Here is a 1153433-nt window from a genome sequence, read left to right as displayed (position 1 = left end):
GGCACAGGTAAGATCAGGGTGTCATCAGGCTGAAATCTGGGGCTGTGGTTCTCATCTAAAGATCCTCTTCCATGTTCACTGGTTGTTGGCATAATTGAATTCCTAGTGTTGTAGGGCTGAGGTCCCAGTGTTTTTTCTGTCTGTTGGCCAGGGGTCAGCTACATCTTCAAACTCAGGAGGAGCACATTACTCCGATGCTTCACCTTGTAAAGGCTGGCCTGGTTAAAGCAGGCCCTTCCAGGAATCTGTTTTGATTAGCTCAAAGTCAACTGGCTAGTAATCTACTCATGGGAATAACATCTTATCATATTTCAAAGTTCCACCCATACGCAAGGGGTGGGAGCCATCTTAGAATTTCCTAATTGGACCAACAAGTCAGCCTTGTAATTCCCATCTAAAATCATAATTGTGAATGTATTTAAGTTGAAACTTGCTAGTATCTTCAATTTTAGGAGAATTTAAGAATGAGCCCTTTTCACAGTTACTATACCATGTCTGAGTTCTTTATACGGTTGAGCTTTTCTGAGTTGAAGGGATGCCATTTCTGACTTCTTCCATCTGCTCAGAGAAATCTGTAATTCACTGAGGTTGTAGCTAACTTCTTCAACCTTGATTAGATTCTTAATTTTTAAAGCTTTTTTTATCCTAATATCTGCTATCTATTTCCTGACCCTAGTCCAGGAGAATGGGGCCTGGTGGGGCGTGCTCAAGGAAGGCTTTCTTTCTTTTTTTAACTTTTATTTATTTTAAGTGAGTTTTTCCAGGACCCATCAGCTCCAAGTCAAGTAGTTGTTTCAATCCAGTTGTGGAGGGCGCAGCTCACAGTGACCCATGCAGGGATTGAGCCGGCAACTTTGCCATCATTCACACCACGTTCTAACCAACAGAGCTAACCGGCAGCCCCAAGGAAGGCTTTCTTAAGGAAATGATGTTTCATCTGAGACTGGATAGATGAGCGAATGTGGGCCAGGCAGGAGAAGTGGGGAAGAGCATTTTGCTGACTGACTCACTCATTCTGAGTTCCAGCTCTGGGGCAGCAGCTGGAAAGGCGCCAGGGACACACAGGGAGGAAGCAAATCATCTGGCTGCAGAGCGAGAGCCAGAGGGGCAGCCTCCCCACAGCAGAAGCGCGGGCAGAAACCATGGATTCCCCGCTGAGCCCTTCCCTCACCCCCTGTCCAGACTCAAGCAGGTGCAACATCTGAGCTTCCACCAACCTTGATCCTTATGATTTTAGAAAGCGAGTAAGGCAGGTGTTATCCATTTTTCAGATGAGGATACCGATACTCAGAGAAGTGAAGTAACTATTAAATGGTGGAGAGAGGATCTGAGCCCAAGTCTTGAGACTGCTGGCTGTCTTTCCTGCTTAGTTGCCAAACTCTTACAGATCATTTTTATGGCTTATCATCAAAAAGCTTGTCTTTTTACAAAAAGCATCTATTGCATGAAATAGTATGCAAAACAATTACTCTATTGTAGCACATTACTGATTAAGATGTTTTCTGTGACAAATGAGGGAAAGTAAAAGAGGAAGCCATTCAAATGTCAGAGATCTGGACCTAGAAGAACTGGGAAAGAAAACAGAGGTTTCCCCCGACCCCCAAAAAACTCATGAATTTTATTTTTTCTTGACCTAAGATCTGCCAGTCAGATCTCCCAAAACTTTCTCTCAACTCCTTGGCTTCCAATGGGCCATTTTTGTGATGTTGGAGAGACAAACAGTCAGCTGCCAAAAAACCTGGGAAAGAGTTTTCAGCCACAGGTGCTGAGAGAAATGCAGTGGAGCAACTGACCTGAAACTCAGTCAAAGAGACATGGAAAGTAGGAAAACCACATCTCAAAAACCATCTTGGAGTCTGGGGGCTGAACCTCTCAAAACTGAATAGATGACAGTACAGAATGGGGGTGGGGCAAGGCAGAGGAAGTCCACTTTGGATCCTATGGAAGAAGTCTAGCTACCCTGAAGCAGCCATGTGCGTGGAGTGGGAGATATGCAGGGGGGGAAAGAGCCCCAGCCCTTTGAATCTTCCCAGGTTTTGAGATGCCCCCAGCTTTAGCTACCATCTGATTGCCAAAGATATTCAGTCAAGAACTGCCAAGCAGAGCCCCACTAACTCCCAGATTCATGAGCAAAATAATTGTTACTGTTTTGTCAAAAGTTCAGAAATAACAGAAGTAAAACCAACAGATCACCAAAGTAGTGATTAGTAAAAGGTTATTGGGTTCACACCAAACGACAGTTTGCAAAGTAAGAACGTTTCAAACCCAAACATGGAATATTGTTATAAATCTCACAGCTTGTAGAGTGAGAAAGCAGTGACTGTTTGTTCTTCACAGGGATTGGTTATTATATTAGAATTTTCTTAAATGACAGGGAAATTGGTCAGCAGTTACCTCATATCAACCTTGGGAAAGAGTTCAAGTTTTGCTTCTGATTTCCAGAGACATAAGCAAGAAATGAACCAGGTCAAGTTAGACTTGCAAAATCAGCTAAATTAAGCTTTGCTGGTATGACTAAAGTAATTTTGTCTGCTCAGGGAATTTTCAAGGCTGGTCTCTGTTTGTTTTTTATTTTAACAGTTTTAAGCCAAAAATTATGTGGTTGGGAGGGTGGTTGTTAAACAGCAATAGATAATTGGACGACTGTTAACCTCCCCCATATCCCCAACACACACACACACACACACACACTTGATAATTAAGAAGCATTTATTGATTGATTTCAATGAGAGAGCCATTGTTCTATGCTCTGTAGCTATAAAGCTGGGGCAGATGTGGGGGTGAGAATCTCTACATGATTTCTCTCTAAGATGCTTACAGACTAGAAAGAAAAAAGATCAAAACAAACAAACTAAACAAAACCCCATGGGTGCAAGGTTGTCAGCGCAGCAATCAAAGCCTGCTAAGGTTATTATAGACACACAGGGATGGGGCACCCAACCCAGTATGAAGAATGGCTGGAGGAGGTTTCAGCTGAGCTGAGCCTCAAAGAAGAAAAGGATAGAGGCCAGGAAAAGAGGAAGGGAATGGGAGTGCTCAGACAGCATGAGAAGGATAGCAAGGAGAGACATACACGCAGTGTGGACAGGGACAGCACTGCAAGGTGGCTGGAAACAACACTGGTGAGGTAGACATGAATGTGTAAGCTGGTAGGAGATACAGACTGAATCTCCCAATGTCATTTCAGCAAGGGACCAGCATTGTCAGATCTCAGTTTGAAGCAGACCTCTTTGGCATCTGGCTACAGAATGGCTGAGGCAAAAGAGGTTGGAGCAAGACGCACAGGTTCAGAAAGCATCAATGAGGGCTGGGGCCAGTGTGCGTGGGAGCTGGCTTTTATCATCTCACAGAAGACAATTAAGTTTTCAGGAATTTGGGGGAGAGACTGTGAAACCTTTGATAGCTTGAAATCATCCATGGTAGGAATATTTGCTCTACAGAAATTAATAATTGCTGTAAAGCAAGGCTTCCCTCCAGAGCAGATGGCTAACCATTTACCAGCACATCACTGATGGAAGTAAAGATGCTAATAGATTCCAGAAACGCTTAAGAAGTAACAAGGGGTAAGCCTTGATGATTAATTCACTATGGGGGAAGACCAGAGGTGCCTCCAAATTTCTAATGTATACAAATGTGTGAATGTCAATGATGTGAGTTGCGATGGAGAATAGCGAGGAGAAGACAGTTTGGCCAAGATAATGAATTTGGGGGTTGTAACATGTTGATTTTGAGATGCCAGCAAGCAATGATTGCAGATGTCTGAAGCTTGGAGGAGGGTATGTGAAGGCCATGACGGTGAGTGAGATTGTCCAGGGTGGGGAAGGAGAGCGTAGAAGCATTATGCATTAAAGGGTGCAGAGGGGGAGTATCAGGAACACAAAGATTTCAGCTATGAGGGAGCTCTCAGACAGGGCATTCGAAGCAGGGGGAAAGCACAGAGCATATGATCACAGGTGTCAAATGCAGCTGAGAGGGTCAATAAAATAAGTCAACGGTAAGTATCTGTAAGTTATGCATCCCATTTCACCACCTTGAGGTATAAAAAGTGGCATTTCTTTAGTATTCAAACACCCAATCCTCTAATTATCCACCACCCTCCTAACATTCTTAGGGTTTCTATCTCAGATAGAGTCAGACATGCTTACACGGTGTAGATATCTGTCCCAGAAAATGAACATATTACATTCTATTACGGTGTTTCCCCGAAAATAAGACCTACCCGGACAATCAGCTCTAATGCGTCTTTTGGAGCAAAAATTAATATAAGACCCGGTCTTATTTTACTATAAGACCGGGTCTTATCTAACATAATATAAGACTGGATCTTATATTAATTTTTACTCCAAAAGACGCGTTATCGCTGATTGACCGGCTAGGTCTTATTTTCTGGGAAACACGGTAGTTCTGTTTCTCTGAAGAACCCTGATTAATACAAACAAAAAGCCTAAACTGAAATTAATTTAATTTGGTGACTACTAAAATAGGACACCAAATACAATGAACCAAAAGGAATTCATATTTTTTTCGGAGCTAGAGGAAAGCTAAGAGTTCACCTGTCCTGGCCTCTTTACCTCCCTGATAGAGAAGTAAGTCCCAGGGTCCTCTGCCCCTTCCTGAGTCTCAGGTTGGGCCCAGGTAGCCTGACACTCAGGCCTGTGTCCCCTACAGGGACTTCTGAGAAGAGAGATGTCTCATTGTGGAAAAAAATAAATGAGATGGAAAACAGACAAATCACATGTGTGTCAACACTGACAGGTGAATTATTTAATCAGAAGCAAGAACCTATGCAAAAAATGAAGTACTGAGACTATTTCTCACTCCTCAAGCATACATAGAAGATAATGACAATACTTTTCAGACCATGACAAAGAATTGTGATATCATGATTATTTTTCCAAATCACTGGCTCTGGCTAATTAAGACTTCAACAGAAAATTTTGCTCCAAGAACTCTTAACAGTTTTAAGCAAAACAGGGAAACAAAGATTTAATCTTTATTCCATGCTCTGCCTTGATTTGATAGCAAAGATGGCAGGCACTAAGACAGCTTCTCTGTATACGCAATGGGAAAGGAGTAGGAAGCCATTAATAAGTAGTAGTATTGCTATGGTATTCTTATTTAATATTCACAGATGACCAACAATTCCCTAAAGGATAAACATCCAACTCCTACCCAGTGAGTTTATTGTTTCATGATTTAGGGACATAGGATGAAGGAGAGAAACAAGGACCACATACACACACACACACACACACACACACTCACTCTGGCTTTTCATACAGCAGCGCCATTTTCCCTGGGATTCAAGATACTTGGCTGAGTCTGTTGCAAATCGGCGGCAGTTGAGAGTCTCCTCCCAGAGCCTCTTTCTGATGGAAGCCTCGACTACACTCCTCACTCCTCATACCGTACAGGCAGATGCTGCATCTCAGTAAGAGGAAAGCGCCCTGTTAGAGATTATACACGTCGTTGTCTGAGTCCCTCTTTCCAATTCATTCAGGTGCATATCTAGAAGTGGGATTGCTGGGTCATATGGTAATTCTGTTGAACTTTTTGAGGAACTATCCTCAGAATATTTGGAGTCAATGGTGAACTGAATCTAAAGCTCAAAGGAAGCCCAGACCAGCTCAGCTACTGAGTAGGTGTTGGCCCAACAGGAGAAGGGACATGTCCTTTCTGGGACAATATGATTATTTACTTCAGGCTCTAATGTTCTTTTTGGTGTTTTTGCAACTCGACTGAAGTATAATTTACATGCCACAAAATGCATCCATTATAACTGTAAACTCAGTGATTTTAATTACACTAATAGTTGTGCAATCATTACAATCCAGTTTTAGAATATTTTCATCACCCCCAAAATTCCCTCGAGCTTGTTTGCAGGCAAAGCTACTCCCAGCACCAGGCAAGCCCAGGTCTGCTTTCTGTCTCTCTGTTTCCCTTTTCCAGACATTTCATATATATATAATCATGGTCTAGGTAGATCTTTTGGATCTGGTGTCCCAAGTATGAATATTAGTTTACTAGCTCAGATGTACATAAAAATATTACATATCTTTACTCTCCACTCAGCCCGTGCCAGTAGGAATGTAGGGAGATCCACTGTCAGGCATCACTGCGGCCTGGAGTGGAGGCTCTCCTTCTCTAGGGTCGTGCAAAAATCTAGAAGGGCCTTCGGTACCATTAGAATCAGGACCACTTATTCTTCAGCCCATTAACCTTGCTGCTGATACCCTCGTTATCCAACACATGGGTTCTTCTAAGGAGAAGGCCGGTTGCTCTATTATTTCCAGTGACAAGTGTGGACTCCAGAATCTGCCAAAACTGTAAGACCAGGTTCCCTAGGTCTAATAGATGTATCACACAGCGGTGTGACACCAAGAGCTTGCCTGGTGCTGCAGGGGCGCAGGAGACCACCAATCCCCACCCCTTCCACTCTAGAGCAGGCATTCTTCTCTCCAACTGCTGTAAAAGCCCCCTACCCCGTCCAGCCTATGTCCCCTGTCCCCACCAGGACACCTGGGATATACACAGTGTTTAGTGAGAATGAGCTCGCTCAAAAGACTAAAAGGATCCTGCAAATGCCCTTGAAGCAGGAGACACAGGGATCAGCTGCCTACTTCAAACAGAAGGAGCTAGGGGGTGGGGAGGAGCACAGAGGTCATTTACAGAAACAGAGGGATATCTCGCTAAATAGCCTACCACAAAATCACATCAGCGAACAGCCAAAAGCAAGTTACAGTTTCGGTTTTCAGTTTTCTTAGGGGCACTTAGAGTCCGTCTACTCCTGGAAGTGTGAAAGAGGAAGGAGGTACCGCCTGGGCTATTCAGGCTGAGAAGCAAAGCTGGCTCTAGCACTAGCAATTTAACAATACAATTAACACGATGCACCAGGCATTGTTCTGAGCATTTTACCAGCATTCTTCCTTTAACCCTCACCAGGACATCAGACAGTAGGTGCTGTAGATTTCAAGCCTTTGCAGCAAGCTCTGATTCAGAATTCAGAACTGTTTGGATGTTAGCAAGGTAATACATGCTTGTAATTTATATAACATAACTCCCGGAGAGGATCTGAAGCAGTTCTCATACAAACTAGTTAATGTGCCTTCAGGGAAACAATCACAAGTGGTCTAAAGACTGTAAAAGGCTTTATTTACATCATTTAGGTCAGGTTTTGTCTTTAAGTGAATTAAGAAAGGGTTTGGTTCTCGGAACTTTTTGTTATTGGGGATCTGTAGTACAGCCCCCATTTTACAGAGAGCGAATGAGGCACTGCACGAGCGGGTAATTTGTCCAAGGTCACATAGCTGCTTAGTAAGAAGTGGTGGACGAGCTCAGTGCCTCAGAGCCCCTTCCTGCTGGGAGCAAGTGGGTGGAGAGAAAACCCCCCCAACCACTTTCTGTACCAGAAGCTCATCCCCAACCTTCCCACTCTGTAGCGTGGTCAGCACTGCGTATGACCTTCCTCCACTCCCACCCCCATATCCCCTCCCCAGCTTCTCTGATACTCAGTTCATCTTACCTAACTACGGTTTAAAATAGAAGGAAGCCCAGTGGAGTGTGACTCACCCCAGCCACCCCCACCAGGCCCAGGAGGGGCGCTCTGGAATTGAGTCTGGGGGCAGTTACTAACTCGCTAGCTGCCCCTGCTCTGCTCCGGGGGGGTTAACCTCAGGGTGGTGTGAGGGCCAGGCAGGAGGAGCCAGCCCGGAGCAGGCGGTCTAGATAGCGAAGCAGAATCCTGTGGAATCTTTCCGGGATGCCAGGAACGGGAGCATACGCCTCTTGCCACTTGTATTAGGATTACCCCGCACCCGCGTGCAGGCGGCTCGTTTCCATCTCACCAGTGAGCAGCGTGTCCACACGCTGCTTATTCCCACTGATTTCAGCAGCGTCAGCTCCTTAATTCCAAAATCAAGGTTTCCAGGTATGACGTCCTTCTTGGTCTTCAGCACAAACCTGCTCCCAGACTCCCTTCCAGACCACCTGCAACCCCGCCCTAATTGCTGTTGTCCAGTCTTGCTCGAGGGTCCCGGTGCCTGCCGGGTGCTGGGACGCACCACCTTGGCCTAGACCTTGACCCTGAGATCAGATGACTTCTGCGTCAGGTGTGCTCATTCCTGCTCACGTGCTTAGACTGCAAACTAGCGCGGTTCTCCCTCCTTCCTCGTCTTGTTTCCTTCCTTTTAATTCTGACAAATCCGGAAGCATCTTCCCTCCTCTGGTCCAGTATAGCAATACTCCTGCTTCCCAGGTACAATCCAGGTCAATGCAGTAATCCCCCTGCCTGGGGCAGCTGAAACATCCAGGAACAAAACCAGGTGTTTTGTTCCCTGGTAAGAAAAACCGGAAAAGCATCCTGCAGGCTTTTGGTTTATAATTAAAGGTCTATTTTAAGCGTAAAATCAGGTGGAAAACCATGGTGCTGTTACCTATATCCAAATGTAAGAGATCGACGCCTAGTTCCAAGGATGCTTGGGACCATCCTCCTCTTTCCACGGGGTGCAGCGACCCCCTGTGGATATGGCTTTATCTAGGGATCCTCGCGGGGAAGACCGACTCCGCACACATGGTTTAATTAATAATTTATTTTGATTATCGCCGTTCGTCACGGTTATCACAGTGACACCTTGGCGCAACCCTCATTATCCCGGTCGGTGCCTTGAGCCAGCGTGAGTCGGCACAGGGAAGAGGAGCGGCAGGATACTTGCAGCAGGGCCCTCGGAGGCGGGGCCCTCGGAGGGGCGGGGCCTGTACAGGGGCGGGGCCCTCGAGGGCGGGGCCCTAGGAGGAATGGGCCCTCGGAGGCGGGGCCCTCGGAGGGGCGGGGCCTGTACAGGGGCGGGGCCCTCGAGGGCGGGGCCCTAGGAGGAATGGGCCCTCGGGGGGCGGGGCCTGTACAGGGGCTGGGCCCTCGAGGGCGGGGCCCTAGGAGGAATGGGCCCTCGGAGGGGCGGGGGCCCTCGGAGGGCGGGGCCTTCCAGGGGCGAGGCCTGTCCAGGGGCGGGGCCCTAGGAGGAATGGGCCCTCGGAGGGGCGGGGCCTGTCCAGGGGCGGGGCCCTCGAGGGCGGGGCCCAGGAAATTCCCGGCGGAGGCGGGGAGGCCCGCACCGCAGTCCGCCGAGCGTCGCTGGGCGGTGTCGCAAGGCCGCAAGTCAGCCCGAGGCTCCCCGAGTCCCCGCCCGCGCCTTCCCGCGGGTCCTCTGTCGGCGTCAGCATCCGGGTAACGAGCCTCCCCCAGCGGGCACGATGCCGAGGAAGCAGTGACCCGGGGAGAGGTGGGAGCGCGGGCGCGGGGTGATCCGGGGCCGGCGACGGGTAGGGGTCGGGCGAGGCGGTGGCCCCTTCTCTATCTACCCTGGAAGCTGTTCCCGCATTCCCCTTCCCTGCCCTCCTGAGCCAGTAGGGGAGTGGTGGCGAGGGGTGGGGGGTCCCCGCCTGTGGGAGGGTTTCCAGCTCCCTGCGGATCCTGACCTGGGTGGCAAGGGGCCCCGAGGGCCCGTCCCTAAGCGCCCTTCCCCCCTTCACCGGCCTGGCCGGCGGCAGGTGACTTCCTCTGAAGGTCGCGAAGGTGGGGTGAGGTGATGCCCTCCCGCGCGTTGGGAATCACTGTGCAGCTAGTGCCTCATTATAAGGGAAGTGCTTAAGGGTACAGCTTTGGAAGACGTAAAAAACTGCAAACTACTCTCGCTTTAGGAATCGGCCCAGGAACACTAAAGAACAAGTGACTTCTCTCAGGTGGTGGGATACTGAACAGCCACCTGGAAGGAATCTTCATAAACCGTTGTGTCTAGAACGTGTGTGTATGTGTGTGGATACGTGTACATACATACTTATATACATGTATTTAGACAGACAGAGAGAATGTGAATATCTGATGAGGCTGAGGAATGCTTTTACTGTTGGAGATGTGTCAGCTGGAGGCAATAAACATCGAGGAGAGAAAATGAAACCAGGTTCTTCTGCCTCCTCCTCCAGGAAAACTGTTGTACAGAAATGTGTGCCACAGAGATATTTAAGGAAAACCAAAGCTGTAGGGCCGTAAGGTGGTGGTAGGACATGGAAAGCCTGAGATTTGGTTCACCAAGTGGCACCGTGAACGGGAAACCCCCCTTGCTCTTTGTCTGGGGGCCAGGCTAGCCCTCAGGCCCTGCCCAGTCTGTACTCGGCTGGGCGACCCTGAGAGGAGGCCAGGGCCAGGGACCGCCCTGGATGGACTACCCTGGAGAGAGAAGACAATGATTAGAGTCATTGGGATGAACGATCCATTTTTCTACTGGGACAGTTTCAGTAGTTCTTTAGATATTGTGAACAGCATTATAAAAGTAGTACTGTTTTTTTGTAATTGACCTCACATTGCATCTTATGCTTGGAATCCAAATAAACCCTCCAAAAACCAAAACAAACTTATTCTTGAAAGGAATTGGTCACTGTGTTTAGTACCTTACAGTGGAAGCCCCCTCTTTAAGTAGATCTCTGAGCCCTGCTTCTTGTGAATTTTATAGATACTTGAACCGTGTGGTATGTTCTTTGGAATCTATGGAACAGTAAATACAAAGGAAAAGGAAAAAAGTAAACTTTGGTTTTTTGAAAATAACATGTATTTCATGCAGAAAAAATATGTTAAAAGTTTTCATTGTTTTCACTTTGATGTGCATGAAGATTGAATAACAGAATATGTGTTATGAAATGATGTCCAGATACCTTTGCATTAAGTTGGTGCAAAAGAAATTGTGGTTTAAAAGGTTAAAAATAAATGCAAAAACCTTAATTACTTCTGCACCAACCTAATAGTAATATAAAAAAACAGTACTAATTTCAAGGTAAGTTTTAAATGTTGAATTTAAGAATCTGGAAGTGAATGCCGTAGAACTGTAGAAAAACTCATAACAGAAGCATGTGGGTTTGTCACCTACACAGCAGGAAGTGTTTTACTAGTGTTAGACTTTAAAATACCTTGTTAAACTATATTTTCATTTCATTTCAACATACATTTACTGAGGGCCTGCTGTGTGCCAGTATCTAGGAAAAATGAATTAGAGACTCTGGCCTAAGTTTGACAGGAAGATGGACGAGCATGGGGTGAACACTTTGCAGAAAAGGGCCAGGGAGGTGGAACACAGGTGGAACGCACTATTGGGTACGCAGAGGAAAGAGCGGGACATCTATTTGAGCTGGACATTGAACTGTCCAGTGGCTGTTTGTCAGGACAAAAGGGGGCCATTCGTTTCAAGCACAGGGCAGAACACAGATACAAGGGCATAGAAACAAGAGTGCAGGAACTGTGACCTCGGTAATGTCCTCTGGGTGTGAGTGGCATGGCAACAGGAGATGATATTGGGAAGTGACAGCCAGATCCTGAAAGGCCCTATTTGTCTCACTCAGGAAAGAGCTGGACCTCTGTCTTGTATGGGAAGGGTTTTAAGCAGGTGGATGAGCTCATGTTGGAAAAGAAACCATGGAGGTAGTGGGGCTGAGAGGGAAAGATCTGAGTGTCAGACTGTGTAGGAGGCTATGAAATTTAATTCAGGAAGTATTTGTTGGACCCCCAAATATGTCAGGTATTGTCCTAGGTGCTGTGGACCAAATAGGCAAAAATCCTGTACTCTGTGGAGTGCAACGTTAATATCTACAGTTTAGACAAGACAAGAAAGGCCTGACCTAAGCTGACGAGGATGGAGAGGGGGCTGAAGTGACAGCCTTTGGTGACCCATTTGTGACCCATTAGACTTGAAGGAAGAGAAAATGGGAAGACTCAAACACAACTCCCAGGTTTCTGCCTGGGGCGATGAGGTGAAATCTATTTCTTTTTCCGTATATTAGCAAATTACAAAATCAGAATACCATTTCTGGCATAAAAGATGAGAGTTGTTTTTATCCCCCTAGAAGGATACGTACTTTGAGTTCTTTTCCCAGGATGGTGATGGGTTTAGTTGGTGCAGTCTTGAAATCTCACTCAGCTTCCTTGTGAACCCAAACCAGACTTTGCCAATAGCCAGCTATTGTCTCCGATCACCAAATAGATTTTCACTGTTTAAAATTTCTTCATCCACATGGGCATTGAACCTATGAATACTTAATCAGCAAATTTGGAGAATCAACCACACCAGGGTAGGGTTAGACTTATTCTGTATTACTGTGTTTCCCCGAAAATAAGACCTAGCCGGATAAAGCGTCTTGTGGAGCAAAAATTAATGTAAGACCCCGTATTCTATTATATTATGTTAGATAAGACCCGGTCTTATAGTAAAATAAGATCGGGTCTTATATTAATTTTTGCTCCAAAAGATGCATTAGAGCTGATTGTCCGGCCAGGTCTTATTTTCGAGGAAACATGGTATCTCCACTGGTCCAATGTCTAGTGGGGGGAAGTCAGTATAAGGGAGATTATGTTCAATACAAAATGACTTTCTGGCAATCAGAACCATCCTGTAACATAATGGGCAGTTGCCTGCTGAGGTCATTGCTCATACTTTCTGTCATTGAAGTCATTTACTCCTGGTCTATATGACCATCTGCCACAAAAGCCAGACAAGACATTTTTGTTGTTGTTGCTCAAGACCAAGGTTAAATTTCTAATCTGCCATCTTGGACCACCAGAGCCAGAATAGGGAGTTGGACTGAATCATTTTAAAGCCGGATGAGATTTAAGCTCATGAGATTTAAGCTCATGCTTACAAAGTCAAGTCATTGCTAGAACGACTTTATCTCTGGAATTAAGAATGATAAAAATATATAATCAGGATTTCAAATAGTGGATCTGGGAATAAAATCCTGGAGATTTTGCTTTTGATCTTTTTTTTTGCTCTGTCATTTATTTTTTATTTATTTTTATTAGTTTCAGGTGCACAAGACAAAGTAATACTCACACGTTTATCATCTATATCCCACACTGTGGACACCCCTCCCCCCATCCACTACCCTCTGACATCGCACCAAGCCATCACATTTCCACTATCTCCACTCCCAATGCTGTACTCCGCCTCTTGTAAGTATATACATACATATATATATAAAATTATACTTGGCATTCATTATTGTTCACTTTCAGATGTGCAGTGCAGTGATCAGGCATCTACGTCTTCCCTGAGGTGGTCTCCCAAATGGGACACGTGTCCATCGGATACCCTACGAAATCTTTACAATGTTATTGATTACCTTCCCCAAATTAATTTTCAAAACCCTGTGGCCGTCTTGTGGTTACCGACTGTTTTCTAATTCCCTCACCTTCCCCCTTATCCCCACCCCCCTGCCCATCTAACAACCCTGTTTTTCCTCTTTGTCTCCAAAACTGTTTCTGATTAGTTCATTCACTTATTCTTTTCTTTAGATTCCACATTTAAGTGAAATCATATGGTATTTGTCTTTCTCTGTCTGACTTATTTCACTTAACATAATGTTCTCTAGGTCCATCCATGTTGTTGCAAATGGTAAGATTTCTTTCTTCTTTATGGCTGCGTAATATTCCATTGTATAAATGTACCACAGTTTCTTAATCCAGTCATCTACTGATGGGCATTTTGGTTGTTTCCATCTCTTGGCTATTGTGTATAGTGCTGCAATAAACATAGGAGTGCATAAAGATTTTTGAATTGGAGTTTTGGATTTCTCCGGATAGATATCTAGGAGTGGAATTACTGGATCATAGGGTAGTTCTATTTTCAGATTTTTGAGATACCTCCATACTGTTTTCCATAGTGGCTGCACAAATCTGCAATACCACCAACATTGCACAAGGGTTCCCTTTTCTCCACATCTGCGCCAACACTTGTTGTTTGTTGACTTATTGATGATAGCCATTTTGACTGGGGTGAGGTGGCATCTCATTGTGGTTTTTATTTGCATTTCTCTGATGGTTAGTGAGGTTGAGCATTTCCTCATATGTCTGTTTGCCATCTATATGTCCTTTTTAGAAAAATGTCTCTTCATGTTCTCTGCCCATTTTTTAATTGGGTTGTTTTTTGGAGTTGAGTTGAGTGAGTTTTTTATAGATTTGTGATATTAACCACTTATCAGATATATCATTGGCAAATATCTTTTCCCATTCAGTAGGATCCCTTTTTGTTTTATTGATGATTTCCTTTGCTGTGAAAAACCTTTTCAGTTTGATGTAATCCCACATGTTTATTTTTTTCTCTTACTTCCCTCGCGCGAGGGGATATATCAGTAAAAATCTTACTCCGGGTAATGTCTGTGAAGTTTCTTCCTATATTTTCTTCTAGGTATTTTATGGTTTCAGGTCTTACATTTAAGTCTTTAAGCCATTTTGAATTTATTTTTGTATATGGTGTAAGGAGGTGGTCCAGCTTCGTTTTTTTGCACATGTCTGTCCAGGTTTCTTAGCACCATTTATTGAAAAGACTGTCTTTACCCCACCGTACATTCTTACTTCCATTGTCGTAGATCAAATGGCCACATAGGAATGGATTTATTTCTGGACTCTCTATTCTGTTCCATTGATCTGTGTGTCTGTTTTTATGCCAGTACCATGCTATTTTCATTACTGTAGCCTTGTAGTATAATTTGAAGTCATGTATTGTTATATCTCCCACTTTGTTCTCATTTCTCATGATTGCTGAGGCTATCCGCGGTCTTTTATGGTCCCATATAAATTTTAGGATTATACGTTCTATTTCTGTGAAAAACGTCATTGGTAGTTTGATAGGAATTTAGTTGAATATGTATATTGTCTTAGGCAGTATGGACATTTTAACTATATTAATTCTTCCTATCCATGAACATGATGTATGTTTCCATCTATATCTTCTTTCATTTCTTTCTTCAGTATCTTATAATTTTCTGAGTACAGATCTTTTACTTCTTTGGTTAAATTTATTCCCAGGTATTTTATAGTCTTTGGAGCAATCGTAAATGGGATTGTTTTTTTAATTTCTCCTTCTGATGTTTTATTATTGGTATATACAAATGCAACTGATTTCAGAATATTAATTTTGTATCCTGCTACTTCACTAACTTCGTCTATCAGCTCTAATAGTTTCTTGGTGGAGTCTTTAGGGTTCTCTATGTATAGTATCATATCATCTGCATATAATGATAATTTTACTTCCTTCAACCAATTTGGATGCCTTTTATTTCTTTTTCTTGTCTGATTGCTGTGGCTAGAACTTCCAGCACTATGTTGAATAGAAGTGGAGATAGTGGGCAACCTTGCCTTGCTCCAGATCTTAGGGAGAATGGTTTTAGCTTTTCCCCATTTAGTATGATGTTAGCTGTGGGTTTATCATATATGGCCTTTATTATGTTGAGATATGATCCCTCTATTCCTACTTTCTTAAGGGTTTTTATCATAAATGGCTGCTGGAATTTATCAAATGCTTTTTCTGCATCTATTGATATGATCATGTGATTTTTATTTTTCATTTTGTTAATGTGGTGTATTACATTAATTGATTTGCGGATGTTGAACCATCCTTGCATACCAGGGATGAATCCCACTTGATCATGGTGTATGATCTTTTTAACGTATTGCTGAATTCTGCTTGCTGATATTTTGTTGAGGATTTTTGCATCTATGTTCATTAGCGATATCGGCCTGTAGTTTTCTTTTTTTGTGGTGTCTTTGTCTGATTTGGGGATCAGGGTGATAGTGGCTTCGTAAAAAGTGTTTGGGAGTCTTCCCTCCTTCTGGATTTTTTGGAAGAGCTTGAGGAGAATAGGTGATAATTCTTTTTTGAACGTTTTGTAAAATTCACCTGGAAAGCCATCTGGTCCAGGGCCTTTGGTTGTTGGGAGATTGTTGATTACTGATTCAATTTCCCTGGTTGTAATCAGTCTATTCAGATTTCCTGTTTTTCTTGAGTTAGCCTTGGAAGGTTGTACGCCTCTAGAAAATTGTCCAGTTCTTCCAGATTGTCAAATTTGTTGGCATATAGTTGCTCATAGTAATTTCTTAAAAATTTTTTTGTATTTCTGCGGTGTCGGTTGTCACTTCTCATCTTTCATTTCTGATTTTATTAATTTGGGTCTTCTCTGTCTTTTTTTTAATGATTCTGGCTAAAGGTTTGTCAATTTTGTTTATCTTGTCTAAGAAGCAACTCTTGGATTCATTGATCTTTTGTATTGTTTTTCTGGTTTCTATTTCATTTATTTCTGCTCTGATCTTTATTATCTCCTTCCTTGTGCTCCCTTTGGGCTTATTTTGCTGTTCTTTTTCCAGATCCTTTAAGTGTGAAGATAAACTGTTGATTAGTGATGTTTCTTGTTTCTTTAGGTAGGCCTGCAATGCTATGAATTTCCCTCTCAGGACTGCTTTCGCAGCATCCCATAGATTTTGGGTTGTCGTGTTTTCATTTTCGTTTGTCTCAAGATATCTTTTGATTTCTTCCTTGATCTCCTGCTTGACCCATTCATTATTTAGTAATAAGTTATTCAGCCTCCATGAATTGGTGTGTCTTCCAGTTTTTTTCCTGTAGTTCATTTCTAATTTCATAGCACTGTGGTCCGAGAAGACAATTGGTATGATTTTAATTTTCTTAAATTTATCAAGACTTGTTTTGTGGCCTAACATATGGTCTGTCTTGGAAAATATTCCATGTGCGCTTGAGAAAAACGTGTATTTTGCAGCATTGGGTTGAAATGCTCTGAAAATGTCGATTAAATCCAAGTGGTCCAATGTATCATTTAAGGCTGTTGTTTCCATATTGATTTTCTGTCTGGAAGACTTGTCCCTTGTTGTCGGAGGTGTGTTGAAGTCCCCTACTATAATAGTATTACTGTTAATCTCTGTCTTTATGTCAGTCAGTATCTGTTTTATATATTTAGATGCTCCTATGTTGGGTGCATAGATGTTTACTAGGGTTATGTCCTTTTGTCGGATCGATCCCTTTATTATTATATAGTGCCCATCTTTATCTTTTAATATGTTCTTCATTTTAAAGTCTATTTTGTCAGATATAAATATTGCAACTCCAGCTTTTTTCTCGCTTCCATTTGCATGAAATATCTTACTCCAACCCTTCACTTTCAGCCTGTGTGTGTCTTTTGATCTGAGGTGAGTCTCTTGTATACAGCATATATAAGGGTCTTGCTTTCTTATCCACTCATCCACCCTATGTCTCTTGATTGGAGCATTTAATCTGTTTGCATTTAAAGTGATTATTGATAGGTACATAGTTATTGCCATTTTTAAATTTCTGGTTAGATTGTTTTCATCTTTCTTCTATTTACAGAAGTCCTTTTAGTATTTCTTGCAATGCTGTCTTGGTGGTAATAAATTCCTTTAGCTTATTCTTTTCTGGGAAGCTCTTTATCTCTCCATCAACTTTAAATGATAGCCTTGCTGGATAAAGCAATCTAGGTTGTAGGCCTTTGTGATCCATCACTATGAGTATCTCCTGCCACTCCCTCCTGGCCTTCAATGTTTCTGTAGAAAAGTCATTTGATAGTATTATGGGAGTTCCCTTATATGTAACCTTCTGTCTTTCTCTTGCTGCTTTTAGGATTCTCTCTTTGTCTTTAAGCTTTGCCATTTTAACTATATAATGTGTCTTGGTGTGGACCTGTTTGGGTTTATCCTGGTTGGAACTCTCTGCATTTACTGGGCTTGTATGTTGGTTTCCTTCATCAGGTTAGGGAAGTTTTCGGACATTATTATTTCAAATATGTTCTCAATCCCTCGCTTCCTCTCTTCACCTTCTGGTATTCCTGTGATGCACATGTTGTTGTGCTTGATGTTATCCCAGAGGTCTCTTAAGCCATCTTCATTGTTTTTTATTCTTTTTCCTTTCTATTGTTCTATTTGGGTGATCTCTGCTAACTTGTCTTCTAAGTCGCTGATTCGATCCTCTGCTTCATCTAACCTGCTGGAAATTCCTTCAAGTGAGTTCTTAATTTCGGTAATTGTGTTCTTTAGTTCTAACTGGTTGTTTGTTATGATTTCTACATCCTTCTTTATGTCGTCTCTAAGCTTCTTAAACATTCTTATCACCAGTGTTCTGAACTCTGTTTCTGATAGGTTGGTTACCTCTGTTTCATTTGGTTCCACTTCTGGAGATTTCTTCTGTTCTTTTATTTGGGACTTGTTTCTTTGTTTCCCCATTCTGGCCAACTCTCTGTGTTTGCTTTGATGTATTAGATAGATCTCCTAGAGTTCTAAGTTCTTGTTAGGTTATCTTATGTAGTATGTGTCCTTTATATTTGACTTGCACTACTTCATTCTTCTCTTCTGTGTGTGCTCCAAAGGTGACTCTTGTGTTGTGTGTATTGTCCTGTTAAAGAAGATCTTTAAATGCTTTTCGCTTGTGAGTAGGTGGGGTTAACTCTTGGGGTGACTAGTTGTGAGACTTGGCTCTGCCCACCGCAGGGTGCTCTGCTGCGTGAGGGTTGGCTACTTAAATGTGGTTTGGCCTCTATGGGCTCTTGTGCCTGTAGAGAATTCCCTCTGGGTGTGTGACTTGTAGGTCAAACCTGGTAGTACTCTGGTTTGATCTGGAGTTGGCCTCTGGATATGTTGAATCTTGTGCCTCTTAAGCTGGGCCCTCCTGACTTTTGTGTTCTCTGTTCCGCCCTTGGATCCCCGGCGTCTCTGCAGCTGCGGGTGCCGGGCGCGTTTCCACCACCCAGATGGGGCTGCGTCTCCACTCCGCTCCCTCCCCTCTTCCCCTGCTCGCCCAATTTCACGTTTTCTTATATGGGCACTGGGAGAGCACTGACAGTCGTGATGATACAGTGAGACATCAGAGAGTGTACTTCTCTCCTCGTCTTCCCTGACTGCAGTGTTTCATGAAAAGGCTTATCATCTTCTTCATGAAGTGTGTAAAAGACAATGTTTGCCTGTAGCATGTAGCCAGTCATGAGAAGAGAGTTCTGTTTGCCTAGGTGATAGGCCCTACAGAAGTGGAGTTGGGATACACTTGTCTCTTATTTACGTCGGCTTTGCCCCCCTCTACAGGTTAAGTGGTATGCTTAAAACAGTCTCAGAAACATGCAATAACTAGGTGAGATTTCTTAGTCTTTTTAGTGTGCTTTGCAAAATGATCAAATATTGAAGCCTAAATATTCAGTCATCCCCTTATCGTCCTATAGGTCTGGTTTTGGAGTCATCCTTGATACCTGGTTGTGCCTGGTCTTAAGTGACCTTGGAAGAGCTATAAAACCTCAGTGAACTCAGCTCTGTCACCTGTAAAATAAATATAATTGAGTTTCAGTGAGGATTACAAACTGATGTGTCTGATGCAGTGATTTGGGACATAGTGAGCATCCGAAATATGTTAGTTCTCCCTTTCTTCTTAGGAGCATATGGGAAATATGCTCACAGCCAAGAGTGGGTATCAAACAGTGGGTATCAAAAATACAAGAAATAAAATATAGAGATTATTAACAGCTTTATTGAGATATACTTAACGTACCATACAATTCACCCACAATATGGAGACTTGAATGGAATGATTTGCATGGGAAAATCAGCTTAATGATACTTTGCCCAAATCTACAAATATATATATGGAAATCCTCCTGAATGACTCTTGCTAAGATTCCTGATCATCATGATGCCGGGCCCTTTTTTCCCTCCTTTTTTCCATAGGATCTGTTGCCATGTCCCACCAACCACATAACTGCCTAACTGAAAAGGGGGACAGCCCCAATGAAACCACAGGAAATGGACCCCCCAATCTGGCTCACCCAAACCTGGACACATTCACCCCAGAGGAGCTGCTGCGGCAAATGAAGGAGCTCCTGATGGAGAACCATCAGCTGAAAGGTAAGCAGCACCTGGCCCCCGTGTTTCTCCAGTCACCCTGACCTTCCTGAACATAATACCCTTTGTAATAAGGCTTGTCGTGAACTCCTGCTCTCTGGTTCCTGAGGGGCAGAAAGAGCACAGAATTAAGCTTTCAGTAAGGCTAACGCTGCTTTCATTGTTTACTTTTGGGTGAAGGTGAGAATAAAAAGTATTTTATGTGTCTCAGGGAAATGGTATAATGACATTTAGTTAATTTGAAAGGAAACAGAACGAACGAAGGCTGCTATTATTATAGTGTTAGTCCTAAATATCATTACCTTGTTAAGAGGAAGCATTCTACTATCTCACGCCATGGCTTTTGGCAGGACCTGTGTTTGAATCTGATTAGTCTTTGTAGTTATACACAGGTACTTGTGCTATATGGAGGTACCCGAACCAATTTTATTTTCTTGAGTCTTATGAGGACTAGAAATACCATTAGACCCACTAGTCCTGTCTGAAAACAAAAGCCCCTCATCTTGCTACAGTCTTCTTCTGGCTGACCTTTAGGCCGAGGCCCAACATGGCATCATTAGACCCAGAGCCTCCTGGTGAAGGGGTCTGACTGGCAGTGTGATTCATGCAATCAGGTTCAGGCCCCTGGTGTGTGACACCCTCACTCTGAACCCCATACAGAAGCCATGAAGCTAAATAACCAAGCTATGAAAGGACGATTTGAGGAGCTTTCAGCCTGGACAGAGAAACAGAAAGAAGAACGCCTTTTTTTTGAGATCCAGAGCAAAGAAGCCAAAGAACGCCTAATGGCTTTGAGTCATGAAAATGAAAAATTGAAGGAAGAACTTGGAAAACTAAAAGGGAAAACAGAAAGGTCATTCCAGGTGAGCAGACTGATTAGCTGTGATTTTCTTTTACTAATATCTGTAGTATCTTATTTGTAGAACCTTATTTGTCTTGACTTCTAGATGAAAACCTTTCATGGTTCAGGTTAGACAGATGTTTTGCATTACCTTGAAAGAAGTGTTCTTGCTGAGAGGATTGGTTGCAGTTTTTAAGGGTCATGAATAATCACTGTTGGGAGAAAGAAATTTGTAAAGTTTTGACCATATTGATTATAGTCAACAGAACGTTGCAGTTATAAACTGATGTTTTGTATTCATTATAGACAGTGCAGAAGGACCTCTACCTAGAACCATCCAAGTGTTAGTTTTTAGTGTGTGTCTGTGATATAAAATTACATTTTAAGAAATCTATTACTCAGAACTGCTACTTATTGACCTTGTCCTTCCTTTCTGTCTAAGATAGATTCATCACTTTTCATTGTACTTTTACTTCTGAAAGATGGTTTAACAAATGTCATATTGTGATAGAAGATTATATAGGGTTGCTGTGTTTTCATTGACCCAGAGAACCTGGGAAATATGCTCACAGCCAAGAGTGGGTATCAAAGATGTTAGTGCCTGGTTGCTTACGCTCACTGGGTATTATTTGTTTACATGGACGCAGCTGCTGTTCATTTTCTTCCAAACCTGGAACTTAACTCTTTGGAGGACGGAGCACTGGGTTGATTCAGGGAGGACGTAACTCCAGATATCAGTGATCTTTCTGGAGACTTTATCTTGAACTTTGATGATCTCTAATTTCTTGAATGGGTAAAGAATGCAAACAGAGAAATAAAATGGAAAGAAAGTAATGAAAAGGGGATGATATAGAATAATCTGAAGAATGAAAAGTTTAGAAAAGTATCAGTTTGTATCAGTGATCCACTCATCAACTCGTGCTCATGAGACAATGAAACCATTGAGCTTTAGTACATTTATATTAGTGTTGGAAATGTTTCACTGTGGATAAGGCTTACTACATCTGATGCTTCAACGTGTCTTTCAGTTGAAAGAGCATTAGGTTACCTTTGGGGGGAAATCGCTCATTGTCTGAATGTTTTTGAGGTATAATACTCTGAAGAAATGATTACACCTGGGATATATGAGTAATTTTCTGTTCTCTGGAAGAAGATATCTTATATGGTTTTCTTCCCTTGGCTTTTGGGATGTGAACTGACAGTTGGCTTCAGCTGGCTGGAACCTAGCACATTGAAGCCAAACTTCCAGAAGCAGTTTGAGATTGTCTGCCTGTAGGTTTTCTTACAGATCCCAGCATTGGAAGAAGTTGAGATCAGAAGTTGAAACTCTGGACAGCTTGTTTCAGTGTAGGCGATCTGTCGAAGTGAGCTACAAAACAGGACCCAGAAACGAGTCCTTAGGACAAAGGACTTGGGTGTTTGGGACAATGAGATACTTGGGGCTCTTTAATACCCTTGGTCATCAGCCTTCTCCCCCCAAAACTGTCGCTGCCCATGCAACCAGGAGGGCTCTGCCTGAGGGGGAAGGGTGAGGAGATTGAGAAAAGAGACAGAGACAGGAAAGCTGGGATCAGGAGGTCCACCGTCCACGGATGGCGGAGCAGTGGCTCAGTCTTTATTTCACACACAGTTTTTATACAGTCTTAGAATAGTTATCTATACAAACAAGTAGTAGGAGAACAAGCAGGCTTCCCATGGGGATGACCTTGCAGCTGCAAGGCCTTTGTCAGCTCACAGCCCGCTCCCCACACAAAACTGTGCCTCCCAGGCTGAGCCCTTGCCTCCCTTGAGGTGGTTTTTAGGTTTAGGCGGTCATCTTCCTCACTGAGGAAAGCTCGCAAGGCCTGGGACTTGTCTCACTCATGCTGGCCCATCTTTGCCGCTGTTTCCACAGGGGGGAACCCCCCCTCAGCATCAGGGCTTCTCAAGCGTTTTGTCCTACACAGGGAAGAGAGTTGGAAATTTCCTCTAGAGATCTGCCTTCCAGTCCTCAGGGTGAGGCTGAGGCATTAATGGTTCTGTTTGATTTCACTGAATTATACTTCATATCATGTCTCTACGGAGTACTTTTTAAATTTTAATTGCAGACTGCTAGGCAAAGGTCATTAGATAGGCTTTTCTTCTTGGATTATAGAATGGGATATCAACTGGGCTCGTTGCTAGGACAGTAGGATAGAGACATTATATAAATACAGAGAAATAGAGAGAAGTTGTTGTGTTTCACAAAGTCAATGGTAAGTGACTAAAAGTGAGGACAGTGTGACAAATGGTGGAATTGGGGCTGAGATCCTAGAAAATAAACCGTGGGAGTTCAAGTCCAGGAAGTCAGTGAAAAGACTCGGGGCTAGAGAGACATGTAAAGTGTTAGAGTACAAGGTGTTTATGGCCAAACAAATAGATTCATATTTTCTCAAAGGCATTTAAGAGATGCTCACAACTGTGAAAAAGAAAATGAACCTGACAGTCGGAGATTCTAGTGTCACGGCCTTATATCCCTGGTCCTCAGACACTTCTTTAAAACTTCATTCCAGGAACATTCTTTTATAAGGAGACAGAAAAGTCAAATAAAGCTCTAAGCCTATTATTTTTTTTTAAAAATGAAACTCTATATCCTACTTTTCTGCCAAGGTAGTTTTAAAAAACCCATTCCATAAAATGTTCTCTGACAGATCAGGTGGGTAAATGTGAAGATTCCGAATGATCCTATGTAGTCCTGCCGTCATCTGTTTGCTTCCTGGTTCCAAGCTCAGTGGTACCTTTCCTTGTGTGTTTTCATTCCTTTACACGTACGTTTCTTTGGTGTGAGTCATTACTAAGAGAGATGGCACAGGCTTTTAACCTTTCCTTGCAGACCTGACTCTTCCGTTTCACAAGGAGTTGCTTTGCTCAAAGGCCTGTGCTAGTTTCCCAGCAAGGAAATGCTCCAAATGAAGGAAGAGCATGATCTCGATGGTAGGAGGGGCACCTCCATGCTGCAAGTTAATACCCGTCCATCAGTTTTTAATATTTCATGGACGAGCTGGTTTATGTTCCAGGCACATGCCCTTCTGATACTTTTTGGTTCCACTGCGAACCTTTGGGCCTGGATACCATTCCTTAGGAAAGCTGGCACAGAGACGGGTATGTGTGTGGTGCATGCCAGTTTTCTGATGTGGTGCCTCCTCTGACAATCTCAAGTGTACATATTTCTGGTGGTGCCATGCCCTCAAGAGTAGTGGAGGTTTCCTGAGGAGGAAATCAGAGAGGCCGAGAAGGTCATAGCTGGAAGAGACCAGAGACCCTGTGGTACCATGTCTTTCTTTCTAACTCAAGTAAACTGAGGCCAAGACATTAAGTGAATCTGCTCAAGGCAGCACATACACTGATGTAGCTGAGTGTGGAGTCGAGTCTGTTCTCCCTGCTCCCAAGTAAAACATGGCATCTAAACAGGGCCTTTCTTCCGACTTTGTCGTATGCAGTGATTGCATCCGGTTGAACACAACACGTACTTAATGTATTGGTGAAATACTAATGTTTATAGAGGCTGAAATTTAATTTCTTTTGAGCTTTCATACCAGCCTCTGAACTTTCAGTTTGCTTATTTCTCACCAGACTTAAGTTTAGCATCTTAAAGCACCAACCCAGAGTATTATATTATCCAGACTATATACCTGGGAGAATTGTGGCCCTTTCATTGTGCTTTGCTGTTACTGTGCCAAGTGATGTCCTTGATGCTTTGGCTTCTAAGTGGACATGACAGGTATGGGGAATGAGGGGGTGGGTATGCATTTGTGGGGGAAAATAAAAGGCAAGAGGTTGAATTGTGGCAGCATTTTGTCCTTATTTTCTGCTATTCTGGACTAAAACTTGCAAGTCTACCATTGCCAAGTTCTGGTTGGTTATTTTCAAAATATCAGATTATTCCAGCATGCTGAGGAAGCCTTTCTTTCATGAGGTTATTTTAATTTGCTATTATTTGAATACAGTAAAATGATATGAAAATGTTCGTTTTAAATGTTATGTCAAAACAAATTGCCAAGGACAAGCTAGAATATTCTATTGTAAAGCATAGGGGACTAAGATGTTGAGAAACTGCCTTCCCAGTGGGTGTGGAGCACTGGAGCTTGACGGCCAGCTTCTTAGTTTGATTAGTTAATTTGCTTTGTTCCTCATCATTTCCAGGACCCCACTGCGGACCCCAAAGCAGTAGCAGAACAGGAAATGGAACAGCTAAAGACCCAGGTGGCGCGCCTTCAAGCTGAAAAGGCAGATCTGCTGGGCATTGTGTCTGAATTACAACTCAAGCTGAACTCAAGCGGCCACTCTGAAGACTCCTTTGTTGAAATTAGGATGGCTGTAAGTGTTTTGGCTTTGGTTTTGTTTTAAGCAAATTACAGAACCTCACCTGGACAGTTAATACAAATACCACCACTTCTTTTCAACACATGGAGCCAAGTAGTGGGAAAATTTCAGTGTAGCAAAGATAAATTGGCTCTTATTTCTTAAGTATAACATAATGCTTGTAAGGGTTATCATTGCTGAAATGGAAACATATCGACTACCTTTTATGACCAAAGAGATTGTCCCTCTTTTTTCCAGTATGTCCTGACAAATCAGACCTTTATGTGACTGACCTAAAAATAAAAGCATAAATTTTTTCAGACCAGGTTTCAAAACTGTGTTCAGCATTTCACTTAGGTGAGCAGAATCGTGATTAGATGCAGTAAATTAAGAGCTTTAAAACACTTTTCAGAGGCGGCTGGATGGCTCAGTTGGTTAGAGCACAAGCTCTGAACAACAGGGTTGGCGGTTCGATTCCCACATGGGCCAGTGAGCTGCGCCCTCCACAACTAGATTGAAGGACGACTTGGAGCTGATGGGCCCTGGAGAAACACACTGTTCCCCAATATTCTCCAACAAAAGAAATTTAAAAAAACACTTTATAATAATAGAACCATGCTTTCAAAGACAGTCTTATAAAGTACCCTGGTTTGTTAAAAATCAGAAGTGGAGACAAGAAGGAGCAGAGCTGCTCTGGTTGTAGGTGGAGGAACTTTCTCTAACAGCAGCTGCTCAGGGACCTCTGAGAACAGAGTCTGAAGCTCGCATTCATGTGCCACCCATATTGAAGTGAGCTGAGCCAGATGGCAGATTCCGCCCCATTTCTAAGCACATATGAGGCGTCCATCACAGCTGTGTCTGCGTGTCCTACTAAAGAGGCGGATAAACCACAGAGGGGCCTCTTTTTTGTTGCTACTAAAAAAGATTGAAAAGTGAGGGAGAAAAACACATGAGGGTGAAATCCTGTCGTGCACACTGTCATTTTAGCTTTGTCAAAGTGCACGTCTCTGAAAGAAAAGTACACTTAGTCCATAAGAGGGAGTGGGGAGCAACTTGCAAAAAGCTAAATTATTTGGTGTATCTGAAATCTTATTCATTTGCTGCACTGAAGATTGATAGAGTTGGAAAATAGCTCTTAGTAACCTTGCCATCCATGCCCCCTAATAAATTTTAGGTGCCTTAATAGTGGTCAAAATTAAGAGAATTAAAATACTATTTGAAAAGCATCCTTTGCCAGAATACCCTTTCTGTAAATGACTGAAGATTATTAAGCACAAGGTTGATCAGAGTGTTAACCTTCTGCAAATAACTGATAAAATTCAGGAAGCCCAAAGAGCATATCAGAAGTTTCCAAATGAGGCATCTTCCTTCAGAGTGCATGGTTAGAATAATATGTTCCCTCACTGATGAGTGACAGTTATTTTTAGTATAAACCTGTTTTTCTTCCCTTGCTTCTGTGAACTGGAACACATTGCCCAAGATTTAGGGAGAGTGTCACAATCAAAATTACTGAGAACAATCTTTCTTCATTTTGGAATATTTTCCCACTAGGTCATTAGAATAGAAATATCTTTCAAATCATTTAAGTGGTCTTAATGTTCTTTTTTCCTAACTGGCCCAAGATACACAGAATTTCTAATGGGAGCCGACTTTGTGTTTTGTGAGCCTTGCTCACAGAAAACTGCCTCTTTTTCAACTTTGCTTCAGCAAGTTCTAGCATTTTGCATTTTAAAGGACTGTACTGGAATGGTATGTGGAGTTGTAACTCTGTGTGACCTTAACCTAGGAAAGAAGGGAACTGCCAAGGAGAGAGAGAGGAGATAAGCTTTCATATTATAGGGTCAGGAGCCCAGCCTTCGTCGAGGTATTTATAATCCTGAGAGGGCACGTGGAGTGAGGGAAGGGTACATTTCCATTCCACTTGATCAAATTTAAGCATCTCACATCTAAATGTTTGGTAGGTTCCTTGGCTTGCGTGTCACCAAAATTCTTGATCTTTTGCTTTTGCTCTTTTGATAATTTGTCTTGCAGACATGTTAAATCCCTTTCATTTCTGCTTGTACAGGAAGGAGAAGCACATGTGGCAGTGAAAGAAATGAAGACAAGTCCTGGGCCCACAAGAACTGATTCCATTGACACGTATGTGAAGAAAGACTAGGGCTGTTGGACAGGCAGACTGGGCAGTCATGTCACTTCCAGCTCCCCACTGCGAGGTCACACATTCTTATATTACATTATACCAGGACCTTGCAACAGTGTTCGGTTTGAATGCTATTTGATGTTGCAGTCAAAACTGGCAGAGAATAAAAGCAATGTTTGGTGCCTTTTTAGGGTCACCCTCACCACTCCAAGTGTTCCATCTCCCATCAGATCAGAAGGGAAAACAAACTTGTTCTCCATCAAAATACCCATGTTTCCTTATTTGCACACCAGTGCACTTTGACCTGGACCAGGCTGCCCAGCTTGATAAGTGGGATGTTTCCATTTTCTCTGCCGTGTTCATTCCTGAGCACACACCAAGGTGACTAATCCTACTGGGTAATCTTCTCTAACAATGAGTGCCACTGCTCTGAGGCACTGGGTGTTGGTTGGAAGTGCCCAGATATCTTATCTCGAGTCTCAAGTTGACCTGTCCCAAGAAGATATTAGGAAGCAGACCTCTTAAATGGTGGGGGGACTTTGAGGAACTGGGCCCCTGAGACTCTTGCAGGTAGTACTCCCCCAGAATGGGCTGTCCGCTCATCCTCTGTAAATGGGTTACTAATGTATTAGACCTGTTAAAAGAGACAGTTATCTGACAGTTTCTCTAAGGATCTCCTCCTTCACAGGCTTTTAATATTTTTCTGTAACTTGATGAGTGTATTTATAAAACATGAAAGTGGGTGGGTTTTTTTTCCTGTTATGCTCCCAAGCCTTTGTACAAGTGAGAAAATAAGCATTAGATAACCTTCTTTTTTCAAGCAGGGCAATTAGCATAAATGAAAGTTAATTCTCTTTTTCGTTAGAAATTCCTCAGCTTTCCCCCATATTGTGCTTTTACTAGCAAAAGACTTTATTGGAAGTCGTAGGAAGGAAGAAAGCCTTGTTTGAAATTTCCAAGTCACTTCCTCATTTATATCCACATGCACAGACCACTTCCTCTTTCAAGCCACGCAGCTGTGTTTTATTATTATTTTGTTGCGGCATCTTTATCCTGTTTGAAGGTGTATTAAGGGGACAGAGATTGATTTCTAGGTTTGGAGTTTGACCTTTGGAGTCGGGAACCAGGATTTTATCCTGGCTGTTTATTAGCCGTGTGAACTTGACTAGATTACTGACAGAACAGCTGCCATTAGCAACAATATAGTCATCGGGTGTTTAATTGTGGTGGTGGTGGTTTGTCATTGAACTGCCTGTTGATTTAATCAGATTTTGAAATCGAGAAAAATATTTGATATGCCAACGGTACCCATGTTTCTCTGCTCTAATTATTTGATTTTCTTCTCTTGACTTGAGAATGTGATGGCTTCTGTCAAGTTGGCGAAAGGCCAGTGATGTGTGTGTCACCACAGGCAGCACCTGTGCTTGTGTACTTTGTGTTCTCTGAGATTAGTTCTCTAGGAGAGCTGGGCATCAGAAACTAGGACTAGCTCTGCTCTGCTGTTTCTGTGGGTCCTGTTGTCTGGTGTGGTGGGCACAGTGACATTTGGAGGAAGTGAGCCAGTGCAGTGTAAGGCGAGGCTATCCATCAGTCCCCACCCCTTCCCTGGAAAGCACGGAGGCCTGGGGCACTGGGGGTCATAGGGCCAGCTGTGCTTGTTCAGTAAATGACTATTAACTGAAGAGTGTTCTGGAAAGCCGTTCCTTTAAGGTGGTTCCAGTTACACTCTTAGAGTTGAACATTTTTGTTTTCTGATGAAAACCTTTGTACCATCTTGATATAGGAGCAGATCTGCAGAAAGTGCCAGGGATTACTTGGAATCTGAGGAATTAACTGTGAGCCAGCTCCTGCTTTGTCTAAGGGAAGGAAACCAGAAGGTGGAGAGACTTGAGAAAGCACTTAAGGAAGCCAAAGAAAGGTATGAAATAGGTAACTTAAAATATGCATACATTGCTTTTTTAACAGCTTTACTGAGATATAATTAAGATACCATACAATTCATCCATTTAAAGTATACATTTCAATGATTTCTAGAATATTCACAGTTATGTAGCCATTATGACATTATAATTTTACAATGTTTTCCCCCAAATAAGAAACCCAGTACCCATTAGCAGTCATTCCCCATTCCTCTCAGTAATCTATTTTCTGTCTCTATAGATTTACCTATTATGGACATTTCATATAAATGGAATCATATAATATGTGGTCTTTTGTGACTGGCTTATGTTATTTAGCATAATATTTTCAAAGTTCATCCATGCTATAGCACATACCAGTTCTTCGTTCCTTTTAGTTGCCAAGTAATATTCCATTGTATGACAACAACATTTTCTTTATTCATTGGTTGGTGATTGTTTGGGTTCTTTCCACTTTTTGCCTATTATAAATAATGTTTGCTCTGAACATTCATACAGTTTTTTGTGTGAACATTTTTTTTTTATTATTCTCTTTGTTGTATCACTAGGAGTAGAATTGCTGGGTCATATGGTAACTCTGTGTTTAATATTTTGAGGAACTACCAAACTTTTCTATAGTGGCTGTACCATTTTACATTCCCACAATGTATGAGAGTTCCCCTTTCTCCACATACTCACCAACACTTGTTAATTACTGTCTTTTTTATTATAGCCATCCTCATGAATGTGAAATGGTATCTCATTGTGATTTTAATTTTATTTCCCAAATGACTAATAGTATTGAGTATCTTTTCATGTTGACCATCTGTATATCTTTGAAGAAATATCTATTCAAATCCGTAGCCTATTTAAAAAAATTGTATTGTCTTTTTATTATAAGAGTTCATTATATATTCTGGATGCAAGTCCTTTATGAGATTTTTGATTTGCAAATATTTTCTCCCATTCTGTGGATTACCTTTTCACTTACTTGATGGTATCATTTATAACACAATTTTTTTTTTTTTGGACATAGTCCAATTTATCTATTTTTTCTTTTGTCTCTTGTGCTTTTGGTTTTGTATCCAAGAAACCATTGACTAACTCAAGGTCACAAAGATTCACTCCTATGTTTTCTCCTAAGGGTTTTATATTTTTAACATTTATATTTAAGTCTATGATCCAGTTTTGAGTTCATTTTTTATGGTGTGATTTAGGGGTCAACTTCATTCTTTTGTGTGTGGATATCCACTTGTCCTAACACCATTTGTTGAAAAGATTATTCTTTCCCTCACTGAATTGTCTTGGTACCCTTGTTGTAAATCCGTTGACCATAACGGTACAGTTAATTTCTAAACCTTCAATTTTATTCTGTTGATCCAAATGTCTATTCTTATGCCAGTGCTGCACTGTCCTGATTATAATAGTTTTGTAGTAAATTTTGAAATTGGGAAATGTGAGTCATCCAAATTTTTCTTCTTTTAAAAGATAGTTTTGGCTCTCCTGGGTTCCCTGTATTTCTACATAAACTTAGGGTAAGTTTGTTAATTTCTAAGAAAAATAAAAAAGCCAGCTAGGGTTTTGTTAGGAAATCAAGTTTTGGGGGAGCATTGCCATCTTGACAATATTAAGTCCTCTGATTCATGAACATGGTGGGGTGTCTTTCCATTTATTTAGGTCATCTTTAATTTCTTTCAGTGGTGTTTTATAGTTTTCAGCATACAGGTCTTACTTATACTTCTTTTTCAAAATCTATTCCTGTATATTCTAGTCTTTTTGTTGCTATTATACATGAAATTGTTTTCTTAATTTCATTTTTGGATTATTCATTGCTAGTGTGTAGAAATACAACTGATTTTTGTATATTGATCTTATAGCCTATAACCTTGCTGAACTCATTCATTAGCATTAATAATTTTTTTAGTGGATTCCTTTAGTGTTTTCTATATACATGATCATGTCATTTACAAATAGAGATAATTTTGCTTCTTCCTTACCAACCACGATATTTCTTTTTCTTGACTGATTGCGCTGGCTAGAATTTCCAATACAATGTTAAATAAAAGTGGAGAAAGCTGACATCCTCGTCTTGTTTCTAATCTTAGGGAGATAACTTTTATTCTTTCACCGTCAAATGCGGTAACTGTTAGCTGTCAGTTTTTCATAGATGCTTTTATCAAGTTTGAAAACTCACTTCTATTTCTAGTTTGTTGCAGTTTTGATCATGAAAGGGTTTGTGATTTTGTTAAATGCTTTTTAGTTTCTGTGGAGATGATTGTATGGGATCTTTTAAACCTTCATTAATATGATGTATTACATTGATTTTCAGATGTTAAATGAACCTTTGATTAGTGGATAAATCCCACTTGATTATGGTTTATAATTTTTTTTTTCTTGTTGCTGATTTGGATTGCTAGTATTTTGTTAAGGATTTTTGACTCTATATTCATAAGTAATATTGGTCTGTAGTTTTCTGTTGTTGTGATGTCTTTGTCTGGATTTAATATAAGGGAAACACTGGCTTTATAGACTGTGGTATACACACATGCGCACACACCTGCACACACACACTTTGGGGTAAAATGTATCTTATAAAGTTGTGAAGCCAATGAATTTCTATGTAGGAATTCACTTTTTAGAAATGCAAAGTGCTAGACCATTTAAGACATGAGGGAGGTTATGCAATAGTTTTAGGGTTCCACAAGACTAACAAAATAAGAAACAAAAAACTCATAGACACAGACAATAGTTTAGTGCTTACCAGAGGGTAAGGGGGGAAGGGGTTGGTAGATAAGGGTAAGGGGGATTAAGTATATGGTGATGGAAGGAGAACTGACTTTGGGTGGTGAACACACAGCATGATATATAGATGATGTAATACAGAATTGTACACTTGAAACCTGTGTAACTTTACTAACAATTGTCACGCCAATGAACTTTAATTTAAAAAAAATAGTTTTAGGGTTCCAGTAATGCGACATTTAATCATAAATATACTATGATATAGTTAATTCTCTCAGACATTATACATGGCTCATTAATCTTAAAATTATAGCATTATAAGAAACACTTTCTATCTGAAGCAGTTAAAATTTTTAACTATAGGAAAATCTGTTCTTAAAATAGGAAACAAGTTATTTATTCAGAATGAGGTTAACCTGGAAGACACATTGGCACTTGTCCAACGACTTATTTGGTTGTTAGCTCTTTTCAAAGGTGAAAAGGTCATGGTTGCTATAAATCCTAGGTATTTTTCCCATGTCCTACTGCTTAGAAAAGTTTGGAGGTGGACGTCTAGAAGACTAGTACCATGTATTCTAATAGAGTAAAATATTTGTCCTGCTTTTTTGACAAATCCCAAAAACATAATAATAATGCACAAATACATAAACAAAAGCATTCTTTTTACACCTTATTACGGCTGACTTTTAAAAAGTTGTTATGCTGAAGGAGACTTTTAATAGTCATGAGTAATTGTTTCTATTTCGTATTTCATAGGCACGTTTTGTAGGTGTTTCTATTTCGTAGGCACGTTAACTTTCCTGAGTTCTGTATACCATTCTAAGTGTCAAGGTCAGCCAGTAATTCATCCTTACTTAGACAACATGATTAGCTTTAATAATTAAAGTGTAGGGGGCTGCCGAATGGCTCGATTGGTTAGAGTGTGAGCTCTGAACAACAGGGTTGCTAGTTTGATTCCCACATGGGCCAGTGAGCTGCGTCCTCCACAACTAGATTGAAGACAACGAGCTGCTGCTGAGCTGCAGGAGGGGCAGCCGGATGGCTCAGTTGGTTAGAGAGTGAGCTCTCAACAGGTTGTCTGTTCAATTCCCGCATGGGATTGTGGGTGGCACCCTCTGCAACTAAGATTGAAAAGGGCGACTGGACTTGGAGCTGAGCTGTGCCTTCCACAACTAGATTGAAGGACAACTTGGAGCCAATGGGCCCTGGAGAAACATAGTGTTCCCCAATTAAAAAACAACAACAAAAACACATTAAAATGAAAAACAAAAAAAAGTATCCCTGTTTAAAATAATAATAATAATAATAATAATAACAATAATAATAATAAAAGTATAAACTTAGGAACTTGCTAATTATACACCCTGATCTTTTGTATAATACATATAATTCCTGCTTTCAGAATAAGGAAAGCTTTCTGTCTGGTAGCTAAGAGGCATAGCTCTTCAGATGGCAGCTAGGAAGTCAGGCCTGCTTTGAGATGGGTGTTTCACTCTCTCACCTTGAGTACCCTGTCAAGGGCCCCTTTCTCAGTTGCATTAAAATTTAGCTTTGGGAGCCAGCCTTCTCAGTATTTAACAACCAGCAAGTCAGTGATTAGTTCCCAAGACTAATGTTTTGTATGTAGGTACCAGGTTGATGAGCTCCTCCTAACTAAGGTAGGGCTGAAACCTAGAAATAAAATCACTGATACCTGAACATCCTGGCTTGATTTATACACTATATAAAATATGATGAAAACACATCCCAAGACTCCGAATGTGTTTTTGTCAAATAAATAAGTTAATCTTCATTTTCATTAATCAGAAGAAATAGGGGTTTAGACAGTATGAAGTTTATTCTAAAAAATTTTAGGTGATTTGTGGGGAGAGGGAACAGTAGATTTGTCTTTCTTTCATTGTTTGTCAAGTTTAATATGTCACGTAATTTCTGTTTTCTAAACAAACTTAAACTGACAGCCAGTAATGAGAGGGGAAGTGTGTAAGAAATGTGACCCAAGAAAATTGAGAAGTAGCAAGGAAATTCAACCCAAATTGGAAAATTTGCCCTAGAAAATGAAAATAAGCAGTAATTCAAATGTAGGTCAAAACACTGGATGTGTGAGTGGTATGACAAAGGCTCTCCGTCAACCCTGCACCAAATGGCTCCTAACCCACTTACTTGCTGAGCCAGGAACTGAGCCTGTGCACCAGTTAGGTTTGGCAATTTGCAAGATACCAATATTGTTTGTTTTACTTTTTATCACCACTAAGTTCTTTTTTAAAAATCAGTTTTGCGTTCACACAGTTTAAGAATCGGTTGTTCCACAAGTTTTGTATAGAAAAACCTAGCAGCTCCTTGGCCACGCCCCACCTGTTTTCCCTGCTTCCCCAGATAACCACTTTCAACATATTTAGCTGGTTCTTTCCATATTTACCTCCACATATCAGGCTTAAATTGCTACTTAAAATTTCCCCCCTATTTTAAACACAGCTTATTGATCTCCCACTATGAAGGATGAATATTTAACTGTCTTTCATCCCCATCATCGTCATCACACACACATGCTTCTGGACCCTCTTCCTCTCCTTGCCCAACTCTGAAATTGATTACAGTGCATTAGAATTTAGTCAGATCACGAACCAGTGTTTACATTATTGTGCATACACACATACACATACACACAAACACACACTTCTCAGTTAACCCGTGCTCTGTGCCTTGACCACTTTTCTTTTTTTATACTTTTTTTTACCTCTATGCATAATTACCTGTTTTAAATGTGCTTAATTTCCCCATTCTCTTCCCCAATGAACATATTAGTACTGTCTAGTAGTATTCTCTTCTTGAAGACTTTTCTGCTGGAGTCTTGCCTGGTTGCTTTCTAGATCCTGCTGTATTGCGGTCATCTTGGAATCTCCTTTTGACATCGTCCTGTGGAATTCCTTCAGCTCTCCTCTGCTGGATCACCTGTTCCCTTAATCCAGTGCCTTTCTTACTCTTAAAAAACTTTTTTTTTTCTTAAATAGAGCTCACCACATCTCCACTAATTTACCAAGAAAAAATATGTGAGGAGTATATTTCTTGAAATCTGCAGATCTGCAAATCTCTCTTTCCATTCCATACTTTATGGATAGTTTGGCTCGATATAAAATTGTATACTAGATATAATTTTCCCTCTGAATTTCGAACACATTACTTCATTTTATTGTAGCTCCTGATGTTACTGCTGAGAAATCTGTTAGTCAGATTCCTAATCTTCTGGGATGGAACTTCTCGTGTGCATTGGTGTGAGCCTGTTTTTCATCTATTTGTTCTGGACACTCTTGGACTCTCTTTCACTCTTCAAACTCGTGTCCCTCAATTCTTGAGAAATGATCTTGAATTAACTTAAGGATAATCTCTTACCCTCAGTTTTCTCTGTTCTCTCTAGCACTACTCTTATTTTGAATTGGACCTCCTAGACCAATCCTCTAATTTTCTTAACTTTTTGTGCTGCTTCTCTCTCTCTCTCTCTCTCTTTCTCTCTCTCCCTCTCTCCCCTCCTTTCTGATACATTTGATCAACTTTCATCTTCCTTTTTCTTGGGAGGTGTCCTTTGAATGTTCCTTTTTTATAGTGTTACTTTTTTTTATGGTTGTAGCGTTTCCTGTGTCCCTAAGGATGTTAATGATAGTTCCTTGGAAGTTCCTCCTGGCTATCCCACTCCCCTGGCATATTCTCATTTCAGTAAGTTGTTTTTTCCTTTTGGTTTACTTTTTTCTGTTTCATTTTAAGGTGTTCCTCAAAGGTTTGGTATTCTTGGCTGTCTGATCAGATTTAATAGGGGGCATTGGAAGCTGATTGAAGCACTGTGTGCGTGTGTAGGGAGATCTGGCTGCCAGGTTTCCTTGGTGAACCCCATGTCAGGAACTTGAAAGCTTTTTGCCTCCTCCTAGTCACATACTCCAGAGGAAACTTACAGTCTCTTGTCTGGAGGGAACTTTCCTAGATGCCAGGATTCTTGAGATGAGTAAGAGAAGACTGAGGGTCTCGGGATTCTGTGTGTAAGCTCCCGTGTTTTCTGTAGGGAACCCAAACCCTCAACTCTGATTTATGTCTCTGAGTCCAAAGACCTTTTATTTTACAATTTTCTAGTTCTTCCTAAATGTGCTCCGCCTTTATCCCCAAGTCCAGAGGTACCTGTTGTCACACTCCTGAGCCTTTTGGGTCCCATAGTGTGAATCGGGTTACATCTCGGCTCTCCCTACAGTTGGCTTCAGATTGAGCCTTCTGAGGCTGCCAAGTCAGTTTCCACTCATAATATGCTTCTCAGATCTTCTGGCTCTGATTCCCTCTCCCTTTCTCTTTGTTCTTGTAGGTGTTTGGCTTTTTAAAAGTCGTTTTAGTGGGGTTCAGGATAGGAGAAAAATTTCAGTCATATAAACTACCATCTTTAACCACAAGTCTCTGTTTCATTTGTATTGAGATGGCTTTCCTGTGATTATGATTCAGTGGAAGGATGTTGCTACATTTGTTTGTTTTTAGGGACTTGTAAGTTCAGATGGGTCCAAAAAGGAAAAGTCTTTTCTTCTCTGCTGAATCCTTATAAAGGACCCACACTCATGTAATAACACATATGCATGCACATGTGTACACACACAAAAACACAAAATTTAAAAATATTTCTGAGTGTTATACTTACATGAAAAGAGGCAGTGTTTTTCAGTGTTCAAGATGAGTTGTGCTTATGCATTCATCTCTTAAATCAGTTTTAGCCAATTTTAGGATGCAAGCTAAACCAAAGCTAATATAGTGAATGCAAAGAGATTTTGAAAACCACTGGTCCTTTATCCAGATTTTGAACAATGTTCTTTTTAGTGCTTCTGCAATTGTTATTCCTCTTGTACCAAAGAGAAAGTAACTTTTCTTTATTCTCTAATTTTTCAGAGTTTCAGAATTTGAAAAGAAAGCCAATGATTGTTCCGAGATTGAGACCCAGACGGAGGGGAACACAGAAAAAGAGAAAGAAGAGGAGAAAGGCACAGAAACTGTGGGTACTGAGATTCTAAGACTACTCTCTCCTTCTGCCAGATCACCCTTCCCCCACCACTGCCGTGATGGACATAAGAGTAGTGTAGAAGCTAGAGTTGTTTTGTGATGTGTTGTTGGCTTTAGAAATATAGAAATAATTTTAACATTGAATATTTTCTATTTCTCTCATATTTCCTTGTCCTGATCTGAATTTCATTTATTGTAAATTGTAGTGAGATGTGTTCTGCCATAGTGATTCTAGAAAATCACTCCTCTGTCTCTTTTGGATTGATTTCCTCTCCTAAATTCCTAAGTGAACAGGCCCCCTAAATGACAAAGGAATGTTGTCCACTTTATAGTGAGACCATTTGTGGATATGGCTCGGAAACTGAGGTAGACATGAAAGATCTGAGTTCTATCCCACTGCTGGTTTGAATAAGAGAGTTTGAATGAGAAAGGTTCATTTTACGTAGTCAGTGTTCTATGGCAATTCACTGACTGTCTTGGAGTCTGCAAACACAGTGTTAAACCTAGGGAAAGTGGATGAAGCCAGGGAGTTGTAAGAGCCACAGGTAGCCCATGTGGAAAACATTTACATAAAATACGCACTTTAGCTAATTCATTTATTCAACAAATATATATTGAATGCCTACTGTATGTCATGCTGTGGGCTAAGACCCCTACTTTCTAGAGAATGGAGAACATTTAGAAAACTGAGATGAAGAAACAACCTGTGAATAATAGTACCCAGTTGACTAAAACTTAATTCGATAACCAATAATAGAAAAGTACTGAAACTTTCAAGGCACCATAAAACTCATTGACAAAAATTCTAGAGCTGCCAGGAAAAAGGCAGTATAATGAAAACAGTTGAGTAAACTAGAAACATGAGTCAGCCAGAAATATGGGTCTGAGTTGCTAACTGGATAAGTTAGATTGTGCTTGGACACCGCTGTGATCTGTGATCCCCTGAATCGTGATCAGGATTAATTTTGATTATGATTCAAATCATCATCACAAGTGCATCCAAATTGATCAGTGAATGCTCTAAGAGGAAACAGAGTGTGTCCAAAACATTTCTTTTCATACAAGATATTAGGGCGTTCATGGTCAAAAGTTTAATCAGTTCACCAGTCAGTCTTAACTAATGGTAACACTGTTTCCTCAAAAAGAGGTTCATTTACTCTGATGCGAATCACATATGCGTGTTCGGGATTTCCTTAATGACAGGTTGGAAGTGAAGTGGAAGCCTTGAAACTGCAGGTGACAAACCTGTTTAAGGAGCTTCAAGAGGCTCATATGAAACTCAGTGAAGCTGAGCTAATGAAGAAGAGACTTCAAGAAAAGTAAGAATAAGAGATAAATTTTATCTTCCTTCAAAAAATGTGTATTTTTACAAAATCTATTACTATATAAAAACATAGTTTTGTTACTGTGTTACTGACTAAAAGTAGAGACCTAATTAAAGTATAAATTCAGAAAACACTAATGGTCAGGTTAACAAACAAGTTAATATATAAACATGAAATACTTGTAGTAATGTGGGGTAATGGAGCCTAGGGGACTCTTGGTTCTACTGTTTGGGGACATTTGTTAAGCATATTAGCCTATATGAGGACTTATGAAAAGCAGTGAGCCAGATTTCCTGCGACTTACATGAACTGACAACATTAATGTGAACAAACATAAAGCTGCAAAGAGCAAGAAGAACTTGAGTGAGATTTATCTAGAAAAAAATTTCATTTTCCATCAATTATAAATGCCAATATGTAAGTTGAGAATTTTGCATTTGCTGGTTTCTCTTGATGTAAGAAGGTGCCCAAAATTGAGGAAAGCTAAGTTGACGTTGTTCTTTGGATTAGTTGGCAAACATATCATATTTGCAGCACAACGTGCATGCATGTTTCCTTGGAGTTACACTTCCCAGGGCTGTGCGGTATTATGGTGATCTGGTACAGCATGGCAGCTAATGCTAAGCATTTTGGACAGACAGACCTAGGTTGAAATATGGATCTACAACTTAATTGTGATGTTACCTTGGGCAAGTTATTTATTTAACCTCTCTGAGCCTCAGTTTTATCATTTGTAAAATGTATGTCATAATTCCACATCATAATATATTAAGTGAGATAATGTTTAACGTGCTTGGCACTACTGCCTTGCCCATAACTACTGTTGGTTCATATCTGCTATTATTATATATTGAAATTCTTTTTCTGATCTTTACAAGGCCTTAGGGCGCTTCCTTTCCCCCTATTGAATCTTTGTCAGAAGTCATATTTTTTGTGCTTAACAGAACCCTTTTAAAAATATAAAAGATATCCATGGATCACTATATGAGAGGCACCTTTAGCCAATTACTACTTTGGTTTGTGTCTGAATAACAAAAATATATTTGCATGACTTCTTAAAACAATTACTCCAATTGTGTGGTAGCTTGTGTGATCTTAGATCTGTGCTTTTTTATGTTAGACATAAGGGTTCGGAAATACTTGCTTCTAGTAAAGAAGCAAGGAGGATAGAATATTTTATTTTGTACTGTTAAAACCTTGAAAAGTGCAATCCTAAAACCTTTTGTATTTGCTACATAATCTTGGGATTTGTTTAAACGCCACTGAGAAATAAAGGAGTGTTGTTTATCCTCGTGAAAATTTGGTCTTTCTTAGATGTCAGGCCCTTGAAAGGAAAAATTCTGCAACACCATCAGAGCAGAATGAAAAGCAAGAGCTTGTTTATAATAACAAAAAGTTAGAGCTGCAGGTGGAAAGCATGCTATCAGAAATCAAAATGGAGCAAGCAAAAACAGAAGATGAAAAGTAAGTATGCCGTGATTGAATGACTGCTCGCTAAAAGATAGAATAGCTCTTTTATACAGAATTGAAATTTGGATTTGAGACTAAATTTAAAAATTTTCCCTTTTATTTATTTAAAGGAGTACTAAGAGACTTTTCTGAGGAGATAAAATTGAAGTTTTATGATAACGAAATTATGAAAATTATTTGTAATCTTATCTTGATTTTTTTTTTTTGGAAAAAAGTATTTTCTTTGAGAGTAAGAAAATACTTGTAGGTGGTGGGATGGGAAAGGTGAAAGAGAAGATTTTGCTACTTGAGTGTTCAGAAGAAGGTTGGGAGGCAAGGCTTTAAGTTTCTATGTTATATTCCCAAGATTCCGTTTTTCAATTTCTTTTTAAATAGGTCCAAATTAGCCACTCTACAGTTGACACACAACAAGCTTCTTCAAGAATATAATAATGCATTGAAAATAGTTGAAGAACTAAAAAGGAAAGAGGTACTCATAGAAAAAAATTACTTTCATAGTCTAGTAAGGAACAGAAACTATTGAACATTTTGTATGTAAAGTAGTTGCATTAATCTTAAACTAATCTGGTTTCAAAATTGTTTTTCAATTTATAATTGATTTCTTGTGCCTAAGTGCTTATAACTTCTGATGTTCTACGTATGTACAGGCCTACCTTGGAGACATTCAGGGTTCAGTTCCCGACCACCGCAATAAAGCGAGTCACATGAATTTTTTGGTTTCCCAGTGCACATAAAAGTTACGCTCACACTATACTGTGATCTATTAAGTGTGCAGTAGCATTATGTCTAAAAAAAAGTACATACCTTAATTAAAAAATACTTTAACATACATAAAAATTCATTGAGCTATAAAAAATACCTGATTGTGAAAAAATGCTGACTATCATCTGAACCTTCAGAGAGTTGTAATCTTTTTGCTGGTGGAGGGTTGCCTTCAATTTGTAAAAAACACAGTGTCTGCAAAGCATAATAAAGCGAGTGCAATAAAACAAGGTATGCCTGTATAATGTGCTTTGTGTACAAAGGTGGTGCTAATCTCAGGACATTAACTTTTATTTAGCATTTCTCACGGTGGGTGGGTTTATACGAGATCTGAGAGCATGGACTTTACTGTGAGTAGTGCATAGTGAGACTGCTGGCTGGGGCTGAGAAGGGCTGTCTGCTGCATGGAACGATTCCAAGGCTAGCTTGCCTGCTGTCAGTAAACTTGAGACCCTGGACTTAGGCTACAACTTAAGTTAGTAATATGCCCAGCATGGTGTGATCATTTTAACACCATGGGTAGACATGGGAGGTGACAGATGTGTTAACCCAGTGGGATGAATTCTTTCACAATGTATATGTATATCAAATCATCACATTTGGACACTTTAATACCTTTTCATTTATTACAAATTTTATTGCAAGTTTTACTTCAATAAAGCTGCAATAAATAAAGACAGTGGAAGCTTTGAATTATATCCTTATAAAAATACTTTTTTTCCCATTTATCCTTTAATAGAACATTGTTCCTCTCTAGGACCTAGTACATTTTTAATTTAAACGTTTCTTCTTTCCCACTGACTTCACAAAGTAAGAGTAATGTGAGTGGGAAAATAGTAACCTTAGCAAGTTATAACCTCACAGATCAGAGTTTGTTATTATTTCCTTTATGTTAGTATTTTGTTTCTAATATTGTCTTAAATTAGGAAATCATCATTTGCAAGCCGTAAGTTACATGAATACAACTTTTTGAGTAAGTTATCCAAGTTATCATTACTAGTTAACAGAAAATTTAGAGCCAATCATTAAAAAAAATAAACCATCTAGTATCTTACTAAAATAGGTTGAATTATTTCAAAACCATTTCTGGAATAAACTTCTCTTTCAGTCAGAAAAAGTGGATAAGGTGGTGCTGCAGGAACTAAAAGAAAAACTGGAATTGGCCGAGAAGGCCCTGGCTTCCAAGCAACTTCAAATGGATGAGATGAAGCAGACTATCGCCATGCAGGAGGAAGACCTGGAAACCATGACAGTTCTTAGGGCGCAGGTAAGCTACATTCTGAAACATGAGCTGAGTGAGGCCAACCCTGCTTACAATCTCAAATGGGAAAGTGATGGTGTTTAAAATACGGGTTTTGATTTTACATTATTTCTACCAATATGTTTTTTAAAACTTTTTTATTGAAGCATATCATGTACATGTGGAGAGTGCACCCTACTTTTAAGTGTGTAGCTCAATGAAGTTATCCATTCTACAGTTGATAGGTAGTTATTTCCAACTTGGGGCATTTTGATTAATGTTGCTCTGGCATTCTTCTGCATGTCTCTTTGTTCACCTGTCCTTTCATTTCTGTTGGGTACATACCTAGGAGTGAAATTGTGGGTTCATAGAGTATGCGTGTACTGACGTTAACAGATAACGTCAGTTTTCCACAATGGTTGTACCAGTTTTCCCTGCCATCAACAGAGTTCCCATTGTCTACATCTGTACCCACACTTGTATTATCAATACTTTTATTTTTAAAAATTCTGGTGGGTATATAATGGTGTCTCATTTAATTTGCACTTCCCTAGTGGCTTATGAGATTGAGTACTTTTTCAAATGTTTACTGGCCTGTTAGGTATCCCTTTTTGTGAAGTGCCCAATCACGTCTTTGCCAATTTTTCTTCTCGTTTGCTGGCTTTTCTCTTGATTTTATAGGAGTTCTCTATATTCGTTGCACACGTCTTCACTTTGTGATTTCCCTTTTCACTCAGAAAGGTGTCTTTTGATGAATGAAAGTTCTTAATGTTATTGTAGTCCAATTTATCAGTGTTATCATTTATGATTAGTACTTTTGTATCCTGTTTAAAAAAACTTTCACTACCTCGAGGCCATGAAGATATTCCCCTATATTGTCTTCTGAAAATTTTATTGTTTTGCTTTTTACATTAAGATCTAGAAGCCACCTGGAATTAGCTTTTCTATATGGAGTGAAGTAAGGGTGAAGATTTATATTTTTTTTCCTTTATGAATATCCTGTTGACTTGGCACCATTTATTAAAAAGGGCATCTTTTCTTAAGTACCCCACTGCCTTTTTTGTCATACATTGTGTCCATGCACCCATGGGTCTATTTCTGGACTCTGTACTGTCCATTGGGCCTTCTGTATATCCTTGCTCTGGTACCATACTGTCTTGATACATTATAAAGCATCAAAAGTTTTGAATTTTGGTAGAATAAGTCTTCCTACCTCATTGACATTCTTCAACAGGACTTTAGATCTTCCTTCCCTTTTTCATATAAATTTTATAATCCACTTGGTATTTTCCATACACAGAAAAACCTACTGGGGTTTTGATTAGAAATAGATTAAATATATGTAAATGAATTTGGAAATAATTGATATCTTTACAACACTGGTTCTTTCAATCCATAAAATATGGCATATCTTCTTTAATTCTACTCAGTGATACTTTTAATCTTTTAGTAGAGATTTTGTTCTTTTACTATGATTATTCCTAGATAGTTTATATTTTGATGATACTATTATAAATAGCATTATTTTAAAACTTCATTTTCTAAGAGTTGCTGTTATATAGAAATACTTTATATGCAATAAACGTTCTCAATTCACGTTTTAATTCTAATAATATTTCTTAATTTTTTTTTAACTTTGTACATTAATTATATCATTTGAATAATGACAGGGTTTTGTTTTTGTTTTTTTTCCTTTCCAGTTCTTTCTACTTTCTATTTCTTTTTCTTGCCTTATTGCACTGGCTGGGACCCCAGTCCCATGTTATTAGCATATAACTATGGAAATGCCAGGCAGTCTTGCCTCTCCCAGTCTCAGAACCTATGCTTTCAACATTTCACTATTAAGTGTGTGATGTTTGCTATAGGCTTTTTGTAGACGTCACTTACCAGATTTATGAAATTTCCTTCTATCCTCGTTTGCCAAAAATTGTTATTTTGAGTGGATGTTAAATTTTGTTTAGGAAATGTTTTTGCTTCATATAATGATATAATTAGATCATTATATGCTTTTTTCCTTTAATTTACTAATATAAATCTCATTCATTTTTAAAATATTAAACTTTGCATTACTTATCTTGTCCTCTGTATATATTGCCAAATTTGGTTTGCTCATATTTTGCTTCGCATTTTTGTTTCTATATTTTTAAGATTGGCCTAGAATTTTCCTTTTGTTAATGTCCTTGTCAGGATTTGATATCAGGGTTAAGCTGGCCTCATAAAAACAAGTTAAGGTACATTTGTTTCTTCTTTTATTGTTCTGTGGGAGAATTGTATACAATTGGCTTATTGTGACTGTTTTAGCTCATTCTGATTACTGATCAGTGGAGCACTTCAAGGAGAGTTTATGAGTGAGAATACATCCTGCTTGAGATGTAAGATCACAAAAAAGGGGAGGGAAACCTTCTTTTTAAATAACTAAAGATCTCAGAAGTAGTTTTAGGTACTAGAATGTTTTTATTTCTGAATTATATAAATAATACTATTCGTCATACTATAACATTTTTAGACTATACAAAAATGTAGAAAGTGGAACTCTAACTCCTCCAAATTTCATATTGGTGAGTGTATAGTTAAGCTTCTTCTGTTTTTATTTTGTTTGTTTGCTTAATTAAAAATGGGATCACACGATACCTTTAATACTACAACATTTTTACTCATGATATGTCTTGGACGTATCTCCTTGTTATTACTCACAGCCATGTGTTATTTTGTTAATGGTTACACAGTGTTCTAAAGTGTGCATTACCATGATTTACCAGTCTCTACTGATAGACATCTAGGTTGTACCAATATTTTTGTTATCATCAACAATGATGAAATGAACATGTCTTTGTATGTATGTCTTTGTGCACTTGTGGACCCTGTAGTAAGACATAAAAGTAGAATGGTTCGGTCATTGGGTACGCCTGTTTTCAAGTCAAATAAGTATTATTACTAAGTTACCTTCCAAAAATGCACAACCAAAATTTTTCTCTTACCAAAAGTAGATGAGTGCTCCTATTTCCCCACATCTTCGCATCATTTTTCAAAATGTTTCCTAATCTGATAAACAGATTATTTTTAACAATGTCAATAGTTTATTATTCCCTACATTCATCTCATTTCCAGCTGCCCAGAGCAGCCAACCCAGGGAAATATGGAGGTGGTTGATTGGACTTAGGGCTTTAATTTTATTGCTACAGGAATAGAATCTCAACCTGCACTCTTCATAGCATTTCCTTTGTTTGGGGTACCTCATGATGCCATAGTTGTGTACTTCTGCCACATTCTGCATCTATAGTATGTCAGACAGTGTTCTCACTGCTGGGGGTATAGGAATGGGCAAAACAAAGACCCAGTTCTTACTGGCTCAAAGCTAATAAGGGATAGAAGTGAGACTCTGACTTGAATTTGGGTCTGACTCAAAAAACCCATGATCCATCAATGAAACCATAAAATATTGGACTACTTGCAAATGGCAAGAAGTCCCTTAAAACGATTTCTTTATTACATACATCTTTGTAACTACAATTGTGAATATTTAAAATTTTATCAATTTTATTTAGAGAAGTAATGGATTAAAATTTTTATCCAAGAACCACTACATTTGAAAAGAAAAACCTAATTTTAAATATAGAAAATTAAAAACTGGTATTGGAATAATGCTCAATTCACTATTAAGTAGTTCTTTTTTACAATTTTGTAACTGAAGAAATTGCTCTCATGGCATAATATTTATCAATTTCTAGGTAACAGATTATGCTCCAAACTTAGCAGCCAAAACAACAAGCATCTGTTATCTCACACACTTTCTATGGGTCAGGAGTGTAGGAGCAGCTTAGCAGGGTGATTCTGGCTCAGGGCCTCTCATGAGGCTGCATTCAAGACTAGAAGATCCATTTCCACGATGGTTCACATGGCTGTAGCGGGGAGGCCCACATATGAGTCTCTCCACATGGCTGCTTCAGCACCCTCATGATATGACAGCCACTAACTTCCCCAAGAGCAAGTGGTCCAGGAGAGAACAAGGCAGAAGCCAGAGCATCTTTTATGACCTACTCTCAGAAGCCGCACACCTAGTAGTTGCACAGGTTGGCCCTATTCATTTTGGGAGGGGACCACAGAGGTTAAGAATACCAAGAGGTGAGGATCACTGGAGCCATCTTGGAAGTTGGCAGCCCTGTGGGAAGAGACATGGAAGAGTCCGTGGTATGTGGGCTTCAAGTGAGTTCAAATGCCTATTTGACCATTTAACTAATTTCCCCAAGATTAAGTGCTATTAAACTTATAAATGTGAAATGAACATAGCAATTCTACATTCCCAGGATTTTTGATAAAGTGAAATAAGATAGTCAACATAGAACCTCGCACAGAATTCAATAAATAGCATCTACTTATTATTATTACTGTTTTAAATTTAGCTTAAGGCCAGCCTTCATAAATATACCTGACAGAAAAAATAAACCGTTTACTATCTTAAGCTAATCCAGAATATTTTTAAAAAGAGACCAGAGAATTTTACTGAATTGATAGAATGTACAGTACTTAAACCACCTATGTCAGCGTAATTGCCAGGTTCTAACCGTTTAAAGCACACACACACATGCACAACTTGTGTCTTCTACTCGAAGATAGTGGGAAAGTCATGGTCACTACACTGGTTTCTAGCAGGAACCTGCACCCGTCATTTACAAGGTGTATCTCAGGCTGCAGCCCTGCCTCTTCACCTCATCGCCAGGTGAGCTGTAGAGAATCCACGTCGCGTAGACAGTAACTTCTGTGTCTTTCTTCTTCAAACAGATGGAAGTTTACTGTTCGGACTTTCATGCTGAAAGAGCAGCAAGAGAAAAGATTCATGAAGAAAAGGAGCAACTGGCATTGCAGTTGGCAATTTTGCTGAAAGACAATAATGCTTTCGAAGATGAAGACAGGTAAGGTGAGGGGGAAGACTTACCACATTTCAGCGTGGGCTCTAGGAGACGTTGCCTAATCTGAGCTACACGTATAAGAGTCACTCTCCATCTACTTCGCTTGATTGTGTTCCTAACATTTAGTTTGAGTGACAAGGCTTGGCAGTGTCTTGTGGGAACATGATCAAGTCTTTGCTTTTAGATAAGCTATAAAAACATGACATTATGAATTTCGAAGTCATATCTTGCCATTGTCATGGATGAAATAGTCCTAACTCTTTAATTCTGCAATATGTCTTAAAAGAAAATCTGCTAAAATTACTTCTGTCTTTTAAATTTTCATTTTGAGAAAAATTTGAAATAGAAATAGAAATAGGAGAAGATTCTTGCAAACAGTGCCTCCAATAAGGGGCTAATATCCAAAATATACAAGGAGTTCATGAAGCTCAACAACAAAAAAACAACCCAATTGAAAAATGGGCAGAGGACCTGAAGAGACATTTCTCCAAAGAGGACATACAAATGGCAAATACACATATGAAAAAATGCTCAACATCACTAATCAGAGAAATGCAAATAAAAACCACAATGAGATATCACCTCACCCCAGTCAGAATGGCAACCATCAACAAGACAAATAGTAACAAGTGTTGGAGAGGCTGTGGAGAAAAAGGAACTCTCATACACTGTTGGTGGGAATGCAGACTGGTGCAGCCGCTATGGAAGGCAGTGTGGAGGTTCCTCAAAAAATTACGAATAGAATTACCATATGACCCAGCAATCCCTCTCCTGGGTATCTACCCAAAAAATTTGAAAACATTTATCCATAAAGACACGTGTACTCCAATATTCATTGCAGCTTTGTTTATGGTGGCCAAGACATGGAAACAACCAAAATGTCCTTGGTTAGATGAATGGATAAAGAAGTTGTGGTATATATACACAATGGAATACTATTCGGTGGTAAGAAAAGATGACATAGGCACATTTGTGACAACATGGACGGATCTTGAGAGTATAATGCTAAGCGAAATAAGTCAGACAGAAAAAGCAGAGAACCCTATGATTTCACTGATATGTGATATATAAACCAAAAACAACAAAAGAACAAGACAAACAAATGAGAAACAAAAACTCATAGACACAGACAATAGTTTAGTGGTTACCAGAGGGTGAGGAGGGTGGGGGGAGGGAGATGAGGGTTAAGGGGGATCAAATATATGGTGATGGAAGGAGAACTGACTCTGGGTGGTGAACACACAATGGGATTTATAGATGATGTAATACAGAATTGTACACCTGAAATCTATGTAATTTCACTAACAATTGTCACCCCAATAAATTAAAAAATTTAAAAAAGAAAAAAAAGAAAGAGAAATAGAAAAATATAAATGAAATACACACCAATGTATCCCATCCAGAACTGACAGTTATTTACTTAAAGTATATTTTTATTAAAAAAGGAGTTATAGATGAAGTTGAAGTCTTTTCGTTTCCCATCCCTCATATATTCCTCTCTTCCCTTTCCCATAATGCCTGGAATTTGTTGGGCAGCATCCCCATCTGTTGTATACTTTTACATATATACACATCTATGTAATATCTTAAATCAAGATCATACTGATTTCTGTGCACTTAAGTTACAAAATGATCACTGTAAGTATTGTTTTGCAACTAACTTTACATAATGTTGTGATTGTGAATTCTGTTATGTATACTCGTGCAGATTTAATTCATTCTGTTTAATTGCTCTGTAGTGTCTTGTTAGAAATATGCCACTTTGTCTAATCCATTCCCCTATCAATGGACAGTTTGGTTGTTTCCTAACAGATTTTTTAGATCTTAATTGTTATTTACTTTTACTATATTATGTCCTAGTGCCAATAATATTTATAATGCAAGTTAATCTAAAGTTCTGGTTTCTGTGCACCTCGGCCTTATAGTTCAGCTCTTTTTTTCCCTCATACTTCTGTTGAATGTCTGCTTAACATTGTCATATTTCAGAGTTTTAGACTATCATAGACTGTTGCTTTTAATCCCAGTAGGCAGTCTTTGATGGAAATGCAGAGCCGTCATGGGGCGAGAACCAGTGACCCCGACCAGCAGGCTTACCTTGTTCAAAGAGGTAAGTCATGTGTGATTCTAGGTTTTCGAAGTAGATGCTTGAAAAAAAATTCCACTACATCCTATATAAGGGATTCCAAATCAAGCTGCCAAAAATATAACACCCATCAGTCTTACTTCCACAGTACACTGATCTGCATACATTACCTAAAGAATCCAGACCAGACTCTTCACGCCGGCACTAAGGCCTGCCATAGCCAAACTTTTACGCCTTCTGTCACTCAATTTCCCCACAGAAATTAGTCACTGGAATGACTCCTTGTTCCTGGCACTTGCCTTATGCTTGTACACCTGTATGTACTTGCCTCTCACCTACGTGCCCTTCCCTCACTCACATCCTTGTTTTCCCCAATCTTTCCAATGAACTCTTACCCATCTGTAAAACCCATTTCAAATACCATATCTGTGAATCCAACAGAATGTGACCTCTCCCTCCTGAATTTCCAAAGCACTTTATTCCTGTTTTAGTACTACCTGCTATTTATATTATAATTACTTACATATTCTAAATGTGCATTTAAGTCTCTTTTAAATAAGCTCCCTCAGAGCTTGTATCTTCACCGACTACCTGGTGTTATGCACATAATAATGTTACCATTTACTGAGAGTTTACTAAGCGTGGCCTGCGTGCCCGCTGTGCTGATCACTTCATACACATTATTTCACGTGATCCTCACAAAAGTCCATCAGGTAAATGTTGTATTACCACCATCTTCCAGAAGACAAGGTTAAATAACTCAGGACCACAAAGCTAGTTACAGGCAGAACTGGACATGGAATCCAAGCCTATCTGACCCTTAAGTACTACACAGTATTTCATGGAATAGATTGTCACTTAATTATGTACTACATCCAGATTTTAATTTCCAGAGTGAAATTGATTATGACACTACTTAAAAGTATTGTGCTGTGTTTATTATATGGTTTTAATATGCTAGTAATAATGTTCTGTAAATTATAATAAATCACTGTCTTAATAGTACTGAAAGGGAAGTGTTATCCTTGATACTAGATATGAAAATAAAAAAACAAAACTCAAAAGATCAAAGACTGATGTGGCAAGAATAAAAGTTAACAGCAATGCCAGAAAAAAAATTCTGGGTTTCGGATGCCATCCTGAATGTCATGTAAAACTGGATCTTTAATTTTTTTATAATGCTGGACCAGTCTAAGTCCCTTCCACATACCAACTGACTATTGAAATGGAACTACATCACAATGTTATCAGTAGCAAGGAAATAATATTAATATGTATAGTTAACTGTTAAATCTTGGGGAAATTTCTCTAAGTATCCCTTTTACCTCCCATCTCCTCTAGTGCCCCCACCAAAGTTCTTTTACAGGGAAAAAATAGGCTAAAGTAAATATTAGAGATAGTAATTCAGGCTACAAGTAAACATAGTATTCATGGGACATACGCAGCGGTAGCAGCCTAGGAACTGATATAAATGTTAGCCTCAGGTATTTTTTAGCATCAACAGTAAAGCTACATTCTTCTCTGCATATACCCACTTGAGCACTGCCATGCATTTTCTGTAAACTGATTTTAAATTCCCTGGGAAGATCAATACACCTCATATCTAGAAGGATCTATACAATTGTCTTGGGTCAAAAAGGGCAATCTCTTGTACCTGGATTTGTTAGGGGAAGATTTTCCCTCATCATAACTATATAAGGCAATGTGTTTGTCTTTTCTGGGTAGACTCAGTAATGAATTTTTTTTTAAAGGAAGGGAATTGATATTTCAAAGACCAATTTGTTCTAACTAGCATTTTAATTTTAGTTTTTCTGCCAGATATGTTGAATGTAGAAATTTACACATTTTCATTCATTGCTACATAATTTGGTTCTTCTGGAGTATTTTTATCCTGTAACTATTAGATTACAGCTATGAAAATAAACACAACTGTTAAATGAAAAAAAAAAAATAACTATATAAGGCAAATGCCTATTTACATTAAAAGGAAAAAGGACTGGTCAAAGACTCTTTGACTTATATTTATAATCTAAAAATCATCACAAAGTGCAAATTTATTCATAATTATCCTGATAAGCTTTTTTGTCTTATAAAAAAACAATATTTCAGAGACTATCTTAAGATTTTTTTCTTTTATTTTTCTAACAAAGCTGCCTTAAGCCAGAGCCCCTCTCGATGTATTTCGTCATCGTTGTCATCAGTAGCCATCTAAGAGTCTACCCTGGTCTAAGACACTTGGCTCAGCACAGGGGACCAAATGGGCATTAGGCATGGTCAGATCTGTGAAGGCTTTGAAGCTAGGATTTAGACAAGTATGGTGTGAGAATAAAAGGGCAAAGGTGGAAATGAGTGTGGTGTGTTAACAATGAAAACTGACTAAGCTTATTTTATAGTGAAGAGCCAGGAGAGTAGAGGGAATCTGTTAGCCGACTGATACAGCAGCCCCAGTCAGAGTCTTGAAACCTAGACCAGGACAAAAAGAAAGGTACAAATGGATGCAATAGAGTTTAAAATGAAGAATCAACAGTGCCTGGTGGGTTGCTGGTTGTCATCTAGAGAAGGGTTTGGCAAATTGCAGGCCATAGGACAAATCTGGCTTGTTACCTGTTTTTATAAATAAAGTTTTATTGGAACATAGTTATGCCCTTTTGTTGACATAGTGTCATAGGGCTTCTTTCAGACTACAATGGCAGGGTTGAATAGTTGTGACAGAAATTATATGACCTGCAAAGACTGAAATATTTACTCTCTGGTCCTTTACAGAAAAAGTTTATTGACCCCTAATCTAGAACAACGAAACCATTAGAAAGCTCCCTTAATCAGAAATCATGCCTTGTGATCACTCTTTCTGTTCAAGGGTGCTTCCAAAATTTGCCAAACACAAACTATCTGTAATAGTCTCACATATTATTCAATTCATATAATATGTTCAAAATCAAATAACCATGTTAAAGGTTATCTCTACTGTCATCCTCCAAAAACAAGCACTTTGGGGGCTGAATGAGTCTGGAGACCTGGGAGGAGACTCTAAAAAACCACAGTGGCTGGCTTCCATCCAGACATGTCAGATCAGGGAGTTGCCCCAGGAGTCCAAAGTCATTTCCAGCATCTGTCACCATTTGCACATGTGAGACCCCCCTAGAGTCAAGGCTTAATTCGAGCTTTCATTTAGACTTGAACCTCGGTCCAACTCCAAAATCGGGGGAAATGCAGGATTCATCCTTCAATTCTTTTTCCTCACTTAGTTTGCCTGGACGACCCTTATACGTTCTTAAGTCTCCTCTCAAGTGGAATTGGTCTCGTTCAGGGGGGCTGTCTGCACAGAGCCGGGTGCCTTTCTCTGTCCTGTCACTCCACCACCTTGTGCGTGACACAGCCATGCACTTCCCTCATGCACTGCGCCGTCACTTTTCTTGTTTGACACCCCATTGTGTCTGTATTCTTCTTTTCCACTTCACAGGGTGCTCAGAATTACCTGCTGAATGAACGTAATCATTGTCCCTGAGCATCGTACCCTGAGCAGGTACATACTGTTCTAGGATCCCACCTCTCCATGCTACCTCTGCTCATGATTTTCCCGATATTCTCGCCTCCTCTTTAGCTTATACCCTCATCTACCTTTTACCTTCTCTCAAATATTCTGGTTTCTACTAGAACATGTTTTGCCCTGTCTCTAGAAGTGAAACCACATATTTTCACATCCTAGAACCTAAAAGAGAGCCTAAGTCCTAAAATAATAGGGAAATGGGTACTATTTTTGGAGACACCCGCTCTGTGTGTTAAAGTTAAAGACAGAAATAACCTGGATTCACTTCCCCCTAGGTATTGATTACAAAGTTTAACTGATGTTAAAATTAACCGTCTGTTATTCAAATTAATCAAACAAAACTGTTTACAACATGGAAGGAATGGAGTAACATTTCATTTAATGCTTGTTCCCAGGAGCTGAGGATAGGAACAGGCGGCAACAGCAACAACAGAACATGCCGATTCATTCTTGCCCCAAATGTGGAGAACTTCTGCCTGACATAGATACATTACAGATTCACGTCATGGACTGCATCATTTAAGTGCCGACATTTCACCTCCCCACTGTTGGTCAATGTCAGATTTTTTCCTCCAAGAGTTGTACTTTTGTGTTATTTGTTTTCACTTAAATATTTTTGCTCATTATGTTTGTTTTAGGAGACAGAAAATTGGTATGTTCCATGTAGGACATTTTTTGTGTATTTCTATAAACTCGCACAGTAGAATCCTTAACATGCCACTCTCCTGATAATAGAGTCTTTTTTTTTTAATGTTCAGTTTATGTGAACACTGACTGTTCATGTAGTTAATTAGTGTGTGACATCATGGGATGGAGTAAATGTAATTAAATGGAAGATGCCGCACTTATAAACCTTAAGAACCTTTTAAGGAGGCAGGAAAAATGAAGTGGTCACAGATTTCATAAAGAAAAATGTCTTCAAAATATTTCTGAAATACATTGTTATTTTTCTTCGTTCATTTAAGACAAATCTGTTTGGGGCTGTGTGCATATGTGTATGTTGTAGTTTTACTGCAGCCACAGTAATTGTACTAAAGTTAGGAATGAGGTGGCTCTTTTCATGTGAGCACTGTGAGCTTTTACTTGATTGTCAGGACAAAGGGAAAAAATATTGGCACACATGAAGTAGATAAATTAAGTGCATTGGATTTGACATAACCATTCAGAGGACAAAGAAGTTATCTTTGTTCTTTCATTGTGCTGTAGGTATGTGGGCTGGTACAATAGAGAGTTTATTCATTTCTAAAAAGTACAGCTATTTATTCATTTTCTTCCTGAATCAGACTCTATATTCATAATCACAAAAATAGTTATTGCAAAATAAAATTTTGCTTTTGAGTCTTTCATACTATTCATATGTGACTGGCTAATTTCATAGAATGTATTTTCTGGATTCAGCTTCATGTAAGCTTATTACTTAATTTAGATCTGCTTTGTTAATTCTAATGACTAAGAGCAAATTCTTTACTAGAGAACCGTAGGTGCTGTTTGAATTAGAAATTGTTCTTGCCAAGGAGGTGAAAAGATAGGCTATGCCATATTTTATAAACCTACAGTTTACTGAGATTAGCTAATAGTGGGTCGGCCATAACACTAAACAATGATCTTATGCATCTGGATCCTATAACGTGTAAGAGAAAATTAAAACATCTCTTCTATTTGGCTATGTCCTAAGAATCTCTCCTAGATGAACTTGATGTAATGCACACTCACACACACACACGTGGAATCAAACAGGAATCAAAATATGTCTTCATTAGCCCTAAATATATAATCGAAATATCTAAATATATAATATAATCTAAAATCCAAATATGTAATAATATATAATCAAAATACAAAATATATCTTCATTAGTCCTATAAAATGAAATAGGTATAAATCTAATACAATGTGTACAAGAGCTGATGAAAGAACTCAAAGAACTAAGGAAATGGGGAGATATTCCACATGCATGTATAGTGAGACTCAATATTGTCAAGATGTCAGTTCTTCCCAACCTGATCTATAGATTCAATGTAATCTCAATCAAAATCCCAACGAGTTATTTTGCAGATATCAACTGATTCTAAAATTTATAGAGAGAGAGGCCAAAGACCCCGAATGACCAACACAGTATCGCAGGAGAAGAACCAAATTGGAGGACACTGCACGACTTTAAGAATTACAATAAAGCTATAGTAATCAAGACTGTGGTGTTGGTGAAAGAATAGGCAGATATATCAATGGAACAGAAAAGAGAGCCCAGAAATAGACCCCGATAGTCAACTGGTCTTTGACAAAGGAGAAAAAGACAATTAAATGAAGAAAGATAGTATTCTTAACAAATGGTGTTGGAACAACTGGACATCCACGTGCAAAAAAAAAAATTGAATCTAGATAGAGACCTTACACCTTAAACAAAAGCTAACTCAAGCCACAGACTGGGAATAAATCTTTACAAAACAGATATCTGATGGACTAGTACCCAAAATATACAAAGAAATCTCAAAACTCAACAGTAAGAAAATAACACAATTTAAAAATGGGCAAAAGATAACTGAGACCTCACCAAAGAAAATATACAAATGGCAAATAAGCATAGGAAAAGATGGTCCACATTATATGTCATTAGGGAAATGTGAATTAAAATGAGATACCACCACATACATATTAAATGGCTAAACTCGAACACAATAACACCAAATGCTGACGAGGACATGGAACAGGGACTCTATAGTTTATTGCGGGTGGACATGCAAAATAGTACTTTGGAAGACAGTTTGACAGTTTCTTGCAAAACCAAGCATGCAATCCTTGACGTTTACCCAAATGAACTGAAAACTTATGTCCACACAAAACCTGCACATAAATGTTTTTAACAGCTTTATTCATAATTGCCAAAACTTGGAAGCAGCCAAGATGTCCTTCAGTAGGTAAATGGATAAACTGGTACATTCAGATAATGGAATATTATTTAGTACTGAAAAGGAATGGGCTATCAAACCGCAAAAATACATGGGTGAACCTTAAATACATATTGCTGAGTGAAAGAAGCTAAGCTGAAAAGGCTACATACTGTATGATTCCAACTATATGACATTCTGGAAAAGGCAAAACTATGGAGACAGTAAAAGTATTAGTGGATGCCAGGAGTTTGTGGGGAAGGAGAGAAGAATAGGTAAAAGCACAGAATTTTTAGGGCAGTGAAACTATTCTGCATGATACTGTTATTGTGGATACATTTGTCAAAACCCATTGAGTGTATAATATAAAGAGTGAACCCTAATGTAAACTATGGACTTCAGTTTATAATAATGTATCAATATTGGCCCATCAAGTGTAACAAATGTCCCATAGTAATGCAAGATGTTACAATAGGGGGAATTGTGTCTGGAAGGGGCTTTATGGGAACTCTGTTCTTTACACTGAATTTTTCTGTAATCCTATAATCTGCTCTAAAAGATAAAGTCTATTATTTTCTAAAAAAATAAGAAAAATAACAACTTTGAACTCTAATATTTAATATGAACGTACATAAAATTTATTGCGTATACCCTATTCTTGTGAAGATTGGCTAGCACTTCCAGTTGACCCCATAATGAAAGTGCTAACTTGGAATTGACTTTAGTGAAATATCAAATTTATTATGCCATCATTAACTTAATAGAGGAAAGCTGATATAGCAGCTAGTTAAGTGTATGAACCAATATTCAAATAATTTAGTGGAACAACAAAAGGTACCCAAATTGCTTTGCTATGAAAGGCAAATAAAAAGTAGAGGTAATTTAACGATCTTCTTTGGCTCCCTTTGACTTACATAGTTGATCATTTATTTATTGAAATAATATTATGTACTCTTGCTATGAAAATTTAGTCATTGCTGAGTAATTTAAGTTTTATCTTTTCTAGCTAAGTAATTGCAAAGACATGAACTATAATACAAAAAGTATTGATTCAGGAACCCTCAATTAGTAGACAGATTTATGTAGCAATTTTGTCCTTTAAATATATGGAGCCATGATTATGGGTAGTTATTTCACATATTTAATATATATATTGGTTATTACCCAGCAAAACCAAGAAGGAATGTGTTGAACATTCTAAGTGAGTTCATTGAAACCACCAAGGCTAGAGTTTTTTATTGGCTTCCCTTCAGAAAACACCAGTTGAGGTAACTAGATGGAGGAAAATAATTCTGCTGTTTCAACCTTTAGATTGGTTGAAAATAGACATTTATTTGGGCAGTAAAGACAATATTCTGTTATGAAAAATCAAGGAGCTTGGGTTTTCCTCATTCTCAGAAGGGCCACTGATCTCTAAGTAGAGGGTTGCCTCTGAGCAGGGATCACATTTTTCTTAGTACAGGGTCCTTGTCCAGTAGTTGAAAAAATTCAAGTTTGGGATAAGATTCTAGAGAGTTCCTGCACCATGGAACATGGAAGGTGTAAAGGCAGGTGTAAACAAACATATCTGTGGTGTGTGTTTAGTGGGGTGGATGGGGGGAGCTGTGGAAACCATCTATTTCTCCCAGTAGGTCTGGTTTTCTGATTTTGAATAACATTGCTTCCTGCTGGGGCTAAGGATGGAAGAATTGATTTAAGCATCTGGTGTATTAACCAGGTAAACATACTCAAATATTCTGCTTTTACAGACTTTAGAGAACTCAACTGCATTCACTAAACCTATACCTGAAGCCCCGATATGTCCCCATCTTCAACCACAATCCTAAAGGTACCTGCTGAAATTTCCACAGCATCCCCTCAGCCTGAACTCATCATCTCTCCTCTGTCGAAAACAAGCTCCTCCTTTAGACTTCTAGTCCATTTCTATAATTCTGCCAGTCTCCCAGGTATTGCCAATATGGCCATTGTCGTCTCCTTTTCCCACCAAAGGTAACTTTTCTTTGGGCAGTTTCCAAAGCAGATAGGTTTTCCTTCAGAATGTATTTCCTATTTGTCCCTTCCCTTCAACTTTTATAGTCTGGGACTGTCATAATTTTCTATTGAGATTCTCTGCCTCCAGTTTCTGGGATATTCAGTTGCTGTGCACCTATCTTTATTAACTTAATGTCCCTAAACAATGCCTTACTACTTATAAAGTAGTAAGAATATAAGTTGATACACATTTAATGCTTACGTGTGCTGAGCACACTATGCATATTTTCAAGTTTTTCTCATTAATCTTCACAATGCCCTATGAAATAACTATTACTGTCCATTTTTCAGGTGAGTAAGTTGAGGCACTGAGAGGTTAGGCAATTTACTCAAGGTTGCACAGTTATCGTGTTTCCCCCAAAATAAGACTGGGACGTATATTAAGGTTTGCTCCAAAAGACACATTAGGGCTTATTTTCAGGGAATGTCATCCCGAAAAATCATGTTAGGGCTTCTTTTCCAGTTAGGTCTTATTTTCGGGGAAACACGGTAGTATGTGGCAGTGAAAAATCTTGCAGTCTCAACTCCAGAGTCTAAGCACTTGACGACACCTTTCCTCTATACATCTGCCTTCCTCCCCCACCCGCTGTAACACGGTCTTTTCATGCTTACCGAAGTTGTTGCCCTCGAGTCCATCATCTTCCATACAATTCGTTTTACCTACTTTTTTTAATGTTTCTACCTTGTCTCCTGTTATCGCCTCTCCAGCAAGATTGGCGCTCATTAGTAGTTACCTTATGTTACTCATACGTCACATCTCCCAAATTAGACAGTAAATTCCTAGAATGCGGACCAAGTCTTTGTTCCTGCTATATCTGAGGTAATAGAAAACGAGGCTCAGGATTGGATGACATGGTCCCGGAGAATGTGAGGAATTGAGCTCCGACCTCATGTAAAAATACCATACAGTGCTCCAATGTTCGTTGCAGCTTTGTTTACGGTGGCCAAGACATGGAAACAACCAAAACGTCCTTTGATAGATGAATGGATAAAGAAGTTGTGGTATATATACACAGTGGAATACTATTCGGCGGTAAGAAAAGATGAAATAGGACCATTAGTGACAACGTGGATGGATCTTGAGAGTATAATGCTAAGCGAAATAAGTCAGACAGAAAAAGCAGAGAACCCTAGGATTTCACTGATATGTGGTATATAAACCAAAAACAACAAAAGAACAAGACAAACAAATGAGAAACAAAAACTCATAGATACAGACAATAATTTAGTGGTTACCAGAGGGTAAGGGGGGAGGGGGGAGGGAGATGAGGGTAAGGGGGATCAAATATGTGGTGATGGAAGGAGAACTGACTCTGGGGTGGTGATCACACAATGGGATTTACAGATGATGTAATACAGAATTGTACACCTGAAATCTATGTAGTTTTACTAACAATTGTCACCCCAATAAATAAATAAATTAATTAATTAATTAATCAAAAGAAAATAAGACAGCAATAAAAAAAAAAATACCATACAGGAATACTCACAGTTCCAGGCGCTGGAGGGCGCCAGAACATTTTTATCTCTACCTAAAGGAGCCTCAAGATTTGCCAACCGGAAGTTCCCTTGCCCCAACAAAGAGGGCGCCCGGTCACGTGAACCAATCAGATTGCTCTACGAAAGGCGTGTATCGCGCCCTCTCTCAAAGGTCGATTCCTCCTCGACCTCTGACGTAGCCAATCAGCGCGACGCCAAGCCGGCGTGCGTCAACGTCAGAGCCGGAGGTGGAGGCAACTTGGAATTTTGGCGCGTCTCGTAGTAGAAACCGGAGGGTGCTGAGCCGGGTAAGACGTGGCGTCTGGGTGTGTGTGTGGCCCTTGGGAGGCTCGGGAGAGCGGGCGCCCCCCGCACCTGCGGGAGAGGTTAGAGAGCGAGAGGCGCGGGAGCCGCGGGAGCTGCGGGCGCCCGGGTGGGCGACGCGGGAAGCCGGGGTGGCCTCGGGCGAGCGCCAGGCTGTCGCCACCGGGAGGTTCGAGGGCTAAGGAGTTGCGGCCACTGCTGAAATTCATCGTGAGGTGCCGTGTACCCTATTTAAGGGACCATGTTTTCTCTTGTTGAAAGTAGCCATTTTAAAACGATGGTCAAACGCATGCCTTTTGGACTTCTTTTAGTCATTCATTTTCTAAGTCACGATTTACTAATAATTATGGAATACCTGCGATGTACGGGACTCCAAACACACAGTACTTCTGCCCTCCCTGTGAAGCGTGCGTCTAAAGAGGGTAACAGAGCGGTGGCCGGTTGGCTCAGATGGTCGGAGAGTGGTGCTCATAACGCCCGGTTTCCGGTTCCATCCCCGAAGGGGCCACTGCGAGCTGCGCCTTCCTTAAATAAATACATACATACATATCTACAGAGAGGGAGAGAGAGATCGATAAAGAGGATAACAGATAACGAGCAAGTGTACGATGGTGGAATGAAAAGGGTAAGAGGGCCGGGTGTCCGCGGGACCTCGCCAGGTAGACAGAGTGGTCTGGAAAGGCTCAGACAAATGGACAGTTAAGCGGAGACTGAAGGGTGAGAAGGAGCTAGGCAAGAACTTTTCCAAGTGCCTGAGGCTGAGGGTACTTAGTGCGTCCAGGAAGTTGAATGCAGGCGGCTAATCTTGGTGAAATGTGTCTGGACGGTGGGTGGCGTTGGGTGGAGTGAATGCACCGAAAAAGATGGGGAAGTAGAAGTAGGCAAGAGAGAGGGTACCCATCATTGCCTCATAGGCTTTGACACGTTTGTTCTATGGGCGATGGAAAAATCATTAAAGAGTTTTTATGAAAGGAAAACTATGATCAGATTTATGTTTCTAAAAGATTACTAGGGAAAGAAAAGAGTGCTGTCGCCGTTGTGTGGGGAATAGATTACGCAGAGCCAAAGAGACCAATACGGGAAGCAAGTGCAGTCGTCCAATTAAAAGATTGACGGCAGCTTGGACGAGGCTTTTGGCGGTAAAGCTGGGGAGAAGTGGAGATTTGAACAATATTGTGGAGATGGAACCCACAGCACTTGTCTGTTGGCCCTAAATGTGAGGATGAGGAAGTGCATGTGTTTGTTTGGGCAGAAAGGGTGGTTGGTTATAGAAATGAACAAGTTTCCTCCTCCTTAACCCTCAAGGAGCTTACAGTCCAGCAGATTCCCCAATAGATAGATAACACAGTCATACTCTAAACCATTTGTCTCATCCATGTGGTCTAGCATCACACAAATTCTGTACCTCACCCAAGTTTCTATAACCATAGTTTGAAGACAAGAAAAAGAGGGCTGTTTCCATACCACCGTGTTGCCCTGAAAATAAGACCTGGCCGGACCATCAGCTCTAAATGCATCTTTTGGAGCAAAAATTAATATAAGACCCGGTCTTATTTTACTATACTATAAGACCGGGTCTTATATAATATAATATAATGTAATGTAATATAATACTGGGTCTTATATTAATTTTTGCTCCAAAAGATGCATTAGAGCTGATTGTCCAGCTAGGTCTTATTTTTGGGGAAACAGACTAGGAGGAAAATGGTGTTGGCGGTGGGGGTGAGAAATGGTCAGGTTCTGGATAAATCCTACAGTTAGAGCCCCTAGGATATGCAGGATTCTGGAATTTTTGAATGAGCAGTGTGAGAGCCAGAGAATCAAGAGTGACTTTTCTAATGATGATTTCACACAGCTGAGATTCTGCATTACTGCTGTCTCCTGGGCTCCTGATCCTGCTTCAAAGTTCTTTCTCACCACTGTTCCTAAACAGCATGGATGGTAAGTCTTGGCACTTTTTTCAATTTTTCTTTGTTTTTGGAAAACTACCCTTTTGTGCGTGGATTTGTTATTCTATTTGCAAAATGGTGAAATAGCTACTACCTCCTTCTCAAGTATTGTGTGAGTGGTTCAGTCAGTATATGCTAGTTGTTTTAAGCAGGAGGGATTTGAGACACCTGGCAGCAGTGATTATCTTTCATGGTCAGGATAGTTGGCATGTACTTACAATACAATGCGCCAAACACTGCTCTGCAATTCTTAATCATATTAACTGACTTAATCCTCGTGGCAACCGTGTTTTATAGACAGAAAGACTGATGTTCAGGAACTTGTCACAGGTGAAACTGTCAGAGGAGGGATTGGAACTGAGGCAAGTCTGACTTCAGAGTTCACATTTGATATTGAAATCTGCTAAAGTGGTTTTCATCTCGCTTTGACTTAAATTCTTATAGTCCTTTCTAGTTTCGTTCATTTTGCAGGGATGTGTGCAAAATAGTTACCCAGTAAAGAGATGTTGCTCTAATTAGCAGAGCTTAGCCAAGGAGCAGCACAAAACTGATTGTGATGGCTGTGAAAAGACAGTAACAAGTAAAATGGATTATTTTTCTTCTTGTGTAATTGAGTTCATGTCTGAAACTGTATTTTTTTAAATCCAAGTTTATTATACTTGCCCTTTAAAAAATAGTAGGACTAAATGTTGAAATTCATCACACTGATAATATGTGAAATTGATTACACTTTTGGTATAATAGTTTCCTGTTTCCTAAAAATCATCAAATTACCTACAGTGCACTTTATGTAATAAAGTACAACTTTTTGCTATGAGATGGTCATGAAAATAAGTGGTGAATGGGTATGTGTTCTCTAAGAAATTGTATCTAGTACAGTCCCATTTGGTTGGCATGGCTTCACAATTTGATCCTGTGTAGATGAAATCAAATTTCCTGGTGCTGGAGATACACCGTTGAACAATTTTCTGCTTACATTAGTGTAGGGAGAGCAAGTAATAACAAACAGATAAAGAGGAAAGTATCTGGTAATCGGTAAGATGGGAGACACTGGAATGAGTCTGTATGCTAAGAGAAATGCTCCAGAAAATAGAAAATTTGTAATTGGGGGAGAGAGAGCGAGCTGGTGGTTATAGGATGAAGTCCTTGAGAAGCTGAGAGGAATGTGATTTAGCTTCTAGTTAATAAATGGAGGAATTGGCCATAAATAGAACCAGATACTTCATCCATTGTAATAGGAGGGAGAGCAGAGAATGGATGTTCAGATTTGGTAGTGAACAGTGATGAAGTCCAGTTGCTTCCTTTTTCTTTTGGTAAAATGTGAGACAAGATAATCAGCTAAGAGTAAAGAGGGAGGAGAGACTGAAGTGGTTAGAGATAGGTAAGCAAATGTATTTGGGAAGTGTGGGAATTTTAAAGCACTACTGAATGCCTGTTCTGGAGCTGGTATGTATTTAAAGTTAAGCCAACCAGTATGTTGGTCTTTCTCCAGGAAAGATCACCAGTTTGGTTTCAGGCGTGGAGGTGGTGGCCTTGGAGGTGGGGTTAAGATTTTGTCAAGGTCAACATTTATAAAATTTTGGAAATTTCATGAGGACAGAAGTTTATAGAAAATAGAGTGAATTATGAATGATAAAATTGGCTATAAGATGAATATAGAAGAAATAATGCATTCATGGAGTGGGATAAGACCGAGTGCAGCCAGCACTTCCTTTGGTTATCACAGACCTTTAAAACTGAGTTAGACCTGAGGAATAATTTTTGTATCACTTTGTACCTATTTTTTATTCATTCTATATTTATTTAATAACACATGCCACTATAAAAAATGTTTTTGTCAAGGAACATGAGGATATGAGAGAGAAGCAGGGAGTGAACAGTTATTAGAAGACAATGATTATAATGCTGGAACGTGGATCCAGAGTGAGGACATGCGGGATGGAGGGTGAGGGGGTGGGGAAATGTTGTATGAGGCGCATGGATTGGACTTGTTCATAACGTGGTAACAAGCTGCGGGCGAAGACCAAAGGGAGGGGGATCAGAGTGGGATGCTCGACATCAAGAGCTCAGGTAAGATGTGCCTTTGCTGTCCTAACACGGAATGGCCTTGGGAGTAGGTGGCTAAGATGCGAGCGGAACAAGATCAGTGAAGGTGAGGCGGTCAAGAGACTGAGAGACCACGACCTGGAATGGTGACAGTGGTGGAGGGGAGGTGACAGTGATAGAGACGGAGGGGAGGTGACAGTGATGGAAGGGAGGTGACAGTGATAGAGATGGAGGGGAGGTGACAGTGGTAGTGGGAGGGGAGATGACAGTGATTGTAGGAGGGGTGGTGACAGTGGTAGAGGGATAGGAGGTGACAGTGGTAGTGGGAGGGGAGTAGGGCGGCATCCAGGGAAGACAACAGATGATAGCAGCCAGAAGGGCTTCTTGATGAAAACAATCTGATGTCCTGATGGGCTTGAAGAAAGGTTAATGGTTCCAAAGTGACAGGGAGAAGCAGGAAGACATCAGAGTCCTGGAGTTGGTTACCAAATATTTGTTGCATGCCTGGTGCATGCTGAGCACTCTTCTAGCATTTGCAATATGAGGTTGAACAAATTCCACTCAAGAGGTTCTCAGGGGCAGCCAGATTTCTGTTGTAAGAGCCCCTGAGGTAGGGAAACCTGCTGGTAGTAAATTCTGAGTTTCAGAGAGTTTGGGAGTAAGGAGGCAGGACGATGGGGTCAACATAACGTGGGGAAAATAGGATTTTTGGTGGTGACTGAAGTAAACTGGGGTGGTGGGCATCACAGATTAGCTCCGGTGCTCTCATGAGAAAAGGTGGGTTCAGGGCCAAGAGGATGAAGCTATGAGGCAATATTTTTCCCAGTGGTGTGGGCCAAGGCCTCTTGTTGGGGAGCTCTTGGCTCCCTTGCGGGGATGTGACCATCTCACCTGGAGCACAGGGAGCCAGATTGCCTCTTTTATCTTACTGCACCCTGCAGTCTTGGAGTCTTTGTGGACTAAGCATTCAAACTAATTGCCGTGAAACCTCTGAATGAAAGGTTCTGGGCCTTGAATTTGGCTATTTTTTTCTGTCTGGTAAGAGGGTGCAGAGCGGTGGAAAGGATAGGATATAGGTTTCCTGATCTGAAGATTTCCATTCTAACCCTGGCTCTTGCACTGACCTTTTTCACCAGTGATCCTGAACAGGCCCCTACCCTGTGTGGATTTCAGCCCGTCTTTCCAGTGAAGGAAGTGATCAAATATCCTTAACATTTTTGCTTTAATGCCTCTGATTTCATAAAGGAACAATGTCCAAGTAGGAAAAAAAATGAGCAAAGAAACTAAACAGACAAATCAAGACAAGAAATCCAGCTGGCTAATAATAAACATAAGCAACTTTTTACCTCACTAATAATCCTGGAAATGCAAATCAAAACAGTGAACTGCCTTTTTAAATCATCCATCAGACTAGCAAAAAATCAGGTGACCTATCAGACATTTGTGAGGTGGTAGGAAGAAATGGTACTTGTATACAATGCTAGTGAGAGTACAACCGCGTTGAGAACCATTTGGCAATATCTAGTAAAGGTGAAAAACGTGTACCTGACAATCCAGGTATTCCACTTCTGAAGTATATTCTCAAGAAACACTCACACATGTGCAAGAAGGTTTGTATTTGATCTCAGCATAGATTATAGTGTGAAAAAATTAGAAATAGCCCACACTGGAAAAATTAGAAATGGCCTTTATTGGAAAATGGATTAGTGAAACGTGATACAGTCTTACAGCAATTGAAAGAAATAAACTGAAGTATGTGTTTTGATTTGGCTCAATCTTACAATTTGGATCAATCAATGCCATGTTGAATGAAACAAGGGTACAGAATAATACGCACAGTGTGAAATAATTTATGTAAATACTTTTTAAACCACCCAATACTATGTATTGATTACGAATACTTATATATGTATATTAAAAGTATGAAAAGTAGACTAGAATGATACACCAAAATTATGATAGTGATTGCAGTGGGGCCTGGAGGCTGTGGGAAGGAGTCGAGATAAGATTTGGCGTAAGTTAAAAAACAAGGGGGTGGGGGTTAAAAAACTATTTCACATAAAGGCCCAAAGGAAACCTGAGAAAATGTTAGGGATGACTAATTCTGGGTGACAGGATATGAGGGCTTTTTATATAATTCTTTGTACCTTTCTATATATTTGTTTTAAATGTTCAATTAAAAAGCAGGGAATATATACTTCTAAGGCCTAAATATATGGTTAGTGTGTTTTTTGATTATTCCCTTGTGGGTTGAATTTCATGGAAGTTGGTATGCAGGAAGTTGTCTCTAGCTGAGGTAGCATGGGGCAAAAGATGTAGCCCGTGACTTGCCCAGTGTGGTCTCTAAGCAGTTATTGGCCCCTTCTTCCTTAGCCCAGGGCCCTCTAAGAAGCACTTGGGAAGAGGGAAGGTGGACACAAGATCAATAATTATACCGGCAAAGTGATGAGTCTGCAGTCATCTTAATTGCCTTATTAATGTTGACTATTGTAATTATGCTTGTCATTAACAGTTTTTCTCAGGTGGGCTTACTTTCTCTCCTTTTTCTTCTTTTTTTCCCCTAGTGGAGGAGGATGAATTGTCTCTGCTGACCGCACTGCTGGAGAATGAGTCAGCCTTGGATTGTAACCCAGAAGAGAGCCAGCCCTCAACCCAGGATGACGGTACACCTGACACATTTGATGAGCTCTTCGATGCGGACGGTGATGGTGAATCGTACACAGAGGAGGCTGATGATGGAGAAGTGGAAAAGACTAAAGACCAAAAGGAAAATCTGGCCACTCTCTTTGGAGATATGGGGGACTTAACAGATGAGGAAGAAATTCCTACACTGCAGTCAACTAAAAACAGAGCCCTCCCTGCTCCTGCTTCTGCTGCCAGTCAGGGGAAAACTAATCAAGAGTTGCAAGGTGCCCTCACTACTGGCTTTCTCTCATTTCTTTATGACAGACCAGATGAAAACCACCAGTCTGGCAGTTTTCGTCAAGATAGCTGCTGAGTCAAGGGTGGAGATAAATGACTTCGGGGAAAAAATTTTTTTTCTGGAGTTAGTAGATCATACATTTAAGGCAAGCATTCCAGCATACTGGTCCCTTATATCAGCCCACTACAGTTGACTCTTCACAGAATGACTCTGTATGTATGTTCATGCTTATACAGAAAACTAGTACTTTGGGATTTACATGCATGTGGAGCCAGAGATAAGACTATAAAGTTCCTTACTTTGAGTAGGAGACCATTCCTGAACAGTGCCCTTTTCTTATTCCTGGCATCTTCTCTGATATACTTTAAAATTATAATAAAATTCAGTAGTTGGCAGTTTCTTTTAATACAGGAGCAGGCATTTGTTGTATTCTGATATTCTACTTGTGAAATAAGTATAACAATTTCTTGATTCCTCAAAAGTTAACTGTGAATATGGATCTGTGATGTCTGTCATTAGTACAAATTCATAACTAGCTTTGGTATTAGAAGGTTGATTACTGGAAATATAAAGTTTAATTCTCTAAGGAGACCCTTTGAAGTGCAAAAGTTAATCGTCTCAAGGTTTTGTTGGGGGAGGTAAATGCCCAAAATAATTCCAGCACTTTCATCCTGTATAATATTTCCTCTGGTCTGGTTCTTAAAGCAATATATTCTTCTTCTTAGATGAATTAAAGAAATTACAGGAGCAAATGAAGTCCTTACAAGAACAGCTAGAAATGGCGACAATTAAACAGCGTGCAAGCCCAGCCCGTCCACATAAACCTGGTAATCAGACAGTAATTCTAGGAATAGAATGCATCTCTGTTATTAACAAATTATAACATTACTTCTGCATCCAGTTCCTAGTAAAATAGTTTTTGAGCCTCTTTCTAAATTTGCTTTACTAATTTCTTTTAATTTTTATCAAGTAGATAAGTCTCCACGTCCCCCTCTTAAGGAGAAAAACGCTCAGAGAATTTGGGAATCAACGTGCTTTTCTGCAGAGCTTGATGGCCCTGTTCTACCAAAAACCAAGCGAGTGGCTCGGACGCCAAAGGTTTCACCTGCAGGTGTAGTACTGGGGACTCCCGGTTTCTCACTGCCCTGGTTCTGTTTTAACATACATTTTGGCTGTGTGTGTGTGTGTGTGTATGTGTCGGTCTACTTTATCTGCCTGTTGGAAAAGTAAGTTTCTTGGGAATGGGAACTATATGCTGTATTTTGTGCTTTTTCTCTATGTCTCAAAGTGCTTAGAAAATCCTTAGGTCGAGAGTAGGTATTTACTAAATACTTAATGGGTTGAAATTTTTTTTTTTTTTTTAACTCTATAGCCCTGTAGTTGACTTGAACTGTAGTAAGTATAACCACTGGATTGAGTTCTCATGCTAGCAATCTAGAGATTTAATCTTTAGGCTTGTGACACTGAGGCACAGCTTCCCTTATGAAGTGGTCATCTTTTTTTTTTTGAAGCCAGGTTGAAACCAGAAGGTCAATTCCTTAGAAAAGGCTTCTTTGCCAGGAGTCTAGAATGGTACGCAAATAAAAGCTTCTTTCAGCACACACATATATACACACAAAATAAAATGAAAAATATTTATAAGCTCTCTGTATTGATTTTATTATACTGCTTCAGTTTGCCCAAAGTGATGATTGTTTGGAAGATGGAAGACAAAATGATCTGGAGATAATACAGAATAAGCAGCATTTTATTGACCAAATGTGCTCACAAAGGCCCTTTGGAATAGCATTGGCATTAAGGCACAGCAGTAGAGAATAGTTGCAGCCTCTGAGTGCTCATATTTATTTGACAACAAATTTGTATTTCATGCATCCCCGTGTGAACAGTGTCCATCCCCTTAGGACCTTTGTGTTACTAAGGTATTGCATTAAGCAATTTCCAAAGTTTGGTTTTGAGGGGTGAGGGCCTGGGCATGGTTTTGAGAAATCCTAAAGTTCTAGGATTGCCCTGGCCTATAGCCTGGGAAAGTGATCTCAAGTCTCTTCGAGGGTAAACAAAAATCTGGTTTCACAGAGGGTGATACTTTATTAAGGAAAATACCCAGGCCTTTTCACCTTTAGGAGCATTATCAGATGCTTCTAAAATATGAAAAGTAACCATGTCAGTAGAATTCCCCCCACCCCACAAGTAAAATGGAACGGAGTGACATAAAATGAAACAGAAACAAACGAAAGGGGAGCTAACTTTGGATTTTCTTCAGGTGGAAATTGATCTGTGCACCAGTCTCCATTAATTATTGATTCTGACAGAGAGAGCTCTCGTCCCTTTCTGCTCTGCACATGGTGAATACCCAGCAAATGTCGATGCACAGAAGAGCAGTGTTTTAGAGCGGCACTGTCTAATACAGCAGCCCATCGCCACATGTGGCTATGTAAATTTAAAGTAGGGTAAATTAAGTTAGACATTCATTTCCTTAGAAACTAGTCAATTTTAAGTGATCCATGGCCACCTGTGGCTAGTGGCCACTGTATTGGACAGTAGCAGTAAAAAACATTTCTGTCGTTGCAGCAAGTTCTTTTGGACTACACTGCAGGGATTTTGAGGGTAGTACGGAAATGCCTCTGGCTTCCTTTGTTCTCAACATTTGGTTATTGTATGTAGTGATGATAAAAGCAACAGTTCCACAAAAATTGTAGTTGTCACTGTCGTTTTCTTTGCACTTAATTTTCATGTTAATTTTCTAGCGCCCAAAAGCTCACCTTCAGGGATGACGAGTGCACCATCACAACCACTTCGAATGATTCCTGGGAACAAGCCTAACGGGGTGACTAGAGATCCGTGTCCAGGGGCCCCCAGGAGTTCTGGGGAAACAGCTCAGCCGGTCTCTGTGGAAGCCTTCTCTGGCCTAAGGCTCAGGTCAGTAACTGTGACAGCCCCTCATCTACCCACATGCCCGGCCAGACAGATAAATACGGGTCCCTCCTTCCCAACGGCTGAGCCTTTTTGGAATAGTGTGTTTGTATAGCAGAGCCACAGAACACCAGCACCTCTGGAACTGGACAAAACTTGACAGTAAGCACTGGGTATATTTGCATACGAAATGTTTAAGGAAGACTTTTTCTTGTTTATATAGAAAAATAGATATAAAGGGAAATGGACAGATAGTATATTTAATTAGAAACTGACAGAAACCGTGATAGAGACTATTTTTAAATACACAGAGGTATATACAGTTTAACCAGAATAACACTATCTTGTAATTGATGTTAAGAAAAACAGCTATGCTCTTTTTCTTCCTAATCACTATTAAGGCAAATTTATATTCTTTGCATGTTAAACGGACAGATTAAGATATTCAGTTAAAATAGGAATGAATCCCAGGACCACATCCGTGGGGAGACTGGCCTCTTCTCTGTGTTCTGTGCCACTGCAGCATTGTTCCTGCCTCATTACTTCTGGAGCCCAGGGCAGAGCAGTACCAAGTGTACCCCGTCTAAAACACCTAAACCTTGTCGCTCTAAACCCAAACTGCCAAGGGCGTGAACTGTGCGTGATTAAGAAGGGAGAAAACAAGTGGCTGCCATCCTACAGCACGGTACTCTACACACAGTAATGCAGTAGAAGTGTGTTGTGAAGATGCGCTAATCTCCAAAATAAAATACTCGGTGTCTTCATTACATTTGAGACAGTATCTGAGGGATGGAATACATGGTAAAATAAAAGCTCATTGAGGGGCTTCAGGGTTCTTTTTCTTCAAGGGAAACATGCCCTTCCTGCCTGACCCCCAGTTGAAACTCCCTGTGAGTAATGAGAGCTGTTCGCGGTGCAAGTGCAGCACACGTGTGAAGGGAATGGAGGTAGACAAATGCCAGAGCTTCTGAATGGCCTACAAATATAGGAGGCGGCAGAATTATCTGGGTCTCTATAATTGTTATACCTGAACCTCAGACCCTAAAATTACTCCAAAGGATAGTAACCTGATAGTAACCTGTTAATTCACAGCAATCAGGCAAAGAATAGAATTTCTCCAGAAAATTCTTCATTGTTCAGAGTTAGCTCTAGGGTTTTCTATTCCAGAAGACTTCTGAAAGAGTCAAAAGTCATTCTTATTTATGTTTTCTCTTGTCCTTGAATATATGCATATAATGAGATAAAACATGGAACAGATATTAATATTCAAGATAAAAACAATATGCAAATTCACCAGGTTTTGACCAGTCATTACGAACAAGGCTATTTAATTGAAGCTGATTCAACACCTTTATTATGTGAAAATCTGATTTTTAAAAATCTGATTGAAAATAGTAGAATCTGTGGAATTCTTGCAGCATTGATGAAATTTAAATCTTAATTACTTATTTCATGATTTTGTATTAAATTTATAAAAACTTAAAAGAATTTGTGATCTTATATTCTATACAAGCCCCAGTTCTACATCCAAGGTTATACAAACCTAGCTTTAAAAATAACCTTGTTTTTTTGTGCGGCCGACCTGGTGGCTCAGGCGGTTGGAGCTCCGTGCTCCTAACTCCGAAGGCTGCCGGTTTGATTCCCACAGGGGCCAGTGGGCTCTCAACCACAAGGTTGCCAGTTCAATTCCTCGAGTCCCTCAGGGGATGGTAGGCGGCTCCCCCTGCGGCACCTTGAGCTGAGCTGCTACTGAGCTCCCGGATGGCTCAGTTGGTTGGAGCGCATCCTCTCAACCACAAGGTTGCCAGTTCAACTTCCGTAAGGGATGGTGGGCTGTGCCCCCTGCAACTAATAACAGCGACTGGACCTGGAGCTGAGCTGCGCCCTCCACAACTAAGATTGAAAGGACAACAATTTTGAAAAAAAAAAAAAAAAAAGTCCTGGAAGTACACACTGTTCCCCAATAAAGTCCTGTTCACCTAAGGGAAAAAAATAAATAAATAAATAACCTTGTTTTTATTTATCAGATGTAAAAATATGAGCCTTGTCTTACTACATTACTAAACCACTGAGAACAGGTACATTAGAGATTTCTGCCCATAACACGTCTTCTAACCAATCAGCTACAATGCCAGATAATCTCTTATTAGAAGAATAATCTCCTAATTGCTTATTTCTTGACCCAGGTGGCCTCGAGTATCCTCCACAGAAATGAACAAGAAAATGGCTGGCCGAAAACTGATCAGACTATCTCAGCTCAAGGAAAAGATGGCGCATGAGAAGCTGGAAGAAATAGACTGGGTGACATTTGGGGTTATACTGAAGAAAGTCACTCCACAAAGCAGTAACAGTGTGAGTCATTTCATTGCTTTCTAAGCTGCTTCGTGAGAAACTGGCAGTGAGGACTCATGTTCTTGATTAGTTACCCAGAGTCCATCAGTATTTCATTGTGAAATAATTGCTTGTAAATTCTCAATTTGCCACACTGTCTTTGGGCTGCTGCTGTCCAACAGGAAATTGTGAAGATCTGGGTGTATATGTTTCTTGGGCTTTTCATTGTCCACGTGCATTTTACTTGTCATTGTTTTTCGGTGACACATGGTTGCCCCTGTGATACTGTAATCCCTCGTGTGGAGGACAGGAGCAAGTAATAGAAGAGACTGAGCTCAGTCGTTCAAGAGCCTTACTAGATCTGAGATGCCCATCGCAGAAGTTCTGAAATTGCTGACCTGTGCCAGCACAGTATGATGCATATAATTTGCTGGATATTGCAAAAGATTTGGCAAGTTTTAAAATTGCAGCCGACTGAAGCCTAACAGGAAAATTATTTTGTGTCTTGGCAACTCAGAAAACCTGGGTTCTGAATCTCATTCTCTTTTAACTAGCTATGTGGCCTTAGGGTAACCTTTAATCTTTCTTAAAGACCTCCATTTCCTTCTCTGTAAAAGTGAAGGAACTGGCTTTTGAGTACATGGAAACTCTCCCAGCTCTAAAATACTCTTGATTAGTCATGCTCAATACTGATTTGATTCTCTAATATCGATCTCAGCCAACCTTAGATTTATTTATGAGTTCTGACATCACGGATTGAGTTTTAGATTCTGTGTCCTGATCTAACCCTGTTCTGTCTAGGTAAATGTGAACAAGTCTGGTTTTTATTTAAGTTTTTAATTGTATCACAGCTGGCTATGATGACATTGAAATAACTGATAGGAAATTTTATCTGCACTCTCCCAAAAAAGGCATTGTACAAATCCATGGAAGAATAATTATACTTGAGTTCAGGCAATAGATCTCTATAACCTATAACCATATCCACTCTGGGATGCCTCTGTGAAATAGCTCGATTCAATATTATTTGAATTATTGTTTCAAAAATCTGTAAATGTGCTTATATAATTTTATAGTTAAACACAACCAGTTTTTTTAATGATGCTTTTGCTTCTGTGCTAAGCAAAGATTTAGAAGCATAGAGCTGAAACTTCTTTATTAATAATAATATAATTAGTGGTAATAGATTTACTAAGTTTATATTAGTAAATTATTAAATAGTAGTGCTACACCTTCCTCTTGTCCTTTTAATGTTTTGTGTGTGTGTATGAGAGAGAGAGAAAGAGAGAGAAAGAGAGAGAGAGAGAGAGAGAGAGAAGAAAGGCGGTGCTATCCCATTGACTATTTAGACCTGAGAATGAGAGACTCAAGTAACAACTTGGCTACTGGCTTGCGTTACCTCACCTTCATCTCTAAAATGAGAAGGATAATACTAAAGCCTAGAGAAAGGATTAATTTATAATAGACATTCTGATGGTTATATATTCAGGGTGGATTATACTTATATATTTTCCCACAGTAGAATGCTTGAACCATAAATAATGGAGACAGTACAATCCATTGTTCAAAAATTATTAAAATTAAGAATAAATACTTGTTCCAGGGAAAGACGTTCAGCATCTGGAGACTGAATGATCTTCGTGACCTGACGCGGACCGTGTCATTGTTCTTGTTTGGAGAGGTTCACAAGGAACTCTGGAAGACTGAGCAGGGTACCGTCATAGGGCTCCTCAATGCTAACCCCATGAAGCCCAGGGATGGTTCAGAGGAGGTAAGAATCTGGTTCTGTGATGTGGGGGCGGGAGGAGAGTCTTTGCAACTTAGTCAAGTTCTGTCAAAAACATTTGTATTGGTCTACCTCCGGGTAGTAAGTCATACTTTTATATTATTCTAGCTCCATTAATCTGTTTTTTCGTTTGCTTGTTCATCCCTCATCCACCAGTATTCCTAATTTCCACCTACTCAAAAGTGTTTTGTATCATCTTCTTTCATTATATCTTTTCAAATCAGTTCCACAAGATTCCTGGAGTTTTTTGAATTGTTACACTTAGGTGTTCTTAGGTCTCTTTCATTAATTTCCATGGCAGCATCAAGAAGGCAAGGTTTTATATTTGAGAGGACTTTGCTCCCTTAATACAACCACAGCTACGACTTAGAATCAAAGCGAATTTTTACCTTTCTCAAGCAGCACCACAATTTCCGCACTACCCACTGATTCTCTAGTAAATTGTAAATATAGATACAGTGTGAATGAGACAGGCCATTTCTCCATCTGACCCAGCAAGAAGCTTCACCTTGTAGACAGATTGTTATTATCAGGAGAAGTTAGAGACAAAGTTTTTTCATTCCTTGTTTTTGGAGAGAAAGGCAACAAGTCTTTACTTATTAGTTTCAATGTGTTTGGCTATAAGTAACAGAAAATCTACACTACAGTTCCTTTTAATAGTGAACAGTGGGGTTTGCTTTTAGTACATAATTTAAAAATCCGGACATAGGCAGTGTAAGTGATGTCAGGGCCAACCAAATCAGGGCCAGTGTCTGTACGTCTCTCAGCCTTTTCCTCTTGATCACAAGGTAGCTTTGAGCTCTTGTCATCGCATCTCCATTTAGGGCAGAAAGTGAGCCAGCCTCCTCTATCTGTTTTTATCAGGAAAGCAGAAGCTTTCCCAGCTACCTTCCCTACTGACTCCTTCTTCTGTCTCATTGGCTAGATTATAGTCACATGACCATTGCTACCTGGAAGGGATGCTGGGAAAACTGGGAACAAGATCCATTACCTTATGCTGAGCATTTGCCAGCTCAAATAAAATCAAGATTCTGATACCAAAGACATAGGAGAGGATGGCTGTTGGGTAGGGAACTAAATGTGTCTCATACACCTCTGATTTCTAAAACTGTTTTACAGGGCACTGGCTTTAAATTCCTTTAGACTGATAAAGGTTTCTTAACTCATATCCACCATTCTTCTATTCATTCTTGCTTATAAAAGGCCATACCTTTGTCTGCTTTTAATTCCACTTCTTTTCTACAGGTGTGCTTATCTATTGATCATCCTCAAAAGATCTTAATTATGGGTGAAGCTGTTGACCTGGGAACCTGTAAAGCAAAGAAGAAGAATGGAGAACCATGTACACAGACTGTTAATTTGGTTGGTTTCAGCCTTATTCAGATGGTTTCTGCTAAAGAAAGGATCTAATAGGGATAAATTATAGGTACTTTAGTGGTAATGACCTTTGGAACTGAGTTTCCTACATAACAGGAAGTGTCAACGTGAAAAAAATGGTTTCTGCTAAAGAAAGGATCTAATAGGAATAAATTATAGGTACTTTAGTGGTAATGACCTTTGGAACTGAGTTTCCTACATAACAGGAAGTGTCAACGTGAAAAAATTGAATGTGTGCTTAATAATTACCAGTTTAAAAAACTGAGGGCAGGGCAAAGATTTAACCTCTAAGGAAAGTCATCTTTTATTGTCTGCTGACTAGGAGGTACAAGAAACAGAATTTTTGTTTTCTCTTAATTCTTAACTCCTACCAACCATTCTTTTATCCATTTTTTGTAGTGTCAGAGATCAAGCACTATGATAAAATACACTGAAAATCTTATTTTAGTCTATACTTTCACTCCATTATACCTTTTCTTAGAGCTTTTTTTCAAAGCTTCATTGAGATATAATTCACATACCATACAATTCACTTTTCTAAAGTGTGTAATTTGTAATTTTTTAGTATATTCACAGAGTTTTTCAATCTTTACCACTATGTAATTTCAGAATATTTTCAGTACCCCCCTAAAAAAAACATAGCTTTTCCCCAGTCACCCTCCATTCCCCTCTCCCAGCCCCTCGTAAGTACTAATCTACCTTCTGTCTTATGGATTTGCTCCTCTGGACATTTCATATAATGGAATTGTACAATATGTGGCCTCTTGTGTCTGGTTTCTTTCTCTTAGCATAACATTTTCAAAATTCATTCATGATACAGCATTTATCAGCATTTCATTTCTTTTTATGTTTGAATAATATTCCATTGTATGTATAGTTCACATCTGTTCATCAGGAAGGAGACATGTGGGCTGTTTCCACCTTTTGGTTATTATGCATAATGGTGCTGTAAACATTCACGTACGCGTTTTTGTGTAAGTTTACATTTTTTCAGCTCCCTTGGGTGTATACCTGGAGTGGAATTTCTGGGTCATATGCTGACTGTTTAGGTTTTTTAGGAGCTGCCAGACTGGTTTCCAAAGTGGCTTTTGCATCCTCACCAGCAGCATGTGAGGGCTCCAGTTTCTCCATAGCCAGCTGACATTTGTTATTGTCTGTCACTGATTACAGCCATCCTAGTGGGTGTGAAGTGGTACATCTTAGAGCTCTTTGAAAGGGTTAAAAGACAGGTTTTGGTTTCATCTCATTCCTGCCTAACAGATGAGCTAGTGAGCAGGAAATAGAAAGGAGGGAGATAATTGGTAAAAGGGGTCTCAGAGTGAAGTACCTGACAGATCTCCATGTAAGACCTAGAACTTCATTGTCACATATCTAGGGGCTAGCCCAATAGAACAGTACCTTATTTCTTTTTGTTGCTTTCACTGAATGGGTAGCATTTTTCCAAGAGTCAACCAGAGAACTAGAAAAATCTCACTAGAAGCCGATTTTGCTTTATTTGTTAAATTAATTTTTGAGGTCAAATTCACATGATGTACAAGTAACCATTTTTAAATGTTCACTTCAGTGATATTTATTATATGCACTCTGTGTGCAACCACTGGCTCTCTAGTTTCAAAACCATTTCATCACCTCATAAAAACACACTGTACCCAGTAACTAACCTCACCTCATGCCCTTTACCTCCATCTCCTGGGTGACCTCTAACCTGGTTCCTGTCTCTGTAAACTTGCCTGCTGTGGATACATGATGTAAGAGGAATCATACAATACGGGGCCTTTTATATCTGACTTTTTTCACTTAGCATAATGTTTTCGAGGTTCATCCTAGAAGCTGCTTTTATTTCAGTTGTAGAAAGAGGGCAAAGGAAGTGAACTATATCAATTTTTCTTCCACCTGACTAGTGCTTTAATGGCAACTGAAGGGAAGAACCTCTTTCCCCTTCGTCACAGCATAGTTGCACTTTGGAAATAGCCTTGGACATTAATAGGAAGGGCTTTGCACACAGAATGGTGCCCCATAAAGCTGGGAGAAAGGGACCGTGTACATTTATATTGTTTTCTGGGCCCTTGCCCTTATTCTGAGCAGCCTCTCTTCCATTTTGCAGAACGACTGTGAGTACTGTCAGTATCACATCCAGACCCAGTACAAGAAGCTCAGTGCCAAGCGAGCAGACTTGCAGTCCACCTTCTCCGGAGGACGAATTCCAAAGAAGTTTGCCCGCAAAGGTGCCCACTTGAGAGAACGGCTCTGTCAGGATGGGTTTTACTATGGAGGGGTTTCTTCAGCATCGTGTGCAGCCTCACTGTAAGGCATTCCTCAGCTGCTTTTGGGACAAGGGTCTTGCTTGGCTTGTAAATAGTAAGCCCAGTGGTTGTACATTTCTGTAGTGGTCCTAGAAAACTCGTATAGGTTTGTCTTTCATAAGTCACTGCCTGGAACAAGGTAGATGAGGGCTTTTTTTTAAATTATTATTCCCAGGTATAGAGGAAAACACACAGAATGGGGAGAAATCGAATCATGTCAGGATGGTCTTTAACAGAGAGCCCACGCTTCTTGTTTGGGTCCTAATGTGAATAGTGTACCTTTGTCAGGGCTAATTGGCCATTAAAAGAGTCTTAATCATTGTACTGACATCCTTTAAGTCATTTCACTCACAACTGTTAGTGAAGTTGCAAAGCTCTTGGAACCCACATTTAATTCGGTGAACAAATATGCAGTGCGGCCTCACACGGGTATGGGAGCCTGGTGTTCCTAGCCTCTCTTCTGGGGATCTCAGTCTCTCCACGAAGACCCTGCAGTAGGTGGTTGATGGCCTTGTCCTGTGTTGTGGAAAGCACATCTGAGGACGTGACTGGTGGGGATCTGGCACGAGGGAGCTCCAGTTGGTCCAAGGACAAAACAGATTTTGTTCCCAGTTCAACAGAAATTAGGCAACGGGACTCTTACCTCCTGCCTCTTTTGTAATAGCAAGCACATAAATAATTACCAAAATGCAAAAAATACAATACATTATAAAAAAATATTATGTATGTATATGTTAGGTCCTTGGTATATGTGCTTCTTCTAGGTGGTTTTTGTTTTTCCATATGTATGCATTTTTAGTAATATGAAATGAAATCATGAAAGTACCTGTACTTTATGATCTTTTTTTCAACATAAAATAATGTTTTCCTTATCGAATGTTTACTTGTGGCATTATTTTTAGTGGCTACATAGTATTCTTTTACATGCCTCTGTGATAATTTAAACAGTTCCCCACAGATAAACCTTAATGGTGTTTCCAATTTTTAAACATTGCAAACAAAGCTTCCATTAATGTCCTGTTTTTGTATAGTCCTTAATTATTTGAAGATACATTCCTAGCCTACTTGGTTAAACTGTTGGCATTTTAAAAATTTTCTTTTGCCAAATTGTCCTTCCAGATGTCCTCAAGCAAATTTGTTGGTTGCTATTCTTTCATATTTGTGACACATGCTCATAACAGTTATGCTCTAGAGCCATGGTATTAAGAAGGTCTAGTTATGTGCCACTTTGAAAAACTTCTGACAGTTTGTAATAAATCAGTACCGTGTTCCCCCAAAAATAAGACCTAGCTGGATATTCAGCTCTAATGGGTCTTCTGGAGCAAAAATTAATATGAAACCCGGTTATTTTACTATAATATAAGACCCAGTCTCATATAATATAATGTAAGACCGTGTCTTACATTAATTTTTACTCCAAAAGATGCATTAGAGCTGATTGTCTGGCTAGGTCTTATTTTCGGGGAAACAAGGTACTTCCTTGGCTTCTTTACCTCATCAGAGCACTGAAGTTCAATGATTTTCCTTTGTGGCGGGGGGACTCTTGTCATTACAGTGCAGCAGCTGTAGCTCCTAAAAAGAAGATTCAAACCACTCTGACTAATTTGGTCGTGAAGGGCACAGACTTGATCATTCAGGAAACTCAACAAAAACTTGGTAACTTTGTTTCTCAAGATTACATTTCTATCTCCAGCTTAAATATGTATTCTTTAGGATTGAAAATGGTCACAGTTCATCCTCTAGGTTATAAATACCCACTCATCGCTATTTTAATGAGTGATGTGGCCTAAGCTGTAAGAGTCAAGCTTAACATCTTAAGGAAAAACAGCATATTAATCTTGGCTGTGTCTTAGCTAGTATACTTTTTAAAATTTCTTGTTGTATCTGGATCTAAGTCTGAATGTCCAGTATTAGAGTCAGTAGTATCACGTTTCTGTCAAACCTACCTGTTGTCTTTGGTTGAAACAGGTCTGGGTCAGAATGCTGCCTTCACCTTGTACTTGGGCTTCATTCTTGAGAGTGATCAGGGCCCAGCATGGACCCTTACCCATAGGACAGATGCCAGAAACAGCATATGAAATGACCTTGCGGATATTAGTAACCCAACCATTACTCAAAATAAGATATATTTATCATATCCATGCAGTCCTACTAGTCTGATGTTAGAGGTTAAGGATTCTTTTTTTGTCTTTGTCTTCCATCTCCATTTACAAATGACCGAGTTAATGAATGCGGAGGTTAAAAAGTGAGTAAGTCACGTGACATCAAGCGGTGTGAATTTTGGGTTCTCTTAAGCTGATGTTTCTATATTCCAGGAATACCCCAAAAGAACTTGTCTTGCTCTGAGGAATTCAGGGAATTGATGGACTTGCCTACCTTTGGAGCCAGAAATTTGAAACATTTAGCCAAAGCCAATTCACCAGGTAGAGTCAGCTGGTAACTGCTTAGCATCCATACCTCGGTTCCCGTGGCCTCTTCGAACCCTTTCAGTCTGTGGCTTTTGTTTTAGGGATCTTGGGGAGCCCGAAACCTGCTTTCCAGTCTATCTCGGCATCAGCCCTCTTGAAGCAACAGAAGCAGCAGATGTTGGAGATAAGGAAAAAGAAAACAGAAGAAATAGAGAAAAGGTAAAAGTAACATTTACTATCCCCTGATCTCAGGAATCCTCAGACTGTCGCCATACAGTTCAAAAATGCAACTTTAGATTTTGGATAATTGGCTATGTTTTTAACTTTGAAAGTGTTAAAATAATTTTAATATAACCTAAATAGCATTTAAAGTTACGTATTTCTGATTTATGCTAGTCAATCTGGAAACCAAGTGGTACAGGTTACAGTAATAAGTATCACTGCGGAAAAGTGAAAGGAATGACCATCTGACATGAGTTTTGTGAAAGGGGAAAGCATGTGGTGACCTGTTTGGCTCCTGTTTCTTTATTTTACCACTGTTAGGTTTTTAATTACAGGCTGAGCCAGTGAATAGATTTTGCAGTTGTTCAGGTAAATGGTAAAAAAGAGGCACTGAAAATGGAGAGTCATTGTCGAGGCAAAATCAAGTGGAAATGGATATGGAAGGTAAATGAATCAAAGGCTCTTCAGCTCAAGTTGTCTGAATAGTAATAAGAGCTGCTAATGGTAGACACTTAACATGTACCAAGCACTATGCTATGCACTCCATCAGTGCAGTGTCTTGTTCGGTCCATACAGTAATCCATGAGGTGCTGATGGGGATCTATGGAGGTATTTATCATGTGCCAACAGGTGGCAAAATTATATGTACATAGGACAAAAGTGCATGTGGAATTGTGGACCTTGTGGGAAATAAGAGGGCACCTGTCACTTTAAAGGCATTGTAATTTGTAATTTTTCAGAATTTTGCTGCCCAATATCTTTGGGCAGGATGTGGTAGGCAATTTGCAGACTCAGCCTGGAGCTGGCAAGAGTGGGTATATGTAGTGAAAAGAATAGTGGCCTGGGATTACCCGGTGCCTGAGCCTGTCACTATGAGCAGTGGGGTCTGGGGCCCCAATTTCTTCTTCTATAAGAAGGGGTTTGGACTAGGTGATTTCTGACATTTGTTGTTTTTAAGTAGCCCTTAAAATGGCCACTGTGGGAATTATAGAACCTTTCTGTTAAGGGCGTCCGAATGTATCACATGTGGTTATCTCTTCCCCAGTAGAGTAAATTAAAATGCAGAGCGATTCAATGAGTTCCTGACGGTCTAACCAGAGGGCTAGGAATACAGTCCACAGCTCACTTTTCAGGGCTGTTCTGTAGACAGCACCCATTGGAAAGCCAACTGATAAAAATAGTAATCACTTCTAAATTGGTAAAACAATTAGAGCTTTTCAATGAAAAATCAGTCACTGAAGAGTTAGTGAAACTAGCATTCTCCTTACTGCGTTCTAACCAGAATTATTAACCAAGGAGGGGAAATTATCTTACTGACACCTACTTCTCATCTGGTGGCTTGCCTACAGTCTCCCTCTTTATAGTTTGTGCTTACATAGTTTGTGACTGCATTTTTCTTTAAAGATTTCTTCAAAGTTCAAGTGAGGTTGTGAGCCCAGCTATGCCATCGTCTTCTCGACAGCTGCCGTCTCGTTCTCCACCGATGAGGGCTGGGATCCCCAGGCTGAAAGGAACTCCAGCCACACAGACGCCCAAGCTGGGGCGAGGCATCTCAGAAGGAGATGATGTTCTTGTTTTTGATGAGTCACCACCTCCAAAACCAAAACTAAGTGCTTTAGCAGAAGCCAAAAAGGTAACTGACATCTATTTCCGTCAACACTTGAATTGGCATTCCATAATACATAGCTGGAGTTTCAAATTTGATATAACTATGACCAGGAAACACAGAGACCTAATAGCTATTTATTGATTGATAGAGTCAAAGGAATTTTAAATTATAATGGTGTCAGCATAATGCCATTCATTTACCAAAAAAATTAGCTGTTAATTATTTCACAACTGGAGACGCTGGCATTCAGGAAAAAAATTTTGGAATTGTTGAGCTAGATTGTAAAATAGTGGTTTAAAGAATCTGTCTTTAAAACAAATCACACAGAAGCCCAGTCTATAGACATAAAAAGCTAAGTTGCTCTGACTGAAGTGGAGGTGAGGGTACTGAGAACCCCGCCTACTGAGCACTTCTCACCACTCTGCTTCCTGAGTCACCCTGAGCCCACGACTTAAGCCTTCTTCTCTTTGTTCTGGTAGCAGCTGTAACCACATGGAGGGCAAAGGCTAGCTGCAAGCCATAGCTGTACCTATGTGCATAATCATAGCAATTGCACACCTTCATTACTGTGGCTCTGCATCTGTGATAGATGCATACATGCTGTTTTCTACGTCCAGGTACATAGTTTGCACAGTATCTCATTTCATTCACAACCACAACCCTAAGAGATACAGAAGTGTTGTCACCCCCATTTTATAAATGAAGAAAATGAGGCTGAACGATTAAGTAACTAAGGTTGGAAACCAGTAAGTGGCAGAACTAGAATTCTAAAACAAATTTTTGAAATGTTTATGATGTCCCTCAATGGGACTAGAAGCCTACAGGCTAGCTGATGTTAAATACCGATATTTAAATAAGCTGAGGCTTTCTTTACTAACTGTAGACCTGTCTCCCGTGCATTTAAATTTCAATAATTGTAATAATGCTAAGTAAAATGAAGATATATTTTGCCAGTTTATATTTGAGAGCAGCTAGAATTCGTTGGTTAATAATGTGAAAGGGGTACAGAGTTACAGATGCCTATCTCATCTTTTAGATTTTTATCTCCCTCTTTTTTTTTTTCTAGTTAGCTGCGATAACTAAATTAAGAGCAAAAGGCCAGATTCTTACAAAAACAGACCCAAACAGCGTTAAAAAGAAGCAAAGAGACCCCCAAGATATCCTGGAACTGAAGGAACGTGTAGAAAAGAGCGCCACATTTTCTCCTCAAGGTACTGTAAATTTAAAGTTCACAACAGAAAAGAAAAACTTTATAGAGGAAATGTTTGAACCATAACCAGTGTCCCTGATACCAAGTCACGATTTTACTTCAGTTTAACGTCTAGGTAGAATACCTAAATAGAATTTCCACGACTAGAACTGATTGCTTTTCATACTCACATTAAATTAAAATTATGCACAATTTGAAAACTTGAGAAAAGGATTACTCGTTGAATCTTTGTAACTATGTATTAGCATAAAGGTTTACTTTGAAAAAAGTAGAATTCCTTTGTTCTGAATTGCCCTATTTTTATTTTTAAAATTCTGAAGTTGGCAGTGTCTTTTAACATCAATTTGTAAATAAGATTTTTGTTGTTATTTATTATTATAATCAGTTCCTGTTTTAAGGTGAAAAAGATTCTTATCCAGTGGTCAAATCTATCATTCCCCTATATTATAGTTTCTACTTCTCAACTCACTTTTTAAGAATCTTCCTCTCCTGGTATGGTGAATTAAGTTTGAAGGGCCTGGTGGACAGAGACAGAGAATGGGGTAAGCTGAGTTGAGACATGCTGATGTCCGAAATTCCTCTGGAACAGCTGATGGTTTTTCTTTCTGCTCTAGCTGAAGATGAATTGGAGCCTGCCAGGAAAAAAAGGAGAGAACAGCTTGCTTACCTGGAATCTGGGGAATTTCAGAAAATTCTAAAAGCAAAATCAAAGCACACAGGGATCCTAAAAGAGGTAAGAGCTCAAAAGACCAAAGATGGTAGAAATGCCCTTCAGACTCATAGTGCTTTGTCATGGGACTAAGAATCGGTTTCTTTTGTATGTCCATTTGTTTGAGTCCATCTTGAAGAACAAATATTTCCAATAGATTTTAATTTTACCTTTGTCCTTGCTTTGAAGAGTATCTTTAACATTATTTAAATAGACTTCAGTATTATAAAAAATGTTTACGTGTAGTTATGCCTGTGATCTTAACATTTAAATGGCTTACCTCTATCTACTATTTTCTGCCTTGCAATGTGAGAAGGGATTTTTCCATTCAAATATTTTTATATTGGCCTCTCAAATGCCCAGCAGTTACCAACTCAAGACTTGCAATGCCCCTTTTTAATAATAAGTATTTTGTATTGCTCCCTAATTATCTTGAAATAGAATTTGTGGATAATATAATCACCTAACTAGTTGAATTATATTGAAAATGTCAACATGATAGCCTAGTTGTAATATAAAGAAGAAAAAAGGAAAATATTTACATTAAAAATACGTATTTCTATATGTAAATACATGGGCACAATTAACCAAGAAGAAATAATGAAGTAGTCAGTGTTGGATTTATAAGGATTGTAAATAGTTGAGAGAGCTAGAAAGAAATAGTTGAGACAGCTATATAGATATGTTCTCTTGGTCGTTTAATTACTATGGGTGTATTTCTTTGAAAATATGGTTGTTGTCTTTTAAACAGTGAATAATCCTGGGAAAATTTTAAAAACAACAAAGTGCGGCTGTACTTCCATATACCCAGGAGTTGCCTAGCTGCACTCCTACAATATTCAGTGTATATTGAAACCACATACAAATATTGTAGAGTTGTGTGTATATAAAGCAGTTAGGTTTAGGGTTATATTCAGGTATTTCATCCACATGGTGTCTCATAAAACATTGAGAACAATCCTTTGTTGTATGGAGGAACTGTTCTGTGCATTGCAGATGGTGTGGTATCCCTGCCCCTGCCAGTACCCTGGGTAGCAGTCATTGGGATAACAAAAAATGTGCTCCCACAGATTTTCAAAATGGCCCCTTGGGGGCAGTATTGCCCCCATTTAGTGCCAATACGCTGATCTGCTCTTCCTTTGATTAACAAATGACTAATGCGATGGTCACCTATCAGTTACATATCATGCCTTTCTACTGGACTTGAAACTCAATAAGGAGAGATGCTCGGAAGACAATAGAGCACTTCTTGCCTCTTGTGACTGCGAAAGGCCCTGGACCCTGTGCCTTACATAGCTGTGCTGACACCAGACCTGTTGTTACCTCTTTCTTCCTTGAATACCTCTCCGCCCGCATATCTCCTCCCTGTTCTGAACAACCAGGGCTTGCTCCTGCCAAGTGCTTGGTCCGGAGAAACGTATAGAAAAGACTGGACTGTAATCCCTGGGGAGGCATTGAATGCCTTCCATGTCGAGCCTGTATTGGGACAGTAGGACTGATTCCCTTCCCGTGTGCAGTTGACCTAGTGGCACTGTTAGTGATGACAGCATTTTAAGTTTACATTTAATGGTTTAAAAATCACCAAATGCTTTGATACCCTTTTTTCTTTGCATGTTAAGAACGTGTGTTTACTTGTGATCTTTTGGTTTGCATGATCAAGTGCCCTCGTGAGAGGGAGCTTAGCTCTTCAGTTCTCTCTGATTATTACTGAACTGCTGCCTGAGTATATGCTGGATTTGGCATAAGGTCTCCTGGATGCCTTGTCATTCCAGGTCGAGGCTGAGCTGCAGGAACTCTACTTTGATCCACTAGTGAAAAAAGAACAAATGGAAGAAAAGATGAGAAGCATCAAAGAAGTGAAATGTCGAGTGGTGACATGCAGGACGGTGTGTGTGGGAGACGGTTCTGACCGCGGGCCCTGTCTTGTGCTGTTGTGACTTAAAAGGACATGGAGGGTCTGTGGCGTGTGCGGCCGTGTCTTGTGACCAGAGACCCGCTTAAGTCCTTCATTTATGATCTAACGTCTCTGCCCATTGGACCCAAGTTATTGTTAGGTCTTGCTCACGTTTCTAGCTGAGGGTGTCCTCAGCCCATACAGTTAGTTCACAGTCCCTGGGACTGAATAACTTTGGCTGAATAACTTGATCTGGCATCACGTGTTATGACAAACTACTTTTGTCCCTTTGTACTTGGGGCCTAATGTACTAAATTGAGTCTTAAGGCAGAATTTGAATTATTGTCTGTGTTTGCAGAATTTTTACCCTAAGTCTATTAGAAAATACAATATCCCCTGTTCCTCAACATCAATAAAAAAATGCCCCCCCTAAAAAAAATCTCTTGCTGAGCACTATTGCTTCCATTACCCATCTTCTACCTGCCCAGCTAATTGGCCTTATACATGTGTAAGAGGAGAAAGAGGCTTAGCTTACCAAGTACAATTTTCTCTATCTTTATGCCTTTAAAATCCTTAGATTCTGCTTTATATTTAGGGGGCAGCCTTGAACTAGCCACCACCAAAAAGTAGGGCTTCCTTGAGAGGATTCAGGTCTTGAAGGTTTTACCACAGATGACACAGCTTTTACTCTAACAAAGTGAGAAACGTGAGCACCTGGTTGGTGTATTAGTTTCCTGTTGCTGCTCTGACAAATGACCACTGACTTGGTAGCATAAAACAACACAAATTTTTTTAGGTTGGTGCAAAAGTAATTGCTGTTTTTGCAATTATTTTTAACCTTTTAAACCACAATTACTTTTGCACCAACCTCTTGTTATCTTATGGTTCTGTAGGTCAGAAGTCTGTGTGGGGCTCACAGGGCTAAAATCCGGGTGCCCTTAGGGCTGTGTTCCTTTCTGTAGGCTCTAGGGGAGAATCCGTTTCCTTGCCTTTCCCGGCGTCTAGATTCTGCCCAGATTCCTTGGTTTGTGGCCCTGCCTCCTCCTTCGAAGCCAGCAGTGGCAGGTTGAGCCCTCTCATGGTGTCACTCCAACCTCCTCCCCTGTATCCACTTCCACTTTTAAGGTGATGCCATTGGGCCCACCCAGATTATCCAAGATAATCTCCTGATCTTAAATGCAACTAACTAGCAACCATAATTCCCCTTTACTGTGTAACCTAACAGATTCATAGGTTCTAGGGAATCAGGTGTGTACATCCTTGGGGAAAGGGGACATTATTCTGCCTACCACACAGCTGGCGTACCACTCTGCTCTGTCCATGTTGAGGTTGCCAAAGTCAGAAGTTATTTATCTAGACTCAATGTAATTAGCAGAAATTAACATTGCACTGTCCTAGAAATCAACCTTTTTCGATCTTCACCCACCATTTCTTATTCTCTACAGCCCTTTTGAGAATCACAATTAAGTGAATTACTTAATACTTCTGTCTTGGTTTTCCTGATTGAAAAATAAGAGTGGTAATAAGCTTATACCCTTTTCAGAGGCCTTGTAAGCAAAAATAAATGAGCTGCTGATCAACCTTCCTATATGGCCCCATGTCTCAGTATCCTATAACCAAGGGAATGCAGCGACTATAGAACAGACCTGCGAGGCAATTTAGAGGTTTCTAGTACTTTCCTCTGCCATTGCTGTTGTCTTGATGTCACAGAAGGTTATGGTGTGCTTTGTGCCTGACCAGAAATTGGGGCAAACATGAGAAACAGTGGTATCAGTATGAGGGACCCAAGAAGAAACACAGGGGTCTCCGTAGCTAGTAGATAAGGTGGCAACTGTACTAGCAAGCACCAGGCTGGTGACGAGAGAACCAAAGGTTGCCCTCGTAGCAGCTAACCAGTTTCTCCTTCAGAGCTCCTGACCAGATGTGTGCCCTTCTGTTGGTTTTATGCAGTGTGCCTACACCCACTTCAAGCCTTTGGAGACCTGTGTCCATGAGCAACACAACTACCACTGGCATGATGGCATAAAGAGGTTTTTCAGGTGTCCCTGTGGAAACAGATGTATCTCCCTCGCGAGGCTTCCCCAAAAGCACTGCAGGTATGAGAACTGCCTGGGGTTCCTTGTCCTGTCTGGGCTTCTGGAACCCAATTCCAGTGTGCTGCTGTTGCATTGGAACATTGGGCAGTCTTACGTGACGGTCAAACCTTATTTCTGTGCCTTCTTGTAGCTCGAGGGAAGGACCCCTGCCCTCGTTACTGCTTTATCCCCATTCGTTGATATAGTGCCCGGCCCATAGTAGGTCCTCAGAAATGTTTGCTGAGTAAATAAAATATGGGTAATGTGGCTTCGGGAATGTGTGTATTTGCTGGGGTTGGGAAATGGGACTTTTTCCCTCCACTCTTCAGCAGTATTTTTTTTTTTTTTTTTTACTTTTGTGGGAAACTTCAGATGCAGAAGCAGAGCTGCTGTGTTGAGCATTACTCACACAGAGCACACTCTGTGGGCTTCAGGGTGGGTGATCACGTGCAGCTTGTAGAGTATTGTCACTGGTCCATTCAGTGCTCTCGTTTATGGACAGTCACATGCCACATAATGATGTTTCAGTCAGCCATGGACCGCGTACATGACGGTGGCCGCATAACATTGTAATGGAGTTGAAACATTCCTGTCACCTAGTGACAACGTAGCCATCATGACATGGTAGCTGTTGTAATGCCATAGCCATCATGTCATAGAGCAAGGCATTCCTCACGTGGTGACGCTGGTATAAAGAACCTGCTGTGTGGCCATTCATATTTCCCTGCTGCTCTAGAAGTCCCTACAAAAGTTAACGTGTAGTTACATGGATTTCTTAATGGCCCCAATGATTACTTTTTTGACCCAAGGATTAGTAATATTTAATTTCCAAACATATGGGATTGATTTTACCTTTTTTTTTTTTTGTCATTAATGTCTGATTTTATTTGTATAATATTGATCCTTTGGAATTTGAAGCAATTTCAGGATCACCTTTAGTCTTCCCAAGCATGTCTCACCAGGATAGTCTCAGTACCCTTTTGTTTGCTTGTTTGATTTTGGTTGCTGTTTGCTTCCTGAAACGTATTCACTCTCACTTCAAGTTTCTCCAGAGCTGAACTGTTGGAAAGGAGGCTCGGACTTCATGCTAGTTCATCACCTTGTCAGAAGCTGATTTGTGAATTGTTTACAGTCTAGATTATAATTGTTTTAAGTACCTATGTGTATACCGATACTTGACTTCTCTCCAAAATATTGTAATGACAGCTGATGTGAAACATTTGCATACTGCATTAAGGATAAGCAGTAAGTACAGCTCACAAATGGAAGAGCAACATGCCTTTTTGGCCTCCAGGTGGCACTGTTATTTTTGTTAAGAACAACTGCTTTCTCTGCTCTTTCTCTTGTCAATTCTTGATCTAGAGCAGAAGTGGGCAAGCTTTTTCTGTAAAAGACCAGATAGGAAAGATACTAGGCTTCGCTGGCCACATGGTCTGTTTTCGCAACTACTCCGCTTTGCTATCGTAGCTCAAGAGCAGCCACAAATGGACGTGGCTGTGTTCAAATAAAACTTTAGTTATGAAAACACGTGGCAGGCTGGATTTGACCCATGGGTTGCGGTTTTTTTGCTGACCCCGGACAAAAACAGTGATTTTTTTCATAGTATCGTCATTGATCTATTACCATAGTAGGCTACAAAAGTGCTCTCCGTAGATCTTGAACTGGGCTCTAGGTGGGGAAGGTGATGGAGAGGTTCAAGGCTAAGGCTATGGCATGCTGACTGTCAGGGCAGGAGGAGAGTCTAACTTTGTTCTGTATTGGTCTCAGCCTATCAATAGCCAGTGTTGTGTCTGAACCAGCCCTAGTGGTTCTTACTGTGATTGCAAGACGTCCTTCAGCAATAACCATCAGGGAACTCTGAAAAGATACAGGTTTATTATTTACAAAAGCTGGAAATTACACAGCACACCTGGGGCCACACAGGTCTCAGTGGGATTCTACTTTTATTGGGGTCAGGGTGGGGTCTAGGTTTTCCAGGTCTCACTCTCTATTGGTGAATTTAAAACATACGAGGAGGGATTTAAAGCGCAAGAAGAGAAAACAAGTAGCCCAAATGGTCAGTTGTTGAAGATAACAGAGGTCTCTAAAACCAAGGATCCTCAGTGGGGTGGCAGGTGGCCTACCTAACCCTGTGGCTGGCAATGTGTTTATTGAGTTAGCCATCTTCGAAGTGGATGCTTCTTCGAAATGGATGCCTCATCAATCAGAGCTTAAGTCATGCACTTGCATTACAAAAAAGAAAATGTCAGGGCTTACCCTACAAAACTAGACAGGGAAGAAGGATGAGGCAGGTAGGTCGTCCCCTAGGCCCCACACCCTCTCAGCGCCCAGGGGAAGACATACTTCCATGACTCTCCTGTATTCTGTGTTTCTTTCTTCTCCAGAATATACTTGGTAGAAATAAGCTTTCCCCATACTAGCCACATCTCTTCTCAGGGCTGGATTCACCCACTATGTTGAAAAAAGAGAACAAGAATCTCTGGGCCTTCTGGATACTAAGAGAGCAAACACATTTGGGTTATAAAAAAGGGGGAAGGATTATCCCTGCTAGAAGGAAGATTAATCCTTTTTTATCCCAATCTTTAGTTCCAGAAAAAGAGAAAAGGGGGTTAGCTCCTAAATCTTGAGTGTCATCCTAGTGGCTGTCAGGCAGCAACCTTGCGTTCATCACCTACCATGTGCCCTGTCATACTACCTTTAGAAATTCCATCTCTGATGTGTCTGACTTACATTACAGAGTTGAAAACCATTTCTCCAGTCACGCGTGTGTATTTTCAGTAGCATTTGAACATAACCTGTAATATATGTGTCACCTATATCAGCTTCTGCTTGAATGGGGGAGACTCTTCTGGTGTCTGTCTGTATGTGTGTGGGCCCGTACCTCATGCTGAGTAAATCCCATCTTTTCTGTTTCAGTAACTGTGGCCTCTTCAAATGGGAGAGGGATGGAATGCTAAAGGTATGGCATTTGCATGATGAGTAATTTTAGTAACCCATACAAATAATACTGACCCATTTCTTATTAAACTGTTTTCCATTTTCCAGGAAAAGACAGGTCCAAAGATAGGAGGAGAAACCCTGTTACCAAGAGGAGAAGAACATGCCAAATTTCTGAATAGCCTTAAATAGGCCTGCCTTCAAACAGGTACTCACAACCTCCACTGCTCCCTGTGATTCTGGGAAAGCAAGGCGTTGGCTCTGAGTTGCCCTGCTCCTGATTGACACAGTCAAAACAAATACTTGTTCAGCCTACAAGCATTGCCTGCTTACCTCCCTCCATTGTGTTGGTTTGACACCAAATTTAACATTGATCTTTAAGTGGAAAATCAAGATGTTATTGTCTTCTGTGTTCTTAGCATTGATGGCTGCATTCATACAATTTTTTTGCCCAAAAACTGGAAGGTAAATCAAGAGCTGGTTTCTGTATCTCTTGGATGATAGTATGTGCAGTGTTGCTTCTTTATCCCGATAAGGTCCTACCTTGTGTTTATATGGACACAGAGGCAAAAGAATTAATTTAGTTTACCCCAGGTAAACTAAACTTCTGGGCTTCAGTTGCCTAAAAATGAGGAAGGTTGGACTAAATGATCTTGAAATGTGTCTTTCAGCACTCAGATTCTATAAATATATATAACTTTTTTTCATCTAGATAATAATGGTCATTGCCTTTGATTTGGTCTTGATGTACTGATCCTACAAGCCAGGTTTCTTCTTTCTGTTCTGTTTTCTGGGTTTTGTTCTCTAAGATTTATCAAGTTATTGAATCACATGGCATTTCAATTCATATCTCTGTATGGTTGTCTGTCCCCTTACAATGTTGTGGAGTTCTATAATGGAAATAACCTAAAATCGTATCATTTTTAAATATGGCTTTTTTTTTTTAAATGGCCCAAAGAAACTTTGAAACTTCTATCCAAGATGAATGCAACATTTGAGAAGTCATGAAGCATGGCTGAAAAACAGAAACTTCCAGTTAAAGACAGAATCCACAGAGTTTGGAATTTACACAGAGACTTTATTACACACATCAAGAATTATAGGTCAATCCCTACGCAAATTATCAACAAAAAGTCCACTTCGAGATTTTTCTGCCTGGGCAACCTGACTTTCCATTTGACCCACGTGAATCCCGGTACCCCCTAAAGATTGGGTAAATTGGTAGGATTATTACACTAAGATTTAAGCTCTTGCTAGAAATGGATTAGATTTTCCCAAAATGGTGATATGATAGGAATATAACAAGTATAGGAGGTGGTCGTGAGAGATGGTTGATTTAGGTATATAAGAGCCGGGAACACAATTAATGTGTCTTAGATTTCACCAGACTCTGCTGTGTATGGGTAGAAGGTGCTGTGTCTGATCTTTGTGTTCTCTCTAATGTCATATCCTGATTATATTTTTAGGAGTATTATACCTTCCACGAGGTGTTGGGTTTTTAAATTTTATTTTTAGCTAACAAAGAATAAAGTGTTTCATTCTCAATACAAGCCAAAAGCACTAGACACTGTGATATTTTTAATGGGTCATTTAGAGTAGATTATCTGTTCCATAAACTTGAAACAGCTGTGTGTTTGAAGTGGGTCACAACTGAGCAGCTGCCTAGAACTTGACCTCCAGGTTGCTCTTTGAGTAATTCCCTTCACATGTGAGAATATGTTCTTATCTGAACCAAGCGCGTCGTCCGAGTCCATATTCACTTGTGTATTGTGTATAAGTAGTGTGATATTCTTGTAGAGGTTGATGGTGAGCTGAATCTGGATATCTTTCTTTTTTAAGTTTTATTTTACATTTTGAAATAATTTAAAAATATAATGGAATGAGACTCCTCAGTTACTCTCGATCTTGGGGAGTTTTCCTTTGAGGTGATTTGTGTGTGTGGAGGGTGCGGGGCTTTCTTAGAATATTCAGGTGAGAAAAGGGGCCAGAGAGGCGACTTATTACATTGAAAATACGGTTCATCAGTGAGATCAGTCTCTTAATCCTACCCTCTTTATTAGTGTGTAAATGCTTTCCTATAAAAACAAAATATGTGTTGTTGTTCTTTCCCTGTCATTGGCAATGTAGGGCTGATTGTGTTAATCACAGACCATCAAAACAGGGTAAGTACACAACAAAAACTGTCCTTTGTGAGCATGTTCTGTTCTGAGCATCACAAAAGATTTTTTTTTTTTTTGGCTGCCTTTTTCTGTTTAGAGGAAATACGTGGCTTTCTAAAGAAAAACCATCTTTCTCTTGAGTTTTGTTAAAATACATTTTTCCCTTCCACACCACAAAAGGAAAACTGAAGTGATTTAGGTAACAATAATCCAGAACAGCAAATAAGAAACTTCTGAATGATCGGTGTGGAATCTGCCCCAAAGGGAACTTAAAATATTAAAAGTTACAGCTTTTAAAAATATTCAAGTTTTAAAAACATTGCAAGGTAACTGATGTACAGCAAAGCTGACAGGAAGAGAGTGCATGGATTGGGTTTTTGTGTAGAAACAGGTGATGATAGAAGTAAAGCTTGGTGCAGATTAAATTTTTAAATTTAAACCATTAATTTTTAAAAATCAGGAGAGTTAAAAAAAAAAATCAGGAGAGTAAATCTGTTTACCTAAGTCACTGACAGCAGCCCATCAGAGCTTGTACTCTACAAGTAACACAGACATCTCTGAGCCTGTGGGAGATTTGGAAACAATACAGCTCTCAAGAAGGATGGATGGCTCAAAAAAGGAAATTCTGTATTTCCCAATATTGAGGAAAGAAATGGTAATATATCTAAAGAAAATAATAGAGAAGCACAAAAGATGGAAGAAATCAGTTGGCTTAAGTTGACGGTAGTTTGTGAAAAAGCTGTGGAATTTGAAAATTAAAAGGAACCAAGAGGATAGCCACACTGCTGTACTATCTAGATCAAAATGGGCAAGAGTCCTGCCGTGTCCTGACTAGCTCAGACCATATCTGCGATACTGACTTACTTTTTGGAGAAAAGCCAGACAACGGGAACAAATTTTTCATTGCACATGCACATGTTCATAAATGACCACAAAAGCTCCATAAATACTGATTTTGTAGTTATAAATACATTTTAGCAATTAGGTGAATCCACAAATAATTAGGAGCCACTTTGTAGTATTTCCCAAAATAGGACCAGGTCAGGAGTGTCCCATTTTGTAGATTAGACAATTGGTGAAGTGATTTGAAAATTGTGGGTTGAAACCAGGTTTGCAGTAATGTTTCCAAGTCTTCTCTGTTGATATTTTTTAAAAGCAACTTTATTAAGGTCTGAATTTCACATAGTAAGAGGCACAGTTCAGTAAATTTTGTCAAATGTAAACACCCATGTAATCACCGCCACAAGCAAGATAGAGGATGTTTCCATCACCCCAAAAGGTTGCCTTGTACCACACCCCTTGCTACCCACCATCATTGATCTGTTTTTGTCACTATAACTTTAGGAAAGATTTGCCTTTTCTAGTGTTTCAGAAAAATGGAATCACACAGAATACATTCTTATATCTGGCTTCTTTCACTCAGCATATGTTTGAAGTACATCCATGTTGCGTGTATCATCAGTTCATTCATTTTTATTGTTGAGTATTTCACTGTGGATATGCCCCACAATTGATTTATTCACATGATGATGGACACTTTGGTTGGATTGTTTTCAGTTTGGGATGTTATGAATAAAGCTGCTACTAATATTCAGATATGAGTCTTTCTGTGGATATGTGTTTTTTGTTTCTCAGGTAAATATCTAGGAGTGGGATTTTTGGGTCATACGATAAGTTTGTGTTTAGATTTGTAAGACACTGCCAAACTATTTTCCAAAGTGATTATCCCATTTTATATACCCACTAGTAATGTATTTGAGTTCTATTTGCTCCACATCCTCACCAGTATTTGATATTGTCAATCATTTTGATTTTAACCATTCTGATTTGTGTGTGGTGGTATAAAATTGTCGTTTAATTTGCATTCCCCTTTTCACTTTTTTTAGCATGTCTTTCAAAGAGCAGTTTTTCATTTTGTTGAAGTTCATTTTATCAAATTCTTATCTTTTGGTTCATGCAGTTTGTATGCTAGCTAAGAAATCTTTACCTGCCTTAAAGTCACAAAGATTTTCTTAAGGAATTTTGTATATAGTTTTAGCTTTCACTTTTTGGTCTGATCCATTTCAAGTGAATTTTTGTATAAGTTGTGAGGTATAAGAGTTGAGGTTCATTGTTTTCTAAATGGATATTCAGTTGTTAACAGCACCACTCCATGGAATGATTATAATTTCCCCATTGGATTATTTTGGCTTCTTTGTCAAAAATCAGTTGATCATGAACTTTGGGGTCTACTTCTAGACTCAGTACTGTTAAATTCATGTATATGTCACTCCTTGTGCCAGTACCATACTGTCTTAATACTGGAGCTATATAATATGTAAGATACTGTTAGTCCTCCAACTTTGTTCTTCTTTTCAAATTTTGTTTTGGCAGTTCTAGGTCCTTGCATTTCAGTGTAAATTTTAGAATCAGCTTGTCAATTTCTGTCCCCCAAACCCTGCCAGAATTTTGTGTTTAATCTGTGGCTCAATTTGAGGGGAATTGACATCTTAATATTAAGACTGTCTAGCCATGAATATAATATATATCTATCCACTTATTTGGGTCTTCTTTAATTTTTCTCAGCAATGTTTAGTAATTTCACTGTACATATTATATACATATTTTGTCATGTTTATTTCTAAATATTTCATAGTTTTGATATAAATGGTATATTTTTAATTTTAATTTCCAATTTAATTTCCAATGATTACAGATGTAAAATGCAGTTTTGTCTGTTGGCCTTGTATCCTGAGTTTATGCTAAAACGTACATACAGGTATTAGTCAAACACCATTTTTTTTTTAAATAAATTCCTTAGGATGTTTTCTGTTGTTCTTGTCCATATGACTTTTTTTCTTGTTCCTAGTCTGAATAGGAAAGCATTTTCTTTCACCGTTAAGTATCAAGGAAGTTTTTCGAGTAAGGTTGGACAAGATAATTATATTGTGGGTTTTATATGTCTTCTGCATCCCCTGGAATGATGTTATCAATTGGACACTAGGAGCTTTATCTTGAGAGGGAACAGGCAGCCAATTCAAATTTAAAATTTAAACTTGGTCTATACATTACCCATTCGAAAAATTTTTAATTAAAAATATCAAAATGTAGAAAGTGGACTTTTTACAAAGTGTCTACATTGTAAGAGCTCAGCGTACACCAGAGTTACGAGTTTTGAACTAGATCCTCCACATTTAACCAACTTGCCTTTAGAAAAATCCCTTAAGAACATTTAAATTATGAAAAACTTCCTAAGAATTAGAACGTAATTGGTTGGAAATGAATTAGAAATGAAATAACTCAGTCAAATGAAACATAAAAATATATAACAAGTTTAAAAATTTTTTTTAAATCATTCTCTGGCTCACAAAAATTACCACCTCCTCCCCAAAAAATCTAAGCAAAAGTACCTGGTAATCAGTTGCGGTGTCTCCCCTGAGAGCATGCACATGCATACAAAAGAAAATGATGACGTGCAAGACTACTGAACAGAAAATGAGTTTTCACCAATTCATCCTTTTACAGCTTTGTTTTCAAATGCTTTCCTGAAACCCCTAAAGGATTAGGAGACAGTCATGTAAGAACAGAGAAGAGTTAGCTTAAAGAATGTCCCAAAGACCACACTTTTGACAAGGCCAGTCTCTAAAAATACAGATTGCTCCATTACTAATTTCCTATTAAATGTGACTGCCCAGACTCCCGTTCCTGTTACCTTTGGCATGCTTCCCCCTGTCCAGAAATGACTGCGATTGGCTTTTAGTGAAGGAATTCTGGGTGGAATTTGAAAACCCTGAGGAATAATGGAGCCCTTGTTAAGGATGGGGTAGAACGAGGTAATAGAATTCTTATTTCTGCCAGAAATAAGGATGCCCATTTCTGCCAGAGTTGTTTATCTACAGCCAACATGCCAAGCGCGGTCATTGAAAAGGCAAGGGCAGGCTGTTTTGTTTTGTTTTGTTTTGTTTTGTTTTGTTTTGTTCTGTTTTGTTCTTTTAAGCTAGCCACTGACCCAGACCATTCTTGGTTTTTGACAGCAGTGTTCCTTTCTATGGACAGGGCCAGTCTTTTGAGATGGTGGCTTCTCTGTATGGCTGTGAGTCAGAGTCTTCAGCCACCATCCACCTGGTTGCTGGCCCTCTTGCCAGAAGATGTTTGGATGGGTTATCATCACTTATAACAGGCCAGATCACAGCTTCTGTTTCCTGGCTGAGGGGAAAGAGCAATGCTTTGTTTTTCTTGCCCAGCTGGGTGTGTAAACACACATCCCCTCATAAGTTGGGGTTACCAATCTAAAGGGTCAGGAACTGGACCTGACCCTCAGGCGCCTGGCTTGAGGCCCTGGCCAACCAAGAGGGCAGTTTCATGTGCGTAGACTGTACCTCACTTGTATCACTGGCCCAACAGCCCAGAGTCCTACCTCAGATCTGAGCTAGCCAATGGCTAAGCTTGTACTGCTGCCCCAGGTGGTTGGCTCCCCGTCTTGCTGCACTTGGCAACCGAGTTAAGATTAGACATGTGTCGTTCCTACATGCCTGTTAGCAAGAATTTCCAATCTAGGTGGGATTAGATGCTGTGCGTAGCCTCACCCCCACAAGCACACACCTTGAGCCTGAGGGTATATCTGGCCGGTTTGCTAAGGCTCCCTGTTCTGCCACTGTCGGGATTGTGGTAGGAGGCAGATGGGATCCGCACATGTGTCTCCTGCCTCGTAATTCCAGAAGGTACATCCTAGACCTTTGTTCCACTGAAGCCGACTGATTTCTCCCATCCAGATCAGAGCCTGGGCAGATAGAAGGCAAACAGCAGAGCTCCATGCCTTTCTGTTGAGATACATGTTTCCAAACTTTGAAATACTCCTTCCTCCCAAATAATTTCAGTCTCATCAGGTAAGAAGTAAAAATAGTCATAAAATGTTGAGGTATCTGCACAACTCTTATTTTATGCCAGTTAGTTCCACTGCTATAGCATTCTCATTTCAGGCTCCTACTAGTACTTTCCGTGAGGGCCGTGCAGAGCAGCAGGTTTCTAAAGAGCCTTCCTGTGGCAAACAGGCGCGAAGGCAGTGGGGTTATATGGATCAGGTGGTTGTGTACCAGTAACCTAGTGAGGTCCGGTTTAGAGAATGGTGAGATCTGTGGTCTAAGGAGACACCATGAATAGTGTACATTGCAAGGATTCTCTCTGACTTTTCTGCTGATGTTCAGTGATGATAAACACATAACCTCTTTGATTTATCCAATTTAATATGTGTGTAGTTATGACCCAGCATTTTATTTCCAGAAATCTTACTGAGAGAGGAATAGGGTAACTAAACTTTAGCATATTCACTAACATGCAAAGGGAGAAAAGACACACACACACACACCCCACTAGTACCATGTGATGTAAATAAACTAGGGCTTACCGAGGGAAACCGTAGGAGCACAGACAATGTTCTGAGCACCCATTACCTCACAGAGAAGCGTGCGTAAGCTGGGCAGATCCAATGTAAAAAGGGTTCTGGTAAAAGGACCCATTCCACAATGCTTTCCTTGCTTACTAGAAAGAAGCAAGGAAAGTGGTGTCGAAAATGGAGCTATTTGGTTGAGTTAAATACTCCTGTTAGACCTTGTTAGTAAGACGAAGCTTTCAGAGCTCCACTTCTGATATCAGCCAGTTCTGTTTCGCCAACTCAGATCTGCTAAGTAGCTCCTACCTGCACTACTGAGGGCAGGGCTCTCTGGACTTATGTAGTGACATGTGACGTGGCCATTGTAAAGGATGGAGTATGTGAGTATAAACAGAAAACTTGGAAGGGTACACACCAAAACCACCAGCAGGGCTCACCTCAGGGTAGCACTAAAGAAGCAAAGGCAAAGACTCCCCTTCTGGGTAACGGATTTCTGTATTGCTTGAATTTGCTACTCTGAACACATATTATAACCAAAATAAATTTACAGTAGAAATATCTTGTTTAAAAAAAAAGATTGGGTAACGATGAATGAAAGTATAAAGAATGTTTTAAGTGGTGAACTGCAGTGTTCAGTGGAATCTTTTGTGCACGTTTTTCCAAGCCTGAGGAAACTTTTCATTACTCTCCTGCTTTCCTTTGGGACCATTCTTATTTGATCCGGTTTGGACACCCACAGATATCTAAGATATGTGTTGGTCACATAACTTTAGAGCACATAACTTAGTGATCCCCAAAGGAGTATAATCAAAGTATTGTGGAGTCTCAGCTTCGAATCCTGTCACTTAAGGCACGTTGAACACAAGCGCGTCATGTCACTGGAAAACTGGGCACTGCTTTCCCTTGTTGTGACAGGACTTGTTCCCCAAGCCCGAGTCAACAGATTATGAATACAGGACTGCGGAGAGGAGAATGGCTCCTCTGTTCTATGTGCCGTGGTAACAGTTGATGGGGTTTGCCTACTGCCTTTCTTAACTTCCCCAAGGTCTGTTCAACGCCTGCCTGGTGTGAGAAAACGCAGTGCTGACTAGACTCTATATATATGAGGTTATTTGGAAAATGTATAATCACTTTATCACTAGCATTTTTTAGTGATTTTGTCATTTTTTAAACATTTTAAAATATACACATTCATTGCAAACTGTCCTGATATAATAAATAGCTTCACTTCTGGTGGGTTATTTTACAGTGGAGCAGCTTTTCCTCAAAGGAAAGTTGCCCTATACTGCTTTGGAAGCCCAGCCTCAAAAGCAGGCTGGACTGGCTAGCCAGGGACCCTTGTCATGGGGGAAGGGCCAGGCGTGGGGATCGGCAGACGGCCAACAGTGGATGCTGATTCTTCATCTAGAGTCCTCTCTATCCTGAGTACTGTGACCCCACAGGCACTTAAGCAGTGTCTGCTCAAGTTGTTCTTAGTCTTCTGTATTCTAAATGTGGAATTCCAGAAGGCAGTTGAGAGCAAGGATGGAAGCAGGAGAGATGCTGAGTCTGCGCAGGAAGGCAGAGTAGTAAGGGGTACTGCTATGGGTTAAGTTGTGCCCCCCCAAAAAAAAGATATGTTGAAGTCCTAAGCCCCAGTACCTGTGAATGTGACCTGATTTGGAAATAGGGTCTTTGCAGACATAATTGGGTTAAGGTGAGGTTAGTAGGCTACTTAATTCAGTATGACTGGTGCCCTTATAAGAAGAGACTGAAGAGACACAGAGGGAAGGTGATGTGAAGACCTGAGGAAAGCAGAGGCCATGTGACACTGGGGCAGAGATTGGAATGCTGCTGCCACCAGCCAAGGAATGAATGCCTGGGGCTTCTAGAAGCTGGGAGAGGGGAGGAAGGATCCTCCTCTAGAGCCTTTGGAGGGGTGTGGCTCTGCAAACACCATTATTTCAGGCTTCCAGCCTCCAGAACTGTGAGAGAAGACATTTTTATTGTTTTAAGCCACCCAGTTTGTGGTACTTTGTTATGGCAGCCCTAGCAGACTAATATAGGCGCTGTGAAGAGAAAGGAGGTGACACCAGAACTTAATTTCATCTGTTTTCTAGTTTGGGTTACAACTGGCTTTGCTGTAACCCTGGTTCCTGATCAGTGCACTTAAAAACCACAGTTGAACCGTAAGACTCTTCAGAGAAGCACCTGGGTTCAGTAACCACCTCAGAGAATGGTTTTACCAAAACAATTGTATTAGCATTGTTCTCGCATTCACGAGACTACTGAGACATACTGAGGAAATGGTGAGCAAGCAGTAGTCCTGAGTTCAAGCTTTCAAATGCACAAGTCAGTGAGAGTAACTTTTTCCCTCAGGGGAGACAAGTTGACCCCTGCTCAGTTTCAGATTTGAGAAGCTAATTCACAAGGTTGACTCAGCATTTTTATTTGTAAGCTATAAGCAAACATGTAATCTTTTTGCTGTGATTCTTTTCATGTTCTGTGGGATGGGAATCTTAACATTGCAAACAATGGCTAAGCAAGGGGAAACCACTGTAGGTTTGGTGTTAGGCAGCCCCGCAGGCATTTGCTTACCTCAGAATTCATCTGCAAAGAAGCTAAAGCCAGGGCATTTTAACCTGTCAGAACAAAAGGCCTGTGTGTTTCCCACAGCAGGCCCCAAGTTGAGACGCTTTGAAGGGGCCTGTGTTTGTGGCAGAGAGTTACTGGAACTCCTGGGGTGGGTACGCCGTGTGTTTCCAACTCCGTCTTCTGTGTTTGTCACGATGAGGTCAGATGTGGTGACGGTTATAGAGATATGGTGGGTACAGGCCGTCATAATGCCACTCGCGCCATTGCTCAATAGCCTCCCGGCTTCTCTCTTCCTGTTCTGGGGAGGAGAGATGAGGTCATGTTAGGATAGAGAGGACTCTGATCTCAGGAGAGCCACGAGCTCTTTTGGCAGCTGTCAGCTCAAAACAGCCTGCGCCATGTTGGCATGAACCAGCTGTACCTGTGTGCGTTGTCGACAGACATCAGGTGTCAGAGCTGGTAGGGCCTGAGAACCCCGAGTCCAAAGGCTGCACTTTAAGGATCAGGCCAAGACAGGTGACAATCACAGAGCTGGTTGCCAAGAGAGCCGAGACCAGGGTCCTGCATTCCCATTCAGTGCTACCCCTACACAACCAGCAAAGGGGGAAGGGCCTCATGCAGACATTGGCTCAAAGTTATTACTAGGAAACAAAATACAAAAGTAATAAAATAGGAATAATACACAGAGGCTACATGCCATACCGCTGAAAACATCATGGAAGGAAATAATTGTCAACTTTGAATGATGGGATTATGAGTAATTTTTTCCTCTTATCCTTTTCTGTGTTTTGTAAACTTTAAAAATAATGTTTTTAACACTAACTGGAAAAAGGAATGGTTGAAGCAACTCTGGAGAAATCTTGATAATTGCTGCTTCTGGGCATATGGAGGTTCATTATCCTGTATATTTTTACAGGTTCATTATCCTGTATATTCAAATCCTGTGTATTTGAATTTTTTCACAGCAAAAGGCTAAAAAGATCAGAAGGGAATTTTCAATAAGAAAGTCCTGATTTCACTGTCATTCATAAGACATGTGTCTGAAGAACACCTTTGTGCAATTGTAGAATTAGGGTCCTGATGCCACTTCAAGACTGCCTGGTGTTGCTAGGTACCATCCAAGCTCGAGCAGATACCACAAGGCCTTAAATGTTTAAAAAGCATCCGTGTGGCTCCTCAAAAAGCTAAGTAGAATTCCCATGTAAGCCAACAATTCCATTCTTAGGTATATACCTAAAAGAACTGAAGACAGGACCAAATGAATAAAAAAACAAACAAAATGTGAACTACATGTACATATATATGTATATGTGTGTGTATGTATGTATGTATTATTCAGCAATAAAAAGGGGTTACCTGATGTGTGCTACAATGTGAATGAACTTTGAAACATGCTAAGTGAAATACGCCAGACGCAAAAAGACAAATATTGCGTGATTCCCCGTCTATGACATACCCAGGACAGGCAAATTCATAGAAACAAAATACATTAGAGGTTACCAGGGGCTGGAGAATGGAGAGTTATTGCCTAATGGGTACAGAGTTTCTGTTTGAGGTGATGAAAGGGTTTGGGAAAATAGTGGTGATGGTTACACAACATTATGCCTGTACTAAATGCCACTGAATTGTATGCTTAAAATTAGCTAAGATGGCAAATTTTGTGTTATATATATTTTGCCATAATTTTTTTTAAAGTATCTGAAAAATGTTGGGAGGATGGAAATTCCTAACAGATTATAAATATCAAGGATCAAAAAGGCTGTGAACCCGTTTATTTAGTGCTGGTGAAATTCATCCTCTATGGCACTGGGCTAACAGAATGGCCTCGTGGCTTCAGAGTGTGGAGGAAAAGGGAGTACTGTGAGAGCCGGACACCCCCAGCAGGAAGGGCCTCTGGTTACCACCGGGTGTTTAGGCGCTGTGGCTGCTGGGAATGGCTCCTTCCTGTCTGAGCTGAGAGTCGGTGCTAACCTTGGTGCTGAAAATCCCTACAGGGACTTGGTACCCCAGGGACAGCCTGGAGCTCAGAGTGAGTCTTAGGCTGGAGCTTTGGGTGTTAGGTGTCGGCCATGCATATGTTTTTCACACCAGCTACTTTTTGCCCGTTTTGAGAGCACGATTGTGACACAGGAGTTGATGCTTCCCCCCAGGCCATGCCAGACTCTTCTTAGACCTTTTCACGAGATAAAAGGGAAGGCCTCCCAGGTGAAGACCGGAGGCCCTGACAGTGTGGCTTTGGTGTAGGGCACCACTTGTGACCAGCCAGCTTGTGTCACGCAGCCGGCCTCTGAAAGCTTGACCCAGGCTTTCAGCTTTGAAAGTGGAAGCCATATGCTACCACATAGGCCTTAGAAGTGGAAGCTCGACAGGTTGTTTATCCTGGAGCTTTCAGAGGCACAAGTCAAAGTTATTTTTGCTGGTGGTTTTGAGTAGAGTTGCAACCAGGAGCCATGGCAGAGCCCAGTGAGGCTCTAAGCCTTCCCAGCCCCCTACCCAGGCCAGAACCGGGGTCCTGGGTGGTTAGATACAGAGCCCTTTGAGGTGGGATTTTAAGGCCTTTAAGAACGTCCCTCTTGTCCAGAAATGTCTCTCCAGACCACCTGCCTAAAATCCCTCCATTGGAAATCCAAGTCCTGGTTACCCCTGGTAATCCCTCAGCATTTGCTTGTATGAAGCAATAATTTTGGGGAGAGGACAAACATCCAAGTGCTCTCAGTTATTCAGAGAGTAGGTGACATTGTGAGATGAAGACAGCTAACTGAAACCAGAGTCCTGACGGGGGAGGGGGGGCCTCAAAGAGGGGCTCTGAGCGCCGGCCCTGGGTGGAGGTAGGTTTCGGCAGCCTGGGCACCAAGCAGCAGCCAGTGTTGTGGGGCAGAGTCACCGGAAGAGGAGAACATCGAAATGTTTTTCCTTTGTCAACATGTACTCTCATGCCGTCTGGGCCTGCTGCACCTCTCTGCCTCCTTGAAACTGGGGAGGCCCTTGTGGGCCCCCTCTGCTTTACCGTCATTCCCTCCCTCGTTCCCTGCTCATGGGTCTGTTTCTGCACCGAAGAGCTCCAGGACCTCTATGCATTTGATCATCCATTTATAAGAACTTGAGCTTTGCTGGCTTAGTTCGGATCCCTTACTAGCTATGTCACCTTGGGTGTTCACGTATCCTTTCTAAGGCTGTTTTCAAAACTGCAATGGAAATTGTGAGACCTCAGAGGCTGGTCTTACGGATTAGGTGGTTCAGTCCAGAGCCTGCTGGAGCAAGTGCTCATCCATGCCAGCAGCTGCCGTCACTGTAGCCGCTGAAGGCCTGTGGCGGCCCTGCAGCACCTTCGTCTTCGTGGGCGAGGCCTGAGGTCCCCTGTCTGTCTCCTCTGGCTTTGGTAGAGGACTTGCCATCCCTGAGGTGCCTAGCCCTCGTCCTGATTCACCAGGAAACGAAAAATGGGGAATGTGAGCTCCCAGGTGGCTCAGTTGGTTGGAGCACGTCCTCTCAACCACAAGGTTGCCGGTTCGACTCCCGCAAGGGATGGTGGGCTGCACCCCCTGCAACTAACAACGACAACTGGCCATGGAGCTGAGCTGCGCCCTCCACAACTAACTGAAATGACAACTTGCAGCTAAACTAAGATTGAAAGGACAACAACTTGACTTGAAAAAATCCTGGAAGTACGCACTGTTCCTCAATAAAGTCCTATTCTCATTCCCCAATAAAATCTTTTAAAAAATGAATAAAATGGACAACAATATTAATATTAAAAAAAAAAAGAAAAATGGGGAATGTTTTCCACCCAGATGCTAGACATTTGGACTTGTAACATTTGAAAAGACACAAAATGAAACGCTGTTGTTAATACTATGAGTTTAAAAAAAAAAATGCCGAAGGAATTTTGAAGGCCACATTTTCATTTTTTAAATGCCTCTCCCCAAGCTGGTAAACAAATCTCCAGCAGAAGTATTTGCCTCTGACTTACAAGAGCCTGAGTTGTTTGAAGAGTGTTCCCAGGAAATTTTCGTTTGCCAGGACCCAAGCCCAACACCTGTCTGCAGTGCAATGGGCATGGCTTGCAGCCCTCGGGCACCTGGTGATTGTATCCTTTCACAAAGCGAGCCCCTAAGAGTGTGTAACCTCCCAAATACAGCAGGGCAAACAAGCCAGAAGGTGACAACTTCAGAGTTGAAATCACTGACTTTTCTAACAAAGGTCACTAAACAGGGGCCTTCTGTCCAGGGTCATGTATGTAAGGGGCTTGCTCAGGAGCATGTCAGTCTTGAAGTTTGAAGAAAGACCAGAAAAGATGAGAACACACACGCAAACACACCTGCTGCTCTGATCCATATTAAATGTACCTACAGATTTTTGCTGTGGGTGACGTGAGATTACTTAAGTCCAAAGTCAAATTCAATCCTGTGGGAGGCTGTGGTTCATATGGAGCTTCCCTTTATCCCACAGCCACAGCCACACCCACACCCAGCTGCCTCCACTGAGGCCTTGACGAAATCAGCGTTTCCTGAGGGAGGCAGGATCCCTGTCTGCCCAAGGGCTGAGCGCAGGGACGAGATACGCTGAATGCCTGGTGACACACTGAGGCAAAGGTGATGGCTTAGCTAGGAAGGTGCTAACAGCAGCTGGGTAAGGGCACAAGCAAAACACGTAGAAACTGCAAGTGCTCGCTGCTGTAGGTGAGTTGAAGCCTTCACATCAGCTGTAAATGTTGATATTGGAGGTGGGGAAGATACAAGGCAGGGCACTGGTGACCAGTGCTTCCTGAGTTCTCCTGCTTTGCTTCCACCAGTCAGATAAGATGCTGATTCTAGAGAACAGGTGAATGAAGGCCTTGGTTTGCCACGATGAGTAGTTTCTGGAGCCATTACCTTGATAGGAATCCAAGGCACTTGGAAGTCAGTTTGAAATCCTCCCAGCCCAACTCTACCAGAGCTAAGCCACTTGTGTAAGCGCTAAGAGAACACAGGCCACCACAGTGATTCCCAAGTAGGAGGAGAAAATACTGTGAGTCCCAAATTCCCCCATCCCCAGTCCCTGAGCCCATGGTAACTGACGGGGTGCTGTCCTCTTCTGTCCCTTTTCAAGTTCTATGGCCATTTTATGACTTTCTCCCTTCTTTTCAAGACTCCTGTAGACATGAACGTAAAGCTTCTCTTCCTCTAATTAAAATTTAGGGAGAAGAAACAGGCAAGTTGTGATTTTCCCACCAAGCCCCACTTCCCCAAAGATGCTGGCTGAAGAGTTCTTACCGTCATTTTGCTCTTCCACGTAGTTCTCATACTCGTTCCGTTGTTCCTCGTGATATTCTTTCCGCAGCTCATCAACCCACAGCTTCTGAATGTTCTCCGCTGGGGAAGGGGAAGAGACGAGAGTTGCCCCCAGGAATAGAGGAAGCTGCACACATTTAGGGGAACACTGATCATTTTTGCCTAAGAAACTTAATCTGATTGGGAAGGTTGTTTGTGAGAGGTAAGGATGCAGGCTTCATTGAAATAGTTTACTCCTGACATAGACTTTCAAACTTGAAGGACCCAGGTAGGAGATCTTCCCATCTTGCAAAGTAGAAGACTGAGACTCCAAAAGACGAAGTGATTTAGCATCACTCATAAAATTAACAGTGAAGCCTAGTATACTAGGCCACTTAGAAACTAGAAGTCTGATGATCAGAAATGAATTCTATGAGGAAGTAATTCAACTTAAAGTTCATTTTACGTTAATTAATACCTCCGGGTCCATGCCACACCTTTGAGCACCTATCACAGCCATAATGTATGCTAGGCACTGGGATCACAGCAGCAAGTAAAAGAGATGCTGTCCCTCTACTAAAAGGCATTATGGCTGCTATGACAGAAATCTATGCAGGGCACCGTGATGGCCTCTGGTAGGGGTCTAAGGTGATCCCTGATGTGCATGCCCTTGGGTAATTTCCTCCCCTTGTGTGGGGTTGGCCTAGTCACTTGTTGCTAATGAACAGAATATGGCAAATGTGATGGGATATGACTTCCCAGATAGGCTATAGATGCGATTGTGGCTTCTGTTTGGGGCTCTTCTCCCCTCACCCCTGCACATATCTATTTATCTATCTATCTCCCCCTGAGAGAAGCCACCTGCCATATTGTAAGCTGACTTATGGAGAGACCCACTCATGGCAAGGAACTGATATCCTTCACTAATAGTCAGCAGGACCTGAAGCTTACCAACAGCCATGTGAATGAGTCTGAAAACGAATCTTCTCGCAATCAGGCTATGCGATGCCTGTAGCCTCAGCTGTTAATAGAACCTGAGCTTTAGGCTACCAACTAAGCCCTATTGCTACCTTGCTGACCCCAGCAACTGTGAGACAATGACATTCATTGTTTCAAGCTGCTAAATTTGGGGATTATTTGTTACACAGCAGTAGATAACTAGTACAGGATATCAGGCAAACTTCCTGGTAGAAATACCAACCGCAGGTATCCCTTATTTTGTAAGGTAGTGCATTCTTGCAAAGTTGGCTGTAAACCTTCTTATGAGGAATCCTAGTTCAACATTATGAAATAGGAGGTGCACCCAGTGAAAACTGAAAACTGTCGCTGAGAACACATACACATGGTGACCATTCCTTGGCAGTTGAACAGTGAAGCCCACCAACAGTACCTTGAGCCCCAGAGGGAAGCCCCACGTAAACTGCCACATCGCACCTCACCAGCAGGTGCAGCTGCTCCTCACCTGCTCTAATGTAGCCCAGAAAAAAAATCTTTCTAGATTTTAGATTTTTAGATGTAAAATAAGGTAGTTACCAAATTCATCCACTTCTGCCCTTAAATCTTCACATTGATCCCTGTGGTGTGCGAGCTGTGATTGTCCAGTGGAAATTATTTAAAGCTCACTGAGTTTCAAGATACTTTGTTTAACTGGTCTTCCGCTGGGGAAATCCATGACAACCGGAAGGCCGTGTCTGTTGCAGGAGGAACTGGTCTCTCAGAGCACCTCATCCCTCCCATGATGTGAGGTGTGACTCCCCTCACCTCACAGTGGGGAGACTGAGGCGCTGCTGCCCCCACCAGCTTGCATGTGCCAGAGGAAGTGGGGGGTTGGTGATGGAAGCAGAGAAACCGAGGAAAGCCATTGGTTTCCTGCCCCACCCAACGTTGCAGAGGTGTTGGGAGAAACAAGTAGTATCACTTTGCGAAACAGTTCGTACTGTAAACCATCTCAAATTCTTGAAATCTTTCAAGAATAAGTAAATTAACTAAATGCTAGTTGTTCACATTGTGCTTTTATTAACACTGATGAAAAACCAAGGTGTCTGTGCAGTTTCCTTAGGTAAATCGCATGCTTTTTCCACACCTGTGCCTTTACCTACCGAGTTGCAGGAACCTTTAGTCTGGTGGAAGGGATTGGTACTCCAGTCCTTCCCCAAGCCTCGCCCCTTGCCCCACATCCACACCTTTCTGATGAGGGGACTCAGACTCAGAGAGGAGCAGTGACCTAATCAAAGTCATAGGGTCAGGGCAGAACTGGGACTGGAGCCAGAGCCCCAGGCACCCATATTCCACTACTGGATACAACACACCTTGCGTGGCAGTATCTCCCTTATGACCCACCATAAGCGTCCATCGTGCTCCCAGACACCAGAAAGCTGCTGGGGGGGGGGGGGGGAGCAGGTGCTTGAGCCACCACCAATTCCTAAAGAAGCATTTTCCATCTCTGTGTACTCCAGAAAAGCAACAGTCTGGCCAAACTGCCCTTTTGGAAGTGCCACAAATTGGACCTTTAACTCAGCAATAAGTAAGAACAATTTAATTCCAGGGATAAGATGCTGTTCTTAACACTATGCATCGGATCCATCCCTTCTCAGGAACATGCATTTCATCGGATTACTGCCTCCTTTCACCTAAAATGACCTGCATCTTTACCCAGAAGCTTGGAGATATCAGCTGCCTGTTTCCTGGTTCCAAATTCAAGTTTATCAAAGTGTCGTTTGCCTTTTATCCAACCCGAGACATAATTGGGCACTGTTCTCCTGCCCATCCACAGGAGTGACCAGATGACAGCAGATGAACTCAAGTGCATCCTAGATATTCGCCATGCTGTCCTGAACTGCCTGCGCCTCGCCCCCACCCCCACGACACACACTGAGCTTCTCTTTGAGGTGAGGGACCTTTGGCTTCGTCCTGGGTCTCATTGTTCTGCTCAGCGTCCAAGGATGGAAACTATTTGCCTCTCCTAAATTTACAACTGTTCCCCACTGGAAGTCTGCCAGAAGGTTGCTTCTGTGATTTCTATCAAGAACTGCGCAACCTCCTTCAGTCTTTTCAGTGTTTCTTGACATTTGCTAACTTTCAAATCCCACGTTGTGTGAGACCTGGAGATTTCCCCAGTGTTTTTAATATGTATCCAATTTTAAAAGGAGGAGGGGATTGTATCTCCCAGCATTTTTCTCCTCTCTTCTTCCCCATCATTTGTAAACAGTCTTGTTATTTTTACTGAGCAAGTTACCTTGCCGAGTGTGCTGAGCGACACAAAGAGTTTATTGAGACCCACGCACAAGTAATGAATCAAGCCGTAGACTCAAAGACAGTCAGTGCTCAGAGTCCTTGGAAGAATCTAGTTCAAGGGCAGAAAACTCAAATGCCTCCCAGGGGCGGCAGGTCATGGAAATGAGGGTCCCTGCTAGGCAGGGGACACCAGGGCCGACTTCAGGCCAAGAAGAAGATATGCTTCCGAATTTAAAAGCCTCCCGAATGCGTTGGAAATTAAAACTTTAAAAAACCACTGCTGGCTGAACACCACACTTTCAGGGGCTTGTAAATAAGGAAACTTGGGCCCAGGGAGAGGAAGTGGCCAAGGCCACTTAGCAGCAAAGCTGTCACCAAACCCACAATCCCAGCTCCAAGTCCCACATGCCCTCTCCCCACTTGCAGCGCTATTGCTCTTGCATCTGAGGGTTCACTCTGCAGCACCCCATAAAAGCACACACTAAGGTATGGTGCTCCTCTCGACTAGGTTGTAGATTTTCCCCTTTCTGGTTTTAACTTTCTGAAACCAGGACGTATCTCATCAGTGTTAAGTGCCTGTGGCACCGTCCCTTTTTGTTCCTGATTCTGACAGCGTAGTCAAAGATGTGACCTGTGATGGAGGAAATGTGGAGATTCGCAATCGCAGCTGCAGTCGCTGGGATCCCGAAGGACCCAGGGTGAGCCGTTGGGCCCTTGCAGTCCCTGCGGTACAGCAGCTGGGCAGAGAAGGAACCCGAGGGAGCAGCGGCGTCCTTACCGTTCACCTCCTCTTGGGATTTGGGGGACCGCTTGCTGCGCTTCTTGAGGAAATTCAAGGCATCTGATTCCTGCACGAAGATCTTCTGTTCCACGCCTACAACCCAAGAGAGGCCGGTGACAAGCAGCAGGGGCTCCGCAAGGCAAGCACAGGAGCCGGCCACCCAGCCTGCACCCGTGGCTGGTCCCTGCACTCACCTTCCTGGGTCTCTTGTCTGGCCGCCTGCCTGGTGCCCACAGATGCACTGGTCCCTTCCTGCAGCACTGTGGGAGGAGAGCACAGAGTGAGGACTGAAGCACCCCAAGGGGACCCGTACCCCTAGCCAGTCCAGGACAGTCCTTCTTAGGCTCTGTGACCTGGCAGACCCTGGTGTGAGCTGAATCCCACATACACCAGCCCAGAGTCGCTGTCCCCAGGAAAGCTGTTTTCTCTGTGGTGGTTAATGTTACACACACATGCCCGGTACACCTGTCTTAAAGATAAGCAGCCCCCTTCCTCCCTGGGCTACCTGCATGGCCTTACCTAACACCAGTCCATCCTGCAGCCTCCCCATACTCACGGCACAGGAGCACGGCCGCCGAGAGACAGGAGACAAGGAGCAGCTCTCTCCAGGCCATCTTTGGAAAGGCTGAGGCTCCGTCTGGGAGCCACAGGGCAGATAGAGGGTTTCCTGAGGCTGCTGGGTCCTCACTTCTGTGTCAGACAGGCCAGGAGAGGGAGGAGAGATTCAGGAGGCTGGGATGCCACTGGGGGGTTCGGGGGGGGGGGAGTGGGAGTGGTCCCAGCTATGACTTCCATTGGCTGCTCCTGCTGGAACACCAGAGATGTTTTTGGCGCCTCGCAAACCTCACAGAAGCAGAGCCTGTTGTGAGGGCCCAGGCTAGGACAGTTCTGAAGTGGCCTTTCTATGATCTGCACCCAAGGAGTTGCTATTGGAATGCCCAGTCTCAGGGTCAGGGTTCTAGAGACCAAGGGCATGTTTCAGAGAGATCCTGGTGTCTGCCGTGGGGACTCATCCTGGAGACTGAAGCCTGTGGGTGGAAGAGGGGCCCAAGGGGTCTTCGATGCAATTGTCAGGCCAGGATGAACCAGAGCAGCAGGAAGACCACCCCCTGCGGGTGACGCCCTCATGGACCGTGGGACATTCCTGGTAACCAGAGTGCCCCTCACCTTGACATCCACAGTTGATGCTCACTGTGAAGCAAAGCAGGGCCCCGTAGCCTGTGGTCTCACAGCCCTTTCAAGACATTGAAGAAGAGAGGCAGAGTCAGCCATCCTCTGCAGAGTGGGGGAGCACACAGTGTGTGCAAAGCCCCCTCAACTGGGCAACTTCTCCAGAAGGAGACAAAGGCACACCCCTTGTAGGGGAGGAAATGGGTTCCCAGAAATGGGAACACCAATCGAATTAGAGCTCTGTGGGGCCATCAGAGCACAGTTCTTTTGGAGATGTCATCTTGACATTGTCCTCTATTATACCAGCTAAAGAGTTGACTTTGGACATTATTTAAAATTTCCCTAATGGTGACCACACTCACCAAAGCTCCCCTTTCGTTAGACTAGCATGGTGACATCCCACGTATACCTCGCCATTGGCCAGGAAAAGAATGTTAAAGACAGCAAAACAACTGAGGCAGAGTAAACAAAATAAACGGGTTGCTTTCCTGTGGAGGAAAGTGCCACTGACACCTGTCCTGGCTGTGGGTGGCTCGGAGCAGACGCAGCCTCCCCACCCCCGGACACTGGCTGACCCCAATTAATGGAGGCGGACTCTGCATGATCAGCTCAGGAGGAGCAGCACACGTGAGGACACGTCAGCAGGCTTCATCTATCAGATTAACTAGATGTCCTCTGGGAGAGGGAAGGGCCACAGGACAGCGATTTTGATGGGACTCCTGGGTGAGAAAGTGGGTATGTGAAATACCTGTGCCATCCTTGGTACCCTCATTCCTCTAGCTGCCTTTTTCTGTTCCATTCATTTCAATCACAAATATTTACCAAACACCTATTTTAAGCTAGGCACCTGTGCTAGTCACTGACTAACCAGCTTTGGGTAAACTTTTCCAACATCTCCAAAGATGAGCCTTGAAGGAAAGGGTTTCCAAAGCCCAGTTAGAATGGAAGGCATTGTCCAAAAGCCCAGAGGAGTGAAGCCCTTTTGAGAAACTCTAGGTAGCTCAGTAATACCAGAGCATAGGAGACATAGAGGGGTGGAGGTAGAGAGGTCAAGGTCTCGGGAAGGAGTTTGGCCTCCATCTTGGTGGGACAGCCTTGTATGAAGGTTGTAAGCACAGACCCCTGGCCCGGCTCCCTGGGTTCAATCCCAGCTTTGGACTTAAGCAGCTTTATGGCCTTGGGCAAGTCATTTTACCTCTCTGTGCCTGATTTCTTTGTCTATCACACAGAATTCATGCATCCAAAGTCCTTAGAATGATGCCTGTCCGGCACGGCATGAAGCATTGTATGCGTGTACGTGTTTGCTGTCATGGCACAGTAATGAACCACTGAATGAGCAGGGAAGTGACATGAGGTTTCTTTTACAAACTGCACCCTCCCACCAATACGGAGGGTGAGAGGGATTAGACTCCAGTGGTGAGACTGAGAGAAGGCTGTTGGAAAAGTCCACGTGAGAAATGATGTCGGCAAAAGGCAGAAGGAGCTGGAATGGAGAGGACAGAGCATTTAAAAAGATTGAAGAAATAGAATCAATAGGACTTGATGAGACATTAACTAGGGGCAATAAGGGGTTGGATGGTGTGCATTTCAGATGGCTCCCACGTTTAGTTTGGATAACTGGGTGGATGGATGGTGAGATCGTTCAGTGAAGTGGAGAAAACGAGAGAAAGCTCAAAGGACATGTCATTGGACAAATCAAGTATATGAAACTGGTAGGATTCAAACCAGGTCTTCTGAGGTGAAATCCAGTGCTCTTTCCATTTTCTCACAACCATAGTTTGTGAATATGCTACACCATCACCACAAAAGAAACTCCATACCCATAAGCAGTCACTTCCCATTTCCCCCAACGCCCAAAGCCCTAGGCAACCTCTAATCTGCTTTCTAACTCTGGATTTGCCTATTCTAGACATTCCATCTAAACGAAAACACGATATGTGGCCCATTGTGACTGGCTTCTTTCATTTAAAACACTGTTCAAGGATCATCCATTTTGTAGCATGCATCGGTACTTCATTCCTTCTTATTGCTAAATAATATTCTCAGACCATATTTTATCAGTTCATGGACATTTGGCTTGTTTTTGCATTTTGGTTATTATGTATGATATGAACATTCTTGTGCAAGTTTTTATGTAGACATATTTTTATTTCTGTTGGGTAAATACCTAGGAGTGGAATTGTTGGGTCATATGGTATCTCCATGTTTAATTTTTTTGAGGAACTCTTCACATTATATTTAAAATGTCTTTTACTCATCTCGCTCCTTCAGTGCTGTGAGGTCTTGTTTAGGAGAAGTTTCCATCCTGTGCATACCTAAAATGGTATCTGACACAGGCTAGACGCTTCATCTATGTTTATTGACGTAATCAATGAAAATACTCTTGGTTGAGGGTGTTAAAAGGAAGCATTTATGAGTTCATTTCAGCAGACTATTCATAAGAAGGTACTCATACAGGGACCTGACGTGTCCACGTTTCTGTATCACTGGGTTCCGGGTTCTTCCCAAGCAGCAGGAATGTAGGGTTCACTTATGGACTGTCTTAGAGGGTGAGCAAGACAGCTTTTACATTCCTTTCAGCTTGACTAAATTTTAGACAGGTTTAGGCCCCTGACCTTTCTTTTCTTAGAGCATTTACTTTAGAAAACATAAATTCTTACTCTGCCCCTTTGCAATACCGGGGTGCCAAAAAAATGTATACACATTTTAAGCGATGTTAACACCTTGGTCAGCGTTGCTCAAGCAGTAGTTCGCCGTCATCAGAAGTGTCTGGACGGGATGGGAACCACTTTGAGCACCTCTTGTAACTGCAGAAGTCAAACATGACGTGTTCATGTTTTGTTATCAGTATATATTGAGTATTACAATTTTAATAGTTTTTTCCTTTCTTAAAATGTATACATTTTCTTGGCACACTCTGTATATGCAAATCTTCAAGCCTCTTGCTGGTTTTACAACCCAGGAAATGCCTTTCTGAATGAGCTGGGAACCATATTTTTGAAATGAAAACACTGAAGGAGATAACACCCCCATCTCCCCAGGCTCTATAGGAGGGTACGTGCCTGACTTTGGTAGGCACCTCGCTCCAATTGTGAAGAGCAATTAGAAAATACAGGTGGCCTACTATTCCCCCCACCCCAACTCTTAAAAACTCTCTAGCCCTTTGTTTCAGTGGAGTTGAGTTTAGTCTCTCTCCTCTATTGCAATCGTCTTGAATAAAGTTCTTCTTACCGATTTAACTTTGTCAGTGCAATTAATGGTGCAATTTTAACTTCGACAAGGCCATTAACTCAACATATCACCTGATCCACCAGAGACTGCACAACTCATGTGAGTGGAAGTGACCCTTGGTGACATCCATGCAGAGGAGATCACTAGATACCATAGCCCAAAGTAAGCATTGTCCCGAAATAAATATATAAAAGCCCATTGTCTGTACCTCATATTAAGAATATGTCATATTCTTTTATTTCACTTCATTTTCAATGGAATAATTTTGTTCCTGAGCCCCACTCCCCACCCCACCCATTTGATAGGGGATTCATGACTTCCATGAAGAATATAGACGAACGCCTTTCTTGCCACCACCTCAGGTTTCAGGAGCAGTGAGAAGGAAACACCTTACATGTGAATGTGAAGCCTTGTTTGTTGGGCAGGAAAGTGACAGTTTGCAAAAAAAGTTTCAATTCATTTGAAGTCCCTCTGGAGCTGAATATGTTGACACAGGTGGGTGTGGAAAATGAGGGTTTCGTGAGTCAGGACATTTCTAAAACCTTTCTGGTTTCTCATTTTTCTGTGAAAGACATTCATTTCTCTAAGACCTACCCATAGTGTCATGGAGATTCTTTATAGCTTCCCCCTCGTGTGCCATGCAAATATTATCAGTCCCTATGAAAATAATGACTAGAATTCTCCCAATGAAATTAAGTGTGACACGAGATGTCTCCATGCCAAGTGAATCAGCATTACTAGCCTCATGCCCTTTTCCCAGCGTGACCAATGACTTCCTTAAGTCTATAGAGAAAATGAAAACCCTTGCTCTCTCTCGCTTTTTCCCATATCTCATGCAAGGAAGTGAAGAAACATTTGTCCTCTGTCATCACCACTAGGATGTATGTTAGCTGAGAAAAGGTTTGAAAAAGGCCTGGGACATTCTGCAGCTGCATGGAATACTGCCATGAAATCACCCATATCTGGGCTGATATGCAGCAGGCAAACAATGTTATGACTATGCAAGTGACAAAATATGAAAATATTTCCTCACCAGTTGGTAAATAGTTGCTTTTCTGAGCCATCTTCACAATGCCCTCTATCGGCCCAGATGCTCCAAGCTTTCCCCTGGAACCCCCACTTTCCATAACCCATTATCTAAAGGGGTGAGGTTTGGCCCAGCAGGGACTCTCCAGGACCCCGCTCAGCTCCCATAGCTAGCTTCGATTCTGATTAGTCAGTGTCTGCCCTTTGCCAATCAAACATTTTTAATATCACTTTGAATTCAGGGGTTTGTTATTACTCACTCACTGGCCCCCTGCACTTGCCTTATGTTTTTTTGTTTTTTTACCTCTTTGCGTCCTCTGTTCTGTTTCTGATACTGAAATACTACTCCCAACCCCTATCAGAAATCCTATACTTATTACAAATATTCATGTACAGGGATATTTAAAGTATCTTTATCATAAAAGTGAAAAATTGGAACAATCTAAAACCGTAGGGCTCACTTATGGTATATGTGTGAGAGAATTGTTTGTATCTATCGGAAATGTTTTCAAAGACATGGGAACATGATGATACAATAGTCGCCGACAAGAAGCTGCAAGAGTGTAGGTAGCTGAATGTTCTACCAGAAAGGTGTCCCCACTTTAGAGTAGGGTTGAGTAAGAAGGGTAAGTTGGCCCATTTTTCTGGAAGAAGGGCACCTTCAATGTATATATCTTCATTGTTCTGAAAATGAATCACTTGGGCAAGTCTTATGTGAGGGGAGGAGAAGAAGAAGAGGGCTAGAGAGATGGTTCAGGTCACTGAGGGGGGGTCGAGCAGGTCCTGACCCAGTATTCCTTAGGCTTCTTATCATGGAACCAGAAAGAGCTGACTGCTAAGTCTGCTGAGATGTGTCCCAGACCTAGACTGAGAGTCTCTTGGGGCTCGTCCCTCCACAAGGAAATGAAGGGAAGGACCTTTGCTCTGCCACGCGTGGCAGCAACTAGAGCAGAGCACTCAGCCCCCACCATCTAGCCTCCACTTCTGGGGGCGCTGGGCCAGCAGGCAGCCTGCACCCCTCTCCCGGAGCCTGAGCTGAGCGACGCCTGCTCGCTCCCACCTTCCTCTGCAGCCTCTTGCCTTTTGACACAAGACACAGAACCACTGCCCATTTCCTGAGCTTTCACGGCTTTGGGGTTGGCACCATGGTGCCCAGGGTGTTGGAGCCACAGTTAAGCCCCCTCCTCAGAAGTTGACCTGGCCGAGATCTAAAGGGCATCCCAGTTCAGGTGGCTCGAAGCCCCTCTCCTGAGGATGACACTGAGGGTGAGAAGCCCACGCCCAAGGATTCATGGCTCCAGGAGGTGACGACAGCTTAGCACTTGCAGCCACTTTAGGAAGAGGACTTGAGCCAGCTGCTGACTTGGACACACGTCACTGAGGCCAGGTTCCAGCGCAGACCCCGGTCTCACCGGGCCACTGTCCCAAGGCCAACCTCCCGACACGCAACCGGGGCAGGTGGTAATGCGCTGAGGTACAGGGGAGAGACTGAACTCCTGGACTCTGCTACTGCCACCAGACGGGGGACTCAGGTGTTCCCACTCCCGGGGATGGGGGAGGTGCGTTAGCTTTGCTCTACAGCAGGGGTGTCCAAACTTTTTTCAACGTTTTGTACCAAGGGCCATATGCGGTAAAATACACAAACAGCCAGGCCACTCACTCGAGGTGAAGTATGTATTGCCTCACCTGGTTTATTTAAGTAAACTAAATATATTTTTGGAATTTGCTGCAGGCCAATAAAAAAATGGATTGCGGACCACAGTTGGCCCGCGGGCCGCAGTTTGGACACCCCTGGTCTAGAGGGTCTGGAGGAGTGGGTCTCAGACCTGACTACACACTCGAATCTCCCTGGTGTTTTAAAAATACCAATGGCTGAGCCTCAACCTCTACGATAGTGCGTGCGTGTGTGTGTGTGTGTGTGTGTGTGTGTGTGTGTGTGTGTACGTGAATGGAATTTGAACAATTCATGTCCTTCTATTAGCAAGTGCAGATTTAAAAGTCTGAATCATTTAATTTTTTCAGCATTACTGTATAATTGATAAATAGAAATTGTATATATCTAAGGTATACAACTTGATGTTTTGATGCATGTATACATTGTGAAATAATCACCACAGTCAAGCTAATCAACATATCCATCATCCCAACCTCTAAGATTCTGTTTGTCTGCGGTCTGGGTGTCAGTATTTTATGCCAACATTTGAGGTTATTATGACGACCAGCTAAGGCTGAGAACCACTGCTAAGAGTACACACACACATTCACAGACTCATCCAATTTTTTATGAAAAATACATATATACATTGAGAAAAAACGTTCAATAAGGAGTGAATCTTTATTTCCTTCAGGTTTTTTTTTTGGGGGGGGTTCTTTGTATTTTTTAAGTTTTGTACAGTGATCATGCAATTATTTTATAATCGAGAGGAAAAAACCCAAAAATACTATGAAAACCAAAAGCTACCAACGCTTCTAGATCCAGCTCATCTCTTGCTGAGCTATTCCGTAGCCACAATGATGCCCAGTGTCCGCTCTGAATCCCTCCTGGCCTGTGGTCAGCCCAGTGCATCCAGCACTTAGACACTAGCAGATGCTTACTCTTTGTTCTCTTTTGGTATCAGGCGGCTTTCCTGGCTGGAGAGTGTCTAGATCTTTGCAGGGACAGAGGTATTATTGATAACGTGGACCCGAACTGGCACCTGGAGAGTCAGCCATTTTTCTGAACAAAGGGGCTCTCTCTCTGAAGATGAAACACAGAGCTGCCTTCTGGTTTCAGGATGGGCTATCTAGGGGAACGGAAAGGAAAGGATGCACTGGCAAGGTCCACGGAAGAGCATATAAATGAGGTCTGTGGGATAAGAAGTGTGGGTCCAGCTGGCTGGGGTCCCTGCCTGTCCAAGAATCCGGTGAATGCATGGTGTGCATTCTGAGTTCGCCCGAGTTCTGGGCAGCCGGGCCAGACACACAGCTGTGTCTAGGCACTGCTTGAGGCAGGCCCAGGGAGGAGAGGAATCGAGTCACCTCAGGAAGCCTGGGCAGCGGCGGAGCCAAGCCAAAGGAAAAAGGAACACAGCCCCCATCTTGCCATCCTTGTGGGGATGCCTTTGAAAGTGAGCCTGTGTGGGGACTCTGGTAGGCTAAGTCCTGCACCACAGACTTGGGGAACCAACAGAACTAGAGAATGGCAGGTAGACCCCTGGCCCCCTTCCTCCTACTAGATGTCAGAAGGCCTCTTCCTTACTTGGAGGGAGAGAGCATCATCCTGCATCTAATTCCACTTGCACCCCAGCACTGTGAAATATTAGAGCCTAGGTTCCCCAAAGTTTGGACACACTAGTACTATAAGATGCTCTAAGATAAAGGGGTTCCAGGATCAAATAAATTTGGAAAATAACTACAGACTCTATCCCCCACCAGGTTCACAATGCACGGGAGCATTTTAAAGGTTCAGACAAGTCCTGCAGCTGGAAAATCTGTTTTTGTTTAGCATTCTCTGAACTTAATTGACTGTACCATTATGTATTCATGGAGCACCTATTAACAACCCATGGACTATTTTGGAAAGGTCTGAACTGGTCTTTTAATGGCAAAGAGAGTCTATATCTAGAATAGTACTTGTCAGTTATCCAATCCATTTTCAGGAACAAGCATAAATTTTTTTTTTAATTTTATTGGGGAATATTGGGGAACAGTGTGTTTCTCCAGGGCCCATCAGCTGCAAGTAGTTGTCCTTCAATTTAGTTGTGGAGGGCACAGCTCAGGTCCAAGTCCGGTAGCCATTTTCAATCTTTAGTTGCAGGGGGTGCAGCCCACCATCCCACGTGGGAATTGAACCGGCAACCTTGTTGAGAGCTCGCGCTCTAACCACCTGAGCCATCCGGCTGCTCCTCTGGCAGCTCGTTGTCTTCAATCTAGTTGTGGAGGGTGCAGCTCACTGACCCATGTGGGAATCAAACCGACAACCTTGCTGCTCAGAACTGGCGCTCTAACCAACCGAGCTATCTGGCTGCCCCAGAAACAAGCATAATTTAATGAGTATTACATAATTGGGCTGCTACCCTCAAATAATATACAGTTCACCTGGGGAGATAATACTCACTGGAAACCGTTTTTTTGTTGTTGTTTTTCTTTTAAGACAATGTAATAGGCTGTGGGTCCCTTCTTCTCTCTGGGGTCCTGGACAAAGTAAAAAATAAAACAGTGGAGAGTGAAGGCTAAATTGTCATCTTTATAACTCAAAATATAGAGTGTGAGGAACCAGTAGTGTGTAAGAGTTCCTGTTGCTCTACATCTTTGCCAACATCTGGTGGTTTTAGTGTTTTTAATTGATGTGGTTGAAAGGTATTAATAAAACCATGTTACATTAGGGTTTTAGTTTGCATTTCCCTTGTGACCATGGATAGTGAGAACTTTGTCATGGTCTTACTGGCCATCTGTGTATATTCCTTTGTAAAGTTTCCATTCAAGTCTTGCCCATTTTTTATTGCTTTGTCTTTTTATGGCTTTTCTAGGTCCTGGATATAATACATTGTCAGATACACACACATCACACACACACACACACACACTTTGTCCATAAATATTTTCTCTAAGTCTGTGGCTTGACTGCTTATTTTCAACACTGCGTCTTTTGATGAGCAGAATTTTTAATAAAATATGTTTTGTCTGTTTTTAAAAATGGTTTATGCTTTCTGTGTTCTAAGAACTCTACTCCAGGGTTTCACAGATCTTCTCTATTTTCTTATACAGTTTTTATGCTTAGGTCTATGATGCATCTTGAATTGATTTCTGTAGGGTATGAGATAGGAGTCAACATTCATTTTTTTCCCTTTGTATATCCAATTGTTCCAGCACCATTTGATAATAATTTTTTCCTTTCCCCTTAGGATTGCATTGATCCCTTTCAAAAATCAGTTGACCATATGTCTGTAGGATTATTCTGTTCCATTGATCTTTTTGTCTTCGCCTTATGTCAATACCACATGCCTTGATTTCTGTACCTTTTTATAGTGTCTTAAAATAATGTAGTATAAGACCTCCAGCTTTGTTCTTCCTCTACTATTCAAGGTTATTCTATATTTTCATATGTATTTTAGTAACAATTTGGGGAGAATATTAATCTTAACAATATAAAGTCTTCCAATCAATGAACATGAGATATCTCTCCATTTGTTTTTATCTTTAATTTCCCTCTGCAGTTTTTCATACTGTTTAGTACAGAGGCCTTAGTTTTTGTTAAATTTCTCCCTAAGTATTATATGGTGTCTTTAATGGAATCAAAAATTTGTATTCCCTTTTTGTTTCCTGCTAATATATAGAAATGCTGTTTATTTTCATAAATTTGCCTTTCATCTTGCAACTTTGCTAAATTCCCCTATTAACTATAGTAGTTTTTTGTATATTTAGGATTTTCTATGTACACAGTCACATCATTTATGAATAAAACAGTTATCCTTCTTTCCTTCTAATCTGTATGCTTTTTATTTATCTTCCCTTATTGCAATGGCTAGCGTCTATAGTGAAATGTTGAATGGAATTGGGAGAGTACCATCTTAAGGGAAAGTGTTCAGTCTTTCATCACTAAGTATGATACTAGTAGTTGGTTTTTTGCAATGTCCTTCACTAGTATGAGGTAGTTTCCTTCTATTCCTAGTATGCTGAGAGTCTTGTTATTGTTATTGAATTTTGTCAAATGCTTCTCCTGCATCTGTTGAGATAATTATATACTTTTACTCTGCTAATGTTACGAATTACATTGATTGACTTTCAAATGTTAAACCAACCTTGTATTCCTGGGGTAAACCCTATTTGGTTATACCGAATTATCCTTATTAATGTTGTTGAATTCTACTGCTCTCATTTTATTCAGGATTTTTATATCAATGTTCAAGGATATTAGTCTATCATTTTCTTGTAATATCTTTTAGTGATTTTGGTATCACTCTAATGCTGGCCTCCTAAAATGAGTTAGGGCATATTCTCTCCTCCTATTTTCTCAGAGTATGTGTAAGATTTACATTATTTGTTCTTTAAATATTTGATAAAATTCACCAGTGAAGCCATCTGAGCCTGGAGTTTTATGGGAAGTTTTCAATTACAATTTTAGTTCTTTAACAGATATAGGGCTATTCAGATATTTTATTTATGTGTATATCAGTTTTGGAAAATTGTGTCTTTTAAAGAATTTTCCCATTTCATCTAAGCTGTCAGATATATTGACAAAAAGCTGTACATAAATATGCTATTAACCTTTTTCATTTCTGTGACATGTATTGATGTCCCATCTTTCATTCCTAATATTGGAAATTCTTATTTTCTCTTTCTTTAAAATTAGGCTTGGTAGGTGTTTATTGACTTTATTAATCTTTTCACAGAACCAGCTTTTGTTTTCACTGATTTTTTTCCCTTGTTGCTTAACGACTTTTGTATTATATTTGACTTATACTCTTATCTTTATTATTTCTTTTCTTTTGATTTTTTGTTCATTTTGTCTTATTTTTTTCTAACTTCTTAAGAGGGAAGCTTAAATCACTGAAAATTACTTTTCTTCTTTCTTTTCTAATACACACATTTAAGTAATAGATTTCCCTCTTAGCACTGCTTTAATTTCATATTATAAATTTTGATATATTGTGTTTTTATTGCCCTTTATTTCCAATTTTTTTCTAATTTCTCCTGAGATTTCTTTCACCCATGCACTAGTTAAAAGTGTGTTATTTCATTTCCAAGCAGTTGGGGATTTTCCAGATACCTCCTTCTGAACAGTTTTCAGGTCAGAGAATATATTTAGTATGAGTTCAGTACTTTGAAATTTATTGAGACTTGTTTTATGACCAGCATATAGTGTATCTGGAGAAAAGTTGGGTTCACTTATAAAGAAAAAGTGATTTCTGCAGTTGTTGAGGGCAATGTCCTATAGATGTCAATTGGGCTCTAAGAGAATTTGAAAAACTATGGTTCTCACATATTTTAAGTTGATACGGACAGTTTTGTTACAAGTTTAAATAGTTACAAATGATTTTAGGCATGTTATAGGCATTAACATTTTTAAGTAAAGTTGCTGCATTGCTCTTTTAAATGTGTTTACTGCAATTGAAATATAGTATTGATTTATAGCCATCATCATTCATTTTTAATAAAAAATACATGAACAGGCTCTTCTTTAAGAGTTGGAAATTTGACATATTTTCCTCTTATTGAACTCTTATTTCCAGTCCTGGGATGAAATAACAAGTGACAAGGCTCTAGGGCCTTTCCATTCCACTTCTTCACAAAATATTTTCCCAATGCAATATATCTTTAAGCTTGTCTTTCATTTTTTACCCTGTCATACTTTTATGCCAGTATTTTTTTTCTAAAACCATAATCCTTAGTGTTACATTTTTTCCTCTGGATTGAATTGTCCTTACCATTAATATTAGTGTATCATAACAGGGCAAACCACATTATTATTATCTATTAAATAATAAACACCAAATGATTATTTATAGATGTTAATAGTCATTAAACAGTTCCTCATGAAATGAGGGTAGTTATTTGCCATTTAGTTTATATACCAGGGGTGCCCAAAAAAGGTATACACGTGACTTGTACTATCGATGTATATTATTACAATTTTGATACAGTTTTTCCTTTCTTAAAATGTGTATACATTGTTTTGGCACCCTCTGTGTATGTGAATGACTATTATTGCTAGATTGAGACAAGATTCAGCAACAGCAGTCTTCCTATTTTTTTTTTATTTTTATCAGTAGGAGAGCTGATGAAGCCTTTTGTCATAAATAGATGAAGCAAGGGGTTTTAGTATAGCAGTGTCACTCAATGCTTTGAAAGTTTCCTGAGTTATATAACAAAAATCACATAGTGATCCATCACCAAATATTATTTGGAAGGACCTATCAGCTGACAGGTTTAGTAGATCTTCTTTCCATCTTGATGAAAGCTAAGAATTAGAAAACACCAGAGTTGGAAAAGGATTTGTTACCTGTCACTAAAGTCATTTACTTTCCCAGTTTCTAGAAAATAGAGTAAGAATAATTTTAATTGAGATGTCTAAAATTATTTGTTACTGAACGTTTGCTAATAAAATATGTTAACAAAAATTTCATCATAAGCATGTGTTACATGCATATGTTTTGATCAAACAGTGGAGCTGCATATTTTGCTCCTTGCTTTAGAGAAAAGCCTGCCATCTAGACAGATTGCAAGACACGTTGCATTGTCCCATCTTATGGTCACACCAGCCCACACAGACTTTCTGTCATCAAAAGACTGACTTTATTTTTTAGATGAAATAAACCTGATAATACACTTCCTGAGACAACCATCTCTCTTCTGAATTGTGTTTCTAAGATAAGTAAGGCACAGAGCCTCACCATGGGTTCATCTCTATCAGGAAATCCAACGCTTTGCCTACAGCTTTTTTCTCTGACATTCCCTTTGCTTTATTCTCACCAGACTTTCCTCAGAAGCCAGTACCCCCACGAGGTTTTTACTCCCTGGAACAGTGAATCTCAATAAGTTTCAGAAAGGTTGCAGCTGGAGGTGCTGATCATTTGTTAAACAGTTGAAAGGGCAGAGGATAACCCACACCTCCATCCAGGCACGCTCTTGGGCAGAACAGTTTGGGGAAGAGAACGTGTGGGAGTTGAGGAGCTAGGTCTTGAGCCCCTTAAAACTCTCTGTGGCCCACACACCTAGAGAAACCTCAGGCACCCCCTGTCTGGGGTTTATGACCTCGAGCAGAAAGAGAAGAGAGAAGATGTGGGGCAGACACAAGTTTAGAGATCAGGGACATGAGGAAGAACCAGCAAAGGCTATTGAGAAGGACCTGTCAGTGGGTTGGAAGATTGAGAGGAGGGAGATGAGCTGATGGCAGAAGGAACCGCATCTACGTGTACACACGCATTCTCAGTGGGATCTCTAAGGGTTTGGAAAGCCCTTTCTTTGGAGAGTCCCAAAGTGGCTTTGCTGCAGTCTCTCAGGTGAATTTGGCAGAAGGAAAAGAGAGTGACCCTGAGAGACCAGGGGTCACCTGGATTCCTCCTTCTTCCTCATCATCGTGTCTAACTTCCATCACTTCCGTGTCTTAAGTACCATCCATTTTGTCCCCTTTTCCCTGAATGCATGTGCTCTAATAGAGGATGTCATTTCAAACGTTCCAATGCTGGTTTTCCTGTCTCTAGTCTCATTCTTCTCTGTTTCTTCTGTATCCTTTGAACTATTGTCAGATTCATCTTTCTACAGTGTAAATTTGATCATATCACACCACCACCTAAAACCCTCCAGGGAAGCACAGCGCAGTGACGGCAGCTACCACCCTATTTGCCAACAAAGGCAAGATTTTGTCCAGTTCTTTGTCAGCTGTGGGCTTCCAACACCCCTGGACTCCACGTCTAGCCCAAGGAGATGGGTCCTGATTAGTCAACCAATCAAGTAAATCCCCTTGCTAATTGATGACTTAGGAAAGGGCTCATGAGTTTGAGGGGTGAGAGGAAGCCTGGAGGAGTGGGGAAGAGTCTGGGAAAGGAGGTTTTTAAAAAACAAAACAAAACAAAAAAACGGTTTTTTCAAAAGAGACACAACGGGGGCCGGCCCGGTGGCTCAGGTGGTTAGAGCTCTGTGCTCCTAGTTCCGAAGGCTGCCGGTTCGATTCCCACATGGGCCAGTGGGCTCTCAACCAGAAGGTTGCCGGTTTCGACTCCCGCAAGGGATGGTGGGCTGCGTCCCCTGCAACTAGCAACTGCAACTGGACCTGGAGCTGAGGTGCGTCCTCCACAACTGAGACTGAAAGGACAACTTGAAGCTGAACGGCGCCCTCCACAACTAAGATTGAAAGGACAACAACTTGACTTGGAAAAAAGTCCTGGAAGTACACACTGTTCCCCAATAAAGTCCTGTTCCCCTTCCCCAATAAAATCTTTAAAAAAAAAAAAAAAGAGAGACACAAGGAAGGGATTGTGAGTCCTGTAAAGGAGCCATAAGAAAAGAGAGCATTGTTTTCTGTCCCTGGATGTCGCTGTGACGATGCAGGGCCTGAGGCCCCTGCAGCCGCTTTGTGACCCTGAGAAGACTGAGCAGCCTGATGAGGGCAGAGTAGGAAACAGGTGGAAATAACTCGGGTCTTTGATGACACAGCACATTGTGCCTTACTGTGGGCTTCCATTTAGGTGAGGTAATCCATGTTGTTCACAGCTGAAACCTCCAGAGTCAACTTGCCACCAAAAGCATTTGTTCAAAACTGAATTTGAATAAATTCCAAATTACTTTGCATAACATGAAAGTATTGTAATCATCGTCCCTGTTTTACCTCCGCCCCCCGCCTACTGTCGTCCCCTCTGTGCTCTGGCATGCCCTGCCCTTGCTGTGCCACGCAGGTTCTTCCTTCATATTCTCTCTCTCAGAGAATATGTCCTCCTTGCCCACCTGGCAGTCTTTCTAATTCTTCACGCTTATTCTCGAGCACTTCTTCTCATCAGCACCTCCGTTTCCTGACCTTTCCAGGGAAAGGTCTTCTTTGTGCCCTACTCTTCTTTGTGCCCTACTTCAATTTTAGGTGCAACTTCACCTGCATTTAGATTTTTCTATGATTTCCCTCCCTCCCCAACCCCCTTCTCCAGTAGACTCTGAACAACTTAAGAGCAAAGCCCACTTCTTATTCATTCTGTTGCTCCCACGAGTCACGACGGTCCCCAGCATATCATAGTCACTCAGTAAATACTGGTGGAAGGGGATTTCTGCGGAGAACTTGGATGACAGCTGAGAGACGCAGGAACCGTGGCCAGGCCAATCTCAGCGGCCTTGGAGTGCCGGGACCTGGTGTGACAGTGTGTGCACAGGTCATGCGTTGGCCGGAGTCTGGGTTTCTCTGTTGAGGGAATTCATGAAAGGGTGTCTGTGGGACCAGTACAGGTGTTAACAAGGGGTGAATGTGGGCTTGTGTGAGTGAAGTCTTCTTGCAGGGATGGTATGAAAGGGAGTTTATGAGCCTGTGAAATTCTGAGGGCTGAGTCAGAAGTGTGAAAGGAACATACGTAAAATTTTCAGATTACTCCAACTTTTGGTCAGCCTAAGATTTTTTTCCGAAAGCTTTTTGCCATCTGTGAAGTCCGAGTTTCTAACCCTTTGATTATTTTCATTCCCACTCACTCTACCCAGGTTTTCCACATCCCTTTAAAGTAACGTAAATTTAATGAGGCAAATGTCTCAATATTATTATATATGTAACCCTGGGGTTTTCTGTGTGTGTGTTTTTCAATTATGAGCAGAGCATGGGAACAATCTGAGGGCCTCCAGACTGGATGATGGGTGAAATGTGGGTGTTTGGCTTTTGTTGTTCTTGGTTGGTGTTTTGGAGGAAGCTGCCTGGTCCATCAGAACAACGAGGAACCAACATGAAATAGTGGGCCCATGAGTCCCCCTAACTGAAGCTGGTTTGGGGGCACCCTGTCCGGTTTCTTGCAAGGTTCTAGCAATGTCCTAGGCATAGTTGTTATTGAACTGCGAGTGGTTTTCTTTGCTTTTACTGGGAATGGGGACCTCATTTTTAAGATCTTTACCAAGTAAAGTCTGAACAGGCTCCTCAACAAACGATCAGAATGGAAAAGAAATATACCCAACACTCTTCTTTAATATATAAGACCCAGTGTCACCCCATGGAGCCCCATCTTATAAATGAAGATACTGAGGTCTAGAGATGTAAAGTGATTTGCACAGTGAGCAAATAATGGAGCTTGGATTTCACCTCCTGACTGTCTGAGGGGAATGCTTAAGCCCCTGAGGAGAACTGGGGACTATTTTGTTTTTGCTTTTGTTTCTTTGGCTCTTTCCTCAGACTGGAAAGTGCCCACAGACCAGACAAGGCAGGTTTAAGATCAGGAAGAGATTGTCCAAGGCATCTGGAAGGAGAAAGCTGTTTCCTCAGGGCTGAGTCAAGTCTCCTGTGACCCCCAGGCCGAGTCACAAAGCCCCTGGAGTCAGTGCTGAGCTGTGTCCAGGAGGAACTGACCTAACTCTGCTTGGGAGGGACTTGAGCAGCCGTGGAGTTAATGCAGGGGCCCAGCCACAGGCTGGCAGGACTCTGTCTGGGCGCCCTTTTCTAAGTCTTTCCAAGTGGGGACAAGCCTTTTCCATCAGAGTGCCGACGTTGGGTGTGTACGTCTTCATAGCATCTTAGGAAATTTGGATGCATTTTTTTCCCCATGGTTAAATTTTTTTTATTTTTTTTAAGTTTGGTAAAATACACATAACATAAAAGTTACCATTTTAGCCACTTTTTTAAAAGTTTGCAGTTCAGTGTCATTAAGTACCTTCACATTGTTGTGCAACCATCACCCCTCCTCCGTCTCCAGAACTCTGTTCATATTCCCAAACTGAAATTGTGCACCCATTAAATACCGACTCCCCATTCCCTCCTCCCTCCGGCCCCTGGACACTACCATTCTGCTTCTGTTTCTATGAATGTAACTAGTCTGGGTACCTCATATAGGTGGAACCGTACAATATTTGTCATTTTCTGACTGGAGTATTTTACTTAGAGTGTCCTCACAGCTCATCTATGCTATGGTCAGAATTTGGTCAGGTACAGTCAGAATTTTAAGGCTAAATTATATCCCATTGTGTGTTTAGATCGCATTTTGTTTATCCATTCATCCCTTGAACAACTGGGGTTGCTTTTACCTTTCGACTACTGTAAGTAGTGCTGCTATGAACGTAAGTGTCCAGATGTTTCTTTGAGACTCTGCTTTCAATTCTTTTAGATATCTGCCCAGAAGTGGAATTGCTGGATTGGAGCAGTGTTTTGTTTTGTTTTGTTTTGTTTTGTTTGGACAGTCAGTGTTATTTTATATTAATTTCAGGTGTACATCATACTGGTTAGACATTTATATAATTTACGAAGTGATCCCCCCAATTCATCTAGTACCCACCTAACGCCATAGATAGTTTTACCACATTATTGACTATATTCCCTCTGCTGTACTTTACACCCCCGGGACTATTTTGTAACTGCCCATTTGTACTGCCTAATCCCTTCCCCTTTATCACTCAGAGCCCCCAGCCCCCCTCCCGTCTGGCAACCATCAGTTTGTTTCTCTATGAGCCTGTTTCTGTTCTGTTTGTTTATTTATTTTGTTCTTTATATTCCCCATGTAAGTGAGATCATGTGGTATTTGTCTTTCTCTGACTGACTTCACTTAGCATAATGCCCTCTTGGTCCATCCGGGTTGTCTCAGGGATTACTATGCTTTAATAGAGATGTGTTGCCTAAGGTACGCCTGTCCTGGCCAGTTGCTTTATCTGATCACCCCTTTGTGCCCTGACCTTCATCCCCACACACTGACGCACACACTCATTGGGACTACTAGCGACTGCTAGCATTATTTAAGGGAGAAGCCGACAATGTTCAAAAGTAGTCAGATCCGGGCAGGAGACCTGATCTAAAATGAGCCAGTGAACCCCTTCCCTAGGAATCTGGAATTGAAAGTAAAAGACTTCTACAGTCTGACTGCTCTGTTGGAAAGGGGAAGTTATAAACTCAGAACTGCTGGCAGAAGCCAAATTCCACCGAATATTGGGAGTCAAGAGAAACTGATCTGTGGGGGGGCGGGGGGAGAGAATGAAGCAGCTGCACAGAGAGGAGCAGAATTAGGATCTGGGGAGGAGGAGTCCTGGATTCCCGGAAACCCTGTGGCGCTGCCAGGGGCCTGTGGTCCACCTGTCTTAGATGTCATGGGGTGGGCCAGGATCCTTATTGTAAAGGACCCATTGTGCTCAAGCTGGTTCCTGTAATTAAGATCCTAGCCAGTACACAGGTACACGTAACTCAAACAGACGTGCCCAAGTCAAACAAGACTTTGAATGACTTGTTTCTGTAATAGTATCTCTAGGCCCCCAAATAGTATCACTAGGGCCCCCAAAAACATCAAACCTCTTTGCTTAGCCTAATGAACTCCACTGTGTTTTTACTACCAGGAGAAATTTGCATGAATTTTTCAAAATTAATTTTTAAATATAGTAATATATGAATACATTCTCTTTATAGAAATTAAAGGATCATAGATGTTTTAAGGTACTGTTGGGGGACTTTTATTCTCCTTTCCTGGTTAGCAATCAGTAAATTGCTGCTACATGTGTCAGCTCAGAAGTTCCTTCGAGCTCAGGGCTCTCAGAGCCCAGGGCTGAGTTCCTTGCAGTTAGAAAGAGTGCCAGTCATCTTTATGTGCTTCGCACCCTGACAGGGAAAGTGCACAGAGGGTGTTGATAATTGACTGACTGGTGGATGGATGGATGGAATCAGGGGCTTGGACTACATGATCCGTAGACCCTCTTCAGCTCTTATGTTCTGTGTATTCTATGTTTCTGTAACCTGTGCGTTTGCTGACAATGGTTTATCAGCCGATTATTGGACACAGTTTCTGTACGTACAGCAGAATCCCTTCATAACACTAGCTTTCAGAAACACACCAGTGTCTCTCTTCGAGATTACTCTAGTAGAGCTAAATTTTGGAAAAATTTAAAGTTCTTAAACATTATACAAAAAATGTTAATTAGCTAAAAAATGTATAAACGATGTTATATGTGATCTTTTAATGAATTATTCCAGTGATAAAGTGGCAAGGAGCCTGACAGCTGGGTTCAAATCCTGGCTTTACCACTTGCTGGCTGTGTGACCTTAGACAAGTTACTGAACCTCTCTGTGCCTGAGTTGTCTCATTTATAAAATCAGGATAATGATTGTATGTACCTTGCAGAGTCATTATGAGATTAAAAGCATCAGTACTAGTTAAGTGCTTACAACAGTGCTTGGTACATAGTAAGGCATGATACAAGTGTTAGCAACCTGATCCTGCTTTGAGGCAACCCCAGCCCCACTGTGATGTGTGGTCTTGGGGGAGGTAGTGACATCCCGAGAACAGAAATAGAGGGGCCCATATCATACACCTTAAACGTATACAATTTCTGTTTGTCCATTATGCCTCAAGCTGGAAAAAATGATTCAGGGACTTTTTAATTAGCACTTACTGATAGAAATACGTGAATTTTTCAAATTGTACACACACACACACACACACACACACACACACACACACACTATAGTAGAGGTTGAGGCTCAGCCATTGGTATTTTTAAAGCACCAGGGAGATTCGAGTGTGTAGTCAGGTCTGAGACCCATTCCTCCAGACCCTCTAGACCAGGGGTGTCCAAACTGCGGCCCGCGGGCCAACTGTGGTCCGCAATCCATTTTTTTATTGGCCTGCAGCAAATTCCAAAAATATATTTAGTTTACTTAAATAAACCAGGTGAGGCAATATGTACTTCACCTCGAGTGAGTGGCCCGGCTGTTCGTGTATTTTACCGCATATGGCCCTTGGTAAAAAAACGTTGAAATAAGTTTGGACACCCCTGCTGTAGAGCAAAGCTAACGCACCTCCCCCCATCCCTGGGAGTGGGAACACCTGAGTCCCCCGTCTGGTGGCAGTAGCAGAGTCCAGGAGTTCAGTCTCTCCCCCTGTACCTCAGCGCATTACCACCTGCCCCAGTTGCGTGTCGGGAGGTTGGCCTTGGGACAGTGGCCCGGTGAGACCGGGGTCTGCGCTGGAACCTGGCCTCAGTGACGTGTGTCCAAGTCAGCAGCTGGCTCAAGTCCTCTTCCTAAAGTGGCTGCAAGTGCTAAGCTGCCGTCACCTCCTGGAGCCATGAATCCTTGGGCGTGGGCTTCTCACCCTCAGTGTCATCCTCAGGAGAGGGGCTTCGAGCCACCTGAACTGGGATGCCCTTTAGATCTCGGCCAGGTCAACTTCCGAGGAGGGGGGCTTAACTGTGGCTCCAACACCCTGGGCACCATGGTGCCAACCCCAAAGCCGTGAAAGCTCAGGAAATGGGCAGTGGTTCTATGTCTTGTGTCAAAAGGCAAGAGGCTGCAGAGGAAGGTGGGAGCGAGCAGGCGTCGCTCAGCTCAGGCTCCGGGAGAGGGGTGCAGGCTGCCTGCTGGCCCAGCGCCCCCAGAAGTGGAGGCTGGATGGTGGGGGCCGAGTGCTCTGCTCTAGTTGCTGCCACGCGTGGCAGAGCAAAGGTCCTTCCCTTCATTTCCTTGTGGAGGGACGAGCCCCAAGAGACTCTCAGTCTAGGTCTGGGACACATCTCAGCAGACTTAGCAGTCAGCTCTTTCTGGTTCCATAAGAAACCCAAGGATTATAGAACAATGCCATATACATGCTGTTCACACGGCATTCCTTACATACATTTTGTTTTCAGGTATTCCATAATCAAATTTTTTTAAACCTGGTCAGTAATTATCTTGCCCTCCCCTGTCTCCAGCTGGCACTGAACTTAAACTGGGTGTCCTTACAAGAGAAACCAACGAAAAGGCAGTGAAGGAAAGATTTAGGAAAACTTGTGCTTGGCAGAATGACGAGAAAGGGACTCTTTCTTACTAAAGCTCTAATTGGTATTTAAATAAAAAAAAAAGTCTGTGTCTCCTTGCTGCCCTCAGCTGGTATAGAAATAAACGATGCTCTATTATTAAAATAAATTCCCCCAGTTCTTGCTTATTCGAAATCCAAACCAAAGTCTCTAAAAATGTCCCTGTACCTTGAAAGAGGTTAGGTGTCATTCATAAAGGCTGAAGGTTTTCAGCTGCCCTGCCCAATACGAAATAGAAGATAAGTTACCTTGTCTTCATTCTTTAGAAACACTTGGACAGGCCAGTCTATTTTCATAAGGAGGATGGTTTGGGTTGGAGATGTCATGGAAGGAATCCTGTCTGAGAGCATTTGTATCTACCCTTATTTTTAGTCCACGGGCCCTTCTTACGCCCCTCAGTAAATGTTCCTGCATCATTCATTGTTCTAGATTTGAACAGAAGACTCTCATGACATGAAAGCAGTAGGCGGTGTGTTGTTTTCCAGGAGAAGGATGCAAAACTCAACACCCTGAGTTTCAAAGCATTTATTTCTGCTAGGGCAAAGAACTAAATGAATGAAAGAAACAGATTTAACAGGCTTCAATCATACAACAGTCCTCTTTATTTAGTTGTAACCCTAAGTCAATTTTCCTTAAAACAGTAATAGTTCACTCTTACTATTTTTACACTCATTAAAGCAACACGGCTGCATTGCAAAATTACCCACATGCAATTAAGTATCTGATAACACGCATTTTGATTTTTGTTAAGAATCAATGGAAAAGATTACATCATATCATTAGGAAAATATTTTCCTTAGCCATCGTGTTTCATTTTGGTTTTCTTTAGAAGAGTTTTAGCAAAGGGCTGTCTCACAGGTTGATTCTTTGTCCTTTCACAAGTCGTGCTCGAAATTGCCAAATATCCTGGAAATAATGCCAAACAGAATGAGTTTATAGAACACTTGAATTTGTCTCTTTACCGTAACAGAAAGTAAATTTCTAACATCTACAAATGGCTAAAAAAAAAAAAAAAAAAAAATCTAAGTCATACATTTAGAAAATAAACCATATTTTGAGACTGATTAATTTTCTCGCCAACATCTAATATGTTAAATAATCTAAGACACAGAGTCCCCAGACTGTCAGCCTGTTTTAGTTGGTACTCTTGTTGATTATACTGTATGTATTGTAACTGGCTGAGTTACAATTGCTTGGCCACATGCAATAGAAACAGCTCACTGTCCATCTTCCTGCCGTCCTTTAGGTCATTTCCTTGACCCATTGTGAGTGATCGCCTCCTGATTAGATCATAATCATGAAAATGGTATCATTGAGTTACTGGTTATTTTTTTCTTCTTTGCTGTTAATAAAATAATTTAGATTCTCTAATTTCCTATTTCTTGTTTATTTTTGAGCAACCAGCAAGGTATGCTAGGAAGAATGATTTTGGAATTGGACCTGACTCTGAAGTCTAGTTGTGTCATCTTAACCTAACTTAGGCCAACCTTGGACAATTCATTTTCTCATTAAGAGCATGGTGCTATAATCTCTGCTCCATTGGGTTTTGGTGAAGAAAATAAGAAAAGGGCTATGAAAGTTCTTTTGTACCTTATAAAGAACTGTAGAGCAGAACGTTGTATTGTTATTCTAAGTAAAGCTTATAAACTATAACTTAAGAGAGTAACTAAAATTAATACAGGGGGTAATTCATTTAGTACAACATTGACAAACCTCAAACGTATATACGAGTTTTGTTTCTGCCTTAAAATTCAGGGTATGGAGTGGAAGCCCCAATTAAACAACTGTGTTGCCTTTGTAAGGCTTTTTAAGTACTGGACAAAGGAAGGACTAGGCTTTCTAGGATCTGCAAATGTGAAATCTGAGCATTTTCAGATATGGGGTGCATTCATAGATTCCTAGATTCTAAATGGAGATACGGGGGAAGGGTGAAATAAGATTCTTGAGCTGGGAAGGTATTCAGAAATAACTCCCAAGGGACTGCCATTGGTGTGCAATGCTCTTTAAAGTACTGGAAGACCCAGCGTTCTCATTACACTCAGTCTATGTGGGGGTCGGGTCACCCCATAGGAAATGCATGCATTTATGATTACCTAATGCAAATTTTTTAAAAAAACCACAAAAACAGGATCAGCTTCCTGGTTCAGAGGCTAAAATGTACATAGTCTACAAAGAAAATACGTTTTTTGCCTTGACTGATAATTTTTCTGTTGATCCTCATCAGCATTGAATGTCCACTAGGTAAAAATAAATTTACAAGTGATGTATGAATTAGGAAAGCATATGAAATATTGTCTCACGCCCCTTATTGATAAGCATCCGTGATCTTTAATCTCTGCAACAAGCAAGCTGTACCTCTCATAGCCTGTGAGGCACTCCGGGTGCAGAGTGACAAACACACACAAAAACATACTTGAGAATTGCTTTCTAGGAGTCTTACTGGATTTCCAAATGATTCAGTACTCAATTATGTACAAATAAAGGAGGCCTGTGATTGATATTCTAAACCTTTAACTTTCCTTGTGTGTGTTCAGAAGGTACCCTTTTATCCTTCATTTCCTCTCCTCTGTTTTCTATTTTCTTTCCTTCCTGTCTGTCGTGGACCAGGGTATGCACACCCCAGGACAGCCCAAAGACATAAGGAGACAGCACAGGGGAACCAAGTATAAACTGAAACTCCACTGTCTTTCTTAGTGGGTCTCAGCCATGTGGAGCTCTCAACCCAAGCACTTTATGCTTTCAAATTACATCAAGTATGAGCAGCACTAAGCACCTGCAGAAGACAAAAACCGAAATCTTTACCTTCATGGAGACATCGCCTTTAATTCCATACAATCTGTCTGCTAACGACACAATTTCCTTCTCAATGTTTTCTTGACTGGTGCCCTTCACATCGATGTACTGGCAGTTGGCACCGGCAAAATGGCAGGAAATTGCCTGGGCAAAGTGAACCAATTAATATTAAGGAACAAATTCCATTAACACCAGCACCCAAGCAAGGAGTCTTCTTTGAGAAAGCCAGTTATTTCATTCAGCATTCGATTTCTAGATTGAAAGCTGCTCCATTGAGTCTTAAATCAGTCTCTTTGTGGCTCAGTCTCTCTTTTTATCCCCAGCTAAAGCCTACTTGAGAAATTACAAGATTTTTAACTAGCTGTGATATTTATTTGTAAGACGTATATATGGGGCAGGGAACATAATTACATAAATATGAGGTCTTTAACTTTTTAGCATTTCATTTTTCTAAAAAGTGGATATCCCCAAGTGCTGAAAAGAAAGTATTCCAGGGTTTTTCATCATCTTCTTAGTCACAGAAGTTAGTTACTGTCAAGTTTGTGATGGTTTGTTATTTCAATGGCCACAGATTATGGAGGGGGAAAAAAACCCACCTTGCAAAGGAAAGTAATACACACACCCCTCTCGACTCAAAAGGGCTTTTAAAGTCTGATAGCATTCACATACGATACCTATCTTATTTCCTTATGAAGGTGAGACAGAAGTAACTTGGCTTCCCTGTTCTTGAAAAAGTTACAAACACATCTGCTGCAAGGCCATAATTAAAACTCACCTTCTTTGTCACCAATTAGTTACCTTAAGGTGACCATACCTGTCAGAAGGACTTCCTGCTTTTCACAAAGCATCACATCTCTAGGCAGTGGAGTCACAAACTGCATTTCCCACGAGAGCCCCAGGGCCATGCGGAGCCACATTGGAGCTTGAGGCAAAAGGGAACCTGTGCTTTCCTTTATACATGTCTTTCTGTATTTTTAATGCTTAATGTTTTTCCAAACATCAAAGTAGTTGCACAGTTCTGAGGGTTGTGATAATAGAGAGTTTGATCTTGCCTGTATTTAAATTTTTGGCATTGTGCTCACCATGGATATTTTTTGCGTAATTTTAATTTTTAAAAATTCTAGTTTAAAAATATTAATTAACTTGATCGTTGACTTTTTTTAGTTGCCCCCACTAAATTTTGCCCCTGAGGAGAATGCCTTCTCAACACACCCCCATTCTGACCCTGGTGAGCCTGGTGGAAATATGAATGAAAGATGAAATCTGGCAACTAACCCTTGGCCTCAGGAAGACCAAACGGGTTAGTGTAACATGGACAGCTTCATTCAGCCTCACAGTAGGCCCCAAAATGGAGTATCAACAGTCATGTTATCATGGGGAAAATGTGAGTCCACAGCACTGTCAGATGTGCTGAATTTTAGAGAAATGAGAAACCTGGGAATTTATGAGAAATTTGTCAGTGTTTAATGTAAGCAATGACATCATTAAGTTTAAAATACTCCACGACTAACGTGAAAAACATGGCTGCCTGCTAACTCTGATTTCTGGGCAGCCAATTCAGACATAAATAACCTTTCTTTCAGATCAGTAATATTTTTCCCATTAGCAATGATATTTATAAACTTCCTCTTATGTGGTTACGATCAGCTATATACATTCCAGATTTTATTATTTTAGTATGCCAGTGATGGTTTTTGCCTTCAAAGCACAGGCTGTAGGCTACCAAGTAAGCCCGTGCTCTGAAGCAATTCCATGAGTGATCATCATTCACTATTAAGGGCTGGCATCCTGAGGTCACCTGGCTTCTTACTGATTGGAGCAAAAAAGCATAAGGTAGGCAAATACGCCTCCTGGTAAATACAGTGGACTAAATGCTAGTTTAGTTAAAAATCACAGATCTTTTAAATTTCAATATATCTTGACATTTTTGTTTCTAACCATTCGTCTTTGCAAAATGCAGTGCTGTTATGATGCATACCTTACGGAATCCTTGAGTTCTGTTCTGACCAGATCCATGGATGAGCAAAGGATGAAAGAAAACGGTGTCCCCCTTCTCCATCACGAGGTGCACTCGGGCGTTGTTTCTGTCATAGTCCTGGATTCCGTGGAACATGATGTTAACTCCTCCCTAGAACACATAAGAGAAGTCACGTCTGTAGTTGAGGACGCCAGTAATTACAAACTTTATCAATGGCTTATCACGAAAAGCAAAGGTTCGCTAAGTTCTTCCAAGGGAAAAAGATAAATAAATTAGATTCTTTAAAAAAAAAAGTAAATATACAAAAGCTCCTCAGATGTCTGGTTTTAGAAAGTCACATGTTGATATTAAAATCATGGGTTTTTTGGACCAAATTAAAAATTTGGAATTTCCACCTACCCTTTATTACTGACTTATAAATGAAGATCTAGGTCAGCTTTGCCTTTTTCGGTTAACGCAGGAGACCACCTTTCCAGCCTGAATCTGTAAACGTTCTTTCCCACTATGATATTGTCCTCACCTGGAACTTTGCACAAATCATTCTTCTATTACTCAGGAGTATTTCTGAGAAGCTATTCTCCCAAGCTAGGGGAGAGAAAATGATCAATTTTGTTGAGCTCAGAAACCACTCATGTCACATCCAGTGTAAAGAAAGAAGAAGAATACATTAAAACATTGTATTTGTTTATAACTATTTCCAAAGTTAGTTATTGCTTTAGGTAATGGTTATATCTGTATTACAAACTACAGTGAAAAGTGATTTAAAGTTTACAAGCCTTTATGGGGAAGGGACAGTTACTGTTTTAGGATGGAGACTGAGCGGCATCGCATTCCCCTTCCTAAAACTATCCCAAATTCCTTTTTGGAATGACTAATTCCCTATTGGACTGTGTTGGGACTATGATCCCGTGTGTTTCTCTCCTGACCAGGGTGGAAAGAGTATGTGACCCAAGCTAAGCCAATCTGACCTCTCACTGTGGCCACTTTAAATCTAAGAGGATGGAAGAGACCATACATAGGGTTCAACAGCCCACACCACGGACCCCACCCCCACTCTTCCCACTGAGCAATGACGCCCACTTTCCTGCCCAGAGCTAGCCAGCCCTCCATGGACTCAGCATGACCCCATGGCTCTCCAAAACACTCCCTTTTGCTTGCACCAAACCTTCCCTAAACCTCACCTTAACTGATGAATTTCACAATTTGAGATTTTATATCAGAATCCAGACTCAAATTCTTTTCACTTGGCACTAATCATCAGTGCATGGATTCTAAGCGAGACAGACATTCTTAAAGCCATCATTTTTACTTCCTGCAGAACCACATTCATTCTTCCTGCCTTAACAACAGGTGCTCTTCCCATTCTAACTGTTGTCACAGGGTTTCAAAACTTTATTGCCTTGTAACTAAAACACTAAGACTGATTATTCCCTTTGGATGTTACAGAATTGTCTTAGCTGTTTGTAATTTTTCAAATCCTTGAGATAACTCGGAACATCTTGTCAGATAGCAGGAAAACATGCTTAAAAATAGAACAACTTGCTTTTATCTTCCTTGACTTTTCCGAACAATTTTCAAGGAAACACTGGCCTCAAATACTGAGATGGATTCATCCAACTGAGGTCTGAGAAAAAACAAAACTGAAATTGAACAACTTGCTTTTTTTCTTCCTTGATTTTTTCTGAACAACTTCCGTGGAAACTTTCATCTCATATTGTGGGTTAATCCGACTGAGGCCTGAAAACACCAGTTGACAACTTCTCCATCACATCTTTTAAGATATTTTCCTTATTGTACATTTGACAAATTCCAAACTTTATCGTTAAGGAAAGCCACCATTGCTCCCTTAAGGAAAAGGTCGTGGCTGTTGGGAGGAGCCAACGGCAGGTGTTCTTCTGTTGTTACCTCACGGCCTCCGACACCAAGCGGTGTGATGATACCATGTTTATGTGGCAGGAGTTGTAATTTTACAGCTGGTTCATCATCTTTATGAATCTATCCCATATATCTTTACATCCCTGATCCTAATTTCCAGCATCTAGGACAGTATCTACTCCCAGGCCACCTGTTTCTTCTAAACAGCTTTCAGCATCATGGGCTTTCCCATCCCTCAGCTATAGAAAGCCTGAGTCTTTCAAGGGACTGCTTGTCCTCAATGCTGCATGCTGTTGCAGTCGCTGGCTCCTCTGTGGTGTGCTGCCTAAATAGCTGTTGTACCCACTGCTCGTGTTCCGTCCATTATCAGCACTGGTTTTCCTGAAGAGAGATGAGAAAGACAATGCAGAGCTGTATAGGCTCATACTCCGTCCTGAATGGTTCCAGCAGCTTCTGTGCGTGTAACTTTTTCTGGCTTGTGAATAGTGCTCATGTACTCTAACAACTTCACTCAGTCCAGGGTCTTCAGAATCCAGGGTTTAAATTCCGACTACTTCATCATCTCGTTGAAAGAATGATACCTTGCTTCCAACATCTAACACCATTCCAGTAATTTCTCTCCCAACAGGGAAGAAATTCTGCTCCCTCTTCATTTCTGCCAGAAGCTTTGTATTTATCTGGCTCAGAGCACAAGCTTTAACTTGAAGTTTCACAGAGTTATCCTCTGCAACAGGAAGATTTTCCCTTTCTTGAAATAGAAATGTGTAGCACTTCATGTGTAGCACTCTGTTGAAAATATAAGCCTGTCATAGTCACAATAAATCCTGTCTCCGAGTGGCCCTAACGGCCCCTCCTTCTTAAAGAACCAGTTTGATCTCATCGCTCATGGGCTCAAAAGCTTTTAATAGTCCTTCAGCATCACTAGCTGAATCGACAAACTGTGAAACAGCCACGCAGTGGAATCCTGCTCGGTCCTCCCCAGGGACTGTGCTGGTCTCTCCAGCTGGAAGGAGCCGCTCGCTCCCGCCCTCTTTACTCCCAGAGCCATCAGTCAGAGTGTAAGACTTGGCACATGCCTCTGGTCTCGCAGTGTTTATGTCTTACCTGTACAATTAGGCTTTATAACCTCGGGTCCTGTACAGCACCTACCAGAGTTCAAACCCTTGTTGAAAGTACACCAATGAGGATTTTATCTGACATCCTTGAATTTTCCTTAATCCTGATTTCCAAATGCTAGAACAGTGTTTTGCTATGAAAGGAAATGCCAACTCATTGGTGGAGCTCTTGATGTATACTGCTGTGAAATCAAAACAGTAAAAGATTCTGACCCAGACTCAGCGGCCAGGCAGGCCTACCTCCCACTGGGGATAGTCGTGTGGCTTCAGCGTGCCTTTGTGTGTGCCGGGGAGCACGACCAGGCAGCCGTTGTTGCGATCGATGTGCTCCATGGCCGTCCAAGCGCAAACGATGTTGTTGCTGGGCCTGAAGGGGAAGTAGTGCAGATCCTGATGCAGGGGGTGGCGGGACGTCTTCTTGCCTGAAAAGAAACCTGCTGTTAAAAGAAGCCCGAGCCTCAGAATTCTTCTCCTCTGCCCGCAAACCCAGAACAATGCCCTCCCTCCAAAAACCCAAACCAAACAAAGGAAACAGCACTCTAGAAAATCAGCCTCAAGACAGAAGCACCAAATGGGAACATCCAATGAACACAGTGGCCCCAGAGCCTGTCCTTTTCTCTGGGGTTCTGGTAGCCAGATACTTATACTGTTTTCTAGTACATGTGTCATCATCTCTGTTGTGCTTTATTCTTTTCTAACTCTGGTTAGGGCACAGAGCCTAGTATTCCAAAAAAAATTTGGTTAATTACATTGAAGAAAGTGGTCAAATCGGAGGTTCCCCTGATAACCTGCTAAGTGGCTAATACAAAATATTAACTAAGGTTTTATTCCTGGGGGGAAGTGAAAACTGCAGTCAGGTTAGGTATTGCGTTCGGTGATGTAAACTTAGCACGTGACTCCATTTGGGACCCGTTGTCTCTTTGTTTTTTTTTTTGTTGTTTTTTTTTTTACTGTTAAATGTCCTTTATTTGTTGGCATAGCTTTAAAAAGATTAGATATGTACATGTATATAGATATACAGATACATGTTTTTGATCATGAAGCTATGAATGAATAACAAGTTGTCATTGACTTCTGTTTCCATTGTTGAATAACTAGACCTTTGTGTTGCTGGAGCTTTCTTTGCTGAAATTTTATCTAATTATAGTATTCTTTTTTTTTTTTTTACATTTTTTTTTTATTTATTCCGTTGTCTCTTTTTAAACAATACACACATATCCATTTATGCAAGTTTAGCAGTTATACACATAGCTATAGTTATAACATCAACCTTAGGTATCTTAATTAAACTTTTTTTTCTTCTCGTTAACAAATAAGAGCTCTTTACCAGTATCTGGAGGTTTGTTTATCAGCATCGTGTGCATGGCCATAATATTGGGTCCAGTGAAGCACTGCACATATTTCAGAATCTAAGGGAAAAGGATAAAAAAGAAATTCATGGGAAATCAAATGCACCGGCAAGTGGCACAAAATACAACTGTCTATGAGAACCACGATGGCAATAGTTTAAAAAAACCAATTGGTATTTCATGACATGGCAAACAAAGCATGAAAAAGTCAGCACTTGGAAATCTATTACACCGAAAATTAAATGGGCTTTTTGGAGCCTGTTGGAAACCTAAGCACTTTCTCTACAAGACAGATAGAAGTTTCTGTGAGAGATCAGCTCGGAGGACAGGAACGCCCCTCTGTCATGGAAGCCTTGGATAGTTGCCCAGTGAGAAGCCAGCTTCCTCTTCCTTCATGAGACTTCAGAAGAAGAGACCATGAAAGGACCCAACCCATTTGGAGCTGTTATGCGTAGCCCAGAAGAAAGGAGAATGGCAACTAGGAGGACACTTTGCAACTAGTGCGGCCATTCACTCCACAGCTCTTTACTGAGGTCTGTGAACCAGGGAGACGGACGGGAATGGGAACACGACAGTGAACATGATAAGCAGATCCCTGCCACCACGGACTTTATAGTCCGGTGCAAAGAAGTATATTACCTAATGACATGGGCAATTATGGTTGAGACACACGCTAGGAAGAAGCTGCAAAGAGAGCATGTGACAGGAGGGCCGAGTTAGTCACGGGCTCTGGCAGCTGGGGTGCTGCCTCCAGCACCGAACCCTTCTGGGGAGGGGTGAAGAGCAGAAAAGACTTAACATTGAATGCCTACTACCTGCCAGGGACTTTATACATCAGCCCCACCATAGTTAAGCCTCACCGCAATCCCTGAAGATAAGTTGCCCAAGTGGGCAGAACCAGTTACATGAAACAGCTGATATTCACACTCCAAGTCTGTCTGACTCCAAAAACAGAAGCACATTTTACTGCTTTCTCACTCTTGGATCTCTTGTGTATAAGGAACATTGGCAATTTGCGTATGAAACACCTGAAACATTACAAAAATCCTCAGGCCTCATACTTATTTTTTATAAAGCCTGTCTTTTTTCTTTTTTCTTTTTTTTTTCGTTTTCACTTAGGCCAGTATTTTCTAAATCTCAGTCATTCAAGAGCCATCCTCCACATTTCTGCCACACATTGCAGAATTTCCCAATATAGTTAGCTAGTGATTTCCTTAAATTAACTCACTTTATTTTACTTAGTTTTATCCTGATTCTTGAAATCATGGGTTAAATGTGCTGGTTATTTTTTCCTATTACACATTAAAATAGATAACTATTAAAATAATGCATACCTCCTAAAAATCATTGCATGTACCACCGGATACATGGTTCATCCTTTACAGATGTAGAAAAATCTGAAAATCCTGATAATGCTTCATTTACCCCAGGTTGTCTCTAATCTCAAGCTTTTCATCCTGCATCCACAACTTCCATGTCCATAACAGGACTTGAGGTCGGGATGAATGGATGGTCCAGAGGGGCCATTTCCCATCCGGTCCCCAACACAAGGGGCTGGACAGCGTAGGTGGCTACTTGTACAGCCTTTCTTCATGAGTCACATTCTCTAACAGCACTTGGGGTTATAATTTCTAATAAGTACTATATGTGATATCTCCTTTAAATCCATTCTAAGTAAATGGTTCATGAACTGTGGTGCATATATGCAATGGAATACTGTGCCGTCGTTTTAAAAGTATGAAGTAGAGGCACAGATACTGGTGGAAACATGTTGAAGATCTGTAAGTGGGAAAAACAAGTGACAACCAGTATGTTCCCACGTTACACACAAGGTGGGGGCATACAAATACACTTGCATGTACATGAAATCATTGTAGATGAATACACAAAAGAGATGAGCAGTGAGTGGGGCTGGGGGTTGGAGACCTTACTTTTCATCTTATGCCCCTCTGGACTGCTTAGATATTTTCATAAATATGAATTACTCTTAAAGAATACAACCTAGATTTTCTTTTTAAGTTTTTTTTTTCTTTTTTGACTTTCATTTATTTTAAGTGTGTTTTTCCAGGATTCATCAGCTCCTAGTCAAGCAGTTGTTTCAATCTAGTTTTGGAGGGAGCAGCTCAGTGGCCCATGTGGGGATCGAGCCGGCAACCTTGTTGTTAAGAGCACCACGCTCTAACCAACTGAGCTAACCAGCTGCCCAAAACTAGTTTAAATGTAAGAACAAACTCACAGTTCTGCCTACCAGGTTCATAAAACAAAAGGGAAAACATAAATAGATTTGCGGTGAATAGCCTCAGCATTCTCACCCTTTGACACGCCTGTACCCAGTGTGAGAAAGCCTCTTTAACACAGGATTCCTGCTCTTCCCAACCAAAGATAATAAATTAGCAAAAGCTAGATTGTGGTTTCTCCATCTGACAGCTACTGACATTTGGAGCTGGATAGTTCTTTGTTTTGGGGGAAGGGGGCTATTCTGTACAGTACAGAATCCCTGGATCCCTGGGCCCCATTGCAGCATCCCCAGCCCTCCACCCATTAGCCAGTAGCACACCATTCCTCCTTGGTCCATGGGTGACAACCAAGCATGTCTCCAGACACTGCAAATGCCACCTCTCATTGAGAACCACTGCTCTAGGGCCACAGCAGAAAGACACCGGTAAAGTAAAAAGAGCATATTTCTGAGGCAAGCATGCAGACGGGCTATTAGCTTAAAGAGAAAGAAAATGCAGGAAGGCCTTGAACCTCAGGGAGAGTGCAGTATCTGAAGAGTTCTTCATCTTCTTGGAAATCCTGGACCTTGGTAATCACTTTTTCACTTGGATTATGTTCTGATTTTGCAATGGTCACATCTCTCATTAACTGTAATCCAGGTGGTTTCACCTCCTTTCTGCAGATCCTTTCAAACTCATTCCTAGGAAATTAAATTGGCAAATAATGTCATTACTACTGGCTCCAAGGTCTGGTTCTGGGAAAGATTCTGGGGTGCTCTCTGTGCTAAGTTGGCCTCCAGCCCTAGGTTGAATAGTTGTGGGGAAGGAGGAGAACATGGCCCACTCAGAAGTCCTTGCCTCTGAACTCTGAGGTTGCGTTCACTACCAGAATTTAAATATTCCTTAGCTCAGCAGACCACTAGGGAAATATATGTGATTTAGTTACATCTGAAGAATAAGAGCAAACACTTCCACAGCACTTACCATGTGCCAAACCCTGTTCAAAGTCTTCTCTCAATATTTTACCTTATTTAGCCCTAACAACAACTCTAGGACATAAGTACTAATATTATCCCCATTTAACAGATGTGGAAACAAAGGCCTGGAAAGGTTAAATAAATTTCCCCAGGACACACAGCGTTAAGTGGTGGGGCTAAGATTAAAGCCAGCAGGTCTGGCTCTAGAGCTCATGTTCCTAACCACTTCCTAAGGAACCAAATCACTGAACAATGTATGAATGTGCACAAGCTAATCTTGCTGTATTCCCATCACATACATGTAACATATTTCTGTAAAATAATGAATAGTGTTACTGTACCGAAAGCGTTCAATATTAGCATCAGACACCAAATTTCTAATGACAAGAAACCCATTTTCTTCATAAAATCTTCTCTGTTCTAGGCTTAGAACATTATTGTCCTGAGTATACCTAAAGGAGAAAAAAAAAAATCTCAAATAAGTCCAATTAAAAAATCACAACTTAACAATATGTATCAAGAACCCAAGAAATGTTCATACTCATTCACCTATCATTTTTCTTTCAAAGACTTTAAGGAACTCTGAAAATTTTTTTAAAGCTTTAAATCCAAAGCATTAATTAATGTGACCAAGAAATGGAAGGATGATTATGTCACCTCCACTCAGGCATTAAAATGAAGAGCATAATAGCATGGACAGTGTTTATTATAATAAAATATGTTTGTGATTTATAAAACTAAGACATTATTTATAAAAAACAATATGCAAAGAAAAGCAACAAAAAACATTTTAATAGTGATTTCATTTATGTAATGGAATTATGGATGATTTTTAAAAATTCCTTCTATTTCTCTGATTCTAAAATTTGTTCTGTAATGAATACGTATAGTTTTTCAGATGGGAAACAAATTCAATATATTTTATATTTTTAATTATCTAGTTCATACATTCTCCAAATAAATAAAAGTAACAAAATCAAAATAAGTGGATAGCATACACACAGACTCAAATCACCCAGTCCATTCCTCTAGTTTGAATTGTGGTTGGATGAGAATATTCCATGGAGATCAAATGTCTTCCCCTTCAAAGGTAATTTAAGATAAACAAAAGATGCTAGCTGATAAAGCAATACCTTGTTCCCCTGAAAATGAGACCTCAGCTGGACACTCAGCTCTAATGCGTCTTTTGGAGCAAAAATTAATAAAAGACCTAGTATAATATAGTATAGTATAGTATAATATAATACCGAGTCTTATATTAATTTTTACTCCAAAAGACTAATTAGAGCTGAGTGTCTGGCTAGGTCTTATTTTCGGGGAAACAAGGTATGACCATAGGACAGGCAAATTTAAATGAGATATAGCATGCCTGAATTTTTAAAAACCAGATTACACCCTTTCTGATATATTTTCTCCTTTCTGAATTTTATACATAGAAATAGAAAATTATAGTCAGGATCTTCAAAATATTTCCACAATTGTTCTAAATAGAACAAGTCCTGGAAATGGAGGCTTTGCATAATGAGCTCTTACCAGGCACCATGATAAATAGTGTTTCATACCCTAGTTACCAACTAGAAAAACCTTTATACACATTGTTTGGTTAAAAATTAAAATTAGATCTACTTACTGGAATTGTTGAGGATGGAAACTGGCAGGAGAAATAGCCCCTGAAGTTAAGTGAGCTACCTAGGATGTGAATTAAGGTAAATAAAGTAAAATTCAGGAGTCAACCTTTTCTAGAAACAACAGTTTGCCCTGGATTGGCTCTCACAAGGGAGGACAGGTGCTAAGTAGACATCAAGCAACCTGGTTACACACTTAACCTCTGACAGTTACGCACTGCTGTTTACATCACCCCATTTCATTTGCACAGATGTCTGAGGAGGTGGCTGGAAACCCAAGAGCTTTGTTATCCATCCTGCCGCTCAGAACTGTAAATCTAGGCTTGGAGAGCCCTGTAGGTCACCAAGCAGAAACTGGCTGACCTTTGTAGTTTCTGTCTGGTTTTCTACATGACTATTCCTTCCACTAAACTGCTGAGCACATACAAGTGGAAAGTTTCAATTCTGGAAGTAAGGAGAAATGGTTTGGCTGGCCATTTAAAGAAACATCTGTAAAATAAACAACTCTTAAAATCCACACAGTCGAGTATAATTTTAAGTATCTTAAAGAACTAGTAATTCTTTCTAGTTTTCTTTTTCCTCCAGTAACCACAGGTTGTTTACTTAGCATCTATTGTTTCTTTTTGTGCTTTTCATTTTTTTCATTGTATCTTTTAACTTTAAGAGTTACTTTCAGAATGTCACTTTTTGTAAACATGTTATTTTTAAGTGAGCTTTGGATAACTGGGAGCAATGTAATACTCAAACAGAAAGGCAGGCCAGGAGTCAGAATCACTGGCTACTGCCTGTTTTCCTTGTGGCAAAGAAGTTAATGACCTCTGTCAACTATTAGAAAGCTGTGGTTGCCAGGACATTTCAGACATCAGCATTCCAGTTCAAAGTTATTTTCGCCTCTCCCTTTATGTGTTCTTTTTTTTTTTTGCCATTGTTGTTTTTGCAGAATTTTTTTAACGATGTGGAAATGTTTACTACATCAATTTAATAAGCATTTACTATGTTTACTGTATAAAGTTAGTACCTATTTACTATACAAAGTTAGTAAACATGAAAAAATGGATGCAAATACATATACATACAGTCTGATCCTGGTGACATAATTATGTAAATGCATAGAAAAGAAACACACCAGAAAGTTTACAGTGATCTAAGAGTAGTGGAATTATGGGTTATACTTATCCTTTATGCTTATCTGCATTTAAAAACCACATTATGCTTTATACTTCAAAAATTATTCTTTATTCCAGAATCTACATCTCTTTAGAGCCCCGTTTAGGCTGAGAAGAAACGGCTACATTTCCAGGAGTCTATTGAAGCGTAAACCACCCATTCACTGAAAATCTAGGGAGACCTGTCCAACACCAGAGCCACTGGCCACATCTACTTAAAATAAACACTTCAGTCCCTCAGCTGCACTAGTCATATTTCAAGTGCTCGATAGCCACATGTGGCTGCTCTATTGGATGGTGTGTCTAGAAGAGGCCCACCATGGCAGAAGGCTGTATTGGGCAGTGCTGTGTAGTACACCATAGATCTTACTTGGGTGATCAGAAGAATTGAAATTTCTTTAAATCATTTATCTACATTTTTATGTTTTAATTAAGCATTTTCAAGAGGAGTGGTTATCTAAATAATCATATACATGGATACATAAAAACGGACCACAGTGACTTAATTTTAGTTGTTAGTTGCTCTGCTACTTAGAGCATTTGAGCACGTTTTAATTTTCCTCTTGTTAAAATGTGCAGTGTTTTCAGTGTAATATTTGACTAGAGTATGATTTCTGCCATGATGTTTTAATAGCCTAAGCATCTGCTGTAACAGTATTTTAGAAGATGTATGGAATTTAAGAAATAACTTGTATTACTACTAATTGTATAACCCGTATTCTCTGTGCAATGGAATACGACTATCACAAAGTGGTTTGGGAAAAAAATATAGGAAATACAGATGAAAACACTGAGCTCTGACCTCAACACTATTTATAAGAAGAACCGGCCAGATGGGAATATCAAATTTTAAACGTAGTAAGAGACTGTACCGGGAACCTTCTTTGTAGTTCCAATTATAGCTATTCCCCATAAATTAGTGGTTCTCTCAGTTGAGCATGTATCACAAACAAGCGGTCCCATCCCCTGGTATTTTGATTTCTTAGGTTGAGTTGAGATTGAAAATCTGCATTTCTGACAAGCTCCCACGTGATGATGAGTTGCTGGTCCCGAGACCACACTTTGACAACCTTAGTTAAATGAACCCGGTCCAGAGATTTAACCTCTCGTAGCCTCAGTTTCTGTTTTCTCGCATGTGAAATGAGATGACTTAATCACTTGGGTTCCCTTCATCAGCCCATGGACGGGATTTTAAACGGTAGTTCTGCTTGGAACATAGCTGCTTGGAACTGACCCGGGAGAGCAATGTGAAAGTAAAAGAAACAGCTAGCGTGACCATTTCATGAGGGACTTCAGGATCCTAACCAGAGCAGCACAGAGGCTAATCCGGTCGCTTTAGGAACAGTCCCAAGCAGTTTTGTAGGGAGCTCCCAAAAGTGCACCCTGGAAGAGAGCACTTCATGTGAGCGGCCAGAACAAACCTGTAAGCAGTGTGATGTGCCCTATGCTGTAGTGACCTCTGTCTGGACTCCACGCCAGCGGCGCACACATTCCCTCCCCGATTAACTCGTGATGCCGAATCAGGAGGCGGACCAAGGGCACCGACAGGGGGCGGTGTGAGCTCACGGGGGCCGCAGCCTCGGGCCCCTCGGGGAGAGCGGAGCTGAGGGCGCGGGCGCCCCGCAGAGGCCCGGCCGGGCGCCCCCTCAGGCCCCGCCGCCCGCTCCGCAGCCTGGGCTCCTCCGAACCGCTCTGCGCTCCTGCTCAACGGGCGACTGCGCTGCGACATTTCTGGGTGTCCGGCGGCCGCGGAAGTCACGCGCGGCCTAGTGCAGGAAATGACCAGGCCGCTGAGCGCAGGCGCCCTTGGTGACAAGCAGGGAAACCGAGGCCCACGAGGGCCCGACGCTCCTCCGCACCCCTCCGCCCCCGGCCTCGGCCAGGACCGCAACCATCACCGGGACCTGGGCGCCGAGCAAGGGGAAGAACCGGCGCGGCGACGGTGCGGTCGCCCTGGAGGCCACCCCGCTCCCCGCCCGAGCCCAGCGCAGCGCAAAGGATACGACGGTCGCGGCCGACGGGCGGAGGTGGCCCAGCACGACTCTCAGGCGGGAGGCGGCGCCGTCGGCGTCCATGGTGGCGGCGGGCGGCGGGAGACCGGGCGCCGGGACCGCCGCCACCACTTAAGTCGGGGGTGGCCCCGCCTCCCGGCGGCGGTAGGACGGCGGGGGGGGGCCGGGGCGGGGCGCGGAGACGCCCCTCGGCCTGCGGGGCGCGGCCCGCGCTGTTCTGACGTCGGCGTTTGGAGGGCTCGGTCACTGGGGTAAAGGTCGGCCCAGGGGCAACGGGCCCTACGTGGCTTCACACTCCTCACTGCGTGGCTTCGGGTGTTTCATTCCACGCCGTTCCTTCCACGCCGCTGCTGAAAGAACAGAAATTTAAATGTTCAGCCCTAGAAGTGACGTGCTGTTCAAAAGAGGCATTTAATTTCGTGGGAGTCCAGTCCAAAATATTAGAAACTGGGTACTCATTTTTTTTTCAGCGTATGAGATAAATGACTCCCTGAAATGTCTGATCCACCCAGCCTAGTATACTTTCACATTTCCTAAAGAACTAGACATCTTTTGTTTTCAATACAATTTGATGATTTTGCGGTTAACAGATACATACCAGTGAAACCACTACCATCAAGGTCATAAACATCCATGTGAGAGGAAGAAGTTTCCTCTCACACGCTTTATCATTATTTTTGTATGTGTTCATGGTAAAAATACATAAGATCGACTCTCTTAGCAAAATTTAAGTGTGCAATGCAACATTGTTAGCCGTAAGCCTTAGGCTGTATTGCACGTCTCCAGAACTATTTATATTGCGTAAGTGAAACTTTGTACTCTTGGACCCAAAGCATCCATTTCGTTCTCCCCACCCGCCCCTGGCAACCACCACTCTGCTCTCTACTTCAATGAGTTTGACTCTTCGATTCCACATGTAACTGGAATCATGTAGTCTGTCCTTCTGTGACTAGTTCATCTCAGCATAAAGACCTCAAGTTCACCGCAGCATAAAGACCTCAAGTTCACCGACGTTGTTGCAAGTGCAGGATTTCCTTCTTTATTGCAGTTGAATAATATTCCGTTGTATGTTTAGACCACATTTTGTTTATCCATTCATCTGGGGGTGGACATCTAGGTTGTTTCCAGATCTTGGGTATTGTAATAATTTTGAAATGGATGTGGGAGTGCAAATATGTCTTTGAGATTCTGATTTTAATTTCTTCGGATAAATGCCCAGAAGTGGGATTGCTGGATCATATGTAGTTCTGTTTTTTAAGTTTTTGAGGATCCTTTATACTGTTTTTCATTGTAGCTATATGAACTAAAAATTCTTTCTGTACTTTGTTTTCTATCTAGTCTCTACAGATGAGTGACACAGTATCTCATTCTTTTTCCTCTCATTTTTTTCTTTGTTTCTTTAACTTAAAGAGTTGCTTCCAGAATGTCCCTCTTCATAAACATGTTATCATTTCTTAAATGATGTCTTTATATTGATGTAGGATAATTTTTCCTGTGAGTCCCCAAATGATGTGGGGAATTTCTGTGAGTGAGGGCCAGGATCGTGTCTTGAATGGAAGCATGGACCAAGGAGAGGCAAAGAGTTATAAAAGAGGATAGTTTATTAAAAGCAAAGGGTCAGAGCTCCTGAGTGGGAGCAGGTACCGAATGGGGGTACCCAGTGACTGAGGCAAAAGTTCTTACTTTTATACCTTCCCTTGCCTGTTTGGGGAAGGGGGCTGGCGCCTTCTTATGGAATTCATCTATCAGATTTGTCCTATTTGCCCATCCTGAAGGCATTAATGAAATAACCCATTCCTATCTATCAGATCTGCTCTGTTTGTCCGGCCAAAAGGAATTTATGAAATACCTTATTGACCTCGGGGCTACTTCAGCACCTGGAATTTCAGGATATGGCTATCTTTTGTTTATTCCACCAGGAACCTCCCTGTCTACCTAACAACTTGCTAACTAACCTGTCTCAATACCATGTGGGGAAACTGCGGTAGTCAAGGAGAGAAGCAGGCTAGGACTCAGAATTATTGACTACTGCCTGTTTTCTCCCAGACAGAAAGGAGAAAGTCAGTGTCCCAGCAAGGCCTGCCTTTTGGCCTTGACCTCTGAGTTCTTCATTCTTTTTCCATGATTCCTCCTTATCCAGACTCCCAGATTCTTTTAGGTTAACAGAAATGTCCTGGCCTTTCCCCTTATTAGCTCTGAACTTGTTGACTGGACAGGAGAAGCATTTAGGTTTCTCGTAGTTTAAAATGAAGTACTTGGCCTTTTGCAGGTACAGGAAAGAGAATCTGCATCTTTCTGCTTCTGAGAAAAACCCTAAAGGGACTAGGAACAGAGAAATAGTTGTCTCCTTATTGCCCCCACCTGGTGAAAAGTGGGGACTGCTGGGAGGAGGGAAAAACACTAAAACTAAATTCATTTCACCAACCCAAAATTAAATAACCCAAATTATTTAAAGGTTAGGACTTTTACTCTCACAGACCCTGAGAGGTTTGGCCTTCCTGACCAGAGAGATGCAGCTAACTACACCTGTAACTTTAATGACCCCTTAAAATGCCTTGATTTTACAAGTATGGGAAAACCCTGCCCTCTCTACCTTATGACATTAACACAAAGGATGTGTTTACTTTTATGATGATGACAAGAGATAAAGGAAGTCCTTGAATACTTCCTATTGTTATCTGCCTTTTTTAAATTAGAGGGGTGCTGGGTTTAAGATTTTTTCATTTAAGATCTTATGGGGAATTAAAACAGTAATTTCTCCTTAGATAAAGAGCTAATTTGATGGATGTTATGAGTTTTTTAAAATAGCAATTTGGATCTTTAGTAATTGTGTTAAAATGTTTTTATGACTATTGAAACAGAACATTAATGGAATGTAAACATTATCACTAGAATGGTCATTTCTCTTTCAAAGTTTGGTATTGGTATTTATTCATTTTTTTTTAAATTAAAATTGGAATTTTGAAGATTATTATAAATTGACCCTCCCCCCAAGCAGTGTGCTTGGTTTTCACAAATACTGAAAGTAACCTTGAAGACAAATGTTGAAACACAACCATTTTCAAAGTCATCTAAGAAATAGTTTCCCCCAAATGTATAAGAAGTTAAACAAAATGATTTTTCAGTAATAGCCATATTTGAGCAACTAAGAAAAAAAAGAGTATGACCTAAGAAAACCTTGGATTAAACTGTCAAGTGTTGTGCACACATAAGAAAATATCATCATATGGATAAGAAATTATAATCAATTCCAGATTGAAAAATGCCACTCACCCACGCACACCCCCCAAAAGGCCATTCCCTTCTGAGAAGAATAGATGTGACTGTAGGCCAGGTAATTTGGTAGCAAGTGTTAAATTTCATTTAAGCCATTCATGCACCAAACAGAAGCAAACACACTTGCCATCTTCCTGCAATTCTGCTCATTCTTGGCGTTTTCTTTGACCATACCAGTAGGACTGTTCAGCCCCCCCTGAAAAGTCAGCCCTCCCCTTGTGCATTAACTCCCATCCCTTGTCTGGACTATTCTAGAACTTTGTTCCAGCAACTACCATATTTGTTGGTTATTCCACTGCCCCTTCAACATACACGCATGCTCTTAGTTCCCCTATCTTATAAAAGCCCTGTATTGATACCACTTCTCCTTCTGGTTACCACTCACACATTTCTCCATCCTTTTGCAGCAAAACTTGAAAAAAATGGTACAAATTCACTGCCTCCATTTTTTTCTCCTCTCATGTTCTTTAGGAACCAGTCTGTCTTTTACCCTCATCATTTGACTGAAACTGCTCTCTTCAAGTTCACTAGCTATTATTACCAGGTACAGCATCCAGTAATGGATGGATTCTCATTTGGAATTTACTGGAAGTGACTTCACTCCCTACTCCTTCTCATCCTCCTTTGCTGGTTCTTCCTCATCCCCCAGGCTCCTAATTCAGTCCTTTGATGTCTCTTTCTATAAATACTACTTTCCTCAGTAATTTTCTTCATCTCGTGACTTTAAAAGTTTCTTCTCGAAACTGATGATGCCACAATCTATATCGCTGGCCAGGACTCTCCATAAACTCTGAACTCTGTGTATCCAGCTGCCTACTTCACATCATCACTAGGTTTTCTAACAGACATCTCAAAACAGAATTTACCTCCCCACCCCTCTAAGAAAGATATGTCCACGTCCTAACCCCTGGAAAGGGTGAATGTGACTTTGGGAAAAGTATCTTGGCAGATATGATTAATTAAGGTAAGGATCTCAAGATGAGCTCGTCCTGGATTACCTGGGTGTAAGGCCTAACCCTAAAGAAAAGTCTCTCCAGGTGACTTTGACATATTGCTACCCCCACTTCCATCCTGCTGAGAACCACTGATCTCTGGTATTTTGAGGTGAAGATAGGATAGGATGAAGGAAACAGGCAAAAAATCACACACACACACACACACACACACACACACACACACACACACACTGCACTCATTGCCATTCTTTAGATCTGAATTAGAATTTCAGAATCTGTCCCATAAAGATCATGGCCTTCTCTTATGAAAATAATTTAAGAAAAACAGAATAGAGATATTCCTAAGGACACAAAGATAATTAAGCTGTAAGTTGTAGCTGTAAGACAAACTTTCTATGAATCATTTCCAGACAAAGAGATGCAAGCTTATTTTCTCCAAGCCCATATCTAATGTCAACCATAATTGAAACAAGTATGAAGAACTGAGACAATGTATGGTGCAAAGATATAAAATCTTTCAGCATGAACTAGAAACTAAAAGATAGATAGTTATGAATCTGGGAGAAGATGAAAGGATAAAATTATCACTTATGGAATCATTTGGATTGAAAAATGTTAAGAGGACTTGTGTAAATTACGTAGCATGACATGAAGATAAGTCAACCAAGAAACCTTCGGCACTTCTTGAGGACCTAATTTGTGCAGGGCTGTCTACAAAGTACAGGGAAATATAGGAACGGGTGCAGGCAACCACCCCTGGTAGCAGAGGGGTCACATCTAGGCAGAGAGAGGCAGTAAGTACCTGGCAAGGACTTACCAATCTGCAGGAGGAATGCTCCACAGGGCCTGTGTGTGGCTAGAGGAGGGGGACAGAGGTGGGACCAGGGACACTGCTGGGGGAACAGGAGTTTCTGTTCTAAAGCCAAATTGCCCAAGAGTGAAGGAAGAAAGGGGCCTATCCGTCTCCCAGGAGAATTTTGTGCTTCTATGGCCCTTCATGTGTATTTCATCTTGCCATTAATCATATTAATATTTAAATATATGAAATAAGTCTATATTTAAATAGTCTGTTTTGTCATCGAATATACTCCATCTGCATCAAAGAAAAATTGAAAACATCAAGAAAATTTTTAAAAACTGAAATTCACTTTGCTCTTGCTCTCCAGGAGAAAACCATTGTTAAATTTCCATGTATTTTTCTCCATTCGTGTATAGTTGGAATATGTACATATATATTTTTTTATAAAATTGGTATCTTTTTTTAACCTGATATTATAGCCTAAGCATTTTACAATCAATGTAGACGCTCCCAACACACGATTTCCTGGGAGGTAGAGTTACAGATTATTTTCTTTTCCTCCCAGCTTTATTGAGGTATAATTGACAAAATTGTATATATTTAAAGTGTACAAGGGGATGATTTGATATATTTATACACTGTGAAATAATGATCACAATCAAGTTAACTAATACATCATCATCTCATAGTGATGTATGTGTGCGAACGCTTAAGATCTACTCTCTTAGCAAATTTGAAACTTTAGTATTAACTGTAGTCGTCGTGCTGTACATTCGATCTTCAGAACTTCCTCATCTTATATGTGAAAGTTTGTGCCCTGTGAGCGACGTCTGCCATTTCCCCCACCCCCACCCCCTGACAACCAGCATTCTACTTTCTAGAATTACGGATACTTTTTAAAATTTTTATTGTGGTTTTCAACCATGTGACAGCAATCATGAGCATTGATAAGAAAATCCTGGACTTTATCCAATTTTTAAATCCTTGCCAGTTAAGTAGGTTTAAACAAACTTAAAACTATTGGTGTTTTAAATTGCCTGTCTAGTGAGGTTGAACAAGTCTTTGTATACCCACTGGTATGAGGATTTCTGGGAATTGCCTGTTGATTTTTGTATTAGGGTAGCTTAAGCTGTACTGTGGTAACAATGAAACCATGAAATCTTAATAGCGCCGCAAATAGAAGCTTACTGCTCAGTCGTGTCACCGTTAGCGGGAGTTGGGCAGCCCTCCATGCAGTGGTTCAGAGGTCCCCATATGTTTTGAGATGCTGCCACCCTAAACCTGCGGACGCTAGTGAAAGGGTCTGGAAGCTGGTGGGTCAGAGAGAAACGCTGTAAAGCAGAAGAGGGAAAGAGCCGTTGGTGTGTCATGGCCAGAATTTCCCTGCTGCATAACGATTCAAGCATTTAGGGACTGGATGTTTCTCTACAATATGGCCCACAGTAAACTAGAGGATCCTTGCGCTACGGAAAAGCAGGTCCCGCCCAGTCCCGCCGGAGGCCCAGGCTCGCTGTGCACACGAGGTTTGGCGGCCAGGGCCGGAGAGCCCGTCCTCCCTTGCTGGGCCTACTTGGCAGCGCCTCCTAAGCTATTCACGTCCATGGATGTAGAAAGTTCTGTGTTCGAGTCTACACGTGTTGCAGAACAGAACTGGACTCTGGCAGACTACCACCTGTAAATAGATACTTTAAAAAATCCTCCAATCTTAATAGCGAGGGTGTGGAGGTAAGCTTGGAGTCCAGCAATTCTGGAACATGTCTAGACAGCTATGAGCACCCTATGTTACTGTTTTACTTGATGAAGGCCTGTCCAGTCCACACACTCCCATTCACATTCAAGACATGGAGACTTCCCCAGGGGGAAAATATTCCCATGCTCCATTCCTAAGAATAGGACTTTGAATCTGTTGGTTTTCCTTGTGGAACCTGGTATGTTTAATAATTGCATGGTTCATAGGTGGATTTTTAATAAGAAAAGGTATAAATTACTGTTGAAAGTAAATGATGTTGTCTATGCAGACAGTACCTAATCTAGAGAAAAAGGGTGGGCTGAGTGTGGTGGAAATGAACGCAAGGATATATATACAGGTACGTAGGTAAACACACACACACACACACACACACACACACACACACACATCCGACAGCTACGTATCTGAAGCATCATTATCTGTGCTTGCTTTATTCTAAAAATAAATAGTATAAGCTTAGCTATTCTGGTCTCTCTTTAACAGAATTAACACTCTTTAAACATAGACTTCAGATATAACCCTTTTAAAGGCAATGCTAAATTCAGGCTGAAATGGCTGCTCATCCATCTAAAATCAGAACCATTTTAAACACTCGCTTTTACTCATAAGACATGCAGAACTTGGAGACTACAATACACCGTTATTTTAAAATACTGAGCCAAAAAGAAAAAGTACATACTGGTTGTACAATATTTCAGTTCTTTTCCTGGACTAAATCACAATGAATGCTTAAACACAGGCTGGTATTCCTGGGCAAAGGACTGACGCCTTGCTGCCTGAAGGAATTCACCTCACCAAGGCCCAGCCTCTTCAGGCTGTATTCACTATGGGCTGCATTCTAACAAACTGTATTTCCAGATGCCATTGCCGCAGGGCTTAAAGATAATAAATCACTCTACCAAGATAAACACACCTCAATGTAGTTTTTAAAGTGCTTCCTGGAAGCCAAAAAATCGTGTATTAACTGTTCACTGAATTTTAAAGTTGCCTACCTGTTTTACCCAAACACAAATAGTGACAACCACCAGATTCAAGGAAATTGCAAGACTCTTGGGCTTTTGTTTGTTTTGCTGGGCCCAGATCTCAGTACACAGAATGGTCAACATGTAAAAGAAAAATTCCTGGAAAAGTGTACTGTCAGAGCAATTTCCGGTCCCTTTCCTCCTCGCCTCTCCCTGCTGTCTGCACCATTCCTTTATACCTGTGGTTCCAATGTTAGTGCACATAGACACTTAGGGCACTCGTGTAAGATTCCCTAGTCCCACACCCCCAAATTCTGATTCTGTAGGTCTGGGGCGGGGGGGGGGGGGGCTAAGAATTTGCCTTTGACAAGCATTTCCGGGTGATTCTAACGCAGGTGAGCTGGACAGCTCTCTGAGAAACACCCTAAATTCCAGCTCTCCCTCCTTGGAGCCCATGAATGACACAGACCTCTAAGTACCCAACGCTTTCTCTTTATCAACATGGCTCTTCACAAGGAAGATTTCCCCAAGTGCATAATCCATTTTGCTCACTTGCTTTCAGTTGGCCTGCCACCAAGGAAATCGTCAGCCTTCAAGACATGATCTACATTGAAAGCTGTTCAGATATCGTTATCACTAGTGTATTAAAAAACAAAACAAAACTTCAACAGTATATTCATCTTACTCAGAGGTTTCCAACACATTTTATTTTGCAGACCACTGATTTGTAACTTTTGAGGACCAACATCTGTATAAATCCCTTTAAAAAGTCCAATTAATGTCAGTTCTGTCGCAGCCTCTCAGGTACTGCACACCGATCGTCCTTATGGCTTGAGTTCCAGTGACACATGCCAGACAGGCTGCCCTTGGGCTCCTGAGAGGGGTGTGTGTCCACAGGAAAGCCTCTTCCAGGGGCTCCCTCTCCCGAGTGGCAGTTTCCTTTGGCAAGTTGATCAGTTGACAGGGCTTTGGTGCCCGTAAGCGGGAAGCGTTCGGAAACTTGCAGGGACATGGTGCTTTTTCTCTTATGCAGACACTTGGGGGGTTGGTGCACTTGTGCTTAATAACAGGGATCCCTCCAAACTGCTTAGTAGGTTACAACATAAGGAAGCCTCTGTTTCTAAGTAACACAGATAAACACCTTTTTAGATCACCTGTTTGTCCTAGAACTACAAAATTTAATTCAAGAAAATATAGGTCCCATGAAAGACTTAAAAGTTTTATAAAACTAAAATCTAGTTTTCCCCAATAAATTGTATTTTAGCCAAAACCCTCCCAATGCTTCTAAAATAATACTAAAAGGGGCATCTGATTATACAAGAGCAATAAAAAAATTAAATATTTATTTGAATAACAAGTTTAAGTTCGAGCTGCAATGTTGGCAATGCAGGTTTTTAACACATCACAAAAAGCGTGCACAAAAAAGTACTGGCGCAAAGGACAAAATAATGCTCAGAATTAGGCTAAATAGCTGATTTTATGAAAACAAAAGGTCTGAAATCACTATACAAAATATAAAATGTATTAAGCACTACTATCCACAGAACAGTCTTTATTATTGATTCTATTTAAAAATTATTTGTGTTGTTAATTATATATTGAATTGTAAATGAGTATTATACATGAATGCCCTTTCAGGAGGCAATTCCTTGCTGCACTATAGAACATCTAATTACACTGCAAAAAGTATCCTTTTTTGCTATCGATAAAGAAAACAGTTAATGATATTACTGTAAATAGTAGGAAGGCTACAAAAAATAAAATAAAGTATCTTTTTTATCTTCCAAGTGCTTTTCCATGCAGAGTTAAGCACTTGCCTTGTTTAACTGAGTGCACTATTGGGAAATGTCCTGGGTCAAAGAGATGCTCTTGAATTAGAGGACCGAGCACTTTACAAGTCAAAGACTCGAAGGGACCATGCAACCCTCTTCGTACTGGGATACCACTGTGTCACTTACCAATCCCGTCTTTCCAGAATGCCATTCAAGACACTTAAAAAAGATCAGACTGATGATAAATACACATGAAATGAAACACATACTGTGACTTGACACTACGATTGGTAACGTCTGTGCTATGTGAAAGCACCTTTAAAAAGAGCCTATGCGGCAAGAGATAAGTGTCTAAAGATTCAAAATGAATCAACAGTATTGGATAACAATATAATTCTCAACTCAGAAGCTGCCTCAAGATTAGGTGCATCTTCAGTTAATGTAACAGGAAAAAAAGGCAATGGATTTGATTTGATTAATTGCATCCATTCACAAATCGACCTCAGGTCACCAGATGTGTAGACACAATGAGATTTTTGTTGTTGTTTATAGTCTTTAATTGAAATGATGGTAAAGGAAATAGATCTATTTAAAAACAAAACCAAACAGCTATTTTGGTCTAGATTAAGAGGTGGCACCAGGTGTGGGATTCACATTTTGAGTGGCCACCTGCGGTGCCACTTCAATGATCCGGGGCTTGTCTATGATTCTGGCCGTACGGTTGCCCTTCTCTACGATCCCAATAATCCATGCTTGGTGACCTTCACCATATTTGGGGGACTTTATCTCTGCACAGAACCGAGCGGCTTGCTCACGTGGTAAACAGATCAGAAGGCCTCCTGGCAAAGGGGGGAAAAAAAAGGATGATCGTTAGGTGTTGTATGAGCAGCTTCTCTGCCACTGTCTTTCTAAAACACTCCTGCCCGGATCTGCGCTCAGCCAAGCACTCATTCCTGCCTGCGTGCAAGCTGCCCCTTCCCTTCAGCCACGAAGAGCCGCCTCCCCCTCTTCCACTGAGTAAATTCATCAAGCAATTGCTTGGAAAACTCCTCCTGTAGTAAAAAATAAAAAAGCACACACACAATAACAAACTTTAAACTGTGAAAATGACCTACTTGTGAACACTGTGTAGGATTAAGGTGTTTGAAGCCTCAAGAACATATATTTGTGGCAGCTATTTTTTCCATGCTACACTGAAATATTTAAACACACAAGAAAAGTTTTCCTTTTCAATTTAATTCCCTACATGGATTCCTCGTTTTACAAAAAAGGCTTTTTGGTATTTTTTTAAATTTGGAAATTAATATCATGAAAGAATGTATACCGCAAAGTATCTAGCTTCTCTCATGGGCTCTGTCATTATCTTCAAAAAGGTATAGAGTACGTTAAACCATTGCTATTTCTGTAGCAAGGACAGAAAATTTTATATTTGTAAGTAGAAATAACACAATCAGGGAAAAAGGTATACTGTACTTTTACCAAAAAGTAAAAATTTCTCATTTTTGAATAAAGGAAACTGAATTTGTTAGCAATACTGGTTAACTTATTCAACATTCACCCAGTGCCCACCAGGTGGCGCTAGTAGCCCATCAGGTGACAGGCACCATGCTAGCCAGCCAGATGCAGAACCAAAAGTTTAGTTACCCTCTTTGAGCTTATTTCTAGAAAATGGGTTTTGAAGACAGGGTCTTCTATTAAAGCTGAGAGGCCTACCAGAGAACGACAGCCCTTCTGACGTGTGGGCAGGGCTTTGTGGTCATCAACTCTGGCTGCACCCCAGAACCTTTTGGGGAGCTGTTATAATTATTGATGGCCCAGGCCTATCCCGGTCTGACTCAATTGGGTTTCCTAGGGGTCAAGTGTAGGCATATATATTTTTCAAATGTCCACATGATTTCGACTCTTTTGCCAGGGTAATTACTGAGGTATAGAGGAAAGAAAATAGAAATGAGAGACTGAAAAGGGGGAGGGCTTAAAGGATTAAACACAGGAGTGAAGAGGAGAGAAAAATGGGTCAAAAAAGGGCACTTTGGAGACACTATACTATTTGATCCTTAAAACAGCAATTTTAGATCTTTTTCCAAGGAAGAAAGAAAAAGTAGCCTGTTCAAGGTAACCTATGGGTATGACACTTATTTCAAACACTAGGTTTCCATTGAAAAACCGCGTAAGGACGTATTTTCCCCATAACCTTCCTCCCTCCCATCCTATCAGCACAGAAGCGCTGGGCTTGACGCTGCTCAAGCGCACACAGGACGGCGGGAGACAGGTCACCTACAGCACGGGAGGGGCGGAGAACGTCCGTTGCTAAGGCGGCCAAGGTTGTCAGCACTGACCTCACACAAAATGGGGTCACGTTCGCCTACTTGGCTTCCTCCTCCTCACGGAACTTTCCGTTAGCCTCACTAGTTAATCCTCAGGTTTGGGCCTGGGATCGATCCTTGTACCTGATGTCTCCGGGCAGGTCCCGTGCATGAGGCCAAACATGTTCCCACAGGCCTTGCTCACAGCAGCCATCTTGGCCAGGACAGGAAGGTTGTGAATCACAAAGGACACCTCGTTCCTCTGCTGCTTGGCCAGGTTCTGCGCGTGGCCAAGAATCCCAAAGCCCGTGATGTCGGTGGCGGCGTGGGCGTTGAACGTGTGCATGAGTCCCGCAGCTGGCAGAGACCAGAAAAGGAATATGTTATCTGGTGGAATAAATGGAGACTTCCTGAGGCAAAAACAAAAACCCACCTTTCCTCAAGGTCTTATATATGCTTTGCTCTCAAAGTTCCTAATTGTCAGGGAGATGGCATAACTGAAATCATGGAAAATAGACTTTTTAAAAAAAAATCAACGAAACCCAGACTTAAAGGGTAAAATAAATACAAGAGTGAAGAGGAGAGAAACAGCAATTTCAGACCTTTTTTCAAGGAAAGAAAACCAGCCTGTTTATTGTAACCTATGGGTATGACAGTTACTATTTCAAATGCTGAAATTCTGGAAGCTGATTTATTATAATTTGAACCACTTAGAACTATCAGCCACTTCAATTAATAGTAATTTCCAAATAAACTAAAACATCTGTAAAGAACAATTACAATCACAATGAAAAGTAAACTTGTCTAAACCACCCTAAAATCAAAGAACAGGACTTTTAAAAACTGAACCTAAATTCAAGGCAATCTCGCTAGAAGTGAACTGTCTAAAAGGTTAACTTCTTATATTTTAATTAAAATAAATTAATACTTTATTTTGGGAGTTTTACATTTACAGAAAATTGAGTGGACAGCCCAGGAAGGTCCCCTATGTCCCCTCTGCCACCAGGGTGGTGCATTTAAGTACTGAGCCAGTACTGACACGTCAGTAGCTGAAGTTCACAGTTCACACAGGGCCTCACTCTGGATGTGGTCTGTGGGTGTTGACAAATGTATGTGTGACATGTCCATCGTTACATTATCATACATAGTAGTTTCACGGCCCTAAAATTCCTGTGCTCTCCTATTCATCCCTCCTCCCCAACCCCTGATCTTGTTACGCTCTCCACACTTTTTTGCCTTTTCCAGAATGTCCGAGTTGGAATCACAGTATTTGGTCTCTTCAGATTGGCTTCTTTCGCTTAGTAATAATGTGTTTAAGGTCCCTCCATGTCTTTTCATGGCTTGATAGCTCTTCTTTTTAGCAATTAATAATATTCCAGTGTCTGGATGGACCAGTTTGTCCATCCATTCACCTACTGAAGGATCTCCTGATTGCTTCCAAATTTTGGCAATTTTGGAGTAAAGCTGTGTGCAGACAAACATCTGTGTGCAGATCTTTGAGTGGACAGTTTTCAATTCATTTGGGTAAATACCAAGGAGCACAATTGCTGGGTCATATTAGTATATTTAGATTTGTAACAGACTGCCAAACTGTCTTCCAAAGTGTCTGTACCATGTTGCATTCCTACCAGCAATGGAGCAAAAATTAATGTAAGACCCAATATAATATAATATACTAATATAAGTAATAAAAACTATATTAATTTTTGCTCCAAAAGACACATTAGAGCTGGTTGTCTGGCTAGGTCTTATTTTCAGGGAAACACAGTAGGTATGTACTAATAGTATCTCGTTGTTTTAAATTGCAATTCCCCAATGACACATAATGTGGAACATCTTTTCATGATTGTCATCTGTATATCTTCTTTAGTGAGGTGTCTGTTCAGATCTTTTGCCCATTTTTTAAATTGAGTTGTTTTCTTAATGTTGAGTTTTAAGAGTTCTTTTAATGTTCTGAAAACTAGTCCTTTGTCAGAATTGTTTTGCAAAGATTTTCTCGCACACTGCAGCTTGTCTTTTCATCCTCTTAGTGTCTTTCATAGAGCAGTTTTTTATATTAATGAAATCTAACTTGTCAATTTTTTTCTTTCATGGATAGTGTTTTTGGTGTATCTAAATTTTCTTCTATGATATCTTTAGGAGTTTGACAGTTTTGCATTTCACATTTAGGTCTACAATCCATTTTGAGTTAATGTTCATGAAAGGTGTAAGGCCAGTGTCTATAATCATTTTTTGCCCGTGGACCAACAGTAGTTTAGGCACCATTTGTTTAAAAGATTATCTTTCTCCATTGAACTGTCTTCGCTCTTCTGTCAAAGATCAGTTGACTGTATTTATGTGGCTCTATTTCTGGATACTATTCTGTTACACTGATACACTGTTCTGTTTTCTCACCAATATCACATTGTCTTGATAACTAGTTTTAGGAGCCACTGCTGTTTGTTGTTGAGGTTTAATCAAAGGAACAGCAAAAATAGCAAATTGGTAATTCAGTCATTCTTCCGCACTTATTTGCTGTGACTCTTTTATAAAGAATTTTTTAAAAATGTATGTGGTTCTCCCAAAATACAGTCCATACAAGAACAGTAAAAATATGTGGTTCGTTGTTTTTACTTATTCTCAGAATAAGCTGGTGCCCTAGCAACTTACAAAGGTGACCAGAAATGTTTTAATTATCACTATGAACTCACTTTTAGATACTTGATATACGACAAATGACTGGTTACTCTTCTTTTTAATACTCAAATTGTCTGCCCCCTCCAGTTTGACAAGTTATGTGAGGTGACAGGATCCCATTAGTTGTTGACAGCTCTTCCATTTCTTTCAGGAACAGGATGTCCCTGGCTTATCTTTTCTATTTCCTATCCCAGAGTTGGAATCAGTCATTTTCCCAAGGAGTCCTGGCATTTTTTAGTGGAAAATGGTAATTTTCACTTCTAGACACTAGAATTGATTCTAGACACTAGAATTGATCACTAATGGGTTATCACTGCTTCAAGGCCTTTTCAATAAGCTCAGAAATAAGCATTTTTAAAGAAAAAAATCCCGAGTTCATACCAATAATTCCAAAGATTACACTTTTTACTTAGCTTCTTTAATCTTATCTTTTCTCTTATTCTTAAAATCTTTGTTCCTAATTACATTCACATATTTGCTTTACCTTACTATACCGACATTCTCACAAACACAAACCCATTGAATACAATGAGATATTTTTCTGGGTTTTTGTCCTGAGGGTATACACTGAAAAAAACAGGCTCAAGGTGATTTCAAATAATTCTTCCCCATATGGTTTTGCCACTAAGTGGATCTATGTTAGGCAACTTTTTTTTATTTGGTTTGGATTTGTAAGGTGTGCTCTTTATTTTTTTAATTACAGAAAATTATATAAAACATTTCAAAGTCAAATTTATAAAACAATGTATGTTCAGAGAGGGCCTGCTTCCTTATTCCCTCTTACATGTAACAATTTTTATTAATGATTTATTTTTCCATTGCTTCTTTTTGAAAGTATAAAATACGCATTACTTCATATTCATATGAATACACAAAAGGTAGCATACTGTATATATGCTACTGTCCCTTGCTTTTTTCATTTGATCATATTCTAGAGACAGCTCCCTAGTAATAAAGATCTCTCATCTCTTTTATAGCTGTATAGTATTCTACTGTGTGCATGTGGATTAGCGAATTCAGCACCTGTTGATGGACATTTGGATTGTTTTCTTCTTCTGCAATAATAACCAGTGCTCCAATGAATGGCCCTGTACATGTCATTTCATATTTTGGCCACTGTAGCTTTGAGACAGAGTCACAGAAATGGGACTGCTCGGTCAAATAAATATACCCATAATTTTTGCTAGATATGACTAAATACTCCTCCAGAAGCATTCATTCTTTCATACTGTACCGCTACCAACAATGTATAAAAAAATACAGATGGGGGAATCTTAAATGCTCAAATATAAGCAAAATAGTAACTCATGGATAAAAGTAAATCCATTACAAATCACCTTTTCATTGTTAACCTACTTAATTTGAAGGACCAAAAAAGGGAAAAAGACTCCTTAAACAGTTCAAGTGGCACAGGAACAGAAACACAAAAGCCATGGTTGTAAGTGATAAGACATCTGAAGACAAAGAATTAAATAATTACTATTCAACTTTGGAATATATCCAAAGAAATATTCCTAGAATGCTGAAAAGACTTATGAAAAATCTGATCTCAAAATAAAGTGTTCAGAAGTGGTAAAAGGTAAATTAATTATGGGATATCTCTCTGGTAGAACACCTAGCCATTAAAAAGTATGTGTTCTCGAGTTATCTAATATAGAAAAAAAAATTTAGTAATGTTAAGCTAAATGAAAAAAGATTCCAAACACATATAAAATGTATGATAACCACAAGTTTAAAACATCGATAATCAAACAACAGTAAACCACCAACCTAACAGAAAAAACATCCTGGAAGAACACTTAAAAATATTCACAGAAGCTCTTTTGGGTGGTGGGACTACAGACAATGTTTTTGATCTCCTTTTTTCTTTTTCTAAAATCTTTTCTGTAATGGGTATGTGACTTGTTTTTACAGTAGAAAAATATATAGAATAAATGAGAAGAGAATATATATTAAAGAAAAAATTTAAATGTAGCTGTACCACTGTAAACTGTTGTAACAAACAGTCTGGAAAACACTTAGCACCGTCTATAAGGCTGAGGTAGGACAGACCTCACAGACATGCGCACCACAAGTCTGGGCCGAGCAGGTTCTCAGCGGGAATCCAAATGCTCAACAGCACTAGGCCAGAGCAGTCAGTCACGGAGTGGAAAATGACACAGCGGTGAAAATGAAAGTTACACACACTGGGCATTCTGCTCAGGGACACCAGCGGACAAAACAAGAAAGACAGACACATGTATGTTTCAATAAAGCAAAAAACGCAAAACGAATTTATTGCTTAAGGATACAAGTCTACATTGATAAAAACTTTTAAATGCATGAGAATAAACATTAGACTCAGAACAGTGGCTACCACCATGTGGGAACCCAGGAGCTGGGTGTGGGAGGGACAGCTGGGCTCCCAAGGCCACGTTCTGCACGCGGTTGCTGCCCTGCTGGTCCGTGAGCCCTGGACATGCTTTACTTTAGAACCGTATGGGCTGCTCTGTGCAGATGATTTGGAAACAAACGAGCATCTACCACGTAACTCCAAGAGGCAGGGGTTCTGTTTTGCTCAGTGTGGTGTCCCCAGCGCTTAGAGTGAAGGACACTACAGAGGATCATTAAACATGGACTGAACGTGTGAACTTCGTATACCGCGTGCTAGTCATTCTTTCTGGTGCTTCATGGACCTTCTCTTTTTAATAATCCTGTGACTACGATCCTGATTTTCCCCCTTTGGCCAAAAGGGGATACACAAGATATACATGCACATTTCATTCTCAAACCCAAATCTGTCTACAAGACAGTCTGCAGTCACTGGCCAAATCTGACCCAAGGTGGGCCTGCTCCTCCGGCTAAGAATCGTCTATTTTTTTTAACATAAAAAGAGATGTGGAGGAAAAACAACCCACCACAACTGAGACTGTCCGTGGCCAGCCCGGCCCGGAACGCTGCCCACCTTCCTGTCCCGACGCCTGCCGACGTACCTGTCCTGTTGAGCCGCGCCATGTTCATCATGGCCTCCTGGTATGCCAACTCCACGTCTTCCTGGGTGACCACGAGTTTAATTTTATTCCATTTTTCAGGCTAGTAATAGGAACACAGGTGAGGGGGAAAGGAGGGAAAAGATGTGATTAATCTTCACTCCAAACCATTGAAAGAAAAGGTCTATGTTTCCTTAGTCATATGGGGAGTTTTATTAGGTTGGTACAAAAGTAATTGCGGTGTAAAAGGTCAAAAATAAATACAAACACTGCAATTATTTTTCCACCAACCTAATTTTTATCTAATTTTGTAAGCAACATTAAGTTTTCTATCTTTCTTCCCCATGACTATCATTTTAGGTGTCCACTAGACATATTATCATGGTGTCTTTTGTGCTTTCAACCCACACTACTGTGGTCAAATACCGCGATTTACTGGATGCGTAAAGCCAGACGGCCCCATGGCCGCAGTGCGCAGGCCGTAAGAGGAGCTCCCACTGGTGCACGTCTCCTCTGTGGTACAGCATAAATCACATCTGAGTAGTTTGGAACGTCCTTTGGCTCTCCTCCCCATCGCCCCTATGAAACCAATGGCCTTCATTTTTCATATAATTCTGCTGTTACTGACTTTACCTGAGTTGTGGATCAAGTCATCCCGATGGACACATGAATGTGAAAGGAACTTGGATTGCATGCATGTGCACCGGGGACCGCCAGAGTGACCACAAAGGTGTCATAAAAGTAAGAAGAAAGTGTTTCCCTTTTTCCTCAGTCTGATTTTCAAAGAAGCGAGCATCACGATTATGGGTTCTTGACATACTGTCATCATGGAACACTAATGCCATCACTCATGCATGCATCCACTGATGTTTTAGTAATACCCAACCATCCACCACTCAATGCGGTAATTTAAGTCTGTGTGTTCCTCCCGTACCCTACTGCCCCCCCATCTCGCCCCCAGAAGTAACAACTATTCTGAAGTTTAGACTCATCATTCCCCTGACTTTCAAAAACTAGTGTTCTCAGACATATAGATGCCTAAACAATATGTTCTTTGGTTGCTTCTGACTTTTACAGAAAGGGTATTGTGCTATTACATAGTCACTGAAACTTGCTTTTTTTCAATTCTGAACATTTTTAAAAAACTGATAAAAAAAAAAAAAGGCAAAGGAGGTGTCGAGTTGGAGGTAGGACGACAGAAGGATCCTAGATCCTTCGTCTTTGATGCACCTTTGCCTCACCTGCCTCCCACTCTCTTGCTAAACGATTCAGACCTGGGCATCTGTACTGCAGAGCAACTCTGGATTCCTGCCCTGTCATGGCCTTCCCGTCAGACTTACAGAGGATCATGCCTAACGGGAAATTACCCCACCATCACGGGGGGAGAAGGGAAAGAGAACTGAAGACTACGGCAGCCTTAGAGATTTACTCTGCTCTGCTATATCAAGCTAACATACACTTGGTTGATGAGTAACGTAAAATTATTCTTCTTTTTCAACTGTTTATCAAGACTGGTAGTTTTAGATGACAGTTGCAGAAATTAAAAGCACCAAGATATGTGAAATATACCACAATCATATTAACTTTTGAGTTGTCATGGCAGTGAGAAAAATCTTAAATGAAGTATGATTATAGCTCAGTGGAAGAGTGATTTGGGATAAATATCTTTATATTCTAGATGCTTTCTCCACGAGGCAATTGTTTATCAAAATGTTCTGAGTTACTAATTAATTTAGAAAAACAAAACAACAAAAACAGCCAAAAACCTCATGACTAGAATAATTTAAACTATCGGTAACCCTGGCCTTCTTTATCCCCAAGCACCACACATTTCTACACATTCTCCTCCATATTATTTTTTAGTGATGTTTAAGATATCAAAGATAAAGCTATCTCAACACCAAATAAACCAAATTCACTGTCTCCCAAATTCTCATAGAGCTTCTGTGAAGCCCCAAGCTGGAGCTTACCTACTTTAACCATTCAATACATGAAACTCTGATTTAATAAAAGAACATGGACAATTCCTAGGATTTCTATGAGGACATGACTTATACTAAACTCCCTGGCACTGGAAATAAAGCTCATTTTTAGAAGACAGCTGATGACATTAAGAGCATCCAGACCTGACACATGTCAGAACACGTCCCAGGGGCCAGGCTTCCTGTATGAACAGAGGCAGCGCTTACTTCAGCAGGAGGTATACCTTCTAGGGAAAGCATACTCCAGCACTAGCAGACAAAAGAGATACTCACTTGGCCTGATGTGTAAACGAATGCCCTTCTCTCCAAACCCCCCACTGAAAACTATGACAACCCTGAGAATCCCTGTGGAGCTCTCCCCCCACACGGCAGGCAGGGTCACTCACAATATCCAGCCACTGGTGCACGGCCACGGCCACTTGCGTCCCCAGGGGCTTCGTCAGCACAAGCACGTCCCCAGGCACTGCGTTATCTGGCCTGAAGCAAAGAATCAGGGCAAGGTCTGGTCAAATTAACCATCAGTTACACGTATCAGTCAAACAGGAGAAAGAAAAGGCTGCTAAAAACATATTTGCATTTGCGAACGCTTAAATTTAAGCTAATTGCCACCAGGAACTAGAGCTTTGCAACTTGCTACTAGAGGCTGCTACTACTGGAACAAAATCACTCAAAGAGGACTGAAGCGCCCACCCACCGGTTACCTACTAGTCCACCCCCACCCCCAAAAGTTTACAAAGAAGCAAATCACTCAGCCTCCACAGGCAGAGGCCTCATCAGGCCCTGATTCCACCACGCTGGCTCATATGCCATTTTCAGTACAGACCCACCATGCTTCTGAGGCAAGAGACTTCCGAAACAGATTGTTTCTCAGGCTGTGCAATTTGGCTCAAGTCTGTGGGTCTCCTGTTTTGGTGATTTCAGCAATGTTTCAAACTCTGACTGACCAATACTAAGTTTCCCACTTGGCACTCAGCGTACGGAATGAAGACAGGAAGGGAAACTGGTGACGCGGGATGATGGGTGAGGGGCCACACTGGGCAGCCTTTTCTACCTTTTGAATTCTGAGCCTTGTGAAGACGGTACCCATAGCTACCTATTCGCGAACTAGGAGAAACAAATGGGGTTTCTGCTTCCTTCAGAAAATAATCAGAGTGGCTTTCCTTAACAAGTTGACATCAAATGTGGAAAGTGATAACTTGTGTTAAGAGAAACTGCTCCAAAGATCTAGAAATGGCCAAAAGCACGTAAAAGCTGCTCAATATCATTAGCCACCAGGGAAATGCCAAGCAAACCACAGTGAGGTATCACCTCAACCCACTAGGATGGCTGTTACCAGAAAACCAGGACCACAAATACTGGAGAGAATGTGGAGACATTGGAGCTCTCCTCCATTGCTGTTGGTTAAACAGTCACCACGTGACCCCGTATTTCTTAGGTATATACCCGAGAGAAGAAAGACCTGCGTCCACAAAAGCTTGCACACGAATGGTCACAGCAGCATCGTTCACAACAGGTGGAAATAACCCAAAGGTCCACCCCCTATCAATAGATAAACTGTGATGTGTCCGTACGATGGGACATTAGCCAGCCATAAAAAGGAATGAACTACCATTCGTGCCACAACATGGAGAATCCTTGAAAGCATTATGCTCAGTAGAAGAAGCCAGACACAAAACGTCACATATTGTATGATTCCATGTATATGAAATGCCTAGAATTGGCAAATCCACAGACAGAAAATACACTAGTGCTTTCCAGGCGATTGGGAGTGACTGCTTATGGATACAGGCCTTGTTTGGAGGGGTGAGTGGGCTACTCTGGAATTGGATCGTGGTGATGGTTGCACAACCTTGTGAATACAAAAATACCCAACAAGTTGTATATTTTAAAATGTTGGATTTTATGTTATGTAAAACTTTGTTATGTGAATTATACTTCAATAAATATAAAAATTTTAAAAAACAGGAAGAAAATACTGATACATGCCGCAAAATGGAAGAACCTTAAAAATATTCTGCTAATATTATGTAAAGTGACAGATGCCAGAATGGGGAGTGACAGCTGCAGAGGACAGGGTTTCTTACTGGGCTGAGGAAAATGTTCTAAAACTCTGTGAACATACCAAAGACCACTGAATGGTACCCTTTCAATGGGTGAGTTTTATGGCATGCGCATTTTATCTCAATGCATCTAAGGAAAAGAAAGAGAAGTGGGCCAGGGGACATGGAACAGCAGCGACTTACATGATGAATTCGTTGGGCTGGCAGACAGTCGTAGCCACTCCTCCCAAGACAACCCAGGGGTTCAGCACTGTCTGGCCGCCCGTCACAGACGTCCCCGCCTCCTCGGCCGCATCCTTAAAGCCCTGTATAATGAGCGGCATCACTTTATCCCTTTCCTAGGGTGCAAAAGGACACAAATTAAAGTCACGTAATTCTGCTCAAAACTGAGAAAATAATCTACACGTGTCGTTATAAAAAAGGATCATAAAACCCTAAAGGAAGTCCTGAAAGTTTACAGGCCCAGGCAGGAAGAAAGGAGGAGGAAATAGTTCACATTTTAACCATTTTATCAAAAGCTGAAAGATATTCTAGGTTACAAGGTGAATGAAGCCCAGACAACAAAGAAATAAAAACTGGAATGTAGTCCACTGGGTGCACAAAGCTGCCCCAAATCTGACCAGCTCTTAATTTAAATGGTCCTTAAGAACTCCCGAGACTTGTTTACTACACACCCACATGCCCTCCCTCTATGCGCAACTGATGGCCCAAGCTCACATTGTGCAGGCAGAAAAGGGCCTAGTGAAAATTCTCCTTTCTGTGACACAGGGCAAGCTTCTTGTGGGGGGACAAAAACAAAAAATTTTCAAAAATAATCTACATGAGGCGCCAGTAGCAAGGCCACAGACACTGCCAGGTAAGCATGGGAACACACGTGACACCTTAGTCACCCAACCAGCACCCAAGGGGAAGGGTGCCAGGCCCCTGGCGCCCATGTGCCCTGGGTCTGTAGGCTAGCCCAGGCCACAGGGCTGGCATGGAGGTGCTATTACTGTGGCCTACACTTTACTAAAACAAACATAAATGTCTTGGCTTCAGTCTATACAGAAGAGAGAAAGGGAAGCAGGCGGTGGAAATGAAAATTTTAATTCACTGACAACTGCCAAAAAGTGGAGAGCCAGACAAAATATGGAAGCCATGCAGCCTGGGCTCCTCACTTTACAGTTGGGAAAAGAAGGGTTGACAAGTCAAGTGACGTGACCAAGACAACAGACAAGCAGCTGGCCCATCTCCTACTTACCCTGTCGGTCATTTTATTACTGATTCCAAGGAGCATCAGCATATTGTCACATTCTGTGACCCCCATGGCATAGAGGTCACTGAGGACATTGGCACAGGCTATCCTACCCTGGAAGAAAGGGGAGACGTGAGAAAGAACAGGGGGACTTTCCATGTGTAGAAACAAAGAGCGAGCCCATACAACTCCTCCCATAACTTAGGGACTTTCCAGGAATGGCAGCTGCTGGAATGGGGTCCTCAGTTTCTGTGATTTGCAGACTAGTTACCTTTCCTTAATCGCAGAACCACTAGGCCATTCTCTCTCAGATATTCCTGTTACCACCACCTATTCTTTCTCACACAGATCAAACAATTTCCTTGTTTTTTCACATTCTAAATATTGGGAGAAGTCTGAAGTTTATTTAGATGGGGAACGGGGAGTGGGGGTGGAGAGGTGGGGGGTTTGTCAGGGAGAGCAAGGTTGGAGCTGGTCGTCTGGAAGGAAGAGCTACAGAGTGAAGACACCTGAAGCAACTGTCCTAAAGCAAACTTGGAAACAGCCACTTATCCTAAACAGACTCTAACAAAATGTGGACTTATTGGTTATAAGGAAGATAGTTTTTATACACTTGAAGAAATTTTTGTAGCTTCTTTTCAAGGCTATAGAAGATAAACAGAAAAATCATCTTGAATAAAAAAGAAAATAATAGAAGAAATAAAACACATCTAGGCCAGAAGTCAGATTGATTTCTAAGAAAAACAGAAGTATTTCCCAGTAAACTACCTGATTCTATCAAAGAACTTTAAAAGAATATTCAACAGAAATGTGGTAATACAGATTTTTCTTATCGCCATTGGAGGTCTTTTTAATATAAGTTACCATTATCTGGACAGTAAAGGAGAATATGACAAATTTTCCTTCTGACACAGGGTAATCACACTCCCAAGTATTATCATTTTCAGTGGTTGTTTTTTGCTTGTTTAGGTTTTTTTTATGACTTCCTGGCAGACTGGCAGTGAGCTCAGTAGTCTTCTGTGTCTCATTTTCAACAGTAATGAGGCAATAGGTGGTTTGCAACTCAGAGGTGCCAATCACTGGTGAGGGCTGCAGCACTGATTGGTTAGGGCTGCCCCTTGTTCTGGGGCAGTAAAGCATCTCAGATGCTTTTAAGAGATGCTGGAAACAGAAGGACTTCCTGTTTTAGCCCTTTGCCACCTGGTCAGGTGGGACATACCTCAGTCACTACAGAGCACTGCTCTAGGGAGAACAGATGGATGTGCAGAGGGAAAACAGGTTTCTAGTCACCTGTGTGCTTGTCACCAGCACCTGAGAGGCAAACAACCCACACCGACCCCAATTCAGCTGCCTCATGGCCCAAGTGCCTATGTGTGTGGCTTGATCTCAGTGCCCTTGGCACACAGGAAGAAGCGCTAGTATTTTCTAATAACAGAATGTTCCCAATCTCTTTGTCAGCTCCTCTTGGTTGGTAGGATGGAAGGTTAAAGCTGGCGAAATCAAAGGGTTGTGGCCGCACCATGCGATGAACAGTTAGGAAATACATGTAAGCCGAGCATGACCCGTAGCTAGGAACTTCAATCCAGCAATTGAGATACATTTTTCTACATTAGTGAGTATAAAACATAGCTGGGAGTGAGGGGAGGGGCCACAATCAGAATGGCCAAAAAGTTTCATGGTGATGAGATGCTCAGCTCTCTATTTCTGGAAGGAAACATCTAGGATCAGACCTATTATAGGGTATGGTAACATCTCTGGCCTGAAACACGGAGTGAGGAGTTTACAAATGTCAAAGAAAGAACTACGCACACACCAGTCAGGAGACACTGTTGGGAGACAGCAAGTATTCTTGCACAGACACACACTCAGGTACAAGCAGCATGGCGACTGCGGCTAACTGCTCATGAGCAGTACCAAGTGTGAGCAGGAAATAGACCCAATGGGGTGCAACTATGGGAGTCAGGGCAGCGGGGGGGGGGGATGAGAACAATTTGGGTATAAAAACAAGAAAACACACACACACACACACACACACACACACAGCCACAAACCAAAACCAAACAAACAGCAGTTCCAGATGTTAAATCACATGGTTCAAACTTACCATCATGTAGGGGTCATCGACAATAGGATAAATGTAATCGGTGGTTTGAACCAAGGAAAGACCGCCATGCCTCAAAGGAATGACACAAGTATCCATCCCAATGCCTGCAAAGAGGGAAGTCAGCATCATCCACACAGCAACAGGAAATGCCATTTCATCTGATGCCACCAGTGTTCTGAAGAGGAAGACTTTTGTATGAGACGCTTATGGAACACTACATGCTGCCACTACAGCAATGTGTTTCCTATCAAGAAGCATCACTGAAATAAATGTGAAACATAACTAGCTTACAATAGAAAATAGGAGTAAAATTTGTTTGTCATGAAGACTCAAGTTCATGGTATAATTTTCAGCCCTTACCAATGCCTTGAATAGAAACTTTCCTTTGTATTACTATATCACGTGACTAGCACCACAGAGAATTTCTTTAAAGATGAGAATTGCATACATAGAACTTGGATTGTTTTTTCTATAGTTCATTTGAGTTTATTATTATGTTTTCCCAACAGAAAATTTGTAAAATGTTTTACACTCATAAAATGCTATTATTAGACCTCCACATTTTAATCAAAAATGAAAATGACAGTTTAAAAAAAAAACAAAAGAAAAAGGAAGACAAAGCCATAACAGGGATTCATCGTTTCCAACCAAACATGTACTTAAACACGATGGCACCTACGTGACTTGTCTTTTGTATAGGTTCCCCACAAGCATTTTTTAAGAGGAAGCCTTAAAATTGCATGTTATTCCCCTTGTAAAAACTTATGTCATGTTTACTAACCTATAATATGAATGGGGGGAAAATGTGCTAAACAAGTCTATTTTAAACAAGTCTATTGGAAATATTTTAATGTATTAAATTTAATGTATTAAAATTGTTGCTAAACAATAGGAAAATACAGATAACTGATTGGCTAATTAGAAGTAATTGTATTTCCCTGAAATCAGTTTAGAAACAGTCAAGACTCGCTCTTCTACGCTACAATTCTTTAAAAATCACCTATCAGGCAGATATTTTGCAGATTCACATTGGCATTCCCACCAGGTAGGCTGAACAATGCTTTCCTGCACCTCTCTCAAAAGGGTGCTTCTTGCACTCTGACGAAGTATTTCAACCGTGCAGCCCATCGGCCAAAGGCAGAGAGAAAGTCAGCATGGAGTACAAAAAGAAGGGGGTGCTACCCAGAATTCCAAAGGAAACAAGCATCAATCACCTTGAATCCCATGAAAGGAGGACGTGCATCTCTATATCTTGCATGACTGCTGTGGCACAACTATCAGGACCACGATAGCAACATACCCGACAGAGCCTGGGCACAGGGGAACCTTATTTCCCCAGGTCTTGGTCCATTATTATTCATGCAAAAATCAAATCAAATGGAATACAAAGTCCCAGACTCTGTGAAGACAGGCTGGTTTCTTTTCACCATACCAGATGGCAAGCTCTTCGTGGAAGACCCGGTTAGGAAATGGAGAGTTTAGTTTCAGAATGGCAAGTCTCACAAATCTGTGACATGTTTACCACTGATCGGTTTTCACATGTATGAGACGAGAATGTGTATGAGGTTTCATCTAAACGTGTATATGTGCAGCCTCTCAGGAATTTCACCTAACAATTGCTCATTAGCCCTTACTTTAGTAAGTAGAAATAGGGCAAGAGTCACATTTAACTCATATTGATTCTCCCTAAATTGATCATTCTAACTGGTTATCCAAGTATATGACCATTCACTTTGGAAAGTAGTGAAATGTAGTTCTTTCAGGTTTTCGTGTCAACTACAGGACTACTGAAAGAGACACTAAAAATAGCTGCTAAATTTTAGCTTTAGATGTTTCTAATTTGGGTAATCTTAAATCTGAATCACGTACATTTAATATGTAAAGCATTTAATTTCTATTTATACCCAGCATCAGAGCATCTTAATTGATGACTCTTGAGCTGAAAAGAAGCTCCCATCATCCACATTTCCTTTCATAAGCCATTAGCTACACGTGGTTATGGAGCATGTGAAATGTGTCTATTCCAAATACAGATTTACACTGGAAGTGTAAAATACCAGGTTTTACACACTTAGTATCCAAAACCCAAATCTCATTAGTGATATTTTATGTTAATAATGTGTTGAAATAATATTTTTATACATGGTTAAATGAAACATATCACAATTAATTTTACCTGATTCTATTTTTTAAAAATATGACTACTAGAAAATTTCAAATTACACATGTGGCTTACATATTTGTTTTGGACAGCGCTGGTGTATAGTGATTGGTTTACGAATCACTTCTAAATTTCAAAGGAGGAAGAGAAAGTGGGTGAGTCTGAAATGGGCCATGGGCCTGAAAAAAGTTGAGTGTCAAGTTGAAAGAAGGATAGTCCAGGTACAGGACAAGTGGGGAAAAAGGGAAACGCCAGCGTGGAGGAAGCTTCGAGTACCAGTCTGAGCACTGCATGTTCAATTACCAGTGGGTGATGGGGAATTCTAGGTTTCCAGAAACACTGAAACCATCTACCCAGAAAACCCGAATGTTCATACCACCACCACTGCCAGCAACGACCAGTACTTGATACCCCTGAAGTAGCAGGCCATAGGCACACCAGGTTCTAAGACACACTTATTTTAACATTCCTTTTTTTTTTTTTCAGTTTCAGGTGTTAACATTCCTTTAGTTAGAATACACTTAATAAGCATGTGTATATTAACAACCGTATGATTCATTCTTCAATTAATACCATCTTAGAATCCAGGAAATGTGACACTGTTAGAAAAAAATTTAAAAGCACATAAGTACATTTGTGTGTATACCTGTATAAATGTGTCTATACACATTTGTATATGTATGTGGGTACATATACACATGGTGCATATACATCCTTAAATAATTTCTGGTACAGCAATTTACAAAGTATTATTGTCCCATTGTACAGATCAGGAAACAGGCTCAGGAGGGTTAAGAAGATGCACAGAGTGACATTAGTGTGTATACCACTTCTCTACATGGCTTTAATTCTATGTTTCCTCCAGCATCCTTTTGCTTGTAACCTGGGGTCCATCGCTACCCCCAGAGAATGCCATGAATGCAAAATTTTGTGGATTTTTCTGGGAAAGCACAACAAATTTCATTTACTTCTCAAAAGCCATTTGTGACCAGATTTATTTTCCTTTGAGTTCTTACATCCGCTTTTTCCTGCCTCTACTCTTGCTGTCGACATCTGTCCCTTTTTGCCACTGCTAAGAGTTATAGCTGATGCAGCCCCTCTCCTCACTTTGAACACGTTTGCACTTAGAATCCTGATGACAAACTTTCCTCTTGCCCAAACAAAGCAACTCAGCTTTTACCTGCTTTATATATAAGTGAAGAAAGGAGTACCCTGGGTTCACAACCAATGTTGTAAGAGAGAACTTTACAAGAAAATAACAGGTGAAAATAAATGAAATAAAAACCTTACATAAGAAAGCTGATCCCGTCATACTGTGACTATAAAACATCCAGATTCCTAGAACACATGCCAAACATGCAAAAAGCAAAGTGATCACAGTCTTGCATCACATACTTAAGAAATCACACAATATCCCAATAGCTTAGAATTTCTTTCTAAATCCTATATTTGGGAAAAGGCAAACTACTAATGACATCAGGAATTCAATTCCAGATGACATCCTGGGGTCAAGTACAGATTCAGTTCCATCTTCTTCCCTTCTTTGTCTGAAGCAGTTTTCTTCTCCCTCCTCACCACAGGACCTTGGGACCCCAAATCACCCCTGCCACAAACCAATCACTGCTGTCAATGCACTGAACAATGATGCTTAAGCACCGCCTTTTCTAAGGCAATGAAGAGAATGCAAGCATTTTAAGGAAAATTTTAAGATAAAGGCATAAAGGAGTTTCTTCTTAATCCTTAGCTAACCAGAAAATACAATTTAATAAAAAATGCTTTTACTATAATTGTCTGAATCCTGTACCTAATAGTACAAAAATAGTGTGAGCACACTTCTTGATCTCAAGTACTTCCTCCAAGTAAGTTACAATAATGTAACAGTTACCATTGCTTTGTTCTTTGAATCCTTATTACAGAATTTTTTTTTTTTTTAAAGGCAACAGGGAGGAGAGAAATCAGGTTTTTGACTCATTGACTACACTGCAGACAAGATGCTTTTACTCAGGTAAGAGAAACAACGGTTCACATACCAAGCCTTGGCATAACTGCTCCCAGAAATTGCTCATCTTCTTGGAAGTGGTTCTCTTGTAAGGATTCCAGCAATTTCTGCAGGACATCTTGGGGCACTTTGCAGCCAGTGCCCTTCAGTTCAGTGAATCTGGTTAGCCGGAAGCTCTTGTCCAATTCATAACTTTCCGGGTTAAAGGACTCCCGTGTAGACATGGTTCTCGGGACGCACACACCTCACAGCTGGGCTTCTCCCCTCCCTCTCTTAGTCAGCTGGTTTCTTTACAGATTCACCTGGGTTATCACCAAAACACAAAGACACCATTAGACAAATTCTCACCAGTACCTGCCAAGAATCAAATGAATACCTGAAAATGTAAAGTAAATGTGAAAAGGGCTGAAATCAACGAGACCACTGGGAGACAGTGATTTGGGGCCACAGGAGTCCGTGCCAGTGATGCATAAACCAGAGTAAGTTATTTTTAAAAAGTGACTATGCCATCACAGACATGTTCTACAGAAGATCTGATGTCTGTGTTATAATTGTGGCTCCGAGGGGCAGCAAGGAAGATCTCCTCTGAAGAAGGAACTATGGGCCAGTGGATACAGTGTCATCTTGAACAGTAAGTCCCAAAGGTTATTCTAGTGGGCAGCATGATGAGCCAGTCATTTCATCTGTCAACTCAGAAGCGCTATGATTTAGAAATTAAACGTCCTGGCTCAAGTGACTTTTCTAGAAAACTTTTCTGATATCTTTTGCGCTCTCACTTAGAAAAATAAAACGCCTGCTGGATACTTTGTGGGAAAAGGATGTTGATGGAAATGCATTTGATGAAATTCTTCATGATGCTAAATTCAATTTTAGGAAAACATGTTTTTACTCTGAGCCAGAAGTACACAACATGACCCATAATAGGAAGTCTTACTAAAGAAAAGAACTTGAAAACTGGCATGGCTGTGTAACACAGCAAGGTTCATTCTATTCAAGAGAGTGATGGAAAAGTTCTCCGATGTTTTAATGCAGTGCTAGTTCCTAGAAAGCAAACATCCCGCCCAACAAACTCGTACACACACATCATTCACAAAATATGCTACTGCTCATTACCATTTCACTGCAGAACTAAAATGATAAATTAAGCTGTACTAAATCACTAGCATTTATGGTACTTGGTACCACTGGAACTTTCTGAAACAAGTACTTCTGAATTTGAAACCTTTGGGGCTTCACCAAAAAATCAGTATGTGCTCCAAGGGTTCACAAACATCCAGGTTGGCACTGAATTATACACACCCCAAGTTTTAGGGTCGGTTGCCCTTATAAAATTTATGATCAAGCACGTACTTCCCATTTATAGAGTCTTCAATCTCCTGGGAAGGACATCACTGATAAAAAAAAAAAAAATCCCACAAAGCCGGAGTTTGGGCGGTAATCCAAACCATCTTTACAAAAACATGTTTGGGGTGAGCAATGATTTTGGTTTGAAAGCTACAAATGTGCAGGAGTAAACTTTCCAACATTCCAAGAAAACAACCTGTCCTGAGAGGGCGGCAGGAGAGCAAAGCAAGCAAGTAACCAAGATGGGAATTCTGAAGCCATTTTAGAGTTAGGAAAAGTCCCACAGCGCTGACTTGGAAGGGTTTGAAACAAAATACAACAGTCCTTTCCTCTCAAAACGCCTCACATTTAACACCGCCTCACTTCTACCAGGAAAAAAAAAAACCCAACTCAGGAGGTATCCAGGTATTTCCCTACCTCCAATCCCTATCCCAAAAAAGAAAAAGGCAGGGATAGGAATTTGGAATAGGGGACCAACTTCCTTTTAAAGATCCTTTATATCTTCCCGGATTTCTCAGGGGAAAAAAGTGTAAAACACCACAAGTTCAGAAAACACTCCGGAGTTTCAAAATTCCAAATGGAACGAGGGACACGCATCACACACTCGTATCCGACCATTAAAGAAATAAATCCCTGCATTTTGCGGAGGAGATGAGGAAGGGGGGGGGAGGGAACGAGCAATTAATGGGGGCGCAAGTACACGTGTGCTTGTGCACAATAAAAGGCGGTCAACTCCAGCCCCAAGCCGCCTGTTTACACCTTTAAAACAATGACCGGAATATTGAAAGACAACGGTTAACCCTGTCCTTCTCCGCCACGTTTCAACTTTCCGACGAGACGGCCCAGCGGCTGCACGGCGGGGCCGCGCGGTACGTGGGGGGGCGCCGCGGCCGGTACCTACCTGCCCCCAGCCCCTAGCCCAGGACGGCCACAGCGGGGGCACACGCGCGGGGGCGGCGGCCGGGCGCCCGCCAGGAAGCGCACGTCGGGGCCGCCGGAGCGCGGGGCACGCAGCTCGGGGACTCCGTAAGTCTCAGGCGGCCGCCCTCACGGGCCCGTGGCGCCCGGGGTCTTTGTGCGGCGCGGCGGGCCGGCCGCGGCCGGGGGAGGCAGCGCGGCGCCGCTGGCCGGGCCATGCCCGCCGGCCGGCCGGTCCTCCCCGCAGCGGCGACGGCGGGAACCGCGCGCGGCCCACGCGGCGGGAGGGAGCCAGGCGCGCACGGCCCAGCGGCCGCGGCGGGGCGAGCGCGAGCGCGACGAGAGCCCGGCGCGCAGGCCGGCGGGGCCTGGGCCTCCGGGTTCCGGCGGCGACCGCGGGCCGGAGGGCGCGCGCGGGGGGCGGGGAGAGCCGGCCGGCGCCGCGCCCGGGGGACCCGCCGGGGTTGTCCCGCCGCGCGCGCGGGCCGCAGCCGCGCAAAAATGTCGGCGGGCGAAAAAATTAACCCCTGCGTCGCCGCCGCCGCCCTCCCCCTCCTCTCCTCCCCCGCCCTCGCTCCCTCCCTCCTTCCCCGGCCCCGCGCGGCGGCGGCGGCGGCGGCGCGGGCGGTGCTTCTTTTTTAAAGCGGCCCCACCAAGCCCTGGCTCGGCCCCTCTGCAGGCAGCGCCGGCGCGCGCCGGCCGTGCACAGCTCCCGGCGGCCCGGGCGGCCCGGAGGGGGATCTGCACGGCCGCTCGGGGCCTGCGGACCGATATTCCCCTTTAAGCCTGGTGTCGCGCCCCCCCTCCCCGAGCCGGGCGCTTACCGGTGCGCTTTGCGCCCTCCGCCTCCTCCCGAAAACGGGCCGCCGCCGCTCCCACAATGCACCGGGCGCGCCGGGCTCCCTTAAGCGTCACCTGAATAAAAATGCCGCTCCCGGCGGCGGCGCGGAGGGCGGGAGGGCCCGGGCCGCGCTGGGCGCCGCGGGGACTCGGCCCGGCTCGGCGGGCCCCTGCGGGGAAGCGGGCCGCCGCGCTCCGCCGTGCGCCGCGGCGAGGGGCCTTTAAGGGCCGGCCACCTCCCTTTAAGAGGCGGCGGGCCGCGGCCGGAGCGGCTCGGTGGCTGCGTGCGGCCCGGGAAGGGGGCGGGGGCGCCGTGCAGGCCGGAGCGCGGCAATGATTGGTCTCGGGGGAGGGGTGGGGGGTTGCAGAGCCGTGGAGCGGTGGCATCCGTTGCATGATGCAAAAAGGATTGATTTCAAAAGTTGCGAGCTGCATTGGCAGCAGCCTTTGGCGCCCGGGCCACCTCCTTTGCCTCGACCGGCTGGAAGGGCCCGGAATGTTTTCCAAAACCCGGCCGGGCTCAGCCGCGCCACGCTTTGCGGGACGCTGGAGCGGCTCCCCGCGCGCGCCCGGCGTGTCGTGCTGGAAGACAATGACCGTGGAGACAACTTGAAAAAGTGGGAGCAGGGAAAAAGATAACCACAGCTAACGTGAAAGATTTAAAATGACAAACGGCGCGTTTTATGAGGAATGACTTCATCGCCTCTCCCCTTCTATTGTTTAGTCTGGCTCGGGAGTTAACAGGAGCCTTCGTGAACGTGCAAGCATCCTGCAAAGTTTCTCGAGCGTTTATAATACGCTTGGTAGGAAGTCAGGGTTTAATGTTCCTCGGTTACATTGTTCGCTCTTCACACGTCCAAGTAAACATGGCAGCCTCATACTGTCCGTGTGTGAATTAGCAAGAGGTAGCAGAGCTTCGGCTTGCGAAGTGAACTTTTTTCAGGTTTTCAACTTTCTAATGCATTGCTTAGGAAGAAAAAAAAAAAAGCATAGTGGTTTCAGACCACATCCCTTAGGCCCTCCCTTAAAACCGAGGAGTGTGGAGGACCAAACTAATAGAGCGGTTCAGCACTCTCCGAATGCATTTTGGGGCAGGGGTGTTTGGGGTACCCGTAAGGTGCTTTACGTTGCGCGTCAGGTTTGCAGGCGACGCAGATGCACTTTTCATTCTTAAAATTTGTGCTTGAAACGCCCAGCGGTTTCATCTAGGCGAAGATGCAGAAGTGTTGCAACCTGGAAAACCTGGCTGATGCAGGCTCCTCCTCTCTTTTGTGTCCTTTCTCTGTACCCCTACAGTAAGTTAAAAATGAACATAGTAGCCTGAATTCTTTGATGTGATGTGATGGATATTTGTACGAATGGCACACCCCTGTAGTTGACAAACCTAGATTAGCCTCAAAATCACCAGGGAAGGCACAGGTACACGCAATCCCCAGGCAACGTTTCCGACCTCCCGTATCAGGGCAGGAAGATACAGATACCTTTCTTCTCCTCGCCCCCCTCCCTTTTTATATTGGTTTTGTGGGGTTTTGGTTTTGTTTGGATTTTCACAAAAAACGTCACGACTAGGAAAAAGTTTGGGAATTAGGGAAGGTGACACGAGAGGTGAGTAGGGCCCTATGTGAAGACGTGGGTGTCGTGCTGAGGATTTGGGTATTTTGCGTCAGTCAGCAGAGTCAATCAGATTTGGTTTTTTTTACAAGTTTAGTTTGTAAAAAGGCTGGGCCACATTTCTAGTGAGAAGATAATTGTGTTAGTCAAGCATAGAGTCGAGGATTTTTGAACTGAAGCAGCAGAAATGCAGACGAGGGAGAGGATTTAGTGTGTGGTTGGAGAAAGAAGCTTAAGATGACCCCCAGATATACAGTTTTGGGGGACTGTGTGGGTAGTGATGCTACTAATTGAAATAGGAACTATTGGAAGTCACACGTTTTGGGGTGAGTTCAGCTTTTGAAATGTTAAATTTCAGGTGCCTGTCAGATAGGCTGGGCTGGAGGCAATTGGTAAAACCAGGTTTGGTTCTTGGGGTGGGGGTGGGCTCTGTTTTTGAGATACAAATGTGGGTCCATCAGCATGCAAATGGAGTTTGAAGCCTCGGAAAGATGTGAGATTAACCAGGAGAGAAAGTTCCGGGGGGGAAAAAAGTGTGAGACCTTGGACAGATCCCCGCGGCGCTCCCTAATGGAATGGCTGGCCGAGCAGGAGGCTGATCCCTGCTGAGTCTGCAAGAGGCTAGCCACCTCAAAACCAGCTCAGCCAGCTCCCGTGGTTGGAGCCAGCAGCTCCGAAACACTTGAGTCAAATTCTCCTGAGCAGAGGCTGTAGACTAAGCCACAGACACCTCAATTCACCTGGAGCCAGTGTCTACAACCGTGGGGTCAGATAATCCACCAGATCTTCCCTGCCTTCCTTTGTCCTAACTGTAGACTTCTCTCTGTCCCCCCTCCCCGCGCCGGCCTTGATTACAACTAGGCTTTTCTGGCAGCTCCAAAATCCTAAAATATGTATTCCTAATGTTTGTTATTCTCTACAGCGTCTAAGCCACACTTTATTGACCTCAGTAGCAGATACCTCAAGAAAACAATGGGTGCCCTCAGAGAAAACCTTCCAGCTGTCCCACTCTGTGCCACCCCACCCTCTCTGACCGTCAGGTCCAGAGTCACAGAGAGAGGACAAGGCTGGCCCGTGCTGCGCTCCAGCTGCCACCCCGCCCACAACAGCGAACTCTTCTTGAGGACTTACTACAAACGCCCCTTACAGAGTGTTTTCTGAACATCATCTCAGAAGTCTCCCAGCAGCCTCAGGAGGTAGGCACGTACGATTATGGATGTTTCCTTTCATGCTGGAGGGAACTAGGGGTCCGAACAATTGACTAACTTACCCAGGGTTACTGTCTTACTTTGGGTTCCTGCAGGGCAGATCTTGAGATGAGGATTTGGGGGAAAGGAGTTTATTTGTGAGGTGGTCTCAGGAAGCGTAAGTCAGGAAGTGGGCAAAATGACACAGGGAAGGGAAAGCCAAAAAAAAAAAGAAAATGTAAATGAGTGGGTTTCCACCATGGGCAGCAGCATGCACCCCAGTTGGTGCTTTTCTGAAATGCTGTACAGAACCCACTCTGTAGGCAGAACAATGCCACGACCCCCCACCTCCCCTCAAGACATCTGTATCCCAGTGCCTAGAACCTGTGAACATGTTATGTTACAAGGTAAAGAGGAATTCAGGTTGCAGATGGAACTACGTTTCCTGATCATTTAATTTAAGGAGCTTGTCCTGGATTCTCTGGATGGGCCCAATTGAATCACAAAGGTCCTCAATAGTGGAAGATGGAATCCAAACAGAACCAGAGAGATGGCAGCATGAGAAAGGTTCAGCCCTTGTTGGCTATGAAGATGGAGAAAGGGGCCACAAATCCAGGAGACCAGGAGCTTTCTGGAAGCTGGAAAAAGTAAGGAAAGAACAGATTTTCCTCTAGAGCCTTCAGAAAAGAATGCACTCTGCTGCTACCTTGATCTTAGCTGATCACAGACCTATCAGATCGTAAATGTGTGTTGTTTCAAACCAGTTTGTGGTAATTTGTCACAGCGGCAATAGAAAATGAATATACCCCCTTAAAATAGTAGCACTGGCAGGCAGGGACACGAAGGTGTTTATCCACTGACTTTCATCCTTCAATGGCTAAGGGATGAGCCCCACCCTGTCCCTTTCACTGGACCAGGGAGACTCAGATTTCCGGGTCACAGAAGCAGGCCCGAGGACTGGGCTTGCTGGCGATTGAGGTGGAATGCTCTCAGTGGGCTAGAAACTGTCCCAGAAGCTTCAAGTGGACACAGAGGTGGGCCAGGCCTGCATGGCGTCAACAGCCTCTGCCCCAGTGCCCAGCTGGAGGCAGTCAAGCCAGGATCTAATGTGGGGCTAAGTCTGGAGCCCAACTGCCTGCCCCAGCGGCCCTCCCTGCAGCACATGAGGCCATGAAAGTAGTCCTTCTTTTTGAAATTCTTTGGGCTTGATGTTAGCTCTTCCCTCGTTCTCCTGCTAATCTCTTCGGCTACTTCTTAATCTTTTTTGATGCGTCCTCCCTCACTATCCTTTGCTCACACACCCCATCACTGATGTTCACCAGGTTTGTCTTGGCCTTTCTCCTCACGCTCATCCTGTGTTATACGTTGCACGTGGCTTCGAGAGCCCTGCTGTCCAGTAAGTATGGTAGCCACTCCCCGTGGGTGGCTATCGAGTGCCCAGAAGGTCTGAACGGACATGTGCTCTCAGTAGAAAAAATGCACTGGATTTTGAAGATGAAGACAAAAAAGACGAAGAAGATGAAGACGAAGACGAAGAAGAAAAGGAAAAAGGAAAAGAAAGTAAAACATCGCCATAATTTTTCTATTGATTCATCTTGAAATATAATATTTTGGATATGTTGGGTTATTTAAAATACATCATTAATTTCATCTGTGTCTTTTTACTTTTCTTACCATGGCCACTTGAACATTTAAAATGACTTCGGTGGCTCTGGGTATATTTCTACATGACAGCACTGCTTCAGAGGACGCTCCAAGCCCCAGGCTCAGGTATGCAAGCCCTTACCTGTGTGTTCCACAAACATTTCAAATTCATCATGTTCCAGACCAAAATAATCATCTTTCTTCCAACCCCACCCAGCCCCCCATGTATTTCTCCCTTCTTGGCCCACAGACAGTTCTCTGCTGCATGGCACGTGCTGGAACCTGACACTTATCCCCAGCTCCTCTCATTTTCCAGTCTTAACTATTATCAGTTCTACCCTCCTGCATGTTCGTCAGACCCAGACTCTCCCCTCCACTGCCACGCTTCCTGTCTTTGTTCATTTTTCTCATCACTGATCTCGACTGTAGTGGAAGTATTCTAATTTGTGGTCTTTTTCTTGTGATACTCATATGCTTCCAAAATGATATTTATCAAAGGCAAACCTGGCCATGTTGTTTTCCTACATATAGCCTTTATGGGGCTCCCATTACCTCTGGCTCCATTTCTCTAAGTCTCATACTCACTCACGGGGGTGCACAGATGACTTCAGGGGGTGTGTGGAAGAACATTTTTATTTTTGCAGTTGTGTGTTCATTTCAACACACATTGGAAAGAATACCTAACATATAAAACCTGTGATTTCGTGGACATTATTCTTTAGGACAAAAAGTGTGTCGATGCAAAGAAAATTTTAAAGAAACAGTAGCACAGGCTAAGTAATAGCATTGGTCAAGTACATAAATTTCAGTCTCCTTAATGTGGTTTTAAAAAAAACAAACCCTTGACGATCCAGCTTCTGCTTTTCCTCTCTCATCTCCAGAAGGTGCCCTCATCCTATTCTGCAGCCATCCTGAGCCGCTTACAGATCCCCAGGCTCACCTTCTCTTGCTCCACTTAGCATCTCAGAAGTGTTATATCACCTCGTCCCCACTTCTGGTGAATGATAAGTAAGCCAGTGAGATTCCATTCCAAGAGCCTTCTCTCCAGAATTCTCTGGCTATTCATTCCGAGAGGAACAACCACCCCGTGTGTGGTAGGCATACATGCACATCTTAGTCACCTGTGAAAGTGTCACCTTACATGGCAAAAGGGACTTTGCCGACGTGATTAAGTTAAGGATTTTTCGATGGGGAGATTATCCTACATAACTAGGTGTGGACCGATGTAATCACCAGGATCCTTAGAATTAAAGGGAGGCAAGTCTGAAGCGATGTGACAGAGGAAGCAGGAGTCAGTGGTCAGGGGCCGTGAGCCAAAGAACACGGACAGCTTCTAGAAGCTGGAAAAGGCAAGGAAATGGGTTCTCTCCCCTCGAACCTGCAGAAGGAATGCAGCCCTGCCAACCCATCCAACCCATTTTGGTCCTCACCGTGGAACCTATCCTGCTGACTTGCAATTATCCCATACACCTAGTTGCCCCTCCACCCCCACCAAAGCCATGAGCTCCTTGTAGAGACTGTCTTAGGTATCTTCGCCGCCCAGTGCTTAGTGCATTCCCTGGCCTGTGGTAGGAATGGCAGGAGAGTGGTATTCTAATAAACATTTATGCAATTGGGAGACAGAATTTTAAGAAGATAGGAAGAGTCAACGTTGTCAAGTGCTACAGAAAAGCAAGGTGAAACAAGTACTGAAAACATTGGACTGAAAAGGTCCCTGGTAGCCTTGGTGGGGACACTTACATGCTGGGGCCGCCAAGGGGTGGGTTGGGGAAGACAGGGAGTAAAGGGCTGAGGAGCGAGTAGGAATTGAAGTTGTGGAGATCTGAGTGTAGACACCTCCTTTAAGAAGCGTATTATAGAAGGAGAAGACAGGACATTTCCTTGAGGGAGAAGAGGAGGGGTTGGATTTGTAGACCCTGCAAAGCTTTGAGCAGGTATGTAAGCCATCAGAGCAGAGAATGAGGAGGGGTCTCTGATTGGAGAAGATCCTAAAGGGGAGGGAGTAGTTCAAAATAGGGATGGAGGCGGAGGAGGAGGTAGGTATGGATGCTTTGGTGGTTAAGTATTCAGTTGGGCGATTATACTGTGGTGGTTTTGTTTCTGCTTTCCTCACGAGACTGAAAGCTCTGCGTGTGGGGGTGGGGAGACCATAGCCACATATTCAGTAATAACAGCACTTAAAATCGTTGGCTATGTGACAGTCACTATTCTAAGAGCTCTGCCTATATTATATTAATTCATTTAATCCTCATAACAACCCTATGAAGTAGGTACCATTATGCCCATTTTATAAATGAGGAAACCAAGGCCCAGAGAGGGTAAGTAACTTGTCCAAGGTTACAAAAGAAGAAAGTGGAGGACTTGCCTTTAAATTCAGCCCATCTGTCTCCCAAGTCCACACTCAAAATATGGAGGCACTCAGCAAATTGCTGTCAGGTGAATGAGTGACAGCTAGCTTCTCGTGCTCCCCATGAATAGCAGGATGTGTTTGTTCTCTATTCCCTCCTGACCCCACACAGGGCTATCAGCATGAACTTCTCACGATATGAGGTGTGAATGAAAGGGTATGAGGTATGAATGAAAGGGTGGCTGTCTGCTGGACCAGCATGAGGCTACAGAAGTGCTTGAGATTTGACCCTTAACCTCCACCTCGAGGCAGCAGCCCAAAACCCTCACTGGGTTCCTGCAGGATGGCAGCTTCCCAGACACCTCCCTCTGCCCTCTTCCTCCATCTCATCCCAGGCCAGAACTGGGATTAACGAGCCCTCCCTTGCTTCCCAGCAGGTTACAGGAGTGTGCTGTCCGTGTGCATGCCCAGCTTTGCAGCCCTTGAATTCTCTGCTAGCAGGGCTTTGGGCGGGGGGCGGGGGGCGGGGTACGTGGCAGAACGCTACTGAAAGGAGGTTTCTATGGGGAAGGCAGAAATTCCGATCCAGAACCAGGGGGCCAGAGGTAACAGGTTCAGATCTTGGGAAGGTGACATGAGGCCTTGGCCGTCAGGTGGGAAAGCCATGGGGCCTGGGCTATATCACAAGATAGACCCTGTCCCTAGAACCGCCCGTCGCCCATGCCCTCGCAGCAACATTGTCCTGGGGGAAGGTTCTGGAAAGGAACAAGACCCCCTATGGCAATTTTGACTGCATTTGATCACTGTTTTCCCCTAGACTCCATCTAAGCTTATTCTTGTAACCATACATCTTTCCAGAACAGTTTAACTTTCCCAAGGACTGACATTCCAGACCCCTGTCTAGAAGAGAAGCTGGCTCTTTGTTTTCATGCTATGAAATTTCCAAGGGATCGAAATCCCAATAACAATGGAAACAGTTGAGAGGCCAATACATTTTTTTCTTGCACAGCATAAACATGCTTTCTCCCTCCTTCTGAGTATCCTTTCTTGTATGTCACCACTGTCATCTAAAGAGTCAGGATAACAAGCATTATCTTTGAGCAGCTACTGGTTTGCAGGCGCTGTGGTCAGTTTTGGGGCCGTGTGAACAGATCAAAACCCCAATGAATGGAAGGGAATTGCTAGAATGCCAAGTGCTAGGTCGAGGTCTCAGAGATTTTTTTATTTTTATTTATCTATTTATTTTTTTGAAGGGAGATGGGGAATCTATGAACCTTCTGAAGTTATGTGCAAAATTGTGTCTACTTGTGCACTACTGGGAAAAGAGTTCCTAGCTTTCACCAGCTCCTCAAAGGAGTCTGTGATCCTAAAAGTGAGTGGTAGGGTGGCAAATGCTGTGTGAGAACAGAATGTAAATTTGGAGAAATTTGAAATACAGGGAGTACATTATCATTCCATTAATTCATTAGTGCTTCGGTAATTTCAATAACCATTCATTTTCATTGGTGGTGTTTCACAATCTTGGGTAAAAACCATAGCTTTTTTGGCAAGAAAAAAGGTCACAAGAAATTCAAGTTATACATTGGCTCTTCTGTGTTTGATTTCGGAAGGGGTGACTTGATTTTTCCAAATGAAGGACACTCGTTGGAGTTGACCTTAGTGAAGTCCCCTACAGGCTCCTCCAAGGGTCTCCCTTCTCCCATTCAAGGCTGACTACCTCTGAGACCTTCCTGCAGCACTCCCCAAGCATGGCTGTGAGGTTGGGCTCAGGATGGTGGCAGAACGGTGGCAGGATGAAGGGTTCCAACTCAGTCTAGGCACTAAGGCAAGGGGTCCTCTATGCTGATGAAGATGGACAGAAGCACGCCCCCACGTGGTCAGTCGAGGAGGGTGCTCTTCATTGAAATACTTTTAACAATGACATGCTTTCCAAAATTCTGGCTCTGCACCTCCCAAAGTGTAGCCACATTCCACAAGATCCCAGTTTTCTTGACCACAAAGGTGATGGATTCAGTGCTGTAAAATAAGGACCTCATTGTTTTGCACCCAGAAAGTATCAAAGGCGACAAAATGATCATTCCCTTTTCTTTTTGGTACGTGGAAGGTAGCACTAGGAAAAAACCCAGTTTATTTTCTTTTATTGCTTTTCCACATCCCTTTCTCCTCCTGGCTGCCTGATTAGAATGAGTGAAGTTTTGCACATAATTTTAAAAAAATGCATAGATCACCCTCTCGCAAATCCTGAGACCTTGATATCTATCCACTCCTGATTATTTATCCAGTTCTTCACTCGAACACTCCATTCCTCCTCTTTGAAGAAAAGCTGCTCTTGCCTTCTAGCCAGATATCCTATCCCAAGTATTTCCAGCTTCCTGTCCTTCAGGGATTCTGCAATATAATAAATGGAGAATCTTGAGTACATTGGTTCGGGTACATTCCTTCACATTTTTCTGAATTACATGGAATTGGCTCCCTGCCTCCCAGTGTTTCAGACCCTCTGCACATGGTTACGTTGTAATGAATCATGACTGTTAGACACCAAATTCTCCTCTGTATTTGGTGGGGAGCGAAGAAAAGAGAGGGATAAAAAGAGAGATACAGAAAAGATAGGTTGAGAAGACATATATGTGTGGTTGTATGTTTCATGCTTACTGTTACTTTCCTGCTCTAAGAAATTATTAAATAAAAATTGGCTTCAGAACTAAGCCCTAAGTTTACTAGAGTTCACTGTTCCCCAAGCAATGGAGCAGGTATTTATTCAGTCGTTGCTCCCAGTTCTTAATCCCTTTGCCCCCACATACACCATCTTCCTATTGCCTCCTCTGGTCAGCGGCCACTTCGAATTATAAATTGAGTTCATCCTACCCAACGGTGCTGTCCTAGTCTGCCACTGACTCTGCCTCAGCAATGTGCTGGGCATATGCTGAAAACGGCTCAGAGTGGACCTGGCCTCAGAGCCTCTTGACTAGAAACCAGACAGACGGGATGCAAGATGAGGAGTAATAGATAAATAACGGCAGAGGCAGTCATGGTGTGTATGCTAACTTGCGCAGAGCACCCACATCTGGAACTCAGGACCTTGCCTGGTCTTGGACGTTGTTCAGCTTTGGTCCTCATTGGGTCGGATTTCTCAGTACAGCCAATCCTGTCCTTTGTGGGACTCTGTTTTCTTCAAAGAGTGAATCGGAATGTTTCCATATCCACACTTGTCAGGCAGATGTGAACAACACATGGGTGCTCGGACTGGGTGAGCTTTTAGATCCTTTCAGCCTAGAGGTGGTGGGATTCCTTTGAGGGGGAGGGCTACTTGGACACTTCATTGGTGGTGATTCCCTCTGCTCAGTGGTTTCCGGTTGGTTCTACTTTGAATGTTGCTCAAATCCACTCACTTTTTGTCCTTCCCTGGTTTTTCCTAAATTCACATGTCATTGCCTGAATGGCTTACAGTGGTCTCTGCTTTGGACTAAATGTTTGTGACCCCCTAAAATTCATACATTGAAGCTTGAGTCCCCAATATGATGGCATTAGGAGGTGGATCTTTGGGGAGGTAATTAGGTTTAGCTGAAACCTAGAAGGTGGAGCCCCCATTATGGGAAGAGAGCAGAGCTCGCTCGCTCACTCGCTCTCTGCCATATGAGGATAGAGCAAGAAGGCAGCCATCTGCAACTAAGAAGAGGGCTTCCACCAGACACCAAATCTGCTAGCACCTCGATCTTGAACTTCCAGCCTCCAGAACTGAGAGAAATAAATATTTGTTTAAGCCACCCAGTCTATGGTATTTTGTTATAGCAGCCTAAGCTGACTAAGACAATTTCTAAAGTGACATCTCTGTTGCCACACTCTTGTCCCAACCCTCTTACATGTCTACACCTCTCCCCCAAGTTCCGTTCTGAACACACCCAGCCTGTAAACCTGGAGGCCTCCCCACCACTGCCTATCAAGTCAAGCCCACATCTTTTAACTCACGTGGCCGTGATTGGCTAGTGGAGAAGTATTCATTAGCCCATTATTATTAACACCCAGTGTTAATAGAGTCCAAGACCCCACCGAGCTGGCAAAAGAAAGCCCTGCCCTTTGCAGTGCCTCCCTCTCTGAAATTCCCACACATATCCAAGGTGCTTACCTGTCCTGCAAATGAAGCTGAGTTATTGCTCACGCTGTGGCCCATCACACAGCCAATGCCACATACTTTTGTCCTCACTTTTGAATGTGAAAGGTGAATGCCAGAGACTCGTCAAGGTCCAGAAGGGCCACAGTGTCTTCCAGTTTTTCAGCTTTAAGTTAAAAAATTGGAACTGCCAAAAATTACAAATAGAACATGGCATGATTAAAATGTCTATGTTAGTAATTTAATGCTTTTCAACCCAAATATCAATGCGGTATCATTGTGCTAGTTATGAGAGAAACTAGAGGTTTCATAGAGGAAAAGTAAATCTTTACACTTATAAAAGAAATTGTGAGAGTTTGTGTCCTCAGAGCAAGAAGGATTTCTTTAATAAGATGCAAAAAGCACAAATCAGGAAGGAAACTGTCGATGTATCTGAAATGTCTGTGTAATATAAAGATAACCCAAGTTAAAAGACAACCGACTGGGAGTACATATTTGTAACTCACAATCAACAAATGAACATTTTCTAGAATATGTAAAGAACGAAAAATCAGTAAGAAGAAAACAATAGAAAAAATGGAAAAGATCTGAACAGGGAACACACAAAAGAAGACATCTGAGTTGCTAATAAATGAAAAGATGTTCAACCTACTGGTAATCAGGAAAATGCAAATTAAAACAAGATACCATTTTATAGCCACCAGATTGGCCAAAACTAAAAGTGCGGTGAGACCAAATGTCAGGAATGTGGGGAAACTGAGGCTCTTGTGTTTCACGAATAGAAAACAGGTAAGTATTTTGAAAAGAAATTGGACGTTCTCTAGAAAAGTTGAACATGTCTGTGTCCTCTGACCTGTTCCTCTTCCGGATGGATGTGTGCACAATGAGACATATACAAAGATATTTCTGTTTTTTTAAATAGTTTTTTATGTTTCAATTACAGTTGACATACACTATATTAATTTTGGTGTACAGCATAGTGATTAGACATTTATATAACTTACGAAGTGATCCCCCCAATAAATCTAATACTCATCTGACACCATACATAGTTATGACAGTATTCGTGACTATATTCTCTGTGCTGTACCTTACATCCCTGTGACTATTTTGTAGCTACCATTTTGTACTTCTTAATCCCTTCCCCATTTTTGCCCATCCCCAACCCCTCCCATCTGGCAGCCATCAGTTTGTTCTCTGTATCAATGAGTCTGTTTCTGTTTTGTTTTTTTTAACATTCCACATATAAGTGAAATCATATGGTATTTGTCTTTCTCTGTGTGACTTATTTCACTTAGCATAATACCCTCTAGGTCCATCCATGTTGTTGCAGATGGCAGGATTTCATTCTTTTTTATGGCCAAGTAATATTCCATTGTATATATGTACCACTTCTCTATCCATTTATCAGTTGATAGACACTTAGGTTGCTTCCATATCTTGGCTATTGTAAATAATGCTGCTATGAACATATGGATGTATATTCGTATGTCTTTTTGAATTAGTGTTTTGGGTTTCTTCAGATACTCGGTTAATAGCCTTTGTTTTAAAGTCTATTTTGTCTGGTATAAGTATAGCTACCCAGTTTTTTGTGGGTTTTTTTTTTCTTTCATTTTCATGAAATACCTTTTCCATCCCTTTGAGGCTTTGTGTGTCTTTCAATCTGAAATGAATTTCATGTAGACAGCATATGTAAGGGTTTTATTTTATCTATTCAGCAACCCCATGTCTTTTGATTGGAGCATTTAATCCATTTACATTGAAAATAATTGTTGATAGATATGTAGTTATTGCCATTTCATTATTCATATTTTTTACCTTTTTGTTTGTTTTTTGTCTTAAAGAAGTCCCTCTAACATTCCTTGTAATACTGGTTTGGTGGTGAGGAACTCCTTTAGCTTTTTCTTGTCTGAGATATACAAGGACATTTGTAACAGCTAAAAATTAGAAATGACTTCAATTTCCATCAAAAGAGAGTAGAAAAATAAATGTTGCATATTTAGATCATGGGCTACTATCTAGCAGTTACAAATGATAACTCTAAATGCGTCAACATGAAGGAATCTTAAAACATGATGGTAAGGGAGTTATTGTTTAATGGGTATGGAGTTTTAATTCAGGAAGATGAAACAATTCTGCAGATGGATGCTGGTGATAGTTGCACAACAGTGAATGTACTTAATGCCACTGAACTGGTCACTTAAAAATGGTTACATGGTACATTTTACGTTATGTGTGTTTTACCACAATAAACCGATATTGAACAGAATTAGGGCACCGTGCAGTGCATTATAGGATGCATTCATGACGTTTAAAAACATTCACGAATACAACGACTTTCTGAAGTGGGGCTGTGCTTGAACTCCATCCGGTGACATTTTCTTATTTTAAAAAAAAATCTAAGAAAATCCATTAAAATATCAGAACAAAATGGGTGTTTGTTAACATCAATCTCTGTATTGAAGGTGGGAGCAACCTCTCCTTCCTATGAATGCGTGTCACGTGGGGCTCGATCTTGTCATGTGCTACCAGTGACACGGTTGTTTGTGCACAGATCTAATCTGCATGTTTCTGGAGGCCTCTTCTGTCCCAGGCACTTGGTGAGGTGCTGGGTTCTCTGCAATGAGAAGAACAGGCATGGGTTCTACTCTCAGCATTTTCCTCCCAGGGATGTTCTTTTTTTTTTTTCCCCTCTATTATTATTTTTTTTATTTTAATTTTTAAAATTAGTTTCAGGTGCACAAGAGAAAGTAATATTTAGACGTTTATCATTTATATCCCTCACACTGTGTGAACCCCCCTCCCCGCCATCCACTATCCCTCTGACATCGCACAGAGCCATTACATTTCCATTGTCTCTATTCCTAATGCTGTACTTCGCTTCTTGTCAGTATATACATACATATATATATATATATACACATATATATAAAATTATAGTTGGCATTCATTATTGTTCACTTTCAGGTGTACAGTGCAGTGATCAGGCATCTACATCATCCCTGAGGTGGTCTCCCTAATGAGACAAGTGTCCATCGGATACCCTACAAAATCTTTACAACATTATTGATTACGTTCCCCAAATTAATTTTCAAAACTCCGTGGCCATCTTGTGGTTACCGACTGTTTTCTAATCCCCTCATCTTCCCCCTTCCCCCACCCCCCCGCCCATCAAGCAACCCTCAGTTTTTCCTCTTTGTTTCCAAAACTGTTTCTGATTAGTTCATTCACTTATTCTCTTCTTTAGATTCCGCATATAAATGAGATCATATGGTATTTGTCTTTCTCTGTCTGACTTATTTCACTTAACATAATGTTCTCTGGGTCCATCCATGTTGTTGCAAATGGTAAGATTTCTTTTTTCTTTATGGCTGCATAATACTCCATTGTATAAATGTACCACAGTTTCTTAATCCAGTCATCTACCGATGGGCATTTCTGTTGTTTCCATGTCTTGGCTATTGTGTATAATGCTGCAATAAACATAGGAGTGCATAAAGATTTTTGAATTGGAGTTTTGGATTTCTCCGGATAGATACCTAGGAGTGGAATTGCTGGATCATAAGGTAGTTCCATTTTCAGATTTTTGAGATACCTCCATACTGTTCTCCATAGTGGCTGCACCAATCTGCAATCCCACCAACAGTGCACTAGCGTTCCCTTTTCTCCACATCCGCGCCGGCACTTGTTGTTTGTTGATTTATTGATGATAGCCATTTTGACTGGGGTGAGGTGGTATCTCATTGTGTTTTTTATTTGCATTTCTCTGATGGTTAGTGAGGTTGAGCAGTTCTTCATATGTCTGTTTGCCATCTGTATGTCCTTTTTAGAAAAATGTCTCTTCATGTCCTCTGCCCATTTTTTAATTGGGTTGTTTGTTTTTTTGGAGTTGAATTGAGTGAGTTTTTTTATAAATTTGGGATATTAACCCCTTATCGGATATATCATTGGCAAATATCTTTTCCCATTCAGTAGGATCTTTTTTTGTTTTATTGATGGTTTCCTTTGCTGTGAAAAACCTTTTTAGTTTGATGTAATCCCACATGTTTATTTTTTCTCTTATTTCCCTCGCGCAAGGGGATAGATCAGTAAAAATCTTACTCCGGGTAATGTCTGTGAAGTCTTCCTATATTTTCTTCTAGGTATTTTATGGTTTCAGATCTTACATCGAAGTTTTTAAGCCATTTTGAATTTATTTTTGTATATGGTGTAAGGAGGTGGTCCAGCTTCATTTTTTTGCATGTGTCTGTCCAGGTTTCCCAGCACCATTTATTGAATAGACTATCTTTACTCCATCGTACATTCTTGCTTCCATTGTCATAGAGTAAATGGCCATATAGGCATGGATTTATTTCTGGACTCTCTATTCTGTTCCATTGATCTATGTATCTGTTTTTACGCCAGTACCATGCTGTTTTGATTACTGTAGCTTTGTAGTATAATTTGATGTCAGGTATTGTTATACCTCCCACTTTGTTCTTATTTCTCAAGATTGCTGAGGCTATCCGGGGTCTTTTATGGTCCCATATAAATTTTAGGGTTATATGTTCTATTTCTGTGAAAAACGTCGTTGGTAGTTTGATTGGAATTGCGTTGAATATGTATATTGTCTTAGCCAGTATGGACATTTTAACTATGTTAATTCTTCCTATCCATGAACATGGTATGTGTTTCCAGGGATGTTCTTATACATCGGTTTTCAAAGGGTCGTCCCCGGACCAGCAGCATCGGTATCAGCGTCACCCAGGAACTTATTGGAAATGCAAATTTGGGGCCCCACCCCAGTCCCGTTAACTCAGACACTATAGGGTTGAGGCCTGGTGAGCTGCCTTACAAGCCCTCTAGGGGATTCGGGCACACACGCAGAGGTGGGAGCTACTGCTTTTGTATAATGAAGAGAATGCGGCCTCCTTTCTGAGGTGGGGTGGGGCTGGAGTGTCCCTCCAAGAGGTGCTTGTGTCCTGAAGGATCCAGAGGGGAAGAGAATGTTCTTTAGAATCCTGAGCGTAGCCCTTTCATCACAGTTGCACCTGCCATCTCAGGATGAACCCTGTTCTGGTACCCACTGCCCTGGGCTGCTTGGAACCTTCTCCCTCCTGCTCAGCCTCTGGGCTCTGCCTGGTTTACCAAGTCAGACTCAGCTTCTGCAGACCCTTCCTCAAAGATACCCACATAGGTAATACGAAGTTTGACAATTAAGTTCATGCACTTGTTGCTGCGATGTTGCTAACCTTTTTTGAAATCAGAGGGATTATTCATTATGAGTTTGTACCTAGTGGACAAAGAGTTTACTATTTGGAAGAGCTGAAAAGGCTGCATGACAAAGTTAGACAACTTGAACTTTTCATCAACAATTCATGGCTCTTGCATCACGACAATGCACCAGCTCACACAGCACTGTCTGTGAGGGAGTTTTTAGCCCATAAACGAATAACTGTATTGGAACACCCTCCCTACTCACCCGATCTGGCCCCCAATGACTTTTTTCTTTACCTTAAGATAAAAGAAATATTGAAAGGAAGACATTTTGATGACATTCAGGACATCAAGGGTAATACGACGACAGCTCTGATGGCCATTCCAGAAAAAGACTTCCAAAATTGCTTTGAAGGGTGGACTAGGCCCTGGCATTGGTGCATAGCTTCCCAAGGGGAGTACTTTGAAGGTGACTGTAGTGATATTCAGCAATGAAGTAGATAGCACTTTTAGTAGGATGAGTTCTCGAACTTAATTGTCAGACCTCATATGTCTCCATATGTCCCAGACTCCAGGAGTCTTCCCCAGAAGTACCACAACTCTCATGGAAAAGTGGGATACAGCTGGATGCCTGGGTCCAGGGGTGTCTGTGCTCTACTGGCCCACAGACACTCCACCCTACATTCTGCCTGGCCAAGATATCCTACTACCCTGCTTTGTTTGGCTTTTAAGGCCCTCAGAGACCCGACCTCAACTTTCTCTCTCTCTCTCTCTCTCTCTCTCTCTCTCTCTCTCTCTCTCTCTCTCTCTCCACTGAAAACACCTTAGGCTCTGGAAAAATAGCACTTCTCCTTACTCATAGAAGATATTCACACTTTCCTGTCTCAGAGGCTTGTATTTTATCTTATATGTATTTCTTCTCTCTGGAATAGTTTCCATATATGACAACTCCCCCTACCTCCACATATATAGCTTATTTCAGATGAGTCTCAAATGCCATTTCCTCTAGGTGGAGGCAATTGCTTCTTTGTGTTCCTTTGTGTTTGTGGCTTTATCAGCTCTGTAACCTGCCATTTATCTCTCACATTCCGTCTTGTGTTCAAGTTGTTTATATCTGTGTCTCTTTAGGTCATAAACCTCTTCTCCAAACATCTTAGTCAAGATGGTTCCTTTAATGATGCTGAGCATATTGTCAAATTCAAGTGATATAAACAAGAGCATACTTCAAAAATGTCTAAGACATGACCTTCTGTCCTTACACTGCTGGAAGTCTAGTGGGTGAGTCAGACCCCTATAAACAAGGTGACAGCAGCTATTGTCAAGCTAAGGTGACGTGTTCACCTGGAGGAGAGCGGAGCTGGTTTTGCTTGTGTGGAGGTGGAAGAGTTTATGGAGAAGGTGATATTGGAAGCTGTCAGAGTGAGATTTCATAACAAGAAAACGTCAAAAGAAAATATTGACTCAAGGCAAATATCAGAAACACATATAGAGCAAAGAAAAGAAATATTCAGTTTCACAGAAACTAAGGGAGGAGTACATTGCTGTGAGACTAGAGTTACAAAGAGCACCAAAATTAAATAGAGATGTGCCCAGAAAAAGGGTCATCATTACTTGAAGATTGTGGGAATTACACAAGGTACCTAACTCTGAGAATAAAGATAATGTCTGTGTCTTGCAAAATCCTCCATGGAAATTTAAAGCACTTCTTAGAATGTAAGGCTTGGTCGCTATTTGAACTTCCCCATTTGTATGATTTAGAATGGCGTTTTCAATCTGGGGGTTGCAGATATATTTAAAAGAGACTTTTTTTCCCCTTTAAAGAGTCTGTGTATTCATTCATCAAGTTGAGAAGCACTGAATTTTCCTGCCAGTGGTTTTTGTGCAGGGTCTCAGTCTGGCCAGTAGGAGGCAGCAGAACCTAATGCTCCGAGTCAGGCTCCTGGCTGGCGTCAGCTCTGGCCCCGCGAAGGAGGAGACGCTCATCAGTTTGATGCCTGTTTTCCTTCTCTACGAACTGAAAAAGGTAAGAATTAACAAATAGGCAGACATCTTCAAACAGTAACTGCTGTGGGGTGCCAGGCATCACTGCAGAAATCACAGTTGAAGATGTGACCATTCTCTCTCTGACTAGGCGATGCTATGATTGGGCCCTGAAATCTGAAAAGCTTGAAGCTTTTTCCAGGTGAGTATTGTTACCATTTCTGCAAATGGAAACTCTAGTGTGTAAATTCACAAGAGACATAAAATGTAAAGTTCGGGAAAGATGCCTGGGCGATCTCCAGTTCATCCATATAATAAAGTACACATCACAGCAAACTTCCACCTGTACGCACGAAAAAATGGAAAAGCGAGGGTTTCCGTTTCCATAGTATGATCTGAATGCTCTAAAATTGTTTAAATATATGGCACTTTTGAATGCATTGTAGCATTTGTTCAGTGCAAACGTTGTGTATTATTATCAGCAATAACTAGACTATTATGTAAGTCTTCACTTGCCGGAGGCAGCAAAGCATAGTGAAGTGTAGCCAGCCCCTCCCTCCCGCTGTGTGACCTCAGAGAGGTGGGCCAACCTTTTTGATCTCCCCAGCACCTATGAACTTGGTCATGATAGTACCAACTTGGTAAGCTTGCTGGTGAGGATGAAATGAGTGCCTGGCACGTAGTGGACACTCAATAAATAGTTGGTGTATTATTAGCAGCTGGATGTTTGGTCTCTAATCTGGAATATGACCTAAGCAACTGGATTAGATACCTTCCAAATATCAATTCTGTGGGCGATGGTGAAAAGACAACATGTAATTTCATTTTGGTTTTGCTGAAACCACCCGCGCATGGAATACTTCTGGGCAGACACTGAAATGACTGCCACTCACTGAGTGGACTCCAAGCAGCTCGAGGGAATTCGTGGACTTGATTATGTGTGCGGCCCACAAAGGAGATAAAATGCACAACTAGACTAAGATGTTATGTGGAAAATGGCTGTGTGGTCACAAGCGTTTGGACACCCCGCTACTGCAGTGTCCTTAGTCACAGTGCACGTTTGTGTATTACAAACTTGGAGTAGTTCTGTCTAGAAAGAGAATGTGAGCCACGGATGCAATTTAAAATTTTCTGGCAGCCACGTTAACAAAGTGAAAAAAGGAACACATGAAATGAATGTGAATATATTTTATTGCACCCAATATGCCCCAAGTAGTGATATTATCACTTCCATCTCAGTTCAGGTCAACCACATCTCAGGTGCTCGGTACACGCATGTGGTTAGTGCTACTTCATTGGATGGCTGGGGCTCCGAGAATCTGTACCCCAGCTGGAACCCCAAGTAGAACCTAAAATGTCACCAAGAACTTACAGAGAAAAGACTAGAAAGTGCATTTAGGTGAATTTAACAGCCAAGATCTCAGAAGAGAGCCTGTTGGGGGGCGAAGCTTAAATGACAATAACTTAAATTAGGATTAAAACCTTGTAAATTAATGACCACTCTCAGCATGTCTCTAAAACCCCAGGCAGAAACCAGCACCTGTGGCCCAGGCCAGGTGGTGGTATCGCCTAGTGTTTATTTGCTGCTTTGAATTCTAGTTTAGTCTCGTGTTTATCTGCTTCTGGGTGATTGACTATAGGCTGAGGCTGGGGTGTGTTGGGTGATTTTTTAAAAAATCTGCAAATCGTGTGTGTTAACAGCAGTTACTCATCAAGCTCTTCAGCGAGAGACCATGTTAGCTCCCGTCTCTGGTACCCCAACCCGCACTATGTCTGCATGCTGCCGTTCTCTTTACTGCCATCTAGACTCCCTGTCCCGTGTCTCCTTGTTGGGCCAGCTGTCTTCCCGCAGACAGAAAAAGCGACAAACTTGAAATATTTGGTTCCTCCTAACTTGTTCGGGAATACTTCCTCTCGCGTGCCTCTGTAAAAACATTTTATGATCCACCTTTTAATGCATGTGGTTCTTCATCAGTGCTGTATAAATGTACCATGAAATTCCACCGTAAGCCAAAGGCCTCCACTCGACCTTTCTCTAGTTAGTGGTTGCTCTGGACAGTTGCGTAGGTGGGAAGATGACAGAAGTTTCCTCAGACTAGGAGTCTTTCAGAGAATGTGCAGCCTACCTCAGAAGTCATCCAAACGAGGTTTGCTTTTCCCTCTCAGGTATTTCGCTTGGTCCAAAGTCTGTTAACAATTTAAAAGGTAGAGCCTCCTCTCGGGTTACTCAACGATATCTCCTTTTGTTATGAAAAGAAAGTGTGTAATTAGTCGGGCCAGGTTCAGACACCTGATCCAAGTCCGCGGCTCTCCCTAGGATGTTCCTTAAGCACTAACTTCCCAAGTTACCTTCTCAAGTGGGCAGTGCCATGGAACTAAGCCAGCTATCCGATTGCCCCTCTCGGAAGGCAGCAGACATCTGCTGGGCTCGGAGGAACCTGTTTTATGTAAACGTGCACAGTTTACTCCCCATCATCTTGAGACCTGTGTGTAGATCCAGGCAATTGAGTTGGGACCACATGCTTTCGATACAGTTTTTGGCAAGGAAGCACTTCCCGAAGCCAGAATTTCTCATTATCCCTTCCTTGTCTTAGCTGTGAGAAAAATATATACATAGTCTGTGGATTGCACTTTTTGCAAGTCTCTTATCTGTTTTTTGGTGGCTGAAACAACTTTTAAGGTGGCTTTCTCTCCTGTGGTCGAGGTTCCTTTCCTCCTCCAGTGGGAAAAGAAAGATGGGCAGGAAAAAAATTTTTTTTCTGTTTTCTGTAAACAGAAAAGAATGGAGACTAGTACAGGGCACGGTGCCCCATTTTTCCTGTCTGGGCCTGCCTACAGTGCCAGCTTGGGGCTCCTGTGACTACTTCCGTTGCAACCTTACTCTCTCCTCCCAGTTCACGAATGCTCTGACACAGAAGCTGACACAGGTAATTTATACCTCGGGATTTTTTTTATTGGCTATAATACACATATCATAAAATTCACCCCTTTAAAATGGTTTTTAGTATATTCTAAAATTGTGCAACCATCACCACTAATTCCAGAACATTTTCATCACCCCAAAATAAACTCGGTGTCCTGTAGCTGTCACTTTCTCCATTCTCCTCACCCCCAGCACGAATCAACTTTCCATTTCTAGAGATTTGCCTATTCCGGGAATTTCCTATAAAAGGAATCATACATATGACCTTTGTGTCTGGCTTCTTTCATGTAGAATGTTTTCAAGGTTCATTCCTGTTGTAGCATGAATCAGTACTCACTCCTTTTTATGGCTGAGTAATATTTTGTTGCTCATTAGTTGATGGATATTCGTGTTGTTTCCACCATTTGACTATTGCGAATAATGCTGTTGTGGACATTCCTGTACAGGATTTTGTGTGGACATATGTTTTCATTTCTTTTGGTTATATACTTTGGAGAGGAATTTCTGGACCATATGGTAACTCTATATTTAACTTTTTAAGAAACTGCCAAGCTTTTTCCCACAGTGGCTATACCATTTTACATCCCTACCAACAATGTATGAGGGTGCCAATTTTTCCACATCCTCTCCAACACTGGTTATTGTCTGTCTTTTTGGTTATGGCCATCCTAGTAGACGTGAATTTGTGTCTCATTGTGGTTTTCATTCGCATTTTTCTAATGACTAATGATATTGAGCATCTTTTCGTGTCTTTATTGGCCACTTGTATGTCTTCTTTGGAGGAATGTCTCTTCAAATCCTCTGCCCAGTTTTCAATTGGGTTATTTGTCTTTTCATCGTTGAGTTGTAAGTGTTTTTTATGTATTCTGGATATTAGACCCGTACCAGATACTTGATTTGCATATACTTTTTCCCATTACGTGGGTCTTTTCATTTTCTCGGTAGCATCTTTTGAAGCACAAAAGTTTTTAGTTTTGATGAAGACCAATTTATCTGTTTTCTATTTGGTGCCTCGTGTTTAGGATATTTTTAAGCTGTCTCATCTCTTTGAGTGTACTTATGTTTTAAACCTTAGCTTCAATTGTAGAATGATAACCTTTGCCTTTGGTTAAAATAACATAAGCATAAGAAACAGGTAGGCAAAGAGATGGGGGCCAGAAAACCGTTCAAACTACCTGTATATTAGAAAACACTGGGTCAAAGGTCAATACTGAGATAGGTAGTTCAGTGTGTATCTGTATATATATATATATATATATATATATATACATACATATATATATATATGCAAATAGGCATTGTTTGAGGGTCTGAGAAATATGACACAGGAATGACTGAAGAGAAAGTAGACTGCAGACTAGAAGTGAAATGGAAAGTGAAAACACCTGTATTTCACCTTATTTTCCAATTCTTCCCAGTTCATACTGGAGAAGAGGCCCCTAAACAGGGTCTCCACCCCCCACGTTTATCACGTGACTCCTCTGCCTGGCCTACACCACCATCTCCTTCCATCCTCCCAGACGCGTCTCCAGTGCAGCCCCGACAGTGGGGGGCCTGAAGCTGAGACCGTCGGTCTATACTTTTTATTTGCACACTGATTACACTTTGCTTTGGGCACTCCTGGGCCCACACCCTCCTTGAGAATAAGTGTGGGTAGCCAGGTCATTTTACTTCCCCATTATGTCAGGCAGTGGTCCTGGACCACTGTGGGTTCTCAGTTAACATTTGTGGCTTTCACCTGAGAATCATCTGCTGACCCGCTCTGAGCTTAGAGCCACTTTATTAACCTTAATAGTCTTCTGGTTGTTTTAAAATCAATCTCTCAATCTCTCAATCTCAATCTCTCTCTCTCTCTCTCTCTCTCTCTCTCTCTCTCTCTCTCTCTCTCTCTCTATCTCTCATACACACAAAATCCCTTTAAGTCATATAGCAACAGTTTCAGATCCTATACCACTTGGACCCATTAAATATCAAAATTAGAACAAGGTGTTACCAAGGGACAAACATGATAACCATATACTAGGGAGAAAAGGGCTGGTTAAGCATACCCACGATCTCAAGTGAAAGGGCTTGCAGCACCTGGCTTGTAGTAGACACTCTATGAGTAGTTACTGCAGACATTCTTTCAAGGACTAAGACAGTTCTTTCCGTTAAAGTAGTAGAAACAGGACCGCCCTGAGGATGGGAAGCCATGGTCCTTCCTACCTTGATTGCAGGACCCTGGCTGGGCTATATGCTGTGCAGCCTTCCCATCCCTCATCAGTAAGGGAGTATGGGTACTGGCACAGACCCCTGACATTGGCCATGTGGAGTGCAGGCCAAATAAAATCCATCAAACCTGAGGACGCCCTCCTATTCCCTCCGTCTGTCTCTCTGTGTATTTCAATTGAAGTAAAATTCCTATTATCATAAAGCTAATCATTTTCAAGTGAACAGTTCAGTGGCATTTAGTGCATTCTTAATGTTGAGCAAAATCCACCTCTATCTAATTCCAAAACATTTCATTTCCATCACCTCAAAAATAAAGGCATACCCATTAAGCAGGCACTCCCCATTTCCCCCTCCCACAGCCCCTGGCCACCTCCCACTTGCCAGCCTTCTCTGTGGATTCCCCTACCCTACAAATTTCCTATAAATGGAACCATACATATGTGACCTTTTGTATCTGGCTTCTTTTCACTTGCATAATGATTCAGGGTTCATTCAGGTTGTAGGATGTATCAGTGCTTCATTGCTTTTCATGGCTGAATAATATTCCATTTTGTTGTCCTCCTACAAGGTTAATTACTTACTATCTAGAAACAAATAGGCTGACAGTCTATACCTGCCCTTGAGAGTGTTATGTAACCACAGCCTGATGGGCAGACTATTATACTAACAGGATTGGACCTGTTAATCATAAGAATTAAAGCCGATTCTAATCAATCAGATAATGTAAGCTGTTCAATTTAATTCTACTCACATACTTGTAACATCACAAAATGTGGGCACCATGGAGGATTATTGGCAGAAGAAAACAGATGTAACACCTCTGAGTGGACTTGATTCCACTTTGAGGCATGTCCGTACCAACAGTGTGGACTGTCAACCAACATAAAATCAGTAAAAACACTCATCCAGCCTGCATACTGTTCCAGGGGGAAGAAACATGTCCTGCTCGAGGGCTATTCCAACTCTAAACATTTGTGATTCTGCAGGTCCTTCACTTACTTCTGCTCAAACGTGCTCATATTTCTTCATATTGGGATGTTTGGGGAGAAACATCTTAATTGATAGGAAGAATCAGCTGGAAAGTAAGCTCAGGAACACCCCTTGAGGAAATGAGGACGGGGTTTAGATCTCAAGGAACACTTGAGACTAAAGCAAGAGATAGTCACAAAAGCAAGCTTGTGGCTAAACTCCAAGACACGAGGATCTGCAGAGCAAAGGGTATGTGTTCTCGTCCCTGGTTGCAAGAGCTGTTTCCTTTGGGTCTCTCCTTGCTTCAGTTTCTTTAATTCTTCTGCCCAGGTGTAGTGGGAGAAATAAGGGAGAAGAAACCAAGGGCCGCCGCTATGAAGGTGAGGAACAGAATAGGTTTTACAAACAACGTCAATGGCATCTACCTGAATGAGCTGGAGAGAGAAGGAAGGTGAGAATATAGAACTGTACAAGGTGATTGAATTGGAGATCAGAAAAGGATTAACCTCTCAAAGCTGAGGTTTACTCAACTGAAAAATAGGAATGATGAGCAAAAGGCACTGTCCAGTGTAAGGTGCCAGTGGAAAATGTCAGCGCCGGCTGTATGTACTGACGGGGATTAGGATATGCCATCCCAAAATATGCTACGTTGTTTGGCATAAAGATTATTTTGAGCTGAAGGCAACTGAGGATCAACAGACGCAAGAAGATTTCTCTGTCCTCTCCTTATCCACCTGAAAACACGATATACATTTCCCTTTGTGACAGGGTCCTTCTCCCCTGTACCAAGAGGAGAGAGACTCATAACACTGGGGACACAGCGTCACACTGAGATGTGTTTTCATAAACAGACATTACTAAAATAACTCTTATCTTCCATTAGTTCCCCGTATATGTCCTACTTACTTCCCCACAGCTTATCATCCCTTGAAGCCCAAACCCCCTTGCCTTCGTTAAAATGGTATAGAAGCCCCCAGTCTAATCACCTCTTTGAGTTTCACTTCTTTTCTATGAATGCCTGTGCTTATAGAATGTTAATTGAATTTGTATGCCTTTCCTCCTCTTAATCTGTCTTTTGTTAGTTTAATTTGCAGACTTCCGTGTATAGAACTTAAGAGGGTAGAGGAAAAGATTTTCCTCCCTGACACTGTGCCCTACAGCATGGGGGGACAACCGGGGGGGTGCTCTGTATGTTGCCATTGGAGGCAAGGGTGCCTCCTCACAAGTTGCTTCAGTGCCTTGGCATGGTAGGAATTTGCCAGGGCTATTTTCGTGAGGACAGTCTACTAGAATTGCTTGGTAAATACCTGTTGGTCGGTTGGCTGATGACAGGAATGCTCACAGGAATTAGCAGAGAACTGCTTTCTTCTAACGAGTTTTAGTCATTGACTCAGGGTAGAAAAGGGAGCAGAGGCAGTCAGACCTTACGGTGGGCCCGGGGAGAGCACAGGAGACGCTGTGCTTACAAGTGATACTGTTATTAGCTCCCCTTGTTTTCCACAAGAAGAAAGGAAACACCCCCAAAGGAAACAGGAGTGACACAAGTTGTTGGTTGATTTGAAGAGAACTGATCACCCAGTCATTTAGAAAGGATGTTTTAAAATATTCGAAGGCAGGAATTTTGTTTAGAGAATTCACAGTACAGAGTCTCTTGATTGTAATCCCAAAAGATATGTTAATCACATTTAATTTCCTAGAATAAGTGTGTTGGTAAACCTTTAGAGAAGGACAGTGGATGACACATCTTTAAAAATATTTAGGGCTCAAAATGGAAGTCTCTGATTTAATTTTTCAATTGCACTGCATCAAGCAGGACAAGAAACAAATGCTTTTACCGCATGTCTTCAATGAGAAATAACATGGTTACAAAAGATGCTATTTTAGTATGGCTAACAAGCAGCTACAAAGCCAGCCAAGTAAAATACTGAGCCAGTTGGGGTGTGGACAGAGGAATGTACAGTGCACGTGGCAGGGAGGTGGTGGAATAATCCTTCCACTTTTGAGAGGACAGCCCTATTACTGGATTACTGAAGGGAGTGTTTAAACATGGCACCCCCTGAAACTGACCACCTCGGTGTGCAGGCTGCGGGGAGATCCTTCCTCGAGGTGGTGAAATCATCTCTCTGTGACCTGAGCAAAGGTTTCGGTTTGCCCAGGATCAGAATAGAAGGTGTTGTGGAGGGGGGAGGTAGCCCCACAATGGAGACCAGAGCGCAAAGAGAAAGAAAACACCACAAAACACTGGATTATGAGTACAGACACAGGTGAACTTTGGTTAGCTAAAAGGAAGGAGACAAGAAGGGACAAGAAAAATGCAGCGTGGCATGTCATTGTGGTCAACTGCAAGAAACTGCCTGAAAGAACTGAGAGTCAGGGAAAACTGGTCATTGTTATTCTCCCTGGGCAAAAGTTCCAGCCAGGCCAAGGACAGATAAAGGAACCCAAGGCTGATTGCCAAAGACCGGAGGTAAAGACTCAGGAGGAGTTCAGAAGTTCAGGAAAATAAAGAAGGATTATCATTCAAGGGTTCTGTGAACCAGAGAAAAGGTGAAGTGACTGGAACCCCTGGGTGGGGGTGGAGCTGGAGCGGGGGCGGGGCGGATGGGGAGGGCGAGGAGCACTCATTTAGCGTGAACTCCACAGGGAGGTGCCGGGAGGGCGAAGGCAGGAACCTAAGTAAACAGATTGTGGTGGGCCAGCCTTGCTTCTCTCCAAGCGCCTAATCAACCAAATAAGCTCCGGAAAAACAGGCCAGAGATGACAGTGGAGGACTGCTTCTGGGCAGGCGCCATTGTTACACCCTCAGAGAGGGTGAAATGCCATGGCATTTCAGTTAAAAATGTTTAAGTGCAACACACACACACTTCTGTTTTAAAGAAAACCATGCCAGGTTTGCAGAGGAGCTCAGAGGACTGGATGTGAGAAAGGCAGGCAGAGGTTGGGGGTAGCAGGGAGTGCCAAGCAGCCCCCCTCTCCTGGGAGTGTAGGGGAATAGGAGATAATGAAAAAGATGAAGAGGTAATAAGAAGTGTGGTGAAGGCAGGGCAAATTAGAGAACTAAATTACTGCCTAGAACAGGAGACAAATCTACAGGAAAATATTGTCAGCCAGGAAGAAGGAGGGAAATCTATGTAAATGATGAATATGAAAGAACAAATGAAGACTAACCCACATTAAGAATAAAATCTAAGGAGAGGCAAGGCAGGTCCTGATTAAAGCCTGAAGCATGAAGGGCCATTGAGAGAAGGGAAGGGAGTAAAAATGTTGATAAAAATGAAGATAAAGAAAACTAACGGGAAGATTTTTAAAAGATACAATTTTTAGCATATGAGAAGTTTTGAGACTTTATTAAGATGTGACAGGTAGGATAGACTATTTAGATTTTAAAGGCCCAAATTAGAACCTGAAAGGTAAGAAAGAAGATAAAGAATGTGTTTCTTGTTCAACTAGACTTACTGTTGATTTAAATTTTTCCCCCCAATATTTGGTCATAGGGTTTTGATGCATTTTAGAAATTTGAAATGACAGCAAAAAGCAAATTGAGAGATCATTTCAAAAAATATATTTGCTCTATTTCAATCTTTCTCTGTATACACAAACATACACGTTCGTGTGCACACACACAAACTCATATATTCTTTTTCCTAAACATTTGTGGCATCATACTTCAGTATGCATGTCCTATGAGTAACAATATTCTTTAGCATACCCACAAAACCCCTATCACTCCTAAGAAAACTAAAAAGAATTTCATAGTGTCTAATAGGCACTATGAAAGGCAGACATATTTAAATATCCGCAATGCCAAGAATATTTTTAGCTGTTTGTTTTTTTTTAAAAAAAACAAGAATCCAATTAAGACTCACCCATTGCATTTTATTGTTTTGTCTCTTGAGAGTCTACCATCTTTCTAGCCCAACACCATCCTGTTTGACTGCAAGAAAAATGCTGTTGGGATAAGGGGATTGGCCCAAGGCTATTGAGAGAGCAGACGCTCCATTTTACTTAAGTAGGATTATATAGTTAAAGACAGCTTTCAAATTTTAAATAATTAAAAAATGCTGTTTTGTGCACCTGAAACTAATAATAAAAAAAAGCTAAGTATCAAAGATGTCATCATGACACAGAAATGAGTCCTTCTTTTAGGGATACTGAACCCTCAGGATGTGTCAGATGGTTGTCGGAGAGAAAACATCTCATCTAAGAGAAAGCTTGTAAGAGTTTAATTGAGCTAAACTGACGGTAACTGCCAGGAAGCAAAAATCTCAACTGATTGAAAAAATGCTCTCCAAAATGGTGGTTTGCAGCTTATTTTAGACAGAGACTCAAAGGAGGAGGGTTACATGAAGTCTGTTGGTGGTAGATTAAGGGGGTGGGAGAAAGCAAAGGGGAGGGGTTGGGGGATCTCTGGGATTCAATGAAAGTAAATTGGAGAGACAGGTACTTATTTTACATATGTGGTTACAGGATAGTTAATAGTTCACTTTTTACAGCACATAGAGATGGTAATCGGGGGACAAAAATAATAGTGTGGGATTCTATAGTTTCCTGCTGTGGTCCAGAAAAAGGGATTACTGACATTCCATGTTATCCTAGCTGCAAAAAGACAATAGACAGGCTCACTTAAGGTAGAGTGAGATTGACCTTTGTCAAGGAAGCTACATACTAAAGGTGTGACTTCCCGCCATGGCCCACCTTAGGAATTTTTATGTTCATGCCATCCTATGTGGTTATTTTCAGTCTCCTGAGCTTGTCAGGTTTAACCTCTGTCCCACTTTCCATCCACATAGTATACTAGACATTTGCAGTTGTTAGTTCAGTTAATGCTTTCACAAACCCCAGAACGACTTAGGGAGCCCCAGGGTCCCTGTCACACAGGAGAAGCTCAGAGCTGTTAGCCTGCCTGCCCCAAGTCTGGTGGCTGGCTGAAGACCCAGAAGGGACTCTGCTGAGCCTTTTTATCTCTTTACTGCTCTGACACCACAAAGCACCCACACACAGGCTGCCTCGGAGTGTTTTTTCCGAGACATTATATTTGTAAACTGTCACTTTTCGAGGGAAGTTTTAAAAACAGGTGGTACACTCTCACCAGCTATCTCCTTAACAGTATTTTCAGTAGTTGGCACTGGAGCACCAATCAGGCGCCGCTTTGGAGAAAGAAAATAGGCAAGGCAAGGGAAAATCGTTAGCCTTTGACAGGGGGCCAGTCAGACGGATGGGAGTCTTGGGCTACATTTTGGCAATAAAGGAGGATTGTAGACCACTTAATAACAGGAAGAGAAAGCACAGGTCATGCAAATGAGAACAACTGATTGTGTTACCAAGTGAGCATAGATTAAGAATAGAATTAATAGAAGTGGACCTTTCTCTTTGTGCTTTTTTTTTGGTAAATTGTGAAGATGCTATAAAGTTTGGGGTCAATTCCATACTTTATGTACCTTTGCATTCTCAGGACTTAGCATAATTTGGAATATATGTAGGTATTCAGATAATACATTCTTTGCTGAATGCGTCTCATAGGCCAGGTGCTGTACTGCTCCCTGCTCCATGGCAAGAAATAGGCAGGCGATTTCCACTCTGCTTGATAAGCAGAGGAAGTACCTCGTGTCAAAAGCACAGAGGAGAGTCTGACACAGGCTGGGGAGGGAAAGGAAAAGCTTCCTGGAGGAAGTGCCATTTCAGTGGCACTGAAAGTGGAATGGCTATTCAAGCTCGCTGAATAGAATAGGGGCATTTTCTCTTAAGTAGCCTAAAGCCACACGGGAAAATACAGTATTCACACCGGACCTGCTTGAATTGGCAAATGACATCCTGAGCCGCAAGAAACTGGTGGCAACGGTAACCTGTGCGTAGGCAACCGAGGGATTGGGACAGGGGGGTATAGCCCTTTTTGCATGTTTTGAATTATCTGCTAAGTGTTTTGAGGAATTAAAATTGAAGTTGTGTTCTAGATAAGATACCACTGCAGGAGACAGACAGGGAAGACACAAACACGTCGTCCGTAAGTTTAGCGAAAGTTGAGGATGCTGTGGAATTGACAGTCGCCTAGGGGACGGAGCCACACTTTCCAGTCTGTGGGCTCGCTCCGGGCTTATCCAGGGTCCAAAGATGGTGAAGCTGTTAAGAGAGAGGGAATGAAAGTGAGTAGATTCATTAAAAATCTTGGCAATTTTTAAAAGAAAACCTTCAGAAACAGAAATGGGGAGAAAATCTAGAAATAGAAGAAGAGGAAAGAAAACTAGCAAATACAGCACATGTGTTCCTGAAGCAATTAATTGATGGTTTTCGACCCTTAGCTTTATATACGTAGTTGCTGTGCTTTACCACACGAGCCAGAGGATGGATAGTTTTGATGAGGAGTTTCTGTAAAGGTGACACAGCTAATATATGTACAGGAGGGTGAGCATGAGTGCGTTAGAGTGTGCAAATGTGAATTTTTTTTTAATGGAGCGATTTAATTTTAGTTTTGAAAATGTGTGTCCTGGTGGCCCCTTTAAGACGATTTAAGTCTTCTTCTAACCACCGTGCGAAATATAAAGATGCTCTGTAGCGTCCAGTGAGTGTACCTGGGGAAGCAGCGGAGGGGTGTTAGAGGGGGCTTTCTCAGCCAGGAGAAGATGAGGTCTTGGGCAGGAAAGGAGTTCTGACTGTAAGAGCTGGTGAAGAAGGCCTGGGCGCTAGAGACCTTCTTGGATATTGCAGACCGGTGGTTTTCCCAGTCTTGGTTCAGGTCTGAGTACATGATAAATCAGAAGATGGCTCCACAATGCCTCCCATCGGCTTTTGCTGCACGAAAGGCAATTTTAGAAGGAGCAGGATAGGTGGGGCAACAAATTGCATTACGTTTGCAGGACACTCCTTAGCCTTTACATGTTCAAATTCACTAAAAACTAGTGACAATGGCAATGGCCATGCATGCCAGTGGATGGTGGGTAGAACCATTGAGCTTTCATCCTGGACCGGCTTTGTTTGTATTCTATGAAAAGTCTTCTGCTGAAAAGCTTCTGTGGGATGTATGTTTCAGCCCATATTTCTCAGCCTTCTCTCCGAGGGTGAGAGACTTATTAAATATCTTGATAAATTCCTGACCCAGTATATTTAACACTTTTGTTCTAATTTACTGGTTTAGCCATCGAAAGAAATTAAATTAATCTTACATCAACACAATTGCACCTTGAAAAGATTAATTTGTCATCAGTGTGTAGGATGTATTAGGACGGTGGATAGAAACATGAGCACAGAATTCCAAGGGGACGGCTTGCCGGTAGTTTTGTAGTTGACAGTGAGAGCTGAGAGTGTGAGATGCTACAGAGGAGTGGAGAAGAATGAGGTGAGAGAAGGCTTTAGATAGAGTACCTAGGTCATTGGAAGTCTTGGGGTGGAGGTGGAGGTTAATTAAGGAAAGGGGGTGGGGAGGAGATGGCGACAATGGGTATAAACTTCTCTTTTGATCAGATTGAGAGGAAGAGAAGGGAAGAGATGGGATGGTGGCGTGAGTGGGAAGGAGGATATTTTTAGGATTGGGTAGTTTGAGGACAGTCATAAAAAAAGGGGAAGGAATTGATGTGTCAGGAAAGAATGGAGAAATGAACAGAGAGAGGAGATGACTGATGGAGGAGAATCGTAGCGAGGTTTGTAGGGGACATCAGTAAGCACACAGGGAGAAGGAACCATGGGAAGGAACGAGGATGTTTGTTTCTGAGAAGAGAAGAAAGATGACAGTGTAGATGAAGAGTCACAAGAATGTTAATGTAAAGTGAGAGCGTGTTAAAATAGGTCACTTCAGATGCTCTCAAATTTTTGAAGGCAAGGCAAATCTGAGGGTGAGGAATGGGGTCAGCTGGAGCGTCAGTGAGCCACCATTCAGATGCCTTAATTTTGCGCTTGCTTTTTGGTGCCCCCACGCCCTTGACTTTCCATGGTGTTCAGTCTGCGGAAGTCTACCTCTGGGTAAAGCCAATCACCTTTTGTGTTTATCTGTGCCCATGCCAGCAGCTGCATGACACTGAAGGGGAGCCACATGGTCATGCTAAGCATGCCTGTAAAAGGCTTCCAGCCCTAACTGGGATGTCAGTATTGCCATCCATTCTCCAGGAGCCATTTCCCAAAGCTGCTGGGCTTTGGAAATCAACGAGAGAAAAATAAGTGTAGCTGAGTCAAGTGGGGCTCTACGTTTCAAATCGTGAGTGTTTCAGATACTCTTCTTGGGGCTCTTGATAATAGAATGGTTTTGAAAATTAACCAAAATAATGCGTTAGAAACATAATTTATGCATATTTTTTAGGAAAAAAGACTAGAAGGTGATACACCAAAATGTGTATTTATTCGTTTGCTAAATACTTATTGAGCACTGTTCCTGGTGCTCAGGGACACAAATTCCCTGCCTTCATAGACTTTACGTTCGACTGAGGTAGACAGACAATAAGCAATAATAATAATAAGAATAATAATAATATAGAACTATGCACAAAAATAAGGCAGGGTAAGAGTATAGAGGGTGTTGGAGAAGGAACCTTGATTATCTCAAGATGGTAGGATTACAGATGATTTATGTTTTTTTCTTTGTGTTTTTCTCTATTTTCCAAATTATTTACAGAAAATATGCATGCCTTTTGTAATTAGAAAAAAATAAAAGTGATTTGGAGATGTTTTCTATTACATGGGAAGGACTGATTGTCAGACTTCTTTTACTTTCTACCTAGTTTGTTTTTGACAAAAGTCTCTTTGGTTTGTTGTTTACTGATTCCTGTACATGCAGCGCGATTTTCATGGGGCGAACAGGAAGAAAGAAAGGGCAGGTGGATTTACCACTCTTCCTTTATTTACCTTAGCCTGTAAGCAAAGTGCAAGAAACCAAAGGTTGACCAGGTAGCTCTTGGGAAGAAGTGATTTGGCCGGGTGGTAAATAATGCCTCGGGCCACTGCCGTCCCACCTGGTTCCACTCCTTGGTTATGTGTGTCTCAGCACAGTAAATGAGGGCACCCTGGGATTGTCAGAAAACCCACTGCCTCCACCATGGGCCATGGTGGCTCAGCCTCGGGGATACTGATTGACAGTCCCTGCCAGCAGAGCCCTTGTACCCACCTGTGTTACCACCTGAAGGACATCTGCAGCCCCTGGCTTGGAGCTCAGGTAACTGAGCCCGCTGCACCTGTCTGTAACTTGATTAGCAGTTATCAAGTTCATGGCACAAAGTCATGTAAGGGTGATAAATGAATAAGAAGCAGCTTTGGAATTCAGCATAAAGAATGTTAGGGATTGAAACTAGCTATCGGCTGGTGTTTTTAGAGAAACCCCTCCTGGTGTCTCAGGAATAAAGATCTTGGTGTTAGGAGAGTTGTTGGAGAGAGATAGTAGGACCAGATATTGAAGTTCTGTAGTTTCTTAGAAGTTAATGCTATTATATTTCTAGGAGTCACTTGTTAGGATATAATGTCCTTGGGACATCCTGTTTGTTTTCAATTTTTTAGGGTACTCTCAGAACGTTACCTCCCCACCCAGTAGATCATCAAATAGAAAGCCCTTTATTCCATAATTAGAGAGAAGGATGGAAATGTCATCCATGTGCTACGGTAAGACCCGGTTCCAGCCCTCAAGGGGGCCGTGTCGTAAGAGGTTGGGCCTGGTGCTTCTGGAGTGTAGAGAAGGGACAAGACATGGGAGGCAGTGAACACAAGAATGTGTCCCACCTGTGTGACACAGGTATGATTTTCATGAATTATACAATCCCCATGTGGTGAATCTGCAGGGTTGTTTTTGGAGTGAGAATCATTATCCTTTGGGTATCAGTAATTGAATCCATCCCACAACTTTTCATAAAAAGGCACAGCTGTCTGACAGCCCAGGCGAATTCCAGTCTGACCCCATGCTGAACACACACAGAGCGCTTGTACCCAAACTGTAGGACTCCTGGAAGTGGAACTTTAAAAGTCACGTGGATCAACTAAAAGGTGGATTAATGTATGATGCTTAGGGAACTGTGATAGCTAAGGTTTTACATCCATGTATTAGTTTCATATGGCTGATGTAACAACTCACCACAGACGTAGCTTAAAACACCCAGTATTATCTTACGGTTCTGGAGGTGGGAAGTCCGAAAGGAGTCTTAGAGCTAAAGTCAAGATGTTGGCGGGGCTGTGTTCCTTCTGGAAGCTGCAAAGGAGAATCTGTTTCCTTACCTTGTGCAACATCGAGAAGCCGCCTGCATTTCTCGGCTCCTGGCACCTTCCTCCGTCTTCAAATTATGTTACTCCCAATCTCTGCTTCCGTCCTTACATCTCTTTTTTTCTGACTTTGACCTCTTGCCTCCCTCTTTTCGTTAATTGTCATAAAATATATATAACATAAAAGTTCTCATTTAGTTTTTTTTTTAAAGTGTACAATTCAGTGACATTAACTACATTCACAATGTTATGCAACCATCACCACTCTTTCCAAAACCCTTCCACACCGAAGCAAAAACTCAGTACCCATTAAGCAGTAACTCCCCATTACCTCCTCCCCCCAGCTGAGAGTAACCTCCATCCAATCTGCTTGCTGTCTCTACCAATTTCCTATTTTATATATTCCATGTAAATGGAATCATGCACTGTTTGTCCTTTTCTGTTTGGTCATTTCACTTAGCATAACGTTTTCAAAGTCCATCCATGTTACACCACGTGTCAGAATTTCATTCCTTTTATGACTGAATAATATTCCATAGTATGTATAGGCCACATCTTGTTTATCTGTTTATCTGTTGATGGACACTTGGGATGTGTCCATGTCTTGGCTATTGTGAAGAATGGTGTAATGAACATTGAAGTACAGCATCTACTTAAATTTCTGTTTTCAATTCTTTTGGGTATAAACCTAGGAATGGAGTTGTGGAGTTATATGATAATTCTATGTTTCTATGTTTAGCTTTTTGGGGAATTGCCAAACTGTTTTCCATAGTAGTTGCGTTATTTTACATCCCCACCACCAATGTACCTGGGTTCCAGTGTTTCCTCATCCTCACCAACATTTGTTACTGTTGTCTGTCTTTCTGATTCTAGTTATCCGAGTGAGTGCGAGATAGTTCTTCATTGTGGGTTTGATTTCCTTAACGACTAGCGATGTTGAGCTTCTTTGCTTGTTGAATATTCCTGTATCTTCTTTGGAAAATGTTTCCTGAAGCCCTTTGTCCATTTTTACATTGGGCTGCTTGTCATTTTGTTAAATTGTAGGAGTTCTTTTTTTTTTTTAATTAAAGTTTATTGGGTGACAATTGTTAGTGAAATTACATAGATTTCAGGTGTACAATTCTATGTTACATCATCTATAAATCCCATTGTGTGTTCACCACCCAGAGTCAGTTCTCCTTCCATCACCATATATTTGATCCCTTTTAGCCTCTTCTACCACCCCCTTCCCCCGTACCCTCTGGTAACAGGAGTTCTTTATATATTCTGAATATTAACTCTTCATCAGACATGTGATTTGCAGATATTGCCTCCCGTTCTCTCTTTTCACTCTCTCTATAGTGTCTTCTGATGCCTTGCCTCCCTTCCCATCCCCCCGACTACCCCATGGAACCAGGAGACCCTGACTGCTAGCTTTTCTGCCTGAGGACCAGGTCCCTATAGTCTGGGACTTACTTCCCTGGGGAAAGTAATTGAGGGTGCAAATAAAATTGGCTATTTCTCTTTTTTGGTATATGTCTGAAATTTTTCACAGGAAAAAGTTTTTAAAAATGACCAAATAAATAAAATCATTTATTCTATAATTGAGCAAATATCAAAATGTGTCCTTTGCTGTGGCCCCACACTCCCTGCCAGCAAGGCTAACCTGACTGGTGTCTCCCCAACACTTCTTACCTGATTCCACCTCTGTGCCCCCAGAATGGCTGCTGACCTGGCAGGAAGTATGTCAGAGGCACCTTGGCTGACAAAGACAGCCCCCCCCCCTTTTTTTTTTTTTTTTACAAATTTCCTTGTGGAGGTGCCCTGTGTCTGCTGTCATTCTCTTTTTCCTAGTTTCTGGCCCTGCCTTGAGCTTCAGGATTCCTGTATGATCGGGTTCCTGGTCTTACCTGCTTAGCCAGCCGCCTTGCTGAGATCTCCGGTACCCATATATTTCCTACCTTCTGCGTTTTCTTTTAAATTTGGAGCCAGGTTCAATCATACGTGGTGCTTATTTTTCTCCCCTTTCTCTTAGTTTGGGTACCTCACCCTGTCTCTGTGATCAATTGGTGCTCACAGCCCGTAGTGACCATGAAAGGTGAAACAATTGTATTTTTTTCAACTCAAAAGAATAATGTGCATTTCATGTCCTTGTAGTTTTACTCTAGAATTTTAAATGTAGTATTTCTTTTGCTTTAAATTTATCAATTTTCAGCCATCTTAATGAAATCGCTATAGTAAGTCTTTGGAGCATTAAGATATATACCATCTACTAGGTTCTTAGTGCTGCCACAAAATTAGTGGCTTAAAACAATACACATTTATTCTCTTACAGTTCTGGAAGTGAGAAGTCTGACTCTGGGTCTGATATGGGTCTGAGTTTAAAATGAAGGTATTAATAGGGCCGTGTGCATTTGGAGGCTTTGGGGAGAATCTGTTACCTTGCCTTTTCCAGCGTTTAGAGGCTACCTACTTTTGTTGGTTCATGTCTCCTCCCTCCACTTTCAAAACCATCAGCATAGCATCTTCAAGCATCTCTCTGACTCTCCCCTTGCCTCCCTCTTTTAGGGATTCTTGTGATTATACCCAATAATCCAGGATAATCTTCCCCTCTGAAAATCCTTAATGTAATCACATCTGCAAAGTCTGCCGCTTTTGCCATGTAAGGTAATGTATTTACAGGTTCTGATTATAGGACGGGGACATTTTTGAAGGTGCCATTAACCTGTCTACCATAATCCATTTCAAAAAATGTCTAAAAGGTCAGAAATTTTGAATGTGTTTATGCAAAAAGGTGAAAACAAGCAATTTTGAAAGAAAACTACCTGCCCATGTACAGCTTTCACTTAGGGCTTCTGCCTTTTTTTTTTTTTGGCCAAGAATGCCCTGTGCTGGGTTACTTAATGTCTCTTATCATTTTTAAACTGGGACTACTTGTCCTTCCTCTTTTCCTCCTATATGTCTCAAAGGTGAGAGATGCACGGATTCAGTTTGGGGCTGTTGGTCATCCGCATGAACCAGAAGCCCCAAATATAAAAGCCATTTGAGGGAATGGTAGGAAAAACGGAGCACAGTGAATGCATAAATACTAGCCAATAAATAAGGCCTATGTTTGGATCTGTATCAGAAGGAAAAACAACAGATCTGTGAAGATTAATGAAACCATGTATCTGAAAACCTTTGAGCTCTTCAAAGGAGAGGTGCTTCATAAATGCAAGAAGCATCTCTTTACCCTTTTCCCTACGAGCAGCTGTATTGTCTTTTTATTACCCGTACCTACCACAGCACAGTGTAATTACTGGGAGTAAAAATTATGCTTGGGTGGAAAGGTGCAGAGGCTGAGGATATACCCTGTAAGAACATAGGACCAAATACTGGATTAGCATCGGGAGAGAGTCTGTGATGGAACCTGAAAAGACAGCTATTTTCCTGTGTTCCAAAGGCCTTAAAAACAAATGTGTGTACATTGGACAGAGTGATTTTACTTACAGGAAAGTAGCCTGAAAAAAATCATCGGAAATGCAGGCAAGGATATGTGCCAATGTTGTTTGTCAGCATTACTTGTAATTGTTAGAAACTGGAAACAATCTAAATGCCCAACAATTGGAAATGGTTAAGGAAATGATGGCATGAAACACTGCAGTATTATGCCACCATTAGACATGGCAATGAATAATTTTTAAGGATGTCAGGAAATAAGTATGATAAAAAGTAACAGAAAGAAAAGTGACTCTGGTTTCAATATGAAGGGTATTCTCAACAGTATAAGATACAGGTGCATAGAAAAAACCCAAGGAAACACACCTAATGTTAACGGTTGTCATTTCTACTTGGTGGAATTCTGGGTGACGTGAGTTCAACATGCCCTTGGGAGCTGGATTCTCTTGCTTATTGTCTTGCTATTTGCTGCAGTTGATGATAGCAAGGTTGGGGTTGTTTTTTGATATCTGCCTTGCTCTGAGGATGGATTATAGAGCTGAAGAATTTAAAAAAAAATATTAGTAGAAAACTGTAGCTAACCAATGCTGAAGTTTATACTACTGTAAATATTGTTTTTGAAATTTTGTTTAAAAGAAGTGAGAGTAGAAATGAAGATGATAAAACAATGCAGTTTCACTGCCTCTCTTGCTAAAAATTTAGCTATTTCCAGTGAATTAAGCAAAGATGGTTGAACTTGTGCTAATGCTGTATTCAGCAGAACCTCTTCAGTCGTTCACTTGCTATTATGGGCTGGATTGTGCCCCCCTGTCTCCAAATTCATATATTGACACTTTTATCCCCAGAACCTCAGCATGGAACTATATTTGGAGGGAGGGCCTTTAAAACGGTAATTTAGGTAAAACCAGGTCAGATGGGTGGGACCTAACACAGTATGATTTGTGTCCTTAGGAAAAGAGGAGATTAGGACATAGATACTGCTATAGATTGAATGCTTGTGTCCCCCCCCCCCATTCATATGTTAAGTATGAACCCCCAGGGCTGTAGTGGTTAGGAGTTGGGACTTTTGAGAGGTGATTAGGGCGTGAAGATGGAGCCTTTGTGAGTGGGCTTAGTGCCCTAAAAGGGACCTGAGAAAGCGCCCTCCTCCCTCTACCATGCAAGGCCTCCGAGAGGAGACAGCTGTCTATGAACCAGGAAGCCAGCCCTCAGCAGACATGCAATCTGTCAGCATTGTGATGCTGGCTTTTCCAGCCTCCAGAACTGTGAGCCATCCATTTCTGCTCTTTACAAGCCACCTCGTTTATGATACAGCAGGTGCCATAACAGCCCAAGTGGGCTAAGACAGGCACCTACAGAGGGAAGACCCTCTGAGACACAGCGAGAAGGTGGCCGTCTGTAAATCAAGGAGAGAGGTGCAAAAGAAACCAAGCTTCATCTTGGACTTCCAGCCTCCAGAAGTGTGAGAAAATACATTCCTGTTGTTTAAACCCCCTCGTCTGTGGTATATTGTCATGGCAGCTCCAGCAAATTAATATGCATGCATGTACATTAAAATGTATTTGTAATAGTTTTGAGGATCCCAGATACTTCAAGACAGCAATAATTATGGAGCAGTTAGAGTTAGGAAAGAGGGCGCATGCCAGGGTGGGCAGGAGGGTGGAGAAAGCTCTGCCTAAAGTGCTGTGCTTAAGAATAGAAAAGCAAGGAGACACTGATGGTTGTTTTTAAACTAGAACTTAAATTGCCCTCCTCAGAGTCGGGACTAGAGAAGGGCACCCCGTTTCTATTCCCTTTCTCTTCACGTGAGTGTAACAGGGGTACCGCTCACTAACCATGAGAGCCTTGGACTTGCCCACGCAGAACGTCCTACCCGACTCCTTTAACACATCAGAGGTCTTCCCAATGCAAACTGGGGCCAAAAATGTAAGGAATACGTCAAAGGTAACAGGGAGCAATCAAGTGAAATTCTGACTTTATTGGGGGGACAAAAGGGTGCAGGGTTCACATCTAACAGAGGTTTAGGAAAGGCAGCTCATGTGCTGTGAGGCCGGGCCCTGCGTGGGCCTCCGTGGGTGTAAAGCAGTCATGCTGGCAGGTTGGGGGGTTCTGCCACCTCCTACCCACAAGGTAAACCTAAGACCACTCCCACTCTTTCTGTTGACTGGGACAAGCAGAGCACTTAGAACAGAGCTGGGCATCCAGGAAACATTCATCATAGAATAATAAGTAGGTGCTCTGTTATTTATTGTGGTGAAATATACATAACATAAAATGTACAGTTTTGAATATTTTCAAGTGTACACTTTAGTGGCATTAGGTCCATTCCCACTGTTGTACAACCATCATTACTTACTGTCCATCTCCAGAACTCTTCTTCCCAAACGGAAACTCTGTGCCAATTAAATACTAACTCCTCATCTCCCTCTCCCCCAACTCGCAGTGACTACCATTCTATGAATTTGACTCTTTTCGGTTCCTCGTGTAAGTGGAATCATACAATATTTGTCCGTTTGTGTCTGGCTTATTTCATTGAGCATCATGTCGTCCAGGTTCATCCACATTGTAGCCTGTGTCAGAATTTCTTTCCCTTTTTAGGCTGAATTATGCTCCACGGAACATACACTCGCGTATCATGTTTTGTTTATCCATTCATTCGTCAATGGGCAATCGAGTTCCCACATTTCAGCTCTTGTGAAAAACGCTGCTGTGCACGTGATTGTCTAAATACCCGTTCAGGTTTCTTCTTTCACTTCTTTGGGGTGTATACCCATAAGTGCAATTGCTAGGTCATGTGGTAATTTTATGTTTAACTTTTTGAGGAACCGTCATACTGGTTTTCCCAGCAGCTGCACCCTCATTCTCATGACTTAACACCAACCACTTTATACTTTTCCTGCGCTGTAGGTAGGTGTACACACTGTCTACTTGTTCTTGTCAATTAGATGTCTCACAGGCATCTCGAGATGAGACATGTCCCAAACTACACCTTGTACCCCACCCCTACTCCTCCCCATTTCGGTAAATGGCACTAAGCACCTAGTTGCTCAAGCTGGAAACCTTGCAGCAGGGCCGCTATACAGTCGGCCAGGCCCCGTGCAGATGAAGATGTGGAACCTCAGCCAGCAGCACGGCTGGCTGTGCCCCCTGCCCACAGGTCTGTTGACCCAACCCGCAGCGGACAGGCCACCCTAAGGGGACTGCAGCCTCAGGGCAGGAGTGTGATGGGTTCCTGGATCCAGGGTAGCCGAGAGCTCTCCTCGGAGGTCACTGCCAGCCTGGGCTGGGGACAGCCGTTGCATTGGTCACACACCTATGAAACTGGCCTTCAATTAATCCTTGATTCCTCTCTTTCCCTCACCCTCCACGTTCATGTCGTCAGCAAGACCTGTAAGTTCTACCTCCAAATTAAATCTCAAATCTTTATTTCTCTATCTCCACTGCCATTACTTGTATCAATCGCCATCACCTCTCTACTACAAAAACCACCCAGCAGGTCTCTTTCACTCACACTTGCCCCCTCCCACCACATTTCACACAACAGCCGGGGTAACTATTTCCAAAAATAAATGAATCCCTGTTTACTGCCCAGTTTTAAAACATCCCCGGGCTGCTCACCACCCTGAGAATAAGATGCCAGCTCGTTGCCATGGCGTGCAAGGTGTGCACCTTCTGGCCTCTACCTATTTCCCTGCCTTACTTCACAGCACGGCCTCCTTTTCTCCTGTCCTCCAGGCGTGGGGTGCTGCTTCCTACACCTTGACGATACCAAGCCTGTGAAGGCCTCAGGGCAGGGTTTCTCAACATTGGCGCCATTGACATTTTGGGTAATTCTTTGCGTAGGGGTTTGTTCCGTGAGCTGTGGGATGTCTACAGCATCCCTGATCTCTAAGCATTAGACACACGAGTAGCACCACCCGGAACCACCACATGTGATCACCACAAAGTCTGCAGACAGTGCCAAATGTTCGCTGGGGGGCGAGCCCCTCCCCTCTTCTTCAGGATACTTCGTTGGACCCTTAGGGCACTCCTTCTGCCTTCCAGCTAGATTGTCCCCCCACTCACCCTCCACCACCTTCCCACTCCCAGCACTTTCTTATCCTTCAGATATCAGTTTAAATGTCATGTTCTTAAGGAGGCCTTCCATGACCAACCAATATAAAGTAACCACTTAGTCACACACTGTCTATTTTAATTCTGTGTGAACACTCACCAGTCTCTGATGTCTCTTTTGCTTAATTATTTGTTTCTTCTCTGCTACCCTCTCCTCCCACTGGGATGCAAGTTCCTTGAGGGCAGTAATTTCCATAGTTTTGTTGAGGGCTGTATTCTTAACAGTGGAACCTGGCACATAGCCGGTGCTCAGTACATATTTGCTGAATGAATGAATTCACAACACTTTATTTCTGTGTCCTTATTAGGCCATTTTCACTGATTTCTAGTTCTTCTTCTTATTTCCTTTTTAGAGACTCCCCTTTCCCGTTTTTGGCCCATGTCTGATCCTTATAGCCTTTCCCCCCCTCTCTTATCATCATCCCACAGGTGGTATTTCCCTACGTTTATTTGATTTAACATCTTTCATAACAGAAATACAGACTAGACAAACACGGTACAAATAAAATCTTGGTGACCTTGAACCTGAGTAGCAGAATTCGATGGGGTTTTTGGACTACACGGAACAGGCGGGTCTCCCAGGACAGAGGGTCCCAGGATTGACTGGAACCAGAGAGAACAGCTCCGGTGGGAGTCCAGAGGCCATCTTGCTCTTTCTGTTGTTTTTCCTTCATTTTGAGGGTTGGTGTCATTCTCCTCTCCAGTTATGGACCCATCCGCTCTGCCTCTGAGTTCATCTGCCATCAATACCTCTGTAGGCTTTATTGAAGAAATCGGGCAGATTGAGCTAAAATATCTGTATTCCAAGCTTCAACCACTGGGGAGAGGATTCCTTGGCCCACTGAGGAGGAAGTTGTCGTTATCGAGTATCTCCCATGGGCCAGGCACTCTCGGTGGTGAGGCTGCAGTAGAAGACAAAACAGAACAAATCCTGCTGTCATGGAACTTACATTCTGTGACACTGCACTGACTCTATGTCTGACTAAGCACCTGTCAGGGACCTTGTACCAAGGATACAACAGTGAGCAAAACGCACAAACATAGAATTGCAAAGGGTGATAAATTCATTCCATCATTTAATCAATAGTCTAGTTTGCTACATGAACATACAGCATGGAGGACTTGATCTGGTTTGAGGGACTGGGGAAATCTTTTCAAATGTGAGTTACATGAACTTTAGTCTTTAGAACAGTTTTAGATTTATAGAGAAATGGTGAAGACAGTACAGAGAGTTCTCAATAATCCCACACCCATATTCTCCTATGATTAACATCTCACATTACTATGGTACATTTGCCACAAGTCATGAACCAATACTGATACATTATGATTGACTAAAGTCCATACTTGATTCAGATTTCCTTGGTTTGTACCCCAGGTTCTTTTTCTGTTCCAGGATCCCATCCAGGATTGCACATGGTAGTGGTCTGCGTAGGCTTCTCTTAGCCGTGAAAGTTTCTTGGACTTGCCTTGTTTTTGAAGAGCTTGACAGTTTTGAAGAGTACAGGTTAGGCAGGTAGATTGTAGGATGTACTTCTGTTGGAATTTCTCTCATGATTAGCCTGGGGTTATGGTTTCTGAGAGGAAGACCACAGAGGTGAAGCGCCATCATATCAGGGTACTATTAATGCGACATTACTGCTATTGACCTTGATCACCTGGCTGACATAGTTGTCAGGTTTCTCCAATGTGAAGATATTAATACTTCCCCTCTCCCTTTCCATACTATACTACGGCCCATATTTGAGGGGTGTGTGTGTTATGTTTTACCTTCTGGACAGTGTGTTTTGTTTTTAACAGCTTTACTGAGGTACAATTTACATACCACAAAAATCGTCTGTTTTAAGTGAACAGATAATGAGTTTTAGGAAATTTATACCATTGTGCCTGCGGGAACTGGTTTTTGAGCTGACAACCAAAGAATGAGGAAAATTTAGGTAGGCAAAGGCAAGGAAAGACTATTGCAGGCAGAGGTAACTGCATGCACAAGCCCCCAAGGGAGCGTGGCACATTCAAAGAATTTGAGCTAATCCTGAATCACCAAGAAATGGTAAAACATGTCACCATCCTTCATATAATATGCTCCGTAAATATTTTCTTCAAAATATTTTAAAGCCAACAGCATTTTATTGCCTAAATGTATAAACTCCAGGTCTGTGAAACACTGGCTTTTTAGAACAACTCGGCCCTTGATGGTTTATCCAAGGTTTTACTATAACAATAAGTAAATATTAGATAGTAAAATTCAGAATAATCCCTGAGGGGGAATAAAATCTATAATAAAATTTCCTCTCTTTTCCAGGTCTTGTTTAAACAAGAATGTAATGTATGTGCACTATTTCCTTTCTGAGAAGTCTTTGATTTATTTCCCTTTGGAACAAACACATCACAACAAAGTGAGAATGAGAAAGTAATTCAGAGGTAGAGGGAAAGGAACTATAGTCAGAAATATGTCTTTGTATAAATTTAGAATCCAAAAAAGTCCGGTTAACAAAAATATTGAATGGCTATTTCCATGTGTGAAGTAGAGGCTCTCTCAGGACTTCTGTGGCACATTGAAAAGCTCTGGCATGTATGAACGTCATATTAGTCAGGATAGGAAGGGTTGTGGTGTAGTAACAAAGAAACTCCATGTTTTCAGTGGCGTAATACAACAGGTCATTTTCTGATGTGGGTCAGGTTGCTCTCCTTCGTGGCTCTTCTTGGTTCTGGGTTCTAAGGTCCATCCATTTTGCAATGGTGTCACCTTAGTCATGCGGTCTCAAAAGTTTGCCACAGTAGAGGAAGAGACAGTGTGGATGCTGACATAGGGATTTTTATGGCCAGGTCTGGAAGGGGTGTACATTACTTCTACCACATCTATTTGGTCAGAACCCAGTTACATGATCCCAACCTAAGCACAAGAGAAGTTGGGAAATGTCATCTTGTGTATGCAGGAAGAAGAGAATAAAACGGTATTTGGTAAACATAGAGTATTGTCTTTGCCACAAGCTCTTAATTTTTTTATTTGATGCATTTCAAATTATAAAATAATGTACGCTTGTTGTGACAAGTGAAACGGGTGTATAAAGGCAAAACTAATCAACTCCCTACTTTCAGTCTCCTCTCACTTTTTTCCCTGGAGGTCCTCATGATAATGCTTCTGGAGTTGCTGGGAAGCACCTGAATGAAATGTTCACCCAGCAGGTACCTCATGTTGACAGAGTAGTGATAGAATTTTGCAGAAATATCTTTTTCTTTTGTTTTTTAATTAGTTTATTGGGGTGACAATTGTCAGTAAAGTTACATAGATTTCAGGAGTACAATTCTGTCTTACATCATGTATATATCACATTGTGTATTCACCACCCAGAGTCAGTTCTCCTTCCATCACCATATATTTGATCCCCTTTACTCTCATCTCCTACCCCCTACCCCCTTTACCCTTTGGTAACCACTAAACTATTGTCTGTGTCTATGAGTTTTTGTTTCTCATTTGTCTTGTTCTTTTGTTGTTTTTGGTTTATATACCACATATCAGTGAAATCATAGGGTTCTCTGCTTTGTCTCTGACTCATTTCGCTTACCATTATACTCTCAAGATCCATCCATGTTGTCACAAATGTGCCTATATCATCTTTTCTTACCACCGAATAGTATTCCATTGTGTATATATACCACAACTTCTTTATCCATTCATCTAACCAAGGACATTTTGGTTGTTTTCATGTCTTGGCCACCGTAAATAAAGCTGCAATGAATACTGGAGCACACTTGTCTTTATGTATAAATGTTTTCAGATTTTTTAGGTAGACACCCAGGAGAGGGATTGCTGGGTCATATGGTAATTCTATTTGTAATTTTGTGAGGAACCTCCACACTGCCTTCCATAGCGGCTGCACCAATCTGCCTTCCCACCAACAGTGTATGAGGGTTCCTTTTTCTCCACAGCCTCTCCAACACTTATTACTATTTGTCTTGTTGATGAAAGCCATTCTGACTGGGGTGAGGTGATATCTCATTGCGGTTTTTATTTGCGTTTCGCAGATGATTAATGATGCTGAGCATTTTTTTCATGTCTATTTGCCATTTGTATGTCCTCTTTGGAGAAATGTCTCTTCAGGTCCTCTGCCCATTTTTCAATTGGGTTGTTTGGTTTTTGTTGTTGTTGTTGTTGAGTTGCATGAGTTCCTTGTGTATTTTGGATATTAGTCCCTTATCAGAGGCACTGTTTGCAAAAATCTTCTCCCATTCAGTTGGTTGCCTCATTATTTTGTCGATGGTTTCTTTTGCTGTGCAGAAGCTTTTAAGTTTCCTATAGTCCCATTCATTTATTTTAGTTTTTACTTCCATTGCCTTTGGAGTCAAATTCATAAAAGGCTCTTTGAACCCAAGGTCCATAAGTTTAGTACCTATGTTTTCTTCTATGCAGTTTATTGTGTCAGGTCTTATGCTTAAGTCTCTGATCCATTTTGAATTAATTTTGGTACATGGTAACAGATAGCAGTCCAGTTTCATTCTCTTACACATGGCTTTCCAATTCTGCCAGCACCATTTATTGAAGAGGCTGTCTTTCCTCCATTGTATGTTTTTTCTTCTTTGTCAAAAATTATCTGTCCATATTTATGTGGTTTTATTTCTGGGTTCTCAATTCTATTCCATTGGTTTATGTGTCTGTTTTTCTGCCAATACCATGCTGTTTTGATTAGTGTTACCCTGTACTACAAGCTAAAGTCAGGGAGTGCGATACCTCCAGCAGTGTTTTTTTTTCTTAAGATAGCTTTGGCTGTTCGAGGTCTTTTGTGGTTCCAAACAAATCTGATGATTTTTTGTTCTATTTCTTTTAAAAATGCTATTGGGATTTTGATGAGGATCACATTAAATCTGTATATTGCTTTGGGTAATATGGCCATTTTAACTATGTTGATTCTTTCGATCCATGAGCACAGAATGTCTTTCCATTTCTTTGTGTCTTCTTCAATTTCTTTTAAATGTCTTACAATTTTCAGCATATAGGTCTTTCACATCCTTGGTTAAGTTTATTCCTAGGTATTTTATTCTTTTTGCTGCAATTGCAAAAGGAAATGTTTTTTGTATTTTGTTTTCTGATATTTCATTGTTAGTATATAGGAATGCAATGGACTTTTGTACGTTGATTTTGTAGCCAGCAACTTTACTGTATTCGTTGATTGTTTCTAATAGCTTTTTGGTGGAGTCTTTAGGGTTTTCTATATATAGCATCATGTCACCTGCAAAGAGTGACAATTTAACTTCTTCATTCCCAACTTGGATGCCTTTTATTTCTTTCTCTTGCCTGATTGCTCTGGCAAGGACTTCCAACACTATGTTGAAAAGCAGAGGTGATAGGGGACAGCCCTGTTATGTTCCTGAACGTAGAGCGAAGGGCTTCAGTTATTCACCATTAATTATGACATTAGCTGAGAGTTTGTCATATATGGCCTTTATTATGTTAAGGTATTTTCCTTCTATACCTATTTTATTAAGTGTTTTAATCATAAATGGATATTGTATCTTGTTAAATGCTTTTTCTGCATTAATTGATATAATCTTATGATTTTTGTCCTTTATTTTATGTGATATATCACATTGATGGATTTGCGAATGTTGAACCATCCTTGTGCCCCAGGGATGAACCCCACTTGGTCGTGATGAATAATCTTTTTAATGCATTGTTGCATTCGATTTGCTAGAATTTTGTTTAGGATTTTTGCATCTGTATTCATCAGAGATATTGGTCTGTAGTTTTCTTCTTTTCTGTTATCCTTACCAGGTTTTGATTAGGATAATGTTGGCCTCATAATGAGTTAGGAGTACTGTCTCTTCTTCAATTTTTTGGAAGAGTTTGAGCAGGATTGGTATTAGATCCTCTTTGAAGGTTTGGTAGAATTCACTAGTGAAGCCATCTGGTCCCGGACTTCTGCTTTGGGAAGGTTTTGGATGACTGATTCAATTTCCTTACTAGTGATTGGTTTATTTATATTTTCCAATTGTTTGTGATTCAGCCTAGGAAGTCTATATGTTTCTAAGAACTTGTCCATTTCTTCTAGGTTATTGAATCTGGTGGCACATAGTCCTTCATAGCATTCTTGGATGATCCTTTGTATTTCTGTGGTGTCCGTGATAACTTCCTCTCTTTCATTTCTGGTTTTGTTTATTAGTGTCTTTTCTCTTTTTATCTTAGTGAGTCTAGCCAAGGGTTTGGCAATTTTGTTAATCTTTTCAAAGAACCAGCTCTTTATCACATTAATTTTTTCTATTGTCTTTTTGTTCTCTATTTCATTTAGTTCTGCTCTGATTTTTGTTATTTCCTTTCTTCTGCTGATGTTGTGTTTCACTTGTTCTTTTTCTAATTCTTTAAGGTGTAAAGTGAGGTTATTTACTTGGGATTTTTCTTGTTTCATAAGATAGGCCTGTAATGATATAAATTTCCCTCTTAAAACTGCTTTCGCGGCATCCCAAAAATTTTGGTTGGATGTATTTTTAGTCTCAGTTATTTCTATGTATCTTTTGATCTCTCCTCTAATTTTTTCTTTGACCCAGTCGTTCTTTAAAAATATGTTGTTTAATTTCCACGTATTTGTGGTTTTTTTCCTGCTTTTTTTTTCGCAGTTGATATCCAATTTCAAAGCCTTGTGATCAGAGAATATACTTGGTATGATTTCAATCTTCTTAAATTTGCTGAGGCTGATTTTATGTCCCAATATATGGTCTATCTTTGAGAATGTTCCATGTACACTCGAAAAGAATGTATAGTCTGATGTTTTAGGATGAAGTGCTCTATATATGTCAATTATGTCCATTTCATCTAATGTGTCATTTTGGGCTGCTTTTTCTTTATTTTCTGTTTGGATGATCTGTTCATAACTGTCAATGATGTATTTAAGTCCCCCAGTATAATTGTGTTTTGGTCAATTTCTCCCTTTAGTTCTGTTAGTAGTTGCTTGGTATATATCTGTGCTCCCTGATTGGGGCATAAATATTGATGACTGTTATGTCTGCTTGTTGTATAGTCCCCTTAACCATTATGAAGTGTGCATCTTTGTCTCTTTACCCTGAAGTTTGTTTCATCTGATATCCAGAAATTTCAAACCCAATGCTTTTGTTTATTTTTTTTTTTGGCCAATTGCCAGTCTTTGTCACTCATAACTGCCTATGGGAAGTCTTCCCAGGTTCCCCTTGTCCCTGTTAGAAGCTTCACCTCTGGATGGTGGAACCAGCAGGGGCGGTGCCATCAGAAAAATCTGGGTTCTGATTCTGGCTCTGCCTCCTACAGTCTCCATGACTTTGGACAAGAAATGAACTGTTCTGAGCATTATGGATGCATAACTACCTTGTATTTGAAATACAGACGTAGTACTATAGCCAGTGGTATTTGCAGTACCATAAGATAAAATCTGTTCTTCATCTCCCAGGGTGCTGGCTGTCCATGACATTTTAGCTTCCAAAAGTAGAGACGAAGGCAACTAGATTTAATATGTGTACAGTGTGACCGAGAAACTGGGGTAACCCTCAACAAAACTCAGTGCCATAACATGGGGAGGAAAGGAAGTGAAAATATAGACTTGAAAGTGTTTGTGGGACAAAGAGGATTTGGAGAAATTATTCAGGAAGGAAAGACGATGTGTAGGGAAATGAAGACTGGGAGATGTAGAAGTTACTAGAAATGTGTTGAGACTGATCAGGCTGGTTTGCTACCAATTTTCCTCTTCATTAGTTATGCATAGTTTTCATCCCCAGGGGCAGAATCCTGCTGTGGCAGAACTTTTTTGTTAATGACCCTAATGGAACAAAAGGTTTAGTGGAGCCCAGAGGTGTCCCCAGAACAAGAGATTGGGCCTGCTCAGTGCTTTAAGGTTGTTTGGCCATTTCATGTACGAGTGGTCTGAAAGCAGAGGAGGCCAATTAAAGGCAAGCAACAAATTTTGCAAATGTTGAGAAGGTGGTGGGAAGAAATATCAACAAGCGAAAAATTAGAAACAGAAAGATCTGGTTGAAGAATTCAGCAAAATGAAGACACAGGACAGACCAAACAAAAACGTGGGTATTGACACAAGTGTCCAAAAGAAAAACAGTTGAAAAAGGTTCATCAGTAAGTGTTTGGTCAGAAAAACCAGAAATCACTTTAGGTGTTTCAAACAGAGAGGGATTTAATACAGGAAATTTAGTCATAAAGCTGGTGGAAAGGCAGGGAGAGCATAAAGGTGGAAGGTGCTGTCACTCAGAGATCAAAAATGTAGGAAGCTGGGTACATGTTCCTACAGTTAAATTCAGGATGTCGAAAGCTTCTTATCACTTGATGCTTTAAGAACAGCTCTGTGCCTTTTTCTGGTCTTTGTGCTATCAATAAGTATGGGTTAGACTATAATCCCAGGACCTAATTTTGTGGCCTGTACAACATACAGTAGGTGCTCAAGGCCATGACCATGGTAGTGTAGTACGTTGGTGCAAAAGTAATTGCAGTTGAAAAGGTTAAAAACAATTGCAAAAACCGCAGTTACTTTTGCACCAGTGGGTAGGCTGTGAGAACTGGCTACTAGCATTTGACTTGATGCTAGTAGCCATTTGCACAGATGCGCTGATAAGACTCACTCACTTGGTTTTGCCTTCATCTGATTCAGGGCAGGGTAGTGTTTGCTCTGTATGATTGGCTGACATTTACATAATCCAAGGGATTGCACAGGCTGCATTTCAGGGGGAGAGGAAGTCACTGCTCCAGGCCATGAGTCTAATGTACCCGAAAGCTGGTTTGACAGCAATGTTGGTGAACATTTTCATGGACTATTTGGGTTCCGTGAATTTTTGAAAGGAAGCAATTTGGGAGGAGCATAAAGGTATAGTGAGGAGGCCATTTTGGTTTCTAGAACACTCTGGTGTTTTCTCTTCAGGGTCTGGATGGGCTGTACCTTGTTTCTCAGGCTCCTCCCTTTTTCTCCCACCCCTCCGGCTTGTCCTTCTTCCTTTGTGTCCTTGGGTCTGCCCTGTCAGGACCGTCACTCCAAGCATTGGCTGGATGAGCTGCTCTCGCTTACTGGCTTCTTTCTGCCCACAGTGTCCATTTTCATTTATGCACAGTGTTTACAGAGAACTCAGACATGCCACAGCCATTGATAACAGCTCATTTGGCAGAGTCCCTGGTTCCTGTGACAAGATATTAAATGATAAGTTTTTCTGTTCTTAAGCTGCAGCTTGGCATTCCAGAGCAGGCTGATTGGGTATTTTCACAGGGATGGTTGTCTCTTCTTTGCAACTCACCCTTTACCTAAGTTGGGATTCTGTCTCCAAACACAAAAGTTTCCACCCAATGAATCCTATCCCTAAGAGATTTCTAATCTCTCTAAAGTAGGGTCAAGTTTTCCAGCCTGAGAAGTTTGTTCTGAACTTAGCGTGGTACCCCACTTGTTTTCCGATATAGGAGGCACTGGGCTGTTCTAAACAACTTACCTGTGAGGGGTTCCCCTCACTCCTTGCCATCCTCCCTGTCCCCACATTTAGCTCCCTCCTTCACACTCCGCCATTGCTAAAAGCTCTTCAGCAGGGAGGGTCTTACTGCAAGGGTCTCCCAACACCTTCTCCCAACTCCAACATCCTAGGCAGCTTCTTAAGCAACACGTTCAGGACGCTGGGAGTGACCTCTCCCGAATGTGATCGCTGGGAATACCAAGACTAAAATGGCCCTGCCCGGCCAATCAAAGGGACACGATCTCTCCCATGCACTGTGATTTACGGTTTGCAGAGCATCTCACATTTTAATGCATGTTATTAATTTGATCCTCACTCTCATTATTTTTCACAGATGACAAAATGGAAACTCAGGGGTTAGGGGACTTATGCCTGGTCACATAGTAAAAAAACTGGGCCAGACATGAACTCCAGATCTTTAGATTCTGACTTCTAGACCCTTCTCCCTATACCAGACAAGGGATTAGCCTATGAAAACATAAAGAGCCTGGGCACTTACAGCAAATTTGTCCTTGCAAGGCCAAAAAGATGAATTTACCCTTAAAGCCTGTTGAGGAGGAAAGGAAGCAGATTGGATGGAGGAAGAAGAGGTTTAAATGTACTTCATGCTCCAAATGAATTGTGCTTTCCCTGGGCCTTTTTGTCATTGGCTAAACTGCCCTGAGAACATTCAGGGGGCCTTGTAATAGAGATGAGTTTGGACTATTGTCGATCTCTCTTCCTTTATCTAAGCATTTTTTTGTAAATTTTTATTTATTTGAAGTGCGTTTTTCCAGGACCCATCAGCTCCAAGTCAAGTAGTTGTTTCAATCTAGTTGTGGAGGGCGCAGCTCATATTGACCCCTCTGGGGATCGAACCGGCAACCTTAGCGTTAGGAGCATGGCGCTCTACCCTGCTCAGCTAACCGGCCATCCGTATATAAGCATTTTGCATCATTGCAGTAAAACAATCCTGTTTATTTTAATGTGTAATTTATTCTTACCTCTCATTAAAGATTGGGAGACAAAATAGTCTAATAAAAAAACACGGGCTTTGGAGTACGTAATAATAATAACTCACTTTTACTGAGCTCTGACCATGTAGTAGGGACAGTTCTAAACACCCGACATGTACTGCCTCATTGAATCCTTGAGATAAGCCCTATCATTGTTTTATAGCGTAATGGGGTAACAAAGGTAGAGAGAGATTAAATAACTTGCCTGAGGTCACACAGCTACTAAGTAGGGGAGTCAGGATGTGAACTCGGGCAGTGGGACCCCAGAGCCCATGTGGTGTCAGGATACTGCTCAGCGTCTCTGAGCCTTAGGCTCCTCACCTGTACGATGGGGACAGTCCGTACCTTGGCAAGCAGTCTGTATTGAAATGAAAGGGAACATATGTAAAGCGCCCGGCACACAGTAGGTACTCAGATACTGGCTGCTTTATTGATCAGCCTACAGTGACCATGCTTGAAGCCTGCCAGTGTTTCTTCGAGTTAAAACTGGGGTGTGGATTGTGACAGTGTGTAGAGAAAGAAGCATCGTGGCGCACCTCTAACGAGCTCCGTGATGTTGGGGAAGTCCCTAAATTTCCCTGCACACGACTCTCGTTTGTGAGGTGGAGAGAATAATAGTAATACTTCTCTTACAGGGCTATTGTGTGGCTCAGATGAGACTATGTGACCACGCCTGGAATAGAGTGCCGTAAGTGTTAGCTCTTATTATTAAGGGTACGTTTTTGCAAAGGAAGGCGGAGGAGTGGCGATGTGAAAGCAGGGGTGGTGGTAGAAGACCCCCCTCCATTGGGGGAGCTATATCAGCACATTTTTTAAATTTGTCTCTTGATTAGAAAAAAAAAAAGAAAAAATTAGAAAATGCAGGTCTGTTGAATGTATGATTGGAAGAAGAGGGGTTTGACTCTAAAGCCCCCAGCAAAGGTAGCTGGAGCATGATCCAGTTTTATGTTCCAATCTCCCAAACCAGGCTCGTCCCTCTGGTGCTAAAACTTACGTATGCACAAAGAGGAGAAGGGGAGGAGGATGCAATGTATTGGTATCTCCCTGTTGCGACACCCCGAGGCCCTACACGTCTAGTGTGCCAGGTGTTGCAGGCCAGACTTAAATCTCCAGGCCTCGTGTGGGTGGGCCTGGAGGGCGGGTGGGGCAGACCCTAGGCCTAGCGCCAACCCTGAAGGGCCGTTTGTAACACAGCAAGTCCACACATCGTCCTCCCAGACGCTCCTCAGAGAATTTAGAGTGCTCGGGGACCTACACAATCGGCCAATGGCCCAGTGTTGGCAAGGGGTGGGATGTCATTCCGGCTTCTCTCTCTTTTTTTTAAAGATTTTATTGGGGAAGGGAAATAGGACTTTATTGGGGAACACTGTGTACTTCCAGGACTTTTTCCAAGTCAAGTTGTTGTCCTTTCAGTCTTAGTTGCAGGGGGCGGAGCCCACCATCCCTTGTGGGAGGTGAGGAGTTGAACCAGCAACCTCGTGGCTGAGAGCCCACTGGTCCCCGTGGGAATCAAACTGGCAGCTTTCAGCTTTAGGAGCACGGAGCTCCAGCCGCCTGAGCCACGAGGCCGGCCCCCAGCTTTTTCTCTTCTTTGGGGAGCACGTGCCAGCAGGTGGGCTTTAGTCGATGTCCAGAGCTCTGCAGGGCGGCCTCTGTGTGGCTGCAGACGTGAGAAGGAGACAGGACTGCCGTGAGGCACGTTCAGGCGTCTAGAAGTTGGCACAGCACATATCCTTGTGTAGAACAGAGCTCAAGTTGGAGAAAGTAGCACCTGTCACATGGTTTTGAGAGGCCACGCCAATACCCCTGAGATGCCCCCTGACATGTCCCCGAAGTGACGAGAAGGGATTTACGGTGGCTGCAGAATCCTACAATGGTACGCAGGGTCGGAGCCAGGGGACGACTTATGACTTCCATGTGAAATGTCTCGTTTGGGGTGTGTCCTTTGCCAGCAAGCAGAATCCCAACCCTCCTGTTGAGTGGTCACCAGAGGCAGAAGACCTTAAGGCCACCAGTGAGCAGCAATAGCAGGGGGTGGCCTCAGGACTCAGAAAGCTCAGCTGTGGCACCTGTGTTTGGTTTGGCTCACAAGAAGGGCAGTCTTTCTGCTCAGTGAACTCCAGGTGAAGGGCTGATGATCTAAGTCATATGGGCAAAGGTGGCCAGCAATCTGCCTTGCTCACCTGTCTATCGTCTTCCCACCTCTCATCGGCACCTCAGATAGGTCGTTTGTAGACGGCTTGAATTGGACGACAAGGCCAGAAATCCTTCTTGGCTACACCGGTTGGTCTCCATAGTTGTCTCTGTCACCTTCTCTTCCCGTCTTTATCCACTCTAGCACCTTTCTGGGGGACTCTAGTAAGTCCCACCGAACAAGCCACAGAACATGCTATGCAGTGAAAGGAAGGCCCAGCGAGGGAAAAACGGGAGAAATGAGAGGTGGTGTGCTCAGTGACTGCCAGGTGAGGAAATGCAGGCAGGGGCTGCGCACCTAACAATCCACCAGGTGACAGGGTAGATGACTGCTCCCTCTGTGCCCCCCAAACACTCCTGGAGGGTGAAAGTTACATCACCGAGATAGGAGGTAGGAATAAAAACACCTGTAAACGTTGCCACCTCCAGGGATGACGTTGCTAAGCCTCCTGAGCTTTGAATCTGGGTCCTGGACTTGACCTTTAGAAAGCCAGGGAGGGCGTGAGTGGCCGCAGGAAGGTGAGGGCTTCAGATGCTTCCCATCCTTGGGGAGCATTGAGCAGATTCTGGATCCTGGGCAGTAGGGCTTCAGTGACCCAGGAGCACTCTTGGGCTCCAGAAGGTGGCATGCCACCTAAACTTGAATGTGTCTGTCCCCTCAACGAGGCTGGCATCACACAGAACCTCCTGCTCAGAAGGGCTCTGCATTTGGTTAATGCTTTGCTGCTGCCCTCTTGAAAGCCTCGATTTTTCTTATTTAATACCTTTTCTATTGCAGTAAAAAAAAAAAATGACAATAGTATTTTACCATAATTAAAAATAAAACGCACACATCATAAAACTTGCCATTTTAAAGCAAACAATTCAGTGGCATTAATGACATTCACAATAATGCACAACCATCACCACTATTTCCAAAACTGGTTCCTCACCCGGAATAGAAACTCTCAACCCATTAATAATAACCCTTTATTCCCTTCTTCCCTCTGCCCCTGGTGACCTCTACTACACTTTCTGTCTGGGAATTTGCCTATTACTGGATATTTCCTATAGGTGGAGTCCTATAATATTTGTCCTTTTGTGTTCGGTTTATTTCCCTTAGCATACTGTTTTCAAGGTTCCTCTATGTTATAGCACATGTCAGAGCATCATTCCTTTTTATGCATTAATTATATTCCATTGTGTGTGTAGACTACGTTGCACTTATCCATTCCTCTTTTGATGGCCTCTTGGGTTGTCTCCACCTTTCGGCCATTGTGAAGAATGCTGCAGTCAGCATGAGTGTGCAAATGTCTGTTCAAGTCCCTGTTTTGAATTCCTTTGGCTATGTACCAGGAGTAGTATTGCTGGGTCACATGGTGACCCAAACTCTTTGAAACTCTTAGTTTTTGAACAAGGGATCCTGCATTTTCATTTTGCAGTAGGCTCTGTGAGTTATGTAGCTGGTCCTATTTCTCGGGGCCGTTGTCAGAGGATATCAAAGTCTAAGGCATATCCGAATGACCTCTCCCTTGGATGGCTCAGCGTGTGTCAGCCCTATAGCATCAGCAGTTAGCCATTACACCTGTCCTAGAGCACCACCTAGGTTTCCCATCCTCCTGTGGACAAACCTGGTTTACTTGTCTGTATATGTCATACTGTGGAAGGAGAATAATTTATTTAAGGTCATTGGCTTGAGGACAGAATCCATCGGTGTCCACGTAGCTCACTTACATTTACGTGAATGTGACCACGACCACGTAGTCTTCACTAAGGTGACCCGATGCCATGCTCTTTACCAGCATGATTTGACTATTGCAGAAATATTTGTGCAGGAAGAGAAATGATACAAATAGCTCTATTGTTTTAGGAACTCCCCCAAACCCACTTAAAACTTCTTATGTCTTCAGTAGATAGCACCAAATGACTAACTCACTTTGTTGTGCCCAAATCCCGGACCATTGTATCATGAACCTTACCCAATCCTAATCCATGGTACACTGAAATACCTACCTTACACCAGAGGAATATCCTGCATCTACCTTCCCAAATCGAAGACAGTCAAGACTGCCAAGTGTGACCTCCCTCCCCACCAAGAGCTTTGCCTTATCAAGAGGGTGTCTCAGTGGTATTTTATGGGAGCTCATATTAATAAGCTACAATCTTAACTTCTACACTATGCAGTTGCTCCAATCCTATTTCATCCAGTATCCATCCATCCATCCATCCATCCATCCATCCATCCATCCATTGATTTGTTGAGTGTTCACTATATGTTAGCCACCCTTATATACTAGTTTCATGATGATTGAGACAAATATAGCCCTCATTTGTATAGAACTCACCCTCTCCTTCACCCTTACATCACATTCCAGCTGCTAGGAAATGTGGGGACTAAGAGAGCCACTTTCAACTTGACTTCACTTGAAAATGGAGCTTTCTGCAGCAAACAAGCTGGATCCCTGCTTTTCAAATCTGGATCTCTGGACATTGTTACAGTGGAAAAAAAACCTTCCTCTATCCTCTTAGGTTCAGTAACCAGGGACCTGCAAATTCAATCAACAAAAGACAGATGAATAGGAGAAAAGGAATATGTTATTAATATTTATTAATATTTTATTTGCATGGGAGTTCACAGAAAAGAAATGAAGCTCAAAGAGATGATTAGACTTGACTTGGCTTATATGCCAAGGAAAGGGAGTTTGGGCTTCATGGACGATACATTGTGGAGCAGTAATTAAGGTCTGTTTGGGGAACTAATGGAAAATAAGGGTTATTTTAGAAAGGTCTGTTTATGCAAACTCATGTCAGTGACTACTCTCCGTATTGGTGGTAAGAGTCGCTCTGCTCTTGTTTGTACGGGAGAGGAGGACACCTTTACAAGGGAAATGGATGCCCTGCTTTTAGGAAGAAAAGGGGCAGAAAAGAAATCTTTCTGCATCTCGTTGACTCTCAGTTGCCTTCAGGTTAAAATAATCCTATGCCAAAGGGGCATGTTTTGGGGTGGCATTTCCTGACCCCCTTCAACTTGACCTTTAGAAGGCCAGGCAGCAAGGTGTTCTTAGAATGAATTTGTCAGTCAGAAGGATTACTGACTTGTCAGTACTATGCTTCCTTACCAGGGCTTAGAAGCCACGAGGCAGCCCAAGGCTCACTAGCCTCGCCACTTTCAGGCCCAGCACCCAGTTGGTGAAATGTCCCATCAGCACGACACCAGCACTGGAGAGTCCCCAGAGGAATATTTCCAGGATCTGTGATCAGTCGGGTAAGTAAGGGGCCCTATCAGAGGCTTTGCCAAGAGATATGACCTGCCAAACCGGTTTGTAAAGCAGCTCCGGCAACATTGGGGTAACTGTTGTGTTTCTGGATGAATACAAATCTGGATGCTCAATTCTCTCCATGTTTGGTTTTCTTTGAACTTAAGAAGAGCTTTCTCTTTTCTTCCCTTTTTTATCTTTTTTTGCAGCTGGCTTTTAGATATGCTCCCGCAGTCTATTTATCTTGTGAGCTTCCGAAGGCACACGCTCCCCTTCCCCTCCCGTGGCTCCTTCCCCATCTGATTACATCTTTCCTTGGTAATGGGGTTTTGACCAGCCCTTTGTGTAATGCTAAGCCACAATGGGACAAGAAGATTCTCTCTCTCTCTTTTTTTTATCGGGTGTGTTTATTTCCTGAGCTCGTTTTGTAAGTGTGCCTCTTTCTGATTTTGCTCCTGGTCAGGAAAGGGGCCCAGGATTCAGGGAGAAGATTAGATGCCCTGGTGTAGCAATTGGTCTTTAAAAGAAAGAAGCAGAAGTTGATCACGTGCTGAAGCTCAGGGCCAATGCAGAGCTGCCTCCCAAGAGGCCAATCAATTTCAATTAAGAAGATGAAAAGCCCCGAGCACAGAGAGGCCCGCCACAGGCTTCTGAATGCCATCCGTGCCCCTCCAGGAGCCTGAAAGCAGGCAGTGGGCCCCAGAAGGGCCGGACGCGTCCTCTGGGCCAATGTCAGGACAGCAGTGAGGGGGTGAATGCAAAAGGAGAAGCAGGCTGAAGGGGCTCAGTGAGGCTTCACGGGGTCCTATTGGCATTTAGGGCAGGACTGACCTCAGCGTCCTCTACCCCGTTAGGTATCCAGACCCAATCCAACCAGATGCCCCCACACACTTCCCGGGGCAGAACCACCCAGCCCCCATGCCTGGAAGCTGCCTCTGATCTGCTCTCTAGGGGAGGGCAGGCCTTCTCTGGCTCCTGAGTGCAGAGCTCGTTGCCCTGGTCTGTACCCACCTCCTCACTGGGCATCACAGAGGATCTGGATTCCAAGTGCTTACTTCCCTCACTGCTGGGCATCCTAGAGCCCAAACCACCGAGGGCAAGGGCAGGGGTCAGAGGAGGAGGCCTGGTGGAGGAGAGGGGCTGGGCATCAAACAGGTCCCGGGCTGGGCCCGAGTCAGCATGTGACCACCCTGTGCTTGTTTCTTTTTAAGACTGGTTGACACGCTAGGGCATCCAGTCTGCACCCAGGAATCTAAGGGAGCCTCGCTTTCCATGTTTGTACAAAGGGAGGTGCCACCCACCTCACAGGAGTTGCCAGACTCACAGTAGGTACCATATAAATGTAAAGTGAGCGATAGCCCCCAGCTACACTCCTGGCCGTTCTATGATGGTGGCACTGGGCAGACAGGAGAGGCAGGGCAAAAATTACACTCAGCTCCCCAGATCTGGTGACTTTTGTTCAGAAGTCAATAAATCAATAATATTATGAGGATTTAACAAATGTGCTTTGTCCACTGTAAGTGCTGTGCAAATACGGAGGGTGTCGCAGGAAGGGCGTTGGAGAATGGGTCCATAGGAGGAGTTTGCAGGGGTGTAGGGAGGGGCAAGGGCTGGAAGGAGGGAGGATACTCCAGGGAGGGGGTAACCGGAGACCTACACAAACCACAGGTACTTGCTGGGCAGGAAAGAGAAGTGGGCCGGTATGCAGCGTTGTGGGCAGGAGCAACTACACGGGAGTGCAGGCTTTCCTGGAGAACTCCAGGAGGCTTAAGCCACTGGTCACCTCACCAGCCCTGGGGCGAGGTCCTCTCTAGGGGCTGACTGTTGTGTCTTTTCCTTCTTTCTGTGGCTTATCCTGTGGCTATTTTCCTATTAACAGGACGGCCTGGGGAATGCAGGGAGCAGAGGGGAAAGTTAGATTCGGGCCATCTGGCTGCTTGTTTGACCCCAAAACCCTGTGGGGGGCCTATAGGGTGGTTCATGGACTTGCCCATGGTCACCTTAGTTGGTGTCAGGGCTGGGCTACTGCTGTCCTACTACCCTCCCCACCCCGCCGCCGCGAGACCCGAGGGCCTAGTCTTCTCCCTGGCCTCCTGCTCCCAAGAGAATTGAGCAATGAAGGACTGCAGGATGAGGTTTGTTGTAACGAGCTTGGATGGCTGCTCAACTCTGAGAGCATCTGGATCTTTTTCTAGAACAAGAACAAATGTCTTGTGTGGATTCCATTATATAAAAATGGTCTTTTCTGATACAGGTTTATTATACAAATGTGGGAAAATGGAACTTACATTTATACTGATGAGGAGAAAACTATTGCTGTAAGGAGCTTTAACTTGCTAAGGAATAAGTAGGAGAGTGTCCGAAAGAAACCCCAAGTGGAGCTGGGCCCAGCTTTGTGGATGGGACCCTGAGCTCCAGTCCTTCCATCCTGAGGTAGAACCCTGTGGGGTGGCCGGCCAGAAGGAGGCATGAGGGCATGGTGTGGCCACCACATCAGCAAGTAGGAGGAACATGAGGTATGCTGTGTCTTGGGACCTGCCTTCAAACACAGCACCTTGTATGGGCGGGTTTGTGTCCTGCAGAACTGGCTTTGTCATGCTATGTCATGGGAACCCAGGTCAACTTTGATAACTTTGAAGAAATGCTGTCAGTGGAGCTAGCGCCAGACAGCAGGAAGCTTTGCCCAAGCCACGCTCTTTGGGTTGTCAGAAGCAGAGCCAGGGTCTCAGTCCATTTGGGGGGCCATAACAGAATACCACAGACTGGGGGACTAACACGACAGACATTTAAAGAGCTCTGGAGGCTGAAGTCTGAGATCAGGCCCATTTGGTTCCTGGTGAGGACTCTCTTCCTGGCTTGCAGAAGGCCGCCTTCTCACTATGCCCTCTCATGACAGAGAGAAAGCTCTGATCTTTCTTCCTCTTCATATAAGGGCACTAATCCCATCCTAAGGGCCTGACCTTCATGACCTCATCTAAACCTAATTTCCTCCGAAGGGCCCTACTTCCAAATTCCGTCACATTGAAGGTGAAGGTCGAGGCTTCGACATAGAATGTTTTGTGGGGAGGACACAAACATTCAGTCCATAACACCTGAGCTCTGTGCTTCTCCATTATCTCTGTCTCCTCAGTCAGTAATACTGGTCTCTAGGCAGCGCTTCTCAGACTCTCCATGGGAGAGGACCAGTTTTTCCTTATTTGCAGTAGAGTATGATGTATGATGAGAAAAGTGAAATTATTCCATAAAAATGATGTTCAAAATACAAGCTCATTTCTTTTTTAATTATTAGGATCCACCAACATAGTGTTGGTGTTAAATTGGTATCAATGTTTCTGAATGCTCACCATCACCTCTGTATTCATCTCGCCGTGGAGCAGTGACCAAGCCTTTGGGGGTCTCCCATGTAGACAACCCTTGGAGTGACACTGTTCTAGGGCCCCATGAGAGCATTCAGTCAGCCCCATGGCAATGGGACACTGAAGCTTCTGGAGACAAGATGTCATGTGCACTGGACCCAGTGGATACCGGAAACTATTGGTAGTACCAAGCCCTACATACACTGTGTCTTTTCCTACACATTCATACCTGTGATAAAGTGTAACTTATAAGTTGGGCACAGTAAGAGGCTAACAACAATAACTAATAATGAAATAGAACAATTATGACAATGTACTGTAATGAAAGTTAGGTGACTGTGGTCTCTCTCTCTCTCTCTCTCTCTCTGATAACTGATCTGATAACCAAGATGGCGACTAAGTGACTAAGGTGGGGAGCGTCTACAGTGTGGAGACGCTGGACGAAGGGGTCATTCCCGTCCTCGGTGGATGGAGTGGGATAGCACAAGATTTCATCACGCGGCTCAGAATGGTGTATACTTCAAAACTTATGAATTGTTTCTTTCTGGGATTTTCCATTTAATATTTTCAAATCTTGGTTGACTGCGGGTTAACTGAAACTGTAGAAATTGAAACTATGGGTAAGGAGGTATGACTGTAATTGCATTCTGTAGTGGCACAAGTGCAGGCCTTAGAGTCAGAGTCTGGAAGACAAATCTATCGCCCCAACTTGTGAGCTATGTGAATTTGGGGTTAGCTCTTAACCTGTCGGTACCTCAGTTTCTCCATCTAGCAAATGGAGATGATAATATCTTCCCTCAGGGTGGTCGTGAAGTTTAAATGAGTTCATGCCTGGCAAGCACTTAGCACAGTGCGTTGTTCCTCTCTGTTCCTCCTTCTTCAGAAAAAGACTCAAGTTAGGGCCCGGTGAAGAGACAGGCCTGCTCCCCGGGGGAGAGAGTAGCATAGCTGGGAGCTTTACAAGAACAAAGGAGCCTCTTTCTCAGAATCACTGGATGTTAGAACAGAGTGTCTGGGTGGGTGCAACCCCTGGGAAGATTTCCCAGGCAAGAGAACTGGAGAGAGAAAGGTAGGATGTCAACCCAATCTCTGACCAGTTGACCAGAAGGCTCAAATTTCAAATCATGCATTAAGATTTGCTGTGGGAGGAAGCCCTGACCAAGGACGAGCCTGAAGCTTTGCATTTCTCGTTTCTCCACAGTAGCTGAGATAAACATGAGACTTATGAGCACCTAACAACTCGTGTGTCTGCGATTTCTGGGCTGTAGCACAGTAAGCCTCACCGGTACCATTTTGGGGCAGTGGGCTGCATGTCAGGAGACCTGGGGTCTCTGACTGGTCTCTGATAAAGTGGCAGCAAAGGCCTCTGATTAGTCTGCTGAGGCTGCCATAAAAAAGTTTCACCGATGGCATGGCTTAAACAACAGAAATTTATTGTCTCACCGTTCTGGCGTCTGGATACAGGCCCACTCTGTTGACTCATTTTAACTTAATTATCTCTTTAAAGACCCTATCTCCAAATACAGTCACATTCTGAGGTCCTGAGTGTTAGGGCTTCACCATGAATTCTGGGAAGGTGGGAGCAGTTCAGCCCATAACAGCCCTTTCCTGAACTGGTCTCAATTTCATGAGCAGTGAAGTAAAGGGTGAGCTATGATCCCCCAGATTCCTCCTGATTTTAAGTAGATTAAGACTCATTGTAGCACTGCGCATCAACCTTCCAAATGCAGCTGAGTGTGTGACTGAGGCCACGTAATCCTTCCAGGTTAAAATTTATTTATAAAGCACAGATAATGAAAATAACATCTATTTATCTCCCTAGGTGTTCGGAGCCTTCTGTTATGGTTGCAGCAAAGATGCATCGAGAAACCAAACAAATTAGGCCTTAGGACAGACAACTCAGAGGCAAATCAACCACCACAACAAAGAAACAAGCTTTCAAAACCAACGAGAGAAGACAAGATTATAATGCCTTCTAACAATGTTGCTTTAATGATGCAGTGCACGGGCACGACATTAGAGTCTATTGATTCTCTTTGAGATCTAATAATATGCTTTATTCAGATCTCATTCACATACCTCTTTCTTAGGAGCTGAAATTGGCCAGCTACAAACAATTGGTTTTGCTGTCCTTTGAAATCACAGAAGTGGACATGTTTTAGAACACAAAAGATACCGAGCTTCCTTTGGGAAACGAGGCATAGTTGGAAAAAATATTTCACCTGGAAAAATTGAAAGCATGCCTAACTTTAGATTTATTTGATGACAAAGTCTTTCTCGGGGCTAATCTGTTTTAGAACCTGTTCCTATTGGCACCAGTGAACCAATAAAAAATCCAGAAGGAAAGAAGGAGTATAATAACAATTCAGAGAAATAAGGTTGTTCATTTTTTTTAAAGCATTGAATTAATGTTTACACCACTGACTCAAATTATTTATACATGTGCTATGGGTTTTGCATCTCTAGAATTTGTTAGCATTCAGAGTATGATAAATGTACCTGACTTACTTATGAAAAATCATCTTGAGAAAGATATTTTCCAGTGGGAAATATGTAGATGATACATGGTGGTGCTTTACTGAAACTGTTCTTTGGGTGTTCAGCCAGAAAAACTCCGCAGAAGAAAGAGGGGGTGGGTTTTTAGATGTCGCTGTGGATGGTTAAGAGTTTCCGCTTTGGGGCAGTGTTATAATGCTCATCAAATGACTTTACCTGTGAACCTCATTTTCTTCAACTCTAGAGAATAGGTTTCAAACTCAGGGTTTTTGTAAATATTTAATGGGACAATGTATGCAGAAAGATCTGTGTGAGCCCTCCCTGGGTTCAGAATCTGGTAAATGTCAGTTTTTGTATTATTATTATTAATTATTATCATTGAGAATCTTTGCATGTTTATACTTCATTTGTGGAAAAATCACAAAAGGATTAAAGTTTTTGGAAAACAAAAGTATCCCTTAGGTTCCCTTGGCATGTGTGTTCTCTATCCTGTTCTAGGAAGGGATGTTAACAAGTTAACAAGCATTAGCGAGAGTGTGGAGAAATGAGAACCCTCCTACAATTGCTGGCGGGAATGTAAAATGGTACCGACCCTTTGGAAAACTGCTTGGTGGTCCCTCAAATGTGAAACAGAGAGTTATATGGCCCAGAAATTCCACTGTTATGTATATACCTGAGAGAATTGAAAACATGCATCCATACAAAACCTTGTACACAAATGTTCATTGCAGCATTATTTACTATTGCCAAGAGATGGAAACAACTCCCGTGGTCTATCAACTGATGAAATGGACAAAATAATGTGGTCTATCCATGCAGTGAAATATCATTTGGCAACAAGTAGCATCAAAGTGCTGATATCTGCTACAATGTGGATAGACCTTGAAAACATTAGCTAAACATAAGAAACTAGTCACAAAGGCCACAATATGGATGATTCCATGTATATGAAATTTCCAGAACAGACAAATTCATAGACGGGACTTAAGTAGTGGTTGCCTGGGGCTGGAAAAGGGTGCAGTCATGGGGAATGACTGCTAATGGGTGCAGGGTTTATTTTTGGAATGATGAAAAATGTCTGGAATTAGATAGTGATGGTGGTTATGCAACTTTGTGAATATCCTAACAACCACTGAATGGTGAATTTTATGGTATGTGAATTATAGTTGGCAAAAAAATCAATGAATGCTTGATGTGGAAAATAAGAAGGGTTTATACAGTACATAGTGTTTAGTGAAAACTTTGTTTTCATATTACTTTTCCTTTCTACATTAAGAAATTGCCTCTCTACACGTTGATTGATTCAATTCTAAGTCTTGTCAGAAGGAAGCTGTGTTCTTTCTCTTCCCAAAGCTCTTCTCCAGAGGACTTTGGAAACTAACCTGATCACCTTGGATCACCAGAGGACTTTTCAGTACCTGCTGTCACAACTTGTCCTATGTTTTAAGACATTAACATCTATGATTTCAATGGAATGATCCCTAAAATCCTTATTTCTATCTTGCCCTCTATGCCGGAGACTAGTCCTGCATCTCCAAATGCCTATTGGAAATTCCCACTTGGATATTCGTCACTGACAGTATGGCATGACTAAAACCACTCATTATATTTCTCGACACCACAGCAGATGTGCTGTATTTTGAATCTTGAGATGGGAGGTCATACCCACACTTAACCTTTCTGATTCAAGTCAAGTTTCTTGGAAGTCACGGAAAACGACTCTGGCTAATTTAGAAAAGGCATGTATGGAGGGACGGGGTAGCTCATGCAACAGGCAGGAAGGAAGCCTGGGGAACGAAATTTAGAAAAGGAGCAGTGAGCGTGGCATTGCAGAGCCTACACAGCAGTTGGCACAGCCAGACCTGAGCAGTCTGGGCAGGACCCCGGCTGTCCGGGATGCTGAACCTTCTGAGGTCCATCACCTGTCTGAGGGAGGTGGGGCACTGGCAGTCCCTAGGAGTGACAAGAGAAGTTGGCTGTGGGACACTGCCAAGGAAAACAGCACCTGTCTACTTCGCTTAGTCTTGGTTTCCTTAAACCATGAAAAAAAAACAAAAACGGAGATGATAATTTTCCTACCCACCTCATGGATTGTAAGGAAAACAGCTGGTATTTTGTAAGATACTTTGTAAACCATGAGCTGCTCCACAAGAGTAGGTTGTTTCTACTATAAAAGGAGGTTTTCCTCTCAATCTCTGTTCCCCTCAGCACCCCTTTTTCCCCTCAGGGCCCCACGTCCCCTCAGGGTCTCCATATCCCCTCAGCACCCCCATGTCCAAGCCACTGGTCTTGTTCATTATTCCTCCACCTTCCTCCTCCCACCCTTTCCTTCCCATCACTACTGGCACCATAGAATAGCTGCACCACTGGAAACCAATCGTTCCCAAACTTGATTACACATTGGACTCACGTGGGGCAGTAATTGGGCTTCACTAGGCCTGCAGTATACCCTCCGCAACTGTAGTCTTACCAGGCTACTTGGGAGAGCACAGCACAAACAGACCCTCCAACTGGAATCCACAAGCTGAGTTTGGTTACCTGGTCCTTGCAAAAGGGTTCTGTATTGAAATACGTTTGGAAAACGCTGCATCCATCTGCCGCTTGGAGAGTCACAATTCCTGCAGGTAAGACACCTGTGAAACTCCAACCTAGAATGTCTAAGGCCTAAAACGCTTCTGCGATATTTTGATTTATAAGAAGAGATACAGGCCTGCCTTGTCTTATTGTGCTTTGTTGTGCTTTGGGTATGTTTTTTTGCAAATTGAAGGTAAGACCCTCCACCAGCAAAAACGTTATGACTCACTGAAAACTCAGGTGGTGGTTAGCATTTTTCAGCAAAGCGGCTTTTTCGCAGCTTGATGAATTTTTATGTATGTTAAAGTATTTTTTAATTAAGGGACGTACATTGTTTTTTAGACAATGCTACTGCACACTTCACAGACTACAGTACAAACATAACTTTTATGGGCATGGGAAATCAAAAACTCCTTCCTTGCTGTGTTACCCGTGTGCTATTCGCTTGACTGTGGTGTTCGAACCAAACCCACCATCTCTCTGAGGTATGCCGGTATATATTTGGCCTTAGCCCTGGTTTCTGGCACAGACCTCCCCAAACCGTTTGGAATTTCTTGTGTCGGGAGCTACAAAGGTGTTTGTTATGTTGATGAGGTGGCTTTGGGAAAGCACCTAAGGGTGGGGGCTAGTCAGGAGAACCAGCCTTGTGACTAGGATTGGAACTTGCAGTCCCCCCCCCCCCCATCTCCTGGGAGGAGAGGGACCCTGGAGATGAAATCTGTCGCCAAAAACCCATAAAGACCGAGTTCAGAGAACTTTTGGGTTAGTGAACACATGGCGATTCCGCTTTTCTGTATGCATCTCCTCCGTCTGGCTGTTTCTGAGTTATAATAGGTCATCTAGTAAGTAAAATATTTTCTGAGCTCCGTGAGCCACTCGAGCAAATTAATCGAAACTGAGGAAGGGGTTTAGGAACCTCTGATTTGTAGCTTGTGGGTCAGAAGCACAAGTGACCTGGGCTTGCAACTGGCGTCTGAAGTGGGGTTAGGGGGCAGTCTTGCAGGACTGAGCCCTTAAACTGTGGAATCAGATGCTCTCTCTGGGTAGAGAGCAGCAGAGTTGAGATGAATGGTAGGACACTCAGCAGGTGTCTCAGATTTGCTTGCTGGTTTGGGGAAACCTGCCCCACACCGGATTTTGTACCAGATTCCATTTAGTCCTATAACATCTATTAAAATTCTACCAAGAGAATATTCAGAGAAGTGTACTTAAACACTTTGGGAAACCCTGGCCCATAGAATAAATTTTAGAATTCTGTCCTCCAGTTTCCAAGGTTTTTGAGCACTTGGCTCCAAACTGCATTTCCTCCCATGCCTCCACATACACCTCCAACTGTCGCCAAACTTCCTGCCCTTCATGATGACAGACTTCTGGGGTCCGTGCATGTAACTCTTTTTTCATACTGAGACTTCTTATACTGGTGGCTTTGCTGGGGTGACCTCCACCCCTCCTCTCTCTCTGTGCAAGTTCTCACCGTCCTCCGAGACTCAGCCTGGGCCCCTCCTCTTCCACAAAGCTTCCAATCAGCCTCCACCTTGGAACCCCTGATTTTGTTGATTGTCTGGTACTGGTGCTTCTACTTCTGTAATGCCGAACGCCACGTGGCCCCTTGTGGCCTCTCGTTGTACAGAGCTCCTGGAACTTGTATTGCCGCTGTCATGGGGAGGGGGGGGGCTTCTGTTTTGTGTTCTCATCGACCCATTGACAGCGGTGACCATATGTAGGTTCTTATGTGCCTGCGTCTGCTGCAGGGCCCTCTGCACATAGGTGCCCAGTAAATAGTTGTCAGTTTGCGTCATGTCTTTTGGATCTTGGGTTTTGATTTCTCCTCCGACTGGTGCTACCCGACCTTCTGGATAATGTTAGCGGGACCTGGGTCCTTCTGCAGGGAGAGTGCTGGTCAAGGCCGCTGTAGAGGTTCTGTGATTCTCTAGGGCAACCAGGTGGAGGGAGGTCCAGCAGGAACGCAGTGGGGCTTGGGGAGGAGGGCACAGGCTGATCATGTGGCTTAAGGGAACGAGAAAATTCAGGGGTCAGTCTCTGCCTCTAACTCCTCCCTGCCCTCTGGGGGCCTCACCCCAGCAGCCAAAAAAGAGGGGGTTGGGTCTCACCTTTTCCCCATAGAAACATGGACTCTCCATATTCCCACACTTGCCCCACCTCCATGGGGTCTCGGAGTACTGATACTTCTCGTTACTTCTATAATGCCACCCAGTTTTCTCCACTGAGGATGCAAGGGGCAGTGATGCTATCACAGGCAAAGCTTTGAATCTGCTCTGATTCCCTAAGAGAGCGAATTCCCACATTGTTCTCAGCAATCACAAGTACCGTGGAATCTACTTCACCGCTCTCAGGTTGGGGCTCTGCCAGATGTCCCAGGTGTCTGAGGGCTGTGGCTCCCAACTGTCACTGTGCATCAGGACACGCAGGACTTGTTCAGACTCCTGGGCCCCATCCAGAGCTTCCGGTTCCACACGTCCAGGGCGAGGCTGCGGAGTTGGCATCTCTGACAAGTTCCCAGGTGGTGCTGATGCTGCCCACCTGGGGACCACTGGTTTTTGGCATCACCTCCTTCCAGCAACCCCATCCCTGCCACCTGCAGTAAGTGTCTCCCCAGGAAAGGGTATTCTCAGTGATTTTAAGTGGCTTTCCTCTTTCTGGGGATAATTTGAGTTCCATTTCACCCCTAAGTCTTTTGGTGGATGGATGGACAATAGAGAGTGAGAGGAAATCAGGGATAAAAAGATACCAGAGCTAAGTAAGTGGCAGAACCAGTATTTAAACCCCTGTCATTCTGACTACAAAACTCTGTCTTGTAACCACTCTGCTATGTTCTCTTGGAAACCTTTTAATAAAGAACCTATTGTCAGGTTGAAGACACCAGCTATTTCTCAACCTCTTTCTAGCAGTGTTTTGGGGAAACGATTGTAGTAAAACAAGGCCTGACATTGAACAGGCATCTAACACATTTACGTGGAAGGACTTCCTGTAGCAAAAACAGAGATTAGAAGCACATGTTGGAGGTCAGGTTGCCTGGGTTTGAGTCCTGGCTCTGCCACTTAGCTGTGTGACTGTGGGCAAGTTAGTTAACCTCTGTGTAATTCAGTCTCCTCATCTGTCAAATGGGAATGACCACACATAGTACTTCCAGGCTTATGGAAATTAACTGAATTACTATCTATACAATATTTAAGACAGTCCTGGCTCGTAACAGGCAATCAGTAAATATGTGCTATGATTCCTGGTTCCATGCTTTTGTGCAAACTGAGTAGAAAGACTGTTGTATAGACAAATCATACAGGCCAGCCCTCCCTGGAGTTACTCTGAAGCTTCTAAGTGTGGGAGCTGGAGTCACACTTCTTGGGTTCTTTTTTTTAAAGTTTATTGGGGTGACAATTGTTAGTAAAATTACATAGATTTCAGGTGTACAATTATGTATTACAACATCTGTAAATCCCATTGTGTGTTCACCACCCAGAGTCAGTTCTCCTTCCATCACCATATATTTGATCCCCCTTACCCTCTTCTCCCTCTCACCACCCCCCTTACCCTCTGGTAACCACTAAACTATTGTCTGTGTCTATGACTGTTTGTTTCTCATTTATTTGTCTTGTTCTTTTCTTGTTTATAGTTTATATACCACATATCAGTGAAATCATATGGTTCTCTGCTTTATCTGTCTGACTTATTTCGCTTAGCATTATACTCTCAAGATCCATCCATGTTGTCACAAATGGTCCTGTTTCATCTTTTCTTGCCACCAAATACTATTCCATTGTGTATGTATACCACAACTTCTTTATCCATTCATCTATCGAAGGACATTTTAGTTGTTTGCATGTCTTGGCCACCGTAAATAAACCTGCAGTGAACATTGGAGCACACATATCTTTATGTATAAATGTTCTCAGATTTTTTGGGTAGATACTCAGGAGAGGGATTCCTGGGTCATATGGTAATTTTATTCGTAATTTTTTGAGGAACCTCCACACTGCCTTCCATAGCGGCTGCACCAGTCTGCATTCCCACCAACAGTATGAGGGTTCCTTTTTCTCCACAGCCTCTCCAACACTTGTTGCTATTTGTCTTGTTGATGATAGCCATTCTGACTGGGGTGAGGTGATATCTCATTGTGGTTTTTATTTGCATTTCTCTGATGATTAGTGATGTTGAGCATTTTTTCATATGTCTATTTGCCATTTGTATATCCTCTTTGGAGAAATGTCTCTTCAGGTCGTATGCCCATTTTTCAATTGGTTGTTTGTTTCTTTGTTGTTGAGTTTCATGAGTTCCTTGTATATTTTGGATATTAGCCCCTTATCAGAGGCACTGTTTGCAAACACCTTCTCCATTTAGTTGGTTGCCTCTTTATTTTGTCAATGGTTTCTTTTGCTGTGCAGAAGCTTTTAAGTTTCATATAGTCCCATTCATTTATTTTAGCTTTTACTTCCCTTGCCTTTGGAGTCAAATTCATAAAATGCTCTTTGAACCCAAGGTCCATAAGTTTAGTACCTATGTTTTCTTCTATGCAGTTTATTGTTTCAGAGCTTATGCTTAAGTCTCTGATCCATTTTGAATTAATTTTGGTACATGGTGACAGCAGTCCAGTTTCATTCTTTTGCACGTGGCTGTCCAATTCTGCCAGCACCATTTATTGAAGAGGCTGTCTTTTCTCCATTGTATGTTTTTAGCTTCTTTGTCAAAAATTATCTGTCCATATTTATGTGGTTTTATTTCTGGGTTCTCAATTCTATTCCATTGGTCTATTCCATTGATCTGCCAATACCAAGCTGTTTTGATTAGTGTTACCCTGTAGTACAAGCTAAAGTCAGGGAGTGTGATACCTCCAGCAGTGTCCTTTTTTCTTAAGATTGCTTTGGCTGTTCGGGGTCTTTTGTGGTTCCAAACAAATCTGATGATTTTTTGTTCTATTTCTTTAAAAAATGCCATTGGGATTTTGATGAGGATCGCATTAAATCTGTATATTGCTTTGGGTAATATGGCCATTTTAACTATGTTGATTCTTCCGATCCATGAGCACAGAATGTCTTTCCATTTCTTTTGTCTTCTTCAATTTCTTTTAAATGTCTTACAATTTTCAGCATATAGGTCTTTCACATCCTTGGTTAAGTTTATTCCTAAGTATTTTATTCTTTTTGCTGCAATTGCAAAAGGAATTGTTTTTTGTATTTCTTTTTCTGAGATTTCATTGTTAGTATATAGGAATGCAGTGGACTTTTGTACGTTGATTTTTGTAGCCGGCAACTTTACTGTATTCGTTGATTATTTCTAATAGCTTTTTGGTGGGGTCTTTAGGGTTTTCTATATATAGCATCATGTTATCTGCAAAGAGTGACAATTTAACTTCTTCATTCCCAATTTGGATGCCTTTTATTTCTTTCTCTTGCCTGATTGTTCTGGCAAGGAATTCCAACACTATGTTGAAAAGCAGAGGTGATAGGGGACAGCCCTGTCGTGTTCCTGAACGTAGAGCAAAGGGCTTCAGTTTTTCACCATTAATTATGAGATTAGCTGAGGGCTTGTCATGGATGGCCTTTATTATGTTAAGCTATTTTCCTTCTATACCTGTTTTATTAAGTGTTTTAATCATAAATGGATGTTGTATCTTGTCAAATGCTTTTTCTGCATCAATTGATATAATCATATGATTTTTGTCCTTTATTTTGTTTCTGTGATGTATCATATTGATGGATTTGCGTATGTTGAACCATCCTTTTGCTCCGGGGATGAACCCCACTTGGTCGTGATGAATAATCTTTATAATGCATTGTTGTATTCGATTTGCTAGAATTTTGTTTAGGATTTTTGCATCTGTATTCATCAGAAATATTGGTCTGTAGTTTTCTTTTTTTGAGTTGTCCTTACCAGGTTTTGGTATCAGGGTAATATTGGCCTCAAAATGAGTTGGGGAGTACTATCTCTTCTTCAATTTTTGGAAGAGTTTGAGCAGGATTGGTATTAGATCCTCTTTGAAGGTTTGATAGAATTCACTAGTAAAGCCATCTGGTCCCGGACTTTTGCTTTTCGGAAAGTTTTGAATGACTGATTCAATTTTGTTACTGGTGATCGGTCTGTTTATATTTTCCAGTTCTTCATGGTTCAGCCTAGGAAGGCTATATGCTTCTAAGAACTTGTCCATTTCTTCTAGGTTATTGAATTTGGTGGCATATAGTCATTCATAGTATTTTTGGATGATCCTTTGTATTTCTGTGGCGTCCGTGATAACTTCACCTTTTTCATTTCTGATTTTGTTAATTAGTGTCTTCTCTCTTTTATCTTAGTGAGTCTAGCCAATGATTTGTCAATTTTGTTAATCTTTTGAAAAAACCAGCTCTTTATCACATTAATTTTTTCTATTGTCTTTTTGTTCTCTATTTCATTTAGTTCTGCTCTGATTTTTGTTATTTCCTTTCTTCTGCTGATGTTGGGTTTCATTTGTTCTTCTTTTTCTAGTTCTTTAAGGTGTAATGTGAGGTTATTTATTTGAGATTTTTCTTATTTCTTGAAATAGGCCTGTAATGATATAAATCTCCCTCTTAAAACTGCTTTCGCTGCATCCCAAAATTTTGGTAGGATGTATTTTCATTGTCATTTGTTTCCATGTATCTTTTGATCTCTCCTCTAATTTCTTCTTTGACCCAGTCATTCTTTAAAAGTATGTTGTTTAATCTCCATGTAGTTTCGTTTTTTTCCTGCTTTCTTTTTGCAGTTGATATCCAATTTCAAAACCTTGTGATCAGAGAATATGCTTGGTATGATTTCAATCTTCTTAAATTTGCTGAGATTAGTTTTATGTCTCAATATATGGTCTACTCTTGAGAATGTTCCATGTACACTAGAAAAAAATGTATAGTCTGATGTTTTAGGATGAAGTGCTCTATATATGTCAATTATGTCCATTTCATCTAATGTGTCATTTAGGGCTGCTATTTCTTAATTTATTTTCTGTTTGGATGATCTATCCATAGCTGTCAATGATGTATTTAAGTCCCCTAGTATAATTGTGTTTTGGTCAATTTCTCCCTTTAGTTCTGTTAGTAGTTGCTTGGTATATTTTGGTGCTCCCTGATTGGGGGCATAAATATTGATGACTGTTATGTCTTCTTGTTGTATGGTCCCCTTTACCATTATGAAACGTCCATCTTTGTCTCTTGTTACCTTTTTCACCCTGACGTCTGTTTCATCTGATATCAGATGGCTACACCTGATTTTCTCTGGGTACCATTTGTTTGGAGTGTCAATTGCCACCCTTTCACTTTGAGTCTATGCTTCTCCTTGTAGCTGAGATGTATCTCTTGGAGACAGCATATGGTTGGATTTAGTTTTTTGATCCAATCTACTACTCTGTGCCTTTTTATTGGTGAGTTCAGTCCATTTACATTTAGGGTGATTATTGATACGTGAGGATTTCCTGTCATTCTATCTTTAGTTTTCTGATAAGGCTGTGTCTCCATTGTTTCTTTGCCTTTCTTTTTGTTGTGTATTATTTCTGTGTGGTGGTATTCTATGATGTTTCCCTCTGTTTCTTCTTTTATTACAGTATATATTTCAGTTCTGGATTTTTTTGAGTGGTTACCCTTAAGTTTATGTAAAAGAAAGTTTGATATTTAGAGTATTCCGTTTTCTTTAGCACGCTTACTTTCTCCATTCCCATATTCCGGTTTAGGTCTTTACTCTTCCCCTTTTTATGTTTTGGTTGCCACAAATTGTGCCTGTTGATGGTGGTCGAATAGCCTCCTTTAGTATTTCTTGTAGTGCAGGTCGTGTATTAGAAGATTCCCTCAGGTCCTGTATTTCTGCAAAGGTCTTTATTCCTTCTTCATATCTAAAGGAGATCTTTGCTAGATATATTATTCTTGGCTCATATTTTCTCTCTTTCAATAGTTTGAATATTTGGTTCGACTCTCTTCTGTCTTGTAGAGTTTCTACTGAAAAATCTGATGATAATCTAATGGGCTTTCCTTTGTAGGTTACCGTCTTCTTTTCCCTGGCTGCCTTGAGGATTCTATCTTTGTGGTTGATTTTAGACAGCTTCAATACAATGTGCCTTGGAGAAGGCCTGTTGGGATTGAGGTGATTAGGTGTTCTATTTGCTTCTTGGATTCGAGGATCCAGTTCTGTCCACAAGTTTAGGAAGTTCTCATGGACAATTTGAATATATTCTCTGTTCCCTTCTCTCTTTCTTCTCCTTCTGGTATGCCCATTATTCTTATATTGCTCTTTCTAATGGAGTCAGAAAGGTATTGCAGAGTTCTTTCATTTCTTTTAAGTCTCAAATCTCTTTTCCATCTGAGTCATTTCCATGTTTCTATCTTCGCTGTCACTGATTCTTTCCTCCATCTGGTCAACTCTACTCCCTAAACTGGCTATTTCATTCTTAATTTCTTCTATTGAGTTCTTAATCTGCAGAAATTCTATTTGTTTTTTTTTTAACATTTCAATCTCTTTTGTAAAATGCTCATGTTGTTCTTTGATTGCGTTTCTGAGTTCATTAAACTGCCTTTCTGTGTTTTCTTGCATCTCTTTGATTATTTTCAGAATTGTGATCTTGAATTCTCTGTCATTTAAGTAACATATTTCCATATCTTTAAGTTCCTTTTCTGGAGACTTTTCACTTTCTTTCTGAGCTGTTTTGTTGCCTTTGTTATTCATGGCAATTACTGATTTATTTTTCTCTTCCTAGACATCTACAGGAGTGGCTTCTGCAACAGGTTGATAGGAAGAGGTCTTTCTTTTGTTTTCCTTTACTTGTTGGTGGAATATTTTATTTTCTCTCTGACTGCAGCCTTGTTTTCTCTCTCACACAGTAGTGCTACGTTTCCTCTGCACTATTCCAGCTTCTCACACAATGGGGGGATTCCCTGGGAGATGGGCTTCTCCTCTGTTAGTAGTTCGCCTGGGTCACAGGGTGCAGTGTCCGTGTGAGTATGCAGAGAGCTTTTGAAGTTCCAAAGCTCTTCCTGCACCAGATTCAGAGCCCCTATGTTTCAGCAGTTCTGTTTACTCCTGCAGGGATCCTCCCAGATAGGTGGGGCCAGGGGCGGGGTGAGTTGTGAGAGGTGGCCCAGAGCAATGGCAGCGACCACCACCACAGCCGGTCCTGCTTCCACAGCTCCCTCCCCTTTGCCGGAACTAGTTGGGCTGCAAATCTGTGTCTGCAGTCCACAATTCTCAGAAGAGGAAATATTCTGTTCTTTTGATCTGACACTGCTACTGTTCCGCTTCTAGCACCGGGCAGTTGGGGGCGGGGCGCGCTCTGCGAGGGTAGGAAGGGGGCAGCTAGTCTCAGTGCCTAAGGCTTCTGTTCTCTGCTCGGCAGTGAGGGCTTAAATCACCGTTTTCAGCTTTCTGCCCTCAGTCTTTTCTCTGAGGTCTCTGCAGTGAGCGTTGGGTTCAGTCACGTTATATGCTGCCCCCTCAGTCCTGTGGGCCATAAGCGGAGCCCTAGCAGTCCGAGTTCTTCCCTCTCCCACAGCTGCAGTAGTTCCAGGATGCAGCGAGCTCGGAGCACTGAGCTAGGTCAGCGTCCTGCGCGGCTCCGTCCCCGCACTTCTCCCTTCCCTCCTCCCCCGCTCAAGCGATTCGCCCACCTTTAGGTGAATTCAGTAGTGGGCCTCTTCGTCTTGCTTGTGTGCTGTGCAGGGAGTCCTTTGTCGAGTTATTGTTGTTTGATTAGTTGTAAATTCCGGGGGAGCTTTACAGAGGCTCACCTCATGCCGCCATTTTGATGATGTGTCTTCACTTGGGTTCTAATCTTGTCTAAAAACTCCTCCTTAGAAATGTGAGCTGGAACAATTTACCTCACTTTTTTCATCTCTTAATTATGAATAATAGTATCAATTTAGGATAATTTTGAGGATTATAGGAGATATTCTGTATGTTAAAGCATTACAACAGTGGCTGGCATGTGCAGTGGTCATGTAGACCACTGAGCCACACGTGGTCACTGATATTCAGAGCTGGTGTTACATGGCAGCCACAGGTCTGTTTTTCAGAAGCATATCACCTGAGAGGTCAGTGTGTAGGAACACAGGTGAATAGAAACCTGTGCCGGGTCTCTACCAGCATGACCTGACTGCTTAGATTCCTGAACTCATTTGTGTTTTCTGTTTCTTAGGTAGTCGTTCTCTGCAAATCCTTGAGGCCCTGACAGAATTGTCTTTGAACTGATGTGTTAAGTGCACTTATACCTCAAATAGGTTTATGTTGCAACTACATTTTTTCATAAAGCATTGTCTCCAGTTTCCTTTCAAGCTACAGAGAAGACATCCTTTTTCTGTCAAGCTGCAGAATTAGCTTTTTTCCCCTTCAAATTAAAGCGTTAACTTCCATAGTCCTGTAAATAGGTTCAATGTATATATAATTGGAGTAACAAGGAAGTACAGTTTACTGGAGTAACAAAGAAGTGCACGTTATTGGAGTAACAAGCTGAAGTTTTCACTAGCACTTGTGATATTTAAAAAGCCTGTATTACAAGAGTTTACATCTATATTTCAGGTATTGCTAACAGTATACAAGCGGCGAGTGTTACATATATGTAGATATGTAGACCACTGAGCCTCTTTCTTCCTTTACCTTTATTTATTTTAAAAATGATACGTTTTAGAAAACTTACACAAATAATTTTTTAAATCACATATAATTCTACCACCCAGAAACCACTGTTAACAACTTCTTTCTGTTCTTTTTTTACTGTAGATATGTATAAATATTTTTTTTTTTACAAAATTGATCAGGCTGATGGTTACTTAACACATCGTCTGTACCTTGCTAAAACTGTCGGTGGCTGTTGGCATATATGTTTTAGATATGCTGCAATTTGTCAGTGTTTGTAGTTACAATTACAATGAACTCAAACTTTATAAAAAATGTGTTTCTGAAATAAAAAAAATGTGATCAAGCTGAACATACTATTTAGCAGTAAATATATTATAAACATTTCTCCATGCCATTAAATATTCTTCTACATTATTAAAAAATAACTTTCTCATTGTGAAAGCAACACACGTTCATTACAGAAATATTAATTTAGGCAACAACAGAAATAAAATGTAAAAGTGCCCATGATCTCACCATCCAGAGGTAGCCATCATCAATGGTTTGGTGTTGTACTCTTAGAATTTTCTATGAGTTTGTATATTCAAAAGAAAAAAAGATCCTGCTGTACGTATTGTCCTGTGACCTGCTTTTTTCAATTAATTGACTGTGGGTCTCTATGTACACCGCTTAAAATGGCTGCATAGCATTCCATGTTAAGGAGGTATTATAATTTAAACTATTATTGGATGTATTCATTTCTAAATTATTTTACAATTTAAAGTATGTTGTGATGAACACCCTGTAGCTTAATCTTTGGGAAAATCTTTTTTGTTTCAGATAGATTCCTTCAAGTAGAATTGTTGGGTCAAAGGTTTCAAACAAATTTGATTTGTTTTGCAAACTGCCCTCAGAAATATTGTACCAATTAACATGTCTGTCAGTGTATAGGAGTTCCCTTCCTCACAGGAAACTCTGGTGCCTCTTCTCTTTCAAATGTTGCCAACTAAATAAGTAAAATATTCCTTACTCCTTTTAAAATTTGCATTTCTTGGTTTAATTTTAGTATTTCAATGTTTATTGGCCATTTGATTTATGAGAGTTGGATATGTAATAAGTATACTTTTTCTTAAAAACATTTATTCTGCAGATATTTTTCTCATTTTGTCATGTGCTGTCTAATTTTGTAAAATTTTTGGAGTGTGATTTAAAATTTTTAGTTAATAAAATGAATTAATTTTTACTTGGTAATTTCTCCCTGTGGTCTTATATTTGGGAAATCCTTTATCTCATTATTATAAGCTTATTATAAATATTAATTTAAATTTTTTCTAGCACTTTTATGAGTTTTACCTAAATCCTTGAAGCATCTGGAATTAATCGCCACATATAGAGTAAGGTAGAAAGGTCTAACTCTTATTACTTTAAATAACTACTTTATTGAGATATAATTCACATACTATACCCTTTTAAAGTGTGTAACTCAGTGGATATTAATAATATATTCACAGATTTGTGCGGCTATCACCATTATCTAAATTTAGAACATTTTCATCATTCCAAAAAGAAACCCTGTACCCATTAGTAGTCACTCCCCATTACTGCTCCCTCTCCCGGGATAATATGAATTATTTCCTGCCTCTATGGATTTGCCTATTCAGGACATTCCATATAAATAGAATCAGAGAATATGTGGCCTTTGTATCTTGTTTCTTTCACATAATGTAATGTTTTTAAGGTCTGTCCACGTTAGCACGTATCAGTACTTCATCCCTTTTTTTTTTTTTTTGCTAAATAATGTTTCATTGCGTGGATAGACCACATTTTGTTTGTCCATTTGTCAGTTGATAGGTATTCAGGCTGTTTCCACTTTTTGGCTGTTGTGAATAATGCTGCTCTGAACATTCGTGTACAAGTCTTTGTGTGCAGATATGTTTTCAGTTCTTTTGGGCATATACCTAGGAGTGTAGTTGCTGGGTCATATGGTAACTCTATGTTTAACTTTTTGAGGAGCTGCCAATCTTGTCTAAAGAGCCTGCGCCATCATACATTCCCACCAGCAATGTCTGAGCGTCCAATTTCTCCACATTCTCACCCACACTCGTTATCATCTGTCATTTTGATTATAGCCATCTTCATAGATGTGAGGTGAGGTGGTATCTCATTGTGGTTTTGATTTGCATTTCCCTAATAACTAATGACATTGAGCATCTTTTCATGTGCTTTTCAGTCTATTGGCCATTTGGACATATATAAATCTTCTCTGTAGAACAGGCTGTTCTTTTGCCCGTTTTTAAGTTGGGTTGTCTTTTTATTTTTAATTTTGTAAGATTTTATTGGGGAATATTGGTGTTTTCCCCAATAAACAGTGTGTTTCTCCAGGGCACATCAGCTCCAAGTAGTTGTCCTTCAGTCTAGTTGTGGAGGGCACAGCTCAGCTCCAAGTCCAGTCACCATTTTCAATCTTTAGTTTCAGGGGGCGAAGCCCACCATCCCATGTGGGAATCGAACCGGCAGCCCTGTTGTCCAGAGTTTGTGCTCTAACCAACTGAGCCATCCGGCTGCTCCTTGTCTTTTTATTTTTGAGGTGTAAAAGTTCTTTCAATGTTCTATGTACAAGTACTTTATTACATACATGATTTGCAAATACGTTCTTCTATGAGTTGTGTCTTCACTTTCTTCATGTCCTTTAAAACACAGAAGTTTCGCATGTCTATGATGTCCAGTTCATCTATTTTTCTTTTGACACGTGTGCTTTCAGTGTCATATCTAAGAAACCATTGCCTAACCCAAAAGAATGAAGATTTACTTGTTTGTTTTCCTCTAAGAATTTTACAGTTTTAGCTTTTACATCTAGGTCTATAATCCACTTTGAGTTAATTTTTGTATATGTGTAAACTTATTTTTACAAATGACTAGCTAATTTTTCTCAACACTATTTATTGGACAATTCATCCTTTCCCACCAATTAAAATGGCACCTGTGGTACCAACATCTAATCATTCCCATTATCTGTTCTCCGTCTCCTCCTGATAGTAATAGATTAAAAAGTTCTAGATAGGCATGTAGCCACCGTGCTAGAGACTATGTTTCCTAGTTTCCCGTGGTGCTAAGTGTAGCCAATGGGGTGTAAGCAGAAGTGATGTATGTAACCCTGAAGTCATGTTTTCATAAGGAAATTGTTACCCCTCCATTATTCTTTTCCCCCTGCCCTTAGGCTTAAATACAGATGCATGCTGGTGAGCCAGCTTTGACCACGTGAACGTGGATATCTCCTAGGGGGCAGCAGAACAATAAGATGGATGTAACTGGGTTTCCAGATGACCTCATGGAGTAGAGCTGTCTATCACCATTGGCCTACCCACCCACTTCTGAGCTATTATGAGTTAGAGAAAAAAATTATATTTCATTTGAATCATTTTATTTTTGGACCTCTTTGTTATTACAATACCTCTAATATACGCTATATGTTTATATTGACACATTTTTCCCCTTAAATTTCTATTCTGTTTTCTTGACCTATCTATTCTTGTACCAAAACCACAGCTTCAATTTTTGTAGGTTAATATGTTTAAATGGGGGAAAGAAGGGAAAGCACTAAGTCCCTCTCACAATTTTTAAAGCATTTCTTGGCTTTTCTCCTGTATTCCATCTTTCAAATGAATTCAGACTAATTTTGTCAACTTCCACCACCTCTTCATTCCTTGTGTTCAATTTCTAAAGCTGTGTATTATAGTGTTAGCCTAGATCAAGGTGCATTTCGGCTCCTGTCTTTTAATATGGTCAGCAGCCAGTGTCCAGGAGTCACTCCGACATTTAGTAATGCCCATCGTCATGACTGGTGAGCCAGTCCCACGGGGCTGCAGGAAGGGAAAGGCCAGCTGTGGTTATCGCTCCGAGGGAACACCGTAGGTGGGTAGGTGGGACAAACACGTTTGAACAATACATGACATAAACCACAGAAACAAGCACAATCTTAATAAGAGTCCAAGTCACCCATAGCTGTAGGTTGGTGCTATAGGTGACAGGTAGGATTGGAGGAAGGTGGCATTGTTTCACACCAGTGAAACGTTTCTCCGAAGGACAGGGCTATATTACCATGTTCATTACAACAGGGGGGTGGGTTAGCATGGGGGTGGTTAATTGAGTCACTTATGATTTTCCATATCCAGTGGTTAGAAACATCACTTTTGGAGGATGCTTAATTCAGTGACATACAGAGTAAGTGCCGTTTATTATAACGTATTCTCGTTCTCGTGCCGTTGCTAGAGTATAGCAGAAAGTAGTTTCTCTACCAGAATATGCAATTGGTCCACTACTTCATTGAACCAATTTAGGATGCTCAATTTCCTTTGGAAAATTGATTTTTCTCTCTTATCACATCGAGGGCCCTCCACATTTTGAATCTGTTACAGCATCGTGGTGGAGAGCCGGCAACACTGGAAGTCAAGAGAGCTGGTTTCTGACCAGCTGACGCTCGCAGCTGTGTGGAAAGTATTTTAAAGGAATTATCTAAAGTCATTCAGTTTCCAAGTAGGTTTAACATATTCTTCAATTTCTCAGCATTAACAGACAAAAATGGCATAAGGCCCTTTAGTACCCAGTCTGTCTGGGACATCAGTATGTGCAAAAGCACAGCGTTCTGTGGGTTGTCCCACCGAGGCTCCATTTCTAGATCATTCTTTGGCTTTTACATTGACTCTTACATTTGATTAATTTCCCTGTAATAAAATGGTAATAAATAAATAATAAACATACAGATATACATATGTGTATATACCGGGGGTGCCAAAAAATGTATACAAGTGGACACTGGTCAACATTGCTCAAGGAGTAGTTCGCCGTCATTAGAAGTGTCTGGACGCTGATAGTAACCACTTAGAGCACCTCTTGTAATTGCAGAAGTCAAACGTGACTTGTATTCATCTTTTGTTATCGGTATATGTTGAGTATTACAATTTTAATACAGTTTTCCTTTCTTAAAATATGTATACTTTTTTGGCACCCTCTGTATATATATTCTAGGGGTGCTTTTCAGGTTACAAAATACAGAAGGCATTGACTTGTGTAAATTTGAAGAGTTGCTCTGAATCACTAGTGATCAGATCTTCATGGAGTATAGCCAGTATTTTTTTGGCAGATCCACTGACACAAGTTTGCCACCATTTATGAAGAGTGGCAATATAGGGACAAATGAAGTGCATGTGATAGAAGGCTATGGGTCAGGGAAGAAGGGAGGGTGTGTACTAGTAAACACTCCTCCTTTGTCCTAGTCTACTTGCTGGGGAAGTGGGGAAGGGAGGGCTCCTGAAAATATATCTTCACCAAGACCTGAAATCTTAATGGCCTTATTACAGATAAGATCCCTGACATCATGAGGCTTAGATTCCGGAGGAAAACCAGATGATAAACAACCACATAAATAAGCAAGACAATTTCTGAGAGTGTTAAGTGACATGAAGGAACTAAACGACTGTGACGTGATGGAGAATCATGGGTACTTGTGACCGGATAGTTACAGACTCCTCTGTGACAATGAAATTTAGTTGAGACTTGAATTATGTGGGATGAATGGTGCATCAAATCTTGACTGCCTCTAGTTTGGGACAAAGCTGCCAAGTGTAAGTTCCGTTATTTATTAATAGTTCAGGAACACAATGTGCCTTATTGCCAGTGTTCCCTCCCAAGGGTCACATGCCATGTGTGATTGCGGGAGCGAGTCCTATGACTGTTGTACTTGGCCCCCAGCACAATGCCAGGCATACCCTAAGTGTTCAGCAAATTCTTGTGAATGGATAAATGGAGTAATATCTGAAACTGAACTCGTGTGCCATCCTTCTGCAAATTGCTCCTCCCCATGTTCCCAGTCTTTGCAAGTGTGCAAATAACACCCATGTGGTTCACCAGCCAGAGACTTGTGGGTCAGCTCTGACACTTCCTCCCTCTTCCCTGAAGCTGCACCACCCTCCTCCAGCCCCAGCTGGTTGGTCACCAGGTCCTGTTGATTCTTTCTTATGCTTCTTGGGCATTTGGAGTTTTATCCTCTTGGGCCCTCTCGATCTATCCCTAGCTATTCCAACTGCTTCTTCATGGACTCCTTGCTTTAGGCTTGTCCTCCCACAAATGTTCCACACTTCAGCCAGATGGAGCAATATAGCATATGAATCCCATCATACTTCTCACTTAGGAGGCTTCCGTGGTCCCCCATGCCTTCCCAGCTCCCCCCAGCACACAAGGCCGAGTGGTTGGCCCCCGGCCAACAGCCCTGGCTGTGGCACTGACGGGTCTTCCTCTTGCCTGGTCCCAAGCCCTGTAAGGATTGCAATCTCACTTGGTATGGCTGGGCCTGTAGGAGGGGCGGCGACAGAGGCAGGTGTGTGAGTTTTTCCTCTATGAGATCACAAACAGTCCCTCTTCTGGTGGAGCCTTCTGTGGTGGAATTGGGTCCCCTCACACTGGATTGGAAAGCTCTTTAGGGCTGTCAGCCAGGTGACATAAAGCACATATCCTAGCCAGCGTGTGGGAGCAAGGGCATCCCAAGGGCCTTGGGTCAACTAACGTGACATAGGCCCCCTTACAAGTAATAGCATGGCACAAAGGGCCACATGAAGCCTGGGGAGCATTGTGGCAGGAGGGCAGGCTGGTGCCAGGCTCCCAGCTTCCAAGAGGTGTGGGTACTGGAAAGACTGCTTGTAGTTTAGATTTTCTATTTCTGCAAGCCAGCTGCTTTCTCATGGAGCTTCTACTCCCCACCACCCTACGCCACCCCTCCTCCCAGCTGCAGAGTAGCCGAGAGCCCGCTGAAATGAGGGCCCCAGAACCAGACCCTGAACAGAAGCGCTGACAGAGTGGACAGCCTGGGAGGGGGGCGCTCTTGGCTGGGGGGCTGGGAAGGCCTGTAGAATGGGGGCAGGTACCCAATGAGGAGTAGCGCCCTCCTGTGGTCAGAGAGGAGAGTAAAGCGATTATGATTTTACAGGCACTTGGCATTAAAGAAGATTGATTTGTCCTTCTGATGTGTTGTTTCCATAGAAGCAGGACTTAACCTTGTAAGTGAAGATTATAAAGCTACCTAATTCATTTAAAATTAGGCTTCAAGCATATCAGTGCTTAATGCTTAAGTGTTACTGGGGGACCTCCTACAGCCATTGATCTGACTACCAGGCAGAGCCTGTGACTTTCTATCTCTGAAGACGCCCTTTCTGGTAGCAATCTAGTTTGTTTTTTGTTTTGTTTTTTTTTAAATTTACTTCCTGAGGAGAGAAATTCCTGTGTAAGATCACCAGAGTAATAATAAATACCTTTTAATTAATGTCCAGCATTGACTCCTCTTCATAAACACAGGAGGACAAACACAGGCATGAAATAGGCACACTCCATTAAAGTAATTTATTGTATTCTTTCAGAATGGACATAAGGAGCATCTTGGGGTTTGGTATCACAACACAATGTTATACACCATTTTCACAACTAGCCTTGCGTTGAATCTTTTTAAAGAACATAGTAATTTTTTAAAAATCTAAATATTTACATATTAATAAAACATATATACAGAAGATTGAGACATTATTCATAGATATGGAATATTCTTTTTTTGTTTTTGCTAAGAAAGCCTATAAAAAGGATTTCTGAATAAAGTCTGAACAGTAGTCACAGTAAGTAAACACAAATACAATTTTAATTTACAAAATATGACTTCACTCTTGCACTTTTATGATATGTATTTCCAACTGGGGGATCCATTGCACATACTTGTGAGCTGAACAGCCCCGACCCCCTCTAAAGTGATGAAAACTTCAAGCTGTTGCCCAGTCTTGGAAGGAAGTGCTTTGAAGATTCGTGGTGTATATTTAACAGAGGCCACAGTTGTAAGGTGAATGTTTCTACCTTTATTAGCGACATATTCATCTTATTTCAATAGAGTTGAAAGGTCACTAATTAATCTTTTCAATTCCCTTGAGAAATATTTCCTGCTGAGAGGCAGCAGACAAGTTTTAAAACATATGTTGCAGAAAAACAAGAGCCCTGGTTCACAGTACTACAAATATTTGATGAGCAGAGGGAGTGGTTTCAGAGGAGGGGTTACTAGCTGGCCTCAAATGTAAAAGGCTAACTAAGGGTGTGATGGAAACAATTGCGCTAAACCTTCCTGCTAGCTTCAAAAAGGAGAAACAGACACTCACATACAAGTATACGAGACGTAGCTGTCTAGCAGTTGGATGGAACCAGCTTTGTCACCTAACAGGGATGCCTCCTGTAATCTTCGGTTGACGAGCTGGCCTCCAGTGGAAAACTGATTCATCGCAGAGCTCCCCTCCTAGCTCAGGCTTAGCTGTTTAGTGTGATATGGCACAAGTACCTTGGACAGGGGAGAAAGGCATTTAGGTGCTAGGCCTGGCCAGGCCCTTGATGGATTACCTGGTCCTGGGCAGCCCCACTCCTCATCCCTCAGCTGCCACACCTGCAAAACAAGGGGGTGGGCCTAAGGGACATCTACAACAACTCTGGGTTCTAACACTCTATGACTTGATAAAGTGCTAGGGAAATGTGTTAAATAGTAGCACAGCTTTTTTTCTTTTCACCCTCTGGGGTTTGCTGTTTCTAGTTCAAATGTCTTTCAAGCCAAATTTTGGCCTTTGGGTCAAGTGCCAGAGATTCAAAGTAATTTGCTTTATGCAATAAATGAGGTATAAATGCAATGTTTCTAAATTTACCAACTTATTAGAGAAATGTTTCTGTAAAACAAATATCCACATGGCATGATATATCTTTAAAATGAATCCAGATTTTAATTCATTGGTTTTATATAAAGTGGAGTGTAAGTGTACAAGAACCAAGTAAAATACATAATATTAATTAAATACATTTGGGGCTGGTTGCCACACAATGCCAAAACACTGAACCACTCACTCAGTTAAAACCATCTGTTAAAATAGTTGTTAGGTATCCTGTAGATAACAGGTTACTTTGAGTTTCTCTCTCTCTCTTTTTTTTTTTTAGTTTCTCACCTTTTTATGAGCTTTTTGTCACTGTGTGGACACAACCTACGTGAAAGGTTTTTCTTTTCTAAGAGATCATATATGTATTGCACCTATTCAGTTACAAATAGTTATTTTTTGGGGGGGATTAATGTCACAAATTATTTTATCTAATAACTCAGAATTATCCTGTCTCCCAAAACATCTTTTTCATCTTTTAAGCTGATGAAGGGCCAATTAACTTTGGCCTTCACAACTCCTCCCTCACTATTAGTAAGAGCCATGCTCCTTTATGTTGCGTCTAAACAATTTAAGTTAAAATAAATATGCTTCAAAACTCCAAATATTCACATTGAGGTTATATTAAAAAAAAAGGGAAGAGAGAGCTGCTTCTTTTTAAAGGACAATGAACCAATTGGATCAGATGTTGGACTTAAAGGGTGATAAATCAACTATAAAAATGATTTTAAAAAATCTTATACCAAATTAGAGGCTTGATTATCACAGAATACAAAGATAGTATATGAAAACTATTCAAACAGGACAGGTGAACTTCACAGAACACCCACACTTTGCAGTAACCTGAAATGCTAACGTGGATCTTTGAGGAAATTTCAAATGGAAGAGGTACATATGCTAATGAACATTGTCACTAAATGAAAGTCTAGGCAGTGAAATCTGGCTCTGTGTCTTCCGTGTTTTCTCTCCTGGTGTCAAATATATTACCTATAACAGAGACAAGAAAATGAAGGGGAACCACTTCTCTAAAACAGAGTTGCACACTTTTTTATGACATGGCTAGAGGTAGATATTTTGGGTAAATGAAGAACATTGTTGGTGGGGTGTTCGTATTTAATACTTGAATCACTAATGTTTAGCCAAGGCGTTAGTTGTGCTAAATGAGCAATTTCAGCTCTTAGAAATTTGTAATGTTATTTTTACAAGAAAGCCCATGAATGTATGCTATTATTAGAGTATGTCCATATGTTATCCAATAGAAAATGGCTAAATAAAATATGATTTACCTGTAAAACTGAAAATCATGCAACTATTAAGATAATGTGTATGAAAATTTATAATAAAATGGAAAATTCTTGTTAGGTTAAAAAAAAAAACCTCAGGAAACAAAATTTTATGTATTTGATCTCCACTGTGTAAATCAAATAAATATAGAGAAAAGTCTGGAGAAAAGACACCCAATAATGGTAGTCTCTGGGTGGTAAAACTAATTTAAATTTTCTTCCTTATATTTTACTTTCTTAATTTTTAACAAGTGTATAAAAAATGCTAATTTATGACAAAAACTGCTAAGCCCAGATGAGCTCTGCAGTACTCTATTTCAAATTCAGAAGCTTCCTTATTAAATTTTAGAAAGCATCGTTACGATTTTATTTTCTCTATACTCTTTTTTTATCCCACCACAGATTGTTCCCAAATCCTGGGTGGCTTTTTGTGGTTATCAGAGCACTCTCTCCACATCTGCACTGCAGTATGTCACGGCCTCTGCTTCTCACACTGGTCTGGGGGCTCGAGGAGGGCGGGCATTTGTTCACCAGGACCTAACACAGTGCGGATATCTGGGAGCTGCTAAAAAATGTTCACTGACAAGATTGAGGGAAAAGAAATTAAAATAGGTTTTTCACCATAAAATCTGTATCCATTTTTGTTAAAACTAGACATATACAATGCCTGATCAAAAAATACGGTTAATGTTTAAATTTAAAAAAAAAATTACAGTAAAGGACACATTGCCCTTAATCTCCCTCAAAATACTCCCCCTCACTTTGAATACACTTATCCCATTGTTCTTGCCACTTTCCGAAGCAGTTCTGGAAGTCCTTTTTTGTGAGTGTCTTTAGTTGTGCTGTCATGGCTGTCTTGATATCCTGAATCGATTCAAAATGTTTACCTTTCATGTTCGTTTTGACTTTGGGGAAGAGCCAGAAGTCTCACGGTGCCAGATCTGGTGAATAAGGTGGATGAGGACACACCATAATGTTTTTATTTGACAGAAGTTGCCGTACCAGAAGCGATGTGTGACACGGAGCCTTTCATTGTGATCAAAACATACGGTGAATGCTGCTGCCGAGTGCCATCCAACAGAAAGGCGGAATATTTTCAATAATGGGAAATGGCCTGTCAAACGTTAGTAACTGTGTGTGACAAGTTTCAACTTGTTCGGTGCAGTCAGTCGAGTGTGAGCTATGGTTGAGAGAAGGTGTGTTTTAAAGTGTGCCGTCAATCATCCTCCATCATGACAACGTTTCGTATCACACATCGCTTCTGGTATATGGCAATTTCAAAGAAAACATTATGGTATGTCCTCGTTTACCTTATTCAATGGATCTGGCACCGTGCGACTTCTGGCTTTTCCCCAAAGTCAAAATGATTTGAGAGGCAGCCACAACAGCGCAACTAAAGACATGAAAGAAGACTTCCAGAACTGTTTCAGAAAGTGGCAAGAACGATGGGATACTTGTGTTAGAAGAGAGGGGGAGTATTTTAAGGAGGACTAATAGCAAGGTTCTTTTACTATAATAAATTTTGTTTTTATTTAAACATTCACCGTTTTGTATGATCACACTTCATAGAAATTTGCATAAATGTAATGGATTGAAACAAATGTCATTTTGACTGCCCTGACCTGGTTGATTCTTGTTCATAGAAACACTAAGGATTTATATCTTTCCCCACCCTCCTCAATACACGCAAATTTGGAAGGGAAAAAAAAAAGACTTTGAAAAGCTAATAAAGGCATTGTAAAATCTTTTAAAAGGATCAACTGTTGCCAGCTCAGATAAACACAATAAGTGAGTCTCAAATCCCAGAATGAAGCTCCTTGTGCAAGAAAGGTGGGGTTCACCTCTTGGACAGTCTCCTTGGGTACACACGAGGAAGGAGGGATTAGTAGTCGCCTTGTATTCAGAGAAGCCACCAGACTGGGGTGTCACTTCAGTGGCAATCAAGAGACAGGCTAGTCTAATCAGGGTTATTTCAGTAGTGCAAAATGTGGGTACCAATCTGTAACTTCTTTTCCCCTTTTCTAAATGATGAACTATATTATTTTTTATGTTGTTTAGTAATTTGATCAAATATCTATCAATAGTCTAGTGAAAAGACCTGCAGGGGTTCTTACTCCTTGTCTGTGTCATGACCTTACAGGCTTGGGCAAGATTTGAGAAAGAATTCCAGGAGTTTTAAGCCTCAGTCGACTTCAGGGGGACTTACGATGGACATTCTAATTGTGGAGACTGGGAGGCACTGAAATGGAATCCTACAGGGATTAGTGCGTCCATCAACTCTTAGGATCTTTAAGAAACATGCAGAGAAAAGCTGGCTTTGGCTTTGGTATGAGAAAGCTATGCGGTGTACTGGCTGGAAGTCGAGAGGCCTGCGCTCTGGCCAGGTACCAACCAGCTGTGAGACCTTGAGAAAGTCATTTAGTGTTTCTGGGCCTCAGGCTTTTTTACCTGTAAAATAAAAGGACTGGATAAAAAGAAGGAATGGGACTAGATGATCTCTAACGTTCCTTCTTCCTCAGATTCCTTGAAACTCTTTTCAGTTCCATGAGGTGGTTTTACCACCCCCGTGTTCAATGTTCTCATCTGAAACATCTCTTTGCCTCCATCTTCAGACAGGAAAATGCAAAGGGGAACGAACCATAATAATTTCTCAAGTAACGATTTTTAAAAGCCCACTGTGTCAGATGACAGTGAGGACCGGCAGTGCAATTGCCCTGGGGCAACGGGCAGGAGGGGAGGAATCCTGGAAAGCCCGACCAGAGCAGCGTGGTATTCCCCCAAAGGGCCTCCCGAAGTGCACAAGTTCATTACTTGTATCTCATGCTTCCACTGGGAGTGGGCCAGGGCTGATAAGAACACGGCTAACCTGAGGTGTCCTGATATTAGGATGACAGAATGGGAAGGAACAATAGAGATCATGCATTTCAATTCTCTTGATTCATAAGTGTGGAAACGCTGCCAAACCAGAAGAGAAATCCCTTTTACATAACGACTATATACAGTAGGAACTTGATATAAGCGGGCCCTTTTTGCACTGTGCAGTTCATTTCATTTATTTACCCTTCGATCTGTTGCTTAGTTACTCAGTGACAGAAGGCACTTTATCATTTACATGGTTGAGCTATCTCGTTGCTCTGAAGTTCAGTAACATACGTCTGTCCTGCACCTGTGACCTCTACGTGGGGTGCCGTCACAGAGTACATGCCATCAGTGAACACGTGAGCTAGGAGAGTGCCTACACAGACTAGCTACTCTATTCATGTTTGCTGAACTGCGTTTAAAACTTACCAGCCCAAAGGTAGAGAAAATACTGAGTTGAGCTTTTTCACTTGAGGGTTTTGGGGGGCTTCTGGCTTTTGTGGCCAGATAATTTTCAGGTATTCTCTTCAGGTACTGACTGGGGGCAGTCAATAAAGAGTCCTGAGGCGAATGGAGGGATTCAATTGCTGGCCACATGGCTCACTGATCAGACACCTGTCCCTCAGGCTCTCAGGTGTGAACCCAGGCAGAGGCAGGAGGCCAGGGTTAGAAGTGTCACTTGAGAGTCAAATATGTGAATTCAGAGTCTCTCTGGGTTAATATTGTGCCAGATGCTTCACTGAAATGCTGCATTCGGCCAATCTGGTTAGAACATTAGCAATGTGCCCCCCATGCTAGATGGATTCGCTTCCTGAGTCACTCAGTTAAAACAGTCCTCCCTGGGTACCCAGTCTGTTCAGAGCAATTACTGCCTCTCAAAGCCCTTTACGGGAAAGGTGGGAATGGACAGACTGGACATGAATTTTATCATAAAATTGGTGATCCCCATTCTAAAGAGAAATGTCATTTCCTGTGAAAATATTTTTTAATGTCCTAAGGTTTTCTGAGGCACAATGTTGTGATACTAAGTTCTTAGGACTTGTTGTTCTGAAGTTTTGAAGAATATGAAACAAGAGTGGGAGAAAAATGTAGCTTTTCACATTCAATGTGAAAAATACCTCTGAAGACAGGGCACTGAGGACCTTTGATTACTAGAGTCTAAGTCTGTCACAGAAGCCATTTTGTTCAAGCATCTGTGTCTCTTATGTTAAAAACATTTTCAATGCAAATATTCCCATGTGCTGTATTTTCCAGTGGGTGATGAAAACGTAAATGTGTTTTTACCTGTTGGTGGTAGAGAAATGCTGTCCAGTCTTTCATCACCGTCAGCTACCTCTGCTGGTTACAAACATAAAACACAAATCTCATTAATTTCAGGGAGCGTATCCATTTTACTGAATACAGTCATACAGTTTAAAAACACCAGTACACATGATAGTTTTCACCTTTCTTTTCCCTTTTCAGCTGCAGTCTGTTCATATTACACGTTTTAGTACTAATATTTTAAAATATTTTTTAATATGATATAAAGTTTCCTGTATTAAAAATTATTTACCTTATGAACCTTATTCTATCCATCATCGATTATTTCAGTTCACTTTCTCTTATTTACATAGGCTTAAATATCCACCCAGAATTTGGGGTGAGTGGTTTAAATATCATGGATGGCACAGAGGTCAGTGAATTGCTACAGTAGAATTTTGCTTGTCATCCCCAGAACCATTCCTGTGGGACAGGCTTAGGAAATCTTGAGAATGAATCTTTCTTTGGAGGTGACTGGAAATCCAGATTCTAGAGCTGCCAGTCTAAGTTGTCTTCAATTCAATCATAAAGAAAATCAGAAGGAATAAGCGTTCCTTCAGAAGATTCGTCATGTCTATGTTTAAAATGCAAGCAAACTTTTGCTCATCTCCGATCTGTTTCAGTCTCCTTAAAAGCCTCCCAAAAGATAGTCCTTCAGTCACAGAAAACTTTCCACTAAATACATAAAAAGAAGGTGCACATATGTCTCCTGAGAACTGCTGGGTTTGTCACTCTCCCCTGCCTGCTGTGGACGGTCAGACATTTCATTATGGCTTTTTGGCGGTGCTTCTATGTCCCAGGGCTAGTGGCCCTGTGGGAAGTTTCCTGCCCTGCCCATAGCCACCTTCTGGTCCCTGCACGTGTGCAGCAAAGGCCAGTCAAATGAGGGCTTCCATTTGCATCACAATGGATTGCTAAGTTGGTGGGAAGCAAACAAATATGGTGCTCTTGTTTTTATTGCTACTGCTTGAAACACAATCAGGGTTCAAAGATTTCCACTCTAGTCCACACTCTTACATCTTGTCCTCCGATTGCTACACTGACATCAGTGAAAGACACACTGTCTGCTGACCTGCTCAATCCACCACAAAGAGAAAACACTGAGAAAAGACAGAACTGTCATGACCAATTTTGGTTGGAGAAGTGGAGAAACTACTAAAAATGATATTGTAGATGAATATTTAATAACAAAAACATTCAAGCCAAACAATAAGATAAATGGTAAGAACCAAATTTTGTAAATAGGTTTATAGATGGAATACAGGACATACTAAAATGTTAACAGTGTTTCTCTCTGGATGAAAGGTTTATAGGTATTTCAAATTTTGTTCTTTGGGTTTTTAAAATTACTCTATATATTTAAAAAATAGCAAACATATTTAGAAGACATTATTTTCTCAATTGGTTTGAGTAAATTTAAATAGGTAGATGAACTACATGGTATTTCTTTCATTGTGTAGGATTTAAAAAAATTCTTCAGTAATAATAATAATAGCAATGCTAGCCACCACCATTTACTAAATGCTTACTGTTTACGGAGCATTTTACATGCACTGTGTCATCTAACCCTTAGAAAACTCCACAAGGTAGGTCTGTTTGTTATTATGACCATTTTAACAAATGAGGAAACTGAGAAATAGAGAGGTTAAGAAATGTACCTAAGGTAATAGAGCTAGTAAGTGACACTGCCAAGAATTTGAATCAGGTTAGTGTCTGGGTTCTTAATCTCTTTGCTATTAATAGTCCAAACATATATCACATATATCATTATGAGCTAATTTTTAAACCTCCAAGTTCTAGTTCATTTTATGTTTCAGTAACTTTCTCCACTTTACATGTATAATTGCTTTTCATTTAGTTACACCAAAAATTGATTCTGGGCCTAAGTTGTTCTTCCTTTTGTAATTCAGTTAATCCTTGCTTAAAAAACAGGCTATGCAATTATGTGCTTTAGTGAGAACAGAACATATACAACCAAAAAAAATATATATATATATATACATATAATAATAAATATACATACATATATAAATATATATACATATGTATATGCTAGCTATATGCAACAGGGCTCAGTGTCATGGATGAAGAACATGACTGGGTTACTTAAATTTAATTATAACATCTGCCTGTAACAATAAGCTCACAGTCTTTCTTCTGTGGTGACAGTGAAGTTGTGGAATTTGGGAAAGATTGAGCAAGTCCAATAAAAATTTAATAGCAATGACAGCTTTACTCTTAGAGCTAATGCACACACAAAATTGCGATTTCAGCTCTGAGGAAATAATCTAATGAAAATGATAAAAATCCAGACCAGGAAAGGACTCGTTCCAGTTATAGAAAAAAATTATTACACATGATGAGAGCCTCAGATGAATTTCTATTTGGATTCACATAACAGCCTTTCAGAGCTGCATGGGGCTGTTCCTTGTTCTACAGGCAGCATGGGCTTTCTTAACCGGTGAGTTGATTAGCTTGCCCAGGTGGAGTCTGTACCTAATTCCAGGAATTGAGACAAATATGATAAATAAGGCTGAAGTTGTGGAATGTCTGTGAGACACTGTGCTATCTATCATTTAGACTGAAAATAATCAAGACAAAAAACAGGAGAGCAACAGATATTGAGAGGCTTCTCAGTTCTTATCAGCACAACAATGGAAATGCAAGTGGCTCTAGTTTCCATTTGTTGGGGTCCCACTTTTGTGGCCCTTGAGGAGAATGAAGTGTAAGAGGATGGGACAAAATTGGGAGACAAAACCTGTTGGCAGGTCACTGTCATCCTGGTCTGGTTTGATCTACATGTCGGTGTTGGTTTGGTCCTGTAGGCACCTTCCTCTTTCTCAGATGCTAAAAGAACCCGCTAGCGGGGCTGAGAAGTGCCAAGGTGCCAACCCCCAAAATGGAGGCAGATAACCTAAACCCAGTGGTTAAAGGGAAAATGGCCAAAAACAACTGCAGTGATAGCTATGGAACAGGGCAGACAATGTCCTGAGCGTGTGAGAGGCTCAGGAGGGAAGAGCGGGGAGCAGTGTGGCTTGGGTCCCATTCTGTAGAATCAGGCACGCGTGTGTGCAAATGAGCAGGTGTCATGTGAATTACCAGTCCGAATGCTGAGAGGGCTGAGGAATGTGTTCACTGGCCAGTCTGTGGGGCAGGCAGGAATGTGCAGGAAAGTCCCCATTGTGTGCATGTGTGTTTTTGGGGGGGAAGCGGGAATGGGAATGGAGACCAGAACTCATAAAAATTGGTCTCAGCATTTGAAATAGAACAGAAACAAAAGGGTGCGTTCAAAATACATAGTATGGGGAATCAAAATTTAAACCGAACTTCCTATTTCCGTCACGTGGCCCGTTGCCAGGAAAGCTCTTGCTGTGTCCCTGAGAGGGGCCTGCTCTGCAGTACGCTCAGTAGATACTCAACAGTCTCCTCCCACTTTTTGCCTTGTGTCTTTAAAGGTTACTCTTCAAACTTCAACTTTTCAGGTCCTTTCGGGACTCGTAACCATCTCCGCAGCTCGAGGCACGTGTTCTATTAACACACAGTCCTCTCCTCCTTTCTCTGGGTTGTGTCTGCAGCGCCTAAGTTAGTAACGTCAGCATTCTGGGCTCTTCGTGCTTTCCCCTCATGCTGCAAGGAACTCCAGTATTTCTCACATTTTCTGATTATGTCCACCCCCCACCCCCCAGCTGTGGAGCAGGAAGGGACCTGGCGTGCGTCTATGGATTCTGAGTGGAGGAATTTGCTAGCCTACCTCAGGCTAGAAGCTGGTGGCACAGTTGGGACCAGTGTGTGGAGAACCAAAGGGTGGCTGTGTGGCTGATTCTTGGGTTACACTGGTCCTTTACCTTTCCTTTGGGCTGAGTATTAAATGTAGGTCTCCTCACTCTGACAAATTCTGGATCTCTCTTAAACCTGAATATTTATCATCTTTTTCTTGGGGGTGGTGGCAGGGGGAAGGTGGGGTCAACAGTTTGCCCCTGCAAATCAATAGGCAAATGGAAGTTCTTACATATCCAAACAGGCAGGATTTAGGCAACACGAGACCAACTTAATACTAGCAAGGAGACCACGTAGGCTTCCTACTTGAAATTGGATTTGGGATACAAAACTGTGGAGACACAGCTCCCAACATGGCATCCAGGCTCAATAAGCAGTTACTTGCTGTGTAAACCAATGGGCAACTGTGTTTGATAACACCTGTCATTCAACTGTAAAAAAACAATTTTTTTCCCACCCCAACCCTTTCTTGGAGACTGAAATCTAAAGGGGCTAAAGTAATAAAAAGGGGCCTTTGTGAGGTAACTTAGGGCTGAGCAGGAGACGTTTAGCACAAGAAGGGGCTAAGAGACCCCACTGGTACGAGTGAGTCTTCCTCGGTTCACCTACCCTGTGTGAGGTCAGGTGCCATGATACAAGACTCTGAACCTCCCCAGGAGGAAGGGAGAAGAGAGGAAACTGGGAAGGGGACTAAGAAGATGGGCCTGGGACAGAGAAGGAAACAAGAAAAAGGGCGTTAGGAGGAGAAAGGACGGGCACTGTGGGACAGCCACGTGAGCTGCCACATGCATGCCAGGGAGCCCTGAGGACCTCGTTGCCCGAGGATAGAGCTCAGGGACACTGCTGCCCCATGGTCCTGGGATCAGTATTTGAACCTCAAGGAACAAATGGATGGAATATTCTCCGGGATCTCACATGACCTAGATGAGCTAAACAATAAGACCTCTTGGTTGTGGACTGTTGTCCCTTCTTTTCCTTTGATTGATTCGTTGGTTCCTTTGTTGGTTCCATGCTGTGCCACATATTGTTCTAGACACTTGGGATAGAAACACGACTCAGATGCAGTCTCTGCTCCTGAGGATCTCATGGTCAGTGGAGCAAACAGGTGGGTGACTATTCCAGTGGCAGAGCCATCTATGAGGAGTCCGGGAGAAAGGAACCTTGGAGACGCTATGACAGGAGGAAGCATTGTTTTCCAGGCAGAGAGAAAGTATGAGTGCGAGAACCCAGCATACTGCAGAATGGGGAGGGTCTGGGGTGTCCCGAGGAGGCATGAGGACTGTGGCCAGAGGTGAGGCTGGCAAGGAGGTGTGCCTCCCAGCAGAGGCCCTTGCTTGCCCCGCTGCGGGTGGGGGTATAGAAGGGACTTGACTTTGAGCTGATAGGAAGCTAGCAGAAGTGCTCAGTAGTGGTGGGCATGACTGCATTTCATTAGCGGAGGCATAGAAAATGAAGTCTAGGGTCTCAGTCATGGCTATGTCCGGCTGCTCACCAGGGAGCCATTGATGAGGAGACATTTCAAGTCAGGAGTGAGGATCTGGAAAGAACAGTAGCAAGGGTGGGAACTTGGGAATGCTGGATTTAAGATACAGCTGGAAGAGTGAGGCAGTGGAGACCAAAGCATTGCCAGAGAATGAAGTCATAGAGCCCAAGGGAAGAGAGTTTCCAGAAGGATGAGATTCAACAGAGCAAAAATCCACATGGAGGTCAAGTCGGAGTGTTAGTATAAACAGAAAGTGGAATCCGGTCATTGGGACCAGCAAGCGCGCACATCAAGAAGCGAGGTCAGAGGGAAAGTGCACTGGATTCTAGTGAACTGGGATGGGGGAGCCCACAGGGGATGTAACACTTTGGAAGGAATTTGACCAACAATGTCAGGAGAAAGATGGCAGTGGTTTTAAGAAATGGCAGGCATAAAGGAGTTGTTTTGCTTTTGGTTGGCAAAGGGAAGGAGGATAAGGTCCTGAATATTTTTTGAGCATCATTATTTGTCAACTCTGCATTAGTGGCATTACTTGCATTGTCTAATTCTAACTCTGAAAACCCCCAAGGAGGCTGTTAGCCTGTTTATATAAACGGAGAATTTGAGGCTGAGAGAGGTTGAGTAATTTGTCCGAGGTCCCAGGGATCTGTAAGTGACAGATCAGAGCTAGGAATTCAGACTTGTTCTTTGCACGATAGCATGCTGTGTTTATTAGCGATGATTTGTAGATGAAGGAGAAGAAGGTGGTGAAAGCTGAGAGATCTAGGAGGAAGACGGCCAGATCACTTATTACCCAAGCTTGAAAGCTGTTGAACTGAGCATTATTGAGCATTATTACTAAGTGAACTGAGCATTGTTACTAAGTACGTGGGGACAAGAGCGGGAAAGCCATCTGGCCAGGCACAGCAGGCTGCTTGGTCCCCTGACCTAGGATACCAGGGGCCCACGGAGTTATATGACTTCCTCAGCCACCTCCACCTGCCAAGCACTGCTGTGAACGATATGGACATTTTCAGAGAGGAAACACTGGCTTCATTTATAAAGACATTCTTGTACAGTATATGCCTGGAGCCTCACAAGAACGCTGAGCCCGGCTTTATTATTCCGTCCGCTTCATGATAGGGACACTGAGGATTAGAAAGATGGGGTAACGTGCCCAAGGCCCAGAGCTGGTAAAGAGCAGACGTGAGACTTGAAAACCAGGTCTTCTGACTCCACTATGACTTATTACCTAAGGCAATAATACATTTTTTACCAATTAGAAATATAACTAGTCTGTTGCTCTTTATAAAAACAGCATCAATTAAGTATGAAAGGAAGCAAAAGATTAAAAGAGATGAAGGGAAGATTTTTAATAAAAAAATCATCTACAGCTGAATATTTTCTTTCGGGCATGACCTTGGGACGTGGAGCTTTGTAAATTACTTATCTAACTCCATCAAAGGTCGGTCAGAGGACGCTCCGATGGAGTTTAAGCCTCCATAGATGACCCCATGGCTGACTACTTTAGAGTACTGATAGAGAGTTTTAGACAAAAGAGCTGAAAGGCTTTTCATACTGAAAAACCACTTGGCCCCTCCATGCCCGTGTGTCTTGTCACATCAAGGGCATTCCAGCCTGTGCCCGCATCTTGCCCTGAGGCCATCAGCTGTGCTCCTCCACAGGCGTGGTGACCACTACGCCCTGGGAGCTCACAGAAAGGGCTCTGTTAGTGACACAGATTCACGCATTTGTACCACTGTTCTCATGGAACCTCATGACATCCGAACCTGTAACGTTTCAGCATCTATGGTCCATCCCCCAAACTCTCACACTCCAGCCATAGAAGCACAGAAGGCTCTGAGCAGGCCCAGCGTCCTGAGGTTTGATCAGGATTAAATATATATATATCTAGAGGTCTGTGGCCTCCTAGAGATGATTATTCTCATACGATGGCAGAAAGCTGACTTCAAAGGGATTCTTCATTGGTAAATTGGCCCACTGTCACTTTGGGGAAATTGAGACTTGAAATGACTGAATGGTCATAATTCAACTAGCATTCATTTTTTTCCTGGCAGATAATTCCAGAATCACCAAGCCCAAATTTAAAAAGTTAAAATACATATACATAAAATATATATATTTAAAATAAATAAACATTTGACTTAAAATCTCTTTCTATTTCACCTGGTGTTTCTGGTAGGATGGTTACTATTTAGTACTATGTTTAGCAACTAGTACTTTTTGAAAAGTCGCACAGATCCAAACAAAATCAATAGGCAATAGACACAATTCACAAATTAGAGACCCAGTTTCATACATAAGACACGTAAGCCCATGGATGAGATTAGCAATCTTTTTCCTTTTACTATTAAAAGTAAATGGCCTGACATCATTTTTACTTTCTAATTTTCGGGTGAATTTCAAAATTCATTTGAATAAAACTTTAAAGTACAACACCATAGAACATTACATAATACGTCTCCTTCTAAAGACAAGAGACCACGGGACACCCTAGAGCAAACCACTGTAGTTTGCAACGTCTGAGAATTCAATAAAAGGCTTCTGCAATGATTTTATTTCAGTTTATTCATACCTGAGCCTCTTTTTAACCTTCTTCTGGCCAGTTTAATTTGATCCTGTAGAATCTGTACCCAGTCTCTTGGGCCAGGGAGTTTATCCACATGATTAGCAGTACAGTACTTTTCTGTGAAGACTGAAAGAAAATGTGAAATATTGTTAAATGCTTTAACAAATAAAACAGGCAGATCTGAAATAGCCGTCTATGCCAAGAATAAAAAAACAAGTATATTGCTAAAAGACATCAGTTCTGCCGTAGATAGCTTTCATATCCATATTACATTCCTTTGGTGAAGGTGGAGCTTGGCAGTGCTACATAAAATGTACTGATTTCAAAATGAAACCAGCTATAAATATTTAGTAGTTTTTATGGAAACTGGAAAGTGCCTTTTCTACTTGCTCCATGGTCATGTGTAGGAGTTATGGGCAGAGAAAACGCTTCCTGTGGGCCCGCTGGCCCCATGACAAAATTCAGCAAATGTATTAAAATATTTCACTTTTTTGTTGTTAATTCAAAATCTAATGCGAAATTATGCAAAAAGATGTTCTCATAGTGATTCCTACTAACTCAATCAGTACTCAGAATAAATAGGATGCAGTTGTGTCTTAATGAAAATTCCATTTCTACTTTGCATCAACGTCATGCATGTTGTATTGATTCCTTGGAAAAGAGCTACTGATTAAGCACAAAAGAAACTACGGAGAGTCACATGACAGGACGAAAGGGAGGCCAGACAATTGTGTTACTAAAGCCACACAGTGTGTGACTGCACACACAGGCGCTGGTGTTGACATTTCTGCTTCACACACCATTCCTGAGCACTTTCCAACACGGTCTTTTCAGCTTGCTCTTCATAAGGTGAAGACCAAGTAAGCAGTCACGTCACACTGCCTTCCCGGTATTGGTGATTTGAATGTTTTAAAGGCTTCTTTAAAAAGAAATGACAAAGGAAAATATCGACAGATTCAACTATATAAAACTGTAAAATTTCTACTGAATGAAAAATAAACATTTCATTAGAATGAGAAGAGCTGATCTGCTAGATCTGCTAATCTGCGAGAGCTAATCACACTAATCTGCCTGAAAAGGTTTAATACGTACCATCATGTAAAAGAGCTCATTCAAATAAAAGACCAACTTCAAAATCTCTACAGATAATGGACAAAGTGTATTTAGCAAAAATAACATGAGGAAAAATGTTCACCTAAGCCCCCAAATTGCAAAGCACATTTTATACCTACTAAATTAGAAAAGCAATGTTAAAAAGTGAATACTTAATAGCGATACAATTGTGGGGATGTAGTATATAAACTGGCAAAAAAACTTTTTTGGGAAATAACGATGGTAATATATAATGAGAGGCATAAAACTGTTATATCCTTGTATTGGGAATCTTACTCAGAGAAATTTATCCTGAGGAAATAATGTGAACAAAGGGGAAAAAAAATCCAAATACAAGTGCAGTTGTGCAAGAAGAGACACATGGCCCCAATGGGGAAGATGGATCTCAGGGAGTAAGAGGAGAAGGATTCTTTCTAGGAAGCTACTGCAATGGTCTGAGTTAGGGCCATGTTAGTGTAGCTGGACCAGAAGAATATCCAGCATGGGCATTTCTGGTGAATCACATGACCTGGTAAATAGAGAAGAAAGGGAAGGTTTGTGAGGGGAAAGATGTATTCGGCTTGGTGTGGGACATGCCGAGTTTGGGGTGTCTTTGGAGCACCCCTGCGGAGATGGCTAGCAGGCATTTTTGTACAGAAGCCTACAATTCGAGAGACATCAACATATATGTAGTAATTAAAACAAGAGAAAAAATGTTGATGGAGGAGAACATACTGAGTGAACAGAGCACTGGGCACAAGCACAGAGCTGGAGAGAACTCCCGTCATTGAAAGGAGATGAAAGCACAGGAGCCCACGAAGGAGCCCAGGGTGGGCTATAGTCAGGAGACATGGGAGGCGGGGCTCCTGAAGGAAAGCAAGGGGTGCTGATAAAGAGGGACCTACAGTCCAAGTGCCAAAGGGCCAGGAAGGGAGATCATCCAGGGAGTGGTGGGGGTGACACACCCGAGTTCAGTTGGAGAAGGAAGAGAAGAAGGGCCGGAAGGGGAGGTGGGCTGAGGGACTGGAGACCCGAGCATGTTTACAGGCTGAGTTGCAGGAGCAGGCGGATCCAGGAAAAAGGTAGAAAACTGTCAATGGAACCATCCCAAAGGAACTGTGAGATGATGGGTTGGGATACAAATGGAGGGGCTGCCCTCGAATAGCGGAAAGTTCTTCCTCTCAATCCAGAGGAAGGAAGACTGGCGCAGGTTGAGAAGCAATCATAGGTTAGAATCATCATTCCGGAGACCTCACTGAACTCCATGGTGAGAGGAATGGAGAGTGAGGGCAAAGTCTGGAATTTTCTCTGAGAAGAACAGGAAACGGAGGATGGAAGGACGCCAAGCAGAACTGTGGTGGTGAAACTGTCTGTAGGGGCGGGCTGTAGAGGTGTAGGGGCTGTAGAGGCGTGATGCTCCTCACGGCTCCTCCGTAGGAGTACAGACAAGGGGTGGTACGGCCCGCGTTGGGTTAGGATTTTGCTGGACAGTTTTGGCAGAAGGACAGGGACAAAAACTCTTGAAGATGTTGGTGAAGCTGCCACCTGGAATGAATTACCTCAACTTTCCTTACTCTCCCTTCCTGCCCAAATCTGGGAAGCCAGAAAAAGGCTCCCCAACTTGGAAAAAATCTAGATCAAGGGATGGAAATGTCAACAGGGTTGGCAAGGTGGTGCCATGGCGGGAAAGCAATTGGGAGTATAATGCTGGAGTATCAGTGGTGTCGAAGGAGCAGTTCTGGAGAGAACGCTAAGGTGTGGCTGGGATGGGATGACACGCAGTGGAGGTGAATGTCACTGTGGGTGGAGTCCGGACCTGTGTGGCTGTGGTCAGATGGATCTTTCACATGGACATGATGTTATAAAGATGACAGTGGGCCATGGGGGCGGGAGGAAGACATGTGGCTGTGATAAGCGCCTTAGTGGAAAGAACTCATCCCAGCCCCAAATGAGTAGAGTAGGAGTGATGGTTAGGGAGCAGAATTAAGGATCAGGGAAAAGAGCCACCAGGCTGCCCAATATACGATATGTGGGCTGAGTGAGTGAGCAGTCTCCACTCAGGAGCTGTGCAGAGGACACGACACCCCTGGGGTGTTTTTGAATCTCCCACACCAGGTTATAGACACCTCAGGGTCTTCATTTATTTTGTGTCCCTCAGAGCACCTGTGACAGTGCCTTGTACTGATAGTAAGAAGTCAAACGTTTGATGAGAAAACAAACATATTTTCTACTTTCGTTTCCATTTTGTTTCCAAGGGAAGCCAATACCACAGTTCACAAATGTAGACTAATTGGGGGAGAAAGGCCTACCTGAATTAGACAGAAGTCTTAATTAACAGAATATAGTTAAGGAAACAGGTTTTATTACATTCAAATGCCCAAATGATATTTATTCATCAGAGGATTGCCAAAACGTTCTCAAAATCCTGTTTTAATGAATAGAAAAAAATACCTGCACTTAGCACCGTATTTGTTTATATGAAAATATGTACTACAGAAATGACTGAATATACAATCTTAGCAAGTAAACATCCCTCTCCTTGTAATATTATTTACATAATTAATTTCCATAGCAACCCCTCTTTTCTTAGATTGTGAAATGAAGGTGTCTCAATGAGCACCCATTAGAAGGCAGTGGTCCCAAATTAATAAAGTGGATTTGGGTCATGCCCACATCAAAATGACTCCCGGCCACCAGGTATGTCAACAGCCAGGATAAAGAAAACCAAAGGGAAGGTTCTGGAATGTGTCTTCCCACTCTGTGAGTGGCTCCCAAGCAAATCTTTCTAATCTAATCTGGAGCTCAAGTATTTTTGTCCCCTCAAAAAAGGCAACAATTTCTGGTTATTTTTTTTTATCTTTTCAGTTAAAACTTATCCAGTTTCAAGAAAAAGAAGCCAGGGAAGGCTCTGTCTCCTGGGTCTGTGTGTCTGAGACCACTGAAAGCACAGCACTAGGCTTCTTGAAAAATACCTATACAAACAAATATTTCCTCTGGGCCTATTATTGACATTCTATGCCATGGTTTCACACTTAAAAGAGACTTTTAACTAGAATTTATCTACTGAAGACAAAAACCTATTCTCTTACATGCTTAGATGAGGCCTTAGAACAAGGCCAAAAGATTGTCATTGTATCGATCTGAAAACGCTCAATATGCCATGTGAATAGAGGTATTGAGTAAGCAGAATATATTTTTGCTATCTGAATCTACAGCTAAAGGTCATACTATTATACTGGTAACAGTTCCATTAGGAGTAATGATGTGAAAAGAGGTACTGCATTAATGCACTGGGCTTCCTACTCTGCTAATAGTGGGTCATTAACAATCATAGTAGAACAATTTGCATTTATCCTTAGAATGCAATAGGTCCTAAAAAGAAATCTGCTTCCTTTTCTATTTTATTATATTAAGGGGAAGCAAGAGCTAATTTTAAACAAGTCCAAGTCATCAGAACAAGTGGATGAAGGCCAATAATTAAACTAAACAAAAGAGTTAAAGCATCTACACTGCTTAATATAATTTGAGGTCCCCCGGCACAAAGAGCATGTTAAGTCACTGGGGAAATGACAAATGTTCAATTTGATCTGTACATGAATAATGACTTTTCTCAGATGCTTGCATTCATCTGAACCGTGCCCTTTAATTGTATATAAATAATGAATGAGCTAGTGGTGGCTGAGCACACCCTGCCCTAGGAACGTGGCATTTAATATAATCATCAATGAACACGGCAGTGTATGGCGTGCTGAGAACACAGCAGACTGGCAGGCTTCCCCAAACAGCTATCTGTTCACACAATAGTTCCTACGTAGAAGACTCTTCCCTTGGATTTTTCTGGCTCACTATGTTAGGAAAAGAAGAATATGGTATGGATTTTTCAAAGGAGTCACTGGATCACACAGACACTTGAAGAAGCAGGAGTATAGCAGAGCTTTAATTTCACTGTGAAATCCTCTAACGAGGCAAAAACTCTGGCTAGCAGTCAGAACCCAACTCTGATGACTCAGTTTTAACTTCTGGTCAGACAAGTGAAAGTCAGGGTTGCCATCAAGCAGAATTGAAACCCGGGTCCTCATTAGATCTGCCAAACTCCCAGAGCTTGAGAGGGGCCAAGGACGAGGGTGAGAAAGAACTGTCTGCAGTGGGATCCTGGGGGTGACTTGTGGCTGGGGGTGTGCAAAGGAGAGGGAACGCTGGGACCGGCCCACAGCTGGGGGAGAAGACTAGGTTCCCTCCAGGCTGCTAGTATTCTACCTCCTCACGTCTGAGTGAGTGGACAACCAGCACCTCTCCCACATTTTCCTCTTTTCCTCTTTAAAGCTATTATTTGAAACTTCCCATGTGCCAGGCACTTTATATCAATCTCATTTCATCTTCGAAGTAACCTGATGGAGCCGGTATTGTGATCCTTTATTACCGATGACAAGTCCAAGTATGGGCAGGTTACATAACTGGCCTAAGATGACACAGCCAACAGGGGTTCTTTTCCACATAAATGATTTCATTTTTAACTTAACATTGTAGATGAGCACACAGATTGTGTAAAAGAAAAATGATTGCATTCTAAGCATAAGCAAATCAGTAGCTAAGGTTATACGTCCATGAGAACGTTGTGAATGATAGTGTGACTTTCAATTACACAAAACAGAAGGTTGGTGGGCAACAGGGGAGAGAAGACCAAGTGGGGCCTGGGAGACCACCACTCCCCTCCAATTAAGGGGGCCAGTTGGCCAATAGCAAGGAAGGGAGAGGGAGATGGCCTGGGTAGAATGGTGTCTAGGTATTTTCAGCTCTGAGATTGATGACTCTGGCCGAAATTTTATATGGCTCTACTGTGTTTCCCCGAAAATAAGACCCAGCCAGACCATCAGATCTAATACATCTTTTGGAGCAAAAATTAATATAAGACCCGGTCTTATTTTAATATAAGACCCAGTATAATATAATATAATATAATATAATATAATATAATATAATATAATGTAATATAATACTGGGTCTGATATTAATTTTTGCTCCAAAAGACACATTAGACCTGATGGTCCGGCTAGGTCTTATTTTCAAGGAAACATGGTAATAGAGTGTGTATTTTCTTTGATGATACAGTGCTTCATTTCCCAATTTCATGGAGAGAGCTGAAACATATACATTGTAGGCTTGACATCCATTCTAGTAAGTTATTAACATAACAATAAATGTGACAGTTAAGGCACTATGAGAGAAAGGAGCTAGAATAAGTCTGGCTATTGTACAGGGCCTAAAGTGTTCCATATCTTGGTGCAACTGTTACTGGTCTAGGGACGGGCTCCCAGCAGTGCAGGTTCAGAAATCTATTTAACCACTGGGGATTCAGGCCTGAGAAACCAGTTCACAATAACTGAACCTACAAGAAATTGAAAAATAAACTAGGATGACAATTATTGGGTAATGGAGGTGACTATCTTCCTAGCATCTGAAAACCTTTAATGTCATAACCCAGTACTTCCACTTTTGGGCATCGAGGTGCTGAAACAAATGCCTTACAAGAAGGTTCCTCGCTGAGCATGGCATTGAACCAGAGGTGGCTAAATGGTATGGGGCTGGCCAAGCTTAAGCACACCTATGGGAAACCTCCCACCCCTGGCCCCTGCTGCCAGCATGGGCAGGAATGTTTCGTGCCAGGGCCCTCTAAGCCAGAGCCTGACCGCAGCAGAGAAGGGCACTTGAGCTCAGAGAAGCCAAGCTGCAGACTGCACAAAAGGATAAGCAGGACCATCTTGCATCCTTCTCCCCAGAACAGCAAGCAGGGAGGATGAGTTGGCAAAGCTGCAATGTCATGATATGAGTAGCCCCAGCGCACCTTGTGCAAACCAGAAACTCAGTGGAGGAAGCCAGCTGGTGAGGGGGGGTGGGTGAGGCAGATGTGCAGAGAGCAGGAGCCAGGGAGACTGCCAGCGTGGCTGGTGAGGAGGCGCTGTGGTGTGTGGGTCAGGAGAGCAGCCTCCATTCCTACCATTGAACGGGCAGCCTCACAGTCCAGCTGTTTCCTAAGGGAATTTGAGTGGCATTATTTCTCCAAGAGAACATTTTACAGAGGTTGGTGTCTGATTCTTAATGCACCATCAGTGACCTGTCGTGACTACTAGACTCTAATGCCCCCGCCTCACAGTACCGACTGGGCACCAAGAAGTCCCCTCTGTGCTTTCCTGTCACCAGCACACAGATCTTCAAGCCACAAGTCACGGATGCTCTTTTGAGGTGCGATTACTTCAGAGTATCGTTTATCTCACCTGTTTGTGTTGATTCCTATTAAGACCAATGACAGTGGATGATGCTTCCTGATCCTATACACAAACTGGGGTTCTTCACACCTAGCACCTGAACCTCACATTTCTACTGTAAAAACAACACACATTCATTCGAGACGTATTGTTTACCCAGCACCCATAACATGCCAGACGATACTAGGTACCAGTGAACAGATGGTCCCTTGCCCTCAAAAGGCTTTGAATGGAGAATAAAGACAAGGGAAGTCAAGAGGAGGACAGAGAGAAACTGCTATTATGGAAGGGGGTACAGGACACACAGAGAAGAGGCATCTAACCCACCCCTAGTGGGGTGGTAGTTGGGGAAAGCTGTTGGATAAAGTGGTGGCTAAGCTGAAACCCAAGAAAGAGTGGAGGTTAGATGAAGAGAGGGAAAAGAAGGGGGAGAATGTTCCAGATTCAGGGAAGAGCATGTGCAGACCAAGACAGCCCTGAGGTGGGGTTCAGGGAGGAGGAGTCTCAATAGCCAAGATGCTCAGGTCTTTACACCGATAAGGAAAGAGAGAAGGAGGTCTTGGGCCTATATGGGGAGGTTAGAACGGAAGCCCCTGTATAAAGCTGAGAACCTGGAAGGGCTACACTGCAGGGAAAAGGGGAACCACCTACCTGCCAGTACAGGGAGTCTGTCTAGTCTTTGGAGGGAGGAAAATAAAGTTTCCTTAGAAAACTCTAGTGCTTGGCCTGAACCTCACATAGGAATTTGAAATATTGCCTGCATGAATGAATGTAAGCATTGCTATTGATAACCCTGGACTACAGACAAAAGGAAATGCAGAATTACTCAGAAGGGATGCTCCTACATCTGATTCTCATGGGAAACAAAACAAACAGGCCCACTGCAGATGAGCTCACATGTGAAAATAGTGCAACACACAAGGAAACAGTCCACCATCAGTAAGAGTCAGCTGACCCATGAAAAGCAGAATTAGACCCCCTCTAACTACTGTGTTTCCCCCAAAATAAGACCTAGTTGGACTATCAGCTCTAATGTGCCTTTTGGAGCAAAAATTAATATAAGACCCAGCATTCTATTCTATTCTATTACATTATATTATATGGTATTGTACTAAAGACCTGTCTTTTATTATAGTGAAATAAGACCGGGTCTTATATGAATTTTTGCTCCAAAAGACCCATTAGAGCTGATTGTCTAGCTAGGTCTTATTTTAGGGGAAACACGGTGTAAGTACTGGAGTAGCAAAGTAAGTATGTTTAAAAAGATGAACGATATTAAAGAAGGACTTAAATCATTAAGAAAACAATGAGGCTGATTTTAAATGGACCAAAATGAACTTAAATTAAGAACATAGTAACTGAAACTTAAAAATTCGAAGGACACATTAATCAATAAATTAATATCACTGAATAGAAAAGGGAGCTAGATCTGAAGTACTCAGAATGTGGCCCTGAGAGCTGCAGGGATGGAAAATAACAGACAAATGAAGAGATATGAAGGACAGAATTAAAAGATCCCATAAATACTAATAGATATTTCAGAGAGAGAAAATTGAAAGAATGGAGGAAAGGTAAAAATTTGGAGACAGTACATGAAAAATTTCCAGAATTGGTAAGTGATGAACCCTCGGTTTCAAGAAGCACAGCAACTAAGCAGACTAATAAAAATAAAGGTATACTTAGATGTGAAATAAAGAAACTGGAGAATGCTAAAGGCAAAGGGACTTTAAAGGCAATGAGAAAAGACATCATCTACAACACAGCAGCAGACTGATGGCAGATTCCCAACAGCAACACAATCTAGAAGACAGTGGAATATTTTCAAATTGCTCTGAGAGAAGTCCTCAATCTAGAATAAATTACCCAACTAAACGCCAGATCTTTCAATAGTGAGGGTGAAATAAAACAAATTTTAGGACAAAGGTGGAAAGAATATACCACAGAGACCCTCATTCAAAGAATTACTGAAGGTTGTACTTGAGGAAGAAGAAAACTGAAAGTAGATAAAAGAATTGGGGGTGGGGAGGAAGAAAGGAAGACATGATCTAGAGGACATTAAGAATTATTACTGATTCTATAAATTGATGCAGAAAAAGCATTTGGTAAGATACAACATCCATTTATGATTAAAACACTTAATAAAATTGGTATAAAAGGAAAATACCTCAACATAATAAAGGCCATATACGACAAGCCCTCAGCTAATCTCATAATTAATGGTGAAAAGCTGAAGCCCTTTGCTCTATGTTCAGGAACACGACAAGGTTGTCCCCATCACCTCTGCTTTTCAACATAGTGTTGGAAGTCCTTGCCAGAGCAATCAGGCAAGAGAAAGAAATAAAAGGCATCCAAATTGGGAATGAAGAAGTTAAATTGTCACTCTTTGCAGATGACATGATGCTATATATTGAAAACCCTAAAGACTCCACCAAAAAGCTATTAGAAACAATCAACGAATACAGTAAAGTTGCTGGCTACAAAATCAACGTACAAAAGTCCATTGCTTTCCTATATACCAACAATGAAATCTCAGAAAAAGAAGTAGAAAAAACAATTCCTTTTACAATTGCAGCAAAAAGAATAAAATACCTAGGAATAAACTTAACCAAGGATGTGAAGGATTTATATGCTGAATACTATAAGACATTTTTGAAAGAAATTGAACAAGACACAAAGAAATGGAAAGACATTCTGTGCTCATGGATTGGAAGAATCAACATAGTTAAAATGGCCATATTACCCAAAGCCATATACAGATTTAATGCAATCCCTATCAAAATCCCAATGGCATTTTTTAAAGAAATAGAACAAAAATCATCAGATTTGTTTGGAACCACAAAAGACCCCGAATAGCCAAAGCAATCTTAAGAAAGAAGAACAGTGCTGCAGGTATCACACTGCCTGACTTTAGCTTGTACTACAGGGCTACAATAATCAAAACAGCTTGGTATCGGCGGAAAACCAGACACATAGACCAATGGAATAGAACTGAGAACCCAGAAATAAAACCACATAAATATGGACAGATAATTTTTGACAAAGAAGCTAAAAACATAAAATGGAGGAAAGACAGCCTCTTCAATAAATGGTACTGGCAGAATTGGATAGCTACGTGCAACAGAATGAAACTGGACTGCTATCTGTCACCATGTACCAAAATTAATTCAAAATGGATCAAAGACTTAAGCATAAGACCTGACACAATAAACTGCATTGAAGAAAACATAGGTACTAAACTTATGGACCTTGGGTTCAAAGAGCATTTTATGAATTTGACTCCAAAGGCAATGGAAGTAAAAGCTAAAATAAACAAATGAGACTATATGAAACTTAAAAGTTTCTGCACAGCAAAAGAAACCATCGACAAAATAGAGGCAACAGACTGAGAAGATTTTGCAAACAGTTCCTCCGATAAGGGGCTAATATCCAAAATACACAAGGAACTCATGAAACTCAACAACAAAAAAACAAACACCCAATTGAAAAATGGGCAGAGGACCTGAAGAGACATTTCTCCAAAGAGGACATACAAATGGCAAATAGACATATGAAAAAATGCTCAACATCACTAATCATCAGAGAAATGCAAATAAAAACCACAATGAGATATCACCTCACCCCAGTCAGAATGGCTTTCATCAACAAGACAAATAGCAACAAGTGTTGGAGAGGCTGTGGAGAAAAAGGAACCCTCATACACTGCTGGTGGGAATGCAGACTGGTGCAGCCGCTATGGAAGGCAGTGTGGAGGTTCCTCAAAAAATTACAGATGGAATTACCATATGACCCAGCAATCCCTCTCCTGGGTATCTACCCAAAGAATATGAAATCATTTATACATAAAGACACGTGTGCTCCAATGTTCATTGCAGCTTTGTTTACGGTGGCCAAGACATGGAAACAACCAAAATGTCCTTCGATAGATGAATGGATAAAGAAGTTGTGGTACATATACACAATGGAATACTATTCGGCGTTAAGGAAAGATGATATAGGAACATTTGTGACAACATGGATGGATCTTGAGAGTATAATGCTAAGCGAAATAAGTAAGACAGAAAAAGCAGAGAACCCTATGATTTCACTGATATGTGGTATATAAACCAAAAACAAGACAAACAAATGAGAAACAAAAACTCATAGACACAGAAAATAGTTTAGTGGTTACCAGAAGGTAAGGGGGGTGGGGGGAGGGTAATGAGGGTAAGGGGGATCAAATATATGGTGATGGAAGGAGAACTGACTCTGGGTGGTGAACACACAATAGGATTTATACATGATGTAATACAGAATTGTACACCTGATATTATGTAATTTTGTTAACAATTGTCACCCCAATAAATAAATTTAAAAAAAAAGTCCATTGCTTTCCTATATACCAACAATGAAATCTCAGTAAAAGAAATAGAAAAAACAATTCCTTTTGCAATTGCAGCAAAAAGAATAAAATACCTAGGAATAAACTTAACCAAGTATGTAAAGGATTTATATGCTGAAAACTATAAGACATTTTTGAAAGAAATTGAACAAGACACAAAGAAATGGAAAGACATTCCGTGCTCATGGATTGGAAGAATCAACATAGTTAAAATGGCCATATTACCCAAAGCAATATACAGATTTAATGCAATCCCCATCAAAATCCCAATGGCAGTTTTTAAAGAAATAGAACAAAAAATCATCACATTTGTTTGGAACCACAAAAGACCCCGAATAGCCAAAGCAATATTAAAAAAAAGAACAATACTAGAGGTATCACACTCCCTGATTTTTGCTTGTACTACAGGGCTACAATAATCAAAACAACTTGGTATTGGCGGAAAAACAGACACATAGACCAATGGAATAGAATTGAGAACCCAGAAATAAAACCACATAAATATGGACAGGTAATTTTTGACAAAGAAGCTAAAAACATACAATGGAGGAAAGACAGCCTCTTCAATAAATGGTGCTGGCAGAATTGGATAGCTACGTGCAACAGAATGAAACTGGACTGCTATCTGTCACCATGTACCAAAATTAATTCAAAATGGATCAAAGACTTAAGCATAAGACCTGACACAATAAACTGCATTGAAGAAAACATAGGTACTAAACTTATGGACCTTGGGTTCAAAGAGCATTTTATGAATTTGACTCCAAAGGCAATGGAAGTAAAAACTAAAATAAACGAATGGGATTATATGAAACTGAAAAGCTTCTGCACAGCAAAAGAAACTATTGACAAAATAATGAGGCAACCAACTGAATGGGAGATTTTTGCAAACAGTGCCTCTGATAAGGGGCTAATATCCAAAATATACAAGGAATTCATGAAACTCAACAACAAAAAAACAAACAACCCAATTGGAAAATGGACAAAGGACCTGAAGAGACATTTCTCCAAAGAGGATATACAAATGGCAAATAGACATATGAAAAAATGCTCAACATCGCTAATCATCAGAGAAATGCAAATGAAAACCACAATGAGATATCACCTCACCCCAGTCAGAATGGCTTTCATCAACAAGACAAATAGTAACAAGTGTTGGAGAGGCTGTGGAGAAAAAGGAACCCTCATACACTGTTGGTGAGAATGCAGACTGGTGCAGCCGCTATGGAAGGCAGTGTGGAGGTTCCTCAAGAAATTACGAATAGAATTACCATATGACCCAGCAATGGCTGCCCTGGGTATCTACCCAAAAAATCTGAAAACATTTCTCTATAAAGACATGTGTACTCCAATGTTCATTGCAGCTTTGTTTATGGTGGCCAAGACATAGAAACAACCAAAATGTCCTTCGATAGATGAATGGATAAAGAAGTTGTGGTATATATACACAATGGAATACTATTCGGCGTTAAGGAAAGATGATATAGGAGCATTTGTGACAACATGGATGGATCTTGAGAGTATAATGCTAAGTGAAATAAGTCAGACAGAAAAAACAGAGAACCCTAGGATTTCACTGATATGTGGTATATAAACCACAGACAACAAAGGAACCGGACAAACAAATGAGAAAGAAAAACTCATAGACACAGACAATAATTTAGTGGTTACCAGAGGGTAAGGGGGTGGTAGGTGGGAGATGAGGGTAAAGGGGATCAAATATATGGTGATGGAAGGAGAACTGACTCTGGGTGGTGAACACACAATGGGATTTATAGATGATGTAATACAGAATTGTACACCTGAAATCTATGTAAATTTACTAACAATTGTCACCCCAATAAATTTAATTAAAAAAAAAGAATTATTACAAAGCCAAACTAATGAAAACTGTGTAGTATTGGCTCAGAGGTAGATAAAAGACCAAGTGTCAACATGTAAAATGGGAGCTCAGTATATGACAGAAGTGAAATGACAATGCATATAAAATAAAATAAAAAGAAAGAAAAGAAAGGATGGCATTAGAATGATTGAGAAAAACAGATTTAATCCCTCCCTCATGTTTTTAGCAAAAGTAAATTTCAGGTGGGTGAGACATAGGAATAGAAAACTTTAAACCTTTGTTGGAAAAAAATTAAGAGACTACCATTATATCATCAGGGTAGGGAGAATTTCTTAAAACCAGCACAAAAAAAGCATGAAGCATAAAATAATCTATCTGATTATCTAATTTTTGGTATGATAAAAGAGATCATAGGCAAAGCTTTCACAAGTTGAAAAATAAGAGAAAATATTTGTAACACATAGAACTGACAAAAGAATTCACATAAGTCACTAAGAAAACAATAACCTATTGGGGAAATTGGAAAAGGATGGAAATTCACACAGAAAACTAACCAAATTGTAATGAGTATGAAATGACGCTTAACCTCATTAATAATCAGGGAACCCAGCACTAAGGTGCCATTTAAGACCAATCAGACTGGCAAACATTAAAGTTTGTTAATACCAGATGTTGCCAAGAGTGCAGAAAAATAAGATTTCTTAAACACCGCTGGTGGATTGATGAATGATATTGGTTAGTTTAGAGAGCCATTTGGCAATGCTTACTGAAAGTGACTGTATTGTATTCCATGACTCATTTCACTCCCTGGTGTGTCCCCTAGAGAAACTGTCACCCATGAGCCCAGGAAACAGGGAGATGACTGCTGCCATAGGTAATTGTGAGAAACCTGTCTCTTCATAGAACACTGGACAAAGAAATTGCTTTATTTATATAGTGATTAGCAATCAAAATGAATAAATGAGGTAAATCTTGAAAAAAAGATAAAGTTGCAAAAGTACAGCAGGTGGCTGTGTATGTAGATTTGTAAATTCACAAAATAATAGTAAGAGTGGTTATGGATACACACGTCAGCAGTAAAATAGAAAAAGACAAACGGGAAAGAGTCGCATCAACTTCAGGTTACTCTGGAGCAGGAGGGAGAAAGAGAAAGAGAAAAGGGAATAGGAACATTTTGGTTCTTTAAGAAAACAATAAAGGAGGGTGGGTATGAAGTAAACAGAACATCTGTTTTAAATTGCAGTGGTAAGGTGGAGAGAAAATGCATCTTGGAAAATGTCTCCAACACAATATGAAGGGGAATACGCTTATTTCCACTTCTGAGCTAAAGACTAGTGTAAAGGGGACAAATGCCATTCTTCAATCAGTCTCTGAACAAATCAAAAAACTTCTCCTAGGATGATAGTGTGCAAATACCAATACTGACCTAATGTCAAGTATACTTTTTACATACCCTCTCTGCTGGGATAAGCACCAAAAGCTTTCTTTAAAAGAGAGCGGAGAGCAACAGGGTGAAGACATGAGGCATCACCCTTAAGGTCTCAGCTGAAATGTGACCTTCTGAGGCAAGACCACCCGGAGTTCGTTAACCAGTGGTTTTTAAATAATTATGTCTAGTGATCATGCTGACTAGAAACTCGGCAAAGGCAGAGAGCCCCGCTCTCTCGTTCATTGCTGGCACATAATAGGCAGCACAAATGTATGGTTTATGAAAGAATACACCTGAGACTCTTGTTCTCTGCCCTGTGATTTGACTTGAAGAAACGGGAAGGATTTCTTCAGTAAATAGCCATAGGTCTTGAAATATAGTGAGCCCCGAAAGTCATTTCAGATTTGATGTAACAGTACGATTTGGCAGAGTTCATCAACAGATATACCTAAAAATGAAATCTTTAAATTCAAAAAGTAAAGTTAAGGAAATAGAGGAATGCACACAATACTGTGTTTATTGATGAAATGAGAATATCCTACTGAATTACGTATGCAGGGCAGTCAGCTGGTCAAGCAGAGTAAAAGCTGACCACGATGACCACTGAATACTCTGTCTCTCTGTGCCAATCCCTGTAGGGGGCTGCCACTTTCAGTTGGTTGTTGTAATAAAAACCTCCCTAGATAGCCATAAAACTGATTCCCAGCCACATTTTTTTCATTCTATAGGTTTACTTCTGAGAATTTGGATGAAAATGACTGAACCATAGAATTTCTGAACTGGAAGAGACTGTCAAATTTAGCCAACCCACACCTTTTTTATTTTTATTTTTTCAAGAGAAGGTAATGTTTCAAGATCTTAAATGGCAGAGTCAGGAGTAAATCCACACCCACAGTGCTCCTTTTATTATCTCCAAACTGGTGGGCCTCTGAGGTTTGAACAATCTTGTTTAATCACAGTGATCCCCAAAGATTTGAGGCCAGAGTCATGTGGAGGAAAAGAACAACACCCCTCGTCTTCCTTTGTTCGGTTTTTGCTACACCGGCATCTCTGTCTAAAAGAAAGTGCCTTTAGTGGTTTCTCAAAATTAAAGTTAATTTTAATCTACTTCGATTTAAGAAAGCCCACAGCAGACCTCATTTATAACAGCTATTAGGAAAATGATGGATACTTTCCTTTGGCTGGCTGAGTTACAACTTACGTTTGTCTAGCTGTTTGGTAGAGTTCAAGGGAATAAATTATATCTGCTAAATATTAAGATCTGGGCAATAACAAGCTTTGATGTAATGGTGTCTTATTATTTACCCCCCTTTTTTTTGGCAAAGAGACACGTTACAAAATTTATAGAAATTCCACTTGGAAGGCATCTTGGAAATAGTACAACTCATTTATTTTACATATCAGGAACTGAGGCTCAAGTGAAATAAGACTGAAAAGACTGGGAATCGTCTGCTCAAATAGGCAAGTGCCCTGAAACCTCCCGCGTAGTTCTGCTCCTCTTAGGCCAAGCACTGCTTTGTGGAGTACGTCTGTGTTTATCTGTTCTTTATATAAACGAATGAGAAAGTACTGAGTTTTTCTTTCAGTTTTTCAAGCTAGCGTTTCTTGGTATATGAACTTTCAAAGTCATTCTGAGGCAGGAGTTCCCCTACTAGCCGGAAATTTGGAAGTACTCCCCACAGTTCCAGAATAAGCTATGACATTCAGGAAGTATCCCTCACAGGCACCCAAATTCAGAGATGGCCATGGTTGGAAGAACAAGAGCTCTGAGTTAGGAGATCAGTGGTGGAGATGGGGGGGCTCACCTCTGAGGACGGGATACTCGCCCCATCTCTGCCACCACTGATCTGTGCCCGTGGCGCAGCGGACGGACGTCAGGGGGAAGATGCAGGGAGTTAGGACAGGGCTGACGCCTCAGAGGCAGGAGCTTATTTTCTCTTCTTTTTTTAATGGTGGCAATTCCCCTCTAATCGAGATTAGTTCTAGGAAAATCCTGGGCTCACGTTTTGAGGCTGACAATAACTAAGTTCCCATACATTTCTTTGACATGCTCTCTGAGGCACCAGTTGCTATGATGATGAATGTTCAAAAAAACAAAAACAAAAACAAAAACATATGCATGAATAAGAATACCGATGTATCAAGAAATCTTGAGATGGTGAAAACAGAAAAGTAGGCACATTTAGCCTGCTGATAGGTCCCATTCTTGGGTTTATTTAAGGCAAAATCGCACACTGAAATGATCATCCTCTACCTTTTGAAGGTGATTCCTTTCTGGTATGAATGAAAGCATGACAAATTACACCTTCCGTATTGCATGTTGTATAGACTGCTCTTTGATAATTAACGATCATCTGCGCTTTCACAGCCCCTACTGAATACAAGTTGGGTTTTATATTTGGGATCTCCGTGGCATTTTTGATTGCCAACATCTGCACCATCCTTGAATGCCGCATTTCATGTCATCTGCCTCCTGGCGGTTGTTTCTTCTCATCTTCAAACATATATTCTTGAATTTCAGCTGCCTTCTTCCAACTTGTCATCAAGAACTTGTGAGACTATCTTGTTCTTCATGTCCTATATACGTCCAAGGTAGTGGACTTGAGTTTCGTTTCTTAACAAACTACCTTTTTCAGTAGATAAATTGACTGCCTCATCCCCTCCATCCCTCGTTCCTTCATTCCTATATTTATTGATCGTTAAGTTAGATGAGTGAATAGGCAAATCAAGGAATAGGCAAATCATATATGGAACATAGACTCTACCCCATAGGAGCTTACAGTCTTGTTGGGAAGATAAGACGTCCAAACACAAACTCCTGACCATAAGTCCTGACTTGTCCAGGACAATTCGAAATGACAGTTTTCCCGGTGAAATGATTAACAGAGTCATTTTCACTCTCCAAAGTATCCCAGTTTGGGAAACAAATGATATAGTCATCCTCCACATAAACCACAAACAACAAAGCAAAGGGTTAAGATTTATTGCCGGACTATATAAAGGTAACATGCACTATAGGAATTTAGAGAAAGGGGAAATCAGTGCAGGCTGGAGAAAGTCTCATGGCAGAGGTGATGAGACCTGGGCTGGACCATAAAGAATGAGCTGGATTTGTTTACAAAGAGAGAAGAGAGAAGAGCACTGGAGCCCTAGGGAACATAGCTGCAAGGAGAGAGACATCAAGTCATGGGAAATCTGGAGAAGGCCAGAGTTTGGACTTGATTTAATAGGCAAAGAGGAGTTAGGTAGGAAAATACCACGGAATTTTGTTTTGCAAATGTTACCTGGCTATTAGTACACAGTATGAACTGGAAAGGCAAAATGAGGGGCAGGGAGGATATTTAATTTTTTTATGGTGATGGATGCTAAATAGACTTGTTGTGGTGATCATTTTGCAATCTATACAAATATTGAATCATGTTGTACACCTGAAGCTAATATAATGTTATATGTGAATTATAGCTCAAAAACAGTTTTTTTGCAGAAATTCAAGGGCAAGGTGATACATAGCTGGGTTAGGATGGTGTGAGAGAAGGTGAAAAACAAGGAATGAGGGAGAGAGGGCAGATAGATTTGATAGGACCGGGTTAGTAAGCGGGATTAGTGGCCAAGGAAAAAAAGGCATTAACGGTGATCCTGAACTTTCCAACTTGCCAAGTAGGAGAATGCTGATGTCTCTGTCAAAAATACCATGGTTACCATGGGGTGTTAGTGTTAGAAGCCCTACGCCACCATTCAGGTGGTGCAATGCGTGGGTAAGAGGGACCACATTTGACGCTTTAGAAAAAGGCCAGGACAGGTCTCAAGGCCGGCGATTAAGTTGGATATCCTGCATGTCTTAGTCCCCACTGTCAACTAGCTCATTTGCCCCTGACTTCTGTCTGCATTTCTAATTAGGAACTGCCCCCACTTAGGTGCGCCTGGCTAAGCTGATCCACAACGGAGTGTGTGGTAATGAAGAAGTGTGGGGAGGAATGTGCTTCAAAGAACCAATACTGTATTTACTCTGAGATCAAAGGGCAGGGTTGATGAGGGGATGCGAAGGTTCTGAGAAATACCAGGAGTTGGCCATGGAGAGCTGTCAAAATCTAACCAAGAGACAGATGCAAGAAAGAAGAACCTGGAAACACAGGCAACGTTATCAGAAGACTTGACAGTAAGGAGCAGTCAGTGGGAAAACCGTGACTAATTCCAAGAGGCAGCATCTCTCCCTGCTAGGTGTTTACAGCAGGACACATGCAGCCATGCTTGCTCCTCTAAAAAGATATCTTAAAGGCAGCCCAAAGCGATGCAGCTTTCAGTTCAATATTAAATGAAGGCCTATGGATTTTTAAGGGGTTTTCTTCATAGAAGCCAACATAGATTTTTCCCTTTTTTGGTGGGTTTACCATTAGTCCACAGTACTGCAGTGACCACAAACGTTCCATGATCATTTGCACATGCACCTTTTGGACAGAAATAGAAGCAAATTTCAGTTCTTGAGTCACTCAGAGTTTTTGATGCATTCCTTGTAAGAGACAGTTAATTAACTGTTCATGAAACTGAAACACTTGCCACATTACTGGAACCAACCACAGGTCCAGGAGAAAAGCTACGAGGAATGTAATTCGGCCAATCTGGATGTAGTCCACAATTCTGCATTCCTGCCATGATGAGAAATAGGAGAGATGTGGCACCACTTTACGATGCTGGAGAGCACCCGACATCAGCCACACAAGTCAGGGATTTACAGGAAAGGGGGACGGGCTGTACAGAAAACACTGCTTTCTATGTTCAGGGCCACAGCTAGCCCATTTGGTGCCATTGTGCAAATCAGAAAGGTGCCCCTTCTCAGGACATTTTACTTGTCTGTGCCAGAAAACTGTCATAATAAATATACAAATCGGCAATGTCAACAATGGGAAGGGTGCCTGTAACATGCAATGCTCACTCAGTCAGGCTGTGGTGGCCCTGTGTCTGCTACAGAAACTCATCTCTTTTGATGGGAGGCTGTTTTTGTCAATGCTGACTGTGGTGTTAAAATGCAGGTTTTGTAATTCACTAACTGGGAGTTAGAGTTGAATTCTTGTGAGTTAATCCACCACTGGTTCCTATCCATTATATGATAGGCTGAAGAAAGATCAAGAAAAGCCACAACCTTCTTCTTAACAAACTTCCCCATGTTTCCATTTACTCCTCAGGTAGCAAGAAGATGGATCTATAATTTTGAGGAAGATTCCTTTTTGAGCTTAGGGAAGACCAGTGACAAAGCAGGGACAGTCTTTCAACTCACTGTGGCCCCAACCCCAAGGGTTCTGATTCATTAGGTCTGGGATGATGCCCGGGAAGCTTTAGGAAGCACGCTCTCGTTGAAAACCCCTAGGGGTAAAGTACACTTGAATCCATTTCACTGGCATGTATATTCACAAAGTTAAACACTTTAAGGGAATCAGGTTGGTGAGGAATCATGGTCCATCACTTAGAACAGACTTTAAACAGTTCTGGAGGCAAAAGGCTTTCCCCCAGTGTTTTATGTAAGCTTCATTAAACTTATTCTGTGGTTAGCCTTTTCCATTCTCTTTGTGTTTGAAACACTGCTCATCCTTCAGGGTCTAGTTCAGATGTCACCTATTCCACGAGGTCTTCTCTTAGAGGGATTTACATCCTCTGTGCTTTCCCCCACCATTCAGTAATGGGCACTTGGTGTTTACTTTATTCTACCTGGGAGTATGGTTCTGTGTGATGGCTCACAGTTTACATATCTGGACGTCCAGTAGGTTGCACATTTATTAAGGTCAGGGGCCAAGCCTTACTCATCTTTGTGTCACCAGTGCCTGACTTGCAGTGCGTGGGAAATAAATGTTAGTGTTCTGAACAGAAATTTCATGGCTGCTGATGGTTTGTAAGTTTGTGAGGTCAACGAAAACACTGAATGCGTTGGTGTTCTCACGACTTATACAGTATTGGAAAAGCAGCAAATACCACGTCTTCTGTATCACTAGTGAAGAAAGTTGGCTGAACAAGAGCTTCAACTGTGCAATCAGGGAGATTGGCCAAGAGCTTGCCATGAATGAAGATGACATTTTCTTTAGGGCCATATGGAAAGTGACACGTTATTTGTTTCGTGACCATCCGTTGGGGTTGTGCTGACGTGCCTTTCACCTGCCTTGATGCACGAGGCCGTTATCCAGTCCACTCCTCGTAAAGCACAGCAGGCATGCCTGAAGCCAGGACCCTCGTGTGACGTAACAGAAAAAAATCCTTTTAAGGCCCAGAGGTTCAAAGGATGAGAGCCGTTGCCACATGCTATCTTCTCATTTGTTGCAGGAGAGAAGTAGGGGCAGCCTTCAGAAAATGGGGTGCGCTTAAGGAACAGCAGATGGAGACAGGTTCGCAGGAGGGCGGTCGTATGCTGCTGGTGGAGATGATGCCTCGTCAGAATCAGCTGTTAGCCTCAGGAGCTGCGGTGGCACTGCTTCTCAAGGTGGCCCGAGGACAGCCTTTCTCAGAGTCACCTGCAGTTGCTGTTCCAAGTCAGATTTCTGGGACTACCCTACACCTATGGAATCCACCTCTGAGGATGGGACCCACAAATCCGAATTGTGAACCAACACTTCAGGTAATTCTGATGCACACTGGAATATGAGAGCTGCCACGAAAGGGGCTACACATATAGCGCCTGTCATATAGAACGGCCAGGATTCAACGTCGCCTATGTGTCTATCACTGGGCCACCACCAAGTGTGGGAAGATGCAAACAACTACAATTACATAATAGTTACGCAGAGCTGAGAGACAAGCCGTGTGTCTCATGTCATTATATAGCTGTGATATGTTATTTTGTTATATATTATGCAGTTGTATCCTGTCTTAAGCTGATCTGATATGTAGAAATATGAACAGAGAAGTTGACAGTGATTATTCATCTTCCAAAAGGATTTTTGAATTAAAGCATTCATCAATGGGTTCCAACTGACAAACATTTAAACTAGACTTTAATTTACATCCTTTGAAAGACTGCTTACACGCAGTGTGACTTCCAAGCTCTTTCTTTGCGGGTCTATGTCCTGGACGAGTCTCAGAAGTGTCTCCTTCCCTAGGGAAGAGGTCACACCTCCCCTGTGGGATGGGTCCGACTCTTGCTGTCTTCAAGGGAAGACCGGCCCTTGATGCTAGTAAATAAACTGAGGTATAGCTCTGCTGTACCCCAAAATTCACTCTGAGTATATTTTGCATGCACAACCACTGACTGGTCATTTTAAATAATTAGTAGGACAGCCTTTCTGGTGGAATTTATAAAGAATCCAGAATGCTAAATTTTAAGATAGAACCTTAAAGTTGGGACACCTTTCTCTCTTTCTTTTGAAATACTATGCATAGAAGGAATGAAGTGTGCTAGACAGTGGCTTGGGAGTCAGAGAGGCCTGGGGTTACATCCTGGCTCTGCCACTTGCTAGCTGTTTAAGTAAGTGTATTTAATTTCTCGTAGCCTCAGTTTCCTTTCCTGTTCAAGGAAAATAAAATCATCAACATTGTAAGAGTATTCAAAGGCAAGCTGAGGTGTCAGCCTTGTTTTTACAGAGAATTCTGAGAAAACCCAGAAGTTACTATCCAGAAATAAATAATAAATCAGATGTAAATTACACGCCCAAGAATATTAATTTAGGTCTACATGAGATCAAACAGAAAACAGCGATTCACTTTTCTTGATTAAATTGCAAGGAAATGAATGATGATGTACAATAAAAATGGAAAATAAAGACATTCTAACATGACAAATATAGACCTGCAAGTCTCGAGAGTTGCTGGAATGAAATGAGAGGTTTTGGGGGTCAGTCCAGCAGAGCCTATGATAAGGGGATGTCAAATGTAGTCAAGCTTTTTAATCTCCTAAGAAGCACCATTCAGTTTTTGGCGTCCCACCAACCGAGGAGTGAGGGATCCAGGGCTGTTCTGATGCCTGGTGTCTACCTTGGCAGACCACCGCGCTGACTACTGCTTGGGAAAGCAGCTGCGTGTGCTGCAAGCGTGTGCTGCAAGCGTGTGCTGCCTGCAATAAAATTAAGAGCAGCCGACCAGTTCTTTCACTTGACAAGCATGTGTAATTTCCTTTGAATGCAAGACGACTGAAGAATCTAGTGCAGTTGGATAGTAATAAAAATTTCTCAACTGATCACCATGAAGCCGAATTCAAAATCATGATCCAGGCCCAGGTTCTAAAACTACAACTGTATTTTCTGAAGAGCCTTCAGAAATCCAAGGATTCTATCAGTATTTAGCTGGCTCTCACTAAGTCAAAGGCGTGGTATCCTGGTGTGATATCAAGAATCAGATGGCCTTCAGCAGGTATAGCATGAAGTGAGGAGTGTGTACTCTGCATTCTGGCTGTGAAATCAATTCCGAATTATACCCAAATGTTCAACTTTCCTCAGCACCAAGACCTAAGGTCACACGTTGCTTCTTTGAGTTAACGCAAAGTGTCCAGGTGTGTTTCTAATTAAGGATCCTTGGGTCATACCTATAAATGAATTTTTCATGGATGACCAATACGTGTTAGCCACCATAAAACAGATGAGACTATGTGAAAAATGTGATCTCTACAAATAAGCTTATATTTTACGTACAAGATATTGTCATGGGGAATACTAATTCTCGCTACGAAAAGCTTTGTTAATAATTGCACAATAAATTCTTTTCTTTTCAGTCCATTTCTGTTCCTATTTATAAGCATTTTACAGGTTTTTATTCACCTTTTCTCGCCCATTGTTGTCTTAACCAACCTAATCACTTTGAAACAAAATCCAGACCCCAGTTATTTTCACTTCTAAGATTTTATCAAATCGACCCGTCTTCACATATTCCTAGGTTGTAGAACTTTTCACATTAATACAGCATTAGTGTACTATGCCGTAAGTGACAGAGGACATATGTGGTGGACAGCAGTAGTAACGTGACTACTTGCCGCTACTCTGTAGAAAGAAACCATTTTATCACTTTCCCAGATTGCTCAGATTCAAAAGACCTGGGTTAAGAAAATAAATTTGTTTATCTCTACCAATAGCAAGAAACACTGAATAGAGTTATTCTAAAAGGACTTCAATTAATAACTACTTCCAAAAATTGCTTCACATTGCCCTATGTGGGTCAATAAACAGTGAGTGAACGTATGACATGCAAAGGAAAAAAGTATTAGAGAATTAAGAGAAGTGTATTCAAATTTGGTTTCTGGATTGTTTTGTTTTTGTTTTTACTCATTGGCATTTTATTAACTGGAAAGAAATTTATAACAATGTTTGATGTTGGTTAGTTCAAATTTGTTGTGAGAAGACACGGGGATGGATGTGATGTACTAGACCTATTATGTCAACAAGTTAAGGCCAAAGGCAAGATGGAAAATAAAAACTTAGGTCTGTTCACTCACCCAACATATATTTATGGAATCCCTACTCTGTGTAAAGCTTTCAGTGAAGTGCGACAGATAATCAAAGATAATTAAGACAAAGCTTGTCCTCAAGGTGCTTACAAGAAATTATGAGAATAAATCAGGTAAAAATGTTGACTGATCAGTACGGAGAGAATATTCTTATAAGAAAGACAAACCTGATACCACATTCATGTTTGAAATAAAGATTGTAGCAAAGTACACAGTAACCTTGGAAGAGTGAAATTATGGAGGCCTTTCAGCTTTCTATACTTTCTTTTATGGGTTGGAATTTTTACAAGTATGTATTTTTTTTTTTTTTTGGTAATCATGGAAAAAAAAACAAAATAAAAATATGAATAAACAAGGAAACAAATGAACATATAATATTTGTTGCCTTAGGTTGTTGGTGGCTTATGGGTAGATTTCTGTCTGTTTTACAGTTATTTTGTTGTTTTAAAAGAATTTTAATGCAGGTTTAACTCAACAAAACAAGAAGTATATAGAAAATATAGGTTCTTTGATTTGAATCATCTGCTTTATTATGTATTGGGAGTAGAAGCCTTACTGCCATATTTATTTCTTGCCAAAGAGTAGGGCTGTGAAGAAAATTAAGGCATCTTCTATATAATACACCTTTCAAACTATTGTAGGATATCCAGTCTAGATTGACAATGGTAGAATAAACGCTTATCAGTCTACCTGTAATGACATAGTTCACTACCATCTATTATTAGGGTAACTTTTCTATTGTTGTTAAATTAGGACACGATCATTTATGGTTCCCCAATTTCCAAACACTTTCATCATCTTAATATACTGTCCCGAAGAAAATTAAAATAAATCCTGGCTCCATTTCAGTGTGTTTAAAAGCTTCAGCAATGAAAAGCATCAGCAGCCTTGACCTTCATGTTTCCAGAAGGCCCCAGCCATATTAAATCGAAATGGGAGCCTTCTTTACTTCAGCGAGTCCCAGTTACATCACTGACCATTTTTCAAATTCTGTAATCTTGTTTTTGGTGTCACTTCAGGCTGAATCATTCTTTTCAGAAATGACACCAACTGTGATATCTCTGTAGCTTTTCTTATTTAGTACAACTCAACTGTCACTTTAAGTGAAAAAAATTCTGTTGGAGAATGAAAAATTTTCTGTTAATGAAGGCTTATGTCCTTCTGGCCATGAACAAAGGGTGTCTAGTCCTTGCTGGCTCCCTTTAAAAATCGTATTATTTTGTAAAGTTGATTTTGGGTTTCACAGTAGCCTCTAAGCACTATTACATGCATTTCCTCATTTTGCAGGGGTAGGGAGGGAAGGCTCTCTGCGTCCAGTCTCAGTTCCCAAGCGCAAAATGGGGGAACCGAGGCAGTGAGGAACTTCCGGATTAGTGATTCTAGTGTTAATTATGGCCTGATCCACAATTTCATTGTCATGGTAGTTGTGTTGATAATCTGAGAATTCATTTACAGTCTCTTGGAAAATACCATTCGTGTACTTCTATTACCCAAAATAACACATATCAGAATCCTAAGGAAGGACATTTTAAAATGAAGCAATGGGTCCAGGATGTGGAACTGGATATAAACGAACGTCTACGCACACATGCACCTGCATGGCTATGGCAAGGCAGTGGGATTCAAACACGTGTTCCCAGGCGTTGAGGGGAAGGGACCCATGGTCCTCTTTGCATGTAACTGGCACAACTCCGTATCACAAAGCCTGGGGAGCAGAGGAGGCCAGGAGTCTGTGGGGAGGCGCAGGGTTTGGCTTCCCAGTGGGTTCACTTACATGTCAATGTCTTTCGAAGCAATGACCTTCTGACCTTTGGAGAGAACTGTTTTATTTGATTTTCAAAAAAAGTATCATAGCTTTATTCTTACTTACAACTAAAAATTTCAGTCGAGATCATATTTTGACAAGTTCTTAGCTAGAAATTACTGACAGGAAAAATACCTTCATTTTTTAAAATCAATTAAAAAAATTCATTTTGGTTCTGCAGCAGATCAAACTGGCTCTTAATTTATGATTTTAACAAATGAACATCACCTTGAAATACCAAATTGTAGTGGTATTTGGGGCGGTGAATTACAGAGCCCACACCCCGAAGCCATGCCAGTGGGTAAATTGCCAAAGGCCAATTAAACGAGCCTCTACTTGGTTTACTACAATTTCAGCTGCATCTTTATGGAATGAAGCAAAGCTCAGCATAGAAACCATAAAATGAAATGATGCAGACCAACCTTTTATTGCACCCACAATATTTTGGTCTAGTCCTTTCCGGTTGTCATTGAGTCCTCTTTTCCTCTTCCCATTGGGTAAGGAGTTAGCCAAAGTCTTGTCATCAAAAAATGCACACACCAGTTTTCTAAAGAGAAGGCTTCCTGAGCGAGTGTAGTTTGACAATATAGAGTCCAGCTGAGATTTAGGCATAAACACATCAAAGCCTTCAGCAAGTTGCACTTCTGGCTACCAAAAGAACATAAATATTTCATTAAAAGCAAGATTTGAAGCATTTGACTTTGGGCATATGTGCGACAAAAAAAACACATCACTAGCTACTGCAATATCCACAGCCTGCAAAGCATACAGTCTCAGCTTTGTGTGCCAGGATTTGCAATTTACAAAACCAATTACTGCTTATAATTCACAAAACAAGATGCTCTAATTCTAATGTTAAGTCTTGTCAAACGCAATGGAAAGGAATACACTGAAAAAGCATTCTGTCCTTAGAAATAGTCAAGAGAAAGCTGGATAATCATAAAATCATATAATTTTAGAGCTAGGGGACTTGAGACTTTTGGGTGCAACACCCTCATTTTTTAAGTGGAGGAACTCAGGCCCAAATGACTTAAAAATAATTTAAATGTACTCAGTGCCTTACAGTTGACAGATCACTTTCTCTTACATCCAACAATTTAATTTCATGTGCCTAAGGACACAGATATGGGGCTCTCCCATGAGCCCCATGCTCTTTGTACTGGGCTAGTGTTTTAGCTGCAGAACTGTATTTTTTTTTTCTCCAGTGAAAACTTATGTGAACTAATACATAAAATAAATAAAAATGATGAGAAAGTGCCCCAGGCAGTTTAAATCCACCGCTGACCCATACTTAGGGGAGGAAACTGAAGCTATACCCCAAAGCACCACTGGAAAACCAATGCACTAGTCACACCATTTCCTTGTCAGGGATTTCATGTCAGGGATTTGGGATCAGAAGAACTGTAAGGTGATTCTCAACTTGGACTCTACCGTATATGCTCAGACACTGATAATACATTCTCTGTCATCACACCATGGATGTTACAACTCGCCTTTTCATCTTTCCACCCAGCTGTCATCATATTCTTTTCAAAGCCTTTCCTAACTCCTTTCTTCCCAAGGAGGCAGCTGTGCACTCTTTGTCGCTGCTATTTATTTGACATGCTTATATAATTGTATTTACTATACGGTGTTATAATTATTTATTAGATTGTGGCCCTTCCTGATAACCTGGATCTCAGACTTTGTATCTCTAGGGCCTGGCACATAGTAGGCACTCAATAAATTCTTGTCAATAGATAAAAGTTCATTAGTCGTAATCTAAACTATTAAGTCATTTGCTGTTGGTCATAACATAGTTTTAAAATAATAACATTAATATGAAGAAATGTAATTGGTAAACTTCCATTAGAAAAAAGGTCAGAAGAAAACCTCACTTAAGGAAAATGTACTATAGAAGCTTATGCTCCGTTATTTTATTTATCACTTTGTAAACCTGGCACTACTTCAAATTTCTTAAATCATATTAGAAACATGAGGAATCGGGATTAATTTTTCTCTTGGAGAACAGAAATTATTATTTTTATTTGTTCTATGGCTTCTCCAAATGCCTAGCACATTATGATCAGAGGAAAGAGGGCTCAGAGAAGGGCTTAACTAATTCAGATGGTGTGGGGTCTGCCTCTCCCATATGGAATTCCCGACTGGATTGTCCAGAAAGTCATCTTATTTCTCCACATCACTCTGCCATTCAACTCCAGGTCTCTGAATGCTTGGTAAATATCACTATGAAAACAGTGCTGTCAGATTGTTTCCTGACGATTGCATCTTGCTGCTGCTAAAGGTAGGTAGAGGAGGCTGATGGGAGCCAGGGGCTGGATCCCCAACTCCTAGAATAGAGGCTGACACACACTAGGCACTCAATGCATATTTGTTGAATGAGTCAATGTAGAAATACTAGGATGGAGAGCAGTTTACCATCATATTCTAAGATGAAGTTTTTTATTGATTACCAGGTTTTAGTTTGCATGTTCTATGGCTGCATTTACACCCTTTATTCTAAATGAACTGATCACAGATTTTTGCTAAGTGCTCCTATATCATTTGAAAGCCATGGGGGGAAAAAAGAATCGCTGTTTACTTTATGGAAGCAGCTACTCACAGCTTCTTTAGAGTCTAGGGAGGTACAGAAGCTCTTAAAGAGAAGGGAAAGATACCAAGTTGTCGCGTTTCACATATCGCTGTTGGATTATGATAGCATCAAACGGGGCTCCACACCGGGCCATCTGACCGCCGAGAGTCCCGGAACCCCCTCTTGGACTCATCCTTCAGCACCTGCACCCCTGTCCTGAACTAGCCAGCATGCAGAACGAGCCACTCCCTTCCTCACACATTCACTGTCTTTTCTGACAGTTGCGGCCCTTTTCACACTGCAATCGTTTAGTTGGGAGTCTGTATTTCTCATCAGAATGTGCGCTCTTTTGTATTCAGAGTGCCACCCAGTTAGTGCCCAATAGGTATTTGACAGGAGATACAAAACTGATGTAGGAATTCATTCAACATGACTAGTACTGACGTAGTGATCTTTTATCCCTGTACAAATGAGGAAGTGGGTGTGAAAGTCTGCGCACCACGGTTCTGTATCCCAGACTTACAACAAGGAGTACCTGTGCTGACTCAAGGAGCGCAGTCCCCATGAACGCAGACCTGCCTGAATCAGTGCATATGTACTGGGCACCCTCTGCGTGTAAGGACTTGAAAGTTGGGCTCAGTAGATGAGACATATACATAAATACCTCCCATATCAAGTGAAAATGATAAATGCTGCAAAAGATGTGCAGAGTATTAGGTAGCATCTGGCCGGTGAGGGGGGGAGGGTCCAGGAGCGGGCAGGACAGCATTTCATCAGGGCCTTGAAGGGAGGATTTAGGAGGCAGAGGCAATGGCTGTTTCTGGCATCTGCTGTGACCCCTAAAACTAAGTATCTAGAGGTTTCTGTGGAGCCAAGAGACTCCCTGTGGGATTATAATAGTATTTTGAGTTCTGAGATGCTCTCCCAAAGCAGAAGCTGTTCGTGCTTCCTGTTCCACTTTCTATTGCCAGAAAAATATTATTTTGAAGTATTCTTTCCAGATCTAGAGCAAAAAAAAATATGGGCTCACTTATGAGCCCATTACAAGGGAGTCAGTTTTATTAGTTGAGGCAGCAGCATGAGCAAAAGTGCCCCATGTCTGTTCCCTTCCCGCTCTTCACATCCTCTCTCTTATGCAGATTCCTTAGCTGGCAGTGAGTGAGAGCTAACATTATATCTACAAGGTGCCACAAAGCAAACCAATTCCTTAAAAAAAAAAAGCGGGTAGCTTTACTTTCTAAGACATGACAAAAAGATAACAGGGTAACTAATCCCAAATTTTCATTATGAAACCTTTTTATTTCCTCCATTTTCTGAAGATAGTCAGTGGATTACTGCCACGTAATGATCCACAACTTCGTGCATATATTTAAAAACAGGTTAAAACTCTTTAATTGTATCACTGAATCTCTTTTTTGTTTTTTTTTTACTGTCTCTGGTTTGAATGAGATTTTTTGCTTACTAATAATGCGACAGAACCCACCACTATACCATGAATATCATTTAAAAAACCCAGTTGCCTTTGACAGAATCACTATTTGATACTGGCATGAAGACAGATAGCCAGTGCACTAATTTACAGATTTTATTGATTACTGAAGAAATAATGTATTCAATAAATTCTACTGAATACTGAAGATCTTTAAATGATGACATTCAAAGTATGGGGAAGAATTTGCAACACTTACAGTCATCATTTTAAGAGCTAAGCGAATTCCCACTATAAATTTGGATTTTCATGTATGTCTTGCCTATTTTAGGTACCTCAGCCACTTAGCACAATAATGTATCAAATGTTGAATTTTCCTTGTCTGGTGGCATTACATCTTTCACTGGGTGAAGATCTGGGGGCAGAAACTGCATGTGTAATCACAAGGACTCTTGAACATGTCCTTGGACCCAGGCCTGTGGACATTAATGATTTTGTTTCTCTTTCCACTTCAGTTGTGGTCTTCCTTTGCTTGGAAGTACAGCTGACCCTTGAACAACACGGGTTTGAACTGCACTGGCTCACTTACACGTGGATTTTTTTCAGTAAATACCTGTGCTGTTTCGGTCCGCGGTTGGGAATCTGCAGATGCATTGATCTACGCCATTTTATACAAGGGACTTGAGCATCGCAGATTTGGGTATCAGTGGGGATCTGGGACCCCCCCCACAGATACACAGGGATGGCTGTGTAATTAAGTTTTTGGGGAGTCAGAAGTAATACACAGATTTTCAACTGAATGGGGTCAGTACTCCTACCTGCCATGTTGTTCAAGAGTCAACAATAGCTGGGTCAAGACCTGCCTTTGGGTGGGAGATCCCCTAAGCAGGTAAATTAAAAGATTTTCTCCCCTGAGTCCCTATGAACATATCATGTGACTCCCCTGTGTACTATAAAGAAAAATATGTAACAATTTGAAAGAGATCATACAAATTAATCACAGAGGGAATATTTCTGACATAAGTTGTCGTCAATACCAAATTTTAGTAAGACAGGTAAAAAGCTATATATGGTCATAGGTTAAAAGAGGAAAAAGAAGCATATGAATATTCATACTGGCACTAGCTCCAGATTTTCAATTGTCAATACATTATACACAAAAGTTTGTATACTTGACTGGCCAGCTAGTCAAGTTTCAGAGAGACCCAAGACTGAAAGCTAGAAGAAAACTATGGACGAAGAGGCAGGATTTTGTTGAATAACAGAATAACAGATTTTGGATCAGAAATATATAACAAAATTTTTTTAAAAAGGCTGTGAATTTAGTCTTTCTGTTCAGAATACTATCATATACATTGTTTCTTTCTTCTCATTTAGTATTTATTTAGCAGTATGCTGGACATACTTCTAGGAAAATGAACTTTATGAAATTTTTAAAAAACACAAAACCCCCTCACAATTGATTTTATTTTGCTCACAAACGGGATCTACTTGTGTTTGAGAAAAAAATTGTTTCCCATAACCCAGGTCTGCTCCAGGTGGGCTTAGCAAGAACTACTGTTACCGTTTTCTAAATGCTGTTCCAAGACCATGGCCAATGAGCTGGGCGGCCCCAAGAACAAACCAGGTGGAAAGGCAGTCCTGTGCTAGTTGGTCCAGCCAGTACAGCTGTTACCAGCTCAAAGGAGGTGTGGCGTGGGGACGTGGCAGAGGTGAGAATCACCGTGTCACGGGGCACAGGCTCCACTACATCAAGACTAATATTGCAGTGGGGTTGCTCTGTAGTGAGTCAAAATGCACAGGCAAAAGTTGTAGCGAAAATTATACAGAATCTACATACTAGCATATATTAAATCTTGAATAGCATAAAAATTACAAGAAGTCATTAAAGAGACAATCCTTTATAGTTTTTTGTTTTATTTGACAAAATTTTGGTAGAATTAAGAATTTAAGGTTAGAAAAGACAATGCAGTTGGGTTCCTTGGAAATTTCCTTATGTACTTGCATAATGAGACACTCCAAAGTCTTTTCGAGATGTTTGAAAATTTTTCCTTTCGTGGGTGGTAAATTAATGACTCAAGGACTACAGCTTGATTTATGCTAAAGATAGTTGAGCCAAAATGTTTAATACATAAGATATTAACCACCGCACTCTAGCTTCTTCCATCATAACACCACTGCAATGGCTCCTCCAAGAAGATGTCCACCTCTGAGAGCCTGTCCTGGAGCCTCCAGGGAGAGGGGAGGCCCTGCTCTTTCAGGCCCCACGCTGCTTTGACAGCCTGTGCCAGAGCTCAGCTCCTATTATAATGTCCACCTTGGTTATGTGTTTTTCTCATATGCTCCTTGAAGGGCAAGGACCGTTTCACTCATTTCAGGACGCCCTGGAGAATGGTGTTATATTTATCACTACTTGCTACTTACTATATTCCAGGCCCTACACTAACACACATCACGTGGGTTTTCTAATTTAATTCTCAGCCTATGAAGTGCCTTCTGTCATTATCGCCAATTTGCAGATGCAAAAACTCAGGTCGAAGGAGAGTGGGTAACTTTTTAAGATTATCCAGCGAATAAATGATGAGGCAAAGATTTGAACCCAGGCAGTCTGCACTAGAATTTACACTAAAAAGTATATACTGTCTCAATTTCAATGGATCAATGAATACATTGAAAAATAGCTTGCTTGATTGATTTGCTTTACTAGTTTCTGGTGGGTTTCTTCATTATTGGGCTAAGAAGTTAGGAAAACAGATTCTGAACTCAGAAGCTATTTATGTTGAAAGCACCAATATATTTTAAAGTATTTACTTTAAGAATGACATAAAATAAACATTAACAAAAGTATCTTAAACTGCGGGATGGCCATGGATTTATCTTCTGATAACTTTTGTATAATCTAGGATTACTGGAAAACAGCCATAGTCATTACATAAATAGAAAAATGTAAGCCATGTATATCTTCCCTGGAAAACACAAACCAATATATTCAGCTGAGTAGGAAAAAACAGCAGCTATAAAAAATTCCTAACTTTCTTGTCTGAGTACTAGTAGAGTTCTGGGTTGTGAACTCATGAAAAAAGAAATATTGTATTTAAATCTGAAATATAGTTTTGGGTTTCCGCTTTTCTTCTGTGTAATTCAGGTGTCAATTCTATTTAATGTACTAATTTAAAAAGGGTCAAATAATCCTGCCCCAAAAGAGAAACATTTCTGGCCACTCTTTTTTAACAACACTATTTGTTCAAGTGTATTTGTTCACTTATACGTGCACATAAGTTTACTTAAATACTTAAAGTTATCCCTATAAAGGCATTTAGCTAGGAGTGCTAAGGTTGAACAAAGAACGAATATTTATTCAGTGCTTATAATGTACCGGGTACAATTCAGAGTGCTTTGCACAGATTACTTGTTTTAACTCTTGCAGCAGGCCAACTCTTTGGGGTCTGCATTATCACTCTCCCCATTTTATGGAGAGAAAAGTAATGGAGGCGAGGGTAGGTGCACTTGTTCAGGGTCACCCACCCGAGCTTCTAGCGCAGACAGCCTGGCCTCAGAGCCTCTACCCTTAAACCATTAAGTTTTCCTCCCCATAAACTTCCAAGGAAAGAGAATGCACAGCCATGGTAAACTTTCAGTTTTACTTCGTGTAACAATTAGGCCATGAACAGTTACTGGGTCTTGGGCATGTACAAAACTGTGCTAGGACAGGTGCTCGAGTCTTTCACTCAATGATAAGGGCTCACTGCAGACCTGGGTTTGAGAACCAGTTTCACCCTTCCGCCTGTGTGAACTTGGGCAGACTGCTTAAGTCATTTATGCCACGGTTTCCTCATCTATAAAATGAGGATAATAATCAAGCCTCAAAGAGTAAGGATGAAATGCGATAAATTATTTAGCAAAATGTAGCACACAAATATTATTATTATTATTGTTATTAATTATATAGTCCCTGCCCTTGAGAAGCTGGGGAGGGAGGAGGGGAAATGTAAATAATCACAAACCAGAACAGAAAATTCTACAAAGGAGGACTGTTGAGAGTATACTGCTGCCTTGGGGCAGGGGGTGGGGGGCATTGCAGAGAGAAATAATAAGGAAAGAATGAGGAAATGGGAGTTAAATTGAGGAGAGGGTTCTAATAAAGTCTTAGACCCAAGGTTTCGTAAGTTTATTCTGTATATTGTGCTTAATGCAAATAGAAATGCTTCATCATTTGCAGACTAAATAATATTTATTGAGTACCTTTTATGTGCCAGGCACTGCAATAGGATTTTCCCACATTCTCTATACCATTTAGTGTTTACAATACTCTGAGGTGTTGACATTGCAGTTGGTTTTGATGAGAGCTCACTGTTTTCCCGCCTTGGAGCATAGATAATCATTACTGGTGGTCTACCTGCAACAATCTATAGCCTCACGTGGGGCTACACATTACCATCTGGTAACAACCTAGTTTTCCAAGATATGGATTAGAGGATTGCTTTCTACGGAGTCACCAAGACGTCTGTATAGGTACCTCTTAAGTGTCTCTCATTTCTTTTTTAGGCTCATTACTCATGCATCGACCCTCCCAGTCTCTTGCCTGGCTGACTATCTTCCTCCTGGTCTCTTTGTCTGTAGTATCTTCTCTCCATCCATCATCCACAACACCGTTCCAGTTTCCATTTTAAAACACAGGTATGATCATTCCTCTACCTGAAACTTGCAATGGCTCCCTAGTATCCAGAGATAAAGGCCAAGGGGCCTGGCATGACGTAGCAGGGCTTTCTCTATCTGGCCCCATCCTACTTCTCTGTCATCATCTGCTACCAATGCTGGTCACACAGCTGTCCTAGCAACATTACTTGCCCAGTCAGTCGTACAACTTTGGTGCTCTTCAGAGTCCATCTTCAAACACACAATTCCCACTATACACACACACACACACACACACACACACACACACACACACACACACACACATATCCAACTATATTTTCTCCAATCTGTTTTATAGAAAAATTCCTATAATATTATTAAATATTTTGTTTTCTCCTCTGGACTTCCACCAGATTTTGAAGTGCTCATGGCTAAGCAATAATAAGACTAGAAAGCACCTACACGCAGACGTCCTAGCCTTAATGGTCCCATCACCTAAGCGACTCAGTCTCCCTTCCCAGGGACTTCAAATGCCAGCCTCCTTAATGCCAGTGTGCACAGTCCATGCACAAAATGTCTTTATCCAGTGATGGAACTCACTGCACAGTCCTACAGGGGCAATGAGATTCTGTTGCAAAGACGAATCAAATGGCGGATCAGCTGAATAATGTTAATATCTCTATATATTTTTTGCTTTTCTTTAGAAGCAAGTTATTCTTCCATCAAGGTAATAAGCACCTAAATGAATTTTCATGGACAATTCTGAATGTACTGTACTCAATTTCATAGCTCTTGTTAGCAAAAATAATCATGACTAAAAGGCAAATTTTTTTTATGTGGTATATAAGTAAAATTATAATATTGATATTGGTAAAGATAAGAAAAATTCTATTTCACTAATGTCCATAAGGCCTTTATATGGTATTCCTCAATTTATCTTTGCTTTAAGGGCATTTGGAGCTTAAAAATTAAAAGAGGAGGAAGTTCAGTTATTAGCAGTAGATCAACCCATTTAGGAGATGATTTATACAACTCAAATGATTGCACTTGATACATAAATACCTATCACAAAAGAATGCTAAGAAAAATAAAAAAGTATTAAGAAAACTGCTCACGATTGAATGTACTTTGTATTACGAATTTACCTGTTTGCAAATACGTGATCTACATGGGTTTTGAAACCAGGGCCTCAAGTGAAATAAAAATCTGATCTAATCAAAGGAGCTGAGTGGTCCAGGGGAGAACATTATCATTAATGATTTTTTAAATTCAGTTTTTAGTCTGGAAGAACTTCTTAACAATTATGTTATATGTTCATAAATAAAAAAAACCCAAAAAACCCTTTGACACCAAGGATTGGATAAAAGTTCAAATGAGTTTCTAGTCTAAAAAAGTCACAAGGTGATTATTTGTGTCACCTCCCTTTATTAAAGACCCAGTGTGGATACGTGCTAGCAAACGGTCTGTCCGCAATTTGAAAGGGAACACTTTTGAAAACAGCAATTTATTTCTCCTTTAAAGTTGAAAAGGTAAGGCCAAACTCCAATCCCATATAGGCCCGTGGGAGTTCCCAGCAGGATTCTCGTCCTATGCAATCTGATAATAATAGATCGCTCATTCTTGTTTATTTTAAGAACTCCCAACAAGTTGGGGTTCACAACATCAATGTACTTAGATGAAGATTTTGTGAGGAGAGTGTGCAATTGATGGTCATCAAATGTAAAATGGCAAGTCAGATGGGTATCTTAGATGTCATCCAACGTCTTGGACTGCGACAACATCCTCGCTATGATATTAAAATAGAAAAACCTTTGCAGAGTCAACCTATCATTACACAGAGTAAATGACATGGCACTACAGCCTAATTAGCAGTGCAGCTTGCATCTATAAAATAGAATTAGCACTACAGCTCCTTTTTTTATTATTAGTTTGTGTTTTTAGAAAGGTGTGACCTTATCTGTAAGGTTCAGTTCATTAATGCCCATCTACAAAGGATTTAATTACGTACTTTTAGCTCTCTACACTGAGGAAATTGAAAATGGCCACTTCAAAATTAGACATGTTTAAGAAATTAGTGAGCAGATAATTTACCCCATCCCCCTCTTCTTGCAAAAATACAGAATGGAAACATGTTTAAATAAATACGGCATAAGATTTTCAGAAGAGAGAATTCTCGGCAAGGAGACTATTCATCCTCTTTCCCCTGTGTATTCTTCAAGTTTTCCCAGTTTGCCTGGGCAGCGCGAGTTAAGGGGAAAGTGTAGTAATACTAGAAAATTCCTCACAGGACAGGTACATCACATTAGCGTCAGCAGCCAGAAAACATCAACTTACATCTGAGGAAGGTGATTCGAGAACAATGCCAAATCCTAGGACGTGGTTCTCCCCAGTGGAGGTGCGCTCAGCTGCCTGGAGGTCAGATTGCTCTGAGGCCACTGCTGTCTTCTTCTCAGCCTCTAACGCACTGGGCTTCTGTTTCACAGTAAGAGGTTCACCAGTCTTTGGGGGCACTTTTTTCTTTTTATTTCTCTTGCGTGAGACTGCAGTTCGCTGGGAGCATATAAGGGAAATTGGGGGTTGTTGTCTGTTTTGGGTCCCAACTGTGAACAATAAACAAAAATATGATACAGGCACTTGTGTCTAACTTAGGAAAACCTATCACCTGTCTATCTACGTGCTCCACAAGTTGAGGCTGCAATGGGGCTCACTCAAGCACATCAAAACACACAAAGCACACGGGAGCTGAGGGTTACCAAATGCGGGCTCTACAGCACGTTGAAGTCCTACAGGCAGAAGAGAGCCAATAGAGAGCTCTGATCCAGACGGGGGTGAATCAGCAGTTTGTACTGCTACTGCTGGGTTTAGTGGAAGAAAACGGCGATGAACTACGAGAAAGCACCCGAGCACAATTTTATCAGTCTCATGGCATTTTCATATAAATGGGAACTCCGGAACATAAATTGAGGTGTAGATTTCCATGCTTTCTGGTAAGCCAATCTCAGGAACATTCCAGTTGTCATTTGGGGTTAAACCGATCAGTTGCTAGCACTGAAATTGACAAGGACTGAACAAGGACAATCGTTTGGGCAAGACATCAAATGAATCAGTCTGGGATGAATAACTAGTAAGTGTGTGAGCAGAGCCTGCTAGTAACTTGTCAGGTCCAGTACTCCTTCCTTCCTTGCAAACCAATACGTTTCACAAATCAACTTCCACAGCCCTAAACTGCTGGTTCAGACCAGGCTGTTTCGCTATACCTCAGTTTTATGTGGCTGAAAAACAGGAATAATATAGTTCTGTACAAGTCAAGTCAATGAGTAAAGTCTAGAAACAGTTTGCGTTCCAAAGATGAAAAAGCACTGAACGAGAATGAAGCACTAATATTGAAAATATGCTTAAGGAAACAAGGTTGGTAATTATAGTTTTCACAGGTACACTATGTGAAGTCTTGTGAGCCATTTAAAAATACTCTCATGGAAAGTTTAACAGGAAAATATGACATTGTGATTTAAATCTTCATGTATTCATATGGCTTACTAAATGTGACCATAGGATATGCCTGCCTTTTTACAGAAATATACTCAAAACATAAGTCAAATGAAAACTGAAGATCTTTAAATGCACATAAATATGGATCATTCCGTATCCGTTGGCAAATAAAGAATACTTATACTTTGAACTTGATATTTTCATCTCCAGGCGGGAAAGAAATTTATAACTGTTAGAAACAAACTACTTGCACTGCATATAAACTGAAAAGTTTTTAATCATCCGTGCAGTAATTCATGGAGCTCACTGGTTTCTCGACCCTGACTGCACATTAGAATCACCCTGGAGCACATTAAAAAAAGTCTCAGCCTCACCCCAGACTAATTGAACAGAAATTTCCAGGGGTGGCGCCTGGGCATCGAGATTTTTCTAAAACTCAAGTGATTTTAATGTGCAAGTCAGAGTGGAGAACTTTTCTCTGTTCTCTCCGAATTTTCACCCAAGGCTAGGTCTCTCTCCCCAAAGTCAAGTGCAGGACTGAAGCAATTGTCCAGATAGTCTAGAACACACTCCTCTCCAAGCCGCACTGTTCTAAATTAAAAGTGAAAATGATTTTGGTTTCAAGAACACAGGGACTATCTGAGTTTTCCTCTCCTTTTGCAAGTCTAGACATTGCTGCTGTTCAGTGGTATCCAAACTTTTTTCAACGTTTTTTACCAAGGGCCGTATGCGGTAAAATACACAAACAGCCGGGCTACTCACTTGAGGTGAAGTATGTATTGCCTCACCTGGTTTATTTAAGTAAACTAAATCTATTTTTGGAATTTGCGGGCCAATTAACGATGCATTACGGGCGGCAGTTGGCCCGTGGGCCGCAGTTTGGACACCCCTGCTGTAGTTTCCTGTATCCAGATCTTATCACTCCCTGTCTTCTCCTTAAAGGTGAAACATGCTAAATATAATTTAAATCCAAGACTTACAGTCACTAAACCTTAAGGAAATCTAGCCACACAGCACAAGTTCTGAAGTGTAAGAAAATGAAATAAGAGTAACTTAATTCAGTTGATCCTTTCTGCTCTCCTACACCTTTGGACTCAGGTCCTGCCCTAACCTGTAAAAATTCAGAAAAGACAACGTGGTGAAAAAGTGGTATTTGCTTAATAGATTCTAAAAAAACTTTAGTCAAGGACTTAAATGGTTGCAGTTTGCCATTTCAGTAAGGAGCTTAAGTAACAAAATAAATCATTGCAATTTCCTATGCATATTTTCTTAGTTGCTAACAAATTCTTCCTCTGAGAAAAGAATCTGCATACAATGAAGTAACTTTTTTTTCAGAGCTCCTTATTTAGGAGATGTTAACCTTTGCTGGGTTAATAAGAACACCGGTGGAACAAAGGGAGTTAAATGCTTACTGGCCTGAACAAATGCTTTTTTTTCCCCTTGGGACCAAACCAAATTCAGCACATACAATTAGATGCTGCTTTGCAGAGAGCCTTTTGCTCACCTTTCTTGTGATCTTGGGTGACTGATATGTCTAAATATCAAGCTTTTTACATTAAAACTACATCATTGAATATTAAAATTTAACTAGAATTCATCAAATCGCACCAAATACGATTTCTGAACGATGGCTTTTATGAAAGTCTTTACAACCACAGGTCAAGGATGCTGGTGATACCTGACTGTGCTGCTTCCTGCCTTAGGCTAAGATCAAGGAGCCGTTTTCCGGGACCAGAGGAAGACTAATGAAATGACTGATTATTTTCTGTACCTGTGAAAAAAAGACTTTCCCCCCTAATTGTGAAGATGAGAAAACAGGGCCACTAGACTCCAGAAGACTTCCAGACCTCTATGAAGTGTTCCATGGTCTTTGTAACAACACTAACGAAATAGCTTATGCTCCTATCGTGCTTTACAGAGTTCATTTGCATTTACTGTCTCATTCTCTTTTGAAAACAACCCTGAGAGTTACATACCAATACTCCAGTGACAGAGGAGAAATCTGAGGCTCAGCGGAGTCACACAGCTATAAAGAGGAGAAAATGAACTCTGACCCCAAACTATAAATTCACTGCTCTTCTGTTCTTCAACGTGTTTAACAGAAATGAGGACAAAAAGGGCGTCATGTACATAAAGAAGTCAAAATTCGAGGTGTCTGAGCTTCTATGTCCTGAGTGTTAGGGAGAAAAGCCACTACCAGAGCCTGAAGGCCATTTCTTGTTAGCTTATGCTTTTCACGAGGGGGACCCATCCTTCCTAAGGGCTCCTCCATGTCTACACAAATGCGTGGCTTCCCCACACTCTCACCAAGCCCCAAATGGACTAGTGCAGGAGTAGGGGTTGTCTAGATGCAGGCAGCCCCCAAATGGAGCACCTGCGGGGGGGTGAGATGAGGTGGCCTCACTTTTGTTCCTCATCTGAACCTCTGTGTCAATTTCCATTGCAACAGTAAGCTAAAGAACTCTGCCCACCTCATGTATAACGGTTTCAAAATTTAATGACTGACATTTGTGAGGTGCTAGGAGATCATGGGGTGAAGCATATAGAGCACATGTACGTAAGTACAGAGGTAGTATTCTTAGCGTTAAAAAATGTGTTAGGTTTGCTAAAGGAAACATAGGTTGGAGACAAAGCTGAGAAAAACGGACATTTGAAAAATCACAGGAGGATAGCACAGAGGGAAGAACTAAATAACAAAAGCACAATAAACACCCCACCTGAAGATGTCAGATACGTATTAAAACTCAGAGGGCTCAGTGAGAGACCTGATCTTTGTACCTGCTTGGATTTGCATTAATTTCCGCATGGTCTTGAGTTCTTGGAGAATGGCCTGCAACGTTGACTGGCAGTTACAAGTACAGCAGTTTGAGCCAACTGGCGAATTCACCGCTGGAAGTTCTCCTAAGCAGTAAAGAAAAGCATGTCATACTCCAAACAACAACAAAATTATATATATAAAGGGGGTGGTGGTAAAGGCATCTTTACAGGATTCTGAAACCTGTGCAATTATTATGAGACTGTGCCTAAGGAAAATGCACTCAATAATTTTCACAACTTAAATTCTGGGGTCTGACTTGATCTAATTATCCAGGCTTCTGTATTATAAGGTGCACGCTGTCTCACGGGGCAGTGGAGCCTGTGTGAATATCCACACACAATGCACTGTCACAGCAGGCTTCCCTATGGTCACACCAGTTCACCTCAGACAATAATACTGTAAAAATTCACTAGAAACGTGCTCATGCTACTTTGCACAAAAAAACTAGCTCTGAAAATAGCCTTACAAAAAAACCTGGTTGTTGCATGAGTTGTAAGAGTTTGTAGTTAGAATTAACTGTGTCTAACTATTAAAAATAGTTTTAGTGTTAAGCATGTTATTTCAAAACTTAACAACTGTCAATACATTAGAACTCTTCGGGTGTGGTGTGTCTGGGGTGGAAGAGTGGAGAAGCAGGTCATAGGGGGATGCATTTGAATGTGATTGGTTAGAGGGTGCTGGTGTGTTGGCTTTTCTCCAACTTCATAAAGGTGATCTTCCTACATCTCTTTTCCTTTCTCAATTTCTTACATTTCCCTCATTTTAGTCTCTCTTTCACTGTTTAAATCCAACATCTTTTTCTTGAAAAAACTATCCTGTCCTGTTTCCTTTTTAAGTAAACAAACATCTTCCTGTTGTTCTCAGAATAAAACGGAACACTTGGAAAACCCCTCTTTCCGTGGCGCTCCCTCTAGCATGAGGATCCAACCCCACTCCCATAAAGTGGGCCATCTGCGACACTGCTATCACTTAGGTTTCCTCATAGGTGGAAGAGGTAAGCTCTAAGGTTTTGGTCCAATTATAGCTTTTATTATACATTACATGTAATTTAAATCTCATGCACTATTTGTGGATACTATAGAAAAGTTCACCACAGCAAAACCATGAAATACTTAAAAATAGCTTAATGTTTGGAGCAGCGCCATCATTTATAATCAAAGTTGTAGCAAAACGAGTGTTATAACTTTAAAATTTCAAACAACTGCAATGAAATACCAAAGTAGTTATGGCTACAGATAATGATTTTCTATTGAAAATATGAAAACAAAGACCAATTTTCAAATGAATACAAGGGAATTTATAGTTTGTAGTTTTTAACATAACATTTTCCAAAGTAAATGCACATCCTTTGTTGTAAACTGGAAAAGAGAATTCTGTTCACCCAGAACTTATCGATGTGGGGTTTGCTAACTCCATCCATTCCTAACGGTATATTACTATTTCTCTTCTCGTTTCTCCCATTCCATAGAATCAGGAGGGCCTAGCAGAATATTTCGAGTCACTATTCTAAGTACTATCTTTATCCTTTATAGAGGACAAAACTAACCCTTTTCAGCTTGTTATAAATCATTTTCTAATTTGAAAGAAAACTGACTTTTTATTTTTATGGAGGAGTCTCTTTCAAGAGCCATCTCCCTCGCACCTGGAAGCAGGCCAGCTCATGAATTTGATATTGGCTTATGTAATATTGAGAGAAAGAGAAGACACCAGTACATCTCTTGGGGTCCCTTGCTATCTCATCAGCAGTGTCTCAGGATGGCTTTTCATGCCTCTGAACTGGTTACTGCAAATTGTGTTTAAAAACAAAACAGGTCTCTTTATGTTGAAGGATAATGAATGGGGAAAAAATCCTTTTCAAGGAAACTGAAAACGCATTCCTTCTTTTTTCTTGTTCTTTGTGAGAACTATAGATCTGCACATCTATACATAAATTATAGAACAAGTAACATTCAATGTCACTGAATGGAAATTAATATGACCAGAAAAAAATCATTAATTTTTTTCCTTAAGCTTTGAAAAATTTTTTTTTGCCAATTAGAAATTTAAATTAAGGAAATTTTATTTTAAAGGAATAAATTTCAACCCTAATGAAGCAAGTTATAAAATATGGATTATCTGGTTCAGTTGCTGGAAGTTGGGGGTAAAGTGAACGTACCTGCGTGCTAGGTTAGTCTCGCTTTAACCATCGCTCTTCTGATAATGAAGAAAAGCAAAGGCATAAGCGAGAGGATGTATTAATAACACACCATATGATCAGAAAGTTTCTTTCAGTGACAAAGGGGAGCTCTTTCTGCCCTAATGTTCCGTTTTTGGTGTGACAACAATATTGTATATTGGCAAACGACAGTTTTAACATCTTAAAGGGCTAAAAATCTCTACTAAGAAATCATCACTTTGATTATAGAACCCCCAGTCTTTTCTGCTTCTCAGTTCTGTTTTTTTTATACTCTTCAACTTTTTCCTCTATGTCTTCCCTGTCTTTTAAAATAACTTAGTGAAGACAGGTGATTAAAGGAGGGTTTAATATACAGCAGGTCCTCAAATAATGTCATTTTCTTATAATAATGTTGAGGAGAAAACAAAACTGATTCCCGGCTGGGGCCACTGTCTGTGAGTTGGCATGGTCTCCCCACATCTGTGTCGGTTTTCTCTAGGGACTCCCGTTTCCTCCCACATCCCAAAGATGTGCATGTGAGGGTCACTGGCGTGTGTGCATGTCCCAGTCTAAGGGTGTGTGGGGTGTGTGAGTGGCCCTGTAATGGAAGGGCATTTTGTCCGGAGGGGGCACCTGCCTGGTGCCCTGAGCTGTCAAGAGAAGCTCCAGCCACTTGTGACCCTGAACTAGAATAAGCAGGTTGGAAAATAATTCTTATTTATTTATTTATTTTTTAAAGATTTTATTGGGGAATGGGAACAGGGCTTTATTGGGGAACAGTGTGTACTTCCAGCACTTTTTTTTCCAAGTCAAGTTGTTGTCCTTTCAATCTTAGTTGTGGAGGGCGCAGCTCAGCTCCAGGTCCAGTTGCTGTTGCTAGTTGCAGGGGGTGCTGTCCACCATCCCTTGCGGGAGTCGAGGAATCGAACCAGCAACCTTGTGGTTGAGCCATCAGGGAGGCAGCTCAGCTCAAGGTGCCGTGTTCAATCTTAGTTTCAGGGGGTACAGCCCACCATCCCTTGTGGGACTCGAGGAATTGAACTGGCAACCTTGTGGTTGAGAGCCCACTGGCCCATGTGGGAATCGAACCGGCAGCCTTCGGAGTTAGGAGCATGGAGCTCTAACCGCCTGGAGCTCTAACCGCCTGAGCCACTGGGCTGGCCCGATTCTTACTTGTTTTTATTCGTCTTTCTTAACTGTATCTATAGGTCACATTTATTTCAATGTTAAAGTTTTTGGGTTTTTATTTTGAAGATTGGTGACCAGAAATAGGGTGTAGGAATTTAACTCTTGTTAGTATCAGCCTATGGTAAAATGGTTTCATTATATGTCATTTTGCTTAAAGTCAGTTTCCAAAACCCTACTGATGACATTACATGAGGACTTCTGTATTAAACTCAAAGAACATACTGAACATTTAGACATAAAACACATTTAGACACTCCCCACCCGTATGAAAGCATTCTGTGTGTCTGATAATGACCGTACCGTTGGAGCTCCCAGCCGTGTGTGGCTGATTCTGGAAGGTTCTAGAGCGAGGGCCAGTCTGCCCTGAGAACTGCCCACTTTGGGGCGGGAACTCGGTCCACACACCCCGTGAAGAATGGTGGAGGCTCTGTGGGGTCTCAGCAGAGGAGTTCAGACGCTGAGGCCAGATGGAGTCCAAATCCTGGGGTTCTTCTTTTAATTTTTCTCCTTCCTTGCCCACACGCTGATATATCCTCCCAGTGCTGTCATTCAGTAATCTTCTCATTCCTGTAATTTGTTTTTTAATTTCCATGCTTTCACCTCCTAATGGGAACAGGGCCAAAGATATCACTGTAAGTTAGTAAAAGAAAAAATTACTACTACTACTACAAAAGAAAAAACACCCCAAAACACAAAAAACAAACCCACTATCACTTCTTTGGAAATGGCAAAGATTACTGATTCCAGACACAAGTTCTAGATCCTTAAGTAATCCATAAAAATTAAAGGCAAGAAAACGGGCTATAGTCTGAAAAAACCAATCATATTCCTCATGCATCTCAATTTAATCTTTTTCTAGCAAAATTCTCATAATGAAAGAAGTTTCCTGAGTAGGTTTCACCTGTGACAAACTTTCATTTCCCTCTTTGGGAGTGTTTCTGGGTGAGGGTGTCATCATAAGAAAATAGTCTGAGGCAGAAGACCAAGGATGGGACTACAAGGCTGAAATCCTCTGCTGGGAGCTGCTACCACCATTCACTTGTGATGGCCAGGCCAGCGAGGCGGCTCACTCAGTTGCCAGCAGTCAGGTGCAGGCACCTGAGAGCATGTGTGGCAATGGCTGGGATGCAGAGAGAGCCTTTTGAGGACCCGGTGTTGGCACAGCAGCAGCACTGATAACAGAGGGTATGCGACAGTCGGTGGAGACATGTCAGAGATGACATTTACAGAGATGACAGTGTAAGAGAAGAGAGGCATTGGGGCAAGGGAGGAAGGCCTGGTTTTTCTCAGTCCCGCTCCCCAGGGAGACACCCCTGGAACTGAGACTCAGCCAGGTGGTATCCAGGGGTCCCTGGCAGAACAAGCACCGGAAGGAGAAGTGCAGCCCCTACCCCTGTCCTGCTCCCAGCCCCATCCTCCCCTTCTGCCCACCCCAACCGTGGACCTGCCAGGACCAAATCCACCGCCACCTCCACCTGGTAACTATGCAAAAGAGACCAGGTTGCTTCAAACCCCACTTCATGTATGCATTGACTTAAAAAAAATTGTGGTAAAAAACACATAAAGTAAAATTTACCATCTTAACCATTTTTAAGTGCACAGATCAGTTAAGCATATTCACATTGTGTAACAGATCTCCAGAATTTTTACATTAACTTTTAAAATAAGATTCTTTTTCCCTCAGGGAATTTTTTTTTTTTTTGCACTAAAGTATCTCTGTGATGCACTGTGGGTACTTAATAAATATAACTTAGAGATGACTCTAAAATTATACAGATAATAAAACATGCTCTATAAATAAGAGCATTAGAAGATGCTGATATCAATTAGGAGCTATTTTCAAACATTCTAACTTCTTAAATTATGCATCAGCTAGTATCTCACAAAGGTTAAGAAGAGTGGATTTTTCCCCCCCTCAAATCTGGGTGTTAAAAATCTTATCATGCCAGGGTGTATAAACACACTCGTGCAGTCACTCTACTTAATGCCTGAAATTTAAACTATGAGAAGAAGAAAAGGCCCACAGAAGGTATTTATTAGGAAAAACAGCTCCTGCAAATAAATACAGCACATTCAATATACTGTGTTTCCCTGAAAATAAGACCTAGCTGGACAATCAGCTCTAATGTTTCTTTTGGAGCAAAAATTAATATAAGACCAGGTCTTATTTTACTATAAGACCGGGTCTTAAATAATATAGTATAAGACCAGGTCTTATATTAATTTTTGCTCCAAAGGACGCATTAGAGATGATTGTCCGGCTAGGTCTTATTTTTGGGGAAACATGGTAATGATGTTTTAAGGCACTTAGCATCGTGTAAGCCATATTTCTCTACAGAACTGGTAACTATACAACAAATCTAGGTATTTTTTGTTGTCCTGTTAGATATTTAGCTAATTAATATATAAATATATTACTGACTATAAGGAAACTATTATATACTATTTTGAAAGACGTATCTTCAATTATTTTAATGGTAATAAAAATGACAATTCTGCCTATCAAACATGGGTGAACACAGAAATGACACAGATTTCCAAATTTACAGTACTCTTCAGTGTTGGTCTATGCTTGAGAGAAGGAGAAATATTTTAACTTTTAATAAAACCATTTATACGTCAAACACCTGTGAAAATTTCAATGTAGAAACAGTAAATCATATTGCAGATTTTATGAGAATGACCAAGCACGATTTAAATAATGCAGAGCCAGCAGAATTTACAACCTCCTCGCGATGTCTGTGGAACAGGGTGTATCTGGAGTTGCTCCCAGAAGAATTCTGAAAGATAAATCTATAAGTGTATGTGGTGGTAATTTCAACAGCCAGACTACTTTCCTGGCTAGTTAACAGCACAGTGTGGGCAAGAAACAGCTTCTATCCTGTGGGAATTTTACCCTCAATCTTCTAGATCAGGGAAGTCGCAGCTCACTGATCTTAGCTGCCACTGGCTGGTGGCTGCCACTCCCCTGCCTCCTGGCTCCTTGGCAAGAGTGGCACCGGTAGGGCCACACGCTGCCTGGTTTTTGAGTCAGTGCCAACTGACTTCTCCACACAAACCCTGGCACATCACAGCAAAAGGGATATTCCCTTTATCAATGGTTCCACCTCCACTCTGGAGAGAGAATTCTATGAAAAAGTGCTAACATAGGAGGGGAAAAAAATGTCACGAGGCTTCTAAGAGCAAATCTACTTTGTTATGACCTTAGTTTCATAGTTCTAAAACTTACACCTCTGAAAATTACAAGACTGAAAATATCACTTGAGTTTTGCATATTTTGGATTTTCATGTGGAGGACCAGAATCCTAATTAGCAAGTTGAGTCGAGGAAAGAAGGGAAAAGTATAAAGGGCGATTCTGGTTGTCGGCAGCCCCTGCGACATTTGAAACAAACTTTCTTCCAAAGTCAAAACAAAAAACAAACAACAACACATCAGGACCTGGAGGAAGAAACTGTGCTGTGAAGGAGGACGGCAGAGGCCAGGGCGGACCTGACTGACTTCCCTCAGCAGGGTGCTCCCAGCCCATCTGACCCCGAGGACATTTTCAAGGACAGAAAACTACATACGGCAATGAGGGGAGAGCAGGGAGACTGTGGGGAAGGCTGAAGAAGGGCTGGGGACCAATTCTTGGATAAGACAGGCTGGGTGTCCCCAGAGGACAACCAGATGTGTACGAATGGTCTCCGGGGTAACTGAACTGTCCTTCCTTCAGCCAAAGAAGCAGGGAGCAGCCCTGGAAATACCACCTGGGACAAGAGGTCCCGGAGCTTGATTACACATGCAAGCGATGATGGGCTCCGCCAGAGTGAGCAGAGGGTCAGAAATGAGACCTGAAGACTAAAAGTAGTGATGACCAACAAAGTTAAGTCAACCCCATCTGCTGGGGTGGAGTGGGTGCTGACGGCAGGTAAGGAGGTGAGCGGGCAGAAGCTCAGCCCCCAGACGCCGGTCTGAGGCCTGGACACGCCTGCCCTGTACTCCTGAGTGTTCTTCAATGTGCTCACTCGCTACTTGATATGAGACAAGTCACCCACTCTTCTCACATTTCAGCTTCCTGAATCTTAAAACAAAGGTCTGAACCAGCAGCAGTCGGGGAGGCAGGGCTTTCATAGTTACAAGGTGCTAACAGCCCCGATGCCTCTGAAAGTCACATGTGTCCTTCTGGGAAAAAGTGGGCTTATTCTGTCCTCACCGTGGAGCCTACTCTGTCTGTTTGTTTTTCAATTAAGGTAGCCGAAGTTCTTTGATTAAAAAAATTAAAAAAAACAACGGTGCGACGTATATACAAAATTGAGATTTGAAGCATTAGCTGCCCTTCGTCTTTCCAGTTGTAATTAGTCAATGTCTTCTCCCTGTGTAAATGCCAGGAAAAAGAAGCTCTTAGGGGCAATGGAGATTGAATTCTAAAGAAGCATGATTCTACAAGGAAACCTGTACATTTTCCTGACTTCTTTCCAAACCTCTCTATTTCTTCACTTACACTCAACTCCAAGAGGCTGAATCTTTTTAGGCAAAACGAACAAAAAAGAAATCTTACTAAAATGGAGCCATGCTATGTGACTCCCTTGTAGGTAAAACAACCTTAACTGAAATCGTTTAGAGAGCTGAGTAACTATGTTTCTTGGACATAGTCTGAAAAAGATTGCAGCCTGAATTCTACCCTTTACTAAATTTCAAGACTCTATCAGATCCGTTACATAAGGAATGTATACAATACATATAGAGTCTTGCAACAGAGAAGTCATCAGACAGGATCTCCCTTCACTTGGCCAGGAGAGAAGGATATACTCACAGAACACGATAATTCATGGTCTGGGATGATAAAAGAAAAAGATGGCAATGTATGAACATGTACCGAGAGGTTGTATGTAAACATTGTATGTCCCTCTACATATGACTCCTTATGAAAATTCATGAAGAAAGCGTATCTTTGCCCTACAAATGAACTGTGTTGATGTATAGTAGGTATTCCATAAACCTTTCTTAAATAAGTGAAAGACATGGCTTCTCAGCACCAGAATGAATCAAGTAAAATTCAGTGTAATGCTAAGGTTATAAGCAAAAAACATATTGATAGAATGGAGTGAAAAAGTACCAGAAATAAATTGCTCAACAAACATTTATCGAGCACTTCCTAGGCCCCCCGAGATATAACGATCTGGTACAAAGTAAAAGCTACTCCCCCATCTCTCAACATCTTTTACTAACATCCCTTTATATTAATTCTGAAAAATGGTCCTGATTTTCCCCAGCCTGTTAACCCTACCTCTTTTAACTGGGTGCCCCAGAGCTCCGGTACAAACTGCCCTACTATTTGCAGATGACACTGCTTCCCTACTAGAGCTAACAGACCCCTGGGGAGCCTGCTTTCTCTGTGTGAAACTTATTCACCTCCCACTCCCTTAGGGCTGAGGATGGTGTCTCCCCAAAACTTCACTCTTCTGGGCCCAGGCTCACTGTTGTTTGAGTTAATGCCCTTCTTCCTGAAAGCACTTCCGGGTGCTAGGGGTTTAAGATTCCTAAGGGGAAGTGGCGGGTAATGAAGTTGACACATATAGTGAGGTCATTCCATTAAGGGCCTTACCTGCCAGGCTAAGGAAGAGTAATTTTACACTGGAGGTATTGGGTTATTACTCTGGGTAATCTTAAATTCATTATCTCTTTTAATATAAGGGTGGTAAATAATCATATCCATCCTTGAAAATAGCAATTATTTCACCAAAATGATGGTGAAAGTGGTATGGGAGAGTAAACCAGTTACAATATTATTGTTTAAGGGTACATGGATGACATGATGGTCTGTACCAGGACTTCGGGGGTGAGGCTGAAGAAACACCTAAGTTTTATCACACAGACTTGGTGATTAACTGGGTGTGGGGGTGAGGGTAGAGGAGATAAAGTAGAAGAATCATTACAGATAACTCCAAGATTTCTAGCTTGGGTGACAATAAGAAGTCTTTTCTATTTGGGATGCTGAAAAAGTTTACGAGATGGATGGTGGTAATGGTTACACAACCCTGTGAATATACTTTTTAAAAAGATTGTAAAACTCTTGCATTTTTTCAGGTAATGACATGTTAAAATAAATAGCAAAAAAAGTTGAGTGCATGAGGCAGAAATACTAAAATGACCAAGATTTGTACTAAATGATCCAAATATCTCCTCTCAAATACTAGAAGTTGGCATGGAGCCATGCTGTAGAAAAAAAATGAAACCCCTGTCACATGACTGCAGTAAGAGGAAGAACAGGAAAAAGGAGACCCGGTCCTTCATGCCTATGCTGCAGCTCTCACCATAAGTCTCAGCCAATGAGCCTAAAAGCACAGGAATTTGAAGCAGACTCTGTGCTATGAGAGGGCCTGAGGCTGGCACCCTGACCAAACCCACTGCCACACAGATGTGATCAAGGTCCCACGGGCCGCCCTCACGGATAACAGCCATGTTTACAAGGGACATGCAAGACTGGGATTCCAACTCAGCAAAAATGGTCTGAAAAGCATTGGTTTCTACAAGACTGCAATGGTTTCCAAGTAAGCCCCTTTTTCCCAGTGCAGTCTTAAGTGGAATCCCAATAAATGAACAGGAGCACAGTTCTGTTGATGAGAGCGTGCTAGAACCCACATTCCTGAAACACTCCCTGGAATACATTCAAGAATTCCAAGGGCTCCACCACATAGTCTAAACGCCACTGAGAAGGAAAGAGGCAAGAAAGTGGTTACAGAATCATTTAATTGGCTGAATCAAATGCTATGATAAGGAGCATTTAAACGGCAAATTCATTGCCACATGTTCGAGGACCCTGTTAAACTGACAGTTATAGGTGGAAAATAATTAAGCAGCCCAATGTATACATGGCATTTTCATTGAAAGGACAACCAAGATTTTTTCTATTTAGAGAATATCAGGTTCACTTATCCATTCCATAAATATGTATTGGACAACTACTAAGTATGAGATACTGGGTGACCAAAAAAAAAAGAGAGAAAAAATATAAGATATAGTCTCTCCCATTCAGGAGTTTGCAGTCTAGCAGGGAAGATGAATGCACAAACTATTCTGAGACTACAGGTGTCTCTCAGAACAAACAGGCAGGCTTACCCAGTATGGGCCACCTGCTGCGAGAGGCTAGAGCTCTTTTAATCAGACTGAGGACCAGGAAGCCAGGACAGGTACTAAGAAAGAGTGCCATGGATCCTAGCTGGAAAACAGATCTTCAAAGCAAAGAAGGCTAAAATCTTGAGACGGGCATTAAGGGCTAAAGGAAGAGAGAAATACCAGGAAGTGAATCAAGGACCAGCAGTGGAAATGGGCTGTCACACTGTTTCTTAAATGTGCTCCTCAAAGAACACCTACAGACAAAGGAGATAAACATCTACGAGAAGTTTGATGGCAAAGTCCCAAGAGGGGAATAAGGAACAATTTCTTTGATGTCTTCGTTTTATCTTTTAAAAAAAAATGTAAATGTTATACTTTGTTCTCTACCTACCGAGATGGGCAGATTCCCGTAGCACGTGGAACAGCACTGAACACCCACCGTTACACGTCTGCCGGTTAAGACGCCCTGGCCAGTGGAAGGGGAGGATTGGGCCATCATAGAAAGCAAAGAGCTGCTGCTTTTAAGTCAGCCTTTTAAACGTCCCCAGCTACACTTTCTAGGAATACATTTATAGTGTCCATGACGGAACAGGCAAAACCAAAAGGATATATTTTAAATGCCTTGGACATTGCATAAATTACAAGTGTTCTAGGAATTAAGGAGAGGAAGAGAGCATTTTAAACTGGGAAGATGATAGCTGGCTGTAGGAATATGGTAAGACTTGAGCTGGTCAATAAAAGATGGCCAGCATTTCCTTGGGTGCTTTTGGGAAGAGAAAAGAAGAAACAGCACTGAGGGCAGAGTAAAACAGTGCGTGACGGTGAATAAGCTTAGGTGAAGTTTAGGCACTGAATGGGCAAAGTCAAAAACAGAAGGATCTTGATATTTCTACTTTGTCCTGAAAATGACAGTAAATCAGTGAAGGTTTTTCATAAGGGAATGATATGGCACACTACAACTACCCAACCAATTCAGTTTATCTACTCATCTCTCCCCCAGATGTTTTTGTATCATGGATGACTAACTTTTATAATAAATGTCACATGGCTGCCCAACTGAATGTTCCTTTCATGTGTAATTCCCGGCATTGTTAAGTGACTAGGTCAGAAGCTACCACTACAAGTAGTGTTCAGGAATAATCACACCAAAGAGTTAAAATCCCAAATACGCGGGACAGGTCTCATAAGTCAGTGAAGAAGACGACAAATACTAACAATGGAAAAATGGGCAAAGGATGTGAGCATGTAATTCACAAGAGAAATAAGCGGCTTCAATCTCTTAATCTCCCATATTATTAATGTAATGAAAATCAAATAATGTGAAATTCTTTGTCTTTGAATTTGGCAAAGACTACTATAGATGCATAGAGCGCCTTTCTGGTGAAGGTGGAGGGTTACACCACTCTTATAGGCTGCTGGTGGGGAACCTTTCTGGAGAGAAATTTTTGCAATTCTGCTTGAAGAAATTTATTTTACAGAAATACCCAAACAACTACCTGTGACATATGTATAAGGATATTCACTGCAGCAGCATTTTATTAGTGAAACATTGAGAACAATCCAAACATTTATCAAAGAGCATTAGATAAATGAATTATGATATATCAGTATAATGAAAATTATGATGTATCTTTATATATCTGTAAAGAATGATATAGATCCATTTAGACTACATGAAACTAAAAAGTTTTTTCACAGCAAAGGAAACTCAACAAAACAGACGTCCTACTGAAAGGGAGAAGATATTTGCCAATGATACATCTGACAAGAGGTTAATATCCAAAATTTATAAAAAACTTATACAACCCAACACCAAACAAACCCAAACAATCCAATTTAAAAATGGGCAGAGGACCTAAATAGACATTTTTCCAAAGAGGACATACAGATGGCCATTAGACATATGAAAAGATGTTCAGTGTCTCTAATTATCAGGAAAATGCAAATAAAAACCAAAATGAGATATCATCTCACACCTTTTAGAAAGGCTATCATGAAACAAACAACAAGTACTGACGGGGATGTGGAGAAAAGGAAACCCTTGTGAGCTGTTGGTGGGATTGCGGATTGGTGTAGCCACTATGGAAAACAGAATGGAGGTTCCTCAAAAAATTAACAATAAAACAACCTTATGACCCAGTAATTCCACTTCTGGGAGAAATCCAAAACACTAATTCAAAAAAATATATGCACCCCTATGTTTACTGCATCACTATTCACAATAGCCAAGATATGGAAACAACTGAAATGCCCATCGACAGATGATTAGACAAAGAAATTGTGGTACGTTTATACAATGGAGTATTACTTGGCCATAAAAAAGAATGAAATCTTACCATTTGCAACAACATGGATGAACCTAGAGGATATTATGCTAAGTGAAATAAGTTAGACTGAGAAAGACAGATACCATATGATCGCACTTATATGTGGAATCTAAAGAACAGAGTAAATGAACAAACAAAACAGAAATAGACTCATACCTAAAGAGAACAAACTGATAGTTGCTAGATGGGAGGGGGGTGGGGGGATGGGTGAGAAAGGTGAGGGATTAGGAAGTACGGATTGGTAGTCACAGAATAGTCACGGGGATGTGCAATGCAGTGTGGGAAATATAGTCAATAATATTGTAAAAACTATATATAGTGTCAGACGGGTACTGCACTTATTGGGCGGGGATCACTTCAAAAATTATTACAAATGCCTAACGACCAAGCTGTACACCTGAAACTTATATAAAATAATATGGAATGCCAACTATAATTTAAAAACATATATACGAGATATAAAGTACAGCATAGGGAATATAGTCAATGGTGTAATAATCATGTATGATGTCAGATGGGTAGTGGACTGGTTGGGGTTGTCACTTTGTGAGGTGGGTAAATGTCTTATCAATATGTTGTTTTGTACACCTGAAGCTAATACAAAAATTAAATTAAATTTAAAAAATAAAGAATGATATAGATCTCTTTACAGTCATCTGGAAATACATGCCTGATAAACTGTAGAGTCCATAATGGTTGATGTAGAGTCCAAGATGATTACTTCATTCACTACTGGATAACCAGGGCCTAATTGCCTGGCTGAAGCTAGGTACTCAATCTGCGTGTAATGAATGGAGATTCCATCAAGTGAAAAAAATTGCAATGATAGGTCAGATTCCATTTTCCATTTTTGTAACACATACACATACTTTTTACACACACTCTCTTGGTAATAGTGGTTATCACTGGAGAGTGTGACTGGGACAGGATCTTCTACTTTTTACCTTGTTTTCAACTTTATAAATTTTAATTTTAAAAATGGTTTTGAAATGTATATTACTTTTTTGTAAGAAAAAAATAATCTAGAAGAGTTATGTACACCCTTTTCCTTTTGGTATTCTAAAGCTGAGTATATATAAGGCTACTGGGCATAAAGCTTTGGGCATAAAACCATCCTCTATGTTACTCAGGAAACAGGGAAGTTGGGCAGGAATAAGAAATAGGTGGTTAGAGACGGCAGAAGAATAAAGACAAGAAGGGAGGGTGCAGGGTGTGGCATATTTTGCAACCCTTGGTGTACACGCCTAAAATTACTTCCTCTTGAAGCTCACTACAAGCCATGTATTTTAAAAGGAATTTGGACGGACATGGAGAGGAGGTGTCAATGATACCATTTATGGAGGGCTTACTATGTATCAGGCCCTCTGGCAAACACTCTGCCTACACATAATCCTGACAACTAGCTAAGAGCTTTAAATATTGATGAGTACATTTTACCTAGGAGAAAACAGAGACTTTGAGATTATACGGTTAAACTGGATCCATCAGGCTCTGAGGTCTAAGCACGTCACTTAATTCTACTAAACTGCTCAAGGAACTAGCTGAATGGCAAGAAGGGCTCCAGTCACACGAGCCGAGCTGTGTGGCATCCAGCAAACTGTCATGACATGTGCTGGGCATTGTGTGAACTAGTCACCACCCTTACCACCTAGTTATGTAAACTAGGTGGGAACAGTGAAATCATTAGACCAAATCATTTTTATGGATTCCAACTTAGTTGTACTGTTTTAAACTAAGAATAAGATTCAGATATTTCATTTTAATTTGGAAACATGGTTCATGGGAATCCTGTTGGTTTACAAAAGCCAAATATTAAAACTTGGAAAAAGTGGAATAAGAATTTATTTGTGTTCATGATTCTGTGAAGCATATTTCAGAAGTCTTCAAAGGATGACAATACATATAGGAAAAATATAACAAATTGTAGATTAAGAGCTGCTTCCGTATTCCTATAGTAGTATAGCCAAAATCTTGCCTTCATTCAATAAGGGATAGAATAAATATTCTTAATTTACTTTTTGGAAAGAGGTGATCTTTTCTAATATAATTTGAAATGCTGATCCTCTGCTCTCCTGTACAGAAAACTTCTTAAAGGATGTTAATAGAGAAGTGCAAATCTCCTCCTTACTGAGATGTTACTTACACATCTAATCATGGGTCAGTTAAGTAGGAACGTGATTAAGTACTGGCCATATTACCTTTCTTCAATCATTTAAAACTTTTAAATATTTCAAGTTAAATACACATGCTGTTGTACAGTTTCATCTTCAATGTACATAATATTAATCATGAAAAATGGATCACATTCCCAGCACCGTTTTCTTCAAAGGATCTCAAAGAACTTTGCTAACTTTGGGTCCAAAGGCACCTGGGGAGGGGCACGCTTCCCAATGTGAGACTCACGGCCAACTTCCAGGCTAAGGCAACTAACTATAGCTTAAATCAGTGGCTTCCAAATTCTTTTTGACCCTGGTTTACAGCAAGAAAGACATTTTTCGTGACCTAAACACATACATATGTATGGCATGAACATAACTAAGACAAAAGTCTCATGAATTTATTCCTGCATGAAATGCACTCAGGTATTTTTTATTCTTTTCTATTTCACTACTACTACGATTACTACTACTACTACAACTACTACTACTACCATTGTTACTGTTGTAGTCAGTGTTGGTGACAATCCACTAAATTGATTTCATGACCCACTTGTAGGTCACGACCACTGTTGTAAAAAACACTGCCTTAAATGCCGAAATTACTTAGGACACTGCCCGAGGCAGCCTTCTCGCCCTCCACACTCTTTCTGGACCCACTGACCCTCTCTCCTGGCTCCAATGACCGTCTTTATGCGAGGCCATCAGTCCTGACCACCCTACAGGACTCTAGACTCAGACATCCAATTGCCTACTAGACAGCCCACTTGGACATTTCCAGAGCAACCTTAAAATCATGTCCAAAAACTGTATAACGACCATCCCCGAGCCTTAATAAATAGCACCAATTTCATTGTCTAAAACAGAAACCTGGGACTTAACTCTCTTCCCTTCCTTTCCTTCTCACAGCCAGTTAATCACCAAGTCCTGCTTATTGTGACTTCACACATCCTCAGCCCCACTCCCACACTTATCCTTCAGGACTCAGCTTAAATGTCACATTTTCAAGGGTCTTACCCTTTAATCCTTTAGGCCTGGCAAGGCCCCCTGGCTCCACATTCCCATAGAATCCTTAATTTCCCTTATCACGACTGAGTAGGCTTTAAATTGTCCTAGCCTGCCACTAATGGCTATTCAATAAATACCTATTAAATGAATACAAGTAAATTCTAGTATAAGATATGACAGGAAGCTACAGTTGAAGAAAGCTGAAAGAAAAAAAAGCCACTATGTGCAAAAAAAATAAAAACCAACCAATCAACCAAACAAAATGTACAATATATAAACCAACATCGGTGACATCTATGAAAGAAATTCTCCTCATTTCTAGGGTGTAGGGGTAGCAAGCAGAGGGCTCTTGGTGCCTATATTCAATCACCTTCTTATGAAAGCTTTGCCGAAGGAACATATCTAATCATCATGGTCTTTCTAGTTCATCAGAGATTATAGACAGGGAATTGTTTCTCCCATTTGACAAAGGAGAAGACTAAATTGCTTGCTCAAAATGACCAGCGTAAACCGGAGGGAGACAGATCAGATGTGGGCCACACATCTGCCTTGCTCCAGGCACCAGGCTCTGTCTTCCAGACTACCTGAGAATGCTACCGCTCCCGTTCCTGTGGCAACTCCTTCTGGACCATATTTCATGCAATCCTCATTAAGGTGCCCATTAAAGTCTTGCTGGTAATTGAAAAAAATATATATGTGCAATGCGAATGAGTTAATGTTAACAGAAGAACCTTAACTTTTGCATCTCCTGACTTTTGTACTTGTACGTTATACTTTGACCTTGCATTTTTGTGGGGTTCTTCACATTTTATGTGTAGGTGTAAAATCCTATTTGAGCTATAATTCCATTAGCCATACAAGCAACTTCATAGGCTATTATGTTGCATCAACTTTTTCTGTAGAAATAAATTGTTGAGGATATTATTCCTGGAACAGAATAAATTCTTGGAATTACTGAGTAACTTATGTACCGTACCACTGTTCCAAGAACACATTACTTATTTCATCATGACAAACTAAAGTTATTAATCTTTTGGCTTCCATTTCAACAATGAGAAATGCTGTGAGCTGCACAGACACCTGCATTACATTTCAGCTCAACTTTATATCATTCATAAACATCTCAGTTTTGGACACCTCGTCCAAACAAATGCTCACAGAATCCTCTACGCAGCATTCGATTTTATGAAACTATAAAAGTCCCTTGCTGTTAATTACAGAGACAAATGCCTCATCACACATTTGGTTACCAGATAGCATAATTAGTTTTCTCCATTAACCTTTCAGATATAAAATTTGATTTCCAAGTTAAAAAAAAAAATGGTAAAACCCTTGGAATTCAAATAGCACAGTATGTTTGTACATGTTCAAAAAAAAAGGCAATACTAACAAAACAATTTTATGGATTATTACTTAGAAGGATACTGATGGGAATACTGAAAGAAAATCTGTCTAAATTTCTTAATGATTTTATAATGTATGAGCCAACATGCATGTAATGAGCTGTCCTTTGTATGGCGAGGAGGCACAGTAACCTGACCATGAATGGAATGTGCCCTTTGATCTCTCTCCTGGGTGCTGACACGGCTGAGCCGGTCCATCACAGCCTTTCACTTGTTCCCCCTTCATACGGGCATGTGAGAGACAACCCAAGATGGAAGGATCTCAGCTCTGTGGCAATGCAATAGTTTCTCTCTGCTCAAAGCTAAATGAGCCCACGCCCTTGGCCTGCCAAGGCCAGGGCATGCTCCAGCTCACATATGCAGGGGTGTTTTGATTGTTGCAGTGATTAGACGGGGTGCTCCCAACATTTACGTGTATTTATGCTGCCAATGTTCAGAGGCCGGGATGAAGACCTCCTGCAGTACATGGGATAGTCCTGTACAAAAAAACTGTCTCAACTCCAGAGTGTCCCACTCAGATCAGCTAACTGGACGCAAATCCCATTTTAACATGTTTTAAATGGTACTCATGCACTTATTCAAAATTTTTTATTGAGAGTCAACTTTGCACTGAGTATTGCGCACTAGGAATACGGTAAGCGGAAGGTCTTGTCCTGCAGGAATTCCAGCTGAGACGCGAGGGACATAAAAGGATCATCCAGACAAGGGTGGCAGATGTCACTCTAGGCAGAGACCAGCAGAGCAGATGCCAGGGCCACAGTCCTACAGTATTCCGGAGGTGCCCTGACATTCTACATGAGTCTGCAGGGCCCCAGTGGGGCGGGGCGGGCACCCACAAAGGGCACAGTGGTGCATTTCAGAGTTACACTTTAGAAGGAGCCTGTCATTAACCTAATGAAAAAAAATACATAATGAAAAATAAACATCATATTTTACTCTTGTCAGTGTTGACATATTTTACTCTGGAATTATCAGATCCACTTGGCTACTAAGAAGGATGTATCAATGTTCACCTCGAAAGCCAGGGTGGGAAATTAGAAGTGAAAGAATTGAATCACAAAAGTTTCAAAATGGCCCATTTCGACACTTTATTTTGAATTTAAAATTGGACTCCTCACTCATGCACTGACCATCTGTTGATGTCTGTTATGTGACCGGCATGGCGCTGGGCAGGGGGGACACAGAGATGGTCCTTAGGGAGTTTACATCCCAGTGGGAGAGATTATAAAAGTCAACTAGGATAGCAATACGTGCAGGCCGCTGTGGTAAGGCCGGTGAGAGGGAATGGAGGAGACTACCTAAAGGAAGTTAACATCAGCTTGGAGTCTTTAGGGGTAAGACAGAGTCAGAGAAGAGGAAGCACGGGAGGCGGGAAGGGGAGTGACAGGCATAAACTCGAAGCAGACAGGTGCCAGTTTCTGTAGGGTCTTACTGGGGGTGCATGCGAGTCTGTCCTAGGAAAGCCACAGGCAGTGAAGCTCAGGCCTGGGAGCCCACAATGCTCGAAGGAGCTTCAAGGTACCCCCTGGGAGAATCACTGTAGGTTCAGCATCTGCTCCTTGAGCCAGCCCGCCCCCTTCCCCGCCCCCCACCCCCCACTGCTATTACATCCCTTCCCAGGTACCGTTCTTGCCACTAATCTGCTCACTTACAAGAATAACAGACTTGCTTTGTAAATGTCTCCTAGGTCTATTTTGAGATGCAAACACACTGTTCCAAAATCTTTATCTTATAGATGGCCACATTATTCTCTCCCAAATGTAAAAACCCATATTCCCATGGGAACCAGAAAGGCTAAAAATTGTTAATACATCTCCTTAGAGTCTGCCCTTTGTGGAGATTTTTTTTTTTAATGAGTTGGTCACGATCATGTAGGAAAAGCAAATGATCCCAACACCCAACACATGATTTCACTCCCAGTGCGGTGGCTGAGCCCCAAAACAGAAGGAGGCAGCTTCCCCTGAAGACAGGAGCCCTGGTGAGCAGGCATAACTGGTGAAACCATGTGCAGGGGCCGTTCCCTAACAAACGAGACTTTTGCCAAGGCCTGTTGTTGTTTAATGCCTGCCTTTATTATCTTAAATTACAGTAAGGAAACTTGTCTCTTGTGCACCCAAGAACTAATAATGTCAAAATCAATTTATAAACAGGGCAAAGCTATCTTAAGTACCTCCATAAAGTTGTACCAACGTTACAGCAGTATTCGCAACCAGCAGAGCATATGTTACTTTTCAGTTTTGGTTTTCAACATGTAGCTGGCTTTCAAAAAGATTTCAAGTTGAATCTCACACATCAACATCAGAAATCCCAAATTTCTATGCTAGTTTAGTATATTCACAAAGCTTCTTCCATTTAAATGAGGCATATTTTAGTTTGGCTCACTGAAAGTGTCTAAAACCTCAACATAGCAGTATATTTTAAAACAAATCTGCACAGTCCCATACAACAGTCCAATATATTCATACATTTAAATAACAAAGATTTGGACTTTTTTTTGAGATACCTTCCAATTCAGAAGGAGAAGGGAATAAGAAGAATACAGCATTTTCTACTTTGAAAAAGTGTTTTACCCTATAGGATTTCCTATACGTTGTAGGGGAACCCGATGGGGGGAGGGGGGCAACGTTACTATTCTATTCTAGAAGATAAGAAATCCCTCAAGAGTTTTGTCCAAGGTGTTATGAACTGTTCGCGTGCGATCCCAACCACGCTTTTCTCACTTTAAGCCTGACTTCTCTCCACTGTAGAAACTGAAAAGGTATCTAGGCAGTGTTTCACTTGGACTTGAAAAACTAAGAGGAGAGGCAGGACTGTAACACGCAGAGTGTGGCCATGGGGTAAGACACGGGAGGAGACTGGAGGCGGGTTTGGAGGAAGGAGGATGGTGAAAGGGAAGAAGGTGAGAAACCGGTAAAGGTGGTCCAGGGAGGAATGATGAGAGACCAGGGACACCAGCAAATGCTTTTAGTAAGGGGGGAGGAGGAGGTGAGGCTAGAAAGGTAAGCTAGAAACAGTCAGGGAACAGCAAAGGGAGGAGAGTGGGGCCTCGCTTCCTCAGAGGCTGCACATGGCCAAGCGGAAAGAATGTGGGAAGCCGAGTCCAAACCCAGGCCCCTATCTACCAGCTGTAGGACCTTAGGCAAACCGACATTTCCAAAGGCCCATGTTTTTGTAGAAATGGGCATGATAATACCTTCTCAGAATTGGTGCAAGGGGTAACTAAGATGCAGTACAGGAAGTGGCCAGCATACATTAGATGTTAAACAAACCTTAGTTCCTTTCTTCCCAAAGGGGTCCTGGGCTTGCCCACATTGAAGCTTTTGCCCACCCTACTCCTTCTCCCTATGGTGCCCCCTTGACATCTGGAAGTCGCGCTCTGCTGGGGAGAGGTTGGGGGGGTTACTGATTAAGATCAGCCCCTGTGGGCTGAATGGGAGAGGTGGGGAGAGGACTGCAGGCAGCTCTGACATAGCGAAGAGAGTGCTGAACTGGATATAACTACTAATTACTGTGTGACTTTGCGCAAATCACTTCCGTCTCTGAGCTCCGCTTCCTGTTTGTCTAACACATATAACACCAACCTCATGATATAGTTGTGATACTAACTAAATAATAAAGGAAAGCATGAGACAGGCCTAACTGCAAACGCCTCCCAAACTCTGGGCAGTAAGTAATATCTAAGAAGGACTAAGTCCACATCCACAGCTGCAGAAACACATTAATCTGTGTACTTCTGTTCAAAGACACCGTCAGTGCTGAAGTTTCCTTGAGAGGCTCTCTCATCTTGAACTTTGCTGGCAATTGTTTTTGAAGCCATTTCTTTTGGATCTATAGTATAACTAGGTATACTTTTAGTGCTGCAGGAAACCTTGGAAACCAGCTAGATGAGGCCAGAGCTTTTTAAATTGTGATGAGGGCACACTAAAGGTCCTGCAAAGGCCCACAGAGGGGGGCGGCGGCAGAGGAGTGTGGGGTGTGGTACAAGGTGCTTGGGTCTCCTAGTCCTGCTTCAAGCAACCCCACCCCCTTTCACCTGTTGGACATATTAGGGGTTCCACACGGGAGTTCACTGAATGAAGCATTTCTTGGGGTTAAGGGCATGGTTTTGAAGACAGATAGATCCTGGTTTTATCCTGGTTCTGTCATTGGGTAACTGCGAACTCCTCAAATTCGTCATCCATAAAGTGGGAATAGCTTTCTTGGGACAATTACTGGGATAAAATATACAAAGCCAGTGGAATAGTGCCTGACACACAGCCAGCTCTCCATACATGACACCTACTATTATTGGCCACATTCCTAAGCCCAAGAGCCACTCTTAGTGTCCTGTCCCCTTTACTCTGCCACCAAAAAAGGGCAGAGCTGACATGAAAAACATTAGGGACATGAGAACATAGTGCGGCCATGGTGCTGAGCGTGGAACTTCAGAGAGGAGAAGCAGAGGTGAAACATTCTTGTTTCCAAATTACGTACCTTTTTGGGGGCGGGGTGGGGGGGACTTTCTTTTTCTTTCTTTTGGAACTTGGTTTTACTTGAGGTTGCTTCTCACTCTTGGAACTCCAGCCACAGATACAGTGAAACATCACAGCCTCCTTCTTGGAAGGAGGCCCAGCTCCTGAGCCGTTCTAGGCCAAACAAGAACCGGGCAGGACCCAGGCCACTGGACACTAGGGGACAAGCGCGCCCATGTCGCACATGGACCCTCCCATTTCTCAGGGAGGAGAATTACACCAGGGTTAGGGCCTCACTCCCTCATTTGAAAGAGTGGGAAGGAATTTTTCTGAGTGTGTCATCTTTGAGGAGACTTTGGGGACTCTGGTGGGGGCAGCTGTCACCAGGAAAGCCACTGAAAAGAGATTAAAAAATTCAGAGATCTCAACCCTGCTTACTTGGCATGGCTATGACACCCTATGCTTCATCTTCTGGAGGCTGACTATTAAAAAGAACAAGGCCTGGCACATAGTTGGAGTTCAGTAAATATTTGTTGCATGAATAAATGAATGCGATGAAACACCTGAAAAATAGACATGTTTCAAATTTATATACTATAATCATAAATCTAAACCAACATTCAATGTATAAAAAGAGATTTTATTAAATGTTTGTGTTATTACTCTGAATAATAAGTTAATTGTCCCATTAAAATACTTTCAAAAAGTGCCTTGCTACCAGCTAAGGTCTCTTGGATGATCTTGAACTTGCCTCTTCAGGTTCTGCTGTTTATGAGCGAGTCACTTAACTCTGAGCTTGTTTCCTCCTTTGGGTAGTGGGGCAGATAACACCCACCCTAACTACCTCACAGGAACACTGTGAAAGTCATGAGATGACAGATGTGAAAGTACTTTCCGAACTATGAAGTGCAACCCTCACTGAAAGTCAGATTATAATGACCCTTATCCCTCTGCTATGGCTCCCATCACCCTCCCACCTGCAATCTTCTCCAGCTCCCTCTGCCTGTTCGAATCTTTCCTGAGTTCAAGGTCTAGCCTTTCAGGAGCTCTCCCCCGGATCCTGAAATGGCTCCTTCCCTTCCAACTCTGCTTTTGCCCGTTGCCCTAATGGTTCACCATGGTCATTTAAGTATAGGTCACACAGAGAGGTGATCCAGTGGAGTGTTTATGGCTCAGGCGAACTTGCATGGGATCCCAGCTGTGGCACTTGCTATCTGAGAGACCTCTGGCAGGCCACCTAGCATCTCTAAGTCTCACCTACAAAACGGGGACGATAAGGACTCTTGCTGAGAGGAGTAAACTGAGATCATTCACATAAAGTACTGCGCACACAGTAAGCGCTCAGCTGTAGCGGTTATGACGACGGAAGCTTGCTCCTTCACTGTGTCCTGAATGTGTCCCATCTCCCCAGCTGTCTCTGTCCCATCCACTTCTTTGGTAACCCCCAACCCCACTCCCATTCTAGAAAAGTGCTGAGTGCATAGCATCTTCCCCCAAAACACCTGTTGTTGAATTGATTAAAAGGAATTAAGTTATTTTCCAAACAGGGCTCAAACCTTTACTATCACCGATCATAGCCAGCTTGATCAAGTCAGTGCCCACAGGGAAAAGTAACCTCTTCTGGCCCTATTATCACATTAAAAGTGTGAGAGTGACTCCCGAAGCACACAGCCAAGCCAGTCGCACCACTGGGATGTCCAACCATGTCCGATGCCCTCCATCGTCAATAACCCGAAGATATTCCAGAGAAATAGATTTCCTGTGGGAACTTCTGCTAAATGCTGGGCCACTCTCTTTCCGTGAGACATGAACTTGAATCTTAGAGGTGCAGATAGTATCAAAGATAGCACATATGTTTGAACACTGAAAATCCCATACAACATCCTGAGGGCCGTGTTTTAGGGTGAAACAGGTCTTCCTGTGTTTTGCGAACAAACTCCCTTGGATGTCATAAACCTCACCCTGAATTCCACACCCCGAATATTACCCCGAATGAATAATATTATGGACAGACACTAGTGACTTGCAAAACAAACATGATTTAAGTCTATGTTTTGGGAAGAATAACTGTAAACAAAGAATGTCCATTTTGTAACACCATCAACAACAAAATTCTTAAGTTCATAGGCTATCCATAACTACTCCCAGTTGCATTAGAAATTGTGTGTGTAATCATTTGCTCTTCCACGTTTAAAAAGAAATTGACCTGGAGATTACAAAATAAAAATGTTTTCTGGGAACCACATCACACCTTCCCCAGAATGAGCAAAAGACTTAGAAGTAACCCGGGCACTCTTTCACGCTGTTGTCTTTTGTCTCTTGATGTCTAAGGTTTTCCTGCCCAATAATTAGGAGAGTTTATCCCAATCCTGGTCTTTCTTTGATGTTCTCTTACCTTCCTGGACTCGAGCAAGGCAAAAGGAAAGCAGCAATGTCAGCCCCTTCAAGAGTATACATTTTACTGAGTTCTGAGCACTAGTGTCTTCATCTTCTACTCTCTCAGACCCAGAATTCACCTACTGCAAAGTATCCTTACTATTTCGCAACTACATAGCAGAAGGGTGGGGGTAAAGCCAGCTTTGTTGGAGAACACGCAACCAAGAACATGACGCTCCATTTCTATGATAAATGTAAATTTTCTTCTAATAGGCAAATTCTTCGTTTCAAACGGCTAAATCGGGTGGTACCTAGATACAGAATTCCAAGTGCTCAAGTTTAGGGAACTGAAACAAGTGTCATTCTCCTTCTGGGTCCTAGCATTTCACTTGACGATGAACCTTTGGGATTTCAGTTGTCCCACCAGTAAACAGGTCCTGAGAGCACTTGTCGCCCACAGTATTAGTCTCTCCCTTGAAGGAAAGATCTATGTTCTTTCAATAATTGCTTCTGTAAAAAATGCTGATATTTCCCTCTTATTTTACCTCTAGTAAGTCCTCTGTAGCCCACCCTCCTCTTCCTCAAAGCAAAATAGGGAGATCCCGGTCACAACTCCACGCCCTCAGGCTTTCAAGTTGTTGTAGTTGATAATGCTACTCACCATGGGTCTGAGCAGCAATCCTGCTTCCTTAAGCCCTATCAGCTCTCCCCAGGGATATGGCAATTCTTCCCCTTGCTTTTAATCTTTCTTGCCCAGACTTTCTGCCCTTCTCTACTTCCTTGGAATGCAGCATCCAGCCCTCCCCCTATTACCAACGGTGGAGAGGCATCCAGGATGGGCAAGGTCATAGCCAAATGCCACCGTTTACTCTCCACTCTGATTTCATGGGTCCTTCATTCCTAGAGGCAAAATCCTAAGTTGCTGAATTTTTGGCTCATGGTCTGCAGATAACAAACTGCACAAGCAAGATCCTTCGTGTACGGTATTTGTACCCAAAACTACACCTGGAAAGAGAAGCAACATTTTGGGCTACCTACTCCTCTATCATGCAGTTACACTTGCGAGAAAGTCTCAAAGACCCTGCTTCTGCTCTGTTCCTCCCCAAGCCCAGCTGGGAAGGAGGAGGGTAAGAGCAAAGCAAGGCTAGTCTCTGATCCCAGTGCTGACATGAAATGAACAGAAAGCCCGGAAAACGAAGAGTGAGGACTATCAAGAGGGGGTTAGGCGGACAATCACACTTTTATTTTCCTTACGCTGTTTGACTGTAGATTTAATTCAATTTTGCCATGGCAGGATTAACAACCAGGCCACAAAGGTGAAGGGACATTATAATACGACAGCGTATTAATCCTCTATCCCACCCAAGGCAGAAGCAAAACCAAACAAATAGCAGCTTCCTGGAAATTGAATTTCTGTTATCCAGATGTCAAAGATGTAATACCCCAATTACACAAACTATTGCCAGTGAAGCATGCCAGCAAATATGCAAAGTAAATGGGGTGAACGCAGAGAGACAAAAATGCACCGTCAGCATCTGGCTCTGGGAGTGAGTGATAATTAGCACTGTGTGTAGACACTAATAAACATTTATGTCTGAAATTACAACTTTTAGCAATGTTAATACGGGATATATTGGCAATCTGTAAAATAAAAGGTCTTGAAAAGAATGTCATACATTAAGGAATGGCTGACATTTCCCGTTCTGGAACAATCCCTTTCCTCCCTCCCCCTCCAGCCCCCCCAATTGCAAATGGCCACGCTGTTTTGCTGAGAATTTAATTGACATAGGAACATACCTAAAAAAATGGGTTGTGTCTCTTTGGCCTCCCCATTGACATCGTTGCTGAATTCTGAAATCTTATATACCTCATGCTGATAATCTGGGACGAGAAAACAAGCAAAAATTAGAATTCTAATGGCCTGCAAGATATGAATAAGCAATAAAGACTAGAATCTCATCATATATATTATGGATAACCTATACTTTAACTTGTAAATATAATTTTCCAGGACTCGGTAAGTCATAGAATTTGTAGTCACTGAGAATCCCTAAAACTTTGCTTACTCTGACTAAAGAAGTACACAAACTTGAAATATTACTTTGACTTTAGCTCTGTTTGATCACACCATTTCACAGTAAATTTGGCCCACAGATGCCAATTATTAGGCTTCTTTTCTTTCAAATGACAAAGATGTTTATAAGGAAAAGAAACCTTGCCCAATCATAGGCCAGGGGAGGATTCCAAATTTATCTCCACAACCCATTTTCATGAGCATATGAATAACAGTATGCTTTAGAGTTACGTGGCACTCTCAGTTTACCCAGAAAAGTCCCCACCTTTAAGTAGCTTATAGGCAATCACACTGGAAAAATACTGATTTGTTGTTTCATATATAGTATAATTTGGATAAGAAAGCAAGATTCTCATCTTTTATACAAGTGACTCTTCTGCATTCAGCTACTGCACTTTAATATGCAGTGGTTTATTTTCTAAAAATGCACCTGCAGTGCAGAGAGAAGAATCAGACCCATAATTTCGTGGGGGAAAAAAACAACAGAAAAACTTGCTATGTTGGTCAAACTTTAAAAATACAGTATTTCACAAGCTTCTCTATGGAGGCTACTGTGCTTTGGCAATCTATTTCTAAAATGTAGGATTGCCTAGGTAAGAAAACAGAAGTTCCTTCTTAACAACTATTATCTTTTTTTTTTTCGACTTGGACCTCTCAGGACAAAGTCTACAGAACTACTCTCACTTTTAAGATAAAGTCGTAAATTCCCTGAGGTCATAAATAAAAGAGCAGCTCACATTCCTGAATGAATCAGATAGACCCATAAGCCAGTCACAAAGGGAGGGAGAGATATTTAAAGTACAAATGACTGAGTAATCAACAGTGCTGGGGAAAATGTACATAGAAAAAGGAAAGGGGCAAATATTTTGAATACGTAAAATTATTTCAGGTCTCTTTCATTGAAGAGTGTCAAACTAAATCAGGGGAAACTGATATGAGTAGATCTTCAAAATGTCTATAATAAAACCATTTTCAGACTAACCTAAAGTAGGCTTTATTGAATCTATATCATACCAGTAGTCGTAGTTTAGCTTAGTTTGAAATGCTCTGTTACTTGCAACTGCTCTCTAATTTTCATCTGCTTACTACACGTGACTTCTCCAGGTTATTACAATTGCCTTTTTCGCTACTCTGATTCCATAGCTAGACAAAGCAAAAAGTGGACAGGTTCTGGGGTTTGGTTTTGACCTCAAGTTGTTTTAAAGAAGGTATTTCAACAGGATGGTTTGGAACTCAATATTAGGACTTGTGACATTGCCACGAAAAAAAGTCACCTGCCTGTCATTTTAAGTGACACAATGCATTTTGATAAACATATCTTTACATCTTCTATTAAGTTCTGACCTTTTTTTAAAAAAAAAAATAGTCACATCAGGAAAATAAAGACTAACAAGTAACTGAACACAGACTGTTCAACTGATGACACTGTGCAACTTGGTGTACACCTGTTAAATCGTCTGGAACTGGCTGGATTTTTATGTTTTAAATACTACTTATTTGACTGCTAAGTGATCTATCCTGAAGCACCTTTCCAAATCACGTATCTAGAAAAGATGCTGGATGTCAACAATTCGTACGTGGGCTTGTACGTCTCACGAGCTTCTTTCTCATTCTTAAAAGAACCATCACCACCTTTTTTGCTTCTCTTTGGGGGGGGGGGAATAAACACAAAACAAAAATAAAAACGAAAAGCCCAAGACCACAACCGTTGGTCGGGATGATGTGCCCACACGGCCTGGTGGAAAGGCAGCTCCCCCCCAGCCCCCAACCCGGCCGCAGGAGTGGAATACCAAGGAGGGCTCTCGGCTCCCCAAGTGTCATTGTTTGCTAATTGCCTGAGTGCCCCGCGACTCGTGTACGCGGAACCCCCACCTCCCGCCTCCCCCGGCACAACTTTGCCCGCCGCCCGCCCGGCCCGCCTCGGCAGGGGACGCGGGGGTCCCGGAGCCCCGCAGCGGGACGAGCCGCGGGGACGCGGGCCGCGCGCGGGGCTGTGTACGCGGCGCCACGTCCTTCGCCGCCGCCGCCCGGCCCGGCCCGGCCCCGCTTACCTCGGCTCACCAGTTTGAAGCTCTGGGATTTCCTGCTCCTCTTCCTCTCGGAGAACTCCATGGTGCGGGCGGGAGGCGGGAGGCAGGGCTGCGGCCGCGCGGAGGGAGCGGCGGCCGAGGCGGCGGCGGCGGCGGCGCTCGCTCGTGTCCCCCGGCCGCGGGGGCGCCGGGACCAAGGTCCGTTCCTGGAATCCGCAGGGGGGAGGCCGCGGGCGGGGAAGAACCGCCTCGAACGCGCTCGGGGGCTGCGGCGCGCGGGGCTCGGCAGGGGGTGCTTCCCCGGAGAAGTTGCCCCCGCCCGGCCGCCGCCTCCGGGTCCCCTCCACGCGCCCCCCGACCCCGGCTCCTTCCCGGCTTCTGGGAAAACGCGGCCGGAGCCGAACTTTCCGTGGGGGAGCGAGTTGGGGGCGGGGAGGGCGGGCCGGGGCCGCGGGCGCCCCGGGATGTCGCCGCGGGCCGGCCTGGGCGCAGCTCCGGACGCGGCGGCGGTGGCGAGCGCGGCCCCGGGGACGCGGCGGGCGGGCGGGCGGCGGGCGGGCCGGGTCGGGGCGCTGGCCACCCCCGCGGGAGGAGGGGCGCCGGGAGGAGGCGGCGCCGCCGGGACCCCAGGGCCACCTGCTGGCGGAGCGCGGCCGCCGCCATCCCCGGGGGCCCCGGCAGCCGCCACCCACCGGCCTGGCGGCGCGCGCCTCGAACCGGAGCCGGAGGCCGCAGCGCCCTCGGCCGGGCCCCGCCGGCCTTCCCCCGGGATCCGGGGCCGGCGCCGCGGGGGTCGCGGAGTCGGGGCGCCGCTCCCCACCGGCCCCCGGCCGCCGCTGCCTGAGGCCGATCTTGTCGTAAATCGTCCTGGGTATCGGGGACCCTCCTGGCCAGCCCCTCCTTGACTTGAGATCCAGGATGTCCAAGGGCCAGACTCGCTGGTTTTAGGCAAGTTTTAGGAAACACAAATACCCAAAACTTACCCATCTGCGCTCTGCAAGGAAACGAAGAGATTTTAGAATTTACTGGTGAGAAGTATATTGAAAGTCAGCTTCAATTTATTACCCCAATACAAGGAGGGATGTAGGAAGATCTGGAGTTACATTCAAGGAGAGAACTTGGAATGTGGGACTCCAAGGGGGTGGAAGGATGAGGGGTGCAATGTCAGTGGCTGTTTGATCCCTCCGCTGCCTCTTAGGGAAGAAATGGCCAAGGCAGGTACAGGGGGCTCTGCCACTTGATGTAGTTAGTGCCAAAATAATTGACATAAACAGAATACTTTTATTACTTTTATATAATATTCTTGTCTGGGGAGCTAAGAGCACCCCATTTCCTTCTCACAACATCTTTAAGTTGGGGATGGAAAAGAATTTTACACCAACTGGGAATGGCAGTACAGGATCTGACATGCTTTCAAGTACCTCTCCAAACTGATCATTTCTAGACTCAAATGCAGAGAGTAAAAAGATGGACAACCCATTCAGCATTGGCAGATTCAGGTGGCCCCAAAAGAGTAGAGAGGAATAAGGGAAAAGGGTATCTTGATAAATGTAGTAAGTTCTATGGTGGGCCTCACTCAAATGAGGTGACAGCCACTCAGGGTCCACTCTTACTGATCAGGGACATAACAGAGTAGGACAACTTTCAGGAAGGGGGATGTTGGAGGCAACTAGCATAAACATACACACACTTGGGAAACAAAACCAAGGAACAAGAATACCAACCACGAAGTAGAAGCAGGGCCTGGTACACATCCTGAGGTCTTAGGCAGTGAGGCTTAAGTGGAGAGTAAGTGGGGAGGCGGGCTATACCTGGCAGGTACCAGGAGAATTGTTCATTCAGTTCACTCAAGCAAACCCTGAAACAAGAGGTTCTTAGCCTTTTTGGTCACTATCTCCTTTAAGATTATGTTCAAACCTCAAGGCCCTTTTCCCAGAAAATATGTTTAGGACAAACAAAATTTTGTATAGATTTCTTAGACCCCGTTGGCGCTCTAAAAGGTGGCAGAAGGGATGAAAGTGATAACAGGGATTAATTCAACTACTTTCTTTTGTTCTCTTCTATTTTTCCCCTCTTTCTTTCTTTAAAACCAACCAAGCAGTTAAAAACCCAAAGATGTTTTGAGTGTTTCTAAAGAAACAAAGTATATGATTTTGTTCCTCAGGCTAGGACCCTTTCCTTTTTCTTTTTTTGTAATTTTTTTTTTTTTTAAATGTTAGTCCAAAAGCCACAAGGCTGAGTACAATGCCAACTGAACATTTAAGATCAATCATTCATGCCTTGGAGCATAAAATGAGATTTTATTACGTTTAAACTATGATGAAATGATTGAAGTTGCCATACCAAGAAGCAAATTCCTAGGGGAGATATTAACAACTTAGCATATTCAGTTCAAGTGGGAATATAAATTCTATTTACTAAAGAAAACATTTTTGATATAGTTAAGAAAATATTTCAAAGTAATCATGTTTTTAAGTAATAATCATTTTCCTTGACTCTTTTTCCTGGCTCTCCAAAGATGGTCTATGAGCCAGTTCATCACCAGAGGTTGTAGGTCAGGTCTGTGCTATTAACATATAGAGAAAATCAACAAATATTTGTGTATTCTCCATGTGATGCAAATCATCACACCGTTATATAACAAAAATGTATATATTCATAATTAACATTAAATAAAGATTAATTATTTAATGAAAAGAGATTGCTTTAAGGGATCTGTATTTGTTGCTTGAGCTGCCATAACAAAAGACAATAGACTGGCTAGCTTAAACAATAGAAATTTATTTTCTCATAGTTCTGAAGGGCAGAGAAAGAGTTCTGATCTCTTTCTCTTCTTATAATGACACTAATCCCATCATCGGTGTCCCATCCTCATGACCTCTTCTAAACCTAGTTACCTCCCGAAGGCCCCACCTCTAAATACCATCTCATTGGGAGTTAGGGCTTCAACATGAATTTTCGAGGGACACAGTTCAGTCCGTATCAGTATTATTTTTGGTTAATTGAATGCTGTTTTTGTGTTGGGTTGTCCTGGGAAGTCCTGTAGGAGATGTAGTAAGGTAATCTGCCTCCATAGTTCAAAGCCCTCAAAAGTTTTAGAACTTCAGCTTTACATGTTATTGACTAGTCATGTCAATATGTATGTCAAATATTCTGTGACTTCATGTAGGCAAAACATCTTATCATATGACCATTTCTAAACTCAGTTGTTTATAAAGATTAAATGAAGGTTTTAATCTTGGAGAAAAATTTGACCAGAAAACATTAGGTGATCTTAACCCCAATTCTTAAAACTCTGTCTTCAAAAGAATAGCATTATAAAAATTTCCACCTTTATTTAGAGATCTGCTTCCAATAAAAATGTAATTCTAGCCATATATGGAGTTTTAAAGTTTTCTAATAGCCATAGTTAAAAAGAGTAAAAATAAACATGTTAAATTCATTTTAATAACATATCTTACTTAACCCAGTATATTTAAAATATTATCATTTTGACATGTAATCAATATAAAATATCAATGAGATGGTTCACATTTTTTGCATGAAGTTTTGAAAATGATGTGTTTTTTACACTTAGGGGACAAATCAGTGCAGATCAACCAAATTTCAAGCGCTCAATAGCTACATGTGGCCAGTGGCTACCATATTGGACAGCTCAGATTGAGAAGGACGCTGATTTGAACCATATGCAGAGATATGACTACAACCAGATTATTGTTTAATTGTTTTATCAATAACCCTCAAAAAGTAAGAGATAAAATGTGGTATTATTGGGCGTGGTGCTGTTTGTAAATCTTTGATTGGAGTCTCTGGAATTGAAAATCCTGTCACTAAGTAGATTTGGGGCAACTTCAGGAAGATTTAATAAGTATACATATTAACTTTTCAGTTTTATGACAGTTGCCCATCAGAAGGCTCATGGAAAGAATGGGCAGCTCTACTTTAGCCCCAATATGTCACTTTGTTGCTAGCCTAACTCAAGTTTCCACTTTCATTTACTTTATGGGTTTTAACAATTGTAATTTAAAAGAAAGAGAAGTAGTATTTATAAGAGATTATTTAAGTGAAAATGAGATCTTGGAATACTCTACAAATAATATTACCTTATGTTTACATGGAGCTTCTCTTATAGGAACACAAGGATATTTATACATTATCTAATTCTCTTAATTTATATGAGGTTGGTAGATACTAATATTCCAGTTTTGCAAATGAGGAAAGTCAGTTTTCATAAGACCATTTTTTTTAGTGAAACTCGAATGGCATGCTGGGTTCCTCACTATCTTAAATGTGATGCATTAACCTTAATGCCTTTCTGTCCTTTCTTTAACGTAAATTTTAACGTTCTTTTTTTATTAAGATCTAACTTACGTACAGTAAAGAGCATAAACCTTAAGTGTACAGCTCAATCAATTTCTTTCACTTGTGTATATATATCCATGTAATGCCCCCCTTGCCCCGATTAAGATAGAGAACATTTCTAGCATACCAGCAGGCTCCCCTGTTTGCTGACAGCACATAACTCCCCCCAAAAACCACAATTCTAACTATAGTTTGGTTTTGCCTGCTCTTGAACTTCATATAAATGGAATCACACAGTACGTACTGTTTTGTGTCAGGCTTGTTTTGCTCAACATTATATCTGTAAGATTCACTCACGTTGTTGACTATAATAGTAGTTCATTCTTTTTCGGTATATTTTCTGTATATTATTTCATTATAGAAATATACCACACATTTTTATTCATTCTACTGCCAGTGGATATTCTTGTCCGTTTTAGTTCATGCCTTTTAATGGACATAAGCCCACTTACTCTTGTGTGTAAATTAATGGGTAGAATATTTGAATTATAGCATATATGCTTATATATATAACATATATATAAGTTTAGCTTTAGTAGGTACTGTGAAGTAGTTTTTCTAAGTAGTTGTACCAGTTTAGAGCCCCACCTGCAGTGTATGGGCGTTCTAGCTATTCCCTGTCTTCACCAACACTTGATGCGTCTTCAGGGGTGTGTCGTAGATAATTACCTCATTGTGATTTTAATGCGCATGCCCCAACTCACCAATGACAGTAAGCACATTTTCATATGCTTGTTAGTCATTTGGGAACAGGCCTGTTCAAGGCTTTTGCCCATTTAAAAGTTTTTGAGTTGTTGGTCTTTTTTTTAAAAATTAATTTAAAGGATTTCTTTCTATATTCTGGATACAAGTCCTTTGTAGGCTATTTGTATTGCGAATGTCTTCTTCCAGTCTGTAGCTTGTGTTTTCATTCTCAATATTCTTAAAGTTCTGAATTTTGATGAAGCTGGGTGTATGGAACTTTTTATGTCATGTTAAACAAGTTATTTTCTATCTGCATACTTTTCTTTTAAACTTGAATTTGTCAACATATTAGTTTCTTGAAGCTGCTGTCACCAATTGCCACAAACTTGGTGACTGAAAATGACAGAAATTTATTCTCTCATGGTTCTGGAGGCCAGAAATCAGAAATCATTCTCACTGGGCCAAAATCAAGGTAGCAGGAGAACTGTGCTCCCTCCGGAGGCTCTGGAGAAGAATTTGTTCCTTGCCTCTTTCTGTGCCTTACCTCTTCTAACTTCTGGAAGCTGCAGGCATTCCTTGGCTTGTGGCTGCATCACTCCAATCTCTGCCCTTGTCTTCCCGTGTGTGTGTGCAGTCACGCTCTGCCTCTCTCGTACAGGACTCTTGTGATGGTAGGCCCACCCCAGTTATCCAGGATAATCTCCACCTCTCAAGATCCTTAACTTAATCACATCTGCAATGACCCTTTTCTCATATAAGGTCATATTCACCGGCTCCAAAGATTAGGACGGGAATCTTTTGGGGTCTGGTTTTTCAATCTCTCACCCAAATCGACTGCATAGTAACTAAACCTCAAGGCAAAATGGTGATATAGGCAGAGTTCTGGCTGGGAGTTGGGAAATGAGTGCAACTACCCATGAAAATTTTAACATCTGTGGGCCTCAGTTTAATAATAACGTATGCCTTATCAGCTTCACACAGTTTGTTTGGGTGCAATTTTGCATGTCGAAGTGATTTGAAATATTAAAGTTTTGGGTCGTGTGGTATTAGTCCCCATCATACTTGAGAAGATGAAATTGAACACCTTACCCAGGTATCACAATTCTTGTTTGTGCCATTGAGTGAAACTCCTAGGTAAGTAAATACTTCCTGTGCCATTAGAGGTGCTCAGGCGGTAGGGAAGTTAGCCTGAATTTTGTCCCAAATGTTTGAGACAGTGCAGCATCATAGTTTGGAGTGTGACCTCTGCTATCAGACCTCCTAGGTTTGAAGCCAAGATTGACTGCTTCCTAGAGGCACAATCTTGGGCAATTTGGGGACTGATATAATATAGTACCCTCCCAGCACTATATCCAGGGACAATTTAATATAAAGAATTATTAACTGGTAGAAAGGGATCAGGTATCTAAGGGGTATACAAGGTGCAGCCTCTCCCTCTTGGCTGAGGGAGAGGGCACAATAAAGGAACTAAGGACCGGACCCCCACCCCCTCCCAAGGCTGGGATTCAGTCCTCTTCAGAGTAACTGTGGCTACCGCACAAACAGGCAGCCTGCTGGTAGCAGAAGACTTTCCTGAAGGTGAGGTCAGAGCTAGTGTGCAGAAGCAGCTACCAGTGAGGGGAATGTGGCCTGAGGTGCAGCTGGGACTCCTTCGAGCTGGCCTCTGGGCTCTCACGCTGAATAAAGACGGCGGAGGGTCAGAATCTGTAAGGGAGGGGCTTCCAGGGGCTGCAGCCTTGCAGTGTCCCTCTGGTGCCCTCTGTTGACATAGCATAACATTCCCACCAGCTCCAGCTCACGAAGCAAGGCAAAGAGGCCTGGCTTTGCAGGAGAGACAATACATCGATGACTGGCATTTATTTATTCTCGTGTGCCTGATGTTCATTCTGGGAACTGGGGACAATAATTGTATCCCCCACGTGGAATTATTGTAAAAAGTAAATGAATGAATGTATGTAAGTGCTTAGACCTATGGCTACCACAGTCTAGGTCAGCTATTCCAATTGACTCTTATTTATTAATATTACCTCACCTCAGGCCCGTGTCACATCTGATATGAGAGAAAATTGAGACACTGCCTCTGCCTTTGTGGAGCTTCATCTTTAGTGCCTTTAATGAGACAGTCAGATTTGAGATGCTTCCTAGTTTGTATTTTAAGGATTAATACTATCTCAAAGCCTACCTTTAGGAATTTAAAGAACTTCTTCCACTAGAACAATAAATTTTCTTGGGGGGTGGGGGTCTAGCTCTTTTTAAAAGAGAAGTATGCATGATATTTTTCTGTCTGATTCCTTAAATAGGAAAATTAATGACAAGTGAATTCATTCCTTCAGTGTTTATTGACTGCCTACTATGGCTCAGGCACTGTTCTAGGCCTTAGGGATACCGAGGTGAACAAGACAACACAAAACACTTATTGCCTCATGGAGCTTAGATTCTATGTGGGGGGAGAGCTGGGAGAGATAGGCAATAAACAAAATAAGTGAAAATGTGGTATAAATGATCAATACTATGGAGAAAAATAAAACTGGGAATGAGGATAAACTTGATTTTTTATCTCAAGTCTCACTACCTAAAAATCAGTGTGTGTGTGTGAGTGTGTGTGTGTTTGTGTTGGTGCCAGTTCCATGTATATTCCTGTGGAAATGAGAACCCCCCAAATCCCAGGAGAGCCTGTGCTGGAATGCTTTCCTTTTCACATACAGATTTTTGTTATATTCGAGTTAAGCTCTCCTTTTTTTAAATCTTCCCTCCGTACTATAAACATGTTTGCTTTTTCAGTCAATTCAGATGCATTGTACCAATATACACATACTCTTGGGTGGATAAAGCCCTTTCCTCTTAACTGCCAGATTGGTGGTGATTATGTCTGGTGAGTTGCTAAATCCAATCTTTTTCACCTGTATGTCTGAATGTGAACATCTTAAGTCTGAGGAGGTCCTCTGTGTTAAACTCTTTTTAAAATTCTTCCTGTTTTAAATATTCATGGCAATGGCTGATCTCCAACTTATGAAGTAAAAGGAGAAGTTTTAGACTAATCTCTTTCATTTAATTGCCCCTTCCAAGGATTTTAGAAACCGGTCTGAAAATTATAGAAACCACAAATTTTAAAAGTGTTAGTTTGATATGTCTGAAATTAATGCTTTAATTTATTCACCAAGAATGTCTTCATACATCGATGTTTTCTGTAATTTATGCCATATACTGTCTACTCAAGTTAATGTGTGAAGCATGGTTAAATTATTCCTAAAAAGGAATGTGAAAACTATCTACAATACGATGATGGAAAAGGGGCTAAGAAGGAGTAATGGGGCAAAATTTAAATATGACATATTGAAATAGAAGTTTCAAAAAAAACTGTCAGGCATCCAAGATGTGCCTAATGGGAACAAGTTTCTCAGAAAAAGACTTTAAAACATTAGAGGAAGTATACTGGAAAAGAATTAGACAAAGTTCCAGCAAATATTTCTATAGGTAATGCATAATATATATGTGGCCTAAAACGTGGACTAGATAATCTAATAGGCTTTTTGTGTGTCTCCTATTTTCAGTTTTCAATCTTTGTTAATTATGTCAAAGAAGGTTTGGGATAAAGATCAAATGAACAAATCTGTAGAAAATTGAGGCAGACTTTGTCATAATGATTTCATTTACTCTTTTTGCCAGTGTATATAACATGCTGACAGGACTTTCATTCATTTTCTCATGGCTAATTTAATGCTGGTAAAGGGGGTCAAACTGATGGCCTGGAGACTGCAGTCTGTTCCGCTGACCTGTACTTCAGTCTCATTCTAAAGGCATCTGTGTAAGGCAGCATGGTCTCTCTGCGATTCAGTTTTCTTTGATTTTTCAAGATGAACAATGCAACACTAATTCATGTTTTTAAATGTTAGCATTTAATTTGGAGATTGCATTCATTAGTTCACTGAAACTCCTATTTTTGTGCCAAGTATTTGCTTCTAGGTTTTAGGCCGTGTAGGAAATACACATCTGTGTGACAGTGCTTCTGCCCTCAGAGACTATACAATTTGGTTAGCTGCTAAAATGAGAGAGAGCTGCTGTCTTTACATGGGCCATCACTTCTAAAACACTAAATGGAAAATGGCAGGCCGGCCCGGTGGCTCAGGCGGTTGGCGCTCCATGCTCCTAACTCTGAAGGCTGCCAGTTCATTTCCCACATGGGCCAGTGGGCTCTCAACCACAAGGTTGCTGGTTCGGCTCCCACAAGGGATGGTGGGCTGCGCCCCCTACAACTAGCAACAGCAACTGAACCTGGAGCTGAGCTGCACCCTCCACAACTAAGACTGAAAGGACAACAACTTGACTTGGAAAAAAGTCCTGGAAGTACACACTGTTCCCCAATAAAGTCCAATAAAATCTTTAAAAAAAAGAAAAATGGAATTCAAATAGGTGAGTAAGGGGGGGTAGAATGGGGAAGAGGGGACATGCAGAGGAGATTGCCAGGTTGGTAAGTCTATTTCCATCTATGATGTTTTTAATGGGCTTGTTTTTACTCTTGTGTTAGGGTTCTCCAGAGAACCAGAACAAATAGGAGTGATTTAGATATAGATGTATATGTAGATACATGTAGAGAGAAAGAGATTCATTTGAGGAATTGGCTCACATGATTACAGAGGCTGAGAAGTCCCATGAGCTGTGTCTGTAAGGTGGAGACCCAGAAAAGCCGGTGGTGTAATTCCGTCTGAGTCTGAAGGCCTGAGAACTGGGGGAACTGGTGGTATAAGCCCCAGTCCAAGGGCAGAAGACCAATGTCCCAATTCAAACAGGCAGGTAGGAAGCAAAGGGGGTTAATTCCCCCTTCCTCTGCCTCTTTGCTTTCTTCGGGCCCTCAGCGGATTGGATGATACCCACCCACGTGTAGGAAGGCCATCTACTGAGTCCACTAATTCAGCTGCTGATCTCATCTAGAAACATCCTCCACCCCCGACACATCCAGGAATAGCCTTTAATCTGGGCACGCCGTGGCCAGTCAAGTTGACAGACAGCATTAACCATCACAACTCTGATGTCATATTTCAGCAGAATAGCATTCCTTTCAAATAGACAGTTCTAGGTGGGAAATGAGTTTTGGACTTCTCCAGGGTGGCATAAGTAGGACAGTCTTATCTGTTATTGCCTGGGCCTTCAGTCTGAAGCGTCGTCCTGGTCCACTCCTCTGACATGCTCTAAATGTCTCTCCCTGTTTCTCTGCTCTGTTCTCAAGGCAGCTCTGTTTTCCCTTGGGCTGAACCTCATCATGACCCAACCTTCCCGCGAGTCGCCATGCCATTCGGGCATAGAGGCCGCTTAGCACTCATCACCCACATGGCAGCTGCTGCACATGGAGCAGCACGTGTCCGGTCCATCCTCACTGGGGTGACCAAAGGGTCTCATCTCATCTGCAGAATCCTTCGTAGTGCAACTTTGCTCAAGAATGCTTTGACGAGATCTGTATCGTATGGGGATAATACAGTTTTTAAAAACAGCAAAGGAAAACAAATAAATTGGATAACTGCTGTGAAACTGAGGTAATTCTATATAGATACAATTAAACATTTCTAACAATTTTTACTAGCTTCACTGAAATAGTTTATAATTACATAACAAATGAAATATAAAAATACCCCATATTTGCTTTTAAAATAATGATGTGACGCTGCTGTAGTTTCAGTCTTTGAAGAATTAGGGTGAGATTCTTATTTTTTTCTTATTATATGAGAATGATCAGGATTGAAGATATAAGAAAGTGAGAGTTAGCCAGATCAAACTATTTCTCACTTCAAATTTTTCTCTTTTCTATTCAATCTGTGTTAGTATTTTTCAAGAAAAAGAATCATGAGTTTTTTAAATTAATTAAGTTTAAAATTATATTTGACATACAATATTATATTAGTTTCAGGTGTACACCATAGTGATTAGACATTTATATAACTTATGCAGGGATCACCATGATAAGTCTAATACCCACCTGACACCATACATAGTTATTACATTATCCTTGATTACATTCCTTGATGTATACTTTACATCTCTGTGAATTTTTTTTTTTGAGCACTTTGGCTGATGCCTACCTTCACCCCTCTTTAAGTTTTCCAAATAGTGTAGTTACATTTTATTATAGTATCTTTACCTATATGTTTCAATTTGGCAATGCAGATTTCCTTCAGAGTTTGAAACATCTCTCCAAGCACTTTGCTTTGAAATTCCCAACTCCCGTTCCAGGCACTGAGGAGAGACTTTGAGCTCATCCATACAGGGTGTGCTGACAAGAAAATTTCCATATGGCCACAGCACCATAGACTCTTTAAGGACAAGCTGCCCTGGTCTCTGTTTATAGTACACCAGGAAAACACTTCCAGCTCCTTAAGCATCTTAATGCTCCAGACTGCCTCTGTCTCATCTTGCCGTTCCAGAGACTACTTTTTTGTTGTTGTTGATAATTCTGATGTTTTAGGTACACACTTTTTGTGAACAATTCTAGAGGCAGTATATACCTAAGAATTCCCATTTTCAAGCCTAAGGTTGTCACTCTTAGTTGATAGTCCTCTCACTGATTGTCATAGATTATTAGGGTTACCAGATCTAGGGGTAAAAAATCTAACAGGAACAGCCAGTTAAATTTGTATTTCACAATAAAGAATAAACGCTTAAAAAAAGCTATAAGTATGTCCCATCAGTTTTGGGGACATACTTATACTAAGAAATTATTCGTTCTTTATGTGAAATTCAAACTTAACCGGTGTCCTGTGTTTTATTAGGCTACCCTATCATAAAGGGGAATTTCTGCTCCTGTAGCTTCCTTACCTGGTGAAGATCCCCAGAACTTCACCAGGTTCAGAATCCAGACGGAGGGACAGGGGTGGGAACACAGGAAGGGAGGGGTGACTTTCATCGCCAGGTCCATGGCAATTTCTGGGGCTTTAAACTCCCTTCTGGGTCTAGAAAAGTGCTGCTGAGGTATCAGGTAAAAGGAGGGGGACCCCAGGAATGACATAGCTCCTCATGGGACCTTACCGATCCATTTAAATCAATACCAATTTATCCAGACACCAGCAGGGCTGTAGCAATATACATCCGTGATATGTGGTCCCAGAGGTGCTCATCTGCGGTCTCGGGCCAGGCCATGTGCTACTTCGTGAAGTCCTAACAGTATATCTGGTTAAGATCACTCATCATACCACTACTGGTTAGTGAAATGTAATTCTGCTTGCAAGATGTTGGTATGACAAAAAAATTAATATTTGAGGATTCACAGCCTCTCCCCCTCCTCACCTTGAACAGGAGAATTCTGTCTTTACCTGCACTGTGTCCCTGGTCCCAGGATTGCATGGGACCAGGTTAATGGAAGAGGGAGGGAATTAAATGCAGTCAAGGCCAGTCTGATTGATCTCAGAAAGCAGCTAGATGAGAAAGGAATGGATTTAGAAGATGAGAGAGGTAGGGCAGAAAAAGAACAAGGCGGTGTGTGTGTGTGTGTGTGTGTGTAAAGGGGCATGTGAGAGAGAAGGGGAGAGGGGGTTTTGGAGGAATATGAGGAGAACAAAAGAGGCTTGGCAGCAGTGTTCCTGCCAGGCCTAGCGAGATATCAGGACAAAGAAAAAGATTTTCAAGTAGTTTTTATGTGAATTGTAAGATTTGTCCCCTTTTGGCATTTTTTGAGACACTGTGATTAATATTTATCTAATGACTTTTTGCTGTCACAGTGGTGTTTCCCCTGAGTGTGAATTATCCTGAGATACACCTAAATACAACCTAGCTTATGCCATCTCCACAAAGTGAGGAAGGAGGAAAAGGAGGGCAGTAAGGACCCATTAAGTTCTGACCAAATGTTGGGTAGCAAAACTGTGAAACCAGTGCTTATTTCTTCTATCATTTTAACATTCCCTGGGAAGAGCTAAAACAGTTATTTCCAACAGGGACATTGAAAAATAGACATTATGTATTCATGTCTTTATGACATTCTAGCCTTTTTCTTTGCCTGCTTTCCTCCCTTTTCACTCATATAGTTGAATATATGTGTGACATGACGTGTCCATGAGATAGATAAACATATTTTGTCGTGCAAAGTAAAATTTATACTCCAAATTGATGGGAGTGTTTTCCCCAAAGTTGTCACCATGGGTGCTGAAATCTTTGCATCTATTGGCATCGTTCAATAGCATTGGGATCTCCTGTTTTGGAATTACCTTCAGAGTATATGTTGATTATTTCGATTCTCCTCAGTGATGGAAAAATCTTCATCCTTAAAGATGCATTTGACTTTTAGAAACAGCCAAGGGTAATTTGGAACATTTTGATGGAAATTATGTAATCGTAGTAGACAATACTGCGGCTGAAAACAAGATGGCAAAATTAATGAAACTTAATATAGCTCATCAACTGAAAATAATTATAAAAATAAGTCATTCTAAGTGTTTTTTGAGCAATGGATTGAGTTAAATGAAAGGATACCCTCCTAAAAAACTAGTTCAAATTAACCATTTGTTTGGAACTGTTTTTATTTATTTATTCAGCCATTCATTCCGCATTAATTCAAAAGACAGGCCTTGAGGACCCACCCACTCTTAACCAGTGGCTCTGAGAATACCAAGATAAAAAGATTGACAAGGTCTGACAATTAAGTTCACAAATTCATCCTAGAAAAAGTGCTCCATGCCTCATTGCTGAATATCACTATGGTCACCTTCAAACTACTCCCTTTGGGAAGCTACGCACTGACGCCAACACCTAGTCCATCCTTCAAAGCAATTTTGGAACTCTTTTTCTGGAATGGCTATCAGAGCTGTTGTATTACCCTTGATGTCCTGAATGTCATCAAAATGTTTTTCTTTCAATATTTCCTTTATATTTGCATAAAAAAGAAGTCATTGGGGGACAGATCAGGTGAGTAGGGGGGGTGTTCCAATATAGTTACTTGTTTACTGGCTAAAAACTTCCTCACAGACAGTGAGCTGGTGCATTGTCGTGTGGAAGAGCCATGAATTGTTGGTAAAAAGTTCAGGTCATTTTTGTTTAACTTTTTCACGCAGCCTTTTCAGCACTTCCAAATAGTAAACTTGATTAACTGTTTGTTCAGTTGGTACAAATTTATAATGCATAATCCCTCTGATATCAAAAAAGATTAACAACATGGTTGCAATAAGTTTGCGAACTTAATTGTCAGGCCTCGTAGTTCTTGTTTTCAAAGAACTAATTTTGTTGAAAATTTGATATTTAAAAACACAATTAGAGTATATATATATATATATCTTATCTGAACCCTCTGATTGGTTTTGAAATTTAGAATATTTCATATTTTTGCAAGGTAATATGATAGTGTTCTGTTACTATGGCTACGGAACAATTACCCCAAATCTTAGCCTTAAAACAACAGAAACATTCATTTGTTTCATGAATCTTCATTTTGGGCAGGGCTTGGTAGCACCAGCTTGTTTTTGCCAACTCGGCCACCAGCTGGGGCTCCTGAAAGCTGAGGGCAGGCATCACCGGAAGGCATCACTCACTCGCACGTATGGTAGTGAATGCTGGGTGGTGGTTGATGCTGGTTCATAGTTGAGACCTTAGCTGGGGTTGTGGGCCAGAACACCTACAAGTGGCCTCATCACGAGGCCCAGCTTACTCACAACATGGTGACTGGGTTCCCAGGGCAAGCATTTGAGAGAAAAAGGAAAACAGGCATATCACCTTTTATGAGCTTGCTTTGAAAGTCATAAAAAAGCCATAATAAAGCAGTGTCATTCCGCTGCTTTTATTCATTAAGGCAGTCATAAAATCACTCCCACTTTCAAGGGGGAAAGGAAATAGACCTCACCTCTTGATGAGCAGTGAAAGTTCTAGAACTTGTGGCATAAAAAATATTGCATATTCATTTTTGGAATGAGCCACAGGTGCATATGCTACATGTTACATAATACTACCAGTTGGGTCTGGGTCTGAGACTTCACTCTGTAATGAAATTACATTAATATTTCTTCTACAAAATTAATAAGTATTCACACAAAGTGGAATAAATTCAGATTAGAAATTTAAATAGTTCAATTCCATTTTTGCTATCAAATGAGTTACGAAACAATATTTTAGTTTTCATAGATTTTCTGGATTTCAGGGTCCAGTAAGTGATTTTTGGTGTGTAGTATATTTTATGCGAATGGAGGTGCACATAACATATCCGGAAGGAGAGATGGTAGAAGGAATGGGGAAGTAAGAAATCTTCATAGAAGAGGTAGCTGAGAAGGGACTAATGAAGAAGAAGGACATTCCAAACCAAAGGAATGAGTACCTGCCAAGGAGTGGAGGTCTGAGAGCACACTAAGCGTCTGGAGAAAAGCTAGACTGTCAGACAGCTGGAATATATGCATGAGAGAGTGTCACGGGCCACACCACAAAGAGTCTTGGATACCATATTATGAAATTTGGATTTGATCTTGGACAGACAATGTGAGTCCAATTAAAGATTGTAAACAGAAGAAGTCTGCCGTCCTATTTGCCCTTCCATGATTATTTGGGTGACAGAGAGTGTAGATCGACGGGGATGAGGCTAGAGTTCACTTAGGAAGCTCTTCAATAGGCGGCGAGAACTGACGATTGCCTGAAATAAGAACAAGGCAGAACTGTTGCTTTTAGCTGCCACTTCTTTTTGTATTATAGATCATAGTAAACCAAGAAAAACAAGATGTGGGGATCAAGATGAGTTGACAGATTGTCTCTTTTCTAATTTAATTTGTTATCCAAGTAGTTCATATGTCTTCTTTACAATGTAAACTAGCACAAGGCATAGAGTAAATAGCATATGCCTTTAACCCCAGTCTTGCTCTCACTTTTACCCTTTTAAATGGTTTTTTTCTGGGATTTGCTTCCATGATCTAAATAATATGCTGTATTTGTTACAAGTAACAGAAAAACCAATTGACAATGACTTAAATAATTGCACTTATTCTCACATAACAAGTCCAGATTGGACAGGCTTCAGACCCTGTGTTTCCCTCCATCTCAGTTGACTCCTCTTGTGATCACAAGATTGATGCTTTGGTTCCAAGAGTCACATGAAAAAAGAAAATCCAGTGGAAGAAGAGGAGGGACTGTTCTTGTGAGTCTCTTTTTTGTTTAGTTTATCAGTGAATAAATCTCCTCCAGAAGCTCTCCAGCTCCTTTCCTCTCCTGTGCCTTCGGCTAATTTGGGTCACATGACCTGTGGTGGATTATCCATTGTCAACTTGGCATCACCATGACCCCTTTTAAGGTCTCCATTGCTTTGAAGAGCAGAAGCCAGGAGCCACAGTTGCCAGAATCCCCTTTGTCGTATGGGTTCCAGGCTAGAGTGTGGCAATGAGAGGCACCCTTGAGCCAGAATGCCAAGGAGATCATTATTCTCCACTCATAGCCAGAGTTGTGAGCACGTGTGATACTCCTAGGAACTTCAAGGAGAGTGTGGAGAGCAACCTGCTTGAGTGCTTCAAGTTGAGCAGGTCAATCAATGGTGATTTCTCTAACCATTGCTCCCTTAGGCCTTTTTTTTTCTGGGTAAGCCACCAATTCCCTGTACTAAAACCATTTATATCTGGACTGAGAAGAGTACTTCTGATATGTTGCTGATATGTGACCCCTCCTAAATGTATCACTGATGCAAAGGAAATGAAATACAAATACTGATGCAGACTCATCAGGATTTACCCCCAGAGTTATGTGGGAAGAGAATGGACATTAGAACAAAATTCCTATTCTACCCAAAACAACAACAACAGCAACAACAATGAAATGGGATGGGGAAGGGAGGATGATTCCAGTATGGAGCAAATACTAGGAAAATTGGCTTCTGGTAATGGTGGTACAACTTGGTTGGACAGATGATACAATCTGTATGAAAACATAAAAAATCAACTATTTGAATACTTTGGAATAGAGACCAAAAGCAGGCAGAAATTGGAGAGGAGTCTGCACTTAAAGGATTGGAACTACACTATTGTGATTTTTGACTTTACAGGTTTTGCCCAGAGATGCTCACCAACCCACTAGGTGGCTCAGGAGGGAGTTGCAGCCTTACTGGTGGTGTCAGGTTACAGCGTTCAGAACTGGAAGAGCAGCTGGGAAGCAGGTAGGGGATCCTAGAAGGAAGGGGGCCATAGAAGTGGTGAACCCCCAAATCTGCATATAAACGCTGCTCAAATTACGTTCTGACCACTGAAATATGCATTAGTTTGGGAGACTACAATGTGCCCAGTGGAAAAGTGGCAACTAGAAACTGGAAGAATTATGCTGAGGTTTCAGCTATCGTCCGTGGAGAGGGAAGCAGCAGGTGGAGATGGGACAAATACAACAGATATATGATGTCATTATTTCAACACAACCCCTTTATATCCTCAAATATATAGCCCCAGTTAACATGCCTGTTTAATCATTTTCCTATGCAAAGTATGTAAAAAGGCATTTTCTTGCACAAATCCATGTGGATTATTGTAAAATAATATTTGTTTTACTGCTGCTTAAAAAGCAATTCCTCCTCAACAAAATATTAGCAAATCAAATCCAACAATATATTAAAAAATTATACAGCACAACCAAATAAGGTTTATTGCAGTTACGCAAGGCTGGTTCAACATTTGAAATCAATTAATGTAATCCATCACATCAGTAAGCTAAAGTAGAAAAGTCACATCCTATCAATAGATGCAGAAAAATATTTTGACAAATCCAACACTCATTTATGATAAAAACCCTCCACAAAGTAGAAATGGGGGGAAACTTTCTCAACTTGATAGAGAATACAGTAGTCCCCTGCTATGTGCAGTTTCTCTTTCCACAGTTTCACTTTCCTTGGTTTCAGTTACCTGCGCTCAACCACGGTATGAAGATATTAAATGGAAAATTCCAGAAATAAACAATTTATAAGTTTTAAATTGGGTGCTGTTCTGAGTGTATGATGAAATCTTATGCCATCCTGTTCCATTTTACCCAGGACATGAGTTAGCTTTTTGTCCAGCGTATCCATGCATACACTACCGGCCTGTTAGTCACGTAGAGTGACTATTGCGGTATTGCAGTGCATGTGTTCAAGTAACCCTTATTTAACCTACTGATTTGGGGCTATTGATAGCCCCAAAGCCATTTACATAACTTTTATTACAGTACATGTTAACTAATAAAATTACTAATTGTTTTATTATTAGTTATTGTTGTTAATCTTACTGTGCCTAATTTGTAAATTAAACTTTATCATACGTATGTGTGTATAGTAAAAAACAGTACATACCTAGGGCTTGATACTATCTGTGGTTTCAGACATCCACTCGGGGTCTTAAAATGCATGGATGGGGGGGTTCCTGTATCTACAAAAAGTCTACAGCTAACATCATGCTTAATGGTGAGAAGCTAAATCCTTTCACACTTGACTGAGAACAAGGCAAGGATATCCAGTCCACTCTCATCAGTTGTTTCCAACATCACCTGAAAGTCCTAGCTAATGCAATAAGATTTAAAAAAGGGAAAAATAGGAGTACAGGTTGGTAGGGAAGAAATAAAAGTGCTTTTGTTTGAAGATGATATGATTGTTTATGTACAAAATCCCAAGGAATCAGCAACAACAATAAAAACTCCTGGAACTAATAAATAATTACATCAAGGTTGCAGGATACAAGGTTAATATACAAGAATCAATTGCTTTCTTCTATAAGAATAAACAAGTGAAATTTGAAATGAAAAACAATATCGTTTACATTCACACCAAACGATGAAATGTTTAGGTGTAAAGCTAAGAATATATATACGTATATATATGAGATCTCTATGAGGAAAACAACAAAGCTCTGATGAAAGAGATCAAAAAAAGATCCAAATGTAAGATATTCCATGCATATGGATAAACTCAATATTGTCAAGATGTCAGTTCTTCCCAATTTGATGTGTGAGTATAGGTTCGGAATAGAGAACCAAAAAATAGATCCACTCAGACATAGTCAAGTGATCTTTGACAAATGAACAAAGGCAACTCAGTGGAGAAAGGGTATCTTTTTAACAAATGATGCTGGAACAATTGGACATCCACACGCAAAAAAATGAATCTACACAACTTTCACAAAAAGCAACTCAAAATGAAATCATAGACTTAATTTTACAAAATGACAAAACTCTTAGAAGACAAAATAGAAAATCGAAGTGGCTTTGGTTTTGGTGATGAGTTCTCAGATAAAACACAAAAAACATGATCCATGAAAGAAAAAACTGATAAGGTGAACTTCATTAAAATTAATAAAACAAAAAACAAAACTGTTCTGCAAAGGACACTTTTCAGAGAATGAAATAAGCCACAAATTGGGAGAAAATTTTTGCAAAACACATATTTATAAAGACCTTTTAAAATGCAACAATAAGGAAAAATTTTTTTTTAAATGGGCAAAAGATCTGAACAGACACTTCACCAAAGAAGATATACAAATGACAAGTAATTATAAGAAAAGGTATTCAACATCTTTTGTCATTAAGGAATTGCAAATTAAACCACTACACACCTATTAGAATGGCTAAAATCCCAAACCCTGACAACATCAAATGCTAGTGAGGATGTGGAGCAACAGGAACTCATTCGTTGCTGGTGGAAATGCAAAAGAATACAGCCACTTTGGAAGATAGTTTGGCACTTTTTCTTTTTTACAAAACTAAACATACTCTTACCTTATAATCCAGCAATCATGCTCCTTGGTATTTACCCAAATGAGTTGAAAATGTCCACCAAAACTTGCACACAACTTGGAAGCAACTAAAATGTCCTTCAGTAGGTGAATGGATAAACAGGCTGGAGTACATTCATACAATGGAATATTATTCAGCAATGAAAAGAAAGGAGCTATGAAGCCATGGAAGACACGGAGGAAGCTTCATTGCATATTGCTAAGTGAAAGAAGCCTATTCTAAAAAGCTATACAATTTCAACTCCATGACAGTCTAGAAAAGGCAAAACTATGGAGACAATAATAAGATCAGTGGTTTCCAGAGGTCGGGGGAGGGAGGGAGGAATGAAGAGGTGGAGCACAGAGGACTTTTAGGCAGTAAAACTATTCTGTGTGATAATGTAATGGTGGATACATGTCATTATACATTTGTCAACACCCACAGAATGTACAACACAGAGTGTGAACCTGCAGGTAAACTTTTGACTTTAATCATAACGTATCAACATAGGCTCATTAATTATAACAAATGTACCACACTAATGCAAGATGTTAATAATAGGGGATTCTCAGTGAAGGGAGTGAAGGGGTATGCGGGAACTCTGTACTTTCTGCTCGTTTTTCTATAAACCTAAAACCGCTTTAAGAAATCTATTAATTTTAAAAGATAAAGAAAAAAATCAGGAGGAGAGGAAATGTAAACAGTCAGTTTCATGAGGAAAGAGTTGTAGTGATGGAAATGTCTATATCTTGACAAGGGTGGTGGTTACACATGTGTATATAGTAACGAAAACCCCTTTAATTGTACACTTGGCATGGACTGTACCACACATAAGCATTTGGTTAGACATACAAAGATATGTGTTTTGTCTTTGGTGGAGGATCTTTCTAGATGTCAGTCTCGGCCACCTACAGGTGGTGGGCACGTACATCAGCAGGCTGTCTTCAGAGTCTCTACTAGATTTTCTCAGTCTATGGCTAATAGATTAAGAACCCAGGTCCACGAGTTCCTGATGTACTGTTCTCAATCAGACATGTAACGTGGGGATTCCTTCCAAACCTGATTGCTTACAAACTTGCCTGCTGCATGTGGGCTCAGCCTTCCCTGCTGCTCCCTACCAAGGCCTGGTTTATACAGCCAGGCTTCTGCCCTGGTTTCATGTTTGCACTCTAGCAGTCTGGTAGCTCTGGAACCATGCCACAAACCTAGCCGTCTTCGGTGGGGCTCTGATCCTCTGCCTAGTTTTTGCTGACTTCTGTGCCAGAGGGTGCCTGATACTACTCACTCCACCCTAAGTCTAGTGCAACCTGGATAGATGTCTCCTGGACTCTGATTTCTGGTTCTGTTTGACTGTGTGCGTTACGACTACTCAGTGATCACTGATATCCTGCCCTCACTGACCGCATGCGACTGCTTGAGTGGGTCCAGCTTCAAATGGCCCAACTTTTTCTTGATCCAGTGGACACTGTGGCATATATCTTGGACCCAACATTTCCCGGGTTGGTGTGTCCTAAATCTAATCCCACTACTTCCAGTTTATTTCCTGGTTCCCACTGCTTAGCCTTTCGGGGCCCAACATGCTTCACATTTTGGTCTGTAAGGGTTACGAGAGTAGTCAAATCATACTATGTAGAAGACAGGCAGATAAGGATATTGTAAATAAGAAAGTAATATGTTGAAAGTGGCATTGTAGGATGATTAATCTCTTAGTGTTATGCAGGATAGAAGCAGGGGAGATCGGCCTGCACGTTGATCCATTAATTGACGTTTGTGGTGCTTAAGATGGCCTAGAGTGAATGTAAGTAGTAATAAACCAAAAAAAAAAAGAAAAAAAAAGAAAGAAAAGAAGCAATGAATCTAAAACACTTTATGCAAATAAAATGCTTTTGCATAAAGATGTTCACTGCAGAATAATTTATAATAGCAAAAACTTACAATGGCCTAAATATTCAATAGCAAGGGAATGATTTAAATAAATTTTGGTTATAGCCCACTTAATGAAATATTATGTTAACTAATTAAACAAACTGTTATGAAGACTTAATCAAAATGAGAAAGTACGTATATTAAGTTTAAAAAGGCAAGATACAAAATGATATGCATAAAATTATTATAAAGTCTATAGATATGCACATAAGATATGTACATAAGTTGTAGCATATGGTAAGGGTGAGTGTATGATAGAGTTGTGGTTATGTGTGATTTTATAATCTCTATTTTCCAAATTTCTATAATATGGTTACAAATTCTGACAATTAAGTTTGCTAACTTATTGCAACGCTGTTGCTAACCTTTTTTGATATCAGAGGGATTACTCATTATGAATTTGTACCAACTGGACAAACAGCCAAGTTTACTATTTGGAAGTGCTGAAAAGGCTGTGTGAAAAAGTTAGATGACCTGAATATTTCGCCAACAATTCATGGCTCTTCCATCATGACAACATACCAGCTCACACTGCCCGTCTGTGAGGGAGTTTTTAGCCAGTAAACAACTAACTGTATTGGAACACCCTCCCTACTCACTTGATCTGGCCCCCAATGACTTCTTTCTTTACGCAAAGATAAAGGAAATATTGAAAAAAAAGACATTTTGATGACATTCAGGACATCAAGGGTAATACGACAACAGCTCTGATGGCCATTCTAGAAAAAGAGTTCCAAAATTGCATTGAACGATAGACTAGGCGCTGGCGTCGGTGCATAGCTTCCCTAGGGGAGTATTTCGAAGGTGATTGTAGTGATATTCAGCAATGAGGTATGTAGCACTTTTTCTAGGATGAGTTCGCAAACCTAATTGTCAGACCTCGTGTCTTGGTTTTAAAGATTCTGTAATTCTAACTGCCTGCTTAGACTAATTCCGTCTCTGATTTAAATGATTGTCTTGATAAATTAATTGGTATTCTGATGTCTCCTAGGTCCTGGAATGAGCCTTGAGTGAGTATAAATGTAGCCATTTTGAACAAGTCATCATTTAACTACCAATAGCAGGTTTGGTCCTGATGAAAAAATAATAACAAACAAGCAACAACAACAAAAAACATTTACTTCCAGGCACCTACTTACTGAAAACGTCCACATTGGATTTAGTATATTGATTTCTAGCCTAGCTGGGCTTCAGTATCCTTCTAGACACATCAAGTGCCTGTAATTTGTAGTAGTCACCCTTCCTTTCCTTTTGGCTATGATGGGAACTAATATTGAAATTAACACGCCCTAACCATTGGCCTTCAGCTGTGCTTTTTTGTCCCTTTATCTCTACCTGTTCAAGTACTGTTCTTTATCTCTACCTTGACACAGTACTAACTTAACTGATAAGATCATGAACTTTGAAATAAGGCAGACCTGGGTTCAAATTCTGTGTTCTTTGCCCATAGCTGTGTGACTGTGGGAAAGTTACTTAATCATGCCATGTCTTTGTTTGCTCAGGGGGTGATGTTGTTTACCTTGTGGAATTGGTGGGTGGTTGTAAAAAGGTCAAAGAAGAGCCGTTGATAGATAAATTCAACCTCACCAATTTACTGCTGAGGGAGAAGAGTGCTGGCCCCTAAGTGGATCCTGTGCTCCCCATTTGGGGGAGGTGAGGGCAGGGCTGTGCTCAAAGACCTTAAGTCTTGTGGCTCAATGGGCTATGAAATATTGTCTGCATTAATGACTCTCCTGAGACAGTTTGGAAGTCACCATCATCCAATGTCCAGATATTTTATGCAGCTACAGAATTTATTGAGGACAGCAATATTCAGAGGAGGCTGGGAAAGTGGCACTCTTTGTACACCTTAATGATAGCAAAGATGAACAGATAAGTGAGTAGTCCAGAAATAACCTTTGACTTTATGTATAGTAGCTCTGTGAACTCATCTCCTCTGAATACTCCCTTTTGTGGTATTTATGGCTTTACCACCACCTCTTCCTGGTATCATCCAGAACCTCTGGGAACCCAGCTTCTGGTAAAATCTATGTAGGAGCTCAGGCTGCTCAGAAACACCTACAGGACTTCCTCTGTCACCACAAGAGACATTACAATACAAGACCATCATCATTAAGTACCCAAGAGCAAAGGGAATGATTTGGAACACATGTAAGGAGCTAACATCAGTCCACCATCTACTGTAAGGACTATAGCTTCACCATAATTTTCACCTCTTTTACTCCACAAAGTCCCAATCCAGTAACACTCAGGAGAAAGGTCTATAGAGAGCAGAGTCAAAGCATTTACATATGAACACTTTAAGGCTGCCAGGGCATAGCAAAAGAGTTGTAGAGTGCATTACAACTAGGAAGCTGTAAATATATTCATCTGGCTTGCTCATGGACTCTGATCTCTGCACTTTGTTATCTATGTTTCCTCTCTATCTGTCCTTAACTCTAACCTGCCTCCTCTTTGCTGGATTCTTGAACTTGCTGACTATCTTCTTGGCTTACCTCTTTCACTTGGCCTTTGAAAACAGTCAATATCTATCTCCCCACCTGTCCCCCACCCTGCCTATCCAGTATGGCATGATCAGGTCCTCCTCCCCCAACAGCCACCCTTTCCTCTGTTCCAGGGTCTAGTTCAAGGAGCTTGAACAGAAACAATGCTCCTGAGGACCCCAGTTCCCTCCCATGGACAACTGGTACCTTTGAATAGAGCTAATACTCCCCTGTGGGGAATTTAGAAGAAAGATAGTTAAGTGATAAGGGGATGGAATGAGGCAAAGAGATAGTAAGAAATGGAAAAGGTGAAAATGTCAGGGAAGAACTATGGAGAGAGAGGAAGAATTGTAAAGCTGTGCAGGGAATATTTGGGGCCATAAACACTTGAAAGAAGGAGGATAGATGGCAAATGGAATTCTATAAGAACAAAAATAAAGTGTGTGGAGGTGAGAGTTGAAAATAGGAAAAGAAAATAGGTGCAATAGTCAGAAGGGAGGTGCATGGCAGAATTGAAGGCCAGGAAGATGGGATAAAGTGCCATTCAAAGGTGCAATTATGAGGTGGGCTACTAAAACAGCAAAGGACTGACATGAAAATGTGCTGTCATAATTCTTGCCTTTAAAAAAAAAAAGAAAGAAAAGAAAGGTATATTCTGAAAGATGGCTAAAATAAATACAAAAATAACTATACAATAAGGCAGACTATTGACCACAACAATAAAGTACAAATAAAGGGTGATGGGGACACCCACACCCACAAAGATACCATGACAGTCAACACTTAGTGCCTTGTACGAGTATGGAGTATGCATGTATTCGACAAAACCATTTCAGGGGAGGCTGATATTGTGTGATTTTCACATTGAATAGCTGATGTTTAATTCTCTATTAGTGATTGTCAATATTGGATGCACATTATAATCACCTGGGAAGCTTGTAGAATCACTGATGTTTGGACTCCACATTCAGAGATTCTGATGTAATTGGTGTGGAATAGGTCCTGGGCATTCATATTTTCCAAAAGCTCCCAGATGATTCTAGTGAGCAGCCATGTTTGAGAAACCTCTGGTCTATATGTAGGTTTTCCCTTATGAAAGGTTACAGGGTTTAGAATTCAAGGGTAGAAATGCAAATTTGGGAAGTAGGAGGTACAGATTCTAGATCTAACACTGGTGCCCACTAATAAATCTTGGATACTTTCCTCTCAATACAATAAAATGTAGTATATAAACTCAGAGCAAAATATTATTTCTGTCCTGTATCTCCCTTAGGAATTCTGAGACTTAAATTTGAGGATTCTTTTGTAAGAAGTTACTGTGCAAATATATTTAGTTACTAAAAATCTTCATCAATCAAAAGAAAATCATGTTATTTTCTTAAATGTCAATTTTTAAAAATTGAGGTACAATTGACATATAACATATTAGGTGCAGGTGTACCATATTATTTTTGATAGCAAAAACCTATTATGATTTAAAGGCTACTTGTAAAATAAATGTATGCATTTTGACTTGTATCAACTCATTTGTTTCTCTCAAAAAATCTCTGCCAGTTAAATAAAGTATTATCTTTATTTTGCAAATGAATCCCCTACAGTGACCCCTCCTTAAGTGACAAAGCCACTTTCTACTTCTCTTTTTTCAGTCCTGTGTGTTTTCCTAGATCATTGTTGGCACGCTAACATCTGGTATATTCGATGATGAATCAAAATTATTGGTTTTAATGTAAAGAGTAAAAATTCTGGCACTATTTTCACTAACTGCTTAACTGACAGGATAATGGGATAGAAATAAAATATATTGAGGAGGGTAAGTAAGAATTACAAGGAATTGGCATTTCCCACTGGTTATTTCTAAACGGATTAAAAAGACACAGAAAAACAGTAACAAAATATAATAAACTATTCAGCTCATATAATCATAACTGCTAAATAAATGTTTTTTTGAAAGAAAGAATGAATGGATGAATTTTAAAATATTTATGGAAATTACTATAATGGTACTTAAAATTATTGAATACTGACCATATGCTAAGCACTATTTTTAGCCCTTTACATGTCTTTTTTTAAAAATCAACACACGAATTCTGTTAGGTAGATATTTTGAAAGATTACAGGGTTTAGTACTATTATACCCCACTATCCCTTTATTCAGATGAAGAACTGAAATCCAGAAAGATTAAGTAATTCCTGAGGCCTTGTCCATACTCATCCTTGAGCAAGTGAAGCCCAAGCTCATCTATTTGTCTTCTCTGTTTGTGGTGCCATCTGCTGGAAATGGAACCTCTCTTGTTATCTTTCCCTACCACTCTCTTTTCCAGCAGTTTCTAGGAGTGACTTATTCCAAAGTCTGTTGGCACCACTTGCCAGGGTACCTCCTCAGCCTTAACTAGGGACAGGAATAGGTGGAGACAAAGCTGTTAATTTGAAGTGTAACATGGAGTCAGAATTTTGTCACCAATTCTAAGATGGCAGTGTTTAAAAAAGTTTACCTCTGAGAAAAATAAAACATACCCAATTATAATTGTATGATGCCATCAGTTGAAAGGTCCTTGTTTCAGGGGAGTTAAAACGTGAAAAAAAGAGCATCTTAAAATTGACAAAATATAGGGTATAACTGTGTTCTGATAGATTTTTCTTACACGTGGGGCTGTTCGTAGCCAACTTTTCTATTGCCAACTTGCAATGTCTTGTCCCTCCTTTTGGGTGCTATGAACTGTAGCAGATGCTGTCACAAATAGTTCCCTCCACCAAAAATTGGTGAAGTGTGTATATTTTGGGTGTGATGGTTAGCACAGGAGAAGGGAGTGGTAGAGAGTGCTAAGGAATGGATGCAGTCAGAGGTGTATAGAATATACCAGATGATAGAAAGTTTGGGGAGGGTCTGGAAGTGTCTTTTTACCACTCCCTGATGTAGAAATATTTCCATCCCCTGACAAAAGTTCCTTCCTGCCCATTTGTAGTCAATTGCCAGGTGAAGCCCCAGCTACTGGCAGTCACTAAACTGCTAAAACTTAGTTTTAACTTTTGAACATAGAATCACGCAGTATGTGGTATTTTGTGTCTGGAATATTTCACTTCGCATAACATTTTGAGACTTTTTCATGCTGTTGCATGTCTCAGCTGTTCATTCCTTTTCATTGCAAAATAGTTTTCCTCTGTACGAATTGTACCACAGTTTGTTTATCCATTCGTTAGTTGACATACATCTGGGTTGTTTCCCTAACCCAGTGGGGAGCCATTCAGTCTTTCACTACTAAATGTGATTCTAGCTGTAGGTCTTTTGGTAAATGTTCTTTCCTAGTTTGCTGTCTTTTGCTGTAGTGTTGGATTTTGTCCAAATGCTTTTTTCTCTGTCTATGAATATGGTCACATGATTTTTCTTCTTTAGCCTATTTATATAATGGATTATGTTGATTGATTTGGAGATGTTGACCAACAACCCTTGCATACCACTTTATTATGGTATATAATTCTTTCTATACATTGTTGGATTCAATTTGCTAACATTTGGTAAGGAAATTTGTGTCTAAGTTCACGAGAGACACTGTAGTTTTCTTTTTCTGTACTGTCTTTGTCTGATTTTGGTATCAGGACAATGCTGGCATCATAAAATGAGTTGGGAAGTGGTCCTTCCTCTTACATTTTCTGGAAGAAACTGTTCAGAATTTGTGTTACTGCTTCTTTAAATATTTGGTAACTTTTTCAGTGACTCTATCAGGGCCTGGAGATTTCTGTTTCCATCTCACAGATTTTGATACCCTGTGTTTTCGTTTTCACTCAGCTCAAAATACTTACAAATTTCCCTTGTGATTTCTTCTTTGACCCTGTGGGTTATATATAATTGCATTGTTTAATTTCCAATTTTTATGGATTTTTCTGTTATTGACTTCTACTTTAGTATATTTGTTATCACAAAACATTCATCGTATGGTTTTAATTCTTTTCAATTTATTGAGACTTTTTAAATGTCCCCAAATATGATATGTCTTAGAACATGTTCCAAATGGACTTGAAAAGAGCATGTATGCATTCTGAAGTTTAGGGTGGACTGTTCTATAAATTTCAATTAGGTCATGTCGGTTAACAATGTTTAAGGCTATTATATCCTTACTGATTTTCTGTCTACTTATTCCAACAATTACTGACAGTGATGTGTGGAAATCTCTACCTATATTGTAGACGTGTTAACTTCTTCTTACAGTTATAACAGTTTTTGCTTCATATACTTTGATGCTGTGTTATTAGGTGCATACACATTTAGGATTCTTATGTCCTCTTGATACACTGACGTCTTTATCATTATGAAATATCCCTCTTCCTCCCTAGTAATATTTATCTTTCTGAAGTTTACTTAGTCTGATATTAATACAGCTGCTCCCAATTTCTTTTTATTAATGGCTGCATGCATATATCCTTTCTTGTCCTTTTATCTTTAACTTATTTGTGCTTTTATATTTAAAGTGGGATTCTTATAGATATCATATGGTTGGATCTTGTTTTTTTAAATCCAGTCTGATAATCTCTACCTTTCAATTGTACTGTTTAGACAATTTACATTTAATGCAATTGTTGATTTAAATAGTCAATTACCTTTCTTTCTTCTTCTTTTTTTCAAGGAGGTTGCAGCTCACAGTGCTCCATGTGGGAATAGCACTGGGAATCTTGGTGTTATTGGCACCATGCTTTAACCAACTGAATTAACCAGCCACTCCCTCAATTACCTTTCTTTTAAAGAGATTAAAAATTAGAAAAAATCATTTATATATTATATATATTTTGCATTTCTGCGCTCTTTTCCTTTTGCATCATTTTTCTTCCATTTGAAGAAATTTCTTTAACATTTCTTGTAGTGGACGTTTGCTGATGAATCCTCTGAACTTTCATTTGCCTGAAAAAAACCCTTTAGTTCACCTTATTTTTAATAGATATTTTTTCTGAGTGTAGATGTCTAAGTTGACAGTTTTTTCTTTCAGTATTTTAAAAATGTCACTCCTTTGTCTTCCGGATTGCATCAATCATATATTGATTTTCACTATTTCTTCTTTTAGAAAATGACTTGTCTTTAATCTCTGTGAATACTTTATTAAAGCCTCATATATGCTCTTAAATCATATTTATCTTACCTAATTTACCTTTTCAAGATCTATTAATGTTTCTTGATTCCCAAGTCAGCTGGTAATATCCTCAAGGGTTGGGCTGGATTTTATATTTGGTTTAGGCCACAGAATCTAAGATAGTACAGAGCTCATAGAAGATACTCAAATATTGATTGAACAATTATGAAGATTTAAAAAATATTCTTTGTCTAATCCTTTGTTTTCTTTTACTGGCATTATTTAGAATTTATCATACATAATTTCAAAAGTAGTTACCAGGGAAAAATTTGTAAAGAATTTCAGTAATAAATAAATAAATAAATAAATAAATAAATAAATAAATAAATAAATAAAACAAAATGACTGCTATCTGGATATTTATTTTCCAAATTATGGAATTTATGCCAAATTATGTTTAAAAAAGAGAAGAATCACCAGTGGTACTATTGCCAGATAATCTGATATTTTGATTTTTTTCCCAATCATTTTCTAGGTTTTTATGCTTTTCTTACCAAATAGAGACTATCTGCCATATTTCTAGTTTTATTAATTCTATTTTTTACTAAATATTATATCATGAGCACTCCCATATTATTGAATATTTTTTTGAAATGTGGTTTTTAATGCTTCATATCATTCAGTTGTATGTATGAGCGATAAACTATTTAACCAATCTCCCATTTAGGACATTTGGGTTGTTTCCAAGACTTCACTTTTTAAGTTCTATTGTGATGGCCTTTCTTTCTTTCTTTCTTTCTTTCTTTCTTTCTTTCTTTCTTTCTTTCTTTCTTTCTTTCTTTCTTTCTTTCTTTCTTTCTTTCTTTCCTTCCTTCCTTCCTTCCTTCCTTCCTTCCTTCCTTCCTTCCTTCCTTCCTTCCTTCCTTCCTTCCTTCCTTCTTTATGGCAGATATGGTGTCTTTTTATTAATTCATTTTTTTAGTGGTAAAAATACACATAAAGTTTATCATCTTAACCATTGTTAAGTGTGAAGTTCAGTGGCAGGAATATATTTTAAAAGTGAATACATTGTCCCTTAGAGTCAAGACTGATTGGTTCTCTTGAGTGTTTCTAAACTTTCCTGGTCATCTTTTTTCCCCTTCTGTACTGAAAAGCTTACTCATCAGTTTGCTTGTTCAAGTACTCACCTCTCTCACTCTTCCATCTCAGGCCTTAATCAATATTTAATGCACATGTGTACGTAAACATCAAAATCAATGAAAGTCTGAAATTTAATAGAAGGCTTGCTTATGGTAGCTAGTATCTTCTCTGGTTTACACTAATTTTCTCCCATTTGGCCAACTGTTTCTTTGTGTTCTCTGTAAACTTTCCTTACTGTTACTATCTTTTGTGTCAATCTTTTAGGTTTTTGTGTCATGATCTCTAATCCCTAAATCAGGAAAATCCTAAATTATAATTTGCTTATAAAATTAATTATAATAAATTACAAATTGCTTATAAAATTGTAAGTGGCTCAGAAAACAGATATCCGATATCTATGTAAGAATGTTACCATGTTTATTAGTTCAAGAACCTTTTCTTTGTAAAATATCTTAAGCTTTCAAAAGCCCTAATAATTAGCAAAGCATCTTAGGTCAGAAAGTGAATTAACTTCCTATGTTGATTTATTTCTGGCAAAAGTCAGATGTCTTTTAGATGCAACACACATACACGTACAATAAAGACTTCTTAAATTGAAATCAACAATTCTTTATCATCTTTTATTTTGATAAAACATCTTACCCATTATCAATTGACTGAACTGAATGATATTTCTTTCCTTTTGTGTGTGAAAAACTATTATGTCAAATATTGTTCATTCATGACTTAAATAGACTTTTAAAAAGCTTCAATGGCATAGAACAAAAATAAATGCATTGTAAACAATTTTTAGGGTCTTTCTAAAAATAAAATATCTGATATAATTTTTCCCCAATTTAATTTTTCTTCTTGGGTTGGACTGAAAAAAAAATAATTTCTGCTTACATCTCCAATCATGTCACTGAAAAACTTGATTGCTGAACACGTGACCAAAAAGGTAGGGGCAATTGTTCGATTATCACTAAGATATGTAAGCAATCTAGAACTGAGGAAGGAAAGACAAATTTACTTCTGAAAAAGACTAAAGTGGATGTAGTTGCTTAACTTTACAGGGAATTTAACAGACTAGTGATGAACTGTTACTCTATATTAATGAGCTAGTAGTATTCATGTTTTTTTCACTCTCTGGTACATAAATTTTGGCAAGCAGGTAACTTCAGAAACTCTGATGTGAACTTCTGGTATAATAAGTAAGAATCGGCCTTATTTAACATAAGTGAGGTGTTCTGCGAGGAGGCTTTTGGACCTGAACTAGCAGGTACAAGCAGGTATGCTAACATTAAAAACGAAGATTTTAATGTTTTAATGTCAACCCCCACAAGATTCAGAAGACTCGCGTTTCGATCCACGTTCATTTATATCTATTATTAGTGGAAACTATAAGCGCGCTGCCGGAGGTAGCCGCCAGGGGGCGCTAGTCCACGACGGCTTCGTCGACAACAGGCGACCTGGGGCGCTCTCTTCCGTCTCCTCGCTCACCTCAGCTTCCGCCGGAAGCGGCCCCTGTCATTGTTGTCGTCCTGTACTTGGCTGGCAGTTTCGGTGGTGTCGCTGCTTTCGCTGCGCCTGGCCGTGCGCGGCTTGGTCCGAGGAGCCGGAGAGGGAAACTCGAGCTCCAACCCGGGCAGCGAGATGGACGTTCTGAAATCGGAGATCCTCCGGAAGCGGCAGCTGGTGGAGGACAGGAACCTGTTGGTGGTGAGGAGCCCGGGGGTCGCGGGGCGTTGGCGACCGAGGAGTTGTGCGGGGGGCGGGGCGTGAGCGGACGGGCACGGAGGGGCTTGCGCGCGGGCGTGGGGCTGAGCGGGGGCCCCGCCGGTACCCGCCGCGGCCCGTGCGTCCCCTGCTTCTCACGGTCCTCGGAGCCCCGGGGGGCGGGGCGGCGGGGCGACCGGGGCCGCGGGCGCCGTTCCCGCCGGGCGACGCCCCCTGGCCGTTTCCCTGCGTGCCGCGCGCACCCGCCTCTCGTCCGCCGGCCGTCGGGTCCTTGGCGCCGAGGCTGTGCCTAAGTGAAACGGGGGCCGGCGCAGAGTTGGTCTTTAACAGGCTTTGCGTCCTTCCTCCTTGCGTCGTCTCTCCCGTCTGTTGCTCAGCCTGTCCCTGACAGGAAGGAGGAAATGGAGGAAAAGGACGAGTTACGCGAGTTAGGACTTTCCGTCACCTGCTCTGCAGCACTTGATGGCACAGCCGTCACTGTGATCACCGGGTCTCAAGGCTCCTTTCCCCAGGTCCCCTTTGCACTCCTACACATTACCGAGGATCCCCAAGGGCTTTTGTTTATGTTTATGGGCGTGTTTACTTTTACATTAGAAGTTAAAGCGGAGGCATTTTAAAAATAGTGATATGTTAATTCATGGATCATTGGGGAAGCATTGGTTCACCGAGTGGTGCAGATCTTACAACTGTTTACAGGTTCGATGACACAGTGTTGAACAATCACGTCGTTTAACGTCTCCGGCGAAGTGATGCGAAACGTCTTTAAGTCCTGGGAAACTGTCGGGCGCACGAGGGCAGATCCAGTTTCCCCGCAGCGTTGACTTGCACCTGAAAGCTGGCGTTGTTTCCCCGAGGGGCAGGCTCGCCTTGTTTGCTTTGGGACGTTGTCTGCCGGATACCCGAGTCTGAATAAGTATAGTATGTCTGCTGTGTGTTCTTTTCCGTAACAGTGGTATCCCACGAGGAAAGCGGCTGCTTTAGTGTGCAGTTCGGTCGCACACGTGCTTCCCCTCCGGACAGCCAATTCATGCTTTGGTACAAATGAGGAGTCCTTTATGTATGCTTCCTGTTTCATCACAGGGTACGAAAAAGATGTCCAGTATCAAGACTCAGTAAAATTAATCGTTTTACTGTTTTGTCAAGGAGATTAGGTGAATCTGATGCCCTCGACTCCCTTTAAAGTTAGGGTTTAACATGGAAGAATGCAATGGCTGCTGGTGCACCCTTGTTGCACGGTTTTGATTCTTGCTGAGGCTCCAGGAGACTTACAGTCCCCCCGCCCCCCTCCCCGAATGCAAATGTCCACAGAATGAACGGGCAAGTAATACCTTAGTCCTGAAAATGGTTCTGACCTCACGGACCCTCTTACAGGGTCTTAAGCACCCAGGGGTCTGGGAACCACACTTTGAGAATATCTGCTTACCTCTCTGCATGTAACGTGTGACTAATGTATATGACGTACAAGTTGGGATGGTTTGGCAGATGGCAGATTTCATAGTCAATGAAAGTTTAAAAACAATCAGCAAAGTGGAGCTAATTAAATAGAATGTCACTTAGCAGATAAGGGGAGAAAAGCTGTCCATGTTTGTAACTTAATATTTTTATCCCCCCTTCAGGAAACTTTTATCTTCTGAGTGATTTGGGAGTATTTGAAGAGTGGTTTAGATGTTGGCATGCGTAGTTGATGTTAGGAAGGGCCAGCATGTTGAAATCTAAGTATTTTAGAGGGAAAATTGAATCACAAAAATTTGAGCTCTCCCTCGGGGTTTATAACATGGGTATGTGCATAATCAGGTGAGTGCTCTTGAATAATACAGGCATGCCTCACTTGATTACGCTTTGCTTTATTGCACAATAAATACACAGATATCATTTTTTACAAATTTAAGGCAACACCCTTTGCCAGCAAAAAAAAACCCAAAAAACAAAACAAAACAAAAAAACCCCCAAACCCCTTCCAACTCACTCTGTTGTGATACTTGCTTTATTTCAGAGGTCTGGAATCAAACTCTTAGTATCTCAAGGTTTGCCTGTATGAGAGAATACGTGTAGCTAGGTATCTTTGTGTATGTCTGGGAAGACAGTCTTTTGATTTGCAGCTATATAATTTTATATAGAATCAGTTCCTTCATAGCTTTTGCCTTTCTGCATCATAGGTCAGTAACTTTCAAACTTTTCACTGCCCCAGCCCCAGTAAGAAATATTCATATTTTGCTCTGGTGTGTATATGAAAACAGTTTCATGAAACAATTCTTACCTTAACTCGTGATTCTGTCATCTGCTTTATTCTTTTAATCCATTCTGTTTCTTTTCTTTATTTTTTAAATAAATGGTTGGGGGAATCAATGAATAGTTTTCATTGCGCTATCTAGCTGGAAAATACCTGCCTATGTTCTGTTCTTCCAGAAGAGCTTCCTCACCTTGGTCAATTCAAGTGGTGTCCAGGCTTTTTATTGTTAGTCTGATAGTTGAAATATAATAGTAAATAGCTTGTGAGTGCCCCTTTGTTGAAGTGGAGAAGCTCCTAAAATAAGCCTCCTATCACCTGTCCTAAAAAGTTCTGCATAGTGTAACTATCCTGAGAAAATCGCCAGAATATTTTGGAGGCCCCCCCCCACCTGCCAGCCCCTCCTTGGGTGAGTCTTCACCTCATTTATGTGGAAAACCAGGCTGCCTGAGGAACTTGTTGGTAATTAGCAGTTTCATTAGTTGTAGTTATGAGGATGGGCTTTTCGTAGATTTTTGCTCTTTTCCCCAGTATTGATTGAATGTTTCCTATAAGCATGATACGACACTTGGCCACAGAGCATTAAAAAGAAAGTAATGCTCGATCCTTTAAGGAACAGACATTCAATTTCACAGAGAAAACAGAAGCCAAAGGCAAGAAATTCCTCCCCTTTTCCCCTGTTAAAATGAATGCAGTATCAGTTACCGCTTGGGTTATACCTTCCACCTGCGTCTTGGATCCCCACTCATCTTTCTTAGCTTCATCAGGACCCTTAGTATCACGTATCCCCTTTTCCTGTGTCTCTGGCCTCTCTTCTGGCTTATTCCCATAAGCACCACAACATAAATACGAGGATGTCTCCCATATTTAAAAAGATGTTTTTGTTTTTAAGCAACTGTCCTTTCTTTACAGCCAAGCTTCTTAAAATAAATTTTAATTCCCACACGTTCCTTTACCTGATGGAAACTGGTTTCTGCCCCCACAACTCTACTGAATCCATTGTAATTAGGGACAGCAGTGACCTCCATTTCCCGGAATAACAGCATGTGACAATCGTGCCCTGTCCTCCTCCTTCATCCTTCCTTTGACGTCTCTTCTGCTACAGCTTCCTGTTCCTCCTTTGACTTCTCAGGATGCTTGTGCTTGATCTCCTTGACAGGCTGCTGCTTTATTTATTTATTTTTTTTGTCTTTTAACTGTTGGTTTACCTTAAAGTTGAGACCTAGGCCACTTTATCTTCACAATGAATTTTCTTACATTAATTTACGTTCACCTGTAATTTCAGTTACAATCTATATCAGGAGATTTTTTTTTTTTAATTTATTGGGGTGACAATTGTTAGTGATATTACATAGGTTTCAGCTGTACAATTCTGTATTACATCATCTGTAAATCCCATTGTGTGTTCACCACCCAGAGTCAGTTCTCCTTCCATCACCATATACCCTCATCTCCCACGCACACCCCCTTACCCTCTGTAACCACTAAACTATTATCTGTGTCTATGAGTTTTTGTTTCTCATTTGTTTGTCTTGTTCTTTTGTTGTTTTTGGTTTATATACCACATATCAGTGAAATCATAGGGTTCTCTGCTTTTTCTGTCTGACTTATTTCACTTAGCATTATACTCTCAAGATTCATCCATGTTGTCACAAATGCTCCTATATCATCTTTCCTTGACGCTGAATAGTATTCCATTGTGTATATGTACCACAACTTCTTTATCCATTCATCTATCAAAGGATATTTTGGTCGTTTCCATGACTTGGCCACCGTAAACAAAGCTGCAATGAACATTGGAGCACACGTGTCTTTATGGATAAATGTTTTCAGATTTTTTGGGTAGATGCCCAGGAGAGGGATTGCTGGGTCATATGGTAATTCTATTCGTAATTTCTTGAGGAACCTCCACACTGCCTTCCATAGCGGCTGCACCAGTCTGCATTCCCACCAACAGTGTATGAGGGTTCCTTTTTCTCCACAGCCTCTCCAACACTTGTTACTATTTGTCTTGTTGATGAAAGCCATTCTGACTGGGGTGAGGTGATATCTCATTGTGGTTTTCATTTGCATTTCTCTGATGATTAGTGATGTTGAGCATTTTTTCGTATGTCTATTTGCCATTTGTATGTCCTCTTTGGAGAAATGTCCCTTCAGGTCCTCTGCCTATTTTTCAACTGGGTTGTTTGTTTTTTTGTTGTTGAGCGTCATGACTTCCTTGTATATTTTGGATATTAGCCCCTTATCGGAGGCACAGTTTGCAAAAATCTTCTCCCATTCAATTGGTTGCCTTTTTATTTAGTCGATGGTTTCTTTTGCTGTGCAGAAGCTTTTAAGTTTCATATAGTCCCATTCGTTTCTTTTAGCTTTTACTTCCATTGCCTTTGGAGTCAAATTCATAAAATGCTCTTTGAACCCAAGGTCCATAAGTTTAGTACCTATGTTTTCTTCTATGCAGTTTATTGTGTCAGGTCTTATGCTTTGATCCATTTTGAATTAATTTTGGTACATGGTGACAGATAATAGTCCAGTTTCATTCTTTTGCACGTGGCTATCCAATTCTGCCAGCACCATTTATTGAAGAGGCTGTCTTTCCTCCATTGTATGTTTTTAGCTTCTTTGTCAAAAATTATCTGTCCATATTTATGTGGTTTTATTTCTGGGTTCTCAATTCTATTCCATTGGTCTATGTGTCTGTTTTTCTGCCTATACCATGCTGTTTTGATTAGTGTTACCCTGTAGTACAAGCTAAAGTCAGGGAGTGTGATACCTCCAGTATTGTTCTTTTTTCTTAAGATTGCTTTGGCTATTCGGGGTCTTTTGTGGTTCCAAACAAATCTGATGATTTTTTGTTCTATTTCTTTAAAAAATGCCATTGGGATTTTGATGGGGATGGCATGAAATCTGTATATTGTTTTGGGTAATATGGCCATTTTTACTATGTTGATTCTTCCAATCCATGAGCACGGAATGTCTTTCCATTTCTTTGCGTCTTCTTCAATTTCTTTTAAAAATGTCTTACAATTTTCAGCATATAGGTCCTTCACATCCTTAGTTAAGTTTATTCCTAGGTATTTTATTCTTTTTGCTGCAATTGCAAAAGGAATTGTTTTTGTATTTTTTTTTCTGAGATTTCATTGTTAGTATATAGGAATGCAATGGACTTTTGTACGTTGATTTTGTAGCCAGCAAGTTGACTGTATTCGTTGATTATTTCTAATAGCTTTTTGGTGAGGTCTTTAGGGTTTTCTATATGTAGCATCATGTCTTCTGCAAAGAGTGACAGTTTAACTTCTTCATTCCCAATTTGGATGCCTTTTTTTCTTTCTGTTGCCTGATTGCTCTGGCAAGGACTTCCAACACTGTGTTGAAAAGCAGAGGTGATAGGGGACAGCCCTGTGGTGTTCCTGAACGTAGAGCAAAGGGCTTCAGTTTTTCACCATTAATTAAGAGATTAGCTGAGGGCTTGTCATAGATGGCCTTTATTATGTTAAGGTATTTTCCTTCTATACCTATTTTATTGTGTTTTAATCATAAATGGATGTTGTATCTTGTCAAATGCTTTTTCTGCATCAATTGATATAATCATATGATTTTTGTCCTTTATTTTGTTTCTGTGATGTATCACATTGATGGATTTGCGGATGTTGGACCATCCTTGTGCCCGGGGATGAACCCCACTTGGTCGTGATGAATAATTTTTTTAATGCATTGTTGTATTCGATTTGCTAGAATTTTGTTCAGGATTTTTGCATCTGTATTCATCAGAGATTTGGTCTGTAGTTTTCTTTTTTTGAGTTGTCCTTACCAGGTTTTGGTATTAGGGTAATGTTGGCCTCATAAAATGAGTTAGGGAGTACTGTCTCTTCTTCAATTTTTCGGAAGAGTTTGAGCAGGATTGGTATTAGATCCTCTTTGAAGGTTTGGTAGAATTCACTAGTGAAGCCATCTGGTCCAGGACTTTTGCTTTTGGGAAGGTTTTTGATGACTGATTCAATTTCGTTACTGGTGATCGGTCTGTTTAGATTTTCCAGTTCTTCATGGTTCAGCCTTGGAAGGCTATATGTTTCTAAGAACTTGTCCATTTCTTCTAGGTTATTGAATTTGGAGGCACATAGTTCTTCATAGTATTCTTGGATGATCCTTTGTATTTCTGTGGTGTCCGTGATAACTTCCCCTTTTTCATTTCTGATTTTGTTAATTAGTATCTTCTCTCTTTTTATCTTAGTGAGTCTAGCCAAGGGTTTGCCGATTTTATTAATCTTTCAAAGAACCAGCTCTTTGTCACATTAACTTTTTCTATTGTCTTTTTGTTCTCTATTTCATTTAGTTCTGCTCCGATTTTGTTATTTCCTTTCTTCTACTGATCTTGGGTTTCACTTGTTCTTCTTTTTCTAGTTCTTTCAGGTTTAACGTGAGGTTATTTATTTGGGATTTTTCTTGTTTCTTGAGATAGGCCTGTAATTATATAAATTTCCCTCTTAAAACTGCTTTCGCTGCATCCCAAAAATTTTGGTAGGATGTATTTTCATTGTCATTTGTTTCTATGTATCTTTTGATCTCTCCTCTAATTTCTTCTTTGACCCAGTCGTTCTTTAAAAGTATGTTGTTTATTAATCTCCATGTGTTTCTGTTTTTTCCTCCTTTTTGCAGTTGATATCCAATTTCAAAGCCTTGTGATCAGAGAATATGCTTGGTATGATTTCAATCTTAAATTTGCTGAGGCTGATTTTATGTCCCAATATGTGGTCTATCCTTGAGAATGTTCCATGTACACTTGAAAAGAATGTATAGTTTGATGTTTTAAGATGAAGTGCTCTATATATGTCAGTTATGTCCATTTCATCTAATGTGTCATTTAGGGCTGCTTTTTCTTTATTTATTTTCTGTTTGGATGATCTGTTCGTAGCTCTCAATGATGTATTTAAGTCCCCTAGTATAATTGTGTTTTGGTCTGTTTCTCCCTTTAGTTCTGTTAGTCGTTGCTTGGTATATTTCGGTGCTCCCTGATTGGGGGCATAAATGGTGATGACTGTTTTGTCTTCTTGTCCCCTTTACCATTATGAAATGTCCATTTTTGTCTCTTGTTACCTTTTTCACCCTGAAGTCTGCTTCATCTGATATCATTATGGCTACACCTGATTTCTCTGGGTACCATTTGCTTGGAATGTCAATTTCCACCCTTTCACTTTGAGTCTATGTTTGTCCTTGTAGCTGAGATGTGTCTCTTGGAGACAGCATATGGTGGGGTTTATTTTTTTGATCCAGTCTGCTACTCTGTGCCTTTTTATTGGTGAGTTCAGTCCATTTAAATTTAGGGTGATTATTGATACGTGAGGATTTCCTGTCATTCTATCTTTAGTTTTCTGGTAAGGCTGTGTCTCCATTGTTTCTTTGCCTTTTTGTTGTTGTCTGTTATTTCTGTGTGGTGGTATTCTATGATGTTTTCCCTCTGTTTCTTCTTTTATTACAGTATATATTTCAGTTCTGGATTTTTTTTGAGTGGTTACCCTTAAGTTTATGTAAAGGAAAGTTTGATATTTAGAGTATTCCATTTTCTTCAGCATGCTTACTTTCTCCATTCCCATATTCCGGTTCAGGCCTTTACTCTCCCCCTTTTTATGTTTTGGTTGCCACAAATTGTCCTTGTTGATGGTGGTCTAATAGCCTCCTTTAGTATTTCTTGTAGTGCAGGTAGTGTATTAGAAAATTCCCTCAGCTTCTGTATGTCTGGAAAGGTCTTTATTCCTCCTTCATATCTAAAGGATATCTTTGCTGGATATATTATTCTTGGCTCATAATTTCTCTCTTTCAATAGTTTGAATATTTGGTTCCACTCTCTCCTGGCTTGTAGAGTTTCTGCTGAAAAATCTGATGATAATCTAATGGGCTTTTCTTTGTAGGTTACCGTCTTCTTTTCCTTGGCTGCCTTGAGGATTCTTTCTTTGTCGTTGATTTTAGACGGCTTCAATACACTGTGACTTGGAGAAGGCCTGTTGGGATTGAGGTAATTAGGTGTTCTATTTGCTTCTTGGATTCGAGGATCCAGTTCTGTCCACAAGTTTGGGAAGTTCTCATCAACAATTTGTTTGAATATATTCTCTGTTCCCTTCTCTCTTTCTTCTCCTTCTGGTATGCCCATTATTCTTATATTGCTATTTCTGATGGAGTCAGAAAGTTCTTCTAGAGTTCTTTCATTTCTTTTAAGTCTGAAGTCTCTTTCTTCTTCCATCTGTGTAATTTTCAGGTTTCTATCTTCGATGTCACTGATTCTTTCCTCTATCTGGTCAATCTACTACCTAAGCTGGTTATTTCATTCTTAATTTCTTCTCTTGAATTCTTAATCTCCAGAAATTCCATTTGGTTCTTTTTTAAAATTTCAATCTCTTTCGTAAAATGCTCATGTTGTTTTTGATTGCGTTTCTGAGTTCATTAAATTGCCTTTCTGTGTTTTCTTGCATCTCTTTGATTTTTTTTCAGAATTGTGATCTTGAATTCTCTGTCATTTAAGTAACATATTTCCATATCTTTAAGTTCCTTTTCTGGAGACTTTTCACTTTCTTTCTGAGCTGTCTTGTTGCCTTGGATATTCATGGCAATTACTGATTTATTATTTCTTTTCCTAGACATCTACAGGAGTGGCTTCTGTAACAGGTTGATAGGAAGAGGTCTTTCTTTTGTTTTCCAATACTTGTTGGTAGAAGGTTTTCTTTTCTCTCCCATTGCAGCCTTTTTTTTCCTCTTTCACACAGTAGTGCTGTGTTTTCTCTGCACTATTCCAGCTTCTCACAAAATGGGGGGATTCCCTGGGAAACGGGCCTCTCCTCTGTTAACAGTTCACCTGGGTTAGGGTGCCACGTCCCTGTGGGGATGTGGAGAGCTTTTGAAGTTCCAAAACTCTTCCTGCACCAGATTCAGAGCCCCTATGTTTCAGCAGTTCTGTTTACTGCTGCAGGGATCCGCCCAGATAGGTGGGGCTAGGCGCGGGGTGAGCTGTGAGAGGTGGCCCAGAGCAATGGCAGCGACCACCACCAGAGCAGGTCCCGCTTCCACAGCTTTGTCCCCTTTGCTGGAACTAGTTGAGCTGCCAATCTGTGTCTGTGGTCCACAGTTCTCAGAAGAGCAAATATTCTGTTCTTTTGATCTGACACTGCTACTATTTGGCTTCTAGCACTGGGCTGGTGGGGGCGGGGCGAGCTCTGGAGGGTAGGGAGGGGCGGCTAGTCTCAGTGCCTAAGGCTTCCGTTCTCTCCTCAGCAGTGAGGGCTTAAATCACCGTTTTCAGCCCTCTTCCCTCAGTCTTTTCTCCGAGGTCTCTGCCGTGAGCGTTGGGTTCAGCCGTGCTATATGCTGCCTCCTCAACCCTGTGGGCCATAAACAGAACCCTAGTAGTCCGAGTCCTTCCCTCTCCTGCAGCTGCGGTAGTTCCGGGATGCAGCGAGCTCGGAGCACTGAGCTAGGTCTGCGTCCTGCGCCCGCGCTGCTCCGTCTCTGCACTTCTCCCTTCCCTCCTCCCCCGCCTGCTCGATTCTCCCACCTTTAGGTGAATTCAGTAGTGGTCCTCTTCATCTTGCCCATCTGCTGTGCAGGGAGTCCTTTGTGGAGTTATTGTTGTCCAATTCGTTGTAAATTCCAGGAGAGCTTTACAGAGGCTCACCTCACGCCGCCATTTTGATCTGCACTCAGGAGTTTTTAAATGGAGACTTTGGGTGGACTTAAGAGTATGTATCAATTCATTAAAATTTTATTAAAAAATCAGGATGTATGTTTTCATATATATGTATGTGTGTATGTATGCATATATGTATGTATGTATCTCTGTTCTCCTGTTTATGATATTATAAATGGATCGTTGACTCAAAAAGGTCGTGAACTAGTAATTTCAATGCTGGTGAAAATCTCCATGCCCATTAACTCCTAGCACCAATCATACTTGTTCCAGCTCTACTGAACTTTTTCAGGTTTTCAGTTGTTTGAAGTTGTCTTTCCTCACACTTGTTCATCCCTTTACTTCAACATTCTTCTATAACCCTCTCCATCTCCTTTTTTTCTTTAGCAGTTAGTGAGGAGCCGTAGAAATTAACTTTTTTTTTTTTGTATTGTATAGTCAAAAAAGAAATCCCACAAAACAGTGTGGTAGGGAATTGCTGTTATGTTTATATTATACCATATTTTGACATCTGCAAAATAGATTTTTTTCTTAATATCGTATTATGACAATTTTCAAAGGTACAGAAACACCCATATATCTACCATCTAGATTCTACAATTAAACGTGCAGTTAACATTTTAATGTATTTGCTTTGTCATGTAACTATCCATCATTCTGTATCCATTCGTCAATTCATCTAGCAATGCAAAAACCAATCTCAGAATAGTTACACTAGGCAGAACAGTTTAGAATAGGTGGTAGGCTATTTTAGCAGGTTCTCCACACTGGCCAAGAGGCACTCACACACTAAGTAGTTACTATTTCAACTATCAGAGATTTACAATAAAAAGCTGGGGTACCACTTGAATTGATGGAAGATGCAGTATCTCTTCCATATGGACACGTGTTTTCCAGCTGCAGTGAGGGTGATGAAAACAATGTACTCACCTTTATGCATTTCAAATTAGGTTGCAGACATTGATGCACTTTACCCCTAAACAATTTGGTATGCATATCATCAACAAGTGTTCCGTGTTGGTTTATACCTTTTTTGCAGTGTATGCAAAATGCACATTTGAAGAAATACACAAATCATAAGTGTGTCATTGAATGAATTTTGACAAATGCATGTGTCTGTGTAACCCAGTCTGCTCAGGATACAGAATATTACCCTTATTCCATCTTCCAGTCTGTCCTGCCCCAGAAGCAACCACTGTTCTGATGTCTTTCCATCGTTGATTAATTTTGCCTGCTCTAGAACTTCACGTAAATGGGATCATACAATTGTAAATGGGATCATGCAATGTTTTATGTCCCACTTTGTTTAGTCAGAATAATGTTTTGAGTTTTATTCATGTTGCATGTGTCAGTTGTTTATTCCTTTTATTGATGAGTAGTATTCCGTTGTCTATATACCCAGTTTGTTGATCCATTCTGATGATGGGTGCTGGGCTGTTTCCAGCATTTGGCTGTTAGGATAAAGCTGCTATGAATCTTCTTGTACAAGTCTTATGTTTTCACTTCTCTTAGGAAAATGCCAGGGAGTAGAATGTGTAGGTCATAGAGTATGTATATAGTTAGTTTTATAAGAAGCCAGCAGACCTTTCCCAAAGGGGCTGTTGGACTGTTACATATCCACCAGCAAAGAGTTCAGATGCCCTGCATTGTGGTCAGCAATTTGTGTTGTCAGGTCTTTTAATTTCAGGCATCTGGTAGGTGTGTTGTGCTCTCTCATTATGGTTTTAATTTGTATCTCTCCCATAATCAGTGATGTTAAGTATGTTCATGTGTTTTTTATCATGTGTGTATCTTTTGTGAAGTGTCTGTTAAATTTGCTTGCATATTCTTTTTTAACTGAGTTGAAAGAATTCTTTATATATTGGATACCGTCCTTTGCCAGATACATGTTTTGTGAATATTTTCTCCCAGACTGGATTTTCTATTCATTTCTTAAAGCAAACACTTAATTTTGATAAAGTCCAACTTATTATTTTTTATGGTTGTTTACTATGTCCTATCTGGGAATATAAAATAGCATGTAACCTGTTGGAAAACAGTTTGTCAGTTTCTTAAAATACAAATATATACCTGTTACATGATTAAGCCTTTCCACTCCTAAGCATTATTTAACAGTAAGATATTTTCTTATATTGTCTTCTAAAAGCTATGGTTTTATGTAAAGAGTTTAAAAATATTTTTTAATTTATTCTTTTGTATGATAAGAGGTAGGGGTATGGTTTATTGTTTCCATGTGGATATCCAGTTATTCAAGCACTATTTACTGAAAATATTTTTCTTTTCCCTTTGGATAATTTTGGTGTCATCAAAAATCAGTACTCAATACTCTTGACCTTTGAACAACATGCGGTTGGGGCACTGAGCCTCACTGCAGTGGAATCCCTTGTATAACTTTTGACTCCCCCAAAACTTAACTATTAATAGCGTACTATTGACTCTTCGAAGCCTTATTGATAATATGAATAGTTGATTAACACATACTTTGTATGTTATATGTATTACATACTGTACTCTTACAAGAATGTAAGCTAGAGGAAAGAAAATGTTATTAAGAAAATCATAAGGAAGAAAAAATATGTTTAAAGTATTTATTGAAAAAAATCTGCATATAAGTGGACCCTTGCACTTCAAGCCCACGTTGTTCAAGGGTCCCCCCTCCACCTCCCCCTTCTTTTCCCCTTATCCTTTTCCTCCTCCTGGTTTTTCTAATTCTCCTAATTTTTCTTCCTTGTGGCATTTTATTTATTTTTAAGCAGATTTATTGAGATATAATTGCCATACCGTACACTGTACAGTTTTGTGAGTGTTGATGTATGTATATGCCTGTGAGACTATCACCACAATCAAGAGAGTGAACATATCCGTGTCACCCCAGAGTTTCTTTTGCCCCCTTGTAATCCACTTTCTGCACCCCACCCGCAGCCAGTTCACAGGTCACCACTGACCTGCTTTCTGTTATTTTTAATTAGTTTGCATTTTTTGGCGTTTTATATAAACAGACTTCTGCAATGTGTTCTCTGTGTTATCTGCTTTCTGTCATTCAGCCTAATCATTCTGAGATTCATTCATGTGGTTGTATGGATCAAGAGCTTGTTGTTTTTGTTACTGAGCAGTATTCCACCACTGTGTGGGCATACCACAATTTGTTCATTCACGAACCTGTTCATGGACGTTTGGGTTGTTTGCATTTTTTTGGCTATGACAGTAAAGCTGGTATGAACACTGGTGTAAAGTTTGTGTTTTGTTTTTTTTTTAATGGACATATACTTTTGTTTGTCTTCAGTAAATGCTTAGGAGTAGAATGGTTGGATCATATAGTAAGTGTATGTTGAGCTTCATTTTCTTAGAGAGTTTTAGTAAGATTGGTGTTATTTAGTAAGATTGGTGTTATTTACATTATGTAATTTCATATTTTTTATATTGTGTATAATTATATAAATAGAAGACAAATAGAATTTACCTATGCAAGGTAGATTTTGATGTAGTTTCTTACTTTGGATGACATTATTGAAAAAAACATTGCCTAGCTAACAGTATTCATTGGCACTTCAGTTTTTTTCAAAAGCGTTGTGTCTCTGAATTGTGTTTTTGTGCCCATTTGGCTTATTACTTCAGACTCTTTAAGGCTTATTTTCATTCTTCAGAAGATGTTGACCCTGCCACATGGTTTGCGATCTCACACATACTGTCTTGCTTTGCATATCCCAGGATATATTCGTTAGTTCTCCAGTGACTTTGCAGGGCTCTGATGATGTTCCTGTGCAATTTACATACACAGAAAACCTTAATGTGATTAACGGAGTGATTCTAAAATAATGAAATGTTGACCGTCATGGCTGCATGTTTTTAATTTTGGTTTTCCTTTATTATACGGGCGGACATTTCAGGTGATATGATAGAAAGGTTTCTGTGCTGAAGACTTGTGAGTCTCGGTTTTATAATCCAGAAAGTCCAACTTGGACAGAATCCAAGAGTAACATTTGTAAAGCACATGTAGGAATCAGATTCTGTCTTTAAAGGAGAAGCACTATTTATGTATACCCTTTGCAATTTGTTTTTAACATCTGCCAGAATGAAAGGCCCAATGGAAATATTAGGTACTTTAGGAGAGAATCCAAAGATATTTAACCATCAGTTCACATGCTGTCTTAAAATACATACCAGTCACTTTTAGACTTTTGTGTTTCTAGGACTCTATTTATATTTTGTAGTTAATTCAACAGACTTAGAGTTAGAAACTTTTGAATATAGTTAGAAAGGAAACTAAACTTGTAAAAGGAGTGAGTCCTAAGGTCTAATTGTGGTTCTGTTCCTAGATGGCTCTTTAACTTTGGGCACGTTATCTAACCTGCCTGAGTGACCTATGAAGGGGGTATGATACTGATGGTTAAGTTTCTTTATTTTTTAATTACAGCTGACATTCAATATTATATTAGTTTCAGGTGTACAGTGTAGTGGTTAGACATTTATATAGTTTATGAAGTGATTCCCCGATAAGTCTAGTACGCATCTGACACTATACATGCTTTTTACAATATTATTAAGTACATTCCCCATTCTGTATTTCATATTCCCTTGACTGTTTTGTAACTACCAATTTGTACTTCTTAATCCCTTCCCCTTTTTCGCCCAGCCCCCCAAACCCCTCCCATCTGGCAACCATCAGTTTGCTCTCTAAGTTATAAAATCCTAAAATTTTAATTCTGTCATAAGTGTATCCACAGCACTTTATATTTCAAAGTGCATTTTCAATATACTTTATAAAATAATGCTTTATAATTAGAAATCAATGTTTTAGTTGCTTTTCTTAAAAACTGCTCTTTTGTTTCTAAACAAAAAATTTAGAATGACATTTGAAACATGGTAGGGAACCTTTTGTTTTTCACAACGTTTTGTTGCCATAAAGAAAAGGGTTACATGATACAAAGTAAAATCTTTTTTTCTCACTGCAACTCTAAAATAAAAAGCAAATTGATTTTCAAAAATTAAATTAATTGTTAATAGATCGTTTATTTAAAATTCAAAACATTGAAGGGTATACAATGAAAAGTTTCCTTCTTACTCATGTCCCTCAGCTGCCCAGTGTACTACCTCCAAAGCAGGTAATATTATCAGTTTTTATGTATCCCATAGTTATTTCATGCATATGAAAGTAAATGTGAAGAAGCAAATTTGTGTATTTTCTCCTTTAAGAACTTTAAAAAAATTTTCAATTACAGTTGACATTCAATATATATTAATTTCAGGTGTAGGGCATAGTGATTAGACATTTATATAAATTAGGCAGTACCCGTCTGACACCATGTGCAGTTGTTACAGTAGTATTGACTGTATTTCCTATGCTGTACTTTTACATTTCCGTGACTGTTTTTATAACGGCAATTTGATCCCGTTCCCTTTTTCACCTACCACCTCAAACCCCTCCCATCTGGCAACCATCAAAATATTCTCTGTATCTATGAGTTGGTTCCTGTTTTGTTTGTTCATTTATTTTGTTTTTTAAACTCCACGTATAAGTGGAATCATGGTATTTTTCTTTCTCTGACTTATTTCACTCAACATAATACCCTTTAGGTCCACTCATGTTGCAAATGGCAAGATTTCATTTTTTTTTTTATGGCTGAATAATATTCCACTGTGTATATGTACCACCTGTTCTTTATCTAGTTGTCTATTGATGGACACTTATGTTGCTTCCATATCTTGGATATTGTAAATAATGTTGCAGTGAACATAGGGGTGCCTATGTCTTTTCAAATTTGGGTTTCTTTGGATAAATATCCAGAAGTGGAATTGCTGGGTCATATGGTAATAATATTGGTAATTTTTTGAGACACCTCTGTAATGTTTTCCATAATGGCTGTACTTTTTTTTTCAATCAATTTCTTTTCAATTTTTTTTTTGTACAATTTGCAATTACACTAGCAGTCCACGAAGCTTCCCTTTTCTCCACATCCTCACCCACACTTGTTGTTTGTTGATTTATTGAAGATAACCATTCTGACAGGTGTGAGGTGATATTCATTGTGGTTTTAATTTGCATTTCCCTAATGATTATCGATGCTGAGCCTCTTTTCATATGTCTAATCTGCATGACCTCTTTGGAGAAATATCTGTTCAGTCCTTTGCCTGTTATTAATCGGACTTTTTTGGGGGTGTAAAGTTGTATGAGTTCCTTATATGTATTGGATATTAACCCCTCATAGGATTATCATTGGTGAATATCTTTTCCCATTCAGTAGCTTGTCTTATTTTTGTTAATGTTTTCCTTCGCTGTGCAAAAACTCTTTAGTTTGATGAAGTCCCACTTGTTTATTTTTTCTTTCCCTTGTTGTGAGGAGACGTATCCAAAAAAAATATTAACAGCAATGTCAGAGTTTACTGCCTGTTTTGTTTTTTTTCCCTAGGAGTGCTATGATTTTGGGTCTTTAATCCACTTTGAGTTTACTCTTGTTTATGGTGTAAGAAAGTGGTCTTTTTTTTCCCCATATGTATGTATCTGTCCAGTTTTCCCAACATCATTTATTGAAGAGACTGTCTTAATGCTATTGCATATTCTTGTCTCCTTTATCATAGATTAAATGACCATATAGGCATGAGCTTATTTCTGGGCTCTATATTCTGTTCCATTGATCTATGTGTCTGGTTTTATGCCAATACCATGCTGTTTTGATAAATGTTGCCCTGTAGTATAGTTTAATAATCAGGAATCAGGTGGCATGATACCTACAATTTTGTTCTTCTTTCTGAAGATTGCTTTGGTTATTCAGGGTCTTTGTGGTTCCATATAAATTTTAAGATTATTTGTTCAAGTTTTTTGAAAAATGCCATCGGTAATTGCATTGAATGTATAGATTGCATTGAATCTGTAGATTGCATTGGGTTGTATTGACGTTTTAACGATGTTAATTTTTCCTATCCATGAGCATGGTATATGCTTCCATTTACTTGCATCTTCGATCAGTTCAATATCTTATGATTTTTTTGAGTACAGGTCTTTTACCTCCTTAAATTTATTCCCAGTATTTTATTTATTTATTTATTTATTTATTTATTTATTTATTTATTTATTTATTTTTAAGATTTTATTGGGGAAGGGGAACAGGACTTTATTGGGGAACAGTGTGTACTTCCAGGCCTTTTTTCCAAGTCAAGTTGTTGTCCTTTCAGTCTTAGTTGTGGAGGGCGCCGTTCAGCTTCAAGTTGTTGTCCCTTCAGTCTTAGTTGTGGAGGGCGCAGCTCAGTTCCAGGTCCAGTTGCTGTTTCTAGTTGCAGGAGGCACAGCCCACCATCCCTTGCAGGAGTCGAACTGCAACCTTGTGTTTGAGAGGATGCATTCCAACCGACTGTCCCTGTGTGGGTTGTGTGTGCCCTCCTGTTGTAGTTGAGCCTTGGTTGCTGTTGGCCTGTCAGTGGGTGGGATTGACCCTCAGCCTGACTGACTTGCTTGCCCTGACTATCACAGACAAGATGTTATGTGGGGTATGACCTCATATAGTGCAAGTAATTTTAGCATGGCTCTGGTGCCAGCTGAGTCTGCCCTTCAGGTGTGTCATATGTAATGCTGGTTGGGTGATACTCTGTGTGGTCCGAAGTCGGCCATTGTGTGTGTTGGTACTGGAACCTCCAGTGCTAGTCAAGGTCAGCTGCCCCTGGTGCCCAGCTTGGGGCCTCCTGGTGGGACCTACAAAGTGGTCTACGGTTGGTGATGGGGCTGGAGGTGCTTGGAAGAGGCTGAGAACTGAGGCTGCCTGTCACTGGTGCCAGGCTTGGGACCCTTTGGTGGGCACACCGTGTGAGCTGAGGCCACTGTCAGGCTTAGGGCCACCTGATGGGAGTTACATACAAGTTGAGACTGGTTGCTGCTTGTGCCAGGCTTGGGGTCGCTTAGCAAGAGCACACCGAGACCATCTGTTGCTTGTTTGAGATTTGTGGGCCTTTGAGGGATATTAGGAAAGTCTGCAGCAACAGCCGAGGCCGGCTGCTCCTGGGGAAAAGCTGCTCCAAGCCTCTCCATCCAGGCGCACGAGTTGGATGAGTTGAGTTCTCAGAGAATCACCAGGGAGGGGTAAACAGTGTTAGGCAGGTTAGTGGAGAGCTCACATTTGGTGTCTGCCAGGACTTCCGTCCCAGGGGAGAGCTGCCGGACCCCTGCCCCTCCAGCCCTCACCCTGAAGCCCGTCTGTTGTATTCCTCCCCATATGTCGCCCATGCTTTGCGAGTTGCTGCCTCCATGCTAGAGACTAGAGAGAGTTGGGAGCATGTGAGACTGTGCTTGTTCCCTTTAAGCGGATTCCCCCATGTTCAGCAGCCCTCCATCTCACCTGGATGCAATCCCCACTGCTTTTTACAGCCAGATATTATGGGGACTCATCTTCCTGGCTCTGGAGTCTCAGTCTTGGGAGTCCAGTGTGGGGCAGGGACCCCTTGCTGCTCTGGGGTACTTCCACAGCTGAGACATCCATCCTGATTCTGAATTACCACACCGGGGGCTCCATGTTTCTGCCCCTCCTACCAGTCTCATAGTGGCTTCTTTATATTCTTAGTTACAGGACTTCTGTTCAGTTAGTCTCAGGTGGTCTTCAATGATGATTGCTCTGTAAGTTAGTTGTAATTTAGATGTAACGGGAGGAGGCCTGCACAGCATTTACCTATGCTGTCATTTTGACCCCAAGTCTATTTTCTCCTTTTTAAATAGAAATGGTAGCATACTAGATCCACTCTTCTACACTTGCTTGTTTCATATACCAAAATATAAAAGCCACTAATTTAGAATAATCTCCTTGACAAAATCCTGAAATTGAAACAGGACAGGGAAGAACTATAGTAACCAATTGAAGATACTGGAAAATAAGAAATAAAGTAATTAGGGAGAATAATGCATCAATATTCTCTAGTAAATTGGAAAATCTAAGTGATGGAAATGACTAAAAAAATACAAGAAACAGAAAATCTGAATGAACCTGTAAGTGAGGAAGACATAAGAAAGTTGCCTGACAGCCAAGAGAAGAAAGCAATTGAAGAATGGAATTAGCAGTTGAATTGACACATCCTAAGATGAGTCAGAGAAGATCCTTTAGATTTGCACCTGGGATGTTATTTATGACCTCAGAGCGTTTTCAGTAGAGCAGTAGAGCCCTCCAATTGCTGGAGGGCTGCACAGAGAATTGGAGGTGAGCAAATGGAGACAGAGTAGAAAAAGCATTTTAGTGTAGTTCTGCTGTAAATGGTACTTAGCATGGCACCCAGCATAGAGTGAAGAATTTGTGTTTCTATTCAGCCTGTTGCAATATGTTGTTTTTGTTCAATTATATGATGAAAATTCATCTTCATACACATAGGTAATTGGAAAGGGAGTATTTTAATCACCATTTCAGATAATTGTGGTTCTTCTTTGATACTACATAAAACTAGACAATTGGTAAGTTTCTTAAAGATTAGTTCAGAGTTTGGATTCTGACTCTTATCCATGGACTTTTTTTTTTTTAAGATTTTATTGGGGAAGGGGAACAGGACTTCATTGGGGAACAGTGTGTACTTCAGGACTTTCTTCCAAGTCAAGTTGTTGTCCTTTCAATCTTAGTCGTGGAGGGCACAGCTCAGCTCCAGGTCCAGTTGCCATTTCTAGTTGCAGGGGGCGCAGCCCACCATCCTTTGTGGGAATCGAACTGGCAACCTTGTGGTTGAGAGCCCACTGGCCCATGTGGGAATCGAACCAGCAGCCTTTGGATTATATATAAAATTCTATTGATTATTCTGCTCTGCATCCGTTCTGCATAGCTCTTTTGCCTGTGCATGATTTTGTAACATCTTGCCCTTGTAACATTGTGGTTCAAGGAGTTGTGCAGATTTTCTAAGTGATATGCTTCATTAGACAATATTTTAAAATCACATTCATTAATATCACCCTTGATATCATTAGAAAAGCCTTTAAGTATTGAGAAGCCATCAAATTCATAGTGATGGGTACAAATTTTGCACCATTCTAATTTTTGCTTGAAAGATGGAATTTTATCATAAGCGGTAAATCCTGTCATTATTTTCCTTAAAGTGACAGGCTTGCTTTGTTCAGTTTTGAGAAAATGTTCAATATGCAAGTCTGAATAATCAAACAATTGCACAAGTGCTTTTTCTTTGAGACACCTACCCTACTTCATTCTGTAGCAGCAGTGCTTTTATGTTTCATTTCATTTCATCATAGCAGATAGTCAAAGGCTATGCACTTAACAGTTGAGATTTAGTAAAATTGTACTTTATCAAGACACAAGAGTAACTGGCCTCTTTATGTTCCTGCACGTGCATAGTGGTGAAGAGTACAACATTATTGATACAGGAATAATGTACTTAATTAACCTTTATTAATCCCAAGATTTCAGTAGTTTTCCTCACCATTGCTTTAGTACCATAAGTACAAGTGTGTGTACAGTGAAAAAGACGCACATAACGTCTTAATATTATTATGAAAATAAATTTGACCTTGAAGAACCTCTGAAAAGGTTGTAGCGACCCCCAGAGATACATGATCCATATTTTGAAAATGGATGGTCTAGGCTTAAGATTTTGTTAGGTGTGTTAAGTGGAATTGAGACATGGTAGTAAGAGACACTGTTAGTTATAGATTGGACCATGGACTCTGGCCTGCGGAGTCCTTTCGATTTCTTCCTACATACTTGCTTTATCTGAGTGGATACCATATGTGCTTTTCAACTTATTTATTTGAAGTACGACAATTGCATGCTACATACTGTGTTTCCCCAAAAATAAGACCTAGCCGACAGTCAGCTCTAATGCGTCCTTTGGAGCAAAAAATTAATATAAGACCTGGTATATATTGTATTATGTTATATTTATTTTTACATATTACAGTAAAATAAAATTTTTATATATTACAGTAAAATAAGACCGAGTCTTACATAAATTTTTGCTCCAAAAGATGCATTAGAGCTAATTGTCTGGGTAGATCTTATTTTGGGGGAAACACAGTAGTCAAAGGAGAAATTTATGATGCTGAAATAACATTTTGGGAGTGAAGAATTATAGCTTGGAATACTAGACAGTACAAAGGATTTAAGGACTAGAGTTCCTAGCATTGCCTCTGTTCTTCACGAGGCTTACTAAATTCTGGGAATGTCCCCTAACCTTTCTAATTCTCAGGTTTCTCACCTCTAGGATGGGATTAATATTATTTGCCCCCACTTCCTTAGGGTAGTTTTGATATTCAGATAATACCTTCAGTTCCTTACCCCAGGTAATATTTTCTTCATCTTTATATCTGTAGAGCTGTGCTTGGTGTGTGGTAGATAAGTCAGTAAATGTATATTGAATTAATGAATGAGCTTTGAAAAAACTATTGATGAAAGTTTTAAATATATGCAAAAAATAGAATTGTATAATAAACCCGTCTACCCTTCCCCTAATAAATTTGTAATTCTAGAAAATAAGAACATGTTTTCATGTAAGTAAAATATGACACCCAACAAAATTAAAATTAGGTCCTTAATATCATCAAATATTCCTCTCACATTCAGATATCTCCAATGGAAATAAAATATGTACATACAGATGTTTTCACAGTTGGTTTATTCAAGTCAGATCCACACAAAGTCCACTCATTGCAGTTGTTTATGACTCTTTTAATCAAGAACAATTTCATTCCCCCAGCTCCTTCCTTTTTTATGTCATTAACTTGTTGGAGAAACTGGGGCTAGTTTTGTAAAATTTTCCAGTGTTTGATTGTTTCCTTGTAGTGTTTTTTAGCTTATTCCTCTATTCCCGACATTTCTGGTGAACTGGAAGTTAGACCTAATTATTTGATTAGATTCACATTTAGCTTTTTGGCAAGAATACTCTCTAGATGGTGCTGTGTTCTTATGTGTATCACAATAGGCGGTGCATAAGGGTTTTTGATGCCAGGTTTGAGAAGTGGGTTCAAGTGTGGGCAGCCTGGCCTTTTCATTGTTCACCATCATCCTTTCTTGTAATGGTCGTAGGTCCTAGGTCCATTGATGGTCATTGCCTGAGTGAATGAGCTTTGGTACTATGAGGTGCTCAATATCTGAGTGGATACAGTATTATAATAACTATAATAAAGTAAGGCAGTATCTTTATTTGAACAAAGTCATCAATGGAATAATATCCAAGAGGCAGAGCTGTAGATAGTAACAAACCTCTAAATTAGGGATGTCGAGTTAATAGTGAGGATAAAGTTATACATACAGAGCAGATTTAGAGCTTATCTCTTAACATCAAATTATATTAAAACAAATGCTTTTAAACCATCTCTATAATAAAAAGGCTCTCAAAACCATTCTATGTCTAGATTACTTTAAGAATCTATTAATATAAATACAATTAATTGATGGACTAAGATTCCAGGTGACAATTTAGACACATCCATGGAGCTCTCTTGGTAATGAGATTTAAGGTGTTAGTGAGCCACAGATACCATAATTTTTGTTTGATTGTTTCTCTTAGGAGAAAATAATTAAAGCATCCCCATTTTATGTCGTTCATAATGAATCCATTTGTAGAAATTATTGTTGAACCCCCACTGGGAAATTAAATCAAAACAGTGTGAACATTTGCAAAATATTGTTTAGTTTCTTTTCTTTGCTATTGGATATGTCTGTTAAAAGGATACTGCAAGAAAAGGACATACTTTAGACGAGGGGTGGAGGACAGGTGGTATATTCAGAAAATCAGTGTCAAGTTACCAATTTCTTGAAAAACTGAAGAGTGTTTTCCGGTTGTTGACTATAGGACATAAAATTGTACCCAAGGACATATTATTAACTTATTTCTTTCTTCAATAGGAAAATAAAAAGTATTTCAAGCGTAGTGATCTTGCAAAAAAGGAAGAGGAAGCATATTACGAAAGATGTGGCTACAAGGTATGCATGCCTGCTTTTAAGTTAAATTGTATATTTCTGAGTTTAAATTTATACAGCTGCTGTTAAAGTGACAAAATTATTGATCTCTGTTCAATTTATCAATGTTATACATTAGCCTATAAATGAGAAGCCATCTGGAGAGGTATGAGTTTTTGTTTTTCTTTTTTCTTTAATCTTGAATTCAGGAAAATACATGCATGACTTTTGGCTTGGAATGGTTGGCTTTCTGTGGACAGCATGAAGTGGCTTGAGATCACAGCTTGAATTTTTTTTTTTTTTAAATTAAGTCCTGGGTCTGATAGTGCTTCATTTTCATCTCCACTACCACTCCTCTCCCACCTCTCCCAATAAAAGTCTATTTTTAATGGGTTCAAAACATTTTATTCATTCAACAACAGTGGTATTAGCAGTGATGTTTTCCCTGCTTTCGCCTGAATATTTTAAGCCATTGTTTTTATGTTTGCATTGTTAGTGATTCATTTTGGCCCTATACCTCTTCTTGAAGGTAGTGCCATGTAGCATTTATATGCTTCTGTGTAATCAGGAATCACATTTCAAACACTGCTAAGTGTTGGATAGAAAAATGCAATCTTGAAATATTTGTTAGAAACAAATTAGTTGTCTGGAAGACTTTGTATATTTTAGAAGCATGACTGAAATTATCTTTGAGATTGCCTCGTTGAATAATGGGGTTTTTATTGGGAGGGGTTAAAGGTTATGAGGTGAAATTATGTTTAGATTATTTTTTAAAGACTGTGTCTAGTTTGATAATTTTTTAGCCAAAGTTGAGAGGCTCTATGAAATACTTTTGCCAAATCACATATTTGAAATCAACTTTTTGCTTGTGAAACATCATTATATAAAATAATACTCTTGTGCATGACATGGGGAAAGTTCTGGAAATTAATTTATCTGGCATAGCATTTCTAGAGGGAAGCATGAGGAATGCAAATGGTATGTATATGCATTTGGTTTTATTTTGTAGTGTTGGGAGAGGGCAAGTTTTAAAAATATAGTTCTATTTCTGGTAGGTTTATAAAATATGAAAGTTTATGTTTGTATTTTGATATTTTTCATAAATTGATTTTATTTGCCTCAAATTTAGGAAATTAAAGTATGTTTTGTGTAAATAACCATCGAAAGATATTCAGACAGAAGAATTCTCATCTTTTGCTTGCCCATTGTCTAACTCAAACTTGGTTTGGAATAAGAATTACTTACCCTGGGTTTAGTCTGCTGACTTGTTGCTTTCCCAGATCCCTAAATTGAACCTTTCAACTTTTTGATAAGGTAGGAAAATAAATTGAAACAGTGGCAGTTTGGCTTTGGATAGATTGCATCAGTGATACGACAACACTTTCTTGCTCGTATAGAGGAAAGCACTGAGGCAAAATAATTATTGTACAGGTATTGCTTGTAATGCTAAGCCCAGCTGACAAAATGTCTTAGTTCTGAAGCTATTAACTGCCATTCTATAATTTAAAATGCTTCTCATCTTGAGATTTTTTGAGAAATTACCTGTTCTATGCTTAAAAAGAAAGCACAGGTTTTTCTTTCTAAAATATTTTTAATATTTCCTTCTTGGTTAGTAATGAAAATACAGCATGTATTTTATTCCATTATAGAAACTGGTTACCATTTTTTAAGACTTGATGCTGATTTGGCTTGTGAAAATGTGAAAGTTTAGTTATTGCATCAATTTTCTGTTAGTACTGTTAACACTGATAAACTTAACATTTAACCATAAACTATAGAATCATAAATTACAGTTTTAACCATATAAACTTAGTTAAATTGTGAGTTTTTTCTTAATGTTGATTTTTTAAAATGTTTTTTTTTCTCCATATTCTTGGCATTTTTAGATTTGTCTTATGGTCAGCTGGGAAACCACGTTTTAATATCTTTATATAGACCACACAATGGGGCTTACAAATTGCTGAATTTGGTTTTCCTAAACTGACTTGGGCAGCAGACTCAAGAAAATATATGAAGAGATTTTTTTCCCTGCAGGTTCATATGAACAAGAATGTCCACTCTTTTCTTTGTGTGGTATGAGTAGAGAGGTGCAGTTTTTCATCATTTTCCCCCAAGGTTCATAGCTCAGTTAGTGGGCAAGTTCTGTATAGCATTGGGATTTTTTCTACATGTCCAACAGTGATTTCTGTGCACTTGAAATAATACCTTTCAAAAAGCAGGTTAGGGAAAAACTGCGGCTGAGTCTTCACAGGTTTCTGTTAGAAAGCAGTGCTTTTCTTTGGCCTTCATTTTAAACCCAGAGCAAGGATCAGATAACCCTTTAAGATGATTTTCTCAAAGAAAAGAAGCAAGTTGATTGATTTTAAGAAAAAAGTAAAATTCTTTGGAGTTTAGGGATAAAATGAGTCTAAATTTCAGACCTTTTAAGTTTTTTATTTTGGAACCATTATACTTATTTCACTCTTCTGTAGCAGAATGCTCTTTTGGATGTATACGCTTTCTACTTGTGCTGTCCCTGAAATGGACTTGTTTGAGAAGCTCTTAAAAGCTGTACATTTATTATGAGCTCTTCCCTCAGAGGAACATTTAGAAGACTTTCAATATGTGAAACATGTTTAACTTCCGTAAATAGCTAATCTTATAGAATGATAAATATTAACTATATTTTAAAAGCTGAATTTCCTTTCTTTTGGCCATTAATATAGATACAGCCAAAAGAAGAGGACCAGCAACCATTAACTTCATCGAATCCAGTATTAGAACTTGAACTGGCGGAGGAAAAATTACCCATGACCCTTTCTAGGCAAGAGGTAAGTTTATATCTATAGAATGGGTTTTTTTTGGGGGGGTGGGGTAGGAAGGAAAACTCTCCACGGCATTTGCATTTGTTTCCAGTTCTTTCTAGTAAGTTTTATGTCATTATTTCCCATATAAGATGACTTTTTAAACTAAAATACTGTGCAGCTAGCCAGTTTTCTTCATGAGGTTCTAAATTAATCTGCTTTTCTTGATACTATTTTCTTAAACGTTTTAAAGAATCCTTCTAAATATGTTTAAACATGTTTTAAATGCATATATTCTAAATAATTAAATTATTTGTCGAAATTATTTTAAATGTACTATTTTATAACCTTTTCTTAATACATCTTTCTAGGTCAAAATATAGAGATCTGTATATTTTTTTGACTATAATTTCCCATAATATTTTTAAAATCAATTCTTTATTAATGGTCATTTAGATTGCTTTAACCTTTCCCTATTGTAAATCAGACTATGCATTCTATACAGACGTTATTGTGTGCATAATTATGATTATTATTTCCTTTGGAAAATTTTCTAGAAGCTTGATTTCTGGAGCCAATGTACTAAAGATTAAAGACTATGTATGTTTCTAAGACTTGATACATCTTACGAGAGGCCTGGCTCTATACCAGTTACACCAGTTTGTACTTTCAACTGTAGCATTTGCCTATCCCCTGGTAAATATCAACTATTATTTTCCTAAACCCAACAAACAAGATTTCAGGATATCCATGTGATGTAAAGAATTCAGACTGTACAGAGGGTATAAAACAAAAATGAACTTTGAACAAAAGAAAATTTTCAGAGGAAAGGACGGCTGACTCTAGAAGCTGTCATGTGAAAATTAGATGAAGGAATTGAATACTTAGTTTGAAGAGAGGAACATTAGAGACTTTTAAAAGAATCCATTGACAACAGCTCTAATTTTGAAAAAGAACTGAGTACTGTCTGTGGTTTCATAAAATAAAACAAGATAAATGGGCAAGAGTTTGAGGGAGGTGGGGTTTAGTTCATTCTGGACATCTCTCTCCAAAAACGGGGTAGGCTGTTCACGAAGAGATGTGGTTCCTGTCGTTGGCCAGACGGGGACCTGACAAAGGTGTTTTTCAGCTCATTTCTACATTAAGTAGAGAAAGCAACAGATGACCTCTTAAGTTTCTTTTTAATGCCAAGCTTCAGTTAGTTCACTGGAAGACCTAACGGTGGTTTCTAAGTCTGATGCTATTTATGTTTCCAGGTAAAGTTCTTCATATTTAAAAAAGAAAAATTGGATCAACTGTTATTAAATTTTTGTTTCTCCTTTTTATGAACTATAACATGTATATAAAGAGTGTATAAAACACATAGTGCAATATAATGGATAACTGCAAAACGAACATCCATATGACCATCACTCAAGTCAAGAAATAGAGTATCATCAGCCCCTCAAAAAGCCCTACGTGTGCTCCCCTCTGATCATAACTCAGTTTTTCTTCTGAGGGAAAAGTATTTGGTTTACATGTAGTGTTGCACCTCTTCTTGGCTGTGATCATTGAGTTATCAGCTGACTCTAGACTTTATTTTCCGTCTCTATATAAATACCATCACTCCCTCCCATCTTAATATTTTTCATAGGTATTCTACTATACAGCTTGCTACTTGCCTGAAACAGTCAGCCAAAGGACCTAAACTGTTTGGGTTATTAAAGTGTGACAGTAATAACTCAGTACATCTGTTCAGGGAAAATTAAAAAACAAACACAACTTTCTGCATTGACATTTCAAAATAAGTATTTGGTCACCTAAAACAGGAATTACTATTACCAATAACATAAAGAATTACTACTGTCTTTTGATTTGCTTTTTTAATAGGTTATCAGAAGATTGAGAGAAAGAGGGGAACCAATCAGACTATTTGGAGAAACTGATTATGATGCTTTTCAACGTTTAAGAAAAATAGAGATCCTCACACCAGAAGTTAACAAGGTAATAAGACAGAACAAAGCTAGAAGAATATCACTATACCACAGAAATTACAATAGTATGGAATTTGACGGAATTTGACTAACTGAATTATTATAGGCAAAAATGGAAAAATAAAGTTGCCAGCTTGCTGCTGAATGTGTTTTCTTTAATTTTCAAAACACATATCTTAAGTATACAGTTTAGTGCATTTTGACAGATACATATAAGCATGTAATTACTACGCTTCTGAAGGTTCCTCAGCACTCCTTTTTACCAATCCCATATTCTTCCTTCTCCACTCCTGGGCAGCTACCTTTTAAAATTCTATCATCGTAGATTAATTTTGCTTGTTCTCCTATTTCATATAAATAGTCAGAGTACGTATCTGGCTTCTTTGGCTCAGCATAATTTTTTAGATTCATTCATGTTATTGTGGATATCAGTAGTTCCTTTCATTGCCAATTACATGAATATACCACAATTTTTCAACTTTGGGGTGTTATGAATAAAACTGCTATGAACATTCTTATAGAAAGCTTTTTGAACCTATGTCATTTCTCTTGGGTAAATATGTGCATCTCGGGTAAATACCTAGAAGTAGAATTGCTAAATAATAAGAGTAAATGTAAGCTTAACTTTTTAAGAAATGCCAAATAGTTCCAAATGTCATCAGCATTTGTTATTGTTAGTCTTTTAAATTTTAACCATTCTCATGGATGTGTAATAGTATCTCATTGTGCTTCTATTCACATTTCCCTGATAACTAAAAATTATGAGCATCTTTTCATAGACTTATTGACCATATCATTCTCTTTGCAGGGTGTGTTAGTCTTTTGTTCATTTTTTAATTGGGTTGTTTGTCTTTTTATTTTTGAATTGTAGGAGTTTTTCATATATTCTGGATATAAGTCCTTTGTGAGATACAGATATATATTTTGTAACTATTTTCTCCTAGTGTGTGGCTTACCTATATTCTTATTGGTGTCTTTTGAGGGGCAGAGTTTTAACTTTTGATGAAGTCTACTTTATCAGTTTTTTTCTTTTATGGTTATTGCTTTTGGTGTTTTGCTTAAGAAATCTTTGCCTATCTTAAGGTCTTGAAAAGATACTCTTCAGCCTTTTCTTCTAAAAGCTTAATAGTTGTAGCTTTTATATTTAGGGCTTTGATCTTGTTTTATGTCTCAGCATATGGCCTGTTTGGATGAATATTCCATGGGTTCTTGAAAAGAGTATGTTTTATGCTTTAGGTGAATGTCAGTTACTATAGTGTTGTTCAGCTATTCTGTGGCCTTATTAACTCAAATACTTGTTCTATCAATTACTGAGAAGCAAGGGTGGTTATCGATGGCTATGTAACAAATCATACCAAAACTTAGTGGCTTGACATAATTTATTATTGTAAAATCTTTTTCGGTCATCTATGACTGTAACAAACCACTCTGAAACCTAGTAACTTAAGAGAATTTTTCTGTCTCACAATTCTGTGGTTTGAGTGGACTAAGCTGGGCAATTTTTGGGTTGGGCTCTTGCATGTGATTGTAGTCAGGTGAGTGAGGGCTATGGCTGAGGCCATCTAACCAGCCTTCTAACTTAGCATGATACCTTGAAGATTCATTCCTGTTGCAGCACGAGTCAGAATTTCATCCCTGTTGCAGCATGTGGCAGAATTGCCTTTTTAAGGTGAAATAATATTCCATTGTATGTATGAACCCCATTTTGTTTACCAATTGATCCTCGGTGGACATTTGAGTTGTTTCTGCATTTTTTCTCTTGCGAGTAATGCTGCTGTGAACATGGGTGTACAAATATCTGTTTGAGGCCCTGCTTTCATTTCTTTTGTGTGTATACCCAGAAGTGGAATTGTTGGATCATATGGTGATTCTATATTTAACTTTTTTTCCAAAGCATAAATTTTTAAATATTTCTTTATATTACTAATGTTAACAGTAATTTGTTTTCCTTTCTAGTCTTTTCTAACACTTGCTTAATCTAAATTCTTGGAAAGAGTGGTTTTTATAATGCTTCGTTTTACCAACATTTATTTCTCTTCTATCCTGAGTCATTTTCCTTATCAAAAGATAGGGTAAAATACTAACGTGAACTATTAAATTTTTGTTTCTGATTTAATTTTTTTACTACTCATGTTTCATTACTTGAAAAATCTTCTAGCTTTTAATATTATTTTATTACAATCTGCTCTATCTCTCTATTACAATCTTGTTCAAGCCTGTATCAAATAATACAGAATTTCTTTTTTGTACATTTAGATAAACTCAGGTATAATTGACATATAACATTATATATTAGTTTCAGGTGTATAACAATAATTAAATATATACACCACAGTGCATATATCACCACAGTAAGTCTAGTTAATATCCATCACCATACATAGTTAAAAATTTTTTTCTTGTAATGAGGACTTTTAGGGTTTATTCTCTTAGCAACTTTCAATATGCAAGACAGTCTTATTAACTATAGTCACCATGCTGTATGTTACATTCCCATGACATTTATTTTATAGCTGGAACAGTCTATTTTAAGTTATAACAACTTAAGTTTGAACGCATTCTAAAGTTATGCGTTTTTACTTTACCCCACCACATTTTGTTTTTGATTTCCCATTTTGCATCTTTTTATCTTGTATATCCCTTGACTAATTGTTGTAGTTATAAATATTTTTACTACTTTTGTTTTAACCTTCCTAGTAGCTTTATAAATGATTAATTCGCTACCATTACTATATATTTGCCATTACCAGTGAAATTTATACTTTCGTATGTTTTCTTGTTACTAGTTAACACCCTTTCTTTTCACCCATTCTTTCATTTCTTTTCACCCATTCTTTGATTTCTTTTCAGCTTAAAAAAAAGTCCCTTTAACATTTCTTGTAAGGCCAGTTTAGTGGTGATGAACTCCTGAGCTTTTACTTTTCTGGAAAATTCTCCTTCAATTCTGAATTATAACTTTGCTGGGTAGGATATTCTTGGTTGGAAGTTTTCACCCCCCAGTACTTCGGATATGTAATGCCACTCGCTTGTGGCCTGCAAAGTTCCTGCTGAAAAAATCTGCTGATAGTTTTATGTGGGTCCATTGTACGTAACAAGTTTATTTTCTCTTGCTCCTTGTCTAACTTTTGACATTTTAACTGCAATGTGGCTTGGTTCCGGATATGTTTAACTTTTTGAGGTATTGCCAACAGTTTTGCATAGCTTCTCCACCATTTTATATTTCCAGCAATGCACAAGTGTGTTCCATTTCTCTGTATCCTAGCCACCACTTGTTATTTTCTGTGTTTTTTTATTTTGTTTTATAATAGCCATCCTAATGGGTCTCATTGTGGTTTTGATTTGCATGTCCCTACTGACTAGCGATGTTGAACATCTTTTCATTTGCTTATTGGGCATTTTCTTCTATTCAAGTTCTTTGTCTGTTTTTAATCAGGTTGGTTGTTTTTTGTTGTTAAGTTATAGGAGTTCCTTACGTTTCCTGGATATCAATCTTTATCAGATATGTGATTTGCAAATATTTTCTCCCTTTCCATGGGTTATCTTTTCACTTTATTGATAGTGTCTTGATGCATAAAAGTTAAATTTTGATGAAGTTCAATTTATTTTGTTGTTGTTTTCTGTGCTTTTGGTATTGTATCCCAGAAATCATTGCCAAATCCAGTGTCATGAAGATTTCTCCCGTGTTTTCTAATAAGTTTTATAGTTTTAGCCCTTATATTTAGGTCTTTGATCCATTTTGAGTTAATTTTTGTATATGGTATAAGGTAAGGGTCTAGCTTTAAGGCAGCTATTTTTATTGGTGACAAATTGTCACAAACTGGATGTGAAATAGAATTCGGAATTTGCTGGTGTTACAAATGTAGTGATGGGCTGGTATATAGCTGAGACACTAGTTTTATACTGTTGACATTTCCGAATGTGTTGGGAGTTCAGAGTAGTTGCACTGAGGCCAGATATTCTACGTGAACTGGGAAAATGGTTTGGGGACTCTAATGGCGACCGGGTCACTTTCACCAGGCCTCATTAGAAAATAACAGCATTTATGAATATTCTTACTTGGATTTGTCACTCACATGTTTTATTCTTTTACCATCAGAATAGCTAATGTGCATACATTCCTTTAAATATGTTCATAAGAACTAACTTGGGACAGTGATGATAGCTGTATAATATATGAAAACTTATTGGCGTCTCTGGTTTTACTAAGCTCAACTCCTTGTGGAAAAAGAAATTAATTATACTTTAAAAAAAATTTTTCAATTACAGTTGACATACAATATTACATTAGTTTCAGGTGTACAACATAGTTATTAGACATTTATATACCTTACCAATGATCGCCCCTACCTATAAGTCTAGTATGCATCTGAAACCATACATAGTTATTGCAATATTATCCACTATATTCCTACACTATACTTTACATCCCTGTGACTATTTTTGTAACTGGCATTGTACTTCTTAATCCCTTCACTTTTTTCACCCAGCCCCCTAACCCTCCTCCTATCTGGTGACCCTCAATTTGTTCTCTGTGTCTATGAGTTTGTATCTGTTTTAGTTGTTCATTTATTTTATTTTTTTAGATTCCACATACGGGTCCATCCATGTTGTTGCAAATGACAAGATTTCATTCTTTTTTTACGACTGAGTAATATTCCATTGGGTGTGGGACTTGCCTTTTCCACGTTTCCACCCCGTCTACCAGTCTCTACATGGCTTTTCTTAACTCCTTAGTTATGGGACTTCTGTTCAGGTTGTCTTCAGTTGGTTCTCAGTGGTGGTTGCTCTATGATTTAGTTGTAATTTTGATGTGGTCATGGGAAGAGGTGAGCACAGTGTTGACCTACTGCGCCATCTTGACTGGAAGTCCGAGATGAACTGTACTTATTAGTAGTGAAAACATCAGTGACGTTTCACGCTAGGTATAATTTTTCACCTTTCGCAGGGATTGAGGAATGATCTGAAAGCAGCTTTGGATAAGATCGATCAACAATACCTCAATGAACTTGTGGGGGGTCAAGAACCTGGAGAGGAGGACACACAGAATGATTTGAAAGTTCATGAAGAAAACACCACAATTGAAGAGTTAGAGGTAATTTCTCCACCCGCCTTACCCTCCCCTGTCATACCTTTCATTCCCTGGGGAAGATGGTTGAGTTCATCAGATTGTTCAGTTCAGAGCACACTGTGGTCTTTGGTCATTGTACAGGCCATTCTTTCATTTCATGCGTTTATTTATTCACTCCCTTTTTTCTCTCTCTCCACGCTCATTCTCCAACTTCCTGTGTTGAAATGTAATCATTCTAATATGTTTGATGTGTATCCTTTTGTTTGTCGGTGCTCCTCTTTGTGTGTATTTGTTTTTTATTTACATAAATGATATTGTACTGTGAAATTCTTCATTCTGTTTTTCACTTTTTTGCACTTTGAACTATGTTTCAATATCCAGTCTTGATGCCTTTTGTACGTCTAAACCTTTGCTTTTAACTGCTAAGTAATAGTTCATGCTCTGTGGCATTCACTGCCTTTGACTTTTGTTCCCCCGTAATGATGGACAACTGGATTGCTCCCAGCTCCCTATTACCACTAACAGCTTTTTGGTAAATAATCTTGTACATCACCCCTACGGACTCAGAAGTGGGATTGCTGGATTTGTATATGTTTGCCTAAGTACTGCCAAGTTGCTCTCTGGAATGGCTGTACCAATCTGCACCCTACCAGCAGTGTGTGAGTGTCGTGTATTCCTACGTTCCCTGCCAACACTTGGCAATCTTTTGCTTTCTAAATTTTGCCAGAGTGTTGAATGTGGAATGACATGTACAATCTTAATTAAAAAGCAGTGTTGATCATCTAAATATCTAGCTCAAGCAAAAAATATGGCCTATTTTAAATCTCTTAATATTATACTTAATAAAATGTAAACTGATAATTTTCTGTTTTCTTTTATTCCGGGCCCTTGCACATGTCACACTCTTCTGTGAGTGAGACCATAGTTGAGGAGGATGGCCTTTTAATTGTACCCACCTTGCCCAACACCTATCTATGGACCCTACATTGTATTGGAATAATTGGGGTGAGCAACCAGTTCTGGGCTGTTTTTTTCCTTTTCTTTTTTTTTTTTAACAGCTTTATTGAGAAATTCACTTACCATACAATTTACCAATTTAAAGTGTATACTTCACTGATTTTTAGTATAATCATCAGATAGGATGGTGCAATCATCACCAGAATCTAATTTTAGAACATTTTTGTTCTCTTGAAAAGACATACCCATTAGCAGTTGCGCCCCTTGCCCCCTCTTCGGGTTTTTGATTCATGAAAGATAACATTTTTCTAAGTTTAAATGGCTGATCAGTGAGTATTATTATTTTTAAACTTATGTAGAAGTTCTATTAGATTTTTAAATAGAAATTGGACAGTGTATGTAATAAAGAGCCATGTTAGACTGGTGTCGGTGCCATATCTGCAGGTGTTGCTCTTAACTAACGAGCGGAGTGTTGTTTTTCTTCAGGCATTGGGAGAATCTTTAGGAAAAGGTGATGATCATAAAGACATGGACATCATTACCAAGTTCCTGAAGGTACGTGCTTTTCGGCTAGGAACGGAGGACGCTTTGATTGGTTAACAACTGTTTTTATATGTTTGGATTATGAAGGGTTAAAGACTGGGAAGGGAAAGCTTGATAAACATTTCTGGCATGTGCACTGTTTATGATATTGCTATGCACGTGGACATAGAGCTTAATCAAAGACAATGTGTATTTACGTGGTTCGTGGCACTTTCCTTTAAAGCTGACATACTAATGTAAACACACAGAAAAGAATCACAGCAGTGGAGTGAACAAGAAGTTTGGGGAGTTCAGTTTTTTTTTTTTTTTTTTCAAACAATCTAGGAAGGAGTACAATGAGGGGAGGGTTCCAGAAGCTTTTATGAGAGGTGATGACAGTAAGGAAAGTTAGGAGGTGGAAAGGCATTGTCATTGAAAAAAGCAAGCACATCAGTAACCTTTCAGAGACTGTTCATTTTCTCAGGTCTACAGATAGCTGCTTATTCGTGCCATGATTAGTCATTCTGGCTTTCTTCTCAGCATTTCTCTGTTTAGTGGCTAAGACTGTATGCAAATCCCAGATTCATTTGAGCAGTTATTCACATATTATTTATGTTCAGGCCAAGAGATTTAAATGCAAGAAAGGTTTTTACTTGTATTTACAGTTTGAATACAACATATGCTTCATCAAGGTTCTGAATTTGGTGAGGATCTGATATGGAACTAGATAGGGCATGGGATCTAGTTATGAGCTAGAATTGTCTCTTAGAGGGGCAGCATCTCCTTGTATAGGATTCCATGGGGGACCGTCACCAGGGGAGTATGTGCTCCTCAGTCCTCACTGTTTCCCTGCCTCTAGAAAAGGTGCTCTTTGTACAGTTAAACCCCGGGGGGCACTAGGGTAGTTTTCTGGAGGGGGGAGCGGGATGGGGCATAGTTTCTTTTACTTCTGTTCCTTCTTTTCCTTCTTTCTCCTTCAGTCAGGCACTTTAGTGGAATTTTTAAATTGAATTGTAGCCTTTATTGCAAAAGGAGAAAGTCGAAATACTACAACATACTTGGAAGATTGCTTAAATATCACGGCACATATGGTATTATGGCTGATAATATAGGGGGGTTGAATTTTATGTAACAGAAATACAAATAAAAGTGTTTTCCACCAAATATTAATAGTTATCCATGTAATTTGATAGTTCTTTTTAGGGGGAATAGATTATCTTTGAGCTAGGAATGTATGTAGAATAGGGAAGTTTGTATGTGACTTGCCAAAGGTACTACATGAAAACATACATGACAATATAAGAAGAAATAGTTGATTAAAATATCACCCACTGATATTTAATCAGTCAAGGAATTGACTCTTAGGATGATAGTATACTGTTTTTTGTGTTAGAGAACTTTTAAACTTGTTGAACCACTGGGTGGCATTGTAGTCTAAATTTACCCATTCTTTCAACAGTTCCTTCTTGGTGTTTGGGCTAAAGAATTGAATGCCAGAGAAGATTATGTGAAGCGCAGTGTGCAGGGTAAACTGAACAGTGCTACTCAGAAACAGACCGAGTCCTATCTCAGACCTCTTTTCAGGAAGCTGCGGAAGAGGGTAAGGTGTCTTAAAAAATGCTTTTATTAACGGGTTCAACAAACTGAAAATATAAAATTAGAATAAATGCAGTCTGTAACTACACACAGTAGCTTCCAAAATTAGTTATGCTTTTTTTTCTTTTCCAGAATCTTCCTGCTGACATTAAAGAATCCATAACAGATATTATTAAATTCATGTTGCAGAGAGAATATGTGAAGGTACATTACCATACTGTGCATTGAAATTATGGTTATGAGCTTCTTTAGATTGTGTACATAATATGTTCATTTAGTGTTGGAGTATTTTACATAGGTGATTGAAGAATAGATGTGAAATGAATTAGTTGTAAAATAAACCTTTTATTTTCTGATGTATTGTCAGCTTCATTGTTGGGCATTGAAGATTAAACTTTCAGACCACACAGTGTGTTTAGTCATTTTTAAAGTAGATATAAAGATTCTTCATATCGTGGACTGGATTCATTTCATGAATGGCAGTGTTCATTTCATGAATGGGATTAAAGTTTGTAGATTGTTTCTGTGGGAAAATTTGTTCCAAGCCATAATCAATGTTAAGCAGATTCATTTCACAGGCCAGCTATAAAAACCCACTTAATCCATAATATAACTGAATTATTATACTAACGATACAATGGAATCTGACTACCCTTTGTACTTGTTTCTATGAGGAAATGTACCAGGTCAGGCTGCCAGTGTTCATCTCAGGACTGCAGCAGCAGCAGAGCCTTGTAAGGGAAGACCTTCCCCTTTCTCCAATATCTTTCCTCTCAAATGGGCTCTGGGAGGAGGTGCCATGGGGAAAGAGCCCTGGTGTCCAAGTGCTGCTGGGGTAGATTTTTGAAAGGGGAGAGTAGAAGGCTGTCAGTTGATGGGGGGGAATAAGAAGAGAAGAGCCTAATGCACCAGTAGTGAAGATTGGAAATGGGACATTGCTTGGTGGGCCATAAGCTGAGTGTGAGGCGGGGGGCTTCTGGTGGCCCATGGGCGTAGGAGTAGAGAATTTCGGTGCTGCAGTTCCAGTGACAGTTCCAGAGCAGTAAGTAGACAGGGCCCTGACAGAAGAGTGGGAATTGCTTATTTCTGTGTTCTGAGTATCTGTACTCATGAAAAGGGACTGCTGGCATTCCTGGGTGACTGGCTGATCTTTTTGATCAGAGCCTCATGCTAATGAGGCTGAAGTATTGTATTTACCTCCTCTATATGAGAGCCAGTTAGTTTTATCAAAGAAAATGTTTTTGTTTTATGGCTATAAACTTTATTCTTGCATAGTTTCTGTTAGCTGTACGGTGCTTACTAAGGACGACTGCATTGGAATGGGTGGGTACGGACACCATTGTGGCAGAAAGAATATCACTTGCTTTTCCCCTTGTTCATTTTTCTTGTTCTCTTATGTGAGAAACAGGTGAAAGTTTTATTTTGTATAAACTACAGAAAGAACAAAGAAACTTTAATAATCTACTTGGACAGTTTTCTTTGGAAATTTAGGGAAACTAAATATTGGAAATTTTTGAGAATCAGTGATAAAAATGTCCTTTTAAAATTATGCTTTAAAAAAATTGAGTAGAACAAATTGAAATCTATCTTTAGGGTAGAAATGATCTTCTAGTTATTCTATTTGTAGTACCTAAATTTTTAAAATCAACTCTGCATATCAATCACATAGGTGTTTGGTTTTTGAAACTAAAATCTCCTTGAAGCCTGGCTATATAGGCATCTCTAAAACCCTCAGGGCCTTTTAGAGTTTCCTTGCCTTCTGTTTTGTTTTTCTTCTTTTTCTTCCTCATAGGTTGCCAGGCTTGGTTTAGAAAAAGAGCCATTTGTCTTCATTGGTTTCTGTCTTTATGTTTCGTAGCTTTTATTGTAAGGTTCTTGGCAGGTGGGAGGCTTGGGGGGGCCAAAGTGAGCCGATCTCATCCTTTAGCTATTTGACTCAAGGGCCAGTGTTTAATCTCTGTTTACACATCTGCCGTGGACCCTGTGTAACAGTCCCAGCGCACAGAGCCCCCACTGCTCAGAGGTCTGCACTGCTGTGCAGGGAGTGAATGTGTTTTCAGGTTGAATTGTGAGAAAGCAGTGAGCTCTGTCTTCTGTGTGACCACCTGTGTAGAAGACTAGGTCGAAAGGGATCCAAACGAGAGTTTGTCAGGACATCAGATTACCTATCTGGTTATGCCAGATGTGAAATGCGTTAATGTGCAGTGCACAAAGGCTACAGAGGAAAGTTTGTCTCTACTCACACGTTTAGCTTTGGTTTCTGTTTTGCCATGGACGTTTGTGGTCCTGGGCAGGGCAGTCAGTCATCCGTATTTTAACTTCTTTTGTTTGATTAAGGAGAATGGTAATATTTTCAACATGCCCTAGAGATGGATGAAAATTACATCATAAAGAGCTGTGAAATACTTGAATTAAAAATTTGGACCAACACAATATTTTTGCTTGTCTGATCTCTCTTCCTAATCTTTTTTTTTAGGCTAATGATGCTTATCTTCAGATGGCCATTGGAAATGCCCCTTGGCCCATCGGTGTGACTATGGTTGGTATCCACGCCAGAACTGGTAGGGAAAAGATTTTCTCCAAGCATGTTGCACATGTTTTAAATGATGAAACACAGCGGAAATATATTCAGGTAAGCAGTTTGAGGGAAACAAATTTCTCTGGAGGACAACATTGTCCAATTCCCAAACTGTAAATTTTGAGAGCAGAAGAATTTTAGCAAATAGGACATAGCATGATAGGATACAAGTCCACTCTATAAATACTTGTATATGAGACATCTTCACTGAATAAAATTGAAACCTTTCAAGCTTCCTATGCAAGACAGGGTGAAGTGCTGTGCATTAATTTTCTTAGCATTAAATTAAGACTATTGCAGTTTGCTTTGCGAGTTTAGACAAGCAGCAAACTTAGAGTATTTTGCAGTAAATCCTGTTTTGTTACTTTCAAGGTGGATTTGACATTTACTAGGATAAAAAGGTATGAATAGTAAAAATTTTGCTTTAATGAATATAATTTTTAAGTAACGTATATCAACACTTCTCTACACGAATAGGTCTAAAGTGTTTATAGTTTATTTTCTTAAAGTTATACATGCCTCACATAAACTTGGCATGTTATTGGTTAAACTCTTAGTGGGAAAAAATAACTGTATTTTTAGGTTTTGCCAAATTGTCAAGAATCCCAGGTTGTGTCTGTTTGCTGGATGTTAATTCCAAAGCTTGAAGATGATACTCTGAAAGTTTACTTGAAATTTAAAATTCACTTAAAATGCATGAAGTGATTTCAGATTTTGTGCCAGAGAACAATCGTTACCATATTCATGATTTATCTTTTTGTATTTCAGTTCCAAGTGATAAATGTTAATTTGTGTTATGCTTTATTCACATATATTAGCATTTTAAAAAATGATTTCAACCTGACTCCCTGATATGAGCTGTAGAATTTATAGAGTTCAAATATACTTATGGAAATTTTAGGACATTTCCATTTTTTTTAATAGCTACTAGTGACTGTATTGAAGGTAAAAAGCTTTTACTTGGGAAAAAAAGTTGTTTGGCTTTAACAATAGAAAACAATTTTCAGTGATTAAATTTGCTAATTGTGTTCAACTATACTATGGCCAAAGCAATAGTGTGTATAAAAGTTCATATAATTAGATAACTGTTTTAAATAGCATTTCTGTTTTAAATTTCAAGTGCACAATTCTATAATACGTCATCTGCATATTGTGTGCTCACCACCTGTAGTCTAAATCTCCCTCTGTCACCATATATTTGATCCCCTTTCACTTCTTCATCCTCCCAACCCCTTTTCCCCTCTGGTAACCACCATACTGTTATCTGTGTCTATGAGTTTATTTCGTTTGTTCATTTTTTGCTCTGTTTTATATCCCACATATGAGTGAAACCATATGGTTCTTGTCCTTTTCCATCTGACTTATTTCACTTAGCATGATACTTTCAAGATCCATCTGTGTTGTTGCAAATGGCAGTATTTCATCCTCTCTTATGGTTGAGTAATATTCCCTTATGTATATGTACCGCGTCTTCTTTATCCAATCATTTGGTTGTTTCTGTGCCTTGGCTATTGTGAGTAATGCTGCAAGGAATATAGGGGTACATATAGCTTTTGCAAACAGATGTTTTAAAATTTTTTGGGTAAATACCCAGAACGGTATTGCTGGGGATTGCTGGGTCATATGGTAGTGCTAGTCTAAATTTTTTGAGGAACCTTCCAAACTGGTACATAGCAGTTGTACCAGTTTACATTCCCACCAGCAGTGGAGGTTCCTATTTCTTCACATCCTCTCTAATACTTATTTCTTGTCTTGTCGATAATAGCCATTCCAACAGGTGTGAGTGAGATGGTCTCTCATTGTCATTTTGATTTGCATTTCCCTAATAGCTGGTGAAGTTGAGCATCTTTTCATATAGTGTCTGTTGGCCATTTGTACTGTGGTTCCCTGAAAATAAGACCTAGCCGGACAATCAGCTCTAATGCGTCTTTTGGAGCAAATATTAATGTAAGACCCAGTCTTATTTTACTGAGACCAGGTATAATATGATATAATATAATACCGGGTCTTATATTAATTTTTGCTCCAAAAGACACATTAGAGCTGATTGTCCGGCTAGGTCTTATTTTCAGGGAAATAGGGTATGTATTCTTGGGAAAAGGGTTCAGATCCTCTGCCCATTTTGTAATAGGATTCTTTTTTTGTGGTGTTGTATGAGTTCTCTCTATATTTTGGATATTAGCCCCTTATCGGAGGTATTGCTTGTAAATATAGTCTCCATTTGGTTGGTTGCCTTTTTGTTTCGTTTATGGTTTGTTTTACTGTGTAGGGGCTTTTTAGTTTAATGTAATTAGTATTTGTTTTTAAAGCTTTCTGGTTTATATTAGAAACTATATAATGACCTATCCTACCTCCATTGTTCATCCTTTTAAAATGTTACCTTCTCATTTAAAAAAAATTTTCCTTTTTTCCCAAAATGATTAGGAAAAATTGATGAACATACTATTATTATATCTGAACTCTAGGAAGATGTTTGACCTAAACCCAGAACTCTCATGTGGACAGATATGGACATGCTAATACATACAATGAGGTGACGCAAAGCGGGTTGAGGGAGTACTGAGTAATGGATCCATGTCTACTTGGGTGACCTCAGTACTGACCTTTTCAACCTTTTAATGACTGATTTGTATGATTATTATTATTCAGAGAGGTATATTTATCAGATTTACAGACAGCGAGAAACTGGAAGGCATAGAGTGTGTGTTAAGAAATTGGCATTCTAGACATTCTTGACAGACTGAAGAAAAGGGCAGATTCTAAAAATATATTAATGCTTACCAAGGATGACCATAAAGGAATTTGGATGCAATAACCTAGTTGCTTGAGCATACAATTTGAGCAATGTATAAAAGAAAGAATTGTAATTTAGTGGACTAAAAGTGCAATAAAGTTAGTAATATATGGTCACTGGAAAGTTTAATGATAGCTTACATTATTACATAAGTAATAATGTTATTTAATATTACGTTCCATTATTAAACATAATGATTTCGTGTTGATTCCACAAGGCAAGAAGAGAGTTTACTGTTGTAGCCCCAGAGCCGAAAGCAGTACCTCCCCTGCTGACGGTGCGTGCTTAGTACTTGCTGAGAGACTGAGGATAGGACCAGAGTGTCCTTGAGCAAAGTTCCTTTGGTTGAAGTCTGGGTAAGAGTGTTATAGATAATGAAAGAGCTTTCTGGTGAAAGGGATTAAACCTGTCATATATGGTTAAGGACCAATTTAAGGTTCAGGAAGGAAAACAGATTTCTAATCAGTGTAAGGGAAAGTTTTTTTTTTAACATTTTATTTTTAAATAATTATAGACTCACAGAGGTTGCAAAATACTAAAGGTTGCAAAATACTATGAAGAAGCTTTTTAGCAGGTAGAATTGCCCTAAGATAGGAATAGGGCCACTTTGGAAAATATGGGGTAGATCCCCTACCACGTGATATTTGCAAACATCACGTTTTAACTGTTGCCTTTTCTGGTCCTTCCGGCCTTTAGATTTCTCTGATTCTTTTCTGCCATTTTCCTAGAGGTCATTGCTTAAACCTAAAGTTGTAACCTTGCATGCCCACGACAATCAGATGGTTACAAGTGAGCTGAGTGTTAAGAAACACCTGACCCTGTCTTGTTTTCCTACTTTTCATGTGGGTACAAATAGAAGTAGTATTTTATTTCTTCTCAGCTCTGCTATGAGATAAGTGGACGGTGCAAGCACTGTGTAAGTGTCAGGCAATACTTTGCCTTCGTCTTGTTGGAGTCACTTTAGCTCATTGTTACTTTGTAGGAATATGGTTCCAATGTTGCTCCGTCTTTTTTTTCTTTTTTATGAACTGCTAAAATCTTGGTTGTCTTTTTTAAAAAGTGGACATTCCTATTTTAAAAACAGCACCAAAAAGAAAAAAAGAAAGAAAGAAAAAGAAAAAAAAGAACATTGTATAAAGCCAAATAAAATCCCAGTTCATAATCTGTGTCATTAAAACCATGGTGCAGCTCAAGGCAAAAGAATGCTGCCGCCCTCATAGAATTTTATGAAATTCTTGGTTACAGTTAACTGAGTCATTGCCTAAGCTGTCTTATGAGTCTCCTTCTTGTTACTTTGGTATTTAGATGAGGTTGATTTGAATTATCCTTAAAAAGGGACAATTTAAATACATTATTTGAAATTTAAGTCCAGGATTGGCAAACCTTTTCTGAAAGGGTCAGATAGTATTTTAGGCTTTGCACTTCATAGGTCTCTGTCGCAGCTACTCAGCCCTGCAGCGGTAGTGTGAAAGCAGCCTGTGCCTGTGTTCCCTTAAAACTCCATTTATAAAAGAGGCTGGTGGCCTGTGGGCCAGGTTGCTGATCCCAGAAAATGTATAAACCTAAACCATTTCTACCTTAAGATATTTGCTGATGGGTAATGTGACAGTCATTTAAAAGGTAATTACTTTTTTAAAATGAGACAGAACATGCCTCCACAAACAGTGTAGTATGAAGTGTACTAATCTTCATTGTGGAGCTCAGTGATTCTTGACATTTGTAATATATATCATGACGTAGAACAAGATCTAGGTGAAGGACGTTTCTGGCAGTAGCCCGGAAGTCTCCTTCATGCCTCTTCCCAGCCTAAACTCCGCCTCCCGTCAGAAGGTAGGCAGTACTTGGATTTGTATCATTATTGGTTAATTTTGCCTGATCTTAGACATCATTTAGTGGAATCTTGCAATGTGTGGAATCATTTTCTTATTTAGAAATACTGGTGAGACATATCTGTTTTATGAAATATGGTAGAAAACAATTTAAGGGGCTAGTTTACTGAAACGTGATTTCATCTTTTGGTTTTATGTAAACCTCTACAGAATTTAAATTGGAAGTGTTTGAAGTGTTCCCTTTCTAACAAAAATTAAACACACCACAGGAAGGGTTTTCTCATCATGCAGATCAAAGAAAAGTTGTATAGCTTATTAGGTAATCTCAAATCTAAGGGTGAGATTTAAATTGATGGTAGAAACTTCAAGAACTTTGTTCGTTCTGCCAAATACAGATGTAGCCTTGGCCTAGATTTGGGTAAAGCTTCTTTTACACAGATTATAAGAAGCTGTTGATTATTTAGAGACTTTATAATTCAGTCATTTCAAGTTGTCTCTTGAAAAGGTTTGCATCTTGGGCGTCTTTTCTTGTCAGTAAAGAAGAGAAGGTAGAAAAGGTGAAATTGACATCAAGTGGCTGTTGCCTCTCCCGATCCCGTCTCCATCCTTCCTCACCTTGTCCTGTGCCCTGGAACCCTGACTTGCACGAGCAACCTTGACAGGCTCCCTTGCCCTCTGGCTTCTGATGGGGACAGGCAATGAGAAGAACTGGAAAGCATTTTGTAGGTGGGAGAAGAACGAGTTTGGGGTATTTATTTCCCTGGCTTCTTGCCTATAGAGTCCATCTGGGTTGAATGCACCTCTCCACGCTAGGCCATAGCTGCTCTCCAGCATTTTATCATTCCAGCATTTTATGTGCTCTCACATGGCTGTCTCCATGCAATTACCCTCTCTGGGTTTCGGTAATCATTCTCCTCCCGTGCTCCTTCAGAACTCAGGCTGGCCACCACTGCCCAGTACTGTCAGCTCTGGGGTACTATCTCTTACTGGTCCCAAGTCCTGCCCACTCCTTTGTAAAGTCTTTGGAACTGCTACCATCAGGTTATTCAGGTTGAGTGTACCCTTTGTTTCTTGCTGATATCCTCCCTGATATGCATAGATTTATTGATCTTTGTACTGTGTTACCACACAGATTTCTTTAGGGATTAGAAGATTAAGGAATAATATTCCCAGTAATCTTTCTTAAGCTTACACTGTTACAGAAGGCAAAATGTCTTATGTTATTCTTCTCTGGCAAGGTATTTTTCGTAAGCTTGTAAATTCCCTAGTAAAGATATCATTCCAGCATTTTATGTCAGTGTATTTCTGTCCATATTTCAGATTTTGGCAATGTCACCATTACCAAATTTATTTGCTCGTGGAATATTTATACACTTATAATATATTCATGTATTGCCAGAGTGATGTAGCAGAAACATTCATCGCTGCAATGAGCGGTCACAACTCCATCCATATGCAACACGACAGCATGGTTGGTGGTAAACAGCCCCACTCATGACATTATACGTCACACATTTGTGGGTCACACGGCTTCATGCTACTTCCTGGCGTTCTTGGGTAGGATAAACCATTTCTTATTTTTTTTATTTTAATTTTTTTAAAGGAGGATGCAGCTTGAGGGTGCAGTTCACAGTGGCCCATTGAATTGGCAACCTTGGTGTTACTAAGACCACGCTCTAACCAGCTGAGCTAACCAGCCACCCCCACATATGCCATTTCCTAAAGAGGAGTCACTGCGTGACAACAAACTGTCCACCCACTTAATACTCCCAAGCATATTAAAACAAATACTTAGAGAGAAATACTGCTACCATTTATCTTTCACATATATCAGCTTTTACTATCACAGAAAACCAGTGTTGGTGGAAACACATTTTGGGGAATGCTGATCTGAACTGTGTCATGCTTCTTTTTAGCTGTCAGCTTACTGATAGCAAATAGACATTTTACATGGGGTATTAAATCTTTTTTTTGCCAACCATATGCTTGAAAAAAAGTGAAAGCCTGGTAGTCAAATAAATGAAATCTTACCCCAAATTGGTTATTTGGCATAGATTTTTACCTACCAAAGCTAAGTAGGTGAGTGCTGTTTTCAAAATGGAATTATCACTTGAAATTATAATTTGTTGTTACTTTCTGTGAAATGATGAACCCTTGAACCGGAAATACATTCTCTTACAGAAAACACTTAGACAAGTGAAAAATGACAGCAGCGCTGTTTCTTTCCATAAACTATAAAAACAGATTAATTAGTCCCAAGTTAGTTTTCCATATTTTCCATTAAGTCCTGCAGATACTGAAAAGTTGTATACATTTAGTACTTGCAGTGGAACTTTTCCTTAGAAGCAGTGTGTACTTTATCTGCCATCATCCCAAGTGGCTAGGTCCAGATTAGTTATTTCACAGTCTAGAATGAATTATTTAGATGAATTCAACTTTAATGATATCCTTGTGTGAAAACAATTCTTGTAGACAGTATTTGAAAGACTGTCCTTTTTATTGCCTAACTATGGATGTTAGTTGAAATTGTAGAAAGTAACTTAATCATTAAGTACATATTTTTTGACCATGAGAATCCAAGTCAAATGAGTATTCCTTTAGTCTGAAGTTAGCATTAATTTTAAACTTAAGTATCTCATGTTAATTTATTCCTTTATTAGAACTTTGGCAGTTCCTTGACAGGATTTTTTTAAATAGCTAGATGGAAAATGTCACTGAATTTATCTCTTATTCTTCAGATTCTTAGGCTGTTCCACTAAATGGATCTGTGCTTTCATCTTTAAGACTTTGCTCTTACAGTTTGAACTAGTGACAGGTACAGAAATAATTTATTTAATAAAATGTTTTATTTATACAAAAATTACTTAAAAACAAAAATATCCTCAAGTTCTATTAACTAATGATAGCTTATAAAAGAAAAGGAAAATCTAGGTAACGAGTTTTGATTATAGTTCGGTTTGATTTTTAAAAGATTTTGTTTTCTGCAATGATAAAAATAAATTAGTGGATGCAGGTTATTGTTTTAATGTTCCTTCATTTATCTGGATAGAAACAACTCTCATTATCCAGAATTTGTATCCTATATTACATGGTATGATACACCAAACTGTATCTGTATTTGATATTTAATACCTTATCTAGAATATTCTAGAATGCTTTCAATTAGATTAAAAAAAAAAGAAATACATGTAACATAAAATTAACCGTCTTAACCATTTTTAAGTGTATAGTTCATAGTTACTTTTAATTGCAGAATATTTTTCTAGAAAGATACTGATTTAAAAAAACTTAATTTAGTTAAATATGGTATGGAGAAGTTATCAAGGAACCGTTCGTGTAGAATCTGGAAAGGCTCAGGACCTGGGGCTGTTAGGCGTTTCTAAAAGGCCAGACGCAGAGTGGGGCTTAAAACAAGGGGAGTGGTTGAGAATTAGGCTAAGTAGTCCAGAGGTTCCTTCTGCCCTGCACAAGTGGGCCTTCCCGCCTTTTTCCCACTCTGATAGAAAACGGGGTAACTTTCTGAGGGCTTTGTACCGCTCAGGAAGGGGTGATGCCATGGCAGAACTGAAGATTAAAGTGAAAGTCTGTGTATTGAGAAATGAAGCCTCTATTTCCTGTTCTCATGGGTTCCTCTGATGCTGGCAGCCAGGCTTTTAATCCCAGTCAGGAAATTGAAGGTTTCTTCCCGGTGAACTGACCCAAAAGAAAAGATCTAAATACTACATTTAGTATTACTCCAATGGAAAAACTAGCTTACTGCCATATTATCCTAAAATGAAGTTCCATTGACAAGTCCTGCCTGTTCAGGGAGTTTCCTTTAGCTGTTTAGCACCTTACCCAAAAATGTGAATGTTTACCTTATTCAGATGCTCAGACATGTTGAGACCAGAACCCACACACAGAAAAGGAAGAGTTTGGAGAAACACTTACAGTATAAGGCACAGACAAAAATGCCCTTCAATTCAAAACGTAACATCCTTAGATAAGAGTGTAGCCATGAAATATTAATAAGAACAGTGTGCTACAAAAAAATCCAGAGAATCAAAATGAGCTCTTACAAGTTAAACATTATAGCAGAAATTTAAAAATTAAATAAAAGCGTTAGAAGATAAAGTTGAGGCAATCTCAAAAGTACGAAAGAGAAGAAAATGAGGGAGTCGATGTATAAGGTCTGTAACCATTCAAATTCCAGGAAAAGGAGAACAGAAACTGGAGGGTAAGAAGTAAAGAATTAATGCAGGCAAACTTCCGGGAGCCGAAGGACATGAGATTCTAGTATGAAAAGAAGAGCTTACTGAATACATAGCAGGTGAATAGGAAAGACCTCAAATAATGAAATATTGGAGGATAAGCATAAAGAGATTTTTAAATGCTTCTACAGGAAAGAAACAGTACAGGAAAGAAAGTCTCAGGGATTAAATGCCATCATACTTCTCATTAACAGTACTGGAAGCTGGAAGACAGTGGAACAACACTTTGCAATAGCAAAGGAAATAATTTCCAACTCAGAATTCTGTTTCCATCTGAACTATCAATCGAGTATGAATGAATGTAGAGTAAATATATTTTCAGACAGGTAAAGTTTCAAAAATGCCTTCTTCCATACCCGTTCTCTGGAATTGTCATCATCATAGCTAACACTTACATAGTACCTACTATGTGCTTCAGTTCACCACGTTAGAGCAACAATATGAGGTTGATATTATGATTTCCCTGTTGTATAAGTGGGGAAACCAAGGCATAGAGAATTAAGTTCCCGAGACCACATAGCTAGTAAGTGGTGGAATTGGGGTTTGAACCTGAGTTGTCTTAACTCCAGTATGTTCCATTGCCTCTACCTAAGGATATGCTCCACCAAAGCGAGGGAAACAAACAAAATAGCTACAGGAAATGAGAGCCAGCCCAGGAGCAGGGAAAAGGAGCTCCCAGGTTGAAGGTGAAGGGATGCTCTAGGACCGTAGCGGGACGAGGAGGTCCAGAAGCCAGTCGGTCTGGACTGGAACAGATAGAGTGCTCCAGGAAGAAAATGGGACAGATACACTCCCAGATGTGTTTCATCGTATGGAGAGTCATCTGCCTGTTGGAGAATGAACTGTGATCTCTTCATAGAAGAGCAAGAAGATGAGGGAAAATATCTATGAAAAGAGATATTGCTATAATATACGGTGGGCTCTGTTTTGAAGAGGATTTACCTTATGAGGTAAATCCTGAATATTGGCGTTCACTAAGAATTGTGATTTGGAGAGGATGGGGAGAGAGAGTTTAGGTGTGTGCGTGCTTATGTGGGGCCAATGCACATGAAGTAAGAGAATCAAATCCTCAGCTTTCATAGTCGGAAGTCAGTAGATAAAAAAATAAAAACAGAAGTAAATCAAGCACTGTTAGCGCAGTATTTAGAAATATGGCAGTAAATACCTTAAGAAACACTTAAGAGATTTGAAGTGGCTCCTCTGGGGCACTGGATTTGAGATTGGAAAGGGTGAGGCAGAGGACTGGTATTATTTGATATGAGAACTACATGATTTAGTTAATAATGTAATAACTATGTACAGTTCCAGGTGCATACTAGACTAGTCAGGGGTGTCATTTCTTAATTATATAAATGTCTAACCACCATGCTGTACATCTGAAATTGATATAAAATAATATTGAATGTCAACTGTAATTGAAAAAGGGGGGTGGAAGGTGAAGGGGTATAAGAGGTTCAAATTTCCAGGTATAAAGCAAATAAGCCATGGGGAGGTAACATACAGCATAGGGAATATGGTCAATAATATTGTGATAGCGTGGTACGATGTCAGGTGGTGCTGGATTTGTTATGGTGATCACTTCTTTAGGTGTATAATTGTTAAACAACTGTGGCGTACACTTGAAGCTAATATAAGGTTGTATGTTAGCTACATTTTAATAAAAATCTTCAAAAAGATAAAAACAATACACACAAAACATGGAATTACCCTTGACTTTTCTCTCTGTCCCAGCTCATCTCCTATCATCCTATCAGCAAACCTTGATGCTTCTATATTCAAAGGACATCTGGAATCTGATCCCTTCTCACCACCTCCACTGCCACCACGTGGGTCCAGCCACTCTCCTCTCATCTGGATCATTGCAGTGTCTCCTCTGTGGTCTCTGAGCTTCTGTCCTTGCCCCTTTTCAGTCCGGTATCTGCACAGCACCCAGAGTAATCCAGCTCCATCACAGCCCAGAGTATGTCTCTGTCTTGCTCAAAGCCCCCCAGCGGTTCCCTGGTTCACTTGGAGTAAGAGCCAGAGTCATTCCAGCTGTCCCTCCGCCCCGCCCACCTCCACATACACCCTCTTTCCTCCTTTACTTTTCTCCATAGCACTTCTCATCTTACATAGTAGGTATTTTACATAGTTGTTTTGTTTCTTGTCTGTCTTCCCTTATCAGAACTTAATCTCACCAAGGGTGGGTTTTTTTTTCTGTTCCCTGCTGTTTCCTAGAGCTTAGAATAGTGCTTGACGTATAGTAGGCGCTGAATAAAGATTTATTAAATAAATGTATTGCTTTCATAAAAATAAAAATTATATTTAAAAACACCACCAGTTTTTAAGAACTATTTGCAGTAAGCTAAGCCAAGCAGCTCATTGTCTTTCTGGTTTAAGCATCCACAAGCAATTGAAAATGAAAATCCTGAGGGATCTAATTGAAAAGATTTGTTTCCATTTGGAAAATAACCATATGCTGCCCTGAGATTACTACGCCTCTTTAAAAATCTGTGCTGTGTACTGTCACTCCTTATTGCCAAAATTTATTGTAATGTAAACTATTTAAGATTCAGACTGTTGATTTTCAAACCTTTTGGCAGCTAAGATTTCAAGCAGGATATTAGTATTTATTTTTAAATCATAGACTCTGCTTCATGAGGGTAAATAAACATCACAGATATCTTCTATAAGCAGCAAACACTTAAGATTTCAGTTCTTGCAAGGAAAATTACCTCCAGAAGTCTTAACATCAGTTTGCTTTTTATTTGCTCATCATAATTCTTGCCATGTTTTGCTGCTGATTAAAGCTATTTGTATTTCATCAGGGTGTTTTCTTTCTTAGCTTTGCCTCTTTTCTCACCTATTCCTTCAGGAAACTTCAGATGCCAAATTAGTGATATCACCTATATTTCCATGGCTACAGATCACAATTCTGCATACACATGATTAGAATTCACAGCAGGAGAAGCTGGATTGTAAGAAGGAATGGCCTTTATCTAAAGCAAATACTTGATTAGTGCAGAGAACAAAAAATGAGGAGCAAAGCAAATTATGTGGTCTTTCATTGCACTGCCTGCAAAAGTCTTTCTTCTTGGATATCAGCTGGAAGATAACCTCCCCCCACACTTCCAATTCTTAAACAGCATAGTATGGACAATCTTTGAATCCGCCAAGGACTTGAAGTAAAATGTTTGAAAAACATGTTTCTCTGATGTTGAATCTGTGAGATTGTAGCTCATTTTGTGGAAGTAATTTACATTTGTGTTGTCTATTTACTATGGGACCAAAGAGATTTTGCAGGAACTTTTGTTATTTGTTTTGTTTTGTTTTTGGTGGTTTCACTGAGCTTAAGAGTTGTTTGAATACTTAGGTGATTAGAGAAGAGTTCTAAATGCTTAGTGGTATTTCCGGTAGCTGTTATATCAGCAACATTTCAAGGCAGCTTTTCACCTTTCCTCCTTAGACTTCCAGATGTGCTCTTCTGTTGCTGGGTTGTGCAGTTACAGCCACATACTCTGCTTTTCATTTTAGGTCATCAAGCTCTTTTTCTTTTAAGAGCAGATGATATTTTATTGCATTATTTTGAGGAAAGAAAATGATTTTGGGGGGAATACTAGTTAAGTACCAGGCAGAGTGCTAAATTCACTCTCATATTTAATATCTAATGCAGGCCTCAACATAGTCAACCTTTGGCCGCTGATGGTATTTCATTGCTCTTCTTATTGTGACAGGAACTGGGTGATTTTAATTTTTGTGAACCCAAGTTGAGAAACCTTAAAATAATCTGTGCCAAAATGTCTTTGGAGGGCATTAAAATTAAGTGCTGCTGTTCTTTGTTGTTATTTTAATGACTATAATCAATATTGCTGTAGATACATAGTTTTCTATACGATATTTGACAAAGCGTCTCCTTGTAAACAAGGACATTTGTAGGCTGATAGATAAAACAGTTAATAGGACTCCCTGATGGTTGCAGAACTCTTCCCAGACTTGTCTGGAGAGATCGAGAGTGGCATGGCACAGGTGTGTGCCTTTGTCCTGACTTGGGACAACGACTTAGAGGCACTGGTGGATGAGAAAGCTAAGGGGAATAACTGAAAACGAAATGCCAACTAAGGGTTTTAAAAGATCACAGACTGAAGGATGTGTTGAAAGGGACTGAATGAATTTTAAGAGTGATAATTCTTGTCATCAGGTAAAAGTATCACTATAAAGTTATAGACTCGTAAGAACTGGCCTAATTACAGAAGAGAGAGATTGGTCATTTCCTTTTTCACAAATAATGCTGCCATGTTATGTGTGTATTTCTGAGCAATATATTTTAACTTGCTTTTGAGTTTTATTAAAATGGTATTATACTGTATACAACCTTTAGCCACTTGGTTTTGACATTTAACATTGTTTCCGAGATTAAAATATATCAGTTGTTCTCCCCATCTGGACCGTAGAACACAGAGGATGACCTGAGTGCCTGTTTTCTCATTTCCGTCAATGATGGCACATATGTCCCACGCTGTAGGTACACAGGAGCGGAGCTGTCTCATTGCGTACAGTGGATGCTTTAGGCTAAGGCAGTGGGTTTGAATTCTCTTCTGGAACTTGGTGGAGAAAAACTGACTTGTTACATGTAGCTCTAGTTAATTCATTTTGACTGCTGTAAAATGTTCCATCGGTGAGCATATTTACACTTACGTATTCTCCTATGAGGAACATTTGGGTTGTTTCCAGTTCTTTCAATACAGTTATTGTGAACAGTTCTGCTGTGACCATCTTGTACATATCTGGGTGCGCTTGAATGAACATTTCTCGGGGTGCACATCTGCGTGCTGGGGACTGCCACATTTTAGTGGGGAGCTTGGTAAGCTGGAGTGAGTACTGAGGAGGGCAAGTAAGAATAGTTTAACTATATCACAACCAACCTTTATTTTCCTTATTTTCTTAGGGATTGAAGAGGTTAATGACCATTTGCCAGAAGCACTTTCCTACAGATCCATCGAAGTGTGTGGAGTACAATGCACTATGAGACCTGCCAATGGTGTGTGTAAATACCAAGAAGAAACTTCCGGGAGCATGGTGTGGACCTTGGAATTGCAAACAGGATGAGAGAAGAAACGTGGTGTTTCTGGACTCTGAAGTCTACCTAATGCAACTCCTGGTTTTAGGAACTGTGCTGGCTCTCATATCACATTGGCCCGCAAACTGGCTTCTGTGTCTTGCTTTTATCTTAAATAGTCAAACAATTAAGTTTGAAAGGAATTTTCCCCATAATTTAAATGTGTAGCCCACAGGCACAGAAGAGGATTTAAAATGACTCTTTCCCTCTAGACCTGAAAGTCGCAGTTAGATGCTTTAAAAGGAACAGTTGAGGAGGGACTTAATTGTTCCTGTAAAATATGGTGATTTTCACTTGTCTTTTATGTTGTATTTTTAGAAGATATTTTTATATATTTCAACAAAAATATGGAAGCAGTTAATGAAACTTTATAGTCCTTAAGTGTTGCTGAACTTTTGCCATCTTGCAATAGAATTTGAATGCAAATGTTATTACTCTTAACTCAAGTGTTCTTTTTCTTGTGTTTCAAAGCTTGCTTTTATCTTCTATGGAGTATAAATTTTTGTGTTTGTCATCTCTCGGGACAGATAGAATTAACAGGAAATAGAAGTTTGAAAAGCAAAGGTGGTATATTATACAAACAAAAGTTTAAATTAAGTCACCCCAGTGCATCAAGGTCAAGGTGGGGAAATGGATTGTCAAGCCAGCCATGAATGGGGACATTTTCATGCTGCTGGGGCTTCCTAGACAAGGACCGCCTGCACGTGCCATCCTCTTGAGATGGTGGGCTGCCTTCTCACGTCCGTCCCGCCGCGCTGCAGAGAAAGGTGCCTGAGACAGGGGGTCCCGGGGCCCATTTCCCACAGATGAGGACTTCTGAATCTGGCAGTGTTATACCCAGATAAGTGTGGTGAATCACTGCGCTTTGAAGGTTGAGAAGACTCAGGTAGTAGAGGAAGGTGGTAAATAGAATGTCACCTGACCAGGTGGAGTGGTGATATTAGAGTGGTAAGAATGGGGCTCCGATGTGAGAACTTCTTAGCCGCAAATTTCAGCTCTCCACCTACTGACTGTATCACTGTGAGTCACCTAATGTTTCTGAGCCTCAGTTTCCTTACCTGCAAATGGTTGTTACTAATAGTAGTACGCACCTCATAGCATCATTGTTGTGTTTAAGTAAAAAAAATGCTCAGCACACTGCTTGGCAAATAAAAAGAGCTCAGTAAATATTCGTCCTTGTGTCCTTGTTGTTATCAGTAGAGTGAAGCCAAAGCAGCTGTCATGAGCGCCATGAGGCAGTGAGTGCTCACATAGTGATAACCGTGATGGTGGTGTTAGTAGCAGCAGCGGTAATAGTGGAAACGTTTCCTATCTGTGGGCTCCGTGGTGCTCCCACTTTCAGCCGGTTCTGACTTTGGTAGGTAGAGGCTGTGGGACCTGGTCGGCGGCATGGGAAGTTGTGTGTAGACACGCAGTCACTTATTCTGGCCCCTCTTAGCAAGACTCGAAAGCTGGCGTGGCCACGTGTGGGCTTTGGCTGAGCCTGTCCGATCGTTTCTGCTGGATATTTGCATGATGGTGGCTGAGGCCTGCCGCAGGTTCCTCGCCCCCTACCCTACCCGGCTCCCCGTTCTAGAAACCGTTTCTCATGATTAAAATTGGTTAGAAATTAGGGAGCTACTAGGGCAAATGAGGCACACTTTCGTAAGATAAGACAATCTAGGCTTTTTGTTATGTAGTCTTGTTATATAGGACTTGTTTTTAAATATTGTTGAATGAATACTCCCCCAATACTTTTTGTTTATTCACTATCAGGCCACAGCATGGTAGTCAATTAATTTCACGTTGTCTTCCTGTTTGCTGTTAGTTAATATCGCATATAAAGAAGACACTGCATTATGTGACAGCAGTACCTTCTAAGATTGATCAGTATGGACAGATGGTTTAAAAAAAGAATGGTAACAGTTTCTACACGCTGTGAGTGTTAACTATTTGGGCTGTGGGAGAGGGAGGCGGGCTCAGAGATGTGGCTCCCCTCACACACATTTCCCATTTCCTTGAAACGAAAGATTCAGATGACTACAAATATGTGAATAAGTAAGAAAAGACCTCTTGCATTCTCCAAATCATGAAAATTTTAGTTCAGCTCATACGATGTTCAGTTTTTAGCTCTTTCTGAAACAAAGATGTATCTTTTAAAATCAATTCCCAATCCTGAAATAACTGTGTTCTTCCCTTTCTTTCTACCCAGCTCCCCAGACTCATATTCAAAGGAGTTGTGTCTTCTGGATTCAAATTTAGTAAGACATTGCTTTTCCCTCAGCAGGACACACTGTATTTCCTAGCAGTGTCCCTGCCGACCGTGAAGACCCAGCAGTATTTTTCAGCATTACAGCAGAGCCTGCGGCATGCTGGAAGTCGTGGCTGCATTTTCAGTCCGGGGAAAATGAGGAAAAGAAAGCCGAGGTCAAAGATAATTGCCACATAGTAGGCGGGGGAGAGAAAAAGGTCCGGATCTTGTAGGGAGACAGGGGTCCTGAGAGACCGGAGCTCGGAAGGCAGCTGTCACTAATAACAGACCTTAGGGGTCTGTTGCGTGCTCTGAACCCCAGCATTTGGAAGGACAGGAAATAGAGCTGATAGCAGCACACTTCTTACTGTCAGGTCCTTCCTTCTGCTGACTGGCTGACCTCTAACACTTCAGTGTGTCCTGGGATTTGACCTCAGTAAATACTTTAGAAATACAACTGTCTTCTTATTTGAAAGAAAGCAGCCATTTATTCTGAAAGTAAACAGCTTGGGAAAGACTTAAAAAAACAAAAAACAAACATGTTTCAGAGTCTTGGGTAGATTTGAATTTGGGGATTGCTATCCCGGGCTCCTTTTCAGCCATACAGTAATCCCCATTAATACTTCTTAATATAGAAGGTAGTAGAACTAAGTGGGGTTGTTTCAGTGAAAGGGGAGCATGAAGTCGAGACGTGGCTCTTTGCTTTGTGTGAATGATGTGAAGAGCATAACTTAATGGATTATGCCGCCCCCTGCTCTATCCTCCCCCAGTATACTCCCATGGAGATGCTGGAAGAATAAATCTATCCCATAGAAATTCACGGTATGGAGCATATTGGGAGTCTTGAACTGAAAGCACTTTCTCACGGCATATTTATGTAAGAGCTTCCAGCTGTCCAGAGTGAGGAGCCAGCTCCAGTCCCCCGAGGGTCACTGTGGGAACACTGTTATGGCAACTGGTTTTCATCACAGACTCTGCAGCTAGATTGGCTGAATTATAACCACACACTAGCGCTTTAATGGTTAACAGTAACCTTAAAATCTTTTGAAATTTAAAAATAAGTTCTGGTGGTGTGGCCTAACTAGGAGGAATGCAGTGTGGCTAACAGCAGCAGCTGTGGTGTGAGCCCACCCCATTCAAGATTTTGGAACCATGCTCATTTAAAAAAAATGTGTTTTACGTTTACCCCAAAGAGTTCAGTTATGAAAGCATTGATTACTTATTATTCTCATTGTGAATTTTGGGGGACTTCATACAACTTGGCTTAAACTAATTCTTGTGTTGCAGATAATGGTTAGTCTGTTTAACCAGGCCATTTCCTTTTGTTTAGTCTCTCCTCCCTGTCCTTAAGCACCAGTTGTGAAGACATTCAAACTTAACACATACTGTAATCGTGGAGAAGTTTGGAGCTACTTTTTATTTCTTTGAATGTCACTGGTGATCTCAGGTCCATTTACAGAGCTTCTTTTTTATTTTTATTTTTATTTTATTTTATTGGGGAATGTTGGGGAACAGTGTGTTTCTCCAGGGCCCATCAGCTCCGGGTCGTTGTCCTTCAGTCTAGTTGTGGAGGGTGCAGCTCAGCTCCAAGTCCTGTCACCGTTTTCCATCTTGCAGGGGGCACAGCCCACCATCCCACGCGAGAATTGAACCGACAGCCTTGTTGAGAACTTGCACTCTCACTCTAACCAACTGAGCCATCCAGCTGCCCCTCCGGAAGCTCAGCAGCAGCTCGTTGTCTTCAATCTAGTTGTGGAGGACGCAGCTCACTGGCCCATGTGGGAATCAAACCGGCAACCCTGTTGTGCAGAGCTCGCGCTCTAACCACCTGAGCCATCCAGCCTCCCTTCCGGAAGCTCAGTGGCACAGAGCTTCTTACCACAGCAGGCCAGAGTCGTTTGCACAGTGTGCTCTCCCTGCCATTCTGGACTCCAGGTTTTATAACTTGCCAAAACCAAATTGCCCTTGCTGTCAAACTGCTCTTCCTTTAAGACTTAGGAGAGAGACATTCTGAACCATTCGTGTTGTAGTCTGAGCCTGGCTTAAGAGTTTCTGCCATCCTATGAAGCAGGAGAGTAAAGGTCTAGCTTTTGAAACTTTCTGACCACAACTCAACAGTAAACAATAGCAAATGAAGAAGACCCAGTATTACATACATATGTGCATGTTTTTGTGAAACAAAAGTGCTTACGATACTATGTGCAATGCATTCTTATATTTTTTTTTCTATTGTGTTTCTTTAAAAGATATGATGGTTGGGACTCTCTAAATTGACTTGCAACCCATTAATGCGTTGTGACCAGCAATTTGAAAACCACCAATTAAAAGAAATTACCATCAGAGTTAAGGAAAGAAATGACCTGGTAGATGAATTCAGGGCAAAAGGACTCTATAATTTCTTTTATACAGAGATATAGAGTTAACACGTAGCTCTCAAGGTTAGTGTGAAATTCAGCAGATTATAAAACCTTGAGTACTTCAAATGCTCAATACTTTTGATGCAGAAATTCTTAGGTTTCACATGAGGAGACTCCATAGAGGGAGAGAGGAAGAACCAAGACAAGCAGCATATAAACCATTTGTAAAAAAATTGTCAGTGACGATAGGTGATTTACCTTAGGCCGGTTGTAAATTGTGTAAAGCAAGATTAAACAAGGTATTGTAAAATAAATGGGAGGTCATCTAAAGTATGAGATGGGGTTAAGGCACAGAGAGATATAAGGAATCCAGTGTTATGTATCAAGTATCTCCTGAGGGTTTGTTCAGCCCACTGAAGATTATTGCCCAAGATTTGGGGAGGGCTAGATTACATTTATTTTCATGTAAATTTTTTATTGAAATAAAACATCTATAGAGAAAAGTGTACACATCAAAAGTGTACAAAACCACATCATGATACATTTTTCAAAGTAAATGTCTCCCAAAGTAATTAGCACCCGAGTCAGCACAAAGTTGAGAACATTTCATCCCCCAAAAGAAACCCCTAGACCCATTGGGAGTCATTCCCAGCATGGCTTAGTTTGCCTAGTTTTCAATTTGCCCATTTATAAATGGAGTCAAAGAGTAAGCTTGACTTCTTTTATCTTTCATTTCTTTGTCTCCATTTTTGGTTCTGATATTCATCCTTGTGTGTAGTTGTGGTTCATTCACTACTGTTTCCCACCTATTATCCATTCTGTAGATGAACATTTGCATTGTTTCCAGTTTATGTATGAACATGATATACATTTTTTGTGAACATAAATTTCTGTAGGGTATGTACCAGGTCGTGAAATTTCAGGGGCACAGCATATGCATTTTTTCAGCTGTAGAAGACACTGTCAGAGAGTTTTCCAAGGGGCTTATGTATACCAGTTTCCACTCCCACAAGCAGGATTTGAGAGTTCCAGCTTCTCCATATCCTGGCCACACTCGATATATGCTCTGTCATTTTCACTTTAGCCTTTCAGGAGGGTTAACATGGTATCACATTTGTGGCTTTCATGTGCATTTCTTGAAGACAAAGTTGAGTACCTTTTTTATATACTTCATTGCCATTTGGCATATTATTTTTTGTGAAGTTCCTGTTCAAGATTTTATTTTTGTCCATCTTTTTCTGTTGAATTGCCTGCCTTTTTCTTACTGGTTTATAGTTCTTTGTATATTCTGGCTATGAATTCATTAGATAATGTATTACAAATACTCCTCCCACACTGTGGCTTGCCTTTGTGCTAGGTTGCTTTTTATGGAAAGAGGAAATAATCTCATAATTAGTTCAGATATTGTCATAGCCTTTGTCAGTTATCTTTGCCAGATAGATTTTATAAAAATCTAACCATGTCAATCTTAACATATTTTTTTCTCTTGTTTAATGATATCATTATAGAGGCATGCCTGAGTATAGGATTTCAGAGAAGAGGAAATCATGTTTTTGTTTACTAGATTAGTATGCATGACTTGGTATTTTTATCTTCTTTTGGCGTGCAAGTGTATATGCCATATCTGTGCTCGTTGCTTACCCTGTTTTATTTTTCTCTTTGCTAACAGAACCCTAATTTGTTCAGAGTGGCACTGTGCACAGTTAAAACTACTTGTTCTCCTAGGACCCTTTGAGGTTTGGGTTGGTCATATGATAATGGTTCTGCCAATAACTTGGATAGAAGTTTTTTGGGTGGGACTTCCAGGAAAGCCATTGCTTTTCAAAGAGAAGTGACAGACTTAGTGGACAGTCATATTTTGACTTTCCTTTATTCTTTCCTGGAAGGTGGTCATGATACTTAGATGCTTTGCAGCCATCCTTCAGTCTTGTTGATGAGAGACACATGCTAAAGATGGCAGAGGCGTGTGGTTTTTATTGTGTTATTTTTACTTTTAATGACTGAAACAAAAGAAAGATGTAAAACCGCAGCTTCTGGAAGAATAATTTGTTCTTGCTAGTCGGGCCTTGCATTTCAGAGCAGGGTCTCTGAAGACATCTTTGTTGACTACAGTTTTATCCAAAGGGATATTCACAGAGTATCTTGTGGGCACGAGGTGATTGTAGTTATAAACTTACACAAAATACTTGAGCTTTGCCCTCTGAGCAATGTTCTTCTTGTCCATGGCAGCTGTCACTTTTCAGGGCTAGCTGTCAATTCCAGGCACCAGAGAGCATGGCTGTCGGGGAGAGCTGAGGTGCCATCGTCAGCGTTCTTCATGATGACTGCTTTGTGGCAGTAACGTCTGGCCAGGACCAGCACACCTTCCCAGCTGTCATAAACTTGCCCATTTCGACAGCAGCCACTTGGACCTACAGCAGAAAGAGCCAGCGGCAGTTTTTTGATGGCATCATGGAATCATTGCACAGACCTGAACTGCTTTTATTAGTGAGGGTACTCCACAGAAACAACCAGTAGGACATTGAAAAATATATATGTCTCATTTTAAGGAATTGGCTGCTGTGATTATGGAGGCTGAGAAATCCCCTGAACGGCTGTCTGCAAGCTGGAGACCCAGGAGAGTCAATGGTATAAAAACAGTCTGAATCCAAAGGCTTGAGACCTAGGAGAGCCAACAGTCCCGGTCTGAGGGCAGGAGAAGACCCACGTCCGGGCTCAGGCAGAGAGTGCCAATTCTCCCTTCCCGCCTTTTGTTCTATTCAGGCCCTCAGTAGATTGAATGAGGCCCACCCACATTGGGGAGAGCAGTCTGCTTTGCCCAGTCCACTGATTCAATTGTTAATGCCATCCAGAAATGCCCTCACAAGACATACCCAGAGTAATGTTGAACCAGACATCTGGGCACCCCATGTCCCAATTAAGTTGTCACATAAAAGTAACGATCATAGCTGCTTTCCTCTGGGCCTCACGTTCTGAGAATAACACGAGGCAAGGTTCCGCAGTGTGTTCATATATTCTGCTGAATTTAGTCCCTAAGCAAAGCATATACATTACTCAGATTTCTTGGCTTTCAAAATCATTGAGGCTCGTGACAAGTGTGTCATAGTACATCCTTCTAAGATATAAATAAGCATAACAGCATTCACGCGAATTTGTTCTGTGGATATTGGCACAGGTCATTGCACCTGTGGAGAAGCCACTGGTCCAACGAGCGTTAAAGGCACTTCAGGGATAGCCAGGTATTAGGGCACAGCCCCAAAGGAGTGCTGCTCTCCTGTCATCGCGGTTCTCGTCACCCAATTCATTGGACAGAAGCATCGAGCTCTTGTTCCTCTCGTGTTATTTTCAAATTTCCGTTAGAGTAAGAAATGGCTTTGAAAGGAACGAACTGTCTTCTGAATATCTGTATGCATCTAAAATATGTTTGAGAAAAATACATGATTGATTTCCTCATTTTGGGAAAAGGGTCTTGATCCACTTTGACTTGTGATTACTTCAACCCCTCTAAGACAGTGACTCACAGTACTCGGACACGGGCCAAAAAGGTGTTTTCTGTCCATTATACACACTGTTTTTAAGTCTAAAATTTGGAAATTGACTTGCCCTCTCTGTGATAGCAGTACATTTTTTAAAAAGTTTTATTTGTTACTTTTATTATTATTTTCACAGAAGAGTTAAGTAGTCATTTCAGAGTTTAAAAGATAAAAAATGTAATAAACCACAGTTTCTTAGTCTCAGCACTATTGCTATCTTATACCAGATAATTCTTTGTTGTTGGGGGCTGTCCTGTACATGGTAGCTCATATGGCAGCATTCCCGGTCTCTGACTACTAGGTTACAGTAATACACTCCAATCATGGTGACCAAATTTGTCTCCAGGTATTTCCAAATATCTGTGCTAATCTCTGTATTAGGTGGTGGTATAAAATGTAACAAGACAGATGTAGTCCTTGGAATAACCTTTGAGATAGAAGTGAAGCTATTGATGTTGATCTATTCAGCATTTCTTGCTTCCTTCTTTTTTAAAAAAAATTTATTGGGGTGACAATTGTTAGTGAAATTACATAGGTTTCAGGTGTACAATTCTGTATTACATCATCTATAAATCCCATTGTGTGTTCACCACCCAGAGTCAGTTCTCCCTTCCATCACCATATGTTTGATCCCCCTTACCCTCATCTCCCTCCCTCCACCCCCCTTACCCTCTGGTAACCACTAAACTGTTGTCTGTTTCTATGAGTTTTTGTTTCTCATTTGTTTGCCTTGTTCTCTTGTTGTTTTTGGTTTATATACCACATATCAGTGAAATCATAGGGTTCTCTGCTTTTTCTGTCGATAGCAGTAGATTTTAGAGATCTGCTTTTTGATCTGTTTAGTTCGTCCTTTGCCTCGGGACTTGGGGAGTTGGGACTCGGGACTAGTGAGTTGACTAGCCATAACTCAGAGAGGGGAAAGTCCAGACTGCTGGTCAGTAGGTGCTGCTTGTGACTGTTCTCTTTCAGCTCTCACGTGCCTTCCGTACTCTGCTTGGTGACGAGACGGCAGGCCACATTTCTCCTTGGCCGGCTGGCCTTTTGTTAGGTTCCACTGCCAGTGGGCACGTGAGACTGGAACCTGGAGGAGGGAAGGAGAGATTCGCACCTCCCCATTTGCTTCCTGTCCCTAACAGCGATGGCGCAGCCACAGATCACTAGCCCAGCGGTGACAAGTCATTCCTGAAGGAGGAGTAGGTTCCGGTTTGCTGGTTTTCCACACTTGTAGCAACGGCTTTTTCGTGCCAGAAAAATCACAGCACCGTTAGCCAGCGCCCCCTGTTCAGAAGTTTGAACCCGCTCTCCTGCCAAGGTCCTGAGGTACTGGGGTCAGCCGAGCTGTGTCCACTCGTCTGGTCTGACTTTCAGCTCCACGGGGCGCCTTCTTCAAGCTTCTATGTTCTAATGATCCCGTCTTTGTTTCCCATCCCTAAAAGCAGTAGCTGCTTCCTGTGCTTATCTCTGTGACATCTCAGTGTCCCCTTTTTGCTCTGTCACCTCTTCACCATCTGGTGAACGAACGTTTTGTATCAAATCATCTCTTAAAATAATCAGTGCAGTTTTGGTCCCCTGATGGAACAGGCACCCAGATTTGTAGCCCCTGCACAAAGGGAACGAGACCTGGGTCCTTTTCCCGAAAACCCCATGCTCAGATGGGTGCTCCACTAGCCCACTCAGTATAACGAACTTTTCTATGTTCTGCTAATGAGATTGAATCACCCCGATGGGGATTGTGGGCAATCAAGTATTTACCTACTGTCTGGTCATGGAGTCCTAACCTTGTCCCCTCACTCCTTTATTCCCACTCTGCTGTTCCTCAGCCTCTTCCGGGCATCCTGTTCATTCCTCTGTTTTCTGCTTTATCAGCACCTTCTTGGCTTCCTTTTTCTCCCCCATTGTCATCATTTCAGTCACTCTCACCAGGACCGGCTCCTCTCTTACCCTGTTATCCTTCTGCCACCCACAACACGAAACCTAAGCCTGGGTCATGCCCTCAGTCTCCTCCCATGCCCTGGCTAGTAAATGCCAGGAGGGATTCTCAGCCACAGGTGGCCAGGGACATCTGGGCCCGAAGTGATGCCTGGAGGACATTCTCCATTTTCCTTTCCTCTTGGGCTATTCTATATTCTTTTTTTCTTCTTCCAGAAATAAAATTATTTTTTACTTCTGCAGAAAATATGTATGCAGAAAATTCCAAGAACTATACAAGAAAAGCACTCAACTAGTGAGTCAGTTTCCCCTGGTTGCAGGATGTAAGGTCAGTATAAGAAAATGGAATTTTTTATATAGTAGCAACAAAAATTTGGAAATTAAAAATGCCCTTTACAATAACATAAAAGCATGATACACAGACAGTCTCATTTGGCATGGGTGTCATCTTCACTGAGACTCATGCTGGGAATAAACTGTTTAGGAAGCATATCCTTGCTTCGCACAGTTCCATGATAATGAGATGATAATTAGGGATCTGATTTAACAAAAGTTGTGCACTGAAAACTATAATTTATTACTGAAATAAACGTAACAATACCTAATACATATATTGGTAGCCATCTTCTTTGAGTGAAAGATTCAGTACTGTTAACTTGGCACTTCTCCCCAAGTGGGTCTATAAATCCAACACAACTTCTTTAACATGCTCGTTTTGTTGATGTCGTTGTAAAACTGACAAGTTAACTCTAAAATTTTATGGACGTGTAAGGGACCTAAAAAGTTAAACAATTTTGCAAAGAGGTTGGAGTTCTACCACTAGATTTTAAAACCTACTGTAAAGTCACAGTAAGCAAAACAATGTGGTATTACAGTAAATACAGATATTTATTGATATATTATATAGTTGAGTGCATCAGACAAGGAAGTCAGTTCACAACTACATGGCTGATTGATGTCTGAAATATTTGCTAAGATAATTGATTGGGGAAGAAAACGTTTTCAGTATTCCTGAAACAATTCATATCTATGGAAACTTTTCTTTTTTTATTTTTAAGATTTTTGTTATTGCGAAGGGGAACAGGACTTTATTGGGGAACAGTGTGCATTCCCAGGACATTTTTCATTGGGGAACAGTGTGTTTTTCACAGGACTCATCAGCTCCATCCACGTCAAATTGTTGTCCTTTCAGTCTTAGTTGTGGAGGGCGCAGCTCAGCTCCAGGTCCAGTTGTCATTGTTAGTTGCAGGGGACACAACCCACCATCTCTTGTGGGAGTCAAACCGGCAACCTTGTGGTTGAGAGCACGTCCTCCAATCAACTGAGCCATCCGGGAGCTCAGTGGCAGCTCAGCTGGTGGCTCTTCATTCTAGTTGCGGAGGGCACAGCTCTGGCCCGTGTGGGAATTGAACCGGCAGCCCTGTTGCCCAGAGCTCACGCTCTCACCAACTGAGCCACCCATCTGCCTCGGGAAAAATTATTCTTGATCTTCATCCCACACCATATACAAACATTAACTCAGAATATATTGCATACATGAACAAAGGAGCTAAAATTATAGAACTTCTAGAGGAAAATATAGGAAAAAATACCTTTACCACTTTTGATTAATTGAAGATTTTTTAGAGAAGACACTTAAAAGCATGAATTATAGGAGGAAAAACTTGATAAAATTAATTGTAATTAAAATCTTCACTTTGTTTAAAGCTACAGTTGAGAAACTGAAAAGGCAAGCCATAAACTGGGAGAAATACTTTCAAAACATGTAAGTAACTCCTACAACTGAATAACATAAAAATTAACAGCTCAATTAAAAAAACAATTATTTCCTAAACAATATAATATGACAACTGTTTACATAGCATTTATACTGTATTAGGTGTTGTAAGTAATCTAGAGATGATTTAAAGTATACGGAAGGATTGCATAGGTTATGAGCAAATACTGCGCCATTTTACGTAAGGGGCTAGAGCATGTGCAGATTGTGGTATCTGTGGGGGGGTCCTGGAACCAATTCTCTGCAGATACCGAGGGACAACTATATATTGATTTTTGTGTTGGTAACATATTTGTCAAATTACATTGATATGTATACTTAAAAATCAATCGACCAAAGTCTAATAGTTTCTGACAATCTGTTGTTTTCTTTTTTATTCCAACTTTTATAGCTCTAAACATTCCAAACCACACTGTCCAACAGAATTTTCTATCGTAATAAAAATGCTTTACATCTGTGCTGCACCAATAGCTCTCTGTGGCTATTGAGTACTTTATTTTTAAAAGATATTTATTAAGAATAGCTAACATACAATATTATATTAGCTTCAGGTGCACACCATAGTTGTTCACCATTTATATACCTAACGAAGGGATCACCATGACAGGTCCAGCAACCATGTGACACTGTACCACGCTAGCACGATATTAACTATATTCCCTATGCTCTATGTTATAGCCCCATGACTTGTTTTATACCTGGAAATTTGAACCTCTTATTCCACTTCACCTTCCCCCTCGTTTTTAATTTTTCAATTAGAGTTGAACATTATTTTATATTAATTTCAGGTACACAACATAGTGGTTAGACATGTAATTTAAGAAGTGATCCCCCTGACCAGTCTAGTACCCACCTGGCACTATACATAGTTATTACCATATCATTGACTATCTTTCCTATGCGTTACTTTACATCCCCATGACAGTTTTGTAACTGCCAATTTGTACTTCTTAATTCCTTCATCTTTTCACCCTGCCCCCAACCCCACCTCCCATCTGACGGGCTAGTCTATATTCTAACCCTTGTGACCACGCTCCATCCTGACCCTACCCTGCTCCCTCTGGAATCTCTCTCTGGGAGGTTGGCTTCACTTACCTTTCCTCGCACTAGGTTGAATATGGAGTAAACTTACGGTCTCTTTCCACCTCCACACCTGCCAGCAGCTTTTCTTACCTGACTTGGAGAAAAAAGGTGTTCCTCCTTGTCTAAATCTTCCACCCCTCCCTGCTTTCTTACCACTTTCTACTATCTTATATAATTTACTTTTTTTCTCCTTTCCTCCACCCCCAAATATAATATAAATCTCTTGAGCAGGGAATTTACATCCACCTGTTTTACTGCAGACGTGAGGTGTGAGGGAACGTAGACAATCAGAGATGAGTCCAGGATTGTTGGCCGGAGCTCTGGGAGGCTGGAGTTGCCTGTAACTGAGCTGAGGAGCACCATAAGGGAGCAGGTTTGGAAGGGAAGGTCAGAAATTCAGTTCTGGACATGTTGGCATGTTAGCCATCCACGTGGAGGGGCTGAGTAGGCAGCAGAATGCACACGTTTCAGGGAAGAGGGCCAGGATGCAGGGTAAGTGCAGATGCCATCGGCATAGAGACGACCTTTAAAACCAAGAGATGAGATGAAGAAAAACTACCAAGGGGATTGGGAGGAATAGCCCTCTACTGCACATAGGAGGAAAACCTGGGATCCCAGTGAAGCAACTATTACAATGAAGGAAGCAGGAGGGATCGACTGTGTCCAGTGTTGCTCGTAAGTAACAATTAATCACTGGGTTTGGCATTGCGGAGAGTCATTCTTGACCTTGACGAGGGTTTTGGTAGAATGGGGGGAATGAAAGCATGAGTGGAGTGAGTTTCACAGAAAATGGATAAATGAATGAAAAATAAACAGACACTCCTAGTATTGGTGGATAAATATTTATGAAGAGAGAAAGGATTTCTGATAAAAAAGAATCATAATGCAATTATAAATGTATGAGGCGTATCAATTCATCTGCTGTTTATACTCCTGAGCTGCAATCCAGGCCCTTCAGCTCTTGCCTGAATAGACACTATGCTGGGGGCAGGGCTTTGTACAAGGCAGAGGTTACACCTCTGCAGCTCCTTTCGCCTTCTCTCTGCCATCTCTTTGACCAGTCACCTCCTTGAAAGAGCAGGGAGAGATCCTGTTTATACATTTGTTGATGTCTTAGCAGTGGGACCCATTTTAATCTCTTCTGTCTACTGTAGGAGACCTGATTTCCCCTTACACGGTGGTTGCGTGCCTGTTGGTCTAATCCAGGAGAGTGGAAGCTTTTCCAGCACAGAACATGCAATGAAGGACTTCAGCAGCGGCCCACCGCCTGCAGGCTAGTCCTTTTCCGTGGTTTTCTTACATCCCTCTTTTTAGAGAGAATTTTATGTGTGAGCGGCTTTGAACTGGCATTTTGGGAGAAAGGAAGGAATGGCTTGGCTATTTCTAATGCTTTCTATTGCCACTGCATGTTTATTTTGTTCTCTAATATTTTGTGTTTTCTAATAACCAAACTAATAACCGTTTGGAATTGTCTTGTTGGTATTGTGTGAGTGGGGTGGTTGGGGGGGCGGAGACGAGAGGTAAGGAGAGAGGTGGGGAGAGTGAGTGTGTGTGTGTGTGTCTGTGTGTGTGTGTGAAAGGTAGGAAGGAGTGGGAAAGAAATGGAGAAGTCCCACCTTCCTGTGTGCCAGTTGCTTTCATGTGATGACAGAGCTTAATGAGATACTAGATTTCCTGAGCTATGACATATTTAGATGTAAAAAAGCTTTTAGAAGATCCCTGTTTGAAATTAGTGTAGACTATGTTGAGATACAGAGCCCCTGGTCGCTTTTCCAGGGAGAGGCTCAGGAAGTATAACATGCTCTCGTAATGGGCTCACTTCCAGACATGCTTTGCATTCTCAGTGGATTGTTCTCATTTTTGGCAGGGGGTAGGCCACTCCAGTGGCAAATACTTCAGCAAGGGCTTTTCCATCCAGGGACGTCTTGGCCACCGGACTTCTAGCTTCCTGCTAGTGAAGAGATAGTGTTGGGTAAGGTTAGGGGGTCAGGGATTCACTTGCAACAAAGTCTCTACTAAAATCAGCTGGTTACCATTTTGTCTATAAATGTAGCACATTTTGTACCTACAGGCCCAGTAGGCCATTGCTTGGGTGGCAGGATGTGGACAGTGGTGACAGTTTGAGCTGCGGTGTGAACACAGAGGTAGACAGTGGTGGTAAAGAGCCTGAGTATCCTGCCTGTCTCCCTGATTGGCCTTCTGCATCCTTCCCAGAACCAGGGGCCACACGGAGACATACTAAGGTGACCCCCAAACCCAGATCCCCCCAGTGTCTTCCATCGGGGACTGTTCTGTGGGAACAGTGTCCATGCCTGGTATACGCTGCCCATGGGGACTGTTTGTAATGAGCAGTGATACAGATATTGAAATAGCATCCAGACAAAGACTGACCGCTAATCTCAAATCCTTTCTTGGAGTAGGAGGAATACACAATTAAGAATATGTTATCTGTGTAAGTAAAAAAAGGAAACTAGAATAAGAGGAGTTCGCCTTTGCTCCGTGAACCAAGCTCGTCTACATTATCTAGCAAGCCGGTAAGAATCGTGTCTGTAGACTGTTACAAAAGAGCCCAGTGAGGACACAGACACCAAAATTACAGATTTCCAGAGCATGCTGAAGCATTTATCACTTAGAAACAAAATCTCCAGGAGGCAACTGAGATCTTTTCATTTTGAAAATGCTTTAATAAGTGTTGACAACACTGTTTTGCAAAATGTAAAGGTACTATACAAATTCTTAATACAAAAAGAATAAATTAAAAGCAGATTTCTTTTTAATTCTGCAACTTTGTCTACAACATACATCTTTTTCATTGATTACAGTTGAACAGAATCCAGTAAAATCATTTTACATGCTCTACAGTTTCAGGAGCAACCGAATCCTTTTTCCCCCATTATTAAACTAGAGTCCATTTTACACAACTTGTAATAAACTATCGACATTAATGTGTATGAAAAACTTTACACCTAGTTAACTAAGCAGTAACTGGTCATCTGATAGCACCTGGATGGGGTTTGCTATATTTAGAACTAAACTAATACTGAATGAAAACAAATTAGGATTTTAACAGTTCCGACACTCACCTCCACATAATAAAATAAAATCAATCCACCTGTCTCATAACAAAGTCTGATGGAGGTGTTTTCACCAGTCTTCTGGCTTAACAGGCAATTTCTTAACACGTTTCCACAGAATCCAGTAGGGGCTTTATATCAGACTAGGGGCTTCGTGGTTCATCTTGCTTTGTCTTAAAGAAATAGGGCTCTATACAGAGCCTGCAAGTGCTTGTATACAACAACTATACCATTTCCCACCACACTGATCGTTCATTAATCATGTCAGTCTCAAAGGACTAATACTTTATGTACACTTTGTAGTAACTGAGTGCAGCTAAACAGTAAAACCTGTTTTACTTAATCTCCGTCTTTACTACCAGACTATCATGATGTCTGTCTGAACTGTAATTCCCCCCTCACTCTATTCCTTTCTGTCCCCCGAATCCAGAACCCAAGTGTTTAGAAAGAGTTTTCATCTCTCACTCCTTGAACTGGGCGAAAAGCTTCCTCTGACTGACTTCAGACTTGATCTCAAACTACTGGACATGTTGTGTAACCTTGTCACCTTCTCTAGTTCCCTTTTGACTTTTCCTGTAGCACATAATTCAGTTGGATTATCCATGTATCTTCTTTTAAGAGAAAGAAAAACGGCCCAATGTATGAGGTTTCCGAAGAGGGAAGGAAGGAAAAAACCCTGCTGTTTGTAGCTCTGACCATCAAAATAAGGGCAACAAAATACCTCCTGCCCCCAACCAATCCCCAGAATCATTTAGTAGCATTATAACCAGTTTTATTTATCCTGCAGGGTTTTCCCCCAAAGTGTTCTGTATTAATCCCTTCCGCAAGCTGGTATCCCTAGCCCAGCCGCACACAGAGCTGGGGAGACCAGGCCCCGAGTCGCCCAGACCGGTCCCCGCCTGCTGAGTCCATGGCGCTTTTCCAGCTGCAGCACACGGCCCACCAAGGTTAGTTACTCATTAATGTTCATTCTTACCCTCCTAGTCTGGTGGTCTATTGTTACTCTTAGGTCACACATACATAAAGAACAAAGGTTTTTGTTTTTACACTAAAGCTAACTTCAGTTCTGCTTTCCCATAAAACTTCCCCCACCCCGGCTCCTGTCTCTGGCTATCAAATGCCTTTCCAATAGGAAGTCATTACAAGTGAGAAAAAAATACCCTCCCGCCCCCCACTTGCGCCCATAAGCACAGCATACCACGTCTGTGGAGACCGTGTTTGTGCCATTTGGAATGATCCAACTAAGAGTTTGCACTTGTTATTATTATAAAAGTAGTTTGAGGCCTTTGAAGATTGATGGCTTTCCAGTTGTGTATTAAGCATAGCTCAAAACACATGTAAACGTGCAGCTCCCATGCCCTTTTTTGCTCTTCTTTCTTCCTTTGGTTCCTGCACACAAATGTGGTGGATCAGGGTAGCTGATGATGTAGGCATACGGGCCCCCTGGGAGCTGATACTGTCTCAGCCCTGCTCTACCTAGTAGACGCATGAGTAAAATCTTTCTACCTAAGGGCACAGTTGGGTGTTTTGAGTAAGTGACACATTGGTCACCAAAGTTGGATTTGAGCTCTTTGTCACACAAGTGCTAACACACATAAAATGAGCCACAACAGTTAAACACTTGAATAGATCGCAGTGTGCTTTTCCCTTGGTTTCCCAGAAAAAATAAAATGAAACACCTTGTGCAAAAAAAAAAAAAAAAAAGAAAAAGAAAAATAGGACACACTTTTACTGGTTGTTTTAATGAGAGAGAACCACTTTTGGCAGTCATCACCTTACATTTCCTACAAACCCCAGGAGGAAAGCTGCTTTGTGTCTTGGACTTGGACTGAACCCTCTGTACAGACCAGAGCTAACAGTACCCTCTGCCACGCCCACGGGTCTGTTCTCCTTCACGGCCAGACTCATGGACTTCCGTCTGCCAGGCCAGCCAAGACTCGCCGACTCATCACGTCAGGTTAGTTTCTCCGGCTCTCCACTGAGAGAGAAGGTGGAATGTTAAGGGAGAGGGATAAAGAGGGAAACAATTTACAAATGGTTGACTTTCACTTGTGTGTTGTAGCAGTTTAGAATTTAAAAGAGATTTCATTGCAGAAAGAATGTCTTCCTCTTGGCCCCTCTGATATTTTTTTTTTTCATTTTTAAATTTTTTAAATCTTTGGCACCATAGAACTGATTGTGATCCTCTGATGCGTCTGATGAGTTAAGCTCCTTTTTCATTCCCCTCTCCCCCACAGCCACTCCCCCAAGGAATATTTCAGGTGTCAACTGAACATTCCCACCAGGCGGCGTGTTCTCCAAGTGCTTGGTTGGCCTCCAGGTGGCAGGCTGGCCACAGCTCAATAGTCTTTCTGGATCACCCTGTACTTACGTCTCCTTTCCGCTTCTCTACCTATGCCACTTGTCCACAGGAATTTGGTGCCAGCCAGCTTCCCTGACAGTTCCTGGCCTGGGGGCTAGCTTGGCAGGGGGACACCACCAAGGTGCCATTGAGGATTGGTGCCTGGCTCTCTCCAGGCAGGCGAGCCAGGGGACACAGTGGGACCGGAACCTTCCAGAATGTCTCCTCAGTCAGGTTTTGGAGGGTGAGGGGATGCGGAGACTGGAAAAGAAAAGTGCTGAGGGCCGAAGCTGGTGCAGGGTGACAGTGCGTCTGGGTAAGGCAAATGAGAGTCAGTGAGGTGATCTCAGAATGGCGCTGAGGCGGTCAGATTGAGGCCGGTTGGCTCACACAAGGGTCCCGGGCTTGGCCTTTTCCTGCCCATACCACTGGATGTCAGCTAGTTCTGGATAGAGGGAGGAATCCAGGAAACAGCTATCACTGTAGCTCCTGCCGAGAACCCGAGGAGATGAGATGGTTAGTGGGGAACGGCATTTACCAGGCTGCAATCACAGTCATGCTTACTTATCTAGGACCTGATACTGGTCTGCAGTCTTCCCATCCACAGGAACTAGGCCTGATGAAGCCTGAGTACATAGAAGGCTCTGGTAGACTGGAAAACCTCCATGTGAAGGGGACCTGGGCCCTGAGCATCTGTGAAGGAGGAAAATGGAGCTAACACTTCCTTACGCAGTGGCTCTCAAGCTTGGCTGTGTGCTGGAAGCACGTGGGTAATCTCGGAAGTACTTATGTCTGCGCCCCACCCCAGAGATGCTGGTTTAATTGGTCTGGGGTGGGCCTGAGCATCCGAGCTTCCCAAGCCCCCACTTGGTTCTCCCAGGCCGCCAAGGCCGGGAACCCCTCGGGCTGGATTCCTCAGGATTTTTTTCCCACAGAACAGCTGTGTTGGGTTTTCCTCTGTGAGACCCTCGGGGTAACCTGATTTCACTGGTAGGTTTTTATTGTCCTAGAAGCTCATGTGAAATGTCAGGTTTGCCTTATAGTGACACTGAGGTGATCTTTTTGAGTTTTGAAAAATGTGGAATCAATGCTGACTGTTTAAATAACATGTTTTGTGATTGTAAAAAACGTTTATTGAAAGTACATAGGAAAGTATATAGAGAATAAGACTTGAAAAAGGCCTCTCAGGTAGGCATCACTATGTAGGTTGAGTAGAAGTAATTATTCCACATCGAGAAGCTATCACATAGCTACGTGTGTTGAAGCCAATAGTCATCACTAGGGATATCATTTTTAGGAAAAATAGCCCCTGCCTAGTGATCCTGAACTAGTTCTTTCAGGGCAAGGGAAAGGTCAAAGTTCATCCCGGCGAACTGGGAATGGATGGAATCTGCCCAGTAGGTGCCCAGGGGCTGGCTCTATGCGGCCTGAGATGGGATCGGGGCTGTTCCTCTCCCCCAGCCCTGCCGGCCGCAGCCCGACGTGGGCACAGCTAACCTGGTTGCTCTGTTCAGGAACAGCTGCAAACGGGCCTGAATGTCTTGTGTGCTCGTTCTTGTGTGTTTTGCTTTTACTCGTAGTGGAATGTCCTTCGTGCTGCTCATGTGTGCTTATTCCTAAAGGGATGAAACCTCGAGGCCTTAGCCTTCCATGTTTGAAGTAACGTTCCTGTGAGTGACATTGGTCTGTGGCTCTGAGTTAGTGGGTCTGTGTTTTGTTAACACTGGATTTTCAAGTTTGACCTCCTCAGGGCATCTGCCAGTTAGGGGGTAGAAAGCTCTATGTGGAAACAGCATAAGGACTTTCCATAAACAGCAGAAGATTTTCTCCCCACCTCTGATCTCCACACCTAGTGCTAGGGTTATAGTTGGGGATGGGTGACAGGAAAAGACCCTAATCCAGTGTGGTTCAAAGAAAAGCAAGTTGACGAGCGTCTTAAATACAGCCTCATGAACCAGTTTGTGATTGCAAGTGGTCAGTCACCCCTTTTCTGTTTGAGCTGTGGACTGCTCCAGCAACAACTGGATGAAGGCCTTCTGGATTTTGTAACTGTTTCTCATCTGGCTTTTAAAAAAACCCATGAAAGTTGGAAAATCCCAAGGTATCCGTGAGCCTACTGTGGGCTTTATTGAGTCCTGTGCATGGAACCCCTGAAATATACCAGGGTTAACGCTGTGTAGATGTGGCTTCAGAAGCAGAGTAACAAAGTCCCTTAATTCCTGGCCCTGGCTGTATATTACTGTGTTTAGGTGGTGAATGGCCGACTCCATCACACACCCACTGCAGTCTCCCTCTCGGCCCTGAAAAAACTGACTTTTGCCATCGTGCCTGACGGATTAAGAAACTTTTCGTGGCAAAAGGTGGTTGGAGCCCACAGTGGACATACGCTGTTCTTTGGGGGTGACGATGGGGGGGGGGTGATACCCTGATGGAGTCCCTCTGTAACTACATGTGGAGCCGCATGGTGCTCTCCACCAGGAAGTCACCCCCCACCTTTGCCAAGGGTGGCCACGGGACCCAGGTGGGCCAATTAGAGTCCTCCAGCCACCGTCACTGGTTCAAAAACGTGCATAGGCCCAGGCGGCCCAGGCGGCTGGCACAGTCCAAGGATACCAGTTTCCTCTCGGGAAGGCAGCTCCCAGGAGCAGGAAGTGGCGGTGGAAAGGACTAGCAGGCCATGCTCCACATTTGCCCTTTGCCAGAGACAGGTACGATAATGCCCAACTCACTGGTTTATAAAAGAACAGGTGGGTCCAAATTGTGTTTCTGGAAGTTGGAATAAATTAAGGTTACCTGTTCAGATGGCAAAAACTTTTTATTAATATTTAAGAAAAGGACACTTAAGATTTTTCATTTGCCTAAGTTCCAAATAGCCTTCCTCTACTTTTTTTCCTTCTGATAATAATTACCTCCCTGAAGTTTGCATTTCAAGGAGATGGCCTACCTAAGAGTTCCTGCAGAATGCCAGGTAGAACACTAAAGAGTGCAAGTTCCTCCGAGAAGCACTTTTGTTTCCTAAAAGCAGATCTTTCACAGCATCTGCAAGCCTTTTGAGATGGCTAGGGGAGGTTTTGGGATTGGCAAAAAGGCTAGGTGGGCTTTGAGTGCTGCATTTCTGTTCTTGGAAAGACTAGATTTGTAAGACAAGTGCCGTTTTTAATTCCTCATGGAATTGGATTGCAACTTAAATGAATGAAGCCCAAAATATCTTGAAGAGTTACTCAGTTAATTTTTTTTTTTTTTTAACAGTTTCGTGGCAGTGATGGAACCCAAAGGAGGTGTCTCTCGGCTGCACGGACAAGGAGAAACACAGGCGCTGGTACTTAGAAACCCTTTGAGTTCCCTTTCTCTCCATCTCCGAGGGCCAGGGGTAAGTTCCTCTGGGTTCCGAGCTTTCCAGTCAGTCTGGGGTTAACGGGTCAGTCCAGACTGACAGGAGACGCTAACAGAGTCCTGAGCCCTTGGTTAGCCTGCAGTCCAGGGCTTAGCGGGTCAGCCACCGAGTCACCAGCCCGTATATGGTCCAGAGTCCCCATTTGCTGGGGTCTCCTGGTTCAGTCCGCAGTTTCACCTTTGGTTTCTGGTAGTTTCTGTTAGTATGTACATGACCTAAAGGAATAATAGTTCTATTGTTAATGGGACTCTCGGAAGCCAAGACTGCAAAATTGATGGGCACAGAATGAGCAGTTAAAAGCTCTTGGAGTGCATGCCACCTAACACTAAGCCTCCCATGCTAGGATAACCTGGTCATGCAATGGGCTAGCTTGACACTAGGTCACCTGCCAACCGCAAGAAAATTTTCGTGCAGTGGATTTGCCTCTGAGAGACCTAAGGCTTACCTAAAGAAATGGAATCCTCAAGTTTCTGCCAGAAACATGATTTGGATTCAACTATTCTCTTGTAAACTAGTGAGTTGTGCATTATCGTACCTGTCTCAAGGTTAAAATTTTAAAATGAAAACTAAGATCTCTGTTTTGCATGTTTGTATGTTTATGTATGTTATAAATGTATGTTTTCTACTTTGGGATGTCATTGTCAAAATTAATTTGTAAAAGAGCTCTATTTAAATGGCTTAAAGAAAAATAAGCACTTATCAAACTAAGTATTCTTAAACTCTCAGAAATATAGAAACTGAACCCAGTGCTTTTCAAATTCATGTGACCTAGGATAAATCTTTAGTAAATAAAAGCTAGTTTAAGTTTGTTGCTTTAATTAAAATAGGTATGTCTTCAGCGTTATCAGCATTAAATATATTGTAGACATATAACTTTTATTCTACCTGGGTTTACTAGTCAAATAAGTTCATGTTATCTCTGTTATAAAATTTGTCAGCTAGGAAGATAAGATTGGTTGTTCACTGTTTAATATCTTGAGAAATTTTCACGATTAATCTAAACATAATTGTTAAGACAAAGGGAACAAATATGTATTGGTCACGGTCTGTGTGTTTCTCACTAGGGAGAAGCTTTCTCCTGTTGACCAGCAATTGCCTGTTTGTAAAGAAATTACTTGAAACCACCATCCCTACATGGGGTGACCCCACTGTTTTGCTTCGAGACATCTGAACTCATTTTACTGGCCGGCCAGGCAATCCAAGAACTCTGCAGAGTCCTTCCTATGCCTCGGAGGCTGTATTGCCCATACCAGCCTCAATCCGCACGACTAATGTGGCATCATTAAAACCCAATTAGAAAAATTTTGTGAGGCTTTAGAACCTCCCTGGACCGAGGACCGAGGTTGACTGGTCTAGAGAATCTAAAGTCCTTACCTTTTGAAGAACTTAAGCTCACTCCCTACGAAATAGTAACTGGCAGACCCAGGCATCTGCCGAATGCCCTAGACTCTGACCATCAAATGGCCCAATAGGACCTATTAAAATATTGCTAGTTACCTCTTCTCTGTTTCCAGAAACATCTCTCACAAGTTAAAGAAGAATATAAGCTAAACAAGAATATAAGCTGCCGTCTGACTCCCCTCATGACCTACTTCCTAGAGAATACGCAGACTGGAAAACACATCAACTAAAGGGCTCCGTCTTCCCTTGCTGGAAAGGATCTTCCTGGTCCTGCTCGCCAGTTCCTGCACAGCTAAACTTGAAGGCGTCCGACCCTGGCTTCGTTCAACCTTGGCTGCATCCGTCCCCACTGAAAGGAGTCACAGGACCAGACTGGACCAGCAAAGCCACTGATGACCTCAGATTCAGGATCTCCCCGCAGCCAGAAACAGACCACATGGGCTGTAGACAGCTATCCCAAACGCCGGACCAGGCCTGTAGAACTTAAAGCTGCATCTCCACCACTTTACTATGAAAAGCACACTCTTCTACTTACCTGTTTCCCCTTGCTCCTTGATCTCGTCTGTCCATTATGCCCTCGTCTGTCTTATTATGCCCTCGTCTGTCTTATTATGCCCTCGTCCGTATCTCCCCAGTGATTGCCAAGGGAGGCGACCTTTCAGGCTGCTGGATTTGCCATCTAAAACTCTATCTCTCATGATGTTGGAGACGCCTGGACCTTTCTGTCACCAGCCTTCTATCCCTAAGGCCACCATAAATAGTACCTTAATTCCCTTTGATGTCAGCTCCAGAGTTAAATTGTTGCAGTCAGACTTCCCAGTGCCCTTTTTTCCTTTCTTTCTTTGATTGTAACTGTACTGGTCCAGTTAGACACAAATACCAATGCAAACCGTAGCATGCTTGTATCCCCGTGTTCTGGTCATTATCTAAATTGGCTGCCCCTATCATGAACAAATCTTACCAGCAGCTGCCACCTTTGCAGGAAATTTAGAACAACTTTCTATTTCAGGCTAGGAGATTTACTTCCGAGCTTAGCTAACTACCCCTGGTTTGAATCATCAGGTACAACAAACCATGCGAATGAATCCATGAACAACTGGTTCTTGCCTGGAAGGATCTGCCTTTGTCTGTGGCCCTTATCAAGCTCCTCGTGGCTACGAATGCTTCAAAGGCTGGCTCATGATCAGGCAGCATCTCTCCGGTTATGTACTACGCTGCTAACTGTCCATCACCAAACGGAGTCAACTGCCCTGAATTCACATCGAGTTAGACAGGACTTAGCAGGAGGCATTCAGGATTCACTTCCTTTGGCAGATCCCTACTTCTCTGGTTAAGAGCGAGTACAAATGAGGCTGTGATCAGAAACCTGTTTAACCCTTGGAAACAACACTGACTCTACTACTAAGGCCATAGCTGCCAACAAAATGCTGGACTCTCGAGCTCAAGGTGACCTTGGCAGTAGCACAGGCCTTGATTATCCCTTAGCTGAACAAGACGGTATCTGTAGGGAACACCACTTGTACTAACACTTCCGGGAAAGTCGAGGTTCAGTTACATAAACTCCTAGAACAAGCCCATTGGTTACAAGTCCAATCTGACTCATCTTGGAATTTTGATTTATTCAGCCGGTTACCAACAGGATTGGGCTCGTGGGCTCTTTGTCGTTTGATTTTGGGTTGTGATTTTTTTAAAGTCCTCAGTTGTTGTCAATCCAGTCTTTATGAAAATAACAAAACTAAAAGACTGCTTGCCCAATGTTTTGAAATGATATCTAACACCTGTGCCCTTGACAAAGTCTCTCTGCCTTAACCCTCCATTTTCACCCATTATAAGAAGTTGCTCAAATGTAGTCTTTTAGTTGCTCCTAACTCCAGAAGCTTCTCTCACCCTGAAGGAAGCTGTCCAATCGTGGCTTGAAGACAAACAAAATGGATGAAGTCCATGCAGAAGAACCCCCTAGCAATATATTGAGTCATCAGCACCCCCAATAGGGACTAGATCAAAAACTAGAAATGTAGAACCAAATTAAAACGGACTTGGTCAACAGGCTCATCCAGGAAGCTTAACCTGATGTTATAGGACTTTACAGCTCTTCTCAAAGCAGCAGCAGATATCAGCCAATCCCCAACTGCCACGTCTGTTCATGCCACGTCTGGATTCCTTGTTCCAGCTCCCTAATCCAAATGTGCATTTTGGTCGTTGACATTTCTTTTTCAAGTAAAACCAATGAAAGCCACCTGCCATTTCCCTCCTCCATGGGACTAGACCCGAGGATGGTCCTTCTCAGCCCCAAGGGTCATATACTCACTCCATCTAACAACATCTTTGATCAAGAATCAAACAAAAGGCAGAAGGAAAACAACGCCTAAACAACATGTCTGCTCAGTGAGGCTTTCTGCAAAAGATCTTGATCAAGAGGGGAAACGTGAAAGGAATTCATTCTAAAATGGAGCTGGAAGATACAAATTGGAGAGTCTCACACATGCGCCCCCAGGAGAACAGAACTTAAGAACTGAGACCAGCTTCCTGGAAATGCCTGATTAACAGAAGACTGAGACGTATCTCCTCACAAGTGAGCATCCTCCAAGAGTCTCTTTCCATCCTCAAGCTAATGAACTGACTGCTGGGACTCTGGCCAGGCTCCCCCCACTTTGCATTCCTTACCCATAAACATAGCTTGCCCCAAACTCTCAATGGACTCACCTCTATCTTGCTGTAGCATGCATTTCCAGAAGGGTTATTCCCAAATAAACCCAATTTCTGTTCATTTGAGCTTGCCTCAGTTTACCTCCTTACATAGGTTGGCAGCCATTATAGGGAATGTTCCAATTAGACAAGAGCATTCATTTGAGACACACACTTGACAGCAAGGGCTTCCAAATCAGACCAAATGGGATACCTATTTTAATTGGCATGCAGAAACCTCCAAAAGTCTTCACTATTCCAAAACAGCTTCATTGAAAGATTCATTGCAAATGGGTAATGAGAAAGTAAAGACATAAGTAGCAGCTAAAACAAGAGTGTACGACTCCTCCTTCTCTCTTTCATTGTCCTTTACCCGAGTACTCGCAGTCTCATCCTCTCTGAACTGCCTTTCCGTTCTGAAGAAACTGTTAAGACCGTAAACAAAGGTCTGCCAAATTAGTGGCCTTACAGACCGCCCCCCCAATCTTCCCTGGAAGGAGAACCCCGATATGGACCCCTCCCAGGGGCTGATGGGATTCCAAGGGATTCTCCTGGACCTGCTACCAGTTATTCCCTTATACAGCCAAGGGAAACTAGAATTCAGTCAGTGGAAAACCCTGCCAAATTCTGGTAGGTAACCAGAGCTGCACTCTCTCCTTTAAACCCCACTCACTCTGGAGCCTGCAGAGAGGATCCTGGGAAAACTGGCAGAAGCCGGCGAAGGATGAGAATTCTTACCAGAGTCGGCTCTCCCAGATCTCTGTCGGTAGTAATATTTAGACACAGGTAATATTTCATGTTGTCCCTTCCTCTCCCTTCCTCTCCTTTCCTCTCCAAATCCAGACCCCCTGGTTATTGCTCTTTCTCTCCCAGGGACAGCTATCTTTCTTTGGGAGTGACCCTGGATCTTGGGAGGGTAGTATCTTTTGTCAGCAAGAAAGAGAATTTAAGATGTTCGGCTGTTTAATGTCTCATGAAATTTTCACGGGTCATCTAAATTGTTCAGAACAAGTAAACTAAATAGATGTACATAATAAAAGTTTAAGCGATGGGTGGCTGGTTAGCTATTTGGTTAGAGCGTGATGCTCTTAATAATAAGGTTGCTGGTTTGATCCCCACGTGGGCCACGGTGAGCTGCGCCCTCCACAACTAGATTGAAACAACTACTTGACTCGGAGCTGATGGGTCCTGGCAAAACACACTTAAAAATAAATAAAAGTTAAAAAAAAAATTTAAGTGAACTTTTCAACAATAATTTTACTTATGGGATGTCTACTTAAAAAACAGTTTCCAAAAACTTTTTGGTAACTTGAAATCTTGACATTATAGTGAGATAAGTTAAATGACAGACAGTCGTTGAATATCGAGATCATTTCCAAATCAGATAAGACTAAGACACTAATTACTGAACAGAGTTTTATCAACTTTGGCTTCCTTTTACAGAGGAACTAAAGATATTTGGGTCTATCAGTCAACACGTTTCATGTCACACTGAAAAATTTACTATGAGGAAGAATATTCTAGAAATTACAAACTGTAATTATAAGTCTGCCGATCCATAATGCTAGTATCACAAACAGTTCACAATTGCTTACTCTTTAGTTCTCACTAAGAATTAAGGATTCTAAGGGTTAATAATTCTAATCAGTGTATTCTAGAAATTATGAAATTCCTAGAAATCTGGTATGTCCTGGTATTATCAGTCATAATTCCAGTTATTATCTTAAAATGCTGTATGTCACAGAAATAACTGAGTTTCCCTGTCAATCCCATTACAATGAAGTCTGGTGAGATCTGGAGCAATGGGCATACCAAGAACTGTTGACCACGCTCAAATCACGAGGTGTGGACGCTTGGGTATAGACTTCTGGTCCTGTCCGAAAGCTGGAGATCCCACAAGCACACTGATGAAGAGAAGCAGCCCACAGCGGGCAGTCTGCTTCTTCCCAAGAGGGCAGACATCCCCAGAACGTTTCTTTGTGTCCCTCCTTCCCTCTCTGACCATCCTTGTCCTAATTCTTACAGCCTGCTGAAGGGCTTTGATTCTCTGGCCACCCATCTGTCTTGCTCTGGCCTGGGAAGGTAATACCATGTTCGCATACCTGAGACCATTGCAAAGGTGTTAACCCAGCCTCCGCGGGACTGCCGGATGCTGGCGAGGCCGTAGCCCTGCCTGTCCCAAACTTCTCCAGATTCCAGTTCCCCCGATGCTCTGGGCTACACTCAGCTGCCAGTTCCCTGTGTCGGTTCACAACCCCAGACCCGGGGAACTTTGCGTCCGGGCTCAGTACAAAGAAAGGGACATGAGGCGAGGGTGACCAGAAGAAACCAAACTGTGCAGTCTACAGACCCTTACGTTTTACTGGCCTGCATGGCCGTCCCCTTTTGAGTTGGGACCCACAGACTGTGCTGTGACCAACACCACTAGCTGTGCGTGGGGATGTGTCAGCTACGCTGTGGAGACTCAGTAAGATCACTGAACAAGCCAGTTGGCTTAAGTGACTCCTTCAATATGGTCTTTCTTTGACTTGATTCTTGTTGGTTTGGCTCTTGGGGACCATGGCTCCAAAGTGCACCCCGGCCATTGGGAATAATCCTGCTTATAGTCATAGGACCCTGGTGCACTGTATTCTCTCAACAGCTTTAAATGCATGTTTGTGGCCACTAACCATCAAGCAAATGATCCCCCTAAGAACTGAATGTCAGAGAATGATCCGCTTACAGGATGTGAACCTGACGTCACAAACTGTAGCTACCACACAATTTCAGCAAAAAATTCAGAGGACTCCAGAGCGGAAGCTGGGAGTCACACGAATGCCTTGAATTTTGAGCACATCTCTCAGGCTGAGCGTCTGACCAAACGGGAGAAATTGTTAAGAACAAGACAACAGGGCTTGCAGTTTTAGCTCTCTCCCAGAAGTGAAATCTTAAACCAGTCCGCCAGGAATCGCCTGATCAGCACTGGTGAGATTGCCTGCCTCATAGAGCCCTGCTGGTCCCCTAAAGGAAAGTGGGCCTGCCATAACCGACCCACCTTTTCTCCTAGTTTAGCTTCCCTGATCAGCTCCCTCCCGCCTATATGAGCTTTCCATGTCATAGAGCTCTTCGGAGCTCCTTCCAGCCTGCGCGGTGCGATACTGCCCGAGTCATTGAGCAAAGCCAGTAAGATCTTTCAAATTTACTCAGTCGAATTTTGTTTAACACTATCTTTCTCTCAAAGACTAAGCCTGTTTTCCTAATCTCCCATCTGCCAACTCGGGATTTGTAGTAAAAACTTCCGTGTCTCCTAATTCGTTCAGGATCTTGTCCTACCTTAACATTCAGCTTGAAGTCCAGCTCTTTCTCCACAACCAAACGAGAGTCTTTGCTGTTCCCCAAACACCCTGCTCGTTTCTGCACCTGTGTTCTTGCCCTTGGAATGGCCATCTCCTGTCAAAGCCCCACTTCCCACCACAAGCCTCTGAAGCCAAGCTCATGGAGCATCTCACGAAGCCAGAAGTCCTCTCCCCTGGGGTTCGTTTTAGCACTTTGTTTGAAGTTCCAGAGCACTTCATACATAAGTGCTGCGAGTTTCGTACTCTCTTGTCTATCTCCCTTGTACGCATGCTAGATTTTTGATTTGAACTTGAACTCTTGGAACTCTGGTCTCTAGCATGGTTCCTAGAATACAGTCAGGATTCAATTTTTTGATTGAATAAACTTTTAACTCTTTATCCCCTTCTGAATGGCATCCTTACCCTTTTAGTTAATTCCTGCAATGCTACTTAATATCAGTGTCTTACCTCCCAGTTAGCTTGTGCACCCAGAGGCTAGAACCCAGACCAGGCGGTACCGTTTCATGCCCACCATCACAGTGCACTTCATTCACCACGGATCTTGTTAAAATGCAGATTCCACTTCTGTAGGGCCCAGAGTCAAGCTTTTCTAACTATCTCCCAAACGATGATGCTCACCTATGGACCACATTTTGGAAGGCAGGACCCTATAGTATTTGGTAGAGTGACACAACTCTCCCTCAAGAATGCTGGGATGACACTGTGGGTGATTTTCAAGTGCTTCTGGATCAGCTCGGTCTGCCCTTGGTGCTTTGAAACAAACTGCGTGACGCTGTGCTTTTCACGGACATCGATTTCTAACCCAGTCAAATCACCTACAAGCATCTGCATGTACCAAGAGCCTGGGAAGGTCTAAAACATACTCTGAGGTCTTTTCTGGGAAGTAGCATAAGAATATCTAACATCTGATGTAAAAACAGACATATAAACATCGAGTTCCACATGTATCTAGAAATCAGACATAAAAATAATGGCTTCCACACCACACAGATGTTTCCTTCTGGAAATTATGATATGGGCAACGACACCACATATGCAGTACATCTGAATCACAGACCCCTAAGCTGTGAAGGGGGAAGGGCTATAAGAACAAAACGTTCCCTTACGATACCTCTATTCATCGGGACTTTGGTGAGTTGGAGACTCAGACCCGTCCATAATGGGCGAGTGTTCTGTAGCTTCTCTGAACAAAGGCAAGCAGAAGGAGGAAGAGAAGAGATGTCATGTTAAAACGAGGAACTGACACAGACATGGTTAGTAGCTCATTAAAACACTGGAGAGACCAGCTGACTATACACCCAGGTGTTTGTGACAAGGCATGCAGAACTTTCAACCCTATGAGTGAGTCAAAAGACCTCTCTAGTTTGGTTAGGAAGGCAGGCTTTGGCACCTTTCACCCATTTCTCATTTTTTTAAATTTTTTTTAACCACATCACAGAGAGTAGTTGTTAATGACAACTCAACTTAATCTGATAAAAGACTTTACTTCAAGGACCAAGCTATCTTTTTGTTTCAAATTTGTCTTGGGTGCTCAGTAGCTGTAAGAGGTGAAAGGTAGGCAGGTTTCAAGACCAGCTCAGGTGTACAGGCATGGGAGGGATGCCTGTACATTTCAGCGCCTGCTGACAAGTAAAAATGTTTGGATCAGGGCAGACTGGAGGATCCAGGGAGAGAGCCTGGAATCCGACAGTTCCTTATTTGGGGGAGATGGTTTAGCCACCGGAGGTCCCACAGAAACAGAAGAACTGTCACTCTTTTATGGATTAATTTTGGTGAGACTCTTGTGCCCTAGGCCTGGCAGCAGCTCCCTGACCACACCTGTTAGAGCTGGGGTGTGGATGGTGTGGAAGGGAGTGTTTTCCTTATCTGTAATCAGGGCAGAGGGGCCGCTGCTGCCCTAAAGACAGATCAAAAACAAGCGGGAGTGGACACGAGAACGCTGATTGTTACACTGGAGTGGGCCTCAGAATTCCCTGGAGAGTTTGTTTAAACTCAGACTGCGGGGCTCCACCCCCCATTTCTGACTCTGTCGGTCACGGATGGGCCCGAGAACCCACTTGGAACAAGATCCCAGGTGACGCTCGTGCTGCTGCTCTGGGGACTGCACGTTAAGAACGACTGGCCAGAGGAAAGAGGCGGAGCTTTGGGCCACCAAGTACAGGGCTGACGTTCCAGCTCCGCCCACCCATGTGACTTTGGGCAAGTCACTTACCTTCTTTCAGCCTCACCTAGAAACCTAAACCGTCTGCTACGTCCCGTGCAAGGTTGCAGTGAGGATTATCTGAGCTCATCTGTGTTAGAAGAAGCCCCCAGCCTTTGAATACACAGCTCCCCTAATCCTAGGGCCCCAGAAAGCCTGGTTTGAAATCACTACAGATAAATTTGCAGGGAAAAAAAAATGTCTGCTGAACATGGGAGCCAGAAATATAGTCTGTGGAGCCAATTCTGGCCCTGTTGTTTCCCGATAATTCAACTCACAGACGGCTGTCAGATTTTTCCAGACACCCCTACCATTGCTCCAGCAAACTAGAAACAATAAGGCTGGATAAAGGTGCTCCTTACTCCTTTACCCAACAGGCATTGACAGAACATAGCATCCATTTAGCGGTGATGCCTTAGGAGCAACAGAAGAGGCAGGAACTGGGGGGAAAGCAGGCTACGCGCGTCTGCCAGAGACCTCAGCAGATCAGAACGACCCAAGTGTCCACGAGATTCTGCTGTCTGCCTGCACTGAAAGCTGTACGAGGAGCTGAATGGTGGTTTCATTATTTTGCTGTGGGCCACTTCTGAAAGGTCTCAAGGTCCCTGGTCCCCTTTGCGTGCTGATTAAGGACAGGCACTTGGCCAGGACAGATGGGATCAGAGCCTCCAGCCTTCTTGCCTTCAGATGCATCCTGACACCAAGACAGTGTGCACCCCGAGAAGCAGGTAATAAAACACGAGGGTTGAGCCCAGCATGGGGTGCTTACACGGGTCTCTTTCTCCCCTCCCTCCTTTTCCTCGCCTGGCATTTTGACTTCGGCCTGGTATGACTGGAGCCTGAATCAAATGCTGTCTGGAATTCTGACCAAAGCAGCGCGCTTAGACTTCTGGCACCCACCTACCCCATGTTCTGGGGCCACCACCAACTTTAAAAGAGAGCAGAGAGAATTCCTCCATCTAAAGGGACAGTGATGGAAAGGACAGGGATAGCAGGAAGTGCAATTCGTGGGGCTTCTGCGAAAAGACGTCTCCCAGCAATGAAGAACAGTTGTCCTTCTGCCGAACCCCTGTCACTAGGCTCTGACGTTGACTGCACGCTCCCTAACTGACAAGGAAGGCTGAGGCGCATTCTAGACTTGGAAGAGGAAGATAAAAGGTCGGACAGGAACTCACCCCATCTGCCAGGTTAGGATGTGGTGGGGGCTGCTTGGGGGGGTCGCTCCGATTTCACTCGACGGAGTTGAGCTTCTCTGGCTTTGAGGTAAGGCAGCTGTATGCAGGTGGCACAGAAAAGACAGCGATCAGACACAGGTCAAGTGAAGGAGCTGCATTCCAGAGATGCTGGCTCTGCGTCCATGGCAGGGCCACACTGTGGAAACACCCACCCACCCCCAGCACGCAGCTCCCTCCTGGATCAAGCTGACCTGGGATCCTAGGTCCCAGCTTGGCCACTGGGACATGGCTACAGGGACGATGACAGCCCCACAGTAGCAAAGAACCTGACGCCCCACCGTCCTTTGAGGGTGTCCTGAGCAGGGCTAATGCAGGACGGCCTGTTTCTCTGGACAACAGGGAATTAGAGCTCAGGACATTTACACATGTGGCCTTCACTGTGAACAGAGAACCTCCAGAAAGGTTCTCAGAGCTTCTCTGCTGCGTGTTCGGGCTTATAATTGACCCCTTTGGACACTTCAAAGGGCCTGGGCTTGTCAGAGCTCATCCAAATCTGACTACAAGGAGTTTATTGATGTGGGCAGAGTTTTTCTAGTTGGGAAAATTTAGTAGGAAGTAAATCCTCCTTAAATGCACCCTTTGCTTTCTTGGGAATGGAATCCTTTTCATCAGGAAACTTCAGGTACACCCTCTTAGACGTTTTAGTCTAAAATATGTTCCAAAGATTTACCTAATCTCTTTAAGTAAAGCAAATCTACTAGACAAGTCCTGCGATTTCCAGGGAACATGCACTCGCCTGGCGCTTTGTCAGGCGCTGCAGCTGCTAACGGGGGGTCACAGAATACGGATAATGTACCCCCCCATTCGATCACTCAAAGTCCTCCCGGAAGTCGATGGCAGACGTCACTGGGCTTGTTTTACAGACAAAGAAGGACCATGGAGAAGGTTCTAGGACCTTGAAGTCCATGGTTCTCTCATGATTGCCTCAATCATTTTCATTATCATCTCTGGAACTTGTCATTTGGCCTGTGTGCCATAATAAATGAGCCAACGGGGATACGGGAACAGAATGCAGGAGCTATGTGGCCCGGCACACCTGGGCAGCCGGCCGGTCCTTCCTCTTGGCCCTGCTCTCTCCAGGCCCCCAGAATCTCCTTCCGTTCCCCAAAGAGGAGCCCCCATTTTCTGTCTTTAGGGTCACCCCTTCCCCCAGATCGTCATCCTTACTTAACCCTCCTTCCAGGTGCAAGTCAGATCCTGACTCGCGGTCCCTTCCACCTGCTGCTCTCATTCTTCCAGTTTTAAAATCATTTTTATTGTCTCAAAACCCTCCCCCCCTTCTTTTCCTACAATCAATATGAGGGGCAGAGTCTTGTCGCTGCATGGGTCCCCCTCTCCTTATGGGTGCTGTATGTAAATGAGTTAGAATATGCTGCTGCACAGAGCCCGGCAGCACCTGGTGGCTGCTGGGGGCTGCGAACCAGTGCTGTCACCATGATTCTCTTGGAGAAGGGAATGGGAAGGGACTGTAACTTCTCAAGGGAGAGCATGGTTTTGTTTGCGTTTTACTTGACTTGGTACTGCTTGATGCTCTGAGTACAAGAATAAGGTAACCCTTAACTTGGTTCTGCAAATTTGAAGATGTAATAGTGGTTATTGGAATTACTGTGGTCATATCATAGCACCATGGAAACGGGAACAGGAGGAGAAGATATTGATGGGTCACAGGTGACGTCAAGGGCAGTGCTCCGGACTCCGGGCCTGAGCTAGCCTGCTCCTCCTGGGGACACACTGGCCAAGTGTCGGGGCTTCCAGACCAAGCTGAGGCCCAAAGCAAGCCTTCCTCTACAAGGTGCCACCCAGGTGTCTACCTTACTAGTTATACCGGAGTCAGGTGAGCCTTTGCTGGGTAAACCCTGAGACACGGCTTCACCTAACTTCTCTGATTTCTGTCCTTTCCAGGAGAAGTGGTTTCAGGAACGGTTTGCACCCCTTCTGAGGAAGCTGAAATGGGAGCGTCTTGGCCCAGCACACTCGGGGAGGGTCAGATGTGCGGTCCCATCCCCTCCAAGAGTTTTGTCACTTGGCAAAACCAGTGCCAGAATGGGAAGGAGTGAAAGAGGGGGTCAAAAACCTCCAGTTGCACACACCCGATAGTGACATTCCCCCTGCAGGCGCTAGGAAAATCTGGAAGCCCCTGAAACGAGTCAACGCAGCCCTCCCGGCCCCCCACGCCCCCCTCACCTGACGTGGCCTTGCACATCTGGGGCGCCCTGGTCACCCTGCTGTGCGCCACGAAGGTGCTCTGGGAGGAGGTGCTGTACTGGGAGCTGCTGTCCGAGGAGGTGGAGCTGGTGTGCGACAGGCGGCTGTGCTCCTTGTGCGAGGCGCTGGAGCGCTGGTACCACTGGCGCAGCTCGTCCGACACGGCGGCGCGCCCTGCGCCCTTGTCGTGGGCGCCCTCGCGGCCCAGCGACGGAGTCCGCAGGATCTGCGAGCGCGACGGCGTCAGGCGGCCCGCGTCGCCCTCGTCGCCGGCGCGCCAGCTCTCCCGGAACAGCCCGCCGGCCGTGTAGGAGTTGGAGGTCTTGAACTGCGCCTTGACACTGTAGTGGCCCTCCTGGTCGCTCTCCAGGCTGCGCACCACCACGGACGTGGCGCCGCCCTCCAGGTACAGCGGGTACTCCTTGATGCGGTACTGCGAGCTGGGCTGGCTCTGGCTGTGCAGGTAGACGCCGGGCGCGCCGCCCCCGCCCCCGCCCCCGCCGCCCCCGCGCGCCGCCAGGTTGGGCATGCTGCCCGAGTTGGCCGCGCCCAGGGCGCCCGCCGCCCGCTGTCTCTGCCGCTGCCGCGCGCGCGCCTTGGACGGCGAGTCCTCGGCCAGCGTGGAGTAGTTGGCGTTCATCTGCGCCGGGTAGTAGTGCTCGGAGCTCGAGTGGCTGGTGCAGGACGAGCAGTCGTCCATGGGGTCCGAGCCGTTGCTGCTGCGAGTCCGTGGCGTGTAGAAGTCGGGGCTCCCCGTGTCGTTCTCCGAGCCCAGGAGCTTGCCCTGGGACTCCAGGCTGGAGCTGCGGTGCCGAAAGTGCAGGGCGAGGCTGTGCAGGCGCGTCGGGCTGAGGTCCACCGACCTGCGGGGAGACGGCTGGTGGGTCTGGGGGACCAGGGGAGGGGGGCCCGGGGGAGCGGGTGGGGGCTCTGCAGCCAGACTTAGGAGAGAGCAAAACGCCACCGCCAGGGGGCCTCCTGCAAATGTGAGGCTGGGAAACGGCCAAAGTGGGGTTGCTCTGAGGATCCGGGGGCTTCCCATTGCTCCCCAGGTAAAGAGCGGGCTGGGAGGGGCGGCTGTTCCCTGGAGGCGAACTGGCCTCTGCTGTGGTTTTTCATTCCCAGTGGGAGGTAGGACTGAAGTCAGCGCCCACATAAGGGTTTCCTCTGAAAACCGTAGGCCAATAGCCAGCCAGGGCTTTCTTTTCTTTGAAAAGTGGGAAGGGATTCTTGACATACAAAGAGAACCAAGAGAATGCCTGTTCTAGTTGAAGCAGACGAAATGCGCGTTTTTGTAGGTGGAAAAACAGTCCAGCAGGGGCGCTTCATATAGTTCAATCAAATACAATTAGGAAACCCACATCAACATTTCCATTTCTCATTGAAGACTAAAATGGAAGGTAGGTGGAACACTTAAAAACGACTGAGGCAAATACTTACCATGCTGCTACTTTGTTTATAATCCATACCGCTTATCTGAGTCCACACGGCAAGTATCCATCAATATTGCAGGGACACACAATGCGAGGACCACATGTGAAATGCAGGGTGGCCAAGTACAGGAAGAGGTGAGCTCCAGCTCTGCCTATCCATCACCCAGGGGAGAATGTGAAGCACCCCCCGAGGTGGACCTCCACACTGGGTCCCTCATTTCCTCTCTGGTCCCACTTCCCTCCATCACTTTGTCCTGGCCATACCGCCTCCTGGGAGGGAACATGCCAAGTGCTGGCCTACGTCCAGGGCTTTGACCTTGCTGTTCCCTGAGATATCCTCAGAGCTTGCTCCTCCTCCATTCAGTTCTCTGCTCAAAGTTCACCTCACTACACAGGCCTTCTCCAATGCACCTATTTAAAAGATGGCCTCCCCCTTCACTCTCTTGAAGCCCCTGCCCACGTTCAGTTTTCTTTTTAGTGCTTATCACCACTTGACATATATTTCTTTATTAGGACGCTCTCCCAACTACAACGTAAGTTTCATAAGAGCAGGGGTGTGGTCTGTTTTCTGTTTCACTGCTCTGTCCCCTAGAATAGTACCTAGTACATATAGGCACTTCATGAATATTTGTTGCGTGACTGCATGTATGAATGAATGAGGGAATCTTGCCTGGAAAGCTCCATCTTACCCCATATAAAACGGTTCACTCTTTACGGAATATCACACCATCTCTCCTTTGAGGTATCATCTCTAGGAATTCATTTTGCACAAAATGGAAGGAGGCTTTGGTCTCGCCTCTGTAGAAAATGAAGGTGTAATTCAAGGGAGCCCACGTTTTGCTCGTTCCTTTTGCTCTTTAATGACTTTACACCTTGAGGCATTAAATCCAGGACAAACGTCGGCCCCCACAGAGAGCTACATGCACCCCATGGGTGTAAGGTTGTTCTGGCCCGCGTGGCCCCTGCTAGTCCAGCTAGCCCTTCTGGTTTGCCTTTCTGTTAGGAAAGCCCCTCCCATGCCGTCTGTGTGCAGGGGACTCTGGCCGACTCCCTGTGTCCACTGGGTATGGACAATGGGTAGATCGGGTCTTTTGGCTAACCTGAGCTCACCACTGCCAGCTCTGCTTTTTATTCCACTTCATTTTAAGGACAATCTACCTCACTGGTCCAGGTCTGACTCTAGTTCACCTATTATCTGGGCCAACGGGGGGTCAGCAATGCCAAATCTCACAAAGGAAGGTCTGGTCCAGGGAGGGAGTGGCCCAAGGGTCAGGTGGACTCACCTCGTGGAATGAACGTAGTGGGGACTCCGGACGCGCAGGTCTGGGGTGGACGGCATGCTGGACTGTGAGTTCCAGTGAGGGAGGCTGCGGACGGGGCTGTTCTGGAGGGAGCTGCTTCCCCCTCCTGCTTCAGCACAGCTCCCTGTGCTGGGGAAACGCTTGTGGCTGCTGCAAATCAGAGGAGGCCATGCGGGTCACCGCCAGGCAGGAGTGCACCTGCTCCTGGGAAGCTGACTAATCCTGGGACATCCATCTTTGTGTTGGGAAAGCTTGCCCAGGACTCCCACCCTCACTCCCTGAGATCTCTACTCTGGCTCTCAGCCTTTCCCTCAGAATGGGGTGTCTGGGTGGGGAGAGGGTTGGGGGAGCAATAAACGATGAAGACCCTTGTCAGCCTTTGCTGGAATAGGCAGCGTGACTGTTCCGTGAAGCCCTCAACCACAGATTCTGTTTTCCAAGAGACAAATATTTACCTGTCTGGGCACCCACTTAGAACTTTATAGGGTACAATTAAAGGAAATGAGAAAAGCAGAGAAGCAGACCAAAAATGCCTTCTAAAACCCTCTCTCGACAACCAGCCGAGTAATGAGCTGATAACACATAGCTGAGATTACAGCTGTTTGGCTCCAGAATTCTGTTGGCTGGTGACTTAGGGTTCTGAACCACTTGAGGTTTCCTACGAGTGGACGCTCACTTGCCATTTTGGAATAGTGTTGCCCAAGACTTCCTAATTAGTTCCTGTGGAATTTAACAACATTAAAACCAGCTGCCAAAAGGTTGATCCTGAGCCAAAACCCCAATTTCCCTTTGAATGACACATCTGCACCTCAGCAGGGAGAGCAGCAGAGGGCGCTGTGAGCGCAGCCCTTCTGACAGGCAAGCCCAGGAAGGAGGAGATAGGTTGATTTGGATTTTGTAATTTGTGGATGCTATTTGGGACAGCCTGATGCTTTCAAAAGGATTGACCGTGGCCTCCTTTGGTCTTCCCGACCCAGCTCACCTGGAATGACTGTGGGAGGAACGTTTCTTGACTTTCTCGTAAGGCTCATCTAACGAGGACTCACTCCACATTTTGGGCTTTATGGGTGACTTGTCGTAATCATTGCGGTGACAGTGCACCTGCCTGAGTCCCTCCAGGGACTGGGGAGGAGGAGGCCTGTTGTGCGATGGTGGCCGAGGAGGGAGGCCCTTGTGAGGAGACTGTAAGGGGGACAGTGTGCTGGTGACCTGAGAGTCTTCTGCACAAAGACGGAAAGAGAGGAACTGAGTAAGGGGTGTCCTTCCCCCCGACCCCAGCAGACCCACCTCTGCCCGACACCAACACCGGGGAGCCAGACCCGCAGCCACTCTTAAAGCCGTCCCATGACACTTCCCCAGTTGCCAAGACCCGTCAATTCAGAACAAACCAAACCTAAACTTTGAGCAGCATTAAATGGGAAGAGAAGTTTCAATGCTGATTAGCTACAAATGGAGTAAAGCCCGAATTTCATTAAATACTATCAAATGATTGCTTCACGCCAACAGCAAAATGTCATCATGATTCTAAGTTTCCTTTCAAAAGGCAAGGAAGTGTCTAATCTGCTTTTGGGAGTTTCAGCTCCGGGAGAGTTTTGTCTGATTTGTCCATTGCTATATCCTCAATGTCTACAATGATTGTGGATACATAGTAGGTGCTCAATAAATATCTTTCAGGAAAAAAATGAATGAAAGCATATCTGTTGAATGTAATTATCTGCTGGTGGCTCTAGGTATCCCCTCTGCTTTTTCCAGAACTATCTACGTAATTGTCTTTTAATGTGTTCGCATATATTTTTCTTTTGGATTGGCTTTAAGTTGTTTGGGAAGGAGATGGGCTACAAAGATTGCAGATGAATAGAAGGTCACTGCCTGCCTTCAGGGGAGTAGCCTTCTAACATAGCAATGTGCTGTAGAACTTTCGGAGAAGGCAAATTTAGTCAGTCAAGGAAGGAGCAGTGGGCGGGCCTGGTCCAGAAGGGACCTCAGCAGTGGACAGACAGAAAGGAGGAAGGAGGAAGAGCCCAGGACCATGTGCAGCTGGGACAGCAGCTGGGGAGGAGGAGCAGAGGGAGAGAGGGAGGAGCTCTGCTCAAGTGCAAGGTCACAGCAGACCTACTGTGTGCATCAAGATAAGCAAGGCGCCCCTGCTGATGGGGCTAATTCCAGGCTAAGGAGTCAGGATTCAGTCTGAAAACCACAAGAAAACTTTGCAACGCTTTAAGAACTAGTCATCTTGCAGGGTTCAAAAGTAGACAAAACGAGGAGAGGGGCTAGGAGGGGGTGAAGGAAGAGATCCAGTGTTGAGAGCCCTGGGTAGGGTGGCACCGAGCAGAGACAGGCAGGAGAAATTCAGTGTCCCTTGTGAGGGCAGAGGGGGTAGTTTGAGGGGAAAATACTCAGAAGCAAACCTCAAACCCAAACAACAGTTCACCCAAATCCATTTCCAAGGAGTGTTCTTTCCACAGTCTACTTCTCAATTCCCCATACTTGAAACCTATGCATGCATTATGCTTCCACTCCTCTTGCAACCCTCAAAGTGTAAAGAGCCCCTAGAAGGAGTGAGTCTGCAATGGGAGTGTGTGTGTGTGTGTGTGTGTGTGTGTGTGTGTGTGTGTTTATGTGTGTGGGGGGTCCAAGTGAGCCAGTAATGCCCCGAGGTCGTCCAGGGGCCTGGGACACGAGGAAAAAACTAATCATAAATAATGCATCAAAATTAGCTAATGACAATATATAACTCCCCAACTCCTCTGTTACAACGGAATCACAGTCAATGGTTCTTGTTCCCTCCCCTGGAGAGACGAGTCCTCAGAGGCCAAAACAAGGGCTGGGTTTCTGATATTGAAAACACAGCTCCCTGCTCCCCTGCAGCCCTACTTCCTCTCCACCCATGTAAGCTGACAATAAAAATATTAGGATCTGATTGCTAATAGCAGGACCAAGACGACTGGGTAAATAACCCACCAGCCTTCCCCACATCAACAGCAATTATTATTATTGTTGCAATTATCCTCATTACTCTGACTTGGCTGGACGTTATGTTTTCTGTCTGGATAGCCACTTATCACTGCCCGCCTGAGGTTTCCCTACGGGGCAAAAAAATTAACTGCCACTTAATATGTTTCCATGTCATTAATGCCCTGGCCTTGTGAGCTGGGGGTTAAATCCGCAGGAATACGCTTGGAGGTGGTCCTGTGTTTGGAATCCTTTCCTCCCTTACATGTGGCAGTGAGCTGGGCGGTCTCGGGGTGGGGGTGGGGGGTCACTTCTTTTTTCTGCTGCCCCCAGGCTCTCCTAGCAGGTTTCAACCTTTGATTTGTGATCCAAACCAATGTCTGCCTCTTTCCTCCAGAAATTATGAATACTCAAAAGGAAACTATGTATGGTGTTCAGATTCTCTGTTGAGTTAAAAATGCGGTTTTGGCAACTAAAAATGCAAAGTACCACTCACTGAATAGCACCTTAAATCTTACCTCTCAGCTACAGGAAATACTAAAATTCCAATATTTACGTGGCGCCATGCACTCCCCCCCGCAAACCGGGGACTACTGAGAAATCAGAGCATTGCAGGGAACCCGGCTGCCATCTTGGCCGGGCTCTTGCCTTTAGAGTGACCTGTCCCAGACCACACACAGCTTAATCCCAGATTAATCTGTGCCCCCTACTCAAGCAGGAAATGGACAACCTACCATCCTCCAGAACAAGGGCATCTGAGAGAGAACTGTCTTCACTGGCAATATTTCCATCTGAGAAGACAAAAAGCAGAAGTTTAAGAGTCCAGCACATCCCTGAGACAAAGCCCTCGCTGTGAAAATCATGTGTTTAGCACTATCCCATATGCTTCTCTTCCTCGTCAGAAAGAACCCATGAAATACCAAAATGCTGTCAGGCATTTCCTTTGCCAGTTGCGGGTCACTGGCCCCCCCCCCCCCGACAATGCAGTGTGCCCTGGTCTCTGTCTTCTGGTTTCACAGGACACCACAATGCTGTTTCACAGGACACCCAATATAAAGGCTCCCGGGCCTGTTGAAGCCACGTCTGTCCCAGCCCAATCCCACAGCATGTTCTGACTGAACCAAAGTAAGTGAACTATTTATTCTATGAAAGTGAAACCAGGGTAAGGAACTTGGCTTTGCTCGCAGGGCAATAAATGGCTTCTCAATAAACTTCTGAAGTCATTGGTAGAGAAAAAAAGCTGCTAAATACAGCCTCTATCTCTCCAAAGCTTATTTTCATAGACAACAATCAATTAACCATGAGAATATGCCCACGAGGGAAATAGTAAGATAATCCTCTCATTTTAACAGTTGGGGAAACTGAGGCACACCTAGGGAGCAGGTCTGTCCAGGGTTCTTTGCTCTACTGGTCACATAGTCCCAGGTCTTCAGATACTAAGTTTAGTGTTTTATCTCTTGAAATAAAAAAACCACGCTAATGAACTAAGAAGACTCTTAATTTGCTCCTCTAATGCAAATGGGCCGGTGAGATGAAAACATTACTTTAATGAGGCAGCAAAATAGAGAAGATATATTCTTGAGTGGTTAAAAAAAAAGGCTGTAGGCTTGGATGGGACCAGTCAGTCATCAGTTAGTACAGATAATGGTTTAAAAACAGACTGCTGGCAGCTGTAACAGAATAGCCCTCACTGGGCTGGCTGGAGAACCAGGCTCTTCTGTGGCCAACCAGCAAGACGCCCTTCCCTGCAGGGCCCTCCAGACTCGGCTTTGTCGGCCACGCTGGATGTTTTCTTGGAGCCAGGACCCCCAAGTGCCTTCAGGGGGGCAGAAGGGCGTCTCAGAAGAGGTATCAGATAGAGAAGGTCTGGGGACTGCAGCTCTGTTAGGAAGTGGGGGGAAGTGACAAAGTCTTGGCCAAGGAAAACAGGGCGAGATGGGGAAAGTTGGTTATTCCAAATTTCCTAGAGCAAAAGGATTTTTTTATGGTCTCTTTCTCTTCTTTTATAAACCAGGAATTTACTTTATTCATGTTGCTTGATGGACTGTGAATGCCTAAGAGACAGAGAGGCTAGACTTTGGCATCTAGGAGTCTCTGTACAGCACTGCTTCCCCAGTAGGCCCAAATATATATATATATAAAATTACAGTTAAAAAAAATATATATATATAATTGTGTAACACACACACACACATACACACGGTGCCAAAAAAAGTATACAATTTTAAGAAAGGAAAACTGTATTAAAATTGTAATACTCAATATATATCAATAATAAAAAAAGATGAATACAGGTCACGTTTGACTTCTGCAATTACAGGAGGTGCTCAAAGTGGTTACCATCGGTGTCCAGACACTTCTGATTATGGCAAACTACTGCTTGAGCAGTGTTGACCAAAGAGTCCACTTGTATACATTTTTTTGGCACCCCCAGTGTGTGTGTGTGTGTGTGTGTGTGTGTGTGTGTGTGTGTGTGTGTGCATTTGCGTGTGTATACACACAGGCACGTGCACACATACATAAAATTGCAGTAAAATACACATAACATAAAATGTACCATTTTAACCATTTTTTTCTGTACAGTTCAGTGGCACTAAGTATATTCACATTATTGTGTAACCATCACCACCCTCCATCTCCAGAACTTTTCATCATCCCAAACTGAAACCCTGCACCCATTAAACACTAAGTCCCCATCCCCTTACCTCTGCCCCTGGTAACCTCTATTGTACTTTCTGTCTTCCTGGAGCAAAAGTATTTTAAATGTGCATAAATGAAAGAACACTTAATATGCATTTCAAATAAATTGCTGACTTAGGGAAAAAAAAGGATTATAACAATTTGGGGGACTTGATGGTTGTTGGTAGATTTGGGGGGGGTCCTTCCTCCTAGTGTTTACCAAATATAATCACCCAAACTCCTAACCCCTCTGAGCCGAGTTCAGGGCTCCAGACAATCAGAGTGTGTGGCCCAGTGTTTCCCAGCTTCAGCCTTGGGACAGAAGCCCCTGAGACAAACAGGACAGAGGTTTGGCAGGGGTGCTGGCCTGCAGTGCAGTCCAGCCTCACATCTTTCCTTCCAGACTTGGGCAGGCTGATCAGGTCCCTGAGAATGTTAGAGCCTGGGCCAACCGGGGCGCGACTCGGGCTGCAGTTAACTGGGCTCAGCTCGTGGGGAGGGGTGTTTCGCCCATGGCTGCAGGCTCCCTTAGGGAGGCAATAAATAGTGATAATGATAGTTCGATTGGCATAACCCTTGCGTCTATGGACCTGAGTGCATTTTATTACTCTCATCTGGCCTCAGGCCTTATTAGCTTCATTTTATGGATGGAAAAAATGAAGGCACAGCGAGGTTATGTAACTTGCTTAGGTCACGGGGTGAGCTGGTCTCTCGGCCCACTCACAGGACTGGTGCCTGCTCCCTGGGGCAGTGGGGGCAGCGTGCCCACTGTGGGGCGGGGCTCAGCACTGACCATCGATGATGAGTGAGGCCCTCTGGGTGGGCTTCTTCCCAGACTTGATGCGGTTCTCGTTGATTGCATTCTCAATCTCCTGCAGTTTCTTCAGTGCATTCAGATACGAGGTTTTCCTTTGTTTCTTTAGTTTTTTGCTGACGTTGGGATCACTGGCGAGGCGGCGGGCAGCCTCTGTGATCTGGGATTGAATGGCGAACTCTCGTTCCAGGCGTTCCAGCTCAGCTTCCTGAGGGTGGGAGAGCCAGGGTTACACTTAGGGGACCACGGGCAGGCCTGTCCCCCTCACCCCTGCCCCTTACCCAAGGCCTGCCAGCCTTCCCTACTCCTGGTAGACATGCATACTAGGAACCCAGCAGTCCAGGTGCCTGACCCCTCCCCTGTCTGGCCCCCCAGTAGCCCCATGGCTAAAATCTCTGGCGGCCAGTGCCCTGGGCACACTCTCTTCCAAGACCTGTGGCCATTCTGGAGTCAAGCGATGTTCCCCTCACGGGCACCATTGCTGAGAAGCAAAGAGTCCCCAAACCACGAGCTGGGGTGGCCTGGCTTCATTTCTACCGTCTCCAGCAAGGTTCACGAAGACCGAGCCTTCGTGGAAATTCAGCCCCATCCGGGTGGTATTTGCTTTCCACGCTGGACACTGGCTGAAGCACTGTTTCCAGAGCAGCTTTCTGCCCTGCTCGTCTGTGGGTCTGCAAACAGGGACCTCCCACGTGCGCATGCCCTTCCCTCCTGCTCACCAGTCTCAGATTTTGAGCCCTGCATGGTGGGTTATCCCCACTCACCCATGTCCCTTTGGGAGCCCTTTCTGAGAGCCCCAGTGTCCCTCTCACACTGGCTACTCACAGCAGCTCTGCTCGGGTGGGAGGCCTGGATAGAGGGTGACAGTGGGGCCCGTGTCCCTGACTCTTAGGATGGTGCCAGGCCAGTCTCCTTCCTCTCCCTGGGTGCCTCCCTCCCACCTCTACCCCTTACTCTGGCCAGAAGGAGCAGATGGGTGAATTTTCCCTCAGAGTTTTGGTCCCAGAAAAAAAATGAAGCTGTGTCAGAAAAAGCCTGGTGGCCCCACAGGATGAAACCCAGGGCAGCGCATTTGCGGCTGGCCTTTCTGCAACTTGGTCTGTGGCTTCTTCAGGTCTGACCCGTGAAGCTAGGAGACCACACCATATCCTGCCCTAGGTGACCCATGGTCATGCCCAAAGCTGACAGGAACTCATCCAGCCTCGGAGGAGCAAGTGGCAAGTTTGCTGAATCAACAGATGTTCCTAGTTAGTGGCAGGGTACAACGTGCTGGCCTCTGGGCCCCACGCACCAGGCTGGGGCCTCGGTCCAGCAGGGAACTCTTAGCTTGGTCTCTTTCTGAGCCTGAAGGGAATGGGGACCAGGAGTGAGAGGGAAAGGTGAAGATCAAACGGAACTATTTAGGCCATAATGAACTCCTTCCAGATCCTTCCAATGCTGGCTGCATTTGTTCTCTAGGAGGGAGGAGAATATTGGGGTGGACTCCTGCCCATGGCCTGGAAACAAACAAATCTCCAGAGACAAAAACTGATCTGTGAGTGGGACTATTCCCATAGCCCTGGCTCGAGGCACTGCCCCAAAATTTTGTGGGCGCCGAGGACAAATTCTCACTACGTCAACTGAGACAAGCACAGGCTGGCAGCCTGTCTGCACAGATGGCCGCCTGCTGTGTGAACAGGCCGCCAAGCACATTTCTAGGAAGAATGGGGAGCTCTTCCTTCCCAGAGGAACTCTGCAGGGCATCACCTAATTCTGTGGTTCTTCCTTTGAGGGGTTTTGGGACAACACATGCAAGGAAAGGTAAGGAAGATGGATGCATGTGGAGTTCTCGGGGACCCAATGGCATCGTTTGCTGACAAGTATGAAGGAGCAGCTGGTAAGAAGGTGCAGTGGTGGGGGGGGGCACTGTGGGAAGGGCAATGGGAACATTATTAAAGTGAGGTCTCCTCGTAAAAGTGGAGCGCCTGGTGTCTGCCCAACACAGCGAGAGGAAGTTCCTCAGGCAATTCCAATCACAGCAGATTTGAAAAATACATAACCACACGGTCTCCTAAATCCTAATAAGGACTCTGAACTTCGTTTTACAGGAGAGGAAACTGCCTGGTCAAGCTTTAGATTTGGGTGCAGCATTCTGGTGTGGCCACCAGCCCCCGGGACCTGCTAGTGCAGACCCCTTCTACTGGCTCCAGGGCACCTGTCTTCTTGTGGATTCACCATCACGCTTTCCCACTGTGAGTGTTACATGGGAATGTTGGTTTCTCCCAGTTACTTTTCTAAAAGACTAGACACGTACAGTATTCCCTTCTCCATTGGCGTTGACAGCTGCCCTTTCAAGCCCTCTGTTCAATAGCATTTTAATGAATAACTTTATTCAGAATAAATTTGGAAAGACACTTCCTGGACATGACGCTGAGGCCTGAAGGTATGCTTGGGCTTGAATTTCTCTTGGGCTGAGGCTGGATAACTTATTAACCAGCTGGATACGCAAGTCTCCCCCTCCCCCACCCCACATCGGACTGTCCAGGCTCAGTCCCATCATCCAGAGAGAAGAAATGAGAGATGCTTTGGTGGCTTCTCCAAACAGACAAGGGAGGCAGGAGAGACCAGCACCCTGCTCACGCCCAGGCATGATTTTAGCAGCAGGCAGAAGTTGGGACCACCGAGGGAAGACCCAGCCAATGGCATCCTTGCCCCTTGTGGGCATGGCTTAAGTTTTCTTTCTTCTTTCGTTTTCTTCCATAGATCAGACATTACGCTTGGCTCTGTGTAATAAAGGACTGGGAGGCCCTTAAAAGGACATGTAATGGGTGATATTAGAATGTTCTCCCAGGATTAATTTAGCAGTTTGCCACAGGCCTATCGTGTCAGACAAACAACTTCCACTAAAATCAAGATGCTTACGAATGGAAGCCACCTACTGACCAACCAGCTAACGCAACAAGAGGCGAAAGGAAAGATCTTCGGGAGGAAATGGGAAAGGGCATTTGGCCCTGGGTAGAATGAAGGAACTGTTATAGAAAACCTGGAAGCCCTACCAAATGGGAAAATGGAAATAACGTGAGAGAATCCAACCACAGAAAGAAGGACGCACCTCTCCCTTGGGCAGGATTTTCTGTTCATCCAGTTTGAAGGCTGTCCCAATTCTTCTTCGAACAATGGGCGGTTCCTCCCCTGGATCCAGGGGATATTCAATGGGCAATTTGCCCGTCAGCTCCTAAATGTGCAAGAACACGAGGAGAGGATGGATCAGAGGGGGGGCATGTGCTTGGTTTTTGAACACACACACACACACACACACACACACACACACTTCAATGCACAGATCCAAAATAGTACCCTTAAGAAAAATGCCTAAAGGAGCTTGTGAAACATCACTTCATTGCTCTAAATGGACAGGAGCAGTCCTTTCTTTACAGAACAGATGCACTTTGAAAGTTCCTCCCAAAGTAAATCTGTCAGATAAATAAAATCGCCCTTGGTTGTCATTGTAAAACCTGCATTTCATTCTTTTACTAGTTTCTCAAGAGTCTCCTGCGTGCCCACTGTGTGCCAGGAGGGGCTGCACAGCCAGTAAGGGGCATAGCCAGCGCATGATCTACACTCTTTTGAGCTCCTGTGCTCTTTCCTCTGCATTGAATACTCCCTCACAATGATCTCAGATGAAAATGTCTTTCAAACGAGCTTTCTTAGGAAGAGTGGTACCTATATGGCAAGTCCCAGAAAAAGGCATAGGATGTAAATTAGAAACCAAAAATGATAATATTATTCTACTCGGGCCAGATGACAGTCTGAGCTTAAAAGACATTAAATGTATACAAATAAGACTTTCAGTAGAAACTGAAAGTATCATTCATATTATTGACGAGGGTATTAAAACAGATCTGTTGTGTATTTTAGGCTCTGGAAATCTAATTGCCGTGAGTATACTGACAGTGAACTTAGTTGACAGGCCGCCATCGTGACAATGATCCTGCAAACTCTGAGGGCCGTGGAATTGGTCTGGATTAGCACTGGGCTCTACGAGAGGAATGTGTTTGGGCCAAATAAAGATCAAACCTGAGTCAGCAGCTAAGCCACGTGGTGAAGCCAAGGCATCAGTTTCGAGGAGTCACTTCGGGGGACCAGAAAACCTTGGGAGAGCCACTGTGTGCCTCTAATGGCACAGCTGGTACCTCCAGGCAAAGCCCAGCCCTGGTTTCTGGTCCCTAACTAACGCCTGTGCTGCACAGACTCAAGAAGAGCTCGCAGTCCCTCATCCACACAAAAAGCTTTTGTGCCGGGCGGCCCACTGTAAGTGTCCGACAGGCAGGAAAGCCCAAACCAACAGATTCCAGGCACTGACCCAAATGCGGAGGGGGGAGTGACTTGGACCTTCTTCCCCACCACTCTATGTGTGTGCATGCTCACACTGAGGTGGGCGTGTGTGTGCACTGGAGTGTATGGGTATGTGCACAAGCACCCCACTCCATGCTCTCCTGGGTCCCTTCCCATCTGTGTTTAGGCCTCGGGGAAATGAACTCTTGGCCTTTTTATTCCTCACTGTAAGCATTTCGGAGCACAATGGCCACCTATCTGAGTATGAAGTGTTCTATAATTTCCCTCCTTGTCTCCCTTCTTCTTCCGCTTCTCCTTCTTCTCCTTCTCTTTCTCCTCCTTCTCCTTTTTCTCCTCCTCCTCCTCCTTTTCTTCCTCCTCTTCCTTCTTTCTCCTCCTCCTCCTCATCCTCTTTCTTCCTTCTCTCTCCTCTGTCTTACGTAGTTCAAATGTCACCAAAGTCCTTATACGTTTATTCTGCAATATTTTTATCTGCTTCCCTAAAAGTCAGTCTACAAATAACACACATACTGAGGATTTTATATTGTTAGAATTTTCTATTTTACCCTGAAATTTATAAAAAGTAGGGGAAAGTTGTTAACATGGCCACTGATTTGTTAAGGCTAAAGTACCTGAGGATTTAAAATAAAATATGTTAAAAAATGAGGCTACTGATTTTTCGCCATCTGCTTGAAGGTATTTGAGTCAAGGCCTTGATTCTCCACATTTAATCTGATTTCACTTGTAACCAGAGCCGCGTGGGGAAGGAGGAATTTCATGCACCGTTGTGGGGGCTTGGCTCGGTTCCTGTTCTATTGTTATTTCTGCCAAATGCTCCCACTCCACCTGTCTGGCTGCCCCCGCTTGCTCCCCAAGGGACAAAGAGTGCTTCTCCATATTCTGGGCTGAGGGGTGTGGTGTGTGTGATATGGAACAGAGTTAGCTAGAAGGTTCTCCTGTCGCTGATTACAGATGAGTCGGGAGGTGGTCGTGGGAGCCAGCCCAGAAGCAGCCTGCCTGCGGCCAGCGAGGTTATTTCTTCTGCTCAAGTCCTGTTTTCTGCTGTCAACATTGGAAGAAGTGGGAGCTTTGTTTTCCTTATTTTGCTTTTATTTTTAAGACAGACACTGAGATCTTTCTTAATGCATGCTAACCTTGCCCTGACATGTTTCTCCAATTTTCTTAGGCTGATTCCCTGCTGGGCTTAGGGGCACTGCCTCTATTAAAAACAAAATAAGGCTTTACAAATTATTAAATGCAGACACCCAAACCTGTGTTTTTCCAACCCTTCCAGCACATTCTTTATGCAAAGGTTGCTAATATTAATGGTACCACAGAGTACATCCCCCCGCCAGGCCACTTGATTTCCTAAGGTTTGCAATCGGTTTGTGCGAATGTGGGTCTGCTTTGAGCTGGCTCTGGTTTAAATTAATCCAGAGTGTAATTAAGCCAAGTTGAAATGTAATGCAATCTCATTCTACGGCCCCTTGTTCATTCTGCCTGCAGCAAGCCACTATTATGTGGGGGAGGGGACTAGAGCTTGGGAACCTCTTTACATTTCCCACTCTCAAATGTTCACTAACGCAGCTCTATGGAATGTCATGTGGACTATAATCTCTCTGGAGAGCTCCCAGCCTATCCTGTCCATGTACAAGCACACACACACACACACACACACACGCGCGCGCACAGTAATGTGTGTTGCATTAAAAATTCAGTTCTTCAAACATGCTAACAGAGAGCTGTGGAATAAACAGAAGAAGATGGAAATGGACATTCAAATAAATACAACAGTGGCAGCCTCTGAATCCCAATGAAACCGGAGACCAGCGTATACGTGGGCTTGAGGAAGCATTGCTTGGCATAAAACAAAAATATCACTAGGCTAAGATTTCTTTATTTCAAAAAAGGGTATAATACTAGATGATGAGTTTTAAAGGGGATTATATACCAAGTGAAATCCTGGTTTCCTTATTGATCCCCAATGATGCTTCTCAGTATGATTTCCAAAGATAAATCTTATACAGCCTCAAGAGAAACAAAAGTCATCACAACAGTAAACAGACACACAAATCTTAGGAAGATGGTGCCAAACATTATATTCCAGGAGGTAAGATCGTATGAGGAGATGCTTCATAAACGAAGAGGCACCATGCAAATGTTGTTATTATTTATAATTGCTACCATAACAGTTATCGTTACTTGTCATTTGGCTTCTAGTGGGATCCCACTTGGGACTTTGTGAGAATCCGCTTTCACTGGTCTCCTAGTGTCGCACTGACGTCCACTACTTCTGTTTCTGATGGGGGACATGAGAGGGCTTGGGCGTTTCCAACATTTGTGTATCAGTAGAGGTCGTGCTTCTCTCTTCTGCTCTCTTTATAATCCACACCCCTGCCGCTTATAAATATGTGAAGACAGATGAGGGCACAGACAACACAGATTTCCCCATCGTGAAACAGTAACTGCTTACAGCTTCTCGGAGGCAGAGTTTCTTGAGTTCCTCCAGCCGCTGGCGTAGCGTTTCCTCCAGAGCTTCCTGCCGGGACTTCAAGGCAGCCAACATGTCTTTCTTGGCAGACTGAGAGCTATCTGATTCCTGAGAACCTATCAATAAACAGAGGGATTACTAGGCCAGCTGATGGGGGGACACACATCTGGACCACTAAGGAATTTAACTGGAGCCCACACGGTGGAGCTGGGATTTACCCAGGAAGCAAGCGAGTGTGAAATAAAACAGGTGTTGCAGGGTTCCAAGTGCAAAGAGTGAATTCTCAGCACTTAGCAGAATTTATAGCTAGTCAGAAGCCCTGGCAGGGAAATTTACACACCTGAAAAAGAAGTTTCTCTTTCTTGGTTATCTTAAAATATGAAGCATACCTGTTTTAATTGCACCAGCAAACTTTAACAGACTTTATGCAATGAAGGGGAAAGTGAAATTCAAGCCAGTAATTTTCATATGTAGCTCTAATTATTTTTCCATTTTAAAATGCTGTCTTTTCCACTTAGTACAAAGATAGTGCATGAATATCATGAACATTTTGAAAATGTAGACATGTACAAAACTTAGTCCATAAGTTAGGCACCCAGAGATAACCACTGTCGGGCATTTTCTTTTGACCTTTTTATCTAAGCACGTACGTTTAAAAAATAATGTTCGATTTTTATTGTATTTTTTTAACGTAATACTGTATCATGAGTAAATTTCCTCCTAATAAAGGTTACACATATTTTTTACAACATGGCAGAAATATCTGCGTGATGATTCAAATAGTGGGCTGTTAGATATAAAACCCTTTGTGGAAGGCAAACTGTGAACCAAACTAAAAGAAAATAAGCTGAAATGCCAACTGGAGAGATTTAGGTTAGAACAAAAGAATAATTTCTGGGCTGCAATGTTTGGATTCCGAACTAGGTTTCCTGCAGTGAAACTATTACACCTTTTCTACCTTGATGGGTTCGATAAGATACACCGACTCCCTGGAAAAGGAAAAGCTGGTTATTACTTTGCTTCTCAGGCTCATGGAGAGCAGAAGTGTTAAAAATGGACAGCTGATACGGGGTGTGCATTCAAGGGGATTACATGATGCCATTTGCCACAAAATCAAACAACATCGAATACCTAGGGAGAAATCTAATGAAAGATGAGCAAGATCTTTACAGTGGAAATTATAATACTAGCTGAGCAAGATTAAAGACCTAAAACAATAGAAGAAATGAGACTTCAGGCCAAGATGGCAGAGCAGGTAAACACTGCGCTCACCTTCAACCATGAACACATCAAAACTACAACTAAATGACAGAACAACCATCATTTAGAACGACCTGAAGTCTAGCTGAACAGAAGTCCTAATACTAAGGACATACAGAAGAAGCCACTTGAGACTGGTAGGAGGGGTGGAGATGCGGAATGGGCTGGTCTCACACCTTCATGTAGCGGTTAAGAATTGGGAGGGATATCTTGGCCATGAGGGGTCCCAGCGTCACGTCACGCTTCCCAGCCTGGGGCACCAGTATTAGGAAGAGGAGTCGCTACAACATCTGACTGTAGAAAATAGTGGGGATTCCATCTGGGTGAGACAGAGAGCTGCTGGAAACTCAGGCATCCTCTTAAACGGCCCACACACAGACTCACTCACTCACAAACACTTGTCCCTAATCTCCAGCAAAGGGACAGCAGCTCACAAAGCACCAGGGACATACACGGAGAACCTGAATTGACTGGCTTCAGCGCGAGGGTTGGAGAGGCATAGGTGGGGGGAATCTCCCCTGGGATGGAAGCCCTGGCAGGTGCTAAATCTGACCTCTCCACTAACCTGGTTAACACCATTTTCCCTACCCTGGTGATTCCGAGACCCGATCCTACACAGCTCACATGCCAGGCTCAAGCTGCTTGCAGTGGCTTTTTCAAAGGAGCAGTCTGCCTCGGTTCTTGCTGCAGACTTTCCTAAAAATCCCTCAAAGACCCACAAACCCCAAACAAGCATCAGCTGGTCTTGGTGTGCCCTGTATCTCTTGCTAAGCAGCCCCAACCCAGTACAAATGGCGACAGGTTTCAACTTGCATTGTAACTCTCATCAGGGTGGCCCCAAGCCTGGCATAAGCTGCAGCCTGTGTTGGCTTGGAATGTAACTTCAATTAACTGGCCACAAACCCAGCAGAAGAGGTGGCTGGCCTCAGCTCACATGGTGGGGCCACAAAAGGTGCCACACACCTGAAGGGTGGAGTTGGATGGCATCAGGGCCCCGCTAAAGCTACTCCTGCTCTGTGGGATCATTTTCTACACAGAAGCTTGTCCACTGCGGTCATGACCAGCCCTCACAGCCAGTCAGCCTGAGGGTCAATTTCACCCACGGACGTGCCAACAGCAATCAAGGTGCAACTAGAACAGTCGGGTACACACAACCCACACATGTGACACTACTGGGACACCCAGTTCAGGTGACAGAGAGATTGTGCACTGGGCCTCACAGGACACCTACTGCATAAGGCCATGCTGCCAAGATTGGGAGACATAATAGATCTATCTAATATATAGAAGCAAACACAGGGAGTCGGCCAAAATGAGGAGACCAAGAAACATAACCCAAATGAAAGAAGAAGACAGCACTTCAGAAAAAGAATTAAACGAAATGGAGGCAAGCAATCTACCAGATACAGTTCAAAACACTGGTTATAAGGATGCTCAATGAGCATAGGGGAAGAAAAGATGAACTCAGAGGTGGAAACAAAGAGATACAAACCATAAAAAAGAACTAGTCATAAATAAAGAGTACAATAATTGAAATAAAGGAATACATTAGAGGAAATCAAAACCAGCTTAGATGAAGGAGGATCCAATTAGTGATCTGGAAGACAAGGTAGCAGAAAAACACCCAAACCAAAAAGCAAGAAGATAAAAGAATTAAACAAAATGAGGATAGTTTACGGGACCTCTAGGACAACATTAAGTGTACCAACATTTGCATCAGAGGGGCACCAAAAGAAGAGAGACAGCAAGGAACTGAAAACCTATTTGAAGATATAACGACTAAAAACTTCCCTAATCTGGTAAAGGAAATAGACATACAAGCTTAGAAAGCACAAAGAGTCCCAAACAAGAATCCAAAGGTGCCCACACCAAGACACATCATAATTAAAATGCCAAAGGTTAAAGACAGAGAATCTTAAAAGTAGCAAGAGAAAAGCAGGAGCCTACAAGGGAGCTCCCATAAGACAGTCAGCTGATTTCTCAACAGAAACTTTTGAGACCAGAAGGAATTGGCAGGAAATATTCAAAGTGATGAAAAGTAAGTACCTACAACAAAGATTACTCTACCCAGCAAGGCTATCATTTAGACTTTAAGGAGAAATAAAGAGTTTCCCAGACAAGAAAAAGCTAAAGGAGTTCATTGCCACTAAATGTTAAAGGGATTTCTTTAAGTAGAAAAGATAAAAAATATGAATAAGAAAATATAGGAAAGGAAAACTTTCTGACAAAGGCAAACACTTAGTAAAAGCATTGGATCAACCAACTATAAAGCAAGTATGAAGATTAAAAAGCAAAAGTAGGAAGACCAGGTATAATTAATAAATAATACACACAAACACACATGCACAAAAGAAGTAAAAAATATGGACAAAACCATAAACGTGGAGTGGGAGAGTAAAAACTGCAGTGATTTTAGAACGTGTGAAACTTAAGTGAAAATCACCTTAAAATACACTGCTATAAACATAGCTTGATATGTACGAAGCACATGGTAACCACAAACCAAATATCTATAAGAGATACACAAAAAAATAATGAGAAAGGATCCAAAAACAACACTATAGAAAGTTAACAAGAGAAGAGAGCAAGAGAATAAGAAAGGAACAGAAGAGGAGAACTACAAAGACAATAAAAAAACAATAAAATTGGAATAACTACTTACCTAGGAGTAATTACTTTAAATGTTAATGAACTAAATGCTCCAATCAAAAGGCAGGGTGGCTGAATGGATAAAAAAATGAAGACTTGTACATATGCTGCCTACAAAAGACCCATTTCAGATCTCAACATACACACAGGCTGCAAGTAAAAAGATGAAAGGAAGTATTTCATGCAAATAGGAATGAGAAAAAAAAAAAAACCCAGGGTAGAAAGACTTTAAAACAAGGGCTGTAACAAGAGACAAAAAGGGCATTTCATAATGGTAAAAGGATCAATCCAACAAGAGGATATACCTCTTGTTAACATTTACACACTCAATGTAGGAGAACCTACATATATAAAGCAATTACTGACATACATTAAGGGACAGATCAACAGTAATACAGTCATAGTAGGGGACTTAAACACCACATTGACATCAATGGATAGATCATCCAGACAGAAAATCAACAAGTATGCAGTGGCCTTAAATGACACATTAGACCAGATGGACTTAATTGATAATTTTGGAGCTTCTCACCCAAAAGAAGCATAATATACATTCTTTTCAAGTGCACATGGAACATTTTCCAGGATAGACCACATGTTAGACCACAAAACAAGACTCAATAAATTTAAGAAGATTGAAATCATATGAAGCATCTTCTCCAATCACAATGGTATGAGACTAGAAATCAGTTACAAGAAGAAAACTGAAAAACACATAAACACGTGGAGGCTAAATAACATGCTAGTAAACAATGAATGGTTTAACAATGAGATCAAGAAAGAAATGAAAAGATGCCCTGAGAATACAATGACCCTCAAATCCCATGGGACACAGTCAAAGTAATTCTAAGAGGGAAATTTTTAGCAATGCAGGCTGATTTCAAGAAATAAGAAAAATCTAAAATAAATAATCTAACCTTACACCTAAAGGAACTAGAAAAGGGACAAAGGCCAAAGTGAGTAGTATGAAGGAAATAACAAAGATCAGAGTGGAAGTAAACAAAATAGAGTCTAAAAACACAATAGAAAAGATCAATGAAACGAAGAGCTGGTTCTTTTAAAAGATAAAATAAAACTGACAAACCGTTAGCCAGACTCATCAAGAAAGAAAGAGAGGGCCCAAATAAATAAAATCAGAAATGAAAGATAGTGACAACTAACACCACAGAAATACAAAGGATTATCAGGAAATACTACAAGCAATTATATACATGCAAACACATTGGACAACCTGAAAGAAATGGATACCAGTAAATTTCTAGAATCATACATTCTTCCAAGGCTGATTCAAGAAGAAAGAGAAAATCTGAACAGATCAATAACTACCAACAAAATCAAATCAGTAGTTAAAAAATTCCCAACAAAGGAAAGCCTTGGACCAGGTGGCTTCCCAGGTGCATTTTCCCAGACGTTCAAAGAAGAATTAACATTTATCCTTTTCAAACTATTCCAAAATATTGAAGAGGAGGGAAGGCTCCCAAACTCATTTTATAAAGTCAGCATACCCTGATACCAAAACAAGAAAGACACTAATATATATACATATATATATATATATATATATATATATATATATATATATGCCAAAAACCATGATGAACAGAGATGCAAAAATCCTGAACAAAATAATAGCAAACTGAATTCAGCAATACATTAAAAAGATCATACACCATGATCAAGGGGGATTTATTCCTGGGATGCAAGGCTGGTTCAAATCTGCAAATCAATTACCATGCTATACCACATAAACAAAATGAAGGCTAAAAATCATATGATCATATCAATAGATGCAGAAAAAGCATTTGACAAAAATACGACATCCATTTATGATAAAAATCTCTAAGCTAAACAATAAAAATCTCTAAGTGGGGATAGAGAGAGCACACCTCAACATAATAGGCCATATATGACAAACCCAGAACTAACATCATACTCAGTGGTGAAAAGCTGAAAGCCTTTTCTGTAAGATCAGGAGCAAGACAAGGTTGCCCAATTTCACCACTTCTATTCAACATAGTATTGGAAGTCCTAGCCACGGCAATCAGACGAGAAATCAAAGGCATCCAAGTTGGAAAGGAAGAAATAAAATTTGCAAATGACATGACACTATATAGAGAGAACCCTAAAGAATTCACCAAAAAACTATTAGAACTAATAACTGAATTCAGCAAAGTAGCAGGATACAAAATTGATGTTCAGTAATCCATTGCATTTTTATACATCAATAGTGATCTATCAGAAAAAGAAACGAGGAAAACAATACCATTTACAATTGCACCAAGAAGAATAAAACCCATAGGAATAATTTTAACCAAGGAGGTAAAAGACTTGTACTCATAAAACTACAAGACATTGAAGAAGATACACATAAATGGAAGCATATACTGTACTCATGGATAGGACGAAGTAACATCATTAAAATGTCCAAACTATCCAAAGCAATCTACAGATTCAACGTAATCCCCATCAAAATAGCAATGGCATTTTTCACAGAACTAGAACAAATAATCAAAAAATTTATATGGAAGTAAAAAGGACCCTGAATAGCCAAAGAAATCTTCAGAAAGAAAAACAAAATGAAACTAGACTGCTATCTGTCACCATATATCAAAATTAATTCAAAATAGATCAAGACCGAAACAGAAGACCTGACACAATAAACTGCATAGAAGAAAGCAGAGGCACTAAACTTATGGGCCTTGGGTTCAAAGGGGATTTTATGATTTGACTTCAAAGGCAAGGGAAGTAAAAGCTAAAATACATGAATGGGACTATATCAAACTCAAAAGCTTCTGCACAGCAAAAGGAAGCATCAACAAAACAAAAAGACAACCAACCAAATGGGAGAAGATTTTTGCAAACAACGCCTCCAATAAAGGGCTAATGTCCAAAATATATAAAGAACTCAAACCGTGTTTCCCCGAAAATAAGACCTAGCCGGACAATCAGCTCTAATGTATCTTTTGGAGCAAAAATTAATACAAGACCCGGTATGTTATTATATTATATTATATTAGACTTAGTCTTATATTACTGTAAAATAAGACCGGGTCTTATATTAATTTTTGCTCCAAAAGAGAGCTGATTGTCCGGGTAGGTCTTATTTTCGGGGAAACATGGTACAACTCAACAACAAAAAAACAAACAATCCAATTAAAAAATGGGTGGAGGACATAAACAGACACTTCTCCCCAGCAGACATACAAACAGCCAACAGATATATGAAAAAATGCTCAACTTCACTAGCTATTAGGGAGATGCAAATCAAAACCACGAGATATCACCTCACCCCAGTTAGAATGGCTATCATCAACAAGACAAATAGTAACAAGTGCTGGAGAGGCTGTGGAGAAAAAGGAACCCTCATACACTGTTGGTGAGAATGTAAATTGGTACAGCCACTATGGAAAACAGTATGGAGGTTCCTCAAAAAATTAAGAACAGAATTGCCCTATGACCTAGCAATCCCTCTTCAGGGTATCTACCCCCCAAAATCTGAAAACATTTATTCGTAAAGATATATGTGCTCCGATGTTCACTACAGCATTGTTCACGGTGGCCAAGACATGGAGACAACAAAAGTGTCCTTCGATAGATGATTGAATAAAGATGTGGCATATATACACAATGCAATATGACTCCGGCATAAAAAATAGATGAAATAGTGCCATTTGCTACAGCATGGATGGATCTTGAGATTATTATGCTAAGCGAAATAAGTCAGACAGAATAAGTCAAGAACCACATGACTTCACTCATATGTGGGATAGAACTGAAAGCAACAAAGGAACAAGACAAACAAATAAAGAAATAAAAACGCATAGACACAGATGACAATTTAATGGTTACCAAAGGGTATGGAGGGAGCAGGGAGGTAGAAGACGGTAAAGAGGGTCAAATATATGGAGATGGAAGGAGAATTGACTCTGGATGGTGAGCACACAATGTGATATATAGATGATGTATTATAGAAATGCTCACTTAAAACCTAATTTTACTAAACATTGTCACCCCAACAACTTTAATTAAAAAAAATAAAAGGCAAAAGAAAAACAAAGTTGTAGGTATCATGCTACCTAACTATTAAACTATACTAGAAGGCTATAGTACTCAAACAGCATGGTACTGGCATACAAACACACAGATCAATAGAACAGAATGGAGAGCTCAGACATAAAGCCACACCTATATGGTCAATTAATCTATGACAAAGGAGGCAAGAATATACAAGGGGGTAAAGACAGTCTCTTCAATAAATAGTGTTGGGAGACTGGACAGACACATGCAAAAGAATGCAACCGGATCACTTTTTTTATACAAGAATACACTCAAAATGGATTAAAGACTTCAATGTAAGACCCCCAAACCATAAAACTGTAAGAAAACATAGGCAGCAAACTTTTTGACATTGCAGTTAGCAATATTTTTTTTGGCTATGTCTCCTCAGGCAGGGGAAACAAACAAACAAACAAAAAACAAATGGGACTACATCAAGCTAAAGAGTTTTTGCACAGTGAAAGAAACTATCAACAAAGTGAAAAGAGAACCTACTGAATGGGAGAAGATACTCTCCAATGATACATCTGATAAGGGATTAATATCCAAAATATATAAGGAACTCATACAACTGAACACACAAAAATAAACAATCTGATTAAAAAATGTGCAGAGGTCCTTAGCAGACATTTCTCCAAAAGGGACATACAGATGCCCAATAGACATATGAAAAGATGCTCAACATCACTAATCATTAGATAAATGCAAACTAAAACCACAATGAGATATTCTCTCACCTGTCAGAATGGCTATCATCAATAAATCAAACAAGTGTTGGAAAGGATTTGAGCAAAGGGAACCTTCTTGCACTGTTGGTGGGATTGTAAATGGCACAGCCACTATGGAAAACAGGATGGAGGTTCCTCAAAATTTAAACACAGAACTACCTTATGATCCAGCATTCTACTTCTGGGTACTTATCCGAGGAAATCCAAAACACTAATATGAAAAGATATCTGCACCCTTATGTTCACTGCAACATCATTTACAGTAGCCAAGATATGGAAACAAACTAAGCGTCCATCAACAGATGAATAAAGAAAATATGGGGTGTAGTACCTACAATGGAATACTACTCAGCCATTAAAAAGAAGGAAATGTTGCCATTTGCAACATCATGGACAGTGCGTGAGGGCACTGTGCTAGGTGAAGTACGTCAGCCAGAGAAAAGACAAATACCATATGATCTCATTTATATGTGGAGTCTAAGAAAAAAAATCCTGAAATTATGGATACAAAGAATAGATTGGTTGTAGCCCGAGACAGGATGAAGAAAACAGGCATATGGGTGAAGGTGGTTAAAAGGTACAAACTTTCAGTTATAAGATGGAATAAATCCTGGGATGTAACGCACAGCATGATTATAGTTAACAATACTGTGTTGTATATTTGAAAGTTGCAAAGAGAGTAAATCTTGAAAGTTCTTATCACAATATAAAAAATTTATACCTATGTGTGGTTTGGATGTTAAGTAAATTTATTGTGGTGATGATTTTGGAATATATTTACATATATCAAATCATTGTTTTGGACACCTAAAACTAATATAATGTTACATGTCATTTATATCTCAATAAAAAAAGACAGATGATGTGGGAAGCACATTTTTTCCAAATAAAATAGAACCTAGGTTTTAATTATTGAATACTGTATGTCAACTGTAATTGAAAAAAAAATTAAAAAACAAACAATAGAGATGTGAACCATGGTCATGGATTAGAACCTTAACATCATAAAGATCTCAGTTCTCTAGGAATTAAATAAGAGAATCATGGCAATCCCAATAAAAATCCCTGTGGGATTTTCTGGGGGAAGGAGGTAGGAATGCTATTTCCATATGAAACATTTTTTGGACAATTCAGTGAATGGTTGATGGATATGAGAATAATCCAATCAGAATTCCCAGAGTCAATTGGTCTGTGTCTTCTAATGGTAAAGAAGGTATCTCAGAATAAGGTTAGACAGGACTCTGCCTTTGTATCAAAAGCTCTACCATACTCAAATCGTCCCACAAACACACTACTCTACTGTCTTATTTAGTCTCTGAGCTGGAAACCCCATATTCCCTCAGTTACCACACACTTAGGTTCTTATAACCGTAATAATGAATAATTCTCAATGTCTCCATACATTTTAACCCTAATTTGGGCTTTCTCCTTTTTCTCCCCCACCCCATTCTAGCTTGAAATAGAAAAATCTGTCACTGCAGGAACCTACTGTTTTTATGCCTCCCCAGTAGCTCATAAATATTAACTTCAGTAAACAGATAAATGTTGTCAGTCATACACTTGGATGTTATAATTAAGTTGTACCTCATCTTGCTCAAGAAACCTAGTACCTCTAAGTCATTTCTTTATAGAAGCTGCCTTCCAAACCTTTAATCATTTTTGTACCTCTCCCCTGGATTTTGTCGTGCTTCTATCACAGGTTTCAAGTTTATGTCCGTCTACTACGACACACTAGCTAAATCATTCGGAATCTCCATCTGCTTCTTGGAGTCGCAGTCACCAATCACACTTGAAGACACGGGAACAATTAACGAGGCACTGCTCTCTGTTCCATCATCCAAGAATTACTAAGAATGTAAAATAATACTGGACGGAAGTCAGACTTTAGACTGATAAAACAGGCCTGGGGAAACGTGGGTCCAAGAAAGATGAAAGGATTTCTCACTCACATGAAAATGTCATTGTTTTCCCTTTCACCCTGCCTATCCTCTCAATAGGAAATGATACTATATTAAGTCAAATCGGAGAAATAACTATGTGCAAGAAATAACTATATAGCATACGGCATTCAACACTGGAAGGTAAAGCACAAGTCTTTAGATCATCTTGTCTCTAGTTACGAGATTAGTTAAGCTTTGGTCTTGAGTTACAGGGCTCATTAGTGCTACCGAAATTGTTACTGTTTATAATAATTAGCCTAAATACCCAACCCACGTAAGACAGGGTGGGCGGCGCAAGAGGCCCTCTGTGTGTCTGGCATGACTAACGCTGGCTCTTTCACACCTTTATTCTGAAAATTGTTTCAAGAGAAAAAAAAACAAAAATTTTGTTTCTGCAAACTGAGTCAACCTGGCCTGGACACGTGCATTTTATTTCAGTGGTAACTGGATGGCTGAGTAGTGGGTAGAACAGCTCTGGGTTTCATGAACTCTAAACCACACTGGATGTGTGAAATTGGGCAAGTGACCTGCCCTCCTTAATTTCTTGTAAAGACTAAGGGACATAATGCATATATAACACCACTGGGTCTGGTGTTGTTTACTCAATGTTGAGTAAAAATTTAACACGAGTGAGCACATATATGCTTACGTACACACACACACACACACACACACACACACACACACACACAAAACCCCCCAGTAGAATAGAGAGAAATCATTGACACCCCCTCCTTGCCATTGCTCGGGAAGGTATTGGTCAAAGAACAGAACCTCACTATGCATTTCAACATGCCCCTGGGTTCCAACGCTCTCCTTTCAAAGGAGCAATATGGGTCTAGGCAGTATTTTGAAACTACGTTTCTCGAGCCCCTGGGTTTGCAGACATGCCTTTGGGGCTGCTATGGATGAGGGTGGGAATGGGATCAAGAGATTCCGTGGGTTCTGGGGCCCCTACTCTGCACACCTCAAGCTAGGGCAGCTCCGATTTGACCTGTCTCATGCATTTAGGTTCTTGTCAGATTGCACCGCAAAGAGGTTCCCAGAGCCTTTGTTTCTTTAAAGAGAATCCCCTGGTCTAGGGCAAGGGCTCATTAATCCAGGCTGCTCTATTTCACATCTTGTGGGATCTGAGCCTGTGGGGCTGTTACCTGCAACCGGGAAAATATGACAACGAGGAGGAGAGGAGGTGAGTGCCCCAGTGACAAAACTGCCCCAGCGACAATTCCACAGATAGAAGCTCAGAGGCATCAGGAGAAGGAGCCCCAGTTGCTCGGAGAGGTTGAGGAGGTTCCTGCCACCTCCATAAATGCCCTCTAGGCACCCCCTGAATGGCATAGTTGACACCCTAAAAGGGGGGCCAGCAAGTCAGCCAGAAATCAAGAGGCAGAGATTCACAGCTAATCCCCTCAAGTGACAGAGTGACTCCAGGAAGATACCCAATCAGAAAAGAGCCTCAGGGGCTCACGTCAACGGGAATCGTACAAACTAAAAGTTCGTGAGCATATCAAAAAGGATTCCAGACACAGAAATACTTTAACTCAGCTCTTAGACTTGGCGAACAGAAGCTGTTGCTATGGGCTCTCCTTTTCCAGTTATTTGAACACATATGAGAGTCTGCAAGACCACTCCAAGGTTGTAAGTTTAGCCCTTCAGAAATGAAAAAAATGTAAACCTGCTATCTTTGAGAGGGACAGTGAAGGACAAAAAAGAAACCTGGATTTCCATCACCTGTCTGCTATTAAATGGTGTAACACCTTGACTTACTAACCTCTCAGAGTCATCTAGAAATGACCAATTAACCAGTCTCCAGAATTCCTCCAAACTTGAAGAACCTATTACTGAAAACACAATTTCCTTAGGCAGCTCCCTCTTGCCTCTAGCAGTCATCTTTGCAGTTTCTACCAAAGGAATTGCTCACACAGTGCTGTCTTCCTTGTTTTCTTTGCCATCCAGCCTCTAGAAAAGACAAGCATCCTGCCAGCTCTGGTCCTTCTCCCAGTTACTGAGATAGTTAGCTTCAAATTGTAAGGGCACGTCTAACGAGCAACCAGCGCCAAACCAATTTCCTTTGTCATCTTATCCACCGACCAAAGCAAATACTTGTAAGCTTGAATGCTAAATAAGCATTTGATCCGAGCTGTCTTGGGGATGAATGAAGTAAGAAGGTACATGGGACCTCTGCACTGGGGTTAGAAGAGTGAGATTTCAAAATCTGTAGCCAAGTTATGCATCATGAATGGCGCAGGAAGCAAAAGAAAAACAGAGGTGACTTGCATATTTCTGAAAGATATTAGTAATACATAAATACTCTGTTGTTATTAATCAAAGTTTAGAATAGTACCCAAGCCTAGAGGAAAGAATGCTCTAAATATGCTTTGGCAAACATACACTGGCCTTGTGGCCTCCTGAGGCAGAAGTCGACAATCTAGTAGTTTAGAGTTAACAGGTCTGGGCTTGAGCGCCAGCTCCGCGATTTACTACCTGCGAGGACTTGGCCATGTTACACGACCTACGACTCAGTTTCCTCTCCTATAAGAGGGGAATGAAAACAGGACGTCTTCAGAAGTTGGGAGAATTAGATGAGACAATGCTTCCAAGATGCTTAGAACAGAGCTCAGAACATAGTGCTGCCTGAATATTTGTAGTTCTTTGTATTAAATAGTGTTCCAGGCCTATCCATTCAGGAAACAGGGGAGGAGAAGGGATAGGAAGTGGGTTTTTACAGAACTCCTGACAGGCGCTTCCCCCATGTTCTACTTCATTTAATCTTCACAAACACAGTGTCCCCGTTTTCACAGAAGAAGCCACTGGCACGTAGGGAGGCAGAGCTGGGATTCCAACACAGCTCTGTGTGGACTGTTTGGTCCCTAGGATGGAGCCACGATGAGGGGAGGAACTTTCTGTCTCGGTCACTGCTGGGTCACCCCCACAAAAACGGTGTAGCGAACTGTCCTACCTGCCTTTCCAGCCAGCCCCCCTCCCCAGTACTGCATGGATTAACATGCAGGCAGAAGGAAGGAGGGGTTGGAGCCGGGGATTCTTCTGACGTGCCAGTGATAAGTCTCTGGAGCACCTTCGTGTGCAGGTGTGGTGGGGGAGACAGGTGACCAGAAGGGGCCCCAGCCTCAGACAGCCTTGGTCTGGACATGAAAAGCTGCTGCCAGGAGGAGGCCGGAGACAAAGAGGCAGAGGCAGCAGCTCTGGACCCACAGCCCGGGCCAGTTAGATAATTAACCTGGACAGCTGATGGTCAGCCGTCTGGCCTGCGCAAGGGAGGTGCTCCCTGCATTTCACTGCCAAGAGACTCAGTGGCAGATTCGTTCTCTCAGAAACCTTCCATCCCACTTGTTGCTCGGGAGCTACCTATTTGAATGACACTAGACTGAAAATACAACCTTTTGTTTTTGGCTATTATTATCATGTTTCTCTCCGAATCCATACGATTTTATAGAAGCAGACTACCAAGCATCTGGCCGGAAGGGAGAAGAAAAAGCTCTGACCTCATAGAAGATAATTCCTCCAAAACACAGCCAGGAGAGTTTGGGAGATGTGCTCAAGGTCAGAAAGTCATTTTCAGTGGGGATCTGGGAGTCTTTGTAGTGAACTCCCCGATGCTGTGGCCAGTATTGGTGGAAAACCTGTTCTGCCACCTCTGGAGAAACTTCCCCCTCCCTTTCTCATTTTCCACCCCGCTGGGGAACTCCAGACTCCCCCCAGTGGGCAGCTGGCTCCCTGGGCAGGATGTGGGGGAACCGGGCACACATAGCAGCTCCCCTCCCGCCAGCAAGCACATGGAAGGATATCCTCACTGAGGAGAATTTGCTCCAATCTTTCAAAAGACCCTAGACGACTCAGCACCGGATGAGAGCGCATCCTACAAAAAGCATGTCCTCAGGAACTGTGGCTCAGCTGTTTTCACACAGATGGAACACTGATGATCATTGGTCTCCGAAGACAGGAGAGGTGCTTTCCTCTCTGAGAGGAGGTGAAATTCAAAACAAACAGCATCCCAAAGAAGAAAGAAATCTGTTGTCCTAAAAGTAAGTGAAGGAAGTGACAATCTGTCTGTTAAGGCCTTCAAGAAACAAAAAAAAAAAAGAAGGCATATTCCCAGCAGGTCTGTAAAAGCTGTCAGGAAAAGTTCTGGCAGACACCCCAGGAGTAAATACAAGGGAAGGTTTTGAACTCTTCTTTATGATGAAGACATATTTATTTGCCTTACAGATCCTCAATTATGAATTCCTTACTTAAAAGACAGATGTCCTAAGAGACCATGGGAAATAGGGCCACACTGCAGATTGCAGGATGAACATGTGGTCCCTGCAGACCGTCTCAGAGAATTCAGTGTGATTTTTAACATGAAAAATGCGTGCTCGGAAAACTTTTCACCAGGGTCAGAAACTGTAAAAATAAAACAGTTCACTTAAAAGAGTAGAAATGGAAGCTCTTTGAGAAGCAGACACCTTTTAGTGATAGCCTTGAGTGTCTGGCCAGATGCCATGGCTCCATGGCACTTTTACCACATGATGGAGAATATAATAAGAGAACGAGGGGGGGGGGGGAGTGGGAGGGAAGGAGAGGGGAAAGAGAGAGAGAGAGGAAATTGAATAATTGATTATAAAAATTAGCAGCAGCATTTTGTAAAACACCTACTTGAAACTACGCTTTATGAGTAACTCGTACAGTTTCCATTTCTTACACTGTGAACTGAGGGGGCTTATCTTTCTGGCTCCAAGATTCTGTTATTCTATTGCAATATTGAGAGGGCTGGCCTGAATGGGAACAAAGCAATGCCTATGAGAGCTGATAGCGATATTTCTTTTTCAGGGTCTAAAATTTCATCACTGGAAAATCATTCGTTTAGATTACACATTGCCATTCTGTCCTGGCTCTCCTTAGTAGGTAAATATTCCTTTACTAGGAATCACCTGAGGGCATAAATGTATCAGTATAAATGACTTGATTGGGTTTTATTTCCCCAATATGAGAGCAGAAAGGGACAAACATTCTATTGTCTCGGTTTTGACTCAGGCCCGTCCTGCTGAAACAAGTGCAGGATATCCACCCCACAGAAAGAGATTCCTCAGCCCTCCCTGGCTACACAGTCCAGTGCAAACTCACCCTGGCACAAGCCAAGTCCTGGGCTGTGCCAGCAGGGCTAGACCCGTGTGCAGAGGCCTGAGGTGAGGACCCAAATTAAAGCCCCTGGCACTGGCATCCTGCTGGTCATGAGACCTAAAAGGTGAGGGACAGAAAGTTGATAACACAGAACGTTAAGAGGCTGGACAGAGATATAAGAAGGAGATAAAGGGAGAATAAAAAAGAAAGGATGAAGATAAAGAGAAAAATGAAAAATAAAACACAAAACACTGTGATTTCTACCCGCGTAAGGCAGTGTATTTTGAAAGGCACTGTGTTTTGAGTTGAACGGAGCCAGAACCATAAAGCTGGCAGATGCCTATCAGATCCCTTGTCTGTACGGGTCAATCAGATAGCTGGCATCCTCATTGTTACATTAGTTATTAATAAACTTCCTAACAATGGGAGGAAGTGTTAGTATTCAGAGAATCAGAATGTGTGAAGCGTTGAGTAATGCACGTGGACGGATCTCAGGCAAAGTGAGGCCCCGCGATTAGCACAACACATCTTCTCCAGAGTACAAGGTATCAGAGCTGGGTCATAATAGCAGACTGCAGGGTGTGTGTGTGTGTGTGTGTGTGTGTGTGTGTGTGTGTGTGTGTGTGTGTATTACTTGTTTTAAAAACCAAACCACCACCATATTCTTCACAATCCTGTTGATCACAGTGAAGGTGACTCAACTGCCATCGCGTTCCTATTTATAGCCACAACATGTCATTTTGTTTTGTAGAGAATAGGTGGCTTATGCCCCTCCATTTCCATTCAAGGAGGTGCTGATCAGTCCTTTTGTTCCATTTTTTTTTAAAGAAAGAATGCACAGTAACATTTTTTGTTTGGGTGGTTAATGCAATAAGCCACGTGGGCCTGCAGAACAGTGGGTATTTCCTAAGCGAGTCTGTGTCACTTTCTTGAAATAGGCTGATTTCCCTTGGCTCTTACACGCCTACTGAAATCAGCATTGTTTTGGAGATGGCAGATTCCCCGAAACCATGCTGAGGACAATCCTACACACTCTCCCACCTTCAGAGGAACTGTGAAAGGCCATGTGTGCTCAGCTACCAGACAAATCAGTTGTTTCCTTGTGTTTTTCTTTTGTTATTCTGTGTTTTGTTCCTCTATAATCCTTTCTGAGATTTCAAGAAATGGGACTAGGGAAGAGAGGAATAAACCCTTCCAAGTTCCCACAAAAAAAGATTTTGTATTTTTTTTTTTTCTTGGTACTCTGAAAACATCAAAACCAAATGGTTCAAATTCATAGTTGTCCTCTCCAGGGGCAGTGGCGAGACTGTCCCCTCTTGCCTCCAGCAGTGGTCAGTCAGCAGGTTTGTGGAGCACCCAGACCTGTGGAGCTGCTGAGACCAAGCCCCTTCAGGTCTGTGGAGGGCAGAGGTGGGGCGCTGCCTGCCTGGCCTGGGGGTGCTGCCTCAGCATCCCCCCTTCCAGGGATTCTGGGAAGGCCAGCCAGTCTCTCAGCAGATGTGTTCTGAGGACAAGGGTCCTCACGTCCTTTTAAAGCCTGGCCGCTAGAGCCCCTTTACAGATGGATTCAGGATGCAGGTTCTGCAGCCTTGCTAGGGTCTGAATCCCATCCAGTGCTGCATGAGAAGGTAAGGAGTTGATCCCTTTTATTCTGAGGACCTTGCAGCTCGGGCTCAGAGGCTCACTGCCTCTAAGGGTAGCTTCTAGGAGACAGGACTCCAGGTCTCACATGGGGGAGCCCTATGTGTCACCACCAAAGAATTCGGGGGTTCTGGCCACAAGCCCTAATACATCATTTCAACTACATGGACCTTTTCTCTTTGAAATACTAGCCACTGGCTCAGGGTACGAGTAACTGAACTCCTGGCTTCTTTAACAGTTAACAATGATGTTGCTCACTTTTTTAGTATCTGACACCTCAGATACCATATACTGGAATTCAGTAATTTTAAAAGTAATTATATGCCCTTAGTGAAATAGGAAAATCACCTTCAAAGTTACAAATAGCTTGGAAATATCTTATCTTTGTGTTCCATCAATAAACAATACGCAAACTCCGGAAGGAGAGGAGCTATAACTTTTTGAATGCCATGTATAGTCCCTGGCAAAGTTTGGGAGCTAGAAAAACTGCTTGTATCATAGAAATATTACAGTGTTACATGGCTCAGTTACACAATTTGGATATAGAAAAGGGTGAAGGATGAATGACAGATAAGGATGGATATGATTTGCACTAGGAGCCTGACTGACAAGATTTAACCTTTAAAAGTCTGTAACTGGTATGACAGAAGCGATACAATACAATCTGAGGTAAAATGTTGTTGGCAGATCTGAGAGTTCTTGGGAGGCCCAAGATACTGCACACTCTGGGAACATAGAAGGTTGTTAAAATCATGCACCTGCAGGATTATTACTAGTATTCTTCAAAGCTTAACTTCAAAAATCGTGTATCATTGACATTAGTCTTGCCGATAATTTTTTGGACTTGACAACGAAAGCAAAGGCAGCAAACGTGAAAATCAACAAGAGGGGCTACATCGAACTAAAAAGCTTCCCTGCACGGTGAAAGAAATCACCAACACAAAGAAAAGGCAACTTACTGAATGGGAGAAACATATCTAATAATGTAACCTAACCTACACATGTAGCCTAGCAGGTAACCTAGCGCAGATTAACCTTTGTTTAGAGTTTATAACTTTGCCTCCATGAACCTGTAGATCACTCTGAAATTTATAAGGTTTGTGTAATTCTATCTTATAATTTGCTGTACGTTTCACAGGAAGACCAAGACTTAGTCAGATGTTTACCCCATATCTACGTAATCCCTGACGTTGATGATTGCTAGAACTGTTTTTCAGGAACAAGCCCAGGATGTTTTGCCTGACTGGGGGGTGAACCAGCTGAAACTGTCTGAGACGGGCTGAAGCAGCCTGAAGGACCCTCCAGTAACCTCCTTATGGACTTTCCTTCTTATACCCTCATTAGAATACTAAAATCTCTACCCGAGGCAGAAATTTTCCGCCACGTTTGAGCACGCAATGTACTGACTGCCCGGGCCCTGGAATGTCCCCACCTATCCATGCAATGACAAAGTCTAGCTTGATGTTTGTGCACGACTTCCCCTAATAAAGATAGATTAGATGCTTTGTTCAGAGACACACGACTCTGGGATGTGATTCCCACTGCGTCCTTGCTGGTTGGCTCGCAATAAAGTTTATTCCAATAAAATCATCTCTGAGTGGCCTTTTGGGGGCAACACTGAGCATTCAGACCCAGTTCAGTCTGGTCACAATCCAGGGTTACCATCCAAAATATACAAAGGATTCATACAATTCAATAACAGAAAAACAAACAATCTCATTTAAAAATGGGCAGAGGACCTGAGTAGACATTTCTCCAAAGAAGACACACAGATGGCCAATAAATATGTAAAAAGATGCTCAATGTCACTAGTCCTCAGGGAAATGCAAATTAAAATCACAATGAGATACCACGAAAGTGGCTAAAATCAGGGCTCTCCTGGAGGAGCAATGCCCTCTCAGTCTGTGGGAGCACATGACTAAAAGGCATTGTCAACAAGCAGTTAGACAAGACGACACAAAAAGACAAAAAGAATGGGGTGGGAGCCTAGCCTAGATTTTTGCATTGTGGGCCATGGGAAACCGGTGCCTTTCAGGTGGAACTGCCAAGGGCTGCCTCAAGTGAAGGCGTGTCCTCCTGGCACAAGAAAAGACAAGGAAAGTGATCAGCCAGCCCCAGGAGTGGTGACCAGATCCACAGGTCCTAGAAATTCCCTTTGTTGACTGACGGAAGTTTCCTGTTTTACCTTCTCTCTCTCTCCATTGTCCCATTGTCTTTCCTGAGTCAGAGGAGGGAGGCCTCCCCACAGAGCCTCAGCCCCACATTCAAGAACCATTCTTCAGGCTCTAATTGCAGGGCTGGTCACAGTGCAGGGCTCGTACCTCCCAGCAGTCTCCTCTGCCTATCTTTCCTCTTGCTCAGTGGTGCAGTGGAGTGGAGGCAGGGAAAGGGCTGAGGGAGTCCGTGTCCACAAATGGAGGCACTGAAAGTGGGGAGAGTCTTAGCTGCCTCCAAACAGCTTAGCTTGGGACTCCTATCCCGAAGTTATCAAATATGTGAAAATCGCTTTACTATCGTAGGTTAAAGACGCTCCTATCAGGGGTAAGAGCAGATTCAGCAGGAAGGGTTCCTTTTGTCTTCTAGCCCACCAGACTGAATTAATGTCCCGCTGACGGCAGTAACAGAGACCAACTGCTTTCTAAAAGATGCCTGGATCTCATTTCTGATGGTTGCGTGATATCAGTTCCATGTCTGGAAGTCTGAGGCTCACCACCTCATCTGTACCTGCTGTTAGGTTACCTGCTGTTAGGTTACTTGCTGTTAGGTTACCTGCTGCTAGGTACCCCAGAGGCTGCCAGACACAGGGGCCGAGCAGACGAGCCAGGGCATAGGTGTACAAGTGGGAATACCTGGGTCCCATGATCCTGAGCACAGCTACCGCAGGCTTTTCTCTCTTCTGCAGGAAAGAGAGTGACTCTCCAAGTGTGGCCCCCAGATCAGCAGTACATCATCAATTGGGGCCTGTTAGAACTTGTTAGAAATGCAAATTCTCAGGCTTACCCTAGACCTACCGAATCAAGTACTTGTGTTTGAACATGCCTTCTAAGTGGTTCTCATGCACATGGAGGTTGGAGAGCCTGAACTCGATGATCCATGTCATGTTCAGAAAGGAAACAGATTTCCATATGGATATGTAACCACAGCCAGAACGTACCCCCTCACCGAGACTGAAGGATGGGTTGGGCCCATCTGTGGTTGGATAAGGAGGGCAGTGGGAGGGGAAATCAGTCCAGGCTGGAATCTGAGACTCTGGGTCTTAGCAGGGGTGAGGAGTGTCTAGAGGCAAACCCAGGGGTGGGCTCTGGCCTACCCTTTTCGGTGCAGCAGGAGAGTGGGAGTGGCTAGAACCTGAGGCAGTGGCTCAGGCTCCGAATGGCATTCTCTTTGATAAAAGAAGACAGCATTCTCTACGTTTTCCCTGAAAACCTCCAAGACTCAGAAATAACGATCATTTGGCCCACGGCACTGATAAAAACATTCTGAAGAATCTGAGGCAGGGAGGGGTTTACAGTGGACCCTACGGTGATCTGGCAGAGGCAGACTCAGGTTTTGTGGGGCCTGAAGCTGACGTAGTTTTGGTGGCTCTATTTAAGAAAAAGGATGCAAAATGTATTACACTCACAGATTTGATGAGGACACATGGCCATGGGGGCTTCAGAAAGGCCTGTGCAACGAGGGGCCCTGAGCTGACTCATCAGCCCCACAGTAAGTCGGCACCCCAGTCCTGGAAGGGCACACACCCTCTTCCCCGTACTTTAGATCCACACTTTTTCCTCACGCTGACTACAACTCCACCAGCCCAGAAGCTAATTAGCCAGCGTTCAGCTTCTCCTCTCCTACCTCTGTTCCTTTCTTATTTCATTTTGTTGTTGTGTGCAGCCGCTAGACATAGTTATAGAAATGACTCCACAAGATGACCTAGGGCAAAGACTTCTCGCTGCACTTTCATGGCTCAGAGGCAAGCGCACACTGTCCCCAAGAACAAGCAGGCTTTGACCACGTGGCCTTGGGAGTGACCTGCATCAGTGATACGTTTGCTAACATTTCCAAACAATGACGGCCTCCCTCTCTCTCTTTGCCCTCCTCAAACTCGCTCCTCTTCCTGTCACGTGAGCCCTTAGGGTCCCTTCTCCTGAAGTCAGCCCAATCGGAAACCTCGAGGTTTTCTGTCCCTCCCAACATCTAATGACAAAATGACTGGCCCAGGGCCTGCAGAAACAGATGCAGAATCACAGCCTTGGACCCTCAGTTTCAAAAGGCGCTTCAAGGCTCTACCACACTCTGTAACAGCAAGTCTCTCCTTTCCCAACAATCAAGAGGAGGTTGAACAGTTTCAATTCCTAAGCAGTTCATGCAGAAACAGAACGTAGTGTCACGCAGTGCCACTACCCTGGCCTTCAGCCCCGCCTCAGGACAACTCTCCTTTAACGGCATGCGTGAACCCCACCTGCCCTCCTTGTAGCTGACACTCCTGACAGTCAGCGGTCAGCATTCAGGAAGCTATAGGAGGGTTCTCAAAGACATGTACATGACCAACAATCCCCCCCACACTCAGTGGTTCCACCGCTTCTTTTTTTTCACCCCCAACCCCCATCCTTGGATACTTTGGGCACTTTTCTCAGATTCCCATGTGGCCCGAAATCTCGGTCTCAAAACCAGAGCCAGCTCCTGGTGAGCCTGGCGAGCTGCCTCCTCAGCGGCTGCCCTGCCCCCTGCCCTCACAGGCTCCACCCTCAGGTGGAAGCCACGCTTTGCAGGAACTTCCTCGGTGTGCTCAGGAAGGCGGCTCCCAAATCCCCAAGCCCAGGCCTCTCTTACCTGATGACAGGAGACTCCCACTGCTGCCGCTGATGATCTTCCCTTTGCTCCCCATGTTGGCCAGCTTCGAGGTCTTCAGCGTTCCGGTCTCAGTCAGGTCAATGGCGATCTCGCTCAGACTTCGTGCGGCATGGATTTTAGACTAGAGTGAAACAGGCACAACCAGGTCATAAAGGGGCATTTACCCCTGGGAGACAACAGCAATTACTTGCCCGCTGGTAGTCCTGAAATTCAGCAAACAGAATCACCTCCCGACTTGCAGCATTTGTGTGTGTGTGTGTTTCTCGGCCCCATCATGAATCGCTGGAGCTCTAAGGAGCAGGTAAGGCTCGAGTGTGGACTTAAATGATGGCTTTTCCAAGCCTGTTACTCTACAGGCTGGACTGACTGTACAGTGCTTACAGGCAAGGACTTTGGAGTCAAACAGACCTTTCCCCCACCTCTCCGTCCTCTCCTCTCCAACTGGTCCATAGCTCTCAATAAACAGTAGTGATTATAACTATTTTGTGTTTAAAGAAGGAGGGAAATTTTTTTTTCAGCTTTGTGAATGACGTAAGAGCTATCTGAAACAAATTCTTGAAATTCCACTACACTCGGAGGTGCTGTAAACCTCTTCCATGGTTAGCCATGTGGCCATGGGAAGTTTAGAGGGCAGGGAAGTGACAGCACTGGGATTCTGTAAGCACATTGTGTGCAGGTGTAAAAGTCTCTGCAACAGCTGCTCATTGGGACATTCAAGTCCCACCCAAATGCCCGACACCGTGCTTTGCTTCTATTCTGACACCTAAATGTACCCACCAAAGTCTTCAGATTCGCTTAACAGTCCATTCCATTCACTCCACATTATTAATTGGCCCAATTTGGCTAATAGTAACAGCTCATGAGAATAATCAGAAGAGGACTCTGCATTCACAATATTTCCTGAAAGTCACTGTTCGTAGGAAAGCCGCCGGCTGTAGTCATCGCCTCTGGTGAATGAAGTGGGTTAGCATTTTCTGCACGTGAATTTGACGTTTGTGTTTTTTTGCTTCTTCAGGAAATCAATTTTTGTGAAAGTGCTTAAGGCAATGGGCTTTCTGGAAACTACACCACAGACTTTATGGAAATAACTATAAATGCTGGTATAACCCATATATTTGCTCATCTTTCCATGGGCGATAGCAGGCACATGGATGGAACTGGGTGAGGTTTTCAGTCACTTCGTGTGTGTGCACACCTGGCCTCGATGAGACGAAGTTGTTCCCTGACACAGGAGAAGTCGGCAGAGGGTAGGTAGATAATGAAGCCATGGAGGAGAAAGCGTAACCCTGCCCTGACTCTCACATTTACATTCTGGGCCCAGGTGCCCTCAGCCATCCAGCAAAGGCTGCCTGGACCCTTTTGGCTTTGCTCTTCCTCTGGCTTCCATATTGATGCTGACAGCGGTAAAAGACAAAGACGTCCAACCTCTGAGCACTTTCCTTATGTTAACAAGATGAAAGACAAAGGAAATGCTGAGACTTTTTGTTTGTTTTGTTCACCAGGCACGAACGAACTGCCTTCCTCCACACTCTCTCAATTCCACCAATCCTTCCGGGACTGACTTTCTCCTTCTGACCTCAGCTTTTATCCTTGCATTCGGAACCAGGCCACCTTCCTCAGGTGAGGGCTTCCTTGTTCATAAAATAAGCCAGCTGCCAGGCCCCGGCAGGGTTCTGACTGGCAGCAAAGGCAGGAAGGGCCTTTCATTTCATCTGACGTACCATATCAACAGCACCCATCCGGCTGAGCTTTCTCCTCCAGGCAAGCACAGAAAGCACAATCCGTTACTTCCTTTCAGCGTTATTTTTACTAAGGCCCACACTTTAACAGAAAGGAGCCCTCGCTTGCAGTTACGAAGACATAGACCAGTTCAGCCTGGTGGTGAAGGCCCTAGGCTCTGAAGTCAGAAAAATCTGGATTGGAATCCTGACTCTTCCCAATTAATCACTGTTTGACCTGGATCCTGAACCTCTGACCCTCAGATCCCTGTTTGTAAAATGGGAATCTTAAAACCCGCAGCACAGAGTTGTGATAAGGGCTAAATTAGGTAACACATGTAAAGTCCTTTGGGATAGGAACAAGAATCAAATATAAGTCAGGGTCTGGCAGTAATTTGCTAAATGAGGTTAGGTTGATGACACAACTTGATATTTTGGGGATCTCATTAATCACATGAAGGCCTGTCCCCACCCCGTCTCCACTTTTGCCACACATCAAGCTCAGAGGCAGAAAACAAAACATGGAAAAGGACCAACAAACACCCTACCCAAGGGAGACTAGATTCTTAGAGGTTTTAGGAACTGCCAGCTTGTCTAGAATGGAAATATCACAATGACCAAATGGATCCCACAAGGGGAGCACACTAAGAGGAAATGAGTATAGATGGGGAGATGGTCTCCTTGCAAAGTCAAGGTTTTGGACCAACTGAAAGAACCTCCACGCTTGTGACCATTTTGCTGTGAGCAAGGGCCTTGCCATATAAAGTGTTATTACTGATATTCTGTGGGCAAGGTTTAATAGTCCGCTATCATACTTTCACTCTGCCTTTGATCTAGAGGGAATGAAGACTAGCAGACTGGATCAGAGGGGGAAAAAAAAAAGATGAAGAAGAAGGAAGGACATCTGGATTGGAGGCCAAGCCAAGAAGTCGCCACTCTGAGTTCAGAGGAAAAGTGTCCAGCGTTTACTCTAAACAATTTGAGCTTTCAAATGTTGTCCTCTGAAGTGTACAAGATGTTCCTTGGCTCTGGGCTACAGAAGTTGCCGGGATCCAACTGACAACATTTCTGACCTTTGGGGTCAGTATATATGTGTGACCAATTGTAACGGGCACCTGCACAGTCTCTCATTCAGAAGAAGCCACAGGAAACCACACAATATAGCCTCTCCTTCACTCTGTCTTTGGTGATGGAGGGTGTGTGTGTGTATGTGTGTATGAGAGACAGAGAGGGGAGGAGGGAGGGAGGGGAAGGGATTGGTTTTCTTAAATGATTTACTTAATGACCCTGAAAAAAGAAAATAACCGAGTGCCAGGGGAAGAACATGAGACTTTTTGGCTACCCACCTCTGCTGACTCAAACCACTAGACCGCACTTGTTTCTGGGCTTGATAGCATCACTGGGGAGGCCTGGCTGTGCTGAAGCACTTCAGGGAGAGGAATAGTTGGCATGGCCCCATACAGTAGAGTGTGAAGCAATGGACAGTGTGCCAGCCAACAGTGGCTGCTCAGAAATATCTGGAAGCTCTTTATCCCAGGCCTGTCGGCCGCCACTCACCAGAAGCCATTCTACCCACCAGAGAGAATCACATCACCATTACATAAAGAATGAAACTCCAGAAACAAAAGGTGTTGTAATTCCTAAGGGGAATTTTATCATCTCTGACTTAATTTGGGGACCTTTCAGAGAATTCAAACTTTACGCAAATGTTGGCCAGGGAATAGTGCGTTGTATTAATCATAACGATGAAAGATAGCACGCATCTTCTAAAGCAATTTCACAGACACAGTGTCTTTTGGTCAGGAATTTAAATTTTCTTCCTTGTTCTCTAATTGGGGAAAACGAAGCAGGAGCGATGAAAGACATGCCTAGGGTCATCGAACTGGAAAACAGAGTCTTTAGGCTTCCACACAGGGGAACTTGTTCCTCACCTATCCCTGTAGGTTGGGGAATTGGTTCTACGAGAAATGCAAGGGCTCTGAAGCACCTGTGAGCTTTCAAAGCCTACTTGGTGGAAGTTCTCCTGCCTCTGGGAGTGGGTGCACCTCCTTCAGTCCCCCAGGGGTTGCGGAGCGGGACAGCTGAAATTTTCCTATCACTGTGGGTATTTGGTTTGGCCTCTTAAAAGACACATCTTGTTAATAAGTGTTCTTTGATCATTACTTTTTGAGGTTTACTGGTTGTTCCATCAGTGGGTTGACCAGTAAGCCTGATGAACAAGGTTTCTCCATTCTCCACCTGCAGAGTAAGACCATCGTTCAGAAAGGAGCTGTAGAGCCCTAAGAACAGGCCTCCTGAGTTACCCAAGAGACTCGCCAACCAAAAAAAAAAAAAAAAGAAAAAAAAAAGAAAACAGAAAAAACCAGCATGGGGGAAGGAGTTCAAACAGCTAATGTACTAACTATCATGAGGGTGAAAGATGTTTTTCTTTTTCCCTGTTCAAAACTGTGGTATCAGTGCATGGGGGGTCTGCCCGCAAGAAGAACTGGCAGTGGGGTTCAGGAGGATTGCCAAACTTTACCCATCACCTGCCCCCTCCCCCCATCACTGAACAACACAGAGGATGAAATCAAGGTTTTGACCTCCAACTCTTGCCACTGGAGGGCAAATTGCTGACACCCATCTGTGTCTCAATCTAAAGCATGAGTCAAAACACTTTGGCCCTGTATCTTTTGATCGAATCGGGCCTCAAATTCCTATACCAATGCCCATCACCACTAGGAGAGCCATGGAGTACTCTCATGGCTCCTGACAATAAAAATGCTCCATGCTGTGCCTATTCACTCGGGAAAATGACCAAAAAAGGGGTCAGGAAGATGACTGAAGAAAAAAAGTGTTGTAAGGGAGAAAGTGACTGCTACAGTGGAAAGCCATTGATTTAAAACTGAGTTATACCTTGAGGGCTTGCTTCCCTTCTTCCTGTCCTATTTCCTTACTCTTTTTCTCTTACCTCCCACTTTATCCAGACCAAAAATAAGGCAAAAGAGGAAGCCGAAAGGACCCAAGACGGCATCGATCCAATGAAACTTGGGCTCAGTAAACTCAGGATCTTGCCACCTCCTCCTCTCCCAAGAATTCACACAATGGGACAAAACCTCCCTCAGGTGGTGGTACCAACTAGGCCAGGGGCCAAGGTCGGTTTCTCTCTGCAGCTCTGTATTCTGCCCCCACCCCCGCCCCGCAACCCCTGCCCAAGGTGACAGGATCCTGAGAAAGGTGCAGGGCCCATCTCCATACGGCTTCACCTGAGGGGTAACAAACGGGAGTGGCTTTTGAAGGGGAAGGCAAGGGGAGCATGGCAGACACAGCTGGAGAAAGAGGGGGCAGAGTGTTGATATAAGCTGTGTGTGAACCAAGGAGACGTCATTCTCCCACCCACAGAAAATGCACCCTTGTGCGTCTGGAGTGGGGCTGGGTCCAATCTCCCTCTGAGGATGACTGTTTACCAAGGCCCCAGGCTCCAGGTCTACCTGAGGGAAACAGGGTTGTTTTTTTTTTCTTCCACATTTCCAGTTTTGTATTTTTAAAAAAATGGAGTTGGCAGTTGCAAAAGCCCGGAGGGTTTTCACAGCAATTATTCTAAACAGTTAGGTGGTGTCTATTAGCTGAGAATGGTTACTTTTTTCCCCCTCAAAAAGAAAACAATATGCCACTGTTTGAATACCTAAAAGGGCTTAACTGCTTGCTCCTAGAAGAGGTTCTTGAGGTTCAAAAGCACGGTTGGAATTCCTCAGCAGGACCCTACCTGGCTGCAGTCAGTGGCTTGAGTGGCACTGACTGTGGTCCGGTGGGAGCCCCTTGACCAAGTTGTAAGGAATGCGCCCCCTCCTGAAGAACTCGTGTCATTCCTCCTACGAGCATAGCCCTAGAAGGCAGGTCCATACCTGTTCACCTCTCAGGGCAAGGGACGCAGTGCCGTCCCCACCCATCCAGTCCTCAATCCCTAAATGACAAGATCCCGACAAGGGCCCTCAGCTTGGGGAAAGGTGTGGTCTTAACAGAGCCCCTCCCAGTCCTGGGGCAGGGACTTACCTTACTCTGCTTTCTGTCCAGATAGAACTGGTGCTGGCTAATGGCCATAGCCCAAATGGACTTGATTAATGCTGGGCACGCGTACCACGTATGCACCGCAATGCCACTGTGTCCAAATGTCCTCCTCGTCACGGAAGCCCTGGGAAAGCAAGAATCAGAAGGGTCAACCATGTTTATGATGAAGAACTCCACTGATCAGCCAACAGCTTTGATCGAGAGCCCAATGGATCCTAAATGCCCTGCCATAAAGCTGATGAGCTAATCTTTTGACTTACTGGCTTGTTAGGGTACAGAACTGGGCCAAGTCTCTGCCTTGTCTGGGAGAAGATGGGTCATTCTAGGTCACTGGACAGCCCTTTCTGGTCTTCAGCTCCTGGCATTGGGCCAGGACAAACTTCAGAGATAGAAAAAGCCTTTGACAATGTCCTTTATTAAGCAGGCAATGCTGCCTATGGTGAAGGGTGAGCAAACTGTCATCTGGATGTGACAGGTCACAGCCTGCAGGGAAGTCCTGCGGGAATCAGGACTTCTTACATTACTCTAATTCCATGTTCCTTGAAAGAGTTGGTCATCAATTTCAATATATTCAGAGGGCAGAGAGGGTATAAAGAGTCAAGAGAGGGAAGGCAGAAAGAGGGGTGTGCCCGGTCAATCCCTCCCAATTACCCCACTTCCACATATACATTTTTGGAGGAGATACAGAAGATATACACGTGTGGAGTAGAGAGAGGCAATCAGGCTTTGAAAATGAAAGTAGAAATACGGGTCCCAACATAATACATCACATCAGAGACATGGGGGAAAAATGTTATATGATCGTGTTCTCATTGAAGTATACTTTATTAGATAGGCAGATTATGCAAGTGAAATGTTAGAACATGTGTTTTCATGTGTGTGTCAAGGTGATGGGACAGTGGGTGGGGTATCTGATGTGTACGTCAGAAGAAAATGTGTGTTCTCAAGATTAAGATAATCTAATTTGGAAAAAATTTAGGGTAGTCAGGACTTCTAAATAATCACTTTTTTTTCCACGGCACCTTTGCCCTTGAAGAAAATTTAAAGTTGCTGTCATCGCCTTCCCTTGAGGCCTAAAGATTTAACAGTGGTCTTCAGACCCACTTCTAAGGAGAAATTCAAATCTGGTGATTAGCAGTATGAATTTAGGCAGGGTATTTCTTCTGTTGGTTAAAACAAAAGAGAAAATGCCAGCACACAAAAGGGTACCTGGTTGAAAATAATGGAAAAGGAGCCAGTGAGGGAAGAAGGAGGAAACCCTCACACGTTTCTGCAGATTGAAGAAAGAAACTGTGATCTAAACTTCCATTTTGGCTTCTAGAGCAATGGCTGCTTCTAGGAGTAGATACATTTTTTGTTTCTCCCGAGGAAAGTAACTTGAAATGTATTTTAGTGAAAGTAGTGAGATCTGTATCAGGCTGGGCGCTTCTCTTTTCCAGGTAAGGTGCCAGAAGAAGAGCGAAGAGGCTTCCAGGTCTGGGTGGTTGCAGGTTATCCCCAGGGGCACCTAAACCAGACACTGCCCCATTCTCCTGCCCCATTATTAATTTATCTCTTCCGCACATCTTTCCCTTCAGGCTCTTCCCACCCCATCCACTTTTCTGCTTTGCCCAAATCTTAGAAACTGTTTTCCAGGCCTACAGAACTGCATTGGCAATGGGGGGTTAGGGTGCACGTACAAGAGAACAAATCCCATGGCATCTTCTGTGATTCCACCCATGCTCATCCACTCAGGAAGCACCCTCTGCCCTGAGTGACTCCCCTGTCCCTGCCGTGTCCCATGCATGACACCTACATGCCATGATTCTGTCCTGTGCTTGTATTACTTCAGTTCTGCCTCCCTTCCTAGATTGGGGGAGGGGCTGACCTCGGAAACATCCCCACATCCCGTCTGTTAGATTTGTCTTCACTGCTCCAAATAAACAAGGCCACAGCAAATAGGTCGCCTCACTGAATGTAAGGAGCGCCAGGAGGCCGTGAAGACTACGCACTGCCTTGTGAGGCTGAAGAAAAGGCTTCTAGCTTTGTCCCTGCCACTAACCGGAAGCAATTCCCTTTGCCTGCCTCAGCGTATTTGGAAAAGGTGTCTTTAAAGCTGTAGTCGATGTGCGTTTCCACCTCTGACATCAGAAGCGACCCCGCCCTGGCCTCTCCTAGCCTCCTGTCCCTCCCTGCTTGCCTCTAGGCTAACAGAGGCTATTTTCCTCCAGGGAACATGGCCCCCCCACCCCCTCTGTGCTCAGGCTGCTTCCGGCTCCTCACTTTCTCTTCTCTCTTCCGCCCAATTGACTGACATCTTTGTCCTCCTGAGGGCCCATCTTGAGCTTTGCTGGTCACCCTTCGAGGTTCAACTGAGATTTCTCCTGCTCAGGAAGCCTCTCCTGACCAGCGTGGCTTCCGGTGACCTTCGGCATTTATGGCCTGTGCCACCTGGCACTTCGTGCCTGCCGACTGTGCATAGATCAGCAGTAAGGCACGTGAGCTTTAGAGTCAGACTCCCTGGGTTCGAATCCTGCTTCTACCACTGACTAGCTAGCTGTAACCTAGAGCAGGCCACGTCTTTCCTCTGTGCATCAGTTTCCCACATATAGAACAGGAGCACTAGAGTACCCACTTCCTGGGTTCCTAGAGGACCCAGTGAGGTAATGTGAGCAGTGTTGAGAACAGTGCCTGCACTCGGTGAATAGGTTCCTTCTTCTGCCTGTCTCCCCAGATGCGCTACAAGTTCTTTACGGGCAGTGGACCCTGTCTCCATGTGCCCAAACACAGACGCTGCCCAACAACTATGAGGTCGATCACTTTTGTGTAATAGACGAAAAGCCCCTGTAATAGTAACGTGTGAGGTTTGGACCTTTCCTATATCCCTGGGCATTGGGTGAGCAAAGAGAAGGGAATTTACACACAGAGAGACACCCATGCGAGCGTTTGTCCAATGCACCTGAGTTAGCCGAATTCCCAACAGAGCACAGGCATGAAAAGTCCGTCTCATCCTCATCCTTGGCCCCTTAGACTCTCCTATCTCTAGTTTTCATTCTGTCCAGCATCCCTTTGCTGCACCTGAGCCACTGTGGCGACATTTATTTCGCTCTCTTTACATGAGTTTCCCCTCCTCCCATGCTCCTGAAACTCTGGTCGGGTACAGTTCACCTGGACAAGTAACGGTGCCTTTCTTCCTGGCTGGACTGTGATTTTCGGTGTCTCTCCCTCCCCTCCTCGCCCTGCACAAGTGGGTCCCTACTCACAGGAGGCTGGGTCTGGGGACTGTGAGACCCCTCACAGGCTCCTGAGAAAAGCTGGAGAAGCCCTGCTTCTGCTCAGTGCTACCGTGTGTCTTCACCTGACTGCTGGGACATGGCACTAAAATGTTCTCTGCTTGCACGTCCCATCCAGTAGTGACGGTGGGGCGTGGGGTGAGCTCTTCCCCTCCCCAGAGGGGCTGTTTCATGCAGATTACACGGCAGTCGGCAGTCCTAAGGGTTATCACCGGCTGCAGGGACATACCACACATAAGCCTTAGCCTGGGTCTCGAGTCCTCAGCTCTCCGAGAGGCACGGCAGCTTGTTCCTAAGCGCCCAGAGGCCATGTGGAGGGGGGCCGTGCCAACTCCTCACTCCCAGGCCGGGGCGGGGGACCAATGGCTCCTAAAATCCATGTTTGCTCCTCTATAGACTCTGATCTTCCCTGTCTTCCCAGGACTGCCTTCTCGCTGTAAATCCGTTTTTGGACTTAATCAAAAGCGATTGACTCTTAGGTGTCAGGACTGTTTTCAGGGAATTTTGCTGCTGTTTCTGGGCTGCCTAAACTCCAGGGCCACCAGCAGACAAAGAGAGGAAAAGCAGCCGGTGCACACTGCCCCCAGAACCTTCCACGCAGGGCTTGCTGCACTGCAAACGGGGACCCTATTTTTTGGCAACTGACTTGGAACACCGATTTTTACACAGTGCTGCCTGGGATACGGTGCGAGGTGGAGAGGAAAAGAACTGCATTCCTCTCACGTCCACCCCCAAGGCTAACACCTAACACTACAGCTCACAGAACCAAGCAGTTTAGCTCAACTGTTTCACGTGCAAGTCACTTTGGGGGCAGACTGTCCGACCTGACACATTTTCAGAAGCTCTGAGGAGCCATCCTTCAGACTCTCCGCTGGCAAAGAAAGGACGCAGCCCGCTGCCCAGTTAAATTTGGTGTTGGTGACGAAGAGCTACAGACCTTCCCTTAAATGCCCCGGCATGTAAAGACAGCTCCACACATCTGAGCAAGTAACACGTGTAGGCAGACACGATGATTGTGGAATCGCTAACTACACACACACACACACACACTTGAACCCACCACATCTATCAACATACACAGAACAAAACAAAGCTTTACTGTCTGATTTAACCTCTATTCTCGATGACCACCCATTCTCTCCCTGCCAAAATGAACAGCAACAATGACAGCACAAAAATAGGAATATAAGTAATATGCCGGGCGGGCCGTGCAATCCCAGAAGAAAAGGACTTTCCTAGCTTACCTGCGTGGGTCATGAACTTCCACAGAAAACTTCTTTTCTCTGAAATACAGGTTTTCCAACTGTCTCCACTGGAATATCTGGACAGAAAACAATGCAGTTTAAATTCAGGGGTGGCTGGTTCACGGCCCCGTCCTCTCTTTACTGCTGAACTCGTACAGCTGGTAGTTTCCTTATCAAAGCAAAGATCGCATAGTTGTTTGCGCCTCCTCTGGCTCTTAACACACACACACACACACACACACACACACACACACACACACACACTCACACTCACGCTGCTCTCCAGTTCAAAACCCGGCAACGTGGGTGTGGATTTTCCTGCAGGTTTTTCTGAACAGGAACAAAACCAGTTCTTTTCAAGTTGTTGCCAGCTGCTTTGCCTTTGTTGAGTTCTCCTAGACAGTTCCCAGCTCTGCAGACGTTTCCCTCCAAGGGGAGGGGAGAGCGGGGAGAGCAGCAGCGAGAAGGCGGGCTGGCGGGAGGGAGCCAAGGAGCGAGAGCCGAGCAGTAGCCTTCTGCGAGGAGGGCTGCCTGGGGCTTCCTCCCTCCAGTGCTGAAATGGGGAGGCGCTCGAATTCCCAGCCTCCCACCGGGACTCCACTTCCTGCCCACTAATGTGTGAGCTCTCCGACTCACCCTGGTGCTCTAGCAGCTCAGGAAGCTTCCTCCCCTAGGGCGGGGGCTGCCTTGACCTTATTTCGGGGTAGGCAACTCAAGATAACAATATGAGCCTGTCAAGCCCGGGCTTCTTTCTGCAGCACAAAGAACGCCAAGGGTCCTGCTGCAGCCACAACGGACTCGTGCAGGGAGGGTGAGAAAGGGTATTAAGGCAGTTCTGAAATGGGGGCAGTAAGGAGGGTTTCTGATGGCCCCCTCCTCAGGCCCTGGTGGGCATGCCTTCTTCCTAGAGTTAGTTAGAACCCCTTAACTAAGAAGCTGATTGAGTGACTGGGAGTAATTAAGGCTGCAGCACTGCTCTGGGAGGGGGCTGCCTTTCCTAACCCTCTGGGAGATGTCAAAAGAGGTTCAAGTTATGTACACATTATTTATATTTATACTCGATGCATACTGCGTCCCTTCTGTATATTTAGAATTTGAGTTTATTTTTGCTCAGAGACGGGTACAGCAGGAACCCTGCCCTTTTCCCCCATCCCGGAGTGGCTGACCCCTTCCAGGGTCTTGCCAGGGGCATATACTTTTCAGTTTCTTCCGAGACCCAGAATCCTCTCATCTGGGGCTCCTGTCTCTCTCTGACCTGCTCAAGGTCTCCCCTCCTCAAACACGTGATGCCAGTTTTTCCCCAGTCCCATCAGCCCCACCCTCCCAGGCCCAGGACACTGCTAGTCAGGGCTTGGTCAGAGGACTCCACCCTTTTGTCAAAGGGGCTGGAATAAAAAACGGTTTCTAGAGTGGCTGCATTCTTTTCTCCTCATAACCTGCTTGGCAGAATTTTATGCTTATTTGTCTTGCATCATCAGGTCGAGAACCTCTGTCCTCCAGTATTACAGAGCCACCTCCTTGGCCCACAGCTCCAAGTCCCCGTCACTCTGAAGCCAAGGGAAAATGTCATTTTTTTTCCCCCTTTAGGGGTAATTCCAAGTGGGTGAAAAGAAGGTTCAAGGAAAGCAAGTGACCCAAAGCCCTGCACTGGCTCAGACAGCTTTGTGTCAGGTCACAGACGAAATGCCATCTGAGGAGAGCCGGCATGACTCAAATGACAGGTCGGCGTCTCATCTCCCAGCTGATGCTCTGCTGTAGTAAATCCCTCCATGAAAACACCCAGAATTCCTCTCCTACCCCAGGTTGTTAGATATTTATAGACGTTCCACCTGGACTTACAGACAGCCCAGCAACGGAAAGCACCAGAACCATCGGATCCTGACACCAACCTTATAACCTGGACATTGCCCGCATACAGACTAAAGTGGCCAGGCACAGTCTCCGCAGCCTGCACGCATCTGTTTGAATCCAGGCTCATCTACATCCAAGTTGTATGTCAGCCCTTAGGCAAATGACAGCACTTCTTTTAGCCTCAGTTTTCCCATCTGTAAAATGGTAAGAAACGGCCCCTTCTGGGTATATCTCAGCAGCAACAGATGCTCAGCACAGCATGGAAACAAAGTAAGTGCTCAATGAACTTAGACCTTATCATGAGCCCCGTTTGTTCTGACTTCTCCCAAATCCTGGCAAATAAAAGCGTACCAAATTTATCCTTTTCTTAAATTTCCTAACTCAAGCCCTGACTTTGGGGTTTAAGAAAATACAATTTGATTATTTGCGGACTAGAAATCTCTAAGGAAGTGTACAGAATTATTCCCTGGCCCTCTCTCTTGTCCCTTTCCTCTGAAGAAAAGGGTGGATGGAAGGCAGTCCCTCAGGGACCCCCTGCCACTGTGTCACACCCACCTCAGCCAGGACCACTTCATGGGCATGTGACCTGACCGTCCCGTGCTCAGGTTTAGCACTCTGCTGTCACCATCTTGAAATTCTGAATAAGTCTAGTTGGAGGGGCCCTGCATTTTCATTTTGCTCTGGGGCCAAAATCTATGTCCCCGGTCTCCATCTTTGGTCTCGGTTGATGCTGGTGCCGCAGGCAGGACTTGGGGTAAGGTGCCCACCCTGTGTCTGCTGGGCAGACCTCCAGGAGCTTTCTCCTCTCCAGCAGGAGGAAAGTAAACCTGGTGTGAGCATGCTTGCAAACAGCTCTCTTGGGCCTTTCTTTCGGAGCCCCATCCGGCCTGGTGAATAACCCCTGAGTCAATGCTCAGAGGGGTTAGTTCCCTGGCAGCTCCTCCCTCCCACAATCCTTGCAAAACAGAACACAAATGGGGACTTCCCTTAAAGTGCTCTTCATGCTGTTGGGGTGGAGAGCCTCACCTCTACCAACGGGCCCAAACTGGGCCATCTTGCTCTGCTGTGGGCCTTCCATGCACCCTCCCGCTGCCACCCAGGCTCTTGCCTGGGCACGGCACCCTGGCTCCAGCCTTTCCTGAGGATGACATATGGCCTGTAGACATCTTCTAACAGGTGGCAGAGCTGTGGTTTCCCTTGTGTTTGCTGGAAGCAGGCTTCAAAAATTGTTTTTCACAAATGAAATACTGGGAAGGGAGGGTGGGAATGAGGTGACTGGGGGACAGTTTTTCAGGACAGAATGGCATTGGGACATTTGCAGGGTCCCAGGAACCGAAGAAGAGGTGTACATGTGGGCACGCTAGCCTGATCCTTCCTCTCCATTTGGGGAGAGGAGCGTAGGTGGGAAAGGTTAGGCAGCAGGTCTGTGAAATCAGTGGATGGGACTGTTGGCTCCCAGTGTGGTCACCCCTTGCTATAAATGCACTGTCTCTTCATGGAGGGCTGCATGTTTCTAACCCCCAGGCCTCTGTGCCCCAAAGCTCAGAGGCCCTAGCTGCTAAAGCCTCCACTGAAGCTGGCAGCATAAAAACAAGCAAATAAACAGAAGACGTTTGACCTTGCTTCCGCTTTGTAAATAGGCTACACAGGGCTCTGATGTGCTGGTTTGGGGGCAGCTGCTGACACTCAGTGTCACTGCAGGAGAGCCTTCCTTGCCCAGTGCAGCATCATAACCCTGCCACCAGTAAAGATGTCCTCTGTGTACCTTGGGACTATAAAGACCCACCAGACACACATGACAATCACTGTGATTGGACTGGTTCCCCCAGGATTCAGTATAACTCCTATGGCCAATTATGCCATGGAGCTAATTAGAAGCTTAAACACATGGTCTATCAGTAATCAAAGGATTTATTAATTAATGCCTATTAAATCAAGGCCTCTCTAGTACACTTCATCTGGGAATCTTTAGAAGCTCTACAAATGTCCCTTCTTTGATCTTTCTGCATCCCCAAGAAGAATGAGTGGGAAATTTTCTTCTTGGGGAAAACAAGGCCCAGAGAAACTAGGGGACACCGCCTGAGGCCACACAGAAAGTCAGTGACGGAACCAGAAATAGGAGTCAAGGGCACCTGGCCCATTACTCTAACCTCTAACTATGTTCCTTTCCACACGGGCCCACCAATTAGTGGGAAGAGCTCTTACTCACTAATGGCTGGTTAACTTTATGACTGGAATGATTTTTACAAATGAGCAACAGTGTGACTGTAAGTAGGAAGTATAAAACCAAATCTTTGCAGTCCTATATTGTGGTTTTTCTTCCCCTTTATGCTGTAAATGTTAAATATTCTTTCTTTCTCTTCTTAGAGATCTGGATTCCTCTGGTGGTCTCCACAGAGACATCTCAGTATTCAGTAGCTTTCAATCTAGGACTAACAAACAACAGAAACCATGATGAAGAACAACCTGAATAATCTGGGCTTTGAAAAAGAAAATAATTTGGGCTTGCACTGCAAACAAGTGTCGAGAAACTGTCCGAAGTGGTTTCAGTGAGACGGTGTCTATTACCATCAGTGGGACCAGGGCTGGTAAGAGATGTGGATTCATAGTTTCTGACCTTGACTTGTGATTCCCAAGGGATCACGGATCCTCTATTTCCCCTTTTGGGGCCTCGATATCCTAACGTATAAAATAAGAGATGGGAAATGTTTATTCAGAGAGCGAACAAGAGTGGCTAATAAATATCACTTTTGAGCCCTGAGTAAGACAGACTACATGTAAACACTTAATGGACAGGACCTGGTTACTGGATCCTATTAGCTGGTCTGTTGGATTCCCACATCCTGTGTGCGGCTGAACGTCGGAGCAGGAAAGGGCTAATGTCCCCCCACCCGGTTCTGAGTGGGTGAAGGCACAGCATGGACAGATGAAGAGGCCTTGACTCCATGAGACTTCCTCTTGACAAATGTTTACTGAGTGCCGGACAGCATGTGGGTGGTGGGCGAGCTCTCAGAATCATGTGGAAATAAAGGCTTGAGAGGAAGCTCACTCTAGTGGCTCTGATTCTTGACGACAACTTCAGGGAGCCTTGTCTTCCGCCTATCCCTGAGGCTGAGTCACCAAGCCTCTTAATGACCTCTCTCTGAGTAACTTCCTGCTTCTCCTAGAGGAGCCATTATACAGAACTCCAGCAGCCATCTGGTCCAGCCTCCTCCTTCCGCAGATAAAGGAAGCTCAGCGGAGAGAGGTAAAGGGACTGGCAGAGTTTCAATAACTAACTGGTGTTGGGACACACTCTTGTGACTTCTGTCTTGGGTTCTTTCTAACACACCAGGAAGATCTGATGATGAGCGAGAACCGAGTTGTTTCAAGCTGATGGTTAAGTAAATGATCACTCCTTCAGAGGCCTTTGGCAGTCTACATGATGCTGAATGCTTTCCAGATACCAGCAAGGAATTGTCTTACAAGAATTAGACTCGTGACCAGGAATAGCCTCTGAGCTCAGAACGAAACATACAAACTAAAACATTTACTTCTTCATTTCACTTCTGCTCTGTTCACTTTCTAGAAGCCGGGCTGTCACTCACTAATCTCTAGGTATATGTATAACTTCAGCAACTAAAAATGAGTTGCCATACATCTTGAGGGCTACAGGACAAAAGGAATTGTTGCTGAACCCCAACTAGATAGTTTAGTTAAAATGTTAGTGTGCCACAGAAATTCCAGCCTGTGCATTCAGAGAATATTATCAAGTGAGCCCTGATGAGGTTCTGCTTTTATGGGACAATCAATTCTAGAGAACAACAGAAGCAAGTACATGTTTTTTAGTGGGTTAACACCATATGTCAGTGATTATATCAGTTGCATAGGCATTCAATATATTTTTCTTTATGCTTAAAGAAGAGAGCAGCAAAGCCCTGAGGTTTTTGATATTTAATCCCATCCCCTTTCCAACCATTCCAGTGGGGTGTACTCTGTACAGGCCTATGCTACCAGGAAAATGAAGGACATGATGTCTAATGCATATTTATATTTGTAAAGAGCTTGCACTCTAGTTGCAAAGCTCTTTAAAAATATAAATAAGCATTACACAAAGTAGACGGTATTCATGATATAGTAATGAACGTCATCATGCAGTTTACAATCATCTATAGTTAACTGAAGAAGACACAAAGAAATGGAAAGATATTTTGTGCACATGGATTGAAAGAATTACATCATTAAAATGCCCAGATGACCTAAAGCAATCTTTAGATTCAATGCAATCACTATCAAAATCCCAATAGCATTTGCCACAGAAATAGAACAAAAAAAAATCCTAAAATTTGTATGGAATCACAAAAGACCCCAAAGAGCCAAAGCAATCCTGAGAAAAAAAGAACAAAGCCAGGGGCATCACACTCCCCAACTTCAAACTATACTACAAAGCTATAGAAATGAAAACCGTATTTTATTGATTGGCAGTAAAACAGACACACAGACCAATGGGACATACTGTGTTTCCCCGAAAATAAGACCTAGCTGGACAATCAGCTCTAATGCATCTTTTGGAGCAAAATTAATATAAGACAGCATTATATTACATTACATTACATTATGTTATATTATATTATAAGACCGGGTCTTATATTAATTTTTGTTCCAAAAGACGCATTAGAGCTGATTGCCCAGCTAGGTCTTATTTTGGGGGAAACATGGTAATTGAGAGCCCAGAAATAAACGCACACATATAGGGACAACTAATTCATGACAAAGGAACCAAGAACATACAACGGAGAAAGAAAAGTCTCTTCAATAAGTAGGGCTGGGAACCGGGACAGTCACATGCAAAAGAAACTGGACCACTACCTTACACGATACGCAAAAAATAACTCTAAATGGATTAAAGACTTGAATGCAAAACCTTAAACCATAAAATACAAAGAAGACAACACAGGCACTAACTGATTTGACTCCAACAGCAAGGAAACAAAAACAAAAATAAACAAATGGGACTACATCAAACTAAAAAGCTCCTGTACAACAACAACAACAAATAGACAACCTATCGAATGGGAGAAGATATTTTCAAGTCATATACCTGATAAGAAATTAACATCCAAAATATATAAAGAACTCATATAATTAAAAAAAATAAAAAAAACAACCTGATTAAAAAATGGGCGGAGGAACCTAATAGACATTTTCTCAGAGAAGACATAGAGATGGCCAACAGTCACCTGAAAAGATGTTCAACATCACTAATTATTAGGAAAATTCAAATCAAAACCACAATGAAATGTCACATCACACCTATTAGGACGGCTATTATCAAAAAGACAATAAGTGTTGTTGAGGATGTGGAGAAAAAGGGAACCCTTGTGCATTGTGGGTGGGAATGTAAATTAGTGCAGCAATCATGGAAAAGTTTATGGAGAGTCCTCAAAACAATTAAAAATACAATTACTTATGACTCAGCAATTCCATTTCTGGGTATTTATACAAAGAATACAAAACACTAATTCGAAAAGACAAATGTACCCCAATGTTCATTGCAGCATCATTTACAATAGTCAGGATATGGAAAAAGCCTAAGTGTCCATTGATGGATGAATGGGTAAAAAAGATGTGGTGTATATATGTGCGCGCGCGCACACACACACACACACACACACACACACACACACAACGGACTACTACTCAGCCTTCAAAAAGATGAAATCTTGCCATCTGTGACAACACGGATGGACCTTGAGGGTATTGTGCTAAGTGAAGTAAGTCAAGTGGAGAAGGACAAATACTGTATGACATCACACATATGTGGAATTAAAAAAAAACACAAACAAAAACCCAAAACAAACTCAAATGTAGACAACAAATGGGTAGTTATCAGAGGGGAAGCGGGTGGGGGAAGGGTGAAATGGGAAAAGGGGGCAAATGTATGGTGACGGATGGAAACCAGACGCTGGTTGCAAACATGCTGCGTACAGATGTCAATTTATAATGCTGTACACCTGAAACTTATGTTATAAACCAATGTAATCTCAAATAAAAAAGAAAAAAACAGAAAAAAGTCATCCATAGTTTCTGTATTAGGCTTTTACAACTGTAAGTTGCCGCACTCCCTTATTAAGCTACGTCTTTTGCTTCTGTCCCAGATAATCCTATTCATGACCATCACTTTTTCTCCACTGTTTCAGTTTCTCACTTTTAGGGGCGAGAATGCTGGCTTGGAAGTCAAGAGGGCTCAGTGACAGTCCTGATGTGTAAGTCCCTCAGCATCTCAGCTTTCTTTTCTGTACAAGGCGAGGTGTGTTGTGGGCATTCATACATCCTATGCATGGGTGTGAAGGTCAGCATTACAAATTCCCGGAATGTCACACTGCTTCTCTGTGCAATTTAAAAATAAAGTAGCTTGTTTTAAACGTTTCTACTTTTGGGAGACAAAACAGAATAACAGTACTGGTTAAAAGCATGGTTTTCAAAGCCACACTGTCTACCACTTAACTGGCTGCGTATCCTTGGCAATATAATTTGTGTCTTAGTTTCCTCACCTTTGAAATACTACTACTAACAAGAGTTTCATTTTCATAGGGCTGCCATATTAATGAATTAATACATAAAAAGTGCTTAAAATGATACCCAGTACAATTATTATTTAGTATTGCATTAACACTTAATAAATACTAGCTATTAGTATGCTCTTTCCCCTCTACCATTTACATGCCAATATTATTCTTAAAGTAAAAAATAAACTTCTGAATACTTTGAATATGTATCAGCCCAAAGTACAGGTTTGCGTCATTTTCTTTAAAAGATGGCTAATAGGGTACTATGGGCATTTTAAAATGTGTTTAACAGTGTTTTCTGTTAATTGGATTTTTTACAATGTAAGCATAAGCTCAACCCGGGTTCTCGTTGGAGCCATGTGACCTGGCGTTCACTCAATTGTCTTTGGGCTCATCAGTCCCAGTTCTTACCCAGCTAGTTCCTGGGTCCACTGCAATTCTGACTTGTGGCAGTTTTGACCATTTTCCTGCTTAGACTGCTCATCTTAAAACCTTCACCCCGAGAAGAAAGTACTCTATTGTAATACGGCTCAGTAGTACATGGAATGGGCTATACTGGGAACCAAATGAGGCCCTCCAACAGAGGCGAACTATGTTCCCAGATAATTCGCTTACAAAGTACGTATGAGTGTATCCTTCCTTACCTGCACCGAAAGAGCTCCTGGCATCGATTATCTCCTGAGAGGGCCACAACCCCAGCAAAGAAAACAATGGCTAATTTTTCTCCACAGCCAGACCTAATGGGAGCAAGATGTCCCCCTGGCCAGCTGCCTCCTCCTCATGGTCGGAGGACACAAGCTCTAAATTAATTCAGTTAATTCAATGACAGATGCCCAGAGCGCCAGGCCTTGACCCTTAGGTGGATGGGCTCTTTTTAACCCATCAAAACCCTTTTAGCTTTGGCCTGACGAGCCACTACTAGGGAAAACAGAGAAAAGGGGTCAGCAAGTACTTAGCAGGCCTAGAGAGAAACAGGCCATTTTTTTCTCCCCATTGGACTCAATTTCCTTTTCTTTTTCTCCCGGGAGAGCCTCTCTCTATATATATGATTTTCTTCTGTGTACTTTGGCTTTTCTCACAGAAAGACGTACCATAAACTTTGACAAATATAAAATCTTTAAAGAGAAGCTGAAAGTGGTTTTTTTTGTCTTATCCTCAGCCTCCTGATGTAATTTCCTCCCTCCTCAGAGTGGCCTCTGGGGCATGTATGAGGATTCTGTTCAACTGGAGAAGCCGGCCAGTCATCCCAGCATCTGGGTCTGGCTTTGGGTTTTCTAGCAGCGGGCACTGTGGCCCAACTGTCTGCAGCGTCCCCTCCCTCTGCTCCAGGCTGTCCTTTAAAAACAGGTCAAGGCTAATTGTACCTGCTGGCTTATGCCAATGGGAGGCTTCAAAGAAGGAATTAGTCTGAGGACCACTGGACACCTGAATTCTGACAGGCCGTTTCACCTGCAACGGCAAAAACCTACCTCTTTTTGGATTGCTGCAGGTTGTTTTTTGTTTGTTTGTTTGTTTTTAGGCTTTGTTTTTTTGTTTTTGTTTTGACTACTTTGGAGGGCAGACCTTGGGGAAAATTTGTGTTTTTCTCTTTTGGGGTGGGGAGTTGGCACTTTGACCACTGCCTCTTGTGCCTGGTAGCTCTGGCCAGAGATGTGGCATCGCATCTGATTCCACAGAAGACAGAGACAGGACGGAGAACAGGTTGGCCACTAGCTCCATGTGGAAACAAAGGTATGTACTCATTACTAAAACCTGTGTAATCAAGCTACAAAAAAAAAGGTTAAACTGACAATACCCTCTTATCTGTGTGACACAGAGTTAAAAGAAATGAGTAAGCCATCAAGGCTCTTTGGGAATGATTATTTAAGAGTGGCCTGTGTGCACTTTAAAACTCAGTGCTTCAAGAGTTGGCCCGTCTTGCCAGGGAGGATAAGGTCTCGAGACGTGGTTTCTGTGGGTACCAGGTGGAGGCAGAGATCTCAGGTGTGAGCTCCAGTCTCTCCTGGTTGGAAAGCGTCCCAGGAAGCTTGGAGGCTGAGCAGGCACTGGGCCAGGTGTTGGCAGCTTGCTTTTCAAGTCAGGCTGCCACTGAGAACACTTGTGGACTTGGTGACTGCTTTGCAATGGTGGCTGCAGCCAGCAGAGAGGGGAGCCCAGGGTCTGCCCCACTTCAGGCCTGACTTTCTACTGGAGGGTCCAACCCTCAGCTGGCTAGAGGCATGGAGAAGCCATCTCTGCAGCTGACTTCTCTCTCTGGATGCTTTTGCTGGAGCAATTTTGTATCTGCTCCATAACTTTTTCCTCCCAGAAAGAAGAGAGCCGAGGGCATGTTTTCCAGAGGTGAAGACTTCATTCTAGAATCTCTGTCTTTCCAGGAGGGCTGCTCCTATTTAAAGCTCTGCTTTTGATCCTGTTTGCCTCGAGGAATTATGAAGCAGGTAGGTCATCTTGGAGAACTAGGACTCTGGGGTGGGGGAAGAAAGCAAAGGAGGAAATGGATCCTTCTACTCAGCAGCCTGCCCTAAACCGCTTTCTTTCCACCAGGGCTGTTCTTAACCCATCACACTTCCCAGCCCCAACCTGGGCTGCTTCTCCCAGGTCTTCATGCACCCCTCTGCTAAAGCACTTATCATCCTGGGCTGCAACTGTCCTTGTTACTCAAATGTCTTCTTTACCAGACTAAGCTTCTGGAAAGTATTTTCCTGGCATTTGGCACAATGCCTGAGGCATATCAGGCACTCAATACTTATTTGTTGAGTTGAGTGAATAAATGAAGAGTTTTATGAGGTAGGTATTATGGCAACCAAAGTTCAGAGAGGTTAAATCACTTTCTCAAAGTCACACAGATGGTAAATGGTAGGAGCTGGTATTTGAACCCTTATCTGGTTGCTCACAATTCAGACAACTTCCACGATATTAGGAACCATCAGTGGTTGAACTTCAACATCTGGTTAAAAATACATTTCTAAACTGCAAGGGCTGTGGCAAGAGGCAAGTGGCCGGGAGGGCCAGTTCAAAAGTCCCAACCCTTCCTCCTTCTGGTCACTCTAACTGACCTACACTGGATTCCAAAGTAAAAGAGGGAAGTCTACGGTCTCAGGAGTTCATGGGCTCAAGCTGGAACCCTAGTCCTGAACTGGAGTGACTCATGCCACCTGGCTTGAGGCTCCCTGACAGGCCTGGCCTGGGGCAGGCTGGACCCTCCCTGAGTCCTCTAGCTCCATGTGCGGGCGCTGGAAAGGGAGGGCTGGTTTACACGGATACCTTTCTGGCTGTGCTAGGCTTTGGTGTCACACAGGTTCACACTTTCAGGAAGATCAGTTCAGCCTGGGTTTTCTCTTAGAATCATACTTATTGGAAAAAAAAATCTCACAGAACTAAGCATTGCATGGCTCAGCAGAAACAAGCTGAGATGTCCCAAGTCAAAGCGAAGGGGGTCACTGGATTCAACAAGCAGCGGTTCCCAGCCTAACATTTCCTGCTTCTAAAAAAGAAAAGGCGGCCAGATGAACGAGAATTGTTTGATGGTCCGCAGTCCACCCACTCGCTCTTGATGTCTAGTTACTGTTAGTTCTTTCAGATGTTTCACTCTCAGACCCTTCCTTATAGGGGCGATACTATTTATCCTTATATCTTGTATGAGGCCACGACACACACACACACTGAAGATGTCCTCAAAATTAGTGGTGGTCACAACACGTTGTTAGATATCCTGCCATACTGCTTTTATTCATTTAACAAGTATTTATTGAGTATCTACCACGTGTCAGGCACCAGGCGAGGCGGTGGGCATGCAGCAATGGGAAAACCAGACAAAAATCTCTGTATGTTTTTGTGAGGGGAGAGGTAGGCAAATAAGAAAACTACACAATAAGGAAGTCACAGCATAGTAGGTTCCTAGGACAAACATAAAGCAGGACAGGATAGGGGTTGCTATTGTTAACAAGAGGGTCAGGGAAAGCAGCACTGAAGTGACAGCTGAGTTGATATCAGAAGGGAGCTGGGGGCAAAGCCATGCAGCTGTGTGAGGGAGTAAGTGCAAAGATCCCAGACTGTGTGTGTGTGTGTGTGTGTGTGTGTGTGTGCAAGCGTGTGAGTTTGCATGCACATGCCCTATGTTATTGCAGAAAATGCTGAAGGAAACATCAGAGGACAGTGGGATATTAGTCAGCCATAAAAAGGATTGAAGTTCGGACAACATGGAGGAATCCTGACAACATCTGTCATGCAGGGTGTCAGCTCACGCTCCCCACATAAGAACGCAGGACATGGTGAGGCCAAAAGGGAACACCCACGGAGCCATAGGTAGGGGAGTCACACTCCTATATTCTCGCTGGTGCCTGGGTTGGGGACACAGGAAGCAGGAGCCACATGATGTGAAACCCGCCGTCCGCTTCTCTGCCAACCAACCTCACTTGCTAACTGCTTCCGCCCTTGCTAGCTCAGCCATGGCAGTTATATTAGTGGCCAATGGCTAACTGGTTACAGCTGATGACCATCTAATAACCGAGCCAGCACCTTTCCACATGAGGCCGAGAGCCTGGAAACCGCTCTCTGGGACATTATTCTAAGTGAAATAACCCAGACACAAAAAGCCACAGATTATGATTCCATTGATACGAAATGTCCAGAATAGACAAAGGCAAAGAATCAGGAAAATGGGTTTGTGGGTGCGTAGGGCTTGGGGAGGAACCCAGAATGACCAGGAGCTCCGTTTTGCCTTTCTGCTATTTTTGACTGGTAAATCCTAGTCTGGGTTAATCACGATTCATAAAATACTCTTTGGTAAAAACTCAGTAAAATGAATTGCTTAAAAGAAGCTGGCAGCCCAGGACAAAAACCCCCTACTCCCCAGGGATGCCCTTTCTTCATAAGAAGCCCCGCCCCCCGATTGACGCCCATCGAGAACACGCCCCCAAACTGTCAGGCAGTTCTCTAACCAGGCCCTCCTCCAGGATCTCCGTGGTGGTCTCTGCAGATGACAGCTGACCTACCCCAGCCTGACAGCTTTGGGCTGTCACAGTGGAGGCACCTCAGGGGGTCTCCTTCTCTCTGCTGTGTGACCCCACAGTCTTTCACAGGGTAGGCTGGTGAGAACTCTGGTCACTGACCCATTTTGTACGGCTTTTCAAACCCCACAGCTATAAGCATCAACTCGATGACATGATGATCTCCAGGTGTGCGCATGCACGCAGAGGACATTCACACAGCTGTGACTCCCAACGCTCATTGCAGGTAGGGCTGGGGTTTGTTTTCCAGGCAAACGTAAGGCCTGGAGAGAATGGCTTCCAGATCCCTCTGGCTCTCTGCCCTCCTAAAAGGTTGGAACAGAAACACTCCTCACAAGTAGGCTGAGTCTGATCTAGGGGGGTTTGTGGGGAGCCCAGGGGCTACATTCGATGCCAGTGTTTTCTGGAATGGTCGTTATGAATGCTGAGTAGGAGACTTGCAATCCCCCCCTCCCCCAGTAGCACTAGAAACACCTGTTGGCGATGCTGGAAAGACCTAGGTGGTTGGATGGTCTGCGATTTCACTAGAGGGGCTCTCTGGGGTGCCCCCAGTTGTTGGCTTAGCACAGCTTTGTCTGTGGGAACAGACATCACTGTAAAACCAGAGCCGCAGGATATGAAAATGGAAGTCCTGCCTGAGACTTTAAAATGGTCAATCTCCTTAAAGCAAGTAGTGAGCAAACCATCCGGTAGGAGAGGAAAAAAAAAGAAAGGCTGAGAGTTAGCTAGACAGCTCACCATGCTGGTGTGACAGGCCACCATGGGCCTTGGTTTTGCCTGTGACAGCTACGGTTGGTCTGAGGTGGTATAATTATCAACCAGCGCCCTTGTTCACTCTCAAAAGTGTCTTGGTTCGGGTATTAATACCCTATGGCCACAAAAAGACAAATACTACATAATGCCACTTACATGAGCTCCCGAGAGTAGTCAGATTCATAGGGATAGAAAGTAGAATGGTGGTTGCCAGGAGCTGGGGGCACGGAGGGAATGAGGAGTTGTTTAGTAGGGGTGGAATTTAAATTTTGCAACCTGAAAAAGTTCTGGAGATTGTTTGCACAACAATGTGACAGTACTTAATATTACTGAACCGAACACTTACAAATGGTTCGGACGGTAAATTTTGTTATGTGTATTTTATCACAATTAAAATTAAAAAAAAAAATTAAATCTTAGTTTCGATGACTCTAAAAACCCCTAACCCTCAACTGTGGTATAAAACAATTGGAAGGTAGAAACTGAGGGAGGATTTCCGAGGGAGAGATGTGCTGTGAGCCACCCCTCCCGGGAGGGGGACAGTGAAGGTTGCCTTCTGCAAAGCTCGTGAGAGGGTGCATTAGGATCATCTGGAGAGCTTGACAGGCATCTCCTGAAATTAAGGGACACCTACGACCGCTCAAGGAATCGAAATGATGAGGAGGGGGCTGGCGAGCTAGCTACTGTCAGATGGGCCGAAGGTTGACAGGTGGACGCAGCTGGGGGATGGGAGACAGTCTAACTTTAAATCAAGCTTGGGGCTTTGGTTGTTATTGGGACGGGGCACTCTCAATTTCTTAATAAAATTTCTTTTGCTACTTAAAGTGACTGTGTGACTTTCTATTACCTGGGAGTAAGCCAAAAAGTCACGGGACTGCCTGCATTTTTATCTAGGGAAGGGTCCATTTAAAAAAACCGTGTGAGATCAAAGGATTTCGTCTGTTGAGTCCCAGGTGGTCAATGTTCTATTCAGCCTAGCAAAGTTTTTGGTTTTTTAAGCCAGAAAAACCAACTGTGTTCTAAGTTACTTGGTTCATGCTTCCTTTGGAGTGGGCGGGGCTATTGGACGCTCTTTTGCAGAGCTCTGAGATCCAACAAGAATGTTTGGTTTTGATTTGCTTCTTCAAATTACATCCAAGGTCAGTGGGGGCTCCCTGAGTGGTGGGAATCTGTCTCTGCGAGTGATTTGGAAGCTAGTCGGTCTTGGGGGGCTGCTGGCCTGTGTGGCGGGTGTTTTTTTGCATGTGACAAATACCGAGTGTTGTGTTTAACCCCGACAATCCTCACAGTCCACGTGGCTGTGTACATGACCTTTTCAGGGCTGTCACTTGTGCGTGCACATCTAGGGACAAGTCTGAGGCCAGGCACCGCTGTGGGAAGTGGATGAGCTCTGGGAGACCCCAAACCCCACAAAAGGGACAGATGTGTCTGTCTGGGGAGGGCAGAAAAACGACTTCTAGTCATCTAATCAGATCTAACTCGGGCTTTGGCTACACTGAACAGTCAAAGATAGACCTACTTAAAGACTAGCATTTTCCTCCTTCTACCACTTTCTTCTGGGAACATGCTGCTTTCCGTTTTTCCTTTTATTCATTACTCCATTCTGGCTGTACAATGAGTTTGCCCCTCTGACTTGTTTCTAGTTTTAAGATTCCTGATCATCTGTATGAACAGCCTTGTCGATGAGGAAAGTGACTCGTCTTAAAGAAGTGGAGCTAGAACTGGGATGTCTCACTACCAGGCCAGATATCTTGCTACAACAGATAACAGGGTACCAGAGCCAGGGACAGGAACATAGCACCCAAAGAGTCATGCCGACCTGGAGATGGGATCTTCAGAGCACAGTGAACTGCTCTCTCAGAGGTACCTCCATACATATCATCCCAGGGGAGTTGTGGCCCTGCTTCTTCTCAAGGGGATGGTGATGTCCCTCGCCTTCCATACCTTTGCAGAGAAATTATTCTCACATCATTGCTTCCTCGAAGGGTTATCCACCTGGATGGGGCAATGCTTTTATTTTCTGCTCATAGCATCACCTTCTTCAAAGCATGGGTACTGTAGGGACAGGTTCAATAAGATTACCAGCATGCAAGTTGGTGTCCTTGGAGCCTTGGCTTACTCAGCATCGGGCTCTGAAACAGCCTTCACAGGGACCTGTGGGCACTGAGACCGTAGGTTCTCAGATCCGATGACCAAAAAAAAAAATCCATGCTCTTCACAAAGGGACATTGTTTGCTCTCAGTGGCACTCCCGCCTCCCACTATGAAAGTCTGTAATGATATTAGCTATGTCAAGGGCAAAAGCACTTTAATTGTGGCCAACAGGAAACTCTTTGAGATATAAACGTATGCAAGAGGGAGAAAATTAGACTATTTCTGGTGTCTTAGAGTCTCCATTTCATAGACATAAAAAGAGAGGCACAGAGAGGTTGAACAAGTTGTTTATCACACCTTTTTTTAAATATACTGGAAGTGAGTTAAGAGCATCAAAATTCCTCTTTGGTTGAGATTTTGGGATTTATTTTGGGCCTTTGAGTACCCATGGAGGCCACTGGCTTACAAAACGTCTTTAGGTTTTGAAGGTGTAACTGCTCTAGGAAGGGATTTGATTTTAGCTCAGACTAAAACATCTTCCAACAGTAAAAGAACAAAGTAAAATCACATAGAAAGTTCCTTGTTACCTGTCTGTAGAGCAGTGGTCCTCACACTTTCCAGTCTGGGTCTGACTCAACGTGAGGAATAGTGAGGCCCATCCATCCTCCGACTTTCTGAGTCTGTAACTCTCGGGTGGGGACTTGGAGTGTTTATTTCTAACATGTTCCCAGGTGACGTAGATGCTGCTGATCCAAGGGCCACATGTTGAGAACCACTGCTGTGAAAGCTTCTGTGCTGTACTGACCAGCCCTTCCCTTCAGGATTGAAGGATTTATTCTCTCTCCAGGAACTGCCACCTCGCCCAAGGTCAAGACCCTTTCTCTCTGGTCCCCTGCATCTAATGACTGGTTGATTAGATTGGGGTAAGGCTCAGCCCCCAGCCTCACAGCGATGGCTCTGAGGGTCATTCCAGCTTCAGCGGTTAATCCAAGATTTCATTACAGCTCAGCCTCTGTCTCTCATTCTGGCCCTGCCTTCCTTCATTTTCCTCACTGGAGTTAATCCCACAGCACTTCCCAATATACTTCCTCAGTGTGAATCCATCTCAGACTCTGCTTCTCAGGGAGCCCGGTGTGTTACGCTCTGAGAAGCAGAGTCACTTAAATGTCACCTCCTCGGAGAGGCCACTCCTGACCATCCACCGCCCTCCCACACTTCCTCACTGATTTTTTGTCTTCGTAGAATGGAACATTCTGACACTATACATTATAGATGTACTTGACGTTATCATCTTCCCCACTAGACTCAGCTCTGGGAGGGCAGGGACTTGTCTCTTTTGCTCACTGTCACAACTGCAGGGCCTAGCACCAGGCATGGAACATGACAGGCCCTCGATAATTCTCATATGGGACTTGCATTGGAGAGGCTTTCATTTTCAGCACCCTCTACTGAAGGTCTAAAGCTCTAGCTCGTGGCTAGCAGAGAACTGCGATTCTCGTATGGGAGGAGAGATTGGGATTCGTTGTCCAGAGAGAAAGGATTCAGCCACACCTAACACTGGTGTTTTGGGAAAGGCAGGTCTAGTATTGATGTTTTGAGAAGGGCATCTCAATTTTCTTAGAACACAATTGTTTTTCCCCCCGTTTCTTTCTTGAAGAGTTAAGATGGCAGACTCTCTATGCCATTCATCCCCGACCCGAGTATCCCTCCACAGGGGACCTTCTCCTCAGCTGTGAGGCAGCCCCCTGCCCCACCCCCCCATGACCCATGGTAGGGACCTGTCACCCACAGGCACTGAACCATTCCAGTCCACTCAGCACCGCAGTGAGATCTGAAGGACTGATAGGGGGCAATTGGAGGAGGAGGCCCTTTGATCCAACCCTGTGAAAGAGCAAAGGCTGCAAAATCCTAAGAATGCTAAACGCATTAAGTGGAGTTTTTCCTTCCCGGGGGGGTGCACAGGGTGTGCTTTCCAAGGGGAATACAGATAACGGAATGAGGGAGGCACACACCCAGGACCAGCCAAGGCAGAGGGCTCAGCAGCCCCCAAATAAGTCAAGTGCATCCAAACAGAAGCTGAAAACGAAGTCAGCAGTGCACTTACTGGAGTGCTTAGCACACTGAATAATTTAGCAGGCGGGCTCCACTGGGAGTCAGTTCACAGTTAATGGAATATTTCCTGTAAATATTATTTTCTCTTCCTGTCTCATCATCTCAGACAGTTCAAAAATCTTTACTAATCTGAGGAGGTGACAGTAATGCATCAATTCCCTTAGCTAATGCCCCCGCTTCCGAAATACTCTTAGGAACCAGAGGAAGCCACACTGTCTGCTCCAGGACTGGGGCACACCACTTACTCTGGTTCCTTCTTCTAATGTCTCAAAGGGGACCCCACAGTACTCCTAATTGTGCATCTAAGTGTACATAAAAGCGCCCCTAATTGCACATGAAATAAATAAGTAAATGCCGTCTGCTGAATATGTAACAAGGACCGGCATTGCCATTCTTCCCCAGAGGAGAAATTTCATTAAATATGGGCTGGTGAGTGGGCTGCAACCATAAACGATGATTTGCAGATATTGACTATTTCTTCCAGGGAGGTTTTTTTCCTTGGAGTTGATGTTTCACACTATTTGTGCTCTAATGCTCACAACATCAGACAAAGGATGCAGAAGGGGTCTTTATTCTAACTCGCTTGGCGCCACGCTGAGAAAGCATTTCTGTCGTAATTTATAATTGTTTCTCATGATTAGGTGGCTGGTCTGTTTGAAGTGTGCCAACTACAGGATACAATAGAGAAGGCAGCTCAGCTTAACACCGGTGGGGAGTTGAATCTCGAGTGTGGGAGAGGCTAACTTCTCAACACTTTTGGTCTTGGTGCTGCAAAATGGGGCCGATTGTCCCAGAGAGCACAGCTTTTGGACTTTCTCAGGCTTTGACCTAAGAAATGCAAGTCCTCCTTTAAAAGAAGGAGCCCTTTGTGACAGATTCCATCCAGCCTTATTTACCTCTGCCCCACGTGATCCCAGTGCTGTAAGAGTTAATAAACAATGCCTCTTCAATATATATCACTGAGTTTTCATTTAAATGTTCTCAGGGAAGAGAAACGAAGTCCTGCTTGTACCAGCACAATTGTCTGAAAGCGATGGGACAGCCGATTGGAGCCATGTCACCACTGGTGGTCACTTTATGCCGCTGGCATTTTTTTCTTTTTTTGATGGCTTGGGTCTCATTGCTTAGCCATAAATGTAAACTAAGATGAAGCTCGAGATTGATGTCAAGTGCTCAAATGCCAATCTGACAATGTTTCGTTATTCCCTGAAACCAACAGGATGGTAACTTGTAAAATAAAGGACCTCTTTCTTACGCAGCACCCCAATTCTGCACGCGCATACACATGCTAACGTGGGATGTGGCAGCTACGAGAAAGTAGGGTAAAATAATCTATGCAGTTGCAAGATTCTTTTTGGTTTTGGACCTCTGTGACCCTCCTTCCATTTCTGTCAGCATTGCTAAACCAAGACAGTTACACACATAGATACTGCCAATCCCGTACTCTGATGCCACACCCAAAACTGTGCAGAGAAACTATCAAACCATAACTGTAGGACAGGAGGGAAGCACACTGAGACCAGCAGAAGGGAATGTTTCAAAGTATTGTACAGTGTTTTAGCACAAACACGAGTGGAGAAGTGGGGAGGCAGGCCTGAATGAGAAGGACAAATCACTGGGTGATAGAAATGGAAGGATTTACTGAGAGTCGATGGGGGGGATATTCAGAACCTTCTATGGAATTCTGCAACCTATCCTCAGATACTATTTCAGGTTCTGCCTGATCTTTTTAAAAGAACTCATATATCCAAGCAAAGTCCAGTATTCTGGGGCATGTGGATGTACTGTAGTCCTACTTGCTGATTTTTAGGGCTTTTGGGGTGCTATTCTCCACATGTAGTTTTAAAACTTCTGAAGTTGATCTTGAGCGTCTGCAAGTACACAAAAGCCAAAATGCTGTCTTTGGGTGGCCCCACGTGTCTGAATGTTCCTGACACGTGTGCCCGAGGGCAGAGAGGCTTCCCCCCCCCCCCCGCCCCCGACAAACATCAGCAGCTTGCATTTGGGCTACATTTTTGCAATGCTAGGAGCCCATGGAAAGGACCAAAATGTTCCCTCCATTCTACCTGTGAGGCACCCTACGTTCCCTAAAACCACCAAGGCTTCAGAGTGAGGATTAAGCAATTTAGGGTAGACTCTGCGACAAGAACAGCAAACTGCACCCCAACCAGATAATCTGGAACAAGCCATCGTCCTGCCCACTTCTGCACAGCAATCAGTCACCCATTTTTGTTTTGTTTTTGGTGGACCATATGGAAACACTTGTGTGGATTCCCCCGGGAGGCTGCTGAGCTCCCTGGCAGGCTCACGGTTTGCTGACACTATTAGAGCTGTACACAGCAGGGTGCCTTGAGGCCCTCCAGGGGCAAGGGAGCAGGCCCACCCCAGCCACTGCCTCTACTTGAATATTGGCTCTTAGTCTCATGGCACCACATGACACAGCTGCAGTAACTGGGTCAGAGTGTGAGGAAGGACCTCTGCCTGGGCTGGAGGAGCAGCTGTTGCTGCAGACGGGCCTCCAGGTGCCCAGAACTGGGCTCCACTCCAGGTTTCCTGAGCTTTGCTAGGGGCTCAGCACGGAGAGCTCTGCCTGGCCCGAGTAAGAGGGTGTGGCGCCACCTGCAGGGCCATCCGTCAGTGGGGACAAGTCCAGCCATGAGCCTGTGCCTCAGGACACCCCAGCTCTCTGTGTGCAGAGGCACTGCCAGACACACCTGTGGAGCCTGGCTGACCCTCCCCGAGTGTGAGTGCGGAAAGGAAACACAGATGGCTGGCTGGTAGTCAACTCCCGGGGCATGTCCGAATTGATTGAGAGGCTTTCCCAACGTGCAGTGGCCAGGTGAGAGGTGGGGTGCGTGGGACTGGGGGAGACTGTGGCACCTGCACATTCAAACAGTTTCATGTGAGCTTCTGATTTTCAGCTGAGATTAAGCATTACTGGCTTGGAGCACTGACAACAGACTTCGACCGTGCATCTCTTCAGAGTCACAGCTCTGGAGCCAGGGAGTTCAATCTTTGCATTCAGAGGCTCACAGGTGCCTTACACAAAACAAAGCCGGTCTTTTTGTGACGGTGATGAGGGTGGGTATGAGAAAAAGGAACAGGCACCCTGCCTAGTCCTTCTTACAGCTGCGACTTCTTACCTATGGCTGTTTAGACTCAGGTTTTGCCTTTGGGCCCCATCCCAGGTCTTAGCAGAGGTGGGTACCCCCAAAGCTAATGAAACTTAGACTTCTCTTCCCCTGACAGGGGAAATCACTGGGTGATAAAAATGGAAGAGAGTCGATGGGGGGATATTCAGAACCTTCTATGGAATTCTGCAACCTATCCTCAGATACTATTTCGGGTTCTGCCTGATCTTTTTAAAGGAACTCATATTTCAAAGGCCTGTTCTTAATTTCATACTCAGATTGTCCATCCATTTCTTAAAGAGAGCTCCCCAAATTATCTGAGGTCTTGGGCCCACACAACTGGGCCTGCCTCTGTGTCTCACGGGAAAGTCATGGGAGGAACCTCAAATCTACTGGCGGCTACTGGGAGTTTTCCCCATGTGCTGAGGGCCTCTCCCTATCCGCTCTCTGTTCAGTCTCTGGTTCAGTTATGCTTTAGAAATTCTCAGTACTCTTACACACCCAACTGTCTGCTTGTCAAGCCACCTGGATGTCCCACGAAGCCTCACATCTGTATGTCCTAAACTGAACTTATCTCCCGTTCTCTCGTGTCCCGTGATTTGTCTGATCAAGAGGCCTGGGAGTCATTCAAGATTCCCCTCCGGCGCGGCCAACCTCTCCCCCACATACCTGGTAGGTCCTATCTACCTCCTAAACACCTCGCTCCACTTCCCCTTCTCCTTCCCTATGACTGACAGCCAACGCCAAGCCCCCACCAGTGCAGCCTACACCACAGCAATAAGGTCCTAGTGTGCAAATCTCGCCCGCATTCCTTCATCCCACCTCCACACAGCTGCCGGACAATGCTTCTGCGACAATGAAAATCTGATGTGGACACTGCCCTGCTTCAAAGATGAAATCCTCTTAGCAAAGCCTTCGGGGCTCCTGGCGGCTGGAGCCTCATCAGCCTCCTCTCCAGCAGCCCTCCCCTCCCCCCACTTTCCAGCGCTGGCAGCGCCATGTTTCCTCATCATGCCACGTGGTCTCAACCTGTATGTCTCCCCACCCCATCCGTCCATCTGCAAAATCTCATCCACCCTTTCAGACCCAGCTCCCCACTTTGTTGCTTGTGAAGACTTGTCTCTCTTCTTTGAACCCAGTTGATGACTCTGGCCATTAATTCACCCCCAATCTCCACACAGACTTCTGTTATATCAGTGATCCTAAGTGGCCTCACTTGGGATCACTGATATAATTATCACGCAGCTCTCTCCCCGATAGCCTGGGCAGGCCTTGAAAATATGATGTGTGTCTTAAGTATCTCAGCGCCCTGCAGTCTGCTTGGCACATAACAGTTATGCAATAAACATTTTAAAATGGAATGAATGAATGAATCAATCAATCAATCCATCAATCAACAGTCACTCTGATGGCTTGATTGTCCCTCAATTGTCAGTAGACTTGAGGATCCTAACTATTTCTTCAGAGGCCACAGAAGCATAAGTTACTGTAAGTTACTGTCACTTTGAGTAGAGCCAATACCCTAAATAAATATACAGACCTTTGAACACTTTTGAATGTTAAATGACCTGGATAAGTTCCACAAATGATAAGTTCCACAAATTCTTATTCAATGGCTGATTATTCATACCTTTGGCTTCCTACTTCTTCTCTTGAAACCTGTTTTAGAATCTTAAGGGACTCTAAATTTATCAAGTTACAATTTACTTACAATTTATGGAGGCCTTGAAATGTGTCACGCCCTGCTTTTTACATATATCAAGTATTATTTTGTTACCTCTTCAATCTTCATTAGTACCTCAATTAGAGAAATAAGGCAAGCTTAAACCTATTAATAAATTAAACTGAACACACATGAATATTCGTTAGCACGTCTTTCGCAGTGCTCCAAGGGAGATAATTCAACCACTGAATTTTAATGAACTTAGCTGTGGACCTCAAATGTCAACGTTGGTCTTGGCTTTCCACCAGAGTGGGCCATCAAGAGTTGGATATATTGTAACTAGGATTTTGCTACAGGATCCAGAAGTAATCTTGGCTCTTGCAAGCAGAAAACGGTCAGGCAGGTTGAGAATAGAGGATAGTTGGTGTAAAAAGAAGGGATTGAAGACAGAACTTGAGAAGAAAAAGCATAGACACAAAGGCCACGTGGGAATGAGGCAGAGGGGAAGAAGTTTAGACCCCAAAGCCGAGAAAAACAAAGAGGGTAAAATAAAAACTCAGGGTCCAATTCATGTCTTGAAGCATGTACATGGAAACTGGGGAGTTTGGGAGAGAGAGCCACAAAATAATATGTCCTGAACAGCCAGGTTCCTGCTGAATTGTTCCCATGGATGAAATCCTTTATATCATTTGCTCAGGCTCTTTTTTCAGAACTTAATTGGCTTACTGATGAATTTAGTAAAAATCCTCTCCAACATAGGGTCATTTTTTTCCTATGAATTTAATAAAGAAGCTGGCTAAAGGACAGATATTAACCGGATAGATGAGGAGGATAAGCTCAGATATGTAGTATGGATTTGAATCCTGTTCGTGGATAAAGGAACTTGGAGAACAATCTGGAATGACATAATGGACCAGTATTGCTTTCTCTCTCCTAAAGCAAGTGTGGTTTTGATACACTTTTAATATGTATTTCAGGGTTTGAATAGCATACTGTCTTCTCTCCATGCGCCTCTGCCAGAAGAGCTGAATGACAGCTCTCTCCTTAGAGATATTTTTCCATTATAATTTTTCAATTTGTTCTGGTTTGAAAAATGTGTGTAAATGAAAACAGAGAAAATTCAAGCACTGTGCCCCCTTCAAAACATTTTGCTCTGTGTTTACAATGACTTTACGGATCCCTCTATGCTCTTCCCTTTATTTTTTGCAAATGACCTTATTTTTTCCAGATTTCTGATCACTTCTAACACACCATAAAATATTTACCAGATTTGCAGGGATTCCTCTTACTCCTCTTTATTTTTCACCTCTTTTTGACCTACAATATCTTCTTGTTGCTCCCTTACACACACACACACACACACACACACACACACACACACACACGAAAAAAAACAAAAAAAAACAAAACACCTTTGGGAAAACTCAGATTAGTCTCAGGATTCAAGAGTGACGTTCCCCACTTTCCCAAGGGCATAGCACCCCAGGAAATTATGGGACAGGCCAGTTCTTCAAAGTCCTCTCGCCCATTTGCTTTGAAAGAGCTGAGCCAGTCTCCTTACTTTAAATAATTATAACAGCTTAGGTTTCCTAGGTGACGGAGAGAAGAAACATATACCCAGGGAGCTCAGACTGGATTTCTGTGCAGTGATTTGTACACACCCAAATTAGCAGGGGCTTGGTGAGCCCAGAGTCCCGCAGGCTACACGGCGTACCATTTTCACCCCTTCTCCGCCTGTTCCTCTCTCAGTGTCACTGAGGAGAGCACGCTTACCTTCCTTGGCTTCACTTTATCGTGGTAGTCATACTGGAAGATTCCTTTGTAGCTCAATCCCAGCCACCATGGTATCCCCTGCTTGTCCTAGGATATCAAAAGTAGTACAGGTCAGTATGGGGCTGGAGAAGATAAACAGGAACCACAGCTCACCTGGCTTATCTGAAGACAAAGGACAATGCAAATTCCTTGAAGTGGATGGAGCCCATCACTCTACTTCTTACCTGACCAGATGTGCCTCATCATGAAATGACACTCTGTTATGTGACCAGGTAACAAGGAAAGTGCCCTGGGCCGGGGACCCAGCAGTGCTGCCACTGTCCTCTCCCCTTTTGCGAGTAAGCAGTGAATGCCTTGTTCTGTGTTCTCCTTCGGAGATGTTCAGTTCTCAGTGCTGGGCCCCTCACTCACCACAAGGGAAGAGCTGAGAGGTGGTGAGCATTCTAATAAAATATAACCTTCTGAGCAGACAAACTGTCGTCAACTGTCAGAGCTAAAAGGGACCATGAAACTATGGAAGGTGAGTCCTCGAAAAAAATTTAAAGATTTCTTTTTTTTTAGAGCAGTTTTAGGTTCACAGAAAAATTGAAAGGAAGGACAGAGATTTCCCATCTACTCCCTACCCAATTCACATGCATAGTCTCTCCAATTACCAACACCCCTCACCAGAGGGGTACATTTGTTACAATTGATGAACCTGCATTGACACGTTAATGGTTTACATCAGGGCTCACTCTTGGTGTTGGGACACTCTGTGGGTTTGAACAAATGTACGAGTATAATGACATGTATCCATCACTGCCCTAGAAATCCTCTGTGCTCTGTCTATTCATTCCCCCTCTACCTCCTCCCAGCTCCTGGCAACCAGTTTTGCCTTTTGCAGAATGCTATACAGTTGGAATCACACAGTAGCTTTTTAGATTGGCTTCTTTCACGTAGTCACATGCATTTAAGACTCCTTTAATAGTAAAGACAAGGAAATGAAAGGGTCGGTGGTCCTGCTCTACTGAGGACCCGCCCCTGCCCCAGCAGGCCAATGGCAGTGCCGGGCAGCAGGAGCTCACCACGCAGGCCTGCTTACCTTAAGAGGACAGCAAGGTACTAGGCAGGACTGTGCGACTCATGCCATTAACAAAGTAGCAAAATGGAAGCCTAGACATGCTGGGGACTGAATTAGGAACACCAAATCCCTCTGTTTATTTCTTCAACAGAGACGTCTTGCCACCAGATTGTAAGTTGTAATTCTACATTCAAGACGGATGGCTGAACTGTTAATTAAAGCTCCCAAATGCTAGGAGGTGACAGCGGGCATATCAAGCAGCCTTTCCCTGGATTTGTCCTAATTGTCACATCTGTGAATAACCTAATATGCCTGATCAGAGGTGTCTTGAAAACCCAAAATTGGTTTCATGGTTTTCAAATATTTGTGGGGCATGAGTAATTTCAAGATAAGCACAAAGATAAAGGGCAAAAAAATAAATAAATAAATTTTTTTTGAATTTTTAGACGTTTCAGGGTATACAACTAAAAAAAAAAATTTTTTAAAGCTATAAAACCCCATTTCAGAAAAGTGCCTCTGCGCACTGCAACGGTTGTGGAGAACAGAACCAGAGGAGACCCAATGCTGTTGCAACTTCAGATTGACTAGGTAAGAGTTGTCATGACACCATAAAATATAGCATCTGCGAAATCGCGAGGTCACCAAACAGTCTTGCTATAAATAAAGGTTTAGGCTTGTTGCATGTGTATGCTCTTTCTCCAAGTAAGGAGAGCATTTGCTTACATCTGGAGATTCCAAGAGCCAAACACACATGCACATTTGGCACTCTGAAAATCACAAGGTCTGCTTCTGGTCTAACACGCTGCAAAGGAGCGTATTTCTAAAGTTTTATTGGAAGCAGAAAACATATATATTAATATTAGAGGCCACCTTTTTGTCAAGCTCCAGGGGTGACAAAGAAATGGAACACAGGTGTAAGCAAGTAAGACTGGGTGAAGTCTCATCTCACAGACTTCCAATCTATCCGCCTCAATCCATCTCAATCGCCTAACAATCTGTCTCAAAGTCTTCCAATATCTAGAAGACGTTTGTGGTGGTGGCTGGAGAGGCAAATTTCTTTTTTTAAATACAACTTAAAAAAATTTTCAATTACAGTTTATATACAATATTATATTAGTTTCAGGTGTGCAACATAGTGATTAGACATTTATATAACTTACGACACGATCACCCCAATAAATCTAGTACTCACTGAGGCAAATGTCTTAAACTAGTTTTTAATTATGAGTGATGGAGATGAGATCAAACGAAGAACAAACAGAGAATGTGGTCCAGGAATTTCTGAATTCCTGGTTCCCATTCTTGAAAGCAGGCCCCATGCTACACATCATCATAGAATACTTCCACAATTGAGAGACAGACTCACACTGTTGATGTCTATAAAATGCCTCTTGTAATAATGTCAGGAACTACTGTTGGATCCTTATGTTTCCTTTATGGTAACAAGATGGCAAAGTGGAATTGTGCTCCGAAATTCTCACTAACGGTGTGTTGGACACTGGCAGCCAGCTCAGTGGGTTTTGAGCCTCTTTTCATGAACAATCCAGTTTCCTCTTGGGGAGTTGACTGACCATGGACTTCAATGGCCACATCCCAGGGGCATGGCCTTACATAAGGTCGTCTCCTTAGAGAGTTCTTTTTTCTCATATGGGATTGGAGACAGCCCAAAAGGCCAGGTCACACGCCTCACGACAGACTACAGCTTATGCTGGAGAAGGGCATGGATGTTGTGATGGTTCTATGAGTTCTATAAATGATGGTGAAGGGGGATTAGGAGGGTCCACTGGTGGGAAGAGCTTTGGTAGGATATCCGGAAGAATTTATTGCAGGATTAAAGATTCAGAGCTGAGTTGCTGGGTGGTACTGGAATTCCCACATATGCCTCAGATCTGGGCTCCACAAATGTGGTTCTGACATTTATTCCCATCGTGGAAATGTATACATCCAACTACTCAATTCAATTCTCAGTTAACATTCGGTAAAAACTTCCTGAGCATCGACTGGTGCCAGGCACTACACTACGTTCCAGGAATACATAACAGAGCACAACCCACCTTCTGCCATCAAGAGGCTGTGGTTTAGTGGAAGATACAGGTGATTAAATGTGTACCAAGGACATGTAAAGTGTTGTGCGTGCTGCCACGGGTGACACAAGATGAATGAAATATGGCGCACCTTCTAATCTAAAGGAATTACAAATATAGTTGGGTGGAAGGAAACCTGGGGAAATAAATGGATAGAAGAGCAAGAGAAGCTCAGATTGGCTAGTGAAACTGTCTTGAGTTCAGAAGTCTTTCCTGCCTTTTTTGGCTGGACTTTGGGCAATGACTGAGTTAAACGTTTCATGTTGGCATAAATTAAAGAGAGGAAGTTATCCTTTCTCATCACAGAAGAGGATGCGTGGGGATATTATTATCTATTATTTCAAAGAAGAGATCCCAGTCTGGGACAATTAAGGATAGAATGAAAGAGAACTGAGAATGAAGTCCACGTCACATTGGACTTGCCATCACAATATTTAAGACGACAGATGCTGTCTTCTTAAATAGCCACACACTCCATTTGTCAGCCTTCAATCCCAGTTCTCCTCCTCTAAAGTTGCCTACATGGCATTTGGCCACCAAGAAAAACACTGTTGATTCTGCTTAAAGTATTTGTTCTCTACAGTTCCTTGTATTTAGAGGGAATCTTCCTACTGAGAGGCTCTGTGGTCCTGATCTCCCAGGATCCTCCTGAGAATGAAAGGAAGTAGGGATCTATTACACCCACTTCACGAAAAAGAAACTTGCGTTTTGGAGAGAAACGCCAAAGAATCAAGTCTCACTACATTAGGGGAAAAGTTCTATTGTCCCAATTCCCCCTAAGCATGCAATCTTCCTGACCAAGTCCTCCCCACCTCCTATACCCCCCAAAAAAAGTCTTCTAGAAAATTATAAAAACGACTTTTTTTGGGGGGGGGCTGGCTTGGTAGCTTTCACCAAATGAGTTTACTTACCTTCACTGCATAATAGTGAACTCCGTAGGTTGGGAGAGACTCCACGATGCTCATGTAGCTGGAAAGAGACAGATACACACACACACACACACACACACACACACACACACACACACGGTGTTTATTCAACATAACTGGTATCCTGTACATATTTGCATGTGTGTACATGATAAAGTTTTCAGAGTGATTAGTTACTTGAAAATTCAATTGAATCATCATCCCCGTGGTGATACAGCTTTCTGAGCTGGACTGAACAACCCTGACATATGCTTTGTGAACATGCACAAACACAACCTCAGAGTATGGGAAGGGCCACTTACTTCACAATTGCTTGACCCCTGGTCTGGCCGTTCAGTTTCTTGTAGTGCTCAATCACTCGGTCCTCACTAAAATGACAAGAAAAGGATTCTGTTATCACAGTCCCCAGGCCAATGGCCAAGCACCCTGCTAATGGAGATACTTCTGGGCTCGAGCAACCTCAGAGGACATTCCAAAAAGCCAACAGGTCCTGGAAAAAGGATTTGTCCTGAGGTGGCATTTCCAACATCAGCCTAGGTGAGATGCCTTAAGCAACAGCATACCTGAAAAAGCCTGATTTCCCCTCAGAGGACTCACACTCTCTTTATCTTTGACTTGTAATCATTGAAATAAGATTAGAGCTCAGGTTTTGGGGTGGGCTTCTCGGAAGAAATTATACCATGAGAGCAGAGGAAGAAGTGGTGAGCAGGCGTTTCAGTAGGGAGGGACACAGAAGAGGGGACTGGAAGAGGACTGACTAGCTGGATGTGGGAGTGGACATTCTGGCTGACCTTCTTGCCCTCCTCATTTCCAGAATCCTGTCTACACAAGGCTTTGTGGGGGGAGGGCAGGCATTGACCTTGACAGAACATGGCCCATCCAACCCTGAATTAGTAGTCAGGGTTGATGGCTCCCAAGGAAGATGGCAAAGTTCTGGGAATGGGGCCTGTTTAACACAAACCAGGAGGAGATAAAAGGGTCAGCAGGAACTCCTTCATCTTCTGAAATCTTAGGTCTAAAACAATAAGAGATTATTAGCTCGAGCCTTGGGAGACAATGGGAGGCAAACCCTTCTCTGACAGGATGGAGTGTGTGAAGGGCCTCTCTGATAAGTGGGGTGGGAGCTGTGGCTGTTAAGCACTCTTGCCTTCAGAAGCATGGAGCCAGCCTTGGTCATCACAGGGGAAGCACATGCCCCTGCTGAGGAGTGAGATCCAAAAGCCTTGGCCTTGTGACATGGCCACACTGCCTTGGAACCTTATTTCTCACCCTTCTGCCTCACTCTTCCTCACCACAGGCCAGTGGACACCATGATGGGAGGCGATCCTGAGGATGGAGCCTCAAGACCTCAATGGTGGACATTTATTACCTATTATTAACTTAGTATCCCAGGATTGATCTAAAGCCTTCTGTCGCCCACTTTTTCATTTTCAGCTAGGCCATTTCTGGGCGTACCACGTTCTATATGTTCATTACTTACTATCTGGGGGGTATAACTGATTTGTCTCACAACCACTATCTTAATCTTTAATGAATATCTCTTCATTTTAGTTTTCTGAGATTTGGTGCATGTAAGATTGTCTGACTCTTGACAAGGAAGTGTCTTCATAAATATCCAGAACGGGGACTAGCTAGCTACAAGGGCCTTTCTCTGGTTGGAGAGTTGTTTCTGTGAGATTCTGGGCACCTGTTCAGAAAGGGGCAGATGCAGCCATATTTCTCCTCAGTACCCATGCACCAAGGAAGTTGCACGTCGAGTGTGACAAAGCCCTCTCCTGAGCGAATTCTCCAGGACTGTCCTCTTTGCGGTAGACGTCAGCCTTACCAGACCTTCAGAGTTGTGTCAGGATGTTCCAGGGTTGCTATCCTAGCTTCCTCCCCCACCACCCACTGAATCAATAGCTGTGTTGGCACGTTTCTTCCCACGTGATCGGGCATTTTGTGAGGTCGACTCTGAGAACCAGGGCCAGGTAACTCAGTGTAGATATGGGCCTATTTCCTTCCTAGCTCTGGGAGAGAGGATCCCTGGGCTGAGGTGGGGAGGTGAAAATCAATATGGCGCTGAAGCTCTGACTACCAGCAAGGCTCAGGGAGAACATCAAAGTCAGAAACACTGCCAGGCAGCTGTTCCGCTGTTTATTGACTACATGGCCTCAGTGCGTCTGACAGCTGCGGGGATCGTCGCCCCCTCCCTACCTTGCCCTGTATCTCCTGCTGTCTAAGACCATCTGTGAGGCCACAATATCCACCTTCTCCTTCCTCAGCTTTCCCCACCCCGTTTGCCCCACTTGAAAGACTATGGGCCCAGTGTATCATAACACACGCCAGCTGACTGAAAGCCCATTCTGCCCCTGAGCCTGCTCCAGCCCCCGTTCTGGGAGTTATAAACGGTTCAAGGGCACTGAGTTCTGCAGGCAGTTTCCCAGCTACCCCAGGTTTGTGGTAGGAGCTCAATGGGATAAGTATCAGGAACCCAGCAGCCAGAGTAAACGGAATCCCAAAACACTATTTGGAGGACACAGCATTTCATGAAGGAAAAAGACAAATGACTAAAGCTGACTGTGCCCTAGGCATGGGCTGGGCGGTGCTGCTGTCAAGTTAAATCATCTCTCTGCAGACAAGGAGCCCAGGAAATGCATGGGTGATGGAAAGTGAGACAAGGTGATAATGATATGGTTCCCTGTCTTGGAAGGAGCCGTCAGCCTGCAGTGGTCGGTGACTGCAGGGTAAAGGAAGACGTCCCTGCATATGGGTCTGGAGGGCCTGGGGGGGTGCAACTAGGCCCTTGAGAGAATGCAGGACAGGATCCCGCCTTGTTCTGTGGCCTTCGGCACATAATGCTAACTTTCTGCCTCACATGCCGCCCCAGCTGGGAAATCACATGGAGTGAGAAGCCCAAGCTTGTTAAAACGCTTGGGGAAAATTAGCAGAAAGGATTATTACACAATTACTCAGCACTACTTCCTAATTGCGTTATGTGACTTTTCACTTCCTCTCTCAATCACAGTTGGAATCTGGTTGGTAAAGTTCATTCCAATTTACCAGTAGGGAACTGAGGCAGCAGAGAAGTAAACCAAGTTTCCTGGACGGTCATTAGCCCACAGTTCGGGGACTCAGCCGGGATTCTGATACCCACTGCTCTGCTCGTTAGGCTGCAATGCCTCCCCTGATGTGTATGATGGACTCCCTATAGCGTATTTTGGCCCGGAGGTTGTCCATTGCAACTGCGAAGGGCAACAAGGGCTGGAAGGCTTGAAAGAATGGTGCATAAGCATTCTGTATTCTGGGATGACCGGGCAATTTGGCCAACGTGATTGAGACTGTGATATGAGGAGGGGGTGAAGGTCTCCTCCAGCAATGGGTCATGGTTAATCCTGCAGGGGGCTGGTGATGCCCAGGCAGGGACGGAAAACTGTGAACAAACTCGGGCAGCTGGCTCTGCCTCCACTCTGTATTAATTTGAAGCAGGAATAGCATTTATCCCTTCTTTGACGTCTCTGCTTTTTAAAAATCCAAATAAGTAGATTGGAATGTTAAAGCCAATGACAACCAGCCAATGATAACAAAATAAGGTGAAAAGTGCTATTTGTTTTGTTTTGTGTTTAGCAATGCATCATCAGACTAGCCCGAGCTACCGGCTTGTTTATATATACACTGGGCTATGCAGCCGGAGGGCACCTGCTTCCAAAACCACCCCTCCCGTCATCCAGCCATCCTCTCAGCGCATGGAGTCAGGCATGGGTGCTTGTGGGTCTCAGGGACGCCTGGGGAGAGGCTGGCCTGGTCAGAGATGGAGAAATGTGCCGGCCAGACAGCTACAGATGTGGATGGGGGTGGGCAGACATTCACACTGACAAAGGGGAAGTGTGAACACGAAGGAAGGAGTTTGGGTATCAGTGATAATCTGTGAGATGGAGCCAACTGCAGAGATAATGAGAGAGAGAGAGAAAGAGAGAGAGAGAGAGAGAGAGAGAGAGAGAGAGAGAGAGAGAGAGAGAGAGAGAAAGGAGAAAGAATTCATAACTGAAATGAGCATAAGGTAAAAAAAAAAAATGTTTGAAAACAAATGAGGAGGTAATTGAGGAATGAGTCAGGCTACAGGCAACTGAGTCCAGACAACCCATTAATATTACAGTCCCACCCCCACCCCCAGCCCCACTGGCAAACACATCCCCTCCGTCTAGGAACTACTGGTCTCTAGAGTTATATCCTTGTGCCTCTAGCTTCTCCACCATTGGTTTCCTGAGAAGGAACAGCTGGGGAGATAGAGCAGACAAGGCCTGGGGGGGGGGGCATAAGGAATTGGGGACAGGGCAATAGCATTCCATGAACACATGAACAGGAGTGCCATCTGTTGTTCACATGTACAGACTGCCAGGCTAGAAGTTTGGAAGTTGACACATGCAAAGTCCCCATAGGTGAAACAGATTCTGTTCTTTGGGGGTGCATTACAATTATATAAAACCACTATTATTGAAGTCTCTGTTACTGATAGAAGAATGGCAAAAAAACAGAGAGAGGAGATGGGAGATACCAGCCCAGCTGTCCCATCCCTTGGCTTCTTGGGGAGAAATGATTCTGTACTCCTGTTTACTCCTGTTAATGCCCTCTGCATCCCCACGCGCCCTACCCAGGCCGAAGGAATCTCTTAAAGCCACTGCACACCTCAACAACCCGTTTGCTGACTAGGAAAGCATCCAGACAAGATGAAGTATTAGGAATCTGTAAACTTCATAAAGCGCATTAAGAAGCGCTCACAAGTGTCACATGTTATTGCTGATTAGGATTTAATTGTTCTGCGATTTTTCACGTTATTATTATTTTTTTTATTATTAGTAGTATTCATAAAAGCAGTTACAATGCTTCACCCCCCAACAAGTCAGAAGGAACATGGGGGGTGCTGCATTGTGCTATTTCTAAGGACAGTGGTCAGGAGGATTTCAACACACTAGCCAGGAATGCAAGCAAGCCCCGCTCAAATGTGACCAAAATCACAATCTGGGCACCTTTCAAATGCCCGATTCATTCAGAATCCATAATTTCAGGCTTGATAGATGAACTACAGCATGATGTTACCTGGCAGCTAAATCAGGAGATATGAAACATTATGGGAAACTAAACGCATGAATCTCTCTCTTCTGCAAAGAAAAAAAACCACCTTGGAGTTTTTCCCCCACCTCAAACCCTCACACATCCTGTCATCACATGACAAGGATTCCAAAAGGAAACTCTAGCAGCACATGAAAGGATCTCCAGGGAGGCAAAGCTTCCAAAGTGAAATCTTAGAAGGTTTTCTTTAAAAAAAAAAAAAAAAAGAAAGAAAAAAGAAAAGGGGGAAGGGAGAGATCTCACACATACCACGTCAGTTGAATAAATACAGAAAACAGTTTCATGGTGACCCAAGCCACTTAATACAATTTGGAGTCGCTCTCCTATTGGGGTCCAGGCTGACCCTGCAGTGGCCCTGGGAGGTGGCACTGAGTGGGCTGGCCGGGGCCCCATGCACCCCGGGAAGGGCTTGCTCCTGGAGAGGACACCTGGGCCGGCAGAGAGGGGCAGCTCACCAGTAGGCCAAGGAAGGATGCTCCTTCAGGGCTTGGGTGGGAAGCGCTGGCAGCTTCTTCAAGTCACTTCTCACCATTTCATTGCTGAAATAGAGGGGGGCAGAAGATCGAGTGGGGCCAAAAAACTCAGCCTCTAATAAAACCACTGTACCGTGCCTGGTCCAGGAGACCCCACATCTGTCCCTTTTTAATGAAAAGTGGTGGGAGGAAGGGGTGCTTTCCACTTATTTATTTATTCATTTACTTGGGAAGAAAAAGCACACACAACATGCAGAGAGCCCAGAGCTCACGAATGGCTGCAGTGCCTACTCAAACCCTGCACATGTAGAGGGACACAGGCCAAGGACCCCCGAGCAGCATGGATCTGGGAGCAGAAGGGTCACTGGTGACCCCAGGGGGAAGGATTCTAGGAGGAGCTCCTCATGGCCCCGCTGTGGGCTCACGGGGCTCCAAGGATGGGCCACCTGATTGCTTTTTCCTGGAGAGCTCGCTGTTCCCCTCACTAGCACACAACGCTGATTTGCTTAGCTAGGATTGACCACACGCTGGAAGCTGTTTTCCAAAACATGACAAATAAATAACTTTTGATTTTGATGACACCTGGAAACAACGGTGAAAGTGTGAAGTGGATTATCTGGTACAAGGAGGCGTTCCTGGCATCAGAAATTCTTCCCACAGATTCACATGTTCTCAGGTCTGGATGGCGCTGTCAAGTCCCCCAGCTTTAACCAGAGTTCGTCAAATGCTTCACCTGCCCCCGACACTGAGCAGACCAGGAGGACAACTGGGTGTCTGTGATCGGCAGCACCCCCTTTGGGGTGGTCCTGGTGTTGAAAGCATGTTTCCCTATACTGTCCACCAAAGCACCGGAGACCTTTGCAGGGGTCGCAGAAGCTCGCCCCGGGGAGCTGGTCCTGCATCCATAGTTCTAACCTAGGCTGTGCTAGTAGCTTTTGTGCTATTCACACCACAGAAGGCAAATATTGGCCACCGGGACCTTGGGCAGTAAGAGCTAAAAAGCAATGAGGTAGCAGCTTAGTAAGTAAATATGAAGGAAGTAAGGAACATCCATAGTCACAGATGGGGAAGTCCTGAGGTGTTGGGACAGCGAATACCCCAACACCCACGCTGCTAACTGGAGGACGTGCCCTTCCATGAGTCCCTACCCAGCTGGAAATACTGCCCATAGCAATGGAATCAGCAGCTACCCTTTGGATACCAAGTGCCATCGGGCAAAACCATTCCACTACTTTCAGTTCATGTATGTGGTGACAAAGACACACAAAGATGGTGGGTGGTGAAATTATAGCTGCTCCCAGAAAAGGCGTTTTTCAAGTGGACTAAGAAACAGTGCAAATTCTGGCTTTTAACTACCAACCAGAAGGAAACGTTCAACTTGTTACTGTTTGAATCAATAAATCCAAGTACTGGAACTGTTATCTACGTGGAAGGCAAGAATTTATCAAGTAATAAACCAATGAGCTGGGGGTATTTATGGAGTCCTTGTTATATGGAAGGTATGGTAGGGGATCAAAAAAGGATGGGCCATACTCCTCGTCCAAAAGGGGCTCACAATTTACTGTGGGAGGTGAGAGGTATGAATTAAAAGATAACTGACAACTTGAGCAGTGTTTGATCAAGTTGATTCAAACAACAAATTGAAAAGTTCAGAGGCAAGAAAGGCCCCTGGAGGCTGTTATGTAAGAGGCTTTGGGGCAGGGCCTGCACGGAGAAAAGGAGAGGGTATCACTTTTGTCCTCGGTGGAATACAGCAGAGTATGGAGGCCATGTAATTGGAACCAAAGAGATCAACTGGAACGGGTGGTAGGTAAGGAAGAATAAAGCTAAATAAAATGCAGATTAGACACAGAATTTTGAGGACCTTCACTGCTAGGCTGATAGAGTTCAAATTTATCCAGTAGACAGTGGTCAGCCCCTGGAGTTTTTCAAACAGGTAAGCTCCTGGTGGTCAGGCAAATTCAATTCCCAAGCAGGGTTGGAATTTTTACTCACATGCTGTCAAGGTGTAGTTTAAGCAAATCTTCAGATCATCAAATACTCGAGAGCTCATGAGGATGAATTTCTGGGTCTTATCTTTCCTGTTTAACTATAAAGTCACTGAGAACAGGGATTGGAGTCAATGACTCATCAGTGTCTAGCGTGGTACCTTAAATATCGAACAGCACTTTTCCGGGATGAACTTTTAGGGGATGAAACTGAGAAAGGCAATGAAGCTGACATTGGAGCTTGGGATTACTCACACTCATCACATCCAAAATATATTTGGGGAAGGAAGAAGCTAAAGGAGGAAGGGATTATCTTACCCACCAAACACTAGTTTGTTGGCAAACAAATTTCCCTGAGGACAGTCCCAGGTTTGACTTCCTTACTGGAGCTTGCAGTGGGTTCTGGAACTTTCCCCCAGGGCAAGGTTACATAGACAAATATAACAAGAAATCACTAAGGCGTGAAGCCTGTCCAAATCCATTACATTCTGGAAGGTATCCATGGCTCTTAAACCTTCCCCAAAGACAGCTATGTAGAAATGTTCTATTTGCCTTTCTGCTGTCTGTAAACATCTGCAGTGACTTAGAGGTGGCCAGCCCTGTCAGATGAGAGCTGGCCAAACTCTGTGGCTGCAGATCAGAAAGTTGCCCTAAATGGGGACTGGTCTATCTCCAGAGACTTGTGAAAACCTAAAACTTGAAACCTCAGGAATGGGCTACAAGTTCCCAGCTTTCTCTTTCAGGGTCTTCCATTTTCCTCAGAGTCCAGTGCACCTGATAAATGCCAACTTAGAAAACATCCCTTTAAAACAGTTCATGTTCCAACAGAGGTCATGTTCTTTTTTCAGAAAAAGAAAAACAGTGGGGGACTCTGAAAGAGTCATTTGCTAAACTGAGAATATAACCGAAGTTTTCTTATTTTTAATATTACCCAGGTTTTATGCCAAATCTTTAGTATTGTCATCAAAAAAGTGGTCTCTCAATGCTGTGTTGATGTTTGACTTAGGTGTTGTGTTGTTGTTGTTGTTTTTTAAACAACGTGCCTCTCTTCTACTGACTACACTGCTTACAAAACATGGAAGTTTGAATGACCTACAGCAGAAAACTAAGATTTCTAGCAATACATCAAATGGGGAATTTGCAACAACAAATGTAACCAAGACACCATAAAGTAAAGAAAGCAAAAGTCAAATTTGAGAGGAGGATTAGCAAAATCCACACTGTATTTGTTTTCCTATAAAAAATGAGGAAATGTTTTTTCAGAAGATTCCCTTCAGCTCAAATGAGATGTGGTAATTGGCAGGAGAAACCTGGGGCAAATCTGCTTAGTGTGGGGGCATTCTTCCCCAAACCAGTGGTTTTGATGTGCACTGGGGCTAACACAACGGAACACAGAAGCCAGAAAGTTATACGAGTGTAACGTAAGGGATTAGCCTGAAACGCAGAAACAGTAATGTTATGCTAATGTCACACCAACGCCTCCATATTGTATGAGCACCTCCATATTGTATGAGCGTATCATGAGGGTAAAGTTCTCCAGGGAGAGCTGTTTCGTAAGTAAAAAGAGTGTTACAGGTCTTCATTATCCACAATCCCCAAATCTGCAAACCTCGAAGAAAGACACCTTTGTAACCCAGTTGGTGGCAAACCTAACCTTTCCGCGTGGGGCAGCGTTTGACGATTCTCTCTCCCGTGTGTGCTTGGCCCCAGGGAGCAGTAACCCACACACTTGCAGGGTCTGTCCCAACCCTGCCACGGGAGTGAAGAATACCTAGATTTCCCGTCTAAAACCTACAAATTTCTGAATTTGGAAACACTGGGACCCCACAGTTTCAGAGATTCATTGTGGATCTGTATTACTTTATGCCAGTAGTACACGAATCTAGAAAACTCAGAGATTTATGATGAGAAGTTGTAGGTTTTTTTCTTCTTGGCTGATCTTTAAAAGCTCCAAAGAAAGCAATTTCTCTCCTGCCTCCGTCTTCTTCTCTTGTGAACCAAATTCAGGCAGCAGCAAAGAAAATGGGAATTTGCCTCTTTCCTCCCTATCACACATTTTCTTTCAGGTGGGTAGGGAGGACTCGCAAAGCTGGAGGCGGGGCATGTTTTCTGGGAAGCTTCTCCTGCCGCTTGCAGTGTGACCACTGGCTGGCAAAGCTCGGAGGCCCGCGGGACCCTCTGGGGCTTTTCCAGCCTGGGATTCTGGATTCTGGGATATGTCGTTCATAAATATGCCACACTAATTTACCAATCATTGAGGGGCAAATTTACGAACATGTTTATGAATTATATGCCTTTATTTCTGATGCTAATTGCTAACTTATCTAAGGAAACATGTCCTCCTTTATCAGTGAGTTTGGTTTCTTAGGATGACGCAAAATTTTTGTGAATTTCTAACGTAGTTTTAAACTTATAAAATTCAAAACAAGTTAAAACATTTTTTATAAGTCTACAATTTGAGGCAATAGTTTTACTCAAAAGCACAAGAAGCAACTGATTTTCTACAACTTCACCCTTTAGACTGAAAACCTTAACTCTGAGAAAGCTGACATAGTGTCACAGTCATGAACCTTTTTACTGCTCACAAGGTCAACTCAAAATATGATACTGATATTAAATAAGTGCTTAACAAAAGAGACAAGCTGTCCTAATACAAAATTTCCTCCTTACTTTATATCTAAACTTCCATAGGATTTAAAGAATACCATCCTGCAAAATCCCCCATCTGAGTACTTTTCTATGCTTGCAAAATGTGAATGATACACTTGAAAAATCTCAGTAAAATGGACTTCTGTGCACAAAACAAAGCCTTCTGTAATAATCTGTAACTTTTCCACTTGAACATTTTGTTTCAAAGTTTCAGAGAGGAAAGCTTCTGTTCGTCTCAAAAGGTCTTGCTGATGTGAAAAGTTCTAGCTGCTTCTCCCTCAAAGTCCTTTTTCAATCATAGGAAAACATCCCTTTCCTTTGTTTTTGGTAAAATAATATATGAGTATTATATAAATTTAATTTTTCCCCCACAAAAACTCTTCTTTGGGCTGACAGATGTGTTTCAAGCTTAACAGATAACTTTTTTCTAGGACGTTTCCAATAGGGACATTTGCAAGTTTGGGTATTCAAGATATTATTAGGGTATGTAAGTTGTATTCCAAATGTTGACTGTTGCAAACACAACTGTCTGAGTACTTTTTACTAACTATCTAAAAGTCTCAGCAAATCTCTCTTCCTATATGATTAGTGTCAGCTGTTTTCTTTCAAGAGGCCAATTAAAAAACTGTAGGAAAATACACCCCAAAGGATCAAATGCTCCAACAGTGATATAAAATTGAGCTTGCTTTGAGTTGCAGCAGTAAAACCACTATGTAAGTGCAAAGTAATGATATTAGTAGGCTGGAAATTGTGATTTATTGACTGCTGCTTTAAATTAAGCATCTTTCTTTCAATGTTGTCTGTTAGCTGGGCAAGAAAATAACGTTGTCATCTTTTTAAAGATAGCAATCTCTACAGATGTTTATGTTACCGTGTTTCCCTGAAAATAAGACCAGGTCTTATATTAAGGTTTGCTCCAAAAGACTCATTAGGGCTTATGTTCAGGGGATGTCATCCTGAATAATCATGCTAGGGCTTATTTTCTGGTTAGGTCTTATTTTTGGGGAAACATGGTACTAAAAATTCTTTTATGGGGGACTGGATGGCTCAGTTGGTTAGAGCGCTAGCTCTCAACATGGTTGCCGGTTCAGTTCCTGCATGGGATGGTGGACTGCGCCCCCTGCAACAAAAGATTGAAAACAGCGACTGGACGTGGAGTTGAGCTGCGCCCTCACAACTAGATTGAAGGACAACGACTTGGAGCTGATGGGCCCTGGAGAAACACACTGTTCCCCAATATTCCCCAATAAAATTTTTTTTAAAAGTCTTTTAGAAGAAAACTAGCTATTTGACTGCTTTTTCTACTGATCTTCCAAAATTCTTCCTTTAACCTATGACTGCCTAAACGGTATCGTCTAGTCTGACAAAACATGCCCACAAACCTGGAATTTTCAGATACCAGTAAGTCAAGTTTCATTTACATTAATTCACAAACTCTCTCTAAAAAGGCAGAACAGATTTCGAACAAAGAACAAAAAAATCGAGAAAGTACTTGTTTTTGGTCACAGAACTTTCATTTTGTCTTACCAGACTAGTGAACACATGGTCTGATGGTTTACAGAAGATAAAATATTAAAAAGTCTGTATTTTTCTTTTTTCTTTTTTTTTTTTTACTTCTAACTGCTCTCCCAGAGCGCTAAGAACATGCAGTCAGTGGAAGTGAAAGGAATTTTCAGCACAAATAAATACTCTAACCTCTCTTCTGAAATGGAGGTGAAAAATCAATTTCCTTTGTTAACGAAAGACCGCTATTCCTTTCTATTGATGGAGCAATGCATTGCTCTATCTCTAAAAACTATTATTATTATTTTTTTAAAGACATGGAATTAGAAACCTGCAGGCTGATAGATCAGGGACACAGTAAGGTTTCTTACCAACCACTGAACTCTGACAAGCTGACACTTTCTCACTTGGACGAGCGTCTAAATTTGTACAGATGTCATATAAACTGACCCCTAAGGATTCAATCACAGCTTTACTTCTTTTTCTCTGGTTACTGTGTTTATTTGGAACAGAAAGTCCACAGATGTAGGGCCTTGCTTACACACGACAAGCTGAACAGGTAAGCAAAATGTGGCACGTGGATTTTTACGGGAACTCTCCTTAATATCAGCCTTTTTCAGGTGCTGTTTGCTTGCTGGTCCTAATAAATCTCATGCTGGTAGAATCTTGTTTTAATGATTAGCATCAGGACATCCGGTCCTCTGTAACAAAGATATTTCCAGGTCCCAACAGACAGCCCAGAGTAACACAGCTGTAGCGATCTGGTTTCAATAAATCTTGTTAGCAAAAAATTCTACATAACAGATGTTTTTTTTTTTTTTTTTTTTTTTTTTTACTAGTTTCCATTAACGTATGGATGATTCTTTATATCAAAGATAGCATGATTCGGGCATTTATTTGTACTGTTCAGCATAAAGTATTTTTGAATCAGTTCACTGATTTGGCAAAATATTGTTTTAAATAAATTTTTTCTTCTCTTTTGGTGGCACACTTTCAACAGGGCTGACAAGAAAGTAAAAAATGAGGTGATTCTCAAAATCAGAGTATGGAGATTGGCTACCAGTGTTCTCAGTTAAAGTCCTCTTAGGGAAAAACAAAACAAAACAAAACAAAACAAACAACAAAAAAATCCAGTTCTTATATCATCTTGCTTACTATGGTGTAGCACTAAGTATTCTATTAACTTAGAATGTATCTATACAATTTGAATGTCCTGTTCAGATTAAATGAGGTGTTCCCTGCATTGACCTTTTTAAAGAGGAGAATATTATTTTCCTACAATAACCCAAGGTTTTAAAAACATTGTTTTAAAAATAGGAAATGTCAGTGTTTAGTACTTGAACCCCTGCAGCGTTTGTGCTAAATGAAGTGTGTAGAAATCATAGAAAATGTAAGTTCGTTGACTAATGTTCAGCAGTGATTATCAAATGAGAACATTTTGTTTTTAAGTATTGACCCCTCGCAACCTAATATTTGTCTGTAAAGCTGCCATGGTTAACAGTTCTCAGGCTAGTCAATTGTTTTTAAACAGAAATGCCAACTCTGCTGATTTCCTGATTGTTGATTGGCATTCATTTTTTTACACAGATATACAACAGGAAATGAAAAACGATGAGTACATGCTGTACTAAGGAAAATAATACCAGTGAGAAAATACTGTTTTTAGATAGGACTGTTTCCTAAACTATTTCCTGAAGCTGTCTTACAAATTTGTCTACCATGTTAGAATATGAGCATGGTATGACATATATTCCTTCCTAGCACGGGCAATTCTTTTTATCTATCTATATCTCAGTCCTTTCCTTTCAGCAACGCTGAACCCAAGATTTCCTTGTAAAGTTCAATAAGACACAGAAGTGAACATTTCCCTTAACTGGAAAGAAAAGGGAGTTATATAAGAATAAGGCTTCAGGGGTCTGCTAAGCAAAAAGAGTCCAAAAGAAAAAATAACAGTTTGTGGGTTTCATGAGGAAGAGTAGTTACGATTCCTGGTTGTCCTTCTCCACTTCTCTTTCTATGAAATTATATCAGCACTTTTGACTTCTCCCTTTTGTAAAAATAGCCCTCTTACTCTTGTAAAATTGTTTCCATAACTTGCAGATTTGTAATACTCAGTCTACATAAATGTAGTTTATATATTCATTGAAACGTAAATATGTAGACTAATAGCATCCTGGGCAAAATAGCCTTTTAGGAAATTATACATTCAGGACCCTCAGGCTATGAAAGAGATACTCTACTTTGCCTTTTGGGTGAGACCATTAGTTTAAAAGTTTACTCGATCCTCTAGATTCTAGAATACCTTAAAATCATGCCCTGGGTTGTGTATTATAGGAAAGCCTTGTTCCAAACTGACAGCTCATTTATTGATGGGGTATGTAGACAAGTCAGCACCATTCAGTTCACAACTAACGTTGTATAGTCCCACATGAATTATTAATAGAGCAAAAATAACTTTCTATAACACTAAATTGTGAGAATAGGACATCTAGAATGCCCAATGTTCAGCTACCAAACCAAATGCGGTCAACTTCAATGTTTTGGGGATTTTCCTGGATGTAGATGGGAAGAGGCCCCAAAGAAGAATTTAGAATGACTTCTCTTATTCCCAAACTCCAGGCCACCCGAGCCTCCTAACCATGGGCCTGCCAGGGACAATGGGTGTTTATCAGGGAGTCACTCCTATGTGACAGATCACCTCCACCTTGGCAGGTGATGGGAGTTGTATGCTGGGAGATAAACTGACCTTCTGGATAAGGTGTCTGACCTCTCCCTCCCCTGACAGCTATTTCTCTCCCCAGATAGCTGCTGTTCCAAACAAACTGCGAGGCAGCCCTTTGACAAATGAAGCCAAACCAGGATCCTTTGTTTCTCTGAAGCCAACAAACTGGCATTCCACAAGCTCATTAGGGGGCCGTGAATTACTGCCAGGCCAGGCCTGCGCTTCCCCCTCCCTGGTGATCTCTGTGGCCGCACGTTCCCATGATCTGCGGGGCCAGATAATGCTGTCCACAGTTCACATTCCATCCTGTCAGGGTACTGTCGAAAATAAATAATAGTTACAGCAGAGGTCAGAGCTGGCGAAAGAAAAGGGGGTCAAAGTATCTCCGGAGAAAGTAAGGCAGACAGTGGAAACCACTGGATGTGTGGTTGTTAAACCATTTTTCATGGGGCTCCAAAAAAGCTTTGTAAGTAGATATGAAGCTGTACTTATCAAAATCCCCAAATTCCAATATCAAATGAAGGGCATAAAAAAGGAACAGAGGGAAAAAACAACAACAACAACACAACACAGTATTGCTTATAGATACTGAAAATGTTTCATTCAACAAATTCAGTGAATAGTGACTGGCCACTGACAGTAAAAATTCTTAGTTTTAAAAAAAAAATCCTTCGTTAAAGAAAAAGACTATGACTACCTCCACATTATGGCAATAACTTGGGAAACCTAAATATAAGGGGTCTGGAGGTCTCGTTATGCAAATATTCAAACTGAGCTAAAGGGACTCCATTTTAGAGGTCAGCCCACTACTCCCCACTGGCCAGATCTAGTCCTCTGCTTGTTTACATATGGCCCGTGAACCTAGAATGGCTTTTTACATTTTGAAATGACTGGGGGTAGTATCAAAAGAAGAAGAAGATTTTGTGATACATGAAAATGTATATGAAATCCAAATTTTTGAGTATTATAAATAAAGTTTTTTTTGTTTTGAACACTGCCGATTGTCTATGGCTGCTTTTGCACTTAGGAAGGTACAGTGGAATAACTGCAATAGGACCGTATGGCCTGCAAAACCCTAGGAATTTACTGTCTATCCCTTTACAGAAAATGTTTGCTGATCCTTGTTTTGGGTCGTAAAATAATTTTTTTTTTTACTTTTGCTGAGATCTCTGAGTGAGAACATACCCCTCAGGTTTTGTGGGAAAGCCTTAGGAATGCACAGGAAGTGCAAAGGGAAAGCAGCTAAGACCTGAAGAACCAGTCAGGATGAACTTGACAAAGCTATACAAGTACAGGTAGGCCACCAGCTGAAGTAGTTTACGTTGCATTTAGAGATCAAACCCCACAAAGCATGAGAAAACATATAAGTTCCTTCACGGAGCGGAGATACGATTTGTGTTTCTTTTAAATATCAATTTGGCTAATTTCCTGTCCATCGGCCAGAATCCTCTGCCCTGAGGCTTTGTTTTCTTAGACATGTGGTTTGGTCTTCCTTCCTAGACCTTGATTCTCAAGAGTGGGCTCTCCTGGACTTCCCTTAGGGTACCTGGATACAACAGAATCTCAGGAATAATGTCTGTCTCTGAGCAGACAGCCCTGTTGGTGGATGGATACAACCCCCTATTCTGTGAAGGCTCCAGGAATGACCCTGAGAGATTGAGAGGCAATTCAGCCACTCTGGTCAATGGGCAGTGCCTGATGGGATAAATGGCAAGACTATTGAAGTTAGCAGCTGCACCGGGCTATTGAAGCAGGTTCGGGCAGCCAGATGGCTCAGCTGGTTAGAGCACAAGCTCTAAACAACAGGGCTGCTGGTTCGATTACCACATGGGGCAATGAGTTGCACCCTCCACAACTAGACTGAAGACAACAAGCTGCCGCTGAGCTTCTGGAGGGGCAACCGGATGGCTCAATTGGTTAGAGTGCAAGCTCTCAACAACAAGGTTGCAGGTTTAATTCCCACATGGGATGGTGGGCTGCGTTCCCTGCAACTAAAGATTGAAAATGGCAACTGGACTTGGAGCTGAGCTGTGCCCTCCACAACTAGATTGAAGGACAACGACTTGGAGCTGATGGGCCCTGGAGAAACACACTGTTACCCAACATTCCCCAATAAAAAATAAAAAACAAACAAACAAAAAAAGCAGGTTCCCCAGTGGTTAAGTCTGCTTATGTTCTTACTCACTAACATAATATATGGAGGAGGAAGGAAAGCAGACAACATGGAATATTTGTGTGGTAACACTTTCATGAACAAATTCTCCCTATGGAATAGCATTTTGTCCCTGGAGGGTAGGACACTAAAGCAGAGAAAAAAACAAAGATGTTAACATCTGGGTTAGGATTTCCAGGGTCATCCGTAGACTTATTCACAGCATAGTGGTGATTCAAGGCTTCAGAGAGACATTTGGACAACATGACAAATGTCCATACAATGGCCATGTGTGACTCTGGGCTCTCATCTCAGCCTTTCAGTAAACTCTCGCTTTTTATTTAGAATAAATAAACTTGCTTTTTATTTAGAATATTCTCCTTGCTATTATTATATTTTCTACGCCTGATGTATCTGTTTTCATTGACAAGTTGAGAGTTGGAGCACATCATACATATATATTATTAATACATTGCCCTCCCATAAAAGATACACTACTTTCTTTTAATAGAGATGCAACGGAATACATTTTCAAGGGAAAAAAAAAAACAATTTTGTAAACTCACCTAGAAAAATCTCCCTTTGCCTCCTGTAGAAGAAAAACATTCAATATCAGTGAAACATTCCAATAGAGTGTTACAGATTCTAAGACACATTCGATAGGACAGTCTCCCTGAATAAGTCCAACTTATGACTGCTATGGTCTTATCTGCTACAGGAATGTAATTAAGAATGGATGTGTGCATTTGCCACTTAGATATGAGACACTGAATTAAACTTTAGAAAGTTATATACAAGGAAAGTGAGTCATAATGACAAATTGCAAGTTCCCACCTGCAGGCCCTGGTCTAACTTTTTCTAGTTTAAAGATTCTGAATCTGAATGTGTGCCTGGGCAGAAATGTCCACCTTGTGTTACTTGTTGCTTTGTGTCGTATTGCAGGCTATGTCCTAATAGTTCTAAAGACTCTTGGAGGCAGCGACCATGGCACCTCTAGTGATTCTAGCATAATGTCTTGAACATAGTTGTTCAATAAATCTTTGGTGAAGGGATAAGTTAATGACATCCTTTCAATTCATCTTGCCAGTGTTACTAAATTGTCACTGTTGCTAATATTCAGTAATACCTCTTCTTCGCATAAAGCTAAATAAAGAGGTCTTTTCCTTGTCTTTCCAGGAGGCCCAAAGCGATTCTCTTGGCAATTAATTCTTGCTATTGACTTGGTTTTCTCCAGAATGGAGGAGAGCGGCAAAGATAAAGAAAATGGGGTCACAGAATGATCTGCTTCCCCCAGGTTCAGGTGATACACACAATTTCCCTTTGCAGAGAGATGCTGTCTTAAAGTTTTAGAATACCAGACGCTCCTATTTACTGTCACAGTGTATTGTCCCTAATAGCTCTTTCCTACTCATGGCGAAAATAATTAAGAAGACACAAGTTAGTGGATATGGCGGCTGGCTGTGCAGGCTGTCTTAATTCCCTTCCTTCTGTGTATGGTCAGGAGAGGAGAACAACTTACCTGTAAAATATAGGAGGCTAATTCAAACACCACTTCACTGTCGACATCTATCAGCTCCTACAAGGAACAACCAACAAGAAAGGTAAGTTTGGTACTTTAACAACTTCTGTATGACTTCTCCCTTAAATGAGGCCTGGCCTTCATTTTCTGGGGAGTCCCCCGTATCTCAAAATCTGATAGAGTATCTCTGGTCCTCGAGGCAACTTCTCTGAATTACTTGGCCCCAAATATTCCCTGACATCCGTTTTATAGCTCTCAGCCAGGGACACAGCGGTCTGAGGTCTATGCAGTCAAAGGCCTCATCTTTAAATCTTCAGGAGAAATGAAGGAGTGAGCCAGTCGCCACCTTTTTACAAATCTGTTAATCTGATTAATCAATGGAGTAAGGTTACTTGATAAATAATAATAGTAATAATTATTATTTTACAAACGCTACTCAGAACCAGGAATAAGGCTTTATTGAAAAAAAATGTTAAAATAGGATTGTGACTCTGTACACTAAAATGAGATAAAATTAAAAATACAGTTCTCAGTTGCCACATTTCTTTCATGCACTCAGTAGCTCCAGGTACCATGGTGTCAGAGCAGATACAGAACATTTCTGTCACTGCAGAAAGTTCTATCAGTCAGCGCTGTTATAGGGTCCAAGTTTAAAAATGCTTCTGTCCTACTAGTTCTTCCCCCAAATATTTAATCATGATCTATGGACATGGTTTTAAGAGGACATAAACCTTTTGGAAAAAAATCTAATATATGTGTATGTATATACATGTATATGTATATACATATAATATACATATACATATATACTTAATATGTATATAGTTTATATCTCCTTTCTAAATAGCTTTATTGAGGTGTAATTGATAACACACACAAAACTGCCCATGTTGAATATATATAATTTGATAAATTTGGACATTATGCAAACACCCGTGTACCATCACCACATTCAAAGTAATAAACATATCCATCACCTCCCAAAGTTTCCTTGCACCCCTTTATGTGTGTGTGGTTTTTTCCTTTTTCTGTGGTAAAACAACTTAACAGGAGATCTGCCCTCTTAAAACATTTTAAGTGCACAACATTGTATTGTTATATATAGTTCAGAGTTTAAAGACAAAGGGAAACCTGGAGTCCATCAGCATGTAAGAATAATAACGAAATGAACTGATGTCATACTTCTGTTACCAAGATTTTAAATAGAAATGTCCACTTTTCTGATCTCTTTTTAACATCACTGGATCCTACAGTGAGTGAGTGGAACACAGAAAAGTTAGAGCTCGGACAGACTTCCCCGAAAATAAGACAGGGTCTTACATTAATTTTTGCTCCAAAAGATGCATTAGGGCTTATATTTAGGGGATGTCCTCCTGAAAAATCAGGCGAGGGCTTCTTTTCTGGTTAGGTCTTATTTTCGGGAAAACACGGTAGATACAGCTAGCCTACCCAGCCTCCTGCTTTGACTGAGAACAGAAATCCAGGACTGTAAGGGACTTGCCCAAAGTCGCAAGGCCTTGCTGGCCGTAATGGGGCTGGAAAGAACCCCTCAACTTCTTGTTCAGCATGTCACCTTCCCGGGGATGTGCATTCTCCACAATCAATTAGGATTGAGTCTTGGCCACATATTCTCAGAACCACATCTATCACTGAAGGTAGCTAAAACAAAAGTTACTTTTCACTTGAATTATAAACCAAACTCTGATTCATGGATTTTCTAATTATTTTTTGTGGTCCAGAATGGGCCCCTGTAATTCACGACAATGCCCTTATGCATGCCTGTATCTTTTGAGGGAAGGATATCATTCAGGCTCTTTTGGGTTTAGGAATTTCGAGGATGGATGATAATGTTTGCTGCTGAACCCCCTTAGAAATGTGGGCTAAGAGAACCTACCAGAGCATAGGGAAAAATGGGGAACTATAATTCTTTTTGCTTAACCAGTTGAAGGAGCTTTATGGCCGCTGGAATTGACACAGACTGTCAGTGCTGGGTTGAGGAGGAATGCCTGGAATTGCGTTTCTGGGATTACCAGGTCCCATCGGAATGTAAATCATTTAACAATGTACGTTTAACAGAAACACTGTCCAGAGTTTTCACAATGGATCATTTCTACTCTCACTCCGTTCTTTTCCATCCCCACCAATCGGTGTCCTTCAGTTGCTGTGTGTGCTTGTTCGTGCATTGCTTTAGTGTATCGGGATGTGTGCTCTTCTGTCAAACATTTACACCTAGGCTGCAGCCAATGGTCAACGGTGGGCTAATATTTAACATCCAAGGAGAGGCTTATCTAATGTACAACTCCAAACCAACCAACAGGAAACAACTTCTTTAAGTGTGAACATAACTTTGAGTCCATTATTTGACTCATCTGCTAAATGAGAATGTCTACACTGTAGACTGTGCGGGGAAGCAAGGTGGGGAAGGCAGAGGGAGGTCTTTTTAATTTGATTTTATTTTACACCGCCTATTGTGCAGTCCCTGGAGAGACTGCTGGACATGAATATGGCGGCGAACATTAACTGTAATATACTATTATTCAAAGTAAAGCTACGGACAACGCACAATTAACTGCTTGAGCTCATTTATCCAAGTTCTCTCTCACCATATTTGTCCTCGGGGTAAATGGGAACTAGCACCTCTAACTGGGGTGAGTTTTCACCTTCTCTGATCTTGCCCAGCTCCCAGTGAAGGTATTAAACACCGTGAGAGGCAAAATGTGGCCCGTTCGAGGGAAAAGAATTAAAGAAACAAGTGGCCCAGGCATCCCACACCCTTGCAAAATCTGATGGAAAAGAGAGCTGCATTATGCCTTCTCACCATGGCTACTTAATCTTGATCGCGTTCAAGAATCATCTTGTCTGTCCTCAGACGGGTCAGTACAGAGATCTACATGGTAAGTGTAAGAGCCAATCTAGGAACAACGGGAAGACACGTGCCTACCTTGCAGTATCTGCCTGATTCCTGATGTCTCCTGTTCACAATGCTTCCCCCCCCATTACACCTGGCCCTCCCCGGTGGTTTTCTTTTTAAAATTCCACTGTGATGACACAGAGCTCTAGACTATCTGCCAACGCCACACATTTCCCGGTGTACTTCAAAACCTGAAAGCTGAGTTCCCCACGTAGAAAAGTGACTAAATATTGCCAGGGATCCTCCTCTCAGGCCCATGCTGCCATATAACATTAAAAAGACCACTCTACCTGTTTCTCGTCTGTCTTCTCTGGCAAACCAGAGGGGGCTTCTTTCCTGTGTTTCTGCTCAAGCAGAGAAAATAAACTAACTGGGACCTGAAATACCAGGGTGCCAAAAAAAATGTATACACGTGACTTGTATCCATCTTTTGTTACTGGTATAGATTGAGTATTACAATTTTAACACAGTTTTTTCTTTCCTTAAAATGTGTATACTTTTTTTTTGCACCGTCTGTAGTATGTGTAAAAATCCCATACTTCCCTGGGGCACTGGGTTTTCCCTTTACTGAGGATGAAATGGGAAAGGAGGGAGAGCAGAAAAAGACCATTCAGGGAAGATCGATGAGAACTTTCCATGTGGCACCACCCAGCTGCTGGTGGTGTGACATTTCTTTATGCCCCCAAGGGTATCTGCAGAGTTTGCTGAGCTGGAATCTTGCCTGGGAATCTAAGGTGGTCCAGTGGGCATGTAATAATTTTATCTTGAGACTCACCAGTGAGAAAGGGAAGCTGATAGAAGGGAATATGATGTCTGGTAGTTATCGTGGCCCATTTCGTGTGTGTTTTGGGGCATCTGTTTCATGTACTACTGAATAATGTGTGCCACTTTCTTTGATCTTTTGAAAAATGGTAGGTACAGAAAGACAAAACGTGACCATCTGCAGGTGTGTGCATTCAGAGCGGGGGGGGGGAGGGTGGCCCCACTTCCTCCCACTCAGAGTGGTTTTATCCCAGGTGATTAAGTAGCTGAGGAAGAGGCTTGAGGTCATTTATCAGCAACATAACGGCTAACAATATCCTCAGAAAGATTTCTATCTGAGGGCCTTCCAGTGTTCCAAACAGAGAGCCCCATGAGAACCCCAAGTGGCAGGTGTGATGGACTTTCTCCAAAGTCCTGAGGGCCGAAGTATCGCGTCATGGTCCCCTGGCTCTGTGGGATGTGGTGGAGGTCTTTCCACTCACATAAGAATCGTAATGAAAAGCATTCCTCCATGGTCAAGAATGACAGAAATTCCAACTTTCACGTAAGATTAATGAAATACTTATAACAGAAAATATGACTCACAACCACATGGTAGGTTGAGAAGATTCCAGTAAGGACACTTGCAAAGTCCATTCAGAATAACATGCAGGGCTATCCAATGGTTTTCCTAATGAATCCTCACCAACTGTGACCACCTTTCTTCCTACCCACAAAACATCTAAAGACTACAGTTTTTTTGCTGTTCTGCTTAGTATCATTTCTACTCTCACCTGAAAGTTCCAGGTTCTGGGTCCAATCTTCCCAACCCCCCCCCCAATAGCTCTAGGAAACTGGACAAATCACTTGATTCCTTGAATTTCATTTTCTTCTTTAGTACAACAGGGACGACAATTTCTTTTCCAATTATTTTACCGAGTTTGGTGAGGCACAAATGTAGAGGTGATTTGGAAACTCTAAGACACACTATACACATCATGTCTGTATTATGTATTTTGCTTCCTAATGTTTACAGATAATCTGAACTTCACAGTTTTGCCTCTGCTCTTCAAGCATTTTTTGGCATATATAGGAGTCTTTAGTAAGATAGATATTTTTAAAGAGGTGGACAGCATTGTGTGTATCCACGTGGGTGTATCCGTCACTGTGCATGTCATTCAAGTGGGTCCTGATGCCCACCTTTCACCTGCCCCGCCTCATTGCACAACTCACCATGACTACACAAAAGTAAGCTCCAGGCAAACCGGAGCTGTGGCACATAAGACTGATGTGATCTTCCTTTCTTGGCCCTTCGCCAGTTTTCCATCAGTCAAGTCACTTCATGTTTGTCTAATGACCCACCGGAGTACGTGCCATTCACGCTGGGCCACCACTCTCTCATTCTGTGGCACAGGGACCGCCCATATCATGACCCCAAAGAATCTTTTAGAGGTCATGGGCACAGCAACAGGATGAGTTCACGTGTTTCTAGAGTTGAAAATGAAAGTCCCTGTCTGTCCTTCTTTCCTTCCGCTCTCAGTCATGAAAGTATGTACACTATACCTGTGGTAATCAAACTAAGAGATATGGACGAGGGTTCTGTATGTCTGAGACTAATATTTAGATTAGTTCCTTAGTCCTTGGAACTTGATTCTGGGCTTTGTTTCTCTCATCTTCCGAGGAGATGATACCATCTGCTCATTAGCAAAGCTCTTTGAAAATTTTGGATAAAGACCGCTTATTTTAATTTTAATAAGAGTGATGACATTTAGACCTAAGTGGCAAATGTGGCCCCAGACTGATTATTTAAGCTCCAAGAATATGTGAAGCTCTCAGACCAATGTGGACATCTCAGACAAGAAGGCTGGCCAAGATCCCCCAGCACACATAAAACTAAGCCTTTTCTTTTCTGACATGATCTGCACTCAGTGAATACATGTGGGCACCCAACCTGGTAATTTCACAGGAAATACATGAATTCTTGCTCTCTGGGATTGGACAGTAATCAGTGAAAAACAATTTAGTGAGCATTGACTATGTACCTCGTTCAGTGACAGGTCATGGAAGGTGATCATAAAAATTCACTCAGAAAAATGCTCGTGCACACTTCCTCCAACCAAAGAGGCACATTTGAGTCCCTCTTCAGATGGTGACCATGGGTCCTGTTTCTCTGGTTATCATTGTTGGACAACATAAGTGTTGAGATCGCGCATGATTTAAGTTTGACAAATAAAGAGTAGATGGTTAACCCTTTGAGGTCTGGACAGGATTATACAGTTCAAACATGAGATTTATAATTGCACAGTTAGTCATTCTGATTAGTCCCTCACTTCGCCCAACTTCAATCATATAGGTCTCAAATTACTTCCATGAGGAATTGAATGGAGATAAAAGACTTTTCAGTGTGGGAGCCAATTTTCTTCTTTCTCTGTGAAGAATATTGGGGGCTGGATCTCAGATTTCATTATTTTCCTTACAGTTTTAAGGTCTATAATCTATGGGAATCCTTCTAAAAAAATGAAACAGACACTAACATTTTATGGCCTCGTACTTGTTGTTTGCATGGCTACTGTAAATTATCGTGGCGACTAATTTGTGACAGCCATTTGATTTTGTCAGTGGAGAACTTGGAGCAGGCAGTATTGGATCCTGCAGGCTGAAGGTGGGGACAGAGCTGAGATGAGAATCCACATCCATCCAACCGCTCCCACACAGTGTGACAAGTCCACTGTCTCCTGGGAGGCTGACCAGTGGGCCTCTTCAGTCAATGTAGGAGGCCACATCCAAAGAGGGAGAGAACCAGATGGAAATCTTGGCAGGAGAGTTTTGCTTTGTCGTGTCACTTCCCAGGGAGCACACAACATCCCCAGGTAGAGTTCCTATGGGACTTTTCCCTGGAACCAGACAGATTTCTAAATGAATTCTAGCTATCCCCTGGTCATAAATTTCCTTACCATCACCCACCTGTCACCTTAATTAGTTAAAACACATCAGAAGTGCTGTCAGAGCATGTGGCCACGTGGGGTGTCAGTGACCCCATTCTATACTCCTTCCTGCTCTACTTAAACTAGACAATTACAGCCCTTCTCTCTCGTGACCACAGTCTAATTTTCTACAACTTGGATAGACTGTGACTTATTTTCCTGTTCTTTTTGTAGAAAATGGGGGGATTATAAAGCATGGGAAGTAAGAGAGATATCCATCCACTGCAGTCATGCTTTCTGTCTCCTGGTGAAGAAAGAGTGGAAGGTAGGAAAGTAGTATTCATAGTTTGGGAAAAATAATAAAACGGAAACCCTTTCCTCATTTTTCTGCTGTTGGAGAGATCCAAGGTTTGGCCCCTGGAGGAGATAAACAGGAAGCTGGGATGAGGTAGACTGAATGTGCAGGGATTGAAAGAAAGACTATACACAGAATGGAGGCCATGGCCTGCCACAGACAGAAGTGGGAAGATTCCCTTCTGGAGAGAATGAAGAGCCACAGAGGAAAGACAACCAAACACCGATAGGTGGGGTTCCCACTGAAAGAACCAGTTTGCCAAGGGATCACTCCACAGCAGGGGACCATCCCCCCATTAGCTTTTCAGTGCCTCATTCTTAAATATGGACCAAGAGACCAGGATCAACACACAATTGAGAAATCCTCCTACACAAAAGACAGAGAACACAATAAATAAACAGGAAAAAAAAGAAAAGAACTGGAAAGAAAGAGAACATGCATGATCGTTAGTATTATCAGGGCAATAAGAGGATATTCAATTCAAAGACAATAATCGCATAACGTATATGTATAAAAAAAGAAAACCAGATAATATGTAAGGGGTCTTGGAAGTTACCAACATGACAGCAAAGGTTAAAAAGTCAAAGAAGGAGATGAAAGATACTGTTGACGAAATCTAGAAAGTAGAATAAAAAGATAGATGGAGACTAGGAGATTTGAAGTTTCAAAGCAGGAGGCCAGAAGGCCATGCCTAGCATCTGATTAACAAGAGCTCCAGAAGAAGAGCACAGAGATAAGAGAGGAGATACATACAAACACAGGAGATAATACAAAATAACCTCCAAGAACTGAAGAATACGAATCTCCAGACTAAAACTGCCTATTGAATACACAACATAACGGATTTATAAAGACGCACTTCAGGACACACCTTCCTGAAATTTCAGACGAAGAGAATAAAGAGGAGAGCCTAAGGGACCCCATTTGTGGTGGTGGTGGCGGGGTCCACATGCAACATACAGCACAGTGGGCTTCCGTAGAGCAACTGTCAAAGACTCTTAAGCAACTCCGTTGATATCCTGAGAGAAATCTTCCTTCCATATTTCCATATCCAGTCACACTATTAATCAAACATGAAGGTAGAATAAAGACATTTTCAGATAGGCAAGGACCCAGACATTTTACTTCACATGGATGCTTTCTCTGGATTTACTGCAGGATGTTCTTCAGTGAAACAATGGTGTAAAGCAAAACACAGGAAGACTCGGGATCCAGGAAACAGAGGACCAGGAAACTGCAGCGCTGCGGTGCAGAAACGACAAGAGAGAGGGAACAGGTGTCCTGTGGTGAGGGCTGCAAATGAGACCCCTTCCAGACTGGAGTAAAAGGACAGATGGTTTGACAAGGGAGGTCCCAGGAAAAACAATAAAGGCAGAGCAGCAAAACCAAACCAGAGGGGAACTGATGATGAATTATTACCTGATGTATTTGGAAATTAACTTTGCTAATGAATTTGGGAATCTGTAGGTGCTTTAGGGAAAAAAGGATGGGTACATAGAAAGTAAACAGGTAACAGCAAGACAATTATTACCTTTAGGTGAAACAGCTAGTTATCTAAAAAAAAGAATCAATACCATTAAGATGCTATGTGGATTAGTCATAATAACGGAATGCTGTGGCATTCACCCCACACTGGGAAAATGGGGAAAGGGAAAGTGTGGATGGTTGTATAGAAGACCTTAACCCTCTCCTATCTTAACAAGAAGTCAACTAATCGAAAATGGATAAATCAAGGAATATGCCAATTATTTGGAAATATGCAAATACCAGAAGAAACAGCTATAATTGTTGAAAGTACGGGACTTTGTGAGGGTGTGGGGGAGTTCATTTTCATAATAAGTCTCTTAGAATCATTCGGCTTTTAAAGATTGTGTGTTGCAAGGTGTTGAGCCGGCTCTGACTCCTGGCGACCCTATGAGTGGGTGATAACCCCAATGTCCTGTCCTCAACAGCCCTGCTCAGCTCCTGCAGACTCCTGCCTGAAGCTGCTTTTATGGAGTCAATCCATCTTACATTTGGCCTTTCTCTTTTCTTGCTGCCGCCTATTTTCCCCAGCACTATTGTCTGTGACATAGATTACTGTGACAAAAAGAAATAGTAATGCTTTTGAAAGTGAATGACACAGAGACTTGGAAGGAGCAGGAATAAACTGCTTATTTTATCTGAACAACTTGGCCATTCCAGGGATCATTCCCCAAGAAACAGGGAGGGAGCTGACAGTGAATCTGTGCTGGGTGAATGTCAGCGTCATCTGCAGATTATATGTCTGGCACCACCCCCTGGCCCGAGGGCAGCATGGATGGCACAAAGAAGATCACAGCCAAGATAAACACCTTGGGTCTGAACCCAACAGGAGCTAAGAGTGTGCCTGGCACGGTGCTAACTGCATTCATGCTTTATCTCGCTTAATCTTCCCAAGAAGGTCGTGGGTAGGGTCTTTTAATATCCTTGCGAAGCACAGAGGAAAATTAAGCTTGGAGATATCACAGAAGGTGTTCACATTTACTGCACTTGCTAAGAGGCAGAGCTGGGAAGGAAACCCAAGTCTGTGGGACACCAGATCTAAACTCCAAATCACAATCACTCTGCTGCCGGAACTCCCAATATCTTTACATATTTACAACTGTGCAAAATAGGTCACACGCCTGGTGATTGGTAGCTTGATTGCTACCAGGCCCTCATTATTTTGAATATTCAACCACTTCTGGGTTCTTTGCCTTTAAGTAAGTCTCTTAACCTCTCTGATATCAGTTTCTTGCCTCTGGAAAGCTTATGTGTCCCATTCGACCTCACTCATGAGGCTCAAATAAGATAATATATGTGAAACATTTCTATAATCTCTAAGCGTCAATTTATGCAAATAAAAATATTATTTTTGATGACACGATGGAGATAGGCGGTCTTGTGATACAATCTAGCCTCATATCTAAACTTTAGAACAGCAACCCCTGGGTCATTTGCATCACCACTTGCACTTGGGTAGCGTGGACTATTTAGTTTTGAGGATTCCTTCTATTGTATTATTTCCCATAAATCCTACAGTCCTCAGAAGCACCGTAGCCTTCAGCATTTGTGACTAGACTAACTGAGCAACCCCGAGAGAGAAACTGTTTCTGTCCCTTTGCCCAAGTGTCTTTACAAGCACGATTGGGGGCAATTTTTACTTGCCCGGGTTTAGTGTGATTTCATCAGTTCAGTGACTTTCCAGACATTTACTGCCCACGTCTGCCCCCTGGTGGCCAGTGTGTACGTTTTACTCGAAGGTTTTCAAAGTGCTTTCGTGTTCATTAAACAAAAACCAGCAGTTCCTCTTACAATCTGTGAGGTTGGTGCTATTATTTCCACTTTATAATGAGAAAACAAGGGCTTAGAGAGAGGAAGGAATTTGCAAGTTCCTGGAACTACATTTAGTGACATTTCCCTCCATTCAGCAAAACCCCAAAATACTTCAGTCTGAGCGTTCTGGGTTTGAGCCCAGTTTAAGTCCTGGCTCAGCAACTGTCACCAAGTGAGGTCCTTTCACAGAACTGAATTTGATTGCTACCAGGCCCTCATTATTTTGAATATTTGCAATTGGTGGAACTATTCTGTGCAATGAATATGCTGAAGTACTTCCAGAAGTAAGAGTGATGGCTGATACACTATTTCAACATGTGTGTGCGTGTGTGTGTTTGTGTGTGTGTTAATGATTAGTAGATTGTTGTAATCCTCCAAAACTGGGTTTATTTAACCATGAAAATAGAGGCAGTGGGATCTCCCGAACTCCTCCCGCTTTACTGCCACTGACCGCTCTACGTGGATGCTTGGCTTTCAAGTTCCCTGGCTGCGGGGACACCCTCCACTCTAAGTAGAGTCTGCCCTCCAGGGTGCACGCGGGGTGACTGAGCTCTGTGGTCTGCAGTCATGTGGCCAGCATCAGCCCTGACGGACAAGAACATTCACGAGACATGTGTCCTCGGGTGCATCTCCTAACTTCCTGGTACCTCTTCCTCCTCTCAGGGAAGACAGGGACAAAATGTAGCATTCCTCGCAGAGGTGTCGTGAAGATTCAGCCACACAACTTACAGAAAGCACTTGGGGGAAAGTCTGCCGTGGTGTGACCGAGCCCGAGTCAGCTGTCCTTCTCTATGTGCCAGCCCAAGGTAGGGTGCTGAAGGCTGCAGTCATGGGGTGTATTGGGGGCTGGCAGAGGGGGTGTGTACTTGAAATGTGTTCTCCTAGTAGTGGTTCTCAACCTGGGGGGTGCTCTGCAAGCCCCTCTCCCCAGGGAGGAGGTGGGTGCTGGACATGCGTGTGGGCATTTGCATTATTCAATGAAAGGGAACACTACAAACATATGGGGAAATTGGATGCAGTGTAAGAGACTGTCCCACTCAATTAAGAAATGTCCCTTGAAAGACATTTCTGTATAGAATATATACAAATGGCTAATAAGCATTTGAAAAGATGCTCAACATCACTAATCAGTAGGGAAATGCAAAACAAAACCACAATGAAATACCACCTCATCAGGAAGGCAATTATCCAAAAAACCAGAAAATAACAAGTATTGGCAATGATGCAGAGAAATTGGAACTTCTATTAGTGGGAATATAAAATTGGTGTAGTCGCTATGGAAAGCAGTATGGCAGTTTCCCAAAAAATGAAAAACAGAACTACTATACAATCCAGCAATCCCACTTCTGGTATACACCCAAGACAAGTGAAAGCAGGAATGTGTTCAGATACTCATAAACCCACGTGCAGAGCAATATTATTCACAAGAGCCAAAAGATGGAAGCAACCCCAGCTTCCACTGATGGATAAATGGATAAACAGACTGTGGTATATCCATATAATTGAATATTATTCAGCCTTAAAACATTAGGAGATTCTGACACAGGCTACAACATGGAGGAACCCTGAGGACATTATGCTAAGTGAAGCAGCCAGTCACAAAAGGACAAATACTGTATGATTCCACTTCTATGACCTACCTACAGTAGACAAATTCATAGAGACAGAAAGAAGAATGGTGGTTGCCAGGGGCTGCGAGGGGAGGAAGAATGAGTTAGTGTTTATTGGGTGTAAAGTTTCAGTTCTGTAAGATGGAAAACATTCTGCAGCTGGGTGGTGACGACGTGAATGTGACTATACTTAATGTACCACCAAGCTGTACACTTAACAGTGGTTATAATAGTACATTTTATGTGTATTTTAGCACACATAAAAAATGTTTCCCACCCAAAATGCCAACAGCGTCCCTCTGAGAGATACTGCTAGAATGTCTAAAAATCGTCAGATATACCTGCATTTGGATCCAAGTTCATCGATACTAGCGAGAACTATGTTGACTAGTGCATTTATCATAATTGTCTAGCTTTCCTCTTTGTCTCAGTTGCCAGGTTAAGGTGACTCCTAAGATCAGGTTAAGGAAAATGTCAAGGAGCCAAAAATACAGTGCTGGGATCAGAAGGAGTCACGTGATTATACCAGTAGCTCTAGTTTCATGAAGTTCTCATTTATTTATAGTAATTAATTTACAAATTCCTTCCATTAATCAATAAAATCACATTAGGGACCACGACTTGGGATTTCCAACTTCAAATGATACTTTCAGATTTCAACGGGAAACTCCGAACAGGAAGAGAAAGTTCTTACCTTGTAGATACAGGACTTCGCATTCAGAAAGAAGAGCTCAATGGTGGCATTATCCTTTAGGTATGAGATGCTTTCTATGTAAAACCTGGAAGACAAAAGCTGCAAATGAACCACAGAAGCATCAACTGACCAAGCACATAATCAACTTGATCTCTGAGCTACAGCATGTGACAGGACGACTAGCATGCCCAATCTTAAACAAACAAGCAAAAAAAGCTATCATCAGTTGTGTTCATATATATAATTCATTTTGGAGAGAAAAACAGTGTTTCTCAAGTCCATTTATGGTGGGTTTGGACCATCATGCCTGACAGCCCTTCCCGTAGAAAGAACTGGGCCTGCCATCTACTTCTTAGAGTGGTCTTCAACGTGACCATCTACTTTCTTTTTTCACATCAGCTTTCCAGTTTTTTATATGATTTGTTTTCAACACATTACTTTTTTGTCCTCATCATTGTTGAGTTGGATTTTTAAAAGATAATTTCTTCTGCTTCATTCAACACGGGGCACTATTTCTCTTTGAAATGGTTACAAACTATCATCTTGAAGGTGGTGAGGTGTGGCTGGATTTCTGTTCTTCCCAAGGGCTAGAGCAAGTGTTCTTAACACTGTGATATTAATGCAATATTAATATGCCATATTAATGCCATAATATCATTAATGTTATATTAAGCCAAATGAGAATTGGATTTTTATCCAGATGGAGTGCATAGGTTTTTTTTTCAAGATGAAACATGCTGATATTATTTAAGTTTACATTAAATGTGCCTTTATACATTGACTTGGGAGTTTACTGAATTCCTTAATTAGATAACGTACTTGTACTTGTCTAAGGATCAGCCACACTAAGGGAAGAGGAATTGTGATGAGAGGGGAAAGAGGAGATGATGGAAATGCAGAGCCTTGGAGGGGGGAGAAGGCTCGGAGTGGGTGTGACAACTCTGCCTCGTGGAAACTGGGTGTACTGAGAGGGGCCCGAAGGTGAAATGAGAAGAAACAAGTGCTGTGGTCTTCTAGAACAGCATTACAAGGGGGTGGAATGACTCCTGGGGAGCAAGTTGAGAGACCAGGGATCTGGTCCCAGCTCTAGCTGATTTAGGGTAAGTCACGTCATCTCTCTGGGCTTGGTTTTCAGACTATAAAAGAAGACAGTGCGAGTTGGTCCGTGGTTCTCCACCTAAGAAGTCCACTGCCTTCAAATATTGGAAAGTAATTCCGGTTAAAAAAACAACAGCAAAAACAGCAAACCAACATTTTATCAGGTTGGTGCAAAAATGCAGTTTTCGGGATTATTTTTAATCTTTTAAACCGCCATTACTTTTGCATCAACCTAATATAAGGCAAAGAAAACATGTCTACATGCTAGGTCAAGTCCAGTTAGCAACCTCTTGTCTACAAAATCATGTCTTCTATCATTTTTCAAGTGTGTGCAGAGGCTGTTGCAATTAATAAGATACAGATTCATTTACATTTGGGAATGAATCCAGGGTAACGTCGGAGATTAGCAGATATTTTCAATCAACAGACATTAATACAATTATGATCACGTGTGACAGTCTGCAGACTTTTTGGAAATTACAGTATGACCCTCATTCTTGCAAAGCCTGGGAATGAGAAGACTGGCTGATCTTTACCATCCTCCTCCCACTGCAGATTGAAAAAAAAAAAATAGCACCTGCCTCCTGCTCTTGGAGCAAGTATTTTAGGACATGCACACGCCTCTGCAGAGGGTCTGCAGTGGTCTCGGAGGAACTCAAGTTGTACAACTAGTCAGGTCTTTAGTAATGTGGGGACTTGAAATGCAGGAGCAAATACTACATTTCAAAGCAAACAAAGTTACATTTGATTTAATTATAAACCTACACCCATTGTAAAGGGTTTTTGGAGAGGGGGTGTCAGAATAGCAAAATTGGAAGGCAGGAAGGAAGAGGGGGCACTGAGGGAAGGGAAAGAAAAACAAGGGAAAAGAGAGGAGGGGAGGGGAGGGAGAAAGGGTGACAAAGCCTCAGACGCCACTCTAGGTGGTTCAGAAAAATGCCTTTCACCTGGGCAACTTGCAGGCCTGTCCTATTGCAGGTAAATCTTGCTTCATCCTTTTGATCAAACTTCCTCTCACCCCCCCAAACAATCCCCCACACCCCAACTCACTTCTGCTCCCTTTGGCCCTGGCTCAGTGTCACCAAGATTTAGCAGATTCTGCCGACTGTCCCCAGGGAAGAGCTCCCATTATGCCCTCTGCTTGCTGTGTTGCCCCATGGTCCTGTCATTTTCTGTTTCTGGGGATGTCTTCTTACTGGGCTGCTAACTCTTTGAAGGCTGGGCCCAAATCTTATTCATTTTTGTGTCTCTAGCACTAATACAGCTCAGCACGTATCTGCGAATGAAACTGATTTTCAACTGCTCTCCTCTCCACGCAGCGTTGGGTCAGAGTTCTGACTGGACAGTGAAATGGGCAATGAAGGCAATTAAGGAGGGAGAAGAAACAGATGAGTTCCCCGATGTCATGAAAGCCCAGCTTAGGGGTGTTATACTCCATGCCCAGCCCTTGCCCCTTGGCCCCTCCCCTCACTGTTAACATAGAAAGTTCTTCAAAGCTGCCAATTGCCTGGACTCCTAAAGCCAGAACAATAGCCGAAGCTTCTTGAGTTTGTCACTGAGTGACCTCAGCTCTGTAATAATATTCGGAGTCTAAGTCTGTTGGGTCTGAAGCAACTTAATTTTTGAAGCAATGCCTTAATGTTTGTATCGCATTTTGTTTTAAGTCTTGAGTATTAAGGAGTGAAGGCATCTGTCTCTTCAGCCCCAATTTTCTCCTCAACAGTGTATTAAGGAAAACATAACTAATTCCCTTTTCAACTTTCTAATAATGAAAAACTGAAATGAGATGGCAAATTTTACATTTGTTTTTTTGCAACCGCATTTATTTCCACCAAGTTCTGTGTTGTCTGGCTGTCCAAGAGACAGGAAGGCAGAGGAAATAACAAGCATATTCTGGAAAGAAAAAAAAAAATCACGTCCTCTTGACAGAAACTGGAAAACAGTTTCCTGTTAACCTTTATCACCAAGAAACAGCCTGGAAAACCCTATGAGTTTCTAGGTCTGTCATGTTATTATTCTGCAACCTTGGATATTTAACTTACTCTGAACTTTCCATCTGGGCTAGGAAACTGGCGAGTCAAAAATGCCTAGAGAAAAACAGACCTCAGACATCTCAGTGCACACACCGGGGCCCAGTGTACTAGGAAAAAGACGGTTCTGTGGAAATGGGAAATGCTGATGATTTGGGTTCAAAGTCGAGATTTTCCTCTTCTTTTTTTTTTAAGCCAGTGCTGTCATTTTTTATTTTTCCTGAGAGCCTTGTCAAAGGTCCTCCTATTTGGCAGCAGGGGGCGATGTTGCATTTCTTTAACTACCCGTGTGAGGCTGCCTCCAAGACCTGGTTCACAAAAGAAAATTCTACGTCTCTGGGTAAACCCAAGGAAATGGATGATTTCTTGTAGATTCAGAGGGCTTTCATGAACAATTGCAAGACCGGTTCTGTATTAACCATGGGTTTCTGGTGCTTTGACATCTGGGGACTTGCTGACCCTGAAGGGACTGCATTCCCAGCATTAGCCAATTCCTAGAGATACTGAAGGACTCCTCTGAGCCTGCCCTTCATATGCAGACCGGCCAGTCGGGGGCCCACACATCCTTCCCGTCTCCTCTGTGGGACTCTTACACTCCTGGCCACTATTCACCTGCCCTAAGGACCCCAGGGCCAGGAATCATAGACTTAGGACAGCAGCTTTGCCCCAGAGTCCTCTGAAATTATTCAAAGCAGCCAATCCTCATGCATTCTTTCCTGCAGAAACGACAATATAGGCTCTGGCCCACAGTTCCCAGTCCCCTCTACCTCCTGACGGAGCCTGGGGCACCCCTGGGCAGCCCAGCCTGGCCTGGTGTGCCCCCTTCTCTTGGAAACTATGAGCAGTGAATGAACTATCTTTTTCAATGACAGCCATTTCCTGATCCGTTGGCCTCATCATACCCGAATCATAATAAAACCTACACTTTAAGACAGCTCCTTCAGCAGATTGAGCCGAACTGAATCGTCAGGCTTCTTTTTGAGTCAAAGGGAACAGTGCTCCTTGTAAGGGTGAAATTCAGGCAATCAATAACACAGTTACACTTAGCTAGTCTGCGGTTCAACTCACTGCATAGCTCGCTATTTAGCCACCTGTAATTAAACTGAATTTGTGTGCAGTTTGATCCATCCAACAGATATTCATCTGTTTTCTCTCTGTTTCTCCCCTCACAGATTAACTGAAGAACTCTGCTTGTTCTCTTTCTCAAGTAAACCCATACCTCGTTAACTAACATCCTAACCTGGGAAAGAGCAATTTCTTAAGCCTCAGGCACCCGGACACTGGAATCCAATTCACAACTTCTTGCAGTTTTTACTGGTGACACATTCAAGTCCCAGGCTGCTGTGGCCAAGCCTGAGTCCGGAGTTCGGAGATAACATCGTCTTCAAACAGACCAGACCCCAGGAAGGATGTCAGCCCTCAAACCTGCCTGACCGACTCCCCCTTTCCTGTACGTGTAAGAAGAAGCTAACCTGAAATTAGTGTAGCTGTGCACTCTGAGACTCTGGACTCTGCCCTGGCGACCGCCCCCCGGCCCCCCCTCACCCCCGCCGGTGTTTCTCTCCTTGCTACCCGAGGCAGCCATCATCTTTGGACACTGCCGTGGCATTCTCTCTCTGCTCTAAGTTGCATAAAAACTTCCTTCATAGAGTCTGTGAATGCTTTCACCTTTTGTGAAAGACCAGGGGCTAATTCCACGCCACGACACTCCTGGCCAAGAGTGTTCATTGGGCTCCACGAGCAATGTTGCACCCAACCTGGCCCCCCGGTGACCCCGACCCAAGACTATTTTATCACATCGTCTGAAGTAGGAATACATGCGTGAGATATCGTCATGTATTTATACACATTAAATACTCAAGAGGCCCTGAAGCCTTGAACTTGTGGAGGCCTCAGAATGCAGGGGACTGAACACTGTCCGGCGAGATGACAGCAGCCAGGCTTCCTCACTGGCCCCTTGCTTCTCTTCCCTCTCACACCCACCCCTTGGCACTTGGGGATCCCTGAATATTTACAGCAAGTGTTAATTAAATGGGCCAGTGATTTCATTTTGCAATGAACACAAAAAGGAGTGATCGTAATGAGAACGATAGTTGAGACCGCTGTGAGTATCTGTGGCCAAATCTCTCTGATTAGAATTTCAACTGTACTGAAATCTTAACCGGGACACCCAGTTGAGATCTAGCAGGCTCTCATTTTAGATCCATGCCATCATTGTTCCTGTGAGTGCCAGGAAATAGCACTCGGTGTCTCCACAGACAGGAAAGACACCAACAGTCAGGTCATGAACTTGGTTGTAAAATCCCCTCTCCCGGATTAAAGCTTCCTGGCATCTCCTCTCTCTCTCTCTCTCTCTTTTTTTTCTCCATTGCCCAGCTCAGTGTATTGTTTGTGAAAGTCTAGTTTGAGGAGACAAATCTCATCTCTATTTATTTTCCTACAAACAGTGTATATGACCAGAGTTCCAGGGACATTTGGCTGGAAATGACACAATGGAAGGGACAGTCCAGACATGGAGGAGGCATTCTGAGCACAAACTATGTCTCTAAAAAGTCAGAGAGGCTTCCTTGGGTGGGCTGGCCACTTTTCCTTACATTTTTTCTTTTGACCATTCCCACTTTATTTTTTTTTAATTTCATTTGTATTTATTTATAGTTTTATTTATTTATATTCACCCATCTGTCACTATACCTAGCTATTACAATAGCTACGTGTATTCTCTATGCTTTACTTTACATCCTGTGCCTATATATATTATTTTTAATTATAGGTGACATTCAACATTATTTTGTAGGAGCTCCGTATATATTTTTTCTTGAGCTATTTCTGAAGCCTGCCTGGTGAACACTCTCAGAGGGTCATTGTTCTCTAATTTGGGGAGCTTGCCTCATCGCCCGAACAATAGTCTTTAGTTGAATGGGATCTCGGTTGTACAGTGATCACGGGGCAGCTTGTAAAGTATGTGTGTGAGAGGTGAGGGGGTGGGGGAGATGAACCTGGACAGGCATGCAGAAGTGAGGCCAGACAGCACATGCCGGGTAATTTGCCCTTAGTGTGGTAATGGGCAAACCGGCGAATTATGAGTAGGGGAACAGAAGAGAATTCTAGAAAGAGGCCCAGTGGTAAGTAACATAGGAGAGATTGCAAGGGGCCAAGAGCAGAAAAAGAGATGACTACAGAGATTTCAACCCTAGGAAAGGTTTGTGGAGGCCCTAATTAATTACAGCCAAGGGGGTGTGCATGGAGAGAAAGGGATGGGTCTAAGAGCTACTTAAAATAACAGAAATAACAGGAATTACTGACTTAGGGTAGAGAAGGGAGCAGGTGGGAGAGAGCAGCTGACGTCACGGTTGACGCCCACGTTTCTGGCTTGGGGGGCTGGATGGGTGGTAGTGCTTGTGACAGAGACAGGAGGCGCTTGGGTAGATTGGGGACATGCGTGTGCAGTGGGTCGGTGAGCAGGCCACAAAGCTGAGGCCAATACAATCACGTTTGTGGGTAAGGGAGCAGGAAGTTGGTGGTGCTCACTCATGCAAGCTTTCGTTTTCTTTGCAAAATCATTAAGCACTGTCACTTCTTAGCACAGAGGTGGTGAGCTTCTAGTTTGGAGTCTGCAGCAGGAAGGAACGAAAGCCTTTGTGGGCATGCAGGAACCCTGAGCAGGCACACGGATGGAACCAGCTAGGAAAACTGATGTTTTCTGTGAGATGGGTCACAATCATGCGCCAGCCTGCAGTTGTGTGCTATTTCCCCCTGAGTGCACTCAGCAGCCCAGAAGTAGCAATAAAAGAAATGTGTGATTGGATTGATCCAACCCTGTGTTTTGTGTGTATGTGTGTGTGTATGTGTGTATGTGGTGCATGTGTGTGTGCACATGCACGCACCAAGCAGCAAGGGGAGGTGAGGTCCAGGGTAAGGGAGTGGTTGCCACGGTGCATAGCTGGATTTACACTAAACTGGCAAAGAGATGATGGCAGCCAAGGCTGATGGGACTTTGGAAGTTGGGGAACATGCATATACGTCCTTCCTTCACTTAGTGTGGAGTTTCCAACAGGCTGCCAAGCTTTGTGACTGTGGGTTTCCCTGCAGGGGTGCTGTGCCAATGGCGCCTGAGTTGGCAGTGTCAGGCCTGGGGGTGCTGCTCTCCACACGCTTCACCCAGTGCTGGGTGCAATCTGTGCTTACTACCATGTCTGCAGACGGACGCTGGTTCTGCAGACGCGGCCAAGTGTGGAATATGAGATGAGGCAAGGTCAGGGATCTTGACCTGGGTGCCTCTGACCCTGCCTGCAAAGGGAGCTACATGGCAGTCTCTGATAAGCAATCATAGTGTTTCTTTTCACTTGTGAGAGGCAGGCAGCGTGGTGAATGGGGAAGAGCCTGAGGTCTGGATCTATCTGACAGAGACCATAATTTATTAGTCATGCTGGGGGCAGAATTTACCTGACCTTTGTGGGCCCTCATCTCCTTATTTGTCATTGGGAATACTAATACCTGCTTCAAGGGTTGTTGTGAAGATTAACAATCATCCTGAATAATGGATAGCTCCCTTCTCTCCAACCATTTTCCTTTTGGGGTAATTATTAAGACCCAGAAGCCATGTGATCATTCCTAGTGATTTGACTGATGAGTTGGAGAGAACGGGTCCTTTTTAGGCTAAATCACAGGTCAATGATTTAGTCTTCCGTCCTGCCATTTTGAGAATGTCCTGTAGTGTCACACCAGCCCGAGGCCCTCCAAGGAGAAAATGCTTATTAAAAAGACTTACTCTGGCTTCGAGGCTGACGCAGAATTTTCTGAATTCAAATTCACATTATTTAATATACCGGGGTCTGATTTTTTCCTGTTCGGTTGGATGGAGGCAATAATTCTGCCCTCACTCTCACAGATGTTTTGTTTTTGAATATGCTTTACGGAAAACGAAACTATGTCAAATAACAAATCACGTTGGGCCGGCAGCCCAAGCGTAGATCCTCAGTGACAAAGGGTTAATATTTCCACTCAATGAATTCCTAAAACTTGGCTGAAGGCAGTCGAGGTTTCCCACGGTCTCTTATCAGGTAGTTTTATTCTCCTTTTCCACGAAGGCGAACCGGACACATGTTAAACAGATGTAATATATAGATGTTTATATGAAAGCAGAAAGGCTGTGAGGGGCTGGTGGGTCAGGCTGCTGCCAGGTGTGCATGTGTGATGGAGGCTGGGCTGGGGCTGCTCTTGTTAGAAAGGTTGGCATCATGCAGAGGGAGATGCCCAGCTGGATGGGAGCCCTTGTATGGACTCCAGCATAGGCCAGGAGAAAATGGCTTTGGGCATCCCTAGCAAGGCACTGACTTACAAGGCGGGAATTTTTCTCAGGGTACAAACCGAGGTAAACATGCAGATTTTGCCTCCGAGGGAGAATTTGCTCCCCTCTCGGAGAAAACAAATTCTTGTTTTGTTCCTATGCTGCTCAGCTAGCTGGAAAGTGGAGGATTCAGGGTGATGGGGGTCCTGGAAACCAGAGTCCTCTGTGCCTGGTGCCCAGTTGACACCCACCCTGGAAGGCGGTTGCAATAGTTCAAGTGACATAGGATGAGGAGAGAGCAGGGCAGCGAGAAATCCTAGAAGTAGCAGCTGAGAATTAATACACATAGAATATGAGGAAGAAGGAAGACTTCCAGACTGAAAGCCTAGATGACGGAGGGGATAAGAATGTCACAGGTTTGAGGTTTGGAGAGGTAACGGTGGGTGGGAAAACAATGAATTTAGCTTTGAACCTGCTGAGTTTGAAGTATACAGGTGGCCAAGAGTTAACTAGAAATAGGAACCTGAGACTCTCCAGAAAGTTCTGCATTTGCAATGAGCTGAAGCAGGAGCTTTTTACCCATGGATGTACTCTGCTAGGTGTCTTTCCCTAAACGTGTATTTGGATTTTTTCCTTAGCAGCATTCTGTGAGGTGCCTGCTGTGGCCAACTAGGAAAACGGGAGGCCAATGGCAGAAGCATCACTGGGGTCTCCAGTCACCCCGATCCTGGCTCTGTCTGTTGTCAACACCAGTTCTACAGCTGCAGCTTCCTCTGTGTATCTCGTTTCATGGATAGAAGTCAGCCTGAAACGATCTAGAACCATCTGCATGTTCTCAGCAACAAACACTTCAATAGCGCCCCAAGCTTTCCTCCAAGGCTTGGCTCCCCCAACCCACAAATAACTTGGCTCATCACAGACACCTGGAAAAAAGACCTGACATGCAACCAGCCCAGTGTTTTCTCTTCTTCGTTAAGGTTGTTGAAAAGCCCCAGGAAGGAGGGGACAGCCTAATGTATGGCAAGTGCGCTCAGCCACCTTCCATTACAGGTTACTTTTTGCTTTATAGGGTTACTTTTCCATTTATCTGAGAAAATGCAGATACCATTAAAGAGAACATGACATTGAAATCATGCCCATCCATAATGAAAATGGCTAAGATTAGCTCTGATATGTTCACAGCTGTTAAATCAAAAAGGCATTAAATGCAAGTTTACTCTGCCAGCTGTGGCAAAGAAACACACTCCTACCTGTTAAATGGGGCCCTTAACTCTGATTTTAGGCCCTTCTAATGCCTCCTGTGGTATGAGGATGGCTACGTCTAAAACTGCATTCTTGGCCATGCTCTTCGGGAAGAATGGCACTGTAAATCACTTGGGTCCTGCCCTTGAACTTCCCTTCACATAGTTTAAAAGAGCTGGGTCTATGTATTTGGTGGAAGGGTTAGTGTCCATAGGAAGACTGAGGCACTCAAGCTAAATGCCTCTGCCGTTGTGTTGCAATGAAGGTTCTGGATACAAACAGCCTGTGGCTCCACCGACTGGGGGCTCAGATTCTGGCTTTGCTATGATTTGTACTTTGCCTCGGAACGCATGACATGAACCCGTCTGGCTTCACACAACCTTCTGTAAACAAACGCGATAAGTCCCGTCAACTTCCTAAGATTGTTGCAAAGATTAACTGCGAGAAGCAAATCCAGTTCTTCCCAGTCACAAAATAAAACTTCTCTTAGTAGATTAACGAACAGAAAGTGCCCATTTTTTCTGATATTTTATTATGCCATGTTTTCCCTCACTGGGAAATGCACTGGTCTGTGGTTTACTGCTGGGGTTCAACTATTTTTTCATTTTTAAAAATTAATTAATTAATTAATTATTTTTTATTAGTTTCAGGTGCACAAGACAAAGTAATACTTAGACGTTTATCATTTATATCCCTCGCACTGTGTGAACCCCCTTTCCCCCACCCACTATCCCTCTGACATGGCACACAGCCATTACATTTCCACTGTCTCTATTCCTAATGCTGCACTCCGCTTCTTGTAAGTATATACATAATATATATATATGTACATATATATATACATACATACATGTATATATAAACATAGATATATATCTATATACATTTATATATAGATATATAGGTATATACATAAACTTGTAGTTGACATTCATTATTGTTCAGCTTCAGGTGTACAGTGCAGTGATCAGGCATCTACATCTTCTTGGGGATAAAATAGGCACGTTTCAAGAAGCCAAATGGCACTTGTGACAGAAGGAAAGAATACACAAGCTATTGTTCTGTAGCTTCAAACAACTACAGAGATAATAAGAGATTCAGTTTAGTTTGAGATATATGCCCCTCCCCCACCAAAAGCACAACAAAAGGGGGGGCTCTTATCTTCATTCCTCACAAGCAGCCTATGCAAGTGCACACAAACACGTGTGCACACACACTGATGAGCCCTCTGTCTACAGCTACTGGGCATGCAGCTGTACCGCGACCTCTATTCCTGGTAATAAACCAAGACAAACTTGATTTCCCTTTCCTTTGATCACTCCACCCTCCCAGACCTTCCTGACAAAGAAGAAAAAAAAAGAATCAAAAGGGTGGACACCAGGTGTACATACCTGACACAGAAGTATAAAACCACCGGTCCTGACTTTTTGGGGAAGTCATGTTCCAATACTCTTCGATCTAGTTGAAGCCAGTTTAAGTGTCCCCTGCAGAAAATAGAGAAAAATTGGTCAGGGCTTTGGATTCTGCAGACATTTCTTGTGACGAAGGTACATGTGTAGCAGAAAGGGCTGGATCTCACAGATAAACATGGCCCTTTGCCTCACTATTGAGTTCTCAATATGTGAAGCACCCAGAGGCATGATCTGGGGAACACTGCATGAGGGGGAGATGCTGTGTGCCATGAAGGAGAAGAGTGACACTCAGAAAGTCAGGGGTTAGAGACTTGCTGTCCATTTCCTAAACTGCACAAATTAAAATGTTATCATATTCTCACTCTCTCATTGGGAATTCCCTTCCTACCACACTCTGGCCTGCCCTTTTTTTCCCTGAAGGACTCAAAACATACTTTAAAAACATGTTATGTATCAATCTTCACAACATCTTGCTGGAAGCAGATGGGTTGAAAAGCCAATCACAGACAGCGTCTTTAAAAAATTAAATTTCCATCTACCATATGACCCAGCCATTCTTCTTTTAGGTATTTACCCAAGAGAAATAAAAGCATATGGCCATACAAAGACTTTTACAGACAGATGTTCACACACATTATTTTTCATAGCTCAAAACTTGAAACAACCCAAATGTTTATCAACAAGGGGAATATATAGACAAATTATGATATAATTATATAACGGAATACTATGTAGCAATACAGACAATGAACTACGGATATATACAGCAACATAGATCGATCTCAAAATAATTATGCTGAGCGAAAGACGCCAGACAAGAAAATAGTACAGATTATGTAATTCCAGTTATATAAAACTCTAGAAAGTTTAAACTAATCTACAGTGACAGAAAGCAGATTGGTGGTCGCCTGGGGGGGGGGGTGGATGAGAGGGAGGGGTTAAAAGGGGTATGAAGAAAAATTTAGGAGAGTTATCGGTATGATCATTATCTTCATGGTGGTGATGGTTTCATGCGCATAGACATGTGTCAAAACTTATTAAACTGTACCCTTTAATATTAGTGTAGTTTACTGTATGTCAGTTATACCTAATTAAAGCTATTTTAAACAGTGAACCACACACACACTTGATGATATACAAATGGAGTGACTTGTGTATTTTTTCCTTCCTTCCCCCCCTCCATCTCTTCCTTCCCTAAGTGTCAACTGACCACCTTCTCTGAAAAAAGGGTCTAGAGATGCAGCCGGGAGCAAAAAGGACACAATCCCTTTTCCCTGCAAGCTTATATGCTTGTAAGGAGACAGTTCACCACTATTTCCACAAATAGTTACATAATTACTAACAGTACTAGGATCGTGAGTTATGAGAACATGTAAGGACCTGATCTAGATTGGAGGTCCGAGAAACACTGCCTGGTGTTTGAGTGAGATTTCAAGAATTGCAAGAGCTAACTCAGCAAAGAGGAAGGGGAACTCTCCAACCAGAAGGGCCAGCCTGTGCAAAGGCCCTGAGGTGGAAAGAAACCTAGCACCTTAGTGTCATGTGAGTAGAAAGGGATGAGGCTGGGGGCTAACCATGGCGGCCCTTGGAAGCCACAATGAGAAGGTTGGTCTTTGAAGAGCAAGACTGAGCCACAGAACAAGAATAAGCAGAGGAATCTACCCTCCCCCACCCTTCTCCTTACCCAATCTCAGTCCATCATTCTGGAGGATCAGAGTCCTATAATCACCTTTTCTTAGTAAACTCATGTTGAACAGACACAACTGACTACACAAAATCTCCTCAAGTGCCTGATGCCATGTGACAGCGATATTTACAATGCACATACACATGTGGAAGGCTGGAACCTATTCTGTGGAGAATGAGGAACAAAAGCTGTCTGCAGCACTCTATTACAATCTTTGCTCCTCCAAGCACATGCGTGCCTCTAAAGAATGAAAGGAAACATGGAGAAGGCTTCCATCTCCATTGTAAGACTTCATTCAAGCTACACCGTTTGCACAAAAAACAAAATCTCTTTCAAATAAACTTACACTCGTGGCTTAGGGATGATGTTTAGATCTGATTCTTTTCCCTCCTTCTAAGAATCTCCATCTAGAAATAAATTTTGTCTATAAGCTTTATTTTTCATTTTTGGTTACTCTTCTCTGCACGTAGTAAGGGTAAAAAAATGAGAAAAAAGTGTTCTAAGTAAAATGACTGGGGCAACGTCTTCCAGAAAGGTGGGATAAATTTCATCCAACTAGAACACAGATCTGGAAAGAGAAGTCCTGGGTGCCAACTTTGTCTCTGGTCATACCAGAAATGTCAATCTCTGTATCTTAGCTCATCTTGTTCCCTCTGACTAGAATGCCCTTCCTTTCCTTCATTACCTAGAAGAGTCCAACCCATCCTTCAAGAGCCAGCTCTCCTGTGCCTCCCCCAGAAAACCTTCCCTGATGCACCTTCTCCAAGCCACACACCAGCCTGGGACTGGATTCTCACAGCACCCATCCTGGGTGCAGCTCAGCAGCTACGCTTCCTGCCATCCGCAGAACTGACTTGTGATGCATTCTTTTCCTCCAACAGACTTTTTACATCTGAAAAAATACGGCGAAATCTACCTCATAAGGGAAAAGTATGTATGTTTTTGATCAACTAGACAGTGTTCAGACAAACGTGAGATTTAATTATTGGGGAGTAAGATGTTCTAGCCACTCCTTTCCTGCCTCTGAAAATGTCCTTAATCTTCCAGGATCTTCTCCACGTGCTTAGCCTCCTGCACACATGCCACCTGGAGGCTCTGCACAATGACTTAGATCACGCTGTAGCTCCTTATTTAGAACAACCTCTCCATCCTCTTTAACTAAACGCTAGCCATTGTTCGAGGCTAAGTTCAGTGCAGTCTTTCAGTGAAGCCTTCCTTGATTGTCTAAGTCTGGGCTTTATTTCAAACTTCTCCAGAGTTCCTGGTTTGTGTCACCTGCAAGGCATATATAGCATAGTTGTGTACAATTAGTTTTTTTTTTTTTAAAATATGACCCGTCTCTCGGACTAAGTTGTAACTTTTCAGTGTTTACAAAAATCATCCTAGAACGTAGCACAATGCCTGGCAAACAGTAAGTGCTCCAAGCCCTTGCTCATGGATTCGATGACTACCTCCTGAAGCAATTGATCTGTGCTCAGACTTTGATTAATAATAAGGTGATTGAATGTCCACATGGAGCGGTCAATGCCATGGAAAGAGAAGTTTAAGGTTATTCACAGTTCCCCTAGAAATGAGAGGCACATCATGCCAGGCAGGGCCATAGGAGGAAGCACCAGGGCAGGTAATGAGGCAGAAAAGGAAAGAGGAGGCATAGGCCAGGGCTTTGCATGGGAAAGGCAAGACACAGCAGGGGAAACAGCTTAGGATTGGCTAGTTTGAATAATTCTGGCAGTCTGAGGGCCACAGGGGCTGTCCCCAGCTGTCTCGTACCTGGCCCTGGGCTGATTTAGGGCAGGAGAAATACTGGCTTGGTGAATGAGGGTTAGAGGAAAGGAATGGTTCAGTATGGGCTCTGGACAGCAGGGGGTGGGGTACGTCACACACTTCAGCTCTAAGTTTGGCACTGTAATTAGTGGGTGTCAAATAAAGACAGAATCTCAGAAAACTCGGAAAGCAATCCATCCAACGACCACATGGATTTCAACTTTAATCTTTTGCCTTAGAATAATTCTTGATAAATGGTCTGGTGGGAATAACCTTTCCATGATCTTCACAAGATAAATCCTCACCCCACCACAGTGGCACACGACAGAGAACACAGACTTCTGGGATTCAGCGGGTTCTCTAGGGGTACAATTCGCTTGGTGAAGAACCTCAAAGTGGGGAGGTTTTACATGAAGAGACACTGACATACGTGTCACTTGGCTAGCACTCTGCTGGGTTTCCTCACAACCCATTCTTCTTCATCCGAGTCAATAGAGGACAAGCACAAGGGTGCATTTCCTCTCCAGATAATTTCACTCCCCACGTTAAGCTTTTATAAAGAATGACATTTTAGCAATGAATTTGTTTAACTGGAAATTCCTTTGTTCCCAGCCATATATTGGTTTAGCATTTATCAAGCTATGAAATGACCACCAAGTAAGAAAATGGTCAGGAAGCAGAGAGAACAATGAGGCCAGAATCACCCCAAGTTGAACAGTCTCTGAAGAAAAATGAATTTCCTCTCTCCATTTCCCCTACTTGAACTCCTCGACCCCAGTTCTGTGAGGGTTGGCATGACACACACACTTGCAGGGTTCTAATATCCATGGAGAGGTGGGCTTCCCCACACCTCGAGTCCTGGGACGGTCAGGGGGAAGGAGGTCAGCGCCCTCCATTTTAGGTGCCTATAAAAATCTCTCCAGTGAAGGCTGCTTACAAAGGAAAGACTGAAGGGGCAAGTGACTCCTCCAAGGTCTCTCATGATAACTGCCCAATAACTGGGCAAAAGCTAAGAGATGGCTTAAAAAGTAAACTGGAAACACTAGCTCTGAAGCTACTACTCCTGGCTGCAATCGGACTTTCTACTCATTGTATTGGGTTCAAAGTCACAGTTCCTGTATCTGGCGGTATCAAGGACTCCTCACTGTCCAGGACTTTTTCTTTCCTACAGGACACCTCACAGTCCTGACATTAAGTCCCTTCCTCAAGTCTTTTTTTTCAAAAAATTAAGTCAGGGTGGATCGGGGAGCTGAGAGGTAAAAGAAGCATAGAAGCATTTTCTCAATACAGGTTAACTGAGAGATGACTGATAGTTTGGTTTCCATTATTCTCATTGATTTTTCATTTGAGAATGCACATCAATGCATCTGCTAATAACAAAGGGGAAAAATAAAAAAATGCCCCAGCAGACCCTCAGTATTTTTTATTGTTTGACTGATAACTATCTTTAAAGCTGAGTGAGATAACACTCATTTGGTTTATGGTGGCAATAGGTCAAACTGTTGGGTCAGTAATAAATATGCAATTGCTTCCGGGCAACAGAAATTGGATGCATTTATTTAACAGATTGCTTTTAGCCTGTGCATGTAACACAAATAGATTTCTGGTCCAAGTGTTGGCACCTTCAATAGAGATGGCCCTAAGGAAAGCTTTGTTTATACAGAGTTATTGGAGGGTGGAGGTGTGTGATAAGACTGTTCTGAACGGATCATTTTCGGACCCCAAGGGAGAATGCCACACTGCGCCTTTCAGAGGTTTTTATTGTAGATAGCTGCATTCATATAGAATAAGTATCTATAGAAAGCCTAAGGAAGAGTATAAAATTTTACAGACGTCCCTGGGTAGAGGGGCTGCATGGGGAGCGCCTCAAATGGCACAATGTTTAGCTTTTAGTGTCCTTATTCAAAAGTACACGCGCTTATCAAGGACAGCTCAGGGGTACTGATTTCGCTAGAAACCCTCAACTAATGGTCTGGTGGTCAAGTGCATGCGTGTGTGTGTGTGCGTGTGTGTGTGTGTGTGTGTGTGTGTGTGTGTGTGTGAGAGAGAGAGAGAGAGAGAGAGAGAGAGAGAAAAGAGATAGAACGTACCTATGTACCTACACCAGAGAGTGACACACACAAAAATTAAGATAAAGTGTGAGACCAGATAACTATGATAAATTATGGGATATTTGGTTCAATTGAATTATGGCTTTAACTTTTTATTTGTGGAACTGTGTGCTCTGCACTACACTCTCCTAAAGCCGTTCCAAATTTTCTTTTATAGCCCCTCCTACACTATATCTTATTTACCTCCTAAGCTAAAAACAAGCTGTACAAAGGGTCAAAGTGTAGTTATTTCTGTATTTCCGGTGCTTAACAGTGGATGCAAAATAAACATTTGTTAAGGAATGAATACGTTGGCTTTAAATATGCCACAAAGATCAGTATTTTTGTCCGTTCGGTGACAGCCACCCATCCATGTGGAGACACTGCTCCTGCCCGAAGTAAACAATCTCCAGATTCAGTTGAGAATTCACTGTGCTCCCCTAGTGTGGTGTCTGAACTCCACCGTATCACTTGCATTGAGAAGGAAAAAGTCAGGAGAAAACTAGATCCCTGAGGGGTCCTCAGAGTGCCCCATTCTTTTTAATTTATCCTCGCTGCACACAGAAATAGCTGTGCTAAAGCCCTTTCCTGGTCACTAAATAAAAGGGACAGCTGTTTGCCCTAACATCTGCCAGTCTCCAACGTGGTAATGTATGCTGAATGCCATGTTCCCAGAAGCAGCTATTACAACCCAGACCCAGAGACTGTAGCTACTGATTTTCAACTCATTCTCATGGTTCAGGGCTTTTAATGAATGGAAATCCCAAACCTATTTCTAAATACTAAATTGCTTTCCCAGAGCTGCGTGTTGTTGTCTCTTTTGCAATTGGAAAACAGCTTTTCGACTTTGTTTATTTTAAAATTGGAGGTAGCTTGAAACCGGGAGTGCTGTTCACATGGCTCGGTCAATGCCAGTTTTGGTTCTAGTCAAGGTATGCAAGGACTCAGGGCACTGCAGAGCAAGGAAGCTCCCTGTTGTCCCAGCATTGGCTCTGTAGACCCAATCAGTTAAGGGCACACTGGACTTGAACCATCCCGATAAATCACTCTCCGCAAAAAGTACCAATCGATGATACAATTGAAACAGCATGTTGTTTAAAAAACAACCAAAACAAAACACAGTTAATGGTGTGGGTTTTTTAATTAAATTAGTTTCAGGTGTACAAAGCAACATGATGGTTAGACATTTACACCCCTCACAAAGTGATAATCCCCCTCCCCCAAGCTACTACCCCTCTGACATCTTACATAACTGTTACAGTACTACTGACTATCTTCCTTATGCTATACTCCACCTCCCGTGAATATATATAATATGTATATATTATATATATGTATTAGGTTGGTGCAAAAGTAATTACGGTTTTTGCAATTTTTTTATTTAACCTTTTAAACTGCAATTGCTTTTGCACCAACCATATATAGATATATAATACTGTATGTCAACTATAAATATATATATATATTATACATACATACATATATATGTATGTGTGTGTGTTGCAGGTGTACAGCACAGTGGTCATGCATTCAATTCAGTCTTAAACAAGGATTCTGACTTCAGGGTGTCTGTGAACCCTGTCAAATTTAAGAGTAAATTATTTTGTGTGTAAACTTTTGAGGAGGCAAGGTAATGTACCTTCTTCACAAATTTCAAAGGGTTCTGTGATGAAATAAGAGATTAAGAACAACTCGGTGAAGATACATTCTAACTGTACCTGGCTTTTCAAACGTGCAATGATAGCTAACCAACTTTCTGAATACTTTCTCCCTCAACTGTCTGAATACTTCTTAAAGGTTTTCATTAAACGGATACTCATTTACAGCATTAGACATACAATTCTTAAAATTTAGTATAGGAAATTCAAATTCCATTTAAACAAATTGTGCTAATTATTACTTCCACTTGAGGTGTGTTTGACTGTTTCTGCTAAATAGTTTAAAAGTTTAGTTACAGCTTTTGATGATGGAACCCTCTGTCAAGAACTTTTTAAAAATTTTGAAAATTAAAAACTTGGGTGCGTGTGTATGTCCACACTTACTGAACTGTACACATTAAATATGTGCAATTCTTGTGTACCAATTACATCTCAGTGAAACTGTTTCCTTTTTTAAAAAAAGAAATCCAAATACAGGAAGCAAAAATTATGACTGAGAATGGATCAGATAATTAAAAATAGGGCTTCATTGATTTAAATCACACAATGTGATATGTAGATGACATATTACAGAATTGTACACTTGAAACCTATGTAATTGTACTAACCATTGTCACCCAATAAATTTTAATAAAAAATATAAATTATATAATCAGAACTATGGGCTCTGAAATAAAAACCCAAGAACTTGGATGTTAAAAGAGCAATGGAAATATTTGAAAAATAAAATGTAATAATAACTTTCCTTACATGATGGACACCCATGCTTTATCAATGAAAATCTCAGCTACACTATTTGGACTGATGGAAACACTAAAGCTAAACTTCTAGACTGGTTTCATACTGTCAGGTTTCCAGAGTCTTTCTGGAATGGAGAGTCTGTGACTTTGCAGGCCCCTAGCACATGTCATGACTGGCCCCAAATATTCAGAGTTTGAGTGAAAATCAGCTTCTCTTCTTGGATCTGGAGGGAGGAAGCAGAGGAAATTTACTCTAATGTTCCCCTCTCTCTTGAACAAGGGTTTCCGTACTTGGGTGCATGTTAGAAAAATGTCGATGCTTAGGCCACTCCCAGCCAATTAAATCACAATTCTGGGAGCAGGTCCCAGGCACTGAATTTTATTATGTCCTCGGTGACTCCAAGGTGCAGCCAAGGTTGAGAACCACAACTCTAGCAAAACATAAATAATTATTTTAGAATCAAAATTAATACTAGGTTCTTCCTTTGCTTCGGAATGCTTTAAAGACTGCCAAAGTGTCCCTGTTTGCGCATCTCACCACAATTCAGATCATTCACAGACAATCATCAGATAACCATCTGTATCTTTTTATTAGGGCAGATTTATTAAAATAAAAGGGGCTGCGTGCTATTCAATCCTGGAACAGAAAAAGACATTCCTGGGAAAACTGGTGACGTTGGAATAAAGTCAATAGTTTAGTACCAATAATATGCTAATATAATACAGTACCAATGTTAATTAACATAGGTTGTAAGATGTCAACATTTGGGGAAGCTGGGTGAAGAGTACTTGGAAACTCTGTACTAGCTTTGCAACCCTTTTGTAAGTCTAATGATTTCCAAATAAAAGTTTAAAATTTAAATATAAAAAAGAAAAGGCAGAGCTATTACTGATGTCGTAAAATTGTGAATAAGTTAAGAATATTAAATATCCTTGGGCATAAAGTTTTGCGCTGTAGACTTTATTAATGAACACAACTTATGGGGCGAGAGAAGCTCAGAGAAACTTCTAATTTCCTGGCTACTGTCGGCTCCGTATCTCTTTTCTCCAGGCCCACCCAGATCCTACAAAATGTCATTAACGGTAGTTACTATTGAAAGACTCACTGACAATACGAAATGACCTCTTAATAAAAGTCATATATGCTGCTATTAGGAATCATGACGCTGCTGGTAATATCTTACACTTATACAGTATTTTATAGTTTATAATACTTTCCAAGTGTCAGCCTTGTTGGATTTTCATGAGGAAATAGGGAATACATAGGGTATACCATGGGCTAGAATAAAGGATGAAACTTCTGCATTTTATAATAAACTATGCAGTGTAGCACCTGCAGAAGTCATATGCATAATTTGAAAACAAGGATATTAAAACATCTTCTGTTCATGTTTAGGGGCACATACTGTAGCATATAAGACTAGTGCTTACTGACGTATGATCACCAGCCTAGACTAACTCATACCCATAGGCACTACTTTTTGGTGGCAGCTTCTATTCTTCCCTTTTTTAATCAGGAAAAGGAGAAAGGTTCAGATGACCAAAGAGGCCACCAGCCAATGTCCGTTGGCCGCAGGTGTTGTCAGGCAGGCCATGACTCTGCCCTGAGTCATGGCCACCCCCTTTGTTTCTGTCTCCTGTCCTAGTCCTTTGGGGGCCCTTGTTCTTAATTTCCTGGGGGCCCTTGACACTCGCTGTTTCCCCCTCATGAGTCAGGGCCACCTGTCAGTTCTTTTACAGGAACTGTCTGCCAGCTGCATCTCTTTTTCATGCCTACAGTCACTGGAGAAGCCCTCCCACCGACACTCAGGTGGGGATGGTGGTGGCCACACGTTCTCTGGACCGTGCCAGGAAATGGCTCACATCCTCTTCATAACCGCACCCTCACCCCCCACCACAGAGCCCTTCACGTTTCCAATTCCACTCTAGGGTGTGGGCTGTGTTCCTCCAGTCTGGTGTCACACACATATGCACACACACGCTTTCCTGGCCAGCCCAAGAACCAGGTGCCAGCGACGGGACGAGGCGATTGGGCAGTCTGCACATCCCCACTCGCCTTTCTGGGATGTGTGGTTTCTACTCTCATCTCTCCCAGGAGGAGAGTGACTTTCTACCTTACAGCCGACTTCTTCTGGCTGTTGCTGTTAGGGCTGTAATTTGAAACACTCAGGATTTCTTCCTTGTTGGCCTGGGACAACATACTCACTCTTTGATTCTTGTTTATTCAAAAGGGAAGTCCAACTGGGACTCATCTAGAGGTCACTCGATCTTTGAGAAGAGTAATCATACTTGGGAAATGTGAACAATGGGATATGATTAATTGAAACTCCTGGTTTCCTTTTAATTAGTGACAAATGTATGAACAGTAATGTAGGGGGTTTACCATGATTCTCAGGAGAAAGAGTAGAAACACCTGTACCTGTGAAAGTAGCTGGTCTCAATATATATTTGTCTTAAAGCCTTTTTTATTTCCATTACTCCGCCGGCACCTTCCCACCGCCGCGCTCCAGTCACACCCCTCCTTGCGTGGCCCCAACCATAGGCACAGCAATCCCTCTAGACCGGGGCCACCCCTCCTCCCTTCCTCCTGGCTCGGTTACCCACAGGCTCAGGGACAGGGGCTGACATGGTGCCTCCAGGGTTTCTGCTCCTGCCACCTATCCCCTGACCACCCCACCACTTGAACTGTTGCTAATTTACAGGGCAATGGTATGTTCTAGGTTGGCCAGGACAGTCCCAATTTACACCCCTTTTTATTCCCAGGGTTGCAATTTGGATACGTGCTAATGGCCACTGTCCATTTGCAGCTCCCCAGGCTAAGTGTATCCACATGCAGACGCATCTGATCACCTCTCCTACTCCCCAGTGTGGCTGTCTCCTATCCTTGCTTCTGAGCCCACCCTGCCTTGATGGCACCATCTGGTTGATGGGGAATGGCCTCCCCTGTACTGTCCAGCCACTGACTCAAACCTGATTTATTACTATTTTAGGAAATCATCTTTATAATTCTGAAGATTTGGAGGGGTGTGTGTGTGTGTGTGTGTGTGTGTGTGTGTGTGTGTCTGTATACACACAAAGAGGAAAAAATATTATGAAACATTTGCTTAGAACAGCTTTTCTAGCAATCTGCGCAGGTTTCCATCATGCTCTTGCTAACAGTATATTAAGAAGGAAATTGAAATTTTTGTAAAGCTATTCCTTATTTATATTACAAAATGCAACTCTATAGAGCCAAACTGAAAAACCACTGAAAGCAAATGTACTTTACTTTTCATCAGCTGAGTGACCTGAATTTTTTATTTTTATACTCTATTTCAGCTTAGACAGTGAAACTGTACAGATACTTTTCATTTTGAATTTATTATCGAATTCACTTCCTGTTATTGTTATTCTAACACTGGGGAGAAAAGTTTAATTTCCAGAAGTTTTCATTTAACTTTAATAGAAAACAAACCCATGCAAATCTATCTAGTTAAAAAAAAACAAACATTTTGGTTCTGAACACAAACCTGCTTGATTATAAAAACTAGTTTACCTAATAATTTCATAATATGAGCATCACCCTGATTGCACCCTTTGGCCGTTCCAGGCATGATCAAAGGCCTTTGAAATTTGGATGATGAACTTGAACTGACCCTATCCCACAGGACCCAAGTGGCCTGTAGCTGATTTCCCTGCTGACAGCTGGGACAGTGCAATTTCCAATTTCCCTTCAGATTCTGAGGGCTCGTGGGGGCACTTACGTCTCATCTGTGAAGGCTATTCCGAAATATTCCTTTTCCTTCAGATTGAAGTGAGATGCCACGAGGTCAAGCAGCTCCTTGGCCAAAAGCTTGGGCTGGAGATGGAACAGAATGAAAAAGGGATAAGTGGTGGGAGATTACACTTCCTAAAAGATGCAGCTTCAGGTTTACATAATTTTTTTCAATGGCAATGTCTCAAAGCTCAAGTACATGAATTAAACCCAAAGGAGTAGACAATGAGGACGTCACTGAGCAAACAGCCAAGTACAAGGCCATCCACAGATGGAGAACTACTGCCTTGTTTCCTAGTAGTTTGTTCTACCAACACATGGTACTCGCTCACAGACAGGGCTCAGGAACCCATGGGTTCTCCTTCCCTACACAGGAGAACATTCTACACGGAACTGACGGGAAGATGCCTTATTTAAAAATATATTACACATTCATATATAATAAATATACACAGTATATATTATAACATGTAATAACATATAACACATATAACATAAATATTATACATATATATTTAATAATACCAGGAGTGCCAAAAAATGTATACATATGACTTGTATTTCTCTTTTGTTATCGGTATATATTGAGTATTACAATTTTAATACAATCGTTTCTTGTCTTAAAATATGTACACATTTTTTTGGCACCCTCTGTATGTTATAATATATATTTTATCACTATATTAATATTAACATTATAATTAATATATTATGTAGTTTATGTTACATATTTAATTTACACATATATTTATACATAAATATATAATTTTATATATTACAAATATATTATAGAACATGTAATAAAAATATATTTATTTAAAAATATATTAACATAGTTTATCATAGATGTTATAATATATCATAATTAATCTACTATATATTATATATTATATATATTTAACATACACTTATATAGTATTTGCTATGTGACAGGCCCTGTTCTAAGCACTTTACAAATACCAGCCTCTTGAATCCTCATTGCAGCCCTATGAGGTGGTGCTGTATCAACCCTGTCGTATGGGGAGGAAATAGGCATCCAGACTAAATATCTTTAAGTGTTGGGTCTGGGGTTTGAATTCTGGCTCCAGACACTCTGCCCTTGACTACTCTATATGCTCCCACAATTTAAAACCCAAATAATAAAAGTACCTTTCTGCATGAAACATTAGAAATTAAAGGCCTTGGGAACAGTATTGAAGAATAAACTGGAAATCCACCTTTCATCTACCTTTCCAGAGGAGACCAGGCTTTACCTAAGAATGTTTTTATTATAAACTCCTTCCTAAACAGCTCTGCCAATATGTATACGTCATTCACTTGGGTCCATCACTGTTGAGATGACTACAAACAACCAGGCTCTGAGGTGGGGGGGCATGGGTAGAGGGAAAAGCTGGAGACTTGGGCTAACAGGGAACTAGCTCCCAGATCAGTCATATGCAAATGCATTGCCTTCATTTTAAGACAACTGCTCCGCTCCCAGCACACTCACTGGACGTCTCCAAGCTCAGAGCAAAACCAGATTCCAGAAGAGAAAATGTGTTTGTGTGTATATGTACATGTGTGCATATTAATGCACCTTAATAAACCCTTCCTGAGTATACCTCCTATTCTGGTGGCTACTCAGTTGCATTTCTCTACTAGGAGAGTGGATAAGACATGTAAATAATGACTTATATGACAATTTTAGAACTACCATATGACCCAGCATTTCCACTTCTGGGTGTATATCCGAAGGAAATGAAAACACCAACTGAAAAAGATTTGTGCCCCCGTGTTCAATGAGGCATTATTGACAATAGCCAAGAAAGGAAACCACCTAAGTGTCCATCAGTGGATGAATGGATAAAGAAGATGTGGTATATATACAACAGAATACTATTCAGTAAGAAAAAAAGAAGGAAGTTCTGCCATTTGTGATAACATGGATGGACCTGAAGGCATTACTCTGAGATAAGTCAGACAGAGAAAGACAAATACTATATGATCTCACTTACATGTGGAATCTTAAAAAAAACTAAAAAAAAACACAAAACTCAAAAGATACTGAGAACTGAATGGTGGTTACCAAGGGTGTGTGTGTATGTGTGTGTGTGGGGGGGGTAGGATTGAAATGGGTGAAGGTGGTTTAAAATAAAAAAGAAGAAGAAAGAGAGTTACATGACAGTTTTGTTTCTCATTTCACTTTTTGAGTGATGCTAAGGACTGAATTGTGTCCTCACCCACCAAATTCATATGTTGACGTCCTAACCCCCAATGTGATGATATTTGGAGACGGAGCCAATGGGAGATGATTAGGTTTAGATGAGGTCCTGAGGGTGGGCCCCCATGATGGGAGTAGAGTCCTTAGAAGAAGAGACACCAGAGAGCTTGCTTATCCTTTCTCTCCACCGTGAGAGGAAACGGTGAGAAGGCTGCCATCTGTACACCAAGAAGAGAGCCCTTACAAGAACTCGACCAGGTTGCCACCCTGATGTTAGACTTTGGGCCTCCAGAATGGTGTGAAAATAAATTTCTGTTGTACAAACCCCCCAATATTTTGTTGTAGCAGCCTTTGCTAAGAACAGTGCACTTCTTTTAATTCAAAAGGCATTTACTGAATGTCTAATATGTGCAGGGCACTAGCCAACACTGCAGGAGATACAAAATGAGTGGCACACAGCACTTGCCAGCAAGGATTTAGACTATCATCAGGGACACACAGCAGGAGCTACTGATCCTTTTAAAATGCCAAAGCAGATGCCTCACTCCTGGGCTCACAGGAGGGCAGCCTCTGGGCCTCAATGACCACCAATTTACCAGTGAAAACAGCTAGAAAGGACAGGAGTGGGTTTTCAGTGAGGTCAGCTTCCTCTCTCCAGAAGCCATAAATCGACAGGAGAATCCATCTTGATAAATCAAAGCCACCTAATGTTCTGTACTTTTATTCACACTAAAATTTGAAAAAGTGAAAAAGCAACCTCTGTAACCCACAAGGAATTCAAGACTTTATAGAAGCCTCTCCTTCATAAATAGTAGACATCTAGCAGAAGGAATGCAGTGGAGTACGTGTGGCCCATCTCAGATCGTCACTGATAAATTACAAAGTACAATCTAAGTAGCCGGGGAAGGTTCTTGAGGCTCCTAGCTGTGTCTGCTATGGGCTGGTACAAGCTCTGTTGTCAGCCACCACCCCAGAAGCACTTAAAGTAGAGTTGTGACTGAATGTAAGGCAGCATGGCTGAGTTTTAAACTGCAACGTCGTATAATCTATCTGTCCACATGACTGCCATCCCTTTCAAAGTAGTCTGGGTATTTCTACAATGTCTACTGTTTCTTAAAATATTTTTGACAATCTTTTGGGTTTCCCTTTGAAGCTTGTGTCCTATTTGTAAGAGCATGCTCGCGGGTGACGAATCTTCTTGCACTCATAACGTACTTGATTTGTGACTATAAAGTAATTATTGTGGGTTCTTGGGGGTTATGGTGAGGCTTCCAGCCCAGAGTTGGAAACGATAGAAGTTAAGTTTCCTTCTCCTTGAGAGTTAAACTGGAAAGTCATCATCTCAGTGGAACTGATCAGAGATATATAAATTTACCCAGGAAGGAAAAGAATTATAATTGTGCGCTGCTTCATGATGGGGACACATTCTGAGAAACATAGTTAGGCGATTTTGTTGTTGTGTGAACATTATCAGGTGCACTTACACACACCTGGATGGTCTAGCCCACCACACACCCAGGTTCTACGGTACGGCCTGTTGCTCCTAGATTACACGCCTGTCCGGCATGTAACTGTACAAAGCAACATGAGATTAAATCAAGCATAAGAAAAAAATCATGTAATTGAGATTCAGTAAACACAAGCTGTATGAGGCTTCTGCTGGCATAACACGGCATACACACTGTTTTACAGAAAACTTTTAAAAAATACAAGTAGAAAGCATATACTCTAAAATGATAAAATGTATAGTAATGACATAAACTAATAACATAGTCATTTTTTCTCATTATGAAGTATTAGGTACTGTACATAATTGCACGTGCTACACTTTTATACGACGTGTAATGGCAGAACAGTAGGTTTGCTGACACCTGCATCACCAAAAACACGTGAGTGGTTCGTTACACTGAGGTACTACCACAGCTACGATGTTACGAGGCGATAGGAATGTTTCAGCTCCATTATAATCTTATGAGACCACCATTCTACATTTGGTCCATCATTGACAAAATGTCATTATGTGGAGCATGACTGTACTCTCAGGGCTAGACTAGTTCATAACATGATTAAATAATCATTCCAAAGGGTCGGGCTGAGTGGAAGGTGTGAGTGGTAGAAATGGGGCTACTCCAGCTGGTCATATTAAACATTCAGATTACCTATTTAACTTTCCTTCTATGAATATTCAGCCTTCCAAGAAACGTAGTGTGGCTCTGCTGTGAGACACGGTGCTGAGAATCGTGTAGGATTGCATTACCACCTAAAATAAAACAATAGCATTCCTTTGCCAGTGAAGATTCTGGCTGGGAGATGTCAGGCAGGCTGTGTCACAGCAAAGGCCGCGTTCCAAAGGAAGTCAAGCTGTCCTCGAAGGTCCCCTGTTTACTCCTTTGCCATTCTGCCTCTGCTGCCTCTACTTCCTGGGTGAGAGGCCAAGGATCATGGCCCAGCGGGGCTGGTCCGGTGAGGGTTATACGCTCACTTGAATCCAGTACACTGACATTTTAGACATTGGTACTCATTTATACATCAGTACTTTGAACTTGGTTAATGTGAGTCTTCCCATGAGGATGAAAAATCAGGTTTCTGAGCCTATAGAGCTAAAGATCTGACTCAGCACACTGAGGAATTCACCGGAGGAATGGATACCACCTACGATCCTCGTGGAGACTGCCTTTTGGCTTCTTCATGGTGATGTGTTCCTATAATTTAGCCTGTTGCCACAACCCTTTTGATATTGAAATTTTTACAGTGAGAAAATGAATTTTCTTGGTGACTCCTAAATGGAAGGCAATGAAAAGGCTCTGAGCGACAGCAGCACCACGGCAATAAACGTTATCTCAAACTCACCCTTTACAACGACCGTAACCATCTGGATGCCTAGCTTTGGTTAAAAATTTTAAAAAGTCCCATCACTTCATGAAACAGTTACTACAGATTATAACACACCCCCTCAGTGAAGAAAAGCCTGCATTTATTACCCACGATTTACAAATGAGGAAATAAAGGCCTTACATGGGGTTGATACCACATCCCAGAAGTAGTTGAGGTTATCACTCCTGAAATCCCTTTAAAAGCCATACCCTACCTAAATCTCGAATCATTACATTGTTCACCTGAAACTAAATCACATTACATGTCAAGTATACCTCCATAATAATAATAAAAGCCACACTCTTTCTTCCCCTGTCATGGTGGCTATTCCATCTGTGAGAGGGAGCATTCCCACCAGCTAGATGGATGTGTGGTGTGAGAAATGCACCTCACTGTGAAGCCACCAAGATGTCTGGAGATGTCTGTCATCACAGCATAACGTAGTCTCTCCTGACAGATCAAGCACCGAACCTTTACTTCTCTGTACAGTTGGTTTAAAAGCGCTTAAGGCATCAGCCCTGTGATTTCCTGATCTTGCAAACTCAGACAGTGTCCTACCTTGAAGCGATGGTGATTAATGGACTACATTGCTCCGAACTTTTCTTAAACTCATTTAGAGAAAGTTGCTGGGTAAGCAGAAAGCTTTATGCTCTTGTGTACTTTGGAGGGATGTTTACAGAATCCTGCTGATTATAATTTGCCAATTACTTGTGCTATAAACATCTCTGGAGTGTGCAGGGATCAGGCTGGGAGCCAGGCCAGAAAGGCTGTAGCCCCGTCAAGTTCTACAGGACAAACTCTGCAGGGGCCTCAGTGTGGACCTGGGCAAGGCAAGCCCTGTGCATCTTGGGTTAGGCAGCCGGCTCTGGGTCATGTGACTTCCTGGCCCTATGAGGTCATGACATTTAAGACTGACTTTCTCTCCCCTGTAATTAACTTTGTTCACGCAATCGCTTCTCTCATCTCGTTTTCTTTCTCCATCTCAGATCCTTTTCCCATTTATCTCTCTAAGCGTTTATTCCTCCTGATCTCTGACAAATAGACTCTCTTTATAAATGTCCCACTCAAAATGCACTGCTCGGTGAAGCTGTTCAGCATGCTAGCTGGGCGTCATTTCCAACACTAATGCGAGCCGGGAAACCTGGGCTTCGGTCACACTCAGCAGGGAGGAGGGCAGAATAACAACTTGTCATCACCGCTCCAACTCTACCACCCAGATCTGAGTTCCCAAGGGTCCTGGACTGTCCCAGTGGGCAACCACGCACACATCAGCACACAGAGGGCTCCGGACGGGCCTGCGTACTCTCATGAGGAGCTCTCATCTGTAAAATGATGAACTCGCTTCCTGCCCTACAATATTATTCTTTGTATTAAATGTAGCTTCTTCCTTCCCTAAAACCTGCCCTGCCTGCTCAAGGGTACGTTAGCCCATGTGAAAACACAACCATGCTGGATTCTGCCTTGATCTCTTAAATCTAGTCACCATCTTTATTATATGTCCTCAGGCAAGTCACTTAAACCTCTCCGTGCCCCAGGTTCAGCAGCTGCAAAATCAGGGTGATGACTATATGCTCATCACAGGGCTGCTTGGAGGATTAAATGAATTAATATTGATCTGCAGAAGACGCTTAGGGCAGTGCCAGGCAAAAAGGGAATGTTCTATGAGTTCATTATTATTTCAGACCCTCATTACCTCACTTAGGAATTATGATAATAAACTTCTAGATGGCATCAGATGGCAGCCTGGTATTTAAGGCCACTCTTTGAATCTAGGCCCAGTTAACCCAGCCAACCTCATTTCTGCCCAATTACCGACAAAATCTCTCATTTCTACTCAATCTATATTAGACTAAGGAAAACACCAATCTCATTTTTATTTCCAAGCCTTTGTCCACTCCATCTTCTCCCCTTTTCCTTCCCCTTTAAATTTTATCCTATTTAAAGCTCACTTCCTTCAGAAAGCCCTCCCTGACCATCCCATTTCCAAATGGTGTCTTTCCCCTTTGAATTCCTCTAGCAGTTACCACGTGTACCTCATCCACCCTTAGCATGCATGCTCTTGTGTTGGGATAAATTTATTTTACTTAAAAAATTTTTCTTTAATTGTCGTAAAATACACAGAGCATACAATTTACCATCTGAACCATTGTTAAATGTATAGTTCAATATTGTTAAGTATATTTGCACTGTGGTGAAACTCATTTTCCAGAACTCATCTTGCAAAACAGACAGTCTGTCCGCACTAAATGACAACTCCCCATTCTTCCTCCCCCCAGCCCCTGGCGATGCCCATTCCACTTTCTGTCTCCATGAATACGACTACTCTACTCGCAGTACCTCCTGTAAGTGCAATTATACAGTATTTGTCCCTTTGTGACTGGCTTATTGCACGTAGCATAATGTCCTCAATCATTCATGTTGTAGTCTGTGTCTGAATTCCCTTCCTTTTAAAGGCAAAATAATATTCCCTTGCATGGGTGTACCACATTTTGTTCACCTATTCATCCATCCATCACTGGACACGAGGGTCGCTTCTCCGTTTTGGCTGTTGTGATTAATGCTGTTATGAACACAGACAATTTTGTGTGATGTGATTTTGTTACACTTTGTAGTGGGCGTTGAACGGTGGCCTTCAAAATGGTACACCTGCATCCTCACTACCGGAAGCTGTGACTATTACCTTACTTTACAAAACATGTGAGTAAGGTTCCTGAGAGGAGGAGCTTAGCCTGGATTATCCAGGTGGGCCGTGAATACAATCATATGCATCTTACAGGAGAGGCACAGAGGTAGTTCTGACTCAGAGACACACGCGCGGGAAAGCCGTGTGAAGACAGAGGCAGAGATTGAAGTGACAACGCCACGGGCAGCCAGAAGAGGCAAGGAATGAATTTTGCCCTCCCTCCAGCTTCCAGAGAAAGCATGCCTGTGCTGACGGCATGGGTTTGACTTCTGCCTTCCAGAACTATGAGAGAATCTGTTTCTCCTACTTGAAGCCACCAAGTTTGTGGTGACTTGGTACAGCAGCCACAGGAAACGAACACACACCCTCAGACTGAAATCCCAAATCTCATTCCCCCCATCACTGCCCAGCATACGCTTCCTAATTGAATACAATTCAGTATTTGTTGGTTGTTTGAGATGTGAGTAAATTGGGGCCTCGGGTGAAAGCCCTTTATTAGATTTTGCATTCTCTTTTTAGAGGACCAGTGACGTCACATCCAGAAGTTCAGGTGGACAAGCCTTTCTCAGAGCTGACCGTGGGCCAGTCAATGGTTCAGCGGGCTTCACCTTAGTGAAATCTCCCCTCAAGCCCCATCCTGCCACCCGCCATTCCCTTGGGCATCTCCCAGGTTCTAAATCAAAGGAACTGCCACTTCTGAATTAACTGCAGTAAAAAATGTAAAACATCAACCAGCTCCCATCTGTGCTTCACAAGGAATCAGAAGACTGACCCTGTCACCTCTCCCTCTCCCCCAAGGCTGTTTTGGACAATTTGCTTCACATACAGTGACCGCTGGGCTGCCAGGGGACAGTTCCCTGGTGGGGCCACACCCACCTACTCTGATGGCACTGCCAGGGCCCCAAGACCCATGAAAGGTGATTCACTGTCCTACAGGAGTGGCTGCAGCCATGGAGACGGCAGGGAGAGAGCATGGTGAGCTTGCCCTTTCTTTCCAACTTTTCTAAAAATCTGGAGGGAGAAAAAGGGAGGTGAAGAAGGGCAGCTCTGAATAAATGATGTGGGAGCATGCTGCCTCTTTGAAGCCCGGCCTGTTATTGTGTCTCCCCAGCCCTCCCAGTGAGTCTGGCTCCCGCCCTCACTATGCCCTGGGGGGCTTGGTAATAAGCAGGCAACACTCATTGGCTGCTCAGCATCCCTGGGGAGGGGGCGCGGTGATGCAGAGAAAGCATGAGGTCATCCTGCACACAGACAAGGGCCTGGCCACACCCCCTCCCAGGCGTCCTCTTGATGCTCCTGCTAATTAGCTGGGAGGCTGCTTCCTTCCTGCCCTCTCCAAGCAGCCCCTGGGTCCCGGGGAGGCTACTTCCTGTATGCAGGCTGACCTGAGGGACCATGGGGCCTGAGCTCTTCGGAATGGGTGGGACGACAAGGACCCTGCCTGAGGGAGTGTCTATCTCAGAGGTTCCCATCCAGCCAAAGCCCAGCTCCTTAGTGGACATGAGACAAATGCTTTATCTTCAGCTTAGGAGTGACCAGCAGTAAAACATCTCAGCTGGCCGCAGACACGTTAGTAGTAAGTTTCCATTTACTGGGTGCAGCCTGGGTCTCAGTGCCACACTGGGTGCTTCAGAGGAACTGACGGAATCAACCGTCACCAGAGCAGTAGATGCCAGGATTACCCACTTTGGATAGAGAAAGAGCTGAGGCACAGAGAAGTAACTTGTCCAACGCACACGGTTAGTAACTGGCATACCTGAACCCTACAGACAGGTGGGGGTAGGTCACCTACAAACGCTGGATTACAGGAAGAGCCAGAGAGACGAGGGACCCACCCCACTTAACTTCCAAGGGAGAGAACTCAATTTCAGAGAGTCAAGAAGCCTGTCAGAGGACAAAGGACGTCACCTTAGGGGCAGCATAGGTGGCGCCAGGACCCAAGTGCCTGACCAGCCCTTCTACTCCACCGAAGGGGAGACTGAGCAGGTAGTTTCAGAAAAGGCTGCAAAGCTCTGAAGCAGGAAGGGGGGAAATGCACCAGTGCACAAGGGGGTCCTGTCACTGGCATACCTTGGCCAAGGTCCAGGTTTCCTCGGGCTGCTGCCACCCTCCCCCACCCAGCACCACCATCCCATGCCGGCTGCCCCGACTGGGTTCCGGGCTTTGTGCTTCACTTCTAGCATCTCATTGAATCTTCAAAGCAACCTCGTAACGTTTTATGGATGAGGACACCAGGGCTTATAAAGGGTAGTGTGCCCAAGTTCACAACCCCCCAAGGGCACAGGATACTCCAAGGGCTTGAATTTGGTAGGGCTGGAGTCTGAGATGGACTCCGAAGCTTTGGTTTTACACACTGGAGTACAGAGCAAGGAACACACACAAGAGAGCACCATTAGGAGGGGTTTGAAGCTGCTTTTTCTAAATACAATAGAATGTTGCCAGATCCCCCAGAGGACGGGATCAGGTGTTAGCCATATTGTAGCCCTGCACCCTAACACAGTGCCTGACACCCAGTAGGTGCCTAACAAAGGCTGCATGCTGGTAGAATGGGGTAGACTAAAAAGTTATTGTTTGACTGTTCCACGGGCCCATCAGGGAAGCTGACCAGTGCAGGGTGAAACCAGCACTCTTTGCAGGCTGGTTTGAAGCACAGAACTGCTAGGCAGAGACGGTGGCGCAGCGGGGAGCTGGATGGGACCAGATGCCATATGCTCAGATGCCAGCGAGTGGCTGTGTTTCCATCAGATCAGGTGATTCCAGGCACCCATGATGGAAGCGGTAATCTATATTTAGGTAACATTACTTGTAAACCCAGGAAAGGAAGTGCAGTGTCTGTATTCCTAACTCTTATTTCCTCTTCCTCCTACCATACTTCTGCTGCCACCCACGGTGGTCACAATCAGCTCCTTTCATCTCTTCTCTCCACCTCTTTCCCTCCCCATTCTCTCTCCTTCCAAAAGACTCCGCCATTCAACCCAGGGGGATCAGGACTCCTAGAGAACAACCTTTTTAGGTTCCCAGTCACCTCCCCTCCCTCCTTTTATAACTATCTCTATATACTATTCTTTAGACTGTACTAGTTTATTCCCTGGTTTTCTTCCTCATATTTCCACACTGTTTCTTCCACACCCTGCCTCAGGTTCAGAAAACTTGGGGTTGCTATCAGTCTGGGAAGCTAGTCTTCTCCATGCATTTGAATGATGCCCAATGGGAAGGCTTTGACAGGCATACATAATTATTGCTCCTCCAGAAATGCAAAGCGCTCTGCCAGCCGGCTGGGGAGCCTGCTTTATTCAGGATCTGGCCCCCGTGGGACTCTGAGCTGCGGGCAGGTGTTCATTAGGGAGTGCCTGCTGATTAACATAGAAACCCCCAGACTCCAGCGTGCTCAGGGCAATGTCACAAGGACAGCTCATGGGGGGGGGGCTCCGCTGGGCGGCCTCTCTGCATGAATGAAATGATAACTGTTTCAGTGAGGCCAAAACTCAAAAAGACACACAAGTACTCAACGGGCCTCTCCCAGGTAGGGCTGTCAGATCTGCAGCCCCAGTTCTGACATATTTCTAGCAAATATGGGGATGCGACGTTCTTGGGATTCAAGCTTCCTCTTCCATGGTCATGTCTATGTCTATCATACCCATCTTTTCCTGTAAAAAAAAAAAAAAAAAAAAGCCTGCTCTGCATACTCCATAATGACCCTACCTTGTCCTCCAGAGATATATATTACTATTGGGCTGTAAACTGCCCATACATTTACTGGGCGGTGAAGTGAGTTCTCCAAGATCGAACTGGCAGACTGGTTACCTTGCCAGTGGGCCAAATGGCACAGGACAGAGTCAAACTTGAGGTCGTCAGGACACTGTACACTGAACTGCTCCCTTCACTTGATGCTCCGGGAAGAATGGCAAAGGATGTCACCCAAGAGTGCAGGAAATCAGAGCGCTGAAATGGGCTCTGGGTGGTACATATGAAGGCCATGGGGCATTTATTCATTCCTTCATTCCAATCATCAATTGTGCAGTCAGCACGAGCTAGCAGCTCTTAGAAGTTTCATTAGCAAAGGCATGGATAGCAATAGAGAGGGGAGGATGAGACCAGGTGGGGCTATTTGGAGGGATAGGTAGGTTGGTTGCTACCTTTCCAGGTAATGTACAGAAGGGGTGGCTCAGGAGACACCTGCTGTCCTCTGCCTAGGGCATGGCTGGTGTTTGAACAACATGGCTTGCCTTTCAGTATGATGGTGGTGAGAGGAGGGAGTTGCAAGGACGTAAAACATATATGTACGTGTATATACAAACATACACACTTTTTTTTTCTGTGATTGATCTTAAAATATAAGTGCCTCTTTCACGAAATCTGGGTAGTCATTCTATCCAATGTGCAAATTGATCAGCAGTTCCTTTCACTTTGAAACGGATGATAATTACCTACTGCACGAGGTTGAGGTTGTTGTGAGGATTCCATAAGCGATCAGCTATACAGTACCTGGTACCTGACAATGCTCAGTAAACGCAGGCTCCCCTTTCTCCTTCAATCAGTAACGGAATCCCCGTAGAAATCACTTACCCCCTCATCACTGTGACAAGGACCAACTCTGTTCAGAATCTGAACCCTCTCCTGTCGTATCCCTTTATCTCAGGAACCATGAATAAAGCATCATGATGCAGTAAGGAGAACAGAAAGCAGACGACTTCCCTTGGAATTGAACTTACACAGGCAGACTTACTGCAAATAGCATACAGTGTCCGCTCAGTCACACCTGCCTCCAACCACTAGAGTAATTCACCCTCTCAACATTCGTCGCTGCCTCCTGCTTCTTTAGGGTGAAAATGGCATCCATTGGCTAAAGAAAGAAAAGCAAGAAGTCTCTCTTCTGCTTCAGTGCGACGCCCGGAGACACAGCACTGGCTTTCCCATGTTTGTCAGCATTTTAACTTGGAAGTTCCCCAAGTCTCCTCCCTGTGGGTCCCTTCCCCATCGCTCTTGCAAATTGCTGGCAGGTATGTGATGGAGAGATGCACCGAGCTGTGCTGATGATATCATCTTCAATATAATTAAAAAGGGACTCGCTGGGGCAGGAGAGGGATGAAAAGGTGCATAGGTACTGGTTTCCCAGAGGGGGAAGGAGGGAAGACTAACTTATGGCTGAAAAATATTTATTCCTGAAGAGCAGTTTCATTAAAGTCAGACAAGCAACGATACAAAAGGCACCACAGCCCCTCCCTGGCACACGCCGAGGTAATTAAGTGGATGAGGACAGATGCTGTGCCTCGGGGTCCAAAGAGAAATCATGAGCTTGTAATACCCTCGTTCTCAGATCAAAAATATTCTAGTATTTACCTGCATCCCCCTGCCCCTCTGTTCCACAAGGTTTGGAGGAGGCTTACACAGTCTTTCATGGTATAAAATAGAGGGATTAAGAACATAAATATGACAGAGTCCACTGGAGACGATCCGGCTATGAGATAACTAATGCCTGACGCTGGCACAAGAGTTGACTGGGTTCCAGAGGCTTTGTTAGGATACCGAGGACGCGGGCTGAGCTCACACACACACACACACACAGGCAGGCCTATTCTTGGAAGCACACCCAAAAGGAATCCTACTGTATGGTTCCGCAGGAAAGTACAGGACAGCAGACAGCAGGGCTTCAACCTAGTCCCCAGCAATGACAGAAATGGCCTATTTCAGCGTGCAGGTCCCCTGGAGCCCGGTACACAGGCACTCTGTGCATGACTCTCCCCGCTTGGGGCAGATTTTAAAGCCATGTCCTGACACCCGATGGGATATTCTGGGAGAGACCTTTTGTTAGGTATTTACATAAGTGAATTTGGCCAGGAGTTTTAGGGGCAATATTTTATGAGGTTTTTAACACATGCTAAAGGTGGCCATTAGGCAGCTTGGCATTGGTATTCTGTCTTGATTCCGAAGCCAAGACCCATAAGAAATGTGAAGTCAGCCCCAAATCAGGCAAAGCGTAACAGCCCTCTGCGGCCTGATAAGGAGAGAGGAAGGAATCGCGTCCAAAAAAAATCACATTCAAAAAAGCGAAAGCAGGTGAACTTGAGCCAAATACTCTTGGATCTGAGTTGTGTGGATGGGAGGCACTGGTACAGTCAGCCAGGAGGCAGGGAATGGCTTGGAGATGGGCAGGGGGAGGGCTGCACGGGAGGAAGAAGAGGGTCCCCCCGTTCCCACCTGCCTCTGAGGGGACCTGCTCTTTGCTGCTGGGCTCCACTACTGCATAGCTGCTCTCATGGCCTCCATGCCTCTTCCTCCTTCTCTACTGCCTGAACACCTTATTCCAAAGCCTGCGAGGTAACTCCTCTGCAGAGAGAGCTGCCTTGATCTCATAAACCTGTCTCTGGGTCCCACCCTGGTGGATCCAGCAGCTTGATGGCCTCTCTAAATCTCTACACTCACAGAAGTCTGTCAGCCTCTCCTGATGCACTCCTCCCACGACAGTTTCATCTTTGTTCATCCTTGATTTCTTTTCAAGAATGGCTCCATCTTGGGAGCAGGAACAGTGTCCTATGTATCAAAGCCTGCCTCAAACGATTAATGTTAAATGACTGCTGGTAGATGAGTGAATGAATGACTGGATGGATGAATGAATGAATGAATGAATGGTGACGTGGAGAGAAGGTCTGAACAAGAGAAGCCTTCACACTGATTAAAAACCAGTGTCCCCTGAGTTCCATTCCCGGGTCAAGTCCCTTCTGAATCTTCACATGGGCCTTAAGAGTGCTCATGCCTTCTGATTCTACCTCCAGCCAAGTTGAAGAGCCTCCTGCAGCCAGCGGAGACTCTTCCTCAGCAGGCAGCAGAGAGGCATCTGCAACTGCTGGGGCAACAGAGAGGGAACTTCTCTGTTTGCTCACTCAAACTCTCCTGGAGAAGGGTCTGGCTTGGGGCAAACCCCTTCTCTCGGTGCTTCTGGTAGTCCCATCCACCCGTAATAAGTGCAGCTGAGAAAGTATGTGGGGAGGTCCGTCTCTTTGTATCAAAATCATTTCATCAAAATAAATCAGGGGCCTGGGAGGGCCATCTGCAACATTTAACCGGAAGACTGTCAGTGCGATGATTTACATGCAATGCGAAAGGACCCCCCCACCCATCCTGTCACTGGTGTTTGTGCCTTGTGATGGTCCATCTGGGGGTCAGACCAGGCAGAGATGGCTTTTCCATCATGCCCTTGCTCACTGTCTCTTTGAGGCCTTGAATTTTCCTTTCCAGAGTAGCATCAATACGTTTTACATTCATAATAATGTGTCAATCTGTAGAGAGGGAAATCATCACGGGCTGTGACCCTGTGGCAGTAAGTGTCACTGGTTGCTAGGCAGGGTGTCCTCTGGGCAGGGAGCTGTCACTCTTGGCCCCCCCTTTCCTACACTTCTACGAGAAAAGGTCAGCTTATGCCCAGGTCACAAGCATAAAAGATTCTGTTGTCTGTGCTGCTGCCTTTCACAGCTTCTCTGAAAGACTCCTATCAAAGAAGGCAAGGATTCGAGATGACACTAGCATCAGAATGAGGAGGTGAAAAAATAAGAACAATATGACGAATCTTTCTCCCACAGCTTCTCCAAAGTCACAGTGCCATAGAAAGAACCCTGGGTTGAGATCAGAGACCACGTGCTTGTCCTGACTGTGCTGGCCACGCAGTCCACGGTTCCAGCAGCAGAGACGCTGGGATCTGTAATCAACTTCCAACTGCGTCCTCACACCAGTTCTCCACCCCTGCAGAACCAGCATGAGGCAAATGAATACAACCCCAGTGCTGCCAGCTAACACTGTATATGAGGCTGAAAGGAAAGGGAAGTTTGACACTATAAATTCATGTTCAGGGTCAGAGAGAGAGACAGAGAGAGAGACAGAGACAGAGACAGAGAGAGCAAGAGAGCATACATACGCATTCATGCACACATGCGCTCAGTATGGTAAGTTTTGATATTTAAAAATGACTCCAGACCTACAGTTTTCCACATGACACTTCTCAGTGGGACAAGGAGGCACAGAGAAAAGTGGGACCCTCACTTCCACAGCCCCTTCTGGGTTTTTAGACAAAACCTAACTTCCTAGTAGAGCTCCCTGGATAACACTGACCTCACAGGCTGCTATCTGGAGCCCTGGGCATTGAATCAGGATCTTACCAGCCCAGGAGCACTGTTAGTAAATAGGAAGGCTTTTGGAGTCAGACACCTGGACTGGAATCATGGCTCAGGAACCGCTGTGGGGTCACGGCCAAGTAGCTTAGTACTTCCGAGCTTCAGCTTCTTTTCTGTAACGTGGGTACAGTGCTACCGACCTTATAAATGCTGTGAAGATGAAATAAGACAGTACATGCAAAATGGAATTCACGTCTCACGTGATTATTACTGCACGCTTGTTAATGCCATCTACACTGTCTCTCTGCATTTCCCCATCCACACCCCAACCTCCTAACATCCTCATCTCACGCTGCCTTATTTAGGTTGCAGCTCCTGAAAGTTGTCATCTCTGGGGAACATCCTGGTATTCACTGGGGAGAGGACGAGTTACTCTGGGACAGTCCTCTCTGTCATATCACATGATATGGATTCATATCTCTATGAATTCATCAAGCCCAATACCACAGGACCTTTTTAGCTGAGCCAGAAAAAAATAGAATCTCTTCTTAGCACATCATCTTTAAGACTTTCACTTCCTTAGTCAGAGGGTGGAGGCAAAAATAAACAGAACAAAAACAAAAGCCTGCCCTGACTTGTATTCTAATTCATGAGAGGTAGGCTTTGGTGATAAATCGGACAGGAGAACCAATTCTCCCCACTCAGGTCCCTGAGGTGGAGACCTAGATGCTGCATTTCCTACATGCAATGACTTTTGTCCTTCAGCATCTCTTTGAAGAGACATCCTAGACTGTCCTTTCAAGCTCCTTGATTGAGGTGCCCTCCTGGTGAACAGATAGCAGTAACAGTTAAAAGACTGTCGCCTGTGCTCTAAAGGTTTGTTCCTCCAAACAGACTCTGGTGGTTTGTGCAGAGTCGGAGATTCTAGAAGGGGAGACAGAAAGTCTGGGTGGAAGTACCATCTGGGATGGTCTACATTAGTGATCCGTAGGCTTGGCTGCAAAATCTGAAATTGGTCTCCACAGGGCTTAGGAATCAGTGGATTCTAATGTGCAGTTGAATTGAAATTCTGCTCCAAAGAAAGCATCATTGTGTTGAGGGGTCTTTTATTTGTGATGTTATCAGAATTCTGACACCTCACAGCTCACAGATTACTTCACACATGTGGTCCCCCCTGGACATGGTACAGTCTTCATGGAGGCCCCACCATGTGCTGGGCGGAGGGCTCGGTGCCAGGAGACACGAAGGCAAGCCACGATCCCCGAGGTGAAGGAGCTCACAGTGAAGCGGCCACAGTTACAGCTACTTACGGGGCACCCTATGCCGTGTGGGTAAGAGCCCCAATTCCAGAGCCACTCGCTGCTGTGTGGACTCAGGCAAGTTAAACGGACCTCTCAATAAAATAACAGTATCTCATCATGTGTTGTGAGGATTAAAAGGTTTATAACAGTTAAAGCCTGAGAACAGTGTCTGGCTTCCAGTAAGGTGGTTAGAAGTGCTCAGTACTATCCACATTGTTGCAGCTCATCTTGACAACACCCCCACGAGGCAGTCCTGCTGTTGGTGTCATTCCTACAGGAAAGGTCGCGCAGCTATTAGGTGGCAGAGCTGGGCTGCAGACCCAGGCAGTCTGACTCTGGCTGCTGTGCATTTAACCAGGAGGCCACAACTCCCTGCACTGGTGCTGCTTGTGGGAAAGGGAGAATTAAAAACCAAAAAACAACCCACTAAACTCAATACAATGTGTGTGGGCTGTCACAGAAACAGGACCGCCATGACTCAATACAACCTGGTTGGATGAATGACAGCACACCTGAAGGAATGCGGGGGCCCACAGAGGATGGACCCATAAGGAAGATAATGGACATCTGAGCCCTGTCACAAAGTTGGGATCTGATTCTACAGGTTTGGGGGCACGGGGAATATGATCAGATGTGACCACTACAACTATGACCAACTCAGGAAAAACATAAATAGCCCCATTTTGTGCCTGGAGACACTGAGGCACCAAGGCTAGACAGAGCACTGCCCGTCACAGAGCTAGCAAGGGGAGGATTCTGCGCTGAAACTGGGGTGGACTGACGACTATGTCCTCTCAAGCACATGCGACACCACTTCCTGTCAGTGGGAAATGTTTAAAACATCTCTAGTTCCATTCCAAAGAGCAGCTGTAATTGAATGCCCTTTAGGGTATCTTAAATGTCCAGCACTACATTTGGGAGACCACGGCCAAGGTCTATGCTTCTTTCAGGAGTAGAACATTCTAGAAAGTCAGAGGGCACTATCCTTAGGACTCAACAGGAATCACTGTGCTTTGGGGAAGGCGGGGAGGGGAGTGAGTGCGGGCAGAGGAGGGAGAAGCCTCTGACCGTGGCTTTGTGGACCTCCCTTTTCTGGAAGCTCCTGGCCACTTTCTGTCCTAGGAATTGGTTCAGCAGCAGGAGTGGCACTGTTCGTATCTGGATTTCCAGGAAGCACCCTCAGGGCAGTGGGCTAACTCAGAGCTCCTTAAGGGAGCACGTCTGGAGGAAAAATGGTCCAAACTCTAACCGTGGGGTGTCAGAGCCTCTGAGGAACTGTCTGTCTCCTCTTATCTTCCTGTGTATCACGTGAGTCAGAGAATGTTAAGCACGGTTACCCTTTAAGTCTGTACTTAAGAAAGTGATTTTATAGGTGGTATTAAGCACCTCCTTATTTCTTTCCCCTAAAGAGCCTATGATGTAAAATTCTATGAGAAGAGAATTAACACAGACATTAAGAAGTCCCTCAATTAAAAAGGTTTTGACTACCAAAATGCTTTCTCAGAAGGCTGCGAGGTATTTTTCAAAACTGTGCTAAAACATACATTACGCAAAATTTACCATCTTAACCATTTTTTTAAATTTATTGGGGTGACAAGTGTTAGTGAAATTACATAGATTTCAGGTGTACAATTCTGTATCACATCATCTATAAATCCCATTGTGTGTTCACCACCCGGAGTCAGTTCTCCTTCCATCACCATAGATTTGCCATCTTAACCATTTTTAAGGGTGCGGTTCAGTAGCTTTGAGTACACTCACACTGTCGTGCAACCAGTCCCTAGAACTGTTTTCATTTTGCAAAACTGAAACTCTATACCCATTAAACCAGGTATCAAGTATACTTTAAAGGGAAGTTAAATCAGTGACATTTTCAAAATTTAGCGGGTATGGCCTAGAGGAAGGACGGACATAAAGTACACAAACTTACAGGTCTTTTTCCATACCATTAATTCAGAATTCCATCATTTATTCCAGTTCTATTGCCTGATCTTTCACTCCATTGTTTCATGCGTACAACATATTAAAAATGTAAGAAATAAAGATTCTCAATAAAAACGAAAGTCCAGTTGTGCAGAAAACACAGTTATTCCCCAAGAATCTGACCTTAAGGATATCTTCTTCATTTGTAGTCCACCAACACTTTAGGGTCAAGAATCGCACATTTTATTTAAGCTATTTAAACTGAATCTGAAAACTACGGAATTAAATTAAAAAACAAACAAACAAACAAAAACAGCAGTTCGAAAGGAAAATCTTAGTGAATGGAGACACTAAACCACATTTACTCCCGACCTGAACTGGGGGGTAAGTGTCCCATCTGTGTCGCTCAAAGTAACAGGCCCTGTTCTTCAGCATACTGGACATTAATTGTTTTTCAGTTTTAATGGACACAGGACTAGGCCAAAGGTTTGACTCTCAATTTATCTTTACCCGTTTCTTTATGAAAAAATCACAACCCTGACATTGAACAGCACGCCACAGGAACAAACTTCGAATTTTTACAGAGTAAGTATGTGCCACACCACGCCATGCCACGGAAAGGGCACCTGGCATGATGGCAATTCAAACAGGTGAGAGACATAATTTGGATTAAATTTGTTTACAAAGCCATAAACAAAGTTATGTGGACTGTTCACGAACCGCACACCCACCGTGAAGAAGGGGGTCCATACTTATCAGCCCAGGGCACGACCTTTTGTACTTGGATTTCCAATAGTAACTGCCTTTGTATGAGAGTCAGAGGCACAAATAAGATGGATATGTTTGAAACTTCATAATTCAACATTTTAAAAGTAACAGAACCCTGGTAATCTTGACTCATTTTGGTTTCTTGAGTACACACCTGAGATGACAGCAGGAAGGTATCTCAGCAGTTGAAAGCCCCACTGTGAAGCAGTTTTCAAACCAAGGGACAGAGGAAAGGTGGGGGGGGGGGTCTGTGGGACAGCCCGATAAACACAGCAGGTCAAATTCCTGCACTGACATTTGCTCTGGTGTCCATACCCTATACCCACCCCTGGCCCCGCCGCCTGTGCCCTCCTCCAGCATTTATTTTAGGTTTGGTTCCTGTTGAAATGCCCCATTCCTAGGGCTCTTCCTGCCCAGTCTTCCTGTGTTAGTGCAGATGGAGAAGTGAAACCCTCCACCCATGCTGAGTATGCCCTAGCGCCCAGCAGCTTACAAGGGAACAAGGGTTCACTTCTCACCCCCACCATCCCCACTAGCTCTCCAAGGCCAGGACAGTGTCCCGTGTTGCATTCATGACCCTGAGTACCCCAGCTCAGAATTGGGGGGTAGAGGCGTGGAGAAGTAAATAACGTTTGCCTTTTCTTCACAGAGCCCCTAATGATGGGTTTCCAGAAAACCCATGAGCACCCCGTGACAAACTGCTGACCTGACCATCCAGGGACCATTTTGTGGGGTCTCGTGACCAACAGCTTCATCGAGGAAAACTGAGTGGCTGGGGGTCTTGGGTGGGCTCAGGGCAGATGCCTTTGTTGAGTCTGGTTGCAGAAGTAGCCAGACTTCAGATAGCTTCATAGACATATACACACATCAAAAAGATCAATTTCAAACATGTGCAGTTTGACTATGTCAATTATTTCCCAATAAAACAGATAAAGATACTTAGAAACTTATTTTTTAAAAAACAGAAAGATGGTACATGATACAAACAGTAAAAGGTATCTATGGTGAAAAGTACGGAAAAATAAGTCCCTCCCCAGCCTTGACTCCCCCTACCCGCCACAGCCCGGCCCTCGGTTCTAGAGGAGTTTTCAGACACATGTTCTGGTCACACGCAGCAGCAGCTCTAGGTACTTAGAAGTTAAGTCCCAAGTGGACACACATTAGGAGGAAGCTCTTTTCCCTGAGGATGTGCAAGTCGGTTTGAAAAATACCAAGAATCAAGGCAGCAGAGGCGTTTGGTTCTCCTAAGAAACCAGTCTCTGGATACACATTAGTTTAGTCTTCCTGAAAATGTAACTCTGCCTGCAGACATGAGCTCAATCCCCTGTCCTCTTCTTCAGGAGGAAGAATAATGGGGAGGAACCAACCCCCTCACCCCCAAGGCTCCTTTTAGCTCCTGCAAGTGTTAATTTTTGAATAATCAAAGAAAACCAGAATTTGAAAGCCTGACATTAGACAGGAGAGTTTTGAAGAAACTGACTCCATCCCCCAGGGCATAGGGAAAACGAAATGGATGTGGCTGAAATTTCTGGTCCAGAAAACCCAGTCTTCAGGGTTACAAAGAACATCGATAGAGAAAGAAAGAGGGGATGCAGGAGGTGCACGGGGAACAGAGGCGGGCCCATGTTAATATACGACAGATTCCAGGAAGGCTATTAAGAGGGGGTGATTTAAATGAGTTTGAGAGAGAGCCAAATGGCTTTTTAAGCCAACAGGGCAACATTTTCCCTCTTGATTACACAGACCTCGCTCTTGCCTCTGAAATTCTCTGTTCAGCGTTTCCCCTCAGCCCCACTTTGGCACACGCACTCCCAGACGATCAGATAATTCCCCGTGATGGCCATGTGCACAGAGCACATACAGATCCGTACAGCGTCATCTGTCTCAGACCAAAGGGTCCGGCTGCTACAACGGGCCTACAATGGGCCTCACATGGTGCAACTCAGTATAGAACTCAGTGTAGAACTTTTCTTTAAGGAACGAGTGTTAGTCTTTCTTGGAAGAAACTCTTGGCATTCACCTAACATTTTGGTGGCACCATTTTCCTAAAGAACTGAAAACACTTTTTGTCATTTCCTTGGTATTGGTAGCTTTCCTGAGAAGGAAAAAGAGCCACCTGTATAAAAATCAACATTTTTTTCCTGGGGGGTGGGGTGGGGTGGGGGGGGGGCTGAGGCACAGAAAGGCAAGGCAGCTGACTCAGAGCCATCCCATTAGCCCCTGGTGGAGCTGACATAGGACACGTGTCTTGACATGGAGTCAGACGTAGCATTTCCCAGAGTGTTACAACATAGAGCCCTGGTTCCATCGGAACTTAATAAGCTGGACCCCCAAAAGAAGTTTGTGGTGTAAGAGGGAGGGATTTTCATGGGTTGGGAGGCCTGGAAGACTGGCTAACAGGCAGTCTGGCCTTCCAGGCAGGCCTCCAGGACTCCAAGACTGGCCTTCCAGGCAGGCCTCCTCAGTGGTTTTAACAGGGAAATGTGCCCATGTCTCAGATGGAAATGCACTGGTAGGTGTATTCCAAAATCACATGACACAGAAGCCTCCCCTCACGGAGAAACTTCTGGGCCTTGTGTTCCACGGAACACACTTTTGGGAATGCAGTTTCCTTAGAAGGTGGCCCTTTGAGAGGACCATCCAAAATTAGAAATACAAGTTTAAACCAACCAAACTGCCTCCTTTCTTATTCCCTTAATATGGTCAATGAGCTGGAAAGAACTTCTCCCAAAGCACACTGGGCTGAGCCCGGCAAGGTTCGAGGTCTCTGACACTTGGGTTTTGCAGTCCCAACTGGGCTCTGAATCACTGCCTCTCCCTGACAAGTGCCGAGAAGCCAAAAATTCCAGCCAAGATTCCTGACCTGTTTAATGAAACTGTCTAGAGCTTTCCGTGGATCAGAAAGTCAGCAGTGGGGAATATCCGACCGTTACAAAGGATCACAGGGTCCTGCTTTCAGCCACCATGCTCTTTCCAACAGTCAGAATGGGCAGCTTCTGATTTTTTTGTCCTCTCCGGTAATGTTATTCCTCCAAGTCAATCTCAGCCCCATGTTTCCATCGTAGGTATGTTCGCGCAGTGCTCTGACTGATAATCTAACCCCACGTTCACCAATAAGAAATGGGTGAGTGTGGTACCATCGTGACTGCCTGCTTTCTTTTCATCTAATCCCAGTTCCACTTCTCTTCGGCAAGGTGTGCCATTGATCCACATGACTCCAGTTACACAGAACTGCCGGGAATCGTCTGTTCACTTACTCCCCCTCTTCCTTTTGCTTCATGTTCTGAAAACATCAGAGCTGTCAGAACATTTCTCCCTGGCCTCTGTGGTTCCCTACCCAGTGAACACCTTTAAATAGGATGGAGGAGGAAAGCAGTCTTAATTCTACCAGAAATCATCCTTTCCATGAAAGACCGGATATAACTTTTCTTCCCTAGTCATTCCCCTATTCAAAACATCTTGGGAAAGGATCTCTGATTTCTCCCAGACAAGAAAAAGCTAAAGGAGTTCATCAACACCAAACCAGTATTACAAGAAACGTTAAAGGGACTTCTTTAAGAAGAAAGAAAGATAAGATAAAAAAATATGAATAATAAAATGGCAGTAAATAAAAATCTATCAACAATAACTTTAAAGGTAAATGGATTAAATACACCAATAAAAAGACATAAGAGGGCTGAATGGATAAGAAAACAAAACCCATGTGTTGCCTACAAGAGACTCAGTTCAGAATGAAAGATACATACTGTGACTGAAAGTAAAGGGACGGAAAGATATATTTTGTGAAAATAGAAGTGAAAAAAGAAAATCTGGAATAGCAATACTTATACCAGACAAAATAGACTTTAAAACAAAGGCAATAACAAGAGACAAAGAAGGACCCAGTAATCCCATTTCTGGGTATTTATCCAAAAAAACTCAAAACACTAATGTGAACAGATACATGCATCCATATGTTCATTGCAGCATTATTTACAATAGCCAAGATATGGAACCAACCTGTGTCCATCAATAGATGAATGGATAAAGAAGTGGTACATATACACAATGGAATATTACTCAGCCATAAATAAGAATGAAATCATGTCATCTGCAATAATATGAATGGACCTAGAGGGTATTATGCTAGATAAAATAAGCCAGAGAGAGAGAGAGAGAGAGAGAGAGAGAGAGAGAGAGAGAGAGAGACAAATACCTTATGATTATACTTATATGTGGAATCTAAAAAACAAAATAAATGAACAAGTGAAGCAGAAACAAATGCATGGATACAGAGAATATTTTGATGGTTGCCAGATGGAAGGGCAATTGGGGAGATGGGTGAAAAAGGGGAATGGATGAAGAAGTACAAATTGGCAGTTACAAAAGAGTCATGGGGATGTAAACTAACGCATAGGGGATCGAGTCAATAATACTGGAGTAACTATGAATACTGGAGTAACTTACTAGATAAGTCTAAACTTACTAGACTTCGTAAGTTATATAAATGTCTAATCACTATGTCATACACCTGAAACTAATATAATATTGAATGTCAACTATAATCGAAAAATAAAAAATTATTTTAAAAAAAGAATCTCTGATTCTATCGCACCATTTATGCTCTACCTTCATCAAATCTTCTCTTGCAGTTGCACTCTTGGTTTGTTGCACTCTTGGTTTGTTGCACTCTTGGTTTCCTGTCTGAATTTCTTTTTGCATATCTGACTGTACTGACATTATATTCTTTAGATTGTAGGTTCCTGGGGGGTGGGGGAAATGCCTGTTTTCCTCTATTACACAGTCTAAAATACTGGCCATGACACTGAATAAAAGCCATCTGATGATGATGAAGATAAACACAATGGTTAACAGAATTTTAGGGCTTGGCTGGAAGAATCACTACTTCTAAAGACATTTCAGTCATCCATCTATACAGAAGACTAAGGAAATTATATTTACGAGGAAATACTTTTTAAATGTCACTCCACAGTGGGAAGTTTAGCCAACAGGATTCCTGCCATGAAATGCCTACTAAAATAACTGAGGAAGTCTGGAGATGTAGTTGCAAAGTTCTAAGGTTTTCAGTGAGGCCCCAGTTAATTTGGCTTTGGGCACAATTAGCATTCTTCTCTTTTCTTTCTCCTTTCAGCTTACTGAACAACCAGAGTTTAAGATTAAGACTCATGTGTGTTTCCTGATTGCTGTGTGATCACGTCAAAGACAGAGGCTCAATGGTCGTCAAGCCCAGGCCCACATCACAGTCTCCGGGCTCAGGGGAGGAAGCCATCACCTTAGAAGCCTTACAAGCCATCACCCATGTTTTTCAGGGGTTGAGATTAGGGAAGAGTGGATACCTACCATTACAGTGAAGACTTAGGTCTGAGCTGGCATGTGCTGACCCAGCTCTGACTCCCTCTGTGAAACCCTGAGTCTGAGGGCAACAGCTGCCTTCAGAGCCAGAACAGAGAGAACAAGCCCTGTGAATCGCCCACTTCCCAAGTGAGAAACCCGAGGCTTATCCCAGGTAGCATCGCAGGTACCCCAGTAAAAAGGATGTATGAGTGCTACCCAAGGCTCACAGGACGTCGATGGCTGGCAGCTTTACACACAGTGCGGCTTTTCTGCCTCAGAACTGCCCTTCGAAGAACCCACTTTTATTTTTTTTGACTTTTATTTTTTTTTTTTACTTTATTTAAAAAACAAACAAACAAAATACTTATATTCTAAAGCTTCAAGAGGTCATTTGCTCAAGATTACTATCATAGACTGAATTGTGTGTGTCCCCTCACAAATTCATAGGTGAACTCACCCCAATGTATTTAGAGGAGTAATGAAGGTTAAATAAAATCATAGGGTGGGACCCTAATCCAATAAGACTAGTGTCCTTACAAGAAGAGGGAGAGACACCAGGCATATGTACACAGGAAAAGGCGACATGAGGAGGACACTGCAAGAAGGCGGCCAAGTCAAAGAGAAGGGCCTCAGGAGAAAGAATCCCTGCTGACACCGTGATCTTGGACTTCCAGCCTACAGAACTGTGAGAAAAGAAATGTCCGTTGTTTCAGCTCCCAGTCTGTGGTACTTCATTATGGCAGCCTGAGCTGACTAATAGTCACACAGTTAAAAAGTGGTCTGATGTCAAAGGTCATGCTTGGGGGCAATAGAGACATCATATATTAACTTTGGTCTTGTTTCAATGAGCCTTAAGATTTAGGGCGCCTGCATCATTAGCTCCCGTTGTATAATAAAGAATCTTATTGACTTTTGTTCCTGGTTCCTGGAAGGAAGACTCTAAATTCCTGTGATTTCCTCAGGAACAGGAGGGTCTTTCAAATTACGATTATCTGCAATTCTGGTCACAATCCTGCAAGGTAGTTACTCTAATTCTCATTTTAGCAACAACAAAGCTAAGGTTCATAAGGGCAAATATTTCCCAAGGCCACACACCATCCACATGGGGAGAGTGAGCCAGAATTCGGACCCGGATCTGACTTTATCCAAAGTGTGGGCTTCATCACGTCCATGCCCCCTAAGCCTTGGTACATTTTTCTACGGGCCAGTGTTGAAACAAGAAAAATAAGGTTAGTGTACATAAACTTCATAAAGCTAAATGTACCCTATTTTAAAAGACTCTTCTTTACTCTGCTTTCATATCCTTTTTAGTGTTTTCCTTTTTTTATTACATGAAGTTACAATAGTCAGCAATATTTTTAAATATATTTACTTGGCAAAAAAAAGAACACATTCCAGCCCCACTTTCCTTTATCATTAAATGTTCTGGTCCTTTATGTCCCCAAACCTGGGAAGCCCCGTCTCCCAATGGCTGTGAGCCACAGAGGGAAGCTTCAGAAAGGCACACAGATCTGTAGTTTCCTTTGTGTTCAGGTCTTATTGCCTCAAGGTCCAGAGTGCGGGAAAAGCACGCAGGCCCCAGGGCAGACTGCTGCCCTCCATCCGACCCTAGCCCAGTGCGGGGTGGAGCCCGAGAACTCGCATTTCTAACAAGTTCCCAAGTGATGCTGATACTGCCAACCCAGCACCACATTGACAACCACTGGGTGAAGCCCATCCCATTAACTCTGTCCCCTTGGCAGTGCCTGGTTCTCAGGTATGGTCTATATGGTCTAGGGGGCAGCAAAGGTATGACAGAGGGGGAAGGGTCTTCCTCCACGATCAAAGAGCTGACAGGAGGAGAAACACCCTTTCCTGTTTTTGAATGCTGTTGTGTAAAGATGTGTGTGGTGCGTGAGGCTGCTGCAGCCAGCGCGTGACCCGTCTAACTGTACAGGTGGGAAGCCTGCAGAACGTCCCCAGAACAAATGCACTCGAAGTGAAGATGAATGGAAAGACTATTATTATTTTCATATTGATAAATACAATTTAGTGAGAACAGTGTTGTTGAACTAAGGATTTCATGGCTGTGCTATCCCCTAAGATTTATAAAGGGGTGTCTGTGTGTGTGTGTCTAACAGAGCCGACAATGTCAATGGCATTCTCGATATCACAATATTATTAGTTTATATAGGCAAGTCTCGTTTTAGCATGCTTTGCTTTATTGCATTTTTTACAAATTGAAGGATTGTGGTAACCCTGCCCTGAGCAAGTCTATTAGTGCCATGTTTTCAACAGACTCAGGTGATGGTTAGCATTTTTTAGCAATAAAGTGTTTTTTAATTAAGGTAGGCGTCCTTTTTAGACATACTGCTACTGCACAGACTATAGTGTAAATATAACTAGGATATGCACTGGGAAAGCAAAAGAATTTATGTGACTCGCTTTATTGAAATAGTCACTGTATTGTGGTGTTTTGGAACTCAATCCACAACGTCTCTAAGGTGTGCCTGTGTGTCATTTTCTGAATCTCTAAAAGGTGAGTGAGAAGGCAGTGATTTACCCACCTCTCAAACTTACAGATATATGATAAAATGAAATGGAGAACCAGGGTAATTTGGAGAATTATTACAGTGTTATCATGCCTTTGTATGAGCCTACTGATATTCTTTCTGGTATTTTATAAATCACTGACACTATCACAAGAGTAAGGAAGGCTAATAACGGATTTTTATAATACCAACAGATGGCTCACTTGAATCGAGTAACGTATCTTAGCATATATCAACACTTTAAAATACAAGAATCGTTGTACCGATCTATTGCTGCCCTCAGAGAACTCTGCATGAGATTTTTAAATCTTTTCCACTTAAAAAAAAGGTGTTGACCAGTTTTGAACAGGTAGTTGGACATTTCTGGAGCCAAGATTCTCCAGGGAATCATCAAAGATCGTTGGGATCCAGCAGACCTGGTTAGACGTGTGTTCTTCTGAGCCTCGCAGAGTCACACAGAACACATCTGAATGCCCCAAAAAGTCCATCCCACTCTGCGTGACCAAATCTGGCTAGCGCACTGCAACCTCTGTAAAGGACACAGTCCTGAATGGGAAACAAGCGAACGTGAACTTGCGAGAACTTGAGTTTGTGAGTCATGGACTGGGAAACCAATCACTAACTTGTGTATAAGGGATAGTATAGTGTTTGTCTTCAGTTTTTACCCTCCCCCAGGTCACAGCCAATACAATCAATTTGTATATAATTGTGCTTCAGGATCATTTCAATGTATAGCATTATGGATAGGCTCACTGATAAGATACTGGGCTGAAATCACCCCAGTCATGCTTTTCTATTTCATCTCCAGGAATGATGATGATTAGCATGTTTTGACAGAACTGGAGGTCAAAACCAAATTCACTTATTTATACCGGGGATGTCAAAAAAGTGTATATACATTTTAAGAAATGTTATCCATGCTCAAGCAGCAATTCACGGTACTCAGATGTGTCTAGACACTGATGGTAACCACTTTGAGCACCTCTTGTCATTGCAGAAGTCAAATGTGACTTGTATTCATCTTTTGTTATCAGTATATATTGAGTATTACAATTTTAATACAGATTTTTCCTTTCTTAAAATGTGTATAAATTTTTGTGGCACCTTCTGTATATACTGCTTGCCCTTGTATGACCTTGTCATATGAGTTGTATATGACATTGGAAGGATTAGAAGTTCATGAAAAGATAAGGGGACAATGCATTGGGAAGCCTGGAAGCTTCAACAGCTAAGACATTTTTGATAGACAGTTAACCCATCACTTCTCAAGAGAACTTACACTGAACTCTAAAAATTACCCATAAAGCCTTGCACAGGGTCATAATAAAGACCAAATCACTAGGAATAATAATAGAGCAAATTATGTAGTATTTCTCCCCAAAAGGCTGAGGTAGTTAACATTCCCATTTTATAGATTGGTAACAAAGGCAAAAGGCTTGCCCAGGTTACCATAGCTACTAAGTGGTCCAGCCTGGGCATCTGATTCCAGCTAAGAGAGTGCCCGTGAGGTGCCAAGAAGTCTCTGAGCACTTCATATGTTCTAATTCATTGAATCCTAATCACAACTCTATGAGGCAGGTACCAGTATCAATTTACAGATACAATTACAACAGGAAGATTGGATGCAGTTATCATTCCAAGGTTACAGACAAAGAAATTGAAGCTTAAAGAGGCTGTGGAATTGGCGAAGGTCGTGGAGCTACTAGTGTTGGAGCTGGTCGCTCTGTGACCCTGGCTAATTTTGAACTTGGGCCAGGTTTTGAAGCTAGGCCGTCTGGCCCCAGAGCCTGTGCTCTCAGCGCACTGGTTACAAGATGTTCTCACTGTGGAGCCAGAGGCCTGATTTTGAATCAGGTCTCTACAATTTACCAGCTGTGCCCCTCTGAATACTTTCCCTAACTCCTCTGGGTCTACATTTCCGCATCTGAAAAATGTGGACAGTAACAGTTACCTCAAAGAGTTGTGGAGCTGATTATCAGGGTATGACTTAGCACCTGTGAAGCCCTTAGAACAGTCTGGGACAGACAGAAGTGCCCCATTAGCTAATGTGATGATTAATCACTAAGCTACCAAATTTCCCAAAGCATTTAAAAGATGGCTTATGTCGTTAGAACTGGATTTACATGTAACTGTTCAGGAATGTGTTCATTGCATACAGTAAAAGATACACATATTTTCTATCATCTGGTTTCTACCTAGAATAGTGATTTCTAAACCCTGAAGTGTCTGCTGAGGCCCCATGGGTGGAAGTGATTTCTAAACCCTGAAGTGTCTGCTGAGGCCCCTGTTAGTCGTGGGGGAAAAGCCGGTGGGGTTCGTACCGCCTGCACGTATATGATATTGGACAAAAGATTCTGCAAGTAAAATGAAGTTTGGGAACCAGTGGTCTAAAAGATGACAGAAGGGTCCCATGGTCGCTCTGTCCATCACTATAGATGCAATATCCTACCATTGCAGGAAAGGACCTAGTTCAGGACCTCAGTTCTGCTGGGCCAAGCGTGGCAGCTATGACAACACAGGGTACACCTAGAGAGGAGGCACTCAGGTGCGAAACTACCTTCTTCATCTCCTTGATATTCCACTCTTATAAGGACAAGGTCACATTATGGAGGGACAGGAGAGTCCAATTCAAACAGGATGAAGTACTGAAGGCTCTGAGAAGAGCTATGTCGGGAAGCAGCAGTTACGGAAGAATAACCCGCCTGAGACGTACAGAACAGACAGTCCAGAGCATGGCATTACAGAGGCTGGTGAGGAGCCTGCTACAGGACTCCAGGCAAACAGAGCAGGGACAGACAGCGTGCTGATGAAGAGTCCGGGGGGTAAAAGTCTACACAAGGGTGATGGTGGGGATGGAGAAGGAAGGTCACTTTCTCACAAGGAGTAGAAAAACTGGCAAAATTTCAGGACGGGGATGGAGTTGAGTAAGTCAAAAAGGAATCTGGATTCTGAAGCTTGGTTGCCTCGGAAGCTAGTGGGGCTTGCCTTCAAAGCAGGTCCAAGAAAAAGATGCCCTGGATTTGCTGAGAAGTGGGGAATAATGGGTTTGAGTTGGGTATGTGGGATTTGGGCTGCCATCTCGGTGCTCACTGACACATACCCAGCAGATGGCCGAGGGGGCTTTGGCAAGATTGGGAAATCAGAGTTACTTTAACAGCTAAAGTGTTAGTCCTGTGCTGGGTGAGTGAGGAAACAGAAAAGCAGAGAGATTCAAAGGCTATGAAGAAGGCCCATTGGGGTGGAAGAGTCAGGAAAAATGAAAAGCAGCTAGATTTCCTCAGACCTTTTGATTTCTTCTTCCTCTACCTTTGATACTGGGTAACTCCTTATTTCTCAGGAGAGGGCTTTCCTCCCTCTTTCTCCCCTTCCTCTCTCCCTTTCTTCTCTTCTTTTCCTCCATCTGATGGGTGAGACACGCAGCAGCAAAGGCTGCCCCCAAAATCCTCCTGCAGCCCCTCCTTATAAGGAAGGACAGGGTGCAGTTGGTATAAATGCATGGAGAAATGGGGCTGTCCCAGCCACGGAAATAAGGAGTGAGAACACGCAGCCTATGGGAGGGACAAAAAGAACACCCTCCCCTCGATTTGTAAAAAGTTGTACAAAAAATAATCACTTATCTCCTCTAGACATGACCTCTTGCCCCTAAGGTAGGCCCATTTAGATCTGCATGGGATACTAGTAGACAAACAATAGAGATTTACCAAATGAGCAAGTGTTTGAGCAATGTGCCAAAAATCAATCTGTGAGTAATGGAAGAAAAACAAAAACACACTCAGATTAACTCTCAGATTCCTGGGCCACCATCTTTTCCAGATTTTGCTCCGTTTCCACACGCTTCTTAGGGGTATGTGTATTATGTGTGTCTTTCCCCTATAAACATAGTTATTCACATTTTGCTGAACTGTGTGGTGTATTAATTTAGTTTTGACCACCCGCCCCCCCCCCACTTTTCTTATCCCTCTTGAGTAGGGAGACAAAAATTAGGAGCCCACAGCTTGCAGGCATCTCCTGAGGTTCCTTATCTATAATCTTTCCCATTGGGCTACCTTAGAGAATATGTGGAAATGTTTTCGTAAAGGGATCAAAGAAAAACATAACTCAGCAGTAACACAAAAGCAAAAACAAACACATGAAATCCACTTTCTGGAGGATGTTCCTGGAAGGGGTGGGGATGTGCCGTGTCTTCTCCTCCCTTTCTTTTCTCTCCCTTCACATTCAGTTGAAACCACATGAAAAGTCCTTTCAGTAGGACAATGTTTGCCAAATACTGGCCATTTCAATGGTTCCAATGAATACATTTTAAAAGTAGTTAAAATTAACATCAGGAGAATGGGGAAAAGAAACAGAAGTGGGGTGATGGTAAGGAAGGAGGCTCAGATGGAAGAGAGGGACAAAGATGGGCTGTTTGCTCAACAACCAGAGTCTGGAGCCGACAGCCGAGAGCTGGTCTCTCGTCATGCTCTGCCAGGCTGAGCAATCTGGCCCTTGAGGTGTGTGTGTATCCTGACACTTCTCCCTCTCTCACAGCTCCACAGGGACACTGGGATTCTCCTTTGTTCCCAACTAGTGCAGAGCTCACCACCTTTCCTATCACCGCCCTCGCTGGAGAAGGGAGATGTATAGGTCCCGCCCTCCTCACCGAGGGGGAAATTGGTCAGCTGCTCGGGTCAGTCCGGGGTATACTTTATGGTCTAGTTCTGATTCCTCCAAGCCACTCAGCGAACTTTTGATTACAGGTAGAGTGGCCTTTATGTTATCTGTCTCTCATCTATCCCTTAAAATCTATTGGCTTCACCATGTGCCTTTAAAATATTAAATACCGTCTGCTACCCCCAGGGGTTAGAAAGACATCTGTTTGGCTCATGGACGGACTGCCTGGCTTTGCAGCCTAATAAATGATGACGGCACTCATGGTGAAGTTTGAGGTCAGCCCAAAGCAGTGCTGCCTGACACCCTGTTGGCTCTTGTTTTATGAGGTGGTCTGGTGGCCTGGGAGGCCCCGGACAGAAGGCTCCTAACACCAAGGCCTCTGGTGTGTGCCCAGCTTCTGCACGTGGCTTCCCAGCCCCGGCTGACACTGGACCTCCCGGTGGTTTCAGACCAGACAAAAGCAGATGGCAGACCTGGCTCATGCGTCAGTGGTCGGGCCAGCAAACTGGGCCACCCATCTCAGCTAAGGAGATATGGAATCAATTCTATTTGTTTTTTCTCGATGACATATGCTTTCGGGGGAATTCCTGGTTTACTTGGTAGGGAACGTATTTTTACAGAAGAAAATTATAAACCACGGAAGTAGCTGAGGACGGTAGGAGAGGACGGGTGGTGGGCACCCGGACAGGATCCAGGTCTGTTCATTTACTTGATGTAGCACAATTAGAGTTCCAGATTTTTTTTTAAAGTCGTATAAAGGGTTGTGTTTTGTTGTTGTTGTTTTCCCCCGTCACAGGCCATGACTATTTAATTTACCTTCAGTGCTGCTTCACCAGGAGCTCATATTAACTTACACAACCTTTAAGGTGGACTATCACTAGCACCCCTGTCCGATGAAGTGATGACACGGCAAGGATGTAATCTGCTTATTTCATCTTCTTCCACACCTGATACCCTCAGGCTTACACATGATGTGAAAATCCTTCATCATCATGTGTCACATGTTTAAATCTTCGAAACTGAGTTCAAAGAAATGCAATGACCCGGGTAAGCCCATCGTCAGTTCTCGACCTGAGATGAGGTGCAAAGTCTTTCGTTCCAGTCACTTATATGCTGGTGTTAAGGGCCAATGTAGCAGCCATGTTAGAGGTGAACTATATCATGTCTCAGGTTTTCATTGTATACACTTTTTACAGCACAGTGAAAAGAGACAACGGGACAACATTACAAGACCTATGTTCAAGCTGTATGTCCTACTCTGTGGACTCAAGCAAGTACTCAAACCTTCCGAGTGTGTTCCCTTCTCTGAGATAGCACCTAATTTACACACTCAACATGATGATTAAATAAGGACATGCTCCACAGAGTCTCTACAAACAACTGTAAAATGTAGTCGTCACTATGGAGGGCGACCAGGACATCTGGGTAACCCTAAACGATTCTATGTTCATAACTTTTTCTCTTTTTTAAATTATCGTTTTCCGTCCTTCAGAGATAGCTGTTCAACAGAAATATAACAGGCACCACACATGTGAGCCTAATATGAAATTTAAAAAATTTGAGTAGCCATATTAAACAAGGAAAAACAAATAGGTGAGATTAATTTTAATTATATATTTTCTTTAATCTGATAGACACAAAATATTATCATTTCAATATGGAATCATCACTATAAAAATCATTAGTAAGACATTTTACTTTTTTTTTATATGAGGCCTTCAAAATAGAGTGTATTTTACATTGACAGCACATCTCAGCTTGGACTGGCCACATTTCAAGCGCTCCAACTATATTACACAGAGCAGCTTTAAATCTTTCCTGATGTTTCTGTCCCACTGGTTTTCTCAAGATTAGGGACACCATGTCACATACAAGAAAAATCCAGGTACTATCTTTAATTCTTTTGAAAAACACTGACTAGTTGAAATTGGCTCCACTTCTCAGAATCACAAGACACTTGGTTCCTCTATTTTAGCAGAAGTAGACAGTTATAATTGTGCTGCCAATGGCCACTGAGAGAGGGGGTCAGAGAGAGAGACACAGCAATCCTAGAATACTGCCTCACATCACTGAGCAGCTTCCTAAACAAAACAAGAAGTGGGGTTCAACTATTTCGAAAAGATATACACACCCCTATGTTCATTGCAACATTCTTTACAATGACCAAGATATGGAAGCAATCTAGGCGTCCATCAATAGACAACTAGATAAAGACGATGTGGTACATTTATACAATGTGCTATTACTCTGCCATAAAAAAGAATGAAATCTTGCCATTTGTGACCACATGAATAGAACTATAGAGTATTATCCTAAGTGAAAGAAGTCAGACAGAGAAAGACAAATTCCGTATGATCTCACTTACATGTGGAATCTTAAAACACAAAACAGAAACAAGCTCATAGATACAGGGAATAAACTGATGGTCACTAGATGGACAGGGGAGCTGGGTGAAAAAGGGGAAGGGATTAAGAACTACAAATTGGTAGTTATAAAATAGTCATGGGGATGTGAAATACAGTATGGGAATATAGTCAATAATATGGTAATAATTACATATGGTGCCAGGTGGGTCCCAGACTGAACAGGGTGACCATTTCATAAGGTGTATACATGTCTAATCACTATGTTGTACACCTGAAATTAATATTATGTCAAATGTAATTGGAAAATAAATTTAAAAAAAGAAGCGGGGTTCATTGTGGCAGAGTTGGGGGAATGGAGAGGACTCCCATTTGTAAAAAGCTCTATCATCAAAGGGAAGACATTCTGCCAACAGAGTATAATATGTGTTCTGAAGTGCTGGGGGGAAGCCCTAAAACAAAGCATCTCATGTCTGTTTTTCTTGTCCTGGCCTGTCCTCCTATAAGACAGGAGATCACAGTATCTTGAGCTTCAAGGGAACCTAATAAGGAAGGGCCCACCTCAGCCATTCCAATCTGGTGAAAAATCGATTCTATTTTTAGGCTACCCAAGAGAAAGAGCCTGGAGCCTTCCTTATTAAAGGCTTCCATCTATTGACCCTCAGTGTCAGGAAATTCTTCTTGATCTTAAATTATTCTTATGAAGGCTAAACCACATTTCCCTTTCTTTGTTTTCAAAATGCTCCCCTAAATATGCATTCAGATCAGGAAAAAAGTGAAAAAAAGTAATTTTAAAGGAGTAACCATATGAAGACAAGACTTGAGAAGTTGAATATAAAACACGCATGGCACCCTCTTATCAGGCTCAAAAAGACGCTGACTGAGAGATAAACATGATGGTGGCCTCTCTTGTCTCGATGCAGACCTTTTCAAGGACGTTTCTAATTGGTTGAAACAATTTTGGATGACGGAGCACAAGACATTATCTCTGGGTTGGATGGGAGCGTGGTCTGGCTGGACAATCTGCCCCTATGTCGATGACCAAGGTTGACTTGTTACTGAATGCTCATATCATCACTCCAGCTGTCCTTAAGGAAAATATAAGGATTCAAGGAGTCACATGGTAATGCCCTGGGCGTCAGGGACCTGCCTGTGGATTTAGGAATAAGCCTTTTGAATAGTAAATCCTACTATGTGCACGCTTGACCTCTGCCCATCCCCCATAGGTAATGCAGGATTTACTCCGGGCAATCAGAGATTTGGAAGCACAGATCCCACTTGGTAATCTCAAAGGGCGTTAGAAAAAGCATTAAATGTTGGGATTGTGGCCATTTTGCTCTGTAACCCAGAGATGGGAAATGCTACCTTGGCTTTGGTCAGGTCTACAACACCACAGAAAATCATATCTGTGGTTGACTGGTTACCAGCATCCTCCTGTAGGAAGTAACTGTTAGTTGTTGATTCTGTCAGCTCAGTCTCTAACACTTGTGAGGTATAGCCTTTGAGGTGTCTCTTATCTCTACAGTTAATGCCTGAAAAACTAGACCTCTGAATTCTGCAACTACTCACGAATGTGCCAGGCAATCACCCTTGTCTAAACCTTAGTGCTTCTCCATGGTAGATAAACTTATCCTCCATCTTATAAACCTTGTCAGGTAAACGTGGAAGCATCTGGACCTCCCATCTCCTCGACTCCAGATCAAAAGATTGTGAAGGGCATTGCTGAGTCCAAGGCTTGTTACAAACATTCTGAAATCGTTCTCAACACCCCCCCCCATCCACCACCACCCCAACAACAACAAAACCTTCAGCAACAACAAACCCTATCACTTTGTGAACTTAAAATATCTACGAGAAGGGTATGAAGTCAAAATGTTTTATGCTATTGAAAACCTAGAGATGGATCCAGATTGAGCTGGAGAATAGGGGCTCCCATTACAAAGGATTCTGTCAAAAGAATATAATCTTGGACAATAGAAATTTGTGGAGGAGAAAGAAAAATCATATACGTATATGGGTTTTTGTCTAACAGTTTTAACCTTATTTCTCCAAGTTCTTCTGAAGCCCTCTCTGCAATAATGTAGAAGGGAGTTCAGAATCGTTCCTTCTTTATCTTTTTTTTTTGCTGTTAAACTAAATCCCCTAGTAAGGAATCATTCTGTAGCAAGAAGTCGTTTGGGAAAGTAGTAACACGGCACCTTAGGAATCACCCATTCTTACTCAACAAAGATTTATTTGGTAACATCTGTGCCAGACATTGGGCTGGGTCCAGGGGATACAGTGATCAAGACACAGACCCAGACCTTAATTTGTTGCAGGCTCTAGGAAATGCAACATGTAAACAGGCAATGACAGTGTGTGTGACAGTGAATTGTGACAGTGCTGTAAGAGGGAAACCGTTGGCGGAGGGGAGGGCAGCTAAAACCCAGACTCGGGAGGGGCAGAGGTTAAGGCCAGGAAAAGCCTTGGTATGGGGTGAGGGGGAAGCATCTTCTAAGCTGTGACCTGAAGACTTAACAGAAACCAGACAGGTACAGGCATGGAGGTTGGGAAAGAGAGTGTTCCAGGAAGAGGAAATAAAATGCGAAGCCTGTTCTAAAAAGGGATGGAAAGAACACGAATGCCTCCAGTTTGGCCTAATTCAACATTTCCTTGATGGTGAAGGGCTGAGATGACTGCACATCAGTAATTAAATATCTTTTCTGTGACTAAGTCCTTTTAGGATGCCTCCATTCATACTTTCCCAGGGCGGGCTGGCCAAGAGACATTAACTTCACTGTCACTTGAGGTCTCATTTCCTGTTTCAGAGGGCAGCTGCGTTTTAAGCCTCCAAGCCTTGATATTAAAAAAAGCATCTAAGACACAACAGACCATTCACCTGCGAACTCACACTGATTCTTAACAACTTAAAGTTCCAAATGCTTTGTTAAAGCTCCTGATCCTGCTAAGTGAAGGGATCACACTCACCCCAGTTCCCCTCACTCCTTCACAGCCCAGATCCACGTCACAAGCTTGGCTCTTCATAAGACTCCAAATAAGGACATAATCCAAAATGTGGGAGAACTCTACACACATGGATAAATTAATCCCAGTAGTTCCTTGTCATAGTGGAAAAATTATAGAAAGAAAAAAACCAACAAAAACCCAAACCCTTAAATGTAAACCAGCGGGTGAACGATTAGATAATAATGGTATATCCATTTCTGGGATTTATGCAGCCATTAACAGAAATGACAATTTATAATAACATGGAAAAGGCTAGTAAAAGACACTATTACGTGGAAAAATAAAATAATAGAATTATGCAATCTATTACATTATGCAATCTATTACATTATGATTACAATCATGTAAGAAATACAAATATGAAGACTACTGGAAAGAGATTCGCCAAAATGAGAAAAGTAGTTGAATTAGTGTGCTGTGATATTCCCTATTTCCTCTGTTTCCTACATTGCATGTATAATGCCTTTATAATTTAAATCCTATTAAAAGCATTAACTCTTTAAGTTAGCAATTGGAACATTTTGAAATCCAAGCAGCATGTACACGGAAACACGAGATCACAGTATTTATATGTGATTCCCCATTAAGCAGTATTGTTCCCCCCAGTGAATTGAGCGTATTGGCGTCATTTCAACCTACTGATAAACTGTAGCTTCGTCATGGCAAAAAGTGATGGATGATAAGTAGTACTGCCCTGGGAATCTGATTGATATTTGAGAAGATCAAGAAAATACAGTTATAAAAGTAAGAATCGAACAACAGATTTGGAATTAAGTTCTTTAAATCAAGTTTGGAAACGTCACCATTCTTTAGGGCCCTGGGTAAAACAATGGTGTTTTCAAGAGTAAGCTAAACAAGCCCAGAGACTATGATTCTAATTAGTTCTCCAACTTCTCTGACTCTAATGTGTTCTTAGTTTGAGGATAAATTGATTGATTTCCTGTGTCAGTTTCTCCAGATGTTCCACAGAGACAGCATTGTTGCCCCCTGGGATGGGGTAAGAAAGTTACTCAGCTCTTAGAACGGAGACAGAGCCAAGAGATCGCTTCTCTTTCTTCACATCTCTGAAAGCTTAACTTGAAAATAATGAACTGTTTTCTAGACGACTCAATCAGTTTTAGTTGCAGCAAGAGTTATTTAGGTTATATTATAATTAACTTCTTCCCAGCAGAAAGAATAGCTAATGGCAGTTGTGGAATTTCCTTTTCTAGAGATTTGCAACAATAGGTTAGATGTACATCTGGCCTTGACTGCCGTAGGCGTGGTGTACAAAGAAACAGAATGAACAAAAATAGTAATCACACACACACAAATATCAGGGTGTGTCCTACTCCTCCTCTTATAGATTTTCACAGACAGATTTAAAAACAATTTATCTCCTCCCCCATCCCTCAGCTGAATCAAAGTCTAGACCACAATGGTTTCAGAATAAACCGAAAAAGTTGGCCAAAAGCCACTTACCTGTACTAGGAGTTCCAGCTTCCTGTCATCAAGAAGATGTACTTGACATCGACGGCCCTCCGTCATCTGAGAAGAAAGAGAAATGATGGTCGCTGAGAGTCGAGCAGTCTGACAGATGGTTAGAGGGTCCCCCAAACTGGACTCTACCAGCACATTCCTCTGGGCAAAACTTCCTCGAGGAGTTGGTGCTATAGAATGTCAAGAAGCGGCAGCATTGGCTCATTCATTCAAAAATATTTATCGAGCACCTCCTATGTGCCAGGCACTATTCTGGGAGCTGAGTGTAGAGCAGCACACAAGACAATGTCCCTGCCTTCATGGAGCTTACATTCTTCTGGGGGAGATGTAAAATAAATTAGCAAATACCTAACATAGTATCGGGTGGCGATAAGTGTTATTCATTATTGAGTCACTCTTCCATGCAATAATTTTATCACCATGCCTGAGTAACGGAGTTCAGTATATTGTCTCTGCCACCTCTGGATTTGTCTCATGTACTGATCACTAGGGAGCAGATGACTAACCACTCCTCTGGCAAGGGCATTTGACTTTTAATTCTCCTGTCTCCTCGTTTATGATCAGTACTTTGGACAAGCTTCTGCTCATCTCCCTGACCCTGTTTCACATACACAAAAATCAGTGGGCTCGGCCCAGTGGCTGCTGGTGAGTATTCAATAAATGGCTTTCCGGACCAAAAAAGAAAAAAATTCTCTTATACTGTAGCATTTTCTGAAGCCCTGGCATCACCCTCCAAGAAAATCCTCTGAAGAACAAGGCTTTGCACAGACGGCAGCTGGCCACCACTCTCACCAAAATTGTCTTGCTGTACCCCCAGTATCTTGAAATAGTCTGATTTCAAGCTATGGTCACGTCCACACTGAGTATTTCCAACAGATACAACAGACATAAATAACTTGAAGGGTGTAGATGATAGACAAGTACAGTAAAATAATTAGGAAGTGATGGATTTTGAGTATGCATTACCTTTGTTTTTAATAAAACTCTGTTTATATAATTAAATTTTAATAATGGCTATGTCTTATAACTGGCATGCAAAATTCCTGAAAATGTAACACCTAGTATGAACTGGCTCCTACCCACTGTTTGGACTAGAAGATCCATAAGGTTCCTTCCAGCCTTTGTATGTTTAGATGACTCTGTAGCCCTCGCTGAAGCCAGCTTCTCTTTTTCCCCAGCTACCAGCCACTTCATGCAGATCCAGAGGAAGGATGTACCTTCCAGAAGGATGCAGATACAGAGGAAGGAGCAGATCTTGGCCTCGCCTCGTTGCATGCCCTTCAGGGTTCCTGCTCAGGAGCCTTTTCTCCAGGAAACATGGAAAGATAGCCTCTTCTTTTCTCGTTCAACAGGGCTTATTCTCCAACTACCAATACATCGAAAGCTGTCATGTGCTCCCATGAGAAAATCCTCTGAGTCCTTCCTCTAAAGAAGCCAACCCATCAACCTTCAAAAGTCAGATTTCCCTAATTATGGGATCTGAACCAAAAAGCAGCATGTCCTGCTAGGATGGGCCTAAACAGTGTCTTGAACAGCAGTTATAATAATGACTCAGCAGTACCCAGCTCTCAAAAAAATCATCAAGGAAAGTTTCACATACTCATAAATACTCTAACAGAGGTTGAAATAGAGTAAAAATTGTGGGAAAACTTCAGTGCAAAGGATTTCCATTTTGCACAAATCAGCCAAAGCAGGCAGTTATGGACATGAGATGGGCCTACGCAAAGTCCTTCTCCACTCTCTGAACTCTTAACTTCCGGTGTTAATTGTCTTAGCACGAAAATGACCTCAAACTCCATTAGAATCCATCAACCTTGCACACAGTAGGCATCTGAGCCAATGGACTTAATTAAAAAATTCATCAGCTTCAAAAAAAAGGGGGATTACATCAAACTAAAAAGCTTCTGCAGAGCAAAGGAAACCATCAACAAAACGAAAAGGCAACCTACCAGATGGGAGGAAATATTTGCAAATCATGTATCTGATAAGGGATTAATATCCAAAATATTCAAAGAACTCATACAACTCGACAGCATGAAAAAAAAAACAAACTCCAAACAATCCAATAAAAAAAATAGGCTGAGTATCTGAATAGGTATTTTTCCAAAGAGGATATGCAGATGGCCAACAGGTATGTGAAAAGATGTTCAACATCACTAGTCATCCTCAGGGCAACGCAAATCAAAACCACAATGAGATATAACCTCATACCTGTTAAATGACTATCATGAAAAATATAAGAAATAACAAGTGCTGACCAGGATGTGGAGAAAATGAAACCCTTGTGCGCTGTTGGTGGGAATGTAAATTGGCGCAGCCACCATGGAAAGCAGTATGGAGGATCCTCAAAAAAATTAAAAATAGAACTACCTTATGACTCAGCAATTCCACATCTGGGTATTTACCCAAAGAAGATGAAAACACGAATTCAAAAAGATATATGAACCCATCTATGTTCACTGCAGCATTATCTACACTGGCCAAGACATGGAAGTAACCTAAGTGCCCATTGATGGATGAACGGATAGCGAAGATGTGGTACATATACACCATGGAATATTACGAGCCATGGAAAAGAATGAAATCTTGCCATTTGCTACAACGTGGAGGGATCTTGAGGGCATTATGCTCAGTGAAATGGGTCAGACAAAGACATGTACTATATGATCTCACTCATATGTGGAATCTAAAACAAAAAAAGAACTCAGAGATACAGAGAACAGATTGGTGGTTGCCAGAAGTGGCGGTGGACAGGGCCGGGGAAATGGGTAAAGGTGGTCAAAAGTTTATAAACCTCTAGTTATAAAATAAATAAGTCCTGGGGATGTCATGTGCAGCATGGTGACTATAGTTAATCATACTGTATTTATTGTATATTTGAAAGTTGCTAAGAGAGTAGATCTTAAAAGTTCTCATCACAAGAGAAACAATTTCTAACTACGTGTGGTGATGGATGTTAACTACTTATTGTGGTGATCACTTCACAATATAGACAAATATCGAATCATGATGTTGTACACCAAACATTAATATAATAAGTCAATTATATCTGAAGAAAAAAAGAAAGAAAAAAATTTTACAAAGCAAATGAATGATTTTGCTAGAAAAAAAACCCCACCATCTTCATTTCAGTCATTCTCCTATCTAAGTTCAATAAAAGCTGCTACAATTTTAAATTAGACTAAAATACGTGCTACCAGACCAAAATGTAAAAACAATTCTTTCATCAGTTGACAGCAATGGCATATGTACTTTAAATAAAATTTTAGATATTCAGCAATTCGGTTCTTTTTAGAAAGAACCTAAAGTCAGTAAGAGTGGAAGTTCTAGGAAGCAAGGTGCTATAAGCAACCGACATGGCACTTTGAAATTACTTTAAAAACATTTTTCACAAGTTTGATAAAATTCTCTGAAGGGTGGGGCCAGGGGAGAATTTTAAGAAAGAAATGCGCTTGTCCTTTGTATCTTTAAAACAGCAAGTTTTGAGCTTCACTGTAGTGTGAAAGGTTAGGGATATAAACACATTCTTGAATTTCTTATTCCCATTCTAATAAATTTTATAAAACAGAAAAATTGGTGTCTGAAAGACATTACTGTACCAAATAAAGTTTTAATCACAGTAATACAAGGTAGTATATCATTTTCTCAAAATATTTCAAAGCATGCCAACTGTGACGTGACACTGAGTTCATACCCACATCTAAGAGTTTACCCTGAGGTTCTCATTTTCATCTGGAATATAAAATTCTCGTCACATTAACCTCACCTTATCTGCTCAGCACTTGAAGGAATTAACATGCATGGAGATATTAAAATCCACCCAAGGTCTTCCAAGTTCATTCTTCTCTTTAATAAAGCCCCATAGCTAAGTCCTGGGGAATTTATAAGCACGTTCCCTATTTTAATAGGGAACTTACAAGCTGCCTCCCTTTTTGGCAGTATGTTCCTGAAAAAAAGTCAGCCCAGAAACATGAGTCTAAACAGAAACTCAACTTTGAATCATCATGTGTTTCAAAGGACAACGTTCTTTGGACAGCAGTGTGTGGTTTCTCCTCAAAAGGGGGACTCACTTGTTCTGCACTGAAGTAAGATGGGAGTATCCTGTTATCAAGTTCACAAAGGTTTACCATTCTGGGTGTAGACGGAAAAAGAGTGGACATCTGTAGCTTTGTCTGGCTTGCCAGGCATACTGAAATTTCCTTTGGAATACTAACAATTGTAAAATAATACAGCTTTCCTTGTTTTCCTTTTCAGCTTCTCAGGCATAACTGGAGAGCTGGCATCACCCTCAAAGGAAATCCTTTTGGAGAACAAGGCTTCTCATAGAATTCAGCTACATAGCTGGCTACCACTCTAGCCATAAATCGTCTCATTACAATACAAATCTACACCAAACAGAGGTCTGCCAAGGGTGTTATGATTCTATAGAACGTATCAAAAAGTGTTATTTTGAAAGTGAGATGTCTAACCATTTATCCAACTTTGCTGTGAAGATACACATTGAATCATGAAAACCATGCAGAAAAATGGAAATGCATTTATGATACTAGCTTAAGTGAGCAGAGCAGAATACGAAACGATATGCATAGGCAGCCAATAAAATTGTGCATATGGACAGGAATTAGGAGGCACAAATAAAACAGTTGATGTGCTAGGGTAGTAGACTTATGGGTGGTTCCCCCTCCCCCCCAAATAATACTTAACATGTTTTTGTTTGTTTGTTTTGTTTTTCAGTTAAAAACTGTAAGAAAGAAACTGTCTAGAAAAACGAATGACAGTGTTTGAGGTCAGCCATAGGAAATGTAGCCTGAAGAGCTTCTTTCTCAGCAAATTTGTTTTAGATGGCCCATGTTTTTAACATATCAAATCAAATTAATTAATTTACAGATGAGAATTACAACTGTCACATAGGTCAGAAATCGGAAGACTGAAAGTCTGACACATTCTCTCCCTGCAGGTGGAATTAATAGGAAGCCAATTGTGAACAGAAGTGGTTCAGGGAACACAGAATCTCAGAGGGGGGATTTATAAATATCTGTGTTTGAGGGCATCCGATTAAAAAAACCTGATTTATTCCTGATGGTGGAAGGCGCTACTGTGCAAGTGTGACAGGGAAGTCCCTCTTCTGAGGGATTTACTGAAAAAGTAACTAACTAGCAATGACAACCCCAAGCAGTGGTTTCAGGGTGCTTTACATGGAAAGGTACAGGGTATAGAGCTCGGTCTGTGAAAATATGCTTAATTAAGAATATTTTCTCTTAAACTCAAAACTAAGTAATACCCATGATAATATGTTTCTTTTTTATTTTCTTACTCTTTATCTTTTTATTAAATTTACGGGGGTGACATTGGTTAGTAAAATTATATAGGTTTCAAGTGTACAACTCTATAATACATCATCTATATCAGGGGTGTCCAAACTTTTTTCAACGTTTTTCACCAAGGGCCATATGTGGTAAAACACACAAACAGCCGGGCCACTCACTCGAGGTGAAGTATGTATTGCCTCACCTGGTTTATTTAAGTAAACTAAATATATTTTTGGAATTTGCTGCGGGCCAATTAACAACGGATTGCGGACTGCAGTTGGCCCGCGGGCCGCAGTTTTGACACCCCTGATCTATATATTGCATTGTATGCTCACCACCCGGAATCAGTTCTCCTTCCATCACCATATATTTGACCCCCTTTATCCTCTTCTACCACCCCCCAGCCCCCTTACCCTCTGGTAACCACTAAACTATTGTCTGTGTCTATGAGTTTTTGTTTGTCTTGTTCACTTGTTGCTTTCAGTTTTATATCCCATATATGAGTGAAATCATATGGTTCTCTGCTTTTTCTGTCTGACTTATTTCACTTAGCATGATAATCATAAGATCCATTCATGTTGTAACAAATGGCAGTATTTCATCTTTTCTTATGGTTGAGTAATATTCCATTGTACATTTATCACCCTTATCTCTATATGTGTTCTCTCTCTCTCTCTACACACACACACACATACACACACTGCTTGGATGTCCTCTCTCCCCTTTTCCTTGCCCCTTGCCAAACAATTTATATACTACGGTATATACATGTAGGGAAAGTGCTCTGAAGAAATAACCCTAGTTCCACTGTCAACATTTTCATAGAAATCTAATGCAGTTGTGCGAATGACTATAGGGTAACAGATCCTGAACTTAGAAAAAAAGAAACACATGGTTTTTAACAATAAAAACTAAAAAATATTCAATTAACACATGTCACCATTATACTCCTGACACTAATTCATACTGAAACTGTTATCACTGAGACACTGCAGGTGGGGTGAGGGAGGGGGTGTGCATGGGGAGGGGAGCTGCTCCGTGTTCACAGGCCTGCCAAAACGTGTTAACCTAGTTACCACTTGCCTACTTATCCACGTCCCTGTGCGTAGTAAGTTACCAAGTTGTGATTCATATTCATTTAGAGACAATACCTTTATGAGACAAGAAGAAATATTAAAGACTCACTAGAATTGTATAAAAGAAAGAATTAACATTTCCAAAACATGCTTTACTTAGGAAAACTATCCAGGATCCCCCAAACAGCCTATTTGATTTACCATCAAATAGAAAACTCAGATTTCAAAAGCGTCCTAGCCAAGGCCCAAACACAGAGACTTCAGTCTTTCAGCATGCCCTCCCTACGCATGGTTTCCTGAGGCACAAAACGTTAGGAGGCCCGGATGTATGACAGCAGCACCTCACCGTCTGCCCTTTGACCCAGGCCATTTTATGGCTCAGAAGGAAATTCCAGAGTCATGACTACAACTTCCAAGTGTGACTCAATGTGGGGGTCACCTCATCACTACACACCCCTCTCTCTACTTCAGTTTCTTCCTCTTCTATATGAAGGTCCCATGGCCCATCTAGGTACCAAAAGTTGCAAGATCATAAATTCTCAATAATCTGGAGACTGTCACATCCAGGAGATGAATAAATGTGCCACGTTCACAGCGGCCTCAAGAAACTCAACCCCACAGCAAATGTACAGATAGAAAGGGCTTCAGGCAAGTTAAAATTTGTTTAAAAATATTCATCCATTCGCTGCCCCTGAACCAGGCCTTCACAGAGCAGGGCTCCCCGGGGCCCTGGTCATGTCTGGAGAGGGTGCCTGGAGGCCCCGTCCTTCCCCTTTGCAGCAGTGGCTCCCGGAGTCATCCTGGATTAGCTGGCAATCATCCACAGAGAGCTGACAGGAGGCGTCCTGAACCGGCCTACGAATGGAGGTTTGGGAATATCAGTGTGAGCCACGTGGGACAATGCTGAGTAGACAACAACTGCCAGACCACCGTGTGCACCACAAATGGGAGACGCAGGCCTCTTGCTAGCACAGAGGCCTCACCTTCTTCCCTCAGCAGGGTCAGGGTATTTTTCTTACACACACACTATTCACAGCACAGGTGTCCCTGCACACATCCTTTAAAGGGAGCTGGGTGAGGTATGAACCCCGAAGAAACAAAACATGCAAAGAAGCAGAAAGGACCTCTGTACTCATCTGACATCCCACATTTCTCCTTCAAGTGAGGAAAGGTGAGCGAAAACAGTTGGCCTCTGTCACGCGGAGTTTTGGCTTCTGTATCTTAGTGACAGAGTGTTTTGGGTGGAATGAAGATGCTTTTTCCAAAGTAAAAGGCAAGTATCTAAACTTTTTTTGGTTTTGATGACAGTACTCGGAATTTTTATAGTAGAAAAGGAGACCTGATGGGTAGTTCAGGTGAAATTCAAGGAAAACAGGCAGCCAATAAAATTGTCCACAGGGACAGGTATTAGGAGGCACAAATAAAATAGCTGAGGTGCTTGGGTCATCATATCCTTCTTTTTTTTTTTTTTTTAAAAAGGATAAGGTTGACTATGGATCTAAAACAATAGCCTTTGTATGACATGGAGACTTTAAAAGTAAAAATTTGATAACATAGTAAAACTAAATTGAATGAGAAAGTGAAGACTGAGATGCCCAAAGAACACAAAGTATGTGCATGGAGATCCCAAAGGAGACCAGATTTCAGGATAGCATATGCAATGTGTTAAGGGCACAGTACATTATACATATTATGTACATAGATGAGGGTGTGTCATAAACTGATAAGGACAGAAGTGGAGAACAGAAGCTGAGGTTTAAAACAAGGAAAGTCAAGGACAATGAAAGATATGTTCAAAGCAAGAACATAGGAAGATCGAGGAAAGGAATGTTTTCATTGTTTGGTGCCAAGGGATTTTTGTTAAAAGATGAGCCACTGAACTACTCAGTTCCTGTTTTGTTTTAATCTTCTCAACCGAGAAGGGAAACGGCAGGACTAACTACTAAAACAATATAAACCAACTCTACCTCTTTCCCCAAAATAAATTCCAGGTGTTTCATAAAGTTAACTATTACCGTGTTTCCCTGAAAATGAGACCTAGCCGGACAATCAGCTCTAATGCATCTTTTGGAGCAAACATTAATATAAGGCCGGTATTTTATATTGTGTTGTGTTGTGTTGTGTTGTGTTGTGATGTGATGTTATGTTATATAAGACCCGGGTCTTATAGTAAAATAAGACCAGGTATTATATTAATTTTTGCTCCAAAAGACTCACTAGAGCTGATTGTCCAGCTAGGTCTTATTTTCGGGGAAACACAGTAAAATTAGGTAGGCAATTAGGTCTTTCTAAGCATAAAAGGAAGGGATGAACCAAAAGGAAAAAAAATGTAAAGATCTCACTGCATTAAAAAAATTTTTTTAAATCAAGTAATTATACTCCACAAAGCACTGGAAGCAAAAAGAAAAAACAAATCCAAATTTGAGGGGAGGACGATAACTATAAGGATGGGTTAATGTGTCAAAGATAAAGTTATTTAATTAGTAGATAATTACAAATTAATTAGAAGACTGCTAATGTCCTACAGGAAATAAAACTAAATAAAATGCAAATGGCTGAAAAGTTCCTATCACTTGACTTAGTTTTTCTTCTAGAAAAGAGAGCTATTTATATTTCTCTAGTAATCTAGACAGTAATCTAATAATCTATTTTAATGAAATAAGAGAAATGGGGTACAGGATTATATGTAATAATGACCACTACAGTGTGTGTTCATTCAACAAGTGTTAATTGTACATTTATTATGTTCCAGGCATTTTATTAGACATAGAATGATGGATATGATTTTGTTCCCATACCTAAGGAGATTCCATGTCCAGTAAAGGAATTACCCAAATTAACAGGTTAGTACAGTGTAATCCATGTGACAAGACACAATTGGGCAGTGGGGAGTGGGGAGACCCTAAACCACACGTGGGGGATTGGTCCATACTTAGGTGAGGGAATGGTATCTGCAGAACAGAACGTCTGGCAGAGGCAACCTGATGTAAGGCCTGGCATGGGAGAGAACATGGAATGTTCTGGAAACAAGAGCCATGTGGTATAGCTGGAGCACAGAGTGGTGGGTGGGTGAGGAGTAGTGAGAAATACTGCTGGAAGAGAGAGCCCTATTAACGGTAACAAGAAGGAGGGGCAACCATATAGCCAATGAGCTGAGGAGGGCTAAATCACTGATGAAATAGTAAATAAGTAGTCACTGAGCACTGTTCTCAAATGCATTTAATCCTAACTGATGCAGAAATAAGGGGCGTCTGGAAAGAGGGCTCAGTGCCTAAGGAGCTATATATAAGCACTTGGAAAACTAAAGACATACTAAAATATACTTTCTCAGCATCTGTATGACCCCCACCCCCAACAATTTGTAACCAGACACAGAAAGTATGCTGATCAAATTTATAGTTGACAAACACGTTTAGATGGTGCCTTCAAAAATTTTTAAATTGGGATCATATTGTGTGTAGTTTTGTATCCTATTTTCAGTTCACAGGCTAGAAACATAGCATCCTAAATAATGGGTTTAAGATGCCTCCGACACTCTACTGTGGCTAACCCATTTCTGGAAATCTGTGTTTCAAATGTGGACACCGTATTATATGTAGAACATGAACATTTAAAAAGCTGGAGCAGTGCCAAAGAGGTGTAATCAGACTGGGTAAAGATATGGAAGCCATGTCTTCTCAGGACCGATGGATAAGTAGCAGAGGCTCTCACGGTAGGGTGACCCTGTCATCTACTGGCCCTGCCAAAAGACTTTTGTGTGTGAAAAGGGAGCTATCATTGATTCCACGAAGAATGCCCAAGACAGGTATAAATTGGACTGTCCCGGGCATACCTGTGGGTGGGGCCTTGCTAATTGGATGATGAAATTGATAATGTAACAAGAAGGAAGAAAAACAATGCACTGATGGGCAGAAATGGAATCAGTTCCAGAAGACACATCTGACTTCAAAAGAAGTGAGAACTTTCAAACAAGCAACACTGTTCAAAATGGAATGAACGGGTTCCCTCATCATCACTGCAAGTGTTGAGGACAGGGCCACAAGGTCATTAGCTTGGGCTGTGGCAGAAGGGATTACTGAACCCTGAGGGAAGATGGGACAAACACACCCTAAGGTATGAGCCGTGGACATTTGTGCACACCTATAGACAAGAATTCCAAGAACATGCATTCATTCTAATAACACATGTATTTACTGATGATGTTTCTTGTTACAATATTATATGTAGTTTCATGAAACAAATATTCACATCATCCATTTACCGCTTCAGAAAGCTTTTCAAAAAATAGCACTACAGACTGGTAGGCACAAACACATTATCCTACTTTTTCCCTACCAACTTCCTTTGTATAAATGCGCAATCAAATGTCCTCTATTGATAATGTGATGCTGTGTGGAATGGCTACGCGTGTCTGTTGCTGGTTTGGAATTCATGTATTTTATAACAAAGAATCTCCGTGACATTTTCTGGGTAACATGAATTTGCCTGTTTGGCTTCAATGTCTAATTCAATCTGCAGTTTTAAATTAAAAAAATTTTTTTTGCTTATGCTGGGATGAGACAACACTATTTACAACGATGGGTCTTATTAAGCGATAGGTTATCATATTTTTACTGCAAATATTTTGTTGACATTAAAATGATATACATGTGAGTGAAACAGAATGGCATGACCATCATAACAGGCACTTTATAAATACTTTTACATGAATTAATAAATATGTATTCAAATAACATATATCCTTATGTATCAGTTCAAGAGCAATGAAGAAATATAGATGCTTTGCAACTTCATTTGCACTCAGTAAGCTATGTTTTCATTTGTCCGTTCTATACAAACATAGCCCCAAGCCCAGGCTCAGAAACACATGCATTGTCTGCAGTTTATGTCATCTACACGACCCCATGTCAAATGAGCAGAACTGACATCGACCGGCCATCGGTGGCAGCTGGAGCATCTGCCATAGAGATATGAGCTTGGGAAGGGGTTTTCCTTCCCGTAAACAACTTTTTTTGTGTATCACTATAATCGAGCCCTCCATTACCCCCTGGAACTGTGCGGTGATGGAGGTGCAGAGAATAGTATTCTAGACCATCTGCAAGCTATTGGAATTCCATCCTTAGGTCTTCGGTAACTTTTGAAGCACAGTGGGAGAGCGGCCACCTAAGAAAGTGGGATGGCCGCTCAGTCCACTTGCTTTCACAGAACCTGCATGGGACATGAAGCAGACACTCATGTCCTACGGGCCTGAATCCAGGGCCCAGGGCCCAGATGCCAAGTTGTCCAGGTTTGGAGGGAAGCACTGCAGCCCCAAAACTGACCCTTGTGAGACTCATGCTCCTATCAGACCAAATTTCCAATGATATCACAGCAGAGCAGACCCAAGGAATATGGGTCCCCCCTATGAGGTGGTCCCTGCTCCAGCACGCGCCCTTCCCCCACCCAGTATCCCCATAAAAGGTGCGGGGAGAGCTTGGGACGTTTTCACAGCTACCTTTGCTGTGTATATGGAGCAGTCAGTCTGGGCTGCAGTTGGCCGCCTGCATCTTTACATAACCAAGTTCTCTGGGAAGGACACTGCTGGAGCCTCACTGGCAGGGCTTCTCCCGCTTGCAGGACAGGCGCTGGCAGCTCCCTCCCTCCATTCATCTTGTCTGAGGCTTCGGCACTGGCCAGCTGCCTGTGAGCCACCCCAGACGCCTCCTGGAGACCTATTCCTGGCACTCGTGATGTTATTGTCCCAGAGCCATGCTCAGAACAAGTTTCCAGAGCTGATGCATTTATCTCCCCAAACATTTAAAGATGGCGGGGAGGGGGGCGGGCATGAGGCTGGGAGAGGAAGGGAAATGGAGAAGAGTCGGAAGGGGGAGAGAGAAGATTCTGCAACAAAAGAAGGGCTCCCCTCCTTTCACCCCATTCTCAGTGGTGGAAATGCTGTCACCAGAAGTCATGCAGTACCTTCCAATGCAATGGCCATTGCAAATAGAGTTCTACGAAGACCCAGGGTGCATATTGTTAGTGAGCAGCTACAGCAATGAAGATGTTAGGTTGTATCTGTTAGTCAAATCAAAAACTCTAATTGGACACAGAACAATTTCCCAAAGCTTTCAGAAGAGGGAATTACTGGGTTGACTACACATAGTGAAAAGGGGTGAAATTGAGCCTACCGTTTGGGGCATTTCCACGAAAGAAGGCACCAGGGTTATGTTTTTGCCTGTGCCCAAACTGATTAACAGATAGCAGGGTCCCTGAGTTTTCCTCTTTCTTGACGGAACCACTAACGCTGGTGTCCAAGGGTTTACACGTGTCATTACAAACCCTTTGGGGAACAAGCTCGAGTGTATTTTCAGCATGTGGTTCAGAAAAGACCTAGAAAGAAGTTTGTGATTAGATCACTGCATAGGGAAAGCCAAAAGTTTAAATCAGAACAAATATGCAAGGCAGGGATAGTAATTACATTTTATATCTTTAATAGTGTCTAGCCTGGAGCTTTAAAGACAAGAGTCTCAGTCAATGTGATTGACTGAAGGTATGGAGTTACAATTCTTGATTGGGGGATGGCTTCCCAGGTAGGTGGATGTCAAAACTTATCAAACTGTACACTTTAAATATGTGCAGCTTATTGTATGTCAATGATACATCAATAAATTCATTTAAAACACGAGTTAGAGATATTGCTTTCCTGTATCAAAAAAGAGACAAGCCATCAGTTTGTGCAATAGCACATCTCAACAGGGTTTTCCACATTTCGAGGAATTACTTCATTTTTTGTATCTTACATTCTTTTTATTTGCAGTGTGGTGCTTATGATTTTGTCTCAGGTGTTGTCATGTTCAGGACTGGGCCCTCGAGACTTAGTCACCTCGAGGTGGCTGAGGCCCACTGTGTGTCTCTGTTGGGACTTTCCCCTTTCCCAGGCTTGTGTGTGATTGTATGTAAACTGCCCACTCGGCATCTTCATCTGGATGGCCGTTAAACACCTACCACTCTGCACGTCCCAAACAGAACTCCTAACTTGTCTTCTCTCCCAAACCACCTCTACCCGCCGTTTTCCCCTCTTAAGTAATGGCAATTTTCCATCACCCAACTTTGGGCTTCTCTCCTCATCTCACCTCCCACATCAACCCCCCAGAAAATCTTAGTGGTTCTCTCTTACAATACCCAGAGCCTGAACACTTTTCGTCATCATCACTTCATCACTTTATGGATTCTTACAACAGCCACCCAACTGTTGTCCCTGTTGTCACGTGTGCCCTTGCATTCTCATCCCCACACGGCACCCTAACCATCCCTGTGCAGGCCAAATGCGATCAGGGAGCTCCCCCACCCACGCTCTCCAACAGGCACGTCTTCCCAGGGCAGAGTCTTCAAGGCCTCACGGATTCCCACCTCTGCGCCCCCCTCACTCCATCTGCCCTTCCATGCTCTCCTCCTTGCTGTGCCCTACATGTCCCTCTTCTGCCTCGGGGCCTTTGGTGAGCTCTTTCCTCTGCCTGGCGTGTTCTCCCCCGGAAACACACAGCTCACTTCTTCATACCCTTCAAAGCTTTGCCCAAATATCACCTCCTCATAATGTTGCGTATGTAAAGCAGCAACTTGGCCATACTTTCCATCCACTGCTTTATTATTCGTCATAGCAATTACCACCTTTTAGGACAAGATATAATTTACTGATTTATAATGTGTATTGCCTGCCTCTTCCTCTTAGAATACAAACTCCCTGAGGGCAAGAATTTTTGTTAGTTTTGTTCACTGACACATTCCTGGGACATAGGGGCATATTAACAAGTGTGTGTTGACTGACCGACTGATTAAATGAATGAATAAATGAATCAATCAATCATCAATTGTGGTAGTCAGACACTTTCTGCCATTTTGCCAGCAGGGGTTTGCAAGGCTAACCACCACATAAAGGATAGCTAGGATACACCATCCTTATTCTCTTCTCTTTGACACAGAAATATGCACAGAGAGATCCATGAAATAATTACTCATTTATATTTTAAGCACCTACCAAGTGAAAGACATACTGTTAGATGCTGTGGGATAAGAGATAAATAAAACATGGTCCTTCCCTTAGAAAGATATGAGGGGGAGAAGACATGTATACAAGTCATTCCAATTTTCGAGACTGAACAGGAGCAGGCATCTGGAGAGGATTCTCTGGGAGAATAAAGCAGGGAGACTTGCTCTGTTTGGACGAATAGGAGGAGGTAATACTGGAGCTGGAATTAAGGAGTGAGCAGGGGTGGCCCATAGAGAAGGGATGGGAGGGGCCTCTGAATCTGAAGGATGAGCATTTGCAAGAGGCTGAAGTCCAGAAATGGATTTTGAGAAAGGGGTGTGTGTGTGTGTGTGTGTGTGTGTGTGTGTGTGAGAGAGAGAGAGAGAGAGAGAGAGAGAGAGAGAGAGAGAGAGAGAGAGAGAGAGAGAGGCAGCTGGTAAAGGGATACATTGTGATGACTTTATAATAACCCAGGAAAGAAAGAGGAGTCCCTGAATTGGGATGGTGGCTGTGGGCACCTCACCCCAAAAGAATTCGGGAAGGAAACATGAACAAGGCATTAGAGAAATGTATTGTAAAAGGCCAGAAGAGTCAAATACCAGCAATGGAGCAAAGAGGAAGAGTGAGGCAGATGAGTGGTGAGTCATTTATCATAGGACAATGAGTTTTAAGCGGTAGAAGGAAGAGGAAGAGGAGTAATAAAAAAACCATGGGTGGAACTAGCCAAGGAAGGGAGACGAGAGCATTTGCTCACCCAGCATACTCTCAGAGACAGGTGCCTTTGGGGAGTTGTATGTAGGGAAAAGGATAAATCGCCAAACAAGGAGTCAACCATTTCAAGGCCAGTGTGCTGGGCCACCTCCAGCAGTGGGGTTCTGGTAAGGGGGGGCTGCGTGTGGGTCTCATCCTCCCCTTGTAGTCACAGGGAAAGCTGTGGTAATACGGGCACCTCACTCCCACATTTCTGAAGTACAAACAAGCAACCATGCTCACCTAGTGACTGTTTGTCTATGTCCAATATAAAACCCAAAGCCATAGTATAAAACTTAACAGTTGATGGATTTTTTTCCACTGGGTTTTGTCAGTTCCCTAGGAGTATGATCAGCTCGACTGGCAAGAAGAGAAGAAGAATCTAGCTATATAAGAAACAAAGGACTGTGGTTTTGGACTTTATTCTCCAAGTACTTCGATATCTTTCCAAGTTGGAAGTTGTAAGATCTCTGTGTCTAAATAGCACGAAATCACCATTGACTAAGTTACAACCTTAGGAGCACGATGGCAGACAGACCAAATTGTGGTGGGCAACAGAAACCGTATTTTCCACAGTAAAGAAAGAAGGAACCACAAACAAATACCAGCTTATAATTTCTCCCTAGGACGACAGACACACTCCACCCTGTCAAGGCAAACGATACCCATATGCTGTCCCTGAGGCGTCACCTAAAATACACCCTTGTCCTGGATGTGGCCATAGTGTTCTATAAATACGTTCTCTGTTTTTATATTTGTTTAATGCTCTGATTCTGCTGCCTGTGTGTGCCTGTTTAATCCGTCTCCAGAGGACGGATCATCTATCATTCTGATTCATTTCATTTAACAGCTAGAAGGTTATGAAGGGCATACATTTTTGATAAGTATTAGGCAAACTGGCTACAAGGAAACTCTCTCAGTATTTTTGGAGTGGTCAGGTAATGGGTGCGATGGTAAAAAAATCTCCCACAAGTATCCAGTACACTCGGGTTCTAGGCTTATTTCTGCCATTAACTCTCTACGTTCATTACTTGGGTGAAATATAAGTAGGAAACTAGGAGTTGAAAATCTTCCTACTTAATGGCAATAAATGAAAACCTATCATTTCAAACTTGGAAAGAGCTAAGGGTCATTCTCCTAAATGCTACTTTCTCTTTGTATAATTCATTTCAGTATTGTAGGCGAGGAGGTACCCTTTCTCTGGGTGGTCCCTCCACTTCCATGGCGACTGGCTTCTTCCACACCAGTGTGTTCCCAGGTAGCATGTTGGCCTCCCAGGGCATAAGTAAGTTAAGTGGGGGGAGGCGGGGCAGAATTCAAAGACAAATTTCTTATTCTAAAAGAGTCTCCCATATTTTTTTGTGTTAAGTGCTTCACAGATATGGCCCTTCTGAATGTAACTTTCTTCTAAATAAGAAAACTGGGGCTCAGAGACATTCAGTAGTTCACCCAAGGCCTCATAACTAGTAAGGGGCACAGTGAGAAATCAAACCCAGGCTCCATGACGCCACAGCTCCATTCTCTCCGCCATGCCAGGCTGCGTCACAGAAAGCCTTGTCTTGTCTTGGCACTGCACCCAAGACCCTGGAGAGGTCCCTGGACATCTGCAAGCATCTCCTCATTTGCAAAAATCATCTATCGATCTGCCTTTCATTCGTAAGACTCCCCCTATCTGAAATGTTCGACTTCACTGATAAGCCCCAGAATCATCTGTGCGCAATTCATAGACTGCATTGCACATCTGCTGTGACTTCAGCCCTTGCCTCTGCTGTACTTGAGGTCTCTGCTCTCCTGCCAAGACCTGCAGGCTACATCTGTGCTACTGGTCACTCTGTAGTTACTCTGTTACAAAACACTCAACCATCCCAATAAAAGGGAATTGAGAAGGCAGAACACTGCCCTCCATTGTGTTCAGCTCCGATCTGGTTCTCGTCCTCACCACCCTCCCCCTTTTTCTGCTCTCTCTCTCTCTCTCTCTCTCTCTCTCTCTCTCTCTCTCTCTCTCTCTCTGAGCAACAGAGAAAGAAATGTCATATTTATTGGGGGTAGCCAGTGGATGCAGAGAAATGGATAAGCCAGCAGCGCATCCCTTGGCTCAGTTTGTAGGTGTACTGCCCAGCCCAGGTGGCTCTGCACTCTTTGGTTTCCTAGTTTGGATTCATCACATCTGTAATACTTGTTCCCACGCATGTGGTGAGAGCATAACGGTGCATTTTATGGTTATGAATGGCACAGCCTGGCAACTCTCCGATTATTATTTCCATTCGCTGTCATGCATTATCAATTTAATTCCCCATTACACGCCATTTTTTTCATGCATTCCTCATCCAGTAAGGACAAAGAGAGGCAAGAGGTTTGCAAAGAAGACTCATCACCAGAACAACAGGCTGATTCCGAAGGGAACTGTGGGGTGACAGCCTCAAGTTGCGGAGATAGCTCTGGGCTCAGTTGAAGTGAAAACTATTATGAAAAGGTTTAGTACTTTGCATTAGTATCAAGACTTCTGGCCTCAAGGTTGGCAAGGTATTGCTAACTGTGAAAAAGGGGCCATAGCACAGCATGCACTAGGAAAAGGTCAGACACTTTAGACCACTGGGATTTCCAAGTTTCTAAAGACGCCTAAGTATACCAATGTTGGAATGTGATATGAGAGATTCACTCAGTGCTTTACTTATTCAAATAGGCTCTATCGGGAGTGTCCATCATGAGCACAGGGTTCAATGTCCTGTGGGGAGCACTAAGAGAATATGCAGGAACCATGGATTGGCAAATAATTGCTAATAAGACAGGAGCAATGAGGTCCACATGAATGTAGTCAGAGTTTGGGAAGGCTGGGGGGGGCGGTGCAGGTACAAATATTCTTGACCATGGACAACTAGCTTCTTCCTGTGATGCACCATGGAATAATCAGAGCTCCAATTTTAAAACAACAACAACAAAAACCCCACCCAGAAACCACCACAGACAGAGATCTGGCTTTCTAACCAGCTATATCCTACACGCTACATGTCTGAATTGGAGTTAGCTCTGCTTGAATGTTTGCCGAGGGGTACTCATTCAATTCAAACGCAGGCCACCAGCTCACTGCTTCTTGATTATTTGGTAGCAATAAGGCCACTGAACTGAACCAGAACTCTCATATTCCTTCCAACAATCACGACCTTTATTCTTAGCCGCAATTTCCATCTTCAAAGAGAAAAGCATTTCTCTTTTGGGGGAAAATACCTCATTCCCACTGATCCAATTAAGAACAAAACACACACACACACACACACACACACACACACACACACACACACTCATTAGCACCCAAAAGAAAAATGAACACAATTCACAAAACAGCTCTGATCATCTTCTGAGAAAGACATAATGACAGATATTTTTAGGATAAGGCTACTAGTAGTGGAACAGACAGCCTCACATGTAAGGGTGTGTCTAAATTATTCCTTATAAGAGAAAGACATGCTGATCCCAGAGGAAGGGTGGCAGCTGAAGGATTTAAAGAACCGAAAGGAAACTGCTGTGGAGGGAATTTTTGATAAGCCGAATTTATGCTGATTCGGAAAACTTCTGACAGAAGAGAGTGGTGAAACCAGCAGGCCTTGTGTGCAATGGTGACCCTGAAGCCCAGCGTTCCAGGAGCTGCTGGACCAGCTCTTGAGATTAAATGACCTTGTTTCCACAAAAATGAAAACCACTACCTAGGTACTTCAGTCTGGTTATGGCTGGAAGGAATACCGCAAGGTAAAATACTCAAGTCTTACCCTTCCCCGACAGGTTCAATTTTCAATGGCCTCTTTTCCCAGATTCTTTCTGTCTTTGACTTTGCTGATTGGATGAAAAGTTCAAGTGTCTACGTTCCCTACACAGAGGACGGAATGATCCCTTCTCTTGCTTTTCTCACTCCAACTCCTGCCTTTTAGGAAACATCCAATATCTTCTTTTCAGAGAGCAATGGACGGCAAAGAATCAGAGAGGGCAAGAGGGTGTGAATGGATAGGGTCCTGGGACGTCAAAGGGAAGGTGGGCCTAAGCTGCTGCCTGTCCAGGTAAAGTAGTTCCTCTTTTTCTCCTCCTTTAGCTCAAGAAGAATATCGTTTTTATAATTTAGGTTGAATAATCACTGGAAGAGCTTTATCCCAGGGCTTCTCCTCCTATGAGATCTCAGAAATCATTTCTGATTGAGATGCTTGAATTTTCCACAATGAATACATCTAAATTGAGCATTCCTGCCCCAAATTTTATCGACACATCAGGTGATGTCCAAAAAATAAAAGTTATGAATTAATGTCATTGGTGAATCAAAACTTACACACTCTTGATAGTATGTAGAGAGTGGTTTAAAATAACTTCATTAGCTATTTAACTGTCATTATGTCTAGTTCTCATTTTGACATACTTAAATGGAAATTCTCCAGAAGCTATCCCGTGCCTTTTTTAAAAACGAAGTATTCACGTATGCAAAAATATCTAAAGCTCTGAAAGTGCCCTATCATCTTTTCAGTCATTCAGTTTGTCAGACTACATGCAACTCTTGTAACAGATAAATCTATGGCACATGAATAGAACTGTAAGTATTTTACACACACACATAACACACCAGCATCAATAATGTAACTACAAGTAGTATATTTTTGGAGTAAAGTCAGTAATGATCTTCCTTGGAGGTCTCACTCCACCCTACACTTACTAAAAGACCAAGGTAGCCTGACAGGTTCCTCCAATACAGTATTTCCCGGAACTTCCATGCTCATCACTGCCTTTCCCATCACCAACTGGCCACACATTTTTCATCAACTCTTCAGGGTTGACTCCAGAGCTCTTTCCTTCACAACTCTGGTGTATTCACTATTCCACTGAGCTTTTTCCAAGTTCCACGACCCAAGCAAGGACTCATAGTTGACTTTGCCTTTGACCTCAGATTGTAACTTTGCTGTTACAATCAAATGGAGCACTGTAAACATCTGGGATACAGTTCTCATGGATTATGAAATCAGCAACTCACTGAACCTCGAGGGGTCTCAGTTTCCCCAACAACGAGATCATGCTAATGGCACTAGCCACCTGCCAGGCTATCAGGGGACTTGGCAGCAATTACGAATTACACAGAGGCCCTATGCCATAAATAATAGGTCTTATTAATGAAATTAATTCAAGATAAGCACCAACAAGAATAGGGCAATAGCAGCAGCAAATCACACTTGGTCGGAACAAAGGACGAAGAGATTTTTATGATCCTCATTCCTACTAACACAGTTCCCCTTTAATACAAAATTAGTTTAGTGGTTTTAATTTTTTTATCTAAACGATTACTTCTACCCATTCAACTTTCCACATTAGGCTTTAGTTTATGCCAAGTTATTGGAAGCAACATTCTATTCATTGACACATAGTGTTGATTTCAAAGGATGTGTAAATATTGCTTCCAATTACATGAATTGTAGCTATTTAACTTTTCAGGACCAAAAGGATTCTAATCTATTTGCCTCAGCACCCTTATTCCTGTTGTGCCTTAAATAAACCCAAATTTCTTTTGCGCTGGACTGGATCCCTCAGCCAACTGAAATGGCTCATCCCTGACACTCTAGATTGCAAGAGACAAGTGACACTTTGAGGATCAAAATCAGATTTCTGCTGATCTGAAGGTCTTCTCTTCTGGCCCTATCCAGACGCCGATAAAATGGGGCCAAAAGCTATGAATGAACTTAAAGCAATTTGAAGAAACAAAAAACAATGAACCGTGTCCTCCCAGGCCCCTGCCAAACCCCACTTTGTTGCACATTTTAAAGAGAGCACACATAACTAAGTTGTCACATAAGTGTAAGGAATAGGTTTCTGCACCCAACTCCTGAGGTACTTTCCCCAGGGTCAGCGGTGGCTTCCCTGGGTGAAGTCAGAAGTTGGCTCCTGGCTCTCTGGTGCTTTCCCATAAGTCACAGTCATGCTTTTGGAAAGGACATGGTTTAACGGATGGGTGCTGAGGTGTATGGGGGCTGATGAGCAGCTGTTCAAAACTCACTCAGGTGAACGCAGAGCAAGTGAGCCAGTCCAGGTGTCTAAATACAACCAAGGCTACTCCAAAATTGAGTAGTCTGTACCTCTGAACTGCTCAGATTTAGAAAGTGCCTGTCTTAGGGGTTCTGAGAACCCCTTCCATCAGAAGCTGCTAGGATTCAAAATGAAAGAAGCCAGAACAGCAGCAGCAGCCTGTGTTGGGATGTTCCATTCATAGGGGAGAGGGAGCCTCATGCATTCACGGTGGGGTCAAGGAGTCCTTTTACCGCACTGGATCGCCTTTCTCAGCGAGCTGGACTTCCGGGGGGCCTGGCGTGGCTGCATCCTTCAGAACGAGTATGTCTATTAAGAAGCCACCGCCAAAGCTATGTATTAGCACAGACATCCTTTGGAAATTCCGCAGAATTTGCTGGAATCTACTGAGCAGTTATTCTGCTAACAAGGCATGGTGAGAAAGGCACCCAGTTCTTGATTACACACCAGCAGCCCCCCACCCCCTCACCCCCACAGCTTTCAAAGTATAGGACTGGTTCATCTTTTCTTAACGCAATAGGTACCGAACGTTTGGGCACCTGCCTGAAATACGGTAGCGTCGCGTGGGGTCTTTTTTAAATGACCACGTACTAACAGGGGTTCCCTCCTCTTCTCGTCCTCCTCCCTTTTCTCTCTGCATCAAACTTGCTGCAGCCATTTGGAATGTAAAGAGCAGTCCATTTTAGCAGTCCCCGGCAGCCAACCATCAGCTGCCTGCCTCCCTTCGGGCACCCTCGTCTGAATTTGCTCCCTCCTGCACCCCAAAACAAGATTCCCCTGTCATTTCCATAAAAATGGATGTTTAAAAGAAAATTCCAGCTACAGCAGTGTCCTTTCCTTTCTCTCAGGGTAAATTCAGAGTTCGGTGCCAAAGGAAAGTGTACGTGTGGGAGGAGCGCGGTTGCAGAAGGGAGTACACTGTGGGCCGCACGTGGGGTGTGCATTAGAAAAAAAAAATGTCACAACCGCGACATTAAATGCTCTACGTCCTCCGTGAAGGAGTGTCACGTCCCTTTCACCACCAGCCCAGCATTTAAAAATGGACACAGAAGTGTCGCCTGGGCAATCGTCTCCCTGAGATCCCGGCTGGGAAACAAAGACACATTACCTTTTATTTGTGGCGCGTCCCAGGGAGCCGAGGAACTTCACGTTGGCAGCGGCCGATCCACAGCAACCCGCGTCCCATTCGCCCCGGGAGCGCAGGCCCGTGGCCTACCCCGCGGCGCCCGCCTCCGCCGCCCGCCGGTCCCCCGCCCCGCTCCGGCGCGGCCCTCCGTCAGCCCATCGCCCGCTCGCGCCTCTCCCGCCGAGCCTGGCCCCGCGCCAGGGCGCCCCGCCGCCGGCCCGCCCCTCGCCCGCCGCGCCCGGCCCGCCGCATGGTGCGGGCGCCCCCCGCCCCTCCCCCCCGCCCCCGCCCCTCCCCCCTGCCTCCCCCCCCCCCGCCCCGCGCCACGCCCCCCGCACCCGGAGCGCGCTCCTCGGGCACCGCCAGCCGGAGCCGCGGGGTCGTGCGCCGGCCGGGTTCCCGCGGGTCCCACGGGGTCCCACGCAGCCGCTCGCGGACAACAATGAGCGCCCCCGCCCGCGCCCGGCCTGCGGTAAAGCCAGGGACCCCCAGGCGCCGGAGCTGGCCACGCACACGCAGTCGGGACAAAGTTAGGTGCTGAAGGAGGCCGCGGACCAGGAGGGGCTGTGCGGGAGGGAGAGACGGGAATCTGCCACGGACGACCCCCCCGCACCCCACCCCTCCACCCCAGCAAAACCCACCCTGTGAAGCGGGAAAGAGGCGGCTCTGGCTGAACTTGGCTGAAGGTGCAGCTCTTCTCCTGCGATCTAGTCCGATTTTCCTGAATTTTAATCTCCCCTCAATTCTTTGGGAATGGAGATTCCTTGGAGGTAACCTACTCGTCGTGGGGCTATTGTCAAGGATTCGCAACAATTCCTGGAGAAGGGAGACTTCCATTTCCAGACACCCGGGGGAAGAACACGGGCTGACATGTTCTCCTTCCAAAAAAATAAAAAAGAAACAAACTCGGAGGCTATCCCTACCAAGAACAATAACTCGATTCACATGGCATGTCTAAATGTTTATTGCTTCAAGAGCTCAATGTGCCCTAGACACATTTTTTCCCCCCATGAATTGTCAAAACACCATTGATAAAATAAAGGGAGAAGCAGACAGGAGCACCGCTTAGCAAAGGTGGAAAAAGCGGCTTGTCTCGGGTAAAATCTTTTTCTAGAACTCTCTCTTCGCTGGATTGCCCAACATCCATCCATCCCCCTATCCCCCCACCCCCTCTTAAAGGGAGAGATTGGTTCTCCTCTCACCATAGTTGAAGGAGACTCTGGTAGACGCACCATTATTTCCAGGGCACTGGCAGGAGTGAAAACTTACAAACTTTGTAATAAAAGGAAATCGCACACATCCTATCTTCCAACTGTTCTCTGCAGACACAGGGCGTGTGTTCTCTAAAGATCCCTAATGAAAATTTTTGAGAGTTCAAGAGTCCCCAGTAAAGGGAAACTTGGTACCCAGTTAACATAGTGGAAAGAGTGAACAGCTGTGTCAGGACTACCTGTGTTACTTCAAGCTGTCCTGATCCCATACTCCGGACGTGACCGGATTCTCGGAATCTGAGGCACGGGAGGAAAGCTGTGTCTGAATGGGATGTGTCTCTACTTCTGGAGTCCCCGAGGATTGTTCTAATGCGAAGCCCACTTCTTTCATAAGGCAATTGAAGCCCATCTCCTCCTGGGTGGCCCTCAGGGGAATGTTACTTCTTTGGATGCACACTGTTACTAGGGGCAGGGATTGAGGAAATGTTCCAACCTAGTGCTTCTCTTCCAAGATTTAGTTCCCATTTTTAGAAGAGTCACTGGATTCCATTTATATCCACCTGCTGCGTTCCCACCTTGGCCACTGGAGTTCTCAGTATGTCCTAAACGGAACCTGTTATTCTTGGCAAATCTTCTGTCCAGGTTCCCTATTCACTACACAACTTCGTCAGCCTCCCAGCCCCGCCACCTCCCCCCCCACACACACACAGGCCAGAAACAGGGATACAGGGGGCTTCTATCACCTTCCATTCACTCATTGCTCACATTCAGGTTATCAGCCTTCTTTATCAATATTTCTGGAAAGTTCCTTAAGACCAGCCCCTGGTCTGACTTGTTCCCACAGTGCCTGGTGCTGGTTAACCCTTGTTGACCCGTGATCCCTGCCCTAGCCTTGTTCAGTGCACACCACCTTTCCCCGAGGTGTCTCCAGCAGTCCCCGACAGGCCTCCTGTCTTGTCTCTGAAATGCATTCTCCACACCAGCTGGAGTAACTCCTAAAACTCAGATCTGATCACAGAACGTCTTTGCTTAAAGCCATTCAGAGCTCCCTTGGTTGTGAGGAGTAAAGACCACACTTCTTCGAATGGCTAGAAGGGCCTGAACACCAGGCCCTCCTTATCCATCCAGCCTTATCTTTTGCCACCCGACCCAACCAGGGTCCTCATCACCCTTTGCCCCACAGCTCCATAACCCTCTTTCTGGTCCCCTAGATGCCAGGTTCGCTCTCATCTCTTTGTCACCCAGCAGCCAGTGACTTTAGAAACAATTCAGATTATGTCACTGTACAACTTAACGACTGTCAGTGGCTTCCCATTGCTCCTGAAGCAGCCTTTCCATTTTTGTCACATGTTAATCTCCCCATCCCTCTATGCTTTGCCACGCCGGCCACCTTTCTGCCCTTGAATGACTCCTTTTCTCTCTTCACTTTTGCATGTCTCATTCCTCCTGGCCCGAATGCTCTTCCACCCTCCCAACCCCACTGTCATCCTTCGGGTTGTAGCTCCAACACCAATTCCTAGATAACCTTCCCAGATCAACACATGGGAAGTGGCCCCTCTCAGGTACTCTGTATCATCCTGTTTATTTCCTTCTTAGCACTTATCCACAATTGGTATTCACAGCCCCATGATAAGAGCACAGACTGATGTTAGCAAGCCTGGGCTTGAATCTTGCCTAGGGCACCTGCTAGCTGTGCAACCTTGGGCAATTTTCTTAACCTCTCTGTGCTTCACTTTTCTCATCTACGACATGGAGATACTAACACTGCCTACCTCACAGGGTTGTTATGAGGATTAAATGAGTCAATTTATATGAAGCACTTAGAACAGGGCCTGGCTGCATTCGCATAAGCCCTGTGAGGGCTTTCTGTTTTTTATTCTCACTATTTCCCCACGAGGCCTGAACTAGTACCTGGCACAGGATCTTTTTATCCCTTAAGCCTTTTGTGTTTGGGGCCCACACAGAGATGAATAAAAATATAGGGGGAAAAAAACCTTACTTGAAGAATTTAAGTACTAAGACAAATAGGCCATGGTAAACCTTGATGAATGAGATAAAATTCAAACTTAGATTATCTGGACGTTAATGGAACTATGAAGGAAATACATTCTCTATTTCACCCGTTGTGATTCTTGGAGTTGATGGATGACAAGCTTTGACTGTCAGAATTCTGTATGGTCTGCTTTCCGAGGAGCAGCTGATTCCACCCCTGAGAATTCAGGCAGTTACTTGCAAAGACATAACAAATCAAAGGATTTTTGCAAAGTGTTGGTCCATCCACCAGCCCTAACATGAGGGTGTGATGAAAAGATATAGTGTTCCCATTTTCAGCTGGAGTTTGATACTTTGTGAAGAGTCTAACTGAAAAAGGAAACACTGCAGGCTGGTTTCTGGACATCCACCTTTGTGTTTTACTTTCACTGCTAGCAAAGATTCAGAAAGAGAAAGACTTCCTTTTTGCTTTTCCAGAGGGCAAGCTGGATTTTGAGACTGGGATACCTGGGGCTCTCCTTGTCTCTCTCACACAGAAATTAGGGAGCTTTGTTTTGAAAAAAGCTGAACTCTCAAAAAGAGGAGAGGTGGGTACTCTGAGGCTTGGGAATGGGGGATGTAAAAAGAGATGGAGAAAGGCTGCGGCATCCTCAGAAAAAGGAAAGGGGTGACATCTGTGATTGCAGAGACCCATACTTTATGTCTTACATGGTGCCTCAAGAGGGCATCGGTCACCTGATGGGGTAGCATGTGGACACTGGATGGGGGTACTAAATTCTAAGAGGTGTGTCTTAGGCAGAACATCTTGGGATTCAGCCAGGAGGGATCGGGTCTTTGGCTTTAAAAAGGACCTCAAGTTCCTGGGTACTGAGCATCTCAGCGGCAACTAGTCTGGATTGATGACAAGAGACCCTTTTCCTGTCTTGAGGTACAATGTGAGCCGCGGGAGAGGAAAGAGTGAGTGAATTCCTGCCTCCTTGGTGAGTAAAAATGTAGTCAGATTTAATTGGGTTTAGAGAAGTAAATCAATGTGACCTTTTTTATGTTTGAAATTGCAGAGCAAATCACAGTTGAAGTTGGATGCCACCGGGGAGGTGACAGTAAGTTATATTGTTACATTAGTTCCTGACCTGCCCCATACGACACAGGTTTGCATTCCATTTCCTATCTTGCTAGCGAATAACACTGGCATCTTTCCTTTCATACTCCAACCAGATTTGAAGGATAGAGAAAGACCCCTTTGGGGCAGGTTAAAGTGCTTGACTGGTTTTAAGTGAACCCTATTCTATTTTTATATATACCCAATCTTTTTCCTCCCCACTCCTAGGTCAATTACAGGGCAATGATGAACCACTTCAATCAAAAAGAAAGAATTCCAGCTCCTCTTATGGCCTGAGAGTAAGTACTTAAAACCATGGTCCCTGGGGTATATGAAGAACTCATCTAATAGCTGTGTTTTATTTTGTTATGTTTTAAAATAGCAATGTCATTTTTTAATAGCTATGTTTTATAATCTCGTTATGTTCTCATTATATTAGATTATTGCTTATTATTCTTTCCTGGTTGGGAATCACGGTTTAGACCAACTCCACACATGGCAACAAAAACCCAGGGCAAGTCTTTCTGAGACACAAGAATCAATCAAAACATCACAAGCTAATTAATGTAATTTGGAGCCCCTGGGAGCAGCTGTAGTACAGTGAGGACCATCGTGTAAAATCGGTGTACATTACAAGTACACTCAAGTGTGCAGGTTAGCTCTCTCTCCCAACCTTTTCTGTTTATTTACTCAGAACTATATATTAATAACCAGTGAATACGTATTGGCACTTCTCAAGTGCCAGAAAGCGATTACGTGCTTCATGTATAATAACTTATTTCATCTTCTCCATAGCCCTAGGAGGTTGGTACCACCTCCCATTTAGAGGGGAGGGAATGAAGGGAAAGGTTTTACAACCCGTCTCAGGTCCCGCAGATGAGATATTGGCAACAGCCAGTTATCAAACTCGGGCAGTCTGACTTCAGAGTTTGCATTATTAATCCTCACTCACCTTATCTTCCAATTGTGAAGTATTTGGAGGCATCACAACCCTTATACATGCCTAGCCCAGTGGGCATCAGCTAGAACTCAGTCCTTGTTATTTATTTGATGGCCCATTCCCTCATTGCACAAGGGAGTTCAGACAGAAATATTTGTGAAACTGAATGAAAAAAAAATTGCCAGCACATATTCCTTTTTCAATTGTACCTTCTCAAGAGTGTGAAGGCTTCTGTGCAGGTGACATCAATCGATCAGTCTCTCAAGGAAATAATAAGAATGCACTGAGCTGGCGAGTCAGTGTGGGAGGAAGCGCCCCAAGATTTCATGGGACCCTGGCCCCTGTGCCTTGGGGAGCAAAGGCCAGTCAGTCTCTGGGAGGTGAGATGGGGCTGGAGGCTGTAACGGAGTGATCGCTTGTGGTGTGAAGATTTCTCGGGCCACCAAATACAAATGTCATGTAGGGTCTCAGCTCCCGCTCCCCACATAAGAACGCAGGATGTGGCTAGGCCAAAACGGCACACCCCCAGAGCCATGGGTAGGGGACTCATACCACTATATTCTCACTGGTGGCTGGTCGAGACATAAAAGCAAACATCCAGTACCCCAGTACCCCAACAAGGGATCTTCCTGCACCCCAGTCTCGCTGGCGGCTGGGTGAGACACAGGAAGTAGGATCCACATGGTCCGCAATCTGCCATCTGCTTCTCTGCCAACCAACCAACCAACCCACCTGCCAGCATAGCCATGGCAGTTATATTAGTGACTAATGGCTAACCTGTAATAGCTGATGGCCACCCAGCCCAGCTGATGGCCATCTGATTATAGCTGATGGCCATCTAATAACCAAGCCAACACCTTTCCACGTGAAGCTGAGTCTGGAAACTGCTCTCTGGGACTCTGTCCCCACATTCAGTGTAGCACATTTAGAAGGTTCTGACTTCACCAGCTAGGAAGCTGGCTAGGCTATTTGTTGAGATGGGGATCAGATACACAAGATTGGAACTCACAAAGAGATATCTGGGTGGAAAATTTAAAATGTTGGTGATGCCCATTGTTAGGCTGCTCCCCAAATATGCCAAAGTGGCATGTTGATTATTTTGAATTAAAATTACTTAAAAAGCAGCTGATGCAGAAAGGGCACTCTGACCCTCTTCTGTCCCTCTGAGAGAAGGAAATAAATCTCTTCAGTGAAAGGTACCCTCCCTGCACCAGGAGGGAAGAGACACCCTTACAACCAGAATAGAGACTCCAGGGTGGTGAAGCCTGAATAACAAACCTTGTTACCTTTTACTAATTTACTGTCGCGAGCACATGGTCTACTTAGATTCCTTACTAATTAAGCACCCAAACCTAAGTTTCTTTGTCCTTTCAAATACTCACACATTTACTGTTACTTTGCCCCTAAAGTATAAAAGTTGCTTGCTTTGCTCATTTTCCTTAGGTCCCCATTGCTGTGAGACCTCCTCATGTCTGTATGTAATTCAGTTTGATTTTCTTCTGTCTCCTGTTCATCTGTCTCACGTCAAGTTAATTCTTAGACCAGCCAGAAGAACCTAGAAGGGTAGAGGAAAACTGCCTTCCCAACACTACTTAGAGGGCATTGAAACCTCTAGGAATTGATGAGATTGTCTAGGAAAGGTACGGTCAGGAGGAAGGAGGTCTCGGGACCTCGCTCTGAGGCAGTGGTTCTCAGTATAAGCCAGGATCACCTGGAAGGCTGTCAAAAGAGAATCTGGGGCTCACCCTCCAGTGCCCGCAGACTTTCTGATTCGTAGCTCTGGATTGGGAGTGGAAGAATTTTCATTTCTAGTAAGTTCAGGTGACGTTGCTGCTGCCGGTCAGTGAGCACCACTGTTCCATCACTTAGGCCTTCACTTGGCTCCATGCACCCTGGCCTCCCTGCTGTCCCCCCAATTTCTCAGGCTTACTGTAGCCCCAGGGCCTTTGCACTTCTCCAGACATTAGCAGGAATCAAGCTTGTACCATTTTCAGGACGCTGCTCAAATGTCACTTTATGAGTGAGATCTTTTCTGACCATCTTTCTTTCATACTTTTTTTTTTTTAATAGAGACAAATGGAGGGAAGTTTAATTTTTTTTTTCATGGCTATCACTCAAATATTTAAATGCCAAAAATCACAGTAATCTATGACCATTTTTCTTAAAAAATCACAACTCCTCCCACTCGCCCTCTTACTGCCCTCTTCCTAATACCTTCCCTGTTTTATTTTTCTCTACTGTCCTTATCACCTTCTAACAGACTATACAACTTATTTACTTAGGTGTTTGTTTATTATCTGTCCCTGCCAGGGGAGCAGGGATTTATGTCTGTAGTTCTTTTATTGCTGACTCTCCTGAATCTACAACAGCCCCTGGGGTAAAGGTCCTGCTGACGGTCCTCACAGGTATTCTATTCATCAGTAGGCACTGGTTGGGGTAGGGATGAGGCAGGGAACAGACACTGCATGGTCCCTGTCCTCCTTTTCTCACAACCTGGTTGTAAACAGGGCCCCCCTGCCTGTCCAGCCTCACCCCTCACTCTTCCCTGCTGGCATGTCACCAACCAGCAAATGAGAAGCCTATGCGAGTCCTTGTTGGCAGAAGGCCTCCCTGCCTCACCTGGATAACTCCCCTCAGGCTGCACACTCTTTCTCCAGGCCGCCTTCCCAGAAGTCCCCTCTCCAGCGCTCTCAAAGAACCCATGCACACCACTGCGCGTATGTAACCATTTCTGCTCATGTCTGTTCCTCACTCTGTTGGAGACCCCTCATGGGTAGAAATCACGGCAATGCTTGGCTTGCTTTTATTTGAAGAATTCTATTGTATTCTAAGTCCTCAAATTTTGTTACTCTGTACACAGCATATTTGATTTCGCTTTACCACCTCCTTTGGGCCCAGCATTGTGATAATTACCCAATAGATTTTTTTTTAAATAATTAAATCCATCCAGTGAGTGAAAAACAGGGGAAGCTCTTGTGATCAAAGATAGCAGCGTGTGACCAGTGTCTGTGTGCAATTCCATGTAATTGTCTTCATAAAGGCGGCCTCAATGCTAGTCCACCTGAGACTGTAAGTGGGCTGTCTCCCGAATGAGCTAGGGTCATTCGATGGGGCAATGCAAACATCAAAGCCCGGTTTGGGGAATCCCTGCAATATGTTCTGAAGATTCCTAAAAGCATGCGCAGAGGTCTAACAAAAGCACTTAGTAATCCAGCAGGTGCAATTTCTGTCTTGAGATGGAACCCCTTTCACTTCTTGTCTTAGTTCCTACTTAGAAAACTCAAAATAGTTTTGATGTTTTGCTTTCAGAAACCAAAGGTGCTTCTTTTGTTTGTGTTCTTTTAACTTCTCCAGTGAGGTCTTGGGGAGATGTCACAGGTCTCCACTCCTATTGCATCAGCTTTGTCACTCTCTAAAGTGCAAAGCAAGTAAACACCATGGTGCGAACAGCTGAGCCTAAGTATACCAGATGCCTGAGGACCATTTTGGTCTCAAGTTCTTGGTAGAAGAGGGGATGTACATTGGAGAGAAAGGAAAGTGTCTTTAGAATCTTTAGGGAAAGACTCCTGTGCTCTTTAAAAGGAAATTTGCCCTTGAAAATGGTTATAACCTAATGTGTAGTCAGATAGTAATAATAATAATAATAATAATAATAATAATAATAATAATAGCAGCAGCAGCAGTTATTATGCTTTGAGTGGTACCAGCACATGATGTGCATTATCTATAATCCTTGCACAGTAGATATAACAGCCATGTGGGGCATGATGACATCATGGTCGATGACAGTGGTGTGCCATAGAGCCTAGGTGTGTGACAGGCTACACCACCCGGGTTTGGGGAAGTACATTCTGTGATGTTCGCATAATGATGAAATCGCCTAAGGATGCATTTCTTAGAAGGTATCCCGGTCATTAAATGGTGCCTGGCTATATTAATTCCCATTCTATAGGTCCAGAAATTGAGGCCCAGAAACATTAAGTAACTTGCCAAAAGTCCATACCCAGAAAGAGGCAGATTTTGCATCCGAGTCTGTCTCTGAGGCCTCCAAACTGTGCTTTTTCCACGGAGGCTTAATCGAGAGCAAAAGCAGAACCCCCGTCAATCAAGAGCTCACAGTGAGAAGAGTCTCGCAATTGGTTTCTGGTGGAGGGGGAGCTCGAGGAAGAAATGGGAAGTGGAAAGCACCAAAGGTAGTATTCATCTAGGTGACATTTTTGCTGATCGCTGTTCCCCACTGCCCCTGGTTACAAACATCATCCCCACCCCAAACCAAGCTCCGCAGACACACGGACGTGTTCTCCAGCAGGGCAAGTCCAATGAGTCATGGCTCATCACTGAGGGCATCAGTGTATCACTGAGTCATGGCTGCCCCAAGCTCCCAAACCTGGCATAATGTTGGTTGTCCTTTTGCAGTAGTTATTTTCACCATAATACTTGGAGCTCGCACATCTCACCTGCTCCTCATCCCTGGAGGGCTTTGAAAGGGTCACTCTGAGACTTTGGGCAGGGCCTTCCTAGTCCATCTACACAGCAGGCTGAAACTAGTGTTCTGATCCACTTTCCTGCCCAAAGAAGCTGGGGAAATAGTCGTAGTGGTTAGCAGTCTCTGGCACTAGACTGCCTGGGATGGAACCACAGGTGAGCATTTTACTAGTTGTTGACCGCAGGCTAGTGAATGCATAGTAAAGAGTGATTGCTTATCCAAAAAGTGTCAGATGTTCTTGGGGGCTTATTTAAAAGACAGGTTACTTATCATGGAAGTGCAAACAATCCTGAACTATGGTTTCTCTTGTGTAAGAAAATAAAGAAAAATTGCACAAATCCATTACTATTGCAGTGACATAGTAAAGGCCATTAGACAAATTTTGAGAAAAAACTGCCTTATTATTATTTTTTCAACTAAAAAGGAGGAAGTGTTGGTGGTTCAGGGCCCTACAATGAAAACACACACAAATGGCATAGCATGCTGTTTAAGATCAGATTTAGAATGGTCAAAAATATGAAACTCGTAGCAATAGAAAAAATTGATAAAGTCTTTTCTTGTACATATGGTCTATCTCTTTTAGGTCCAAAGGGTGAACTTAAGCTATATCTGAATAAAGCTGTGTGATCAAAGGATACAACTAGATAACACATTTTAATATGTTCTTAATATATTCTTGAAGTCATGAAATAGGTCGTGATCTATTGCAAAAAAGACCACAATCCCTTCCTTCTCCCTGTATCCAGGCCCCTAGTAATGTGACTGTGAAGTGTTATCTAGAGACGCAGTCTGTTACCTTTCCTCTTGAATCTGGACTGTGCTTCTGACTTGCCTTGGCCGATAAAATGCAGAAGAAATGACAATATGGGGTTGGACAATTAAGTTTGCGAACTTGTTGCAATGCTGTTGCTAACCTTTTTTTTTGATACCAGAGGGACTGTTCATTATGAATTTGTAACAACTGGACAAACAGTGAACCATGCTTACTATTTGGAAGTGCTGAAAAGGCTGCGTGGAAAAGTTATATGACCTGAACTTTTCGCCAACAATTCATACCTCTTGCATCACAACAATGCACCAGCTCACACAGCACTGTCTGTGAGGGAGTTTTTAGCCAGTAAACAAATAACTGTATTGGAACACCCTCCCTACTCACCTGATCTGGCCCCCAGTGACTTCTTTCTTTACTCAAAGATAAAAGAAATATTGAAAGGAAGACATTTTGATGACATTCAGGACATCAAGGGTAATACGATGACAGCTCTGATGGCCATTCCAGAAAAAGAGTTCCAAAATTGCTCTGAAGGGTGGACCAGACATTGGCGTCGGTGCATAGCTTCCCAAGGGGAGTACTTCGAAGGTGACTGTAGTGATATTCAGCAATGAGGAATGTAGCACTTTTTCTAGGATGACTTCACAAACTTAATTGTCAGACCATGTACACCAGTTCAAAATTTAGCTCTTAAAGGTCTTTCATGCTTCTACTTCATGTCTTGTAGCACTGCCTCGCTCCCATATGAAAAAACCTGGGCTAGCCTTCTGGAAGATGAGAGACTAAGTAGAGGTCAAACTGAGTCAGCTCATTCTCCCAATTGAAGCGACAAAGCCCCGCCAAGATTAGCAAAGCTACCACCTGACTTGCAGCCGACCACAGAGGCGTGAGGAAGGACCAGAAGAACCGCCCTGCTGATCCCAGCCTAACTTGCCAACACACACAGTCATGGCCTGAATAAAGGCTTGTTGTTTTAAGCCACTAAATTTTGTGATGATTTGTTATACCACACTGATTAACTGAAGAAACAGGCTAATTTGGTTCTTCACCCTACAAAAAGCTGAGCTGTTAATTTCTTCAGTTTCTTTTCTTTTGCTACATTCGTGCTGACAAAATGGGGGACTATATCTTGATTTGCAAAGGGCTTGACGGTAAAATTACTGATAATTTTTTTCAACAAAATACACAAATGCCTTATTGAGCACCACAGTATCTGGAACCAATACACAGTCCTGTACATCCCCGCGTCACACCATTTCACCCCATGCTGGTCCCAGCAGCCACTGCAGCATACACCAAGAACACCCCACTTTTTAAGCTTCTGGGAGTTTCCTGACAAACATCTAGTTATTTGAAAACTTGTCTTTTTAAGGAAATATGTCAGAAAATGAAAACTGCCTCTGAAGCTTGACCTTTTTCAAAATAGCATTCTGAACATGTCCTCCCCCAGCCAGGGGGAGTGGCTGGCTGGAGTTTTCAAACTCAGAGATGAATTGTTAGTTTTATTCATGGAAAGCAAATGAAAACAAACAAACAAAAACCCATATTACAACCTTTGAAAATCCAAATACACCAAGTTAATAATGATGAAGAGTGGCTCACAAGGCTTTTTTTTCGAAGCTAAACTTTCATAGTTAACCAATGCTAAGCAAAGCTAGGAACGCTTTTTTTCCCCCCTGTGTGGGAAAATCACATCTATAAAGAGAATGTTCTACAAACGAATGCAGAGAGTTGACGGGGTACAGTAAGTCTTTTGTAACTCTAAGCTTGTTTCATATTGGGGGCAAGATAAAGAAAACCATCCTCAGTCATCTTACTTCACTGAACAAGTGTTAGATCCCCAAGATTGATGAGTGGACCAGAGACCCTTTTAGTTCGTCATATACAGGAAGATGCATTTTTTTGACATTTCCGTCTGCAGAAGCCTCAAAATGCTTCATAGTTTGGTAACATCCAAGGTAGTGTTAGTGATTGTGCTGGCGTGGCATGTGAAGAAGGGAGAGAAACGGCGCTCTTTCTACCCACATATCCAGGTCCTCAAAATGCTGAGGCACAAAAATAGAGAAAAGAAACCCTCTGGACACTGAAAGTGACAGCTTTAGCTTTCTTCAGTGCAGCTCAGTTTTCCAAAACATCTAGGTACCATCCAAATGTGTCCCATTTTGGGTTTTCCTTTGTGTCCTTAATGGTAAATCATTTAAATTCAATAAATGCATTCTTTATATAATATAAAAGAATGCATACTTTACAAGGGGTATAAGATAAACAACGAGAGTAAAAAGAAACATCCGATAATAATAGGTGTTGGGGAGAATGGGGAGAATTTGGACCCTTCTCCATTGCTGATGGGAATGTGAAATGGAAAACAGTCTGACATCCTCAAAATGCTAAACACAGACTGACCAAATGACCCACTCCTAGGCATATACCCTAGATAAAGAAAACATACAGCACACAAAAAACTTGTACATGAATGTTCACAGCAACCTCAACCATATAGACCAAAATGGAAATAACTTAAATGTCTGTCAACTGATGAATGGATAAACAAAATGTGCTCTATTCATACAATGGAATAGTACAATATTCAGCCATCAAAAGGAATTAAGTACTGACACGTGCTACAACATGTATGCACCCTGAAAACATTATACTGAAAGACATCAATTACAAAAGACAGTATGTTGTATGATTCCATTTATAGGAACTGTCCAAAAGAGACAAATCTATCTACAGAGAAGGGAAATTAGTGGTTGCCTATGGTTGAGGGGAGGGGTGATCACAGGGTAGAGGGTGATAGTTAATGGGTACAGGGTTTCTTTTGGGGATGTTAAAAATTTTCTAAAGTTGATTGTGGAGATAGGTGCATTACTCTGTGACTATACTGAAAACCACTCAATGGTACACTTTCCTAGATGAATTGCATGGCATGTGAATCACCAGCATCCTCCTTTCTTAGGGCTACTGTTCCCAAGGTCTGGTGCACTCCTTTGCTCTTCTCTGCCATTCGGGTCCTGGGTGTTGAAGGAATGCTATGATATGACAGAGTCAGGAGACATTCAAATAGGAGTCAAGTACATGATCCCCAATCCTTCACCTAATAAATATGTATTGAGATCCTACAATGGGTCAGGTACTATTTTTAGTACTAAACATACAGTTAGTGAACAAAACAGAGCCTCCCCAAAAGTCCCTGTCCTGGCACTTGGGAAGCTGACATTCCAGTAGGGGAATCAGACAACAAACACCTAAGTAAATAGGTACAAGAGTGTGTCAGATGGGAATGGGCCGGGAAGAAGGGAGATGCTGTGGAAGAAAGACTCAGGGAGAGAGGGCAAAGCCTCTGAAAGACGAGGGTCGTGAGGAGGTCTGGAAGGGGAGAGGAGGCCTGACCACCTGTAGGCCCACACCTTCCTGGAAGACCTTTGCATTCTAGGAAGGAGACAGCCATGGTCAAGAAGAAAGACCCGTCAAGCAATTCAGCTGTGCCCAAGAAGGGGAGTCACCAGTGCACACTTCCTGTTGCAAAAGGTGTTGGGAGCTGGCGGTGAGCACTGGCCTCATGTCCTTTTTGCCAGTGCTACTAGGCAGAATATACTTTAGTATCAGTGAAACATTTTACAGAGTTTCTCATATCTACTTGAATTCTGTAATTGTAACAAAAGGTCTGGAGACATTCAGATAGGGGTCTATCCTTACCATGGGTAGGTTCATAGCTAGTAAAGTAACCACATACAAAGAATGTCAATTAACGAAATAATATGCTAATATTGAGTAAATGTATCCAACATGCTTGTGATGAGCCCTCACAGTAATAACATTATCAATGGTATGATCAATTAGTATTATTGATTAATTATATCAGTCATCAATGACCTTCACTATTATTTATGAAAACAACTATAGTCTAATAAGAGCTTCATCGGGAGCACAAGGCCTTGGACTTGGTGACAGTTATGTACAGATAACTATTTTTAGGAATGCCTTGGATGAGTTATGAAGAATTCTTATCAAATTTAAAAAACGACCGAAAACTTAAAGCTGAAAAGAAGGATTCAAAACGGTCTGAGAAGAGAGGTTGATGGATTTAACAATGAGAAATGTAGGTTTCACCAAACTGACTGCATATATGTAGGATGAAAAAAAGCAGTTAGTATGCAAACGAAACAAAACAAGACAAAAAAAGATATCCTGAATTTTAATGACAGGAAATTTCGTAGGCACCTAAAGGGTCATGCAGTGGCCCCAAAAGCTAGTGCAATATTAGTACAGGAATGAAATCGCAGTGTTTGCAGGCAAGGGTGTTCACAGGACCCATATAGTCAGAACATATATGGATGAAACTGAACTGTGTTCAGTTTTACAGGCCACATTTTAAGATGAATGTTTACAAAATTAGCTATGTCAAGATGGGGAAAACATTCAGGGCCACCCACCTTCAGCGGCTGAAGGAAACAGTGAAGTATAGTCCCTGAAAGAAGAGCTCCAGGAAAGGGAAGGCAGGAGCCAGCTGCCCGGAGAGCTGCTCTCAGGGACATGAGGTGTGTTGAGTGCTGGTACAGGAAGCTGGGACCACTCACTACAGGGGGAGCAGCCTTACAGGAGCGCAGACGTCACAGTGATATATAGAGAACTTTGTGTAACTCAAAGCTGCTAACTGGTGGGGGGGGCTTCCTTGTGATGAAATGGACTGGCATCCTGCCACCAGGAGTGTCCCTGCAGAGGCCAGGCACCTCCTGCGATCATGCAGTGGTGGGAACCCCTGCCCTGGGTGGGTGGTTGGGTTCCTGACCCTGAGGTCCCTCTGACTGGGTGGGAGGCAGGGAGCAAGCCCTGTCAACAAAGAACTCCAGTGGAGTGAGTGGCTCACGCTCTGAAGAAGGTCTCCACACTAGTAATTTGTATTCAGAGAACAAATACAACATTGTCCCAATTTAACCACCACTGAAGGCTTGGGCTTTGAGAAGTAAGTGTCATCTGGACTGCTGCTGACTGCAGGTAACTTAGAAATGCAAATCTCTTCAAGATAGACACCTGCTTTTCACTTATTGAGGGCTGTCCCCTCTCTGACTGCCTGATCTGGCTTGGTCTTGGAGGCCTTCAGAAGGTTCTGCCCCATCCTCCCTCCCCTGTGGTCTATTTCAGAAAGCCCACCTCAGCTCTGTCACCGGAACTGCCCACTCCAATCTGCCTGGCCACTGCTGTGGAGTCTTCACTCAGTTTAGCTTCCTGTCTTCTCTCTTTAGTCTTCTGGATGATCCCTCACTTCCGGACGCCCCTTTCATCCAGTCCTGGGCCTCATTGCTCCTTTGGCACCACATCTGCTCTTGGGGTTCAGCCCTGCCCACTCCCTCTGGACTTGGGGGATCATAGCCTAAATCAAGACCTTTACTACCCTAGAGGGAGACCCAGGTGTGTAGTTGACACTCACTAGCCCAGTAACTGTGTCACTCCTGGACTATCTAGTATGTGCCAGACAGACTATATTTCATATATTGCCTTTAGCAGCATTTCAGAGTGTTGTGCACGTTTCACAGAAGAGGGACCTGAGGCTCAGAAGCTAAGGCACTTACCCAAGTCGCTCAATGAAAAGTAGAGCTAGAATTCAAACCTCTATCTGCTTCCCAAATCTACAATTTCCTCTAGATTTGGGTCTGCACCTTATTAAAACTATGCCAGGTTTTCAGTGAATATTGGTTGATTATCTCTTTATTTGCTTGTTGTTAGGGGATGAAGGAAAATATTCCACTCATTTTCCAAAAACTAGGCTGTAATCTTATGACTTTTATACAAATGGAGGTTGAGAGCATTCAATGAAATCTTTATGTTTGACGAATTTGTTTGAGGTTTTGTTCTGGATAATTCTAAGTAGGAAAAGAATAGCTTCTGGGGGTCTACTGAAGCTCTGGCTCTCAAAACTTAAATTATGGATGAGATTTTTTTAAAATTCAGTACTGTATAGCAGGGTGAGTCATACTTCCTGATAAAGACGTTGGTCCCTAAGAAGGGGCTTTAGTTTGATGAATAACAAGTCAGGTGACATCCCAGATGACAAATGTATGAAGCACCGCAGGTGACAGAGACAGCGGCTCCTAGCTAGCGTGTAATTCTAGATTGTACGTGTGGATGGGTGAGTAGGGTCATACCCAGATAGTTGAGAGATTCTTCAATTTTATTCAATTCTTTTCTCTTGTTCTATCTCAATACTCCTCACAGATTTTATTTAATAATAAGCACACCTTGTATTCTATTCCCCCTGGGGAGCAAAGAAACCCCACCATTGATATATATCAAACTCCACGAAACAGCAACTCTGAGCAAAACACAAACACACCATCACAGGCTTCCTCACCTGCTGTTGGCTGGAGTGACACAGACGGACACTCTCCTCATGTCACCAGGCAGAGGGGACAGGAGATCTGGGCCAGCTCCAGGCACCACCTCTCAGTGGCTGTACGGCTTTGGCCAAGCTGTTTAATCAGTTTCTGACCCTCAGTCTTACCATCAATAACACGGGGACTGTGGAGACCTCACAGGGCTACAGAGCAGTTCAGATGAGGGCACACGTCAGAGGGAACTGTACAGCACTCCACGCAAATGGATCCTGGTTACTTTCGTCTACAGACTCTTTCTAATGGGGAGAATTCAACTGACCTGCTATTGAAAAGGAGATCCCTTCTCTAAAATTGCCCAACACATTCTGTTTGCCATCACTGATTTGTTTCTCTCCGTTGTGCTTATTATTTCCTAACATACTGTTTTATGTATCTGTCCACTGTCTGTTTCCCCATAGCAGACTGTGATTTCCATGAAGGCATGGTTCTTATCTCTTTTTCTCTCTTGTTGCCTCCCAGAGCCTTGAACAGTGCCTGACACATACGAGGCTCAATAAACTGTACTTGAATGAATGCATACCAAAAGATGTTTCTATTCTAAATAACCCCCATTATAGTCCCACCTCTAATATTGTGAATAAGTGGTCACAGGATTATAGTTTCAGGAACTTGAGCTTTGAAAGTGGGATTTGAGAGCAGTTAGTTCATCAATTTATTCATTCACTTAAGTGATGTTTATTGAGTATCTACTATGTGGATAGCTCTGGGTTAGGCAATGAATGAACGATGCTAAGTATGGGTCATGAATATCCATCAAAAGTATTGTAAAACAAACCAAAATGGGCTTTGCAAAAAAAAATAAATAAATAAAAAGATTTCAAAAAAGTATTTAAATGCTAAGTGTCCCCTTAATTCCCAGGGATCATTCTATTCTGTCTTTGCAGCCCATGTGTAGACATCTTTGCTTTTGGTGGCTTCTTTTGATATATTTAAGAGGTTTGTCTTAATTCCTAAAGAGACATGTGATTGGATGCTGAAGGGACGATACTGTATTCTCTGGTTTCTTCCATACTTGCTTCTAAAATAGTTGCAGTTACCACAGATATGTGGTTTTAAAAGATAACATTAATGAGTACAGCTGATGTGTGAAAAAGTCCTCTAGCAGAATAGGTTAAGAAGAAAATCTTTGTTCTGACATAACGACTTTGAAACGAACTAGTTGTCTGTGACTTTGTTTATACTGCAGTTGGGTATCGTTTTGCTCAGGAAGCTGTTCATTCATAATTGTACTAATGAGTTAATAAGTAGCTAGACGCCTGTATTTCCCAATGACGTGCCCACTTTATTTCTGGGCAACCATCTGAAAGGAAGCATCCGAGAGGGAAAGAAAATGTAGAAATAGCTCAGAACCTTTAGAAATATGTTTGAGGCATGTATATCTCAAAAAAGAACACCTTATCACTGAGTAGTATAGAAAATGCTTCACAATGATATATAGATACAAAAAAATAAAAAAAGAAAGAAAGAAAGAAAGGAAGAAGAAAAAGGCACCAATATATTAAAGTGTAGCAATTAAGTGAAAGGATACATGTTTCGAAACCCTAAGTACTTTTTTAAAACTTTGGATTGAAACTATGTCCTCGGATGAACATCTGACCTGATTTATATAGTACAATAAGGACCATCAAAGAAACCAAAGAAAATGCCAGAAACCAAAGAAAATGCCAGAAACGGTGCCTCCATAGTCCCAATTTCCTCTTATCTACCAGAAAGGGGCAGGATTTTTAAAGTAGTCAGTTTATAACCATTGAAGAAAGCCCTCAGTGTAAGCAGTCACCGAGTTGCACTCAACCTTTGCGAAACCAGCTAGATGAAGAAAAAAAGAGTCAGGCATTTCAGCATTCCTCTAACATCTAGGCATTTATTTGATGGAAGCAAAACTGCGTAGCTACTGACTCAATGCTATCCTTGCCATCCAAAGGTTTTCCCGTTTAGGACAGTGTTCTCAGGGCCGAGATGAGGTCCTTTAACAAAACATCTGCGACGCCTCTTTCACATGCCTTCTGCCCTCATCCACTCCGACCCCAGTAGAGAGTATACTAAAATCATTCAGCCAGAATACAGACGTTGAAGGTGATTAAAGGAATTTTTTCAAGAGGTAAGAACCTATAATATAATGCGCACTTTGGTTGCATCCAAAATTCTCAGAACTTGACGCATTTTGGAAAATGATGGTACCTAAAGAGTGTTTTCCCCTGACATTCCTAGGAGGTCAGAAATTAAACACTGGGTTCTCCTGTCTGGAGCCTTTCATTATTATTACAATTTTTTTTTTTTTTTTTTTACATATACCATGTTTGTTTGGGCCTGGAAACCAACTTTTCTATTCAATGCTTTATCCTTCTTTTTATCTTTCTAATCCTCCTGTAGCTCTTAGAATGGGACCAGTTAGGTACAGGTGTTTCAATAGCGGAGTAGTAAAGAACATTTAATAAATTCTTACTGTGCGTCAAGCATCATTGCACCTGGCACTTTATCTCTTTTAATTTGCTTAATCTTTGTAACATCCCCATTTCAAAGATAAGGAATGGAGTCACAGAGTTAGCAAGTGTCGGAAGTGAATTTCAAACTCAGACAGGGTGATTCCAGTGTTCCTATGCTATTCTGTATGGCTTCTCATAGCTCCCTTCGCCTCCTTATGTTAAGAATTTTGAAATTTTATATGGTGACAGCTATAGACTGAATTGTGCCCCCCTCCAATTCATATGTTGAAGCCCTAACCCCCAGTGTGATGGTATTAGAAGGGGGGCCTTTGGAAGGTGATTATGTTTAGATGAGGTCATAAGGATGGGGCCCCACGATACGATTAGTATCCTTCTAGGAAGAGGAAGAGACCTGAGCTCTTTCTCTCTCTCTCTGCCATGTGAGGACACAGCAAGAACATGGCTATCTATGAGCCATGAAGAGAGCCCTCACCAGGAACCAAATCAGCCGGGACCTTGGTCTCAGACTTCCCAGACTCCAGAACAAAACAAAAATAAATGTCTATTGTTGAATCCACCCAGTGTGTGGTACTTTGTTATAGCAGCCCAAGTGGCCTAAGACTGACAGTTCATCCATCCATCTGTCTATCTGCCTATTTCTGATACTGGTGCTATGCCGTGAAGCATTGAAAGCTAAGGCACTAGGACAGTAAGCAATGGTCTTTAAGATCAATGCCAATACATGTATTATGACAAAGATAAAAGAATTTCACAGAATCAGAAAATTTGTTTGAGACCATGTGGTCCAACTCCTTTATTTTATAGAAGAAAGAGGTAAATGACTTGCTCACTGTTGCACGAAAGTCAGTACAAGGAATAGATGGTTGTTTATTTTGTAGTATTAGAAAAGACTTATTTCTATCTATAAGGTAATTGGACTCTGCTCTAAAAATAAAAAACCTCTCGTTGTCCTCAAAGCTTGACAGCATAGTAGGTACAATTCCTCTTTTATTATTCTAATAACAAGATCACACTGCTTCTGACTAGAAAAGCCAAACTATGAGATACAATTAGAATCAGATTACGTCACTTAAAAACTATTTAGAAACAAACAAGTTCAGTGCTTTGTAATTTTTTTTTTTCTCCCTCTGGGACACAGTGGAACTGAATCATTATAAGGAGGCATGTGACAGAAATGTTGACTATTTCAGCCATATCTGTCTATTTATGACTTCTTCAGACTCTGATAATTGTCAACAATAAATAGACTACATTCAAACAGTAGGACTGATTTTCTATTCACTATTATAACTGACCATGAGTAGCTCATTCTTTGGTTACGTTATGCTTGCAAGGAGTGATAAAATCGGATGAAAAAAACATATATTCCATCCATAATAATCACCGAGAGTGATCAAGTATTTTCTTGAAAGAAACAACAATGAATGCACACCTTGGACACAAAATAAACAGTGTGGTGGAAGACCCTAGAATGGGAGGTCTATGAGAGTGAGGCTTTCCAGGGTGCAATTTTATCAAAAATGTCCATCTGTTTCCATTTGAGAAGCTTCCACACATGTTTCCTTGAAGGGGATATATAATGAAATCAGGTCTTCCCTTGTATCTCAGGGGAATCTACAGGGTACATCTTCAGGTGTTAGCAAAACCCAAGGCCAAATTAAAATGTCATGGAACACAACACACCAGCCACCAGACAGGTGTTCCTGAGTGTGGAGTTTCCTGCTTCCAAACTACAGGTATCATGACTTCAGATTTGGGCTCTGATGGCCAGGCCCTTAATCTGATGAAATAGATCATGTTATTTCTGCTCACATGCACACACACACACACACACACACACACACCGAAACGAAGTGTGTCAGTACATCATGTGTTCTATACGGTGCTTTTGATCTGATCAGCAAATGGCCCAACCTGCTTCGACCATAAGACTTCATTAACTTATTTTTTATAAACAGTTGTATCACGTGTGTGCCTCACACTAAGTTCAAAGTCTGCTAAACTTCAGATTTTTTCTTTTTTAACCTCAACTATTGGAAAGGTGGGCCTTATCTGTTTTATTCACAAATGGTTGATTTTTAATATAGTTCATCTCCTTGGTGCCAATCAGTCCCAACAGATTGCTAAAGAATTCAAAAAAATTTTATTAAATCCCTACTGTGTGCCAGTCCTGGGGCACAGGGAGGTGAATAAGCTACTATCCTGTTTTTAAGGATGGCGCAGTGTGGAAGGGAACAGAGACAAGTAAACCCACAAGTCACAGAGCCACATGACTGAGTGTGTGCCAATTGTCAAGGGCGAGTCACCTGGGCATGTCTAACCATTGGGAGGGGGTGGGGGGCAGGGAAGGCTTCCCAGTGGAGGCTGCTACTTAGCTGCGTTTTCAAAGTTAAGAAAAAACATTTTTAGATCTTGATTCTGTTTCTTCCCCATTTTGTATCATTTGCAAGTCTCATGAATCTGTTTCCTATGTTGACTAGTCAGGGGATGGAAAACAAACTTGGGCTGTAGGGTCTGACCTCTGATAGTATATCGTCCAGGCAGCTGACAGAGCAATCTTTTAAACCCATAAGCTAGATCACATTATACCTCAGCTCAAATCCCTCCAAGACTTCCCATTGACTTAGGAATAACATCCAAAAGGCTTACACCAGCCACACACACACACACACACACACACACACACACACACACGCAACATGATTTGAAATACCTTCTGCCTACTTCATCTCATCTCCTCCCACTTTCCTTCTCTCTCCCTCCTTTTATCCCCACCAATGGAAACGCCATGCTCCCACCTCTAGGCCAACACACTGCTGTTTACTGCGCCTGCAATTCTCCTCCCCCAGATATACTCTCTCCATTGATATAGGACTTCCCTGGAAGAGAAGCCTTCCCTGATCACCCAATCTAAACAACATCAGTCGCCTGCCATCACTCTCTATGGTCCTGACTTCTTTATGTTCTACACGGCATTGCCCAATCCTCTGACACAGTGCAGACCTGTTTATTTTCTGTTTCCCTGAGTCCTCTCAAAATGAGCGGACATGGGCAGGCAGTATTCCTGCTTTATCCCCAGTGTTTAGAGGAAGATCTTGCGTATAATGGGTTCTCAACAGCCATTTGTTGAAAGAATGACGTAAGAGAGAATGCAGTTGGAGTACTTCTTCACTTAGTATAGGATGCAGGTCTGCCTGGTGACACAAATGGAGAGACTCTGCAGTCACTTGGAGAGATGGTGGGGAGGGGATAGCTGGGACTGATCTCATCACTGGTCAGGAGTCAATCACTGCTCCCAGGATGGGGTTTGAATTTGACCACGGGGCAAAGGAGATAGAGAAAAATAGACATCATATGAGGAATTTCCTCTAATCACAATTTTTACAGTCACCCCAAAGCTGACTATGTGTTTATTTTTCTGTGCAAAAATTCAACCGCACTGATCTGATCATTTCCCACTCTCCACTCTTTTTGTTTATTCAGACCATTTTTCTAGGAAAGTTAATTTGTGCCAGAAAGAGAATGCCAAATCTCTTTCATTTTAGCTTCTTTCTCTTCATTAAAATCCATTTTCAGTGTAACACTATGAAGTGTTTCATTGTAGTGAAAGATTTTTTTTTGTTTTGTTTTGTTTTTTAGTATAAACATTCCCTTTACTTAGGTAATTACATGTTACCAATCAGTACATTTATTGAAACGATTGAATACAGTGCGCAGTAAACATTTTGCCGCTGAAGGAAATCAATTTCGCATTTCTTCCCTGTAGGTGTTTGGTTCAAAGAAGAAATTCTTGGCTATAGAGATTTGGAAACCGTAGTGAAGGAACACGTTCACTTTTGGCCTGTTTCTGCTTTTGCATATTGGTTATTAACTGAGAGTCCCGTGAAACAACAGAAGAGAAAGAAAGGCTGTATATCGGGAAACATTTCTCAACCTGCTTCAGTGGATCAGGAACACAGATCCCCAGAGAGTCAGTGAAAAGCTCCTTGTTGGGTCATTTGCAGCCAGACTGGTCCAGACACTTGAGATTTTTACTCTAGGGAATAATCCGTTCTGGATCCCTCAAGATGCGGGGGGTAGGGGGGGGCACAGATGATAGTATTGAGTAATGGATATTGATTAATGCCAAAGCAACACCCAAAGCAATTCCAATCCATATGAAAAAGCAACACAACGGTCGTGGCAATAATCAGCCTTCAATTTACAGGTCAAAGTTAATGATTAGAAGCCTGGGTATTCATTTGTAGGCTTCTTAATGCCATCTCCCCGAACACTAGCATAAAGCCCAGTATTTCCTCCGTGGCCCACCCACTGCTGTTGAACAGTTTTGGCTGTAGCTGTAGGAGGGGAAGTTTGTGTCACTTGCAGGTCCTTGAGCATGCCTATCTTCATGTGTCCTCTTCGACTGAGGCAATTTCTTTACATGGACAAATAAGAGCCACATTCTTGAGGTGAGAATGTCCAAGGATAGAGAGAATGAAGGGAATAAAGACATCCAGGGGCACCAAGCACCAGACGCTTTTAAAACAGAGAAAGAGTCACCGCAAGTTCCCTTTGGGTGGGAATGTCCATTTTATTCCTACTTACTGAATCCCCCACCTTGCCAAAGAAGACGCATAGGTAAGTTCTTCCAAGTCTAAAGAGTTCAGCATAAATCTCTTTACAATGTCTATGTAGAATGAAGCCCAAATATCATTTTTCTCTCCCCTCGCATACAAACCCCATCTATTCAGAAAGACTGATTCTACCGTCACAGAAATGTTTCCTAGGACCTCAATGTCCTAGTCGGTTTGGGCTGCTATAACAGGCGGATGGCTCAGTTGGTTAGAGTGCGAGCTCTGAACCATAGGATCGCCAGTTCTATTCCCACATGGGCCAGTGAGCTGTGTCCTCCACAACTACTAGATTGAAGGACAATGACTGATGGGTCCTGGAAAAACACACTGTTCCCCAATAAAAAAAAAAAGTGAGGCTAACATGATAATGAATGCAGACTCCATAAATTTCACATATGGGGAGAGACTGTCAGTATCAACTGTCATTTCATAACAACGTATGGAAATCGAACACAATTAGGTCTCTAAATTCTAAAGTAGCTGATAATGCTGGATGTTCAAGGAATTTAAGTTCTTTTGGAACATGTAGGTTAAGCCAGTGATAGTAAGAAATAAAATTGATTTTTTTCCCTAGCATAATTTTCAGAATTTAACTGAATTGTATTTAGGATTTAAAATTACAGCTCAGTGATCTATTTTAAAAAGTAGAAGTTCAGCTGGAATAAAAAGGATGGTTGTACTTAGCATATCTTTAGTGGATTTCACAACTGAGTTTTCTTCTCTTAAAAAAAAAAAAATCCTGAACTGCAAATATTCTAGTCCATGAAAATCCACGTATTTGCACAAACACTTGGATTGGCATTTATATCTTGGGCTGAGCCGAATGATCTAGATACACAGTAAAAAAAAAATAAACAAACAAAAAAAAACCAGTGGAATTAAAAAAATATAGACTCTTTCTAGAAGACTAACAGTTGGTTTTTTATTTTAATGGTTCCATTTTATTTCTTTTTACATTCAGTGATAAATGGAAATTATATGTTCTCCTTAATAGCCTGTTCTATGATTTCACACAGCTCTGAGGCTGGCTGATGGCCACTCTGAGGATGTGTGGTAGTGTCGCCAGGCAGGAGATGGGGGACCGCTGGGAATTCCAGTCCATCCCCTTTCAATCCACCCCTGGGCCAGCTGGACACTCAGCCACTCAGAAGGCCCAGTGCGTATACGTCATGAAGGACTTTCTCCATTGGCCTTTTCTTCTCTCTTCTGCCTTTCCAGAGATGTGCAACAGAATCGTAGAAAACAGGAGGCCTACTTAAAATAAAGTTACATGGAATTTTTAATTTGGTAGGGCCTCTAGTTTGCTCCAAACATGATTGAGCATTTGGTGGCATATTCGGAATTGGTCTGAGAGTTGGGATCCTTCCTGTGCCAAGACATCTTTCTAGTCTCACGTTTGATTTCCTTATTATTTGTAGAAGTGTCTGGCTGCAAAGCAAGTTACAAATTTTTTTGTGGAATGGCAGCCAGCAGCAATTTTTTATTTTTAAATGAAGTTACCACTTGACATACAAAATGTAAAATTTCCATAACCATATAGTAACAGTAATAAGCCCGTGTTTCACAATTTGTCCAGTCTGTTCTCTCTCCACATGGAATGATACACAAGTAGTCTAGAAAATTTGCTGATGTGTTCTCCAGGATGAACTCTGGCCGAAGCCTGTCCCGAGCTCCAGGTCCAGCTGTCCAGCCTTGGTTTTATGTCTGCCCACGTCGTGCGTCACCGTTAAGGTTTCTCAGGGTTGAGGCATCCTTGTGGTTTTCGATGGTGAAGTCTGGAGAGAAGTGTTGTCACTTGTGAAGTAAAAACCAATTTATGAAGAACCAAAGTCACCAATGGAAGGAGAACCCAGAACTGGAGTAATAGCCGGCATTTACCCTAATTTTTCTACCTGAATAAAAAGAGGGGGAGGGGAATGGAGCTCCCCAGGGTTGGGGGTCTAGTTTCTGATATTGGATGTAATGCATTCCCAAGTGTTGTACTTTTGCAAACTTTTTATGATGTTCGGTATCTAACTTCTCAGCAGGCAAATGGCAGTAGGAGATGGTGGTAAAAAGACAGGATCTGGGGTCAGCCTCTTTGGGTTTGCATCTGGGCCATGCTATGGACCGGCTCTATTATGGGGCAAAATTAAGTTATACCCTCTGTGCCTCAGTTTGCTCATCCATTAAATGGGGACAACATCTGCCTTATAAGGTTTTTGTGGGAATTAAATAAGATATTCCATGAAAATCACAGACTAGATCCTGGTCTGTAGTAATCATGCAATAAATATTAGTGATAAGGATTATAATAATTATTATCCCGTGCCAGGACATACAGTGAGAATTAATCCTTTCCTCCAATACTTTGAATTTTCAAAAAGAAGAGACATGTAATGATAATGCAGCATTTTCAACTTAGTAAGAAGACAGATAACTATGAGTGCACAGAATTATGTGTTTGTGGAGAGCTTCTAGCTAAATTCCAACAGGCTAAGACAGGTATTCATGGGTCTGGAATCAGTGCCTCCTCCATTACTCAGTACAGCCTGCTTTAATCAGAGACAGTACACTGGATTTGGTGGCTTGTGTGGTTTTGGCTGAGAACTGTAATACAGAGGTGATGAGTGACAAAAGTGTAGCTTCCTGCCACTATCTGACTTCTCCGTTAAGTATTTGATAACGCTGGTCAATACTAGATAAACTGCAGGGTTTACTTGTCCTGTGTGAATCTTCTGAGGAATCAGACCGGAAGCCGTCAGCTCCACAGGCCCATTGGTGCCTGTGGAGGCAGATAAGACAACCTGTGGGTTGTTTTCTCAGCGAGGTGCAGTTTCTTTGTAGGGTGTAGATGATTCTCTCTAATCTACTGTAAAATCCAGTCACAAGCAAAGAGTGTTACTGCTATCCTTTCCCAAAAGGGTTGAGGGAAAGAGACAGATGACGGGTTTCAGCTTTAGGGGAAAATGTTGTTGGAGTGAAAGAACACTTACATAGGAACATCACAATATGGCGTTTAGAATAACAGGGTAAACGGGCCCTTTCATTGTCACAGAAACCCAGAGCAATGGTCTGTCATCTAAACCACACTGGTCCCGGGAAAACGTCCTGAAATTGTAACTTTAGACCTAAGGTGTGATGGAGCCATGTAAAGGCCAGGTAGGAGAGGAGGTTCAAGATAATTCAGTCCATCAACACATTGACAGGAAAGGAGCTGAGTCTGAGAGACTGGTGAGCTGCTGAAGCCCCCAGTTCCTGGGTCTGGAACCCAGGTCATCTGATCTCCTATCAGGCCTTTCGTAAAACCCACGGTCCCCACATAGCCTTCAGGACTAGGATGGCTCCAGCCAACTGGGCACTTCATCCCAGGACTGACCACATCCATGTGCCCTCCTTACACATCGTTGCAGCCCTGAGGACCTTTACATCGATGCTGCTCCCTGATTGCTTCCTCAGTACCCCTCAGATCTCAGGGCGCAGCACCCATCACATCACCGCTCAGGAAGGGCTTTCCTGACCCTGAGTGTTGTCTGCATGTTCCTTCTCTCTGCATCTAAAGCCCCCATTGTGCCCCCGCCATCACCACACATCTCACACTTGGGGATAGATACCTGTTCCTGAGAAAGGGAAAAAGCAGTTAGATGGGAACATAAAGATCCAGGATTAAGGAACTGTAAGGCAAACCCTCATACACTGCGGGTGGGAATGTAAATTGTTACAGCCACTATGGAAAAACAGTATAGAGGCTCCTCAAAAAATTAAAAATAGAACTATCTTGTGATTCATCAACTCCAACTCAGGGTATTTATCCAAAGAATATGAAAACACTAACTTGAAAAGATATCTGTCTCTACCCTCCCCCAGCCCCTGTTCACTGCAGCATTACGCACAGTGGCCAAGACATGGAAGCAATCTACGTGTCCATTGATGGATGAATGGATAGAGAAGATGTGGTACATATACTCATATACAATGGAATTTTATTCAGCCATAAAAAAGAATGCCACGTTGCCATTTGTGACAACGTAGATGGACCTGGAGGACGTTATACTAAGTGAAATAAGTTAGACAAAGAAACACAAATATTGTATAATCTCACTTATATGTAAAATCTAAAAATAAATAAGTAAATAAATAACTGAACTTATAGATATAGAGAACAGATTGGTGGTGGCCAGAAGTGGGGGATAGGAGGTGAGGTGAAATGGGTGAAGAAGGTCAGAAGGTACAAACTTCCAGTTATAAGATTAATAAGTCCTGAGATGTAATGTACACCACGGTGATTATAGGTAATAACTAGATTTATTGTGGTGATCATTTCATAATACATTGTCAGACAATTAAGTTTGTGAACTTGCTGCAACTCTGTAGCTACCCTTTTTTTTTAAAAAAAAAAAAAGTAGGGAATATTGGAGAACAGCATGTTTTTACAGGGCCCATCAGCTCCAAGTCGTTGCCCTTCAATCTAGTTGTAGAGGGTGCAGCTCAGCTCCAAATCTAGTCAGCATTTTCAATCTAGTAGTGGGTGCGCAGCCCACCATCCCATGTGGGAATTGAACTGGCAACCTTGTTGTTAAGAGCTTGGGCTCTAACCAACTGAGCCATTCGGCCACCCCAGTTGCTAACCTTTTTTGATATCAGAGGGATTATTCATTATGAATTTGTATCAACTGGACAAACAGTTAACCAAGTTTACTATTTGGAAGTGCAGAAAAGGCTGCATGAAAAAGGTAGACACCTGAATTTTTCGCCAACTCATGGCTCTTGCATCACGACAATGCACCAGCTCACACGGCACTGTCTTGTGAGGGAGTTTTTAGCCAGTAAACAAATAACTGTATTGGAACACCCTCCCTACTCACCTGATCTGGCCCCCAATGACTTCTTTCTTTACCTGAAGATAAAGGAAATATTGAAAGGAAGACATTTTGATGACATTCACGACATCAAGGATAATATGACGGCAGCTCTGATGGCCATTCCAGAAAAAGAGTTCCAAAATGGCTTTGAAGGGTGGACTAGGTGCTGGCATCGGTGCATAGCTTCCCAAGGGCAGTACTTCAAAGGTGACCATAGTGATATTCAGCAGTGAGGTATGTAGCACTTTTTCTAGGATGAGTTTGCGAACACTTTGTTGTCTGACCTCGTACATACAAATATCAAATCATGTTGTACACCTGAAATTAATGTACTGTTATACGTCAATTATACCTCAGTTGAAAAGAAGAAGCAACAAGGCAAATGGCCCTTTTCCCACAGAATTGTAGAGAAGTGGCTCCTAACCCAAACTGTGTTGTCCCGCAAGAAAACCTTTCCGTCTGGTCCCCCCCTAACTAACTCTGAGTTTGCAAAAGCAGCAACCTGGTCCTTTGCCCTTGGTGTGAGCCTTCTCTGGCACACAGAAGGTGTTCAAAAACTGCTTGTTTTATGAAAGTTGAATAAATGTATTAATTTTAACTAAGAATCAATCCTTTCTCCCCTATGTCTTTCTTTTTTTTTTTTCCTATTTCTCTGTTTCTCATACAGCATGGTTTCCAGAATCTTTATCACCTGCAAACCTGTTTGGGCAAACTACAGGTTCTCAAAGTTCTGTTTAGCTGCTGACTCCACAGAGGGTGTACCATACTCCAGACGCAGCGTGCTGGTCAGTCTGGTTCATTCTTCCCCCCAGCTGGCTCATATTTCTATGAATGAGGCTTAAGATTGCACTGCCTCCCTGAACCTCCGGGCACCACTCTTGGCTCATCTTGATTGCCATGTATTTCTAGAAGGGACTGATCTCAAGCCACTCACAGTCTATCTGAAAAATTAATAGTGGATAGTGGAGGATAGCAGATGACACATTGTAAAGACAGGTGTGGGAATGAATACTCAAACAAGTAATTGATTTGATTCGCTGTAATTAAAAGACCAGTTTTCACTACATTTAGAAGAGGGAAGGGTTTCTAAATTATATACATGATAGAAGTCACACTCTAAACATAACTAGGAGGAACGAATACAGAACATAGCAATAGGGAATCAGCTGTTTTTATTTAACCTCAGAATTGTCTACATTTAAACTTTGAGCTCCCAGTTTTTTGATGTAAAGAGAAATTGCATTGTTTTTGTTGCTATTTGGTTGTGGCTAATGTACGTAGTGTGACAATTAAATTCATGAACTCATGCTAGAAATAGTGCTACATACCTCATTGCTGAATATCACTATGGTCACCTTCGAAGTGCTCCCCTTGGGAAGATATGCACCAATGCCCTTTAGAGCAATTTTGGAACTCTTTTTCTGGAATGCCATCAGACCTGTCATCACATTACCCTTGATGTCCTGAATGTCATCAAAATATCCCCTTTCAATATTTCCTTTATCTTTGGGTAGAGAAATAAGTCATTGGAGTCTAGTTCAGGTGAGTAGGGAGGGTGTTACAATACAATTATTTGTTTACTGGATAAAAACTCCCTCACAGACAGTGTCGTGTTGCAAGAGCCATGAATTGTTGATGAAAAGTTCGGGTCGTTTTTGTCTAACTTTTTCATGCAGCATTTTCAGCACTTCCAAACAGTAAACTTGTTTAGCTGTTGTCCAGTTCGTACAAATTCATAATGAATAATCCCTCTGATATCAAAAAAGGTTAGCAACATCATTGCAACAAGTTTGTGGATTTAATTCTCAGACTTCATATGTCGCCTGTGTCCTGTATCTCTTCCCTGGAGGCATTCGGGGCACAGAGAGAAAGGACCTGGAATCCCCAAAGATTTGGACAACAGATGTATTTGTCAGGGAGGGGTTGGCAGGTGGTGAGACAGACAAGGAAAAAAAGCTCATTTTACCATCAGGCAAGCTGAACACTGGGAATAACTGAGCAAAATATAGAAACATCACCAGTATGATTACGTGGGGAAATGGAATATCCTTGACAGCTCGATAACTATTATGCAGAAAATAGTAACAGCCAGAATCATCCAAGGTTGTAAAGAAACATTAAAACCATTATGAATGAAGATCTAAAAGACGTGATCAAAAAAAGTGCTACAGGATTTGGCAAGCACCTGTATGTGGGGTTAATTAAATTTTCACACTTTGGAAGGAAATATATGAGTTTTATGCTTAAAGAACATTAACAATGACAGCATTGAGGGTGGTGAGAAATACGGAAGTGGGCCTAGAAGAGGACTGGAAAGAACAGAGTTTTAGGGACATGTTTATTTTATTTCTCATCATGTTTTAGTCAAATGACAGCCAGAACAAGGAACAGACTCCAGTAAGATATAGGTAATCTAGCTTCTGATTGTGCTATCCAGCCAAACAGAGAGAACTATTCATTTCAACATGTGGATGCTAGAACTTGGGAAAACGTCTGAATTTCCCCCCTCAATAAATATCTAGGGATCCACTTCATTCAATTGCTGGATAGACAGCCTAATTTTATAGCTGGAAAAACGGGGTTCTAAATGTGTCCTTGCCATCCGTTCCAAACATTTTTTAAAATCAGAGGAGTTGACTGTTCTTTAACGTTCATTGACCACAGGACAGAGGAAAACAAACTTTACAGGGTAATCCCACTTAATATCCATGTTGCTAACTACTGACACTCCCTCAGACTATAAGCTTTTCCCTACACACTTGCTGAAATAAAATGGTCATTCCCTTTGCTGTCAATTATTTGCAGACATTTGTACACATATAAAATGAGACTAGAATGTTAAATAATATTTTGGTTTTCTTCTAGATAAACCAAAAATAGATCACGTGACAACTACTTTGTAAAAAATTCAATATCAGGTAATGAAGAGAACTGTGTAAATTCAAGACCGGAACAGCAGCCCTCATTCTAGAAGTGATGCCAATTGATGGATGATATTCCAGAACGTCTCAGAATCATCTGCATGCAATGTGTTAAGAATATTTTTATATAAGCTGTGCCATAGTTTCCAGGGAATGGATAAAGACATTATCCAGGGAATGGATAAAACTTCTCATCTCTGATATTTATTTTTCAGTGGTGAAGTGAAGCAAAGAGCAGTTAGTAGAGAAGAGCCACTGAGACTCCTTTCCCGAGCACCCCCTACGTGCCAGACGGCACATCACGCTCTTGCCACTTTAGCTCATTGTTGCATTCCCACACCAGCTGGGGCAGCTCAGCCACTGCATCGTCCTTGTCACAGACCAGAAACTGAGACTCAGGAAGATACACATGATGCGTTCCCTAAAGAAACGCATCATTTGAGTGGAAAACCATGACTTAAATCAAAGTCTGTCTCCCTCTAGAGTCCATGGGCTTTCCCTGCTTTTCAGTAAACGACAGATGGCATATATGACGGTGGTCCCATAAGATTATAATGAAGTTGAAAATTTTCTATTGCCTAGTGATGTCATAGTCATCATAACACCTTAGCTTAACGCATTCCTCATGTGTTTTGGTGATGGTACTGTAATCAAACCGAGTGTGTTGCTAGTCGTATAAAAGGGTAGCACAGACAAGTACGGACAGTACCTAACTGTTGATAATGATAACACATGACTATGTTATTGGTTTATGTGCTTACTACACTATATTTTTAATCGTTATTTTAGAGTGTACATTTTCTACTGATAATAAAAAGTTTGCTGTAAAACAGTATGGCGTGTTACACTCCATACATCCCATGTTTATCATCGTCTCTTGGTTGCACCATTTGTTTCTTGTGCTTGATTTAATCTATTGCTTTCTATGGTCACATGCTGTATAGGCGTGTAGCCTAGGAGCAATAGACTGTGCCATAGAGCCGGGGTGTGTGGTGGGCTACACCATCCAGGTGTGTGTACGTGCATGTGATGTTTGCACAATGACAAACTCATCCAAAGATGCGTTTCTCAGGATGTATTCTCATGGTTAAGTAGCCCAGGACTCTAAGTATAAGACAGATGTGTGCACCCAGGAAAGCTTCAGCATATGAGCTTCGGGAAAAGTCAAGAGCGTAACTGGCCTCCTTGTTTCAGGCAAGACAGTAGGGATTGTTTTAAACCACCAAGAGCAGGTGACATGGCAAGGAGGGCCCAGAACTGGAGTCTGAGCCCCCCACTTGGCTCCGTGGACCAGTCAGTCCGCTCGCTTTGGGTGGACTGAGGATGGCTCTTCATTGTAAATGATGGGGTGAACCCAGGATGCTTGGCTTGCTTTGAGCCCCAAAGATCTAAGGCTTTATGTTCCACTTGAATTAAAAGAAAAAAAAATCTTTCTTACTTTGCTACACTTTCATCACTGAGGTAGCACACTCATGTGTTAACTGAGCTTTTCCCCTTAAATAAACCGTTTTGACATTTCTTTGTGCTACATCTGATCCATTTAATAAAATGACTAGACAGGCACCAATAACATTTTTGGCTGAGCTAGCTGAAGAAATGTTTGGTTCTCAGCAAGATGGGAAGGCTCCTGACAGCAAATGAAAGGCTGAAGAAGTCCTCCAGGGGCAACATTTTCGCTAACCTTTTGGTGAGTTGCGCTCCTTGTCCCTGGAAAGCATCAAATGCTTGCCATGCCCAGAAGCTACCTGTCTTTAGAGGCAGGAAAGAATAAGACTCATGTTGATACTAGCAAACCTCAGGTGGTTTGTACAGGGGCTCCTTCTCTCTGATTACAGAGGTGCTTCCAGAAAGATCTGAAATAATTGACCCCGTGGAGAATGTACTTAATGAAGCAGAAAGGGACAAGGTAAAGCAATAGTCAGAAGATAAAAAACAATTTTAGGTTCACTCTATAAACAATGAAAACCCAAACCACCACCCATCCCCGCATCCCACTGCCACGCCCTACTCATATTTAGGGTGTTGTCCCTTTGAATGTGGTCATGGAGAAGGAAGGGCATCTTAGGTTTAGATCTGCTTCAAATTGAGAAACAAATTGTCAGTTCTTTTACACTCACGCTGCTTTTTGGCTAAATGCGGTAGTGATATTCATTATCTTTTGTGAGAGAGTGCGCTAAGGCCCTTTGGGCATGACAGCTCAAAAATTAATATTTATGATGAAGATTAATAAAACTGAAATAAAAAAAAGGACTTAAAATTAAAATTTAAAAAGCTCTTCAATCTGTAAATCCATTTCTAGTGAAAGGAAGAGCAGTTAGCACCACGTATGTTCTGAAACATTTATCAGTAGGCAAATCTCCTAATTGCAACCATTATATTATGCTGTGAATGATCCACTAATCTCTCGGTTTCATTCTCCGCTGTTTCTCATTTAAGTATGCTCTTGTTTTCCCCACGTCTGTTTGCCCAGTTCTTCAGTGAAAGAAGGAAAAAAAATATCCTCTTGTGAAATCATTTACTTTTCCTTTATATTCTTGTGTACTCACAGGCCTTTCTGTGTATCCTTTTTGTTAAAAATAAAAGAAACCAAACAAAAAGTTTGAAGAAGGACTTGAAGGGAATCCTGTTCTATTTACGTCCCCTACCTAAACCACCTACTACAGATAGCCTTCTAATCTAATTTTTAAAGATCTTCAAAGAGTGGCACTGAATATATATCATTATTAACCACTCTTAATATTAGAAAAGTTTTTCTTGTGCTCAGAAATCACTCCTGTTGTGGTTTCAATGTACTGATTTTTGTGTTGGTCTTATATAGTCTCCATAGATCATAGTGATACACATTTTAAGAAAGGAAAAAACTGTATTAAAATTGTAATACGCAATATATACCGAAAACAAAAGATGAATACAAGTCACGTGTATGCATTTTTTTGGCACCCCATTATATTCATACAGCACAAATTCAGGTTAATTCTTGGCAAAGCTTTGTGCTGGGCACAGAGCGGTTAACAGTTCTAATGGGGGATAACTTTGCCTCCTCCTCCTCAAGAGACATCTGGCAACAGCTGGAGATATTTTTCATTGCCACAACTTGAGAGGAGCTACTGGCATCTTGTGGGTAGGGACTAGAGAGGCTGCTAAAGATCCTAAGAAAGCACAGGACAGTCCCTGCAACACAGAGTTATCTGGACAAAAATGTCAATAGTGCCGAGGTTGAGAAACACTAGGGTAGGAGGAAGTGGTGGCTAAATAGGAAGGGAAGGCCCTAGAGGCAGCTGTGGGGATTTCACTCCGGTATTAACTGTGCAGTTCAAATTGATGAGAGTCTTGTGGGACTAATCAATGTAGAGTGAGATTAGGGAGAGAAAGCAACCTGGAGATCATTTGAGGTTTCGAAAATTATGAACCACGTGATTTTAGTTATATTCTGGAACAACTTCTCATCATAAGATTACCAACCCAATTTGCCTCTGTTTTTCATCAGGCAAAAAGTAATTCATTATTTGGGAATTCTAATTTTTCAGGAAAAGTTTTGGCTTGGCCAGCTTAACTGTCAGCCTCTGATATATTTCCTTGGCATAAAACTGGATGTATTTGTAATATAAATTTCTGGCTGGTTAGTCCCTGGATCCAACTTTAGAAACGTCCACATTTTGGGGCGGGGGGTGGGGGTAAGCAAAGGGGTTGTACTTTCCCAACATTAATGTGAGAGCCTGAGTGTTATTTTTTGCCTCCAAAAAAATGTCTATGTGTTAAATGTCAATGACATAAAAGTATTTCTAACTTCATGGCAAGCATGGCTAAATATAGAGTGAAACAAACCCTCAAATGCCTCTGTGGAGCCAATAACAACAAGAATAATCCATGGTGCCATACAACAACCCTGTTCCCTGACAACTTCTAAATGCCACATGTCTTTTCAACAGGATGGCCACAAAGGAAGTTGATATGGAGCCTCTGTTAAATCAGATTTCCCATCATGGCAGTGAGAACATCTTCCCATCTCATGACCTTGGCTGGAAAAAAAGGCTCAATATCCTGACACACAGCTGAAGTGCTTAGTCAAGTGCAGAGGGTTACACACTTGTAAGACTTGTCAAGGTGTTAATTTCCAATGTTTTGGCAAAGCACACAGTACAGTTCTCTGACGGAAATAAATATGGGAAAACCTCTTGATACTTGTTGAAGTCCTGTCCACCACGAGCCATCTGGCCCTGTGAGTTAGAAAGAGAGAAATACTACTACCACCCATGTTTAGCTGGGTGAAGCCTGAAGGAGTTTGTGCAGTATCCTTCCTTCCCTGGGGTCTCACCCTCTGTCACTCAGAGCAGTGTCAACTGAGGCCAAGGTCAGGGGTTGATGGCTCCCAGGGGCAGCCAAATTCTTCAAGTCCTGTGGCCAAAGCCAGCCCTCCTCGCCTTCTCTAGCTGTTGTTTTAAGACTATGCGAACTGCTGTAGTTGGAAGGAGCAAGAATGTGGGATCACTCCTACTGGGCCACTTCCCAGAAAGGACATCCTTCAATGTACTGTTGACATCATAGTCAAAACACAGGAGTCTTTAAATTTAAGACGATGCCATATATGTCATCATTTCTTGTTCCAATTTTTTAAAAAATATGACCTCGTGTTAAAATTAGATTTCTGCACAATGTCCATCTATTGGCCTGGGAACATTTTCTCAGTCTCGATGTTGTGAGTCTGAAGCTCTCTGCTTCTTCACACCATATTACCTCTCTTACCTGATGGATTCTGAAGGGACTGAGGAATGGAGAGTGACCCAGAAAGTGAAGGGAAGAGAATGCTCCCAAGGGAAGGCTCTGAGTGCTGTCCGCGAGGACAGCTTCATGATGGGGCTGATGCATTTTGCCTCTCCACACAGAATCACCCTTTTGCCTTATCCATAGACTTCCAGAAGCTTACAGCTCATAAATGTCCTTAGGGCTGTCTAGTCCAACCCTGAAGTAAGACAGAGTGGTTATGCATGTTAATGGTTACTCAGCCATCAGCGGCCAGGGTGGAGTTAGCCCTCTATTCTGTGATGCCACTCATGACAATGGAAATAAGCAGGATGGTAGAATTCAGGAATGGGAGAATGGAAGAGACCAAGGTCTTGAAATTCCAGTGCCCCAGAATCATGGGACGCGAGAGTCCAATTTACATCAATACAAAGTGGAAAAGAAAACATATGGTCTTGCTTTCTCAAAACATGGCATACTGAAGAAATAGGAAGGCTCAAAAAGAAAAAGAAAAAGAAAAAAACACACAAAAAAACAAAAAGCAAAACAAAACCAGGACAAGACAAAACTAAAAGGAGAGGGAGGGAAGACTCTCTGGTGGGACGGGAGACTCCTGATGGTTACCCAGGGGAGTTTTTCTGCTTCCTCAGGCTGGTAGAACTATGTTAGAATTTGTTCTTGCCCTTGGAGGAAGGTGGGCACAACCTCATAACTGACTCTGGAGTGCAGTGAACTCTCTCCTACTATATTAGTAGGATCAATTTTACCCTGGGAAGCATTCTATTTTTCTGAGGAGAAAGGGGGATACCCAAAAAGTTTTGAGGGCTTCCAGAGCCATAAATCTAGCTTGATCCTTGGGGTGGGGGGGACCCTGTAGACACTAGACCTGGTTCCACGTCCATTAATAGTCCCTGCACCTGAGATAGAGACCACAGGTTTCACGTGAAGGGGCAGGTTAGGGGCCCAGCATGCCTAGGAAGTACCCTTAGCTCCTTGTTCAGATAACCTCTGAAAGGTGCTGCCAATGGAGCCTGCCGAGGCAAAGGCAGGTGCCCAGGATCCCCACGCCAGCCCTGTGACCTCTGTTCTGGGTGGCATTCCATTTTCACTGGGGTCTCTTTGTGCTGGAGGAGCCCTAGCCTTTCTAATGATGCTTACCCGCTCTGAAAACTGCTCTGTGACAGGGTAAATGACTCAGAAAGTTTCTGATTCAGCCGCAAATGAAACCGGGGAAGGCTCATTAGAGGCACTAATGAGATCTCACTCTCCTCCCTGGTGCTATCTTGATTTCTCCAATGCTGTCGCTGCAATGCGGGGCCCACCCTGTGCTCTTCACGGGAGAGTGGGAAGGGCGGACAGGCTGAGGTTGAATTCTATGAACCAAATCTGAAACAAGTCTGAAAGGCAGGTCTGTTCAGAAGGCATATGAAAGAGATCATGGAGCTACAGGTATAGGCTTCACGAGGGAAGGAGTGAAGATGGCAGATGTCTGCCCGATTTCCATTATTAGAACAGTGTACAAGACATATGGTGCTGCAGCCTGAATGTTTGTGTCCCCCTCAAATTCATAGGCTGAAACCGAATCTCCAATGTGATGGTGTTGGAGGTTTGGGGAAGAACCCTCGTGAATGGGATTAGTGCCCTTACCACAGAGACCCCCACAGAGCTCCCTTGCCCCTTCTGCCATGTGAGGACACAGAGAGAAAATGGCTGTCTGCGAACCAGGAAGTAAGTCCTCACCAGCCACTGAGTCTGCTGTCACCTAGATCACGGACTTCCCAACCTCTAGAACTCTGAAAAACAAATTTCTGTTGCAATTAAGCCACCCACTCTATGGTATTTTGTTATGGCAGCCCAAATGGACTAATGCATACGGTTTGAATTTTTATTGATCAAGATGCCTAGGAAATGCGTGACACCAATTTCACACCAATTTTACAAAGATCTCTGAATTTTGTGCAAAAACAGAAAGCCTTTTTCCCTTATAGCAAAGAAAGGGTTAAAAAAAGCGCTGTGTCTTCTGCATTTATTTTCCTTGAGAGAAACAAGATGTGTTGTGGTTTATGTCATAAAACGTCTGATCACACAAAGGTGGGGGAGGATTTCATGAATTATAAAATGCTGTGAAGTCATTCTAAAATTATTGGTTATATGTTTCATATTCAAATTTCTGACATTTGCAAAGGACATAAAAGCCAATCACAACTCTTGATCAAAATAAACAATTTGATGAAAAGAGACTTAAATTAAAAAGTAATGTATAATTCTCATTCTTTTTAGATAATACTGAAGCCAAGGATCTATTATGTCTTTAAAAATACCTAATATGGAAGTAGGTTGGCATTTATGGGTTAAATTGCTGTTGAAAGTCTGACTCAGAGTGAACTGCAGGAGGGCTCCTGGTAAGGAGGGCAGAAAGGCGCACTCCCTGAGGCAGGAAAGGGATAAAGTCATAAATAACATGACTATCAGTAAGAACATTCAACTGTTTCTTCCACCTAGAGAAAACAGAATTAAAGAGTTGGAGAAGGAGTGGCCAGATGGCTCAGTTGGTTAGAGCGCGAGCTCTTAACAACAAGGTTGCCAGTTCAAGTCCCATATGGGCCACTGTGAGCTGTGCCCTCCACAACTAGATTGAAAAACAACGACTTAGACATCCTGGAAAAATACACTGTTCCCCAATTAAAAAAAAAAAAAAAAAAAAAAAAAGAGTTGGAGAAACCAGAAGAGGCCTTCAGGCAGGTGACTATTGAAATCATCAGGTGGTCTGTTTATTTCTTGAGGATCTTTTACAGAAAGGGACCATACATCTATTAGCGGGGATGTAATAGAGCATGTCACTGCTTGGTCTGCTTAATGTTCCAGATGTTTTCCTGGCCATTAGACAGAAAACTCTCCTGCTTATACATTCGTAGTTACTGACTGATTGTTCTGGAAGCTTCTTTTGTAAAATGGAAAGGCTTAATATATACATACTGATGATGTTCTTTCTCTGTCTGTGTCCAGCAACAAATAGAAGTTGGTCCCTATCCCTCCAGTAAAGAACATTGACTATCTAAGTCTTTTCAAGACCCAGTCTGATGAGGGCAATCCAGTGGTGTGGCCCTAATGGTGGGAAGGTCAGCATTGCCAAGTGGAGCCACGTTTATGTAGGGTCATGTGAGCAGGGATTAGCACTGGCTTTACTCAAGTGTCTCTGCTCTTACAGTGGCCCCTCCATGCCTCTCCACCAGCAATGGTGGGGCGGGAGGAAAGGGGAAACACACCGGAGCTGGCGGGAGTCTGGGAAGGCGCCAAGCTGCCCAGGCTGCCGCCAACCCAGACCTGAGGCAACACGTCCAGTAGGGAGATGAGGGGATAAAAGAAAGGCATTTCTCGGGTGGTTCTGGTGGAAACTGCCAGTCCGTGTCATAAATATTTTCTCTCCAGTAAAATTTTAATCTGTTAACTTAGGATGAGCTCTGTTAGTCTCCTTCTAAAGATGGGTCCAGCTGCTAAGTTTGGTCACACGATTTTTTAAAAAATGCAATGGTGGATTTTTAATAAGTTCCTTTCTTCTCTTTCCCTTCTACAACAGGCCTGGGAAAGCAGTTTAAATCCAGAATGCTATCAAATCCTTTATGAAACATTTGGGGTTAATTACCCCTGCTCGAAGTCTTAGGATTTGTTTCCCCTTGCCTCTCTATCTTTTCTTTTCTTTTTTTTTATTTTCATTTTAATGGAACACAGTTCAAATCTCATAAATGCTTAAATATGTAGTTGTAAACTTTGAGCTGTCTCATGGGCACTGCTGGCTGCAAATCTGCCAGGCACGGCTCTGCGGAGGTTCAAGTTCGACTGGTTTCCGCCTCTCAAACAGCATGTTATACAGACTGGGCTGGGAAACTTTACCTGCTCCGTGAGACGAGTCATTTAATAAAGACTTGCTTGATTATAGACCCAGGGTCACCCTTGGAAATCTTTCCACTTCCACATTGAAACAGTATGGGAGAACTATGCGTTTAGCTATTGTTACTCTCTCCTTATCCAGTTATCACTACCAACTAAATCCTTCATTTCCTTGCACATGAATTACTCCAGGCTTCAAGGAGAAGCCAGACCAGGCCAGAGTCAGATGTCCCACTTTCCCCTTCTTCCGGCTGAAACCAAAGCCACAAATCAGAGCCCAATCATTATTGACACACCTCCTGGGGTTTGCCTTCTCCTCTCCGACAGAGATACACCAAGTGGTTCAGGGAGGCGAAACATAAGATTGCCCCAGTGTGGAATAATTTTGGGCCCCACATCTATGAGTTGGGATCCACAAAGTCAAAGGAAGGGATCTGATGTACTTTGAAATCTGTTTGCTTATGACCCTGCTCTGACCCTGCACACCTAGCCACCAGGAGAATGGGGGAGGGGGGCATAGCCAGTGAAATCAGAGGCACTTGCACATGCTTCCTGAACCTAAAAGTTAGAAGAACAAACTCAGCTGGAGGTTCTAGGCAGGCCCTTTCCTGAACTCAAGAAACATATCCGATGGGTTGCATGCCTGGGGCTGGCTCCCGGAGGCTGAGATATACTGAATACCCAGAATTTTCTGCTCTACCTCCTCAATCTTGTCAGAAGTCAGCCAATGCCGGAGGCTTCTCAGGATAGGAGAACATTTTTCTTATTATAAAAAAAGGTTTCAAGGTACTTCCATGTGATAGTCCCTAGTATGATTTTCCCAAGTCACATAAATGTGTCTTTTATTCACTGAACACATTTCATTTCCCTTGGGTCACTCTATAAACTCTAGGGGCCACTGACTCAGTTTTTAGTGATTCTTTACCATGGGAATAGAATCTAGTCTTTCGTTTTACTTGTTTTTTTTTTTCTTTTACACTTTTTCTTCCACTTCTTTTCTCTTAATACCCTTCTCTTGGTTAAGCAATAAAGTGATCAATCAGATAAAAATCAGTATGGACAGCTTATAATGGTTATATGAAAAGAATGGTTATATAGTGGCAAGCAAAATTAGGGAGACAATAAAAAGATTGGTGGTTGCTGGGGTGGGTGGGGGAAGGAGATGAACAGGCAGAGCACAGAGGACTTACAGGGCCTTGAAAATACTCTGTGTGATATTGTCATGATGGATCCATGTCACTGAATTTCGTTGAAACCCATAGAGTATACAACACCAAGAGTGAACCCTAAGGTAAACTCTGGGCTTTGGGTGATTATGACATGTCCATGTAGGTTCATTCTCGGTAATAAATGTACCCCTCTGGTGAATGATGTTGATAATGGGGGAGGTTGTATGTGTGTTGCCGGGGGAGAGGGTACATGGGAAATCTCCGTACCTTCCTCTCAATTTTGTTGTAAACCTAAAAGTGCTCTAAAAAAAAAAAAAAAAAAAAAGTCTTTTACAAAACTGTATGTATATAAAAGAACTGATGAAGTAGGGTATATGCCAAATGAATGATGTGTTTAGTCAGTCAATCTGTCTGTCATAGACACTTTGGATCTGTTTGAAATCTTTGCAAATGCCTGATGGGTCAACAAGAGCAACTTAATCCTGGCCTTTTCAAATATTCAGGCCTGTGCATGTCCACTCACGTAAAAAAAATACTTATCAGAGTAGTCTAGGATTTTCTTGTTACTGTGGAGCCAAATATGGTTCCCATTGAATGGCCTTGTAAGAAGCAAATGTTACATGTTTATGCTGTTAAAATGCCATTCTCAAATCGATTTTACACATTGGGAGTTCAGCATATGATTCCACATTTAAAAAAGTATTTTGTTGCTGAAATGTTTGGCTCTGAAATAGGCAACCAGGAACCACGAAAGGTATTGATACTTTAGCAGACACGTGACTTATCCAATAATGACTAAAATGAGCTGGAGGTGAAGGCTGTAGAATAAAGATGGGGGAAGGAGACAGAGCCAGTGAGTGGGCAGCTTGAAGGCACAGGAGGGGTATTCGGGGTCTGAACAACAGAGCAGGTGGTGGAGATGGGGAAAAGACGTCCGCAGAACTGATCAGCCCATGGAAAGAGAAGATTTTTGAAAATTAGAACACAAATAATTTATTTGATCGTTCAAACACCTTATGACATTCACACTAGATGCATCCCATAAAGTATGCTATTTCCTGGGGCATAGGATGTGGAACTCGCTCATTTTTCGTACCTAATTAAATCTCGCATTGAATAGATACAATTAGAAACCCGAAATCGAATGGTCTTTCACCACTGTGTAACCACTTTTAAAGGCCTTTCACTTTCAAGATTGGTTAACTCGGTGAAGGCAAGTCTGATTAACGCTCAGGGTAAAAAATGTTGGTCCCGGTGTGGGACAATTTGTGAGAGGCGTTGGTGTCCCGTTCTAAGCGAGAGGTTTTCTGCTTGCGTTTTCCACCACTTAATTGTTTAGGTGCAGCTTTGCTGGCTTCCACAGCAATTTATATCACATGGGAACGAGTACATGACTTCCAGTGCATTTCTTTTGTGTACTCATCCGCCCGATTTGGGAAATAAAGCATGGGCCTCGGAGCGCACGTCTAGAGCCAGACTTAATCAAAAGGAACTCTGGGAATATTTTGTTCTTGCAGTTCCACGTAATGAAGACCAGAACTGCCAAGATTTTCTGAAAACTTCAAACATACTTAAATTTTGTAAGGCCTTGTATGACTGACAAAGCAATTTCACAAACTTGTGATCTGTCCATCAACTCTATTGGGCAGATTTTTAAAAGCCCTGTTTTCTAGATAAGGACACCGAGGTGCAGAGTGGGTGACAGTTAATAAACTGTTGTGATCAGCTATCAAAATACCAAGTTGATACCCGAACCTAGGTGTGATACTGTGAATTATACTAAGAAATATATATTTGGTCTTCACCCCTGTTCCTAGCACAGAGTTCCTAAACCCCTCTGAATTTCCTAAGTGAGAAGAGTGATAAAGGTGTTTATGTTAACGGGTGACCTTTGGAAATCCCCTAAGGATGGGGCTGGTTGCCAGGGGAAATAACTGTGTGATTAGAGAATTGGAAGATTCAGTCCCAACTTTTGACTTCAGGTAAGGGGAGAAGGGCTAGAGGTTGAATCAGTCACCAATGGTCAGTGATTTAACCAGTCGTGCCTATGTAAGGAAAAATTTAAAAGCATGGCGTTTGGAGAGCTTCCTCATTAGTGAACACATGGAAGAGTGGTGCTCTGGGAGAGAGCACAGAAGCTCCATGCTCTTCCCCATGCCCTACCCTGTGCATCTCTTCCATCTGGCTGTTCCTGAGTTATGTCTTTTAATAACAAACTGGTGATCTACTAAGCAAAATGTTCCTTTGGGCTCTGTGAGCCGCTCTAGCAAATTTATGGCACCTAAGGAGGGGATGGTGGGACCCTCCCATCTACAGTATGTCAGAAGCACAGCTGACAGCCTGGACTTGTGATTGGCATCTGAAAAGGGGGTGGGGGCACAGGGGCAATTGTGTAGGCCTGAACCCTCAACCTGTGGGATCTGGCACAACCTCCAGGTAGAGAGTGTCAGCAATGAGTGAAATTGTATGGTACCCAGCTGGTGTCACAGACTTGTTTGATGTGTGGAAAACTCACTCAGGTTGCGTCAGAAGTGAAGCAATATTGAGAGGAAAGAAAAAAACGTAAAAGTCTTTCCCCTTTACGAAACTGGGTTTTCTGACTCCAAGCTGTACCCTAAACCCCTGAGATTTCTCAGCATGTTGTTTCAGGAGCAAAGGATATGGAGAGCAGACATTTCACATCTGTGTATTTTTCTGTTGGGAATGCATGAAATGAGATGCTAGTCATTCTCCGTGTCATCAACAGTCAACACTTCCTATGACAGATCGCAGCATCTCAGAAAATGTTGCTTTAATTAGCAGTGTTACTGACTTTGCAACATGTAGACAATTTCCCCAGGAGAGAGTCTTCTGGGTTAATTCAGGGTGACCTTATCCTGTGTTAGGAATTCTCCCCCACCCACAGCTGGTCCTGCGGAGATGAAAAACATGTACACACCCTGAATCTTGTCCCAGATGGGCAGCTCCAGGGGAGAGTAAATCCCCAGCCAGGAGGAGGCAAGAAAGAAAGGGACATTTGCCTTAGCTGTTCTGGCTAAATTTTACTGGTATTTCAGTGTGATGTTATTTTGACATCACTTGATTAGTGACTCAAAGGCTGGTTTTAACTTGGGGTAAGTCTGAATCTTAAAAGATTTCATTTCAGTTGTATCGCCACTGAAATTCAACTCATTTAATATTGTGTTGATCTAGTGCTGGAGGGGATAGAAAAACAAGTAAGATTTTTCCACTCCAGATGCCTACAGTAGGAGATATAGACATTATGTAAGTAGTGCCATTACAAGGCAGAATTACAATAATAATAGAGTTACCAAGTGATGTAGGAATTTAACATTTCACAGAAAAGTCTATTTGTCTAATCACTCTTTCTTCCAGTCTCCTCTTTGCTCACCATAGTCTACCCATGCTGTCTTCTTCCTCTTCCTAGAACAAGTCATATTTGTTTCTGCCCCAGGACCTTTGCAGTTGCTTTGCCCTCTGCTCTCTGTTTTTCCTCTAGAACTTTTCTTGCCTCATTCTTTTTAATCATTTGGGTCTCAGTTTAGATGGTATCATGTCAGGAAGCCCGCCCTGCTTGTCCTGCTTATTTGTTTACTGATTGTCTCTCTTGTTCAATAGAATGTAAGCTTCCCATATATATGTGGGGGTCATAGATAAACTATGCCATGAACATGTGGTACCCCCAAAATACTGAGATTCAAAGGGAGTGTATAGAGAGAAGAGAACAAGACTGAGGACTGATCTTTGAGTTTATCCATTCCGGTGGCATGAGGAGCAATGGAAACTGGCAATGGAAGCTGAGAAAGAAGAGGAGGATGGTGCAGGGTGACAGAAGCCAAGGGTGCTGAGCACCTCCAGAAAAAAGGTGATGGAAGGTACAGAAACACTGAGGAGGATGGGGCATCGGCATTGCATGTGACAAGTGAATGGTCACTGGTGATTTTCTGTGGGAAACAGGACAGTAGGGGCAGAGACCAAAACTACGAGGACTTAAAGAGTGAGTGTGACAAGGAGGGGACTTTGGGAATAATGTGTTCCACCTGATGTTCACTACGGAAGGAAGGAGAGTTAGTGTACCATCTGGGATTACAGCAGCTTCAGAGAACTTGCTTTTTCAGATAGATGGGCAGACTGAGAAGAAACCATAGAGGGGAAATACTGAAGGTGAAAGAAGCAAAGGAGAGTTTACAGAGAAAGTTACTATAAGAGGTGGGACAAGGAGAAAAAGAATACAAATGATGGGATTCCACTAGCCACGTTTGGTGGCGGGGCACCATCCTAATCAATAGGGAAAACGTTAGAGATGATCAACTATTATGATCTAAAATTTTACAGGGCAGTGATAGGCGAGAATAACTGTTCTCTTTGCTTTTCCAAGTTTTGGCGTTCATATAAATGTTCTTTAAGACTTTCATCTTAAATTAGAAGTGGCTTGTTATAGAGCTAATTAAATTTGGTTAATTTAAGATCTCCTAGATGAAGCAAGTGTGATTTTTTTCACAACACATATGTTTCTGCACCCCCATTTTTAATACTTTTTGTTTTCTGACTTTTTAGGTAATATATGCTCATTGTAAAACAACAACAACAAACACCAAAACACGGAAAAGTGAAAGAAAGTTAAAATATGTTTGTAATTATTATATACTACCCAGAAATAACTGCTATATTACGGCACAGTGGCAAAGAGCATGGATTCTAGAAGCACCTACTGTGGTTCAAATTTGGCTGTGTCACTTCTTACTGAGGGGCCGCTGCAAATTACGTAAACACTAAAGCCTCAGAGTCTTCACAAATAAGATGGAGAGAGCCGTCACAATCACTGCCAGCAGGGCTGTTAACAAGGATTAAATTAGATAACGTCTCCAGAACGTTTCACCTGGTACTTGGCATATGGGACGTACTTTGACAACAAGGACATTTTCTTCCTGACTCTTCCATATAGGTGCTCTTTCTTTTGTGAAATGGGGATTGCTTTGTATGAACAGGTGTGTATCCCAGTTTTGTTCCCATTTACCACTAACTTGTGAACATTTTCCCACCACATTTACAACGCTTTCCTTTTTATTCTAAAGTAAGCGATAGCAGGATTTCCCCCAAGAGACGAAAAAAACTGTGTATCGCCATTACCGTTGCGGTATCCACTATTGTTGCGCTTTGTCAAATTGAAGAACTTGGCCTATCGTACTCACAGGAGAGGGTCACTACACAGAGTCACCACAGGGGAGTGGCCAGTCCTTATTCCTTTTTTATGAAAACAAAAGACAAGCCAGATGAACGATCCACTTTGTGCTGGATGTCAGGGTAGAAATGCACCCAAATGGTACCATTTCCAGGTTTCCGCCCAGTCTCTGCTGCATTTCTTTAGGTTGGACTGTGTTTGTACAGACATAAATAAAAGGACAGCCCTCTTTCTAATTAGTTTCCTGCGGCGTTCAGTGGCTCTGGCTGCTCAAGTAACGGGAAAGGGTCGGATGACTAGGAAACATGGCCCCCGTACTGTCAGGTCCCTCCCGGGAAGGGTTTCCACTGTCCTGTGGCAGCGGTTCCCCATCCTCTTCTGTGGCAGCTGCGTGATTGTTGGAATCACGGGTGAAGTTCCTTTCAGCCAGGAAGTCTATGACAGACCCTCCCAGAGTGCCTGGGTGAAATGGCGGGCCCCACGTAAACTTGACTCTGTTGCCACCCTTTTAATCTGTTATACTTTAGATTGCACGCAGGTCTTTAAAAGCAATTTCCATTTTCTTCTAAGAAAGGACATGACTTCAGTTCTTTTAGCCCTAGACAAACGCAAATTTTTTTCTTGGATAGGCAGGACCCATTTTTCAAATGTCACAGCATCTTAACAAAGCATATATCATATTTAATCGTGTGAGGTAGTCATCCAACCCAATTTTAATAATTCTATTAAATGCCATTTAATGGATGATCCATCGTACTCCTAAGCCAAGTTACTGAGGTGTCAATGCACCAAGAAGGATGACAATACAGCAGGAGCAGAGAGATTCTTTCAGGCTCCAGTTATCTCCTTTCTGCAGAGTGGGACTATTAGCCCCCGGGATTTTGCACAGGGCGAGGAGCTAACCTTTGAAGTCTAGGGTTGCTGTTCCCTCCTTAATTAAAAGCACATTGTAATACCTGAGGAGGCGCCTGATGGCAGGCTGATTTGTCAACGTGGAGCCAGTACCCTGCCAGGGTCTCTTTTGTTTTGGAATTTCTAGTATTAAAGGCCCTACAGAGAAACTGCGTTCCATATGTGGAGATCCTCAGCCTTTCAGACCAGCACCGTGTGAGGGGAGGTGGGGGTTGCTTAGTAGTCAATACTGGGAGGGGAGGAGACATTGTCCTTATACATAAAGCAGTATGTATCAAGAATATTTCTATCTTCCAGGCTCTCCCACCCTTGGTTTGAAATTGGTAGCGCATGTGAAAAATACCAAGGTTGTTTGTATTTTAAGCCCTTTCCAATTCATCTCTAAAGCTGCTGCAAAGGGTCTTCCTAGCAAAGCTAAAGTTCCAGGAGTGCTTAAATGATGAATACAGGATTAACAATGAAACTATTAATACTACCATTTATTGAGTACCTTGGCTGTGCTATACCCTATGCTGCGTGCTTTAAGTAGGATAGCGTAGCCTCAAAGCAATTTTATAAGAAATTTATTTTCACCCCATTTTACAGAAAGGGGAACAGGCTCATCATAACTAAATAGCTTGCCAAGTGTATGCAACAGGTAGATGATGGACCTGTATTTGGTGGAGAAAGGTAATTGGACCTGTATCCGTCTGACACCAAAGTCTCTGCTCATCCCATATATGCCATGATGCAATCTGAAATCAATAGCGGCACCCCCATGTTCAATGCAGCATTAGTCACAATAGACAAGACATAGAAACAACCTACATGTCCATTGACGGGTGAACCGATAAAGAAAAGGTGGTGTATATACACAATGGACTACTACTCAGCCATAAAAAGGAAGGAAATCCTGACATTTATGACAGCATGGATGGACTTTGAGGACACTATGCTAAGTGAAGTAAGTCAGACAGAGAAAGGCAAATGTTATGATCTCTCTTATATGTGAAATCTAAAAAAATAATAGTAATAGAAATAAAAAAATGAACCAAAGGCACAGAAGAAGAGATCAGATTTGTGGGTATCAGAGATGGGGGTGGGAGAAGGGGACACTGGATGAAGGCGGTCAAAAGGTACAGGGCGGCCCGGTGGCTCAGATGGTTGGAGCACCGTGCTCCTAATCCCGAGGTCACCAGTTCGATTCCCATATAGGCCTGTGAAGTGCGCCCTCCACAGCTAAGATTGTGATCAACAGCTCTCCCTGGAGCTGAGCTGCCATGAACAGCCAGAGCTTGGTGTAAGCTGCCATGTGCTGCTGCAGGCTACTGTGTGCTGCCGCAGGCTGCTGAGTGCTGCCACGGGCTACCGTGTGCTGCCATGAGTGGCCGGCAGCTGGCGAGAGCTGCCGTGAGCTGCTGTGAGCAGCCAACTGACGATCAGTGATCAACTGTCTCAGCGGGGGGAGCACAAGGCTCATCACACCAGCATGGGCCAGGGAGCTGTGTCCTACACAACTAGACTGAGAAACAAGTGGCTTGAACCAGAGTGGTGGGCAAGGGAGAGGCGGAAGAAGGGGGGAAAAAGATACAAAGTTCCATTTATAAAAGCAATGAGTACTAGGGATGTAATGACAGCATGGAGAATATAGCTAATGCCGCTGTGTGGTGTATAGTAAAGTTAAGACAGCAAATCTCAAGAGCTGTCATCATAAGGAAAAACATATTTTTGTTTCATTTTTTGTATCTGTATGAGATGGTAGATGTTAACTAAACTTCCTATGGTAATCACCTCTCTCTCTATATATATATGCATGTGTGTGTGCGTGTGTGTGTGTGTGCGTGTGTGTGTGTGTATGTATGGCAAATCATCCTGCCATACACCTTAAACTTATACCGTGATGTATGTCAATTACATCTCAATAAAAATGGGAAAAAAAGAAAATTACGAGCTGAGGAAAGAGAAAAATAACTGTGGATGTATGTTTGGCTAGTTTTCGCCGTGGCACAGAAAGCTGCAAGTTGAGTTAGGGGCAGGTTTTAAGGTTCAAAGGCACTGACTTGAATTTTGGAGCAGCAGTAAGCCCTGGGAGAACAGCACAAGGCTGGATGAGAAAACAGAAATGGCCGCTCCCGGGTCTCCACCCTCAGCAGGAGCCCGGGAGGGCAGAGAGCAGGAGGCGCTGAGCAGTTCTGAACACTGAGGTGTACAGTAGGTTCCACATTCAGTTCTGAGGCTCCCTTTGCCCACCCCCCCCCCAGCTCCCCAAGGGTTAACTCACACCCGAGAACTGAGTGTCTGCTTGTCCAGAACATTCTTGTTAAATAACTGGCTTAGAAAGTCATGAAAGGAATTGCAGGCTCTGAACCTGAGGGTAACTCAAACTGATTATTGATGACACGATCAACCTTCTCTCTGGCAGATGGATGGCTCTTGCTCTGCTCAGACGTGTGTGAGAAGGAGACTTCTTGAAGCTGAAAGATGAAATGAGTAAGGAGGTCCCTTTCAGCGGTTACACTGCCCAAGTGTGAGATTCTTATGTTTACGAATCTCACCACTTCTTTTTGGTTTGTCCTTTGTCATAAGCAGAGTCCAAACACAAAGGAGGTAGCCTACCTCTTCCTTTCCTGAGGAAAGTGCGATGTCTCACATTGAGAGTCTAGTGGGAACTGGGAATCCTTGGTTCTATTTCTGGCTGCGATATTAATCAGGATGAGCAAATCACTAGCTTTTATCTGCCTTCAGTTCCCCATTCCATTCGTTTCTATTTTTGTCCTTGTGTCTCTTTCGCCCCCAATTCTCTCTCTCTCCCTCTGTACTGTCAGCCACTTAGAAAGTTGATCACATATGGTAACTAGGGACACATTGTATGTTTTTTCTCCCACACCTTTTCCTTTGCTGGCAATGCATTTCCTCTATGGAAACCCTCCCCTTTCTACAGCCTAAAGAAATCCTGTCTGTTTTTCATCGTCCTCTGAATCCTGCGGAGTACTTGTTCCTTCCTCCTCTGAAATCCAACGTTGCTGCCGGAACTTCTCGCTTAGCCTCTATGGGCTACTGCTATGCACCCTCGTTACCTAATTGCCTGACTGATTCACCAGTCGCATTAAGAGTTGTAGCCGGTACCTTATTCCCTTCTTTCTCTCAGTATCTGCATATTGACTGGCACGGAACTGAGCCGTGTGGGTTGCTTGAAATGTAAAGCAGTCATGTTAAGAGCAGCAACAACCACCTTTTCTTGCATCCTTACTTTTGCGGGTGGTGGGATTAGGAGCAGTCTCCCCAGAATGCACCACCCTGGTGTGCAGATTATTTGATACTGGGAACAAAATTAAAGCCGAATAAACTGAAGGAGAGTTTCTTTTACGTCCCCCTTTCCTCTCTAAAGCTGTTCAGATAGAAAAAACTGCTTCAGGAAAAGAAACTTAGCACATACGTATGAGGTGTGTCAGATGGAGGATCCAAGCAAAAATCCATTTGCTAGATACGCCTTTGTGTCCCACTGCTTCTGGATGGCCCTGTAAGGATTTGTTTTCCAAAGGTTTGCTCTTCCTCTTCTACCTGTGAATTGCCTACCTCCCCCTCCTGCATCCAAAATGACATGTGTATCACATTTTGCCTCACAGTCTTTGGAAAGTCCATGTTTACGCGAATTCCTCATATGCATGCATTCAAATTTGATTTTCTCCTGTTAATCTGCTGTCATTTGAGTTACTCAACCAGCCATAAGTACTAAAGGGACAAGTTTCCCCAGCCAGACACTGTCTACCAGAATGATGCAAAGAGTGTTACATGCAATAGCTCACTATTACAACGAAATTTTGAGGTCTTATTTAGCTCCATTTTACATGGCAGGAACTGAAGTCCAGTAACAATGTCATGGTCACACAACTAGTAGGTGCTGGAATTGAGACTTGGTCCTAGAGCTAAAGGATTCCATAAATACTATGCCACCCCGCTCCAATCAAGAAATACTTGGTGACTGATTAAAACAACGAGACAAGACAGGGACACCTGAATTTACAGCTAACATGGCTGTAGAAATGGTGGACAGGCAATCAGAACAGAAGGAAGAATGAGATGATGTGAGGACTCCAGGGAAATAGCTGTGCCATCAGCAGGTTCGCATACTGGACCCCGAGGGCGGGCCATATTGCCTAGTACTTCAAACCCTGAACTCTGAAGTCAGACTGACTGGGTTTGAATCTTTGACAAGTGATGTAGAGTTCCCTTGACTCAGTTCCCTCGTGTATAAAACTGGACCATAATAATGGAGGTACCATAATGGGAGGTACCTCCCTCCTCTGGTTACCTTGATGATTAAATATATATACATATATATATATATATATACATATATATATATATATGTATATATATATATTTATATATTATATATATATATATACACGCATATATACACACACACATATATTGAGCCTTAAACACATGTCCACTATTATTATCAAGAACCTCTAACTCAGACCAAAGTAACAGAATCTAGGCTTAAAGCCAGAAGTTGAACATTGCCCCAGAAGGATGTGGGAAAGACCTCTGTTTTTATCTTTCAATCCCAAACACAACAAAGAAACGGCAGACGGATCATTTTAGAAGAAGAGAAAGGCAACCCAGTGACTGTATTTTAAGGATTACTAAACATGACAATGAGTGCTGACTGGAAACTCATCATGACTGGGATGAGAGAGAGGCTATGCTTAGATGGCTGTCCTAGCTAAGAGTGGGCACCGGAAGCCCTCCTGCTGGTAGATCATGAACGCTGCATGGTGAGAACTGGTTTTTACAGTTACTAGACAGAGCAATGAAGCACAGGCTCAAATCTGCTCTGTTTGTTTCTTCCCAGCTTTGTGATCTTGGGCTGGGTGACCTAACCTCCATTTTCTTATCTGTAAAATGGGTAATCATAGTTGCTACCTCATAGGATCATCAGGAGAACTCATGTACAGGCAAAGAACTTGAAACAGAACTAAATAAACGTCTTTAATTGATTTGACTATAGTTATAACCAGTCTAGACAAGTAATTTCCTTGGGAGGTTGAGATGTGGACTTGACTGAAGAAAAGGGTATTACCCTATGAGTTCACAAGATTCTCCAGCACTCCAAGTATTTTCTTTTATAAAGTGGCTTAAATGTGGGAATTTTACTGAACAGCATTGGCTGGAATTCTCAGAATCCCTTCTTCTCAGCACCCCCCTCCCTCCAGTGGTGATCAGATAATGTCTATTTGTGTTCAAAAGCTGTGATTTTTGTTAAGATTTGACGTCACCAGGTGATAGGCTCTGAATATCCTCTGGAGATCTGTTAGAGGAAGGCCAAGTTGTATCACAACAGCTGAGCCAATTTTTTCCAAGGGTTTACCTAAGGTCTCATGGGCATGGGAGGCGAACTAAATATAACATCAGTTGTTAAAAGGAGGCCACACCACCCTCATCTGCCTCCTCGATACCTCCCCTGGAGTACACAGTGAGAGCTGGCACTTCAGTCCTTCTGCTTCCTGGCCTGGATTTGAGCCCTTAAATGAGGTGTCAGCTACAATTTGCCCCCCAAGGCTGAATATCAACAAGCACTTCCTATTTTTCAGAAAATGCTTGCGGGTGCCTTGCGCTCTAAACTTGGCCAAGAGAGAAAACAAACTGCAGGTTATTTGGCCCAGACCAGTAGATGCTGTGGGAAAGCCCCAGAACAGGGAAATCACAAACAAAATGCTCACTTAAGGAAGCACAAACAGAGCTGCGTGGTGAGGGAGAGGCAGCCCCCGCGCTTGGACCAGACTCACAGGAAGGAGAGAACACAGGGCCCTTTAGATTTCTAGGAACCACTCATCTTGTGACTTTCTTTCAGCGGAGTCCCCAAGGCATCTGCTACCTAAGACACCAAAAATTGGTGACTTAGAATCATGGGTCGCAGCTTGCTTATTTCCTGATAAAGCTGTGAAAAACTTCCTTAAATTTTCCTGGAAACCTAAAGGAGGGTCAGAAATACTAATTCTATCCAAATTTTGATAATCGAGGGTTGTTTTTTTTTTCTTCTTTGAGAATATTGTTTTGTATCTGCACTCATTTCTGAGGTGAAATGATATAAAAGGATTATATTTGCTTTTGCTTTGTAGCAAATGCATACATTGATAATGAAGGCTTAACATTTATTGAGCATGCGCTATTTATCAGGCTTGGTCTAAGTATTTTACGTATAATGTATCCTTTAATCTTAGAGATAACACTATGTAGTGAGTAGAGTTCTTATTTCCATTTTATAGATGAGAAGATTTGGTCTGGGAATTGGGACTTATACCTAATTCACTGAGTCCAGGGCACACGCCCTTACCCCAGGCTCAGCTGACTTTTTGTGATAGGCAGGCCAACTACTCGTCCACTGGCTCTTCCCAGTGTCCTTGGTGTTGGGGGTGACCATGTGATCACATTCTGGCCAATGGGATGTGAGTAGAAGGGAAGACCCATAAAAATTCTTAAGGGTGCTTCCCTTCTCTGTCTTCTTTTACTCAATGAACATGCTGCTGGGACCTCAGAGGAGGGTAGAGTCACAAGATAACCCTGAATGATCCTGTGGGAAGCTGTCTACAAACCAGAATATTGCTGGACTTACTATGAGTGAGAAATACATTTCTGTTATGCAAGTCAAGGAGATTTCTAAGGTATCACTGAGGAAGCTCAAGTTACTTTAATTGATGCACCCTATGATAAAAATGAATCAATTATCCACAGTTAAAAAGTGATTGTTAATGGACCCTTATGCCAGAATTGCCCCCTAGTTCTAAACTGCATGTTTTCTCTCATTCTATCCATCTGCAGGATGTGAGGCCATGAGGATATTCTCCTCTAACTCAGAAAGATGATAGAGGCTCCATATCCCGTTTCCATCTTCCAAAAGGAGTCAGCATGACATGAAAATAATCAGCTTGCAGAATCATCATTTATTGGGGACTCATCTGGTGTGGTAATGAGCTCATCCCCTTGGGAATGAAGAAATTTTCCAGCTGAGGCTGGTTGGTGAGGTTTCCAAAATAGGCCAGCTGGTTTTCACAAGGTCCAGTGAGGGGTTAGGACAATGCTTAGTTAAGAGCATCCAGCGGTCAGGCAGGATGACCACCATTTTTAGAAATGATATAAAACCCATTATGCTTATTAAATAAGGATACCTAATTGGTAGGACTCAACCAACTCAGTATTCTTGCCTTCCCATCTGCTGTAGCAACAGTGGGTTGGCATGCTGTTATTCCTGCCCAACCCCCTTTCACTCCCTCTGCCTGATTAACCATCTCTGCTCATGAAATGCCTCCTCAGGAAGCCTTCCCTGTCATAAGCCTTCCCGTATCTCAAAACAGGTAAGTTCCGCTGTTACACCCTCCTAGGCCACCAGGTACCTTGTACTCAAAGCACTGACATCTCATTTTTATTTTACATGAATCTGTGTCATTACTGTGTCAGCGCTGTCGAGCAAATGAATGATTGTCAGGTCTCCACCATTGGGATGTACCCTCTATAAGAGTATGGAATCATGTTTGGTTTTGTGCACCATCCCATCTCCAGACCGAGCACAATACCTGTCTGGCACATGGCAGGTGTTTATTCATTATTTGTTAGATGAATGAACAAACACATGAATGAATACATGAGTGAGGGAAAGGATGAACGAAGCTTCATTGAATTCATGGGGAAGCTGGGGCAGGAATATGCCATACCCTACTTCATTATAAAAGCTAGAAATATAATTTAGAATACTTGGCGTCAGCATCTGCTGCGAGCCAAGTTCTTCCAAGTGAATCTGTTGACAGGGCCTACTCCAAATCTCCTGGCATGTATCTTGCTGATTGTCCCTCACAATAAATGTCGATGGCATGGCTGCTGAGATTCTTCCCCATAGGAGGCCAGCCACTAGATTCTCAGAGCCCAATGCAGTGTCCTCATTTATAACCCTCCCCAGGGGTGTCGAGAACCAAAAGTAAGGACATGCATTTGAAAGCACTCTGTGAACTCTAAAAAGATATGCATGTCTGTTTTTCTTGAAGGTAGGTTGCATGAAAAATTCTCTCTCAATGGATGGGATTTTGAAATCACACCACTTGGTGAAGAACAGGACATTTCGAGGCAGTTAGGCAAAGACTCTCCATCTAGTTAAATATCTTTGTTTTTAAGGCAATGGCAGAGAAATTAGGTTTCCCATATTCTCCATCAGCCCCATCCCAAGAGAACCCCCCCAAACAAACATACAATTGAAGTAAAAAACTGACGACACCCCTTCCAATGGGATTACTATCTCCAGACCCCACCTAAGTAGAAATTTAGAAGCGCTCACTATTCAAAGGTAGTTTGATGTTGGTCAAAAGCTAAAGCATGGACCTGATTTTCACAATGCTTTGAAAGTCGACTAGCATATGTTGGGCGGAACTGACCTAATGTGAGAGACGGTTGACGTAACTGACAGTGAACTTGAAACATCCAATAGTATTATTTTCTCACTGGAACCAGGAAAGCGCTTTCAAGGAGGAAGACAACGTACCACATGTCAGACTCACACATATTTTATGAGCAACATAAAAACAGAGCTCTTACATTGTTTGCAAATACTGTCCACATCAAAGAAGAGCAATTAGAAAATGCAAGAATGAGTTTTGCTTCCAATCCGATTGCAAAGATGTGCTTCTGCATCGACATAAGAAAGTACTGTGACAAGCAGGCTGTGTGACATTCTAGCACACTGGTGGGAATGCAAACACATCATCCTTTACTGATGGACAACAACAGCCCTAAGGACTGCCAGAAAAGGTTCAAACAAACAAGCACACACACTTGACAAAAGTTACAAACAAATCTAATCAATTTGCTAATCGTTCTTCTTAGTGCAAGCCTTCCCCCCCCCCCTGTAACCATAACACATGTTGTGGATCATTGGAGAGAAGTCTAAGCCCCATACCATATGCAGGCATTAAATAATACAAAGGGCACAGCCCTTTGAAAACATACATCGCCATAACAAAATGATGAAAGGGGAACAGCAAAAATAGCAAATTGAGAATCAAAGCCTAACTTTCCACATGTGGGAACGTTTGTTTGAATCACGGCATAATCCATCCGTCCCAGACTGGTTGTACGAGTTGTTTAAGAAGATGCAAATGAATCACTGAAAACTCAAACTCGTTTTAGAGGAGTTGCTTATCATGAGGAGAATTAACCAGCGACATCGTTGTAACTAATCATGCAGACAGTTGATAAAGTTGCATTTGCAAAATAGATCACGTTTTTAGAACCTCTTAGTATAGAAGCACAATTTCTACTAAGAAGAAAACACACACACCTTTCTCTGGGACGACAAACCCCCTCCCGGAATGACAAGGCGATCTCATTGGTTAGCTCACTTGTCTTGTTTTTCTTAAAGTGTTTGTAGAAAATGTGGTAGATATAGGTCATTGCAGGTCTGGCTCTGTGGACCACCGAGGGTTACTGTAAGAGCATTGGGTTAGAACTGCTATATATAAAGTTTCAAAAGGACTCTCTCACCAAATTCCTGACATTTGGCTGGTCACTGTAGATACTGGTCCATATTTCCTTCTAGAAGCAGCTGTCATTGGTGAACCATGGCTGATTTTAAAATCATGTAATAAACCACACTTCTTGGAGGAACGTGGGGATGTGCCTGGGACACTGTCCCTCTCTTAGCTTCTCCTATAAAGCTTGCATCCTAAAATCAGGAAGACCAGGTATTCTGCATCTTTTGTGTTTTGTCCAGCAGGTATTAGGAAATAAAAAAAAAACAAAGTGGACAACTTTCACGAAGTGTGCGATTTAAGCAAGTGGAACAAAAATTAAAAAGTAAAAAAAAAAATAACTAATGACATCCAACTTAGAAAAATAATAATCTAAAACAGGCTTACATATGCCAGACACATGTTCTACATCTTTGGGGCCAGAAGCAATTTATGGCATGGCAGTAATTCTGGTTGTTGGTCTTATTTATTTTATTTTTCCTGTAGTTCATACTGTGCAACCAGAGATGATGGGGGTGGGGTGGCGTGGAAGGGTACAAAGCTGGGTGCTCTGTGAAGCTTCCACTTCAGTTGTGACTAATGTCTCTTTCCACTGTAACTTCCCCTCTGTTAAACTTTCCCTTTTGATCAGGTGGCATTGGAATGGCCATGGGCATTTTTTGGAATTCTGATAAGGGGAAGTTGAGTTTGGATGCATGTAGTTTGGGTTCAGTGGGATGTGTTTTTGAGGTTCACAGTCACTTCCATCTATGAAAAGACAGAAATGAGTTGTACCAGTGTAGGCATGGCTTCCAGTCATACTCCCTCACTGGAAAGTTGTCCACAAAAGTACGGGGCGAGATCTTAACCAGGTATCGCTACATCTCACAGTGCCTAGCTAAGGAGATATGTGGCATCTCCATAGGAGAAATAAGGTTGAAAATGCTAGGAGCCAGAAGGTAGCCAGTGGAGAAATCTTCTGATTATCAGACGATAAAATTATAACTAGAGGGTTCAGTTCTCATAATCCCCAGTCGAAAGGGGAAGCTTGTCCCCTGTCAGGAGTATGTAAAATATACAACATACACCATTATAAAAGTACCGTGTAATTTTTTTCTTTATCAAAAGAAATAGAATGCAGGTGAATTTTTCCAGAATTCTAGTGGTTAGAGGATATTTTTACTCTAACCCGGTGGTTAGAGGTATTTTTACTATAAACAGCACATTTGTTCAATAATACATAATATACAAAAGAAGCATGAGAGAAGGCTTTCCTAATTTGACAACTTAAAAAATTGCATAATGTTTCCAATGACCAGCTGTGACTCGGAAAGAAGCTTTTCTAAATTAACACCATTGAAAGGACAAATTTTGATCAGCTATGCTAGAGGAAAGGCCAACTTATCTTCTTCCTCTCTCACTACAGAAAATATTACAAAATCATGTGAAGAGATCAAAGAGTAGGCAGCCAAAATAAGTAGGGAAGAAAAAGTATTAAGAGATGTGTTCGGCAACTGATTAGTAAACTTGTGTGATTTTTCTGGATTTCGTATGCTTGTGAGGTTTGTCAACTTTCTTACATCTGTAATGTGGTGTAATCTTCCTTGCACACCTAAATTTGTATATACCGGGGGTGCCAAAAAAAAGTACACAAGTGGACACGTTGTTCAATGTTGCTCAAGCAGTAGTTCGCCATCATCAGAAGTGTCCGCACGCTGATGGTAACACTTTGACCACCTCTTGTCATTGCAGAAGTCAAACGTGACTTGTATTCATCTCGTGTTATTGGTATATATTGCGTATGACAATTTTAATACAGTTTTCCTTTCTTAAATTGTGTGTGCATTTATTGGCACTATATATATATATGTATATATACATATATATATGTTTCTCCCTTTAAAACTTCCCCATGATTACGGGAGTTTCAGGCTCCATAATTAAGCTTGGTCTGGGAGAGTAACGTGATCAGGAAGTGCTGAGGAAGAGGCCCTTCAGACAGACCCAGGGTCCTGCAGAAAAGAGCTGGGAGCTGTCTGCAATGCTGCAGCACACCAGAGCCACTGTCTGGGGACTGTGATCGGGGTCTGGAAATGAGGACAGTTTCCCTCCGGAGCTGCAGCTGAATCCTGTTCTGGAGAAGGTCACTGCCAATCTGAGTAAGAAATCACACCGTCTTCATGGTTTGCGGTAAACATGTTCGTTCTTGCAATGATCGTAAAAGCAGCTACCACTTATTGAGTGCTTCTGAGTTAATCCTCATGATGAGCTTGTCAAGTCATTACCTCTGAGCCTTAGTTTCCAGGGCCCACATAATAGTTTTTGTCTTCTATTAGTGATTCCTACTCAGATCATGAATCACATGCTAAGAATGCAGATTGCCAGGCTATTCCCTCAGACATTTTTAATCATTAAGTGTAAGGCGGGGCTCATGATATTAATACACATATATTTTTTAAAGTGGTCCCCAGTGATTCTGATGCTGCCTATTGGGTTTTGTTTTTAAGCACCTGCCGACTGCTGACAGTAGAATGAATCTCCTTCAGCTCAGGCTCTCTCCAGATGGACTGCTCATTAGCGTCACCTGGGAAGCTTTCAAAACACGCCAATATGCAGATCCCCGATCAATTAAATAAGAATTTCTGGGAGTCAGGCCTGGGCATGGGAGGCAATTAAAGTCCCCAGTTGAAAAAACAAAAAGCAAACAAACAAACAAAACAAAACCAAAACCAAACAAACAAAAGCCCCCAGTTGGATTTAAAATCCAGCCAGGGTTTGACAGACATCACCTCAGCCAATGGAGAGAGTGTAAACCATGAAATCTATGAAATAACAAAAAAACTATATTATCAATCTCTGCCCCTGTCCCGGGCACAGCGCTCCTGAAACCCTTGTAATTTCCTAAGTGATAAGAGCACCCGGAACACCTTTTGTTCTAATATTTGGTCTTTGACCCTGGCTCCTGACACAGAGCTCCTAAATCCCTTGGAATCTTCTGGGTGATAGGAATGTCTTTTGTTTGAGTGACATGATATCGGTTGGACTCCTGAATGGGGGCTGGTCACCAAAAAAAAAAAACAATCCATGATTAGAAGCTTGGAACTTAAAGCCATCCTCCAGGAACAGGAAAGGGGCTGGAGATTAAATTACTGATCCATCATGGTTACATGAAGAAGCTTCCATAAAAATCCCCAAAGTATGGAGTTTGGAGAGTTTTTCACCAGGTTGGTGAACACATCTATATGTCAGGAAGGTGACAGTCGTCAGCTCCCTGGGGATAGAGGCTGATGCACTCGGGACCCTCCCAGACCTCACTCTATGTATCTCTTCATCAGGCTGTCCACCTGTGTCCTTTATCAAATAATAAAAGTGGTAAGTGTAAATGCTTCCCTGCATTCTGGGAGCCGCTCTGAGAAAGGATGAAATCTAAAGAGGGGGGTCATGGGAACCTACAATTTGTAGACACGTTGGACAAAAGGTGTGGGTAACCCGGGAACCTACTACTTGCAGTCAGTGTCTGAAGTGGGGGCAGGCTTGTGGGACCAAGCCCTTCACCTGTGGGGTCTGCACTAACTCCTGTTAGTGTCAGAATTGCTTGGCGTGGAAAACCCCCACATGTGGTGTCACAGTGTTGTGGGTGAGAGTAGCGTGAGAGTAAAGGGGCACACAGAGTTTTTTCTAGACAACGGCTTGAACAAAATATGTAAAAATAGCTATTAGTCCCCTTATCACTCACTAATAAATAAAGGCACGCTTGGTGAACTTTGCCCAAGATAGAAAATGTAAGAATACAACATATTAAAAAACCATTTTCCATTCATACATACTCGCGTAGTTTCAGCACACTTTCACACATGTGCCCTTGTTTAATTCTTACACTGCTGTGAAGCTATTACCCCTGCTCTCTCAGGGAGAAAGCCAGGGCCAGGCGACAACTGCTGCTCAGCGAGTGTCTGAGGGACTGAATAGAGGTTGAGCAGAAACAAATTCCCCCCCCAGAGCCTGGTGGAAACAATTCAATGTTCTTTCTCTTCAGTGCACTTATAATATCAAGGGAAGTCCTGAAAAAGCCCCCTGAGGGGGGCTAGTCCACCCTGCTTACTCGATTTAGAGTCCTGGTTTTTATATCACTAGCGGAGACAAGAGAGAAGGCAAACAGGAGATAAACAGAAAGTGGGAGATGAGTTAAGAAGCCAGGCTCCCAAACTCATTTGCAATCCCAGCAACAGCTAAGAAGACAGAATTATCTGGACTAAGAAGTTACTCCCAAACACCAAGCTGCTTGCGATTTGACTCTAAGTCAAATGGAGCCACCAACCATGTGACTGATTGACTCTTCTGTCTGGGAGATATTTTTTCCAGAATTCTTTCAGATTCACATCTTGTCATTGGAAATATCGTATACATTTTTCTGATTGTTGTCAAATTTGGGAAGACGTCTCTCAATTTTCTTTTCTATACGATCGATTACAGACTTGTTTGCTCTTAATAGTCAAACTAGAGGTATGTACCCTTCAAACACAAGAATTCTGGGGGGGAAAAAATCTCTATTCCAGAAAACACTTGAAAGAGTTTCACTCCCTCTGCCTGTGAGCAGTTGTAGAAGCAGGAGCAGGGGTCCCAGGGGGGCTATGCCCCTCTGTGAAATCAACCCAGGGCTCTTGCACACGTCTTCCAAGGAGCTGTCACTTCAGTGCAAGCCCAGACATTCCACGAGGAAGGGTGGGGGAAGGATGGCTACAGGGTCCTGCATTGTTTAGTCATTACAGCTCATTAAGGGATTATGTACCGCCAAACTACGCCTAAAAATACAAAGGCCAGCTGTGCCTGCTTGGTTCCAAGCCGTGTGGAGAGCCAGCTAACAAGGAGAGAGGGCCAAAACCATGCAAGATGACTTAGTGAAATACACCAGGTTACAAAACATTGTCAACTGAGGAAGAGCTAGTCACACCCCTTCAAGAACCAGGTCAGAGAAGGGCTGTGCCCTGGCTGCTTTGCCTCCAGGCCCCCCTCAGTCCGTCTGGCTCCTTTGCTCAGGCTGGGCTGGGGCTGTCAGGATGGAAGTCCCCCTGGTGAAATGACTCCCGTCTGGACAGATGGAAGGGGAAACCAGATAACCTTCTCCTCTGTTTTAGGCGCTCTGCACAGCCAGCCAATTGACTCAGAAGGGCCACCTTACTGCAGAAAATGTTCTCTTTTTCCCACATTTGAGAAGAGATTGTGTGAATGTCTGACTTCAGAGGCTGCTGTGTACGCCACCAAAGGGACAGGGAGGTGAGGACAGACTCCAGGTGGTTGCTCAGCACTCTTCCTTCTGCAGCCTGTCTCCACAGCCACAAGCCCCTTACCAGCTTGCCACCACCCCAACACACACACACACACACACACACACACACACACACACACACACACACACACTTGGAGAAAACAGCATCTCTTGTGAGAGGAACATGAACTGATGGAAAACAGCATCCTTATTTTTGGGGCCAGAAAACAACCACGCACACACACACACACACACACACACACACACTTCGGTTTAAATCACAGGGCTCTATCATTGATCAGCTGGGTGACTCTGAACAACTTCAGTCCTTCTCTGAGTTTCAATAACCTCATCTCCAAAATGGTGACATAAGTACCTGCTTTATTGGGGTGTTTGGGAAACTGACTTAGACACAGCTTACAACGCACCTCTCACAATGACTGGCGTCTTGCAGAGGATGCCCCCCATTTATTCTAACAGGCTTCATAGTCCTACACATGTGACAGCAGTTTCCCCACCATTTACCCCCATTTCTCATGCTGTAAAGAGACATAAGAGGCGCTGCAGGTCCCACCTGGTAGACAGCCCTGGAGAAGCACCATGGTTTCAGCATCAGCTGCAGGACCCGGAGATTTCCCCCTCGGCACGTCCTCAGCGCCTGGCAAGTCAGGTCCCACAGCAGCCGATCCCAGCTACAGAGTAGGTCCTCCGTGCCAAGCGCCCCTGCAGCCATGCCGGCTTCAGGCCCCGCCTTTCCCCTCTGGTCCCAGGCCCCCATACAGGGCTGGGTTCTTTTAGTAATGCAAAGTTCAAATGTCACTAGATTTAATCAGGGGAAGGAAAAATGCAGTCAAAATAACTCTGTTCCCTCCTGTTCCGCTCTCCTCTCCCCTACCTTCCCTCACCACCATCTCCGCTAATCTTTAGGGACTCTTTTCCCACAAGGATTAGCAAGTAGCTCCTAAATCAAAATGTTTTCTCCCTGTCTCTGGGGACGCTCCAGGGACAAGGTGAAAACAAGTCTCACCCTGCAGATAATTGCACGTCCATCCCTCTCCATGGACTGTCAGGACACAAAGACGGCTTTTGGGGCCTCATGGAGGGAAGAGCGTGAACCCAGAGTCATCAGTGAATTCTCCTGGTTCTGGGAGTCCGGGAGTCCATCCAGGGTGAGAAGCAAAGAGGAGAGAGCCAGCCTCCAGGCCAACATTCCGGACGCATTCCATCCATTCTCTTAACTCTTTCAAACTTGGAGAACCAAAGAGTGTCTGCAGGGCGAAGCAGAAAGCCCCATCTGACACCAACCCTGGAGAAATGGCCATTTCTGCGGCCAGTTTGTAAAAACCCAGGCAATTTCTTTGGAAATTTCTCAAGTTGAGGTTAAGACCAGAAGGGCAGTAAGAAAACTTATCTGATAGATTTAATATCAACTTCCACAATTTAGGGGGAAAGCAGATTAAAGGCAATAAAGGCAACGTACCCCACATTTCCCCAGGATAGGTTGTTTTCTCTAAAAGCTTTGGGGACTTTATTACATATTGGAGAAGTCCTCTGCGAACCTTGACCCATGGAAAGACACACAGCTGAACATGGGACAGCTATTGTCAACTCAGTTGTTTTGAGCTTGATTATTCTAAACCGAGTTTCATAAGGCATCCTGATTTAACAGATTGAAGAGCAGGAAGGGGAGGCGACAGGTAGAAAAGGTTCAGTCACAACGCATCCTGGCCAGTTAAGAGAAGGGGCGTGTTTAGTCTTAATAGCATTTTGGTTGCATGACCCTGAAAAACCATGGAAGTTACTGAGGCATAGCTATCTTCTGCATATTCTTTTCACTCACTCATTCATTCATTCATTCATTCATTCACATATTTTCAACTTGAACCTTTAATATCATCAGAAAAGTAGTACAGCATATAACCCACTAACCAACTGGAATGTCCTGAAGTCAGACATACCTGAGTTTGAATTTGACCCTACCATTTACTGTGTGACCTTAGACAAATTAATTTACTTCTCTGATTTATTTCTTTATCTGTCAGATAGGAATCATATGATCTCACAGGGTTGTTGTGAGGATTAAATGAGGTAGTGTACTTAAAGTGGATTATACAGGGTGTAGCATGTAGCTGGTTTTATTATTTTTTTCTTTCGGAGCACTTATGATCATGAAATTCAAGGACATTACCTATCACTGATAACATGACACTCTTGAGATCATTGCAAAATTTGTGTTTCTTGAAATTGTTTTCTCTTAATCCTTTTTCTCCTTCTGCTATGGATTGATGCATTCATGAATTAATTTAATGGGAAGACAATGTTCATTAAAACTCTGCCTTGATGGATTTTATCATTTTTCCCATGAGTAACAGCTGTGGAGTGCAACACTATGCATGCTTTCATTCCTGTATATTATTTCTTTATTTCCGTACACCTATAATAAAAGGTGGGGGGATCCTAAGGAATTTTGCCGTGCTACAAATACCCCCATCAGCAGAGATAGTTTTATTTAAGAAAGAAAGGAAGAAGAAAGAAAAGACATGAAAGGAAGATAGAAAGAAGCTAAATTTAAAAACAGTTTGTGGGAAATGACTGTTCCATTAACATTAGCCTTGGTATTTGTAAAAAAAAAAAAAAAAAAAAAAAAGACCAGTTATCTCAGAGTTAGCTTTGCCTGTGCCCCCAGCGCATGCTCTCCCCTGTCTGAGGATTTTGGCTGTGAACCAGGCTCTTATCCTGAGAGTGTAATTATGGAATCGATAGGGACAGTCTTAAAGGCACTGTTTACTCTCTACATTAAATAATGTGACTTTAACGTTTTTCTAAAGTTAAATCTATATTTAACTTATGATTCAGGAATGTTTTAAGTCTAAAGGTGCCACGATAAGCTTTTTAAAAACATGCCTTAATATCAACATATTAATTCCTGAGAACAGAGACACCTCCTCAAACTGCCCTGAAGTCTTTCCCATTCGTGGGGACAGGGACATCCTTTGCGGAGACCGGCCCTGGAGCCCGCAGTCTGAGCCTGGCAGGACCAGACGACTTCTTCCAGCCCTGGAGAGGACAGGTGATAGGGCCTGGTTGTGCCCCATCGCTGGAGAAGGATGCTGTCCAGTTTCGCTGGCCCACAATCGCACCTCGGATTCTGCCCTAGACTTTAGGTTGCTAATTCAGACTTTCACAGGGCAGCTGCCCCAGTGGCATCAGAAAGGCTGTGTGTGCAAATAGCACATGACCATTCACCATGATACCCTTGCTTCTAAAAGGGATTTATAATGCTCAGAGCAATTAGATACAGATGTATGTGTGAGTGTGTGTATATGAATCTCTGTGTCTGTATATGTGTCTGTCTGTGGATGTCTGTGTGTATGTATATGTGTATCTATGTGTATATGTGTCTGTGTGTCTGACTGTGTGTCGCATGTGTAACTGTGTGTGTGTCGTGTGTGTGTTTGCATGTGTGTCTGTGTATATGTGTCTGTGCAGCTGTGTCTGTGTCGTGTGTGTGTGTGTGTGTGTGTGTACCTACATTTTACACAGGAGTAAACCACAGTGCAGAGGGTCAGAGCGGCCTGCCCAGGCCACGTGGATATCGTGATAGAGCTGGGACCTGACTGACCAGGGCTCACCAGGCAAATAAATGATATGGACTTGCCTTACTGACTCCTAACTCCTTTCAATCACTTTCTTTATTCTTTCCTTGAAAGTCATAGACACTTCGGGTTTTCTGGCAGTTTACCACTTAGACAGTTAATCAGAAAACATAAGAGTGATGACTCAGGGACTTCCTGGGTGTCCAACGGGTGGGCCAACACCACTGAGATACCCGGAAGACATAATTAAGGACAATCACCTTATCGCGCCTCTTTTCCTGAACTTTTTGGCTAATGTTTAAAGGATAAAAAGAGTCTAAAGACGGAGTTAGCTGGCAGGAATGGGTCGGTTGCTGTGAGTTTGCTGATCGTATGCTCTGGGGGACATGACAAACAGAGCTGAGGTCTTGGTGCTGGGGTCCCACATGGGGGAAGGGACCTAGGCTGGGGACTTTAAATCTGGTGCTGACCATGGAGGGAGGCCGCCGGCATTGTGAAGCCAGGAGTTCCCGCCCAGGACAAAGGCAGGAGTGAGGAGTGGGACTTTGCATGGCACGAGGGGGCACGCAGGGCACAGATTGGCACCTGTGCCCCCACCCACCTCTCCCAGCTGCTCTCACCCATCCAGCTGTTCACCTGCCCTGTCTCCATGCCCACGTCACTGTGTTTTCTGTCCCTGCTCCTAGGTTCTCATTCACTGTTTTTGTAAAGACAGAAGAATATATATTTTTAAAGCCATAAATGCCTTTGCCTGACTTTAGGGATGTTTTCAGACATAATTGCCCCCTCTAGAAGGACTCGGAAAAACTCTAAGTTGCAAGTAATACGCAGCGCAATTATCAACAAAATTTGCAAACACATAAAGACACACCCACGGAGAAGAATATTTATAGTCACCAAAGAGATATAGTCAGAAATACAATGTAAGGTAACCCGTCTTAATTATTTGGTGATTATTTACGGATTTTATTTTACCATATAGGAAATGTCAGCTGTAAGAAGTCAGCTACTATGAGGTACAAATAGCATTTTTTAAAACAGTCTCTTAAATGTGTGTTTTTTTATCTTTCCCTGATAGAATCTGGAGGCAAAGGGCAGCTTCTCCAACATCAAAGCCAGTCCAACTGAGGCCCAATACCAAGACATTTCAACCAGAATAAAGGCCTCATTATCAGCCACAGCTGTTCTCTTGGAAGAACTAAAGAGGATCAGTAGGCCACTTTCTGCAAAGTGAGCCCGAGAAGGTGCTAGAAAATAAATACATTCATGACAGTGAGCAGAAAGCAGGGTATGTTCAGAAACACCCATCAACCATATTTTCAGGTTTTGTAGAAGGAAGATTCTTTTTGGGATTTGTGTGCAGTTAACTTTTCTGTGCCACATGTGGAGCTTTTCAGCTCTTACCTACTAAGTCACATTTTAATTCTGCATTCTCCTTCTGACCTCCAATATAGGACCCAAGGTTAGGTTTAAATCTATTGTACATTTTGTTCTTTTCATCCATTGAATGAGTTTGTTATTAAATCTCCATGTGTAACCAAATGCTGGTCTGGGGCAGAGAGCTGGAAGTTTATTCGTTAAATGAAGGTGGCCCATAACTCTTTGTTAGTACTTAAAAAAACACACAAACATTTTATTGAGATATAAATTATATACTGTACACTTTGTCCATTTAAAGTGTACAATTCAGTGGGGTGTTTGTTTTTTTTTAGCATATTCACAGGGTTGTAAAACCATCATCACAATCTAAATTTAGAACATTTTTATCACCCCCAAAAAGAACGCTGTACCCATTTGCTGGCACGACCACTCCCCATTCCCCTCCCTCCCCAGTCCCTGGCAGCCACTAATTTACTTTCTGTCTCTGTAGATTTGCTTATTCTAGACATTTTATATCACTCTGTCTCTGGGACTGGCTTCTTTCTATTAGCATAATGTCTTCAAGGTTCATTCACATTGTGGTATCAGCACTTCATTTCTTTTTCTTGCTGAATAAAAATCCATTACATAGCTAGACCGCATTTTGCTTATCTATTTATCCAGTGGTAGGCATCTAGGCTGTTCCCACTTTGAGGCTAGTATGAATAATGCTGCTATGGTTCTTCATGTATAAGTTTTGGGTGGATTTTTTTTTTTCATTTCTCTTGGGCAGACACCTGGGAGTCGCACTGCTGGACTGTATGGTAACTCTATGTTTAACCTTTTGGGGAACTGCCAAACTGACTTCCATAGTGCCCGCACCATTTTGCATTCCCACCAGCAATGTATGAGGGTTCAAAATTCTCCACATCCTTGCCAACCCTGGTGTTGCCTATCTTCTTGACTTTAGCCATTCTTGTGGGTATGAAGTGGTAGAATTCTTGCTTTCCTAACTGAATTCTGTCACATAGCCTTTGGGTAGGCTGGGTGTGGGCAGCAAGCAGAAAGGACTGGCTTTCGGGTGCTGGCCTGCTGTCCCCTGACTTAGCCGCAAGCATACGGCAACAGACAGACTCTGGGGAAAGAGAGACAGACAGCACAGAAGAGCCCAGCATTTTCTCTTCCTTTACTAAGAGCTCCCCTCCTCCTCCTTCTGCTCCTGACACACTCACGCCCACCATCTGAGGCAAAAGTCCAGACCCTTTTGGAAGTTCCCATTTGTCACTTTATAATCCCTCTGCCAGCTCTTTGGGAAAGGGATATTTAGAAATAACACTTGCAAGGTAAAGTGAGTGGGCGACATGCAAAACCCAAACCCAAACAATCTTCTGAAATCTCAAGGCGTTTCAGGACTGCTCACTAACACATTTAATCCCATAGTTGTGTCTGGAAAATGTCCCAGCTCTGACAAAAGAGTCATCATTGCGTCATCATGCCTCAACCTGAGAACCTGAGAGACCCATTTATATAAATGCTAGGGAATGCACTCTGGTCATCTGGGTGTAGGAGAATCATTTTTTAAAAAATGCTTGGCTGTGTATATAAAAATATTTTGGGTCCTGGGAAAGTAGAGGGAGGCAGGAGCTGCCCTCTGGCTTAAGCACTCCAGAGCTGCATGCCAAGAGCTATGTTTAGAAATATTTCCCCCAAGCTCTACAAACTATTATACGAGTGGTCCTACGGCTGTAAAAGTGATGTCATCCTATCAATTACCCTGGTTACCAAAGTAAGTTCTCATAGACATGCCAGACCCCAGTAGAAATAAAATCAGGGACATCTGAATTCAATCAGTCCAGGCTCTGAATGAGAAAGTCAACGACCCCAGATCCTCTTTTCTTACTCTCTTATCATTTGATTTCTATGGACTCGGTGGCCAAAGATGGTTTTAAAGCATATATTTTACAACAGGTGTTTACATGACCACAGCCTTATGTGAAAATATAGAGGCCTTCTTTTTTGTTTTTGGTTTTTCGTTTGTTTTTCAGGAGTTACAAACCCTTGAAAGAGCAATGGTCTAGGGCCTGTCAGGAGTGGAGTTGTGAAATGGGGGGTCCTAGTCACAGAAAAAAAATGAGGGTCTGCCTGCTTGAGAAATAGGTCTCTAATGAGAAGGGCAAGAGCTGGAGAACCACTTCCCTCTCACAGAAGATTAAGAGGAGTTAATGCTCAGAAGAGAGTTGTTGAGCGATAATTAACACTTTCCTCCAAGTGGGAACTGAGAAGACCTTAGAAAATTAGTATCTAGAAGCTGTGAAGTTAACATTTCTTCTCCAGGCATAAAGGAAGGCAAGTGGAATTTCAAAGAGGTAAATAGGGATAAATACCTTTAGTTTTTACTTATAGCTTAAATTCCTTTTAGCCCTTGACTCAAGGGCTAAACTCGACTGCAGGCAAAGTAAGTTCTCGCTTAATGTCATTGATAGGGTCTGTAACTTTAAGAGAAATGACGTAGAATGAAACCAATTTTACCATAGGCTAATTGATATGAACAAGAGCTCATCAATGTTATAAGCAAATGAAGTTGAACTAAAGACGTCAAGTAAAGGAGTGCTCTCATATGTATGTTGTTTATAATGTTGGAGGGTTTTCTTTAAAAAAAAATGTTACTCGTTTCTAGTAAAGTCTTTTTTCCTAATTTAGCAATGTTACTTTTACTTTTATCACCAATGTCTTGAACTTCATAGGAATGCAATGAATACTGAATAAATGAAAGTGTGTGTTTTATATAAAAGCATAGGCTTGTCACTTTTCCTGTTGCCCCTGGGTGACACGCCTTCACGACATCTACTCTGTAGTAGTTTAAACTCCCCATTCCTTCTGTTTTGGTTCTGAAAGAGCATTAGCATGAGCCCTACATCCCCCTTTCTGGTTCGGTAATGAAGATATGACACACTGTCAAGACAACGCAGGAGGCTGATGAATGGGCATGGCGTAGCCTTGCTAATGTAGGCGGGTCGGTGTAGTTTCTGTGGGTCAGATGTAATTTTGGAGAGCTAATGACTCTGGGAAGCCATTTTTCTAGGCTACTTTTTCGTCCCAATTTCTTAGAATGCCGTTCTCAAGGGGAAATGCCATTCTCAAGGGGAAAGGGGACGCAGCACTGTAACAGGTGTCTCGCCATCCATCCGAGGAACCCAGCTGGGAGACAATACTGTGTGGTCCCACCCTGTGCTCTGCATCTTTGCCATCACCGAGTCCAAAGGGCGGGACTCCCACAAGCCCACAGCTATGTCTGGTTCTAGAAACTGTTCCAGCGTAGCTATGGCAACAATCCATTTTATTCTAGTCCGCTGCGTTCTCTAAACTTAACAAAAGTCCTCTCATGAAGAACACCCATAACAACAACAACAGAAAACCCCAAACACATAAAACCAAACCAAAAGCAACCATGAGTTTCCTGGGTTGAGCTGGTCAATGGAGATTGGATTCACTAACGAACTGAACTTCTGTATTATAAATTCCAAGTGAGCCTACAAGCAAACCCTTTGATATATACCAAATCAGACTTGTTTTAAGATAAGCTGCTTAAGTTTATGAGTTGCCTAGACTACCACTGAAGAATTTAATACTTTCTCACTAAGCTTCCTTGTGGATGAAAGTATTTATTTGGAGTACTGCTTTATGGAGCTATTTAAACGCTACGTAGTGTGGTCTGTTTGCCATCGCGGCTGGCTGAGAATAGTAGAGCTGGCTTAGGATTTAGCAGCAGAGCTTGGAAAAATGATGAACAATATTGGGATTAGAGAACTAGGCAAATTATAGTTAGGGAATCAGGACAGAGTCATCCAGAATTGAAAGGCCAAGTGAATTGATGAGTTCAAAGCAGGCAATCACACTATCTGTAAATAATGAATCCAGATCTCAGGTCCATCAGGAGGCCCGCAACTCAGTGAACTGAGAGCAAACACAACGAGAGATACATGACAAGGCGAGCCGGTGTGCTCACGGCTGGACGGAAGACTGAAAGGAAAGCAAAGCAGCCCAGACCCTGCTTTACCTGCCAGGAGATTTTATGTCTTTCCTGGTAGCGCAGTGGTAAAGCTCCCTGTGGGACACAAGTGACCTGCAGCTGGAAGCATGTGAGTGGGGACCTGCCAGTGTGCAGGGGAGAAGGAAGTGAGGTCCTGCCAGGTCACTTGCACAGCCATCTGAAATGCCTGCTACAGCTACGCTCCGGATAACGACGTCTTGGTGAATGATGTACCATACAATGGTGGTGCCACGATCATCATGGAGCTGAACATTTTCTGTTTCCCCGTGACGGTTTAGCTGTTGTTGTAATGTCCTTACAACGTGTTTGTGTTTTAAGCTAAGTGTTATTACAAAAGAGCCAAAAAGTGAAAAAGGATCGCAAAGTTTATCAAGTAAAGAAGTTATAGTTAGCTCAGGTTAATTTATTATTGAAGGAAAAAGTATTTTTAAATATAAATGTAGTGTAGCCTGATGTACAGTGTGTATAAAACCTACAGCCGTGTGCAGTCACGTCCCAGGCCTTCACGTTCACTCCCCACTCACTCCCTGACTCACCCACAGCAACGTCCAGTCCTGCAAGCTCCATTCATGGTAAGGGCCCTATACAGGTGTACCATTTAAAAAAATCTTTTATACCATATTTTTATCGTGCCTTTCTCTATTTAGATATATTTAGATACACAAATAGATATACAAATACCACTATTACAGTTGCCTCCAGTATTCAGCACAGTTACATGCTGTACAGACTTGCAGCCTAGGAGCAATAGGCTGTACCATAGAGTCTGGGTGTGTGGTAGGCTAGACCATCTAGGTGTGTGTACATGCGATCTATCACATTTGTACAAATCGCCTGACGAAGACACATTTCTCAGAACGTATCCTAGTCATTCACGTATCCTAGTCACATGACTGTATTTGGATCTCTTCTATGTCCTCCCGATTTCTGACAGAGGCCAACCAGCCCATCTAAGTGAAACATTTGACTTAACCCAAGGCTTAGCGTGTCCCTGAATTTACAAGAGGTCCTTTTCCTCAACTGGCAACCCTGAAATTGGAGAGGCAGGAGGGCCAGGGAAATAACAGATGGAAAGAAATGGAACTCCCTTTAATGATTCAAGAGAAAAAATGTAATTATACCCATCCAGGACATGAAGGCATCTGAAAATCTATAAGGGAAACCAGCTTAGACCTTATTGTTTGATTTGTCATGAAAACCAGAATATAATGAATTTTTTTCTTTAAAAAAAAAACACGGTCTCTGTGTGGTATAATTTGAGGTAATTTCCACTACAGGAGGAGGAAATTGGATCCGGGTGTTGCTTATTTCCCCCTTGATGAAGAAACAAAGGTGATGATTTAAGATTCGTCTGCCTCTGCCGCTTAGGAGCTAAATGCCTTCTGTTAGTGTCTCTTAATAAATGCGGGACAATAGCCTCATTGTACCACAGCTGGGACCAGGCTTCTTGTTAATTAAGCCCGAGTAATGGGCAGGTCTGCAATCGCCTCCTGAGTTTGACCACAATTAAATGACCTGAGGTACTCTCTCAAGGGAGCAGTCCTCCTCCACCAAAACTCAGAATGGGTTTCAAAATGTGAAAGCCAGGGCAGCCCACGTAACAGGGGTTTCATGAAACTGAGCATGTGTTCAGAGCCCAGACCCAGGCTGACTACCCCTCCTCATGCCCTGTGTGACGCATGGAAGCATTTACCTGTTGGGTTTTACAACACTTCCCCAACCTTCTGGGTTTCAGACATTGATCTTTTTTTAAAATAAAAAATTGTGGCAAAATATACATAATATGAAATTTAGCACTTTGACCATTTTTAAGTGTACAGTTCTGTGGTATTAAGTACATTCACACTGTTGTTCAACCATCACCACCGTCCATCTCTGGAATACAAAAACCGATATTCTGTACCCATTGAATAATTACTCCCCCCAGAGCCTGGCAACCACCATTCTAGTTTCTGTCTATGAATTGGATTACTCTAGGTTTCTCATATAAGTGGAATCATACAGTATCTGTGCTTTTGTGACTGGCTTATTTCATTTAGCATATCTTCAAGGTTCATCTGTGCTGTAGCCTGTGTCAGAATTTGCTACTTTTTTAAGGCCGAACACTATTCCACCATATGTATATATCACATTTTGTTTGTCCGTCCATCTATTGATGGGCACTTGGGTAGTTTCCAGCTTTCAGCTTTTTTGTGAGTAATGCTGCTATGAAGTTGGGTGTACGAATAACTGTTGGAGTCTCTGCCTTCATTTCTTTTGAGCGCATATTCAGAACGGGACTTCCTGGGTCCTATGGTGATTCTATATCGAATTTTTTGAGGAACTGCCATAGCATTAGATACTCATCTTCTCAGCTACCACTTCTGCCCGGTTTGGTCTCCAGGCCTCTCCTGAGGCAGGTTGGGCCTTTGCCCACAGACAGACATGCAAGGCTGACATTTAGCCCTGGTTGCCCCAATGAGTCCTGCTGCGTGGGCCTGGGTGAGTCTGTGCTCAGCTGCATGCACAAGCTTGCCCTGCCCTTTCCTACAGCTCCTTGGTCTGCATTCTCATTCCTAGGCTGGAACTGGAGTCCAGCTCTGACATGCAGCCCTTGTATTTGCGGCCAAGGCACCCTGCGTGGACCTCGCGGTTCCCTCTTCCCAGATGCTCAGCTGACCACTCTGCTCGTCATGGCCGTGGGCCCTTTGTGGTAAGGCAGGCTGGTCCCTCTACTGAAGGCCAGGGACAAGGGAAGGAAGATGGGCATGGGTGGTGCCCACTGAGCAAATGACACTGGCTACAGGCTGATTGAGGCTGTGGCCCCATTTAAACTACCCTGAACATAGGTTAGTGGGTGTGAGTGAGCATCAGGCAGCAGGACGTGGAAAGCCACTGCATAGTGATTAAGATCCTTTCTGATCTGAAGAAAGGCCCCTGACTAGAAACGTGGTTAGAAAGAATGAGGCAGGGCGTCAGGACAGCAGCCCTAGCGGCTCCAGCCTCTGGGGGAAAGCAGACACAGATCAGGGTTGAGGGCAGCAGCCTCCTGGTTCTGCCTGAGCTTTGGAAGAAATAGGGTCCCTAGCACATCTTCAGCCATTGGGTACCAGGCTTCTGAGCCAACGGACTCTGCCTCCTGCAACTCTGCCAGACTCAATCAGTGCCGACTTTGGAATGGAGTGCTGGCAGTTTTCACACCTGTAGCAGGGCAGCACTACAAGGAGAGGTCTGCCAATCGGCTCTGAGGCCCGTCCCCACCCCTAGGGTGCCCACTGCTGACAGAGAAACCACCAGCGCCTTTGGGGGTCTCCGTTACCTGGAATGGCAAGTGTGTAGGGCCCGCCTGCCTCTCGTACTAATCACTGCCTGCTCCCTGCCCCAGGAATCATCATTTCAGCTCCATTAGCAACCTTCCCTTCCCTGGTCCCTCCTTTCCATGGACCAGTGGTTGTCAACCCTGGCTGCCCATTAGAGTCACCTGGGAAGCCTTTACAAAATGCTTTCACCAGGCCCCACTCCACATGTAAGCCTGCATTCGCATCTCCTGAAGTGCTTGTGAAGACACAGCTCTTACAGTCCTCACCCTATAGGTTGTGACTCAGCAGGTCTGGTCACAAATGCCCCAGGCATTTGCATTTCTAATATATTCTCAGATGAAGCTAAAACTCAGGCCCAGGGACCGCGCTTTGAGAACTACTAATCTAGGTCCACGACACCCCTTAATTCCTGGATTTAGGATGACTGAGAGAAATGGAAGTCAGAAATACCGTGTCACTCACTGTGTTTACTGTTTACAGTTTCATTCTTTGACACCTGCTTCTTTAGAACTGCCATTTGCCTCTGAGTATCATGGAAGAAATATTCCAGCAGAGAGGCTGGCCCATGGTAGGGGCTAATAAGTGACCCCTGCCCCTTATACAGAATGGAAAATCAGCACTTAAGGACCTTCTGCACAATTATTCCTTGCCCTCTCCCCTGGAAAAAATAAGTAAGTAGTTCAAAGAAACATTTTGTTTAAAGGAATTGAATTTTTCTTCTCACCAAGAGGGCCCACTTATCGACTAGGAAAGCCTTACTGTTAGCAACACATGTTTATTTCTAAATTAAAATGGTTTCTTATGATGTGATATGTCAGTGCCTGAGTTCCCCAAAGGCAGGAATGAAGCAGCCACACTCAGACCCTGAATTACTCACTCCTTTGTCCCAGAGGCCGGGAGGCCAGAACATTCAGAGGTTACAATTTGCCCTCAACAAAGAGCATTTAGACTCCTTTTTGGAAATGAATGACTCATCTCTTGGTCATTTTCTTGTCTATCTCCCTTTTCTCAATGCTCTCCCCTAACCACGAGGAAACTGCAGGGCACACACTTAGTCTTCTTTATCTCAATGCACAAGAAACACAAACGTTGCTGATCTTGGAACCTGACTTCCTGTTAAGAAGGACATCCTACAATTTAAGGGAGCAAGATTTCTCAGCAAAGCAGAATGTAAAATGATGTCAGAGTTTGCTCCCCACCTACAATTAACTAGGTCACAGTTGTATAGGAAGAGGGGAAAAAATTTTAAATCTCTCCAAGGCAGGAGCACTTGATATCATCTGTGGACAAAAAATAAATATGCCATTTTCCTTTGTTTTTTTTTTTTTTTAAAGGAGGAGCTCTAAATCTTACAGAAACAAGAACATTTGTGATATGATAGAAGATTAAAAAATAATCTGATTAGTTAATAGGTAAAGGCTGGTGTCTCAGAACTATTTATATTATTTACTATTTCAAAAAACAGAAAGGGAAATGGAAATGATCTCCCTCGTATATGCCTTTAATCCTTGTAGAGGGTATATTTAGGGTTATGCACAAGGCCACAAAGATTCCCATCTGGTCACAAAAGGGTTACAGATTTTTTTTTAAGACCCAGGATTGTCTCAGGTCCACAGGACGTCCAAAATTGGCAAATTCTCATAGTGGACTCTTTGACCTTGGTAGGATGTCAAGGAGAGAGAGACTACTTCAGAGTGGGTAACATTTTTCAGTATCCACGGTATCCAAGGAAGGTGTGCTTTTCAGGAGTAACATGTCAACGTGCTACGTCCCTTCCTTGCTCTTTTACAACCTCCACACACACCATGGCGATTTCATTTCTCATTGAGTGGCTTGAACAGTCACACTGATCTTGCCCAAATGTTTGTATAAATTAGTCATGGTAAAGATGATAGATAGATAGATAGATACTGTAGATTGATATGGAGAGATATATAGAAATAGACAATACAGCTATATAGATACATAGATATAGAGATACACAAAGACAGGATAGATATGCATAGATGATACACATACAGATATATATATAGATATGATAAATGATGATCCAGGAAACAAAGATGAGAAAAGTAATCTATATCCATGTACCTCAGTTAGGACACTAGAGTCTTGCTCTACTCAAAGAGTCCTACATGGACCCCAGAGTCAGCACGACCTGGAAGCTTGTCATTCATGCAGATTCTCAGGCCCTGCTCCGGACCTGCTGAATCAGAACGCGCATTTGACAAGATCCCCAGCTGATCCCTTTGTAGACTTACGTTTGAGGTGCGCTGCTTTAGAACATAACAGCCTGGAACAGTGATTTTCAGTAACTTCTGTTTTCAGTGATGGAAATCACCCCAATGAAATCTTAAGTGGAAACAAAAACTATCTCCGAAGCAGAATGCCTCTGATAGAGAGGCAGGGGTGAGGGGTCTGTCTTCCCACGCCCCTGGTGGCACATCCCACCTGTACCACCTCTTTCCGGCAGTGGCTTCTACTTCTGTGAGGCAGCAAGGATTCCTCGTGCATGTACCCCAACACTTAGTGACCCAGAGGACACAGGCCATCACTCGGAGTGCTCCAAATAACACCTAAGCACTGGCATATGATGGGTAGTCAAACTATACCAGATGATGATCAACAATTGATTTTAAAGCAAGGTTGTGCGCAGGAGTAGAGCTCAGAAAAGCCATGGAAGGACATAGGAGGAGAAATGAAAAAAAATACAGGGAGAGAGCTGACTTAACATGAGAGGAAGGCAAGACACTGAGACGCAGAAATGGCTGTGACTCCACGGATATGGCTGCCAGACACACTATAGGCGACTCAGTAACATTTGAATTTCAGATAAATAACATGAGACATACTTGTACTAAAGAACTATTTGTTGTTTCTCTGAAGTCAGCTTTAACTGGGCATCCTGTGTTTTCATTTGCCAAATCTGGCAAGCCCAGTTCCTCTCTCAAAGATACTTTTCTCAGCAGTGCGGGTCCCAAGAGCCTCACTCCAATTTAGACCCCAGGCAGATTCCCCTCCGGAGAGTTCTCTGGAGTCAGACTGCCTGGGTTCAAATCTTGGATCTGCCAATGCTGGCTGTGCAACCCTGGACAAATGATTTAATCTCTCTGTTGTTTTCCTCTTCTATAAAGTAGAGACGCGCATACAAGCCTGCCTCACAGAGCTGTCTTGGAGTAAAGGAGAAAATACCTGTAAAGCACAGCACGCTGCACACAGTAGGAGCTCATCGAGAAAACCTGTTTACACTGCTATCTACCAGGTCAAAGTCTCCTAGGTCTCACTGAATTCCTGGCTGTCTGAATTTGCTCCCAGTCATTTTCTTGGGACCTGAGACCAATCTGGAGAGGGAGGCGCTTTCTACTGCTTCCCAAGGGCCCTGGCCTGGCGCGTCTTTCTCTCCTTCCGGTCAGTGTATTTCCTTCCTCCCATTCCCAGAGGGCTGTGTCTGGCGATTTGCTAGGGAAGGAGGGAGGAAAATGTGTCACTTGATATTTGCTCCTTGACCCTGGCTGACCCGGTTAATTCACTCCAGGATGGAAGGAAGCACGTTCAGGAGGCCTTCCTTTGCCTGAGCTCTTGGCTTACGTCTTCGCAATCAGAGAGTGAGCTCTTGCTTCCTGGACACTTAGCTGAGCATTGGGAGTTCCAATAGCCCGGTAGGGGAAAAACTTTAGAACAGTGACATCTTATATGTCAAGGTCAGAAATTGTCAGAAAGCTGCTAAGTACTGGAGCCAGCAATTGGGAAAGGATTATTTCTTCCTCCTGGTGTAAGCCTGACCTGCCACTGAAGCCTCATTGTCTCCCAGCTTTCATTCCCATCTTTCTTTCTATGAACCCCAAGATTCAGGCAATGGACTTCTCTTAAACATTAAACAATTTAAAACAAGAAAACCAAGGTATCTGGGGGTGTGTGGGGCTCAAAGTTCCCCTGGAGGAGATACTGGAGCCAACTTCCATGGTATATTCCCAGCCTACGTCCCTAATGGAATGGGACAATTATCCCGAAACTGCTGCCCGAATGCTGCGGTTTTCCTAACACTGTGTTCTTGGCTTCCCCAGTCTTTTTGGCACCGACCCATCGCCTGCAGCGGCAACTCTTTCCCAGGAAGCTATTGTTATTTGTGCATCTGATAGTTTACAACAGAGCACACTGACAGCAAAATCTAGAAGAAAAGAAAAACACAGAGAAAAGAAGTATAGGTGAAAAGGACAAAAATGCAGGCTTTCAACATCCTGGTGGGAACTGCAAAGCAGAAACCGCCTCTTTCGGCCCCCAGCACAGCACGTTAGGACTCTATAGAAAAGTCATTCTTAGGCACAGGGCAGCTTGTATGGAAGGTGGGCGTCAGACTCGGAGGTTCAGGATGAGAATGTGCACCTCTGACCTCCACTGGGGATCTCCCTCTGTAGAGTATTCTCTGTTCTTCCCAGGAACACCCTTTCAACAGCCACCAGGAGCTGTACTATGTCGCCGAGGACACACAGCACACAATGGGGTGGGATGGAGTGGCTCTGTTTTATCAGAGCCGAACATTCCAGACGAATTCACTCTCGTCTGGGAAAAAAGCAGCACCTTGTTCAGAGCACGATATTCCCATGTCTCAGCTTACCGTGAAACATTTTTTGATACACCTGTTGGGCTCATTAGTTCTGCCAAGAGAAGGAAAGTAGTATCCTTTGTTCTCTTCTTTTCCTCTCAAGGGACTCTGTTTCCATTGTGTTGGCTTCCCTTACAGAAACTAACACAAACAGGAGGGAAAGTTACAGGATTCCGTGCTGCTTGGCAGGGATGCAAAAATATATACACTTGGACTAACAAAGGTAAAGTAGGAAATTAAGGATAATCTAAAATAGAAAAAAAGAGAAGAGCCACTGAAAAGGATGTGATAAATGTGAAAAGGCATCTAGAATGAACAAGTTGGACCCCAACGTTACCTCTGAGTTTCCTGGTAGCCAAGGTAAAAAAGGTAAGCACATTGAATCATGTATTTATTTCCTAAAAGGAATTAACAGGGTGGAATTCAAGTAAGAGAGATTGACAAAAGTAAGTAACATTATCTTTAACTGTCATTAAAAAAAAAGGCTCAGAAGCATTTTTAAAGATGTGTCTTTAGTTGGCTTTCTGAGCCAGGTGGTACCTTACCTACTGCTCCCGGCATACAGCCCCAGCTGTGCCCAAACAGCCCTGCAGCTACGTAAGTGGCTCATACGATTCCTTAAGACTCTTCCTTCTGCCTTCTGCTTTGAATCTACTTCTCTTCTAGTTTCTCTGGTCTCCATCTAGCTGTTGCGGTTCAGACTTCTCCAGCTCCCTCTCACACTTTCAGATTCGTGACCCATTCACCTGTCTGTGGGCTTGTTTTAGAGATTACTGCCACCAACAATCTCACATCTTGCCTGGGTTTTATATTCTGTAAATCCTGCCCACCCCACTCCTTATCCTGCCCAAGGCCTGGGTCACTTGGCCCCAGTTCAGGCCCAGAATAGGGTGCTTCATGTCTATAAAAAGGGACACTAAACATTAGTCCTCAATAAAGATGAATTAAAATCTTAGCTCAATGAAATGATCTCAGCAGAGAGTTGAGAAAATACGCTCCAGGTATATTGATACTTGACTCTTTAACTTCATAAGGATATGGTATAAATGAGCAGCTAATAAATCCATTGACCTGTTCTCTTGGTGTCACGTGTCCCTAGGTCCTTGGCTAAGTGCTGAAGGCAGTCAATTCACAGCTGCCTTATCCCTCAAGAGGCAGAAGTGAAGATATTCCGAGATTAAAATGAAAGAGATCCATCTCTGCTGTGGATATGACAGGTGAGGGCTGCTACTCATAAGCGACAGCTGAGAAGTGTGCCTTGTATTCTCCCCCAGTTGCAGCCCCCTTCCACCTGGACATCCTGGTGAGGTCCAGAGTTCCTATGGGTTCATCAGAAAAAGAGCTGTGAATCCATTCAAGTTCTTGCTCAAGGACTTGGCTGAACCCCCAGAATTCTCCTCCCTTGAGGATGAAAGAGATGATTTAGAACACAAAGGTTTTAGTTCAGCCGTTGCCCGCTGACCACCTTGATCTTAAAAGAACTTCATTTTGGCTCTCAGGCAGCCTCTGGTTTTGAGTAGGACCACACACTGCTGGTCTGGAAATCTGAGTTAGCAGCAAACTAGACCTCTAGGTGGTGGAGCGATCGCTTTGTTGGATGAAATTGTTCGCTATGGTCCACTTTACCACTGGAGCACAGGTGCCAAAAGCAAAAGAGTATGGTTGACGCTACAGTCTAACCATCAGGAGATGGTTAGACTGTAGGTTCAGTTGCTTCAGCTTCTTTCCTCTTGTTAGGTAATAAAACCATGCTCTCAACAAAAGTGATGATGTCTTCTATTTCTCATAGCTGGAGGACATGCATTCAATTTATTTAAATGTAATTTAGAATTACATGGGACCTGTCAAAAGAGTATTGTTTAAAAAAATCTGATTTAGCAGTAGGATTATGATAGCTGGAGAGACTATTCCGATTAGTTTTTTTGTATTGAGATGTCTCCTTCTTATGAAACTCAAGACTGGGGAGAGAGAATACACAGTATAGATTTTTAGGGTGGGATGGCACTCAGTTTCTTGCAGAAGTTGAAAACTGGCATCTTGTGGCCTGCAAACGTGCTTTGATTATCACACAGTAGTATTCTTTAAGCTCGGATTAGTTGCCAGGATATAAAAGTTGAGATATGTTGTCTCTCTCATACATATACTCATTATAAGAAAATTGCACAAAGATTTCCTTTTGAAAAGTCAGAATTTCCAGAAACATCAGCCCGTTTCCCAATGGCAAACATCATTTGCTCGGACACAAGTTCTCCAGTCTGTAGTGTGCCTTTTTCCTTACTGCCCTACATGTATTTCACCAACCTGGCTCCTCTAGGCATTTGAGTTATAGTGCCTGTACAGGGACCTATTTTACTGGATGACTAGAGTGAACAGAGGCAGACCAGGATTACAATGAAGGATTAGGTCCTCAGGGTACCATAGGAAGTAGATATAAGCTCTTGAAAATAGCCTGTTTCTGATTGGTGAGTCTCAGAAGGAGCAAGAAAAGTCTTACCCAGCCCAGGCCCTATTCTAAGACACATCACACATGTTTCTCTCATGCCACCTTTAGGTCATTTGACTGAAGGAAAAAGGAAACCACAGCGTCCGGAAGATAGTGTTATTTGCTGTTGGACGTGTTGGTCCAGGACTATCAGAGGAGACCACAGGACACACATCCAGGGATTGTACTAGAAATAAAGGAAAATTAAGATGATCTGTGAGTGACCTGAGGTTGAACAAAAGGCCACAGGTTATGGGTATTGTCCCCAGATGTGACGCTGAATGGGACGGCACATGGCCGGGGAAACCTGGCTCCTGCTGGTTGGTCCTTAGGAGGGACTCAGAGCTTCCATTGGAGGCCAAGGTCACATCACTCTGTGTGCTCATTTCAAAGCTACAAGTGCCCTTGTGCATTTCCAGAGGACTTTTCCTTTCGTTAGTAGCTCCTCTCCCTAAATGCTCTGCTATTTGAAAACCCAGAGCTGGGGCCTAGCAGGATGAGGGGGTGTCGTCACCTCTTCCAGGGTTGACATCTTAAGGAGAGGCGTTTCAGAACTGGGAACCCACACAGCTGCCTACACGGAAGGACCTGGCCATGCAACATGGCAGCACAAAAGCAAGGGTGTTAGCGCACATGGGCAGAAGAAGAGCTTTCTCGGCACACTGACGGCTAAGCTTGTCCACACAATTCGCTTTGGAAACAAAATAGACTCATTCACCCACATTAACCCAGAATCATGGGAGGGACCCACAAGAGGATTACTGTTAAAACTACTGTTTGACTAATTTGAATTTTCATGTGCTAGAGGCACCTTCTCACCTAAAAGGAAAATGAAAGGGGCTAAAGAAGGGAACTATGCATGCTGTAACTGGGTGAATACTCTCCGTTTTCCCATAGAAAACTTTTTATTGACGGGTTCTACGTAAAGGACTATGTTCAAGTTACTGAAGGCTGTCACTTTCCTTGAGCCCCAATTGGCGGATAAGAGCAAGCTTTTCTTCTACAAGAACGTCATGAAGACCCGAGGAGGCAGAATCTGATAGCAAAGACCTGATTTGTTCGAGTTCACTTCAAATCCATTTGCTTTTACAGAGTAGGCCTGAGTCCCTTCAAATTAGGACTTGCTCATTTCTGGCATTTGGTGGCTGGCTCAACCCTAAATTATACTTTCTAAATATATATTCTAGGACTCAGCTGGGTTATCAAGTCCGGACACATTATAACATCAACCCATGTTTTAAACTAAACAAAACAAAAGAGATTTTCTTCAGATAGATCTTAGGAAAGCTAAGACTTAGGAGTAGAGTACTGGTTTTGACTCAGGGAACCAACATACACGTAAGATACTGAAATCTGTTCTCCTCCATCTTCTCTCTCTTGCCTGTTTTTTGGCTGGACAAGCTCTAAGGGACAATTGCAGTTCCACTTTTCTGACATAGTGGATTAAGGGCGTCCTACTTAGATTAGGCACACTGTGTTTCTAGGGTGCTATAGGGGGCAATCCTGCTGGTCGTCGTTGTCATAACCTTCACCCGTTATTCCCAGTCGTGGCCTGAACTTGCTCTGTCTGGGACTGATCGAGGTTGAGTAAAAGTTGTCCTGACACTTTGCCTCTTTTCCTGTCTGCTTCATTTCCCCCACCTATGCTGTGCTTTTGTTGTTGTTTTGTTTCTTACCTCACTGGTGCCTTTTTCTGGAAAACTATATATCAGGTCCTGTTTCTCAAAGTTGCCTCCATGTCATATGTCCCAGAGGCTGAGACTCAGTATGTCTGGGGTGGAGACCATGCATCTCGGTATGTAAAGATAACCTGGGTGATGCTGATGAACGTGGTTTGCACCCAAGCTTCCTGATGATTGCTTAGTCCTTCTCTTCCTTGACGATCAGCAGCATGAGACAGCGCAACATGGCTTTCCGGGAATTTCTCCTCCATTCTCTTTCCACCTCTCTGCCTGCTCCTTACGAGTCTCCTTTGCAGGTGGCTCCCCACGGAACTGAACTGTCAATTTTAGCATGGCCTTGGGTCTAGTCCTCTGACATTCCCTTCTGCCCATTCACACACATTCCTCAGGTGAGATCACCTTGTCCTGTGGCTTTCAACACTGTCCACCAGTGGTGTACTGGCAAACGTTTATCTATCAACTCTCTAGGAAAAACAAAAACCAAAAGAAAACTTTCATTTGTAATGTTTGCCAATTTCCATGCTGTAAATTCTCCCAACGGGGCTCATTTCAAGCTGCCCACGTGTCATCACTGAATGTGAGCTGGGTAGAGAAGCACATGAGCAGCTCGTGAGAGCCCGGAGAAACCAGCTCCAGCACACTCCCAGATAATGTCCACATTCATATCTCGCCTAAACACAAAACTTATATTTCAAATATCTTCTATCTGAATTTTTAATGATCATCTCAAGTTTAACACATCCAAATACAGCCCTTAATCTCCTCTGCCCCTGGCGTCATCACCAACCAGCTCTTCCTGCAGCGTTTCCCGTATTAGTGACTACAGCTTCTCAGGAGTCATTCTTGACTCTCGTCTTCCTCTCTCACTCCCTATCCAATCCATCAGCCAATCCCATCAACTCTCTCTTCTAGATAAATCTAGAATCCACTAATTGCTTATCACCTCCAGAGTATTATCCATTCTAAATCATCACCATCTCTTATCACAATTATTACTCTAATGACCTAAAGAGTCACTCTGCTTTCAGCTATTTCTGTATTAGCCTAGTGATCACAGTGACTCCTTTAAAACATGTCAGCTGATATCATCCTTCTGCCTCCCCCCAAACATTGGTCTTCTGTCTCATTCAGAGTAAAAGTCCAAAGTCCTTACCATGGTCCCCACAGCCCTCTGGCTCTAGCCTCCTAACACTTCTCTGACTGATGCTCCTTGCCACGTCCCCCCGCCCCTCTGGCTGCCCCCTTGTTATTCCTCATATTTGTCAAGTGTGCTGTAGCATCACACATTTGTACTTGCGTTTTCCTCTGCCTGGCATGTTTTTCCCCCAGACGACTGCCTGGCTTGTTCCCTTACTCCCTCGTGTCTCTCCCCAAACATCATCTTAACAGAGAGCCACATTATATCAGAACGCAGCACTCCTTATCTCCCTTTGCTCCTTATCCTACTGTATTTTTCTTTAGAGTCCTTATCACTACTTAACATGAAAGCAGAGACTTTGCTATGTCCCCTGGGCCTAGAACACTGCCTGGCATGTAATAGGTACTAAGTAAAAAAATTTCTGGAATTAATAAGTAGGGTGTTGGGTCCTAGATATTACATTTCCCATGGTATTTATGTTCTGAGACTGATTTGGTTTGATTGAACTTAGACAACACTTTCCAGAAATGACCAATCTACTTCTAAGCCTTATTAGTTTTCCTGATTAATGGTCTAATAGAGGGATTGGAGCGACCATTTTGAAGTAATCTCTCTTGTGGAAGTATGACTTTGGAATTTTTGAGAAAAGTCAGTAAACACCTGGAGGAAAATGATCATAGTTGTGTTTATGGACTATTTTAAAATACCCACACACAGATTCTGATTGGAAAGGACAAGGGTTGTTCATGCATCTGTATGGTCGGATTTCAAGAAGTTTTTCATAATCAAGTTCTACCAAGAAGAACTGGCATCCTTACATCGTAAGATATACAAATGTCAAATCATATGCTGTACACCTGAGACTAACGCAATATTGTATGCCATCTATACTTCAATAAAAAAATATAAATTAAAAAAAAAAAAGGGAAAAACTAGCATCCCAAAATAAGTCACTTTGTTAGGACTGATCATGACAGAAATATTCACCTGAATAAGAAAGGCAGGCACTTGGTGACCCTATCCTTTGGGTGACAATTCTGTTTGATTAAATGTTTGAGTTTATGACCACGAAGACATTCTTTATTCATCTAGTCAGATTCACTCAATATACATTTATTTGACACACACACATACCAGGTACTGTTCTAGGCTCTGGGGCGTAGGAGAAAAACTGACCAAATCCTTTGAGGCAGTTAATTACTGAATGACCAGAAAGGAAAAGAAAAAAGAATGAAAATTCACAGATGTGTTTCATCCACTCCCAGATTAGAAAACAAAGACCCACAACCACACTTTCTTCTATATTGTTTCCTACACATAACATAATATTGTTCTCAGAGGCGCGCTGATGAATCAGTACAAGTGAAAGTGGACTGTTTTTAACTGTGTGTTTAAAGACACGCTTATGTTACACAGATGGATAGTATTCACTCTGCTAGAGAAATTTATAAGAGATCTGATTTCAAAACTCCTATAGCAAGTGTTCTGAGAATATGACTGGTTTTGTGAACACAGCTGCAATATGGAGGGTAGAGAAACCCGGAAGTGGTCTTCCAAGTGCTAATGGAGAACTCTGCAGGAGCAGCTGAGTTGGGTGTTTCTGATCTCAGATTATCTGGAAGTCCAGCATTATCCCAACCTCTATAACTTCAGAAGGCTGGGTTTAGTTAGCCAGAAAGTGACCTCAAAGTGCTGGGCACTACACAAGATGTCTCAGGAATATAGACCCAACTTGCAAGGAGCTTAAATATTTTTTCTCCTACAGGGAATGACATTCTTGACTATAAAGCAAACAGAACTCATGTATTTCTTTTTCATGTGAAGACAACAAAAGCACAGAAACTAGCTAATGTCCTTAAGCCAGTATCGTGCCGGGATGATCCATCTTGCCAATAATCTCACCTTCAGGCAGTGGTTCTCAATGTCGCTGCACATTAGAGTCATCTGGAAGCTTCAATACTGCTGCACAGGGCCCCTCTCCAGAGGTTCTGATACACAGTGGTCCTGGCACAGCCTGGGCATTGGGAGTTTTAAAGATCCTCAGGAGCTTCCAATGTGAAAGCAAGGCTGAGAAGCACTACTGGAGGACAAGTCACGGCGTTCGGTCCCTGACAGCAGCGAGTGGTCTAAGAAGGAGTCAGGGCTTGGGGATGAGTTGTCTAAAGAGGGACACCATTGCCTGGTTTCACAGCTACCATTTGGTGCGGCATGGTGAAACAGGATGGTGAAGAGAGGTTTCCAGTCCTGCTTTCCACTCCAGCGTGAGGAATAAAATCTCTGGAGTGGAACCAGTAGGAAGAGCCTTTCCACTATGCAATCTCATTCTGCCAGGATAAAAGTCATTGGTTTAACTTGACATAAGCTGCTGTAAGAAATAAAATCAGTGTTGGTTTGCCAAGATGGGGGTCATTCAAAATCGTATGGAACTAACCAACAAGGGGGAAATAGTCTTCAATGTAGCCTGTGAACCAGAGAATTGGAGTCTCTGAGAGTCCACGTTCTTTCTTTTCCAGAGCGGTGTATATTTATAGAAGGAACGAAACCTTATGCAGGATGAGGGGTTGGATAATAATATGTGTGATTGCACTGATCTGTCTGAACAGTTTTTTGGCTGTCTGCTTTCAATGGTAATAAATATCCACTAAGAGCCGTCTGCTGTATGTGTTTTGGTGAAGTCTTACACTTCCCTGCATGAACACATTCAGAATGTAAGCACCACACGCGCCTATAGAGGCTCTGTTGTATTCTGAATTCTTAAGTTATTCAGCTTAGCAGCTGTGATAATGTAATGGTTTGCAAAATAATAGACTGGCAATACGTCAACCTGGAATAACACATCAAATAATGAATAATGTGGGTGCAAAAAGGTTTAATTTATACTGTTAAAAATACTGCTCCAGAAATATCACACCATTTCAGTCTTTCCAAGACAGAAAAAAAAAAAAAAACACATACAAAAGAAAATCCACACACACAAAAAACTAAAACCCAAAACCCTTTCACTTAAATATTCAAATAATTGTGGTAAAAGAGAATGCATTCTTACCTCTTTTTTTTTTTTTTTAAATGTCAAATTTACATTAGTCTAAAGAGATATACCATCTGAGTCTGGTCAGTTCTTCATATACACATGTTGTTTGATGGTAAGATTTTAAGTTGCCAGTCTTGTTCTTCCCCATTCCTTGGCACAGTTCAGAACAAACAGGAGAAGAGCATCCATCTTCTCAGTTTGTATTAACATGTAAGACTGAACACATTTTCCACTAGCAATAATGGGGTTGTAGTAATTTAACGTAAGAAGTGAGACTTGTTTAATTCTGATCCTCGTCCCAAATTTTTCCACTGCAGGAAGTGGATAAGAACTTTCAGGGGGCCAGCCCAGTGGCTCAGGCTGTTAGAGCTCCGTGCTCTTAATGCCAAAGGCTGCCAGTTTGATTCCCACATGGGCCAGTGGGCTCTCAACCACAAGGTAGCGGATTCAAGTCCTCAACTCCCACAATGGATGGTGGGCAGCGCCCCCTGCAACTAAGATTGAACACGGCACCTTGAGCTGAGCTCCCTGGATTGCTCAGTTGGTTGGAGCACGTCCTCTCAACCTCAAGGTTGCCGGTTCAACTCCCACAAGAAATGGTGGGCTGCACCCTCTGCAACTAGCTGTGGCAATTGGACCCGGAGCTGAGCTGCGCCCTCCACAACTGAGACTGAAAGGACAACAACTTGACTTGGCAAAAAGGCCTGGAAGTACACACTGTTCCCCAACAAAGTCCTGTTCCCCTTCCCCAATAAAATCTTAAAAAAATAAAAAAAGAACTTTCAGATGTCGTTCATCCTGATATTTAGTGAATGCTTACTATCTTCCTGTTGTGAACCAGGGTCCAAGATGCGCTCCCTGCCCTCACAGAGCTTGTCATCATGGGGAGGATTGACATAATGGAAATAGGATGGAAAAAGGTGGGTGCAGTGCAGTGTAATTTGTGCTCTTGTAAGGAAAATGAAGCGTGCTATGGGAGTCTGAAGGAAGAGCATGTTTTCAGACTTGGGGAAGGGATGGGGTACCTGGCAAAGTTTCCCACAAGATGTTTTGTTTGGGCTACAGGGTGTGAATAGGAAGTTAAGGAGGTGGAAGGAGGCAGCATGTATCAGGCAGACAAAAGTCCATGCAAAGGCCCTGAGGTAAGGGAGAGCATGGCACTTTGGAGGAACTGCACACATTTCAGTATGGTGGGGGTATAACATACCCAGGGTAAGGCACAGGGATAGATGAAGCTAGAGAGGGTAGCAGGGTCCTCATTATGAAGGGTTTTTAGTTACATTTAGACATTTGTACTTATCTTGAGGCAGGAAACCATTTACAGGTTTTAAAGAGACAAGTGATACATTCACACTTATGCTTTAGAAATATCACATTGTCTGCAAAACAGAGTAGGGACTGGGTAGGAACAAGACTGGCAACCTACCCAGTCTTATTCCTGGATGATGGTGGCCTGAACTCAGGGATGGGGAGGAGTAGTTAGGTGTGAGAGAGATTCTGGAGCTAGAACTGGCCATATGGTAACTGATTCGATGGGGGAGACCAAGGAAAGGCAGGAGGCAGGCATGATGCCGGGGAGCTAGTGTGGGTGTTTAGGTAGCTCATTGTGTTAGAGGAGCAGGATTGTGAGTGAAATGATAAATTCCATATTAAATTTTAGGTGTCGAGACATTCAAGACGACAGAGATGCCCAGATTCCCCTAGGATATGTGGGTCTGGATGGTAGAGACAATAAATCAGTAGGGAGATGAGCATACACTAAAACAACACGGGCTGGGCTGCATCGAACCTTGCCGATGTATTCGTAGGTTTTGGAATCTATAATGGTAATCTCCAACATGCAACCGTTTCCGCATCTGTTGGGTCATAGGAGTTGAGTAAAAACATCCCTCTGCTTCCGCAAGGCAAACTCCCAGACAAAAATGTCCACATGTGCTCTTTCCTTAATTCATTTGTATTATATGTTATGTTCTTACATTCATTAGAATTTTCCACGAACATTTTTACCTCTGGAGCAAAATCATCCAGCTTTAGAAGCAAGAGACCCTGTAGACGTATCTGGGCTTGAGTAAGTTTAATTACTTGGCATTAGTGCACCAAGAATTTGAAACACTTTGTTTTCTACGCATCTTACATAACATTGGGAGTTCCCAAAAGGGTAAGTTATCCCCAAGAAAGACTACTGTTTTGGCTGGATCAGATGAATATCCCTCAAGGACCTCTCTGGGTGACAATGAGGTGTGACTAAGAGTGTGTGTACAAGGCTATATGAAAAATACAAGGCGAGTGTTCATCCACTCGGAGACAAGCAAACTTAAAAACTATGCCTAGCGTTAACACCGGCCCTCTGGACAGCAGCTGTTGTGTCAGGTCCTTCCACAGCATCTCTAGTCCTTAACAACCACCCCTGGTGCATAGTGCAGAGGAATAAGCCGAGGTTGACAAAGCCCGGGACACTGTACCTCAGTTAATAAATAGTTAGGGATGGCATGGCTGCAAGCCGTTCCACCCTATCATGTTTCCCCGAAAATGAGACCTACCTGGACCATCAGCTCTAATGCGTCTTTTGGAGCAAACATTAACATAAGACTCTGTCTTATTTTACTATAATATAAAACCGGATCCTATATTAATTTTTGCTCCAAAAGATACATTAGAGCTGATTGTCCGGCTAGGTCTTATATTCTGGGAAGCAGGGTACCTTGCTGCTCGGTGTAGCATCTAAATTGTCTTCATTACTTATTTTGTAGCTGGATTAGAGCCCTATTATACTGACTTAAAATTTCATTTATATGAACCTGTATCCCTAATCTCTCCTACCTCCAAACACAAAAATCTTCTATTTCTTTTATTTATTTATTTATTTATTCATTCATTCATTCATTCATTCATTCATTCCTTCATTCATTTATTTATTTTGCCCTGCCTGGCACTGTGATAGGCTCATGACAGTCTGTGAAAACATATAAACAAGAACTAAACCTGGTCTCCCAGCCTGAGTGAGGGTTTCCACAATTAGGATCTGACAAACGTCTGGGTAGCAGAGCTAAAACGGCATGTTGCTTTTCTTTCAACTCAACTACTCCGCAGTTGGGAAACAGAAACAACTGTTCCATCCTGGACACCTAAGGGCCAATGGCTGTCACTGCCTAGAAGTCACGAGTCTCCTGGTTTTGGTAAGTCTTCCATATTTCCTCTCATGGAAAGTACTGGTCACAAATTGCTTGTAACCCATTTCTCAGGGGCAGGCTGCCACGTCAAAGCTCCCCAGAGGGCAAAGGTGATGGAACACAGGCTCGAGGGCAGGGTCCCTAACTTCGGTCCTGCTCTGTTGTTGACTGTATGTCCCTGGACAGAAGATTAAACCCCTCCATGCCTTGGTTTCCTTGTTCATACAGGACAAAGGTAATAACCCCTGTTCGCTGTGTCTCCTTAGCAATGAAAGTCAGGTAATAGATAAGGAAATGCATTGATGTAAAAGCATGATAGAAATGTGAGGCCTTAACATCATTAAATATCGCGAGACGACAGAGTCCAACTCGATTGTCTGTCACCCTTTAGGCTGCTGATGTAACCGAAAAAGGTGTCATTGCTTTGCGTTCAGGGAGTCCCCAGAACAGACAGCCAACTGGTCTTCAGTGTCTGCCCTTAAAGCAGATGAGGTTTCTCACCTTTCCTGCCCTCCTTTTATATAAATAGATGAGTCCGGTTCTGAAAATTGTCATAAAATCAGCAATAGTATAAAACATCCGATTGGAACTGACCTAGCATCACCTACTCCATTAGTCTCACTCTACCGTGCAGTGGAGGGTGAGATGGTAGACTCTTCCTGTGAATGATGGGTGCCCCAGCCCCACTGATTCACATCTGGCAATGGAGAGTAACAGCACATCTGATGCTCCAATGACGGGCGTGCTTCTCTTAAGGGCCAAGAAGCTTGCAGATCAGTCTCCTAAGGCCCGGGGAACACTAATGTGTGCCCAAGGGCAGAAAACAGGCTTGTGTGATTTGAATGTAAGTAGACGCCAACATGTGCAACAACCGACATGTTTTATGTACGACTCTGTGTTTATGTATTATCAGTTTTTCTTAAATCGGTGAACACTGAAAAGCAGAAATGGTAACTACATCTTGATTTATTAAATATATATGACTTATCAGACATCCAGCTGGAGATTCTAATGGTTAAACAGAGGTTACCAGGTTCCTATGGATTTTTTTGTGCCTGTATGTAGGATAACACTGTCATTTGTATCGCTATGTTGTGCAAATCCAGTGCATGCAATTCGTATTTCCTAGTGAGTATTTGTGAATAGAGCATACTATATAAACTAACTTACCATACAGGTCAAAATATTTTCACCAGAACCTAAAATCACATTTGAGATAATAAGCCTGAGAAATGTGTAACTTTTGCAATAACTGCTGGTCCTATGCTCTAAAGCTCTGGGTACAAAAGGGAGCATGCGGTAGACATCGAATACATATGAATGGATGACCCTCGTTTGAGCACAAGAAAGATGTCTCCAAATAAAGACCTATACACACTCAGAACAGGAAGTGAAGTTGTTTTCATTATTTCTCAAATGGCAGAAAAAATGTAAGTCATAAAAAGCCAGGGAATCAACCCAGCCTGGAAGTCTATATAGCCTCTCATATTTTTAAAGCTTTAATTATGTTTTCCTTAAATTTAAGAATCACAGAGTAGTAAATATACAAACCAGAAAAAGTCATTTGAATTAAACGTTGTCCCTCTTTATAAGATGTGACAGGTTGCTTATCTATCAAGAGAGCTCTCTGCCTTTTCGATCTCAGATTACACCTTAACCCTAGATGTCTGAATACATGTCCACAGCTCACAGAGGGGCCTGCATGATTCAAACAGGGGCTTTGGGGGTTTCCGAGACCCACCAACCATTCCACCCCTGCGTGTCGCCACACAAGAGAGCCCACCATCTCGACGACAACCAGCTTTGCATTAACAATAGTCAACCCCAAAACTGCACTAGTCACTCCAGAGGACAAATCCTTAACATTGTTTTACAGGATTTTCTCTACCAGGAGCTACTGTAAAGTCAGCATGCTTTCAGCAAACAGAGTAATTTTGAGCCAAAATCCATAAGAGTAAAAACAAACAAACAAACAAACAAACAAACAAACAAAACCCCCAAATGATAGCAAGGTATCTGAAATAACAACAACAACAAAACAACAAAGGGGATTTTAATCAAGCGGGTGCACAATTTCAACCCTCAAGGCATCACAGCTCCTTAATCTCATCGGCACCTCCTTTGAAGACACTGTCACCCAGAGAGGAAATTGGCAGCTTTGCTGCCCTAATAGATCGGTTTTACTAACTGTAGAAGAAAACAGGTTTCGCAGCCCAGTGCTTTTCTCAGCGTGCACTCACACCTCCCGTACCCCTCCAGAGGGTAGCCCCCACCCCAATCTTGTCCATTTTTCATCTCTAACGCCCCCTCCCACCCCCACATGCACAGCTGACGAAAATTTGTTTCAAATTTCTCATCATTATCTGTTAAGAAAAAAATTACATATGACTTAGTAGCTACAGTCCTAGGAACTTGATGTTTTCAGGAAAACAGCAGAGGGATGCTCTGTACAATGAAAACAAACATCTCCCTTTCTTTGGAGCAATTGCTCCCTGAAAACAAACAGCCGCCACGTCCTTACCCTCTCCACGCTGCGTCTTCTCAGAGATCCATAAGGAATTTTCAATAAAAGTCTTTGGGATCTATTTGGAGTCACTGCAGCTTGAACCACCATGGTGTAGAGCTGTGTAAATGAGTGAGTGGAGTGTGTGTGTGTGTGTGTGTGTGTGTGTGTGCGCGTGCGTGCGCGCGCGTTCCCAGCAAAGGGAGAGACAGAGGCTTCCTCAAAACTAAGTTATGGTCTCCTGGAGGTTTCCCAAATATCAAATAACTGAAAGAGTTTTTCTTTCGACCATGAGTCAAGATGTGGTTTGTCGGGAGGTGGGGGGATGGAGAAGAAGACAAATAGCCCAAGTTCTGCAACTTGAGCGTGCCTTTAGCTGCATAGCTTTAGCTGCCTCCTGTCTGTCCCTGTGTGTCCGTCCCTCCGTGAAACTGCAGGTCCCTGAAGTGGGCAAGCGACGCTTCTGGGGAGAATGATCCAGAAATGTCAATTCTGCTTCTTGTGCCTACAGATGGTAACCAGGTCAGTCGTCTAATCAAAGCTCCATCAGACGTATTATTCATTCCATCACGTGATGCCGAAGCCCCTTGGCTGTACCATAGGTCACATGCTCACCTTAAAAAGACTATTTGGAACATCACCATCTGGTGTGGAGATTACTGTAAAATCCTGCATTCTGATTTCACTCTGTTCCCAACACAGGAAAAAGAAATATTTGAAGACCAGTGACATAACACAGTGGGAACTTGGGGGAGATCCCTCTTTGCAGTCATAAATTATGTGTATGACCCTGAGCGTCAGACAGGCATATGGGTTTTCCCTTCTGCTGTCTAATGCACAGAAAATAAATGCGAGCATACAATTAATTATATATGTGAATGCAGTCCACAAAGAGAAAGCGTGAGAGAAGGAAGGGGGAAAATGTCGGTGTCGATTGTATCACACGGTTCAGATGAATCAAATCAAATCTAGCAGGCAAACTTGCATTTGGCATCTCATCATTTAAATGTTTGTTATTAGAACATGTATTTTCATGTGTTCCGGTAAACATGAAAAAATTACGTTTGATTTTACAAGGCTCTGAGGAAAGCTGTCCAAGCTTCCAGCCATCCATCACATGTGTCTATTATTTTCTAATCTTACTGCACTATTCTGTGTCAGACAATCTTCTCTGACTGAGCGTACACATGGTCGAAGGTTTTAACTTTTCTGTAATATTTTGTAACTGACATATTTTGTAACTGACTTAGGACCCCCATCTCTACTCTTTCCTAAATCTGCTTGTTCTAAATAGCAGAGAAAATTACTATCAAGAAAACACAAGAAAGGGGACTTCCGGGATTGGAGGTATGATATTTTAGTTTTCTGCTTTTAAACATATTCCTGCATCCACTGCTCCTCTCTCATCTGGGTTTTATGAAGGAAATGCCATTTCCTTTGAAAATAATCCCTGCTTTTTGGTGTTACCCCGCTATCACTCATATGCTTTGGGAACTAGCTTGTATTTACTTTCTACAGACCAGTTTATTGAAAACGATAGAAAGTTCTGTTTATTCAAAGAATCTAATAGGAAGTGGAGGGTGGGATGCTGAGGGAAGAAGTGGAATTTTACACCACTAGAAAATGAATCGGGACGGGGTGGGGGGGGGTGAAGCCTCTTAGAGGGGGGTTGTGAGTGGGGGCAGGGGTGGGCAGGCTATAGGTCTGGTCACCCAACGCAGACACACATTAAGAGGCAGTTAAAGAAAGCATCAAGTTGATGTGGGAAATTCCAAATATATAACAATCGGGCTTTGTTGGTAATTGGTTCCATATGTGCAGTCGGAGAGTGAGAGAGAAGGGGGAGACGGGGGAAGATGGAAAGCTCTACAACACGACTTGTAAGCGTCTTTGGTGAGGTAGTTTAGTCTTCCATACCTTTTCTCCTTTTTCTCACTTCCTTCCTACACTCCCTGGTTTCAAGCTACTTGGGGTTGGAAATAAATCTGGAATGAAACCCAATGATTTGGCCAAATCAATGGAATCTCTTTCCTTTGTAAAACCCTGCTTAACTGTAAAACGGTGTTGAACAAAGGACAGGCACATTTTCAAAACACTTATTTGTCCGGAGTCCTGTGATGTCTTCCTTCAGTACATCTGGAGAGGGGGCAGTGGATCAGATCAACGGCGAAGTCCCTGGCTCCTTCCTGACCCAGGCCAGGGCACAGCCCCTGGGAGCTGTCTTTATTTATATTTGACTGAACGCAACTTCCTGTTTCCCAGGGGTATTAATGAGCGTTTCACCGAAGAGCTTAAGTCCTCATGGCAGAGTTCAGATCGTAAGGGACACTTTGATGAACTAAGTGCAAATAAAACTAAAACATATGCAACTGATTAAGGTTAAAATACATATAGAGGAGAATGTTAATGGAAACAAAAATAAGCCTGGGCCAGACTCCCACATGTTGGAGCCCCACACATTCCACCCCCCTGGGGGGCAGGGAGCAGGATCATTTCTCATATCAGCACTGGTGCCTCTGCCCAGCTAATGGAGAGAAGGAGGCTCAGGAGGCTTCCCCAAACCCCACAGAATAGGTGGCCATCTCCTCAGAGAGACGTAAAGGCTCTCAAAGTTCAACTTGTCCAATACTATCTTTCTGATTGTGGTGCACTGGGATTGTGGTACACACCTAAAATTAATGATCAAGTCTAAAGTACTTATTTCTAGAAGGCCATTGCTATAGTACAAATATATTTCCTGGGAGGGGATATGCATTCATACCTCAGCAGATATGATCACTTGAGGAGAGGTGAGGGGAGCTAATGTTTACTAAGCGCCTAGCAGCTACCAGGCAACAGGCTAGAAGATTACCAAGGACAGTCTCAATGGCAGAATTGAGTTTCATTATCTGTATGTTACAAGTGATGGAACTGGGGCTCAGAGAGGTTGAGAAAGATGATGGAGGAAGCACAGCTAGAATTGTCAGAGCCAAGATAAAAACCAAAGTCAATATGTTTGATCTCAGGGTTTGGCTTGGTCTGTTATACCCTTGACTATCACAGAGGATTTTATCAGATTACCAGGTTGGAAATCCGGAAAGGAGGTATTAATATATCCAAGGGGCCTGTCAAGAAAATGAAAAACTCTGTCTGTAAAAAAGACAGAATTTAAATGCAGGAAATGGTGTTAGACTGAGCAGTTCTGGGGTCTCTGGAATCACTGCTTCGTTAACTCTTGGAGATAAGCGCAGGTGGTGGAAGAGCCCAGAAGAGCACAAGAGCTGGGATAGCAGCAGGAAGCCAGCACAAGCCCTGGCCTGAGGGGCAGAGGGAGGAGTTGGTTCCTAGAGCCGAGGGCCAGGGCCACCTGGCAGAGGCTGGAACACTGTGGACTCGTCAGGTGTGACCCAGTCACTGCTGGAGTCATCTGCCAAGGCTGAGTGGGGGTGGGGTGAACACCGTCCTGCTTCTCCCTTGTCACCCACTTCCGGTCTCCCACCACTGTCTTCCATGCACTGAAACCACAGATTGACAGAGAGCTGCGGAACTAGCCCCTCAGGCAGGAAAAGGAAAGGCTAAGGAACAGATGTGAGGGTCAGCAGCCTTGAACCAGCACCAAGGAACCAGGGACACTGGAACAAAGGACTGGGAGATGGTGAATTAGGAGTAACTTAAAGAGAACAGAGTGTTCCTTACAGAGAGCATGTTTCTGCCGGAGTGGTGGATGGGGGTTACCTGAGCAACCAGGGAACAGCATAAGGGTCACGGGACAAATGGGGAGGACAGGACCGGGATGGGTGTCGATGATCCCTGGGGACATAGGGTGAAGAAGACACACTTCCACCCTACGGTCTCTGAAACTGCTACTTGTAATGCTTCTTAGAAGAGTGCACTCAAGGCCGGCAGGCAGGGGGTTTGGTTGGTGGTTTTGAACATTTCCTTCCTGTCTCAATGAAAATGTTTACATTGAAACTCTGGAACAAAAATGCATAGGAATTGATTGAACCATACTTCAGGAAAGCCCATGGTCTTGTCACACTGAAGCAAGATGTATCAAATCAAAGGGGCACGCTCCATCTCAGATAGCAGGGAGTGACCAAGGGGAACGGGGATGGGGATGATGGCTGGTCAGACAGAAAGCATCTGACAGCCCTGGTGCTCCTGGAAGGAAGCAGGAGATGGATGACATGCCCCAGGCCAGTGTGTGTGGGCACAGCGGTCACAGCTGCCTTACACAACAGGCCCTGGCAGGGCTGGGGATCGCTAACAAGCCATGGGAAGGATGGGTCATTCCTGAGCATACTGGGCACTGGCACACAAATGTGGGCTGGTCACTGCATCCTCTGGGGGTCTGCTCAGACTGAGCCTGACGGACCGGCCTCAGGTGTTTGTTCCAACTATTGGTCCAGGGCCTGAAAGGACCATTTGTGAGGCTCACCCCTTTGGCAATCTGAAAGACAACGTGTATGCATATCTTACCTCAGACTGTAACTCACTGGCACCAAGCACGCTCCTTTGCACTGCTTTTTTTTTTGTTCCTTTGGCAGAATGTGGAAAGAATGGGTCATAGGACCGAGAGATTTCCATTTGAGAAGGGATTGGTGACGGGGAACACAGTGCCCCATAATGAACACAGTAGGTGCCATAATGAAGTGTGAGGTCAGAGGGCAGCCCCAGGCCACTGTGAGCCGGGGTCAGGGGCAAAGGACAGTGAGAGCTGAAGTGCTCTTCTGGAAAAGATGGGCAGAATCCATTCAAAAACTGTTCTCTCTTATCTTTTCGTTCCTTTTCATTCTTTCTCTGGTAAAAAGGGAAAACTTTGCTTACATTAAGGAAACAAAGACAACAGAGAGCCGACAGTGTAGATGCCTCTCCTGGCAGTCATCTCAAGTAAATGAGCAGCATGTTCAAAGGGGGCTCGTCCTCAATTTTATTGGCGGTCTTGAGACAGTGAGTACCAACCATCTCCACCTTCTCCCACATCCTGACCTCAACGCTGTCAGAGGAAGAGGAGGAGGAGGAAGAGGTGGAAGCCATGTTCATGTCCCCTCACCTAAGGCCTGGTGGGCGGGGCTTAGTGCGTTCTGTGAAGGGCAAGGGAACCCCAGCTGGAAGAGGCTGGGGTGTGGGGCCCTGGCAAAGAGGTGAATCTTAAATGACTGACAGGAAGGGAGGTATCGCTTGTGCCAGGGAATTGCGGTGAAAAATTCCCAGCAAAGGGAAAGGGGAGGCAGGGTCTTCAAAGACCCCACAAGGCGCTCTCCAAAGACAAGGGTTGGGTTTAGACACCTGTCAGTCCCAGAGAGAGAGACTTTCCTGTCCTGGCTTCTCTCGCCCACCTCACCCCTGGAGTGTTAGAGGCTGCTCAGGGAGCAGGAGGCCACACACCCATCTTTCCCACTGCAGGCCTCACCCTACAGCACCCTGAACTGGGGGAGGGGAGAAGCTGGAGCCTTGAATGAAGTTTGCAGCTGTCTATCTATGATTGCCATGTAAACTAAGTGAGAGGATAAATAGCATGAGATTGATCCAAACACACACACGAAGAAAACATAGTCCTGATCAATTTGGAAAATTCCTAGAGTAAGAGGGAGGGAAGCTTGGAAGGGCAGGCCTGTCTTTCTTCACCATCCTATCACCATGTCCATTTTCTCCTAACTCAGCTAACCTGGGTAATTCATGTCGTGTCTTATTAGAGGGAGCTGTGACTGAGGTTACGCAAACAGAAATACTGCCTACATCCATAATTTTCTGTTTGACAAGTGGCTGGAATTTAGGCCAAACGTGAAACCTAATATCCCTAAGAACAGGGTGAAGGTATCAAGAGACACAGCTATCAGCAGACCTTATACGCCTAGGGTCTGGGAGATTATCTATAGTTCACCAGAGCAGGAAAGCATCTGTTTCTCCCAGATTTAACTAAGGTTTGCTCTGACGCAGTGCACTGTTGGCATTACCGTATTCAAACAGACTTTGCCTGCTCCCATGGGAGTGGGAAGAAACTATAGGTAGAATTGTGGCTAGCCTGGGTGGGCAGATAAATTTTCCCTTCCCTTCCTCTCCCCTCCTCTTTTTTCCCCTCCTCTCCCCTCCCTTCTTTTCTCACTGCCCCCAAGCTTCCCTTGTCTACTTGGGCTACATTGTGGCCTTCATTTAATAGTTCTCCTGCATGGACACCCAGGCAAAGAAACTACAGTAAGTTTAAACTGAATTGTTCAGTTTAAACAATTATCGCTGTTGGTACAGGTTTGGTGGACTAGAAAAGTGCATCTCCTACTTGTTTCTGAGATTACATTGTCTGTACCCCTCTGGTATTCAATACCAAGCTCTCTGATATTGGCCTTGCCCTTGCCAAAACCAATTTTATTATTTCTTTTTATTGCTTATGCCACATCGTTCATTCACCAATTATTTTTCTGAGTGTCTGATAAAATAATGGCAACCCCTTACAGGGCACCTTCTGTGGCAGGAACTATTCTATAGGTTTTAAAGTACATTAATTCATTTGATTCTGACAACACCTTATCAAATAGGTACTCTTATTTTTCCTAGGTGAAGATGAAGAAACAAGGGCATAGAAAAGTGACGTGATCTGCCCAGGTGATATAGTAAGTGGCTACAGAGTCCTTGAACTATTGTATTGTCCTGTATGGCTGCTGCGTATCAGATGCTGTCCAAGAATTTAGGACATTTGGGGCAGCTGGATGGCTCAGCTGGTTAGAGCGCCAGCTCTGAAACAACAGGGTCACCGGTTTGATTCCCACATGAGCCAGTGCTCTGCGCCCTCCACAACTAGATTGAAGACAACAAGCTGCCACTGAGCTTCTGGAGAGGCAGCTAGATGGCTCAGGTGGTTAGAGTGCGAGCTCTTAACAAGTTTGCCGGTTCAATTCCCGCATGGGATGGTGGGCTGCACCCCTTTAACTAAAGATTGAAAACAGTAACTGGACTTGGAGCTGAGCTGTGCCCTCCACAACTAGATTAAAGGACAACGACTAGACTTGGAGCTGATGGGTCCTGGGAAAACACACTGTTCTCCAATATTCCCCAATAAATAAATAAAAAAAAGAATTGAGGATGCAAGTTAACTTTTGCTTATTGGAAGAGTCTTCCTCAAACTCAGCTCCTCTCTGTGATGATGTCTATAGTGAAGTAAAAGAAACATACCTGAGTTCACACCTGGAAGGTTACTGAACACCGACCTACCCAACAGAATAGAATGAAAGTTCGCACACACACACACACACACACACACACACACACACACACACACACTCACACCATTTGTTTCCACTCCCAATTCTGCACACGGTTTTCACGGTTTTCCTATTGCCTCCATCACAATAGCTTTCCTGGACTTCACCATCTACTTCTCTCCCTCTTCGTACATTTTCTGCTCTGACATCCGTGTTTTATCCTTCTGAACTCCCTAAAAGTCTTCCAGCTTAGTCACATACTTTGGGTGATACACAGGCTTCTTCTTGGACCTTTCAGAAGTCCCTGTTTAGAATGCTTCATTTGAGTAACTAGGAGAAGAGAATAAGCCCAGAATAAGACACCCTATAACCAACTCAAAAGCAGACTCCCCATCACAAAGGAAACCAGATCTTCCCTCTTCCAGGGTAGAGAAGAAAATGTAGCCTTTGCTGGATGGAAACCTCATCTTACTCAATCTCGATGGCAATGATCAAGCTGTAGAGAATGTCCAATGGAAAATATTAACGGAAGATGAGTCTGTATTTTGTCCCTTGCTTCATGGACATCAAATACCAGGCTTGCTGACAGGATTATTCAACTATTCATCCATGGGAAGGGCAGGCAGAGATCTGCACATCAGCAGCAGAAGACTTTATTCCTCTACACGAAGGTCCTTCACATCTGCCTTTGCTGTGCTTTGCCCATCAGAGTGCTGCTGCCCTTGCCAGCAGGAGGCTTAGTCATGCAGGCAGCGGCTGGCTGCAGCCTGGGACGATGCTATTCTGCACGTGGCAATGGCTTAGCACATATGCCATTAGGAGTGATGTCATGTCTAGGTCCTGACAAATCAATAAGATTGCCAGGATGCCTGTGTGATTAACTAGGCGATAAGCCAACCGGTGCGGGGCTGGCCGGGTACATTGGCTTTCAAGGCCATGTTGCAAAGCCATTTTTCATGTGCTATCAGTTGTGGATGGATTTTGATAACCAGCATTGATTTGCCATATTTGTAAAGTACAGTTTGCACAGGGTAAACTGTTAATCGCACCTAGAATGGTAAAATAAATTATGTCCTTATCTATAGCATTGGCTACCCAGAATTACTGGAATATATACAGTACACCTTCAAATAGTCAATAGACATTGAGTTTTGATTTTTACTACCGTGTTTCTCCAAAAATAAGACTTAGTGTGACAATCAGCTCTAATGCGTCTTTTGGAGCAAAAATTAATATAAGTAATTATAGTAAAATAAGACCGGGTCTATAATATAATATAATATAATATAATATAATATAATATAATATAATATATATAATACTTGGTCTTATATTAATTTTTGCTCCAAAAGACACATTAGAGCTAATTGCCTGGCTATGTCTTATTTTCAGGGAAATACGGTAGGCTTAGCTCCCAAATTTCAGGTGTCTTAGATAAGTATTGGTGACAAATGATCAACTCTTAAATCTGCTTCTCATTTCCATGCTTCCCATTTTTAGAAATTCAACATGTCGTTTTCTTCAACAGGAGAAGGGTTCATCTTGGTTTAAGTAACCCTTGCGTCCTGCAAAGAAGGATGGCTTTCTTTGGGGCCATCAGATAGCTTGCTCTCCTGTACCCAGAAACACATCATTCCCAAGGGCAACTGCCCATTTGCCCAGGGGCTTCTGGGATAAGAGATATGGTCCGTATTTTCCCAAGGTGAAGAAAGAACGCACTTGCTGTATTAGAAAAATGGGTGCCCCGAAGTCTCACATCGTGGGAATGAGGTTTATGTTGAATGTACCCTAGAGGATTCTGCACATCCCGGGAGTCGGAATGCCAAAGGATTTCCCAGTAGGAGATCATAACCAGATGGGCAAAATGCCTTCAATGGACAAATTTTTAGATATAAATGAAGATGGGTAGGGGATTCTAATTGTTACTCCTTGCTTAGGGGTACCCAATTCTACTTTAATTTTAAACCTCAAAGCTGTGTGTGGGGACAGAGCCAGGAGTGCAGTTTCCAGGCTCTCGGCCTCACGTGGAAAGGTGCTCACTCAGGTAGTAAATGGCCATCAATTGTGATTGGATGGCCATCAGCTGTGGCTAGTTGTCCGTCAGTTGTGACCAGTGAGCCATTGGCCACTAATATAACTGCCGTGGCTACGCTAGCCAAAAATGGGGCCTAGCAAGAAGGTGGTGGCTGAGCTGGCAAGTGGCAGAGTGTGAATTGCGCATCGTGTGGCTCCTGTTTCCTGTTTCTCCAACCCAGCCGCCAGCAAGAATGTAGTGGTATGACTCCCCTACCTATGGCTCCGTGGGTGTTCCTTTTTGGCCTCACCATGTCCTGCGTTCTTATGTGGAGAGCGGGACCAGAGACCCCGCATGACACCCTGCATGACACTGTGAATACAGACAGTCCATTGTTGTTGGGACAATTAAATGAGACAATAAAATCACATGTGTGAGAACAAGGGTGGGAAGAAATGACGATGAGACCTGACTTGTATAGCATATAAAAATATATTATAGACCTTATTCTGTGAGCAAGAGGAAGTCATTAAAGTTACTTTTCGGAAGGAAATTATACTACCTAACCTAAATTTTTTGAACTTGAGTGTCAAATGATAAATTGTAGAATGGAGAACCAAGGTACATTAGAGGCTCAGAGAGCAGTTACAAGGTCATTGCAATTGTCCAAATCAGCAATGATTAAGCCCAGAACTAAGACAGTGGTGAGAGACTGAATACAAGATATCTGGGAGATATGTTTGGTGGAAGGATGTATACAGTGTTTCTCTATACTGAAAGACTAGAGGAAGGATGGTCCCATTAGTTAAGATAAGTACACGGGAGGAGGGGAAAAAGGAGATGATATGAGGAGATGAAAAAGATTAGTTCTGGACATACAGAGCTGGTACCTGAATATTTTGACCTGGAATGTAAGAGTCAAGTATGGATATGTAGCTCTGAATTTTCATAGCAGACAAGTAACCACTAGGCAACTTAATAACTGAGAGGGCAGACATTCAAGAACAAAACAATTACTTCTGATGCACCTTTTCTCAGGAATTTACTGGAAGATAGTCTCCAACAAAAGAAAGTTAGACCTACAGAGAGGAGAACATGAGTTCTAAGAAAAGGAGAACTAATCACAGGAGAGGTGAAAAGGGAGTTCCCAGAATAATGGAAAAGAGGAGCTTCAAGGAGACACTTGTGCATGAGACTGAGACGCTAGCCCAACTGGCTCAGGAGGAAGGTCTCAAAAAGAAGGAAAAAAAGAGGATGTGTTGAATATTTGTTGACTTTACCAAATTGAGTGGAGATGCACAACACTGTGGAAGATCTTGGAGAAAAATGATTCATGGGTACATAGACTAATAAGCAAACAATGAAAAAGGTGATTATGAACTCCTGGAAAAATACATAGATGTAAAATCCAGGATATGTAATCATAATTTACAATGCTTCTCAACTGTCAACAATACTTTGTAGTCAGAATAAAACTGAATTCTGATTTAAACTGATATAAATATACTGAGAAGATAGAGGGAAAGATATACATGTGTGCTTGTAGGGATATGGAATAATGCTTTAAGCAAGTTAAAGACTCCTCTTTAACAGCATAAAATGTCAAAATTGAGTAATTAAGAAATCACAGTAAAAACATATTGTTACAAAATCTGGAGTTTATTGGAAGCAATACCTTTGAGAAGGTGTGCGTGGTGTGCTGGGAGGGAGAGCTAGAGCTGCCCAGCCTCCTTCTGAATGAACAGACTTGAGTCTAGATATTGAGTTATTTAATGCAACAACTAAGGTTTCAGGAGACCTGTGTGATTACCTGTTTTCTTTTCCTTCAGTGTATGTTACGGGGCTCTTAGTCTATGCACCTGCCATTCAAATGGCTGCTGAATGCAAAGCCTCCAAACTCTCCTTTAGACAGAAGACCCTGAATTCCTTTGAAACAACATGAGGATAGAGAGACAAAAGAAACAAGACAAGTCCATCAGCAAGGGCACTGCCAACATTCTGGAGCTAGTCCTGAAGAGTCATTCATGCACTGGTCTGAGATATAGCACAAGGCATGATCCATGAAAGTCATAACTGATAAGCTAAATGTTTTGACCTTGCCTTTTGTACTCTTTACTTTGGTGCCATGTTTTCGTGTGTGTGTGTGCGCGCGCGCGCTTGGGCACACTCATGTATGTATTATTTCTGCTCACGAATCCAGCAGCACTGTAGCAGCTACAGAAGCCCCAGAGTGGTGACAACTAATTAGGAAACACTAGATCTGATGTGTCCCTTTTATCTCATCTTGCAGAAGCCTTGCATTCCCTCACAAACCCCCCCTGTGGCCTTTTGAAATCCTGGAAAGGAAGTGTCAATATGGAAACAGCTGTTCTTGAGACAGTGGGATGACATCCTAATGAGTATGCAATGAGCTATAGAGGAAATTCAAGGCTAATGGCACTCTGATGGAAATATTCTTTCTAGACAATTGGATTCGTGTGAGAAAGCCTGTAGTCCCCAGCAAGGATGAGAGAAGAGAAACTGGTCTATGGATGTCAAGTGCCCTCCTTCTCGTGTGGGTTTTTATCCTCCCGAACCTTGTGGGATGTCAGACACTCTCCCTGACTCTCTCCTAGGAAGTGGCTCTGGAAATGCATCTGAAAGCCACATTGCTCAGAGGCTGCACCACACAAGCCCAGCTGGAGAGCAGAGGAAGCCAAGCACAGACCTGTCCCCCAGGGCTCCGTTGCCCTGTTGGCTACAGACCTCAGGGCCAGGCGCCTCCTGCAGTGTTGGTAGTAGGCAGGACAAACAGCCACAGCTGCGGTTAAAGTAGGGAGTAAATGCTGTGCTTTGAGAGAATCAAAACCCCTGATAATTCAAGGTTTGTGGTAACAGTGCGAGAGAGCTTTAGGAGCAAAGGAATGGGTAATAACTTTTTGTAGTTAGAGACTTAAAACAGATTCCTTTTCTAGGGGAAGGCAAAGGGCGGCAGAGGGCTAACTCACCAAGTGCCTCCTTTGCACCAGGTACGGCCCTAGGCACTGGCTCTAAATTCCCTCCCTTAAATCTTCACTGTACTCCTGTAAACTGTGTAGAATTAACTACAGTATATTGATAAGGAAATCAAAGCTCAAAAAGATTAAACACTTGCCAACAGTCACACGCCTAGGAAGGGTGCTGAGCTGGGATTGAGACTCAAATCCATGCAACTTTTAAGCTCACTCTCAATAGTCTTTAGGCATGTGTGTACATGGAGGTACATCAGCGCATTCTGTTCTTTACAAGATCTACCCTCAGGAGGAAATATTTTACCAGAGAAATTGATGCAGAGAAAGCATTTGATAAACTCTAGCGCCCATTCATGAAAAAACAAACAAACAAACAAATAAAAGTACCCTCATTAACTAGGAATAGAGGGGAATTTACTCAGCTTGATAAACAATATCTACAAAAAACCTACAGCTAACATCATACTTAAAGGTGAGGAACTTAAAGATGTCCAACTAAGATCAGGAATAAGGCAAGGATGTCCCTCTGACCACTGCTTTTCAGCATTGTATTGGAAGTTCTAGGTAATGCAATAAGACAAGAAAAGGAAATAAAAGGTATCCAGATTGGGGAAAAAATAAAACTGTCATTGTTTGCAGATGGCATGATTGTCCATGTAGAAAATTTGAAAGAATTGAAAAATGTACTCCAGGAACTAGTAAGCTACTATAGCAAGTTTACAGGATATAAGGTTAATACATAAAGGTCAATTGCTTTCCTCTATACCAGCAATGAACAGGTGGAATTTGAAAATAAAGGTACATTACCATTTACATTAGCACCCCTAAATAAAATATTTAGGTATGATTTTAACAAAATATAAGACCTTAATGAGGAAAATAAAAAAAACTCTAATGAAAGACATCAAAGAAGAACTAAATAAATGGACACATATTTCATGTTTATGAAAGGAAGACTCAATATTCTCAAAACGTCAGTTGTTCCTATCTTTATCTACAGATTCCAAATGACCCCAACAAAAATCCCAGCAAGTTATTCTGTGGGTATCAACAAACTGATTCTGAAATTTATATGGGAGGCAAAAGACCCAGATTAGTCAGTTACCTCAATATCAAAGAAAAAGAACAAATTCAGAGGACTGACACTACCTGACTTCAAGACTTACCATAAAGCTACACCAATGAAGACAGATGGTGTTGGTGCAAAAATAGATAGATCAATAAAATGGAGAAACCCACATAAATAGAGTCAACTGGTTTGGCAATGGAGCAAGTGTAGTATAATAGAGCAAAGATAGTCTTTTCACCAAATGGTGCTGGAATAACTGGACATCCACATGCAGAAAAACTGAACTGAGGCACAGACCTTATGTCTTTTCCAAAAACTAATTCAAAATGGATCATGGACTCAAATGTAAAACACAAAAGATAGAAGATAACATAGGAGAAAATGTAGATGATCTTGGATACGGTCATGCCTTGTTAGATATAGCACAAGGCATGATCCATGAAAGTAATAACTGATAAGCTAAATTTTATTAGAATGAAAAATGTCTGCTCTGCAAAAGACACTGTCAAGAGAATGCAAAGACAAGCCATGGACTGGGAGAAAATAGTTGTAAAAGACATATCTGACAAGCAACTGGTGTCCAAAATATACAATGAAAACTTAAAACTCAGCAATAAGAAAACAAACAACCAGATTTTAAAAGTGGACAAAAGACATGAAGAAACATCTCATCAAAGAAGCTATGTATACAGATGGCAAGAAAGCATATGAAGAGATGCAGGTAGCATTAGGGAACTGCAGATTAAGACAACAATGAGATACTACTACCTATTAAAGATACTACTATTAGAATGGACCAAATACAAAACAGAGACAACACCAAATGCTGGCGAGGATGTGGAACAACAGAACTCTCCCTCACTGCTGCTGGGAATGCAAAATGGCACCACTACTTTGGGAGACTGTTTGGCAAAATTAAACATACTTTTACCACACGATCTAGCAATGGAGCTCGTTTATGTTTACCCAAATGAATTGAAACTTTGTCCACACAAAACCTGCCCACAGATGTTTATAGCATCTTCATTCACTCATGTCCTTCAGTGGATGAATGGATAAATAAACGTGGTCCATCCAGACAATGGGACACTATTCAGTGCTAAAAACAAATGAGCTAGCAAGCCATGGAAAGACATAGTAGACACTTAACTGCGTATTGCTAAGTGAGAGAAGCCAATCTGAATAGGCTACGTACTGTATGATTCTGACATTCTGGAAAAGGCAAAACTATGGAGACAGTAAGAAAAACAGTAATTGCCAGGTATTAGAGGGAAGGGAGGAATGAATAGCTGGAGCACAGAGGGTTTTTAGGGCAGTAAAACTACTCTGTATGATATTATAATGATGGATACATGTCATTATACATTTGTCTAAACCCAGAGAGTGTACAATACCAAGAGTGAACCCTAATGTAAACCACTGATTTGAGTAATGAAATGTCAGTCACTGTACGTCCATCAATTGTAACAACTCTTGTGCAGGATGTCCATAGTGAGGTAGGGTGTATGTAGGAGAGGACAGGGGCTATATAAGAAATCTCTGAACCTATAGCTTAGTTTTGCTGTGAACCTAAAACTAGTCTAAATAATTATTTTTTATTAATTAGAAAAATGGAGTGTGGGGCAGTTGCTCTGGAGATAATAATGGTAGGGTGGATTGGAGGAGAGATACTTAATGCAGGAGAACATTTAGATGGTTAGTCCAAGTGAGAGGTAGCCAGGACCTCAACAGGGGCCATGACATTATGGGTTGTATTTCAAGAAAAGGATGGCGTGTATGACTGCATTCCCTTCCAAGAGGGAGTGTATCTGGGAGCTGCCAAACAAGATCATGGTGGCAGAAGTATTGGGGAAACAGCCTGGGGGTGGGGCAGTTAAGGAGAGAAGGGGAATACATTAATGACTTTGTGGTATTTAATTAAACCACTCTCTCATTAATTATCCCCCAGAGATGACCAAACTCACAGCAGCCCTTTGGTATGCCACAGACTGCCACCACAAGAGACCCTACCACACCCTCACCAGCCCTCACCATGAAGGCAGCGGTGCTGGGCAGAAGACAACAGCTGGTAAAGAAACTCCCCAATCCTACTGCTCAATCTCTATTTGTACTTCAGATAAAGTAAGGACCCTGCTGGCCATGAATCTCCCGTCACTGGAAATCCAGAGGATGTTCCACATTCCTGACACATTCCTATTTAAGGCATATATCCCGAGCCTATGGTCAAATAAATGCAAGTCACTGAGATCCAGTACCCAGCCCTGGAAAGGCTAATTCCCTCTAGGAATCCTGCCAGTAGAATGGTGCCTCAATTTGAAGACAAATTATAAATTGATGAAGAGAAAAAAGAAAGCCCAGACTCTCTCGCCTGCCAAAACACACCATTTCCTGAAAGGTTCCTGAAAGGGACTCCGTGATGTATGGTGCATGAGCCCACCCGCCACAGTCTTTTCCAGATTCGAGAAGCAGACTGGCTTGTACCACAGCTGCCTTTCCCAGGGCAGCACCAGTGTTGTTCTTGGAAGGAGAACACCTTTCAGCTGTGTTACCACCTGCATGTTTCACACAGTCTGTAGTTCCCCAAACCCCATCAATAATACAAACTGGACAGACCCGTCACCAACAAAAAACCCTGAGAAAAGACTAAGCATGATTGTGGTTGGTTTTGGGGAGAAGCGATGTTTAAGTTGCTATGAATACCAAGGGTTTTCAAAGATGGTGTTTCTAAAATCATCACAGGAACAGAAATGTCCTTGTCAGCTGGTTTTTCTTTAAAAACGAGTCCGTCAAACAGCCTCATCCCATAAAATCAATTCCTGTGGAAGTCTTCGTAACCTAATATCTACAGAAATGGCAGGAGTCCAAGCGCTGGGGCTCTGTGGAGAGTGAAGTTCTCACTCTATCCCGCCTTCAACACTCTCTATCTGAAAAACACACTCTTTTCAGCCCTCCCTCCCCCTTTTTTTTCTGGAACGATTGCTTCACTTCACAAATCTGATTCTCTCAGAGAATGCGTACTGTAGCTGCTTTTTTCCTCTTCTGGCAACTGTTTTATATTCACCCCGTTTTTCAGACCCCTGGAAGTTACCTGATTTAAAAAGCCACTTCTCTGCTGTGCAATCTGTACAGACCATCCCGCCCCACTCAGGCGTTTAGCGATTTTATAGTTTTCTCCCTCCAAGGCACATGATTAAGAAGCAAAGACACTATGTGAGAACTGGACAATTGTGGAATAGAATCAGATTCAGTAATGGGGACAGTCTCAAGGACTGTGGGGGTGACAGAGGAGGACCCCTTGTGCATGGAATAAGTAAAAGCCTCTACTTACAAACACATCCATGAGCAGGTGTTCCAGCGTCACTTCGAAGTCTTCCAGTTTGGCAGCTAACGTCATCATGCGCGTTCTGATTGGCTCTTAGGCTGACAGCCCAAACCTGCAAACCCTCAGCTCAGAAAACACGGCAGGTGTCAAATTTAGGCGCAAGGCAGAATTGTCACTAATGGGACGTGGAAACCCTTGAAACAAAACAGAACATTGCAGACTGTAGTGCCGGAGTTTTGTAGCCAGAAATCTTAAAGGATTTTTTTTTCAAAAAGCTATACGAATGGTGCTGTGGGACCAGCCTGGGCACAGCGCGATGTCACCAGGTGAAGACTCGGGCCACTGCTTGCTCTTTATAACTTCACAGTCTGAGGTGCTGGGTGAAATACAAGGAACTCCAACAGTGGGTGAAAGGGAGACAGTGAGATGGGGGAAAAAGGCAGAGTGGGAAAAAATGGAATAAAGCAAGCGTCTGACTCTGATATTTATAGGGCTACATGTTTTTGACTCTAGCCATTTCTCAGTTCATTTCTGACCTTTCATAAATTGCCAAGCACACTGGAGTGTATTGTAGAACGGGGGCAGTGGGTCCCACAAAAGTTGGCTGTGACCAAGGCTAGGGCAATTCACACAGACACACCATCAATAGTTCTTTGTAAAACACGCATCAGACCTTGTGCTGTATGCAACGACAGAAAAGCACATAGTCTTGTGAAAAACAAGGAAACGAAAGTCGTGGGGGCACTACATTTTTTCTTGGAATATTATTAGATCCCTTACACTCTCCCCCGTCCTCAGTCCTTCCCACCCCCTCCTCTGCAAGAGTAGATAAACATCAAGGAAAAAATTTAATCTCTTGTGTCAACTCCTCAAGCTTCTGCCAGTTAAAGAATATCTGCTAAATCTTGCAAATGTCATTTCTCCTTTGCTGCCTCTAAATCTTGCTTCTTTTTTTAATTAAAAAAAATTGAATTCTGGTAAAATGCACATAACATGAAATTTCCTATCTTCACTGTGTTTAAGTGTAAAGTTCAGTAGTGTTAAATACACACATCATTGTGCCACCAATCTCCAGGACTCTTTTTCATCTTGTAAAACTGAAGTTCTATACCCATTAAACAATAACTCTCCAATACTCTCTGCTTTCCAACCACCGCAACCAACATTTTACTGTCCGTCTCTATGGATGTGACTGCACTTGGTACCTCATGTAAGTGAAATAATACAACGTTTGTCCTTCTGTGTCTGGATTATTTCACTTAGTGTTTTCAAGGTTCATCTATGTTGTAGCATGTGTCAGAATTTCTTTCTCTTTCAAGGCTGAAATCCTATATCCTAAGAAAGACCACTGTTGTGGACAATTTTTCAGGGCTGAGAAAATCTCTCAGGAACGCTTGGCTGTCAAGCTTATAGTGGGCATTCTTGCTGTCCTATAAAAAACAGTCTTGGTCTACAATTTCCAAGCTGCATGACCCATGCAAACTCCAGCATCTGATTCCAAACAGGATGGGACCATTTAGTAGTCAATATTGATGACAAAGAAGAAGGTAGCCCACATGAACTTAAGAAGGAACTATAAGTATAATACGTCTCTGCTCTGTAATAAAACTTCCCCTCTTCTTGTCAGAGCTCTCTAAAGTGGGAGCAGATGAAACTCTCCAATTTAATATCTTCCTGTGAATTTTCATTTTCCCAAAGGAGAGACAGACCCACTTAATTCAGCATTTAACATTCAAACAAAGCAGCCATAAAGTAAAGGACAAAGGAAAAAAAATGGACAAAAAGCATCATATTATTTCTAAAGCAGATTTGGAGTCTGTCCGAGTAGTTTAGCTTGACAGTCGGTCATAAATTGTACATAAATGTTCTTTGAGTTATGGTTTGGATTCTGTTTTTTGCTCCTCTAATAGAAGAACTGGAGTGGGCTTCATGACAGGCATTTCTTGTTAGGCAAGGCACCAGGGGCATTCATCACTATGCCGTGATGAATGGCTTCAATAGCTAACAATGTATAGAAAATATATTTCACTGATGAGCGAACTCATATTTACAGATCTTCCTATCAGCTAATGCGTTTGCCATGCCTGCATTTGCTGCAATGACCAGAGCAAGCGCCGTCAGCAACAAAGACTCTACTAACTATCGCCATGTAGTTGCCATCTTCTGTTAAAGCTACAGCTGTCCTGAAGGTACTCAAAAAGCCAGATACCTCCTCTCACCAGGTAAGAGAGCAATGGCTGAACCATCAGCCATATAACCGGGAGACTACTGGGGAAGATAGGTGTTAAATAGATGCAATATTGTTCTGGTCTCCCAGAAATCTCAGGAGGGCTTTCAAAATCAGGTTTTCTTCAGCCTCTTTCCTTGTGCATTACATTTGGACAAAACATTTCAAATAGCTGGAACTCCATGAAAGATATACTTGTCAATTTCATGAATCCTTTTCCTGGGACGAACCCAGGATCAGCCGATAGAAAGCAGTTAATATTTTTCATTTAAGGCAGTCAGTTTTCGAGTCCCAGTAATGATTTTACATGGCAATATTCTAAGCCAATTTCTCAGGCTTTAAGGACAGTCCATAACAGTAGCTTGTCCGAGAATATATACATAAAACTTCAAGAACAAGAAACTACATCCTTTGGGCAGTATCAGTGGTTGGTACCCTTCAGCTAGGCATCTGAAGAGGCCGTATTAAGAACATCTTACTTTTGGGAATGGAATCACTTTAACCATTTCCAAAACGGAGAAATTGACCAGAAGGGAATTAGCATGAAGAGATAATGAGGAAATTGGTAGTGGGTTATGCATGTCATTCATAAGAGACATTTACTATGGTGTCAGAGGATGATAGGTGTCACATGGGGGTAAGTTGGTTCCCTAGAAGCAGGAGGACCACACTAGTTAAAAGGCAAAGAAGTGGTTGAAGATACATTATTAAAAGGCAAACTCACCGATGTCAGTGCTTATTGGTATATGAGAATATGACAAAAGATGACTTGGGCAGATTGAATGCAGAAATTATTTTTGTAACTATATTCTGTCTAATTGCTATATATTTTTGGTAACTGTGAGAAATTTTGTTGATGATTATATCAAATCTGAACGTATATTGGTTCATTTATTCATGCATCATTTCGACAAATATTTATTCAGCAACTTGGCTAAATACTAGGATGAATATTAGTTCTGCTAAGAAGATTAACACCTAGCTCCTTCTTCAAGACCTTACAATCTGGATAAGAGATGGCAAGATGTGCTGTAATTTTATACAGTATCCCCCCTTATCCACAGGGGGTACGTTTCAAGACCTCCAGTGAATGACTGGTAATAACTAATAATAAAACAGAACAATTATAACAATATACTGTAATAAAAGTTATGCGACTGGCTTTGGGGCCATTATTAAGTAAAATCAGGGTAACTTGAACACAGGTACCGTGAGACCTTCACAGTCAATCTGATAACCTGGATGGTTACTAAGTGACTAATGAGCGGGGAGTGTCCATAGTGTGGAGACGCTGGACAAAGGGATGATTCACGTCCTGGGTGGGATGAAGCCAGATGGCGCGAGATTTCATCATGCCACTCAGAATGGCACACAGTTGAAAACTTATGAATTGTGTATTTCTGGATGTTTCCATTTAATATTTTTGGACCATTGGTGACCCCGGGTAACTGAAACCATGGGAAGTGAAACTGCAGACAAAGGGGGACTACTGTACTATCATTTCTTGAGTATATAAAAGAAGAGTATATTTCCTTATTGGCGGCACTTACTCCGGGACTTGGGGGATGAGGGAGAACTCACTGATAATAGAGGAAAGGAGAACATTCCTCTTACCCCACAGGGAAGGCCATGATCAAGAATGAGTGAGGTACAGAACACACCCCCTGAGGAAGGGGTTTGTAGCAACAGTGACAGGTGTATGGCCGGGGGCCATGATGGATCCTAGGGGCCTGAGCCCAGAGACCACTTGGTTTGAGGAGGTGGCAGCCAAGGCCTCAATATTAGCAGCACAAGAACCTGATACCATCCCACAGACATCACTTTGATGGTATACATCACAGTTGGAAAAAAATACACTTGACCCATTGATCAAAGCTTAGTGACCACCAGACAAGGATCTGACTCACACCACCGGGGCTCGCCAGTGGAGAACAATTAATCAACAACATGACTGCTATGGTAGGCAAACACTAGAATTCATTACATTTAAATAATAACATTTATGGTTATGTTTTTACATGTTGAGCTTCTTTGTGTTTGACTCTCAGGCGATCATCTCCCTCTCCTATGTCTATGAAAAATCTCCTCCAGCAGGCTCCACATTTTGGTGAAGGGACTCAGATAAAATGAAAGTCTTTGGGCGTGGGATTGGCTAAATTGTATGGACAAGAAGCCAGTCACCCCTCAGCCCTCCCTAAGGAAACTGGGGGCAAACCATCCTTCTAGAGAGAACTACCATGTTTCCCCGAAAATAAGACCTAGCCAGACAATCAGCTCTAATGCGTCTTTTGGAGCAAATATTAATATATAAGATCTGGTATTATATTATATAATATTATATTATATAAAATTATATTATATTAAATTAGATTGGATTAGATTAGATTACAAAAGTATGAGTACTTGGCACAGGTAAGGTCCATGGTTCAACTAGACCACTGTTCCATTTATACCAAACTTTCTCTATGAAGTACAATGGTGTGCAAACCCAAGGCAGTAGACAATTGAATATGCAAAAAATGTTTTTCTGGGATGGTTTCTTTGTCCATCCTGGTGCAGTGATTTTCTACTCAGCAAAACCATTTATCTGAAGGTCAGGTACAAAGCAGTGGATCAGACTACCATCGAGTTGATCAGAATTGGTCATGAAGATAATCTAGTTAACCATTTTCGTGCCTCAATTGGTGAACCTAAGCAGCAATTTGAAACAAGGATTAAATGATTGCTGAGATTTTTTTTTAAAGCAAAATCACTGGCTTTTATTCTGATCACTCAATTATGTCCCATAGACCCAGTTTATAGTGCCAACCCCCATTCCCCCAAAATAAGTGTACAAGAGACTGATATTGATGTGTTTGTCTGTAAAGCTTCTGCCTTACCCTAAAACTAAAAAGAGAGATGAGTTTTTTTAAAGGCATTATGCTTGTTTAAGTAAAACAGGCTCTTTTGATGGCCCTATAGACTGCTGCCTGTCTGGGCCTATCATTACAGAAGCTTGCCTGTCTGATCTAGCTGCCTCTCGCAGGACAGATGTTAATTTAAAAGTGTGCCTCTATAGGGCCCCCCGCAGGCTGGCACGGCCAAGGATCAGGGCAGTGGTATCAGCAGACCATGCTAGCAGTGTCTGCCCTATTCTTTCCATGTTTGTGTCAGACGGCTTACACAACCAACCTTGTCTTCCCCACTCACAATGCATTCTCAATTTTGACAGCCTCTCTGACAAGTACAAAGGTTCTATTCCACATGTGTCCCACCCACCCCACTCCAGCCCTGCCTCTCACACCCTCACGCCCTGCCTGTTCATAAGGATGAATTTCAAGACTTTCAAAACTCACAGGCAGTGACATTGGTGTCAGGCATATGCAGTGTGCTCTGGGCTGATGATGGAGAGAAACACAAAATAACTCGCCTGACCTCTCAGGTTTGCCACCTGTCACCGGCTCTACTGTTGGGAGTGAAAGGGATTTGTAGAAATTCTGATATCGGCACCAGCAGGGCACCCCAGGAATATGCCAGAATCTCAGCCCCACCACCTGCATGTTCTGGGGCACTATGGTTTCTAGAGCTCATTGCAGGTTGTGGAAACACAGAGACTTGCCACGTTCTTTCAAATCTTATGGAGGTTTTTGATGGCTCTTTCTCATCTGTAAAAGTTACACGAAATTTAAGGATTTCCATGCCTGGCAGGGTTGTCTTCATAATGAATGCGATAACTCTAGGTAAAGCATTTAGAGCTAGTCTGAAATGAGAAGCTATCTATGTATGTAAATACATATATATCATCATTAAATGAAATATTCCAGACAATAAATTGTAAATATGTTACTATTATATATATATATATATATATATATATATATATATATATATATATATATACACACACACACATACATACATACATACATACATATATATATTCAGGCATCAAATATTGCCATTTGGGTGATATGTATCTCACACACAAATGGTAAAATTTTATGCCTGAATATATATTACATATATAAAATGTATATGTAATACATATCACAAATGGTAACATATTTACAACTGTAAATAGTACATCATTGTCTGAAATATTTCTTTTAATCTATCCCCTATCTATGGGTATTTGAACGTGTTGTTAATATGAAAACGTATTTTGCATATTTTGCCCAAATATTTATAAGGTCAATTTCTAGAAGTAGAATTGTTGTCTCAAAAGTCATGCACATTCAAAATAAATAGATACTGCAAATTTTATTCTTCATAGAGGTTGTACCAATTTACACCCCCACAATATAGAGAGCGCCTCAGACAGCCAACTTCTGAATTTGGGGCAGAGTGATGAGTGAAAATGGCATCTCATTTTTATTTCAATTTATAATCTCCTTTAATAAGTGAAAATACTGGTTCATAAAGTTCCCTAATATTAATTCCCTTTTCTAAACCAAGGCTTCATTGATCCGAATGGGTCCAGCCGTGTCCCATAAACATTCTAATAATGGGCATAAACTAATGATAAGCAATAAGATGTGAGATCCATCTACCCATGGCAGGCCACATTTACAGGCAATTTGAAAGAATCTTTACTAATGGTTCCCTTTTGCATCTCTGTATTACATGCCCCAAAAAACACCTGCTAGGATGAATGGAAATTAAACTACACTAAGCAAGAACAAAGGGTAATTCATCCAAATATTCACCTTTGTAAAATTTCCCTTTGGCCTTAGGAAGAGCTATCAAAGCAATGAGAAGGTTGAATCTTGAACGACTTTGGACCATGAAACCTAATCAGATGTAGACTGTATAAAATTGATAACATTTGTCAGTGTGTAGAGCATTAATTATAAACACAAAATGGACATTGATAATTCTGATAGCTATGTCAGTTACCAAGTGACAGTCATGCCAGAGTGTCACGTGAAAGGTGTACCCAATGACCGCCCTAACCAGATAACTCCCTAACCAGATAACACAGGGTGGAGTGGTACCATCTGAATAGCTTTATTGGACTGTAGATGGGTGCACTGCACCCAGTCTTGAGCATAAAATCAGCTCTCTGACAGCTCATCACTCAAACCTCAACTGACAAGCTGATGGCCACATGAGCACTCGTCTCAGACGGAGCACTTGAAGCCTTGCCTCCTACCCATCTCACCAGCCCGGCCTGACACCCAACACTACACGCCCAGCACAAAAGGGACTCTCGCTGAACACCCAACTCTCTCCCATCCATCTTCTGTAAGACTCTGTTCGCCTTGCCAAACTAACCCTATCGCTTGCAAACCTGTGTGACCCTCTTTTGTGAAATGGCTCTACCTCGACGATTGGAGACTGCCCTCTGGCCGGAGACTTGGTTAATGCCCATGGGAAACCGAGTCAGTAGGACTAGATCCCCGGCTTTGTCCTAATAAAGTCTGACATTGTGGAAAGACACAAACGACTGTGGGACTTCTTGGATAGACACATCCCGCTCACGACAGTCAGCCACTCAGTTTCAAATCTACCAAACGCAGAAGTTAACCTTAAAAAGAATTAGCGGTGCAGGCAAGAAAGGTACTTAGAATTTCCACTGTGTGCCAAGATATACGACAGTGTCACCACCTTAAGTATGGCTACAGATCTCCCCAAGACTTTGTTGAGCAAAGACTTGTTACTAATGACTTTTATCAGTAAGGCTGATCCTACTGGCTCCCTAAATTTATGGTGGGTCTCTATTTTATTCTGTTGCTAATCTCTGTTTTATGTTTCCACTTATTCTCAAGGTCACTGGCTGTGTTTGGACGAAACAACAATAATGGTGACTTTCAGGACACCATTTCTTCAGCATGTTTGAAAGGGACAACCTTTACATTCTTGGACACATAAAAAAATCATTACAGAACAGCCGCCAACAAACTAAATCATTAAATTAATTAATTTAACTTAATTATACATATTAAATATTTACTGAGTTTGCTTTTTATTGAACTTGCATTGAGGTTGTAGTGATCTTTGTCATGTACTGGAAATACCAAGCTATTGATCCTGTGGCTGAAAGGCTTAGATTTGTGAATTATTAGAAGGCTATTTTTATGACCTGTTCTTAGACCATTTACTGGAATTGTTGTTTAATGATATCCATTTTGCTCACAGTGGGTTAGATGTTATATATTCTATTGGTGAGGCAGACCTTTCACATCTAAGGCATTTCTAATGTCTAAGTAAGATCTTATTGATTGCTCATTTGCTTAGTGTCTATCTATCTATCTATCTATCTATCTATCTATCTATCTATCTATCTACCTACCTACCTATCTACCTACCTATCCATCCATCAAGTGGTGGCACTCTATCCATCATTAAGTGCCTTACGAATATGAACTTATTTAATCCTCACAATAGCCCCATGAGGTGGTTATTATTTTTACCCTCCACATTTTACAGCTGGAGAAACCCAGAAACAGAGAAGTTAAGTCATTTAGAGTTACACAACCAGTTCGATGGTGGAGTCTGAATATGAGCCCCACCCTCTGACTCCGAATCAGTGACATAACCACTACACTGGGCTTGTGTGTGTCCAGTGATCTAGTTTTGTGAACAATCACTTGTTCCTTGTCACTGAGGGAAAGTCATTCGTCTGTTGAACGAAACAGAGAGAGTTCTTGTGAGGAAGCAAAGTTGGTTAGAAAGTGTGTGTGGTGGAGGGGCTTACTGGAAAATGCCTGGTATTCATTTACAAGATCATCTTAATAGCATCTCCATTGTGTAATGGAGAGATTCAATAATGGCATTAAAAGAATTTAGTTGAAGTGAATGCTAGAGCAAAAAACAGAGTGATGCAATTCTGAAAGTGGGGAGGAGTACAAAATTCATCTGAGATGAACTGCATTTTGGAGATGCGGGAGCAGGCCTCGGGGACTTGGAAGGTCAGTTTGGAGCCGGTGACCCAAATCCAGACATCCTATCTCCAGGTGCAGTACTCTTACTCCCATCCCTTATTACCGGAACTGTACTCTTCAGACACCACAGATTAGCTCAGGCGTCTCCTTGACCACCCTGCAAATGCATTCTTCACAGGAACTGAGGTCAGAAGGAGACAACGTTCAGCTCTATGGTGGACACAGTGGCTCAGTGTTCACTTAAGCAGGTGTTCCATTTAATGAGGTGTTGATGGGAAGGTGGCGGAAACAGAAATATGCAGGGTGTGTGGAGACAGAATGGCAAGGTGTCTTACCAACAATACTGTGTAAATATATTTCTTCAGGCTGTGAGGCAGCACGTGCCAGGCCTTCAGAGTGGAATAACTGTTGTACTTCCTCTTAATTAAAGGAATTATATGACTCCCTTGTGAGAAAGCAAAATGACTTATTTTATCATAATGAAGCTCTGAGAACAGCAACTTGTAATACTTTGAAAGAGTCATGGAGTATACTTGTATGGAGTTATACTCCACTCTTCTGTTTTATTTTGTTTTTGAGTTTTCAGGCTGAAATTGGGCAATAAGAACACTTCTGCTTTCTCCACATAAAACAGAGTTCTTTCAGTCCTTAAAATTCTTCAGAGCTGTTTTTTAAGGAAGGATAACTTGGTTTCTTTATGATGTTTTCGAAAAAGCCTTTTTTGTGACGTTCTTTGAAATGTTCAAATTCCGCTGTCTTTCTGAAGTGTCTTGGTTCAACTGGGGGTGGGTATTCCACCTTTTAATGATTAGCACCTCTGTTATATACTGATCAGAGCTTTCCCTGTTTTATAGTGACATATATAATTTAAAAAATTATTATGAAATATTTAGGGCATAAATTTAAATAAATGCTGTTTTAGTAGACTGAATCACTGAAATGTACTTTCAAGTTTACTAACCAAATGCAATAAATCTTTGGTATCATCTACTCTGATGTATTCTGTCATACACACAAATTCTGATTTACTTTCCTCCACACATTTGTTAAACTAATTCAAATATTTGCTTAAGATACAATCAAACATCATAATCACTACGGCTCTAAAGTGACTGTAGTGACCAGGCATTGTGACACCTTTCTCTACATAACAACCTTGAGGTGAAAGCGTGTTAATGTAATAAGAGGAGCCACGATCTTTCTCGTCTATATTATGCTGCAGGACTGCTCTAAAATCTTCTAAAAAGGACACAGGGCAACGTGCAAAGCTCTTTATAACTATTTGTGAAACAGTCTTTTCTAGGTCAGTTGAGTCAGAACAGCTTACTTTGACCCTATTTTAAGAAAACAAAAGGCAGGATTAATTTAATACTTGTTAATACCAAGGTGAAGGTGATTTTCAGCTTTACACTTTTTCTGGTGATCCGACTCCTGGCTCCAGCCTTTCTGGTTTTTGACCCCATACAGGAAGTACTTTGTTTGTTCAGGGTGAGGATCAGGCCCTTGACCTTGTACAGCTAGAACGCTTGGATGGGCAGGGATGCGGGAGCCCACCTGCTTTGCCCCAGAGCAGCCCAAAGACTGGTTATGGGAAAGACTGAGTGGCTGCTCTAATGAGGACCATCCATATTGATCCAATTTTATATTTCCAAATGTGGAAATACAAAATTCCCAGCCAGTAGTCACTGCTACTATTGAGAAGCATGGTCATCAGGGCTGATCCTTGGAGATTACCTGGACAAGACAGAGAGCGAGTTCTTTGTAAACTGAGGAGTTACACCTTGGGGCCACGCTACCCATGGTCCTTCGGATTTGTCAGACATAGTGGTGAGACTTCCACCTCCAACATCACTTCTGGGATATTGTGGAATTACCCCGTGAGGCAAAGTGACATCCTGATTGGAACAGAATTTTGATGGCTCTGGTGTCAAAATTTCAATTCCATTAAATAGATGTGTGAAGCAAAGAATAGATTCTTCCTGGTGGAAATATACCAGTGTGAATTGCTTTAACTTCTTTATCCTTTGGGATTTGCTTTTATTGTTGTCCTCGCCTGGTGGAAACAAGGAGAACAGTTCCTTGGTTCCTCAGGAGCGATGGCTGCCCACAGATTCGGATGTGCTCTGGTTGTAGTAGACCAGCATCTCACAGTGGAGCCCTACACAATGACACTGTCACAGAGGCCTGGGCTCCAGGGTATGGCAAGCAGCTCCTTCCTATGGCCGCCTGCCAGCTTGTATTCCACGGCACGGTCAGCTCTCCTCTTGTCCCCTGATGGGAATACTACCCATGAGGTGTTCTGGAGGAATTGGCCTTGGTGGAGATTTCTGGAGTGGCAGCTACATGGGTTTGCAGGAGACACAGGGCCAGGCCTTGAACTCTGCAGCCCACATTGGAAAGTGGCCGGGAGCTTGATATCCATCCGCCCAGGACAAAGTGACAGGTTGCGTTCTGGAGCCCAGGTCTGTGGTGACTAACTTGGTATTTCTTTTGTGAATGGCTAGAAGGGGAAGAAGAGGGTCTTAAAGCTAGAGTCACACCATAATCATGGTCTGGGCCTACCCTTGAGCATCAGATGGCTTCTGGAGCGTCTCCTTTTAAAACTTGCTGATTCAGTGTTGATTGTCTTTACAGGGATTCTTATCTTGGGGGCTCTTGGCTTCAAGGGGACTGGGAACCCTCAAAGACTGTACACAAAATGTGTGCAAATAAATGTACATGCAAGAGGGTTGATATGAACTCTAAACCATCTTTACATAGTCTTTAATGCTTCCCAGCTAAGTATCAGCTGATGGGGAAGATGATTTAAATATCCCTGCTGATTTCTCTCCCAGCTGTGCTCTGAAAACTCAAAGAAGAACCTCATTGTACTAGGATGGAAGAATCCTGAAAACAAAACTGACTGTAACATGAAATGTGAAACTTTAGGGATGAAAAGTACTTTCCATCTTATAAATTTCCCCTTTGAGGGATTTCCAAGTCCAAGAAGTATGGGAGAATGTGACTCTTGGGTTTTAATACCAATGAGTGGCAAGGGAGTGGTGTGAAATAGAAAGGCTTTGGATTTACGCAGAACAGTTAAAATCGTGCATTCATGCTTCCCCACTGTGGAATCTGTGGCCAACTTTTGAAGTCCAGCCTCAGCTTCCTTCCCCACCAATGGGGATAATAGTACCCACTTCATAGAGCTGTTTTAACCATTTAATAAAAAATGTAAAAGCATTTATCACACAGCCTAGCACACAGTCACTCAAGAAACAATAGACATTAATTCTGTGCTGTTAATCAGCAAGATCCCAAGAGAATAGGGGAGAGTATATTAGAGTTCTTATGGGGGAGAAGGAAACAGAGGGGAAATAGAGGAAGAATGTGGGGGGTTGGTGGGGGGCAGTAGCCAATGGCCCTGAAACAGGTTGAAGAACTAACCAGCTTACCACAATATTACTGGGATGGCTGCCATTGCGCTGAAAGTCCCAGCCAGCTAAAGGACCCAGATGGTCCCCACAAATATTCAAGTCCGAGCACACATGGGGCTGGGTGGATTTGGATGGTGAAACAGGAACTGAGGAAATTCTGGTCAACGAGCTTGGAGACTGCCTTATTCACTGCACTGGCCTCTTAATAGCACAATCCCCGCTTTTCCCATGACTCATTTTTTTTTCTTGAAACGCCCCCCACTTATTACATTATGGCAGAGTTACAAAGAACATGGAGCTCTCCCTGGTTGTTACTATGTCAAAAATGTTTATTGCCTCCTGGCCCTGGGAGTTGCCATTCACTGACTGTATCTCCAGTTCTGAAAGTCTGCTCAAAAACGGGATGGGATCGGCCTGCAGTAACAAAATCTCTTACTGGCAGAATGTGGAGACCCCGCTTATGGCTCAAAAAGCAGGAAGCATGGAATGCCCATGGCCACTAGTGTTCTGTGTTCAGGAAGAACCTGGGGCCCACAGAATCGTGTGGAGAGATGCTGAGAAGCCAGTCACTCTTGGAAAGAAGTGTTGGCATTGCCCAGTGCAGTAGTCCCGATTTACTGGTTTAATGCACTGGTTTAATTGGTACCTGACACCTCTCTCATGCCTTTTTCAAATAAAGAAGTTTGATGATGGCAAACAGAGTCATGAAGCTCATTAGAAATACAAATACACAATGGGCAATTTGGGGGGGGGTTGAGGAGATAATTGTCAGTATAAAACAGCAATTAATGGTAAAGTGTATAGTTTCACACAAGATGGAGTCTTTGAAATAGGTTGAGAAGAGGAAGTTGGAGAACCGTGCTGGCAAGCGTTCTGGAATTTTAAGAACAATAGGGGGACTCTGGTGGGAAGCCCCCAGTGCAGTTGTTGGCGCTTTAGGAAAGAGGTCAGCCAAACAGTGTCTTTCCACTCCTCACAATTCATAGCTGTCTAAAGCAAATCTTTTTTCCTCCCAAATTTCCTTAGGGGTTGTTGGATTTTATCTTTAAAGTTGTAAGAGAAAGAGAGGAGATTCAGCGACAGACACACAGAGAGGAGAAGGCTGTATGATGATGGAGGGAGATTGGAGGGATGGACCTATAACCGAGAAACGCCACGTACTGCAGGTAAACACCAGAAACCGGGAGAAAGGCATGGAACCGTCTCTCCCTTTGAACCTCCTGAAGGAACCAATTCTGCCGACACCTTGGTTTTGGACTGCCAGCCTCCAGAACTGGGAGAGAAGCATTTCTGTGGTTAAGCCACCCAGTTTGTGGGGATTTATTATAGCACCTCTTGGAAACTGATACGTACACCTTAGACATCTTCCTGGGCGTGACCCGACCACATGGGGAAACATTCTGAAGGATTCTTGCAGAGATGGTGGGGTCAGAACCACAGAAACATCATGTTTTGATTTTCTGGTTTTTGTTTTCTCTCTCAGGCTAATAATAGCTATGCGGAAAAGGAGGTCATGGAATTGCATCTCTCTCTACACAGTGCCATACAAACACAGACCCAGGACCACTGATCTGTGATGGCAGAGCATGGCTGACCGGCTGCATCCAAGAAAGATAAGATCACTGTGAGTAATTCTGCTCCAGCATAAGTAAACAACGGTCAAAATGGGAGGCTCTTGGAGCAAAGATGCGCAGAAATCACCTTCTATACATCGGATGGCTTTGCTATCAGCAGAGCCTGGCCCCGCAGATTTCCCCCAGCTGGAAGGAAACTGGGGTACTCTTCCTCTCCGTGTCCCTCCTTTCCCTAGAACTCCACTTGCAATGTCCCTTTCCCATGAACCTTACCTCACTATCCTCACCCAACTCAGGTGACTGCTTCTACATTCCCTGAGTGGCTTAGTCCCTTCAGGTGACTATAACAAAAATACCATATATTGGGCAGCTTGTAAACAACAGCAGTTTATTTTTCACGGTTCTGGGGGGTGGAAGTGTGAGGCCAGAGTGCCAGCCTGGCGGGTTTCTGGTGAGCCCAGGTTACAGAGTCAGCGTTCTCCTCGCACCCTCACATGGCAGAGAGCAGAAAGGGGAAGCCAGTGCTGTCCTGACTCTTCTAAGGGCACTAGTCCCACTCATGAGGGCTCCACCCTCATGACTTTATTTAATCCCAATTACCTCCCGAAGAGCCCACCTTCTAATACCATCATATTGAGGGTAGGGGATGAGGTTTCAACATGTGAATTTTGGAGGATGCAGATGCAATCTATAACATGAGTACAATAGTCCCCCCACTTACCCACGGAGGATTGCAAGACCTCCAGTGGATACCAGAACCGCAGAGAGTCCTCTACCCTATATAGACTATGTTTTTTCCTATATACACATACAAGTTTAATTTATAATTAGGCACAGTAAGAGATTAACATCACTAACTAATAATAAAATAGACCAATTACGACAATATACTATAATAAAAGTTACACGAAGGTGGTCTTTCTCTCAAAATAACTTATAGCACTGTACTCACCTTTGTTCTTGTGATGCTATGAGATGACAATTACTATGTGATGAGATGAAGTGAGGCGAATGACATAGGCATTATGACACAGCGTTAGGCTCCTATAAGGGTGACTGGAACACAAGCACTGCAATACCATGACAGTGGATCTGATAACCGAGATGGCTACTAAGTGATTAATGGGTGGGTAACATATGCAGTGTGGATAAGCTGGACAAAGGGATGATTTACATACAGGTGGGACAGAAAAGGAGGCACAAGATTTCATCACACTAGTCAGAACAGCATGCAATTTAATATTTATGAATTGTCCATTTCTGGAATTTTCCATGTAATGTTTTTGGACTATGGTGGACCGCGGATAACTGAAACTATGAAAAGAAAACTGGGGATGAGGGGTGGACTAATGTACTTGGTTTTAGTTGTTAATTTTTCACCCCTATGACCTAGGAGTCACCACCTTTGATATCTAAGCAAGTCACACTCACTTTTTATACCCGGGTTATTATGGTTTCACCCCACTTCCGTCAGAAAGACCCCTCGTATTTCTGAGTCCTTCCTGAGGCCCTGTCTTCAGTATGCTTTGTAACAAACAGCTTTGTTTCCTCAGCTCTGGATCTTGCATTGACTGTTATGTCCCTGCCACTTCCTCTGCTGGTGACCCTGGAGAGATCACCTCTCCTGGCCCAGCCACTGCCACCCTAATTCTGGTTTCTGGACAGAGGACAGACGCTGCTCTTTCTTGCCTACATAACTCTGTCCTGAGAATGGACACAAGTCTTGCCTTAATTTTCCAATCTACATCTGAGACTAGGCCAATGCTTTTAATAAGGCTTTATCGAAGATTTAACAATCGTGAAAAGAAATAGTAAAATTGCTTTGCAAGTGTAGGCTCATCCTAGAGTCTGGTACATGGCCAACACGCCTCCTGGAACCTGGACAATCTTCAGTGAACAAGGGAGGCTCCTACCAATTCCAGACCCTGGTTTCTCTAGGTCTCGGTTTAGGAAAAACTGCCTTCTTGAATCCCACAAGAGGGAGGGTTTGCGCCCACTCCTATCTCAAGTCCACTTAACTGGATGTTTAAGTTGTGCTTCTTCCCAGGAAGATGGGAAGTGAGAGTACTGATTCACTGCAGAGAAAATCCCCTCGGTCACGTAAGTATCATTTGGTCCTGGTCCTCAGGGACCCAACTACTGTCCCTCTGTTAACAAATTAACACATTCATGCTCTAATTTCTTTCTTCCAAGGAATATTCAAGGAGCTTAGATGATCAGAAAACCGTACATGAATAGGCATTACTGAATCTGTTCTTTCCAGATGCCATGTTCGTCTTGTGTTCTATCTAGACAATGAGACCCTCAGTGACAGAGACCAAGGCGTGTATTCCATCTCCTCTGACTTCCCCATACCCTCCAACCCTACACTGTTCAAACAACACACACACACACATACATACACACATAGGCAAGTACTCAAGACCTAGAATCCATGAATTGGGTACACACAGCATGCACTGAATGTTCACCAGATTTGTTTGTTTTCTCACAAAGCTTCTGAAACAACAACTGAAGGATTAAAAAGACTGCAAATCATGCCTGCCTTCATTCTAAAGATATTTGCTCTTTTCAGTTTTAACACACCTACTTCATTCCCTTTCTTACACTGAAAAAAAACTTGTTTTTTAAAGATTTTTCCCCCCAGTATTTCTCCAGTACCAGTCTCAGTCCCAGTTACCATTTTCCTGGCCCCCTGTTGAATATGTGGTATCACTAATTTGCCATTGGCTTTCTAAACTGCCACTCATACACCTGTTACCCTATCCAAACCCAGAGCCGATCAGAGACCGCCCCACCATCTGCTGAGGTTCCTTCTAGTGCAAACACTCAGGCATTTCAAATGCATGGCTAAGCTCTTTGCTGCTTCTTTGTCTCTTCTAGTGAGAGGAAAGAGCTCCTCATAAATTCAAAAGGAAAATAAAATTATTACTTATAGGATGTTTTGAAAATTCATTGTTCCCCACATGTCCCTAGGTAGCAAGTGAGTTTTCTGTAGTTATAAATATTTAGCTCTGCTGGGCTTAGCTGATTATGTTCTGTCATAAAATCTTGAAGACTTAGCGAGTGGACCTGTGTGTTCTGTATCTCCTTTGGCTTGTCATATCTAAGAAGCAGCGGACAATAAAAATGCAAGAATCTTCTCCAGTCAGGCATAGGGATGAATTGCAATTAAGGCATTTTGCTTTTAGGTCAGTGGGAGTTACGGAATGTAATATTCTCAGTACAGATCTTCGACTCAGTTTTTTGCCTCTCAGAACACACAGAGGTACCTTACTTTTCAAATTCCAATAAATACAGCAACATTCTTAATTAAATGAAAGCAATAAGAGAGAAGATTTTTCCTCCTCAGTACAATCTGAATATAGTATCTTCTTCCTACACCGTCGTTACCCTAAAGCTAGGTTTATGAGAATATGTCATGTTGACAAATAAGACAATAATAAACACCAGTCTCTGTGTCCATTTTGCATTATTGCTCTAAGACATGTCAAGAAAAGTGAAACATGAATCAAACAAGACCAAAGTCAATGCTGCAGCCAATTTGAAGACCACAGGACTCCTTTCCCATCTACTGTGTTTATTTACACTCTTGACTCACTTGATGTATCAGACGGATCAAGTTTAGTTTGGAAGCAAGCTCTTGGAAGCAAGTTTCGTTTGCTTGTCTGTGTGGTGGACATTAAAAAAATAAAACTCACCCAGAAATAAGAGAACAGTTTTGATCAGGGAAATAATATCTAGTTTCCTACAAATGAAACAATTCGTTCACTTTCACCTAGGTCTTAAATTGAGCCTGGCATAGATGTGTGTACTTTCTCGTTCCTTCAATGGGTAGAACTGGAGAGAAATGATTAGAAAAATCCAAGCTTGGTTTAGGGAGGTCGTGGAGGGTGAGAGGTGCCTCTTACCAAATACAGCCTATCCCCAAATGCTGGCTTCCTCTCCTTCTTTTCCCAACCCCTTCAGGGGAGTTCTGGCTATTTTCATACTAAATTCACCTATCACGTAGAATTCATTGGTTTAGAGTCAATGTGAAGTTTGCACTTGGAATCTTTTCCCCATTTATCTTTTAGGTACATTTTTAAAAGATTTTTTAATAATCTGGATCTATAAAACACTGGCAGAAAATGGAGGAGTCTGAGCGAGAAGAAATGCAAAAGTTTTTTATTTTTTAAACATTTATGTTACTATTCATATCTGGAATGTTCTGTTTTCTATAATATGGTAGAAACTAGAGAAAAAAATTGACTATGTTTCATGGAAAGGATAAATACAGACATTCATTGTCGACTGAGGACCTACTTTCGGTGAGCAGAGATTGGATTCTCCTGGTGCTTTCTCTATAGGTTGTGTGACCAGAAGGGGATGGGCTGGCGGGAATGCTGCAGACACCCCATCATGGCAGTCCTAATGGTCAGCAAGCAGCCCTTTGCTGAAGGAACAAGCTGCAGAGCTCTCTGCAATCATAGGGTTTTCTGAGAGTGGACTGGCTGCATGTTGGGTGGTGGGTTTACACACATCCACCAGCTAAACCATGCATGCAACGTGCAGCAAGCCGAGGCCACATGCTGAGTTTTAGGTTGCCACGGTCATGTAGAATGTCTACCCTTGGCTTAGAAAGGGGCTTGGGAACAGGGGAGAAAATGCTCTGGTCAAACTACAAATGTTTCTTGCAGTCAAGGTGATAATGATGGAGTTAGACATAATTGAGGAGAAAACAAAATGCAAAGCGTACCTGATTTTGGTTAAAAGATGACTGAAAAACAAAAAGCTTGGATTGAAAAGCTCTTTCAATTCAAGTCATATCAGGATTGAAAGAGAGAGCAAACCTGGTCCAAGTCTAGTTATGTTTTATAAACATCATTGTGGAGTTACTGTTTGTGTGTAAACGAAACCAGGTGGCAGTGTTAGCTTCTGTCTCCTCTGGAGTCCCAATATTACCCCAAAAGAAAGAATAATGTAGAAGCAGGAGGTGGAATTTCTTGGAAATGATCCCTCTGCCTATTCAGTTGTGTTTTTTCAATAATGGATGGTTGCTGTGAGCACCCCCAAATCATTCTCCATCCTTCTCTAGTCCATTGTCAAGATATGAAATGGTCTGGAATCTAGCGGATATCTCTTGGATAATAAAATAGCTTTTACATATTTTCTACTTATTAAGTGTCAGGCACTGCTCTAACCACTTTACATGCATTAATTTATTTAAACATTACAACATCCCTATGAAGTTGATGTTATTATTACTATCTCCATTTTACAGATGAGAAAACTGAGGCATGGCGAGATTAAGTAACTGACCCCAAGTTATCCAACTAGTAAGTGCTGGGAGAAGAATTCCAAGCCATGCAGTCTGTTTCCAGAGGCTGTGCCTTAAACACCACTGTGATGCCAGACCCCTAAGTGTAAGCAAAGTTAGTCATACTCTAATCATTTTACATGAATTCCCTCATTTCATTATCACATCTATCCTGTGAAATAGGTACTGTTGTTATTACCCTATTTCGCTTACGAAAAAAACTGAAGCACAGAGAAACTAAGTGTTATGCTTGAGGTCCTATGAGATCACAGTCTTTATAAGTGGACAACTTGGGAATCAAACCGGTCACTCTTGATACATGCCTGCACTTGTTACTAATAAGAGGCATATGCATGGTTAAACACTAACACGGGGTCTAATTTATCTCTGTTTCTACTTTCAGCCATATGCTGAAAGAGAAAATCAGTAAATATTGGTTGAATACCTCGTTTTTAAAACTGGTGCACACAAATCGTGTCCGTGTATGGGAATTCGTATGTGATGAAGATGGCTTTCTCTAGTTAGTGGGGAGAAGATGAATTATTTAATTAACGTTTTCTGGAACAGACAGCTAGCCACTCAAAAGAAGAAATATTAGAAGAAAACACAGGTGAATTTTTTTTCTTTTTCTTTCTTTCCTTTTTTTTTTTTTTTGATCTTTGGGTTGGCATGGACTTGAAAGCATGATCATGAAGCCAGAAACCATAAAGGAAAAACTGATAAATTTGCTACATAAAAATTAAAAATTCAGTATGGCAAAATCCACCATAATAGACAGATAACACATTAGTGGAAAAATGAGCAATATCTATGATCCCAATACACACATTCACTTTTCCTGACATACCCAGAGCATTTAGAAGCCGATAAGAAAGGAAAAAAAAAAGAATGAAGAAAGGACAAGGGATATAATCAGGCAATTTTATAAAAGAAGAGCCCAAAACAGTCAATAACTATTTGAAAAGATATTCAATAATCAGATAAATTAATATAAAAACAAGGTATCATTATTATCTCTCAATAAAAAAAAAAATACCCCCCCTCCAAAAAAAAACCCCAGAAAAACCCCACGGTATCATTCTTTGAATATTATCAGATTGTCAAAAGGTGGAAAAGAAGCCACCAATGGTAAAAATACAAACTTTCTGGAAAATCGTTTGTTAATATTCTCCCCACCCCAAGACGTTCCTGAGGTAACAGATCTCCGATTTCCATTAGTTGCTCAGCCCATTCTGGCTAAATGATACAAAGCAAATTTTGCTGGGAGCTTCTGGAAAATAGTGTCCTTGTGGAAAAAAAAAAGAGATGACTAGGAGGAAATGTCCTCTTCATACTAGCATTGCTATGTGACGCCTGGAACTGTGGCGTCATTGTGTGAGCATGAGGGGCAAGTTTGAGGGCTGAGCCAACACACGGAAGGTACCAGATGAGCAAGATGGAAAAAGACCTTGCATTTAGTGACATTACTGAGTTGCTGACTTAACACTAGAATGCCTTGACTTCCAAACTTCTTGCTAAGGGACATACTCAATTCCTTATATACTTTCTTATTCCTTTAATTGGAGTTCCTGTTCTTTCTTTCGTAGCCGAAAACATGAAGCAAAACTCAAAAGGCACATACCCTCTGAACCCCAAATGGAATTTCTAGAGCTTTATTCCCAGGAGAGAACCAGACAAGTACCCAGAGGTGTATATACAACACACTATTGATAGTGGTGAGAAACGCAGAAACCACTTAAAGGCCCCTCAAAAAGAAATCGATTAAATATTTGGTGACATCATTCACTTTTAGACAGCCAATAAAATGATGATACAGATCTATATTTACAGATAAAAAATGTTATTTGCGACATTGTGTTGGGGGAGAATCAGATTACAAAAAAGCATATGTCAGTAAGATCTCATTTATGTAAAATTGTATGTATCCGATTAAAGAGACGTGTAGAAGGATATTCACCAAATAGAGGGTGAGTGTGGGGTTGCTGTGCCATAAATGCATAGGAAAAAAGACTCCCAGAAACAAATGTAGGCAGTGTCTGTATGGCCAATGGCCATGGAAAAGGAAGTTCTTTCCACTGGGTTCCCTTTCCTCATTTAAAAAAAAAAAGTCTTGGGGCCGGCCCGGTGGCTCAGGCGGTTGGAGCTCCATGCTCCTAACTCCGAAGGCTGCCGGTTCGATTCCCACATGGGCCAGCGGGCTCTCAACAACAAAAAAAAAAAAAAAAAAAAAAAAAAAAAAGTCTTATGTCATATGCTTTAATTGCATATCCTGAATTTAGCGATAAACTCCTTATTGTTCTGTTCTGTTGAAACCCACCAGAGTCCACTCAAACGCTGGGCCTGTCGTTCTATTTAATAACTGTCTGGCCATTATCCAATCAAACTAGGATAGACCAGAGATCACTGCTTGAAAGCACACAATCTTGAAGTTTGATTTAGCCAACTCCCATCTGGTATGCATTCTCAACTCCTTAGGATTTGCTATGTGCTTCAGTTAAAAAAGAAAAGAAAAGACACTAAGATGCTGTAGTCAAAACACGAGAATTAAATCTACTTGTTATACGTGTGCCATTAGAAAACTACCCCAGGAGTTTTAAGGGCACTAAAAATTAAGAATCTGAAATTAGAAATTTTTACAGCTTCCCCAAGACTTCTGAGGCCAACTGAATGATTCAAAGGCTTGGGAGCAGTAGTATATTTACCAGGGATTTGAAAAGTCAAGTCACGGTCTTCCTGCTGCTTAAGTCAATACCAAGGATAAAGATTTTGCAATCAGAAGTGTACTAGCAATTTCGCCGGAAGTATTCAGGATGGAATGCCACTTAATCCCTGCCTCCCCCAATCCCAGCTGGCTGGAGCTACAGCCCAACAGTAGCCAAGTGTGTCGTCTTCATAAAATATGACTCAGACGCATTCACCGAGCGGAGATGCTGAGGTCCTAAAAATAGCCCATTTGTATATTGGTGTTTTCCCCAACTACAGCTTCTCTGAAAGAATGCATGTGTTCCCAGTTCCACTTTTCCTCCCATAGTGCTTTTAAATTACGTGTTGTTATAGCCACTTCCAGTAGTCCCAGAAATATGTCTTATTGTAAAACAGTGCCATGTGCAAGCTACCATCTGAGTATCTAATTCTTCCATCCGACATTGCCATGGCCACGGGAGGAGAAGGCTTTTCTTTTAGACATTGGAAAACAATAAGCGCTTATTCTCGGGAAATGATGATTTCTTCTGTGTGAACTTTTAAAGGCACTTGGCTGGTACCCGTCACTGTAGCACTTCTGGGGAAATGCAGCCGTCAGAATATCATGCTTACTTTTCACATTGAGGAAATGAATCAGGCACGGAAATAGCAGGAGGGGCAATTTTAGAATGCAAAACTGCAGGGATAATAAAACATTATATTAATGCCACCACACACGTATCATGTATTATACCATTTTTAGGCAGTTTCATAGTGCTACCTAATTTGAGTGAAAGGAGTATCTTCAACCCATGTTGTTGGCACCTAAGGGCTTAGCTCACGCCCATCGCTGGTGTTTCATTCCGCCAGTAACAGGAGGAGACAGATGGAGGAGGGGAGCGTTCCCTCATTCAGTACAACTTTGTTGTTCTAGTTCTCATTGGAAGTAGCCTCCGAGTGGAGACCTTACTGCAGTCTTTCCCAATCCCCCACTGGAAGACCTAAGTCACAGAAAATGGTAAGAACTCACTCAAGTACCCAAACTGAAACATCAAGACATAGAACCTGGTAGAAATTTCGACTATCGGAAAGGCCATTGGAATGAAAGTGAAATGAATAGTGGCTTAGTCGTGCTGAATGTTATGAAATAAAGAAGCCCTACCCCCTGAAAGGAGACAGAAACACGTGCTCCCCCTCCTCTGTGTGCCCTCGGCTCACAGACTCAGGGGCTGAATAAAGGGTCATAGTACTTTCTTCTCCATGAAATGCTTTCGAGGTGACCAGAGTCCTGGATCCTAATTCTCCCTGCGAACATGATTATACCGGCATAAGCATCTTGTGACTTCTGGAAAACAACAGAAGCGAGAACATGAAGTGGGGAGGAGTGTGGGCATGTCTGTATGTTGCTGGGGGTTGGGGACACAGACAGGGCAGCTCGATGCCTCTGTGAGGTATAACCTTCAGACATGAAGCAAAATGGGCAGAGGCTGCTAGAAGCACCTAGCGGGAAAGGACGCTCAGAAAGACTCTTTTGATTCAATGTTGCAGAGACCCGGGCAACTATGGAGGACGAGACCCAGCTCGGTATGATGGAGTCGCACTAGGAATTGGGTGGGGAGCTGTGCACTTAGACCTGTTGCTCCTGCTGAAGATCAGAATGAGGGACTAGCTCCCCCAAAGCACCACTGAGCCAAAGCATCACACCTTCCTCTGATGAAGGTGACTGGGGGGCCCACCTGTGTCCTCGGGGTATGGAGGGATCTCGGCTCAGCACCTTGAGGTCAGGATTGTGACTTAGGTTGGCACTCGATATTTTGTAACTTAGGTTGGCAATGGATATTTGTTAATGAAATAAGAACATGCTTTGAGTCTGGATCCATATAGGATGACTAAGGAGGATAGAAATTATATACATGTGTGGTGGAAATGGGGAGAGGACTGTAGAAAAAAGGACACAGAGGAACAAGGAACATGTGACACACAGCGTTGGAGGAATCAGAGGTGGCGCCTACATCTGTGTGCTGCGCATGAACTTGTGTTACAAAGACTCAGAAGACTAAGAAGGTCAAAGCATATGTGAAAAGGATACAGCATCCACAGTAACAATAAAAGTTAGGAAACTGTATGTAGCAAATAACCTAAAAAATACAGAAAGCAAAACCCATTAAACACATAGAAATGAAAAGAAACAGATGTTATTGTTACAAGACACTTAAATGTGTATCTTTTAGCCTCTGGCTGTTTGACAAAATCAAATCATAATGTGGAGAATGTTAACAATCATGAGGGTGTAACAACAGATGTACATTTAACCTTTTATCCTTCAGGGAATAAACCTCCTTCTCAGGAGCCCAAGCAAAAAACATGGGATACAGTAAGTCCCAGAGAAAAGAAGTATGTCACAGAGATTAACGAATGTTTAAACGCTAACAACCAGCATAGAGGAGAAGAAAGAAAATGAAAATACAAGGTATTTTCAGAAAAGCTTAACTCCAAAAAATGAGCCTGATTTATGACAGCAGAAATAGGAACTAACACAAACACGTCAGTTCCCTGGCCTGCTGCATTACTGAGAACACCGGCACGAACACACACATATGCATACATACCGGCAGTCATCTCATTGGTCATAGTAAGCACTAAGACTAAGTCCAGATATCAAAAATAACCACTAGGATAGCAAGACTTAACTGGAGCTGGGAAAGTTCCCTTCCACACCAAATACCTTCTCCGTGGAAGAGTTATTCCACCTGAAATGTTACCACCAGAAGTTCATTGTAATAAATTAAGCAATGTGCTTTCTAGAATTACCTTTTGGTATATAAACATGCCTGAGGGGAGTAAGATATGAAGCCACTGACACCTGAGCTGGAATTGCTGGGCTTGTGATAAAGTTAACCTTTTCTAGGATCCGGCTCCACGGTGCTCAAAGGCTCGGCTGGTGTCCATGGAAGGAACGGTGAGCCATTTCGTGGGTTGCTTCTCTAGGTTGTTATTATAGCACATATCGGAGGGTAACTTTCGGGAGAGTGAACCCATTAACATCACGACTGGATAATATATACCAGACCGCCTCCAAAATATGTATTCGTTTTCCCGTGATTTTTATCGTTCAAATGTGGTGCAGAAAAATTCTAGTTCAATCAAACTTTGATAAACTGTAATCTAGTACATTTCTATATTGCGGTATTTTGCTCACCGTGCGTGTATTTAAATCTGACTTTGGTCTGTGCTAAGTAGCTACATTCTGAATTCTTAAACTTGGGATAGAAAAACAGGTTATGGGGGAAAAGTTTCCTCCCCACTGAAAGTAATTAACATGTACAGAAACAATAATACTTTCCAGTTGACATCACTTACATATGTGTGAGTTTGGAGTTCTCACACATATATTATCATAGATTGCTGGGTAGCTGCTGAACTCAGGATTTTCACATATTAGGACATTAATATTATTAGGGCTAATTGGAATTGTTTCCTGTTTTTTTCCCCCCAGGCTAAGTGAGATGAGGGAAACGGTCTTAGTTCTCTCTTAGAAATCTACTGAATGATTTGTGGGTGTATTATTGTCACGTGGCACCGTGACCCCTCACTTCTGTTCTCTCTTTAGTGTCACAGTTTCCAATTCCCCCCCTCCCTCCCCCCCTCTCAACCCCCACTCCTATCTCCAGGGGTGGGAGAAAGTAGATTTGCTGACTTACTTGCCTGGCCTGCTAGGGAAATACTGTTTGCCCTCTGTGTTATATTCTCAGCGTGTTAAATAGTTTGGCTAAGTCAATGTTGAACTCAGGTCATGTGAATTGTATTCCTTGGTCTGCAGCTAATTCACGTGGTGGGAGACTGTGAGTTACTGAACTGCCATGCCTTAGTATGCACAGCTATAAAATTAACATGAGCTTGTAAAAACTTCTGGTCATGGTATGTTTAATTTCAATGACAGATTCCTATCACCGCAAAGTGTTCTTTGCAGCATCCGGGCTTATGGTAGAGATGGACTCTGTGCAGTGCTTCACAAAAGCGTGCGTGCATCTGCATATTTCCTCGGGAGAGGGTCCACACATTTCATCAGAGTTCACAGCGGCCTGTGTACCCTGGGGTTTCCAGGGCAGCTGTTCATAAACTCTGGTCCAGGGAACCATGAAGAATGTTTTCATTGCTCCATGACGAAATGTGAAAAATAAGAACAATGGGAAGGGCGTTTCCACTCAGCTAAATGTATGTGACTCTAAAGACTGTATTTTATTTTAAAAGCATATGTGTTCCCGTTTTTTGGTGTTTACCTGACTATTCTGATAGTGTCATGTAGGGAGGTGACTTCTCCCTCTGCCCCACAGTCTTCCCTTGGCAAAATTTAAAAGTGAGGTTCAAAAATCTTCTACATGCTTCATGGTTCATGAAACCCAGTATTGGGGGGAACCGCCTATATAGAATATTCTCCTGGTCCTTTATTTTCGCTTCTAAATTTTGCTATCTGACTTTGGCTATTTTGAGAGTCATGTTAAGCCAGTATCATTGGGTTGTCTCTTGGGCCAGTCTATTCAACGCAAATCAATAGCCATCAGCCTTAAAGAATGAATAGGTCGCCCCCAGGCTGTTCTTGAAGGGATGCTTCACACAACCCTTAGCAGTGTATTTAGACTTTCTTTCCCCTCAAATCTCACTGTGACCAGAACTGCTCAGCTTCTTTCTCTCTGTTCTCGTGCTGCCACCCTCCCCTTGCATTCTCCACCTCTTTCAGAGTGTGGCGCCATGCCCCATCCAATGCCTCTCTCTATGGAGCACAGACACCAATGGGGTGCAATTCAGCATCTACTTTACCTCCTTGCTCCTGCTTCCTCCCCCAAGCAGTCCTCCTGGAATTCTGGGAGATAAAATCCTCCATCTTGTAAGACAAGTACAGTTGTTCCCCCTTATCGGAGGGGCATAGGTTTCAAGACCCCTAGTGGATGCCTAACACTGCAGAGAGCAAGTTCCAAACACTATAGATATGATGATTTTTCCTAAACATGCATACACTTTATGGTTTCTCTTTGGCATGCCCGACTTGCCAGCATCACTATGCTTGATCTTTGGGGCCATGATCAAACAAGACACAAGCCACACTGTGACAGTCGATCGATAACCCAGACGGCTATTAAGTGACTCACGGGTGGGGCGTGTGTAGAACGTGGAAATGCTGGACAAAGGGATGATTCGCATTCTGGACGGGACAGAGGAGGACTAAATGGGACAGGGTGAGATCTCATCACGCTACTCAGAACAGCACGCAACTGAAAACTTAGGAATTGTTCACTTCTGGAATTATTTGATGTTTTTGGACTGTGGTTGACCAGGGAGTAACTGAAACTGTGAAAGGCAAAACCACAGGTAAGGGGAAGGGGGACCCTGTACTGTATAATAAGTGAGACTCAAACATGATGACTAGAAACATTCCTCATCTTAATTTTCCGTTTTATTATCTCCTCTAGTATGTTCCTTCTACCAACATTTTCTTAGCAGTATGGAGGGGCAGCCCACTGGCAAAGAATTGGGAGAAAGGAAAGCAGTGAAGGAGGCCAAGCCCTGAGGAGAGCCCCAGACGGGAAGAGCAGCAAAGGACCTGATAACGGAGCGGTGTCTGTCTGCGGCTTCGGGAGCGTGCCACCGGTCATGACCGCAGGGCTCTGATGCCCCTTTGGACTGGCCTCCGTGTAGCAATGCTCCACTTGGCTCATTCACTTATTTGGCAACTACCTGCTGGACGCCTGTCGTGTGCCAGGCACTGGGCATGCAACCGAGCAAAATGCAGCCATGGTGGCTGCAGACGGCAGCAGCTCCGAGTGACACCGAGTCAACAGGATCGAGAAGGCCACGTTTCCAGGTCACTGAGTTGACGGATTCATGGCCAAAGGAAGTTTCCTTGGTGTCTTAAAAGAAGACGCCAGGATTTCAGATAAAGATTGATGCACTCATCAAAGGGAATCAAAGACTGCAAGGCAAGATCCATCCTGTGAGTCGTTAGTAATTATTCTCTAAGGAAAAGGCAGAAACTGAGATCCCGGATGTACCAAAGTAAACACCCCTTTGTGTCCCTCTCACTTTCTTGATTTGCCTCTCTGCTGCAACAAGTGGCCATTCCATCTGTGAGGGCATTTAGATCTCAGTGTCTCAAAAGCTAGTCTGGAGCAAACATCGTTTATGGTCCCTCTCCCCCACCCTATGAAAAGCCGCAACATAGTCAGAAAAAAAACCAATTCTCCAAGAGACCAAAATTAAATCAGTTCATAGTAACACTGCCCACTGTGTAAATCCTGCCTTTCAGCTGAAAGATACATTTGCCCTTCATATATCCTGCCTATGTTATGAAAACACTGAAACCTCTGAAAAAACTTTGGTTTGGATTAATTACATTAGAATTTAAAAAAAATTTTGGGGGGAATATTGGGGAACAGTGTGTTTCTCCAGGACCCATCAACTCCAAGTCGTTGTTCTTCAATCCAGTTGTGGAGGGCGCAGCTCAGCTCTAAGTCCAGTTGCCGTTTTCAATCTTTAGTTGCAGGGGGCACAGCCCACCATCCCATGTGGGAATTGAACCAGCGACCTTGTTGTTGAGAGCTGGCGCTCTAACCAACTGAGCCATCTGGCCACCCCCTACATTAGAATTTTTTTAAACAGAAACATTTTCTTTGTAAATGATTCAGGGATTAAAAATTTTTTTTTTAATCATCTGACAATTCTTCATGTAAAAAACCAATTTAGGAGGAGAAGAAAGGACCTACTTTGGATTCGGAACATGTCTAAATCAGGAAAGAAAGATATGATGGTGGGATGGCAAAAAGGCTAACACCCAAATTTTTGCTGTCCCTAAACCTGTTTTAGGAGGTGAGTGTACTGGGACTTGTGTGCTCGGGATAGCTTACGATACAGGTAGGAATGGGCAGAGGTAACAGCCAGATGTGTGTGTGGGAAGATTGGCGCTTACTGGGCATCTTCTCCAAGGTAAGCATTGATGATGCAGAATAAGTCTTGATGGGAAGACTGAGTGATGGTGGGCACTGGGGTGGATACTTGGATGAGGTGGGAGCTGGTGACAGGGAGAAGAGGAAGAGTGAAAGAAAGTGGTATGGGGAAGAATTTTTCCCCCTGTATTGCAAATTTGCTTCTCTTAATTTTGTGGCTTTACTACAAAGCCCAAAGGACTGCGATAATGTAATAAGCTTCAATTGGTGTTGGTGTGTATACCTGAAGTCCCACCCATTAGACATTGATTTAATGTTAATAGCTTCCTCCTTAGAATAAAAATTCTCTTGGGAAGTTTCAAGTCAATCGATCATTCATTCTTTATGATGAATTTTTTTGAGGGTTGGATACTTATTCATAACCAACAGCCAATATAAGACATCTCTAGAGCAGGTCTGTGGGTCTGGAGGACCGATGATGAATGTTTAACACAACTGCTTTCTTCTGTATATCCACTTGAGACCAGTGGAACAATGAGAGTTTGACAACCCAGTGGATAAGAAGAAGCAAGACAATTTAGGGTCAAGGAGATGCTGGGCTGAGTTCCAGAGCAAGTGGGGTCTTGGGAAATCAGAAGTTTCTAATTCTCTGGGATAATGTCATCAAAATGCCTAGCAAAGGAGATAGCAGGAAGAATACGTCAAATGTAACAACTGAGGCTATGCAATTTTTCATATAATGTAGGATTCACATAATCCTCACTCTTCTTAGTTCTAAACATTCTTAAAAAAATTAAAACTCTAAAAGATTAAAATTCTGTGAGTTGGAGTCAACTGTTTTTCAAAAGCCTAGTGCTTTCTGAGCCTCTGTGGTGTTACCCCAACATGCAGCAGCCACATTTGCTGTCCAGACATGAAGCTGTAATTTTCAGCAAGACGCAAAGTAGGTGTTTGACAGTAGTAGAAGCAGCCCCACAACCATCATCACAAATGATCACTTATCAGTTATTTTTGGAAAAGAGAGGATTTTTTTTTGAAAGACAGGAAACTATGTTAATACGCTTTTCATCTGTACTCATTTCCCACTGAGATCCCAATCAGTCTAAGTCTCAGTTTGCTATATATTTAGCCTTAAAGGAAAATGAGGTGAGATGGAGATATGTGAGTCATAAAAGAAATAAAACATGCTCCTGGAAAATAGTTTTCTGCCTTTTTCTAACTCTTCACCTCCCAGTTATGAGATTTGTTTCTTCAATGCAAGTCTTGGAGAAGTGTAGCTAGGGATACTGATTACAAAAAATATATACACATATGATTATAATTTAGATAAGGGAAAGAAAGATTCAAAGAGAAGGTATGAAAGAAAGATAACACAGTATCAGAAAAAGAGGAAAGATACAAGGACAAGGTTTATTTTATTAGGGCACTCTGTACCCTGCACCCATGCCAGCTTCCCTGGCAACCCAGGGTGCCCCCATTGTTTGGCTCAGACATTGATGCGAGGCAGTGAGTACTTTCTATTCATGTGCCCTCCCTGCAGGTCTTGCTGATTGGTGTATTTCCTACAATCCCTTTAGTAGGCTGGGGGTGGGGATAGCCTGCACACTGGGTTGACGATGGAGATGAGGGAAGGGTTGCAAGGAGTTTGATGGGATGAAGCCTGGAAGCATCTCCGATAAGAAAAGAGGTGCTCTAGTTCATTGGGAACTATATACACTGGGTTGTCTACAAGAAATGTAACATTCCTCAAGTTCCCAGGCAATCTATCCTTGTACGGCTGGCTTTGTGTTTGTGTGGTTAAAACTAAATGCAAAGGACCTTGAGTATACCCTCCACAATGAAAATATAACTGGGGCCTGAGGTCAGATATTAGATGACTGGTATCCATGATGAGAAGATCTCTTATGGTGGCTAATGTGACTGGTGGTGTCTTGCCTTGTCCAAGGGCTGCTGTAGGGGAGGGGACAAAGGGAGGGGCAGTTCAAGGACAAGAGTATGCCATCCCCATGATCCTGTTATGAGCACCCAAATGGTCAAGTTGAAATCTCAGATGTTGGAAGATTGGAAGTGCTCTGTATGAGCTGAGTCACCAAAAGTTCTTCCCTTTAAATTTTGTGTAGGTAGTACCATGGCACCAGCAAAACACTTAGCTGGTTAGTAGAATGGTGGTCCAGGTGAGTTGTAAAGGTACAGGTTATCAAATGGGATGTCAGTGAACAGAGCAAAGTAGGAAGCAGTAGAAAATGGGAGGATAGGGGAGTGCTTCAGGGGTGTGCCAACTTCCCTTTGACCTAAGTTCTGTGCTCAAATCTTCTACTTGTGCCAGAGCTGAAGAGCAGAACCAGGCAATGCAAATGTTTAAGACCTGGGTCTTCGACAAGATGAATTATCAGCTGTTTTGTGCAATGTTGGATATACACAGATGAGAAAAACAACAGTGATCAAAATCAACAGTTGAGAAGATGGCACAGCTATTGTGAAGGCTGGAAACTAGTGTGCAGAGCATTTCTGTGCCCTGCTGGGACACCCCTGGGGATTGATGCTCCAGGAGTTCAAGCCCAGTGAGCACAGGGAAGAGGAAATGTCTCACCCAGCAGGGTGTTGGAGGAGCTGCATGCACGTTTGATTGCAGAACAAACTCCTTTCCCTTAAACATTTTTTGAGTCCAGAAAGGGTCCAGCAATTAGCTCATCTGTTTACTTATGGTCACACATCTGGACCAGAGGTAACTCCCCTGGGGGAGAGGAGGAGACTCACAAGGCAGGAGGGGATTATAAGGAGGTAACACTGGTAAACCATGGCTAACCAAGGGGGGAGGGCGATAGGAGGCTGTGGAAGAGAAAAGATTTAAGGTCCTGACTTCAAAGAACCTGGACTTAGATGGCATAATCTGGAGATGACAGAAGGCTATAACATAGCAAGTTCGGTAGACAGAGGCCAGAAATGACCCAGACTCAGTTGACACGCTACATATTCTACAGAGTAGAGTCAAAGAAACATGCCCTTTATAATTTTTTTAAAAAGCTATGTAATTCAAGCCAACTTCTAGCTAACACAGCACTGCCAAGAAAACGGTCTGCAAGACCATCAGCAATGACTAGATGTGGCTTATTTTCAATGACAATCACATTTGCCTACAAACAATATATGGTCTACATATCTTTACACTTGATCTTAGCCAAAAGGCCGAGAAGCGATGGTCTACATATCTTTAAAAAATTATTTTCTCTCCAGGAAGCACTTATGCCCCAGTGAAATCCTGTTCATCTGATTATTTTCTATATTGGGAAGAGGAGAGGCAAAGGGGGGGGAGTGCTATTTCCTTAGCGTCTAATCAATCCAGGCACATGTTAAATACTTTACATTCATTATCATATTTAATCATCAGAACAATACTATGAGTTACTTAGCAGTAATTCTACTTTCCAATCAAGAAAACAAGATCCAAAGGCTTTTACATAGCTTTCCCAGCCACTAAGGACAGACAGAATTGAACCTGCCTCTATCTGCTTCTAGCGCCATTGCTCTTTCCAGGATTACATTTCTTCTCAAAACTAACAGTGAAAAAGTATACTTTAGCCCATGTGAGCTTAAATATTTTACCTATGAATCAGTGAAGTTTCACTGGGTATGTATGACGCAAAATTCTTAAATATAGGCAATATATGTGGTGTGCATTCTTGTGTGTGCAATGTTATGCATGTGTGTGTGTGTAAAATCTGTGTGTGTATATATATATATGTACATTCCTTTAAACACTGGTTTAGGAACCACAAGCATCAATTGATGATGTTCCTGTACTGTTATAAAGACAAGGAGTGGATATAAAACTGAAAAGCTTTTGCACAGTGAAGGAAACCATCAACAAAATGAAAAGACAACCTAATGACGGAGAGAAGATATTCACCAGTGATATATCCTATGAGGAGTTAATATACAAAGTTTGTAAAGAACTCATGTATCTTAACACCAAACAATCCAATTTCAAAATGGGCAGAGAACCTAAACAGACATTTCTTGAAAGAGGACCTATCAATGGCCAATTGACATATGAAAAGATGCCAAGCATCACTAATCTTTAAAGAAATGCGAACTAAAACCACAATGGGGTATCATCTGACACCTGTCAGAATGGCCATCATCAATAAATCAACAAACAACAAGTGCTGGTGAGGATGTGGAGAAAAGGGAACCCTTGTGCGCTGTTGGTGGGATTGCAGATTGGTGCAGCCACTATGGAAAACAGTATGGAGGTTCCTCAAAAAATTAAAAATTGAACTACCTTATGACCCAGCAATTTTACTTTTGGGCATTTATCCAAAGAAATCCAAAATACTAATTTGAAAAGATATGTGCACCCCTATGTTCACTGTAGCATTATTTACAATAGCCAAGATATGGAAACAACCTAAGTGCCCATCAATAGAGTGTTGGATCAAGAAGATGTAGTATGAATATACAATGGAATATAACCTGGCCATAAAAAAGAATGAAATCTTACCATTGTGACAACATGGATGGACCTAGAATGTATTATGCTGAGTGAAATAAGTGAGACAGAGAGAGACAAATACCATACTATGTCACTTATACGTGGAATCTGAAGAACAAAATAAATGAACAGAACAGAAACAGACTCATAGATACAGAGAACACATTGATGGTTGCCAGATGGGATAGGGGTAGGTAGCCTGGGCGAAAAAGGTAAAGGGATGAAGAAGTACAAATTGGTAGTTATAAACAGTTACAGAGATGTAAAGCACAGCATCGGAAAGATAGTCAAGAATATTGTAATAATGATACTTGCTGCTGGGGGTACTACACTTATCAGGGGGATCACTTCGTAAATTATGTAATTGTCTAACCACTATGCTGTACACCTGAAACTAATATAAAATAATATTGAAATGTCAACTGTAATTGAAAAAAGAATAAATAAAGACAGAGAGTGGGATTTCCCCAAGTTCTGAGAGTGGGCTGTGTCTATGTTGGTGACTGTTTGCTAATAAATGTGTGGATGCTGGGCAGAATTTGGACTAAGACTTGTTTGTCTTGCAATATACCCCTTACATCTAACCACAGGAGGTACTAATATTTACCAGATGAATCTGACCTTAGCTGGATGGCTACCTGATCAAGTGCGTCCTCTACTCCTGGGCCTCCAGAAAACCAGCCTCGTTGCTATGAAGCTGGCCTAAAACGCACCCAGCACACACCCGTTTCCTGTTCACCCCCCCAGCGTGGCTCTAACGCAGAATCCCGCGGCTGTGTCCCAAAGGTCTATGTACGAATCCTTACCAGTCTCTCCCAGGTCACTTACATGCTTACTAAGAACCTGGGAGTGCTTGAGCATGGCTAAAGAATACAATGTGCTTGGGTGTGACTTTGTCATTTCCAGGGCTGGGTTAAAGCCCTCATTTCAAGAAGCTGCAATGTGGATAGTTGTCAAATACATTAGTCCTGGTTTTGGGTGAAAGAAATTATGAACATGGATAAAATCCACGACTTTCCCTTTTGCAGCACTTGTTCGTCTTTCTCGCTAATAACTAATTATGTAATTAATTCCTTCCTTTGTGCATTTCACACACCGTCCCTGAACCGTGATGACCTGTCTTAGGGTACAAAGGTGAATGAGGCATGGTCCTTGTTCTCACGGAGTTCTCAAGTCAGGGAGCCGGGAGAGAACAGAGTGATGAAGAGATGTGGGGCTGAGAGAGGAGGTGTGTGAGATGGAGCGTGCACAAAGGAGAGAGAAACATCCGGGGCTCGTGGAGGCAGCCCTTGGAGTTTCGAGCTCTGATCTTCTTAATGGAGGACCTGGGTCTAGGAGAATTTTGCAGTTTTCGTAGGGGCCAGCTCTGTGCCACTCAAACACTTAGAGAAGTACGGAAATGCCTGGAACCCCAGGGTTTGCCACAGTACCAGGTAGGTACCACGAGGTACTAAAAATGCTGGTAGGCACTGAGGACAATCCAGGAGACAAGAAATGCACGTGACGGGAATTGGACTCTGAGCCCCAAATTGTTTCTGTCAAAAGCTCTTCTTCCTTACGGGGATGCAAGATTTGGACCTGGTCAGCTGGAAGCAGGTCCTTCCTCTGCCGCTTGATGCCTGTGGACCCCTGGAGCTTTGGCTTTCTCATTCATTGAGTGACGATAATCATAGTCATCATGATGATTGCAATAGCAATGCCTATGGCGCTGACCTCTCTGGGTTGTTAGGAGGCTCCAAGAGGATAATGCACGTGAAGGTGCTTGGTAAAGGCTGAAGTGCCTACACATTGCAGTCATTGCTATTGGTATTAGCTAAATGTCAATGGCTGCATGCCCTCCCATCGGAGTAGAAAGCCTTTCCCTCGCCCTGCTATTAGGAGGTCATTCGTGTCAATTCTGAGAGGCCCTTTGCAACACGGGAGATTGGTGTTGCATCGGGTGAGGAAAGATCCATTTGGAGTAACTTCCCTTACAGTTTGCTGAACACATTAATTTTGAGAAGCAAACACAAGGGAAGCAGATCTGTTTGAACTGAGGTTTTCTGTCTAACACTCAGAGGATTATATAATTAAATCATAGATTGCATCTTCTGAAATACTCAGAAAAGAGTCTCATTCTCATATAGGTGGAACATCCATCTTGCATATTCCCATTGCTTGTTGCTAGGAGATATATGTGTTATGCGGTGTGTGCACTCCACCCACGTGTCAGGAAGGCAGAAGGTAGTAAAGGAGATGAGAAAATGTCTTAGAAAATGAACCAAATTGTGCCAAACATTAGATGATGGTGAATAATTTCAGCCTCAATCCAGCTGAAGATCACCCTGGCTTTGGGGATTCATGACCCTTGTCATTCGATTTTTGAAGCAGACAACATCTCATTGAAGGAGACCATGTCTACGAATGAGTAATCATAATAAATACAAACATAATAAATAGAATATAGAGATTCATCTCCCCCTATCAGCTTTGCTGGACCCCGAGTGAACAAAGGCCCTGGGTGTAGCATTCCCAGGTTCATTTTTTTGGAGTCCCAACGGTAGGAAAGATCCAGAGGGTTACCCTGCTTTTTTCCTTGTCTCTAGGTAACACCCCCAAACCAATCCAAATGGGGGTAGGACCCACTTGACACTCTTGGAGAACATGCTCAAGGCCTTAAAACCCTGGCTCTCAGGAAGTCTTCCTACTGTGTGCAAATCTTCCATGCTTCTCACACAGAGTCAGGGCAAGACCACAACCAGGGCAATGGGATTCATTTTCAGTGGCACAAGGAAGAAAGCTGACTTCTCTCCCTCTCCAGAATAGGCAGGGGCTCAGGAGATCTACTGCCTGAGTGGAAACTGTTTCATTCAAAGGGCATTTATTGAACACCTATTATGTGCGAGGAACTCTCTGGGACATGTTGCACTTTATAGTATTTGACATCTGTTTTCTCCTGTCATTCTCACAACACGTTTACTTATTAGGGCATGATAAGGGTCATGCCCTCATCAAGATGAATGAAGAAACTGACTCTCAAAGAAACTATGTGAGTTGTCCAAAGTCCAAAGACAGCGAAGTTCAAACTCAGGTCTACTGACTCCAAGTGCTGCAGCACAGAAGCAGGGGCTCAGCCTATGCTCCCCGTGGAGAGGTTAAGTGTAGCTCCGGGCAGGTGGTTCAAATACCAACTCTGTCTCTTGCTACCTGCGCACATAAACTCTCCGTGCTTCACTTTCCCCATCTAAGTATCAGGAATAACAACAGAAAACACCGTAGGCGGTCAACATGAAGATTAAACATGTAATGCCATAGAAAGCACTTAAAACAGGGGCCAGTGTTGAGTAAGTGTTCAATACAAGTTAGGTTTGTCTCAAAAAGGAAAGACAAGTAAATGAGATAAAAATGATAGAAGTATTTTCTAATATTTCCATCAGATTCCATCCTGACACTCAGTATTAATTTTCAGATAATCAAGCCTAGAGAGTGATGGCACTTAATGGAATGGGTGAAATCTATACGGTTGTTAAGCAAAAAATTTACTGTGGACATAGAAGATCAGGCTGGGTAGACTCGGTTCTATATGTCCTTTGGTCCCTCAAATGCCCAACATTCAGCAAAACTGTGATAATAGCATTAGGCAACCCTAGTACTCCATCCTCCCGCTGCTCCTGGAGTGTCCTATAAAGAGGCGTTTCCAAACAATCCACTTTCTCTGCTACTTTCCCATTTTTTAATTTGTTCCTTATGAACCAACTGAAAGCTTTTATGATGTTCTATGTTCCCCTCTCTGTTCCTCCATATTTTTCCTGCCTGTGGACACTGGACTGGCTCCTATGCAAGGATCAGACTAGGAAGGAAGCCCTCCAGCACCTGGCACCCTCTTTCCTCCTACTTGCAGGAGCAGCGACTTGAGAAACCGGGCGTGTTCTGTATTGCTGCCTCACTCCTTCCTCAGGTCTTGGTGGTGCCAGTGCCAAGAAGACAAGCCCCTCATGGACTGGGGACTGCGTGACAACACTTCGCTGGACAGGATGGCCTTTTTGGATCCTGACATAATATTCAAGGGACACTGGAGGCCAGTAATGCAAGCCCCTCCTTTTGCAGACGAAGAAACTGAAGCCTGAGAGGGAGCATGTCCTGCCGACAAGAGGCTGAATGAGGGGAAATAACCCAGGGTGCTCAGTACCCAGCTGTGATCTCTAGGCTCCATCTGCTGCCTTCCTGATCCCTTGCGGGGCTTGTGTATAAGAAGTAAGGGACTGATATCAAGGAGGTAAAGGTGTCGAGTCAAAGAGAGGCTTGGAGAAAGGGCACCCTGGCTGCGGTGGGGAGCACGCGACTGGGCGCCTGATGGTGGGTAGTCTTCTCTATAAAGGGAGCCAGCATCGTCCTAACCACATCACGGGTCTTTGATGCTTATGTATAAATAGTCCTTGCTTTGTAACAATGGCCCATAAATTAACACACGCCATTAAGTTTATGAACTGCTCCTACTCAAGAGTCCTTTTTGGCTATCAATTTAGTGTTTAATAAACTCTCCATGACTTGTAAAACCACAGTGGCCAATTTTGGGTCCGTGCTAAAGTGACATTTCTGATATCGACTTCCTTTTGTACACGTGTGCCTGAAGGTGAAGAGGCCAATAACGAAACAAAACTTAGGCCACGAGACATGTGTTAGCTGACTACATTAGGCACCGGGATTAAGGCCGGTGTGCCTCTCCCAGGGCCTGGGTGCCTGCACTGGGGTCCTGCCAGCACCTTGCTGGACAGCTCTGATGGAGGAGCACTCAGGAAGCCACTCCAACGGCATCCTCTGAAGCAGCAGCAAGTGACTTCTCATCTCAAACAATACCCACTCTGCCTACCTCGTAGGGGTGATTGAGGATAAAATTAGTGAAAGTTCAGTAGCAAGGTCTATGTCATGGGAAAGAGTAATAATAATAATAACTATCATATACGGAGTGTCTTCTACCACGTAAGACACTGTGTGAAGCACTGGACATTTGTTATTGTTTTCAATCCTCACGGTTCTCTTAGGAGGCACGTACTGCTGCTGTCCTCCGCTCAGAGTGCGTGAGGAACTCATTTAAGGTGACACCGCTAGCTTACTGTGGCAAATTCAGACTTCGAATGCTGGTTGTCTGGCTCCAGTCATGGTCCAGTCATGGTCTTGCACTACTCTAGAACATTCCATATGTAATTTTTATGATGATACCGCTGTCTTAATTCAGCCCATGCTTGTCTAAGATTTTCTACCATTAATAATTGCTAAAAACACAGCTACAACCTAGGATATTTTTATTAATATTCCAGGCTTGTATGCTACAAAAGATGCATGATCTCTATTGATAACTAATGCAAAAGGCTTCATACAGAACTCAATCTTTTTCCCGAAAAGTGACTAGAAGACCTGCAGACTTGAATGGGAGATGACGGGTAGATATTGGGAATCCTAGAAGCCAAGACCTAGCACTCCCACTGGCACTTGCAATCGATTTCTAAGGGGCTATTAAAGTTAGAAGAGATTGTAGAGGTCTTTGAATACAAATCCTTATTCAACAGAAGAGGGTTTGGTGGCTCAAGGAGTTTGTAGTTCTATGTCCAAGATTACCAGCCAGTTGGTGACAGTACTGGGTTGGTTATTGTAACCCCAGGGGTCCCTTCCTCCATGCTGTGCTATCTCTTGGGCTGAGGAGTCAATCAATGACCCATTGTTATGGCATTTCACTGTAATCCAAGCCACAGAGAGACAGGGCCCCAGGGTTGCATCTGGGTGAGGAGGAGAAACCAGAAACTTAGGTGCATTTGAGTTGGTGACCACTCTTCACTGTTAAAATATAAACAGAATGGCCGTGCAGCCAGAGGTGACTCTACCAATCATCTCTCCTATGGCATTTTCCGACCTACCAATGTCACAATGAATAGGCATTAATTTGGGTGGGTTTGATGGTGAATTATTTATAGTGCTCTGCAAAAGTCTGACAAAGATCCAAACAAATACAGAGGGTGCCAAAAAAATGTATACACATTTTAAGAAAGGAAGAAACTATTAAAATTGTAATACTCAATATGTACCGATTACAAAAGATGAATACAAGTCACATTTGACTTCTGCAATTACAAGAGGTGCTCAAAGTGTTACCATCAGCGTCCAGACACTTCTGATTATGGCAAACTACTGCTTGAGAAACATTAACCAAAGTGTCCACTTGTGTACATTGTTTTGGAACCCCCTGTAGATTTTTTTCAAGATTGTTCACTATTTTATCCCCAGTGCCTAGCAGGGTGTCTTATACATAGCATGACTAATAAATGTTTAGAGACTTATGTAGATATCAATATCTCAATTTATTGGAACAGCAGCTCCCAGAAGCTAAATCTAGATCTGTGTCACACAGATCTAAGAGGTAAGGTGAAATCTGAAGTTAGATTTGTCTGCCTGCAAAGTCCCTACTCCAACCAGATTGCAACCCTAAATTCTAAGCGGGGGAACAGGGAGGCTCTCATGTGTCAGTGGGCTGCGTACGCGTAAGAATGGGCAGAGGTACAAAATCCTGGAGCCTTCCCTAGAAACTGTAGTTCTCTAGGACCCTGGTCACAGCAGCCAATGTAATTTTGGTGCTGGTGGACCATGGGTCACACTTGGAGAAATGTTGTTTAAAGATCATTAATAAACAGCTGATATTTTGGAGCCCTTACTCTGTCCCTACAATATTTAATCCTCCCATCAACTCTATGACATAGGTTCTATTGGTATCATTGGATTCTATAGATTAAGAAAACAAAAACAAAAAACCCTCTGAAACACAGAGAGGTTAGGCGAGCAGCCCTGGTCACTGAGGTGGTAATGTGTGGAGTCAGAACCGAAACCCAACTGTCCTGCTGCACAGCGCTGGCCCTCAGCCACCATCAGGCTCTGCAACAAGGAAAGTGAAGGGGGAGGGTGGAGTGTGACGAACGGTCATTGTCCCCATTGGGTTTTGTCTTAGCATAAAAGGAGCTGGATCCTCAGGCACCTCTAGGTGGAGGGAAGGCTGAGAGAGGCAGCCTTTCCTGGCACAGCTTTAGTCTCGGGACACAGCTAAGGGCTGAGCTAAGCTGGGAAGTGAAGAAACGTGTTGTGAGCATGTGCCATATGAGAAGCTCATTACAATATCAGTAACTTTCTTGTGCACCTTTTCCTGTCTCTGTTCAACCAAAACGCCAGGTAATGAAAACTTGGGTTGGTAAAGAAACAGATGATCGTTTTTCTAAAGAAATATTTCCATGATTCAAGTACCCGAGCTAATAAAGCCTCAATTATGGGAGGTGACAGCCAGAGGAAAAGAGTCAATGGGCACATGGCAGTAACCATAGGCTTCCCAGCAGTCCACATGCAGTGTGTTCTGAAAATGGTAAAATCGTCCCATAAAATGTTTGTAGCCATGACTGTTGCTTATGTTGTCACGAGGGAAAGTAAAAACGCACACGCACAGATACCTTTTAGGTGCCTCTTGCATTGACCCTATTTTTTTATTTTCTGTATTTTAATGGTGCTTTGAAATCTTGGCGCCTGTGGACTGGAAGGCAGACTGCTTCTCCGGAGGTTAACTAATTCCTAGAGGTAGCAAACGGTTTGCCTGCAAGCCCAGCTTGGCATGCAAACTGACCAATTCTGAGTCCAAACTCCCACCCACCTCTTTCCGTCAGGATCCTGCAGCCCGGGATATTCTCCCCCGGCCCGAAATCACCCTCGGGCCAGGTACAGGACAAACCACCTGTACAGCTCAGAGCCTGCCAAAATGAATCAGAGTATCCAATCCTGGGCCTGCTCAGCAGTTTGCCAGTCCTTGCCTATTCTTTCCCGTGAAAAAACCACCATAAAGGCTTCTGCCCATGCTTTTTCCTGGCCCCTGCTGCCGCCTGGGCCGGTGCCTCCTTGTGTGGATGTGGCCAGCGTGCCATGCCCCCTCCTCTTAGGAACGGTGATAACAAAGTCTCTTTCAGTGGCAGTCATCCCCTGATCTGTCGGCCTCACCATACCTGAACAGAACCAACATCCTGGGTACGTTTTGAAACACTTCCTTACCAAATGCCAGAGTAAATTCTCCTAATTGTTATTAAAAGAATCACTCCTCCGTCTGTTTGTAAATCAAGAGGTGTTCGTCCCAAGCTCTGAAACCTTCTCAGAAGGGTGGTTATCGCGTGTCATTATAGGACAGGGGTTAAGTATATGGATGCTTAAGAATATGGAGACAGAGAAAGTGGTTGAATCCTAACTTCTATTTACTTGCTGTGTGACAATGTAAGGTATTCCCTCTAAGTCTCAGCTTTCTCACGCGTAAACGCCGATGTGCATATCCACCTCATATGGTTGTGGGCTTCACGTGAGGTGGTGTACATAAAGAATGCAGCATGCTGTTTGGCTTCCAGTTAGTACTACACAAAGGGTAGCTCTCAGCAGTTCTGGTTTTCTCCAATTAGCGGTCTTGGTACTGTTATACCTTAGTACAACCCCTGGGTGAAGCTTTTACACTCTGCAGGGAGTACATGTCCTTATAGGGAATTCTTTCTGCGGCAGGGAAATTGAGCGGGTCTCAGAACTACTTGCCTTTCAACTCAATGCCCAAAGGTATGCTGGAAAAAGAGACCGCCTCATGCATTGGGCACCACAACACTCCAGCAGGAGCTCAGCCTGTGGAATGAGATGGAGTTTGTGGGTATGTGTTTTCCCATCTATTCATTAGCGCTCACTGTCCTGTGAAAACCTTCTCTCTGTGAAATTGGTGAAGTCTCGATTTTGGGGATGGACCATCTGCCTGGTCTTCAGTGTGGTTCATGAACTTGGGAGGGATTTCATTAACTGCTCATTTCAGCAACAGGAATTATCAATTCATTTCACAGCTTTGAGAATCGGCATACTTTTTTTTGGACGGTTGCAGGCATGCATGGCTCTAGCATTTCAATTAGCATTGCAACCAAGTTTTCTTTTTTTTGCAAAATCCTCTGCCTTCCACTTTAATGGGGTTGGCAGTGAGCCTTTTTTAGCCAGGTCTTTCAGGAGCCCTCCACCATATTTAAAGGCATGTATTTCCACCCTAGGTATATATTTCTCTAGTAAGTGTACACACATTTAGTGTAAGTGCAGAATAAATGAAAATGATAAGGATTTCTATTTCTCTTTAAAGAAATAAAACTGCTTAGGTAGTCTGGGGAATGTAATATACTGACTAATTTAGTTATTATTTAACTGCAGGCTAAACAGGAAGTTCAGTGTAGTTGCCCCCACACCCCCAAAAAATCTTTCGAATGTGCCGGTCTGCTTTCCTGCCTTAGTAGACCAAACATTTGGTTACTCCGTGATCATTCAGTTTCTGACAGTGCCTCAAATTCACTAATATGAACATCCAGTTTGTCAATTGAAGAGATTTGAACCAATTTTCATGCATTCTAAACAAAGTTTAGAAAAAACTTAGTTTAAAAAATTCTTCATAATTTATTTTTTGTGATTTGCATCTTACCTTCTATAAGTGGAAAATAGGGCTATTTCCCACTAATTGAATTGAGAAAATCAAGGTCGGTTAAAAAGTGTTTTTTCATAAACCTACTCATCTTCTGCTCAAAGGGAAAGGGCTGTTTCCAACTTTGATGTAATGGGTTTACTGACTCTCGGGGTCGGTTTGGAGGCAAAGTTTGGGGCCCTCCTTGACTAGAGCGTAGTTTAACATCGCCAGGAAAGCCTATCTCGACAATCTCTTATGCGTAAATCCCCTTTGAGAGTTTATTGATGTGATGTATGTTTTCTGAGAATTGTGGGCAATCACCAGGACATACACATCACTGAATGGACCCCTTCTCGGGCTACTTTCTGACTCCAGGAGATCCCTAGTCCTGCCTCCACCAGATGCAGAGCCAGGGGGAGCTGATAAATGATCTCCCTGCTCTCCAGCTGAGCTTCCTGATTTCTTGGGTGTGTCTTCAGGTCCTTCCCAACTCTGGAATTCTAGGAATGTCTGGTGCCTTATGCTTGTGTTGTGTGTGTGAGTGTGTGTGTGAGTGTGGGTGTACATGAATGTATGTATGTGTGTGCACCTGAGTATGTGTGCATGAGTGTATGTGTGCATGAATGTATGTGAGTGTGTGAGAGTTTGTGTGTGTATGTGCATGTGTATGAGAGTGTGTGCATGAATGTATGTGAGAGTATGTGTGTGAGTGTGTGTATATGACCATGTGGACATGTGTGTGCGTGTGTGTGTATGAGTGTGCGTGTGTGTGTGTGTGTGTGTGTGTGTGAGAGAGAGAGAGACCCGCTTTGCCCAGAATTACAAAGGGTTCCTGAGACTCGACATTCTTCTTGGGAACACTGGGAAAGACTAGGAAACCGGGACATGCTGGCCACCCGACTGGAAGGTGGGAGCATGACGTGTGGTGCGTAAGCACACAGGCTCTGATTTACGTGCTGTGTTAGTAACTGTGTTTAACTTTGAGGGTTGGGGTGAGGATGAAAAGGAGATTACAGCAGTGAAGCACTTAGCATATACTTGTGTGGGGACAAAGCCTCAAAAAGCAGTTTCCAGCCTCTCGGCCTCACATAGAAAGGTGCTGGCTTGGGTAGTAAATGGCCATCAACTGTGATCAGATGGCCGTCAGCTGTGGCTAGTTGGCCATCAGCTGTAACCCGTAAGCCATTGGCCACTAATATAACCGCTGTGGCTACGCTAGCAGAAGGAATGGGGGCTAGCAAGAAGATGGTGGCTGGCAAGCGCGGACTGCTGTTAGGACAGCGGGTTGCAGATTATGTAGATCCTGCTTCCTGTGTCTCCAGCCCAGCTGCCAGTGAGAATATAGTGATTTGACTCCCCTATCTATGGCTCCGTGGGTGTTCCTTTTTGGCCTCACCATGTCCTGCGTTCTTATGTGGGGAGCGGGAGAAGAGACCCCACCTGCCGCTCCGCGCGACAACTTGGCATATAAGCACTAAGTAAATGCTAGCTATTATTATTGATGTGTTTCCACAGCTTGTACCTCAGAAATTTTCACAGCCATTCTGTGAGTCAGGCAGAAGCTCTTAGACTCCAGAAGGTGAAGTGGCTGAGATAGTCCTGTGGTCCCTGGTGGAATGCAGAGCAGATAGAAAGTCTTCTGAATCGAAGGGCTGGAACAAGCACCCACCCTGGAACACTTACTCAATTTACCTCGCTGAAAAACAGACTTTAACTGTGAAAATCCGTTTCACATGGTGCCGTAAGTCCTAACTCAGAAGATGGCTGTGATTTAAACAGCCTATATGCAGCACAGATTTCAAAGTAATTTACAATCAAGAATTAATCTAAATAGTACTATGTACACCACATTATTAAAACAGAAGAAGAAACATAGAAGAGACGGAGAGAATTCCCTTTGAGGGCTCGTGTTGCAGCGGCTTCTGTTGGATACTGAAAAGCAAATTCTAGTTGGGGATTGTTTGTCATTCACAAGAGTGGGAATCAGATTCCTTTGTGTTCATGAAGTCACCTTGCTGTCTGGAAGGATTGCAGAAGCTATCAGAGCTACTCAGCAGTTTAGGATACTAATTTACTTGGCCTTGTCTTATATTAATATCCTTATCTGTAAAGAAGGGGAAGGAAAACAGGGAGATTTTTCTGAGACAATCATAAAGCAGAATCGAAGGCTGTGCAAACCAAACTCAGCCTGGGCATTCAGGACACTGCCTCACCTACTCACACATCTCTTAGCTCAGAACTCAGACCCATCTATTCTGCCTCTAGGAAGTGTGCAATGATCAGCCCTAAACCTTATGCAAACCATAGTGAAGTCTCCACTCACTTCTCTCCCTGGAGCAAGGGTAGTTATAATAGACTCTCTGGTATTTATTTCTATTGGAACCTGTGCCCTACATCCACCCATATGTCTGTTGCTCTATCTGTCTATCTATCTGTCTGTCTGTCTGTCTATCTATCTATCTATCTATCTATCTATCTATCTATCTATCTATCTATCTATGTATCTATCTATCTATGTATCTATCTATCTATGTATCTATCTATCTATCTATCTATCTATCTATCTATCTATCTATCTATCTATCTATCATCTTCCTCTGTCTGCCTATCTGTCTACATGTTTATCTGTTTATCCATCTATCTACTTGATCTGACTACCTACCGTGTTTCCCCGAAAATAAGACGTAGCTGGACCATCAGTTCTAATGCATCTTTTAGAGCAAACATTAATATAAGATCCTTATATTAAAATAAGACCAGGTCTTTAATATCATATCAATCATATCATATCATATCATATCATATCATATCATATCATCATATCATATATAATATAATATAATACCAGGTCTTATATTAATTTTTGCTCCAAAAGATGCATTTGAGCTGATGGTCAGGCTAGGTCTTATTTCTGGGAAAACACGGTATCATGTATTATCATGTATTATCTATGCCTTATTGACCCCTGATAAACTATTTCTCTTGGAAGCTGGGGGAAGTTTAGGGGTCTCCATTGCATGTTTGACTCCCATCCACTGCGTGCCAGCACCTGCACCAGTGTCCTGGGTAATGGGGGAGACTCTGTCCCACCACATTTTGGAATTTAAGCTGTCTTTGGAACATGTAGACGGAAGGAAAGCTCATAAAGAACTTTCACGCAACTTCCTCCCATCAGGCCTCCCCCTCATTTGCTTTTCATCTTACTTCATCTGACAGTTCCTCAAATATTTGAAGACGTTGTCCTGACTGCATGAGCCTTTCTTATCTGGCTAACCCCATGTGGCCCCTCCTGATCTAAACACAATATTGCAGATCTCCCATGATCCTTCTTGAGGCCATTGATGGGAATTGCTCATAAAACTCCCAAAGGGCGTGGTAAACTGGGAGTCAGATTGAACTGCTCCTTTGTAGAGTTCAAAAAAATGACAGTTCCACGAATGCAGCGAACGTCTCTGTTAACAGTTTCAACAATTTCAACTATGTGTTGACTCATGGGGAGCTTATTGTTAGTTAGCTAAATGCTCTGTGCCATTTCCACACAGTTTGCGGCACACTGAAGGTTGGTTAGCTTTTCTCTCTCCTGTTCATCGCACTGTTCCAGCCTCTTGTGGCCCTTCTAGGTACTCATTCTGTCACCAACAGGTTCCCGCTTCCTCCCAGCTATGTCATCGCCCAATGGTATCGAGTGGTCTTATAAGGGAATCACTGTGAAAGCTGCCACTGAAACTAGTATGTTTAAAAACATAGACTGGGACTGGCCCTGTTCCCAGCATGCTGAGTAAAGAACAGGTTGAGTATTATGAGTATGACGCTTATTGGGCAAGACTAGAAAGAATTACTAAAAGTTGACTATGTAGAGCGTTCCAGGTAGGAATCCACTCACTTAATCGTCACATTAATACTATGAAGTAGGTACTATTATGCCACAGTGCGGCAGACACATCTGCGGGTGCCGGCCCTGAGCCCCTCCATTGCGTGTCCACTCCCAGCTTCTGTGGGCTTCGCTGCTAACAGCTCACACTTGCTGCCTTCTCCAGAGGGTTGTCCTGGGGCTGCTGGAGCTGTTTTGTTCAAAGGACAAGAGCCAGAGGGACATGGGAACTTAAGTTCACCCCACGACCCTCATAATGATTTGACTGCAGAGAAAGTACAGAAGCCTGGACCTCTTTTCTCCAGAGGCACAAACTCAGAGACATTTACAGCACAGAGCTGCCCACAGGACCAGTGAAGCCGGGACTTCCTTCACCGGCAGTCCCACCTGAACTCGTCTTCTTCGCCCAACTATCCTTCTCAACCTACTCCTTTCCTGGTGTCCCTGGAAGCACTTTCTCAATAAATCACTTCCACTCAAATCCTTGGTTCAGGGACTGCTTCTGGAAGGACCACCAAGCCACTCAATGTTGCACACGAGGAAACGGAGGCACAGGAAGTGTGTCACCATGCACGATCACACAGCTAGTGTGTGGGGTCAGGGACGTGTGCCAAAAGCATGCTGGGGAATGGGTTCCTATCACTTCTTCCTGTTGCTCTAATGATGAGCCTAATGCCAGCTTGTCTGGAAATGGCAAAAGCGAGGGCAGGGGTGGGAGGGGAGGTGTTGGGAAAGGCCCCTAAAGATGAGTCCTTATTTATGAGAAAGCCAGTGGATCTCATTCAGCCAACTTTTTTGGTCACCGTTACTTCACAGTCTCTTTCTTGGAATGTCCCCAGTGCTTGAAGTCCATATACTTTCCCAGCTGATTTTACCGTCACAAAGGTTGCTCCCAACTTTGCGTATTTTCCCAAACCCCTGGCGATGACTCTCAGAAGGTTCTGTTTCCACGAGGAGAGAACAGTGAACAGCGTGACTGCCGCTGGCCGGCTTCCCACCCATTATTCATTCTTTCCCCTCTGGGGGCCTCCAACCAGCCCCAAATGCACGTATCAGCACAGTTCCCAGGGAGGATGGACTGGCCCTACTCTGAACTGTCACCTGTTTAGAGACAACAAAGACCCTCTCCCCCAGCCTCTCAGTCAGTATCCTGGGAACAGAGCCAGCCCTCTTCTATGTTTTCAGTAAGTTTTCAAACATGCTCATTTCAGTGGCAACTTTCATGGTGATTATCTCATTAGGGTGTTGGCCTCAAAACACCTTATTTATTGTGGATTGAAAAAAAAGTTTACCCTCTCAAGCTTTAAAAAAAAAACAACACAAACCAGGCTCTAGTTTTACTGGAAATTTTTCACTTGTGGGAAAATATCTACCTGGCCCCTTGAGAGATGTGATCGCCAACTGTTTGGATTTATGGGAGGGGGCTGGCCCAGCTCCATGGAGCGGGAGCTTATGGGTCCAGATGTCTAGGTAATTTCCAGACCTTGTTTTGTTTCCTCAGTCCTCTTTATGAGTCCATGGATTGAACCTCATGGGTCCATAAGCTCCTGATTGCTTTGTATAAATTGCACAGATTTTTCATGTAACTGAAATAAATCTTGCTCTCTCTTGACAGAGCAGGGCTGATATTCTCTAGGAGAGAGGGGAATTGTTGAAACAGCTCTAGAAGGGATGGCAGTACTGTGATCGTGGAACTCAAACAGCAAGCATAAAATAGTAAAACTCTGCCACAGGGGCAGATGGCTGCCAGGCGGGTATTTATAGCAGGGGCCTAGAAATAACAGTGAAGGAAAAGCTTTCTGAGTAATAGGGGACAGGTCGTCAAGGTGCCACGTGATCCGGAAGGTATTCTTGCTTTTGTCTGAAGTCCTGGAGGACGGGCCATGCCTCCACTGCCACCCAGGAGAGAATATTTACGGTATTCACAGAGTGCACAAAAGTTATACTTCCTCAGGCCTGTGCACAGAACTGACACATAGGGGATACAAACAGGAAGTGATGTAGCAAGATTATGAGGAGCGTAATTAGGTGCATTTTGCCCTGCACATGGAGGAGTCGCTGAGAAAGAGCCTGAGGACCGTATACTCAGCACTACGGTGGGCGCTTTGCAGGGACCTGTGCAAGACAGGGCAGAAAACGTAGAACTGGGTCAGGGAGAACGGGGTGGAATGGGGGTGTATTACCCAGTTGCTCTGTGCTAAAGCCTTCGCCAACTGCCCAGGGAGTAGGGTTATTAATTAAGGCTGGAAGCACGCTGCAATTATGCCTGGGTACTATTTGTAATTTCTTTCGTATGTTTCCAACTTTATGAATGACATCAGTTGTACTTTGTAGCATGGGCTCAGTACTTTGCAATAAATCTTTTTGTCATTGTTCTAAATTCTCGAGCTTCAGGGTTCACTAATGAGAAGTACCCAAATTCACACGGAACTCATTCCCCTCTGTCCTAACAGCACAGAGTAGCAAAACACGAAATGACCCCAAACTGATTAGAACTTCAAAGCATGAATAAGACTTCAAGAAAGAGTGGGAAGAATGTTTAGACTCCTAAAAGGGATTTCCTTGGATACTTAATTTCTTAAGTCATTTTATCATTTAAAACTGCAATAAAAAGCAATCAGGTGGTATATGTGCATGTATGTAGTAGAAAAAGTATCTACCGCACAGCATTAAAAACAAAATACTACCATAACCCAATCTTGGAGAAAACAGCTGCATGAAAAAATTGCACCATGTATGTAAAGATTTTTTTTCCCCCTAAAGAGCATCTCTTCCTTCCAATCTTAGCTTCCCCGTTGGGGGTATTTTTCCACATCTGTCTCATTCCAATGGGAGAACCAAGGAGGAGCTTGGCATTTACTTACTGGCTTTTAGCTTGTAGATCACTAAGATTTAGTATGTGTATCTTTAAGTCTCAAGTGGAATCACCAAGGTTATTAACAACCCATGCTGCTCATTTACAAGATAATTAACACAGTATCAGAAGCACAGTTTTCCTAGATGGTACAACTACCCACTGCATATGGAAACAGCCTCAGAGGATTTCATCTTCTCAGTGAGGGTTAGCTTACGCTCTGCTCTGTGCCACCTGAAGATTTCTTGATCCCCTACATGATCAAAGGAAAAGCAGGGGTGATTTTATACTCCTGACATACTCATCTCTCTTACAGCAAGTTAATCAGGCTGAACTTGAGTGGTCCAGGGTTTCCTATCCCAAACCAGGCCAGTGCGTCACGTCTGCTCCATGTTGCCCGTGCTGGCGGGGACAACTGACCATGCAGACGCAGGAAGACGGTGACTAGTTGATTATTCAGCACTCTGGTTCCCTTCTCACACTGAATAAAGGTAGCCCCAACCTGCCTGTCGACAGCTATTGAAAGAGTTTCACCTGAAACTGAGCAGGACACTTCAATGACTTCCCGTACTACCAGCCACAGCCTAGTTTGCTGCAACAGGACTGGCTGACTGGTCTTCCAGCAAAGGTGGGCGGGGCTGGGAACAGATGGCCACTGGCCTTGGGACAAAGTGTCAAGGTAGAGCATACCTTGGAGGTAGGCGGTAGCTCTCTGATGAGAGGCACTGCGTCTTATTTCTACTGTATCTCTAGTACCCAGCTCGAAGCCTAGCACACAGTAGCCCTTCATAAATGTTAGTTGAGTGCAAACATCAGCAAAGCTGGAGGTTTTCATGGTGATGACAGCTCAGTGGAGGACACGGCTGGGACTCAGAAGTTAGCAATCACCAGCAATCAGAAGCATGCGTTTGGCACTGGGAGAGGGCGTCTATCACCAGGATGGGATATAGAGGCAGGACCTCAGAACTTGGAGATTACCTGGCAAAAGCGAGAGGGGTCGACAGCTTATCAAGATAGGGGCCCAAGCTTAGGAAATGGCAGAGACCTGGGTGCAGAAAAGGATACAGAAGTTCGGGAAGCCTCGTCCTGAGAGCTGGAGTCTGAGGTCAGGGTTAGAGCAGCGACATGACTGATGCAATGATGCTGTGTGTTTAAGAATGTTTGGCTAGAACCAGAGCTCCCTGTATCCCTTCTGATAAGGTCCCCGGGCCAGGGCCAGGGTAGGGCTACGGATGGAGAGGAAGGGTGCCAAGGTGATGAAATGACAATGCCTGCATTCCAGATCCGGTGAGGTCAATCTCTCCGGCCACAGTTAAGACTCAGCACTTAATGGAAAACACCTTTTCCGTTGATTTATTATTGTGTTCTTCCCTTCTGAATAAAAGCCAGGCAGCATATAAGTAAACTAATCGACAGGGTGTGCACTAAGATTGTAGTGTCTTTTCATAAATTCAAAGTTTTAGAGTCTTCCCTAAGCAGAGAAAGCTGTGACCCTGAGTTTAATGGGGTGAGAGGACGGTCCTTCTTGATTGAGAAAGGGAAATGATGGTTATGTAGAGAAAGGAATCAAAGAACAATGATGCTGCAATCCTTGACGTGATCGTGAGGCTCTTCTGCCTTCAAAAGAAAACACACCTACTCACACCCACTCACACCCATTCACACCCACTCACATACACCCAACAGAAGTGTTGACCCAATGGGTGGGACTTAGTTGTACTCACGATTTTCTGTAAAGGAAATATATTTATAAGCTATAAATACATATCTTTGGTTTTAACAATATTCTGAACATAACCAGAACGGAACTTATCAGCAAAGTGCTAAGAAGAGGTTTGACAATAAATCTTGCATTTCATCATTTGGTAAAAGCTAAGTGTTCCCCTTTAGAACTGCAGTTGGTCCTCCATTAGTAATGTATGTCGGAGCCCGTGGCTCACGGAAGGATTTTTTAAATTCATGATTCGGTATCCTGGACCCCTGAACAGCACTTGGCTCTGCAGGCCTTTCAGAAGCAGCCCTTTCCCTCACTGTTCACTGCCACCTAGTGAACCTACTTGGGAAAGAAACTATAGCTGGAGAGGAGGAGATGCTTTATAAAAAGGCAACAGCTTAAAAACGGGGCTTTAATTGACAACTTATAATGGGTGCCTGGGGGAGGAAGGTGGAAACTCCAGCCAGCGGAGCCATGGAGCAGATAATGAAATCAACCCCTTGGAGTGGAACACATAAACAAAGTCACTGTCCAGTGCAGCCTTCTGGAAAGAGCAGGCTGGGAGAAGCAGTTCGTGACAGCACAGGACTGTCTGCCTCCACAGAATCAGTCGTTCCTTTGATTGCCCCTTGGTTGACCCCAGGTCGCGCTGCCCAGCCCAGGCAGATGTTAGGTGCTTGGTATAGAGGAAGGGTGGTTGGAATGACAAGGCCTGTACATGTGAGGCATTGAAACTATGTTAACGAGGCCCCTGGGGGGGACAATCACAGAAGTGAAGGAAATGTAATGAGAACGGAAATGTAATAGTGTGTAGCCTTCCTGCATCCCCACTTCTGTCATTGGCCAAGCTCCCCGCAGTGTGAACACAAAGGGTGTAATCACCCAAATCCAGAGTAGGCTGGGGTCACCTTCTACACCCGGTATCCTGTCCCCCAGCACCTAAACGATGCATCTTTCTCCATCACCGACACACAAAACTGCATGACAGAGGGGGGCATGCAAGCTGATTCAGTGAGAAATGCATGGCTCAGTTTGGTCTTCCTGGGAAAATCCCCTCTGCTTCTGAGTCTCCCTGGACTCTCTCTACTGGAATTTTGAGAGCCCTCGCACCTGCCCAGTTTCTATGCTCATGCTGGAAAAGCAGATCACTCAGGTTCGAGGAGCAATTCCTGTGAAGGCCTCTAAAGAGAAACACAAGACTTGCAGTGGCTATTGCCATTGGAATGTGTGTATAGGCATGTGTGTGCATGCGCGTGCATGAGATGTGTGCATGTGAGACCATGTGTGTGCCTACATGTGTGTGCATGTGTGAACACTAAGGGGCTGATTGAGGACACTGAGTCTCTTATTGTCTTATGGCACACTGTCTCTGAAGGGTGCATTTTAATGACTGTGATAGGTAAGGCTATTTGGCTCAGGCACTAAGAAAAAGAACCCAACGATTTTAACAACTAAATGAGGCCAAAATGAAACTCTGAGATTTATTTGTTCACTCAGGAGACCATTTCACTCATGACATCTCTCCCCGAGGAATCCCCCAGTGTAAATGTTTTTCTCCCTAGGAAATAGTTCAAGTTTGAAAAGATTCTGCCTGTAACTGAGTGCCTCCTGCTAGCCATAACTTTCATATTCAGAATGGATCTGCCCCATTGAAAACTGGGGATATCATTTGGCACAGGGCCATTCACTGATTTGCTGCTACTTGTATTGTAATTTACAGTTGTCAATTGAGTTGGAATGCTTGCACTATCTGTGGGGACACCAGCTATTAATAGAGCAAATGCATAAAGACTATATAGCAGGGATCACTCAGGTTAAATTATCTGATAAATGTACTTCTAAACATAACCTCAACGCAATTTGCCAGTGTGGTTCACTGGATCCATTTCTCCAAAATCATTGTTCCTGTCCTGCATGATCAATCAAATCCTTTTTCAGTCTGAGTAATGAAACAAAGGCCACATGTATAGGTGTTAGCGTGATATGATATGCATATAATTAAGCAAAGCAAACATGCTTCCCAAACAATAACGAGCTCCTCCAGACCTTGATCGCACTGAGCCTCTCCCAGAGGCTGGCGATCTCCACCCCCCACCCTCCCACACCCCAACCCAGGGCCAGCCTGAAGTGCACCAGTGTGAAATGACCGGAGCACTCACCCTCCACGGATCAATAAACCAGGAGAACAACAACAAGATTCGAAGAGTAAAAATGAAAAACTGGAACACTACAGTAACACTGTGAATTTGGATCATCTGTGCTCGATTGAGAGAGGCTGTAAAAATAACCCTCGCCATCCTGTTCTTGGAGAAAAACAGTGCCAAGCCTTCTTAATCAGTTCTTTCCCTGGCAGCAACTATGGAGAGACACTCTGCAATCTCCAAATCCCACTAGATGGAGGGAGTTGACCTAACAGAAATAGTCTGGACAACTTTTGGAAAAATTACTTCTTAACCTGACTTTGCGAATACGTTTTTCAATATTAGCTATTTCACTCCCAAAGATAATTCACTCCAAAAGGTAATTCACTTAAAGAGAGTAACTTTTAAGCAGCTAATTTTGCATGGGGCTCACTCTGCTTGGCCATAAAATGAGGCTGGCAGACTGGGACTCAGCTGTCTAGGAACTGGGAGCCCGGGAAGGACCTATAGGTCTGAGCCAAACAGGCAGTGAAATAAAAAAGTTAAGCAATGCGTGGTTTCTTTCCCGTTCAGCGGGAAGTCCTTAGCAGCATAGCTTATTTAGCACCACAACATTTTATTATTCACTGAAGAACAAAAATGTGTCTCTTTGTGGATGACACCATACTACGCATGACAGATTCTCTACCCTACTGGTTCATAAACAACACTAGAAATCGAATTCTTGAAAATTTGTAATTGTTTAAATGAAGTCATAATAAAATTTTTTAAATTCATTTATTCTGATTCTCTGCTGACTTTTGTCCTCTGGTTGACAGAAAGGACTAAGACGGTAAGAAATGTTAATTATTATAATGATAATAAAGGAGCACTGTGCTAGGCAACTGTATTATAATTGCTTTAAATTGATTCATCTTTTCTAATCCTAATTTTCACAATGCCTTATAGGATAACATCATTGCCATGGATTAAATGTTTGTGTTCCCCCTCACCCAAATTCATATTTTAAAATCCTAACCACCAGTGTGATGGTGTTAGGAGGTGGGGCGTCTGGGAGTGCTTAGGACATGAGGGTGGAGCCCCCATGAATGGGATTAGTGCCCTTATTAAAGGGACCGCAGAGAGCTCTCCTGCCCTCTTTCTGTCATATGAGGTCACAATGAGAAGTTGGCAGTCTATAACCTGAAAGAGGGCCCTCACCAGGACCAACCATACTGACATCCTGACCTCAGACTTCCAGCCTCCAGAACTGTGAGAAATAGATGTCCGTTGTTTATAAACTACCCAGTCTATGATATTTGGCTATAGCAGCTCAAACTGGCTAAGACAATCATTAGCTTGGCTTTGCACATGAGGAAGATGAATGTCTAAGGTTAAACAACTACTATATAACAGAACTGATATTCAGACTTTGTACTGTCAGATTTCAAAGATAGAATACTGCCCTTAGTTATTATACTAATTGATACGTAATGTCATATACGAGGTCAGAGAATTAAGTTCGCGTACTCATCCTAGAAAAAGTGCTACCTTCCTCATTGTTGAATATCACTACAGTCACTTTTGAAGAACACCCCTTGGGAAGCTATGCACTGACGCCAGCATCTAGTCTACCCTTTAAAGCAATTTTGAAACTCTTTTTCTGGAAGAGCTGTCATTGTATTACCCTTGATGTCCTGAATGTCATCAAAATGTCTTCCTTTCAATATTTCCTTTATCTCCAGGTAAAGAAAAAAGTCTTTGGGGGCCAGATCAGGTGAGTAGGGAGGGTGTTCCAATACAGTTATTTGTTTACTGGCTAAAAACTCCCTCACAGACAGTGCCGTGTGAGCTGATGCATTGTCGTGATGCAAGAGCCATGAATTGTTGGTGAAAAGTTCAGGTCATCTAACTTTTTCACGCAGCCGTTTCAGCACTTCCAAATAGTAAACTTGGTTAACTGTTTGTCCAGTTGGTACAAATTCATAATGAATATTCCCTCTGATATCAAAAAAGGTTAGCAACATTGTTGCCACAAATTCGCAAACTTAATTGTCACACCTTGGGTATATACTTCTCTCTACTCCTATTTTCCTGTCTGGCCCAGAAAGCTCTGTGAACTCTTGTGATAGTCTTCAAACTGGTCATTCGATAAACCCTATCTCTGTTCTAACAAATCCATTCCCATAAGCTGCCATTCGAGTTATGTCCTTAACATGCAGGTCATTTCATTTCCTCCAATACCCCAAAGCTCTCAAAGTTCCCTTCACTTGACTGACAAATATTTCTGCGTATGGTGCTCAAGGACCCTGTGATCCAGCCTCATGTCCTTTCGCATCTCTCACATACATTTAAACACCTCTGTTCAATGTTCAAAAGGCCCAAGAGTTTCCATCATGCTATGGCCTCAATCTGGCTTGCCTTCAGGGTGACAATACGGCACAGTGAGCATGACTGTAAGCTTTGAAGCTGACTGCTCTTGAATTGGATTCCCACCTGCCACCTCCCCACTGTGTGACCTTGGACTAGTTGTATAACTTCTCTAAACCTTCATCTGAAACATGCATTGTTGAGAGCATGAAATGAAATAACAGACTCATTCCACTTAGCAGAATGGAAGCTACCTTCATTTGCCTTGGGGAATTCTGCTCTTTCTTAGACCTGTGTTTGGGGGAGTGGTGGGGGTTACCCAGGCATACAGGGTTCTCTCTGTCTCAACTGAGCTTCATACTCCATCAATATCTGATTTAGGCCTGACTTTTGGCATAAGCCAAAACGTCGACTTCCTTTTGTTCTTCCAGACGCATCCAGTAAAACAATCTTTATCATCAAAATTTACAGGACAGAGTCATGGGAAGGAGAAGGGGGTAAAAGTGAGAAAGTTGTGCAATAAGTATAATCAAAACAGCCAATACCGGTTGAACACTATGTGTCAGCACCTGCTTGAAGTAATGTGTGTGTGTGTTTACCCATTAAATCTTTAAAAGACTGGTGCAATTTTTATTATCCCTCTATAGATGGGGATGTTAACAGTCAGAGATTAAATAACTTTTAAGCGACGGAGCCCAATTTGAAGCAAGGCTACTTGGCATTAGGACAAGCACCTTCTCCCCCCATCCACTCTCTGCTTCGCCCCTCGAGTCCCTGCCCTTGCTATTTATGCAGACTCTCAGGTGAGCACAGATCTCTGGTTTCCACCCCAAATATGGGTAGCTCTTCCAGTCCTTGATTTATACTCAGCTCAGCAAAGCCAGCTGCAGTATTCGGGTTGCCCTGCCATTTATGTCACTCTCATTTCCACTCTCATCTTCACCACAACTTAAGAGTTTGAAAATCACTTCCTACATGTGGTAAAAGAAGTATCTCATCTGCTATCACATTTTTATTTGGAAGTAGCATCCATGCTGGAGGTTCAAAGAACTCATTAGAAATATTCAGCTATAGCCAGAGCTAGATATACACACACATTGGGGTGAAAGGATGAGAAAACTTCCCTGTGGCAAATATTTTCAAATTATTCCACCATTATCTGCAAGGAAAGGCTGGGTTTGGGTTCTGGGAAACCTAATTCGGGTGGTTTTAGGAAGAGATATTTCAAGAAGATGGTTTTACCATATATTTCACCTCCTTAAAAAATCTGAATCAATGAAATAGCTCAACTTTTCTGTATGCATTTAGGACCTAGAATTTGATTTTATATACTCACTGGGTCTCGGGATGAACCACACATTTGAATTAACATGAGAAAACTCAGATCTGTTTAAGACTGTGGAAGTTAAGATTACTGAAGTTTATTTCGTGCTGGAAATATAGCATAGAATTTTGTTTGATGGGAGTTTAGACAGATTTCATTTATTTCCCTATACTTCCTACATTTTCTAGATTTTCTAATAATCAGAAAAATCAGTCATTTGATCACTGTTGTGGGAAAGCTCTGAAGAAGAAGTTCGGAGTGTTGGACCTAGTTTTACCTCTACCCCTCCTGGCTATGTAACTTTGGGCAAGTCTTTTCGCATCTCAAAGACCAAGCTTCCGGATCTTCACAACTTGTGGGGTAGATAGCAAAGCCATGCTTACGCTCCAGGTCCCAAGTCTCAGTGGCGCCTGCAAAACCTGTGGCATTCTCTCCCCCTACCCCTTTGATGCCCACTCAGGTTTCTCCCCAAACTGCTCTGCTTTGTCTGTTCTGTGTTTTATATGTTAAGAATCCCCATGCTGTTTCTATTAAAAAATATTCCACTTAACACCAAAAAGTTTGAAAACCTCTGGGGTAGGGAAAGTTAGGAAGCTTCTCACCTGGAATTGTGTAATCCTTTCGTCAACGCTGTATCTCATGAAAACGACTGGATTTCTCAGAACTTCCTATAATTATCCTTCACGGGGGCAATGAGCCGACAGAACTGACTTGCAATAGTTAACTCTGCTAAGCCATTTCCCAGACTATTTCCTTAAAAGAGTTACGAGCTGCACAGTTAGTCTTCGGAGCAGGTTAAAAAGGGCGATGTGATCTGCTGTCCAAAAGATCCTTCCTCTACTCACCACTGGCTGAAATGCCAATGAAATTCATTTACACTTTATTGAAAGTTAGGAGTGAATTAATTTTAGCAGATCTTTTTGAGACAGGAGAAGGAAAGAAAAAATGACACGGAATTGAAGAGGAAAGGACATCAGGTAAAGGGTAGAATGGTGAAGAAAGGAGATGAAGAGCAAACCAATGATACCTTCTACCTACTTGGTGTCCTGGTCATCTTTGGACCTAGACTATGTAGTTACCATCCCTATGCTTGAGAACTTACCTTTAAGTGTTAAGCCTGGCCTTGAATGCTAACACAACAGACTACAACACAGCACAACACAAACACATCTTTCCTCATGAGTAATGCCCATAAACTATTTACAGAGCAAATCACATAAGTATATTCTCTACCTCCTCCTTTCCTCTTCATTTTGTCATTTCCTATTGAGGTCATCTCATCTAATTTTAAGCATATCTCCCACCAGATGTTGGATGACCATCATCTCTCAACTATTTCTAGACCCTAAATGGGAAAATCAAGCTGCTTTTTTACTGGATTGGAGTCCAACCCATGGACGACCCTGCTGTTAGGGAATAGAAGATGCAGGTTTCCTTCCAGATAAGTGTATTTTGAAAAAGCACAAGATGCAAAAGAGCTCAGAAAAAGCTATGGGAAAAGAACGCAGGTGGAGCTGTCCACTCATAGGGAGAATCTTTGCTAAGTGACAGACTGTAAGGGCCCCCACTAGCAGGAAGGCTGCGTAACATACATTCACAGCACGTAGCTTAATCCCTCTCCAAGGACAGACTGAATATGCCCTGCTCGTTTCTTATTAACCAAGCTTTGATGACGCAGTTATGTCAGGGCACCCTGCCCACGGACTATCCAGACCTCCCTGAACCTCACATAATGCATAAGATGTTGGTCTACTGGATTACAGTTCACAATTTTAAAAGTTTTGGAAATTAAGGGAGTTTTTATGGGCAAGGATACTTAGGAATAGATTTCCCTCAGCGATACTGTCTTTTGTAAGTTTTCTAAATTTTATATACAGCAAATATCTGAACTTCAAAGGTTTACTCAATTAAATGGATTTGGCTCTAGTACCATATTATTGTTAAGTCTTGAAGAGAGAAAAAAAAGAGTCTTGCAGAAATGCATTCTTGAACAAAGTAGGGTTTGGGTGTTCACATTTGGCATGTAGCCCTTAAACAGATCTGACAGCTCAATTTTCCAATATGATATGCAGGAAATATGAAATTAGCTCCCAATTATATCTGGTGCAGTGATTATGTGCATGGGAGGTTTTATGCGGACATGTCACAACTGCTTCCTGAAGCTTTATTTTCTAAAATTCTAAACCCAGCTATAGAAAATCAAGGCCACTTAAAAAAATAGGTGTGCATGTGTGGGGAGCGGGGTGGGGGATGGAGCATGACATGATTTACTTTTTGTTCTATGTGGGTGCCTTCCACATCTGGCTTCATGACATAAGCCTTTCCTTTAGGCAGTTGTCTTGGACAACAGCAGGCTGCACGGCTAAAGGGACAGAGGCTGCGGTGTCAACCCCATCCTGTTTTGTCCTGTCCTCATCTCCATGTCACTCCATGTGTGCTTTAGTTAGCTCAGTAGTGAGCTCGTCTAAAAGGGGATACACACGCATTCTCATGCAGACGTGCTCTGTGACTACGCTTTGCCTAAAGGGGTGTTGGTGAAAGTGCCCTGAAACAGGAGGGCCACAGGCTTCTCCCCCTTCCTCCATAGCACAGTCTGGGATGCAAATGTGATATTTCCATCTCAAGGAGCCATTTGGGGCCATGACGTCACATGTTGAATGTGGTGGAGCCACAAAATGCAAAAGGCTGGGTCCCTGCTGACCACAGAGCCCCCACACCAGCCCTGGACTGCCTGCCTGCACGTGGTGCTTCATGAGACAGACATAAATAGCTTTCCTCTTTAGGCCTCTGTGGGTAACCCTGGTAAGCCTTAGCAGATGAATATAAACCTAATTGATATAATTAGTATCTTTCAAATATCAGGTTCCAATTCATACATAATTCCTAAATTAAGGCAGCAGTCTCAAAGGGGGTAGAGGGCTCACCTTGTCTGTCCACTTTATGGTCCAGAATTTTATTTGGGATGGTGAGTTGAAAGGTCACCCAGATATTTACTTTCCTTCCTGTCAGTGATCTTTCTTTCTATAATAACACCTAGAAATTTAAAAAAAACAACAACAAAACACCTCCAAATTTCATAGAGACAACATTGAAAGGATGAATTGCAAGTAATGAAACCCAGTCTAAGCTACAAGAAGTACTGTATTTAGCTGTGTATAACGTGTACTTTTTTTGCCCACATTTGTGAGAAAAAAATAAGGATGCACATTATACATGGGTAGTACCAATTCCATAGCTACATAAATATTTAAATTATTTTATTTATGCTTATGAGTTAAAAGTGTAACTCTAGAAATCAATAATGATATCCATATGCAAAATAATAGCCTGGAATAGGATAATCAGTTTTGTTGAACTTACGACGAACTTGCAACGAGGAACATTTCTTGACATTCTGTGATGGGTAAATACTGTAAATTTGTTACCGGTACATATCATTTCTTGTACCTTGTGTCTGTTCTTGTGTTTTGTAATTATTTGACACATAAAATTTCTTGTACCATAATATATTTAAAAATAAATGCTAAAATTCCTTTATAATCCAAAAAAACAACACCTAAATGTAAGCAAATAAAAATCTGAATTAAAAAATTAAAATGAAAGATTTTTTTTTTCCCTTGAAAAATATTTTGGGGCTAAAAACGTGGGTGAGCATTATACACAGTAGCGCATTTTACACGGCAAAATAAGGTACATACTGTTAACAATTCCTGTTAAGCTTAAGACAACCTACTATCGATAAAGTATGGTGGCATTCTAGTCCCTCCTGGGCTCTGAAATGAAGCAAACATCAGCAAAGCGAAAGGTCTTTTCTCAATCTGTTTTCCTACTACGTGCCCCTTGCCACTCTCAGGCTATAGAGATCTGTATGTGACGCCACTTGCCTGTCCTAACTGAGTATTACCAGGAACTACACAGACTGCAGTCCTTGCTGTTAGAATTGCCTCACGTCCAGAGCCCTCTTTTCTTTGGGCCTTTTCTTTAAAAATTTTCCCCCTAGCTTTATAATTGATGTAGGACATATGTAAGCATAAGGTCTACAACCTGATGATTTGATACACGTATATACGGCAAAACGTTTACCACAGTAAGGTCCGTTCATACGTTCTTTATCTCACATAATTACCATTTTGTTCTTGTTATGGTAAGAACATTAGAGCTCTACTGTTGTAGCAATTTTCAAGTATGCAATACAGTGTTAACTATACTCACCACGCTGTACATCAGATCCCCAGAACTTACTCATCCTATAACAGCAAGTTTGTACTCTTTGACTAACACTTCACCATTTTCCCCACCCCTCAGACCCTGGCAACCACCATTCTACTTTGTTTGTATGAGTTTGATATTTTTAGATTCCACATATAAGTGAGATCATCCAGCATCTACCTTTCTGCGACTTACTTCATTAAGCATAATGCCCTCAAGGTCTGTTCATGTTGTCACAGATGGCGGGGCTTTCTTCTTTTTTTTTGACTGAGTAATATTCCATTGTGTATACACCACGACTTGATGCTTTCATCTGTTGATAAGTATTTAGGTTGCTAGCGTGTCTTGGCTATTGTGATCAATGCTGAAATGAACATGGGAGTGCAGATACCTATTTGAGATAGTGATTTCATCTTCTTCAGATAAACACCCAGACACAGAATTGCTGGCTCATATGTAGTTTCATTTTTTAATTTTCTGAGGAACTTCCATACTGTTTTCCACGGTGGCTACACCAATTTACATTCCCATCAAGTATGAGGTCCCTCAAGCTACAGAGAGCCTCCAGAATAATAGTAGGCATTCATGTGCTTTCTGAATTGAATAACAAATATGGGCTGGGAAAATGCTGGTTCAGTGAAAGCATCTCAGAGAAAGCCTTGGAGGCCACAACAATGGGTGAGATACTGTAGTCTGCACAAGCTGAGAAGAACTCACTCATTTATTCTCTTCCACAGTCAGCTCTCCAGTGTCCACTTTGGTTTACCGTGTTATGGAAGTTACAAAGAAAGTAAAAGATCTGCAAAGAAGGAAAAGGACTTAACAAAAGGATGGGAAATTAGTGTTATAAGGAAAGGGAAACAGAAGTGTACTCGTTTCTCCTAAAGAAAGTAAAAGCAAGCAGGAGGTGTCCCATTACTGTTTAAGTGCACTTAAATTTGAACAGATTCTACTGCTGGAAAACAAAACACATAAGTGAATGTGTTTCCATTTGTGTCTAAGCTGCCAGAAAAGTTTGTAGCAAAATTCATCCACAATTGGCAAACTGCTTAGTATAGGCGCATAAAGCATAAATGTCGTTGCTTATCTGTACTTCTTCCAAATGGTCTCTGCTCTATTCCTAAATGTTTTACCTATGAGCCACTGAAAACTGTGGTGGTTAAAAAACAATTTATGGACACACAAACACTACTTTCAAATATAAGAAGGATTTTACAAAATGGCTGCTAAGATCTTTCAGTCTAGTTTAGAAGACCAAATGAGAAATTGGTTTGTAAAAAGAATGAAAAGAACGCATTCGAAAGCAAAAAACTCCCTCTTGCCCATGATGAAATAAGGAAATGGGATGCTGAAGTCTGAGACGTTCCTGTCTTTAAAAACAGCCAGTGTGAGGGATTTTATAAGCTGTAAGTGATTCATAAGGTTTTCTTCTTTTTTCAGTTTATTGGGGTGACATTTGTTAGTGAAATTACATAGATTTCAGGTGTACAATTCTGTAATACATCATCTATATATCACATTGTGTGTTCACCACCCAGAGTCAGTTCTCCTTCCATCACCATATATTTGATCCCCATTACCCTCATCTCCCACCCCCCCTTAACCTCTGGTAACCACTAAACTATTGTCTGTGTCTATGAGTTTTTGTTTCTCATTTGTTTGTCTTGTTCTTTTGTTGTTTTTGGTTTATATACCACATATCAGTGAAATCATAGGGTTCTCTGCTTTTTCTGTCTGACTTATTTCACTTAGCATTATACTCTTAAGATCCATCCACGTTGTCACTAATGGTCCTATTTCATCTTTTCTCTCTACCAAATAGCATTCCTTTGTGTGTATATACCACAACTTCTTTATCCATTCATCTATAGAAGGACATTTTGGTTGTTTCCATGTCTTGGCCACCGTAAACAAAGCTGCAATGAACATTGGAGCACACGTGTCTTTATGGATAAATGTTTTCAGATTTTTGGGGTAGATACCCAGGAGAGGGATTGCTGGGTCATACGGTAATTCTATTTGTAATTTTTTGAGGAACCTCCACACTGCCTTCCATAGCGGCTGCACCAATCTGCATTCCCACCAACAGTGTATGAGGGTTCCTTTTTCTCCACAGCCTCTCCAACACTTGTTGCTATTTGTCTTGTTGATGATAGTCATTCTGACTGGGGTGAGGTGATATCTCATTGTGGATTTTATTTGCATTTCTCTGATGATTAGTGATGTTGAACATTTTTTCATATGTTTATTTGCCATCTGTATGTCCTCTTTGGAGAAATGTCTCTTCAGGTCCTCTGCCCATTTTTCAATTGGGTTGTTTGTTTTGTTGTTGTTGAGTTTCATGAGTTCCTTGTATATTTCAGATATTAGCCCCTTATCAGAGGCACTGTTTGCAAAAATCTTCTCCCGTTCAGTTGGTTGCCTCTTTATTTTGTCGATGGTTTCATTTGCTGTGAAGAAGCTTTTAAGTTTCATATAGCCCCTTTCGTTTATTTCAGCTTTTACTTTCATTGCCTTTGGAGTCAAATTCATAAAATGCTCTTTGAACCCATGATCCATAAGTTTAGTACCTATGTTTTCTTCTATGCAGTTTATTGTGTCAGGTCTTATGCTTAAGTCTTTGATCCATTTGGAGTTAATTTTGGTACATGGTGACAGATAGCAGTCCAGTTTCATTCTTTTGCACGTGGCTATCCAATTGTCCCAGCACCGTTTATTGAAGAGGCTGTCTTTCCTCCATTGTATTGTTTTAGCTTCTTTGTCAAAAATTATCTGTCCATATTTATGTGGTTTTATTTCTGGGTTCTCAATTCTATTCCATTGGTCTATGTGTCTGTTTTTCTGCCAATACCACGCTGTTTTGATTATTGTAGCCCTGTAGTACAAGCTAATGTCAGGTAGTGCGATACCTCCAGTATTGTTCTTTTTTCTTAAGATTGCTTTGGCTATTCGGGGTCTTTTGTGGTTCCAAACAAATCTGATGATTTTTTGTTGTATTTATTTTAAAAATGCCATTGGGATTTTGATGGGGATTGCATTAAATCTGTATATTGCTTTGGGTAATATGGCCATTTTAACTATGTTGATTCTTCCAATCCATGAGCACCAAATGTCTTTCCATTTCTTTGTGTCTTATTTGGTTTCTTTCAAAAATGTCTTATAGTTTTCAGCATAGAAATCCTTCACATCCTCGGTTAAGTTTATTCCTAGGTATTTTATTCTTTTTGCTGCAATTGCAAAGGGAATTGTTTTTTGTATTTCTTTTTTTGAGATTTCATTGTTAGTATATAGGAATGCAGTGGACTTTTGTGTGTTGATTTTGTAGCCAGCAACTTTACTGTATTCGTTGATTGTTTCTAATAGCTTTTTGGTGGAGTCTTTAGGGTTTTCTATGTATAGCATCATGTTATCTGCAAAGAGTGATCATTTAACTTCTTCATTCCCAATTTGGATGCCTTTTATTTCTTTCTCTTGCCTGATTGCTCTGGCAAGGACTTCCAACACTATGTTGAAAAGCAGAGGTGATAGGGGACAGCCCTGTCGTGTTCCTGAACGTAGAGCAAAGGGCTTCAGTTTTTCACCATTAATTATGAGATTAGCTGAGGGCTAGTCATATATGGCCTTTATTATGTTAAGGTATTTTCCTTCTATACCTATTCTATTAAGTGTTTTAATTATAAATGGATGTTGTATCTTGTCAAATGCTTTTTCTGCATCAATTGATATAATCATGATTTTTGTCCTTTATTTTGTTTATGTGATGTATCACATTGATGGATTTGTGGATGTTGAACCATCCTTGTGCCCCGGGGATGAACCCCACTTGGTCGTGATGAATAATCTTTTTAATGCATTGTTGTATTCGATTTGCTAGAATTTTGTTTAGGATTTTTGCATCTGTATTCATCAGAGATATTGGTCTGTAGTTTTCTTTTTTTGTGTTGTCCTTACCAGGTTTTGGTATCAGGGTAATGTTGGCCTTATATAATGAGTTAGGGAGTACTATCTCTCCTTCAATTTTTTGGAAGAGTTTGAGCAGGATTGGTATTAGATCCTCTTTGAAGGTTTGGTAGAATTCATTAGTGAAGCCATCTGGTCCCAGACTTTTGCTTTTGGGAAGGCTTTGGATGACTGATTCAATTTCATTACTGGTGATTGGTCTGTTTAGATTTTCCAGTTCTTCATGGTTCAGCCTTGGAAGGCTATATGATTCTAAGAACTTGTCCATTTCTTCTAGGTGATTGAATTTGGTGGCATATAGTCCTTCATAGTATTCTTGGATGATCCTTTGTATTTTTGTGGAGTTTGTGATAACTTCTCATTTTTCATTTCAGATTTTGTTAATTAGTGTCTTCGCTCGTTTTATCTTAGTGAGTCTAGCTAAGGGTTTATCAATTTTGTTGTTCTTTTCAAAGAACCAGCTCTTTGTCACACTAATTTTTTCTATTGTCTTTTTGTTCTCTATTACATTTAGTTCTACTCTGATTTTTGTTATTTTTTTTCTTCTGCTGACCTTGGGTTTCACTTGTTCTTCTTTTTCTATTTCTTTAAGGTGAAACATGAGGATATTTATTTGGGATTTTTCTTGTTTCTTGAGATAGGCCTGTAATGATATAAATTATCTTAAAACTATTTTCGCTGCATCCCAAAAATTTTGGTAGGATGTATTTTCATTGTCATTTGTTTCTATGTATCTTTTGATCTCACCTCTAATTTCTTCTTTGACCCAGTCGTTCTTTAAAAGTATGTTGTTTAATCTCCATGTATTTGTCTTTTTTCCTGCTTTCTTTTTGCAGTTGATATCCAATTTCAAAGCCTTGTAATCAGAAAATATGCTTGGTATAATTTCAATCTTCTTAAATTTGCTGAGGCTGATTTTATGTCCCAATATATGGTCTGTCCTTGAGAATGTTCCATGTACATTCGAAAAGAATGTATAGTCTGATGTTTTAGGATGAAGTGCTCTATATATGTCAATTATGTCCATTTCATCTAATGTGTCATTTAGGGCTGCTATTTCTTTATTTATTTTCTGTTTGGATGATCTATCCATAGATGTCAATGATGTATTTAAGTCCCCTAGTATATTTGTGTTTTGGTCAATTTCTCCCTTTAGTTCTGTTAGTAGTTGCTTGGTATATTTCGGTACTCCCTGATTGGGGGCATAAATATTGATGACTGTTATATCTTCTTGTTGTATAGTCTCCTTTACCATTATGAAATGTCCATCTTTGTCTCTTGTTATCTTTTTCACCCTGAAGTCTGCTTCATCTGATATCATTATGGGTACACCTGATTTCCTCTGGGTACCATTTGCTTGGAGTGTCAATTTCCACCCTTTCACTTTGAGTCTATGCTTGTCTTTGTAGCTGAGACGTGTCTCTTGGAGCCAGCATATGGTTGGGTTTAGTTTTTTGATCCAATCTGCTACTCTGTGCCTTTTCATTGGTGAGTTCAGCCCATTTACATTTAGGGTGATTATTGATATGTGAGGATTTCCTGTCATTCTATCTTTAGTTTTCTGGTAAGGCTGTGTCTCCATTGTTTCTTTGCCTTTTTGTTGTTGTCTGTTATTTCTGTGTGGTGGTGTTCTATGATGTTTCCCTCTGTTTCTTCTTTTATTACAGTATATATTTCAGTTCTGGATCTTTTTTGAGTGGTTACCCTTAAGTTTATGTAAAAGAAAGTTTGATATTTAGAGTATTCCATTTTCTTTAGCGTGCTTACTTTCTCCATTCCTATATTCCGGTTCAGGCCTTTACTCTCCCCTTTTTTATGTTGCCACAAATTGTCCCTGTTGATGGTGGTCGAATAGCCTCCTTTAGTATTTCTTGTAGTGCAGGTCATGTATTAGAAAATTCCCTCAGTTTCTGTATATCTGGAAAGGTCTTTATTTCTCCTTGATATCTAAAGGATATCTTTGCTGGATATATTATTCTTGGCTCATAATTTCTCTCTTTCAATAGTTTGAATATTTGGTTCCACTCCCTCCTGGCTTGTAGAGTTTCTGCTGAAAAATCTGATGATAATCTAATGGGCTTTCCTTTGTAGGTTACCGTCTTCTTTTCCCTGGCTGCCTTGAGGATTCTTTCTTTGTCGTTGATTTTAGACGGCTTCAATACAATGTGCCTTGGAGAAGGCCTGTTGGGATTGAGGTAATTAGGTGTTTTATTTGCTTCTTGGATTTGAGGATCCAGTTCTGTCCACAAGTTTGGGAAGTTCTCATTAACAATTTGTTTGAATATATTCTCTGTTCCCTTGTCTCTTTCTTCGCCTTCTGGTATGCCCATTATTCTTATATTGCTCTTTCTGATGGAGTCAGAAAGTTCTTGCAGAGTTCTTTCATTTCTTTTAAGTCTTAAGTCTCTTTCTTCTTCCATCTGTGTAATTTCCAGGTTTCTATCTTCAATGTCACTGATTCTTTCCCCCATCTGGTCAACTGTATTACCTAGGCTGGTTATTTCATTCTTAATTTCTTCTATTGAGTTCTTAATCTCCAGAAATTCCATTTGGTTCTTTTTTAAAATTTCAATCTTTTTTGTAAAATGCTCATGTTGTTCTTTGATTGCATTTTTAGTTCATTAAATTGCCTTTCTGTGTTTTCTTGCATCTCATTGAGTTTTTTCAGAACTGCAATCTTGAATTCTCTGTCATTTAAGTCACATATTTCCATATCTTTAAGTTCCTTTTCTGGAGACTTTTCACTTTCTTTCTGAGCTGTCTTGTTGACTTGGTTATTCGTGGCAATTACTGATTTATTATTTCTCTTCCTAGACATCTACAGGAGTGGCTTCTGCAACACGTTGATAGGAAGACGTCTTTCTTTTGTTTTCCAGTGCTTGTTGGTAGAATGTTTTATTTTCTCTCCGACTGCAGCCTTTTTTTTCCTCTCTCACACAATGGGGAGATTCCCTGGGAGACGGGCTTCTCCTCTGTTAACAGTTCGCCTGGGTCATAGGGCACCACCTCCCTGTGTGGATGCGGAGAGCTTTTGAAGTTCCAAAGCTCTTTCTTCACCAGATTCAGAGCCCATATGTTTCAGCAGTTATGTTTACTCCTGCAGGGATCCGCCCCAATAGGTGGGGCCAAGGGCTGGGTGAGTTGTGAGAGGTGGCCCAGAGCAATGGTGGCGACCACCACCACAGCCGGTCCTGCTTCCACAGCTCCGTCCCCTTTGCCAGAACTAGTTGGGCCGTGAATCTGTGTCTGCGGTCCACAGTTCTCAGAACAGCAAATATTCTGTTCTTTTGATCTGACACTGCTAGTGTTCTGCTTCTAGCACCGGGCAGGTGGGGGCGGGGCAAGCTCTGGGAGGGTAGGGAGGGGGTGGCTAGTCTCCGTGCCTAAGGCTTCCGTTCTCTGCTCGGCAGTGAGGGCTTAAACCACTGTTTTCAGCCTTCTTCCCTCAGTCTTCTCTCTGAGGTCTGTGCCGTGAGTGTTGGGTTCAGCCGTGTTATATGCTGCCCCCTCAGCCCTATGGGCCATAAGCGGAGCCGTAGCAGTCCGAGTTATTCCCTCTCCCTCAGCTGCGGTAGTTCTGGGAGCAGCGAGCTCGGAGCACTGAGCTAGGTCAGCGTCCTGTGCCCGTGTGGCTCCGTCTCCGCACTTCTCCCTTCCCTCCTACCCCGCTAGCGTGATTCTCCCACCTTTAGGTGAATTCAGTAGTGGGCCTCTTCGTCTTACCTGTCTGCTGTGCAGGGAGTCCTTTGTGGAGTTATTGTTGTTCAATTAGTTGTAAATTCCAGGGGAGCTTTACAGAAGCTCACCTCACGCTGCCATTTTGATGACCAGGTTTTCTTCTTTTTTATTATTCAAGAATGCAGAAATAAACATTCTGGACAACTGAGATATACTCATATGCATCTATTTATTAAAAAGGCAAGACTGGAAGACCTCCCAAAGAAGGGCCCATTTAGTCACCTGAACTATATTCAAGGAGATTTCTCACTTATTTTATAAAACACCTGTGAATCCCTTTATTATGTTGATAACCATTAGATAGGAAATTTTTTTGCCATGGTTGAAATGATTTTAATCTGCCAAACACAATTCTCAGAATTCTCTTGAGCAACTTTTTCCTTTTTAATGGTTATTTAAAAAAAAAAATTAAATGGTCATAAAATACACATAACATAAAATTTGCCATCTTAACCACTTTTAAACATACAGTTCAGTAGTGTTAAATACATACACACTGTCGTGAAACCAATCTCCAAAACTCTTTTCAAAACTGGAACTCTGTCTGCATTAAACGACCTCCTATTTCCCCCTCTCCAACCCTTGGAAACCACTATTCTACTTCCCCTCAGTATGATTTTGACTACTCTATGAACCTCATATAAGTGGAATCATACAGCATTTGTCCTCTGTGACTGGCTCTTTTCACTTAGCATAATGGCCTCCATTACAGGTAATATTTTAACTCTAATTTATTTCCGCTTTTAAAAATCACAGGCCTCCATGCCACGGGTTTCCCTGAGGCATGGATCCACTGAGAATGATGGAATAATATCCCAAGCTGTGATCTGGCTCACGGTTTTGTTGTTGCCAGTGGATAGTTATAAAGTGTACAGATGTCTACCTTATGGATTACGTTTCCTTACACAGTCCTTCCTTCAAGACAAGGAATACTTAAGCAGCACAGCTGTCTCTTCCTGGAGGAAAATCTAAACTTGAAATGCTATGGTTGGGTCTACTGCGGGAAAGATCAGAATATAAAAATCGTTTTCCCTTAATAAATTAGTTCATCCATACAAGAAATGTTTACTAAGCATACCTACCACAGGCAAAGCATTATATCAGGTGCCAAAAAGAATGAGACATGATCCTTGCATTGAGAAACTTGAAATCTTATTTAGAGATGAGGTAAACACATTTTAAAAATGAATAGTATATGGTATAGACTGAATGTTTGCTTCTCCCCAAAATTCATATGCTGAAACGTAATCCTCAGTGTGGGGCTTCTCGGAAGTGATTAGGTCATGAAGGTAGAGCCCTCATGATGGAATTAGAGTATGTATAAAGAGGCCCCAGATTGCTCCCTAGCCCCTCCTGTCATGTGAGGACACAGCTAGAAGACAGCTGTCTATGAACCGAGAGGGGGCCCTCACCAGACACTGCTAACATCTGCCAACACCTTGATCTTCGATTTTAACAACCTCCAGAACTGTGAAAAATAAATCCCTGCTGTTTACCAGCCACCCAGTCTGTGGTATTATGCTATAGCAGCCTGGCAGGATAAAGTGTACCATAATAGCATAAGAGTTTGTCATAGGTCCTATGATTGACAGATGAATGACAACAAATTAAGTGCTATGTGCTCTGAAGAAGCACGCGGGCCGTAATGCAGGGCAGGCCATGGAGAACAGGGGTCACACAGAGCTCCTGATACACTGTAGGTGTTTAACAGTTACTGAAAGAAGGAGGAAGGAAGGTAGAATGCGAAAAGGGAAAGAGAAGGGCGAAAGAGACACAGGGCTGGGGAATCGTGTGAGCGAATGCCTGGTGTCGGGAAAGTCCGCGGATTACTTGAGAAACACTAGCAGGGAAACACTGGTTTGTGGGAAAGAAGGGGAATGGCGTGGAGGTGCCTGGAGTGGAGGCACCAGCTGTGAGAACATGGGCCCGGCTGGGGAGGGGCTGGAACGGCCTGATTCGTTCCTGAATTGAATTCTCTAAGTAATTAGGAGCTATGAGGATGGGTGAGCAGGAGCAACATGATTAATGTGACACTTCAGGAGAATGAATCTGGCAGGTATGTGCGATGGATGAGTGCAGGGAAGAGAGTGCCATTAAGAACACTTCGCGTGGTCTAGAGGTGGCCATGTCTGCACTTCCTCTCAATTGATTTCTGAAGAATGAGATGGCCTTTAAGAGATAACAATAGCTCCACTGGGACCTCGTCACCTTCACACTTTAGGCGGTGCTTATGGGAAGGTAATGACTAAACTTTATTTCCTTGCAAATTCAGAAGGACATCCCATTTTACGCTTCCTTCTCCATCTTTACGTAGTGGGTCTAACTATGATAATTAAGGAGGCATACAGGGGGGTTATTAAATAGGGGCTCTGTTTCAGTGCAGGCTAATTGGGAAATACACACCAAGAGGGCATCCTGATGACTTTGGAGGTTGGGGGGAGAGGAGCTTTTGGGGCGATTACAGATTTGTACTTAAAACCCTTCTGAATGACACTGTATTTTGCATACTTTAAGGAATTACCAGCTCAAAGAATGCTCTGAAGTGCATTGGTTTTCATTTTATTTGTCATCAGCATTATTGAATTAAATATTCCTTTAAAAAAATGCGACTACACACAATAAACCCATTTTCAGAAGTCATTTGTTGCCCATTTCTTCAAATTTTCCAGATCAAAGACTAATTAGTAAAGCCTTAATTAGAAATGCACGTATATGTATATATGTATGTGTTTTTCTTCTTCTTCAGCAGATTTCTATTATTGAAGAGAACAGCCTTGTTTCCTACTGAATAGTCTTGGAGTCAGACCTCTTGACCTCCAGGGTCAAGGGTCAAGAAGGTCTGTTCTTCTGTACCCCAGTGCACCCCCAACTCTTCCTATTGCAAGGATGCTGAGAGCTGCTGTGGGCTGGCCAGACTCCAGCACATGGATTGGGCTACAGTCTCAGTGGGTGGCTCTTTTCAAGGCTCAGCATGCTTGGGTATGGCTTCCTGTGGAAATTTTATCTTTTCCCCAGGGCTTCTCTGAAAGTTTGCCTCTGCCCATGGGCCCGCTGTGCATTCCAACAAAGATTCAGGGAGGATGGCTTAGGCAAGTGCCACCCAGACTCAGGGAGTTCTGTTCCCTGTTCTCCCTTATTTTTTTCCTTGGGCTCTCCTCTCTATGGGTAAACTCTGGCCTTTCCACCAGCGGGGTCATGTTCTCTGAGATGTGGCTGGACTTTGAGAGCATCACTCAAGCCTGCTTTGCTCCTGCAGCACTCCCTGGCTGCAATCAGAGAGTCCCCTGAGGGCATTTGACTCAGCTTATTGGAGCTCTGCAGTGGAGCAGGAGACCACAGCCCAGCTGGCTGTGAGCTCTTCCTTCATTGTTCTTGGTTCTCTGTGCATATGTGTTCCTAAAACAGTCATTTGGAGGTGTGGTTGGGTAGTTACGTGCCTTGGCCAAAGAGTATCTTAACCTCCCCGCATTTGCTTCTAACTTTTCAAATATTTCATTACCCTAGATACCACCTAAACTCATTTTTCAGAGCTCACGACTGTCTTCAAATACAGCCGAGGACCGGCAGGAAGCCGAAGTCCTGGGTAGAACCATCAGAAAGGGCACAGAGGCTGTGCTCCAAAGCCCACATGTATCCTTTATAAGATGGCCCTGCACATTCTCACAACAGATTTATTCTTATTTTTAGGCACAGTTCTAAAAAGCCCATTTTTGTTTTCTCAGATCTCATTCTTTTATAGCCTGTAATTTAGGAGAGGCAGAGCCACAAAGAACAGGAAGAAATGACCACTGGAAACCTGACAGTGAGGGAGCAGTCGGAAGAATTCCAAACAAGAAAGGCAGCTATATAACGATCAGAGAAAAGAAAGGATGGAACACACTTCTTTTGGATCAAATGAAATTTTTCGAGAAATTGAAGCAGTAAGAAAACAGGGAGGGAAATTTGAGTATGGAGTGCTAAGCCCCCTTCAAAGGATTTCTGAATCCCACAGACCTGCTGGTAGGTGTTTCTGCTTGTAAAACCCCCATCTAAGCTGCCAGGATTAGCACATGTGGGAGTGGGGCGGGGCTTCGGAGCAGGATCCATGATGGACATTGGCACATCGGATGCCTCAGAACAAACGTATGAGTAGACCTGTCAGAAGGCACAAGTCTAGAAGGAGAATGAATGGATGCTAAGGATGGCTGCCCAGTGAGGTAACAAATGGTCTCCTATCAGTGATAGCGTTGACATGTACTGAACTCACACTCTCATCCAACCGACAAAGGACCACATCACACAGGCATTGTGCTGTGTTCTGAGAATGAAAGATGAGAACTCATCTCCTGGAAGCTTAGAGGCCAGAGCAGCCCCATCTTCGAAATTCTGTGTGTGGTTTCTGCTCAGAGCACCTCAACTCAGACTCAGTTGGCAAGAGTACAGTACCCCCCTGTGTGAGGGGCTAGGGCTAGCGCATGACACAGTGCAGATCTGGGCATATCTGGCTATTCCTTGAGCATCAAAAGTCCCAACACAGTGCAGTTAATCTATTTTGAGTTTATCTTATAGCTCCCAGGAAATCACAAACTACAGAGGAAAAATATTAAATACTTGTTCTTTTACCCAGTTAGCTAGAGCACGGCTAGCCTTCCAGTCTTCCTAATATGGACTAAGAGATTGCTTAGATGACAGTTCTCTCCTCTACCTTGTGCCTAGAAATCAATGGAAAACTCCACTTATCTCCCCCAAACCAGCCCCTTGTCTATCAGCATCTCTGGCGGCACCACATTCTCTCATTAAAAACTTTGCCCATAATAGATAGTCAGTAAATATCTTTGAATGAATGACTGAAGAAAAATTGTTGTAATTGTCATCCGCGCTTATCAATTTCAAAGTACTAGGGAAAAAGCACCGATTTTTGGAAACACTTCAGATCTCATGTGCGTTAGTTGTTTCTCTCCCTGGGCTATCTCGGTTTTCGTACATGTAAATGAGGGGTTGGCTATGAAAATTTCATGCCCTGCCTCACTGCACCCCCCTCTTAGGGACCAGAGCTGACACGGAAAAACAGGGACATGTTTCACTCCGGAAACGTGTGTAGGTAGCATCTGTTGGGAAAACCTGAATGCTGCCACGACAGCTTGGTTTTCACCTCAGGATTCAAGTGAAGAATGCACACTGGTGGGTGGTTTGCGTATGTTTATTCCTCTGTTAATATCAAATTGGACCCACTGGAACTGGTGGGCTGAACAGATTTAATCAAGTGTTATGCCTCTTGTGTTTTCTGCTTCTGCTGTAAGCAGATACTGAGAAATACCCAAATATTTGCTTATATGGGGATCTACCAACCTCTGACACCACAGATAAAGAAGCCCTGATGTATGAGATGGCAGAAGGGGTGAAATCCTGGTTGCAGGATTGAAGTAGAAAACAGCCTTGGAGGTCCTGGAACTAAACTTCCTCACCATGCAAAGACCATCTCAGCTGTAAACAAAGGCCATCTCATAAAAACATTTTTCCAGTCCCCCTGCCTTCATAAATAAGAGAGTGAACTCAAACCAGCACCTGGCATAATTGATAGCATTGGCCCTAAATTATTACTTGCCTTTAGAAGACAGAGAATGGCTATTGGCTGAGCAAACCTAAGCCATCTTGGGAAGATGGATGTAACTTCCACTTATGTTAGATCTGACTTCATGCCAAAACTTACTCATGTTCCCTTTTTATTCTGGTTTTGGAGAAATGCATGGCTCTGTGGCCACTAGGAGAAGGTACATGGCAGACCTCAGACAGCACAGGGCACAATTGACTGAGAGCCCTCTGCTATGTGCTGAAATCCACTGAGGCCTTGCCTTCCATGAGTTGCTCCCCACCAGTGACTGAAGGCAGCAGAGATCCTATAAGGAGACCCTTCCTGAAAGAAGCTGAATTCATTTGTTGGCCAGTTTAGGGTCAATTACTTCCCTGTGGCTCAAGCTCTCTTTCAGGTTAAGACACTTCCACGCAAACTTCTCTACCTGTCTTCGTCTGTTCGGGCTGCTATCACAAAATACCATAGACTGCGTGGCTTATCAATAACAGATAATTACAGTTGACCTTTGAACAATATGGGCTCAAACTGTGCAGGTCCACTTATATATGGATTGTTTTCAACAAATACTGTAAATGTATTTTCTCTTCCTAATGATTTTCTTAATAACTTTTTCCTTACTGTAGCTTATTTCATTGTAGGAATACAATATATAATACATATAACTTACAAAATATGTGTTAATAAGCTGTGTATGTCATTGGTAAGGCTTCCCGTCAATAGTACGCTGTTAGTAGCTAACTTTTTGGGGAGCCAGAAGTTATACGCAGGTTTTCGACTGTATGGGGTGGTCTGTGCTCCTAACCCCCATGTTGTTCAAGGGTCAACTGTATTTCTCACAGTCTGGAAGCTGAAAGTCTCAGATCAGGTCACCAGCACGGTGAGATGAGGGTCTTCTTCAGGATTGCAGACTTCATGTGATAGCCTCATATAGCACAAGGGGACAAGGGGTCTCTTTGGAACCTCTCTTATGAGGACACTACTTCCATACACGAGGTCTCCACTCTCATAACTAAGCACCTCCCAAAGACCCCACCCCGTAACCTTTGGGGGATAGAATTTCAACCTATAAATTTGGGGGTGCACACACACATTCAGATCACAGCACTCCCTCTCTCCTGCACTTAAGGTCAGACTTGCATTGCCTGCTGCGGGCTCTCCCAGCTTTTCCCTGTCGTGTAGGCATTTCCCTAATAAAATCCTTGTACTGGTGTCTGCTTCTCACAAGGCCCAGACTCACCCAGGCTCCTTTCCACTAGCTCAGGCTAGTGGACACATTTTAAGTAGACACATTTTAAGAAAGAGAAACACTGTATTAAAATTGTAATACTCAATATATACCGATAACACAAGATGAATACAAGTCACGTTTGACTTCTGCCATTACAAGAGGTGCTCAAAGTGGTTATCATCAGCGTAATTTTAATACACTTTTTTCTTCCTTAAAATGTATATACATTTTTGACACCCTCTGTATTTGCTGAATGAATGAGTGAGCGAGTGAGTGAATGAGAGACCCTTACACTGCTAAAGAGGTAACCTAGCTATACAGAGGAATCTTTTTATGACATGGTACAAGTGACAGTCTGCTGGCCTCCTTTTTATCAGGTCCACTGTCCCCTATTCCGAAGAAAGCAGGAGTCTTATTTCCTAGATGTAGAGGGGGAGAGGGGTTCTTCCAAAGGCAGAGTGGTCATAGTGACTCTAGGTCTCTGAGACTCTGAGAATTTAACAGCTGACTTCCTCTGTGGTCCTAAGGCACCAGGCAAAAAAAAACACATTACCTTTTCACCCAGTGGGGCCAGAGAAAGGAGGCCCCATCAAGAGACCAGCACTGCCAAGTAAGGGCAGAAGTTCTCTCCAAGCAAGACAGACTGGTTACCCTGGAAAGGGAGGGTAGAAGGAGACGTTGAGGAGCTGCTCCTATCTCAACATCAACAACGTGGATACCCAGTGATGCGATGGAAGCCTTGACTCTGCCCCATAAACCATCCTCCTGACTCAGGGAGCACATTTAGCCCAAATGTCTAGGGAAGCTGGGCTGTATCTTTTTGGCTCTGGATGGGTGATCCTGTCTGGAGCCTGGGTTGATGCAGAGATCCCCTAAATATTAAACCAACGAGCCGTGAGTACAGTAATGGTGATATTCAGAGAGATTGTGAAATTGCCGAAGAATTTTAACTCAGAAGCTATTGGTCAGTTTTAGCAAACACTTACTACACCATAATTCTGGATCTAGGTCCCAGGAATCTGAATAGTAACAAGCACCCAAGAAATTCTCGGCCCCAAATGTAGATCACAGGGCCAATGTTGAGAACACTACAGCTGGCAATCTGGAGAGAGACATAGCCCACTTCTAGCAGCAAACTGCAAAGGTAGGGAGGTTACAGACAATTTTCACTGAAAGAACTTCCATTGGTAGCCAAATAGAATCAAAGCTCCCAGGCCCTTCTTCCCTTGAACCCCCAGAATGTCAGAGCCCCTGCAGCACGGAGGTAAGTAGATGTTTGCCAGCGAAGAATTTGGGGAAGTGGCAGGAGAGATGGACAATGCATCTGTTGTGGAGATCTGAAATTGTTAACTGCCTGTGATGAATAATGTTACAAGCCAGCCAGTGTAAACAGAAGCAGCCAACCACGAACCTCCTTTCTGTTTAGGGCACGCCCACTGTATGGATGTGCCGGTGGGCCAGAGGCAATTTCCTGCCATGGAAGCTAAAAATGTTTGGTGCTCACTGACTTTCCCAGGCTCCCTGGAGATAGAGCGTGGGCTCTGGAACTGGGCACACGCATTGGCCTTAGACCTGGAGTGGGAACCTGGCATCAAGGAATCCTGGGCACCAAGAGACACCCCAGTGGCAGTGACAGTGGGACAGTGTCTGGCCCCAGGACAGGAGTGGCAGCCATCTTAGGGTGCAGGTCGGCAGCTCTGGGGTGCAAGCTGCAGCACAGGATCGTGGTGTGGAGGTAGTCATGTCCTCAGGGTGCCCATTTGATGGTGGGATTTGGGGCATCTTTCCCGGCAATATAACCCTGCAACCAGCAATATTCTGGCTCTTGTGGAAATTCTGTGACCTCCTGAGTGACCTTCCCCTTTACCAATTTCCTTCCTATATAATCAGTCAGATGTGTTTCTACAGTGAGGAACTAGGAGCCCCAACGGACTGAGTACTCTTTTGTGCGGGGAAGAGGTCCTGGTTTCCCCCTGAGCGTGCAGCTCAGGGAAGTGGCCATGAAGAGAGCTGAGGGATCAGGGAGTCACCTGCCATCAACCAGGGCAAGCCAGGTGGGCACCTATGTTCAGCCAGTGACAGACGTGGCAGGGGATGACTCATTCTCACCCCTCCTGTCACCAGGGCTATAGGCTACTGTGCACACAAAGCTTTGAGGAAAGCATTTTGCAGGAGCATACTTAGGAGAGAAGAGAAGGTCAGAAAAGGAGCAGCAGTCCTTTCAAACAAGACCTGACCCTGCAGTACAAAAGCCTGAGGTCTGCAGGAGACTGTGGGACCTTGGCTGGAATCCAACCTCCACGAACTTCTTCACCGTGCGTTTACTGTGGCGTAACTTTCAGGACCCACAGAAGGAAGAGAAGGGATGGCGCAAGCTTCCTTGACATGCAGATATTCCATTCTGTTCCCACATGTGCATCAGGAACAGAGGCCAGGCCGGTGACAGCGATGTTAGCTGTGATGTATTGGCAGCGTTTCTGAAGCAGATCAGGGAGCAGTGGCAAGGATACCCCAATGCGAAGCTTCAAATCAACCTGTCTCTTTTGCATTCGGAATGTCCTGTGATTAATTGGGCCCCGCAGCCCGACAAATGAGAGGAGGTGACATCGTGTGGACCGCTCTGTGTTCTGATCAAGTTATTAATCACTCCCTAATTATGAAAGACAGAACATCGTATCCTGTCCCTTGTAAAGGATATATTTGGGGCTCACCGTTGGGTGGAGATGTGGTCTCCGGCGAGTCAGAAAAGCCCATCACCACCCAAGACTGAGGCAACATGTGAAATCTGCATATCCCTCTTAAAGTAATGAGTTCCCCAGAGTGAGGCAGGTGACAGCTATTCCAGGATTATAAAATATGGGGTAGTTTAAAGCAGCTTGCACCTCCATTCCTGCTGACTTATAAAGGGTAATTTAGTAAGGAATTTCACTGTTGGGGGCATGTGTGTTATTTACCGGGTGACTAGGCGTGAAGGTGCTATGCAAGTGTGTGGTCAGAACTATTTGCATTTCTTCCTGTCAGTGTGGGCCAGAGCACAGGTCCACTTTTTCCAGTCTCCCAGAAGACAGGCAACCCAGCCATTTTGAATTGTATCCTTCGTGTCCCGCATCATGTCTGATGCCACCATTCAGCTCACCGACATCTGTTTCCCAAACTGAGTTGCTCGTTTGGCAGTCTTGAATCTTCAAACTGCACTCTTTGCTTTTATTCCTTCCAGTGTCGCTTCCTCCAGGAAGCCCTCCATGATGGTCCTGCCTGATGCGGATTCCCTCTCTTGTGTTCCCAGAGCACTCCTATTTATTGCCATCACAGTTTCCAGTCACTGGGCTGCTCGTTATCTTCCCCTGTGGATGCTGGGCACTTTACCAGGAGGAAAGGCTTTATTCACCTTGTTATTCCAAGTTCCTTCATGTACCAGGCCTTAACAAATGTTTGTTGAATGAAGAAATGAATGAATGGGTGAATAAGTCAATCTCCCTCATCATTCAGCATTGTGCACACATGTGTTCATTCACTGAATGACTAAACAGTCGAGAGCTAAACGTTTCCACTGGCCCGTGGTGAAGCCTGCTGAGCACACGGTTTGGTCATACCGCCCACTGTCCTTCACAGGTGGAGGTGGCTGTGCCGTGTGAGGAGGAAGTCATGGGTATCACCTCTAGTCTGCTGGGGAGCAGAGCTCTCCCACTGATTTGATTTCTCACAAGAAATATCTATTACATTATGTCCTGGAGACTTAGGTTACCCATTACAGTGGCTGCTGCTACCTTGACTAGCATACAACCTTTTCGCTAAGGACTGTGTCTCCTGGCTGATGTCCCTTCGGGTGACCCTGTCTGGGAAGTAGTGAGACCTGAAGCAGTTTTGCTGGTGCCATCGCACTCTGCTAGCCTGGGTCAACACTCCTCAACCTTTAAAGCACATATATGGCACCTGGGGCCTTGGTAAAACACAGGTGCTGGCCCGGTAGATTAGGCTGGAGCCCAAGACTCTGAGTTCTAGCAAATCCCCACGGAATGCCCATGTTGCTTGTTCACAGATCACACGTGGAGGAGCAAGAACATAAGACGAGGGTGTCAGCCACTGTCACTGGTTAACTGGAGAGAATGCCACCTACAGGTGTGACAGGGCAAGGCCAAATCACCTGGGGCCTTGATTCTGGGGCCAGGCCTGACAATCTGCATTTCTAACAAGGTCAATGGTTCTGTTCAGGATGTGGGCCCCAGGACCACACACCGGGAGCCATGGGTTTCATGGCTAACTGCGTGCACTTGGGAGCCATTCCAGCTGGCTTTGAACTTGGTCCTGACACTCACTGGCTGTGCAAACTTGAGCAATTACTTAACTTCCCGGTGCCTCCATTTCCTCGTCAGTTAAATGGGCACGATGGTTGTATGAGAATCTACCGTATCAAGCGGCTGTGAGCATCATAAGACGTCTGGCAAGTGTGTGTCTGGCACAGAATGGTTGTCTATCAGTGTGAGGAGTTACTGCGGCGTGATCAGAGGTGCAAGCGTGGGCTTTAGGAGGAGAGAGACTTGGGGTCTAATCCTCACTCATCTACCTACCAAGTGGGTCCCCAGGCAAGTTGCTTAACCCCTCTCAGCTTCATTGTCTCCGTTTGTCAAATGGAACTAAAAGTACGTGCTTCATAGGGGTGTCGTGAGGATCAAATGAGAAAATGTGTAGAAAGCGTTACATGGCTCATAGGTAGCTGCTGCTACAATTAATGACAGCAAGCTGTACTTCAGACACACTCCTGCTCTGTCACACGTAGCCAGGCAATCGGCTGGAGCCACTCCGCTCCAGTGTCTAATATGCCAAGAAGCGGTGGGTTCAAGCTGCAGGCACAGGCTTGCCCTGTGATTCTGCTCTGCTCCAGAGTTTGCTTTCACTCCAGCGTCCATTTCTCTTACAGCTGGGAGGGTTAACTTTGTGAAAACAAAGCTGAAACCCACGGGACCCAGAGCTCTCCGTCCCCTCCCTACATAAGGAAATGGGGCTTCTCCAGTGTCCTCTGCAATCTCTAGGGCCACGGTACTGGGCTCTCCCCTGCCTCTGTCCCATCTTTATTTCCCGTTGTGAAGGGACCTCAACTTGGGCTTTCTAAATTACACTCCACGTACAGCCTTTCCTCAGTGGAAAAGCCTTCTGTACGCTAGAAACCCTGTCTACCTCTCAGAACCTTCAAGTATTCTGCTACGCTCTGGCTCCTGTCCTAGGAGAGAGGCCACCAGGCTATTTTGGAGTTGAAGTTCATGTTTCAATATCCATCATCATTACGTCTTTGCGTGGCATCTTATCTTCCCCGGCATGCTCAGCAGTCACTTAGGTTTGCTCGTATCTGAGGGGAGGGGTTTTTCTCTTCATTTAGGTAGCCCCCTGAGTCTTTCACTGATTGGCCATTTTATTTGCAACTTAATAGCACAACCCATTTACTCTTCCAGTGTGCCATAGGAGGATATGAAGGGTCCTGCCAAACGCTACAGACAGCTGGGTTCATGGCAAATGTTCAATTCGAAGCCCACCAACCCACACCAGTATCCTCCCGCTACCTGGACAGTGCCAGTCTGAGTACAAAATAAGTGAAACTGTGTACTTAGCAGACATTACAAATGCCCAGACGCCGGGGCCTCCTTACTCGAGCAGAGCTGTGTGGTCTAATCAGACCAGATGGAGCACACATGAATGTGCATCCCAGCTTTCCCACAAGCTCCTTTTGCAACCTCAGACATAATCATAATTAGAGTCCCCTGGAACTGAACATCTGCTCTGTGTCCGGTACCACGGTCATGGCTTGAACTGTGATTCTCACAAGGCAGGTGCTGTTATTCCCATTTCACAGAGGAGAAAACTGAGGCTCAGACAGAGTTAAGCAGTTTAGTAGGTAGTAAGTGTTAAAGGAAGGATTTGAAGCCAGGGGTATCTGACCCCCAAAACAGGACTCTCTCCACCACTGCGTACGTGCCTCCTGGCTTCATTTTTCTCACCTATAAAAAGACAGGTTTGGATCATGTATCACCCTGTCACCTTTGGGTGAACCCTTCCTTGGTGGCCCACAGGAGGACCTTGAGCCTCTGAATACAATTGTAGACTCTATTAGCAGAAGGAGACAAGGGGTGCTACTTTGTTTTGTTACATCAGTTTTGCTGAGCAGGGAAGCATGAAGCCCTACGTGGGGCTGTTTTCCAACTTCCTTTTACAAATGAGGTTGAAGAAAGTAACGTTAATGAAGCAACTCAGCTACAACCGGAACACAGCAGCAAGTAATCAAGTCTGAACTGCGGGACGGTTGCCATGACATTCCAAAGCATGCCCCACGATCACAGACCACGAATATTCCCTCCCTTGATGGATGGCGGGTTGCCTCTCTTTTCTTGTAAGCAAATGTGATAACAATAGTAAGCAATTACAAGTAAGGTCCCCCAGCTGCCTTTGAAATATTATTTTAGACCGGCTAAAATAACTGCAAACCCCATTAACAAGAAAAGGGGTTGGGGGGCATGTACACCTACCTTCCAAAGACAAAAGGGCGACAAGCTTCCTTCCAGGACTTTCAAAGACACGACTGACACAGAGCCTGAGGCTAGCAAAGGTCCAATTGTGCTTTGGAGAAGCTTGCTGGATGAACTCTAAACACGCAACCATGAAAGACACCATCAGGAGTGAAGGCAGCTGATGAGGGGGGCATTTTGTCAGCCCCAAGGTTAAATGCAACTTTCTACCAAAGTGTGGCTATCTGCCCTTCACAATGCTGCAGCTCAGCCAAATCCAGCAAATATTTGTCCATCACGTACTTACTAGGGACTAAACAATAATCTCCCTGGGGAGTGCAATCCTACACGCGCAGGCTTCCACATGCACGCCAGTCTCCTGCTATCTTGGAGCTCTCAGGCTGGTCCAAGGAGGAAACGCAAACATTACTAAATTAAGTCCAATACAAGGAGGATTGTGATTAATAGGACACCAGAAGGCCCAACACACTACAATGGAAGCAAACAAGAAGTGGAGATGACTTTGGACTCACTGTAATTTATAAACCAGTTATGGAACACTGCATGGAAGTCTGGCCTGGATGACTCGTTTTATCCATGTTTTCCATCCCGGTGATTAGAACCTCCATCCATCCATCCATCCATCCACAGGCAGTGGTCCAAGCCAGAAAACAAGGAGTCTTCCTTACGACCACCTTCGTCATCGCTCACATCCTCAAACATCACCAAGTCCTGTTGGCTTTTACCTACTAAATTTCTATCCAGTTTTTTCCAGTTGCATCAGTACCACAGCTGTAAGACCACCAGCACTAGCTGGAGGCAACCAACAGCCTTGTTTACCTGCAAGAGAATATCCCTCCTTCAGTCTGCTTAGGCAGCGTAGGTCCTGGGCCACTCCTGAGCCAATAGCAGTTGCCAGACAAATGCGCCGACATGGTAGAATAATCAGAATCTCCTTCTGGAACAAGGGATTGCATGGATATCTGACTAAATCATGGGTTTTATAGGAAGGAGAAAGAGGAGAATGCTTCTAGGGGAAGAAACCAATAGTAATACACATCCGGGAAACGGCATCATAGGAGAATAAATCATAATGAGTAATTTGACACATTCCACATTAATTGTGGTTCTTGGGTTCTGAGGCACCACAAAAGCCATCATTTATTCATGTGACAAGTATCTGAGTGAAAGGCACTAAGAGACAGAACAGTAAACAAAAATACACCAAGTTCCTTCCCTCACAGAGCGTGGAGTCTAACAGGGAAGGATGACATTAATGACAGGGTCCCATAATAAGGGACAGAGCAGCCCTGCTATGAGAGGGAGGTCCCTGTGCCCTATAGGAGACTTGGCTAGTGGAGTAAATGCCACGAGGGAGTCAGAATGGCTGTCCTGAGAGACAGCACGTGAGCTGAGATAGGCAAGGGAAGGAGGCAGGGGGTAGACAGGGCCTTCAGCCCGCGTGGAAGCTGACCCATGGGTGGGGGTGGTGGAGAGGTGGCCATATCTTGATTCTGGAAATTATTGTTGAGCTGCTGAATTAACCAGCGATGGCTCTCACCTGACCTCTGGACTTCTTGTTTTCTTAGGTCACACATTTCCTTTTTGCTTCTGCTGGTTTGAATTGGGGTCTGTTACAACCAAAAGCAAAATGACTGACTCTGGTCCTGTGAGGTAGCTAGGAGGCCTCGCCACACGTGGAGAAGCTAAAGGTGGAGGAGGGTTTTTGAGCCCTGTCATGGAGTGCCTGAGGATGACTTCTGGAGTCAGGCTACCCAGGTCTATTCCCCAGCTTGGTGACCGTGTCCTCTCTGTTCTTCAATTTCCTCATCTGTAAAATGGGATGATGATAGCATCCACCTCTGCCCCCAAACCCTTAACCATTGGACCACTTATCTACCTTTTCACTCAGAACCCTCTTTGCTATTCCCCTGCCTGTATCCCACTTGGGTCACTCGTTATTTCTTCATCAGGGTCACGTTTTTCTTTCCCATGCCTTTGCTCAAGACATGTTCTCCTCCCAGAATAACTGGTCCGTCTTCTGCTGAAATGCAACTCATTCTCCAAAACCCCATTCAAATTCCAGCTCCATTAAGCCTTCCTCCCAGCCATCTTTGCTCCCTCTGAGCTCACTTATATACATTGGGCCACTTTTCCCGTCACTTCTTATCTTTTGCTTTCCCATACAGGGATAGGCACATGGAATTCTTCCCTCAAATGTGAAGTTATTGAGGGCAATCACCATTTACATAGTCATTGTATCCCAAGAATCCTGGGTACGCAAATCTGATGCAAATGTAGGTATGTTTTCTCTGTGAAAATTAAACAGATTTGCTGGTCTGCACATGGCTTTGCATATTGTCGCTGAGCAATCTAGGATCTAAGGTGCTTCCTGCTCTGTGTCCCATGTTACTGCAGACCAGCTTTTTGGTTTTGTAATGAGAAAAAGCATGTGGCAACTCTGTAGATTGTAAAGCACTCTATGCATATTAATTACCACTGCCATTTACTTTCACCACAGTGCCATCACTGCCCCCGGGCCTGACACCATCTCCAGTGTAACTCAGCCTCTTTTGACCTCACTTAACCTCATCTGCCCTACATTTTTCATCACTGGATTGTGAGGGTCCGGTGAGATCATGGAATGTGAAAAGTGCTTGGTGTGTGAATGGAAGGGGCACTGCTTATTTTCTCGCTGAGAAAATAAGCTTCCTTTGCAAGTTTGCCTATAAACCGTGCAGGTGCTATTCCCCAAACACCATGTTTTTGCCTCCCCCGCCCTTCCTCCTGACCCCATATCTTGTGTGATATGGAAAGACCTTTCCATCGACGGCAGCTCCATCCCAATAGCCTTTAATATTTCTCTCTTTTTCTACCGTGGTGAATGGTAGTGAGGCATCTCATTATAGTATGTCTAGTTAATAATTCAAAGCACCAACACATCCAGACATTTGTTTCTTTCATCATCTGATTTAAATCAGGAAGAAATCCCAACCACACAGAAAGTCCCTCTGAGAGCCTCAGGGTTGCTTACTGATTAAAAATCACCAATAGTTTATAACAATACCATTATTATTCCTGGGTCTTTGTGAACTGTAGAACGTAATTTAGAATCGGCAATTTAAAAACAAGCTTAAGGTCACAGACAGGGTCAATACCAGCTAGAAAGAGCACTCAGGACCAAAGCCTGACTTCAGATAGTGCCCTGTTAGGAAAGGATATCCCCAGGTGGCCCATCCACTGGGCAGGAGACCTGGCATCGGGCCACCACCAACCTGGGCAAGAGAATCAGTTCCAATGGCTCTGCCAGTACGGCCAAGCATGCATTGTCCTGGATAATTGGTCCTGTGTACTGTTGCTGAATTGACCTATTCCTGTCCTGTATCTTTCAGCACTCATGAGAAATATCTGAACTAGAAGACAGGAGGTCTTCCATTTCATCTTTGGGTGATATTAACAGCTTTAATTAACATTAAACAACAAGAAGCCAGTAGTTGATATTTGAAGTTAGCTAACCTCTTTGCCCACATGCTGCCACATTTTCCAGCTTGTGGGCACCTGGCTGCTGGCTCTCCATGGCCGAGGCTTTGGAGAGCTGTTTCGTCCAGCTGCTTCCATGCTGTAGATGCCCTCTCTACTCTCGTGGTTCCCTAGGGCTGTCCCCACTGCTCACTCTCAAGGCTGTGGTTCTACCTCTGGATTCAAGCTGCTTCAATGCTCGTGGACCCGCCTTGCTCTCCAACCCAAGGTGTCCTCTCCCCGAACCCCAAGTGATGGCCACAGATGAAGGGAGCACATCCTTTTGCGGTCACCAGTACTTCTTTCTCCCCCTCTCTAGAATGTCTCCCATTTTTGTTTTACTATGTCCAGAGACCTTTAGCCCCCCACCACACAGAGAGACTCTTCTCTGTGACACTTGCCACAGTCAATATCTTAAATCTCCTCTTAAGGATTTATTGCAATGTTTGGTCTGTAAACAGTTCCAGGTGATACTGTGAAGCACAATCTCACAATTGCTTGTGATGGGGTGATCACAGACCTCAATACTGCATACAAGCCTCCCGATACAGACATAGCCATTGCTACCTGTCTGCATTTATAAATACGTGTAGGTTTATGTGACATAGGAGACAAGGCTTTATACATTTATCTCAAAACGCCTAACTCCTGGCTCCCGGGAGGCCCTGAAATCTGCTTAGCCTGGGATCAAGGTTCTCCCATGTCTGAGTTCTCTCATGGGACACTTGTAGCAACTTGTAGTCTAAGTTGGAGCTCAAGGTTCCATATAAGTGTACGGTACCAAGGTAGGATCTCTCCTCTTTGGTGTGCATGCCTGGCATCTGAAGCGGAAGTGCAGGACGGCCGTTCTTTCAGAATAGGTCCACCGCAGCAGAGTATGAAACCCTCACGTACCATCTCCACGGTTCTCTAACTGGCCGTGTTACCCCAGGAGTGCCTCACTGCGGCATTTGTAATACGGAATTTAACCACACAGATCCCAAAATTATATTTCTGCTAGAACAAAGGAAACAATGAATTGCAGAGTTCTCAAATGCCTCCTCTAATTATGCCATACCCAAAGTACCAGGACCGGCAAAATCACCAGAGGAAAGAGAGCTGAGGTGGTGTGGAAGCCCTGAGGGACCTCCAGAGTGGACGGAAGATGTGAGGTGGGAGAACCTCGGGCTGCTCAGCGAGTGAGCCCAAGTCACCATCCCCCAGACACTCTGCCGAGTCTCCTCTATTTGGTGTCTCTCCTGGGCCACCTAGGTTCAATGCTCAGCCTTGATAATGAACTCCAGTTCAGTGTGTCTGTTCTGGAGACTGTTGGAAAGGACACAGGTCCAAACATGAACAAAACAGACAGTGCCATGCAGTTAAGTGGCGATGGCTCCCAAAACAGATGCCTGGGGCTTTCATCTGAAGTTTCTGACCCGCTCTTCAGCCCATTACAAGGAATTTGGGCACAGACGAAAACACATTTTAAAATCCTGGCTCAGGAGATGGCAACCAAAGACACTGGATCCCTCAGTGGGTGGGACCACCTTCTGTCCTTTCCCGGCCCAGGATGCCTCATTCTTCCTTTCCTGCAAAGCCTGCAAAACTCTATCAGGGCTGGGAGAGGTGCTGTTGAAATCAGGGACCTCTGTCCTGTGCTTTTAACCACGACAATGACCTCCTTACTCCTGATCAAAAACAGCCCACCTCTGTACTCCCATCTGAAGACCTTTGCTTTGCTGGCAGTTACCCTCTGGTCTGCAGTCACATCGGCAATTTCCAATTTCTTATCCTTGACCATGGGGCAGAAAACGGTCAGGTGGGAGGTCCCAGGGAACTGCACTTTCCAAGTTGTTAACAAAGTAGGCCGGGAAATACTGACGGGAAAGGAGAGCAGAGGGAGTATGCTGTGGGTACAGGAGGATGCCAGACGGCAGGCAGCGGTCACCTCTGAATGTCTTTGACCCCGCCGACGTGGAGGTCAACCTCACCGGACGCTGTTTACTCTGAGCCTCCCCTCGGGCACCTGGGAAATTTGTGAGGCTCTCGCCATAGAAATGGGAGGCAGGAGGAAAGAAGGAATGGCTGGTGCTATAGGTTGTTTGTGTCCCCCTCGTATTCCTGTGTTAAAGCCCTAATTCCTAAGGTGATGGTATTGGGACCTGGAGCTTTCGGGAGGTGGTTAGGGTTAGATTAGGTCATGAGGGCCCTTATAAAAAGAGGAAGACACACAAAATCAATCTCCCCCCCCCCACTTGTGTGCATACACAAAAGGAAGGCCACATGAGGACATAACAGAAAGCAGCCATCTGCAAACCAGGAGATGGGCCCTCACCAGACCCTGAATCTGCCAGCCCCTTGATCTTGGATTCCCGGCCTCCAGAACTGTGGCAAATAAATGTCTGTTGATTAAACCCCTCAGTCTATGGTATTTATGATAGCAGCCCGAGCTGACTAACATAGCTGGGTTTTGAGTCTTTCCCATCTCCCCCCATTCCTCTCTTCTAAAACCTTCCATTTGGTGCTGGCAGGCAGGCAGTGACCATCCAGGTGAGCTGAAGAGCAGGACAGCTTGTGGCCATTGTGGAGCCCAGACACAGGCGTGGCTATGTGAGGGCCTGTTTGTGAGACGCTACAAGAGTGACACATCCCCGGCCCAGTCCTGCCCTCTGTGAGGTACATCATGATGGGGGGAAGCTCGTTTTATTCCACGTTCAGCACAGTCTGGCCCCCCTGTGACCTAGTGAACAGCAATGGAGCTCTTCTCATCGTTTCAAGTAGACTGAACAGTAGTACTTTCTCGTACCATTAGAATTAGACAGACAAAGCAGCCACCCTGGATATCTAACTCATAAAGAGCTGGTTTTATTCTATCCTCATGCCCTCAGTAAGACCAGAATTAGAAGGGGGGAAATCCGTGACATTTGAGTAAGTTAGTTCTTACCAAACTTCAGAAGATTTGGTTCAGGACTTGACTGTGGAAGGAAGAACGTTGTTGACAAAAGTGATTTCCATATAGCATACGATAGCGTCAGCTGATGTTGAATTAGCAGGGAAAGAGGATGGCTTGCTCAGGGGTCCTTGGGACATTGCTATTTTGGGACAAGCTAATACCAATTTGTGAAAGCCTGCAGGCTTTAAATCTAAAACTGGCTATGAGAAGCGAGTAAATAATGAAACAGTTTGATTTTAAGTGCCAAAGCAATGTTTGGGAACGTAGAAGTGAGGTGGGCATTTGGCCATAGGATTTCAAAGCATCCATGGGTCCCTCACGTGCAGGCAACGCAGTCCTGAAGGTTTGGCCGTCTCGGTAAGACACAGGACCATGGGTCATACAGGGAGCGTCTGACGGCCATGCCTGGAGGACAGCCTGAGCCAGCAGGACCCCTTCAAATCCATTTAGTGGCTGCCAAGTCCCGGCTGACAGATGTACCAGTCCTTTGCTGACTAAAGGACGAAGGACCTTCTGGTCCACTCTTTCCTGTGTGCCATTCCCAGCATGGAGAGCTGGGCGTGATAAACCTTTTCTCCCTGTTTGTCTAGGATCTGCCCCATTCTTCCTCACTGTTTTGGACAATCGGAGGTGGCTTCAAAGCATGCTTACTCTCCCTGTGTCTTACGAATCTGTAACCTCTAAATAAAAGCCCATCATTTAGAGGACAAAGGGCTATCTCTTTCTCTACCTCTGAAATTAAAAAGTTAGTTCCACATAGAATGAATTCAGATGGAAAAATGGAGTTTGTTGGGACCAGGTGGTGATGGGCAGAGAGAGGTGAAAATTAGGTGACATTTGAAGAACTTGTTCCTTTGACGCGTGATTCTTGGGATAGGTTGACCTCTTCTATTTGCTGTGACTACTAGAAAATTTAGAGCCACATCACATCTGGAATCTACCTTTTGACAATTTTTACAAGGCTTCTGGTAAATATTTCTGCAGACAAACTTAATCTCGGGCTTCCTTTTATCATTTTCCCTTTGTATTTCTTTATTTGTTCCTTTTCTGTAGTAAAAGCATGTTTTCTGTAAGAAGTCTTGAAATCTTTTTGGAATGAGCCTTGGAAAGCCTGAATAGATGGGTGGGTGGATGAACGAATGGATGTACAATCATATTCATAAAAAGATAAATGAGATAGAGGTAGTGATGGAGATTTAGACAGTGGGGGAAAGTATACACTACCCCTGTTTGACTGTTGACAAAGGATATAAAAGGAAAATAGAATGATTACTGAGGACGAGGACTCAACTAAAGTTAGAAACACAGGGTCACAAACCCTATCATGGCAAATCTCAGAATATGGTGCCCTTTATAACTATGTAAAGGGAAATAAAAAAGATTTTGAAGGGTTGCTTTTTCTCTTTTTTGGACTCGAGGTCTGCACAGATAACCTGCCATTATTCTATTTCCATTAAAAAAAAAAGTTGTATTTTTAAGATAAGAAAATAAGCACGCTGTATAATCAGCAGGATTGAACTGGCATTTCAGCTTTCTGGTTCATTTTTTCAAGTTCTCAGGGTTAAGAGATGAATTCTAAATAGTCAACTAGTTGTGAACACATCCTGGACCCTCCCCAACCCCGATTCCTCCTTGTTGTCAAGTCACTGGCTGACCCTCTCACGGCCCTTTCTAGGGAAGCTGCTCAAGGTTTTCTTATAACCTCCTTAATTAAGCCCTGGGAAACGGTAGGGTGCAAGTGTTCCTAACTAGTGTTCTGCATGTTGAAGAAATGCGAAAGTGAGCGAAGCCCAGGCACCGCCAGTGAGGCAAGGCCATAACAATGCAATTCCCGTGGTGCACATACTTTGTCCACCTCCTCACCGGGTACCTTCCCATCACCAACAGCACTCCCCCTCTACCCCTCCATTATCAGCACTTGCCAATTATTCCAACTCAACAAGAGCCATGGCGTGAGAAGCCACCAAGGGTCTTGCTATTCTCATCTCCCGAAAGCCAGCACACGTGGACGAATTTCCAGAAGGTGACTCCTACAAGGAGGGTCTCACCACTTTCGATTTACTGCCCTTCAAATGGAATGGAACAAGTATCATGTGGACCTCAATTTCTTAAAAATCATGTTCCTTAGTGGAAATAACTCCCCCCTACCCACCCCACCCAGTGGCAAAATGCATTCTGACTCAGAAACAAGATTCACAGTCTGCGTGCAAGCACATGAAGCCATGTGAGCTGGGCTTTTAATTCTGCCTGGGAACGTGTGTGTTTTGAAGTGCCAAAATGTTTGACCGAATGGAAGCTTTGAGGGGGTTTGGCGCCTTTCTCCCTTTCTTCTCCCACTGAAACTCCCGCCCTTTGAATTCTGCCTTGGGACTCAAGAGCTATCAGCGCCCACTGATTTCGACATCAAGAAGCTGTGAGTGAAGTGACTGAAGTTGAGATGAGTAGAGAGGCAAGATGAAAATTCATGCTCCACAGCCCCGGAAAACCTGCTCTCACTGCATACAAACACCTCTGAGATGTCGTTCCCCACCCTCACCTCCCAGCCCCAGCTTCCTCGCCAACCCTTTATCATCTCTTTTCTCATTAACTGCTTATATACTTTTTCTACCTCTGAATATGCAAAGATGTTCCACTGCCCTCCTTCTCTGTTCTCTAATTTAATTTTAATTTTATTTAAACACATTTGCATACCTGCCTCTTTTCCTTCTCTCACGAGATGGAATTTTTTAAGCCCCAAGTGCCTTTTCGCTTTGCACACCAAAATACTGTGAACAAAGCTGCTCTGCACGCACCCGCCAGTAAGGAAGCCTGGACCAGCTCTTCACAAGAAGAAGCCAGTTGTGAGATACCGCCACAGGACAGCATCCTAGCAGGTAAGCCAAGGGCCCAGAGGTGTCAAACATATTTACCTGAAGGGGTTGGGAAATGGGTCATTGAGTTTTCAACTAGCTCTGGATTCCGAAGGAATCAGAATTAGCTTGTTCATTTATTCAGAAACGTTTATCGATCACTTTCTATGTGCCTAGCCCGGTGTGAGGGGTTGGAAACACCAAGGTGACCACGACATGCCTTTGCTCTCTAGGAATTCACAATATGGCAGGCAGGACAAAGTGGCTGAGTCCATTGTGTCTAGTGGAAAAGACTCTCTACTGCTTTGTAAGTGGCTCATCTTCTCCCTAAAATGACCTGTTTGATCTACTTCTAGTGACACAGTGATGGTTTGATGACAATGATGGCACGATTAATAAAATAACATGCTTGGACAATGGACCAGTCGAAAATTGGAGGCCGAGTAATTCTAACCTATCTACATGCTATTCAGCTAGCACGAGATCCATGGCTGTACTGGTTGTTGAAATACTGACGCACAGAAACTGTAATGTCATGGTGACTGGCTGGTAGATAACCCGTCCTTGAGCTCCACAGCCTGGCATATTGCTCTTGTCCCCATTTCTCATCTAAGGTACACCTCCGAGGTTACCCAACCTCCCCACTCCTCATCCACACCCACAGGCAAAATGACTCGCTTCCTTCCTGTACACTTTCACATGGAAGTTGGTTGCTTCCACTTTCCTTCTCTCTAGTGCTTCTTAACATGTGGTCGTTCTGGTTTAGAGATGTGCGTGTGTGTGTGTGTGTGTGTGTGTGTGTGTGTGTGTGTGTGTGTGTCCCACATAGCTTCCTGTGTCTTTGGATCCTCTATGCCTGGCAGTGACTGAATTCAATAAAGGATGGTTGACTAAGAAAATCTAATATCCCACATGTGTATTTGCTCTAATAGGCTATATTGTCAGAAAAGAAGGTTCATGAAATGGCTGGGTTTGGGTGACTGGCTTTTACTGGGATCAGTACTATAGGATAAAAGCTCTATTACAGATGGACACATTACAGGGAATGGAAAAATATTTTTTTTAAACAAAGGTGCTACGAACAGGAAAGAATGTTTTGGTCAGAAGTTTCCAGCTTTCTCATCTTTAACCCATTGAGGAGGCTTCCTCTCTGCCATGGAATAATGGGTATTCAAGTTGCGTGCACCATTTATATACATGTTCTGGTGATCTCCGAACCATTGAGCACAGGTTTTCTACATAAAGCATATTCTCTGCTATTAAGGGAAACTGCCAAGCAGTTTAAGCAGAAAATGTGACTTAGTAAAATGCTGACCCTTCAGAAACTGTAATCTCATGATGACTGCTTCTTAGAGTACAGACACTGTCAAAAACCCATCCCACATCCTAAGAGAATGAAGAGAAGCGGAAGCACCGATATGTACATCCTTAACTGGAAACCTGGCTCTAGCTCATGGATTTGAAGAGTTTGCACACAATGAGCTGCTCAGACCAGAGTCTCAATCATTATTAGCATGAAGGACTTTCCAAGCTGGAAGAGACCTTGAGAGATAATATAACCCAATACCCTCCTTTGCAGACGTGGGAAACTGAGAACCGAGTGCAGAGAAGTGCTTAATGCCAGAGAGTATTTTAATGGGTAGAATTACAACCCAAGCCTCAGAGATATCTGAGCTTGGATCCTCTTGCCGTTTCTGACTGCCAAGGTAGTGTGGCTGGTGTAATAAAAACGGAGCACAAAGCTAAAATGGACGCATCTTTCTCACGAAGTGAGGAGAAAGGGTGAGAGTTTAGAAGAGCTGGAATAAAATGTTAAAACTGAAAAGATGCTGAAGTGTGGGCAACATACATAAGTGGAAGAGGAGGCCCCATGTGTTTCTGGGGAGGACTGGAAACTGCCCCCCCCCCCCCCAGAGTTCTTTACACCTGCTGGCTGATATTCAAAATGTCTTCCTTGGAAGTTCATTCATTAGACTTGAGGTTGTGTTAATATGCAACCAGCATTGCTCCTGGGAACCCCAGTACAATCAGTCACACAATCACTAGTCAGGGGTTCCCCTGGGAACTGGTCCTGGGAGAGGAGAGGGGAGGAGGGAAGGAGAGAAAGCAGAGTGTAATAACTCAATGAATTCTTACTTTTCTTGTTCTTTTGTTTTTAATCTATAGTGCGTCCAGGTGAATATTTCAAACAGTACAAGTAATTATCTTTGCTCTGCATCATACACAATTTACATTCCACAAATTGAAAAGTACAAAACCCTGATGGGTTTCTGCTCTAAACCACCCCACTGGCAATAAATGTGTCTTTACGGCAGTTTATATCTGTTACCAGTAGCGTTATCCTAAGTTTGGTAATTGTCTTAGCACAATTTGTGTCACTCAAAAGGGTATTATCATGCTGGGGTGCCATGTGGGAATCTGTTCTGATGGATGGAATGGCCATCTAGGGGCCGGAAAGAGAGGGAACAATTTTCCCAGCCTTGGGTCGACTGGGAAGTAGCTTCGGAATGAGAAAAACCTGGACAGTTTCACGTTGTTGGTTCTGGGCGAGGTAGGGATGGCAAAACTGCAGAGATCAAGAGAAAGTTTGGAGATGGAAATTATTGGATTAGGACAAAGACATGGAAACTGACAGACTCTTTGCTCAACGAAACTTCAATTAGGCTTTTCTAGAACAGGACGTTTAGTGCCCTTCCTTGTGTCTTGTCGGTCCTGCGTCACCCAGTTGTAGCAAGAATCCTGGCAAGTTGGTTTAGCCAGGGTCCCCACCCTCCATATCTGATCACTCTCAATATCTGATCAAAGTCCTCATCCCTCATCATCCCCCAGATGATGCCTGATACGTCGGCCACCCTTCAGCAAGAATCCTGCCAAGTCATTTTAGCTGGAATGTCCCCTTACTCCTGGTATCTCTTAGTGATTTTCTATTCACTGACCCCACCCTGGTCTTGGGCTAGAAATCTCATGCTGGATTGCAAGTGGAGCCCAATTCCGTTTGTCCTGGGTCTCTTTCCCCCTATTCCAATAGGTACTGATTAAAATTTGTTTTTACTGCTTTTAACTCTAATTTTCTTTGGCAAGACAAACGCCTAGAACTGAAAGTTCCTTCACAAACATATAATGTTGCTCCTTTATTTTACTGAGGCCTAGAGAAGCTGTTGGTGATTGGTAGATTTTGGTGGCAGAGAAGGAAAAGGAATCCAAGGCCACTCGATGTTGATTCCGAGGGTGACTTGGAGAAGAATGGTATTATGAACAGACAGTTTACACCGAAATAGAAAGAAATAGAAATAGAAATATAGAAAACAAATACTAAAATACAAGGACCAGTGGAAAAAGCGTAAATAGCACACAGAAGGAGGGTGATAACCACAGAAAAAAACTGCTAAGTAAGCAAGAAAAGCCACAGAAAACTAGAATTCTATTTCTAATTGTACGTCTGATTCACTGAGTTACTGTGGAAGAGTCTCTTAATTAACCTCCCCTAGATCAACTCATCACTCTGTCCTGTATATCGAGATAATGTACACAGTTAGCTAATGCTCACGGATGTAAAAAACGGGTTCTAGTTATAGATCATTGAGGGGCTTAGTGCCTCAGATCCTGTGTCTGGGGAAGGGTCCCAGCGGTAATGACATCTGCTTGCATCGTGTTTGGGCACCTTTTCCATATGCACATGATCCAAACGTTACAACAAGGCTGTTTGGCACCTACAGTCACTAGGTTCGTAGTTATGTCTGCAAAAGTTCTGTGCCCTTTACGATGGGAGGAAACTGAGACACAGAGAAGATAAACACCTTGCTCAGGGCCACAAAGCTGATGGTTGGCTTTGACCTGAGGCTGCCTGGGTCCAGAAGACAGGCTCTTAACTTCTCAAGAGATGGACACTGATCCAAAAACCTGGGGGTATGTTCACCTTCTTTAGAAGCAAGGACTTCAGGTCTCTGACACAGGATTGGGAGCATGGTCATTTTGGAGGAAGAGTGGGCTTACTCTGTACTGACACAACAAATGAGAATCAGTAGATTGTGGGAACTTGAAGGCAGATTTCAGATGAAATTTAGAACATGTTGCTAACAATACAATCTAGAAACAAGATACCATCTCCAAAGACTTGAGGTTAAGGGCTCTGCTGACCACGTGACCTTGAGCAAATTACTTAACACCTCTGTGCGTCTGTTTCCTCAATTTTGTAACATGGAGAGTAACAGGACTTACCTCCTATAGTAATTTCATTGTAAAGAGTGAGTTGATAACATGGGGAGTGCTTAAAAGATGGCTCACAGAAAGTGCTCAATAAACATAATCTCTTATATTTGTCATCATTCCTCAACTACACTGAATGTGGCAGCTAAACGATCATGTGACAGGAATGATACAGGAAGGAAAAGATTCTTACATGGTGTGGAAGGTATTCTTTCCTCCGAAGATCTATGAGTCCAACAACATTATAATATGATACAGTTCAACACAACACGACATAATGCAATACATAGCAAAACAAGATCTAGCATTTTGATCAGCTCTCTATTCATCTTCTAGCCGTTGACTCCTGTCATGACCATTACCTATATACAATGACCATTACCTCATAGAATCCCGAAAACCTAGGGATTAGCTCTTCCATACCTGACTGATTTTTTACCTCAGAAACCTTACTTATAACATTTATGCATATGACACAATAAGAAATTGTGTTATCTGCAATCTAGTTCTCAGCTATTGGCTCATGTGTGCCAGCCCTTCCCCGGGGCTAAATGTCAACATGTCGCTATGTCTTAAACATTTTTGTCTTACCTAGAGCACCTAGCACTTGCCTGGCACATGGTGGATTCCCAGTAACAAATGAGTTGATGATTAGGTTGAAACTAAATATGCAGTTCTGTATGTGATCAGTTGGGGCAAATGACAAAGTAATAACGTAATGATTAAATACAGTAAATATAATCATGTATGTCTTTCATTTCTTTTTCAAATTTGTAGTTTTCTATTTTTATTCAATCAGTACATATATACATGTCTTTATTATGAGTTGTTTCAAGCTCCTTTTTAGACATAAAGTATACATTATAGACAAGTGAAACAAAAGGCCAAACAGGCATTTCAGTTCATTGAAAGATGACCTGGATTTTGCAGGATTTAGGAACCCTAGGACATATTATCTTTTGGAAAAGTTTTCCTTTCCTTGTGCCAATCTGAAGCTGAAGAATAGCACATAAGCCAAAACAGGTGCGAGTCTGAAGGACATGTAGGGGGTGAAATGGTCCAGAGCCAACACTGATGGGCATTTGTGATGTTCCAGTGGGTAGTCAGTTGGCTCTGGAAGCTGAGGCGAAACCACAACTCCAGACCAGAGAGGCCGTAGAGCTATGCAAGTGGGCTCTGACCCACACTGCCTGGGTTCAAATCCTGGATCCTCCACTTACTATATGATCTTGGGACAGTTAATGTTTCTGTGCCTCAGTTTCCTTGTCTCTAAAGGACTGAACAGTCTACATAATTCCTATCTTAAGGTGTTTCAGTATAATTTAATTCCAAAAAGTTCTTAGGACCCTGTCAAGGGCAGTATACACTCTCAATAATGTTGGCTGTTATCATTCCCTTAAGACTGGGGTGTCAAAACTGTGGCCGGCGGGCCAACTGCGGTCTGCAATCCATTGTTAATAGGCCCGCAGCAAATTCCAAAAATGTATTTAGTTTACTTAAATAAACCCAGTGAGGCAATACGTACTTCACCTCGAGTGAGTGGCCGGCTGTTTGTGTATTTTACCGCATATGACCCTTGGTGAAAAACGTTGAAAAAAGTTTGGACACCCCTGCCTTAAGAGGTATACCATACTCGCATGCCAAGGTGCATTGTGCTATTGTTACAACGTTTCCGAGGTGCTGGAGAAGACTCAGACTCCCGTGTATCTGACGAGTGCACACGCCCTATTTACCATTCTGGAGTCTGTGACATATAGTCAGATGTTGCAAGAAAATAAAGTGTTTGAACTGCCCTTCTTCAATTTCTAGATTAATGAGCTTCAGGGAGTTTATATGTCATGACTGTTTTATTCTTTTCATCTCTATTATATAGAAACTATCACTCCATCTTTCAACACAGTTGACCAAAAACTCTTGGTCATAAATTGACCATGCCCTTAACCAGGAATTCTCCTTTGTAAACAATGAATGAACAATGAAGACATTATCAAAGGGATTAAGAATCAAGAGAACCTCCCCACCTTTTAAAGAAACAATGAAAATAAACTTTCTCCCCTCATTGTGTGAGGACTTACAGATCCAAGAATGTTTAACTTTAAGATTTGGGCTAAGACCTTATAGTGTTAACATGTTCCTTGGATTATTAGTGGCTTACACTAAGATTTTTATATATACATATCTCCAGACATATGCAAACGTTCACACGCCTATAATTACAAACAAGCTAAATACATAATTACATCCACATCACTGAAAATAAACCTAATTCACATGCCAAAGCACAGCCATGACAAAATATTGACAAAGAAGATTCTAGGAAACAATAAACATGGTGAGCAAGTCAAAAGCCAAGTTCCTAAAACTTACTGAGCTGTACCTGTTTACAGTTAAACTGCAGACTTTCAGGGACCAGCGCTTTCACAGAAAACTCATGTCGTAGAAGAATTTCAATTGAAAAAATAAATTACAGTATTCATCAGGCAACTGGATGAATTGGATGAATAATATGCTTAATATTTCAATATTAATTATATTAGAGGCACAGAAATATCCAGAGGGGTTGATGTAAATGTCTTTTAAATATCCCCCCTCATCACCTTAAACAGGTAGTCAGGAAGGGTGGAGAAAGAGGGCATGTACAGATGGCTAACTTACCATAAGGCATCCCTGTCCTAGCCAGCTCTCTCTTTCATTTAGGTCCTAGATCTGTACCGTCGATCATATAAGGAAGTAGATATAGAAGCAGGGACATTTCACATTTACTACATGGCTTCCATTAGTCAAAGCAAACCAACACCTGTGACTTGCTGATAGAGAATAAGTAGTATCTGCTTCATTCTCAGAGGATAATTATGTTACTTTCATTATACTGCAAAGCTGAAGGAGAAATGATGTTATTATTTCATGTGTACATTGCTCACTATTTTGCATATTAATGAGACTAGACTGTATTTTGTCCAGCCAATGTACTCATTTTTATTTTTCCCACCCTACCCCCCGTCTTGACCTTATCAACAGTTCCAAAAGATTCCGCTAAGGACATTTTCTTTATTAATTGGGGCTCAGCCAATGACATTTTTTTCTTTTCCTGTGCATATTCTCCTTTGTATTTCTCACTCCTCCTCTCCCATTTCATAGAGCCTAGTACACTCCATCACACATGGTTTCCTAGGAGACACATTTACTGCCGGGAACTCCAAACTACACATTTCCATTTCCCTCCCCACCTCCTCTCCAATAAGCATTAGCTAGTAACACAGGTGAAAATACATCAGCACTTCTAAAAATTACTGTACAAATTACTCCACCGATTTCATATTCATTCATGGAAAGACAAAGTAATTGCAGACGATAGGCTTTTCTAGAGAAATCTCAGTTGAGAATCACACCTCATATCCTAAGTATTGGATTTGTCAAACGCTTAGGGATTTGACATGTTGCTCAGAGGCTAAGACAGATTATTGAAGTTCCTTGACTTCCCAGTTCAAAGCTCCATGAGGGAGTTCTGGTGGTTTATTTGTTGGTGTACCCCGAACAGTATCTTCCTATTGCGGAACGAATGTCTGATTAAAGGGACAGAACGTTTTCCAGTGGGGGCAGTCCACCCTCTCGCTAAAGCTTTCTCCCTCCCTCCTTCCCACCACCAGGGTACATTTCTTGGAAATGCTGTACGTTAATTTTTGGAGATGTTCAATTAATTTTTTTCTCCTCCTATTTTTCTCTTCACTGTTTTAGAAAAGCAGCAGACCACTGTGCCCCTCCCTTAAGCAAAGTTTCCACCCCAGTCCAAAGCCAGAAATTGGTTACAGGAAACTTTCGACCCCAGCTCTAGTTTTCTAAAACCAAGAACTTTGAAAAGATGTGGCCAGGGGTCCCGGGGGGCTGAAGAAAGAGCAGATAGGACTGCAAGCGGCATTAAGGGAAGGCCATGTAATGCATTTATACTGTCTCTCAGTATACTCGAATTTGCCAGGAAATTAATAAACATGTAGATGATTCAGGATGTACTCAGTTACTCCCCTCACAGAAGTCTGAAGATGGCGACTCAGTCCGTGAGGTCAAAATAAAAATATCTGGCTAGCATCTTAGTCACACTGACTAAGGCGACCCTAAGGACAAATGTCTTCCTTTTGGACCCCCTTTGTTGAACATTTAAGAATGGAGAGAAGAGAGCCTGTCCTAGGCTGGGGAGAGGGTAGAGGTCAGGTGTTTCCGTGTTCCTTGAGTAGTAGAGATCTTTACCTCACTCTCTCCCAGAGCCCTAGGAAGCAGGCATTATCCAAGGGAAAGGTGGTGCCAAGGGGCTCCTGGGAATGTTGGGTTCCAGGCCATGGTGAAGATTTCTGGGCCCCAAACAAGGTAGGAAAGCAGAGAGCTATCCGACTTCCCTTGTGCATACTTGATAGTCAGTGGTCAGTGGTGACCACGATGGACGGGATTGGAGAGGTCTTTTTCCACTTTCCATGCACCCTATGAGAAGAGTGATGAGATTGAAATCCCTGCCCATCCAGAGGGATGAAGACTCAGATTCAAATTAATTAAGAAAATAAAGAAATAGACATTCTTGCATGCCTGTATTTGTGGACAGACTAAGATTAATATTTACTACATATAGATGCTAACTTTTGTATGTTGTCTCCTGAAAGAGTTTTCAGGTGAATCTAGAAGGTAGGGGTGGTAGACATCAAATATGGGTACCAACACTCACTTTCTGCACCCATGGCAGACATTATTAATCAATCCATCATAGACAGAACTTCAATATGGGGCTCCAGGCAGCCAGAGCAATCAATTGGAACTGGTACAAATAGGAATCCTATTTGCCTTTCCTTCTCTAGGGTGGGGCCATACCAGTGTGCAGAAGGTGGAGTCATCCATAAAAGGTCATTGCTAGTGTCAGTTATCTGAGAAAAGTAGAGAGTCTTGGGACAAGAACACTAGGAGGAAGACCGTGGGAGGAAGCCTTCATGTGCCTATTTCCCTCCCTTCCCCTCACTCTGTGTCACAGGGAAGAATATCTCGAGGCTCACTTGCCTGTTTTGCAGCTTTGTCAGTGGGAGGTGGTGAGGGAAGATTAGAAGGGACATCTTTCTCTCTGCTTCCAATACTGCTGCCACCCGTTCCAGCTGCCTGTTCCTCCATGAACTTGGTTCCTAGCAGGCAATTCCTCGTGAATCTAACTCCTGACCGATGACTCAGGCTGGTGTGTTCTGGTCACCTCGCCTCCTCCCTGTGTCCCTACAGCCGTCTGGGGAGTAGTAGCTTTCTGTTATCACTTCACCATCCCCTGCCTGGCTTCTTAGCTCTTCCAGCATCTGGGTAACCAATTCCCTATCTTCAATGATCTGTATTTGAAACACTTAACTGGAGCCTGACAGAAACAGATATGACCCCAAATAGGTCATGCAGGGAGGCTCTGTGTCTCTTGATTTCAAGCTCTAGAGTGTGGATTTTGAGAGCCTCTATCAGCTTTGCAGGAACTACAGGGCAATGAAAAAGGAGGGCCTCCACCAAAGAAAGGGGCAAACAGTAGGCACCACAAGCACCCAGAGCTGAAGATGAGTGAATCTCCTCACAGAGATTACCATTGCAAATCTGTTTGCCTTTTGGTATCACTGACACTTTAAAAGTGAGATGGCAATGTGCTAGGTGGGTCTAAGGTGAATGAAGAGGTCTGATTTCACTTTGGAAATGTGTGGACCCCTCTTAAAGACGACTTACTCCCAGATGTCTAGTGCTGACCTAACTTATCTTTACCATAATTTTAGTTACTTAAATATGTACAAACATAAAAGTAATCTCTTTATACTTAGAGTTTTTACATAACTATAAAGCCAAACTTGCAAATTAAATAAATACATATATATGTGTATGTACAGAGGGTGCCAATAAAATGTATACATTTTAAAAAAGGAAAAAACTATATTAAAATTATGCTGATAGTAACAACTTTGAGCACCGCTTGTAATTGCAGAAGTCAAATGTGACTTGTATTCATCTTTGTTATTGGTTATCTATCTATCTAGCTATCTATCTAATTTTATTTTTTAAAAAAATTTATTGGGGAATATTGAAGAACAGTGTGTTTCTCCAGGGCCCATCAGCTCCAAGTCATTGTTCTTCAATCTACTTGTGGAGGGCGCAGCTCAGCTACAAGTCCAGTCGCTGTTTTCAGTCTTTGGTTGCAGGGGGAGCAGCCCACCACCCCATGGGAGAATTGAACCGGCAACCTTGTTGTTGAGAGCTCGTGCTCTAACCATTTGGACACCCCATTATCAGTATATATTGAGTATTACAATTTTAATACAGTCTTCCTTTCTTAAAATGTGTATATAGTTTTTTTTGGTACCCTCTGTGTGTGTGTGTGTGTGTGTGTGTATAATCAATAAAATTCAAATTAACACTGTTGACTTAACTTGATGTTTTTGTTTGCTTTGTTTTACTGAAATGAACTTGCTGCTCTTAGCATGAATACATTTCTGACTCCCACATGGCAGGTTCTTTCGAGTGTGGCATGCCTTTATTACCAGGTGCTGGGTGAGGAGTCAATTCTCCTATCATTTTTTTCCTGCTCAAACCTCTGCACAACCTTTAATAATACAGGGTGATGCCCTTGACCTACTTTTGGCAGAGCCACATAATTTATTATTAACTAAATCTCTGCTCTTTCCTCATTGGCCTGAAAGAAATATGATGATGGTGCCATCGTGGGCCAGTGCTATGAGATGGTCATCAGATGGTGCACAATTCTCCTGCTCTTTGTGTTTTGAAGATTATTGTGTTGAAAGGTAAAATTAAAATTCTTATAGAGGCCCGCTGAGAATCAGCACTAACGCCCCTGAGGCCAGCCGAGTAGTGGTGGCAATAAATAATGAACGATCCCCAGGGCAGTTGGACCTCAAGAAAAGAAAGGAAAGCTCGAAAGATTAAATGAAAGATTAGCTGCCATCCCTTTCCAAAGAGAGATTCTTCTTCCTTGGACAGCCTTAAAGGACGTGGGCTTGGTTTTAGTAACAGAGTCAAATAGTTTTCCTTACAGTTTTATGAATTTCGTGTAAAGAAAATAAAATCTAGTATCCCCTGGTCAGGCCACACTGATGAATACATTAATTAATGACATAGTAACACTTTACATATAACACATTTCACACTAGAAAGGGCACCGAGATCCTGGGACGATGATGTTGAAGGTACATGTTACGAGTAGAATGATAGTAGAGGTTTTGGAGGAAAGTAATCCAATCTCTTACTTTTGCTTTTAGGATGCAATGAAAGCATAACCAGTTTCAATATGTAGACAGGAACATTTACACTGTTCCTTTGCTGGCATCATCCTTCACTGTGTACCTACCACATACCACACAGCACAGTGAAGACAGAGGTGTTATAGAGGTACACATGCTTTCATAGTCACTGACTTGGAGAGCAATTTATGAGTCAATGTGAGGATGTCCATTCCTCCCAGCCCAGCCGTTCTCCTCCCACATGTTGAAAGCTTTCCCCATGAGCTCAAGGCGATGCATGTAAGAATGGACAGGGCCTATTGTTTGCAATGATTGAAAAGAGAGAGAGAAATGTCCAACCACAAAAGAATGGATACATGTCTGGTGGTGCATTCATGCACTGTTGTGCTCAAGCAATTCCTTCGGGAGGGAGAGTGAACTACAACTAAACGCATTCGTGTTGGAGACTCATACACACAAACTGTGGATTGACAGAACGAGTTGCAGAAGATTCATACACGTGGAATACATACGAGTACACGTAGGCACCATTTCTGGAAACACTAAAATGTACATAGACTATTATTTTTTTGTTATACACGTTTGTAATTAATAAATATATAATTAAAGATATGAGACGATGAGATGATAAATTTGAAATTCAGGACTGGCCTTCCCTCTGGGAGGAGAGGACAGGGATATAACTGGGGATAGGACACAGGGGCTTAAACTCCATCAGCGATGTTGTATTTCTTAAGCCAGATGATGCGTATATAGGTCTATACTCTTTATGCGCTGTTGTGCATTTGGAATAAGTCACGATACATAAAACATTTTAAAAACCAGTCAGTCACCTTACATAAAACTCAACTCAGTTTGGAAAACTTTTTAATGGAAACCTTTGAAGCTTCCACAGACTCCTGGAACACAGCTCATAAAGCTGAGCACAAGCGTTGCCTGATGATCTCATTGGGTTTCTCCATCAAAGAGGCTTATTTACCCCTTTCTGATTCTATCAAGACTCTCCACGTGAAAACATTAGTCTGTAAAGCAAAAGACACTTACAGCCATCTGTGTAAGTGTTTTCTTAAAGCAAATACACCCTGTGAAAGTAGCTGGTGTTATTGCGGGTGGTGGTTCATTTGCTTGATAGAGGAAAAGCTCCTGAGAGCCGTACAAAGGAACACATGTATTTTCACTGACGAAAATTGTCACCCCTTGGGAGCCTTGGGGTTCAGGTTTGAAAGCTGAAGCAAAAGTCCTACCTGGCCACTGTAAATAAAGCTGCAATGAACATCGGAACACATATATCTTTACAGATAAATGTTTTCAGATTTTGGGAGTAGATACCCAGGAGAGGATTTCTGGGTCATATGGTAGCTCTATTCTTAATTTTTTGCATAATGGCTGCACCAATCTGCATTCCCACTAACAGTGTATGAGGGTTCCTTTTTCTCCACAGCTTCTCTGACACTTCCATGTTCCCCCGAAAACAAGACCTAGCTGGCCAATCAGCTCTACTGCGTCTTTTGGAGCAAAAATTAATATAAGACCTGATCTTATTTTACTATAATATAAGACCAGGTATAGTATAGTATAGAATAGTATAACATAACATAACATAACATAACATAACATAACATAACATAACATAACATAATATAATACCGGGTCTTATATTAAGTTTTGCTCCAAAAGGTGCATTAGAGCTGATGGTTGGCTAAGTCTTGTCTTGTTGTTGATGATAGCCATTCTGACTGGGGTGAGGTGATATCTCATTGTGGTCTTTATTTGCATTTCTCTGATGATTAGTGATGTTGAGCATATTTTCATATGTCTATTAGCCATCTGTATGTCCTCTTTGGAGAAATGTCTCTTCAGGTCCTCTGCCCATTTTCTGATTGGGTTGTTTGGTTTTTTGTTGTTGAGTTGTATGAGTTCCATATATATTTTGGATATTAGCCCCTTATTAGAGGTATTGTTTTCAAATATCTTCTCCCATTCAGTCAGTTGCCTCTTTATTTTGTCGATGGTTTCTTTTGCTGTGCAGAAGCTTTTTGGTTTGATATAGTCCCCTTCATTTATTTTAGCTTTTACTTCCCTTGCCTTTGGAGTCAAATTCATAAAATCCTCTCTGAACCCATGATCCATAAGTTTAGTATCTATGTTTTCTTCTATGCAGTTTATTGTTTCAGGTCTTATGTTTAGGTCTTTGATCCATCTTGAGGTACCCCCCAAAAAAATCTGAAAACATTTATCCATAAAGATATTTGTGCTCTGATATTCACTGCAGCTTTATTTACAGTGGCCAAGACATGGAAACAACCAAAGTGCCCTTCTATAGATGAATGGATAAAGAAGATGTGGTATATATACACAATGGAACACTACTCTGCCATAAGATGAAACAGTGCCATTTGTGACAACATGGATGGATCCTGAGATTATTATGCTAAGCAAAATAAGTCAGACAGAAAAAGTTGAGAACCATATGATTTCACTGGTATGTGGGATATAAAACTGGAAACAACAAAGGAAAAAGAAAAACAAACAAACAAAAACTCATAGACACAGACAATAGTTTAGTGGTTACCCGAGGATAAAGCCAGAGGAAGGTGGTAGATGAGGGTAAAGGGGGTCAAATATACGGTGATGGAAGGAGAACTGACTCTGGGTAATAAACAGACAATGTGAGATATAGATGATATGTTATAGAACTGTACACCTTAGATCTATGTAACTTTGCTAACCCTTGTCACCCCAATAAACTTTAATTTAAAAAAAAAGTCTAACCTGAATCTAAAACCAAGTTGGAAGGCAGTTCCCTTGTGCTCCGTGGGATCAGTCTCACAGAGGGCACCCACCGTGTGCTGTGGTAGGACCTGGACTTTGCAGACAGAGCCTGTGAGTCTTCTCCAAGGCCCCTGGTCTATCTCTGCACCCACATGGAGCCCAGCATCTACCGCTATTTGGCTCATCCTTCATTCTTCTTCTTGAAGAACTTGGTCACCTATCTGTCATACTCAGAATACCACCCACCACAAGACACATTTGGAAGGTATTTGTTACAGTGGGAAGAATGTGGGATTTATGGCCAAATAAGCGTTCAGATCCTGGCTCTATGCCCTTAATGGCTATGGGATCTTGGGAAAGTTATTTGACTTGTTTGAGCCTCAGTTTCCTCAGTGTTACCGTGAGGATGAAAACACATAACTCATGCACTAATAATGACAGCTGGAACTCAGCAGATGACATCATCGTCCCCACCATCCTGGAGCCAAGCCAACAAGGGCACCCACCTGCTTCTGTTGCTGCTGAGCCCTGCTGCTCTGGCTGAGGTGAAGGCCACCTGGTCTTATGCGTCTGGCACCCATACATTTGTAGGTGAATATCTCTACAGTATGGTACACACAGCACATGAGACAGGTATGTCATGAATGGAACGTTAACCCTGCATCTAGCCAAACTTTCTTTCCATGTGGGACGGTCCTCAGACCTTCATTCTTAGATGACAGCTTTTCCTTTTTCATCAATTATATGTAGCAGGTATGATGTGTGTATGGGGGATAATGGGTGAGACAGTGGAGACAGGGGAAAAGGTGACTCTATGTCTGCCCTCACGTCTGGGGAGGGGTGACACTTGCGTCACTTCTGAGAGGATTATGGAATCTTCCTACAGAGAAGAGGGGAGCAGAATCCAGTCATAAGACTTGGCATGTGCAGAGGCACGAAGACCAGGAAAACCATGGATTTTTGGTGAAACCTCAGTAATGCTCGAGCATAACATTCCAATGGGCGGTGGCAGCAGCAGAGACTAAACAGGTAAGCAGGGACCTAATTACGAAGGGCCTGAATGGCACAGTCGGGGGAAATTTTTCTCCTGTGGGCAGTGAGAGCAGCTAAGAGAAGAATTTTGAAAAGAAATAAATGACGTGATCAGATTTATGTTTAAGAACAGTGGTTCTATCAGCAATGACTCCATGGATTAGAGGGAGTGAGTCGTGGAGACCAGAAACCCAGCTCGGAGACTACGGCAAGAATTCAGCGAGAAAGTGGCCCCTTGCACCAGAACTCTAACCATGTGGATGAAGGGAAGGGACAGCCCCAAGATATATTGAGCAGATAAAAATAACAGGGTGTGGGAACCGGTGGGATAGGAAGGGTAAAGGCAAAGGAGAGCTATGTGAAGATCCGGGTTTTGGCTTGTGTCTGGTGGAGGGGGCTGCCACTTGGTGAGACAGGAGACAGAGACAGAGGAGCAGCTTGAGGGCCTAACAATAAGCCCAAGCTTCTCTGAAGGTAAAAATATCTCTGGAATATCCTGGTGTTGATACAAACAAACACACGGAAAACCTACCACAAAAACCAACGATTCAGGTGTGTAACCGTGAAACTTGAGAGAGAGGCGTGGTTCAGGGGTAGAGATTCTGGAGGCCTCACATAGTATACAGTGCTTAGCAAGGCCAAGAGCTTGGACCTGGCTCCTTGCAGGGAATGGAGGCAATGCCCCTTCCCTTCAGCTGACAATGACTCTACACGGAATACCTTGGTATCTGCAGTAACTAGTTATAGCTAATCCCTACAGGAATGCCATTATACAAAAGAGAGAGAGATCTGAAACAACATGCAGAATGGCAAAAGAAAAAAGAAAAAAGAAAATGAAAGAAAGAAATTCGAGATCAGTGTTATATTGCCTGGGAGGAAAGTGTGGAAAATAACCATGTTACTGGTTAGAAGTGCTCCGTTCCCCTGTGTCCACATATCCCCTCTGACCTGACCCTGTATCTCTCCTGCACAATGGGAACACTGAGCTAATTCATTCTTTGTGTGTGACCATCAGCTTTCACTCCCCAGCGCAAAGCACTCTGGGCAGTCATCCCACCAAATAGGCTTGTACAGGAGGTCCCAGGCTGTGCCAATCCCAGCTACAAAATAGCCCTGGGGAGAGACTACATGGTCAAAATAAGCTATTAGAACAGCAACGGCAATTTACCAGTATTGGACAAATCCCAGCTTTATGGCTTCTTTGGTTGTACTAATAAATCAGTTAGAGCTGCCCCATCTAGCACAGTGGCTATTAACCACGTGTGTCTGTCGAGCACTTGAAATGTGCCAGTCTGGATAGAGACAAGCTGTAAGCAAAAAAATGCACACTGGGTTTTGCAGACAGGATGAAAAAAAAAAAAAGAAGGTAAGATATCTCATTCATAGTTTTATAGTGATTACATTGGGAAATGATAATACGTTGAATATCTTTAGTGAAATAAAATGTATCATTAAAATGACTTATACCTGTGTCTTTTTATTTTTTAATGTGGTTCCTTAGAAAATCTACGAGATGATACATGGTGGTTAGCATTGTGGCTGGAATTACATTTCTACTGGCCAGCAATGAATTAGAGAACTTAGACATCCTTCACTTCTGGCCATGCGGCATACACTATGGCACATACTATGCTCCATTGTCTTATCTTATCCCTAACATTAAAAACAAAGTAGCTTAGAGTAAATGTTAATATCTTTTCCATCTGCCCATGATAGAAATGCCCAAGAGCCCCACCCTACAGTGATCCATGATTTATTCAAGCCATGAAATCAATGAAAGGTTGCTTTAGAGCCTGTATCCCCTAAATCCTGCTCCCTCCCTCCCACAGACATGGGCACTGGAATCACTGCCAGAAGCATCAATTTTGAAAGTGAATGACAACTGCACATACACACACAGTACATCTGAATCTCCCGCCAATAATTTGTAGAGACTAAAGAATAATAGAAAGTCCATGTATGTACTTGGGTTTTATTCTCAAGACTTTGGTCTTTATCAAATTGCATAGTATCCCAGGCTGTGTTTTCTAAACTGCTTTTCCAAGTGTTAAATACAGTGTTTTGCTTGGAAATCTTAGGAGAAATGACTATATTTCAGTTTCCCCATTTAGAAGAGATGTCCCGAGTTCATGCTCTTCGTGTAAAATAAAGGAAAGCTTCGAAGACTCACTACTAGTAGGTTCCTCCTTCAGGCATTTTTATCCCTTTGAAGACACTCAGTCATTACATTAACGTGGAAATTCCCTTTGAATGTCAATGTGAAGTTAATTTAACCAACTACTATCATCCACTTGTATTAAAAGCGTCACACTTGGTGAAAAGGAATATGGCCTTTGGAAAAATGATTGTTTCTTGCTTCCAGCTTCTACAGCATGGTCTCTAATTTGTTTTCAAGCGAAAGTGAGTGGGCTGGTTTGTCTTGTTTGTGGACTCTCATACTTCCCCTTTTGTTTGTACAACCTTGACAGAAGTAAACGTGCTTACTGCCTGCCACTCGATATGAGCACTTAATAAATCCTTGTTGAATGAATAAGTAAATAGGAGAGAAGAACTGCCAAATTACTTTTTCCTTCTCCACAGCTTTGGGCTAAGAGTTCTCCTCTCTCTCTGCTTGAGATACAGCAAACAGATCTGACCAGGAAATGAATAGAATTATCATCAATAAATCAACTTCCTGGTTTTCTGTATGTCACAAATCCTCATCTTATCTCTTCCCCTCTCTCAGTCACCTTACAATTTTACCTGCCACACTCATATTCCAGTTTCATTACACAGCATGAGGCAGGGGCCTGGAGACTCTCCTCTGTCTTCTTTTAAGCAATTGGCCGCCCCTTCCCTGCAAGTGTACCCTGGCCTACCGGTACCTTGTTATCCCATTTGATGAAGCTAGTGGCCTGTGTTTTTTCTCATTCATCAGGGCTATCCAGAGAGTTTCCAAGTGACTTCATAAACTCTCTTGGGCCAACAGGATTTTTGTTGGCACATGATAGAAAAGGGCTTTAAACCAACCATGGCCTTGAGAGCCCCACATTTAGCAGGCTGGTATTAGAGGTATGTCGCTGGCTCTTTCATTTACCTTCTGGGTTGTGGGGCAAGCCTTGCCTCCTGCATTTGCCCAGGCCTCATCTTAAAGTGTCAAAGCTGTCATTGTGGGGAAATAGGAAAGTTGTTCCATGTGGGGAGACCTATAAGGGGTATCCCCCTGCTTGGTCCCCGTGCTTTGTCTCAGGCCGCTGCCAAAGAGCCCCAGGGTCCTGCACCCCAGGCAATTCTGAAGCCAGTTTTTGCAGCTTCTATGATACGGTTTTCTTAGGAATCAAGCTGTCTCAGGATTTATGTGGTTAAAATGAAATGAACTGGTGGATTAGAATAAGCTAACACTGTACACTACACTCTCCCATTACTCCCCATGCACAATAAGGCAATGGTGTAGTCAGGCTCTTTTCCTACAGAGTCTTCATTTCTAAGTTGGTCACGGCAGGCAGGGAGACGTCAGAAAGAGGAAGGGCTTTGGGGCCAGGGAGGTTTAGGTTGAAACTCCTGCTTTCTCCACTCATGATTTCCATACCTCTGAGGAACTCAATCAATTGGAGGCTTCATTTCCCATCTACAACATGAGGTCAAAAATACCTGCTTTTCATAGTTCTTATAAGAATTAGAGATTTAAAAAAAACCCACCTTGTTCTTATAGTAAAAGCTCAACAAATGGCAATTACTATTATAATTAAAACATACTATTTTAATATACTATATATTAATATATCAGTGTACTTTATTAATATATTATATTTATAACCAACACCAATATTATAAAAATATATTAACATGTTCTATCAATATAGTAATACATATCTACTGAAACGTATATATCATATATTAAATTATTAATATATTACAGCTATTATATTTATATATTGCTACATTGTATTAATATATTACCATTAATTCAGTTAATTCAAGGTATTGATTAATATTGCTTTGTGATAATGCAAGGAATTAACTTGTTTTACCATTTTTCAGCTAGTTTATGCTCCCTATTGAGATACTCGGGCAGTAAAAGAAAAAGTCAGCATTTTTCCCCATTTGCATAGAGTCACCACAGCCTGGTTTTATCTGGACAAGAGTTCTTTAGTTGTTCAACAAAAGTACAGTCATAAGACATTTAGGAACAGAAAGTTCTGACTGTGCGTCAGGGAGAACCGTGACCCCTGGCTAAAGTTGGCGGTAGTCCTCAGCTGTGGCTTCTCCTCAGCATCCTAACCCTGGCAGCTATTAAAATGCTCCATCAATGCTCACTGTTATTCCTAACCAGAAAAGGCAAGACAGGAAAAGAAAAACCAAAATAACTTACCCACTACCTGTCCCTGAAAATCCTGCCTTTTGGGGATCCCACCCTGTGGAATTTGCCCCACTGACTGTGCAGATGGTTCTATACTGTTTCTCACCAGCTACTCTGGCCTCGTGACATCTGCTCGAACCCAGGATTTATCAAACTTACACGAGCCCTTAGAGAGCTGTGAGTGCTCTGTGTCCTGCAGTCACTATGTAGTGAGAGCATACAGTTTTGCTTGCACCAGGCGAGGTACTAGGCAGACAGGATGAACAAGGCACAGGAAAGCCTGCTTTCAAGAAGCTCCTGGTCCATTGGAAGGGGAACAAAGAAACACTTGGTGACTGACCCTGGGGAAGGCTGGGGCTGAGGTAGGCGGAGCATGCTGTGGACCCACCTAAGTCTGGGGTGTCAAAGACTTGCCAGAGGGGAGATTCGAGCTGGTAGAGGGGCGAGAAAGGGCAGGGAGGTGAGGGCAGGGTATGCTCCAAGATCTGGAATGTTCAGGGAGCCGCAAGGCCTTCCCAGAGGTTCCTGGGTAGGGGCTGTGTTTCTTCAACACGTGCTGAAAGAATCACCCAAATCGAGTCCTCCAGCCTTTTGACAACATGCAGTTTCTTGGGCCTCATCTTGGACTTACTGGATCAAGATCTCTGGAAGAGAACTTGTACTGTTAAATACACTCCAGGTGACAGGGCTGTTCAGCAGAAGCCTGAGAACTGCCAGGGTAGAGTCTGGGAGGAGAATAAAGAGCGAGAGGCAGAGTGAGGGCCTGAGGGAGGGTCGAGGTGAGCCTGGAGTCCAGATACCACGCTTGGACCCGCACTTGCAGGCCCCAGGCAGTGGTGTGCTGGTAAACAGGTGACAGCCAGCTCCAGGGTGGGAGGGTGCTGCTTCGCAGCTGGCTGATCTCAGGGTTGTAACTACAGCAGTGAAGACCACATGAGATAATAATATATGTTCAACTTTGCAAGATCTAAAGCATAAAAGAAAGGTTTGTTGTTGTTGTTGTTTAATTAAGGGGTCAGTTAAGACATGGCAAAACCCAAGGACCAGTGTAGAAACATGATTTTCTTGAGGCCCCAGAATTGAAACTTCTGGGCTGAGTCTGAAGTCGTGGCTTCTAAACAATCTACTTATCATCATTATTTGTTGTGAAAGGCCTTATTGTAATGAGAGCTGATTGACGCTGTAAAAGCATCTGTTTTTTTCTGAGCTCTCGACAGGCAAGGAAGTCCCAGCTTCACGGGGATCCCACAGGAGGGAGCTGTCCCTCTGTGTCTGAGCTAACAGCCTTGTCCTGCAGGCAGATCACCTGCCCTTCCTAGTGCATTCACAACTGTGACGGGCCACGGCACATGTGTGTCATGACTTACACATTTGCACCTATTCATCTGTTCACACGTTCATACTAGTGACAGCTAACGTGTATTGTGGTGTGCCCAAAGCCTACAGGCCTTAACTTACTTACTTCTTACAACAATCATGATACAGGTCCTGTTACTGCATGCATCTCACACAGGAAGAAACTGAGGCTCAGAAAATGTACTCCCTACTGAGGGGCAGAGCTCGGGTTTGAACCTAGATAGGGTGATTAGAATAAGCTGTGGCGCTTCACACCTCTCTTTTTTATTAACTAAGTCAGTTGTCCTAGGGCCCCCAACTTCCTTTCCACAATTCACATATGCCTGGAAAGGGGTCCTTTGAAAAAGAACAAAGTTGCTTCCTGTTCTCACCCAACTGAGTTCAGTGGTTCAATCAAAACACTCCAGTACAATAGCCCTTTGAAAAGGAATCTGATGTATGTCTTGTAAACAAACCTAGTCTGGTTTTATTGGCTTTATGGTAAAAATTCACAGCGCCATAAAAATCTGGAATGTCTTAAAGGCTCCTTCCTGGCTGCTCAGGTAGGAGTCTCCTTACCTGTCTCAGACGCCTCCAGTCTGCAAACGGTATCAGCCTTCCTCAGGAAAGCATTTTAATGTCAAGAAACATTGCCTTGAATTTAATCTAAACCTGTCATGCTTCCACTCCAGCAGGTTTGCTTTTATTTAAGCCTCCATTCAGATAAAGTATAGCCTGTCATTAGCTGGTGAATAATCTCCTGTATATTTAATGTGTTTGAAAGTAATTGCCAAGCCCCCCTCGTCCCCCCTTAGTCTTACCCTACTCAGGCTGCACCATGCTTCAGTTCTCACCCAAGTCTAAGTTCACAGAGCTCTTTACAGGGAGAGTCTAACATTCAATCAGAACCCATGTATCAGGTAGGTAGGACAAAATGGAGGATTTCAGGCACTGTTCTCCATGGAGACCTGGCAAAGTTTTAGGCAGATCTGGCGTAATTCTAAGTGACGTGAAGGGTTGCCTAGACTGTATGATAAGTGGTCTGAAGAGCCAGAGAGCCTCTGGTGCTGTTATTTTGTTCTTCCTTTGGCTATCTACATGTTCTGTACTTTTAGAACGTTCACATCTCACTTCTGTATCTAACACGTTTCCCAACTTGCCGCGTGGTTGAGATGGACAATTCTTGAACTCACTGTAGCTACTTACATGTGGCACTTACCCTGGGTACACAAGAGAGGGACTTGCAGGACAGAGTTCTTGTGTTAATTTCAAATACTCATTCTTCACAAGCTCAGCTTCCATTTCCCGATAAGTGTCCCTTTTATAAATGGCCTGATCCTTTCAAAAGACTTCCTTCAGAAAACTACCTTTTGCCACAAATCAGAAGTCACCTCTTAAAAAAAAAAAAAAAAAAAGTAACTGTAAGTGCCGTAAATGACACAATGTCTTTGTGGCAGAAATGAGATGTTCAGACAGATAAAAAGCACCTTCTCTAGAGAACGCGCTAATTGTAAAGGAGAGCAGATAATAAAGGCAACAGGAGCACAGCACTCTAAAAACCCTAGTTAGCATACACAGTAGAGACTGAGTTGTCAAATTCCACTTCTTAAAAGTGAGCACTCCATCCTTTATAAAGAGGTTAATTTTTTTGACATATAAAAACACTATATCAGTTTTAAGTGTACAACATAATGATTCAATATTTGTATATATTGCAAAAGGATCACTACAATAATTCTAGTGAACATCTACTCTCCAAGTTCATATCAATCCACTCTCCATTTACTGTGCAAGGATTTGATTAAAAAAATAAATCTGTATCCTTGTTTTGGATATAAAAGATGGGTCTGCAATACTTTAGCAAATTAAAAATACAACTACCATATGATCCAGTGATTCCACTTCTGGGTATATACCCTAAGGAAACAAAACCGCTATATGGAAGCAATATCTGCACCCCTATGTTTATTGCGGCACCATTTATAATAGACAAGTGATGGAAACAACCTAAGTGTCCACTGACAGATGAATGGCTAAAGAAAATGTGGTGCGTGGACACACACACACGAATACTATTCAGCAATGAGAAAGAAGGACATCCTGCCATCTATGGCAACATGGGTGGACCATGAGGGCATTATGCGAAGTGAAATAAATCAGACAGAGTAAGACAAAGGCTGTGTGACCTTACTTATAGTGGAATCGAAACAACAACAAAAAAGCAGAAAATCCAACTCACAGTAAAAGAGATCAGAGACAGGGAATGGGAGAACTGCATGAATGTGGTCAAAACGTACAAACTTCCAGTTATGAGAGTAATAAGTTCTGGGGATATAATGGACACTATGAATGACTACAGCTAACATGGCTACATGGTACACATATTTGAAAGTGAAGAGAGTAGATCCTAAAAGTTCTCATCGTAAGGAAAAAAACAATTTTTTTGATAACCATATGATGGATGTTAACTAAACTTACTGTGGTAGTCATTTCACAATATACGCGTATGTAAGTCAAGTCACTCTGCTGTACACTTTGAATTTAGATAGTGCTGTAGGTCAATATGTGTCAATAAAACTAAAAGAAACAAAAAAGACGGCCCTTCAACCAAGCCATCTTTCCTCTCCTCCCTTTTTTCCTCTCTCCTTTCTTCCCCTCTCCTCTTTTCTTTTCTCTCCCTGCTCCTTCTTCATCATTGTTGGTTGATGATGCAGTTCTTCCAGAACATACTGCTTCCTTCGATGAAAAGTACAGATGTGGCTTGATTTCATATGACCCTAGCCAGTGGCTCATTGCAAATTTTGCGGCAGGCATTGGGGAGCAAAAAGCACAAGAAGCTGAAAACTGGGGAACTTTTTGGCCAATCTCATTTCCTGGAGGAGGTGCACAGAGGTTTAAAGAGAATTATGAAAGACGGAGGATTAAAAATCAAATTCAAAAAAGAAGACGTTTAAAAAGTACGCAAAGATGATTAATCATAAAAATCCTTTCCTTTACCTTCATTGGAGAAATGACTCAATCAGCATTTCTCTGTTCTCATTTTTTCCACCCGCCTCTGCAAACATCATTTGTTATGGTTAGAGTCCTGAGGCCTGTGTTACGGCCTGCCAGGAGGCCAGCCAGAAGTATATCCATCAGCCTAGAGACTCTATGAGATTGCATTATATATATAAAAGGAAGACTAAGCAGTGCGCCCAAAGTGCATCCAGCCAAAAACCAAAAGCTGTGCGAAACCCTGCATCGCTGACACCACACTCACTGGGACCCAGGGAGACCAGCTGCCACCCTGTCTGTTTCTAGGTATGTCAAGTGTGACCACCACGCAGGGGATAGCACTGCCCTCTGTACAACTGCCTTAATTTTAACACTCGTGAACTTTGTGGCCACCCCATTTTGCCACTTCCAGTTAATCTCATGCATATTTATGTGCCAATTATGCAAATCTCAAGATAAAAATGCATTAAGCACCCATGATTTAGACTGGTTAAGTCTATTACATGGCATAATGAAATTATTGCATGATGTCCAATTTACCTCAACACTTGCTTTAAACTGTCAGTAAGTTATTAAGTAACCATAACACACCAAAACTGAGCACTAGGAGACTTCCTTTGTCCAACCCTTCATGATGCCATGAAATCAGAAACTTTAAGCTAAATCCTCACTAAAGGGGGAGAATATTCCAGAATAGACTTAAACAGGCATAGTGTGGATCAAAGGTTAAGAATGGCAACGTGTTGTCGCTGATATGTCTTTGGATCGATTTTTAAAAATCACTGGGTAATTTCAACAATACAAGATACAGCAGTTTTGGAACTAAAGCTGAGTCTCATCAATGGGACCTCCTTTTACCATTTTACACAGTTGGGCTTTGTTTCCTGAGTCACGATGATAGTATAGTTCATCTAATTCAAATGTAATTTGAATCTTCAATAGGGAAATTCCAGAGCCAGAAATAAAAAGATTAAAAAAGAATTCACAGAAGCAATTTCACACACCACACACACACACACAAAACACACACCTTGAAACCTAAAAATTAAGAGATTTGAATGAAAGTCAGTTTACTATAGATCTATAGTAGAAATTTTATGTTTGAACTTTGGTGGAACCTAAAGCCCCAAGTTTCAATGTTCATTAGATGACGTGATGGTTAAGGAATAAGCTACGATGTAAATGAAACTGATAAACATAATATATGAGTAGCCTGACCCACTGCCAACCATCTCTCCCCCTACTACAACATATCGTTTTAATCTGCCAGCGGTGTGATTTACGCAGTGCCTGGGTTCTGACTCATTTGCATAGGGAACTCCCCTCGAAGTCTATGAGAACTATATTTGCCTAAGGTTATGAACTCAGAGGCACTGATCTGATGGGAGCCAGAGAGTGCACAATACCAGGACCAAGTGTCTGAGGCAGCAATTACAAAAGCGGGTTGAGTGAACAGATTATAATGCCATCCACTAAAGCTTTCAAACCCCATTCTGTCAAAAAAGGGAACTAGGGGTCTAGTGCCATTTGCCATTCCATTTGCAGTAGTACCTCTACAGGACACTACATGCTGTTCTCACAGCACCTGGAATTGAGGTGTGCTGTGTGCAAGCACCATGAGTTCAGCTCCGTGCTCAGGGAGACCAAATGGGTCACAGAGGGGCTCTCCCAGCTGATCAGCCAGCAAGCCGAGGGCTGGGATTAGAACCTTTGGTAACAAACTCTCACTTGGGGCTATCCTTCTAATGAATGATGATCAGAGGACTGGTGAACACGACAGGGAGATCAGGAATTCTCCTCAAGGATGGGACGCTTTCATGCTTAAGAGCCTAGTTTTAACATTCCCTTAAAACACTGGGACGGTGCTCCTTAACTAGCAGAAAAGAAAATGTTCAATGACAAAAGAATCTATTTGTGCTGAACTCACTAAATAGAGCATCAAAGAGACGAGGTCAGTCAAAGCCTTCCACTATCAGCTCTAACTCTGCACGTGGGTATAGAGATAGTTTCTCCCTATTTTAGAAATGTCTGAAAAAGAAAAGTAATATTTCTAGCACGATTTAGAACTTTTAGCCCACCCATTTAGAGTCCTCTGTGGAAATAGCCGAAATCAAACAGCCTTGTCATCACCTGAGCTTTCCATGGAAAGCCCCGTCTTCAAAGCAACCCTTTCTCAAGTGAAAAATCAAGCTCCACCCAGGCAGAACAAGTTCCCCAAGCCTCCAGGAGAGGGTCGGCAGTTCCCCATGAATGTTTCAGGTCCAAGTTCAAGATGTCAGGCTAGTCCAGCATTCAGCATGCTCTTTTGCCAGTCTGATAGTTCTCTGAAAACACACTGGCTTCCAGAATGCATTAACCTACTTTCCACAGAAGATTCCCCGGCCTTCTTGCTCTGAAGAAGAGGAGGAAAGAGATTTCAAGCGGGAGCTGGGCGTGCTCCTCCGACGTGTTACTCCTTCTGTTATATAGCAATGTAGCCTGAGCAATTGGTACTTCCTGCAACGAACAGCTCCCAGAGTTGCATAGCCCCCAAGGAAGAGTGACTGGAAATCCTGCTAAAATATGGCTGTCTAATCAACCAAGGGGAGAATTCATTTACTAAGATTCCCATTGTCCACACTGACAGATGGCTCTCTCCCCCCTGCTCTCCCCTTCCCACACACCTCGCTGCCTTTGAGGCAAGCCTATTCTTTGAGAGATCCAGTTGCATTCGCCAGCCTAGTTCTGAAACAAGACAAAAGCTCAGTGAGCCTCCCGTTCACCAGCTCTGGGCACCTCTGCCGCCTTTTCTGTAGCTCCAAGCTGAATCAAAAGAAATCAAGATTCACTCCCCTTACCTTCGTCCTCATCGGAGACAGGAGCCCTTCCATTTTGGTGGAATCCTCATGCCAGCTGCTCTCCTCTCCAAGTTACTCCCTCTGTGTGCAGTCCTTAAGCATCCCACATGCAAAGAGCCCTGATGGGAGGCGCCCGTCACTCCCCTCTCCCAGCCAGCGGCGCCTATGCACCGCCACCCTGTCTAACTTGAATCCCCAGTGCCTGAAAAGCGCTGTTCCCGGAGAAGCCTGCTCCTCTCCGTATCCTCTTCTCTCTCTGTCTCTTTCTCTCTCTCCCGCGCTCTTTCTCCTCCCTCTCTCTCCTCCCTCTCTTTCCATAATCTGCCTAGAGCTCTCTGTGTACCATGCTCATTTGACAAATGAGCCCGGTCTTAGGTACCACATTTGAGCCAAGAACAGTGATCTGAACCAAAGGGCAGGGACACTCACTCAGGACAGGCGTCAGGGGGGCTGCGCTTTGCCCAGGTTTGCTCTCCAGAGCTGACAGCTGAAGACAGTGCTTTTCGCTATCCATTCATTCTTCTTTTAAGAATTGGGACCCTGACAGCCGTGGGTCCAGTTGCCACCATTACTCAGAGGGTTTTCTGGTTTGAGTGCAGAACATTGAAAAAGAAATCTCACCACTTGGATATTTCTAAGTGCCAATTGTTTAATTCAGTGCTGACACAACATCTGGATCGTTAACTGGATTTTCTTGTTTTCTTCTGTTTGACCAGATGTTTAGAAGCGTATCAGCATCGCTTCTTCTTAGGAAAAGTTTCAGAACCAGATTAATGGACTTGGTTCCTGAACAGCTGAGCATTAAAAAATAAGAGTGCGTGCTGTATAGGACTCGAAATAAACCAGGATCGGCTATTTTATACAGTACCGCTGGTCACTTGTAAAAAGTAGACAATGAAAAAAATATTGCTAAAACCTGGGTCAGGGCATAATGAAGTTGAAACAATGAGATTTGCCTGAACTTTCTTATGTTTGCGGAATTCTCTATGTGGAAATAATTCAACATTTCTCCTTTTCCTGGTGACTTCCTCGTTGCCACTAAGAACATCTACGCCATCACCAAAAGTGTCACATCATGTAAATGACACACGCACACCATCTGAGAACTCATCAATGATATTTCAAGCTCTTGCCCCCTTTCCTCATCCCTTGGATGGAACTTAATCCTCTGCTGTCTTTACGCCTGACTCTCAATGCATCTCCAGATGGGATAATCCATACACTGTCCTTCAGATGGTGTCAAAGGCTGGCCCTCTCACCCCACTTTTTTCTTCATGTTTTTTTAAATTAAATTTACTGGGGGTGATATTGGTTAACAAAATTATACAGGTTTCAAGAGTACAATTCTATAATATATCAGCTGTATAGTCATTCATGTTCTTAATTCTTGAGTAACCCCTGTTTTCTCTTCCAGTTCAGACATCTGCTTTCTAAATATCTTCAGAGCCTACATTTCTGATGCATCTCTGTGCCCAGTCTCCAGTTCTCCATTCTTAACCGTTCTCTACTATAGTTTAGGTGCATGACTGCAACGTCATACAAAACCAGGTACTGACATCCTTTTATCAAAGTCGTAACATCCTGACAAATCTTCAATAGCCCTAAAATACCGAGTACAACACTCTGTCCTTACTTAAAAGATGTTTGCCATTTCTGGGGTCCTCTGGACCTTGTCTGTCTTGTTAAACATTACTTTTACTTCCTCAGTCTCCTAGTGTTTGGGGGTCCCTTTGTCTTCTGTTTTATTCATTCAGTCATTCAACAAATAGTTGCAATATACCTACTGTGTGTTGGGACCTATTCTAGTTTCAGATGATACCGTAGAGAACAGGGTAGAGAAAGCCCTCATCCTGTGCCTTTATGTTCTCTAGCAGGTTTGATACAAAGCTCAACCAGCTCATCAAGCCCTTCCATCTGTCACCTCGTTTTTTATATCAACCTCTACCCATGTTATTGTGTTTCTCTACAGGATGGTAAACACTCCCATGAGATCCCCCTTCTGCTAATACAGCTCCACTGTCTCTGCAATCCTTCTCCTAAACGGATTCGCATTATTAACTTCCTCTGAGGCAACTAAAAACTGATTTGTTCCACAAGAATTCTATTCCTTTACCTCCACCGTTAATTCTATTCCCTCTCCCCTTCCTCACATCCTTCCTCTATCCCCTCAAAGGTTTTATTTTTTGGGGGGGTGTGGGGGTGGAGGAGGAAGTCAAGATATCATTCCTCATCTGCCTCCCTTACCAGCTCTGCACATTAAAACGGGCTTTTCTACCCGCCCATTGTTGAGGCACCACTCATTCTATAGGCCACACTTAGCCTTCATCCTGTTTGATTCCACAATGGCTTGAACAAGGTGTATCCATTATTGGCTTTTCCTTTTAAGAACTATTTGTCTGAAGCATTCCGATCGTGTTTTTGTCCCCCCCCCCTAATCCCAGAGACCCTCTCACCAGAATTGCCAATCAGGACCACTTGTCTGGAGTTTACTCAACCTTTTTTTTTGTCTTTGACACAACTGATCACCCGTGCTTATTGTTACTCTGTTTGACCCTAAATCTCCCACAGTGTTACTTTAAGGAGGTAGAACAGAGTGGGACTATGTCGAGGTTAAAAAAAAAAAAAAATAGATTACTTGCACGTCTAAGGCTCATTGCTTTCTGACAAACTCCAAGCACAGTTTTCCGAACCAGAACAGCTTTCCCGAGTGAGAGAAAGAGCCTTTTGAGGAAGGAATTTTGAATACCCTATATCATCACACCACATGAGAAACATGTAACTTTTCTGGTTGTTCACACCCCAGCCCCCCGGTCCTGGAGTCAGTGTTTTCACAATGGTCTGAGACGTCCCTGGCTACACCAAACTCCTGGGAGCTGACAGGTCCCAGAACCACATGAGGACTTTGAGATGTTGCTGATACAAATGACAACCACTGTTGAATACTCACCTGTACCAGGTAGGCACTGCGCTCCAGGATGTTCATGCATTAGCTCATACAACTCTCTTAGCTACCCTACAAGGGAGGGCCTACTCTTCTTGCTATTTCCCAGAAGCTTCAGTTAAGGAATGTGCTCACACAACAGACTATACCGACATTTAGCTCAATGAGGCCACCACTAGTGAGAATGCCTTTTCCTTCTCATCTCCTCCACCAATATCAGACATACGAGTATAAAGAGTTAAATGCACATTTAATGGTCTATTCTGTATTGGTCAGGGGCTGCAAATTCAGCATTTGAAACAGTATCGTTTTAGACCACTATGTGAACACTTAGTACCTCCTTCACTTATTTGTTCATGAAACCAGTATTAATTGGTCATCTACCTCATGCCAGTTACCCTGCAAGACACTAATCACACACAAAGTCTTATGCTATTAAAAGAAATAGTTATCTGTAAAATGGAGCATACCAGTCAATTGATTAGCTATCATTTCCAAGTTTGTTAAGAACCGATCACTCTATGTCTCACATATGTGTATAAAGTAGTTCGATCTATTTGAGGATGAGAAGGTGAGAGGGGGTAGGAGCAGAGATGGCAGCAGGGTGGGGTTTAGGAAACATTCCAAACCTGGGCAAAAGATGTGCAAAGTCAGTGCACAATAATCAGATTGTTGGCCATGCTGACACTGGAGAATGTTCTGTGTCACCAAAATACCATGCCTTCAGAGGTAGCCATGATAATTCCCATTTCTCTACCTCGGATTTCTTTAAATGGAGGTGCTCTGTGCTTGCAACTTCATGTTCCAAAAGAGTTCCTTCAGCTTCAAAAAGGGCAGCACTTATAATCTGGATTAACTCAGCTTTGGAAGAAAAAGTCAATAAATAGCAAATACATAGAAACTGGTAAAATAATCAATTAAATTTGCACTGCAGGGGAAGGGAGTCTTAGCTGCAATCTGACTCAAGAAATTTCCAGTGTGTAGCAGGGGCTTCTGACCTACAGATGGAATGTCCCTGAACCTGTCTTAGCAAATGCCTTTGTCCTGTGGGCCATTCTTCTTCCCTATTTTGGCGTTTAAAAAAAAAAAAATCATAATAAACCTCTCTGGACCAGGAGCACTCGGACATGTCACAAAGGCCATTAGACAGGTCACGGCCAGAGGCTCAGATTTCCCCTCTCTGCTGCATTAAAACATTGACCCTTTCTTCCCCACGTCTTTGTCATCTTCAAGGTTAATTTCTTTAGGCCTCTTGGAGTCTCTGGAGACTGCAGCCAGGCACACAATTAAGGGTCATTATCTGAGGATTGTATTGGCCTGTTTCACAAACAATGTTCGATTTATTAAGGTAAGAGGATTGTGACTTAACAACCATTTAGGTTTTCTCCTCTGTGACCCATCACTCTTTCATTCTTACTGGGAAATATCCTCACTAAGACTTAGGCATCAGGGTGATAAAGAACAGAAAAGACCTTATTCCTGGAGTGGCTCCAGATATCCTGGGCAACACGAAGGGAGTTACTTAGCTAATGACACAAATCCCCTTCCCGCTCTCACTCTCCTTTGCCTCTTTCCTCATCTTAGGCCATACTTATCTGCTTTGCAAATATCAAAATATATCACAGAGAAACTTTCCACTCACTACCCACTAAGCTAGAGAGCTCAATTAAAACTGTGACTTAATATACAAATGTTTGAATTTATGCTTCTATCTGTGTAAGGATAAGCATCCTATGTTACCGCAATACAAAAATTATATAGCAATTGACATTCTTTCAAATGATTTCACGTGTTACCTTTTTAAAACCTCACAATAATCCTGTTAAGTGTGGCAGGCATTCATTTCCATTTTGCAAGGTTGGAGAGGTGAATAAAAAGAAAGTAACAATTATTGAGCATCAACTTAATTCCAGCCTTGAACTCATTACTTTTAAGTGTCATCTCATTTAATTTTCAAAGGCATAGGATTATCCCCATATCACAGATGAGAGGACTGAAATGGAGAGAATTAAGTGTTATGGTAGATTGCATCGTTTAGTCTCCCACATGCCTGCATTTTGTTATCCATGCCATTTGCAATCCACACTTTGTCACACTCTCTCACTTTCTCCGGGCATGGCTATATGACTTGCTTTGACCAATGGAATGTTAACAAATGTGGTACACACAGAAGCTTGGAAATTATCCATGGGAAGGACATTTGATCCCGGGAGAAGAATGAGAGAAGATCCAGCCTGCAGACTTCTAAGCAAGATAAGCTGAGTGCAGTCCAGATCAGCGAAACCCTGCAAACTTCTGAACAACTGACGTCTACCCCTGTGAGGCACCAAGCAGTTGTTCGTCATGCAGCTATGAGATACAATCACTAATCCAAACTCACAGAGCTCGCGAACAGCAGAACTAGAACCTCAGACATACTTCTAATCCAAATTTCAAGTTTTCCCACTCTGCCACAGCTCTGAAAGCAAGTCATGTAGCGTGATGGAAATACTTTATGATGCTGCAAGTATGTTCCAGACCCGTGGATCAATATCTGAGTTTCGAGACACATATACCAGAACTTGCATGGTTTTGAATGTCGAGTACAAAACCTACGGCACTTCATTCTCAACGTTTTTCTTCCTCCACTGTGTGCACACTAAAATTGCAGAAAACTGGGGAAACAGTGGTGTTAGGTTCTGTGTCTCGGTTCATCGGTCACCTCGCCTTTATGACCTTTCAGACTCTCTGTCCCATTTTCCGAAGAACAGAGATTGCCAAGCGTTATCAGCAATCAGTACAGTAGTTAATTGGAATCTAGCCCAGGGAGACTTCTTCCTTCAGCAGTTCTTGTCTTTCTGGAAAAAGTATCACACAGCAGGGGTGGAGGTGGGGGTGGGGGGAAGAAACTGCTGTTTTTTTCAATTATCCTGAAAATGGGTCTCTACTTACCCGTGTATTTGATGAAAAAGTATAAAGAGTGACATTACTTTGCAAAGTGTTTGACAAAAGGTATTTACATTTGTCTTCTTCCTTCCTTCCTTCTTTCCTTCCTTCTTTCCCTCCCTCCTTTCTCCCCCCCCCCTTCCTTTTTCTCCCTTTCTCTTTCCTTTCAGGTTTTTGGTTTAAGTGCTTCTATCAAGAGGGAAGAAACCAACAGCTGCATTGCCTCAGATCATTACTCTGGTGTTTGCTTAGAGGACCTTAGGGAGCTCAGATAACCGAGCGGGGGCATCCAACCCGGTGGAAAGCACCACGAAGCTGCTGGCGCTTTCCTTCCTTCTAATCCCCACAGAAGGGGATGCAGTCCGATGCTCCTTTAACCTTCTCTGCCCACCTCCCCCAAAAAGGTGATCCACGAGTATGTTCACAGTCTCCTGTTTCTTCAGGGGCTCCAAAGCTCCTAAGTAAAGCCTGTGCTGAAGGATAGTATGTAGGAAAACAGTTTTTCTTTCTATTTCTGTCCAAATGGTCAGGAAGGTCAGATCTTAGACAAATCGCATTCAAAGTGGTCCTGCAATTGTTTATCGAAACCTGGACTTGGATGGGACCAAAATGACCGTGATCAAGAGGGATGGGAGGCTGAGCAGTTTCTGTTTCAGAGACGTCTTTGAACCCTCAAGCTGTGCAAGCAGAACAAGCACTTTGTCTCCAAGGAGCCCATCTCGTACTCGGGCGATGTGAAAGAGACCCCCGTCTGCCACCCGGAAAGCACCCCATTAACCACGGAGTTCGTCTAGGCTTGGCACTGGGACACTGCAGGATTCCTTCGCACCACACATATGTGTCAAGAAATGTCTTAGTCCATTCGGGCTGCCATAACAGAAATGCCACAGACTTATCAACAGCAGAAACTGACCTCTCACAGTTCTAGAAGCTGTAAGTTTGAGATTTGATATCTTGTGAAGACCTGCTTCTGGCTTCATAGGCAGCCTTCTTCTTGCTGTGCCCTCACTTGGTGGAAAGGGGAAGGGAGCTCTCTGGGTCCCTCTTATAAGGGCACGAATCCCATTCATGAGGGCTCCACCCTCCACCTAAGGACCTCCCAGAGGTCCCACCTCCAAATACCATCACGCTGGGGATTAGGTTTCAATATATGAATTTGGGGGGTGGAGGGACATAAACATCAGTCTACATCAAGAACCTACTCTATGTCAGGCCTCTGTCCTGAGGTTACCACGGTAATAAACACTGGTCATGGCTCTTAAAGAATTTCAAGGATTGGATGTGACAATCATTTTAACAAACAAACTGAATTATACCGAGGGAGAACTAGCATAAAGGGTTGGATAATTAAAAGAGAACCAATGGTTGGGGGAAGAACTCATTCACCTGATATTGTGGGTTAAAACTTTATCGAGGGGGCGATTCTTGTGGCTTCAAGGCCACGGAAAGGAGGTCATTCTATTGGTGTTTAGGTGTGTCAGGAGGGCATATAGGCATGGAGACATGTGGGATTGCAGAGGAAATACAGAGGCAGAAAATAACACAATGTTTGAGGACAAAGGTAAAGACATTGAGGTGTGCAGAGAGCTGAGAAATGATCTCCAGGTTATATGATCTCAGATGCTATTTTTCTTAATTTAAAACTTAATTTACATCTCACCTGATTTGAAAAAAACCCTATATACCATGCACAAATGAAATAATAGGCACAGTTCACTTTATACCATCAGTGTTTTCTTGCAAATTGCATGTTAATTTATTTAAAATTCTGCAGGAAATTCTTTTCCATGATGAATGCTCATTCTTCTAAGTTTTTTAATGTTACATGTTGAAGTGTACATTCCTGCACAGTACTTGAAGATCTCTTAATTAATAGTAGTGAGACCACCTAGTTAATGGGATTCCATTTACAATATGACCTTTCAAACAATGAATGTGCCTCTATGTGCATCATTTTCATAGCTCTGAGGAGTTTTTCAAATCAATCTTGCATTTTAAATTTTGTTGCCCAGTTTTGACCCAAGGCACAAAGGAAAATAATTGCTTGATTCCATTTCTCACTGTGTCAAAATCATGAAATGAATGCTAGGTATTGATGGGAATCTTTTATCCAAAACCCTGGAAGAGTACTCTGTTTTGTAAACTGTATTTTAACCTTGACATCTAAGTATGTGTCTTAAAAGCAAACTACTGACTTTTTTCATAAACTGAAAAGGAGGCCTTCATTCTAATAAAATGCGATTTTTCTGATTCAGAACCTCAGCCCGAATCTGAGAAACCAAACTTTAAAGATGAAGAGTATTGACTTTAAACATGTAATTAACCATAAGAACCAAGAGAAATTAGGGGATATGGAGCAGAGCTGCTAGACGCAAGTCTTTATTTGAAAACTTTGCTGTGGCTTCTGAGCATGCTCCTGGAATGACCACCTGGTCACGGTCTGTGGGAAGGGCCTGAACCTTCTGAAACCGGATGATCAAAGCACTTATACCTGAACGTACTTTCTCCATCTAGCTTGTTGTATAATCTTGGTTATTTCCCTAGCTTCTTTTAGCTAATTTTCTATTGTATTAAACGCAAAACGGGAAAATGGCTCGTTTTCACATGTCCCAAAACCTTCCTGGGGGCCGGGGAGAAACGTATTTTCTTTCCAGTTGAAGTGAATTCGTTGGCTTAACAAAGACTGAAGTTCTCTCTGTGGGCACAGTGCCCACCTCCCAAGGGACACTCTGAATATTTGCAGAAGCACATGGCCAGGCTGGGCAAGACAGAACTCCTTTTTCACCTTACAATGAAATGCATCCCCTGAAGCCTCCTTCCACAGAAGCCCAGATGTGTGCCACATGGCGATGTGCCGGAAATGAAGGAAGAGAAGTTTGGGGAAACAAGGCACGTCGCTTTCTTTTAAAGGAAGTGCTGGATTTCCTTACTGTATCCTCATGCAACGATGGCCAGGATGCAATTCTGTGGGCAGAGTGGAGCATACAAAAACATGACCACAAAAGGAGTGCAGGGGGTTTCCCTTTCGTGTCTGAAGATGCTTAGACAGTTACACAACCAGAAAGCTTGGAATGAAAGAAAACAATACCCAAGAGAGAGGAATGCTTTGGATCTGGGGTGCTGGGCCTTTACGTCGCTTACTTTTTCTTGGCGAAACCAACACAAGCTATTATACACATTGATCAGCCTTTACCAGAGGCTGTGTCCAGACAGGTTTCTCCTGGGCATATAGCTCCAAAATAACCTTTCATCTTCCCTTTCCTATTACTTGTATAATAAGACATAGCCCAGAACCACCGTGGGGTCTAAACTGCATGTCTGTTTTAAGTAGCCTGGGAAACGCTATTTGCATAAGGCTCTTGCTTCCTGGAAGACCCCATAAGAAGGATTTCCAAACACGTAGAAGAACTAAATTGTTCTTTTTGTTTTTTCATCCACAGGAAAAATACGTGTGATGGAACCCCCAACATCTAGAGTGTGTTCTTGGGCAAAGAGGTACCACCCTAAGCGAAAAGAGAGGCACTAAAGGTCAGAAGCCTGCAGCAGAGGGGGACCCCAGAGCCCTGGCGAGTCCTGCCACAGCCTGTGGTTTTCCTGATCTAAGTGAACCCCTTGAGGATTTAGGCTAGATCCACCAAAGCAGAGCACTATATTACTAAAGTGTCAAAGACGTAGTTTTGTAGGGGGGGAAAGAAAAAGAGAGGCTCAATGTATGGAGAGGAAGTGTGCCTCGTGGGTAAGAAGCCATAGGGACAGCAGTTAGTGTGACAGGTGGGCTGCTGTGACAGTGCCTGGGGGCCACAGTCTGCAGTCGTAGCATCAGGGAGAAGCATTCTGGGCAGTTCTTGAAGGACCGAAGGACAGGAGGGTGGCCGCAGTAGAGATGGGTGGCACCAGCCCAAACAACAGGCACACATAATTCAGACAAGTTTGGGAAGGCGCGGGGCTGAGCTGGGCTGGACTCGGGAGAAGCAATGGCCAGGTTCCTTACAGAATGGGACAGAATGATAATGGCAGTGACGCTGAGATAGGCAGGGAAACAGCTTCAAGGAAGTAGCAGGCGAGGCTGTAGCCAGAGCAAAACCATTCTGGACCAAGAGTGATGACAGAAGTAAGCTCAGAGGATCAGCTGCACAGAGTCCATGGTCAACGAAGCAACAGGTGCGGGCTCAGACCCATGTCAACGAAACAGGGGCGGGCTCAGACCCATGCAGTCGAGTAAAGAAAACATGATGATCTGGGGACCCTGTGGCTCTTGTATTCAATGTCACCCACATCTGACCCACAAGAATACACCGTGTATCTTCATCCCTCTTAATTATATTCATATCCTCCTGAGAGAGGAGACGGTTATTCAGCCTCTGAGGCTGCAGCAATTGGGTGGAGCCACCAGATCTGTGGGCAGAGGATTCAGCCAAGGGACTCTGTAGCCTTCTACTGCTCAAGGTGACACTGGACATAAATGGTACCCTTAAAAATCATTTACAATAAGAAACAGCTTATATTCTGTAAATATAAGGGTGCTACTTGTCAAAGGCATTATAAGCTTAACTCCATGATATAAAAGCATAGGATATTGGAGCTGAATTCTTTATCAACTAGCCCACCCACCCATTTCACAGATAAGTAAACTGAGTCTCAGGGAGTTCACTGAATTTGCTAAAATTACATGAGTTCTCAGCCCTCCTAATTCTCCAACATACTGTCAGCTATATATGTCCTTTGTAAATAAAGGTATTTTATTTTGACTAGCCTCACAAATGCTGGTGGAATGACTTGGAATCTCTCCACAAACATTTGCTCTGACTTGTGGCCAATGCATTTATCCCCTCACCCTCCAATGTACACAGGGAAAAGGAAAGCCAGGCATGGTGAATGGAAATGATGGAGAGGAGGCAGTCCTGTCACGGAGAAGGTACTCAATGAACAATTGCTGAATGACATACTTTGGCATTAGAAATAGATTCATAGAATTTGGGTTTTTTTGAATCCATAATTTGCCAGGAGAAAAGAAAGATAGGAAAAGAAAGAGATAGAACTAAGTAGAAATATATGGCTCACACTCCCCGAGGGCACTGCTAGAAAATAAGAGCTAGGTACGATTCTGCTCCAGTAATTCGAGAGAATTACATGATGCCCAAGCAGAAGATACTTTCCAGTGGTGGCCAAGCTCTGCTATTCCCTGAGGAGAGGATAAAATGTGCCATTAGTCTTATGGGCCATGCAGCTATGGGCTTCCCCCTTCCCCACAAGAAAGATGAGAGGGGTGCATTCAAGCAGTCTCCACAATGCAAGTTCCCTATCTCTAATACTTCATAGGAAGGATAGCTCCATCTATTTGTAGTCTCCTCAAATTTAATACATCAAAACTCAACTCTAACCTTCTTTCTCCCAAATGAGCTTCCTCCCCAGACTTTCCAAATGCTGTCACCAATGGTAATAATTCTTCCATTCAACTATATACTCAAGGTTGACTGAGTATGCTTCTATGCCAAGGTCCCATGACCTCCTGCTCCTATGCCAAGGTCCTATGACCCAGTGTCTGGGCCATTTCAGTGGTCTCCTGGCCACTTTCCCCCATTGTTTCTTAAACTTTATAATTGGATACACAACATTCCCTACTAAAATATGTATAACGGTGCCCCCGTTACACTAAAATAAAGTTCAAACTCCTTAATTTGGCTTTTACAGTCACCTAAATAGGAAACCTTCTTTTCTATTTATCTCCTCTTCTGCCAAACTCATTATTCAGTCATTCCCACTTCTAGGCCACCATATCCACCTTCCCACTTTCATTCCCTTATCAAGAATTGCTCCCTTCAAACCCTCGTGCACTGTTGGTGGGATTGCAGATTGGTGCAGCCTCTATGGAAAACAGTATGGAGGTATCTCAAAAATCTGAAAATGGAACTACCTTATGATCCAGCAATTCCATTCCTAGGTATCTATCCAGAGAAATCCAAAACTCTAATTCAAAAACATTTATACACCCCTATGTTTATTGCAGCACTATACACAATAGCCAAGACATGGAAACAACCGAAATGTCCATCGGTAGATGACTGGATTAAGATACTGTGGTACATTTATACAATGGAGTATTACGCAGCCATAAAGAAGAAAGAAATCTTACCATTTGCAACAACATGGATGGACCTAGAGAACATGATGTTAAGTTAAATAAGTCAGACTGAGAAAGACAAATACCATATGATCTCACTTATATGCAGAATCTAAAGAAAAGAATAAGTGAATGAACTAATCAGGAAAAAAAAGAATCGCCGCCTTCATCAAAGAGATAAAGCAGGCAAAGGGCCCAATGTCCGTTTCTTACTAAGCTCAATAAATAGTAGCTCTCTTCACAGTCTACAGCCATTCCTGCTCCTTCAGGAAGCTTTTCCTCAGCAACCCGGCCCACTTCTTCTCTGTAGTGCCTATCTGACAGTTAGTTTAGGTTACCTTTGTTATCTTTTAACCATGAACTGCATTTTAACCCTCCAGCACAGGCTCTCATGTTTGTATTTCCATCACTATGTATAGTGTCCTGCACATAATAAGAGCTTAATACTCTTACTTAATACTCAGTACTCCTGCATTGACGATGTTGCTGTAGCAGCACCAAACATGCTTATGTTACTGGCTCACATTTTAACCTCCAGAGCAAAATTCCATATGTGCAAAAATGTCAGATGGAGAAAGATAAAAGGAGGAGGAAAATGACTGTTTACCGGCTACCTTCTGTATACGAGGTAATATTCTTTGTTCTTTTATAAATGTCCTCTCATGTAAAGAAAAAATAACATGAAGGAGCGAATTGATTCAGTCAGGATAACAAACGTTGGTGTCATCACTTAGGACTGGAGCCCATAAACTTCTGACTCCAGCCAAGAGCAAGATGAATGTAGATAGAACTTCCCTCAGCCTAATGCTCATTAATGAGAATCATGGTGGAAGTGTTGGGAACATGCATCTGCCTCTGGAAGAAAACACTTATAAACTTAACGAGCGCTCTGGAGGGGTGTCTGTCTGTCTGTCTCATGCTGGCAAGCTTCATGGTGTTTCCCCGTCTCTAGGTTAAGCCACGCAGCACCTTGTTACCTCTCACGCATAAACCTATAAGGCAGTCGGGATTCTCTCCACGTGTCTATCATCCTCCAAAACATATTTGGCGAAACTTGTGTAAATGTTGTATAGACTTTACCCTGTGAGTAAGAAAAAGGCTTTGGTCATCACTCCACTTTCATGGATGAACAAACTGAGGGTCATTACAGTGACCTGTCTGAGATTTCAGGGCACAGCAGTGTGGCCCTGCCCTACTAGACTTGTCTGTTGCTCCTCCTTGAGTGAGAAGGATAGTCTTTTCATGGCTAATGACCTCCATTTATAGATTGGTGGCAACTTCTAAGGCAATTGGGCATCATAAGAAGAAGGAATCATCTGCTTAAGGAAACTTTATGTAGATGGACATATACTTCATGAAAAATTAGTACTGTTGATACAGAGCAGCGGCTCATTAAGGCAAAGGTTCACACCCAGTATCAGTGCCAGCTCGCAGAAGAAAGGTTATCATGGGATAGCTCTAGTTTATAAGGCTCAGAACCATTGCTAATGAAAGTCCTGCGTGGTGGCTCCCGGTCTCCGTGTCATTAATGAGGAAATACAATCAACTGCGTCTCTGTGTTTCCTATGTATCATCAGGCATCATGTGACTACACAGAAGAACAAAAAGTAGCATTGGGCTGTTGCTATGGAGACCTCAGAACCATCTGAATTGCTATGGCATCATAAAAGCAAAATTCCAATCATCAGTCTTTAACGATAGGGCTGTTAAAGTCTATCTCATATTTTTAGAATGTGTGACATTTAACACATTGATGAATATTTCCAGCTTCAGAATACATTCCCTGCTTTCATATTTAGATGGGATTTTTCAGTTCAACAGGCTGGATTTTTTTTCTCTCTCTCCCCTGGTAAATGTTCTGTCTCCTTTTGAGTGATTGCCGCTCTTTACATACTAATTTCCTAGATGTTGCTTTATTCTTGCTTTCTATTTTCTCTTTATTCTATAATTAAAATCATTTCCCCAGTGGCTGCCTACTTGTACTTCCACCAGACTATTCCTAGTTATATGTTACATGTCCCTAGTTGAAACATCACCTAGGTCTTTATCCCCACTGGCCCTAACTGATCACACTGTAAACCTTAGTTGCCAATAACCAAGAGTTGTGAGCCCCAGTCAAAGGTGCGTAGCTGCTTCCCTGGTGGTTATCTCTGAAGTTACCCTCCTCTTATCATCTAAGGGGATCCCAATTGATTCTTTGCCAGGCTTTGTATGACATCTTTCTTTTGGTTCTAGAATAGTAAGTATGTCATTTCCACTTTTCCTCTATGAGAATTGCTACCAGAATTTTGTTTAACTCTATGCACCACCATTTTGGACATAAGTGCACACACACACACACACACACACACACAGTTGCAAATATGTTGTTTATCTTATTTGAAAGGTGTTAAAAGAGATTGATCATCTTGTTAAAAATAACAACTCACAACCCAGTTAGCTCAGAACAAAATGTGAAAATTCTGAATATATAGTCAGGAAACACAAATTCTGCTCTAAGAAACCTGTGAAGTTAGTACTCTGTTGTGTTGTAAGTTTCCTCCACATTCCTTTTGTTCATCCAGCATCATCCACTTCAAACCTTCTGATTTGTGTAAGAGCCTTCGTCTTTGGACCTGTTCCCTTAAGAGAGTTTCAGAATCTCTTAGGGTTATTTATTTTCTTCCCCTCTTTACAACTCTCCAGAGAAGAGCCTTCGTGCTCTCTCCACAGTATTAGACAATAAGCTGAAGCGCACTGGTGAGTGTGGCATTACCACGATGTGACTTTTCTCTCTGAATTTCCAGGAACTGACATCTCTGCCTCTACATCACTGAATTTAAAAATATAATGAATTCCTTGAAAGAGTACTTAAGCATTTGGGAGTCAACTCCTTCTTCAAGAGGTCAGTTGAATCATCCAGAGGATGATTTATTTATTCACGATTATACCTATAATCACCCCCAGCAGGCTGCAGTTGTCAGGACTGTGTACATTGGAAGGTACATAGGAAGGCTGTGTACTAGATCTATTTGCACAGAGAGTAATGCCACAAAAAGAAATAAAGCATAACAGCCTGGCTGACTCCAGCATCAAGGACTGCACTGATATCCCTGTCAATATCTAGGTCAAGTTAAACACTGCGTTCAGAAATTCCACTCTGGGCCCACCATGGCTAATTTTGTTTTTTCTTTGAATTCCATTTCTGGCAATCACAATCTGGTGAAGAACACACCCTTACTTCAGTAGATTTTGAAACACATTTGACTATCTGTAAACCAATGGACTGCACTCCACCTTGCTTTCTCCTTCTTAATCAGGAAATCAATATCAACCAATTAACCAATCGATCAATCAAGAATAATGCACCGAGCGATTGAGAACTTGTGTGCTGTGGAGGCAATGACGGGCTCTGCTGACACATTCACTTAACTAGTTCAGGTCTGGAGACCTTGTCTTATCAACCAGGAACTAAACTGCCAGGAAACAAAACTATTATAGTGCATTGCTTTTTCATCCGCACAGTGTCTTATCACATACCAAACATAAAATAAAAACGTAGGGAGTGAATGTAACACCATACGAATGAAGGCAGAAGCAGGCCCAGATGAGTTCAAGAAGTTTTCAAATTTGTTGGGTAGAAAAGAGACCAGAAACCATTCATAACTAATGAAAGATGGTCTATGCAACATACAAGACGATACGGCAGAGACCAGAAGTGCTGTAATGGAGAGGCCAGTGAAAGAGAGGATTTGGGGGGAAGACTTCATAGCCCCCTGGACACGCATGTGGTTTGGATTCTCCACTGTAGGCAGAATCTAGAGATGCAGGGCAGAGACAGAACAGTGAAAGGCAGAACAAACGACCTCCATGGACAGCTCTATGCAGGGCAAAGATGACAGAAACATCCAGTACGGAATGATCCTTGCTTAGACACCATTGCATAGGGATATTGTTCCTCGTAAATTGTCACTTAGATCTTTAGTGTGCTGCTCGTTTGCCTCATCAGCGATGAAGCAGTTCTTTAAACCTGAGGCTTCATAAAAGCAAAAGGGTTCATTTTTAAAAAACAACTACCGCTACGTACCATGGAATGAAAGATGGAAACCTTGCTAATCAGTCTTCTTTAGCATAGCACCTCAGCAATAAACTAAAGATTACCTGTATGTATATGTATACAGCTGTGTGTATATACGTCTATGAGATGATATACTTAGAGCGCTATTTTATTTGTAGGTTTTGATCAAACGTGCATGCTTAGAGTTATTGCCATGAAGTTTGACTGTGAACTTCAGACTCCTCCTACTAAGCCACGGGCACACCTCTCAGTTTGGTGAAGCTGAGGGAACGGTACTGCTTCTTTCCAAGTCCTCTGTGTCCTTCTTTCTCAGTTGGTTCTATTGTGTCCCATGTCCCGTGTTTATCTGAAGTTTTCCCTGGGTCAAGGCTGATACTCACACACTATGGAAATTCCCATTTTTCTCTAATTCCTTCAAGATCAGACTTTAAAGAACTAGATTTTTGTGTGTGTCAGATTTCTATAGGTAGTTATATGCGTTGGCGAAGGCACATACCCATAAGTGAAAACCCAAGGGCGGTTCATGCCCCTCCACCACGAACTCTGTAAGATGAGCTGCTGCTGCAGCTGATAGCCAGGAATGACCCTTGTTCTATGTTGTCATGCAAAGACAGGTGTGCATGTGTGTGCATGCGTGTGTGTGTGTATGTGCCTGCGTACTTGTGTGCGTGCATGCATGTGGGGTAAACGCTGACGACTCTGAACTTTCACGGGAAGAGAATCACTTCCAGGATGTGGACCTTCACAAATATCCTCCCATTACGGTGTTCACAAAGGAACGGTGACTCCCACCTCACACGCTCCTCACATCACCTCCATGCCTGCCAGGCGCTCAGACCTCACAGGTTGCTCTTAGGTTGACTCATGTTCACCTAGGTATGTGCTAGACGCATAAAGCTGCACCCTGGCTCTAGAAGAGAGTTTTAGTTTCGCACAAACAGTCAGGTTTCTTTTCTTTTTATTGAGGTGAAATTTACATAACATAAAAGTATCCATTTTAAAGTGAGCAGTTCAGTGGCATTCAGTACATTCATAATGTTGTACAACCACCAACTGCTATCTAGTTCCAAATATTTTCAACACCTGAAAGGAAACTGCAACTCAATAACAGAAGGAAACAAAGTGATTAAAAAATGGACAGAAGATTTGAATAGATTTTTTTCCCCAAGAAGACGCATAGATGGGCACCAGGTCATCACTAATCATTAGGGAAATGCAAATCAAAACCAGAGTGAGAGACCTTCACACCTGTTAGAATGACTGTTATCAAAAAGACAAGCGATAACAAGTGTTGGTGAGGATGTGGACAAAAGGGAACCCTTGTGCACTGCTGATCCATATGTAAATTGGGGCAACCACTATAGAAAACAGCACTGAGGTTCCTCAAGAACTCGAACATAGAACTACCATGTGACCCAACGATTCCACTTCTGGGCAATTATCTGAAGAAGATAAAAATACTAACTTGAAAAGATAGCTGCACCCCCATGTTCAGTGCAGCATTGTTTACAATAGACAAGGCATGAAAACAACCTATGTGTCCATTAATGGATGAACGGATAAAGAAGAGTTGGTACATATACACGATGGAATATTGTTCAGCCATGAAAAAAGAAAATCTTGTCATTTGCAACAACATGGAAGGACCTAGAGCACATTATGCTAAGTGAAATAAGTCAGGCAGAGAAAGACAAATACCATATGATCTCATTTATATGTTGACTCTAAAAAAACAAACGAACAAGCAAATAAACAACAACAAACTCATAGGTACAGAGAACAGATTGGTGGTGGCCAGAGGTGGGGGCTGGGGGGTGGGTGAAATGGGTGAAGGGGATCAAAAGGTATAAACTCCCAGTTATAAGGTAAATAAGTCCTGGGATGTAATGCATAGCATGGTGACTATAGTTAACATTGTGTTGTATATTTGAAAATTGCTAAGACAATAGATCTTACAAGTTATCATAAGACAAAAAATTTGTAACTGCCTATGGGGATAGATGTTAACTAGATTGACCTACTGTGGTGATCATTTCACCACATATACAAATATGGAGCCATTATAATGGTTCACCTGAAACTAATATAAGGTTATATGTCAATTACATCTTAATTTTAAAAAAAAAGAAATCTAGTAATGCATAGTAATAGTCATGAGAAAACAGAAAAATAAGTTAACAGTTGTGACCTCATTAGTGATTATCAGTCCCTTTTCCTTTCAGCATAAACATAAATAAAAATGAGATTCCTAACCATTCAGAAAAAAGTAAACAGCGTATGCATTAAGCACTCGCTCCCCCTCTTCCTAGCCCTGGGCCACCACCAAGCTGCATCTGTTTCTAAAGATTCACCTAGTGTGGCATTTTACAGAAACGGAATCATAGAATATGTGATGCTTTTGTGTCTGGCTTCTTTTACTTAGCGTTAGGTTTTTGAGGTCACCCATGTCGCAGCATGCATCAGTATTTTCTTCCTTTTTATGACTGAATAATATCCACGAAATGTATGTACCACAATTTGTTTGTCCAATCAGCCGTCGATGGACATTTTCGTTGTTTCTGCCCTTAGGCTATCGTGAATAATGCTGCTATGAACACGCATACATTTGTTTGGGTCCAACAACTGGATTCCAGCTGGCAAGTACTGAGAGCCCCCAAAAATTCCATGTGGATTTCTAACGCTGCTCTCTGCCAGCTTCTGTCCCCCAGCAGACAGAAGACTGCTGCTGTCTTCTGTCTGGGGGAGAGAACTGGATGTGTAGCTTCCTGACAGGAGAGACAAGTTTCATCTTCCCCAATAAAACAGGTACCTGTAGGCAGAGGATATGATGAGGCAAAAGGAGAAATACAAGAGGTCCATGACTACAGGGCAAAGCAAACCAAGGGCTTGAAGAAGGGGCTTCCCTTCTCAGTCTAGAAAATATCCTTAGGAAATTATCTAAGATGCCATAACTATTTACAGACAAGAAAATCATTACAGAATTATTTTCATAGTAAAAACTTAAATGTCCAATCTGCAAGAAAAATTTAATTATATCATGGCATATAGAATCAAAATTTTAACAGTATTTTATCTGACAAAATATTCACAATAGAATAGTAATTGGAGAAAGGGTTAATCACAACTGTATTTCTATTATGATGTCAAGTTATAAAAATGTCAAGTTACTATAGACTCATACAGAAACATCCATATGTGTGTGTCTGTGTGCATACATGTCTGAAAAACACAGGGAAATGTGCCAAAATATTTACAATGGGATCCTCTGTGATTCTTATTTTCATTTTCATAGTTATCTTCATTTTTCACATTTCCTACAATGAACTTCTATAACATCGAGCAAAAACAAAAACAAGTAAACAACAAACCACTGAGATGATGGCAGCACATTCATTTGTTTTATAGTACTCCATACACCTCTACATTCCTTCATTCATTCATCAACCAGGCTAGGGCCCTGGGGTGGTAAAAAATAAAGAACTTCTAATCTTTAGGGACTTCTCATTTCTGAGATGTTGAGAGGATGAAATGTAGGAAATCTCATTTCATGATCCCCTCTCTCTCACTGCTTTAAATAAAATGTAAAAAGTTTCTTTCCTCAAAAAGTATTCTATTTGTATTTCAAATGTCCTTTGAAAAATGCCTGACCTGATTTTCACACTGTTAGATGAAAATTATGAACCACATCTTGGTTTTGGAGAGGAATGCCCCCTATTCCACATCAGATTGATCAAAGCATGAAATAACCATGTCTCTGCTCTCTTTTATTTTCCCTTCACTCCTTAAAAATTAAATGGCAATGCTTATTCTCAAAGTAGCTTTAAATAGAACAAGAATTATTATTAGTAGTATCTGTTATTTCTTTCTTCCATAACATCAAAAATAATCTACTATATTCCCTTGACATTCCTTTTTATGTAGGCTAGATGTCCTAATTCTTATTTTTGCTTGAGTGCAAATGCCCAGAGGGTTTAAGGATATTGTCTATTATAATCCAATAAATTAGAAATAGAACAAGATTCAGAAGCCAAATCCCGCCCAGAATTTCTGTGAAATTGAAAAAGATATGCTTCCTGGGAGAGAAGCATATCTGCATGAGATAGTAAATCTTTTGCACAAAAATAAAATGTTTCTCCTGTGTTTTCTTGCATAAAAAAAAAACAGTTGCCATCAGGAAATAGCAGAGAGACGGAGGGCTGCAGTTAGGGACTGAAAACTACCTGTAAAAATTATTTCCCCAATGTTTCCCATTTATCCCATTCTCTCTTCAGATAATAAATAAACTTGCTAAGTTTTGAACATTAAGTCTGACTTTTCTTGCTGTGAGATCTCCAGGTGTTCCCTGTTACAGGAAGAGTCAAGCTGGGTCCAATCAATATCTTACATGATTGCCAGGCATGAGGTGTGATATTCATGACCAAAAAAGATCAGAATGAAACTGGCTCCTTTTCTGAGGGTGTCCCCCATTATAAAATTCACTGTAGCCACTCCCTGGGTTAGATCCATCAAAGCCTTCAGAATGCAAATAGCCCAGGAGAGATTACATGGAGGAAGGAGCCTATTGTGTATTGTCATCATTTCCTGGGCGCGCATTGAATATATACAAACTAAGAATCTGAACCAATGCATTCTGTACTACTTCACAACACTGAAATTTTTCATTCAGTATGTTCAGAAACCAGCTATTATATCTCTTTATTAACATTTTGTGAAAGCACAGCAGCGGCAGCAATTCAACAAAGACTTGCCCAGGGAAAGCAAGTCAGTTGATGGCCAGGAATTGCAAAAACGTATTCTGATTTCCATGTGAAAACACTTCCAACATAACGACAAGCACACGTGTGTGCACACACCCTCACACATGCACATAATCACAGAGGAATACGGCAGACATCACATTGGTAGAAACCTGGGATACGCGGGGTTGAATGGGACCAACGGTTAACATTAACTCAAACCTGACCTACTCTCCAAGGTCTGATTCCAGTATCTCTCACCGGGCTGACCTTCAGCCAGGGCCCCAATAGCTCAGGCTTCAGGAGTTCCAGATAGGTTGCAAAACATCAAAATGTACCTATTCTCAAATACCTTTGGGGTACATGAAGAAAGATTCAAATCAAAGGCTGAAATTGAATTTAAATCAAAGTCTAAAGGTTCCATTTTTACAAAAGAACAGAAATTCAAGCACCAATGAAAATAATACTTCGTATATATGTCGTAGACATGGAGAGACACTACCTCCATGGGGTGGGAGAGTGTGTGTCCCAGTCCAGCCTCCAGAGAACTTCTGTGTGTGTGGATTCGGTGTTTGACTAGTAAAGCATTTCTTAATGTAAATTGCTGGCCCACAGAAATCTCTCAATAAATGTTAATTATGACTGTGATTAGGAACGCTGACTGTGATAACATGAATTCACATATAACGTGACAGGCAATTCACGCCCATCCTCTGTGTCCAGGCCTAGTCCTCTAAGTTGGGTGGGCTAAGTTCTTGTCTTGAGAGAGGACGTGGCAGGGAGGCTAGGACCCCGCAAAAGAAGACCAGCAACACTGCCTAGGGTGGGTCAATGAAATCCCACAAGCCCGCCAGCTCAATCTCCATGAACTGGAGACCAACTAATTGGGAGAATCTTAGAATGGCTATTACTGTCCTCAAAGTCTCAGCCAGTCACAATACCCCAGTGTCCCTACGCATATTTAAGGCAGCTCAGAAAGCTGCCACCAGGTGGCGCCACAACAAGGCTGCAACCGACAGCCCAACCCAGAGGCTCACTCATCCAACGCATTAACCTCACAATTAAGGAACCTCACATTTTGTACAGTGGATAAGTTGGAACGGACTTATCGTGTCATGGTTCTTGTGTTATAACTTTTAAGGGTGAAAGGGCACACTAATAATGTTGGAACAAAAGACAGAAACCAAAATTATTCAGGGCAAATAGGACATGTCACGGCAAGTCTTACATTATCATTATTATTATTATTATTATTATTATTAACATTATTATTTTATACAATTATATTGCTCTGAAATAATTCGTAACATATGTAAACTTTGGTGCCTAACATGCCAACATCCTGCTAATGTCCGAGTGTCCGTAGCTTATTAACTCTAGAATATGAGCAGAACATGTACAAGTACTCAGACTTGAGAACAAATACCCCCAAACATTCCAAAGAGGCAGAAAAGTCCTACTTATTCATTACCCACCACCTGTCAGGCCAGCTCAAACTTGTTTCCTGATATTTCTGCCCGGGCTGTTTGGTGAGTTGGAGTCTATCGGAACAACCATACCATTTTGGTGGCTTGCAACACTCACCTTCAGCCCATCAAAGAACATCCTAGTAGGAAACGTGCCTGTACAGTTTCCTGGGATTCCCAGACTTTCAAAATATGCTCCCGAAGCATAAGACTTGAGCTGGGAGCACAACCCGAAGTGATAGATACCAAAGGGAGTAGTTGCTGGGACACATAGAAGATCCTTTCTTTGGGGTTCCCAGAGGAGCAGGTCTCTCTGCAAGGACTGACTCTATGAGCATCGAGTCTCAGGGCCAGGAAACTATGAGTGTTACCTACAAGCTGGTGAGGCCTCGGATGTTGAGGCAACTGCCATGCAATTAACTACGAGGCAATGGGACATGACCGGAGTCTTTGAAGGGCCTGCTTCGTAAGCCCTCTTTCTCAAGTAAGATAAAAGCAAGGCTAAGGGAGGGGCCTTGGCCATTTCATTAAGCTTGAGGCAAAGGTCAAACGACACACCCCAGGCTCTAGTGAATAGGGGACTAGACAACAAGGAAAGTGAGGACCTGGGGAGAAAACCAGTTTCATAGGAAACTTTATTTCCCCAGATCCCTGATTTTTGTGATTTTATTTCCTACCATTTTCGCCTTCTTCTCTTTTCTGAATTCGCCTTCACTTTATCTTATCACACGTTTTGGTGAATAAATCAGTAACTGCATTCATTGGGATCTCACTGACATAATGTGTACTGATGAATTTGCTTTCTCCTCTTTCACTGATCATTTTCCTGGGGCTTTCCTCAAAACCTGGGTTCTGCATCTAAATAAATCTAGCTGAATTTAATTTCTGCTCCATAATTTTATGGGCTGTGAGAATACTCTAAGTCTCAGTCTTCCATAACAGCACCTGCCTAACGGGGCTGCAAGATGGAAATGAAACACTACATTGAAGGCACTTAACACAGTGTCTATCATTCATTCTTTAAATGTTTAATAAATGGAAATTATTTTCTATTACATTTAGTTTTTTTTTTCTATCTTACCTTTTTCTGTTTTCTCTTCTCTTAAAAAGTAACTTAAGGGGCGGACGGATGGCTCAATTGGTTACAATACGAGCTCTCAACAACAAGGTTGGCGGTTCAATTCCCACATGGGATGGTGGGCTGCACTCCCTGCAACTAAAGATTGAAAACAGCGACTGGACTTGGAGCTGAGCTGCGCCCTTCACACCTAGATTGAAGGACAATGACTTGGAGCTGATGGGCCCTGGAGAAACTGTTCCCCAATATTCCCCAATAAAATTAAAAACAACAAAAAAAGTAACTTAAAATTAATTTCCCTTTCTTAACCAAAAAAGAGTTTAATTGCACTTTACTAGAGTTATGTTCAAATATTATCTGTTGATTTTCTTATGTTGTTCAAGTTTCATTTTTAAAACTTTTCATCTCATTTGTTTTTAGTTATTGTTTTAATGCTCATTTATTTCACTTACCCTTTACTATTTTACATTAACTCTAATATGCATTAAATTTTTAATTTCCTTATTTTATTTAATGAATTAACTTCTGGTACATTTAAGATCTACTCCTTAGCTAATTTCAATTACACAATACAGTGTCATTAACTACCGTCACCATGCTGTACATCACATCCTCAGACCTTATTCATCTTCTAGCTGAAAATTTGTACCTTTTTACCAACCTCTCCCTATTTCGCCCACTGCCTGGCAATGACTTTTGACTTTTCTACTTCCTGTTTTTAGGAGTTTGCCTTTTTTTTCTAATTCCACATATAAGTGATACCATGCCGTATTTGTCTACCTATGTCTGTCCTTTCCACTAATTTTCTTCTTTCAAACATTTCTCTATTCTTGTTTCTTTTAATTTCTTCTTATCTCATTACAATTTTTAATCTTAACCTTTAATTATTTTTTATATTTTGCTGATATGAAGAAATGAAGTTATTTTTGACAGAAAAACAAATGTGCAGATTTTCTCTACCTTCCGAGGAAGAGACTGATTATTTTTACTGGGTGATGGTGTGGGGGGCAGGCAACTTGGGTCATTATGAAAAGAGAAGACAGCTATAGAAGAGGGTAAGAGAAGAAACTCCAGGGAAGAGATTTATTGGGGATTTATTTGAGGGGAAAGGTAGTCATAAAATGCTGAAGACCCTTCCATGGAAATTGCCTCTCAGACTCCTCCACTGAACCTTCCATAAAATCTGTATGATTTGCTGTGCTAGTAGCGAAACAATTGCTTCTCAGTTTCCTGATGCCTGTGCAGGTTTACAGGTCACCTTAACCCCATGCATCTTTCAGTCTTTGCCCATACGCTGTGCTGGAGGGAGCCTGCAAGGCTGGGTAGGGAGAGGGGCTTATTTTACTCAGTTTTCCTCCGGTTCTCGGAGGAGTCTGGCTGCGAAGGGCATTTCGTTCCAGCAGCAGCAGCTGGATCCAGTCTGCAGTTTTCCAACACTGGCAGACCAACCTCATGCTGACAACCTCAGACGTGCCAGTACCCCCTCTCAGAACTCAGGGTCCAGTCCCCCCAGATTTCTCCTTCCAGTTCACAGCCCCTGCACCACAGTGCCCCCTCCTCAGAGGTCTGACTCGCAGCTCTATGGCTCTTCCTTCGAACATCTAGGTCTCAATAAGCCCCACCTCTGCCCTTGGTGCCCCTGCACTGGGCGTGGTGCCACACTGCTTCCCCAGTGGTTGCCTCTTGAATCTCCTCATTTTGCTCTTTGCCCTCCAAGTTCCCCAGTTAACAATCACTGTATCAAATTCTCCCTGTTGAAATAACTGGTGTGTGTTCCGTCTCCTAACTGGACCCTGACAGACACACTTACTAAAAGTGGGTTTTCTTCTCAGGGGGCAAGGCAAAGAATTCTGAATGTTGCTTCAGGGTTCGTGTGGGGGGGAAATCCTAAGGTATCTCAGAAAATGACAGTCACGTTTCAGTTATATTAATACTGTCTTCCCTTCCAATTCCCTTAGTTTCTGCTACCTTATAATTTATTTTTCATAATGCCCAGCAAAGAGTGGGGTCTGGGGAAGAGAAGCTCCTCACCTAACCCAGGTTTGTTCCCTTTGGCTGTTTCCAAAGCCACCTTGCAAGACGCCCCACTCTGAGAAGCAAGGGAGACCCCTGGTCAGTGCTTCCCTGGGGGCTGTGGGTCTCCCCACACAAGTGGCACACGGCTCTACTCCAGTAGGGCTGCTTCCTGACACCTCACACCAACCATCCTGAATAGGAGCACCTTCATGTTTCGGAAAGCCACGTGGAACCATTGGATTTGAGAAAGCAAGTCAGTGGGGTGCAAGGCAGTGGGGGGGAGGGAGGGTGTGACCAGGAGACTCTTTCCTGTCTGTGCGTAGGCCTGACATTGGTCAGGAGGCAGAAGGTGGTGAAGCCCCCCGACAGGAGAAGACACCATAAAGGGGTTCCAGAGTGAGGAAAAAAAGACGTGAATGGAAGTGAAGCGAACTGAATTGAAGTGAAAATATTGACAACTGATATCATTATTTTCTCATTTTCCATCTCCAAATTTGGTAGGGATGGGCTCTCCTAAAATGAGCCCCATTATTACACAAGCTGTCTTCCTGCAGTTAATGGAGAATATTCCTGCAATGTCACATGTGTGCTAGGGAGCACCAACTAAAAATCCGACCGAAGATAATACCGGATTCTAGAAAGCAGGTAGAGCCTAGAAAGTCAGCAGTGATTATATTAGTTAATTCATAATAACAGTGCCAAGAGGCTTTTGCCCCTCTCTAATAAACATAACAGATATCCACTCAGCTCACTTTACTCTTATTTGCCTATGGTCCTGATTATTTTGGTTTTTGAATCAGTCAGTGCTTCCCACAATGTCACATGCCTTGTTTGTCACCTTGTCCTTTGACTGTGTTCCATTATCATTAGGAATCTTTCCAATCTTCCATCTCATTTCTGCATATACTCGGAGCAGAAGTGGATGGAAGGGTTCTCTGTAGGCAATGGGAAAGCTAGTGTTGTACTTGGCTAGTCAACTTGCTTATTTAACCAGGTGTCTTTTTTTTTGAAAAAGCACTAAAAAGAAGAAAGGGTGACTCAATTAAAGATACCACTATATCCATCTATAAATAATTATTATTAGGATAATACGGCTTTATGTAAGAGTGGAAACTCACAACAGACTAAATTATCTTGCGCAGTGAGCTGCCACTCAGAGCTAATCCCCTTTTCTCACGATTGTGAAGTGAGTCCACTAGGACCCACTTCACCAAGGAATAAGAAAGGTAAGTGGCACTCGGGGCCATGCAATTCCTTTCGTGGAGCCCTCTTTTTCTCTTCATAAAGTTGTGTTTTGTTTATTTTTCTGTGTGGGCACATCAGAGAAACTGTTATACTTGATCAGTGCCTGGAAAGATGAAAGCGTCACGCTCACATCTGTGCAGCTGGAATGAGCAGGGAGAAATCAAAAAGATTAAGCAGAGAGCTTTCCTGCCCAAGATAACCCAGCTGTGTGAAAAATCAAGCCTATTGAACACGAAAGCATCAAAAAAACTGCTCTAACCAGGAAGGAAAGGAATCAATGCCCCAGCAAAGCACAGAGAGGGACAGAAACTTGGTTGTATTTTAAACAAATTCATTACTGCCTCTCGACCCTCAGTTATGTACCTCTGCCTCAGTTTACCAACACTCTGCTCACGCAGTCTCCTTTTTTTTGAATAAATGGTAACACTATTTTACTTCTTTGTATAAATCAAAAGTTCACCTAAAACAGCATTTGGGCTTTAAACATTGGTAGCCATCGAACTCAAAAGCTTTTTATTGCTTATAATCTCTGTGCTATCCAATGCAGCAACCAACAGCCACAGGGGACCATTTAGATGAAAATTAACCAAAATTAAATTAAAACTTCAATCATTCAGTTGCACTAGCCACATTTCAAGTACTCAACAGTGGCTACTCTATTGATTAATGTAGACGTGGCAGAAAGTTCTCGAGGCAATGAAAAGGTATGGGACTCCACTTTTCCTATAAACTTCCTGACACTCTGGGAGTCTACCTTCCCGGCTTCCTGGTTAAGGCCCTGATATTACCTCTAAGTGGACTCAGATACCAGGAATTCCCCTGGCCTACCTGACTTGGATTATTTAGAAACTGTGTTCAGTTTGGCAGCCTAGGACACCTGCGTCATTGGGATGCAAAAGGAGACTTTTCCTAATCTTTAAAGCAGCCTCCTGAGAGCACTGTCATGGTTAAGTTTGGGTGCCAGCCTGACTGGATCACGGGGTGCCCAGATTAGACGTTATTTCTGGGTGTGTCTGTGAAGCTGCTTCCAGAAGAGATCAGCAGGTGACTACGTGCACTCAGTAGCATAGATCGTCCTTCCCAGCATGCATGCGCATGGTCCAGTCCATTGAGGGCCAGCACAGACCAAGAGGAGAAAAAAGGAGGAATTCACTTTTTCTCCTGCCTCCCTACTTGAGCGGAGATGGCTCCTCTCACCTTCTTCTGCTCTTGGACAGGAACTTCCATCATGAGCTCGCCTGGTTCTCAGGCCTTCAGACTCAGACTGAATCACACCGCCAGCTTTCCTGGGTCTCCAACTTGCAGATGGCAGTTTGGGAGACTTCTCCGCCTCCATAATCACGTGAGCTGATTCCCATCAGCCCTCCCATCACGGTAAGTGTGCAATTGTGCAGATGCTTTGCTAAAGCCTGGGCGAAGGCTAATCCATAAACTTATTCTGCCCTGTCTGAGCTTCCTGGACAGGATGCCGATGAGGCCTTCTCCTCTTGCAAAGGGCCTCCCTCAGGGCACGGACACCAGCTAATTCCTAGCAGTGAAAAGGTTCAAGCTTCCAGTCTTTGAAACGCAACAAAGATTTTGAAAACCAAGGATAAATAGCATCAGGGCAAATAGAAACTACTTGGGGTGGCCAAGTCTCCAGCTTGTTTCCCTGGGGGATGGGAGGTTTCATACTGGTTTGGTCTGGACTCTTTGGATCTGCTGTGCGATTATCAAACAACAATAACCCCAGAATGGGTTGCTTCTTGAGACTCCTTTCTTTCCATGATTTACAGCGTACTCTCGAGGGAGTGCATTCAGACAGATAAAAGCTGGCTCTCAGCTGGTTTTCCGGTTTTCCCAGGGGCCAGCCTTCGTGTCAGTGACCCAATCTGCCTCTTCCTTCAATGTACAGCATGTCCAGCTCCTGCCCAGCAATTGACTGGTTGTTGCGTTACTTTCAAAGCTAAATAGTCAGAATAATCGAACAGACTCTCCCATAAATACACAGACACACGAGGTTCTCATAACGTTCTCAGCATAAAAGGTCACATTTCTTCTTCACATCTTGGCAACAAACTGACAACCAGCCAGCACTTAAATTAGAAAAAAAAAAAAATTAAAAGAAGAATCCACCACCTCTAGGGTTTTTTTAAAAAAATTATTGCATCTGTCTTTTCTGACCTGTGTTTTGAATTTACACACACAAATAGATAGACAGACAGACAGACAGACAGATAGATAAATAGAGCTATAGATATAGATATATAGGTATATATGGCTTCATTGCCCACTTTAGTCCTCATTTCTTTTTATTGTCTCTTAATTTTAGGCCCAAGTACTTCCTATTAAAGGACTATTTCAAAACCCAAGCTTTAAAAGGACAAACAGAATAATTTTTTTTAATTGCATAAAATGCTAGAAGTAAGACCCACAGGCTCAGCCCCACTGCCAAGAATCCAAAATGGTCCAATATTTCTGAGAAGAAATTCCATCGGGACCAATAAATGGCTTTCCAATCATTGCCAGCCTTTGACCTAATACATGTACTTCTGGGGAACCAGCCTAAAGACACAAATAGGATGCCCAGGGTGTTCATCACAGAATTATGTCTAATGAAGAGTCAGAGAGGGGACCTGTGAAAATGAAGTGTTTGAGAGGGACGTGGTTACACTCTGGAATGTTATACAACCATTAGAGACCATGCTTTTAAAGAATATTTAATACTATGAAAGATGCTTGTGTTCTTAAGTGTCAAATGCACGATATACACCTGCGTATGAAATGTGAACTCAGTAAAGGCCCCAGTCCCTGAACCTGTAAAATGCTGTTATTATGGCCCCCCCTTGCCTTCTGTCAGGCTTTCTGTAAGGGTTCAGTGAAATACGCCATGTAAGCTCCTAGCACAGCGATTAACATTGGCAGGAGAGCAGTATGTGTTAGCTGTTGTCATTATATGTGACAAAACACACACACACACACACACGAGAGAGAGAGAGAGAGAGAGAGAGAGAGAGAGAGAGAGAGAGAGAGAGAGAGAGAGAGAGAGACAGTAGGGACTAAGAAGCAAACATAAAGGAGATACTAGGAGTACTAGTGATTTTTATTTCCTTCCTTTTTTTTTTCTTTTTTTTTTATTTCCTTCCTTTTTTATTTTCTTCTTTATTGTTCCAATTTTCAGAGTTCTTCAATGAGCATGCATTACTTCGGTAATCCTAAAAAGACAGTACAAACCTCACCATAATGTGATAAAATAACATTATTGTTTAACTATCACACGACCTGTTGGAGAGGTCGCAGGAGGTTTCTGGTCATAACTGCTAAAGGAAGAAATAAAATCTGATCAGGCTGCCCATGGCTCTCGACTACCCCAGAGCTCTGGTGAGGGACGTCACCTCCATAACAGAGAGTTTCATTAACACGCTCAGAGACCCACTCACACCCATGTTCATACTCATACATTCTCATTTCAACCAGTGTGAGGAAACGGCAGAAGGGTGAGTGAGGACTTTTCTAGTTATACCTAACAGCCTAACAGTCACTTGCTCCTCTCATCTCTCTCCACCCTGCTATGTTTCCCCAGTGTGCCCGTCATCCCTCTACCTGCAGGCTGGGAATGTGAGGCCAGAAAGACTCTGAACACAGAGCTTTCCTTTCACACGTGGGAAACTGGGGACTCAAGCAGAGTTGACATTCAGCCAGTACACAAAGGAACTGAACCATGAATTGGTGTTAAAATATGGAACTACTTCTAGAGTGGATAGAAAAGAGCTGCTGCCCTGAGTGCCCCCATCCAAGATGCTTCCGAGACCACATCAAATACAATGTGTATGCCTTTTTTCCTGTTAATCTGTCTTTTTTGGCTTAATTTGCAGGGCCCCAGGCACTGAACCTAAAAGGGTAGAGGAAAAAGACTGTCCACCCACACAGTTTCATACTTCTGACCTACAGAACCGTGAGAGAATAAATTTCTATTGTTTTAAGCCATGAAGTTTGTGGCAATTTGTTACAGCCCTAGCAAACTAATACAACCCCTTACCTCCAGACATCCTGGACTTAGATCCCTGACAATGCCATGGGACGTCCTGCCTCCTTATATGTGCTCCTATTCAACAGTATTGTCCTTCACTAATGTTTACTGAGCATCTACTGTGTGCCAGCCTCTGTGATGGGTGCCAGAGAAACACAGATGATGAAGTTAGGGTCCTCACTCCCAAAGAGGTCTGTACATCTTCAAAACACTTATACCATGTTTCCCTGAAAATAAGACCTAGCCAGACCATCAGCTCTAACGCGTCTTTTGGAGCAAAAAATTAATGTAACACCCGGTCTTATTTTACTATAAGACTGGGTCTAACATAACATAACATAACATAACATAACATAACATAACATAGCATAGCATAGCATAGCATAGCATAACATAACATAATATACTATAATACCAGGTCTTATATAAGACTGGGTCTTATGTTAATTTTTGTTCCAAAAGATGCATTAGAGCTGATGGTCCGGCTAGGTCTTATTTTGGGGGAAACACGGGAGCACTCACATCAGATCTTATGCCATCGTTATTTGTACTTTAGGGAAGTATTACTATAAAGCAGAAAGAAAAAGGGATTTTTAGCTTAGACAAACTGGGTTTCTATCCCACTCACACTTGCCTGGTTCCTCAGTACTAGTGAAGTAAGTTAATTTATAATAGTGTATAATATGAATAATATCAATAGGTAACTTTTATCCAGAGCTTACATTGTGCCAAATGTATTCTAAGTACATTTAATCCTCCCCTCAACCCGGATGTGGGGACTGTCATAAACCCCACTGCACAAGTTGGGACACAGAAGCCTGGAGAAGGTAGGTAACCTGCTCAGGGTTCCAGAGCTAGTACTTGGATCAGCAGCATCTGAGCTGCAAACCCAGGATTTGAACTCACACGGTATGGGTTGGGGCCTCTGCTTTAATTACTGTGTGAGTACAAGGGCCCCGTAAGGGATCAATTTCTATTTCACAGACTAGGAAACTGAGGTCCATAAATATTTCTACAGAGCTGTGATAGGAATCAGACCTAATTATGCATATTGTTTGTAAAGGGCTACTTCCTTTTTCTCTTAAATCCCTGCTCCTCCCCCTCCCCTGCCACAATAAGAATGATAAGATCTTTAGGGGGCACAGATTACACCTTACTTATCTTGGGTTTCCCTGCAGCTTTACCCACTGTCCTTGAAAGAGCAAATGACAACTGAGTGTCTGCTCTGGGCCAGGCTGGATCGTGAGGAATTTCGAAGTTCCCAAGACCAGAGAGTGTGTGGAGCTAGGATCTAACACTTCAGAGTCACACGAATGAGTCAAATGAAGTGACTCAAAAAACTGTCAGACATTACAACACATTATAATCCAATTTCCTAATGGAAGCTGTAGACAGGCTGCCATGAGAGAAATTTAAATTTGAAGTGCTTAAAAGCCCCCACTGTATCTCGGGAATGCCTCAGCACAGGGAAATGGGCTGCAGGATTTTCCTCATCTGTCTTCAGTGGAAGTCGACATGGTATAATGTGGCAGAATCAAGCTCCAAAATGAAACCCAGGGTGTGAACAGACATCCCCTTTGATGCTTCCAGACAATAAGCCTTTGTTTAGGCTGCAGAGATGCCTCAGGGTAGCTCCCAATTGGCCTTCCTCCCCCAGGAGGAGAAAGGGAGCAGCCCTTCCCTGTAGGGTGACCCCCTCTCTTTCCCTATGGGATCCCCCTAACAAGGGGTGCTCAGCACTCAGAGGCACTGGGCTTTTGGATCTGCGGCCCTGGTAAGAAAGCCTTGGGAGAATATTAATGATAAGAGATGGTACATCACCACCGTTTGCCTCTTTAAACCTCCTGCTTCTAGTGGGAAGTAGAACCATTCCGGCTGTCCTTCCAGCTTCACCTAAGTGCCCCCCATGCCCACCCCCACCACCTTATCAGAGAAGAAGGGGGCGGCTGTATCAGATGTCAGCTCTAAACTCCCAGCACCCAGGGATCTTATCTCCCCCTTAATGGAAGAACAGATCTGCACTCCAGATACTGAAAATCATTTAGTCCTTGCAATGCCAGCGATAGGCTCAGCCAGCTCTTCTCCAAGACACCAGGACAAGAAATTACAGACATCCTTCAAGCACATGAAGATGCCTCAAAACCAGAGCAAGCGAGCAGGGGAACGACTCTTGGTAAGTTTGTGACAGATGCTTGTGCTGGGCAACACGGCAAGCTGTTTTTAGAGAAGGTATTTCAAATTTGGAAACTGTAACTGACTTAATGCCACTTTGAATGAATGAAATGAATGGCCCTGTGCTTTGTAGTCACTGAGGGAGAGATGCCAGAAGGGCTTTGCCCATGAAAGCAAGTTTTCACAATGGTCCAGGTACATGCCTTTAACTTTGCTGCCAGGAAGAGGAAAGTGGAAATTTCCCCCAAGGACACGGAGTCCTCAGAGGGATTGCTCAGGATAAACCACTCACTGGGTTCCAAAATCTGGGGTGGATCAGAACCCTAATGGTTAAAAAAGTAAACAGTTATTTTATACTTACTGCTATAAACTGAATGTCTGTGCACCCCTCTCCCTGCCCCAATTCATATGTTGAAACCTGATTCTCCAGGTGATGGTATTTGGAGGTGGGGCCTTTGGGAGGCGATTATGTGTTGAGGGTGGAGCACTCATGAATGGGATGAGTGCCCTTATAAAAGAGACCCCAGAGAGCTCCCTTCTCCTTTCAGCCATGTCAGGACCCAGGGAGAAGACAGCTGCCTATGAGCCAGACACTGAATCTACTGGCACCCTGATGTTGGACTTCCCAGCCTCCGCTACTGTAAGAAACGAGGGTCTGTTGTTGAAAGCCACCCAGTCTATGGTATTTTTGCTGCAGCAGCAAGAATGGACTAAGACACTTCCTATAGACCAGTTCTGATCATTGCTTTATAAGCATGATCACATTTAACCTTCACAAGAACCCTGTGAAGTACGTTCTATGTTAATCTCGGGACTCAGAGAGGTTAAGTCACTTCCCCAAGATCACACAGGCAGTAAGCAAGTGAGCCTGTATTTGAGTCCTCGTCAAGTTCTAAGCAATGCCAAGTGACTAATCCCTGAAGTGATGTCCTGTGGAGGTGACTAGATCGTCCCTCAGGGTTACAGCTAAGGTGGTTTACTCAATCCCAAACAGCCAGGGAACAGTAGAGCCAGAGCCGTGAAAGCACCCCAACATACCAGCGTTTCGTGTTCTCGGCCTGTATAAATCCCGCCCTGGGCGAGAACGTCCCATCTGGAAGGTGGTCCTGAGAGTCCTGGGGATGGCACCCAGTGGAGATGCTCAGTGCCCAACCTGTACAACTCCACCCAGAAACCTTGAATGTGGATTGTCAAAGCCCGGTGCAAATCCTGTGCCAGTGATGAATCCCTGAGCGCCCTTCTGGAGATGGTGGGGAGCAGGGTGGGTGGTATTGAGGGGACCTAAAGTACTGGGGTGGGCGTTAGCGGGCATTGGATCTGGCTTTAACTGTGCTATTATAAGCGGGCGACCCTAGACAGATCATGTAACTTTTCTGGACCTCGGTTTTTTTTCTCTGGAAAATAAGGGAATGGGACTAGATGAGTCAAAAGTTCCTCCTAGCTCTCAAATTCTGTAACCTGTCTCTTGTGAATGGAAAACATTTCTAACTCAGTACTTGGTATACATTTATCGTGTATGGCATTATTATTTCCACACGTCTCCATTTCTCTCTAGCATATTTCTCTAGAAATTGTGAGTTTGTTGCAGGCAAGGTCTCTCCAGATTTTTAATCAATACTTATTGAACTTTGATGTTCACAGTCCCACTGTCCACAGATAACCCTGTATTTGACGTATTTCCCATGTTTCTAGAAGTCCACCATCATTGTGTCACATGGACAGAAGCAAAACTACAGCCTTCTGGGAAAAACAGAAAGGAAGGAAACCAACAGTGGTTTTAAAAATCTTCTTTGTATTGTGCCTACATGTAAACAAAGAATTATCTAAGTAATAGCGCCTTGCTAATTTACACTTTAATATAATCTGTAAGACTGAACCATACTAATAAAGCTAAAAGGCCTGTAATAAACAAGATATTATCCCAATTTTTTGCAGTTTATTACTGTGGCTGAATTAAAGCAAGCATGATGAACTGGGTCACTTAATCAGATTAGATTTAAGATAAAGGAATGTGAAATTTAAAAACACCAACGGTTGGACTATTAAAATGGCATGATAGCAGCCAGTTAAGAAAAAGGTAGATGCCATTAACTCTAGAAGCCATTGTCTTGACATTAATGGAAAAGCCATGGAAAATAAGTACCATCCAGTGGCTCAAAAGTTATTTTAAAGTCCATGTGTACACGTAAGTGAAAAACAAGCCAGACCCTGAAATAATTAAAGCCATCAATATGAACTACTCAGGTTTGAAAGGGACCAATATTTCTGACTCATAAAAAAAAAATGAAATACCATGTGCAATGTGGTTTCTTTGCCGTCTGCTACTTGAATTGCAGGGTATTGTTTAAAAGTTAATTTAACACCAGACTATAATTATTAGGACCACAGAATGCCTAATCTTAGCTAAAGCATTAAAAAAAGGCTTTCTTTTATAGTGTAATTTTTCAACTTTGTAAACTAAAAGGAACAAAAGTGACGTTAGACTTTTTTTTTTTTTTACTTTCCCTCTTTTAGAGAAAAATAGTATTGTGTAAGTGGGAAGAAAAGCAAATTTAATAAAACTGAGCGTAATAACACAATCCCCTACAGAATACTGTGGCGAGGTGTTCAGCTGTTTCTTCACTCATGTTGAAAGCTTTCCTTAGCGATTTCTTGTTTGAAGAGCTTGGTGGAAAGCTTGAAAGAATCATATAAACGAGGGAGTGTAAGTCCGTATTAATCAAGCAGTCAGCAAATTCACCAAGTTTTAGCAAAGAACAAGGAAAGCCTACTGTAAAATTAACCATGGTCACACTTTTTAAGAATTTAGTCATGGGATTGATTCTCAGTTGTTACTTTCCATGCTTCCTGGCTGCTCTACGCCCTTAGCTAGAAAACCTAAGCAGGTCTTTCTGCTCTCTTTTTGCAAGAAAAAAAAATACGCTTTTATTTCTTTTCTTTTCAAAAACCCTGTTTGCTAGTGTTGCAGTCCCCACTGGGGAAAAGGAGGTCACCCATGCTTTCTGACGGCGACACGGACAGCCGCGTCCTGTGGCTTTAGGACAGGGACGCTGTTCAGGTTTGGGAAACCCACCAGCTTCGCATGCACTGTGGTTATTCCAGAATTCCCTCCCGTATTCTGAGATGTGCTGACTAAGTAGTCATCCGATCCTTACCACTCATGATGGAAGCGACTTCCAACAACCACACTCAGTTCAATTTTCTTTCCTCTCTTCCTAAACACCCCAACATTTTAGAGCTTTTTCTTGGTTTCTTACTCTTCTTAAGGTAAATCTCCCAAGAATCTCACTTCCATTTCCACGCAGAGACACGACCTGGGTTTGCTTAAAAGCAGAACAGACTTGTGGGTTTTTGAAATACCTCTACTCACAGGAAGAGTCTGAGTCTCCAGTCTCCTACTAAGGACCAATTTCCCAACGAGCCCTTCTCCTGGGTGAGATGGGCAGATCCCAGAGGCAGGGACTAAATCCTTAAACCCTTTGTATCCTGAACCTCCGTCTATATTTTCCCCCTTTTCCCAATGTCCCATCCTTTCTTTAGTTCTTTCACATACATTTCCTTAAGGGTCTATTATGGGCCTGAAACATACTGGTTGCCAAGGACACAGGAAGGTGCTAGAATCTCTTCCTGAAAATAAGTCCACATGATTTACTCATGTTACCTTCACTTCCTCCTGTTTCTGTCATTACGCCTGCTGCACTCATTTTCGTTTGTTCAAACATTGTATGATACAGAGCAAGTTTTCAAATGTATATTCTTTCCTGTAGACAATTTTAAAAGATGTCAAAGGAAATAGCCCCCAAGTACTGATCCTGAGAGGACCCCACTCTGGACCACCCAGCAGAGTTGAGAGGTCTGGTCTGCCCAGGTCACAGGGGTGCTAGGCTGAAAGGCAGCCCACTCTTCACAACCCAGTTGCTTCTCTCAGGACAGGGCTCTTTCCATTCACAGAAAGGACTCACAAAGGTTCTGTGAAGGCTAGCAGGGTCTTGTTCGAAACCACATCATTTATCTCTACTCTCCTTTTCTTCTGCTATCTACTTTTAATCACTTCCCAATTCCATGATGATTTAGTTGTGTGAAATTGGTGTGAAAAGCAGCTGAAGATTTTCCTAAAGATTATACACACAGATCCCCTTTTCATCCCACACACTCATTCACACCAGCAGAGAATTTAACTGATTATTGGACAAATTTCTTCTTCCATCCAGAAGGCACAGTCATTTTAATGCTCATTAACTACCCTAGATTTGAATGCAAAATTCCTGAGTTCCCATCCTTAGGGTTACCCACTGGGTTTCAGTCATAATTCTAAGCACCATCCCTACCACCGACTTCATAATTCTTTACATTTGTATAAGATGCTACAGTTTACAACGTTTTCTGTATGTGGAAGCTCATGCTGTCTCGTGGGATTCACCTAAGTTGTGGTAGGTCACAGGGCTGATTAAGAGGGATCTTAGCCATGGAATCACTCATGATAGAGAGAAGAGAAGGATAAAAAAGAGGGCTACGAAAATAGGAGGTAAGAGGAAGCCAAAGAATAAATAAGAGAAAGCCAGAGATACAGGGCTCAGCCTCTGTGACATGAGAACTGTAGCGAAATCATAACATCTCCAAAGTCAGTGCTTCTGTTTTATTTTGCAATGTCTCAGCACGAGGGCAAGCTGTCCTTGTGACTATGGGCGCCTGAGTCTCCGCATGCTCTTTGTCAGGGGTAGGTATTCATCTCCGTGCAAGGACACCCCTTCTGGCTTTTCTGCATGTGGCTTTTCATGAGAATCTGAACGTCTCAGAGCGTGTATCAGGACTGGCTTCTGTGAAATGTGCTAATCCTCCACATTCCACAAATATTTACTGAGCACCTACTATGTGCCAGCACATTCTAACCCACAGATTTGCAAAGTAACGATTGCTCTTCCTAGTTCATTAGGATATTACTGTCTTCTCCAGTGAGGAAACTGGCCCAGACAGATGTCAGTCAGAAAGACATCTGTCTGAGAGCACGGTAGCAGTGGCCCACCTGAGATCCCATCTAGTCTCCTGTGACACACCTTTGCTCTTGTAACTGACTTCTGCTGCCCCGTGTGCTCCTGGCTGTCTCCCATAACTACGTTTTTGTTTGGTTTGGTTTTTCAAGAACTAAGGAACAAACAGACACAGCTAAGCTCAATGGAATGGCTTCAGACGGGACGCTGAGAATTTCAGAAGTGCTGAGGGAAAGAGGGCCGGTGACCTTGGACATTCAAGGCCCAAATTCATACAGGGAACAAAACCTGACTGCAGGAAATTCCATTGTGGTCAGCGCCTGATTTTTTCAGATGAACCGTATTAGTAGTCATGCCTGAAGCTCACAAGTGCCTCCAGTCAAGAGTGACCAAAATATCTGTCCCTCATATCAAGACGAGAGAGGAAATGTGGAGAATCTTAGGACACATGTGTATATGCTCTGTGAGGAATCTCATCATAGAGAGTATCTGCGAAGCAAGAGACGTGTTTTCAAGCCAGGCTGGCTATATCCACTGTCATGGTGACCTCTTGGACCTGGAAGGCCTGAGCTTGGTTCTGTTCTAATAGTCACCCCAGATATTAGGTTCTAGTGATTCACGTCAGTTGGCTCTGGCCTTCTAAGTGACAAAACTGCTCAGCCTTGACCACCTACAACTTATTATTCTCATCCAAAGAGGCCCCTACAACCAGGTCCACATGACTGAAGTTCATCAAACCGAGCCTCGAATTGACACATTTATACTGCCCCATCCCAGCCAACAGTTTTAACTTTCCTTTCATTGTTGATACTATTACTAGTCATTCGGAAATGAAATCAATTGCCAACATGAACTCTATGAAGTTCACTGTGGGCAGGGCAATGTGAGTTTGACTTCTCGGGAAGTGACACTCACAGTTAGCCATGTCCCTCATGCTCCAAAAAGGAGACAGGGTGGCCCCATCTCTACCGCCAACCTTTTTGCCAATAACTGACTTTTTGTATGTGTTGGGTATATGGCCTGAAAGTCTTCTCATTGCTGTATGCGCTAAAGTCCCACCAATGATAGCACATTCACTTAGCTTGAAAGCGGTCTGATGCATGTAAGTGACTCTTAACTTGCCGCAATCAGTGAGAAAATGGGAGTGTCAGAACCCAAGGTCCTTCGACATAGGACCAGTGAGGTTGGTGGGGTGGGTGGTGGTTGAGCGGGAGGTTGGGCAGCCCTGATGTGCAGGAAGCAATCAGAGGGGTGGGCCCAGTTGCACGGGGTTTTCTGATCTGGGAGGCAGGGCAAGGCCGCCAGGCAGCCACACATGGTGACGCCAGAGAACAGAAACCCCATCCACCACATTGACTGCGGTGAGGAGCAGGAAGACTGAGGAAATATGTCCTAACAAACAAAACCAAAACCAACCAAACAAACAAGGGATCACACAGCCAGTGACGGCGAGACTCAGGTGTAAGGGGAAGCAAGGAACCTTGGTTCCTGGGTGGGACAGAGAAGAGGCCACGCTGATCCGATGTGTGGGTGCTGCCCTTGGGGGACTTAAACCAGAAGAGCACCACCGAGGGAGCCTGGCTCAGGGCCTGCCCTGGACAGCTCAGGGCTGGCTGCAGCATCTCCAGGGGCAGGGGAGGACTTTCAGGAAAGGAGCCACACAGGAAGTTTTGGAGGTAATGAACGGAGGCCTAATTTCATATTCCGTAGAACTGTGGAGACAGAGGTCTGGGTAGCTGGGCAGGATACCACAGAGAGGCCAAGCGATGTATGTGGGTAGGCACCAAGCAGGGGCTGTCTGATCCCGGTGTGCCAGGGCCAGCCCTGGAGGGCGTGATCTGGGGAGATGGATCTCAACACCTTCCTTGTTTCAAAATCAAGTCAGTTTCTTGTAGCTCTAAAAGCATTCCCTTTAAAACAATCAGTAGAAACTCTCACTGTGTCTGTATTCTTCATTCATGGAGTTTCACATCAATGATTTTGTTTCTGAACTTATCTGTGTTACTGGAAGGGGTGCGGTTGGCTAGCACGCAGTGAAGCCCAGGTTTACTTTTCTAGAAACCAAGCTTAACAATGATGGCTGCTTCTCTGGAAAGTAGGTGATTCCTTCCTGTGGGCTTTGCTGTCCCTCCCTTCCTAAAAGAGAAGAGGGTTTGCTTGCCCACTAGCACACATGACTTGTATGTGTCCAATATCTCAATTTTAATTTATCAGTGAAGTATGAAATTATTTTAAAATGACATAGCTTTCGATATTCAAATGAGAATCAATCTGGCAAGGAAAATTACACGATGCTAATTATTCGTTGTGCATATAAATCAGTGGTGAAACCATTTGAAACTCTTGTGTGTTTGGATTCTTCATCGGCAGTGCAGAATAATTGTCAACGAACCTCGGGCAGCCTGACTTAGCAAAAGGTCTCATTATGCAGTGTAAGCGCAGCTTGGCTCCGCTCTCCCTGGCCTGCCAAATACCAGCTCAGCTTGTGCCCACCGTGGAGCACACCTGAAGAAGGCACCTGGTGGTAATCCAGTTGCTCAACAATCAGAATCATCTTTGGAGAGCAGAACATATGAGAGCCTCATGTGATTAGAGGGAGGAGGCAGGGAGAAGGCCGGGCAGGGGGAGGGAGAAAAGGAGGGGAGGGGAGAAAGAGCCAAGCCATCCGTACAGTGGATATTCTAAATCAAGAGTAAGAACACATACTTAGAAATTAGAAGCTACTTCTTATAATGACATTCAAAATGGGATTCTCTTCATGTGACCCCTTCCCATGGACTTGTGCTACTCGCCCGCTCCCCACTGCAGAATCAGACCTCGGCATTGAAATGGGGACATCCAGGAGATAACTGGAGTGAAAGCACCTTGAAAAGGTAAATATTATTTCCTGTTTTCTTATGCTTTCAGGTGGCACTGTTGGCTATTGGTGGTTGCAATGGGGTTCTGAAATTAGTAAGCTGGTAAGAACCACTGGCCTGGTGACTTTTTCTTCTCCTGGGAGCGATATCTCCATGGTCCTCACTTCTGGAGGGAAAGCAGATGCACTGCTCAGCTAGGTCAGCACAGCACCCTCTGCCTCACACCACTTATTCTCCGTGGGTACCAGAAGCATGTACGCCCCCACTGTGGAGAGCAAGGAAAATCTTCCTTCTCCTTCCCCGAAACTTAGGCCAAATCCATGGTTATTGCTCGGGGAGCTGCTCTCTGGAAGACAACAGACTCCACTGCCATTGGCTCTGTGCATTTTCTTTGGGGTTCTTAGAGAAATGTTAAAAAACAGCCACATGCGATATATGGCAGAGTTACTTGCGACTAGGAGGGAACTCCCTGACATCCCTCCACCTCTATAATTGAACTCTCCTGTGGCAGGCATACCCCCTCCTTTACATTAACTTGTTCCTGCTAAGGGACGAGCTGAAAGGATTTCAAGGGACTCCTCTCTAAACCTGATCAGTGGAGGGTTGGCCCTGTATTCCTTCAAATCGTCCCCTTTGACAAGCTGGGGTTGTGCTGAGGTGACATTCACTGTCCATCGCTCCTCTCAAGGAAGAAGTCCCATCCGTCTTATGATGGAAAGAACTATCCCCTCTCTTTCAAATCCAGGTCCCCTCACCCAAAGTATGCAGAAAGCCACCTCCACGGACATAGCCTAGTTTCTGAGGAGTGTCTTGCAAATAAAGGTCCTGTTGCCCAATGAGCCGTGCACACCTGCAGAACCGCCCGTCCCCCAAGTGGGCTTCTCTGCACATCTTTCTTCTTCTGAAACATCCTGGGGCTCTCTCAGAACACCGGTTCTGTGACTGTTACTGGCGTGTATGTGTCCAGTCTCCCCTCAGATGAGGGCCCCTGGAGAGCAAAGCTGTGTTTCACTTTGTTTTTCTTCCCTCGCTTCCACCCCTCCTCAGACCAGGAAGAAAGATTTGAGGTCTAGCCGATTAAAAGACAAGTTCATAATGTTAGGTTGGTGCAAAAGTGATTGCAGTTTTTGCAATTTGTAACCTTTTAAACTGCAATTACTTTTGCACCAACCTAAGACATTTACTAGGGGAGTGTTTTCAACTGTGAAAATTGCACCTTGACTAAATTTTGAAACAGTTTTCCTGTGAAGAGCTCCAACACAGCAGGGTCTTGCACACAAGCCTACGTGAATAAAATTCCAACTGTCAGGATCAACCATTCAGGGCCCGACCCGAATCACCATCCAGAAGCAGCAAAAGATGAAAGAGGAAGCTTAAAAGAGACTCGTTGTTTATCTCCTTAGAGCTTATGACGTTTGATGACAGGTTGTTAAGAGGAGACACTTGATTCATTTAATTTCAGTGGCCTGAATCTATGGGGAGAGGGGCCTGACCGTCTGTCAACCTTATTGGTAAGTCTAACTTGCAACGGATGGAGAAGGGCCCCAAAGGAAGCACTAGTCACCTCCTCAAAGCAAAAGGAAAATATTCAAGTGGTCTCAGAGAAACGACATAGCAAACCTTAAATAAATACACACTGCCTTTCCCACCATACCCTGTGATCTGAATTATAAGAATCTCTAAAAACAAAAGTGTCCCCAGAGTAAGAGAGTCACCTGACTCCAAAGAAACTTGGCATTTTTCTTAGAATTAGTAGGAAGAGTGAAAGGTGAATATTAACCAGGTAAGAGTAAATAATATTTTACAAATTAATATCTTCTAAAATTTGCCTAAAAACATTTAGCCTGAAATAATCACTACCAAAATCATTGCTTTGGAAATATTATGTTTCTACCTGTTTAAGAAAATGAAATGAGAGCTACAGTGAAGCATTCCAATGCCCCTTTCATACTTCATGGCCAAGAATGTAGAAATGAGGAAGATGAAACTTTAAAATCAACACATAATGGATTAAAGCAGAGAGATACAGACTTATTTCAAAGAAAGTGAACGGGTCCTGAGACTGCAAGACAAGCCTTTAATCTGATTGGAGACACTCATATTCCAAAGACAAACCATGTCTTCATTAGATGGAGTGGGTCATCTGTGGAAGCAAGGAAAATCGCAGAGATGGAAGTTGGCAGTGCCTCCCACACACTGTGCAGGGCAGAGGGCAGCCAGCTGATGGCTGATGGGGATGGAAGGACATACAGTTCACTTGGCAACCACCCCTAGATCACGGGAAGAGCCTGATTTCATTACCAACTCAAATTGTTCAACTAATCCCCTAGTGCTGGTCAGCGGTTTCCCTCTGTAGCTTCCCGGTATATAACAGAAAAGGCTGGTTAGGCAGATACATGAATCAGTTCTACTTGCTACTTCTACTGATTATAATTTAATAATTGGTATTTGGGGTCTAGATATTGTCTCCTGTAAGCTTTGTGAGTGTGAGTCAGAATTTCTTAGTCTGTTCTGGGACCATCTCAAAGGGGCAATTCTTTAAGCGAAGGGGTGGCCAAACTGGCCTGCAGTGGCCAGCCATTCTACGTGACATCCTGACCTTGCTACATACTCCTTTCCTGCTAATATTCTTCAAGCAAACATTCTAAAATAACGTACACCAGGGCCTTCTTGTAGGTTGGACACGTGAAGACAGTGTCCAGAACCAAAGTAACAGTAGGGCTTCCCTTCAGTTCACCTCTCACCCCGCACACTCTCTCTGAAGTCCACTCCCACGATGCCACTTTCTGTCTACAGGTGATGACTCCGGATCTAGAACTCCAGCCCAGCTGGCCCTCCTCAGCCCTCACTGCCCAGCGGCCAGTGGGACCTCTCCACTCAGAGACTGGACAAGTGCCTCAAAGCCAACACGTCATACTGAGTCATCACCATCCGCACAGCGGGCTCCTGCTCCTTTACTCCTGCTTAAAACTGCTCAGGAAATCGTACCCATGTGTTCAAGCTTAAAAGCTGAGTAGCCGTCTGCATTGCTTTTCTAGGGCTGTTCTAACAAGTACCACAAACTAGGTGGCTTAAGGAATAGAACTTTATCGTTTCACAATATTGGAGGCTTGAAATCCAAGATCAAGGTTTTTGGTTCCTTCTGGGGTTTGTGAAGGAGACTCTTCCAGGCCTTTTTCCTTGACTTATAAATGACTCTTTCTGTGCCTATGCCGGTGCCCAAATTTCTCCTTTTCATAAGGACATGAGGGGTTTGGATTTAAACACTGGAATTTTGAGGGAACACAACTGAACCCATAAGAAAATCCTTAATTTCCTGCCCGCCCTCAGCTCCCACTTCAAAGCCATGAACCAGTCTTGCTGACTCAACCTCCCAATTATTTCCCCATCACTGCCCCTGCCCTCTTTTCAGCCACCGTCATTTCTTTCTCACTTCCCCCTTCTGCCCTCTCACCCCGGACCCATCATCCATTCGTCATACACAGACTGAGAGGTTTTTCTCTAAAGCACTTGTTATAGCCTCCAAAGCACTTCAGGGGTACCCCCTTACCTAGAGTCTAAAATCAGAATTCCTCACCACAGGTTTTAAGGCCTTTCGGCGTCCGGGCCCATTCACCCAGACTTCTTGCCAGACCCCTTCCCACCCCAGGAAGACTGACCCACTTACAGACCCCCAAAGGTGCCAAGAGCTCTCTTGTCCCCAGGTCTTTTAACACGCCCTCCCCTCAGCCCAGGGCTCTGCTTATCTGTTCTATGCCTCCTTCAGCTCTCAGCTTGGGTAGTGCTCACATCAAGGCTGTGTGAAGTGTCATCTTTTTGTATTCTCATGACACCCTTCCTTCACTCATCATGAAATACTGAGGACGTCTATTTGGTCCTCTCTGGTAGACTATAAGCTTCGCGCTGTGTCGGACTGTACCTATTTGGTATACAATCGCATCCCTACTTCCTAGCACAAGTTCCTGGCTCGTGCTACATGCCAAACAGCATCGCTAGACAGTTGTTGGAAAGAATCATTTCATTACCATTTTTTTTCTACCAAAGCTGTCTGACCTCAAATTTTAATCAAATTGAATTTTAATGGAATCAATTTAGATTCAAAGCAGGCGATCATGTTGGAAGATTTCTGTGGTTTTAGTTGCAAAACTCAGGGCCTAGGAATTCGAATCGAAGTTATATACTCCCAGAGGGCAATACAATGACAATATTTTCACACAAGTATGGTGACCGTATGCCCCCCTTTCATTGGGACCTTTGGGTCCAGTCTATTGTCGAGGCATGATTATTAATAACACTCCGAGTCACTCTCACAAGCACATTGGTTGGGATGATTGATTATGTGGTCACCTACTCATAAGCCAGTTTACAAATGTTTCATTTTGTAGACGGAAATAGTATTTTCCTAGCTCTGCTTTCTTAGGAGAAAATAAATAGCTACAGTCCTAAATGCAGAATGCAGTTTGTTTGAAACAATGGGGTTTAGAAACACGAGGATCACAGTGCTAAGGTTTGTAAGATGCAGACTTTGGCCAGAAAGCAAACAGTGAAACAATAAGCTTGAATCAACATGTGATTCACGTATCTAGAGTAATTGCATTAAAGCAGATTCGATTCTAAATTAATACAAATTGCTATCACAAATCTGCTTATTCAGTTTTTTAGTCATTGAGAAATACATCCAATGAATTTCTTATATTTGGAAAAAATATGATCAAGCCCTAGTTCAAAAACAAAAAGCTAGAAGGGTCAATTTTCAGAATCCCACTTCAGATTTCCCAAGATTGCTTTATGATTTAGTTTCAAGTGCTTAGCATTCCCATAGTATCTGTTGAACCACAGTGTAATATAAGCACAAAAATACGCCCCACAGCCTAATGTAAGACTGCTGGGGTTCTCTGCTCATGTGGATTTTCTTATTTTTGTCCCATTTCCCCCAGCACCAGTGTTGGAGGAATGTTTTATAGAGAAGAATGGATCTTTTTTAATGATGGGAGGGTGGGCTGGATTCATATCCAGGATAAGATTACTATGTCATCTATTGACTGAGGTAGTTTACATTTTAGAAGCACATTCAGGAACGTAGGTTCTAATAGAGGAAGTGAAGTAAAGACTGCATAAGCTTCCAGCATAGGGTTTAAACATGTTAACTGAAGGCCAAGTTGGTTACAGGAGAGGATATGTGGGCATATGTGCATGTCTGTGCATGTCTAAAGCACCATTTAAACTTGTGCTTTTCAAAATATTGCACTTCTTTAAGTGGCGCTGTCTTAAAAACTAAAATCAGATATGGAAATATGGCAACCAGAGGAACTTCCTTGTAAAATGAATTTTAATATCGTATTTTTTTCTTAAGGCTTACGCAGGGCTGTCATAGAATATCATGAAAGCGCACACACACATACACACACACATACACACACACACACACACTTTATTTTAAAACCAAGCAATTTAATGTCAATGGATTCTATTTATGTAAAACTAAAGATTGACTCCTCAGGGCTCTGATATTGAAACAGACCCAAACGCTCAATCTATCTAGCCTGTGCTCTTCACAGCAGGTCATTCTACCCCAAATCAAAACTTGAATTGTCCTGTGAACTATGAAAGTTGAGTCCATGCCGTTTGAGAATTGGAAAATCCACTTTGCTTTGTTCCACCCCTGTCTCCAAAGACAGGCTGCTAATGGTCAGAGAGGTTCCAAATCTCAACTGCTCAGGGAGCTTGTTGTAAGTACAGTCACTGCCCATCTTCCTAATGACAACATTGTGAATGCATTCCTGCATAACACACAAGCCAAGGTGTGTAGCTCTCCTTTCCAACCTATAGGAGATTCACTATAGTTGCTCATTTCATAAATAAGACATGTGAGACACTCTCTTACCCCAGCCATCATGGCACAGAAACACATAATGTGGAGACACTTTTGCCCATTCTTGTCCCTGAGGAAGGGTTAAGAACTTGGAGTCTGTATCCTGTAGAATCAGGTGTGAAGCCCAGCTCAACTACAAGTTGCATGTCCTTGAGCAAGTTTCTTTGCCATTGTAGGTCTCAGTTTCTTTGTTTGTAAAATCAGAATAAAAATGATATCTAAATCACAAAATTGTCATGAGGATTAGAAAGATACCATAAAGAAAGGTTCTGGTATGTGGTGTGTGCTCAGTAGATATTAGGTGTTACTGCTGCTGTTGGTTTTGGTCCTGGCTGTTATGATTGCCACTCAGAAGAGCTATCAAGGCACTGCTAAGCCCACCGTAACTTTTAGTTGTACAGATAGAGTGGCACAGTAGAAAAAACAGACTTTATGATCAGACAGATCTGTGTTCCAACCCAGCTCTGACACATAACAGTTACATAAGCCTCTGTCATTTTCTCAACTATTCTGAGTTTCCTTTTCTGTGAAATGGGGATAATACTTCACAGGATTATTGTGAATTAAAAGTAATGTCTGTAAAGGTCATTGGGAAAGTGAGAGTAAGCATTCATTAAATGACTGCTATTGATATTGTTATCAGCGATATTCTTCTACCTCCAGAATAATAGAATAGAATAACAATGCCCTTCTACCTCTACCAAGGCATAAAAATATATGTCCCTAAAATTGTCTGATTTCATGGCATTCCTCTCACACAAAACACATATGCAAATTCACAAGAACAGGAACAGACTAGAAAAGAATAAAAACAGGTGAGCTGAAAGAGGCACATTGGGTTCACGTCCCTACAGAAGCGTGCACTCAGCGTAGGGAGCAAAGGGAGCTTAAGTCAGACCAGAGTCATGCAGCTGACGGGCCTTTGCAATTTGGAGAGCTGAAGTCAGCATCACAATCCATTTCAGGTTTTAATTCAGCATGTAAGGGCCTGAAAGATGCTTTTATAAGTGAATCTGAAATAATAAATCAATGTGACAAAGGGAAACGATTCTAAATAGGCAATGGTTTGCCATTGCAGAGAATTCAAATATGTCTTCCTTGCAGTCGTGCCAGCATGCAAGGCAAAGAAAGAAATCCCAAGCTGATGGCATAGAAAGCTACCACATTCCGTCGTGAGACTAAGCACAGACAGCTCTGTACTCTCACTGTGCCCAGGAGCCGTGAGGAGATAAATGAAATGCATCTCTTTTTCTGAACTCTTGACATAACATCTCTGAAGATAAGTGTCTAGTATATTGATTGCCTGTTCGCTAGGACTTCAGGGAAAGGGGAAAAAAAATCAGCACTGGTTGAATCAACCATTGCAACCCTATGTTTTTGGATTGGCTTGTGTCAGTCCCTGATGAAAAGTCTATACGTTCTGGAGCAGCCATCCCACTGATCAAAACATCAGACATCTGTCTTACCTTTGTGTTCGTATGAAGTTCTTGTCAGCAACTTCCTCTTGTCACTGGTCCTCTGGACCCCTCAGAGGGATGTCAGTGTTGGTGTGAAATGGGCATGAGGGACTTTCTCTTAGGCAGCCCACCTTACACAGGGCTATTCAGATTTATTGCCCCAAATGGAGCCCCAGCACCCTGGGTGTGGCCATTCAGAAGGCACGTTCAAGGCCAAAGCAGGTCCTGTGTGCTCTTGGCTGTGAATGTGGGATGTGGACCACAATCAAAAGGAAACTGGTCTTCTTCTAGAAACAAAATCCAATGACTATGGTGTGAACTTGATGCTAACAGCCAGTTCTTTTGGATTAAGATGGCAAACATTTTCATCTATTATAAGAGCAGCGGGGGAAATGTCTGTGTGCTGGGTGTTCAGATCCTCTCCCTTTACTATCAAATTCTGCAACCTTCACCGTCTCACATCTACTCAAGCCCCTCTGGCTCTACGTTAGATCAGTCACTTCTGTGCCTCATGCAGGATCCATGATTACAGGAAATTTTTAGTGGAATTTTTAGCATTGCTTTTAACTTGCTCCAAGCTCAGGCTTTAAAGCATTTGTCCTTATTATCAAGCGTACTTTTGTAGCTCTGGCGACTTTTTTCTTATTTGCTGATACACAGATACACGCAGTTAGCAATAAGCCCACCTGTTGTGCTTACTGCAGTGATGTCTTCTGGGTCTGGGCTGCTTCCATGGGGCGCCTTTCTGGGTACCTCTCACCTTCCCACACACACCCACCTCTGCACTGCTAGGAAGTGGTGTGCTTTAGAGTGACTTCCTGTATCCCACTCTAATACATCGTCCAGATTAATGTTAACAGCTGCTCGTTTGCTGCATCTGTGGGGTTTGGTTATTGAATGTTTGCTTGTTATGCCTGTTCACACGTGTATTCAGCGTCAGCCGCTGCCACGTGTTCCACAGGCAAGCTTCCTGCCAATCGCTCTCCAGTCAGCCTGAGACAGGTATGTTGCTGCACAGTTCACAGAAATGAATAGAGAACCCCAGAGGACAGCAGGATAGCTTCTGTCCTAAGACTGTTTGCTGGTTTTCCCATCTGAGAGGCAAAGGAAATAATTAGGATGTCTTTGTCAGCACTCTATAGAATAAGCCTTATCCTCATTCCAAATTATATTCAGCAGCGACTCTTCTAAGAATCATGCAGCAAATCCAACCTTTGATATTTAAACATGCAACAACACAGACCAAAAGAGAGAGATGTGAGTCTCACCAAACTCCATAACAAGAATTCAGCAGGGCCAGGACAAAGGGGAAACAGAAAGAACTCCATGTAGTCCCATGGGTGGCTTTTCTCCATGGGGTCTCTGACTCTTTCAGATTCTTTAGGATTTTCTAAAAGGATTGTTCCTCTTGCTGTATTTGCCTTCAATCTCATGGTGAAGAAGAGCAAAGAAAAACCCTTTTCCTTGGTGCCATTCCATTGCCTCAGCTTTGCCCCTGTTCATAGATCTTTAAGGGAGCATCTTATCCCAGGCAGAACACCCCGACAGTTGAATGTGGTCTTGATTTCTAATTCACATGGATTAGAGTTCTTGGTTAGAACCAAGAAAGTAGCCCTGGCTGATTCAAGCAGAAGAGGTATTATTAGAAGGATTGGGGCATAGCGCACTGCACCAAAAGGGAGACCAGAGTCAGAGAATGAGCGAGAGCGAGGGGTCTAGGTGGCAAAGGAGACAGCTGAGGTCCCCCCACAACCAGGTAGTTAGGACAGCTGGCCCCACCCCACTGAACCTGAAGCACCTCTGATGGTTTCTACCTGTCCCTGTGCTGGTGCATTGTCTCTGCAAATGCAGAGAACCAGGCACAACAGGCCATTGGCTGGGTCTGGGCCACGTACCTGTGTCCAGCTGCCAGAGGGCAGGGAGAGGAGACATCCGGCCCTGCTCAGGTTCCCACCTTGTCTTACATATTGCGTGAAACATTCCCTTAAATAGGCTGGGGGTTCAGATGATGGCCGACTTATGAATAAATCAACAAACAATCCAAGAGGCAAAACATTCAGAACAGATGATATTTAGCAATAAGGACAACTAGTGTTTCCAGAAAAATTCACTTTAATCTGGTCCGTCCTTGGTCAAATGACTCAGGGTTTTAGGGTCTCTGTCTACTCATCTGTAAAGTACAGCTAAAAAAGGCTCTATTTCAGGAGTTGCTGTGAAGTTTACAAACATTGTCTATGAAGCACCCACAGGAGGAGTCAACAATGATTTACTATTCTTATTCAAACATGGAAAACGACTTCACCAATGAAAGTTGTAGTAAGGAAAAGGTCAACACCTCTTGAGTCATTTACTTTCTCTCTGGGTTTTCGAAGCAAAATTGCACAATCTGAAGACATACAAAGGTGGCACATGCTCTAATCGGGAGGCACTGGGAAGGGAAGGGGGAGGACGGGATAGGCAGCTTCCAGAGGAAGTTTTCTGACGTGGGCTGTACGTAGCAGGGCGAGCTTGCTGAATTGAAGCTGAAAGCAGGTGAGGTTGGCGCAGGGAAGGGGGAATTAGGGAGTAGGAGCTGGTGGTCAGACAGACTTCCTCATGACTTCCCAAGCCTGGGCCAGTCTGCTGTGGAAGAGACTGGCAAGGCCAGTGCTCCAGAGCCCTGTGTGTGGGGGGGAAGTCGGGGGCTGGGGGCACCACCCCGGCCAGACCAGCGGAGGGCAGAGACCTCTTACTAGGAGTGTGGAAAGATATGAGGAAGCTGGAGTCCATGGTAGGTCCATGGCCAGGCTGGGCCTACCTAACAATCGCTCAGGGGGTGGTAGAAATGCTTTTCTGGGTTTTCTTCCAGTTAGGATAACCAACAGTCCCAGCTTGTCCTGGATGGAAGGGTGTTCCCTGGAATGTGGGACTGCCCAGGCAAAGTTGCTCACCCTACTTCCAGCGTTAGGCTGGATCTGCAGCGGAAATACCAGGTGGAAGCAAAGAACTAGGCAGTAGTGAGGCATGGGGTAGAAGCAGAGGACAGCCACCCTCCATCTACCGTGGGGGCCAGAGTATTTTGACAGAGATAGAACAGAAGCGAGGTAGATGTGGGGCATTTCGGACACCTCCATTTCCAGGAGCAAATGCAGGGAAGGACCAAGGGAACGTCCCAGGCGATCCTGGGAAGAACTCTGTAGAGAAGGCTCCCACGGTGGCACAACTAATGTGTCTGGCTTGTGGCTACCGACTACGCTGCACGTACCGAGGTCACTATACTTGGGCACCCACTGGCCTCTTTCCACCCTGGAGAGGAGCCCTGAGTTCTGGGGGGGTGGGGGTGGGGGGTGGGCGGCTGCCCTCTAAGCAGAACTGTCAAGGTGGGCGGAGCGCAGTAGGAGCACCTGGCTAACTGCTGAATGTTGCAGTGCCTGGCTGAGCCTCCATCCTTCACCCGCGGCTGTGCGCCCTAGATTCCTGCGCCAGCCCACGCTCTGCATGGCATGGCTGCGTCCATATTGCCAGGATGTTGTTCTCCACCTTAGACCTCTCTCCTAAGCTGGACTCATACACCCAACTGTGTGCATAATCACTCCTTTGATGTTTAACAAGCGTCTGAAAACAATGCAGAGCTCCTGATTGGACACCCCACCCCCTCACCGCCTTACTCTTCTAAAACTGCTTTTCTGCCTTAGTAAGGAAAATAAAGAATGACCACAGGAAACAGCAAATCCCAGCTAGTGCCAAAACACTTTGTAGTTGGAGCCCCCCAGGAGGCGGGTTTTGTTTGGTCTGTTTAATTTGATGGTGGCAAGAACACTTAATATGAGCTCTAGCCTCTTCTCCAATTTTTCAAGGCATGTCATTGTGGACCATAGGTACCACGCTGTAAGCAGGTCTCAGCTCGATTGACTGCAACTGCCGGTGGGTGAGTCACTCCCCATTCCACGCCCCCCCCCCAACCACCAAATCCATTCTTGGATGCTATGAACTTGACAAATTTAGACGCCTCATGTAAGTGGAATCATATAGTGTTTGTCTTTCTGTGGCTGGCTTATTTCACTTAGTGTAATGTCCTCAAGGTCCAGCCAATATACTGCACATTGCAGAATTTCCCTCCTTTTTAAAGCTGAATAATACTCCATTGTATGTGTACATACCACATTTTCTTTATTCATTCATCTCCAGGTGGGCATCTAGCTTGTTTCCAAATTGTGGCAACTGTGAATTGTGCTGCAGTGAACGTAGGAGCGGGGCTAGGACCTGAAGGCCATGCATCATAACTTGACGCCGAATGCATCCATGGCTCACCTCCCGCCTTTCATAGCCTTTGCTACTTCACTGGGCAGGCAAACTCACGAGCTATCATCACACGGTTAGCAGTACCGTGTTTCCCCCCAAATAAGACCTAGCCAGACAATCAGCTCTAATGAGTCTTTTAGAGCAAAAATTAATATAATTTAGAGCAAAAATTAATATAAATAATGTAAATTAATATAATAATTATATTATTATTATAATATTATATTATACTATAAATATTATATTTATTATATTTATTATGTTATATTATATTATAAACACCCGGTCTTATAGTAAAATAAGACCGGGTCTTATATTAATTTTTGCTCCAAAAGACGCATTAGAGCTAATTGTCTGGCTAGGTCTTATTTTGGGGGAAACACAGTAGTTATTAAGATGAGTTACGAACATGAAAGTTACAAGAAAACATGCACACGTGTTAAATCACTACAGAGACTGGCTACCATACTAAGTGCAGTGAGTGTGATTTGTCCTAAAGAAAAAATGTAAGAAGATTTAGACACTAAGAACTGAGTAGTATTTCCTAATTTAGATTTTAAAGTATTTTTAAAAGATACATATTACGTACATGCTGAAATTCCCCTAGATTCTGTCTCTTTTATTATTGTAATTCCTCCTGTGCTGTCAGCACTCACTAAAGAAAAAATATCCTTTCCACTAAGTGAAATTAGATGGGAGTGAAATCAAAGTTTACTACATAGCACATTGATTAGATAAGCTGTTGATGGCATATGTTTTGTATGCTGACATGTTTTCAAAAGGCAGTGTTTACACAACAGATCAAATCTCCAGGAGTGCAGAATTTAGGGTTTCCTTACCCTTGAGGAAAAGCTAGAGCGCCTCTTTCTCAACTTGAATAAAGCAACTCGAATGCTCATAAACAAATGATTTGTTCCTCTTCTAGAAAACTATTCCACCCAATGGTTTTTGTTTTCTGGTGTCTTGGTAACTATATTATTTAATTACTACTGAGGTTAAGATGACTCATGCCAACTATATTGGGTCTCCAAAATCTCAGCTACACTGTGATGAAAAGAACATGTGCGCTCTCGTATTAGTCACTTATCCCCTATTTTGAGCACACTGTGCTCTAAGCACTGGGTTAGGCACTGAGGTGCTATAGAGAATGCAGACAAACAACAGGCAATGAAGGAAGGGCTCTGAGTGTCAAGTTTAAGGTGGCATGAGGACAAAAAGGCCCCTGTCAGAGAATTAGTGAAGGGGTGGTCAAAGCAGGCTTCCTGGAGGAAGTAACCTTTAAACTGAGAACCAAAGAAGAAAGGTGGAGGCCAGCAAAAGGGGCTGGAGAAGGAGGGGATACTGGGGTGGTCAGGCAGAAGAAGCAACAGCCTTAGGGGATGGAACCAACTAAACAGCGTTTTTGTCACCTTTCTTCTTCCCTCTTTCTCCTATCCTGCCTCCTAAAAACGAACACTTGTTTATTCCTTTGGTTTTCTGAATGCTTTCATATATACTCCATCTTTAGGCTTACAACAACCCCAGGAGGTATACACTTACATCTTTATTATCTTAGCTCCTTTTTTACAAATGAAGACTGGAAACCCAGAGAGCTTAAGGGGCTTGCTCGTGTCCACACAGCAGAGGGTAAAAAGAGCCTGAACCGAAACCCAGGAATTCTAACCCTACATCCCCTGCAAATCCCACTGAGTGATGATGGGGAGCCCAGCTGGGGGGAGGTGCCTGAATCTGAGAGCTCAGCCCTTCCTGGTCCCCTTACTGGCCCTTACTGGTCTCACACACATAGCTATGTGGTGGGATTTCCAAGGGAGACAGGGAGTGAAACCTGTTACATTTCGGCATGAATCCAGCCAAAGGAATAGACTCAAGGGCAGCAGAAAGGGCCCTGAAAGGGCAGAGCTCCAGTACATCCTGAGTTTGAGCAGGACCACAGTTAAGGGACAGCAACCCACAGGGACACAGGCCATTTGGCTCCACAGAAGACAAACCCATTGAACCCATGGCAAAAACAAATCTTCCTTGTGCCCTGTTGAGTTTTAAATTCCAACAGAATTTTTTTCCAATTTTCCAAAATTTACAAAATGAGCAGCTTTCAATGTTAAACTGGCACCTTCCCAATGATATGGCTTTGGTCCTTCCTGAATATAAAAGAAAGCCTAACGTCAGTGTGAGAGGTTCTTTGTTAAAAGTTTACAAAGCTGTCCTCCTTTGGGCTTCCAGGAATGCAGGGTGGGAGGAGTTTGAGAGGAAATCCCAAGAATTAGCAGTGAGAGCACAGGTAAGGGAGACAGAAGGGAAGAAAAGTGAATAAAGGCTTACTCCTGAGCTTATTATGCTGTGGAAGGGGGCTCAGTCTCATGGGGGATCCTCTAAGAAGTCCTGTAGAATGTCCCCCCAAATGGTCCCCTTAGGGACTGGAAGATGGGGAGTTTATCCAGTAACACCCACTCTGCTGCCTCTAATGGTGGTAACTTTCCTACTTCAAGGTCGGGAGGCTTCTGAGGAAATCCGAGAGGAGGGCGAGAGAAAGCAAGGTTCTGCGCTTGCAGTGAGTTTCTGCCTACATGTAGGTGCTGTTCCCATAGCTGCATTGAAGCCAAATGGGACACGGGGATGGGACACCACCACAATCAGCTCTGTCACAGTAAGTCAAGGCTCTAGGATGTGGGATGTGGAGACCCAAGACGTGTACCAGGTCCTGGGCCTTACATTTCCTGGGCTAACTCATTTAAGCAAGAGAAGTCACAGATGTTGAGCATCAATCTGTCTTCTGGAATCAGAAAGGAAGGGAAGAGCCCCCACCCTCTGCATGCCACAGGGCTGTTGCTGGGACAGAACAAGATCGCGTGAGGAGCTACGAAGCGCTGGGCAAACACTATTCATCTATTCATTATGCGGACCACTTAAGGTCCCTTTTGGGAATCCATTATTTACTCCGGGTCTGTGAGCATTGAACACTGTGACGCTGCTGAGGTTATTGGTGAAGTTTCCCCCCTCTGATAGCTTCTCTGAGCAGCAAGGCAGACGCAGCATGAGGTGGCACTCACTCCCTTCTCCACGTGTGTCCTTCCAGGATCCCGCAGCAGGTCTGTGCCCCTCACAGGATCTTTCCAAGCTTCCTTTCAGCTCAGGGTCTTTAACGGGACAGGCAGGCTGCAAGCATCACTCCCCAACATGCAGATAACTCACTGTTCCTTCTGGAATTCTGCCTACAAACTTCTTTCCCAGCCTATTTATAGTGAAATAAGGCGTTAACTGCCCTGACATCTGTTGCAAGCTTACCATGTGCCAGGGACCGCACTAAGAGGCTTATATACTATGTGTCATCTAATCTTGCAATTATATATCATGTCTAGATAAAATAACTTGCCTAAAGTGGCTCAGCAGTACGTGGTGGTGACAATAAATGAGTCTAGGCCTTATGCCAGAGCCAGAGCCCTGAACCAACGTGTGACATTCCATCCAGAAATCAGATCATCACCCATTTTATTTCTTCCCTAGGGAAATAACATAGTCTGACCTATCCTTCTCCACAGGACCTTTTAAATATATGTTTCTTTCCCCGTTCTTTTTTAAAGCAAGATGCACTTTTTTTTCCCCCATTGATTTATTTCTACTCTTCCCTCCTGCTGACCTATAAAAGTCTCTTCTAAATGCAGTTCTAATATTGGGAACACAGGAAGGTAGGTAGGATATTTCACCCTGAAGCTACTGTCATTTTAATTATCTGGCACATTCACAGAAAAATGTCCTAGAGATGCTTCCTTTTCTTTTCCTTTGTGATAACATAGTTGGACCATTTAAAGGTTGAAATCTCTGAAGCAGGGATGTTGTTTAGGTTGTATAACACTACAGGGGTTAATAATACATTTAAGAACCACCTTTATTTGCTCTAATTAAAAATAGCTTTTTAATTGGTTAAAAAAAAAGTCTTGTTGAGAACTGTTCCTTTAAAACTGGTAAAGGCAGAGTCGGGTTAGGCAGGTTTCTATTGATCTACAGTCTAACTACTCAAACCACATGAGTCCCAGCCCAACCGCTGAGTTGCACAGATTGGCCAAATGGATAGAGAACAGGAGAAAAAAGAAAATCTGCTGCTCCAAGCAACTGCTCAACTCAGAGCGGTGTGATTTTTGGAAACACTTGCTTGGGTTCTCATTACGTTGAGCTCATCTGTTCAATGAACAGTGGTGACATTTTGTGTTGGATTAGATGTAACACCTTTCAAAGAGCAACTAGTTTTAATAGGGTCCTTTGCACCTCAGAGAGTGAATGACATCATGAGGTATTTGGTGAACTGTCAATCAAGTCATGTGTTGATTTAGAGGATACTCAAAGTGGGTGCTCACTTGGGCTGTGTATTGATAATGTATGACGCTGACTGTCACCAGAGTTACAATCCCGATACCCACAGAGCAATGACATTATCATTATTTCTCTCCCACTGTGTCTTCTCTTCCCTTCCAAGCCTCCTCCAATGGAAGCAGGACAGTCACACAGCAAATTTAATGTTGTCATACAACTGAAACACCACGTTAGAAGTTTTGTCAGAAATCGCACTGGCAGGAATCAGATATCAGCTACATGACAACTATTTCTCATTCCCCAGACCTTCTTCCCCCAATGCTTTCCTCTCCTAGTATGTGCGTGACATTTCTATCATGTGGCACACTCAATATCTGTGTCAAGCCTTTCCCTAAACAAGACTGCTGGTGTATGACGATAAATAGTGCCATGATCTGCAGTGATTCCCGCTCCCCACATGCTGGCAAATGTCGCCTAGCAACTGTTGTTAGGGGCAACACCAGCATGTTTAGTTTCATTCAGTGCCACAGGACAGCTTTGGTCTCCTGATGCAGGTTCAAGTTTATGCCCTGGAGATTAGGACTCCCTCACAAATCCACACCAGGTATAACTCCCCTTGCACTTGCGTAAGGTTTAACCATTGTTACTAAATTTGCACATTTCCCAAGATCAAAAGGGTCATTTAAAGCATATCACACCATCCACACAGACACTGGGAAAGGGTTCCTATCTGGTTGTCACCACAAAGTAACAGCTTGGTTTCTTCACCTCCCTCCCTGCTTAGTATTCACAACACTGACTTCAAATGGTTTCCATACTATGAAGCCTGGTATAAAAATAAAAAGTAAAAAAAGGAGGGGGGGGGAAAGTGTTTCAGTATGCCCCTGCTGGGATATTTTTCTCTTTAATGCACTTAAAAAGAAAAGAACCTGCACAATTTTGCATTCAGATGCATCAACAGAACCTAGCTGAAAACGTGTGCGTTTGTGGATTACACCACCCCCTACTGACTGATCCTCTTAATGGCTCAGCATTTTGCAAATGAAGAGGCAGTTACGCCACTTCTGTTGGCTATTAATTCAGCCTACCTAGGTTTCTGCTGATCTAATGAAAGCAGGACATCTTCCATCAGAATGCAGTGCTTTCGAGGTTCTATCATAAAACAGCCTATATTAAAAATAGCCTATAAATAGCCAGGGAGTGTAAAATTTAATTTCATGTCACCATATGTACAAAATTGCCATTAGTCCCCATTCAGAGAAAAAGAGAAAATATAGCAAACAAGTTTGATTGACGTGAGCTCTGGAAATTAAACTACTCAATAGTGAAGCACTTGGAACTATCTGAACTAGTTATCTGAAATAGCTTCTAGAACCTTTTTGTTATTGTCTGCATTTTGAGGCTAACCTTGTATTTAGGTGAGGCTGATCACTGAACAATAATTAAAATTTCTATTTAGCATACAAGGGATTTCAATTATGAGTTAATTTGGAATGCTTGGTTTTAAAAATGTCTTCCATTCTTAAAGAACAGACATACGGAAATTGCAATGGTTTGAAGGACACCCATGAGTTCAGACACTTGTTCAGAGTTTATATAATTTACCTCCAAATTAACTTATTGGCCAGCATGGAATTTCACAGTGATTCTAATTCCCTTCTACAGAACATTGAAGGGGATTTGTCCCCGCCCCCCCCCAAAAATCCACTGAGAATTAAACAGAGGTGGTGCCAGGAACTGAGATGGCAAAAACAAGAGAAAATTAAGTAACAGAAGAACTGTCACTTGCTTGTGTCCCTGTGCCCAGAAGGATGGGAAGATGGCTTCCTCAGGACTCCAAGACCACCCATGTAGGGATTATAGGGGGTGATTCAGGAAGAGCAAGGCCATCTTTAGGATAGCTTTTATTTTCCTAAGCTTGTGTCACCACGGAGTTGCTTTTCTTGGAGTGCTAAACACACAGGTGGGAAAGACTGCTAAGGCAATGCTGCTGGTGGAAGATAGGGTGAGGGCAGAAGTGAGAACCCCACTGGGGGAGAACTTGTTGCTGTCATCTCTATACCATTCCTTGAGGCGTTTGTACCTCTCCTCCCAGGCTAAGCACACCATCTTAACAAATTAACCCCCCTCCCAGGTCTAAGAGATCCCCAAAATGGTGGATTTGAAATGGTGGGAAAATAAGTCTCACCATTTTGCAAGCAGATTATTTTGAGAAAATGGGGACAAACTCCACTGATGGGATATTTATGACCATCCAGAGTCATGGAAATGAACATGAGGGAGAAGAACTTCCACAAATGTAGTTCTGTTCCCCTAGTGTTTTTTCCCAGTATAGTAGCATAGAGTCAGATATATTTAATACACCTCAAAGTCAGACACTAAACATCAAACATATTCCTCAAATTCATTTTAATCTTACAAATCTCTAAGGGGCTGCATTTCTATATTGGGTTTTGCAGATATTTCTTACATGTTGTAGCTAAGAATGGTGAAGAAATTCAGTGATAGATAGCCCTCAGGTATTGGCAGTATATTAAAGATAACGAAAAATGACAAAAGCCCAATAAAGACATACAACGTCCACGTGTTCTTTGTGAGGATTTAAAGTATAACCTATGCCTTCAGCACATGACCTCTGAACAAAATTACAAAGTAAAACAAGGATAAGGAGGCAATAAATGCCAAATAAAGTCATGATAGATGGAATGCAAGAGGGCCCTTGTCCTTTGTACAATAATGTGAAAGAAACGACTGGTACTCCCCAACTCTCCATGAAGAGTTCAGCCAGGGAGCAAAGAGTGAAAGGGACACTACTGGTGGGAACAGAAAGTGGGACAGTTGCCACGGAAAAAAAATATGCCAGCTCTTGAAAAAATAAAAACAGGATTACCATAAGCTCCAGCAATTCCACTTTTAGATATACACCCAAAAGTATTCAAAGCAAGGACTTGAACAGATATTTACAGACCTGTGTTCAAAGCAGCGTTATTCACAATAGTGAAAAGGTGGAAGCAACCCAAGTGTCCATTGATGGCTGAATGGATAAACAAAAGGTGGCCTCGACACTCAACAGAATGTTACTCCGTCTTAAAAAGGAAGGACATTCTGACACATGCTACAAAATGGGTGAACCTTGAAGATTTTATGCTAAGTGAAAAAAGCTAGACACATACACAAAACAAATACTGTATGATTGCACGTGCATGAGGTACCAAGAGTAGTCAAAATCATAGAGACAGGAAGTAAAATAGTGGTTACCAGGGGTCTGGGAAAGGAGGGATGGGGAGTTATTGTAATGGGCATGGAGTTTCAGTCTGGGAAGATGAGAAAAGTTCTGGAGATGGACGGTGGTGATGATTGCACAACAATGTGAATGGACTTTAATGACACTGAACTAAACTCTTAAAACTCTTATGTTATGAGTATTTTATACCTTTTAAAAAAGAAAAAGGAAGAAATCAGCCTTGGGACTACAATCTAAGTACATTCAGGTCAGTGTTAAGAAGTGGTGTGGGCCTCAGTCATACGTCTCAAATAAAAACGACCCTCTCTGAGTTTGAGTTCCTGCATGAGACACACAACACATCACTCATGCCTAAGATCTTGCTTTCAAAGTGCGGTCAAAAGGCCTTCTCTTGATAACTGAATCTACACAGCTCCATCATGACAGCTCAGAGAATAATAATTGACTTTGGGATATTCATAGATAATTTTCCCCAAGGGTGATGGGGGGCAAGAGGACATATGGTTAAATCAATTAGTCCACTTAATTAGGATTAATTAAGTCTTGCATGAAAGAGAGCAAATGGAACAGAATACAATTGCTTTCAGAAAAGGCGGGACGAGTCATAAGAATGCTGGTACCATTTACTCCAAGTGAAGTGTGTCATCATGGCTGTTCACCAGCTACTCCTGGCTCCACCTTGCGTGAACTGGAAGGTCTGCACACGATGCCCCCACCCCCTTGGTCAGGTGGAGCCCTGTGACTAGGTCCAGGTAATGAGCTTTAAGCAGAAATGACATGTGTCACTTCCAAACTGAAGCATTTAATTGCTTCTCGAAGATTCTCCAGAGACCTCTGGTGCCCAGAAATGCTTGAGATGGTGGCTCTTCTATCAGAGGGAGGAGTCAAAGGTAGACATACAATGAGATGCAAATATTTGTAGTTACAAACCACTAAAATTAGATGTCATGTATCCCTGGAGTTTTTTGAGCCTAGCCTAATTTTTGCAACAAAGCAAAACAAATAGACAACCTAGTGAACTGGGCATCTGACAAAAATAATCTATAATCCTACAGTGACCCTGCAGGGAGATCGTATATACCCATTTTTCAGATGAAGCAGTTGTGACCAAAACATTACACCCAGAAAGGCAGAACTTAATGATTAAAACTCCAAGACTGTTCTCTTTCCACTGTAATAGAACTTTGCCTATAACATTCCTGTCTCAGCTGACCATTAAGAACCATGATGAGTCATTTTGGTCACCTCTAAATCACTATAATGTTCTTTCTCCTCAAGATAAAAATACATGATTTCTCTGCCTCACTTTATTACCATCTAAATAAACACCTTCTTTCCAGAAGAACAATCTTCTTTGATAGGCAGAGACCTTCTGGGCTCTTGAATATAGAACCTTGCCCAAAAGGCTCAATGTCTTAGTACCCAAGGTGTAAAGTGAGGGCTCCTGAATGCAGTCCTTCGTCTCATGAGCAGTTTGCACATAGACACTGCACAGCCAGAGTCTAGCTTGGGTCGTAAGGAAGAGGTTACAAAGTGAGCCTTTCCTATGGCCAGGATTAGTGGGGCTGCCGGAGGGTGGCAGCTTGAGGGAGGGGCGTGGATCAGCGCAGGGAAAGAGCATGTGGCTGGAGTCAGCTCTGGGTCATGGGCCAAGTACCAGCTCAGAGGCATGAACAGCTTGTCCTTCTCCTGTTTCCTCAGGTGTGAAATGGGGACAAAAGTAACATCTACCCTAAAAGATGGATGTGTGGAGAAAATGAATTCCTTCAGGTTATAACTCTGAGAGGAAAATCTAGTCAGTATTTGGGGGCATTAGAAGAGAGGAGAGCACTTTCTGGAAGCTGCCTGAGCCCAGTTGTGGCCTGAATGGTGTCCCCCTTCTGAAATTCATACACTGAAGCCTTAACCCCCAGTTCCTCAGAAGGTGATTCTATTTGGAGATAGGATCTTTACAGAAGTAATTAAGTTAAATGAGGTCATTAGAGTGGGCTGCCATCCAATATGACTGGTGTTCTTATATGAAGAGGAAATTAGGACATGGACATACACAGAAGGAAGACATGTGAGGACACGGGGAGAAGACAGCCTTCTACAAGCCAAGGAGGGAAGCCTCAGGAGAAACTCACCCTGCCCACATCTTGCTCTTGGGCTTCCAGCCTCCAGAATTGTGAGAAAAGAAATTTCTGTTGTTTAAGTGGCTCAGTCTGTGGTTCTTTGTATGGCAGCCCTAGCAAACTAATAGACGCCCCAATGGCCAGAAGAACTCTGAAAACCCTCATTATACTCTGATGCTGGACCCAAAGTGGCTTTGCCCTAAAGCCTAGAGAGGACATAGCAGCACTGCAGACAAACAGCCATGTCCCACCCACCTTCACCTGCCTTTGCTGTAATTGTCTTGGGAACTGATGCAAGATGAGACTTCAAGGGCTCTCCCAGGAGCTGCCCCAGATCAGCTCCCTCCTTCCCAAAGACCAATGCAGTTCCAGGCTCAGTAGGAACCTTCTGGAGAAAAGGTTGGCCAGTGTTTGGTTTTTTATTGAACCACCACCGTTTTCTCAGGTCTGATTCAAGACCTAGGTCTTCAATTTAGGACCGTTATAGAGAAATTGAGGCAAAGGCAATTTATCAAGAAGAAACTATATCACAGCTGAACACAACAACTAATGTTACTAATATCAAGAAAGCACTTTTCGAGCACCCACAGAGGCCTAAGAAGTGCTGCTTCAGAAATAACTAAGAACGCGCTCTCTCACACACACACACCCTTACCCTTTATCCCATTGAGCTGTAATTATTTGACAGAGTACCAAGTCCACTTGGCAGAAATGTTTAACCCCATTCCCAAATGATGTGTGGAAAAGAGGGAGGTGAGGACCCTTCCCAAGAGAAATCGAGAAGAGAGAAAATATGGAGGCTGGGAGAGAATGAATGCTTGCAGGAGAAGAAAGATTGTGCTTCAAGCGGGAGGAAATGGGTGGCAGGAAGGGGGCCTGAAATGGGAGGAAGCTATGGTCGCAGGCACACAGCATAGCTGGAGGGGCGCGATAGCCTCTAGGGACACGTGAAGCCCTATAAACTTTCTCCAAAGCAGGCTTCTCCAAAGGATCTAATGAGATGGCCGTTCTCCACTTCCCTCAGTGTACAGCTCTCTCTGTGTGTGCACCAATATGAGTTGGGGTATACAATAAACAGCTGATCTCCAGCAACCGCAAATATTAATATAAATTACTGGTTACACAGAGGGTCTAGTGACCCAAAGAGACCAGTGGGAGGCTGGATGACCATCTCCGGTGGAAGTCGGTGGACTACCTGCACAACTAGAGAGAACTTCCAGAAGACAGTCGGGTATCTCCCAAGTGGCTCCCACGGCTAAGCATTGGCACATGAGAACTGAATTCAGGACTCAGACCCTGGGAGACAGACATTCACACAGTGCCCCCCAAGCAATGGCAAAATGAAGACTCAGCTCATAGCACCTGTCAAAAGAAATAAGATCACATGAACATTCTTGCCATTTCCCTTTTCTGCAAAACTAGCTAGCTTAGCATGCAGATAGCACATTCTCTTCTGGTCTCACTGTTACCCAGTTTCCCGGAGAATGGCCCAAGGAGTCATAGGTCGGTTGCAACCTGGCTGAGGAGGCTGGTAGAAAAGACACAATTATTCTCTTCCTTTCACAATGCCCTGGGAAATTAGCCCCAGTTAGGGAGGTTCAAATTAAGACAAGGAGAGGGAGGGGAAGGCCTCTTGGAGCACAGGACCAGCTTTGACTGTTGAAGTCTTGGCCTAGCACTGAGGCCCAGCCCCCAGCCGCTGCTGAAATTTGCTATGAGAGCATTGGATAACTTGGTTGTGATTTTTACAATGCTTGCAAGCACAGAAAATTCGGATGGACCCTCATACAAAACAGCACTTTCATGAGTTAAAAAGAAAAAAAAAATGTTTTTTCTTTTGGAAACAGGCCAAACCCTATTCTAAGCCAAATGATAAAATAAGCAAAGTTTGCCTTCTGTTCCCTCTGTCCTAAAACCCTCCTAATTCTCGCCATCCCCGGTACCCCAACAGGTTCTCACCCAGAATTCACATCTGTCATGCGACCGCCAGCATAACGTGAGCTAGCATTAATTGAGCGCTTGCTGTATGCTAGGCAGAGGGCTCAGTGCGTTATAAACATCCCAGTTTTATTCTCACACATTGTTGTATGTTAGATACCTAATGTATCTGCCCAGATAGGAGACCCGTCTTACCTAACGAGAAGACTCCCCCAACACTACTTTTTTCTCTAGATAATGACATAAACTCTTAGGGCTGTAGCTAAAGTAAATATGACTTATGAAATCGAATATATTAATTCAGCTGCACATACATATTTAAAACCACATACTATTTAAATAATACATTAATGTAGAAATATTGCCTTTTTCCCAGCCTTAACAGATCATTACATAATTTCATTCATCAATATGCTCATTATCTCTAGAGACAATTTTGAGCCATTCAGTTTGTTTTTTTTTCCGGGATACAATATTCACTTCCATCTCAGTTGTTTCAGATATAGCACACTGCCAGTGGAAATTTTATCTCAAGATGTGAAAACACATTAATATAACATGAGGACAGCTGTTTTATTTTTTCAAACTATAGGTGTATATTTATGACCTCTACAATGTAACCATTTACCTTATCGCCTTTTAAAGGAAAATTCAGAAGGTTTGTTTACAATGGCTTCCAATGTCTGCATTCATGAGGTCGTATTCCCAGAAATAATCACTAAATCTGTGTTCCATTTATTCGCCTCTTTTCTGTTCATTGATTCTATTAGGAAACCTCTGTAAGCCTCCCAAACAAGCACCGGCCGAAACCATTTCAGGCCAATGGATTTTCTTCAAACGATGCCATGTTTTTTGTTTTGTCTTGTTTAAGTAAATGCAAAAGCATCCCGAAATCTGAGACACTTTATAAGGACTGCAGTCTTTGGACATGCCTTGTTTTTTAAGAGGTGATTTTAGTAAAGGCGTTTGGACCTATGTTCTGATTTACATGAGATCATCAAGGAGATCTCATTTTACAGATCATGGAACTGAGGCTCAGAAATGGAAGGAACTTTGCTAAGATCAAAGAGCTAGTGCTTGAATGAAATGAAGCTGGGACGGCAGGCCCGGAGGCCACTGTGGAACCGCCCACTGCTCTGCCCATGGTCTCCCAGTGTGGCCCTGACCTCATGTCCACGTTCTGCAGCCAAGTCCCTTTGCACAGCCTCCGTGCTGCTCTCAGAATCCATGACAAGTCTCCTTCCTTCCTCTGACCCAGTAATTTCACTTACAGAAAATCATCAGAAATGCGCACAATAATTAAGCCCAAGGACATTCGTGATAGTGTATTATTATTAGTTTTTGGTGTACAGAACAACATAGTTATTAGACATTTACACCTCTCACAGAGTGATAACCCCAACAAGTCTACCACCCATCTGACATTGTATGTAGCTATTCCAAAACCATTGGCTATATTCCCTATGCTATACTTTACATCCTGTGACTTTATATACATATTTTAAATTAAAGTTGACATTCAGAGTTATTTTGTATTTGTTTCAGATGGATAGCACAGTGGTTAGACATTTATACAATTTGTGAAGTGATCCCCCCCGCCCCCATAAGTCTAAGGGCAAGAACTTCGAAACAAACTAAACATCCACAATGAGGGAAATGTTAAACTCTCTGTAGGCTCACAAAGGGGTGGTAAACAGCCACGTTAACATTTATGAAATATTAAGTAGAAAAATGAGAAGTTGTAGAATATAGTCTAGTTTTATTTTATTTCTTGAAAAAACCATATAGACATCAAAAAATGAGGAGGGAAAGACAAGAATCTGTTGTTAATCTCTGGGCGATAGAATTAAATGAGACAGTTATTTGCTGATTTGTATTTTTCTGTCCCCCCCCCCCCCAACACCACCACCACACACACACACAAATCTTGCAGGTCCCAAAAGAAAAACTTCAACCGCCAGAATGTGGGGGTAAAGAAAGGGGAAACGTGTCACATGGAATGACTGGAGAAATCCCTGGGAGTCTTGTTTTATAAATGGTTGCCTATCTACTATTACAAAGGTATTGCCCTGTGGAAGGATTTTTCCAATTAAGGAGAAAAGATTAAGGTTGTAATCCTGGGAAGCTATCAAGTTCAAAATCTGTTTGGTCTCTATTACAACTGCACAGGTATAATAGCCTGTCTTACAGACCCAACTAAGTGTGCAGAGTACTTGGCCACATGTCAGACCCTCTGCTATGGCCCAAACCCAAGCAAGCTTTTGCAGAGAATTAGCTAGGGCTCTTTTAACCCAGGCCCTGGCTCAGGGTTGTGCTAGGTGGGAAATAACAGATTTAGCAAAATGGACACATTCCCCACCCTCAGGGGGCCCACTCATCTAGCACAGACATGCTGATGAAGACATGGATACAATGAGCAGAAAGGGAATGGGCATCTCTGGAGGTGGCCCAAAGTCACAGCGGGTCACCTGATGGGATGTAGAAGTCATGTCCAGTACCTAGGGGGCTAATGGGACTGCACGGAACAAGGTAATGTGAGGCCAATTTGTGTTCGCTGCCAGGGCAAGGCAAGGCTTACCATTCCACGCCGTCACAAGGTTTCTAGCTGCCTTCAAACACTGGCCTCTTTCAAGAGATCGTAATGCCCAACAAAAATAGACAAAAAAACATGTACAGTATGCAACTAATACATAAACTCTGTGGTAAGCAGCCTCTAAAATGGTCCCCAATGACCTGCACCTCCTGGGAGTCCCCTCTTTTTCAGAGTGGGGTACATTTATTTGTTTCTAATGAATAGAATACTAATGGGGTGTCACTTGTGAGATGCAATCATAAGAATGGTGGCTTCTATCCTGGGGGGGGGTCTCTCTCTCCCCCCCCACCCCCACCCTCCTGAGAAATCCTGAAGGAGAGCCACTCAGTTGAGCCACCCAGATCCTGAAGCCACTCAGTTGATCCTGAAGGAGAGCCACGCAGATTCCTAACCAACAGAAACTTTGGGACAGTACATGTCTATTGTCTCAAGCCACCAAGTTTCAGGGTAACATGTTACACAGAAGGAGATAACAAATACACACTCTAAATAGAAGAAACTTCCCAAGAGGGTTTCCAGGTTGTGTTAGTGGGGTTTGAGATAAGTCTACCTGACTCACTCAGTCCTTCCATGGACTCTGCACGCAGATTCCTGGGGGTTCATGTCCCAGACCCATTGTTTCCTAGCATGTGATTACAGGCAAATGATTTAACTTCTCTGTCCCTCGATGTCCTGGTCTGAAAATGGGGATAAAAATATCACCTAGCTCACAGGAGAAAGATGAAGTGAATATATATGGCTTCCAACAGTGCCCGGCAAAGAGTAAGTGCTTTCTGTATACATGCTTGTTATTATGACAATTAAAATATGATAATAGAAAATGAGACATCAGTATCACACTTCATATTTTTAAAATTTTATTTGCTTGTATTTTGTTTTGACAAAACTTCAGATTTACATAAAAATTTCGAGAAAGAATAACCAGATATTCTTCTAGATTCCTGAAATGTCAACATTTTATTCAATTTGTTTTAGCCTTCTTCCTCTTTTCCTTTCGTATTTTTTTCAGATTGATTTAAAGAAAAATGCGTCCCTAAATACTCCAGTATGTTTTTCTCAAAAAGTAAAAATGTTTCTTCCAAACCACAGGAAATCATCAAAATCCAAGATCACATGCTGCATTCAGTGGTCATGTCTCTTTAGTCTCTTTAATCTGTAACAGTTCTTGGCTCTTTTTCTTTTTGCTCTTTGTATTTTCTTTTATTTATGTAACTGATATTTTTGAAGAATAACGCTTCTTATTTTGGAGACTAGTCCTCAATTTGGGTTTGTTCAATGTTTCCTCACAATGAGATTCAGGTTACACCTTTGGCAGGAATACTCCTGTAATGATGCCTAGGTCTCCGTGCAGGGTGGCACGTGGCACATGGTGGGGCTTAGTGCCATGTCTGGCAATGTCAGTTTGATTATTGATTAGGTAGTGTCTGCCATGTAGCTCTACTGTAATCTTACTATTTTACTCTTTGGAACAAAAAGTATCGTGTGTGGGTTACACTTTGAGACTATATAAATATTCCTTTTATTCCTCAAACTTGGATTTACTATGTTAAAACGAATTATTACTATGCTGGTTGGCAAATGGTTATTTATCTACTTCCATAACTCATTTACATTTATTCGTTGACATTCTGCTATAAGGAACAGCATTCTATTTTTCCCACTTATTAATTCATTCTTTTATTTATATTAGTGTAGGCTCATGGATTCTTACTTTATTCAATGGGCTATAATATTTTACCATCCACAATTTGTATTAAAACCAAATATAATTCTTACTAACTCTGAGTCAAATACATTCCTTTGACAACATTTATGGACCAAGAAAAGATATATTCATTTCTAAAAGATACAGGTGTATTTCCGTCTGATTAGAGCAGAGATTTTGCTCATGTTAAGAATTTTTTCATTGTCTTGTCTCTGGTCTGGTCAAAATTAGTGCTGAACAAACTGGGCTAGCATCATTAATTATTCCTGCAGAACATGACAGTAAGAAGCATTTGAGATAAGCATTTGAGATAAAATTCTTCTAAGAATTTAAGAAACCTAGTTCCATCCCAATGTTTTACCAGCAATTTTTCAAAGAATTCCAACATGACTTTATCTTTTTATATAGATTTTTGTACAAGTATATTTGATATAGAGAATGGACTGAATTCATACAGTGCAAAATGGGAAAAGATGCATTTTTTAAAAAAACTTTCCTTTTAAAAAATGTGGTCTAATTTCTCTTTCCCAGTCCTGAACACATCCTGTAGCGTTATCAAATCTTTCTGATGTCAGAAGAACCTCATTAAGGCACCCAATAGTCAAGTTCCAACAGAAATAAACAGTTCAAACTCTCATTCGCTTTAAAGCTTCTCCCTGTCCTCAGCTCAGAATAAACAGCTGAACTTCCCTGACGTGCAGGAGGGGAGAGGGAACCTGATCCCTTTCACTCTTCCATCATCCCAGTCTTTTCCTTATCCTTCTACTCACCATTTTGCCTTTGACTCCTCTAAGACCAACGATGGGATGGAGCAGGGTGGGGAAGCTGGGTGAGTCAGCAAAAGCTCCATTGACTGGTAATGTAATGTGGCTATGTGTCCTCCGTGAGGCAGTGCCCAAATGCTGACTCTTTCTTTCACAGGGTGCTTTTGTGGATCTATTTGAGACAGCCCCTTTCGGGTACCTCGAGTGTGCAGTCCCCTTCTTCAGCTGATCCATTTTCTCACTAACCTCTCAGGACTAGGCTCCTCTGTTGGCTTCTGTGACACCCACTGACTCGAGAGAAAACTCAATGACTTTGTCCCCGAACTCTGGAAGTAGAGGCCACGACCTTCCCACCTCAGCCCTTTACCAAGCTCCAATCAGCATTGCACCATTGGACTTCCTTCCAGGCAAATCCGTGCAGCACCATGTCCTACCTGGACTCCAGGGAACCAAGGTCAGTTTCTTTCAGAAACTCATCACTACACACCCTGGGTGGGCCTATAGGTTTCTCCAGTTCAGAACACATGTATTGAGAATGCTATGTCAGTTTCTCCTCCTGGAATGCATCCTGACTCTCCAAGTGACTCTTTGGAAGCGCCCTTCACTGGGTCTGAGGTGGGAGAAGGACCTCCCCTCTCAGGAGGGGAAACACAGAACAACCTGATAACTCTCTCCCAAGAACTCCCGACTCCCTCACCATCTCAGTCCTGCCTTCTGTTATATATATAGGCTTGAAGTGGGAGCTGGCTAAGGGCAGAGGGACCGGTTTCAGTCACCTGTTTTCCTTTCTTTAGAATAGGAAGGCTCTTGCCACCTTCTGGACCTCATGATAGGAAAAGTGTGGTCTGACACTTGCTCTAAAGGAAATGCTTTGTGAATCGCATTATTCCTCGTTACTGATTAAATTCTCATCTGAATGGCAGCCAAGGTTTCAAGGGAAAAGGTAGGTGGAGCAGTACAAATGTTTGAGAAAACTCTCCTCTTTCTTTTTTGATGAAGGCTTCTTGATGGAGGATCGCAATCTCCAGAACACTAGTTTACCAAGTCTTATTTCATTTGCCTCCAAACTGTTTAACTCCCTATTAAGAATAACATCAGCCTTGCTGCCCAAGAAGCAAGCATTACCAGCTTTCCATTGAAATACCTATCAAGCAGGAAAAAAAGTTGAGAACTTACAACCCCTTCAAAATTAGAAGTGGTTATCAATTTGTTGCTAAAATCGAAAGGGGGGGGATTTCTGTATCTGCAAGGAAGATGGAAAATGCTAGCAAATAAACCAACCATCCTCCTGAAAGTGGGAGAAAAACCATTCCTGCTTCTCCCATTGTCTGCTTTCTCTGCTTATCAGTCTGAAACAAGCTGAAAGCTGTAAAGCCCCCTTATAAGAAAAGAAAACAGAAACACACAGAGAAAGGAATGTAAAGAAGGAAGTAGAAATTGAAGCGACACAGCTGCAAGCCAAGAACTCTGAGGGTTGTTGGACTCTTGTGCTGGCAACCACAAGAAGCGAGGAAGAAGAAGAAGAAAGGATCCATTCCTAGAGTCTCCAGAGGGAGCATGACCCTTCCAACGCCTTGATTTTGAATTTCCAGCTTCCAAAATTCTAAGAAAAATTAATTTCTGTTGCTTTAAGCCACCCAGTTTGTGGTAATTTGTTACAGTTGCCCTAGAACACTAACACAAAATTCAGTGGGAAAAGGGAAATTTTTTCGACAAATGGTACTAGAAATATTGGCTAGCCATATGGAAAAATAGAACTTGATCTTTATATTACACTATACAGTCGAATACTGTTTAACAATGAAGACATGTTCTGAGAAACACATCGTTAGGTGATTTTTTTCATTATATAAACATCATTGTGTGCACTTACCCAAACCTGGATGGTCTAGCCTACCACACACCCCAGCTCTATGGTACAGTCTGTTGCTCCTAGGCTACAAGCCTGTACAGCATGTTACTCTACAAAACAACGAGAGATTAAATCAAGCACAAGAGAAAATAAAGAGCTGTATGAGGCTGCTGCTGACATAGCAACCTGCCATGATCCAATGTCCAACCACTGCCATCTCTCCCTTCTGTACCATGTGGACTCTCATCAGCTTGCAGAGTATTCCAAGTTGTAGATGGAGATCCACTTATTCTCAAGAAAACTAATAAAGGAGTTTAAGTCCGCACAAGCCACCTCATCTGGCAGAGGGAGACCGCCCAGTCAGCAAATATTGACACCAAACAGTGACTGTGTCAATGGGTCAAGCCGCCGAACAGCTGGAACCACAGAGAGAAGACAGGAATTGTCCTCTTGGGCTCAGAGTTCACACACTGGTCCAATCAGAGGATTATCAGTTGTCCTAAATACTTATTAAATCACAACTTTAAAGAGTACTTTCTTTCATGGCTGGGCACCTCAATGACAGGGTTGAATCATTTTTAAGATTAGAACTGAAGCCAGAATGATTACCATTCAGGGCCCATGCTGATCATAACCACTCCAAATTGGCCACCCCTGGCTACCTCCAGTCAGGTAACAGAATAGATGAAAACATTCCCAACCTTGCTCACTATCTTCACCCTTGTTTTTAAGAGAAACGCCCAGCAATGATGACACATGGATTTCGTCAAAGCAAACTGTTCCCTGGATCACACAAATGCATTACGGTAAACCATGAATATGTCTAAAACCTGGACATTTCCCCAAGTAACAAAGAAGACAGTTCAGAATGCTGGATTCCAAATAGAGCACTGGGGTCAAGTTTTGGTTCTGCCATTAACTTTCCTCGGGTACGTCACTCACCTCTCCGGGTCTCAGTTTTCTCATTGGTGAAATAAGTGTGTGTAGTGACGATCTCCAAAAGAATTATGCGAACCAGCTGGAGACAATTCTAACATAAGATGGCATCTACTCAGTGGATGCAAGGTATTGAGAGGCTAGAACCTGGTCTTGAGCCATACAAGTGACCTACAGTCTCTTTGTTCCAGACGGTGTCAATCTTTCCTTCCTTGGGGCCTTGGAAGTAGAGGTTACATGGAATCATGCTTTAAGTTTAAGGGGGCATCAAATATTTAGGAATATTATCCGCATCACATCTGCTTATATGCTTGCTTATGGATTTCTTACACATGATGGGCTAAATACATTTTTGGTGAGTGAATTAATGAATGAACAAATGAAATGTGAATTCTGTGGACCACATTTTAATGTAGCTAACATGACTGCTCTTGTCTCCTTGGGCATCAGCAGAAACCAAGAAATGAAAGAACAGATGTTGAAAACTTAAGATGAGACCTTTTGTAAGCATTACTAATAGATAAGGAGTAATTATTAATACAAAGAAAGCATTACGACATCATTATTAAATGAGCATAGTGATGCGTATAGAACAATGGACAGAGTCTTTAAGGATAACATAGAAGACGTATTCACACTAGTCTGGGTGCTGGGATTAAGACTTCTGCCATTTGAATAAACTATTTGTGTTTTATGATACCAAGCCCCTATGAGTGGTTAGTTTTGCTGGCTAACTGGGGCTCCAAATGTATAATCAACTCCTCCGTCCCAACCCATCCCGGTAGATGTTTCCATCAATTCGTGATCCTGGGAAAGATTCCTACTGAAACTGAGGAGTAAAGGATTTCTGGTATCAGTGGGCAAGGTAAGAAGGGAATGAGGGTCAGAGTCTGATGAGGGCAGCAGGATACCTGTTCCCCACCAGTGTGTTGCACTGGTTAGGAGCTGGGCTCCAGAAGCAGTTTCTGGTTTGGATTCTCCTGGCCCCACTACCTAACCATGGGAAAGGTATGCTCGCTGGGTTTCAGCTTCATTACATGTAAAATGGATGCTAATAATCCAACGTGTTGGGTCGCTGCGAGGATTAAATAATATCACCATTGCCTGGCACTTAAAAGAGTTTCTGGCTTATAGTAAGAGCTCAATAAATGTTGGCTGTTACTATGATGTGGCCTCTTGGCTAGAGATGGATATGGTTAGGAAAGGGAGAGCTAGAACATGTTTTCAGGAGAGACTTAATGAGAGTCTGAGCGAGAGGCATGGGCCACAAAATGACCCAACTATTCAAGAAAAACTTTGTGACATGACTAGACATGGTATACCCAGAAGATAAGTGGTTTCTGAGTAGAAGGCATCTATTCTCCCCGTGTCTGAGGTAACGAGCTATGGCACCGTGAGAAGCAGAAGGCTGAGAAGCACCCTGAGATAATGGCCTTAGTACTGATGGTTGTGTCCATGTAGGGAGCACGTACGGCCTGCCAGGCCTGATTTTAGTTCCGTGAACTGGCTTATTTGGACATGGAGGCTGGCTTTCCCAGGAAGAGCAAGAGCAAGGGCGCAGCTGCTCCACGCAGCTCTGCGGTCAGCTGTGTTGGGCCTTTGGGAACAGGGAGGGACTGATGGGTGTGTGTGACATGTGAGGCCCCTCTTTGGGGGCCGAGCCACTAGGAACAACTGGGAAGCATGACTGAGAGGAGCTAATTCCAGCTGTGAAGCCGGTGGCAGCTCATGCCTTCCGCTGTAGGTATCAAAATGAGTGACCGGTACGTACTAACCCAAGGCTGGTAGGGGCTGTGCTATTTGGATCTCTGACCCAAAATGGTGAAAGAGTGGATTTACCTTCACGGCTGTAGCATTTACCAATGCAAGGGCCACCTTCAGTTTCTCTAAGGGAATCTAGGACCCTGTCTTAACTGCATGAAACCTTCACCCACATTCAGCTTCTGACACGACCTCTGCATTTCTGTTTGGCTTGTAGTTCTTAATTATTCTTATGTATTTTAACAAATACATATACAGATTTAGTGCTGTCTGTGTGAGAGGTACTTCTAAGCGTTTTATGAATGGTAATCTATTTAATCTTCATGGACAATCCTATGGGGTAGGTACCGCGTTTCCCCCGAAACAAGACCTAGCTGGACCATCAGCTCTAATGCGTCTTTGGGAGTAAAAATTCATATAAGACCCGGTCTTATTTTACTATAATATAAGACCCAGTATAATATGATATGATATGATATGATATGATATGATATATGATATGATATAATACCAGGTCTTATATTAATTTTTACTCCACAAGACGCATTAGAGCTGATGGTCCGGCTAGGTCTTATTTTCGGGGAAACATGGTACCAACTTCCAAAATTGAAAGAGTACTTTTTGATTCACAAGTGGAAAATCTTCACATGGCAAAACCACAGATGCAAACAGAGGTCATATTTCAGTCCGTGGCTTTCTCCAAATTTCTACATGAAAACTCGGTTGAGAAATTGCTGTGTGTTACCCACCGAGCCTGTTTATCTCCGGTCCTGGGCCCTAACACTAACTAGGTAACCCTGGGCGAGTTATGTCCTTATTTGAATCCTGGTTCTGCCAAATGGGGTTCAAATACCTATTGCAAGCAGTGGTGTAGGTTAAAGTTTTAGCCTCTGGCACAGTGTAAATTCTGAGTAATTATTATGTGTAAATATCAGCAGCGATATTTTCTGTGATGAGGTTTCTCCACAAGGACCTGGAATGTGTCTATATGGTGCCGTCAGCATGGTCGGAGGCGTGAAGGGCTTCAGCGAAGTGTTTTTCCCCACAGGGCTAAATTGCCCTCATTTTCCTGATTCAGACCCCTGCCAGAGCTCAGGATTTAAAAATACACAAAGGCTCCTGGGTGGTGAGTAGCAGAAGGAATTTGAAATGAGCCTCTTCCCTTTCTTGGAGGGGTGGACAGACAGATGGTACAGCTCTAGCAATGGGGAAACACAGACACACACACACACACAGCACCTCACACACCCGGGTCCTCAGTCCGCTCTGCTGTTTAATAACGACCTCAGGGGTGTAAGCCTCGCAGTGACGAGCACCCAGTCCTAAAGAACGTGTTTTTTTACGAGTACATTAAGCAAGTCATCATACTGAATAGCTCCCCGATTCATCAGGAAAACCCGAGGGCAAGCCATAAAGGAAGGAAACGGCAAATCGAGTCCTTGCTGTTCTCATTCTGTCAGTCAGAGCCAGCAAGAGCCGTAAATAGAGCAGCACGGAGTCTCCTGGCCTGGGTCCCTGTCCCACCCTGGCTCAGAAATTTCCTTTCAGGACAAATGGCCTGGAGGGGACCCGTGGGCTCTTTGCCGCTGGCTGTGTTAAAGGAGATAGAGCCATAAAGTTTGCCCCAACTTGATCTGAGAAAGCAGGACCCTGAAGCCCACGCTTAGAAGCTGGCACGACAGCCCGATGGCCCCGCTTGGTCCCCTCCTCACCAGCCGCGTCTGAGTAAAGCTCCTGCTTGGCGGAGCCATGGCCCCTGCACAGAAACAGAGCTCAGGGCCTTGACTTTGGCTAGTTCAGGGGGATGTGGAGGCCGGCCACATAAATCAAGTGAAGCCACTGGGCAGGCTCGCTGCTAAGAATCGCCAAAAATTCCATCTTCTTCTTTGGATGCATAAACTTTAAAAAAATGATTTGTTTAAATAAGGGGCTCCATTCCATGTGCTTTGGCACCTCAGAATATCCAGGCTGTTCACTGTCAGTGTCTTTCCGGCTTCCCTAGAAAGTCACACCACTCACCATGGGCTCTGAGTGTCCTGAATCTGCCCTTGCACCACACCCCATCTGCTCACGGCCCCAGGGAGGTGCTACAGGGAAGGTCAGACAGGTGTCATCTCCGTGGTGGAGTCTTTGGATCCCAGAGCTGATTCTCTAAACTCCTTAGGATTCTGGAGTGAGGGTTTGGGGTCAGGGTTTGGGTGAAGAAGACCTGGGAGCCATTAGAAAAGCTTTAAGACCCAATTTCCATTGTGACTCACGCCTACCCTGGAGATATGCTATACACTGAATGTCTGTGTCCTCCCCAAATTCCTATGTTAAAACCTAAACCCCAAGGCGATGGTTTTAGGAGTTGGGGCCTTTGGTGGCTATTGGGTTCTGAGGGTAGAGCCCACAGGAAGGGTATCAGTGCCCTTAGAAAGGAGATCCCGCAGGCCTCCTGTGACCTTTCCACTAAGTGAGAACACAGTGAGAAGACGGCTGTATCTGAACCTAGAATCAAGGCCTCACCAGGCACCAAATATGCCAACATTTTGCTCTTGGATGTCCAGCCTTCAGAACTGCGAGAAATAAAATTCTGTGTGTTTATAAGCCGTCCAGCGTATGGGATTCAGTCATAGCAGCCCAAGCAGATTAAAGGCAATAAGCAAATCCCAAACCTAATTAAGACATTCCAGCAGCCAGGTCAGTTGTCAGGAAAGGCAACCCAGAGAAGGCACACAGAGGTAGATTGGGGCAGAGAGATGTGCAGTCTGTGGGCATCAAAAGGAAGAAACCGGTCAACGCGGCACCAGGCTCTTCTCCCATACGCAAGCATCCCGGTAAGCACAAAGAGCAGCTGCCTTAATGACACGTCCCCTGACTAAAGATTCTCTCCCGGAGTGTCGACGAAAACTAATGAGAGCAATCACAGCATCTCTCAAGAACATTTCACCTGCCAAGCACTTTGCCAGATGAGCTCATTAATCCTCACTGCCCTCCTGTGAAGCTGGTACTTATTATCATGCCCAGTTCAGAGGTGGGGTACCTGAGCAGAGATGAACCACGTGTCTGGAGTCCCTGGCATACGGCAGCCCTTCTCAGTCCGCAAAGCAGAGCACAGGTCCATGAGCTGCATGATTTTTCTCTTCCCTTTTATCCCAGCGCCCCCACTGATATGACTATCCCTGAAGAGAGTATAAAATACCTGGGCTGGATCTTCATGTTGTGACCTTCTGGGCTGGTTGATTGTTTGTAGTGGCGGCTGTCCTGTGCATTGTAGGGTGTTTGTCAGTGCGGGGACAGAGCCAGGAGTGCAGTTTCTAGGCTCTCGGCCTCACATGGAAAGGTGCTGGCTTGGGTAATAAATGGCCATCAACTGTGATTGCATGGCCATCAGCTGTAACCAGTGAGCCATTGGCCACTAATATAACTGCTGTGGCTACGCTAGCAGTAAAAATGGGGGCTAGCAAGAAAGCTGAGGTTGGTTGGCAGAGAGAAGTGGATGCCAGGTTGCAGATCATGTGGCTCCTCGTTCCTGTGTCTCCAGCCCAGCCGCCAGTGAGACTATAGTGGTTTGACTCCCCTACCTATGGCTCCGTGGGTGTCCCTTTTTGGCCTCACCATATCCTGCATTCTTATGTGGGGAGCAGGACCAGATATCCTGCATGCCATCATGCATGACAGCCAGTATCCTTGGTCTCCACTGACTAGACGACAGTAGCACCTTCCCCCAGTTTTGACAAGCAAAAATTTCTCCAGAAATTGCCAAATGTCATCTCAGGGATGAGGTTTGGGGGGATAAAATAGCCCCCAATTGAAAACACATTGCTTATCCCTCAAGGAGCTTCTCTCCAAGTCAGATGAAGTTTAAGGAGGTACCTTAAGATTATTAATAACATTTTCAGGTACAATGCCATTGACCTACTTAATTAAAGGGTCCCATCCCTGCTTCATTGGATACTTAGAACTCCAGGTGTGTGTGTGTGTGTGTGTGTGTGTGCGTGTGTGTGTGTGTGTGTGTGTGTGTGTAAGGCTATGCAGGGTGGTTTCACACAAACACTTAGAAAAGCATAAAGCACAAAAAGCTGTTTGAAAAATATTCCCCAAAAGATTAATGACATAAACAGAATACATTTATAAAAGAGGAAAAATGGGGAAGGAGAAAAAAAAATCAAATTTTCACACTTGAGAGTACACATTAGTTTAACTGCCTTCATTTTCTTTCTTATCATGAAGAGACAACAAGAAATGTAATTAGAAATATAGTCAAAAGTTAATTATAGTATTATAAATTATATTCCTTTACTACTCACTGGGGAACACGAAGAATTTTAGGGTGAATAGATGTGTATAAATGTGCACATTGCAGTCAACATACACTTTACATCACTGAGCGAGCATTAAGTATAATGAATTCCCACACTGTGCCATGGAAACAATCAAGAACAGGACTATTTCTGTGGAATTCCTAAGCAGCATTTAAGTTTCAGTGTTGCTAGCACTGTGTATTGACAAAACACATTTTATTGGAGAGACTCAATGCCTGGGGCAGGCAGATACTGTAGTTTTCAGAGTCAGAACAAAAGCAGGCAGAGAACACGTGATTGGTTCGAATTCTAGGAATCAAGTCTATGGCTGAAGAGAGAAAGGGAGGTTATAAAAAAGTAAGAGGTCAAGACCTTGGGATTTTTTAAAGTGATTGTTTTCTATATCACATGCCTCTTTCAGACAAATGAGGCTATCTGTGTGCGATGTGGGTGCTTGTGAAGACTTGCCTGGAGGTTTCAAAGGAAAAAGAGAAGAAGGGAAAACACATGAAGCTCAGAGGTGTATCTTCATATACTGTTTCATTTAATCCTTATAATATCCCTGGGAAGCAGATGCTATTGATCCATTTTAAAAATGAAGAAGCTAGGGGCCCCCTAAGTAACTTGCCCAATATCAAGAGATAAAGTAAAGACACTTTAGTTCATGTTCGACTCGGTCATATTTCAAGGCCCTTCCCTCTCTTACTCAGAAGGCAGTCTGGGTAGGCTCTCTGGCCAAAATAACTACTTTTATTTCCAGAATGGACTACTTTTTTCATTTTCTTTCAATGTTTGCAAGTCAGCCAGTTAGAAGTTCATTTAAGCTAACAAATAACCGCTTTTAAAAGTCTAAAAACTCTGGATTAAATGTTTATAAATTGTGTATGTGGTAGTATAAATAAATACAAGCAGGGTAACAGGCTTTCAGAATTCAGATTGGAGTCCTGGCTCTTTGGTTTACTAGCTGTGTCTCCCAAGGAATGTCACTTAGCTTGGTGGAGACTCAGATGCCTTACTGTGACTTTGTCATTAGTGATCCCGCCTAGACCTCTCACAGGATTATTGTAAAGGAAATAATGCCTCTGGATTTATAAATGCTAGAATACATCCTAACATTAAATAGAGGATACTTAGATTTTAAGTCTCTTGGGTTTAGCCATTTATTAGTGGAATAACCTATCTGGGTTTCATAATTCATACAATGGTACTTACTCCACCTATGCTGTCATGATGCTGATATGGGTATCAGATGTGGTAATATGTGTCAAAGTATCTTGGAAAATGATCAGAAGGGAGGTATTATTGTTAGTTAAATGTATGTGTTAGTGTGTGTGTGTGTGTGTGTGTGTGATTTTTAACTAAGAAAAGAAATTAATTACTGCATTATATATTACATATATGTGCTTTGATTTGTTTTGTTTTATTTTTTGCTTCATGTCTAAAATACAGTTGCCAACTCATGGCATAGCTGTAAACTAAGAAACAAAAGATACTTGTCAATTAAAATGTCATGCAGCAAAGAGCAGGTTTTCCCAATATTATAAGCCACTTGTACTGCCTACGATAACACACACAATAGATCATTAATTTCTTTTTGTAGATTTCTTTACGTAGATGTCTTCGTCTAATCAATGAACACCTTGGATTCTCTTCATTCGTAATGCTTCAGCCCTAGGTCTATTTATTTTCTGCAAATTGGCCTAAACACTGCAAATGTAATATATTGTAAGATTCCCTCAATTCATTTATATTTTTCATTCATCTTCATAAAAAAAAATAGCAATGAAATTGCTATAGTTCTGCATGTGCCACCTACCTGCCAGAGGCTCAAACCAACTAGTGAAGATTAATATTTGGAGAAAGCCACTTATAGTCTGAAATCTTTGATGCACTGTGAAATCTACATGATATCCCTATGGAAATGCATAGCTTGGGGACTCTTCATTTGCAATTCATGTGCATGCACAAGACAATCAGAGGCAATATTCCTCCCAGGCTAACCCAATAGCCAATAGAAGCAAGTCAGCATTTCCTGTGATGTCAAACCATCCAGGAGCCAAGGCTAATTTTTCAGAGTTTCTACACATTTTGTGCTTATCCTGTTTATAAATGGTCCCAATCAGATTGCAATTGCCTTTAAAAATAGTCCCATATTTGAAGCAACTATTGGGTAACAGCTGTTCACTAAGCGCAGCCCTTTGGGAGAAAATCCAAGGACAGATGGCCAGTGGGAAAACGATCTGAGATTCAGGTCAAGAAATTAGGGGACAAGAGAGGGGACCCTCAGAAACAGAAAGAGAAATTTCTGTTTCCCTTTGTGTTGAAATGATTGCTCACCGACCTGTGAAGTCATTCTATAATAGCTCTGTGGATGCCATGGGTTGAGCAGGCCATCGGATGGAGACAGGTGGGCAAGCAAAGGAGCGAGGGACAGGTGGGCAGCGTCACGAATGCACACGAGTCATAAACCCAACAAAGAAGGTGCTTGAAATGCAACTACATCACAGGTTAGTTGCATTAGCACATGGCTGCCTTACAAGCAGCCCTAAATGTCCCTTGGTTGGGTGAGTTTCCCGTTGCTGCTCTAGCATCTCACCACAAACTTAGCAGTTTAAACAATCCAACGTATCACCTTTTTTGTAGGACAAGAAGTTTTGTAGCTCAGAAGTATGACATGGGTCTCACTGCGCTAAAATCAAGGTTTCAGCAGGGCTGTGTTCCTCTCTAGAGGCTCTTGGCAGGTATCTGTTTTCTCATCTTTTCCAGCTTCTAGAGGCTGCCCACATTGCTTGGCTCGTGGCCCCCTTTTCCATTGTCAAAACTAGCAAAGAAGAATCTCTCTGACTTACTTCCACGTTCACATTTCTCTGACCCCAGCGGAAAACGTTCTCTGCTTCTAAAAATTCATATGATTACACTGGGTCCACCTCGATAATCCTGGCTACTCTCCCCATCTCCTTAATCATAAGGTCCTTTACCATCATCACATTTGCAAAGTCCCTTTTGCCTTGAAAGGTAACATATATATATATATATATATATATATATATATATATATATATATATATATATATATATATATATATAGGTTCTGGGGATTAGGATGAGGACATCTTTAGGGAGTTATTAACCTGCCTACCAAAATAGTCCAGAATCTGAATATTTCTAAATCTATTATCCATCATTCCCTTTAACAGGAAATGAGTGATTTTGCCTGTTGCATGTTAACCCTGAGAACCACTATCATCATTACTCATTGATGTATGAGATGTGACAATTAAGTTCATGAACTCATCCTAGAAAAAGTGCTACCTACCTCATTGCTGAATATCACTGTGGTCACCTTTGAAGTACTCCCCTTGGGAAGCTATGCACCGATGCCAGCACCTAGTCCACCTTTCAAAGCAATTTTGGAACTTTTTTTCTGGAATGGCCATCAGAGCTGTCGTTGTATTACCCTTGATGTCCTGAATGTCATCAAAATGTCTTCCTTTCAGTATTTCCTTTATCTTCTTCAGGTAAAAAAAAAAAAAAGTCATTGGGGGCCAGATCAGGTGAGTAGGGAGGGTGTTCCAATACAGTTATTTGTTTACTGGCTAAAAACTCTCTCACAGACAGTGCCGTGTGAGCTGGTGCATTGTCGTGATGCAAGAGCCATGAATTATTGGTGAAAAGTTCAGGTCGTTTTCATCTAACTTTTTCGCGCAGCCTCTTCAGCACTTCCAAATAGTAAACTTGGTTAACTGTTTGTCCAGTTGATACAAATTCATAATGTATCTGATCTCAAAGAAGGTTAGCAACATCATTGCAACAAGTTCATGAACTTAATTGTCAGACCTGGTAACAAACCCTCAGCTGTTCTCCTGATGGCTGCCCTTATGACACCTCTCAGGATATAGCTCTGCTCTATCACAACCTTCTTTTTTATTCTTGACAGCAACATCTTCTTTTAATATTGAGTTTGGGCTATGCTTGTAGTAAGTCATTTTCTTATTTAACGATCAGCAATCTGCAAAAATCTTTAACTGAGAGGGCAGCGAGGCGTTTTCCACGTGTTCTGTGACATAATCTGCATTTTTAAAAACATACTTCATAAGTGGCTATTGGGGTAAAAGTAACCAGGACTGCTCTGAAAACTGCCAATGTCATCGAATTTCTAAAGTCTTATCAGTGGAACTCTTATCGCTGCTATTTAATAATTAGTTTAATTAGTACATTTATAATTAACTTGAGCTTTACCCAACTACCTTGGCAGAAGAATCATAAAGAGACCTATTATATTGGTCAGGTTAGAATAGGCTATGATACAACAACAAACAAATCATGATATCTCAAAAAATCTAATAAAATAAGGGTTTATTTCTTCTCATTCAAAGCCAATGCAGTTCAGATTATCTTTCCCCCATCTTGTCGCTATGCCATCAGGAAAGTATGGTTACCAAGGTCACTGTAGGCAGGAGGAGAGAGATGGAGAATGCATTACCCAATTTTTAACCGCCTCCACTATAAAATAGCCCGTGCCATTTTCCCTCACAGGCCATGGGCCAGAAATAATCACATGACACTAACTTGACTGCAGAGGAGGCTGGGGAATAGGGGGGAGTGTATGGTTCATTGGTGAGAGCTGTCTGTGCCACCCTATCCCCTTCATCCCCTTCTTTGGCTTCCTTTGTCTTCTCATTGTGAAAGATGAGCAAATGGAAGTAGAAATAGAAGTGATCTGCAGCTAAACCAACCAAGCCGCCTTCTATCCTAACACCTCCATTAGTGTTCTGCCATTTTTCAGCTCTGGGATTTTCTGAAGGCAGGATAACTTTCTCTAAGACAGAGTCTCTCAAGCTTGCCTAATATGACTAATTCCCATCAAAGTCATGGCAATTTCAGTGATTTACACTTTGAAGTCACACCATTTGGCTCTCTTTGAATGATTTACTCTTAGGATAGTCAACAAGGTTGATTCATTCAAAGCTCATACTTCACAAGGGGCTTAAATGCCCCTTCCTCAAATGCATTTGAAGTTAATATTTTAATCAATTTAATTTGCAAATATTTTACTGAGACATCTTAGGCTCTGAAAGATCTTCCTGTTGCTTTTTCAAAACATACATCTCCTGGGACAATCAAGTACCCATTTTTGCCACTTTAGAGAACTACGGGGATTTGAAGTTACATGGCCAGATGGAGAAAAGCCAGTTAAAGGTTCCCTGTTATTCTGTCCGTCTGTGTTTAAGTATTCAATTGTCTCTTAGTCATAGCACTTGCTTCTTACAGAGTTCAACAAAGTTATTTTTGCAAATGAAGTATTGAACTAGATGACACTAAATGTATCAGTTCATATAAGCTGGTGTTTTCTTCTGGGGGTGGTGGTGGTAGTGGTGGTGGTGAACGAAATTAGCAGTCTACCCTGCTCACCTTTACGAATTAAAACACAGCCTGGATTCAAGGTAGAAGTGAATTCTAACCTTTTCATAGGCCCTTCCAAATCCAAACTAGATACCGTTGTGACAAGAGTGATGGTAGAACCTCAAGTCTCCACATACCTTCAGCTTGGGGCTATGGATGGTCAGAGCCAGCTCTAGGATCTCATCTGTCTTCTGGGTGAGTGAGTACGGGGACTTTGGGTTCTTTGACAAAATCTCTAGATATCAAGATTCAGACCATCTCACAGAGAAATGGAGATTCATTCAGTCACTCAGTAAGTAATTTAGCGACCTTACCAGTGACCTTGCATTGTGCCAGAATCTCTTACACAACAATGAACAAGAAAGACACCATCGCTGACCTTTTGAGGTTTTGTCTGGTGAGAATGATGCTAAGGGAGATGGTGAAAGGAAGAAACAAGCTCCAATAAAACAATTATGAGTGATGCTGATTGCCATGGAGAAAATAAACAGTGCTAATGTTTATTACACTAGCTAATACAGGCAGTACCAAGGGGAGGTGTTTTCATAAATGGTGAATGCCCCCTGAAGAGCAGTGTGGACAAAGGGCTGGTGTCCTGCTCCATACACAAACTCAGGGGAGGTGCCAAACAGGCCATCAGTTCACAGGGGATCACACACGTTCCCTGGAGGGGCGGGCAGAACTCAAGAACCACCCTCTTGCCATATCTTTGCAGCTTATGATCAAAACCCTGGTTTGAGGACTGATCTCAGCCCTAAGCATGGCACGTGTGTAAATTCATTTTACGCATAAGAAAACTGAAGCACAGAAAAGGGAAGTAATCAGCTCAGGTCACACAGTGGCAGAGCCATGCGTCAAACCCAGACTGTGAGTCCAGGGCCCATGCTCTTATCCACTCTGCTGTTTTACCTTCAGAGAGACACGGCCCACTTCGGGGACAGGAGAGGCTGTGGGAAGTCCTGAAGCTTGGAGAAAGAGAGAGGAGCACACAGCCCATCACCTGGGAGGCTGTTAGGGTCACGATGATGTGGCTTCAGCCAAAAGAGTCTGACTCTAACCAGGACTCTTCGTATTTATCTACACTGCTGGAAAAACAAGGGCTGAACTCCAACCAGAGTGTGGAGGGGAAGAGATGGATGAAAGAAAGGACCGAGGAAGAGGATCCGCTTCCACATTTTAGAAACATAATAAAGAGTACATAGCTAAATGTGGATTTTTCAAGTGCCACTTGTCTGGCCCAACTCCACACCATGGTAGCAAGCTGGACCAGCCAACCAGGCTGTTCCCAAGAACTATTAGGCCCTTCCTTCTCCAGGGCCTCTCCTTTTTCCTGTTCCAGTTTAGACCCGAAGCCCAAATTGGTTCTTACTCCTGTCCTCTGGTCTTGGCCTTGGAATTTCAGTTTCTAGGTTGACACCTTAACCTTTGGTCTTGGACCATTCTTGCAGGTAATCCCTGCTTCCCACAGTCTCTAGTAGGACACTTCCTGCCCAGGTCAACACTTCAAAACCCAAACTCTGACTCTAGCTGCTGGCCAGTGTCAGGTAGTTCCACCCCGTCTCTATCACGATAGAATCTGACTTCCTGTGTGCCAAGCTCTCTGCCCCATCATGGCTAATGGAGACCATCATGGAGACCTCTCCTGGATCAGACTTTCCAGAACTTACAATCAGGTCATAGGACCTAGACCAGCTAAAAACAGTTAATAGTGATGCCAAAGTCTCAGGCTCTCCCACCAGGACTAAAGATAATGAAGTCCCTTTAAACTTTATAGGGCAAGTATCAAAAAAGCACAATGTTATATGGCATAGATGGACAAAACAGCCGGGAAGTGTGTCCAGAAATATAGCCTTTTCTTTTGAGTCAATATATTCAAACACAACTTGTATTTCCATAACAACCACATGACTGGTGGCCATTTGAGTATGTTGAGCCTTTGCAAAGACATCAGGCAATACAAGGAAGGAGACTATAGAAAAGACCAACAAAGGAAAATGTCCAAGAGCAGAGAATCAAGCCAATCTACACTTCAAATGACATCTAAGTCATTTCAATGTGTCCTGATGTCTTTGCCTTTTCTTTTGTATAACCAGACTGCCATTGGATAACACAGGTGGTGAAACGCAAACATCTCTGTATTTAGATAAAATTCAAATACTTCTCTAACAGGAGTCCATCCCAAGTCTTTAAACACTCAAGATGGCACAGTGCATCAGGACTCCTAAGCTCTGGCCTTGGGGGTTTTGACACTGGTCAAATGACTTCTAGCGGATTTTTTTTTTCTTCCCACCAGAAAATAGTATTTTAGTTAACCTGTAAGGACTCTTTCAGCTCTAAAAGTCATGCCTCAGTGTCATGACTGTCAAACACCGCCCCAGACATCGGCCATCCCAGGGCACTGTGTGCTTCCAAGAGCTGGAGAACACTTGAGTAGAAGTTAAATGTGACCAGCTTCACAATCGGTGTTTGATGCAACTTGGGCACTTTCTCTAAGGAGCCTTCCCAGAACCCCCATAAAAAGCCTCTTGGCACAAACCTCACCCCCCTCCTGTGCCTTCCTGCCCACCTCTTGGGAAACCTATTCAAGGGGAGAGCTCCCTTCAGAATCTCTTAATGAGAAGGCCCAGTCTTTTGGCCTTTCAGCTCAGGAACTCTGTGTCCCCATTTTCAAGGTCCAATTTGTCGCTCTGGCCCTCTGCCTCTGGCTTCCAGTCCTGCCCTGGAAGTCCAAAGTTGTATAAAATCATGTGAGGAAAGCTGGCCTCCGTGTCACGGGCCCCCACAGGCAGGAGGAAGGGGTGAGAATCCTCACACCCCCAGAGCCAGAGAGGGCTTTATTTTCTGTTTGTTTGTGTGTTGGCTTCTCTATGGTTTTAAGCCTTGATCTTTTGTGAGGTGATCAGCAGTATGTCTGCCCCCTCCATTCTTCACGTCCCACAGTTCCCACATTTGTGGTGGGGGAGGTGTCAGGCACAGTACCCTCCTGTCCCAACCAGATGAAATGCTCACAGTCATCAGGGAAGAAAGGCCACAGCTGAATCTGAGTCCCAGGAAAGATGGAGAAACCTGGCTTTGAAATTGACAGAATCATCCTAGCAAACACTGGGACCATGCGCCTCCCCACCCAGGCTTACTGTACTCTCCTTCCGGTCTCCCCTTCCAGATTCTCTTCTCCGCATGCCAAGTTGCCTACTGAGGCCACTCTGTTGAGTCACAAGTTCTTTGCCTGCCAGGGAAGGGGGTACAGGTCCAGGGATAGGGGAGGTCAGGCTTTCTCTGACTTCTCCAGGTTATTTCCTCCCAACGGCCTAAGCTCTGCACGAGGAACACTGCAGTTTGGTTCTAAACATGGCAGGTTACGTTGAACATCAAGGGGGGAACATCATGACTTGCCCGTTTTTGAATGGCGCCCAATTACCCCTGACCTGTCTGTCAACCTTGTCCCAGCAACATGACCCTCCACGATAATGTCAATCACTTTTTCTGACATTCTAACTACAGGGACCTCTGACAGTCTGGGTCTGTATATTTCAAATCAGTTAGGAGGCTATGAGAGTTTGACATTGGGGAACCCTCTGGGCAGACATCTACCCTGTTGGTCCCCAATCTAAGATCACTGAGTAACTGAGTCCAAGAGATAAAGATTAAAGGCCGTTCTGGCTTGAAACACCATTTTCAGAGACTTAAACAATGAGAGGTAAATAACTTATTTCTAGATTGCCTTTCTCACCCCAACCTTGTCCCCCCGACTTACAAACACCTTCCACCCTCATGATTTAATTTCTTCATCACACAACTGTCCTTAGTGCCCAGGTGGGTCTCCACCTACCCCAAGGTGACTTTAAAGGCAAGGAGTAATTTTTCCCCCAATATTTTGAAAATGCTTATTTGAGGTCACCATAAGTCAACATGAAAATTCAATAATCTCCCCACATTCACAGAAGTCTATGTTTTAGCCACTTCACTAAACAGCATGGAACATATTTATTCTTATATATTTTCATAAATAAGTAGAACCAGACTCCATTTTCTTAGAAGTGGACTTAATGTCTCAAAGAAGTAGCGGGTGTTGAGAGGTTCTGAGGAGAAGATGGGGAAAGACCTGGCCTGCCCCTGGGCTGGAGTTTGGATGGGGCCAGCATTTTCCAGCTGAACGTCTGAAATAGTCTATACACTCTTTACAGCTCCTGGAGTTTTGTGCCTGGTCAGATGAAGCAATTGATTGCATTCGGTCTGACAAATGTTACAAGGAGACCAGCAGCTAAGAGAGCAGGATGGCAATCTTTATTTTCTGCTTTGTTGCATTTAATGTTGTGTTCTCAGGGTGAAATGTATAGATTTCTTTCTCCGAGTGTATCACAGAGGTGCTGGTGTACCTCTCCCCTTGCCCTTTAGTACTTGAGTTTCCTTGGTGCATCAGCTGGGGAAGGCACAGGTACCCAACAGGGTCCTAGTCATTTCAGGCTGGGCTGACCACCTGGCCTCGGCTCCATCACAGTGTACCTGCTGCCCTTGATCTGTGAGTAGTTACAAAGCACGAGGTAGATCCAACCCAAACTCACCATCAAAGGAAACCATTTCCCGGAAGAAGTGGGGTTTTTCAACTTTTACAAAACACAGAATTTACTACTCACAATTTTCTTCCTTCATACTTCTTCCAAGATCTGAGCTCGCACAAACTCTTCTTAACTTGATTCCAACCCAGACATAGAGGGACATGTAGGAACAAGTGGGTCAAGACAGTAAAGGAAACACATGTGAGGATATGTTTTAGGGTCTGGCAAGTGCTCTTTTTAAAGGCTTTGGGATTTGATTCGGACCTGATCCAAAGAAATTCATGGCTTGCCAAGTCAACTCTCCTGCTTGCAGACAAGATAAACCAGCAACTGTGGTTCATCTGTCCTTTCAGAAGGCTCAGTAGTCTCTAGACAAGCACTCTAATAAAATGAGTAATTGCTTGTGCTTTAGCCATGAGGAAGCAACAATAGCTCAGCAGATTTAGGTAGGAGACATGGGGAAATGAATGCATTCTAACACAGCCCTGTCACTGGCTTCCAAAGAGATCCTGTTGCATTAGCTCCAATGTTAGATGGAATTCAATGGAGCTAAACACAATCCGAGAAAATATGGGAACCTTCCAGGACAAAATGCAGACATCAACTATGTGAAGAAACTGAGAATCACCCAGAGCTCAGACACCAGGCCATCGGTGAACTTTCTAACTGCAAAGATAAGGGTTGGATGAGAACACCTCTGAAAAGGGATATGTACAACTTTGTTCACCATCTGATCAATCACACACAGTAGTGAGAATTTGAAAACAGGGTCCTCCAAGCGAAAATGTACATATATGACCTTCTCCCTCCTGCCTACTGCTTTCAGAGAGATCTTCTTACACTTCCTTTCCATTCCTTTCCCTAGATTGAGCACCAGGTCTCTGCGTAAGCCTGAGCTACAACCAGAAAAAGTAGTTTCTTGGGGATTGACTTCACGTCAATGTGCATCCCTCCAGAAAGGACTGTGAAAGCTCAAGTCCAAATCACATTGCCATTGGACACTTCGAGCCGTGTCATCAAAGGACATTGGAGTCTCGTGTGACTTCCGGGCATGAGCCTGAAGCTCAAATGCACAAATAAGAAGGGATTATCCCACAGCGGCATCAGCAGAGAGCAGCGCTCTCTAAATGTCATTCACAAGTCTCTCCTCCAACCACAGTCCTCGGCTAATTCTCCCAATCTCACATTTCGGTTCCCAGTGGGAGCTGACTTTAACTTAGCAAGGTTTCGGGGTTGCAATGGCTTCAAATTGGAATGGCCTCTGTGAAATTTTGCAATTGTTAAGGCAGCGGAGTTCAAATAGGCAATGGTAGAAAAATTGATCACTGAAAAGAAATAAGGCTCGATAGAAAAGAAAATCCACAGCACAGCTAATTACAGACTTATAGCATTGCTTTATCTTTAAATTTTTATATCCAGGGTAAAGGTGAAAAAGACTGCCGGTTGTGTGTGTGTGGAGGGGACAAAAACAGAGACTAGGAAAAAATCCAAGAAGGGAAGGTTTTTTGGATTGGCCCCCCCAAATTGGTATTCAAAACTTTTAAGTATTTATTTTCTCTTATGTTCACATCCATCTACTCACTACCTCATAATTACCAGAATTCTTTGGATTGTGTACAATGTTGACCTTCACTTATTTACTCATAAGTACACCTTGACTTACTTCTTTATGGTAAGTGTTGTCCAACAACTTTATCTTGCAAATCTTCCTGGTAGGTCATTGAATCTGAGCTCTAATTTTAAAATATGCAAGTACATACTTTGGAATCATATAGAACGGTGATCAATTTGGAACAAGTTTCTTAACCTCTGTAGTAAAAATAGCTATACTTCATTGAACTCTTATACGTACTGGGCCAAGGGCAGAACATAGGTCATCTCAATTAATCCCTCAACAACCCTCTGGGAAGTATACTATTATTACTCCCAATTCACTGATGGGGAAACTGATATTTGGAGGGGATAACTTGTGCACAGTCAAACAAACAGCTAATGAAAATTTATCTTAACACAAAAAGTTCAACTATAGTATTTTGCCTCTGAGTCTCCATTATCTCAACTGTAAAATATGAACGAAACTCCTCAACTCATAGGATTGTTGTAAAATTTAAATGAGGTTACATATGTAACTAATACCATAGAGGCTGGCACGAAGTAGGTCACAATAAATATTAGCTTCCTAGGGTGACCAAAATCATCACAATGCATATCGCCATCACATGAGTTCTACTTCCTCAATCTTAATGTAGGCATGCCAAATAGCACTTTTAGATAGAGATGATTTTAACTGGGATACATTACAATAACAATGACAAAAAACAATTATAGAATATTGTTGTAGAGCTAAACACATTGCTCTCTCAGCAATAAAGTAGTTGTAGTGACTGTAAAATTTGTGTGGTGCTATATGCACTCATGCAATACTTATTCCATGTGCTAGTGTGGTGGTCGTATACCTCCAGTCCTTGTTCCTGAATTCTCATCCTGGAAAACTCCTATTCATCCTTCAAGGCCCATCTTAAATGCTTCTTCCTCTGGGAAGCCTTCTCTTAGTAAAAGGGAACTGCCCTCTCCTCTGCACTACCACAGAACTCTACTAGATGGTACTCTGGAGCAGGGCTACAGCTTAGGAAACATTTGATACCTGGGTTCACCATAGGGCCCGATAGATAGAAGGTGCACAATAGTTGTTTATTTAATGAAGGAACAATTTGGGCTGATTTTGAATTCCTAATAACCTGAATATCTGAGGCCATGTAAAGCAGAGTTTAATATATAAGTAATGCAGAGTCCAACATTCATTAGACTTTCTGCATTAAAATAAGCAATGTCATTTCTCTGTCTGGCTATAGTGAAGGGTCAGACTTGGAGCAGCTAGCAAAGCGTAAGGACTACAGACCCCGAAGTGAATCCATCCAGCAGGCTCCCCAACTCACCTGCCTAGTTTCTCTGTTTACATTCTTGGGTCTGAGCCTAATACTTGTCTTCATAAAACCCCCTCTAGTGTTCAGAGTTGTGTGGGAGCTACAGGCTGTGCTCCAGCAGCTGCCGGTTTTCTAGACATGAGAAAGATGTGGCTGGAAAACACTAGTGTGGACAGACAGGTTCAACTGGAGCTCCTGACAAGAGCATTGGAGGCCTTGAGGTGGGCTTTCACTTTACCCCAAATGGAATTTTCCAACATTTCACTAGTGAGACGACACCCACCTATAGTGGCATATGGAAGCAGCCTCCTGCTTCCATCTCAGCCATGATGTAGTGCAATGAGGGCAGCTTCCTGGTCTGTCCCCTGGTTCTATCACATGTTGTATGAGACCATAAGTAAGTGACTCAACTTATCTGACCATCTGTGAAATGGGATAATAATATATATTGAGGCTGTTGTGAGGATTATAGAAAGTACTACGTGTGAAGCAACTATGGTAGGACATAGCGCCGAGTATGCTCAATAACCACCAGTTTCCTTGCTCTTCTCCTTGCCCCACGGCAGCTTTCCCTCTGAAGTAATCGAATTCTCTCGTGTCATGATGTAAGACCATGGATCAGAGCCAGCTGATTGGATCAATGGGTCAAAGTCTCCATTTGCCTCTGGGGCCAGTAAACTAAGCAATCAAATGACGGTGATGATGTTTCGGTTTGAACAATTTGGGTTGGGAAATACTAGTTTACTACAGATTCTAATGAAAACCACAAAATGGCTGCTCTGCAAAAGAACTTCAAACTTCCCAAAATATCATAGCCATGCAACACAACATATGGACCATTAGAATTCTCCTCACGCCTTATGGTGCTAATTTAAGATCAGAAATTGCCCTTCCATCTTTTGCTTTCCAAAGCTTTGGCATTCTCATCCAAGCCCCAGTTCTTTTTGGACTCAGTAAATGGATTTGTATTTGGCTGACTGAGAAAAGGACTTGCAAATGTTCAGTAGATATTTCTACTCTCATCCTCTCAACATTGAAAAATATAGTGAAACAGAGGTGGGGAAAGGATATGATAGCTTTGGATTCTATTCTCATTCAACTCTCCCCTAATTGTCTCCTAAATGACAGCATGGGCAGGAAAGCATTGGGTTCCTCAGCCATACTGTGCAATCTCCAGGCTGGGGGAGCCTCTGCAGTTCGGCCTTGTGCCATTACAAGATTTCTGCTGAAACTGCATTATTTACATTCAGGCTGCTCTCTCTTAAGCAATGGCTTGAGAAAAAAACGTGCCAGAGAAACAAAAATTTTTACAATGGGGAAAGAGCTACATGAAGAGGAACGCAACTCCCCACCGGTCAGTGAGGCAGTGAATCTGACAACACCCCAGAAGCGAGGCAGCTGTGCTTTCCAGTTAGAGAGCAGGAGCGCGCCCGCCAAGATGCCAGAGCCACTTTCAGTTTTGCAAATGGGTCTTTTGGAGGCCACAGTCTTTCCCCAGCAGGGGGAGTTGGAAAGCCCTGAAATGTTTTGTATAAAGCCTAAAGGTTAACACTTCAAAAGGACCAGACTGGTATAGAGGCAGGGAGGAGACCTGGGAGGAGGTGGGAGGAGACCAAGTGCCCATGGGGAAGTTTACCAAGGACTCTGGAGGGCCAGGAACCCGGGTGGCCTCACTAGTGGGGCCAGTGAAAGACTCGAAACGGTGGCGGGCACACGGCCTTCTGTTAAGCAATGGGAACAGCTTATCTATATTCTCACAAAGACTGTGTCCAGTTGCCCTTGGGGTTTTGTTCTACGAGGGCCAATCTTTCATAAAATTGCAAAGCAGGTAAAGTTAATCTTCTAGTTTCACCTACCAGGGTCCCAATCTTTCTTCTTGATGACATCTTATTCTTTGACATGCCTCCTCTGGGACCCATTCATGCTTCCCGATGGCCATCAGGTCACCCCTTATGAGGGGTAAACTGATCATTATGATGTCCCTCTTCTTTGTTTCTATAGAAAGTGTGTGTGTGTGTGTGTGTGTGTGTGTGTGTGTGTGTGTTTAGACACTGATCTCACTGCTGCAATTACAGCTTTCTTATGCATATCTCACCAGCCTGCAAAGTCCTTGAGGGAGAAGGTTGTTTCCTTTCTTTTGATATCCCCTGACCTTAGCATCCGTTTGGGCACTTAATAGTTACTCAATACATTTTAAAACAAATATATATTCTAGCTGACAGCACCTTAAGTACATTTCTTCTCGGACAGATATACATTTTAAGAGACTACAAAGGATTACAAGACCATTAGGATCCAAGGAGTGAGGTATTAGTCAGTGGGGGCAGGACGGCCCACCCAACGCCTTCTCAGGCTCAATCACACTGGTAGCCACCAACAACTCTTACAAATAAGTCCTGTTGTACAGATATCTGTCCTTTCACTAACGAGGAAAAGGGGTCTCTGGTCATCCTTGCCCACATCTCTCTCTTGTCAATGCCACCCGCCTTGTTGAAGCAACATGCTCTACCTTCTCAAAGCTTTCCTCCCTGCCCGTTCCTGAGGTCTCTTTTGCAAAGACTTGCAGATGGGAAGAATAGTAAATGTCAGGTTTGAGAGAAACAGGGTGTTCCGACGATAATTCTTTAATGTCAGAAATGACAAAACAACTCTTACTGAGAAGCTCAAAGAGCCTTGCAGACTAACAACAGGAGTCCTCCCTAGACCCTTGGGAAGACACACATGTTTACTTTTCGTTTTCAGAGGAAATTGGTTCTCTAGATGAAATTACTTTCTCCCGTGAAGAAATGGGCATAGAAAGACACTAGCCCCGAGAAGAAAGACCCATCCCTCTCATCAACCTTTTCATCTTCACCATTACTTTTTTCAAGAAATATGAGTATGACCAGGAGTATTTAAACAAGTAGTGAAGAGTGGGGGCATTCATAATGAAGTTTACAATCCCAATAGTGAATCAGTAAGATATTCCATTACTCCCAAAAAGAAATTGCAAAATCATAAACTAAGTCTCTTTCTTGAAATGTACTGAGGTAGTTTGCCTAGATTTGGGAGGAAGGAAGAAGGGGGAGATAGGTTTGCTCTATTTAAATTGCATTTTTACATATAAGAAGGAATATCTACAGTTTTACACTGGGAATTTAGACTTTCCACAGTCTAAGCAAGCCATCTCCATGTTTTACATTCTCCAATAAACTGAGGGAAGCAGTGGTGTGAGAGGAGAATGGTCTTGTGTGGCTCCATTTTGTAGGATCTGCGGCAAGTTACTCAACTTCTTTAAAACTCAGTTTTCTCATCTGTAAAATGGGAATGATGATAGCTACCTCACAGGGTCTTAGGTTCCAAAATATGTGAAATATATGAAAAATACCTAGCACAATGACTAGCACATAACAACTCAATAAGAGGTGTCTATACTATGAGAAAAATTGGGGTTTGACTCCATTATAATTAATTGACACCTTAGGAATGTGGAATTTATCCACAGCAAATTAGGAAGAAAAACTGAAATGAGAAAACCTGGATTGTGCTTTTTCACACTCAAACATTACCTCCTGAAAGTGAGACCTGGAGAAAGGGAAGATGCAAGTTAAATCACTGATTTTATTGCTAACTTTAACTTGTATCCAGATAGTAAAAATGAAGAACATGGATTTTTTTTTCCAGGACATTGATCCAGAGTAATGATAATAACAAAAATATAACAAATTGTAAAATATACAAATTATATATATTTGTAATACCAGCTAACATTTTTCATGGTTTTTCTAACTTTTTACAAATGAGGAAACTAAAAATGAGAGGGGAATTAGTGTTTATTCAGTTAAAATTTGGTGGCTGACAACTACATTGAGCCATGGGTTTTATTATTTTTAAAAAATGCAAGCAAGAAGGAGACTTAAATAGATACTTGGACTCAGGATTTGGATCTTTCTACTACACTAAAAGGTACTAAAAAGGCTATCCATCACACTGTCTTAGTTTTATGCCAGGAATGCAAGGTTGGCTTAATAGATTAGTGTAATTCATCCCATCAATAGCTTAAAAGATAAATACTATCTGATCATCTCTGTAGATGTAAATTAATAATTCAACAAAATTTAACATCCGTTCATGGTAAGAATAACCTTAGCAAATTTGGAATAGAAGGGAACTTCATTTCCCTGATATCTTAATAAAGTATATTTATATAAAAACCTTTAGAGGATAATACATTTAATGGTGAAATGTTAAAAACTTTCTGTTGCACTACTGAACAGGACCAAGCTAAGAATCCCCACCATGCCTACTCCCATTAGAAGTCCTAGTTAGCGTAGTAAGATAAAAAATGCATACACACATAAGAATCGGAATGAAAAATACCCCAAACTGTCAACATTTACCATTGAGCATGAAACTCAAAAGCCTTGATGAATGAATGATTAATAGGGGAGTTTACAAAAATTAACTTAAATAACATATTAGGTTTAATAATTTTAAAATGTTATGCATTAAAGCTACTGCAACAATTATACACACATACATAGTTCTCGGAAATAAATCCAACTAAGTTCCTATAGGAGCATTATAAAGAAAATGAGAAAATTTTAATGGACGACTTCAGAGACTTAAATAAATGGAGACTTAAATAATTCATGGATAAGACTCAAGTAGTGAAAATGTTAACGTTCCCAAAATTGATCCATATATTCAATGCAATGCTATTGAAAACACCAAAAGGGATATGTTATGGATCTGGATAAGCTGATTCTACAGTTTATATGGAAATATAAAGGGCTAGGAATAATGATGATGCTCATATAGAACTTGGAAGGAGGACTTGTTTTATAGATATCACACTTTTTATGAAGCTATAGTAATTAATACAGTGAGACATTGGCACTGGGTATGAGAAACAGGTCAATTGGGCAGAATAAAATGCTCAGAAATTTGCCCACACATATATGGGGATTTGGTGTATCACAGAAAGGCACAAAGGATAGGCAATTCAATAAATGATACAGGGATATCATTCCACATGAAAAAAAATTAAATTGGATATCTTCCTCACATGCTACACAAAAATAAGTCCCTGGTATATTTTATTAAGCTTCATAGGGAAAATGATAGTAAAACTTCAAGAGGAAGTAGGAGTTCATCTTTAAGATCTCCAGGTAGAATTTCTTATACAACACACAAATGTGTCATCCATAAAGAAAAAGTTTATAAGTTTGATTACATTAGAATCAAGAATTCTGTTCACTAAAAGCTATTATGTTAAGAAGAATGAAAAACAGAAGCCACCAAATAGAGACATTCCAACACTGGTGACTGACAAAGAATAAGTATTATATATGCAACAAACTGCTAGAAATTAATAAGGAAAAGAATAGTGACAGAAAATGTACAAAAGAGGAATTTTACAGAAGAGGAAATGTGCACTGTGTCCGTCCACTGAACAGAAATGCCCTAGTCCACTGACAATTAGGGAAATAACAAAAATCATCTCACACTTAGAGTTAAATTATCATGTCACACTCTCAGGTTGGCCATTCCAAGTTTTAATGAAGATACAGACAAAGCAGGTGCCGTGTTACCACTGATGGATAGAGGTTAAATTAGTAAAGCATTCTGCATAAGCGTGCTGTGTTTGTCCTAAGCCCCAGCAATTCCATTCCTTGATATAAACCCTGGAGAAACTCTTGCGTGTGCTCACCAGGAAACATAGTCAAGAATGTCCACGCAGCATTGTTATACCAGCAAAAATCCAGAAACAACCCAGATGCTCATCAACAGTCCAATGAATAAATAAACTGGGGCATATTCAAAACTGAACATTATATCCACGTGAAGGAACCTCAAAGATACTGTTAAGTTAAAGAAACAAGTCAGGGAGGAATACACACTGGATGAATCCATCTAAATAAAATTCAAAAATAGGCATAAATGAATGCATTGTTTGGAGGTAGCTACACGCTGCAACGACCAAGAAAAGAAATGACTGATTGACACACAATGGAAGGATTCCCTCCTCCAGATGGGGTGGGAAAGGGTGTGGCCAGGAGGGAACCGTGACTTCTAAGTGCTGCTGACATCAGATTGGTAGGTGCACTGATGTGTACTTTAGTCTTCCTCTTTAAACTAGACATACATTTTACATATTCTTTTGTATGTATGACCTATTTCCTACTTTTTAATAAAAGAAATAGGTATGCTTTGCTTTAAGCCATCATAGATGCTGAAAGTCAGGGTCTCAAAGACCAGACGTCCAAATGGCCTAGCATGGACTAGCAAAAAGCAAACAAACAAGTAAACAGACATATTAAGTGTCCTCCACATCCCCCAGAGAAAATAATAAGGCCATGCCTGCGGCGTGGCAGCAAATGCAATATCTCTGCAAAGCACTGCAATCCAGAGTTCAGTGACCCTTCTTACAGGAATGATTACCACGCTCCCTTCATGCGGAGCCTCAACTGGCCCTGAATTCAGGCAGATTCAAATGGACAAACCAGTGAAACTGAAGCTTTTAGTATCTTTCAAAAAAAAAAAAAAGAGGAATGTCTAATAAAGACATAAAGGTTTTTTTTTTTCTACAACAGTGAACACATTCTGCATTGCATTAACCTGCTGACACTATTTGTAATGGCATAGAAAGGTCACCAAAGCCTAAATCTGCTCAGAAAAATTCCCAACCACAATCTTCTCAAAAACACAAGCTTTATTAAATATCAGCTCTCATCTTATTCCAAGAAGGCCGCCCAAAGGTGACGGTGGGCTCAGGTGTGCTGAGCCCAGCCGTTATTGCATCCTTCATTTGCATAACATCTGAGTCACTCAGCATGTCTCACTCAGGGTCTCACATTAGTCTTCAATCTCCCCTGGCCACATGGGGATAAGGTAAGCCAGGTTTCCCGCTTTTTGTAAAAGGGGAAACTAGAGTCAGAGACAAAGCATTTTTAGTAATGAGATGAACTCGCTCCCTCCTCAAAGTAGTGCTTCCGAGGAGGGTCAGCCTGTCTAAACTCAGGCTTTGGGAGAAGTGTACGGGGAGCAGAAGGGATAAGGACGGCATCAACATGATGTGACACTCCCAGGCAGCTCCAGGGGCTCAATCCCTTGCAACAGCAACAATAGGCCTCGGGAAAGCCACCCCAGGATTTATAGTAGCTGCTGAAACACCTAACTTCTGCTAAAGATCTAACTCCCTGGGAAGCTCTGATTTGCTAAAAAGTCAAATGACACAAATCAAGAGGAAAATATGGCTGATTTTTTTTCTGTTTGCTTTGGCGTGCAAAAACTAGGCCCATTGTCATCTCTCTGACCCCATATATTTCTTGAACTTTTCATTTCCATTTCTGCTACCTCTGTCTGTCCATGCTCCCCAGTTCCACTCACATTTTGAGGCAGGTCCATCAGAGTCATATGCCAAAGACTCTGTGTAAACTCTGGGCTACCCCTTGTCCAGTGTGACCGGGGTGAGAGGAGACGGGGAGGGGGCATGACATATAAAATATGGCTACAGCAGGGCTCTGCCTGGGCAGTTCTCCCTTAGGAGTTTGGGAGAAGGAAGTGGGTGGGAATACAGAAACTAGTTTAATTCATATTTCAAGGAATAAAATTAACTGCTTAATGTGAAAAGCCTCTGCATATACAAATATCTACATAAATTCAACACTGTAAGCTTACAAAAATTTCTATTATCTCAAAAACAGTTTCAGAAAATGGGATATGGCAGTTTAAATTAGGTCAAAATAAACAAAATTTGGAAGTGTAGCATCATGTTCCCGTTCTTTGTCTAAGCACTTTTTAAAGAAAATTGTTTTTTCTACTGTTTCTGCCTTTTAACTTACTTAACAAAAAGTGTCTTTACATTTATAAGAGAAAACGCAAAACTGAATCACCTGGCAGGGCAGGGGAACGACTGTGGTCATAACTCACCTCTCACTCACACACACACACACACACACACAAAAGGAGCCAAGGGGGACTGGGTAATATATACAAACTCATAAACATTTGTCGGATGAGAGTATTTCCTGTAAAGGCCTTTGGCCAAAGCAATAAAATTAGGCCTGACCCAACGAGGCTACTCACAGGTAGGCAGGCACACGCAGATGGAAAAACAGGAGCCTGTGCCCAATGGAAAGAGCTAATGATTGGAGTGGTGTTCTGCTCCAGGAGGTGGGGTTCAATGCGTGCCCTTTGACCTGCAGTAGGAATGCCCTGCCTCCTCACATCCCTGTTGCGGTCTGCTCAGAAGGACCCACCTGTCTTTGCTCGTCAGGCCTCTGGCTCTGTCTATCCCGAGGTCACGTTTTTGACCCCTAAGCCTTTGTTATCAGCCTCCATCTGCCCTTGGGTTATCAATGAGATCCAACTCCCTGCAATGCCTGAAACACTCAAATGATCTCACCAGCAAAATGAGTTAGTACCCCTGGTTGCTTATTAAAAGAAAATGTGAATATGGAAACCAAGTGAGAAGGAGCGAGACCAAGTGCTTAATTGCAAAGAGAGATTAATGATGAATTCCTGTCTGCCTTCTCATTGACTTTCTCGACAGCCATTACAATGACTCACAACCACTCTCCCTCCTGCCTCAGGCCCCTGTTGGGCATCTCACCATCGTAGCAACCTCCTTGCTTACAGTTTTGTCTTCATTACTGTCCCAGAGAGGAAGAGCAAGGGGGAAGAAAGCTACTGCAGCACCTCCTTCCCCAATTGTCTTCCTGTCCTAAATTAGTGATGGGAATATAGAGCCTATGTGCCCCCTTCCGGAAGGAATCTGTGCCATGGCAGACATCAGCAGTCAATCACAGAGCTCTCTCTTCTCCCTGAGCCTGGACACGGCCTCACAGCCCTTCTCAGTGCTGCCGATATCCTGGATGCTGGTAAACAAACGAACAGAAACAGCCTACAAGATGAAACTTATTTGTCATCTGCCCCGCCCCTCTGTTAGAGCCAGAGAATCCCAACTCTCCATAAGCATTTTTCAGATGTTCTTTTTCTAATTTTTTTTTCTTAGAAAGATAAAGAAGATATAAAGAATATGCATGTCACTCAGGCTTTCGTTTTTAAGAAATCGTACTTGGAGCAAAAGTGAGGGGTATAGTAATTCTACGGTACATGAGTGTCAGGGTGCCATATACTACCAAGGGAGAAAGACCACTTTAGCACAATGTCTGCTAAGCTCCCTTCCTTCTCCATTCCGTCTTTATTCCTAAAGCTATCATCACATCACTGTGTCCAGCAGGGGAGGCCGACCCAGCAGTGGATGATGGGTGGCAGGAGGTATGTATGCCAGGCTCTTGAGAGTAAAAACCTAAGATCAGGCGGCCGGTTGGCTCAGTTAGTTAGAACACAGTGCTCATAACACCCAGGTCGTTCGATTCCCACATGGGACCGTGAGCTGCGCCATCCACAACTAAATTGAAAATGACTCCACAACTAGATTGAAAACAACGACTTGACTTGGAGTGTGCCCTCCACAACTAGACCTGAAAAAAACAACAATGACTTGACTTGCAGCTGATGGGTCTTGGAAAAACAAATTGTTCCCCAGTAAAAAAAAAATACATTACAACAAAATAAAACAAAAATCACCTAGGATCTTAGCATCATTTCTGCCACAAACTAGCAACTGGTGTGATCTCTCTGGTTTCTTCATCTGTAAACAAGGGAGATAAACTAGATAGAAACCAGTATGGGCCAAGGGCCAAATCCAACCTAATGACTGCTTTTGTAAATAAAGTTTTATCAGAACACCATCATGCTCACTCATTTACACATTATCTAAGGTTGCTTTCACACAATCAGGACAAAGTAGAGTTGCTGCAACAGTAACTTGATGTCTCACAAAGCCCTAAATATTTTAGGTTTTATGAGATGTAATATTTGTTTGGTTTATTTTTATGGTTTCTATTTCTATGTCAAATTCTCATTTTATTTCACGCGTTATTTTCCCGATTTCATTAGCTGTCTGCATTCTCTTGCCCGAAGGTGGCAGTCAGTGGACAGAGGTAGTTAGGTTAAAGGAGTATAGGCCAACCTTGAACAATATCCTAACGGCCAAGCCCCAATGCCTTCATGAATTAGACAAGTCACAGAAATCAGCGAGATACTCCAGGTTTCAGGGACATCATTGGAACCACTTGTGACCTTGGGATTAACTATTCTCTGATCGGCTGGATTTGTGTTAGGAAATTTTACAGGAGACAGCACTTCAGAAAGGGAGAGGGCCAGCGGAAAAAAGGAGGAACACACCAGGCGGCCAGGGAGGAGCTGAGAGGAGCAAATATGGGGGTGAGGGGGTGGGGACACTCAGATAAGGCTGGGAGGCAAGGTGTGTCCATCTTGGGAATGGCTGCAATTGCCAGACAGAACAAGGGGGCGCCTCCGGGTTACTCACAGGATAAAATGGTGTTTTGAGACCAATTTTTACAGTGGCATTACCTAAGGAATTGAGGAAAAGGGTTCCCTGTAGGGTGACATCCGGTTCCCATTTCCCTAAGACTGAGAGGAGTTTCCTGGGCTGCAGTCCTTTCAGTGCAGACAGTTCTCGGACTGGAACACTTGCTCCGCCTCACAGAGACAAGGAGGCCTGTCCAGAGGCTATTCTGTCATCCACGTAGGCTCAGGAGCTTTTCATCCATTCTGTCTGGATACAACTTCTACACCAAAGTTTCCATGGAGAGAAATGGCCTCCTCTACTCTCCTTATGCCTTGTTCCAGGTGCAGGCTAACCATGACTTTCTTGCAGCAAATCCTTACTCCAAAGGACTACACTGACTTCGTGGCAGGAATGAGGGCATAAGGCTGGCCCTTGGAGGAGCTACCTTGCTATCGACCAGTACTTCACTTACTATTGATAACAACCCATACAATGCCAGTACTAGTTTTACCCCATTTTGCAAGTGAGGTAGCTGAAGAAGTAACTTGCTAGCATCACGCAGCTCTTCGGTTGATGCAAAAGTAATTGAGGTTTAAAAGGTTTAAAAAAAAAAAATTGCAAAAACCGCAATTACTTTTGCACCAACCTAATATTCAGTGTGGAAGCCAGAATTTAAGTTGAGCATCATCATAACTTCTGCTCCTATAAAACACCTTACCTCCCTCACTCCAGTCATCCCCTCATCTGTCCTTTTGGGGGTCCTGGCCATAAGTACCGACGTCCACCTCCCACAAACAAAATGAGCTGCTTTAGATTAAGACACATTAAACGCCAGAAAAGAGGCAGCAGACTGAAGGGAACTCAGAGGAGAGCCACATGAATAATTAACGGCTGAGAAGGATTGCTCTGTCAGAAAAGATGAGAAGAACTTAATGTGTGGAGTTTGGCTAAGCTGAGAGAGAGGGAGGAGGAGGCTGGGGTAGGGAAGAACCAGAAACCAAAGTCATCACGGAATGGGTGGACTTTCCACACACTATTGCATAAGGTAGCATAGCTGAGAGGAGGACATGGGAGAGTGGAAGCATACGGAGAAGGTTCTAGAATGATCTCCTATGGAATAAATTTTGCCCCAGGATTCGGAGAGAAACCCAGTCTAGAACACGCACCCGGTGTGTTATAATCCAGAAAGATCTTCTAGGGTTGGTGACTGTATGAAAGCTCAGGAGCTCTGTTTTCAATCTTTCCAAGTGGAACGCATTTCCTCAGAAAAGCATTCTGTTCAAGGTCTTTCCCACGTCTCTCCAGCCTCCAGAACTTCCCCAGGTCCATCACACCTGGAATTGAATCGCTTTTATTCCACACAGTCATTGTCAATTACTCAGGAGAGCACAGGTTTGGAGATGAGGAGGCAGCCACCCTGACAGGCCCTGTATCAGACCACAGGTCCTATAACCATTCAGTCCTTCATTCACTTCTCCAAGGTCACATAAGTGGTTAGCTAGCCTGCAAATATACACATGTATCTATGTGTATGTGTGTGTGTGTGTGTGTGTGTGTGTGTGTGTGTGTGTGTGTGTGTATATATATATATATAGTTGGTGCAAAAGTAATTGTGGTTTTTGCAATTATTTTTAACCTTTTAAACTGCAATTACTTTTGCACCAACCTAATATATATATATATATATATATATATATATATATATATATATATATATATATAATTCCAGGCCCCAGTCTATACTTGCTTGTTCCCTAGGTCATTTTACGAGCCCAGCACTGTGCTAAAAGCTGGGCTTGTAGTGAAATCAAGGCAGGCTTGGTCCCTGCCCTTGTGGGCTGTATAATCCAAGAAGAGAGACAGACATTAATGGGATACTCCCTCAAGTCATTGATGGAAATGGTGTGAAATACTATAAGGAAAAGACTGTGGTGTTTTTGAGACTGTAAATCTCCAGGAAAGCTCAGTCTGAGGAGAAAGAAAGGCTTCCCTGAGGAAAGAACAGGGAAACTGAGGCAGGAGGTGAGGCGCTGTATAGAGAGATCTCATCTTTGCCGTCACCTACTGGGAGGTGATCTCTCGGCCCCTGGACTGTCATGGTTTGCTGGGAAGAGTGTCTTGGTTTGCCAGGGGCTTTGGTCATGGGACAGTCTAGCAATATGATTTATAATGGGGCTTCGGGCCACACTGTGTTAGTTCTGTCTCCAGAAGGGTTGGAAACTAAAGGTCAGCCACATGGGGAAGTATATGATTGAGTGCCAGTAAAAACGCTGGACACCAAAGGCTCGAGTGAGCTTCCTGGTTGGTAATACTCCATGCATATTGTCAAACATTGATAGGAGGAAAGAAACACTCTCCTGACACCATGAAAAGAACAACTAACTATGACCCAGCAATCCCAATTCTGTGTGTATACACACAGGAATTGAAATCAGGATCACAGAGCTATCTGCACTCCCATGTCCATTGCAACACTAGTCACAGGAGTCAAGATGTGGAAACAGCCTAAGTGTCTGACAATGGATAAATGGGTAAAGAAAATGTGGTGTAGACAAACAATGGAATATTATTCAGCCATGAGAAAGAAGGAAATCTTGCCATACATGACAACTTGAATAAACATTGAGGGCATTATGCTAAGTGAAGTAAGTTAGATGGAGAAGGACAAATACTGTGTGATTTCATTGATATGTGGGATTTAAAAAATCAAAGCAAAACAACAGACTCATAGAAACAAAGAACGAACTGGTGGTCCCAAGAGGGGAGGCGGGTAGGGGGATGGCTGAAAAAGGTGAAGGGGAATATAGCCAACAATAGTGTGGTGAATTTGCACAGTGAGAGATGGTTGTTACTAGGCAGCGTGGTGTTCACATCGTAAGATATATAAGTGTCTGATCATATAACATGTTCCCTAAGACCTGTTCACTTCATAGTAAAGGAACTTTATTCAAAAATAGCACAATGGTTAAGAACATGGTCTCTGGAGTCAGACTCCGGGTTCCAACTCTGCCATAGATTGGCTTGCTGTGTGACCTTGAGCAAGTTACAGGATTTCTCTGTGCTTCCAATGCATAACAGAGACAATAGGGCCCACCTTCCTGGGTGTTTGTGGGGCTTAGTGAATGAATATGGACTTCTTACAACAGTATTAGCACATAATAATTGTTCAATAAAGGATTAAGTCAAAATTCCAGAGTATTAGACATTTTTGAAAAGCTTCTGCCATCCCCACAATCCTAATGTGTAACCGGGGTGTAGAACCACTGCTCCAGAGTCCACCCCACGACCTCTGAAATCGAATGCGCATAGGAATCACCGGGGCTCCTTGTTGAAGTGCTGGTCTGAATCGGTAAGTCAAAGTGAGACCCAAAACTCTGCATTTCTAACAAGCTCTCAGATGGTGCTGATGCTGCCGGTGGGTGGCCCATGGGCTCTGGGGCCTGGCCCCCCTAGGCAGCATTTGGAGAGAAGCCCAAAGTGGGTGCTCAGTAATTGCAGCTTGGCTCCTAGGTCCAAGGGTTGGGAAGGGTGCCTTGGTTCTGAGCCCTCGTGGAGAAGAAGGAAGAAGCCCTGAAATCCATCACGTCCTTCCCAGGATGGTCAGGAAGCTCGGTCAGGTCTAACTTGCACACGTGGGCTGTCAGAGAATTCAACTGTGCAGGGCTGGGGCAGCAGAGACGGGGTGACACAGGCAGCGTTTGTAAGCAGAATGAAGGGATCTAAGACTTCAAAAGAGACAGAGGAACCAGGTGTTTGGCAGAAGTCCTTTTTTTCCCTCCCCTTTCTCCTCTCCTCTTGGCCCTTGACAGTAATCATTCTACTTTCTTGCTCTATGAATTTGACTATCCTACATACCTCCACATAGGGAATTACACCATACTTGTCATTTGGTGACTGGCTTATTTCACAATATGAATGTCCTTAAGGTTCATCCATATTGTAGCATGTGTCCAAATTTCCGCCTTTTAAAGGCTGAGTAGTATTCCATTGTATGTACAGAACACATTTTGTTTATCCATTCATCTTAAGCAACACTTAAGTTGCTGCGACCTTTTAGCTCTTATGAAAAACGCTGATAACAACCTATCTCTTTGAGACCCTGCTGTCAATTATTTTGGGTACATTTCTAGACATGGAATTGCTGGGTCATATGGTGATTCTATTTTTAGTTTTTGAGGCATCGCCATGCTGTTTTCCATGGCAGCTGCACCATTTTACATTCCCATCTACAGTGCACAAAGATTGTAGTTTCTCCCCATTCCTGCCAACACTTGTTACTTTCTGTCTTTTGAAAACAAAGTAGCCATTCTAATGAGTGTGAAGTCATTATCTCGTGGTTTTGATTTGCACTTCCCTAATGATTAGTGGGGTTGGGAGGAGTAGGTGTAATAAAAATGGATCATCTCACGCAGCATTTATAGGCAGCTTCCCATAATTTACTACCAGGAGTGTTGGCTTTAGCTTCCAGCTAGACTCAGACTGCAGGAATCAAGGAGACGTGTCCTCTCTTTCCTGTGGCCTCATGTGAGTTCAGCTAAGCCAAAGCGGCCCGTTGTTCACTGATACCATGGCAAGAACTCTGTGTCCTGCTAGATCAATCACTCTCTCAAAAGTCTCCACCGGAGGGCTTTTTGGCCTGGAGCCGGGAGCATCCTTTTCACCACAGAATATGTTGGAAGTGCCAATGAGAAGTGCTGGAGAAGGAATGGCCCCAGCGCAGCCTTCAACCAGTGATGGCAGGAGGGGCAGGCTGGGGGATGGCAGGTTGGGGGATAAATTCCCCAGCTGCCTCTTCCCCACGCTGGGATGACGCTGAGGTAGCTCCACACTGGCTCCGAGAATTTCCCAATTGAGTAGCAGATGCTCACAGTGGAAACTGGTGTGACAACACCACCTTTTCCTGCTTCCTCTCCTTCCCTGCCTCACCTCCCCACTTCCCTTCAAGTATTTCCTCAGATCACGTCCTAAATAAAGAACATGGGCTCAAATCGTTGCCTCAGTGTTTGTTTCTGGGAGAACTGAAATCAATACAGGCAATATTGTACTTCTTTCTGCTACCAATCCTTCTTACCAGCACATGCCCGGCCTCGGTTGGTGTGAAGAAAAGTTAGTGAAAGATTTTAAATTCTGTGAAAATGCTCAGGACAGTGTATGCTCTTAACCCACCTGTCAGGTTCCATCATTTGCATTTCCCCCAAACACGCACATGCCTGGAGGAGATTCATATACCCCATACACTCTCCTCTAATTACAAAATACTTGAAGGTACCATAATGCACATGGGAAATGGCTGAAAAGTAACAAAGCAGTTTCTCTATCTAAGTCATATGGTTTATACCCTCTCCTGTTAAAAACAGAATCCCCAGTACAACAATATAACATATATTAGAACCCACATATCTCTCACGTCAAGGAAACATCTTCACAGTGTTTAACTCTAGTAATAAGGCAACGCATTTGGTGGTCACGGCAACCCTGCATCCAGGGGTTCTGTGCTGGGTTCCTCTTGGTAGTTAGCTGTACCTTCATGAATATCGGGTTCGGAACCATTATGTAAAGAGTGAGATTATGGGAAGCCACTGTTCTATGAGAAACACAGAAATTTTTCCTGAAGGGACTTATAGACATATTTTAAAGTCGGAGGATGAAAATTAAAATTAGCCAAGTTCAAAATGAAAAAGAAAGGAAGGAATGGGGGGATGTCTTTTCTGAGGTCACCAGTGCCACCCGTGTGGGAAAGTAAAATTTACCCAGGAGAAACCCAGGGACTGCTCTACGAGAACCAGAAATAGTAACCAGCTGATGCTTATAATGTAGCAAACAGCTGAGCAAAATGAGATCACATCGGAAAAATCTAATGTTTCATTTCAGGGTTGTGGCCATTATAACAACAGGTAGAGGTGATAGCCAAGTAACTCTGAATTTCCGGATGTGGGTACAGGGACAGAGGACGTCTCCACCAGGCACCTGCTCATTTTCTCCCTGGAAATGAGGTAAGGAGGTCTATTCTGACATGTTGGTGTAAATCCATCATCTGAACCTATGCCCCGGTAAGGGGAATTCCCGTGTTATAAAAAAGAAGAAATACAGAGGTCATGATTCAATGAGCTTTCCACGGAGTCATCTCTGTTTCAGGTGTAATTGTTACAATTTTTAATTTAAATTTCTCCAGCCCTTGAAAAGATAAAGTGATTTGTCTATTATTCAAAAGCCGTGATTTCATTTTATACATCTGAACCTCGGAACCCAAAGTGTTTTCAGTGTGTGTATGTGGGGCCATGGCAGGGAGAAGGGAGGGAAACAGGGAGAGTCACAGACAACATTTGGCAAAACAATAACAATGACAGAAATAAACAATTTTTAGCTTCCAATAAGATGCTACTTCTCTCACTAACATAGGAGCCAGGAAAATGCACACTAGTTGAAATGCGACCATGTTGGTGAAGGCAAATGCTTTGACTATTTACAAATTCACTCATACTTATTAGTCATTAATAGTATTCATTAATTTTCTTTGATTCTTGGTTTCTGACTTCTGACCCTGCTCTTTGATAAAACATTGGCATCCATTTGTCATGAGAAACAAAATATGTATTAGTAAAACAATTTCAACAGAAGGATGAATCAGAGACAATTACACAGAGATGAAAATCAATTTGCGTGATGCTATGCTAACCAATTATTAGACACTGGATGTCGTGTCCTCCCGGAAACGCACATGCTGAAGCCCTAACCTCTAATGTGACTATAGTGGGAGATAGGGCCTTTATGGATGTGATTAGGTCAAAGGAGGTCTGCAGGTGGGGCCCTAGTCTGATGGAATTGGTGTCCTTATAAGAGGAAGAGACACCCGAGTTCTCTCTTTGCCATGTGAGGACACAGAGAGAAGGCTCCACCTGAAAGCTTAGAGAAAATTCTCACCACAAATTGAATGGGCCAGCACCTTGATCTTGGACTTCCGACGGTCAGAACTGTGAGAAATAAATTTTTGTTGTTTCAGTCCCCCCATCTGCAGTATTTTATGACAGCCCAAGGTGACCAATATCAGTCAAAGAGAAGACCCCCCCTTCCCAACCCGTGAGAAATCACTCTCCCCAAAAATAAGCCATGAAAAGCAAGAGACCATGAGCACATGACAGGTTCCACTTGTTCTGGCTTGAGGCTGGCATGAGTGACATTGATGCAGTGCTTTTGAAATCTATCTCGAAGAGCAAACGCTAAGCCTCTGTTTCTTCTCCTTTTAATTCCACACCTTCCAGAGCCAGAACTACAAACCTACCCTGCCTCCCTCACATTGGAGGTGAGAAACACCTCTCTTACCTGCTACACCTATTTTAATAACTGCAGAAGAAAACCTAAAGGGAAGAAATAAAAGTGTTCCCTTCCCACAGTGACAACTTGTGTGGCAGGGACTATTGGTTCCATTGAGGTTCTTTCAGAAAGGAGGTGAAAATATTGGGGGATATCCCATGGATAGTTTTTTTGTTTTTTTTTTTTTAAAGATTTTTTCTTTATTGGGGAACAGTGTGCATCTCCAGGACCTTTTCCAAGTCAAGCTGTTGTCCTTTCAGTCTTAGTTGTGGAGGCCGCAGCTCAGCTCCAGGTCCAGTTGTTGTTGCTAGTTGCAGCAGGCACAGCCCACCATCCATTGCAGGAGTTGAAACAGCAAACTTTGTGGTCGAGAGGACGCGCTCCAACCAACTGAGCCATCCGGGAGCTCAGCGGCAGCTCAGCTCAAGGTGCCATGTTCAATCTTAGTTGCAGGGGGCACAGCGCACCATCCCTTGAGGAGTTGAACCGGCAACCTTGTGGTTGAGAGCCCACAGGGCCATGTGGGAATCGAACCAGCAGCCTTTGGAGTTAGGAGCACGGAGCTCTAACCGCCTGAGCCACCGGGCCGGCCCTCCCATGGATAGTTTTTATTGGGCAACATTTATGACCCTTCTCAAACATCCCTTCTCACCACTCTCCGGAGAAGATAAGGGGAGAAGTCTTCGTGGAACCTTAAATTCCAGGTACACTGACTGGGTAAGAAAGAGGTACTTGCCTTCTCCTTAGAACTGACTTTTTTCCTGGTTCCTAGTTCTTTGCTAAGGTCCTGATCCGATGTATCACTTCCCTTCTCTGCAGGATTTATTATGAGACTCATGTTGGAAGTCAGTGGCAAAACCTGTGTTGGAAACGATCTAAGATGCACCAATTTCTTTTTACCTCGTCAACAGCCTTTGACACAAACAATAGAGGGAAAAACTGATTTTCAGTGCTCTGAAGATCAGTCTTTCAAACAAAGGAGGACTTGCTCAAAGAAACTTCATTTTCTAATCGTTTAGCCACAGTTAAATGCAGCCATTTCTGAAGAGCCTTTCAAAGTCTATTGATGGACAAATTGTACTATTGATTGGTACCAACTATACATTCAGTTTCCCATCCAAATCCGTTTAATTGCTCTTGAGTGACGCTCTTTTAAAATGATTTTGGGAAGAGAAGAAAGAGAACCATGCCAAGAAAAACTCAGACAAAGAAAATTTACATCCGGTCTTTGTTTCCCCTTTCTCTGGCACCCATACTGACTACCAATTTATTTATTTTTGGAAGAAAGTAGTGAGAATGTGAAAGCAGTCTGGATTTTTCTTGTTCTGTTACCATAGTAAGGCAAGTAGAATAAAATTACGCAAGGAGCCGATTGAGGGGAAAATATAACTCTGCTTTCCTATGAATTAGCAAACTCTTCTTTAAATTCAAAGGCTTTTCTCTCCCCGCACATACATCTTTGGCCCCTGAGTAGTTCTGGGACCTTTTTTAAGTCTATGTTCAGGTTGAACGACAAACGCGCCCTGAAAAGATTCAAGCATTGGGAGGTATGTTTATGGCCATCACTGCTTTTGCCATGAAATAGTGCCCTGATAGGCTGGCGTCTTCCCAGTGGAGACAAGCCAAAGGCCACTACCCCGTAACAACAGGATACTGACACAATCAGGCTGGGGTTGAAGACACCAGACAGATTGCTTTCACATAACTTCAACATGTGACCTATCAAATCACCCTTAGAACAATCACCCTACAAGATATTGTCACAGGCCACAGAGAATATTGGGAAGAACTGGGAAAATTCACTCAGCGATGCCCACTTTTTATGTACCTGAAGGGTTATTCAAGGATTTCAGTATTTCATCTCTGACACTGCCTTTCCTTCCATGCCCTTCTTCTTTGCAGGGGGAAAAATAAAATGCTTTCTGCAAGCCACAGCCAGTTCACAGCGAGACGTGACCGGGCACAAAGAATTTCTCAGTGTGTGATTCTCAGACCACCTGCCCCAGAATCAGCTGGGTGGTTTTAAAAAAAAAAAATTATACATTTATAGAGCCATACCAGACTCAGAAAATTAGAATCTCAGAGATGAAGGCCCTGAAAGTTGAATTTTATATGAACTCCCAAGGTGTTTCTTGGGCTGTCTCAAGTTCTGAGAATCTCCGAGGTAGCCCAGTGTCTTTAGGGCGTCTCCGAGCCGCCATTGGAAACTGCAGCCACCCTAGTCCTTCTTCCTGGTTCCACATCCAACAGATGTTACAGCACTGTCACCACTCAGGTTCCTTGTATCTTTCAGGATGCCTGTGATCACTTCCCAACTGATTGGCTCACCTCCATTTCCCCTTCCCAGTAAAATCTTCTTGCCATATAACTCCTCTGTTCAAGGATGCGTAGGGGTCATTTGTTACCCAATTCAAAACAAACTCCTCAGCATAGGATGCAAAGCCTGAGAGACGATTCCTTTTTGGCCCAATGTCCCTCCCCCACTCCATCTATCTAAACCCTCGGAATGACTCGTTACTCTTCCAATGCACCAGTAACATCCCACTGATTTCCTGTGCTCTTGTCATCTCCCTGCTGATGTCCCCTCTCTCAGGCCCTCTTCTTCAACCTGACAAGAAGAACTCCAACGTGTCCCCAAGGCTCACCACCTCAGATGTCACCCTGACGCTTCCAGCCAGCTGGGGTCTCTTCCTTCTTTGAATCTCTTCATTTTTATTGACACCTCTCTTGAGCTTTCACCTTATTTGACCTTGGCCTTGTGTCCTCGGAACATTCAATTTGCACACACTGTTCCTCCTTGAATGAAGGAGCTCTCTTGGTCAGCTTTTTACTCCCCTCCAACATCCAGCATGGGGTGTGAACACAGTGAACCCTCAATGAATACTTATTGGATTGTTTATAAAGACCCACCCCTCATCTTCTTCATGTATCACCAAGGCCTGTGGCTCCTGGCTTTGAAATTCCTCCTGAGTCGCACCCATGCGGTCCATCCCCACCAGCACACCACTAACACAGACCCTATGCCTGCAGTACTGCCCAGGCACCCCCAACAATCACCCCAACTTCAATCTTCTCCTCCCACCAACACCCCAAGTCCTTGCTTGAAGTAATGTCTCTTGCACATTTATCCAGGTCCTGAAAAACAGCTGTCTCATCCTCTAAAGAGTCGACCAATTTAGATAAATTCACAAAGCTTTGGAACATAAGAAGGATGTCATTTTTATGTGTAAGACACTAGAAGGGTCCACTTCAAATTTAAAGTGCTGAGTGCGAGAGCTCAGAGCAGCAGCCGTTTTGGTTCTCCAGGACCACTCTGCATACACTATGCTAACTTCTTTTCCCCACACGCTCCTTCTAGTATCTCACACTCATTTTCTATTATTTCCCATCTATTCCTACCAAGCATGGCCTTTTTGTTACGTGGTCCCATCCCATCCACCCAAACTTACTCTCCCTGCTCAACCCAGGACTTACTCAACTCCATCTGCTCATGGCAAGCACACCGTACCCCCAATTGCCCACAAAACCAAGCCACAACCCGTCTGTCTCACAGAATCTCTGACAGCTCCCACCCAAAGCCACCCCTCCTTCTTTGTATTGCCAAGCACGAGCAATTACATTACACAGCCGAGCACGTCGATACTGCTTTTCGGTTGGCCTTTAATCATTTAAGTTTTATATGTGGATCTCTCAACCCAGACTGTAAGGTCACTGAAGGCAGGCACCATGCCTTATAATTTGTCTTGTACGGCACACCTCGGTCCCAAATAATTGTTGGGACTCAATTTATATTAATGGATTAAACCCTAACCCCACATAGCTGCTTAGTAAAATGTGTAAGATAGTTTCTTTGTGCTTTTGGTTAAAATTAATTGATTATGTAAAAAAAGTGTAATAAACCATTTTATCATGAAAGTAAAGAAAAACGGGGGGAGCAATCTGAGGAAGAGACGAAATTTGGATATAATTCTTGGGACACAAAATTAAAAGGCCATCTGCCTTTGAGATGCAGCAGATGTGTAATTGATATTCACTGCTCATTTGCCACTTGAATTTCGTAGAAATTTAACGCTGTAATTGTTTATACAGTATGATTCTAAATACCCTTTGGAGAGGAGCTCACTTTCCTTTAATCCCTATATTCCCTACCAGTCGTTAAGAATCCTAGAGCTTCGAAAATAGAAGCAAATTTTTAAAAACAAATTTGCACGGTACCTTATTGAAGACAGAGGTATGACACTATCTATTTAAAAAAATGTCAGTGCTATCCCCTAGATTCAGCACTCTCCACATAAGAATTTATCCTACGATATCCTGAAGCCATCTGCAAAAAGATGGATGTACACAAATGTTCACTGTAGGATTGTCTGTAATTGAAAATAGCCTAATGTTCATTAAGAAGGGAGTTATTAAATAAATTATGAGGCATTCACACAATATAATATTACACAGCTTTTACAAAGAATGAGGTAGCACTTTAGGGAATGACAAGGAAAGACGTTGCGTATGTGTAGAGAATTTCTGGAAGGATACATAAGAATCTAAAGGATTTAGGAAGTAGGGTGAGAGGCAAGTATTTTTATTTTTTAAAAAGTAGCCAAACAAAAAGTAGCCATCCAATATTTGTATGGATAAATAGCTACCAAGAGTTTCAAAACATCGTCAGCTTATTGCCTGTTTGTCTACATAATAATTAAAATTATAATATTCATTAAAAAGATATAATATTTCCTCCTTCCCTCCCTCCGCCTGGTTCACAAGATTCTATTTTGTAGTTGTCATCCTTGGATTTGGACTGGTGGCCTGACTGGTGTTTCCGAAGCTGTGTCAGCAGTGACAACAGAGGTGAGATGGGTTTAGGTTTTGTACTAATAGCTCCTTCACAAAGGCCACTTTCAGAGAATGATGGTTATATTGTAAATATTTTGATGTCCCTCTGAAAACCTCATGTACCAAATAAAGCAATCACCTAGTCTGTCCTATGTCTATACGTATCTTTAACAAATCCTCTTGGTTCCCTATCCAACAGCTCTTACCCTGAACCTTCATTCCCACTGGAAAAAGCATAAAAAATCCAGGGACTCTCTTCTCCAGCCTGCCTTAGAGCTGGAGTAGTCTTGTGTGTGCTGTTCAAGCTCCTTTGTTGCAGACAACAAAATATCTACTCTACTTAGTATAAGCACAAAGGGATTTATTACAGGGTATTAAGCCATTTAAGAATACATGGGAAAACCAGATAATCAAGGCCATTTGCCACAGAGTCAACATTAAGGCCAGAGCATCCCTTGAGACTGTAAGAGCAGAGACCCTGTAGTGTCACTGAGCCACCACCTCTGACACTAGAGACCAGACACCTCCACAAAAGCTGGTCCCAAAGAGCCTAACATTTTGTCATCTTGTTTGCAGTGAAATCTGATCTGCAACTGCCACTTCAAGTGCTGCACGTCACCTCCCTCCCCAGGCCTGGCACCCGTGAGCTTGCTTAGAGAGCCAGATCATGTACAGAAGCCTAGCTGCAAGGGAGCTTGGGAAATGCTTTTAGGAACCATTGGGAAAGTTTAGGAGGCCATTCTACAGAGGGGTTGTGGGAGGGGGCTGAGCAAACCAATATGCAACAGGTCACATAAGCAACTTGTCTGGCCAACGAAAACAAAGGGGAAGTATTCTGGGGAGCTTGTGGGGGAGAGTTTCCTCCTTGATAGAAATAAAGAGACAAGGTGAGCGCTCTTTACCGTTCCTCTCCTTTTTGCTTTTGGACACAGGAATAAGGGACATGATGTTGGGAGCTGCAGCAGCCATCTTGGAACCAGGAGATTCCAAGCACTGCCAACAGTCTCCCCAAACCCTTCGTGCTTTCCATCTTTCAATATCTCTGAGCCTCTCTCCTGGAATCAATAATAATGCTCCCAATTTGCTCATCTCTGAACTCCCCGCCTTGTTTCCCCCAACTCCTTAGGCTACCACCCAGTGTCTCTTTTCCCCATCTCCTATATTCTCCTCTCTGTATTTACTTGTTCACCTCCTGTTCCCTCTTCAATGACTTGCAAGCTGGCCTCTGATTTTATCACATGACGAAGCATGTCACCGTGGGGTCACCACTGGCATTAGTTCAAGCCCACTTTATCTCTCAACTAGATGACTTCCGTATCATCTAATCCATGTTCCCTCCCCTCAGGTCACCCCTTCTTTCAATCCATTCTCCATATTACTTTCTAGAGTGACACGGGCTCCTGGGATATTTTGTGTCTGCCCCTCGCCAGGGTTTTGGCCTTATCTTCTCATTCCCTTTTGCCTTGCTCATACCAACATGTCACATAGTTGCAGGGACAGGCAACTCTCGCATTTGCGTATGCTTTTCGCTATACCTGGAACTGCCCCCACCATCATCCACCTATCCCTCTCCTAGTCCTTCACAACTCACCTGAAACCTCAGTGCCCTTTCGAGGTTCCCGCTCTGGGCGCCTGAGCTCTAAGGCACTCTGACAATTTCTTTGTCACGACATGTATATCACTGCTGAAATTGTGTATCGGACTCTCGCACTCGATTCCAAATTTCTTGAGAGCACGGACCAGGTGGTATTTACACATATGTCCCCATACCGTTGTTGCTTACCACAATGTCTCTGATTTCAACCCTGCATTAATGTTTTTAAAAACAGAAAAGAAGACGAGGGGAAGGGAGGGGGAAGGGAAAGAGAGAGAAGGACAGGAAAGCTTCAAATTTGTTCTGCCCTTGGTGTTTCCTGCCTGTGGAGTAGGTATTAAAAGGGCTGCCTCACTCAGTCATCGTGGGGAATGAAGAGGAAACAAATAGTTGTTGATACAGGTAATGTTCATGTTCCCAGTTGTAGCAGCATATGGCCGTGGTTGTAATGGCTTAACATAAAGCATTTCTGGACAATATTAATGACCAACGAGGTTAATGGTGAAGACTAAGCCTCAGGCCATGAACACATTCTCCCCCTCATTAATCCCTGGGAAACGACCTCAGCCGTGCTCATTACAGCTCAATTATGCTCACGCTCCTCACGAGGAAAAAAATCACTTCGGTCCTAAAACCAAGCTATGTCCCTTCTTTTACCTTGACACATGGGCAATAAAGACACAAAACAAGTTATTAGTTCAAGTACCAAGCATGCAATAGAAGCCACACGATTGCTTTATTAGCTCCCCATCATCAGTGGGAACTAAACCTAGGGACCTCAGAGGTCACTGAGGAGGCAGGTTGAGGACATTCCTCGTGATTCAGTGTGTTCTCTGGGTGTTCTCTGAAGGTATAACACAGAAGGACTAAACACATGCTATTCCCTAGATGTTCAGTTTGGATGATAATCAGAAAACGCAAAGGCAACTTTGTGTTAATAGACCAAAAATTAAAAATTGGCTGGTAGAATTCCCCTTTCCCGGGTTTGACCATTTGGTCTTTCCTCTCTATAATCTTTCTTCAGGATTCCCGAGCTTCTAGTATCACTGCCAGGTCTGCCCCTTCAAATCTAATCACTGACCTAACATGACCACTATCTCCAACTGCCCATCAACCATCTCTGCTGGGAAATCCCATCACTACCTCGGCACCTTCAGCTTAGTGGTCCTACATTCCTCTCAGCTACATGCTCCTTCAAATCACATTTCCCATCCCACCCCCCCAGGTGTTCCTCTGTCACCAGTCCCTGCAATTCCAGTGTCCGACACTCTGCAGTCCTGGCTGACTCCTCCCTGTGCGTGGCATGGCCCCCTGCCATCAATCCACCCTATGGTCCCAATGATTCTGCCTTGACAATGCTCCTTGAATTCATCCACTTTCTTATTTTCTCATAGCCACCACCACGCTGCCTCTTCACCACCAATTTGAGTCCGTGCTCTTCTCTCTGCGCGAGAGACAACTCCCTCCACCTCACCAGTGCACGCTGCATACAACCACCAGATGAAATTTCCCCATCCCAGGACCATTAAGCCAGTTCTCATCCAAGACGTAGAAAAGCTTCTAAGTGCCTGTGGCTCTGATCCCGGGCCTCGGAGGTCCATTTGCAGTATCTTCCCTTATCTGGTCTCAACTTGCTTCTTCAGCTTCTCTCCTTGTCCACAGTGCAAATCTTCTTCATTCAGTGCCATATGCTTCCTACTAACTTCTCCTTCACACCCCACCTCTGCCGTCATCCCCTCCCCACCCTTGGCCATTCATACTCATTCCCTCCTGAATTTCCCCCATCACTTTGTTCTCTTTGCTGGGACGACACTCTCTCTCTTCCCTCCCCCATCAAAAATAAATGCACTCCAACCCCATTGCTAGGGACAGATCCAAAGGAAATGAAAACAGGATCTCACAGAGATATCTACACCTCCGTGTTCATTGCAGAAATATTCACAACAGTCAAGACGTGACAACAACCTGAGTGGTCATCAACATATGAATGGGTAAAGAAAATGTGATTTATATATATATATAGATATAGATATAGATATAGATATATATGTGCAACCACATAAAAAGAAATCCTGCCATTTGCAACGACATGGAAGGATCTGAAGGACATTATGCTAAGTGAAATACGTCAGACAGAAAGACAAACACTGTATGATCTCACTTACATGTGAAATCCTAAAAAGCCGAACTCACAGAAACAGAGTAGAATGGTGGTTGCCAGGGGCTGCAGAGGGGAGGACGAAGAGATGTTGGTCAAATGTACAAAATTCTAGTTATAAGATGAATAAGTTCTGGGGATGTGATCCAGTGTGAAGCGTGGAGACTACAATGAACAATAATGTATTATATACTTGAAAATTGCTGAGAGAGTAGATGTTAGATGTTCTCTCCATAAAAACAGAAGTGGTAAATGTGTGATGGGATGGAGGTGTTAGCTAACACTAAGGCGTTAGTGTCATTTTGCAATATATTCAAGTATTAAATCAACACATCTTACACCTCAAACTTACACAATGTTATATGTCAATTATCTCTCAATAAAACTGGAAAAGGCACAAATGCACCCTTCAAAATGGCTTGATGGCCTTTTCTTTCAGACTCTGTCTTAACTAGATCTTTAGGTCTCACCGCCCTGTCCCTCCCCTACCGCTCCTCTGAATGCCTTCCCACACACTGCTGGCACGACACCCTTTAATGTGGGGTCACTTCCTCTCACGTGGTGTTTCTGTAATTTTATTTCTCTACTGAGACGTAAGCTCCGGGGTGAAGACCACATGTTCTATTCATCCCCAATTCCTTCAAGAGCCTGGTCCAGTGCTAAGCTGCTAGAAGCCATCAATCCCTACTTTAACTGACCAGCCTACTGAGCACAGTTCAAGGTGCTGAAACCTGCTAACCTCCTTCCTGCCCTTCGGCCTTTACTCTGATTGGAATGTCCCGCTCATAACTTTCCACCATTGTTTACTTCTTGCCAGTCACCCTCCAACTGAAATCCCACTTCCTCAGAGAAGGTTTCCTTGATCACCCATGACAAAGCTGTCATCGATATTGTCTTCCCATCATCGGTTTTAATTTCTGATAGAGCGCTTATCACCCGCTGATAGTTCTATTTTCAATATATGTATTTTTTCTCTCTCTGCAGGAGAATATGAGCTCAAGGACCACAAAGCCGTGTCTGTCCTGTTCAATACTGCCTCCCTCACATTAATACAGCATTTGGAAGATAGTAGATGCTCAATAAATATTTGTTGAAGGACTGGGTAACAAATATGCTATACTTTTGATGTGCTCACATTCTATTAAGGAAAGTGGGTACAAAAGCCAAATATCATATAGCAATGTTATCAATACATGAAATAATAGAATATATATATATATATATATATATATATATATATATATATATATATATATTTTACATAGATACAGAGGGTGCCAAAAAAATGTATACAAGTGGACACTTTGGTCAACGTTATTCAAGCAGTAGTTCACCATCATCAGAAGTGTCTGGACACTGATGGTAACAACTTTGAGCTCCTCTTATAACTACAGAAGTCAAATGTGACTTGTATTCATCTTCTGTTATCAGTATATATTGAGTATTACAATTTTAATAGTTTTCCTTTCTTAAAATGTATATATATGAAATAAAAGAGAAATGAGGAAGATGGACAGAGTGGGAATCCAAATAGGGGAAAGAACACATCCAACAGGGCACAAGCTTAAGCCACATGGCATTTGTGGGGGAGGGACCATTCAACACCACTATTGTATGAATTTTTAGGGGTGGTGGATGGAACAGGGGACATGTGGCTGAGCAGGTGGCAGAGGCCAGAGCTTGAAGTGGCCAACATGGTATATGAAAAGCTTGAGCCTTATCTCGTGCATAATCAGGTATGATCAGAGGATGTCGGGCCAAGAAAGTAGATCTTTGTTTTATAAACATCACTCCAGAAGATTTATAGAGAGCAAACATTGTGAGAAGTCATGAGAAGCAGAAGACCAGGTCAGTTGCTCTGCAGAGAGCCCAGGTGTGAGCGATGACAGACGTGAATTAAGGTGGGAGAGACGCAAGGGGAGGAGGGGCCAAATTCGAAAGAAAAGGAGAAAGCAGAAGGGACAGGACCAGGGGTCACTGGACAAGGTGGACAGGGAGAGGAGGGCATCAAAGGTGACTCCTGGGATGACAGGAAAAATGGTGTTACCACCAGTGAAGGTTAGACCCGTAGACCAGGGAGAAGATGGTAAATTCCCTTTGGGGTGAATTGGGTTTGAGGTACCCGTGGTATAAGCAGGAGGCTGCATCTGATAAGCCTTTGGATTGACAGTCATCAGGAGCTGATCCCCAGACACGATTAGCAAGTCATTACGGTACAGATGACAGTTGAAACCATGGGCGCAAATGACGTTGCTTAGGGAGAGGAATTGGATTTCTGGCTCAGGAAATTGCTTCTCTAGGTCTAGACTGCAGGATGAAGATTTCAATATCCAGGGTCATAGAGTGCAGTCGTTACTATGCAACATGAGACACAGGCCAGCGTTACTTCAACGCTGGAATTCGGTCTCCTTACTCAGTATGTACCACATGGCCTGAGTCAAGCATGTTTCCAGAACCTTGATTACGATCAGGCTAAATACCGTATGTTCCATTAGACTTTATACTTGGCACAGAATTCAATGAGAAAATGCTACCTGCACCAGTAACATATGCTCTCCAAACCACTATTAAACTTTGCAAAGCAGCGTACAATTAATTGTTAGCAGAGATGCACTAATAGCCAGGCAATCATGGGTAGCAGAACTGGATGGCACACATCCTGCACTTGCCAGAGAGAACATATTGCCGCTCATATTTTAGTCATCTCCCCTCCAAGAGTAAGAAAATTTTGTTACCTATTCAAGACAGGAATAACAATTTGAATGTGCTCGTGACCGGAATGGTTTGCTTGACCCCATAAGCATCTGTTTTCCTAAAACCACTGGCTATTTGTACAAAGATGGTCACTGATTGTCCAGAGACTGGGATGCAGATAAAGAGAGTATTGGGTAACTTTTTCTTTTAGACTGACTGTGGCTCCTTCAGGAGTCCGGTGAAATGAGTTCAGTCCGATGGTCATTTCATATCATTTTAGATAAAACAAGCAAATGCTAATACTTACTGTATTTAGGAACATACTAAGTACTTCACATGCACATGTTACTAATTATGCCAAATTTATGTGGTAGCTATTATTTTCCCACTTTTTAGATGGGGAGGCTTGTTCAATTTAGCATAAGTGATATAGACAATTGGGGTTTTCCATTTATATTTATTTTGAGGGAAGCTGAACCTACTATTTAGGGTTCACTGATGCCTTATTTCCCTGACTAGTTTTGTAGGAGCCCTATAATGCTACATGTGTAAGAGGCAAAGGCTCTTGTTTTTGTCTTTCTACATCTTTTCCCCTCTTCTGGTAAAAGAGTTATTTTCCTTTTGGCACCTGCCCTTCCCACTCCGTGTGACTCAGGTGGAGTGACCGGCCAGTTGACCCTCCTCCTTCCGCCCCACAGGTCTAGACATAGAAGCCAACTTCTCTGGTCAGGGAACCCATCCCTGGACCCAGTGATGAGCCTGGGACAAACCTATTATCCAACAGGGCCAAACAGACAGTAAGAGATGATCTTGCAAGGAAAGTCCTGCTCATTTACCTGGATTCACTGAGTCAAAGGACAAATGGGGAGCTGCTGAGGGGGGAAGAATCTGCCAGAGATTAAAATCAGCACAGAGCAAAGTAGAATGAAGACGTGGGGAGAAGCAGAGAAACAGCGTCCTGACTTTGCTCCCAAAGTCCTTGATGCAACTTTTCCTGGAGCTATTTCATTTCTTGGTCCTGGACTTCCCAGTAACGTCAATACATCTCCCTAACTTTAGTTTGAGTAGGTCTTTGTCACTTACAACCAGAGACACAGATTTATATAAAATGAAATGCCAATACACTTAGCAAAAAAAAAAAAAAAAAGAAATGATCTGAGAGAGGTGACTAACATTGATTTCAAACTTCACCTTGAGACAGACAAATCTGTGTGTATATTAAACACAAACTACAAAAATTGTTAATATCACAATTTCATATATCCCATTAGAAAAGTGTAGCTTCGAAGGTGGATAACTGAGCTAAAGAAGGATTTTAGCTACTGACTTAGAGGTAACCGTGACACAGTCCCCACAGACTTTTTGACAATTATCCTACTTGAAACAAACCACAAAGATTAATGATAATAGGCCAGTCCTACCTGTGGACCTGAACATGCAGGGCCCAGGTCCCATGGCCTCACTCGACATACAGTGCTTTATAGATGGCTACACCCTGTATTACTACATAATTATCATTCTCTACATTTCCATAACGGTCGTCAATATCACATTTTTAAACTTATGAGCTAACTGTCACGGAAACCTGGGTAGCATCTCAATTTCACCACTAATTAACCGAGCCATCTTGAGCAAGCCATTTCACTTTTCTGGGTCTCGGCTTCATTGTGTAAAAGAAAGATATCATGCCTGTCCCACTTGGCTTGGAGAGAATGTCTGGTTTGACAATAAGTGCAAAAGCATTTTGAAAAACAGAAGGATTATTATTATCAACCAAGATTAACGCAAGAGCAAGACTCCTCAAGACAGAACTCGATTTTATCCTATGCCTTTTACCAACTGGGAACTGGAGAAAATCCACAGGTGTCATCAGAAATTCTGATTAGAGACCTGTCACAGGTCCAATGTAGTGAAAAATTAGGGTACAGTGATAGAACTAGGACCTTGGTCACACCTCCAACCTGCCTTTCTGAGGATGTAGCCCTTTGTCACCTACAGGAACTCTGTCCAAAGCAGTGGACTTCCCATCTCCCAAACACAGTCCAAACTCTATTGTAATTCAACGACTCTCCTCACTTCAAATTGACTCTCTTAACTCATCCATCTCTCCACATGCTACCTAAACTTAGAGAACCACTTTCTCCATGCTGACAAGCAGTGCATACAGGACCTTTGAATTCAGAGCACCCAGGGCTCACGTGGTGATGGGTTACACATTGTTTTATGTTAGTTCTGACATGACTCTCTGAAGTTGTTCTGTCACTTCCTTTTTAGGCATTACAGTCTCCATGTGTCTCTATCTTGTCTCTCCAATTAGATGGTCAATTCTCTAAAGCCAGCAACTGGCTTGTATCCTTCTTGTACAGAGTAAACACTTAGCACATATTTTTTTGTTAATTAAAAAGAAAAAATGTCCAAATGAGAAAAATGGCTGAGGAAAGAAGAATCTACATGAAAGAAAATAAAATAAAAGAGGTAAAGTTATAGGACAGCAGGTTATCAACTGAAATCTATTCAAAATAGACCAGAAAGCTGATTTATTCAAGAGCATCCCAAAACAAATTTCATCCAAATGTTATATTCTTTTTTAATTCAGGGACTTAAATAGGAAGTATCAGTGAAAAAGAAAAATCCCTTAAATACACTTCCTCTGTTGATAGTATTAAAAAGGTTCTGGCAAAATTAATTTTTCATCATTAACCCTGAAAACTTAACCTTTAATCTTTGGCTGTGTTGGACTTTCTTCTATCACATATACATTTTTGAATTGGGTGATCAAAGTTGTACCAAAGGCAAGTCTTATGTCAGGCAGTACTCAAACATCATCAATGAGAAAGGGAAATGGGTTTTTGCATGGAAGGAGCAGACTAGTATTCTTCCCTAAGAAAAGATGAAATGCTATGCAACAACATGGATGGACCTTGAGATTAACGCTAAGTGAAATAAATCAGACAGAAAAAGTCAAGAACCATATGACTTCAATCATATGTGGGATATAAAACTGAAAGCATCAAATGAACAAGACCAACCAACCAACCAACAAAAACTCATAGACACAGACAACAGTTTAGTGGTTACCAGAGGGTGAGGGAGGAGAGGAGCAGTAGAAGAGAGTGAAGGGTGTCAAATGTATGGTAATGGAAGGAGAACTGACTCTGGGTGGTGAACACACAATGCAATATACAGATGATGTATTATAGGATTGTACATTTGAAACATATAATTTTACTAAACAATGTCACCCAATAAATTTAATAATAATAAAAAAAACAAGGCTGGCCCGGTGGCTCAGGCGGTTAGAGCTCCATGCTCCTAACTCCGAAGGCTGCTGGTTCGATTCCCACATGGGCCAGTGGGCTCTCAACCACAAAGTTGCTGGTTCAACTCCTGGAGTCCTGCAAGGGATGGTAGGCTCTGCCCCCTGCAACTAAGATTGAACATGGCACCTTGAGCTGAGCTGCCTCGCAGATGGCTCAGTTGGTTGGAGCACATCCTCTCAACCACAAGGTTGCCAGTTCAGTTCCTGGACTCCTGCAAGGGATGGTGGGCAGTGCCCCCTGCACCTAAAATTGAACACAGCACCTTGAGCTGAGCTGCCTCCCAGATGGCTCAGTTGGTTGGAGTGCATCCTCTCAATCACAAGGTTGCCGGTTCAACTCCCGCAAGGAATGGTGGGCGGTGCCCCCTGCAACTAGAAATGGCAACTGGACCTGGAGCTGAGCTGCGCCCTCCACAACTAAGACTGAAGGACAACAACTTGAAGCTGAACGGCACCCTCTGCAACTAAGATTGAAAGGACAACTTGACTTGGAAAAAAGGCCTGGAAGTACACACTGTTCCCCAATACAGTCCTGTTCCCCTTCCCCAATAAAATCTTTAAAAAAAAACAAAACAAACAAACAAAAAAAAAGGAGTTGGCAACTTTTAATATGCCACTAAAATTTTAACATAAAGTATGGTCAGGAAAAAAATGAACACATTTTCTGGAAACACACAAACTTCTAAGCATTCTTACCTTAAGCTTGTTTGACCCAATGTGTTGTTACATTTCAATATCCCTTTATATTAGTTGCATAGCCCTGGAAATTTAGGGACTATGATGGCAGAGGGTAAGGTAGCCAGGGGAAAATTTCAACAATACTAAACAATGACTTGGGAAAAAAAGAGAGCAAGAAAAACCCAGAAATCTGAAGTCAAATTTTTGGAATGAAAAGAATCTTCAGGATAATAAAATTTATACCCTTCATTCATTGGGAATAATCACCCACTAATATCTATGATTTATGAATTAAAGTTTGTACATATTTAATTTTCTATTGTAAAACATGACTTGACAATTTCTTAGAAACAGAGTCCAAAAGAATAACACCTTGAAAACATGGCAAGTCTTTTATGGGTATAAGAGTCAAAAGAGATGTCTTGAGCCAGACTTCTGGTATCACTTTTTGATTTTACATTTCAACATGGAAAAGAATAATGATAAACATGAAGACAGCATTACCTGCATAGAAATGTGGAAAATGCAAAATGGCTCAGAGGTGAGGCCCTTTTGAAGCGCTGATCCCAAGTGTTAGAAGATCCTGGTACTCAAGTTCTCAAGCTTTGATGGTGGTTTCAGAGAAAGCACTGACTTGAAAGTCTGAGGACCTCAGTTTTGAGACTTTGCAGAATCAGTTTCAGTTGTGTGACTGACCATTGACAGGTTCCCAAATTCTGATTATCAATGTGGTTTTTTTTTGTCCAAAAAATATGGTTTTTGAAGGGATTGGATGAGATAATGTATGTAATGACACTTTGCAGAAAGACTAATTTGCATTATAACCTAGCCAGCTCACTTATATTAAAAATGATTTTAATGCAGCTGTCTGAGCTTTCATCAGAGTTTAAGAGCCAAAATGTCATAATGCCACCTCTGTACCCCCTTGGTTATGCACCCGTATCCTGTCATAGAAATGATGACCGAATCCCTGGCTCTAGTACATTCTAGGCCTCGCAGCGGTCCCCAACCCATGTGACTTCAGCAAATGGCACACAGCTAAGAGCTTCCTGCTCCACAATTAGTCACATCAGGCTGAAGACTCCCAACAGTGTGGTGAACACAGCAATATCTTTCCTCGCTGCCAATATTTCTGCAGAGATGGGCTTTTCCATGGCTTGTGAGGTTGTATCCACTGTGGGCACCTGTCCTCTCTCCGACTCCACCTTTCCTCCCAGTTTGAGGGGCTCCATCCTGAACGGACACTCGTCAGCCCCTGTGCTAACGCTGCATTGAAAGCATCAGTGCAACGCTCCTACCTCCAGACAGTCCGAGTGTGCTCACAAGGCAGGACCCTTCCCAGATGCCCAAACCCAGCACCCGCTTGGAGAGTCACCTCAGGTACTTCTCAGAGGTGATCTGCTCTTGTCTCACAGAATAAAGCAGGCTCCCTTGGGGTAGGACTCCTGACAGCAGTGTGACTGAACCCTAATGATCATGCATTCCTGCAAATAATTTGAAACATACTTGCCCTGGCATAAAAGCCATATGGATGGGAACAAATCCCAACATCTAAAAGCGACACTGGTCATGTGTGGGGATGCAAATAAGACAATGCTGAATAAAGTGTCAGAGTCGCCTGTCATGGAGCTCTGTTCTAAACACCGTTCCTAGAGGTCTTAAATGGTATTTCACAGAGCTGAACGGGGCCTAGTGGTGATGATCTCTGCCTTAGCAAATAACTAAGGCACAGAGAGAGGCCGCGACATGCCCAGGGTGACCCAGTGAGTAGCCAAGCTGGGAAGAGAGCACACAGTCTCTAACTCCAGACTCTGCCCTTTCCATAACCAAATAAACACACCCTGCCCTGGATCATTACCATCTACACTGAATGTAACTTATGGTACCTCTTTATCAAAAGCAAGGGGCACGGCCAAAGGCTTTCCCCTGGTTCTCTGAAGCCCAGTGAGTCTATGGCACAGAATCAATATTGCAATCAGGCCACCTGATATCGACCTCCCCTCCGATGGGGTGTTTACAAGGTCCCTCCCGCTCTTGCTCTTACACTTTGCTAGTTTCCTCAGTTGGCCGCAGTCCATAAATACTGAGATCCAATTGGCTGATTGATTAGCTAATAAATAATAATGTTGACGTCTTCCTTCTGGAACTCACAGCCAAAGCAACTCTGCTAAATGGCCTCTCTTTCTTCTTTCTTTCCTCCTTGACTCGCCTATAAACTTTGAGACTCATCATGCAATAGGTCAGGGAGGCAATTCCTTTCGGGTTTACTCTTAAAACTGGAAAAAGCAATGACGTCTACAGGGCAAAATCCCCCAGAACCAGTAGTGAACCAGAAAACGTGCATTGACTCCAATTACACACGGTGCTCCAGGGTTCTTTAATCTAACGGTCCATCGCAGTGTCAAGAGCTATTTCCCAGACTTCCCACAGAGACCTGCACACAATCCTTTAATCCGGGCAGGATATGAGCACCAGTGAGAGATCTGAGGGCAGAGGCTGCCGAGGATGGAAGATAAGTCTGAGCTGCAGAGACGACCCCGAGGACAGTGACCCTAATACTTGGGAGGCCCAGGAGTGTGTGTGTGTGGGGGGGAGGGGCACGAGCAGCTGGACCAGGAAGCTGAGCTGAGATGCTGTTTGGGGCCCAAGGATTTATCCTGAAAGCACAAGTAAAACAGACACACACACACCTGAGTGCTCTGAAATCTGGAGGCGATAAGGCCCAGCTCTCCCTGGAATGATTTTTTAAGAACATATTTCTTCTCTATATGAACATCATGCAGAATTTATTTCCCTTTAACAGTGTTAGACAGTATGCACGTGCACACCTACATGTGAGCGCACGCACTTGTATTTTTTTGCATAGCACCTTGGGGTCTCCTGGTCTCACGGATACTGCCACTTCAGTGCCTGCCACGGTCACAAATGCTCAGAGCCTTTGCCTCCGCTTATGTGACCACAGGTAGACCATGAGGATAAAATAACATCAGGCAATAGAATTAGTGATAGCAATAGAATTAGATGAGTAAAGGGTAATTTCTCCAGAAAAAACCTTCGTTCGTTCCAATCCTTCTCCCCAGTGCAATCGGAAGTCAGCAGAGGCCCCCGAGACCTCAGGCATTTCAAATGCCTCTGTTAGCCTAAATGACACTTGGGGTAATAAAGAACCAAGATATCTGTCTCTCTTAACTTGATAGGACTGGCCACCAGGGGAGGAGGCCCCGCCCTTATTTCACTTCCAAAAGGCCTCAATGAACTCATGAGGCCTCGCAAAGCTGCATTTTTCCTTCTCAGTCAGAAAACATAGATCAATATACACAGCAGAAGCACTTATGCTTTGTTCATGACATCTCCTGTGCAACTGTGAGAAACATTCCCACACCAAGCTGGCAGGGGCTACTTCCATCCACATCACCCTGGCACATGGGCTGCTGCTGAGAAGGAGGGAGGAGCAACATGACAGCAAAAGCAAACCAAACCTAGTGGCAAGCAAAAAGTCAATCAGGTTTAAAACAAGGCGACTGTCCGTGGTTGCTTAACTATCCCAAGAGCAACACGATGGAGATCACAGAGCGGTTTACAGCAGGCCATGGACAAGGGCCTGGAAAAGGCCTGCCAGAGTCTCCCTAGCAATGGCAGTTGAGAGATGAGCTTCCTCCAGCTCCAGTGTCACAAAAGGCCACCGCAAACCACCTGGGCTGCTTCTACAGGGAAATTGGAGCAGATATGAGGGCGCGTAGAAAGAAATCCTATTCAATTGCCCCGGGGGCAAAAATTTCCACAGTTGCCATGAGAAGATATATATATATCTTAGAAAAATAAAACCACCAAACAAACACGATTACCCCGATTTAGAAGCAAAAGGCATGGGGGAGGGGGTAAGAGGAAGGATGCTGAGAGCCAGGGGGTGGCGTTGGTGGGAATGTATTTCCAGGAGCTCTTAGCACCTGTTTGCAAGCGCATCTCTCAAAATAGCATTAAGCAACAAGTTTCTAAAATGGCAAATCTAATGCTCCCTTTCCCTGGGAGTGCTTTGTCATGGCTGATACTCTGTTCTCAAGAAATCATTTCTAAAGAGCCTGCAGGATAAAAGAGAGCGATTTTTAACATGTGTGCAGCTATGGCAGCAGCAGCAGACCACAGGCGGGTGTGATGCGGGAGAGGCTGGCGCTGGGCGCTGCCTGGCTGCCCCTCCTCCCAGAGCACTCACCATCAGCAGGCTGAGCGCAGAGTCCGGCACGAGCTGCACGGCCATGGTCTATGATTCCCATGCACACACGCTCCTGGACAGTCAGTCCGCCTGGGCCCTGGGTGACTGCAAAGCATCCACAAACACCTGCAGAAAACCAGCCAGAAATCCAGACTCAGGGTGCAAAAAGCCCAAGAGGAAGACAGGCCACATTTCACGGGGTGGGGGAGAAGGTCAGGGGGATGTTGGGAAGAAGGGGTGGGAACTGGGCTTAGGGAGGAAAAAAAAAAAAAGAAGGAAAATAGGAAGATGCAGGTTATTTAAAGGTGAGCCCTGCCTAGCTTCTACCGCTAAGCTGCACAAGCACAGAAACCACATCAACCACAAATATCAAAGCTCAGAACACAGAATTTTTAACTGATCCCTTAGCCTCGGCAGCAACTCTTCTTTTAACTGACAATTAAAATAAAATGTTCCCTATTGCAGATAAATCAACCAGCCCGAACAACACCCCCAGCCCCCCTTCTCTGCATCTCTCAGCAATTCTGCTGCATAAACATGCTGCATGTCACAACCTACCGCTTGCAATCTGGTCAGTGTCTTCTTTCCTGCAGAAAGGTGTGTCCCTTTTGCAGAATCAAGTCTCTGGGAGCTGGGGAGCCCAGCCTGACCACCAGCACCAGGCGGTCACTGGAGATCAGTAAATGCCCTCATCATAACTGAGAAGGAAGTCAGTTATGAACTGACCTTTCCACCATCCCCGAATCTACTTTTCCTCCCCGAGTGGACTGGCAAGCTTAGTGCCCAGTGGGGCTAACGTACTTCCGAGGAACATGTAATTACACTGCCTGTTCTGTGAGCGCTCAGATCTCCCTGCCTGCACCACATGTATGCTGAAGACAGACACCCTCTACCTCTCTCCTCGCTTCCTCCCGCCCTCCCTCCCGCCCTTCTTTCCCTCCCATCTCTCCACCAGGCTGCCTGTTAGGAATTTTGAAGGAGCCTCTCTAGCTCAGGGAGGCACGGGAGGCTAATTTGTAGCAAGGGACACTGCTTAAGACAAAACAGGCAAATTAGCCTTGAAAATTATATTACGCAGCATTTTCCTTGGAAGATGTCAATGGAAGGACAGAAAAAAAAGGAAATCTGCCCAGTCTTGTTACTTAATGAGTGGCTCAAAAGGCTTCCCAGAGTCAAAGATTTAAGAAAATTAAAGCATCTTTCTTATGGGCACTGCTAAGCTTCTATCTTTTTATGGAATCCACTTATTCAACTAAAAATAGCCATTACGAATACTTCTGGTAACATTTTTTTCGTGTTCTTTACTGATTTCTTCCTTCACTCACCTGCTGTAATGACTCCAAAAATTCTTTGAAATTAACTGGACAATGTGAAATGTAGGAACACAGAAACCAAATTTCTAAGTAGAAACTGGGGAGAAGAAATGAATAACCTTTAACTGTTTCTATGGACAAGTATAGCTGTTATCCCTATATATACTTTGAAAAACATTTATTTGATCATCACCATACTCAGCACAAAGCAAGTGCTGAAAAATATTTATTAATCGAATGAAAAGATTCCCCTCTCACTGTTTATCCTATGGTGGCCCAATAGGGTTGAACCTCTGTGCTAGGTGTCTGATTGGATTCTAATGCCCTTGACCTCAGAGAATGCTGAGAATCACTCCCTACTATCAGGTGCTTGGAGACTCATAGCATGATCTAAGTCACGTGGGTGGCCTTGCACTGAGTTATCAGAACATTCTGGACTTGCTAGTGGGTTTCACAAAAGAATTTAAAATAATAATAATAATTATAATAATAATAATAATTATTATTATTATTATTATTATTATTATTATTATTTAAAGAACACATCTATAGCATTACCTTAACCTTCCAAATAGGGCTCTAGTATTCAAGTATATTTGCCGGGTGCCTACTGTGTGTAGTACTGCATGATAAGCTTTGGAGAAAATGCTAAATCACAGTCTCTGCCTTCATGAGAGTTTTTATCCGGACGATGCAGCGATACCCCAAAATCACTTATGATTCAAGACACTATGCAACAAATACTATAAAGTGACTTAAAAAATAAATCATCTGGACTGCCCAGAGCAGGGAGAGTGTACTTTTGGCTTCAAGAACCATGGTAGTTCTTGAAGTGGAACTTGAGGGAAAAGCAGGATGTCTTTTTTTATAACTTCTGTTTCGTAATTCTCCAGGGACTATGTGCTTGTAAAATACAGAAAGCATAAGGTAAAAAGTTAATACTGGTGCTATTGCAACTAGTATATGTGGACGGAAGGAGGCTGTGCCCCACAGAGCAGCACCCAGTGCGGAGACGTCCCAGACACTCTCAGGTAGAGGTAGGCCTGAGAGAGAATGTGTCAACCACTGCCATTAGGCCCCAGCACCCCTGCCTCCCTCTCTGTAACCTGCTGGGAAAGCCTCACCTCGACTCTTCGTCCAGATTCCCTAGGCAACAGAGCCTGTGGCAGAGCTCTCATGTGAAGACATTATTGGGAGGTGCAGCAAGACAGAAGGAGGAGCTGGGAAGGGGAAGAAGGGAAGGGATGAGCATGGGTACAAGGCAGTAATTTGCTCATAGCACACATGTGCAGTCATGAGGGAGGGCTTCCAGACAGGCCTGGAACTTCAGTCCTTGGGATGGACCATCCAGGAGAGGAGCCTGCTCCTGCCCATCAGCTACTCTTGTTGGTCAAACTGACTCCAGAGAGCATGAACTCCCACGCGCTTCAGAGCTGCCTTACCAGCTCCTCCAGGTAACCGTGGATGGAAGGGCATGGCATCTGAGCGCGAGAACAAACGGAGATGCCACAGCCTTTGCGGGGAAGTCAGATAGGACCTGGGCACTGGAGCTGCGGACGTGTCTTCCTTAGCGCATGTTATGGACACTGTCCCAAGATTGGGTCCACAGCCGGCGGCGGCTGGGACGGCTGGCAGTGCCAGGAGTTAGAATGACAGTGGCAGCACCTGGACTCCCCACCAAAACCTAAACCCCAGGGGCCATGGGGGAGCCCAGCAAATCCGAGAGGTAGGTAAACTGAGTCTGGTCAAAGTGTATATGTTTACGTCACTTTCAATGTCATAATCCTCCATGAAATAGTTCCTGATTTTTTTCCATTTGGGCATTCCTATTTGCTTTGTTTGTACCATTTGAACTTACTGTTTATTTTTCTGACTGCTTTTTATGACAGTTATTCACTTTAGTATCCCCCTATTAGAGAGTGAGCAGCTTGATGTCAAAACTAGGTACCGTCCCTCTCTGTGTACTCATGTAGCTCAGAGCATCAAGCTCAGAAAGCAGAAGCTGCTCAATAACATTACACGGGGCACCCATGGAGATGCTAAAATGTTCAGGAGAAAGGGCAAGCACAGCATGGTGGGGTGGGTGGGTAGCACGCTGGGAGCATACAGAAAAAACGAGCACTGCACAGAGACGGAGGGGTCAGGGAAAGAGGGAGCCCCAGAATTCCAGTGACAATGGTAGTTCTACAAAGACGCCTCGAGCTTTAAGCAGAGTCACGAACTCAGAAATCAAAGTGTGAAGGGTGATGGAGCAGTTGGGGAGGAAGAGGAGTTCATTAGTGTAAAACGGACCCGCATGTAAAAACAAAAAATAAGCCTGTGAGATATGAGCTATCCATTTCTTTTTAAAACCTTGTCGAAGAGAATCAAAATCACAGAAGGAAGAAGGTATGAGGGATGGCCATCCTTCCCTCTAAGTAACTACATCCCAATCTTGGCTAATCTACCACCCAAGAAAGCAACATAATTCCTTTCGGTGTAGCTCCTAACAAAAGTTCCTCAGTTCAAGGACAGTTCAATGTCACACCCACCAAAAGCCATTACAAAAACAAACAAACAACAAAAACAAAAATAGTCATTCAAAACTTCTTTTGTATTTAATATGAAGCTGTTCTGAAGACACCGATTATTGGATCACTCACTCCTGCCTGTATAAATTGCCCCATATGAGAAATTTCTCTTGGAATTTACTGCAAGGAAAATGTCTCTCCCTTCTAAGGTAGGCTGTGGACTGCATTCGCTTCTCAGGCTGCCTGCTGGCCTATTTTACTCTTAGAAATCAGAATGTCTGTTCTGTCATTTGCTCTGTGACCCAGGGTAAGTGACCCAGGGTGAGGTGAACATCAAATCAAATATTATTATACCTTTTGCTAAATTGCAAATAATAGGCATTCAATAATGGTTAGTTCCCCTTAAGTCTCCTTTTCCTTCCGATAATAAAAATAATGGAACGAATCACTATTGGCACATTTGGCTGTCAGAATACCCAAAGCCCAATTTTACTTTCAATTAGAGCAGATATTATCATAGCTGGCATTATTACTTCCCTAGTTTTTCTCAACCTTGTTTTCTTCCTTTTAATTCAGAATATATCACTCTTATTTGGTAGGCATTTTTGTCACTAAGCCATCTGAAATCCTTTTTTGGAAAGAGGTACAACATAAATCATTCTTTCATGCATAAACGGCTCTCAAATAAATTTGGCTCACTGTGGAATATTTTGCAGCTACTAAAATGGCAATTATGAAAAGCAGTTAGAAATATGGAAACTGTCTGTCTGAGCTATAACGTTTATTTGACCATGAAATGATACATATACTCTAATTACAACCATGTAAATATTTATATTTTAAGAGGATATGAAGGACCTCTGCTTCCAGCCAAGATGGAATAATAGGGACGAAGTTTACCCTCCCTCCAGAAACAAACAAAAATGGGTGAAACATATGAACCAATATTTTTCAAAACACTGGACACAGGACATCCAAAGGCGATGGCCCACGATAAGCTTTACAGTTGTCCCAGGCTACAGTGTTTCCAGGCCACAGAACCCAGAGGGGAACTCAGGTGGAAACAAATGGATTCCCTAAATGGAAGAGACAAGGAAAACAAAATGGGTAGAGTTCCCAGAGCAGTGCACAAGAGAAGAGAGAGGTACAGAGAAAGAGAACTTCACAGATTTGTAAAAGGGTCCCCTTTGAGTATTCGGTTGAGTACTGACCACCACATGCACCAGAGGAGACTCTCTGAAGCTGGGGAAAGAACCACCTCAAAGAATTAGGAAGATGGGTGACTGGTGCTCACACAGGACCGGGAGTAGTGCCTGTGCATTCCAACCAGAAGGAAAGGCCTCATAATTCATGGTGCATTAGGTAGATGCTCAGTCAGAATAGTCTTGACTCAGTGTAAGGAATAATTAGCCAGAGATTGATCACTCCCCTGTGTCTGCCTAACCAATGTGAGAAGCAAGACCTGAAACAATCAAACTGTTTCCAAGTAACTTAACTGTGTTCCAAAATAAAGAGTATTTAAGAAATGCAAAAATAGCCAGCATCCAACAAAATAATATGTACAATGTCTGGCATCTAATAAAAATTACCAGGTATGGAAAGTAGGAAAATATGACCACTAAATAGAAGACAAATGAATAAAAAATCATCCAAAAGTAACACAGATGTTAGAGTTAGCAGAAAAGAACATTAGAACACTTATTATAATTTTATTCAATCTGTTTGAAACATTTATTAGAGAAATGGAAGATGTAAAAAAAGACCAGTTTAAACTTCCAGAGATTAATAACTACTCAAAAATGAAAAAAATCCCACTTTTCTTGGGATTAATGGAGATTAGACATTATAGAAAGAAAAATGAGTGAACTTGAAAACATAGAAACTATTCCAATTGAAAAAAAGAGATTTAAAAACAAGTTTTTTGAAACAAAGTAAAATGAGCATCTGTGCCTTGTGGGACAACTTCAAGCAGCCTAATATACATGTAATTTGTATCCCTGAAGAAAGGGAGACATAAAATATATTTGAAGAAATAATGGCTAAGATTTCCCCAAAATGTATGCTGAATAAATGCTAAGCATGAAAAAAAACTACACCAAAGTACATCATCTACAAATTGCTCAATATCAGTGATGAAGAGAAAATTTTGAAAGTAACACAGTGGGGCAAATATATATCACAAACAGAAGGACAAAGGATCATTATCTCTTATTAACTAGGATACAAAAACTCTAAACACAATTATAGAAAATAAAAGCCAATAATATATTTTTTTAAAATGCATCATGACGATCCAGGGTTTATGCTAGGAATACAGGTTGGTTTAACATTCTAAAAGCAACCGGGGCACATTAGCATATTAACAAACTAAAAAAGAAAAACTACGTAATCATTTCAGTAGACACAGAAAAAGCAATTGATAAAGTTCAACATCTATTCCAGATTTAAAAAAATAAAAATTCAGCCAATTTAGAATAAAATGAAACTTTCTCAACTTGATAAAGAGCATTAGAAAAATTCCAGCTAATGTAAAAGGCTGAATGCTTTCCCCCTAAAATCCCCCTAAGAAACAGGGCAAAGATATCTACTCTCAGGACTTCTCTTAACATTATACTAGAGATTGCAGACAGTGTAATATAACCAGAAAAGGAAATAAAATCTATTCAGATTGGAAAAGAAAAAGTACAACAATCTTCAGTCACAGCCAACCTAATCTTTTTGTAGAAAATCCGATGGAATTTACAAACAAGCTACTAGAATTAATAAGCAAGTTTAACACGGTTGAAAGATGGAGGATATATTTGGAAATCAATTGTATTTCTATACAGCAATAATGAATAGGAAATTTAAATTAAAAATACAATGCAATTTGTAATAGCATTAGACAATATGAAATCTGACAAAGGCGTGAAAGATCTGTACAATGAAAACTATAAAACATTGTTGAGAGTAATTAAAAACTTACTAAATGGAGAGATATACTGGGCCCATGAATCAGAAAATTTAATGTTGTTCAGATATCAATTCTCACCAAAGTGATTTATAGATTCAATAGAATCTCAATCAGTATTCTATCTCACTTTTACTGTGGAAATTGACAAGCTGATTCTAAACTGATATGGAAATGCAAAGGACACAGAATTGCCAGAATAACTTTGAAAAAGTTGGCTCAGTTGTTTGGAGTGCGAGCTCTCAACATCAAGGTTGCTGGTTCGATTCCCACATGGGATGGTGGGCTGCACTCCCTGCAACTAAAGATTGAAAACAGTGACTGGACTTGGAGCTGAGCTGTGCCCTCCACAACTAGATTGAAGGACAACAACTTGGAGCTGATGGTCCCTGGAGAAACATACTGTGCCCCAATATTCCCCAACAAAATTGAAAAAAAGAGAGAGAATAAAAACACAACCCATAGTATAGTAGCAAATATTTGCAAAGCATATTTTTGGTATAGATATTATATCTGGCATGTGTAAAAGCCTTCTATACTCAAGAAATCAAACAACCCAATGAAAAATGTGGAAAAGATTTGAACACATATACGTCACCAAAGAATATATATGTATGGCAAATAAGCACATGAGAAGGTGCCCAACACCATCAGTCATTGGGAAAATGCAAATCAAAATAATAATGAGGCACCACAACACACCTACTCGATGTCTACAGTTAAAAAGACTGACCATATCCGGTCGGAATATAACATTGTATACCCACTTTGGAAAACAGTTTGGCAGTTTCTTTAAAAGTTAAACATACGGGTGGCTGGGTGGCTCAGTTGGTTAGAGCACGAGCTCTGGGCAATGGGGCTGCTGGTTCAATTCCCACATGGGCCAGCAAGCTGCACCCTCCACAACTAGAAAGAAGTCAATGAGCTGCAGCTGAGCTCCCAGGTGGCCAGATGGTTCAGCTGGTTGGAGCGCGGGCTCTCAACCACAAGGTTGCCAGTTGGACTCCCGCAAGGGATGGTGGGCGCAGGCTGCGCCCCCTGCAACTAGCAACAGCAACTGCACCTGGAGCTGAGCTGCGCCCTCCACAACTAAGACTGAAAGGACAACAACTTGACTTGGAAAAGTCCTGGAAGTACACACTGTTCCCTAGTTAAGTCCTGTTCCCCTTCCCCAATAAAATCTTTAAAAAAAAAAAAAAGTTAAACATACACCTGTGATATACTTTATGTAAATAAAGATACAGAACTTTGAAAAAAAAAGTTAAACATACACCTGCCTTAGGAGCCAACCATCCCAAATGAAAATTAATGTACACAAATGTTAATGACAGTTGTATTTGTAATACTCAAACCCCGAAACAACCCAAATGTCCATCAATGGGTTACTGTTTGTACAGTACAACAGATTGTACAGCCATACAATGAAATCCTGTTCAGCAATAAAAATGAATGAAGTACTCTTATAGGCGAGAACATGAATGAACCTCAAGAATATTAAGCTAAGTGGAAGAAACCAGATGCAAAAGACGACAACTGTTTATTCCACTTATAGGAAATGTCTGGAAAAGATAGGTTAGCGGTTGCCTGGATGGGAGTGGCTGCAAATTGCAGTTTCTTTCTGTGGTGGTGGAAGCATTCTTGAATTGGGTTGTGTTGATGATTGCACCATTCTGTAAATTTACCAAAATTAATCGAACTGTTTACTTAAAATGGGTGAATTTGATCATATGTAAATTATACCTTTACAAAGTTGGAGCTTTAAGAGAAGAAATGAACTACTGATACAGGCAACACATGGAGGAGTCTCAAAATAACTGTACTAAGTGAAAGAAGACAGACAAAAAAGAACATATACTGTGTGATCTATTTACATAAAATTCTGGATAATTCAAATGAATGTAAAGGGAGAAAAAGCAGATCAGCAGTTGCCTGGGGAATAGCGGTGGGGTGGGAATGGGTGAGTACTTAGCCTGGGGCAAGAGGGAGGTATTGCCAAGGGGCACAAAGAAACTTTTAAGGGTGATAAGTATGCTCATTATCTTCATTATGGTGATGTTTTCGTGGATGAATAAATGTGTCACAACTTATCAAACTGTGGGCTTCAAATATGTGCAGGTTATTGTATGTCAATTTCACCTCAGTAAAGCTGTTTCATAAGGAACATGAATGGTACGATAATTACAATAAAATAAAATTAGTTCTGTTAGAATGGTGGGATGAAGAGTAACTTTTCCCCCATTTCAAATTTGCTGACTTGTCCCTACGTATTTTCAATAATTAGAATAACGATGTTCTTAGAAATCGTTTATTACTTAAATAAGATGGAAGGTGTAGACTGAGGAGCTGGTAGAAGAAGGAGAATACATTGTTGTTTGTCATTGCTGTTGAAGGCAGAGAGCCCCAGGTGTATTTTAAGGCACACTAACAAGAAGCCAAAAAGACACCAAGACAAAAAGATTCTGTAAATACAGAAGAAATCAAGGGACAAGGCAATCCCAGGTAGAGGGGTTATTTTTCATAGGGAAGAAGGTTGCCTGTTTTGGTGAAATGAAAAAGAAAAAGAAAGGTGAAGATGCAGAGCAATGTTGAGACAACATAGAGGAGGAACATAGACAGAGATATTTTAATCTGCTAAGAATCATCCGTGGGTCTTATTGCAACAGAGATCCCGGAATAACCTGCCCTAGGAGCCGCTGGTCTCAGAAGGATGGCTCACCCCTCCCGCCTCCACCCCTGTTACTTCCTAACAGGAATACTCAGGGTGCCCCACACAAGGCCTGCTTTAGGCCAAGGCTCCAGGGCACTCACCCTAACGCCATTCCAGAGCCCCCAGCCCAGAGCCTGTCCTGCCCCAGGCTCAGACACCAGGCTGCTCCTGGCATCCCCAGGCCGCAGGAGGTGGGCTGGGGGTGGGTTACAGATGTCTCTCACCAGCAGATGCAGTCTTCTGGGCTCTAACCCAGAGCAAGAAGCCCACTGGTCTCCTGTATTGTCCCGAGTGGACCTGACCAGCAGCTGCCTCTGTTTCATCCTTGTTGGGGGTGTCTGGATCCACATACCTGGCTTCTGCCTTTGCCCTCTGCCCAGAATTCCAGCTCCATAAGAGATGGCCAGCCTGTCCCCAAAACCTAGATCACAGGCAGCACAGCAGCCTGGATCCGCTCCCCCAAGGACCCACAGACTGACAGCACCAACAGGCTTGGTGCTTTCACCACCCCAGGCCCAAAACAAAATGGGCAACACTGCTTAAGGAAGTCAAAGCATAGGAAAGGGTCAAATCAACACATTTCTCATTAACACCGAAATGCCTCCAATTAATGCATTTATACATGCAGATGTTTGCATGAATTCTTTTGTTCTTTTTTAAAGTTAAAATATACGATATTATATTAGTTTCAAGTGTACAAGCTAGTTATTCAAAATGTATACACCTACGTAATCACCACCATACAGCTAGTAATCGTCTGACACTGTATGTACCAGGATATTATATTTCCTATGCTGTACATTACACCCCTGTGACATTGATTTTATCGCTGGACAATTGTACCTCTTATTGTCCTTCACCCTTTTCACCCTTCCCCCAACGCCCTTCACCTGTAGTAACTGTCAGTTTGTTCTCTCATTCATTCATCTTAACATTTTACACAAATGACACCCCAAATTCCTTCACCTAGTTTCTCAATAGCACCTCACAGCTTTCACCCTAGGTAAATGTTCTCCGGTATTTGGATCACGGTCAAAATGTGTTCTGCTATTTTTCCCTATAAACTTTACCTGATAAATATTTTTCTAATTTCCCACCTCAGACTCATAAATAAACAGCCTTGCATCAGATTATTAAACTACTGCTGAACATTTGTTTGTTTTTTAGTTATAGTTTTATTACTACAATGCACCTTTGTACTGGTAACATTTGTCTTCTCTTTAAATTATTTCCATGTAACAACTTTCCCAGAATGAGATCCTAGAATAAAACAAAAAAATGTGTTAATGCTGCCTAAAATATTGCCCTATTGACGGATTGAACCCATTTGTAGTGTCATCTCTATTGCATGAGTCACTTTTCCTTTAAAATTCACCATCAGTCGCCCTGATGTTGGCTTATTTAATAATTTATTTAATATTTACTTTAAATAGGTAATTTACTTCAGAGCAAATTTAATTTCTATTTATTTCCTTTTAAATGAGGTTAGGATTTGTGTGTGTGTGTGACTTAATTGTGTGTATATACACACGTATATGTCTATTTGAGATTTGGTGTAATTTTGATTTTATAAGTTCTTTATGTATTTTATCTCTTGCTTCTGTTGCATTAGATATATAAAATATCAGAAACTCTAAAGAACGTTTAATAACACTGCCCATGTGATACTTGGGCTTCCTGCAAGTACTTAAAAACGTTTTCTTTATTTTGCTATTTTGTCTTTGTTTTATTTAATTACACAGATGTTTGGATTTTATGAGTATGCCTTTGTCCATCTTTTCTTTATAACTTCTTGAATTAACAAAAAATGTTTTCCCTCTTTGGATAAATAAGCCACCTCTTTGTATATGATTTCATCTTCTATTTTAATTCTTTGAGATAAATTTGTTCTTTGCCATATAGAAATAAAGCTACTCTAGCAGCATGTATAAAATAATTATATTCTTTTTAATTTTATTATACTTATTTGCCATGTATTACATTTTCATATATACTTAATGTTATTTATGCATGCTCTATTTTATTTTAATGGTCTATATTTCTCCTTCTAATCCAGTGTTACATTTGCTAGTTATTATTGTTTTTTAAAAAATAGTCTATTTCATGAAATTATTTCTGCATCAACCCTTTAATACTTTTGTCTATCTTCCTAAGAAGATTCCCAATAGAATCAAGTATTTTGAGTTCTATAAAATGTCAATGACATCATCGGTATTTTAAGTGAAGTTGTGTTAAAACTATAAATTAAACCAGAAATAACTGCTACTTCCATTTGATCGTGCCATCTAGGAGTATGACATATTTGTCTATGTAGTCAAGCCTTTTTTCACCATTAAAATTTTGTAGATTTTTTTTGGGGGGTATGTATCATATACCTTCACACAGGTGTAATTAACACATAATTGAATTTTGTAGCTATCATAAATTGGAAGTCTTTTATTATTATATTTTTAGCTGGGTAACAAAGGCATTTGAGTGTAGGACAGTTTTAATCTCTATTTATTTCCTTTTAAATGAGGTGCTGTTCTACCTTTTGACCAGCAGTTTTTCTCCACTGTTGTATTATCTCTAATAGCTTACAGTTGATTACTATAGCTCTTCTAGGTGTATAAACATAGTTTTTAATGGAGTTCCTTTTAAAGCTTTTTTTTTGGGGGGGGGGTTATTACATGGAGAAGAAAATATAAATCTCTACAAAGTAGTCACTGAGAAAGCCACTCTATCCTTCCTGCTGCTCATGTCAAAAAGAAACTCACATCCACATTTCATCTGCCAGCAAAACCTAGGGGCTCTACCTTCAAAATACCCCCAGAACCCCACCCCTTATCACCATCTCCACTCCACCACCCTATTCTTGGCCACCATCCTCTCTCATGTGGATTAAGCAATGACCTCATAATCGCAATCCAAAAGAGTAGCCAGAGTGATCACTGAGAATTTAGGTCAGTCAGATATACTTCTGCTCAAAACCCTCCAAAGTCCTGAGAGCTCCTTACAAAGCCCCGCATGGTCTGCCGCCTCCATCTGTCTAAAAGTATACTCTTTCCAGTTATAGGTGACTTCAGTGACTTCTTTCCAGTTATAGGAAATCTGCAATTCCTTGAGCATGCCAAAAATGTTTCTGCCTCAGCACTTGCTGTTCCCAATGCCTGGAAAGTTCTTCCCTGGGTATTTGCATGGCTCACCCCTTTACATCTTGCAAGTGTTTGTTCAAATGTCAAATTCTCATCCAGTCCTTCCTTGACTCCCCTATTTAAAATTACCTTTTCCTCGCTGTGCCCCCTAAGCCTTTTCTGCTTTATTTTTCTCCATTGCACTTTTCACCGTCTGAGATTCTATGTACAGTCATCCCCCCTTATCTGTGGGGGTATACGTTCCCGGACCCCCAGTGGATGCCTAAAATCACGGATAATACTATATATGCTATGTGTTTTTCCTATACACACATACTTACGATAAAGTTTAATTTATAAATAAGTCATTTCACGGATAGGAGATTTATTCTTACCTGTCGATCTCAGCAACCTCAGTATCTAATTTTTTTTCTTTCCTTATTAAGCCGAGAACTTTTCACCATTTCACTTAAAAAAAACACTTCACGTCTTTTCTCTGGCATATCTGAATCGCCAACCAGTGTCACTATTCCAGTGCTTTGGAACCATTATTAAGTAAAATAAGGGTTTATTGAATATATGCACTGAGACACCTGGACAGTCGATCTGATAACCAAGATGGTGGCTAAGTGACTAACAGGTGGGGAGCATGAACTACGTGGAGATGCTGGACAAAGAGAGGAGTCACGTCCTGGCAAGATGAAGTGGGATCGCAAGATTTCATCATGCTATCAGAACAGCATGCAACTTAAACTGATGAATTGTTTATTTCTGGAATTTTCCATTTAATATTTTTGGACTATGATTGACTGCTGGCAGCTGAAACCACGGAAAGCAAAACTATGGAGAAAGAAGGACTACTGTATGTATTTATTTCTAATCTCCCTAATTACCTTTTTCTCACATCCCTCCCAGCACCACCACCCCCCAAAACTATAATCTTCAGCGAGCAAGGATTTCTGTCTGTATTGCCCATTACTGTATCCTCAGCATTAGATGATAGATGTTCAATAAAGAATTACATTAAAAGAAAGCACATCTATATATCCGGTTGAGGGTGACTCATTCTGAATATGTCTAAATTCAGTACGATCTTTACCCATGATATTAAGTGGGCATTCTTTATTATAATAAGGAAGAGTGTTTTCATTCCTTCTTTTTATAGGTTTGATTAGGAATTGGTGCTGAAATTATGAAAAAAATCATCAATCAGGTGTAATTTTATGTACTATGTCACCCTACAGAGGGTTAATATATTTCACTAAACATTTCTCCCTTAAATGATTAAATGAAATTAATCTCCAGGGATACACTTAAAAATATTAGATATGTTGTTTGGGCTTATTGCCTCTCATGGATACAGGCCAACAGTTGATCCACCAGAGAGCAAAGAAGAGGAAATTCTAATGATTTCGCCAGCGTGAAAATAAGTAAGATGAGGAGAAAATGCTTTGCTAACATATTTCAAACTGACCCCTGTGAATATGTCTTATTTGCTTGTGTATATAACATTAATAAATGGCTGTGTCTGGGTTAGTTGATGGGAGTTCCAGTTATCAACAACCACTTTTATGTACACAATGTTTCATAGTCCTATTACATAATCCATAAGTAATAATTCCTTTTAAACTCCTTAATCACCTGACTCTTTTACCAACATCTAGCAGTTTCCCTATTCCCTACTATTTCCTACAAATAATAAGCCTACAGGTGAGAAGTGAAATGTAGGTTTTAATTCTAACAGGTGTCTGTGACATCAGCATGAGAAATGTTAGAATATTTTAATGAATAAATTCCATTAACCTTTCTCTTTCAGTGGCCAAAATCTGGTGTTTATTCATGTTTATAACACTATAGGATTCAGAATCCTTAGTAAAAATTTTTGTGTTGCTTTTACAATTGCAAATATTTAAAAATCAAATGAAATGTTATCCTGGTCAGAAATTCAAATATTTTGTCAATTTTAAGTTGTTTTGGTTTATTCCATACCTATGCAATCTCTCACTACCCAAAATTAACATTATGGTCATAAGTTGTTATAAATATAAATACAATAAAATTATACAATAGAACATGGTCGAAACTTAGCCAAAATGTTAATTTAATTATTATTGTAATTTGTTTTCATAATTGCTCATGAAAAGAATTTCAAACCTATATGTGAAAAACCGAATAACATACTTTACTGGTAAGTGGTAATACAGATTCAGGTACACTTTTCCTTTAATTCTGTAAAGATTTCAAGGTAATTTTTGGCTTGAGTTATCTGGAGAATTGTCTTAATATTCCATGTTGCTTATATTTGTGAAAGTAACCTATCTTGATAAAAACCCAAACAAATGAGATAGCAACACTGGTTCTAACTAATAAACGGAACAGTAAATAAGGAATAGATATGGATCCAACTTTTTTTTTAATTAAAGTTGATTGGGGTGACAATGGTTAATAGAGTTACATAGGTTTCAGGTGTACAATTCTGTAATACAGCATCTATTAGGTTGATGCAAAAGTAATTGCAGTTTTTGCAATTATTTTTAACCTTTTAAACTGCAATACCTTTTGCACCAACTTACTATATCTCACATTGTGTGTTCACCACCGAGAGTCAGTTCTCCATCCATCACAATATATTTGATCCAACTTTTAAAAAATGCTATGAGAAATATTTTTTCAAAATTAATGATCTCTTTGTAAAATATGTGACCATTGGATTTTTCTCCTTGTAAATCTTTATTTTTGTGCACTGTCTTTACTAAAAGCAATGCATACTTCTACAAATAGCAATCTATACAGTATATCCAGTGGTGTCAAACCAAAGGTCATCCTAGGAACCAGGTGCCAGCCAGTCAAGTAATAACCACATGCATCAGAGAGCTCTGGCCCTGCTCAAACAGATGAACACAGAGCATCAGCCAGAAGGAAAAATTCCTACAACTTGACGACAAATAATAAATCCATCACCCTCCCACAGGAGCTAAGGGGGTTGGGCCCTCTCAACAAATTGAAGACATACAACCCAAAACATGAAGTTAGCATTCTTTACTCCTTACCCTGAGCTAATGGCAAGACAGAAAAGTCAAACGCAGAGCTGGGAGCAAAGAACGTTTTGGGTTTATAAATTCAGCATTGCAGTGAAATTGAGTAAACAAATCCCTAAACTGTGGTTCTCTATCTCTGTATCTTTCAGGGTGAATGTCTGACTTTTCCCTCACAGGAGAATCAAGAGCAAACACTCCCTAGGAAAGTGTTTTAATATAAAAGCGGTACATAGGAGTTTGGGAATGAATGTCAGGTGTTGTTTCCAAAGGTCTAGCTTCTACAATATGACCACAAGCAAATCCACCACAGACATGCTATTTTAAAAACCTGATTTTATATTTTAAATACTTACAATATTTACTAATATAAAAGATATCAATATTAGCATTTCACAGGAATGTACTAAATATGATATTTCTATTAAAGTTCCCAGGAAGAAGTCCACTTAAGAACACTAAAATTATCAAAGGGAAAACTTGTTAATCAATTAACTACATGCAATATAAGAAAATTTTCCATTCCGTAACATTTTTAAAAGTAAAATTATTCAAGTTACGTAGTACAGAAGCCAGAGAAACCTAAAAATATAAATAATCCAAGAGGAAAAAAATGCAATGTAGCTTACCCATTCTCTCCTAAATATTATTATACTGTCTTATGAAATAGTTGTCATTAAGTGCTTTATTTCCATGTTTGTCACTTGTTCTTTATATGAATTCTCATCTTAGTAATGATTTCTCCCAGGGCTGTGTATGGGCAGGCCCAGTGTTAACATGGAATTTGAATATTGTGTTTCTACTTGAGAAACAGTCAAAACAGCCCTTGGTTTCTAACAAGAGGGGCCTAGAAGACCCTGAGCTGGCCCCAACACAAGCACAAAAGACAGACGAAGAGAGTACAGGAAAATGTTAGAGATATCCTCACTTCCTATTTTTGCTAGACTGAAAACTGAAAAAGAATGAATTACACACTTTCCAAAGGTTAATTCACCCTTCCCGTTAGGTTCCCCAAATGGAAACAAAAATGCAATCTAATTAGACCCTGAAGGCAGTGCAGAGAATGCTCAACATAAAATAACTAATAACAAATGCTCAAAGGGTTAATACCTGAATGGTAAATTCCAGGCTCTTCTAACCCTCGATTGTGAAGTGGTCTTAACTATGCAGTTATGTTAAATATTAATGCTCCTATATGCCATTTGTTCACATGAAAACGAGAGAAAATATACGAATGTTGGGAAGTCGACTTTAATTACTAGAGTTTTGTCCATTTCATTTGTAGCTGCTGTTGGGGGTAGGTGTTGAGTATATGGATGAAATTGTGGTTAAGATGAAGACTAATTGTACATATTATTTATTCCCCTCTCTCATTTTTCATCAAAGTGACCAAAAGGTCTCATTATGTCTCAATTTTCTGCTCATTAAGGTCCTGTAAAACCATTCCCAGCCTCACACACTTTCTAAAGAGTTTTAAAAACAAGATTAGCCCTTCTTTCAGAACTTGCAGAGGATCATCACTGCTGAGTCTCAAAAGTGTGCCCCAAGGATTTCATTTGCATACTGGGTCATGCACTGCTTCTTCCCAAAGGGCCCCTCTGGGTGGGGAGAGGACGGAGGATTTCTGGGCCAGGGCGCCTGCCGGTCAGGAGGTGGGCTGGCTCACTGCCTGGGACAAATCCCTTGTTACGGGAGCCCAGAGGCAGTGCTGCTGAGTCACCAATCCTGGCTGGGAGGATAGAAATGCAGGCAGCACTTTTTGCTTCTGCAGCAACCAGTGCTGGGCTTCAGACCCCTTCTTATTCCCAGTGTCCAAATCCAATTCCTTAACCCAAATATAAAAAGCAACACTGGCCTGAAGACCCAGAGCCCAAAGACCCCAAACCAGTGATAGCCTAGTAGGCTGGGGAAAACGGGCTTATTAGAAATGTAATATAATTGATTTTTCTTTTTTGATTCACTCCCTCTTGGTTGGTATGGATTCCTGTAGTGACAGGGAAATTCGAGGGACATGTACAGTGGGTGGCAGGTGAGGGTAGTTGGAAAATCTGTAACAGGGTTAAGATCAGTGACCTGACCTGAAAGCTATCTGTAAAGCTACTTAACTTCCCCCAGCTCCTTAGGTGGCCGGTGCATTGACAGCTTAGCATGAGGACAAATCTAAGAGACAGGAGGGTGCACTCATACTGAATTCAAAAAGGTTCTGGAGTGAGGAGGAGGCATTGGCGTAAACTGCCACCCTCACAGGTCAGACTGCCAGCTAACATCCCCACCTCTGGCTCAGAAAACTTAGTGAGGTCCTACAGAAATCTGTCTGAGAAGGCCGGCTTCCAAACGTCAGGGCATGTGTGCAAAACCAGTTTGGATTCCATTTGTACTTTTGTAACAGTGCCAGTCCTATGCAAAATCATCCTGAGGGCTCAGTGTCCCCAAGCTGGGGTGACTCTCAGCCCTTGCACCCCACTGTTCTCTGGGTCCCTATGCAGGTGATAAGTAGACACCTTCTGTGTGACATCCTCACTCCTTCCCCACTCTGTGTATATACTCTTGGGGGCACGTATCCTGTTGCTCTACAGTTACTTACTAACCTGCCTATGGGGCCCACCAGGCGGTATATCCTTTGGCAGAACCACATCTTCAGCATCTTCATGTTCTCCTGCAGGAACCTGAAGGTGTTGATACTCAATAAACATTTGCGAAATTAATAAACAGATGAAACATGGAGAACATGTAACAATCATTTCCAACAGAATCTCAGTCTCTGTGACACCTGAGTATAGTAAAGAAGGACTCGTTGTACCCACAAGTCCTTTCTGATGGTCTGATCATCTGCTGCAGGCATGCATATGTTTACAAGCATTCTTTGAAAGGCATTTGACAGACACAACCCATAAAGAAACTAAAAATCACTCTGCTTTGTGGGACAGAAAACATAAACATAACTAATTTTCTCTCTCTTTGATATTGAAATTTGACATTTTATGATTCATAATTGTACATCACAATACGGTATTGTCTTCTCCCCATATTAACTTGAATTTTCAGCAATTCAGAATAATGTACCATCTTCCATACTACCAGAATTATCACTAATTATGAATAACAATCAGCTCTTTCTAAATCAACTTTGCTTACCTCTGGGATTGTGTCTTTTTGTACCCTCATCATTCCTGTGGCAATACAGAGTCCTAATCTATTACCAGTATATCATTACAGATGGTTTCAAGTCCCTTTCTTCAAACAACAAATTAAACAAAATGATTCCTGTTTGTCTAAACTTTAATAAATGCAAATTGGCATATTCAATGCAAAGAAGAATTTTTCTGTCTTTCAGGAGGCTTTTTCTACTTATTTATAAATGAGTTTTGTTCATAATTAAGTTTTTAAGACATGAACAACATCTCTGCTGATATAAGCATAAAATGATAACTGTATAGATGATAAACAGGCAGACATAAATACAGACAACTGGAAGAGAAGGAGAACATGAATTTGGATTTATATTGCACAGCCATATAGTATAAAGGTAAAAGGTCAGTCAATCTTGAAAATTTTTTTCAGGTGATGGGATATGACTTAGGTATGAAAAAGAATGGAAGGACAGAAGTTTACCGGAGGGAGATCACCCAGCCAGAAAGAAAGGCTCCCAGGAAGGACTGGGGAGACAATGGTGATGAACGTGAGTGAATGATAACAAATGGGCCTGATGAGAAAAGCCAGAGCAAAACAGTCCGTTTTAATTGTGCTGACTTAGTTGTGTTGATGAAGATCATTCAAGATAATGCCAGTGAATTGGCAGGACTTCATTTAGACATGATTTCATTCATTTTCCCAGCAGTTTTAAGAGAAATACTGTTCATATATAGACACATGGGGTCTGACAATTAAGTTCATGAACTCGTTGCGACCTTGCTGCTAACCTTTTTTGATATCAGAGGGATTAGTCATTATATATTTGTGCCAACTGGACAAACAACCAAGTTTACTATTTGGAAGTGCTGAAAAGGCTGCATGAAAAAGTTAGATGAAAATGACCTGAACTATTCGCCAACAATTCATGGTTCTTTCATTACGAAAACGCACGAGCTCACATGGCACCATCTATGAGGGAGTTTTTAGCCAGTAAACCAATAACTGTATGGGAACACCCTCCCTACTCACCTGATCTGGCCCCCAATGACTTCTTTCTTTACCTGAAGATAAAGGAAATATTGAAAGGAAGACATTTTGAGGACATTCAGGACATCAAGGGTAATACGATGATAGCTCTGATGGCCATTCCAGAAAAAGAGTTCCAAAATTTCTTTGAAGGGCGAACTAGGTACTGGAGTCAGTGCATAGCTTCCCTAGGGGAGTACTTGGAAGGTGACCGTAGTGATATTCAGTAATAAGGTATGTAGCACTTTTTCTAGGATGAGTTCATGAACTTAATTGTCGGACCTCGTATACTAAACTATGAATAAATATAATGTAACACAGAAATTTTTATAGCTTATAGAAAATTTTATAGTAGTAAATTATATTCATTTATACACACACACAGAGAGACAGAGAGAAAAGATACAGATACTCATATTGTAGATTTACAATATGTCAAAAGATAGAAAGTAATGTTACAGGATAAAGTAATTGCGAAATTAACTATTTTTTGTATTATTTTGTTTTCATATCCAACTTTTCTCACCAAAGAATGATGTATTTTCCCAGCACTCCACCATTTAAGAAGATAGTCCAAGGCCTTTGAACTTGAGAAATCAAGACTTATCTTGCCTGGGAGGAGTTAACAGATTTTGTTTCCAAGTATAATTTACCAAGGTAAAGAGAAGTGACTCACCCAAAAGAGGAGAGACCTGAGGATTGGAAGGGAGAGAAGTGGCCCAATCCAGTCCTGATTCCTCAGGACAGGGGGAGAGCAAAGAGATAGCACTTTGCACAAGTGTTGGGGACAAGCCCTCCGTCCCCAGGCAGCTCTCTGGAGACAGGATGGCAGGGAGACTGGGTACAGATTTATGAGCTGCAGCAAGGGTCCCCTCTGGACCAGCCTGTTGTCAGGGGGAGACTCTGCAAGGAGCTCCCTGCAGCTCTCCCAAGGCAGCTGGCTAAAGACCAAGGCAACAAAAGCATCAAGTAGCAGATGTAACCATGGCAACCATGGTGTAGCTATCAGGATGCTTTAGTTGTAAGCAACAAAAACAACGCTGGTGATTAAAAAGGATAAAAGGTGTCTCCCAGAATCAAAGAGAAAATTGGAAAACCAGGTCTCGGGAAGGAACAGAAGTCAGTGCGGTTCAAGATATCTAGAAAACCAGCAATGTCTCCTTTCCTTGGGGTTCTACAGCTGGGATGCTTTGGTTCCGTCTATTTTCTGTCCAGGTGTCAAACAACTGATTCTAACTCAAACACCTAGAAAACTGAGGGTGACTGGCCTGGCAGATTGGAAGCCCATCCTGGGGCCAAGGAAGGGCAGGACACCTAGTTGACAATCTTCCCCAAGCAGTACACAACTGAGCGGGGAGTCATTTCCCAAACGAACACGAGGGACTACTGGCTGAAAGGCAGGAACATGCCAGCCAAACCACAGGTGTCTATTATAGCTAGGGACCACCGTGAGCTAAGGAAATGGCCCCGTACAATTATTCCAAGCGTCACATGGAGCCAGGATTTTCCTATGGCCCAGTGTCATACACAGAAGCCTAATGATTGAAATCTGCTTCATGACCTAGAATAATAATGGCATCCTGAGCAGGTTCTACCTTCATGTAGAAAAATAAATCAATGAAACATTTTCTTGACACATGTAGTGGGGTACGTTCATTCTAGCATGTTCCAGTGTAGGCGCTGGTGACTTTCTACATGTTTCTCCACATTCACTTTGTAGCCTTCATTATTTCCCCAGGAGGCTGACCTAAGTAGGCTGCATAACGGTTCCTTTGCCCGCTTGTTTCTGGCTGGGTTGGGCCAACGAGGGGTAAGAGGCTGGAGAGCAGGAGGGTATGAGGTTAGGATGTTGAATCTCCTAGCCCCACTCCACTGGGTGGCTGCATTTCTGAACTGAAGGTTGTCAGGCAGCCCTCTCCTTACAACCACTCTCCTAGGCTCTCAGAATTTCTCCCTCTCCCTGCCCCTTCAGCGGAGAAAACAGCATCAGCTCACCAAACGGTCCTTTGCTGTCCCTTGTTGGTACCCCCTGATGACTCCCCACTCTGCTTTATAAAAAGTCCCTTTAATTAACTCTCTGCAATTATTCCATTGGAGTCTCCCATCTGTTTCCTGCAGGCCCTGACTGATACACATAGTAAAAACAAATTCAAGTGGAAGGGAGAATCAGGAAAGCAACAGCGTTGTTGATGGCCAGCGTGACTCAGCCAATCACACCCCATTGTCAGGTGCAAGTGCCAGCGCCTCCTTCTCCCAAATTAAATAGGATTTGAGCAGCTGCAGCAGCAAATTCATGTCTGACAAAGAACTTAGGAAAGATCAGAGAGCAGTTTACTCTTCGGGAGAGAACAGAGCCAACAGTCACAGGAGCCCATGAAAAACCCCGCTCCTCACTTCACACTGAAGCAATACAAGTGCAGGGTCTGCCATTTTCACACTTGAAGAGAAGGGACAGAGAGGGGTACCACGGCAACCTCAAGCTCTTCCTTGCCGGGTCACTGCCAGAGCTTATTCATGCCCCATTGGCTGCCGTGGGCTGTGCTAGGGTGATCTCAGAAGGTCGGTGCCCCAACTGCTACAGTGGAAGACAGTGGCTAGACCACACGCATTACATATGTGCGAGTGAGTCCTGGAGCCAGTTAGCGGCATATGTTGTTGATCCTGTTTCAAAAGCGCCCGGCAGTCAGCTGCACCACGGGAGAGAAACACGGACTGCTGATCGGAGGTGGGCTCAGAGGCAGAAGGCCATGTGGCACTATTGTTAGAGCTGCAGCCTGTCCCAGGAATAGGACTGAGAACAAAAGCCATAGCAAAGGGAGGTGGTGGTGAGAGGTTTCCAGAATCACCGTCTGCTTCTAACGTGAAAACCAGAGTGCTAATGTCACCTTCACAAAGACAAGGGCAGGAAAGAGTTAAATCTCAAAACCGGAGACTGCCAGAGCACAAGGAGTGAGAGGGGGATAGAATTTAATAGCGTGCTCAAAGAAGGAACTGTGGAGAAGTTCTGAGATTGGGAAGTCTCTCTGAATTGACCTGGAGGGTTTTTCCTTCCCGACACTGGTCAAGACAGTTAAGAAACGTCCTCCCACCTCCAGCAGAGGCTGCAGGCATGCTCACTCTCCATCCATTCCCTCTCCTCTCTGTGCCTTTCTACATCACAGATTCAAATGTGAAAATCTGCATCTCACACTCTCCTGCATCCAGATAAAGGAGGTTTGGACTTCCACATATCATTTTGGGGGACACAATTCAACCCACAGACATCCTTTTTTACCTTTGCACAGGATGCTTGAAGTTCCCTCCAAATTCATACCGTGGTCGTGGCTGCCTACTCTGGCAGTTGCTGAGTTCATTGAAAAACATTTCAACTTTCATTCAATAGAATGTGTCTAGTGTCGCAATCGATCCTTTTGCTGCCTTTGAAACAACTCAGAACTTCAACAGCCCCTATTGTATGTAAGATCTCTACACTGAAAACTAAAAATACACTGAGAAATTTTTTAAAATTAAATGAAGCAAGGGGCGTCCATGTTCATGGGCTGAAGGACATGACATTGTAAACATATCAGTTTTTCCCCTAATGAGTCTATACATTTAATTCAATCCCAATCAAAATCCCAGAATTTCCTTTCCTTTTTTTTGCCCCTGGAAATTGACTAGCTGATCCTAAAATTCTTATGGAAATACAAAAGGCCAAAAAGAGCAAAGTCAGTCTTAAAGAAGATGGACAAAGCTACAGAAGATCCACCTCTGGATACTGAGACCCATTAAACTATGGTAATTAAGATCATATAAAAGTAGAAGAGACAAGAATAGACAAACTGGCCAATGGAATAGAATAGAAGGTACAGATAGATAGAGTCTCATGTATACAGTCCCGTGAGAATATCAGAGAGGGCAAAGATTTCTTAAATAGGCCACAAAAATATTGAACTTAAGGGAAAAACTCGACTATATTCAAATTAAGAAGTTCTGTTCATAAAAACTCACCATTTGCAATACATACACCAGACGAATGACTCATATCCAGAATATACAAAGAATTCCTACTAATCAATAAGGAAAGGACAGATAACCCAATAGAAAAGCTGGCAAAAGACTGGAACCTAACGCTTCACAAAATAGGATTTACAAAAGGCCATGAACATAATGAAAATGCTCCCCATCACTAACCATCAGGGAAATGCATATTAAAGCTACCATGTGATACCAGTACACAACTGCCAAAATGGCTAAAACAAAAGACAGGCAATATCCAGTACTGGCCAAGATATGAAGAAGTGAAACCCTTACATGCCGCTGAAGAGAATGCAGATTTGAGTAGCCACTTTGGAAAACCATTTGGAAATCCGCTTGATAGTACCTACTAGAGCTGAACACATGCAAACCCTTCTGGGACGCTGGTAATATTCTTGACCTTGATCTAGGTACTGACTTCATGAGAATTCATGAGCTGTATACTTTGTTCTGTGTACTTTTCTTTATGAATCTTCCTTCCCAAATGTTTGAGGTTTTTTGTTTTTCTTAAAAAGACTTCTTAGATATTGTTAAGCAAAAACACCTAAATTTGGAGGACCTAACTGGATGGTCATGAGGATCACATGAGGATCCATGAGGATGTGGGAGCCAAGAGTCATTACCCCAAGTGTCCCAGTTTGGGGGTCTCCGGAAGCAGACTCTGAATCAGAGATATCCAGGAAGTGGACCCAGGAGACACTGGTAAGGGAATAGGAAAAGAAGAGCAGCAGTAAAGGACCCATTATCAAACCAGTTACCACCAAGGGCAACCAAAACTCCAATCCACAGAGTCGTCTGGGAGACAGTGAGGGACACGAAAGCCAGTGTTTTCCCACCAAATCCCATGTGTCAGGGGTTCACAGATGGTCCTGGGGCTACTAAGTCTCCAGCATTTCTGGCTTGCCCTGAAAGCAGGCTGAGTGTGCTCCCAGGAGCAGGAAGAAATCTTTGGGCAAAGACCGTTTTTCACCGTGCGCTGCCTTCGCTGTGTAAAGGAATGCTTCCCAGAAGTCTCTGCACCAGTATAGCACTTACATCACTCAGATCCACTCGTGCCACATGGTAAGTCCCCTGTGTCCTTAAGATGGTGGCCGCTCACAACTAAAAATAATAAAAATGGGTTGCAATGGGGGTGTTCGTGGGACAAGCTACCCCGGACAGCCACTAATAAATGCCTGCTGGCTGCGGTGCTGTTAGAGACGGTTCTTTCATCAGGTCCCACCCAGGCTGTGACGGGCCACAAGCATGGCTGCAGAGCAGCAGTCTCCCTACCTCAGGGACTGTCACAGTGCTTGCGCTGCTCTGGCTCCTTTACTAGCGCTACCCAGCCACCAAGCCTCTCGCATGGAGCTTTCCTGTTTGTTTCCTCCTGTACCCGTGCCGTAGGCAGGGCCAGGATAAGGAAGGTATTTAATCCATCTTCACACCCTGGCACCAACCTCAGAGGAGTACAGCAGCAGCAGCAGCTGCCGAAACGCTGACTGAGCTGCTCATCAGCCAAGCTGTCCTCCTTGCTGCAGGTAACTAAGAGCTGGCGGTGTAGATGGCAGAGGCAGAGGAGGAGGCTGGGCACTGATGGGAGGCATGCCCACACCCAGCTGCTGATCCCTCCAGGTTTCGGAAGACAGAGGACCCCTCTGGCAAGGCTGACAGCCGCCTCCAGTCAACTGAGAGTTCCGGAGGTGCCACCCGCACAGCTGGGCCACCAACCTGAACAGGCCGAGCAGTACATCATTAATCCTAAATAGAAAAAAGCCATCGTCCGGCACTGAGCTTCTCTGTCCCATCCAATTGAAATAGGACTGTCTCCAGGAGTGTCAACACACTCCGTTTGAATGGCTGGGCCTACTATTTTAGGGATAGCTGGAGATTGCTCTTTTTGAATTACCTTCCAGGGCTCATCATTTAGTCATCAACTCTTCCCTGCCAAAACTCACATACCTTACTATAGACATGGTTCCTGTTTTGTTATCTCCAGTAAACAGCCAATGATGTGCCCTCCAGGCCGGTGGGTCACTCATAATTCTGTGCCAAGCGCGTTGTCACTGCTGAGGCCCTGTTCCCAGCCAGGTTTCATGTCCATAACTGACGTTCCCTGTGGGCAAGCGGCGTTGCTCGGTGGAATACTCTGGGGGCGTGTTACAGACAAGTCACTTGTCATTCACCTGGGCTCTGCTGGGAGACAGCTAGAGGGGAAAGTGCTCTGGGGTCAGGTGGGCCAGGGTTCACGTCCCCGCCCTGTCAACTTATTCTCTCTGATCCGCTCTGAATCCAAGTTCACTTCTGTAAAAATTGGGCCACTCATGTCCATCTCACAGAGGTTTAGGTGTGAAGAGTAAATGAAATAACATGTATATGAAGTGCCTGACAGGCCTCAGAGAGATGCTAGCTCCCCTTTCCATTCCTCCTCCTCACGTAGAGTGGCATTAACTAATGCAGTACAGTTTGTGAATCACTGAGAAGATTAGAGCTGGAAGGAAACTTCCCTGAGTCTCTGGTGTGAGTAACTCAGTGTACAGGTGATAAAGATACAGCCTAGAGGTCACTCTCCTCCTAAAACATATAGGAATTTGTGACTGTGCAAGTCCCTATATATCCCCTTCCCTCTTGACTATACAGTGACCTGGCCCCCCAGTAGAGCTGGAATCCCTTCACATCCACCAGAACGAGAATCTGCTCAGCACTGGCACATATGGTTGCACAGGCTGTGCACTGTACAATTAATGAGTCCATTTATACAAACAACTAAGTGAATGACAGCTCCAAAATTTGAAACATGGATCCCTGTGCTTCTCCATGAGGAGAGGGACACACCTTCTCTTCTTAAGTGGAGTGAACGAGAGAGAGAGACAGTTCGCACATGGCTGCCAGTGTGCAGTTCAAGCTGCTGGAGAGAGCTGACTGGTACGCTGGCCTCAGAAAACAGTGAATACTCAGTGGCTTCAGACAGCTATTCAGCTTGGACCGGAGGCCAGATTAGAACCACTCAATTGGTAAACGGTTATGAAACTTCTACTCTGAGGAGTGTGATAGCCTGTTGCAATAATGGGCCCTAATTGGTTCACACCTCCCCATCTCCATGCTTTGGGATCCCCTCCCACACTGGCTCTAGGCTTGATGATAGAACTTGCTTTGTGTGACAAGACAGTAGAAAAGTGTGACAGAAGCAGGATCTTAGAGAGTGCTTGTACCGCTTCGGTGCTCGTGGACCTTGCAATCATTCTGTTAGCAAGCCCAGGTTCGCCTGCTGGAGGATGAGAGGCCATGTGCACAGAAGGCTCATTTATCCAGCCATCCACCGTAAGGTGGTGACACACCAGCCCTCCCCAGCTGGCCAGCCATCTGACCAGACACATGAGTGAGCCCAGCTGAGATCAGCAGAGCCCAATCTATTACAGACCAGAATTGCCAAAGTCCAGCACAAGTTGCCAGCTTACAAAATGATGAGCCAAATAACCAGTTATTATTTTAGGTTAATAAATTTTAAGGTAGTTTGTTACACAAAAGCTCACTGACATAGGTGCACGCGAGGCTTTACAGAGAATTCCTGAGATTCGTAAAAGAAGAAAGAAACTAGAGGGCACATCTCACTGGGGAGAAAGACTTGTGCATGTAATCACACTGGATGACAGCTAAGAGGCAAATGACACTTACGCCTATGTGTTGTGGGAACTACGATTTCACTTCTTTCTACCTCTAAATAGGGACGATACATGCAATTGATTCCTATGACTTTTAGCAGGGAGTGTTGTGTATGGTCATGAGTCTATTTTTGAAATGTGCTTAGAGATTCTCTGAAATGGAAAACCATAAATGTGATAGCAGTTAACATTTATTGCGCAGTGACCAAGCCCCAGTAACGGGGCTACCTGCTCTTCCTGTGTCATATACCAGATCTGACGATTAAGTTTGCAAACTTGTTGCAATGCTGTTGCTAACCTTTTTTTATATCAGAGGGATTATTCATTATGAATTTATACCAACTGGACAAACAGTTAACCAAGTTTACTATTTGGAAGTGCTGAAAAGCCTGCGTGAAAAAGTTAGACGACCTGAACTTTTTGCCCACAATTCATGGCTCTTGCATCACACCAATGCCCCAGCTCACAGGGCACTGTCTGTGAGAGAGCTTTTAGCCAGTAAACAAATAACTGTATTGGAACACCCTCCCTACTCACCTAATCTGGCCCCCAATGACTTCTTTTCTTTACCCAAAGATAAAGGAAATATTGAAAGGAAGACATTTTGATGACATTCAGGACATCCAGGGTAATACGATGACAGCTCTGATGGCCATTCCAGAAAAAGAGTTCCAAAGTTGCTTTGAAGGGTGAACTAGGCGCTGGCATCGGTGCATAGCTTCCCAAGAGGAGTACTTGGAAGTACATTGCTGATATTCAGCAATGAGGTATGTAGCACTTTTTCTAGAATGAGTTCACAAACTTAATTGTCCGACCTCGTAAGTTAACCCTCTCACCTAGACTATAAAGGAAGGCCTATCAGCGTCCTTATTTTACAGGTGGGGAAATTGGGACTTATTGAGAACAAATAACTTATCTGAGGTCACATCCTGTGTTTCCCCAAAAATAAGACCTAGCCGGACAATCAGCTCTAATGCATCTTTTGGAGCAAAAATTAATATAAAACCTGGTCTTATTTTATTTTATTATAGTAAAATAAGATCGGGTCTTATCTCACATAATATAAGACTGGGTCTTATATAAATTTTTGCTCCAAAAGACGCATTAGAGCTGATTGTCCGTCTAGGTCTTATTTTCGGGGAAACACAGTGGTTGGTAAGTGACGGAGGCAGGATTTGAATCCTGGCATTTGGTGCTACCGTCCACACTTTTAGCGACTCTGCGATACTGACTTGATTTCAACACGTGATATCAAACTTGAAACGAGATGGCTTTTCAATGGTTCAAAAAACACTACCAAACACATAAAATGTACCAAACACATAAGAAGACTAAGGAGATGTTCATTCAGAGACATTGTACAAACCAAAAGCTTTTACAGAAAAGAACTCAGGGTTCCTAACCTGAGATAGCTCTAGTAACGGGAAGTTAGATGTATCAGAAATGTTGCCCTAAACCACTAAGGATGACAGGTAGTAGGAATTTAAAACCCAGGTTAATTAGTATTGCAAGGAAGAGAAAACCCTTGTAATGACTTAAACTGAGTCAGAAATTTCTCTCGTTCTTATATAAATGTAGGCATTTAAGTCTCAAGTCTCTATTCACCTCTACATGTATCTTCCAACTAGCCCAAAATGGCTGCTCTAGCTCTAGCCATAGTATCTGCATTCCTGTCAGCAGGAAGGGGAAAAGGAAGAAAAAGACCCATTCCTTCCTTCCCTTGAAGGACATTTCCTGGAAGTTGCACACATTATTTCCATTTACATCTCATAGGCCAAGATTTAAACACATGGCCACACTCATTTGCAAAGGAGGCTGGTAAAGATAGTCTTTATTCCAAGAGGCCATATACCAAATAAAAATCGGAGACTATATAAAGGGAGAAAGGATATTGGTAGCAAAACAAGCACCATCTGTCACAGAGTGACAAATAAAGACCTTGATGATTGGGTCATTTCTCCGATTCCTTTGACATCCCACCAATCCCACATGAACAACCACCCCCACCTACCCCCCGCCACCCCCATTTCAGCCATGTTGAACTACCTGCATTTCTAACACTGAACTCTCCCACACTCGGGTCCTCTGCTCTCTGCCTGGTTGACCTCTGTACATTCTTTCTCTTCCCAATGTCTTCACTCCTACCTCTTTCTCCAGCTCCATTCTCCTGTGGGGGACCCTCTCCAGCCCTCCTCCCAGCTAGCTGCCCCTCTGAGCCCCACAGCTTCCCGAACTTTCCTTACACAGTGGCTCTCAGTACAGTGTGTTGTCACCAGGTGTTCACTCACCTGTCTCCCTCCTAGGCTACAAATGCCTCCAGGGCAAACCTAGGTCTTTGTTCCTCCCTCTGGAGCTCCATCTCTGTCCCTGCCTTCCAAAGCATGGCGTTCAAAAATTACATGTTTGCAAAAACTCTTTGTAACTCGCTGTGCCACTGTCAGAAGCAAAGCTGCGAGCCCCTGAAACCTAGACAGGGTTGGGTGTGTCTTTCCTTATTTTTCAAAAACGTTTGTGGGGCTAAAACATTTGCATGACTTTAATATCAAAACTCTTACAAAGGAATATGCGGAGGGGCCTTGTATCAGGCCCTCATCTGCTCCATTCCTCTTGTCCCCTAAAAGAACCATTTTCATTTCTTTTCTACCTTCTAGTGTTTCTTTACGCATATGCAAGCAAACATGAATATATGCGTATTTTCCTCCATTCCTGATGCAAACGTTAGCAATGCACCGTGTTGCTTCTTTCTCTCGCCCAGTGACTAATATGTCCTTGTCATCTTATCGTGTCAGTAAAAAGAGCACAGCCTGAGTCCTCTTTTAGTGACATAGGGTCCCATTCTGTGGGCATGGCATTGCTTTTATGACTAGTTTCTCTTTCTCATCAGGAACCATGCTGAAGATGTTATTTTATATCCAAGGAAGTGAACCAATAAATTCCAAAAGTGGGAATTTCTGCATGAGAGGGCAAACACATTTGTCATTCTTGTAGCTATTGTGGGATAACATTGCTAAATGTGAAAAAAAAAAAAAAGTCTGAAGAAGGTTATCTTCTGAGCATTTTAAAATCACCTTTTCTATGGAAATAGACCCAGAAGACACGTCACATTATCTCATTGTCACTGGAATGTTTTGTTACATTCACAGTGAACCAGAGGAAGCACCAGGTATGAAAAATCACTCTGGCTTAGCTATTTTTACAAACACAGTGCATCTGAACCCAGTGATTTTCTTGGCATTTATAAAACGGCCATTTCTGCCTGGGGTCTGTACTACTACATAGCATTTAAAGGAGTTATAGAAAAATGACAAATTCCCACATTGGAGGCACTTTCCTGGACGGAAGCAGTAGAGCCGCACATGCTACTCAGGGAGCTTTGCAAACATCACAGCAAATCAAATCTCTGGGCCATCTGTGGTTTCCTGTCCATGGGTGGGGAGGCACACAAGCGGCCTCTCTGGACTTTAGCAAATGTGCTGGGGCCGGGCCGTGGGCCAGGTCCATCTGTGCCCATCAACAGATGCTCTTCTCCGAGCTCAGAATCCCTGCCTCCTATCTGAACAAGCACACAGATGTCCTCCCCACCAGACCTGGTCTTCAGGGAGCTCATATGTTTAGGAGCATGTCCCAGGTCACAGAGAGACCAGGGCTAAACATGTGTAGAGGACTGGAAAGAGGTAAAGAGCGTCAGTGCCTCCGACCCTGTCTTAAATCCAAGCGTGCTTATGTTGGCAGGAAGCACTGGGAGCTGCCTCACCAGGACACGCAGGGCGGGTGGTGTAGACGATCCAAGCTGCAGGGCTTGGGGCAGCAGGGTGAGTACATGGCGCCTCCAGTGGACTCTTAGGTGACTCTGGAGCCAGATGTGTCTGCCAGAAGGCAGAGAGACAGGGCCAAATGTGGCAATTTATGGAGAGGTAGTGCTTGTCTCCAAAGTCTCTGAATCCTTTGTCCAGACCGCTTTTTGCAGTGTCCCCACTGTCATTTCCCACCTGGGTTGTGGCCGGAGCCTCCCAGCTGACCTGGCGTTTACAGTTTCGTCTGTCCTCCACGCAGCAGCCAGAGTGATCCTTCCCCAGTTAAGTTTGACCATGCAGCTCTTCAGCTCAGAAGCCTGCGATGGTGCCCATCTCGTTCAGAGCTAAGGGCCGTGCCTGAGCTGGCCTCCCCTGGACTCTAAACCTCACCCCCTACCTCTCTCTCTGCCTCTTCCCCTCCAGACACTGGCCTCCTTGCTGCTTCTCAATCACCATCAGAGTCCCACATCATGGCTTTTGCACTTATCATTCCCCACTTGGAACACCTCCCGCCCCCATCACCACAGGGCTTTCCTCCTTCCAGTCTCTGCTGCTCCCTGAGGCCTTTCCTGACCATCCTACTTAAAAGAGGTTACTAATCCCCCTTCCACTCAAATTCCTCACCTCCCTGTGCTTTATCTTCTCCCACCTACATCCACTATTTATTTTAGTCATTTATTATCCACCCCCGCCCCCGCCAACACACACTAGAATACAAGCTCCACGAGAAGAAGGACTACTGTCTGTGCTATTTACCACTATGTCCCCCACATCTGAAACAGTGCCTGGCCCGTGTTGAACAGAGAGGGAGAGGCCACTGACGCGGGAGGCCCATACCTCAGTGAGGGGATCATTTTGGGCAGAGGGTGTTCCTTGCCGTCCAGGGCCCACCCGTGCCACCTGCACCAGGTCAGCCTCGGGGAGTGACAGAGCGAAAGGGCTGCACAGGTTTCTGCCATGGATCAGCACAGCCAGGGAGAGCCACGTGAGATGTAACACCTAGGGAACCGCGTCACATGCTGGCAGGAACTCAGACCTTGTCCGCCTGAGGAGGGTCAGCCGAGTGTGACCCGAGCACCTGGCCACCACAGCTCAGGTGCTGGGACCTTGATGAGCAAAGAGCAGGGGACATTGTTCTTTTTCCACCACTTCCACCAAAGCCAACCTGTCCTAGTTCGTTTGTAGTGGACATCGAGGCCAAATGACAGTCACTTCCAAAAGATTTCAATTCTATGGTGACTTCATGGTGGTTGGTACTGTATTTTATCTAACACAAAGTAAAAATATATCTAAAATAAAATAAAATATATATTTAACATTTCGTATGTAAATATATTTAGATGTAAATATATTTATATACATATACACATGTGTGTATCTACGTACGACCTGTACACACACACACAACACAGGAGCCGGAAGCCCAAAGCCATCTGCTGCCACCTTTCTTCCTCCACGGCAGCCATGAGACCTCGGGGAGGTCTGTCACTCCCCGTGTTCCTGTTTCCTGGGCTGATCACAAGAGTGTCATGCTAGACACAGTCTGACATCTTTTCAAAATGGCCATATCTCATCAAGACCAGAGCTGCCTATAGTTCTGGGCCACGTAGGAACATGGAAAGAGGCAACCACAAGATGGTGAGTATATGAGCTCTGATGGATTCCAAATCAAAGCTGTCTGAAGCCTAGAACAGCAGAGCTCCCAACCTGCCTTTCATCGAGCCTTCTGAGGTTTGAACCTAATTCACAGTTGGATCTGAACTGTTATTTGGATGAATGAGTGGCCATGTTTCTCTGGAACCCACGCGATGTCAGATTACGCCGTCTGCTCTGATGCTTATTTGAAGAAAGGATGGATGCGATGGTAAAAGCCCGTAACTGTTTCACAATTATATAGACAACTAAACATCCTCGGCTCTTACCACAATCATTACTGACAAGAAATAAATTCTGAGATGTCCTAAATTAAATAACAGCAGGCCGGAGGATGGAAGGAAGAGATGAGAAAGGTTCATCGGTCAACAGCTGCAGGCCGAAACCGAGGAAAGACTGCTTACATTCCCGAATGGATGTTGAAACTTTGAATTAACTTCCTGGTGACTATTTCTGATTATCTGGAGAGCATAGCTGAACAGCAGACCACCATTGGCCACCCCATCTTGCTTATGCATGAAGTTTCTGGACGGTTGTGTACAACCTTCCAGAAGAGCAACGCTTCTTCCTGAAGGACTACCCCAGAACTCGCCAGCTTCACCTTATCCCACCCCCTTTGTCTATAATCAGTGTAAATTCTTTCAAAATAACTGACATTTTTCTCCCCTAAACTTAATGTATTAAAGAGCCCCCGTCCACGGCAGGATGATGGACACGTTGCCCTCTCTGTCTAGCCCTGCTGCTGGTGGATTAGATTGCACGCCCCAGGACCTGATCCTTGTCTGGCTAGCATATGACTCAATAAACCCTTTCCTTTAGAAAAGCTTTTGGCCATGTGTAACATATCTTAATCATTTACTTTAATCTGATCCATGACAGCAGAGCCATTATCAATTTGAAATGTAATAGAGGTTCCAGGTTCTGCCATCTCCTGCAGTCTTAAACCAAGCATGGCCATAATTAAAATTCAGTATCCTTAAGGCAAGGTCACCAATCCTCCCAACCCCCGCAGGTTGCTAATCCACTACTCTTTCTCAGATCCCCTCTGACATTCTGTGGCAGGAGCATTCAATCTACCTCCTTCCAGAAGCCCCTCTTTCTTGCCTTTTTGTATGCCATGTGCCCTGGATTTCCCTTTTGTCTGACTGGCTGCTCCTTCTCTATTCCTTGGCTGGAGACTCCTCCTCTTCCAGCTCCTCCATGTTAGGTGTACTTTTCAGTCCTACAGTCTGAATGAAACCATCTGTATACACATGACTTTTACTCTATATCCCACACCTGGCTTCTGGGTAACAGGCTCATAACCCTACTTTGCCTCTTTGGTGTCTGCACCTGGATGGCCAAGGGGCATCTCGGACATCAGATGTCCAATGTGGTGTACTGATTGTTTGCACCTCACCTGGACGCTCCATCACAGTAAACAATGCACCCCTCACCCCAATCGTGGAAGCCCAACTTCAGGGCTATTCCTGGATCCCTCTTCCCCTCAAACCACACACTGAATCGAGCAACAAGCCCTGTCCACTCTGCCTCAGTAACATTTCCCACCCTCATCATCCGCTCTGAACAACTGTCTTCATCTCCTATCTGGGCTGTACATTCATGCCTTCCCTTCTCTTTTTCATTGTCCCCTCAATAACAGCGCGATGCTCTAACAGTGCAAACCAGGTTTCTCCTCCACTTAAACCCTTTAGTGGCCCCCAATTGCTTTGCGAATAAAGTTACCATCTATGAGCATCAGAGGTTCTGTGATCTGAAGCCCACCTCCGCTGCCTCCCCTCACACACCCGCCTTCCCTCCCTCGTTGGCTCTGCGTTAGCACAAGCCCAGCCCCCAGGCTCTCTTGATTTCCCTTGTCCTCTGTCAGAGCACCTATTCTGCTGGTTCCTCTTCATCCTTTTGGGCTCAATCTCCCTCCTCATCACCTTATCAGAAAGGCCTGCCCTGACCACCCTACCTGACCTGCCCCATTACATCACTCTGTTAAAGTGTTGTCCTCAGTGCCCTTACCACAATCTAATTATCTTGCTTGTTTGTCGCTTGTTTGTGGCCTGACTCTCCCACCAAATGTCAACTCCATCAGAATGATGGTCTTGCTTCCCTTTTTCACTGCTGTATCTCCAGTGCCTAGTACAGTGCCCGGCGCATAGTAGTTGCTCAATAAATGGCCATGGAGCAAATACATAATGTCAGGCACCTATAAAAAGCCAGGTCTCTTTTGGTTCTTTATTTTCACGCTGTATCATGAGCATTTCTCTCAGTAAATTCTTCTAGCATCTCATTAAATGATGCTTCTTATTCATGTGGTGAAGATAAATGCGACAGCTTACTCTTGAGCGTACATTATAATAGAGCTGTTAGCAGTTATTAATTACACACCACTGAACACCCTTCATGGCTGCAGGCAGCCTAATGGAGAGCATCAGTCACACCCTGATGGGCATGGCCAGGCTGCCAATGAGGTAGAAATGTGGAATGAGGGTACAATAGCCCATCCAGTCCACCTACCACGTCAGACGTACAAGCCCGACAAAACAGAAAACAAAACCCTGAAATGCTCTCCCCTTGAACCAGTCGTGACCTGGGCAGCTGGGGAGTGCCTCGTGGTAGCTCCTAGGGATGTGGCACGTGCTCCCACCTTTACAGTTGGGGCTTGTCCTGCCTTGGTGCCTGTCCTCAGTGGGTCTCTGCTTCCCACACAAGCCTCCCTAGTGGCCACGCTCAGCCATTCACATGTGCCTTCTGGGTTTTATTTTCTGCTCCTCTCCAGTTCTCCCCCTGCTCTCTCAGTCAAGGCTCTCCCAAGTCCTCACCTGGTGTCCCAAGTGTCTTCTCACTGGTCTCCCTGCCTCTGGTACTTCCTCCACATACATCCAGAATTTCCTTCCGAAAGGACAAGTGGGACCGCTTTGCTCACCACAGGTCAGTTTAACATTTATTGAGCAAGTTCTGATGGGTAATAAAGGGGGAACCAGACACCCCTGTCTTCAAGAAGAGCAGTTTATGGGTGTTGCGGTTCCCCCACAACTGCTGGCTCTTCAGCCTGACAGTCTTTCTCATGCAGCCCCTGCCTATTTCTCCAGCCTTGTTGCCAGTCACTTTCCTACTTGTATCCTCCACCCTGAGCAGCCATCACTCCCCCTCTGCCCCTTGGTATCCTTGAAGCCTCTGTCCAAATGTCATCTCCTGGTTGATCGGACTTTTTCATCCAGAATAAGTCCCATTCCTTCTCTGATGTCCAGTTATTCCTAGACAAGATGCTACTGAAGTTCTTTTCCTGTGGTTTCATTTTCTTTAAATTGCATATTTTCTTCTCTCTCTTTCCCTCTACGCTATGCTCCTTGAGGGCAAGTCTGTATTTAATTCACCTTCCTGCCCAAAAGCCTTGTACAGTGCCTGGCACAAAGCACACCCCTCAAAAAAAATTATGTCCAATAAATGCGCGTCAGCTCTGTGAAATGAGTGAGCACTGGTGTCCTTGCTTAGATTAGGTCGGCCCTGCAGCTTGGTTGGAAGTATCAGTTATTTAAAGCATGTGCTGATGGCAGATTAGGTAAACACTAAGCCTACTGCATCCCAGGACCCCCCCAAAATAACAAATAAATTATAGATTAACCTCAAGAATCATCTAAAGACTAGATGAACAGAACTCCTATCCCTATAAGGATATAAACAAGAGGCCCCATGGAGACTGGTAGGAGCGGGGGAGACGTGAAGCGTGCTGACCCCAAGCCCACAGACGGTGGTTGAATGCCAGGAGGGACACCTCAGTGACAGAGGTAAGGGCGCGGTGGCTGGCTGCGGTGTTCTCGGGGTGCTGTGTGAAGTGGTCACAGGCCCGGCACTGGCGTAAGAACTGAATCTGCGTTAACACTGTAAAAATGACAGGTCTCATCTCGTGACTTCCTTGAACTCCACCCTGCCCAGCTAGTGCTGCACCTCCAAAGGCACCCGGAATAACGAGGCAACTGTCCCACAAACCAACGGAGCCTCTTTCAATGGCTGGACCTGACAGGCTGCTGGCGGGGAGCAATAGGCCTAGGGGGCCCTGGGCCTTTTGCTAAGGTGACTCGGGCCCACTACTGGTGGCAGCCAGCCGCGGTTCACAGCGAGGCCACCCACCCATGCCTCCTGGTCCAGCACAGGCAGCAGCCAACCATATACAGCTTTGTGGCTCCTACCAGGTAGCCACGGACAGGTAACAGGCAAGGCTGAAACTGGCCTGCATGGGAGCCCCTCCCAAGGGACACCAGAAACAACACACCCAGAGGCCGGCCTCAGACCACGCCAGAGCACTACCTGCTTAGCCCCACAAGCAGTGCACCCAAAGCGGGGGGGTGGGGGGGAAGTCTCAACGGGCACCAGAGCCGGGGGGGGGGGGCGAAGCCTCCTCTGAGGGGTCCGCTTCCCCACAGCAGCTCATACACTGTAGGCGCAGCCAATCCTCACAGTAAGTCAGCCTGCGAGTCAATTCCTCCCACTGACAAAGCCATGAAAAACAAGGGCCTACAACCAAGGGTACTCTACCCAGCAAGGCTATCATTTAAAATTGAAGGAGAGATAAAGAGCTTCCCAGACAAGACAAAGCTAAAGAAATTCATTACCACCAAGCCAGTATTACAAACAGAAGAAAGAAGAAAACAAAGATCAAAAATATGAATAATAAAATGGCAATAACTATGTACCTATCAATAATCACCTTAAATGTAAATGGATTAAATGCTCCAATCAAAAGACAGAGGGTAGATGAATGGATAAGAAAATGAGGCCCATGCATCACACTGTCTGCAAGAGACTCACCTCAAATTGAAAAACACACACCGACTGAAAGTAAAGGGATGGAAAAAAGATATTTCATACAAATGAAAACAAGAACAAATAAACAAATGGGACTACATCAAACTAAAAAGTTTTTTCACAGCAAAGGAAACCACTAACAAAACAAAAAGACCTCCTACTGAATGAGAGAAGATACGTGCCAATGATACATCTGACAGGGGGTTAATATCCAAAATCTATAAACAACTCATACAACTCAACACCAAAAACACAAATAATCCCATGAAAAAAGGGCATAGGATACAAATAGACATTTCTCCAAAGAGGACATACAGATGGCCAATAGACATTTAAAAAGATGCTCAGTGTCACTAATCGTCAGAGAAATGCAAATGAAAAACACAATGAGATACCACCTTACTCCTGTCCGAATGGCTATCATCAATAAATCAACAAACAGCAAGTGCTGGTGAGGATGTGAAGAGGGAACGCTTGTGCACTGTTGGTGGGATTGCAGACTGGTGCAGCCGCTATGGAAAACGGTATGGAGGTTCCTCAAAATTTAAAAATAAAACTACCTTATGACCTGGCAATCCCACTACTGGATACTTATCCAAACAAATCCAAAACATTAATTCAAAAAAATATATCCACCTCTATGTTTACTGCAGCACTATTCACAATAGCCAAGATACAGAAACAACAAAAATGTCCATCAGTAGACAATTGGATAAAGAAATTGTGGTACATTTATACAATGGAGTATTATTCTGCCATAATAAAGAATGAAACCTTAGCATCTACAACAACATGGATGGACTAAGAGGATATTACCCTAAGTGAAATAAGTCAGACTGAGAAAGACAAATACCATATGATCTCACTTATATGTGGAATCTAAAGAACAGAATAAACAAACAACATAGAAATAGACTCTTAGATACAGAGAACAAACTGATGGTTGCCAGAGGGGTGAGCGGTTGCGGGTAAGAAAGGTAAAGGGATTAGGAAGTACAGATTGGTAGTCACAAAATAGTCACAGGAATGTAAAAGGAAGTATGGGGAATATAATCAATAATGTTGTAAAGATTATGTAGGGTGTCAGATGGGTACTGGCCTTATCGGGGGAATCACTTCATAGATTATATAAATCCCTAACCATGTGCTATCCTCCTGAAACTAATATGAAATAACATTGAATGACAACTATAATTAAATATGTAAAGTACAATATAGGGCATACAGTCAGTGGTACTGTAATAGCTTCGTACGGTGTCAGGTGGGTAGTAGACTTGCTGGGGTTATCACTTTGTGAGGGGTTTGAATGTCTAATCATTACGTTGTTTTGTACTCCTGAAAGTAATTTAAAAAAAGAGAATAAATAAATAAAAATAAAGCACGTACCCAAGCAGGAGAGGCTGCGGCTCCCTGGTCAGGGGCGATAACACCCTCAGGAGCTCAAGCTCCCTCTTTCCACTTCCCTCCTCCCACATCTGTCTTCGAGATAAAAGATCCTCACTCTGGGTGCATCAGTTCTAAACCAGGTCAATCTTTTTTAATATCATGCTATTGTGACTCCAAGAAAAGCATCAGTGTTTTAAATAAAAACATGCTACACCTGCCTTTGCCTTTTCAGAGACTGTCGTAATGGCATAACTGGCATCGGAGGATCCAGATTCTTCTACGAACGGACCACACAGAGCCTCTGAGCTCGCGTCCCTCCCTCCCTTGCTCTCTTGAGCCCATGCAGCCAGGCTCCTGTCCCATCACCCACTGAGTCTTTTTGCCTGGAAAAGGTGAGGGAGCCATCAGCCACCAGGTCAAGCTTTGGAAGGAGAAGGGACAGAAAGAGTGGAACCGCACTGCATAAAGAAGTGGAGCATAGTTGAGAATATTGTGTTGAGCGGAACAGAAAGCAGCCCCAAAATAGGGGAGAGGAGGAGAGGAAGAAACCTGAAGAGAGAGAAGGGCCAAAGAAAATGGCAGAAAGCAGGACGTGGGATATTGAGGCAGGAAATGAGTTTTCAGACAGTCATCTTGACAGCACAACCTTGTGCTGCCATCTTCACTGTACAATAATCCCACACCATGACCCCAAATGCGCAAACAGGCATGTGCAGGCCGATGGGAGTGGAACTTACCGGAATGGACAGGCACGGGACCACAGCGGGCGAGTCTGGTCGGCAAGGAACACAGCCGTCACAGGGACAAGGTCTCGGAGCAGTGAAGCCAGCTTCATTGTGTCAGCCTGTGAAAAACAGCTTTTGTTAAGGAGGGAAAAGATGTGGCACTAAGACACCTTGTTTTCTAAAAGTGGAGCCTTCCAGAAACTTTTCCGTTCAAAGTGGCTTCAGTAAAAATGGAATATCCCACTCCTACCTGGGAGATCCCAGGCGTCTGAGACACAGAGAAGCAGCCTGGATTTCCAGCTCAGGTGGCAGAGCTTCAGATAACCAGGTTGTGGATAGAACATTCTACATCCCTCTTAACCCTGTCATTTCCAAGAACACAGGATGCTGAGTCTGCCCTCAGCCCAGGCTGATGTTAATTCCTCTACTCACAGTCCTACTTTGCTTCCAGCCCATCAAAACATGGCTTCATTTGAATGTTAGCTAAATCCCGCGTTTCCTCAAGTCCCATAAGAACCTCATTGCTTCCTCTATTTGAAGAGACACTCTCTGACCCCTGGTGCATTTTCCAGGTTGTGATAAGTCAGTGAACCTCACTGTGGAAATACATTTGTCTCTGGTGATGCCGGGGTTTGTCCTTCAGATATGCCAGGGACAGTGAGCCCTAAAAATACATAGTAGTCTGTGGAAAGTGAGGAATTACTCCAAAAGCTTAAGACTTCTGGTTCTCTGGGTTACACAGATAAAAATTAAGTATAAAGAAATGGAGTGCAGTAGGGAATTATTGGGTATTTTAGCAGTCAGTCCTAGGTGAAAGTTCCAGCTCCCCACTTTCAACCTGGGTGCTATGAACGAACCTGTCTAAGCTTTTGTCGTCTTTATTCCAGGGTGCTGCAATGATTCAATGAGATAATGCCTGAGACATGCTTATTACAGTGTGTCATGCAGGGTCTCTGGTCCCGCTCCCCGCACAAGAACGGAGGATATGGTGAGGCCAAAAAGGAACACCCACGGAGCCATCGATGGGGGAGTCATACCCCTATAGTCTCGCTGGCGACTGGGTTGGAGACACAGGAAGCAGGAGCCACATGATGCGCAACCCGCCATCCGCTTCTCTGCCAACCAACCAACCTGCCGGCATAGTCACAGCAGTTATATTAGTGGTTAATGGCTAACCGGTTACAGCTGACGGCCAACTAGCCACAGCTGACAGCCATCCAATCACAGCTGATGGTCATCCACTACCCGAGCCAGCACCTTTCCACATGAGGCCGAGAGCCTGGGAACTGCTCTCTGTTAACTTTATCCACTCAATGTTAACTTTATCTATTTGTAAACTAAGAATGGATATGAATATGAAATGGAAAGAATCATGGAAAAATAACAACATCAGCTCTGTTGAGGTTGAGGTTGTAGGAGCTGGGGGGTTTTCCTTTATATCCTATATTGTTTTCCTTTTAATGTCATGCTTCCTTTTTCTCGTAGGCTCACACCTAGACCACAGGCCTCCCTCTTCTGCAGATTTCCTAGTCTTCGTTAATGGAATCTCCGGTCTTCCAATTGCTCAAGGCAGAACACCTGGAGTCATCCTGGATCCTTTCCCCCGCCCCCGCATCCAAATGAGTAAATCCTGTTGGCTCTTGTTCAAAACCCCACCCCCTGTCACCATCTGCAACTCTACATCCTTATCCAATCCACCATCACCACTCGCCTGGGTTATGGAAAGGGCCTGATGGTTCTCCCATTCCTTCCTTACAGTGCGTGCCCCACTCAGCAGCAGCTTTTAATGTGTAAATCCCACTGCACCCTCCTCTCTGCTCAAAACCTTCCGACAGTCACCTCACCAAAATCTTTACAATCACTTGGAATGTCCTATACAATGTGGTCCCGGGTACCTCTCTGAACTTCTCTCTCACTCCCTCCTCTTTTTCATTACTCCATAAGAGCCACGCGACTTTTTAGCTATTCCTTGAAATGCTAAGGGCACTCTCACCTCAGGGCCTTTGCACATGCTGTTCCCGCTGCCGAGAGCAGTCTACCTCCCACATGGATTCCCACATGGTTCACTTCCTCACTTCCTTCAAGTCTATGCCCAAGTGTCATCTCTTCACAGGTGTCTCCCTGACCACTGTGTGTACACACACACACACACAAATGGCAAATCCCTCCACTCTTACCACAGCCTGTCATCTGTATTCTACTTTATTTTCCTCCATAGCATCTATTACCATTGGGCACAGGACATATTTACCTCTTTATTTGTTTGTTTCCTATCCCTGTCACTAGAAAAAACCTGTTTGACTTGATCAGGGATTGATCAAGTTTCGTTCCTTGCTGTGTCTCCAGCATGTTAAACAAAGCTGGCATAAAGTAGATGTTTGGTTAACAGGTTTTGATGAACCGTATGAGTGAAATCAAAGGTTTTAATGGGTATTAATTCTCATGTACTCCTGAGTGATAGAGACAATATTTTTCTTTCTCATCATATGAAACAAACAACAGAAAAAGAATATAGTGATTTTTGCCCAGCCACTTCAGGGCCTGGGAGTTCTTACTTGCTGCTTCTGAGCAGAAAACCAGGTCTTTGAAGAATCCCTAGAGGTCAAGGGCTCACATGTCTGTACACACACACACACGTGCAGGAGAAAAACTCACGAAAGAAAGTAGGCAGTCTATCACCAGGCCACCGTGAACAGCAGCTGCAATTCCCACTATTTTAAGAACTCTAAATCAGCCTGCTCGATCACCCCAGAGAGCTCTGCTGAGTGTGGGCCCAGAGCAGCAGCGGCAGTGTCTCCTGGGAACCCAATGGAAATGTGAATCCTTGACCCCATCAGACCCAGTGACTCAGAAGTTTGGGGGCCTGGGCCCAGCTCTCTAACAGGCCTTCAGGGTAACTCTGATGCCCTGAAGTTTGTGACCCACTTGCCTTAGTGGATAAATAAGAGCAGATGAGCAGAACAGCAAGTATGAAAAATGGGTAAACTTGTCAAGTGCCATGTTAAGTCTAATAATGAGTTCTGACTTGAACATCCCGGGCTGTATAAAACTGAAATAACATCAGGGACGAGGGGGACCGAATCTGTCTGGAGAGTGGAAATCCTATTGCTTCCCCATCACCAATCTCTTGCTCTAAACCAGCTGTTCCTATCAGGCTGGTAGGAAATGAATAAATAATATCACCAGCTTCCCAAGGAACAGGTGTCTCTGCCATTGTCACAGCACCACTACCTGCACTAACTGGGCTGCCCTTGTCAGGCCCTTAAAGAATCCCGGGGCCTAAGTGGTCCTGGAGATTGGGTCACCTTCTACGGGCTCAGAGCAGTCTTCGTCCCACCCCCACCCCATTTCAGCCCCAGTACCCAGGAACTGTGGGGCACTATGGAGCAGCCAAGAAATACAGGACATTGCTGAAGTTTGTAGGAGGAAAAATAGAACGCAGGCCTTCTGCCCTAATTACACTACACTTTTAGCTCCTGGTGAACAAAGACCGCGGTTTGTTAACGATGTCATAAATATCCCAGCACACTGCTTCTGGACCCAGGCGCCAGTGTCACTGGAAAATATCCCACAGTCAATCAGAGAAACGCCCAGGTCCTTCCTAAAATGCCATTCCCTTGTTTGAGTTCCAGGATGCCTTTCCATTGCACTTAGAATAAAATCCTAAACCCCTTACCACCATCACCACCACCACCAACAACAAAGCAAACAACCCAATTAAAATATGGGCAAAGGACTTAAATAAACATTTTACCAAAGATGATGTACAACAGTGAATAAGCCCATGAAAAGATGCTAAACATCTCTAATCATTATAGGAATGTAAATCAAAACCAGTGAGATATCACTTCACACCCATTAGGAGGGTTATTATTCAAAAATAAAACAGAAAATGACAAGTGTTGGTGAGAATGTGGAGAAATTGCAACCTTGTACATCACTAGTGGGGGTATAAAATGGTGCAGCCATTGTGGAAAGCAGTCTGATGATTCCTCAAAAAATTAAACATAGAATTACCATACGATCCAGCAATTCTTCTTCTCGGTATGTACCAAAGAATTCAACGGTGGGACGTGAACAAGTATTTGTACACCAGTGTTTAAAGCAGCGTAATTCACAAAAGGTGGAAACAACTCAAATGTCCATTGATGGACGAATGGATAAATGAAATGTGTTATATGCATACAATGAAATACTACTCAGTCTGGAAAAGGAATGAAATTCTGATACATGCTACAACAGGGATAAACCTTGAAGACATTATATATGTAAAATAAGCCAGACAGAAAATGTCAAATTTTACATGATTCCACTTATTTGAGGTTCCTAATGTTGTCAAATGCATAGAGAGAGAAAGTAGAATGGTGGTTGCCAGGGGCTGGGGAAAAGGAAATGGGGAGTTCTTCTTTAACGGGGACAGTGTCAGTTTAGGAAGATGAAAAAGTTCTGAAGATGGATACTGGTGATGGTTGCAGACATGGTGAATGGACACAAAGCCTCTGAAGCGTACACTTAATAATAGTTAAAATGTAAATTTTACATTATGTTTATTTTATCACAATAATAAACTTTTAGTCCCAAACCCCTCTCCTAACCTGATGCCTACCCATTTCTAAACCACTCTTTCATGCTGCTGCACCCGTTGCTCACCACGCTTCAGCCACCCTATTCTTATTTCAGTTCCTCCAACATGCCATGCTCTTTCTTGCTTCAGAGCCTTTGCACATACGAGTACATTTTCCACTGTTGAGAACATTCTTCCCTCCATTCTTTGCAGGGATAAATTCTTGGAATCCTTTGAATCCGTAGCAGAAACTAACTAGATGTTCACCAAGAAGCTTTCTGTTCCTCCTGGACACACAGCTAGACCTTATTTCCCAGCCTGCCTTAGACATGTCAAGTGATAGTGAGCAAAGCATCACTTATGGGCTTGCGAATCCCTCAGCATGGCAACAATGGAAGTTATATGTTGAAAATTAAGGAGCCACAAGATGGAAAGGGCCAGGGTCCCTGAATCATTGCATAAAAAAGAGCCACCTACTGACTGGTAATATTCATTTTGGATTTTCTCTGAGGAATAAAATTTGTCTTTGAGCCATTATTCATTTTGGAGCATTCCTATGGGGTTAAAACAGCTAGTTTTACTTTAATCTCAGATCAGGATATTCTCTGTCCCACCAATGCCTAAGAACTATCCCTCACTCCATCAGTTTCTGTGTCACCATGTTGCTTCTTGTCCTCATTTCATAGTTTACAATTCACTTATTCATTTTAACACATTGGATTTGCTATGTCTCCCCCACTAGCTAGTAACCGTCTTTGATATGCACACTGTGTGTCTTGTTTGTCACTGCATTTCCCAGTGCCTAATACAAGCTTAATAAACGCATACTGTATGGATGAATAAAGGTCCAAATTTCAGCCTAGGTCCAAATTTCAGGGGCTCTTGTCCATCCTGTTAGATTCTCCTCTGCCCTCACGCCATTTTACAGAATATGTCTTCATTCACCCTGTCCTTGATGGTCTCAGAGCCCTTTGGAAACTTACACACATTCAGGTTGCACCCTTTAACACATTGTTTTTAATGCTGCAGTCCATGCTGTCTGTCCCCCACTGAGTTTCTCGGCGGTGTGTTTGCATTCCTAGTGTCTAGCACGTAGTAGGCAGTCAAATTAATTGAGTGAGTACATTTGTCAAGGGAAGGATTTGAGACTGATCCTATCTCAAGTCAGAGGCAGAGCACACAATGCAGCATTGGAAAAGGTTGGCCTGTTCCTCGTCTAGACAAGCATCGTGAGTCACCACATCCCAGGGATGGAGGGTGCTCTAGAAAGGGCCCTGGCCGGGGGAGCGGGAGACGTGGGCTTGGAGCCCACTCCGTCCCCAGCTCACTGTGCGCTCTCTGTCAAGTCACCTTATCTCTCCCAGACGCAAATCTCTTATCTGTAAAATATGGGATTTGGGCTAAACAAGACTGAAGAACTGTTTTAACTTGAACATTATTTAAACCTGAGCATCCAAAGAAAAAACAAAGAACAATGTTCCATCTGTGCTATTTCAGAAGCCACGAACTACCCGCAGCTATTGAGAATTTGAAAGGTGGCCAGTCCAGACTGAAAGGTGCTGGAAGTGTAAAATGTACGCTGGGATTCAAAGACTTGGTGTTTTTAAAAAACATGTCAATATCTCATTCATAGATTTTTAAATCGATTACATGTAGAAACAGTATTTTTGATATATTAGCTTCAATAAAAGATACTACTAAAATTAATTTTACCCATTTCATTTGCTTTTGTTAATGTGGTTACTACAAATTTTAAAGTTATGCATGTGACTCATATTGTGGATAGCACCATTCCATACAATTACTGTACTGCAATCCAGCTCCTTAATCCAAACTCTAATGCATAAATCATTGCTCCTAAATTCTTTCTTGAGTTCTCCAAATTCATTGCCAAATAAATCCAAATAAGGTTCACTAGCGTGGCATTATCTATGATGAAACTTCAGTATAAATGTGCAGACATGTAGACATTATGTAATCATGTTCTGTAACCAGTTTGTTTCAGGTTGAAACTATTAGTGAGAAAGAAAACAATTGTGGCCATGGAAAAACTATACCACTAAAACAATCTTGATGGAGATGGTGAAAGACACAAGAAAGGATATGTTTCCTAGAGATGGGGTAGCCCTACTTGCACCCCTAAGCCCCAGATGTAATATCTGTGTTATGGGGAAAGCAAGAAGAGTATCTTTTCTTTGTTTGACTCTATTCAAACAAAAGACTGGGTGTGAGCTGAGATGGTGGTTGTGGCCAGATAGAATTATAGAAAGGAGAAACAGTGATGAGAATTGTGGGTAAAAAATAATAAGTGTCCACATGAGAAAAGAGAAATATGAGGGAAGGAAAGAGGGAAAACAGAGAAAAACCAGGAGAAAGATTATGCAGGTGGCTTGCAGGACTGGCAGTGTCAGGTCAGCACCACCTGGGAACTGGATGGAAACGCAAATCCTTGTGCTCACCCCAAGTTGTCGCTATAGGGGGCACTCTTCTCCTATCCGGGACTTTTCCCTCGGAAAACACTCAAGGAGTAGATCTCAGAGATTTTATGTCATAGATTCTCCTCTATCCCACCTCCACCCCCTTAGGGCAGCTGTCATTACCTGAAGGACCTAGGGAGAAGAGTCTCTCCAGGGTCACTTGTGGCCTCAATGTCAGTCGTCTTCCTCCTACGCGTCTACCATCTACCGAGCGGACTCCCTCCCCAGGAACCTCAGCACCTTCCTAGAAAAGGCTGGTGTGGAGAACTATAAATTTAGCACTTTCCAAATGAGTTAGTCAAACACTGAAACTGTGATGTTAAAAAATTAACTTATCTCTGGGTGTTTTGTAGTTCCTGGTCTCAGGAATCAAGCACTAAAAGTTACAGGGACAGAGAGCAACACTCCGCCAAATTTGTTTTTAATAGTGACAAGAGTTGGTGTTTTAATTCTCATTCATATCCTTAACGAAAGTGGAATCTAAACGTAATGCAAATGGAGAAGTAGTGCCTTTCACACCCGAAACTCACCTCCTCTGGGAGGCCCCAACTCAATCAGACCCCCCAGTGTTGATCTCTCCCCTCACTCTTCTTCAAAATACTTTCCACAGTGGGAAATGACGTGTATATGAGTATTTCTTTCTTTCATGTCCATCTCTTCCTCTTGACTGTAAACTCCTTGGGAGCAAAAATCTTGTCTATGTTTCTGTATCCCCAGGTGCCTGGTTCATAATGGGCATTCAGTAAATATCTACGAAAGGAATCAATATCCAAGAAGTGCTTTATCATTATGAAGTAACTGCTAGACTTAGTTCTCTGATTTGTGTGTGTGGGAAAAGAAAAGTGGGTCTGTAGGAGTATTGTGGTCAAGAGCAGGGAATGGGTGAGAGAAAGGGTCAGGGCTCTGAAAGCGTCAGCTTCATTTTGTCCACAACAGCTCGAGATGTGGGTCAAAGAGCCTGAGAGTGAGAATCAGGATGGAAACCCCTCCTGGCATGAAAAAGAAGGGGAGTGATTCTGGGAAAATAAGTCCTCTAGGTACCGTCGACTCATGGCCAAAAAGGAGATCAGAGAAAAATTCCAAAAGTTCATTTGCGTTTTTTTAAAGAAAAAGTTAACCTTTATGGTGAAATTTCCCAAAGCTGAATTAAGGAACAAATTCCTTCCTGAATTAGGTCTAAGTTGGATCAATTCACAACTACATCTCCTAAGTATTTATTTGATCTTATTTTGCACAGGCGTGTGGACCTCACTTGCCCATCACTTCTCCGTCTGCACTGTGGGGTGATCTGAAACCCATTACCTCACGTTCCAGTGACCCGCGTTCACACCACGCCATTAATCTGTAGGAATCCCCAGACCGAGGATAGACAAGTCACCAGCAGTGACTGTTGCTAACTGTTCCTCCCACTGCACTTCTACCAGAACCACTGGAAGACACCAGAGGAGTGGGTATAAGAAGATGTATCAGGAACCCCGCCCCTCTACCCCTGAGCAAAGCGGATCCATTTTCTCTGCAGATCTACAATCCCAATTGTTCAGCTGGCAACATTAGTAGGCCCCTTCTCTTGTCCTAAATAAATAAATAAGCTTTGTAGAAATGCACAGATGGAGGAAAATTTCAAAGCAGCATGTGGGTGTTTCAGGCTCAAATCCCATTAAAAGTTAACAGGTTTTATAACAGCAGCTCTTAAACGAAGTTTTAGAAATTTTAAACTTGTGTATAATAGACTGGGCTCCCGCTCCACTACAGTATCTGCATTGAGCTCAGAGACATGATGTCCTTTCATTTTGGTTGAACCTCTTTCTCCAAGCTAAAGAATCTACACCGACACCCAACAAGTATATGTGAGGGGTTAGCGGGGGGTAAGAAAGGGGCTCGCAGGTGAGCAGCACCAAATCTGATCATTTCCATGCCTTCTTAGTTGTCTTTTTCCAGAGTTGTTGTTCAAGTTCGGGAGGGGTTGTGGGTTGGTAGTGGTAAATCAGAACCTTGACTCAAAGAACAGGAGATGACAGCATGGATGTTCTCAGGAACCCAACGCACGTGGCTGCCTTGATTCCACAAAACAAGAGAACTTACACCTGAGTTAACAAAATATGAAGAGGCACCACCTAGCGCTCCAAAGGTATTGACACAGTTAAGAAACCACACGGTGAGAGAAATGAGATCAGTCGGGGACAGTCAGGAAAGGAATCTCGGAAGGAGATGGAAGAGAACCCAAGAATCCCTGGCTGGGATGCGAAGGATGTATGAGCTGTGCTCACAAAGGGGGCTGTTGAATAGAAGCCATTGTTAGAGACCCATGTTTGCTTGATTGTCCCCGTGAGTCTACCAGGGGAGTGCAAACCTGAACTACCCTAATCATTGGTGCTAGGGAAGACAGGAAGCTCTTAATAAGTTCATTGACAACCCTGAAAGATAGGGATAAAAGTTCGTAACAACCATGATTCAAAGTTGAGGAAAAACCCCTAGTCCCCAACCTGGGCAGAGGTCTCATAATGCGTGTCTCATTGAATCACTGGCCTCCAGAAAGGCAGTGACAAGGGAAACCATTTTATGACCAACTTAAGTTCGCCACTAGAACACAGAAACAGGAAGACAGGGTTCCAGGCACATTTAAAACCAAGTAAAAACAGCACCCATACCACACACCAATATACAAATGCTTCCATCCTATTTCAGCTTCAATTTCCTCAAAGAAACCATCCCTGACTTTCCCTGACTCAATCAGGTCTCCCTGTTAAATGTTCCCATAGCTCCCATTTGTGCTTTATTGCATGTTATCTACCTGTAATCATGCATTTAACTAATTGCCCATATATACTTAATGTCTGTCTTTCCTGCTAAACTGTGAGCTCTGTGAGACTGGAAAACATGTCTATTTTTCTCGCCATTTTATCCCTAGAGCTTAAAAAGTACATGTTGACTAACTCTGAACTAATGGCCAAGAATTGTTTAGCCATTATTTATTAAATAAAGAACAGAGTAACTAAATGAACGAATCAATCAATAGCACTTAATAAGGAGAGGAGAGCTTACGAGAGTCCTTCAAATAGGGGAGCATTTAGTGCAGAGAGATGTGACAAAAACCCCTGCTCATATACCATAAGATCCAAAAATGTAAACAGAACCTGGTGGGCTGGGTGGGGACACTGACCTTGAAAAAGTCCAATAAGAAGCCTCAGTGGAAGGTGATAAGCCAAAAACTCAACTTCAGTGTTTCTCAAACGCATACTTCCCCAACTTGATATATTTTCAGCGCTCAAGGTAAGCAAAGAATGTCTTCATATGTTTGGTTTGCTGAACCGGCTTCCTTGGGAGAATTAAGTTATCACTTCTAGTGGTGATCACTTAGGGTTTAGGGAGCCTGGTGGGTATTATTCAAGACTTCAGAATGTGCACTGAGTTGTGTAAACGATATTGCATCCCAAGGACCACACGAATCCTGAAAGGAACCTTCACTCACTCCACCCAACACATGTACACACCGTTTACTAGGCTATATTTATTCTAAAGGCCTAGAATATGGTAGTCCTAACCATGTTAGGTGATGATAGTGAGTGCCCTATGTTCAGTACATAACCTTGACTTCGACTTGTAGAGTCCTAGTTGGATACAGATGGACAAATGCATACGTATTAATCTCATGGAGTACGCTGAAGCTGTTGTATCTGATTTAAGAGGCTGTATGTGCATGTTCTCAGTCACTCAGATCCGCTTCATGGCAGTCATAAGACTAAGCATCCATGTTTTGCGTTCTCGTGGCTGAACACATCCTGGTTCATGCAGGCTTAAGAAATCTGACAGTCATCATTTTAGACCATGTAAGCTCTCTGAGTCCTCTCATCATCCAGAGGACGAGGACCCCCAAGAAAGACTAGTCTTCCCACCTAACTTGGAGTGAGAGCTATAAAGGAATGAACATTTATTGTTGTAGACCTAAACAGTATCTTACTTTACTTATGCAGCTGGCCTCAGGGAGGAAACCCTGGATTCCAAAATAGTTTTCTGAGCAGCCAGAGAATTGACCCAGCTTGTATTATTGTGGCCAATGAAGTCTTAGAAGTTTGATTAGCAGTACGTTCAACTTCCTATGGAAGAGTTTTTAACTTTAAGAGAACAAATATGATTTCTTTGAACAACTAATTTTTAATCAACTTTGAGGTTTACACAGGCTGGTGATTTTAGGGTCCAAACTTGAGTGATAATTTTCCAACAATAAATAATCTCTGAAAGAGAGACAAGGTCTCCTTCAAAGTATTTTGTTGCCCTTCATTAATAGAAAATTAGGGTATCTACAAGAGTCAGAACATGTAAAAATTTAAACTGAAAGACAAGGTTTCTTCCTTTGGCTGAGGGTGATCGGTCCATTGTATTATATGAACCATCAAATATAAGCATTGCTTAACTTAATCTTTTTAATCTTGCTGAAATATGTAATTGCTTAGCCCTGCAATCGGAATTCTTAAACCAGTTATATCAACAAAGTTTATTCTACTTCAAGATTGGACCCCATCAAAGCCATCATAACCTTATTTTTTCCAGTTTTAACCAAGATTGCCATAATGTAATTTTAAGTTTATCATTTTTTTTTATTTTCACAGGCTAGCTTTAATTTCATTTGGGGAAATAAAGGAGACATGATAATATTTACACCCTCAGGGCTATAGAACAGTTCATACCTGTTCTAATATAGATGTAATATTGTGTTTTCAACTAATTTATCCTCGTAGCATGACTGAAAAAGTCCTGTTCTACTTTTATATGGTGTCAGGAGAACTGAGAAAGGGAACGAAGTTCCCACATGTGGGCTATGAAATGCCTTGTTGGGTGCGAGGTAGGGAGGATATGTGACGAAGTATCAGACTGTGTTTTAGATCTGGAACACATTACATTAAAAAGGGACCCTGGAACTTAATGCAATGCTATGTTTTAAGTTACAGGCTGAATTGCTCCCTGTCTCTTTCTAGGAAAGCAGAATTCTAACCCATTTTTTCTCACTGTAACTGTCATCCGACTTGTCCAAATTTCCCATCACTCTGTTCCTTAACACTGACAAGCCTAGGAAAATCTATGACGTTAGCGTCATTCTCTTTACCCTCACTTACCGATGGTCCCTCTCCTTATTTCTCACACCACTCAGATGCCCAATGCCCTCTTTCTCCCTCCTTTATCCTTCAAACAAGACCTAATCTCAGGAGGTAATCTGATAAACTCATGCAATGAGTTTATCAGACTCAGACTCAGATATGTCTACGTGTAAGTAGACATATCTGAAAACAGATGAACTGGCTACCCCTCTAAAGAGCACTTGCTTTTCAATAAAGGAACAGGCTTAAGTCAAAAGAAGCATCCTCAGCTAGTCAAATTCAGGATTCACTGACCTGATGGCCGTGAATGGATATCCTGGTGACATCACACTTCAGGAGGCCCCATAATCTACTAGCTTCTTGCTGACTTGTCTGCTAGCCATTTCCCCCACCTCCCAACTCACAGTTTAATTTGTTTTGTCGGCTTTGAAATTCCCTGTAAGATCAGAACGCTCCAAGTTCTGGCATCATGTAAGATGCCAAAAGTTTCTTGGACTCTAATCATGGCACAATCCGTCTGAAAAGTGATGGCATCAGTGGCTCCATCTAATTCTGGAGATTAGAAAGCATAGGCCTGGGGAAATTGTGACTATAAAAAGTGTCAAGAGCTCACAAAATGGAACTGGCATCTTAAAGACCAGGGGCCAAAAAAATTAAGAAATCACTCAAGTGCTTACATCTCCATGAATAGAATAGAGATAAAAATGGCTGCTCCTGGCCACAAGTAGCATGACTTAAACCAGACCCATCTGCTGGGCATCTCATCCTAATCACAAGCTATTCAGTGGCTGGCAGGCTACCCCCAAGCTCAAGCAGTGGTCTGCCAGGCCCACAGTGGCACAGCTGATAATGTCACACCAAGGGCTGGCCGACTACCTCACTTGCTCTGAACACCATGTACAGCGGGCTGAGCGGGGCTGGCAAGACTGGCTGGCCAGCTGTGTGTGATGTCTCCTATGTGGACGGACATCACCTTCCTTGTAACTCCACCCATGAGATCGGACTTCAAAAGCAATCAAAGGCACTAACAATGCAGAAACCAGGGCATTTATCAGTTTCCCCACTGCAGCATAGTCCTGAAGGAAGCTGGATTTGCAAAATCCTACAAGGATCCTAGCAAAACCTCTACTTCATTGTCATGGAAACATGTAATGCAAACCTTCTTGCTCTATGTCAGTTATGTAAGCAGTGGTTGCTCTGTTTGTAATACCCGGCACCAGGCAAACAACAAGTGAAAGAAAGCGGTAACAAAACACGTTGAGTCTATTTTCTCTTAAAATTTTAAAAACAGACCGTCTTTGTGGATATAACCTGGGCATAACTTCACTTGACTGGACATTGTGTTCTGAGCCACATGGGAAATCAAAGTGGCCCCTCACCCCTAGATGTTGGTTATTTACAGTCAACAAAGGGGGGTTTTGAATAAAGCTCCTGTGGCTCATTGAGCACCCAGCACGTGAGGGCACTTCACCAGGACAGCACATTCCTGTGTGTGACCTCACTGGATCTCAGCAAGCTTGTGACAAAGGCAGGAGAGGTGAGTATAAATCCTACCTCTATACAATGGCACAACAATGGGTGTCCTGTGATTTACTCAAAATCGCGGAGTCAATAATTTATGAAACTAGGTTTGTAACTCAAGTTGTCATACTCTCTCTTCAGGACTTTCCACCATACCAAGCTGGCTTCCTCAAGAATTTTTCAATATAGCTGGGAGGAAAAGAAATGCAAAAAAATACCTAATGCAAAGTATTATATGAAATATGCCGCATGAATAAGTACAGTTAATAAAAGCCAAAGGAAACCAGAAGAAAAAAGGCTGCTAGTGGGCTGGAATAGTGACGGGAGAATTCATAAAGGATATAGGACATGAGTTGGGACTTGAAAATGTGTAGAATATGTGTAGATATAGTTGGAGAGAAGTATGGAATTCTGGTATACGTGCGTATAATTAGGGGGATTTCAAGGTGGGAAAGAACTGTTCGGCCAGTCTAGCTACAAAGACAATTTGTAGGAAAATAATGTGAGAATAGAAATATGAAGTCAAATAGCAGAGGCCTTGTAGAAAATGGGGAGTCAAAAGAGTTTTGAACAAGAAAAAAGTACAAGAGTAATAGAAGCATTCTAACCCATTGCAAGTCTCATTATTTTTCTCTGGAAACTCCGTGATTCTATGGCCCATAAAACAAAATCAAGGAGAGAGGGAACTAGTGGTGTGGACAACAGGTAGACATTTCTGAGGTAAGTCTGGCATAAGGTGATGAGGTGCTGAATGAAGGTGGAGGTGGTGGAAAGGAAAGAAAGGGCTAGGTGACAAGGTCACTGAGAAGGAACAGTTATCAGGGTTTGGTAATGGATTGTGTACGTGAGTCAAGGTGACAGTTATCATTGCAGCCCTAGTTAGCCGTGGCTCTGCCACTGATAATCTGTGTGACTTTGGATAAGTCAATTCTGATCCAAGAAAAGATTTTATGAGCCATCAATAACCCTTGGGGATGCACGTATTTCTTTAACTCCACTAAATTTCTTTTTTGCCACACCTCCTAACCCTCACATGACACCTTCACTCAGCTTGCATGTTTCCCTTTCACCAACGTGAGATGGAGAATTCATGAAATGTGAAGTTATCTTCCTTGAAATGAGAAAAGTAAAGTTATAGTTAGTAACGAACTATTGAGCACCCCATTTTTAGGCACTTGGTGCTATTTTTCATAATCTAATCAATTGTTGCCTTTCTCTCCCCAGTCTATCAGGGCCTCCTGATCTCTCTCTTCCTCTCTAGCCAGCCTCAATTCTATGACTGAGTGCCTCTCCTCTCTTTCACTTGACTCTCTTATGCCCAGTCCCTCTTACCCAATGAACCACCAAACCCTCATCCTTGCAGCTATACTAAGGTCTGCCTACTCTGCTCCTGAATACAAAGGGGGAAAGCTCGCAATAGGTCCCAGAAGGGTCCTCAGCTTTGCCAATCGGTCTTTTACTTGTCGGCCAGCTTCCCTTTCCCTTAATGACAATTCCAAATGACAGCCCTGTCGATTAATTATCTTGACAACATCCACTCCCAATCTCCTCCTGAACTCTCCATTTTGACTACTGTTGTGCACCCTCTCTTCTCTGGATACAGGTTCCTCTGCCTGTGCTGCCCTCAGGAGGTGTTTTGCCCTTAATTTGCTTCCCCTGTATGATCTCATTTATTCCCATTATTTTAAATACCACATAGATGCTGTACTGGGTTGAATAGTGTCCCCCCCAAAATTCATGTCCTTCCTGGAACCTCAGAATGTGAGTTTATTTGGAAATAGGGTCTCCGCAGATATAATTAGTGATGAGGACATATGGAACAGGGTGGGCCCTACATCCAATATGACTTATGTCCTTATAAAAGAAGGAGAAGAAGCACAGAGACAGACACAGGGAGAAGGCCGTGCAACGATGGAGGCAGAGATTGGGGGAAGGAATTGACAAGCCAAGGGATACAAAGGACTGCAGGCAACTACCGAATCTAGCACAGAAGCAGACAACAGGTTCTTCCTAGAGCTTCCAGTAGGAACCAGCCATGCTAATACCTTGATACTGGGCTTCTAGCCCCCATGACTCTGAGAGAATGAATTTCTGTTGTTTTAAATCACCCAGTTTGTTGTTCTTTATTACAGCAGCTCTAGGAAGTGAATACAGATGCTGATAACTCACAAACCTCTATTACCAACTTAGCCTCTCTCCAAGCTCCAAACTCACATGTCCAACTCATGTTTCTACCTGGCTCTTCTACCTGGATGTTACATGGGGACATGCACAGCAGAACTCGTGATTGTCCCTTCCACATCTGCTCCTCCCTCTGCCCTTCACTCAGCGGTGCCACCATGGTTTTTCCAGTCACCCAAGCTGGAGATCTGGAAGGCAGTTTTTATCTCTCTTTTTGTCTCACAGTATTCAGTAACTAAACTCAGGTTTTTATCATCTCTTGACTGAGTTTCTGCAAAATCCTCCTTAACTGGTCTTTGGCTCCCATTCTAAGCCCCCTCCCTCAAATCATTTCTACAGAGCCAACTGTGTGTCCTCTACAAAGCAACCTGACTCTACCATGTTTAAAATACTGAAGCACCCTCAAGGATATCAAAGGATAAGAGCTGTGCTCTTACTTAGCACAGCAAGGCTCTCTATAATCTGCTCTGCTAACTTCTGTAGACCCACTAAGCACTCCCTGCTCCCTCTGGGTGCTTTAAGAACCCTGTATTGGCCCTGGGGCCCTACTTTTGTTGACCTGCCCCTGTGCCTTTGCTCATGCAGTCAGGCTCCTGCACATGGGGAGTCCTTCTGCTCTTCCTTCCCTTTTCTCCACGGCACCTGTTGTGTTGGACTTGACCCCTTCCCTCGGTCACCTCCCCCAGCAAGTCTGAACTGACTGACATATCATACAACCCTTCTCTTTCTTGCATTCCAACCCCCTGATTGGGTTGCATGCTCCCTCTCTGCACTTGTAATACTTTGAGAATAGCTCAAGCTTTTATATTTTTTTTCCATGTTTGTCGCTCCCCCGGCTATTGGCTCCATAAGAATAGAAACAGTGTCTTTTCCATTTTTCTATCTGACATGTAGCACACAGTAGTGCCAGGACATAGTAGGCTCTCAATTTGTGTTTGCTTATTTGTTGTAGGAATGAATGAGTGAGATCCCACCTTATTTACTAGTCACAATTCATGTTTCATTTTGATCAATCGAATGACAAATCTTTCCAGATACCATTTCCACCCCTCTAAATACCAAAGCGTATGCTGGGTTAGTACAAAGTTCAACCAAAGCCAAGTCTATAGGATTAATTCCTTCTGGTTTTGTTCCGTTTCCAATACCTAGATCTCACCCCAACAATAGCCAGTTGAGGTGAGTTGAATGGCGGCCCCGAAAAAGGTATGTCCATGTTCTGACCCTGAATATGAATGTGACTTTATTTGGAAAAATCATATCTTTGCAGATATAATGACGTTAAGAATCTCACAATGAGATCAGAGACAAAATGAGATGCTAGATTATCCAGCGAGGTCCTAAATCCAGTGACAAACATTCTTATGAGAGACACACAGGGCAGATACACGGAGAAGAGGAGAAGGCCACGTGCAGACAGAGGTGGAGAATGCAGTAATGTGGGAAGAAGCCAAGGAACTCCTGGAACCACCAGAAGCTGGAAGAGGCAAGAAAGGATCCTCCCCTAGAGTTTTCAGGGGAGCACAGCCCAGCTAACACCTTGACTTTACACTCCTGGCCTTTAGAAGTGGGCGAGAATAACTGCCTATTGTTTTAACCTGCCAACTTCGCAGTGACATCTTATGGCAGGCCAAGGAGACTGATCACAGGCCGTCTTAGGTACTTCCCCGAGGGAACACCAGAGGACACAGGCTACAGAGTACACACTCGGTGACACGAGCGTTCCCACACGTGGGAAAATAATTCAGAGAAAATGGGGAGTCAGTAAGAAAAGTATGCTATTTTTATTAGTAAACAACAACAAGAGAAGTTCGTATTTACTGGGCTCTTCTCAAGTGCCTGCCGCTGTGCTAATCATTTCACACCTAGAACTCAGTCTTCTTGACAATCCTATGAGATTACTAGTAACATTACCCCCATTTTATGGACAAGCATACTGAAGTCAGAGTGGTTCATTCACTCGTTTGCCCTGGTTCTCACAGAAATAAGCAGCAGGGCCCTCTCGGCCCTGCTGTTTGCATAAAGCACAGTGAAACACAGAGGTGAGAACATTCGCTCTGGGTCAAAGGCCCTGTTCTCGGCTCAGATGTCCTTGGCTAGGTTTCCCAGCCCCTCAGAGCTACACTGAAGCTCTGGCCAGTCTCCCTGACTCTCACATTCTGGGGTCTCCCAAATCTGTTCTAGTTCTGAAATGTTAGGATTTGCAAACCAGATGTTTCCTATTAACAGTGATTTGCTTTTCCATTTGCACCTTGCCCTCCTGCCAGAATCTGGACACCTGGTTTGCTTTGCCACCCAAGGAAAATAAGCAGAAATGCAACAGCATCAGCACATTCCCTGAGCATACGGAGGGGCGGTGAGAAATGCACCTCATATTTTAAAATGTCCTTTTCCCCCTGCAGCCAAGCCTCACCGACAAAGCGGGCCCCAGGGCTGCCAGCAAACCAAGCTGCCTCTCATTCTTATATGTAAATTTAATTTAACCGTAGCATTGCCCTCCATGTCAACAGTTTGGGACAAATTGATGGATTCTAGTTTAACTATTTAGCTGTGCCAGTGGTAATATGCTCGATCATGCATTAAATTAAAAATGACACTTGAAAATATGTATATCCTGGACCTCAGTTCTGTGCATCAAATAGGAAAAGATTTAAAGTGCTGTCTAGAGGAGGATTACCACCGAAGAGGCATGAATCTCATTGCTGCAGGCTACACGGAGCACATTTGCAAAGCTCCGTTTAAAAAAAAAGGCTCTCGGACTGTACAGCTTGCTTATCTGGCCAGTTTAAACAGGACTTTCCACAGGAGAAAACCCAGCTGCTGCCAAAGCAAAGACGTCAGTGTCCCCCACCTCCTCACACCCACCTTGATTCCTGGGCACCCACCTCAGCTTACATGTCACCGACTCCAGCTACCATCTCCTAATACCACAGTTCTACCCTGTACACAGACGTTAACAATCTCACCCACAAGCATAACTAGAAAATACTAGCAGTTACCATTTATTAAGCACCTACCACTATATGCTAGCCCCTTTGTTAGGACTTCTTACAATATGTTATTCAAAGGCCCTATGAAGCAGTTATTAGTATCCCATTTTGGGATATACAGAAACTGACACTCAGAGAGGGTAGGCACATTTTTCAAGGTTGCACAGTGGTTAATGGCAAAGCCAGAATTCCAAGCCAGCCTATCTAATTCCAGTGCTCAGACTCTTAACCACGAGCAGCACTCTATTTAAACCATCACTTCCAAAAATGTCTAGTTAACCAAGTTTCCATTCACCTTACGTATCTGCCCAGCACCCAAATGAGACTCAAGTACATCCTAGGTAAGAACTGCAGAACCATGAGAATTTACTTGGGGTCTTCCACTCTTTGCTGTGCCTTACCCTCGGAGGCCAGGGACAACTGACACCCCTGGATTATCCACTTTTTATGGGCAAGCATATCCCCAGCGCTCAGCTGCATACCCAGCCTGGCGTGGATGAACGTTAGCAATTTCACAGCAGGAGAGAAAAAGCCCATCATTTTTCCTTTCACGGGAAAGGCATTTTCCCTGAAGGTACTGTTACCAGAAAGATGGCAGCCTTCAAATCCTTTCATCTTCCCCAGAGTTAAATTCAAATCATTTTGACTCTGAGTCACAAAAGAAAACCTAATAGCAAATTTTCTCAATGTTAAGTCCAAACTTGGGTCAACAAGTGAGCAAAACAGAGTGCAGAGAAAGACGATACAGATAAATGAGCTAAAATCCAACTGTGGTTGGTGGTGGATCCTTGAATCACTCAACTCTGCCTTCCCATTTGTCCACGTGAACACACTACTGTCATGACGGCAAAATACAAATAAACCTTGTTGTCTCATAAAATGTTCAATCACATACCCCAATTAAGTCCACTGTTCCTAAAACACACTTAGCTTCAAGGAGATGAACACAGATCAACTCTAAGACATTTTCCTTTTCATCCAACTTCACTTCGGAACGTTTGTCTTCTATTCTCTATGTCCCACCCACCTTCCATCTCCTAAGGATAGGCTGGCAATTCCCATTCCAAACAGAAGCCATCCAGCCACCCAGTTTTGCATTGATTCTGCGCACGCCCTTTTGAGAAAAAGCCCATTGGAGGGAGATTTACCATGACCTAACCTTGCAGAATTGTGGGTTGAGTTGGCATTGGGCCGTGAGAGGACAGCCGCAGGATGAGGCTGAAATTAACCTGATTTCGGCAGTTGGCTTCTGTGTGTGTTTGCATCTGCTATCTTAATGGACTGTGAGGGCTGCCAGGTTGTCTTCCAGAACCTGCTGTCAGTTGAAGGACACAGGCAGGAAGGACAGCGTGGAGGCTCAGCGGCCACCCTAGGTTGGTTATCTCACACTGTCAGGCAGGTCTGTCTGGAAGCCTTTGGCTTCTCCTGTTTTCCTTTGGATTTTAAAAACTGAAAGGAACTAGTAAACCTAGGCTGAGTTTGTTCAATCAGAACAAAACTGAACATTTTCATCAGCCTCGTTCCCTGGGGATCATTTTAGCATCTTGCCCTTTGTGGGGAGGCAGGCATTTCCACAGATGGAATTCCCTGCTACAGAGCTCGGGCACAGCAGCCCCATCGACCGTACACACAGGATTTCTGTCCAATCAAACCAGCCTCTTCCAGAAAAGTTGCAGCTGTTGTTATTTTAAAAAAACAATAGTTATTGATTGTTCAATTAACTCCATTCCAACATTTATGATCAACACTTTCAGTAGCTCTACTGTTGTCTCCATGTTACAGATGAGAAATGGAGGAGAGCAGACGCCTTGGAACTTGGTTAGGGTTACATAGCTAGAAACGGAGGAGCAGGGCTGGAATTCAGACTCTAGGCATTTGATTCCGTGGTTTATCCCTCTGCTTCCTGTCAGGGGAACAGGCTTGACTCTAAGGAACCAAACAAACTGGTCGTGAGTCCGGAGTGTTAGGTGCTGGTCGGAATCTCATCGTTCTGTTCCACTTACTTCCATCCTTTTTCAACACGAGAATCTCTTTCTGCTTTTCAAAAAATACATCATGATAATCATTATCCTCTCGGACACCTTGAATAAGGCAAAAAGCTACTACAAATTTCCTAATGTTTATAACTAAGTTTGCATCGCATTCCTTACAATAATATCAGTGGACATTACATACGTGTGTAATTATCGTTATTATCCTATCAACACACAATGCTTAGCATGTAAAGATTGTTGGATCCCTTGAACTAATTTAGAAAGACACAGCCAGCAATGATTTCTGCCTCTGCTCCTTGTCTCATTGGGAGCCCAAAATAGATAGTGGAAGGACGCATAAGCATTCTGGCTTAAAAATAACAACACAAGAGCAATAACAAATGAACCGCATTTAAATGTTTAAAGGGGTAATTTAAGGAGACACTGAATTTACGGTCAATGTTCTCTCCTTCTTAGGGGCAGGCACAAAGTCCCTGCAGAAGAGTTAAAGATTCTGGGCTAGGAGAGGAACTATTCCTTTAGAGAGTTTCCAGAGCCTTAAAGAAAGGACCCTATGTCTAAAGTGAACTGTCTCTGTCACCAGGACCAAATGCCCAGGACTGCCCACTGACTGCCTGGGCTCAACCTGGATTCTGTGACCTACTGTGTTGCTTTGTTGTCTTTTGCTAAAATATCAAGATCTTGTCTTGCATACGTGGTAGGTCACCCTCATTATATCACCAGGGTCAGCCAGAGGACACCAAATCAATATATCTCCTCTTTTGGGGCCAATCAGGCATGGATCAGCTCTAACAAAAAGCAAAGAAGTTTCTTTCAAATTATTAGTCTCTCGAGAGAGTGACTGTACTTTCTGAGTTTCTTGCTCTTGGATGCAGGAAAGTTAGGCAATCTGCCACCACAAAGCTGCCTGACCACAAAGACACAAGATCTGGTGGCCTTCCCACTGCCAAATATTTTGGGTTCTTTTATTCTGCAGATGGGTTTTAAGTAACTTCTGGCATCAAAAAGCAGTCCCTGAATTATAGGGAAGCTCACAACGGGAGAAGTGCCCCACTGCTGGATGTGTTTTTATCCTGAAATTAATATGGCAAGAGAATTCATTCTGAATTTATTTAATTCGAGGCCTAAAATTTCAGTCTATATTACTGCCACTGCCACTTATCACAGGAGGAAGCTACCAAAGGATGACTTGTGTATATAATATGACAAGTGTCTCTGGGCAGGCTCCATCATGTCATGTGTCTGGATAGGGTTTAGTTTACGAGGCCCGATAATCCAGTCCACAATCATGGCATAACTCAGAGACCTTTGCCCGTTAGCAGACGTGTAGGACAGCATTTCTGGCTTCATCTTTTCTCACCTCCAAGTCTCACACAGCAGAAATGCAACTTTGATTCTGAATTCTGCCTCAGCAACATACCCAGAGTCCCAGTGAATCCTTGATTTGCCAAGGCGTTCATTTATCGGAGGGCCTGGAAGACCTCAGGATGATCACGGGACAGACCATGATCCTTGCTGATTCCACTACGTACTTTTTTCCTAAGGGGTTTCTCCTAAGGGCTGTGACTTGCTATTCTTCACAAACTCTCTGTGAGACTGAGAACAACAACATTTTTATGTCAATTTCTCACTTGGGAAGATCTGAGACAGATTTTCAGCCCCCTGAGGTCGAACAAATCAGTCAGCAACGTCACATAGGACTGGTGTTTCATGACTCATCTTCTCTGCTAAACATCTCCTGGGAGAGAAGGGAAAGTCTTGTGATTGGCTCCCAGATTGAAAAGACAAAGACGATTCGATCCTTAACTGAAAGGTTATTTAGGAAGCAAGGAAAGGTGTCAGAGTGTGGGGCCGGCCGGTTGGATACTGGATATGGGATATAAGCTGTCAACATTTGGTCAACTTATGCAGCCTAAGTCTCAGTCTTCCTTGCCTAAATGAACTCAAATAGACATCAGCACTAGACAGTTGTTATAAGGATTGAATAAGAGAACATACATCAAGCTTGGAACCAATGGGCTTTTGTCCTCCAACGTGGATCTAACTTAGGGCGGAGCTAGTCTCTGGTCACTTTGCTTTAACCATCCTTCTCTAGCCCTGACCGTCACTGCATAACTGTTGGTCAGGATCGCCGTGAAAGGAGAATGGCCAAGATGGGAATTTCAGTCCTCATTTTTCTCTTGAACATTTAAGGTAGGTCAGGAAATTAGTCCATGCAACTCTTCTTAGCATCTCCTTTCCTTTATACTTGTCTGGTCTGCAAATCTCTCAGGATTTGCTGTCTTTTGCCCTAACCAAATCCCCCAACAGTGCCTCCGGAGTGATCCCGTCTTTGCCCCAGTTTCCTCGCTCCCCCGGTGCACATTGCCTCTTCTCTCTCCACATCCAAGAAACTTTTTTTTTTTTAACAAGAATCTGTGCGTGTGGCTTTTGTCTTTTTTCTTCCCTCCTTGAAAAACACAGGGTTGGAGAAGACGCTGAGGCAAAGGGGCTCGTGGAGCTGTGAGCTCCCACACATTAATAATGTTTATGCCGTCTCCTAGAATTAAAACACAAGATTCTTTATTTTCTTGAGTATTATCTTGGTATATAGTTATTAAATTTCCCAGGGGTTTAAATAAAACATGTTATATGGTCCATAAATTGTGACATTCGCCTTTGGATGGCATGGGACACACTATGACTTTTTCCTGGCCATCGAAATCATGATGAGCGTCCTCGCCAACCCAGTACATTTTACAACCCTCTCTGGGTTTTTTCCTTCATTCCAATTCTTATTTATATTTTAACAGGCATTTGACCAAGGACTCCTTTTTCGTTTTAATTTAACCAAAAACATATTTTCCACTTTTGACAGAGCCATGCTGAATTCTAAAATGTTAGCATATTTCCACGGATTATTATCAAACACGAACATTTATCATTGACTATACTTATACTACAGGGAACAAGCTTAAAGACGGCAAATATCATGTGACATTTAAATTTGTTCACTATACATGTCAGTTAGCAAGGGAGATAGTGACAATAGTCCGTCTGCAGTGTGTCCAAATAGCCAAAAAAGAGAAGAAATTACATTTCAGTAAAAACCAATCCTCTACCACTACTTTTAAATGATAAAAGTAGATGGAAGAAGTGTGTTAACCTGGATTCTCTTGAGCCCAGACCCTCTCATTTGGCTTCTTGATCCCTTCTGTTTCCTCATGTCCGTCAGTCCCTTGATTTCTACCGTCACACCATCCCCACGAATGCTTCTCACTTCTCTGCCCTTCACCCATAGACGGCCATCTGACCTGCAGTGTGTGGCTGTCTCTCTTTTGTCTGCCCCTTTAGTTTTGTCTCCTCAAATGACCCCTATGTCCCTCACTTGTTACAATGAGAATTAAGCTAAAATCTAAAAATACAAACCCCTGTTAAATTTTCACTAAAAAGTCTTTGCTTAAAAACCAAAGATCTAAGTGGAGCTGCTCCTAAGCAGAAAACTCATTCATTTGAGGACCTGCGATAGGTGGCAAGGACGTTACTGCTTGGAGGTGAGATGAAGACAGAGATTAAGCCAAGTAAGAGAATATGTGCATCATTAGCAGAATTCCTGGCGTCAACCAAAAGGATGGAGAAGAAACAGTGAAGAATGTAAAGTCTTGGGCTCAGGTATGGTCCTAGCTTTGTCCTTGATTTAGTGTATCACTTTACAAGTAGCAGTTTATGCCTCATTAAATTAGATCCTCTTTAAGTACCAATATGTTTATTATTCTTATTTTCTTTCCTACCATTTGGCAAAAATAGTGCAACCATCCCACCTTCCTCAGTAGGAAGATCGTTGGAAATGACTAGAAATCAGGACAGCTTCTGACTACTAACAGTAATTAACCAAAGTGAATCACACAGTTGCTAGCCTGTATCAGAAAAACACAGATGTCCTTGGAAATTAAACCCTGAAAAACAACCACCAAAGATTTTTTTCTGAGTCATGGACTGTGTACAATTAAAAAAATGTACTTCTGAAGATTGCCTGAGGTAGAGATCCAAGATGGTGGAATAGGTAAATGCTGTGCTTGCCTCTTTCAATGCACATATTAAAATTACAATTAAATTATAGAGTGATCAACCTGGAGAACCATCTGAAATCTAGCAGAAGTTTTACAACTAAGAATATAAAGAAGCATTTTGGAGGGGTAGAGACCCAAAACAGGCTGACCCCACGCCTGCAGTTGAAAATCAGAAGGGATATCGCAGCCGCAGAGGTTCCCTCCGGTGGAGCAACAAACTGCAGCCCTATATCAGGCTCCCCAACCCTCAATACTGATGCTGGGAAGAGGAGCCCCCACAACATCTGGCTCTGTAAACCAGCGGGCATTCTGACCATCCGGGTGAGACAGAAGGCTGCAGGAAATCCAGATGTCCTCTTAAAGGGCTTGCACACAGATTCACTTGTTCACAGGCACTCACTCTGGGCTCCAGTGAAAGGACAGTGATTCAGGGGGTGTCAGAGACCTACAGGGAGAGACTGAGTTGTGGGTTTGAGGCAAAAAGTGAGGGACTGTCATCATTTTCCCTGGGTATTGTCCTCCCAGGCAGGCAGGCACCATCTTTCCTGTGTTGAGTCCACTCTCCATGACCATGGCCAAATCTGAATCTGATTGGGCTGGCGAGCTCTGCTGCTACACCCTGCTGTCACCCTGGGACCCTGCCCCACCAACTGCCCTAATGCTGGAGACACTTTCTCGAGAGCAGCTAGCCCCACCCACACTGCACTCTTTCTTGGAAAACTATCAGGGTTCACGGACCCCAGGAAGGTGGCAACTGGCTATGGTGTGCTCTGAGACTTTTGCTGAATCACTCCAGGCTCAGCACTGGTACCAAACCAGAACCTACATTAACATAGTGAACCTAACTCTTCCTACTCTAATGACTCCCTGAGACCTTGCCTCACCCAACTCCAATACTGCATGGGGCTTTATGAGTGGCTGAACCTTAAGGGAGCTGGCAGGTGGCAGCAGGCAGCTGGCTTTTTGTGGAGCTACCTCAGGCCCAGTACTGGTGGCAGCCATCCTCTCCCAAACACCTCCAGATTTAGCACAGGCAGCAAAAAACCATGGGTCACTTTGTAGCTCCTGCCAGGTAGTCCCCAGGCAGTCACAGGCAGAGGGTGACCTGGGCCTGCAAAAAAGCCCCTCCCAAGATGCCCCAGAACCAACATATAAGGAGATTGGCTTCAGACCACAGCAGAGCACCACCCAATTTTCCCCACCCAATAGTGGGGAAAAATTCCCCACAAAAAAGATGATCTCAACAGGCATCAGAGCCGGCTGGGGCAAACCCCACTCAGTGGGGTAAACACCTGCACAGCAGCCTGTAAGCTGTGGATGTGGCTAAACCCCACAGCCAGTCATCATGAGGGTCAATCCCACTCACTGACATGCTAATAGCAATCAAAGCTCAACTGTGAAAGGGGGGCACACACAACCCACACAGGGGATACTTCTGAAGAACCTGGAGCACATGTCCAGAGCACCTATTATATAAGGCCACTCTGCCAAGACTGGGAGACTTAGCAGATCTACCTAATACACAGAAACCTAAAACACAGAAAGGCAGCCAAAATGAGGAAACAAAGAAATACATCCCAAATGAAAGAACAGGAGAACACTCCAGGAAAAGAACTGAATGTAATGGAGACAAGCAGCCTACCACATAGTGTTCAAAACAATAGTTATAAGGAGGTTCAAGAAACTTAGTGAGAACTTCAACAAAAAGATAGCAAGCATAAAAAAGGACACAGAAACCATAAAACAGAACGAGTCAGAAGTGAAGAATACAGTAACTGAAATGAAGACTGCACTAGAAGGAATCACCAGCAGACTAGATGAAGCTGAGGATCGAATCAGCAATTTAGAAGACAAGGTAGTAGAAAACACCCAATTGGAACAGCAAAAAGAAAAAAGAATTAAAAACTGAGAATAGTTTGAGACTTCTGGGACGACATCAAGCATAATAACATTGCGTCATAGGGGTACAAGGAGAAGAGAGAAAGGGATTGAGAACCTATTTGAAGAAATATAACTGGGAACTTTCTTAACCTAGTGAAGGGAATAGATACACAAGTCAAAGAAGTGTAGAGGGTCCCAAACAAAATGAACTCAAATAGGTCCACACCAAGGCACATTATAATTAAAATGGCAAAAGTGAAAGACAAAGAAAGAACCCTAAAAGCAGCAAGAGAAAGGCAACTAGTAACCTACAAGGGAGCTCCCATAAGATTGTCTGCTGATACTTCAACAGAAACTTTGCAGGCCAGAAGGGAATGGCAGAAAATAATCAAAGTGATGAAAAGCAAGGACCTATAATGAAGACTACTCTACCCAGTAAGGCGATCATTTAGAATTGAAGGACAGCTTTCCAGACAAGAAAAAGGTAAAGGAGTTCCTCACCACCAAACCAGTATTACGAGGGACTTTTTTAAGACAAAAAAAAAAAAAAATCACAAATATGAATAATAAAATGGTGATAACTACATATCTATCAACAATTACTTTCAATGTAAATGAATTAAATGCCCCAATCGAAAGACACAGGGTGGCTGAATGGATAAGAAAATAAAACCCTTACATATGCTGCCTACAAGAGACTCGCTTCAGATTGAAAGACACACACAGACTGAAAGTAAAGGGATGGGGAAAAGATATTTCATGAAAATGGAAACAAACAAACAAAAAATCTGGGGTAGCAATACTTATACCAGACAAAATAGACTTAAAAACGAAGGTTATAAGGAGAGACAAAGAAGGACCTCGTTAGCCCACTTCTGGGTATTTATTTGAAGAAACTCAAAATACTACTTCAAGGGGACATGCGCATCCATATGTTCATTGTAGCATTGTTTACAGTAGCCAAGATTCGGAGTCAGCCTGGGTGTTCACTGATGGATGAATGGATAAAGATTAGGTGGTACATATATATAATGAAATATTGTTCGGCCATGGAAGGGAATGGGTTCTTGCCATTGGCAGCAGCATGGATGGACCTGGAGGGCATTGTGCTGAGTGGAGTCTGCTAGAGAGAAAGACAGATGCAATGTGATTTCGCTTATAAGTCATGGGGTTTAACATACGCATACAGCATGGGGAATACAGTCAATAATATTGTGATAGCATGGTACAGTGTCAGACGGTTGCTGGACTCATCATGGTGATCCCTTCTTTAGTTATATAAATGTTGAATAACTATAGTGTACACCTGAAATTAATATAATATTGTATGTTTGCTACATTTATAATAAAAATCTTTTAAAAATAATTTAAAAAAATAAATTAAGTTAAATTAAAAGTGTACTTCTTGTTTATTTGAATTTTCCAATTTTTCTTAAAGGGACATGTATTGCTTGAACAGTAAGAACACTGGAAATAATTTCATGACGGTTTTTATAATATGTAATTTTGGGGGATGATGTATGTTTATGGTTTTTTTCATTGCTGTTCTATTCTAAATTATATGCTATTTTATGTAAATTAATAACTGGATTGTTATATCTATTGACAGGTGAACTGCTGCTGACTTCGGAATCTCCCTCAGACATCCTGTGGGTGCCTTACCATGGAACTCAGAGACACAGTAGTTTTGAAAGTGATAAAAATCACAGTTTTTATCAAGAATGGTAAAGTGCCATTTGCTACAGTTAAAGGCCTGTGTTCTGCAAGCCCCATTGGCAATAACAACTTCCTGTTCGTAATTAATTCTGGTGTCCAGCAGGAGGCCGAGATGCAATGGCTTCCTTCAGATTTTTCTTTGAAGAGTAAGGATTTCCTGAGATTCTGTGCCCTCTCACTGAAAAGATTTTAGTTAAAAAAAAATTTTTTTAATAACTGTATTTTTTAAAAAATCATTCTTGTCATTAAAACACACAAATGTTAAAAACAAAACTGTTTGTTGTCTTCAATGTTATTAGGTAATGCACACATTGACCCAAAAGTATTAGACAAATGGAATTCTATAGGGACAATGAATAGAAAAAACACTGTCGTTTTTACTCCTGTCAATTTCAGTGTGCTTCTGCAGTCACGTCAAGATTTGAAGCACTGAGGAGCCTGTGGGCTACTTAAGGTACATCGAGATGGTTCCAGTAATCTATCTCATAGGGTCATGGTGAGGATTCATCCCATAATTATATACATAAGAGCTTAGAATAATGACCTGCACCTACAAAACACTACATGAGTAATATAGTTATTGTCTTCTTGGGACTACCGAGCTCTGTGAAACTCTTGTTCCCGTATTTCAGCATCCTCTTCTCACACTTGCAGCTCAGGAGTAAGTCCTAGAAATGTGTGTTACAGAAAAGTTGGTTTACACCACCCTCAGAGTCATCTGGCCTTGGCTTAGCCTTCCATCTAAATATCTGATGAGGGCGGTCTGACCCAGGTTTGACTCCCAGCCTTATCGCTTTATATTCGGAGCCCAGTTCATTGTAAAATGAGGACACTACCTGTCCTGTAAGACCATTTTGAGCATCTGAGCCAATGTGTGTAAACCTCATAGCACAATAATTGGTACATCACAGGCGCTTCAAAAGTTGCGAATACAGCATTATTATCATTATGATTTCTAAAGCTAAAGATGGCACTAAGTTTAATGCGAGTTTCTGTGTTTCCCTGACTTCCTGCCCTTGACCTTGCTGTGGAGAGATGAGAAAAGGCTCTGAGAACATTCCTGTTCTTCCCCAGAGGAAAGAGCTCGTGAGAATTCCTCTTTGAAACAGCTGAAACTCTGCAGGAACGTGAGGTATGTGTGGTGGTTTCAATTTTCCTGTCTGAGTACCGGAAGAGTCAGACGTCCCTGGTGGAGTGCCCTTGGGGGATAAAGAGTTCACTAAATGTGACAGCCCTATTTCACTCTAGAGGGGGAGTCAACACAAATACCCAGTTACAGCTCTGATGTGTGTATTCCTGCATATGCTCAAAACCCAAAGCTACCACTCCAAGAAAAACCTGGAGTCTCACGAAATAAATCGGATCAGTCAAAGTGCCCTTGGGAAGTTAACTTTCTATGCGAATGTCAGCCTACCTCGTGTGAGCTCGCTTTGACTTAATTATTTGATTTATGAATGGTCAATGTTATTGACTATCCAGCTGCCCATAAACCCTTCCACTTAATAAAGCAGTGGCCTATTAGCCCACTAGTTCAATAAAGAAGCACTGGAGGGTAAAGCAGTATCTGTGGGGACAACCAACGCAAGGCAGCTGGGCTCCCTGTGTTCCAGGAGCCATCTTGCAAAGAGCATAAAGATTTCACTTTGAATCTATAGATGTCTTGTTGGAATTTGCATAAAGAAATCACAGTGTGATTGAACCCTAACTTAGTTCTTCTAAAAAGCAGTGAGTATTCAAAAGATTCAAGAACACTGAAAATGTTACCAAGCATATATTATGCATAAGTAAAAAGAACATATCCATCTTAGGGACTACTCAGCCCCAGACATGTGCCAAACATTGCAAAAGAATTAATTCACTTGTGTGGTGCTGGGTTGGCTGCTCCTGTACATAAAGCATGGAAAGTACAGATTCACACTAGAAAAGAGCCTTTTTGTGATGCAATACTTTTCAGTTCATGCTGAGAAGCTAGGGGTTCCTTGAGAGGATACTCCCAGCAGGGGTACAAGCTCTGTGTGTGTTACTCTCTTTGAAGATTTACTGGATTTCAGGTCAGACAAAAAGATTTAATTCTGAACCATCGTCATCATGAAATGCTCCTGCCCTCTGGGAGACTGCTGTACTCCCATCCCTTCCACTATAATCAAACTGTACCCTAGGAGTTCTCATTTTAAGCACATACAACAAAGATCTGAGTTGAATAACTTGCTTCGTGCTGTCTCTGAACAGATTGTGAGTTCAATCTTGCAATATAAAAGCACATTAACAATTCTAAGACTCTGGCATTTCCTCACTGAAGTGATGCCTGAGACTTGCCTACGAACTCCATGACAGCACGCAAACAGAAACCTGGCTCCACCACACCTGGCACGGGGTCCTGCAGAAAGCCCTAGCAAATGGCACAGCAAGAGCGGTCTGTCACACTGCACTCACTGCCCACGATGGCTAGTGCTTGTTCTGTGCTTTCTTTTATTCAGACCTCTCATGCAAGCCCCCAGGTCTGCGTAGGTACCTAGGAGGGCTGGAGAGAGGCTGGGAAGGGGCCAGCTCTTGGGGAACAGATCCCGGAGTGGGCGAGGCCAGGATCTCTCCAGATAAGCCAGGCCCCCTGCCAGAGCAGAATTAACATTTAAAATGTTATAGTCACAGAGACAACCTGGTAACCTGAAAGCCATTGAGATGTACAGGAGAACTGGAAAATTCTGAGAATACTTTTTTTATCATTTTGCTGAATAGTTACAAAGCAATTGTATTATTTATAAGGCATTGTTTATGAATTGGTCCAATATTCTTGGGTCAATGACATTCACTGTTTTGCATGAATTTTCATTTAAACGCATACATATTCTGCACCTTAATCTGGTTTTCATGGTTTTGCATAGTTTGTTTTTCGTGAAAACTGAGAAATAAAAGTGCAATGCATGCTCCCTGAAATATAAAACTTACGTAACAGGAAGAGAAAGAAGAGGCATCAGATATGTGTGTGGGTGATGGCATCTACATACTTCTATGTGGTCATAAGAAATAAAGTCTTAACTTGCTTAGAAAGTGGCATGTCTACAATTTAGCTATGCAACTTCAATTTATTAAAACACAAATGAAATCTTTGAGTAACTGAAATGCCACTCATTCCACTTTTAAATGGAAAAGGTAAATGAAGACAATGGAAACTCATGTCAAGGATTTTATAACACTTATTTTATACCACCCAGAAATACATGTAGATCACGCACATTCTGCATATACAGAACTGTCAACTTCGTAAGATGGTCTTCAAATATTAAACAAGGGCTGAAACAGACCACTTCAGCTTCCCAGGAGGTCCATTAATTTTATGACACCTTGCCAGAGCATTTTAACTAATCATGGCCTTCATGACTAACGAAAGCCATGAGTACATGTGTGCCTCACTTAGGATCCATGGAGTTCTACCAACAGATCTAGAAAAAAATTGTCCTCCAAATGCTTAGTTCCGTAGATGTCATACATACACCTTAATGAGCCGGGAGGCACACACTCATCAATGGGAGACCAATAAAAGTCAATCAACCTGGAAACAGAAACTCATCAACAGATACTAAAACTAGTAGGTGAAAGCTTGATGAGGAACAGGACATGTATGTAAGTTTCATGGTGTCTCCTCACAAATCACTTACTCACTACAAATGGAGTGGTAACTTACAAGGGGGAGAGCTGGCAGATTCTGTCTTTCCCAAGTAACCAAAGTCACCATCACCAATACTGGGACAAACGACACGTGCCTCCTGATATGATACAATCAGAAGGACACACAGCACTACTATGCTATTCCCGCCAAAATGCAGAACCTGAATCTAGTTGTGAGGAAACAGGAGACAAGCCAAGTGGAGAGACAGTCTACAAAATGTCTCTACTTTTCAAAAACGTCAAGGTAAAAAAGATACAGACAGGCTGAGAAACTAGATTAAAAGAAAACAAGCTATGACAAAGAAAGGCCATGTGTGTGTGTTCTTGGATCATCAGAACATCAGTCGGGAAAATAATGGCTGTAAAGGACCTTATTGTCACCGCTGACAAAAACTGAAGATGGTTGGACTGTGGACTAAATAATAGCACTGTATTAATGTTACACTTCTTGGGTTTTTATAATGATAGTATAATTATGTAATTGACTATTCATGTTTTTTTAAATGCATATTGAAGTATTTAGGGATAAAAGAAAATGATGTCTCCAACTTTCATATATTTCAGGGGAAAAAAGTGTGTGTGTGCGTGTATGTATACAAAGAGAATAGGGTAAAATGTAGACAATTGGTGATTCTGAGAATTCAGGAGTTTCTGTTACGGTTTTTGAAAGTTTTCTATAAGTTTAAACTGTTATTAAAATTGTATCAAGGGAAAAAAAGCACAGCTGGAAATAATTTAATCCATGTTTGTGTCACAGTGTCAGCTAGGTGGAATTCTGAGATTTTTCTAACCGTCTTGAAGCAGCTTTTCACTGTTAGGGACAGTTACAGGGCCACTGTTAGCCATGTCACTGTAGGGTAACACTTGAAAGGTACTTTCCCTGGACGCCCTCATGTGGACAGACTGGATTAATTGGATGAAATGCTTACTGGGAAGGACCAAGAACCATTCCAGAAAGGTTACAGAACATCAAGTGTTTTGTTATTTGAATTATATGTCCTATTTCAGTACATTTTCAAAATTCTCTCAAAACAATAATGCTGCACATATTTTTACAGTGAACCCCTGAGCTGCCATCACATCACAGTTTGTAAAAATATAGCTTCCAGCAAGCTATCTCTGCAGTACCATTTACATTTTTTCAGATGCAAACAGAGAGATAACGTGCTTTTCCCAAAGTCAAGAAGAGCAAAGCTAAAACCCTCCCCTTCTGATTCGTCCACTCATTTCTTCAGTGAGCAGCACTGTAAATCACCTACTGCGTGCTCCATAGACAAAGGCTTTCAAAGCTCTTCTATTTCCCATTACCTGGCATTGGAGACACACTGGCTGGTTCTCTGACAAGCCTATCAGATTCACCATCCAGACCACACTCCTGATTCCCACACCGCCTTCCCAACCTCGCTCCGCATTCTGTCTTTCCCATCTCAGCAAATGGCAGCGTCATTGTGCTAGCTGCGCAGGCCCAAAACCTTGGAGACAGTTGTGACTCCTCTCTTTGTTTCATACCCAGCATCTAAGCGAAGAACAAATTCTGTCTGTTCTACCTTCAGAATGTATCCCAAACCTGACCACTTCACACCTCCACTTCAGCCTCGCAAAACTAAGTGCATCACATCTCACCTGGACTGTTAAAACAACAGTTACCTGTTCTTCCAGCTTTTGCCTTTGTCCCCCATAGCCTGGACTCACACAGAGGACAGAAAGGTCTGTTTAAAAGGAAAGTCGGTGCTTCAGGCAGCTCAGGTTGCCATTACACAGTACCACAGACTGAGCGGCTTAAACAACCCCTATTTTCTCCCAGTTCTAGAGGCCGAAAGTCCAAGATCAAGGTGTGGGCTGGGGTGGTTTCTCCTGAGGCCATGTTACCTGGCTTCTATATGGCTGCCTCCTTCCCGTGTCTTCACATCATCTTCCCTCCGTGTGTCTGTGCCCTCGTCTCCTCTTCCTATAAGGGTACCGGTCATATTGGATCGGGGCCCACCCATATGACACAATTCTACTTAAATTTGCTGTTTAAAGGCCCTATGTCCAAACATAGTCACATTCTGAGGTGTTAGGGATTAGGACTTCCACATAAGAATTTCAGGAAAACCCAATTTATCCCATACCAGCCAGACCACCCACTCCTCTTGAACTGTCAGTGGTTCCCCTTAACACGCAGCATAAAAGCAGAAGTTCCTAGAGTGACCTACAAGTGCGATGGGATCTGACCCCAAGATGGCTTTAGCCTCATATCCCACTGTTTTCCCCTTGCTCACACCATTCCCACCTCCCTGCCTCCTTGCTGTCCCCACAACATGCAAACACATCCCACCTCAAGGTTTCTGCACAGCTGCTCCTTCTGCCCGGATCTCTCTTTCCACAGATACCCACATGGTCTTTACCTTATTTCCTCCAGGTCTGTACGAATGTCAGTTTATCAAGGTGAAGCCCTCCCCGACCACTCTATATATAATAGGAAACAACTCCAAGATGCCCTGCCCCTTCCCTGATTTATTTTTTTTCCATAGTCTCTACCACCATCCAACAGTATTTATATTTACTTATTTGGTTATCGTCTCTTTCCTCCACTCAAATCCAAGTTTCTTCAGGCACTATTTCTGCCCAATTTGTTGACCACTGTACCCCCAGCTCTTAGAACTCTGCCTGGCTTGGAGTAGGCACTTGGTGAGTATTTGTTGCAAGACTGATTGAATTAACTTATTTTACTGGCTTGCACTACACTTTGGGAGAAATATAAAAATGAGTAGCACATTTCTGCCTTCAAGTAGAAAAGTTTATAGTCTTGAGTGTTAGGAAATCACTTATTAGTTACTGTGTCCTTTTTGAAAATGTCACAAAATAAAGAGGGAAAAGCAAAATTCTCCTTCGTTTTACAGACTGATGAAAGAGTATTTTCTAGCCTGTTCATTACCTTGAGAAATCTAAGTTCTATGACAGCATGTACTACTTTATTATAAAGTCTGTGAGCCATACAGAAGACATTTAAAAAATAATTATGCCTGGTGATTGGTGCAATTGTCCCTCTCTATAAAACTAAATCTGCCACAAAACATGTCACTGCTCCAAGGGTATTTTTAGGCTTCATTTTTTAGACTATAAATATATACAACTCAAATTTACTCTCTCTAAAGAGATCTCCATGGCCCCCGGGGGGAATTGTCTGAAAGACCCTAATAGGTTCTTTCACTTCCTTTACTGGTATTTAGTGACAGCAAAGGCTGGAAGTCTGAAATGGGAAGGAAACCCTTTATTCTACCCTCAATTATCATGATTAAACAAAAGATGTGCCATTTGAGTTGCTCCTTTTACATGGGGCTCTCACTGTCCTCACCATCCTCAGGCAGCATGCTGGGACAGCGCTCTGCAGTGATGAGCTGACTCCTGGCCTGACAAAAGCCATTCTCCCAGCCACACACTACATGCCACCAAAGAAACCTTCAGACATGTCCAGCCTTTTCAAACCCTCAAGCCTTGCCCAGGATGTTTCCACTACACTGAAACCTCTCACTGAGTTACCTTCCTAACTAACTTCCAGTCATTTTCCCTGACCCAGCTCAAGACTCATCTCCAAAGTCCTTTTGACTCCCTCTGACAGTGAGTTACTCCTTTCCCCGGGCTCCTCCAGCGCTTAGTTCATACCTGAATAATCACTGTGTTAGTCAGGTTAGGCCACGTTATGCACTAGAAACAATCAAGTCCCCAAATCTTAGTTATTGTAAAACCAAAAGCTCATTTCTTTTTCAAGCCAAACCCGCTCAGGTAATGGTGAGCAGGACACCATACTCCACGCAGACTCAGTGATCCCACCTAACAGTGATGGATTAGTCACTTGGGTCCTGCCTAACTACAGGAAGGAGTGTGCGCCTAGGAGAAAGTCTTAAGGTATGGATGAGCATTACAAGTCTGAATGCAGTTGATTTTGATGTACTCCAGTCGAGGTAAATGTCTCTAATAATTGAGTGTGAGCATCTTAATTGGAGGAATCATAATTATTCATCTCATTGCTAGATCCCCACTTCTGAATACAGCTCCTGTATGCTAGAAGGTGCTCAATGAATATTGAAAGAAGGAAGGAATAATTTAGATTAATTAAGATCAACTGCCCAGGATTGAGGAAGAGCCCAGCCTCTCCAACAGTACATGGCCACCCAATATCATAAAGAAATCAAGACTATGGAAAAAATTAAGGAAACAAAGTAGCTGTTAAAGAAGCTCTGATGTTAACTACAGCACGTCACAAATATTTGTTGATTGAGTGGATTGATGGATGAGTGGGGGGGTGGGTGGATAGATGGATGGACGGACAGACAGGAGGACAAGTGGATGGGAGGATGGATAGATGAGCAGACTATTTCCCCATCCCTACTGCCAAAGATCCTACTCTTGCTCAGGTCATCATTACCATCTAAGTTATTACAATGGCTGTTATAATAAACATCACTGTCCACAATCTTTTTTCTCTCTCTTAACATATTCTCTACACTGATGTCAGAGTCATCCACCTGAACCTCAGATTGGATCAGGTCATCATCCCATTTTCTTAAAAATGTCAATTATTCATCATTTGAAAAAAAAAAAACATCCAGTGTTTCATACGCTATTCAAGATCCTTTATATTTTGGTTGGAACTTGTACCTCTACCAGCCTCCACCGGCCTCTACCTACTACTGCCTTCCCATGCAGACCTGGTGAGCTTTTGGACATACTAGACTATTTGCTATTCCCTGAAAAGGATGTGTATCATCACGTCTCTGATCTTCTGCTCAGTTTTTCCGTTTTCTATCCCAAGATGTGTAAGTCAACCAGCATTTCCTCTGAGGCTTTCTCAGATTCCTTCAGATAGCATTAAGCACTCTCTTCTATGTTTCCCATTATATCTGGTTTGTACTTTTTAAAAAATACTGCGCTTAGGATACTATGCTTTGTATTTGGATTTAAATGATTAGAAGTAGGAAAAAGGACACTTTAGTTGTGTATGTATATTTATTCGAATGTGGTTTCTTGAGAGCAAGGACCATGTTTGACTCGCCTCATTAGGATAGTGAATTGTACATCTTATTCCTCCAATCACTCATTTTTTCATTCAACAAATGTTATTGAGTGCCAAATATGCATCAGGCAGTGAACAAGACGACATTTGCAGAGATGAATTAAATCCGGAGAAGAGTTGTGTTCACCAGAGCCCTTTTGTCATTTTCACACAGTACACCATGCCATGTGATGGTTATATCATTAATAAAGCTGATTTCATAATTAAAATGTAACTTAATTATCTTGTCTAGATGCCTAAACCACTGTTGATATACAATCTTAGAAAGGGTGAAACATAGACCCTCACTGTGAAATACTTCCCTGATAATATCTCATACTCATATCTCAGGAGATTAGGTTGCCACTCTCAGAATTTTATGGAAGTTTTTATTGGCCAACCTGACCTTTTGAATATGGACTTGTATTGGTTACAAGATGCAGAAAAATTGAACTCCCCATTATTGGTGCACATTTATTGCTACACACATCCCCATTACTCAAGACAAAATGTTCTTGGTGTTTTTTAAGATGATCCTTAATCTTTTCAATGGCTACATAAAATTGTTCTTGTGCACACTGGGCTTTCATTTTATTTCTTTGAAAGGCACTGATAGAGAAAAATGTGAATGCTTTCAAACAGCTTCTCTTTTCTTCGTGGCGTGGAAGTTGGGTGCTGAGAGGTACCCTGAATTTCTTCCCTATGGATTTAATAGCACAGAGCCAGCACTCATCTATAAGCCATTCATTCTCCTTTCAGACCAGGCCCCCAAACTCCCATTAAAGTTAATGGAGACAATTATGCCCACAAACCAAAGAGAAAAGAAAACCCTTTGTTTATAAATTAGTCTCATTCCAGTAGATTTTTCTATGTCAAACCAAGAAAGAATAACATGAAAACATGTCAGTCATGACTCTCTCGATGTAATTGTCTGAAACAAATGTTCATCCGGGAAGCTTTCCATTCCCTCTAAGAAAAAAAAAGAGGAGCAAACTCTGAGCACCTACTTGGGACACTAATCTGGGAACTCCCTCCACTATTTCCTGCCCAAATCTCTTCTGCAAATAGTAAATGGCTAGTCTGCTGATTGCTTCTGGAGGTCCCATAAATCTACGTAGATCAAGTCCCACTTCCCAGATGCCATTTCTCATGGAGATAGAGTGGTTTACTTTTAGTTGTGCCCACTGTTAATTAGAAAGAATGAAAGTGGATATCTCTTCTTTTTAAGGTTGTAAAAAAATGAAAAGTGTGTTTCCCCTTTCTCAAAACACTTGCATTTAAATCCAGTTCTAACAAAGTTGCAAGTTGACTACCTACAATAGGGCTGAAATATCCAAGAGCACTGGTCCAGAATAGGACCTGTAATTAATAGGACCTTTAGACGGACTTCCTTTCTGGGGAAACACACTCAGCAAGGATCCAGACATATGAGATATGAGTCCCCATTGAGATATGGGGACTGCAAGCACATCTCTCATACGACAGTCAAGACTCACCTGCCCATTTTGCCCTTAGAGCAAAACTAACATATTTCAAAAATTAACTGAAGTGTGGAGATTTATCTCCACCTACAGAGAGCTATTGCCCATGCAGTGTTCTGGGATGTTCCATCTTCATCTTCCTACAACTGGCCTTGGTCCCTCTCCTTCTGATTCAGGGCACACCTCACAACAAGAACATGGAATTGACTCTGTGTGGGCATTTTGCATGTGCTGTCCCTCACTGGTAATGGTGCTACCACTATGGCTGCCTGGTCCCGACAGCCAGAATCCTCAGTAGATAAAATAAGGAACCATTGCATCCTGTTGTTCTCAGAATTCTTTCTATGTCCAAAGTCAAACTTGTTACACTTCGAAAAAAAGTTTTTTAAAAAATTCAAACCGAATACTAATGCTATAAGAGATAATATAAATTGGCATATTTAATATCTCTTATAGATATACAATAAGAATAAAATTTAAGAAAAAAAGACTTTCAAAATATAGTAAGAATGATCACAGCCTTATTTATAATAATGAGAAATAGTTTCTGTCGTGTTTACCACTGAGTCTCCAGTGTTTGTGTAAAGCTCATTATAGAGTAGTCAAAATATTTGGTAAATTAATGAGTGGTAAATAAATTATAGGACTCTTAGCTTAAAACACTAATTCCTTTTCGATAAGAAATATAATGCTCCAATGATTTGGCAGTCAGACAATAGTTACCTTTGTAGGGATGAAGTACAGACTGGGAAGGGATATCTTCTGGAATGCTGGATGTATTATCTGGGTAGTGGCTACATGGGGAAATATATATCACACACAGTAATTCATCTTGATGAACACTGAGGGCCGTGTTTCCCCGAAAATAAGACCTAGCCAGACAATCAGCTCTAATGAGTGTTTTGGAGCAAAAATTAATATAAGACCCGGTATTATATCATATCATATCATATTATATTATATTATTAAAGACCGAGTCTTACATTATAGTAAAATAAAACTGGGTCTTACATTAACTTTTGCGCTAAAAGATGCATTAGAGCTGATTGTCCAGTGAGGTCTTATTTTCAGGGAAACACAAGATTAGTGTTACATGTTACTATATCCCTGATATCCTCAATTACAAAAAGGTAAATGATTACAGCATGCTTCTAATCTATGTGAAAATCTGTTTTGTTTTCTATTCAGAAGGCCCTTTCTCTACTTTTATGTTTTTTTATTATGTTTTATGTTTTTTATTCCTGGGCCTATTTATTTGCAATTTGATTAGTAATTATATACTGGTCCGATTTCCCACTAGCCGTTGCTTAAATTATTTCTAATTCCCAGATAACTGGATTTGTTTTGCTTTTCTGGGGGGAAGAAAACAACAACCCACAATCTTGAAGCTACAAAATAAAAACCTAAAAGAATATAGCATGCAGACACACTATAGGATTTTTTAAAAAAATAATATAAAGTTGGTCATCATCCTGTGTTTTTGGAATCTTAAGGCATCTAATTAGGAAAGCACAAAAATAATGTGGAAACCATCTCTCCAGTTTGCAATATTGATGGGCTCTCTTGCCAAGCAACTTTCTACTTTACCTAGGGAGCATCTAACAACCTCACTCCATAGTCACCAAGGGAACGTGATTTTCAGGAAAGAGACCCCATTGGCCAAGGGACTTTGGGCACTTAGGCCCTTCTTTAGGCTTCAATTTCCTCTTAAAAAACAAGAGACTACAATTAGATCTAAGGTCACAGTCAACTCTATCTTTCTATATTTCAATGAAAGATGAGTTTTAGTTGTATTAGTAGCACTTCTGAAGTGTTCAATTTGATTTAAGAGAATAATAACTACAAAGACAGATTTGTTTAACTTTTTGCCTACATAAAAATGGTCGCATTTTCAATTCAATGATGCAAATAACTATTGTTTCATGTGATGACCGTTCAACAAATATTAGAAGCAAAAAACTGCGTTGTTTTTTACATTGTGCCAAATTAACTATACTTCACTGGCTCTCACATTAATATTAATTAATGGCTTTGAAACTATTAAAATTAGTATCTCCACTGCTCCAGAGTAAATGAACCACCACAAAGTAAGCAGCTCATTTCCATTCTAGGAGTCTTCAATAGCTCCCAAGTTTTCTTAGTGTTTATGATCAGACCACCCCTGACATTATATCTTAAATATTAATATTTTGACCAAACTGGGTGAAAACCAGGACAACTCAAGATAAAGGCTAAAACTCAGCTGTGAACTTGCTCTGTGATCACGAAGGAGGCACAGAGCAGGGTAAGCTTGCAGGCACTTCCGAGCTAATCCACTCACAGGATTAGTTCAGTTGTTCTGGAGGAATAATGAGCTCAAGGCACTGTCTTAGCCTAATGCTGGGACTTCCTAATATTGATTAAGTGTCGCCATGAACTGCATAGACCTGTGTTGCTGGACCACAGATATCCATCATTTCTTCTCCATCGACAATCTCTTCCTAAAGTCTGCCTCCCCCCCCGCTCAGAATGGGTGACTGCCCACATCTACTGGGATTGGTGAAGGCATACACTGATCTAGATGGGGCTCTCAGCTCTTCCCACGCAGGGATCGGGAACTGAGAAACAGACTGAATTGGTCCGATGGTGTTCATGGGAAGTTAGATCCACACGGCACGCAAAACCAAATGTTCGGCAGAGTTATCATCTTAATCTGTTTGAGCAGCTGTAACAGAATACCATAGACTAGGCGGCTGATAAACAACAAGAATTCATTTCTCACAATTCCAAAGGCAGGAAGTCCAAGATCAAGGGGTCAGCAGTGTCGTGCAGGGTGTCAGCCGGGGTCTCTGCTCCCGCTTCCCACATAAGAGCAGAGGATGTGGTGAGGCCAAAAAGGAACACCCACGGAGCCATAGGTAGGGGAGTCATACCACTATATTCTCGCTGGCGGCTGGGTTGGAGACACAGGAAGCAGGAGCCACACTGTCCGCAAACGTCACTGCACCTCTTGCAGGCTCAGCCTCCATCTTCTTGCTAGCCCCCATTTCTCTGCTAGTGCAGCCACGGCAGTTATATTAGTGGCCAATGGCCCACCGGCCACAGCCGACAGCCAACCAGCCACAGCCGATGGCCATCCAATCACAGCTGATGGCCATCTACTACCTGAGCCAGCACCTTTCCACGTGAGGCCGAGAGCCTGGGAACCGCACTCCTGGCTCTGTCCCCACAGCAGATTTGGTGTCTGGTGAGGGCCCATTTTCTGGTTCACAGACAGGGCCTTTTCACTGATTGCTCACACTGTGAAAGAAATGACGGAACTCTCTGGGGTCTTTTTATGAGGGCACTAGTCCCATTTATGAGGGTTCCACCCTCAGGACCTGGTCACCGCCCAAATGCCCCACCTCCTAATATCATCACTTTGGGGGTTAGCTTTCAACACATGAATTTTGTGGGGACACCGTCTATCTATTATAATTATGGAGAGCAGAATCTAAGAGGCTGGCTGAGAAAACAGGTTAACTGAGTGGGGAATACAGGAAGGAGGGAGGTTTCAGAGGGAAGAAGAAATGAGGGTACCCAAAAAGAGCAAGATGGAGATAATAGATGCCTCGTAGCTTCCTACTCCCTATGACACATGGCTGCACTTCTGGCCATTGGGTTTTTTTTTTTTTTTAATTTATTTATTGGGGTGACAATTGTTAATGAAATTACATAATTTCAGGTGTACAATTCCGTATTACATCATCAATAAATCCCATTGTGTGTTCACCACCCAGAGTCAGTTCTCCTTCCATCACCATATATTTGATCCCCCTGGCCATTGGGTTTTAAAAGATGACCTACAATATTCACCACCCCCACCTTTAGGTTTGCTGTTGTAAAATGATGCAGATGAGTTTTACAGCCACACACACACACGCGCTCACATTCACATCACTGTATATACACCTGGTACAGAATTAAAGTAGCCAGAAAAACTAGACCTGGTTTGTACTTGGAAAAAGCAGAGCTGCTCAAGGTAGGTGCCAAGAGTGGGCAAATCTCAGGACAAACCATTTGGGGGAGCAATTGTAGAACTGTTGGGAGAATAAAGCAAGAATTGAAAGCAGTTGGGATTTGAATGGAACACTGGGAAAGATTTTACAAAGTTTTGCTGTTTGCTTAAATGGAATTCTTCTCTGGCACCTTGATTTTTGTACCTGCCACCCAGGAGACGCCTATAAATCACCCGGCTCTGGGGGCCAGTGTGGCTTCCACTTGCAATCCCATCAGACTGTCCATATTTTCCTGTTTTGAAATCTGCTGCCTGAGAGTCCGGCTTCCAATCAGCCTGAATCTGAGAAAGTCCCCTTTGAGACACTGAGGGTCTTGACATACCCTCAACTACTGGAGCCACTGAAAGTAAAGTAGGTTGCTTAGACAATCACAACGTTTTGAGAGACAATCAGGAGCGAGGGCTGGGCTGAACAAAATGTTCATCTCCTTCAAGACTGGGATAGTGGACTGTTTTATCTATTTTCCAACACAGAGAGTCCTGGAAAATGAAGAAACAGGGGAATACGTTCAAAAAAAAAGAACAAGATTAAAACCTCAGGAAAAATAAAAAGAAAGGAAGAACTTAATGCAATGATCACTATTTGCCCTCTTCTCTTATCTATTTTTCTTCACCGCTCTTATCACCATTCAACATACTACGTGTTCACTCATTTATTCGTCTAGGCAGTATTCCCTCACTAGAAGGTAAACTCCGTGAAGGCCAGGACTATGGCCTTTTTTTTTTCACTCAGTGCCTATAAGAGTACTTGAAAACAGTAAGCACTTAATTAATAGGTATTGAATGAATGAATGAATGAATGAATGAATTTAAGAATAATTCAGATATAATAAACACATAATAAATCTGGAACAAGTAATTGCAGAAGGTTAATGATGTTTAAGGTAGCTCTTTAATTCTTAGAGGTTGACAGCATGGCAAACATCCATAACGCCACCAAATCGGTCCATCATTGTCTGTCCCAGGCTGGCTTTGGCCACAGGACAGACCCCAGCCGCAAGGAGGGATTCATTAGAGTAGTGCTGCCCCCACCTGGTGGTTTCTGAGAGCACAAATGAGGAAGAAGGGAATTCCTGTATTCCTTCATTCAAATATGGTTTCTTGAGTACTTACCACTTTTTAGGTATGGATTAGCACTGTTTTCTAGAGACACAATAGTGAACAAGACAGACCCAGTCTCTGCGCTTCCAGCATTTCCAGTCCAGTTACAGAAATGAGGCAACAACCTTGGAGAAGAGGCTTACAAGGGAAGCTAGTGTGGAGAATCTGGGAAAGGAGAATTGAGACAACCAAAGAAGCATCTATCCCAGAGAGGTGAAAAATCAGAGCCCTCTCTAACTGAAGTCACATAATCCTCTCTGTTCCTTGTTCTTTTTTACTGTGGTAAAATAATACATAACATAAAATTGACCATTTTAACCATTTTAAGTGTACATTTCAGTGGCATTAGGTACATTCACATTATTGTGCAATCATCACCACTATCCCTCTCCAGAACTTTTTCATCTTCCCCAATGTAACTCTGTACCCACTAAACAATAATTCCCCATTTCCCCCTCCCTTGGCCCCTGGCAACCAGGATTCTACTTTTCATCTCTGTAAACTTGACTTCTCTAGGTACTTCACATGAGTGGAATCAGTATTTATCCTTTTGTGACGGGCTTATCTCACTTAACATAATGTCATCAAGGTTCATCCATGCCATAGCATGTATCAGAATATCCTTACTTTTCAAGGCTGAATAATATTCAATTGTATGTATTTACCACATTTTGTTTATCCCTTCACCCATCGATGGGCACTTGGAGTGTTTCCACCTTTTGGCTATTGTGAATAATGCTGCTGAGAACGTGAGTGTACAAATACCTGTTCACATGCCTGGTTTCACTTCTTTGGGGTATTTACCATTTGTTTCTTATTTCTAAGGCAGATAATATAGGTTCACACTCAAGGCTTATATTGACTTTCACTGGTAGGTAAAGACCAGTCAGACACTGATCTTAGGATTAATACTTCCCATTTGTATGTTGGAGGTATTTCACTCACGCAGCACGTTCATATTAGAGAAACCCGGAGCCTCGGCAACTTAACACAATAGAAGTCCGACACAGGTTTCTGAGGACTCTTTTCCTAGCTGGTGACTCAGAGATTGAGGATCCCTCCAACTTACGATGCTGCCATCTCAACAAAGTTGACAAAATCACCACACCAGGGGAAGAAAGAGATCACCCTTGATGGCCCTAGACCAGAGGTGACACAAACCATTGGCCAGAACTAGTCACGTCACTAACCTAACTGCTAAGTGGTCTGAGAGGCAAAGGAGCTGATGGAATGATCAGTAAGCACTATTCGTGCTACAAGCAGTTGGTCTTAGCTCATCCGCGTTACGCTGTAGAGGCTCTTCCAAAGAGAAGATGAACAGGAGTGGTTTTAAGAATGCTTACATGGCAGAGAGCTTCCAAGTCCTTTTGCCTAAAACCAAACCATCTGCCCTAACCTCCTTGAACACCACTAAAACCGACTCTCATCACACAAAAACGACTTGAAACGATGTGTTCTTCAGAGGGGCATTTTGCAAAGAACCTAGGTTAGAGACGGCAGCATGAAACAGAGGATTCCGAGGCCACCAGCAACAGGAGGGAGAACCAGGCTGACTTTGCCGCACGTACAGAAAGGAAACGAGGTCCATGCATGCCGGCCATGTCATAGTCCTGTCCTGAAATCTGGGTCCCTACTGCACTGCCTCCTCAAATAAACCCCAAATTATCATCTTCTAGAGACAAAGGACACATGTATATGATGTAAAATTTATCTTACGATTAACAAAATTAATAACAATAAAGGAGAAAAATCCAGTGGAACTCTTGGTGGTCCTGTTATTCTGTCTGGAATTTTAAAACCTCCTATTGGGGAAAATAAATAGAAAAGCTAATAATGGAGTTGCAGTTAAAAGATTACGAAAGCAACCCTATCCCTATAGCCACATCAATTACATGATAACAAATGGATGTTGCCTCAGACACCACAGTGAATGTTTTTATATAAAGCACAAATAAACTGAGTTAGGCATAAAAGGAAATGTATCAGAAAAAATCGGGGCTCTGTTGAAAAATAACATGTATTTCCAATGCTTTCAATCCCTTCTTTACTGCACTTTCCTATAAATAATAATGAATTCAAATAACTATGTTTTACTATTAATTGTAACATTTTCCGAAGCTATTATACGCTAGGTCTGGAGACCACACTTGAACTACTTATACTGGTTTGCACCAGAGGAAGTTCTTTTTTTTTTTTTTTGAGAATTTCTTTTATTAATTGGGATGAGAGCAAAAAGGGATTACAGCAAGTGATGAATCATAACCTCCCTCCTTAGTGAGGAGTCATGGCTTCTAGAAATGTGCAACGTCCGTTCCTAATGATAGTCATTCAACAAATTTTTCTTGAATACCTATATAAGCCAGGTACTCTTCTAATCTCTTGGAACACATCAGCAATCAAAACAGACAAATATCCCTGTTCTCCTAGAGCTTCCTTTCTGGAGGAAATTATGAAATATGATTTTGGACACTCTTTGATTATTTGACATATCTATTTCTGTTTAGCAGAAAATGTTGTGAGGTTTGGGAAAGAGTTTTCAAATGTTTTCTGGCACTTCCTTAGAAATCATCACTAAAAATATCCATCTGTGCTTTTACTCAGGGTATTGAAAGTATTGTATTCATAACAGAAATATGTACTGAGAGACTTTTCTGTCGCAAGGCATTGTGCTAAGAAGTATGAGGGGATATAAACAGGTATAAGACATATATCTGTAAACTTATCCTTTGGTGGATTACACCTCCACCATGGTTTCAAAAGAAAACACTAACCTTATGTTACAATGGTTGGGCAATGTCATAATTCTATTCAATAGCGTAGACTTGAGGCTACCTTTTGCTAAATAAAAGGTTCAGGCTTGTGGTTCAGATGAGTGTACCTTGGGGACCAAATATGGGAAGCAAAGAGTAAATGGCAGCCTCGGCAGCATGAATGGCCATTTAAACCTGGTCCTGACAAGCAGGGTCCTAGCAGGATAACGGCAACCCAAAGTCACCAAAAACCCAGAGGTAGGAATGGAATACACTCTGCCTGTCACCTGATCATCAGAGAATATACAGTAATCTCTCTGTTCAGACTCCCATCGAGGACGCTCTTTTATGACAGCAGGCAATCTCGCAGGAGGTGGCTAGTTGATCTTGATCGATACACAGTGGAAGTCAGCCAGAGCTGGTAGGAGCTGCCATGCTCGTGCACAGAGTGACAGGGTTTGTGTGGAGATGAGCGCAGGACAGCATGACGTTGACCGCCCTGGTTAACCGAAAACACTTGGCCACAGTTTGAGTTCCAAACCACATTCTACAATGTCTTGGTTTCAGATATTTGGCATAATCCTCAATTTTCTATTTTTAATTTTAGCATAATGGGGTCAAGAAAACTTCCATGAGCTCCTCGGATTTTTCTCAACCTCAAAGGGCTTTTAAGAATAATATTTTGATGAGTTAGGTATAAACGATTCAGAAACATATGGATCGTATTTACTTCGATATATCAGAACTTAACACAAAATGGGTTAAAATACTTGGCTATACTCTGTGTTCAAGGGCAGCCAAGTCTTTAGAAAAAGTGTGGCAACATGCACTGCGCTGCTTTCATATGCTTCTCCCTCTTTCACATTTTTTCCTTTCCTGCTGCCTGGAACATGTGCTGGATTTCAGGTACATTGTAAGGAATGATAGCCAGTGGCTTGAGGGACCCTCCCACTTCCTTTTCCCAAGTAAAATCAGGAATCCCCTGAGATATTCTGTTCAGCAAATACGAACAAACACAGCAAAATGCACCCTGTGTTCTCAGCCACACTGAGGCAGACTTTTTAGCGTTTCATCCGATTCCAGCTTTTGGCTTGTCTGAGAAACTTGTCGGGGCGTATGGCGGCAACAGGGCCAGCTCCGTAATTTGAAGAGCTCAGTGCAAAATGAAAATGTGGGTCCCTTGTTCAGTTAAGTATTAAGAGTTTCAAAATGGCAAAAACAGAGCATTAAAAGAAGCATGGGGAGAGTGGCCCGTGAAGCCAGCTCTGCGTGGCGATAAACTGAGGTGTTTTCTCCCTTAACAGTTCTTATTGCAAATAAAAACGAGATAATGGCAAGAGAATCACTGTGAACTCACATTAAAAATGTAGTATGATATGAGATTATGATTTAAGGATTTGGATTTCCCAAGCTCTGTTAACTAAAATTAAGGGATGGAATCAGATATCACCAAAGATTTCAAAGGGCGTCACAGCAAGAGTGAAAAGGGATAAAGTCCTAGATTAAACCAGCCGAGTTCTAATAAACAAAGATGTAAGCGCTTGCAGGAGAGTGGTGAGGCTACGGTTCTGGAAGCCATTGTTCGCTTTCCTATGGGAGCTCCGACGAAAGGAATTCTCTTTAAAACTGACGACACCATTTTATAATAATGCACCAAGGAAGATTTTAAAGGAATGTTGGAATGGCTCCGAAACGTTCAAAGGGACAAGTCTCTGCTTTTGCAATTTTTAATTTTACCATATGCCTTCTCCAGTGTTGCCTAAGAAAAATCTCCACCTCTTCCCTCACAGTTTCCAGAGAATAAATAAGCAAAGTAACAATTTGGGGATGGAAGTCATCTTACAACGATCTCTTTAAGATTAATCTTCAAGCAAAAGAATGAAACTGGACTGCTATCTGTCACCACGTACCAAAATTAATTCAAAATGGATCAAAGACTTAAGCATAAGACCTGACACAATAAACTGCATAGAAGAAAACATAGGTACTAAACTTATGGACCTTGGGTACAAAGAGCATTTTATGAATTTGACTCCAAAGGCAATGGAAGTAAAAACTAAAATAAATGAATGGGATTATATGAAACTGAAAAGCTTCTGCACAGCAAAAGAAACTATTGACAAAATAATGAGGCAACCAACTGAATGGGAGAAGATTTTCGCAAACAGTGCCTCTGATAAGGGGCTAATATCCAAAATATACAAGGAACTCATGAAACTCAACAACAAGAAAACAAACAACCCAATTGAAAAATGGACAGAGGACCTGAAGAGACATTTCTTCAAAGAGGATATACAAATGGCAAATAGACATATGAAAAAATGCTCAACATCGCTAATCATCAGAGAAATGCAAATGAAAACCACAATGAGATACCACCTCACCCCAGTCAGAATGGCTTTCATCAACAAGACAAATAGTAACAAGTGTTGGAGAGGCTGTGGAGAAAAAGGAACCCTCATACACTGTTGGTGGGAATGCAGACTGGTGCAGCTGTTATGGAAGGCAGTGTGGAGGTTCCTCAAGAAATTACAAATAGAATTACCATATGACCCAGCAATCGCTCTCCTGGGTATCTACCCAAAAAATCTGAAAGCATTTCTCTATAGAGACAAGTGTACTCCAATGTTCATTGCAGCTTTGTTTACGGTGGCCAAGACATGGAAACAACCAAAATGTCCTTCGATAGATGAATGGATAAAGAAGTTGTGGTACATATACACAATGGAATACTATTTGGCGTTAAGGAAAGATGATATAGGAGCATTTGTGACAACATGGATGGATCTTGAGAGTATAATGCTAAGTGAAATAAGTCAGACAGAAAAAGCAGAGAACCCTATGATTTCACTATATCAGTGTGGAGGTTCCTCAAGAAATTACAAATAGAATTACCATATGACCCAGCAATCGCTGGGTCGTTTTGGTGGTATATAAACCAAAAACAACAAAAGAACAAGACAAAGAAATGAGAAACAAAAACTCATAGACACAGACAATAGTTTAGTGGTTACCAGAGGGTAACGGGGGTGGAGGGTGGGAGACGAGGGTAAGGGGGATCAAATATATGGTGATGGAAGGAGAACTGACTCTGGGTGGTAAACACACAATGGGATTTATAGTTGATGTAATACAGAATTGTACACCTGAAATCTATGTAAATTTACTAACAATTGTCACCCCAATAAATTTAATTAATTAAAAAAAAAGATTAATCTTCAAGAATCATCGTACCTAAATGCAGGCATTGCCCATAATGAAGCATTTCTTTAAAAATATTGTGTACATGTCACACATTTATGTATTTATTTTTGAAACAGAATATATTTTTTTCTTGTTGATAAAATTTTGAGCATGTAGAGCACAAAATGAAAATCTCTTGGTTACTTCAACTTCCCCTTTTATAGGAGCCCGATACATCTTTTCTAATTTGTCTATAAGATCTGTCATATCACAAAGAGTATTATATAGATTCAGTAGTTTCCAGTTTCTCATTAGCCTTTTCTGTTTGTTGCCTACATTGTCTATTAAGACTTGTTTCTAGAAAGAAAATGAGACAAGACAGAGTCTGTTTTGCATTCTTTACACACAGTTCTCTCTCATTTTTAAAAAGAGAATTGATTCTATTTTTTCAGGTAAGAAGCATGAGGTCAGTTATTAAACATTCAGTTGTATCACGTGTTTTATTGTATATATTTGTAAAGATGGATGAATCTGTTTTTATGTGTGTTTCAAAATTTATCAAAAAATAAGGTAACCAATACTTCATATATTGCAGATAATAAATATTAATTCAGTGAGCAAACTAGGAAATATTCAATGTGCCAGAGACTGGGCTTTAGATAAAATAGAGATTTAATTCCACTCGACGAACACTTGTTAAGCATTTACTGTGCACCTTTACTGAGTTAGGTACCGCAGATCAAAAGATAAATTGGACTCTCCCCTGGCCTTGTGCAGCTTTGCTATGTGGCAGAAATTGTAGGCAGTAAAATGCCCAAATACTGCAGGCTGAATGAAGCACGGGCTGAAAGAAAGAAGCCTGTCCTGGCACAGAGGACCAGATGACTCAATAAGTCTTTCATTTCAAATCTATGTCATTTCACAAATAGCAGAGCAGTGTATAACACAGACTTTATTTCTTCCACAGACTCTACTTGGGGACACTTCCTAGCAGACTGGAAAGTATTTCAAACAACATAATCTATACTTGTCAGATCAAATGAGCGAAAGCCATCTGAGGACACATTTATTTTCCTTGACTTTCTTCTCCAGAGGTTTTCCCATTTTTTGCAAATTTTCACGGTTTTGTAGTTGATGACCAATCTTAGGGCAACAGCAATGAATTAGGCAAGTCTGGCTGCAAACACCATGGGCCTTGTGCTTTAACTGATACCATCTCATTAGGCCCTCTAAGCTAGAATTGGGGAAATTGAGAATGTTGATGAATTCCTACAAAGAAACAAGTTGGAAATAAAAGTTCATTCTGAGCTGATCCTTATTTCTTTACATTTTAATAAATTTAGGTGTTAAACAACAGAAACTTTGTTTATCCATGGCATCTATTGTGTTTGAAGGTGTATTTGCAAAGTTGGAGGGGCGTGTGTGTGTCTGCACGCACGCATGCCTGTGTCTTTGGGAAAGGAAGGAGAAAAGTTAGGGTGAGAGAGTGCATCATTGCATGGACCTGCAGGAGCAAGGTTGAAGACCCAGGAGTATCCAAAGGAAATGAGGCTGCAGCCTGCTTCAGTTCTACTCCTTCATCCCCAATGCCTCTTCAGCCCCAGGGTGGACACTGGTCCGGGCAGGCTTAAGTGGAATGACTGGAACAGAAAGCATATGACTTACTGTCCTGGTCAGCCCTGGGCAGCCATAACAAACACCACAGACTGGGTGGCTCAAATAACAGACATTTCTTTCTCACAATTCTGGAGGCTGGAAGTCCAAGATCGAGGTGCTGGCAGATTCAATTCATGGTGAGGGCTCTCTTGCTGACTTGTAGAAAGCTACCTTCTCATTATGTTTTCACAGGGCCTTTCCTCAATGCTAACCCATCATGGGGTCCCACTCTCATGACCTCATTTAACCCTAATCACCTCTCAAAAGTGTTCTACAAATACCATCACATTGAGGGTTAGGGCTTCAACACACGAATTTTGAAGGAATACAAACATTTAGCTCATAACACTTGGCTTCTTTCTACTATGGTATTTTCCCATCATCCTCTGGTCCCTGGAGCTTTCTATCTACACTAATCTTGAAACATAATAACATCAGCTTCACCCTTCCATAAAGTACTAGCCTTCCCTTGACCATTCCTAGGTTACTTTCAGTTACTAGAAAGAGAAACTGACTTGAGCTAACTTAATCCAAAAAATCTTATAATTTTGTCAATTGTACCTCAATGAAGGTGGAAAAAATATTGACGACTACTAAAATAAATAAAAGTAAGTATTCTTATTATTTTTAAAAGGGGAGGGAGAGTTTATAACATGACTACAAGAGAGTCTCATGGAACAGGAACTCATTCATTCAAAAAATATGTATTAAGTAACTAATATACGCCAGGCTTAGTAATAGATTCTGGGGATTCGTCAGTGAAAGAGACAGACATACTCCTTGTTTATATCCTGGTAGAGAGACAGACATGTAGAAAATAATCACACAAATACATAAATCATTATAAATTGCGTTGGGTGCTCTGCGGAAAAGGTATAAGGTGTTTTAGAAAGTTTAACAAGAGGCCCTGATCGAGATTGGAGGTTCAGGAAGGAATTTGAGGAGCTGACAGCTTCACTGGTAAGTTCCACTAAGCCCGTAAGGAAGAGATTGTACTAGATCAACCCACACACTTTCAAAAAATAGAAGATGAGAGACCATTTCTCAACTGATTTTATGGGTCAGAATTACCATGATACCAAAACTATATAAAACTTTACAAAAAAAAGATAACTAGACACCCTCGTGAACATATGTGGTAGTCAGAATAATTGCCCCTCCTCCCCCCAAAAATATGCCCATGTCCTAATTCCCAGAACCTGTGAATGTTACTTTACAGGCAAGATGGGCTTTGCAGATGTGACTACAGGAAGAATCTTGAGATGGGGAGATTATTCTAGATTATCCAGCTGGGCCTTATGCAATCATAGTGGTCCTTATAAAAGGGGTAAAGGAGGACTCAGAATTAGAGGAGAAGGTGATTGATGAAGAAGCAGAGATTGGAATGATATGCTTTGAAGATGGAGGAAGGGGCCACAAAAAGCTGAAAAGTCAAGGAAATGGATTCTCCCTTCAGAGCCTCCAGAAGGAACTAGCCCTGTCAACACCTTGACGTTAGCCCAGTGAAATGGCTTTTGGATTTAATCCCAAGAACTGTGATCTAAATTGTGATCTAGAATAAATGCATGTTTTAAGCCACTAAATTTATGGTCGTTTGTTACAGAGGCAAAAGAAAACCAATATAACATAGTTGAAAACACGCTTAACAAAATTTTAACAAACTAAAGATATCAATAGATTAAAAGGATACTACATCATGCACAAGTGAGGTTTATCCCAGGAATTTAAGATTGGTTTAATATTTCTTCAAAAATTATTGTAATTTGTAATTGACTATATTGACAAGTGTAAAAGAAAAGCCATATGATCACTTCGAATTAATGCAGAATAAGCATTTGACAAAATTCCACACTTGTTCATGATAAAAACTCTCTGCCAACTGTGACTAGAAGAAACCTTTTCAACTTGATAAAGGGCATCTACTAAAAATCCACAGATAACATCAAACATAGTTATGTGCATTTAGGAAAAAAGCAAGAATGTCCATAACCAATTCTATTCAATATTGTGCTTACCCAGTGTAGCAAGGTAAAAAAAAAAAAAAAGAAAAAAGAAGAAAAAGTACTAAACTGGAGCAAGGAGAAAGAAAACTCTGTTTTTTCCCAATTGGCTGATGTAATTCTAAGGAATCCACCAAAACACTACTAGAACTCATAAGGGATTTTACAAGGTCACAAAATACAAGATCAACAACAAAAATCAACTGCATTTCTATGTACAATCAACAAGCAAATTGGAAAGTAAACTACACTGAAAACTGGAAAACTCTGCATAGAAAAAATTTTCAAAACCCCATTTAATACAGAGATACACCATTTCATGAATGGGAAGACTCGATACTGTTAATATATGGATTCTTTCTGAATTAATCTATATACATAATGGAAGCTCCAAATCTCAGCAGGCTGCATCTAAAACTCAACCATATAAAAAATAACTCAAAATGGATCAAGGACCTAAATGTAAAAGCTCAAAGTATAAAACATCCTGAAAAAAACATAAGAAAACCTATTTGTGAACTTGGGTTAAAAAAAAAAAAAAGATTTCTCCAACAGGGCACAGAAACATAAACCATCAAAGAAAACTTGATGATTTGATTTGATAAATCAAAATTAAAAATTTTTGCTCTTTGAAGGACACTGTAAGAAAATAAAAAGGCAGGTCGTATCTTGGGAGAAAAATATATCTGATATATCTGATAAAGGACTTTTAGTGGAGTAGATAATGAACTTTTACAACTCAGTAAGAAAAAGAAAATCAAGTGGTAAAACACAAGATAGGCAAAAGATTTAAACCAATACTTCACAGCCTTAAGAATGGCAAACAGCCCCTGAAAAAAAATTTCAACATCACTAGTCATTAATGAAATGCAAATTAAAATACAAGAAGATATCAAAACATGGCCACTAGGATGGCAAACATTTAAGAGACTGACAACATTTTTATTGGTGAGGATGCAGAGAAACTGGAATTCTAATTCTTTGCTGGTGAGAATTCACATTATATAATCACGTTGAAAACACAGATAATTTTTAATCAAGTTAAATACCGGGGATGCCAAAAAAATGTAGACTCTTTTTTTTTTTTTTTTTTAAAGGAGGGCACAGCTCAAAGTGGCCCATTCAGGGACTGAACCGGCAACCTTGGTATTATCAGCACCACGCTCTGAGCTAACCAACTGAGCTATACATATGTATACATATGTTATGAGATGTTATCTGTGCTCAAGCAGTAGTTTGCCATCATCAGAAGTATCTGGACGCTGATGGTAACCATTTTTGAGCACCTCTTGTAACTGCAGAAGTCAAACGTGGCTTGTATTCGCCTTTGTTATTGGTACATATTAAGTTTTTATATACCAATCGGTATATATTACAATTAGGTTTTTTTCCTTTCTTAAAATGTGTATCCTTTTTTTTTTTGGCACCCTCTGTATATACTTATACAACTCAGACGTCCTCCTTCTAGATATTCACCTAAAACAATGAAGATATATGTCCACACAAAGTCTTGCACATAATGTTGACAGCTATTTTATTCACGACAGCCCCCAAAGTGGAAGCAAATCAGACACCCATCCATCAGTGAATTAATAAACTAACAGTGATATATTCATACAATGGAATCTGATGCAGCAATGAAAAGAAATGAACTACTTACTGATACGTGCCATAACGTGGGTGACTATCAAGAGCACTATGCCAAGTAGAAAAAGTCAGACACACCAGACTATAGGATCAGTCCATTTATGTTTAATTCTAGAAAAGGAAAAAATATATAGTGACAGAATACAAATCCGTTGGTGCCAGTGGCTGGGGGAAGAGGAAAGAGACTGAATACAAAGATCCACAGAGGACATTTTTAAGGAGATGGAAATATTCTGTACCTTCATTATGGCAATAGTTACATGATTATATATATCTGTAGAGACTTATCCCACTGTACACTTAAAATAGGTGAATTTTATCATATGTCACTTGTAGCTCAGTTAAACTGATTATATATACATACATGTGAATATATATATATACATACACATACATATATATATATATATATATATATATTTATAAGAGCATACCCAAAAGTAAAAGTATACACATTATATTGTTTAGAAATATTGCCTGTGGGAAAAGGAGGCAAACAGGAGTGGAAAATGAAAGTAAAAGAGAAGGGAAAAGAAAAGAGATGGGGTGGGGGAGAGAATGAGAGTAGGCAATAGAGGGGCTTGCATGAACCAACAATAACAACATGCCATGAACTGGGGCATTTGGTGATTCACTTCACCCTCTGTTATCTGGGAAAGAATGGGGAGAAGTCTTTAAACCAATGCAATACAAGAGTAAGCCCAGACATGATAGTGCAGATGGTGGGAAGAGAATAGATCATTGAAAAATGGTGATGGAACACCTGTTACTCATTTAGGGACTAACACTTGACCTGTACTTCACAATACATGCAAAAATTAATTCCAGGTAGAACAGAGAAGTAACTGTAAAAAGCAAAACTTTGAAATTTTTATGCAAAAACATCTTTAGAACTTTGGGTAGAGAAGGCATTCTGACACAATATGCAAAAACAACAAATCACATAGTAAACACTGACAATTCTGACATTATAACATTCTAATTAAGACCATCTCTTTATCCGGCAACAATCTAAAGATATTAAAAACCAAGCCACAGCCAGAAGATACACAACCCATACAACCAACAAATGATTAGTGCCCAGAATCTATAAAGAACTCATGAAATATTAAGAGACAACTAATAGAAAGGGGGACATTTTTCTGTCAAGATGGCAGAGTAGGTAAATGCGGTGCTCACCTCCTCTCATGACCACATCAAAATTACAACTAAATTACAGAACCACCATCGTTGAGAACCACCCGAAGCCCTACAACTACGAACATAGAGAAGAAGCCACCTGGAGACTAGTAAGAGAGGTGGAAGTGTAAAATGGTCTGGTCCCACACCTGCATGCGACCATTAAAAATTGGGAGGGATATCTCAGCTGCGGAGGTTCCCCACCCCACCCACTGGTGGAGCAAGGGATCCCGGCCCCTCCCCAGCCCAGGATTTCAGTGCCAGGGAGAGAAGTACCCATAATTTCTGGCTGTGAAAACCAGCAGAGCTTGTGGCTGAGTGGGATGAAGGTGGCTGGAGTCCTAGGCACTCCTTAAAAGGGCTTGGGCATGGACTTACTCGCAGACGAACTCACTTGGTCTGAACTCCAACGCTGGGACAACAGCTCAAATGGCACCAGGGACATAGTGGGAGGAACTGAATTGTCTAACCTCAGGGAGAGAGCTCGAGGGGCAGCTTTCTCCTAAACAGAGGAGCTGATGGAAGCCATTGTTTCTTTGTTGAGCCCTCCCCCTTCCCGACATTCTCCAGCAAACTGGCTAGCACCTTCATCTTACTTATTCCCCACCTTACTTATTCCCTCAGAGCCCGCCCACCTAATTTTCCGGCACACCCAAGCTGCTTCCAGGGGCTTTTCCATACAAACTACCTGCCTTGGCTCATGCTGCACTTTCCTAAACTCTCTCAAAGGTTCACAAAACCCAAACAAGCAGCATCTCTGTGGGGACAGAGCCAGGAGTACAGTTTCCAGGCTCTCCGCCTCCCATGGAAAGGTGCTGGCTCAGGGAGTAAATGGCCATCAACTGTGATTGGATGGCTATCAGCTGTGGCTAGTTGGCCGTCAGCTGTAACCAGTGAGCCATTGGCCACTAATATAACTGCTGTGGCTATGCTAGGAGCAAAATGGGGGGCTAGCAAGAAGATGGTGGCTGAGCTGGCAAGAGCGGATTGCAGTTAGCACAGCGGAGCGTGGTGGAGTATGGATTGTGCATTCTGTGGCTCCTGCCTCCTGTGTCTCCAACCCAGCCACCAGACAGAATATAGTGGTATGACTCCCCTACTTATGGCTCCGTGGGTGTTCCTTTTTGGCCTCACCATAAGCTGCGTTCTTATGTGGGGAGCGGGACCAGAGACCCTGCGTGACTCCCTGCATGACAGTCTCCTTCAGCATGTCCTGTACCTCTGGCTGAGCAGCCTTAAGGCTAGCACTGCTGACAGCCGGCCTTGGTTTGTGGTTTGGCCTCATGAGGAAACGCCAAGCCCAGCACAGGTGGTGGCCATCTCTGGATTGCTTTAGGGCTCATGCCAGGTGGCCTTGGGCAAGGCACAGACTGCAGCTGGCCTTGGCCTGCAGCGGGTCCTCTCCCAGGAGTCTCCGGGGCTGGCAGGCCCAGTGGCCAGCTTCGGACTAGGCCAGAGCATCACCTGGCTGCCTCCAAGGATGGCACTGGACAGGCACAAAAACCGGCTAATACACACCCTGCTCTGTAGGGTCAGCTCACTCACCACAGCTCTTCCGCTGTAGTCATGGCCAGTCCTCACAACCAATCAGTTTGAGGGTCAGTCTCTTCCATTGACACACCAACAGCAACCAAGGCTCAACTACAACAGGAGGACACACACAACCCACACAAGGGACACACCTGGAGCACACAGCTCTTGTGACCAGGGAGGCTGTGCCACTGAGACCCCTAGGACACCTACTACATAAAGGTACTCTATTAAGACTGGGAGGCACAGCAGCCCTCACTAACACATAGAAACAAACATGGAGGCAGCCTGGGTGTCCATTGATGGATGAATGGATAAAGAATTGGTGGTATACCTATCTATACAATGGAATATTGCTCGGCCATGGAAGGGAATAGGTTCTTGCATCTGCAGCATGGATGGGCCTGGAGGGTATTGTGCGGAGTAAAGTGTGTCAGAAAGATAAAGACAGATGCAGTGTGTTTTCACTTATGTGTGGAATCTAAAAAACAAAATAAACAAACAAAACAGAAACAAACTCACAGATACAAAGAACATTTTGATAGTTGTCAAATGGGAGGGGGGTTTGGGAAGAGGGTTTAAAGGGAGAAGGGATTAAGAAGAACAAATTGGTGTTACAAAGTAGTCATGGGGATGTAGAGTATAGCACAAAGAAATACTCAATATTCAGTAATAGTCAATAACTATGTATGGTGTCAGATGGATACTAGTTTTATTGGGGTGATAAATGGGAAGGAGGTTGGGGGCAGAGTGAAAAAGGTGAAGGGATATAGAAGTACAAATTGGTAGTTACAAAATAGTCGTGGGGATGTAAAGTAAAGCATAGGGAATATAGTCAATAATATGGTAATAACTATGCATAGTGCCAGGTGGGTACTAGACTAGTCAGGGGGATTACTTCTTAAATTATATAAATGTCTAACCACTATGCTAAACACCTGAAATCAATATAAAATAATATTGAATGTCAACTGTAATTCAAAAATTAAAAAGGGGGGCGGGGCGTGAAGGGGAATAAGAGGTTCAAATTTCCAAGTATAAAACAAGTCACAGGGATGTCATGTACAGCATAGGGAATATAGTCAATAATATTGTGACAGTGTGGTATGGTGTCAGATGGTTGCTGGACTTATGGTGATCACTCCTTTAGGCATATAAATGTTGAATAACTATGGTGTATACCTGAAACTAATATAATATTGTATATTAGCTGTATTCTAATAAAAATATTTTTTAAATGGACAAAAGAGATGAACATTTTCCCAGAAATTAAAATACAATGGCCAATGGCTGCGTATGCAAAGATAATCAGCCTTAATCGTAATCCAGAAAACGCAAATTAAAACCACAACACGAAAATCAGTTTATACCCCCCAGAGAGGCAAAAATTTGTAATGTTACAGAATACCAAGTGCTGGTAAGTTTATAAAACAAGGGTAGCTTTATGTACTGCTGTTGAGAGTGTAAGTTGTTATAATTCCTTCAGAAAACAATTTGACATTATCTGGTTGAAGCTGAGGCTGTACACGTTGGATTCTGCAATTCTATGCCTAAGGAATATATACCCTAGAGGAACGTGCCCTGGAACGCTCGGGCACATGCTCCGGGACATTCACAACAGCATTGTCTGTAACGCAGGAAACAAAACAAAGAAACTGAAATCAATGTCTTTCAAGGGGAAATGGATAAATAAATTGTGGCCCATTCATTTATGGAATATTGTAGATCAGTCACAATTAACTAATGACACTTACATACACAAATAGATTTTTCTAAGAATGCATCTATGAAACATGGAACGCAAACAAAGTTAGTCACAGAAGAAAAACAGTAGGATACTAGTCATGTAACGGTCAAAAATACAAAACGAAGCCATCTTGTATAAAGATGCATATTTAGGTAGTAAAACTATCATAAAAAGCAAGGGAATGAGGAATACAAAAATCAAAATAGAGTTTAATTTATCCTTAGAGAAAAAAGAGGGGAATATGATCATAAAGTTCTCATAATGTCCTTAAAATGGAGGAGGGTATGTGGCTGTTAATAATCCTTCATACAAGTATCTTAAACATAATATATTTTTTTCTATCTGAACCATATCATAGTAATTTTTAAATTAGCAAACAAAAATATTTGTTAAATGGAGGAAGTAAATAGCCATGGAATTTAGATCTATTGGAAAAATTCTGCTTCTGTACAAAATATACCTTCAGCACATTGTGTTACAAAGTGCTGAGGGGTTTGAGGCTTTTCTTGTAGTCATTTTTAATTTCTTATGGTCTCAACCTTTGCTTTAGGGCTACTGGCAACAGTCAGGAGAAAAGCCCAATATTTCCCTTCTTTGACATTTTCTTTTAATCAAAGTATATATCTTAGGTTTTCTTATAAGAGCGGACCGCGTTTGGGTGCCCCTTTGGGTTAGAGCAGCAGTTTATTTTTCAGTGACAAACAGATTTGTCAGCCATTGCACCAGCACAAAATGTCAAAGTGTCATGTGAAAGGGAGAAGGAAGGGGATATTGCTGCAATATTTATTTGATTATACTGTTTAATTATTAATATGCTGAAGGCCCAAATCTATATAGACTTTTTTCTAATAATGTGACTGTGCTATAGCAAGAATATATTCTTGTAGCCTACGCTATCATCATACAGAGACTATCCATTTCAACATGCTCTAAGCTTTTGCTGCTTTCTTCCAGAAACCGCAATCGCTGTTTTGTCCATTGTTACTATAACCATGAGAGAGGGGAAACATGCATCTAATGATATAGCGTATATAAAATTACTTTGAATATATAAAGGGATCTCTGTGTAAGCTATTGCCAATTATTATTGTCCCTCTCCCCACAGATAAAACAAGTGAGTTGGAAAGAAGGCAAGTGAGTTGCCATTGGCTAGACTTTGACTCAGCATTAGAAAGTTGCTCCCATAGAAGTCGCTCCCAAATCTGAAACCGAGAAGGGAGGATAGTGGGTTTTCAATCTTTAAAATGAAACAAACAAAAAACTCATAAAAGGTTTTGCACATGAAACTCCTGTAAATTGCTAACCAATAAAGCAAATGAGTGACTCTGGCTGGCACAGAAGGACCTGGGGACAGTCCGCTCAGCCCCTTCTTTCTAAGACAAGAGGGACTGATTGTCACACATGAAGCCCTGACAGCCCAGAGAGACTCTTCCTGACCTTGAAGGTTGCTGAGAGTGAGAGCAAGACAGAAGTCGGGGGCTTTCCTAGCAATCAGTCTAGACCCCAGATATTAGTGTTTTGTTGGTACCAAATATGCAGTCACTTTCTCCGAGGCCAGGTGGCAATTCCCGGTTGACTGAGTCAGGGGGGAGTGCGGAGTCTCAAGTGTCTGGCACATAGTAGGCACCCTGTGATTAGTTATCACTTAAACAAATGAGCAAAGGAATGACGATTGAAGGAGCCTAACCCACCCTCCAATATGGCACCCAAGACAAAGACCCTTTGGTAACCAATCTGTTGTGTTCAAAATGAATGAATGAACATCAGAGCACGACGCCCTGTATGTCCTTTCACACTACGTTGTTAACACAGGTGTCCTCCCATTGGAGGAGGCTTTCCTTTGAGGATGCTGGATGTGCTCATTTTCCTGCATTGCCTTTTGGCCTCCCACTTTGCCCTGACTCATGGCTCTGTGAACCACCCGACCCTGGTGCCCTTGGCCACGACCCCCACGAGGTTGCTGGGGATGAACGAAGGTCTCCCTTCTACAACTGAAATAGGACAGTGAGGCTGGGAATGAGGGCACGGACATGAGGCAGGAGCTGGCTGTAAAGCCACAAACAGTTATCCACAAAGAAAACCAGTCATGACCTGGGCGGGAGAGGGGACGATGGCAGAGAAAGCAGCGTAAGAGAGAGAGAGGTGCAGGAGGAAGAGAGAGAGGGAGGATAAAAGGGAGAGGAGGGAATCTATCTCCTTTTGATCATGCTGAAGACACCATCGGGGCGGTGGTTCAAACGGCTGCGATGGGAAAGGATTCTGACTTCTTTCAAGTGAGCCCCAGCCATGGGAGCTACCTCACTGAAGCAGTTCACATGTCTCCTCTGCCTCTGAATTCACCCCTTGTGCTGGCTGCCTTTGCCCCTCAAATCATAATACCCCCCCAATACACACACAGAAACACATTCAAATGTGTACACACATAAACACACATGCATGCAAACACAAATACACATAAATATGCACACACAAACACTCCTATGAAAACACATGTACACAGAAATATAGCACACACAAACACACGTGTATAAATGCACATACCCACAAACACATAAACATGGCAGAGACACACATACTTACCAACATACAAATAACACATCCAACACATGCTCAAATGTATGCACACATACACATATATACACACAAACATATAAACGTGCACATACACAAACATGCGTGTGCACACAAACACATATGCAAACATATTGTGACATTTAATGCTCAAATGTCCACACTTCATTCCAGGAAAGGAAGCAGAAAAGAAAGCCAAGTGCAGAGGAGTTTCTGGATCTGATATTCCGAGCACACGAATAGAAAATGGGTCCATTGATTCTGTGGAGATCCCCCGGAAGAGCTGTGGGCAATCTTCTTCAGGAAGGAAAAGTCTTTGCAACCCTCCAAGTACTGCAGGGATCCTGCCTGGCTGGAGCAGGGCAGTTTCTCCATCACAGGGTGTCCAGCCTTCCAGGCATTACAGTCACAGAGGGGCTCCAGAGGGTAACATGTCCAGGCCTTGCTGAGCTGGGTGCCCCACACCCCCTTTCAGGTTGAGAGAGGTCAGCTGACAGGGCTCCAGGTCAGCTCACATCTGGTTTCCAGTCTATTCTGGTTATTCACAGTAATTATGTTCTATGAAGTCACGTGAACTCTGCATTCGTGACTACTTCCGTATGTACACACACACACACACACACACACACACACACACACTCACACATTGTAATCTTAAATCCTAAAAATAACTCATCCTGTAGATACTAGTTTTCTGTTTTTACAAAAGAGAAAACAAGGTTCAGCGCATTACACGACTTGCCGAAGCCGCCCCACTGACAGGTTCCCGAGTGGGGATGCGAGCCCCGTCAGCTGGCCCCACATTTGGAGCTCCTCCCACAGCCTGCCGCCTATGCTCCATCTCCATCCTCTGCTCACCTCTGGGTGGGGCTGACACAGAAGGGCAGAGCCCATTGGACGTCAGCTGGGACGTGTGCGTGGGAACAGTCAAACATTTCACCCTTCTGTGTATATCTGTGAAGCACATACAAATAAATGTTAGCAAGTGGGTGACTGTGCAAATACAGACTCCAGGAACAATGAGGATGACTGTACTTCTATGTAGGGTTCCCACTTCTGATATCAACTGAAGAAAGAAGTCTGCTCAAAAATGGTTGGAAAACAAGTGATATACTTTCTCCCTCGTTTTACATGAGGAGAGACTGGACAAATAGGATTTGGCTGTGTGAGCGAGTCCAGGCATTGGTAGCAACCTTCCAGAGACTTCTGCAGCCAGAGGGAGGCAGGGGACAGGAATATATGCATGCCCCTGCTGACCACAACACTTCTAAAGCCCAGAGAAGCTGCCCACAGTGTATTAGTGGGCAAGCTGGGAAGTGCAGTCAGGCTTCTCGGCCACCAACCCAGTCACTGTACTTCCCACTATTCTGAGCTACTTTCTGTGTCATGAGGTGAAAGAGAAGTGACCTTACAACCAAGGCACTGAGTTCCCCTGACCAGGCTCCACCCCAGCCTCTGCCATGTCACCTTGGACAGGCACTTGCTCCATAAATCCCTCGTATATCAGAGGCCAAGGCCTCAGCCTGGGGCACACTGGAAGAAACGACAAAGAGCGGCCCCCAGAAGACTGGGGTTTGGGCCACCAGGCACCTGTGAAAATCCTCCAGCCACTGAGTCTGTTTTTGCCAACAAGGGCTTGAGAGGGAACCCGACCAGAATGCAATCATGCGCATAGATAAGGCTTTAAAAATTGAACCACACTCTCATGCAGCAATATCTAGCATTCCTCCTTCTGGCGCTGCCTCAAGCAGAAGAGAGATGCTTCCGAAAGCCTCCTGGGAAAGGAGCAGGAGCAGGATAGCTGCTGAAAGAAAGCAATCCCTTTGTTCTTCTAAAGGGCACCGGCCATGTGGCCACGGCCTCAGTCAGGATGTAGGAAGATGGATGACGGACGGACGCCGAGAGGCATGTCCAGGACACAGGCGCCAGGACGGGTCGCAGAGTGGTGAAGGGACTGACAAGGAGCCAGGAGTTCACACCTGGGCCTGAAAGCAGGCTTGGGAGGGGGAAGCTTCCTTTCTGAAAGGGCTTCATCCTTCTAACAGATTAACAGAATAACTCTTTCTTTTGGAAATACAGCTGAAGGAGAAAGAGAAGTGAAAGATTTACCAGCAAAGAAGTGGTAAGCTGGGAGTGCGTGGAAGTTTGGGGAAATGAATGAGTAGCTGACACATGTCACCTCTGAGCACAGAGTGGCCCAATGCACCCCAATTAAGCAAGGGGAATGGAAACTCTAGCCATCGGCAGGCCTGCGCCTGGGAGCAAGGCCCTGAATAAATTTCCTCTCCTTGTAGTTGGAAGCTGCTAACAGGCCTGCTCAGGGTTGGGGATCGGAGGAGCAGCAAAGGGAGGAAGAGATTTGCTCATAGAGCAAGTCTCCCTTCATTCTTCAGGTTCCTCTGAGCTCAGGCAGGGAGCAAGCATACCTCCCTCCACGAGGCGTTTCCTGGGCTGGTCCCCTCTCTGAGGGGGACTCTTATGGACTGAATGTTTGTGGCCCCTCAAATTCATATGTGAAGCCCTAACCGATGGTATTTGGAAGTGGGGCCTTTGGGAGAAAATAGATTTAGATGAGGTCATGAGAGTGGGGCCCCCTGATGGGATTAGTGCCTTGATAAGCAGAGGAGGAGACAGAAGAGGTTTCTCTTCTCTGCTCACACACAAAGAAGAGGCCACATGAACACACAGCAAGGTAGTAACCGTCCACAAGCCAAGAAGCAGACCTTCCCTAAGAACCAAATCTACCAGCAAGTTGATCTTGGACTTACCAGCCTTCAGAACTGTGAGAAATAAATGTCTGTTGTTTAAGCCTCAGTCTGTGGTATTTTGTTGTAGCAGCCACGTTGCCTAAGACAGGGATCTCTCTGCCATCTAGAATCCCAGGATTCTCTCTACAAAGCAGTGTAATTGATCCACCTAAAAAATACATCCTACGGTTTTAAATCCACAGGTGTTTAATAAAACATCCTTGTAGGTATTGCACCTTCAGCCCTCGTACTCAGCCCTAGCACCATGCAGCTTACATTATAGGCATGCAACAAATGTTTATTGAACAAATGTAATAAAGAGAGGCATTTAATGTCACCAGTTCTCCAAAGACATGGTACTTGAGATATTTGCGGTAAATTAGCTCCCAAACTGGATCTTAAATGAACACAAAAGAATCAAATAATAAGGTCACTGTCAATTTAGTAACTGCCATTGTGGTCCCTAAATTCAATACCCTCTTAGGACTCAAAATGTGTCCCATGTCACTGCATGGAACCTCAAGAGAGAAAGAAGCCTGGCAGCCCTGCCCCACCTATGTCAGGAATGTAAGGTACCCGAAGAACCTCTGCTCTGAAAATTACATTTTAATCTTCACTGCATAGTTAATTCAGAGCCAATTATTTCTCATGTCCTGAAAAGCGAATGCATTTTTCCAAACCCTACGGTGGAAAAGCATTCATGACATGCCCTTTCATTTCTAACGAAAGATCATTTGCACATGTTCTTTCCATGGGAGCATGCCATTTAAACTAGAGTGCGCTTCCTTAAAAAAAAAAAAAGGAAAGAAAGAAAATTAATGAGACATTCAGAAGAAAAAGATCACCAGGGTCTGTCCCAATCCATGCCAGAATTATCATATCCATGGGAACCGCTCACAGCACTGTTATTGGACTCCCCTTACCTACCACTATTGAAAATGTAGAAGACTTAACAAAAATCACTCATCAGACACTCATTGCAACCACCACAGGCTAAGTTTCCATCCACATTTGTGGGTCTCAGGTGGAAAATGATCCTGAAAGGCAATAGAAGCCATGTTGGTTTATTTATGGCACACGTCTTTTTAATGGAATGGATTATTTCCTTGATGCGATGATAGGCTGCTTTTGGTGCCGCATTTATTAGGTATGCAGAGACTACCTGGGAAAAAGAACTGCCTGCAGAACACGCTGCATTCCTATTCCAATATCCAAAATGGTAAAAAGAAAATTGTTGCTTTATGGGTGTAAAGAGTTGGCCCAAAGTGAAAAATGAATATGTGATGTCAAAACTCAGCTTCCATAAAACTCTACTGGTAAAGCAAAACTACATCCTAACTTCCTATCGCCAAAGAAGGCAGAGTAAGAACCAGTAAATTATTATCCTCAGAACAACGAGCAACCAAAATGCCACCATCTATATGGTTATACGCATTTATACTTTTCAATTGGTTCTCCATCCCCATTTCCACCACCTGGCGCAAACCAACTGCCCTGAAGCTGGGCGGCTGCACTTGGCTCTCACTGACCCCCCAATTCCATCAGCGTCGGAATTAGGGGGAGGCAAGTGGAGCACTTTGTTCCCTTCTGCATCCCTAACACATAGCATTGTGCCTGTCTGTGGGGCAAAAGCAGACACTGAGGACTAGACACAAATGACATTTGCAGGATACCTGTCCCTGCAGGGATTACACTCAAGTCAATTAACAAGCAGTCAGGGAGTGATGGAAACACAACATGGAGAAGGTGCCACGTTCCCAGGCCTGGAAGTGGAGGGCACCATTGGAAAAGCTCCACCGTCATGTCTATTTCCATCACCATGAGAGGAGGGCTGGCTCCACACTGCACAGCGTGCCCCATGCTAAATGAACACAACCCTACTGGCAGTCACTTGACACAGGCCAGGAACGAATGTGCCAGGCGTACAGAGAGCAAAGTGCTGACTGGAGCATGTAATTCTTCAACCATAATCCCACCAGCTTTCCCCGGGCCTGGCTAAGCCTCTCCATCCAGCCCTGCGTGCTCCCAGCTTCCACTTTGTCATTTCTCACTGAATATATACTGTTAAAAAGGAAAAAAAAGTAAGCAGAATAAAAAATGCAATTGCTCTAACTTGTATTTTCTTCTGTTCCTTCCCATTGACAGCCTGATATTTCATCAAGCGTAGCAAGAAGTTATATGGTTCCCACCTTAAAATCATGGGCAGTTCTGCACTCTGGGGCCCTAACATTTGTAACATTTGTGAAACCATGACTAAGATTATCACCAATGTGGTTTTCTGGGAAATGTGCTGTGCTGTCCCCAGGGGTGAAAAGCAACAAAGAGACTTGAGCTCATGTCGTTACTTTCTTGACAGCAGGCTTATTTTCTCTGATCTGAAAGTCAGACTGGTTATGGGCATGGAGAAAAATAAGGCAGTGCTATTCTGAGGATATGGAAGACATCAGAACTGAGATCAACTCATGACTGGCTTTGACAATGGAAGCAGTGGTTTCGGACTCTATATACGTTCTGCTTTTGGTTATCCTGGGTTGGTACCTGGTAGTCTTTCCCAGATAAATATGAGGCTGGCAAAGGACCCAGCCTTCCTAGAAATCCCCCCACCACGTAAAGCAGAGCCGACAAACCTGATATCACAAAGACATAAGCATCAATATATTGCTGTCATTAGACTTAATTTCACTAGACTTAATTTTCAGGCAAAAAAAAAAAACCCAATGAAACTTGAAATTCCAGATGTAAGTAGAAAAAAGATTTCAGGCAGACAGCGAAATGGATTTTCTGTCTTAGAGCTGGTTGGTGATGGTGCGTTGTCTTGTCTGCAGTGTCTCCCCAGGGGCTATTCTCGGACTCAAAAGAGCAGAGGGACCGTGGTGGGAGAAGAGAGAGAGCTCACGATAGTGAAGAATTACTGGGCCAGAACCTGGGAGAGGACAGAGACCCAGGGAGATTAGCTGGTATTTAGGAATGATTGTGCCTAGAAGTGTTTGCCACTGTCTAAGGTCATAGCTAAAAGATTGAGCACCATTTTTAAACAAGTAAATGGTTTAGGGTCCAGAGTCCAATGAGGAAGAAGTCCTGGTGAATGCCCTTTCTTTAAAGAGCTACATCCTAGGAGTAGGGTGACCGGAAGGTATGGAGACGCTTCTAGGCTTCTGGTTAATCTCAATCTCTGAAAATGTATGGAGGAAATCTCAGATGGTTAGTGCCACCCAGCCTACTGTCAAAGGAAGGTAAAATCATCCTAGGCCTCATATTATTTTTACAAATCCTCTTGTAAATTCACAATCAAAAATAACCCAGCACAAGAACATAGCAGGCAACATGGATGCAGCTGAGCCATAATAACAGATAAGAGAAAGAGACCTACAGGATGACAGATATGGTAGTTATCAGACACGGACTTGATGGCAAAAGTTTTCAAGGAGATAAACAAGATTGCGAATTTCCACAGGGTGAAACTATTTGAAATGAAACAAGGGACAAAGTAAAATTCTAGAATTGAACAATACAACAACCGAAATTTATAACTCAAAGGATAGGGTTAACAGCAGATTAGATAGATGAAGGAAGGATTAATGAATAAAATAGAGCTAAGAATAAAAGGTCCAGAATGAACCACAGAGACAGGCTATAAAATACAGAAAAGCAAGTAGAAAACATATAGGGTACTGTGTGAAAGACTAACAGTGCAATCAGAGTAATACATTAAGATTGGAAAGAAAATGGAGAGAAGAAATATTTGGTTAAAACTAACAAAAGATATCAAGTCATAAACTCAAGCCCTAAAAATTTCAAACAAGATAACTAAGAAGAAATGCTCACCTGGGTACATATTAGTAAGACCACTTAAAAAAAAAAAGGCAAAAATTTAAATCTTAAAATCAGCCTGAAAAAAGGGGGCAAATTATCTCTAAAGGAACAATAGTTAGACGAACAGGAAAAAAAAAAAAAGGAAGACGAAAACAATAGAACAAAATAAGTCCCAAAGATGTTCAGTGAAATAGAATTAAGAGGAGCTAAAGATATTTTCAAACAAACAAAAGCAGAGAATTTATCACTAGCAGACTTGCACTGTAAGAAATACAAGGAGTTCTTCAGGCAGAAGAAAAATTATCCCAGATAAAATTCACAGTTGCAGAAAGAATGAAACACATTGAAAAGCATAAAAGTAAAAATTAATAAGCTTTGACTGTTTAAAAACAAAACAAAAAACTTTTGTGAGATATAAAATACAGAAAGAATTAAAATATACAACAACAATGGCACGTGAGTTGAAAAGGGGATAAATTTAGGAAAGTGTTATAAGGACCTTGTTTTATCCAAAAACAGCTGAAAGTATCAATCATTAATCAGGTTTGGAGAAATTAAGGATTATGTTGTAAAACCTACGATAACCACCAAAACATAAGAAAAGAAATTAAAATTAAAAACTAAAAAACAATAAAGAATGTCAACTTTCAAGCTAAGAGCACGACGTCTTCTAAGCGTCTTCTCTGAGGAATTTATCTGCAGCTCAAGCAAAGATCAATACATAAACTCATTCACCTCAGTGATAGAATGAAATGTTCAGAATAGGAGAATCTCTGCCTGTGAGGAACTATTATGCAGGCACTTAAAATGATGGCTTCAAATAATATTTAATGACATTGAGGAAGTGTTATGAAAATAGTAATGAATGAAAAGCGCAGAAATAAACATTGGCAGTAGAGCATGACCAAATTTAGTTTTTAACGTACACATGCACTGAGAAGACACTATAAAAAATAAACAAAATATTGTTGTTGTCCCTGGTGATGAAATTACAAGTGATTTTTATTTATTTTTTCTTATGTTTACTGATTTTCCTACCTTAAGTGAATGTTCCTTTTATAATCAGAAAAAGAGTTCTTATCAAGCAATAAGCTCATTGAAAAGGATTTAAGATACCTCTTCTTACACACTCCGTCGGGGTGTGTAAAAATAGATTTTTTCCATTTTTTTTCAATCCTTTTGAATAAATTAGGGGGATCCACTAGTAACTATAGGTTTTTATCCAATAGCTTTATTCATATGTGTTTAGTCAATTTAGTGCATTCATTCACTCAACTACTTTTTTCTTTATACTTTTTTGTTTTATTTATGCTTCTTACACTACAAGTGAACACAGAAAAAAATAAAAGTTATTTATTGAGACATTGGAATTCTGGCTGCTTTTCTTTCAAATTCCTATTAGTACTGCTACTATAGCACGGTTCATGCGATTTTTTTTGTCATCTCAGCTCGGCTTCGCTGGTTCTATGGTAACCCCTGGAAGGGTGAAGTGCAATCTTCCCTAAGCACCCATCAATCATCCACACGCAGTGAGAACTTGGAACTGGAGGCGTGACTCACTGAGACCAGCCATCTGTGACCTGGACTTGCGTCCTTCATGACTCGTGAAAACCAACAGTATGACATAGTCATCTTGGAAAAAGACAGACGATGTGTGCTGGAACCCTGGAACCTAGCCTTTCAAAGGAAACAGGCATCAGTCTGTTTGGGCGTTAATGTCTTCTCCATTTTCAATCTCTGCTTCAAGTTCATTTCCAAGGCAGGTCACTGAAGATTGTAAGAAAGATACCCTGACGTGGCTCAGAGGATTTTTTTTTCTCAATTTCCCTATCCATATATCTATCTATCTATCTATCGATCGATCGATCTATCTATCTATCTAACTATCTATCTATCTATCATCTATCTATCTATCTATCTATCTATCTATATATATATATATATATATATATATATAAAAGACTATTCTCTAAAGTTAGACATGTAAATACAGTTGATTAAAAAGCAATATAAATCAGAATACATCATGCGGGCATTCTGTCCTCACAGTTCCTCAGAACGACCTGCAGGGACATTACATCTGGGATGGCCCACAGTGGCTTTCCTAGGACACAGACAGCACTGCTAACGAACAGCTGGAGACATAATAGAATGGGTGGAGTCAGCTGTCTATTGGACATACAGCGGCAGAGCCAGGGTCAAGGTCTTACACAATCATTAAGCATGCCCTGGGGGCCCGCCAGGAGAAGTGCCACAATGCCCCAGTGTCCACACGGCTCATTCCTCCATCTTCCAAGTAGGGACTCATGGGTAACCATGAAAACCTTTGCAATAGGAATACAAATATTTCACTAAAATAACATGCAATGCAGATCCCAGCTTGAGATTCGGCTGGGATTTATAGCTGTAGAATTTGTCTGGCAAACTGGTAGGACAGGCTCACTATTTGCATTGGGCACTGAACCCTCAGTGGAAGAGAACTGAGTTTCTGGGGAGAGAACTCATTCTAGGGGGAGAAGGAGCCAGGCATGGAGAGCAAGAGGTCACAGGAAGGGCATACTGGCATTTAGTTGGGTCTGCGGGAGAAAGGGTGCAAATAACTAGGCTGTTTCATTCAAATAGTTGCAAAACTTCATGGTACACACATGACAGATTGCACATGCATGTGCCCAGGCACACACAACATAGAGTGCCAAAGAGAGAGTTGTTGGCTCTCCTTCATCTTGCCACAGACCACCACACGTCTTTGGCACAAGGAGGGCCCCAGTGACTAGGGGCAGTACCCAGAGAAAGATACGATGATATCAGTGGAAAACCATAAGGCCCAGGAAAAGCAGTGGGACATCAGATGTGTCCAGGGGGACACTGCCTGCCCAGAATAGGGACAGTACTCCAAAGAGTAGCCTTATTCAAGGGCCAGTGAGGCATGCCCCAGGGAGCTCCTGAGATGTGTAGGAAGAACCTGGCACTGAAATGGAGGTCACTGGGGGAGCAGAGGGGCATTAGCAGGAGACAATAAAATCGGAGTTATGACTCATAATGTAACCCATTAGAAACACAGGCTGGCGACAGCCAGGGAAATGCAGGCTACGAGACGGTATCTGAGGCTGCAATTATCAGCCCATTTATTTCCACTGACGACAGGGACAGAAGCACAGTAATTGGAGGAGAGTTGTGCAAAGACTCAGACACATTGTGTTCCACTCTATTCCATATTTTATAGGGAACACTTACAACCAGATGAGCTCTGGGACGCACTATGGCTCGTTACTTTTGACAGGCTGGGCCAGCAAACATGTACTGTCAAGTGATTCATCACCATTCATACCCAGATCGTAAATCTTTATTTTCCAAAAGCAATGCTTTGGATTCAAGGCAGACCATAGTGTTTATTATTCTTTCTTGTTGGCACTCAGAAGAATAGCCTCTTGACATCCTTTCCTATGGATTTTACCGTTTCTCTGGGGACAATTTTATGCACTTTCTTGGGACTTGGTTTCCACCCAACTGAAAAAATAGAGTCGCTACAATCATGGAAAGGACTTTTTACAAGTCAGTTTTCAAATACCTTTGTGGTGATTGCGTTGGCTTGACCCCTGCTAAACTGGTTCATCTATTAAATAGAGTTATAAACCGTGCCTAAGCCTAAAACAAACTGTCTGAAATTCTAGGAAAGTAGAATTACTATTTTTAAAAACCTTGATTTTTTTAAAAATAAATTATTTTAAGACCATAAATTATCACAAGACCATAAAAGGAAAGAAATGAACGTTGGTTTACCACTTACGAGGTACCAGGCCCTTCATAGAAATGAAATAGCCTCCTTTAATCTTCCTGAAAACCTTGCCAACTGGTCATTGTCACAGCACCAGGACTCCTTACTCCATAGCAGGAGACCTCTGGGGTCCTAAGGTAATTTAAAGATTGAAACCAATCTGGCCTGAGTATTCCAAGATTTTGTTGATTAGACGCCAGCTGGACATCATGGAAACCAGACCATGAATATTTACATACATGTGGATATTCTGACCAAGACTTGCCCATGAAAAAGCAAACCCAACACTGTGTGCCCATATTACGGGTCGGGAGAAAATGGCTGGGAGATACGGATGTATGAGCGTTTCTCAAAAACTTTCACTCTCCACATTGGTTCTGGAAGCTTCCTTCTATTTCCTCTCAGAGGGCTCCTGTCATCACATTCAGACAAAGATTTAGGTCTTGGGACCCTCCTTTACCTCCAGATCAGATGAAGAACCAAATCTAGAGATCTTTTATGTCATAGGGGAAACATGAAGGCAAAATAGTCAAAGACAAAATGTAATGCAGCTTAACACGACGGGTGTCTATTTTAAAAATAAGAAGATGTAGGTGCACAGATAGCAGGAAAGAAATATCAAGTAAAGCAGCTTTGTCCCAGAATTGCTTCTCCCACTGTAGGGATGAAAAACAGAGAATAGTCCCCCAATTCAGATGTGAACCCCAATTCACATGCCCTCAGGAGTTATAGAAATCCTACCTTAAAGGGAAGGAAACTGAGGTTAAGAGAGCTTAAGTCACTGTTCTAGATCACACAGTCAGGGTGGGAAGGCAGTGCTGGCCACAAGGTTCATTATCCGTGCATGGAGTCGTGTGGCCTCCCATGGAGGCCGTCGATACACATGACTCATTGTTTGATTAGGAACACCTGGAGCTCAGCAGCTGCTGTAACAGCCCTCAATCCATTTAGTACCTAAGACCTCAGGAGTAGGCCTGCTTAAGTGACACCCATCACCAAGCTCAGCACTGAAGTCCTAGAGACAGAAGTAAACACACCCTGCATTTTAAAAGCCATGCATTGTATCACTTCCAGAAAGCTACACCAGGGCAAGAGTAAAGGAGTAATTCTATGGTAGAGATGCCTGGCAAACACCTGATCGAAGGGATCAGGATAATGGGGTTCACATTATCCAAGCTGCCATGTGAATGACGTGTACCCCCGAGACGATGGAGGAGAAGGGAACTTCCCTCTGCAGTCTTTGTTCCAAAGATCCACAAACTCAGCCTAACGAGGAAAACCTCAGACAAAGCCAAGTTGAAAGTCTTTCTACAAAATGCCTGAACAGTACTCCTCAAAAGTGTCAAGGTCATGAGATAGAAGGAAAAGCTGGGAAATGGTCACAGACAAGAGGAGACAGAGGAGATGTGACAACTGAGAGCACGACGGAACCTTAGGTCCATTGGAACCTGGGGGGCAGGGGGAGACAGTTAAGGCAAAATGGGTGAAATCCAAATAAAGCCTGGAGTTTTAGTTCATAGTAATGCACTTATGTTGCTTTCTTGGTTTTGGCAAACGTACCACGCTAGTGTAAGATGATAGCATCAAAGGAAACAAATGCAGGAGGGATATACGGGAACTTTTTGTACCAGTTTTGCAACTTTTTTTGTAAACGTAAAATTATTCCAAAATAAAAAGATGATTTTAAAAAAAAGCAATAAACCCTCCATAAAAAATAAAACGCTTGAATTCTCAGTCTCAAAAAAAAGTCTTTTATTCACACACACACACACACACACACATACACACAAACACACACACACCAGTGGCCACGTCCTACCAATTTTAGCTCAAAAACATTGCTCAAATCTTTCCCTTCCTCCATTACTATGACTACTGCCCTGGGTCCCACTCAGGAGGACCTGGAGTCTCACAAGAATCTCCCCACAGATTTCCTAGCTCCTGACTGCCGCCTCAAGTCCCTCCACTCAACCCCCAGCGCAATATGTATAAAAACAAAACGAACAGTTCCATGTTCATTCTGAGAACCTTCCTTGGCTCCCGAGTCCGAGGACAGCCCTAGCTGCTCCCCTAGCTGCCCTCTGGCCCCACGTGACTCAGTATATGCCACCTCACACCTGCACCTCTCTCCGAGAACCCCACTGCACGACTCCCTGTACATCCATCACCTACCTCACTGTCTCAGGCAAAGCTGTGCCCTGTGCCAGCAGCACGTTCTTGCCTGGCTAACTCCATACAGCTCTAGGGGTCTGGACTGTGAACCTTGCACAGACCCTGCCCCCACTCGCCTTCTGTCCGCCACAGAATTTCGCTAACATGTTGAATCTCTGTTTATGGGTCCTGGACCCTGAGTTTCTTACAGACAGAAAGTATCCATTCCCCACTGGCACTTTAGCACTGTGCCTGGCCTCTGAGGGTTGTTCCGGAAATAGTGACTGAACTGACTGAAGGTTCAGATGCGAGGCGGGGGCGAGAATCGTCTGAGAGAGGCTGGCAGAAGTAAGAAGAAGGGAGACAATAATAACTTCTCAGGCTGGGTTATAAAGACCTTGCAGCTTCTCTCTAGCTTTCTTGGATCTCTGACTTAGCCTGTACCCCTGAAGCAGCCAACTCTGGAGAGGGCACATGAGGAAAGAGAAGATGACGAGACAAAGTGTAGGCGGCCTCCATTGGTCCAGCTCCCATTATTTTAGTCATCCCAGCTGAGGTCCCACAGGCTGTGTGTGGGGCAGAAGTCGGTCATCTGCTGACCTCTGTCCATTCATGACTACTATGGGCAAAATTGTGTCCATCCCGAATTCATAAGTTGACGTCCAAAGCCCCAGTCCCTCAGAATGTGACGGGCTTGGAGAAAGGGCCTTGAAGGGGGGATTAAGTTAAAATGAGGTCAGTAGGGTAGAGCTAACCTACTGTGATTGACGTCCTTATACACAGAGGAGACTAGAAGCCTGACACCCTGAGGGAGAAGATGGTCATCCACAGGCCAAGGAGCAAATATACAGAAGAAACCAAAGCCTACCAGAACAGTGAGATCAATTTCGGTTGTTTGAGTCCCCCAATCTGTGCTGCTGTGTGATGGCTGTCCTAGCAAGTCAATACAATGACCATAAATGAATATTGCTGTTTCAAGCCACTAACATTTGGGGATAATTTGATACACAGCAATTTGTAAACAGAATACCTCAATCTCCCAGAAATACATATTTTTAAATTACTGGCAAAATAGAGGCTCCACACCTTCCAAAGAAATGCATTTCGTATAGAAAAGAGATTGTAATGTTTTGAAACCCACATTCTTCTCATTGAAGCTTAACAGCTGTTTTACTGTAATCCCATTGAGGAGAGAAGGGGGGGCAGGGGGGATTTCCGGGCACCTGCCAAACAAGCACACAGAAGGCAAGGGATTCAGCTCAGAAGCAAAAGAAGGTGTGAGGGAGAGCCCTGCCCGGAGATTCCAGCCTTCCGGGCTGCAGTGAAATGGGGAAGTTAATTGCCAGGCTATAAAAACACAATGACAATTAGGTCCCTCAATGTGCTATCATCTATTAGCATCATGACAACTGCAGAATTAGGGGAAACATATGTGTGTTCTGGCCTCCCAGCTGAAATATCACTAAAGGTTAATTGGATTCCATTTCTGAACGTGTGCACCTCAGAGGACGTTGTACGTGTTCATCACCAAACAAGGTAGGACATGCTGAGAAAATTCAGCTGACTCCGGGTCCAAGGCTTGCACATCGCCTCTCCTTAAATTAGTACCATTGCAGGGTTAGCGCTTCTTTCCCCAAAGTTTCAAGCCATTAGCAATTCACAGGTGTTCCTGCTCATTGATTTGGAAATCCCAGAGGCCTCTGAGTTATGTCTCTTTGTAGGGAAAATAAAAGCAGTAAGGAGTCACCAAAGGAATTTCCTGAGTTATTTCACTACTGTGGGTGGGCCCACAGAGTTGCCAATAACATATGAAACACATTAACTTCTTCCCAATTTGTGGTCTGTCACAGCCAGCGAAGAGGCTCTGCCAAAACCCCAAGCAGAATTCCAGGGTGGCAAAACTAGCCTACCTCTCCTCTGACATTCGGCTTTTGAAATTGAGGCACCAGAAATGTCTAGAGCACCGTTCTATTCCCAACTCCAGGATATGTCTGTGGCACCCCCACCCCACTCACAGCCAGTTCTTTGGCTCTTCACACTCCCAGGAGCGGTGAATATGGCGGTTGTTGGGTGATGGATGTAAAACTCACTCAAGGGTGCTCAGCACAGGCCCCAGATGTGTGTGTGACTTCATCTCTTGGGATTAATCCATTTGAAAACTGGTCAAAACTCACTCTGGAGCAAGTCAGGGCACCAACGATTATGTAGAATTGCACAGATAACTTGAATAATTTTCTACCCCTTCCAAAACAGGTCCCCATTCTCCATCAGAAGAAAGCTTGCCCTAGCCATGCACTTACTGGGTCAAATTTCCTTTGCTACACACATTCTGTGCCAAGCCCAAAGCCACCGGCTTTAGCAAAGATCCTCCACGACTTAGCCACTGGGTAAGAGAAAAGCAACTTTGGTAAAGTTAGTCTCAGGATATTCCTTGGTCCTGAGATGGGAAGGCTCTAGTTCAGGGAGCACTGGACATGGAACCAGGAGACAAGGGAACCAAGAATGGAAACCTGGAGATCACCCAGGACCACCTTATACCTGGGCAACCAGGGTCCCTGCCAGAACCCTGAGCTGGTCCTTCTCTGGCTGAGCCCCTCACATGGACAGTGGGGTTCACTAGGCTGAGAGGATGTCCCCATCAAGTCACAGAGCTTATACTCCTATTTTTAGCCCCCAGAATTCCATGATCGAGTTGCCCAGGGCCCCCTTCCAGGGCGGACACCGGCCTCCTTCCCAGTTCTGTGCTCTGTAGGTTGACCTGTGCTTCCTGTGCAATCACAGAGACACAGAGTGACAAGGGGTGGCTGCTTGCCAGGAAGGGGATGGAGGGCCCCGTGGTGCAGATGGAGAAGGGGGTGGGCTCTTTCCTGGGCCCTGCAATGCTGCCCGTTGGGAGTTCATACACGATTAGTGCTGGGGAAGTTACGTTTGCTTCAGCAACAAGGAGGCCACAGGCAACCGTTTCACCTCTCGCCGCCTCGTTTCCACTGCTTCATCACCACCATGACAGACACTGAAACTTGACTTTCTTATTTCCTGGAAAGTCTCCTTGCTATTCTTTACTTCCTGACAAGTTAAATTCCCTGTTTCTCATTTCAAAAGCAATGTTTAGCCTTTTCGTGTGCTCCTGCACTGACTTCTTATGAGTTATGGATACTTGTTGGGACAAAGAACCACCCTGGTTCTCTTCTCCAGCACTTGCTAGGTGCATGTGGATAATGAAGGTGCTTTATGGTTGTGGGAGCCCTGACCCTTGGGATGAAAAGCCAACCCTGGAGAAGGCACAGCCTAAGCTACAAGACTGTGGCAATCCTTGACTTTATTCCCATATACTTCATACCTGATAAAATTAATGCGGACGTGGGGACCCACAAAATGGAGGCCACTCCAGTGGCCCAGCCCGTGCATAAATCCAAACCTAAGTCAGCCTGCATTTAGACACCTGTCCCTGAAACCTAATGCACACCACTCATAATCTTCCCATTCAGGTCTAGTTAGCTCACCTTGCCCTAGAAAACAGCACCCGCTGACCTTATAAGGAGACCCCGTCCTCTTAGCTCACCCTGACCTGTTTCCGAGTTGCCTCTTCTAACGCTCCATGAAACTCACTCTTCCCAGAATCCCTCAGGAAGAGTGCTCCACTGCTTGTGAGGCTCTGTGCTCCCCCAATCCGTGGGTCATCTGTCCTTGAATAAAGGACATCACACTCGTTACCTAACCGTGTAGGTTTCATCATTTCATCATTGGCTACTATGAAGAACGGAGAGCAAGACCCCCTGCTTACATTCCACGGTGACATTTCTGTGTAAAACTAGCAACCAAACCCAGACTACCTCCCGGATAGGAGGGAGATAAAAGGGTCTGGGCGAAGTCACATGGCTTATTCAAGAGCCAGCTATAAATAGAGTACCACTGAACTGGGCTCAGATCTGGGGGAAGAAAACAGTTCTTTTCTGTGGCTCCGGCCTCCACAATGCAGCCTGATGTAAACGATCTCATTTGCAACGCCACAAAGAATGTGCTGGTTCAAATTTCCTTGGCTCCTCACTTTTTGTTCCACGTCAGAGGCCACTGAAGCGGGTGAAGATTCCTGGCAGGGCCACTGGCTCACACGGAGAGAGGGACCTCTAGTGCCGGGAGAGTTCTCTGCCTCCCAGCCGCGCTACTGAGCCCTGTGTTTATCTATTGCTCTACGATGATGACAGCACTGTGTCTCTGAGAAAGGCTTGATGTAAATGCGTCAAGGAAGCATGTGCTTTTCCCTTCTGGGATAAGTTTAACACATTGAAGAATGGCCAAATAGAAGGTGCAACATGCACTATTCAGGAAAGCCCGAAGTCACCGAAAATATGTATGAAGGGCCTCTTACATCTTCAGCCCTGAGATGGGCACTGAAAGTAATTTCAAGAAGTCTAAGATATGCAAAAGGCAATGATGAGGTTGGTGCAAAAGTCTTTGCAGTTTAAAAGGTTAAAAATAATTGCAGAAACCCACAATGACTGTTGCACCCACCTAATAAAAGACGAGGAGTGCGTGAGTCCTGAACGAATAATAACAAGGTTACTGTGTATCTCCCACTTATATATTCAGCAAACATTTGTGAAATACATCCCACTCGGCCCCAAACTACAAAGATGAAAGACACAGTCCCCACCCTCAGGGGCCCACAGATGATCAGGGAAAGCATACACATTGCAAGTATTCAAACCACAGCGTTTCTAGCCAGGGCTTCAAAGGTGGACAGGAATCGGACAGGCAGAGAAAACAGGGAAGGATATTCTGGACTTCAGGAAGTATAAGGCCTGAGTGAGCAAGCTGGACCTGGGAAAGCACAGGTGGTACCCAGGTCTGGCAGAAGTTAGGTTTCCTACAGGGCACGGCGGGAAGGGAGGTTTGCGCATGCATTCAGCTCCTCCTACGAGGCACTGATTATCATTTATTGATTCATTCAACTGACTTGCTGAGCACTTTACGTTATCAGGCCCAGGGTCCTGCAGAGAGGCTGCCAAGAGGAGCAAGACACCGTCTGCACCCTCAGAAACTCAGTCTCGATTGTGGGAGGAGACGGGTCAACAACCACCCACAATACCATGAGATAAGCAGAGCCAGAGAGCTATGCACAGGGAGCAGAGGACGGAGGGGGCCACTGGCCGTATCCGAGCCAAAGATTCACAGAGGAGACTGCGTTTGGGATGAACCTTAAAAATAAATAGCAGCGCCCGAAGTGGACAAGAGGAGGCAGAGAGGGAGAGAAGGACACCCTGCCGGGAGACTGGCCTCTGCAAACTCCACTCTGTATGGTTCCATTGATCAGAATCCAGCTCAGGAGGTGAGAGAATGATGGCATTACGGCGACCAAGACAGGGTGTCCTGAGGGGCCCCAATGGGGAGATCTAGAGGCCTTTTGGGGGGACTCTGGGGAAGGGGGCAGGGAAGTTACACTCTTAAATAATAACTGGAGATTGTATGAAAGATGGATTGAAGGGGCATAATCATCCAGTTTGTATTGATCACAAGTACATACTGTTGAGGGATTACTAAATTTGATTTGGGGGAATTTGGCCAGAAGATCTGGAATCAGTTTTGTTTGGGCTAAAATTTCTTCCCATTATTCTCTCGAATTCATCATAACAGTAGTAATGGTGCCACTGCAATTATTAATTGTACATTTAGAATATGCAAGGCCTGGTTCTAAGAACCTTACCTGAGAACCCAGGTGAGAGGCTCCCCATGTCACAGATAAAGAAATTGAGGCCCCCAGAAGCTAGATATTTAGCTGAAGTTCGTATTGCTACTGAGTAGGAGATCTTGGATTATTCAGACTCCTAGAGTCATGTTTTTAACTCTCTCTCTCCATATATATATATACATATATATATATATATATATGTATATATATACATATATATGTATGTATATATATATATATATATATATATTTACCATTGATCAAGTCTCCTTGTTGATGGCCGACACTCCTGCTAGAATTTATGCAATTGTGTTATTTGGCTGAGAGATTACGACTGAACATGGTAGGGCAAGAGTCAAGTGATACCTTTGTGGCCAACACGTTAGGTCAGGTCTGGAGTTTCCAGTGCTAATGGAGTGTTAGCTCTCTGAACTGAGCATGAACCAGAAGAACCCAAGAAGGCAACTTAAAGGCTGACCCGGAGGCAAAACTTGCCCAGTGGGATTCTTCCCATCTCCTCTGATCATATCCCATCAATTAATATCATATCTGATTTTTGGTGCCAACAGGGGGCGCTAAACCAAGAGGGAATTCTAGAATGTTCCAAGGAGAGAAAGGAGTTTCCTTTAACATGGCTTTCATCAAAAATGTATCCTTTGAGTTAGCCTTAATCTTTATCCATAGTCTGCTCCCACATGGCAGCTGGCATCAGAACGTTCATTGCATTCATCCAATTCATCTGTCCATCACATCGCCTTTACTTTACAATTGCAAGTCTCTCAAAGCCTCATAGCTGAGCCCTGAAAATTCTCTTTCAAGAGCTGAAGATCACTAAAGCAATTGGGGCAACTTCAAAGCACTTCCATTGACTTCTGTATTATATTATCTCCAGAAATCAACAGAAAAGGGAGAACCCAACCTTGCCCTACTTAATAAGTGTTCGGGATAGAAGACCTCACACTGAGGTCGGCGAGCCAGATTCTATTATTGGGATATTCGATTACTTCGCAACAAAAACACTTTGCTCTGTTTCATTCCTCCTCTCTGTCTCTTCTGCTCCCCTCTTCCTTCCCTGTAATGTGTAGTTTTCCGGGCTTATGGCTCTCTCCTGACAGGCTTTCAGTACCTGCAGAGAGAGCCAAACTTTGCCATCGCCTACCAGCGTTTCTGCCAGGTCAGCCTCTGGTGTGCAAATATGCTCAGTCCTCCTCAGAACCTTCTTTCCCACGTGAACACCTCTTGGTGCTTTAATTCTACATCTAGCGATTACTTTCCACCTTGAGCAGTTAGTTTCTGTTAGAACAGGCAGCTGGAGGTAGTCAAATCATGACTTAAATGATCGCTTGCTATTGTAAAGCTCCTTTCCTCCACAAGCTTACCATTAATCACATTGGAAAATAACAGAATGGTAAAAAGTGACTGTGGGTATTAATAAAATCATGTCAGCCGAGGACAGAACCAACCAAACACAGCCACTGGGACCTGTTGTGTTGCCTTATTATCTCTGAGTGATCGTGCTGCTGCCAGACCCGAGCTCTGTGCTCACAAACAAAAGGTTACACTCAGAGGACACCCCAGGCACCAAGAAGACTGGCAGCGGGGTACAGACGTGGTTACCTCCCCAGGCTTTGTACCTCACTATCACAGAGGGCTTATATGTTAACCAAAATGACAATTTATTACTATGCAATGAAATGCAACGGTTTTTCTTGTTTTTTTGTTTTTTTTTTTAATCCAGGAACGAAAAACTACTAAAACTGTAAATCAAGTTGTTGTGTGATCTGATATTACCAAAAGGGAAGTGAAGACTGTGGTTTCACTACTCCAGCTGGACTCGTCACCTTTCTCCACTGTCATGGGTCACTACACTCACAAATACTGACAGAGTCCCCTATGTGCCAGACACAGTTCTAGAGAATTTGGCAGATGACGTCCCTGCCTTCTTGGAGTTTATTCCTGCTGAGAGGAAAGGCAAAAAGCAAACAGATATATACGTAATACAATGTCAAGGAGTGAAATGTGTTAAGAAATAAAAACAAAGCAAGGCAGAAGAAGGCTTAGGAATGTGCCCTCTAACGACGGGACACCCAGCCAGAGAACTGAGGGAAAAGGAGATAAGCTATGTGAGCATCTGAGACAAGGGCCAGCCCAGCAGTGGGAAGAGTTATGCAAAGGCCCTGGGGAAGCGTGGTTGGTGTGCTCAAAGGAATGGGCTTTGTCTCTTAACAAACGTACTGTAACCGATGCACTACACCCAAACTAGTTTTTACCCTCAAATAAGCAGAGGACACTTACTGTAACGAGGTTGCCATTTTGCAATTGCCCTTTTAGAATCATCTTCAGGTTGCCGCTGCCTCTCCAGCTTCCACTGAAATAAACAAAGAACATAAAAATAAGCAAAGAAGAGAGGACTTGGAAATAGAGGGCCTTTAGCAGGCCCGAACCTTGGTTTTTCCAGGGAATTCCAAGTGAACTTTCCCATAAGTATGGGAGATGCCTGTACTCTCCTAGTCTCGTGATAGGGGGCCACTAAAAGGAGAGGAAGGTGAGGAGGTTTGTTTTGACACACATGGAGGGCCAATACGCATTCGATGGATTCACTGCCATTGTTGCCAGTGCATTGATGTTTTAAAAAACTAATAGGTAAAGCAAATCTAATCTAAATCCCTTTGCTGCAATATTCATGCACCCTACCTGTCTCCCCCGTGTCCCCGGAAACAGTAAAAATTGTATTTCCACCTCTGCTTACTGACAGTTGCTAGACCCATTGGGACTGCTGGTTGCCATCACTGCAGAGCAGTGGGAGCGGGACCTGCTCCGACATGAAATAAGACAGCCTTTCTTTCATGACTGTCACACAGTGAAAGCCTCCGGCTCGGCTTCTTATCACCAGCCCCCGGCTTTCTTCTTCTTTCCAGACATATTCGTGTCCACTTCCTAGGTGACCGGAGCTTTCCTTGTAACAACAATCCTAAGGTTTCATTGACAAGTCACACTCTTATAAAACAAACGCTGATGCAGCTACGACCCAGGCTAAGAAGTAGAACGGGAGAGTACCTTAGACGCTTCTGTGTTCCTCTCCGTGACGCGTCCTCCCGCCCGACTCCTGAGAGGAAAGTGAAGGAACTGCATCCTGATTTTCATACGAATCATTCCCTTCCGTTTTAAATGTAGTTGTACCGTATTGGAAGGCATCCTGAGGCAATAGATTTTGCCACACAAGATAGTCTCATTTTGCCTCGATCTGTACTTTATATAAAAGAAGTCAATCTGTATGCATTCCTTTGTGATAAATATCTTCTGCTAAACATCGATCGTGAGACACATCCCTGTGGCTGAATGCAGCTGCAGTTTACTTATTTCTACAGAATTCCATCTTACGCAATATCACAATTTATTCATCTATTCTATGGTGCTAAACTCTGGCATGCATTCATTTGAGGATTATGAACATTCTTGTATTTGGCTAAATGCCTCCCAAGACGTCCCACTCTAATCCCTGGGCCTGGGACGATGAGGAGACAGCACACCCGTGATAATGTTAAGTTACGTGGCAAGAGAGACTTTTCACAGGTAATTAAGGTTACTAATCAGTTGACCTTGAGTCAAAGTCAGATTATCCCAGAGGCTGCTTCAAATCACACGAGCCCTTTAAAAGTGGAGGGTTTCCTCCAGCTCGTCACTGAAGAAGTCAGAGAGATTGGAAGCGGAAAGATTCGATGGGTTGTTGCTGACCAAAGAGAGGACCCCAGGACCTAAGAGTGACCCCCCCCCCAAACTTTCCCACTGACAGAAAACAAGGAAACAGAGACCTCAGCCCGAAAACCACAAGGAAGGGAATCCTGCCAACAACCTGAATGAGCTTGGAAGTGGATTCCTCCCCAAGACTCCAGATGAGAGCCTGGCCCAGCTGACACCTTGACGTTGGCATTAGAAGAGGTTAAGCAGAGAAGCCAGTGAAGCCCATCTGACTTCTGACCTACCGCACCGTGAGCTAGTAAATGTGTGATATTTTCAGCTGCTACATTTGTGGTGACTTTGTTACATGGCATTAGAAAACTAATGCGACATCCATACAAGTGAAATCCTTAGGTCCTAGAGAGTGCGTACGTGTCTGCTCAAGGTTACAGAGTAATACCAACTGTTCTCCAAAACGTTGCAACAGTATTTATTCCCTCCCAGCGTACAGTAGTTCTAGTTGCTCCATATTCTTGCCAACATGGGATATTGTCAGTCGTTTGAAAATTTCAAATCTGATTTTATTATGCTGATTTTAATTTGCATTTTTATAATTATCAATGAGGCTGACCATCCCTCATGTTTTTTCGACTATTGAGTTTTCCTTCCTTTGTGCAATATTTGTTCACGTCTTTTAACCCAATTCTCTATTGGATGTTTTGTCTTTTCTTACTGATGGATAAGATTTCTTTATATATTCTGGATATGAGTCATTTGTCAGTGATCATTTTACTAGTAGCTTCCTTATAATTTTTGTCTTACGAAATGCTATACTATTTGTCCCAAAGAAAAAAGATTTCAGGTTTAACCTACCTGAGTCATCTTCCAAAAAGAGAAAACTGGCCACCATCAGGGAGCCATTCTTTTTGACGCCCCTATGGCAACATTCTGTGCTCCTTCGTTCTTCCCTGCACTTATTAGATATTACATTTCACGAGCAATTTACATTCATATTTCTCTGCATTGCCCACCATTGTCCAATAAGTTAGATCGGTTCCAATTTATAGGCAAGGAAATCGATTATCAATTAAGTGACTCCAAGTAATGAGGCTGCAGGACCAAGATCTGAATCTAAGAATCCTAGGACTGGACTGCACCTCAGAAATCATTTTAGCGCTCCCTGGTTCCACTGAGAAGGTAATGGGATCCAGTTAGTGAGGGGCAGGGCCCCGCCACACCCCAGTACCTCAGCACTAGGCCAGGGTCCGTTCCATTACCTGGAGAGGTTCTCCCCCAGGTGTTGGCATTTCACGGGAGCTCCTCAAAGCTCTGAAGGAGGGTCAGGTTGGCTTTTGTGCAAGCTCTGTGTAGGATTGTTTCCAATCTCTTTCTCAGTAACAGAACATTTCCCCACGTAGTAACCTCTGGTTAAAAGGGCAGAAATGATCCTTGCTTGACATGGAAACTGGCCTAAAATCAAAAAGGAGAAAAAGCTTAGGCACAAAAGGACACATGCCGTGCCTTTCCTAGGGCTGGGGTGGCAGCAGCCTGGTGGTCAGAATCTTTGAGTTAGTTCATGAGCTATGGGCAAGGTTCCAACAGGTGGCTGGGTGGGGGGAGAGGGGTGGAAAGGCAAGCATTCCAGAGGTGAGTGAACGAGCAGAGGTGCACAAGCAGGAATCAAAGCGGCAGTGTGACCTGGTGACTCAGGGTGTGGGCTCTGATATCAGGTGCACCTGGGTTTGAGCTCCAGGGCTGCTGCTCAGCAGTGTATTAGGTGTGTTCTCTGCAGCTCTCTGCCTCAGTTTCCTCATAGACAAACAAAGGGTAATAACAGGATGTAATTTGGGGGTTGCTGTGAAGATGAGCAGATAAAGCACTTGACAGAACACCTGACACATGGCAAAGGTCACCTGCTATTATTTCAGAAAACTGTAAGTAGCCTGATGAAGCCGGCTGGTGTGACTGGGGCCAGAGCCTCTGTGACAGACAAACTGGACTCTATCACATTGACATGGGAGGAGGTTTCTGAGCAAGGCGGTATTATGCTGAGATCCGTTTCAGGAAAGAACACACAGTGTTATGAAAGGAGAAAAACTGGAAGCCGAGGATGGAGGAAGAGAGCCTTCTACTGTGTTTCCCTGAAAATAAGACCTAGCTGGACCATCAGCTCTGATGCGTCTTTTGGAGCAAAAATTAATATAAGACCCTGTATTATGTTTATATTATATTATATTATATTATATTATATTATATTATATTATATTATATTATATTATAATATATTATAGACCTGGTCTTATAGTATAGTAAAATAAGACCGGGTCTTATATTAATTTTTGCTCCACAAGACGCATTAGAGCTGATGGTCTGGCTAGGTCTTATTTTCGGGGAAACACGGTATTAGTCAGTGTGAGGAAAGGTTTACCAGTTTTTCCGGTGAGTATGGGTGTCTTTCCTCCACAGCATGCTGGCTCCCCGATGGCAGCACCCTGCCTGCCTTACTCCCCTGGGGGATCAGTGCTGGTGCACAGCCGGCCCCGCCGCTTACCGCCAGGTGAATGATTGAATGGGTGAAACTGTGATCCTCACAACACGACTCAGCTGTGGGAAGGAAAAGGATACATGGCTCATTTCACGGATGAGGAAAACTAAACATCAGGGGGCCCGGTGACTTGCTCACCACCCTACCGTAAGAGGCAGCCCTGGGACTAGAAAAAAAAGACTTTTTATTCTTTGTGCAGGAGCCCATCCCATCACACTGATGGCTTTGCTTTACACAATTCACGTAAGACCAAGAACAGAGGATTAGCGTTCTAACAACAAAATTCTAAGACCAACTGAGTACATAATAATAACAATAATAAATGAATGAATTGCAATTCTAATTAAAAAGTTCTGGAGAGGCACACTAGAGGGCAGCATCTCGCATGGATTTTAGGACGGTAAGAGCAGCAGCTGAACCCATCCGTTGAGGGTCTGTATGGACCAGGCCTTAGCTAGGGCTTGAATTTATTCTTTTATTTAAGCCTCACAACCACTCAACACCGTAGATTAGCGTCTCCTAGCAAAGCATCAAATCCTGAGTTGCAGAAGCCTAATGCCACCAACCTTCCTGTTGCCAGAGCAGGCATGGAAACAGGTTTCGTTAGGCTTGGGCCTGTCGCTGAAGTCGCCCCTAGGGAATGCCTTGATTCCTAGAAACCTCTTAATGAGGGTTTCTCTGAATTAAGAAGGAAGCTGGGTGAAGAGTGTATAAGAATTCTCTATACTATATTTGCAACTTCTATGTAACTCAAAAATCTTTTCAAAATAAAAAGTCAAAAAAATATTTTAAAAGTTCAAAAACAAAAAAGGAAGGCAAGGCAGGAACGGAGGCTTCTGCTGGGCCTTAGAATGGGTGACACCTCCCATCCCCCTTCCTTCCTGGCCTCTGACTTAAACTGAGCTGGGCCAGCACTGGGTACAACGGTGACAGCCCACGCCTGCCAGTGCCCAAGATCCCTCTTTCTAGGACCTGTCACTTAATAGCAAATATTTATTGAGCACCTCTTCTGCACCAGGCATTGTGCCCCAAACGCCACCCTCCAACCCCACATGTCTGTACCCTCATATGATCCAATCCATCCCTACCCACCTCCAGATTCCTCAGGGCTCCTGAGTGGTGTCCCCAGACTGACGGCTCACAGCTTGGCCTGGTCTCCTCTCTCCCCAACCCAAAGGGGATTGTCCTGGCTGTTCCCAGCGCTTAAAGCATCCAGGGGGTCTCTGCTAAGCAGTAACAGGCAAATGTGTCATGTCTCCCCAGGTAATGGCAAGTTGGAATTTTAACACATCTAAACTGTGGTTGGATTTTAAAGGTTAATGCTGTAGGCTTTTAGAAGAGGAATTCAGGGGCGGGAAGGTGTTATGGCTTTAAATCCTACCGCATGGCAGAGAGTCTTGTACGGAGGATTTCCCTGTGCATTGAATCTGTGGGCCACACAGTCCTGCAGCCATTCCACCCGACACAGGTCTCTCTGATGACCTAGACTTGACTTGCTAGAAATTCATAAATACAAAAACTTACAGGTAACAAACATAAATAAAGGAACAGCAACAATATCAATTGCTAATGTGTAGTAAGAGTTTTATATGGATTCACTCCTTTAATTCGTGCAACCACTCAGTGAGGCAGACACATTCCTTATCCCCATTTTTCAGATGAGGAAACTGAGGCCAGAAAACTCATTTTCCCAGGATCACAAAGCAGTGGGGCTGAGCCTCCAACCAGGGCCTGTGCTCCTGACCTTACTCTACTGCCCACTCATTTTTTCCCAAAACTCCAAACCAACATGCAATGTGAACTCCATCTGACCTTGATTATGGAAAGCAGACCCTTCTCTCTCTTACACACACACACTGCCCTTCTACTAAAGATGGCCAGTCCCCGATATCTCCTGCTTCAGGCTGTCAGCCAGTGACAGTTGGTCCAACTTTTATTTCCGAGCTGGGGAAAGAAAGCACCGAGACCTGGGAGTTAGCTGTTGCCTTTGGCTGGTCTGCATTTTGCTCTTATACAAACAACATGTGTGTGTGAGCCCATGGGTGTGTTCATATGGGACACAGATAAGACCATGGTACTTCCTTGTGATGTGTGGATTTGAACTTCCCTCCTACTCTCTTAGGAAGTAGAAGTTGTACTTTCATGGCACCTACAACACTTTCTGTATCCACCTTTGTCAAGGTCAACATTCAGAAGGCTCCTAGAACGTTGGGGACACTGTTGATTCACAGCGCTTCCAAGGGGTATAAGCTCAAGAGTGGGGATTCTGTCCTCGTCACATTTGATCTTCACGCTGACTAGCGTACAGTGGTGCTCAGTAAATGTTAGTTGGCACCAAATAAAGGGTGGCACACATACGAAAGGAGAGGGTGGGCCCAGGAAAGAATGGGTCTCTCTTGCTTCCTGCCACCTCACTGCCTGGGATGGTGCCCCTCTAATGCATGGGTCCCTCGCTGAGCCTGTGGGGGCTTCCAAGCTGGTCCTCTCTCACTTTTCCCCAATAGAACATGAGGGGTGTAAGAAAGAATACCCAGGGCCAAAAGTCATCGTGTGTAAAAAAAGGCGGGAAGAAAACTATAGTGCACTACAGGAAGAGCCAGACCAGCTTGAACACCACGTCGGTAAGGTCCCTCGTGACCATGTGTGAGAAACAGGCCATTATAGGCAATAAGAGAAAAAGAGGGCATAAAAATAGACACATATATCAATGGAACAGAATAGAGAGTCCAGACATAAATCCATGCCTATATGCCCATCTAATCTACAACAATGGAAGCAAGAATGTACGATGGGGTAAAAAGACAGTCTGTTTAATAAGTGGTGTTGGGAAACCTGGACAGACACATGCAAGAAAATGAAGCTGGACCACCTCCTTATACCATATACAAAAACAAATTCAAAATGGCTTAAAGACTTAAATGTAAGATCTGAAACCATAAAATATCTAGAAGAAAATATAGGAAGAAACTTCATGGACATTACCCGGAGTAAGATTTTCACTGATATATCCCCTCGCGCGAGGGAAGTAAGAGAAAAAATAAACATGTGGGATTACATCAAACTAAAAAGTTTTTTCACAGCAAAGGAAACCATCAATAAAACAAAAAGGGATCCTACTGTATGGGAAAAGATATTTGCCAATGATATATCTGATAAGGGATTAATATCACAAATCTATAAAAAACTTACTCAACTCAACTCCAAAAAAACAAACAACCCAATTAAAAAATGGGCAGAGGACTTGGGGAGACATTTCTCTAAAAAGGACATACAGAAGGCAAGAAGACATATGAAGAAATGCTCAACCTCACTAACCATCAGAGAAATGCAAATAAAAACCACAATGAGATACCACCTCACTCCAGTCAAAATGGCTATCATCAATAAATCAACAAACAACAAATGCTGGCGCGGATGTGGAGAAAAAGGAACGCTAGTGCACTGTTGGTGGGATTGCAGATTAGTGCAGCCACTATGGAAAACAGTATGGAGGTATCTCAGGAATCTGAAAATGGAACTACCCTATGATCCAGTAATTCCACTCCTAGGCATCTACCCGGAGAAATCCAAAACTCCAATTCAAAAATCTGTATGCACTCCTATGTTTATTGCAGCACTTTACACAATAGCCAAGATATGGAAACAACCGAAATGCCTATCGGTAGATGACTGGATTAAGAAGCTGTGGTACATTTATACAATGGAGTATTACGCAGCCATAAAGAAGAAAGAAATCTTATCATTTGCAGCAACATGGATGGATCTAGAGAACATTTTGTTAAGCGAAATAAGTCAGAAAGAGAAAGACAAGTACCATATGATCTCACTTATATATGGAATCTAAAGAAAAAATATGTGAATGAACTAATCAGAAACAGTTTTGGGGACACAAAGAAAAAACCGAGAGTTGTTAGATGGGTGTGGGGGGGGGTTGGGGATAAGGGGAAAGGTGAAGGGATTTGGAAGCAGCTGGTAACCACAAGATGGCCTCAGGGTTTTTTGAAAATTAATTTGGGGAAGGTATTCAATAATGTTGTAAAGATTTTGTTGGGTATCCGATGGACATGCGTCCTATTTGGGAGACCACCTCAGGGATACTGTGGATACCTGATCATGGCATTGTACACCAGAAGCTAAACATTAATGAATGCCAACTATAATTTTATATATATAATGTGATGGCTCAGTGTGAGGTCGGAGGGATAGTGGATGGGGGGAGAGGGGTTCACAGTGTGAGGGATATAAATGATGAACGTCTAAGTATTACCTTGTCTTGTACACCTGAAACTAATAAATAAATAAATAAATAAAATAAAATAAAAAGAGCAGTGACCTCAGATACAGAAAGGTGGTTCATTAGACCCTCCAGGTTATAGGTTTGCAAGAAAGAACTTGCCTGGCTAAATAATTTATGATCAACAGTTATCTTTTTTGCTTTGTTATGTAAGAAGGAGGGAGAGAAGGGAGAAAGAGAGAGGGAGGGAAAGTTAATGAGTGTGTTGAGCATTAGGGAGAGGGGACTTATTTTTAAGACTAATAGCTTATGAATAAGAGTAAATAAATAGCCAACATTTGGGAATCATCCAAGTCTTGATTATAGGTTAAATTCTCTTGCCTGAAAAATAAAAGGTAGAAGCGAGAGGGCCATTATGTGTCGCTCTAGTTGGATTTGTCCACGATTTTTCTGTCTATCGAGTAGTTTCTAACTGGCTAGATTTGTTGGCATGACTTGCCCTGTGGATTCGGTGTCTGTGGATGTTTCTGTCTGTCTGGGGGTTTCTAATTGGCTAGGTTTGTTCCTCGTGACTTGCCCACCCTCACTGCCTGGACTTCTGCTTCTTTTGAGGGCTTTGCCACAGCTGTCCTTTCCTATGCATTTGAGTGACTCTATGAATGTTATTTGTCTCCACAGTGGATTTTAAGCTCCAAAAAGGCAGGTGCTGAATATGACCTTGCTCAACATTGTATTCCCAACACTGAGCATTGGGATAAAAGGGACCGATAGCCTGGACACAAAGTGCATGCTTCCCCAGAACCCCCCTCGTTCCTGTGCACCAGCTCTAGACCCATTCAGGGGGACAGCCTCCCACTTGCTTGTTATTAGCGATGCCACAGCCAACCACACTGATCTTCTGATTTCACACTGGGAAGCAAATCTAAACTCACCACAGCCTCACCTCAAGCACCTCAGAAGTTCTTTGGAAATAAACAGTAGCAGATGTTACCTGGCAACACTACTCTCAGGTGATGGGAAGACTTGGCTTTTTTGCTGGCCCCCTCCCCACACTGACACTCAGAAGAACCTGGGTTTCCAAACTATCCAGTCTTAGTCTGCGAAACAAAGAGGACGATCAAGGCTAACTGAGAGTCCCATTTACTTCAGCACATCATTTCAATGGTTAATTTCCACCGCGTCCTCCAGAGAACATTTCTGTGGGCATCTGTGCAGCAAAACAACTGTTTGATTTAGTGTGTTTATTTTCTCTTCTTAATTTGCTCCTATGGTTATCTTCTAGGTGTTCCTGCGGCATTTTATTGAATGCTTGTTTTTATTTGTTACATCCTATGCAATGTCTTATCTCTGAACAAGGTTATAAACTCCTCAAGGGCTGGAACCCACTCCTAGCAAGATATCTTGTAACACATATTCTGTAAGTAATTCTAGTTGATGGATCTGGCTGCTTATCTTTGAGAAACACGGAAATCAGGAAGGAAGGAAAGAAGAGTAGAAAGAAAGAGAACTGATAGGGATAATTCTCTCCAGGTAACAGCACTGACTCCTTAAATTAAAGCCAATTACAGTAGCCAGAAAGCCACCTTTCCTCATTCAAGTTTACACAGTAAATTTTCTCCTTGTTCTTATGGTCCTAGGTTGGCTATTAGCCCCAAAGAGGCTACTGATGAACCCTGATTCTGGCTCCCCATTCATTGTGCAAGATTTTGCCCTCCTGGTTTGCAGGAGATGTTTTAGTCATGCTGCTTCCATCTTTGTTGGCACCTGGCTGACAGGTGCCATGGTTTCCTGAAATCTCTGGAATGAACCAATCAAGACTGTGGGCACGTCAGGCTTCAATAATAGTGAAGTCTGACAGAAGACACTGCTGTCTATGTTCCCTGCTGCAGATTTGAGTCTAAGCCAGCCTCTAAAGGGCCATCATTTTCCAGTCCTCGGCTAGCTTCCTTTCTAAGCTTAAATCGGAAGCATTCATCCAGAAGCACGAAAAGCAGTACAGGGGTACCTCAGTTTTCAAATGTAATCTGTTCCAGAAGACCGTTCGAGTTCTGAAATGTTGGAAAACAGCCGACAGCTAGGCCTCAGGATCTTGCACTCAGCGGAAGCCGCGTGACATGTTCAACGTCCCAGACGTGTTTGAAAACCAAAGCGTTTACTTCCGGGTTTACAGTGTTCGTAAACCGAAATGTTTGTCAACGGAGACGTTGGAAAAACAAGGTACTACTGTAAAAGTATTTTTAGGAACATCATGAAGGCTCCACCTGGAAGCCAGGGAGAAGGTAAATAGAAGTCCCACCATCATCCAAGAGAGAATATGTGCCAGGAAGACCTCGACTGGCCAACCTAGCGTTCCCGCCAAGGCCCAGCGCACAGGACACCAGTCGTTCTTTACTGAGCTGCGTTTCCTCATGTTCCCAGTCACCTTGACCTTGACCAACAAAAGCAATAGTAGAAAAAAGCAATCGTGTAACCACATGACCTAAAACTCCAGCAGCAGAGGAAACATTAAAAGGGCAGAGCTGTTTCCATGGTGAGCCCAGCATCAGTCTCTGTTCCACCCTTAGGGCGTTGACAAAGAGCTAAGCTCTTCACTGCCATTCTGGAATCTACGCTTGTCTTTTTTCCTTCGCTGGACACTTTTTCTCTGAGTCTCCATCAATTGTAGGTCTGTGTGCTTAGAATGATTGGATTCTTGATGGTTTCTTCAAACAGAGTCACTTCTACTTTGTTATTTGGGAACACTGAAATCATTGTGTCAGCATTTCTCCCCATATCTGCACGCTACACACAAATAATTATGAAATGAACATTGTTTAAACTTTAAGAAATGATTTTGTATGAAGCACGCTTATTTTCCAAGTTTTTTCCTTGCTTCTGATGCCCTTTTAAATGCTAATGATTCTTATTGTAGAAATTTCTTTTTAAATATAAAAATATGTGGATTAATCATGGGAGCCCCCCTTTATTTCTGACTGCAATTCTCTTCCTTCCCCACTGTCAACATGATAAATAAACTTCCAGTCCTGTTTGTAAGTATTTATATGGATGTATGGATATATATACTTTCAATTTTTATCATGTAAAATGAGATTATACTATGTGTATCGTTCTGCAGCTTGCTTTTCTTATGCAACAGTATAGCTTCAAAATTGTATTTCTGTATATATAGAATAACATAATAATAATCTTATCATTTTTAAGACATGCATATGGTCCATAATAGGGCACAGAGATGTATTATACTTAGTCTAGTAAACTAGTACTAAATAGAGGGGTTGTTTCCAAGAGAAATTATGAGAAGTGCTGCAAATACGTCTTTGAACAAAAATCTTCGTGCACACAAATATTTCTGAAGGCCAAATTCCTAGAAATGCAATTGTGTTTATTAAATGATACATGCATTTTACAAGCTTGATGGAGGTCTAATTCACATACCACAAAACTTACCCTTTTTAAGTGGGAATTGGTATATTTATACTAATAAGGTTATTAGCATATTAAAAGTTGTGAAACCATCACAATTTTATTTTAAATTATTCCCATCATCCTCAAAAAAAAAACACCTCATGCTCATATGCAGTCACTCCATGTTCCCAGCCATAGGCAACTACTCATCTACCTTCTGTCCCTACAGTTTCTTCTATTCCGCACATTGCCTGTAAATATAACCATAGACTATGTTGCGTTTTGTGCTTTCCTTCTCTCACTGAGTTATATGTTTTTGAGGTTCATGGATGTTGTAGCGTGGACCAGTACTTCGTTCCTATTTATGGCTGAGTAAGACTCCATGGCGTGGGTATACCACCTTTGCTTATCCATTCACCAGTGAACAGACATTTAGGTTGTTTCCACTTTATGAAAAATGCTGCTATGAACATGTGTGTGCAAGATTTTGTGTGGATGTATGTTTTCATTTCTCTTGGGTATATACATAGAAATAGAACTGCTGAGTTATAGGACAGATTTCTGTTTGACTTTCTAAGAAACTGCCAGACTTTTCCAAAGTGGCTGCACCATTTTATATTCTCACCAGCATCCTAGTCAACGCTTGTTTTTTTATTATCTCCATTCTAATGAGTGTGAATATGTTGTTTGAAAGTTGACTTTACCAGTTTGTACTCCCAATTGTACCAATCTGTATATAATAGTACTTGTTTCTCCACATCCTCACCAGGAATAGCTATTATCAATCTATTTAATTTTTGCTTTGTGAATACTTGGGTAAAATTACCTCTTTATTATTTTAATCTGCATGTTCCTGATACTAGAAACACTGAGCATCTCTTCATGTGTAGATGGGCCATTTGTAACATACTTGGGCCACTTGTTACATATTTAGTCATTTTTATTGAATTGGCATTTATAGTGATTCTGTATGCAGTGTAGGTATTATTCATTTGCTGCTATATATGTAGTACATATTAGTCTGCTATTTGTCTCTTAACCTTTTTTATCTGAGAATGTTTAATTTTCACTGGCTAAATCTGTCAGTTTTCTTCACTATAGATTTTGGGTTAGATGTCTTCCTTAAAAGCTTCTCCTATTCCCAGGATTATAAAAAAATATTCACTTATATTTTCTTCTAATACTTCTATAGTTTTATTTTTATGCTAAACACTTCAATAAATTTGGAAATGAGTTTTACATACAGTGTTACACAGAGGAATACATATATATTTGGTTAGAATAGTCCATAAACCTTTCACTGAATTGTTTATCCTTTCCTAAATAATTTGAAATAAAATTCTACCTCAATCACAAATTTCAATATGTAAATGAGTCTCTTTCTGGACTTTATTCTGTTCCATGGACAACTTTGTCTACTCTGGGCCAGTATTACGCCAGTTATACTACTATTGCTCGAAACTGTGTTTTGGTATCTGGTCAGGCAAGTACGCTCTGATAATACTTATTTTAAAAGAAAATCTCTCAGTAAAGTGTGATAATGAAAAGGTTTCTGATTCAATGAGGCTCATACTGTAATAGAGTAAAACCAACTAAGGGGTTAAAATGGAAAAACCAGGGTGACGTCATGTCCTTCCTCTCTCTCACTCACTATTCAAAGTGCAGGAGCATTTTTGTCCACCAGCAACTCTCTGGTACACCTCTCATGACAGATCTGGACCTCTATTTCTATTCTCCATCAAGAGGAACCAGGACTCCTTGAAAGGCATATAGTCCTACAGCTTATGTCAGAAAAAAAAAAAGGATGGTCTGAGATATCCTACCGTTGTAACAAATAAGGATGCTTTCATAACTGCTAGAAGCAATATTTTATAAAACTCAAAAAATAAAAATAAAGGAATAAGCCACCGATTCATGATACTCAAGAGAAAAAGGAATCGTAATGCAAAATAAGCATGATTATAATAATATTTAAGGGACTATTTGTATATGAGTGTATTTTTGTTTGTTCTACTAAGAATATACATTTTCATGAATTATGGGCATGTGCTTATTTCTAGCTATGCATACAGGAACGAATAAACACAGGAAATCTGAACAATAAAGAATCTAGAAAGCTATAGTACAAGAAGAAGATTGACCACCATCAGTGGTCATACAGAATAACTAAGCAAAAAAGGAGTCCAGTTGATCACATACAATAATAAATTTAAGAGGACCCAACAGTACATATAAGAATAGTCAAATGTCTCAAATCAAAGAATTCACCACACAGACTTGATAACTCTATTAGTAGATAAAATCTCGGCATGATCCTAATAATAATACCGGATACTGATAAGGCAAACCCACGTTTTCAATAATGCTAATGGACAAGATCAACATATCATAAAGGCAAGACAATGAAGTAGGGGATGCTGGCCACGCAAAATTACAGCATGCTTCGTTCCTGGGAAAGACACCACGTTGCAAAAAGTGAAACGTATTAAAAATCTCAGGATGAAGCAAGTAAGAATGAATCACAAAAGGACTTACCCAGGGTAGAACCAGCTTGGGCTGTGTGCTGCCGGCTCCATGTCCTAAGTCAGAATCAGTCAACAACCCAGATTATGTTGTCGCGGTTCGTCTGACAAGCATTCCTTTTTCTCAGGCTTGGTAAGATTACTATAAACCCAGGAAGTAAAACGAAGCATAACTGAATCCCTAGAAAGATATGATGATAAGGCCATAATAGTAGGTAAGTATTTTGAAAAGTAAAAAATGATTAGACATAAAGCTCAAAAGTTGATTTGTAAAACAGATTTTTTTTTAATGTGTTTATCATTGTAGTCAAGTGTGATGGTTAATTTTATGTGTTGACTTGACTGGGCCACAGGGTGCCCAGATTAAACATGTCTGGGTGCATCTGGATGGTCTTTTCAAATGAGACTGGCATTTAAATTGACCGGTGGGCTCCGTAGATGGCCCTCTCCAATGTGGAGGGCATCATCCAATCAGTTGAGGGTCCAAATCAGTTGAGAAGAAACGGTGGAGGAAGAAAGGTTCTGTTCTCTCTGCCTGACTGCAGAGCTGAGACATCGGCCTTCTCCTGCCCTTGGACTGGGACTTACAGCACCAGCTCCCATGGTTCTCAGGCCTTCAGACTGCTTTCCTGGGTCTCACCTTACAGACACAGCTCGTGCACCTTCTCAGCCTCTGTGATTGCATGAGCCCATTCCTCATAATAAATCTGGTCTTATATACATGTATACATACCTGTCCTACATACCTATTTCCTATTGGCTCTGGAGAACCCTAATATGTCAAGCATAGTTCCTTGCTGTGTAAGGAGTTTGAAAAGTTCAACACAATCAGGCATACCAAATCTGTAACTGCAGTTTAAGTTGTTTGAGACTATTTAAATTCACAAGAAGTGTTTAAAATGCTCAAGAATAAAACAGTGTTTCCTTCTTTCCTTCCTGAATAATTGAGTCAAAAAAACCACCAGGTAAGGCCAGAGGGAGGACGGTGGCTGAGCAGTCAGGAGATGGGTGACATGTGAGACGACTGAGGAACTACGTGAGTACATGGAGGAGAGAAGCAGCCAGGCTCTCCCTGCTGGAGAAGGGAGCTACAAACACAGAAAGAGGGAAAGCTGGAATGTGCTACTGGATTCAAACTGGGGATATTGATGTGAACTTCTGATTTTCAGTAACTATAAATATAAATGTAAATATCCATGCAAATGTATGGGTGCTTATTAACACACACACACAAATACATTCCCAAACCTTGAGGGCCCTGGGAGCAACAACCTCCCAGAAGCAATGAGCACACTGTCCATAAATAACCAAGTACCCTTTTTACCAGCAAGGTGGTTGGCGATTAACATTGAAAAGATCCCCAATTGATCAACAGACTGCAATTTCTCATGAGGAAAATTAGAAGTTGTAATTGTGAGGCTAGCTCATAAAGATTTTATTTACCCTAATACCTTAGAAAGAGAAAA

The 1153433-nt window shown here is 42.5% G+C and overlaps 8 protein-coding genes, 3 long non-coding RNA genes and 1 pseudogene across 45 annotated transcripts; 5 read left to right on the top strand and 7 right to left on the bottom strand.

Annotated features, from left to right (window-relative positions):
• Nucleotides 1–9064: 9064 nt before the first annotated feature.
• Nucleotides 9065–53364, top strand: OPTN (optineurin). Of its 6 annotated transcripts, none has more exons than XM_081039637.1 (15): nucleotides 9065–9223; nucleotides 12839–12988; nucleotides 19544–19720; nucleotides 20378–20580; nucleotides 24720–24893; nucleotides 26944–27017; nucleotides 28802–28936; nucleotides 36567–36669; nucleotides 37881–37996; nucleotides 39317–39466; nucleotides 39848–39941; nucleotides 41343–41501; nucleotides 46254–46384; nucleotides 48406–48488; nucleotides 52407–53364. In XM_081039637.1, the coding sequence occupies exons 3-15, from the start codon at nucleotides 19555–19557 to the stop codon at nucleotides 52532–52534; spliced, it is 1716 nt and encodes a 571-aa protein (XP_080895763.1). In that variant the 5' UTR covers nucleotides 9065–9223; nucleotides 12839–12988; nucleotides 19544–19554; the 3' UTR covers nucleotides 52535–53364. The 6 variants fall into 6 exon arrangements, with proteins under 6 accessions (XP_080895763.1, XP_080895762.1, XP_080895767.1 ...); XM_081039636.1 differs by having other exon boundaries at nucleotides 9065–9278; XM_081039641.1 differs by having other exon boundaries at nucleotides 9082–9278; nucleotides 48409–48488.
• LOC308493679 lies at nucleotides 43166–58503 on the bottom strand. The gene is made up of 4 exons (XR_013992755.1): nucleotides 58418–58503; nucleotides 46408–46570; nucleotides 46181–46281; nucleotides 43166–45633 (listed from the first exon to the last, which is right to left on the bottom strand). It is a non-coding gene; the product is annotated as an uncharacterized lncRNA (long non-coding RNA).
• Nucleotides 58504–58633: 130 nt separating this feature from the next.
• MCM10 (minichromosome maintenance 10 replication initiation factor) lies at nucleotides 58634–93177 on the top strand. Its single transcript, XM_081049443.1, has 21 exons — nucleotides 58634–58714; nucleotides 60586–60671; nucleotides 65290–65634; nucleotides 66374–66475; nucleotides 66622–66759; nucleotides 68393–68564; nucleotides 70745–70910; nucleotides 72493–72660; nucleotides 73921–74037; nucleotides 76157–76356; nucleotides 77911–78011; nucleotides 78671–78778; nucleotides 78865–78982; nucleotides 80390–80618; nucleotides 81661–81805; nucleotides 82419–82537; nucleotides 84286–84399; nucleotides 86358–86503; nucleotides 89399–89441; nucleotides 89528–89627; nucleotides 90378–93177. Exons 2-20 carry the CDS (start codon nucleotides 60665–60667, stop codon nucleotides 89609–89611), a joined length of 2622 nt encoding a protein of 873 aa, XP_080905569.1. The 5' UTR covers nucleotides 58634–58714; nucleotides 60586–60664; the 3' UTR covers nucleotides 89612–89627; nucleotides 90378–93177.
• A 6351-nt stretch (nucleotides 93178–99528) lies between these two features.
• UCMA (upper zone of growth plate and cartilage matrix associated) lies at nucleotides 99529–109398 on the bottom strand (the record flags this gene model as incomplete). Its single annotated transcript, XM_081049407.1, has 5 exons — nucleotides 99529–99818; nucleotides 104773–104871; nucleotides 108782–108877; nucleotides 108979–109044; nucleotides 109341–109398. 5 exons carry the CDS (start codon nucleotides 109396–109398, stop codon nucleotides 99721–99723), a joined length of 417 nt encoding a protein of 138 aa, XP_080905533.1. The 3' UTR covers nucleotides 99529–99720.
• A 21811-nt stretch (nucleotides 109399–131209) lies between these two features.
• On the bottom strand, nucleotides 131210–148086 carry PHYH (phytanoyl-CoA 2-hydroxylase). The gene is made up of 9 exons (XM_081059360.1): nucleotides 147728–148086; nucleotides 144564–144622; nucleotides 143275–143385; nucleotides 142489–142657; nucleotides 139719–139800; nucleotides 138632–138813; nucleotides 135402–135551; nucleotides 133433–133567; nucleotides 131210–131536 (listed from the first exon to the last, which is right to left on the bottom strand). The coding sequence occupies exons 1-9, from the start codon at nucleotides 147797–147799 to the stop codon at nucleotides 131483–131485; spliced, it is 1014 nt and encodes a 337-aa protein (XP_080915486.1). The 5' UTR covers nucleotides 147800–148086; the 3' UTR covers nucleotides 131210–131482.
• LOC308502107 (quinone oxidoreductase-like protein 1) lies at nucleotides 137015–138086 on the bottom strand (annotated as a pseudogene). Its single transcript has one exon. The product of its transcript is annotated as a quinone oxidoreductase-like protein 1 (transcript).
• A 6227-nt stretch (nucleotides 148087–154313) lies between the features above and the next one.
• Nucleotides 154314–182395, bottom strand: SEPHS1 (selenophosphate synthetase 1). Of its 3 annotated transcripts, none has more exons than XM_081059320.1 (9): nucleotides 179826–182395; nucleotides 176771–177041; nucleotides 172580–172683; nucleotides 170482–170589; nucleotides 169425–169579; nucleotides 167568–167658; nucleotides 165203–165302; nucleotides 159699–159911; nucleotides 154315–158090 (listed from the first exon to the last, which is right to left on the bottom strand). In XM_081059320.1, the coding sequence occupies exons 2-9, from the start codon at nucleotides 176961–176963 to the stop codon at nucleotides 157876–157878; spliced, it is 1179 nt and encodes a 392-aa protein (XP_080915446.1). In that variant the 5' UTR covers nucleotides 176964–177041; nucleotides 179826–182395; the 3' UTR covers nucleotides 154315–157875. The 3 variants fall into 3 exon arrangements, with proteins under 3 accessions (XP_080915448.1, XP_080915446.1, XP_080915447.1); XM_081059321.1 differs by lacking the exon at nucleotides 179826–182395 and adding an exon at nucleotides 178985–179269; XM_081059322.1 differs by lacking the exons at nucleotides 172580–172683; nucleotides 179826–182395 and having other exon boundaries at nucleotides 154314–158090; nucleotides 176771–176998.
• A 50405-nt stretch (nucleotides 182396–232800) lies between these two features.
• Nucleotides 232801–243831, top strand: LOC308502096. Of its 2 annotated transcripts, XR_013993991.1 has the most exons (5): nucleotides 232801–232853; nucleotides 237460–237602; nucleotides 241340–241461; nucleotides 242152–242222; nucleotides 242773–243831. It is a non-coding gene; the product is annotated as an uncharacterized lncRNA (long non-coding RNA). The 2 variants fall into 2 exon arrangements; XR_013993992.1 differs by lacking the exon at nucleotides 232801–232853 and having other exon boundaries at nucleotides 237332–237602.
• Nucleotides 243832–263825: 19994 nt separating this feature from the next.
• Nucleotides 263826–348482, bottom strand: BEND7 (BEN domain containing 7). Of its 18 annotated transcripts, none has more exons than XM_081058727.1 (9): nucleotides 348030–348482; nucleotides 345692–345775; nucleotides 323378–323680; nucleotides 319695–319817; nucleotides 315762–316027; nucleotides 305211–305436; nucleotides 278574–278693; nucleotides 270721–270774; nucleotides 263826–264936 (listed from the first exon to the last, which is right to left on the bottom strand). In XM_081058727.1, exons 3-9 carry the CDS (start codon nucleotides 323667–323669, stop codon nucleotides 264914–264916), a joined length of 1104 nt encoding a protein of 367 aa, XP_080914853.1. In that variant the 5' UTR covers nucleotides 323670–323680; nucleotides 345692–345775; nucleotides 348030–348482; the 3' UTR covers nucleotides 263826–264913. The 18 variants fall into 18 exon arrangements, 17 of the variants coding, with proteins under 17 accessions (XP_080914853.1, XP_080914854.1, XP_080914859.1 ...); XM_081058728.1 differs by having other exon boundaries at nucleotides 270721–270771; XM_081058733.1 differs by having other exon boundaries at nucleotides 348020–348219.
• Nucleotides 348483–379806: 31324 nt separating this feature from the next.
• Nucleotides 379807–433401, top strand: PRPF18 (pre-mRNA processing factor 18). Of its 3 annotated transcripts, XM_081044155.1 has the most exons (11): nucleotides 379807–380009; nucleotides 402736–402813; nucleotides 402929–402955; nucleotides 405495–405599; nucleotides 407442–407555; nucleotides 412491–412637; nucleotides 414057–414125; nucleotides 415552–415692; nucleotides 415821–415892; nucleotides 418165–418320; nucleotides 432064–433401. In XM_081044155.1, exons 1-11 carry the CDS (start codon nucleotides 379944–379946, stop codon nucleotides 432142–432144), a joined length of 1056 nt encoding a protein of 351 aa, XP_080900281.1. In that variant the 5' UTR covers nucleotides 379807–379943; the 3' UTR covers nucleotides 432145–433401. The 3 variants fall into 3 exon arrangements, with proteins under 3 accessions (XP_080900281.1, XP_080900282.1, XP_080900283.1); XM_081044156.1 differs by lacking the exon at nucleotides 402929–402955 and having other exon boundaries at nucleotides 379810–380009; XM_081044157.1 differs by lacking the exons at nucleotides 379807–380009; nucleotides 402929–402955 and adding an exon at nucleotides 388164–388261.
• Nucleotides 433402–448871: 15470 nt separating this feature from the next.
• LOC308496639 lies at nucleotides 448872–458124 on the top strand. Its single transcript, XR_013993208.1, has 4 exons — nucleotides 448872–449164; nucleotides 450015–450174; nucleotides 453808–453928; nucleotides 455467–458124. It is a non-coding gene; the product is annotated as an uncharacterized lncRNA (long non-coding RNA).
• On the bottom strand, nucleotides 449935–1016460 carry FRMD4A (FERM domain containing 4A). Of its 7 annotated transcripts, XM_081046123.1 has the most exons (25): nucleotides 1016123–1016460; nucleotides 1015565–1015690; nucleotides 637166–637231; nucleotides 597956–598050; nucleotides 586253–586345; nucleotides 575205–575289; nucleotides 562634–562690; nucleotides 561681–561703; nucleotides 550083–550166; nucleotides 544821–544886; nucleotides 544501–544558; nucleotides 540446–540532; nucleotides 515513–515589; nucleotides 510982–511120; nucleotides 505211–505352; nucleotides 482980–483113; nucleotides 479284–479406; nucleotides 476172–476400; nucleotides 473434–473490; nucleotides 470730–470967; nucleotides 469730–469897; nucleotides 466993–467876; nucleotides 464749–464845; nucleotides 462485–462556; nucleotides 449940–451047 (listed from the first exon to the last, which is right to left on the bottom strand). In XM_081046123.1, the coding sequence occupies exons 2-24, from the start codon at nucleotides 1015607–1015609 to the stop codon at nucleotides 462487–462489; spliced, it is 3117 nt and encodes a 1038-aa protein (XP_080902249.1). In that variant the 5' UTR covers nucleotides 1015610–1015690; nucleotides 1016123–1016460; the 3' UTR covers nucleotides 449940–451047; nucleotides 462485–462486. The 7 variants fall into 7 exon arrangements, with proteins under 7 accessions (XP_080902247.1, XP_080902248.1, XP_080902246.1 ...); XM_081046121.1 differs by lacking the exon at nucleotides 462485–462556 and having other exon boundaries at nucleotides 449935–451047; XM_081046119.1 differs by lacking the exons at nucleotides 1015565–1015690; nucleotides 1016123–1016460 and adding an exon at nucleotides 722425–722612.
• Nucleotides 1016461–1153433: the final 136973 nt, after the last annotated feature.

This window comes from Rhinolophus hipposideros (genome assembly GCF_964194185.1).
Source record: "Rhinolophus hipposideros genome assembly, chromosome: 1".
NCBI lineage: Eukaryota > Metazoa > Chordata > Mammalia > Chiroptera > Rhinolophidae > Rhinolophus > Rhinolophus hipposideros.
This window is presented reverse-complemented; position numbering and strand designations above follow the sequence as displayed.

Excerpts from the sequence above, each read along its gene's own strand:
- OPTN (XM_081039637.1), top strand. The coding sequence starts at position 19,555 with ATGTCCCACCAACCACATAACTGCCTAACTGAAAAGGGGGACAGCCCC. Across the intron at positions 19,721-20,377 it reads GGAGAACCATCAGCTGAAAG|AAGCCATGAAGCTAAATAAC; the intron begins GTAAGCAGCACC and ends AACCCCATACAG. Across the intron at positions 48,489-52,406 it reads GGCTTACCTTGTTCAAAGAG|GAGCTGAGGATAGGAACAGG; the intron begins GTAAGTCATGTG and ends GCTTGTTCCCAG.
- MCM10 (XM_081049443.1), top strand. Across the intron at positions 70,911-72,492 it reads CTCCACAAAGCAGTAACAGT|GGAAAGACGTTCAGCATCTG; the intron begins GTGAGTCATTTC and ends TACTTGTTCCAG. Across the intron at positions 76,357-77,910 it reads GCATCGTGTGCAGCCTCACT|TGCAGCAGCTGTAGCTCCTA; the intron begins GTAAGGCATTCC and ends TTGTCATTACAG.
- PHYH (XM_081059360.1), bottom strand. The coding sequence starts at position 147,799 with ATGGACGCCGACGGCGCCGCCTCCCGCCTGAGAGTCGTGCTGGGCCAC. Across the intron at positions 139,801-142,488 it reads GATACTGCACTCTCCCTGAG|ATTCTGAAATATGTGCAGTG; the intron begins GTTCAAGGCCTT and ends CTTTTCCCTTAG. Across the intron at positions 133,568-135,401 it reads GAACTCAAGGATTCCGTAAG|GCAATTTCCTGCCATTTTGC; the intron begins GTATGCATCATA and ends CACTTTGCCCAG.
- SEPHS1 (XM_081059320.1), bottom strand. The coding sequence starts at position 176,963 with ATGTCTACACGGGAGTCCTTTAACCCGGAAAGTTATGAATTGGACAAG. Across the intron at positions 172,684-176,770 it reads AGCAGTTATGCCAAGGCTTG|GCATTGGGATGGATACTTGT; the intron begins GTATGTGAACCG and ends CCCTCTTTGCAG. Across the intron at positions 170,590-172,579 it reads TCGATGACCCCTACATGATG|GGTAGGATAGCCTGTGCCAA; the intron begins GTAAGTTTGAAC and ends CCTTTCTTCCAG.
- BEND7 (XM_081058723.1), bottom strand. The coding sequence starts at position 348,080 with ATGGAGTTCTCCGAGAGGAAGAGGAGCAGGAAATCCCAGAGCTTCAAA. Across the intron at positions 345,776-348,019 it reads CTTCAAACTGGTGAGCCGAG|ATTATCAGCATGAGGTATAT; the intron begins GTAAGCGGGGCC and ends TTCTCGTCCCAG. Across the intron at positions 270,775-278,573 it reads AAGGTTAAAAAGAGGCTCAG|CAGAGGTAGCTGACGGTGAT; the intron begins GTATGAATAAAC and ends GTTTGTAACCAG.
- PRPF18 (XM_081044155.1), top strand. The coding sequence starts at position 379,944 with ATGGACGTTCTGAAATCGGAGATCCTCCGGAAGCGGCAGCTGGTGGAG. Across the intron at positions 412,638-414,056 it reads CCACAATTGAAGAGTTAGAG|GCATTGGGAGAATCTTTAGG; the intron begins GTAATTTCTCCA and ends GTTTTTCTTCAG. Across the intron at positions 415,893-418,164 it reads TGCAGAGAGAATATGTGAAG|GCTAATGATGCTTATCTTCA; the intron begins GTACATTACCAT and ends CTTTTTTTTTAG.
- FRMD4A (XM_081046118.1), bottom strand. The coding sequence starts at position 722,583 with ATGGCTGCAGGGGCGCTTGGCACGGAGGACCTACTCTGTAGCTGGGAT. Across the intron at positions 598,051-637,165 it reads AGCTGGAACTCCTAGTACAG|CCCAAGCTTTTGGCCAAGGA; the intron begins GTAAGTGGCTTT and ends TTCCATCTCCAG. Across the intron at positions 479,407-482,979 it reads AACTCTGCCTCCGAGAAGCT|GAGCTGACGGGCAAATTGCC; the intron begins GTAAGCAGTTAC and ends TTGCACATTTAG.